This window comes from Anabrus simplex, chromosome 6 (genome assembly GCF_040414725.1).
Source record: "Anabrus simplex isolate iqAnaSimp1 chromosome 6, ASM4041472v1, whole genome shotgun sequence".
Taxonomy (NCBI): domain Eukaryota; kingdom Metazoa; phylum Arthropoda; class Insecta; order Orthoptera; family Tettigoniidae; genus Anabrus; species Anabrus simplex.
This window is the reverse complement of record NC_090270.1, coordinates 310770575-311653074: the sequence shown is the minus strand read 5'-3', so window position 1 is coordinate 311653074 and position 882500 is coordinate 310770575. Positions and strand designations below refer to the sequence as shown.

At 41.3% G+C, this 882500-nt stretch overlaps 2 protein-coding genes and 3 non-coding genes across 9 annotated transcripts in view; 2 read left to right on the top strand and 3 right to left on the bottom strand.

Annotated features, from left to right (window-relative positions):
• The window catches only part of LOC136876521 (solute carrier family 35 member E2A), a 155626-nt gene extending 44327 nt beyond the window's left edge, over positions 1-111299 (bottom strand). For both annotated transcript variants that reach the window (XM_067150538.2, XM_067150539.2), the window contains exons 1-8: positions 111114-111299; positions 110469-110936; positions 73633-73768; positions 73442-73557; positions 73224-73356; positions 61242-61295; positions 53255-53458; positions 46284-46443 (exon numbers count right to left, since the gene is read on the bottom strand). In XM_067150538.2, the coding sequence (XP_067006639.1) occupies positions 46284-46443; positions 53255-53458; positions 61242-61295; positions 73224-73356; positions 73442-73557; positions 73633-73768; positions 110469-110820 (1155 nt within the window). In that variant the 5' untranslated portion in view covers positions 110821-110936; positions 111114-111299. The remainder of the gene's footprint in view (positions 1-46283; positions 46444-53254; positions 53459-61241; positions 61296-73223; positions 73357-73441; positions 73558-73632; positions 73769-110468; positions 110937-111113) is intronic.
• A 104974-nt stretch (positions 111300-216273) lies between these two features.
• On the top strand, positions 216274-755275 carry LOC136876519 (aquaporin AQPAe.a). Of its 4 annotated transcripts, none has more exons than XM_068228461.1 (6): positions 216274-216343; positions 656900-657114; positions 692813-692956; positions 701183-701407; positions 747535-747615; positions 754463-755275. In XM_068228461.1, the coding sequence occupies exons 1-6, from the start codon at positions 216283-216285 to the stop codon at positions 754637-754639; spliced, it is 903 nt and encodes a 300-aa protein (XP_068084562.1). In that variant the 5' UTR covers positions 216274-216282; the 3' UTR covers positions 754640-755275. The 4 variants fall into 4 exon arrangements, with proteins under 4 accessions (XP_068084562.1, XP_067006636.2, XP_067006638.2 ...); XM_067150535.2 differs by lacking the exon at positions 216274-216343 and adding an exon at positions 301381-301599; XM_067150537.2 differs by lacking the exon at positions 216274-216343 and adding an exon at positions 364022-364043.
• A 32671-nt stretch (positions 755276-787946) lies between these two features.
• TRNAW-CCA (transfer RNA tryptophan (anticodon CCA)) lies at positions 787947-788018 on the top strand. Its single transcript has one exon. It is a non-coding gene; the product is annotated as a tRNA-Trp (tRNA).
• Positions 788019-812219: 24201 nt separating this feature from the next.
• TRNAW-CCA (transfer RNA tryptophan (anticodon CCA)) lies at positions 812220-812291 on the bottom strand. The gene has a single exon. It is a non-coding gene; the product is annotated as a tRNA-Trp (tRNA).
• Positions 812292-824810: 12519 nt separating this feature from the next.
• Positions 824811-824882, bottom strand: TRNAW-CCA (transfer RNA tryptophan (anticodon CCA)). Its single transcript has one exon. It is a non-coding gene; the product is annotated as a tRNA-Trp (tRNA).
• Positions 824883-882500: the final 57618 nt, after the last annotated feature.

The window sequence follows — 882500 nt, the reverse complement described above, 5'->3', positions numbered from 1 at the left end:
TTAGCGACATGCTTCATGTTGTGTCAACATTGCATCTGCCACTTGGGCTTGTCTTCTTTTGATTCTCTGTCATTTCATCATCATCATTTAAGTCTACACTTGTAGAGGTTGAAACAAAACTGTCAAGCACTCGAGCTCTCGGCACTGCGTTACATCTTTGGTGCTCACTTGCAAACCGCTGTGGCAATTGCATACCGCCCCCAGACTGTTGCGCTTCATTCTGCCAGGGACTGCTCCAGGATGGTACACATCCTTGGAAAGGGCATTCCTGTTGAAAAAATGAATACCTGTGGTTTGGAAGACACTTCAGATGTTCCCCATGGACATAAGTTTCCTGGTAACACAGCTCAAACACCGGGAAGAAATCTTTCCCCGCTGGTTTCCTTTTATTTCCTTTGTGAAGTCCTTTTACCTTGGTTGTGGTTACAAGAGCAAATGTAACACTCATATAGTATGTGTTGTGGCCCATTGGTGGCAGGAAATAAAATTCAAAATCACTGCAAATGAACACACCGGCAGCAAGTGCGTCATGCCATCAAGAAAAATCACTTTGATGTTAAGCGCGTATTCCTTTTAAACACAACTTATGTAGAAAATTTTGATCTTACCTTGTATACAGCTAATTAATCTTCAAAATGATGTACAAATAACTTCAAATAGACTGCTATTAAAACTATAATATTAAAATCAACTCAGGTATTACAATCGCCATTTGCTTTCAGTGAACATCCAACTGTGAGCAACTAATGCTTCCCCAAAGAGCCGCTGATGGCACTCGGAACGCTCCACAAAAAATTCACAATATTTGAGAGATGCTGCACTTTCTTGGCGCATGCTTCAACTTCACAAAAACGACATAAAATAGTGCCAAATTAAACGTACTGCCAAATTTGCCGAATCTCCCCTAATGATTTTCAAAACATTGGATTGCAATCTCTGTTACCACTCGTGTCATGTTACCATGTTTCCAGCAACTACAACCTGGAGTTAATCACCAACTCAAAAAGATAGGAACATTGAAAAGAGTACATAACAGAATAAACACAATGACGTGTCAGATGGATAAAAAGAAAGAAAAACCGAAAGGACAAGGACAACCTCCACATCTTCATACGCTGCCCTGCCTTTAAACAGATTGACTCTCTCCTCACATTCCAGTTCTACATCTATTTCTTCTCAGACTCCTATTTATCCAGCTTATGTTTTAGACTACACTTCTCACACCAAACTGAAGATCAATCAAGATGGCCCCTCAATGACTGCTGAAGCCCACCTTCCCAATAAAGCTCAGATGCAGAAATGAGTTTTGTCGGATAACACCAAATGTCTCAGAGATGTTTTACATGCTCACATTGCACGACATGGAGTGTCAAATGGACTTTTTTACCTGCCCATCACAAATTCGACTACCTCTGCTGGGTTTTAACTCACGATCTTGAGATCTGAAGGCTGACACTCTACAAGTGATCCACAGAGGAAGCTAAAAAAACCTCTGAAAGCATCACAGTGCCATGTACTCATGTTTTTCCTCCAGTTCAGGGTTAAAATCTTGACATTTGCTAATGTAGTAAGTTCAATAAATAAAATAAAGTCAACATTACACCATTCTGAAAAAGGAATTTTAATGAGTACAAGTGCAAATATCAAGGTCCTTATGGAGATGGAACCAGTACCGGTACCTAGAAATTCCCTAATTCAGAAACAGGCTCTCTTATTACCAATTGCTGGGCTGAGTGGCTTAAACGGTAGAAGCACTTGCCTTTCTGGCCCAAGCTGGCGGATTTGACCCCACCTCAGTCCAGTGGTATTTAAAGATGCTGCTCAAATATACCAGCCTCGTATTGGCAGAATTAATGGTATGTAAAAACTCCTGCAGAACAAAATTCCGATGCTTCGGAGTCTCCAAAAACCACAATAGTAGTTAGTGGGACAAAGCGAATAACATTATCTTATAGACATGATACTGTATAGGCTTTTGGACTTATGACATGTCAAGAAAAGGTAAAATTCTTTATGTTTCGCAGAGAACTGTGCTCTGCATCATCAGAAAAAAATCTTCACTGTCCATAAGAAAGACTTCTTAAACAATGACTTTTTAAATTTAGACGTTATAATAGAAGTGGAAATGGAACGTTCATTCGCCACCAGATGGCTCCCTGGACGTGGCACAGTGGCAAAGCGGATGAACACCCTAAGACCGCAGGTTCAGTCCCACTCATATAATAGAGCTTTAACCAAAGACAAGAGGGAAGCGCTCCTGCACCTAGCAACCGAGATATTTTCACTCTACACTTGGTTTGGAAGGAAATTTTATAACATTTTCCGGCAAGCTTATACAAAAAGAATTGTTGTCAAGAAAGGAAAATATAAAAGTCACTATAAACAACTCAGTGCCAATAAAGAAGCTACAGAAATGTAAGGTCAAATATCTACATTCTCTGTTGAAAGGGAACATCAGAAGCAGAAGAAACAATACACATGTGATGCAGTCAGAAAAGATGATGGATGTTTACTTTCGATGCATTTAACATTTGTTAATTTGATGAAGGTTTAAAGATATGCCAAGTGCCAGAAATTTACCCTAAAACATATTCCTCAAGAGCTTGAAAATGTTAAACAGAAATTTACCCTAAAACATATTCCTCAAGAGCTTGAAAATGTTAAACAATTGTGCTAGGATTTGTTCCCGCAACATACAGAATCTAATAAACTGTGTCATACACGTGACGAATTCCGAAAAAATGCTCATCATGATCTGTAGTAATGTAAGTAGTACTCATGAATAAAAAGCACCCTACACTGGACATGAGAAATTAAGAGTCAGATTCTTTTATCAAAACTTAGGAGAGGGAGAGTGAGAGTTCTGACAAGGTAATTGCTGACAATTTAGAGGATCTTCTATGATAATTATATGCTGATCAAACAGCAGAATGTTTACAAACAAAGAAGAACAACATGGTGTTACTCACTGTTCAGTGGCAAGAGGTGTTGGAATTCACAAAGTGCATCAATTAATGAAGGCAGTCTATGTAGAACATCCTTTGTTATTGGCTTGTGTGCAGAACAGGCACAAGCATTTCCACAAGGGGTGGGAATTTGTGAAGGACAGAGAGTGATCTGGTCAAACTCACGTCATCAAAGATGCTCTGGTGGAACAAGTCGAATGGATAATATGTACAAACAGATGAGTCACCATCAGCAACATCAGCATGGATGTAGGAATGAGTTTCAGTTTTCTTCATACTATCATTACAGACAGACTCCAATACAGGAAAGCGAGTGCACAATGGGTGCCAAAACATCTCACAGACAATCAGAAGAGTCTGGGTACAGGATTGTCTTTGCAGCATCTTCTGAGGTATCTTACCGAGATAGATTCCTGTAAAGGGTTGTGGCAGGTAATAAATCTTGGTGCCACCACGTCCAACCTGACAGCAAATGACAAAGCCAACAATGAAGACATCTGAGCTCCCCACTGCCAAAGAGTCCAGGATGGTGCAGAGTAGTGGCAAAGTGATGCTGACCAGTTTATTCAATCACGATAGACCTCTAATCCTCTGATCAACACTGCTCAGTGCTGCAGCACTCTCCACTGTTTGCCTGCAGCAGTCAAGACCAAACATCTCAGCCTGCTTGTCTTCTAGGGTTTGCTGCATGAAAATGAAAGGCTACATTTGGCAGTTGTTACATACAACATGCTGGTGATGTTTGGAGAGACAGTGTTGAAACACCCACAGTATAACCCTGCTCTATCGTCACTCTTCTTCCATATCTTTGATGTGTTGAAAAAGGCATTGAAGATTCGGTGCTTCTACTCTGACAATGAAGTCATGGACAATGTTCGCAACTGGTTCCAATCTCAACCAAAGGAGGTCTTCAAGCTTGGTGAAACAGAGGGGCAAGTGCTCAGGTATCTCAGAAGATGTAACTTAGGAGATTACTTTTGAAATTCTGTGGCTCCAGCTCCATTTTCATTTGATTTGCTTCATACTATTGAATGCATACCACACTTCAAGTATCATACCTACAATATTCGCTAACACAAGAATGAGATCTAGATGTAGAGACTAAACGCAGCATCAGTATTGCAAGAAGTGTGTTAATAAATTATAATCTATTAACTTCATTTTCCGTATTGATGACTCCAATGATCAAATGTAGAAAGATTGGAACTTTCTACCTAATCAATACTGTTGTTTATTATATGGTACTAAAAAAAAATATTTTTACACTGCAGTGCCAGTTTCGACCCTAAGTGTGGGTCATTTTCAGCTACTGAAGAACCTTAGTCTTATTATATGAGTAAATAACATATAATATTTAAAACACTAATAGTATTAAAATATACTTGGAAGAGAAATTGGACATCAAGATCAGTGACATTATAACGAACTGGTGAACATTTTAGACTTTTAAATTTCTCTTCCAAGTATATTTTAATACTATAATGCATCAATGTAATTTAGAACTAGTCATTCAAAATTAGAATAGGTAGTGTTTTAAATATTATATTATTTTTAATAAGACCAAGGTTCTTCAGCAGTTGAAGATGACCCACACATAGGGTCGAAACCGGCACTGCAATGTAAAAATATTTTTAAAAGTACCTTATAATAAACAACAGAGTTGATTAGGTGGAAAGTTCCAATCTTTATACTTGTGATCATTGTGTGTTTATAAAGTAAACATATAGTGTGCAACCATAACCTCTGATTTGCACTCATTGGCATGTTGTGAAAAGTTAAGTGACATGAGTGATGCTTTATGTAGTTGAAGGATGGACACCAAATACTTCATCAATGAACTGACTGCAAGCCTTTGAAAGGTGGATATATCACAGAATGTTTAAGATTCCATTGGTAGACCACATCTCAATGAGAAGGCACTCAGTTGTGCTGGAAAATCATGTAAAATCTAAACCCAATTAAATTTAGGAAAGCAGCCAATTTTGGTCACATCTTCTGAAATATGACAACTTTAGCCTGATACAACTCATTATAGAAGGTAAAACAGAATGGAAACATGGACATGGGCAGAGAGAAGATTATCCTCAGTGGAGAACCTCTGGTACCAGCTCAACATCAATGCTCTACTTGGGAAAGATTGCCAACCATCATATGAAATATGTTTACAAAATCATCGTAGATGATGATTTTAAAGAAAAAAGATAGTAAAATAAGAAATCCAGTCTACATATAAAATTTTCCTCAAATTATCTATAACAGTCTGATACTGCAGTTAAAACATCGAATATCTTCCATAACGGCCTTTGGTTGTAGTACCATACACAACCATTAATCCGACTCAAGGGAGATAGGGCCACCTTCCCTATTCTCCACTTGAGTAACTCCTGCCTGGCGCATCCACGTTGCGGGGGTGGGCCTCCTCTACTCCAGTAGGCCGGTGTAAAACGATGGCTAAGTTCAGGTGGGGACCCAGTCCCACGGGGTATAACGTGGGACCCTTGCCCAGGGCTACTGGTGAAGACCTTAACGGCGGATCCAGCAGAGAAGGAGACCTTCGGAATGGTGGAAAAGGCGGATGAGGCAACCCATCCTCACTGGGGTTAATTAGTTGAGGATGTAAGACGGGGTAGACGGGACTCCTTAGTCGTGGTGAAGACAGGTGAAGGATGCTCCAAAATCAATGTCCCCAGCCAGTGGATAGGGTTGAGCGTGGGGTTAACGGCCTCACCTTGTAAAAAAAGCATTGTATAGAAGACTTATACGAGAAAACCGGATGGAAATCGAAGACGACAAAAGCTTAGGAAAAGGACACGAATAAGGAAAGCGGATATGAACATGGCGACATGGAATGCAAGAACAATGTTGAAACCGGGAAAAATGCAAGAAACTGTAAATGAAACAAAAAGATTTGGATACGACTTACTAGCGATTCAGGAAATAAGATGGAAAGGGCAAGGATGTATTGAAAAGAAAGATTATAACCTCTATTACAGTGGGCCGGAAGAAAGAACAGGACAGTTCTGTATGGGATTTATAGTACATAGGAAATTGAAGAAGAGTGTAATAGGATTTGAACTGATCTCAGATAGAATATGTAAGCTTCGGATTAAGGGGAAGTTTAGGAACATAACTGTTATATCAGCACATGCACCAATCGAAGATGCAGATGAGGAAAGGAAGGAACAATTTTATGATGAGTTAGTACAAAATTTTAGGAGATTTTAATGCCAAAGTGGGAAAGGAAGAGTGTATGAGACCAATAGCCAGGAAATATACACTACATGATGAATCAAATGAGAATGGTTTTTACTTGGGACAGTTTGCAACTACGAGTGGTCTTATAATTAAAAGCACCTGCTTTGATCATAAGAAAATACATAAAGGAACGTGGAAGATGCCAGGAAACAATGTGGTAAATCAAATAAATCATGTACTAGTGACAACGAGGCATGCAGCATCAATTATTGACGTAAGGACATGCAGAGGGCCAAACTGTGATTCTGATCATTATTTAGTAAAAGCAATAGTGAGGCAAAAATTGGCAATAGGACAGAGGAGACAACCTACGGAAAGAAAGAAATGGAATTTGGAAAAACTACAACAACCAGAAGGAAAACAAGAATTCCAGTCAAAAATGAATAATACTTTACAGACGATTGGACAAGTTTCTGGAATAGAGGAAAGGTGGGCCAAAGTTCAAAAGTGCATACAAAATGCGGCACAAGAAACACTGGGTATAGCCAAAAAGAAAAGAAATATTTGGTTCGATATGGAGTGTGAGGAAGCGATTGGAAAGAAGAATGCAGCAAGAGCAAAAATGTTACAGAGAGATACAAGGTCAAATAGGGAAAATTATGAAAATGCAGACCTGAAGCTAATAACATCTGTAAGAAGAAGAAAAGAGAGATGATTAAGAAGAAACTAGAGAGTATAGAGACACAAAGGTTACAGAAGAGGACAAAGGAATTCTATAATGAAATTAATTATTTCAGGAAAGGGTATAAGCCAAGATTGAATGGCTGTAAGAATAAAGAAGGTAAGCTATTACAGAACGAAGAGGAAATAAGTGAAAGATGGACCGAATATTTCCAAGAGCTCCTTAACAAGGAAAGAGAAGATGTGGATGAAAGTGAACGGCATATGGAGCAGAATGGACCAGAACAATGGATAAATGCCCCCAAATTGAAAGATGTAGAAAATGCTATTGCAAAATTAAATAACCATAAAGCAGCAGGAGAAGACGGAATAACAAGTGAACTGATTAAAAATAGTAGCAAAGAAATGGTAGGAGAGATACATGAACTGATTATTAAGATTTGGGAGGAAGAACGGATACCTGATGAGTGGAATACAGGAATAATTTTCCCAATATATAAGAAGGGAAATAAGTATGAATGCACCAATTATAGGGGAATCACACTACTGAATATCATCTATAAAGTATTTTCAAATATCCTATTACAATATCTGACTCCATATGCTGAAGAAAGATTGGATGAAGTACAGTGTGGCTTCAGGCGAAATAGGAGCACAGTAGATCAAATATTTGTGGTACGTCAAACGATGGAAAAATGTTATGAGCATAATATAGATCTACATATGTTGTTTGTAGATTTTAGACAAGCATTTGACAGTATATACAAGGATAAGCTATATGAATACATGGAGACAATAGGAATACCACAGAAACTGATTAGGATGTTCAGAATCACTTTAGGAGAAGTAAGGGCAAAGGTGATGGTGGATGGAAGAATTTGAAATGAGTTTGCTCTTAATACAGGAGTCAGACAAGGTGATGCACTCTCAGCTACTTTGTTTAATCTGGCAATTAACCAAGTCCTTGAAAAAATAATGGATACAGGAAATATTGTATATAAATCTAAACAAATTTGTGCATATGCAGATGATGTAGTGTTAATGGCCAGGAATGATAGATATTTGAAGGAAATGTTTCTTGAAATGGAGGAAGCAGGAAAACAGATGGGATTGGAGGTGAATGACAGTAAATCTAAGTATATGCATGTGACTGTTATAGAGGGCAGAAGAAGTCAAGATAATCTAACAATAAACGGCCATAATTTTGAGAATGTACGAAGTTTTGAGTATTTGGGAACCATGTTGACAAATAATAATAGAATAAGTGAGGAGATACATCGTAGAATAATAGCTGGAAACAGGGCCTATTATGCTAATCTTATATTATTTAAATCTCGTCCATTGTCTAAACTTACAAAATTCAAAATATATAAGACCCTTATTAGACCTGTAGTGACATATGGCTCAGAAGCCTGGAACCTTTTAGTTGATGACGCAAATAAATTAAAGACATTTGAAAGAAAGATTATTAGACGAATATATGGCCCAATTCAAGACAAGAATGGTTGGAGGATAAGGACGAATGCTGAAATACAAAACATATTAGACCAGGAGGATATAGTTAGATTTATTAAGGCACAGAGACTGCGATGGCTTGGCCATGTGGAAAGAATGGAGGAAGATCGAATGCCAAGAAAAGTAGTTAAATCCCGAGTAGACAAAAGACGGCGACAAGGAAGGCCCCATAATAGATGGAGTGATGAAGTTGAATCTGACTTGAGGGCAATGAACATCCGTCCATGGAGACCAGCCGCTCAGGATCGAAGTAGACGGTGGACTATCGTAGAAGAGGCCAAGGCTCACACAGGGCTGTAGCGCCAGATAAGTAAGTAAGTAAGTAAGTAAGTAAGTAAGTAAGTAAGTAAGTAAGTAAGTAAGTAAGTAAGTAAGTAAGTATCTTCCATAACGCTATGTGAATATTGGCTTCTATCACTTACCATCCTCTCCTTAAGAAGACCTCACACATACTGAGGTAGTCATTAAATCTTGCTGAAGACAATATTAAATACTGAATTAGACTATTTCAAGTCCACTATTCTCCTTTCTACACATGTCCTCGTTCTTCTGAAACATTCAGCGTTTGTGCATCTATTGTAGGTGTCTAATGTGGTTCTAAATTAAAGATGATACTTCCCATGTTCTATATTATAGTACTGTAGTTCCCAATTCTAATTCTGTACTATAAGCATAACTTCTACATACATCATCAATACAAGTGGAAACTAGCAACCCACTTACACAGGCACTACACTAGTTACACAAAACATGCAATAACACTACTTATTCTAACTACTACTACTATAACCAGTGGTGTATTTATGATTTTATTTTTGGGAAGGCTATGCAATTTTGCCCCAAGTACCTTCTAATGCATCTTAAGTGAACCATTTAATTTCAATACCATTATAAAATACTATACGCATGGGTTTCCTTTTCTTTCATTAATACAGATATACAACTATAATAAATAACCATAATTAGGATAGTGGGTAGAGACCCTCTCTGAGAAAAATTATACTTAGGGTGTGGCAACAGTAAAGACTTCAATGGCATCTACAGCAGAAAAGGTGGACTTTGGTATGATTTAAGTGGTGGAGGAGGCAGCCCAGTATTTGGATTAATGGAGTAAAAGGTATACTGAACAATATTAGGGGAAGGGATCAAACCTCTAAACCCACAGTGGATAGCTCAGGTGCAGTTTTCCATCTTACGAACGTGTGTGAACTTAATTCCTAACCTCAGTTGTGTCTCACAATGTCTAGGCATCATCCTCAAATCGACTCAGGATAAGAGAAAGATAAAGCACAGGCACTACCCCGGGTGGTATTCTATCCACCGTTGCAAAGAGTGAGCCTTTGGATTCTGGGGAGCTTGTGTCAACATGCAAGAAAATAAAGAGTAAGAGAGTAGGGCCTAACTCACTTTGCAACCTTCAATGTCAATTCACCTTTTCAAGCAGGAAAACTCAAACATCTCACCAACACCTTGTCCAAACAAACATCCCAACAACAGCATTACAGAAGACTAGCTTCACAGACAAGCCAGCTTTTGAAACAGAAGGGTACAAGATTTTGAAAGGAAAGCAAGGTAAAACATGAAAAACATACCTCACCTGGGAATGGGTTTTATAACAATGGTCTAAATTTAAAATCTTTCCAAGACAGTTAATTATATTTATTTTGAAATGAAATAACTGAATATGTTGATTAAAATATTTCTCTTGAAGTCAACACTGACTAAACTATATTTTGTTCCTAGAGAAGCCATTTTGTTTACTTGAGTGTTATCTGTTGTGCACAGGGAAACCTATCTGCTCTCATATCTCAGTAAAATCCTGTATTTGACGTTCGAAGAACATTCAATTTTCAGAGGCAACTATGAAATGTACATAACAAGCACAAACTTTTATTTATTTTCATGGGTACAAAAGACATGTTCATAACCTACATTTTCTTAAGCTAATTAGTTATTTAGTTTATATTTCAGATCAATTCAACTTGAATATGTCCAGTAAATGTGTTAATAGTGTGGATAACTTTTACTATGTGTGCAGTGAAGTGACTTTTGCATTTCAGAAATGTAAACTGACTCCATTAATAAAGACAGCACATTACCAATTACTTTGACTGTAAGACAGATGAGGAAAAGGCTTGGGCATCACACACTTGCTGTAATGCACGTACAGTAAATCTCCAGGGTTGGTTAAACAAAACGGTACCGCCAATGCCTTTTGCCGTTTTCATGATTTGGCGAGAACCTTCAAGTCATTTCGGTGACTTATTTCTACAGGGTGCCTCCTCGAGCATGGAACATAGAGGAAGAAAAAGCAGACCATCATATATTCAACTACGACATCAAATACACGACCAGTATCAATGTCCGCCTGTTCCTATTCCACCGGAACATTATGTTCTAGAGTCTGAAGAAGACATGGAGGATGAATACAAATAACAGCCTGAGTCTTTACAGCAAGATCCAGATCATACACCAGAATCAACCTTGCCCAGTAAGCGACACAAAAATTTCTTAAGAAGAACTTAAGGATTTAATTTGTGATCTGGAGTTACCAAAAAGCAAGGCTGAACCTTTTGGCTCCAGGCTTCAGCAGTGGAATCTCCCGAATAAAAATGAGAAAGTGTCTGTATACAGATACACAAAAAGACACTTGACTCCATTCTTTGAAATAGTAAACCACCTTGATGCTTGCTGTGATGTAAACTGTCTCATGACAACTTTGAACCATGCTCCATTAGCATGTTTCTCAAATGCAATGTTTTACTATGCAAATGAGTTGTGTCGATCTCAGTTCAAAAACTTATGTATTTCCATCGATGTGCTGCAGAGCGCAGCACTCTGCATGATGTACATTGACAACCTTTTCTTTTGACACATATCTTTGCCTTGCTTACTTGAGATTCTTTAACAATGGAGCCCAGGCGGTCCGGAATTGCCTTTCTCTGTTTTAGGTGGATTTTTACCATTTTTAAATGAGCCTTTACTACATTCATATCGTAAGTTAAGTATGGATATAACAGGTATATGTTTATAGTTGTTACTTTATTACTGCGATGTTTGTAAACATTTTTTCACTATCCTTGATAACTGGTCGATGTGCGTCTTTGTACTTCGGTGCGTGTAATGACCTGTGCCTCTTATTATGATTACTGTTCATTTGGAATTTTGGTCTCCGACTCATGCATTTTTGGTGCACTTCGTTTTGTTGTACTTCGCCATCTACGAAGCCATGACTTTCGTGTCGACTAAAAGTTTCATTTGGGTCGTACAAAACTCGAGCTTGATGGGCTTTAGTACATGATCCTGTCTGTTTTCCCTGATTATATAAAAATGTATATATATTTATATTGTGCTCCAATAGCGCACGCTACTTGTTGCAATATGCGAGACCTGGGACTGTGTTAAGGTGAGTCATGCAATGTGTATTGGCACCTCGTGTGAATGTTTCGAATGAATGCCGGTGTTTGAATGAAGTGAAAGATGGGCTATCGATTAGTTTATTTAAATTTTATTTTTTTTGATCTTGTTTCTGTACCTTAATTTCTTTTCTTGGTACAGCATTGTTTATTTATTTGGCCATGTCTTTTCTTTGGGTTCGGCCTAGCCGCCTGTCGGCCATGTCTATATTCTTATTTTCTAATCATCGCGCATGCCTGTAATCTTCTGTTGTTCAATATCTCTGGACCAGAGATGCTGTACTCAGCGCCTTGTTGATACCTTCCTTTAATTTCTTGCGTTTTTATGTTGATCTCTCTGGACGTGTGGGCTGACATTCTTTTGTGAGAGGGAGAGTTCTATTGTTGTTGCGCGGATAGCGAAAGGAAAGATATGTGGTGTGAATAATGTAAAAGGATACTACTTATATTACTGTGTGCACGGCAATTTGATTGGAATGCTAATTGTAACTAGGTTTTTACTGAATCAGTGAGCTGGTAATAATATATTTTTATGTTTTGATTTATTGGTGAGTCTTGTACAATTGGCTTCTTTGCCATGCTTCTTGATTCAAATACTACTTTATTAGTAAACCCTGTCCTTATGTTTATTCAGCGTTTCATTTATAGTAGTCTTTGGTAATCATGCTTGTTCATTAATAACGTGGGCCACCTTCAGTTCAGGGCTGTCTTTCTGCCTTCCCTAATTGAGGTCCGCACCTCAATTCTCCCGATATGCACATTTATTCTCATTGTGTTAGATCTGTAAGGGAGAGGTTCAACACAACTTTTAGAATAGTTTTTATTTTTATAAGTTTTTTACGTCGCACAGGCACAGATAGGTCTTATGGCGACGTTAGGACAAGTAAGGGCAAGGAGTGGGAAGGAAGCGGCTGTGTGAAAATAAGAAACCATGGAAAACCATCTTCAGGCCTGCTGACAGTGGGGTTCGAACCCACTATCTCCCGGATACTAGATACTGGCCGCGCTTAAGAGACTGCAGCTATCGAGCTCAGTACTTTGAGAATAGAGCATAAAATACAAGACTGGAGATTTTTTCACAGACATTACCAGAGAGTGATCAATCTGGAAGCCTTATATGCATCTGCATATTTGAACATAACAAAAATGGAATTGGTCAAAAAGTTGGAACTGGTGTAGAGAAAGATTCTGAGGAAGATACTGAGACCCCAAAGAACAGAAGATGAATCATAGAGAAAGAAAGGAAATCAACAATTGTACCTCAAGACGGAAACGATCTTGGACACCATCCAGAAGAGGAGAGTTATCATTTTCGGACAAATCTACACAATGGACCCAGGAAAACTGAGCAACCAGGTAGTAAGGTTTTTAAGACAACGAAAACTACAGAGTACTGGCATCAGGAGACAAACCTGAAACCTGAAAGAAATGGGAATACAAGGAGCAGATGTCAGCATCAAGGAAGCTTACAGGTCGAGAATCACAAACACCAAGAGTTTCCAAGAAAAAAGATCCCAGATCCAAGCACCATGGATGAAAGATAGGAGGAGTTTGCAGAGTGACAAACTGAAGGAGCACTTGATGTGGATCAAAGCCTAGAAGCTGCTGAAATCAAATTAATGTGGCCCACAGTCGGCCAAAATTAAAGAAATAAAATTGAAATTTTATCTCTACACTTTGAATTCTTACCTTGCATAATGTTTTTTTAAAAATCTTAGACTAGGTATACTAAAGTCAAAAGTGCAATAGGTTCATTTTAACTTTTGTCTATCTGTGTGACATCGTGGTAAAATGACTAAACATAATTTCTTGAAACTCTGTACTTACTAGATATTTAAGTTCAGGGATCGCTGGGTTGTGCGCTAGGACAATCAATTAGTATAGAGTGCCTTAGCAATATTATGGGGGCCAAAACAGGGAATGTCAAATTTATCCTTTATTATTAGCCGTATTGAAACATTGTACAAAAATAAAAGTTGAACAAAATGTAATTTTCAATCTCTTATATTCCATATATAATTACCATACAGGGAATAATTATCAGAGTTATTCATGATTATTGCATTTTTTGCAATATTACCAAGTACCTCTACCTAAAAAAAAAAAAAAAAAAAAAAAATTATTATAAATCTCATTTTTCATCTTTTATATCTGATAAATCTTACCACGCTATCTATATTAATTGAGACATTCACTTATTTAGGTTTTTATTGCTAAGCCGATCAATGACGAGCAATGCTGAAGTGGAAATATTATTGTCATTGTGGGTAATGAATCAACTGGCAATGGTGGCATTCAGCCCTTATTGAAGTGCTCATTTAATTAATCAGTCACTTATTCAAATGTACAGAGAACATTTCATTTTTATTAAGTACTAGTAACTGGCAAGGAACGTCTACATTCAGCAGCCTGTCGCAATTTCTGCAGGAGCTTGGAGCTCGGGTTTGTTTGCTCGCCAGCTTAGTTTAGAAGGAGGAATTTCGACATGACATACACAATGCAGAACAAGGAAACAATAGAACTCAACGGCCAGACCAACAGACAATATTTCTGATGCCCAGCAAGAGGCTACAGAAGCTGCAAATATATGTTTGAAGCCAAGCGTCGGGTATGCGATGTATTGAGCAAATGAAATTATAGAGCTACAGTCAATTTGGCTAGGCATTGGTCTATGCGAGTGATGGCTCGGATTGAGGATACAATGGCGCATTAGAGGACAAATTGATAAAAACAATGTGAGCGAGGGCTAGCCACCCCTATTATTTGGCGAGATTCTGTGCAGATAACATGGTGAGAAGAACCTTTCATTTACGTGAGTGATCGTGTGGGGACTTGTAAATTTTGTTGGAAGACGCTCAGTCTGCATTTAGTCTCTTCAAGTTTTCTAATACTGGGAGAATGGCATTTAGCTTTCGATTTCCAGAGGGAGAGAACAGTTTCATTTAATCATTTCGAATGCAGAGTAGCCGGCCTGTGTAAATAGTTTCTCAAGGGCATAAACTTTACAATTTCCAGTCCAACTTTTAAATGGGAAATATTTGACCTAGTTACAGGATTAGATAAGAGAAGTTGTTCCACACCTGAATGGGAACTGGTTTCACGGTCAGTGGAAATTACCCCGGCTGTAGTATTCAAGTAACTGGCTTGTTTAATCTCGACCTAGTTTCTACATCGTGAACGAGGGGATGTTTTAGACGACATCCAGAAGCAGAAGCACCGACGGAAAATACATCACTTTTCTACGCCAGGATGGAGACCAAGGGACTGATCCAAGTCTTTTCTGAAGGCATCATTATCGATATGGCTGGCTAAAACACCACGGGGGCCAGCTGTCCTGAAAGGCTGGCAGCGATAAGTCAACAAAATAAATGAGTACAGAATTTTCAATGTAATTGTGTGAGTGTGAATGTGTGTTAATGTTGCAAAAGGGGATAGGTTAGTTTTTAATATTTAATGACAGTAAATTTTGCTTTGTTTCGAAGGACAGCGTTCTATTTAAAATAAATGTTAGGAAGCTTGTTAATGTAAATATAATTGTAACGTAAATGTGGACCGTTTGCATTAAGGTCGCAGATTGCTTTCTTACATTTTATTCTGATTTATTTAGCCGACTGGTTAGCATCGTTTCTTTTTACGAGTCAGTTTCTTATTTTAGCCTCATATATTATTTAGATTTGTTTTGCTTTGATGTTTGAGATGCAGTGTATGTCTCAGGGCTTAAATGTAAATAAGGATCTAAATTAAAGTCAGAAAGGGCTAGATTAAAGTATTATTAATGGGAGCTCAAAGTGTACGGAAACATGTCATCACGTTTTCTAGGATTTATTGCATGATGTGTGAATGAGAGTGGGTGAGACCAAGGAGTTTGGATCCACAAATTTTGATAGTGTCATCTTCATGACTATTTTGTATACCAAGATTGTAAATTAGTAATTGATTCATGAGTTCCGTGAACGCAGTTTCATATTCCGAGTTCTGAAAATTCGAATAAATTTCCTGTAAAATTTATTATTATCAATGCAAGTTTCTCGAGTTGTAGGATTGAGATATTTCAGGAACTTTCCGATGTTCAGACAAGATTGGTTGTCTACAGTATGTGGCAATTTCCTAGTTTCAGTTTATCATATTTATTACAAAATTGGCCACTTTATTATTCATGTTTAACTGTGAGTGTGAGTGCTTTGATTTGTGACCAGCACGGTCTTGTACCTTTTCATGCAAGCGTATGTCAAATTAAGTCATTTTACATACTTTTCCAGATTCGGCAACTCTGGATATGACATATTTAGTGGGATTTTGAGTAAGAGGACGCGTTCCTCATCTAAAAGGCCTGCATTTTTCTTGATTCTGTAACTTGCCTCGGGTAGACTGTTGAGCAGCATGTATGAAGGGTTGGACCCTGTGCTTTTGATGTTTGCTGCATGATTTTGGGAGATGTGAATCTCCGCTTAGAGTCATTCCACCATGTGTTGGTGAGGGTGATATGTTTGTCTACCGAGGAGAGTTTTATTCAAGCGGCCTACACTTCGTGATGACTTTATTGGGTTTTGTCCATGTCACTACGTGTTGCCATAGGATATTTTTTTTATCGCAATGTTTAGTTTGGATTTTCTTTCAGGATATAAGTGCGCTGAGGAATATTTTGTGTCATGTAATCTTTTTCAGGATACAATGCTGAATTATGTGTTGAAAGTTAAAACCTACTCTGTTATGTCTTTTGAATTTGTGTCATATAATTTATTTCAGGAACCTGCATTGAATGGGAAGTGTTCCTTAAAGTGTAATTTGTTTTCTTATATTTTCCATCGAGGCTTTGAGTGAATGAGAGTTGCATGAATGCCGCATGCTTTTCTTGGTGAGCCCTGGAAAATATGATATGTTTTTGTTTCTTTGAATGTGTGTATTTGCCATTTATGTGATTTTGATTTTGTGTGGTTCCGATCCACATTCTTGTGCTCATGAGATTGCTCATGATTCAGGGTGTATATATTTATGCATAGGATGTTTTACTACTCAGCGTGTCATATTTTTGTACAGTTAGATTAGTTTTTATCTTCCCTTTTTGCGCATTAAACCATGTCTTTACTTAAGGTTAAGAACCCCCACTGCAATGTCAAGTGTGCAGGAAAGGGAACGTACTCATCTACAGCTCTCAAAGTGTTAACAAAAAAGTAAAGCCAGGAGCGTGGTGCAAGCACGCAAGCCCAAGGTGCAAAATTAATAAAACTTCAAGATTTAATTTGATACGTTACGTATGTGTGTCGGCATACATCACACATTTGTAATACATTTTTTGATTCTGAAGATGGACTTTATCAAGCTGAAAGAAAAACCAAGTCGTTAAAAATTCGGATTATTTGATACTTTTTCCTCATACTTTGTTTATTTTAATAAAATGATTTCCTTCAAAAACTGACGTCATGCTTCGTGTTGCTTTATTTATAGTTTTTTTGCTGCCCTCACCGTGTCCATAATAAGTTATATGTTCCCCATCAAACACAGGGTTTATGTAAGTTAGGGCCATTTTTTTCACAGTTCGAACTAAGCACCCCTGGGAGCAGCTGACTAGCCTGGGGCACATGACCTTGATGATAGAAATGGGGACAGCGTATGTGGTCATGACTGCTTTTATAATCGCCATGCACGAAGAAAACGAAGTGTGATAGCCAACAATGTTTCTAATTCCCTAAAACTTTTAAATAGTAACATTGCAATGACTAACTATTGTTAGTTGAGGTGTGCTCTGCATCTTCTGCTGTCACTCATTTCCACCAGATAGCATTACTGCTGCAATTACAAAAACTGGCTTGTCAATGATGGTTATACAACAGCTGGTACGAAACAGAAGCAGTACAAGATATTAGATCATTTACCATAACGTACAAGTCAAGACATACTGTAGGTTACTTTGCTTTGAAGAATTATTTACCAGTGTCTCGTGAATTATCCCACAACACCATGTTTGATCATCAAAACTGCCAGTAGACTATCCTATTGAGCATTGTGCATGGCAGAGCCAAGTCTAAACATCATACATTATATACTGTATTTACTCAAAGCTAATGCACACTTTTACAGTCAAGTTTAATTTCCAAAACTGGGGTACACTTTAGAATCGATGGTGTGGTAGATCTGCAAGCAGAGTAAAAAATAAATTATGCTTGAATCTCTGCTTCTGCATGTGCTTCGGCTTTATTTGTGTTGCTTTACTGCTCATTATGCCTCGCTTCTGTTTCACACACTTTTGTGTCTTGTTTTACTACTGACACCATATTTTAATAAGCATTATTGATAATAAAATCTTCAATGTGATTTGTGAGTTTGACTTAAAAGATGGAAGTAAAAAAAGTAGAGGGTTTTACATGAAACTAGCTTCCAAACGGTATGTAAAACCATGGAAATAGTAAGTGTAGCAGAGAGCAACATTCACTTGCATTACAGTAAATTGAAAATGTTAAGGATCCACCTTTTCATTACAATGACAATTTATTGATGTTGTCGTTTTATACAAGATCGGTACTAGTTTCGACGCTCATTGTGTGCCATCATCAGCCAATGAATCAAGTGAGCAAATCACAACTATAAAAAAACAACATAAAACACATGACAGCACCTACAGTGACAAATGTTAAATTGTAACAAGTTAAAATTGGGGTACAAGATGATGAGAGTATGGTGCGACTGACCATAAAGTAAAATTCTATAAAATCTGAGAAGGTAATCCAGTTGTTAAGTCTCGATACACAAGAAAACAGTCCAGCTTGAGGCGCATAGATCATAAGGTGTATCTTTAGTCTTGTTAAAAAGAAACTGCAAAACATGTGTTATCCGTGGGAAGAATAAAGCTTGTTCTCTTAATTTGTGGTATTCAACAGGCTTAACTCAGGTGGTACTGTACTGTCTTTTTATGTAAATAATATTGACACTATGTAAAATAAAGTATTGATTAGGTGGAGAACCCATCCTTCATACTTGTACTTTAACTCAGGTGGTTCCGAAGCAAACAATGTGGTCGTGTGAAGATCTTAATTTGAACCAATGTTATGATTCCCAGTTCGATATAGAATCGTGGAGACCTGATGAAAAGATTGAAAGCCAAATTAGGCGTGATAAAATTTACATAGATGAAAAGTGGCGAACTCACCTTGAGCAGTGTGTCGGCTGATGATGACGTGCAATGAGCATCGAAACGAGTAATTCAATACAAATCATAATTCCATCATTAGATGCAGCAATAAAATTCAAACATCTTTCGACGGAATTATGATTTGTATTGAATTAACAAGATACATTTAATTTTTCCTTTGTAAAGTGAAAACCGTCAATACAGAATGATTCTAATATCTTGTAATAGTCGAAACTAGTACCAATATGTATAAAACGACATGTGATCTAACTCACATCAATAAATGGTCATTGTATTGAAAAGGTGGATCCTTATCACTTTCAATTTACTGTAATTCCAGTTCAATACATAGCATAATTAAGTTTCTAACTTTTAATTCACTTGTATTGCAACACCACATGGCAATTTGAGCTTCTAAAGCAGAGTTGCTCAGCTGGGCGCCCGTTGAGGTTAGCCCAGTGCAGCTGGGCTGGCCTGACCTAAATGCAAGGCAGCTTACGTAGCAAGCATACGTTGCAGTGAAGCGAGAGAGCGAACACACTTTGTAGGGAAGCGAGGGAGCATTGACGTTTGATTGTCATTAGAAATCTCTACCACTACTCAGCGAAGTGCTGATTGGGGTGCAGTATTTAAAATCTATAATCGCACTAACCTTTCAAGCAGTAATGACGGAATAAATCGTCATAGCCACATGACTTCCCAAGTGACCATGACGGAATATTCTGTCATCACATTGTAAATGTCTTTCCGCAATGGGTATGCCAATTTTTTCCGCTGTAGAACCTCAGATCTCTTTCCTTTGTGCGTGTCTGTTAGTTTTGAGCTTTACCTGCAGCGGCACTCTCCTATAACAATGTGACCGGGCAAAACGCTTTCGTTCCGCACCCAGCTGGCAGCCAGCCAGTACCGGCCGTCAGGCTGCTGAGAGTGGTAAATAGTGCATTATGGCAGGTGCAGGTGAAGCTCAGAAATGTATGCGAGAAGAAGAACGGTTTTATTTATTACATTGTGACAATTCGGAAAGTGATGTGTCATCTGATAGTGAAAGTGACTCAAGTGAACGTGACGGTAGCACTAGTAGTGATATTCAGCTCGGTGTATGGACAAAGGTAGGATCTGAATGGCTGAGATTCACATTTACCGTGCAACCTGGACTAAATGTACAAACTGAAGACGTAAATAATCCGCTAGAATATTTTCAATTGTTTATCACTCCTGAATTAGCAGAACTAATAAGTAGGGAAACCAACCGGTATGTTCAACAGTTTTTAGAAAGCACACCAACTTTGAAACTATATTCGAGAGTGAATCAGTGGACTGACATAAATAAAGATGAAATTATGACGTTACTTGCATTCGTTCTCTTGCAAGGCATCCATCAGCTACCTGACAACAAGAGTTACTTTCCTTGTAGACAGATATTACCGACCCCAATATTTTTGGAGCTGTTCTCTGAAAGAAGATTTTATCTCCTTCTCAAATTCTTACACTTTGTAGATAACAAAGCATACAATGAAGCCACATGTGGTCTGAAGAAACTCTACAAATTGAAACCTATTCTGGACCATGTGAATAGCAGATTCCGAAGTGTGTACGCACCCAAAAGCGATCTGTCTGTAGATGAGTCTCTTATTTTGAGGAAGGGACGTTTGTTGTGGAAAGTTTTCATACCATCTAAGCGCTCAAAATCTGGTATTAAATAATTTTAATTGTGTGAATCTAAGTCTGGTTACGTGTGGAATTTTTTGGTGTATACAAGAAAAGACACCTAGTTTGATGACTCACTGAAAAATGAACCATATGGTTCGAAAGTTGTTTTGCAACTCATGGCACCGCTTCTAAACAAAAGGTATTGTGTAACAATGGATAACTGGTTCTCGAGCCCAGATTTGTACAACAAGCTGTGTGATAAGGAGACAGACGCAATGGGAACGTTGGTTCAAAAATCGACAGGGCGTTCCGTTGGAAATCAAAAACAGCACACTCAGGAAGAGAGAGAAAGTGGCAGTTTATAATGGGAAACTAGTGATAATGAGGTGGAAGGATAAAAAGGATGTGTGCCTCATAAGCACTATGCATGATGATGCCATGGTGTCATGTAGAGAGAGGTGGAAAGAAACCACAAAACCAAAGTTAGCTATTGACTACAACTGTCAGATGGGCAGAGTTGACCTGAGTATTGCGTATCTCGTGAGCTATTGAAGCACTCGTAAAAAACTGAAGAAGTACTACCAGAAGCACTTCCGCCATATGCTGCCTAAATGCCTACTTGTACAAGACATCAGGAGGTCAGGATACCCGATTAGAATTCCAGATGGGACTTATTGAGAACATCACAATGAAGAAGAATAAACATGAAAGATCTCAGTCAGGCAGACCTTCAAAGACTCCTCCCCCAACAAGAATCAATACCCCTCACTATCCCTCATACATTGTTGCAACAGCACGCAAGGAGAACCCTATTCGGAGGTGTGTTGTGTGTAACTGAATGGGATAGAGACGAGAACCTCGGTATGAGTGTGAAGACTGCAAAGAAGCCCTGTGCGCCGCACCTTGCTTGCAGCGCTACCACACAGTTGTAGACCTCTGAGGACTACTTTTACAGAAGTGGAAGCAATGCTTCAAGATTGATGAATACGAATAAGGTATTGTAAAGTAGAAAATAAGTGTTGTGATTGTAATACCTACGATAATTTCTTTTATCCTGTAAGTAAATATATATTATGTGAAGAGGAGTTAGTAATGTAATGACCTGACTGAACTTTACTAAGGAGGCTTCCTTGGAACTGTAATCATTTTTGGTAAGTTGATAATGAGTGTGTATTTTTAAAATCTGATAAAATACTTGACTACACAAGACTATTGAGGGTTTGAACTTCATATTGTTGGTCCGTACTGAACTGAGATAACATATAAATAATGCACAGTAGAGTTTTTCACCTATTCAATACTAAGATGTATTTACAGTATTTACATTACATAATTAATACAAGTACATTATTACTCACCTACATCATACGTAATATTTCATTTTCATTTGCAACATTTCAACCACACTTCATATTGTAAAATTATATTCTTCATAAGACTCTTACTACTAGAAAACATGTTTTAGGATTTCGCATTTATTTTGTGTATGTTTTAATATGGCTGATGATGACCCCAAGTAGGGTTGAAACTAGTCCCATGTAATGTAAATACTGTAAATACAACTTAGTATTGAATAGGTGGAAAACTCTACTGTGCATTATTTATATGTTACACAAGAGTATGTTATTGTGGGTTTCCCGTTGCCTTCCTCATCGAGCTCAATTCTCTTCCCTTGCCCTTGGCACTGTAATCATTTTAATAGTTGAAAGTGAGACTTTGTTTTTTAAACTTGATGAAAATACCTGACTAATTAGATGTATCTCACCATAAGCTTCCGTTGCTTTCTTCAACAAGCCAGACGCCTTGCCCTTCATACTATGATCATTTTTGACAGCTTGATATGTATTCTGTACTTTTTTAAATTGATAAAGACAATATACTACACAAGAGTATCTCACTATATGTTACTTCCCAGTACCTCATGGAAAACGTGCCACTGTGTTAGAAAAGAAATGTACCTGTTAAAAAGTTAAAAAACTGACCATTTCAAGAGAACCCTGTTTGACTTATACTGTGCTCGGTATAAACCATCAGTTTTATTTTCTTATATTTATTAATTCAAAAAAACTAACACGCTGTAATTTTTGTGTTATAATCTATAAAGGTACAGGGTTTAAGCAAACACGGTACGATTTACAACTTCATTGGATGGGAATGACAGTATTTCCATTTCATTCATTAAGCAAAAAGTAATATAATTACATAATGCAACAATAATTTTGCAGTATTGTAGTGTTGTGTGACTTTCCCTGTTCACTGAATTTCTGAAAAGAGCATTTAAAATTTAACAGGTGTCTGGTGATAATAGCTAGCCTCCAAATGGCGAGAGGGAGTTTCATCACGAGTGAGGACAGATATTTACTATTCAAGATTAAAGTACAACAACAAAGTAAATGTATCTACCAGATAGATGTACAGTATGCCATCAAATAAATAAACTCATTGATTTTATTACCGATAAGCATGACTGGATTGTTGGTGAGTTTATCAGATAATTCTAACACAAACAACCACAAGCCACAGCTTATCCACCTTAACCGTGATCAGAACTGTTCCTAAAGCACCTCTTAAAATGTAACAGTAACGATTGTAATTCATTACGTACATTATAAAAATATTTGAGTTTGTAGGTGTAACTCTTTATTGTATCCGGTCAAAATACACAAACTGCAATGAACACAAATAACTTAATTCTTACAATGTTGATTTCTACCCTCTCTCTTTCAATATTTTCTGCATCCATTTGAAACTTGGGTATCACAGAATGATCGAGAGTGACTGGGACACTTCGCTCAACCTTAATGGCCTGTGACGTTGCCACAATGTCACTGTGATTGGATAGCATACGCTCATCCCCTGCCTGCGGGATGGAATGCCTGGCGTGAGCACCTCTGTTCTAAATTAATGAGAAAGCAGCTCACTGGTCTACGAAGAAGTCATCTTGAGGTACACAAAGAGGTTTTGAAATTTGTACAGGAAAGGATGAAATAAAATCATAATATAACTGTTTTGTCATATAATGTTAATGTGCCTAAACATGTGTAATAGTGGGAAGTCCACATATGGAACTCATTGATGTTATGCAGTAAAACTAAATTTTGCATCTACTATGCAGCTGCACATTACAATTGCAAGGAAACTTTGTTGAAGTATCTTATATTTTGGGTAGGCTACACATAAGATTCAATGACGTTTGATTCAAGTAAATATGGTGCTTAACACTTTCAACACTACCACATTTTAACATGGACCTTGGCATTGAACTGGATCTTTTTCCTGAATTTTAATACATTATTGCACAACAGTGAAACATAGTAGGTACCTGATTTTTGTATCATATGAAGGTGTCAGCCATCCAAAATGAAGATGTTAATCAGGAAGTACATATCTAAAGTAGTTTAATTATACTAGTCTTATGAACAACATAAAAAACTGTGCGGAAAAACTCTACCATTCAAGTTATACCAATAAGCCTGCTCAAACAATAAAAATGAATCATTTACTGTGGCTACTTAAACCACAAATAAACACAACTACACTTGAAATACAAAATGTACCTATTTAGGAATAGTTTGTTTTGATATAGAAGCCCTGAAAACATTGTGCAATGCACAGTCCAACCTTGTGCGGTATGGGTGAATTATCAGCCTGCGTCTCTTCGTCTAAATGAAAAATAAGCCCAAATTTCTGGAGAGGTGAAGTATTTTTTATTGTTTATATTCAGAGTAAAATAATGCAGCTAAAAGTGACAACAAATAAAGACCTTGCCCGAACTATCACTTGCGCATATGTGATCTGGTTCATAAGCAGAGTCTTCATCACAGTCATCTACAGTATTCCTGACCCCGCTTCTCACAATAAAATATCCAAGATATCACTATCATTGAGTCGGCGTGAGGATATGTTTGCACAGCAACACAGCTGAGAGTGCGACAGGTTTGGTGCGCTCAGTACCAGGCTCATCGAGTGCTTCGGTAGAGGTCACGGCAAGGAGAAACTACCCTTTTTATCGCTTCAGTTTGAACTTGCAAGTAACTGTTGCATTCTGGTGGACACTAGATAAACTACTACCCCCCAAGCAAGGGACAGGAACCGTATGGGATACATGCAGCTGCCTATAAACACGTGCAAAAATTATGCCCGTATGGTATATGGGTGCCGACCACAACCAAGAAAAGCAGTTTGCCCGTATCCCACATGGGCATAATGTTAAAAGTGTTAACTTCTTTCTGCCTCTCCAGCCAAATACAACACAGTCAACAATTCCAACAATCATAACACCTAATGCTTCAAAGGCAGTATTAAATGAATATAGGAGGAATTTTCCAGGCCGCAGTTCAATAGGGATCCTACCACTCAACATTTCAACAGCTTACAAGTACAGAAAATTTCTTCTACAGGGTGCGGCAGAAATACCTGACGAATTTCAGACGTGAATAACTCAGCAATGCAACAAGCCATTAACAATTTTGTTGAGCATTTTAAAAGAGCAGGGTTTGCCATTTATGTCACATACAGTAGATTGGAGCGAACTAAAGGTCGTATTGGCCACAGCTTTCAAACAGGTGTTATTGTCGTGCTGAGCGCGGTCTTGACCTTGGAGAACACGTGCATCGTCTCGTCCAGGCTAGTCAGTCAGTCAGCCAGCCAGCCAGTCGCTAGCATGGCGTGAACACCGTGATTTTGTGATTGAGACTTATTTCAAAAATGCCCACTCTGTTACCACAACACAGCATTTGTTTTGCAGACACTTTGGCTTAGATCGACATGAGAAAGTTCCGAGCAGGAACACCATTCTGTTATGGGTGAAGAGTTTGAGAAAAAGTGGTTCGAGTGTGAAAACTAAACCGCCCGGTAGACCTCCTAGCGTCCGAACACCAGAGACAGCCCGTGCAGTGAGACACGCCGCTACGCAATCTCCTCAACGTTCGGTGCGTAGGCATTCACGTGCTATGGGACTCTCGGATTGTAACGTAAGGAGGATTTTACATGCAGACATGAAGTTCCATCCACATAAGCTCAAGCGATTCATTCGGAATTTCAGGGAGAGGCTTCAGTGGTGCATCAAACAGGACGGTCGGCATTTGGATGACATTATTTTCAAATGGCAAACACTACTCTTTCCAACAGTGCAATAAATATTTGTATGGCTTATTGTGAAGCCAAGTTATTTAAATTTGAAATTCGTCAGGTATTTCTGCCGCACCCTGTATATTAATCTCTTTCATCATACGAAGACTTAACATAGAAATATTTCTGCATAAATTTGAAGAAAGTAATCTATAAATATTCCATTTAAAGCTGACAAGAACCTGTTCAACATCTTCAGATTTGAACTCCAATCCAAGTGGCAAAATCCTGGGCGTGCTCTACTCTTTAATTTCACGCAGTGCTGAATATCAAAGGATCCAACATCATTAGACGCAAGTGGAGCAACCCAGGTGATTGTACTGTTGCTTAATGGTTAACATAATGGACTAGATTCAAATTCTAAGGGTACTGATGTTTTAGAAGGAAAAAAACAAACTATAAACTGTATCCACAAATTGTTTTGGGAGAAGGTATCAAATGTTAGCCAATTACTGTACTGTAATTCCTTCTTTCCTCTCCTTTCCATCATATAAGCATCATCCAGTACCCTTTATCTCAAGAAATATTCAGGTAATATCTTGAAGATACACAAGTTTTCCTACCATACTCCGAAAGAAAAACCATTCAAATTGAAGTATAGCCCACAGATACTTCTGACAATTTTCTTCAAAAATATTAATGTTCATACTTATATTATTAAAAATGTAACTGCACATGAGCAAATACGGTGCTAGTGTTTGTTTGTCGCAGTTCATGACAGTGGATTGAGTCCAGTCATCATACGATCTCATAGTACTGATAGGACAAGATGAAATCTAGAGAAGAATTTGAGAGTGTTTCAACCGATGATATAGATGTTGATCCCTATAGCGAACCTGAAATATTTGTTCCGAATGAGTAAATTTATAATACCAACATAGTTGGTCCGTTATTGGACATAATAAATTTTCCAGCTCACTCATTCTTGGTTGCCAGCGTTTCACCCCAGTGTGCTAAATTGGGCTCGTCAGTTGGTAAATAGCACACTTACCAAGACGCATGGTTAGTGCATGTCATCTGATGACCAGGCAGGCATCAATTTTTGAAAATGAGACAAAGTCTCTCATAGTACATTGGCACTGTCGATGGCTCGAAGTAGCCTACGTAGTGGCCTCCACGGTATGCACTAGCATGCATCTTGGTAGGTGTGCTATTTACCAACTGATGAGCCCAATTTATCACACTGGGGCAAAACACTGGCAACCAGGAATGAGTTAGCTGGAAAATTTATAATGTCCAATAACGGACCAACTACATTGGTATTAGTGTTTCAACTGTAAAAACAACAGGATGAATTCAGAATGGAATATGTTTTGATCATTCAGGGCCTAACAACATTTTGATCAAAACTGAAAAAAGAAAGTTGGAGCAAAAGGAACTGCTACATCACCAAGGACTGACCGACTAATGAAATTAACAGTCATAGATCTAATGCACTACTGTACCTGGTGATAGACCAGGATGGCAGAGCACCAGACATAAATTAAGCATCAGTTCCTGGCAACACGTAATTCACACATCATTTGCCAAACATTTACAGAAGATACCGTTTTCCATTTCTGATCTTTGTTTCCTTCATTAGTGAAAAGCATCCCAGCTTCATCCGAGACAGAAGGGTAGCTCTTATAAACTATATTTGCAAACATATGGTTTTAAAATAAATACGAAGATAACCAGCATTTCTTTTACAAAATGTGTAATGAGCAGGAGAAACAAAAAAAAAAAAAAATCATGTACCAAATACCTTACAGGTTTTACCTATTTTTCAACATACAGTATTTAACATGTCTCTTCCAGTGTGGCACGAAGTTACAGTAAACATGCCTCGTTTACGGAAGGCTGTTTGCAGAGAGTATAGAGCACCTGCGCATAACCAGTTTCACTCCCTCATCTGAACAAAACATTGACTTTCTAAAAGTTTCTTCATGACAATATTAATATCCACAATGGGCTTCCGTTTGTTTAAAAATTGACAAGTATAGCTGGGAGGTACTTATTCATCTACTATAGAGTCCAGATCTTGCACCACCTGACTTCCATAACATTTCAATTTTCCAACTCATGAAATATTTTGTTTAAAAAAATGTTGTATTACTTTTTGATATACCCCCATAGATTGTTCAAATACTGTATATGACAAAAGCATGGAGTTTCATAGCAACAAACACAGTGAGAATATCATAGATTGGCAAATATTAGAAAAATCAAGGCAACTGCAAAAGTGTAAAGCATGGATTATTTACAAGCAACCCCAGACAATTCAGTCACTTAGGACCTTGAATAGGCAAGGGAAAGGAAAAAAAAAAAAAAATTAAATAGTAATCAATATTTTTACTCAGAATGAGTAAAATCATGACATATATTACATTAAACAGAGATTAAATCAAGGAACTTGGAAGATCACCTTTTGTTAGTCATTGTAACAATCCACGACAGCAAACCCATACATGAAAAGAAAATTATTGGTGCTACATTCTGTTTTTTTTTTTAAACTATGTGTTGGGGTATTCATTGGTTGAGACCTTACCATCGAACTTCAAAACATTTCTGCTCCCTAATAACCATTTTATAATAATCATATTTTTCAGTTTAACCTCTAAAATAAATGATCTATATATATAAAATAAGGGTTTTGTCTGTAAATTGCCCAGAATTTGAAAAGAATGGCATTTCTGTATCAGTCATGTCCATAGTAACAAGGAAATGCAATTTTTTACTTTTCCGTAATGTATGTATGTATGTATGTATGTATGTATGTATGTATGTACACGCATCGCGAAAAAAAACGGCTGAAGAGAATTTCATGAAAATCGGTATGTGAATTCAGGGGATGAGCCACTACAATCTAGGCTATAAATAATTTTACTCACACTGAGTGAAATGGTAGTTTAGGGGAAGGCCTAAATTTAATTCTCAAGTATTTATATTATTAGGGGTCCTATCGATAAATACTACATAACAAAAGTTATATAGAATTAAATTTCCAATCATTTACGTCATACATTGTTACCGTATCGGCTTTGATAACACAGATATTCATGAATTTGTATTTTTGTTGCCAAGCCCATATCAACGCCAAGCCACGAAAAAATGGGTTAACAGAATTTAATGAAAGTCGGTATACAGAGTCGGGGAATAAGAAACTACAGTCTAAGTTATAAACAATTTTATTCGCCCTACATGAAATTGTAGTTTAGGGGAAGGTGCCTAAATTTTAATTTTTAAATACCTATGTTATAGGTCCTATCGAAAAGTACTACATAACAAAAGTTATAGAGAATACCATTTCCAACCATTTATGTTTTATTAAGTTTTACCGTACCAACTATGATAAGAGTGGTATTTCAGAGTTGGAAGAAAACTAAATGTGAAGGCCTACAATATCGAAAACGCATAACATTGATCAACAATAACATTATATTGACCATTGTTTGTTGTGATGTTCTTTGTCTCTTATGTAGCCATTCAACTCCGATAGATAGGATTACTCCTGCGTACCGAGTATAACAGTCTGACTGAATATTGGCGGAAAATAGCTGAAGAGTTGGAAAACTTTCTTCTTTAGCATGCTATTCCTCTGGTTCATACATTTTCTGATACTTCCGACACATAACGAACTGGTTCATCATAGTATTCCAGCTATTCCGATCCCTACTCTGACGCGCTGGTTTGAATGAGCAGTGTGCATACTTAAGGCAGAGGGGGGCCTAAGGCTCACTTAGTAGTAGTAGTAGTAGTAGTATGACTTTGTCTAGAATTAAAATTTAGACCTATTCCAAATTATAGCACCACAATTCATTAAATAACTCAAAATTCAACCCTGAAAAGAGCCGTTTCTGAAGAAAATCTTCGTCCATTTCCCTTTTATTAAATTCTACATTCATTTTATTCCAAATTAGCAGTGAAGAGGGGGTTTCTCCTCTGGCTTGGAGGAAAAAATTTAACTCCAAGTCGGATAGATTCTTCCGCCGCCTGTGTAGTGAACTGAGATTTTCCGACTCATCGGGTACTCCTAGGAAACAGATTAGTAAAAGGGCATAGTTTTTGCTCTGGGAGTCTCCATTATTCGACACCCCCACCCAGCCGAAATAAGACGAAGTGTGTTCACGGATCACGGCTGTCTGTGGCTTTGTCATTCCAGCACTGGAACTTTGGACTGTTAGATCGGCACTGTAGTCCTGTTTGTTAAAAGTGAGAAAATGTGTGGTTTCTGATTTGATCGAGTATTTCATATGAAAGCATTGCTTTTAATGACCTACTGACATCATTGTAATGACCTATGTTCTTTTCAGCTGGGAAAAACTACTAAGACAGTCTTTCTGAGGATGTAAAAGGGCAGGTGGATAGTGAGTGTCTGCCATTATAATGAAAACTTCCCAACCTCATTGTGACTGATGGTAGGCAAGCGGGCCTACCATTACAATGAAAATTCCCTAACACAGTCTTCATATGAGAAAAGGCGTTTGGTGACTTTCTCTATTGCGTTTCTAGGGTAACATTAAGTGCTATGCAATTTAATACAGTCTTGCTCATAACGTGTACACTATCTAACCTAGAATTCTGTGTACAATGCAGAATTCCATAGCGAAGCACGGGTACATCAGCTAGTATTCAATAAAATAGTAAAAATCTCCTATACTTCGCATCTCACTGCATGACCTTACACAAAATTGAAAAATGTAGTTTCCAAATGCTTGTTAAATTGAACAGATATTTAAATTTAAATTTGATTATTACTTCACTTCCAAAATTAATAATTGCATCTAATAAAAAGTTACAGGGAACAACTTCCTTTTACCAAAATCCACTCCTTGTTGTCTGAAAGTTGAAAACCAAGCACCACTGGGTTGCTTCAGTTCATGGCAAAAGTACTAGTGTTCCCAGTAAACAAGTCTGAGAATTCTATGTCCAGTAGATGGATTTAAAATACTGAGATTAATTTTTCCTTAGGAATAGTTAATTTATAATTTGTCATAAATGTATAACAAAATAGGTTCATAATGATGACATTGGTATAAAGCCTACTGCATAACAGTAAAAGCTCGTTAATTCAAAGTCGTTGGGATGCAAAAGTCAGACTTCGAATTAACCGCCAACTCGTAGTTCAGAAATGCCAACGCTTGCTGCGTCACAAAATATTCTTAAGACTCATTACTCCTGATAACACAATGGATGAAAGGGGTCATTATACCAATTTTCAAGAAAGAAATGTGAAAATTTAAGAGGAGTGAAACTGATACCTCATACAGCTAAGATCCTTGAAAGAATCTTGGATAAACGAATAAGAGACAGAGTAGAGGGAAAATTGGCAGAACACCAGTATGGATTCAGAAGAGGCAGGTCCACGTTTGACCCAATATTTACATAGCGTCAAATGATGGAAAGGTATCGGGAATTTGGAAAAGACACGGCAGTAACATTTCTAGATATTGAAAAGGCATATGACAGTGTCCCAAGGAATTTGGTAGAAAAACACTGTCAGAGGCACAGATTGGGAGCAAAACAATGCAGATGGTAATAGCATTGTATCAAAATTGCAAAAGCTGTGTTATAACCAAAGTGAGTCAAACTGAATGGTTCAGTGTTGAGACAGGCTTAAGACAGGGAAGCGCATTGTTATTGTCTCCCTTACTCTTTATTATCATCATGGATAGAAATCGACATAATATCAAGGAGAAGAAGATAGGCGAGCAAGTAAATATGCTCTTTGCTGATGACATTGTAGTTTGGGGAGATAATGAAGTAAGTAAGTAAGTAATTCGTCTTTATTCGTGGCGAAGTTAGGGCTCAAGGCCCTCTCTTACACTTAATGAAGAGGAAATAGACACAGTTGATTTATGGAACGAGGAGATAAGAAATTTTGGAATGATGATTAGTACTGCCAAAAGCAAGACTTTGATGATGACGAGGGGTAACAGAAAATCCAGGAGATTGATAAAAATAGGAAATGAACCTCTTGAAGTAGAGAAAATCTTTAAATATTTGGGCAGCATAATGTCACAAGATGGAAATTTGGATGGAGAAATTCATTTAAGAATACAACAGTCCGCAAGTTTCTACAAGTGTATGAGAGACATTGTATGGAACAAAGATGTACCAATGAAGTGCAAGAAGGTTTTATATTCGTCCTATTATAAACCTATACTGATCTATGCTTCAGCAGCCTGGACGTTGACTAAGCGGAACCAAAGTAAGATACAAGCAGCTGAAAATAGGTTCTTCAGGAGCATACAAGGAAAGACAAGACGAGATAGAATACGAAATGAGGAAATAAGGAGAAGCGTGGGAGTGTGTAAACTTCAAGATGAGATTGATATAGCACAGCTAAAATGGTTTGGACACATGATGAGAATGCCAGGAGAGAGAATACCAAAGAGAACATTCATGGATATAGAGACTGCAAAGAGGCCTAGGGGGCAGCCTAGAATGAGACTATATTGCCAATAGAGGAGTTGATAGCAATAACGTACTAGAAGAGGAGTGGTCGAAAGCGAGGTGGAGGGCTTTGGTACACTACCCTACCCGGAGAGAATCCGGAAAAGGGAATGGATAAAGAGGAAAAGAAAGAGACACAGTTTAAACCTTTCAAATGCCACAGAAAAAAAATATTTCCAAAATGCATCCAACAAGGTGTGTTTATAGTATTCAAATAACACACTGACAAACATAACCTCACGCAACGAAAGAAGAAAGAAAAAAAAGCATGATTCAAAGACAAGGAGAAATCTATGCTGGCTCCCCTGTGCAAGACCTTTAATCATTGGATAACTGTACTGTATTCATTTTAGATGTCCTGTACTTGCATGGAAAGTACCTGATGCCCTTAAAACATTGTGGCTTATCGAACTTTCCTATGTCGAGGGGAGAAAGTATCTCGCTTCCCTCTGCATTACAAGTTTACAACACAGTACAGTGCCTATTATACTTGTATGATTTCCCGCTATGGTGCTTCCCTCGTAATTCTTCTCGTGACTGCCGCATCACAAAGTATTCTAAGACTCATTAATGCATGCAGTCACCTTGATTCACAATTTAAACCTTTCAAATGCCATGGAAAAAGCCATTTCCAAAAATCCAACAAGGTGCATTTACATTATTCAAGTAATGCGCTTGGATAAATCACTGGCAAACATAACCTTACGCAATGAAAGAAAAACACATACGATTCAAAGACGAGGAAAAATTATGCTGGCTCCATTGTGCAAATGCTTTATTTTATGGGTTTACTGTACTGTTTGCATTTTTTTTGATGCCTTGAACTTGCACAGGAAGTGCCCAACACCCTTAAAACATCGTAGCTTATTGAAATTTCCTATGACAAGGAAAGAAAGTCTCTTGCTTCCCTGTGCATTGCAACATCGTACAATGACCTCCACCCTTGTACAATTTACCAGCTGACACTTCTCTCCTTTAAAACCATAAGTCCGTTTGGGCTTGGCATTGAAAAAAATCAATGCAGTTTCATTGGCATTGACAATATTGTTCGGTGCATACGCATTGATTATACGCATGCTTTTTCACCAACTGTCGGCATTGGCAGTGTTGGCAAGGATTCTACTTCAACGCAGACTGCCTGCTATGTGATACTGTGGCGTTCCTTAAAACGCTGAATACAAAAGAATTACGATTTTCACAAACTGAGCAAATATGAAGCACACTGTAGACGCACCGAAGTGAGTGAAAGGATGGAAAACTACCCCAACATGTTCCGGAAGACACATTCTATCATGACGTGGATAAATTTTCAACTTAAATTACTCTGAAAAATATTTTTAAATGTAAATGCAGTTTTGATTTAAAAGTCTGAATTTTGGTACTAGGGACAGACATAGTTCTTCAAATTACGAATTATCCATATTTAGAATAAAAGAATTTAAATAACATGCAAAACCGTACCTCATGTTTCTGGGAATAAGAGCTTTTTCGAATTAGGCGGGATTTTGAATTAACCGATCGAGGTTTTAATGTATGTAAACATCAGTATCGGCCACAAAACTTAACACAAACACCCACTGTTGTACTTACTTTCAAGCAATGCCATAATGGTATGTCACCTGTATTATGCTACAATTACGTAAGGGCGTAATGGGAGTGAAATGCGTCGTTGCAGTCCATCTAGCAATAATAATATAAGAACTCTGCAAGTTTAGAGTTCTCTAGCCTCTCTCATTCCAACTCCAAGCACGTAACTTACAAGAGGAGCCCTTGTTAACCCATTAACGCCTAGCATTACCATATGGTAACTCATTATTAAAGCTGTTACTGTACTTTCAACAGTTGTGCTGGAGGATTGGGACCACTGCTTATCGCTCTGTAAGGCAACCACGCTTACGACAATGTAGCACTCATTGATGTGTTTGTTACAGTAATAACATCTAGACAGTTCAGAAATTGCTATCGCTGAATGTGCAGCAAAAATGGACATCCGCTTCGAGTAAGTGTATTTTCATAAGCTTATAATTACTACATGGATTATTTTTTGGTATTACTTATTTGTATAGTGTAATATACATTCTATGACCAATACAAATGATTTTACTAAAAACATGTGAAGTTATGGCTTCCGAATTTCAAGTTTACCATATGGTAACGCTAGGCGTTTATACTCAGTAAGACATATATTTTGCTTTATTGTTTTAGGAGCGGGTTTTCACTTGCTAAGCACTGGACATCATTTACAATGGTGATATTGACGGTGATGTGTTTATCGAACCACCAATACCAAATATAGACACAGATGAGGATTCTGGAAATGAGGATGAAGGTGGATTAGCTGACAACCTGATGTCTCATCAATTACTGGCTAATGCTGAAATAAAAGTTATCCAACAAAGAAAGAATAGGTGTGGACGAAAACGAGTACAGCCCATTGGTACAGCCACCCACACAAGAGGCAGCTTCACCTGAAATGATATTTACCCCAATATCTGAAAATGTTATCGAATGGGTCCCTGAGAGGGAAACATCTGACACACGATGGGGGAAAGGAGCTGATTTCGACACTGATAAACCTACTGCATTCCCCATTCCAGATTATTCAAGATATGAACACTTATCAGTAATTGAAATTTTTTAATTGTTTATAGACGAAGGATTCATAGGACATTTAGTTGAGGAAACCAGACGCTATGCATTATTTTTCAATTATCAGGACCCAAAGATAACAGCAGAAGAAATACGCTGCTTTATTGCCATTCTATATGTCAGTGGCTACAATAACATGCCTTCTAAAAGACACCTCTGGGATTCAAATGATGACTTGAAGAATGTGGCAGTTTCTCGGTCAATAAGAAGAGACTGATTTCTTCAAATCAGTAGGTTTCTGCACTTTGCAGACAACTCTAGAATTGACCCTAATGATAAGGCATGGAAAATAAGCCCTGTAATGGAAAAGTTAAAGAAGAGATGTACTGATAATTTCACACCCGAGGAACACCTACAATTTGATGAATATATGGTGAAATATCTTGGCCACCATGGGTGCAAACAATTCATTCGTGGTAAGCCCATTAGATTTGGGTACAAGATCTGGAGCCTGAACACCAAGGATGGATATTTAGTGAATTTTGAGTTGTACCAGGGTAAAGGACCAAAATATAATGCTGACTATGACAAGTTATATGGTAGGGCTGCAAGTCCCCTACTTGTTCTGCTTGAGGAAGTTCAGATGAAATAAGGGAACTAAGCTACACCTCCCTCATGGACAATTTATTTTCTAGTGCATGACTTTTCTCATTTCTCAAGTATTGTGGCTATTTTGCCATTGGTACAATTTGAGAAAATCAAATTCCTAAAGGATGTCCTCTGGAACACAAGCAAATATTTTCTAAAAAAGATCGTGGGACTTACGAGACAGCATTAGAGAAGAATGATGGACTTCTTTATGTCCGGTGGATGGATAAGTGCGTGGTCACAATGATCTCTTCATGTGGTGCAAAGAAGTGAAGAGATACTCACAGCAGCAGAAGCGAAATGTATGATTCCAAGGCCAAGGCTGGTCGCCAAATACAACACCTTTATGGGAGGCACTGACCAGATGGATCAGAATGTTGCTTGCTATCGCACTGGGATACAAGACAAAAAATGGTACTGGCCTTTGTTCACGTGGATGCTAGATGTGGCTGTTCAAAACAGCTGGATTTTATACAATAAAGGGAGAAGACAAAAAAATCGCTCAGCTGGATTTCAAAAGAGAAATACCTACAATCTATCTCCAGAGATACCAGAATGTACCAAAAGGAGCTGGAAGACCAGCAGCTTCACGGACCTCTCTTAGCGGCCGCATATCAGATTCTATAAGACTTGATAAAACTGACCACCTTGTCCAGCACACAGAAGGAAAGAAAAGGAAAAGGTGCACTAATGAAAACTGTAAATCCAGTGTGAGGACAATGTGCTTTAAGTGTGGAGTGGGATTGTGCAACAACTGTTTTGTTCCTTTTCATACTGGCTAGACCGTGTGGTTTTACAAACACAGAAAGAAATGATGTGTGTAATATATCAAATGTAAAGTTCTAATCGTAAATGCGTTTTAGTAGTATTATGTTTAATAATAATAATAATAATAATAATAATAATAATAATAATAATAATAATAATAATAATAATAATAGTCCGACAAGGTGATGGGCTATCCCCGATACTCTCCAACTGTGTTCTTGAAAAGATCATCAGAACCTGGCGGGTGAGATTACAGGAAACCAACTACAGTCCATTGAGAATAGGAACCAAATCCAAGGGGATCGCAACAGACTGTTTAGCATTTGCCGATGATATTGCTGTTCTCTCAAACGACATAGAAACCGCTAGAGCTCAAGTTGAAATTTTAAAGGAAATTGCCGAACAAACTGGTTCGCAGATATCGTTTGAGAAAACAGAAGTAATGACTAACATCAAAGAGGCTGCACCAAAACTCCATACAAAATACGGGGACATCACCCGAGTAGACAAATGCAAATACCTGGGTGAGATCATCATGAAAAATGGACTGGACAAAGAAGCACTTCAGGAGCGAGTACACAAACTGGAAATAGCCTACCAAACATCCCGCACAATCTACAACAAAAAATGCCTTTCCCAAAACACCAAGATACGTGACTATGATACAGTTCTGAAGCCAGTAGTTCTATATGCAGCCGAAACCCAACAAAGGACTCCTTGAAGAACTGGAGAAAAGAGAACGCAAAATTGTGAGAGGAATCTTGGGATCAAAGTACAGAAATGGAATCCATCAAAAGAGATCCAACAAGGAAGTCTACAGCAAAATAGAGAAAATTACCAACACAATCAGAAAAAGACGGGCACGATTTTACGGTCATCTGAAAAGAATGGACGGAAGAAAGTTAACTAAAGAAATCTTTCACTTTTTTGATTCAAACCCCAAAACCACAATTCCCTGGTTTAGAAATACCAAAGACGACCTGCAAATGCTACATATCTCAGCTGAAGACGCCCTTAACAGAGATCTCTTCCGCAAGAAAATATTGACGAACGGGCTAAACCGAGACGAGCAGCCGAAGAGAAGACACGGTGCCCCTTAGACAGAGGAGCGTGAGCAGGCCCACTCGCAAAGAATGAGGGAAACTTGGGCTCTAAAGAAGGCCAAGTTCAGTGTCAAATGCAACAAGACTTAACGTGGTCCTCGATGGCCCCAGCGAATTATATATATAATAATAATAATAATGTAGAATAGTAGCCTGCTGATGATTCAGAGTGCAAATTTTTAATCAAAGTTATACCCAATATAAGTAGGTAGTAGAAGCGCCTAGCATTGCCATACGGTAACGGCAAATATTTTCAAAACTGAGTGATGAATAACATTTTAAATTTTTTTCAGTATATCTGTGTTACTTAGAGTCATAATAATGTAAAAAACAAATAAAAATTCAGAATAAAATAATTCAGGCGTCACTGGGTTAAACTGAGCAACCCAATGGAAGATCGGCTGATGATGACGTCTAACAACGTACCGAGTAACCGAATTAAACTGTTGTCATTCACACTGAACAACATAATTATTTTGTGTTGAAAAGGCAGACCTTTTGCAATTTACATTGCCTTTTGTTATTCTCAGTTCAATACGGACCTGTGATGAAGTTTTTAACTTTAAATATCCAACCCTAGCGGGAAACTGGGTCAGTTTAATTACAACAATGTTTTACAGTAGAACCTCGATTATACGTTCCCGGAAACTAGGTTTTCCCGTAAAATTCGTTTAAATTACGTGGTCCCATGAGCATTCTAATTAAATCACGTTTTAAAAATTCCACATTATCCATTCCTCGGAGAAACAATTTCCCGGATCAACCGTCCAAAAATTTCAGTCCCATCAACGCTAAATCCTCGATCGATCATGCGTTTTTCAAGAAACTGTATCTCACGAAAGGATGGCTACGGCATACTCACGGATCTTGGTGTTAATGCCCAGTCATTGCGCTACTTTGAGAAAGTACTGTACTGGAAAAGCGATCGGCAGTGAACTTGCATAAGGGACCATCTTAGCATCACATTCGGGTGGTATTGCTTAGAGAATCCTTGGAAATCCCAAAGCAGAGAGTTTCCACAACAATTGGAAGGAGACAGAGCGCATTTCGACAGCTCTACATGAATTATATAAAATCAGCTTCACGGTCCGTATCGCACTTCAATAGATTCACAATTAAGTATTTATTTATTTTCCACCTAGTCGATACAATGATAGCTTAAGGCAATTTTTCAATGGTTAAAAGTGGTACATGTTTCGTATATTATCAACATCTTCAGCCACATAACACTGTTTAGATGAAAAATATATAAATTGACAAAGTAAAGCTTTGTTTTTATTTTTTTTGGTTTTTTTTTTGTTTTTTTTTTCGTTTTTTTTTGCTAGGGGCTTTACGTCGCACCGACACAGATAGGTCTTATGGCGACGATGGGATAGGAAAGGCCTAGGAGTTGGAAGGAAGCGGCCGTGGCCTGAATTAAGGTACAGCCCCAGCATTTGCCTTGTGTGAAAATGGGAAACCACGGAAAACCATTTTCAGGGCTGCCGATAGTGGGATTCGAACCTACTATCTCCCGGATGCAAGCTCACAGCCGAGCGCCTCTACGCGCACGGCCAACTCGCCCGGTTTTGTTAATCTTATGTTAATTTTAAGGACACTTCCTCTAAAGCATTACTTTGTCAATTTATATATTTTTCATCTAAACAGTGTTATGTGGCTGAAGATGTTGATAATATACGAAACATGTACCACTTTTAACCATTAAAAAAAGTTGCCTTAAGCAATCATTGTATCAACTAGGTAGAAAATAAATAAATACTTAATTGTGAAGCTCTACATGAAGACGGAACGAGTTTCATCAAATGCTCCTATTTGCAAAACGTCTACATTATGTCTTTTTTACTTTTTTCGAGTGTATCACCGAACAGATTTTCGCCATTTCCCTCAGGCCAGTGAATAGTCACTGGGCTTTCTGACAGGAATAAAAATTGTTCCTTTGTAAGTACGGTATTACAAATTTAGTAGTTTAGTATTACCATATACGATTATGTTATCGAGACCAGAACAGATGTTGCACCTTACATACATAAAGCCGTGGGAGGTTTTGAGATTGTCTATTACTGTTTTCATCCTAATGAAAGACTGGGAATTTCATGTTTTTGTGTTAAAATGTTATAAAAACTGCAGCCATTTTATTTGCGCAAGTTACATTTAAAAGTTTGTATAATTTCGAACTTGTACCGATTTGTACAGCGAGCGCGTTTTCCAGCTGAGCTCGAGGTCGCGAATAATCGTAATTTCGGAAGTGTTAATGATATTTTTTCTCTTTCCAATTTGATTGTGATTAAAGATGGACAGAATTGAATATAATACATTCGAGAACTCGATTACAGCCTTGCTACACTCGTGACTCAGCAGTCCTATTGAGGATCACCTCTGCTCACCATGAATGGGGAGGGGGCTGTAAAAGGTGCCCTAAACATAGGCAGTCTAACTTCTCAGCTGACTGGATTACCGCGTTCACTGAGTACATCACTTTGCGGTAGAAACAAAAGAAAGATTTGCAACATGAATATAGCTACCTGGAATATTTGTACTCTGATGGACACTGATGTAGGTAACCGACCAGAGTGACGTACAACAATAATAAATCGCGAGTTGAAGAAATATAACATACAGGGTGGCGCACGAATAGTTGACACATTTGAAAAGCAAATATAAAATGCAACTTATATACTATGTTGTTCAAATTTCATGCACACCTTCCCTGTTTCATGGAAATAACTGTGGAGGTGACACTGCTGCTTTGTCTCCGAATGTCTGAATTCCAGTGAGCCTTCTGCCATGGCCAACCACGGCCGACTATCCGTTCAGCAGCGCGCCAAAACAGTAATCTTTTATTGCGAATCGAAAAGTGTTACGGCGTCACAAATAAAATTTCGAGCTGTATTTCAGACTAGGTGGACACCAGCAAGGAACACTATCCTTCACTTATACAGAAACTTTGAAGAACAAGGCAGTGTGAAGGAAGAAAAGCGACCACGTGCACCAGCAGTTCGGTTTCCTGAAAACATCACTGCAACAGGGCGAACTTCAAGAGAAAGTGGAATATCGTGCAGTTCAGTTCAAAGAATGTTACACGGTGACCTTCAATTGTACCCATGCAAAATGACTGTACTACACAAGCTAACAGATCTTCACAGGCAGAAGAGATTGCAGTACGCATTATGGACCCAAGATAAAGATCAAGTACTGTTTAACACTTGGCTCTCTGATGAAGCCTACAGTATTTTCATCTCAACAGGGCAGTTAATAAAAAAAATGTGCGATTTTGGGCTACAGAAAAACCAGACAAGACCTCAAAGTCGCATGGAAATGCGTGCTCGGATTGTGCAGCTCTGCAGTGAAATTCATGAAGACCTGTGCCCCCAAAGTCGTCAGAAACATGCGTACTCGTCTCGAAGAGGTTGTCGGCAGCAGTGGAGGCCACACTGAACATGTGATATAGTGAAATGTATTTCCAGGGTCCAAGCTACCTGTGTCTAAAATTTCGTTAGTGTTCTATGAAATATAAAGTTGTTATTCTAAAAGTAAATGTGTCAACTATTCGTGCGCCACCCTGTAGATATCGCTGCTAATAGTGAAACTAGGCATGCTGGAGAAGGACAACTCAAGGAGCATGGCGGTGGCTATACATTTTTCTGGAAAGGAAAATATGAAGGCGAATTAAGAATTCATGGAGTAGGTTTTGCAATAAAGAATGAGCTTATTCACAATCTTGATGAGTTTCCATCTGGAATTAATGAAAGACTCATGACACTCCGTCTGAAACTCAAGAACAACCAAACACCTACGGTAATCAGTGCGTATCCAATGTTGAAGTCAGAAGATGATCAAAAGGAAGTGTTCTATAACCAACTTGATGAACTCCTGTCGAATGTACCCAAGTCAAATAAATTTATTCTGCTAGGAGACTTTAATGCTCGGGTTGGTAGAGAATTGTCACTGTGGCTTGGAACTATTGGTAAAGAGGGTGTAGGTAAAGTCTACGCAAATGGAATCCCTCCTACTCACGAAGTGTTCTGAATATGACCTTGTCATTACAAATACACTCTTCCGCCAGAAGGATAGATTTAAAACAACATGGCAACATCCCAGATCAAAGCACGTGCACTTAACTGACTACATTACTGTCCACGTCAGAGATCAGCACGATGTTCATATAACCAAAGTTATGACCGGTGCTGATGTTTGTTGGCTTGACCAACGCTTAGTTTGATCTATGATGGCTATACAGGTTCCTCCAAAATGATGGATTCAGGGGAAGGCGATAAAACACAAACTAAATACTGAACAACTTAGGAACAACAGTATCAAATCTGTCTATCAGGTACTATTGGCTGATAAACTTCCAAATGAATACCCAGAAGATATTGAGCAGCACGGGTCATTATTAAAATCAGTTATTATAGCAGCTGGCAAAGAGGCAGTTTGTTTTAATAAGAGGAAACATCAAGAGTGGTTTGACGAGAACGACAAAGAAATATGCGAATTAATTAATGAAAAGCGGAAGGCCTACGATGCTTGGCAAAATGATCCAAAATCATTTCCTAAGAAACACAGATATTGACAATTCAAAACGAAAGTCCAGAAGAGATGCAGGATGATCGAGAATAATTGATGGATAGACAAATAAATGGAAATGGAGAATTTAATAGCCTCCAACAACACTAGTGTCTTCGTCAGTGCTACCAAAGCTATTTATGGTCCCTCCACCAGAGGTCTTAATTGTCTAAAATCCAAAGACAGTATTGAAGTTCTTAAAGACCCTGCCTCGACAGCTTCCCGCTGGAAAGAACATTTTCAAGACCTTCTAAACAGAAACTTGCATGTCAAGGGAGATGTGTTTGCTGATATTTCACAACAGCCAATTCAAGATCACTTAGGTGAAGTCCATTCCATTCAAAAAATCGAGAAGAGCATTCAACAGCTGGAGAATAAAAAGGCACCTGGACAAGATGGAATTCCAGCCAAGCTCTTCAAGGAGGATGGTCCTTTGCTAATTCAGCATACACACATGCTGATTGTAAAAATATGGAACACAGGAACAATTCCTGCTGATCTACGAGATGCTTCCATCATCACTATCTTCAAGAAAGGGGACCAGACTGTGTAACAATTATTGAGGAATATCATTACTCTCTTTTGTGGGAAAAATTTCTTGCCAGAGTATTGTCCAATGTCTACTGCCACCGACTGAAATGTGTCTACCAGAAACACTGTGCGGTTTCAGACCAAACAGAAATACAACCGATATGATTTTCAGTGCAAGACAAATGCAGGAAAAGTTTAGAGAGCAAAACCAACCCTTGTACATGGCTTTCAAGGCGTTTGATTCTGTTAGAGAATTCCAACTCTGATTGGATGTCCAAACAAATACATACAGATACTTCAACTGCTGCACAATGGCATGTTTGCTACTGTTCATTCCAATACAAGACAAAGAGACCTTTTCTGTATTTCTACTGGAGTCAAGAAAGGTTGTGTAACTGCTCCAACATTATTCTCAATATTTGCTGGAACTATACTACACCTTATGGATGATAAACTGCCATCAGGTGTAGAACTTTTGTATAGAACTGATGGAAATCTGCTTAAAATTATCACACTGCGAACTAAGACCAAGGTGTCCTCAGTGTCAGTTACAGAGTTTCAGTACACAGATGACAATGTTATTTTAGCCAACACAGAGAATCAATCCTCAATGCTTTTCTTCAAGCATATGAAAGAATCGGACTGGAAATTAATATTAATAAGACTAAGATCTTTTACCAGCCAGCACCAGATTCCAATAAGAGAACTCCGGCTATCACAATCAATTGCCAATCTCTGCAGAAGATAAATCATTTTCCTTACCTTGGAAGCCACCTCTCAACACGTGCAAACAAAGATGCAGAAATCCAATATCATTTAAGATGTGCTAGTGCGGATTTCAGTCGTCTCCTGAGAAGAGTATCTGACAATCATGATATCAGTGTGAGAACCAAACTCTACGTTTACAATGCTGTTTTAATCCCTACTCTTATCTATGGTTGCAAGACCTGGACAACTTACAGGAGAAACCTCAAATACCTGGAAAAATGTCATCAACGATGCATGCGGAGAATACTGAAAGTTAAATAGCAAGATCATCAAACGAACATTAGTATCCTGGAGGAAGCCAACACTACAAGAATGGAGGCAAAGATAGTCAGGCACACTACAAGAATGGAGGCAAAGATAGTCAGGCATCAGCTATGCTGGGCAGGCCATATCGTCCGTATGCCAGATACACGCCTCCCCAAAAAAAAAAAAAAAAAAAAAAAAAAAAAAAGTCAAGTACTCCCAACTAAAGAATGGCTAGCGTAACCATGGAGGGCATCTCAAAAGGTGTCATAAGGTCAGTTGGGAAACTACAGCCGAGGATAGGCCCAAATGGCATAGCACTGTATACAACGGAGTTGAACATCTAGAACAAGATAGGAGAAGATTAGAAGCAGAGAGGAGAAACTGCAGGAAAGAACGAGCGAATGCAAGGGATGGTGTTCTTGCACAACGATCTGCTGCAACAACTAGTGTGTGCTGTCACTGCAATAAAATCTGTGCATCCAGAATCGGACTGTTCAGCCATCTGAGACGACACAATTAATACGTGCATTGTATTTATTTACTATGTATTCGTTGACGAATGAAATGCCTATTATGATGATGACTACAATTACTTTGATGATAACAATGATTATGGTTTTATGGGGTCAAATATTAAGATCGTAGTCCCTCGATTTCTGCTGATGAAATACTCAAGACAGCACTGAAATAACACAGCTTTTGTGATACCGAAAATTACCATTCAGGCTAGTTGTTTTAAGTGAGTTATGACAATGTGTGCAGGATGACATGTACAATTTCATTCAAAAAATTTCAAAGTTCACAGACTATTTTCTACATGCATTTTCAAAAGAATATATCCAGTAAGCTGCCTCCTTCATGGTGCACTGTACTATTTTTAATGAAACTACATTGAAAGTAGGAAAGATCATAACATGAACATAAAGTTGGAATTCAAGAGAACAAATCAGGATAAATATATATTTTTTTTTTTGCTAGTTGTTTTACGTCGCACCGACTTAATATTATTTCAAACAGATAGGTCTTACGGCGACGATGGGACAGGAAAGGGCTAGGAGTGGGAAGGAAGCAGCCGTGGCCTTAATTAAGGTACAGCCCCAGCATTTGCCTGGTGTGAAAATGGGAAACCACGGAAAACCATTTTCAGGGCTGCCGACGGTGAGGTTCGAACCTACTATCTCCCGAATACTGGATACTAGCCGCACTTAAGCGGCTGCAGCTATCGAGCTCGGTAAAATATTAATTTATAGGATGGGGACTAAGGTACTGGAATAAATTATCAAGAGAAATGTTAGACTAAATTTCCAAGTTCTTTGAAAAGAAAAGGCTAGGTGAACAATTGATGGGGAATCTTACCATCTGGTGACAGCCCGAATGCAGACCACTGATTGATTGATTGACCATGATATATGCTAAAAGTGATTTTGAAAAATTCCTCAATAGTGCTGAGAGTAATTGCTTATTTAAAAAAAAAAAAAATCAGTTTAATGAATCGTCAAAAAAATCAGTGATTTATTAAATATTAATCCTAATTGAATGGCTTACATAAATAATTCCTCTATTAAAATTGTACCGGAGGTACACATTCTCCGTGCATTTGAATTTTTGCAGCCAATTAAAACTGGGGGTGTGTACAGGCATTCTGCCTACCGAGTTCTGGAACTTTCCCCTCTGCTATAAAAGTTGGGAGCTTTTAGCCCATTTTGTCTTCTTCATCGCTCCAGTCTAGAGTGCATACGGTGTTAATGGAGGCATGGGCAGTCTTGCCTGTTGTTGGAAGGCCCACCAGCTCAAGGTAATGGCAGACATCTCTTAAATATGTGATAGCTCAAGAAAGTTAACTTGAGGGGAAGGTTTCAACATTCTTAATGTAAATTTCTAAAGTTCAATATCTTCTTTTAAATGTAAATTTTTAGGTAAAGTATAAATAAGGACTCTTTTCAAATCCCTGCCGGGAAATATGATACTTAGGGAATAAAGAGTTTCACCCTCCTAATTCCCATTCAACTTGGTATGGGAGTGACTATGTTTTTCTAAAACTCTAAATTTTTAACACTATTTTGGAACTTAATATATCTCCACCTAGTCACCCTCTGTAGTATAGGCTTAGCCTCTGTAAATTAGGGCCATAAGCCCATGTAGGATTTTAAGTGATTTTTCAAAAAGGTTTCAAAACGAGTGCAAGTGCTTTGCCTCCTAGCATTTTGTTCATGGCCGATTTTATTAAACATTTTCTTTCTGTACATTTAGGCCATTCAGAATAGGCACTTACTGTCCCTGTTTAAATTCTAGTTATTTATAGACAATTGAGGATCAGACAGTTGAGCAGAAATGACAGTAAACACTGTTTTCAAAGTGATCTAGTGTAATATCTTGATAAGATACTTGTGCCTTTGAGAGGCCCGGCTGTAGTAAATTTTGGAGCTCAGTCCCCTAGATTGTAAACTGAGTGGAGCAAAAGTGATCTTTGATATAGTGTTAACTTTGGAGCTACAAGCTCTTTTTGTAAATTACTGTGTACCTGAAGTTTGACTTAAGTCATTCCTGTTATCTGAGCTGATGAGCTCATCGCTATTCTCTTCAACTGTTATTTGTTGTTGTTCATTCAGATTATTTATCAAACTTAAACTCATAAAAAAAATTAAATTTTAGTGTTTTAAATGCTTTGATCTTTTGTCTGTCCACCCATTCACGCCCACACCTTCTTGCTCTCTGCAATCCACAATATTACCATAACAAAAATACAATAAGTTTAAAACTATAATTATCTTTAAATCTCCTTCTAAAGATCACGTAAGTGTAAGTTTGAAAGTTTGATTTTTAAAATAACTTTTTTGATAATTAGATGAAATGAGAATGTACATTACAATCTATACTCAAACACAACATACAACAGAACAGAAAGAAAAACTAAATGTAGCATTACTTAAGAGACACTTCCTTTACCACTGACCTTATTTTGATTAAGCCTGTCGAATTCCTGTGCCTTGTTGTATAGCAAGACACCAACGATGACTATACAGGTACCAAGACCACTCAATAGGGTAACAGGATTACCAAATAAGAGCACCGATAACCAGATTAGAAATGCTCGTTTTGCTGTGTTGGCAACACTGAAACAAAGAGATTGCAATTTTAATACTAGATAATTCCACCCACACCAAAGTCTAAATTTAACAGAGAACCAGCTACGAAGTAGAACAGAAATGCATCAAGAAAAACATAAGAACAATAGGAGGGAAAGCAAGAAGAAGGATAAATTAAAAATATAACCCCCGACAAGAACAAATTCTACATCTCCAGATCTAATATTTCCGGCCATAGATAAAATCAATCAGAATCTAATAATGTTTACTTCTAGGTCTTTGACATGTGGTCTTATGTTAAACCCAGCAAAAACGCAAGCCATCATCCTTGGATACCCGAAACTACTCGCGAAGGTCGATCGAACAGCGATCCCATCTATAAGGTTATGTAATACTAACATACCATTCACGTCATCAGTGAAAGTCCTAGGCATTACTTTTGATGATGACATGTCATGGAAAATGCGTATTATGAACATCACCCAAAAAACATTCTCTGCACTTCACATGTTGTGCGGGTATAAATATTTATTTCCTCAAAAACTAAAAAAAGAAGCTCTGGTTTTTCCTCATTTTGACTATTGTGACGTGATTTATAGAGATGCTGGGTGCAAGTTATTGAGTAGATTACAACGTGGTCAAAATGCATGTGTGAGATACATCTGTAACCTACGGTACTATGACCATGTAACTTCTTCATACAACCACCTATCTCGGCCCCGACTAGAAATCTGTTGCACTGTGCATACCCTATGCCATCTGCATAAAAATTTTCATTCTTCACAGCCATTTTTTACCTTACTTCATATTTCAAATACCTATCTTCTTATCACAGTCTTAACACCAGATCTACTAATAATTCCATCCTTGCTTTACCTACCCACAGATCTGCCATCTACGATAAATCATTCACGGTAATTGCCCGTCGTGAGTGGAACCTCCTTCCCAAAAGTATCAGAAGGTTAAGCGCTATTCGCACTTTCAAGGAAGTATTGTGGAAACATTTCATGCACCATTAAGGATCATCTGTAAACTTGATGCTGCTACTCACGACCATTCTATTGTCATGGATGTTCTGGTAGAAGATTAGTCTAAAATTCTTACCAGGTCTGTTTTTCAAATTTTATTAAATTTTATGTACTATCTCTTTTTTACATGTAGGATATTAGTTTTAAGAATTTATCCTTTTATTATATCTAATTTACTTAATCCTAATTTAATTTTATCACTCATCATTCTTGTATTACTATTAATTTAATTAGTATTAAATCTATTATTGTAAAGTGATACAATGTAATATATATATATTTCAGTGCTTGGTTAAATGGAACAGGCCTTAATCTTGCCAGGTAAAATAAAACATTACTAACTACTGAATAATCCCGAACACCACCCGCACTTTTCCCCCCAAAATATTGGTTCTAAATCTTGGGTGCGGGTCGCAATCAAGCCGTTCATTCTCGTAAATATTGACTACGTTTACATGAAGTATTGAAATAGATTTGAATACAGTTACCGTACTCATTATACCACATGTAAACAGGCATTCAGGTCTTGCTGTGTTTTAGTTGCGTTCTAGAAAACCAGATTGATTTTTTCTCAATACAGCTACAGTGGCATGTAAACGTGAAATGTAAGGTAATGAAATACAGTAAATCAAAGAATATGGGTACATACGTGGTAAATATGAAAAGCCCTGCTGCGGATGCTTGATTGTCATTTGTTTCACAAGTGTTGCTGGCATGCTGGGTGCTCGAACAGCTGATCTCGCGGAATATCATACTTTGCAAGAATCAAGACTGTTGGTTACAGAAGTCTACCTCGCTCACATTCGAGTTCCATATCTGTCCCTTAAAAGTGCCGTCTCGATAGTAAGCGATGCATTCAAAATGGCATCTGCGGTCATTTACTGTGCGTGAGAAACTTAAAGTTGTAAGTGAAGCTGAAATATATGGAAACTGTTCGCAGAAAGTAGGATATTGATGAATCATGTATTCGTGATTGTCGGAAGAAGGAAAAACTTCTAAAAAGTAACGGCGATCGCAGAGCGTTCCGCAGGAGGAGTGAAGTGTTTCCGGAAATTGAAGAACGACTCCACAAATTTGTGAAAGAAATACGCGAGTTAGGATATGGTGTTTCTAGTGATATGTGTCAATTGAAAGCACTAGAGATCTCAAAAGAACTCAAAATACAGGTTTTTTTTTTTTTTTTTGCTAGGGGCTTTATGTCGCACCAACACAGATAGGTCTTATGGCAACGATGGGATAGGAAAGGCCTAGGAGTTGGAAGGAAGCGGCCGTGGCCTTAATTCAGGTACAGCCCCAGCATTTGCCTGGTGTGAAAATGGGAAACCACGGAAAACCATCTTCAGGGCTGCCGACAGTAGGATTCGAACCTACTATCTACCGGATGCAAGCTCACAGCCGCGCGCCTCTACGCGCTCGGCCAACTCGCCCGGTACACAGGGTTTTACTGCAAGCCGCGGATGGATCTGAACTTTTATCGGAGAAAGGGATATTGCATTCGGAGACATACATCTATTTCACATCATTTCCCTGGGGAGTATGAAGAAAAATTAACAGCCTTTCAACGTCACATTATTCATTTGAGGAAGCAAAATTCTTACTTGCTATTGCAAACTGGGAATGCTGACCAGATACCTGTCTATTCTGAAATGCCGTTGGAATATACAGTGGATACGAAGGGTTCTAAAAGTGTAACCATCAAAACAGGCGGTAACGAAAAGCAATGATGCACAGTAATGTCGTGCGTATTAGTGGATGGAACCAAACTCCCTCCATATGCGGTTCTGAAAAGGAAAATATTTCCGAGAGAAAACTTGCCGTCTGGTGTTATTGTTAGAACACACAAGTAAGGCTGGATGGACAGTGCGTTAGTTGAGGACTGGGTGAAGTGCATTTGGCAACGTCGCCCAGGAGCTTTGTTACAAAAACGAAACATGTTTGTGTTGGGCAGTTACCAAGGACATACAACTGACGCCGTAAAAGATATGAGGAGGAAAGGCAAAACCAATCTTGCAATAATTCCTGGAGGACTCACTTCTACTCTACAGCCATTGGATGTGTGCGTGAACCGGCCTTTCAAAACTGCAATGAAACAGTTGTACACCAAATAAATGACTGATGGTGATCACGCATTAACAACAACCGGACGAGTGAAAAGGCCTGAAGTGGGACTAATATGCAGCTGGATCAAGACCGCATGGGCATGCATTCCCAACGATCTAGTGTCCAAAACCTTTAAGAAATGTGACATTTCAAATTCAGTGGACAGTAGTGAGGACGACTATTTGTGGAAAGATGCCAGCGACGAAAGTTCCTATGGTGAAACTTCAGATGACGACGGTGCATTGTGAATGATCTGAGCATTTGACCTATTTTATTTTATGATTTTTGTGATGATTTTATTAATTGTAAGCTGTTTGAATTTATATTTGTGGTATATTTGAAGAAAATTAAATAGGTATGTAAGTTATTTGATTTTTTTCCGTATTTTGCAGTCTCAAATTCAGGGTGTGGGTCTTATTCGGTGGCAGGTGGTATTCGGGATTATACGGTAACTAACCAACCTTCACACTCTATCATCTTCATAGACAGGCTAGAATTTTATTACTGGATGAGTCCACCCGTTACAATGTCTGAATATAACAGAGAACCAGCAAAGGACAGAAATGCATAAACAAAAACATAAGGACAAGAGGAGGAAAAGCAACAGGAAGGATAAATTAAAAAAATTGACATGTGACAAAAACAAACTCCACATCATCACACACTGACATCTTCGTAGATGGGCTATCTCATCATTAATCCCAGATCTTCTACATCATCTGTTCCTTATCAGCCCTCAATAAGTTATCCTTCGTAATTTCAGCATTTGGAGATCCATACCATCCTGATGGTGAAATGTACGAGGACGGTTTGAAAAGTTCTCGGAATCACCACTAGATGTCAGTGCTAGAGCAACGAGGTTCCCGCGCAATAATCACACATCCTTTGTGAGTGAACACGTGGCGCGTCAGTGCTCTAGCTGCAGGAGTGTGGTAGTGACGACTCTTTGTTGTTGTTCCCGCGTAGTGATTTGTGACAATGGAAAAAACTGAGATTCGAGCAGTGATTAAATACTTTGTAAAGAAAGGTATGAAAGCAAAGGAAATTCATGCCGACTTTCAGAACACACTGGGGGACTCTGCTCCTTCATTTTCAACTGTTGCCAAGTGGACCAGCAAGTTTAAATTTGGTCGGGAGAGCTTGGATGATGATCCGCGTAGTGGACGGACAAAAAGTGTTACAACCCCAGAATTTATCGCAAAAGTGCATAAAATGGTCATGGAGGATCGTCGACTGAAAGTGCGGGAGATTGCTGAAGCTGTAGGGATGTCTTCTGAACGGGTATATTATATTTTAACCGAAGAATTTGGTATGAAAAAATTATCTGCAAGATGGGTGACGCGGCTCTTGACATTAGACAATAAACGCACCAGATTGGAAATGTCCGAACAAAGTCTGGCCCATTTTCAGTGCAACCAACAAGATTTTTTGCGCCGGTTTGTGACTACAGATGAAACTTGGGTCCACTACTATACCCCAGAGACAAAACAGCAGTCAAAGCAGTGGAAACGTGCTGATTCACCACCACCAAAGAAAGCAAAGGCAGTGTGTTCGGCTAGAAAGGTCATGGCCTCAGTTTTCTGGGAAACAAAAGGCATTCTGCTGATAGATTATCTTCCTACTGGCCAAACAATTATGGGGCAATACTATGCAAACCTCCTAGACCAACTACATGAAAAGATACGCGAAACAAGGCCTGGTTTGGCACGGAAAAAGGTCATCTTTCTTCAGGACAACACTCTGCCGCACACAAGTGTTATTGCCATGGCAAAACTTCATGAACTGGGGTACGAATTGTTGCCACATCCACCTTATTCACCTGATTTGGCACCATCAGACTTTCATCTATTCCCCAAGCTGAAAATTTTCCTCAGTGGACGGAGATTTTCTACAAGGGAAGAACTGACAGCTGAATTGGAGAGGTATTTTGCAGGTCTGGAGGAATCTCATTTTCGAGATGGGATCAAGGCATTGGAACATCGCTGGACCAAATGCATTAGTCTACAGGGAGACTATGTTGAAAAATAAAAGCAGTTCCACTGAGGTAAGGTACTTAATTCTAGTACATTCCGAGAACTTTTCAAACCACCTACGTAGTAAGAACAGATAAACATACGAAAAGCAAGAGAGAAAAAGAAAGTTCTTGCAAATGATTATTCCTGTTCCACTGCAAATATAGCAGAATATATTACTATGTTTGGTACTGTACAGAAGTTTTGAATCAGAGGTGGTAGTGGCTTGCTCATATGCACTAATTCAGCACAATATTAGAGCTTCTTGAGTCTAGCCACCATGGAAAAAGAAAATAATATTCATGCAGATTTTACACAACAGTACCTACTTACATGTTTGAAAGACTGGAGAATTCATCATATTTCAAAATTAACAAGCAGCTTTTTACAGATGGCATAATCTGCCTCCTCTGATGTAGCATTTTTTCAACAAATACCCAGTTAATGTTAACACAAACTGCAGAGAGTACAACTGAAGTCACTTCATGATGATGAAGAATCTGGTTAGTAGGGCTCAGAAGTTGACGAATATTTTTTTTTTTTTTTTTTTTTTTGCGAGTCCAACGATGAGGCCCAACACCCAATATAATACATGTTCATTCTGGGTCACCGTAGGCCAGAAAATGGTGAGTTTTATTCATCCTTTTGTGCCTTTCCTTGGTATTTTTTACATTAGTCCTTTTTTATCCTTTTCTAAGTCTTAACGGCTTTCTTTTTTGGAATTTCACCTTCTTTCGACTACATTTTTACTGACCATTCTCAATTTGAATCATCATTAGTTCATCCATTATGTCTTAAACATCTTTTCAGTAGTAAGAGATAAAATGAAATGAAATTTTTAAAAATGAAACTGATGCTTGAAAGTAAACAGGGGTATCAAATTATATGCAAGGTAAGTGAACTGTCGGCAGCCCTGAAGATGGTTTTCCGTGGTTTCCCATTTTCACACCAGGCAAATGCTGGAGCTGTACCATAATTAAGGCCACGGCTGCTTCCTTCCTATTCCTAGGCCTTATCCGCCCCATCGTCACCATAAGACCTATCTGTGTCGGTGCAACGTAAAGCAAAATACCAAAATTTCAGTGTGATTCGTATTGACAGTTATCAGTTACAAAATAAAATGTTAATTAAGGTCAACCTAATCAGTACTTGTATTATTCGTGATGAGTTACAATTGGTCAGTACATATTTTGGCTTGTTTCAAGTTATCATCAATAGGAAACATTTTATCATGGGGTACATTAAACGTTTAGTCATGAGTGAGAGGAACAGTCTTACGAGAGTTTAAGAACCTCTGCTCGGGTGATTAATTTCATTTCCTCATGAAATTTTGTAAAATATTTTATTACATGATCTCTGGAAGGATTTCATTTGAAGCAAAAAATTTAAACAGGGAATGATTATTTCCAAATGTTGCAATTATTACAACATTGAAAATTGATATGCCAAATTAATATTGAAATTACTTCCATGCTGTTTTACTTACAGGAGTTAGATGATTCACGTTACAACAAGATGTAGAAAAGGCAAGGCTGATTAGTGAAAAATATCCAGCATTTGGTTTAAGATACCTTTAATATACATATATTTTAATGCAAATTTATGCTATTTCTTTTTTTAACATTCCATTTTGGTATTTAGGGATACTTTGGAATTCAATATCTAAAATATAGACTGTGGTGATTGTACTATACTTACCTGTGAGTTACTGGGCTTATGTAGTCCATTAACACATAGGCTGTGATGCTTTGGAAATGGAAGAAGATACCATTAAGAATAAATGCACAGAAAAGAGGGAAGTCAGTCGTCTTCTGGATACCAGATAAATCCACAAGGAAGAGTGATGCCGGGATCTGGACAATCACTGAGGCAATACTAGTGTAAAACTGCAATTCTGCTGGCCTGTATAATAAAACAAAAACAATATTAATAATATCTTCAATCATTCCCGTATGGAAAAAATAAACTTAACAAAATTAAAGGAAAAGATGCAATATTCTTGAAAAGTTTTGTAAATAAACAGTCATTATGTAAATATATGTACCACACACACAGGGTGATTTACATAAACCAGGTGGTTTTCAAAATGACCCAACCCCATTTCTGTTTGATAGCAGACAGGAAGGTGAGATTGCTTTCAAACCTGAAGAATCTCTGGGAGAATCACGAACATGTGCCCCAACAATACGCAAGTTATACTTTGTTAAGCCTCAATTTTGCTTCTTGTATGCTTGCTTGCTTGTTTGTTTGTTTTACCATACATTCATTCAAGATGCAGTACACATTGCTTCAGTGCATGTTTCTCATGAAAAATGATTGGATTACAAAGTCCATCGTAGGCATGCAAAGGGCGTTCAGGAGAGAGTATGGTGTGCATCATCCTGCTAAGGCAGACAAGATACTGACTATTGTGAGAAAGTTGGAAACAAAAGGGTCTTTGTTGAACGAGTCTGGCAAGCATAGCACATCTGGTTTGGCAGAGGTGGCAGATGTTTAGGCTTGTGTGCTTCGATCTCCTAAGAAATTGTTAAGTCATCTGACTCAGGAGGTAAGGTATTTGTATTCCAAGTATCAAAGAGTGACCATGGTAAATAAAATGAGGCCATACAACATTACTGCCATTCACGAGTTGCAGGAGCTGGATAAGAAAAAGGAAACCACATTTCCCTTTGTAAAAATCAAATGATCATAAATATATCTTCTGGTCATGTTCATCCATCAACAGCTGTTAATTTCAGATGGCAACCAGCCGTAAGAAATAGCCTGTACGGTTGCTAGGTAACATTGTCTAACCATCCACTTCCGTCACACATTTTGTCGAGTCAAGTTTAAGTTGACCCCCAGCCATAAGACATAATTATTTACATCAAAAAGAGTCCATTACAAAACATGGTTCTTCGATTTTACTGTACATCTACTGGGATTTCTGAACATCAAGTGGTCTACAGATCGGGCCTTGTTCCATCCGACTGGTTACATGAATTCTCAAAATAGCCGTATTTGGGCCACACACAACCCACATGGTATTCATGAAAGAACCCTGTACCCACAAAATGTCAGAGTTTGGTTTGCAGTCTTACAAACAAAATGGTGGTTCCATTCTTCTTGGATACTATGAACAGAGTCAAGTAAAAAAAAAAATTTCCTGCAATTTGTAAAGCAACTAGACAAAGAGCTAACTCAGGATTATTTTCGGCAACACGTCAACCGAGTCTTTCACTCTGATCAGCAGCTTCTTTGAGGACAGAGATCTCTAAGAAGTTGAGGCCACCACAATCATTGGATTTAACGACACCAGATTATTTCCTGTCAGGTTATCTAAAAGATAAAGTGCATCAAACTCGACCAGGAAAACAACTGAACATTTGAAGACCAACATCATGACTGAAATCAATGGAATAGATGAGGAAAATATTGCAGAGAACTCCCAGAAGCACGGGGTGATATACACAGCTGTCTCTACAGGAAGATGTGATGGTAAATGAATCTCTCACAGTTTCTTCACATTTGGATCATCTTCCTATCAGCTACCAGACAGAGATGGGAGTAGTTTTGAAAACCATCCAGTTCATATAAATCACCCTGTATAAAATCCATCATCACACTTTCTGTCCACCTGTGGGTCTATCCAAGGATGTTTTTGGTTTCACAACAAGCTAGGAAGCTCAAACATTGCATGCTTTTTCCCTCCACATGACGGAATTTTGTCCCGCAAGTGTTCTTTTACATGCCAGTAAATCTACACACGAGGCTGATGTATTTAAGCACCTTAAAATACCACCAGACTGAGCCACCAGGATCGAACCTGCCAAGCTGGGGTCAGAAGGCCAGCACCTTTACAGACTGAGCCACTCAACCGGCGAAATTCTTTAAGTAACAAGAGAAAGGTCCGAAAAGATAGCTGTCTCCTTGTTCCACCATCTTATTCGACAGCTAATGCAAGAGGTCTTCCCTGTTAGGCAGTTTCAGTATTCATCCTATCTACATACTTCCATAGTGTAATGGTTAGCACTATTGGTAGCTGATTCCACAGACTATGGTTCAATTCCAGGTACTGCCAGAAATTTAAGTTTGACAACAAGGCTGGTCAGTGATTAAAAAGGTACACACAGCTCATCTCCATTAGGGGCACGTACAAAAAAAGCATAGTCACCTTGTGACAAGGATACAAATTTAATTTTTAGCATCGATTCTCCTTGCCTTCATGACTTGTTATTCTTACTCTTTGCAGTAATGACAGCATACATAACACTGACCTGTGAACTCAAACATACTGATCATTGCATGAATTTTACATAGTGATCTTTTATATTTCAGGCATACTAATTCCGGAACTGAAGTCAGTTTTCCCCTATCACATCAGGTTTTTGTGCAAATTCAAAATGAAAATTTGATAAATATGCAGCAAGCGCACATGCAAGATTTCTATTATCACATGTAAAGAACGCTTCTTTCTTATTATTTTCACCCATCTGAACACACCTATCTTACACTGGTATACCTATGAACATAATATAAAGATATGTAGTGTATTGTGTTAACAGATCTGTAGAAAAACACAGCCACATGGACCAAAATTTACCGCGAATTAAGCCTCAAAATGTACTGAGAATGGTAAGTCTACGATTTCAATTTTATAAGGTCCTACCTTAGTATAAGAAACGTCTTTGCCTTGCTTTTTGTGTGTGAGGAGTAGTTGGACCTTCTCCTTTAGTAACCAGCAGTAATCTGCCAGCATGTTTTTATTCCATTTCCTGTAGATCCTGATGGAATCTTTCTCCTTGCTCTTCGCTCAGCATTCCTAGGTACTCATAGAAATAGTCTTGATGTGAATATAACGTGCACTTTCAAGCTCATTTTGCAGCCTAAATCTTGGAAAGAAACAAGCAATCCATCCAACATTTGTTTGTAGTCTGAATCCTTTGTGTTTCCAAGAAAGCTTTTGTCAAGATTCCGGAATGCTGTCCATGCCGATCGCTCTGCAGTGCACATAACGTCTTCAAAAGAAGCATCAGAAAGAAGTTTTCCAATATCTGGACCTGTGAAAATACCCTCCTTGATTTTGGAATTACTAATGCCTGGGAATCGATGACACAGGTACTGAAAGCATTCAGCTTCATTGTTTAGGGCCTCAACGAATTGCTTCAAAAGCCCTAGTTTGATATGAAGCGGAGGTAACAGTATTTTGCTCTTGTGAACGCGAGTTTCTTGTTTTTCGACCCTACAATCCATTGTCTACGTGGCCATTCTTTTCGAGTCCAGTGATGTAACCTTGCTCAACTGTCCCACGCGCACAGAAAGCAGAGTTGCTTTGTCTAAGCTCCTTGTAAACCTAACAGAATACCTATCACTTTGAAAACACCACACACTTGTGTTCCTGGTACTTCAGTTTACACAACAGCATTTCGAGATTTCCATGTTTCCCACATAATAATGAATGAGCAACGGGAATGGATGCAAGTTTGTTTTCACTGTGAAGAAGGACAAACTTCAAACTACGCTTGGAGGCATCGATGAAAAGTCTCCAGTCAATAGGGTCATACCGTGGTGCTTCTAGTTTTAAGATAACCTCCGGAATGTTGCTGCAGTAAACCAAAGCTTCCTCTTCAGGAGAGAAGGGTATAAATTCTCGTTCACGATGTCTGTACCAATAGTATGTCATCCCTGGTGCCAACATGTTCCTTTCACAAAGTCTAGACCCGAGTAACTCAGCAGATTCCTTTGTAAGGCCAAGATTTTGAACAAAGTCATTTAAAGCACTTTGCTCGAACAGTCTCGGTTCTTTTTCAACACATTCAGGGGAGAAATCACAGCCAGAGTTAGTGCCCGCCATTTCTGCGTCAGATTCAGAAGATGGACAATCCCGTTAATGTTCTGGATGTTGTGGTACCAGTGTATCAGGGCCATGAGGAACGGGTAAAATTGCAGATCGAACATTGCTTGGATATACAATGTTACCTTTGTTGCTGCTGTTGAATCCCTTCACATTCATAGAACAGTAGTACCAGTGAGTACTGTCATCTGGGAGTTCTTGCCACACCATTGGAATACCGAATGGCAATGCAGTTTGCTTACCATTCACCCATTGGCGTAACTGCTCTATACAGGTTCTACAAGCCTAATGTGTTGCCAACGGCTTGTCTTGGTCTCCAAGTTTCAAGCAGTTTCAAAGTAGGCATAGTAGGTCTTTCTCACAAACTCGGTTATATTGCGCCGCTGTCTTATCGGCACGAAACTTCCACATACACAGCAGAATGCATCTGGTTTGTTCTTGCAGCCAAGTCATGGCGTGTTGATAGATGTAAGTTCAATAAAAATATTAACACAGTACGTCACTCACATATAGAATGCTTATGAAGACAAAAATCTCTTTTCACTAGCAAGCGAAACACAACTCCGACTGTCGCAGACGAAGCACAACGAGAGAATGAAGCCACTCAACCAAGACCGCGTGTTGACAGCTATGTGATACATAGTTGCCGGCTCTACACTCTGAGCATGATAATACAGGACTACGAGATGACTGGAGGACGTCGAATCAATAAAATATCAAAATAAATGAATAAATGAATACGGAAATCTAAATTAAAGCAACACTCTTCCTAACAACATACGAAGTGCATTAGTGCATGTGATGAAATAAACATAATAATGTGATGTGATGGGGTAAAATTAACATCAGATCCTGATTCAGGATGCAGAAGTCAAAAAGCAATACACACCGTGCAGTTAGGGGCGCACAGCTGTAAGCTTGCATCCAGGAGATAGTGGGTTTGAACCCCACTGTTGGCAGCCCAGAAAGTGTTTTTTCCCCTTTCCTATCCCATCGTCATCATAAAACCTATCCGTGTCAGTGCGACGTAAAGCAGCTTGCAAAAAAAATCACAGGACAGTGAACTGAATGTTGTTGAAGGTTGGTGCTTTGTGGCATTTATTCTCCAAGTTATATTCTTCTGAGGAAGATATTGACACTTAAATTGAGTTCTTAGCAGTAATTGTTATCTTTCATGGGCCTGATTTTGTACTTCAAAGTACTTTTATACTAGATTTCTAGAGCGAGTTCGCTACACAGCTTGCGTGACGTAGCTGTTAGCTTGTATTTGGGAGATGGTGGGTTCTAACCCCACTGTCGGCAGCCCTAAAGATGGTTTTTGGTGGTTTCCCATGTAGACACCAAGCAAATGCTGGAACTGTTCCTTAGTTGAGGGCATGATGGCTTCCATCTTAGTCCTGTCCTATCCTATCCTATCGTCACCATAAGATCAGTCTGTGTCAGTGCGATGTAAAAGAAAAACGTTCTGGATTAAACTCTGCTATGTCTTGCCTGATAGAAGGACTGTTTCCTCATCTCTTATTCCGGCAGCATCTGAAGTGTATATGACACTCATTCTTCAACATATTTTATAATGTCAGGCCCAAGTGGCCGTTTCAATACAGGTCCTTGGACATCTAAGAATACACAGAAATACATAGCAATCACTGCGATTTTTACACATGAAGGTTTCTAAATATTAGTTTTTGGAGTGTAAACTGACTTAGCAAATGTCATGGGATAGTCACCTAATAGCGTGTGGGGCCTCCTCTGGCCCTGCGAACTGTAGTGAGACGCCGTGGAAGTGAGTCGACAAGTCCTTGGTAGTCCTCTGGACGCAGCTGACACCCAATCGTTTGCAGAGTGGCCGCCAATGCTGGTCTGTTCGTGGGTGTAGGATCCATGGCACGGAGCCTGCGTTCCAGGACATCGCAGATATGCTCGATAGGGTTCATATCGAGGCTTCTGGGTGGCCATGGCAGTCGTTGGACCTCCATTTCATGTTCCTTCAACCATTCCCGGGCGACATGGGAGCGATGTGGCGGAACGTTATCATCTTGAAACACCGCAGAACCGTCTGGGTGCTGGAAGGCCAAAAATGGGTGGAGATGGTCTCTGAGCAGCTCAACATTCTGCGTACCATTCAAAGTCTCTTCCAGAACAACTAGGGGGCCTATTCCATACCAGGAAAATGCACCCCAGACCATAACAGAGACACCAGCGCCCTGGACCACACCTTCAAGGCAGGCGGAATCCATCGCTTCATGTTGTCTGCACCATACACGGTGCCTCCCATCGGCATGGTGCAGTTGAAATTGTGATTCGTCCAACCATATCACGTTACGCCATTGTTCCAGCGTCCACCCCTGGTGACTGCCGACAAATGCGAGTCGTCGTGCCCGATGACGTTGGGTTAACAGTGGCAACCGTGTGCAGCGCCAGCTCCCATACCCCATAGGACCCCATGTTCCTACGGATTGTACACTGGGAGACGTGTCTAGCATGGCCTGTGTTGAAATGAGCTGTGATTTGTTGCATGGTTGCCCGTCTGTCACTATTGACAATCCGTCTCAGATGTAACCGGTCACGGTCATCGAGGGTGGCTGGACGGCCAGTCGTTCGCCTGTTGTGGACGGTGACACCCGCATTCAACCATTCACGATACACCCTACACATGGTTGATCGTGAAGCCGAATTCCCGCACCACTTCCGAAATCGCACTTCCCATACTTCAGGTACCGACCATCATACCCCATTTGAATGGCATCAGCTCACGATGACGTTCCATGTTATACCTGTCACATGCACAGCCACTGCTCACAAGGTCTCCTATACAACTGCCGCTGGTACAGGGGGCATGTTGTGCGCAGACAACACACCTGCGGATCAGTGCTCCGCTATCCCATGACACTTGCTCAGTCAGTGTATATGGGTCACTGCAAACATTTTCTAGGAATAGTCAAGAATGTGAGTAACGAGCTGACGAAAGGCAGAGTGGGAGAGAAGAAAGTGAGATGAAGATATAGCACTGCTATTTATAAGTACTTACTAAGATGCAGTCAGGGGCTGCAAGAGGCAACAGGTACAGTGGATGTTCCTCCCAAAAGTTGACCTGCAACTTGTATTACTTTTATATCCTAATACTCCAACCTAATACTACACTGTAACAAATGCACAGGAACACGATACTGAAAAGTAACCGTTTGTCCCATCCCTACTCTTTACCAACTTGGGCATGATTCATTACTGAAAACTGGAAAAAAGTGAACGAACATTTAGGCATTGATCTAGTGATGAATACAGCTTTCAAAAACTGTGAATTTTTGTTAGATACTCAATAAACAAAGTTACTTCATAACTCTTTAAAAAAATTAGAGATTTCTACCTCTGCAGGTGAAATTATTATACAGGTGCCAATGGGTTAACTCTGATTCCCAGAACAAGAGAACAATGGGAAGAAAAGAACAAAGATGGTATATTTTCAGGAGCTAAATTTCCATTTTCTCTCCAGTGAAAATGTTTTCATATGGTTATGAGGGTCATAGAACATTTCAAGTATGATCATCTTGAAAGTTTGACATCCATATAAAAGAACCTGGCTGCAAACGCTATGACAGTGGAGTTCCAGGAACACTAAACATTCCGATCATTTAGGTGTAATCAAATCCTACAAGGAGTTATCCTAAAAATATACCGTACTTTCATATCCAGTTTGTATTTAACACTTTCCCTGGTAAGTTTGCAGTAAACAATTTTATATGTTGATTACAAGCCAAGGAATCTATGGATCTGCATACAAAACTATACAAAAAGAACTCTTTAAAACTTTTCCCTTTAAATTTAAAGTTATTCAACCGAGACTGTCATACTTACGTATATTTGAATTTATCTCCACTGATGAGCATTTTCGAATAAACATTTTGCAAGCTGCAACAAAAAAAGGAAAAAAAAATAATACATTTCTATTTTCACTTGTTTATGATGGAAACTCCAATAATCACAGCCTGAAATATAACATTCAATCTACATATATATATATATATATATATATATATATATATAATAAGAGTTTTGTCTGTACATTGCTCAATTTGAAAAGAATGGTATTTCTGTATCGGTCATGTCCACAGTAACAAGGAAATGCACTTTTTACTTTTCCAAAATTTATGTCTGTATGTATGTACACACATCACGAGAAAACGGCTGAAGATAATTTAATGAAAATTGGTATGTAAAGTCGGGGGATGAGCCTCTACAATCTAGACTATAAATTATTCATGCTGAGTGTAATGGTAGTTTAGGGGAAGGCCTAAATTTTAATTCTCAAATATTTATATTATTAGTGGTCCTATCAATAAATACTACATAACTAAGTTATATAGAATTAAATTTCCGATCATCTATGTCTTATACATGATTACCGTACCAGCTATGATAAAGGTATTCATGAATTTGTATTTTTTGTTGCTAAGTCCATATCAACGCCGAGCCACAAGAAAATTGATTAACAGATTTTAATGAAAATCGGTATATAAAGTCGGGGAATAAGAAACTACAGTCTAAGGTATAAACAATTTTATTCACCCTGGGTAAATTGTAGTTTAGGGGAAAGCGCCTAAAAATTATGTACCTATGTTACTGGTCCTATCAAAAAGCACTACATAACAAAGTTATAGAGAATACAATTTCCGATCATTTATGATTTATTCAGTTTTACCATACCGAATATGATAAGAGTGGTATTTCAGAGTCCGAAGAAAACTAAATGTGAAGGCCTACAGTATCGAAAGCGCATAACATTGATCAACAATAACGTTACATTGACCATTGTTTGTTGTGATGTTCTTTCTCTCTTATGCTGCCACTCAACTCCAATAGATGGGATTACTGCTGCGTACTGAGTTTAACAGACTGACTGAATATTGGGGGGAAATAGCTGGGGTTAGAAAACTTCCTTCTTTAGCATGCCATTCCTCTAGTTCATACATTTTCTGATACTGCTGGTACGTAACACACTGGTTCATCATAGTATTCCAGCTATTCAATTTCTACTCTGACGGGCTGTTTTGAATGAGCAGTGCGGACACTTCAGGCAGAGGCACATTTAGTATTAGCCAAGTTAGCCGTGAAGAGGGGGTTTCTCCTCTAGCTTGGAGGAAAAATTTGCCTTCAAGTCAGATAGATTTTTCCGCCGCCAGTGTAGTGAATTGAGATCTTCCGACTCATCGGGAATTCCTAAGAAACATTAATAGAATGGAATAGTTTTTGCTCTGGGACTCTTCACTATTCGACACACACACACACACACACACACACACACACACACACACACACACACACACACACACACACACACACACACACACACACAAACGTGTGTGCACACCCGCCAAAAAAAAGGACGAAGAGAGTTTACGGATCACGGCTGTCTGCGGCTTGGTCATTCCAGCTCTGTAACTTCGGTCTATCAGATTGGTAGCGTAGTACTGTTCATTGAAAGTGAGGCTTTTAATTTGATAGAGTATTTCATATGAAAGCATTGCTTTTAATCGTGCCATTCCTATTGACGTCATTGTAATGATCTATGTTCATTCCAGTTGGGAAAACCACTAACAAAGTCTTTCTGAGGATGTAAAAAGACAGGTAGAGTGTGAGTGTCTGCCATTATAGTGAAAACTCCCCAACATGATTGTGACTGATGGTAGGCAAGTGGGCCTACAACTACAATGAAAATTCCCTAAACCAGTCTTCATGTGAGAAGACGTTTGGTGACTTCCCCGTCAGTCTTTCTGAGGATGTAAAAAGACAGGTAGAGTGTGAGTGTCTGCCATTATAGTGAAAACTCCCCAACATGATTGTGACTGATGGTAGGCAAGTGGGCCTACAACTACAATGAAAATTCCCTAACCCAGTCTTCATGTGAGAAGACGTTTGGTGACTTCCCCGTCACGTTTCTAGGGTAACGTTAAGAGTTATGCAATTTAATACAATCCTGCTCATAACGTGTACACTACCTAACCTAGAATTCTGTCTACAATGTAGAATTCTGTAGCGAAGCACGGGTACATCAGCTAGTTTGACATAAAAATTCCTCTTCATTAGGAACATCTGAACTTTATACATAAATGGGTTGCTCCACTGCATCATAAGGCAAAGAATCAACCATTACTGCCAGACATACAGCACAATGACCTGTGGAGTATCTGATAAGCAAGCAAATTGCAGAAAGTATATGGTGGAAAAAGAGTGTAAAGATACTGCTGCAGTGTGAAGTAAACATCAAATCATCTGTTGGCAAGAAAGTAACTTGTTAATGCAAAGGCACCTGGAGAATGGATAGAATTATGTATGCAAAGCCTACAAGTCACAATCTTACAAATCACTTCAAATCACTTTATTTTACTATAATTGCTTTTGGTACTTAGTTGCATAACATCTACACAGTTAACTGTATTCTGAATGTTATCAATTTAAGATTATTAAAATTTTATTAGTCAACCTATTCAATACAAATGATATTTGCAAAGTTAGGACTTACATCCTATTAAACTAAGGTCTAAAGGGACTGTTTTCGCCCTTTAAAAGGGCATCATCAGCCTTTTTACATTCATGCTAAAGGTAAAAATCAGGATCCTGATTGTCGTTTTAAAGGGCGAAACATGTCCCTTTAGACCTTAGTTTAATAGGACGTAAGTCCTAACTTTGCAAATATCATTTGTATTGAATAGGTTGACTAATAAAATTTTAATAATCTTAAATTGATGTACATTTTCAATACGGACCAAATATGAAGTTTGTAACATGTAATTCTGAATGTTAGCCGAACGATGTAGTGAATGCTTGAGCTATAAATTCACTACGCTGGTAAGAGGAATATATAAGGTTCTTTCCAACACAGATCTTGTAACAGCACAGGATCTCTTTGAACATGCAAAACACAAAAAAATTCTTTCCAACACAGTCAAAATTGTATTCATTTATTCGTTCATGTACTACAGTCTGGCATTCCAAATACACTCTTGGCATAGATCACAGATGATAGGAAGTAGACCATGGTCTAAAGTTTGTAGTGAGTCCTCCATTACAGTGACATGTGCGCAAAAACAATCTTTTTGCTATTTGTTTTAAGTCGCACCGACACAGATAGGTCTTATGGTGACGATGGGATAGGAAAGGCCTAGGAATGGGAAGGAAGTGGCGACTGCCTTAATTAAGGTGTGAAAATGGGAAACCACGGAAAAACATCTTCAGAGCTGCTGACAGTGGGGTTCGAACCCACTATCTCCCGATTAGTGGAGACTGGCCGCACTTAAGCGACTGCAGCTATTGAGCTCGGTCAAAAACAACCTGCCTCCTGATCAAATCAAATTCACTTTATTTGCAAATTAGGTTTCTACCTCGGTGGCAAATAGTACACAAAAATACATTATTATCAAGCACTAAATTTTAAATTAACCAAAGAAGAAGACATTTTCCTAAAATACAGTATTATACAATTTACAATAACAATTTTTCTATTAAACAAACGGCTCATCCTTAATCAATTTATTTACAAAATTCTACTCATAATATCTTCTGTACTTACAAACAAAATCCACTCATATACATTATGTGAAATTACTTCAAATAATACTACACAAATGCTATAAGATTAAAATTTATGTTGTATGTTTAATTTTTTTTAATTACCATTTTGGTACCTAACAAACATAATGACCTGTTGCGTCTTAACTAGAGCCTCTTTTGCCACCACTTTTCAGAGTTCCTGAAGGGCCTTCACAGCTACCATAGCAGTCCCAGGGCTCTCAAAGTTGGCTGTCCAATCCCCATAGACCAGGGGATGGAATTAATTTATTCACAATTTACAAAAATTCTTTATTTACAAGAACCTGCACAGGTCAAATGCTCTCTAACATTTCATTTCTTTGTTGCTGTTTATTCTTTTCTTGAATATCTGTACACATTTTGGAAAAGGATCAAACACTCCCCCTGGCAAACTCCTTCATGCACTTCCCAATAAATGAAAATTTACCCCAATCGCTCCTGCTAAAATCCCTTCTAATTTAATATTTTCCAACTGAAGCCTCACACGGATTTTTCCCCATGCTTCCTCTCCTGTATAGGCTCTATATAATCCTATAAGTCTAGTTTTCTCCCTTATCTTACTTAAAGTTTGCCACAAGTTTCTCTAATATTTCTGATATACTACTTTTTCTCCTGAAATCCCCTGTTACAAATCTTGCTGCTTTCCTCTGCACACCATCTATTTCTTTTATTAGGTATTCCTGGTGAAGATTCCAAACACTGTTTGCATATTCCAATAATGGACGAACCATACTTAAGTAACTTTTCTCTTTTACTTCTTTGTTGCATCCTTTAAGTAGCCTCATTAAGGTGTGTAACGATCTGTATGTTTTCCCAACAATGTCATCAACATGACCATTCCAGTGCAAATTATTTTCAAATCTTACTCCTAAGTATTTGCATTTGCCATCTCTTGGGACAATTACCTCATCCAAAGTATACCGTAATTCCGTTTTTAAGCTCCTGTTTGTAAATGTTGTAACAGTCGATTTGCCTCCATTAACCTTCACATTATTCTCTTCAACCCATTGTTGAATACCGTCAAAGTCCCTTAAAATTCTGAACAATCCTCAATGTTATTCATTTCCCTATAAACAACTATGAGTTCTGTGTACAGTCTTATTTTTGATGTTACATTGTTCCCTAAATTGTTTGCGTATATTAAGAAATGTAATGGCCCGATTATACTACCCTGTGCAATTCCCTTACAAACTTTCTCTTCCTGTGACACATGGTTTCCTACTTTGACTTTCTGAACTCTTGAATTTAGAAATGTTCTTATACAACGTATAGCCCTTATGTCCAACCCTATTCCCTCCAGTTTCTTTAATAATATTCCATGTTCCACTCTATCAAATGCTTCGGAAAGGTCTATGGCTATGCAATCCAACTGGCCTTCTGAATCCAACTGATATGGTAAGTCCTGCAGAAATCCCACCAGTTGTGCCTCATAAGAAAATTTCTTTCTAAATCTATACAGGCTCCTCATGAACCAATTCTTATCTCCACATACCCTTCTGATGTACTTTGCTATTAAACTCCCCAGTTTTTTACAAACTATACTGATCAGGCTGACTGGTCTGTAGTCTCAGGTTTCCTTTTATCACCATTTCCTTTATTAATTGGTAACAGTATAGATTCCTTTGGTGTTACACTATTATTTATGATATAGTCAAAGACAAATTTTAAATAAGGCACCATGTACCACTCTATTGCCGTTAATACCTCGCCAGTAATTTGATCACTTCCTGCTGCTTTTCCTTGCTGAAGCAGTTGGATTTCTCAGAAAATATTCTCATTTGTGAATGAGAAGCTTCTCGTTTCCCTATGTGTCTCTCCCTCTCTATCTTATGTTTTGGTTTCCAACTCCTGACAATCTTCTACTGAATCTATGAATTCTCTACTAAATAGATTTGCTTTCTCAATATCTGTTAAAAAGTGTTCACCCCCTTCTCCCACCATCGTGGGAATTTGGATTCCTTTTCCCTTTTGATTCCTAATATATTAATATCTTTTTCCATTTCCGTTTGTGGTCATTACCCTCATGAAATATGCCATTCATGTCATTCTCTTTTGCTTCCTTTTTCACTCTATTAAGTTCCATCATTAGTTGTTTTCTAGTTTCTCTATTCTCCCTACCCTCTTTGAATTTCCTGTTTAGTATTCTACATTTTCCTTTTTTAATTTTCTTATTTCCTTTGTATAATAAACACGGTCTGAGGTCATTTTACCCTTCTTAACAGGTACAAAGCTCTTCTGTGCTTCCCAAATGATTCCTTTAAAGTTTGCCCAAAGTGTATCCACAATACTCCCTTCACTTACACAACAACTGAATTGTGATTTAAGGTAAGTCCTGAATTCATCAACTTTAGTTTTTCAGTACAATTTCTTGTCTTGTGTAATCCTCTTATTAAGCCTTTTTGGTACCAGTCCTACGTCCATTATTACAGCCTTATGGTCAACTATTCCTTCAATTACATCAGTTTTATCAACAATTTCTCATGGTTTAACAAAGAATACATCTAGTAAGTTATTGAGACAAGTTGGTGCTTGTACCACCCCCCCAAATTAACTTCTTTGCCAGTTTCTGTTCATGGGCTTCACTTGCAGCTCTATTCCATTCAACTTCAGGCAAATAATTATTACCATATAATTATTATTGTTTTTATGAGTATAATTATTTTCTCAAATATTTCCACGTCTCTTTCCTCTCTTACAAGACTGTATGTTCCTATAATGCCCTCCTCCATATTATCACAAACTAATTCTATCCCTAATATTTCATCCCTTTCATCGGAAAACCATTCATGTGAGCAATAAATTTCCTTCAACAGAATAAACGCCTCCATCCCATTTTACATCCTCGGTCTCTACAACAGACTGTATACCCTTCTGGAAATACTTCTCTATTACCCACCCATTCTCTCGACCATGATTCCACTCCTATCACCACATCAATCTCATAAGATTCCACCAATGTACCAAATTTTAATTGCTTATTTACTACACTTTGACAGTTTACCAAGAGCAATCTCAGACCCCCTTTCTCCCTAAAACTTGACTGTTGCAACTGGGTAAATTGAAATTCCTTACTTCCCTGGGTTTCATTTTCTAGTTGACTGAGCCAGCTTGAAGTACAGCTGGCTCAAGAACAATATTTACAATCATTTGTTTACCTGAATTGTTTAGATGAAGTCCATGTTTTGTGTAACAGTGTGTCTCAAAACTGCTGCATTCAATTACCCGAGTATTATGAAAATATTCAGAAATTTTAACCATATCTGCATTAACTCTGTCCACTTCAATGGTCACACACGAGTCTCTACTCAAATCATGCCTGTGGGGCACGTTCACCATAAATGTGTTAGTGCGAGTCAGCTTATCTAGTGTACATTTAAGCTGAGAACTGACATTCTTGGTGTCGTTGTGAACTACGTCGTTCGTCCTGCCAATTATCACTATTGCATCACGACTTCCGAGATTTCTTGCTTCCTGCTCTGTGCTTTCCAGTACCTTCTCGACTGGGACCCCAGGACAGATGACGGCCGATGCTGCAATATCTTCATTGTTCATTTCCTTCACAATTCCTCTCACCTGGCTATCACCAAATATAAGAACGTTCGACACTTTCGCCAGTCACTGTGTGGGATTTTAGGCCTAACTTCGCCGCGTCTCATAACGGAGTCAGTGCTATCAATATGGCTGTTTTCCCTACAGATAAGTCCTTGCGTATCACTTACTTCCCTCAGAGCTGAAAATCTATTTTTGGTATCAATTAAAAAGTTTTGTCTAACTGTACACTTTTCCTCCTAGAATCTGAAACAACTTGGCACCATGTGCTTGACTTCACAGAGTAAACGTACCTTCTCCTTTAAGATCCCATTCTCTGCTTTTAACGCTTGTAAATGCTGCTGCAATAAAGATAGAATTACAAGTACATTATCATTACCTCCATCCTCCAAGGAATGAGACGCCAGCGATTCACTTACCGTTGAACGCCTAGGTTTGTTATCGCTATTCGAATTGCACTCGCCACAGCTCAAACAGATCCACGTATCTTCATTTTCAGCATAACCAGCACTACATATACACTGAAAATGGCACCAAATTAAACACTTTTAACACTGGATACCATTCTTCACTCGCTTCTTGTTTACACCACACTGATGATTGCTTGTTTCTTCTGAATGATTACATTTTAGTAGATAAACTTGTTTATTAAGGTTATATGATGGGAAGTGAGTATGACTTTTTATAAACTTCATCCATTGAAGATGAAGAGGAATTTCTATTTTTGGCAAAAAGGAGAAAAGTATTTCGGTAATTAATTAAGGAACTTACTGTTTACTTATTTATTTAGTGTGTTACTCCAGTTCCACAAAGGAATTCCTCCATACCAGTTCATGGGGGCCCCCATTTTCACTAGGTCTTATTGTATACAGGAATTTTTAATTTAATTAGCTGAAGAAGAAAATGTGCATATTCTCAAAACATATACTAGACACAATGTTAAGGTGAAAGGTAAATATTTAAAAAATTAACACATAGTATTGACTAGGCGGATCATCCACCTCTCTATTTATTTAATATTATTATAGGTGAACATGTTCATGAACTGTGTGTTGGAAAGAACCTATAGAAAAGAAATTACTGGTTTCTGATGATAACTATCCTGTATTTACTATGAAATGTCACTGCTCCAGCTATTATTACTTTCTGGCAACATTACATATAAACTAAACAACATTGCTGAAGGAAAGGAAGCAATTCTTATACAGATGCCCCTAAAACAAATTCATTAGTTAGCAGCAGAAAAGGGCTCACTTGCTTTGAATGGATAAATGATTTTTTTTTTGCTATTGGCTTTACATCGCACCGACACAGATATGTCTTATGGCGACGATGGGACAGGAAAGGGCTAGGACTGGAAAGGAAGCGGCCGTGGCCTTAATTAAGGTATAGCCCCAGCATTTGCCTGGTGTGAAAATGGGGAAACCACGGAAAACCATCTTCAGGGCTACCGACAGTGGGGTTCGAACCTACTATCTCCCGAATACTGGATACTGATATACAATAATAAAGTTTTATTATGAATCCACCTGTTCAATACAATATAATGTTGTTACATTTAAAATAACTTCATTAGTTAAAAAGTTATATATGGGACATGTTTCGCTCCCTTATAGAGCATCATCAGCCAAATCTGAATCTCAAATAATTGTTATTTACGTAAATAAAGACTTAAGAACTATTAGAACATTTTTGACAAACTTAAAACTTATTCTATTAGAAAATCATAAAATATAAAATCTTTGTATACATGGCTTAATTACATGTGCTTAATAGGAAGATACATTAAAATTATGGAAGAGAGAGTACTAAAATATAAAATAATATATATATCATGTCCAAAATCCTAGAAAGACGTGAAGATCAATCTTAGGAGCTAAAATTTGAGGATTTTCTTAGCAATGAGATCTGGTAAAAAAGATATTTATCCCTTGTGGATAAGAGTCATAAAAGAGTCATATGACTCTTATCCACAAGGGATAAATATCTTTTTTACCAGATCTCATTGCTAAGAAAATCCTCAAATTTTAGCTCCTAAGATTGATCTTCACGTCTTTCTAGGATTTTGGACATGATATATATATTATTTATTTTATATTTTAGTACTCTCTCTTCCATAATTTTAATGTATCTTCCTATTAAGCACATGTAATTAAGCCATGTATACAAAGATTTTATATTTTATGATTTTCTAATAGAATAAGTTTTAAGTTTGTCAAAAATGTTCTAATAGTTCTTAAGTCTTTATTTACGTAAATAACAATTATTTGAGATTCAGATTTGGCTGATGATGCTCTATAAGGGAGCGAAACATGTCCCATATATAACTTTTTAACTAATGAAGTTATTTTAAATGTAACAACATTATATTGTATTGAACAGGTGGATTCATAATAAAACTTTATTATTGTATATCAACAGATTTCAATACGGATTAAAACATGAGATTAGTCACTAGTACTGGATACTGGCCGCACTTAAGCGACTGCAGCTATCGAACTCGGTGATAAATGATCTAAAGATATCAAGCAACATATCAGTGGTTCAAACATTATTAGGCCAAAGTTTCAGCACAACCGGTATTGCGGCAAGACATGAGGTGGGATCATGCCCCAAACACAAACTGTTGGTAAATTCAAGATACTAACGGTTGGTTAATTAAAGATACTATAGAGTGAGAAGTACGTTGATTCCACCTTTAAAATTGTTAGGATGGGAGACTCCCGGAAAAGTTCACAGTGAGTCCCCCGATGGATCATTTAGAAGGGCTAATATATTTTTACCTAACTGGTGTAAAGGATATACATATTGGAGCCAACAATCTGCATTGAAAAGGACCAAGATCAGGCATCTGAAGTGAACTTCAAGAAGTCCATCTATGAAATAACAATAATTTTTTACAGGTTCTTGGTTTTACATTCCACTATCTACTTTTACGGGTTTAGAGACACTAAGGTGCTAAAATTTTGCCACAGGGCCTTCAAATTAAAACACTACCAGTCACAGAGACAGGCTGTTCTGCAAGTGTCAATCAGCATTCAAACCACTTAGCAGCAGGTGGTTGCTGTGTCCACCAGGAGTTCTCCAGGATCCTTCCCCGATCTGCAATGTCCATCTTTATGATGTCCATCTGGTGGGTTCTTGGCCTTCTCACCATCTGTTGTCCTGTCACATGTCTCTCCACGTTAACATAAGCTCTCTTTGTTGGCTCCATCATCATTACATGCCCAAACCACCTCAATCTGGATATGCTGACCCAATCTAACAATGATGTCTCAATCCCAGCTTCCTTTCTAACCATTTGTCCAGGTTTGTAACCTGTTCCAAAAATATTATGTTTCACCAGAGATCCTAATACAACAGTAACTGTCTCAGCAAAACCAAGGGAAGGGAAGGATGTTTCTGATTGGCTAACGGATATTAGGTTCTATAAGGAAGTACTGCAGTTCTCTTTAAGCATGCACTCCAGCACAGGCATGAGTGATCATTTTGTAATAGCTTAGTGGCTGGCAGTACTAACATTCCTACTCTGTTACTTGTTGGATGGTTATTCTTCAGTTATTTGAAGTGTTTTGTATCAGGCTTACTGGCGGTAATACGTACAGCAGTATAATCCTCGAAACAGTTCCGCAGGGTCTTTCCACATTATATCTTGTGTCTTGCTGTGTTGTGGACAATAAGCAAAAGACAGAAAATGAGTTGTCTGTGGTCATTCTCACGGTCAGAGAACATGCAACTAAATTTGTCCAATATGATTTATGTGAACAAAAAGTTACAGGGAAATGGTTCCTAATTATAAGAAATGTGTTAAAAAAGGCATTCAAAAACAAGAAGAACAACAACAGTAATAACTGTAGATTCAGTAGTTTAAAAAATCTCAGAATTCTACCAGTGCATGTAGTTCTGAGTGAGTCCATGGTACTAAACAATCATATCCTGAAAAGCCATCGCAAGTGCCATCTTGTGTTCCCGTCCTTCATAAATCTCTGTCATCGACTGCAATCTGTGGGGCAGTGAAGCAACAGTTCCTACCATAATTTTTACCAGTACAAAAGAAAATAAGTCATATACAGAAAGAGAAACTGGACAAGCTACTTCCACAGTTATTAACCACAGATTTTCATCTGGAAGATGAAGATGTTGTTTTTTTTTGTTTTTTTTTGCTGGATTTATTACTCTGAGCCATGTTCCAGTTAATTTTACATCCATATTTGTCCTTCCAATTCTTCATTCCTTATCAGCTCTCAAAAATACTGGTGATAAAGGGCATCCTTGCCTTACTCCTTTCTTGATGGGAAGAGGTAGTGAAGGACCTTGTTTGAGTGAGATCACTGCTTTCTGACCATCACACAGATTCTAGATTGATTTTATCAGCTGTTTATGCCATGATAACTGGTCGAATGCCTTCCCATAGCCTACGAAACAGACACTGCGGTAAGTAACTTGTCAACCATGCCGCTAGAAGCATGCAAGAGGGGAAAGGAGGTTGATGCTGTGGAAGATGCAGTTGTTAGACATTTCTTTACTAACCTAAATCACCGTTCTTATATGGGCCACATGTTTTGCCCACAACTGTAAATAGAAGAATGACACAGTCCAACCTCGAGGGAGAACATAATAGTAAAACAGAAAAGATGTTCACTTCATCTCTCTAACAAATGGTAACTAAACAAGATATTTGCAAGATATATTGTCACTTACCACTCAGTGAGGTTGGTGGCCATAGCTGCTATGAAACCCCGAGCATCAAAGCTGAGCTCATTAGCAGAGCAGAGTGCAAGACCACTCATCACTGGAATCAGTGACAAGTTAACATAGAGACCCGTAGACTCTCCTGTAACATGACATGAAAAAAAAAATTACACACATGTGACGTTTTCAAGAGTCACACTGCACAAATCATAAATTGTTATACTCACCAAGAATATACCTGGAGATTAGGACAGTAAATAATGGAGCTGAGCTTTTGATAGTCTCAGTAAAGCTCACTGCTACGTAGTTAAGAGCTACAAGACCTAGGATAACTGTAGTAAATCTGTCAAAAGAAATAATTAATAAAAGAATGTACAAAAACATTTAGTTATTATCTCACAAGACTAAAATAGATTACCTAGTGCATCCTACAAGCATCATGTGCCTATAAAACCCAGGCGGCCGCACTAATCGCTGGGTAGGTTTATACATTCCACAAGGGAAATATAACTGAATAAAACCACATGTTGTAGTCATCAACATTTGACAGGTACCTAGAAGAGAGAGAGAAATCTGGTAAATTTCCATTACAATGTTTTTTTTTTTCAACTGACTTTACGTTGCACCGACACAGATAGGTCTTACAGCGATGATGGGACAGGAAAGGGCTAGGAGTAGGAAGGAAGCAGCCGTGGCCTTAATTAAGGTACAGCCCCAGCATTTGCCTGGTGTGAAAATGGGAAACCACGGAAAACCATACTCAGGGCTGCCGACAGTGGGGCTCGAATCCACTATCTCCCGAATACTGGATACTGGCCGCACTTAAGCGACTGCAGCTATCGAGCTTGGTCTACCTATATTAACATTCTGAAACACACAAGTTAACAAACATCCCAACAAGTTTTAATGATGATATTATTGGTTGGACATCTCACTAAATACTCAGACACACCAAGGTGCTGGAATTTATTCCCACAGGAATTCTTTTTTTACAGTGGGATATCAATCAACACACGAATGGTGTATCTGAGCAGCTTAAGAAAACACCACACAAAGCCAGGATCAAATCTGCCAACTCAGGAACAGAAACCTAGTAGGCTATCGTCTGAGTTATTCCAACTGCCAGCAAGTTTTATGCTAAATAAGCCAAGTCCTGGAAAAAAATCGCCCATAAAGGATTTTTATGTCATGAGATTCATACCACCAAAATATTTTCTATGTTTGCAAAGTTTGCTTCAACTCAAGTAAATCAACTGATAAGATATAATTAAGAAAATTAAATACACCATACTTAAACAATTTGTGGGGCTGATTACCTACATTTGTCAATTAGAAGAACAACAAATAGCATCAATAACTAGTAATTACTCAATAAACATATTAATTCCACATCAGTCACTATAATAGGAAGACTCCAGTCTATTGCCTGCAAGTCTTCTGTGAAAAGTGGAGATAACAGATTAGTAGACTTCTGCAAAATCTTCAATTTAAAACTAATGTCTGGGCCAATGACTTTAGATGTTAGGCCCCTTTAAACAACAAGCATCATCATCAAACTAATGTCAACACACTTCTTGGCCCTACCAAGAAAGAAAATGATCTGGAGATCCCCCAATCAATATCTAGGCAAATTTCAAATTGATCATGTAGCCATCACCAGGCAAAACCAAAAAGAAGTCATGAATGTTAAAGTAAAAAAAAAAAAAAAGGAATTATGGATTCAGAATTTTACTTATCCTTAGTGAAAGTGAAGTTTCATCCTAACAGGTCCAAAATGAGAACATTGAAAACGCCAAGAATTGACCCAGAATTTTTCAAATTAAATTCCGATATTTTCTTTGCAAATTTACCATCAAATGTCCTCTCAGACTGGAATAATCTAAAAAATACAGTATGCAAGGCATACCAGAAAAGTGGCACACCGCCTAGGAAACGGAAACACAGATGGTGGAATGACAAGTGACCAAGCAATAGAATTATGAATTAGAACATGACAAATATGGAACTCTCGTAAATCTGAAATCAAACGGTAAGAATTCCTTAAGGTACAGAAGGAAACATACAAAATTATTAGAGCAGAAAAACAAAAACAAGATCAAAGCAGTCTTGCAGAAAAAGAACTCTAGAAACTACTACAAGAATTTTAAAGAAGAACTCCAAAATTACCAAGCGCCCAGTCTTTACTTCAAACGTCCAGACGGATCATTAGAAACAAATAAGAAAGAAAACCACAAACTTCTTGCATACTACTTTAAAAGTCTATTAAATAGTGGAAGTCCACAAAACCAATCAACCTTTGAGAAACCTACAACACAAATCCAGACTCAGAACCTCCCACTCTAGAAGAAAGCAAGCAAATAATTCAAGAATTGAAAGATAATACAGCACCAGAAAAAGATGGGATAACTGCTAAAATGTTGAAAAAAGGTGGTGAGAAAATAGCTTACACAATTCAAGAAATCATACAGAACATCTGGAATACTGAGAAAATTCCAGAAGACTGGAAATGTGCACTAATTTATCCACTCCACAAGAAAGGGGATAAATCATATACAAACAATTACAGAGGGATTTCCTTAATATCAGTCATCTACAAAATTTTCTCTAAAGCCCTATTGAATAGATTAGAAAAACAAACCGAACACCTCATTAAAGAATATCAGGCAGGGTTTTGAAAAAGAAGATCATGCCCAGAACAAATCTTAAACCTAAAAACTATTTTACAAATTTGTAAAACAAAACAAACAAAAAATACCTTCATGAAGTATATTTTGGGCTTATGCTGTGTAATTAATTATAAACACACTCTATGCGTTTTGAAAGGAACCTTGCCTTTCATCAGGAGACACCAGAGAAATGAAACAACGCATTAAAGGTTGCTAGGAGAAAGCAACAAGGAATTTGAAATGGTTCCCTAAGATGTAAAAGGGATGCTATTTTAGCCCCATGCTAGAGACAACGAATGGCAACAGTAAAGCATTACTCTCTAATGGTTCTGATAATAGGTAGCCATGATTCACTGAGGTTGTAGCCTGTATCGCGGTTGAAATTATCTAGACGTTTAAGTATTTCAACCGCCTCCCTGATAATTCTTGGGTGATATTGCTTTATACGGGCAAGAACATCCACTTCTTGGAACAAGACATCATGACCAGGTGTTAAGGCATGATCAGCAACAGCTGCTTTATCAGGTTGGTTGAGTCTGATACATCTGGTATGTTCTTTGATGCGAGTACATACCGTTCTCGAAATCTGCCCAATATAAACCTTGCCACAAGTACAGGGAACTCTGTAGATACCAGGTTGTTGCAATTTAGGCAAACTATCCTTAGTTGGTTGCAGGAGTTGCGTAATCTTAATTGATGTTCCAAAAACAGTTCATGCAGATTTTAGCAATACGATCCATCGTGTTATGTATGTAAGATAAGTAAGCAGTTCCTTTTACATCTTTTTCCTTAACAGACGTCCGATTATGTGTCGATTTTTAGATGTTCTTGTCGCCAAGAAAGAGGATGGATCTTTAGGACATAGTGTTTATCGTAAGCCTACACACACCAATAGATATCTCCACGCAGATTCTCACTATCACCCTGTCCAGAAACATGGCATCCTTACAACTCTGACTACCAGAGCCAGGAGGATTTGTGAAGTGTCAGCTCTACAAGAGGAAATTAACACCCTGAGAACCACCCTTGACAGCAACGGTTACAGCAGAGCTTTGATCTCAATTGTTCTGAAATCGACACATAATCGGACGCCTGATAAGGAAAAAGATGTAAAAAGAACTGCTTACCTATCTTACATACATAACACGACAGATCGTATTGCTAAAATCTTATGTAGGTACCATGTACGAACTGTTCTTGGAACATCAATTAAGATTAGGCAACTCCTGCGACCAACTAAGGATAGTTTGCCTAAATTGCAACAACCTGGTATCTACAGAGTTCCCTGTACTTGTGGCAAGTTTTATACTGGGCAGACTTCGAGAACGGTATGTACTCACATCAAAGAACATACCAAATGTATCAGACTCAACCAACCTGATAAATCAGCTGTTGCTGATCATGCCTTAACACCTGGTCATGATGTCTTGTTCCAAGAAGTGGATGTTCTTGCCCGTATAATGCAATATTGCCCAAGAATTATCAGGGGGGCGGTTGAAATACCTACACACCCAGATAATTTCAACTGTGATACAGGCTACAACCTCAGTGAATCATGGCTACCTAGAACCATTAGAGAATAATGCTTTACTGTTGCCATTCATTGTCTCTAGCATGGGGCTAAAATGGCATCCCTTTTACATCTTAGGGCACCATTTCAAATTCCTTGTTGCTTTCTCCTAGCAACCTTTAATGCATCATTTCATTTCTCTGTTGTCTCCTGATGAAGAAAGGCAAGGTTCCTTTCAAAAAGCTTAGAGTGTGTTTATAATTAATTACACAGCATAAGCCTAAAATATACTTCATGAATAGCTAAACAGGCTGTGAAAGTCTAAATGATAATAATTACCTTTGTTGACTTCAAAAAAGCTTATGATTCAATAGACTGACAGACTCTAATTAACATACTTGAGGAATTTCAAATCAATAGAAAAACAAGGGAATTGATCAAGCAAACTGTAACAGGCACAACAGCAAAAATTAAATTTTTTGGAGAAATTTCAGAGCCATTCAAAATTACAACAGGGGTCAGACAAAGCGATGGATTATCACCACTACTATTCAATCTAATTCTGGAAAAAGTGGTGTGAGAATGGAAAAATGAAACTAAAGGGATCAATATTGGTAGACTTCTCAAAAACAAAATTCACCTTGATTGCCTCACCTTTGCAGATGACTTGGCAATCCTCTCCAACAACAAACAAGAAGAACTCTAGTCCATAGAAAAACTTCATGAAATAGGGGCAAGAATACGTCCGCAAATTTCATATGAAAAGACGAAGTATATGTAAGGTACAAAATCAGGATTTAACAACCATCCTCTAATCACCAGACATGGGAAAATCTCCCAGTAGATAAATTCAAATTCCTAGGCGAAATTATACAACCAAACTGCATAAAACAGCAAGCAAACAAAGAAAGAATTACAAAAAGCTTACAAAATCGTATGGAGCACATACAACAAAAAAATCTATATCCCAAAACGCAAAATTACAGCACTACAACACAGTTGTCAAATCAGAAGCCCTTTATGCATCAGAAACTCTGATAATTGGTGGCGGATCACAAATAAAAAACATTGAAAAACATGAAAGGAAAATTCTAGGACCTAAATGCGAAAATGGTATTGGAATGAAAAGGAAATCACAGGGAATCTATCAAGTAACAGAAAAAATCACAGATACCATTAGAAAAAGAAGATTAAAATTCTATGGTCACCTGATCAGGATGGATAACAATAGGCTAACAAAGAAAAATACTAAATCTTGCAATATCTCTAAAAAATCACAACTGGCTTACAGAAATAAACAAAGACATTCAGGAAATTGGCATAAATAAAGAAATCTTGCAAGACAGAAAAAATTCCAGAAATCTCATAAACAAACACAAATTTGCTGATCAACCTAAAAGATAAGCTACAGAATGGACGAACACAAAAAGCAGCACAGTGAAAGGATGAAGAGATTTTGGGAAGAAATGAAGAAACGTTGTGCTAAATACGTTCAAATGCGCTCCTTAGTTGGACATAACGAATCAAAAAAATAATAATTTTATGGCATCACCTACTATGTGGAGGCATTTCATTTGACACCTTCTCAGGTACCTGAGTGTCAATTTTGATGTTTGGGCTTACTCTACTAGATGGCACAACATGGCATCTCTGTCTGGTGATCTATGGCTGAGTTTTAATTAATTTTCTTGGGTAAATTTTGAACTTGAAGTCTTGGGATATCCAGAGGCCAGCACTCGACCAGTGGTCCACAGAGGGAGCTTACAAGAATGCTGGCAATGCACGCTGCCATACTCACCAGAAGTATCAATGGTACAGTTGTCACAATCATCCTATCCCCGGCAAGTATCAAAGTGAGCATGAAGAATTTGAAACAAGGTCATATCCACCCTCCAACTACGTAGGCCCATCCTCTAAGTGGGCTTCTCTAAAACAATCATTATTGTTCTTCACAAATGACTTAGTGTATACCAGTATCTAATGCACCAGGCGAGTTGGCCGTGCGGTTAGAGGCATGCAGCTATGATCTTGCATCCGGGAGATAGTGGGTTCGAATTCCACTGTCAGCAGCCCTGCAGATGGTTTTCCGTGGTTTCCCATTTTCACACCAGGCAAATGCTGGGGCTGTACCTTAATTAAGGCCACGATCGCTGTCCTCCAACTCCTAGGCCTTTCCTATCCCATCGTCGCCATAAGACCTGTCTGTGTCGGTGCGACGTAAAGCCACTAGAAAAAAAGTATCTAATGCACGAATGTGCTTTAGTTCTAGTGCTTTTAGTGTTTTTATGTAACTTAATTGTGTCTATTAAGTACAGCTAGCACCAATTTAATAAAAATCACCACATTATGCACTGACTCATTGTTTTCTTCATCCTTTTAAATTATGTATGAAGCTACTAATAAGGATAATGAAAGAAAGGAGCATGTTGCATTTTAACAATATGTGGAGGCCTTGGAAGCACTGATCAAGATCCAATTACTGCAGCATATGAACCTGCAGCCATGAACAATGCTCAACCAAGTATCAGCAGTTCACATTGCCAAAGAAAAGAAGTTTTTTGTTGTTGCTGTTATATCTGAAGCCATCTCTTTCCAGTTTCGACTCATTTAATTTATAACTGTTATGTTCTTCAGTCCGCTGAAACTAATTTTGGTTTATATATTTGTAAGCTATCTGAAAAAAGAAAACATATAGTAACAGAATCATACTCAAAAAAGAAACAACTTAATTAAAATAAAATGGTACGTTTTGTTCTTAAAAGAACAATATCAGATTCTATCAGATAACACTCAACATACATACATAAATACATACATACATACATACATACATACATACATACATACATACATACATACATTATCATTATAGACTGGTATGCCTTTTAGCGTTCAGTCTGCAAGCCTCTGTGCATTTACTAAACGTTGCCACAATCCTCGATTTTCAACTAGTGTTGTGGCCTCATTTAGTTCTATACCTCTTATCTTTAAATCGTTAGAAACCGAGTCTAACCATCGTCGTCCTGGTCTACCTCTACTTCTCTTATCCTCCATAGCAGAGTCCATTATTCTCCTAGGTAACCTATCCTCCTCCATTCGCCTCACATGACCCCACCACCGAAGCCGGTTTATGCGTACAGCTTCATCCATCGAGTTCATTCCTAAATTAGCCTTTATCTCCTCATTCCGAGTACCATCCTGCCATTGTTCCCACCTGTTTGTACCAGCAATCATTCTTGCTACTTTCATGTCTGTTACTTCTAACTTATGAATAAGATATCCTGAGTCCACCCAGCTTTCGCTCCCGTAAAGCAAAGTTGGTCTAAAAACAGACCGATGTAACTATAGTTTCGTCTGGGAGCTGACTTCCTTCTTACAGAATACTGTTGATCGCAACTGTGAGCTCACTGCATTAGCTTTACGACACCTTGATTCAATCTCACTATATTACCATCCTGGGAGAATACACAACCTAAATACTTGAAATTATCGACCTGTTCTAGCTTTGTATCACCAATCTGACATTCAATTCTGTTGAGTTTCTTACCTACTGACATCAATTTAGTCTTCGAGAGACTAATTTTCATACCATACTCATTGCACCTATTTTCAAGTTCCAAGATATTACACTGCAGGCTTTCGGCACAATCTGCCATTAAGACCAAGTCTTCAGCATAGGCCAGACTGCTTATTACATTTCCACCTAACTGAATCCCTCCCTGCCATTTTATACCTTTCAGCAGATGATCCATGTAAACTACAAACAGCAAAGGTGAAAGATTACAGCCTTGTCTAACTCCTGTAAGTACCCTGAACCAAGAACTCATTCTACCATCAATTCTCACTGAAGCCCAATTGTCAACATAAATACCTTTGATTGATTTTAATAATCTACCTTTAATTCCATAGTCCCCCAGTATAGCGAACATCTTTTCCCTCGGTACCCTGTCGTATGCTTTCTCTAGATCTAGGAAACATAAACACAACTGCCTATTCCTCTCGTAGCATTTTTAAATTACCTGGCGCATACTGAAAATCTGATCCTGACAGCCTCTCTGTGGTCTGAAACCACACTGGGTTTCATCCAACTTCCTCTCAACTACTGATCGCACCCTCCCTTCCAAGATGCCAGTGAATACTTTGCCTGGTATACTAATCAATGAGATACCTCGATAGTTGTTGCAATCCTTCCTGTTCCCTTGCTTATAGATAGGTGCAATTACTGCTTTTGTCCAATCTGAAGGTACCTTACCAACACTCCATGCTAATTTTACTACTCTATGAAACCATTTCATCCCTGCCTTCCCACTATACTTCACCATTTCAGGTCTAATTTCATCTATTCCTGCTGCTTTATGACAATGGAGTTTATTGACCATCCTTTCCACTTCCTCTAGCATAATTTCACCAACATCATTTTCCTCCTCCTCATGAGCTTGGCTGTTCGCAACACCACAAGAATGATTTCCTTTTACATTGAGAAGATGTTCAAAATATTCCCTCCACCTCTCCAGTGATTCCCTGGGATCTATTATGAGTTCACCTGACATCAAATATTTATAAATATATATTTATGTTTATTTATGTTTAAATACTTAGGAACTTGAAATCTGGAACTTATTATAATGCATCTAATACCTATAATGTGTCTATTACATGCTGCAGTTGAGACAAAGCAGGACTTCATTAAGATGAAGAAACTAACGGTTATTTAAAAAATAAAAACATCAGCAAAATTAAATCACCAATTTGTATGCAATCTCTACAAATATGTTGAGAACAGTTTTGGAAAAAGAGTAGCTCTGGAGATTGCTAAAATTTTGAAACTTCATAGGAAAACAGTAGATCGACAGGCGGGCTATGTAAAATTACATTAATATTACAAGAAAAAAAGTTCATACAAAAACTAATAATATTTCACAAACAGAATTACCATACTTGGAGGTAATGTAATAATAATATTTCACAAACAGAACTAGAGCACTTGAGATAATAACTAACAGGCTATTAATTTTTATGTCCATATTATTTAGAAAAAATTATGACATTTTTTAAATATGCCTATAAATATGCCTTTCTGTAGAAAACGTGCAGTCAAGGGTCAACAACATATCGTTAGTCAGTTTTTTACAGGTGTTAGCAGACAAAAGAAAGTGTTCTGCTACAACCCCAAAGGCTCCAAAGAAGTAGTACAACGGCATTTTAAAAATTCTGTTTGACAACTACACTGTCAAGCACTGAATAATGAAATACTGTAGTTCTAAAGGACTTAAGAAATATTGTGGTGCCAGTATTTTGAACTGAAAGGGGTCAATCACTTTTAAGTGATCTTCATACTGAGCAATCAGATCCAGCAACCTTCTGCATAAGAGGTGAAACTCACACCAGCTGCAACACATTTACTTTTTCAGTCTGTATTACATCGCACTGACTCAGATAGGTCTTATGGCAACGATGGGATAGAAAAGTGCTACAGATAGGAAGGAAGCAACTGTAGCCTTAATTCAGGTACAGCCCCTGCATTTGCTGGCATTCGTAAATACCACTAATATTAATCTGAAGTATTGTCCAGGTTTACTGCATTAAACCATTGCTAGGCAGCAAAAGTTCATAGTTTTAGCAGTTAAAACAAAACTAAAGTTAATTCTCCTAATAGAAATGGTTAACTCACTTGTCTGGAAAGCAGAGAATTTAGGTTTGAGTCCAAAGGACAGTACACATTTTTAACTCTTTCATCTTTGAAAAATTATCATCACTGTCTTTACTACATCGACTTATATCACATTCTCTACCTCATCCATAATGGAACATACGGAAGTACTGTAAAAAAAGAGGAAAGGAGACATTGTTCTCCACGTGGACGTGAGTGTATGAGAATGAGGACAGTCAAAATTTTTGGTTTACTCTCTGCATGCCATTGCCTGTGATCGAAATAGCTTTCCATTTAGTAACTACAGAAGTAGCCTACTATTACATACTTCAGGTGACCATCATTTTCACTTTATGCTTTCCATGTATTGGTAATCTTGCACTAAACTGTCTCTGCTTTCCAAGGAAATACAAAAACTTTGTACTTACCATATACAGCAACATCAGAGATAAGGATGGTATGCATAATAAGAGGGTTAATACTGCTAAGCTAGGTGAGCATGATTAGTAGTAGTACAATGGCATTTTAAAAACAGTCATTTTGTTTGAACAACTAGACTGTCAAACACTGAATAATGAAATACTGTAGTTCTAATGGTCTTAAGCAATATTGTAGTGCCAATATTTAGAACTAATAAAAGTCTATCACATTTAAGTGATCTTAATGCTGAGCAATTAGATCCAGCAACTTCTGCATAAAAGGTGAAACTCACACCAGCAGCAACACATCTATTTTCTCAGTCTGTATTACGTCGCACCGACACAGATAGGTCTTATGGTAATGATGGGACAGAAAAGTGCTAAGGATGAGAAGGAAGCAACCGTGGCCTTAATTCAGGTACAGCCCATGCATTTGCCTAGTGTGAAAATGGGAAACCATGGAAACCTTCACGGCTACTGACAGTGGGATTTGAACACACCATTTTCCCAAATGCTAGCTGATAGCTACGCGGTCCAAACCGCACAGCCACTTGCTTGGTCTGCAACACATACATATCAGTCTATTTTCTTAAACTTAACATTTGTACATACATACATACATACATACATACATACATACATTACCATTATAGACTGTTATGACTTTCAGCATTCAGTCTGCAAGCCTCTGTGAATTTACTAAACGTCGCCACAATCCTCGATTTGCAACTAGTGTTGTGGCCTCATTTAGTTCTATACCTCTTATCTTTAAATCGTTAGAAACCGAGTCTAACCATCGTCGTCTTGATGTACCTCTACTTCTCTTACCCTCCATAGCAGAGTCCATTATTCTCCTAGGTAACCTATCCTCCTCCATTCGCCTCACATGACCCCACCACCGAAGCCGGTTTATGCGTACAGCTTCATCCATTGAGTTCATTCCTAAATTAGCCTTTATCTCCTCATTCCGAGTACCATCCTGCCATTGTTCCCACCTGTTTGTACCAGCAATCATTCTTGCTACGTTCATGTCTGTTACTTCTAACTTATGAATAAGATATCCTGAGTCCACCCAGCTTTCGCTCCCGTAAAGGAAAGTTGGTCTGAAAACAGACCAATGTAAAGATAGTTTCGTCTGGGAGCTGACTTCCTTCTTACAGAATACTGTTGATTGCAACTGTGAGCTCACTGCATTAGCTTTACGACACCTTGATTCAATCTCACTTACTATATTACCATCCTGGGAGAACACACAACCTAAATACTTGAAATTATTGACCTGTTCTAGCTTTGTATCACCAATCTGACATTCAATTCTGTTGAGTTTCTTACCTACTGACATCAATTTAGTCTTCGAGAGACTAATTTTCATACCATACTCATTGCACCTAATTATCAAGTTCCAAGATATTAGACTGCAGGCTTTCGGCACAATCTGCCATTAAGACCAAGTCGTCAGCACAGGCCAGACTGCTTACTTCATTTCCACCTAACTGAATCCCTCCCTGCCATTTTATACCCTTCAGCAGATGATCCATGTAAACTACGAACAACAAAAGTGAAATATTACAGCCTTGTCTAACCCCTGTAAGTACCCTGAACCAAGAACTCATTCTACCATAAATTCTCACTGAAGCCCAATTGTCAACATAAATGCCTTTGTAGCCAACAATTAATAATGTATGTTTAAGTCTTGGTGTCCTTTACACTCTGTCTTCAACATGTGGGTTAGCACAGTAGACACCCCCAAACCAGTTTGTGGTGGTGGTTACCATTTTAAGGGAAAATGTAATAAAATAATCCCCTCTTAACTGTGAGAAGAAGAAGAAGACGAAGAAGAAGAAGAAGAAGAAGGAGAAGAAGAAGAAGAATGGTATCAAGTAAGATGTCAACACTATAGAGGTATATCCCTTTTGTCAGCAGCTTACAAGATATTTTCAACAATATTATTGAACAGGGTAGAAGCAACTACTTTTGACAGTCATTTGGGAGAATATCAGAGTGGATTTAGAAAGGGCAGATTTTGCTCAGAACAGATATTCAACTTAAGTCCATAATCCGTCACAGACTAATTAACATTTATAGATTTTAAAAAGGCTTTTGACTATGTTGATAGATAATAATCCGAGAGCTCGTAGTTAAAAACAAATTGGTAAACCTAATCTGTGAAACCCTCACAGACACCATATCAAAAGTAAAATTCTTGGGTGAAATATCTAAACCATTCAAAATAAATACAGGTGTAAGGCAAGGTGATGGTTTATCGCCACTCCTATTCAATTGCGCCCTACAGAAAATAGTAAGAATTTGGAATGAAAAACTGAAAGAATACAAGCAATCACCAATAACACTGGGAAGAAAGAACAGAGGTGTTGAAATAAACTGTCTAGTATTTGCAAATGATTTTGTCATACTTTCAAAAAACCAGAAAAATGCAGCAGTACAAGTTAATTTCTTGAAAAATAAAAAAAATTGCCAACAGAACAGGTTTAAGAATCTCTGTAGAAAAAATAAATTTATGACAAATAAAAAAAAATGCTCCACAATTTCTAATAACAGAAAATTGTTGAATAAAGAAGGTAAAGTAATTCAAATATATGGGAGAAAATTCAAGAAAATGGTTTGGAAAAATCTGCTGTAGAAGAAAGGATACACAAGATGGAAAGAGCAAGAATAACTACAACAAAAGCTATTTATCTAAAAACCTAAAAATCTCAAAGCACAATAGTCAAACCGGAATGCCTATATGTGAGTGAACGTTTAGTAGTGAATTATAAGCTGAATAAATTAGAAGTATTGGAAAGAAAACTTATACAAAAAATACTCTGTCTGCTAAGAACTACAGAACTCTGGAAATCAAGAAGTAATGATGAAATATACCGGAACATAGAAAACGTAACAGATACAATGCAGAAGAGGCAATTGACATATTTTGGACTTTTTTTTTTTGGCTAGTTGTTTTACGTCGCACCGGTACAGATAGGTCTTATGGTGACAATGGGACAGGAAAGGCCTAGGAATGGGAAAGAAGCGGCCATGGCCTTAATTAAGGTACAGCCCCAGCATTTGCCTGGTGTGAAAATGGGAAACCACGGAAAACCATTTTCAGGGCTGCCGACAGTGGGGTTCGAACCAACTATTTCCCGGATGCGAGCTCACAGCTTCACGCTCCTGACCGCATGGCCAACTCGTCCGGTTTTTGGACATTTATGCAGAATGGATGGTGTTAATAATACTTTATTAATGGTAATACCATTTTATACACAACGGAGAAAATTAAACAAAAGAAAAAGATGCATAAATATATACACAGGTTATAGCACAAGTAAGCACAGAAAAGTAACAGTCACTTCTGGAGATTGTGTGATTTCTAAATTGTGTCGATGAGCAGTTAAATATATGAATGAAATTAAATGGTGTATGGTTTTTAGTGCCAGGAGTGCCCAAGGACATGTTCTGCTCGCCAGAGGCAGGTCTTTCGATTTGACACCCGTAGGTGACCTGCACGTCGTGATGAGGATGAAGACAACACATACACCCAGCCCCCATGTCAGCAAAATCAACCAATAATGGTTAATATTTCTGACCCTGCCGGAAATCAAACCCGGGACCCCTGTGACCAAAGGTCAGCACGCTAACCATTTAGCCATGGAGCTGGACAATAGATCAATAACCACTTTGTTTAGAAATCTTGACATTCGTTCAATTGGCCCATTAAATGCATAGTAGTTCTATGCCAATTAGTAGACAATATATTCTTAAACCTTGTGGGCAATTCACTAAGGAGTGAAGCAATTTAAAAATGAAAAGTGTATCCAGGAATTTACAGCGCTGTGACAGACTATGCAGATTTAAAGACTGTTGTAGGGCTGTATAATCAATATTTTCATATGGGAATCCTGCTGTAAATTAATATAAACAAAGAAATTTATGTTGTACTGAATCTAATCTATGGATAGAGGTCTGATGAGAAGGGTTCCATACAGGTGTACAGTATTCTAGTATAGGGTGTACCATAGATACATACAGCAATTGATAGGTAGCTAAGTTTGAAAATTCTCTGATAAGAAGAATAAACAGATGAAAAGTGTTTAGCAAAAAGATTGACAATGTTTTCTCCAGCATCTGCTTAACTTTATTAAGATGTACTGTTGAAGGAATGTTATTTACATGACCTTTTAGAACCTGGATATTGCCAGAATTTCTGTGGATTAGAAGTAATACTTTGTTCACAGTTGGAGACATAGTTTGTATAGCAAGATTTAGATTCAGACTTGCATTCATTTCTTAATTTTGAGAAATGCTGATAATCACTATTGAAACCTGATATTTTGTACCACTTGTGTGCTTTCTTCTTTTCAAGAATCAGCGACTTCAATTTATGATTATATCACTTTGGGAATTTGGGATCTTAAAATTCCATACAGGGATGTAAAATTCCATACCATAATGTACTGAATAGAAGGCTTCCACTGCTTTATCAATTGATACATTCTGAAACATCACCTTTCAGCTGAATTGTGATAGGTAATAATTTAGTCCATTATAGTCACCATTTAAATAGTCACAATAAAAAACTATCAGCAGGTAAGGAATTGTCTGGAATTGTATAGCTCATTTCAGGTAAAGAAATCACTAATGCTTGGTGGTTGTCTATCGAGGGGGACAATACTTTCATTACTAAATTTTACTTCAATGGAACTGAGTTACTGAAAACCAAATCAAGAAAGTGATTCAGAAAATTTGGGATATCATTAAACTTATTTAAACAAAGATGAGAAAATGTGTCTATAAACTGTACTGCACCGTGTGGTTACCTACTGACATAAGGCCAGAAAATGTTTCTTCATTTACTATCCAATTAAGATGTGGTAGATTGTAGTAACCAACCAGGTTGTCAAGATTAATAGGTTCACCAAACAGATCATCAAATATCTTTGAAACAAGAAGTCAACAACAACCTGGATTCATGAAGTCAAGAAAGATTTGGAAAGACACAAGATAACGGAAGAAGAAGTAACAGAGATATTTATAAATAAAGTGTTAAAAATGGAAGGATTCCAAGGTCAGAAGGGAAAGAAAACAGGCTCAAAATGGTCCGAGGAGAGGAAAATGAGCCACAGTATGGGAGGAAAAAGAAGGAACAACAAAGGATGAAGCATTGAAATTGTCACGTGGTCTCTAGAAGACCATAACGGAGAAAGAAAGAAGAAGAATATTACTAATAACTTTTTTACAGCTTTTGGAGCAAGCAAGGTATCGGAATTTTGTCCTGCAGGAGTTCTTTTATGTGCCAGTAAATCTACAGACATCAGGCTGACATATCTGAGCACCTTCAAATACCACCAGACTGAGCCAGGGACAAACCTGCCAAATTGGGTTATGAAGGCCAGTGCCTTAACCGTCTGAGCCACTCTTAACTGTAATCAGTAAGAGAATATTCAAAAACTATTGTGTTACAGTGTGTTAACTTTCAGCATCCTGACTAATCAGCTGGTGGCCTTCCCTGCCAGTGAAGTAAGTATAACTTTCACTTGGCACAATGTTACCTGTATGATCAAGGACAAAAGTAGTATGAAGGCTATTTACAAGGTAGTAGTAGTGAAGCATGAAAAACACTGAAGGAATGCTACCTTTTCACATGCAATACTCTAGAAATAAGAACATTGTTTTATATAGAATTAGTTGGAGCCTATATAATTTGATAGTCCATCAACTACTCCTACCACCACAAAACAGGGAGTTAAGGAAGAAAAAGATAGTTAACACCAAGAAACATAAGAAATTATGGATAAAGGTTCCAGTTTTTTGGAAAACAGTATGATCAGCACAACTCAAAGACCCTATTTTATCAGACCTGTCTGTCTCAACCTTGACTGACAACATGAAAGTGACCAAGGTATGAGCAATGTTAGTAACACCATACCTTATGCAGCCAGACCCTGCTATGAACAGTGTAAAAATGTCTCTCATAAGGTCAGTTCGTGCATGCATTTCAAGAGGACTGACAGACTGATACATAATAGCAACTTCCGGTTCAGTAAGGAAAGCAGTGGAGAAACTACCCCAATCCTATTTACTCTTGTAAGCCTTGTCAGTGATGCATAGGCCATCTATAACAGCTGATAAGCTGTTCAGGACCCAACCAGCCTTCAGGTAGAGTATTAAACACCCACAAACAATTAAGGAGTACTGAAACTATGACTAAAAACATTCATAAGACCATTAGCCTTTGCGTTGTTTCCAATGACGACATCCTTGCATTAAAGGTGCTCGAAGGCATCTCCAGTTTTTCACTGAGGAGGCTTCAGCTTAGATCCTAGTCATGCATGTGAAGTTTTCTTACAGAGTGGTGCTTTTGGGATCAGATTCTAGCTATCTGTTTTATGTCACACAGACAGATCTTATGGTTACAGTGGAATAGGAAAAGAACAGGTTTGCAAAGGAAGTGACTGTGACCTTAATTAAGGTAAAGCACCAGTATATGCCTAATGTGAAAATGGGAAACCACAGAAAACCATCCTCTGGGCTGATGACAGTGGGGTTCAAACTCATCCTTTGGATAAGATTCCACATGGTTTATAAAAACAAGATTAACACTCAAATAACACGTGCAAGCATGGTATTATTCACATCTAAAGGAGACAAATAGACATTAAAAGCTTTGTCAATGAACCAAGTGCAGGGCTTTGAAATGTCGATGTACCACAGAATGTGAAGATCCCATGTCACCAACAAAGACATACTATACTCCATCTTGCTGGGAAATCTTGTGAATCCTAAACCTCCCACAACACAGGAAAGGAGCCCATTTTGGTCAAAATGCAAAAAATTACAACTACAGCCTGTTACATCTGACCATCAAAGTCAAGACAGAGGAGAAACGTGGATGTGGGCAGAGAGGATTTTCCTCAACATGGAGCCTCTGACAGCAGTTCAACATCCTCAATATGGTAACCCTGATATAGGAAATGCAAAATGAGAAAAATTAATCCATGATGTTTGCCAACCTTCTGTTATGAGACAGCACAAGAAGAAGAAGAAGAAGAAGAAGGAGGAGAAGAAGAAGAAGAAGAAGAAGAAGAAGAAGAAGAAGAAACCAAGAAAAGCATGGAAACTCACCAAGGAAGAATTGCAGAAATTGTACCAGCAGTGGATTATCATCAGCAAATGTTCTAAGCTAGCTTTCTGTGCGCATATTCACTGAGAACATATACCTAGGCATATCCCCGAGGAGAGAAAACGAAGTACAAGAGTCTATGTAATGCAAATGTAACAAGAGTAGATTTTCAAGAGAAAGTATTCCAGGGCAATTTTCTTTGAACACCTTAATTGTGAACTCTTGAGGATTATAGGTCAATTAGCATAACCTGGGTCCAGCCTTAGAACCAGGCCACAGTTCTATCAATATCCTATAGCAATAGTTACTTTATTTCCAAACAACAATAAAGATAACAGAGCTTATCAGTTAACAGTTGGAAAGCATAGTAAGGTAGCTGATAACACAACAGTGGTTAGATAGCTAAAATTTGAACAGATGGTCTAGTAACAGAGTTCAAACAAGTAATATCTTTAGCTTTGCTTCTACCTTACTCACAACAAAAGCTTTGCACCATCAAAAATGCCTCCTCATCAATTAACTTTGATAATTGACTCCATAATAATCCTTTTAAACATTTTAAAAACTACAGAAGGTCTATGTAACAGCCAGTAGTTACTAAATCACATAACAGTAGGCTATAAATGCATGTTACAATTCTTATCACTGGTTCATCACAAGGGAATACATGCATCATTCTGAGAGTCGCTTCAGCACCTACAAATTCTGAGTTACCATTTATACTAAATCACATAAATATTGAAAATAATATTGTAATCTTAAACAGCGGTCTAGGAAATTTTATATTACAAAGCCTCCTGTATTTCTGTTATCAGATACATGATAAATAAATAATATTAATATTATCTAAAGATCATGAACAACCTGATGTCAAAGTTGAAATCCTAAATGGTTCAAATGAGTATGTTTTGTTTAGTGGGAATAAGAAGGAATTCAGTGAGAATTTAGAGTATAAAGCCGTGCTGAAATAAAGAATATTCAATTGCCATAGTTAAAAAAAGCTCCCAGCCACTCTTGGAAAGTATAATAGAACTTTTGCATTAAGTGACTAAATTCTTGTTAGTAGCTGACAAAGAACGGAGTTAAAGCTGTTAATATCTAAGTTAGTTTTTGAAATAACCATTTGGAGAAAGTTAATCTGACAGGATGGCTGAAGGGAGTGAGGTTTAAAAACACTTACATAGAGAACAGGAAGTAGTTTGGCTAGAGTCAATGACTTGGTCTAAATGGCAAACTGATGAAAATTTACAGTTCCAAGACTAAAGGAATTTTGGATGGGGAGAAACATAAGATTGAATGCCAGATTAGAAATAAAAAACTGAAACAGGAGGATCATTTGTAGTAGTTAGGATGTATATTCTCCCAGGTTGATAATATAGTTGAGTTACACCAAAGCTAATGCAGCGAGTTTGCAGTGATCTGTAGGAAGGAAATGAGTTTGTAGACAATATTTCCAGTGAAAAGGCAGCTGGACATCTGTTATTGAAAATATCAAAGAAGAGTGGTTATAAAAGTGTGCTACTGAAGCAACAGATTGCCCCTGATCCACACTTTACCAGAAAGACTGCCAGATTTGCATGAAGGGTGTAAATTCAATCGATTTGTTTTGAGATTAATTTATTAATGCGAGCTATTTTCTTCTTCTTGTTTTGTATAGCCAGCTAAGGACCACGACATTCAACTATTGCGTTTTGGAATGGGCTTTGATGTTTGCCCAGTAGTTGCGCATCCTCAGGCTGTGTTGCTCCTTCCTCTCCTTTGTCCAAAGGGCGCCAGTCTTCTTTGTTGGTAGTCTGTCCTGAATTTTCTTATGTTTAAGCATCTTCCTGAGTGCTGTCTGATTCTTTAAGATTCCTTCTGTTATTCCCAGTTCCTGTAGATTTTTATCCACTTCGATCAACCATGGTGACTTGGTCTTCCTATTTTGCCAGTAGCTGAGAATCCGGTTGGTCAACCTGGTAGGATGCATCCTGTGTGAGCTATTTTATTGTAATAAATTTCATACCTCATTTTTATTACTTCCGCATCCCTCCAACTACTTTTATAGTTTTCTGATAAGCAAGGTGGCAGAATTTTGTCCCAAAAAATAGTTATTTCATGTACCGGTAAATTTATAAAAATGAGGCTAGTAAATCTGAGCACTTTCAAATACCACCAGAGTGAGCTGGGATTGAACCTGTAATCTTGGGCCCAGAAAGTAAGCACATTTTGGATTTTGGTTGGGGTTAAGGCTAGATGCCATTCTTTTTTATTTTTTATTTGCTTTACGGGGGTGAAGCTGATTCCTGCTCGTGGTGCCCCTGCACAGGTACCTGGATTAAAATTCCAGTACTGAACTGAACGTCAGCATTCCAGAAGTATCTACCAGTCAATATGACCCAATCGCTATATTCAGAACGGTCTTTATCAAGACCAACACTAACCATTATATCTGTAAATAATGAAGGTTTATCTCCATCTAAAGAAGAAATATTACACCAGCTTTGTCAAACTTACAAATGTGATATATTATGCCTTCAGGAAACTCACAGGGATGAGCAACTACGGCGACCAAAAATAGCGGGAATGAGACTTGTGGCCGAGATTCCCCACAGACAGCATGGCAGCGCTGTTTTTGCCAAACCAAATTTACAAATTTTGTCTGTTGCAGCCACCAATGAAAATCAAATCGAGATAATAACTGTGGAACTCAGTAACTGCACCGTTTCGGGCGTCTACAAACCACCAAATGTAGATTTCTCCTTTAAAATTCCAGATAACTACTTCAAGCAAAAGACAAACTTTGTGGTTGGAGACTTCAACAGCCATAACAGTGCATGGGGATATACAGATGATGATAATAATGGAGAAGCTGTGTTAGAATGGGCTGATGATTACCAATTACAACTTATTCATAACCCCAAACTACCTCCATCCTTTAACAGCAGTAGATGGCGATGAGGCTTCAACCCAGACCTGATATTTGTGAGTGAACACGTGGCACAGCAATGTGTGAAATCAATGTGCAATCTTATTCCAAATACCCAGCATCGGCCCATAATGTGTCAACTTTTCTCTGCAATTCAACCAATAAAGGTTCCGTTTCGAAGGAGATATAATTTCAAAAAAGCAGACTGGGAGAAGTTCACCTCAACCCTTGATAAAATAATATCAGATATCCACCCAACACCAGAGTTTTATGATCAGTTTGTTGAAGCTGTGAAGAAAGCTTCCCGCGCTTCCATACCACGAGGATGCAGAGTTAACTATATACAAGGTCTAATTTCAGACACAGCTGCCCAAATGAACACATATATTTCACTGTTTCAGGAAGATCCACTACGTGAAGACACTATCTCAGCTGGAAGGAAACTGCTTTCCTCAATTGCAGAGGCAAAGAAAGATGCTTGGATCAAACTTATGGAGGAAACTGACATGTCACGGGATAGCCGAAAGGCTTGGAAGCTTCTCAAACGACTTAGCAACGATCCAACCAAGGGACCAGTCCATGCAAATGTTACGGCAAACCAAATCGCAAATCAGCTTGCCATCAATGGGAAAACAAATCACCCAATAAGGAAGATGGAACATAATATTCTAAAAAGCGAGGTAATGAAGTCCAGTAACCTATCCCGGCCATTTGAAATAACGGAATTACAGAAAGCGATTCAATGCGCCAAAAATGGAAAAGCGGCAGGATTAGATGATATCACAATAGAAAAAAATAAAACACTTCAGTTCAACCACACAGGCATGGCTTTTAAAATTCTTCAACAACTGCTTTACTTCCCTAAAAATTCTAAAAATATGGAGAAAATCCAAGGTGATCGCATTTCTGAAACCTGGAAAGGAACCTTCGAACCCCAAAAATTTCAGACCAATCTCCTTACTCTGCCACCTATACAAAATAATGGAAAGAATGTTGCTCAATCGCTTAATGGGAGTAGTAGACCAAGTCCTAATCCCTCAGCAATGTGGCTTCCGCCCAGGAAAGAGTTGCACAGCACAGGTTTTACATCTAACCCAGCACATCGAGGACGGGTTTGAAATGAAGAAGATTACTGGTGTGGCTTTTGTGGACCTCTCAGCCGCCTACGATACAGTAAATCACAGGATATTATTACACAAACTTTATAGAATGATTACAGACATCAAGGTAACCAAGATGATAGCTACTCTCCTGGAAAATTGTCGCTTTTTTGTCAAATTCCAAGGACGCCGAAGCAGATGGAGGAATCAAAGGAATGGACTACCTCAAGGCAGTGTACTGGCTCCTATTCTTTTCAACATCTACACTAATGACCAGCCATTACCAGAAAATACTAAAAGCTTTATCCATGCCGATGACCTTGCACTTACTACTCAAACTGATACCTTTGATGAAGCAGAGATCTCTTTAACTGCTGCATTAGAAGAGCTAGGTACCTATTATGAGAAAAACCAACTCAAATTTGTGCGTTCCATCTGTGGCATGAGCAGGCCTCTCAGAAACTCAAAGTACTATGGAAGGGGAACTTACTGAAACATTGCTTTACACCAAAGTACCTGGGAGTTATGCTGGATCACACATTAACATATAAGAAACATTGCCAAAACCTGAAACAAAAGATAGCTGCCAGAAACAACATTCTACGAAAGTTATCAGGAACAAGTTGGGGAACACAACCACAAACGATTAGAACATCAACTCTAGCTCTATGCTATTCTGCAGGAGAATATGCCTCCCCGGTTTGGTATAGGTCAGCTCATACAAAGCAGGTCAACATCGCTTTAAACGAAAGCTGCAGGATCATTACTGGATGTCTGAAACCTACACCCATTGAGAAGGTCCAACTTTTAGCTGGTATTGCTCCCGGTGAGATTCGTAGGGAGGTAGCAGCTAACAAAGAAAGGCTCCAGGCATCTTCTTCAGAAGCACATCCTCTCTATGGATACCACCCAGCCACACAGAGGCTAAAATCTAGGAAAAGTTTTCTCCGCACATCAGTTAACCTTGAGGGGAAAGCAGAGAATGCTACAGTCACAATGTGGAAAGAAAGAATCCACCACCTTTCCAACTGGATAGAGTCGAAGGAAAGTCTTCCATGTGGACACCAGGAGAAGTGGACAGTATGGAAAGCCCTTAACAGACTCCGTACAGAAGTCGGCAGAACCAAAGTAAACTTGCGGAAGTGAGACTTCTCAAATGATTCATCACTTTGTGATTGCGGAGAGCAGCAGACGATCCAACATCTATGTCAGTGTGTTTTATGTCCTTCAATGTGCACTATGAAAGACTTGATTGCAGCCTCCCCCAACGCTATTGACGTCGCCCAATACTGGGCAAGCATCATCTAGCTCTCGAATATTGTTGCTCTATCTGTGATTGTATAATAGACTTGTATGTTTGTATAGTAGGAATGTAGATATCTTGTTAGTTTTTGTTAAACATCTGTAAGTAAAGTTGATACTTCTGACACGAATAAAGAAAGATTTGCTTTACATCGGCACTGACACAGATAGGTCTTATGGAGACAATGGGGTAGGAAAGAGCTAGGAGTTGGATGGAAGTGACCATGGCTGTACATAAGGTACACAATAGGGTTTTAACCCACTATCTCCCGAATGCAAGCTGATAGCTACGTTACCCAAGCTGCGCAGCCACTTGCTTGGTAGATGCCATTCCTGATATATCAATTTATAGACAACGCAACCCTGAAAATATGAGCCTGTTTAATGTGGCTCAATACACTATTCCACATAATAACTTACATGTTTCTTTTCAGGCCTCTGCATATCTCATACATAAATAAATTCTTCAAAATTTACCCAAGAGAACAAAATTAACATTATATAAACAGTATTTCATACCAATTGTAACATACGGACTAGAAACGCTGGTAACTAATAAGAGGAGATAGTAAGATCCAAGCATTAGAAATGAAATTTTTAAGAACATTGATTAAAAAGACAAGAAGAGATAGAATTCAAAATATTAAAATCAGGGAAGAGCTAAATATAGAACCATTAGAACAGAAGATACAGAAAGCAAGACTGAGATGGTTCGGACATGTAAAAAGAATGGGAAAGGAAAGGGTAGCAAGAAGGGAATTGGGAAGAGAAGTTAAGGAAAAGAGACCAGTTGGAAGACCGAGAAGAACGTGGAAGGACATTAGAGAAGCTGGATTGGATGTGGCGGAAGTAATGGAGCAGAAAAAGTGGAAGGACAAAAAGGAGTGGTGAAGATGATAATGATTGTTGTTTAAAGGGCCCTAACATCTAGGTCATTAGCCCTTAATGGTACAAAATGAAATGAAATGACAAATTAAAAGATCAAAATCCTCCACTGACCAGAATTCAAAATGTGAGGGCAAAGAATGAATGGATATGAATTTAAAACAATCAGTGGAACCGACCCACAGTGCCTCACATTCACAGAAGCTGGTGTAGAACAATAGTATTACTGACCATGGGACTGCTTCTAGAGCACAATACCGAATTGCTGATGCTTGTAGTCGAAAGGGGTCCAAAATCCAAGTCATCGGCCCCTCATAATGGTACTTATCACTAGGAAAGTAGAACCATGGTATTTGTCATGTTGCGGTACTAATCAAAAGTAGCGTAGACTCGCAGTATTCCACACTTTATGGTACCACTCACAGGTAACGAAATTTGCACATGTAATACAGACCTATGGTGTTTGGCACATCGCAGCGCCATTTACAGGCAACGCAAACCTATGGTGTTCATCACATAAGTGTACTAACCACAGAGACTCTCGCTATCCCGTGGTGTTATTCATATAGTGGGTACTAATCATAGGCAAGCCAGAACCATGGTGTCACTCATCCCATGGTGTTACTCATATAGTGCTACTAATCACAGGTACTGTAAAAGCCGGCAACGCACTCTGTTGCTACTAATCACAAACCTATTTTGTACCTAACGTAGTGGTACTACGCACAAGTAAAAGAGACCCATGGTATTCCCCCCCGCAGTGGTACTACAGTAATTACAAGTAGTCTCATGGTTGTAAATCGATCATCAATTGGTCGCCCCTTATGACAGGCAGGGGATACAGTGGATGCATTATTCGTCTGCGTCCCCCACACACAGGGGGTTGAAAGGAGTGGAGGAGCCTTCTTAACCACACCTGGGCGAATGGAGTGGGTCATTGATGATGATGATTGTGCTCAAATCCTGTCATGGAATATTTTCAATTAATTTTCAGTAATCCTTGGAAGAAACGTTACATTTTCATTATTTTTCTCATTTAGGGTCATTAATCTGTAAAGTATTTACCCCTTGCTCGCTGGCTTTGCTAAGTATTGGTCCCAACACCTGCACTCTTTAAGCCTACACCCTTGTACAGAATAACACAGTGACTGCTGTTCTGTTACCCCTTCTATTTCACATTCCTTACTTCTGGAAAATTTTGATTGTCAATTTCATGCTGTCCTTGGTGCATTGCAGTGTCTGATGATTAAAATGAGTGTTAAGACATAGTACCTGCTTTGTTTTAATAAATTAGAAATCTCAAGGAAGCATGATGAAAACCAATCTTAATCAGAAACAACTCCCTGATTCATTAGGCATTGCATTGGCATTATTTAATAAGATCTATAATTACACATTGTGATTCAATCACCATAACTGTTTTGTTGAGAGGATGCAGCAAAAGAAAGTAAAATGTGGGAAACCGAAGATTTGGAAAATATTTCAGCTGAATGGCTTTATCCGTTCTAGAACTCAAAAATACTCTGTATAACTTATACTGTTATGTACAATTGGTTGTCTTCTGCTTAATATGCTGCATGAACACATGCCTTCTTGTTGTCACAGGATGTCAGACTGTTGCTCTGGCCCACCCGATCACCGGACTTGTCGCCAATCAAAAATGTGTGGGATATGGTGAAATGACAGGTGCAGCACTGTGACCCAATGCCAACCACCAAAGATGAACTGTGGAACTAGGTGAATGCAGCATGGATGGCTATACCCCAGGACGCCATTCACGCCTTATACGCATCGATGCCATCACACATGGAACATGTTACAGTGCCCACGGAGGACCCAGTGCCTACTAGGCAACAGAGCACATGCTGAACTAAGGTGACTGAAATGCTAATCGTTTCTGCAGAACATACTAATGAACATGTCCTGTGAATATGAACTTCCTATCTCTAGTCTTTCAAGGTGTTCTGTTTTTTACGAACATGAGTGTACATATAAGTTGTGTTCCAATGTTCCCATCATTGACAAGTTAGGCTAGTTTTTGTGCAACTGTAACAGTAATGCCATCTAGCAGAGATGAAAGTGGCAGGAAAAGACACACAGTACATGGGCAATGAACAACAGTCAGTGTAATGTTACTGTCCTAAAATTACATAGGAACTTTCCCTAAATTGTCTGTTATAGTTGAGGCCATTTCTTTTCAGTTTCAACTTAGTTAATGTATAAATGTGAGGTTCTTAAAACTGTCAAAACTAATTCAGCAACAAATGAATTTAGAAAATACCTGAAAAGATATCATTAGGCTAATTAAAAACAGAAGACATGTTTCATTTTTGAAAGAACATAATCAGTCTAAAATATCACACTTTTAATTATTTTTTATTTCAAACTGATTAATATTATTCAGAAGTAGAAGTATAAAAAACCATTTATGCTAAAATTCTGTGTACATCCTTATAATTGATCATCATCTTGAATCATTTCCAGTTACCTGGATGTGGTAAATGAGCCCCTTCGTCTCATCCTGTCCTTGTACCACTCTTCTTCCACTAACTTGTCCCAATCATGACCTCCCTGCAGTACGTCGTTCTTGACTAGATTTATTCACTTCTTCTGTGGCCTTCCCATGGGTCGTCTTTTTTCTTTTTTCCTGTCAAAGTCCTTCTTTGCAGTTCTGTTTGCTTTCATGTGAACAAACCATATCAGTCTTGATACCTGGATCTTATTGAGGAGTGAATAATCTATTCCTACTACTTCTCTAATCTTCCCATTCCTTATAAAAATTGCTGAAATGACATCTAAATAATAATAATTATAATATAATTATATTATAATAAAAAGTCCTTAGGCCTAAACATAAAGGAGGCATTAGAAGTACACATCACAAAAGAAGTCAAACAGAATAACCTCAATGATCACACATATTTAAGATTCCCCACCCTCCACTCTACAAAATTAAATCTTATAACGGTAGCTTAAAGCACAATTCAAACACCATTAAATTATATCATTTATTAATTCAGTAATGCTCATAAAACATCACTTCTGAAACAATTTAAAATATGGTGGTGATAATAATAATATGCAGTTTAAAGAAATTAGGGGCAAATGTTTTGAACATACGCTATGCTCTACAAAACAATACCTCACACCCAGGTATATTACCAACGAAACATTTATTCTTTACCATGGAAGAATACAAAAGAACATTGATGGATTTGCATTCATTTTCAGAACACAAAGGGAAATGTCCAAATAGGGGCAAAACAAAGATGAAAGGTCCGACAAGTCTATTCCGCATCTCCAAACATATGTGCAGTGTTTTAGCCCAGATCCAAGAACTTTAAAAATACCAAACGTTTCATGTGATTGTGTGGTATAATTGGCCATTAAGCTGTGTTTCAAAAGGTTCATATGTTTTCAGATGATTAAGGCAAGACCGATAGATAAATCTATGCCAAATTATACAAACCTACGACAGTATTTCACCAAGAACATTATAGTGCCAAGTGTTTCATATCAATGTATAACTTTCAGTCAATGTGTATATTCTCAACTAAGATAATGCATTTGTTTCCAATAGAATGAAACAAGACCAACAAGTCTATTCCGTGTTCCACAAACACACGGCAATTTTTAAACCAAAAACCAAGAACTTTTTAAGAGCCAAGTACTTTATGTCTTTGTACACTTCATTTCACTGTATATAAATTTCATCTAATTTAATCAGATAGAATTAAGACTATCAAGTCCAAGAACATTTTTAATGCGCCATGTGTTTCATATCATTATAAGTGTTTCATGTCATATTTGTGTATATTTTCAACCAGTGCATATCTTTCCAGTGTTCCGTGTTCCATGAACACACGACAGTTTAAGCCAGAACCAAGAACTTTTTAAGTTCCAAGTATTGCTTAACATGTGTACGTTACACTTCAAGGTAATGTTTTGCAACCCATTGATGTATTTTCAGGCAATCGCCATTATGTATATACATTTTTTTATTATGTTCTTATGTCAACCAGTCGAACTATACGAACGCAACCTAATGATGATTGTTATCAGATTCCCCTTGATTTGATATTCAACAAGAACTGACGATGACTCCAAGGAAGTCGGAACCGGTCTTCGCCCAATAAATTCAATATATTCTAAAATGTGCTGAATGGTGGAACATCCCTCAAACTCTATCTTAACAGGTCTGGTGATGCGCGCTACATGAGCCCTGGCATTGTCGTGCATGGGTACAAATTCAGGGCCAACACCATGCTGTAGCAGTATCTGTTCAATGTACCCTGCAGTGGAAAGATTACCACGGACGACGACAAGATCCGTACGGCCATCAATACTGATGCCACCCCATACATCACAAGAACCTTGTCCGAATCGGTAGCCTTCCTGGACAACATTTGGCATGTACTGCTCATCACGGCATCTCCATACACGTTGACGTCCATCACGCTGTGTCAGGGGAAATCTGGACCCGTCTGTGAACAACACAGGTCTCCATTGGCGAAGATGCCAGTTGACGTAGGTACCGGCAAAGAGAAGGCGATCTGCGTGATGCTGCTGCGTTAAACGGGGCACTCGAACAGGACGTCTGGGTCCCAAGGACACTTCTCTTAACCTGTTCCTTACAGTCTGGTCAGACACCATGACTCCAGTGACCCTCCTGAGGTCTTGTTGCAGTTCTCTGGCAGTTGCGGAACGACGCCGCAATGCACAGATGGTCAGATATCGGTCATCTTGTGCAGTTGTCATGCGTCCACGACCTTGTCCAACCCTCCTTGTGAACTAGCCTGTCATATGTAGCGATTCCACAAGTGTTAAATAACTGACGGAGAGACATTGAGATCCACAGCAACATGGCGAAAAGTCCATCCTTCTTGGATCAAAGTGACGGCCCTCGCGACTTGAACCTCGTTAAGATTTCTCATGGGATGTGCTGGTTTACGTACAACATGCTCAAATGACCGCAGTAGTCTGTGTACCTCACAACGACACACGAACGCACCGCTATTCACTTTGTTTTGAGGGCCCACCTGACAGTTTAATTCATGGCTATGCCTACAGATGGAGTATAACTTCAATTTGACATACCCTGAGTAGCTAAGGTCTCAAGGTATGCTCTACGACCATTGGAACCCCAACTACAAAATTAAGGTTTACATACCAGATGTTACAAAACATGTTCCCCTAATTTTTTTTTAACTGTGTAATAATAAGCTACAAGAACAGATCTGCAAATCCAATGGCTTCACCGGAGCATGACGTAACGGACAGTTACCAGTAAACAAGTCAGCTGGCATGATGTCAATGACGGCACATTGCACGACATTGCAGTCCTAGCTGGACTTGAGGAAAGAGAAAGCACAAGAGGAGTACTTCATTAACTGAAGTTCTAAGGGTGTACACAAATTTTAATAGATATTTTCCAAGATGACATACTGTGACCACGAGGATCTTGAATTTTTTAATTTTTTAATAAATTTGTTTATAGAATCTGCTTTACGTCACACCGATAAATTTAGATAGATCTTATGGTGACGATGGGATAAGAAATGGCTAAGAGTGGGAAGGAAGCGTCAATGGCCTTAATTAAGGGACAGCCCCAGCACGCCTGGTGTGAAAATTTTAGAAATCTAGAAGAAACTATAGGAATATTTCTGTAACTTAATATCTTAGAAAGGCTTTGTCAGATTGCGGAGAAACCATTCTGGACTGTAATAGAGAATTTTAGAAAAATAGGGAAAATGAAATGTATGTTCAATAAATCTGGTGAACTCGCTAGGGAATCTTGTTGAAGTCCCAAACAATGGAGTTCAGAGGCAAGAGAACAACGATGACAGTGAAATTATGCTTGAGAAAGTTGAAAGGATGGTAAATAAACTACATTTTCATTATCAAATTTACAATTTGAAAGGCCTGAAGAGCTTGAATGATTATATTTGCAAACAGTAAAATTAAATTATGACTCCCGTTTGGACACTTCATACTGCTTCAAATCTCCTTGGCCTGAGAGAGGGCGTAACCTGCTAGGAGGCCCACCACACCTCTTCAGGGTACGAAATTAAAAACATTTTTGTAGTAGTAGTAGTAGTAGTAGTAGTAGTAGTAGTAGTAGTAGTAGTAGTAGTAGTGTTTTCAACGAAAAAACAACTTCAGGGCTGCCGACAGTGGGAATCGAATCTACTATCTCCTGAATGCAAGCTGATAACTATGTTACGGAAACCGCACAGCTCCTTGCTCGGTCGATCCTGAATTCTAAATGACAGCCAGGTTATTAGAAAGGTACATAATACTCTATAGAATAAAATCACCCACAACAATATTGTGAACAGCATAAATCAGAATCTGTAAACTGCCATGACCTATGTATAAGAGAAAATCTGATTTAGGAAGCTGACTGAGTCCTTTATGATACGAGAGTAATCCCAAAAAATAAGGTCTCCTATTTTTTTATAAATACAGAACTCCGTTCATGTGGCTGTTGGTCACAATATTGTGAAGAGTGTTTCCCGCGCTCGCATATAAACATGCGCACGCCGTACTGAGGCACTCAGTCTTGGCTTGGCAGCCACTGAGAATGGAGCTCTCATTGGATGTTACTGCCAAGTGCGAAGTGCACGCAGTTATTTGGTTTTTGAACGCAAAAGGTACTGAACCGATTGAAATCCATCACCAATTGACGAGTCGTGCATGGATGTCAAAAATGTTCGTAAGGGGTGTAGAGAGTTTGCAGCCAGTCAGATTGATATTCACGACGAACGAACAAAGGAGCGGGAGACTGTCAATTTCCGTCGAGACAGTTGTGAAGGTAGAGCAAATCGTGCGTGAAAATTGGCGGATCACCCTGGATGATTTCTGCACTTTGGTTCCTGAGGTTTCCCAAATCACGCTCACAACTTTCTGGAAAGCATGGCGGTAAGCTGGTATGAAATGGGCATACAAAAATTGTAACAGCATCTACAAAAATGCATTGACCGAAATGGTGATCATGTAGAAAAATAGCTAAATGTTAAAGCTGTAAAATTAAGTAAACCATTGTGAAAATAAACAGGTCTATGCATTTATGAAATTAGACATTTTTGGGATTACCTTCGTATTTACTATGATGTTCTCTAACATGGGGCGATAAATACCCAACCCCTTCATGAGACTTCACGCGTACACTGCCTCTGCAACCGAATAACAAGTCTATTACAGATCATCTGTCTGGATGTTGTAGTGCTTAACTTACTGAGGTACAAGATGCATAGTTCGTAGATGCTCTTCTTTTCAGAGTCGACCTTATTGGCTCACTTTTATGCTTCATAATAATGTTCATCAAGTGATAAATTTTTAAATAAATTTAAAAATAAAAGTGTAATCCGATAGAATCCAATGGTCTTTGAAGAATGAAAAAGGTCATTCTGTTTTTAATTAATTGTAGCCCATCTTTTTCAGGTATTATAATCCGTTATTGAATATTTTCTTTCTCAGGTATTTTCCATTTTTTTACATCCTGAATTAGTTTCAACACAATAAAGAACTTCACAACTTACTTAGAAATTTTGTAATAATCTGTAGCCAGTTTTCATCAGATATCCACGAAGTTAGTGTCTTGGCGGATTGAAACTGTATGGCAGTGCAGATAATTCTGCTGATAATTTCTAAATAATTATGTTTATTGATTTTCACTCAGGTGTACTCAAGAAATTTCGATAAGTTAGTCTTTCGTACATCTTATGTGGTTATTTTTGCTCATGGTGAGGTGACCCTTGACACTGGTATGGGAAAATGGTGATATGAGCCTCGAGTCCATAAAGCCGTAAATCTGACCTAAGCCTAACTGGCTCCTACCGCAAGGAAGGAACAAGGTTTCCAAAAGAGATCCGCTCAATATGTCGGTAATTGTCGCAAGAGGAAAACTCCTGACAAATGTGTCACTGCTGACGGCTGTTGCCAGGTATCAGGCCTACTGTATTATTTTAACACATCTATCTGTTTCAATATCTTGGGTGTAATATAGTCAAATAGTTGTGATATCCGTGAATAATCATTTGCGGATGAAGGAAGTACGGATGCAGTGAATATTTTGTATATCCGCGCAGGGCTCTACTTATCACTCCCAAAGATTTTGTGTATTTGTGCAATATTTCCATAAAGAGATAAAAATTACTAGTACATCAAAAGTGGAGTTAATCTTTTGTACACCTCAAATGAGATAAAAATGAATTAATACCTAAAATGTGTTTGATTTTTTTCAAGCTGCTTAGGCTGATGAGTGAATGCTGAACTAAAGCACTGTGTTTGAGCACAATCCAGAACTTAAAAATATTTCCGAAGGAGATTCACAAACTAGAGCTCAGGTACAGCCCTTGAAGTTCAGAAAACTACTTTTAATCAAATGATTACTTCATGTAAAGTAGAAAAACATTTCTCTCCAAAGTTGGTTAGGCTAATATTCCATGACAATACAATAAATTTCATTCCCAAAACATGTAAGAAATCCATAATCCATTGTAAACTAAGTTATGGGTTGTTACAAAAAGGAAATATATTTTGTCCTTTTAGTTCCTATTTCTTGAATAATAGCCAGCCCCGCGGTGTAGGGGTAACGTGCCTGCCTCTTACCTGGAGGCCCCAGGTTCGATTCCTGACCAAGTCAGGGATTTTTAACTGCATCTTAGGGCTGGTTTGAGGTCCACTCAGCCTATGTGATTACAATTGAGGAGCTATCTGGCGGTGAGATGGCGGCCCCAGTCTAGAAAGTCAAGAATTAACAGCAGAGAGGATCCGTCGTCCTGACCACACAACACCTCGTAATTTGCAGGCCTTTGGGCTGAGCAGCGGTCGCTTGGTAGGGCATGGCCCTTTGGGGCCGTTGTGCCATGGGTTTTTTGTTTGTTTTTTCCTGAATATTAAACACCCTTGTTAAGTGCTTATTTCTTGAATTTATAGTGCGCTAACCTATTTATAATCCTAATCTTAGCTGTTCGACAATGAAGTTCTAGTAGACTTCCCTCAAGTACCTGGTGTTATCATCAGTTTATACAATTTGAGTTTACAGTTCCAGTTTCCCAGCACACGTCTTCTCATCTGCTGAGTATTTTGCCCCTGTCTGGCTAAACAGCTCTCACATAAAACTCGCAGATACGCAACTTAACACCATGATGTGCCTAATCACCAGCACAATACGTTCTACACTAGCGCAGTGGGTACCTATACTTAGCCATATTTTCCCTCCATATCTCCAATGCATAACCACTCACCTCAGAGAATTCTAGAAAATAATGGATACCGTAATCCACAACTGCAGATACATGGTGGCATTGCTGATGCCAGTTTGAGCTGTCTGCATTCCATAAATCCTTCAACTAGAACTGCAATAGATGTGAGGAAGAAAAATTTACAGATAACTTTGGCATGGGAGGAGAGAGTAAATGACGGGCCGTGCTGAATTATGCCATGCATTAACAAGATGCCACCAACTGTTTTTGAGTTATCTCGCAAAATCTGGTCTACCCTCAATACGGTGCGAACAGGCCATGAGAACTGTACAGATTTCAACTATAAATGTAACAGAATCTCTCCATGCCTGAGTGACTGCACAGCCAGTGGCAGATTCAATGAGATTTTCTGATTTTGGGGAAATGTGCCTTTAAAAAAAAAAAATGAAAATAGAAACCAGGCAGAAAGAACAACTATGAGAATATAACAATGTGATTACACATTTTTGAGACAATAGTAAATGTTCTTCAGGAAATGGATGAGAGCCTTCCCCAAAATACACTTCACACCATTTCTGCTACTAATCCTTCCTCACATTTATTAATGAATTAAAAGGTCCTCTGCAACTTAGCTGAATTATATAGGGCCTAACTGAGATGAGAAAATTATTCTTTCTTTCTTAGTCTGTTTACCCTCTAGGGTTGGTTTTGACTTGGCAAGGGATCCCTCCGCCTCAAGGGCAGTGTCCTGCAGCATGAGACTCTGGGTTGGGGGGGGGACAACTGGTAAGGAGAACTAGTACCTTACTCAGGCAGCCTCACCTGCTGAACACGGGCCGAGTAGAGGGATGGGAAGACTGGAAGGGATAGACAAGGATGTGGCCGGCGGCCTTAAGTTAGGTACCATCCCGGCATTTTCCATGGAGGAGAAGCGGGAAACCACGAAAAACCACTTCGAGGATGGCTGAGGAGGGAATCGAACCCTTCTCTACTCAGTTGACCTCATGAGGCTGAGGGGACCCCGTTCCAACCCTTGTATCACTTTTCAAATTTTCATGGCAGAGTCAAGAATCAAACCCGGGCCTCCAGGGGTGGCAACTAATTACAGTAACCACTACACCACAGAGGCGGACGAGGAAATTATTAGGCTACTCGTATAAATAGTCAGTGCTCTCTCATCAAAACTGTGCATAAGGATTTAGACAATACACTTCTGTTCAAATTTTCTCAAAAATTAACAAAATGGGTGTTCAAAGGAGATGAAAGATTTATTCAAAATTGCATTAGTTCTTCCTGTGACTACTGTCACAGGAGAGCAAAGTGTCTCAACAATGAAAGTTATCAAAGGATACCAAAGAGAACAGTGATGACAATAAAATCCAAGAACAACATCTGAAGAGGAAGACCAAAAGGCACTTGGAAAAGAGTGATTGCTAAATGCAGCAGATTGTGAGATCAGTACGGGATCTTCATGTCCCCGCGAATTCCTTTTTTTAATTATTGAACTGGCTTAATATCACACCGACACAGATAGGTCTTATGGTGACAGTGGGATATGAAATGCCTAGAAGTGGGAAGGAATCGGCCATGGCCTTAATTAAGGTACAGCCCCAGCATTTGTTTGGTGTGAAAATGGAAAACCATCTTCAGGGCTGCCGACAGTGGGCCTCGAATCCACTATCTCCCGGATGCAAGCTCACAGCTGCGCACCCCTAACCGCACGGCCAACTCGCGCGGTCCTATGAATTGAACTACCTTATTTATTATATCAATTTAACTATGAATTCCAGAGTGAGTATAATTTGTCACAGCAATGAAAGTTAAGTGGCTGATAAGAAAGGCACTACTTTCAATAGTGAAGAAAGAAGTTAAAGGGAATACCTACATAATTTTCATTATAAACTCCTATGAATGACTGTACTATACGCAAACTTTTTTCTGAGCCCGGAGCTCCCTAGTGCTGAATCGGTAGACCTCGGTTATCTTCGCCATCCGTACTGGCAACCTTTAAAACGCGAACTATGAACCGATTATGCATCGCCGAGAGACATCTGGTGTACACTTTTCATACTAGTACTGTTGTTGTTTACATAGCAAATTCAAAATATAAGTTGGGAATGAACATGAGTAAGGAAAATCTCATTACATCACAGGAACCACCTAGAACACCTCCACAGAAACGCCCCTCAAAGGTTACAGGCCTACACAGCGAGGGAAGAGAAATAATAGCTAAAGTTGCCGAATGCTGTGCTATAGAGAAAAAAAAATAAACAGCAGCTCTTCCCCCTCAGCAAGTCTCTTAAACGAGTTGCCGCGTACACGGGCATATCTGCGACAACTATTAAGAGGATTAAGTCATTTTCTGTCTCTCACCCCGATGAATCTCACGCCACCCCTGGTAAAAATAGGTAGGCTTGTCTAACCAGTCTAACTAATCTACTCTAACCTATATCATTATGGATAGTAGTAGGGTAGGCCTATCATATTCAAGTTTTATATGATGTTCTCCTCTTTACCATAGGGAGAGAATTCAAGGGAAAATACAACTGGATGAGTTCGACAAAGGAGTGATAAGGGACACCATCGAAAAATTCTATGCCGTCCAAAAAGTCGTACCTACCGTGAACAGCCTGATCCCTGTGCTGAAAGAAGACATTCAGTGGAAGTGGAGCTCAACTGCCCTCCGAAAAGTTTTGAAAAATATGGGCTTTGTGTGGAAGAAGGTCCAAAATAAAACGTGTTTTATTGTTGGAGTGGGCAGATATAGTTGATTGGCGAGCAAGATTCCTCGTCACAATTAAACACTGTAGGGAAGAAGGCAAGGCAGTATTTTACTTGGACATCTTGGATCGATAATAATATTACAACTGGAAAATGTTGGCAGAGACAGAACGATGTTGTGGGTGTTACAGCATGGGGAAGCTCTTCGAAAAGGCTAATCATTGCAAGTGTTGAATCTCAGAAAGGATTCATTGGAGAAGCACAATTAATATTTGAAGCCAGAAGTACCCAAGACGATTAGCATGGACAAATGAATTCCCATAATTTTGAGAAATGGTTCAAAACATCTGTGCTCCCTAATTTGCCTCCTGCATCTGTGATAGTGTTGGATGATGCACCATATCATTCTCGACAGGTGGATAAAATACCATCGAGGTATGATACACGAGTGACGATGGTCGAGTGGCTACACAAGAGAAACATTGTCTGCGACGCAAATCAACGGAAAGGGGCCCTGTATAGATTAGTTGAGGAAAATAGGCCGCCTAATAAAATTTATGCTGTTGACGTCATGGCTGGTGAGACAGATCACGTTGTCCTTCGTCTTCCCCCATACAACTGTGATCTGAACGCCATTGAATTGGCATGGGCAAAAATACAACGGGAATTCAAATGACATAATATTAAGGGCAACATGTCAGCAGTTCACTTACGACGACTCACCATCGAGGCATTCAATTTAGTATCTGCTGCAGACTGGGAGGGGTATTACAGAAAGGTGAAAGAACAGGAAGAGGAATACTGCAGGCACGACGGTGTAATGGAAATAGCAATGGCCGCGATTGTCAATAACAGTACTGCAGATAGCAGTGACAATAGTGAAAATGATTTTGAAAGTGATATGTCTGATAATTCATAGTGCTGCAGATAGCAGTGACAATTGTGCATGTAGTTGTGGAAGTGTAATTTCAGAGAAATCATGCTAAGATAATAAAGGTTTAGAAATGTATATCGATCGATCATACTATTGATTCAATTCAGATTTAATTTCCATCCAGTTGGCAGTATAACCGGAAAAGACATCGCTCCCTCCTTACTCCTCACCCTGTAAAAATCGGGCTCAAGATAAAGTTTGCGTATATTATTTAAATGAACATGTATTAAAGATTAATCAAATGGTCTTTAATAGGAAAGAATTATTATTCACACGTTATATTATCACTGCCTATTTAGCATACCACTGTCTAACTCATTCTCCAAATTATCTGGAGGCATCAAATAAAACCCTAATTTGACAATAAAAATATCTCAAGTTATTAACGATGTACTAGAAAGACTAACAGTAACTTCGAAACACTCAGATAATTACCTTATGAGGATATTTTAAACACTGTCAGTTATGATTCATGACAGAAGAGGTTAGGAATTCATAACCTCCAGAAAGTGGCATAAAGTAATCAACATAGGTCTACTACATTTACATTATGATTCTGAATATATTATTCATTCTTTACCAATTAGGAGTGAACCCATCGTATGACAATTCCAGCAAATTAATTTCTACACTATCCTAAACTCTATGTAAGTAAACAAAATACTACAAATATTACCAGAAACTGTTGAAGAGTCTCATGTCAGACCAAAAAGTAAATGCTCTTCACAAGACTTCTATAATTAAGTTATTAAAACTAGTGCAAGCATGAACTTGCAGAATTTTTTAATGCACAAAAGGCTTATAAGAAGATAAGTTAAGATTTGCATTACCTAGGACTGTAGGATCTCCTTTCATGTAGGAAAGTATGTATTTGTTGAGGAATAACGTACAGCCACTGAAGAAATACCATAATATAAGGAAAAACATCGCTCTGCAGTTGAATAGTCCTTCTTTTGTATCCGTTGGCAAAACATCATCGTCATTTCGTATAAGGTTTGGAATGGTAAGCATATGCTTTATTCTTTCATTTGAAAGACGTGTTCTTTCACTAATGTCATCGTCATCATCAATACCACACAGTTCTTCGGAGTCATTTGATTCTTGACGTTTCAAGGTTGGACCACCTACTGAATCACTGATATTAATCGCATTTACGTGATTTAACAAACTATGATTTTTCATGACTACCTACTGAAATTTAATAGCATAGGTCACTTAAATTGCTGAGTTCGATACTTGGAAAATCATAGGTTTCACTGATGCCTGTTGATACTAATGAAGGTGAAGTACTCTGCATCCTGAAAAGGTAAATGAAGAAAAGGACATTTTATTGAAGACGTCTGGGCACAGATGCAAGAGAATTATTACTTAAATCATAAATACAGCCGGAAATCAAATACAGTTACAGGCGGTCTCCACACATTTTTCATTTGACATTAGTTAGTCTGCTTTAAAACTAACCAATCCATACTTACGGCATAATCTACGTATTTTTTATTCCTTTATGACATATAAAATACATGATTAAGTGCAATATTAGACTATCACTCCGGTGCCAACACAGCACCCCGATAACCTAAACAAAATTCATTAACACAACTGGCCGGAACCGATACAGACACCTTTCCTTTCCTTTTCCTGACCGTCACCAATTGTTTAACGTCAACAATCCGATAGATGGGTCTGCTAGTACTACTTCAAGGCAACTAGTGCTACCTAGGAGTCCCTAATCAAATGACTCGTCACCTGCTTGTTGTTCAGTGTTGCCATCTTCCACTTCTTTCACACTACACGGTTTCGACCGTACGGCAAAAAATAAAAATAAAATAATCGTACGGCTGTTTGCCGTGGCGATGTTACTTGCAATGATTTCTTGCCGTTTGAAGCTCAATGCTAATCGTACAAGTGCGTCTTGGAATAGAACGTGAACACATTATTGCATTATGGTTATTCCATCGTCGCCGAAAGAGACAAAAACGAATCCCCGTTTTTGGGTGCTTCCTGTCAATCAGAGGACCGGGCGAGTTGGCCGCTTGGTTAGGAGCGCGCAGCTGTGAGCTCGCATCCGGAAGATAGTGGGTTCGAATCCCACTGTCAGCAGCCCTCAAGATGGTTTTCCGTGGTTTCCCATTTTCACACCAAGCAAATGCTGGGGCTGTGCCTTAATTAAGGCCACGGCCGCTTCCTTCCCATTCCTAGGCCTTTCTTGTCCCATCGTCGCCATAAGACCTATCTGTGTCGGTGCGACATAAAGCAAAATAGCAAAAAAAAAAAAAGACAATCAGAGGAGTGAGGAAGTCCGGAAGTGGGATTTTTTTTTTTTTACACATTGTTTGAAGATCTCAGGAATAACAAAAATATATTTTCAAACTACTTCCGTATGTCACTTGCCTCCTATGACGAATTACAAGGCAAACTGAAGGATGTTCTTTAACGTCAAAACACGCAATTTAGAAATTGTAAACAACCTATTGAAATGCTGGCTGTAACATTGAGGTAAGTAAAGAAATAAAAACCAATGAAATTGTACCAGCAGTAACCATGGCAACGTCAGCTCAAGGATTCTGGTTCTGCAGTAGAATAAGGCCTGGTGTTCGAAGTAGGCACGTGCGTAATGTTTGTTTTCAGTTCATGCTAATGACAACGAGTTTAATTATATTAGTACCTAAGTTGTGCGTTGAATATTATATATATGTTATTATGTATTCGTCTATTTTTAGTTTGCTATTAATGTGCTGTTATAATCTATATATATATAAAGCAGAATGTCTGTCTGTCTGTCTGTCTGTCTGTCTGTCTGTCTGTCTGTCTGTCTGTCTGTCTGTCTGTCTGTCTGTCTGTCTGTCTGTCTGTCTGTCTGTCTGTCTGTTATACAAATCCATACCGTTCCACCAATCTGAACCAAATTTTGTATACTTACCTTTTAGGACCCTGTGCGTAACCCCATCTACAAGAAATGTTAACATCCTTCTTCATTCTCTAGGTTTAAGCCCTTTAGCACATTAACATAGGCTAATACAAGCGAAATATTCAATTTGTCGTACAAGGACAAGACAAAGCTCATTTTCAGCCTTACGACGCGTAGAACAAAACTCGTTCAGGCCCATGTTTTAAGGGCCTAAATCCAGCCGATTTGGGGATATTGGCATCACACTACCCCGCTCTAGGAACTGGAGAAATGACCAGCAGTAACCATGGCAACGTCAGCTAATGGATTCTGGTTCTGCAGTAGAATAAGGCCTGGTGTTCGAAGTAGGCACGTGCGTAAATGTAGGCTAGGCCAAAGAGAGATTCTGCGACACATATGACTGTCTCTAAAAAAGCACTGTGGGAGTAAAGCCCTATGGGTTGGAGTCGGGAGGGGGTGGCATATACTGTATAAAAATAATCGAAAGTAGTGTCGAAACCATAGGTTTTCGGGGTCGCTCAGATGAACAGTGACACTCCACATCGTTTTAAGTCCAAGCTCAGTTCCCATCGGCATGGGGGTGAGAAGGGCTGAAAAAAGTCCAAAATGGCCCAGTTTATGGATTTATGTGTGTGCATCCCTCTGAGCGGGAGTGGAAAGAGGATGAAGTATAGAAGGGGATGAAGTATAGAAGTAATAGGAAACGACCAATATTAAAGTAGAATCCATAGTTTTCGGCATCGCTGAGATGAATATTGACACTCCAGATGTCGTTTAAGAACAAGTTCATCCGCATCGGCACGGGGGTGAGAAGGGGTAAAAAAGAAAATATTCAAAAATAACCAAGATTATGGATGAATGTATGTTCCAGCATAGCTTTCAAACAAACAAAAATGACTGTGGGGGCAGGACTCTCCTAACTCCGTGACTCTTTGGATGCCGTTTAACTCATACCTCAGGCCCAGTCGGAATGGAGGATGAGAAGGGGCGAAAAAAGAATGTCCAAAATGACCGAGATTATGGATGCATGTGTTATATTCATAGTTCTCAACTAAAACTAGTACACACATGACTTACTATACTATCTGGAAAAAATCTCGTGGGGTAAGACACTCCTAGCACCCCCAGCGGAGGGGATGATACTTAACAAAATCAAAAACGATGACTGTTACTGTCGAATCCATAGTTTTCGGGGTCGCTTAGATGAATACTGACACTCCGGATGCCTTCAAGTTGAAGGTCATATCTGAAACTCCTTGGAAAACTTTCCTGGCATTCTTTATACAATCTCTTTTTTTAATTTTTTTTTCTCTAGGGTGGTAGTAAATCGAGTGGGGTTTGTTACAGTCACTAAGGTACACATATGCTTTGTCAAATGTCACCGCATTTTCCCATCCGTTCCCTGCCAAATAGGCCTCATACAGCTTTGTTGCGTCAGCTTTCTTGCGTTAGTGCGATGTTCCGAAATGTGATGAGGCAACAGCTTGTGAACTCGGCACTTATGCCGCTTTTCTAATAGCCAGGCCCTTGTTGATTGCGGTGTTAACTGTTGAAAGAAACATTCCCAACTTACGTACGATAGTACTTTGAGGGGCAGAGTTACCACCTGAGATAAGGGCTTTCACTTTCCTCACCACCTCAGGTGTACAGCTGGTGGCTGGTCGGAGATTTGCCTGTTTTTTCCCCTCTGGAATCAAGCCCAGTCGGCCTTTGCCTTTTTTTATTCAATACAGCACTGATCCCGTTCTTTGATATCAAGAAATAACGCTTCTTGCACATTCCTTGGATTGCAGAATAGCTATTTAGCATCGGAGAAGGCTGTTATGTAGCCCTCCCAGTAAGGGTCAATCCGCTTCGGCATCGTTGTCGCTAATGTCACGAAAGTTTACACACGCATTCTCAGTACTGACGTGAATCATCACATCCCGTTCTGGCGTGCTCAAGTTCACCAGAGATCCCGACAGGGGCGAAGCGAGACAGGGTAGACAGAGTGTACCTTAAGATTTTGTAAACGAAGTATTGTCTAGTTAATTCAATTACTATTTAGAACATTAATTATTTTCACATGCATGATATGATTGTATTCCCCGCTTCACTTATTTTCATCTCACTTCGGCAATGCTCAGGCTCAGTTACAAGAAGCACGTAGGCGAAAGTAGACGCTGTCCATTCTGTGTAGCCTATGTTCCCTTTGATTTTCAAAGCTTTCAGATAGAGCAACACTAACGCTATCTGTAGGTGGTGTCTGTGGAACTATGACTTTCCTATAGCGAGATTTCTCCGCCCAGTAGATAGACCAGCGTCTCTTCTTGATCTAATTGGCTAGTATTTGTAGTAGTACTTCAGCCGCCAATGAGTTCCTTGTATCCTTGTTTCTCCAACTGAGTAAATTTCCTGATATTTCGCAGGTGTCAGTATTTCAGGACTTTTACGAACCTTGTTCTCAATTTGCGTAAAAACTCTATGAGCAGGCAGAAAGGAATGTCCACGAACTTGGAAAAAGAAACTTCTCTCACATGCAACGGGTATTTTTCAGATGCCAAAATGCGGCTGCATGTATTACAAGCTGGTTCTTATTTGGATCTCAGTTATACAATATTGACTGCAAAGTGAAGTTGTGGCAGCATCGGGAGGAATGAACTCGCCCCACGTACAGAACACACCTTGAGCACAATGCAACATTGCATCAGGGTGTAGCTTCTTGAACGAGTGTTATTCGGCGGCGTCGAGTGCGTATCACTACCTCCTCATTGCTGTTAACAGATTTACACGCTGGCCAGAGGCATGGCCCATGCACAGCATCACTGCCGAAGAAACAGCCGATTCCCGATTTGGTCTCCCGACTTGTATACCTACTGACCAAGGAAGACAATTCGAGTCTACACTGTTTCGCAGACTTATGCCACAATTCGGTACAACGAAAATCCGTACAAGCAGTTACCACCCATCCGCTAATGGTATGGTGGAGCATCTTCAGAGACAGTTAAAAGCTTCGCTGATGTGTCACAGTGCACCATCTTGGAGTAAATTACTACGGAAGTAGCGTTTACTAAAGAAGTCCATACTACAGAAGTAAACTACTACGGTAGTTATTTACTCCAGAAGTAACGTCGGAATGCTGAAGTACAATTTACTCTTGTAGTTACTACATAGAAGTAGCGCTCGTTACTCGCGGAGTAGTGTTGTGTTCGTGTGTCTTCTTTAAAGAAATCTATATGAATAAGGCTATGTGCGATAGGGGGGAAAACGTAAGCGAAAAAAGATAAATGCTTGTTAGTAGAAATAATGAAGATGTATGCGAAGGATATAGAGTGCAAGAAACACGACGTAAAGATGCTGGATTAAAAAAAAAAAATGCATGGAAACACGTGACAGAAGAATTCAATGCTTCGAGTGACGGTAAACGCAGCGAAGAGTAACTTAAAATCCTGTGGAAGGACTTAAAAGCGAAGGCTAAGAAGCAGAAAGCCACGGACATGCGGGAAAAAATTAAAACTGGTGGTGGTCCACAGACAACGCACGTTGATGATGTATCAAAAATAATTATTGAAATAACACGCTGATGATCTGTATAATGATAATGAAGTAGGCCCAAGTCTAGACATTCCAGTGGATCATGACGTTGAAATTTCTGTCACCGATACTGCTGGAAGTCCGAAAGTTTGTAAGTGTAAAATTAACTCTTAATCGATAAGAACATATCGTTGAAATTGTTTATAAACCTCTTAAGTGTAAGTGCTGACATTCTTATGGCTACGCTGTGGTAAAGACAAATATTTTGTTGTAACTTATTACACCTCCCCTGCGAACCATGTGACCTTGCCGCGGTGGGGAGGCTTGCGTGTCCCAATGAAGCAGATAGCCGAGCCGCAGGTGCAACCATATCGGATATGTATCTGTTGAGAGACCAGACTAAATAATGGTTCATCGAAAGGGGGTAGAAGCCTTTCGATAGTTGCAAGGGCGGCAGTCTAGATGATTGACTGATACGGCCTTGTAATAATACTCAACATGGCTTAGCTGTGTTGATACTGCTACACGGCTGAAAGCAACGGGAAACTACAGCCGTAACTACCTCCCGAGGACATGCAGCTCTCTCTGTATGAATGATGTACTGATGATGGCTTCCTCCCGGGTAAAATATTCCGGAGGTAAACTAGTCCCCCATTCGAATCTCCGGGTGGGGACTACACGAGAGGGGGCGATCATCAGGAAGATGGATACTGACATTCTGCGAGTCGGAGTGTGGAATGTTGGAAGTTTGAATCGTTGTGGTAGGTTAGAGAATCCGAAAAGGGAGTGAAGTACGTTGCAGGAAGAACAGGATTTTTGGTCAGGAGACTACCGAAAACGAAGAATTATCTACAATCTGTATAAAAATCAGTCTTCAGTGATAAGAATAGAGGGCTTTGAAAAAGAAGCAGCAATCCAGAAAGGCCTGATGCAAGGCTGCAATTTGTCCCCCCTCCTTTTCAATGTTTACATAGAATCATTTAGGAAAAGGCTAGAAAAGCAACAGATAGGGAATCTGCCACCTGGGCGACTGCCCTAAATGCAGATCAGTATTGATTGATTGATTGATTGATTGATTGATTGATTGATTGATTGATTGATTGATTGATTGATTGATTGATTGATTGATTGGATAGACTAAAGTTAGATGTAGTTGGTATAAGTGAAGTACGTTGCAGGAAGAACAGGATTTTAGGTCAGGCGACTACCGAATTATCAACACAAAATCAAACAGGGGAAATGCAGGTTTAATAATGAATACGAAAATAGGGCAGCGGGTAAGCTACTACGACCAGCATAGTGAAAGAATTATTGTCGTCAAGATAGACACCAAACCAATACCCACCACAAAAGTGCAGGTCTATATGCCTACTAGTTCAGCGGATGAGGAGGAAATCAAAAGAATATATGAAGAGATGGAAGATTTAATACAATATGTAAAAGGTGACGAGAATCTAATTGTGATGGGAGACTGGAATGCGGTGGTAGGCCAAGGAACAGAAGGTAATACAGTAGAAGAATTTGGATTGGGACAAAGGAACGAAAGAGGAAGTTGGCTGGTTGAATTCTGCACTGATCTTAATTTAGTCCTTGCCAATACTTGGTTCAAACACCACAAACGACGGCTGTATACGTGGACGAGACCTGGAGACACTGGAAGGTATCAAATAGATTTCATTATGATTAGGCAGAGATTCAGAAACCAGGTGTTGGATTGCAAAACTTTCCCAGGAGCGGACGTGGACTCTGACCACAACTTGTGAGTCATGAAATGCCATCTGAAGTTGAAGAAATTGAAGAAAGGAAAGAATGCAAAAAGATGGGATCTAGACAAGTTGAAAGAAAAGAGTGTGAGGGATTGTTTCAAGGAACATGTTGCACAAGGGCTAAATGAAAAAGCTGAAGGAAACACTATAGAGGAAGAGTGAATAGTCATTAAAAATGAAGTCAGTAGGGCTGCAGAAGAAATGTTAGGAAGAAAGAAAAGATCAACTAAGAATCAGTGGATAACTCAGGAGATACTAGACCTGATTGATGAACCACGAAAATGCAAGAATGCTAGAAATGAAGAGGACAGAAAAGAATACAGGCGATTAAAGAATGAAGTGGATAGAAAGTGCAAGGTAGCTAAGGAAGAATGGCTGAAGGAGAAGTGCAAGGATGTCGAAGTCTGTATGGTCCTGGGAATGGTAGATGCTGCATACAGGAAAATCAAGGAAACCTTTGGAGAAAGGAAATCTAGGTGTATGAATATTAAAAGCTCAGTTGGAAAGCCACTTCTAGGGAAAGAAGTTAAAGCAGAAAGATGGCAGGAGCATATCCAACAGTTGTATCAAGGTAAAGATGTAGATAATTTGGTTCTGGAACATGAAGAATCTGTTGATGCTGATGAAATGGGAGACCCAATTTTGAGGTCAGAGTTTGACAGAGCTGTGAGTGACCTAGATAGGAACAAGGCACCTGGAATTGATGACATTCCCTCTGAATTACTGACTGCCTTAGAAGAAACTAGCATGGCAAGGTTATTCCATTTAGTGTGTAAGTTGTATGAGACAGGAGAAGTCCCATCCGATTTTCGGCAGAATGTTGTTGTACCTATTCCCAAGAAAGCCGGTGCTGACAGGTGTGAAAACTACCGCACCATTAGTTTAGTATCTCATGCCTGCAAAATTTTAACACGTATTATTTACAGAAGAATGGAAAAAAAAGTTGAAGCTGAGTTGGGAGAAGATCAATTTGGCTTCAGAAGAAATGTAGGAACACGTGAAGCAATCCTGACTTCACGTCTGATCTTAGAGGATCGAATCAAGAAGGACAAGCCCACGTACATGGCGTTCGTAGATCTAGAAAAGGCATTTGATAATGTTGATTGGACCAAGCTATTTATGATTCTGAAGATGATAGGGATCAGATACCGAAAACGAAGAATTATCTACAATCTGTATAAAAATCAGTATAAGAAGCAGCAATCCAGAAAGGCCTGAGGCAAGGCTGCAGTTTGTCCCCCCTCATTTTCAATGTTTACATAGAACAGGCAGTAAAGGAAATCAAAGAGGAATTTGGAAAGGGAATCACAGTCCAAGGAGAGGAAATCAAAACCTTGAGATTTGCCGATGATATTGTTATTTTATCTGAGACTGCAGAAGATCTCGAGAAGTTGTTGAATGGTATGGACGAAGTCTTGTGTAAGGACTACAAGATGAAAATTAATAAGTCCAAAACAAAAGTAATGGGAGTGCAGTCGAACGAAGGCAGGTGATGCAGGAAATATTAGATTAGGAAATTAAGTCTTAAAGGAAGTAGATGAATATTGTTACTTGGATAGTAAAATAACTAACGATGGCAGAAGTAAGGAGGACATAAAATGCAGACTAGCACAAGCAAGGAAGAGCTTTCTTAAGAAAAGAAATTTGCTCACTTCAAACATTGATATAGGAATTAGAAAGATGTTTTAGAAGACTTTCGTGTGGAGCGTGGCATTGTATGGAAGTGAAACATGGACGATAATTAGCTCAGAAAGAAAGAGAATAGAAGCTTTTGAAATGTGTTACAGATGAATGTTGAAGGTGAGATGGATAGATCGAATCACGAATGAAGAGATACTGAATCGAATTGGTGAGAGGAGATCGATTTGGCTAAATTTGACGAGAAGAAGAGATAGAATGATAGGACACATCTTAAGACACCCAGGACTTGTTCAGTTGGTTTTTGAAGGAAGTGTAGGTGGTAGAACGGTAGGGGTGTACCAAGGTATGAATATGACAAGAAGATTAGAGCAGATGTAGGATGCAATAGTTACGGCACGTAGAAATGAAAAGGTTAGCACAGGATAGGGTGGCATGGATGGCTGCATCAAACCAGTCTATGGACTGATGACTCAAAAAACAGCAGCAACAACTTATTACAGATCTTGGAAGTACTGAGAGAATTAGAAGACCCCCTAGCAGACAGGTCAATGAGATATATAAGCGGCATGAAGAGCTACATAACATGCGTCTTGACTTCCTTCGCATAGAATACGAAGAGAAGATGTCGATAATGAAGAGAGAGAGAGAAATGCAGGAGGAAGTACACAAAATGAAAATAAACGTTTTAGAACTATTAAGGAACAAAATATGTTCAATGCCCGCAGAAAACTCGGTCGAGTTCGTAACTTATTTAGATCACGCGGGTGAAGTATGTGAAATTGTATCGGAAACGGCGGATTGAAATTACGAACAATGTGTAAATATTTTCACCTTACCGGTATATCGTTTACCAGTTTTGTCAGTAATTTCATATAAAGTATGTTTATTTACAGTTTGAATATTATCCTTTTATTTAGTTCACATTTTAGTTTATTTTTGAGCAAAATTTTCTCATACTACTGTCTTTATTTACAAAGGAACACGGAAAAATGCACTAACTGGTTTTCACGTCCAAGTAATCATTTATAATAGCTCGTCGAATGGCATTTCCTGCTATATTTTCTTCGTGATTCACAAATTGAATTTTGTTGTTGTTATTGAACAAGTCTCTTTCTTCATACATATCACCTACATCCAGAGCGAAATTGTGGAGGACTGCCGTAGCTACTATTGCGTTGCCGCATGCTGTAGGCGTGAAGTCCATTTCCTTTTCAAGGATTTGGAATCTTTTTTTCCACACTCCAAAAGTGCGTTCCACAACATTGAGGGCTTTTGCATGAACAATGTTGTACCGGAGTTCAGCAGGTGTATTTGGTTGCAGGAGTGGTGACATGAGGAATTTTGTACAGGCATAACCCTTATCTCCCACTAACATTCCATTATATAAACCATGCTCAAAGTTCGCTGCAACAGCACTATTGTCCCATATTCGTGCATCGTGAGTAGAACCAGGCCATCGGCAAACAATATTCATGATCTTCATACTTGCATCAAAAATAACGTGTGTATTTATGGAAAAATACCCCTTCCGATTTCTGAAAAGTACGCCGTGTCACCGGGAGGGCACAAAATGGGAACATGCGTACACTCAATTGCACCCACGATGTGTGGGAAACATGCCAGCGTGAAGAATTTCCTTTTATTTTCAGTACATGCATCATCATTTGCAGGCATATTTATGTACCTTCCTCTTAACCTCACTACTGCTCTAACCGCGCGATGAAAGATACGGCCAGCAGTCGTGCGGTGAACTTTTATTAGATCACCGGCAACTAACTGAAATGTTCCAGTACGAAACACTTGCAGGGCTCACAACAGCTGTAATTTGGGAGAGACAGCTGAATTTCTGTCTGAATTTTGTTGTAAATGATCTACAAGTAGATTTAGAAGGAAAGTAAAGGATTCCTTCCTAAAGCCAGAACGTTCCTTAAACTCTCTCTCCGTGTACATATCATACGGATCTCGCCTTTCACCCACTGTACGCACTATTACATTCCCGTCGTTTTCTTCGTCGAGATCGTCAATATAATCCATGTAATCCATAACCACGTTTGAAACGTCTTCCTCTCGTATACGATACAGTATTCAATTAGTCAACAAGTCTGTTCCTAGCTTACTCCACGCACGACGTGTTAGTAAATTCTAACCTATATTCGTGCGTTATTTACTTCTTTAGTAATATACTACAAGATGGTGTTCTTCAACATTTTACTCTTGTACCGTAGTAATTTAGTCCAGGAAGTAATTTACTCTCGTATGGAAGTCGCCGAATGCTGAGTTCAAAAGTACTTAACTACGGAAGTAGAACTTACTCTTGGTTGGTGCACTCCACCCCTAGTGTTACTTGGCATGCGTGCGGTTCTAAAGGAAGATTTGAAAGCTTCCCCCACCGAACTAGTTTTTGGGGAGCATCTACGCCTCCCTGGAGAAATGGTTACTTCTTCCCCCAGTTCTTCTACCCCAGTCGACCCTTCTGATCTTGCAAATCATCTAAGGAAGGTACTGGCTGAACGCAGACCTGTTCCTGCCTCCCGCCATAGTCAAGAGAAAGTATTCGTCTTCAAAGACTTGGCAACTGCCTCCCATGTTTCCAGGAGAGCTGACCATGTGAAGCCTCCTTTGCAGCCCCCATACTCTGGTCCTTACCTGTAGTTAGCCGTAATGAGAACACTTTGACACTAATGATTGGAAACAAGGAAGTAGCAGTGAGTACACACCGTGTGAAACCTGCATATATAGAAACAAACCTTGCTGTTCCTACCCGCACCAACACACCTGACACATCTGCTACCCCCATTTCATCCAGTCAACCTAGCACTTCTTTTACACCTGATTTACCTGATGCGTCATCACCACCCAGAAAATACACAACACAATCAGGACGAAGAGTTAGTTCGCTTTGCCTGTCCATTCGATTTGTGAACTTTCCTTCTCCGTGGGGGGGGGGGGGGGGGGTGATGTGGCGGCATCGGGAGGACTGAACTCGCCCCACATACAGAACGCACCCTTGTGCACATTGCAACATTGCATCAGGGTGTAGCTTCTAGAACGAGCGTCATTCGGCGTCGAGTGCGAATGAGCATGAGCATCACGTCTCTTTGTGTCTCGGTATAATCAATGTATTTTATATGCAAAAGTGTAAAACTGCTATTTGTTTTACGTCCCACCGACACAGATAGGTCTTATGGCGACGATGGGACAGTAAAGGCCTAGGAATGGGAAGAAGGCGGCCGTGACCTCAATTTAGGTACAACCCCTGATGTGAACATGTGCCTGATGTGCCTGATGTGAAAATAGGAAACCACGGAAAACCATCTTCAGGGCTGTCGACAGTGGGGTTCGAACCCACTATCTCCCGGATGTGAGCTCACAGCTGCGCGCTCCTTACCGCACGGCCAACTCGCCCGGTAAAGTGTAAAACTGTATGTGGTGTTGTGTAAATAAACGTGTTATCCATGAGGGCTGATTTATTTATGGAAACGATGTGGAGCCGCCTACAACCAAGACTCCATAAAGTAAAAAGAATGATTTTAAGGAAACTCAATGTGGCCTGTACTAATGAAATAGATGTGAAATTTAAAACAGAGCTCTTTTATTTTCCTGATGACCCCTCCAAGCATTTTTCAGCATGGCCAAACGTGGGTTAAGAGATGCAAAGGATAGAGCTGTACTACCTTTAACAAATCAAGTTAAAGACAAGAAAAAGAAGATGTAAAAATGTTGTTGATACCAAGATTTGAAGATAATTGAAAATAAATGGAAGCACTTAGATTCTTCATAGAAGCTTTAGCTCTCCCATTGATCGGAGTGAATAACGATGATTTTTGCGAATGTGACTTTTTACTGGTGGAACCTGGACTTAGTAACAGTGTGTAATATTTCTTTGTGAAGAAAGAGTGGAGGCTCTTATTTGCGTGTGTTCAGTAAAGAGAGATTATCAGAAAATAAGGAAATACAATGGTCAAATAGTTTAAAAATCTAACAGCCAAACTAAGGAAGACTTCAATATTTTTATCTAATATGATTATACATCCTTAGGTATAATATTAAATTGATGTATGTATGCCATAGAAAAATTATTTTTCATATAATAAACAAGTTAGACCTAATAAAGTTTATTCAATAGAAAACATTTCTGCATCAAAATGTAGTAACTCCAAAATGTACACATCAAACCATATAATGTCCAATGTGTCAAATCAAATTGTGAAAATGAAAACCTAAAACCTGTTTTCTAGTCAATGACCGGGTCAAGGATGGAGTGAATGAAGTCCCCATCTTGCAGCGAGGATAGAAATTGTGCCGGCTGCCGAGGCCTGTCGCACTCCTCTGGGGCAATGTCAAATCAAATTGTATTAAGTCCAAATTAAAACATTAAATTTGGGCGTTATTTTAAAATAAATGATCTAATGTAATACAGTTCTTCAATCTGCATATTGAAATAAAGTATTGAGTGCACACGTTTTGATTAGAGGTACCATATCAGCATTATTTAGTGCCCAACAAAACAACAAATGAGAGCCTCTACAACAATACAGCTTTCTTTTTTAATGAGTTGCTGAATACTGAATGGTACAGTGAAAGACTGCAAGATTCGTGCTGAATGGTTTCAATCCTGGAAGTAGTGTGGCAAGTATGACAGAAAAACTTGGGTGAGAGACACTGGGGACTAGAAGGAAACGAACACGGTTATATGGCATGTGTAATGCCTGTAGGAATAAGCCAGCTTTGGGAGAGATGAACAGTCGACTAGAAAAGCTGTTTTACATAAGTAGGACCGATCATCGGTATAAAGTAAAAGGTAGATCACAGAAAACTATGGTCAACATTCGTTTGTAAATCAGAGAACTGTTGATTGAAATTCATTACCAGCAGCTGTCTTAGAGACTTTTCCAAAAATGTTAGATGCTTCAAGTGTAGACTCCAGCATTCTGTAAATTGTCTGGAAATTGTGCGTAAATTTATATGATGGTGTCATATGTTAATGTACTGTAAATCGTAGTATGATGATGATTGTTGTTTAAAGGGGCCTAACATCTAGGTCATCGGCCCCTAATGATACGAAATGTTATGACAATTTAAAAATCCATAATCCTCCACTGACCAGATTCGAAAATGTGAGGACGAAGAATGAATGGATAGATATAAAGTTAAAACAATCAGTGGATCCGACCCGCAATGCCCCACATTCCCAGAAACTAGCATAAAATAATAAGTATTACTGACCAACGGACTGCTTCTAAAGCCCAGTACTGAATCGATGATGCTGGTAATCGAAACGGGTCCAAAATCCAGATCATCGGCTCCTCATAATGGTACTTATCGCTAGGAAAATAGAACCATGCTATTTGTCATGTTGCGGTACTAATCAGAAGTAGTGTAGACTCTCGGTATTCCGCACATTATGGTACTATTCATAGGTAGTGAAATTCGCACATGTAAGACAGACCTACGGTGTTTCACACACTGCGGCGCTATTTACAGGCAACGCAAACCTATACAGGCAACGCAAACCCATGGCGTTCCTCACACAAGTTGACTAACCACATGGACCCGCACTATCCCGTGGTGTTCCTCACATAGTGGGTACTAAGCATAGGTAAGGCAGAATCATGGTGTCGCTCATCCCATGGTGTTGCTCATATAGGGGTACGAATCACAGGTACTGTAAAATGCATCCTGAACCACACACTATCGCTACTGATCACAGACCTATTTTGTACCTAACATAGTGGTACTACGCGCAAGTAAAAGCGACCCATGGTGTTCCCGCGTGGTGGTACTAATCACAAGTAGTTTCATGGTTCTAATAAAACCATCCCTTGGTCGCCCCTTTTAGTCGTCTCTTACGACAGGCAGGGGCTACCGTGGTTGTATTCTTCGTCTGCGTCCCCCAACCACAGGGATTGTGTGTTTGGTCCGCGAGAGGTATTTTATTTCCCTCAAGTCCGCCGGCAAGCCGGTTAGGACCCCCTATCAACCACCTGGGACGCGCCACGTGGGAGTATCACCTCTCCCCCTGCTACGTCAGCGTAGTAGGTTCGTCGAGTAATAAGGTATTAATGTATCTGAATTATTTAAGGTATGTGTGAATTTGTATATGGGCGTGTTGTATTTCCAATGGCAAGATAAGAGATTTTTAAAAAAATACTTAAGGTACATGTGAATTTATATACGACGGAGTTGTAATGTTAAGCTAGTTTTAAGTTTACTCAGTATCATACTGCTGTTGGTGATCATTGCCACCGGGATATTTTCCAATTGTGATGTAGCTGTTAATAATAATACAGCACACACCGGCTCCTTCCCAGTGGCGGCTCGTGATGATAAAAATGGGTGGGGCACATTCAACATATTAGGAACACTAGGAATCAATTAAATCAATTCAATTAATCTTACCTTTTTATTTCTTGTATATCAGCTCGATTTTCCTGTCTTTGGCAGTAGCAAATTCTTCGGTTACTCGATTATAGAAGTCCGGTATGGAATGTACCATCTTCTTCTCGATCGATAACATCGCCAGTGCATTCAACCTCTCATTCCCCATGGAATTTCGTAAAAATGTCTTTATTCTTTTCAGAGTGGAGAATGACGTTCAGATTCAACAGTCGTCATTGGTATGGTGACAATTATTTTTAAAACAATCATACACTTGGAAAATTTTGTGTCATTCTATTTTCATACAAAAATTGCAAAAGAGGCAAAGCACCGAATGCACAGCGAAGATCTTCACGACTGTACAACACTTCTAATTCGGTTCGCAATTTTGGACCGTTTATCGCAGGATAGAGCTTCAGGGTCGTCTGGAAGTCATGCTCAGGGAATGAATTGCAGTACTGAGGAAAGTTTAGATCTCGCAGATTGGTTGGCGGGTCGTGACGTCCATAAACAACCTTATTTAATTTATCTCCAGTTATGTTCGATAGGGTTCATGTCCGAAAATACGGTGGCCACTCTAGTCGAGCTATATCGTGATCACGAACGAAGTCATTAATGAGAACAGCACGATGGATGCGCGCATTATCGTTTATTAAGACAAATTTCTCCTCCAAAATGCTGGCGTTATGGCGTCGCTGTGGGCCGGAGGATGTGGTCCCCGTACCATAAAGCCGTGGCATTGCCTGGCATGACTAGAAGTTGTGTACGGTGGCCCGACATTATTCCACCCCAACCACCTTGCTGCATGTACTGGATAGTGTGTCTGAGACGTGAAGCCAGTGGCGGATCGTGCTGAATTATATTGGCGGTTCTGCTCTGTGACGCTCAGTCCACTACAGTAAGTGTAATAGACAACTCTAAATTCGTATTGCTTATGGAAAGTGCCAACTGAGCTCGTGTGCATCCGTCCTCCAACCCCACAGACACGCTTTGCTCTATGTCCTATCAGTTTGAAGTTCCCAAAAATGAACAGAAATAATACAGGTAAACATACATCTCAATTTGTAAGATCCCGATATCGAGGGACATCGACGATGTAAATAACTGACTTGTACAAAACACAACAATTAATGTTTCATAATAAGTAATTCCTTCCGCTCATCGAAAAAATGTTGATTTAGTATTTACAGAGGTACTGAGACTTGCGTACATGTTTGAGAGCCGGCTTTCGTAATGGAGTGGGAAAATCATCTGATGGTACTAACGTTCCTGTTTTCATTTTCATAATTACTTAACTCGGAAATAATTACGGAGAAACATATTCACGATTACTTGTAGGTCTAAGAACTTGCTCATTAGCTTCGTACGGGAGAGAATGTTTTTGGTCGTTGGATAGAATTATGCTTAAGTCCAGGACATTTACACAAAAGACAGACAAATACACGTACTCCCAATCTTAAAGTACGTTGTTTCAAGGCAACATGAACCGAAAATTGATTTTGTGTTACTTAATCACATTTGAACACCGTCCTCTTTTTTCACGCATTTCGCATGTATTTAAGCTATTTGGGTTTTCTTTCTGCCAAGCAGAAGCATCACAACTATACTGTAGTATCTGAGAATGTTGACATGTAAGAATTTTAAACCATATCAATATCCACACAGTTTTAAAAGTTCTCTATTTACACGGATGAGTACAGCGGAGGGAGATTTTTGCCAAACAGCCGAGATTTCAACATGATCTGTTTGCTGCAGTGATTCTTTCGCAAATGGTGGCGCTGGTGCTACCTCTAGTGTATCATTTACTAACTCTGTGGTCTCAAAGACACGGCTCCTCTAGCCGTGCCACAACCGACTGGATCCCTCGCTGCGAGAGCGACGCATCAAGTCGGCCGTGGCCGCGCTACAAGGCGTTCAGTTCATACAGAACCTTATGGGCGAATGTTAGCCACCTATCGGAAAAAGCTGTAGTTAAGTGCGCTCTCTCATTCTTTCAACATGATCTTCTGTCGTTCACATATCCTAACAAGGTTGCCAGATCACCAGTGTCTGAATGGGTGTCGATCTTTGGCTCGATAACAACACTCAGTATGAAGGATGGAATCGATAATTGCTGTATATTATATTTTTCAGTCTGTTGGCTCTGCAGCTCTGCCACGCCTGCATGAAGCCTGACCAGATTAGCTCCAGACACGTTGATGACGATCGTCAGAAAGAAGGTTTATGCGATGCTCATAGGTGAAAAGGACTTTATGCCGATTTTGAAGAGACCATTATATTGTGCCCATCTGTACTATGCCCCACGATGTGCAGGTTTGAGGACTCGGCCTCGCTAGGGGCGTCGAGAGTGAAGTTGAGCCTCGTGGACCTGTTTCTCACAGTTCGAGTTGAAACTCGGTGACCTGTGGATGTCCAAACATTATTATTCAGCATGGTGGTGCTGCGTCAGGGTTCCTCCGAGCTGAAATTTGAAGGTAACGGTCATCGACTGCAGCGCCTTGGACGACCGGTGCGAGGCATGTCATCAACAGTTCCTGTCTCTCCGTACTGCTTCCATGCTCAAGCCACATCACTATGATTACGGCCCACACGTCGAGCAAGTGACCTTGTTGACCATCCTTTTTGACATAATGTGATTATGCATACACGTTCACATGTCGATATTGCTCGTCGTGCCATCCTAGACGCTTACTACATTGCTTACAAGGGAGTTAGCACAACTTGCGATCGCAATTGCAGGTGATTTGTGGTTTGTATGAATATGTTTGAGGTGCTGATTACAACAGTGTATAACTTAAGTGCCATCGCCAATTACACTGTAAGTTACGAAGATTCCTTATTCCGCTCAAAATAGACCATATCGAACATGATGTCGTGGCTTTAGTAACTTTAAATACCGTAAACGTTTTCTCTAGCTATTTTAGTTATTTTACGTGTCGACACACGCCGCGCCGTGTCCAAGGTCACCCGATACAGTTGCCGTTGCGACAATTAGCGGAACTAGACAGACATTCCACACAAGAGCAAGGACGCTAATATAATAGGGACCTCCGTCTGTGTTGTATCTGCTTCGACCGTTTATAAAGTTCCTTCTGTTTGTGGTGTTTCCAATTTCGTAGCGAGTCACTGTCACCGTAATCGTGTGATAATGAATCCTGCCAATATAGTGAGTATAATTGTTAGCCATTACAAACACAAACGAAGATCCAAAGAAATTACGGTAAGTGAGATAAATGCAGCTGCTTTCATAATCAATGTGATAGACGAAACAGTGGCAACCAATGGTAATAATATACATCAAGAACATACAATAGACTATATTGAAGAATATGAATACGCAGAGGAAGACGTATCTGATTGTTAAAATATTATGGACGATCCAGAACCTGACTGTGAGGAAGAGTCGTTAATGAAAAGTGATGGAAGCCAGTCGTCTGCGTATCTACCAAGCCCATCGGAGAGGAAGAGGGGGGTGCTGTATCTTTTGAAAAGGCAAATGAGATAATTTCATTCTTAGATTCTTGGAAAACCAAACGATTAAGCTTGAGTACAGTACAGAAACGATATCGTATGGTGCAAGACATACATCATGTACGATATTTACGTCACGCAGTAGAAAAAAGGAGAGCTAGGCCAACGATCAAAACTTCCCCTCCTTGACAATTATGTAGCTGAAAACTTCAGGGTGGCGAGAACTGTTCTAGACGCTAATGTTCACGACAGGGATATTCGTGGTTGGGGTTTAGAAAAGGCTCGAGAAATAGGAGACTCGATTCACTGGATCTATCCATGGATGGGTTGCACGGTTTAAACAGACACACCATCTTGGTTCACGGGCGATAAAATGTGTAACCATTAAAGCCTGAAATACAGATGGTGACGTGAAGGAACAATGTGACGAGTTTCGCAAAGAGGTAATGTCCTTAATGCATACCATGGAACGTATACAGACTTACAATATCGATCGAAGTGGTATACGAAAAGTACTTCACACATCGCGAACTCTGCATTACAAGGGAGGGAAGTCGGTAAGAAGTTTCGGTGCGGAGTGATCACGCAACAACTCATTCTTATACCATCCAACCCGTTACTTCGGCAAGTGGATACGTGTTTCCCACGTTACGGTTATTTATCAGGAACCCAATGGTTAGTTTGGTGTGCGAGTAGCACAACACATGCTGAAAACACAAAATTTGTTTCAAGTTGCTTCAAAGTCCGGCCTAATCACGAAACAAATCATGACGCAATTCTTTCAAGATGTCTATTTCCCATATGCAGTGCAGGAGTCTCTTCTTCTGGTTGATTTCCTCGAGACATATCGTGTCAGGACGCATATCGATGCTATCCGATCTCAAAATATGGTGTATACAGTCAAGACCATCCCTCCTGGGTGCACACCTTACATTCAGCCGCTTGATGTGGTTCTGAAGCGGATTGAAGATCACATTATCCTTAACGACTATCAGTTCACGCCATCGTCGAGGGATTCCATTTCGTTACTGGTGTGCATTCTACACAATCAGTTCTGTTCTCCAGTCTTCGCTGACTTTGTTCGGTAATCCTGGACTGTAGCTGGATATGATGATTTCAGACCAGAGAGGTTTCAATCACCACCCGAACGTATTTTTTGATGTTCAAAAGCCGTGTGACTCGGAAGACTGCTTATTGCAAGCATTCATGAAGTGTTCCTACTGTGATAAGCACTTTCGGCACTTTATACTCTGTGGGCATGTTCATCCTCGTAATCTTTTGCCAAGAACTACCAACAACCCATATTTTGAACTCGGTGCCTGAAGATGCGCATGATTGTAAAGTGCAGTGTAAATGTCGATGGCACATATTGTGCGCATATTTGTAACGTACATGTAAAACACTTAAATACAAACCAGAAAGGTTTTGCATTTGGGATCGTAAGTTGTGCAAACTCTCTTGTTAGAACACACCTCCGCTTCCTCACTAGTGCTGCAACTTCTTCTTAAATATTTCCTGGCATTTGAGCATGGTATTCTGTCTGTGGTTTTGGGTATGTGCAATTGTGAGTATGTTTAAAAAGCTTTGTCTTTCTGGTCAGAATAGGACAGGCCAAGACAGCAACACAGTTAAATGACACACAGCGGTGATGCAAAACTATTTTGGATGTGTGTAAATTGTGTACACAAATAAATGAATAAGTATTTCTTTTTTACAAATTGCTTTATGTCGCACTGCCACAGATAGTTCTTATGGCGACGATGGGACAGGAACCTTAATTAAGGTACAGCCTGATGTGAAAATTGGAAACCACGGAAAACCATCTCCAGGGCTGCCGACGGTGGGGTTCGAACCCACTATCTCCCGGATGCAAGCTCATAGCTCACAGCTGTACGCCGCGCGGACAACTTGTTCCGCCCTACTGCATTTCAAGTAAAAATTATTGCCTGAATGTAGCATGGCCAACTTGCTAGGTATTTAATATTCTAGTGAAAGGTATGAATGAAACGTAATCTGAAACTATATATATTGAAATTGAAATTTTAGCATGTTTGAGTCAAAATATTTATGTTATGCATACACCGAATATGGAAAAAGTAAGACTTTTATGTTTTGTCCAGCCCCCTTCCTGAGAGCAGTGCTTGAAGAATTTTAAAACTCTAATTGAACAATGACTTCTGATGTTAGTATTGAGATTAACATCAGAATACAAAAGCATTGTGATAAGTTCTGCTATGTATCTAAATGCCATGATAATAAAAACTATTACTATTATTCCTCACAATTAAGGAACGTCAGTTGGACTACTCCATCCTCCGCAGTTTCATTTCATGACGTTTTGGCACATATCAGTGAAAGTAGCCTTTAGGATTAATCATTTTAACAATATTAGTCAATGTAACATACTATTTTATTCCCTAAATTAAGATACATCGGCAATCAGAGTCAATATCAGAACGTCAGCTGGACTGTCATCTCCCCGCAGTTTCATTTCACATCATTTTGGCAAATATCAACGAAAGTAACCTTTAGGATTAATCATTTTAACAATATTAACCTATGTAACATTCTCCATAACTCTAAATTACGATAAATCGGCAATCAAAGTCAATATATTTTCCGTAAAGAAGTATGCATTTCTACCGCAAATAGATCGGCCGCCAGCGCCACGTGTCGAGCTGTGTAACTACTCCGATTACAGTGCGTGGACCCGATTGTCAAGACCCGTAAGGGGCTAGCTAAAGCGGTAGGCAACGGCTAAAGCAACGCATCAAATCAGCCGTGGCCTAACAATGGACGAAATGTGCCAGTGGCTGCGAATCCTGCATCTTTCAAAGTTTTTGCATCGGTATGCTGTTTGAATACGTAAACACAGGCCCACGTTTGCCACATTCAAACTGAAGAATGACGCTGTTCCCCCTCTGTGGTGTAGTGATTAGTGTGATTAGCTGCCACCCCCGGAGGCGCGGGTTCGATTCGCGGCTCTGCCACGAAATTTGTAAAGTGGCACGAGGGCTGGAAGGGGGTCCACTCAGCCTTGGGAGGTCAAATGAGTAAAGGCGGGTTCGATTCCCACCTCAGCCATCCTCGAAGTGGTTTTCTGTGGTTTCCCACTTCTCCTAGGTAAATGCCAGGATGGTACCTAACTTAAGGCCACGGCCGCTTACTTCCCTCTTCCTTGTCTGTACCTTCCAATCTTCCCATCCGCCCCACAGGGCCCCTGTTCAGCATAGCAGGTGTGAACTCCTGGGCTTGGTACTGCTCATTCTCCTCAGTTGTATCCCCCGACCCAATGTCTCACGCTCCAGGACACTGCCCTTGAGGCGGTAGAGGTGGGATCCCTCGCTGAGTCCGACGGAAAAACCAACCCTGGAGAGTAAACAGAAGAAGGAAGAAAGAATGCCACTGTTATTCATCTTGTGCCCTGCGCACACTCCGCTGGTTACGGCCTGAATGTACTGTAATCTCTGCTGTCATTTGGCATGTTTTTCTTTTTACAGAGGAATACGTTGACATGCTCCTCATTTATGGGGAAGCAAGATAAAACGCCTACAAGTCACTAAGTCTGTACCAGGAACGGTATCCCGACAGGCGACAACCGGCTGCCACGACATTCCGCCGTGTTGAAAGAGGCCTAAGGACAACAGGCGTGATTTCCAACCAGCCACCAGTCCTCGATAGGCCCGTTACATCGGGTGAAACAGAAGAGGGAGGTAGCTCGTAATAATCCATACATCAGTACAAGGGACACTGCACGACAGGTGAACACCAGCAAGCCGTCCGTCTGACGAATACTGCATGAACATAAATTTCACCCATACCATCTTGAGCTACACCAAGAGATCCATGGGCTGGATTTCGAAGCTCGAATGGAGTTCTGTCGGTGGCTATTAGGCAGGCTGGACAATGATGCAGCATTCGTATCGCATATCTTGTTCTCAGACGAATCGCACTTCCACAATAATGGGAACGTCAATCGCCACGACATACACTATTGGAGCCCGAACAATCCTCATTGGGTGCGACAGGCGGCCCATCAGGTACGATGCGGAGTGAATATTTCGTGTGGTATCTTAGGGGATCGCCTGATTGGACCTTATTTCCTTGAGGGTCATTGGACGGGCCCATGCTACCTGCACTTTCTGCGTCAGGAAAACTCACCGCTGCAGGAGGATGTGCCTTTAAACGATCGTTTGACGATGTAGTTGCAACAAGATGGAGCTCCACCACATTCGACTTTACCCTTTCGCAACCATCTGAACGAGGAACTGCCAGCGAAATGTATAGGACGGCAGGACCTTGTTTCTTGACCCGCCAGATCACCGGATTTAACGCCATTAGACTTCTTCGTGTGGGGACATTTGAAGAACGTCGATGATTGTCCATAAAAGCACAAGTTTCGTCGTTACAGTGATGGAGGTGTCTTCCCATATAATTACGAGTAAGCCATCGCTACTCGTCTGCGGATCTCAGGTTCTCAGTCCTCGGTGTTAGTGACATCAGATCCAGTACTGAACGCGGCTGACCAGTTCGTAGTTAGTAACACTCGCGATGTAATACTATGTGCTATTTACCACCTGATGAGCCCAACTTAGCACACTGGGGCGAAACGCTTACAACCAGGAATGAGTTAGTTGGAAAATTTATAATGACCAATAACGGCCAGTATCCAGTATTCGGGAGATAGTAGGTTCGAACCCCACTGTCGGCAGCCCTGAAAATGGTTTTCCGTGGTTTCCCCTTTTCACACCAGGCAAATGCTAGGGCTGTACCTTAATTAAGGCCACGGCCGCTTCCTTCCTACTCCTAGACCTTTCCTGTCCCATCGTCGCCATAAGACTTATCTGTGTCGGTGCGACGTAAAGCAACTAGCAAAAAAAAAAAAAAAAAAAAAAAAAACTATGTTGGTATTATAAATTTACTCCTCCCCCCATGGCACTACAGCCCTTGATGGGCCTTGGTCTACCAAGCGACCGCTGCTCAACCCCAAGGGCTGCAGATTACGAGGTGTCGTGTGGTCAGCACGAAGAATGCTCTCGGCCGTTATTCTTGGCATTCTAGACCAGGGCCGCTATCTCACCGTCAGATAGCTCTGCAATTCTAATCACGTAGGCTGAGTGGACCTCAAACCAACCCTCAGGTCCAGGTAAAAATCCCTGATCTGGTCGGGAATCGAACTCGGGGCCTCCGGGTAAGAGGCAGGCACGCTACCCCTACACCACAGGGCCGGCATAAATTTACTCATTCGGGACAAATATTTCAGGTTCCCTATGGGAATCTGCATCTATATCAACCCTCGCGATATCAAGCCGGTTGTTGTCAGGGCGATCTACATTCGCCAGTTTGGTCTCCACTGTTCATTTAAGTATCCTCTGTACTATTCATTTCAGGGGCTGCCTGGCCGATGCAATAATGGCGTGTTCGGTTCACCCGAAAGGACGTAGGTTCGATTCCCCGCCAGGAAGTCGAAAATTTTAAGAAACGAGATTTTCACTTGTCCGCCTCTCTGGTGTAATGGTTAGTGTGATTAGCTCCCACCCCCGGAGGCCCGGGTTGGATTCCCGGCTCTGCCACGAAATTTGAAAAGTGGTACGAGGGCTGGAACGGGGTCCACTCAGCCTCTGCAGGTCAACTCATTAGAGGTGGGTTCGATTCCCACCTCAGCCATCCTCGAAGTGGTTTCCCGTGGTTTCCCACTTCTCCTCCAGGGAAATGCCGGGATGGTACCTAACTTGAGACCACGGCCGCTTCCTTCCCTCTTCCTTGTCTATCCCTTCCAATCTTACCATCCCCCCGCAAGGTCCCTATCAGTATGGCAGATGAGGGCTCCTGGGCGAGGTTCTGGTCATCCTACCCAGTTGTATCACCGAACCAGAGTCTGAAGCTCCAGGACACTGCCCTTGAAGTGGTAGAGGTGGGATCCCTCGCTCAGTCCGAGGGAAAAACCGACCCTGGAGGGTAAACAGATAAGTAAGAAGAAGAAGGAGAAGAAGAAGATTTTCACTTCCGGGGTGCACAAATTGAAATTGACTCAGCCTACACCAATGCTGAGTACCAAGTTAATTCCTGGTGGGGGTAAAGGCGGCTGGGCATAGAGCTAACCACTCTACCCTACCAAGTGCCAAGGTTACGGACGGTGGATGCCTTTACCTACCACACCTCCAAAGATCTTCATGGCCCGATGACTGTTTTACTATTAATTTCAGTTTAATATGTTTTGCCCATAAGTTTACAATCATTTCTTAATATTCGGTGTTTTAAAAATGACCAACATTTATTTATTCGAGTGAATGATCATAATTCCGTATCTCTCAAACTAAATAACGTAAAGTAGAAGTGCTGCAGTTTCTTTTGTAACACGTGTAGTTTTAGGAGAGTGATAACATGTTGTTAATAGTTCTCAGTCACTTACTTCCTCTTGTCTACTATAATTGGCTAATTTCGTCTCGCTTCCTGAAGACATCCAGGAAGAGGCTTTCTTAATGGCATGGTACAGTGCTATGTAATGCGCCGCTGGCGTTTCTCGTTATAACATGCCAGTTAAAGAATTATTAGACAATAACAGGTGTGACTCGTAAAAACTGAGGATAATAATGGCATTAAATATAACACAGACATCACCGAGGAAACTACTGTAGTGACACTGAAAGCAGTCGTTCGAACAATAATACAATATGCGTCAAAAGAAACGACAGGGTCGGCGGATGCAGTGTGGGTCTCGGCCCACAAGTGTCCACGGATGGTCCGTGGTTCGACAGCTCTGTACTCCGACCGGCTAACCGAGCTGAGGAGGGTTGTCCACGGCTCTACTGTGCTTCTACGTCTCTGTATTCGGGGGACGGAGAGGGGCTGTTCCCCACCGCCGGCTGTCCTGGGAATTGTTTTTCGTGGTTTTCCATTTTCTTGCACTAAAGCCAATACCGGGACATTTCCTACTTTAGGCCACGTCCACCAACCCTTTCACCTTCACCGCTCATCTCTTTCTCCTATACAAATCCCCTGGCCTGAGAGACGGCGTCACCGTCGAGGCGGCCCGCCTCCCCCCCCCCCCTTTCAGGGGAGAAATGAAAACATTCCTTTATAATTAAAAAAAGTACAAATCACATGCAGCTTTTAAGTGAAAAAGAGTTGGGGTGTGGGGAGGGGGATTTGTTCGGGGTTAGTTGGAATTTGTTAGGAAGGATAGTAGAGAGTTAATTAGTTCTATTGTAGAGTGTGACTGTGGGGCGTGGTTGGTTGCGATGGGGCTAATTTTGAGACTTAGGAAAGACGAACGAGATTGAATTTGTGATTGCAGTCATCATGAATGTTGTTTTCTGGCTTAATGTGCCTTTATAGTTTTTTGAAGATGAGGGCAGTAAGGATACGAAGCTGCGTGATTATGGAGGCAATTTGCACACTTCTCCTGTTGTCGTGCAGAGTGCTTGTGATGATTTCCACGTCTGTTGCAGGGGGTGTAGTTGGTGCATTCTCCTGCTGAATAGTGTAGTTGAAGGCAGTTGTAGCACATTGTGACCAGGATAGGGTAAACGTGGAGCTTCCTCAGGTTAGTGCGGGATCGAATCTTGGGAGGAGCATTCGTCTGTTTAGAAGAATTTATCTGCGGGGTTATCGAATTAGTTAGCTGTTCTGATTGAGTGACGGGAGACCATTCATCTGAGTAATTTGTGAGATGGTGGGCTGAGTGGTCCGAATATTCGACACGATTTCTTGATAGTTTCCTTTGGTTTTGGTAGTTTTGGTTTATCTGTAGGCTAGGCGGATGACGAGGGGTGAGGTTTGGGTTTCAGTGGTCTTAGTGGGGGTAGATGGGGAGGTTTGTGTACTACAGTCGATGAGCTCAGGAGCACGTTCTTCTTCTTCCTCTTCTGGGCGGCTGGGCAGTGAAATGGGTTCAGGATGACTTGAAGTGGAACTCCAGTATTCTTACTAGGGTGGGCTGTAGTTTCATCTTGTATCCATTGTCGTTGGAGGGTTAAGTTTCTGGCGCTACCAGAATAGTCCAAATCCCGCATGAGTAGAGCAATAATGAGGTCTCTGTAGACTACCTGGTACACTGTTTTAGGATTATGTGCAGCATCCTCGACGAAATAAGGGACCAAAGTTCAAGGAGCAGACACAGCGCACCGAATCGTAACCCACACACTGAGTAATAGTTTCTGTATAATGACATTAGACCGTTACAATCTTAAAAACCGAATTGATTGTAGGGCGATGTACGCACTAAGGCGAATATAGCTTTCATCTGAAAACCATATGTTGCAGAAGAAATCTGTATCATCATACTGAACCCTTGAACTTACCATTCCATCGTTGGTCGGCCACAGCTGCTGCAATAGAGCAATATCGAATTCTTAAATCTTGGGGTCGTAGCGGGTATATTTCGATCACGATCTTGACTAAACGATGGGGTTCAGAAGAGACCCTAACTACTTGAAATGAGGAGCAAATATGTGCTTACTAACTTTTATTGAATTATCAAAATGCAAAAAAAATTATGATATAATTAAAAAAATTGATGAAAACTAAAGTCAGTCAGTACGGCCATTCTATCCGGTCGATTTCCTTCATTTTTTTAACTGAAAGGTAGTCATGTACAGATTTGTCATCAGGCACTATAAATCACTTAACTTTCGCCTTCCTCAAATTATGTGATTTTTTCAATTTTTTCTCTCTTTGAAGCTATCATATCTTTGGCTCTAATTGAGGTACGGAGTTCGTTTTGACCTAAGAACACTCAGTGGATCAAGATCTTTCATTTCAGCTCCTAACTATTCAAATTGGTTCATTCTGAGCAAAGTTATGAGTGCACATTCAATTTGACGTCCCATTTCAACATTTTTTTTCTCATTGAAGCAATTAAATCTTTCGTTCTAATTGAGGTACGCAGTTCGTTTTGGTCTAAAAACACTCAGTGGATCAAGCGCTTTCTTTTGAGGTAATAACTACTAAAATTGCTAGATTCTGAGAAAAGTTATGAGTACATTTGTCTCCATGACGAAGATCTTTCAAGGACTTTTCAACAATTCAGCGCGTAGTGTTGTTCCAAGGAACGTTTAATTCAATTTCTTTGTGTAATGTATTTTCAAGTATTTTCTTGACACAATATTACATTCTATTACCGCAGCAGATCATGTGCTTTATTTCATTAAGTCGGAACTTTGCAAATACATCCGTGAGGATAGTAACGAACAACACCATACATTGCACATTGCGGGCGGAGCCAGCGGGAAACTGCTATTATGTTATAAAATCATTCATCAGAAAAGAAAATTTTAATTATTTAACATTTAAACGCAGTCACATTGCATTGCGTGAGTGTGATCCCTTTTACATTTATCGAAGAACTTTCTTCGGAGGAAAGTACAAAATATCACAAATTAGTGGACAGCGAAAACTAGCAAAACGAAAATAAAACCTGAAAATCGGGCACCTCTTGATCCAAACGGTAACTGAGAATTAATCCACACGATCCTTGGAAAATCTGACCTTCAACAAGTAGAATTCCAGATTTACATTTAATTAAGGTTATCCACCAGTCAAATACCCTGTCGGATATGCGAACACCCGCCGAATGGACCCTTAATCGAACCAAATTGACTATCAGTTGCTTTGGATAGGTTGCGAAATACTACTGGAAAGCATAGTGTTCACTACAAGTTAACAGCAGCAGTCATAATTAAAAATAAAATTTCACCGTATATTGTCATCTCGTGACACCCTTAAGTTATGGAATAGTCCCGATGCTGAAACATGCATCACCCAAACAACTGTTCAGAAGGAACCAACAACAACTCGATCCGAGAGGATCTTACGTTACGTCGTTCTGAAGGAACAAAACTGCGAAATGCAGGAAACACTTATCCATCATGCATTTGGAAGAAATGCTGAACACTGAAGTTAAAGAAACAAGTGATAAATCACTTGAAAAATATTCTTACAAAACCAACTTTCAGGTTATAAACGGTTATGTTAAGTTTAATAAACTTACAAGTCCACATGATAAAATAAAAGACGAAAATACCAAAACAATATACGGAATTCTTTCCATGTTACAAATTATGACTACTCTTACAAGTCCGCCTACTTACGTTTGTCCCAATAAACTAATTCCAGGTTACTGACAGATCAACGTTATTCCCATTGTAAAATGAAAGAACGGAAATTGAAAATAAAATATATTCCCAGCTGACGAATCGAAACCGCATTCGTAACTCAAGTCTCACAGAAATAAGCTGTGTCAACACGGCATTATCAAAGCAATCAGACGTTTGAACGATAAAATAATTAAGTCCGGAAATAAATAAAAAATACTAAAGTTCAATGAATTCAAACGCGCGTGGCAAACAGCAGTAATAATCAATCACCGTTAGCTCAGTATCCAATGCTGGACAATCCTCATGTTATGCCTCTGGTGGTTCCATGCTCTTATGTAAACACCTTCCAGCTGGTAAGGATTATGCCGAAACATGGCCCCAATATTACTTTGCTAACACTCTTCGCATTACGTACACTACTGCAGACACTACCATCGTTCAAGTCACTTCGCAAAACACCTAACATAAGACTTGACTATATAGAGACGACACCCTAATCCTGTCGTCGAGCCTACAGTGTCTACACACCCTAACAATAATATCTATATACACACACAGCCTCCTAAACCTATCGTGGAGCGTGAATGGGGATGTCTACTCGTCAGTATACTTCTATGATACGCGTAACGTCCTAAATCTATTGTCGAGCGGAAACTGGGATGTCTACTCATCCTCTAAAATGTCAGGTGAAATCGTAACTTCAACATAATTACAAATATTTAGCTTGAAACCTTGTCGAAACTATAGCACACAAAGAAACGAATCTTGCCCTATCTCGTCAATAAAACGGAAAAAAAATGAAAATTAATAGCGCGCGGCTACTCAATCCACAACTCAAAACGATCTCGACATACGTAGTGAAGTTTGGAAAAATAATAATGAATTTCAACACACGTCTAACATTACGTGAATATCGCCAAAACAATTATCATCACCATCGCAAAAATCCACACTGTAATTCTAGGGTGGGGACCAAAAATCGCCTACCATCTCATTGTTCCAAAATCTCTATCCACGAAATATCCAGTGAAGCGAAATTCAGTGAATCTACACAGCCAGACTATCACTTTAATAACGTCCAATATCCCATCCCACAATGTTTCCGATTTAATGATAATCTCGTCTCGTAATAATAAAAAATATACTGAATGAAAATTTGTTACAACAGTTAAATAACACCAACCGTATTTATCAGAATGCCCTTCTATTCTTTAGGTTGCGTACAATAACATTCACTATGCTGACTTTACATAAATCGTCATTTGGACTTAACTGGCAAGAGCTACAATCTTCTACAGAAATTGTTTTTCACGGGGAGTTCTTGACTTGAAACCATAATGTGCGTCACAAAGCACTTACTTCGACTCTGACCGTCATTCATCCGGTCAACTGTTCCGGATTGCTAACGGAATCTCAATACAGCCTGCCTCAGAAATATCACATGTAATATACAGCATGTCTCAAAAATTCTTCGCCATAGGCAAATATAGCCTGTCTCAAAAATTCATCATCATCGCCTATCATCACGGCAGCATTACTTATGAAATACACGCTTCCTATGCCTTCAACATCTACACAACTATTCTCTCAACATATCATTCCGACGCAATCCATTTCTTTCTATTTCAAAACCTTTCAAACCTTGATACTCCCAAGACGAACAGTTTTATAAGAATCTTTTCATTTATTTTAATACAACTTTTCTCGGACCTCAAGGACAAAATAACATACCGTGATTTCCCATATCACAAGATACACTGTGTCACAAATATTTACTTTCCACGAATAAATATAACTTTGTCAGACTTCACTGGATTTCGAAATAAACGCAAATCTTACTCAACATTACGGTTAAATACATGTTTAACATCGAAAATTTATCATGCTGTAAATATTATTATTATTATTATTATTATTTTATTATTATTATTTCGAATAAATTTGTTTTCTGAGCTCATAGGATCGAAATTATTGTGTTCGCTGCGACTATGTTATCGTTATCACCTTCCTAACTTTACTCAGTTTGAACATTATCTCAAGAAATTTTAACACATAATTTAAACTTCGCATTTTACAGTTTATCAACGTTAATTTTATTGCCCTGAAGAGTTTCACACGACGACGAGAAATATAACACTTTCGCCTGATCATTATTAAATACTAATTCGACACACGCACTGGAAATTTTATTGGGACAAACAAATTCTATCTACAACATTAAGACAAAATATAGACAGACCTGTAAGTAGTCATCTTGGAGATTCCGGCTACATTTAGCCAGCTGACCTCAGATTCAGCCCCTGATGTTGGCAGAATACATCATCTTCTTATATATAACTTAAAAATACACAGATTTTACACTCGCTATTGATTAACAACATAAATTACGCACTCTTCTCGCTTTACTCGTGCGACGAACTTCCCTCTTTGCTGTCGACTGCGACTGTCTCCCAGGACTCTGCCCTCGTTCACGCTAATAATAACAGGTGTTTCAAGAGATAACAAAATCAGACCTTCTCTGACTAGCCTCCAAACCCCCTTTGACAATATCAAACGCACACAATGTAATAAGATGAATTCCGCCATGTATTTTAAGCAGATATCTATGCCTTCACAGTTTTCGTCGGCGGAAGCTCAGGAGAATCTTTATCACCTTCAGTTAAATACTCTACTTAAACCATTCCCATGAATAGACAACATAAGTTAATTTTAAGGCACAAATCCCGCACTTTCTTGTAGAGGAGCGACGTGGGTTCCATCGTCCAGACCTTCAGATAGAATGTGTGAATGTAGGTGGAGGGGATTTCTTTTATACCCTCTAACAGGACGCTACCCTCACCATGAAGCTTGGTGGTGCAGTCTCCTAATTCTACATCCGTTGGACCAATTTTCTTGAAATTTATTCCACAAATTCAGACAGAATTATAATTCACTATGGTGTTAATTTTATATTTTTCCTATACTTACAACGGGCATAATAAATTTATTTCTGACATGTAACTTCGCGAGCTTTCTTCAGAGATGACCTCGGCACGTGTGGCAAATCCGCGAGTATGGACGCCAACTTTCCTCTAGGCTTAATTGCATTTAAATTCACCCTGTGGATTCTGTCTCTATGTAATGTGTATTAATAATTTCAATACTTTATTCCTGGATTAACCATATCGCCAAAATCTCTCGTTATGAAGGATTTTCCAAAATTGCTAAATTAGTCAGTACTCGATATCAACCGAAGTGTCCCGGCATTTCACGAGAGGGTGGCTCGCTCGACACGGCGAGTTCTGTTCCCACGGAGGGAGTGAGAGTCTTGAAATAAAACATGGCTACTCTCAAAAAGTTATTTGTAGCTGAAATAAATATCTGCAATTATTTTTCATCGTAGAATTATGGGTTCAATACGTCATGGGCAACATTCGGTTGCAATACTGTAATCGGGCTCGTTCATGCCTTTCCCTCAGACGCTGAGCCACTTGAATGCGGTGTCCAAATCTTCGCAGCTCATTAACCACATTAACCATAGAACATCAAACCTCATAATTTTGACGATGCCGATTTGACAACAATGTACTATTTTCAATTTATTACTTTGCGCACCAAATAGTTGTCCATCGCAGTAGCTTCCTAACTCCTCAGAGAAGTTGTCATGATGTGTTTTTTCCGCAATCTCATCCTTTATAATTGAAGAAGTACGCATCGCACCGTAAATTTTACGAGCTTTTGTTTCGAAGTACTACAGTCATAGAATGGTATGTGTTTAATAGAATTGAATGCAACTAATGTTTGTGATGTATGATGATGATTCAGGGAAATTTAGGTTTTAAAATGGACCTTCTGAAGTGGAAATGTGATCCAGTAGCATTTAAGCAACGCCACCTAGATTAATCTAAATGGCGTTGATTAAAGGCACAATTTGACGCATGTGTCCTTTTAAAAAGGGGCGAATGACTACGTCATATTAGAGTCAATTGCTCGCCGGAGAATCGTAAAGAATACCGTGCAAATCCATGTACGAATTGTTCCCGATTATCAACGTTGTTAAATGGAACTTCCTCTAGCAGATAAAAGACCAGTGGCGGCTCGTGATGATAAAAATAGGTGGGGCACGTTCAACATATTAGGAACACTAGGAATCAAATCAATTAAATTAATCTTACCTTTTTATTTCTTGCATATAAAACTGTGATTGTAGGTTCTATTTTTATCTTTGAACACTTGATTTATGCTAAGCTCTGGTCTTGGTCGGCCCATTTCTTTAGCCAATAATCTGTTTTCGTAATTAAGCGAATTTGTTTGTAAGTAGCTCACTTGATTCATTTTAAAACACTTATGCTCACACAGGAATACACTCAAATACATCACACTAATCTTCACACACTTTTCAGACTTACAATGAACATCGACACCGATGGACAAGATTAATCTAACAGACGTACAAGGCAAGCACAGGTTTGCTACAAACACTACTTTTGCGCGCGTTAATAATACATATGCCGACAAGAAAGTAGCTGGGTGCTATCTAGTAGGCTGTAGGAGAAGTAAGTTCAAAATACGAACTAGTGCTGAAGTGTCACGTCGTAGAAATACTGTGACCGGGTCAACGGAATTTGCCATAACCCCCTTCACCCCTCACAGCTCGCAGAATGAGGGGATGATGTTCAGGTATAAGAACGAGTCGGTCCCATCCAGGATTAGACCTTTACTATGTTGCCTAGTTTAGTCCAGGGCTGCTAGAACAAGAACAACCATGGTGAATCATAGCCTCTTGAACTCACTGAAGATGGTCGTGACACTAATCGTGCATAATGTTGTTCTGATTTTTATAATAGTTTTAATCGGTGGAGGGGCACGTGACCATGTGACCTAAAGGCAGAACCGCGCCTGTAAAAGACCTAGTGGCAGCTAAAAGTACAATTTGCCATATGCATCTGAAAGACGTCGTGAACCAAGTACTATTTGAAAGGGAAGAGGAATGCATGTTTATGTAAGTTGAGTGACGGATCCTGATTGAAGAAATGTCTTTTGAGTGTAACATTTTTGTAATGTTGTTTCTATAACAAAATAATAAATGCAGAGTGTGCAAGTTAATATTAGGCTACGAGGTTTTGTGTCTGTGTATTTCTGGATTGTATTTAGTTATTTTTTTTACTAATGGTTTAACGTCGCACTAACACATCGAAGGTTTTGAATTGGAAAGGGCTAGTACTGAGAAGGCAGTGGCCGTGGTCTTAATTAAGGTACAGCCCCAGCATTTGCCTGGTATGAAAATAGGAAACCACGGGAAATCTTCTTCAGGACTGTCGACGGTGGTATTCGTTACTTCTACAGTACTGAAGTAGGTTTTGTCTTGTAGCGCTAACCATCCGCCGAACAGGTCTACCGCTCAAACTGAGCATCAGCTATGTTCGTCATAGACTACGCTCTGGGGACTGTAACACTTGATGTAGAAGTCGCCCATTATTCTTGTTAGTGGTGTCTGTTCTTGGGCGCCCTGTTGTCGTCTTTCGTTGACAAGACTAACGCGGTATGACTAGACATGCTAACGACAGCTAACATTGGTCTGATGTCCGACTCGTTCCCTGAATGGTCAGCGTACTGGCCTTCGGTTCAGAGTGTTCCGGGTTCGATTTCCGTCCGGGTCGGTGATTTTAACCTTCATTGGTTAATTTCCCCGACATCCCTGCAGCTCACAGACTGTCATGTTTACACTATGAGTGTTTGGCTGTTGTTATGGTGATCTTTGGAAAAAAAAACAAGTATGGCGGACGGACTGTAATGTGTGAAATTGTATTTTCGTAATATAGTGTTTATTTTATAGCAGTTGTGAGTGTTTATTATGTGATCAACTGGTTATACCTATACCGGGTAGGCATTGGTCCCTAACAAATTGTGGCGACCCTGCCAGGATACGTATTAATTTACACGACTTGAAGATTGTGTTGAAATGGAGAAGGTAACGAAAGCTCGGAGGCCGGTTAGAGCAACTTTTACGAAAACGTACAATTTGCTCTTGCAAAATTTAAGTCAAGAAATACAAGACGGCATTCATGAAGACACGTTGCAATCCTTGATAAATAAATTGGAAAGGTTAGGAAAGGAACTGGCACCGTTGGACGAAAAAGTGTTAGATTTGTTGCTGGAAAGAGAAGGAGACGACGAGTATGACCGTGAGTACGAATCTATAGACAGTTTTAGAGACAAATTAGATGATGCAAGACAAAAATATGCCCTGTGGTTACAAGCTAATAACGCCAATGTGTTGGAAATAGTGTCAGGTAGATCAACTGTATCAGCTGAGAGTAAAAACAAAAGGCAATTGAAATTACCAAAGATAGAACTCGTGAAATTCAATGGAGAGGTTAGGAATTGGTTGGAATTTTGGGGACAATTTCGGCGCATCCATGAGGACTCTGAAATTGAGGATGAAGATAAATTTCAATACCTAATCCAGTCCACGAAGGTTGATAGCCGAGCTAGAGATTTAGTTAGCAGTTTCCCCCCCACTGCTGAAAATTACTCTAAGGCTGTAGAATCCCTTAAGGGTAGGTTTGGAAGAGAAGATTTATTGACCGAATTCTATGTCAGGGAGCTCATAAGTCTTGTAGTAAAAAAATGTTTCTCAGACAAGGGAGAAGCCTATGCTTGCTAGCTTATACGACAAGTTAGAAGCACAGCTGAGAGCTTTAGAATCAATAGGCGTTACTCGAGATAAGTACGGCTCGATGCTCTTTCCGTTAGTAGAATCTTGCTTGCCTGAGGAAGTATTACGTGTCTGGATGAGGAGTTCATCAACGACTAAAACGGATCAGGATAATGGACATGCTGACAAACTGACCGCGTTACTTGGTTTTCTGAAGGGTGAAGTAGAGAGTGAAGAGAGAATTACATTCGCTCAAGCTGGTTTTGGACTATCTAATAAATCGAGGAGTGCTAAGATTAAAGAACGGGAGCGGGAGGAGCAAGGTTTAGCTACTGCTAGTGTACTTTTCGCTGGAAAAGGAAACAGTTTGGAGTGTGTCTTCTGTAATAAATCGCATGACAGCAAAGGGTGTCATCTAGCTCAAGAATTGAACTTAAGGGATAAACATAAAAGGTTGTCAGAGAATAAAGCTTGTTTTTCATGTCTGAAGGTTGGACATAGGGCTGCTAATTGCATTACGAAACTAAAATGTCTCGTGTGCAGTGATAAACATGAGGCTATTATGTGTCCCAAATTAGATGTAAATAAAGGGGGTTATAAGGGTGATGAGAAGAACCAAGAATGGGGTTCAAAGTTGTCAGGTGGCCCAACTGTAACCCTCAACACCCAAACCAGTAATGTTTCTGAAGTACTGTTACAAACTCTTGTAGTTAGGTTAAATCATCAAGGAAAAGAAAGAACTGTACGGGCATTGCTGGATACAGGCTCGCAGAGATCCTATCTATTGGAGAAAACTGCCGTGGAAATGGGGTATATTCCATCAAAGACTGAAAAAATTGAACACAAGCTTTTTGAGGGTGCTTCAATCGGTGCAAACGATCATAACCTGTATGAGATAGCCATTGTCAACCTACGTCATTCAATTTCTCAAAACATTAAGGTGCTGGGACAAAAGGTAATTTGTGGTACAATCCCACGTTTAAAAGGGGGTCCTTGGATGGATGAGATCAGAGAAAAGAAAATTTGGCTCTCTGATTATGGTCCAGAGCCATCGGAGATTGAGTTACTCATTGGTGCAGACATCGTGGGAAGTTTATTGACCGGGGAAACAGTCAAGTTGAGGTCTGGTTTGGTTGCTGTTAGGACCACATTTGGTTGGACAGTGATGGGACAGCTCTGGAAGACAACTGAGAACTCTAACACAGTGTCTATGGTGAACTCTCTGTTTGTGAGAACGGCTTCTTTGGGTGAACTATGGAACTTGGAAAGCATAGGAATTTGTGATCCGACCGAGACGTTGTCGAAGAAGGAGATTGAAATGGCAACATTGAAACATTTCCAAGAAAATGTTAAGATAGATGAGGAAGGACGATATGAAGTCGCGCTTCCATGGAAAGAAGATCAGCAGCTATTGTCAGACAACAAGGATGTTGCATTAAAAAGACTGGTTTCTACAACACACCGCTTAATCATGGAAGAAAATTTCGAGAAGTACCAGCAGGTGCTCCATGACTGGCAAGATGAAGGGATAATTGAAGAAGTTGGTCAAGAAAGCTCTCAGGATGCTGGGTACTTTATACCACACAGAGGAGTTTTTAAGGAAGGATCGACTACAGCAGTGAGGCCGGTGTTTGATGCTTCATGTAAATCGAAAGGAGGACTTTCACTCAACGACTGTCTGGAGAAGGGACCTAATCTATTAGAAGTAATTCCATCTATTTTGAACCGGTTCCGTTTAAACAGGATTGGCGTGATCTCAGACATAAAGAAGGCCTTTCTTCAAATCGCAGTCGCTGAAAGGGATCGAAACTTTTTGAAATTCCTGTGGTGGGAGAATTTTGCTGAGGGAACTCTTAAAATATACCGCCACAAACGGGTTGTTTTTGGAGTTAACTGCAGTCCGTTTCTACTTGGAGCGGTATTGGATCTTCATTTAAAGAACAATTCGTGCTTCCGTGAAACCGCAGATAAACTGAGAACATCTCTGTATGTGGACAACTGCGTCACTTCTGTGAACACAGAAGAAGAACTTAAACAATTTGTGGATGAGTCGAGGGAGCTACTGTTGCAAGGAAAATTTGACCTAAGAGGGTGGGAGTACACCAGGTTGACTCTGGAGGATGAAGTACCTAAAGTGACACCTGTTTTGGGTTTGTTGTGGGACCCCGTAGCTGATCATTTGTCATGTAAAATGGTGAAGTTGAATGACTCTGATGTTCTCACAAGGAGGACAGTTTTGTCAATGACTCAAAGTATTTTTGACCCAATTGGTTTTACGTGTCCGGTTTCCATTGTACCTAAGATTTTACTACAGGAAAGTTGGAGAGAGAAAGTAAGTTGGGATAGTCCGTTAAGTGAAGACACCCAAATCAAATTCAATAAGTGGTTGAAGGAGTTGTCCTCTGTTGCTGAAATTAAAGTGCCTAGAAGATTTTCTAGTTGTGAGGACAAATCGTCATGGAGTATGCATGTATTTTGTGATGCCAGTCAAGTGGCTTATGCAGCCGTTATTTTTTTAATATCTTTCAATGGAAAAGAGTTTGAAGTGCGACTGGTCGCAGCAAAATCAAGGGTAGCCCCCTTAAAGAAAATAACGATACCGAGACTGGAGTTATTAGCCTGCACTATAGGCTCACGTCTCGCTTTTTCTGTGAAAGAAAGTTTGAATCTGACGGACATCCCGGAGTACTATTGGAGTGACTCTTCTTCTGTGCTATGTTGGATAAGAAGAGAGGAAGCTTGGGGAGTGTTCGTCACTAACAGAGTGAAAGAAATTAGATTATTATCTAATCCTAAGTGTTGGTTTCATCTACCAGGCACAGACAACCCAGCAGACCTACCTTCGAGAGGTTGCTCTGCTTCGCAGCTGATTTCTTCTCGTTGGTGGGAGGGACCCGCTTGGTTAAAGTTGGAAGAGAACAGGTGGCCATCGCGCATTGTAGAAATTAATGAAGAGGAGGTCAATGCAGAAAGAAAAAAAGGCCTTGTTACGACTACTATGCTTGTCTCCCAGGGAAAGCAGTGGTATTTAAGATTCTTTTCTCAGTATTCAAGAATCGTCAGAATGGTGGCCTGGATGCTGCGGTTCATCAACAATGCGAGAAAGGACGTAGAGCAGAATGTTGCTTCTGAATTGGATTGTTTGGAAATTTCAATGGCGGAGAGACGACTGTGGAAAATTGTTCAAGAAGAGAACTTTACTGAAAGGGACAACCAACAAACATTGTGCCTTTTCAAAGACCAGCTGGGCCTCGTCAGGGTTAAGACAAAAATCACCAACAGGAAGGATGAATACGATTTCCGTACACCTGTTTTATTGCCATCAAATCACCCTCTGACTGAGGTGATAATCAGAGAACACCATTTGAGAGCTTCTCATGCTGGTGTTCAGATTCTACTCGCCATACTGCGGGAGCACTACTGGATACCAAAGGGAAGAAGAACAATTCGCAAAGTCATCAGGAAATGTATACAATGTAGAAGATTCGAAATGAAAAGATCAGTTCCTGAAACGCCAGCCCTTCCAGAAGATCGTGTAAGAGATGCAGGTGTATTTGAAGTGGTAGGAGTCGATCTTGCCGGACCACTATTTCTAAAATCCAAAGACAAGGCTTGGATTGTGATATTCACATGTGCAGTTGTTAGAGCAGTCCATTTTGAACTAGTAATGACTTTGTCGACTACAGGGTTTTTACTTGCCCTTAGGCGCTTCATAGCCCGACGAGGCAGGCCTCGTGTGATTTATAGTGACTGTTACCGTGTTTTAGCGGTAGGTAGAGGAGAAAGAAGGTGCGGGTGTGAATGGATCTCAAGCTACGAAATTATAGTGCCTGTAAAGTAAATTTAAAATTTAATACGGTTATATTTTCTTTTCAAAATAAATAAGTAACAAGCATGGCAGGTACAGAATAGCAAGTCAAAATAAGGTAGTTACAATATTTACAGAATTTGGGCTTCGCGCCCCGAGTTCACAATGCTTGGGCAATCAGCTCAGTTTTACCCCAAACACAAGTTTTAACAGAGGGGCAGAAAACCCCATTCATACCTAGGAGCCCTTGCTCCAAATTACACTGAAAAGCCTCCTCGAGGCATACAACATACAATTTTCAAAAGAGCCACTCGCTCTCAAATTTAAGCCTCTCCCAGGCCACACCAAACTCCACCTTCAAGCTGTCCTCAACGGACATAAACACAGGGGTAAAATACCCAATCTACTGAGGTCTATTAAACGAAAAGAATGTTAATTAAATGACCTCTAAAATAACAATTTGAGAGGAGGCGAACTTGCACTCCTAATACACTAGATTAAGACCTACTTGGCGCTAGGCCGTTAATACAAGGGCTAATCCCATACTAAAGAGGTGACTTAAGAAGAGAACAATTTGTTTTACATTAACGAAGAATAGGTTGAGAAAAATAAGTTCACCTCAAAACAATATGAGTGGGAGCTCGAGAGGGTTAGCACTCTCTATCCCAGAATGTAGCTTTCCAAGAGAATAGATGAAAAGAGTAGTTACATTCACATTTTAGGAAAAGGTTACATGGTGGAACGCTTCGCACCCGCGCCGAGAGTTAAACTGCTGAGCTAGCAAAGAAAGAATATATTAATCGGCCATTACCTTATAGTTGACCGCTGCCGGAGAAAGAGGCGCTTCCCGCCTCCTGCTATGTACTTAATACACTGAAAGATGGAACAGAAGTGGCCCGGAGACCCAAAAATCAGCAGTTTAAATCCTCTCGCGGAAGGTTCTAGGTGTTAGGGGAAAGAAAACACCCTCCCACAAACTTTTTATTGGCTAGGGTATAGAAACATATTCAAGTTGGGGGAAGATACCAATGATTGGTCAGAAATTAATAACAGAAATTCGGGATTGGTCAAATGCAAAACAAGGGGAAAGAGAGGGGTATACAGCCAACTTAAACAATAACAGAAAGAAATTTAACAAAGAACAAACTTTTGAAATAAAATTTTCTCCAAAGAACAGTTATTTTTCTTCCCACTAGGGTGCACTATTGTAGTTTTTCAGTGGTGTCCTCTAGAAGAGAAAGTTCACACTTCTTACTTCAAGCAAAACAAAAGTACGTCGAAAATGACACAGTTCACAAACTCAAAAATTTCCAGGTGGTGACATCTTCTGAGAAACTAGAAAATTAATAGGGTAAATAAAGTTCAGACTTCCTCCAGCAGAGGAGTTTCCACAGGCGCACATTTTAAATTAGTGGAGTGGAGGTGTACCGCCCGGTACAGTGACAATGGGACAAATTTTGCTGGGGCTAACAAATTGTTCGGCAACATTGATTGGAAAAAAAATAGGTGCGGAAACATCGGTTACTAGAATCGAGTGGAAGTTTAGTCCTCCTTCAGCCCCTTGGTGGGGTGGATTCTGGGAGCGCATTGTGCAAATGGTCAAGAAACTATTAAGGCGTGTTTTAGGCAAGGCTATCTTGACATATGAGGAACTGTTGACTGTTATTGCTGATTGTGAATCCGTAATTAACTCCAGACCCCTCACCTACATTTCAGAAAGTCGTGATGAATTGGTGCCTCTAACTCCGTCAATGTTTCTTCAGGACATTCCCATGGTTGGTACTCCAGATTTAGACAAACTAGATCAGTTCAGTCTCTCAAGAAGATTTCAGTACCTTCAACAGCTGAGGAATGAACTGAGGAGAAGATTCCGACTGGAATATCTGGGTAGCCTTCTGTGCTGTCCATCGGGCAAGGAGCCTGATCGGCATTGGAAGGTAGGAGATGTGGTCATCATTGGTAGTGATGACAAGAGAAGAATCGACTGGCCCCTGGGGAGAGTGACAGCTATATTTCCAGGTAAAGACAAAGTGATCAGGGTAGTTCGAGTGAAGACATCCTCAGGAGAACTCATCCGTCCTACGAGGCACCTTTATCCATTGGAGGTTGAAGGTGGGAGTGAGGAGATGGCCTTACCCAGTGATACGGTTCCTGAGACATTAAGTCTCGGCAGCCGCAACTTCACCAGGAGTGGAAGAAGAGTTAAAATACCTTCTCGCCTCTGTCTGTAAACATTGTGTTTTGATTGGTATCAAAAGGTGGGAGTATGTCATGTTTACACTATGAGTGTTTGGCTGTTGTTATGGTGATCTTTGGAAAAAAAAAAACAAGTATGGCGGACGGACTGTAATGTGTGAAATTGTATTTTCGTAATATAGTGTTTATTTTATAGCAGTTGTGAGTGTTTATTATGTGATCAACTGGTTATACCTATACCGGGTAGGCATAGGTCCCTAACACAGACCATACATAAGACGCAGTTACCTACGCATGACAGATGCCGCCCACCCTCATCGGATTACTGATTATGGGAGTATGTCCATTAAGTTTCAAACGTCTTTTCCTAAATGTGTCTGAGATTTTCTCTGAGTGTTGGTGCAGATCATGAGATTTCCCGGCTAGATATAGCCACACAAAATTATTCAATTATTATTGTTGTGTTATTTGGTGCCTCCTTTTTAAATCGCTCCTCGTACTGTTCTTTAACGTGAAGCAAACTCGACGCATTCAGAAGCCCTATTCCGTAAGATGGGAAATAATGTTCCACGATAACCACCCAACTCAACACCGAATGCACAATATGTCAAACTATTACATAAAAACCAAACCAAACCCCATATATCAACAGCCCCGAAGGGCCATGGACTGTCAAGTGACCGCTTCTCGGCTCGAAGGCCTGTATATTATGAGGTGTCATGTGGTCAAAACAACGAATCCTCGGCCGTTATTCTTGGCTTTGTAAATAGGGACCGCCATCTCACCGTCTACTCTAATCAGCCCTCAAATCCGGGTGCCACTGTTAACCCAACGTCATCGGCCACAACGACGCGCATTTGTCGCCAGTCACCAGGGATGGATACTGGAACAATGGCGTAACGTGATATGGTCGGACGAATCACGATTTCAACTGTATCATGCCGATGGGAGGCACCGTGTATGGCCCAGACCACATGAAGCGATGGATCCCGCCTGCCTCGAAGGTGTGGTCCAGGGCGGTGGTGTCTCTGTTATGGTCTGGGGTGCATTTTCCTGGTATGGAATGGCCCCCCTAGTTGTTCTGGAAGAGACTTTGAATGGTAGGCGGTATGTTGAGCTGCTCGGAGACCATCTCCACCCATTTTTGGCCTTCCAGCGCCAAGACTGTTCTGTTGTGTTTCAAGATGATAACGCGCCGCCACATCGCTCCCACGTCGCCCGGGAATGCTTCCAGGAACATGCAGTGGAGGTCCAACGACTGCCATGGCCACCCAGGAGCCCCGATATGAACCCTATCGAGCATATCTGGGATGTCCCTGAACGCAGGCTCCGTGCCATGGATCCTGCACCCATGAACAGACCAGCATTGGCGGCCGCTCTGCAAACGATTTGGTGTCAGCTGCTTCCAGAGGACTACCAGGGACTTGTCGACTCACTTCCACGGCGTCTCACTGCAGTTCGCAGGGCCAGAGGAGGCCGCACACGCTATTAGGTGACCATCCCATGACATTTGCTAAGTCAGTGTACACTACAATAAATAAATTATTTTTAGAGAAACGTGGATAGTAGGTGAGTATTAAATTCTGTGTCACGTGTTTTGCCGCATATATCATTATTATTCTTACTTCGTTATGCCCAAATAAGGAGCGCGATTGAACTAGTTTAGGTGATGTTGATTTTTCTTCTCCCAAAATCTCTTCATCTTCTCACTGTGGCTTTCCTTGCGATCTTCAGACCAGGTTTTGTTGGTGGTAGTGCTTGGATGATGTTTAAAGCAGTGACTGTCGACTACTTTTCTGAATTGAGATTTGTCTAACACAATGTCGTCTGTGATGTCCACTTCCTGATGTCCACTTCCTGAAGATCTCTTCCAACTTCGAGCAGCCTTTTTTCTTTTTTCTTTTTTTTTTTTTTTACTTTCATTGATACGGCAAGGTTCAGACTTCTTTTGGTCAATCTCTGATTACTCATTCTGAGAGTATGTTCATAAAATTTCAAACGTCATTTCCTAAATATGTCTTGAGATTTTCTCTGAGTGTTGGTACAGATCATGAGATTTCCTTATCATCCAAATTCCCCCTGTACAGACTGGTCCAAAAATGTTCCTTAAGATTTTTCTTTCTTGCTTTTATACATCTTTAATCAATGATCTTCCCCCTATGATCAGTGCTTCAGGCTTGATTACAGTGTTACAATGTCTTAATTTTGCATTTCGGGATATATATTTTTTATTATATCTGCTCCAAGTGAGTCTGTATGCTCTTTGTATTTTATAGACCCTCTCTTTGTTTCCTTTACATTTGAGTCCTGAAGGTTGGACGACTTCTCCCAGGTATTTGAATTTAGACACTTCGGATATTTTGCCATAATTAGGTTTTCATTGGTTGTCCATCTAGGTACCGAAGGAATCCTTCCATGTAATGAGTTTTCGGATAACCGGGCGAGTTGGCCGTGCGCGTAGAGGCGCGTGGCTGTGAGCTCGGATCCGGGAGATCGTGGGTTCGAGCTCCACTGTCAGCAGCCCTGAAGATGGTTTTCCGTGGTTTCCCATTTTCACACCAGGCTAATGCTGGGGCTGTACCTTAATTAAGGCCACGGCCGCTTCTTTCCAACTCCTAGGCCTTTCCTATCCCATCGTCGCCATAAGACCTATGTGTGTCGGTGCGACGTAAAGCAACTAGCAAAAAAAAAGTTTTCTGATATGAGATGTGGAGTCCTCCTGTTCTGGATGGAGTTCATGGAATTTTTCAATGGATGCAATCGCTTCCTGTGTATTATTGGATAACACTGCTAAGTCATCAGCGAAGTTTGTAAATTAATTTTGTTTTAATGTAATTTGGGAAGGGTAATTCCTTTAAGTTCTTTTTCCAAGTCCTAATCACTTTTTGTGAAAGAAGATTAGAATTCCCCTAAGAATTTAACCTTGGAAGTGGTGCCTGTTAGTATTTGCATGATTAATTCTCTTGTTTTCCTGTCTACTTTGAATTCTTCCAGTACACTGGAAAGTGTCGGTCTATCTATATAGAATCATATGCCTTTCTGAAGTCCACAAAAGTAATCGCCGTTTGCCTGCTGTAACGAATTTGTAAGATGGTCTTGAGGTTAAGAATCTGTTCTGCGCACAACCTGCCTTTCCTAATATTATTGGTCCGTCTTCTCTGCAGTGTAGTAGTTAGGGTGATTAGCTGCCACACGCGGAGGCCTGGGTTCGGTTCCCGGCTCTGCCACGGAATTTGAAAAGTTGTAACCTAAGCGGAGTTGGAACGGAGTCCACTCAGCCTCAGGAGTTCAACTGAGTAGAGGGGGATTCGATTCCCGCCTATCCATCCTCGAAATTGTTTTCCGTGGTTCCTTACTTCTTCTCCAAGCAAATGCTGGGTTGGTACCTAATTTAAGGCCACGGCCGCTTCCTTGCCTCTTCCTCGGCTATCCCTTCCAATCATCCCATCCCCCACAAGGCCCCTGTTCAGTCTAGCAAGTGAGGCAGCCTGGGCAAAATACCGGTTCTCCTTCCCAGTTTTATCCCCCAACCCAAAGTTTCACTCTCCAGGACACTGCCCTTGAGGTGGTAGGGATGGGAGTCCTTGCTGAGTCCGAGGGAAAAGTCAACCCGGGTGGGTAGACGGATTAAGAAAGAAAGAAAGAATGAAAGATTTTTACTATTATTATTATTATTATTATTATTATTATTATTATTATTATTATTATTATTACGGAGATTCCGTGGTGGACAGAGGTGAAAGAAGGTGCGGGCATGAGTGGGTGGATATAACACAATCGAAAGATTGATTTAAAACATAAAGGTGTGCAGTTTTATTTCTTCCCTTAAGCTTCCTTTTTTTCTTTTCAGCTGTAAAATTTTAACAAAGCAATTCATTAAGCGAATATCACAATCTTAACAGCTTGCCAAGTAATTAACAGTTATTTACAAAGTTAGCCCGTAGGCTTGAAACGACACCTTTAGGGAGATCTAAAATAAGAATTTTACAGGCTGAGCTTGAAGCTCCCAATTACAACTTTGCATGAGCACAACTGCTCCTTTCTAACCCACCGTCACGGAGAGGTAAGCGTTATTCTGCCCGAAGGCAGGTCCGAACCTCCACAGTGGTGTTCCTGAGCCGGAGTTCCTTTCCGCTCCTCCATTCCCTTACCCACCACCAACAGCGCATGGTAACCCATCCAACTCCTAACCACGCCCAATGTAGCTTAACTTCGGAGATCTCACGGTATCCGGTGTTTCAACACGGGTACGACCATTGGCATTCACGGAGAAAGATCTACCAAATACTTTTACACCACTAGGAGACAGAGTATCCAAAATATACAATATTCCAAAAGCACCTTCGCTCCACAAAATTGTCTAGGAGGCTACTCTCCAAACATTATACCATTCGAGCCTTCCAATCGCACCATTCTACCTTTACATTTATCGGAGGAGCGTCTTTGCTCTATCAGCTTACAATCAGGAAAAACTATTTTCGAAAATTCTCACTTTCCAGGCTTCTCTAGGCACAACCTATATTTTAACAAAACTGTCTTCAATGCTCAACAGTAAGGTATCGCTAACTCTAAAAAAATAATCAGATTTTAGGCTGGATCTGCCATTACCTTGAGCTGGTGGACCGCCTGAAGATGGACGAGGCGTACCGCCTCCCTTTACGAATACACACACACAGTAGACTGGAGCGATAACAAAGACAACCTGGCCCAAAAATGTGCCAGCTTTTATAGCCAAGGGGAAGGTTCCAGAAAACTCTGGGCTAAGGCCCGACACACCCCCAGTTCTGATTGGATAATTGAATAAATACCAGAAAATGTTGATTGAATGAAATATACCCATTTTACAAGGCCTTTGGTAAAAACAAAAGGTTGAATTACTGGCCCAAAACAAACAAAATGGAAAGGTGGCGAACACTTGCACTGCTAGAAATTTACGTTAAATACATAGTTGGGCTTGATAATTTGGCCCTACGTTACAGAGGCTAAGCCTATACCGAGGTGACCAGATTGAGAAAAGTTAAGTTGAAGAAATTACAAGATAGAAAAGGTTACAAAATCATAGTCACATCAAAATCAAGTTGAGAGGGGATGTGAGAGGGTATCTCACTCTCTATTCCCTGATTTCGGCTAAGTTCTTTCGACTTGTTTGAAATTTACATTTTTAGAAAAAAATACTTTACTAAAAGTTTGAAACCTTCCCTTCGAGCTAACTCTAAAAAAATAATCAGATTTTAGGCTGGATCTGCCATTACCTTGAGCTGGTGGACCTCCTGAAGATGGACGAGGCGTACCGCCTCCCTTTACGAATACACACACACAGTAGACTGGAGCGATCACAAAGACAACCTGGCCCAAAAATGTGCCAGCTTTTATAGCCAAGGGGAAGGTTCCAGAAAACTCTGGGCTAAGGCCCGACACACCCCAAGTTCTGATTGGATAATTGAATAAATACCAGAAAATGTTGATTGAATGAAATATAAATATACAAAATTTTCTATTGGCCAACATCTTAAGTTGGCGGGAAGAGATGGAAATGTTGTAAACTGTAACACATCAAAAACAATGAATAAACAATTCAGTTTAGTAACCCTTAACATGCTAAATTACCCTAAAATTTTAATAGTCAATCTTGTCACCAGAGGGCGAAACATGAAGTTTATAGTACCTAGCGACATCTGTAGAGAAATGTCCAAACTTCTTGTATTAGTTGTTGCAAACTTTCGTATATCAAATGGCGTTCTGCAAGGCGCTTAATTTAAATGTACGGGGCCGGTGTACCTCCGGTACAATTATTATTATTATTATTATTATTATTATTATTATTATTATTATTATTATTATTATTATTATTGCCACTGATGTTTTCACGACCCGTACTTTTTTTTTTGCTAGGGGCTTTACGTCGCACCGACACAGATAGGTCTTATGGCGACGATGGGATAGGAAAGGCCTAGGAGTTGGAAGGAAGCGGCCGTGGCCTTAATTAAGGTGCAGCCCCAGCATTTGCCTGGTGTGAAAATGGGAAACCACGGAAAACCATCTTCAGGGCTGCCGATAGTGGGATTCGAACCTACTATCTCCCGGATACGACCCGTACTTATAGACATGATACTGTATAGGTTTTTTTGGTCTTATGCCGTGTCAAGAAAATAAGGTGTTCTTTACGTTATTATTATTATTATTATTATTATTATTATTAATAATAATAATAATAATAATAATAATAATAATAATAATAATAATAATCGTATGGAATACATATACAGTTTATAGAAAACAAAAAAGAAAACAAACAAAATTAATCACAGTCTAATATCGAATTTCAGAATGTAGTCTACTAATGCAGAAGTCATAAATGTAAATCCTTGATGTCTCCTCCATATATTCTTATGGGACAATCTTGAATGATGTGTTTCACTGTTTGTCTATCGGCTCCACAGTTGCACTTTAGAGAAGGTACCTTGTTCCACTTAAAGAGGGAGTCCGCACGTACTTCAGAATTGGTCCTGATCCGGGTTAGTTTTGACGATATCTCGTTAGGTAGGTAAAATCCAAGAACTTTACAGGTGACTTGTCTTTACATGTCTTAAAACTCCTGAGGAGTTTGGGAGTACTGTCACGCCAAATAAAAACTATCACTGATTAGTAGGGATCAGAAGTTCATACCTTAAAACTGTATAAATATGTATGCATTTATGCATGTCTATATTATGTCTATATAAGTAGGCAAATCCTGATTGAAGAAATCGCTTTTAAGTGTGATAATACTGTAATGTTGTTTCTGTAGCAAAATAAAAAAATCAATGGAATTGAATACGAGGTTTAGTATTCCGTATTACGAGGTTTTGTGTCTGTGTACTACAGTATTTTATTAAGTTATATTTTTGCTAATGGTTTAAGGTCGCACTAACACATCGAATATTTTGGATGGGAAAGGGCTAGTATTGAGAACAGAACGGCCGTGGTCTTGATGGTGTGAAAATAGAAAAACACGTAAAACCATATTCAGGACTACTGCCGCGCCATATCAAAATTATCCCTGATTAGTAGGGATCAGAAGTTAATGCCCTAAAACTGTATAAATATGTATGCATTTATGCCCTAAAAGTACCATGATGCCCAGCGCGTTAAAATAGGTCGTGATGGTAACGGAGTATCAAGTTCTATTGTTCTGAATGTCTGAGTGGTGGTGGTGGTGGTGATTATTGTTTTAAGAGGAAGTACAACTAGGCAACCATCCTCTATATAACACTAATCAGAGGGAAAAATAGAAGGGATCCGACACTTCGAAAAATGAAGATATCGGTCAAAGAAAGACAAGGGCCACGAAGGGCGTGAAAATGAAAGACTCCCTAGCCCTCGCAAACCTAATAGCGTCGGGGTCGGAAAAGAACAAGAGTTGACCAAGGGAGGTCGGATAGGATAGATTAAAGTGAGGAGCCTGGCACAAGTAAGTGGAAGCAATGCCAGGACTCAGCTAAGGGCCCCGTGGTCGCCAACCCACGCTCCAAAATTCAGAGCCCCTGGGGCCCCTTTTAGTCGCCTCTTACGATAGGCAGGGGATACCGTGGGTGTTGTTCTACCGCCCCCACCCACAGGGGGATCTGAATGTCTGAACCCGTGATGGAGCTTTTACAAATATTGTCTTAACAGACGACTATAACTTGTCCAGTAATGGATAGCTTGAACAAATAGTTTCTGCTGTGATGGAATCCGAGTGCGAGACGTGTTGAGTGAATTAAATTAGGGAAATACCTTTTAACGTTGTCCCCAATTTATAATCATGTAACTAAGTATCTGCGACCTTTGCCATGAGGAGTACACTATTGCATCTAATACCATAAGGCCACAACAATTTCATTGAATCATGACAAACTGAGTTACTGTTATGTTGTTAGTGACCTCTGGTTGTCCTACATTAAGAAGATATGGGTTAGTTGGCTGTTCTTTACTAAGGTCTCTAACTACTATATTCGTTACGAAACGACCTCAAACTTCAAACCTGCTCGTCATTCCTCACCATCAAACTGCCGCGTATAACAACTCATTCTTTGTGTTTGCCGCACGAGGATGGATGGAACCGTTCACCGGAAGACGTCAGATGAATACCATCTATTGTATCATTTAAAACAGCATTAAGAGGTACAGGGTATGTACTTATGCATAGAGCCTGAAGACAAATTCTTACCTCAGGAGATTCTCGTAGGAAAGTGACAGAACACAGGCCATTGGTAAACATTGTTTTATTATCGTATAGACAGCAAATACACAAGACTATGTACAAAAGACAGGTCTCTCTACTGGTTACAGATCTTCGAAATAATCAACCAAGGTTTCCACTGTGCGTTGCCAGCGGTGGGCAGGCGCTGAATACCATTCGCTGCATGTGTATCGCTAACGTGTGACACCTCTCTCCGAAATGCTGTTACGATGTTCTCTTTGTTAGCAAACCGTTGTCCACGTATTGGCTTCTTGACTTTGGGGACTTTAGCGTGCATTTCTGCCGCGGAGAACTGCTATTTTAATACACGATCGTTGCTCCAGCTTCTTGACTTCCATTTTGTGACGCTGTCACTCACACACTCAACTTGAGGGCATGCTTGGACCCACACTGTTATTTACATACACCATCTAGTAGTCCGGCTCCATGCCTAAATGGTTAGCGTGCTGGCCTTTGGTCACAGAGGTCCCGGGTTCGATTCCCGGCAGGGTCGGGAATTTTAACCATCATTGGTTAATTTCTCTGGCATGGGGGCTGGGTGTATGTGTCGTCTTCATCATGACCCGCAGGTCGCCTAAGGGAGTCAAATCGAAAGACCTGCACCTGGCGAGCCGAACATGTCCTCGGACACTCCCGGCACTAAAAGCCATACGCCATTTCATTTACCATCTAGTAGCATCATAGCAAGTACATACCGTAACGTTCCAAATTCATATCTTAGATTTTCCGTGTTGTCTCCTGTTCGCGAGAAGAAAAAATTAGTTTCCATGACTTATGACTCGACCTTTTCCTTTCCTTTTTTCACTCCAATTTAAAATTGATAAATATAAAATCTGAATGAATAACAACAATATTAATGAGCCCGTCAACTCTAGCAATAAAAATGATTTAAGTCCGAAAAACAGGTACACAATTTACAATTGTGAATAGCTTGGTTTTTTTGCACGGAAAAGAGCATCATTGCTCTTATAGGAACAGTATTTTACAAAGAACATGTTTTGCTCTGATCCTTTACACTACATGGGAGTCTCAGCTCCAAAAAGTACTACCGTATAGTCCAGCTTCACAGAGGCATTAGTTTCTTGTTGCGTACTAAGTTACGCCTGAGAAAACCATGGGTTGTCCTCAATTAAAATGTTTACACCAGGTAGCCCCGAGGGGGGGCTTGTCTTTTGCTCAGCAGTTTATAACTTTCTGTTCCTCAAGGGAACTTCACACCAGAAACAATTATTCAAATAACAATAAATTTACAGGGGCATAACTGCGCATCCTAAGTGACCTTAATGAAAAAAGGAAAGTAATCGAAACAGACTTTCAACGTATTAGGTCGTGTTACGTACATGTAGTACGTGTTGAAGAGATGTTAAGTACAGAACAAAAATGAATAGCCGGACACCAGTGGGATCCGAACCCACAACCTCCCGATTTCGCATCGGTTGCTCTACCAATTGAGCTATGGTGGCCTAGGTGTGCTAGCAGCAGTGCCATACCTGTAGCTCAGATCCTTTCAAACAGAACAAAGATGGCCTCGGCCACCATAGCTCAATTGGTAGAGCAACCGACGCGAAATCGGGAGGTTGTGGGTTCGGATCCCACTGGTGTCCGGCTGGCCATTTTTGTTCTGTACTTAACATCTCTTCAACACGTACTACATGTACGTAACACGACCTAATACGTTGAAAGTCTGTTTCGATTACAATGCGGTCGTGAAAATTCAATATTCAAAAAAGGAAAGGTTAAATATGACTGGCCATAAACAAAAGGGTAGGAGGCGATACACTTTCTCTCCTTATAGAAATAGATAAAAACCTGAGTGGGCTTATGGCCCAATGATACAGAGGCTAAGCCTATTTTACGAAGAAAGAAATATTAAAGCCAAGCATAATTAAAGGAATTTAGAGGTTTTGAAAACTGTAGTCACCCCATACCAAGTTGAATGGGAACCAAAATCACCACCAAATTTAGAACTTTACATAAATAAAAGTGGATGAAACATTCCCCTCAAGCTATCCGCTGGAGCTATCACATGTTTATGAAAATTCTGCCATTAGCTTGAGTTGCTGGACCTTCCGAACGCCGCCCGCGGCTTCTGCCTCCTGGTTCACGTCAATACACCCTCCTCACGCTGGAGCAATTCAGACATTACGGCCCTAAGGAGCCCAGCTTTTATAGTATTTTTGAGGGGAAGCATCCAGAACTCTTTACTGATAGGCTGGATTCCTGTACACGCCGACAATTTTAATTGGCTAGATAAAATATTTTACGAGTTTCTGATTGGTTGATTACTACTGAAGAAGGAACCAGCTGAAATGCTGACAACTTCGGTAAATAAAAATAAAACAATCCTAAGAACCAGGCTAACAAACCTGAAAATTACACATTTATTTATGAAATAATTATAGTTTACCCCGCTAGATGCAGCAATTAAACCTATGGTAGAGACATCTAACAGTTGAAAATTAAAGTATCATGTCATGCAACAGTTCAAGTTTGTTTACATAGATTTTATTATTATTATTATTATTATTATTATTATTATTATTATTATTATTATTATTATTATTATTATTATTATTATTATTATTATTATTATTATTATTATTATTATTATTATTATTATATCGGGCGGTACACCTCCACGACGCAAGTTCAAATCTTGCGCCAACTGAAACTTCTCTACTGGAGAAACCCGGAACGTTAACAACTGAACTGGTTATCAGAAGATGTCACCGTGTGTTTTTGATTTGCTTTTGTTTTTCATTGATCAAGAAGTGTGGACATTCTCTAACAGATGTCTCTACCAAAAACTATGATAACGAACTCTGGTGTAAAGGAATGAACCTTCTTGGAGAAATGTTGTATTCATAAGTTTTGTCTTTACTAAATTTTGTTCTGTGGTTTGTAGGTTGGCAATATTAATCCTTTCCTTCCGCCTGGTTTGAATTTAGCCAATCAGTAATTTCTGTAATTAATTTTCCTCCAATCATAGCTTTCTTCTTCGAATTTCCATGTGTAACTCTTAGCCAACCAATAAAAATTGAGTGGATGTGTCTACTCATTCCTGAAAGGTCTCGAATTTTCCACGAGGGTATAAAAACTGCTGATTTTCTTGTCTCCGGGCTACTCGTATTACAACTTTCTCAGTGTGTGAATATGTAGCAGGGGGCGGGTAGCGCCTCGTTCTTCAGGCAGCCGTTCTTCAACAAGGTAATGGGCTTTTAACATCTGTATTTCTTGCTAGCTCAGCAGTTTAACTCTCGGGGAAGTTTCGAAACCTTTAATATGTAACCCATCTCTTTAAAATGTAAATCCCTTTTCACTCTATGTAAAAACTACTATTTCTTTAACTGTAATTCGGGGATAGAGAGTGCCTTACCCTCTCGAGCTCCCCTTCATTTTTGGAATTCGAGGTGACTACGTTTTCGTAACCGTTTTTCTTCTCCTTCTTAAAGTGTTAAATTTATTTTGCAGACTAGTTACCTCCATAGCTTGAGATTAGCCCCTGTGTATCGGCCTAGCGCCACTTAGGTTTTAAAATTTGTATTTAGCAGTGCAAGTTCACGCCTCCAGTCCTTTCTGCACTTTGGGCCAGTAGCTTAACCTGATGTTTTTTTTTTTCTTTCCTTCATGCGAAGGCCCTGTAGGTTGGGTACAAATACCCCTGTTTCTTTGTAAGCGTGCCTTGAGGGCAGTTAGAAGTAAAGTTTGTTGTGCTTGTAATATTGAGAGCAGGTCAGCTCTTTCTGGTATTTTGGAAGGTGCCTCTAGGAGGCTTGACATTACTAAGCGGGAGCAAGAGCTCCATGTAATTAAGGGTTTTCTGCCCTTTTGGTATTTGTGGTTGTGAGCTGAGAGCTCAGACTTTGGGGCTCGTAGCCCAAAATATGTAAACTTGCATTGTACCTGATTGTTCTTTGTTATTATTTTCACCTAGTGAGAATTGTTAACCGTTGTTATCTGTTGAAAATATAACCTTTATTTAAATTTTAAATTCATCTTTAAGACTTGTAGTTAGACCCATTCCAGCCCGCACCTTCTTTCACCTCTGCCTTCCACGGATAACTCCGTAACAATTATTATTAACAAATGCATTGCAAATGAGAAATATCCCGGTGGCAATGGTCACTTACAGTAATGTAATCATAAAGTAAAGTTGACATAATTACCCAACAGCAACAACAACAGCAACAAACAAACCAACAAGCAAACAACAATAGTAGGTACAAAAACATGGAAAGATAATATTACAAGGATTACTACTAGTTTAACATTCTAAATCCAGCATCATCTTATACAAATTCACACACAACTTAAGTATTTCCAGTGCTTAACACTACGGCTTACAGTACTATAGGTTGACCTTACTACTAGCTTAACATTATAAGTGATAATAAAGTGAAGTTAAAACCGTAATTACCCTACAACAACAACAACAACAACAACAACAAGAGTAGAAGGTGCGCAGTTTAACTGGCCAAAGAAAGTGTACCCCCGGTACAATTATTATTATTATTATTATTATTATTATTATTATTATTATTATTATTATTATTATTATTATTATTATTATTATTATTATTATTATTATTATTATTATTATTAATGTTGTACGCATGTATCACTAGGGTGGAATTTTAATCCAGTTATAATATATTTTGATTGTGTTTAATTGTGCTTTATCTAGTATTAATTACGGTAGTATTAATTACGACTGTAATGTACGGTATACTAATTGGTTCATAGTAAGAGGAGGCCCAATGGCCTTAACTACGCCAATAAAGACAGTTATCTACCTATCTATCTATCTTTAGAGCTCTTGTTTCGTCAACACTGACCTACACGTATTGAGTTTTTAAAGACTTTTGATTACTGGACATTACTTTCTCGTTACACCGACTGACATAAGTTTTGCGTAACGTGCTTTCTTTTGGAATGTGCTCATTAGTGTATTTGTGAAGGAAATTTCTGAGTATTGGATTGTTGAGCTTAAACAGAGGAATATATGCTGCTAGAAAAGCCTGACAGTGGTCTGAGGAAAACTGTGTTAGCCCACTCCCGAAACACTCCACAAGCTGTTTTAGCATAGTACAATTCCTATTGTTTCCTAGCGGCTGACTCCTTCTATTTGGATGTTATTATATGCTCCAACGATTGATACCGTTTTCCACTACCAACTTTCATCTCGCGTGCCTTACAATATGGTATTTTAGAACCTGCAGAATAAATTCAGAAGAAAACTCTTCTTGGTAGCGTTTAAGCCTACCTGCACTACTTAATTCAGTTTTCGGTATGATACACACCATGTGAATATTAAACAACAATGTATACACACACTTAATATTTAGTCGCACTCCACAACTCACACGTAACGCACTCAGCAGTGTGAAGAAGACTGGGCTAAACAAAATATCCAATCAGCTGCCACCAAAGCTGCGCCACTACTAATGTGAAAGACTGATTTGCCACGTGAAGCCCCCATACTGTGATTCCCAACGGTGTTGTCAACTTCCATAAAGAGGAAGTCGCTGCTCAAGCATGAAAAAGAAAGCTAAATCCCTATACCAAAAATGATAAATCTATTTTTTATACCTAAAGATCTTCAAAATGTAGTTAATTCACTATACAACCCGTACTGAATTTTCAATTTCTTGTAGCTAAACAATAACTCAAAACCGCTTGGTTTAGTGTAAAATATCAAGATTGGCAACACTAGGGTTGCCACAAGGTTCACGATGAAATTCAGGACTCCAACATCGACAATTTCCAAACATAGTCGCCGACTCCACGGGAACACTTTCCCCCATGCATACAGTGGTACGGAGACGCAGTCGTGTTTTTGCTCCCGTAAAAATATTTTATATATTCATCCTTGCCCCCATGTTCAAGACCAAACGTTGGCGTCCATGGTTCCAACGACTGTATTTGGGTAATTCCATGTGAACTATCCCATCCACTACCAAAAGACACACTTGTTATATGTTTTTTCTAGTGGCTTTACGTCGGGCCGACACAGATAGGTCTTATGGCGACGATGGGATAGGATAGGCCTAGGAGTTGGAAGGAAATGGCCGTGGGCATTTGATAGGGTAGATCATGGGAGACTACTGGCAAAAATGAGTGCAATTGCTTTTTTTTTTTTTTGCTAGGGGCTTTACGTCGCACCGACACAGATAGGTCTTATGGCGACGATGGGATAGGAAAGGCCTAGGAGTTGGAAGGAAGCGGCCGTGGCCTTAATTAAGGTACAGCCCCAGCATTTGCCTGGTGTGAAAATGGGAAACCACGGAAAACCATCTTCAGGGCTGCCGATAGTGGGATTCGAACCTACTATCTCCCGGATGCAAGCTCACAGCTGCGCGCCTCTACGCGCACGGGAGTGCAATTGGACTATACAAAAGAGTAACTGAATGGGTGGCTATATTTCTAGAAATTAGAACTCAGAAAATTAGACTAGGCGAAACTTTATCTGACCCTGTAATAATTAAGAAGGGAATTCCCCAAGGCAGTGTTATTGTACCTTTATGTTTTCTTATATATATCAATGATATGTGTAAAGAAGTGGAACCAGAGATAAGGCTTTCTTCAGATGATGTTATTCTGTACAGGGTAATACATAAGTTACAAGATTGTGAGCAACTGCAAAATGACCTTGATAATGTTGTGAAATTGACAGTAGGAAATGATATGATGATAAACAAGGTTAAAAGTATGGTTGTGAGTTTCACATATAGGAAAAGTCCTCTCAGTTTGAATTACTGCGTTCTTTGACAATCAGTTATAAGGCGGATAGATGCATCGTATCAAAGGATATTATAATTTGTATTATGTCCGGCTCCATGGCTAAATGGTTAGGGTGCTGGCCTTTGGTCACAGGGGTCCCGGGTTCGATTCCCGGCAGGGTCGGGAATTTTAACCTTAATTAGTTAATTTCCCTGGCACGGGGGCTGGGTGTATGTGTCGTCTTCATCATCATTTCATCCTCATCACGACGCGCAGGTCACCTACGGGTGTCAAATCGAAAGACCTGCATCTGGCGAACCGAACTTGTCCTCGGACACTCCCGGCACTAAAAGCCATACGCTATTTCATTTGTATTATGCTTATAATTTTTACTAGTGTTTAATATATTCCGCGAGTGCAAGGAATGTGATTGATGGCAATGATGACTCATAGATAAGAATGCTCATTCAGAAGGAATGAGCAATTAGCTGGGCAGTATGAAGGAGTGGGAAATATGCTTTAACAAGGAACACCAGCATATCGAGCAGGGAAGCATGACTCACCAACGATACTTGATACGCGATGAAATCTCGGTGTTTCCCCATACACGCTTGGGAATCAGAGTTGCCTGGGGTTGCCATATGTCCTGAATTGTCCTGCATTTTAGCATGTGTCCCGACGTCCTGACTGCATTTTTAAAAATCCGTAAATGTTCTAAATTTTAAAAATCAGAGCAAATTATTTAAATTTTGCTCAAATGCTTTTGAAATGGAATGTTTCATCTGTTACTTAAAAATCTATGCAAATAACATTGAATATTATATCATTTTGTAGTGGTCTGTAAAGTAGGTATTTTACTTAAAGTATGATTTCTTATTCTTTCTCTATTTGATTTTTAAACATCATATAAACCGGGCGAGTTGGCCATGCGGTTAGAGGCGCGCGGCTGTGAAATTGCATCCGGGAGATAGTGGGTTCGAATCCCACTGTCGGCAGCCCTGAAGATGGTTTTCCCTGGCTTCCCATTTTCACACCAGGCAAATGCTGGGGCTGTACCTTAATTAAGGCCACGGCCGCTTCCTTCCAACTCCTAGGCCTTTCCTATCCCATCGTCGCCATAAGACCTATCTGTGTCGGTGCGACGTAAAGCCCCTAGCAAAAAAAAAAAGCAATTGCACTCATTTTTGCCAGTAGTCTCCCATGATCTACCCTATCAAATGTCTTAGATATGTCAATCGCGATGCTGTCCATATGACCTCCCGATTCCAAGATATCTGCTATATCTTGCTGAGCTTCAGTGGAATAACCTTTCCTAAACCCACACTGCCTTCTATCAAACCAGTTATTAATTTGGCAAGCATGTCTAATATAATCATAAAGAATGCTTTTCCAAATCTTACATGCAATGCATGTCAAACTGGCCTTTAATTTTCAGCTTTATATCTATCACCCTTTCCTTTACACACAGGGGCTACTATAGCAACTCTCCATTCATTTGGTATAGCTCCTTCATGCAAACAATAATCAAATAAGTATTTCAGATATGGTACTATATACCATCCCATTGTCTTTAGTATATCTCCAGGAACCTTAGCAATTGCAGCTGCTTTTCTAGTTTTCAACTTTTGTATCTTACTGTAAATGTCATTGTTGTCATAAGTAAATTTTAATACGTGTTTAGTATTAGTCACCTCCACTATCTGGACATTATTCTTGTAACCAACAATTTTTACATACATACTGCTGACTGAATACTTCTGCCTTTTGAAGATCCTCGCATAATTATTCCTGGAATGTATTCCTGGAATGTCCCCCTTGGAACCTGTTTCTGCCATAAAATACACATACATACTCTTCCATTTTTCACTAAAATTTGTATGGCCGCCGATTATGCTTGCCCTCATGTTATCCTTAGCTGACTTCTTTACTAGATTCAATTTCCTAGTAAGTTCCTTCAATTTCTCCTTACTTCCACAGCCATTTCTAACTGTATATCTTTCTAACCTGCACCTCCTTCACGGTCTCTTCTCTGTTATAGTATAGTGGATCTTTACCACTCCTTACCACTTTTAAAGGTACAAACCTATTTTCACATTCCTCAACAATAATTTTAAACCCATCCCAAGGTCTGTTTAGATTTGTATTTACCGTTTTCCACCGATCATAGTTACTTTTTAAAAACTCCCTCATGCCTTTCTATCAGCCATATGGTACTGCCTAATAGTCCTAATTTTAATACCTTCCTTTCACATTTATTTTTAACTACCAGAAAAACAGCTTCGTGATCACTAATACAACCTATTACTTCGTTTTCTCTATAGAGCTCATCTGGTTTTACCAGCACTACTTCCAGAATATTCTTCCCTCTAGTTGGTTCCATCACTTTCGGAATCAGCTGTCCTTTCCATATTAACTTATTTGCCATTTGTTGGTCATGCTTCCTGTCGTTCGCATTACCTTCCCAATTGACATTTGGTAAATTGAGATCACCCGCTACAATCACATTCGTTTCCTTATCGTTTCCCAAATAGCTGATAATATTATCAAATAATTCTGAATCAGCGTCAGTGCTACCCTTTCCCGGTCTGTACACTCCAATGACATCAAGTTGCCTATTATCTTACACCTAGAATGTCATGTTTTTCATCTTTAACTTTTTCGTTGCTTGCATTTTCTTCTTTCACCAGAATGAATACTTCCTCTCCTACCTTTCCTATCCTATCTCTACGATACACCCTCCAGTTCCGTGAGAAAATTTCTGCATCCATTATATAATTTCTCAGCCATGATTCAACTCCTGTTACAATATCTAGAAACTATCTATTGAATTACTTAATTCTATTCCTTTCTTTACAATACTTCTACAGTTGAGCACTAACATTTTTATGTCATCCCTACTTGATTTCCAGTTCTCTGTTCTCTTATTACCGCTCCCTAGGCCATCCCGTTTCCCTGAATGTACCTTCCTATAACCATTCTAAACAAATTTCCTAACTTATATGTACCACTGCGGTTTAAGTGAAGGCTATCTGAGCGCAGATCCCTATCTCCTACCCACCCATTACGATCTAGAAATCTCACTCCCAGTTTCCCACATACCCACTCCACAGTCTCATTGAAATTCCCAATTACCTTTCAGTCAGTATCCCTCCTACACAGTATTCCACTGATAACAATCTCCGTTTTCTTACACTTTACCCGTGCTGCATTTACCAGATCCCACACATCCCCAGCTATGTTGGTACTTATAGCTGCTTGTCTTACGTTGTTAGCACCAGCGTGAAGCACTACCACCTTCTCTTTTCCCTCCTCCTTCTCTTCTACTTTTCTCAACATCTGCCTTAACCTAATTCCTGGATAACACTCTACCCTGGTTCCCTTTCCTCCACACACTTGTCCCACATGTCTAACAAAGGAACCCCCCTTGACCAGAGTCTCAACCCTACCCACCTCATTTGATCCCCTCCCAACCTGGTCAGTCCTATCTTTCCTGACAGCTGCAGAAGCTACTTTCTCCTCCCTTTCCTCTATTCCATGACCGTGTTCCACCTGTATTTTCCTATCCACTACTCCACATTTCCCTTCTCTACCTTTTCTCTTCCTCCTACTTACACACGTTTCAGCAACAGTTCCCTGTTCCTCATCTTCCCTCGGTTGTTCTACCTGCAGTGACTCGTACCGATTTCTCACAGACACCTGTCCTGAATTGTGATCCTGAATGGAGCCCTTAGTCTGCAATCTCCTTCCCCTTAGAACATTAGACCACCTGTCTTCTACAGTTCCTCCCTTTCCTTCCCATCCCTCTTTTACACCTGCTGTAATCTGTACATTGTTTGAGGGAGGCCTACATTCATTCCTGTCTTCTGTGAGAATTCTAATTATTTCCCTAAAACTCTCCAACTCCTCCCTCATACCCCTCAATGCCTCGTCACACCCACAGTTCCTACACTTGCACTCCTTGCACTCTTTAGCCATTCTTTACGGAAAAAATGAAAAGAAAAGGAAAAGTGAAATGTGAAATATCTTGCTTTGTGCAAAAAAAAAAAAAAAAAAAAAAAAAAAAGAACGAAAAGAAATATTGTCTAGGATAGTACTTGAAGATCACACGACAATTAGGTAATTAATATACTACTAGACTATAATACTACTTCGACGTACAGTATTCTATTTTTATCCGACAACACCCTAACAGATAAAAACTACTGTTAATTACTGAATACCGAAAGGAATACACAAAAATTACACAATTCTATACTGCAGTTAAGCCTCTCCTAATCACAACAGCAGAATTTTAGTAAGAGAATTTGTACAGATACCTCTACTATCCTAAACAAACAAAAGTACAATAATTTTACATTAATTTTACAAAACTTTACAATAATAAAATAAGCACGCTAATGCCTAATAAGATACAGTTCACTACAATAATTTTAATTTTAAACTACGTTCAGACGTATCCTAATTACAATACTGGTGCCGTATGTCACTTATACCGTATGTTACTTATACGTCATATCTGTATTTATCTTATTGTGCCTAGTTATAAGTCCTTCTCTTCATTTTACTTCCAATTAATTTTCGTCGTCATTTTCTTTTGCCTTTATGTTTTATTGTTAATTGTCGTGTCTTTACAGTTATTTTGTTAGGTTTTAGTTTTTTTCCACTACTTTTGTCATTAGGTGAATTTTCTTCTTTGCTCTTTCATTTTTTTAAAAAAATTGCATTGTGCCGCTCCATTGTAAAGATAATTGTGATTGCGGAACTATGTAATACGGCATATTACTGTTTTTGTTTCCCATATAAATAAATAGATGCAATATCTGAAAGATGTAATGTTCAGGAGTCAAGGAATTGAATGAGTGAAATTTAGGTATAAAACTCAATACCTAGGTATGATACTTCTATAACCATGTCCGTGTATTGCCCCTAATTCATCCTTAATTTCGATTTATGACAGTGTTTCCAACTGCTCCCCGTGGTGTAGGGGTAGCGTGCCTGTCTCTTACCTGGAGGCCCCAGATTCGATTTCCGGTCAGGTGGTGGTGGTGGTGATTATTGTTTTAAGAGGAAGTACAACTAGGCAACCATCCTCTATATAACACTAATCAAATAGCAAAAATGGAAGGGGTCCGACACTACGAAAAATGAAGATATCGACCAAAGTACTGTAAGACAAGGGCCACGAAGGGCGTGAAAATGAAATACTCCCTAGCCCTCGCGAACCTAATAGCGTCGGGGTCGGAAAAGAACAAGAGTTGACCAAGGGAGGTCGAATAGGATAGATGAAAGTGAGGAGCCTGGCACAAGTAAGTGGAAGCAATGCCAGGACTCAGCTGAGGGCCTCGTGGTCGCCAACCCGCGCTCCAAATTTCAGAGCCCCTGAGGCCCCTTTTAGTCGCCTCTTACGACAGGTAGGGGATACCGTGGATGTTATTCTACCGCCCCCACCCACAGGGGGATTCCGGTCAGGTCAGGGAGTTTTACCTGGATCTGAGGGTAGGTTCGAGATCCACTCAGCCTACGTGATTACAATTGAGGAGTTATCTGACGGTGAGATGGTGGCCCCGGTCTAGAAAGCCAAGGATAACGGCAGAGAGTACTCGTCGTGCTGATCACACGACACCTCGTAATCTGCAGGCTTTCAGGCTGAGCAGCGGTCGCCTTGTAGGCCATGGCCCTTCGGGACTCTTGCGCCATGAGATTTGATTTGGTTTGGTTTCCAAATGTTTTTTTCTTATAAGAAATATTTCGTAACAAAAAGTAAACAGTCTAATGGCAGTTTATGACTTGTAACGCTCTTCTTCCAAGCCGACGTATTGACAGCTCTGCAAATGGTTTCCCATTCTCACCCCAGTAAGTGCTCGGACTGTGGACTGTACTTTCCGATCCAATCGTCGCCGAAAACCTGAGTTAGTGCGACGTTAAAGCGTTACACATAACAAGGCGAACGCGAACGCGAATGCGAATGCGAACACGAACACGACCCGTCTGCCAACTGCTTCCTGCGCACGAAGGCGGGCATTCATAGCCGCCTGGCCTTTTTCATTGAGTCTACGCTCAGCGTTGACGAGATCATGAGCCTCTTTCGTTTGAAGAAGAATGCTTTCTCCGCACAGTAGCCTTGGACGATAACAAGCAAATAAACAGGTGAGTAAATAATTGAGACGAGTAAGTAATAATAATAATAATAATAATTTTAATTACTTCTATAAGACGTTCAGCAGTTTCTTGTTCTATGATACTAACGCACACTGTAGTTGCCCCTCGAAAGTTGGAGTCTGACATTTGAGCGGGGAAAGCAGTAACTACGACGTACGCTGCGTTGTCATAGTTACACCCATCTGCGGCATATCACTCTTTTATACAGGCTGAGTGTTTAATAAAATATGTAGGCCTAATGCAATTCAATAAACTTTGACCCGTCCATAAGCTCATGCTAATCATCATCATCATCATCATCTGTTTACCCTCCAGGTTCGGTTTTTTCCTCGGACTTAGCGAGGGATCCCATCTCTACCGCCTCAAGGGCAGTGTCCTGGAGCTTCAGACTCTTGATCAGGGGATACAACTGGGCAGTATGACCAGTACCTCGCCCAGGCGGCCTCCCCTGCCATGCTGAACAGGGGCCTTGTGGAGGGATGGGAAGCTTGGAAGGGATAGGCAAGGAAGAGGGAAGGAAGCGGCCGTGGCCTTAAGTTAGGTACCATCCCGGCATTCGCCGAGGCTGAGTGGACCCCGTTCCAGCCCTCGTACCACTTTTCAAATTTCGTGGCAGAGCTGGGAATCGAACCCGGGCCTCCGGGGGTGGCAGCTAATCACGCTAACTACTACACCACAGAGGCGTTCATGCTAATAATTCCAGTGTTTAAGACAGTACACGTCATTGCCTATAAAATAATATGAGATTTCAGTTTCCGACAATAACCTCAATAAATGCACAGGTTAAATACAGAATAGAACTGTGTAACTAGCCACTGATTAACAAAATAAAATAAAAACTAACAACAAAAATGATATTCAGAAAACAAACACGTAAATACTGTACATAAAGCAGCAACAGCCAATACAGTACCACTCCGAATAATATCACAAAAACGGCTGGGAACAGGCCAACCCACGTGGCGATAGCGTTCTTAAACGTGGCATCGCTGCTATTGTTGCCATAACAACAGACCATTTTTGAGCACCGTTAGTCATTCTCTTCTCACTTTTCTTTTGTTATTTGCTTTACGTCGCACTGACACAGATAGGTCTTATGGCGACGGTGGGATAGGAAAGGCTTAGTTAGGAATGGGAAGGAAGCGGCCGTGGTCTTAATTAAGGTACAGCCTTAATTGGTGTGAAAATGGGAAACCACGGAAAACCATATTCGGGGCTGTCGACAGTGGGGTTCGAACCCACTAACTCCCGGATGCAAGCTCACAGCTGCGCGCCCCTAACCACACGGCTAACTTGCCCGGTGCGTGTTCATAACTATGGTACTTAGTGAAATACAAGTATATAAATATACTTTATGTACGGACATACATAATTAAATGTGTTCAACACGGTGTTTGCAGAAAATGCGCAGAACACTCTGCTTTGTAATCACCGTGCACTAGGAAAGTAAGTTTTACTTTAAAGCTTGGCATAAGGAATTCAATATTTAAAAAATGCATTTATTTTTTAACGGCTTAACATGCTCAACTCTCCTATGAACAATTTATGAAGCAAAATAATACCGAATACCACGCCGCTTCTATAGCGAAAGGTGTGCGGTTCCATGGCTAAATGGTTAGCGTGCTGGCCTTTGGCCATAGGGGTCCCGGGTTCGATTCTCGGTAGGGTCGGGAATTTTAACCTTAATTGGTTAATTTCTCTGGCACGGGGGCTGGGTGTATGTGTCGTCTTCATCATCATTTCATCCTCATCATGACGCGCAGGTCGCCTACGGGTGTCAAGTCGAAAGACCTACATCTGGCGAGCCGAACTTGTCCTCGGACACTCCCGGCACTAAAAGCCATACGCCATTTCATTATAGCGAAAGGTAATGTTTTTATAAACTTAAGCAAAGAAAAATAGGCTTCGATAGAAGTAACCGTGTTAATATAAAAGTACACTAATACAAACACGCACTAACAAATTACTATGTCAATTCTTATGCCAAAGTCTACGTAGCTGGATGTTTCAACCATTATTTGTAGACCAAAACAGAAGAGACTTGTGTCCGCGTGTACAAATGTTTCTAATAATAATAATTTCATGTTATTTGTTTTACGTCCCACTAACTACTCTTTTACGGTTTTCGGAGACGCCGAGGTGCCGGAATTTAGTCCCGCAGGAGTTCTTTTACGTGCCAGTAAATCTACCGACACGAGGCTGACGTACTTGAGCACCTTCAAATACCACAGGACTGAGTCAGGTTTGAACTTGCCAAGTTGGGGCCAGAAGGCCAACGCCTAAACCGTCTGAGCCACTCAGCCCGGCACAAATGTTTCTAGCACGGACACTGAGTTTACGACGGGCAAGGTTTGACACCCGTATGTACACCACTACTCGCCTGTGAACTGAGCGAACAACGCGACATGCGCGACCTGTTCGGCTGATCACTTACGCTGACCGCGCAGTTTACATGCACGTGGGAACTGCCTGCCGTCTGGTGTATGCCACAGCTTTTAGATCCATGTGCCAGATGGTTCGCATTCGCCTTGGTGTGCACGGTGCTTGTGTACACTTTCAGTCGCTAAATCATTTTGTTTAAAAAATATTCTATATAAATCTTACTTTGAATACACCTGATGCGCTAAGTGATGAACTATAACGTATCCTCGGATTCGACACCCTCCCTGTGGGTGGGGGCGGTAGAATAACATCCACGGTATCCACTGCCTGTCATAAGAGGTGACTAAAAGAGCCCCAAGGGCTCTTAATTTCGGAGCGCGGATTGGCGACCACGAGGCCCTTAGCAGAGTCATGGCATTGCTGCAACTTACTTATCCGAGGCTCTTACCTTTCATCTAACCTATCCAACTTCCCTTCGTCAAATCTCGTTCTTTTCCGGTCCCGACGGTATTAGAGGCCTAGGGAGTATTTTATTTCCACATTCTTCTTGGCCCTTGTCTTTCTTTAGCCGATACCTTCACTTTTCGAACTGCCGGATCCCTTCAGTGTTATTTCCACCTGAATGATGTTAATACACGATGGTTGCCCAGTTGTACTTCCTCTTAAGGGACTCCAGTACGGTAAAGATGACCGCTGTTTCAATTTTTTCCCCACTAAATATTTACCTTTGAACTGTATTTTTAATTTGGTATATAACACATACAACTTTGTTATCTAGAAATTCCCATATTAAAAGGAAGCGGTGCTTGCGAGGCAATCTTCACACTGTCAAATATCACACCGTAATAGCCAATTACAAGCTTGACAAAGAAAGAGTTACGGCTTCAGAGAAAGTATTAAACGAATGGAAGAAAAGGCAAGAGGAAAGAGAAGAAAATTTAAAGAGGATGTTGGAAGAAACCTACCAATAAGACTGAGATGTCCCAAATTATGGTGCTGGAATGGATTGAAACTTTGATATGAGTTTTCCGTAAATTCATTTTTTAAAGACTTGTGTACCTTTTCTTGAAAACTACTAGCATTAATTTAATGAAACTTTTAGAGCTTTGAAAGTATATGTCTGTGAGTAGTTGAAGAAAGGGATATTGTATTATACCTCATACTCAGTGAATAATGGACTGGAGAGCACTCTTAAAAATTCTGGTAAACAAATTTATATTTTTAGAAATCCCCGTGTTTAAGTATTAAAGAACCATCAGAGGCACACCCTGTATCTTTTAGAATTGTACCTTCATTGGTTCATGAGAAAAGATGCAATGAAATTCGTTAAAATTGCATGGGAAAGATACATTCTACCCGAGCTCATTAAAACATTTATCTCCACCACCACCACTTCGGGCTCGGGTTCGGGTCATTTCGGGCAGAGCGTTCTAAAAATTTCGACCATTGCGGAACTCTACTATACGACTAAGTAACAGCAGCGTAGTAGCTTCCCAGTAATGATTATGCTGTACCTAAAACGGATTCTTATGTGACGTTAAAGAATTACTCACGTGAGTTAAATGAAAAGAAAATGAACTCTGTAATGAGTGTGTAATTCTTGGGAATGACCATCAATTCTGGATTCGTCTTATAATAATACTAAATAACTGCGGTAATAAGCGCGGGCAGGAAGTAATTCTTCATGGTACCAAGTCCACTGACAGGGAAGAATCTTGAACTGGAGAACATGTGCTTAAAAGAAACTAATATTTAAAGATAGACACGAGTGATGGGCAAATTTGGTGGTGTTGCTCGTGTTTACGGACTGGTTTATTTCAACATATTGGTCTTGGTCTGAACGACTGGTCCGGCTCCCTGGCTAAATCGTCAGAATACTGGCCTTTGGTTCCGAGAGACCCGGGTTTGATTCCCACCCGAGTCGAGGATTTTAACTTTGTACGGTTAATTCCTCCAGCTTGGGAACTGGGTGTTTTGTTCTTCTCAGTACACTTCTATTCATATATTTACAGCACACCACACTAATAACCACCACAGCAACACGTAATAGCGAATGCATTCCTCCGTTCGCGTCGGGAAGGGCATTCGACCGTGAAACTGGGCCATATCCTCATCAGTTGCGGACCCCAATAAAGTGGGATTAAGACAGGGAATAATAGACTAATATAATTGCAATTCTAAAAATAAACAATTTACATATTTAATAATAATAATAATGCTAATTGCTTTACGTCCCACTAACTACTTTTACGGTTTTCGGAGACAATTTACATATTTAGGTCCACCTATTCAATACAAACAGATATGCACCACTTAAACTAAATGGTTTTTATAATCGTAACGTCTAAAGGACATGTTTTGATCTTGTGAAGGCCATCTTCAGATTGTAATGTAGGAAAAAAGGCATTCAAACTCATAACATTGCGTACAAGTAGCTAAAATAAGGTGAAGGAAAAGTTCAGATTGACAATAAAGAGATTCAGTGACGTAAAACTAATCGAAAGCGATTGTGTTGAATCTATAATTATCAGGGTCACTGAGATGAATAGACACTCCAGATAACATTTAAGTCAAGGTTCAGCCACCGAGAGTCTCGCGGTACTTGACTAACAATTTTTTTTTTTTTTTTGCAAACATCTCCGTTTGTATCTGTCATACAATGAATACGTGTACCTCAACAGTTCATCATGGGTGGCCAAGGCGTCACTGAAGAGGCCTACTTGGGAAATGAGGAGTGAAGTAGTTTCCCGTTGCTTTACTCACTGAGCCATAAGCTACTATTACATCTCAGCCTTTAAGTCCACGGAAATACCCGCACCAACTGACCCGATGAGCAACATTTTCAGACTATTCATTAGAGGGAGTGACTGCATAAAGAATGGCATTTCTAGTATCGCTCATACCTCGGTCACTTTCATGTTGTCAAAGACAAGGATGAGACTGAGACAGGTCAATGAAAGTAACAAATTTGTTCTAGTCCACACCAGAAGACACAGCGCACTGTAAACACTAGGTCTTACCAGCAAAGGGATTCCTTCAACTTATGCCATATAAAATTACTAGATACACCTAATATTAAAGGCTGTATTTAAGACCCGTTTCAATCTATCGATAAATCCCTGCACCATGCGATGACCTGGAAGCCACATATACCTAGTACCACGACAATGAATGTGCAGATTCCAAATACGAAGTTTGGGTGACATGTTGAGCCATTTTTTAAGTTCTAGGAACACAAATAGATAGATAGACACCAAAGTAGAAAAACCTTCAGATGGTCAGTATTACGTATAAAATGAATAAATATCAAGAACTTTTGCTGAAATGATTCATAAACCGGTCACCAGCAAGACCCATTTATTTCGTCGACTTAGTGACAAGAAGTCGCAAAGTCGCGAATATTGTGGCCTGTCAACCATTATTGGTTTTGAGAGCCTTATCATAAAAGTGCATTCTCCTGCTTTAATACTGTTGAAGAGTTTGGGTTAGAGTGTTATTTCGGTCACTCATTGGACAGTGTGTGGCCTGGCGCATGTCACGCAGTGTATGCTTAACAAGCATTTAGTAATGGCGCAACGTGCCTTTGAGAGTAAGCAGCAGTGCGGACGTTAGCCACCCATCCTGTGAGTGACCACGCCCGATGTTGCTTAACTATCAGTAACTGCTTGTACGTCTGCCCCAACGCTTTAAGAGAAGAAGGCTTAGGTGTTAATGGGAAGTGAGAGTTTACAAGGCACCTTGGCGGGAGTGGTGTTGTAACTGGTTTGCACTATTTTAATATATGGTGGCTGGGGCTGGCCTTTTCTGGGTAGTGAAGAGGTTTAGAAGAAGTAACTGGAGTAAATTGCCGGGGTTTTGACTTAGGATGGGTGGGGGAATTGTTTGGGGTACTAGATTCGAGGGGGGCAGAATGTTGAGGTGTAGGAGGGACGGAGATGGGTGTTTGTGTAGGTAAGGTGGCGCTGTTGTCGGGAAAGCCTCCTGATAGCCTTTTTCAGATATGGGCAGCCAGGAAACGAAGCCGTATGACTGCCTTGGCAGTTTGCGCACTTCGGTTAGTCCGGTGACACCTTACAGACAGAGTGATGGTGAGAGCCACCACATCTGTTGCAGCGGGTGGATTCTGAACAGTTAACTGCAGAGTGATAGCATTTAAGGCATTTGTAGCATTGTGTGACCAGGGTGGGACGGCGTGATGAATGAGTTCCTGTTTCTGTGTTAGTTGTGTGTGTTAGTTGTGATCGTGACTTGCGCCTCCTCCTAGTCTGTGTGTATGTGTCGTGTGTTGTCGGAGTTTGGGCTGATTTCGGAGGTCGTTCAGCCTCGATCCTGACTTCTGTTTGTGTTGGGCTGCTAGGGGGCGGAGGGGAGCTGGGTGGAAGGGGTGTGCTGCCAGGTGGGGGTGGTGGCATATGCCCGTGATCCTTACGATGTTATTTATATGAATGATTTGACTCCATTCACACCTGTAATATGGCATGACCAACTGATGTGGTAAAGCTGACGTAAATCGAGACAGGATGATTCCCGGATGGGGAGTAGGGTAAGTTTCTTGTTCAAACTTGTACGAAATTGCTTCTGTTTCTCCGTTACGAATTGTAGTACCATGGAACTTCGACTAGAAATCCATTTTCGTAAATATCTTCCTTATTATCTGCGATCGATGTGAATGTGATATAAAAGATCAAAAACTGCGATTCGTACAACTTCTGCTTTATAAAACTTTTCGATAGACCTTAATGTTAAAGGAGATATTAAAAGAATAATTGTTTTGATCACCCCATAAACTCTTACTCCGTGCAAGAACCTTGATATTTTTATTATTATTTTTATTGAGTGTGGCCCCCGAAGAGGCCTGGTGCAGGTCTTTCAAGTTGGCGCCATAAAGGCGACCTGCGCATCTGTGAGGATGAGGCCCTACCTAGGATGAATTCTAATGATAAAGACGGCACACACACACACATGCACACCCAGCCCCCGCGCTATCGGTATTAATCAATGGAGATTAAAATCCCTGACCCGGCCGGGAATCGAACCCGGGAACCTCTGGACCAAAGTCCAACACACAAACAATTTAACCATTTAGCCAGACAACCCTGAAATTACATGCACCTATAACACAACCTTGAATGGGTAGATTCCAAGTATGAAGTTTGGATGACTTACGTTCAGCGTTTTCCAGTTTTAGGTTTCCGTTGAACGCTGTGTCCAGTGACGGCCTTGGTCTAAAACAGGGTCTTGTCATATTATCCTTCCCTTCTCTATCCAATATATCGTTAATAAAAAGTATGAACAATGTAGGTGAATAGTTTGCACCCCTGTTTTAGTCCAACAGTTGAATGTATCTCTCCCACCGTTAAGTCTTCCTTCACCTCTGAGTGCAGTACAGTTCACGACTGTAACATTCTATTTGACACTCTTATTATAGCTAGCTTACTACAGAGTCACTCCAAGTTAGGCCGATCAGTCGGCCGGCCGGCGCAGCGGGTAGATGGGCGAGCTGAAAGTCAGACGAGCTCATGGCAACTCGCTGAGCTTGGGGCCGTATGAATCGCATGTAAATAACAAGCACACATAATAAAGCATAATCAAAGTAAAATAATTTCTCACCTTGTCACAGAATACTGCATCTACACATTTCTGACTTCATCTAAGGAAATTTTCAATCATACACATCAGTTCATCTACCGAGACAGCCTCAGTTTCTCTGGTGATATTTTGTTTGAGTTCATCTACAGTGTGAAAATCGGAGTGTTAGCCCCAGTAACTGCAGACCGCATAATAGGGCCTATAGTTTTTGAAACCACAATCAACTGGACAGAGATATAGGAATGGCATTCTCGTACCATTTTAACAATTGACGGACAATGAATGCCAGTCTCGATATTTCCAGCAAGACTCGGCAACCGTGCATACTGCTAACGAGTCATTAAGTTTAATTCAGGAAATTTTTAACAACATCGTAATTAGTAAACCATTGTGGCCCGCAAGATCCCCAGATCTTACGATTTGCGATGTTTATTTATGGGAAAAATTGAAAAATAAGGTTTATGCAACAAACCCTCATACTGTAGATGAACACAAACAAAATATCTCGAGAGAAATTGAGGCTATCTCGGTAGATGAACTAATGCGTATGAATGAAAATTTCCTTAGATGAAACCAGAAATGTGTAGATGAAGGTGGAGAACATGTGACAAGGTGAGAAATTATTTTACTTTGATTATGCTTTATTATGTGTGCTTGTTATTTACATGCCATTCATACGGGCGCTCTCCTGGCCCCAAACTCAGTGAGTTGCCATGTGCTCGTCTGACTTTCAGCTCGCCCATCTACCCGCTGCGCTGCGCCGGCTGACCGACCAGTCCCACTTTGGGTGAAAGACCCTGTATTTACACATGGACCAATAGTCATAATACATAGGCTAACATCATACTGATGATTTTAGGTTACACCAGTAGATAAAGCTAGGGAGCTGTTCCATTCGAAAGAAGATCAAGGGATCAGTATGACAGACAGTTTAGGATATACAGGGTCATCCGTTTGGGATGTCAGGAAAGTAAAACGCTATACACAAGAAACCATGCACATTTATTGCTTGTTAACGGCACATACATGTTAAGGAGAGTCTGGAGTTTGTGCCACAGCACATTAGCACTCAACATGTCCACCATCGCGCTTGCGGCACAAACGATACCTCGAATCCATGTTGCGCCACGTGGCACGCAGCATTTCTGGAGTGATTTGCTGAAAGGCCGCTGTAATCTCTCTCCGTAGGTCAGCCAGATTCTGTGGTCTTCGTACGTACACTGTCGACTTGACGTAGCCCCATTACAAAAAAATCTGGAGGGGTTAGGTCAGGGCTATTAGGAGGCCATGAGATAGGTCCACCACGGCCACCCAAATGATGCAGTTAAGCGTGTTCACTCGGCCACTCACATGGAATGTGGCTTCGTCCGTGAACATCCATCGTTTTAACCATTGATCGTCACCTTTCTGTCGCTCACACATCATCGTAACAAAATTGAGTCGAGCTCCGTAATTCCGCTGTGTCAATGCTTGCATGCGCTTCATACGGTATGGATGCATGTGAAGATAACGCCTAACAACCCTGTGACATGTTGTGGATGGTGTATTCGGCTGAGTGACTTTCGTGGACTCTGCGTCATGGCTTGTCGAATATCTTCCTCCTTGTTGCTATCACGCTGCCTTCCACCTGTGCGAGGCATCTGCAACCCATTTTCCAAAAACATGTTGTACCATTTAACAATGTCCCGATGTGATGGGACATGCCTAACGTTGTACTGACGTCTGAAAGCTCGCTGGGTCTCCACTACACTCGAAAATTTGGCGTACCATACGACACACTGAGCGCGTTGTTGTGGTGTAACGACTATCTTCACTCAACTCTGTGTCATCACTAAGCACTGAGCGCGCGCGCTAACTTGTACCTGATTGCACTATGAACTACACTGCTGCGTTGTCTCGCGGAAGTCATTGTTGCAAAGAGAGTCATTGTTAACTCCCATCATTGTCACGTACATTAAAGAAAATTGCATAGGTATTTATGCATTAACATAATAGCTATAACGTTATACTTTTCTGACATCCCAAATGGATGACCCTGTATATGTAGTTATTCTGTGATGAAGAGACTGGCCCTGGATAGGGAAGGGTGGAACGCATCAAATCAGGCCAACAGAGCAACATTAACGTTCACGTTATCATCTCAGAAGGGCGGTTATGATACTCTGTGGAGTTCATATGTCTCCCCGCCCAGAAAGCTAAGAATAACGTCCGAGGAGATTCGTGGTTTCCCGTTTTCACACCAGAAAAATGTTGGGGCTGTACCTTAATTAAGATCACAGTCGCTTCCTTTCCACTCTAAGCCCTTTCCCATCACATCGTCGCTATAAGACAGTAAATATTTCTGCAAATTTCTCCACTAAAGCTATGTAACTCTATATAAATAAAAGTGTTTTTAATGTTACGGTTACAGTATTTTGCGGTACTCAGGGAACATAACAGCTTCAAGTGCCATTAGTTTTGAACCAACCACGTGTCAGACCATACAAATTTGATGCCTTAGGCTTCTCGTCCATTGGAAGCGAAAACCTGCGAGTTCAGACGAATCTGTACGAAGTCTGTTCGTTCGAAATCGTGCGTACACTATCGCCCTTTGGCTGCCTATTCGGCCGAGTTATTTAGTAGGTGTATGTGTGAGATGATGGCGTCTGCTGAAGATTTGTGTGATCTCTATGCATTAGATACACCTCTGCTAGCGAGAAGAAGTGTAACTGTTTGTGAATACTAATACATTATAATAAAATATAATAAATAAAAATATACAGATAAATTAAATACTTGAAATAAATTAATAAAAATGATTAACCGAAATGTCCGTAGTATGGGTGCCAGAGTTCACCAGAATGGATCCCTCGAATTTAGATAGAGCATAATAATTATTTATCTACCAGGGCGAGTACATAATGCTGCGTACTGGTACATCTGCTACAGGCCTTACCTAACCTTCTGAAAATGACTAAATATGTAGGAACTGCACCTAGGTTTTTCAATAATTCCACTGATTATAAAATACTAACTATATTCTCAATAAAATCCGTGCATGAGCACCTCATCAACACACCAGAATACACTTATTATACACAAACAAAATATTACTGGAAGACTCCATATTTACAACAACGACAACAACAAAGAATGGGAAAACGAAAGAGAGAACTAAGCCACAATTTGTAGTTAGTTCGTTGAACAATGTACATATATGAAGATAAGTACCCTTCACTGTCTCTGTATTAACACGACTTGCCGATTCTCATAATCGGCACTTTTAACATCACACAGATACTGTACTTCGTAATACTGTGTTCACAGACTTTAAAACTTGTTGTAAAGATATATACATTTGAGCAACACACGCTTGTCGATCCTGAACATAAATTATGGAAAGTCTGAGATAGCTTTCACCAACATATAATGCCAGGCTGCCACAAGTGCTACGACACTTAGTTGTATGTCAGTCACTTTTCACAAACATAAAAAGACTACGTTCCACAAACGTTTGAAGTCCAGTCCAGTATAGTGCAGCAGTGTCACTTCAGTGCCGTATATCCAGTTTCACTCCCGTATCGTGTGTTAGCACTACTTCCTTCCCGTACAGTGTGTGTGGTTGACTTTAGCTGTGATGTAGAAGTATAAAAAGACCTCAGCTCTCACATGACGCGCCGAGATTGATCCTGGCCAGCCAATCATGGTAGATCCTGGTCCCAAGAAAATAACAAACTCTAGGGTGTTCCAATACGAGTCATATAACTTTACGAGTACAACAACAAGCTCATCTCATCAGACACTGGGATGTCCGCATGAGTCATACAAATTACCAGAGTTATTAAAGCAATGTTTTCCCAGCCGTTGTACAAAAGAAATTACTCATACTACATATGGAGATCTCCCAGCTTACAGATATTAATGACAAAATATACAAATGAAATAATGATAATAATAATAATAATAATCGAATACTGACAATAATATCTCCTACTTCTACATAGTCCGCCTCCATAGCGTAACGGTTAGTGTTATTAGCTGCCGTCCTTGGGGGCCCAGGTTCGATTCCCGGTACTGCCAGAAATTTAAGAATGGCAGGAGGGCTGGTATGTGGTTGAAATGGTACATGCAGCTCACCTCCAATGGGGGTGTGCCTGAAAAGAGCTGCAACCCCTCGGGATGAGGACACGAGTTTACTTTTACTTCTACATATAGTGCGATGGTGTGATATATGTACTATCACAGAAGAACACAGAAAAGGAGACGGAAGTGGGTAAATGATGTTATCGAAGAGGTAAATGTTTGGTGGATTTTCACATATATTGATTGATCTGGAAAAGGGCGAATTACAGTATTTTGGTTATGTTCGCATGACATGTGAAAAATGTCGATACATCATATTACAAAAAGCACAGTATTACGTAAAGAAATACAGTAAATTTCGAGAAATTGTTTCACCTAAAAATCGTCTAGCTGTAACTTTGAGGTGAGCAATGTTCATTTTGAAATGAGAAGCTGGAGATTTTCTCCCCTTCTACTTAACTACCAACTACCAACATAACTACCAATTTTAACATTCATTTCCTAATTCCCAACCAGGCAAAGGAACCATTCTCTCCTATTCTCTTATCCCAGAGTATGTTTTGTAACAGCCAGAGGTAACAGAAATAGCGGAAATGATTCTCTCTCATCAGTGCGATAAAGCTTGGTTCGAGCGGCCACAGCACTTGGGGATGATGTGTGGAGGTTCGTTGTCAAGTCACAAAATGACAACATTTATCTGAAGAGAAACTTCTTCTTACATTCTATAATTCGAACACTGGAGGCAATGATTTATTACTTACGGCACTTTAAGAACATATTTTACAAAAAAATAATCAGATGTTGGTATGAAGTGATCGGACGGGAAAAAATAAATATTGCAAGAGTTATTACACTTTGAACTTGTGTTGTAAAGAATCTTCATATATAAGAATCAAGTAAAGAGGTATAAAGAGAATAAACTATAAAAAATTCAATTTACTTTGACCATTCACAACGTCACCTATAGTATGTCATGATACCCAGGAGATGAAATGTGCCGTTTCCCGCGTCATTCTACGATAAAAACTGTCCAAGTTAGAAATTTTCCACCCGTTCCGGGATACGATTGGAAGCATCCTGAGTCACGCGACCCAACTCTAGTTGCTGGTAATTAGCAGCGAGGCGGTGCAAGAGCGCTTGTACGTGAAGTTTTCTCACTCCAACCACGAGCAAGACAGAAAGAGACGCGTTATCACGTGACAGAGAATCTGTCACTAGCCGAGCCCAGGGAGTATACCCAACGTGAGAAATAACATTATACCCTATTTCCCCCATTCATTCACCATTGCCAACTCATCGAGTTCAATTATTTTTCCCTTGATAATTTTTATAAATCGCAAGATACCCAACGGATAATCACGTGCAAACATTCATTCGAATCAGGGAATTTTACGCATAATTATGAGACCAAGAAGTGCTCTACTTAATTGAAAGAACGGTAGCTACACCGTAATAAGGGCGCGTCTTAATGGCTAACAGATGTTGAGTCCCAACCGTGGCAGCGAACTGAGGGATTCCCCTAGTGCTCGTCATCATTCACCAACAGAGACAAAAGGACGCTTTTAAGATTGCTTGAGAATCTACGAAGCTATTTCAATAATATTCACTCAATGAAAATGGGAATACAGGAGCTACAATTTGATATCCTGTTCGTCACTCTACGTTGCGTATTACCGGAACACATTTTGAGAAGGGGTTGTGTTTTTCCCCCACTGCTAGTATCAGGGCATCTCGCCTATATAGTAAGGAGCTGAAGAGCAGACACTACCAGTTCATTTCCAGTTCAACGTCAGTTCGTTAGTAGTTCGTCGTGATTTGTGTGTGAGTCGTTTATGAAGAAATCATCCTGTAATTTGAGCAGTGTAATGCAGTGATTTATTAAAGTTTGTGAATATATGTGGAAATAACCACAATCTGAGTAGGCTGTTTGCGCGTACAGTGTGCCGCTAATTAATATAGTAGGAACGGTATGAAACCGTAATGACCGCTGCCCGTGTGACGAAGAGTTCGTGCATCGAGCCTCATATATGCCTAAACTAATACAGCTCAATTAACATAAATAGGCACGTATTTAACTAAGTGCGTGGAGCGTGTGCACTCGATATAAATGAGAAATATAAGGAACGTGAATGAATGGCTCATTGTCGGCATGATTAGGGTAGCGCCACGTTAGATCAATCCCTAACGCAGTAGAGAGCTCGACTTACGTATGACTAAGTGCAATAGAGTACGCCTAAATTATTGTCGTGAAATACGAGAGTGCTAACCCAGTAGTGGCATAACCAGTGACGTTTCTAAGTGAACCAGTGGAATTTCAGGGCCCAGAGTAGCTGTCTGCTGTCTATAAAAGGGATAGGTAGATGAGAAGGTAATAATGTTGGGCTTCAGGGACATTACCGACATTGGGTTGGAATGCTCGTGCCATTGAGCAGATCCATGCATATATTAAATTTGTGATGTGTAACAAACTAACGCATTCACATGAGATAACTTCCTCTCATTTACATAAGGAGTCTACAAGAACGTCGGAGTGAACGAGACGTCTGACTTTCTGCCGGAATTTCGCCTGTGTAGCAGAGAGAACGAGACACCTAGCTTTCTGCCGGAATTTCGCCTGGTGTAGCAGAGAACGTCTGGAACGTCGCACGGGATCAAGCCATCATGCTCGTGACTTGCCAGTTGGTCATCAAGGGACCTCACATCGCTGATGACGTCATGAGAGCAGAGTAAATTCATGTACGTGCCCTCCTGTAAAGCTGTGTTCGTGGTATCCTGAGGCTGAGTACATTTCCAAATATTAAGTTGCTTTGAAAGCCGTATCATATTGTAAATACAGAGTAAATTTGCATGTAGATGTAACGTAGATCGCCAATATGCGATTTCAAAGGAATAATAATAATTTCATTTTTATTTTGGGTCTTTTATGGAATACCTGCATCATGGTTTGGAATAACCATATTTTACTTCCATTTTTTTATATAAAGGTTTCGTAATGCATGACGTAATTTTAAGGACCTTAGATTAATTAAGGGTGAAGTGCTGTCAAGTAAAGTGGACTTAAATATTCTGTAAGAATGACTCCAGTTATCATCTTCTCTATAGCAAATATGAATCATCAAAGATCTCTCAGTAATTGATTTTTTGCACTTCACAAGCTCTTAGGGAGTCCTCCTACCTAGTAAATAAGGCTGCTGTGAAACAACGGACGGAGACATGGGATTGGCGGTATATATCGTCGAATTATTTAGCTCGAGAGTGCGTGAGGTAAATTGGACCCGTGTGGCAGGGGTTCATCATTAAGTGGCATTGTATTCGAGGTACCGAGAGGAAGTACGAGGTAACTAAGCAGGCTGTAGCCCTAATGCATATTGTGCAGTAAAGATGTATAGTTCCCCCTGGAATCTGTTATTAGTATGGGCGAAGTGGATACCGCGCTATGAAGATGATGATTACGGCCGGATATAGAGCCGATATTTAATGTACTGCCGTTGTGGCCAGGAAAGAAAGAATGAGATTATTTGCCGTGAAGCAATTGTATGAGAGGACCGGGGGTCGCTGTTGGAAGTAGGTCGTGGGCGGCCCACAGCTGGGAATTTTACGAGCTCGTCAAAGCGACGAAGGGAAAGTGTTTGCTTCATTGAAAGGGAACAGAATACAAGTAGTTGGTTCATTCCTGTCGGCACAACGATTACGTGCATCAATTTAAATATTACCAACGTCGCATAGATTCCGATGTGTATTAAAAGAAGGACCCCTCCAATTCATTTCCTTAATTATTTACAGCGTGTAGGAAGTTCCAGGTTAGATATACCCCGCCCCAGAAGATCCTGGGTTCATTCCAGGGGACAGTGAAAGCTTACTGTCACCAGCAGCAGATGACTTGGGCCATCTGTGACTCATTGTGTATGTTTGAAGTGCATTTGTCCTTGCCCATCCCTTACAGGTAGTGCTATTATACTCTGTCTATGATATCAGGTATTCCAGTCGCTCTATGCTTGTCCACAGGTAGCAACGTTGTGTAAATAATGTTGTGTTATGTGTTTTGATAAAAATCTTAATGAAACGAGCGTGTGTATTATATTGCATATTCAGTTATGATTAATCTAGGGAAGTGTTGTGATACGACTTTCAAAAATTTGGGAATGTACACATAAGTAATATATCCCTACTTCAGTTCATCCGACCATAGGATATCGTAACTTGACATAATTTGAAGACATTACTTCTCAACAGGTAAAAAGAATTACAACAGGGTATGGCCATACTGATTAAATATGTGTGCAAAGTGATAAGTGTAACTGTAGAGTGAAATAATTCGAGAGGAAACGTCTCTAACATGAAAGCCCGAGTATACTCGGGGTTTTATATATTTATATAAAATAAAATCCCGTGTATATTTCTCAATATTTCCGCCAGATGTTTATGAAATTATTACTTTAGGGTCCTATTTTTGCCAACAGATGTCTCTGACTCAACCGTAGTGGATGTCGGTGACTCAGGCAGTTCGTTTTCGCGGCTATCCAGCAATGTAGCATTGTGTGTTGATCCTTGTTTTAGGGCATTTCACACAGCCACAAACATTTGAACAGTATTGAGTGTCATGTTGTATTACTTGCCATCTGTTTAGTGCTGCGTTATTTATTTTAGAACCCGTAAAAATTATCACGAGTATACTCGGGATTTTAAAGCAAGAACTTTTCGGTGGCTTATATTTCATTGTTAAGTTCGAAAAATATATTTTTATTGTTACCATTGTCATTAGTTTTCAATAAATAGCCCATTTTAACAATAAAATATTAGGTAAAAAAAGATCACAATTTTGTATGTAAGTAATTGGTATGTTAAGAGGTTAAGTCTGAGATAGTGTAAATAGTTCAAGAGGGAATGCCTCTTAAGTTTGAATAATTGAACTATAATGAAGTGTAGAGAAAGACTACCGAACATTTAAACGTCAAGATAACCTTCAATATCATATGTAAAGTGTTTGTATGGCATATCCATGTGAATCATGGCAATCTGTAGAGACTGGAATACAACAGGGGTCAGTGCTAGCGCCACTCCTATTTTCGATCTTCATTTCAGAACTAACACAAGTAATTAAACATTGTCAATATCATGTGTACGCAGACGACATACAGATATATACACATGCACATCCTCGTGACTTACCGACTGCAATACATAATATGAATGACGACCTAGGAAGAATATGTAGGTGGACCGATGAACATGCACTAAAAATCAATGCCCAAAAATCGCAGTGTATTCTTTTAGCTATCCTAAAAAACCCACGCACGACTTACAGACGTCCATACCCACTCAGTAACATTAAGAGGCACTCGGTTACAATTCAAAGACACAGTTAATATCTTAGGAATGATAATGGATAAAAACCTTGGTTGGAACGATCATGTAACAGGTATATGTCAGCGAGTGTTTTATTCCTTACATTCCCTTAAAAAACTCAGAGCTTTACTCCCCCAAAGTGTAAGAAAACTGCTTATCCAAAGTAAGGTAATGTCAATATTCGACTACTGTGACGTAGTATACAGTAACCTGAACGCCTCACTTTCCATCAAGCTCCAAAAGGCACAATAACGCATGCGTTCGATTTATTTCAGATATACCAAGGTTTAGCCATATTTCTCCCGCATTTAGTAGGCTTTCATGGCTTCGCTTAAGAGAGCGACGAAATTTACACACTATTTCCATGTTACATCGTATACTGAACCTTAACACACCTGAATACCTTGCCACACAATTCTATTACCTAGCATCACCTTCTAGTATTCCTACCAGATCATCATCCAACGCAGTACTAGCAAAGAAGGCAGCTAAGGATAACATGATGGCAAGCATAATTGGCAGTCATACAAATTTTAGTGAAAAATGGAAGGGTATGTATAGGTATTTTAAGGCAGAAACAGGTTCTAAGAAGGACATTCCAGGAATAATTAATGAACAGGGGGAGTGTGTATGTGAGGATCTTCAAAAGGCGGAAGTATTCAGTCAGCAGTATGTAAAGATTTTTGGTTACAAGGATAATGTCGAGATAGAGGAGGAGACTAAGGCCAAAGAAGTAATAAAATTTACATATGATAACAATGACATTTACAATAAGATACAAAAGTTAAAAATTAGAAAAGCGGCTGGAATTGATCAGATTTCTGGGGATATACTAAAGAGAATGGGTTGGGATATAGTACCATATCTGAAGTACTGATTTGATTATTCTTTGGTCGGAGGGGCTATACCAGATGAATGGAGAGTTGCTATTGTAGGCCCTGTGTATAAAGGCAAGGGTGATAGACATAAAGCTGAAAATTACAGGCCAGTAAGTTTGACATGCATTGTATGTAAGCTTTGGGAAGGCATTCTTTCTGATTATGTTAGACATGTTTGTGAAATGAATAGCTGGTTCGATAGAAGGCAGTTCGGTTTTAGGAAAGGTTATTCTACTGAAGCTCAAATTGTAGGATTCCAGCAAGATATAGCAGGTACCTTGGATTCTGGAGGTCAAATGGACTGTATCGCGATTGACCTGTCAAAAGGATTTGATAGGGTGGACCATGGGAGACTACTGGCAAAAATGAGTGCAATTGGACTAGACAAAAGAGTGACTGAATGGGTTGCTATATTTCTAGAAAATAGATCTCAGAGAATTAGAGTAGGTGAAGCTTTATCTGATCCTGTAATAATTAAGAGGGGAATTCCTCAAGGCAGTATTATCGGGCCTTTATGTTTTCTTATATATATATAAATGATATATGTAAAGGAGTGGAATCGGAGGTAAGGCTTTTTGCGGATGATGTTATTCTCTATAGAGTGATAAATAAGTTACAAGATTGTGAGCAACCGCAACGTGACCTCGAAAATGTTGTGAGATGGACAGCAGGCAATGGTATGTTGATAAACGGAGTTAAAAGTCAGGTTGTGAGTTTCACAAATAGGAAAAGTCCTCTCAGTTTTAATTACTGCGTTGATGGGGTGAAAGTTCCTTTTGGAGATCATTGTAGGTATCTGGGTGTTAATATACGGAAAGATCTTCATTGGGGTAATCACATAAATGGGATTGTAAATAAAGGGTACAGATCTCTGCACATGGTTATGAGGGTGTTTAGGGGTTGTAGTAAGGATGTGAAGGAGAGGGCAAAGTCTCTGGTAAGACCCCAACTAGAGTATGGTTTCAGTGTATGGGACCCTCACCAGGATTACCTGACTCAAGAACAAAAAAAATCCAAAGAAAAGCAGCTCGATTTGTTCTGGGTGATTTCCGACAAAAGAGTAGCGTTACCAAAATGTTGCAAAGTTTGGGTTGGGAAGAGTTGAGAGAAAGAAGAAGAGCTGCTCGACTCAGTGGTATGTTCCGAGCTGTCAGTGGAGAGATGGCGTGGAATGACATTAGTAGACGAATAAGTTTGAGTGGCGTTTATAAAAGTAGGAAAGATCACAATATGAAGATAAAGTTGGAATTCAAGAGGACAAACTGGGGCAAATATTCATTTATAGGAAGGGGAGTTAGGTATTGGAATAACTTACCAAGGGAGACGTTCAATAAATTTCCAATTTCTTTGAAATAATTTAGGAAAAGGCTAGGAAAGCAACAGATAGGGAATCTGCCACCTGGGCGACTGCCCTAAATGCAGATCAGTATTCATTGATGATTCATTGATTACCATTCACCGCTCAACTGGCTACAGTAGATCATTTATAGTCGCCGCCAGCCGAATTTGGAATTCCCTACCTGCTGAAATTAGGAGTGTGTCAAACTACCTCCGCTTTAAGAAACTCTGTCAAACCTGGTTAACGAATTATAATCATTATAAAATATCAAAGCCATTTTGACAGTGCTGATATAATTATTTTATTATTATTATTGATATATACAGTCGTATCAGCACACACGTTATTAAAACATAACCGGTTTTCAGACACTAAGGTCCATCATCAGTGTTAATATTTAAATTTAATTTCACATAAGTGTGTCGTCAAAATGAGTTAAAAATGAGTTTAAATTTGTAGCCCTGTTGACATCAACTGTAAAATGAGAAAGAAAAAAAAAGGAACCAAGTGTTAAAATTATGAAATCAATACATGTAAACTTACAATGTTGTAAAAATTGTGGACATACCATGTTAAGGCTGGCTTTCCTTCGTGCTCAGGCTGTTGGTCGAGTACTAACAAGCGTTCATTTTACTCACTCTGTTATGAAGTTATATAGAATTAAATTTCAGATAATTTATGTAATACATTGTTACAGTACCGGCTTTGATAACACAGATTTTCATGAATTTGTATTTTTGTTGCCAAGTCCAGATCGATGCCGAGCCACGAGAAAATGGGTGAATAGAATTTAATGAAAATCGGTATATAGAGTCGGGGAATAATAATCTACAGTCTAAACTATAAACAATTTTATTCACGAAACAGATTTTCAACGTTTTAGGTCGTGTTACGTACATATAGTACGTGTTGAAGAGATGTTAAGTACAGAACAAAAATGGCCAGCCGGACACCAGTGGGATCCGAACCCACAACCTCCCGATTTCGCGTCGTTTGTGGGTTCGGATCGCACTGGTGTCCGGCTGGCCATTTTTGTTCTGTACTTAACATCTCTTCAACACGTACTACATGTACGTAACACGACCTAAAACGTTGAAAATCTGTTTCGATTACAATGCGGTCGTGAAAATTCAATATTCAATTTTATTCACCCTGGATGAAATTGTAGTTTAGGGGAATGCGCCTAAAATTTAATTTTTAAACACCTGTGTTTTGGGTCCTATCGAAAAGTACTAGATAACAAAAGTTACAAAGAATACAATTTCCGATCATTTATGTTTTATTTAGTTTTAGCGTACCGACTATGATGAGTGGTATTTCAGAGTCGGACGAAAACAAAATGTGAAGGCCTACAATATCGAAAGCGCATATTGGTTGTTGTGATTTTATTTGTCACTTATGCTGCCTCTCAACTCCGATAAATGAGATTACTGCTGCGTACCGCGGGAAATAGCTGGAGAGTTAGAAAACGTTCTTCTTTAGCATTCCATTCCTCTGGTTCATACATTTTCTGATACTGCTGGTACGTAACTCACTGGTTCATCATAGTATTCCAGCTGTTCGATCCCTACTCTGACGCGCTGTTTTGAATGAGCAGTGTGCATACTTAAGGCAGAGGCTGACATTTTTTTCTTTGCTATTTGCTTTACGTCACACCGACATAGATAGGTCTTATGGCGACGATGGGATAGGAAAGGCTTAGGAATTGGAAGGAAGCGGCCGTGGCCTTAATTACGGTACAGCCCCAGCATTTGCCTGGTGTAAAATCGGGAAACCGCGGAAAACCATCCTCAGGGCTGCCGACAGTGGGCTTCGAACCCACTATCTCCCTGTTACTGGATACTGGCCGCACTTAAGCGATTGCAGCTATTGAGCTCGGTAGCGACTGACTTAGTAGTAATAGTAGTAGTAATATGACCTTGTCTAGAATAACAATTTAGGCCTATTCCAATTTATAGCACCGCAATTCACTAAATAACTCACAATTGAACTCTGAAAAGAGTCGTTTCTTAAGAAAAACTTCATCCTCTTCACTTTTATTAAATTCTACATTCATTTTATTCCAAATCATCAGTGAATTTGCCTCCAAGTCGGATAATTTTTCCACCGCCATTGTAGTGAATTGATATTTTCCGACTCATCGGGTACTCCTAGGAAATAGATTAGTAAAAGGGCATAGTTTTTGCCATGGGAGTCGCCACTATTCGACCCTCTTCCCGCCGAAAAAAAAGACGAAGTGTCTTCACGGATCACGGCTGTCTGCGGCTTGGTCATTCGAGCTCTGGAACTTTGGACTGTTAGATTGGCAGTGTAGTCCTGTTCGTTAAAAGTGATAAAATATGTGGTGTTTAATTTGATCGAGTATTTCATGTGAAAGCATTGCTTTTAATCGCGCCATTCCTACTGACGTCATTGTAATGTATGTTCCTTTCAGTTGGGAAAACTACTAAGACAGTCTTTCTGAGGATGTAAAATGGCAGGTGGAGAGTGAGTGTCTAAAACCATAAGGAAAACTCCCCAACCTGATTGTGACTGATGGTATGCAAGTGGGTCTACCATTACAGTGAAAATTACCTAACTCCGTCTTCATATGAGAAAAGATGTTTGGTGACTTCCCCGTCTTACCGAGTTCGATAACTGCAGTCGCTTGAGTGCGGCCAGTATCCAGTAATCGGGAGATAGAGGGTTCGAACCCCTCTGTCGGCAGCCCTGAAGATGGTTTTCCGTGGTTTCCCATTTTCACACCAGGCAAATGCTGGGGCTGTAACTTAATTAAGGCCACAGCCGCTTCCTTCCTATTCTTAGACCTTTACTATCCCATCATCGCCGTAAGACCTATCTGTGCCAATGCGACGTAAAGCAAATAGCAAAAAAAAAAAATAAAATAAAAAAAAAATAAAAAAAAAATCTTCCCCGTCGCGTTTCTAGGGCAACGTTAAGAGCTAATCAATTTAATACAATCTTGCTCACAACGTGTACACTAGAATTCCGTATGCAATGTAGAATTCCGTAGCGAAGCACGGGTACATCAGCTAGTATATATATATATATACTAGCAAGATACCCGTGCTTCGCTACGGTATTATACTGAAATTTATAATTGAATGCTTATTGTTTTAGATATATAATCCGCCGAAATTCGCGATCTGACTCGTTCTCTGCGAGAATCCACCAAAATTCCCGATCTATTATTTTACGGCACGTTTCCTCCCATTTTTAAATCTTCCTTTCCAGCAATCGATTTCGTACTTCCCGGGTTAGGCTCAGGTATTCCTCCAGGTCAGTTGGGTCCGTAAATCTTTGCCATCTTTTCCTATAATATTTTTAATACGGATATAATCCTTCAGGAGATCCGGCGTGCTGTCATACTGGGTGCCTTGGCGGCACTGAACCCGCGACCGGACTGCATTCTTAGTCATTACCCGTCCAGGAGCCGTTTCCATCGCGGTCCGCAATTTGACGACGGTCCGGACTATTATTATTATTATTATTATTACTATTATGTGTTGCTGGAATGGCTGATGACAGGGAAAACCGGAGTATCCGGAGAAAAACCTGTCCCGCCTCCGTTTTGTCCAGCACGAATGCCACATGGAGTGACCGTGATTTGAACCACGGAATCCAGCTGTGAGAGGCCGGCGTGCTGCCGCCTGAGCAACGGAGGATCCTTATAAGTACATAAATAACAGTAAAATCAATTGGTCTCACCTCCTTCTACACCCCACCGCCGTTAAGTTTATTTACAGCCACACCCCCCCCCCGAAAAAGAATTAAAAGGATGCTTGTTTCTTTATGTTTAAGGGAGATTCCAAACACCAATGTTTACGTCTATTACCTTCAGTTTTGAGATATAAGTATCCACATAAAAATAATTTACTTTTTTTCACTTCATTTCACAATAATCCCTCCTCCCCCTAAATGAATTTTCCCGCAAAAAAATACTTGTTTCTTTAATAGTAAAGGATCTTCTAAATACCAATTATCACGAGTCTAACTTCTTCAGTTTTTGATTTATGTGTCCTCATGAAAGGAATTCAACTCCTTTACACTCCCGCCCTCCAAGATGGTTTCGCCACCAAAACGCCCTTTTCTTTGTTTTTAAAGGAGATCCAAATACGAATTTTCACGTCTGTAACAACTTTAGTATTAGATGTATTCTCATACAATTAAGTCAACTAATGTTTCAATTCTTTCACCCCCCCCCCCCCCCTCATTGGATTTTCCGAGAATACGTGTTTCTTTACTTTTAAAGCAGATTGCAAATATCAAATTTCACGCCTGTAACATCTTCATTTTTGAGATATCAGTAGCCTAATTAAAATAATTCATCACCATTTTCAGTCACTTTTACCCCCCCCCCTCCACCCAAGTGGTATTTCCGAAAACTAAAAATACACTTTTCTTTATGTTTAATAGAGATAAAAAATACCATTTTCACTTCTGTAACATGTTAAGTTTTTTAGATATCCGTAAAAATTCTCATTTTAAAATTTCACCCCTTTTGGGTTCCCCTTAAGTAGAGTTTCCAAAAACAAATAACCTATATTTCTTTACATTTACAGGAGATTTACACCCACTTTTTACGTCTGTAACATTTTACGATTCCAAGATATTCTGTAGATATAGTCTTTCAAAAAATTCACCCCAATTTGTCACTCCTGTTTAACCGCCATTAATTGGCTTTTCCAAAAACTAAAAAATACGTGTTTCTTTATTTTTAAAGGAGATCCCAGATGCGAATTATCAGTTCTGTAATATCTTTCGTTTCTGAGATATGTGTATCCTCATTAAAGGCATTCAACCCATTTTTCACCCTTTTACACCCCTCCTATTAGGACTTACTGGAAACAAAAAAATACGTGTTCCTTTATTTTTAGAGGAGATTCTAACCACCAATTTTTTCATTTGTAAATTTTAAACTTTTAAGATGTAGACACACTCATTTTAAAAAATTCACCCCCGTTTTCACCCCCCAATATTTGGATTTTCCAAAAACGAAAAAATACCTGTTTCTTTACTTTGAAAGTAGATCCAAAATACCAATTTTCAGGTCTGTAATACCTTAAGGTTCTGAAATATAAGTATCCTCATGAAAGGCATTCAACCCATTATTCACCCTTTTACATCCTTCCTATTGGGATTTTCCGAAAACAAAAGAATACGTGTTTCTTTATTTTTAAAGGAGATTCTAAATACCAATTTTTACATCTATAAACTTAAAACGTTTTGAGATATAGATAAAACTCATTTTAAAAAATCACCCCCCTTTCACCCCCCCCCCCCATTAATTGTATTTTCCACAAACAAAAAATACGTGTGTATTTATTTTTAAAGGAGATCCCAAACACCAATTTTCAGGTCTGTAATATCTTCAGGTTCTGAAATATAAGTAGACTCATGAATGGCATTGGACCCCTTTTTCAACCTTTTCCACCCTTCCTATTCGGATTTTCCGAAAACAAAATATACGTGTTTCTTTAATTTTAAAGGAGATTCTAAATACCAATTTTCACATCTATAACCTTTAAAAGTTTTGAGATATAGATTCACTCATTTTAAAAATTCACCCCCTTTTCACCCTCCCATTAATTGGATTTTCCAAAAACAAAAAAATACGTGTTTCTTTATTTTTAAAAGAGATCAAAAGTACCAATTTTCAGGTCTGTAATATCTTCAGTTTCTGAGATATAAGTACCGGTATCCTGATTAAAGGCATTCAACCCATTTTTCCCCATTTTCACCCTTTTTTCACCCCTCCTATTGGGATTTTCTGAAAACAAAAAAATACGTGTTTCCTTATTTTTAAAGAAGATTCTAAATATCAATTTTTACATCTCTAAACTTTTAAAGTTTTGAGATATAGATACACTCATTTTAAAATTTCACCCCCCCTTTTCACCCCCTTAGCGAAGGAATATCCAAAAATCCTCTCTTAGCGAGCACCTGCATCTTAATATGAATATATCTCCAAAATTTTATTTCTTTATGTCCAGTAGTTTTGGCTCGGCGATGATGAATCAGTCAGTCCGTCAGGACAAGTTATTTTATATATATATAGATATATCAAAGAATTGCCAACGGCCGTAGCCGTGTTGAAACACCGGATCCCGTGAGATCTCCGAAGGTAAGCAACATTGAGTGTGGTCGAGATTTGGATGGGGGGTAAGGGAATGGAGGAGCGGAAAGGAACTGGCCACCTTATCGTACGTAAACTCCGGCTCAGGCACACCTCTGCGGAGGCTCGGACCTGCCTTCGGGCAGAATACACCCTTACCTTATCTCAAAGAATTGGATAGATATTTATGAATAACATAAACATATCAACTTCTTCCTTAGGTCCCAGTCTGCACGTTATGTAGGAGTGAAGTGGCCTGTATTATGCTCGACAGTTTGGAATAGCGATAGGAAATCTGCATTCTCTTATCTCTGTGTGCACGGTATCAAGGTGAGTCCACTTTCTGTACCATGCCCTGTTACAGTTCTCTTATCAGGAACCAGAGCAGTATTTATGACTTCATTATGAATTATATACTGTTACAGCGCTAGTACAGTCGGTAATTGAAGCTCTGGGGTCTCACTACAGAGCAGAGTGAGAACTTTTGGTTTCAGAAACTGCCAATATTGGCAGCATTCCAGCGAGAACCAGAAAAATATTGATCCTCCAGAGATATCTCGGTCAACGGTCCCATTTAATTAATGCGTATGAATTCTAATTGATCGTCCATTGGCTCCGAGCGTGTGACAGTGGATTGGTGTCCATGAGGCACTAGATCTCTCCATAACATCTTCCTCTTAACATGCCGTGAACTGTTCCCGTTCGTCTTTCCAGACTGATCTCATTTGATCAATTGTGGAGGTAAACCATAAGGGGAAATATGCCAAAACGAATATTCCGAAGAGGAAGAGAAGAAAGAGTTTGTTGTGAGACATGCATATTACTTGAAATGAGAAACCAATACAAACGTACCTCTAAATAAAATCTTTAAGATATTTAGATCACAAAACAGTTGGTAAAAAACTAAATAAACAACTTATTGTCCGACTCGTTGGCTGAACGGTCAGCGTACTGTTCTTCTGTTCAGAGGATCCCGGGTTCGATTCCTGGCCGGGTCGGGGATTTTAACCTTAATTGATTAATTCCAATGGCACGGGGGCTGGGTGTCTGTGTTGTCTTCATCATCATTTCATCCTCATCACGACGCGCAGGTCGCCTTCGGGAGTCAAATAGAAAGACCTGCACCTGGCGAGCCGAACCCATCCTGGGATATCCCGGCACTAAAAGCCATACGACATTTCATTTTCAACAACTTATTGTGGGGAAGGGATAGCCTGAAGTAGTATTTTCCCTGCAATATGGGTAAGTTCTGTAGGTCGTCGAGAAAAATGAAACACCACCAGCGTATTACCTTCATAAGTGCAGTTCTCTATAGGAATTATAGTATTGTTCTTTCCGTTCCGAGTAAATCACTCTTAATAATTATTAGAAGACCCGTGCTAGACCACTGCATTCGTTATAAATAGACATATAACTCGTCTTGATACGCCTGTCATAGTCGAATTATTTTGCCTGCCCTTTTCAACGGTTTTATGAACATTTAATAATAAGCGCGTTATGGTATTCCGCAGTTCGTAGTCAGAATTCATCTATTTTGACGTCATCGTGCCATCTGTTTGGTAAAAATCTATCCATATATTCACTTTTTTTATCCTGCAGTTCTTGATGTAAAGCTCGGAGTTGTGTAGTAGAAGGCAATGGAAGTTCTTCTATATGGAACGGTTGTTTTGTGAGCTCAATCGTTAGTCTCGAAGGAGAGTTTTTTGCCAGACAGATACATGGTCTTCACTCTTTCTAGTGTAGTTAGGTTATCCTTCGATAAGTGTTCCCAGATCATGATGGGGTCTGTTTGTACGTAGACTTTTTTCTCTTAGAAGCATGTAAGTTGTAAGGAATGCTCTGACATCTGTTGAATCACACATATCAGAATAATTATTAATGAAAGTTTTAGTCGCTTAGCAACCAGCTAAGTACAGAATGTATTGCGGGTTAGGGTAAAGCTTCGCCTGCAATTACTGTAGTGATCATTTAATGATTTGATTTTATGATTATTCAAAGTTGGCTGAACTTAGGGAGCTATTAATGTCTCCTGATTCACCGGCAGCGAATTCCAGAGAGAATAAAATAGAAATGAAGCAAATCAGAATAATAATAATAATAATAATAATAATAATAATAATAATAATAATAATAATAATAATAATAATAATAATAATAAAGCTACCGTGGCTCAGGTGGCAGGGCACCGGCCTCTCACAACAGGGTTCTGTGGTTCAAATCCCGGTCACCCTATGTGAGATTTGTGCTGGACAAAGCGGAGGCAGGACAGGTTTTTCTTCGGGTACTCTGGTTTTCCCTGTCATCCTTCATTCCAGCAACACTCTCCAATACAATTTCATTTCATCTGTCAGTCATTAATAGTAATTGCCCCAGAGAAGTGCGACACGCTTCGGCAGCCAGCACAATTCCTGTCTTCGCCGCTAGATGAGGGCTTCACTCATTCCATTCCTGACCCAGTCGAATAACTGGACATAGGCTGAGGATTTTCAATTACAGAAAAGTCAGAATGAGCTTGTATTTGACTCAATGTGTGAGATATATCCATACCAAAATTCAGCTCGCCTGGTCCAGAATTTTAGGGGTGTTTCAGCGAAAAAATAGCTGCCTCTGTGGACCAGTGGTAGTGTGTCGGCCTTCGGATCCCAAGATAGCGGGTTCAAACCCGGCAGAGGTAGTCGGATTTTTGAAGGGCGGAAAAAAGTCCATTCGACACTCCATGTCGTACGATGTCGGCATGTAAAAGATCTCTGGTGACACATTTGATGTTTACCCGACAAAATTCATTAAATCTCAGCCATAGACGCCCAAGAGAGTTTCGGTTTACTCGGTCTGCCATTTAGTGGGGGGCCTAGAGTAAAACGGAACGTCGAAATTGACGAGCAGACAGCCAGATGGCGTCAAATTGAAATGTTTGCACACGGTAGCTGGGGCCATACGATTATTATTATTACCAGCGAGAAAATAATTACTTTATCCTATAACTTTCCCAATATACTGTAGTTACCTTTGTGGATCAGTGGTAGAGTGTCGGCTTCCGGATCCCAAGATAGCGGGTTCAAACACGGCAGAGGCAGTCGGAATTTTGAAGGGCGGAAAAATGTCATGCGGCACTCCATGCGGTACGATGCCGGCATGAAAAAGATCTCTGGTAACACATTCGGTGTTTACCCGACAAAATTCATTAAATCCGAACCATAGACGACCGAGACAGATTCGGTGTACCGGTACTCTGCTATAGGCCTAGAGTAAAACGGAACGTCGAAATTGACGTGCAAACAGCCAGATGGCGCTAAATTAAAATGTCTGCACTCGGTAGCTGAGGCCATATGATTATTATAATAATAATAGTAAGGTAAGGGTGTATTATAGCCGAAGGCCGGTTCGAACATCCGTAGAGGTGTGCCTGAGCCGGAGTTTACGTACGGTAGGGTAGCCAGTTCCTTTCCGCTCCTCCATTCCCTTACCCCCTCCCCCGAACCAACAGCGCGTGGTAACCCTTCCAAATCTCGACCACGCCCAATGTTGCTTAACTTCGGAGATCTCACGGGATCCGGCGTTTCAACACGGGTACGGCCGTTGGCGCTATTATTATTATTAATAATGTTATTGACTTTACGTCCCACTGACTACTTTTACGCTTTCGGAGACGCCGAGGTGCCGGAATTTAGTCCCGCGGGAGTTCTTTTACGTGCCAGTACATCTACCGACACGAGGCTGATGTATTAAAGCACCTTCAAATACCACCGAACTGAGCCAGGATCGAACCTGCCAAGTTCGGGTGAGAAGGCCAGCGCCTCAATCGTCTGAGCCACTCAGCCCGGCTATTGTTAGGCTTATTATTATTATTATTATTATTATTATTATTATTATTATTATTATTATTATTATCATCCAATATACAATTTTTTATCACTGCTTAAGAGGTCACCGATAAATTGACTGTGCGTCTTGGGTCAAGTAACCGTCACTTGTATTCGGGAGCTAGTGGTTCGAACCTCACAGTCGGCAGCCCTGAAGATGGTTTTCCGGCTTTTCCCATTTTTACACCGGTTAAATGGTGGAAGTATACCTTAATTAAGGCCACGGTCGCTTTCTTCCCACTTCTAGCTCTTTCATAGAGCATTGTCACCATAAAACCTATCTAATAAATAATATTAGCATGGAAAAAATGTTTTACACAAATAGAAAACTCCATAGTTCTAGCCTTTCAGACAAACAACTCAATGTTTGAAAACATCCTAGGGATATGAGTTACGAATACTGGGTAAATAAAATATAATAAAGTAAGGGAATAAATTCTTTATTTACTCCTAAAAATTACAATCCTTTTCTTAATCACTGTTATCCGGTCGATTAGATCAGCAGTTTACCCTTTTTTGCCACGACGAGCGCTAATGTGAGTCAATGCAGAGTTTCACTTAAGCCCTTATAACTACTTCAATGTGTATATTTTAAAAAACGCCCGAGGGTATTGAACCAGGAACACGTTACAGCAAGAATTATGTAAATAAGTTAATTTGGCTAAGATTTGAATAAAAAAACGAGTAAAGAATCAAGCTGGAATTGATAAGGTTTCGGGGGATATACTAAAGACAATGGGTTGGGATATAGTACCATATCTGAAGTAGGCCTACTTGTTTGATTATTGTTTGCATGAAGGAACTTTACCAAATGAATTGCGAGATGCTATAGTAGCCCCTGTATATAAAGGAAAAGGGGATAGACATAAAGCTGAAAATTACAGGCCAGTCAGTTTGACATGATTTGTATGTAAGCTTTGGGAAAGCATTCTTTCTGATTATGTAAGACATGTTTGCAAAATTAATAACTGGTTTGATAGAAGGCAGTTTGGGATTAGGAAAGGTTATTCCACTGAAGCCCAACTTGTAGGATTCCAGCAAGATATAATAGATATCCTGGATTCAGGAGGTCAATTGGACTGTATCGCGATTGATCTGTCTAAGGCATTTGATAGGGTAGATCATGGGAGACTACTGGCAAAAATGAGTGCAATTGGACTTGACAAAAGAGTGACTGAATGGGTGGCTCTGTCCCTGTAAAAATTAAGAGGGGAATTACTCAAGGCAGTATTATTGAACCTTTATGTTTTCTTATATATATATATATATATATATATATATATATATAAATGATATGCGTAAAGAAGTGGAACCAGAGATAAGGCTTTTCGCAGATGATGTTATTCTGTACAGAGTAATAAATTACAAGATTGTGAGCAACTGCAAAATGACCTCGGTAATGTTGTGAGATGGACGGTAGGCAATGGTATGTTGATAAACGGGGACAAATGTCAGGCTGCGAGTTTCACAAATAGGAAAAGTCCTCTCAGTTTTAATTACTGAGTTGATGGGGTGAAAGTTCCCTTTGGGGATCATTGTAAATACCTAGGTATTAATATAAGGAAAGATCTTCATGGGGGTAATCACATAAATGGGATTGTAAATAAAGGGTACAGATCTCCGCACATGGTTATGAGAGTATTTAGGGGTTGTAGTAAGGATGTAAAGGAGAGAGCTTATTTGTCACTGGTGAGACCCCAACTAGAGTATGGTACCAGTGTATGGGACCCTTACCAGGATTTCTTGATTCAGGAACTGGAAAAAATTCAAAGAAAAGCAGTTCGATTTGTTCTGGGCGATTTCCGACAAGAGAGTAGCGTTACAAAAATGTTGCAAAGTTTGGGCTGGGAAGACTTGGGAGAAAGGAGACGAGCTGCTCGACTAAGTGGTATGTTCCGAGCTGTCAGTGGAGAGATGGCGTGGGAGAACATCAGTAGACGAATGTTTGGATGGTGTCTTTAAGAGTAAGAAAGATCACAATATGAAAATAAAGTTGGAATTCAAGAGGAAAAATAGGGGCAAATATTCGTTTACAGGAAGGGGAGTTAGGGATTGGAGTAACTTACCAAGGGAGACGTTCAATAATTTTCCAATTTCTTTGCAATCATTTAAGAAAAGGCTAGGAAAGCAACAGATAGGGAATCTGCCACCTGGGCGACTGCCCTAAATGCAGATCAGTAGTGATTGATTGATTGATTGATTGATTGATTGATTGATTGATTGATTGATTGATTGATTGATTGATTGATTGATTGATTGATTGATTGAAGCGTTTTTAGGCTGTTTTTCCGGAACTACATTTAGGTGGGAAGTGATTTTCGAAACTTGTATTTTAGTTTGATAGACCTGTTACGGGGATACCCGTGGAGCAGAAAGAGGTTAAAGAAGTTGCGGGCTTGAATGGGTCTAACTACGATATCAAGAATTGATTTAAAATTTTATCAACGGTTATATTTCTTTTAGAACTTTAAAGTTAACAATGTTTCATGACAATGAAACATCAGGTACAATGACAATCTTGAAACAAGTCAAGGAAAATACAAGACTAGTGAACTTTACAGATCCTGGGCTTCAAGCCCCTCGCTTTACAACTCCTGAGCTCCCAGCTCAAATTTACAATTAAAAAACGAGAACAAATTTAGTCAAGGGCAGAAATTCCCTAATTCAAAGAGCACTTGCTCCTAAAATTACACTATGTAGCCTTCCAGAGGCACTCTTTACAATTACAAAACTTGGAAAAAGAGCTAACAGGCTCTCGGTTCCTCACTGCCTACTCAAGGCAACATTACATCGATCTCTGGTCTCTCAAACCATCATTTAAAAATGGAACTTATTTTTACAGGGGTATTTAATACCCAACCTACTGGGCCTTCATGGAAATGAACGTGTTAAATAACTGGCCCAAATACAAAATGAATGGAGGCATACACTGCGCTCCAAGACAATGAAAACTTAAAAACCTAAAGGGCTCTAGGCCGATGAAACAGGGGCTATTCCCAAACTACGGAGGTGACTCGTATAGAAATTGCTTTACCACATTACAGAATGAAAAACAGTTATAAAACGTAGTCAGCTCAAACCAAGATGAAGGAGAGCTCGAGAGGGTAATCACTCTCTATCCCCGATTTACAATTAAAGGGTTTACGAAGTTTTTACATTAGCCGAAAGATGATCTACATTTTAGGAAAGTAGGTTGCGTAGTTAAAGATCGGACCTTTCCCTCGGATTAAACTGCGGAGGCAGCAAAAAAGCATAAAGTTATGTGGCCATTACCTTGTAGATGTTCTAGCTGCCGACGAAAGAGGCCGCCCGCCTCCTGCTTAACACACACACTCAGATAGGCGACGATCAATTGGCCAAGAAACGTCAAAAACCGCAGTTTATAAACCCCCAGGAAAGGTTCGAGATCATTCAAGATTAAACTAGCCACACCCTCTCAATTTTATTGGTTGAGTTCAAAAGTAACACTCAAAATCGAACAAGAAGCCTGTGATAGGTTGAAAATTAATTACAGAAATTTTTCATTGGCCAGATTCAAAACTGGCGGAAAGGAAAACGAAATATGCCTACCAAAAAATAAATGAACATCAATCAGTTACAAAAACATAGAAATACAAAACTTCTTTAAATTATAAGTTCTTTCACTTTGCACCAGGGTGCATGATCATAGTTTTTGGTAGTGTCACCTGTGGATAAATGTCCAAACTTCTTGATATATAACAAACAAAACTAGGAGAAATTCAGTCAGTTTAGGAAACTTCTCAATAACAAAATTACTCCATATTTTAGTAGTGACATATTCTGATTAATGTTCCAAGTTGGTGTAGTTTCTGTTTCACTGTTTTACCAATAGAGGAGTTCATTTAGGCGCTAATTTGAATGCGCAGCAACGAGGTGTACCTCTCGGTACAGAGCTATCCAAGATTCACAATTTGAAATCTTCCCGGGACATTTAGGCCTTCAAATTTCGGCAGATTTGAGGAAATTGCTTAATTGTACGTTTTTCTTAGCATGGGGACCCCCTATTGCAGGGCCTCTCAAACGCCCAAAATCTCACGCGTGCAAATCGAGGCGCAAGAGCTCTGTGCACTGTGCATCGGTCCCGCTCGGTTCAGCTCGGATCAACGCTTCGTCTCGAGGCTACTCGGCTAAGCTCGGCTCTACTCGGCTCAAGTCAGCTCGGATTTAGAGCACTACGGAGCAAGTGCGCTAGAGGGAGACAGGGGGAGCGAGCGAGACAGGCGTTGGGAAAGAGAGAGTAAGCGCTATTGCTCCAAATCGAGAAGTGCGGGGTCTCCACTCTGGTCAACCAAGGGAAGTCGTCTTTTGCACCGTGCACAGTGCATGCACCCTGAGAGGCCCTGCCCTACTGTGTCTGCTAAGCAATGCTTTCAAGATTACAAGGAAACTAAGAAGCACCTTACAACACACGATACTATTGACCGTATAAATGATTTCTAAAAATTAATCTTAAATCGGGGATGGCAACTATACTACCTTGTATTAAGCTATTACATGATTTATTTGCAAATATTACATTTTCAGGTGTACATTTTGGATAACACATGTTAATTCATGTGACAGTTCCCTATTAGATTATTTCTGTGTAATGCTATGAAATTCTGCCCAGTAGGTGCGACGTGATGGGCCGGAAGGCAGACAGACAACCGTCATTTCACGTTTATATACGGTTCAGTTCTACAATAACAACATTTTATTACTGTGTTGAAAAATAATTTCACTCGTTGAGCTGGTTCACAGCTTGTGAAGGGCACACAGAACACATTAGATGTGGTTTGGGTCATCAGTCCATAGACGGTTTCATGCCTCCATCCATGCCACCCTATCCTGTGTTAATCTTTCCATTTCGACGTAACATTCTGCAACTTACTTAATCCATGCATTGTTCTGCTGTTCTTACCGTCTACACTTCCTTCAGAAACTAACTGACCAAGTCCCTGGTGTCTCAAGACAAATCCTATCAATCTGTCCATTCTTCTGGCCAAACTGCATCAAATCGTTCTTCTCTCAGCAATTCGATTCATAATCTCTTCATTTTTAATCTGATCCGACGTTCAACATCCTTCTGCAACCCCACATTTCAAAAGCTTCTATTCTCATTCATTCTACACTAGTTATTGTCCATATCGCACTTGCATACTATGACACGGTCTAAGCATATACCATCTTCCCAGTATGTATAGCGATGTTTGATATGAGCAAATTTATTTTCATAAGAAAGTTCGTGCAACTCTGCATTTTATGTTCTCCTTGTTTGTCATCGAACATCAGAAGAAATATTTACCCGGCGACTATTGGGTAATCGAGGTGAAGAGGATGCTATAAAGAATCGGGATGGGAGACAATCAATCAATCAATCAATCAATCAATCAATCAATCAATCAATCAATCAATCAATCAATCAATCAATCAATCAATCAATCAATCAATCAATCAATCAATCAATCAATCAATAATAATAATAATAATAATAATTTCGTGTAGCTATTTCTAGCCGAGTGCAGCCCTTGTAAGGCAGACCCTCCGATGCGGGTGGACGGCATCTGCCGTTTGTAGGTACAGCAACTGCGTGTTATTGTGGTGGAGGATAGTGTTATGTGTCGTGTGTGAGTTGCAGGGATGTTGGGGACAGCACAAACACCCAGCCTCCGGGCCATTAGAATGAACCAATTAAGGTTAAAATCCCCGACCTGGGCGGGAATCGAACCCGGGACCCCCTGAACCGAAGGCCAGAACGCTGACCATTCAGCCAACGAGTCGGGCAATCAATCAATCAATCAATCAATCAATCAATCAATCAATCAATCAATCAATCAATCAATGACCTGCATTTATGGCTGTCGCAGAGGTGGCAGGTTCCCTGTCAACTGTTTACCTGTTAAACATCTTCAAAGAACTTGGACATTTATCGAACATTTCTCTTGATAATTTATTCTAATCCCTTACTCCACGTTCTATAAATTAATATTTGCCTCAATTTGTCCTCTTGAATTCCAGCTTTACCTTATTATGATCTTTCCTACTTTTAAAATCTCCCCTCAAGCTTATTCGTCTACTTATGCCATTCCATGCCATCTCCCCACTGACAGCTCGAAACATACCACATAGACTAAGTCTTCCCAGCTCAAAGTTTTCAACATTTTCCTAACTCTGCTCCTTTTTTTCGGAAATTACCCAGAACAAATCGTGCTGCTTTCCTCCGAGTCTTTTCCAGTTCTCGTATCAAGAAATCCTGATGTGGGTCCCATACTCTAACTGTGGTCATACCAGAGACTTACACGCCCTCTACTTTACATTCTTACTATAACTCCCTCAACAACCTCATACCCATGATTAAGGGATCTGTAACCTTTATTAACAGCCTCATTTCTATGATTATACCAATGAAGATCATTCCTGATATTAACACCTAAGTACTTATAGTACTATCACCCCATCAACACAGTAATTAAAACTGAGAGGACTTTTCCTTTTGATGAAACACACAACTTGTCTTTCCATCCCGTTTACCGTAGTTCCATTGTCCGCTGTCCATATATTCAATATAGACTGTTATGCCTTATAGTGTTTTTTCTGCAAGCCTCCGTGAATTAACTAGGAGCCATCACAATCCTCCATTATCAGCCAGTCTTTTGCCTACCTTATATTCACAGCTCTTAAATAATCAAACATTTTGAAAAGAATCTAGAAATCATCGCCTTACTCTCCCTCTCCACCTCTTTCCCTGCATGGTCGAACCCATTATTCTCAGATCATTCCACTTTAAGAAAACAGTATTGCTCTTATGGACCTATAAAGAGTGAACACACCTCCTCTTAGACATCCATAATTCTTCACTATATACTGCTTTATATTATAATGTAGGCTACTTAATATTATATTGTGACAGAAAAAAAAAAGATGAGGCATTTTTTGCTCTTGAGTTGTTAAAATAACTACTTAACATTCTCTAGATCAGGGGTTTCCAAATGGCGGCCCGCGACAACATTTTGATAAATAATGTGAAGAATAGTTACAAAATAATATTTTATAGGTCGTTCAAAAATGTATTGATTTTTATATTCGTTATAGACCCAAGTCCGAAATAGTTGAACTGAACTGAACATAACAGGCTTTCGCCCAGTTACAATGTTCCAATATGCAATTCAAAATAAAACACTCACAGACTATTTATAGCTAGACTCTAACTACTTACTACTTCTAAATCTACTGTGTAGCATCTTGCACATGGGCGGATCGCCAACTCCACATGCAACACACCACCTAACTAAACTAACTACTTTACTGCATAAATATATACTAAATCTATCCTAAATATGTCTGGCCGCGACATCACCCCTGGTGAGGAACTGCTACCACCCTTCCCTGGGATGCCACGACCAGACATGTCTCATGGGGCTCGGGAACCGATACCTCATAGACCCTTTAAGCTGTCAATAGTCCGAAATAGTTAGGCCTAATTCTTTAATATTATTTCCTCTTTTAAAAAATTCACTTGACGTGAATGGATTGTTTTACATTTAAAAAAATTTAAAATCCAAATTTCAGATAATAATGATTGGTTTTTACGTCCCATTAACTACTTTTAATGTTTTTCGGAGACGCCGAGGTGCCGGATTTTGTCGCGCGGGAGTTCTTTTACGTGCCAGTAAATCAACCGACATGAGGCTGACGTATCTGAGCACCTTTGGAATGATCTAACATCGAATCTACCAACTTCCGAAGGCCAGCGCCTCAGCCATCTGAGCCACTCAGCCCGGCTCCAAATTTCACTCTTTTATGCAATTGCAAAGTAATGTTTACCTAAATAATTAAAATCAAACCTTTATTTCAATTGAATTATGCATATTATTTTTTCATAATGGTACTTCTGTAGACCTACTGCAGTATATGCAGAATTTTACGAAAATTGGCCTATTATTCAAGTGCGGCCCGCGAACATGACTAAGGTTTCCAATATGGCCCTCAAGCCCTTACATATTGGAAACCCCTGCTCTAGATCATAAACACATTCGCAGGGAGGAAGCTCAATGGCGTCAAAGGCCATCATTTTGTTGCCTTCCTTAATTTTCCTTCTGAGTTGCTCTGGTACATCTAACGCCAGGGCCGTAGACAGACCGGTTTTCTCGCCTCTTTTTTCGATAGTTGGCAAAAAAAGTAAATGAATAAAAAAGCGAACAGTAAATGAAACAAGCCACCAAAAATGTCTGGTCGTACTTGCGGAAAGCCTGCAACTTATTAGCGGTTATCTTTATAATTTCCCGTTTGTAAGTAATATAATAGAAAAGGGCAGGTTTTACAATGCCCTAAAGAACCCGCACTATTGTCTACAGGGGAGGAGCGTGCGGTTGTTGAGATTGCCTGTCTAACTCCCTCTCCACCATTTGTCTCGTCGAACTTTCTTTACTGTTGTAACAATGTTAGTTGCTAATATTGTCATTTACAGCAAAGTTCGTTTATATCTTTGGTTTTCGATCTTAATTTTCTAGTTGAGTGATCGCGTTCGTGTAGTATTTATGACTTAGTAAGTTTCCTTGTTAAAGATTTTTTAACTGTTTGGTTTCGTTTTTGATTAGTGGTTATCGCACAACATGAGTCACCATGAGCACCTACTATAAGCCGGAAGTTAAAACGTATTTATCCTCAGGTGAGTAATAATGTATTCCTCTTTCTTTTTAAATATAGTAGGCTACTAGGCCTACTAGTAAACCGTTAATAATTACGTTTTCAAGACAACCTTATTATTTAGCATTTAGGGACCAAGAAACATTAATAACAGGCCACATGAATTTTTTTTTTTTTGCTAGGGGCTTTACGTCGCACCGACACAGATAGGTCTTATGGCGACGATGGGATAGGAAAGGCCTAGGAGTTGGAAGGAAGCGGCCGTGGCCTTAATTACGGTACAGCCCCAGCATTTGCCTGGTGTGAAAATGGGAAACCACGGAAAACCATCTTCAGGGCTGCCGATAGTGGGATTCGAACCTACTATCTCCCGGATGTAAGCTCGCAGCCGCGCGCCTCTACGCGCACGGCCAACTCGCCCGGTCATGAATAATTTAGGTAAGTTAAAGAATATTCTAAAGGCAGTTTAAATATTGTACTACACTTTAGGATTGTATTCTACTGCACTGTATGTTACGGGTTCCCCCTCTGTGGCGTAGTGCTTAGTGTGATTAGCTGCCACCCCCGGAGGCCCGGGTTCGATTCCCTGCTCTGCCACGAAATTTGAAAAGTTGTACGAGGGCTGGAACGGGGTCAACTCAGCCTCGGGAGGTCAACTGAGTAGAGGTGGTTCGATTCCCACCTCAGCCGGCCTGAAAGTGTTTTTCCGTGGTTTCCTACTTCTCCCCAAGACAAATGCCGGGATGGTACCTAACTTAAGGCCACGGCCGCTTCCTTCCCTCTTCCTTGTCTATCCAGTCCAATCTTCCCATCCCCCAACAAGGCTTCTGTTCAGCATAGCAGGTGCGGCCGCCTGGGAGAGGTACTGGTCATCCTCCCCAGTTGTATCCCCCGACCCAGTGTCTGAAGCTCCAGGACACTGCCCTTGAGGCGGTAGAGGTGGGATCCCTCGCTGAGTGCGAGGGAAAAATCGACCTCGCAGGGTAAACCGATTACGAACGAACTGTATGCTACGAACACGTCGTGTTGCTAATATAATTTATCTCAAATGCGTACTGAATATTATTTTCATTTCATTTAGATAACAAGTTATCTCGCCCTTCCACGTGGGTTCCACATTAAAGGAAGGCATCACCTTTCAAGTCCTCGTGAAATAATAAAGAACGTTAAATCATACAAAAACCTATTAGATAGAGCAGAGCAGAACTTAGTCAAATTTAAGTTCATGTATATTACAATATTATATATTATATATTGTATATATACGTTGTATATTATATAGAAATGCACTAGTCCAGTATACCTATATAAGTACTTCGTTAATGTGCTGAATGTTGGAGTAAAACAAAGAATATTTTTAAGACAGTTTGAACCCATGACCTTTGTGCCCTAAGAATATCAAGTATTAAACTGTCAGTTTAATAAGACCAAAAAGGTTCAAATTTAAACACCCATTTTGAATATTTATTAATTCAAAAACAATATATGGTGCGTAATAACTTAAGAACTTATAACTTCTGCTTTTAGAAATTTTAGATTTAGGTTTATGAAGGTTCAACTTTAAGAAATTTACCAAAAAAAAAAAAATCACTTAATGTTTTTGTAAGGGTGGTCAACGGAATTTTTTACGTGCGGCATTTTTTGGTGAGAGGGGGGTGGGGGGTGGGGTGTTTGTGGTCAAATTATTTGCCCGGGGCCTGTCAAAGCTGTCTACGGCCCTGTGTAACACATAATCCGTTACGCTGTGAATCGGCGGCAGATTATCACTGTTCAATAGAAGTCATCTCCTTGTGTGAGTGTGCGTTTTCTCTAGTATTATGGTACTGTATAGCAGTTATTAAGGGCCTGCCGGGCCGAGGCGGTAAAGGCGTGCTCGGTTCGCCCGGAAGGACATCGTAAAATTTAAAAAACGAGATTTCCACTTCCGGAGGTGCACATGGCCCTGAGGTTCACTCAGCCTACACCAAAAATGAGTACCAGGTTAATTCCTGGGGGCAAAGGCGGCCGGGCGTAGAACTAACCACTCAACCCCACCAAGTGCCTCCAAGGGCATTTATGGCCTGTACGGAGATGACTTTGCTTTGCTATAGCATTTATTACTGAATATTTTAATGCTGGTGTGTGCATATTTTCATGCTCATGTGTGCAGTAATACAGAAATTCGCTATGATTTTAATCTATGCTTGGTTTTGTTATTTAGCTGTTATTTCTTAAGCGCATTTTATTTTTGCCAACATTTTCCCGCGCTGCTATGAAAACCAAAATGAGCCCCCACTAAAGCCCGCGTCACCTTGAGTTAATAAAAATGATTTGCTGCTTAGTGTCTTCCTCATTTTATCTTGAATTGAAGTACTGAGTTTCATAAATGTACAGTGGAACCTCGATGTCTCTAACCATCTCGGGAGCTAAATTTTATTCCGAATTATCAACATTTCGAAATATAGAGAACACCGTTTTCGAGCACGTATAGAACATAATTGAATCATATGTATCTACGGTTTTATACTTAATACATTATTTTAGCAGTACTTTAAAATATACAAACAAGCTCTATTTTACATCACTTTAATTATGGCACTTATCATTGTAACATTTTTGAAGACAGGATACAGTACATACAGTAGTGACACAAGAAACATACCTCCGTTAACACCTTTGGAAAAAAATCCGCTAGTCTCTTTTGTTTGTTATGGTTAACCTTTCCTCCCTTCACGTTGAAACTTCTCGTCAATACCACGAAGCCGAGATTCGTAAATGGAGCTTGTCATGCGCGATCACAGGGGTTGCTTTAGTACGTGACGGGTAATTAACTCACACCCGAGAAACAGCGAGGCATCACCGATTTTCCAATCACTAGAAGTTTTCGTTTTTCTGTTCCCGTCATATTAGCTCCCAGCTATTTGTTCCATGAGGATCTTTTGGCCCTACTGGCACCATATTGCATGAACCTGCGTGTAATTGGAATGGCGGTAGTGTGGAACATTAGCACCCATATGACAGTTTGTAAGGGGGGGGGGGGACCTTGGGGTACGTAGTATTTTTAATATTTTGGAAGATAAATGGCGAATTGTATTCTGTGGTAGAATAACCCCCGGTGTTCCCTGCCCGTTGGTGGGGAACGGTACTACCGCTTCTACGTAATACTGACTTTTAAATCATTTTCTTGAAAGGAAAACACCTGACTAGACTAGATTTTTGCCTTTCCCTGAGAGCTAGAGGGGGGGCCGCGGTCCCCCTTGCCCCCGGGTATGGGCGCTCTTGGTGTGGAATGTTGTGTGTGAGGAGAGTACGTCACAAACACCCAGTCCCCAGGCCAGAGATATTAATCATTACAATAAAAACCCCTGACCCGGACGGGAATCGAACCCGGGGCCGCCGGGTGACAGGTGGACGCGTTGCCCCCTACACTGCCGGGCCGGCCACTATAACCCATTCTTTACTTGTTAACTGTTCCTCACAAACCATAAATGCACCATATTACAAAATTAATGTTGCACAAAATTCGAGTTACAGAAAAATGTTTGCTTCTAGAAATCGAGAAATTCGTCTAACCGAATTTCGAGTAACAGAGAAATAAATACGCGTGAAGAATAGGACAAACGGCCGGGAAATTTAATTACTTCGAGATACTGAAAATTTGAGTAATGGAGGTTCGAGTTTCGATTGTATTTTCCGTATTAACAGTGAAAACCAAAATGAGCCTCCTCTAAGCCCCCAATCCCCTTGAGTTAATACAAAATTATTTGTACCTAGTTTCGCCCCCCTTTTATCTTGAAATTAAATACTGAGTTTCACCAATATATGTGCCGCCATTTTCCCGTGATGCTTTTGAACAGAATCATTCGATATGGCAACCTTGTTGTCATAAGAGCGATACTGTTTTCTTAACATGGAATGACCTATAGGGAGCTCATCCTCCTCTATTCGCCACATATGACCCCATCACCATCCATAGAGTTTATTTGCAAGTCAGCCTTTATCTCCTCATTCCGAGTACCCTCCTGCCATTCCTCTCATCTGTTTGTATCAGCAATCATTCCCGCCACGGCTACGTCTGTTACTTTCAACGTTCGAATAAGATATCCTGAATCCACCCAGATTTCACTCCCGTATAAGAAAGTCGGTTTGAAAACAGGCCGAAAGCTGAGTTCTTTCTTACCGCTGATCGTAGCCGCCAGCTTAACTGCACCTTGATTCTATATCACTTAGTATACCACCATCCTGGTAGAATACACACTACGGAGCGAATTGGCCATCCCGTTAGGGTCGCGCAACTGTGAGCTTGCATTTGGGAGATAGTGGGTTCGAACCCCTGAAGATGGTTTTCTGTCGTTTCCCATTTTCACACCAGGCTGAAAAACCCGCAGTTCTAAATTACTGAAATGATCCACTCGTTCCGGTTTCGTATCCCCGACCATCCAGTCCTCTTAGGTTTCTTCCCTGGTGAAATGCTAATTTACATATTATTTCCTATCATTATTGAAAGACATAACATTGTTTTTACAATTTGGTTTATATCGCACCGACACAGATAAGTCTTAACGGCAACGATGGAACAGGAAAGGCTTAGGAGTGAGAAGGAAGCGGACTTAGTCTTGATTAAGATACAGCCCCTGCATTTGCTTGGTGTGAGAGTGGAAAACCATGGAAAAATCTTCTTTAGGGCCGCCGACAGTGGGATTCGAACCCACTATCTACGGAATGCAAGCTGGCAGCTATGTGACCTAAATCGCATACATACTATTGTCACAATTCTGATGTTCTGTTGGAGATACCACTTGTCTCGGTCCACACTGTGTGATGCTGCCACCCTTCGATCTGTACACGTGAGGCGGAACTCGCTGATGACAATAGGTGACGTAACTGACAATTACTTCCGACGTGTTCTGAGCACCAGCCGGAGGCGGGCAGTATGTCCGCGAACGTTGACTCGAGCAGTGGCTATATCACCATGATAGATCATCTGTGGGACAGTGAGTACCTCTAATTATCACTACTCTTAAATCCCGGATGACAAACCGTGGCGCCAACTAGCACGGGGGCGTGATCCTTACGCGCTCTGTCAGCATTGCGAATTCAAAGGGTGCCCCCTACAAATACCTGTTTTGAAGGAAAACCATTTGGAAATTTTTCATTCGAATGTACTCAATAATAAAGTACTTAAAATGTTATGTATTTCGGATAAAACACAGTACAGTATTTATTCAAGGAACGTTAAACTTAATCATATTTTCTTATTGCATACTTCTAAAAATTTTCAGAGACTGAATATCACTAATATCGGCCCCATTGCGTAGGAATACCGTGCCTGGCTCTTACCTGTACACCCCGGGTTCAATTTCCGGAGAGGTCATGGATTTTTACCTGTATCCGAGAGCTGGTTCGAGGTCCGTTCAGTCTACATGATTACAGTTGCGGAGCTATCTGACGATGAGATAGCGTCTCTTAACTAGGAAGACAAGAATAATAGCCGAGAGGATTCGTCGTGCTGACCACACGACACCTCATAATCTTCAAGCCTTTGGGCTGAGCAGTTGTTTCGTAAGCCAACGCCCTTCGGAGCCGCTCCGCCATTGGAAGGGTGCGGGAAATATCACTAAAGGACAGCTAAAACACAGGTTTTCTGCATCCAAAACCAATCATGTCACCGCCAATGTTCTCATTCTTTTATTCTTGTTCTTGTGTTACCTGAGTTTTGACGTCGGCGATGTCGATAAAAAACTTGGCGCCACGGTAAAGGTCAATAACCCACGCACAACTTATGTCCTTTAATTTTACAGGAAGTGTGGCAATTGGACAGTCGAACAATATTTTGCACTTTGTTTTCATTTGCTAGACAGAATTGTTCTGGATTGTAAATTGTGTCCTTTCCTTTTCGAATTTTAATTAGCTTTTTCATTCCAAATTGTACTTGCTGGCACATGTTGGTTTGAACAGCCGAAGGGGAAGGGTGGGTTCGCTCGGAAACGCACACATGCTGATGTAAACAAGGAGAGCTATTGATTTCATTCTTAGTACTCGCAGTCTTATTGCTAAAAATCTTTGCTCGGTTTTCTCCGGTGATTACTAACAAAATGATCACCGCAACACATGCACGTGTTCGGGAAAATCCACTGGAAATTATTTCATTCAAGTGGAGTCAACAAAAGCACTTTAAATTCTATGTACCGAGCGAATTGGCAGTGCGATTAGGGTCGCGTTATTGTGAGCATGCATTCGGGAAATAGTGGATTCGAACCCTACTGTCGGGTGCCCTGAAGATGGTTTTCCGTGGTTTCCCATTTTTAGACCAGGAAAATGCTGGGGCTGTACCCTAATTAAGGCCACGGTTGGTTCCTTCTCAGTGCTAGTCTTTTTCTATCGCATCGTTGCCGTAAAACCTGTCCGTGTCGGTGTGACGTAAAGCAAATAGCAAAATTGTAACATAAGTAAGTTATGCATGTTTTTCAGATAAAAATAAGTGTGGATTCAATACATTACTGTTTTGGATTACAAAAGATGTGAAATAAGAAAATGTTCGTCCCATGCTGAGTTCGTCCTTTGTATTCACATCACCTCATATATTCCAGTACTATCGAACTTCCTCAGGAACTTAAGAACGATAGGTCTCTGTTTCGTATCCATACCATTGCGGGTCATTTAATATTTATTTATCTTTTAAATCTTGACGAAGTCACCATCTCCCGAATGGATACTGGCAGCTACACGCCTCGAACCGCGAAGAGCCAACTCTCCTTGTGGGTTATCTTTAAGATGCCTCATTATTGCAATCACTATTTTTATGCACTTCACTAAATTAATTATACAACAGGTTGAGGGTAAAAATACATATCAACAGCAATATTTATTTCTTAACGTAGACTTACATTCCTTCACAACGGGTTCTGGAGAGAACAATTTTAAGAGCTTTTAGTGTTTGGGTGGGACGCTTATATCACTGAGAGTACTTAAATTAGGATTATGTTTAATGACACAGTTGACAGGTAAAAGAAACGTAGTTTTCATGAAACTCCATGACACTACAGCCCTTGAAGGGTTTTGGCCTACTAAGCGACCGCTGCTCAGCCCGAAAGCCTGCAGATTACGAGGTGTCGTGTGGTCAGCACGACGAATCCTCTCGACCGTTATTCTTGGCTTTCGAGAAGTTTTCATGAAATAGTGCTTCAAAGTAGGGAAAAATTTGTGCTAAATATGTGACGTCACATGCATAGTGTTTTATAGGTAGAGCCCGGATTATATGTAAAATAAAAATGAGAAATATGTACATAAATATGTAATAAACATCTAAGCTTTATTTCATGTATTCGTGTGCACATAAAAGGAAACAAAACAGAAATAAGTTAAAAGTACAGTTGTTATTCAACCTCTAGTTTTCATTTGGAGGTTCAATTAATAACTAAATATTTTCCAAATTTTCTGTGGTCACCGAATGCTTACTGTCTGTTAAGATGCTCTTATATATGGAAAAAGACCTTTCAACTTCGCATGAAGTCACTGGCACCTATTTCAAATTGCTCGGAAAAGAAAGATTTAATTGTAGACTAGCTCAAGCAAGGAAGGTCCTTATCGAGAGAGGAGAAATTTGATCTCATGGAAGACATTTGCTTACTAGAAAAATGTTTCTGAAGACTTTTGTATGGATTTTAGCCCTTCATGGAAATGAAGCATGTTCAATAACCGAAGAAGAAAGAAGGAAATAAATAAAGAAAGAAACAAGGCACTTTTGACACGTGACATTAAACCGAGGACTGGTGAAGGGACCACGAAAGAAGAGTCACTAAATCAGAGAGGAGAACAATGTGACGAAGTTTGTGCAAGGGAAGATTGATAGACAGCTCGAGACACTCAAGAATTGCACCATCAACATAGCTACGGGATGCGACTCTTTGACAGAATACCTCACTTCAAATTATTTTTAGGTATTAGGGACGTACAGTCTTTTTAAACTATTTTAAAGTGTTGAATTTAAAAATTTAAATCGATGTAAAATTTGTGAAAATTTGTGTTATTTTCCTTCAAATGCGAAATATCCCTCAAAATATTTAAAATATGTAATATTTATCAAAATATTTATTATGCATCGAAACATGTAAAAATATGTAACTTAAAGTTCCTGGAATAATGGTTGCTTTAGTGCGATTCGCCAAAATTTTAGCTTTTCTTGCAACTACACATGCAGGAACAGAATATGCAATTACTTATAATCCGGCGCTGTGTTGACTGCGCTCAGTTGGAGTTTAGCTGTCGTTGTGAATACATCGTGGTCGGTTGTATAGAATAACAATTTTTTTCTTTCGGTTTTTCTCTCGGACTCAGTGAGGGATCCCATCTCTACCGCGTCAAAGGCAGTGTCCTGGAATGTGAGACTTTGGGTAGGGGGATACAACTGGGAAGAAGGACCAGTACCCCCGCGCAGGTGGCCTCACCTGATATACTGAACAGGTGCCTTGTGGGGGGATGAGAATATTGGAAGAGATAGACAAGGAAGAGGGAAGGAAGCGGCCGTGGACTTAAATTAGGTACCATCCCGGCATTTGCCTGGAGGAGAAGTGGGAGACCACTGAAAACCACTTTGAGGATGACTGAGGTGGGAATTGAAACCCCCTATACTCTGTTGACCTCTCGAGGCTTAGTGGATCCCGTTCTAGCCTTCGTACCACTTTTCATATTTCGCGGCAGAGACGGGAACCAAACCCGGGCCCCGGGGAGGTGGGGCAGCTAATCACGCTAATCTCTACACCACAGAGGCGGACGAATAACAACTTTAATAAGGTTATTTCTAAAAAGTAAGTCTAGGAAACCCTGGAAACCCTGCGGTGGTTACAGTAGTGACAGCCTAGCGCCAGTATTTACAAGGTGCTTCCCGTCGCACCGACACGGACAGGTCTTACGGCGACGGTGGGATAGCAAAGACCCAGGAGTGGGAAGGAAGTAAATGTGGCCTTAAACCTGCACGTCAGATGAATATCGTATAAACATTTCACTAACTTCATAGGAGGGGAGAAAAAAGCTGCTGAGGCGCATATTTTGCTACCTTTAAGGCAGGTTGAATCGACAGTTCTGACCCAGGCAAACTATCGTAAGAGCCAGTACGATAAGAAGTGTTGCGCACGCTTGAACTGTTGTATGATCACATACCATTGTTTATAGCTGGTTTCTCCTTGCACATACAATAGTATCACATAGCTTATATCCGTTCCCGCTACACATACAATCGTGTACACGTAAGAAGGCATGACCAAAACAAGTCACATCAAAATAGTCTTTTTTTTCGTTTATGATAGTTTACCTATGACGTCCAAAATTAAGGTACAGACCCAACATATGCCTGGTGTGAAAAGCGGAAACGATGGAAAACAATCCTCAGGATTGCCGACAGTGAGTTTTGAACCCACTACCTCCCGAATGCAAGCTCACAAGTAAGTGACTCAAACCACTTCAACTCATTCGGTCAGTAATATTTTAACCATATTAAATATATAATTAAACCTATTCCATTAAAACTGAGTATTATTATTATTATTATTATTATTATTATTATTATTATTATTATTATTAGCCCACCTGGTGTCCATGATCGTTAAGGAGTTGAAGTCTAAACGGTCTGACACCCTGGTTAGTCGCTTGGAGTCCCTGTAGTCGAAAAAATTTTCACCATCAGAATGTTGGCCGGCGGGGTAGAGGAAGTGGTGGTATACAAATTTCTATTCACCAGATTGAGTGCCAAAAGCCTTGATCGAATTCCAATCCTCTTATGACGCTGTTGAGGTGATTCGTCTGTCGGATGGGGACGATAAGCTTTGAGCAGACCCGTTGGTGCTATTCGACAAGAGTAGGCTACGTGCCGGCACTGGATTTCACCCTCTCCCTTCCCAATATCATATATTATGTCATTAATTTCGTCTCATTACTTCTCTGTTAAGGTTGACGTCAGGAAGGGCATCCGGTCATAAAAACCCGCCATGACAGATTCATCGCACCTCATACCCGACCCCGTAGAGAAACGGGATAAGGGTTGCGCAAACAATTCTTCTTCTTCTTCTTATTATTATTATGGCCTGAAGATTTGAGGTAATAAAAAATAACTTAAAGTATTTCAACTGATTTATATATCATTGGGTGTGCTGGTTTTAAATGTGATTACCGTTTTTCTCTATCACCTAGCGATTCTTCACAAAGTCAATGTGAAAATATAATATGGGAAATCACAGTAACATGGGAGCATGTACTTAGAAAAAGCAAACTAAATGGTGATTTATTTCTATATCTTTTTGGTAGAAACCATCCTTAAAACTTAATTACGTAAAAAGTTCTCTTAATGGACTTTTTCACTTTCCCTCAAAGCCCTTATCAATCAATCAAAATCAATCAATATCAAATCAATCAATACTGATCTGCATTTAGGGCAGTCGCCCAGGTGGCAGATTCCCTATCTGTTGCTTTCCTAGCCTTTTCCGAAATGATTTCAAAGAAATTGGAAATTTATTGAACGTCTCCCTTGGTAAGTTATTCCAATCCCTAACTCCCCTTCCTTGAAATGCATATTTGCGCCAGTTTGTCCTCTTGAATTCCAACTTTATCTTCATATTGTGATAATTCCTACTTTTACGCCACTCAAACTTATTCGTCTACTAATGTCATTCCACGCCAGCGCAGCTCTTCTTCTTTCTCTCAGTTCCTCCCAACCCAAACTTTGCAATATTTTTGTAACGCTACTCTTTTGTCGGAAATCACCCAGAACAAACCGAGCTGCTTTTCTTTGAATTTTTTCCAGTTCTTGAATCAGGTAATCCTGGTGAGGGTCCCATATACTGGAACCATACTTTAGTTGGGGTCTTACCAGAGACATATGCCCTCTCCTTTACATCCTTACTACAACCCCTAAACACCCTCATAACCATGTGCAGAGATCTGTACCCTTTATTTACAATCCCATTTATGTGATTTCCCCAATGAAGATCTTTCCTTATATTAACACCTAGGTACTTACAATGATTCCCAAAAGGAACTTTTACCCCATCAACGCAGTAATTAAAACTGAGAGGACTTTTCCTATTTGTGAAACTCACAACCTGACTTTTAACCCCGTTTATCAACATACCATTGCGTACTGTCCATCTCACACATTTTCGAGGTCACGTTGCAGTTGCTCACAATCTTGTAACTTATTTATTACTCTATAGATGATAACATCATCCGCAAAAAGCCTTACCTCCGATTCCACTCCTTTACTCATATCATTTATATATATATAAGAAAATATAAAGGTCCAATAATACTGCCTTGAGGAATTCCTCTCTTAATTATTACAGGGTCAGACAAAGCTTCACCTACTCTAATTCTCTGAGACCTATTTTCTAGAAATATAGCAAGCCATTCAGTCACTCTTTTGTCAAGTCCAATTGCACTCATTTTTGCCAGTAGTCTCCCATGATTCACCCTATCAAATGCTTTAGACAGGTCAATCGCGATACAGTGCATTTGACCTCCAGAATCCAAGATATCTGCTATATCTTGCTGGAATATCGCTACCTCTTCTTCTGTAAGTACCCCGTGGCTAGCATCACACACGAAGCTCTAATAATAACTGAGTTCAAAAGGAGAAAAGCAACAATGCAGGATATCAGATCATCATCATCTGTCGCTGTAGCCACATCAGACGACCTTCTGCTAACCTCTTCATGTTGCTATATGAACCGCATGCCAGTTCATCGACGGAGTTCCTGACGTATGGCATCCTTGGTCATCTCCTGGATCTCTTTCCAAGTACTTTACCTTGGATGATGGTTTTGAGAAGAGAGTCATGTCTCAGTACGTGTCCAGAGAACTTTGTTTTCCTCTTCTTTATAGTTCTTAATAAACATCGATCCATCTTTATGTTTTTTCAAACAACGCCATTTGGTTTTTTATCCTTCCAACTTGTTTTTGTAATTCTTCTCCAAACCACATTTCTGCAGCTTCAAGTTTTGTTTCCCTAATGTCCAGGTTTCACGTCCATACAGTAGCACACTCCAAACAAAGGTCTTGAGAAATGATCACAGTAATTAATTGTTGGGTAATCATGCCTCGTGGCCATGAGTGTTAAGGCATTCGATCTTTACGGTCTGACAAGATGTTTTTAATTTGCTTTACGTCGCACTGACACAGATAGGTCTTATGGCGACGATGGGACAGGAAAGGTCTAGAAATGGGAAGGAAGCGGCCGTGGCCTTAATTAAGATACACCCTCAGCATTTGCCTGGTGTGAAAATGTGAAACCACGGAAAAACATTTTCAGGGCTACTGACAGTGGGGTTCGAACCCACTATCTCCCGAATGCGAGCTCACAGCTGCGCGCTCCTAACCACACGGCCAACTCGCCCGGTCATCAGAATGTTGGCCGGCAGGGTAGGAGAGGTCGCGGTATACAATTTATAATTCCTAGGTTGCGTCCTGAAAGCCCGAATTCAATTCCAATTCTCTCTGCAGTGTTCATATTGTGTTAGGGCTTATGACGCTGAAGATGGTGATTCGTCTGTCGGATGGAGACGTGAAACCTTGAACAGAACCCTTGCTGTTATTCGACAGGAGTAGGCTATGTGCCGACACCGGGTTTCACCCTCTCCCTACATCATTATCATCATCATGATCATCATCAACTCACACCCAGAAGTGAAGATCGTCCATGGACATCAAATGGAAAGACCTGCACCAGGCCTCTCCGGAGACCTCATGCAGTTAATAAATTGTCGCGAAGGAGAAGGATAGATTTAATAACAACGTTTTATTTTATTACGAAGGTGTGTGAAAAATCTTGCAAGAGACACTTGTGAAGAGTCCGCACTCCACAAGCGTGTGGAACTCTTACCCACTAAAAACAACACATCCTTTTCCCACGGCGTCTATCTCCTCCCGGAAATCCTCTCGCATTACTTCTGGGCGGCATCGTACTTTTACCTTCTCAGACTTCTTCTTCTTCTTCTTTTACAATGTTTTTACGCCGCACCGTCACAGATAGGTCTTATGGCGACGATGTGAGAGGAAAGGCCTAGGAGTACTGTAAGAGGGAAGCGGCCGTGGCTTTAAGTAAGGGACAGACCCGGCATTTGCCTGGTGTGAAAATGGGAAACCACCGAAAACTTCTTCAGGGCTGCCGACAGTGGGGTTCGAAACCACTATTCCCGGATGTAAGGTCACAGCTGCGCGCCCCAAACCGCATGGCCAACTCGCCCGGTCTCAGGCTTCTTCCTTCGTTTCTCTCTTACTCGCGTTCGTGAGCATCCAGATCTCTCTTTTTCTGCCGTAGCATTTTTGGTACCATTACATCACACCCACAGTATCTGCTGTCCGTCATAAGAGGTCACTAAAAGGGGCCCCAGTGGCTATCAACTTGGGAGCGTAGGCTGATGACCACGGGGCCATTAGCCGAGTCCTGGCATTGCTTCCACTAACTTGTGCCAGGCTCCTCACTTTCAGTTATCCTGTCCGACCTGCCTTGGTCATCTCTTTTTTTTCTGACCCTGACGCTATTAGAGCATTCGAGAGCTAGGCAGTCTTTCACTTTCGCGTTCTTCGTGGCCCTTGTCCTTTCTTTGCCGATATCTTCATTTTCGAAGTGTCTGTTCCCTTTCATTTTTTCTCTCTGATTAGTGTTTTATAAGTTATAGAGGATGGTTGCCTAGTTGGACTTTTCCTTAAAATAATAATAATAATAATAATAATAATAATAATAATAATAATAATAATAATAATAATAATAATATGTGCTCCTCTGTGGTGTAGTGGTTAGTCTGATTAGCTGCCACCCCCGGAGGCCCAGGTTCGATTCCCGGCTCTGCCACGAAATTTGAAAAGTGGTATGAGGGCTGAAACGGGATCCAGTCAACCTCGGGAGGTCATCTGATTAAAGGTGGGTTCTATTCCCCCCTCAGCCATCCTAGAAGTGTTTTTCCGTGGTTTCCCCACTTCTCCTCCAGGCAAATGCCGGGATGGTATCTAACTTAAGACCACGGCCACTTCCTTCCCTCTTCCTTGTCTATTCCTTCCAATCTTCCCATCTCCCACCAAGGCCCCTGTTCAACATAGCAGGTGAGGCGGCTTGGGGTGAAGTACTGGTCATTCTCCCCAGTTGTATTCCCCGACCCAATTTCACACGCCCCAGGACACTGCCCTTGAGGCGGTAGAGGTGGGATCCCTCGCTGAGTCCGAGGGAAAAACCAATCTTGGAGGGTAAACAGAAATAATAATAATAATAATAATAATAATAATAATAATAATAATAATAATAATAATAATAATAGTAATATATTAATGTCAATCACGTGGACATAGGCTAGAATTTCGAACGAAGAGGTTGTGGCCTCCAGGCACCACCCCTGTATTTGTATTATATTTTTAATATTAATATATTATTATTGTTATTGTTTCATGGTGTCTGTGACTGAATGCTTCATTCTTATATGATATTTTGTATATTTTCTTCGTGTTATTGTGCGTTATTTTTATACTATGTACTGTTTAGGGTTTATGTTCGTATGATATTGCATTTCCTGCCAGATGTTTTGGATTCGTTATAAATATTATGATATTTAGTGCTCTCATTTCTGTTTACATTGGTTGGTAGCGGATCTTTGTGAATTTTTTTTAATGGGTTTACACTTATAACTCTGAAGGTAATTTCATATGACGTCATAGTTTTATTTTTTTCACTCGAATTTTGTAACTTTACAATATTCAACAGTAAGGTTATGTATTGATTATGTACACTGACTGACAGAGCAAATGCAACACCAAGAAGGAGTGGTCAGAACTTTATGCCAATTGCAGGGTAGACTGACGTCACTGAGGTATGCTCATGATGTGAAATGCGCCGCTGTGCTGCGCACGTAGCGAACGATAAATGGAACACGGCGTTGGCGAATGGCCCACTTCGTACCGTGATTTCTCAGCCGACAGTCATTGTAGAACGTGTTGTCGTGTGCCACAGGACACGTGTATAGCTAAGAATGCCAGGCCGCCGTCAACGGAGGCATTTCCAGCAGACAGACGACTTTACGAGGGGTATGGTGATCGGGCTGAGAAGGGCAGGTTGGTCGCTTCGTCAAATCGCAGCCGATACCCATAGGGATGTGTCCACGGTGCAGCGCCTGTGGCGAAGATGGTTGGCGCAGGGACATGTGGCACGTGCGAGGGGTCCAGGCGCAGCCCGAGTGACGTCAGCACGCGAGGATCGGCGCATCCGCCGCCAAGCGGTGGCAGCCCCGCACGCCACGTCAACCGCCATTCTTCAGCATGTGCAAGACACCCTGGCTGTTCCAATATCGACCAGAACAATTTCCTGTCGATTGGTTGAAGGAGGCCTGCACTCCCGGCGTCCGCTCAGAAGACTACCATTGACTCCACAGCATAGACGTGCACGCCTGGCATGGTGCCGGGCTAGAGCGACTTGGATGAGGGAATGGCGGAACGTCGTGTTCTCCGATGAGTCACGCTTCTGTTCTGTCAGTGGTAGTCACCGCAGACGAGTGTGGCGTCGGCGTGGAGAAAGGTCAAATCCGGCAGTAACTGTGGAGCGCCCTACCGCTAGACAACGCGGCATCATGGTTTGGGGCGCTATTGCGTATGATTCCACGTCACCTCTAGTGCGTATTCAAGACACGTTAAATGCCCACCGCTACGTGCAGCATGTGCTGCGGCCGGTGGCACTCCCGTACCTTCAGGGGCTGCCCAATGCTCTGTTTCAGCAGGATAATGCCCGCCCACACACTGCTCGCATCTCCCAACAGGCTCTACGAGGTGTACAGATGCTTCCGTGGCCAGCGTACTCTCCGGATCTCTCACCTATCGAACACGTGTGGGATCTCATTGGACGCCGTTTGCAAACTCTGCCCCAGCCTCGTACGGACAACCAACTGTGGCAAATGGTTGACAGAGAATGGAGAACCATCCCTCAGGACACCATCCGCACTCTTATTGACTCTGTACCTCGACGTGTTTCTGCGTGCATCGCCGCTCGCGGTGGTCCTACATCCTACTGAGTCGATGCCGTGCGCATTGTGTAACCTGCATATCGGTTTGAAATAAACATCAATTATTCATCCGTGCCGTCTCTGTTTTTTCCCCAACTTTCATCCCTTTCGAACCACTCCTCCTTGGTGTTGCATTGTCACTGTCAGTCAGTGTAACTTCGGTACAAAGGTACGCACCTTTGCGATGAAATTATTAACGTAATGTCTTATACCACTAATGACCATCCATTCCGTCAAATTCTGAAATATTCCAAACATGTACGAAAATGGTTTTGTGTTCTAGAAAGTGTATTAACAGCAGACGTATAAAATTATCACATGATTATTATCTATTCTGAATGAGAAGATGCAGTTAATTGTGGCGTCTATAGCTATTTAAGAGCCGGCCCCGCGGTGTAGGGGTAGCGTGCCTGCCTCTTACCCGGAGGCCCTGGGTTCGATTCCCGGCTAGGTCAGGAATATTTACCTGGACCTGAGGGCTGGTTCGAGGTCCACTCAGCCTACGTGATTAGAATTGAGGAGCTATCTGACGGTGAGATAGCGGCCCCGGTCTAGGAAGCCAAGAATAACGGCCGAGAGGAATCGTCGCGCTGACCACACGACACCTCGTAATCTGCAGGCCTTCGGGCTGAGCAGCGGTCGCTTGGTAGGCCAAGGCCCTTCAAGGGCTGTAACGCCATGGGGTTTGTTTGCTTATAGGTATTTAAAGTTAAGCGCATACAGTCCAGTGCCAGACTATTATCCATCCTCACTTGCCATTGATCTGCCTTCAATTCATTAGCATTCTGTCCAAGTATAAGACTTAGTTCTACGTAACACTTCATGGTTTGGTGAGAAAACTCGTAAAAAAATTCTGAAAACATTTAAATGTCATAAATTCCTGTGTGTTCATTTGACGTCATGAGAATTTAAGTTTGATTTTACCTTTAAAGAGAACGGGGGTTCCCAAATGACACCCCGCGAGGTTACTTTAAAAATATTTTAGAAGATGTGAAGAAAATTTACAAAAATATTTCATAGCTCGTTCAAAAATATATTATAGACCCAAGTCAGAACTAATTCATTCTTGGATATATTTGCTGTTTTTAAGTATTCAGTTGGTCTGAATAAACAATTTTTTATTTAAAAATTAAAATTCGAACTTGCGTGGAAAAGCCTTCATGAATGGCAGTGCTGGACCTTAACCATTATAAAAATGGCTATGGGATCAATACCAAATCTTGAACCCCATGCCATCCTCACTGTGAAGATTTTATGCAACTTATCATGAAATGAATACCAAGAAATACTTTAACTGTCATTGGTGTAAGAAGCGGTTTCAATTCTTCGTTCTTCTCTCCGTGGTACACAGTACTACACACTCGAAGAAATTTTCAGAGAAGTACTCCTGGAAGTAGGCTCTCCACCTGTATATCATTCTTCCCTTCACACTACTCCCAACGAATTTTTGTTTTGACTACATTATTTATTTCAGTTTGTCTTTAGAAATTTTTAAAATCTTTTTGTCATTTGTCAAATAATTTAAATGAACTGACATTGTTGGGTGCTCTTCTTCCACCTTCAATTGTCGTGCGTATAATAGTGCTTATGTTTAATTTCACTCTTTTATACAATTGTAAAATAGTGTTTTAAGCAATTTAAACCTTCATTTCAGTTGAACTATGCATATTATTGCATAGGAACCTCTGTTTTATTTGCGAAATTTTACGAAAATTAGGCTATCATTAAAGTGCCACCTGCGTGCATGCATAATGTTTCCAATGTGGCCCTCGAGCTCATACAAATTGGAAACCCCTGGTCTAGAAAATCAATGACTACGAAGGACTGGAAAAAGATTAATACGTTCTTAAGTCCCTTGCTAACAATGAATTCAATACAGTGAATTAAAATGATGTTTGTTTCGTATAAATGTTCCTTCTTCATGTCCGGCTCCATGGATAAATGGTTAGCGTGCCGGGCTTTGGTCACAGGAGTCCCGGGTTCGATTCCCGGCAGGGTTAATTTCACTCGCATGGGGGCTGGGTGTATGTGTTGTCTTCATCATCATTCATCCTCATCACGAGGCAGGTCGCCTACGGGAGTCAAATCGAAAGACCTGCACCTGCACATGTCCTCGGACACTCCCGGCACTAAAAGCCATACGGCATTTCATTACCTCCTTCATCCATAACATCCTGTCCTAAGCCAAGTTCCTGGCAGCCTTCTGAGTGACAATGTTACTGAGCGAGTTGGCTACTCGGCTCGTGCCGTGTAGCTGTTTCCTTGCATTCGGGGGATAGTGGGTTCAAACCCCGTCCCTTGTCAGCATCCCCAAAGATGTTCTTCCGTGGTTTCTCATATTTACACCGGACGAATGCTGAGGATGTATGTTGAGATCATTTTCGATTGATAACCTGCCCTAGACCTGTCCTTTCCCATCAACTCTGCTTGTCTGTGTCGGCATAATGTAAAACAAATAGGAAAAAGACGTAACAATATACTATCGTTCGCACAATTTTTTTTTTTTTTTTTGCTATTGGCTTTACGTCGCACCGACACAGATAGGTCTTATGGCGACGAGGGGACAGGAAAGGGCTAGGAGTGGGAAGGAAGCGGCCGTGACCTTAATTAAGGTACAGTTCCATCCCCCGAATACTGGATACTGGCCGCACTTAAGCGACTGAAGCTATCGAGCTCGGTTCGTTCGCACCTTGCAGCCACACATTCTGTATTTCTTGTCCAATATTTTCGATCCCACCAATATATCAGATCCGATTCCCTTTATGTCTTTGCTCAGATCCATCCCGCTCATAAGTAGGCTACACTAGGCAATTTCTCTGCTCGCGGAACGGAGGATTCAAAGTTCACGAAGGTTAAAGAAGAAATACTACGTCAACTATCCATCTGTATTAAATTTTGCTAAGCATGGCATTTTACCAGGCACGAAACTTGCTGAGGTCTCTGAATTAGGATCACACTCTTCACTGAAGGTCTCCGTAAAATGACTCCTAAGCGAGTTGCGACAGGCCGGCGCAGTTCTTGGTCAAGAAACTGAACTTACTTCCGGCTGCTTATTATTTACAACATAATATTTACAACAGAAATAATTACAACATATACATTTATACAATAAATATGCACAGATGATGACGCTAAACAACTTCTTATCTCCCCGTTTTGGGAATGTGTTCTACAACATTACTGGAACTGCGGCCTGGAACGTCATGCTGTTTGGCGTAAGTCAGAGGAAAAGTCGTTCCTAGAAACTCTCTCACTATGTGGCAGGTGCTCAGGAGGGTGGCTTTCTGTAGTTCAACGTATGTGTGATGATGCAGGTTTAATGCGGCCAGAGAACTGTGCAAGCTTTTTGGAATAACACCGGTACATGATATTACTATTGTCCGTCCTCCCGTCAAAGGGGGCACATAGTTTGTAGGCCGTTAGTAGAGACATCTAAGGATTAAAGGTACAAACTTCTTCAGGGACACAGTTTCAGATTCATAACACAGATGGCCTTCTAGAAGGCGCACAGTTCAAATGGACGGAGAAGGTGTACCTCCGGTACAATTATTATTATGATTATTATTATCATTGTTACGGGAATATCGTGGTCTACAGAGGTGTAAGAAGGTACCAGGGTGAATGGGTGGTCAGAGAAAAGATCAAAGCATAATTTAAAACACTAAATTCTGAAATGCTATTTCTTTCCTTTTTTACATCAAATTTTCATAGATGGCCTGAATCAACAACAACAAATAACAGTTAAAGAGCTCGTCAGCTCGAATAACAAGAGTGAACTATAAGTCCGAAAATCAGGTACAATAGAAAACTTGGAAAATTTACAAGAAATGAGCTTTGTAGCTCTAACACTACTTCAAAGAGCACCTTTGCTGCACTCACTTACATTCCGGAGTTTTACTAGAGCCCAGCCTCTCAGAGGCACAAGTTTCCTGTCAAAGTTTACACTAGATAAACTTCAAGACAGTCTTTACTGTCATTTATATTACACACTCGTCAATTACTAATGACGCTTTAAACAGGGACAATAAGTGCCCATTCTAAATGTTTAAGAGGTTAAGAGGTCGGCCATAAACAAAACGCTAGGAGGCAAAAAACTTGCCCTTGTTTTGGAATACACTTAAAATCCTACATGGGCTTATGGCCCAAAGTTACAGATGCTAATCCTGTACTACAGAGGGGCGACTTGATGCGAAATATGAAGTTCCAAAATGGTTTTGAAGAATTTAGAGTGTTTAGACAATCATAATCACCCCTATACCAAGTTGAATGAGAATTAATAGAGGGAGAACACTCTTTATTCCCTAGTTGTCCGACTCGTTGGCTGAACGGTCAGCGTACTGGCCTTCGGTTCAGAGGGTCCCGGGTTTGATTCCCGGCCGGGTCGGGGATTTTAACCTTAATTGGTTAATTCCAATGGCACGGGGGCTGGGTGTATGTGTTGTCTTCATCATTATTTCATCCTCATCACGACGCACAGGTCGCCTACGGGTGTCAAATAGAAAGACCTGCACCTGGCGAGCCGAACCCGTCCTGGGATATCCCGGCACTAAAAGCCATACGACATTTCATTTTTCATTCCCTAATTTACATATTTCCCAGAAGGATTTGACTAGAGTTGCAAGGTCATATTAAACTTGAGAATTTTACGTTAAAAAAGAAGTTTGAAACCTTCCCCTCAAGTTAACTGTCTGGAGCTATCACATATTTAAAATATGTCTGCCAATACCTTGAGCTGGTGGGCCTTCCTACGATAGGCAAGGCTGCCCCTGCACCCCACTGTGCCGTACATACTCTTAGACTGGAGTAATGAAGATGACAAAACAGTCTTTTTGTTGTTGTTGTTGTTGTTGTTGTTGTTGAGGGCAAGTCCACGAGAGTCCCCGGGCGAAAACTCTGCCCCTCTACTCATCTGTTTCTGGTAATGTCGATGAGTCGGAAGGTCTCTGGTTTGCTATACTAGCGGGGGAAAACGATCTGGCTGAGAGGCGGTATTTGCCTCCCGTCAGAGATGAAACCCCCTCTTCGCTTGAGGAGAAGAAAGTCAAATTAATGGGTCGGAGAGCTATGCTTTGCAAGGAGAAGCCTTCTTAACAAACGGCCCCTTTCAGGGGTTTAATTTTGAGGTATTTAATGAGAGAAGTGAAAGCGCCCAGCTTATATGGCACCTCAGGGGGAAGGTTCCCGAACTCTCTTGACGTATGCAGAAAGCCTGTATACACCCCCAATTTTAATTGACTATAGAAATATATACAAAAATTTTTGATTGGTCCATAACATAAGGAAGCCTTAGAAGTGCTGACAACCTCAGCACATACTAAAAACAATTGACAAACACTTCAGGTTTACAAACATACAGTATAGAATAGAAATTTCCCTTGAAAATTAATTGTCCGTCCTCCCACCAGAGGGGGCACATAGGCCGATAGTAGAGACATCTAAGGATTAAAGGTCCAAACTTCTTCAGAGACACAATTTCAGATTCATAATACAGATGGCCTTCTAGGAGGCGCGCAGTTCAAATGGACGGAGAAGGTGTACCTCCGGTACAATTATTATTATTATTAGAATTCAAGAGGAAATATTGGAGCAAATATTCATTTATAGGACGAGGAATGAGGGACTGGTATACATTATCAAGGGAAATGTGCGATAAATTTACAAGTTCTTTTAAAACGTTTAAGAAAACGCTAGGTAAACTATTGATAGGGAATCTGCCCTAAATGCGGATCATTGATAACTGATGATTCATCGCATCATTTTCAAAATGTCCGAGGTGTAACGGGTCATTATACCTTGAAACTTAGCTGTTTATAGGCTATATGTTAGAAAATTTCAATGGATAAATTGTACTCTTATTTTTGGGGTATTTACAATATATTAATATATTGAGCCTCCGTGGCCCAGGCTGCATTACGCCGGCCTCTCACCGCTGGGTTCCGGGGTTCAAATCCTGGACGCTCCATGTGAGACTTTTGCTAGACAAAGCGGAGTTGGGAGGTTTCTCTGGCATCTTTCATTCAAGCAACACTCTCCGATAACATTTCATTCCATCTCTCATTCATGAATCATTGCCCCAGAGGAGTGCGACAGTCTTCGGCAGCTAGATGAGGGCTTCATTCCTACCATTCCTAACCCGTTCGAATGGCTGGAAACAGGCTGTGGAATTTCATTTTAATTTCTTATGTTAATATATGATTGTATGAAAAAAATAGTTTTGATTCTTAAACAAAAAGTATTTCTGAAAATTACGAATTATGGATGCTATAGGGCCTATGAGTGCACATGTGTGGATGAATTGAGAGCAATCAGATTAAAACTCTTGTGAAGAGACCATACTCTACTGAATTATTTCCAAGTAATTCACGGTGGAAAAGTCCCTACAATAACATTCATTTCTAATTAATTAAAATAACTTATTTATTTATCATATGACTTTTAGTGTCGGAGTCCGAGGACATATCTGGCTCGTCTGGTGAAGGTCTTTATATTAGACGCACACGGGTGACCTGTATGCCTGGGTGTGAGATGATGATGGTGGAATCTGGTGTTGGCACATATCCTAGTCCTTCGATTAACACGAAGTGATCTGTTCAAGGCTTAAAGTCTCCATCTGACGGACGAATCGCCATCAGCAGCGTCATATGCCCTCACTGCAGATGAACACTGCGGAGAGGTTTAGAATCGAAACCCTGGCTTTTGGCATGCAATCTAGTGATTATAACATAAAATCCACCGCCGCTGAAATTAGGTGGGTAGCACCACGGTCGTACCTGGAAACCCTGGGTTCGATTTCCGACCAGGTTAGCGATTTCTACCTGGATCTGTGGGCTGGTTACATGTCCACTCTACCTACGTGAGCACAATTGAGGAGCTCTCTGACGGGGATGTGGCGGCCAGGTCTGGAAAGCCAAAAATAGCGGTCTAGAGGATTCGTCCCACTGGCAATCTCGTAATCTGCAGACATTCAGAATGAGCAGCGATCGCTTGGTAGGCGTCAGTGAGGAGCCTCATCTCATTGTTTCTCATTACCGATATCTAAAAGAGCGCATTCTTCCTATTCATTTTTTCTGGTCTTTCTCCCCTTAGATATCACAATCAATCAATCAATCAATCAATCAATCAATCAATCAATCAATCAATCAATCAATCAATCAATCAATCAATCAATCAATCAATCAATCAATCAATCAATCAATCAATCAATCAATCAATCAATCAATCAATCAATCGATCGATCAATCAATCAATCAATCAATCAATCAATCAATCACCACTTGTCTGCATATAGGGCATTCACCCAGGCGGCAAATTCCATGTCTGTTGCTTACCTAGTCTTTTCTTAAATAATTGAAAATAATTTGGAATTTATCGAACATCTCCCTTGGTAAATTATTGCAATCTCTAACTCCTCTTCCTATAAACGAATATTTGCCCCAATTTGTCCTCTTGAATTCCAACTTTATCTTTCCTACTTTTAAAAACATCACTCAAACTTATTCGTCTACTGGTGTCATTCCACGCCAATTGTCCACTGACACCTCGGAACATACCACCTAGTCGAGCAGCTCGTCTCCTTACTCCCAAGTCTTCCCAGCCCAACCTTTACAACATTTTCGTACCACTACTCCTTTGTCTAAAATCACCCAGAGCAAATCGTGCTGCTTTCCTATGGATCTTTCCCAGTTCTCGGATCAAGTAATCCTTGTGATCCAAACATTGAAACCATACTCTAAAATCGGGGTCTCATCAGGATCATTTAATCAAATAATAATAATAATAATAATAATAATAATAATAATAATAATAATAATAATAATAATAATAATAATAATAATAATAATAATAATTGTTACGGGGGTACCCGTGGAGCAGAAAGAGGTTAAAGAAGGTGCTGGTGGGGGAATGGGTCTATCTACAATATCAAAATTAATTTAAAACTTGAACAGAAGGTTATATCGTTTTTTTTTCAGAAAACAACAAATTAACAATTTTTACTTAGTGAACATAACAATATATCAGGTACAAAAGCAATCTTGAAACAAGGCTAGGAAAGTCCAAGATTAGTGATTTTTACAGATTCTGGGCTTCAAGCCCCTAGTTTTACATCTTTACGAATGTAAGTGGTATAACTTAGTTTAGGGGCAGAAATCCCCTAATTCAAGAGCACTTGACTACTAAATCACAATACCTAGCCTCCCAGAGGCACACTGTACAGGTACAAAACTTTAAAAAAGAGCTAACAGGCTCTCAGTTTTCCAAGCCTACTCGAGACAACATCACCTTACAATCACTGGCCTCTCAAGGCACAACTTACAATTGACATTACTTTTACAGGGGTATTCATAACCCAACCTACTGGGCCTTAGTGAAAAAGAACAGGTTAAGTAAACGGCCAGAAACACAAACTGAATGGAGGCAAAACTGCGCTCCAGATAATGAAAAATTAAAACCTACAGGGCTCTCGGCCGATAAAGCAGGGGCTGTTCCCAAACTACTGAGGTGACACGAATAAAGATTGAATTAATGCATTAAGGAAAGGAAGAAAACAGTTACAAAACGTAGTCACCTCAAACCAAGATAGAGGGGAGCTCGAGAGGGTAACTCACTCTCTATCCCCTATTTGCAGCTCACGATTTTATGAAGTTTTTACATTAGCCGAAAGAAGATTTACATTTTAGAAAAGTTTGTTACATAGCTAAAGATTCGGACCTTCCCCTCGAATTAAAGCTGCGGAGGTAGCAAGAAAGAATGTGGCCATTACCTTGTAGATGTTTAGCTGCCGACGAAAGAGGCCGCCCGCCTCCTGCTTAAACACAGACACTCAGATAGACGACAATCAATTGGCCAGGAAACATGAAAAGCCGCATTTTATATACCCTCAGGGAAGGTTCAAAATCATTCAAGATTAATCAGGATACACCCTCTTAATTTTATTGGTTAAGTTCAAAAGTAACACTCAAAATCGAACAAGAAGCCTGTGAAAGGTTGAAAATTAATTGCAGAAATTCTTTCATTGTCCAGATTCAAAACTGTCGGAAAAAAAGGAAGTATTGCCAACCCAAAAAGTAAATGAACATCAATTAGTTACAAATACCTGGAAATACAAAACTTCTTTAAATTATAAGTTCTTTCACTTTGCACCAGGGTGCATGATCATAGTTTTTTGTAGCATCATCTATGGAAAAAATTCCAAACTTCTTGATGAATGGCAAACAAAACCGGGAGAAATTCACTCAGTTTAGGAAATTTCACAATAACAAAATTACTCAATATTTTAATGGTGACATCTTCTGATTAAAGTTCCAAGTTGGTGTAGTTTCCATTTCACGGTTTTACCAATAGAGGAGTTCATGTAGGCGCTAATTTGAATGCGCGGCGTTGAGGTGTACCTTGCGGTACAATAATAATAATAATAATAATAATAATAATAATAATAATAATAATCATAATAATAATAATAATAATAATAATAATAATAATAATGGCCCGTGTGGGGATTTACCGGTTACCTCCATCAGGCACGTCCCATTGGAATTGGGGAAGCTCGCTGGCTCTGCCGCCAGCAGAGTCAGGGGGTAGTAGGGAAATAAAATACCACCGTGAAAAAAAACTGGTCACTTGCCAGGGTTACGGCGAAGACTGGTAAATGACCAGAAGCCAGAAAACATCTTGAGGCAACCTCTAGGGCTAACAACCCTAGTTGTAAAAGGATGGGTACCCGTCCAAAGCAAAGTCAAGTCAAAAAGCATGATGGCACAACATTTCAAGAAACATACCCCAGGGGGTAAATCTTCGGATAAATCCCGCGTCGTGAATGCCACGGCGCAAGAGTCTCATTCGGATTCTGGGGGAGACTCGACATCATGCAAGAGACGAGTCGGAGCGTCTCGGTGTACCCCGAAGAGTCAAAAACTCAGGCCAAAATCTAAAACCTTTCTAGCAACTTTCAACATAAATTCACTTACACAAACTAGCAAGCTGAAAACCCTCACCAAAGCTCTTCACGAAAATCAGATATCCATAATAGCCCTACAGGAAACAAGGTACCCAGATGAAGAGATTTTTGAATCCGAAGGCTACCGATTTTTCAAGAGCAAAACGCAAAGAGGAATCCTCAATGGAGCTGTGATGCTTGGAACCGCGTTTGTTGTTAGAACCAAGATCCTTAAATCGGTTGCAAATTTCGAACCTGTGAATGACAGATTGTCTATACTCACAATTAAATGCGCGAACAAAACCTACGCCCTAGTTAACGCACATGCTCCTACAAACGATAAGAACAAGTCTGTTCCAGACGAAGTTGATAATTTCTGGGACCTACTGGATGAAAAATTAAACAAAATCCCCAAACACCATGTCAAGCTTCTTTTGGGTGACTTCAATGCCCAACTAGGTCGTGAACAGAAGTACAAGAAAGTTATAGGAAATTACCCTGCTCACAAAAGAACCAATCCCAACGGCAAAAGACTGGTGTCCATTTGCGAAAATCACAACCTGCAGGTCATGTCGATCCACTTTCGCCATCTACCCAGAAAGCGTTCTCCCGTCCAAGCTCTCGGAGAGTTCCAAATTGATTACGTTGCAATCTCCAGGAGAAACAGCCCTGAGATTATGAATGTGAAGGTAAAGAAAGGCATCAATGTGGCCTCAGATCATTATATGTCTCTTATCAAATTCAAACCAATTCCCGCAAACACAAGGAAGACAACCAAACAGATCACACGCTTCGACAACGATAAACTTCGGCAAAGGGTCGAGGAGTTCCAGGAGAAGGCTAGACCAAATGACTGTGACTTTAACAACGCCAAAAGTCTCCTTGTTGAGGCTGCCAAAGACGTTGCAGAAATCAAGAGAAGCAAAAAGCATGCCTGGTGGAATGGTACCTGCGAATTAGTCCTCCAAGAAAGACTCAATGCATGGAAACAGTACAACTCTACGAAATCAGAAAATGATTGGGAAACCTGCAAAACCCAACGTGCCCAAGCAGCTAGGGTGTTCAGAACTGAGAAACGTAAATACGAAAAATCTCTCATTGAAAAGATAGAACAAAACTTTAGGAAGAATGAAAGCAGAGAGTACTACAGAGCCTTCAAACGCAAACTCACTGGCTATAAACCACCATCTCTATGCTTTGAGCGAACGGACGGCACACTGGCGACGTCAAATGAAGAAAATTGCAGCATTCTGGCAGATTACTTCAAGAATTTACTTAATTGCTCTAAACCGCAAAGCGCCTTTGAGACCAAGGAACCCTTACTCAGGTACCCAGATTCCAGACCACCCGACAGAGATGAAATCAAGCGCCACATTGCTCGTCTCAAAAATAACAAAGCGCCGGGTGAAGACTCAGTAGTAGCAGAACTATGGAAATATGCCCCAGAGGAATACCTTGATATCTTGCAAAAGCAAATAGAAGAAATTTGGAACAAGGAGACCCTACCCGAAGATTGGAAAATAGCTTTGATCCATCCACTACACAAAAAAGGCAGCATGAAGAACATCAACAACTACAGTGGAATATCTTTGCTACCCGTGACTTACAAAATTCTATCACTTGCCATCCTGGAGCGTTTGGAAGCAAGGGTCGTCATCAAATAGGTGAATACCAAGGAGGGTTCAGAAAAGGTCGCTCAACACCTGAACAGATCCAAAATCTCAAAACGATCATCAGATATTGTACACTAAGGTCCAAGCAGTATGTGTCTGTCTTTGTGGACTTTAAGAAAGCGTACGACTCCATTGACCGGGAAGTCCTGCTAAACATCTTAAATGAATTTGGAGTCGATTTGAAACTACTGGCATTAATTAGAGCCACCCTGACAGTTACAAAATCCAAGGTGAAGTTCCACGGATGTCTCTCGCATTCCTTTGATATCAGAACAGGAGTCCGACAAGGTAGTGGGCTATCCCCGATACTGTTCAACTGTGTTCTTGAAAAGATCATCAGAACCTGGCGGGTGAGATTACAGGAAACCAACTACAGTCCATTGAGAATAGGAACCAAATCCAAGGGAATCGCAACAGACTGCTTAGCATTTGCCGATGATATTGCTGTTCTCTCAAACGACATAGAAACCGCTAGAGCTCAAGTTGAAATTTTAAAGGAAATTGCCGAACAAACTGGTTTGCAGATATCGTTTGAGAAAACAGAAGTAATGACTAACATGAAAGAGGCCCCACCAAAACTCTATACAAAATACGGGGACATCACCCGAGTAGACAAATTCAAATACCTGGGTGAGATCATCATGAAAAATGGACTGGACAAAGAAGCACTTCATTAGCGAGTACGCAAACTGGAAATAGCCTACCAAACATCCCGCACAATCTACAACAAAAAATGCCTTTCCCAAAACACCAAGATACGTCACTATGAAACAGTTCTGAAGCCAGTAGTTCTATATGCAGCCGAAACCCTGTCTCTAAATGCCAACAAAGGACTCCTTGAAGAACTGGAGAAAAGAGAACGCAAAATTTTGAGAGGAATTTTGGGATCAAAGTACAAAAATGGAATCCATCAAAAGAGATCCAACAAGGAAGTCTACAGCAAAATAGAGAAAATTACCGGCACAATCAGAAGAAGACGGGCACGATTTTACGGCCATCTGAAAAGAATGGACGGAAGAAAGTTAACTAAAGAAATCTTTCACTTTTTTGATCCAAACCCCAAAACCACAATTCCCTGGTTTAGAAATACCAAAGAAGACCTGCAAATGCTACATATCTCAGCTGATGACGCCCTTAACAGAGATCTCTTCCGCAAGAAAATATTCACGAACGGGCTAAACCGAGACGAGCAACCGAAGAGAAGACACGGTGCCCCTTGGACAGAGGAGCGTAAGCAGGCCCACTCACAAAGAATGAGGGAAATTTGGGCTCTAAAGAAGGCCAAGTTCAGTGTAAAATGCAACAAGACTTAACATGGTCCTTGATGGCCCCAGCGAATATATAATAATAATAATGGAGTAAGGACTCCGGAGAGGCTTGGTGCTCGTCTTTTTCTAGAGGATGGCCTGCAGGTCTGTGAGGATGGAGCCCTACCGAAGATGATTTCTAATGATGAAGACGGCACAGTCATCCAGACCTCGAGCCAGACGAATTAACCAATTAAGTTCAAAATCCCCAACCCAACCGGTAATCGACCCCAGGACCCTGTGGACCAAAGCCCAGAATGCTATGTATTTAGCTTTGGAGTCGAACATCATAACTATGAAAATTTCGAAACCATAGATGTGATTTAAAGGTCTCCGAGAGTTTGTTTAAATGGCCGACATGAAAAGGAAAGGTAGTGGTTGGTGATTTGTGTCTTAAGAGGAAGTACATCTGGGCAAGCATCCTCTCCTAACAATAGTTCAATCAGAAAGGAAATGGAAGAGGTCGGACTCTTGAAAGGATGAAGGTATCGGCAAAAGAAAGAGAATGGCCGCCTAAGAAGGATGTGAAATTGAAAGACTGCCTAGGCCTCGCAAACCTAATATCGTGAGAGGTCAGCGGATGCGGAGTGGGTCTCGGCCCGCAAGTAGTCACGGCTGGTCCGTGGTCCAACAGCTCTGCACTCCGACCGGCCAACCGAGTAGAGGAGGGGGGGCACGGCTGTCAGTGGTCCAACAGCTCTGCACTCCGACCGGCCAACCGAGTAGGGAGGGGTGGCCACGGCTGGTCAGTGGTCCAACAGATTTGCACTCCGACCGGCCAACCGAGTAGAGGAGGAGTGGCCACGGCTGGTCAGTGGTCCAACAGCTCTGCACTCCGACCGGCCAATCGAGCAGAGGAGGGGTGGCCATGGCTGGTCCGTGGTCCGACAGCCCTGCACTCCGACCGGCCAACCGAGTAGAGGATGGGTCGCTACGGCTGGTCAGTGGTCCAACAGCTCTGCGCTCTGACCGGCCAACCGAGCAGAGGAGGGGCGGCCATAGCTGGTCCGTGGTCCGACAGCCCTGCACTCCGACGACCAGCCAACCGAGTAGAGGGGGTGTCGCAACGGTTGGTCAGTGGTCCAACAGGTCTGCACTGCGACCGGTCAACCGAGCAGAGGAGGGGTGGCCACGGCTGGTCAGTGGTCCAACTGCTCTGTACTCCGACCGGCCAACCGACCAAAGGAAGGGTGGCCACGGCTGGTCAGTGGTCCAACAGCTCTGCACTCTGACCGGCCAACCGAGCAGAGGAGGGATGACCACGGCTGGTCTGTGGTCTGACAGCTCTGCACACCGACCGACCAACCGAGTAGAGGACGGTTGGCCACGGCTATACCGTGGCTCTACTCCTCTGCATTTGGAAGACTGAGAGGGGCTGGTCCCCTCTGTCGGCTGTCCTGAAAGTGGTGTTCCGTGATTTTCCATTCTCCTGCACTAAGGCGAATGCTGGGACAGTTCCCAGTAAAGGCCACCTTCTCCAATACAAATCTCCTGGCCTGAGAGACAGTGTCACCGTGTGGGAGGCCCGTCTTCCCCTTCAGGGCAGGAATGAAAACATTTAATATTAGTAGTAGTATTACCATCGTCACAGTGAAGAAAACAAGTACCGAGCCGTGCCGTTAGGAGCACGCAGCTGTGATCTTGCATTCTGGAGATAGTGGGTTCGAACCCCGCTGTCGGCACCTCTGATGATGGTTTTCAGTGCTTTCCCATTTTCGCACCAGGCACCAGGCTGTACCTTAATTAATGCTACGGTCGCTTCCTTCCCACTCCTAGACTTTTTCCTCGCCGTAAGACCTATCTGTGTCGATGCGACGTAACGTCAAATGTAAAAAAAAAAAAAAGGAAACAAACCAGAGTTGACCATGGGAGGTCGTATAGGAAGGATGAAAGTGAGGAGCCTGACACAGGTAAGTGGAAGCAAAGTCAGACTCAGGTAGGGGAACCGTGGTCGCCAATACACGCTCCCATGTTAAAAGTCCCTGATCCCCTCCTTTTCGCCTCTTACGACGTGCAAGGGATACCGAGGATATACTCTACCACCCCCCAATCACAGTGGAAATGGGCATGCGCCTCAAGTTTTGGAATATGTCGTAGCACCAAAATCACATATTCGTTGTTTGGGCCATGTGTCAGTAAAGAACATCATTAAATTCTCTTCTTCTCTATTGAGGAAGGTACAAACAAAGATACAGATATGTATTCCATCTTACGTCCTGTTTTAACAAAAATATTCGAAGAACATTGCTGCTTATTCTCACTAATAATTTTCGTACCTTATTTGCCCTGTCTACGTATGTTCACGTCAAATATGAATTAGTTGACACATGTTCAAGGACATGATGGACCAATGCATCATTCTCTGACTGAATACAGGAGGGCGGGACCCTTGATGACGGCTCAAGGTAACACCTTAATTGTACATCCATATGAATGAACAGCTTGATTCTTTTTGCTGCCTCCGTACAGTAGTAAAAGCTTTGTCGAACTCTATTTCCTCGCCAGCTGGCTGAACAGCGCAGTACCCTGGGCTGTGACTTCCAATCACGACACAGACGTTTGTGTTCCAAGAGGGCAATCCGATGACTCTTGGCGCTGACATCATGTTATTATTATTATTATTATTTCATATGGCAAAACAAGGATACATTATAAGTACATATAAATACATATTTCTTAAATAAGTGGGTGATTTACAAGTCAGCATTCAAAACTTAATGCCCAGACTTTTCAGCCAGTCCACTGCTTCTGTAGAGGCACTATGTAATTCTTTAATGGATCCATTGAGACATAAACAACATATTATTATCATCATCATCATCATCATCTGTTTACCCTCCAGGTTCGGTTTTTCCTTCGGACTCAGCAAGGGATCCCACCTCTACCGCCTCAAGGGCAGTGTCCTGGAGCTTCAGACTCTTGGTCGTGGGATACAACTGGGGAGAATGACCAGTACCTCGCCCAGGCGGCCTCACCTGCTATGCTGAACAGGGGCCTTGTGGAGGGATGGGAAGATCGGATGGGATAGGCAAGGAAGAGGGAAGGAAGCGGCCGTGGCCTTAAGTTAGGTACCATCCCGGCATTCGCCTGGAGGAGAAGTGGGAAACCACGGAAAACCACTTCCATGATGGCTGAGGTGGGAATCGAACCCACCTCTACTCAGTTGACCTCCCGAGGCTGAGTGGACCCCGTTCCAGCCCTCGTACCACTTTTCAAATTTCGTGGCAGAGCCGGGAATCGAACCCGGACCTCCGGGGGTGGCAGCTAATCACGCTAACCACTACACGACAGAGGCGGATATTATTATTTTTATTATTATTATTATTATTATTATTATTATTATTATTATTAGTATTATTATTATTATTATTATTATTATTATTATTATTATTATTATTTGCGTATGGACCCGATGGATCACACAAAGCTCTAACGATTCTGTTTTCTGAATTACCAAACAGCTCTCATCCTTTCTCCGTGGATTCTTTTTCGTTCTTCTGTTCACTTTGCTCCAGTCTTCTCTTTTACTTCGTTCTCTGGTTGCACTTTCCATCCATTCATTTTTTTCTTATAGAGGTTTCTGTCCAGGGTGTCAGTTGAGTTCATCTGGGCGTTTTCCAGATCTTTCTTCACTTCCAGTACCCATGGAATATTTTTTAGATGTTCGATGTAGGTGAGAATCGTGTGTGTCAGTCTACTAGCCGGCAGTCTGTGGACGTGCCCATAAAACTTCAGACGTCTTTTGCGGATGTTTGCTGCAATGTTGGAAAGCTCTTTTGTCACTTTGCGTGACCTCAGTCTATAACCTTCTTCTGTTTTTCGAGGGCCGAGAATTTTCCTCAGGATTCTTTCTTCTTTTAAAATGTTTTCTAGGTCACCTTCCCGTTTATTGTAAGGGTCTCGCTGGCATATAATATTTCGGGCTTGATTACTGTATAATAATTTCGTGTGGCTATTTCTAGCCGGGTGCAGCCCTTGTAAGGCAGACCCTCCGATGAGGGTGGGCGGCATCTGCCATGTGTAGGTAACTGCGTGTTATTGTGGTGGAGGATAGTGTTATGTGTGAGTTGCAGGGATGTTGGGGACAGCACAGATACCCAGCCCCCGGGCCACTGGAATTAACCAATGGAGGTTAAAATCCCCGACCCGGCCGGGAATCGAACCCAGGACCCTCTGAACAGAAGGCCAGTAAGCTGACCATTCAGCCAACGAGTCATTACTGTATTATAGTATCTGATCTTTGCATGGCGGGACAAGCACTCTTTATTTTATATGTTGCGAACCCTACCGTAGGCTTTCCGCAATTTTTGTAGGCAAATTTTCTAAGCAGCCTTCTTGCCTCCCGTTGGTTCAAGTATTTCTCCAAAGTACTTGAAGTGTGGTACTCAGTTGATTTGCCCATATGTCGTGTTCAAATTTTGGATGTCAAGTTTTGAACAGAATAACTTGGTCTTTTCAAAGGAAATTCTTCTTCTTCTTCTTCTTCTTCTTCTTATTCATTAGTTACAAAGACTCATTTAATTCCTTGGAACTACGGTGCAATTTTCAACGTCTGTCTTACTTTTCATATCACTAACGAATTTAATAATATTTCTCCCTATTAAATAAATAATTAATACTTTTGCTTTATTTACTCATTCATTAATTTATCTATTTATTCATTATGTGTGTGTAAATGGCGAAGTTCGGGCTCGTGGCCCTCTCTTACACACTCTTCGTCTCCCATCGTATCATAAGAGCAGTCCGCGTCGGTGCGACGTAAGAGAAATAGTACATTGAGGAGACTGGTAAGTGGAAACGATGCCAGACTCCACTAGGGGCTCCGTAGTAGTCAACCGACGCTCCCAAACTAAGAGCCCCTGGCGGTTCCCGGTTTGATCGCCTCCTATGACAGGCAGGGGATATTATGGATGTATTACACCGCCCCCACCGTGAGGGGGGATATTTGCTGAATATATTAGTGCCTCTTAAACTTCCATGGCTCAGGCGGCAGCGCCCCGGCCTCTCACCGCTATGTTCCGTGGTTCATATCCCGGTCACTCCATGTGAGAAATGTGCCGGACAAAGTGGAGGTGGGACAGGTTTTTCTCCGGGTACTCAGATTTTCCCTGTCGTCTTTCATTGCAGCGACACTCTGCAATTTCATTTCATCTGTCAGTCATTAATCATTGCCCCAGAGGAGTGCGAAAGGCTTCGGCAGCGGGCACAATTCCTATCCTCGCCGCTAGATGGGAGCTTTATTCATTCCATTCCTGACCCGGTCGAGTGCCTGGAAACAGGCTATGGATTTTCTTTAATTTCATCATAAAAATTATTATTATTATTATTATTATTATTATTATTATTATTATTATTATTATTTTGCTACTTGTTTAACGACGAACTAACACATCGAAGGTTTTCGGTGATGGAAGGAGGGGAAGGTACCGGCTGTGGTCTTAATTAACGTACAGCCCCAGCATTTGCCTGGTGTAAAATTGGGAAACCACGGAAAACCATCTTCAGGGCTACCGACGGTGGGAATCGAACCCACTACCTCCCGAATGCAAGCTCACAGCTGCACGACCCTAAGCGTATGGCCAAATCGCTCGGTTAACTAATTGTATCCTGAGAAGATTTGCCGAGGTGGGTATCTAACGTTTTATTGCATTTCCCATTAGTTTCCCTTTTTGCTTGGTCATTGCGGGGCGGAAAGAAAGAAAGATCTTACACACCATACTTGGTCCAAACTACAAAAATGGCATCTACATTAGAAAATCCAGGCAAGAAATATACTCTAAGATAGAGAAGATCACGGACACAATGCGTAAAGGCAGAGTTCGCTTCTACGGTCATATACGACGGATGATCGACTCTAGATGGACGAAACGTATCTTCAGTATATTTGACGCAAAACCAAAAACGGCAATGCCATGGTACGTTAATGTCAAGAAAGATCTTAAAGAACTGGGCCTACAAGCAGAAGATGCACAAGACCGAAATCTTTTCAGAGCAGCCATCAAGACTTTTGGGACTTTCCGGGAAGAAAAACGGGCAACTGGTGCTAAATGGACAGAAGAACGTCGTTCTAAACACAGTGAGCTAATGAAGACGATGTGGATCAAGCGAAAGACGAACAAATGCCAGAATGTAAAGTGAGGCTTATCGTGGTCCCTAGTTGGCCGATTAGCGAAGTTGAATGAATGAATAATAATAATAATAATAATAATAATAATAATAATAATAATAATAATAATAATAATAATAATAATAACAACAATAATAATAATAATAATAATAATAATAATAATAATAATAATAATAATGTTGCATTTACGTCCCACTATTTTTGACTGTTTTAGAAGACGCCGCGATGACGGAATGTTGTTCCACATGAGTTCTTTTACGTGCCAATTTACCAACACGACGCTGACGTATTAAGTACCTTCAAATACCACCAGACTGACCCAGAATCGAACATGCCAAGTAGGGGTCATAAGGGCAGCGCCTCAAATGGCATGGAGGATGAATATAGGGCTTGTCTGCGCATTCCAGTTATGGTTGAAAGGGGTTTAGAAGCATTCTATACAAAATGCAGGCGCTGATCTGTTTTCCTTCATGTGCCGATGATATCGCGCATATTCAGCGACCGACAGCAGTCATATCTTTGCCAGACTGTTTCTGTCAAGTCATCAACCCAGAGGCTGGTTAGATCATCAAATAACACCACCGAAGGTTATGCGGTTGTTAAAAATCACAAGAGCAATGTTAGTGGCATCATAATGATACGTTAACAGGATATGTTCCCCTAAGAGCAGAAGGGCTTCGTGGACACAGAACTATTTAGGCAGAGCACTATATTATTTTTATGATTCTTTGTACCTCGTTATTTCAAATGTAATCGTCGCAACGTTACTACAATGTATTGTTTAAGATATATAACGGTGTAAATGTCAGTTTGAGTTGTAAACTCCGTTCTTTATAACCCAGTACCTCTCACCTATATGTGCGTCAACAACTTGCCAGGTGGAAGATACAGTGGAAAAGGTTTTGTCAGTACTAAAAATTAAACTGTGAAACTTATCTTGCATGTCATTGAAATTCATTCCATTAAAATTTAACAGTACCAGAAAAACATAAGAGAATTCTAGAAAGTTACAATAATGTCTATTATATTGCACTTTTCACATAATTTCGAAAAGTGCACTTTGCGTTCCGTCTTTACCTTATGGTACATCAACAGATTATGGGGCTTTTGCACCAAGGAAAATATAAGTTGTTTAGCGGCTTTATGGGAAAGAGCTATTCGCAGTGCATTTGACTTGACTTACCGTTCTATTTACCTTCGAACGGTACTGCATAGGCTCAAGACGTCCATGTCAAATCATTCATTTCCGGTAAATATGGTGTTAACACGCTATTATCTCTGGTATTGATGTACATTATTATTATTATTATTATTATATTATTATTATTATTATTCATCTGTTTACCCTCCAGGGTCGGCTTTTCCCTCGGACACAGCGAGGGATCCCACCTCTACCGCCTCAAGGGCAGTGTCCTGGAGCTTCAGACGCTTGGTCGGGGATACAACTGGGGAGAATGACCAGTACTTCGCCCAGGCGGCCTCACCTGCTATGCTGAACAGGGGCCATGTGGAGGGATGGGAAGATTGGAAGGGATAGGCAAGGAAGAGGGAAGGAAGCGGCCGTGGCCTTATGTTAGGTACCATCCCGGCATTCGCCTGGAGGAGAAGTGGGAAACCACGGAAAAGCACTTCCAGGATGGCTGAGGTGGGAATCGAACCCACCTCTACTCAGTTGACCTCCCGAGGCTGAGTGGACCCCGTTCCAGCCCTCATACCACTTTTCAAATTTCGTGGCAGAGCCGGGAATCGAAACCGGGCCTCCAGGGGTGGCAGCTAATCACGCTAACCACTACACCACAGAGGCGGACATTATTATTATTATTATTATTATTATTATTATTATTATTATTATTATTATTATTATTGTACCGGGTGGTACACCTCCACGCCGCTAATTTAAATGCGCGCCAGTTAAAACTCCTCTGCTGGAGGAAGTCTGAACTTTATTGACGGTATAAATTTTCTACCTTCTCAGAAGATGTCACTACCTGTAAATTTTGGAGTTTTAGAACTGTGTCACTTTTGATGTGTTTTTGTTTCGCTTGAAGTAAGAAGTGTGAACTTTCTCTTCTAGAGAACACTACTGAAGATCTACAATAGTGCAACCTAGTGCGGAGTCAAAGAACTATTTTTTTGGAGAAAATTTAATTTCAAGAGTTTGTTCTTTGTTAAATTTCTTTCTGTCATTGTTTAAGTTGGCAATATTTACCCCTTTCTTCCCCTTGTTATGAATGTATCCAATCCCGAATTTCTTCTATTAATTTCTGACCAATCTGGTGTATCTTCCCCCAACTTGAATCTGTTGCGGGGTCCTACCCAATAAAGAGTTTGTGGGAGGGTGTTTTCTTTCCCCTAACGCCTAGAACCTTCCGCGAGAGGATATAAACTGCTGATTTTCGGGTCTCCGGGCCACTTCTGTTCCATCTTTCAGTGTGTTAAGTACATAGCAGGGGGCGGGAAGCGCCTCTTTCTTCTCCAGCCGTTCAACACAAGGTAATGGCCGATTAATATCTTCTTTCTTTGCTAGCTCAGCAGTTTAACTTTCGGGGCGGGTTCTAAGCGTTCAACCATGTAACCTTTTCCTAAAATGTAACTACTCTTTTCATATATTCTCTTTTAAAACGACATATCGGGATAGAGAGTGCTTAACCCTCTCGAGCTCCCACTCACATCGTCCTGAGGTGAACTTATTTTTCTCAACCAATTCTTCCGTAATGTAATGTAAATTGCTATTAAGTCACCTCTGTAGTATGGGATTAGCCCTTGCATTAACGGCCTAGTGCCAAGTAGGTCTTAAGCAAAGTGTATTAGGAGTGCAAGTTCGCCTCCTCTCAAATTGTATTTTAGAGGTCATGTATTAATCTTCTTGCTATTTAACAGACCTCAGTAGGTTGGGTATTTTGCCCCTGTGTATATGTCCTTTGAGGACGGCTTAAAGGTGGAGTTCGGAGTGGCCTATGATAGGCTTGTATTTTAGGGGGAAGTTGCCCTTTTTGAAAATTGTGTTTCTGCCTCAAGGAGGCTTTTGGATGTAATTGGAAGCAGATGTTTCTGGCATGTTTGGGGGTTTTCGGCCCCTTTGTTGTATGGTGTTCACTGTAAGATTGGGCTCATTGCTCAAGAATTATGTTTCTGACTTTTGAAACCCCAAATGGGGTACCTATGTAAATGTATTTGTCAATCGTGTTTCGGCTACTAAGTACCTGTTCTATTTGTTGTTACCTAATTTTGAAAAGAAAATATAACCTTGTTAAATTTTAAAATTAATTTCACTTTAGTAGCTTGAGACCCGTTCACCACCCCGCACCTTCTTTCATGCATAACTACCACCAAAACACGGTAACAAGTGGTAGCAGAGCGTGGTTGAATGGGTCTCAATTTAGCCCCTTTTGACGGCTGCACATTGTTTTGATCCGAACTCTAACCATTTTCTCAGTTGCTGGAATTTTTTGACCTTTTCAAAATTGGTCTGTCATCATGCCCGGCCCTCGCGATGTTCTCCTTCTTAACTATTTGCGCAAGGAGGAGTTGATCTATGAATTAACTATCAGAAATGTGCAATCTGGAGGCACGGTTGCAATAGACACTAACAAGCTTAGAGAGTCCCTTGATTTGCCCATTTCCATCCCCAATTTGGGAGAGAAAGAAATTGACGACTCTCTTTCCACGATCACGGAGAATATTTCTGGGCTAGCTTCTGTAGTTAGTTTTTTTGATGAAAATGATCCGTCTCCTAATCAAATTAAGCGTGTGCAAGGCAGGCTATATCATTTTTCGAATAGGGTTAACGATCTGTTGTCTCTAAAACTGAATGACGTTCAGAGGAAGGAAGCTAGTACGCTCCTGGAAAATATTTCCGAATTATCTAGTAAGGTCACTCAATTGTTAACTGGGGAAGTTCCTCCCAAATCTGATCAACCCACCATAGTGAATGTAGGTAGCGAGGAAGAACCTGCTAAGGGAGAAGTAAATAGGAAAACCATCGCTGCTCAAACTATCTCTGCCCCATTGGACAACGAGTCTGAACGCCGTGCATCGCTGAGTAACATCCGTTCTGAATTAACTTCCTTGCCATTGAAACCTTTACCTGCTATGTCACCCGGGTTTAGTAGCTTGCCTCATCCATTGGCAATGTTGCTCAGAGGTATATCTAAGTTTTCCGTTAATACCACCAGTGACGTAATTTCATTTTTAAGATTTCTAGTGGAATTTCAGGATCATGCCCTTGTTTTTTCTCTTTCTCCATGTCAAATCTTGCAAATTATCTATCCGTATGCTATTGGTATTCTCTCTGACAAAATAGTTAGAGCCATTGCCGAGCAATCTTCTATTGAGGATTTCCATGCCCATTTGCTAGCTAACTTCATCCCGGCTAGGGCCAGGTCCTCCCTTATTCAGAAGTACTATTATCGTGTACAGCGCATGGATGAAAACTTGGCTGATTTCATACAGGACATTAAGTTTTATACTAGGGTGTTTGCCCTTCATTTTCCTGAAGATCAGATTGTACAGGCTATTGTAGAGGGAATTTCACCTCCCTATAGGTCATATTTGTGTTTCGCGGCGTGCCCGCAAACTTTCTCGGAACTTGAAGCATTGGCCGTCTCAGCGGAAGGAGTTAGATACGCCGATTCTTTGCGTGTCGCGAAAGAACCCCCGCCTTCCATTAGCAATACTCGGCCTCCGCCTCGCCGATCAGTCACCCCCCGTAAATGTTATGCTTGCGGGTCGCCTGACCATCTGCGCAATAAGTGTCCTCTGATCAAGTCTAGTAGGGCAAATAATGGAGCGGGTTTATCACAAGGCTGTTTTAAATGTGGGGCTTTCTCACATATCGCAAAGAATTGTCCCAATTCGAATAGCACCCCCTCCTGCTCAACTTCTGGTGTAACTTCCAACAACAATCAAAAGTGACTAGTGGCGGCGGCTGAGTCAACTAATTCTGCTTCCCAAGGCTCAGCCCCTGGCAAAAAGGTCGAGAATTCAGGGAACGATAAGTCTTCGAATATATCTCTTGAATGCCCCAAAGAGTGTCTTAGGATTGCGGCGGATACCCCCGCACCTGTTCCTTTTCTTAAGATTGAGTTAAATAACGAGCCTATAACAGCTCTCTTAGATTCAGGCAGTGTTTGTTCGATTATTTCGGCTGAATGGTATTCTAAATTGAAATCGGTTTGTAAACTTCCTGACTATGTCTCTTCTCCTGTTCAATACGTTTCGGCTAATTCATCTCCATTAGAAATTCTAGGTTCCTTACTGGTCAAGATTCGTATTTTTAAGTTTACATGGAAAATTAAATTGTTTGTGGCTAAGCACCTGTCTTGCCCCATCATACTGGGAGCGGACTTTATTTCTCACACTGGTCTTGTGCTCGATCTCCAGTCTAGGTCGTGCACATTCAAATTTGCTTCTAGTTGTAAAATACCACTATTAAAGTGTAATTCTGTGTCATGTTCTTCTATTTCGCCTACCCAGGATGAGATGTTGTTAGACCTTAGACATCTACCTGAGGAGCAGGCTGATAGTATTCGCAAACGGTGTCAGTCGTTTCCCGAGGTGTTCTCTGATACTCTTGGTGTTACTGACCTTATTGAATACAAAATTGAGGTCACGGATTCGATTCCTGTCCGTTTTCCACCTTATAGGCTATCTCCACCTAAAATGAAGGCTCTGAAAGAAATTATCGATCAGATGTTGAAGGATGGTATTATTAGGCCCTCTAAGTCGGCGTATTCATCGCCTATTTTTCTAGTCCCGAAACCCCAAGGAGGCTTCAGGCTTGTCATTGATTACAGGGCTCTCAATCGGAAGGTGGTGTTGCAATCTGTGCCCCTTCCTGACCTTCATTCTTGTTTTTCATGGTTTCGTAAGGCCAAGTTCTTCACCATCTTGGACTTAAATCAGGCCTATAATCAAATTCCCCTTGCCGAAGAGTCTAAACACCTTACAGCGTTTGCCACGGACTGGAATTTATATGAATACAACCGCGTGCCTTTCGGGCTCGCCACCGGGGCAGCTGTGCTCACTAGGCTACTAGATAGGGTCTTCTCCGACATCAAATTCGAGTACTTATATCACTACTTAGATGATGTCGTCGTATTTTCAGAGACTTTTGAAGAACATCTAGATCATCTGCGCGAAGTTCTCGATCGCCTTCGTAAGGCTGGGTTAACTGTTAAGTTGTCCAATGTTGCCTTTGCTAAGCCCTCTATGTCATTCCTAGGGCATATTGTGTCACCCGATGGTGTAGCAGTCGATCATTCTAGAACACAGGCCATCCGTGATTTTAAACCTCCCAAGGACATTAAAGGTATCGCCAGGTTCATTGGTATGGTGAATTTCTTCAGAAAGTTCATTCCTAACTTTGCTAATAGAGCGGCGCCCTTAAACCTTCTTCGTAGGAAAGGCATCAAATTCGAGTGGGGCCCTTCTCAACAAGCCGCTTTTGAAGACCTTAAATTAGCACTTTGTAATGCCCCTGTACTTGCTATGCCTGATTTCTCGAAGAAATTCATCGTCCAAACAGACGCGTCGTCGTCAGCGGTAGCTGCAGTCCTTCTTCAAGAGACTGAACTAGGGAGGCGCCCCATCGCCTATGCGTCTAGGACATTGTCGGCTCAAGAAGCCAAGTATTCCATCTATGAGCTCGAAGGGTTGGCAGTCTTATTTGCCTTAGAAAAGTTCCGTCTCTATCTGGAACATGTCAAATTCGACCTGGAAACAGATAATCAAGCCCTAAGCTGGGTCTTAGGTAGGCCGCGTCGTACTGGTCGTATAGCCCGCTGGGCTATTCGTATTTCCGCCTTCCAGTTTGATGTTAGACATATCAGAGGTACCGAAAATGTTGTTGCTGATGGACTCAGCCGTATGTTTCATAACGACGTCGAGACCCACGAATCGGTCGATAGTTCATCACCTTCCGAGTCCATACTATCTGGTGTTAATGCCATCTTAACAGATGCTCCCATGCTTTTTAGGGATATTGAGAAATACCAACGTGAAGATCCGACGCTGGCTCCGATAATGGAAACCCTTTCTTCTGGGGAACATGCTGTCCCTTATGTTCTGAGGAATGGTGTTCTATGTTGCCCTTCGAGGCATGATAAGTTGATGAAAGTTGTTGTTCCAGCGGTTCTTGAACCTATGATCTTCAAGTATTATCATGAGACCCCATTAGGAGGGCATCTGGGTATCTTTAAAACTCGTGAAAAGATTCGTGAAATGTTCATCTGGAAAGGTATGGACGGTGAAATCCGTGAACTTGTAAAAGCTTGTAAATCTTGTTTGCTCAGTAAACCCACCATGTCCACCAAGGTTGGCCTTTTGTCTTCGCATCAAGCGTCGCGCCCCATGGAACGTCTGTATATCGATTATGTAGGACCTTTCCCCCAGTCAAAGGGTAATGCTAACAAGTTCATCTTTGTGTGCGTAGATGGTTTTACCAGATTTTCTTGGTTATTTCCGACTAAGCTGGCTACCGCTCAGTCTACCATTACCTGCTTAAATTCTATTTTTGCTTCTTTTGGTCCGTGTCAATATATTGTATCTGATAATGCTAAGGCTTTTACATCTAATTTATTTCGTAAATTCTGTTTTGACTTATCAATCTCTCATGTAACTACTTCTGCTTATTACCCTCAACCATCTCTGGCTGAACGGGTTAACCGTAATCTCAGGTCCGCACTTATTGCCTATCATCATGAAGATCATTCCAGGTGGGACACGTCCCTGCATTGGATAGCTTTTGCTTTGAATTCGGCGGTTCATGAATCTCACAAGTTTACTCCAGCTTCTTTGATGTTCAAGTTTGTTCCCAACTCGCCGCTCTCTAACCTCTGGTCTCTGAATGACATTCTACCCGTAGACAATAGATCCGGATAACATTAAAGATCTTTGGAAGAAGGCTAAAGCAAATCTTAAAGTGTCTCATGAAAAGGTTAGGGAAAAGTATGATCGTGGACGGAGACCCACCACTTTGAAGGTAGGTGACCAGGTGATGGTCAAAAATTTTGTTCCCGCGGGCAAGCTTGCCCCCAGATTTCATGGGCCATGCATCATTCTCGATTTTCTCACACCGGTTACATTGTTAGTAAGCAATCCAGCCACCGAGAGGATATTTAGGGTTCACCTGTCCCAGGTGAAACCGGTGTAAATTTTGTGTCAACTTGCTTCATATAATTTGATAGGAATATGAAGGTTATATTTTTTTTGAGTTCCACTCTTAAGGCATTCTGCTCCTTCTATTTTATTTTATATGTAAGCATTTCTTGTAAACCTCCCCGATTGTTAAACTGCCATCCTGTCCTTACCTCGGCCATTACCACGCTCCCGTCTCCTGCTTCAACACACACAGTGGCTTAACTTATGCCATGGATATTTGCACGCCGCTGGCCCCTCAACCTCTCCACAAGCCTGTACCCTCAAAGAAGATGATAGTCCAACACAATTCTGCCGCCAAGCTTTAATGTTTCAGTGCCCCCGCAGCCGCGCGACGCCGTGCAGCTACTGGAGCAGAGGTCGGGCCCCCTCGGCCCCAGCGAGGACGACGTGTGCACGGCGAGCCGGAGCTCTCCTCCCGGCCAAGGCTGATGTGCGGCGCACGACCTGCTACTTGCCCGCGGCCTGTATATGTTCACCGCGGGCACGGCGTGCTTCAACACCTCTGCTCCCCTCATAGTGCGGGCGAGCGGTATCTCAGGGTACTTGAGGGGTCCGAGCGGCCTCCTTTGGACGCAAGCTGCAACGGCCGGTCTGGCCATCCAACTTAGCCTACATCAACTACATGGACAGTCACTATAAGAGATGACTACACTTGGGAATTCAACAACAAATTTGGTGGACATTGCAAAATTTTTCATCACCTTTTAAAAGATTATCTTCAGAAATTCGCCTTCTACAAACATAAAAACCTTACGTTACCAATTACAACAAAAATTTTGGAACTGAATTAAGAAATTTCTCAAAAACTTCTGCAATTTATTTTAATATCAACATCAAAACTTGGACCTTATTTTCAAACAAAAGTTTATGTTCTTCTGTGTTACCCCTTGGAGGAACTTTTGGGGGGGGGGGGAGGTCTGTACCGGGTGGTACACCTCCACGCCGCTAATTTAAATGCGCGCCAGTTAAAACTCCTCTGCTGGAGGAAGTCTGAACTTTATTGACGGTATAAATTTTCTACCTTCTCAGAAGATGTCACTACCTGTAAATTTTGGAGTTTTAGAACTGTGTCACTTTTGATGTGTTTTTGTTTCGCTTGAAGTAAGAAGTGTGAACTTTCTCTTCTAGAGGACACTACTGAAGATCTACAATAGTGCAACCTAGTGCGGAGTCAAAGAACTATTTTTTTGGAGAAAATTTAATTTCAAGAGTTTGTTCTTTGTTAAATTTCTTTCTGTCATTGTTTAAGTTGGCAATATTTACCCCTTTCTTCCCCTTGTTATGAATGTATCCAATCCCGAATTTCTTCTATTAATTTCTGACCAATCTGGTGTATCTTCCCCCAACTTGAATCTGTTGCGGGGTCCTACCCAATAAAGAGTTTGTGGGAGGGTGTTTTCTTTCCCCTAACGCCTAGAACCTTCCGCGAGAGGATATAAACTGCTGATTTTCGGGTCTCCGGGCCACTTCTGTTCCATCTTTCAGTGTGTTAAGTACATAGCAGGGGGCGGGAAGCGCCTCTTTCTTCTCCAGCCGTTCAACACAAGGTAATGGCCGATTAATATCTTCTTTCTTTGCTAGCTCAGCAGTTTAACTTTCGGGGCGGGTTCTAAGCGTTCAACCATGTAACCTTTTCCTAAAATGTAACTACTCTTTTCATATATTCTCTTTTAAAACGACATATCGGGATAGAGAGTGCTTAACCCTCTCGAGCTCCCACTCACATCGTCCTGAGGTGAACTTATTTTTCTCAACCAATTCTTCCGTAATCTAATGTAAATTGCTATTAAGTCACCTCTGTAGTATGGGATTAGCCCTTGCATTAACGGCCTAGTGCCAAGTAGGTCTTAAGCAAAGTGTATTAGGAGTGCAAGTTCGCCTCCTCTCAAATTGTATTTTAGAGGTCATGTATTAATCTTCTTGCTATTTAACAGACCTCAGTAGGTTGGGTATTTTGCCCCTGTGTATATGTCCTTTGAGGACGGCTTAAAGGTGGAGTTCGGAGTGGCCTATGATAGGCTTGTATTTTAGGGGGAAGTTGCCCTTTTTGAAAATTGTGTTTCTGCCTCAAGGAGGCTTTTGGATGTAATTGGAAGCAGATGTTTCTGGCATGTTTGGGGGTTTTCGGCCCCTTTGTTGTATGGTGTTCATTGTAAGGTTGGGCTCATTGCTCAAGAATTATGTTTCTGACTTTTGAAACCCCAAATGGGGTACCTATGTAAATGTATTTGTCAATCGTGTTTCGGCTACTAAGTACCTGTTCTATTTGTTGTTACCTAATTTTGAAAAGAAAATATAACCTTGTTAAATTTTAAAATTAATTTCACTTTAGTAGCTTGAGACCCGTTCACCACCCCGCACCTTCTTTCATGCATAACTACCACCAAAACACGGTAACAATTATTATTATTATTATTATTATTATTATTATTATTATTATTATTATTATTATTATTATTATTATTATTATTATACAACAGAGGGGCTGTCAGGATCCGATATTCAGTATGCGCCAGGTAACTGAAAAATGCTACGGGAGGAATGGACAGTTATGTTCATGTTTCGTAGATCTAGAGAAAGCATAATGACAGAGTACCGAGGAAAAATATGATTCCCTTACTGGGGACTATGGAATTAAGGATATACAGTATTCAACCCCCCAGGGCACTACACCCCTTGAAGGGCCTTGGCCTACCAAGCGACCGCTGCTCAGCCCGAAGGCCTGCAGATTACGAGGTGTCGTGTGGTCAGCACGACGAATCCTCTCGGCCGTTATTCTTGGCTTTCTAGCCCGGGGCTGCTATCTCACCGTCAGATAGCTCCTCAGTTCTAATCACGTAGGCTCAGTGAACCTCGAACCAACCCTCAGGTCCAGGTAAAAATCCCTGATCTGGCCGGGAATCGAACCCGGGGCCTCCGAGTAAGAGGCAGGCACGCTACCCCTACACCACGGGGCCGGCATATACAATATATTATTAAAATAAATCAAGGACTTTTTTGTTGACAATTGGGTTGCAAGAGAATTGTTGGTGGAATAAGTTCTTGGTTTAAGATCCTTGTAGGGGTTAGACAAGGCTGTAATCTTTTGCCCCTGTCGTTCGTAGTTCACATGGATCATCTGCTGGAAGGTATACAGTGGCAGGGAGGGATTCAGTTAGGAAGATATATAGTAATCAGTCTGGTCTGTGCTGACGACTTGGACTTAATGGCAGATTGTGCCGAAAACTTTCAATCGAATATCTTGGAAATTGAAAATAGGTGCAATGAGTATGGTATGAAAATTTGCCTTTCCAAGACCAAACTGATGTCAGGAGATAAAAAAATGTCCAAGATAATAATAATAATAATTATTATTATTTAATCTGTTTACCTTCCATGGTTGGTTATTCCCCCGGACCCACCAATGCATGAAATGCTTGCAGCAACCGATCCTATGAGCAGCATTATCACACTGAGAGAATTAGAGTACGTGAAGCTTTATCTGTCGCTGTAAAAATTAAGAGGGGAATTCCTCAAGGCAGTATTATTGGACCTTTATGTTTTCTTATATATATCAATGATATGTGTAAAGAAGTGGAATCAGAGATAAGGCTTTTAGCAGATGATGTTATTCTGTACAGAGTAATAAATAAGTTACAAGATTGTGAGAAACTGAAATATGACCTCGATAATGTTGTGAGATGGACAGTAGGCAATGATATGATGATAAACGGGGATAAAAGTCAGGTTGTGAGTTTCACAAATAGGAAAAGTCCTCTCAGTTTTAATTATTGCGTTGATGGGGTGAAAGTTCTCTTTGGGGATAATTGTAAGTACCTAGGTATTAATATAAGGAAAGATCTTCATTGGGGTAATCACATAAATATGATTGTAAATAAAGGGTACAGATCTCTGCACATGGTTATGAGAGTATTTAGGGGTTGTAGTAAGGATGTAAAGGAGAGAGCATATTTGTCTCTGGTGGGACCCCAACTAGAGTATGGTTCCAGTGTAAGGGACCCTTACCAGGATTACTTGATTCAGGAACTGGAAAAAATCCAAAGAAAAGCAGCTCGATTTGTTCTGGGCGATTTCCGACAAAAGAGTAGTGTTACAAAAATGTTGCAAAGCTTGGACTGGGAAGACTTGGGAGAAAGGAGACGAGCTGCTCTACTAAGTAGTATGTTCCGAGCTGTCAGTGGAGAGATGGCGTGGGAGGACATCAGTAGACGAATAAGTTTGGATGGTGTCTTTAAAAGTAGGAAAGATCACAATATGAAGATAAAGTTGGAATTCAAGAGGACAAATTGGAGCAAATATTCGTTTATAGGAAGGGGAGATGTTCAATAAATTTCCAATTTCTTTGCAATCATTTAAGAAAAGGCTAGGAAAACAACAGGTAGGGAATCTGCCACCTGGGCGACTGCCCTAAATGCAGATCAGTAGTGATTGATTGAAGAATAAGACTGAGACGGATCAATCCCACCCCTACCACCTCAAAGGCAGTGTCCTGGAGCGTGAGACATTTGATGGGGGTAAATTGGGGAGGAGGACCAGTACCTCACCAAGGCGGCCTCACCTGCTATGATAAACCGAGGCCTTGTGGGGAATGGGTAGATTTGAAAGGATAGACAAGGAAGAGGGAAGGAAGCGGCGTTGGGCTTCACTTAGGTACTACCCCGGCATTTGACTATAAAAGAAATGGGAAACCACGCAAAACTACTTCGAGGATGGCTGAGGTGTGAATCGAACCCCCTCTACTCAGATGACCTCCCTAGGCTGCAAGGACCCCGTTCGTGTCCTCGTACAACTTTTCAAATTTTGTAGCAGAGCAGGGAATCGAACCCGGTCTTCCGACGATGGCAGGTAACACACTAATCACTACACCACAGAAGCGGACTGTTCATGTACAGTATATAACGATCTATATATTGATATGAAGTGAGTAAATGATATATACCTATTGGAATTTCGTAAAATTATTTTTTAGTTGCTCAGGAAGGAGGCGGGGGTGGGGAGGGCGAGGTAAGCTCTCTTGCTTAGCTGCTGGCTTTCCACCCAGAAGGCTGAGTTTCGAATGCCGGTCAATCGTGGGTTGAGATATTCGTTTCCAAAATTACTTGGCGTCAAGAAGGGCATCTGGCCTAAAACACCCGGCCAAAACCAAAATGGGTCGGGGTTGCTCCAGCGATCCCAGAAATAACTGGAATAATCTGGAGAAAGTTTGTTGTTGTTGTTGTTGTCGGTTGTAATATTCAGTCCTCAGCCCGAAAACTGGTTGGATCCGCAAATGCTCCACCATTAGCTGTCATAAATGGCCTAGGCATCACTGAAGAGGAGTACTAGGGAAATGAGGAGTGAGGTAATTTCCCGTTGCTTTCCTCACTGAGCCAGAAGTTGCTATTACATGTCAGTCTGCCAAGCCCACTGAAATACATGCACCAACTGACCCTATGAGCAGCATTGTCACACCGTTCATAGCAGAGACTGGTTGCGTAGGTAATACCACTACTAACATCGCTCATACCTCAGTCACTTTCTTATTGCCAAACCAAGAATAAGACTGACAAGGGGGCATTCCCTACTCGTCACCACCGATTTCGCTCAAATGCAGGGCTTGGCTAGAAATGAAAGTGCCCGAAGAGGGAAGTCCAGATGGCCAAGCGTACAGAAAAGAAATAAAAAAAGATGATGTTGACGCGGCTCTTGCACCGTATAAGCCACTTACGTTACTGCGCACGCCGAGGCAGTTGGCGAAGCGGTAAGAGCTCGGACTGGCAATTCGATGGTCGTGGGTTCGACTTCCCGTGTGAAGACTGTTCTTTTTCTGTCAACTTTTATATTATTCATTTTTCAATTAAGCAAAGAGGTGAATAATTCATTTTATTTCTTTATTTATACGCAGAAGGCATTGAAAAGGTAAAAAACTGAGTTTTCATTGTCAGACTTTTTTTCTACCTGCTCCAAGAATCTATTATTTGTGTACAGCCGCCAGGAACAACCTTCGCTTGTCAGGTGGAAACGAATCCTACAGCGAAACGGCTATTCACGTTTATGGCACATTCCCCAAGGAGGGGAGATAGCCAATAAAGGAGAAAAAAAAAGAAGAATTTCTGTTTGAATACGTCAGGAAAGTTCGCAACTCCAAATTTTCTACAATTGTGCGCTCATTAAAAAATGACGTCCTATATGCCTTTTGCATATAAATAAATAAAATAAATTAAAGTAAATGAATAGTATAAAAATTGAGAAAAATACTCTCCACACGCGGAGCCCAACCCACGACCATCGAATTACTACTCGAAGCTCTTACCGCTTGGCCAACACCTGCTCGGCGTACGCACTAACATAAGTGGCTTATACGGTGCGAGAGCAGCGTCAACATTTTTATTTTTAGTTTCTATACGCTTGGCCATCTGGAGTTCCCACTTTGGGTACTTTCATTTCTAGCCAAGCCGTGCATGTTCTATAAAGTTGAGCGAAATCGGTGGTGACGAGTAGGGAATGCCCCCTTGTGAGACAGATCAATGATTGAATAGAACCAGCTTTTGGGTGGTTAGGCCGTGTGCATTTTGCAGAGTTTCGCCCAGACGTGCCATTTGGGCTCATCAGCTGGATTGGCACGCCCCTCCAGGACTTTGCTTAGCAGTGGCAGACCAAGCGCATGGTCCCGCCGTGTTAGCAAATTGAGATTGCTAACCTGCTAAAGGAGAAGTGAACCGTTTCCAAAAAATATTACTCCCCATGGAGTTGGAATTTTTGATAGATCAATGATTGTTTTAAGAGGAATTGCAAATGGCAACCTTCCTCTCTTAACACTATATAACCTCAAAAGCAAAAAAGCAAAGTCTTCTCCTGACAGGCCATGAAGGCCCTTGGAGGGGTGGAAGGTAAAGGCTTCCACTATCCGTAACCTCGGCACTTGTTGGGGTAGAGTGGTTAGCTCTACGCCCGGCCGCCTTTGCCCCCAGGAATTAACCTGGTACTCATTTTTGGTGTAGGCTGAGTGAACCTCAGGGCCATGTGCACCTCCGGAAGTGGAAATCTCGTTTCTTAAATTTTACGACTTCCTGACGGGGATTCGAACCCACGTCCTTCCGGGCGACTATATAACCTCATCATCATCATCTGTTTACCCTCCAGGTTCGGTTTTTCCCTCGGACTCAGCGAGGGATCCCACCTCTACCGCCTCAAGGGCAGTGTCCTGGAGCTTCAGACTCTTGGTCGGGGGATACAACTGGGGAGTATGACTAGTACCTCGCCCAGGCGGCCTCACCTGCTATGCTGAACAGGGGTCTTGTGGAGGGATGGGAAGATTGGAAGGGATAGGCAAGGGAAGGAAGCGGCCGTGGCCTTAAGTTAGGTATCATCCCGGCATTCGCCTGGAGAAGTGGGAAACCACGGAAAACCACTTCCAGGATGGCTGAGGTGGGAATCGAACCCACCTCTACTCAGTTGACCTCCCGAGGCTGAGTGGACCCCGTTCCAGCCCTCGTACCACTTTTCAAATTTCGTGGCAGAGCCGGGAATCGAACCCGGGCCTCCGGGGGTGGCAGCTAATCACGCTAACCACTACACCACAGAGGCGGTCTATATAACCTCACCGGACAAAAATGTAGTCACCCATAGATTCTTTTTTTTTTTTTTTGCAAGTTGTTTTACGTCGCACCGACACAGATAGATCTTAAGGCGACGGTGGGACAGGAGAGGGCTAGGAGTGGGAAGGAAGCGGCCGTGACCTTAATTAAGGTACAGCCCCAGCATTTGCCTGGTGTGAAAATGGGAAACCACGAAAAACCATCTTCAGGGCTGCCGACAGTGGGGTTCGAACCTACTATCTCCCGAATACTGGGTCACCCATAGAGAAATCATTACAAACATCAAATATTCATTGCATGCAGTTCCCGTCCCAGTGCTTACATGGAGTGAGGGTATATGACGCTATTAACAGTGGTTCGTCCGTCGGACGGGGACGTAAAGCTTTGCGCAGATCGATTGGTGATATTCGACAGGAGTAGGCTTCACCCTCTCTTTACCTCATTATCATCATTCCACATCCAAACGCTCAGGTCCGTTGCCAGGTGTCAAGAAAGTTTTTCCATCACCGCTTAATTATGTACCTTATGACACTCTGTGTGCTACGTAATATATCTATTAATACCGTATGTAAATGTGTGTAGTGACTGCCTCTACCTCCAGCCTCTAGCGTATTAGACCCTTTCTAGAAATAAATAATGAACGAGAAAAGTCCCAGTTAACTTTGTGAGTGCAGCATCAAAATCCAACAAAGACTAACCCCACGTTAAAAACAGAGAACTACCATAAAAATGTTCATACATAAAAATGCCGCTACGGTAACGAAATCAAGAAACATAAAATGAATGGATAGACAGTCCACTTGTTAAGTTTAAAGGCAGTATCGGGAGTTATATGGAAACTTGCCGAGTGTCAATCCTGAAGAAGATAGTTAACTCTGGGACCCTGATACTAATATAAATGTGTAAGATATTCACAGTCCGCCTCTGTGGTGTAGTGGTTAGCGTGATTAGCTGCCACCCCCGGAGGCCCGGGTTCGATTCCCGGCTCTGCCACGAAATTTGAAAAGTGGTACAAGGGCTGGAACGGGGTCCACTCAGCCTCGGGAGGTCAACTGAGTAGAGGTGGGTTCGATTCCCACCTCAGCCATCCTCGAAGTGGTTTTCCGTGGTTTCCCACTTCTCCTCCAGGCGAATGCCGGGATGGTTCCTAACTTAAGGCCACGGCCGCTTCCTTCCCTCTTCCTTGCCTATCCCTTCCAATCTTACCATCCCTCCACCAGGCCCCTGTTCAGCATAGCAGGTGAGGCCGCCTGGGCGAGGTACTGGTCATCCTCCCCAGTTGTATCCCCCGACCAAGAGTCTGAAGCTCCAGGACACTGCCCTTGAGGCGGTAGAGGTGGGATCCCTCGCTAAGTCCGAGGGAAAAACCGAACCTGGAGGGTAAACAGATGATGATGATGATGATGATGATGAAGATATTCACAAAGACATTCTATTAAACCACCTCGGTAAGAGTCTACAGTGGATGTCATAGTTCTAATTAAATACCAGACCCTCCGGGAAATGTTTCGATAGACAGGAGAAGGAAACAAGCACATCGAAAGATAATGAACTTTATTTCTTTGGACTCTTCTTACACAAGCACAACCGATGTTTAAGCGCTTGTCGTAGCGTGGCACCAAATTCTGAACGACTGTGTCATTTCAATGAGTCGCAAGGGACTCGAACCACAATGTAACCATCGTCTGAAGCGCAGCGTCGCTATTAATAAATCTCTACTGATGTTTATTTAGGGCAGTCACCCAGGTGGCGGAATCTCTGTCTGTTGTTTACCTAGTCCTTTCTTGAATAATTGCAAAGAATCTGGAAATTTATTGAAACTTCTCCATCGGTAAACATTGCAACTTCTCCTCCGATAAAGGAATATTTGCCCCAGTTTGTCCTCTTGAATTCCAACTTTATATTTTTATTGTGATATTTTCTACTTTTAAAACACCACTCACGCTTATTCATCTACTAAATTATTTCACGCCATCTCTGCACCGACGACTCAGAACGTACCACTTAGTCGAGCAGCACAACTCCTTTCTCCCAAGTCTTCCCAGCCCAAACTTTGCAAGTTTTTTGTAACACTACTCTTTTGTCGGAAATCACCCAGGACGAATCGAGAGTTTTTCTTTAGATTTCTTCCATTTCTCGAATCAAATAATCCTGGCGAGGATCCCATACACTGGAACTATACTCTACCTTATTTGGGGTCTTACCAGATACTTATTTGTCCTCTCCTTTACAACCTTATAAAACCGCTAAATACCTTCATGAACATGTGCATAGATCTGTCTCCTTTGTTTACAATCCCATTTATGTGATTACCCCAATGAAGATCTTTCCATAAATTAGCATCTAGATACCGCTGTTACTCGTTCTGCCGAGATTATGAATGAGTTATTTCGAGTGCTTAATTTTCTGTTGTACAGGAGTGAAAATTCGGTGAATTCAGGATATTTTAGTTTTATTTTTTTCCACCGTTTGCTTCATGTTGCACCGACACAGGTAGGTCGTATGGCGACAATGGGATAGGAAAGGGTTAGGAATGGGAATGAAGCGGACGTGGTCTTAATTAAGAAACAGCCCCAACATTTGTCTGATGTGAACATGGTAAACCACAGAAAACCATCTTCAGGGCTGCCGACAGTGGGGCTCGAGCCCACTATCTCCGGGTGCAAGCTCACAGCTGCGCGCCCCTAACCGCACGGCCAACTCGTCCGGTGATATTTTAGTCAGAAGTTGGAAGTAACAGATTTGAAAGTAGCGAGAATGATGACTAGTACAAACAGGTGAGGACAACGACAGGAAGGGACTTAACTTAACCTAACCCCATATGGCGCAGTAGCCGCGTAGGGCCTTGGCCTACCAAGTGATCGCTGCTCAGCCCGAAGGTCTGCAGGTTATGAGGTGTTGTGCGGTCAGCACGACGAATCCTGTCGGCCGTTATTCTTGGCTTCCTAGACCGGGGCCGTCATTTCACCGTCCGATAGCTCCTCAATTGTAATCACCTAGACTGAGTGGACCTCGAACCAGCCGGGAATCGAACCCTGGGCTTACGCGTAAGAGGCAGGCACGCTACCCCAATACCGTGGGGCCGGCAAGAGATGACTTGGAATGAGGAAATAAAGGCTGAGTTACAGTATATATGTGTATGACCGAGCTTTGGTAGCAGAGTCATGACTAGCGAACGGAGGTTGATAGAATGCCTAGGAGAATAATGGACTCAGCTATGGAAGGCAAGGGAAGTAGAGGGAGAGCAAGCCAACGATATTAGACTCAGCTTTTAATGATTTACGAGCTATGGAACTGCACGCGCAAAGGTTACAAATAAGTCTTAGAGGTGCTTATTGAATTCACAGAGCCTTGAAGATTCTTCTTCTTTTTTTTTTTTTTTTTTTTTTTTTTTTGCTATTTGCTTTGCGTCGCACCGACATAGACATGTCTTATGGCGACGATGGGATAGGAAAGGGCTAGGAGTTGGAAGGAAGCGGCCGTGGACTTAATTATGGTACAGCCCCGGCATTTGCCTGGTGTGAAAATGGGAAACCACGGAAAACCATCTTCAAGGCTGCCGACAGTGGGGCTCGAACCCACTATCTCCCGATTACTGGATACTGGCCGCACTTCAGCGACTGCAGCTATCGAGCTCGGTGAGCCCTGAAGACAGAATGCGAAAAGGCGTAACAATCTATAATGAAGATGTATGTAATAAGTGCATTCAATAAAAAGATGCAGTTTCAAGTTCGAGAACCGCAGTGTTTTTTAAACTGCGCAACTATATTACGTGGAAGCTGAGGTGTGAACATTGTGCGGTAGTATTTCAGCTGTCCAGGCAAAACGTTGCGTTTTAGACGAGCGAAAAGTGTGAAACTAATTTCCTGTTGCGCTGTCAATGGTCAACTTCCGAGCTGGCTACAAATGAGCTTCGTTCTGGTACTGACTATAGTCAACAGGGCATTTCCCACAATTTAACGACAGCTCTTTGAAAATCCGTACTGTACTGAAGGCTTAGCAGTGAAGCACTTTGAATGAATGGCCTTTCTTCTCTGTAGATTTCTATACTGATGTACTGTATGGAGACGCGAAATCGGGAGGTTGTGGGTTCGGATCTCACTGGTGTCTGGTTGGCCATTTTTGTTCTGTACCTAACATCTCTTCCACACGTACTAAATGTACGTAGCACGACCTAATAGGTTGAAAGTCGGTTTCGATTACAATGCGGTCGTGAAAATTCAATATTCATTGACTTGGCCCTCAACGGGCAACTTAAACGCACTCTACAGTGTGATGGTAGTAGTACCAGACCTGTAGCTTAGATCCTTTCCAACAGAACAAAGATCACCTAGGTCACCATAGCTCAATTGGTAGAGCAACCGTCGCGAAATCGGGAGGTTGTGGGTTCGGATCCCACTGGTGTCTGGTGGGCCATTTTTGTTCTGTACTTAACATCTCTTCAATACGTACTAAATATACGTAGCACGACCTAATAGGTTGAAAGTCGGTTTCGATTACAATTCATGGTATGTGGAGAGGCAGAGTACTACGCAGTACAGATCGTACAGTTATAAATTTTATCTGCCTCTATGAATCGGCAGTGTGGGCTACATGCCCGAGGTGGTAAGGACATGTTTGGTTTAACCGGAAGGACGTGGGTTCGATTCCTCATCAGAAGTCGAAAATTTCAGATCCGAGACTTCCTCTTTCAAAAGTGCGCACAGCTCTGAGGTTCACCCAGCCTACAATAAAAACGAGTATCAAGTCAATAAGGTAAGGCTGTATTCTGCCTGAAGACAGGTTCGAACCTCCGCAGAAGTGTGCCTGAGCCGGAGTTTACGTACGGTAGGGTGGCCAGTTCCTTTCCGCTCTTCCATTCCCTTAACCCCCACCAACAGCGCGTGGCAACCCATCCAAATCTTGACCCCGACCAATGTTGCTTAACTGCGGAGATCTCTCAGGATCCGATGTTTCAACATGGCTACAGCCCTTGGCACGAATTAAGTAAGAAAAGAATGGACGGAAAAAAGTTACCTAAAGAAATCTTTCACTTTTTTATTCAAACCCCAAAACCACAATTCCCTGGTTTAGAAATACCAAAGAAGACCTGCAAATGCTACATATCTCAGCTGAAGACGCCCTTAACAGAGATCTCTTCCGCAAGAAAATATTGACGAACGGGCTAAACCGAGACGAGCAACCGAAGAGAAGACACGGTGCCCCTTAGACAGAGGAGCGTAAGCAGGCCCACTCACAAAGAATGAGGGAAATTTGGGCTCTAAAGAAGGCCAAGTTCAGTGTCAAATGCAACAAGACTTAACGTGGTCCTTGATGGCCCCAGCGAATTATATAATAATAATAATAATAATAATAATAATAATAATAATAATAATAATAATAATAATAATAATAATAATAGTAATAATAATAATAATAATAATAATAATAATAATAATAATAATAATACTGGCGTGTGGTCTTCGAAGAGGCCTGCTGCAGGCGTTTGAGTTAACGCCATATAGGTGATCCGCGTGTCTATGAAGATGAGGTTTTGCCTATGAAATCAAATGATGAAGGCGGCACACACACTCAGCCCCTGAACCATGGCAGTGAACCAATTAGGGTTAAAATCTCCGACCCAGCCGGGAACTGAACCCGGGATCCACTGGACCAAAGGCTAGAACGATAGCCATTTAGCCATGGAGCCGGACAATAAATACGCGTCCTCGTCCCGAGTTAGCCACATACCAGCCCTCCTGCCAGACTTACATTTCTGGCAGTACCGGGAATCGAACACGCGCTCCTGAGGACGGCAGCTAATAGTGCTAACCACGGTTACTAGAGTAGACGGTAGGGGTCATCAGTTGGGTGCTCAGTAGCAAGCCACGCCTCCTGACGTCCCGCGGTCTCCAAGTTCGCTAAACCAAGTAGAGCGCCATTAGTCTAGTGATGGTGTTTATCTTCGCAACAGTGTAAGAGTTTAATTTTTCTGTTTTGTGCTATGGTGTGTTGTGCTGTCGCCGGTTGCTCTAACCACGATATACACTGACTGACAGAGCAAATGCAACACCAAGGAGGAGTGGTTCGAAAGGGATGAAAGTTGGGGAAAAAAGAGAGTCGGCACGGAAGAATAATTGATGTTTATTTCAAACCGATATGCAGGTTACACAATGCGCACGGCATCGACTCAGTAGGATGTAGGACCACCGCGAGCGGCGATGAACGCAGAAACACGTCGAGGTACAGAGTCAATAAGAGTGCGGTTGGTGTCCTGAGGGATGGTTCTCCATTCTCTGTCAACCATTTGCCACAGTTGGTCGTCCGTATGAGGCTGGGGCAGAGTTTGCAAACGGCGTCCAATGAGATCCCACACGTGTTCGATTGGTGAAAGATCCGGAGAGTACGCTGGCCACGGAAGCATCTGTACACCTCGTAGAGCCTGTTGGGAGATGCGAGCAGTGTGTGGGCGGGCATTATCCTGCTGAAACAGAGCATTGGGCAGCCCCTGAAGGTACGGGAGTGCCACCGGCCGCAGCACATGCTGCACGTAGCGATGGGCATTTAACGTGCCTTGAATACGCACTAGAGGTGACGTGGAATCATACGCAATAGCGCCCCAAACCATGATGCCGCGTTGTCTAGCGGTAGGGCGCTCCACAGTTACTGCCGGATTTGACCTTTCTCCACGCCGACGCCACACTCATCTGGGGTGACTATCACTGACAGAACAGAAGCGTGACTCATCGGAGAACACGACGTTCCGCCATTCCCTCATCCAAGTCGCTCTAGCCCGGCACCATGCCAGGCGTGCACGTCTATGCTGTGGAGTCAATGGTAGTCTTCTGAGCGGACGCCGGGAGTGCAGGCCTCCTTCAACCAATCGACGGGAAATGGGAAATTGTTCTGGTCGATATTGGAACAGCCAGGGTGTCTTGCACATGCTGAAGAATGGCGGTTGACGTGGCGTGCGGGGCTGCCACAGCTTGGCGGCGGATGCGCCGATCCTCGCGTGCTGACGTCACTCGGGCTGCGCCTGGACCCCTCGCACGTGCCACATGTCCCTGCGCCAACCATCTTCGCCACAGGCGCTGCACCGTGGACACATCCCTATGGGTATCGGCTGCGATTTGACGAAGCGACCAACCTGCCCTTCTCAGCCCGATCACCATACCCCTCGTAAAGTCGTCTGTCTGCTGGAAATGCCTCCGTTGACGGCGGCCTGGCATTCTTAGCTATACACGTGTCCTGTGGCACACGACAACACGTTCTACAATGACTGTCGGCTGAGAAATCACGGTACGAAGTGGGCCATTCGCCAACGCCGTGTCCCATTTATCGTTCGCTACGTGCGCAGCACAGCGGCGCATTTCACATCATGAGCATACCTCAGTGACGTCAGTCTACCCTGCAATTGGCATAAAGTTCTGACCACTCCTTCTTGGTGTTGCATTTGCTCTGTCAGTCAGTGTACATCGGAAGGACTTCGGCATTAAATTTCATCGTTTTCCAAAGAACAGTGGCATTAAATTAAAGTGGATTTATGCCTGTAAACGACTGATTCGTTTACTGTTGAGAAGGCTCGTGTGTGCTCTGTACACTTCGATGACTCGGACTACATAAGGGACTTGAAGAGTCAGTTATTACACCTTCCAATTAGACCTGATTTAATGCCTGACGAAGTACCACATTTAAGTTTGCCACTGAGTAGTAATTATTTATCGAGTCAGTCTTGTAAAGATCGTGAAATAAGGGCACAAAAGAGAAATCATCGTAAGGAGAAAGGGCAAATTTTATAATCGCAGGCACCAATTGATGCAAAATAAGTTAATAATGCAATCTTGAGGTAGGAATTAGGTAATAAAAGTAAACATCAATGTTTCTTTAATGAGAAAATTGCTGAAGTGACTGCAGAACTGGAGTTAATCCGACTAGAGAATTGTGACTTAAAACACCAAAATAAGGATCTTCAGGACCGTCTTAGTGCAGCTAATACCGAGATAATAAAATTGAAAATTAATGTTCAAGTTCTTGAAGGTACTTCTGAGAGTCAACAGCAAGCTTTAGTAAAAGGCAGATGCTCAAGTTGGTCATCTGACGACATTGCTAAGGCGGTCACCTTACGGTCTATATCATATAAAGCATTGTGTTTTGTTAGAGACGTGATTAATTACGCTCTTCCTAGCGAAGTTACAATCAAACGACGGCTAAGACAGTTTTCTATTTCTCCTGCATTTATTGAGTAGAGCATTAATATCTTAAAAACACAATCAAGTCTTTTTATAAATTTTGAAAGAGATGTTGTTCTCAGCTTTGATGAAATGAAGGTTAACAACGACTTGTGCTTTGATCAAAATGAATAAATGATTAGAGGGTCCCATGATAATGTCCAAGTCATTATAAAATGAAGTTTAGCTCAAAAGTGGATGCAACCTATCTACCACAACTTTGATACAGCGATGTCAAGATATCTGTTAGTAGAAGAAATTCACGTCGTAGAAAGCACCGGATTTAAAGTTAGAGCAGTTGTATGTGACATGGGACCTTCAAATAGGAAATTTTTGACTCATCTGATTATTTCATGGGAGAACGCGTCTCTGTAAAACCCATCAAGTTAAGAACGTAACATATGATTTTTTTGTGATGTGCCTCATGCACTTAAATTACTTCGGAATCACTTTCTTGATGAAGGACATCAACTGGAAAGTGGGCGGCAATGTGTTACAAAGGAAGCGTTTACAAAATTAACTGAAATGCAAAGTGAGGGCGAAGACCTACAATATGCCCATAAGTTTTCAAAGCACATTCTTGTGACTGGACCGGAGAGGCAAAATATACGGAGAGCCGCGGAACTGTTATCACTGACTGTGGGTAAAGCAATAGGTATGCCATAACATCCCAGAGCTAAGACTGTAAACACGATTAACAATGGATTTGACGTCCTAAACTCCCGTGTGCACGTGTGTGGTACAAACAGCTTAGAAAGTGCCTAAGGGAATTGCAAAGAGCAACAAAATCATGCTCTTGACAAATTATTCGAATTAATTTTCACCATGAGAATAATTGGCAAAAATAAACTCCAAGGTTTTCTAATGTCTATAAACAGCCTTCGTGGTCTATTTAAGGACTTAAAATCAGAAGGCTATACTTACGTAATGGCGGCCAAGTGTAACCAGGACGTAATTGAGGGCTACTTTTTCCCAGATCCGAGGACTTGGTGGTTTTTATGATCATCATCTCCTTCCCATTGTATCGCAGCGAACTAATTAATTTTAAGCCGAAATTCAGGTGGAGTGATAAACAGCAAAAACTGTCCAGATGAAAAAGTGTCCAACCTCTGAGGGCAGACGTTTTGTCTGCGCAAGATGAGGTACCTCAGAACTTCGTACTTGATAATGACGAACATTGCCAAGCAGTGTCCAACCAAAATGGAGAAGCCTGTGACAAAAATTTTAATGTTGTTGTTGATGATGATGATGATGATTTCATTTCAGCTGTCAATGGACTTCTGGAACATTTTCAAGATTGAATATAATGCGAGTCCGCCTCTGTGGTGTAGTGGTTAGCGTGATTAGCTGCCACCCCCGGAGGCCCGGGTTCGATTCCCGGCTCTACCACGAAATTTGAAAAGTGGTATGAGGGCTAGAACGGGGTCCACTCAGCCTCGGGAGGTCAACTGAGTAGAGGTGGGTTCGATTCCCACCTCAGCCATCCTGGAAGTGGTTTTCCGTGGTTTCCCACTTCTCCTCCAGGCGAATGCCGGGATGGTACCTAACTTAAGGCCACGGCCGCTTCCTTCCCTCTTCCTTGTCTATCCCATCCAATCTTCCCATCCCTCCAGTAGGCCCCTGTTCAGCATAGCAGGTGAGGCCGCCTGGGCGAGGTACTGGTCATACTCCCCAGTTGTATCCCCCGACCAAGAGTCTGAAGCTCCAGGACACTGCCCTTGAGGCGGTATAGGTGGGATCCCTCGCTAAGTCCGAGGGAAAAACCGAACTTGGAGGGTAAACAGATGATGATGATGATGATGATGAATATAATGCGAAATTTTCTGTCGAAGTAGTTAGAGCGAAAAGCGAGCAACTAGAAACGATTGCTGGCTATACAGCTTATAGGATGAAGAAAATGTACCCCCAGAAAGCCAATATGTATGGAATCCAAACCGTGAACATTCCTCCTTCACCTAGGAATTGGCTAGAAACCTTTTCAAGAGATTACTTAATGAAAACCACGGATGAGTGCATTAATTCTATTATTAAAGTGGAAAATGAATTTAGTGCCTCCCATGGAAACTACATTAAGAAATGTCCAGGAGTTTTTAGGTTGTTAAAGGAAAAAAATTAAAAAATATATCCTTATCTTGAAGAATTTGTTGCTTTATGTTTTGTTAGAACCAGAACGTTCATAGGAATGAAAAACATAAACAAACTTAGGTGCATGAATTCTTACAAGAGGTGTAAACGAACTCCTAATGAAAAAAGGAAAAGTGTGGAAAATTAAGGAAGTTGTTGGTTAGACTAATTTTAAAGTAATGTAAAACAACCAAGTAAAATTCTAGATGTAAATATTTTGTGTGGTATATAATGTAAATATGTAAACAGTTTTACTACCATAATAATAATAATTAGAAGTATTTGTTAGGTGTTTTTAAATATTGAACTTTTGATCGCATTTTCTGACTGTGAGGGTTTTGCCCGTACCACAAGTCTATGTGGCCTAAGCTTGTGGAAGCCTCTTTTTTTTATATTTTATTTATTGGTGATAAAAGGTCCCATGAGCCTCTGGCTCGTGATAGGGACAATACAGTACATACTTTTTTAAGGCAACACAATAATTACATTTCATATACAATGGCTTTTCTGTAAAGTGACAAGTACTTTTTTTTTCTTTCTTTTTACATGTTAGGATCATAATTTTTCAGAAGTATATTCAGATATTGCATGGCTGTAATATACTAAATATGGACAATATATATATTATTGTATTAATTAAAGCAAGTTATATAGAGATTTATTATATCTGTAAAAGAGTAATATTCCTTCAGTTTTTTCTTAAAACATATAATCGATTTAGAGTTCTTTATAACAGGAGGCAACACATTATATTCCCTAAACATTGATGATTCTATGCCTTTCACTCCGTACTTTACTGAATTAGAATGAGAGGGATATATCCTTAATGATCCTCTAGTTTCATATCCATGAATTTCACTAAAGTGGGAGAAGTTAACAGTAGAATGGGTTAACTTCCTGTCTAGCTTATACATAAAGACTGCTGATGAAAATGCAATTTGTTTATGGAATGGCAGAATATTTGACACTGAAAAAACTTCATGTGATGGTTTGAGGAAGGGGAATCCATACATGATTTTGATGGCTCTTTTTTGTAGGATTTCCAAATTATTAATGTAATCTTTCCTACATCTTCCCCAAATAAAGCTTGCGTATGTTAGATGTGGGTGGATTATTGCATAATATATACACTTCAATTGTTGATGAGAAAAATTACTGTATCTTAATCTGTGCATTATTCCTATCAAAGGGGTACTCCCAAGAAAAGGATAACCCCTGAAATGGTGGAAGAAGCTGATGTTTCTTCAGGGGCTTTCTACCAACATTCCACCGGCCAATACACATTTATAAATAATTACCGTACTTATACATAAACATAATGTTAGTTGTTTACAATACTACTTAACACCAACAATCCGCCAAAAGAACGGTAAAACATCCCGCGCGATTGGTCATATTTCCTTTATTTTAGAAATAAAACTACGTATATAATCATTCGAAAATCACTGGATAGAAAGAAAATACTAAAACCGAACCGTAAATACTTAATTGCGGGGCGAAAGATAACTTAGTACTGAGAAAGCTACTGGAATAGTTCGTGTTAAGCACGGTGTTATTATATTACTTGTAATGTTCTGAAAAAGGATCCTCCGTGGCTCAGACGGCAGCGCGTCGGCCTCTCACCGCTGGATACCATGGTTCAAATCCCGGTCATTCCATGTCAGATTTGTGCTGGACAAAGCGGAGGAGGGACAGGTTTTACTCCGGGTACTCCGGTTTTCCCTGTCATCTTTCATTCCAGCAACACTCTCCATTCTCATTTCGTAGCATCTATCATTCATTTATATATCACTTTGGGAGTGGCGACCCCATCGTAATAATAGCCTATATATGATTCATTCATTACATCCCTGACCCGGTCAATGACTGGAAAACAGGTTGTAGGTTTTCATTCATTCATTCAATGTTCTGAAAAATCATCATCATCATCATCATCATCATCATCATCATCTGTTTACCCTCCAGGGTCGGCTTTTCCCTCGGACACAGCGAGGGATCCCACCTCTACCGCCTCAAGGGCAGTGTCCTGGAGCTTCAGACTCTTGGTCGGGGATACAACTGGGGAGAATGACCAGTACCTCGCCCAGGCGGCCTCACCTGCTATGCTGAACAGGGGCCTTGTGGAGGGATGGGAAGATTGGAAGGGATAGGCAAGGAAGAGGGAAGGAAGCGGCCGTGGCCTTATGTTTAGGTACCATCCCGGCATTCGCCTGGAGGAGAAGTGGGAAACCACGGAAAACCACTTCCAGGATGGCTGAGGTGGGAATCGAACCCACCTCTACTCAGTTGACCTCCCGAGGCTGAGTGGACCCCGTTCCAGCCCTCATACCACTTTTCAAATTTCGTGGCAGAGCCGGGAATCGAACCCGGGCCTCCGGGGGTGGCAGCTAATCACGCTAACCACTACACCACAGAGGCGGACGTTCTGAAAAATACTGAAATAAATTACAGCATAATTATCTACACATAACTGGCAATTATATTTTTTTTAAATTGAAAAATATTTAGCAAGTAGTTAAATAAAAACAAGCAAATCATTAACAGAAACGCACAATTACAGTACAATGGGTCGTGTTCACTGCAAGTCGGGCAGTGGGGGCAAATATAGTAGAGACAATACGCGACACTTCCGGATTTAGCCTTTTTTAAATGGGAGACAATTCGCAAGTAATGATCCTACTGGCGTGACCTGGAAATTCGAGCTAGATTCAAATATCAATGGAAAAGCATGTATGGAAATGGATAAATAAAATACGTCCAGAAAGAAATTGTTATTAAGATATTAACTTCAAAGCTGGTAAACTAATTCTGGATAAACAAATGAAGAATTATTTAACAGGTCATTATTTAAAGACTGAAATTAGACATATAATCAAGATGTGAAATAGACTGCTGTGAAAGGGCTTGGTATTTCATTTATGCATTACTTTTTTTAGCTTTAGCATTCCTGCCTGAACTTTTACGGCTAGATTTGTCTTTTTTCTCATTAAAAAAACATTGTATCATCACACTAAGACACTCATCAATAAAAATATCGGCACATTCCTTACACACATGATGCAATGAATTAACATTTAAGAACTGGACAGTTTTCCTCTTAATATGAAGCCGAATATCAGCCTCCAGATCCCATGATCGCGGGTTCAAAGCCGGCAGACGTAGTCGGATTTTTGAAGAGCCGAGAAAAATCCATTCGACATTCCATGGCGCACGAAGTTCGCATGTAAACAATCTCTGGTCACATATTTGGTGTTTATCTGGCGAAATTCATTAAATACACCTAGCAGAGACCCGTTCATCTGTCATCTGGTAGAGTAAGATGCAACATCGAAATTGATATGCAAGCAGCCTAAATGGCATCAGATAAATATGCCTGTTATTATTATTATTATTATTATTATTATTATTATTATTATTATTATTATTATTATCCACCTCTGTGGTGTAGTGTTTAGCGTGATTAACTGCCAACCGAGTTCGATTCCCGGCTCTGCCACGAAATTTGAAAAGTGGTACGAGGGCTGGAACGGGATCCACTCAGCCTCTGGTGGTCAACTGAGCAGAGGTGGGTTCGATTCCCACCTCAGTCATCCTAGAAGTGACTTTTCGAGGTTTCCTACTTCTCCTCCAGGCAAATGCTGGGAATGTACCTTACTTAACGCCACGGCCGCTTCCTTGTCTATCCCTTCGAATCTTCCCACCCCCCGACAACGCCCCTGTTCAGCATAGCAATAGGCTGCCTGGCCGAAGTGCTGGCCCTTCTCCCTAGTTGTATGTCCCGACCGAAAATATCACGCTCAGGACACTGCGTTTGAGGCGGTAGAGGTGGGATCCCTCGTTGAGTACAAGGGAAAAACCAACCTTGGAGGGTAAAGATATTAAGAAAGAAAAGAAAGGGAGAAATAATAATAATAATAATAATAATAATAATAATAATAATAATAATGATAATGATATATTTATAATTATTTATAATAATTTATTACTATTATTATTATTATTATTATTATTATTATTATTATTGTTATTATTATTGATTCGTTGTGCCCAACTAAGGAGCGCGCTTGAACTTATTAGCACTTTTTTGGTTTTTATTCTTCTCTTTCCAATATCTTCTCATCCTCCCGCAGTGTTACTTGTGTTTGTGAATTAAGGTTCTGAATTTTATTGTGTTTGTACCGTCGTCAACATTGGAAATCACCTTGAGCAAGGCCCTCTCTTCAAAGAAGCGCAGGTCGCCTACACGTGAAACATCTGCAGATGAGGAAAGACAAGTTTTCAAGTACAGTATATTTTCGTACGGGACTGAACTACACTGACCAGCAAAATTAAAGGATCACCTACATTAAATTGAATTATCTTTAGTAAACTTGAGTTGAGACTTCCAACATCAATGTGTATTGATAATTTTCATGTTACACAACAACTCCTGAAAGTATTGTGATAGGATACAAATGGAAGGTGCTTAACATGTTTGTTTATTTAATGTCTCTCAGCCCCTTCCACATCCGATGCAATTTACTCAGTTATACGATCCATCCCTCATTAGAAGCTTTTAAGGTCTATAACCCTCCATTGGAAGTTTATGACACCCAATTTCTGTCGATCTTTAAAGTGATTTTGTTTGAGAAAGATGCCTCTGAGCCGCGGAGAAATCGTAAGAGCTGTTGTTCTTGTACAGGATGGTCGGAGTATCCAGTATGTCCTCCAGCTGCTGTACGATTTCAGGAAACTGGATCATATGACAGAAGACGTGGGCAAGAACGTAGGCGGAATACATCTGCGAGAAACGAGAGGTTCGTAAAAGTACAAGTATTAAGAGACCACATTATACCGCGGTTCAGGCAAGAAACCACCTAGAAAATGCAAGAGGTGGAGGAGGTTCCATAATGGTATGGGCCAGTAGCGTAGCCAGGATTTGAGTTTAGGGGGAGGGCAGTATCGTAGGTCTTATTCAAGAAGATTATTTTGGTGGATGTCCGAACTTGCAGACTGTTTAGGTGGTATGGAATACCTAATAAGGAAATGAATGTCCATGGCTCTTAGTAAAAATGGTGGATTCGTACGGATACTGGAAGCTAATAGTATAATACATTACACATAAAATGTTTAATACAAGTACTTTTGTTAAAACTCTTGGGGTATCAGGACTAATTTTATACTACTCTCCCTCCTCACTCCCACCTCTGGATATGCCCTTGTCTTCATCTGTTACTCCCTTTCCAAATACTAGTCCTTGACAGACGCCGGAGAGTCGAAATTGTACCCAGCAGGAACTTTTTTAACGTGCCAGAAGCCAACGACACGGAGCTCTTGCGATTACAACACCCCTTTAAAGGGCCCGACCCAAGCTGGAGACTACGGGCAAAAATGAGTGCAATTGGACTAGACAAAAGAGTGAATGAATGGGTAGCTATAATTCTAGAAAACAGAACTCAGAGAATTAAAGTAGGCGAAGTTTTATCTGACCCTGTAATAATTAAGAGGGAGGACAAGGCAGCTTTATTGGACCTTTATGTTTTCTTATATACATCAATGATATGAGTAAATAAGTGGAATCAGAGATAAGGCTTTTTGCGGATGATGTTACTCTGTATAGAGTAATAAATAATTTACAAGATTGCGAGCAGATACAAAATTACCCAAAAATGTTGTGAGATGGACAAAAGGCAATGGTATGACGATAAACGGGTTTAAATGTCAGGTTGTGAGTTTCTCAAATAGGAAAAGTCCTCTCAATTTTAATTACTGCGTTGAAAGGGTGAAAGTTCTTTTTGGGAGTCATTGTAAGTATATATGTGTTAATATAAGGAGAGATCTTCATTGGGATAATCACATAAATATGGCTGTAAATAAAGGGTACAGATCTCTGCACATGGTTATGAAGCTATTTAGGGGTTGTAGTAAGAATGTAAAGCAGAGGGCATATAAGCCTCTGGTAAGACCCCAACTACAGTATGGTTCCGGTGTATGGGACCTTCGCCACGATTACTTGATTCAAGAACTGGAAAAAATTCAAAGGAAAGGAGGTCGATTTGTTCTGGGTGATTTCCTAAAAAAGAGTAGCGTTACAAAAATGTTGAAAAGTTTGGGCTGGGAAGACTTGAGAGAAAGGAAAGACGAGCTGCTCGACTAAGTGGTATATTCCGAGCTGTCAGTGGAGAGATGGAGTGAAATAGCATCAGCAGACAGGTAAGTTTGAGTGGTATCTTTAAAAGTAGAAAAGATCACAGTATGAAGATAAAGCTGGAATTCAAGAGGACAAATTGAGGCAAATATTCGTTTATAGGAAGGGGAGTTAGGGGTTGGAATAACTTACCAAGGGAGATGTTCAATAAATTTCCAATTTCTTTGCAATCATTTAAGAAAAGGCTAGGAAAACGAGAGATAGGGAATCTGCCACCTGGGTGACTGCCCTAAATGCAGGTCAGTAGTGATTGGTTGACTGACTGATTGATTGATTGATTGATTGATTGATTGATTGATTGATTGATTGATTGATTGATTGATTGATTGATTTGAACCAGCGAACTCGGACTCAGGACAGCGACTCAACCAACTGAGCCACATAAAAAGGAGGTGTTTGTACTTATTGTTATAAATTGATACCGTTATTATTTTTACAAAGGGTTTATGAGGAACATTTATTAACTCGTAAATTTATCAACTGTCCTAAATGCACGAGACCGAACTGAAGAACTAGCTGGAAGCTAAGGAGCCTTGCTGGGATGTCGCTTCCTTCTGTTTACTTTTAAGTATCTTTATTTTAGAATTTGACTTACGACATCCTGCATTCGATTCCCAGCACTGACAGAGTTAAGAAAGGCATGGGGTGGGGAAGATACAGCGTTGTTTGTGGGTGCAATAGAGTTGGCCTTGTGTCTCCCATTATCGAAATGTCTATGACCTGGAAGGTAGTCATCTTCACGGGCGTAGTACCAAATTGGTTCCTTTTTTAAGAAGACAAAATAAATTAAGATTCTACTTCCCCACAAAAAAGAATGGTATTATTAATTTTACGATGAGTTTCAATAATGCATCCGGCTTATGTTAACGGTACAGGAGATGATTTCGTTTGTTGGATATAATTGCAACGTAACAATCAAAACCATCAATACTATTGAAAATCCGTCCCCGCACTCGGTAGGAGCGGCATTCTTTTCTTATCCCCCTCCCAATGAAAATCCGTATCCACGCTACTGGCCTGGAGTTAATCCCCATCCACTGAAATTATTTTCTGGGTACGTCACTGCATCCACTCAATATTTAAGGTAAAAGGTAAGCCCGAAGAATGTTTAGATACTGAAAATACACCACCATAAATGATACAGTTATGGTTCAATGTACTAAAGAAAAGTAAGTAAGCTTATGTTTCGTGGGATTTTAAATATTATAAGCATTAGCGACGGAATCTACGGTTTTGAGTATAATCCGATTCAATAAAACGTGACTTCCCATTTCAAAACATTAGCACGCATCGACTGCAATTCAAGCCTCGGGCGTCTTGATGAGAAGATAGAACCATTGGAACTGAGCTATCACGCCCGCCAATTACAAAATGGTTACCCGCACTTTTGATGGTGCTATTTGATGTTCCACTCAGTCCCCGGGCATTTGACAAACAGACTGGCCTACCTATAGAACTTACACACGCATTCAAGAGCATGTCTTGCTACTTCTTGCTAGTTCTGCTGTTAGAATAAAATATATTCTCATAACTTACCGAGGCTGTATATAGTTTTGGCTTCTTTATGACAGAAAGACCCATCTTCCAAAATGTCACTAATATGGCACAAAATGAGGAACTCATAATCCTGTCACAGTCTTCTCAACACAGCAACTTAAATAAAGCATGTTTCTCAACAACGGTACAACCGGACAATCACGACCACGCTGTAACAGGGTCCCTTGGACATTGTCCTTTCCAGGAACCGAGGTACAAAGGCTGACACGATGTTGTAAGCTTGTAACTGCTTCTGGTCGTGGCCCCCGTTATATCGGTGGTCAGGTTCCGGCCCCTAACAGAGTAATCCGTTGCTAATTGCCCTTCTCCTCATCTCTTGACATTTGTCAACACTCGGTTATATTCCCAATACTGAGGCCCCTACAGGGGAAGATCCCCGCGCATCACAATCCCAAGTGCTTTCCTTTCATTCAAGCTCCTTTAAGTAGCACAGACACGGAGAATTATGTATGGTCCTGCTGAGCCTTGCCAGTAGATTCTTTGTCGCTACGTTAATTTTTAATATTTCAGCATAAGTTCTTAATTTGTTCATACCGTACGTAAAATCGTATAGATCTTGTAGTCATCAATGGTGGTGCTCAATGCTGACAGGTACATTCATGAGGTTCTGGTCGTTCACGTGATTGCATTTCACGCAATTATTGGCGAAAACTTCCGCCTCATGAACGATAATGCTCGGCCATGCACTGCTATGCGTGTTCGAGAGTAACTCACTGAAATGGGCATACAAACTCTGGAGTGGCCAGCACGTAGCCAACTGAACATGTCTCCGATACACTCAGGCAGAGGGTTCAGGGATTTTTGAGGTTGAGAGTCTAGAAGAACTTCGGTGAGGCTTGGTCAAGGAAGGGATGAAGATCAACAGGAGAACTTTCAGCGACTTGTCAGTAGCATGTCAGAGCGTCTGCAAGCTGTCATCGAAATACAAAGTGGTAACACACGTTTCTATTGTTAGTGACACACGTCTGAAGTGCCTTAGGTAGACAGAGATGAGTTGTTGAAAATAAAAGTCGCCTTGAATCTCAAAGGAACATAAAAGTGAAAAACTCTTAGTTTTCTGTCGTTTTACAAGTTTGTAAATTCAAGGGAAAAACAAAAAATTAGGGTAGCAACAAGGGACAGATAACATTACATATTTTTTTCATAAAAATAATCAATTTAAATCTTCCTTTCTTAATCCATTTACCTTACAGGGTTGGTTTTTCCTTTGGACTCAGCGAGGGATGCACCTCTACAGCCTTAAGGGAAGTGTCCTGAGAGTTTGGTTCGTAAGTGTACAACTGGGGAGAAGGACCAGTGCCTCGCCCAGGTGGCCTCACTTGCTTTGCTGAACAGGGGCCTTGTGGAGGGATGGGAAGATTGGAAAGGATAGACAAGGAAGACGGAAGGAAGCGGCCGTGGCCTTAAGCTACGGCATTTGTCTGGGGGAGAAGTAGGAAACCACGGCGGAAAATCACTTCGAGGATGGCTGAGGTGGGAATCGAAACCTCTCTACTCTATTGTTCTCCAGAGGTTGAGTGGACCCCGTTCCAGCCCTCGTAACACTTTTCAAATTTCGTGGCAGGCCCGGGAATCGAACCCGGGCTTCCGGGGGTGGGAGCTAATCACACTAAGCACTACACCACAGAGGCGGACACCAATGTAAATAATAAAACAAATGTTTCACAATTTAACATGATTTTTCCTTGGAAAATTCAAGTAATCCATTAATTTTGCCGGTCAGCGTTTTAATGACGTGTTACTTGTAGCCTACATATTCACGGTCGGCTGAAATTCAGGAATAAAATGCAATCATAGGAATTTTGATCTGAGGTGGATGAAGTGAGTTTTGAAATGATGTGTCTCAAATGAACTTCTTTCTTTCTTTCTTTCTTTCTTTCTTTCTTTCTTTCTTTCTTTCTTTCTTTCTTTGGAATGATGTAAGGACGGATATTTACAGTGTACCCTACGGCGGTAGCACTCCAGGAGACGAGTGTGCAGTTTTTCCGCTATTTCCTTCCTTGAGCCCTGTGAGCAGTATTCTCAGTTTCTTCTCTTTTGCGACCATTGATCAAAATGAATTCCACTTCTTCCTAGCACTATCATACGAAGTGTTACGTAGTTGTTGGGGTATTTTGAGCTAGCTACTAAATTGCCTGTCACTCAACCAGTCGCAATAATAGTGCGCTTTATCGTACTGTGATAAAGAACGGATTTCCCATAGAAGTAGGCCTTGAATATCCACTGAAACTTTCCTACATATTTTTTTGATGTGTTAACTACAGAATTCACTTTAAACGATTATTAAAACAGACATATCCGACAGTACTCTCAATTTGCTTGTGCTTAATTCATATCCATGTTCTTTTGTGTACCATGGGCTGGCTCTCCACACAGACGCCCGAGGTTCCGAGGTTCAGCTCCCACGAAAAACCACTACTGTCAGAAAGACCATCTGGCGGCAAATACCCTGCAAAATCTCAAATGACTCAACGAATTGGCTACGCCGTATGGGTCGTGTAGCTGTAGCTTCCATGCGGTAGATATTGAGTTCAAACCCTACCATCAGCAGTCCTGGACATGGTTTTCAGTGGTTTCAATTATTAAGTCCACAGCAGTCGTCTTCCGATTCCTATCGAGAACCAGACAAACTTCAGCGACCCCAGAAATAAGTAAGATAATTTGATCAAAGTGTCTTCTATTACCGTCTTCTGAAATTATTTTCTGATGATGTACGAGGGGAAATATACAGTAGTTGTGCAATGTAAGAAACTTCAGAAGGAACTATTATTATTATTATTATTATTATTATTGTTATTTCTTCCTTAATCTGTTTACCCTCCAGGGTTGGTTCTTCCCTCGGGCTCAGCGAGGGAACCCGCCTCTACCGCCTCAAGGGCAGTCTCCTGGAGCGTGAGACTTTTTGTCGGGAGATACAACAGGGGAGGAGGATTAGTACCTCGCCCAGGCGGCCTCGCTTGCTATGCTGAACAGGGGCGTTGTCGTGGGATGGGAAGATTGGAAGGGGTAGGCAAGGATGAGGGAAGGAAACACCCGTGGCCTTAAGTTAGGTACCATCCCGGCATTTGCTTGGAAGAGAAGTGGCAAACCACGGAAAACAACTTCGAGAATGGCTGAGGTGGGAATCGAACACCCCTCCACTCAGTTGACCTCCCGAGGCTGAGTGGACCCCATCCAGTCCTCGTACCACTATTCAAATTTAGTGGCAGAGCCGGGAATCGAACCCAGGCCTCCGGGGGTGCCATCTAATCACACTAACCACTACACCACAGAGACGGACATAATAATAATAATAATAATAATAATAATAATAATAATAATAATAATAATAATAATAATAATATGTTTTCCGACTCCTTGGCTGAATGGTCAGCGTTGAGACCTCAACGGAGATTTTAATCCAGTTTCATTATTCCTTTGGCCCTGGGACTGGGTATTTGCGGTTGTCCAACACTCCTCTTCATATTCAGACAACACACTACACTACCAACCACCTCAAAAACACTCAATGGTGATTACAGCCCTCCACAAAGAGTTGGCGTCAGGAAGAGCATCCTGCCGTAAACCGGGGCTAAATCCACACGTGCTACACATTTCGCGACCCATAGATGTGAGAAAAGCGGTGTATGGATTATTTATTTATTTATTTATTTATTTATTTATTTATTTATTTATTTATTTATTTATTTATTTATTTATTTATTTATTTATTTATTTATTTATTTATTTATTTATTAAGCGTATGATCGTTTTATACCATACTAAAGATAACACCAGTCACAGAATCACTGGGGTCTCCAGTTTCGTCTACAAACACAAACAAAAAGGAAGCAATCCATCTCCGTGCAGACCATAGAGGCCCTTGAAGAAGCGGAACGTAAAGGCTTCCACTATTCTTAACCTCGGGATAGGGTGCCGGGCTGGGTAGCTCAGGTGGTAAAACGCTGGTGTTCTGAGCTCAACTTGGCGGGTTTGATCTCGCCTCATTCCGGTGATATTTGAGGGTGCTCATTCTCGTGTCAATAGATTTACTGACAAGTTCAAGAACTCCTATGGGACACAATTCCTGTACATCTGCGTCTCCGAAAACCGTAAATATAGTTAGCCGGTCGTAAAACCAATAACATTATTATTATCTTTGCCCGGCCACCTTTGCTTCCACGAATTAACCAGGTACTCATTTTTTGTGTAGGCTGAGCGAACCTCATGTGCCGCTCCAGAAGTGAATATGTCGTTTAATACATTTTTCGACTTCCTAACAGGGAATAGAACCCTTTCAGGTGAACCAAGCAGCTCTGTACAAATACAAGAACGTACATTAAAAATACAAAACTGTATATGGACATCTACTTAAGTAATCTACCGTGTTGGCTGTCGCAGTCAGAAAATTATTTAATTTCTGCACGGTGTGCCTGGGTTTTGCATTCACTCACTGTGTTGAACTGTTCCCTTCATGGTAGAATTACACCCACGGTATACCTGTCTGCCGTAAAAGGGTCCCAGGGGCTCTTAACATGGGAGCGTGGGTTGGCGGCCAGTGGGCCCTTAGCTGAGCCCTGGCATTGTTTCCACATACTTGTGTATGGCTCCTTCCTTTTTCCTATCCGCCCTCCCTTGGTCATCTTATGTTTTTTCGACCCCGACGGTATCAGGTTTACGAGGCCGTCTTTCATTTTCACGCTATTCTTGGCCCTTGTCATTCTTTGGCATACACCTTTATTTTTTCGAGGTGTCGGGCTCCTTCAAAGTTTTTATCTCGGATTAATGCTTAATAGAAGATGGTTACCTAGTTCTACTTCCTCTATAAATAATAATCACCACCACCACTCTTAACACCTCAGTCACATACTGATGAGGGGTATTCTTCCTAATTTACGCAGAGCGTCAGCGCATTTTCAATGGCCGGATTCGGTTGAGGGTCGTCCATATCGCTAGCGGCTGATTAAAACAGGCGGTTTCTCCAGGATGTAGCGCATTGATACTGTGAAGGAAAACGTTGAAGCCATTCTTCATTCCATGAGCTGAGAATGTTGAATTCGTCTTCTAAGAGAGCTTTTGTGGTGGAAATAGCTTCATCTCAATATTTCCCTCCACCGAGCGAGTTAGCCGTGCGGTTAGGGGCGAGAAGCTGTGAGCTTGTATTCGGGAAATAGTGGGTTCGAACCCCACTGTCGGTAGCCGTGAATATGTTTTTCCGTGTTTCCCCAACTTCATACCAGGCAAATGTAGGAGTTGTACCTTAATTAGTGCCACGGCTACTTCCTTTCCCGTTCCTATCCCTTTTCTCTACCACCGTCGCCGTAAGACCTATATGTGTCGGTGTGACGCAATGCCAATTTTTAAAAAGAAATCCTTCCACAAACGGTATGTCATCGGAAGATGATGGTTTTGCATAATCGGAGAAGGGCGCCCTCACGCCTTGCATCGGGGGATGGTATATGGCTGAGAATAGGCTGACAGTCTGTGGGAGTAGATCATATTGCCCTGCTAATGAGGTACATGGTCTTATTCAGCTGCGTGTCTGCTTGTCGTGTGTGGGGGCTATTAATCCACACTGGTGCACATTGTTCTGCTGCTGAATAAACTAAACCGAGTGCTGACACTCGCAGCGTATCCACTGACATTCCCCAGCCAGGGCCACACAATTTATGCAAGAGGTCTTTACAGTATTCCTATTGTACTTCAGTCATTTTATGTATTTAGTCCGTTTGCCGTTCAGGGTTGGTTTTCCTCTGGACTCAACGAGGGATCCCACCTCTACCGCGTCAAGGGCAGTGTTCTGGAGCGTGAGGCATTTCGTTGAGGATTCCACGGGAAAGGAGGAGCAGTACTCCGCCCAGGCAGCCTCACATGCTATGCTGAACAGCGACTTTGTGAAAGGGGTTGGGGAGAATGGAAGCAATAAGGAAGAAAGAGGGAAGGAAAAGGCAATGGCCTTAAATTAGGTACCATCCCGACATTTGCCTGGAGGAGAAGTGAGAAACGGAAAACCACTTCGAGGGTGGCTGAGGAGGGAATCGAAGCCTCTCTACTCAGTTGACCTCCCAAGGCTGTGTGAACCCCGTTCCAGCCCTGTACCACTTTTAAATTTCGTGGCAGAGCCGAGAATCTAATCCGGGACTCCGGGGGTGGCAGCTAATCACACTAGCCACTACACAAGGACGAGTTCAGTTCTTATCAGAGAAAATTGGATTCGTTTGTACTTTGTATCAATCAGTCACTACTGATCTGCATTTAGAGCAGTCACCCAGATGGCAGATTCCCTATTTGAGGTTTTTCTACCCTTTTTTTAAAATACTTGCAAAGAAATTGGAAATGTATTGAACATCTCCCTTGGCAAGCTATTTCAATCCCTAACTCCCCTTTCTACAAATGAATATTTGCCCCAGTTTTTCCTATTGAATTCCAACTTCATCTTCACATTGCGATCTTTCCTACTTCTAAAGACACCACTCAAACTTATTCGTCGACTAATGTCATTCCACGCCATCTCTCCACTGACAGCTCGGAACATACCACTTAGTCGAGCAACTCATCTTCTTTCTCCCATGTCTTCCCAGCCCAAACTTGGCAACATTTTTGTAATGCTACTCTTTTGTCGGAAATCATCCAGAACAAATCGAGCTGCTTTTCATTGTAAGTAATATGTGTTGGGTTTAGAAATGTTAATCTATTCTTTCAGCAAGAGTTAGGGAGTAGCGTACCTGCCTCTTAGCCATAGGTTTCGGGTTCGATTCACGGCCAGTAAAACTGTTTAGATTCTGGATTAAGGACAGAAGCAGGTTTCACTCAGCCTCGTGGGTTCAACCGAGGAGATGTCTGAGAAGAGAGACAAAGTATCCGGTCACCAAACTTAGCAATAGTTCTGAGAATATCGTCACGGTGATCACATTGCACTTCAACATCTATTGGAGATGTTAGTCAACCACCACGTCCTGTACACCTTTAGATTTATATGGCGTAAACACGGTACAGAGCGAGCTAGGCATTAGAGAAAGGCTGTGACAGTTGTACATAACTGATATAATATTATAAAGAATGAAGTAGTGGGGGAAACCTCAGCGTATTAGCCCACAGATTGTCCTCTGAATTCAGATAATTACTATACTTCACAGTGTGGCATATACCCATGGATTCAGGAGAGTTGGGGATAGTGGGGGACAATTATCCTTTCTTAATATTACACACATACATCTCCATTATAGACTGGTATGCATCTGAGTGTTCACTCTGCAAGTCTCAGTGAATTTAGTAAAGGCCTCCATAATCCTATATTTATAACTAGTTCTGTGATCTCGTTTATTTCCATATCTCTTATCTTTAAATCATTGGAAACTGAGTCTAACCATCGTCGTCTTGGTATTCTTTTACTTCTCATACCCTCCGTGACCAAGTCCGTTATTCTTCGAAGTAACCTGTGCACCTCTATTCGCTTCACATTACCCCTCCATCGAAACTGGTTTATGCCTCGAACGTTTATTCAAGAAGGTCAGAACTTATACTGTCAGAGACGAGTTGTAATAATCCACAGTTCTAGCTCTTCAGTCAAGCAACTAGGCATATGAGCTACGAATTTTAGGTAAATGAAATATAATAAAGTACGCGAATATATTCCCGATTTATTCCTAAAAATTACAATCCTTTTCTTAATCATCGTTATCCGGTCGATTAGATTAGCAGTTTGCCTTTTTCTACCACTACGAGCGATAATGTGAGTCAATGCAGAGTTTCACTTAAGCCCTTATAACTACATTCGGCGTGGATATTTTTCAAAAATTAAAAATATAACGCCTTAGGGTGTTGAACCAAGGAACAAGTTACTGAAAGAATTATGTAAATAAGTTAATTTGGCTAGGATTTGAATAAAAAAGAAGACGAGAAATGAAACAAGAGATTTTAGGCTGTTCTTCTGGAACTGCTTTTAGGCCGGAAGTGATTTTCGATTTTTTAAAAAAAAGTTTAAACCTTTCCGGGTCCTTTAGCCCTTCAACTTTCGGCACAATTGAGGATATTGCTTACATTTTTCGTAGGATGGGTACCCCTAATTTGTCTGCTAAGAAATACTTTCAAACATTTAATAAAATATTTAAATACCGGCAGATGGTAAGGAGCATAATTGTCGATAGCATGTCACTGCTGTGACATTCCTTCGGCGACTTCTTCACGTACCGTACCTAAGAGAAGTCTAGGTTGTGATGGAGATATGCGAAGGCTATCATCATCTTGTCTAACAAGCAAATTGTTTGTGGGTAAGGTATACGACACTGCCTGACGTCGTACAGACAAGAGATCATAGTAATGATCTATTGTGTGGGAAAAGAAGACTTCATTTTGTAAGAAGTAATGAGGGGGTGGGCAATCATCTGGAGAGAGTTAATGTTTTCTCATACAGACGACATAGTAGAATATGCAACACAGTGACAGTATTTTGTTTGACTGCATGGCGGAGTTGGACAGTACCTGATCTGCATCAGAGGTTGTTGACGGAGCAAGTAGCTGCGCGGTTTGGGTGCGTAGCTATCAGCTTGCATTCGGGAGGTAATGAGTTCGAACTCCACTGTCGGCGCCCTGAAGATGGTTTTCCATGAATCCCCATATTCACACTAGGCAAATGCTGGGGCTGTACCTTAATTAAGACCACGGCCACTTGGCAGGTTCGATCCTGGCTCAGTCCGGTGGTACTTGAAGGTGCTCAAATACGACAACCTCGTGTCGGTAGATTTACTGACACGTAAAAGAACTCCTGCGGGACTAAATTCCGGCACCTGGGCGTCTCCGAAAACCGTAAAAGTAGTTAGTGGGCCGTAAAGCAAATGACATTATTATCAGTTCCTTCGTATACCTAGCCATTTCCTATCCCATCGTCGCCATAAGACCTATCTGTGTCGGTGCGACGTAAAGCAAATTTTAAAATAAATAAATAAATAAATAAATAAATAAATAAATAAATAAATAAATAAATAAATAAATATTTCTTTCTTTGCTATTTGCTTTACGTCGCACCGACACAGATAGGTCTTATGGCGATGATGGGACAGGAAAGGTCTAGGAATCGGAAGGAAGCGGCCGTGGCCTTAATTAGGGCACAGCCCCAGCATTTGCCCGGTGTGAAAATGGGAAACCACGAAAAACCATCTTCATGGCTGCCGGCAGTGGGGTTCGAACCCATTATCTCCCGGATGCGAGCTCACAGCTGCGCGCTCGTAACCGCACGGCCAACCTGCCCGGTAATAAATAAATAAATAAATAAATAAATAAATAAATAAATAAATAAATAAATAAATAAATCTGTTGGATCATGTTCAGATGCAGTTGGCATTAAAGGGTGTGGTAGTAAGGGAAATAGAGGTGGGTGTCCGTCAATAATCAGAGGGAACAGTGAAATGTATCAGCAAAGGGAAGGGGAAGCGACACGAAGGGCCTGAATATATGACTCCATGGGCCTCCCAAACTTAATACTTACGGTATCAGAAGAGAACAGCCCTGCTGTAGATGGGGGCAGTAGAATACACACACGGCATCCCCTGTCAGTCTTAGAAGTTGACTAAAAGGGGTCCCAAGGTCTCTTAATTTAGGAGTGTGGGTTAGTAAACACGGGGCCCTCAGCTGAGTCCTAGCATTACTTCCACTTACTTGTGCTAGGCGCTTCACTCCCATCTATCCTATCCCACCACCCTTCGTCAAATCCTGTTATTTATCTGACCCCGACGGTCTTAGGTATCGAGGCCTAGGGAGTCTTTCATTTTTATGCCCTTCGTGGCCCTTGTCTTTCATTGGCTGATACTTTCATTTTTCAAATTGTCGGATCCCTTCCATTTTTTCTCTTTAAAAATGAAAATCCATAGCCTGTTTCCAGTCACTCGACTAGATCAAGAATGAAATGAAGATAAGAATTGTGCCGGTTGCCGAAGCCTGTCGCACTCCTCTGGGGTGACGATTAATGACCGGCAGATGAAATCAAATGATACTGGAGAGTGTTGCAAGAATGAAAGACAACAGGGAAACTGCCGTACCCGGAAGAAAACCTGTTCCGCCACCGCTTTGTTCAGCACAAATTTCACATGGAATGACCGAGATTTGAACCACGGAAATCAGCGGTGAGAGGTCGGCGCGCTGCCACCTGAGCCACAGAGGCTATTATTTTCCTCACATCAGTCTTAATAGGGAATGGTTCCAGCTGTACTTCCTCTTAAAACAATAATCACCACCACCACTACCACCTCAGAAGAGAATAAGGGTTGATCAAGGATGGTCGTACATGAAAGGTGAAGGTGAGGCGTCAGGCACAAGTTAGTGGAAGGAACACTAGACTCGGTTAGGGCCACGTGGCTTCCTCCCACGTTCCTAAGTTTGGAGCCTCTGGGTCTTCCCTTTTAGTAGCCTACTGCAATGAGTAGGGGATAGCATGTACTCTACCGCACCCATCCACAGAGGGAAAAGCAGTACAAAGTTATTACTGCGTTATTCACTTAATTCGAACATAATTTGTGACTTTGTGGGTCCTTTAAGGGCCTCGCGCCTGCGAAAGAGGCTACTGCCCATCCAGAAATTGGGGTTGACAGGTGGTCAGCGTGAGGATTCTTGTAGCCTTATTACTCGGCATTATCATTTCTACTACTTGGCTAAGACGACTGAGGGTTACCACCATCAGCCCTAGAATTAGAACATAAATCCGTTTAAATACTGCTAAGGCGCAATTTGCATACTACTCTATTTTAACTGAATTCCTGACAATAGGAGCGTGGTGGGTGGGTGGGTGAGGGGCTAGAATAATACCCACGGTATCCCCTGCCTGTCTAAGAGGGAATTCAAATGGGAATCAATGGTTCTCAACTTGGGAGCGGTGTCGGTGCGACGTACAGCAAATTGTAAAAAAAAAATCTTACTTTTATTAGTTTCGCCAACGACATTGGTTACAGGAAACCTAATTATTTCAATTTGTCATCATAGTCAGCAGGCCGTGAACTGCTGAGCTAGGCATATTCCGGGAGTTCAATACTCGCGCGTCACTCCAGACCGCAAAACCACAAGTAGGCCTATGTGTAACTAGCTACGTCATTCTCCTCAAGTATATTTACCTTCCCCTCAAGAGTTTTTCACATCAACCTTTTTCTTCCTTGCCTTATCCCAATTTATTGGGATCGGAAAAAAATCCTTCACTGTATTCGAATTATTTCTGGGGTCAATGGAGCTATCCAGATTCATTTTTGTTCTTATAGCTTGCTTTACGAGGCATCGACGATGACGACGATTGAAAGAGAAAGGGCTGGGAAGGAAGCAGCTGTGGTCTTAATTAAGGAAAAGTCCCACGATTTGTCTGATGTAAAAAAAAAAAAAAAAAAAAAAAACGGGAAACGATGTTAAGGGTTGTCGAAAGTGGGGTTTGAACCCACTATCTCCCGAATGCAAGCTCGTAGCTGCGTGCCTCTAAGTGCACAGCCAACTCGCTCGGACCACTTTCGTTTTGGCCGGGAATTTAAGGCTGAGTGCTTTTCCCTGACACCACGTTATACTTGAAATGTAAAGTTCGACCCTCGATCGACCTGGATTCGACCCGCAGCCTACAGGGTGGGAAGCTAGCAGCTAAGCCACTCAGCTAATCACTTTCCCGATTCACTCACACCAATATATGCATAAATTTGCCCTTTTGATTTTGAAATTTAATCTAAGAACATCTGAGTTTAGGGAAACTAAAGTAGTAAATAGAAAAATCAAAAGACCTGCATCTGGCGATGTCCTCGGACACTCCCGGCGCTAAAGGTCATACGCCGTTTCATTTCACTGCATTTCACTGCATTTCACTACTAAAATGTGTTCATTCCTCCCCTGGATGGGGAGGCGGGCCTCTTCCCCTCCATCCTTGCTAATATCTAAAACAAGCGTAGCTCGCAAACGATCAACCGTAGGGCATATGTTGACAGGGACTTGTGTCGTTTCGGCGTGTACTTCTCATATGTTTGGGAACACCCAGTAATGTTTCTTCAAAATCAAATGACAGCTCATACCTGTTGTGTATCCGTCGTTGACAGGTTAGTTTTTGTAAGTGCAACAGCAATGCCATCTTGAGGAGAAGAGTAGCAGCAGAAGAGACAGAGTTTATTTTCAATTAACAAGAATAGTCCATCTGTGTAATGGTATTGTTGATGAATGTTTAGGACAAGGGCGGATACAATTCGACTCAGTGAGCAGTGCTCCAGATCAGGAAGGTAAAGGAGCAGAAGGTACAGCCTAGCAGCTGATTGCACGGCTCTTAGTTACAAGTAGTGAAGTTGGGGTGTGCCTAAACAGATTTACACTTTTAACAGTTTTATTTTGCCTAATGTCTCGTTCTAATCAGTGCATTAGATTATGGTGAGGAAATAAGTTATTTTGTATAGAAAGGCCTTGTGCTAATCAAATACTTTTAATTATACTCATTTCATTAGGTTATGCGTAGGAAACAAAATGATTTATTTTGACATATGACAACTAAATACTCCTTTGACTATACCAGTACTGATAGAAATACTGTAGGCCAATATAAAAACTTGCTTAGGAATGTGCATGAATAGCGAACGACTAACGAACTGTACGACTGTGTTGCGTAAACATGATAATATACTCAGCCAAGTACATTGGTGTGGATTTGCTTGCGCCTTGACTCCGCATATCACCATCTAGTATTTAATAATGTTATTTGCTTTACGTCCCACTAACTACTTTTTAAGGTCTTCGGAGACGCCCATCTGGTATTTACGGCACAAACTATTAGGAGTCGTCCCCCTCTGTGGTGTAGTGGTTAGCGCGATTAGCTGCCACCCCCGGAGGCCCGGGTTCGATTCCCGGCTCTGCCACGAAATTTGAAAAGTGGTACGAGGGCTGGAACGGGGTCCACTCAGCCTCGGGAGGTCAACCGAGTAGAGGTGGGTTCGATTCCCACCTCAGCCATCCTGGAAGTGGTTTTCCGTGGTTTCCCACTTCTCCTCCAGGCGAATGCCGGGATGGTACCTAACTTAAGGCCACGGCCGCTTCCTTTCCTCTTCCTTGCCTATCCCTTCCAATCTTCCCATCCCTCCACAAGGGCCCCTGTTCAGCCTAGCAGGTGAGGCCGCCTGGGCGAGGTACTGGTCATACTTCCCAGTTGTATCCCCGACCAAGAGTCTGAAGCTCCAGGACACTGCCCTTGAGGCGGTAGAGGTGGGATCCCTCGCTATGTCCGAGGGAAAAACCGAACCTGGAGGGTAAACAGATGATGATGATGACTATTAGGAGTCAGCTGCTCTTCCTGCGTTCATGTCGTTAGCTAATGGATCGGAGTTCTCTCATTGTCAATGAAAACGTAAACATCTTCGCAAATAAGTTGCCAAAATGTTGAGGTTGTCAGATTAAGTCGTCCACTTCAACTAGTAGAACACAAACATTCAAAGTACCATATCGATGGTGCGCGAGCAATGCCTCGTATGCGACAATGCTCTTCCTGTACATTATTTTTCTTAAGACAGGTCACGCCTCCCAGGCACATATGGATGTGCAGTCCATCAGAACAATGATCGTTGCGTCCATTTTCCTATGCCAATATATAAAGGAAAATGAACCTCATTGTACTGCTAGAATATAATATTAGTACATATTAGCACAGGAAAATGAACACAACTAATGTTGTTCTAATGGTCTGCATATCCATGTGTGGCTGGAAAGCGTGATCAGTCGTAAGGATGATAATGCAGTAGACCGGAAAAACATTGCGGGTTACGAGGTATTGTTCGCGAACCGTCGATATATAATCAAAATTATATAATATATTGTTATACACATGAGTGACAGCATTTCAAGCAATTGAACTGCTTCCAGCACCTTTTGACCGGCATCTACCATAGCATATGCCGCATCTAAACAGTTTAGAACATGAACAACATTTCACTAAAGACTGTATTAGAACATTTTAAACCGAGCTCGATAGCTGCAGTCGCTTAAGTGCGGCCAGTATCCAGTAATCGGGAGATAGGGGATTCGAATCCCACTATCGGCAGCCCTGAAGATGGTTTTCCGTGGTTTCCCATTTTCACACCAGGCAAGTGCTGGGGCTGAACCTTAATTAAGGCCACGGCCGTTTCCTTCCCATTCCTAGGCCTTTCCTATCCCATCGTCCCCATAAGACCTATCTGTGTCAGTGTGACGTAAAGCAAATAGCAAAAAAAAAAAAAAAAAGAGAGAGGACATTTTAAGCCAATAAATATTTCACGCAACGTCATAAAAGTGGCACATTTATTGTGTACTTGTGTGATATTTTAATGTCGTCACTTCACCGGTAAAACGTTGCAATCCACAAAGCTCTTCCTATCCATTATTCTCCTTCACGCCTCCCAGCCACATATGGATATGCAGCCCATCAGAACAATGTCCATTGTGTTCGTTTTCCTATGCCGACGAGTAATCGAAAATGAACCTAATATGCACTATGCAATAGGAGTGCGTAAATACGTAACGCAAGCATACGTTCGTATAGTACGGTACAGTAAGGTTAATTTTCCTTCACACATGGGCATAGGAAAATGAACACAACAAAATTTGTTCTGATGGGCTGCATATCCATATGTGGCTGGGAGGCGTGACCAGTCTTAAGGAGAATAATCGATAGGAAGAGTTTTGTGGATTGCAACGTTTTACCGGTGAAGCGACGATGTGTATTTTCAAGGTGTAATTTTTATCCGTAACGTATCGCTTTTTAAGTGATCAAATAATTCCGATATTAGTTGAAGATGGCCACTGAAAGGCCGAAACATGTGCTAGATGTCTAAGATAATTATTAGTATAACCATTATGATTATTGAATAGGTAGAACTTCACAATACATTTATTTTAAGAAGTGACTTCATTAATAATTTATAGTAGACAGTTTATTTGCGAAGACAGAGGTACAAATGTGTAAGTGGGGCTCGTCGTTTCTTTATCCTTCATGCTTACATTTTACCGTAGTTTACATTAATTTTATTATCAGTACAAATGCAATGAAGTGAAAAGGAAATAACAGTCTAAGTTACAAAGAGATTAAAAGCTAGAAGAGAACGTAAGTGTAGGAACTTAATGCTGAAAGAATACATTAGGATCTAAAAGGAACACTGATCTAGAGAACACATACCATACATTAAGATCTGAAAAGGATCAATACTCTACAGAAAAGCCATAATAATAGGTATATTGTGAGCTAGAGAAAACCTGAATATTGTGAGTTACCATGCAATAGACTATACATGAATAGCCTAAATTAATCATTATTATAGAGATTTAAGATAAAACATATATTAAGAGATAAATTGGAATATTGTTATAAGAAATTAACATAATGCCCCATGGCACTACAGCCATGTGGGGCTTTGCCTACCAGGTGACAAGAATAAATAAATTAATGAACTAGAAAGATACCTTAGTCGTGGGAGTTACGGTAAAAAAAAATAGACACGAGATAAAAAGCATCATTAATCCAGGAAAACAGCACAAGAATAAGTGCATACCTAGCTGGAATATAATACTAGCCTAGAAAGTTAATGTCAAATAGACACCAAGAGCTTAAATTGATCATTATTCAAGGAAATGAATACAATAATAGATATACAATAAAGGAACCGGCAGCTAGGGAGTAAAAATATACATGAAGAGCTGAAACGGATCAATATTCTAGAGAATTAACAGAATAGGAACATTACTAGCTGGAATAAAATTTAATATAAATAGTTAACTTAAAATATTCATGAAGAGATGAAATGTATTCTTATTCTAGGGAATAGGTAGTATAAAGTTAAGTAACTCCGTGATACTAAGCTTTCTTTATTAGGGATTCAGAAACGTTAGACTACGGTCGTTTTCATTTGTTTCATGTGAAAGAGGAATGTCTTACGAAGCATTTCTTACATATATATTACAAATATCGACATGTTATTTCTAGGAAGTAACTTACAAATATTAGTAGTAGAAGTAGGTAACTCCGTGATATTGAAGTTTCTCCGTGATAGTGTTCAAGTTACTCCGTGATAGTGTTCAAGTTACTCCGCGATAATTTTCAAGTTACTCCGCGATAGTGTTCAAGTTACTCCGCGATAGTATGCTGCTTACCATTAGGAACACTTTTTAATCATGGAAACTAGTTTTTAATTTAATGGAAGTGTTCAATTAATATGAATAAGTTTCAGTTATCTTTTACTGGCCATATTGAAACTTTCTATCATACAAAATATAAATAAAAAAAGTCAAATATATTCCATAAAAAATATGCACAACGAAAATTCTGCCCTTGTTTTCAGTCTGCATGGCTGTTCCTAGTCACTAACTGATTTCGGACACCCATCACACATAAAATAGACATTATATAACACTTTCTGGCACTTCACATGGTACCGGACATTACAGAACTGGCACTCGATCCACTCGGCTCCGTTCTTCTTCTTGACGTCATCCACATAGGAGCCACCACCCGCACCACAACCATCATAATCATTTTTCTGTGGTCTGGTTTTAGGCGTAGACTGATTTATTGTCTTTATGGATTTGCCAACTCCTGACGTTGTTGGCTTGTTTTGGTTTCGCATAAGTGTCACTTCTTTCTTTACGCTCTGTTTGGCACGCTCGGAGTCTCCAAATGTTTTCTAGAGTAGCCGTCAACTTTTCAGATAATTCCTGCCTCTGTCCCTGCGTTACAAAGGAAGGAGCCAGTGCATCATCGGAAACAGCATCTTTGTTGCAGGGGAATATCCCAGTCTTTGCGAAGCTGTTGCAGATAGTGGTGGCCTGAAAGGCGTCTTGGTAAGCTGTAGCCAGAAGTCTGTTGAAATCATAGCGAACTGGCTCCCCTCCAGCATGATCAACCAAAAATCTAGCCAACTCTTTCCTCCAGGAACCCTATACCCAACGCGTTTGACTTGGTTAACTGTAAGCCCGAAGCCTAACGACTGCATCGTTGTTATGTAGTTCACTATCTTCACATCAAGTTCAGGTGGCATAACAAATGCCTTTCCAATTTTTGAAAGATTTGAGCTTCCTGGATCGTCAAATATTTTTGGCCATAATCCTTAAGTGTACTCCACGGGATACCAAAACTTTTACTGGCCTTGTATACTGTCCATCCTTCTTCCTTCACCAACTGCAACGCTTCTTTAAGCGTTTCTGCTGTGTAAGAGCGTGCCACTTTATCCCGCTTTGGCGCCATCTCACCGTCCAAACCTAAGAAAAACGAACCCATTGCTAGGCTCACACACCTTCAACGCGTGATACTATATGCAAGCAAATTTTATATGTGAATGATCTGTATCTTATCTGTGACTGGTATTAAAATGAAACTTATACACTAGAATAGCTGTTTGTAAGAAACTAATGTGTTCACTACTGATTTCACTGCCTGTGCACATAATAATTCACATAATTTACAACATTATCACGCTCCACCCTTGAGAAAAGCTTTCCGGATTGCAGTGGAAGGGTGGTTAAAAATGTCGAGTGACCTTCCAGCTGATTTATGGTCCTAAGGGCTTGCATGAACCAAGAATGTTCATATGCAACCGTCCTACATTTGGGCAGAAGGAATGTGCATTTCTGCCTTGTTCGCCTGCTTAGAGCATGAAGTGGAATCAACCCCAATATAGCCGGACATTTTCGGCGCCTTGCCATCGTATTCCGAGAATTTTTACAAATTTTTCATGCCTGTTTGAAGAGAGTGACATTCCTACGAATCCAAAACTAATCCACTTCATGGACCTTATCTGTACTCTCTCGAGATAGTATATGTGGCCTTTCTAATACGGGAAAACTATAATGTACAGCATTTACTCGTCGCCCTATAGATATGCTGTACAGGATTTCAACTGCCATTGAGACAGTCACCAATCAGCCTAGCGAACCCGAACTCTGTGGAGTCAACACTAATCTCGATCATTCTGGACATTTTCTTTTTCACTCCTTTGCAACTCCCGCCCAACATGCCGATGGAGGCGGCTGAACGTGAACTTAAACGACATCCAGAGTGTCATAATTCTTCACAGCGACCACGGAAAGAATGGATTCGATACTAATATTGGTTTTTTTCGATGATTTTTGCATACCAATCCCTCCCAACCCCCAACCGTAGGGATGATAAGGGTGTCTTACCCCCACCAGATAGTGAGCCACATATGTGGGAAGTTTGGTTGAGAGCTTTGCTGGAACACACATATATCCATAATTTAGGTCCTTTTGGAGTTTGTTTCACCCCTTTTCACCCCCACAATGCTGATTAATACTTAAAAGGCATCCGGAGCTTTATTCGTCATCTCAGGGACCCTAAAAAGTATGCAATCGACACTAATATGGGTCATTTTCTGTAATGTTTACGTGTCACTCCCTCCCAACCCCCCAACCGTTGGGGTGCTAGGGGTGTCTTACCCACACAGTACTTTTCTCCAGGTAGTATAGTCATATGTGTACGAAGTTTTGTTAAAATAGCAGGTTTGCCTATAGTCGCTGTCATTTCTAATCGTTTAGCTTCGCCGATGAAAATGAAAATCCACAGCCTGTTTCTAGCCATTCGACCGGGTCAGGAATGGAATGAATAAAGCCCCATCTAGCGGCGAGGATAGAAATTGTGCTGACTGCCGAAGCCTGTATCACTCCTCTGGGGCAATGATTAATGACTGACAGATGAAGTGCAGTGATAGTGGAGAGTGTTGCTGGAATGAAAGATGACAGGGAAATCCGGAGTATCTGGAGAAGAAAACAGTCTCACCTCCGCTTTGTCTAGCACAAATCTCACATGGAGTGACCGGGATTTGAACCACGGAACCCAGTGGTGACAGGTCAGCGCGCTGCCGCTTGAGTCACGGAGGCTCTTAGCTTCACCGATATCTTTACGTAAATATATTGCTCCTTAACTGTATGCACCCCGCGAAGTACAGAATGTATTGCGGTCTAGGGTAAGCCTTCGCCTGCTATTACTCATTTAGTTATTTGATCTCAGGATTACTAAAAGATGATTGAGCTTAGAGACCTCTCATTGCCTGATGATTCACCAGTAGGAGATTCCGGAGAGAATAACACAAAAATGAAGCAAACGGCAGGACGGACTGGAAAAATCTGTTTCTAGTAAACGTTTTTAATACATAGTAATATCAAGGGGAGGGGCAGCCTGGCCGAGGTGGTAAAGGCGTGCTCGGTTCGGCTGGAAGGACGTGGGTTCGAAGTCGTAAAATTTAAGAAACGAGATTTCCACTTCCGGAGGTGCATATGCCCTGAGGTTCACTCAGCCTACACAAAAAATGAATACCAGGTTAATTCCTGGGGGGCAAAGGCGGCCGGGCGTAGAGCTCACCACTCTACCCCATCACGTGCCGAGGTTTACAATGGTGGAAGTCTTTACCTTCCACTCCTCCAAGGGCCTTCATGGCCTGTACGGAGGTGACTTTGCTTTTCCTTGCTTTGCTTAATATCAAGGGGACCAAACTGAAAATGTCAAATGTCTCCATTAATGTTGGCTGTATCAAAAAAACTGTACCTAATAAAATATATGGTGGGCTGAGCGGATCAGACGATTGAGGCGCTGGCCTTCTGACTCTACTTGGCAGGTTCTACCCTGGCTCTGTCCGGTGGTATTTGAGGGTGCTCCAATACGTCGGCCTCATGCTGATAGATTTACTGGCACGTAAAAGAACTTCTGCGGGACTAAATTCCGGTACCTCGTCGTCTCAGAAATCCGTAAAAGTAGTTAGTGGGACGTAAAGCCAATAATATTTTCTTCTTCTTCTTCTTCTTCTTATCATTGACCGCCTTTGTGGTGTAATGGTTAACGTGATTAGCTGCCACCCCCGGAGGCCCGGGTTCGATACCAGGCTCTGCCACGAAATTTGAAAAGTGGTACGAAGGCTCGGGATGTCAACTGAGTAGAGGTGGGTTCGATTCCCACCTCATCCATCCTGGAAGTGGTTTTTCCGTAGTTTCCCACTTCTCTTCCAGGCAAATGCCGGGATGGTACCTAACTGAAGGCCACGGCTGCTTCCTTCCCTCTTCCTTGTCTATCCCTTCCAATCTTCCCATTCCCTCACAAGGCCCCTGTTCAACATAGCAGGTGAGGCCACCTGGGCGAGGTACTGGTCATTCTTCGCAGTTGTATTCCTCGACCCTAAGTCTGAAGTTCCTGGACACTGCCCTTGAGGTGGTAGAGGTGGGATCCCTCGCTGAGTCCGAGGGAAAAACCGACCCTGGAGAGTAAGCAGATTATGAAAGAATTATTATTATTATTATTATTATTATTATTATTATTATTATTATTATTATTTCTACCGGGTGAGTTGGCCGTGCGGTTAGGGGCAAGCAGCTGTGAGCTTGCAACCGGGAGATAGTGGGTTCGAGCCCAGTCTCAGCAGCCTGAAGATGGTTTTCCGTGGTTTCCCATTTTCACACCATGCAAATGCAGGGACTGTACCTTAATTAAGGCCATGGCCGCTTCCTTCCCAATCCTAGGCCTTTCCTATCCCATCGTCGGCATAAGACCTATCTGAGTACATGCAGCTCGCCTCCATTCGGGGTGTGCCTGAAAAAACCTGCACCATCTCGGTATGAGGACACGAATTTACATTTTATTATTATTATTAATATTATTATTATTACCTTTCCATTTCTAGCTTTTCTCTGTCCCATCGTCGCAGTAAGACCTGTATGTGCCGGTGCGACGAAAAGCAGATTGCAAAAGAAAAAAAGAGAAAAGCCTTTTTTATACGTAATTCAGTATTATGACACGAAGAAATGCCAAAGAATATATCTGTTGTAGTGTCTCATGTCGGTGTCTTAAGAATCCTTGCTTGTACTGCACTTAATTTATCAGCCACTCACTAAAGAGGAAATAGTAAAATTGCTGGCGGTTATAGTAACGCCTGCGCAGTAACGTTTAACGCAGCCGCCAAGAAGACACCAAAATAGACGGAGGCTGATGTTCGTGGCGATCAATGGCAACCTCCCAAAGGAGGCGCTGGTTGCCAATTATAGCCGCTAGATAGAGCGCGCGCTGTTGTTTTGAAGGATGAAAATTAAGAGCAATCCTGATCAGCTGGCCACAGAACGAGAGGCAATCGATAGTGTGTACGTCGATCTTATCTTTCGCCTGTGAGTTCAAAAGCGGTTTAGCTTAGTGTGTCCATCATAGAATTCAAAATATTCCAATTGTTGCAAAGTGTTGTGCTATGTTGCGGGAGTGTGATAGATCGGAAGGTTCTGTCTGTTACTGCACCCCGAAACGAAATGCATTAGTGAATGGAACTCTTGAAAGTGGAGGCAGTGTGATACATCCTAGGAAGGATTCGCCAACAATAGTGAATGCATTTGAGCCGCACACAGTGAACAACAGCAGGCGTTATGAGGAGGACACGTTTTGCGCAAGTAAGTCAATTGCTTTTTAAAAAATAATTTCTTCTTTCATGTTTAAAATATATGAATTCCATTATTATTATTATTATTATTATTATTATTATAATTATTATTATTATAACTTCGTCCGAATCCTAATAAAATGGCTTCAACTCCAGGAAACGCAGTTGAAATTGTGAAGGACGGAAATAATTGTATTCAACACTCCATATTGTTCGATGTCCTCTCAGTTGTAATTATTGTGTTTATGGCGTGATAGTACCTCCTGGGAACAATGTAAGTACCTAGGTGTTAATATAAGGAATGGTCTTCACTGGTGTAATCATATTAACAAAGTAGTTAAGAAAGGTTATAGATCTCTTCACATGGTTATGAGAGTATTTAGGATGTACAAGAGAGGGGCGTATAAGTCTCTGGCAAGACCACAGTTAGAGTATGGCTCCAGTGTATGGGACCCTCACCAGGACTACTTGATACGAGAACTGGGAAAAATTCAAATGAAAGCAGCACGATTTGTTATGGGAGTTTTCCGACAAAGGAGTAGTGTTACTAAAATGTTGTAAACTTTGGGCTGGGAAGACTTGGGAGTAAGGAGACGAGATACTCGTCTATGCGCTATGTTTCGAGCTGTCAGTGGTGAGTTGGCGTGGAATGCCATACGTAGAAGAATAAGCTTGAGTGGAGCTTTTAAAAGTAGGAAAGATCATAATATGAAGATAAAGTTGGAATTCAAGAGGACAGATTGGGGCAAATATTTATTTATAGGACGAGGAGTAAGCTATTGGAATAAATTATTAAGGGAAATTTTTGATAAATTACCAAGTTCGTTGAAAGTATTGAAGAGAAAGTTAGGTAAACAATTATAAATAAATGTAACTATGAAGTAAACAATTTTTTTTACAAGTTGCTTTACGTCGCACCTGCATCGATAGGTCTTATGGCGATGATGGGACAAGAAAGGCCAGGAGTGGGAAGGAAGCGGCCGTGGTCTTAATTAAGGTACAGCCCCAGCATTTGCCTGGTGTGAAAATGGGAAACCACGGAAAACCATTTTCAGGGTTGCCGACAGTGGGGTTCGAACTTACTATCTCCCGAATACTGGATACTGGCCGCACTTAAGCGACTGCAGCTATCGAGCTCGGTAGGTAAACAATTAAAAGGGAATCTGCCACGCCCTAAATGCAGATCATTGACGATTGCATGATTGATTGATTGATTGATTGATTGATTATAATTCCGTCCGAATCCCAATAACATGGGTTCAAATCCAGGAAAGGCAGTTGAAATATCGGAGATAATTCTACTCAGCATTCCATACCGTACGATGTAAGCGACATTTCTTTTTTTTACAAGTAGCCTTACGTGACACCGACACAGTTAGGTCTTATGGCGACGATGGGATAGGAAAGGCCTAGGAGTTGGAAGGAAGCGGCCGTGGCCTTAATTAAGGTACAGCCCCAGCATTTGCCTGGTGTGAAAATGGGAAGCCACGGAAAACCATCTTCAGGGCTGCCGATAGTGAGAAGGAAATGGCCGTGGTTCTAATTAAGGTACAGTCCCCGTGGGATTTGAACCCACTGTCTCCCGAATGCATGCTGATAGCTACGTGACCCAAACCACGTGGCCACTCGCTCGGTGTAAGCACGTGAAAGATCACTGGTGACACATTGGATGTCTTCACGACAAAATTAATTAAAATTTGTTATAGATCGCCCAACAGCGATCTGGTTTCTCTGCCATCTGGTAGCTTAAAACTGGAAATCAAAATTGACATTCAGCCAAAATGGTGTTAAATAAAAACATCGTTGCGTAGTAGCCGAGGTCGTACGATTGTTTATTATTATTATTATTATTATACACCCTCTAAAGAATTGTTTGTAACTGTGTACCAGTGATAATACAAAATAATATGCGGATTGGAAACATTTTTTGGAAAATAATATTATTATAGGCCTAATGAACGAGCCGTAAAATGTACCAACATCTATGCATTACACTTTGTGGAGTATTTGAATATGGCCTCAGTATCGGGGGGCCTATAGCTGCGAAAATTAAATTCATGTGGGAGCTGTAGTATATAAGGTACAGCCCTATGTTTCGCGGCTAATGATCTCTATTTTATCTGTTCGGTAGTATACCGTACTGTTATTTCTCAATCAGTTAGGTCATATAATTGAAGGCATGAACACACAAATATATTAAACTTTTTTAAATAATGTCACCATTTATACGCAGTGGAGTAAATAACATTTTAGCCATTCCTTTTTAAAGGCCATATTTCATTAATCTTCACTAGCGACTTTTATGTTTTCAAGCGTTCAGTCTGTAAATCTCTGTGAATTAACTAGACGCCGTCAAATTCGTGTATTTGTAACTAGCTCTGTGGCCTCGTTTATACCTCTTCTCTTTCAGTCATTACAAACTGTCCGGCTCCATGGCTAAAAGGTTAGCGTGCTGGCCTTTAGTCGCAGGGATCCCGGATTCGATTCCCGGCAGGGTCGGGAATTTTAACCATAATTGGTTTATTCCCCTGGCAGGGGGACTGGGTGTATGTGTCGTCTTCATCATCATTTCATCCTCATCACGACGCGCAGGTTGCCTACGGGAGTCAAATCAAAAGACCTGCACCTGGCGAAGCGAAGTCCTCGGACATATCCCGGCACCAAAAGCCATACGCCATTTCATTTCATTTCATTACAAACTGAGTCTAAACATAGTTTTCCCTCCACTTCTTTTACCCTCGATGACCTAGTCCATTATTCCCCTAGACAACCTATCCCCCGCCATTCGCCTCACATGACTCCACCACCGAAGCCGGTTTACGCGTACAGCTTCATTTATCGAATTATTCCTAATATAGCCTTTACTTCCTCACTTCCGGTATCTTCTTGCCATTGTTCTCACCTGATTGTACCAGCCATCATTCTCGTTACTTTCATGTCTGTTACTTCTAACTTAGGAATAAGATGCCTGAGTCCACCCAGCTTTCATTCCCGTAAAGCAAAGCTGGTCTGAAAACAGGCCGATGTAAACATACTTTCGTCCGGGAGCTGACGTCCTTCCTTCTTTCTTACACGTAATACTGTTGATCGCAACTGCGAGCTCACTGCATTAGCTTTAAGGCAACTTGATTCAATCTCACGTACTATATTACCATCGTGGGAGAATACATATCCTAAATAATTAAAATTATCTACCTCTTCCAGTTTTGTTTTCCCACCTTGACGTTCGATTCTCTTAGGTTTCTTACCTCCTGACATTGGTTTAGCTTTTTGAAAGGCTAATTTTCATATCATACTCGTTGCACCTATTTTCAAGTTCTATGATATTAGACTGCAGGCATTCAGCACGTCCGCCGTTAAAACTGTGTCGTCGGCATAGGCCAGACTGCTTACTACATTTCCACCTAACTGAATCCCTCCCTGCGAGTTTATACCTTTCAACAGATGATCCATGTAAACTATGAACAACAAAGGTGAAAGAGTACAGCCTTGTCTAACCCCTGTAAGTACCTTTAACCAAGAACTCATTCTTCCATCAATTGATAGCCTTAATCCCATAATCCCCCAGTACGGCGGACATCTTGCGCTGGTTACTCTGTCAAATGTCTTCTCTACATCTACGGACACAAATGTCTATTCCCCTCGTAGTATTTTCAATTATCTGGCGCATACAGAAAGTCTGATCCTGACAGCCCCTATGCGGTCTGAAACCACACTGGTTTTTATCCACTTCCTTTTTTTTTTTGCTAGTTGCTTTACGTCGCACCGACACAGATAGGTCTTATGGCGACGATGGGACAGGAAAGGGCTTGGAGTGGGAAGGAAGCGGTCGCGGCCTTAATTAAGGCACAGCCCAGCATTTGCCTGGTGTGAAAATGGGAAACCACGGAAAACCATTTTCAGGGCTGCCGACAGTAGGATTCGAACCTACTATCTCCCGAATACTGGATACTGGACGCACTTAAGCTCGGTATCCACTTCCTCTCAGCCACTGATGGCACTCTCCCTTCCAAAATACCAGTGAATACGTTGAGTTTATTTACCATCCTTTCAACTTCCTCAAGCGTAATTTCACCAACATCATTGTCCTTCTTCTCATGAGCTTGGTAGTTTGCGAAGTCACCAGGAAGATTTCCTTTTATTTTGAAAAGATTTCCTTCCACCTGTCCAGTGATTCTCTGTGATCCATTATAATTCACTTGATTTATCCAAAACACTGTTCATTTCCTTTCCCTCCTCCTTTTCTAAGTTTTTTTATTACTGTCCAGAAAGGTTTTCCTGCCAGTTGACCTAGCCTTTCCAGGTTATTACCAAAATTTTCCCACGTCTTCTTCTTGGATACAACAATTATTTGTTTTGCTTTGCTTCTTTCATCTACATACAATTCGCTGTCTACATCAGTCCTTGTTTGGAGCCATATCTGACAAGCACTCCTTTTATGTTTACAAGCTGCTCTCACTTCATCATTCCACCAAGATGTTCACCTTTTCCCATCTTTGCACACATTCCCTTGGTTTTTCTCTACAGCATCATTATTTGCCACTCATTCTCTTTCTATACCCTTAGCATACATACTATCTCTTGTTTGGGAATTTTCACTAATCATATACACGTACTTATTTCTAATTTTCTCGTCCTGGAGATTTTCTACCCTTATTCATCTGCAGACTGATTTCACTTTTCCTATCCTTGCATTCTCCCCCCCTCCTATTCAATGTATACAGTGAGTACATTATGTGGGAGATTCTCGAATATTGGAGTGACGGCATCACAGTTGGTGGCAGGAAAATTAACAATCTCAGATATGCGGATAACACTGTGATAATTGCAACAGACCATCAAGAACTACAAACCATCATGCCGAGGTTATACGAGCGAAGCAGAGAATATGGTCTTGAAATCACCAATAAAAAGACCAAAGTGATGATTGTAGATCGTTTTAATAACAACAGACCTACCATAACAAGAATTTCTGATTATGAAGTTGTCAGTCGCTTCGAGTATCTGTGATCTATTGTTACAAATACCGGAGACTGTGAATCTGAGATCCGTAAGCGGATTGCGACTGCGATAAATTCAACAGCAAAACTTACTCGCATCTGGAAGACACCTCCATCACTTCCAAGACAAACCTTACCCTCATTCGAAGTCTGATCTTCCCTATCGCGACCTATGCAGCAGAAACTTGGACGATGAAGATGGCGGATCGCCGCAGGATTGATGCTCTAGAAATGTGGTGCTTTAGGAGATTACTGAGAATACCATGGACAATGCACCGTACTAATGAATCGATCCTGCAACAGCTCGGCATCAGAACAAGACTGTCGACCCTTATCAACGAAAAACAGCTCAGATATTTTGGTCATATTGCCAGAAGACAGGAGGCTATGGAAATACTTATCATAGAGGGAAGAGTCGACGGCCCAAGACCTAGAGGACATGCACCGTTACGATGGATGTGGATCAGATCAAGAGATTGACCAGGATGAGCTTACAGCAAGCAAGTCACCATACCCAAAACAGAGACTCTTGGAGGCAGATAACCAAAAGGCTTGTCGCGTGATGCCACTACACCCTTACGAAGGGTTGGACTCTGAGAGAAAGTCCTAGGTCACTACAGATCATGTAGTAGTCTGTATCATCAAAGTATCTCCGAAATTCCCGCACATTCCTAACAGATTTATTGAATTACAAGTCGGTTTTGATATACAGTAGTCTATTATGGATATGGTATCCCTATTCTCCCTTGTGTAACGGTGAATAGCCTTGTGTTTGAAGAATGTACTTGTAACTGCTAATCCCATACTAGCACAGAAATCCTGTAAACGCTTCTCATTCTTTATAGCTTCCATACCTTCCCCATATTTACCTATCATCTTTTCGTATCCTTCAGATCTATTTCCAACTCTCGCAGGGTGGGTAGACTGAGACAATTCTCAACCTAATTCGTTCAGCTGCTAACCTCCCATTTATAATAACTTATAACCTCCTATCTCTTAATCGTTATCTCCCCTTATCCCAATATTATTAATTCCGAACATATCCAGACGCTTACTCTTTGCTGACTCAGTGTGTATAATTTATTTCTTCCATAAGCCCTATTAATATTGATTGCTCCCCATTGAATTCAATTACGCTCGCCAAGTTATTTCCAGGGAGTCTCTCGCCTGTCAAATGAAAGTGGAACTCCGTTACTTCCCTAGGCCCGAAGCTTGCTTCAAATGTTCTGAGTCTGTCGGCAGAAATTCCGTGAATCAGAATGCTACCCTACTTACACATAGTCCCTGAAGGGATCTCTCCTCTAACGTGTTAGGGACCTCCGGTGGAGTGTATAGTCCTAGCCGCCTGAGCACAAGGGGGGCCGTTACTCAGAATAAGTCCGAGGTGCCCATTCCTATTCCTTTGCAATAGGTATCCCGACTCTCAGGCCCATTTACTTGGCCACTCGGCCTTTGTCCTTGGTTCACGAACTATATAGGACGTGACTACAGTAACCTACACCACAACTAATTAAAATTAGTGTTATTATTTTGAAAATAGGGGCGTTAAATTATGAAAATAATCAAAACTGCCACTGCGGTAGAGTATTGTAAACTATTTTCATTTAACCTAATCTACAGGGAAAGTTATATAACTGGCTTCCAGTAAATTTTCATTCATATTTTTAGTTACAGATATTCGGTATATTCTGAATGTATAACATCAGTTTGATGAATCATTAGAAATCAGTAGAATATGGAAATATGATGGAATATTAAAATTGAAAATTTGTGCCTTATGTCCTAATGAAACTAGTCTCTTGAATTGGTTTGTGTAACTAGGTTACTGGGTGTTGGCTGTCACCACACTGTCGCTCCATCCATACGGAGTCGGCGCCAGTATCTAGAAGAGGAGCGGGGAAAAGGGAGGGGTGGGTGGATACAGTGGAACCTCGATATCTCAAATAATCTCGGGTGCTACATTTTATTTCGAGTTATCGAAATTCGAGATATGGAGAATACCGTTTTTTATAATGTATAGCACATAAATGAAACATATGGATCTACGGGCTTATACTAAACACATAATTTTTAACAGTATGTAAACATATACGAACAAACTATTGTACGGCATTAATTTAATTATAACCCTTATTATAATAACTTTATAGAAGACAGGATACAGTACATTCAGCAGTGAAACGAGAAACACACCTCCATTAACACCTTTGGAAAAAATCCGTTAGTCTCTTCTGTTTGTTACGGTTAACCTTTCCTCCATTCACGTTGAAACTTCTCGTCAGTTCCACGCAGTCGATATTCGTAAATGGAGCTTGTCATCCGCGACTTCGGGGGTTCGCTTTCGTACGTACCGGTAATTAATTCACACCCGAGAAACAGCGGGCTTCACCGATATTCCGATCACTAGAAGTTTTAGTTTTTCAGTTTCCCTCATATCAGCTCCCGGTATCACTGTAAACCATTCTTTACTTGTTAACTGTTCCTCACACAACTCAAATGCCGTACTGCACAGTTAATGTTGCACAAAATTCGAGTTACTGAGTGTTTTATGCTTCAAGGGAGGAAACGTTTGCGTCAAGAAATCGAGAAATTCGTGTAACCGAATTTCGAGTAATAGAGAAATAAATACACGCAGAGAATAGGAGAAACGGTCGGGAAATTTAAGTTACTTCGACCAAGACCAACTACAATTACATCAGACCGTAATCCAGAATAAACATGGCGGACATAGGTGTGCGATATGAGAGGTTGAGGGAAAGGTTATGCATGTTTATTTCGAGTCACCTAAAGAAAATATCACAAGTCGAACGTCATGAAATGCAACTCACTAACTCAAAATATGAATAATTAAACACCAAAAGTAGCCTTATAGCGTATTGTAATTCTAAATGAAATTTCAGAGGGGAAAATAACGAAGGGAGAATTATTGTATCAACGTCAGGTTGAAACAGACAGAGTGTATAAAAATATATCACATATGAATCTCCGGTCAGCAAATACGATATATAGATGTCACACCACCATTAACCACAGCCCATTATGTAAAACACGCAAACGAATTTCTCCAACAAAATTTCAACCCTCCAAAATCCACCTGTATTGTTGAGTAAGTACAAGCGATATTTGTATGATACACTTGACCATCTAAAGCACTCGTTAGCTTAAAACTCACCAGAATTGATGGCATAATTGTATTTTATATAAAAGAACACAATCCTCATGTTCACTCCACGGGAAATGGGGTTAGGTTTAGTTTACGCATGTTCATTGTAAAACGTTGAAAATTAATTACATCATTCTTGCGCCACCGTTTAAGATTAATTTAGTCTCTAAATCATAAATTTTAGTCATGATTTCTGGGACTGACTTAATGTTCTTTGTAGTAAGGTACGTTGGCTGATAAGGCAAATGCTAGGATAGGCATCATTAGTTTAAACTTCGGAAGTTTGCGCGGCACTCGAATTAGATCACCATCTTCTATGGGTATATAATGTCTTCCCTAACAATATATTTGATTTCAAAAATGATAAAATGATTAATCCACACAACATTGTTAGTGCTATGATTCGGTTCGAAGTTTTCCTTACGAATGCTCTTAACCCAATTTTGTTTTAATACTAGGTCTTTTGGAAACGGGAACACTTAAGCTCTTACTTACATCCAGGCACACAGCACATTAAACTATAAACATATTGCATAGGTAACTAAAAATGAAGAAAAAACTTTCAGAGAAGAACACGAGAATCAACATTAACCTTATCACCACCAATATTGTTGGAATAAATAAGCTCTTTGAGAACAAATAGCTTCTTACGGCACTGAAAGAGGATCTGTAACCTTCTTAAGAATATAAATAAATATAATATACGATTAATAATATTCAAATTTCCGTAAATATTTGGTAACAACACGGCTTACACAAATCAAAACAAACGCATGCTAGCACTCCAGCTGCCGCCATTATGGACAGTTTCGATAGGTCGGTTAAGGTCTGATATATTATAGTTGGTCTTGCTTCGACATACTGAAAATTCGAGTAATAGAAGTTCAAGATATCGAGGTTCGATTGTAATTCTAATGAGTGGGCAAAATAAAATTGCCCCGGAGTATATGTATTAGACTGACGCGGAACTGACCCCTGTTAATGAGCAGGAGAACTGTTCGTGCTAGAAACCGTGTTGTCTATGCATCAATCGGTTGCTGTCACATGCCCGCGCGTGTTCATCTCTCGCATGCTCTGTTCCGAGTACGTCACTGTGTCATAACGTGTGAATGAGTGAGAGGAGCAGACGTGTTTAGTGACCAGTTGAATGCAACACAAAATGGTGCTCACGACAAAACGGCGCGTTTCCATTGTCGAGTGTTATGCGAAGCAAGATTCGTGAAAAACCTGTGCGGAACTGTTTGCACAAACATTTTAAGACTGGAAGCGTTTTGGCAAAACCCCCAGCAAAGTCTGCTATTCAAAACTTAGTGGCAAAATTGCGCGAAGCGGACTCTGTAACAAATGAAAACAATAACTATTCGAAAAGAGTTCGAACACCAGAAAACACTGCTCTAGTGAAGGAAAGTCTGGAACGAAGTCCAACGAAATTTCAACGCTGTTTATCTGTGCAAGTGAGAAATGAAATGGTGCGTGGCTTTTAGTGCCGGGAGTGTCCGAGGACAAGTTCGGCTCGCCAGATGCAGGTCTTTTAACTTGACTCCCGCAGGCGACCTGCACGTCGTGATGAGGATGAAATGATGATGAAGACGACACGTACACGTACACACATCCCCCGTGCCAGCGGAATTAACTAGTTATGGTTAAAATTCCCGACCCTGCCAGGAATCGAACCTGGTACCCCTGTGACCAAAGGCCAGCACGCTAACCATTTAGCCATGGAGCCGGAGTGCAAGTGAGAATTAACAAATCATGGTGTCGAAACATTATCAAAAAGGACCTGCATCTGTATCCTTACAAGTCAATTACTTGGCCATCTCGATCGCCTGATCTCTCTCTCTCTCTCTCTCTCTCTCTCTGATTCTTGCCCGTGGGGAAAATTGAAGGATCAGGTGTACTCCATAATCCTCACACACTGGAAGAGCTAGAACAGAACATTGAAAACGCTATAGCTGCTATCCCTCAGGCGGACTTGTTACGCGTGTCTCACAGCTTGATAAATCGAGCACAGCCTTGCCTCGACGTCAACGGTGGCCCTTTTCAGCATCTTCCGTGATGTTTATGAACAAACGTCTATTCCACGTCAGTCCTATTGTATTTTCTGCACCAGTTTTAATTTGTTCATCCTGTATTTTCTCATTTTTATCCTCTGCTACAGGTAATGCTACAGAAAAAATGCATACATAGTATGCAAATGTTTGTTGTTCGTGTTACTCTTTATTATCTTCAACTTTCCCGTCTAAAATGTGAACAGTATAGAAACCTCCACATGGCAGTATCGATCTAATTTTAAATAGCTTATATTAAGTTTTCAGTTTTAGTTTCTTTTTCAGTTTGTTTCGAAATCATTGTAGACGCTGAATTAAGAGGTTCATCAACCTCATTGCAAACTGTAATAAATACGAAATTCGTAAGTTCAGTTCAATCTACTAAAGAGAGACAGCTAATGAAACTTCATATCCGAATGTTCTATTTCCACAAGATGTTTGTAATGAATGACTTCTGCTCACTTACCAAGCCATCGTTTAAAATGGATATTGACGGAGTTCTTCCTTGTTTTCGGTTTATCCTTGAAGCATCAATCGATTTATCCGGTCATATAACTTTATACTGCGCCTATAAAGACCTTGACACGAAAGATGTTAAGGAGGTAATGTTAATGCCGCTTCGTGTTTCATGTATATTAAAAAGTTGTAACGCTACGAGGACTCTCCACTTTAATTCCACCGACTATTGACCAATGTAACACAGCATTCTAGCTATTTATAAGACAGTTTCGTTATTTACCCCTTGTAAAATCTGAGATTCGATATATTTATTTAGTCGTCGCGAAGCAGATAGTGAATGGAAGCTCTATGAAAAGGGTAGTTCGCCGTTGAAGATTCAGAGGGCCGTATAATTCTTGTTGTGCTTTTCTGTTCCAGAGTGCTATTTGTCATCATTGTTGTCTTTGGTTTGTCGAGGGCATAGCTGAGTACAGTTAAAATTGTATCATCCTCTCAAATTAACAACCAGAAAGTTCATCAACCCCTTCTAACTCCTAGTTTTCCTCGTACAAGCAGATGTCTTTTCTCGTTTCTCATAATGTAGCCAAGATATTCGTGCTTCCTCTTTTTATTAAGTGTTGTCAATAATTGAGATAGACAGTTCACTCTAAAAAGAAACTCCACGTCTGTGATGTGGTCGGTACACGAGATCCTCAAGACCCACCCATTTATTTCCTCTTTTCTTCCAGTTATAGCTTGCTAGGAACCACATGATAATTTCGGTTTGATCCAGGTTATTGTAGTAGATTTTTCTCCCCAAGTTATTTTAGTACAATTTTATTTTTTATTTTATAAAATATACTTCCTCTCATGCAGAGGCTGGCTTGCGACAAAATACACTTTTACATTCATTTTTAGAAAAGAAATAGACACAGTTGAGAAAAATATATGGTAACCGAATTGTAACAATGATTTCTTAGAATTATTAATGAACCCCTTAAGGCAATGATGACAGTTTCCCTTAAATTTGTCACCAGCATTGATATCTGTTTTCATCCATCCTAAAGATGTGCCCAAAAAATAACAGTCTCCTTTTCTTTTTGTTTAGGTTATGTTTTCTATGTTCCCATAGATTTCCTTATTACTTCTTAATTTCCACAATTCTGTACTTTTCATTGGACCCAGTATTTTCCTAACGATTCTTTTTTCCAATCTTTCAAGCTTATCTAATCTATAATTTGTTACTATTTTTTTTATTATTTTACAAAGCTTTCATTCCCCTCCCTGATGGGGTGGGGCGGGCCACCTAAAGCGAAACACCCTCTCTCTGGCCAAGAGCTTCGGGTGGTTTCAGGATGTGTGACGGAGAAAAGAAATGGGTAAAAGCATGTGAAAGATGAGAGAGATGGAGGAGGGATTGGGCCCCTTGGCTAGTTCTATTTTTATTTACATTTTAAAATATTTATTTATTTATTTATTTATTTATTTATTTATTTTTTTATTTATTTATATATTTATTTATATATTTATTTATTTATTTATTTATTTTTCAGAACATAGTGGGAGACTTGCATTTGGATTTTGAGTACACTAGAAACAGAGAAATGAATAGGAAAGATGACAAATACAACAAAATATATGAGCTTAACTAACATAAATGCAGATGTGCACAACTGTAGCCTACTAACTACTGTTGAAAGGTTTAAAGCACATATACTGTACTTGCAATGATAGATGGTGTGATTATGAATTACATTAAGGCAGTGAATACTTTAGAAGAATATTACACGGCAATTTAATACTAGGCATTCGCTCGCGTATGGACATGGAGGGCTAGGAGTGGGAAGGAAGCGGCCGTGGCCTTAATTAAGCACATTTGCTTGGCGAGATAATAGGAAACCACGGAAAACTATCATCAGGGCTGACGACACTGGGGTTCGAACCCACTGTGTCCTGATGCAAGCTCACAACTGCAGGTACTCGCGTGGTAACAGTTTTTCATGTCCGTTATAAATTTGGTTTTCTCTACAGAGACTCTCAAGCCTGTTTTGTTGGATATATCTTCCTAAAGATTGATTTGTATTGCTGCATCTGTTAGGTAATTCCGTAAGTATAGCGAAATCGTCTGCAAATGCTAGACAATTTATTTCAACACCATAACATTTCTCTCCAAATTTATTGACAAAATGCCGTGTTCCTTTAACATTTCTTTCCACATTCTTACAATTTTCTCTAGGATACAGTTGAATAATAATGTCGTGTGGCCTTGAGAGAGGCACAAGGTCTGGTGGTCCATTCAGCCTACAACAAAAATGAGTACCAGGTTAATTCCTGGAGACAAAGGTGGCCGGGTGTAGAGATAATCGCTCTATCCCCTTCAGTGCCGAGGTTGTGGATAGTGGATGATATTTATCATCCTGTCGTCCATGATTTGTGGGGCTGCCTGGGCGAGGCGGTAATGGCGTACTCGGTTCACCCGCAAGGACGCCGGTTCGATTCCACGTTGGAATCTCAAAAACCGGGCGAGTTGGCCGTGTGCGTAGAGGCGCGCGGCTGTGAGCTTGCATCCGGGAGATAGTAGGTTCGAATCCCACTGTCGGCAGCCCTGAAAATGGTTTTCCGTGGTTTCCCATTTTCACACCAGGCAAATGCTGGGGCTGTACCTTAATTAAGGCCACGGCCGCTTCCTTCCAACTCCTAGGTCTTTCTCATCCCATCGTCGCCATAAGACCTATCTGTGTCGGTACGACGTAAAGCCCCTAGAAAAAAAAAAGAATCTCGAAAAATTTAAGAAACGAGATTTCCAATTCCGGAGGTGCTCATGGCCCTGAGGTTCACACAGCCTACGCCAAAAATGAATACCAAGTTAATTTCTGGCGGCAAAGGCGGCCGGGCGTAGAGCTAATCACTCTACCCCACCAAGTGCCGAGGTTAGGGATAGTGGAAGCCTTTACCTTCCACCTGTCCAAGGGCCTTCATAGCCTGAACGACCGGGCGAGTTGGCCGTGACGTTAAGGTTGCGCGGCTGAGAGCTTGCATCCGGGAGTCAGTGGGTTCGAATCCCACTGTCGGCAGCCCTGAAGATGGCTCTCCGTGGTTTCGCATTTTCACACCAGGCAAATGCTAGGTCTGTACCTTAATTGATGCCACGGCCCCTTCCTTCCAACTGCTAGACCTTTCCTATCCCATTGTCACCATAAGACCTATCTGTGTCGGTGTGATATAAAGCCACAAGCAAAAAAAAAAAAAAAAAAAAAAAGCCTGTACGGAGACGACTTCGTCCATGATTTGTGTACAGGCAGATCTTTGCATTTTATATGATTATCTATCTATATTTTGCAATTTTGGTTCGCGTTTCACCGAGACAAACAGGCTTTATGGTTACTCTGGGATAGGAAAGGGCTAGGACTGGGAAGGAAGCCACCGTTGCCTTGATTAAAAAACAGGTCCAGCATTGGCCTGGTGTGAAAATGGGGAACCACGAAAAAACCATCTTCAAAGATGTCGACAGTGATGTTCGAAGCCACAATCTCCCGAATGCAAGCTGACAGATGACCCAACGGTGTATCCAACTCACTCGATATTTGAATTTATCACTTTGTCCCTGAATGTCTTCCCTTACCTCTTGTCATTGTTTTCAGAAAGGAGATTTACAACTAGCTTTGCGTCTCACCGACACAGATGGATTTTGGATTGGAAAGGACTAGGAGTAGGAAGGAGGCGGCCTTGGCCTTCTTTAAGGTACAGCCACTATCTCCCGGATGCAAGCTCACAGCTGCGCGCCCCTAACCGCACGGCCAGCTCGCCGGTAGAATGGAGATTCTAACTCTAAAAATCAGAAGGAATTGTACCTTATGGTACCGAGCGAGTTGCCTGCATGGTTCGGGTCACATAGCTTTGACCTTGCATTCAGGACATAGCGGGTTCGAACTTCACCGTCGGCTGACCTGAAGATGGTTTTCCGTGGTTTCTGATTTTCACACTAGACAAATACAGGGGTTGTAACTTAATTAACGCCATGGCCACTTATTTCCAAAGCTTAGCCCTTTCCCATCCATAGTGCAAATGTTAAACCACTAAAAATAACTCGTTGCTTACTTACCGGCAATTCTTACGTCATATACTCTGTGAATGTGTGAATAGTTGATCTTACACCAAAGAAGTAATAAAATTTACGTATGATAACAATGACATTTACAATAAGATACAAAAGTTGAAAACTAGAAAAGCGGCTGGAATTGATCAGATTTCTGGGGATATACTAAAGACAATGGGTTGGGATATAGTACCATATCTGAAGTACTTATTTGATTATTGTTTGGCCGAAGGAACTATACCAAATGAATGGAGAGTTGCTATAGTAGCCCCTGTGTAAAAATGAGAGGGTGATAGACATAAAGCTGAAAATTACAGGCCAGTAAGTTTGACATGCATTGTATGTAAGTTTTGGGAAGGCATTCTTTCTGATTATATTAGACATATTTGTGAAATTAATAACTGGTTCGATAGAAGGCAATTCGGTTTTAGGAAAGGTTATTCCACTGAAGCTCAACTTGTAGGATTCCAGCAAGATATAGCAGATATCTTGGATTTTGGAGGTCAAATGGACTGTATCGCGAATGACATGTCTAAAGCATTTGATAGGGTGGATCATGGGAGACTACTGGCAAAAATGAGTGCAATTGGACTAGACAAAAGAGTGACTGAATGGGTTGCTATATTTCTAGAAAATAGATCTCAGAGAGTTAGAGTAGGTGAAGCTTTGTCTGACCCTGTAATAGTTGAGAGGGGAGTTCCTCAGGGCAGTGTTATCGGACCTTTATGTTTTCTTATATATATAAATGAGATGAGTAAAGGAGTGGAATCGGAGGTAAGGCTTTTTGCGGATGATGTTATTCTCTATAGAGTGATAAATAAGTTACAAGATTGTGAGCAACTGCAACGTGACCTCGAAAATATTGTGAGATGGACAGCAGGCAATGGTATGTTGATAAACGTGGCTAAAAGTCAGGTTGTGAGTTTTACAAATAGGAAAAGTCCTCTCAGTTTTAATTACTGCGTTGATGGGGTGAAAGTTCCTTTTGGGGATCATTGTAAGTATCTAGGTGTTTATAAGGAAAGATCTCCACTGGGGTAATCACATAAATGGGATTGTAAATAAAGGGTACCGATCTCTGCACATGGTTATGAGGGTGTTAAGGGGTTGTAGTAAGGATGTAAGGGAGAGTGCATATAAGTCTCTGGTAAGACCCCAACTAGAGTATGGTTCCAGTGTATGGGACCCTCACCAGGATTACCTGATTCAAGAACTGGAAAAAATCCAAAGAAAAGCAGCTCGATTTGTTCTGGGTGATTTGCGACAAAAGAGTAGCGTTACAAAAATGTTGCAATGTTTGGGTTGGGAAGAATTGAGAGAAAGAAGAAGAGCTGCTCGACTAAGTGGTATGTTCCGAGCTGTCAGCGGAGAGATGGCGTGGAATGACATTAGTAGACGAATAGGTTTTAATGGCGTCTATAAAAGTAGGAAAGATCACAATATGAAGTTAAAGTTGGAATTCAAGAGGACAAACTGGGGCAAATATTCATTTATAGGAAGGGGAGTTTCCAATTTCTTTGAAATCATTTCGGAAAAGGCTAGGAAAGCAACAGATAGGGAATCTGCCACCTGGGCGACTGCCCTAAATGCAGATCAGTATTGACTGATTGATTTTGATACCATTCAATGTAGTCTGAACTGAGCAATGAAAGCAACTTTGCATAACTTCGTTTACCGACTTGATGCGAAATAAGATCCGGAATAGCTAACCACGACAGAAATGATTTGTATGGGAAACATGCAGCTGGTAGTAGAGATTGAAAGCGCTCGTCGATACTCAACGGCAAAGACCTCCGCTTCGCAGCACACAGATTCAAGTGAAGGAAGTAGTAGGTAACAGTTGTATTACAAGAAGTGCGGAGTTACACTGAGCAGTTAGTGTCTTGTGCTTCAGACAATCTTTGGTTTGTTTCTACATTACAAAGGAATTACAACTTCATGCATTGGACTAGAGGTGAGTTTTAGAAAACCTTATTTATAATACATTGAAAATTGAAATTAAAGAAGACAATAGCAATGCTTCACCGACCTCGATAGCTGCAGTCGCTTAAGTGCGGCCAGTATCCAGTATTCGGGAGATAGTGGGTTCGAACCTTACTGTCGGCTGCCCTGAAGATGGTTTTCCGTGGTTTCCCATTTTTATACCAAGCAAATGTTGGGGCTGTACCTTAATTAAGGCCACGGCCGCTTCCTTCCCACTCCAAGCCCTTTCCTGTGCCATCGTCGCCATAAGACCCATCTGTGTCGATGCGACGTAAAGCAACATGCAAAAATCAATAATAATAAATAAATAAATAGCAATGCTTCATAAAACAAGACTCAATTCTTCTGAGTCGCACGTGTGGGTTTGGTCCTGTTTTATGTCCGGATGCCCTTCCTGACCTATGCAGGGATGTTATCACTATTGCGTGTTTCTGTGATGGCTGGTAATGTAGCGTGTTGTCTGAATATGAAGAGGAAAATGTTGGAACAAACACAAACACCCAGTCCCCGAACCAGAAGAATTAATCAGACGCGATTCAAATCTCCGACCCGACCGGGAATCGAACGCGGGACCCTCTGACCCGAAGGCCCTAACACTGGCCATTCAGTGAAGGAGTCGGGTAAAGAACTCACCCAATATTACAGTTAGTTAACAGAGTTCGTATTTCATAAATAAACAATTTATCATCTATTTCTTTCTTTCTATCTTTCTTAGTCCGTTTACACTCTAGGCTTGGTTTTACCCTCGGACTCAAGCAGGGTTCCCGTCTCTACCGCTTCAAGGGCAGTGTCCTGGAGCGTGAGTCTTTGGGTCGGAGGATTCACTGGGGAGGAGGGCCGGTATCTCGCCCAGGTGGCCTCACCTGCTATGCTGAACCGGGGCCTGACGGGGGGGGGGGAATGGGAAGATTTGAAGGAATAGGCAAGGAAGGTGGAAGGAAGCGGTGGTGGCCTTAAGTTAGATACCATCCCGGCATTTGCTTGGAGAAGTGGGAATTCACGGAAAACCACTTGGAGGATGGCTGAGGTGGGAATCGAATCCTCCTCTACTCAGTTGACCTCACAAGGCTGAGTAGAGCGCGTTCCAGCCCTCGTACCACTTTCGAAATTTCGAGGCAGAATCGAACCCGGGCCTCCGGGGGTGGCAGCTATTCACACTAACCACTACACCACAGAGGCGGACATCATTACATATTTATACTTTAAAATTAGAACGCTTTCTTTATCTTCAGAAACTTGTTATCGTTCCTTCCTGCGATTCTTCCACTTCCCATTAATACAAAAATCACCACCACCAGCAACACACTCTATGTTACAACTGGCAGGAACAGGATGTACAGAACATCTGCCGCATAAACAGAGATATTTTCCTTATTTGACTTGGGGTTGAAATTGAAAGGACTGATTCCTTTCCTTATTTTGGATGTCTCGATACCCTCTGCTAGTAGCGGTACCGGTACGCTCCGCTGTAGGAACAAATTACAATGAGTTTTAAGGAGAAAATAATACATGCCTGCTCTATCGTACCTATTAGTTCTATGCATTTTGTGCACGTGAGATATTTTTTATTTATTTATTTATTTATTTATTTATTTATTTATTTATTTATTTATTTATTTATTTCACCCCGTACTGGACTTACTTTTGTAATTATATTGACGATATGCTTGGACCAGTTTAAGTTGTAGTCAATAATTAACCCCAAGTAGGCCCTGGGTACTGGTAATTATCACCTCTTTCAATGACCGTACCTCCAATTCGGGTTGTATTCTGCGGAGAAATAAATGATTGCTTTTTTTGGAACTCCATATACTTAGTTCCTGGAATATGTAAGCCTACTTTTATTCAGCCATTGGTATGACTCGAAGCCGGGGCCCTCTTGAAATGAAAGCTCATATAACGAAGTACCCGAAGAGTTTCAATATTAGTTTGAATGAAGTTCATTAATTCCAGATCAGTTGACGTTTCGAAAAGTACACCGATATCTTGTTAGTTCGCTTTTCTTACGTCACATTTTTTAAGTAGAAAACTCTTAACTTTAGTATGGGGTGATGGAAGGATAAGTTTTTCTTTCTATTTGTTTTACATCGTTCCGACTCAGGCTGGTCTTTTGGCTACGATGGGACTGGAAATGATGCACGCGTGGCCTTGATTAAGATACAGCCCGTGCTTTTGCCTATTGTGAAAAATGGGAATCATTGAAAACCATCTTCAGGGCTGCCAACAGTCGGGTTGCGTGGAATAGACTGTTATGCCTTTCAGAGTTCAGTCTGAAATCCTCTCTGAATTTACAAAACACCTTTTCCTAACTAGCTCCGTGGCCTCCTTTAGTTCCATACCTCTTCTTTCAACAATTAGAAACTGAGTCTAAATATAGCCATCGTCAAAGCAGGTTTATGAGTACCGATTCATCTATCTGCTGCCATTGTCTCCACTTATTTGTACCAGTGATCATTCTCGCTACTAAAATGCTTTGAAATGTTATTCTATTATCAAGAAAAGTGCGCTCTAGTAGACATTAATGTACAGAATTAAAGAATATCAGTTTAATCTTTGCTTTAGTCTGTAAGATATTTTGTTCTCTTTGCACATATTATATATTTCCCACAGCTCTGTCCACATAACACGCACTGGCATTCTTCATTCGGTTCTTGGAATCTCTTGTTTTCGCATATTTTGTAGTGGAACTCAGGGCTTGCTGTTCTTGCTGTAACGTGTCTCTGGCTCTTGCACTTTATTTTTTTGCATCTCTTACCCGTCGTGGCTGAAGTGGTGTAGAATTCTAGTCCTATCTCATTTTTCTTCCTTTCTCTGATATTGAATAGTTCCTGGCAGGGTTCTGTGGATGGTAACTAGTGCTTTACGAAGTAAGTCTCCTTCATGAGCTCGTGTACCAGTCATGAAGGCGCTGTTTTCCCGACTTGATAATACTCGTTTTATGAATATCGTCTTGACCTTTTCTATTCTTTTCAAGTCACTTATCTAGAGCTTTTCCCAGACTATTTCTATGCCATATGTCACGACTGCTCCCACTACCGTTTTGAATAGCTGCATCGCTGTGTTTGTCGATAGATTGGTTATGTTAGAGACTTTGTATGAGGTTCTGATGACTGTTACTGCTCTCTCCTGGAAGTGCATACCAAAAGATTTTGTAGTTTCTGTAGCATAACTCAAAGATATTTATAGTGTCCTATTACCTGGGTAGCGTTCACAAAATACTACTCTCCAACTCCGAGTAAACTCAGAGTTCACTCTATACGTTCACAAAAGTAAAGAGTTAACTCTACAAGGTGTTTCAGAAAATGCATTCAAGTTAACTCAGAGTATACTCTTTCTACTCCGCGTAAATAGGTGGGTAGATTTAACTCGACATGCGCAGTAATGCATTCATTGGTGGCAGTGAAAAATATTAAAATGCGAATATTGACATGGCAATGAATTCAAATTATTTTCTAGTTGTTGACAAAGAAGGGCGTTATGTATTGAATAAAGAAGGAGATATTTTCGTTTTAAACAGGAAAAATAGGTACCAATTTTAATAATCGGCGGAAATACCATGATTGAATTTTTATAAGAATACCCATGTTATGAATGATCAGTTGATTCATTCACCTCAATTTTCTAACATTTCTTTGGTAAATGTATAATACGTAACTTTTTTTAATTTTAGATGACCTTCTGAATGAGACCATTTAATTATATGATCAGAAATAGCACCCAGTGCATTTATAACTCTCACGAAACTGATCTGTACGAATCGGGTGCTAAGAGCCAATTACAACCAGAAGTTGCTTTCGTGAGTCTTGCAGTGGTCTTCCTCGTTCCCCGATTTTGGATTTAGAAAGTTTAGGTCCAATGACGCTGAGTATATGTTCGAATGCTGATCCAGGCTATCGGAAATGTTGTTTAAATTCAGTTTCGTCGTAGTTGTTAACAACATAATCTACATAGCTAAGTTGTCCTAAATGGCTTATTGTGCACCAGTGCGGAGCCGATGTATTGGTATTCATCATCAATGTAATCAGATTTTTCCTACGAGATAAAGAATAACAGATACTGTTTTAAGGCACAACTTGGTGAGGAAAGTAGTAACAACTCATATAGCACGCTGCTGGAAAGGAACTCACTTGGAAATTAGACATTAAATTCCTCGCAAATGAGGTTATGGTAAAACAAATAACCTTCCTTAATTGATTAGCCATATTCTGTTACTCTTTATTCACTCCAATCGTTCACCAAATAGCGTTACTCAGAGTTAACGTTACTAGTTACTCCGCGATACTCTACTCTACTCCACACCACTCTACTCGGAGTCGTATTTTGTGAACGCAGCCCTGTAAAGTCTCATCGTTGAGTCCTGTTGCCTTTCCACCGTTCCTAAATGTAATTTGAACTGTATTCTCTTTGTTTATATCCATGTAATTTACTCTTTCCCAAGTCTCTAATTTGTGTAGTGCATATTGAAATTTTATTTAAAAATATGTTACGAATTTAATGGACCTTGTTACACAAATTAAAGGCCAAAATATATTCAGTAAGGCAGATATAGATTTTGTACAGGGTTATTTATCATTTATATTACTGTGCCAATAGTGCTAAAGTAAGCTGTTTCAACGTACCTGATATCCTTCTTTCGCTTCTTCTCCAAACTACTTGAGGATAAAGTCCAGTTTTACGGCTAGATGCTCTTCCTGACGCCAACCTTCTGCGGAGGATGTATTCACTATCGCTTGTTTCAGTGGTGATTTGTAGTGTAATGTCTTGCTGTATGTAGATGAAGCTATGTATTAGGACGAACAGCCAGTCCTCAAGCTAGGAGATTTAACAATACTGCGTTGAAATCCCCGGCAATTGAACCCGAGACCCTCTGAACCGAAGACATTACGCTGGCCATTCAGCGAAGGAATTCTAATGTACCTAATACTCTTGTAAAACAACAGCATTTCTCACTGGGTGGAAAAAATACTTATGCTTGCATAGGTAGGCTGTTTCGCTTCTGAGTCACAATTTCCAAGCCCACCGCGGATCCATTTCGTGGATATTTTGGATGTTCAAATTCGCTTAAGGGTATCCGGTTCTCAGGGAATGAATATTACGTTTCTAGGCTGCCTGGAAGTGCCTCATAAATTCATACCCATTTTCGTTTTTATACCTACCTTTGACCATCGCTTCACTCGACTTCTGTTCATTAGTATAGATTATCTCCTTGCTATTCGTCGACAGTTAAACAATTATTTGCTCTTTCAGTAAACTCTTAAACTCTCAAAAACAACAGGTCATTGCTTGTAAAAAATGTTCCACACTGGGTGAAAAATTGCTTACTCTTGCGTACTTACGCTGCTTTGTTTCTGAACCGCAATTCAAAACCCCTCATCTCGACCCTCTCGTTAATATCGGAGAATTTTTCATTTTTACTGGGGCTCTCTATATTAGTCTCCAGCTGGCCCAGAAGTGTCTAACAAGTTCATGTCTATTTCAATTTTTGTACTTGCCTTCAGACTTCGAAATACTTCCTGGTACAGTCATTATTTGTAGTTATTTGGTACGTCAATCCATGGACTAGTTTTAGGCAGCTCTTCATGTCACCCTATCCTGTACTAAGCTTTTCATTCATACGTAACTACTACGTCCTATATCTGCTCTAATCTGCTTGTTACATTCATACCTTGGTCTACCTCTGTCGTTCTTACCACCCACACTCCGCTCAAAAACTAACTGAACAAGTGCTGGGTGTCTTAAGACATGCTATCGCTTTTTCTGGTCAAATTTAGCCGAACCACTTCTCACCAATTCGATTCAGTATCTCTTTACTCGCGATTCAATCTACCCACCTCACCTTCAGCATTCTTTTATAACACCAGTTTTCTAAAGCTTCTATTCTCTTTCTTTCTGAGCTAGTGTTCGTCACTATTTCACTTTCATTAATATAGATTTACAAAGGAATATCTTTTCTTTATTTTTCTTTTTTTGCTTTGATTGGGTTTGTTGCAAATGAATGACCAAATACATAATGTACGGGACAGCCTGAAGTGCGAGTAGGACCCGTTTAAGGTCACCACAATAGGCAGCCTTTACGCCTACGAAGTGTAGCTGCAGGTGTTGCTATGTGTAACATGTTGGGACAGCGTGATTTATGGATAATTTGGTACCGAGCTCGATAGCTGCAGTCGCTTAAGTGCGGACAGTATCCAGTATTCGGGAGATAGTAGGTTCGAATCCCACCGTCGGCAGCCCTGAAGATGGTTTTCCGTGGTTTCCCATTTTCACACCAGGCAAATGCTGGGGATGTAACTTAATTAAGGCCACGAAGTGTTGTAACTTGGACACATTACAGTAGAAACATCGTAATGTTGTAATAGCATGGCCAGTCCGCCACTGGTGAGAAAAATTCCATGCTACCCGACTGTTGGCCGCCCTGAAGATGGTTTTGCACGATTCCCAGTTTTCACAATAGGCAAAAGCAGGGGCTGTATCTTAATCAAGAGGTAAGAGGCAGGCACGCTGCCCGTACACCACGGGGCCGGCCCATATTTTACTGCTGGTCAATTATACTACAAAATATACATTTTTATAGATTTCTTGATAACAGTGCTAAATATTGTGAAATGTAAGTGAAATATTTTTGAAATGTCACTTCAAGATCATTAATGTTTGAATAGTCTACGTTCTCACGTGCATATCCCGTTAAACAGCTGTGCAAAACGTAATTATGCGATTCACTAATAAGTGAGACAAACTACTGAAATAGTCTGCCATAGCTTGAAAATATCGCGAGGAAAGAATTAGTAGCGTTGTTTTAAGACGGAGGACAAGGAAAATATGAATGCAATCTGTAAATGAAATGTGGTTCTATGACATTCCCTTACAATATTTCGGTGCCAGTGTCGTAAAACGAGTAAATTTGGATATTGCTGCCAAATTCTTGGCATTTAACATAGAAAGCGTGGACGCGTTCTAAGTGAGCTCATTGAAATCGCTGCCAAGTACATCACGTGTCTCCCCACTCCATTCAGTCCCCTGGACTGTACGAGGCGGAACGCACGTTGTCAAGTGAATCGCAGTCGTGTATTTACAGGACACGGAGCCAACAACTCTCGCCGAGAGTTCCCGCGTGATTCACCGTGTGACCCTGTCTGAAAGAACGCGGACGGGAATAAAATAAGCTGCTTAAATACATCACTTCTTTTTCTTCTTTTTCTACCGCTTTTCCCACACCTGTGGGGTCGCGGGTGCGAACTGTATAGCACATGTGGATTTGGCCCTGTTTTACGGCCGGATGCCCTTCCTGGCGCAAACCCTACATGGAGGGATGTAATCGCTATTGCGTGTTTCTGTGGTGGTTGGTAGTGTAGTGTGTTATATGAATATGAAGAGGAAAGTGTTGGGGCAATCCAATCACATAGTCTACGGGCCAGGAGAAATAATCCCGACCCGGCCGTGAATCGAACCCGGGATCCTCTGAACCGAAGGCCTCAACGTTGACCATTCAACCAATGAGTCGGACGCTTAAATACATCACTACAATACAATAATAAGCCTTTAACAGCCTTCCCCCGATCGGTGCGACTGGTTTGCCCAGTGAAGTGAAACAACCACAGTTATAGCCATTCAGGCAAACAAATCAATGTTGATAATATCCTAGAGATATGAGCTACGAATTATTGGTAAATAAAGTATAACAAAGTATGAAAATATATTTATTCCTAAAAAATAACAATATTTCCTTAAGCATCGTTATCCGATCGATTAGATTAGCAGTTTGCCTTTTGTCTACCTCTTCAAGAATTAATATGAGTAAATTAAGAGTTTCACTTATAGACCTAACTACATTCGAAAAAAACGCGTGAGAGTATTGAAGCAAGGAACACATTACAGAAAGAATTATATAAATAAATTAATTTGGCTAGGATTTGAATCAAAAAGAAAACGAGTAAAGAAATTAGCGATTTCGGGCTGTTTTCCGGAACTGCATTTAGCCCGGAAGTTGTTTAAGAAATTTGTTTTGGTTTGATACAGCTATCCAAGCCTCACAATTTGAAACCTTTCCGACCCTTTAGTTCTTCAACGTTCGGCACCACAGAGGAAATTGCTTAACTTTACGTTGTTCGTGGTATGGGGGCCCATGCTTTGTCTGCTGAGAAATGTTTTCAACTTTAAAACCTCTGTATGAAGTTTTGACATATTAAAATCTTCTTATAAATAAAGTTGTTCGTGTCTGTTTGTCTTTTTGTTTGTTCCACCATTACGTCAAAACGGCTGGATAGATCTCAACCAAACTTCATATTTAGAGTATACTCACCCCGGGGAAGGTTTCGATATGCATACCATTTTAAAATCTTTGAAAAAACGGGGGTTTTATAGGAAAACCGTTTTTCTCTTATACTATTATAGGCAAAATATCGAATTTGTCGTATAAGGACGAGACAAAGCAGGATTCTTTTTTTTTTGTTTTTTTTGTTATTTGCTTTACGTCGCACCGACACAGATAGGTCTTACGGCGACGATGGGGCAGGAAGGGGCTAGGAGTGGGAAGGAAGCGGCCGTGGCCTTAATTAAGGTACAGCCCCAGCATTTGCCTGGTGTGAAAATGGGAAACCACGGAAAACCATCTTCAGGGCTGCCGACAGTGGGGTTCGAACCCACGATCTCCCGAATACTGGATACTGGCCGCACTTAAGCGACTGCAGCTATCGGGCTCGGTATCAGGATTCTAGAGCAGTGAGATTATGTATGTACGTTTGGGCATAGCTGCCAACCAAAATTGGTACAAATAAGACTTAATATCTGGAAAAAATATACTGTTGTGTAAGGCACTCATAGGACTCCTTTGGGCGGGGATGGAAAGGGAGTGAAGTACGAGTATACAAATCTTACTATATATAGAAATGGAAGTGTGTGTGTAAATGACACATCTCCTCCTAAACCACTGGAGCAATTTCAACCAAACTTGGTACACGTATTACTTACTATCGGGAGACGAGTACTGTGGGGGTAAGCCATCCCTAGCGCCCTTAAGGGAGAGGGTCAGGGGGGGGGATAGTTACAATAATAATCGAGAATAGTGTCGAATTCATAGTTTTCGGGGTCGCTGAGTTGAAAAGTAATACTCTAGAATTTTTTAAAGTCCAACCCCCTTTTAGGTGGGGAGCAAAGGGGGGGGGGGTGAGATATAGAAATAATTAAAAACAGTTTCCAATCCATAGATTTCAGGGTCTCTGAGATGAATAGTATTACTCCGGATTTTTTGCAAGTCCAAGTGGGGAGCGAAGGGGGTGAGATATAAAATTAATCGAAAAACTACATATAAAAATATTATCTTCTTCTTCTTACTATATATAAAAATTGATGTATGTGTGTGCGTGGGTGTGTGGGTGTGTAAATGACAAATCTCCTAAACCACTGGAGCAATTTCACCAAACTTGGTACACTTATCAGTTAGTATAAGGAGACAAACCGCGTGAGGGTAAGACACCCCTAGCACCCTTATGGGCAGGGGGCAAGGGGGGTGGTATAAAATAATCTAGAATATTATCGAATCCATAGTTTTCGTGGTAGCTGAAATAATTAGTGACACTCCGATTTTTTTTAAAATTCATGTCAGCCCCCTTTGGTGTGTGGGTGAGGGGGGTGAGATATAAAAATAATCGAAAACAGGGTCGAATCTACAGTTTTCTGGGTCACTGAGATTAATGGTGACAATCCAGATTTTACATCTCTTAGTGGTGGAGGGCGGGAGGGGGACAGTCTCATTGACAGTTGAAATCCTGTACATCGTATCTATAGTGCGACGGCTAAATACATATAGTTATCACTTATTAATTTTTGACAGGATCAAATACTTCCCAGTCGATTCGAGCTTCCATAAGGACGAAGTTTTACTCGAAAATTAAATCATCTAAAACTTGAAATCAAACATATATAAATAATTTTAAAACTACATAATAGATCATAACATATCAATCTGCAAAAGGAATTCTATAAAAATTCACATCACACATAACTAACTGGTAATAAAAATATTAAAGGTAAATATTCAGAAACTATCCGGGCAACGCCGGGTACTACAGCTAGTATCAAATATATAAGCCAGAATCATTCCTACTTTAACTTGCAGGCCTACATGTTACACGCACGGTTGTCTAGGTTGTTATGAATTACCAATAATGTGTAATAACTTATTATGTAGTCCGCCTCTGTGGTGTAGTAATTAGTGTGATTAGCTGCCACCCCAGGAGGCCCGGGTTCGATTCCCGGCTATGCCACGAAATTTAAAAAGTTGTACGAGGGTTGGAACGGAGTCCACTCAGCCTCGGTAGGTTAACTGAGTAGAGGTGGGCTCGATTCCCACCTCACCCATCATCGAAGTGGTTTTTCGCACTTCTCCTCCAGGCAAATGGCGGGATGGTACCTAACTTAAGGCCACGGCCGCTTCCTTCCCCCTTCCTTGTCTATCCCTTTCAATCTACCCATCCCCCCGCAAGGCTCTTGTTCAGCATAGCAGATGAGGCCGCCTGGGAGAGGTACTGGTCATCCTCCCTAGTTGTATCCCCCGACACAATGTCTCACACTCCAGGACACTGCCTTTGAGGAGGTAGAGGTGGGATCCCTCGCCGATTCCGAGGGAAAAACCAACCCTGCAGGGTAAACAGATTAAGAAAGAATTAACTTAAGTTATTATGTAACTAAATACGGAGGCAATCATGTTATTACTATGCCTAAATTACCGGTAATTTTTAATATTATAATGTGCATATCTGAGTTATAGTAATTAACAGGGCCGGGATTTTGATGACCTAAAATGATTAAGACAATCTTACTATCTTACTATATATAAAAATGGATGTATGTATGTGTGTAAATGACACATCTCCTCCTAAACCACTGGAGCAATTTCATTCAAATTTTGAACACTTATTATTTGCTATCCGCAGACGAGCACTGTGGGGGTAAGCCACCTCTCGCCCCCTTAGGAGTGGGGGTTAGGGGGGTCAGGTAAAAAATAATGGAAAATAGTGTCAAATCCGTAGTTTCTGGGGTCGCTGAGGTGAATAGTGACACTCCCGATTTTTTAAAAGCCATAATTCTGCTCCTGTTTGGGTGGGGAGCGAGGGGGCTGATGGTGGATGTATGTGTGTAAATGACACATCTCCTCCTAAACCACTAGAACAATTTCAATCAAATTTTGAACACATATTATTTGCTATCTGAAGACGAGCACTGTGGGGGTAAGCCACCACTAGCCCCCTTAGGGGTGGAGGGTTAGGGGGTTCAGGTAAAGACATAATCGAAAATAGTGTCGAATCCATAGTTTTGGGGGTCGCTGAGGTGAATAGTGGCACTCTCGATTTTTAAAAAGTCAAATTTCTGCTCCCATTTGGGTGGGGGGCGAGGGGGACTGATGGATGTATGTGTGTAAATGACACACCTACTCCTAAACCACTGGAGCAATTTCAATCAAATTTTGAAACTTATTCTTTGCTATCTGGAGACGAGCACGGTGGGGGTAAGCCATCTCTAGCCCCCTAAGGGGTGGGGGATTAGGGGGGTCAGGTAAAAAAAATCGGAAATTGTGACGAATCCATAGTTTTTGGGGTCGCTGAGGTGAATAGTGACACTCCCGATTTTTAAGAGTCAAATTTCTGCTCCCATTTGGGTGGGAGGCGAGGGGTGACTGATATATAAAATTAAAGAAAAATAGTGTCGAATACATAGTTTTCGGGGTCGTCGAGGTGAATTGTACACTCCGGATTTTCAGTATCAGAAGACAAGCCACGTGAGGGTAGGACAGCCCAGGAAACCTTAGGGGCTGGGGGGGGGGGGGCAAGGGGGTCAGATATACAAATTAAGGAAAATATTGTCGAATCCATACTTTTCGGGGTCGCTGAGATGAATAGTGACACTCCGGGTTTTTTAAAGTCCAAGCTCAGCTTCCTTTGGGGGTGAGGGGGGAGTGATATATAAAAATAAACGAAAATGGATGTAGATATGTATGTATGTAAATGACACATCTCCTCCTAAACCACTGGAGCAATTTCAATCAAATTTTGAACACTTATAATTTGCTATCCCGAGACAAACACTGTGCGGGTAAGCCACCTCTAGCCCCCTTAGGAGTGGGTGGTTAGGGGGGTCAGGTAAAAAATAATCGTGAAAAGTGTCGAATCCGTAGTTTTTGGGGTCCCTGAGGTGAATAGTGACACTCCCGATTTTTTAAAAGTCAAATTTCTGCTCCCATTTGGGAGGGGGCGAGGGGGGACTGATAAATAAAACTAAACGAAAATAGTGTTGAATACATAGTTTTCGGGGTCACCGAGGGGAATTGTACAGTTCGAATTTTTAGTATCAGGAGATAAACCACGTGAGGTAAGACACCACAGGAAACCTTAGGGGCGGGGGGTGAGTGGGTCAGGTGTACAAATTAACGAAAATAGTGTCGAACCATACTTTTCGGGGTCGCTGGGGTGAATAGTGACACTCCGGATTTTTAGTATCAGGAGACAAACCACGTGGCGGTAATACACCCCAAGAAACCTTAGGGGAAGGGGGGCAAGGGGGCTCAGATAAAAAATCATCAGAAGTAGTGTTGAATCCATACTTTTCGTGGTCGCTGAGATATATAGTCACACTCCGGATTTTTTTTAAAGTATAAATTCAACCCATTTCGTGGTAGGGGGCGATGGGAGTGTGATATATGAAACTAATCGAAAAGAGTGTCGAATCCAGTTGTCGGGGTCGCTGAGATGAATAATGCCACTCCGGAATTTGTTAAAGTTCAGCGCCCTTCGTGGTGGGTGGCAATTGGAGAGTGATATATAAAAATAAACGAAAATAATGTTGAATCCATAGTTGTCGGGGTCGCTGAGATGAATGGTGAGACCCCGGATATCTTACAAGACCAAGTTCATCCCCCTTTCTGGTTGGGGGTGAGGGGGATTCAGATTTAAAAATAATCGAAAAGAGTGTCGAATCCATAGTTGTCGGGGGTCGCTGAGATGAATAGTGAGACTCCGGATATTTTATTAGTTCATCCCCCTTTGGGGTGGGGGCGAGGGGGGAGTAATATATAAAATTAATCGAAAATAGTGTCAAATACATAGTTTTCGATTTCACCGAGGTGAATTGTACACTTCGAAATTTGAGTATCAGGAGACAAAAAAACGTGGGGGTAGGACACCCCAGGAACCCTTAGAGGCGGGGGGCGAGGGGGCTTAGATATAAAAATAATCGAAAGTAGTGTCGAATCCATACTTTTCGGGGTCGCAGAGATGAATAGTGACACTCCGGATTTTTTAAAGTCCTTGTTCAGCCCCCTTTTGGGTGGGGGCGAGGGGGAAGTGATATATAAAATTAAACGAAAATAGTGGTGAATACCTAGTTTTCGGGGTCGCCGAGGTGAATTGTACATTTCGGATTTTTTGTATCAGGAGATAAAGCACGGGGGGGGGGGGAGGGAGGCAGCACAGGAACCCTTAGGGGCGGGTGTTGATGGGGTCAGATATACAAATTAACGAAAATAGTGTCGAATCCATGTTTTTCGGGGTCGCTGAAACGAATAGTGACACTCCGGAATTCTTAAGTGTCCAAGTTCAGCCCCTTTCCGGGTGGGGGGCTATGGGGGGAGTAATATATAAAAATAATAGAAAATAGTGTCGAATCCACAGTTTTCGGGGTCGCTGAGATGAATGGTGACGCTCCGGATTTTTAGTATCAAGAGAAAAACCACGTGGGGTAATACACCCCAAGAAACCTTAGGGGCAAGGGGGCAAGGGGGCTGAGCTACATAAATCATCAAAAGTAGTGTTGAATCCATACTTTTCGTGGTCGCTGAGATGAATAGTCATACTTCAGAATTTTTTAAGTCCACGTTCAGCCACCTTCGTGGTAGGGGGCGATGGGGGAGTGATATATAAAAATAATAGAAAATAGTGTCGAATCCATAGTTGTCGGGGTCGCTGAGACGAATAGTGTGACTCCGGATATTTTATAAGTCTCAGTTCATCCTCCTTTGGGGTTGGGGGCGAGGGGGTGTCATATATAAAATTAATCGAAAATAGTGTCGAATACATAGTTTTCGAGGTCGCCGAGGTGAATTGTACACTTAGGATTTTTAGTATCAGGAGACGTGGGGGTAGGACACATCGTCGAAGGTAGTGTCGAATCAATACTTTTCGAGCTCGCTGAAATGAATAGCAACACTCCGGAAATTTTTAATTTTTCAAGTTCAGCCCCCTTCATTGGGGGGGTGTATGGGGGAGTGATATATAGAAGTAAAAGAAAATACTGTCGAATATGTAGTCTTCGGGGTCGCTGAGATGAATAGTGAGACTCCGGTTATTTTATAAGTCCAAGTCCATCCCCCTTTGGGATCGGAGGGAGGGGGGAGTGATATATAAAATTAATCGAAAATAGTGTCGAATACATAGTTTTCGGGGTCGCCGAGGTGAATTGTACACTTCGAAATTTTAGTATAAGGAGAAAAACCACGTGGGGATAGGTCACCCCAAGAACCCTTAGGGGTGGGGGCGAGGGGGCTGAGATATAAAAATAATCGAAAGTATTGTCGAATCCATACTTTTCGGGGTCGCTGAGATGAATAATGGTACTCCGGAAATTTTTTTAAGTTCAGCCCTCTTCGTGGTGGCAATTGGAGAGTGATATATAAAAATAAACGAAAATAGTGTCGAAGCCATAGTTTTTGGTGTCGCTGAGATGAATAGTAACACTCCCGATTTTTTAAAACTAAAAGTTTAACCCCCTTTAGGGGGAGGGGGATTCAGATATAATAATAATAATCGAACATACTGCCTAATCCATCGTTTTCCGGGTCGCTGAGATGAATATTAACATTCCGGATTTTTAAAGTCCAACTTCAGTCCCCTTTGGCATAGAGGGTGAGGAAGGATGAAAAAATAAATTGTCAAAAATGCCCAAGGTGATAGACGTGTGCATGTTCCAGTATGAGTTTCAAGTATGACTTACTACCTGGAAAACATACTGTGGGAGTAAGACGCCCCTAGAACCACTAAGGTAGCGGGTGAAATATAATCCATATTAATGAATAGAAGTCAGTTTTGCGCGATCTATATATATATAAATTAAGGCATAAAAATGAAAACAGGCGTGAACTAATGAGACCATTCTAGGCATCCTAGAAACTTAAAAACTTGGTATCAGGCAACCTGATGACTTCAGGATCCCTAGAATAATCTAAAATTCTGTCTGAGAGGGACTCGCTGGGAGTTTCAAATCTGCATTTATCCAGAACGATAACCTATAGGTTTCATGGGCTTAAAAGTCTTAACCCCCTCCCCCATATCAAGATGGCAGCACTGTCTCCCAGACGAGTTAGAGAATTGAAATTTGGCAAAATTATAACTTTTAGCCTGTAACTGACGGAAAATTTACGAGATGTTTAAACATTTTATTTTTTACTCCCGGAAAATATCGAAATATGGAGGCAATTTTAATGACGGTGCAGACTTCCTTTCGAGGTATTCGGTGTCTAAACGGTTAGTCGTATCACAAAATGAATGACACAATCTCGGATCAATTTGGAGCGATCTATAACTTTGGTCCTATGACTTTTTGTCGTATCTCTATCCTTATGTTAAATTTGGCTCTATTTCTGGATTTACTTAGATCTTGCACTTTGTACTCGTATAATTGATGGTCTGATTCACTTATAGGAAAGATGGAATCATCAAATTCTACACGAATATTGGCCCACCCAGCCAAATTCTATGTTTGAAGCTGTCCCATAAGTATCTGGAAAGTAATTCACTGTGTGAAAACCTTACACAAATTTCACCCTATTCAACGTTTCTAAAATAATCTTGCCTTTAAATAGATGAGATTCGAGGAAATATCATAGGGCCAGCCATTTGGATCGCTAAATGAGGCCAGAGGCGTCTTTTCGTACCATCCGTTTTTCAATATGAATGCACCGTTTAGCAGCAGTTATTCTGTAAATGAAGGTGAACATGCATATACTTCCGTATGTCGACCTACATTTATTAATATAAGTCGATTTGTAGCGATCTAGAAGGGGGGGGGGGTCTTGCATTGTAATTAATACTTTACAAATCAATAGCGACTGTCAGAGGAGGGCGTTTGCTGTTGTAATCAGTACTCCCCACATCGACTTTAACTACCAATAGGAATGGAGTCCTCCAACGTCTGTGTACCATAGTAATGTATCCCTTCTTGATTTGACTAGCAGAAGGCAAGGGAGCGTGCATTTTTTTTAAAAACTCTTTTACCTGATATTCTTTATCATTAGGTATAGGTGCCCCTGATTATAAAAAAAATTACCCATGAAAATGTGACTGACGTTACGCATAGTGAATTGCGGCAGACAAGTGGACCTGTCGTTATCATCACAACTCTGCAACTCGCACTTCACATTGGAAACAACATCTGCGGACCTCCCTATGCTTTTTCTCGGATAACGCCAAGAGACTTGCAATAAAAAAATTCGTATTAGTAGTAGTATAATTGGATGGTTCGGCCGCCTCCTCCTCCTCCCGCGGCGCGGGAAATTTGAATTTTGGCGGGAAATTTGAATTCTGGCGGGAAATTTGAATTTTGGCGCGAGATTTGAATTTGTAAACAAAGCCACGTGCTTTTTGACAGCTGTCATCGACAACAACGCATCGCTAACCTCACTGCTGCCATCTTGACGGGCCTAAACCTCAGTAGTGCCAACTTAACCTAACTAGCGTGAGGTAAACAAAGCCACGTGTTTTTTGACAGCCACGTGCTTTTTGACAGACAACAACGCATCGCTAATCTCAGTACTGCTATCTTGACGGGCCTAAACCTCAGTAGTGCAAACTTAACCTAACTAGCGCGAGGTAAACAAAGCCACGTGCTTTTTGACAGCCACGTGCTTTTTTGACAGCTGTCACTTAACCTAACTAGTGCGAGGTAAACAAAGCCACGTGTTTTTCGACAGCCACGTGCTTTTTGACAGACAACAACGCATCGCTAACCTCAGTACTGCCATCTTGACGGGCCTAAACCTTAGTGGTACCAACTTAACCTAACTAGCGCGTGGTAAACAAAGCCACGTGCTTTTTGACAGCCACGTGCTTTTTTGACAGCTGTCATTCGCCATCTTTCAACTACAGAGCACTGTGCTGCCCTCTTTAGATGTAAAATTCGTCACCTGTCATCGGCAGTGCTGCCATCTTGGCGGGCCTAAACCTTAGTGCTACCAACTTAACCTCACTAGCTCGAGATAAACAAATCCACGTGCTTTTTGACAGCCACGTGCTTTTTTGACAGCTGTCATCCGCCATCTTTAATCCATAGAGCACAGTGCTGCCCTCTTTAGCTACTTACCTTTGAAATGTGGTGGCGGATAATTTAAAAAATGCTTTTTGACAGCAGCCATTTTTGAGCACCGTGCTGCCCTCTATGTGGTGGCGGTAAATTCCACGTGCTTTACAAACCTATATGCTTTTCTGACAGCTGTCATCCGCCATCTTTAATCACAGTGCTGCCCGGTGGCGGCAAATTCCACGTGCTCTTGTTTGGAAACAAATCAACATGCTTTTTTGACAGCTGTCAATCGCCATCTTTATTCACCGTGCTGCCCTCTTTAGCTACTTACCTTTGACAGTTGTCATCCGCCATCTTTAATCTAGAGAGAACAGTGCTGCCCTCTATGTGGTGGCGGCAAATTCCACGTGCTCTTGTTTGGAAACAAATCAACATGCTTTTTTTGACAGCTGTCAACCGCCATCTTTAATCACCGTGCTGCCCTCTATGTGGTAGCGGTAAATTCTACGTGCTTTACAAACCTATATGCTTTTCTGACAGCTGTCATCTGCCATCTTTAAGCTGTAAATCCCCGATTCTCGTGTTAGAAGTTGTAAAACAGATTCTTAATCCGAGTTCTTTGACGTCAGGAAGGGCAACCGGTCGAAAACAATAGTGTATGATGTAAGAGGCTAGATACTGCCAGTTTTGCGTCAGGAACGGTAACTCAACAAATTCTTGCGATTTAAAATCTTAGTTTTGCGTCAGGAAGGGCATCCGGCTGTAAAACAATAGTTCGTGATACAGCGATTTAAAATCTAAGAAGTGCATCTAGCTGTAAAACCCCGATTCTCGTATTAGAAGTTGTAAAACAGATTCTTAATCCGAGTTCTTTGACGTCAGGAAGGGCAACCGGTCGAAAACAATAGTGTATGATGTAAGAGGCTAGATACTGCCAATTTTGCGTCAGGAAGGGCAACTCAACAAATTCTTCTGATTTAAAATCATAGTTTTGCGTCAGGAAGGGCATCCGGCTGTAAAACAATAGTTCGTGATACAGCGATTTAAAATCTAAGAAGAGCATCTAGCTGTAAATCCCCGATTCTCGTGTTAGAAGTTGTAAAACAGATTCTTAATCCCAGTTCTTTGACGTCAGGAAGGGCAACCGGTCGAAAACAATAGTGTATGATGTAAGAGCTTAGATACTACTAGTTTTGCGTCAAGAAGGGCAACTAGTCTTAAAACAAAACAGATTATTAATCCGAGTTCTTTGACGTCAGGAAGGGCAACCGGTTGAAAACTATAGTGTATGATGTAAGAGGCTAGATACTGCCAGTTTTGCGTCAGGAAGGGCAACTCAACAAATTCTTGCGATTTAAATTCTGTAAAACATATTTTTAACCCCAAGAGAATCGAACCCGAGACAACCGGGTGAGAGGCATGCACACTAAACTAAACTGTAGGCTATAGGTTACATTTTTTTTGGTTCTACAGTCTTTGAAGTTGTATCGACGCAGTCATTCTGAGCGAGCCGCGGAATGCATGTGTTAGCTGAAATTGTACACGTATCTTCCGGCTGTAGTAGTAACCTTGAACGAAGACACGGTGTGCTGATAAGCGACTTGTAACTCACGAACGTCTTCTTAGCTGAGTAGCATTCAGCCCATGTAAGCTCTTAACATATTATGATTGTATGGAGAAGTTAAAACACAGTACCAATTAAGGTTGTAAAATATTCTGTTCTGTAAAACTGAAATAGTCCTCCTCTGTGGTGTAGTAGTTAGTGTGATTAGCTGCTACCCCCGGAGGTCCGAGTTCGATTCTAGCCTACTCCTACCGAAGAAGCCTGCACAAGGCTTATTACCTCCATCCGACAGATGAATCACCATCAACGTCTTGTACTCAAAATCATTTTCGAAGGAGCCTGCACAAGGTTTAATGCCCCCATCAACAGCCCTTACTTATTGCTGGCTTTTTTTGCACACCCCGCCTCTTAGATCATACACCATAGTTTTACGACCAGTTGCCCTTACTGACTAGGATTTTAAATCGCAGTATACGCGATAAATTTGTTATAGCGGGTTTTATAACTAGATATCCCGGTACCGGCACATAGCCTACTCCTACCGAAGAAGCCTGCATAAGGCTTATTGCCTCCATCCAACAGATGAATCACCATCAACGTCTTGTACTCAAAATCATTTTCGAAGGAGCCTGCACAAGGTTTAACGCCCCCCATCAACAGCCCTTACTTATTGCTGGCTTTTTTTTGCACATCCCGCCTCTTAGATCATACACCATAGTTTTACGACCGGTTGCCCTTACTGACTAGGATTTTAAATCGCAGTATACGCGATAAATTTGTTATAGCGGGTTTTATAACTAGATATCCCGGTACCGGCACATAGCCTACTCCTACCGAAGAAGCCTGCACAAGGCTTATTGCCTACATCCGACGGATGAATCACCATCAACGTCTTGTACTCAAAATCATTTTCGAAGGAGCCTGCACAAGGTTTAACGCCCCCCATCAACAGCCCTTACTTATTGCTGGCTTTTTTGCACACCCCGCCTCTTAGATCATACACCATAGTTTTACGACCGGTTGCCCTTCCTGACTAGGATTTTAAATCGCAGTATACGCGATAAATTTGTTATAGCGGGTTTTATAACTAGATATCCCGGTACCGGCACATAGCCTACTCCTACCGAAGAAGCCTGCACAAGGCTTATTGCCTCCATCCGACAGATGAATCACCTTCAACGTCTTGTACTCAAAATCATTTTCGAAGGAGTCTGCACAAGGTTTAACGTCCCCATCAACAGCCCTTACTTAATGCTGGCTTTTTTGCACACCCCGCCTCTTAGATCATACACCATAGTTTTACGACCGGTTACCCTTCCTGACTAGGATTTTAAATCGATAACTAGATGTCCCGGTACCGGCACCTAGCCTACTCCTACCGAAGAAGCCTGCACATAGCTTAACGCCTCCATGCGACAAATGAATCACACTCAACACTCTTCAATCATTCTCGCTACTTCGGAAGACAGCGGGTTCGAACTAGAAGCCGTAAAAAATAGCAAATGCTAGGCGAGGAGCCTGCAAAAATCGTCATAACGTGATCTAGCTAAATTTAGTTTTAGCTCAATACCTTTAAGTGCCTACAAGTAAGGAATACCGCGGATGTAGCTTAGCACCCTCCCGTTTAAGTCGAGAAGTCGAGGTTCGCGCGCTAACTTTCCAAGGCTCGATCCGCTGCAGAACTCTTAAATTCTGACACCTCGGCATCAACAGGAGGTTCGATTCCGGCTTAAATACATCAGCCTGCGGGACTTCAGGAGAGCTCTTGTTGCATAAACCCTTCGTTCCGACTGTACTGCAGTTGTCAGCGATTTTCACATCCGCTTGGTAACAAGCAGCATATTTACTCGCTGCAGTCTGCGTGAAGTGCTCACAGTTCTCTGTATGCGTTTATTACGTACACACATCTCCCGTCTAAGTACTGTCTGCTGTGAATATTATTCTTCAGCCTTTATCTTAAGGTAAGGTAGAACTGTTAGTTACTGTTCGCAAAGCAACTTCTACGCTAGACATCTACATTCATATATGTTCTTTTCTTTTTTTAGGTACCATTCGAGTTACAGGCTTGAACGTACGCATTTTATTCATCCGAGTAACAGTCTGCAGCACATGCATTTTTAAGGTATGTTTTCGAACTTTGAGTTGTAAAGATAGCTAGGTTAGATGATATACCCTACACTACATTCATATATGTTTCTTCTTTTTAGGTACGACCAGAATATTATCATTCGAGTTTCAGGCTTGAACGCACGCATTTTATTCATCCGAGTAACAGTTTGCAGCGCGAAGATTTTAAGGTATGTCTGACCTCTATTCGTTGAAACTTGGTTTCTTCTAAAACATCGTAACTTTAGTCTATTGATAAATAGTCATTTTCTTTAATCCTCATGCTATAGACGAGGTTAAATTTATAATTTCAAACACGCACATAGCTATGTCTGACCTCAGCAGGCTGAAACTTGGTTTCTTGTAAAACATCGTAACTTTAGTCGTTCTCTTCAATCCTCATGCTATAGAGAGGTTAATTTTATAATTTCAAACACACACACACACACATAGCTATGTCTGACCTCAGCAGGCTGAAACTTGGTTTCTTCTAAAACATCGTAACTTTAGTCTATTGACAAATAGTTATTTTCTTTAATCTGCATGTCATAGAAGAGGCTAATCTTATAATTTCAAACTCACAGCAATGTCCGACCTCAGTAGGTTGAAACTTGGTTTCTTCCGAACATTGCAACTTTAGTCTATTGATAAATAGTTGTTCTCTTCAATTCTCATGCTATAGAAGAGGTTAAATTTATAATTTCAAACACGCACATAGCTATGTCTGACCTCAGCAGGCTGAAACTTGGTTTCTTCTAAAACATCGTAACTTTAGTCTATTGATAAATAGTTGTTCTCTTCAATCCTCATGCTATAGAAGAGGTTAAATTTATAACTTCAAACACGCACATAGCTATGTCTGACCTCAGCAGGCTGAAACCTGGTTTCTTCTAAAACATCGTAACTTTAGTCTATTGATAAATAGTCGTTCTCTTCAATCCTCATGCTATAGACGAGGTTAATTTTATAATTTCAAACACACACATAGCTATGTCTGACCTCAGCAGGCTGAAACTTGGTTTCTTCTAAAACATCGTAACTTTAGCCTATTGATATATAGTCGTTCTCTTCAATCCTCATGCTATAGACGAGGTTAATTTTATAATTTCAAACACACACATAGCTATGTCTGTCCTCAACAGGCCGAAACTTGGTTTCTTCCGAACATCGTAACTTTAAGCTAATCATAAATAGTTGTTCTCTTCAATCCTCATACTATAGACGAGGTTAATTTTATAATTTCAAACTTACAGCAATGTCTGACCTCAACAGGCTGAAACTTGGTTTCTTCTAAAACATCGTAACTTTAGAGTATTGATAAATAGTCGTTCTCTTCAATCCTCATGCTATAGACGAGGTTAATCTTATAATTTCAAACACGCACACATAGCTATGTCTGTCCTCAACAGGCTGAAACTTGGTTTCTTCTAAAACATCGTAACTTTAAGCTAATCATAAATAGTTGTTCTCTTCAATCCTCATGCTATAGACGAGGTTAATCTTATAATTTCAAACACACACACATAGCTATGTCTGTCCTCAACAGGCTGAAACTTGGTTTCTTCTAAAACATCGTAACTTTAAGCTAATCATAAATAGTTGTTCTCTTCAATCCTCATGCTATAGACGAGGTTAATTTTATAATTTCAAACACGCACACATAGCTATGTCTGCCCTCAACAGGCTGAAACTTGGTTTCTTCCGAATATCGTAACTTTAAGCTAATCATAAATAGCTGTTCTCTTCAATCCTCATGCTATAGACGAGGTTAATTTTATAATTTCAAACACACACATACCTATGTCTGACCTCAACAGGTTGAAACTTGGTTTCTTCTAAAACATCATAACTTTAGTCTATTGATAAATAGTTATTTTCTTTAATCTGCATGTCATAGAAGGGGTTAATCCTATAATTTCAAACTCACAGCAATGTCCGACCTCTATACGTTGAAACTTGGTTTCTTCCGAACATCTTAACTTTAAGCTAATCATAATTAGTTGTTCTCTTCAATCCTCATGCTATAGACGAGGTTAATCTTATAATTTCAAACTCACAGCAATGTCCGACTTCTATACATTGAAACTTGGTTTCCTCCGAACATCGTAACTTTAGTCTATTGATAAATAGTCGTTCTCTTCAATCCACATGCTATAGGCCTAGTTAATTTTATAATTTCAAACACACATAGCTATGACTGACCTCAGCAGGCTGAAACTTGGTTTCTTCAAAAACATCGTAACTTTAGTCGTTCTCTTCAATCCTCATGCTATAGAGAGGTTAATTTTATAATTTCAAACTCACAGCCATGTCCGACCTCTATACGTTGAAACTTGGTTTCTTCCGTAACTTTCGCCTAATCTCTATCGGTCGTTCTCTTTTCAGATGTTCCCCTGCTGCGAGGAATGTAATGTAACGTTTACAAGGCGTGATAACTTCATGCGCCATATGAAATCAAAACACCCTAGCATAACATCTGCTTTATGTAAAGTTTGTAGTGTGTATTTCGCTAACGTAGAGCGATACGAGGCTCACTTAGCAGAGGTACATCAAATATCTCAGGTAGTAGTAGGAAAAAAGCGTGCAGCTACTGATATAGCTGTAGAAAGTACTAGTAGTAAAAAACCTAGGAAAAATGAACTTCAAACTATTCACTGCGATCACTGTAACACTGATGTACCATCTTCGCATTTTCAGGGACACTTACGGAGTAATGCGCATAAAAATAATGCATGTAGAAGTGGTAGTAACGCAAACATCGAGGAAATTAATACAGAATTTAAAAGTAGGATTGCTAGTTACCGAATTCGCACCAGTCAAAAGTTTCAGAGCACTTCAAACTTTTTAAATTGTGTTCAACCGGATGTACAACAGCTTCTTGCTAAATCTTTGTCCAATCATAGTTTATTTAAAGTTAATTTTGAACTTTTCGCCTTGTACATTAAAAGCACGGATGAATCCGAAATAACGGACATTAAATCATTTAATACGAAGAATTTTGTCATACGTGAGTCGACTAATTTTGGTGATGTACTTAGGGATGTCTCTAACATTATTTCAACTAAGAGCGAGGAATTTCAGGAAAAGGAATCAGTGTGGGCTTTAGTTGAAATAATGTATCTAGAAGTTAACATCAATAAGTACAATCCCATGCGAGGTTCATCGTACATCGAGCTGCCGATATGGATTCAGCGAAAAGAAGCTGTTGTAAACATCCAAAACAATGACGAAGCATGTTTTGCATGAGCGCTGATGTCAGCTTTAAATCCTGCTAAATCGAATGTAGCGAATAGAACATCATCATATCCACACTATTCAACGCAGCTAAATTTCGATAGTATAGAATTTCCTGTACAGTTAAAAGATATTAAGCGCTTTGAGGAACTAAATAACATTAGTATTAATGTGTATGGTGTAGAGAAAAAGTCTGTAGTAGGTCCTCTGTATTATACATGTCTTAAGAAGAGTACTCATGTTAATTTACTCTATATTGAAAACAGTGAAAATAGCCACTTTTGCTGGATTAAAAATCTGAGTAGACTTGTTGGCAGTCAGTTGTCAAACAGGTGTAACAAAAAGTGGCTATGTGATGGATGCTTGCAGTATTTTAGAACTGAAGATCAGTTAACGAAGCATTCCAAGAATGACTGCAATCATGTACGTACAGAGATACCTACTACAGGCAATAATGTTTTAAAATTTACAAATTTTCACAAGCAGATGTGGGTACCGTTCGTGATTTATGCAGACTTTGAAGCCATCCTCACGCCATGCAACACATGCTCACCTAATCCTGACAACTCTTTCACTAATACTACGCACATGCATGTCCCGTATAGCTTCGCGTATTACATCAAGTGTAGTTTCGATAGTACGCTTAACAAGTTAGAGCTGTATCGAGGACATGATGCTGCTAAAGTATTTTTTAGAAAGACTTGAAAGTGATGCAGTTCGTCTTGGTCGTATTCTAAATAGTAATATTCCTATGAAGCCACTCACCGAAATTCAGTTAAATGATCATGAACGTGCTACAAAGTGTAGCATTTGTGATGGGGAATTTTCCGAAAATGACCCTAAAGTTTTTGATCATGATCATTTAACTGGTTTCTACAGATGTGCCGCTCATTATAGCTGTAATCTTAAGTATAGAGTACCTAAATTTTTCCCTGTAATTTTTCATAACTTATCTGGTTACGACTCTCATTTCATCATTTCACAATTTGGAGCTTCAGATGAAAAAGTAGATATAATCCCTCAGAATAAAGAGCGGTACATTGCGTTTGCAAAGTCTGTAAAAGTAGATGCTGAGCATTCTATAAAACTGAGATTCCTTGACTCGTTTCGCTTTATGGCGAGTAGCCTCGATAAACTTTCTAGTCATTTACAACCTGAACAATTTACGGAAATTCGACGCGTTTTTCCCGAAGAAGCGCAGTTTAATTTACTTCGGCGTAAGGGTGTTTTTTGTTATGAATATCTCGACTGCTTAGAACGCCTCGAAGAACGTGCCTTACCATCGAAACAATCCTTTAACAGCTCGCTGAATTCAGCAGATATTAGTGATGATGACTATTTACATGCACAACATATCTGGGAGCAGTTCCACATTCAAACGCTAGGTGAATACTCCGATTTATATTTAAAGACAGATGTACTTTTGTTAGCTGATGTTTTTGAAAATTTTCGCTGTGTTTGCAGGAAAACCTACAGCCTTGACCCATGTCAGTATTTTACTGCGCCTGGGTTAAGTTGGGACGCGAAGTTAAAATACACGCAGGTGAATTTGGAACTGCTAACTGATATTGATATGGTGCACTTTATAAAATCATCTATTCGAGGCGGTCTAAGTCAGTGCAGCGCGCGGTATTCCAAGGCAAATAATAAGTACATGCCGAGTTTCGATTCTAGTCAGGAATCTCAGTATGTCGTTTATCTCGATGCTAATAATCAGTATAGGTGGGCGATGAGTCAGCATCTACCGGTGAGTGGTTTCCGCTGGCTAACGCAGTGCGAAATTGATGCTTTACAGCTGCACGCCCTAGGCGATGAAGCTGATAAAGGCTATTTCCTCGAAGTTGACTTACAGTATCCTAAAGAGTTACACACTTCTCATAATGACTTACCGTTCTGCCCTGAAAATATGAAGCCCCCGTACATCGCATCAACGACGAAAATGCTCATTGCTAATTTATGCGATAAATCTAAGTATATCATTCATTACCGAAATTTAAAACAGTGTTTGCAGCATGGTTTGAAGTTATCCAAAATTCACCGCGTACTAGAATTTAATCAGTCACCATGGCTAAAGCCATATATCGATCTGAACAATAATTTAAGAACGAATGCGGTTAACGAGTTTGAAAAAGATTTCTACAAGCTCATGAATAACAGTGTGTTTGGTAAGACTATGGAAAATGTTGACAAACGCGTTGATGTAAAATTGATTACAAACTGGGAGAATATTAAGAAAAGGTATGGTGCTAACTATTTAATAAGTAAACCAAATTTCCACAGCTGCACCATCATACATGAGAATTTAGTTATTATACAGATAAATCGTGTTAAGGTTAAGTATGACAAACCTACCTACGTCGGCTTTGCAGGTACTTGAATTGGCTAAAACACTCATGTATGAATTCCATTACGATTATATGATGAAGAAGTACGCGCATAATGCGCAATTGCTCTACACAGATACCGATTCGTTTATTTATCAAATCAAAACTGATGACTATTACAATGATATAAAGCCAGACTTGGGTAGGTTTGATACAAGTAACTATCCTGCAAATAATCAATATCATCTTCCACTAGTGAACAAAAAGTTTCTAGGTAAAATGAAAGATGAATGTGCTGGGAATATTATCGATTCATTTGTAGGTACTAAATCCAAGTCATATTGCATAAAACTCTTAAATGAATTACAAATAAAGAGATTGAAGGGGGTTAAAAAGAATGTCGTTCAGAATCAGCTAAGTTTTGAAAACTATAACAATTGCATTAAAAGTAATCCACCTGTTTTGCATAAGCAAATGTCTGTCATTAGAAGCAAGAAGCACCAGTTGTACATTCATTTAATTAGTAAGGTAGCCCTTAATTGTGATGATTGCAAACGGTTTGTCATCCCAAATTCTACCAACACGCTAGCCTGGGGGCATAGTAGTATTGATAGGTACTACTTTACATAAAGCAGATGTAAACATTATGCTAGAGGTGTGTACTTACGTTACGCTGTCTTACATCACAATCCACTGTACATATTGTAGGGAGAGGTACGCTGAGAGAGTAGTACGGCAAGTTTAAACTTATACATTCAAGAATTGCATCGAGAAGTACGCAAACATCACTAGGGTAAAATGATTCAAGATAAAACTTGTACATACAAGATGTAAATAAATAATGCAGAATTGGGATATTCTTTTATTTTAGGTTAGGTATTACCTTCCACCCGCTCCTTATTTGCAAGATAGAGTTTTTGTTTATTACTCAAAGAAGAAAAGCAAGAAAGAAGGTGTTGAGCAGATTCGTAAGTATGTTATTGTCTAGCTCATGTTGAGAAGAGATTTTTTTTTCTAAAGAGTGTTTGATTGCAATGCAGTGTCAAACAAGAGCACGTGGAATTTGCCGCCACCACATAGAGGGCAGCAATGTTCTCTCTAGATTAAAGATGGCGGATGACGTAAGTAGCTAAAGAGGGCAGCACGGTGATTAAAGATGGCGGTTGACAGCTGTCAAAAAAAGCATGTTGATTTGTTTCCAAACAAGAGCACGTGGAATTTGCCGCCACCGGGCAGCACAGTTCTCTCTAGATTAAAGATGGCGGATGACTACTGTCAAAGGTAAGTAGCTAAAGAGGGCAGCACGGTGATTAAAGATGGCGGTTGACAGCTGTCAAAAAAAAGCATGTTGATTTGTTTCCAAACAAGAGCACGTGGAACTTGCCGCCACCACATAGAGGGCAGCACTGTTCTCTCTAGATTAAAGATGGCGGATGGCAACTGTCAAAGGTAAGTAGCTAAAGAGGGCAGCACGGTGAATAAAGATGGCGGTTGACAGCTGTCAAAAAAGCATGTTGATTTGTTTCCAAACAAGAGCACGTGGAATTTGCCGCCACCGGGCAGCACTGTGATTAAAGATGGCGGATGACAGCTGTCAGAAAAGCATATAGGTTTGTAAAGCACGTGGAATTTACCGCCACCACATAGAGGGCAGCACGGTGCTCAAAGATGGCTGCTGTAGAAAGCATTTTTCAAATTATCCGCCACCACATTTCAAAGGTAAGTAGCTAAAGAGGGCAGCACTGTGCTCTATGGATTAAAGATGGCGGATGACAGCTGTCAAAAAAGCACGTGGCTGTCAAAAAGCACGTGGATTTGTTTATCTCGAGCTAGTGAGGTTAAGTTGGTAGCACTAAGGTTTAGGCCCGCCAAGATGGCAGCACTGCCGATGACAGGTGACGAATTTTACATCTAAAGAGGGCAGCACAGTGCTCTGTAGTTTAAAGATGGCGAATGACAGCTGTCAAAAAAGCACGTGGCTGTCAAAAAGCACGTGGCTTTGTTTACCACGCGCTAGTTAGGTTAAGTTGGTACCACTAAGGTTTAGGCCCGTCAAGATGGCAGTACTGAGGTTAGCGATGCGTTGTTGTCTGTCAAAAAGCACGTGGCTGTCGAAAAACACGTGGCTTTGTTTACCTCGCACTAGTTAGGTTAAGTGACAGCTGTCAAAAAAGCACGTGGCTGTCAAAAAGCACGTGGCTTTGTTTACCTCGCCTGGTTAGGTTAAGTTGGCACTACTGAGGTTTAGGCCCGTCAAAATAGCAGTACTGAGGTTAGCGATGCGTTGTTGTCTGTCAAAAAGCACGTGGCTGTCAAAAAACACGTGGCTTTGTTTACCTCACGCTAGTTAGGTTAAGTTGGCACTACTGAGGTTTAGGCCCGTCAAGATGGCAGCAGTGAGATTAGCGATGCGTTGTTGTCGATGACAGCTGTCAAAAACCACGTGGCTTTGTTTACAAATTCAAATCTCGCGCCAAAATTCAAATTTCCCGCCAGAATTCAAATTTCCCGCCAAAATTCAAAGGAGGAGGAGGCGGCCGAACCATCCAATTATACTACTCGTATTCACTCCATGTACAGCAATTTAATTCGATATCCGTACACATTGTAGAATACCGTAGTGAAGCACGGGTACATTTGCTAGTGATCTATAAAATATGGAAAAATCCAGTAAAACGATCCGAAAACCTTAAAATAATTTATAAATTTCAATGAAATTTTAGAGTAAATTTACTAATCGAGTTGGTATAGCCTATATTTATGTTACAGATATTATAATAATCTTTTTGGACTCATATCGTGTCAAGAAAACGAGGTGAAACTCTTTACGTTTAGCAGAGAAGTTCACTTCGCGAAGAAGACTTCTCCAATTATTGGAGGTGTCTCTCTTGGAATTTGGACATTTCCTAGAAAGTTTCTTTAGTCCCCAGTTTGACAAAGCGTTGTGAAGATTACCAACTCTCCGCATTCATCCTCACTTAAAGTTGCGATTATCCAATACTACACCCGTAACTACTTCAAAATCCTCAAACATGTAATAAAATGACTCAAAAAATATAAAACAATCTACTAAATTCCATAAAATGACAAAATAAAGATGTATTCTAGAAAATGACCTGAAAATACAAAATGGCAAAACATGATCCTAATAAATTAATATTTCTACAATGTCTGACTAGTTCGGCCCCGCGGTGTAGGGGGCAACGCGTCCGCCTGTCGCCCGACGGCTCCGGGTTCGATTCCCAGCCGAGTCAGAGGTTTTTAATTGTAATGATTAATATCCCTGGCCTGGGGACTGGGTGTTTGTGACATCCTTCATCTTCCTTTCCTCACACACAACATTCCACACAACCGCCATTCTCTGGTAAGACCCCAACTAGAGTATGGTTCCAGTGTATGGGACCCTCACCAGCATTACTTGATTCAAGAACAGAAAAAAATCCAATGAAAAGCACCTCGATTTGTTCTGGGTGATTTCCGACAAAAGAGTAGCGTTAGAAAAATGTTGCCAAGTTTGGGCTGGGAAGAATTGAGAGAAAGAAGACGAGCTGCTCGACTAAGTGGTATGTTCCGAGATGTCAGCGGAAAGTTGGCGTGGAATGGCATTAGTAGACGAATAAGTTTGACTGGCGTCTTTAAAAGTAGGAAAGATCACAATATGAAGATAAAGTTGGAATTCTTTCTTTCTTTCTTTCTTTCTTTCTTTCTTTCTTTCTTAATCTGTTTACGCTCCAGGGTTGGCTTTTCCCTCGGATTCGGTGAGGGATCCCACCTCTACCGCCCCAAGGGTAGTGTCCTGCAGCTTCAGACTTTGGGCCGGAGGATACAACTGGAGAGGATGACCAGTACTTCGCCCAGGTGGCTTCACCTGCCATGCCGAACAGGGGCCTTGCGGGGGGGATGGGAAGATTGGAAGGGCTAGACAAGGAAGAGGGAAGGAAGTGGCCGTGGCCTTTAGTTAGGTACTATCCCGGCATTTGCCTGGAGGGGAAGAGGGAAACCACGGAAAACCACTTCCAGGATGGCTGACGTCGGAATAGAACCCACCTCTGCTCAGTTGACCTCCCGAGGTGAGTGGACCCCGTTCCTGCCCTCGGACCACTTTCCAAATTTCGTGGCAGAGTCGGGAATCGAACCCGGGCCTTGGGGGTGGCAGCTAATCACACTAACCACTACACCACAGAGGCAGACTAAGTTGAAATTTAAGAGGAAAAATTAGGGCAAATATTCATTTATAGGAAGGGGAGTTAGGGATTGGAATAACTTACCAGGGGAGATGTACAATCAATTTCCAATTTCTTTTAAATCATTTAAGAAAAGGCTAGGAAAACAACAGATGGAGAATCTGCCACCTGGGCGACTGCCCTAAATGCAGATCAGTATTAATTGATTATTGATTACACGCAGGTTCATACAATATGGCGCCAGTAGGGGCAAAAGATCCACATGAGTCGACGCCCCGAACAAATAGCATTTAAAAAATGTCTGAACTATGATCAGGATTTCTGTACAAGTTAGCAATGGTTGTTGTGAGCCAATTAAAAGATGCCATGTCATCAAAATTCTAGATCCGGTAACAGACAGACCACGCGTCTCAATGGATGTGTGGGCGGTGCCCAGATCCTTTGAGCGAATTTAGCCCATCGGCCTTGTGGGCCTTGAGTGCTTCGTTTGACAAGTAGGAGTTTGGACAGAATGGTTATGGAGGGGTGGTGGTACCTTGGAAGAATCGAACTGGTCAGATTGTGACCTGCACCCCGAAGGGTGTGTGAAAATGAAGGCATCCTTGGGTCTCTTGACGCTGAGCTCCATGATGTCATATTTGCCTCTCAGAGGGTTAGGTATTTCGTGTATTTCATTCTTCTTTTCTTAATCTGTTTACCCTCCATGGTTGGTTTTCCGTCGAATTCATTGAGGGATCCCATCTTTACCACCTCAAGGGCAGTGTCCTGAAGAGTAAAACATTGGGTCGCGGGATACAAATGGTGAGGAGGACTTGTACCTCGCCCAAACGGCCTCACGTGCAATGCTGAACAGGGGCCTTGTGGGGATGGGGAGATTGGAAGGGATAAACAAGGTAGTGTGAAGAAAGCGGCCGTGGTCTTAAGTTAGGGAACATCCCGGCATTTTACTGGAGGAGAAGAGGGAAATCAGGGAAAACCCCTTAGAGGATGACTGAGGTGGGAATCGAAACCCCCTCTACTCATTTGACTCCGCGAGGCTGAACGGACCCCTTTCCTGTCCTCGTACCACTTTTTCAAATTTCGTGGCAGAGCCTAGAATCGAACCCGGGCCTATGGGGGTGGCAGCTAATCACACTAACCACTAGACCACAGAGGTGGACATTTCGTGTATTTATTTGTTAAAATTATATATTGTGCCCTACAGGACTCTATGGTTCCGGCCAGGCGAAAGCCGGTCTCGAACCCAGAGTACAGTAGTGAAAGAACTCTCACAAACGTGAGCTTGTGCACATAGTCTTACCTGAACACACATCCTTGCTCGGCCGGACGATAGCGCACTTCTCAGGGATAACATGGGTGAACAATGGGCAACATTAAGATAAAACACTAGGATATGTGACTAATCAGGTGAGAATTAGCTAAATTAAAAAAATATCTAACAGAAAACATCGCTGCATTCAAAGTTTTACAATCAGGGATTTATTACATAAACAAAAACTATTTACAAATGTAAGAGCTTTCAAATGCTTGGGTAAAGATAATGTTGAGCCGATGACAACCAGTTCACTGCCTTCACGATACAGCTGTGCTGTAACAAGCATGTTACAATTGTGTAAGTAAGGAAATCTAGAAAAACGTATATCTGCTGAAATACACATCTAACAGTAATTCCCATAAAATTTACTATGCCTCGTACCATCGAACCCCGGTGCAAACAAATACAAACACATAATGTACCGTGTCCTGACTCGGTCACGAACCCTGGTCCCATGAAGAGTAAGGCGTAGAATACTCATATACAAACAATATAAAAAGAACACAACCAACATGTCCAAGGGGTCAATATCAAACGGGCCAGTGTTATAATTAACGTAGAACAAACAAAACAAAAATCTCTCCCTGCGTTCAAAACATCAAGGTCGTCCTCTCCCCCTACACACTCGACAAGCTGCAGACAGCAATATAACCGAGTTTCAAGACTGTGACGTCAGACACAGCAACCCTCATCATTCGAACACTTGACGAGCGGCAGTCCACATGATTTACGAGCTCAGCTGGCTACGGGCTAAGAAATCTCGCCTTTCAAAACACCTCACGCAATCTGGCTGCTAAAAACACGCTTTTAAATACACCTGGGCTATCCGCCCTCATCTCAATATCACCAGCAATATAACAAATCTTATTTCCGCCTCCCATGGGCTCAACCTTGATAATACAAAGACACAAATCATTAAGCTATAGTCACATGGCCATAATAAGGCATCTCACATACATCCAATACACACTCAAACTGTGCTGGGCTTTCTCATATCAATTCATACAGTCAGCTACATGCGTAATGCTCACATCTCTCAAACATTCGGACTCGCTCGCCCTGTCAGTAAAGCTAGGTGAATTACGGGTTGAATCCTGGTCTCAACTATACAGCCTACGTCGGCAGTGACAAATGCCTAAACGCGACACAATAAATAGTGCCTGCCTGTTAGACTAACCTACCATGACCAAGGGAGTTCGACCTGATCCATGAAGATAACACGTACGCTAATATAATACTATCGAAATTAAATATAAACACACCAACAAGGAATCTACAAACTATCATCTACCCTAATGTACGGGGTTCGAGCTTGAGGCCTAGCTCTTTATTACCAAGAAATTTCCTACCATAACTAACCTGTTGGCTGACGGCCCCCCTATTCCTATCTAAATTTAAATGACATGCTTGAAACAGAATTGGAAAGCTCTGACCTTATATGATTGATGACATGACGGAGCGGCCCTCCCTGTGGACCACTGAATTTACCACATCATGACAAACTGCGACGCTTGCAGCAGATACTGGTGAACACTTGGACACATTCTTTCTTGTGTGACTCCTTCGTACAGCTCCTTAGGTGGTTGGAAGATGTGCCCTTCGACGTCGCGCTGATCAGGTACACCCAACGTTCCTGGATCGATTCCCGTTGTCATGTCGGCTTCAGCTCCGGTTGTGGCTTCCTCGCACTGATGATGTAAAAGCTCGTTCTGGCTTGATGCAGGGGTAACTGAAAACAAATTCATTGATTATAGACTGTCCAGACTCGATGCCTGTTTCCATTACTATCGTGCCTCACACGTTACATTGACCAAGACTTGTTCTGAATTTTAAACCTGGTACACTATAGTTTCTTCACCACTCTTAGTAACACTGTTATTCCATCCTTTCACTCGGACAACATGTAGTTCTGAAGAACTACCCTGAGCCTATATTTATTCTAGCATTACGAAAGTTACAACTTGACCTCACAGAAATATGAAGCTACTAGTTCATCAGTCTATTATAGGCAGTACCTCATCTCACCATAGCATATTAAGAATTTAGCTGAATATGCAAGTTGATTACTTACTTCCTCGCAGATACCGTAGTACTAGTTGTATGTGCAGCTCGAAGATAAAATGTTGTTCTCAGTACCGACACGCAGCATGACGACTTCGTTCAAGCAGCCTTACGGTCAAAGAATGAGGCTGATGTGCCAGGCGGCCTTACTTTTATAATCAAGGTAGCGTAACCACGCCGCTTGATCGCGTGCAGGATATGCGCGCCCGCGACTCGAAGTTTTCTCGCACAAAGCACGTCAAGTACCCTATTTAACGAATGCATTTATGATTGCAGCCCTAATGCATATCAAAATTAAGCAGAAATTAAGCAGGTTGCAATTCTTGTATCAAATCCAATGCAACTCTTCCGTAACCAAAGATATTAATTTAATTCTTTCTTCCCTCCGAAGGTAAGTTTTGCCGGGATCCGGGAAGCGTCCCCAATCTTCATTAAGAGGCTTGGCTTGGGACATAACTCCCTTTAATGAGGTTCTGGAGATTTTCATAATGACGCTCTAGCTCTCTTCACACAAGAACGCTTCTTCTGGCTCTTTTATGAAATATACTATAAGACAATGACTTCGTGGGTGGTCTTATGTAATCCCAATATCAATACTAAAATCTATACTATTGGTCCATGAACAGAACGGTTCAATATATTAGTAGTAAGAATCAGACAACCTTTTCTGGGGCATTTCAACTTAGCCTACGTGTGTTATCTTGGGTAAAATCATGAACATGAATATCCAGGTAAGCACAGTCACGTGCATATGATGCATATAGAACGGGAAACTTGGCAGGCTGGTTTTATCCAAGCACCTGACTGTGAAGACGTGGAGTGATGGAATGGAAAACGACCGTTTTGAGTGAAGCAGACAAGGTGTATAACGAGGACAGGAGAGGATTGCTTATTTGTATTCAGAGGACGAGTGACGTTATTCATTTTTCTCGGTGAATACTTATTGTATGGTGACTCTCAGTTGGTACTCAGTGCTTGTGCATAGTAACTGTCGTCATTGTATTGGACTATGTGGGAGTAGCTTGATAAAATTTACCAAGTGCATCAACTTGGATGACACTTTATGTCTGCGAGACGAGGAGTTTTGAGACGGAACTTCGAAGGTTGCTCAAAAATGTATATTGGGCGACCAAAAAGTTTCCGTTAGACGACCGTACATCCCTGAATCGGGATGCCAATCAGGAAAAATCGTCGTAAGCACTGAGGCACTCATTCCACCGGTGCAGCAGGTTGAAGGTACCCGTGTGGTAAAACACTGTGTCCTGCTGCGTGAAGAAGTCCGTAGCCGCCTGCTGCACATCCTCGTCCGGCAGGAAGCGTCGACCCTTCAAGGCATTTTCGAGGGGACCGAAGGTGTGATAATCACACGAGAAGAGATCAGGACTATAGGCCTCATCCATCACCCGCTTGTTGTTGTCCGTAATGGATGAGGCTGGCCTCCGAGATCGATCGGAGTCTCGTGTCGAAACGCGACCAGCATGGAACTTGGTGCACCATTTTATAACGGTGGTTTTCGACAGACATGCTACCCCATACACAGTCTTCATTCTCCTATGGATGTCCACCGGTGTTTGTCCCTCGGAAGCGAAGAACAGAATAACAGCACCCTGTTTGGACGCATTTGGTAATAACGACGCCATAGTTCACGTGGCCGCATTTAACGTACCTCGGCACGACACGGTTGCCACACTAATCCCTTTGCTTTTTTTCGGGGAATGGGAAGTGATACAAGGAGTATCTGCCTGTTTCCATGTCAAACATGCTACCAAGGCTAGAGTTTGTGTTAGGTATGTGGTGCTGAGGCGCGGTATTAAAGGTTAGGGAAAAACACATAGGCGGAAAAAAGAAAGAGCCTACATATAAAACCTGACAAATTTTGATACCACATGCAAGGATGTGGGTTCTGGATAGGTCCAGGCTTTTGTGTTAGTAGAGGAAAGTTATCATGCACCAGCCATGATCCATATTCTCGCCAGTCCAGTTATCAAGGAATCAGTCCGTCTCAGCACTGCCGTGACTAGCGCGGGCCTTGCCGGTTGCGGAGCCATGCATCGATAGCCACTAGGGCTAGCCGCAAAGCGCCCCCCCCTTGGGGTTCCTCGTATCCAGTCTCCGATCCCGGAGAATGAAGCCAAGCCCGCAAAGGCGGGTGCTTTCTGAATGGGGGTGGGACATGACGCCGGGCCTCCTTCCTCTCTGCCTGCGCCATGGCCCGGTAAACAGGGCAACTGCGATGGGAAGCCGGGTGGCCCCCACGCGCAGTTGGCGCACACCGGCGCCTCAGTAAGTGCCGCGCGGGCCATATAGTGGTGATCACTCTCACAACGGTTGCACCTCACTAAGAGCCCACACCTATCCTAACGGTCGTCCCACCTCAGGCAGCGGAAACACTGCAGGAGTTGCCGAGGGGGACGTTTCGGTTTCAACTGACTGCCGCTACCCGCTGAGGTCCTCTGCTGATTGGGTCCTCGGTCGACTACTGTCCTGGGAGCAGTCCTGGGTTGCGGTTGGGTGGCACTCTCCTGGTAGACCGGCGACATCTTCTTCTTCCTGGTGCGGGGGTGGTGCCTTCTTCCTGGTTGGGGCGGTCTCTTCTCAGCTGGGGAAGAGGCCTCGTCCTGGTGGCCCTCCTCCTGGCCTGGCGACCGTGGGGTTGCGGGTGGCCCCGCTGCAGCGCCGGTTTCCCCCTCCTCGTGGCTGGCGGCGGTGGCGTCGGTCGTTGCCGACACGTGATTGCGTTCTCTGTCCTGTGGGGCGCACATCGATGTCTGCAACATGACATACTCGCTGACAGGCCGGGCCTGTGTAGCAGCCTCCGAACGCCTGGGGGCGTCTTCCTCTACTGCCGTCCGCCGTCTAGAGCGCCTTCCTGGATTGCTCCCTGATGGTAGGCCCTTCCTGATAGGCCTTGGTCTGCGTCCACTTCGCAGAGGTGGTCTTTGGAGGAGTGGTCTGCGTCCACTTCGCAGTGCCGAGCCGCTCGGCCTGGGTCGCACAGTCGCATCGCCAGGGTTTGGCGTGCTCCACCTTCGTTGTGGCGTCGCTGGTCTCCGGCGTGGATGGAAGGACTAAGTCGGTGTTAACCGCCTTATTCCTCGTCCATCTGTCCTTTCTGACCGCCTGGGTGGCAGCTCAGCTGGTCTCCGTCCTGAGGGCGCCGGCGTTCACCCTTGGTGCTCCGTCCCTCCCTTGTAGTCGGACGACCTCGGACCGGACGGAAAGCACTTTCGCCAAGCTTTCCAGATGCTCCTCGCTGTGGTGCCGGACGATCAGGCCTCCCGGGAGAAAGCTCTCGATGTACCGCGAAGGGGGTCCCTTTACCTACATGTCCGTGCTTTTATAGCCGCATTGGAGTCTCGCTAGACGTTGCATGTCCACTACAGCTACGCCCTCAAACAGAAACGTTCTGATCACGCCATATATTTCATCCAAGGTTTTTGCTACAAGCGTTTCATACATGCATTGGGCTTGCTACATAGAACCTTCTTAAACAGAAACCTGTAATATTTTTCAGTTTTGGTACTTAGACCCCTTTTAACTTACAGTATACACTTGATATGAGTTAATTCAGCATTCAGGAATCTCGATCGCTTGGCGTGGGAACTGGAGGGATAGACGACTGGAGCATGAGAAGGGAAGGCTCTGATAAGCTGAGCGTTGTTAAAAATAGATCAGTCGCTCTCTTCCGGTTTACATGTCTGCAACAGCAACACGTTGATCATGCAGAGGTGGTACTAGAAAATCCCTTTTGCGAGGCTATAAAGAAATAAAAATTCACATTCTGAAATTTCAGAGGACAGAAACGATTACTGCTCTACGTTTGCATAACAAAAGTCAAAGATGGAAACTGTGCTCTGCATAGTACTATGTGATGGTATACTGTGATAAGTAAACAAAACTAGTGAAATTGTACAGAACCCTAGATTGAACGCAATTCCTAATTTCCACTTTTCTTCACTAGATCTCTCTGATCAGATAACTTTGTAAAGACTTTAGTTGATAATACTGGAAAGAAAAAAAGATACTGGAACCGAAAAGCTTAAGACCCTTAAATAATATTTAGCTGACAAAAACTACTTATGTTGTTGTAAATAAGGTGTAAACTAATTTCAAAAATTATCTCCTCGTAGTGCCCCTTCCAAAAATCTCTTATTATGATTTTCCATAGTCAGTCCACTTACCTGAAATTCTTTGGCTGCATTGAGCAGCATTCGTAACTTTTTTATTTCATTTGTCCACGCGGATAATTTTGACGATAATTTCTAAATATTGAATTTTTTGATTTTCACTTAGGTATACTCTTACTTTTGCTTGTGGTTAGGCGTTCCTTGACAGTGGTATAGGAGAATGTTGATAATAAAGAGCCTTGAGACCATAAAGCCGTAAATCTGACCTAAGCGTAACTGGTTGCTATATGTCTTTTCTTCTTCTTCTTCTTCTTCTTAATGGATTTCCTGACCAAAGGAGAACAATTTCTTGGAGGTTGCAATTACAGAATTCTGCTGCTGTCCTGAGACGATTTCTATTTCCTCGAAGTCTTGTTAATAAGTTTAGGGCAACGTAGTCCAGACACTCGTCCGGCCCAGTGGTGTATTTGCTATTTGTTCGGGACGTCGACCTATACAGATCTTTTGCCCCTACTTGCACCATATGATATGAACCAGCGTGTAATTGGAATTGCGGAAGTGTAGAATGTTGAATGTGAGGAAAGGAACGTTAAGGACGACACAAACACCCAGTCCCCAGGCCAGGGATATTAATCATTTACAATTAAAAACTCCTGACCCGGCCGGGAATCGAACCACGGACGCGTTGCCCTCTACACCGCGTGGCCGGACATCCGCAAAGTTAGTGTCTTGACCGATACAAACTGCATGGCAGTGCGGATAATTTTGACGATAATTTCTAAATATTGAATTTTTTGATTTTCACTTAGGTATACTCTTACTTTTGCTTGTGGTTAGGCGTTCCTTGACAGTGGTATAGGAGAATGTTGATAATAAAGAGCCGTGAGACCATAAAGCCGTAAATCTGACCTAAGCGTAACTGGTTGCTATATGTCTTTTTTTCTTCTTCTTCTTAATCTGGTTACCGTCCAGGTTCGGTTTTTCCCTCGGACTCAGCGAGGGATCCCACCTTTACCGCCTCAAGGGCAGTGTCCTGGAGCTTCAGACTTTGGGTCGAGGATACAACTGGGGAGAATGACCAGTACCTCGCCCAGGCGGCCTCACCTGCTATGCTGAACAGGGGCCTTCTGAAGGGATGGGAAGATTGGATGGGACAGGCAAGGAAGGGGGAAGGAAGCGGCCGTGGCCTTAAGTTAGGTACCGGTACCATCCCGGAATTTGCCTGGAGGAGAAGTGGGAAACCACGGAAAACCACTTCCAGGATGGCTGAGGTGGGAATCGAACCCACCTCTACTCAGTTGACCTCCCGAGGCTGAGTGGATCCCGTTCCAACCCTCGTACCACTTTTCAAATTTCGTGGCAGAGCCAGGAATCGAACCCGGACCTCCGGGGGTGGCAGCTAATCACGCTAACCACTACACCACAGAGGCAGTATATGTCTTTTCACGAGAGTTTTATCCTGATATAAACATGGTATGTCCACGCCTCTGCCAGAGAAAGAGTTGTGATTCGCTGAGCGTGTAGTACCGACCTCCACCCGTCAACGTCTCGTGTTCGGACGTACAGGGCTGCGCATTGCATACGATAACAGTGCGAAGATCTGAACTTCTGAATAAACGGCTAAACCTGGATTCTGTTCACTTAGTTCACAATGCTCTGCCTATGGCCACTTCTGAGTGGTTTTCCTCTTTTGTGCTTCACTACACGCGATGGTCCTATCTCTTGCTCCATTCCTCTCACTATGAATACTGACACTGACTGTAACACCTTATCTCCACGCTGTAGTCCGACTCGTTGGCTGAACGGTCAGCGTACTGGCCTTCGGTTCAGAGGGTCCCGGGTTCGATTCCCGGCCGGGTCGGGAATTTTAACCTTAATTGGTTAATTCCTACGGCCCGGGGGCTGGGTGTATGTGTTGTCTTCATCATCATTTCATCCTCATCACGACGCGCAGGTCGCCTACGGGAGTCAAATAGAAAGATCTGCATCTGGCGAGCCGAACCAGTCCTGGGATATCCCGGCACTAAAAGCCATACGACATTTCATTTGCACGCTGTACAGCTTGGGACTTTCCCTCACTACGAGAAGACTTGCTGTATTACACCACACCTTGTGCCTTTATTTCTCGTTATCACTATTTTATTTATACACCGATATATATGACAACCATATTTAAATTTGACTAACTTACTCTCTAAATATAATAAACTAAACTAAAATAAAATAAATGCCACATACTACTTTCCTTTTAGCTCGCATACAGTCGAGTGAGTGCGACGGTTGCTTCTCCAACCAACTACGCCTATGTCCACGTGTAAAGGCCCTAAGGGTGCCCCGCCTATTTGTTTACGTCAGGATTAAACTCTCTTGAAAAGACATATACCCATAATTAATGTAAGGAAGGAACAAAGGTCAATTCGTCAGTAGTTGTCGCGAGGAGAGACCCCTCATAAACCAGTGATTGTAAAGCTGCGTTTACACCAGCGAAACTCCCTCGCGAAAGTCACTCGGGCGAAACTTACTCGCTTCGAGTGAAATTTCGGCGCTACCCAAAAACAGAGCGCAATTCAGAGTGAAAAATAGCGCGAGTGGAGCGAGCCGCCTTCGACAAGCCTGAAAGCTTCAGTTCTGGTTTTGCAGCGAACATAGAAAATTATTTTGTCCCTCGAGCTGCTGCAGCTGTGCATTACCTTTATGAGTTAATTTGTTTAAAATCGCCATTGTCACTGTTGTTTCATTGTTTTTTCATTGTTAGACACCTACATGGGACCGTACTACAATATTTCATCATCACATAGTAGATTAGTGTAATAAAAGTGTCGTAAAGTTATAATAAATTGAAGTGTTGCGTTTGTTGTGCCGGTCAATGTAAGTTCCTCACAATGACCCAAGAATGCTTCAAAATAGGTACCGGTAGGCTCAAAAAAGTAATGAAATGACAGTAATTGCTTACTTGATCCGGTGATCCTGCTCTTATTTTCTTTCGATCTTTCGCTTCGATATGATCCCAGAAGCGCTTTCATCTTCCCTTTCAGTGTAGAAATAGGATAGTTTAGTTGAGAACTAATTTCCTTCCACACTATCGGCAGCTCTGAAGATGGTTTTCCGTGGTTTCCCATTTTCACACCAGGTAAATGCTGGGGCTGTACCTTAATTAAGGCCACGGCCGCTTCCTTCCAACTCCTAGGCCTTTCCTATCCCATCGTCGCCATAAGACCTATCTGTGTCGGTGCGACGTAAAGCCGCTAGCAAAAAAAAAAAAAATTCCTTCCACGCATCTTCTCTTTTATTGCGATTGAAATAGTTTTTGTTTTTTGGATTCCACATAAAATCTATTTTTGTAGAGCTCGATGAGCTGCAAGCACTGTTCTTGATTCATCCCTCGCGCAACTACGGGGACCACGTTTACACTGAGAGAAATTCGATGAGCGAAACCCTTTGATGCGCGGACAAAAACCGACTGACCTCCGGCTCGCAGCGAGGGCCCTCACCCCGCAATTACTCAATTACTGTAGCTGAATACGTACAATACGCCGGATAAACTTCGCGGATTCGGATAACCATTCGCGGATGCGGGTGCGGATGATGGAAGTGCGGATGCAGAGCAGATGCGGATAATATTTTGTATATCCACGAAGGGCTCTAGTTATAGTTACAAAACACATTGAAGCTGCTTGTGCGTGTGTGGTGCACGAATGCAAGACTTGTCCTCATAAGGAATTGATACAAGTAATTATGCCGATATTCGGACTGCAGTAAACTACAAAATCTTATATTAATGCTACGGAGTTATCCGTGGAAGTCAGAGGTGAAAGAAGGTGCGGGCTGGAATGGGTGTAACTACAAGTTCGAAAGATGAAATAAAATCTCAATAAAGGTTATATTTTCAAAACTTAACAACGGTAACATATAATTTTTGAGCGTACAACAGATAACAACAACAAGAAAAGCACCAGTTAAGTGGTCTTTACAAATTCTGGGCTACGAGGCCAAATTCATCAATTCTTGAGCTCTCAGCTCACAATCACAAAATACCAAAGGGCAGAAAACCCTTAATTACCTGGAGCTCTTGCTCCCGCTTAATAATACCAGAAAGAGCGGACCTGCTCTCAATTTTACAAGCCTATCAAAGGCCACAATAAACTTCACTACTATCTGCCCTCAAGGCACACAAAGAAACAGGGGTATTTAATACCCAACCTACAGGGCCTTTGCATGAAGAAAACAAGACATCAGGTTAAGTTACTGGCCCAAAGTACAGAAAGGACTGGAGGCGTGAACTTGCACTCCTAAATACACATTTTAAAACCTAAGTGGCTCTAGGCCGATACACAGGGGCTAATCCCAGGCTAGGGAGGTGACTCGTATGAGAAAACTTTAATACATTAAGGAAGAGAAGAAACGGTTATGAAAACGTAGTCACCTCAATTTCAAAAATGAAGGGGAGCTCGAGAGGGAAAAGCACTCTCTATCCTCGCTTTACAGTAAAAGAGATTGGTAGTTTTTACATAGACTGAAAAGGAATTTACATTTTAAAGAGATGGGTTACATATTAAAGGTTTCGAACCCTCCCCGAGAGTTAGACTGCTGAGCTAGCAAGAAATAAAGATATTAAAAGGCCATTGCCTTGTTGAAGAACTGCTGTCTGAAGAACGAGGCGCTTCCCGCCCCCTGCTACATATTCCCACACTGAGTTAGATGTTATACGAGTGGCCCGGAGACAAGAAAATCAGCAGTTTTTATACCCTCGTGGAAAATTCGAGACCTTTCAAGAATGAGTAGACACACCCCCTCAATTTTTATTGGTAGACTATGAATTACACGTGGAAATTTGAAGAAGAAAGCTATGATTGGAGTAAAATTAATTACAGAAATTACTGATTGGTTAAATTCAAAACAGGCGGAAAGAAAGGGTTAATATTGCCAACCCACAAACCACGGAACAAAATTTAGTAAAGGCAAAACTTATGAATACAAAATTTCTTCAAGAGAGTTCATTCCATTGCACCAGAGTGTATTACCATAGTTTTTGGTAGAGACATCTGTTAGAGAAAGTCCACACTTCTTGATCAATGAGAAACAAAAGCAAATCAAAAACACACAGTGACATCTTCTGATAACCAGTAGAGTTAGTTCGGTGGTAAAGTTCCGGGTTTCTCCAGTAGAGAAGTTTCAATTGGCGCAAGATTTGAACTTGCGTCGTAGAGGTGTACCGCCCGGTACAATTAAAATAGTGAACAAGAACAATACAATCAAGGTCAACAATTTTACAGTGATTGGTATGTTCAGTTTACAATCTAAAATCCAACTTTTGAGGTTTCTTAGAAAATAGATTAAACAGATCTGTTGATTATATAATTATGTCTCTGAATATTTATTTTCTGTCTGTTTCTGTTTTTTATTTTTGTAAAATGTCCATGGGGGTTCTAAACCCCAGTAATCCTCCTTCCCTCCTGACTACGCCCCTGGTTTGTTGAAATCGTGATGAGTCGTCGGAGCATGGGAAAGTGATGCCTCAAATTTCGGTTGGAGATTTTCAAGTAGCCGTGATCAAGCGCCAAGTGTTTTTCATTTTTTTACGGCCTTGAAAGAACATCTTGCGTGGAGGACACATTTTTCAAAGTGACCATGATGTCAGAACGGCGATAATAACAAAGGCGTATGACCTGTGGAGAGGCCTGGTGCAGGTCTTTCGAGTTGACACCCTATAGGCGACTTGCACGTCTGTAAGGATGGAGCCATAACTGAGATGAATTCAAATGCTGAAAAGACACAAACACCTATCTCGCTAGCCGGAGGAATTAGTCAACGAAGGCTGAGAATCAAACCCGTGACCCCTTGGACCATGGATCCTGACAGAACAGCGGTAAGACAGTCAGCACACAACCTTTTACAAGAGTGGCATCGAAAAACTAGTCTCACGATAATCAAGTGCATCAGTCGCCACGGAGACTAAGTGAGAAACACACTGCATAGCGTCTCAGGTACAAACTAGAGTTGGTTAACGTGTGTGTGCTTCGAAGCACTCAGCTGACTCGAACGCTTGTTTCAAAGCAGTGAGATTGCTTCGTGGGCAGGAACTTCAGTCGTTCCGTACATGTCGGCTACATCAATGCTTCGAAACAGCAAAGCTTTGAAACAGTGACGATTTTTTGTTTATCCTCTTGCCTCGATAGAAACACTCCGCGTGACAGCGCCCGGCACTCGTTAATAGACGCTTCATATTCGGAAACACGAATGAATTTAGTAAAAGAACAATACACTCAGCAAAGTAAGGTCTTTGTTTTACACAGCATAAAGGACATTACTTTTTTAAAAACAGAGTCATATTATAACAGAAAGACGCTTTCGTTTGTCAAGTGTAAAATTATCGAAAATTATGTTTTTAAACTTCAATATGGAATAGGTTAGTAAAATGGATTAGGTCAAGCCTGTTACTGTACATATAATTCGTTCTTGGACTCTTCTTAGATTTAATTAGTAATTCTATATTTATTCAAGTTTACTTAGACTACTATTTCACCATGCCTTTGTAACTGGATTGGAGTAAGATTCTTGTTGTACATAGAATACCTGTTTAGAACTCATCTTAAATTTCATTACCGGTAATAATTTTATTATTCAAGTTAGATACTGTTTTAGTGTGTTTTTAACTGTAAAACTGAACCCTTTCCGTATCATCGTACCGCTTAGCGAAGAAGCAAATGCTTAATATTAATAATGTTATTTGCTTTACGTCTCACTAACTACTTTCACGGTTTTCGGAGACATAGAAGTGCCGGAATTTAGTCCCGCAGAAGTTCCTTTCACGTGCCAGTAAATCTACCGACATGCCTGACGCTGGCGTATTCGAGCACCTTCAATTACCATCAGACTGAGCCAGGATCGAAACTGCTAAGTTGAGGTCAGAAGGCCAGAGCCTCAACCGTCTGAGCCAGACAGCCCGGCGAAGTAAGCGCAGTTTATTATTAAGTACTGGTACTATTATACTGTGCATCATCTATTTATCATGTTGTATTGTGTACATTTGCTCTGAACCGCACATTTTATCGTTATGAGAAGGTCGAACAGTTTATTCAATGAACACTGTCAAGGCACTCCTTCTCTTGCATTCCGAGACGGAGTTGCGCTCGCCGTGTGTCGACACACTGCTTCGAAGCAATTCGTTCTGACGTATCGAATGTTTTGAAACAGCCACTAGTGCCTTTTCGCACATCTTTAATACAAACTATTATAAAATATTGAGACACGATGTAAACATTATTTCGGGACGCCCCTCGTACATCAATAACCTCCTTCCTAGTTTCAAAGATAAGATTTATTGACCGTATTAATTGCGTTCAAAGCACTCTTCATAATGAAATCCAAAAGTGACTCAACTCTTGGGTTGATGTCAGAGCTGTGCACAAGCCAGATGTTGGGAGTTGGCATCACATCCAGTGATGAGATGGTAGCCGACATTCTTGCAGCTGGCCAGTAGTCGTTCCACTTCTTTTGCTGGTCGTGGTTTCTGGTCATCATATGGAAGGTAAGCGGATCCAGGCACTATAAGTTATCCCTCGGCCCTTCCAAACTTCATTATTATATTTTTACGAGGATTAGCTGCTACTTTAGGGTTGTTTCGTGAATGAAACCTTTTTTCAAGAATGGTAACAGAATACGCAGCTAACCACACTCAACGCTGGGTGTTGTAGTTGAGATGCATATATGCCTTATCCAGAGCCATATATTTTGATCGTGGCTTTACGTCGCACCAGGGTGGCAAATGCATGAAGTGACAAAATTGAAAAGATCTACCCCCTATGTTTCTTATTGATTATTAATGGGTGGTTCAATATTTAATACATTTTATAACGTTTATACTTTTTATAGGTTGAATTTTATCTGGTGATTTTGGTAATTTAAGTTATTGCTTTGGGGGTGTAATTGCGGGATGATAATCTAATTCTAATTATGCATTACTGGGAGGATTACGAGCTGTTGCTCAAACAATTTCCTATGAAGTGAGATTAGCACTAATTTTGTTAATATTTATTTTTTAGTAGATAATTACTGTTTAATAAGATTTATAAGTCTTCAAGGGTATGTGTGATTCATGTTTTTAACCTTTCCTCTTAGTAGAACCCCTATTTAATGTTTTTACAGGGGCCTGATTTTATAACCTTGAATGGGGGTTTACCTTAAATCGATGTATCAGTAGAAAGCACACCTTTTCCAGAGATCTTTTCTTCACTTAACATAAATTGCACCATCATACATTATTTACACAGTGACAGCAATGAAATAAGGAAATATTTACCCTGCACACTGTACTGTAGTTATGGTTTATGCTTCATTTTGACAAATTTTTGTCGGTGAATGAAAAACCGCTTTGGTTTAAGGTTGTTCTTATAACGTTATACATGATTTTCCATAAAAGTCGGGAAGGATACCAAAATCGCACAAAAAACATATTAAAATCGGTATGAAACAACATTCGGTTTGTTTAAACATTTTCGCCGATGTTTTCCAAGCAGCGGCTTATTCATTATCACGTATTTTCTAATTCCAATAGTCTGGACACGCATATTCAGTTTCATTCTTAAAAACTGTAATAGCATCACTCCAGAGGCTTGTGGCAAACATTTTCTTACTTCAAACGGCGTTATCTAACCTAGGTTTAGCGCGTACGTATTATGAAAACATATTTCAAGCTCCTTGTAGAATAATGATAACATTTTAACTATAAATTTACATGGGAAAGGACATAACATAACCTCTGAGATTAGTATCTTGAGAAGAAGTATTAGATTCTTATTTTATTTTAGTAGTATTAAAATTAAGGAATCAGCCTTTATTTCTAAGGAGTTAACAACTGCTGTCATTGTTCTTATTGCGAAAATATGTTCTCCCGATGTTTGTTTACACCAGTCGGAGTTCTCTTTGGAGTTTTGAGGAGACCTCAGGCTCACTCAAGATCGACTCGCTCGCCGTAGCGAAGAATCGGTACGGAAGATGATCGATCGCGTTCAATATAAACGCTGGAGTAGTGTGTATGAATATTGATAACGGATAAAAACTAACATGCCCGAATTTTCCCGTAATAACATAGGAATCAGTAAAAAGGTTCTCATTGTAACCGAAGGATATTACACAGATTAATATAGAAATTTTCGAAGGTTATAAAAACAGTTTGTCATTAAAACGGGGGTTTTCTTCTATTGTACTACAGCGACCGCGGTCGGATGTGCTCCGAGTCCGAAATCTCACTTTAGCCCTAAATGCCCGCGATATAAATTCTTCTTCTGCCGTGAATCATCCTTAGCAAGCTTATGACGTCTTTTTCACAGGTTTTTAATGCCCCATAACCAAAACTAATATAAATAAATATTTGAGAATTTTAACAATTCCTTAACGCTAAATGCGGGTTTTGCCCTATTGTGGTTGATTGATTGACTGAATTATGTTAAATCGAACATGAAATTGAATTTCTCTTATGGAATATTTTTCGGGACTAGGAAATTTCTTCCGTTAAATGCGGGTTTAGGCTAAATCGAGGTCACGCAAAATCGGGGTTATACTGTAGTTTAATAATAATGTTATTTGCTTTACGTCCCACTAACCACTTTTTAAGGTCTTCGGAGACGCCGAGGTGCCGGAATTTAGTCCCGCAGGAGTTCTTATACGTGCCAGTAAATGTACCGACACGGGGCTGTCGTATTTGAGAACTTTGAAATACCACCGGACTGAGCCGGGATCGAACCTGCCAAGTTGGGGTTAGAAGGCCAGCGCCTTAACCGTCTGAGCCACTCATCCCGGCATACTGTAGTTTGAAAAGGAGATTTTAATGCGCGCACTTTCGTAGTATTCAAAAGCGAAAGCTCCTGACATGAATAACAGAATTTTCTTTCCGCTTATGAGAAACCTGTCAGTAATATTATTTAAAATACCACCACAATGTAGAAACATGGCCTCCTAGGTTCTGCTTACTGATATCAAGATCACTTCGGGCTGCAACTTAGTCAAGTGGGCGGTGAATCAACGCCACCTAGAGACATCCGCGTGGTGTTGAGTGAATCGAGAAGGCCGCTAATTGCCCATAATACCAAGAGTTGTGGAGAGTCCGTGAAAGTGGCAGCCATTTTTATTCATTTTGTGAGAGTTTTATTAAGTGTTTTTCGTGTCGCGTACACGACATGGACGATCGGAAACGATTTCCGTAAATGGCGCGAATTTTCGCATATTAGCAAAGAGAAGAAAAAATTAATTGTTCTCCAAGATACCAAAATTAGACTTGTTTTTTTCCAAACTATAACACAAGCAACTTCATCTCGTGCCATGACGAAAATAAAAATGATGGTACCTGCACATAAAATGCTGATGCGAGTACGCCCAGTTTTAGTTGCGTTTCCGTTGGTCTGCTGTTGGAACTAAGTGAAAATCATGAAGACGATTATAAACCAAACGATAACTCTTATTTTTGGCTTAAGTTATGAATAATGTTATTAGAAACTACTATGGTAAAAATGGAATGGATTTATTAGTGGTTTATTCCCGCAGCCAACGATCTGTTTTTCATGCTCCTTATAAATATTTTGGAGGAACATCCCAGTCTGCAACAACGGGCTTCAATGATTGGAAACACCGAAATCTACCTACTAGCGGCTTTACGTCGCACCGACACAGATAGGTCTTATGGCGACGATGGGATAGGGAAGGCCTAGGAGTTGGAAGGAAGCGGCCGTGGCCTTAATTAAGGTACAGCCCCAGCATTTGCCTGGTGTGAAAATGGGAAACCACGGAAAACCATCTTCAGGGCTGCCGATAGTGGGATTCGAACCTACTATCTCCCGGATGCAAGCTCACAGCCGCGCACCTCTACGCGCACGGCCAACTCGCCCGGTAACACCGAAATCAGCGGTTAACACAACATCTCCACTCTCATCGTTATTGTTATTGTCTAAAAGACAGAGTAGTAAACTGTGCAACGTTGCCAGCGGTCTCTGTTGCTCTCTCTGTTGGAATTATTATTATTTAATGATAGGCCTATTAATGTTTGACATTTTACCTTGATGACGGCAGCGCGGAAGAACTTTAAGGAAACGGAGATTTTACATTATCCATTATATAAAAATAATACTAAGTGAAAGATCGTTTTATCAAATTTAAGGAAGGAGGGCGTAAAATAATTTGTGCCCAAATGCGTTACAGTTGTTAAATTCGGCCCTGCTTATAACTGAGCCGGACTTTACTCGGACATGTCCATTATCTATCCAAATAACATCATGGTTTTGTCTGTGCACTACAGATGTTTGCCTCAAACTTCGTTTATACCTCACATGTACAAAACTCGGAAATATGTCAATTTTGATTTTTTTTTTTTTTTTTTTTTTGTGGTGATTAGACGGGAAAATGGCTTGATGGATTTTCTTGAAACACAGTGTTTAATTTCAGGCATGGTCGGGTTTTACACTAGGCTCTTCACAGGGCGTTCAGAACCTAGCGCCACGCATGCTTCACTGGGCCCGGACAACGCCAGGCTGGGCTGGGCCTATCGTCTAGCGGTTGACGTCGGTAGTTGCAGAGTGGGTCTTGGCCCACACGTGGCCACGGCTTTACCGAGGCTCTACGCTTCTGCATTCGGGAGACGGGACAGTGCTGGATCTCATCGTTTTGTTTGTTTGTTTTTTGTGGTGATTAGACGGGAAAATGGCTTGATGGATTTTCTTGAAACACAGTGTTTAATTTCAGGCATGGTCGCGTTTTACACTAGGCTCTTCACAGGGCGTTCAGAAGCCAAGTATTTAGGGGTTGTAGTAAGGATGTAAAGGAGAGGGTATATAAGTCTCTGGTAAGACCCCGACTAGAGTATGGTTCCACTGTATGGGACCGTCACCTGGATTACTTGATTCGAGAACTGGACAAAATTCAAAGAAAAACAGCCATATGTTAGTTGCAGTTTTTTTGTTTGTTTTGCTAGTTGCTTTACGTCGCACCGCCACAGATATGTCTTATGGTGACGATGGAACATGAAAGGCCTAGGAATGGGAAGTAAGCGGCCGTGGCTCAATTAAGGTACAGCCCCAGCATTTGCCTGGCGTGAACATGGGAAACCACGGAAAACCATCTTCAGGGCTGCCGACAGTGGGGTTCGAACCCACTATCTCCCGAATGCGAGCTCACAGCTGCGCGCTCCTAACCGCACGAGCAACTCGCCCGTTAATAAGTCGCAGTTAAGTAAGGTTATATGAACGTTGTATTGTAAATGAAGGGCACAGCTTTCTTCACATGGCTATGTGGGTATTTAGGGGTTGTAGTAAGGATGTAAATGAGAGGGTATATAAGTCTCAGGTAAGACCCCGACTAGAGTATGGTTTACTGGGGACCCTCATCTGGATTACTTGATTCGAGAACTGGACAAAATTCAAAGAAAAAGCTCGATTTGTTCTGGGTGATTTCCGACAAAAGAGTAGCGTTACATAAATGTTGCAAAGTTTGGGCTGATTTTTGATATGCTCTATTGGTGGAAAAATATCTAATTCCCTCCATGGCAACTTAGAATTTCCATTCGGAATTGCTAGGCTGGCATTAATTCCATTGTGGAGTTTTATCTCCCGTATGCAGTTATCAGACTGTGCCTCTTATAATGGGCTTGTGATAAGTTTACCTGCATACACCCCAGCGTCAGTGGGTGGGGTCAGACACATCCCACTCTAATGAGTCTAGTGTTAGCCCGAAGACGAAACGCTGGTTAATAGAGCAAACGCCTGAAAAGCCATACATCTAATTTTTGATCTGAATGGAATAACTTACCAAGGGAGATGTTCAATAAATTTCCAGTTTCTTCGAAATCATTGAAGAAAAAGCAAGGGGAACAAGAGGTAGGGAATCTGCCACCTGGGCGACTGCCCTTAATGCATATCAGTATTGATTGATTGATTGATTGATTGATTGATTGACTGATTGATTGATTGATTGATTGAACAATAGAGCTTGTTTCTCAAATACATCTTTGAACGAGTCTAATGTACAGTGTTTACAATAATATTTGCAAGTAAACAGAAAAATATAACTTGATTCATAAATAAATATTCTAAAGGAATGCCTTATGTACGAAGCTATACAAATAATCACTAGTAAAATAAGACGGTAGGACTCGCTTCATAACTACATTTTATAAAGACATAACCTACAAGTGTACATTGTTCATTTCATGATAAAAGCTGTACCTCCAGATGCACCGCCTGAACAGTCTCCATTGGGAAATGTAGTTCTCTGAAGGAATGCCCGCTTTCTAATCTAATTTCCTGATATAAAATCATCTTAGCGAGAGCTCACATAACTCTCTTAGTTACAACCCCATCAGCGCAGCTCAACCCCTCGCATAACAGACCTGAGAGAACCAACCTTGGGACTTCCTCTTTAAATCTTGTTACACTGTACTTCTCGACTCTGAGATACGAAGACTGCCAAACTGCACGTTTTAAGGGGACTTAACATTTATAAGAAGAATTTTGAGGGGGCAACATGGCACTCTGCCACCCTAATATCATTTTTGGGAGGGCAGAAAAGGCCTTGTCCCCCCATAGTCGGCGCCACTGTTCCTAGCCACCTGAGTACAAAGAGGACCCTGGATCAGAACATGTCCGAGATGCCCACTCCAATTCCATGGTAACTGGTATCCCGACTTTCAGGACAACTTACTCAACCGTTGCTCATGGTTAGAGGCATGATTTTTTCGCATTAACGATAAACGGGACAAAAATATTTTGAAGTGATTTTGCGATATCTTTACGAATCATATGTTTCTGGTTAAGAAAATGTGGATATTATGTTAAAGCGAATTAAAGTGATAAGGCCATTTTATAGCGAAATTCAATTACACTGACTGACAGAGCAAATGCAACACCAAGAAGGAGTGGTTCGAAAGGGATGAAAGTTGGGGGAAAAACAGAGACGGCACGGACGAATAATTGATGTTTATTTCAAACCGATATGCAGGTTACACAATGCGCACGGCATCGACTCAGTAGGATGTAGGACCACCGCGAGCGGCGATGCACGCAGAAACACGTCGAGGTACAGAGTCAATAAGAGTGCGGATGGTGTCCTGAGAGATGGTTCTCCATTCTCTGTCAACCATTTGCCACAGTTGGTCGTCCGTACGAGGCTGGGGCAGAGCTTGCAAACGGCGTCCAATGAGATCCCACACGTGTTCGATTGGTGAGAGATCCGGAGAGTACGCTGGCCACGGAAGCATCTGTACACCTCGTAGAGCCTGTTGAGAGATGCGAGCAGTGTGTGGGCGGGCATTATCCTGCTGAAACAGAGCATTGGGCAGCCCCTGAAGGTACGGGAGTGCCACCGGCCGCAGCACATGCTGCACGTAGCGGTGGGCATTTAACGTGCCTTGAATACGCACTAGAGGTGACGTGGAATCATACGCAATAGCGCCCCAAACCATGATGCCGCGTTGTCTAGCGGTAGGGCGCTCCACAGTTACTGCCGGATTTGACCTTTCCCCACGCCGACGCCACACTCGTCTGCGGTGACTATCACTGACAGAACAGAAGCGTGACTCATCGGAGAACACGACGTTCCGCCATTCCCTCATCCAAGTCGCTCTAGCCCGGCACCATGCCAGGCGTGCACGTCTATGCTGTGGAGTCAATGGTAGTCTTCTGAGCGGACGCCGGGAGTGCAGGCCTCCTTCAACCAATCGACGGGAAATTGTTCTGGTCGATATTGGAACAGCCAGGGTGTCTTGCACATGCTGAAGGATGGCGGTTGACGTGGCGTGCGGGGCTGCCACCGCTTGGCGGCGGATGCGCCGATCCTCGCGTGCTGACGTCACTCGGGCTGCGCCTGCACCCCTCGCACGTGCCACATGTCCCTGCGCCAACCATCTTCGCCACAGGCGCTGCACCGTGGACACATCCCTATGGGTATCGGCTGCGATTTGACGAAGCGACCAACCTGCCCTTCTCAGCCCGATCACCATACCCCTCGTAAAGTCGTCTGTCTGCTGGAAATGCCTCCGTTGACGGCGGCCTGGCATTCTTAGCTACACACGTGTCCTGTGGCACACGACAACACGTTCTACAATGACTGTCGGCTGAGAAATCACGGTACGAAGTGGGCCATTCGCCAACGCCGTGTCCCATTTATCGTTCGCTACGTGCGCAGCACAGCGGCGCATTTCACATCATGAGCATACCTCAGTGACGTCAGTCTACCCTGCAATTGGCATAATGTTCTGACCACTCCTTCTTGGTGTTGCATTTGCTCTGTCAGTCAGTGTATTTCGCGATAAGCGCGATATTACAGCGAAATCTGTAGTGAATAACGAACTTGAAATTTTGTTCCAAGATTATGTATGGAATGAAAAGGAAGAGCGAACAAAGATTCATCAACAGGAAATAAATATTTTATCATGAATGTTCTAGTAAATCTCTTCAAGACATGGCATCAAAGAAAAGGGGTTGGCTCCAGGCTTCTTGCCATACGAAATATTTGGAATGTTGTTCTTGTGGTGGCTGGTAATCTCACCCCAAGTCCGGCTCCATGACTAAATGGTTAGCGTGCTGGTCTTTGGCCACAGGGGTCCAGGGTTCGATTCCCAGCAGAGTCGGGAATTTTAACCATAATTGGTTAATTTCACTGGCATGGGGACTGGGTGTATGTGTCATCTTCATCAATATTTCATCCTCATCACGACGCGCAGGTCGGCTACGGGAGTCAAATCAAAAGATCTGCATCTGGCGAGCCGAACTTGTCCTCGGACACTCCCGGCGCTAAAAGCCATACGCCATTTCATTTTCCATCCGTCCCCAGCCTGTCTCCTCACGGCATTGTGCAATTCTGGAATCCCTAATGACGTCTACAAGCAGCACAATTGACTGGTGTATTTCGGCTTCGTGGTCAGATAAAATTAAGAAAGTGATCACAGACAGCGAGTGAAGGTTTATACATTTCGGAAAGCAATATTTTAATGTGTAAATTTTGTAATGTTCGTATCGAGTGGGAGAGAAAAGATACTGTCTCAAAACATTGTTTTAAAAATAAGGAATATTCAGAACGAAAATTTAGCACTCCAACAGTGAAACGGCAGGCAACAAAAGGAGTATCATTAGATATGCAAAAGAAAGCTAAAAAAATAGAATTTATTCACGAAACAACAGCGATGCTACTCAAAGCCAAAATCCCGCTGGAGAAGGTAGACGACCCTGCAGTCCGGAAATGGTTTCAGAAGTATGTACCAGGTATGTAGAGTCCATCAATTAAACCTCCACAATCAACGATCAGTGATAATAATGAAACCTTTAATGATTAATTTCAGAATTTCATTAAAGCGAAATTAAAGTGATACGGTAATAACTATTTCGCGAAATAACGCGAAAATTAGTATCCTCGCGAAATCGTTCAAAAACTAATGCGAAAAATCATGCCTCTTCTCATGGTTAATGACTTAGGGCGTGACTGCAGTAACCCACATCATGAACCACACAGAAAAAAATCATTTATAGGCTAGGCTAATGATTTTCAGCCAACGAAGCATGAGACTACTAGCAACTAGTCATATTGACTAATATATTGGTGGAATGCAGACTACCCCCAATCCTGTTCAGTTTCTTAGCCTTGGTTTTCCATCTCATGTGGATGTGCTTACCATCCTCTCCGTAATCTTGTTAATAGGAAACTCCTGAATTATTGTGGTATAATAACGTATAGACTTGTTAGCTCGTAAATACAATTTGGATTTTTTTTTTTTTACATTGGAAGTCGTATTGCGAATCTCTGTTCTATAATTATTAAAGCCATTAGCTACCGAATTCATGCCCACTGTCGTCGACTCTGGTTGAACTGGTTGATATTTTGGTATCTCCTTGAAATGTATATGTTCTTGCAACTTTCTTTTAATTAGTATATCTAGTAGGCCTACTTATTATTCGTATGTTTTTATGTACGTACAATGTGTTTTATGCAGATGATATGAATTGTTTTTATATATGAATCTCTCTTAATAAGGTTTTATTATCTTATTGATTCTGTTATTATGTTTAATATCTTTCAATCTTATTATCATCAGTAGTTACAACCTGGCAACGGGTGTATGGTGAGGAAATATCTCACTCCTTGATTTCGTCATATCCCACTGCGCAATTATTTTGCGCACGCGTCTCTCCTTCTAGGTATTCCAAGTTCATTGTTTTGCGCGTAAGTCTGCAACTGTTGCTTTTTGGTGAAGGTTCGTTGTTTTTGTTTGCGGTGCATTGTTTTAATCCTTGCAGTTCAGTGAGATTTTCCCTCACCTTGCGCTTTGTTACGTTTGTATTTCTAGCATTGTTAAACAAGATATTATAATATCCTACATTTGTAACTAAAATATTGTAAAATACAGTAATTCTTATGAAAATAAATACAGAAAAATATCACCAATTAAATCTAAATATGTACTATAAAGATGATTTTCTTCATTCATTGCATAAGTGAGAGAAACGCGCCCGTTCGCGGGTTAACAGTGTTCTAGGTTGAGACTGGTTAATTTCAAGGAAGGGAGTACATCCCTACTACTACAAAATGTTTTCATTCCTTCCCTGAAGGGGGAGGCGGGCCTCCTAGACGGTGACGCCGTCTCTCAGGCCAGAAGATTTGTATCGGAGAAGGAGATGTGCGGTGAAGGTGGGAGGGTTGGCGGCCGTGGCCTATACTAGGAACTGTCCCGGCATTCGCCTTAGTGCAGGAGAATGGAAAACAACGGGAAACCATTCTCAGGACAGTCGACGGTGTGGACGAGCCGTGGCCACTTGTGGGCCGAGACCCACTTTGTATCCACCGACCGAGTATTTGTTTATTTATTTATTTATTCACGAAGCACAAGATACAGCTACACTGAGCAAATTTCACTTGCACTGTCAACAGACTAATTAACAAATGTAAACTTTCATAATAAAATATAACAAACATAACAAAATATAACACGATCAGGTACACAGCCCAACTTTGCCAGAATAAATAACATATTGTTAATAAGTCATGTGTAATTATGATTCGAATTGTTTTGTTTATTTCTGTTATACTTTTAGTTTAGTTCGTTATATATAATCATTCCACAAAACTAACCCCATGGCACTACAGCCCTGAAGGGCCTTGGCCTACCAAGCAACCGCTGCTCAGCCCGAAGGCCTGCAGATTAAAAGGTGTCGTGTGGTCAGCACAACGAATCCTCTCGGCCGTGATTCTTGGTTTTCTAGACCGGGGCCACTAACTCACCGTCAGATAGCTCCTCAATTCTAATCACGTAGGCTGAGTGGACCTCGCACCAGCCCTCAGATCCAGGGAAAAGTCCCTGACCTGGCCGGGAATCGAACCCAGGACCTCCGCCTACGGGCAGGTACGCTACCCCTATACCACGGGGCCGGTTATAAATAATTTAGTTATTAATATTTTGACACTGTACGTAAAATTTTAATCGGGCGAAAATCCACAGCCTATTACGAGTCATTCGACCGGGTCAGGAATGGAATTAATAAAGCTCCATCTAGCGGGGAGGATAGGAATTGTGCCGGCTGGCGAAGCCTGTCACACTTCCCTGGAGTAATGATTAATGGCTGACAGATGAAATGGAATGATAATTTAGAGTGTTGCTGGAATGAAAGATGACAGGGAAAACTGGAGTACCCCGAAATAAACCTGTTGCATCTTCGCTTCCTCCAGCTTGAACCTCAGATGGTACGACCGGGATTTGAACCACGGAACTCAGTGGTGAGAGGCCAGCGCGCTGCCGCCTGAGCCACAGAGACTTACACTTTTAAACAGTGACCACGTGTGTTGCTCGCAATGAACGTTTAGGATTGCAAGATGATTTACGAACTTTAAGGTCACTGTTGACCTCGGGTAGTTTTTCTGTCTTTTCAGACCTGTACGCATAAACCGGCTTCGGTGGTGGGGTCATGTGAGGCGAATAGAAGAGGATAGGTTACCTAGCAGAATAATGGACTCTGTTATGGAGCGTAAGAGAAGTAGAGGTAGACCAAGACGATGGTTAGACTCGGTTTCTAACGATTTAAAGATAAGAGGTATAGAACTAAATGAGGCCACATCACTAGTTGCAAATCGAGGATTGTGGCGACGTTTTGTAAATTCACAGAGGCTTGTAGACTGAACGCTGAAAGGCATAACAGTCTATAATAATAATGTATGTTCAGACATGAAACTGGCCTTTCTGTTGTAGAAGTTGATGTAAGGATTGTTCGTAAGAGTCAAACGAATTTCGTCAGGTCTGGAAGCAGAGTATTTATTTAAGATCCGCCTCTGTGGTGTAGTGGTTAGCGTGATTAGCGGGTTCGATTCTCGGCTCTGCCACGAAATTTGAAAAGTGGTACGAGGGCTGGAACGGGGTCCACTCAGCCTCGGTAGGTCAACTGAGTAGGAGTGGTTTCGATGCCCACCTCAGCCATCCACGAAGTGGTTTAACGTGGTTTCCCACTTCTCCTCCTGGCAAATGCCGGGATGGTACCTAACTTAAGGCCAAGGCCGCTTCCTTCCCTCTTCCCTGCCTATCCCTGTCTATCCCTTCCAATCTTCCCATCCCCCCTCCACAAGGCTCCTGTTCAGCACAGCAGGTGAGGCCGTCTCGGCGAGGAACTGGTCCTCCTTCCCAGCTGTATCCCCGACCTCAAGTTTCACTTTCCAGGACACTACTCTTGAGGCGGTAGAGGTGGAATCCCTCGCTGAGTCCGAGGGAAAAACCAGTCTTGGAGCTAAACGGATTAAAAAAGAAAGAAAGAAGGAAAGAAAGAAAGAAAGAAAGAAAGAAAGGAGAAAGTATTTAATTAACTAACTAGTTTTGAGGGAGGCCTGCCAAATGTTGTTTGGTGGTTCTGAAGGGGCGTGGGTCTAAAAAGTTGGTGTTTCTGACTAGCAACCGTGTTTTGTGGGAATTTCTTTCTGCGTTTTCTTTTTCGCATTTGAACTGTTCGATATTGTGCTAGAATGTATAGACAGAGGATGATCAATAAAGCAGCCAATCAAGATAATTACTCTGTATGGAAAGACTTTGTTCAGCACCGGAGTAAACACAAGATGACGGACAGCTAGTGTGTCAATATCCACTAGAGCCTCGGAGATCAGTAAATGGAAAGGCAACTTCCAATACTATTTCGATTACTACAGTTCTGACCTTTAGTATTTACATGAATTTCTATACAAAGTGAGAACCCTTTCAGAGCCCCAGTGTGGGAGTTCTTAGTTAATTGAATTAGCGTATCTCCTTTCATTCTTAGTAATTAAAGTGAGTTATTTTTTTATATGCTCCTAACGTAACCCCGCTGACTCTTTGTTGAATTAATGTGTGATCATTCGCGTAGTCTTGTTTATGTTTTTGCTATAGTTTAAATTTAGCTGGTTATAAATCAGCGATAGGAAGAGTACAGGAAAAAAGCCATTGGATTTAATTACAGTTACCTGAGAATTATTTTAATCAATTACAATTACTAATTTATTTTGAACAAGTGATCAGTACACTTACAACTACTTTACAGAACGTTTTTTTAGCATAATAAAAAATTTGCAAGGAAAATATATTTCTTCGCGTTTTTGTATATGTGTGTATTTTTTCAACTTAGTGACAAATGGCTGTCATCACTATCTGAGACTAAACATGATACCTTGGAACTTTCGATAGATCTTTCCCTTCAGTTTTATTTCAGTTAATTACTTTTAGCGTTTGAAATAATTTACCATTTACTTTTCAAATAAATTAATAGGTTCTTAAAATTGTCATCGCTAAGTCTCGGCGTCTTTAGGGGAAAGTACGTTTTTGCATTAACTTAAAAGACGCCCTACAGGGGCTCGTAAAGGAATAGGCTACCTGTGTCTATAATTAACGACATCGTTTGTTTAAGAATGATATCTTTGGAAGTGTTACGGAGATATCCGTAGTAGTTAGAGGTGAAAGAAGGTGCGGGCTGGAATAGGTCTCAACTACAAAATTAAAGTTAATTTAAAACTTTAACAAAGGTTATATTTTCTTTTCAAAATCAACAATTAACAGAGTATAACAGGTACCAAGTAGCAGATCAACAAATTAACAAATTACAGTTCGTTACAAGATTTGGGCTTCGAGCCCCAAGTTTAATTCCTGAGCTCTCAGCTCACAACCACAATTGCTAAAGGGCAGAAAACCCCTAAGTACGAGGAGCACTTGCTCCTAATTACAATGTTAAGAAAAAGAGCAGACCCGCTCTCAATTTTACAAGCCTATCAAAGGCTACAACAAACTTCATTTCTATCTGCCCTTAAAGCACACAAGGAAACAGGGGTAATTAATACCCAACCTACGGGGCCTTCGCATGAAGAAAACAAAACATCAGGTTAAGTTACTGGCCCAAAGTACAGAAGAGATTGGAGGCGTGAACTTGCACTCCTAAATACACTTTTAAAACCTAAGTGGCTCTAGGCCGAAACACAGGGGCTAATCCCAAACTAAGGAGGTGACCCGTATGAGAAACTTTAATATTTTAAGGAAGAGAAGAAACGGTTATGAAAACGTAGTCACCTCGATTTCCAAAAGAAGGGGAGTTCGAGAGGGTAAAGCACTCTCTATCCCCGCTTTACAGTAATTTATAGATTTATAATTTATAGATTTACATAGACAGAAAATAATTTACATTTTAAAAAGGTAGGTTACATACTAAAGGTTCGAACCCTCCCCGAGAGTTAAACTGCTGAGCTAGCAAGAAATGAAGATGTTAACAGGCCATTACCTTGTAGAAGAACTGCTGCTTGAAGAAAGAGGCGCTTCCCGCCTCCTGCTACATTTCCACACACACTAAGTTAGATGTTACTGAAGTGGCACCGAGACAAGACAATCAGCAGTTTATATACCCTCGTGGAACATTCGAGACCTTTCAGGAATGAGTAGACACACCCTTTCGCTTTTATTGGATAACAGCAAAAACTAATACACAAGACGAGGAAGAAACACCTTATTGGTGGAAAATTAATTACATAAATTCCTGATTGGTTACATTCAAAACGGGCGGAAAGAAAGGATTTATATTGCCACAAACCACAGAACAAAATTTAGTAAAAATAAAACTTAGGAATACAATATTTCTTCAAGAAAGTTCATTCCATTGCACCAGAGTGTGTTACCATAGTTTTGGGTAGAGACATCTGTTAGAGATTGTCCACACCTCTTAATCGTTGAAAAACAAAAGGCAAATAAAAAACACTCAGTGACATCTTATGAATAACCGTGGAATTAGTTCAGTAGTTAAAGTTCCAAGTTTCTAACAGTAGAGAAGTTTCAATTGGCGCAATATTTGAATTAGCGGCGTGGAGGTGTACCGCCCGGTACAGGAAGTACTGAAGAGGTAACCAAGTACCTCATCCAGAACTAGTGAAGTTACTACTTCTGGTTTAAGACCAGGTGTATGCATAAGATTTTTCCTTGGCTGAATGGTCAGCGTGGAGGCCTTCGTTTCAGAGGGTTGCGGGTTCGATTTCTGGCCGGGTCGGGGATTTTAATCGCGTCTGATTAATTCTTTCACCGAGCTCGACACCTGCAGTCACTCAAGTGCGGCGAGTATCCAGTATTCGGGAGATAGTGGGTTCGAACCCCACTGTCGGCAGCCCTGAAGATGGTTTTCCGTGGTTTCCCATTTTCACACCAGGCAAATGCTTGGGCTGTACCTTAATTAAGGCCACGGCCGCTTCCTTCCCACTCCTATCCCTTTCCTGTCCCATCGTCGCCATAAGACATATTTGTGTCGGTGCGACGTAAAGCAACTTGAAAAAAATTAATTCTTTCGGTTCGGGGAATGGGTGTTTGTGTTTATTCCAACACTCTCCTCTTCGAATTCAGACAAAACACCTCACTACCAACCACCGCAGAAACACGCAATAGTAGTTACATCCCTCCACATAGGGTTGGCGTCAGGAAGGGACGTAAAACAAGGCCAATTCCACATGTACATCACAGTTCTCACCCGTGACCCCATATGTGTGAGAAAAGAGGTAGAAGAAGAAGAATTATGCATAAGTCTTTTCCGGTTTCCCTAAGAGATGGCGCCAAAGAACAGTACGCAGCGTATGAACTTGACACATACGTCAGTTTGTTCGTCTGACATTAACCTACCAACACACACAAGTTGAGTCCGCCAAATGCTAGCGTCTGTGTTGTATCGTTCATTGATCGTGCCGACGTTTGTACCTGAAAAAGAACATTTGCGGCACGCATTACGTTTCTTATTTAATCATAAGAAAAAAGGCTTGGAAAGTCATCGTTTGATAGTAGAAACATACATGTTGAACATGCTCCATCGATTAGAACATGTGAGACATGTTCTAATCGGCAAGAAGATCATGCTTTGTGTCTGGTCGGACCAGAGCGGTATTTTGTATTATGAACTCTTGAAGCCCGGCGAAACCATTAATGCACAACGCTATCGCCAACAAATGATTAATTTAAACCAGGCATTGATGGAAAGACGACCGGAATGGGCCAGAAGACATGGCAAAGTGATTTTGTTACATGACAATGCGCCATCTCACACAGCAAAACCAGTGAAAGACACCTTGAAATCGCTTGAATGGGACATCCTTCCGCACCCGCCGTACTGCCTCGACCTGGCGTCATCTTACTGTCACCTTTGTGCATCAATAGGGCACGCGCTCGCAGCGCAGCACTTCAGCAATTTGGAGGAAGTTGGAAAATGGCTTGACAAATGGTTTGCTGCAATAGACAAGCAGCTTTTCTCGCATGGTGTTCATAGCTTCCCGGAAAGATGGGCGAAGTATGTAGAAGCTGATGGCCAATATTTTGAATAAACAAAAGAATGCATTTCCTTTAAAAATTTCGTGCCTTCTTTACCACATAGACCGAAAAAAATTATGCGTACACCTGGTAGAACTGGAAAAATCTTCATGATAACGTTTCTCCCCGTTTCTGCTTCTGTGCGATGTAGGCCTATATCAATTACTAGAATGTAACGATTACAATTTCATTTCAAAAAGTAAATTACAGGTAAAAATTAATTTTGTAAATGTCACGATTACAAGTAAAAATTACTAAGAATGTAATCGTTACAAATATTTCGATTACTTTTAAATATGTGACCACATTTAGCAGCTAATGCACAATATTCAGGTCTAGTTGTTTATATTTAAATTTCACTGATATTTCAGTTAACACACTCATGTTCATAAAAAATAGAACACCTTGAAAGACTACAGGTAGGAATATTGAATTTTCACGGCCGCATTGTAATCGAAACAGACTTTCAACGTATTAGGTCGTGTTACGTACATATAGTACGTGTTGAAGAGATGTTAAGTCATCATCATCATCATCATCATCATCATCTGTTTACCCTCCAGGTTCGGCTTTTCCCTCGGACTCAGCTAGGGATCCCACCTCTACCGCCTCAAGGGCAGTGTCTTGGAGCTTCAGACTCTTGGTCGGGGGATACAACTGGGGAGTATGACCAGTACCTCGCCCAGGCGGCCTCACCTGCTATGGTGAACAGGGGCCTTGTAGCGGGATGGGAAGATTGGAAGGGATAGGCAAGGATGAGGGAAGGAAGCGGCCGTGGCCTTAAGTTAGGTACCATCCCGGCATTCGCCTGGAGGTGAAGTGGGAAACCACGGAAAACCACTTCGAGGAAGGCTGAGGTGGGAATCGAACCCACCTCTACTCAGTTGACCTCCCGAGGCTGAGTGGACCCCGTTCCAGCCCTCGTACCACTTTTCAAATTTCGTGGCAGAGCCGGGAATCGAACCCGGACCTCCGGGGGTGGCAGCTAATCACACTAACCACTACACCACAGAGGCGGCGAGATGTTAAGTACAGAACAAAAATGGCCAGCCGGACACCAGTGGGATCCGAACCCACAACCTCCCGATTTCGCGTCGGTTGCTCTACCAATTGAGCTATGGTGGCCTAGGCCATCTTTGTTCTGTTTGAAAGGATCTGGGCTACAGGTGTTAAGTACAGAACAAAAATGGCCAGCCGGACACCAGTGGGTAGAGCAACCGACGCGAAATCGGGAGGTTGTGGGTTCGGATCCCACTGGTGTCCGACTGGCCATTTTTGTTCTGTACTTAACATCTCTTCAACACGTACTATATGTACGTAACACGACCTAATACGTTGAAAGTCTCTTTCGATTACAATGCGGTCGTGAAAATTCAATATTCATTGACATGCCCCAAAACGGGCGACTTAAACGCACTCTACAGTGTGCTAGCAGCAGTGCCAGACCTGTAGCTCAGATCCTTTCAAACAGAACAAAGATGGCCTAGGCCACCATAGCTCAATTGGTAGAGCAACCGACGCGAAATCGGGAGGTTGTGGGTTCGGATCCCACTAGTGTCCGGCTGGCCATTTTTGTTCTGTACTTAACATCTCTTCAACACGTACTGTATGTACGTAACACGACCTAATACGTTGAAAGTCTGTTTCGATTACAGGTAGGAAGTTCATATTTATAGGACATGTCCATTAGTATGTTCTGCAGAGACGATTAGCATTTCAGTTACCTAGCTTCAGCATGTGTCCTGTTGCCTAGTAGGTACTGGGTCCCCCATGGGCACTGATTACTTGTTCCATGCGCGATGGCATCGATGCGTATAAGGTGCGAATGGCGTCCTGGGGTATAGCCATTAATGCTGCATTCACCTGGGCCCACAGTTCATCTTTAGTGGTTGGCATTGGGTCACAGCGCCGCACCCGTCGTTTCATCATATCCCACACATTTTCGACTGGCGACAAGTCCGATGATCGGGTGGGCCAGGCCAACAGTCTGCCAACTGTGACAACAAGAAGGCACGTGTTCGTGCAGCAACATGTGTCGCGCACTGTCCTGCTGTAATATGGCGTCTGGGGTGCCGTGCAGAAAGGGTGGGCTACGGGTCGCAGGATGTCCTTCACGTAGGTCAAACTGTTCACAGTACCCTGGACACGCACCAACTGTGATTTGTGGTGGTTGTACCCAATTGCACCCCATACCATTAGGCTTTGAGTTGGCGCTGTATGTCTTGTGCGAATGCACTCAATGTGATGCACCTCCCCCTGTCTTCGGCGAACCAAAATGCGGCCATTATTTTCAAGCAGACAGAACGTGGATTCGTCCTAAAACACTGTCTGCTGCCATTCCTTTTCCCAGTGACGTCGTTCCATAGACCATTGCAGTCTAGCATGTTTATGCACATTAGTCAAAGAAAGGCGGAGAAGTCGACGACGCGCCGGTAACCTAGACCGTAATAAACGGCGACGGACTGTCACTGCTGATAGTGTACGACGTGTTACATTGTTCCACTGTTTCGCCAGAGCCGAGGAGGTCGCAGATCTCTCCGGCAATACCATTCGGATGAGGTGTCTATCTTCTCGGGGAGTGGTCTGGGTGGTGCGACCAGACCCATCTCGTCGTGTTCTACGGCCTTCTGTGAACCATTCTGTACACACCCGTTGCACTGTCCACACACTTCGTCCCATACGAGCAGCAATTTCCCGGATGGATGTATCACGTTCTCCCGTGCCAATAATGTGCCCTCTTTCAAATTCACTCATTTGACAGTACGGTTCTTGCATACGTTTGCGAGGCATCCTGCACGTCTGCTTAGGTCACACTGATCCATTACCTTCGGTTTATAGCGACAACGAGAGCAGCAGACACATTTTACCATTCGGTTGTAGTGCGCCGATATACTGATGTGGACCTTGAACCTGAGGGCCGACATGGTTCAAATGCCAATCATTTCTTCAGAACATACTAATGCACACGTCTTGTGATAGTCTTTCAAGGTGTTCTGGTTTTTATGAACATGAGTGTGTATATGTCATCCTCCCTGAGGAACCAATACCATGAATGTGACAAAGCTCTTCCTATCCATTATTTCCCTTAAGACTGGTTACGCCTGTCAGCCACATATGCTCGGTCATGCAGTCCATCAGGACAATTTTCTTTGTGTTCATTTTCCTATGGTAAAGTGTGAAGGAAATTGAACCTTAAATACATTACAGTATACTCAAGAAGTGCGTAAATATGTCATGTAAACGTCGTAATATTGAAGCACGGAATAAAATATCCATTTGAAAACGAAAGGTCACTAATTCTTATTTATGACCTTAGTCATCTTTTGTATCATTCGATTTTCTTATTGCTGTTGTGCATTACCTTCCTCGAAAAGAATTACTAAACTGCTCCAATCTTCTGAAAGACAAATTCATAAGAGAAATAAAATGTGACACTTGTAATGATAGGCTTCCACATCCACAAAACCTTTTAGAAATATGTCTAAAGCCACTTTTGAACAATATTGTCACAAGTCATTTACAGATGTGCGAGCGATTTCTAAAACTCAATAAGAAAACTCTCAACAGGAAGGTTTTAAAACTTCAGTGAAACCTTAACGGCAAAGCCAAGAAAGCGGCGCAATTCCTGTCTATGGAACACCTGTAGCCTTAATGTGGCAACTATTTATTTAGTTACCTACTTTCGAAAACCTTGGCATACTGAAATTGCATGTTCAATTTCATAAAGTAGGCCTAGTGTAGAAAACAATAATAATAATAATAATAATAATAATAATAATAATAATAATAATAATAATAATAATAATAATAATACCCGTGTGGGGATTTACTGGTTACCTCCATCGGGCGCGTCCCATTGGAATTGGGGAAGCTCGCTGGCTCTGCCGCCAGCAGAGTCAGAGGGTAGTAGGGAAATAAAATACCACCGTGAAAAAAAATCTGGTCCCTTGCCAGGGTTACGGCGAAGACTGGTAAATGACCAGAAGCCAGAAAACATCTTGAGGCAACCTCTAGGGCTAACAACCCTAGTTGTAAAAGGATGGGTACCCGTCCAAAGCAAAGTCAAGTCAAAAAGCATGATGGCACAACATTTCAAGAAACATACCCCAGGGGGTAAATCTTCGGATAAATCCCTCGTCGTGAACGTCACGGCATACGAGCCTCGTTCGGATTCTGGGGGAGACTCGACATCATGCAAGAGACGAGTCGGAGCGTCTCGGTGTACCCCGAAGAGTCAAAAACTCAGGCCAAAATCTAAAACCTTTCTAGCAACTTTCAACATAAATTCACTTACCCAAACTGGCAAGCTGAAAACCCTCACCAAAGCTCTTCACGAAAATCAGATATCCATAATGGCCCTACAGGAAACAAGGTACCCAGATGAAGAAATTTTTGAATCCGAAGCTACCGAATTTTCAAGAGCAAAGCGCAAAGAGGAATCCTCAATGGAGCTGTGATGCTTGGAACCGCGTTTGCTGTTAGAACCAAGATCCTTAAATGGGTTGCAAATTTCGAACCTGTGAATGACAGATTGTCTATACTCACAATTAAATGCGCGAACAAAACCTACGCCCTAGTTAACGCACATGCTCCTACAAACGATAAGAACAAGTCTGATCCAGACGAAGTTGATAATTTCTGGGACCTACTGGATGAAATATTGAACAAAATCCCCAAACACCATGTCAAGATTCTTTTGGGTGACTTCAACGCCCAACTAGGTGGTGAACAGAAGTACAAGAATGTTATAGGAAATTACCCTGCTCACAAAAGAACCAATCCTAACGGCAAATGACTGGTGACCATTTGCGAAAATCACAACCTGCAGGTCTTGTCGACCCACTTTCGCCATCTACCCAGAGAGCAAATGACTTGGCGTTCTCCCGTCCAAGCTCTCGGAGAGTTCCAAATTGATCATGTTGCGATCTCCAGGAGAAACAGCCCTGAGATTATGAATGTCAAGGTAAAGAAAGGCATCGATGTGGCCTCAGATCATTATATGTCTCTTATCAAATTCAAACCAATTCCCGCAAACACAAGGAAGACAACCAAACAGATCACGCGCTTCGACAATGATAAACTTCGGCAAATGGTCGAGGAGTTCCAGGAGAAGGCTAGACCAAATGACTGTGACTTTAACAACGCCAAAAGTCTCCTTGTTGAGGCCGCCAAAGACGTTGCAGAAATCAAGAGAAGCAAAAAGCATGCCTGGTGGAATAGTACCTGCGAATCAGTCCTCCAAGAAAGACACAATGCGTGGAAACAGTACAACCCTACGAAATCAGAAAAATGATTGGAAAACCTACAAAAACCAACGTGCCCAAGCAGCTAGGGTGTTCAGAACTGAGAAACGTAAATACGAAAAATCTCTCATTGAAAAGATAGAACAAAACTTTAGGAAGAATGAAAGCAGAGAGTACTACAGAGCCTTCAAACGCAAACTCACTGGCTATAAACCACCATCTCTATGCTTTGAGCGAACGGACGGCACACTGGCGACGTCAAATGAAGAAAACTGCAGCATTCTGGCAGATTACTTCCAGAATTTACTTAATTGCTCTAAACCGCAAAGCGCCATTGAGACCAAGGAACCCTTACTCAGGTACCCAGATTCCAGACCACCCTACAGAGATGAAATCAAGCGCCACATTGCCCGTCTCAAAAATAACAAAGCGCCGGGGGAAGACTCAGTAGTAGCAGAACTATGGAAATATGCCCCAGAAGAATCACTTGATATCTTGCAAAAGCAAATAGAAGAAATTTGGAACAAGGAAACCCTACCCGAAGATTGGAAAATAGCTTTTATCCATCCATTACACAAAAAAGGCAGCCTGAAGAACATCAACAACTACAGAGGAATATCTTTGCTACCCGTGACTTACAAAATTCTATCACTTGCCATCCTGGAGCTTTTGGAAGCACAAGTCGAACATCAAATAGGTGAATACCAAGGAGGGTTCAGAAAAGGTCGCTCAACAGCTGAACAGATCCAAAATCTCAAAACGATCATCAGATATTGTACACTAAGGTCCAAGCAGTATGTGTCTGTCTTTGTGGACTTTAAGAAAGCGTACGACTCCATTGACCGGGAAGTCCTGCTAAACATCTTAAATGAATTTGGAGTCGATTTGAAACTGCTGGCATTAATTAGAGCCACCCTGACCTATACAAAATCCAAGGTGAAGTTCCACGGATGTCTCTCGCATTCCTTTGACATCAAAACAGGAGTCCGACAAGGTGATGGGCTATCCCCGATACTCTTCAACTGTGTTCTTGAAAAGATCACCAGAACCTGGCGGGTGAGATTACAGGAAACCAACTACAGTCCATTGTGAATAGGAACCAAATCCAAGGGGATCGCAACAGACTGCTTAGCATTTGCCGATGATATTGCTGTTCTCTCAACCGACATAGAAACCGCTAGAGCTCAAGTTGAAATTTTAAAGGAAATTGCCGAACAAACTGGTTTGCAGATATCGTTTGTGAAAACAGAAGTAATGATTAACATCAAAGAGGCTCCACCAAAACTCCATACAAAATACGGGGACATCACCCGAGTAGACAAATTCAAATACCTGGGTGAGATCGTCATGAAAAATGGACTGGACAAAGATGCACTTCAGGAGCGAGTACACAAACTGGAAATAGCCTACCAAACATCCCGCACAATCTACAACCAAAAATGCCTTTCCCAAAACACCAAGATACATCACTATGAAACAGTTCTGAAGCCAGTAGTTCTATATGCAGCCGAAACCCTGTCTCTAAATGCCAACAAAGGACTCCTTGAAGAACTGGAGAAAAGAGAACGCAAAATTGTGAGAGGAATCTTGGGATCAAAGTACAGAAAGGGAATCCATCAAAAGAGATCCAACAAGGAAGTCTACAGCAAAATAGAGAAAATTACCGACACAATCAGAAAAAGACGGGCACGATTTTACGGTCATCTGAAAAGAATGGACAGAAGAAAGTTAACTAAAGAAATCTTTCACTTTTTTTATTCAAACCCCAAAACCACAATTCCCTGGTTTGATGATGATGATGATGATGATGCTTGTTGTTTTAAGGGGCCTAACATCGAAGGTCATCGGCCCCTGATTCCCTGGTTTAGAAATACTAAAGAAGACCTGCAAATGTTACATATCTCAGCTGAAGACGCCTTTAACAGAGATCTCTTCCGCAAGAAAATATTGACGAACGGGCTAAACCGAGACGAGCAACCGAAGAGAAGACACGGTGCCCCTTGGACAGAGGAGCGTAAGCAGGCCCACTCACAAAGAATGAGGGAAATTTGGGCTCTAAAGAAGGCCAAGTTCAGTGTCAAATGCAACAAGACTTAACGTCGTCCTTGATGGTCCCAGCGAATTATATATATGTTGTTGTTTGAGTCATCAGTCCATAGACTGGTTTGATGCAGCACTCCAAGCCACCCTATCCTGTGCTAACCTTTTCATTACTACGTAACTATTGCATCCTACATCTGATTGTATAATAATAATAATAATAATAATAATAATAATAATAATAATAATAATAATAATCGTATTGTCTCAGCTACCGTGTGCAGACTTTTCAATTTGACGTCATCTGGCTGTCTGCTCGTCAATTTCGACGTTCCGTTTTACTCTAGGCCCACTAGATGGCAGACCGAATAAACCGAAACTCTCTTGGGCGTCTAAGGCTGAGATTGAATGAATTTTGTCGGGTGAACACCAAATTTGTCACCAGAGATCTTTTCCATGCCGACATCGTACGTCATGGAGTGTCGAATGGACTTTCATATGCCCTTCAAAAATCCGACTACCTCTGCCGGGTTTGAACCCGCTACAGTATCTTGGGATCCGGATGCTACAGTAGTAGGCAGCTGGTGGTGTAGAAATTACAGTAATATGTGTAATAAAATCAGTGTACCGAGCTCGATAGCTGCAGTCGCTTAAGTGCGGCCAGTATCCAGTATTCGGGAGATAGTGGGTTCGAACCGCTCTGTCGGCAGCCCTGAAAATGGTTTTTCGTAGTTTCCCATTTTCATACCAGGCAAATGCTGGGGTTGTACCTTAATTAAGGCCACGGCCGCTTCCTTCCCACTCCTAGCCCGTTCCTGTCCCATCATCGCCATAAGACCTATCGATGCCGGTGCGACGTAAAGCAAATTGCAAACAAAAAAAAAATCAGTATGAGGTATGAGGGGATTTAAGGTATAAATATATAATTTGTACGAACTGTGCGCATTTGAAAGTTGAGGAGGTTGGGAGCTTATCTACGAACCTGGTGACTGATTGTCGAACTATTAGCTTGCCGCCCACCTTCAGCTGCTTATCTGCCGGCCTTATAGTATTTCGTACGTGACGATGCAAAGATACATTCCTACGGTGCGGCACGGTAAGGTTCATTTTCCTTTACACATTCGCATAGGAAAATGAACACAACGCGGAATGTTGTGATGGACTGCACTTCCGTACGTGGCTGAAAGGTGTTATAGTCCTTATACTTAGTAAACGTCCTCCTGAGTGATCGGCGGGGCGTGTCATGTAGGTAGTGTGGAAGATCTGATTAGCGCGGGTCGGTAGATGCAGAGTGGGTTGTTGTCCCATATGCTCTGTACTCTGACCGGCCAACCGAGCAAAGGAAAGTTGGCCACGTCTCTACCGTGGCTCTACGCCTCTGCATTCGGGAGACGGGCCTGGGGCACAGTGCCGGACTTCACGCCTGGTCCCACCCGTCGGCTGTCCTGAGAATGGTTTTCCGTGGTTTTCCATTCTCGTGCACTAAGGCGAATGCCGGGACAGTTCGTAGTATAGGCCACGGCCGCCTACCCCCTCACCTTCTCCACACATCTCCTTCACCGTAACAAATCTCCCGGCCTGAGAGACGGCGTCACCGTCTAAGAGGCCCGCCTCCCACTTCAGGGGAGGAATGAAAACGTTTAGTAGTAGTTAGTGATTAGCGCGCTCTCTCTTCCCGGTTCGCTGTCTGTTAACTCGCTTGTTGACACGTTGTGTTCAGCCACTGCGTACATTTCTTAGCAAGATGTGCAGACGAAGACTGGGCAGCGAGAGGAGTGGCAGACGAGGCAGCCCCCTTCGATTGCCCCTCCCCACATGCGCGGCTGATTCCCGTGTAGGATGTTTACAAAGTATTTGGACTATACCAGTCTTACGGAAAATAAAGCATTGCCACTTTCGTGGTATTGCTTCCTCACTGAAGATATGCTCAGATAGTTAGGTATATATGAATTTATATTTAATTGTAATCGACTCGCTAAAAGTACTCAGTTAGCTTGAGTAGATATGAGAGAAGGGCGCTTGGTCTTACTGTTGCCAGGATGAATAAATCATTAATCAGTCAATGAAAACCTGATGATAAGTAACGTTCCAAGATACATATTATTTGTGACAATTCATTATTAACTGTAATAACGACGTTGTTGGTTATAAGTCCCACTAACTACCTTTACGGATTTAGGAGATGCTGAGGTGCCGGAATTTTGTCCCGCGGGAGTTCTTTAATGTACTAGTAAATATACCGTTACGAAGCTGACATATTTGAGCGCCTTCCGATATGACCGGACTGAGACGAGCCCGCAAAATTGAGTTCTGAAGGCTAGCACTCTACCGCCTGAGCTACCCAGCCCTGCGTTATTAATTGTAATTATGGTATGATTGTTTACTCCCTGTATGTATGTATGTATGTATGTATGTATGTATGTATGTATGTATGTATTGCGCCCGTATTAGTCACGCCGGAGAACAAGAGACACCCCCAGGGGTGCTCATTTCGACATGATATTACTGACTGAATAAATACAAATGGCAGGATTAAACATTAGGTTCGGAAATAAGAATATTCGATATTCAATATAATATTGTAACATGAGTTATTCAAGCCAACGGCCGTAGCCGAGTTGAAACACCGTATCTCGTGAGATCTCCGAAGTTAAGCAACATTGGGCGTGGTCAGAAGTTGGATTGGTTGCCACGCGCTGTTGGTGGGGGTAAGGGAATGGAGGAGCGGAAAGGAACTGGCCACCCTACCTCACGTAAACTCCGGCTCAGGAACACCTCTGCGGAGGTTCGGACCTGCCTTTTGGCAGAATAACCCTTACCTACCTAGTTATTCAAAATAAAAGAAATACTTTTGCCATCCTGATTATCTTTGATTATGGGAAATGATCGCTACGTTAAGTTAAATTACTGATGATTCTTGACGTGACACAAAAATAATTCAAACAAATGGGGTGGTACACCTGACTTATTTGCCCTGCAATTCTAACAGAGTAGATTTCTGTAATAACATGTTTCATTTGTTGATCGTATAATTTAATAATATTAAATTTTTGAATCTTGAAAAATGAGGATGATGTATCAAATTCGTCAAACAATCTGAAAAACACATTAAATTTTAATGGAGTGTATGAAATATAAAATATTAAAAATTTGCAAAGTATACTTCTTCTCATATCGAATTGTTAGTGAAGTTACGTTCTTTAAATATTCATTAGCATTAAATGTATCTTGAAAATGCTTCTGAAATGAAGTAAAAATCAACTCGAGACGTCGAGTAAATCTGCTCACAGTTATTCTCACTTATCTCCTCGTGAGAACTAAGATCTAACGTTATCGTTCAGTGGTCATCTATATGGAATCGAAATTATTCATCCTCAAAAATCATTAAATAAAAATAATTTATCGACGTTGGAATGCTGCCAAAATTGTAGATTAAATGTAACTAAAATGTCACAGATGATTCCCTCTGTTAACACAACACATGCATCAGAAATATACAAGACATAACTTATAACCAGAAAATCTGACTAATTCTACCAACAATCTACAGGACAAATTTTAAAGAAATATATACAATATTTACATCACGTCCACGTACAAATTAACATTATCACTCTCCATTGTATTCATTCTGAGGTATCATTGAAAGTGTGAAGTCTCCACGTGGGTACAAATTCAAGCGATAAAAGTGAGCTCGCCTGGTATCGAACTACAATCTGATCTGGATATTTATTTGAGAATCTACATCCAAACTGAATCCCTTTTCCAGTAAGATTCATACAATATTCGAGGCTTTGAATTAATGATTTCCTTAAGTTACAACAGGATAAGTTTATTCCTAAATATTAAGACAGAATAGGGAACATGCATGATCCGGGGTTTTAATTTAAAATATGCTAATCTGATTCAAAATTTCACGCAGAATTCAAAAATGTGATCAGAATGTACAAATAATAACTCCAAACATGATAAAAATCTAAATTAAAGTACGAAAATGTCACGTCACACAAGTACGCGATCTCATTGGTCTGACGTCATCGTACAGGTTGACTGAATTAGCAGACGAAATAACACAGTGTGCTGTGAGAAGAAGGATACACTTAGCGTATTTCTACTTTATGTTAGTATCTGGTTTGGTTAAATTCGAAGTCTATACATTGGATAATAATCTGAGTGGTATATTTTAGACTTAAAATGAATCCTGCGCAGACAGTGAGGCAGAAAACTTATAAATGGTGTATAGTTCCGATGAGCAATAGCGCATCGCATACCATCCCAAACACATTGTTTATAAATGCTCCAAAGACGCTAAAACTAGGGAGAAATGGATTTTGGCGAGCCGGAGAAATGCTGGTGACATATCGGAAAAGTCTACAGTATATTTTTTTAAAGATCATTTTAACGTAAGTTGAATTTGTTTGAATTTTCAATCACTTTTCCATGTCAGCTGTTCTAGTGCTAACACTTTAAATTTTAATGTATGATGCTTTAGTTAAATGCTTCATTTACATTTTGGAATATGAAAGTAATAAACAGTGCATTAATTAATGCTGATTATTAAAGTATACTCCAAACCTAACCTATGTTTTGGGTGATCCATGTCTAGGTAATAAACCAAAGGGGTTATGAACCATATTGACAACTCTAATTATACCAATTTATCTTGGCATGCGACAGTTATTTATGTCTTTGTTGAAGAGCTTACATTTGTCCAACTTTGCCTAAGTTTTAGGGTATACAAGCCAAGTCAGTAAACCGAAGGATAAAAATACCAGGCGAGTTGGCCGTGCGGTTAGGAGCACACAGCTGTGAGCTCGAATCCGGGAGATAGTGGGTTCGAACTCCACTGTCGGCAGCCCTGAAGATGGTTTTCCGTAGTTTCCCATTAAGGCCACGGCCGCTTCCTTCCCATTCCTAGGCCTTTCCTGTCCCATCGTCACCATAAGACCTATCTGTGACTGTGCGATGTAAAAAGACATTTCTGTATTGAACGACTAAAATGTCACCAAGACACTTTTCTTGCGTGATATGCTCAGCTTGTTAAAAGCCAAATGTAATTAATGTTATTGGCATTACGCCCGCTAACTACTTCTACGGTTTTCGGAGACGCCGATGTGCAGGAATTTAGTCCTGCAGGAGTTCTTTTATGTGCCAGTAAATCTACCGACACGAGGCTGACGTATTTGAGCACCTTCAACTACCACCGGACTGAACCAGGATAGAACCTGCCAAGTTGGGGTCAGAAGGCCAGCACCTCAACCGTCTGAACCGCTCAGCCCGACTTGTGAAAACTAGATGAAGTCATATTTATCTTTATCATGTCTAACTGTTTCCCTCCACCAAGATATTTAACGTTTCTCTTTCATGGGCCCCGGAAGTTGGTAGGCCAGTTGCCCCAACCATAAATATATTTTTTCGGGAATGATAGATTATAGACCTATGGTACTATGATCTTTCTTTCTTTCTTTCTTTCTTTCTTTCTTTCTTTCTTTCTTTCATCAGTTTATCCTTCAAGTTTGGTTTTTCCCTCGCACTCAGCGAGGGATTTCACCTCTACCGCTTCAAGGGCAGTGTCCAGGAGCGTGAGACTTTGGGTATGGTGATACAACTGGTGAGGAGGGTCATTACCTCGCCCAAGCGCCCTCACCTGCTATGCTCAACAGGGGCCTTGTTGGAGGATGGGAAGATCGGAAGGGATAGACAAGGACGAGGGAAGGAAACGGCCGTGGCCTTAGGTGCCTGGAGGAGAAGTGGGAAAATACGAGAAACCACTTCGAGGATGGCTGAGGTGGGATTCGAACCCCCTCTACTCAGTTGACCTCCCGAAGCTGAGTAGACACCGATCCAGCCTTCGTACTATTTGTTTTTAATTTACATGGCAGAGCCGGGAATCGAAACCGGGCCTACGGGAGTGGCAGCTAATCACATTAACCACTACACCACAGAGGCGGACTAGTACTATAATGCTACCTATATGTTTATGTTAGTGCTGAAATCCGATTTCTTACTTTACTAATGCTGAAAGCCCGAAAATGTAATGTTATTCTTTAATATGGGAATCAGTCTAGAAGGAAATGTTGAAAGTGATGTGATTTCTATCCAGGTTCGTTGTTATCCTAATAATATGAGTTACAATACATTGCAGGTATACAAAAGATGCCACTTACGAATTTGCTTTTTATCCGCGAATTTCTGCGGCGACAAAAGTCACTATTTTTCAAGAATGATGACATCTACACATCATAGATTGCCTGACTGTGCTGTTTTGAACCTTTCTTCTGTCATTTTGAAGTTATTCGCGATCACGAATAATAAACAATCGGCTTTTAGTAACGGCTGATGCATAATGGCTGGTAGAGCTGCATGCGGTACTGGATCGTGACGTCACAGCGCGCCGCTTACGTCAGAGGCCGTTTCACTCGCCTTGCGGAAAAGCACTTTTGAACATTTTTTTAATGGTTGAAAACAAGGCAACTTACCTCACTGTAATACGTTTACGTACTATTTCATTGGTGTACTTTTCAAAAAATTATTTTTGAAAATTATGCATGTTCCCAATTCTGGAGTACACTTATCGATATATATTTATTATTTTCATAATCAGAAGACTTTATCAATACATACATACATACATACATTATCATTATAGACTGTTATGCCTTTCAGCGTTCAGTCTGCAAGCCTCTGAGAATTTACTAAACGTCGCCACAATCCTCGATTTGCAACTAGTGTTGTGGCCTCATTTAGTTCCATACCTCTTATCTTTAAGTCGTTAGAAACCGGGTCTAACCATCGTCGTCTTGGTCTCCCTCTACTTCTCTTACCCTCCATAACCGAGTCCATTATTCTCCTAGGTAACCTATCCTCCTCCATTCGCCTCACATGACCCCACCACCGAAGCCGGTTTATGCGTACAGCTTCATCCATCGAGTTCATTCCTAAATGAGCCTTTATCTCCTCATTCCGAGTACTCTCCTGCCATTGTTCCCACCTGTTTGTACCAGCAATCATTATTGTTACTTTCATGTCTGTTACTTCTAACTTATGAATAAGATATCCTGAGTCCACCCAGCTTTCGCTCCCGTAAAGCAAAGTTGGTCTGAAAACAGACCGATGTAAAGATAGTTTCGTCTAGGAGCTGACTTCCTTCTTACAGAATACTGTTGATCGCAACTGCGAGCTCACTGCATTAGCTTTACTACACCTTGATTCAATCTCACTTACTATATTACCATCCTGGGAGAACACACAACCTAAATACTTGAAATTATCGACCTGTTCTAGCTTTGTATCACCAATCTGACATTCAATTCTGTTGAATTTCTTACCTACTGACATCAATTTATTCTTCGAGAGGCTAATTTTCATACCATACTCATTGCACCTATTTTCAAGTTCAGTGACTACAATTTATATATTCTCGAAGAACCATTATCTATTTCTTTCCACGTTCAATATCATGTATTAAAAATATCGTCGCACAAACACGTCACAATTCACTATTAGAAGACTCATATCACATGTATTAATTCGCCATAAATCCATAGTACAATTACAACCTTATAACGACGACTAATATTCTCCACACTGTATCTCACAAAATCTATAGTCAGAAAATTACGTAAGAACATGTTGTCGTCCAAGAAACAATTCTTACTTCCATTAACTTCGTCTCGATGATTAAATATACCATTCAGAATTAAATATCTCTACTCACGTACTCCTAATAAATCCATAATCTCATTCCGGAATTAACATCCTGATGACATACTACAATTACCACGAGGTACGAATGTAAGTCCAAATATCACGGAAATATCGAAAAATATAGGGAAAATATTATCTCAGTAACTTCCTAAGACACAGATTAACTCACTAATGCAATACAATTATTTAAATAAGAAAGGATGGTTACGATAACAAATGGATAACTTCCGCTGATCTATCATTTCAAAACTCAGTAACACGTGGTTAGGAATATGAACCAAGTACACGAACTAAACTTCCTATCCTAACTCGAACATTAGGGAACAATTAATGAAATAACATGAGAAATAAATCAACTACAGACTACAAGACCACACAGAAAGAATAGGAAAAGAAATAAATTGCTTAAATTGCTACAAAGAACAGATATAAATAAAGACGTTGTCGACTTAACTTATAGGCTTCATGTTGAGCTCCTGACGTCCTCAATCGAACATTCTAGGGTTGAAATCCTTGCATTTCTCCACCGTTGGCGACGGTCCGTAGATTTAGTAGTTCATGATGAAATAGGTGTAGAATCTAGTACGAACTCCCATCTTCTTGCGATGTATGCTGTTGAGGTCCTCTTCAACTCTACACTTCCCGATGATTTTGCTGAAACTTGTACAGAATAAATTAGAGGAAGTCCTAGGCATAATCCTGCAAATTATTATTGAAAAACACATACTTTAATTATTTATCTGCCTACATTCCACGTCTGTTGCTTGAACACAATAATTGTAGTCGCATAGATTGGCACAATTTAAGTAAAGGCTTAACGCTGGATATGCGTCCTCTTTCCCTGGTGATGACTGGATCTCAACTGGCGTTCTCGTAGACCAATGTACCGAGCGTAGCAATGAAGTGAGAAAGAATGTGCGTGCGTATGACTCCCTTTAAGTACTGCCATGCTCCACTAATCGTAGCAAGTTGAGTCTGTTCAAGTACTGAATTCTTGTCAGCTCCTTTAATTAAATTCATATTATTTCTACCAGTACACCATTCAAAATTATATATAAATTCAATTACTAATTATTGTAGTTTACAGCCGGGCTGAGTGGCTCAGACGGTTAAGGCGCTGGCCTTCTAACCCTAACTTGGCAGGTTCGATCCTGGCTCAGTCCGGTGGTATTTGAAGGTGCTCAAATACGACAGACTCGTGTCGGCAGATTTACTGGCACGTAAAAGAACTCCTGCGGGACTAAATTCCGGCACCTCGGCGTCTCCGAATACCGTAAGGGACGTAAAACAAATAACATTATTATTATTATTATTATTATTATTATTGCAGTTTATACGTGATATCCTTATCACTGTTCAGTCTAATTTCACTTTTATACACATTCGTAAGTACACATATCACGCCGTCGATGTTATCTTATAAATAAAGTTGTAGGGGGTCCGCTGTCTGTAATTTCGTTTGTTTTGCCAATTATTCAGATATTTATCCGTTTTAGGTCAACTCAAGACCGAATCGGTGGTTTTTACGTTTCGTGTCTGTCTGTTTGTTTGTTTGTTCCACCGTCACGGCAAAACGGCTGGATATATTTCTACCAAACTTCATATTTGGAGTATTCTCACCCCGAGGAAGGTTTCTATATGCATTTCATTTTAAAATCTTTGATTAGACGGGAGTTTATAGGAAAACTAGAACGGTTTTCCTCCATTTTCTCTTATACTATTGATTTTCTGTAAACTCCGTGGACCGTATGTGAAACGCCTCTTCATTATAAACAACTCTCGTTATGTTCATAATTTACCTTACTATTCAAATGACGGAGAAATTTACTATTTTCTGCGGGTATCATGGTCTGCGTGTGTGATCGACAGACCGACAACGAATCTACAGGTTACCATGGCAACGTATCTGACTGCTTGCCAGCAGGGAAGTAACGTATTGTCATTTTCCTCATCATACCTTTAAATTCATGGTTGTTCCTTGGGTAGAAGGCAAGAGAGGGCTTCAATGGGCCATTCTGCGGGATATTGGCGGAATATTGTTGGAGTTTATAACCGTCCTCCAATAGCTTAAGTAATAACACCATTAGTCATCTTATCTGTTGACCTACGAATGCCTGCGCCTAAATTTCTCCTCTGTTACCTCTTTCTTATATCCATAACACACACCAGCATAATTTATTGAGGGGCATTTGATTTTCCAATACATTCACTTGGTATTTACATATTTGTTGTCTTCCGGCTGTCCTCAGTTTTAATCCATTTTCTGTTAATTTCAAGTTTCTTTACAGAATTATTTTCTTCCTTAATTACACCGTATGTATGCGAGTGGTAATCCCGAAAGCTTGACACTCTTTCCTTTGAGGAAATATTCTAAGCTATGCAAATGTATAACTTTCGGCCCCGGGAAAAATGGAAATATGGATACAATTTTAACAACGGTGCACACCTTCGTTTCGGGATAATTGGTGGATAATCTGTAAGTCTTATCACAAATCAGAAAGCACAATCGCCTTTCATTTTGGAGAGATCTACAACTTTGGTCCTATGACTTTTTATCGTATTTCTATTCCTTATACGTTAAATAGAGCTGTATGTCTCGATTTCAAGTTAATTTTGTACTTTCACACGTATATGTTAACATTAATTTGGCACACTTATAGGAAAGATAGAATCGTGACATTCGGCACGCACATTGGCATGACCAGTGGCAATGTGATAGCCAAATTTTATGATTCTATCTGTCACATGAGTATCACAAATATAAATTAGTATGCGAAAACTGTACAAAATTTCACACCCAATGATTCTAACTCAATTTAACCCATAAATATAGGAGATACGAGAAGATGTCATGGGACCAACCATGTAGAACACTGAAAGAGGCGTCTGATGGTGAGGTCCGTTTGGAGATATGTCGCAGAGTTTCAAAGCAGTAACTCTCGAAATAAAGGTCTGCACTTCTAGAGTGTGTCTGTATATTGACAATTTGGCGACATTTCTGTACATTTATCCGTTTCAGGTGTAATAATGACCATCTGCATATTTTTAGCTTTGGTGTCTGTTTTTCTGTTTGTCTATAACTTGGAAACTACTGGATATATTTCCACCAAAATTCATTTTTAGAATCCACCTGTCCTTGGGTAGGTTTCAGGGCAAATATTGTTTCTAAATTCATGAAATGACTGGGGGGGTTTATACGAAACCGAAACCGTGTTTTTACACTCCCACAAAATATACACAACCAAACTTAATAGAAATCTACCTGCCTTAATGGAAATTAATTTTTAAACCTTTTTTCTCATGTGCATCATTTCGGTAAGAGGAATTATAAGGGAGATATCATTAACCGGACTTAAGTTAAGAACGGGCGCGTGTTGAGCGTATTCCTTACAACTTGAAAACTATTGAAGATATTTGAACCAAACTTTATATTTAGCATCCACCTTTCCAAAGGTAGATTTTAAAGGTCAATAACATTTCCTGTTCCTGGAATGGACTGGCGGTTTATAGGGAACCGAAATGGTGAATTTACTCTTCCACAATATATACAGTACATGACCAACCTGACTGGAAATCGATCAAATTTGTTGGAAATCCATTTCTAAAACTTTTTTTTCATGTGTATTTTTTCGACAGATTAATAAGGGAGATATCATGGATGGTCGGTTTTGCCTAAGTCCAGCAGACATAGACCAAAAGGTGTTGTATGTGGAGCAGATTCCTTATCTATCCATATAAGTAAAATCCTAACGACTGTGTGCCTGTACATTGACTATTTTGGCGAAATGTTCGCACAGCTACGCGTTTAAGGGGTAATAATAACAACCATCTGCATGATTTTTTTGGTTTAGTTTCCTGAAAGTCCTAATTTTAACCCTCCTCGTCCCAAATCCACTTTGCGGCATAATCTGCCAGACGAACAAGAAAACAGAAATTTGGCAAAATTATACGTTTTAGCCTGTAACGGACAGAACATTTCCAAGAGCTTTATATTTTTCACTTTTTCCCCGAAGAATATAGAAATATGGAGGCAATTTTAATGATGGTGCAGATCTTCGCAAAGTCCTATCACATAAGGGAAGGCACAATCTCCGTTCAATTTGGAGTGATCTACAACCTTGGTCTTATGACTTTTTGTTGTATCTGTATCCTTTTTACGTTTGATTTTTGTCTATTTCTCGATGTTAAGTACATTTGGACTTTTCACATGCATAATTCATACTTTCAATCACTTATAAGAAAGATAGAATCATCAAACCCTACACGAAAATTGGCTCACCCAGTAGCCATATGTGAGCCAAATGGAATGTATGTAGCTGTCATATAATTATCTGAAAAGTAATGCAATGTGAGATAATCTTACAAACTTTTTACCCTATTCAACGTTTCTAACTCAATCTGACCCATGAATAGATCATATATCATACGACCAGCCATTTAGGCCGCTAAATCTGACGTCTTATGGTACAATCCTTTGTCAATATGACGTACAGTTTTGCAGCAGTCAATCTGTAAATGAAGATCTGCAATATTTTAAGCATGCATATACTTTCGTATGTCGATCTATATATATTCACTGATGTCGTCTTGTAGCGATCGAGAAAGGGTGTGTCTGCTATTGTAATCAGTACTCCCCACACCGACTTTGACTGGCAGTAGGAATGGGGTCCTTCTCCAACACCTGTGTAACTGGCATTAGTAAGGAAGGCCTACCATTGTAGTGAATAATTCACCTCTCGATTTGACTTGCAGAAGGCAAGGGAGCATGCATTGTTGTTTAAAAGTCCCCTACCCGATTGTGTTTGGCTGCAGGGAAGTTGCCAAACATTCTAATGAAAACTGTAATCTGTCTGGAAGTAGGAAAGGGGGCCTGCCATCGTAACGAAAACTCCCAAATCGATTGTGACCGCGCAGTAGGCGATGGGGCCTGCAATTTTAATGAAAACTTCCCAACTCATTGTGAATGGCAGTAGGCAAGTGAGCCTGCCGTTATCGTCACAAATCCGTTTGTTTGTTGCTAGGGGCTTTTCGTCGCGCCGACACAGATAGGTCTTATGGCGACGATGGGATAGGAAAGGCCTAGGAGTTGGAAGGAAGCGGCCGTGGCCTTAATTAAGGTACAGCCCCAGCATTTTCCTGGTGTGAAAATGGGAAACCACGGAAAACCATTTTCAGGGCTGTCGATAGTGGGATTCGAACCTACTATCTCCCGGATGCAAACTCACAGCCGCGCGCTCACAAATCCGTAGCAAGCACTTTACATTGGAAACACCGTATTGGGAACCTCCCTATGCTGTTTCTCGGATAACGCTAAGAGACATGCCATTTTAAAACAATCTTATTTACAGTATGTACAGTATTTACTTCGATATTCGAATACAATGTAGAATACCGTAGCGAAGCACGGGTACATTTGCTAGTTAATAATATTTTCTTTGCTTTTAATCAAGTACAACTGTACGCGAACGTATTCCAGCTATTTTCTCTTCTCTTCCTCATTAATTTCTATTTTTATTTTCTGATCCAGCTAGTGCTCTCCCCTTCATGTTTGAAACCGTTTGCCGCCTTGGTCAGGGACAAGCACATGCGATGCCGACAAAGAACCAAACTCTTTTCATACTACCCTACATTCGACCACTTGACAAGAAGCATACGGTCACATCATGTATGTTTAGTTCTCCGCCCGAAGGCTGGTTGGGTCCTCAACAGCTCCGCCATCAGCTGTCATAGTTGGCCTAGGCATCACTGAAGAGGCGTACTAGGGAAATTGAAGAGTGAGGTAGTTTCCCGTTACTTTCCTCACCGAGCCAGAAATTGCTATTACATATCAGTCTTCCAAGCCCACTGAAATGCATGCACCAACCGACCCCATGAACAACATTTTCACACCATTCTTAGCAGGGACTGGCTGCATAAGGAACTGCATTACTAGCATCGCTCATACCTCAGTCACTTTCATTTTGTCAAAGCCAAGGATAAAGCTGAGACAGATCAATGAAAGTAACAAAATTGCTCTATCCAATACCAGAGGACATAGTGCACTGTTAACACTAGGTCCTGCCAGCAAAGGAATGTTTACTCCCTATTTTATTCATACTTTAATTAATTATAAATATTTACTAAGATCATCATCATCATCTGAGTAGTTTCCAACCACAGGCTGGGTCTGCTTGGAACATAAGCCTCTCCATCGTTTTCTGTCCATCCACCACCTCTCTTCTCTCACTGTCGTCCAGTTCCCTCCTCTCGCTTCGATGCTCTTCTCTTCACCTTTAAAAGGGGAGTCCCAGATTAACAAAGGGAAAAAAAGAAGGTTAATATTCATTCGATTATTAAATATGCTACAATTGTTGTTGACAATTGCTGCGCATACCCCAGTATTGGCTTGCTTCCTGGCAACCCGAAGCAACTTCAATAATGTCAAAATTCTAATAATTATAATATTTTAAAATAATATGTTCAAACTTTCCCGCCTTTTTAACAGGATATAACTGTTTCCCTTATAAATTCAAAGTTTATAAGAATCTTCGTACTTTTCCCTTTTTAAAGTGTGTATCAAACCTCCACCCACAAAATGAACCTCAATCACAAACATAGACTGTGATTTAGATATTTTTGTCGAGTTTTTATTCCGAGCACCTGAAAATATTAATATTTCTGTAAATAAATATGTCATATAAAATCTAATATAAGTCCTATTGATCTGAATGAGGTACAGATTGTGGTACAACACTTTGGGAGGAACCCCAGAAAAAAAATCATAATTATCCGTGAAATAGTAAGATAGTTATGAAGGAAACCGTTAAAAAGGCGGGAAATTTTGAATATTTTATTTCAAATTGTTATAATTGGAATTTTGACATTATTGAAGTTGCTTCTGATTGCTAGGAAGCATGCCAATACTGGGATATGTGCAGCATTTGTCAACAACGTTTGTAGGATATACACTGACTGACAGAGCAAATGCAACACCAAGAAGGAGTGATCAGAACTTTATGCCAATTGCAGGGTAGACTGACGTCACTGAGGTATGCTCATGATGTGAAATGCGCCGCTGTGCTGCGCACGTAGCGAACGATAAATGGGACACGGCGTTGGCGAATGGCCCACTTCGTACCGTGATTTCTCAGCCGACAGTCATTGTAGAACGTGTTGTCGTGTGCCACAGGACACGTGTATAGCTAAGAATGCCAGGCCGCCGTCAACGGAGGCATTTCCAGCAGACAGACGACTTTACGAGGGGTATGGTGATCGGGCTGAGAAGGGCAGGTTGGTCGCTTCGTCAAATCGCAGCCGATACCCATAGGGATGTGTCCACGGTGCAGCGCCTGTGGCGAAGATGGTTGGCGCAGGGACATGTGGCACGTGCGAGGGGTCCAGGCGCAGCCCGAGTGACGTCAGCACGCGAGGATCGGCGCATCCGCCGCCAAGCGGTGGCAGCCCCGCACGCCACGTCAACACGTCAACCGCCATTCTTCAGCATGTGCAAGACACCCTGGCTGTTCCAATATCGACCAGAACAATTTCCCGTCGATTGGTTGAAGGAGGCCTGCACTCCCGGCGTCCGCTCAGAAGACTACCATTGACTCCACAGCATAGACGTGCACGCCTGGCATGGTGCCAGGCTATAGCGACTTGGATGAGGGAATGGCGGAACGTCGTGTTCTCCGATGAGTCACGCTTCTGTTCTGTCAGTGATAGTCACCGCAGACGAGTGTGGCGTCGGCGTGGAGAAAGGTCAAATCCGGCAGTAACTGTGGAGCGCCCTACCGCTAGACAACGCGGCATCATGGTTTGGGGCGCTATTGCGTATGATTCTACGTCACCTCTAGTGCGTATTCAAGGCACGTAAAATGCCCACAGCTACGTGCAGCATGTGCTGCGGCCGGTGGCACTCCCGTACCTTCAGGGGCTGCCCAATGCTCTGTTTCAGCAGGATAATGCCCGCCCACACACTGCTCGCATCTCCCAACAGGCTCTACGAGGTGTACAGATGCTTCCGTGGCCAGCGTACTCTCCGGATCTCTCACCAATCGAACACGTGTGGGATCTCATTGGACGCCGTTTGCAAACTCTGCCCCAGCCTCGTACGGACGACCAACTGTGGCAAATGGTTGACAGAGAATGGAGAACCATCCCTCAGGACACCATCCGCACTCTTATTGACTCTGTACCTCGACGTGTTTCTGCGTGCATCGCCGCTCGCGGTGGTCCTACATCCTACTGAGTCGATGCCGTGCGCATTGTGTAACCTGCATATCGGTTTGAAATAAACATCAATTATTCGTCCGTGCCGTCTCTGTTTTTTCCCCAACTTTCATCCCTTTCGAACCACTCCTTCTTGGTGTTGCATTTGCTCTGTCAGTCAGTGTATAACAATCGAATGAATATTGGCCTATTTTCCCCGTGTTAAGCTGGGTTTCCCCTCTTAAGCCATCTTCCCTTGGTCTTCCTCTAGGTCTCCTTCCCTTCAACTCCATTTCTAACATCTTTCTTGGTATCCTCTCTTCTCCCATTCTCTTAACTTGTCTAAACCGCAGCCTTGTTTTTTCCATACTTTCGGGTAGGGGTACCTTAATTACCATATGCCGAACCCTCTCAATTCTTACTCTGCCCATTCTTGTTAGACACTTTTGAAACTTCATTTCCAGTGTTTGTACTCCACTTTAATCCTGTCTTTCACCGCCCACCTTTCTGTTCCATATGTCAAACTGGCACAAAATAAGTCTTGTTGATAATTCGTTTAACATCTCTGTGATTTATCCCTGTTCCATATCAATCCTCCCACACTCTTAAAGAATCAGTTCTCCTCTCATTGATTTCCATTCTGCTTCCTCCATTTTCTTCAATTATACTTCCCAGGTATTTAATGCTTTCAGCTCGTTTCAACTGTTCCCCTCCTACGCTCAGTTCTTGTTTCATGTCATTACCAGTACTTCTCTCGTTTGGGCTGAGAACTTCCTTCCATTCCATTCACATTTTCACTCTAGACAAATGCCAGGGCTGTACCGTAATTAAGGCCACGGTTGCTTCCTCCCCACTCCTAATCCTTTTCTAGCCCTTCGTCGCTATATAACCTATATGTATCGGTGTGACGTAACAAATTGGAAATAAAGGGCCGATTGCAGAAACGGTGTTTAGACGATGTCTGCGGTTAAAAAACCAAACCAAACCAAACCAAATCCCATGGCACTACAGCCCTTGAAAGGCCTTGACCTACCAAGCGACCGCTGCTCAGCCCGAAGGCCTGCAGATTGCGAGGTGTCGTGTGGTCAGCACGACGAATCCTATCGGCCGTTATTCTTGGTTTTCTAGACCGGGGCTGCTATCTCACCGTCAGATAGCTCCTCAATTCTAATAACGCAGGCTGAGTGGACCTCGAACCAGCCCTCAGGTTCAGGTAAAAATCCCTGACCTGGCCGGGAATCGAACCCGGGGTCTCCGGGTAAGCGGCAGGCACGCTACCCCTACACCACGGAGCCGGCAGTCTGCGGTTAAACAATGCCTAAATATGGGTACCGCGTTGCTGAGACGTTATTTACCACTTAGACATTGTACAAAACCGATGTTCAACCGGCCATGTTTAAACACTGCCGAGAACAGTGAATCACAATCAGAGGTTATGTACCACGGAACATGTAATTTGTATTATCACGTTGAGGCGATTCCGGGAAGAAAGGTTAGTCCGATGGCCTCTCTGTTGGTCGCCCGCTGCGAAATCCACGGGGAGGTAGAGCTTAAAATAGGATTTCGTTTCTCAAGAGACTTGTTTCTTGAGACTGACGAAGGGACAGTCCAATAACTGTCAACTTGAATACAATTCTTGGCAACGGATATATTTTATTATGCCCGGGGTAATTTTCATGGAATTATAGGTCACTTCGACTACATACAGTATATGTCACAAAATTACTTGTACCAGTCGTCAGAGGGCTGTCACATACATCAACCGGGAAGGATGCGATGATGCGTTTCGAACCTACGATCTCTAGAATGCAAGCTACATCTATATGGCCCGTACATCACATTCGGTTATCCATTACTATTGTTTCATCTTCCCTTCGTCGAAGCTACAGTATTTATGAGTAGATTACACTCACTGTAACAACGCTATAATGAATGCTACACTTCCCCGTACGGTGGCGCGTCGCTTCAGTGTCGATAATATGAGATTTCATTTCTACGGAAAGCAATATTCTTATCTGTGGGCAAGTCATGCTCATGCTTAGCCATATTTGAGTGATGTGAAGGAAGACAAACAGCTGACTGGCTTTCAGCGCATGCACCGACGAATTTCATTGGTTGTGACAAGCAGAAAGTTGCATGAAAGTTACTTCTTTCTCCATTTTCAAACCAATATTGAAACTTTAAACGATGTCTAGTTAAACACCGCCTGAACATTGTTTATGCAATGGAAGATCATGCTCTATTTAGACGTTGTTTAGGTAGACGTTGTCTAAGGCTTAAAACTAGTCATCGTTTCTGCAATCGGCCCCAAAACTCTTCCTTTCACTGCTATACCTCTTCAATGACCCCTAAACTATCTATGATGTCAGCTTACTGTGGAGTTGTTAGGGATTTTAGTTGAGAAATCTTCATTTATTATTATTGTTATTATTATTATTATTATTATTATTATTATTATTATTGTTATTATTATTATTATTTCTGTTCTTTCGTTTTGGCCAGCTACGGACCGCGCTATTTCAACCGTTTTCTTTCTTGAGCTTTAACACTCGCCCAGTACTCCCGCATCCTTCTTCGGCGAGCTTACTTCCGTTCTTCGGTCCACGTCTTGTCTTTTTTCACTTAACGTTTTGCTCGAAAAGTCTGTGGACCTTCAAGTTTCTTAAAGAGTTACGTTGCAAGACATCATCACATGTGTACGTTAGGTGTTCAGCACGAAGGCTGGTTTGATCCTCCACAGCTCCGCCTACAGCTGTCATAGATAGCATAGGATTCAATGAAGAGACGTTCTAGGGAATAAGGAGTTTCCAGTTGCTTTCCTCACCACGCCGGAAGTTGATATTCATATCAGTCTGCCAAGCCCACTGAAATGCATGCACCAACCGACCCTATGAGAGATATTTTCATACATTCATAACAGGGACTGGCTGCATAAGGAATGGTATTACTAGCATCACTCATACCTCGGTCACTTCCACGTTGTCAAAGCCAAGGATGAGACTGAGGCAGATCAATGAAAGTAACAAATTTATTCTACCCCATAGAGGAAGACATAGTGCACTGTAAACACTACATCTCGCCAGCAAAGGCATATCATTACGTAAGATCCCGAATTCTTGTAAATCCAATTCCACCTCGATGAACCAGACCCCTTTAGTTTTCTTACTCAGACAGTAGGCGAAGATTCGACTAGACAGTCTTTCTGGTCTCATTCTTGTTAAGTAACCATAGAAAGAAATCCTTTTTTTCCCTAATAGTGTCTGCTGTATATATAGTTCTTGATTGTGCCTTTGCTATATTCTCCATTTTCCTTTACTGGGTCCAATATCTTCCTTAGAATCCCCCTGTGGGTGGGGACGGTAGAATACACCCACGGTATCCCCTGCCTGTCGTAAGAGGCGACTAAAAAGGGCCCAGGGGCTCTGAATCTTGGAGCGTGGGTTGGCGACCGCGGGGCCCTTAGCCGAGTCCTGACATTGCTTCCACTTACTTGTGCCAGGCTCCTCACTTTCATCTATCCTATCCGACCACTCTTGGTCAACTCTTATTTTTTTCCGACCCCGACGCTATTAGGTTTGCGAGGGCTAGGGAGTCTTTCATTTTCACGCCCTTCGTGGCCCTTGTCTTTCTTTGACCGATATCTTCATTTTTCGAAGTGTCCGACCCCTTCCATTTTTTCTCTCTGATTAGTGTTATATAGAGGATGGTTGCCTAGTTGTACTTCCTCTTAAAACAATCACCACCACCACCACCACTACCACTTTCCTTAGAATCCTCCTTTCTTTTGCTTCTAGCTGTTCTGCCAAACTTTCATTATTACTTGAGAGGGATTCTACTGCATATAGAGTTTTAGGTCGAATTACATTACAGTAATGTCTAAGCATGTATTTGAAAGCTATTGACCGTTTGTTACAGATGCCTTTGGTGAGGTGGTAGGCCATTTCTAGCATGTTGATTCTTGATTTGAATGCCTCTTTCTCAGAAATATTAGGATTTATCCGCTCGCCTAGGTATTTGATTTTCTCTGTCCGTTTTTCTTTGCTCTGATTGACCTATAGATTTCTGGGAGCTGTCTTTTTGTTGTGAATGTTGCTTTCTCAAATGAAGTCTGGAGGCCCGCCTTAGTCGCTTGCATCTGAAGTTGGTTTATTTGGTTCTTGGCTGTGTCATTGAATGAGAAAAATCTCCAGATCATCTGCGAAGGCCAAGCAATCAATTGTTAGGTTCTCACTCTTACCTTACAACCCAGATTGAACACATTCTCTACACCTTCATTGCTCAGATTTTTGCGCCATTGTCGAATAACTTTCTCTAGAACACAGTTGAAGAGCAGAGGAGAGAATAAGGAGTGAAGTAGTTTCCAGTTGCTTTCCTCACCAAGCCGGATGTTGATATTCATATCAGTCTGCCAAACCTACTGAAATGCATGCACCAACCGACCCTATGAGAGATGTTTTCATACATTCATACATTCATAACAGGGACTGGCTGCATAAGGAATGGTATTTTTGTGTATTCCTTCCGGTATTCAGTAATTAACAGCAGTTTTAAATTACACAATTCTATACTGCAGTTTAGCCTATCCTAATTACAACAACAGAATTTTAGTAGGAAAATTTCTACAGATACCTCTACTATACTACATAAATATTGTACAATAATAAAATAATCACGCTAATTTCTAATAAGATATTACTCGTATACTACTGTACAGTAAAAAGCAAAGTCACCCCCGTACAGACCATGAAGGCCCTCGGAGGACTGGAAGGTTACAGGCTTCCACCATTGTTAACCTTGGCACGTGATGGGGTAGAGTGGTTAGTGGTTAGCTCTACGCCCGGCCGCCTTTGCCCCCAGGAATTAACCTGGTACTCATTTTTGGTGTAGACTGAGTGAACCTCCGGAAGTGGAAATCCCGTTTTTAAATTTTACGACTTCCTGACGGTGATACGAACCCACGTCCTTCCGGGCGAACCGAGCACGCCTTTACCGACTCGGCCAGGCAGCCCCTCTATTACTGTACAGTACACTACAATAATTTATACAATATTCCTTTTCGTTCTTTTTTTCTTTTGCAGGAAACAAGTTATTTTAATTTTATTTTCATTTTTTCCATAGAGAATGGATAAGGAGTGCAAGTGTAGGAACTGTGTGTGTGGCGAGGCATTGAGGGGTATGAGGGAGGAGTTGAAGAGTTTCAGGGAGATAATAAGGATTCTCACAGAAGAGAGGAAGGAAGGTAGGCATCCCTCAAACAATGTACAGGTTACAGCAGGTGTAAAAGAGGGATGGGAAGGAAAGGGGGGAATTGCAGAAGACAGGTGGTCTAATGTTCTAAGGAGGAGATTGCAGGCCAGGGCTCTATTTAGAATCAGAATCCATGACAAGTGTCTGTGAGAAATCGGTACGAGCCACGCCAGGTAGAGCAACAGAGGGAAGATGAGGATCAGGAAACTGTTCCTGAGATGTGTGGAAGTAGGAGGAAGGGAAAAGGTAGGAAAGGGAAATGTAGAATAGTGGATAGGAAAAGGCAGGTGGAACAGGGTCATGGGAGGGAGAAAAGGGAGGAGGAAGTAGCTTCTGCAGCTATCAGGAAAGATAGGACTGACCAGGAGAGGAGGGGATCAAATAAGGTGGGTAGGGTTGAGGCTCTCGTCATGGGGGATTCCATCGTTAGACATGTGGGGAAAGTGTGTGGAGGAAAAGGAACCAGGGTAGAGTGTTATCCAGGAATTAAGTTGAAGCAGATGCTGAAAAAAGTAGAAGAGAAGGAGGAGGGGAAGGAGAAGGTGGTAGTGTGTCACGTTGGTACCAACAACGTAAGGCAAGCTGGTATAAGTACCAAAATAGTTGGGGATGTGTGGGATTTGGTAAATGCAGCACGGGTTAAATTTAAGGAAGCGGAGATTGTTATCAGTTGAATACTGTGTAGGAGGGATATTGACTGGAAGGTGATTGGGGATTTAAGTGAGGCTATGGAGTGGGTATGTGGGAAACTGGGAGTGAAATTTCTAGATCCTAATGAGTGGGTAGGAGATAGGGCTCTGCGCTCAGAAGGCCTTCACTAAAAGCGCAGTGGTATGTATAACTTAGGAAATTTATTTGGAAGGGTAATAGGGAGGTACATTCATGGAAACGGGGTTGTCTAGGGAGCGGTGATAAGGGTACAGAGATCTGGAAGTCAAGTGGGAATGACATTAAAATGTTAATGTTGAACTGTAGAAGTATTGTAAAGAAAGGAATAGAATTAAGTAAATTAATAGATACAGTATATATATTTACCAGATATTGTAATAGGAGTTGAATCATGGCTGAGAAATGATATAATGGGTGCAGAATTTTCCTTTTTTTTTTTTTTTTTTTTTGCTTTACGTCGCACCGACACAGATAGGTCTTATGGCGACGATGGGATACGAATGGCCTAGGAATTGGAAGGAAGCGGCCGTGGCCTTAATTAAGGTACAGCCCCAGCATTTGCCTTGTGTGAAAATGGGAAACCACGGAAAACCATCTTCAGGGCTGCCGACAGTGGGGCTCGAACCCACTATCTCCCGATTACTGGATACTGGCCGCACTTAAGCGACTGCAGCTACAGAATTTTTCTCACGGAACTGTAGTGTGTATCGTAGAGATAGGATAGGAATGGTCAGAGGGGTAGTATTCATTCTGGGGAAAAAAAAGAATTTGCATGCTACGAAAAAGTTAATGATGAGAAACATGAAATTCTAAGTGTAAGGTTCATTTCTAAAGATAATAGGCAACTTGATGTCTTTGGAGTGTACAGACCGGGAAAGGGTAGCGCTGACACGGATTCAGAATTATTTGATAAGGTAATCAGCTGTGTGGGAAACGACATGGAAAAGAATATGACTGTAGCGGGAGATCTGAATTTACCAAATGTCAATTGGGAAGGAAATGAAAATGACAGGAAGCATGACCAACAAATGTCAAATAAACCAATATGGGAAGGACAGCTGACTCAGAAAGTGTCGGAACCAAGTAGAGGAAAAAATCCTGGGTGCGGTGCTGATAAGACCAGATGAGGTCTATAGGAAAACCGAAGTAATACAGTATATGATATTAGTGATCACGAAGCTGTTTTTGTCGTGGTTAAAAATAAATGTGATAGAAAGGAAGTTTTTAAAAGTAGGACTATTATGCAGTACCATATGGCTGATAAAACAGTTTAAAAAAGTAATTTTGATCGGTGGAAAGCGGTAAATAAAAATGTAAACAGACTCTGGGGTGAGTTCAAAGAAATTGTTGAGGAATGTGAAAACAGGTTTGTACCTAAAAAGGTTGTGAGAAATCGTAAAGACCCACCTTGTTATAATAGAGAAATAAATAGACTAAGAAGGAGGTGCAGACTGGAAAGAAATACAGTTAGAAATGGCTGTTGAAGTAAGGAGAAATTGAAGAAACTTACTAGGAAATTGAATCTAGCAAAGAAGGCAGCTAAGGATAACATGATGGCAAGCATAATTGGCAGTCATACAAATATTAGGGAAAAATGGAAGGGTATGTATAGGTACCTTAAGGCAGAAACAGGTTCCAGGAAGGACATTCCAGGATTAATTATTGAACAAGGAGAGTGTGTATGTGAGGATCTTCAAAAGGCAGAAGTATTCAGTCGGCAGTATGTAAAGATTGTTGGTTACAAGGATAATGTCCAAATAGAGGAAGTGACTAATGCTAAAGAAGTATTAAAATTTACATATGATAACAATGATATTTAGAATAAGATACAAAAGTTGAAAACTAGAAAAGCGGCTGGAATTAATACGATTTCTGGGGATATACTAAAGACAATGGGTTGGGATATAGTACCATATCTGAAGTACTTGTTTGATTATTGTTTTTGAAGGAGCTATACTGTAACCTTTCGTGGTATCAGTACATCAATAGACCATAATATTCCCGCAACATGACGTTAAAAATGGAACACCTTGGATGAGGCCTTCGACCGGGCGCGGCGCCGAAGACCCCTTCTCCCCTACTAGCGTTACAAGGCACTAGCTGAGCCGGTAGAGACATACGGGTCGCAGTCTGTCCTTACTGGGCAGTAATCTAATAATTTACAGTAGGGGAATCATAATAATGAGAGGAATACTATTTACCTATGAAATGAGAAGAATGAATTACGTTTCTTTTTTTAAAAAAAAATTTAATGCCTGAGAAAACACGTAGATAATTTATACATGGATATGCCACCATATTAAACATATAAATTAGACACCGTAAATTTTCTTGAGTGTGTAACTGTCCTCTCTAGTCCTTTCCCTAGAATTGCAATTCACTCTGAAGATATTCAAACATATTATGCACTAGTACCGTTGTACACAGAAATAATTGGATGATGGCGTATCTTGTATTACTCGCCTTATTTACATTATTACACTATATATTCAAATACCAAGTCGTCGTCCTATTGGCGAGAATTAACATTAGCTATCGAATGAACCAGGTGAGGCGTATTTGATATACGAGCTTGTCTAAAATACCTGAAAGTCGTCTCACTTATTAGAAAGAAAAACACCTATCTCGCTATCTCATGAGATAAACAAATAATACACATCGTATGTTCCAATGGGATGTCACTTAAATATATACACGAATTCGACACTTGTACAACGATGATCCTTAAATGAATTATATTTAGCGAAACAGAAAACAATACAGTGTTCAAATACATATCACACCTGTGGATAAAAGACAATAAATACACTCGACATTTACAATATAAATCACGGACCGGGGCATCCGCCCGTAGCTGGTGGCAGCAGCATAACTGCCTCTGGTGCTGATGAGACATGAACTCATGTCCCATGACAATTGTGAAGTGTGACTTCCACCCTGAAAATCCCTAGTCGTTTTAATTAACATAAAGAAATGGGGGAATTCTCTCATTTATTGGAATTGTAGGTCTAACCAACGGTGTTTATTTCTGACTGGTTGCATGTAATATCGATGCCGGAGAGAAAGAGAACGAGCCCTCTAACACTAAGTTCCTCTCACAGCGGTGATAGTATTTCACATCCCTCCTTACCTGGCCGGACTTTAAATCTCTCCGGCCAGCTGTTTACACTGTCCTCACCCTGCACTTTCACTTTCAACACAAGGGAACTCGGTCCCGTTATCTAGCCACCTCGGCATTTCGCTTCAAAATATCATTATTCATTGGATGCCACACGCATCAATTAAACACATCGGCTTGCATCTAGCCTACTTTATACCATTAGCACGGGATAAACAACCTTGCGCATACTTTGCTTATATTTCATCAACACCGCATTCGATCTATTCCTTATCGGCTATAGTAGCTCGATCTCATTTCTCGGCATAACCAATACACGCATATTTTGGAAGAAAGAAAGGCCCTAGCATTCGGGACAAAGTATGCTAACACTCGCGTTCTAAATAAATTCACACATTATCACACTTCACTTGTCATATCGAGGTTTCTTCTTCGCCATACTTAATTTATACAGGGGATGACCTAACACATTACGTGAAGCATCTACTACAGAAAACCTTGAAATTTCCAGATGACTCATATTACTCGTATCTTTTTATCGATGGTACAGGGAATGATTTTCAAGAATATTAAATAATCCCTTTTAATTCCCATAGTGCTCCACGGTAAATCAAATCTAGGGTCTTAAATTACCATGCATGAATTCCCATATTAAATAAAGAAATACGGTCCCCGACCGTGAAGAAACATAAACACTAGCCCTATCAATAACTACTGCCATCCCTTTGAGAACAACGAAATCCTACCCTACATTTCTAAAGAATCTGCATGCATTAAATATTTACATTTTTACAGGAAATAGACTTTCAAATATTTTCACAATACTCATCTGCCTGGATCACCCCACAGCTCACCCAAGAAGGCACATCTAGTCGTTTAGTCGTCCATTACGACAGTATCAGCAACCTGGAGTCCGGTGTTCGGCTGCCGCTGGGTGGATGGCATGATGTCTTGATTCGCCGTACACAGTAGGAAGTCCTTGAGGTTCCACGGCGTCTTGATTAAGTGCGGGCCTCCCGTTGATTCTCTTCTTTCTCGGAGACTGATGTCACTGGCACACCACAATGAGGGAATCTGACTTAATTATAATTGTGATAATTGGCAACACATTATAATTTTCTATGATCAGAGAGACTCATAGGCTCGAGTCCTCTAACCAAGCACCGGTAATGTTTGTAGCCCGTTGCTTTCCCTATTGGCTGTCTATCCCACTGTCGGCAGTTTAGGCCCTAATTATCACGTTCGCACTTTCACTGTTATTAGAAGTCCCAAAGCTACCCTTACGAACGTGGTTTGACCTTGCCTAATTCAGCACTAGTTTATATGGGAGTACAGATTAGCTACTACGTCTGGGATTTTTTTCTTTACCGATATCGCCCTGAGTTTACGCGTCACCACTGAGCCGCACTTTCTCCTACACCTGATCATTCATCATTATATGGTTACTGGATCTCCCATGTTATTTCTTCGGCAGTTAATACACTCGTGAATTTACTTACACGATTTCACAGCCTACTAGCGTTTGATTTACGTTTTCTTTACTCATATATTCATACACATAAGCGCTCTGCATATCATATGACCGTCATGGTTAGGGTTAAATACCGCACTCTGTTAGTATCACTAAATCTTCACTCCACTGTTACATAATCATATCACTGATAGAATTTCAGCTACATAAACACTATTCAAATGATTATTGACTGGTCACACTTTGTAGCACTGAAGCAAAGAATACCGAAGAGTCACTCACATTAGGTACCACTTCACTATGCCACTGGCAGAATAGAACAAGATGCTTGCCTCAGTTCGCACCCCCTTTTATCATGAAACGTGTCAGACTCGAAAGAGAGGGTAAGACTCCTCCTACCTGCAGAAATCGGTCCGGTGGCACGTGGTTTCCAGGATCGATCAATGCATCAAATTAAAGCTCAATTGCGCGAGTTTTTACTGATCACTTGTCATTTTGATTGCTTCACGCATTTTGCTTTAATCTCGAAAGCGTCCTTTGATATCCCAGTGAGGGAGGGGCTTGCAATTTGGCGGTTCCGTGGCTTCGGTCACCCTAACAGCTTTCTCCAGATGGTGAACACCTGTGGGATGTCCGTAGACTGCGTAGATTATTCCATTAGAATCATGTAAAGGACTTCTTGGTGTCAAAATTTTCTATAAAATTCGCCGCTTTTAATGAACCTTGAGTCATGAAAATCTGCCTTGTAGTATGCGAGTTATGTTAATTTCTCTCCTGAAAACAATTGAAGACAGGTTTCTGGCAGCGGTGTTTCCGCGGGAAAAGGAGCGGAAAAGTGATATTTGCCAACGCTGGGCACGACCTCCGTGACCTACTTGCTGTGGGAGTGTTTCTTTCTCTGTCGCGCCTGAGTGAGAGCGCTTCTGGCCGGAGGCGAAAATATGTCTCGGTACAGTACTTACGCGCAAAGAGAGTTTGGTGCGTGGGGCTGACAGCTCGCCACTCGCACCCCGTGGAGGGTGGGCGTGCGCTGACTTGGGCGCTAATTAACGTATGAAAGCGCGGAAAACGGCATATTTGAGCGGCGGAATGCCACAATATATTGTTGATGATGTGATGAACGGTCACATCCTCTCCCCACTTTGACAAAGAAAAATCACGAGTAGGGATTTTTCTTTCCAGTTCATGGTTTCTGCCATGTCACACTTGACAGTTACGTAGACTGTTATTTTCGCGCCTCAACTCATATCTGGACAGGAGTATACGCAGGTATTCCTCAGTCATCATGTTTCTTCCCTCCGTGCATTCACGGTAATCATCTTGGTTTGATTCCTTGTCGCCATCATCCGCGTCGCGGCGGTCTCCGCCAACTATCAGGAAGTTCACCTCGTCTTCTTCTTCCCCTTCTTCTTCTTCTTCCTCTTCTCGTTCAGGCTCTCCTGCGGCGTTGGATCCGTCGTCGTCTTCCTCTTCATCATCGGGCATTTCTTCATCACCTCGTTCCTCAGGCAGTTCTCTGTCCTCGTGATTGTTTGGATCCTCGGCGGGCAACTGTCCTGGCATATGATATAACTTCAAATTAGCGGCGTTATAAATGGCTTCGACGGTACCATCCATAGACTGAACTTTGTATGAGTTGTTATCTAAATTCTGGATAATCCTGTACGGTCCAATGTAAAGCTCAGCGAACTTGTGATAGAACTTCCTGGGAGGGTCGGAAGTTGCGGGGCGCTTGATTAATACGTATTCGCCTACACGCAGTGGTCGGTGAAACCGCTTACGCCTGAGTCGTCGTAATCGTTTGTCAGCTTGTCTCTTTAGAGACTCCAGAGTGTCTCTCACTCTTAATTCCACAGATGGTCTGGGATCTTCAGGGCATGGCACGATATCTTTCCACGGCCTTTCGGGATGTTCATTAAAGTGTACCACGCTGGGTATCTGCTGGGTCGATTCGTGTACTGTTGAATTGATGCACTCCATAATGATTGGGATTACATCAACCCATCGCCAGTGCTGCCTCGGGCAAATAGATCCTACAAAATTTGCCAATTTCGCGCATGATTCTCTCGGAAGGGTTCGATTCCGGATGCCGTATCGAACTCATCACATGCTGTATTTCCATTTGCTCCATATCTCTTCGAAAAGCGGCAGAGGTGAATTGTGACCCGTGGTCAGTGAGTAGTTTATCTGATTTACCCATTTTAGGTATAATCTTATTTTTGATCTGGTTAATAACGGTACGTGTGTTAGCCTTCTGTACTGGGCACAACATGACGTATTTCGTGAATACGTCCATGCATACCAAGATGAACTGTAGCCCCCTGGTCGCCTTAGGGAGGGGACCGTAAAAATCCATAGAGTATAACTCGCGTGGTTTTTCTGGGATCAGTGGCTTCGGCGGTTGCTTTAATAGATATGCGTTCGGCTTTATGCGTTGGCAAGTATCGCAGGTCATTAGTACCGTGCGTGTCATCCTTCTCATGCGCGGCCAGGTGAAAGTTTCTTTAAGAGTAGCCATGACCTTATCTACTCCTGCGTGCCCTATGGAATGGTGTGTCAGCCAAATGAGATCAACTTGTAAAGCAGGTGGAATAACAACTCGAAGTCGAGTGTGCGCCTCGTCCACGTATTTGTACAGGATTAAAATTAATATGGTTATAATTTTGAGCGCGCCTCTCAACATCTACATAATCAGGTGTTCCAGGTTGTAGTTGCTTTCTTAGATATTGAATTATACGGCGTGACTCTGGCCAGTTCTCTTGTTCTTCGGGAATCTGCCTCAACCTATCGAGAATCTCTCGGTCTTCTTCAGTCAGCTGTACGTAGTGTAGAACTTCACTTTCGGGATCCGGATTCCTACTGAGCGCGTCGGCGATAATATTCTCCTTTCCGGCGCAATGTTCCACCTCTAGGTCGAACTGCTGTACAAACAATGTCCAACGATTTACTCTCTCAGATGACATGGTGGATTTTAATATGAATGTGAGAGCTCGGTGATCTGTTCTTAGCAATATGGGGAATCCATAAATATATTTACGCCAGTGATTTAGGGCGGTGACAATGGCAAGCATTTCCAGCTCCGTGACAGTATAGTTCCGTTCATGTTCGCGCAACTTACGACTCATGAAGGCTAGGTAATTTATGCGAGGTTCGGCATCCTTTCTCTCTTGGTACAGTACTGCGCCAACACCAATCATTGAAGCGTCTGTCTGAATTATAAAACGTTGAGTATAATCTGGATAACCCAACTTGACGCTATTACTCATTAATTCTTTAGTCCTATTAAACGCATCTTCGCAGGCGGCGTCCCACTTCCACCGGTTGTTTTTCTTCAGAAGTTCTTGTAATGGAGCAACCGTGGTAGTGTAAGACGGACAATGGTCCGAAAAGAAGCCACATAAACCAAGGAATTGCCTGACATGCTTCACTCTGGTGGGCTTCGGAAAATTTTGAATGGCTTTAATTTTGACTGGGTTAGGTGAAATGCCATCTGCGTCAATAATATGGCCCAAAAACAGAATGCTACGTTGGCAGAAATGCGACTTTTCAAGATTAATTTTGAAATTATTCCGGCCCAAGTCCTCTAACACAAGTCGCAGGTGTTCAAAATGCTCTTCCATTGTTTCCGTCGCTATCAATATGTCATCCACATATTGGACAGTGATCTCTTTCACCTTGTCGCTCAGGTTTCGGTCCAGCGCTCTAATCAAAGCCGATCCGGCATTCTTGACCCCGAACGGAAGACGGTTGTAAACATACGTCTGTTGGTCAAATAAAAATCCCGTTAAGACCTTAGATTCGCTAGACAGTTCCACATGATGGTATGATGCACGTAGGTCAACGCTAGAGAAGAATTGCATGTGCTGAAACCTCTTTAAGAGATCTTTGATATTCGGGGCTCTATCGTACTCGGGGACTAGTCTCTCATTTATGGACCTCGCATCGAGGCACACCCTCAGGGAGCCATTTGGTTTTGCCACAATAACCAGAGGGTTTAGGAAAGGCGTGGGAGCCTTTGAGATAATGCCATGGTCTTCCATTTCCTTAATGATCGTGCGCACCTTCGCGTGATATTTCTCCGGTATTGGATATGGGTTTTTCTTAAACGGTTCCCAGCTGGTAACCACCATATTGTATTTGAAGTTTAATATTTTCCCTGGGTGAGACCCGAAAACATTCTGGTGTGCTTCTATAATTTGCTTTAATTTCAATTTTTCCTCATCATTAATTTTAGCCTCATTTAGTTTAACTTGTACTACGTCCTCGAACGTAGGCTCTCCTTCTTCCTCATCTTTCTCCAAACTAGCAATCATCGCTTCGAACCTTTCTCTTATTTCTTCCATTTTCTCCTGGTCCCAATTCGGGAACTTATCCTGGTCATCTTCTTCGTTCCGAAATGACTGAGCGGTCCAGATTCTCTCTTCTTCCATGACTTCTGGCATATCGTTCAACCGTATATTTTCCTGATTCATATTTACGAAGAATTTTACATGGTTCTGGTCCATATCGATAACTGCTCTGTACTCTCGCAGAAGATCGGCTCCTAGGATGATATTGTACTCCATTTTATCCATAACCAGGAATGGATGCGCGAGTATGGCATTACCTATCTCTAGGTCTAGAAATACTTGTGTGTCGCATATTGTGGTGCGGTCGGGAATAATTCCCCGCACCTTTACCCTCGATACAGGGAGAGTTGGAACATTAAATTTTGACTGGAGTTCCCTCAAGAAAACCTTCGAAACTACACTTACGCTGGCTCCAGTGTCAACTAAGCAGCGTACGCGTATCCCGTGAACTCGGATATAAATTACTGGTAATTCTCGTATCACCCTTTTACAGCTCGGTTTAGGATCTTCTAACAAGTCTTCCGGCTGGACTACCCAAGTATCTATTGTGATTATGGTCCATTCTAGTTCGTTTCGATGATCGCTACTCCGGGAAAAAACTATCTCCTCGTTTCTTAATTCTGGTTTTTTTTATCGCTCCACCCCCTGCAGAATATACGGCTGCGTGAGGGTTGAGATTATTTTCGCGGTTTTGCTCTCGATGGGCCTGGAGTTCGAGACTTTCCGCCCCTCTCATTTCTTCTGAAGAGGCCATCTCTCGGATGGGCCCCTGCCACTTGTCATTTCCAATTGGTTGGTTGCGCAGTTGTTCTACGTATCTCCTGGACTCAGCTTGTCGGTCTGGAATCTGGCTTTCATTTCCTCGGGGTCTTACCCACGACCGTCCGCCATCACCTTTCCACCTATTATAGGGCCTTCGGAAACGCTCAGTATAACCATACCGAGGGCCATTTTTTCTCTCTGGTCGTCTCCTGTACTCGTAATTTCTAGAATCCCAAGCCTCATGATATCGTTCTCGCGGCCTGTTCCATCTGGAGAGGTTCCGGTCCTCCGTCCTCGGTGATGAGTACGTCTCTCTAGATTCTTCTGTGCTTGTGCCCTGGGTACTTCGCTTCGGGGATCCTCCTTCTGGCTTCGCATTTATAGTATGGACCGTTTCATGGTGCCTCTGTCTAACGTGTCCCCCGTTAGTTGTTTGATCGAGTTGCCGTAGGATGTGTTCCGCTTCTATGGCCGTTCGGACGTTTGCGGAGATCAATATCTTCTGAACTTCAGGCGGCAGTTGTTTTCCTATGGCCGAGATGAGTTCTAACTCGGATGGCGGACTATCGAGCTCCTTCATTCGTAATAACTGATTTACGAAATACTCACAGAAACGCGTCTGGCCTGTCGCGGAATACCGCCTTGAATATAATTCTAAGCGCAATCCCTGCTGCGCATCGATCCCCCAATATTTTTCAAGGAACCGGCGCCTGAACTCATCATAACTATCAAAGCAATATTTAAAAGCCTTGAACCATATGAGCGGTTGGTCCGCGAGATATCGCTCGACCACACGCAAGCGCTTGTCCACTGGGATGTGGTGATCTGTAAAGTACTGGTCCATCTCACTTAGAAAGCCCTTGGGGGTCATGTGCACGTTTGACCCAAACTTCTTCGGTTCATCGTGATTTAATCGCAAGAAGTTATATAATGGGATCGAACCAAGGTCCTGTGGCATGGGGATCTGACCTAGCGGAAGGCGAGTTGGATGCGTCTCGTTAATATGGGGTGACTCTCCCATCATGTCCGACTCTACATGGTTTCCTAACATTTCCTGGCTACCATTTTCCGGCTTTTTCAAGACTGACTTGAGACCGTCGTCTCTTCGAGCCTCTTGTGCCTTTAAGTTTTCGACTTCGTCCTGTAGCTCCATAATTAACTTTTCGTGCACATCAATTTTAATGGCTGCCTTTTGAGCTTTCAGCTCAAAATTCTCTACCTTCTCTCTCAGATCTTTTATTTTGCCTTGAGTTTCCCGTTGTTTTCCCTCGGCGGAAGTGTTAAGTTCGACCCTTGCCTGACCCATTTGTTGGTCGATGTATTCCTTGCATTTAGTTTCCGTTTGTTCCGCCACCTGTGTCAAATTTTCTTCGATCTCTTGGGACCTCAGAGATAAGTCTTCGAACTTAGTTCGTAGATGAATCATTTCCTCCGCTTCAGTATTTAATTTGACCTCTAACTCTTCCACCTTAGTCTGCTGAGCGATTAATTTATTATTAGCTTCGCTTATTCTTTCGTCTAAACGGACGTTTGTCTGATCCAATTTTAATGTAAGAGAGTCTATACGATGTGTAACATCGCTAATACTAGAGGTAAAAAGGTCCTTAAGTTCCGCGGCCTGGGCTCTGCCTGATGCTTCATACCCCTCTAATCGTGCATTAATCTGTCCCATATTACTAGTGTGCTGATCTAAAATTGCATTTATTTTGCTGAATTGTTCCTGGTTTTCCGCGTTCATCTTACTGAAACGTTCCTGGTTTTCCGCGTTTATCTCTTCCAGTTTATCAAAACGTTCATTAAGCCGTGTATTTGCCTGCTCCAATTTCTCGTTCTGTTCGGCCAATAATTGGGCGAACATTGCCTTCACTGCCTCCAAATCCATGTTAAACTGTATTCTTGAGAATTAGTGCCCCCTTGAGATTGAGCTGCTTCGTGAAACCTTGGTTCATTCGATTTATTCCCTAACGAAAGAAGGTGTGTTTTTTTTTTGAAAAAATACAGGATAATTTATGCCGAAACTAGCTTCACAACAGCTGCGTAACACCTCCTAATAATTACTGTGCTTTCTCAGTATACTATACGTAATTCATGGATATCATCCCGATATATAATAAATACAATCTATGTTAGCCCTTCATGAAATAATAATAATAATAAGATTCGCGACTACAGGGGCTCGAGAATTTACCTGTACCTGAAACATGGTACGATCGATAAACATTGAATGCTCTCAGCTTCAAGACAGGCAAGATGCGTTTGCAGACAATTCCCCGTCTTAAACTGACAACATCGCACTGTTCATTTAGAAAACAAGAGTCGTGGGATGAGGCATCCCCTCTCATACGCGATATATAATCACTTTACGTGGGATATATCCCCTAAACTACCAAGGCCTGCTGCACATGCAGTACCTTTAGCCTAGACCCATGACCAGTGGAATTTGAAGAATTCCGTCTAATCATTTTATCCTCACTGTTGTAAAAATCATTTCACTGTTTCCATGAAGTTTCACAACTCCATAATATTATTGGGTCTGCTATAATCTGAGTGATTCCCGCGCATATTTCCACTTAACCTGGACGCGCGATATTTCATTCTTCTCCCTACAGTTATTATTTAAATTTAATTTACCTTATCACTCATTTAAATAGCATGTATTCCTCTGTTCTAACAAAAATCGAATATACGGAATAAATTCAGTGTTCCATTCGTTCAGTTCTGACCGTGCCAGTTTGGCAATACTACTTTACTAGGTTCTCCTTCAATAGTAGCGGTGTTCGAACTTGTGCCTAATATTTGGCTATGTCATATTTTCTATCGCCATAAGGGCATTACAGGATTTGCCAAGGAAAAAAAATAAAATACAACACGTGCGAGGTGTCAAACTCGATATCGCAACCTAGGTGTAAATCTGCCCATAAATAACACTGCACCACGTGTCGGGCGCCACACTTGATGTAACCTTTCGTGGTATCAGTACATCAATAGACCATAATATTCCCGCAACATGACGTTAAAAATGGAACACCTTGGATGAGGCCTTCGACCGGGCGCGGCGCCGAAGACCCCTTCTCCCCTACTAGCGTTACAAGGCACTAGCTGAGCCGGTAGAGACATACGGGTCGCAGTCTGTCCTTACTGGGCAGTAATCTAATAATTTACAGTAGGGGAATCATAATAATGAGAGGAATACTATTTACCTATGAAATGAGAAGAATGAATTACGTTTCTTTTTAAAAAAAAATTTAATGCCTGAGAAAACACGTAGATAATTTATACATGGATATGCCACCATATTAAACATATAAATTAGACACCGTAAATTTTCTTGAGTGTGTAACTGTCCTCTCTAGTCCTTTCCCTAGAATTGCAATTCACTCTGAAGATATTCAAACATATTATGCACTAGTACCGTTGTACACAGAAATAATTGGATGATGGCGTATCTTGTATTACTCGCCTTATTTACATTATTACACTATATATTCAAATACCAAGTCGTCGTCCTATTGGCGAGAATTAACATTAGCTATCGAATGAACCAGGTGAGGCGTATTTGATATACGAGCTTGTCTAAAATACCTGAAAGTCGTCTCACTTATTAGAAAGAAAAACACCTATCTCGCTATCTCATGAGATAAACAAATAATACACATCGTATGTTCCAATGGGATGTCACTTAAATATATACACGAATTCGACACTTGTACAACGATGATCCTTAAATGAATTATATTTAGCGAAACAGAAAACAATACAGTGTTCAAATACATATCACACCTGTGGATAAAAGACAATAAATACACTCGACATTTACAATATAAATCACGGACCGGGGCATCCGCCCGTAGCTGGTGGCAGCAGCATAACTGCCTCTGGTGCTGATGAGACATGAACTCATGTCCCATGACAATTGTGAAGTGTGACTTCCACCCTGAAAATCCCTAGTCGTTTTAATTAACATAAAGAAATGGGGGAATTCTCTCATTTATTGGAATTGTAGGTCTAACCAACGGTGTTTATTTCTGACTGGTTGCATGTAATATCGATGCCGGAGAGAAAGAGAACGAGCCCTCTAACACTAAGTTCCTCTCACAGCGGTGATAGTATTTCACATCCCTCCTTACCTGGCCGGACTTTAAATCTCTCCGGCCAGCTGTTTACACTGTCCTCACCCTGCACTTTCACTTTCAACACAAGGGAACTCGGTCCCGTTATCTAGCCACCTCGGCATTTCGCTTCAAAATATCATTATTCATTGGATGCCACACGCATCAATTAAACACATCGGCTTGCATCTAGCCTACTTTATACCATTAGCACGGGATAAACAACCTTGCGCATACTTTGCTTATATTTCATCAACACCGCATTCGATCTATTCCTTATCGGCTATAGTAGCTCGATCTCATTTCTCGGCATAACCAATACACGCATATTTTGGAAGAAAGAAAGGCCCTAGCATTCGGGACAAAGTATGCTAACACTCGCGTTCTAAATAAATTCACACATTATCACACTTCACTTGTCATATCGAGGTTTCTTCTTCGCCATACTTAATTTATACAGGGGATGACCTAACACATTACGTGAAGCATCTACTACAGAAAACCTTGAAATTTCCAGATGACTCATATTACTCGTATCTTTTTATCGATGGTACAGGGAATGATTTTCAAGAATATTAAATAATCCCTTTTAATTCCCATAGTGCTCCACGGTAAATCAAATCTAGGGTCTTAAATTACCATGCATGAATTCCCATATTAAATAAAGAAATACGGTCCCCGACCGTGAAGAAACATAAACACTAGCCCTATCAATAACTACTGCCATCCCTTTGAGAACAACGAAATCCTACCCTACATTTCTAAAGAATCTGCATGCATTAAATATTTACATTTTTACAGGAAATAGACTTTCAAATATTTTCACAATACTCATCTGCCTGGATCACCCCACAGCTCACCCAAGAAGGCACATCTAGTCGTTTAGTCGTCCATTACGACAGTATCAGCAACCTGGAGTCCGGTGTTCGGCTGCCGCTGGGTGGATGGCATGATGTCTTGATTCGCCGTACACAGTAGGAAGTCCTTGAGGTTCCACGGCGTCTTGATTAAGTGCGGGCCTCCCGTTGATTCTCTTCTTTCTCGGAGACTGATGTCACTGGCACACCACAATGAGGGAATCTGACTTAATTATAATTGTGATAATTGGCAACACATTATAATTTTCTATGATCAGAGAGACTCATAGGCTCGAGTCCTCTAACCAAGCACCGGTAATGTTTGTAGCCCGTTGCTTTCCCTATTGGCTGTCTATCCCACTGTCGGCAGTTTAGGCCCTAATTATCACGTTCGCACTTTCACTGTTATTAGAAGTCCCAAAGCTACCCTTACGAACGTGGTTTGACCTTGCCTAATTCAGCACTAGTTTATATGGGAGTACAGATTAGCTACTACGTCTGGGATTTTTTTCTTTACCGATATCGCCCTGAGTTTACGCGTCACCACTGAGCCGCACTTTCTCCTACACCTGATCATTCATCATTATATGGTTACTGGATCTCCCATGTTATTTCTTCGGCAGTTAATACACTCGTGAATTTACTTACACGATTTCACAGCCTACTAGCGTTTGATTTACGTTTTCTTTACTCATATATTCATACACATAAGCGCTCTGCATATCATATGACCGTCATGGTTAGGGTTAAATACCGCACTCTGTTAGTATCACTAAATCTTCACTCCACTGTTACATAATCATATCACTGATAGAATTTCAGCTACATAAACACTATTCAAATGATTATTGACTGGTCACACTTTGTAGCACTGAAGCAAAGAATACCGAAGAGTCACTCACATTAGGTACCACTTCACTATGCCACTGGCAGAATAGAACAAGATGCTTGCCTCAGTTCGCACCCCCTTTTATCATGAAACGTGTCAGACTCGAAAGAGAGGGTAAGACTCCTCCTACCTGCAGAAATCGGTCCGGTGGCACGTGGTTTCCAGGATCGATCAATGCATCAAATTAAAGCTCAATTGCGCGAGTTTTTACTGATCACTTGTCATTTTGATTGCTTCACGCATTTTGCTTTAATCTCGAAAGCGTCCTTTGATATCCCAGTGAGGGAGGGGCTTGCAATTTGGCGGTTCCGTGGCTTCGGTCACCCTAACAGCTTTCTCCAGATGGTGAACACCTGTGGGATGTCCGTAGACTGCGTAGATTATTCCATTAGAATCATGTAAAGGACTTCTTGGTGTCAAAATTTTCTATAAAATTCGCCGCTTTTAATGAACCTTGAGTCATGAAAATCTGCCTTGTAGTATGCGAGTTATGTTAATTTCTCTCCTGAAAACAATTGAAGACAGGTTTCTGGCAGCGGTGTTTCCGCGGGAAAAGGAGCGGAAAAGTGATATTTGCCAACGCTGGGCACGACCTCCGTGACCTACTTGCTGTGGGAGTGTTTCTTTCTCTGTCGCGCCTGAGTGAGAGCGCTTCTGGCCGGAGGCGAAAATATGTCTCGGTACAGTACTTACGCGCAAAGAGAGTTTGGTGCGTGGGGCTGACAGCTCGCCACTCGCACCCCGTGGAGGGTGGGCGTGCGCTGACTTGGGCGCTAATTAACGTATGAAAGCGCGGAAAACGGCATATTTGAGCGGCGGAATGCCACAATATATTGTTGATGATGTGATGAACGGTCACAATACCAAATGAATGGAGAGTTACTATAGTAGACCCTGTGTATAAAGGAAATGGTGATAGACATAAAGTAGAAAATTACAGGCCAATAAGTGTGACATGCGTTGTATGTAAGCTTTGGGAAGGTATTCTTTCTGATTATATTAGACATGTTTGCAAAATTAATGACTGGTTAGAAAGAAGGCAGTTAGGTTTTAGGAAAGGTTATTCCACTGAAGCTCAACTTGTAGGATTTCAGCAAGATATAGCAGATATCTTGGATTCTGGAGGTCAAATGGTCTGTATCGCGATTGACCTGTCTAGAGCATTTGATAGGGTGGATCATGGGAAACTACTGGCAAAATGCGTGCAATTGGACTAGACAAAATAGTGACTGAATGGGTCTCAGAGAATTAGAGTAGGCGAAGCTTTATCTGGCCCTGTAATAATTAAGAGGGAAATTCCTCAAGGCAGTATTATTGGATTTTACGTTTTCTTATATATATAAATGACATGAGTAAAGGAATGGAATCAGAGGTAAGGCTTTTCGCGGATGATATTATTCTCTACAGAGTAATAAATAAGTTACAAGAATGTGAGCAACTGCAAAATGACCTCGATAATGTTGTGAGCTGGACAGTAGGCAATGGTATGATGATAAACTATGTTAAAAGTCAGGTTGTGAGTTCCACAAATAGGAAAAGTCCTCTCGCATTTATTTACTGTGTTGATGGGGTGAAAGTTCCTTTTGGGGATCATTGTAAGTATCTGGGTGTTAATATGAGGAAAGATCTTCATTGGGGTAATTCCATAAATGGGATTGTAAGTAAAGGATACAGATCTCTGCACTTGGTTATAAGGGTGTTTAGAGGTTGTAGCAAGGATGTAAAGGAGAGGACATATAGGTCTCTCGTAATACCCCAACTAGAGTATGGTTCCAGTGTATGGGACCCTCACCAAGATTACTTGATTCAAGAACTGGAAAAAATACAAAGAAAAGCAGCTCGATTTGTTCTGTGTGATTTCCGACAAAAGAGTAGCGTTACGAATATATTGCATAGTTTGGGCTAGTGGTATGTTCCGAGCTGTCAGCGGGGAAATGGCGTGGAATGGCATTAGTAGACGAAAAAATTTGAGTGGTGTCTTTAAAAGTAAGAAAGGTCACAATATGAATATAAACTTGGAATTCAAGAGGAAAAATTGGGGCTAATATTCATTTATATGAATGGGAGTTAGGCATTGGAATAACTTACAAAGGGAAATGTTCAATAAATTTCCACTGTCATTGAAATCATTTAAGGAAAAGCTAGGAAAACAAACAGATAGGGAATCTGCCACCTGGGCGACTTCCCTAATTTCAGATCAGTACTTATTTATTGATTGACTGGTTCAGTCGAACCTGCCCGTTAACCCATCTGTTGTCCAAGATATTCCATAGTAGCCTGTGTTCTCTTTTAAGTAGTTGATTGACTTGTCCTTTTTGCTTCATGCACAGGGTCTCCGAAGCATATAAGCCTTCTGGTCTAATAACAGTGCTGTAATGTCGTAATTTTTCTCCAGAACTCAGCATCTTCTTATTATGGATGTTTTTATTCTATTGGAACGCTCGCTCTAGTTTCCGGATACGGATATTGGTTGCTTCTTCTTCTAGCTCCACTGTTGGATTATTTCACCCAGGTACTTAAACTTCTTGATTCTTCCAATCTTTCCACGGTCTGTTAACATCCATTCTGGACCATCACTGATGTTCGTTATGTATTTCGTCTTCTCATAGGAGATTTGTAGTCGTACATTCCCTGCTGTTTATTTGAGAAGGTTTATCTTCCTGATTGCTGAACTGATGTTGTTGGCAATATAATAATAATTATTATTATTACATTATCTCCTCAGTAAAAGTAATAAGCTTGACATGAAACAATCGTACGATAATTAAGCTTTACCCCTACAGATAACTTTGTCGTTTACTTATTAATTTAATTTATTTAAGGTTTTGTAAATATGCATATAAAATGGTCTCTAGATTTAGTTTGAATTCGGTTTCTATTTTAGGAAATTAGTGTTATTTACTTAAGGTGTATTTGCTGTATATTATCTTTTATTAAATCATCTTTAATTGGGGAAATAACCTGTTGATGATAAATAAATCTATTCTATTCTATTCTATTCTAAACGTCGCGAGGCGTGTCGTAAACGTTTCTTCACCATTCTTCTTGCAATTCGACGGCACTGTCAATACTACAAGCTAACTCCAGTCATGCTATATAGGCCTACTTTCAGCGGTGTTGATGTTTTAAATTCAAATAGTATTTCCGTGTTGAAGATTATTGACTTATAGCTAATTAATTCTAATTGTTACGGGGTTACCCATGGAACGCAGAGGTGAAAGAAAGTGCCGGGGTGAACGGGTCTAACTACAATGTCAAGGAGAGAATTTTAAAAACTTAACTGAAGGTTATATTTTAAAAAACAACAAAATTAACAACTTTAGTGATATAACAATGACATAGCAATTTAGAAACAAGACTTAGAAAAATCCAAGATTTCAAAACTTTAACACACTTGGGCTACAAGCCCCTACTTATACAGTTTTCTTGAGCTTCCAGCTCAAACTTTACAGAGGAGCATAAATTGACAAAGAGGGCAGAAATTCTCTAATACCTGGAGCACTTGCTCCCAAAATGGAAGTGTTAAGCCTCCCAGAGGCACTTTTACAACACATGAAAAAGAGCTGCGTACTCTCAGCTTTCCAAGATTATTCAAGGCAATATTAGAAAATTACCATCACTCGCCACCAAGGCACAACTTACAAAATTTAAAACAGGGTTACCTAGTACCCAACCTATTGGGTCGTTGCGGAAAAGAACAGGTTAAGAAAACGGCCCGAAACACAAATTGAATGGAGGCGAGTACTTGCACTCCTAACTATGCATTCTTAAAACCTAAGGGGCAGTAGGCCGATGAAACAGGAGCTATTCCCAAACTCTGGAGGTGACTCGTATAAGAATAAATTAAGACTTTACGGGAAGGAGGAAAACCAGTTACAAAACGTAGTCACCTCAAATCAATATGAAGGGGAGCTCGAGAGCGTACATCACTCTCTATCCCCGACTCACAGTTAAAGATTTTATGAAGTTATTACATAAGATCAGTCACTACTGATCTGCATTTAGGGCAGTCGCCCAGGTGGCAGATTCCCTACCTGTTGTTTTCCTAGCCTTCAGGCGGCTTCACTTACTAATATGCTGCTAATCAGGGGTCTTTTGTGGGTTGGGGCGATGGGAAGATTGAAATGGATAGACAAGGAACAGGGAAGGAAGCGGCCGTGGCGTTAACTTAGTTGCCATTCCAGCATTTGCCTGGAGGAGAAGTGGGTATCTACGGAAAACCACTTTGAGGATGGCTGACGTGGGAATCGAACGCCCCCTCTACTCAGTTGACCTACCGAGGCTGAGTGGACCCCGTTCCAGTGCTCATACTGAACCCGAGTGACTTAGGCCCATAATCAATCATGATTTGATCGGTAAAATAATATGATACATTTATTGAAATACACAGGAGTGTATTTGAAAATATTTCGTTTAGGTAATGTCGAAATCAGAGCGAAGGAAGGACGACAGACTGGAGCCTGACGGATTAGCTCAACACGACAACTTTTAGCTACTTCACAGCAGGGAATATCATTAGTTGGCGTACAAGGAAATACAGAGTCCACAAATAAGTCTTGGTCAGAAAGAGGAAGGGGGGAGAGTCATACAAAGAAAACCCACCACATGAGTAAGACCTTGGGATATTTTTGGTAGGACGGAAATTCCATGACCTCATGGAAAATTACAGCGGCTGAGTGTACGTTCGCTAGCCTAAGTTCGAGCAGGTGGAGATTTAAATCACGTGACCGCTTGCCGGCCAATAGTAAAAATTTGATGGGAGACTCAGTGATACCATCTTAAGGAATGATGGATGAGATATTTTCGTAACTACAAATGTAATCAGTAATAAATTAATCTGAGTACGCGGATCGATGTAATGAATTTATTAGATGTCACGCATGGAAAAATAATCAATACTTATTGGCAAATTAATTAAATTGAAGGCTGGATTTCTTGGAAACCGGACAGCTTGAATCTCATTGGCTGAAAGAAGACCACGTTGTCAGAGACGCTTACGAAGGCGCGAAATGTGAGGAGCGAAATCCATCCATATCTCCTAAATCTGTGATCACCTGGAGTTCATATTTTATCCAGCAGATATGCTAGCGGAGTGGATTAATTTGATGTAAATTTTAACTTCCAATTCGGAGTGCAAGTACCGATATTAAAAATCCACCCCCTCCCTAAGGGGCATGACGTCAACGAATCCGCGGGAAAAAGGCTTCATCCATATATACGGAGCTGAATTGACGGTCGCCAGCCACTTGTCTTGAATCGTTGGAGCTGAATTGACGGTCGGGAGTTGAACTGTTGGTCGCCGGTAACTTAGAATTCTACGGACGTACAGTCATTTAATGGCGCGAGCATCCGCCAGTGTTTGTAAAGTGTGATCGCGCTCAAGCAACATGTTAAATCTGGAAATAGTTAACGTAGGATAGTGTTTTTTTTATTTATGAATAATCAGTGACGTAAAGTAATTACCCTGCAAGAGAGTAGTATAAAATATATCACCGTGAGTACGTACATAATAGACTGTGTGACGAACAGTACTTTAAGGAAGTAGTAGCCTGTACTTAGCTATACCGAACCGATGTAATGAACACGTCAAGAATGCCGTATAAATCGGGCGTATCGCGGCGGGCGTAATGGTTGACACCACGTCGTACGTGTCCAGGTCCATTGTGCGGTAGGTGGACGAAGATTAAATATTGTAAATATATTAAATTCTTGGGTCTAGGATAGAAATTTGTTGTATCCAAATTAAAGCATACAGTGTTAACGTAGTAAATGGTGAAGGTTTGTGGTAATCAAGATATGAGTATAAAATAATAATGTGCCAGGAAATCTTTTGTGAAACTACGCCATCAAGGATGGAGGAGTAAAACGCAGAGAGGGGCTGGATGAAACCTCTCGTCTGCAAAGCTGCAATGGAATACCGATAACTAAGATGAGTACTAAACTGTAAAATATATTTGGGAAATGTTATCGTGATGGGAAAAATGGGAATAATTTGATTATACTTGGTTACCTTCTGTAACAAGATGGGTCGCTTAACGACCCCATCCTAAATTTGTAGCACGGACAGTAGTAAATCATAATAATGTAAATAATCGGGTCTTTTATGTATTCAGTTTGTTGGAGATGTAAATTTGTATATATAGTGTAGTACGTTAAGTCATGCATGCATTCATTATTTTCTTTGTAGTCGATAATTTTCTTTACATTTGATTTTGATTATGCTAGTTAAATAAGACCCGATATGTGCTTTTATGTTTTGTCATTTTAACGAGCCATTTAATGACATGGAAGGAAAATCCAGCTTCGCCATACCAAGTGTGTTTTGTTGAAATTAATATGGTCATATTTTCAAAGTGAAGTGTTAAATTTGTGAGATGCGATTAATATAATATTTCCAAGTAAATCATATCTGGAGTGATTAGTGCCAGAATAAATTGAATTTGTAAAAGGGGTTATGCGTTAAACATAATAAGAGTGGACTACCGTATTACAGGCGAAATTATTATTTTTTTTAAATATTAATAATAATAATAAATAAATAATATAACTTTTTTTGAGAAGATATTTCTTTTTTAAATATGATTTGGAGATAATAATAATTTATGTGATCAAGTGTTGAGTTTATTGGGAATCATTTTAATGACGGGAGGTCGTTTTAATTTGGAATTAAAGTGCGTGATAATTTAATTTGATCGATTAATAATATTGAAATGTAGATCGGTGTTAATAATCCGTACATGTTAATGAACGTGTGGTTTAAATTACGGTCCAATTTTTTTTTACGTATAAATGTCGCGTTTTGAAGTTGCGATTCATTAGCCGGAACATGTAGTGCTAATATTACGAGACCATGATTGTCAAATTTTGGTAAATATAATTTCAAGATGTTACGATTATTTGTGGAGAATGAACTAAGGCATAGATCCAAATGAGATAGAAAATGTGAAAGAATTTGCAGTCAGATAATAAAAGGTCGTACGATGTCCGAAATGAATAAATAAGTCAGTTGATAATTCTGTGAGGAATAAATAAATGAATCGAGGAATATTGAGATAGAGAGGAAAATAAATTCCGTACGAGAGACACTTAGGATATTGATATGAGTGTAAAATGTACGGGCAGTGTCACAGAGAAATACTGAGTTACGCAGCGGGTAGAATTCGAACCCGTGACAGCATGTACGAAATAAATAGACTGCACAGTTATTCGTTGAGATACAACGGATCTAAGGATAATGAGAGTTCAGATTCCACAGAAATGGTCGTATATTGTATTCATTGTACTAACGAGTGAGGACAATCATGATGTCGTGATAATAATAATAATAAATATTGCAGATTGAGCGTTGATAAGGAGGTTAAACGGGAATCTAATTGAGAATATGCAACCGATAATAATAACAATGTAAGGACGATGTTAAATCACCGCGGTCGGATTAATAATAATTGTCATAATAATAACTGTAATGATGTCGTTGGTTGATCAGTGAATTAATTTGTAATTGCACCGATATCTTAATATATATGTTTTGGCGGAAGTGACCGGTCCATTAATAATAATAACCTCTTAAGTGACGTGAATAACAATAATAATATCTTGAGTCACCTATTCATTAATAATAATAATAATCACGAGAGGGATATAATAATAATAACAGTAATAACCATTTGTGTTTGCATCCCGCATAATAATGATGATATTAATCAAACGTGACAGTGCCAGGAACCGTTGAATAATAATAATAATAATAATAATAATAATTTCGAGGATGATAATTTTGTGGATTAAATTATTTGGTGACGATATCCCTCTATTCGTATGTTGAATAATGAGAGTGATAATATTAGAATCATTTTTTTTTTACCGCGTTATTGTACGGTTTCCGTATGGGACGATGTTACATACTTGCGTGTTTGTTTACTTCGCTCGCGATGCGAGGGGGGCCATGGCCACGGTATTTCCCACCGCTTCTCGTTATCTCATCTGTGTCAGTAGTCTACTGAGGCTAACTGGTGACAATTCAGATCACATGTAAATAATATGTATATGCTAATTCATTGGTATGGCATCAGCTGGATATCGTAAGATAGGAACTGTCCGTGGAATCCAGTTTTCGCACTTCACGAGAAACATTACCCAGTCCGAGTACCGGTCTCGGAAAAATGTACATAGCCGGAGTACATCATCTTAGTTAAATCGGGAAGCCGACCGTAACATGGGTTATGCTCGGGCTCCCGATAGAAGGAAGCTATATCTTTGAGTGACGGTTCGATTCAAATGGAATCGATCCGTAAATTATACCTCCAAAATGTCATTTTATTTCAGAAGCAACGCAGCAAGATATTGATACCACTTGCGGTATGGCAAGTGATTTATATATGTAACATGTGTGTAAATTCAAATATTGTTGCCACGTGTATCAAAGTTTTATACGTCAAATGGCGTAATAAACCGCTCCTTCTGGCAAATTATTTCAAAGGAAACCACTCTCATAATCTTTTTATTGTAGTTAGATGATGCCCTTTTTAATGTAACAGTCACTTCCTAGTCCTATCATGGAGTCCTTAAATTCAAGTTACAATCGAGCCTTCCCCATTTTAATTTTAAGTTGCTCCGTTCATCCCCGTGTTCTATTATGCCGTTATATTTATATTTGATGATTTAAATAATGAACCGACACCCCTGAGATAAATGCTAGTCTGGGACTCGGGAGGTGGACGGGTGCAAAATGGCTGGGCCAAAGTGGGGCTTTAAGAACGGCAACGTGTTGCTTTAAGAACGGCAGAGAGGCCAATATCATTGCTAATCAATTGTAAAATTTTTATATATTTTTTTCCAAATTTTATATTTTTTTAATTTTTGATTTTTATTAATTGATGACCGCATCACGGTCAAGTGTGTGTTCACTTGTAACGTAATATCATGCTAGAGTAAGGTTAGTTTCGAACGGAGCTAGATTTGACTAGTGTATTATTATAATCCATTGCTAATCTCTTCAAGTTTGGCAATGATTCAAAATTCAATAAGCTCGAAGATTTGATGTTTCTCTTTTCCCATATGAAATTTAATATTATTTTGGTAATTCAGGACTCCATTTAAATGTCATTGGACATGAGATGAATATTATAAACAGTTGTTTAGGAAGGCTTGAAATGGTAAAAATATTACTGAGCACCAGTTCAAGTTGTTATTTAAAAAGAGGTTGAGATGGTATGAATTAAAATTAACGTATTTCAGGGCAGGAGATTTCCAACTTCATCGTTGTTTTTAATGTTGTTGTTGTTGTTATATTGGAGCGGTTTATTGTGAAATCTTAGGCGCAAGCCAGCATTCAAGTTGAATGACCTGCAAATGTAAACAAGTTTTATAGTCAAAATTTTTTTTGTTAAATGAAAGTTAGTGTAGGGGTATAATGTCATAGGATAGGGCCTAGACCCAATAGCGTATTCCTTCGTGTGCAGCAAGGCGAGAGGCCGATCGGCCCTTTTGCTTTCTCAAGAAAAGTTATAATGTCTGACGACGGTGGGGAGCGATCCCAGGACATAGTGGTAGAAGGACAGGGAGAGATGAAAGCTCTCACGTTAGATGACTTAATGCAAGCGTTGGCTGTAAATAGTGTTTCAATGAAACATGAACTTGCAGAACAATTGCGAGCTGATAGGATTTCAGATAAACAGGAAATTATTCAACAAATGAAGGTTAATAGTGTTTCATTAGAAAACAAAATAGATCAAGTACAGGCTAATAGTGTTTCATTAGAAAACAAAATAGATCAAGTACAGGCTAATAGTGTTTCATTAGAAAACAAAATCGACCAAGTACAGGCTGCGAGTGTTTCACTAGAGAATAAGATCGACCGAGTACAGGCTGCGTGTGAAATTAATAAAACAGAACTCAAGGCACAAATAGATGCAGTTCAGGCCGCGAGCGTAGCAATGGGACAGGAACTCAGGGACAAATTAACTCAAGTCCAGGAAGCATGTCACTTCGCGAAAGACGAATTAAAAGTGCACATGGATGCGTACATTACCATCGTTAATGAAAAGGTTGACCGCGTTAGAGATGAGGCTCAAATGGAACGCGCAGAAATTAAGGAAAAATTGAACGCTAGTGTCAAGGAACTCGCCGCTCTGCGATTAACCGATAAAAAAGACATAGAATCACACATAGAGGAAATTCGGGATGAGTGTAGGAAGGAGAATGACATCGTCCGGGGACAAGTAGAAGAAAAATGCGCGCAGATAGCTGGCACCTTGGACAAGCATGACAAGGGCATGAACGAGTTACGTGGGGAAGCCGCACGTACACTTGTCATCGTAGCAGGACTGAAAAACAAAGTCGAAGAACTAACTATAAATTTAGAAGACCGTAGCCAGAGAATAACTAAGTGCGAAGACGCAAACTTAGCGTTATTCCAGCGGACGGAAGATCTAATCGAACAGGGCCAATCATTTGCCGACACGGAAGTTCGCCTATTAGAACAATGCAAGGCGTATAATGGGCAAAATTCCGGCACAAAAGAAATAGCCAGTTGTAATCCCGACGGAATGGATGACATCCGAAAAGACTTGGAGATGTTGAAGGCTAGGTTGGAACCATCAGCGTCTAGCCAAGATTTTAACCTCCAATATCGCGAATACGAACCCCATGATAACCAGGGGATTCATAAGAAAGGAGGCCTATCCCATGCTGATACACACGGTTTCAAGTTTGAAAACAGAGAAGGGTCGTCTACGTCATCAAGTGCTATCCCGACATCGGTGGTACACGTCATTAAGATGTCTGATGACAAGCCACCAAAGTTCGATGCCCGTGGGCATATCACCCCGAAAGGTTTCATCCGGGAAATCGCCGGTTATATAAATGAGAATAAAATACCAGTAGAGCGACAACTGCGAACAGTCGAGAAATTCCTAGACGGAGCACCAGCTGTATGGTTCAGGGCTTTCTTGTATACTTTTGAAGATTTTGAAGGATTTCGGCGGGCTTTTCTCCAAAAGTTCTGGAGTATTCAGGAACAGCAGGAGTTAAGGCTGGAAGTATACTCCAGACGATATTCAACATCTTCACCCACGAAATTCTCAGATTACTTTGTGGCACAATTTCACAAGCTACGGGAGCTTGATAATCCAATGAGCGAAACAGAATTGATTAGCGCCATTGGAAAACAATTGCCATTCGAGGTCCAACGAATGATGATAGCGTCAAATGTCCAGACAGCTGTCGATGCGGAGGCTTTATTACGTCAATTAGACCTCACAACGCATCATTCGAACCCAAGACAAATTAGGAGCAGGGACCAACAGGTGAATAATATCGAACGGACAATCGAACCGAAGACCACTAGTACGAAGAACCAGGGAACTAGTACTGATCCAGAACCTCGTCGAGCATATAATACGGAGTGGAAGCCGCGACAATGGACGAGACCAAGGAATTTTGCGGAAGGCAACCGGCAAACAAACCAAGGAAATTTTCGAGCCGACAGGGGATACCGTGGATGCCAGAGAAGTAATTACAGGCCGTATCCAGCTAGGAATCAAGGGAACCCGAGATATTACCAGGGAGGATCTCGTCAAGAGAAGGATGACAGATACCAAGAGTCTAGGCGGTACATAGAAGAGCTGAACAAGAGAAAATGGAAGGAGGCGATCCATGATCGAGGCCGTGATGAGGAAGCGACAGGAGCGGAGAGCTTGCAGTTCCAAAGAGCAAGGAAAGGGGGCAGCGACCTAAACCCGAATGCACCGACGTTCGAATCTGAAGAACGGCTCGGGGCGAAAAAAAAAAACGCCGAATTTTAACTGAAGAATGGATCATCGCAGAGGTCGATACATGGGTTGTGACCTCTGACGAATTAATTGACGATCCCGAAATCCAAATTTCAAAGGAAATTAAGAGACTACCAGTGATATACACTAGGATCAACCACGTGAGGTTTCGATCACTCATTGATACAGGCGCCAGCGTATCAGTAGTATCCCAAGTTCTGGTAAATGAACTACAATCCAAAGTAAACATCCCGATTATCCCAGTTTCAAATTTGAAGATTCGTGGAATTATCCCGGATAAATCCGTCATATGTAAGAACCAGGCATTATTGGACATCGAAATTGGAAATTCAAAATTTACTCATACATTTATTATCATGAATAAAATCAACTATAACTTGATCCTAGGGGCCGATTTTATGACTGAATACCAGGCTGTGATTGATATGGGAGATAACTCTGTCAGATTTAAGCACAGGGAAGGTATTGAGGATACAACCATGAACCCTCAGTCGGAGATAGGAGAGCATGAAGAAATTTGGAACACCGAAGTCGTGAATCCGCTTAGGACGGACGAAAGTGTCATGAGTGAGACGGATGATCATATGACCTCTGATGATTATAAACTATTTGCGGCAGAATTGCAGGAAGGTGAAATCAACTGTGGGAAGGTTATAGCGGATAAAGTTAATGCAGCTGTAATAGGTCCTGAGGGGAAGGAAGATTTATTCAAAATTTTAACAAAGCATAGCGACACGTTTGGCTCAAAACCTGGAAAAATTGAAAATTTTGAATACGAATTAAACGTGAATGATTGGTCCCCGTATAAGAAGAAATTATATCCAATTGCCGAGAAATTCTATCCCCAAGTCCGCGAAGCTATTAGAGAAATGGAAGCAAGTGGATTGATATCGAAGTCACCGACGCCATTTTTAAATCCTTTAGTGATAGTAAGGAAACCGGACGGATCAGTGCGCATTTGCCTTGATGCACGTGCTATCAACGAGAGATTAGTCCCAGAGTATGAGCAGGCCCCGCCTATTAAAGAGATCTTGAAGAGATTTAAAGATATGGAATATTTTACCACTTTTGACCTGACGTCATCGTTTCATCATATACTGTTGGAAGCTAAATCTAAGTTGTTGACGGGATTCTTATTCGATCAACAGACTTATGTTTTTAATCGTCTCCCGTTCGGTATTAAGAATGCGGGTTCGGTTCTCATTCGAGCTCTTGACCGCAATCTCAGTCCAAAGGTCAAAGAGGCGACTATCATGTATGTGGATGATATCTTGGTAGCTACAAGAACACTTTCGGAACACTTGGAAAATATTAATGAAGTCCTCACCGATTTAGGAAGGCATAACTTCAAGGTCAACCTATCGAAATCACATTTTTGTCAGAAGGAGGTGTTATTTTTGGGTCACCTTGTAGATGGAGATGGTGTGCGACCAAACCCAGTCAAAATTGAGGCCATTAGGATGTTTCCTAAGCCTACTAAAGTAAAACATGTTCGGCAGTTCCTTGGAATGTGTCAATTCTTCGCTGATCATTGCCCTGATTACACAACCGTAGTAGCACCATTGCAGGACCTGCTTAAGAAAAATAATCGATGGAAGTGGGACCATAATTGTGATGAGGCGTTCGCTCAGACCAAGCAACGGTTACTGCATAATGTTAAGCTCGGATACCCTGATTTCAGCCTCAAATTCATAATTCAAACAGACGCCTCAACCATAGGTATAGGAGCCGTATTACTGCAGGAAAACCCCGATGATCCAAGCATAAAAACCTATATTGCCTTCATGAGCCGGAAATTGCGGAAGCATGAGATAAAGTATACTATCACGGAATTGGAAATGCTGTCTATCGTGAGCGCTTTGCAGTATTGGAAGAAGATCGTGTATGGTTTTCAGATTGTTATCCGTACCGATCACAAAGCGCTGACGTTCATTATGAAAACCAATATGGCAAGCGAGAGGGTTAGCCGTTGGGCATTATTTATCCAGCAATTTGATCTAACAGTCGAACATTGCCCCGGGAAACTGAATATTTTGGCAGACACATTGAGTCGACATCCAAACCCGGAGGAAGTCGTAATCCACCAAATTGAGTTAATAGAAGAGGATCAGGAGGTCTTAAGGAATTTGAAGGACATAGGAGCAATACAGAAGAGAGATGGGTTCACTAACTTGATGATAGAGTTCTTTAACAAAACATTGCAGCCAGACAATCCACAGTATGACAGAGCTAGGAAATTATCAGCGAGCTACCATTATTTGAATGGGGTTCTTCATAAGTTTTTGGATGAGGAACACACGAAACTTCGCATAGTCATACCATCTGAAATGCAAGTACCGGTAGTCAACCATGTACACCGGGTCATTGGACACGGAGGTATAGGGAAGGTCTTGGCAACTATCCAAGAGACATTCGTGTGGGCCAAGATGAACCAAACAGTCCGAAATGTACTACGATCATGTGACGTCTGCCAAAGGATTAAACCTAATCCGTACTTACTTAAGCAATCTCCGCGCCCACTGTTACCTACTGAACCCCGCGAGATATTCGCAATGGACCTGTACGGACCACTCCCCAAGGCCCGTAGGGGAAATCAATTCATCCTTGTTAGTTTAGATGTATTCTCTAAATTGGTAGCCTTGTATCCGCTGCAAAAGGCAAATTCGAAAACTGTACTACGAGGAATTACTTCACATATCATTCCACAGATGGGGAAGCCTAAGAAGATCCTTACTGATCATGGTAGTCAGTTCACATCTGCTGCGTTTGCAAATCAATTACGACAACTAGACATTCAGCATGTACTTAGTTCGATTCGCCATCCCGAATCGAATCCATCAGAGAGGATCATGCGAGAAATTGCAAAATTCTGCAGGATCTATTGTTCCGAGGCACATTGGCGGTGGATTGACGTGGTGCCCATTATAACTAAATGTATTAACACCACGATCCACGAAGCAACAGGACAGATACCGGAAGTGGTCCACTTTAACAGATATCCGGCCAGGCCATGGCACGATGCGGTAGCATGTCCTGTAGATCCACGCGTATCCAGCGAAATTTGTATCAGAAAGACACGGGAACATTTGGAGGCACAAGCAGAACGACGATTGAGAAGGCTGAGGAATAAGCGATTCCACCGTCCGTTGAGGGTTGGCGAGCTCGTTCTAGTGAAGAAGCCTAGTGTGTCTAACCCAGAGCAGAAGGTGTACCACAAGTTTTGTAAATTGTTCGTGGGCCCTTTCAAGATTATACAAACTTATGACAACAATGCTTACAAAGTTCAGAGCTTGGATGGAAGTTCAGAGAACATCTATAACGCTGCAAATTTAAAGCTTTACCACACGCCAGCAGACCACAGGGAAGCAGAGGATGAACGAGAGGAAGCAGATGACGAGCCGGAAGAAGATGATGTCGAAGAAGAGGATGAAGAAGATGACGGAAGGGAAGAAGAAGTCCAAGTAATCCATACACCAATTGAAGCAAGGCCATGTCCAGAGTGTGGAGAGATAGACAGAGACGTGCAGGAATTTGTCAATACGATCCATCAAATCGAAAGACAGAACGAGGAGTTAAGGGTCAGGAACCAGATGTTGAGAGACGAAATCAACAGCCGTCGCAGAACAGAGGATCCGATGTCAAATCATGATAGTGATGATATGGACACATCATAAAAAAAAATCTCATGATGCCCACTAGATTTTTTTTTACCTGGGCAAGAGGAAGATGAACCCGAGTGACTTAGGCCCATAATCAATCATGATTTGATCGGTAAAATAATATGATACATTTATTGAAATACACAGGAGTGTATTTGAAAATATTTCGTTTAGGTAATGTCGAAATCAGAGCGAAGGAAGGACGACAGACTGGAGCCTGACGGATTAGCTCAACACGACAACTTTTAGCTACTTCACAGCAGGGAATATCATTAGTTGGCGTACAAGGAAATACAGAGTCCACAAATAAGTCTTGGTCAGAAAGAGGAAGGGGGGAGAGTCATACAAAGAAAACCCACCACATGAGTAAGACCTTGGGATATTTTTGGTAGGACGGAAATTCCATGACCTCATGGAAAATTGCAGCGGCTGAGTGTACGTTCGCTAGCCTAAGTTCGAGCAGGTGGAGATTTAAATCACGTGACCGCTTGCCGGCCAATAGTAAAAATTTGATGGGAGACTCAGTGATACCATCTTAAGGAATGATGGATGAGATATTTTCGTAACTACAAAAGTAATCAGTAATAAATTAATCTGAGTACGCGGATCGATGTAATGAATTTATTAGATTTCACGCATGGAAAAATAATCAATACTTATTGGCAAATTAATTAAATTGAAGGCTGGATTTCTTGGAAACCGGACAGCTTGAATCTCATTGGCTGAAAGAAGACCACGTTGTCAGAGACGCTTACGAAGGCGCGAAATGTGAGGAGCGAAATCCATCCATATCTCCTAAATCTGTGATCACCTGGAGTTCATATTTTATCCAGCAGATATGCTAGCGGAGTGGATTAATTTGATGTAAATTTTAACTTCCAATTCGGAGTGCAAGTACCGATATTAAAAATCCACCCCCTCCCTAAGGGGCATGACGTCAACGAATCCGCGGGAAAAAGGCTTCATCCATATATACGGAGCTGAATTGACGGTCGCCAGCCACTTGTCTTGAATCGTTGGAGCTGAATTGACGGTCGGGAGTTGAACTGTTGGTCGCCGGTAACTTAGAATTCTACGGACGTACAGTCATTTAATGGCGCGAGCATCCGCCAGTGTTTGTAAAGTGTGATCGCGCTCAAGCAACATGTTAAATCTGGAAATAGTTAACGTAGGATAGTGTTTTTTTTATTTATGAATAATCAGTGACGTAAAGTAATTACCCTGCAAGAGAGTAGTATAAAATATATCACCGTGAGTACGTACATAATAGACTGTGTGACGAACAGTACTTTAAGGAAGTAGTAGCCTGTACTTAGCTATACCGAACCGATGTAATGAACACGTCAAGAATGCCGTATAAATCGGGCGTATCGCGGCGGGCGTAATGGTTGACACCACGTCGTACGTGTCCAGGTCCATTGTGCGGTAGGTGGACGAAGATTAAATAGTGTAAATATATTAAATTCTTGGGTCTAGGATAGAAATTTGTTGTATCCAAATTAAAGCATACAGTGTTAACGTAGTAAATGGTGAAGGTTTGTGGTAATCAAGATATGAGTATAAAATAATAATGTGCCAGGAAATCTTTTGTGAAACTACGCCATCAAGGATGGAGGAGTAAAACGCAGAGAGGGGCTGGATGAAGCCTCTCGTCTGCAAAGCTGCAATGGAATACCGATAACTAAGATGAGTACTAAACTGTAAAATATATTTGGGAAATGTTATCGTGATGGGAAAAATGGGAATAATTTGATTATACTTGGTTACCTTCTGTAACAAGATGGGTCGCTTAACGACCCCATCCTAAATTTGTAGCAAGGACAGTAGTAAATCATAATAATGTAAATAATCGGGTCTTTTATGTATTCAGTTTGTTGGAGATGTAAATTTGTATATATAGTGTAGTACGTTAAGTCATGCATGCATTCATTATTTTCTTTGTAGTCGATAATTTTCTTTACATTTGATTTTGATTATGCTAGTTAAATAAGACCCGATATGTGCTTTTATGTTTTGTCATTTTAACGAGCCATTTAATGACATGGAAGGAAAATCCAGCTTCGCCATACCAAGTGTGTTTTGTTGAAATTAATATGGTCATATTTTCAAAGTGAAGTGTTAAATTTGTGAGATGCGATTAATATAATATTTCCAAGTAAATCATATCTGGAGTGATTAGTGCCAGAATAAATTGAATTTGTAAAAGGGGTTATGCGTTAAACATAATAAGAGTGGACTACCGTATTACAGGCGAAATTATTATTTTTTTTAAATATTAATAATAATAATAAATAAATAATATAACTTTTTTTTTGAGAAGATATTTCTTTTTTAAATATGATTTGGAGATAATAATAATTTATGTGATCAAGTGTTGAGTTTATTGGGAATCATTTTAATGACGGGAGGTCGTTTTAATTTGGAATTAAAGTGCGTGATAATTTAATTTGATCGATTAATAATATTGAAATGTAGATCGGTGTTAATAATCCGTACATGTTAATGAACGTGTGGTTTAAATTACGGTCCAATTTTTTTTTACGTATAAATGTCGCGTTTTGAAGTTGCGATTCATTAGCCGGAACATGTAGTGCTAATATTACGAGACCATGATTGTCAAATTTTGGTAAATATAATTTCAAGATGTTACGATTATTTGTGGAGAATGAACTAAGGCATAGATCCAAATGAGATAGAAAATGTGAAAGAATTTGCAGTCAGATAATAAAAGGTCGTACGATGTCCGAAATGAATAAATAAGTCAGTTGATAATTCTGTGAGGAATAAATAAATGAATCGAGGAATATTGAGATAGAGAGGAAAATAAATTCCGTACGAGAGACACTTAGGATATTGATATGAGTGTAAAATGTACGGGCAGTGTCACAGAGAAATACTGAGTTACGCAGCGGGTAGAATTCGAACCCGTGACAGCATGTACGAAATAAATAGACTGCACAGTTATTCGTTGAGATACAACGGATCTAAGGATAATGAGAGTTCAGATTCCACAGAAATGGTCGTATATTGTATTCATTGTACTAACGAGTGAGGACAATCATGATGTCGTGATAATAATAATAATAAATATTGCAGATTGAGCGTTGATAAGGAGGTTAAACGGGAATCTAATTGAGAATATGCAACCGATAATAATAACAATGTAAGGACGATGTTAAATCACCGCGGTCGGATTAATAATAATTGTCATAATAATAACTGTAATGATGTCGTTGGTTGATCAGTGAATTAATTTGTAATTGCACCGATATCTTAATATATATGTTTTGGCGGAAGTGACCGGTCCATTAATAATAATAACCTCTTAAGTGACGTGAATAACAATAATAATATCTTGAGTCACCTATTCATTAATAATAATAATAATCACGAGAGGGATATAATAATAATAACAGTAATAACCATTTGTGTTTGCATCCCGCATAATAATGATGATATTAATCAAACGTGACAGTGCCAGGAACCGTTGAATAATAATAATAATAATAATAATAATAATAATTTCGAGGATGATAATTTTGTGGATTAAATTATTTGGTGACGATATCCCTCTATTCGTATGTTGAATAATGAGAGTGATAATATTAGAATCATTTTTTTTTTACCGCGTTATTGTACGGTTTCCGTATGGGACGATGTTACATACTTGCGTGTTTGTTTACTTCGCTCGCGATGCGAGGGGGGCCATGGCCACGGTATTTCCCACCGCTTCTCGTTATCTCATCTGTGTCAGTAGTCTACTGAGGCTAACTGGTGACAATTCAGATCACATGTAAATAATATGTATATGCTAATTCATTGGTATGGCATCAGCTGGATATCGTAAGATAGGAACTGTCCGTGGAATCCAGTTTTCGCACTTCACGAGAAACATTACCCAGTCCGAGTACCGGTCTCGGAAAAATGTACATAGCCGGAGTACATCATCTTAGTTAAATCGGGAAGCCGACCGTAACATGGGTTATGCTCGGGCTCCCGATAGAAGGAAGCTATATCTTTGAGTGACGGTTCGATTCAAATGGAATCGATCCGTAAATTATACCTCCAAAATGTCATTTTATTTCAGAAGCAACGCAGCAAGATATTGATACCACTTGCGGTATGGCAAGTGATTTATATATGTAACATGTGTGTAAATTCAAATATTGTTGCCACGTGTATCAAAGTTTTATACGTCAAATGGCGTAATAAACCGCTCCTTCTGGCAAATTATTTCAAAGGAAACCACTCTCATAATCTTTTTATTGTAGTTAGATGATGCCCTTTTTAATGTAACAGTCACTTCCTAGTCCTATCATGGAGTCCTTAAATTCAAGTTACAATCGAGCCTTCCCCATTTTAATTTTAAGTTGCTCCGTTCATCCCCGTGTTCTATTATGCCGTTATATTTATATTTGATGATTTAAATAATGAACCGACACCCCTGAGATAAATGCTAGTCTGGGACTCGGGAGGTGGACGGGTGCAATACCACTTTTCAAATTTCGTGCCAGGGCTGAAAATCGAACCTGGGTCTTCGGGGTTGGCAGCTTATATCACACTAACCACTACACCACAGAGGCGGACTTCCTTAATAATTAAAGAAATAATAAGGCAACAGGGTTATAATTTTAAAAAAATTCCTAGGTTCATGCGGAAAAAATAGAAATAAAATGTAATGTTTTCTCCACAAATCGTGGGGGGGCGGGGTGGGCGGCGTCTGCACCCTGTCCTCTACCCCACTATTCACCGCCCGTGCCAGGCTAGCAATAGCCACACGATTGTATATTTACTGAAAACAATTATTTAACATAAATTAAAAACCAATTTGATCGGATTTTGTTCATCCGCTTACTTCTGTGTGTGTATCTTCAACTTCTTATCACGTGTCAGTCGTAAAACTGCTTCGTTTGCTACACATGACACGTGTGCGCGAGACACGTTCAGTTACTAGTTCAGCTTGTGGACGCAAGAGTGCGGCGCATACGTAGCACCTAGCGCTTTCTAGCGGAAAATTATGGAAGTACGTTGAGAAGCATGATCTGTCGCTTCGACAGGTGGTAATCTGTGTTACAGTCGTGTGATAATGATAATAATTAAAACTAGGCGTGATGTGATAATCTACTCTGTGATTAATCCGTCTGCTTTTTAATGTGAGGAAATTAAGCACGTTATATTATATCACAAAGAATATGATTATATGATCTGTGATAATCTAACTATGAAATGTGATGTTTTCGAATCCTCTTTTATGACGAAATGATTATTGTTTTACGGTGAAATCAAAAGAGATAATAATTATTCCCTGTTAAACCTAATCATATATGTCCAACACTTCCATGAATAAAGATATCGGCAAGAAAAAGAGAAGGATCATAGAAGGGTGGAATACTATTTCTTTAAACTAGAATACATTTTTCACCGAGCGAGCCGGCCGTTCGATTAGAGGCGCGCAGCTGTGAGCGTGTATTCGGGAGATAGTGGGTTCGAACCCCACTGTCAACAGCCCCGAAGATGGTTTTCCGTTGTTTCCCATCCTCACACCAGGCAAATGCTCGGGTTGTACATTCATTAAGGCTTCCTTCCTTCCTTCCTTCCTTCCCACTCCTAGCTATTTCCTGTCCCATCGCCGCCATAAGACCTATCTGTGTCAGTGCGACGTAAAGCAACTTGTAAAAATTAAATTAAAAAATCATGTTTTGGAGGACCTAATTAATCAAAAGGGTCACATGGACAGTGGTCAGTTGCAGCTGGTGACAATTTTAACCTTTGTACTACAACAATAATGACAAACAAATGAAGAAAGAAGAAGTCCATTCTCCTTTCCTTCCTGCTGGCGAACTTCTCTATCATCTCTTGGAATGCTTTCCATAGAAAAATTTCTAGTGCTAGAAAAGTGCGATTGCGTCACACGATATAAAATACTAACTTAGAAAATGTTTCGACAATTAATGAAAATTAATAAATAATAATTTCGTGTGGGTATTTCTAGCCGGGTGCAGCCCTTGTAAGGCAGACGTTCCGATGAGTGTGGGCAGCATCCGCCTTGTGTAGGTTACTGCGTGCTATTGTGGTGGAGTTTCTCTCGACTCCCGGCTCTGCCACGAAATTTGAAAAGAGGTACGAGGGCTGGAACGGTGTCCACTCAGTCTCTGGAGGTCAACTGAGTAGAGGTGGGTTCGATCAAGCTTAACTCCAATACTCAGACCTCAAGGCAGGTTTCGATTTGTGGCAAGATTGCGGTGAGCGCGGGCCATGAATGAATTCAGTGTGATCGTGAATGTCAGTTTAAAGTAATCGTTGTGACTGAAGAAGTATTTCGGACCTGCTATTGTGGCTGCTTTTAATAGCTTTCAGTAGTAACAACGAAGTATAGGAGTCGTTCCTTTCCTCTTTTTTAAAGTTTAATATACTTCCGGTCTAGAAAGCCAAGAATAACGGCCGAAAGGATCCGTCGTGCTGACCACACGACACCTCGTAATCTGTAGGCCTTCGGGCTGAGCAGCGGTCGCTTGGTAGGCCATGGCCCTTAAGTATATGCGATCTCCTGTTTACATGTTGTCACGTATAGGTTATCGTAGGTTATGATCTTCATTTCCGTGTTGACGTTTTAATAAGAGTTTGAGGGACGTTCCACCATTCAACACATTCAACATTTACCATTCAACACGAAAACTAAAACCAGCAAGTTCTAAATGTTTTCATTGTCAAACGTATTTTCACTTCAACTATGTCATATATTCAAAGTGTTTGAAACAGGGTCTGACAATTATATTCCTTGTTCCACAAACACATGGTAATAATTCTAAATTAGATCCAAGACCTTTCTTAAAATACTAAGCATTTCAAGCCAATGTGTAATCTCAGCTGATTACCGAACGTTTCATGTGATTGTGTGGTATAATAGTCAAGAAGTTTTGTTTTAAAAAGGTTCACATATTCCAGTTGATTGTGCCAAGACTGTTTGATAAATCTATGCCGAGTTATACAAACATACGACAGCATTTTTACTCATATCCCCGAACATTAAAGTGCCATGAGTTTCATATCAGTGTATAAATTTTAGTCAATGTGTATATTCTCAACTACGACAGTGCATTTGTTTCCAATAGATTGAAACAAGACCAACATTTCTATTCTGTGTTCCACGAATACATGACAATTTTTAAAACCAAAACCAAGAGCTTTTTAAAAGCCAAGTAGTTTATGTCTTTGTAAAGTTAAAATCATATATATTTCATCCAATTTAATCGGATAGAAACAAGACTATCAAGCCCAAGGACATTCTTGATTTGCCAATTGTTTCATATCATTATAAATGTCTCATATCGTACGTGTATATTTTCAACCAGTGCGTACGTTTCCGGTGTTCCGTGTTCCATAAACACACGACAGTTTAAGCCAGAACTAAGTCTTTAAACACTTTATTTCAATGTCATATATTTCATCCAGTTTATTCAGATAGAAACAAGATCATCAAGTCCAAGAACACTCTTAAAGCGTCATGTGTTTCATATCATTATAAGTGTTCATGTCGTATTTGTGTATATTTTCAACCAGTGCATACGTTTCCAGTGTTCCGTATTCCATGAACACAAGACAGTTTAAGCCAGAACTAAGAACTTTTTAACTTCCAAGTACTGCTTACCATGTGTACGTTACATTTCAAGGTAATGTTTTGCAACCCAGGCAATCGCCTTTAGGTATGTAATTTTTTATTATGTTGATTGTTATCGGATTCCCCTTGATTTGATTTTCAACAAGAACTGATGATGACTCCAAGGGAGTCGAAACCGGTGTTCTTATAAATTAATATATTTTACTATGTGTTGAATGGTGGAACATCCCTCAAACTCTATCTTATTACGTATAGGTTATGTGTTTGTTTATCTTTGTGTTCGTGTGTTATTGTTAATATTATTAGTGTCGTTTTAGAATGTAATGTACATATTTTAGATTAGCATGGGTAGATCGTGCTGTGTAGCCTACCTCTCTGTAAGTCTAATTGTGGAAATTCTGCCTTCGCATTTCCGAAGGACTAAGTCTTAGGAGAGAAATGAATTCGTTGCATTCATCGTGAAAATTTCGCTGTAAATAATAAGACTGTTGTCTGCATCAAGCATCCAACCATATTACACAATCGGCCTTCTTATAATACCATAAGTTTGCCTCGAGAAAGAAAGGACCCTGAAAAGCGTAAACAGCAATTGCTACAGAGAGAAGAAGAAGCGTTTAAACGTTGGTGTGAAGAGGACAAGATAGATAATTTTCAGGTTTTCACGACAGAAGTGAAGAAGAGAAATGTGAGCCCATTCAATGTGAATGTAAAAGATGATAGTGTTCTATTCTTAAAACTTCAAGACCAAGATATTCCATCTATAGCGGTGAGTTTTAAAGTGATTAGTGACCTAGAAATTAAAGTACATTTTAAAAACATTCCTTTACCTGCAGAAAAAATTCTGGTTTATATTAGGATGTGAAGGACAGGATGGCCGGAAGTGTGACAGATGGAGCAAATTCCAAACTCTGGTAAATCATTTTGGTAATTACGGAGAAAGTAGTATTGAATTGACTGATAAGAGTACTTATTTTGGTGAATTTTCTGTAAAAGCCCTTGTTTTTTATTATGAAAAAGAAAAACTGAAATACAATAAAAAAATTTGGCTAATGGCTTTACGTCGCACCGACACAGATAGGTCTTATGGCGACGATGGGATAGGAAAGGCCTAGGAGTTGGAAGGAAGTGGCCGTGGCCGTAACTAAGGTACAGCCCCAGCATTTTCCTGGTGTGAAAATGGGATACCACGGAAAAGCATCTTCAGGGCTGCCGACAGAGGGATTCGAACCCACTATCTCCCGGATGCACAATACAATTACGTTTGCACTAGAACAGTCGGAACTTAGTTTAGTTTACTGAAGCAAGTGAGATATACTTCTGAGTTGCTAATATGGGCAGAAACGTTTTACTGTTCTTTTCCTGGGGCTTATCGCATGTTAAGGAATACACATGTGACGACTTTTAAACATCCTGTCTATTTAGGACAATATTTGACAAAAAAAAAAAAAAAGGTCCAAATAGCACTGGTACTGGGCCTTCACAAAAAAGCATTTTTAAAGGAGAAGGCTAAACTTTTCCAACACAATGATAAAATTGTGGCATTGATGTTGGATGAAGTCTTTGACAGTTCTAAACTGACACGTAAAGCTGGAAAGATTTTAGGATTGGCAGAAAATAGTTCTGAGCTGGATCCAGCTACTACTATTAGGTTTCTATGTCGTCTTCAATACTTTCTGACCACACACATGTTATTGGACTCTTCCCGATAACAAAACTAAATATAGAAACACTTTTGAAACACAAAGGAGGTTCTAAAACTTATGAATGAATGGTGTAGGAACTTTCTTTAAAATTGTTTGTTGGATATGCACATTGCTAGTTTTGTTCGACTGCAAAATTTTGGTGAAGGGTGAATAACGAACTAATAGGTATGTTGTGCTAGTGTTAAGAGAAGGAAAACTGATTTTTTTGTGGGTGTTATATTACTTAGTCTGTAATTTTCTTGAATATGTGTTTACATTTAAATGAAGTCGTACTTATAACTTGCTGTTTGTTGTAAAGCTTTCAAAGTCCGCTCTATGTGACGTACTCTCATAGATAAAGCGTAATTAAAATTACCACTGTTATTTTATGTTTCAAATATTGCGTGTTTGATAACCATGGATAAACATTTTCGTACTACGAATTTCTTACGACTATTATTAGGTTATTTGTCGCCATGTCAGCTTTGGTCCGGTATGGCAGCCATGTTTTTTCTGCATTGTGATCTGAGTATTGGAGTTGGTCCTGGTTCGATTCCCACCTCAGCCAGCCTGACAGTGGTTTTCCGTGGTTTCTCACTTCTCCTCCACCCAAATGTCGGGATGGTACCTAACTTGAGTCCACGGCCGCTTCCTTCCTTCTTCCTTGTCTACCTCCTCCAAACTTCCCAACCCCGCACAAGGTCCCTGTTTTGTATAGCAGGTGAGGTCGCCTGGGGAAGGTACTGGTCCTTCTCCCCTGATGTATCCCCTGACTCAAAGTGGCGAGGGAGAAAACAGACTCAAAATGGCCTGAAGAGAGGAAAAGGAGGCATAGTGAACAGACGAAGGAGTAGTGGAAGAGGATGAAGGAACTACAAAGAATGAAGCATTGACATTGTCTCGTGGTCCCTAGAAGACCCTAACGCAGAAATAAATAAATAAATAAATAAATAAATAAATAAATAAATAAATAAATAAATAAATAAATAAATAAATAACCGACAGTTTTTCTGTGGGTCTAGGTTCCGGTCACGGTTGGACAGTTGGTGTATCATCTTTACGAAAGCGGTTCTTTGTCTCTCCATTCGACATCTACTTTCCAGCCCGTGAACCCGATGTTCATTTAATTTCGAAAGATCACCGGTTCTCTGTCTCTGTTGATCGAGTCGAGTGGCAATGACACTGGCTTCTCAGGAGGAAGACCGCGATTTGAATCACAGTAAATCTTCGTGGTATTTTTGAAACTGAATGCTACCTGTTTAACGACGCATCAGCACATCAAAAATTTTCCATGAAAGAAGGATAGAAAAGGGTTAGGTCTGGAAAGGAAGCGGCGTGGCCTTAATTAAGGTACAGCCTTAACATTTGCCTAGTGTGGAAAATGGGAAACCACCGAAAATTATCTTCAAGGGTGACGCTGGTGGAATTCGCACCCACCATCTCCCGAACGCAAGCTCACAGCTGTGGGACCCTAACCGGATGGCTAACTCGCTTGGTAAAATGAAATGCCACGTAACTATGATCACGATATCAACAGTCATTGGCTGGTTACTTAATCCAAGTATAGCTAGAGACGCTGGCATTTTCCTGATGTGCTTGTTCTTCTTGTCACTGAGGTCAAACAATTTCGCGTCAGCGTCACCCCTCCCAGTTCTGTACGGCCTAAAGCATCAAGTTGTCTGCATGAGCCTTAGACCTAAGGTGTCATGTTTCTCATCCTTAACATTTTCCTAGCGAGTGGTTGCGGCCAGTATCCAGTATTCGGGATGTAGTGGGTTCGAAGATGGGTTTCCGTTGTTTCCCACTTTCACACCGGGCAAAATGCTGGGGCTGGACCTTAATTATGGCCACTGCCACTTTCTTTCCCCGCCCCAAGCCCTTTCCTGTCACCGTAAGACATATCTGTGTCGCTGAGAAGGAAAGTAAATTGAAAAAGAAATAATAAAAAATCAGTTCTAGCCATTCATGCAAGCAACTCAATGTTGAAAACATCCTAGGGATGTGAACTACGAATCTTAAGGGGCCCATAGACGTGCAATATTATTGCGCAATATCGGGGTTTGTGCAATAAAATTGATAGTGTGTGTTTAATATTGAAGGGTTGTGCAATATATTGTACGAAATCAAGAAAGTTTGAAATATATTGCGCAAATCGCAAAATACTGTGCTGTGTGTTGGCAATATTGTGCAATATCCCGTCCTACCGCCAGTTGGTATCAACAAGCGTTGGAGAAGGTGGGCAAAAAGGAGGAGAAAAAGTTTATTTTGGAGTTTATCGAAGTGTACCCTGGCCTTCCGGCTCTGTGGGACGTTAAGAGCAAAGCGAGGAGCCCATCATACAATTCACCATTCATGCGCAGAAAGTTTCGAAAATCATTTGGTTCCCATTTTCTCAGTTCATTGAGTAAATTTTCATGAGTGTACTTTTCTCTGTCTAGAAACCACTGTTTGGCCCTTGTGCTTCTTTTCCGTTTCTGCTTCTTTTTGGCACTTACACCCACGGCGATCAAAACGCAGCAAAGATCAGTGTCACTCAATATAATCACCAAATAAAATACCGGCATGGACTGACTATATATTGCAACGCATATTGTACGTCTATGACCGCTTTGCACAATATATTGCACAACTATCAATATTATCTCCACACGATTCTATTTATTGCACAAACTCTATTTTTGTGCAATAATATTGTACGTCTATAGGCAGCTAACAATATATTGTACAATCCAGTTTGCGCAATAATATTGCACGTCTATGGGCCCCTTATAGGCAAATAAAATATGAGAATATATTCCTTATTTATTCCTAAAAAATACAACCCTTTTCTTAATCATCGTTATCCGGTCGATTAGATTAGCTGTTCACTTTTTTTTCTACCACTACGAGCGCTAACGCGAGTCAATGCATTGTTTCAATACCAGGGTATTGAAATAAGGAACACATTACAGAAAGAATTATGTAAATAAGTTACTTTGGCTACGATTTGAAAAGAAAGAAAACGAGTGAAGAGACAAGCGATTTTAGGCTGTTTTTCCGGAACTGCATTTAGACTGGATTTTTTAAAGTTTGATAGAGCTTTACAAGGCTCATACTTTGAAACATTTCTGAGCTCTTTAGTCCTTCAGCTTTCGGCACAATTGAAGAAATTGCTTAATTTTACGTTTTTTGTAGTATGGCGACCACTACTTTGTCTGATAAGACATGTTTTCAACATTCAAAATGGTAAACTACGGAAAGCCATGTTCAGGACAACCACCGGTGTGGTTCGAACCCTCAGTCCTCCGAATGTAAGCTTAGGATTATACCACTTGTTCAGAGTCAGTCATTCCGTTCTCTATTACGGAAGGAACAAATTAGAAACAGAGGAGAATGGTGTTCAGAATAATGGAAGGGCCGGGCTGAGTGGCTCAGACGTTTAAGGCGCTGGCCTTCTGACCCCAACTTGGCAGTTCGATTCTCGCTCAGTCGGTGGTATTTGAAGGTGCTCAAATACGCCAGCCTCGTGTCGGTAGATTTACTGGCACGTAAAAGAACTCCTGCGTGACTAAATTCCGGCACCTCGGCGTCTCCGAAAACAGTAAAAGAGTAGTTAGTGGGACGTAAAACAAATAACATTAAATTATTAATTAGAATAATGGAAGAAACGAAACATTGTCATTGACTTAATTAAGCGTGGCTGGACCCATAAAATGTTCATGAATATGGCACCGGATATTCTTCTGTCTACAACACTCTGTAGGAAATGTTCTGCCGAGGAGTTAATTCTGCATAGGCTAAGTTACCGATCGTTAATAGCCCATATATAATATTCCACACAATATATTATCAAAGTGATGAGGAAATGGTGGCTCTAATATTCGAAGAATCTCGATACCTGCAACTCCCTGGTCCCGAAAGTATTAAGAAAGACTATTTTTATTAACTTCCGTCAAACAGTAACTCGCTGTATTGGCTGCACTGTAAGAAACGAGTTAATGTTCTAGTTTGACTGATGGTCGCCAGAGAGCTATGACGGAGCATGCGCTAGCGGCATCTTTTGGTAACTCTTGTAACTATGTGTATCAGTGTAAATCACACAGTAGCGTGACGCGGGAATTCATTCCAAGCAAGTACCATGCGATACGGTCGGCTATAAAGCAACACGGGGATTAGCATATCATTTTATACTCACCGCGAAGTGATCATGATTCTCCCTGGCTTTAATTATACCCGTACATGGAGCACCCAGAACAAGATATGAACTGACAGCACAGGCGTGGCTTTCAAGAGAAGAGCGCTGGATTAATTACTGCTGGATGTTGGAAACATGAGTGATATCATCAAGAGCTTCCCACTTCGGCGACTACGGCTTGGATCCCGAACAAAACATGTGGGATTTTCGAAAAATATCAGTCATGTCACTGTGCATTAGATCACGAATAATTGAAGTGTTTGCGGCTATGAAAAACAGTGGTTTCTTGCTTCATTGATTGATTGATTGATTTTTACTTAGGATGATAGTAACCTAGAATGGTTGAAAATACTATAACACACTTCTTTATGGCCTCAGTTTATTGAGTCGGCACTTTGTTCTGATTTGGCACAGTTCTTTGGCCGAATGCCCTTCCTAACACCAAGCTTATGTAGAAGGATGCGCTCACTATCGCGTGTTTCTTTGGTGGTCGGTAGTGTAGTGTGTTTTGTGACAATAATAATAATAATAATAATAATAATAATAATAATAATAATAATAATAATAATAATAATGGCGTATACCGGAGAGGCCTGGTGCAGGTCATTTTCTAGTAGACGGCCTATAGGAGACCTGCATGTCTGTGAGGATGGGGCCCTACCTAAGATGATTTCTAATATTGAAGGCGGCACACACAGCGAGGCCTGAGCCAGACAAATTAACCAATTAAGGTTAAAATCCCCGACCCGGCCTAGAATCGAACGCGGAATCCGCTGGACTAAAGACCACAATGTTAACCATTTTTCCCCGGAACCGAAATTTGTGTAAATTGGGATGTGCGTATGAAGACGATAGCAAACACAAACACCAGGTCCTGATCCGAATGAATTAACCACGCGCAAATAAAATCACCAACCCGGTCGTGAATCGGACCTCGTGCTCTCTGAGACCAAGGCCAGTACGCTCACCAATCAGTCAAGGAGCCGACGAAATGGAAGCAAAAACACTGACCAGAAGTGTGTAAATCTACGGCTAATAGATAAAACGTGTCTGGTGAACCGTCCATCCTAAATTGTCCATCCTAAGGTAAGGTTAGTTGAATACATCCAAAGTGCTGTATAATCTAGAAGATGCAGTTTACCACGGAGTGTTCGAATAATCTTATCAAGTGTTTTATATAGACGACAACCTCTAGATTAGCCGGATAAATAACAAATTAGGAAGATTTAATAATAATAATACACCAAGAAAGTTGGCTGCATGATTCGGATTCCATAGTTACGAACGTGCATTCCAGATATAGTGGGTTTTCCCAGTTTCACATTTCACATTTCCCCATCGTTCTTCAACCCACCGCCGCTTTCTTCCAAGAATGTAATGATGAGTTTTAGTATAGTTATTACTACGAATTACTAATTTTAAGGTACTGAGTTTCAACTTTATTGAAAGTCACCTTGAGCATATCAATTCATATAAATAACATGCTAAGATTGTTTTACATAATTAGAGATTATAGAGACTAGTCTTACGAACGAAGGCACACTTAATTTTTCGACTCGTTGGCTGAATGGTCAGCGTACTGGCCTTTGGTTCAGAGATATCCGGGTTCTATTACCGGCCGGGTCGGGGATTTTAACCTTAATTGGTTAATTCCAATGGCTCGGGGGCTGGGTGTATGTGGTGTGTTTAACATTAGAAATTATCCTAGGCAGGGCCCTCATCTTCACAGACATGCAGGTCGCCTAATAGGCCGTTTACGAGAAAAAGACCCGCACCAGGCCTCTCCGGAGGCCATACGCCATTTCCTTTCACACTTAAATATTAAACTCGAATTAAGAAAATTATAATAATAATTCAGACAGAAAATCATTTTACATAAGTTCACATCCAAGAACTCAACAGCCAGGAATTTGAAACTCAAAAATGCTTGGACATATGAGAGAAGACAAGCCCATAGTGAAAGGATGAGAAGGTTTTGGGAAGATAAGGAGAACAAGAAGTCCAGTGCTAAATAATTTTTGCTACGTGCTCCTTAGGGGGCAAAACGCATCATATAAAATAATAGTAATAATAACTAGCTGAAATCCATCAAGACATGACGATGAATATGGTAAATATTTATGGAAGGATTCCCCTGCATATGACATTCCTTGTACTTTATTCTTTTACGATTTGCTTTAGGTCACACCGACAGAGATAGGTCTTATGGCGATAATGGTATAGGAACGTGCTAGGAGTGGGGAGGAAGCAGCTGCGGCCTTAATTAAAGTACAGCCCCAGCATTTGCCTGGTGTGAAAATGGGAAATCACGGAAAGCCATCTTCAGGGCTACCGATAGTAGGGCTCGAGGCCATTATCTCCCGAATGCAAGCTCAGAGCTGCACGCCCCTAACTGCACGGCCAACTCACTCAGTAATATCGCTCTCTTGACACTGCAACATTTAACTGACCATAACTGAAAACTGGCTTGAGTAAAGACAGACCTTCCCGTCACTTGGGGTTTATTGGTCGATATACAAAATGCCAAGCCAATTGGAAACTGTCGCCTCTTGAAAAAAAAAAATGGAAGAGTTTTATCGGATGTTGTTAAGTCAACTCGAGGGATTAGAGCTCTCTGTCAAGCTTTATCTCCACTTATTTTTTCCATTATTTTTCGTACAAAATAAATCTGGAATTGACCAGTGTTTAAAACTAAGGCTGATAAATTCAATGGGTTCCAGGAACAAGATACAAAGGCCAAGACAATCCCGTCAGAAGAAATGAGGAGGATCCACGATGGACGGATGAAAATAATGTAGGAGGAGAAGAAGAGGCGAACCAGTAAATCAGTTATTTCCGGCGGTCCGAAATAGGCCAAAATCTAAATAATAATAATAATAATAATAATAATAATAATAATAATAATAATAATAATAATAATAATAATAATAATAATAATAATAATCTAATCAATACGGTGAAACGTGTCATCGCACTGACTATACCAGTATCATCAGGCCATCTGAGTGGAACGCAAACGCCTTGGTAAACTTCAGTCGCTATAGATTTTAGGAGAGATCGGAATGATCTGAAATGGTGTTCTTTAACAAATCGGTGTATCTACTGACATGGTATGCGTGTGTTCAGTCACTCGTAAATACCGAACGACCGCGCAGGAGTAAGATCCCAAAACCTTAAGTATATATTATGCTGAACCTATTTCTTTCTTCTTTTCGAAAGGAAGTTTATATTGCACTAACATGGTTTCGACGAAGTTGATTTGAAAAAGGACTCGTTTACTTTTATAACGAACCAACATTCGCCTGTAGTCAGAATAGACCGTCCCGCTGCACAGGTGCAGCAGAGAGGTTGCCGACATCCCAGGAATTTGGATTGGAAATCTACTCCACAGAACCTGATACTTGGCCATCAAGCTTACAGAGTTGTATATATCTAAAGCGGTATAATTGTCTTCGTTATGAGATAAAGTAGTGATGCTTCATAATCACATGACCAAGTACACTAGCCCTTAGACCCCAAGTACTAAACTGGTACTCGTTTACGCTGTACGCTGAGTGAACCCTAGGACCACTGCTCTCTAGATGTTGAAGACACGTTTATAAATATCCCGATTTACTGGAGCGGAATCGAACCAATTTCGTACCGGGAGAACATACCATCTTTTATATTCTCGTCTAGACTTCGTTGCTAGTCACTCGAAGTGTAACTGGCCTCTAGGAGCACAATCGCCAGTTGCACACACAAAAAAGGAGAAATAAATCTGATTCTTCGAAAAATAACGGTAATGAAATGAAATGGCGTACGGCTTTCAGTGCCTAGAGTGCCCAAGGACATGATCGGCTCGCCAGGTGCAGGTCTTTCAATTTAACTCCCGTAGGAAACGTGCTCGTCATAATAAGGATGAATAATGATGATGAAGACGACATATACACACCTAGCCCCCGTGCCAGAGAAATTAACCAATGACGGTTCAAATTCCAGACCCTTCCGGGAATCGAACCTGGGACCCCTATGACCAAAGGCCAAGACACTAACAGTTTAGCCATGGAGCCGGACAAAATAACGGTATCGTAATTATAAAGAAAGGGAAAGGGAGGGAAAATGAAGAGAAATGAATGAGTTCAAAGGTCTCACAAGCCTAATGCCGTTGGGGCCGATTAAGAATAAGAGTATATTTTTTTCACTTTTGTGTACCGCTCTTGAACAGGTTTCTATAATCGTACCCCTTGTTTAAATAGTAACTGCTTTTTAAATACTGATAATTTCGTTCCTTGTCTACCTTAATGTAAATGAGTAGAAATGAGTTGGGAAACGAAAATTATAACACAAAAAATAAAACCATAGAATTTTAAAGACAGAAAGTGGTTAGTGTGATTAGCTGTCACACCCAGAGGCCCTAGTTCTATTCCCGGCTTTGCCGCGAAATTTGAAAAGTGGTATAAGGAATTGAACGGGGTCAGCTCAGCCACGGGAGGTCAAATGAGAATAATAATAATAATAATAATAATAATAATAATAATAATAATAATAATAATAATAATCATAACAATAATAATTTCAAGTACCTACAGTATTATAGACTAATGGAGCCCTTTCAATGCTGGCTCTGTAATGAGTGGTGGGGGTAGGAGGCGTCTGCTGTATATGGGAAACTGTGTGTCTGAGCTGTCGAAGGTGGAGTTGTGTGATTTGTAGGAATGTTGCGAGCATCACAAACACGCATTTCTCGATCCCAGGAACACTTTTTTACAATCGGCTTTACTTCGCACCAACACAGATAGGTCTTACGGAGGCGATAGGACTGGAAAGGGATAGGAGTTGGAAGGAAACGGCCGTGGTCTTAAGTAAGGTACAGCCCCAGCATTTTCCTGGTGTGAAAATGGGAAACTACGGAATACCATCTTAAGGGATGCTGACAGTGGGGTTCGAACCCACTAACTCCCGAATGCAAACTCACAGCTCCGCGCCCCTAACCGCACGGCCAATTCGCTCGGTCCCAGGGAATTAAACATAAACAATTAAAATCCTGCGATTCGATCTGGAACTGAACCCAGGATCCCAAGCCCTGAAGGCCAAGACGCTGACTATTCAGCCGTTAATCCGGTCAATAATAGACTTACTTTCCGTGTTCGGGAGACACATTAAATTTTTCCTCTCCAGAACTCTGCAGCTCTTATCCCTCGGTCTGTAGCAAGAATAAGATCTTCCTGGGTACAGGAGTCATTCATCTCTTGACATATGAGTAGTTGTTGTGGAGTATGGATATATCCGCAGTCGCACCTTGGATCATCCGTATAACCCCATTTCACAAGATTATTGCAACACTTGAACACACCTGTTCTCATCCGGTTTAATTACCTCCAAGTGATACAGGGTAAATGGCTTCCACTACTCACTTCTTCTTTATGAGTATATCCCTCTGGCAGTACTTGTTTCCAGAATGTTATACGTAGAACTTCTGGTTTGGTATAGAGGGGTTACTGTTCTCTTCATAAATCACTTCCTGAATCTTAGGCGAGATGTGGTTACCTTGTGGTTCTTCTTCTTAAGCCGTCGTCTCCAAACGGAGGTAGACGATCCACACGGCCAGCTCCGATCTTGACGTTGCAGCCATGAAATGTGGTTTTATTGGAATATCTTGCAGGATCTTTAATGCAGTGTTTTCCCGTTGCCTTCGGCATCCTAATGCCGTTGACCAAACTGGTTTCTCCGCCTTTGGGAACAATTTTCTTGTCCCCAGAACAAAAGAGTGCCCTTACCCATACCCGCTCATCCACTCTCAAAGAGACTGTTGGCGCTTGGTATAGGGGATCTCCTTATACCGAGAGATAATCGGTCCCTTCATTCGTTAGCCGCCTGCATATAAAATATTATTTTTATATGCAGTCGTTGCCCCCTCTCTACCGCGGGGAGGTGAATGTCAGGATTTGACCGTCATTGAAACAAGGACCAAATGGCATTTCCTTGTTTCTCTGGTACTTTAGAGAGGACCTTGTTGTTATGCATTGTATTTCTGGGATCTGACTCAATCTCGTGTCTCTCTTTCTCAGCTGCCACCTCGCGTCGAATAGCTGGAGGCGTAATACCAGTGAGAGGGTAGATCTTCTGCACTGGAGTAGGTCCTAAACTCTCAGTGACAATATGGTGGACTCGTTGAGAGCTGTGTCCACTAGCTTGGTATGGGTAGATGCTCGCCAAACAGATGATCCGTACTCTCCTGCAGCAAAGCACAGTCCCGAAGCAGCTGAACACAGTACATGAGGGTTTGCTCCCCATGTTTAACCAGTCAACTTCCACATTATACTATTCCTTGAGTTGATCTTACATTTCAGCTCTATACAATGTTTCTTGAAGCTCCGGGAGCGATCAAGCTTGATTCTCAGTATGACAATTCGCAAGCGTCACTCCTTTCCAGACAACATTCAGCTTTCGTCGGGTCTCTCTTTTGCGAAGATGAATTGTGCAGTAATGGTGATAACACATTGCCTTGAGGTAACCCGTTTTTCTTTTTTCCTTGAAGTGTGACATAGAACCTTCTCTTCTGGAGCATTACACGTATTACATTTGTTAGTTTCATATCCTTGCTGGTGTTGTATAGCTTCGCAATGAGCATCCTATAGTTCACTGTATCGTACGCTGCATTGAGATCTATGGAGGCAACACCAGTGATCAGTTTATTCTCATATACATTCTCAATATGCTGCCTTAGGTTCAGAAATTTTCTGCAACAAAATTTCCCTGGTATAAATCCCGCTTGGTCTTGAATTAGTTGGTCATCTATATACGATGCACATCTCTCAAGGATCAACCTTTCAAAAGCTTTGTATAGGTGGCGCAGGAGAGAAACAGGCCGGAAATTCATTGCATCTGTTTGTGCATTGCCTGGCTTTAGCACCGAGACCACGTGAGCTTTCCTCCACAGCTTTAATAATTGGAGATTTTCGACGCATCTATTCATCATATTTACCATATATTTGTCCCTGGACCAAAGTTCTTATTTGTTCTGTCCTGATGTCATCCGGACCTACAGCTTTGTTGACCTTAAGAAGTTTGATGGTATGTTCTAATTCTGTTGATGTGAATGGATGACCGTGGAAATTATTTTCGTCTGCAGTAGATTTTAGTTTCACACGCTGAGTTTTCTTGGTGGTTTTCCCATTACAGAGCAACTGGTGAGCTATTTGGTTTGGTGTAACTTTGGCGAGTTCCTCTGGTGGACTCTTAGGGTCGTTGCTCAAGTTCCTTATCAGTTTCCTTGCTCTTCTGTTGTTCTGGGCCATTTCAAGGTCTGCAGGTAAGTTCATCCTTCTTTCCTTAGTTCCGTCGGCGATGCTTTTCGAGAGTTCTTCACCTGTCTGAATGGTGTCGTCCACTAAATGATCTTTCTCGTACTTCTCCTGGTAGTCTTTTAACAGATCCTTGGAATCAGCATTGAGACCAGCATTGAACTGTGTATGATAACCTCGGGGAATATGTTTACGGGAGATCTTCTTGACAAGTTCCACGAAGTCTTCATAATGACTTGGCTCTGGTTGTAAATTGGTCAATGCCTCATCCAGCTCAGTGAAGAAGGTCTCCCAGTTTTCTTTTAAGAACTGAAAAGACGTTTGAAAGGAACTTCCTCATTGCTGACCACTCCTACGACTGAACAAGGATTGGGCTATGTTGAGTCCTAGTGATGGACTCCTCTACCATTTTATAGGTGGGCCGGCACAAGGTTGCACTTGACAGTTGTAAGTCATGTTGGCACCACTACAAAAATGAAACGAAGAACGTCACCCGTCAATCAGAATCACCAATCCACTACTTTTTATGTCAGATACAGTTACGCATTTTATTCATGTTAATTCGTATTTAATTCCGTATAGTGTTCATAATCTTTTATTTGCCTACACAAATATGAGCATTTAAAAGATATTATAAAGTTTAAGCGAGCTACAAAATAAATACGAACTATTTTCAGTTGATTGTTGTTGGCAATATAGGTAGTATAGTGGCGCCATCTATAAGTAGCTTGACTACTGTACTGAAGTGTTGCCGTTTTGTCTGTCGCCGCTAGCACGTGGTCAGGTGTGATTCGCGCGTTTATGCAAGTTTTGTTTTCATTGTGAGATAATTGTGAAATTTTATTTTAACGAATGCAGTGCGATGTCTCGGAAATGACAACATGAAGCGCGAAGTGATAATCCTTTGAGCCGCGGAGTGTCCCTTAATAGTCAGGCATTAGAATTAGTGCGGAGAACTCGTGAGTTTTACGAGAGGGAGACGAAATTCGTACGCTTGTATAGCTCTGTCCGTTCCTGTAGATCATGTTGTGGATCGCATATCTCAAACATTAGGGCTTTCAAAGCGTACTGTCATTCAAACAGGTGTTCGCCTCCAAGAACAGAAGGAAAACGTTACTGGGGTACATAGCAGTAGCAAAAACGGGGCTGATAGTAGGGACTTGTTTCACAGCACTCCGGGAAAGAAACGAATTAAGCTATCTCCTGTAACAGGAATTAATTCTTTCCAGGCTGATGCAATACGAAGACACGAGTACGATTTTTACAGCTCAAAGTCCCTTCTGTCATTGTTATGGACAATGCACGTCACCACTCCGTAATAATGGACAAGACCCCTTCTTCAAGCGCCCGTGTAAGTGGAATGGCTGCAGTAAAGAAATATCCCAGCGCATATGTGTATGACTAAATTAGTCAACACCGGGCGAGTTGGCCGTGCGGTTAGGGGCGCGCAGCTGTGAGCTCGCATCCGGGAGATAGTGGGTTCGAATTCCACTGTCGGCAGCCCTGAAGATGTTTTTCCGTGGTTTCCCATTTTCACTCCAGGCAAATGCTGGGGGTGTACCTTAATTAAGGCAACGGTCGCTTCCTTCCCATTCCTAGGCCTTTCCTGTCCCATCGTCGCTATAAAACCTATCTGTGTCGGTGCGATGTAAAGCAAATAGCAAAAAAAAAAAAAAAAAAATAGTCGACGAGGTAGCGAAGGAACAAGGGCACGAGGTTATTAGGTTGCCGCCGTACCACTGTCACTCCAACCTCATTGAGTTGGTACGGTATGGGGTGAAGTAAAACATTACGTACGCACTTATAACAAGTCCTTCACAGTTACTGAAGTGGAAGGACTGTTCCGGGAGAGTATTGCTCGAATGGGTGCGGCTTTGTGCAGGAAGAAATTTAGCCATGTCGCAGCATTCATTAATTCGGCAATGGCAATACATGGCATCATCAGTGACTCTCAGGAGTTGATGATCTGCCTAGACGATGATGACAGTGACAACGAAGGCGACGGTAGTGATGGCAGTGAACTGGAGGGTATCGAGCCTCTGCCTTTGTGAATCAGGTATGAAAATAAGGTTTCTGAATTTTCGTAAATTTTATAGAATTTACTTGAAACATTTTGTGTTAGCACCGGTGTATATTATTCCAACATTTATTGGTGTAGGTGTATATGAAGTGAGATCCTTGTCGGCCGATTTCTTCCGTGTTTTCTAACATCGCGATAGTAAGAGCTTCGTAGTATATTTATCTCGTATAATTTTGTGTGATGAATAATCGGTGAGTTGAAAGTTCAATTTTTGTCGGCAGATTTCATTTGTATTGTGTATCATCGCGATGACATTAAAAACATTTCTCCCATGTTTTTAAAAACCCATGTGTCGTGCAATCAGCTGTTGTTGCAGCGGCAACATCGCTTCGTGCGCCATTGCAGTGTGACCAATATTGTGCGCAGCTGTCACGTGCAACCTTACGCCGGCCCACCTATAGTAACATGTTTAGTTAGTTGTTCGCTTATAAATATGTTGTCGGGGTTGTAACCTCTGCACCATCTGCCGCTGCTGAAAGACGGCCTTAGTTTGGTATTGTGAATCCCCATCTTGTCTGTCCTATTACATCCCCACTGATGCTCTTACAATTGATATTCTGCTTGTCAAAGTTACTTGAATTTTCAAAGACGAGTTTTCACTGTGTGGTTTATAAATAGATGTTACAGAACAGGATTCCACTTCTATAGTCAAGTTTTCTATATCGTTTCTGAACGTTATTTGAGATGGCTTGACACTAATCTCTGGTTTGACAAATACAGCACTATCAAACTGTTCATGGACGAGATTTCTATATCCAAAGGTGCACATGGCCCGGAGGTTCACTCAGCCTACTTAACAATGAGCACCAGGTTAATTCCCGGGGGTAAAGGTGGCAGAACGTAGAGCTAACCACTCCACCCCTTCAAGCATCAAGTGCCGAGGTTACGGATAGTGGAAGCCTTTATCTTCCACCCCTCCAAGGGCCTTCATGGCCTGTATGGAGATGGCTTTGCTACTTTGCTTTATACTGTTCATGGGGACGTTCAAGTATCAGTCGCATCCTTTCTATTTTAGGTTTGTCGTTGTTGACCCCTCTGGAATGTCAATCTTCTTACGTTTGCACATGTCAGAGAATAAAATCGCTTTATCTCTGGATAAATATTCAATGTTTATTGAAGTTACGGTTAGTCTTGAAAAAGACTGGATATATTTATTTTTATATCTATATCTCCCGGTGATTGAAGGATCAGCCGCTTGTCTATGCCCACCGTTGCCCAGGGTACGCCCGATTGCAATATTCATAACTTTGTGCTTATCTAGTAAATATTCGCAATCTTCGGGGAGGCTCCTTCAGTGTACCTCATAATAATAATAATAATAATAATAATAATAATAATAATAATAATAATAATAATAATAATAATAATAATAATAATAATAATAATAATAATTTATTTTATTTATTTATTATCGTTCCGGCCATCTATGGACCACATTTTACAGTCTTTACGTTATTTTTCACCAGTCCTGACTTCACATTCTGCCAGTACTTCTTCATCCTTGCACTGACTTCTTTCTTCTGTTCTTCTGTGTAGGTTCTCTTCTTCTTCTTCTTCACAAGTTCTTCCCCAGTCTCCTGGAAGCCCTTGAACTCCTTCACTTTTTGTCTAAATTTGTTTCTGTCCAGTACGTCCTCTTTTTCTACTCCTATCCTGGCCAGGTCAGTCCTTACTTCCCGAAACCATTTTGGTTCCGTCTTCCTTAGGCTGAAGAAGCTGAAAATCCTTTTTGTCAGTCAGTTGGTGTCCATTCTCTGTAGATGTCCATAAAATTGAAACCTTCGCTTTTTCATCAATACGACGACTTCCCCTGTCTTCTGGTATAGTTCTTTGTTGGGTCTAAGTCTCCTCTCCCCACCTTTCATTTCCGGGCCCAAGATCTTCCGGAGCATTTTCCTCTCTTTCTTTCTGATGTTCTCTAGATCTCCCTTTCCAATCATGTCCAATGTTTCTGCTGCGTATAAGCATTCAAGTCTGATGACTGTGTCCAGATGTCTTAATTTGGCTCCATATGACAAAGCTTTCTTGTTGTAGGTGTCTCTAGTGAGCTGATACGCTGTTTCCATTTTTCTCGCTCGTTCTATCAGAGCTAGCTTCTCTGATCCATTCCCTTGAACTATTTCTCCAAGATACTTGAAGCTCTTTACTCTTTTAACTTTCCCCTCTTTCAACTTTAACATTTGGGGAGCCTCTTTGATGTTGGTCATAAATTCAGTCTTACTGTATGATATTTGCAGTCCAGTCGTTTCTGCTATGCTATGGAGTTGTTCCACTCTATTCTTTGCTATTTCTATGTCACTGGCAAAGACTGCGATATCATCAGCATATCCCAGGCAGTCTATCCGCATAGCACCTGCCCCTCTTCCAATACGGAATGCTTCTTTGTTTGGGATTCCTTCTTTCCACTTCCTTATCACCTTTTCCAAGATACAGTTAAAGAGAATTGGTGAGAGTCCATCCCCTTGTCTCACACCAGTCTTGACTTCAAAGGACTCCGATATTTCACCCATGAACTTGACCTTTGACTTGGTGTTGGTAAGTGTCTGTTTGATGATATTCCTTGTTTTACTGTCCACACCAAATTCTTCCAGTATTCCGAATAGCGTCTCTCTATCTACCGAATCGTAGGCCTTTTTAAAGTCCACGAAGACTACAACATATTTGCTTCGTCCCAGCATCTTGTACTTTATGATGTTCTTGAGATTAAAAATCTGCTCAGCGCATGATCTGCCTTTCCGGAATCCAGCTTGGTACTCGCTCAGTTCTTCATCGAGTCTTTCTTCAACCCTGGTTTGAAGGGCTTTAGACAGCATTTTATATGGGACCGAAAGCAGCGAAATTCCTCTATAATTATTGACATCCTTCTTGTTCCCTTTTTTGTGTAATGGATGTATTAAAGCAGTTAGCCAGTCTTCTGGAATTCTTTCCGTTTCCCAAATAATTTTAAATAAATGGGTCAATGATGAGATTAATTCTGCATTTCCCATTTTGATCAGTTCTGCCACAATACCGTCTTCACCTGCTGCCTTGTAATTTTTTAGCTCCTGGATGATATTGGATACCTCACGTTTGTCAGATGGCTTTGAATCTGGCATTGTTACCTGCGGTCGTTTAATTGCCAGTCTTTCTTGTGGACCGTCGCAATTCAGTAAGCTTTTGAAATATCTGGCGAGAATTTCACAGTTTTCCTTATTGTTCATTCCTAGTTTACCCTCTTCATCCTCAAAACATAGACCAGGTGATTGATATCCTTTTAACCGTGACTAAAAGGTTAATAATAATAATAAAAAGCAAAAACACTTGTTATCAATTTTTTTTATCACGTGGATGAAAGGTGGTGTAATATTTCTCATTTTGTATAATAATAGGTAGTCTGGCCTTAAAGAGTCCTGTTAGGTAACGTAGTAGCAAAACTAGAAAAATATTTCAACTTCGGGTCTGAAATCGTACACAAATTTCAAAAGGTAACGTGTAACGTAATATTGGACTGATAAAAATGAGTCTTAATATTTTAATATATGAAGTACTGTATCTCCTTTCCATCATATTTTGATTGTAGAGAATGTTGAGGAGTACGGCAAGTTTAACGTTACACAACATTTGGTAACGCTAGGGTGGGAGAAGTCGGGGACTGTGTAGGTAGCTACCTTAATTAATGTACGCTGCTATTCAAGTTCGAAAATAAGAAACTACGGAAAATTATCTTCAAAGCTGTCGATGATGGGGTGAAAATATTCAGTAACCGTCGACTTCTAAATGATCGAACACATAAAAAACGGAGGGACTTGGGCATTTTCCTTCATACATTGTTCTATCAAGAGGAGAAACTATCAGTTTGCTCCGGTTCAAAGATCTTTGCTCTTTTTAACAGTGTGGTGTTAATGGACTGTAATATTTCATATGTGGCCCCCTGGACTGACCTCACTGATTCATTCATTCTTTGATTCAATCAGTGATCATTAGGAGTAGGGACGGACTCTCATTGAGCCCTCATATAATTTAATCATGGAAAATGATCTATCGCTTTAAACTTACAAGATGCATTCCATCCTGCAGCGACATTCTCACTTAGTGCACGTAGACCTGATAGCATTCTTTGAATGTTTAGGTGGTCCATAAAGACGAACGTGGTGGACTGGATGATGTCTAGGGCAAGACATTTAACGATGTGGTCGTAATTCATTAAACACGATTTAATAAAGGGCTCTTAAACACTAAGTAATTGCATGAGTGAATGTAACGTGGAATGTAAGGTGGTCGTGATGGTGGTGGTGGTGGTGATTATTGTTCTAAGAAGAAGTACAACTAGGCAACTATGCTCTATTAACACTAATCAGAGGAAAAATGAAAGACTCCGTACGCCTCGATACCTAATACTGTGGGGTAGGAAAAGAACAAGAGTTGACCAAGGGGAGTCGGATACAACAGATCAAACTGAGGAGACTGGCAAAAGAAATAGGAAGCCAATGCCAAGACTCAGTTAAGTGCTCCATGGTCGCCAATCCACGCTCCCAAGTTAAGAGTCCCTAAGTCCCATTTTAGTCGAATCTACAGGCACGGGATACAGTGGGTGTTATTCTACCGCCCCCGTCCACAAGGGTTTGGGATGTAAGGGAACAACAACAATAGTCCTATTCTTGGACAGACCTTCCACGGAGAATGAACGGAGTCTTCTCTGTCAGTAATTGCATAATGGTGCACCGTGTTGTGTGTGTAAGCTGCAGAGTACGGAGACGGCATACACACCTAGCCACTAAATATATGAATTAACCATCCACTGTCAAAAACCCAAAATCAAGTCAAGAATCAAACTCAAGATCCTTCGGAGCGAGTTCAGGAAGATGTTACAGAGGTTATTATTATTATTATTATTATTATTATTATTATTATTATTATTATTACTATTATTATTATTATTATTATTATTATTATTATTATTATTATTATTATTATTATTATTATTATTATTATTATTATTACTCAGGGTGTCCACCTCCGTAGCGCAACGGTTAGTGTTATTAGCTGCAGTCCTCGGGGGCCCGGGTTCGATTCCCGGTACTGCCAGGAATTTAAGAATGGCAGGAAGTTGAAGTGGTACATGCAGCTCACCTCGGGACACGAGTTTCACTTTATTGTACAGGGTAGGATTAGGATACTGGCATCGTTATTGCCTTTCGAATAAGACGGTAGAAGATTGAGACCTTACAGATCTCAAGTTGGAGTTTACACCTGAAAAATAAATGGCATCTGGAAGTGTTTCTAGCCTTAAAACCCCCAACCAAAATCCAAAACGAGACTGGTACTCTTGCGACCCCAGTAACAGCTGAGCTATGCTAAAGATATTATTATTATTATTATTATTATTATTATTATTATTATTATTATTATTATTATTATTATTATTATTATTATTCATAGTACCGTATCAGGTCCCCCTGACGTTGGCGATCACTGTGACGAATGCAGAACGATCTCTAGCTAGGTGGAAAAGTCTTTCAACACTGTGAATTCCAGTCCATTCTTTGATGTTTCCAAGCCATGATGTTCGCCTCCTCCCGACACCTCTTCGACCCTGTATTTTGCCTTGTACAATCCGCTGTAAGATGAGGTAACGGCCATTTCTAAGGATGTGGCCAACGTAAGAGATCTTCCGGAGTTTTATTGTTTGAACTAGTTCCCGACTTGCTCTTGCCCTTCTGAGTACTTCTTGGTTCGTTAGTCGTGCAACCCACGAAATCCTGAGCATCCTACGGTGGATCCACATTTCAAAGGCTTCCAAGCGTTTCACTGATATGTTCTTGAGAGTCCATGTTTCCACACCATATAGCAAGGCTGACCATATATAGCACTTGACCATCCTCTGTCTAAGTTTTAAATTTAAGTAGTCATTGCAAAAGAAAGATTTCATTTTTGTAAATATTTTTCGTGCTATTGCTATCCTCTGTTTCACTTCTTTCTCGGGATCAAGTTGTTCAGTGACAATGGCACCCAGATATTTAAAAGTGGTTACTCTCTCAATCTGTCGGTTGTTTAGTTGTAAGATTGCCTCAGCATTGGCACGTCTGCTGAAGATATTATTATTATTATTATTATTATTATTATTATTATTATTATTATTATTATTCCTAGGCCCGTGGTGTAGGGGTAGCATGTCTGCCTCTCACCCGGAAGCCCCTGATTTGATTTCCAGCCTGGTCTGGACCTGAACATGTGGGCTGGTTCGAAGTCCACTCAGCCTACAGGGGCTACCTGGTCGTGTGACGGCGACGCCGGTGTTGAAAACCACAAATAACGGCCGAAAGGATTCGTGCGCTGACCATACGTCATCTCATAATATGCAGCCTTTCGGGCTGAGCGACTATCGCTTAGTAGTCCAAAGTTCCTTCCGGTCTGGCAGCGGATCAGTGGTAGAGTATCGGTTTCCGGATCCCAAGACAGTGGGTTCAAATCCGGCAGTGTTGGTCGGATTTTTGGAGGGCGGAAAAAAAAATCCATTCGACACTCTATCCCGACGCCGGGGCGTGAAAGGTCTCTGGTAACTCATCTGATGTTTACCCGACAAAATTAATTAAAATCTCAGCCATAGACGCTCAAGAGAGTTTCGGTTTGCTATGTCTGCCATCCAGTGGGCCTAGAGTAAAACGGAACATCGAAATTGACGAGCAGACTGCCAGGTGGCGTTAAATTGAAATGTCTGCACACGGTAGCTGAGGCCATACGATTGTTATTATTATTATTATTATTATTATTATTATTATTATTATTATTATTATTATGTCCGACTCGTTCGCTGAATGGTCAGCGTACTGGCTTTCGGTTCAGAAGGTCCCGGGTTCGATTCCCGGCCGGGTCAGGGATTTTAACCTTCATTGGTTAATTCCAATGTTTGTGTTGTCCCCAACATCCATGCAACTCACACACAACACATAACACTATTCTCCACCACAATAACACGCAGTTACCTACACATGGTAGATGCTGCCCACCCTCATCGGAGAGTCTGCCTTACAAGGGCTGCACTCGGCTAAAAATAACCACACTTAATTATTATTATGTTTCCACCCGTCGTCTGAGCCACGTCTTCTCTTGTGCACAGTGCCTTAGCGATCGTGGCCACCATGTACTTAGTGATGGAAGTAAATTATTTTCATACCCGCGAATGAAAACGTTATTCATTAATTTCACGGAAAGATAGTATTTTTTACTAAATAGTTTAACTATGATGGTCATCATTGGATTGCACTTGTAACCCATATCTGGTACCAGTTTAACTCTCTCGAACGTTCCCGTTTTCTCCATATCTATGGAAGGTAAGAGAAGTCACGATGAACGTCGTTTGACCTCATGGCGATAGATTGAGCTGTGTACCTACCTCAACATGGCGAATAACGTCACTGAAAGAAACGTTTTTTTCCTTAAAAAAGTAATAAGTCCTAGTCGTGAGAGGTTCATTGTACACAGTTCAAAAAAATAGAGAAACATGTTTTGAACGTATGCATGCTCCATAAAACAATACCTCGCACCCAGGTATATTACCAACTAAACCTTTATTCTTTACCGTTGAAGTATAAAAAAGAACATCGATGGATTCGAGTTCATTTTCAGAACACAAACGGAAAAGTCGAAATAGGGACGAAAACAAAGTGATAACAGTCCTCCAGGGTGGATTTTTATCACAGTTGGAGAGATTCAGTATCGTGTATGTCCTCCACGAGCATTTATCACAGTTTGGTACCTACGTGGCATGCTCCGAACAAGTCAACGGAGGTCTCGTTGCTGTATCAGGTCCTATTCTTCAATGAGAGCTTGTTCGAGGTCCTGGAGAGTCTGCGGTGGAACAGGACGCCCATGAACAGTTATGTCAAGCCTATCCCACACATGCTCGATGGGATTAAGGTTGGGACTCACCGCTGGCCTTTCCATTCCTTGAATGTCCAGTTCTCGCACGACAGCTCTGGTGATGCACGCTACATGAGCCCTGGCTTTGTCGTGCATGAGTACAAATTCAGGGCCAACACCGTACGCAGAAACCAGCACATGCTGTAGCAGTGTCTGCTCCAGGTACCCCGCAGCAGTAAGATTACCACGGACGACGACAAGATCCGTACGGCCATCAATACTGATGCCACCTCACATCATCACAGAACCTTGTCCGAATCGGTAGCCTTCCTGGACAACATTTGGCATGTACTGCTCACTACGGCATCTCCATACATGTTGACGCCCATCACGCTGTGTCAGGGGAAATCAGGACTCGTCTGTGTACAACACAGGTCTCCACTGGCGAAGTTGCCAGTTGACGTGGGTACGGGCAAACAGAAGGCGAGCTGCGCGATGTTGTTGTGTTAAACGGGGCACCCGAACAGGACGTCTGGGTCGTAAGGGCACTTCTCTTAACCTGTTCCTTACCATCTGGTCAGACATCGTGACTCCAGTGACCCTCCTGAGGTCTTGTTGCAGTTCTCTGGCAGTTGCTGAACGAAGCCGCAACGCACAGAACGTCTTCCTGTGGGGTTGTCATGCGTCCACAAACGTGTCCAACCCTCCTTGTGAACCGGCCTGTCTCATTGTAGCGATTCCACAAGCGGTGAATAACTGACGGAGAGTCCGGCTCCATGGCTAAATGGTTATCGTGCTGGCCTTTGGTCAAAGAAGTCCCGGATTCGATTCCCGGCAGGGTCGGGAATTTTAACCATAATTGGTTAATTCCGCTGGCACGGGGCTGGGTGTATGTGTCGTCTTCATCATCATTTCATTCTCATCATGACGCGCAGGTCGCCTACGGGAGTCAAACCAAAAGACCTGCATCTGGCGAGCCGAACATGTCCTCGGACACTCCCGGCACTAAAAGCCATATGCCATTACCATTTCCATACTGACAGAGAGACATGGAGGTCACCGGGCGAGTTGGCCGTGCGGTTAGGGTCGCGTAGCTGTGAGATTGCATCCGGGAGATAGTGGGTTCGAACCCCACTGTCGGCAGCCCTGAAGATGGTTCTCCGTGGTTTTCACACCTTAATTGAGGCCACGGCCGCTTCCTTCCAACTCCTAGGCCTTTCCTATCCCATCGTCGCCATAAGACCTATCTGTGTCGGTGCGACGTAAAGCAAGTAGCAACAAAAAAAAAAAAAACATTGAGACCCACAGCAACACGATGAAAAGTCCATCCTTCCTGGATCAAAGTGACGGCCCTTGCGACTTGAACCTTGTTAAGATGTTGCATGGGATGTGCTGTCCGACTCGTTGGCTGAACGGTCAGCGTACTGGCCTTCGGTTCAGAGGGTCCCGGGTTCGATTCCCGGCCGGGCCGGGGATTTTAACCTTAATTGGTTAATTCCAATGGCACGGGGGCTGGGTGTATGTGTTGTCTTCATCATCAGTTCATCCTCATCACGACGCGCAGGTCGCCTACGGGAGTCAAATAGAAAGACCTGCACCTGGCGAGCCGAACCCGTCCTGGGATATCCCGGCACTAAAAGCCATGCGACATTTCATTTCATGGGATGTGCTGGTTTGCATACAACGTGCTCAAATGACCGCAGTAGTCTGTGTACCTCACAACGACACACGGGGCACACCGCTATTCACTTTGTTTTGAGGGGTCACCTGAAAATGTTAATGCATGGCTACGCCTACGGATGGAGTATAACTTCGTATAACTGAGTATAGTCCGCCTCTGTGGTGTAGTGGTTAGTGTGATTAGCTGCCACCCCCGGAGGTCCGGGTTCGATTCCCGGCTCTGCCACGAAATTTGAAAAGTGGTACGAGGGCTGGAACGGGGTCCACTCAGCCTCGGGAGGTCAACTGAGTAGAGGTGGGTTCGATTCCCACCTCAGCCATCCTGGAAGTGGTTTTCCGTGGTTTCCCACTTCTCCTCCAGGCGAATGCCGGGATGGTACCTAACTTAAGGCCACGGCCGCTTCCTTCCCTCTTCCTTGCCTATTCCTTCCAATCTTCCCATCCCTCCACAAGGCCCCTGTTCAGCATAGCAAGTGAGGCCGCCTGGGCGAGGTACTGGTCATTCTCCCCAGTTGTATCCCCGACCAAGAGTCTGAAGCTCCAGGACACTGCCCTTGAGGCGGTAGAGGTGGGATCCCTCGCTGAGTCCGAGGGAAAAGCCGACCCTGGAGGGTAAACAGATGATGATGATGATGATAACTGAGTATAACTGAGTATAACTGAGTATAACTTCGTATAACTGAGTATAACTGAGTAGCTAAGATCTCAAGGTGTGCTGTACGACCATTGGAACCACATCTACCAAATTAACGTTCACATGCCAGATGTTATAAAACCTGTTCCCTTAACTTTTTGAACTGTGTACTATCTTGTAAATTATACGTTAACTGGCATTTATTTTAGGTGTTGAAACCTTCGCCGGCCCCGTGGTGTAGGGGTAGCGTGCCTGCCTCTTACTCGGAGGCCCCGGGTTCGATTTCCGGCCAGGTCAGGGATTTTTACCTGGACCTGAGGGCTGGTTCGAGGTCCACTCAGCCTACGCGATTAGAATTGAGAAGCTATCTGACGGTGAGGTAGCGGCCCCGCTCTAGGAAGCCAAGAATAACGGCCGAGAGGATTCGTCGTGCTGACCACACGACACCTCGTAATCTGCAGGCCTTCGGGCTGAGCAGCGGTCGCTTGGTAGGCCAAGGCCCTTCAAGGGCTGTAGTGCCATGGGGTTTGGTTTGGTTTGGTTGAAACCTTCTCGCCGATCTTACCAATGTCAAATTTGTTTGATTCATGTTCCTTTTTCTCAGGATCTAATAAAGTCATGAAAATGAAATTTATGTCACATTTTATTCAAACCTTACTTGACATACTGACGGAGCGTTTTTGTAATTGGACTTAAGGGGACTCAGATACATATTTTTTTAAACAGTCAATAAATAGAATAATTTTTTTCATAAAAACAGCCAATATCTCAAACAGTTTTATATAAATCAGGAAATCCCTCCGTTAAAATGTTAACCAATATGAGACAAATTAATGATGAAAATTACACAACTCTGTGATAAATAGTCACCTAGAAAAAGGAACATTAATTTGAAAAAATTGGAAACTGAGAAAACTGCAGTTAAAACTTTCCACACATATGATTTTCTCATTGTTAGCGCAAGTTTAAATTAAAATTGTGGCAACTTTTAATTGTTAAACTATAATGTGTTATACATCATTTTAAAGAGCAGACTTCAGAGAATCACAAAATAAAATAAAATATATATTTTTGGCCATTTTAACCGTTCCGTATCCCCTTAATATCCCTGTGAATGACAGAGAGAATTAGGGATTTTGTATATATCCTTCTTCTTCTCCTCCTTCTTCGTATCATCATCGTCTGCCGCATTAACTACTCCTCCCTATTCGCCACCCCAAGATAACAAACAGCGTAGCCGGTTGTAGAGACAAGATAGGTTTGTGTTTGTGTTGAATGGTGGGTTCGCTGGATTGATGGGGTGTCGCTCCTGTTGACCTGTAGACCGAGCGAGGCTTCTCTTCAGGCCGAGATGGATAACGAGGTTACCGCTCATGTGGGTGACACGCTAAGATAGATTACACTTCATTGCAGGCCTCAGACAGCTGGCCTTGATGTAACTATTAGTCTTCTAACATCTTATCCAGACTCAGTTTCTCACTTATGTATCCAAAAGAAATGGCAGATATCAACACTGAAATGCGAGTCTAGAACTCTCGAGAGTGACCATTTTTCATTGGAAATTTTCACAGCATTATTTTAATGGAATGCCCGCTATGAAGTAATCCTACTGCAAATCACGTTGCCGGGGCAGCGGTTAAGAGATCCCGCTCAAGGTTGTTGGTTCGATCGCTACTAACCAAAACACGCCACGTTGGATTAAAATCCTACTACCTACCCGTGTTAGGATCGACCAATCTTCAATCACCACCGGTATGTATTTAGGGTCGTCGCTCAGGTGGCAGAATCCCTATCTGTTGTTTACCTAACTTTTTTTTAAATAATTGCAAAGAATTAGGAAATTTGTTGAACATCTCCCTTGGAAATTATTCCAATCCCTAACTCCTCTTCCTATAAACGAACATTTGCCCCAATTTGTCCTCTTGAATTCCAACTTTATCTTCATAATCTGATCTTTTACACTTTCAAAAACGCCACTCAGACTTATTCGTCTACTAATGTCACTCCACGCCATATCTCCACAGACAGCTCGGAACATACCACTTAGTTGAGCAGCTCGTTTCCTTTCTCCCAAGTCTTCCCAGCACAAACTTTGCAACATTTTCGTAACGCTACTCTTTTGTCGGAAATCACCCAGGGCGAGTTGGCCGGGCGGGTAGGGCCGCGCAGCTGTGAGTTTGCATCCGGGAGAGAGTGGATTCGAACCCCACTGTCGGCAGCCCTGAAGATGGTTTTCCATGGTTTCTCATTTTCACACCAGACAAATGCTGGGGCTGTACACTAATTAAGGCCACGGCCACTTCCTTCACACTCCTACCCCTTTCCTGTCCCTTCGTCGCTATAAGACCTATCTGTGCCGGGCGAGTTGGCCGTGCGGTTATGGGTGCGCAGGTGTGAGCTCGCATCCGGGAGATAGTGGGTTCGAACACCACTGTCGGCGGCCCTGAAAATGGTTTTCTGTGGTTTCCCATTTTCATACCAGGCAAATGCTGGGGCTGTACCTTAATTAAGGCCACGGCCGCTTCCTTCCAATTCCTAGGCATTTCCTGTCCCATCGTCGGCATAAGGCCTATCTATGTCGGTTGGACGTAAAGCAAGATAGCAAAAAAGACCTATCTGTGTCGGTGCGACGTAAAACAAATTGTTAAAAATAGAAATGAAATCACCCAGAAGAAACCGAGGTGCTTCTTTTGGATTATTTCCAGTTCCAGAATCAATTAATCCTGGTGGGACCTTACTCTAGTTGGATATTACCAGAGACTTATATGCCATCTCCTTTACATCCTTGTTGCAACTCCTAAATAGCCTCATAACCACGTGAAATACTTCCCGTATTTCTAAGATTTTCCCATTTTTGAGATTTCTTAATTCAAATATCCCATCTCTCTTACTTAAAATGAAATCTCTCACATACTTTTCTATGTTTTCAAAATTATACTTAGAAAATCTGAACTATAACATAGGCATCAAACTCAATAGTTTGTCGACAATTGACAGAAAATCCTTACTCCCAATATATTCCGATTCCATTTAGAAGTTCGATTGTTGTGTGTATGCTCTTCCGATATCGATCAGACGTTTGTGAATAGCTTTCTTCACTCTTGTATGTGGCTGTAACACAGGTAGGTAATCCAAATACATCATGAATGGAGAAACAACCGAAAGTGATGAGTAGAAGTTTCAACAGAAGAAAGATCAATGTATGTGTGTCAAGATGACCGTACTTTAGAAGTGTAAATGTATCGAGTTTGCGTATTTTGATGCGAATATTCCAAGATCTAACGCTCATACTGACACTGTGTTATCATTAATGAATCTCAAATGGACAAATACAAGACGTAATGAGCCCTTGAGATACGGAGACCCTGACGGATCGATGCAGCAATCGAGATAGATACTGAGGGGAAGAGATGGCTGAAAAGTAACGTAGAAGTTACTTTGTCACAGTTACATGCCTGTCACTGTTACAAATGTAACGAGGACAAAAATAACAGGTTACTGAGTAACGACAACAGAATAACGTACTGTGAAAACAGTAACTTGAAGTGGGAGCTATAACTAGTAGCAGCTTCCAGACTAGAAATGGCTGAAAAATAACGCAGCAGTTACTTTGTCACAGTTACATGCCTGACGCTGTTACAAATGTAACGAGGACAAAAATAACAGGTTACCGAGCAACGACAACAGAATAAAGTACTAGTGAGAACTGTAACTGGAAAGTGAGAAGTGTCACTAGTAGCAGCTTACAGACACAGAATGTGACCTTAAGAGTTCTAATAGTACGCATATCTTCCAAGTGAGAACTCTTTCGTAGGATATTGCTTTAACTCAAATACACTATAGTGTATAATATACTCTATAGTGTATTTGTGTAAGTTGCTGCTGCCATCTGGTAACGAAATTGTAAACTGTTATGACATATTCAACTGCTCAGGGGTAATCGCTGACTCATATATCGGGCAGGGCTACCTACATTATAATATTATTATAAGTTTCATCCGTATAATTTTTCTTGTACCATAAATAAATTAGTATGCTAACTTTCCATATTGATATTAGAGATATCATATTATAGATAACATAACATTACTTCATTTTACTTAATCAATCCTCTTGTACCGGTTTGTGTCGAGGTTTGGCAGACAGATAATCACGTTTTCCTGTCTTCTATCCTTGACCGGGGCATTGTGAAACTCACCCCTCTAGATTTCAGAAAATACGCTATGTTGTCTTCTCATTTCATCCGTTGTCTGCCTCTCGTTAACTTTATAGCAAATAGGAATGCGTGTTTTGCTGCACCGTCTTTGAACAGTGTAGTGATGTGTGTGCGCATTTGCGAGTGAATGAATGGGACTTCGCAACACAGCTGTAAGGAGACAAGCTTGAAGCCGTGACCAGGCTGTGACCAATAAAAGGTGAGTAACGTTGGACGTTATTTTTAACTGTTACTTTTCATAGTTACTTTATTGTAGCAGTGACAAATATAGCAGTTACACAAAAATTACCGTTGATCACACGTCTACTGAGGGGCCAAGATCAGTCTTATTTGTAATGTTGAGCTGAGCTGTGATTGGTAGATTTAAATTAGAAAGTTCAGTAGCGGCAACTGAAGAAAAGAAAAAAATAACACAGAGGGTGCCAACCCCTAACTGTTACAGTTCTCCACTAAAGAGAGTCCATTTTTATTCCTTAGGTGGCACGCCAAACCAAAGTAGTGGTATCTGTTAACGTCATCCAAAATTATGCAGTGTTCTGAAATTTCGGTTTGTCTCCTGAATATTTCACCTTACTCAGATGTTTAAGGTGTTGCTAACAGTAGGGAGAGGCCGTACAGTTGTCAAAATTATTATTATTTCACTGATGACATAACATACGTAGGCTGTCTTGCCGGAAAATTGTCCTAATCAAGCCTGACTTCTTATTTCTAGCAAGTGGTTGCGCGGTTAGCGTCACGTAGGTATCAGCTTGCATTCAGGAGATAGTGGGGTCAAACCCCACCGTAGGAAGCGCTGAAGATGGTTTTCTGTGGTTTCCCATGTTCACATCAGGCAAATGCTGGACTGTATCTTACTTAAGACCACGGTCGCTTCCTTCCCACTCCTGGTTCTTTCCTATCCTATCGTCGCCATTAGGCCTATCCGTGCCGGTGCGACGTATAGCAAATGAAAAAAAATTCTGGCCTTTTTTCGATTACCTAGGGTTGGAACTATGCGTGGATTAGGCCAATTTCAAAGCTGGATGCTCTCCCCGACGGAAATATTCCTTCATTGTTGCGTGCATGTAAATAAAGGTGGGTGTTAAGACGAACGCAAACGCCTTGCTCTTCGAGCTAAAGAATTAACCAGACGCACCTTACATTTCCGATCCGGGCGGGAGTCGAACCCAAGGTCCTCTAACCGAGGGCCATTAAGCTGACCATTCAGCCGAGGAGCTGTACTGATCGAGCCAAGTTTATCTTAAGTAATATGTGGTAAAGCTACCACTGTCTGCCTCTGTGGTGTAGTTGTTAGCGTGATTAGCTGCCAGCCCTGCAGGTCCGGGTTCGATTCTCGGCTCTGCCACGAAATTTGAAAAGTGGTACGAGGACTGGAACGTAGTTCAATCAGTCTTGGGAGTTCGACTGAGAAAAGTGAGTGTGTGTGTGGGGGGGGGGGGAGTCCATTACATCTCAGCCATCCTTGAAGTGGTTTTCCGTTGTTTCCCACTTCTCCTCCAGGCAAATGCGTGGATGGTACCTAACTTAAGGCCGCGGCTGCTTCCTTTGCTCTTCCTTGTCTATCACTTCCCATCCTCCCATCCCCCCCACAAGACCCCTGTTCAGCATAGCAGGTGAGGCTGGGCGAGGTATAGTTCTCCTCTCCAGTTCTATCCCCCAACTGAAAGTCAAAAGCTCCAGACACTGCCCTTGAGGCGGTAGGGGTAAGATCCCTCGCTGAATCCGAAGGGAAAACCAGCACTGGGTAAACGGATTAAGAAAAAAAAAAGACGATGTAATGAGATAATATTCTTCTTCTGTTGTGTACTGAGTTCTTTAGTTTGTTATTCCATAATAACTTATGTAGGTAGGGTCACGGCGTTCCAAGGGAAACCAGTAGCCTACATGGTGAATGTCGAGGTTATCTCCTATTCCTTGCCAAGGAAGGTGTGTTTACCGTCAGCGTGTTGTTCTTCTTTTACTCCCGGACAACTGTTCTGTGTATTTTGACTTAAGTTTCTGGCAGTCGATACTTGAAAATAGAAATCATAACTGGGTTCTTTGTTTTACGTGTACAGTATTAAACTCTGTTCTTGCACTTAAAAATACGGAGTAGTTACACCATACATTATGCTAGATGGATATCTAGAGTCTGACTAACCGAGATGGTGAAGGCATACTCAGTTCACTTGTAATGACGTGATTTCGATTTCCCATCGGAAAGTCAAAATTTTAGAAATTAGTTTTAAACTTATTAAGAGACTCATGTCCCTAAGGGAGATTGAGTTTGCCCCAGAAATGAGTGTCAGCTTAATTCTTTGGGAAAAAAGCGGCCTGGAATAGAGCTAAGCACGCTATCGCACTTAATGCTGAGGTTGCGGATAGTGGAAAGGACAATCAATCAATCAATCAATCAATCAATCAATCAATCAATCAATCAATCAATCAATCAATCAATCAATCAATCAATCAATCAATCAATCAATCAATCAATCAATCAATCAATCAATCAATCAATCAATCAATCAATCAATCAATCAATCAATCGCCACTGATCTGCATTTCGGGCGGTCGCGCAGGTGGCAGATTCCCTATTTGTTCTTACCTAGTCTTTTTTAAATAATTGCAAAGAATTTGGAAATTTATTGAACATTTTCCTTTGGTAAATTATTCCAATCCGTAACTCCTTTTCCTCTAACCGAATATTTGCCCCAATTTGTTCTCTTGAATTCCAACTTTATCTTCATATTGTGATCTTTCCCACTTTCAAAAACACCACTCAAACTTATTCGTCTACTAATGTCGTTCCACACCATCTCTCCACTGACAGCTCGGAACATACCACGTAGTCGAACAGCTCCCAAGTCTTCCTAACCCAAAGTTTGTAACATTTTCCTAACGCTAGTCTTTTGTCGGAAATAACCCAGAAGAAATTCAGATGCTTTTCTTCGGATTTTTCCAATTCTAGAATCAGGTAATCGTGGTGAAGATGCCATACACTGGGACCGTACTGTAATTGGGGACTTAACCTTTACATCCATACAACAACCCCTAAATAACATCATAACATTATGCAGAGATTTGTACCCTTAATGTAACAGTGCTAAATAATTAAAATTTTTAAAGCCCTACGGATGACTAATAAGATATAATTTCTATATATTCTTTCCACGCCTGTGTGGCGTAGTGGTTATCGTGATTACCTGCCACCCCCAGATTCCCGGGTTCGATTCCCGGCTTTGCTACGAAATTTGAAAAGTAGTACGAGGCTGGAACGGGGTCCCCTCAGCCTCGGGAGGTCAACTGAGTAGAGGGGCGTTCGATTCCCCCCCTCAGCCATCCTCGAAATTGTTTTCCGTGGTTTTCACTTCTCCCTTCCAATCTTTCCATCCCCCTACAAGGTGAGTCCGAGGGAAAAGCCAACCCCAAGTGTCCTAGAGCGTTGGGGGCGAGCAACATCCGGGAGATAGTGAGTTCAAACCCCACTGTCGGCAGCCTTGAAGATGGCTTTCTGTGGTTCCTCACTTTCACTCCATCAAATACTGGGGCTGTACCTTAATTAAGGCCACGGTCACGTCCTTCTCACTCCCAGGTGTGTCCTATCCCATCGTCGCCAAAAGACCTATCTGTGTCAGTGCGACGTAAAGCAAATACTAAGAAAAAAAAAAAAAGAAAATCTGAGCGAACTTCTGAAAGTTATCCAAATCTATAAAGAATCCACAATTGTAATATTAGCGTGTTCTTAATATGCATGTTTTTGATGTGTATCTTTGTAAATGACATTTCACTTTTTTTTGCTAATTGCTTTACGTCGCACCGACACAGATAGGTCTTATGGCGACGATGGGACAGGAAATGGCTAGGAGTGGGAAGGAAGCGGCCGTGGCCTTAATTAAGGTACAGCCCCAGCATTTGCCTGGTGTGAAAATGGGAAACCACGGAAAACCATTTTCAGGGCTGCCGATAGTGGGGTTCGAACCTACTATCTCCCGAATACTGGATACTGGCGGCAATTAAGCGACTGTAGCTATCGAGCTCGGTGATTTCACTTTTAAAGTGATTATATCGATTTTGATTATTAATGACGACGGCCAAAATTAAAGGACGAAACATGTCCTAGTATTCTAAGGGGAATTTTAATAAAATTAGCACGATAAGTATTGAATAGGTGAATGTGTTTAATAATTTGGTATATCTTTTCTTGATCAGGAAATCTTACCGAACGTTGAAATCAGAATATATGAAACTTGCAATGATAAACGGGAGATGAAGTAACGAGTGTGGAATACAGCGCATGCAAAGAATTCCAACTGATGATCCAAAGAGTACAAACACATTCAAACCATGCCATAGATGTCACACAGTCCATAACGAGCAGAAAAATAAAAGATTTGTAAGTTCTTTGTTCTTTCATGTACGCCGTGATGGACTTGTTAAATGTTCCTTCTCTGCAGATCTTAGCGCTGATGACTTCACAATGTCAGAAACAGTAGTTGTAGATTGGCTTTTTTACTTGTTTTGTTTGCTCTTCTTCTTCTTTATCTGTTTACCCTCCAGGGTCGGTTTCTCCCTCGGACTCAGCGAGGGATCCCACCTCTACCGCCTCAAGGACAGTGGTGGTAAAGACGTGCTCGGTTCACCTGGAAGGACATGAGTTCGAATCCCCGTCAGGAAGTCTTAGAATTTAAGAAACGAGATTTCCAATTTCGGAGGTGCACATGGCCCTGAGGTTTACTCAGCCTTAACCAAAAATGAGTACCAGGTTAATTCCTGGGGGCAAAGGTGGCCGGGCGTAGAGCTAACCACTCTACCCTATCAAGTGCCGAGGTTACGGATAGCGGAAGCCTTTATCTTCCACCTATCCAAGGGCCTTCATGGTCGGTACGGAGATGCCTTTGCTTTTTTACCTACATCAGATTACCACAAAATGTAAAGACAGCTACAGCGCCGTGTTTTAAACGGGTTTGCGCTCTCTTTGACTGATGTTTCGTCTAGCTTAGAGCAAAGCCTTTTACACATGCAACTTCACCGAAGGAGGCAGAGTTTTTCTCATAATACGAATCTTGCGAATATTATGGCATATAATTGTATCATGACGAATAGAAATATGATGACCCAGTCTGAATCACATGTTAACTGACACGGTTGTGAACTTGCATCCGGGAGATAGTGGGTTCGAATCCCACTGTCGGCACCCCTAAGATGGTTTTCCGTGGTTTCCCATTTTCACACCAGGCAAATGCTGGGGCTGTACCTTAATTAATGTCACGGCCTCTTCCTTCCAACTCCTAGGCCTTTCCTATCCTATCGTCGCCATAATACCCATCTGTGTCGGTGCGACGTAAAACCACTAGCAAAAAAAAAAAAAAAAACAGACACGGTGCACATGCTCTCCACCGCCTGCGGCGCTGCTGTCGATATAAAGACCCAAGGTCTGTCTAGGGAGGTCAAGTCACGAATGCTACTTATGGAGCCGCCATATTGGGTCTTTAAGCGAGCGTAATCAAAGGCAAGTGTATTCGATTTCAGAGGATTTCGGTACCGTACATTGAAATAAGAACAAAATACCAACTATTTTTCATAAAGAATGTAATTGGGCATCTACTTGTCATGCATATATAACTGTATAACCCTTAAAATATATGAATACATTCACAGCTATTTGAATAGGAAGATAATTAACAGAGCCTGAACATTTTTTCTTTTCTTGAGAAAGAAGAATCAACAGAAAAGCTCATGTTCTTCTCTTTTACTTCCTTACAACTTGATCTTAATGCGTTTCTTATTAATATCATCTGTCAAGTACTTAATTTTATTGACAGAAACATAGAAATCTGTACAGTACCTGTGTCATATTATGATTACCGGTACAAGAAATACTGAACTTGAAGTACTGTATTTAAAGTATTAAACGACGGTTGTAATAAATTACCTTTGTCGTTTTCTTTATTAAGAAAGTAATTTCCGATACTGCGTTTCTAAATGTTACCCCAGTATGTTGACAAACACTGAATGCCTCTTGGGTTGAGTGCATTAAATTATGTATGGTAACTGTTGTTATCCATTCATGTGGTATTTCTTTGGGTTCTAAGGCAAAAAACTCTGCACATATGCAACAAGAGTGATGTTTTTAGCTACTCTTAACTAGTTTATTGATAACCCATGCAGCTATATAGTACAAAGTGATAGTGGTGATTATTGTTTTAAGAGGAAGTACAAATGGACAACCATCCTCTATAAACACCAATCAGAAGAAAACAAATGGAAGGGGACCAACACTTCGAAAAGTGAAGGTATCGGCAAAAGAAAGATGAAGGCCACAAAGTGCGTGGAAATGAAAAATTTCATAGGCCTCGAATACGTTAATACCGTCACGGTCGAAAAGAACAATATTGACCAGGGGAGGTCGGATGGGCTAGAATAGTGAAAGCAATGTGAAGACTCAGCTAAGGGCCCCGTAGTCACAACCCAAAATAGATTTCCTCCGTAGGTGGGGGCAATAGAACAACACCCACGGTATCCCCTGCCTGTCATATGGGGTGACTGAAAGGGGCGTCAAGTGCTCCTAAGTAGGGGGACGTTGGTTGGCGACCACGGGGCTCTTAGCTGAGTCCTAATATTCATTCATATAATAATAATAATAATAATAATAATAATAATAATAATAATAATAATAATAATAATAATAATAATAATAATCATGATGTTTTACTTCCCACTAACTACTTTTACGGTTTTCGGAGATGCCGATGTGCCGGAATTTGGTCCCGAAGGAATTCTTTTACGTGTCATTAAATCTACCGTCTAGGCTGACGTATCCGAGCACCTTCAAATACCACCGGACTGAGCCAGGGTCGAACCTGCCAAGTTTGGGTCAGGAGGCCAACACCTCAACCATCTGAGCCACTCAGCCTGACTTTCACATTAGATTATATAAACTGAAGGTTGCACACGTCCGAAGATATGGGGACGGCTTATTCACTCATATACTACATGAGATTCATGTTCATCTTTTTCTTCTTCTATTTGCCGTTGCGACTCTCCTGGACGTTGGTGATAAATATGGAAATAGAGTATGTTACAAAATTGCTGTACCTGGTTGGTATCATCTCTAGCTAGGAGAACTGTGAAAGTGTTGTGTGTTTATTAATGAACAAAACAGGCGTTCAGCCCTGAGTACATGTTCACAATAATAATAAATAAATAAATACTATTCATGAGTTGTATTTTTGGGCTTATGCCGTGTAAATAATTATAAACACACTCAACGTTCCAAAAGGAACCTTGCCTTTCTTCATCAGGAGACAAAAGAGAACAGAAACGACGTATTGATGGTTGCTAGGAGAAAGCAACAAGAAAGCTTCAAATGGTGCCCAAAGATGTAAAGGGGACGCCATTTTGGCCCAATGCTAGAGACAATGAATAGTAACAGCAAAGCATTACTCTCTAATGGTTCTGATTATAGGTAGCCATGATTCACTGAGGTTGTAACCTGTATCGCGGTTGAAATTATCTGGATATTTACGTATTTCAACCGCCTCTCTGATAATTCTTGAGCGATATTGCTTTATACGGGCAAGAACATCCACTTCTTGGAACAAGACATCATGACCAGGTGTTAGGGCATGGTCAGCAACAGCTGATTTATCAGGTTGGTTGAGTCTGATACATCTGGTATGTTCTTTGATGCGAGTACACACCGTTCTCGAAGTCTGCCCAATATAAACCTTGCCACAAGTACAGGGAACTCTGTAGATACCAGGTTGTTGTAATTTAGGCAAACTATCCTTAGTTGGTCCCAGGAGTTGCCTAATCTTAACTGATGTTCCAAAAACAGTTCGTACATGGTACCTACGTAAGATTTTAGCAATACGATCCGTCGTGTTATGTATGTAAGGTAGGTAAGCAGTTCCTTTTACATCTTTTTTCTTAACAGACGTCCGATTATGTGCCGATTTCAGAACCCTTGAGATCAAAGCTCTGCTGTAACCGTTGCTCTCAAAGGTGGTTCTCAAGGTGTTAATTTCCTCTTGTAGATCTGACGCTTCACAAATCCTCCTGGCCCTGGTAGTCAGAGTTGTAAGGATACCATGTTTCTGGGCAGGGTGATGGTGAGAATCTGCATGGAGATATCTATTGGTGTGTGTAGGCTTACGATACACGCTGTGCTCTACAGAGTTCCCTGTACTGTACTTGTGGCAAGGTTTATATTGGGCAGACTTCGAGAACGGTGTGTACTCGCATCAAAGAACATACCAGATGTATCAGACTCAACCAACCTGATAAATCAGCTGTTGCTGACCATGCCCTAACACCTGGTCATGATGTCTTGTTCCAAGAAGTGGATGTTCTTGCCCGTATAAAGCAATATCGCTCAAGAATTATCAGGGAGGCGGTTGAAATACGTAAACATCCAGATAATTTCAACCGCGATACAGGTTACAACCTCAGTGAATCATGGCTACCTATAATCAGAACCATTAGAGAGTAATGCTTTGCTGTTACTATTCATTGTCTCTAGCATTGGGCCAAAATGGCGTCCCCTTTACATCTTTGGGCACCATTTGAAGATTTCTTGTTGCTTTCTCCTAGCAACCATCAATACGTCGTTTCTCTTCTCTTTTGTCTCCTGATGAAGAAAGGCAAGGTTCCTTTTGAAACGTTGAGTGTGTTTATAATTATTTACACGGCATAAGCCCAAAAATACAACTCATGAATAGTTACACGGGCCGTGAAAGTCTAAATGATAATAAGTAAATACTAAATACTGCTACTGTGCACCTTGGCCGTGCCATGAAGCCTGTCAGATACTCCGGAAAGGTGACCTCAAAAGTTAGGTCACCACGGTAGTCATCCTGAACTGTGAAAGTGAAATCAGGGTTGCCAGAGCTAAGAACACAAGTACGCTATTATCCTACTTATTGTAGGACAGCTTTATCACTGTACAACAAGGATGTCAGTTCTGTAGTGTTCTCAGTATCTATCTAAGGAGCAGAAACATTGACTCTTCATGTTGCAGACGTTTAGGGAATCGACTCATTTGAAATGTGGTGTTGGATAAAAATGCTCCGAATACTTTAAACATCTTCTACTACCGTCTGTCCCACACCTGTAGTGTTGTGGGTACGAACTCTGTTGCATATGAGGGTGTGGCCCTGTTTTACGACAGCTGCCCTTCCTAACGCCAACCTTATATGGAGGGATGTGTTCACTATTCCATGCTTCTGTGGTGGTTGATATAGTGATGTGTTGTCTGAATAAGAAGAGAGCTTTGGGACAAACACAAACAGCCAGTCCCCTAGCCAGAATAATTATTCACACTCGATTAAAATCCCCGACCAGGCCGGGAATCGAACACGGGACCCTTTTAACTGAAGGCCTGAACTCTGACCATTCAGCAGAGGAGTTGCACGAATACCTTAAAACATCATTCCGCATAAACAGTTCTATTCTGGAGAAGCTTAACATCAAAACTAGTCAGTCGATAACATGCAAAACGAAGGATTCTTCAGTTCATTGTTGTATAGTCTGACGTGGATAGGAGAGACTAGAAGGAAAGGAAAATGTCCCTGGCAGGAGAAGGCGTGAACGTGCTTACAGGTTGATCGAACATCATAAAAACAAGTAACTTGCAAACGTCCGCCTCTGCGGTGTGTTTAGCTGCCATCCCCGGAAGTCTAGGTTCGATTCCCGTCTGGGCTAGGAAAGGGTCCACTCAGCCTCGGACGAACAATTCAATTCAATTCCTACCTCAGCTATCCTCGAATTGGTTTTCCGTGGTTTCCCACTTCTTCTGCAAGTAAATACCAGGATGGTGCCTAACTTAGTGCCAGGGTTACTTCCTTCTCTCTTCCTTGCCTATTCCTTCCCATTTTCACCCCCCCCCCACAAGGTGCCTGTTAATCATAGCAGGTGAGGCTGCCTGAGTGAGGTACTGGTCCACCGCTCCAGTTGTATCCCCGACCCAAAGTCTCATGCTCCAGGACACTGTCCTTGAGAGAGAAACCAACCCTGGACGGTAAACGAACTAAGAAAGAAAGAAAGAAAGAAAGAAAGAAAGAAAGAAAAAAAGAAGGAACTCGCAAATGGTTTTCTCAATGGATATCCTCAGTATTGAGGAAATGATTAGCGAGAAGAATGCCAAAAGGAAATAGAAAATTTTTCATTTAAAATCCCTCTGCGAATAACGAGCAATTCCGTGAGTGTAAAATATCTAATGAAGTAACTTCTCCTAGCAAACCTTGACTTGTTACATCTGTTTCCGGTTCCCATTCCTTCTCAGAGTCGCTCGCGGGCTAGGGCAGTGTGGGAGCACTGGGAGAGCCCCGAGTTGATCATTACACGGATAAAACATCGTTACAAGAATAACTGAAGGTTACAAGCTTTTTCTCAAATGCAAATTGGTCCCTAAGCTATTAAGCGCAAACTAGCAGCATGGCATCTTTACTCTCATCTGGAAAGTATTACATTTCAGTTATAGCTTCCTAGCCTACAACGCAACGTCTATTCAAATGACTATACACCGAAGACGAAAGTTAGGTTACTTGAGTTTCTTGACAGCGAAAAATGCTGTGTTATTAATCTCTTTAATAATGTAGATAATAATAATAATAATAATAATAATAATAATAATAATAATAATAATAATAAGCCCAAATAAGAAAGCAAATATGACCTCAAGAGTGACGAAATATGACGTAAAATGACAAAATATGAATTGAAAATAGTTGGCGACAGTGTTTTGAAAAATCAGTTCTACACTCCATGTGATTGTTGTACTGGATTTCAATACTTGCATGAATTTCTAAGCTAGCAGTTTCTAAACGGGTAATTGCCCTCGATATAATTCCAGAAGTTCGAATATATACCGTATATATGCCGGACTATCTGACAAACTGTTGGAAAACAATTCCTACCCAATCTTGACAGAAGAGGCAGAATATTCTGCTTGTATTAACTGCAGATGTGATACCGAGAAGCAGTTTTATGAACACTAGTTCGCATTCGGTACGTTGAAGATGGTTTTGCACAGTTATAGCGGTCGTCAAGCCGCCAAAATATGACCGAAATATCACGCATCTACGGAGAAAGCTCACAATATGACCTTATGACAAAAAATAGCCAAAATATGCATTTATAAGACAAATAAAAATCACTTAATTGTTACGATAATCACCTGATTTGCACTAAAATCCAATCAGGCAAGAAAATAGAGGCAAAGTTAAAAATATGACTTTTCCTAAACACCCGAGCCCTTATTATTATTATTATTATTATTATTATTATTATTATTATTATTATTATTATTATTATTATTATTATTATTATTATTATTATTGTACCGGGAGGTACACCTCGACGCCGCACATTTAAATCTTGCGCTTAAAAGAACTCCTCTCCTGGAGAAATAGTGAACTTGAAACTACACCTACTTCAACCATTACTCAGAAGATGTCACTACAGTAATTGGACGTAATTTTCTTATTTTGAACTTTCATGTACTGTATGAAATTCTACATGTTTTGTTTACCAGTCATCAAGAAGTTTGGACTTTCTTCAACAGATGTCTCTGCTAAAAAACTATGATCATGCACTCTGGTGCGAAGTGAAAGAACTTTTTTGAAGAAGTTTTGTATTCTTAAGTTTTTTCTTTACTAAATTTCGTTCATTCATTTTTGGGTTGGCAATATTTATCCTTTCTTTCCGCCAGTTTTGAATTTAGCCAATCACGAATTTCTGTAATTAATTTTTCGCCCATCAGAGGCTTCTTCTTCGATTTTGTGTGTAATTTTAAGGTAACCAATAAAGTGAGAGCGTGTGGCTTGATTATTCATGAAAGGTCTCGAACTTCCCCCGAGGGTTTATAAACTGCGGATTTTCACGTCTCTTGGCCAATTGATCGTCATCTAACTTAGTGTTTGTGTCAAGCAGGAGGCGGGATGTGCCTCTTTCATCAGGCAGCAGTACTCCGACAAGGTATTATACCGTACCCAAGGGGAAAAACCCTCTAGGACGATGCCTCCATTCCTGTATGAACATCCGACTAACTCAGGGTTGGGCAGAGAGTGGGTTGGTTGTCGGTTGGGTCAGGGTAAAAAGTCGAAGTTCTACACTAAAATATCAGTCAATGACAGGAAATGGAGGTATAACACGAATGAGAAACAATCATAGGGGGTAAAATGGATTTATTGATAAATATCCCCGATCATATTACGAGAAAACAATTAAAATCAAGGAATAATAATATGTCAAAATGAACTCAAAAATATATAAAATAAATGGAAGTTAAAACGTTACTTGAATGATAAGACAAAATTTGAAATCAAAAATCAAGTTCAACAAAGAACACTTATCTACATCAAAACTGAGCTTCTTCTTATAGTCCATTGTTTATACTGTATGGCAACAAGTGTACGCAAACACTGACATGTGGTATTTCCGTATGGAGTTACACACTATCGCATCACAACGATACGGTTTCCAAAGTTACGTTAAAACGGGAGTCGCCGAAATGCTACCGTTAAATAAAAGTTACATTATAAAGAAAAGTTACGACAAAAAAAATTAAGACGCAATGGGACGCTATGTAAGTTATGCAAAATACTAGGGGCATATCCTATACTATATTTACAACAATTTAAATAATCAAACTAAACACCACTATATACATCGGATATCGAGTAAAGTCTTAAATGCTACACAGATTCTAATGTGAATCACGGTTCACTACAAAGATCTAGACAGAACTAGATAAACCACCAATACTTCAACACTCGGGCTTTTCCCTTTTAAAACAACGAGACAAGGTATGCAACCACAAATAACAATGTAAAACGTCATCCTGTAAGGGAAAAACATATAAATAACCCTTGATATCATGAAGAAAGCAATGGGCAACATTGCCTCCTTCTGCTGCGTTTGAGCGTTCAACAGCGCGGTCATCCGTCATGTACTTCCGGGTAGATTACGAGCTGAAAAGAAATGTTGAACTCAACACTATGCTAAAGTTTGGATTCTGTCCCCCGAGGCTGTCACAAGGAAATATCGTCTCATTCGCGCCTACCAATAAACACAAGGCCAGTAATCAGCTTGCCATGAGATAACGTCTTTCGCCGGCTACACGGAAACTCACGTATATTCATTCCTTCTTAGCATGCTTTTACCATTGAATAACATCAGACTCAATAGTCTAGAATTAATACTGTCCATTCTGATCACAATATACACTCAGAAGACACTTGGCAGGCACACACATCTGCACAATATTCTTTCTCATGTCAGGCATACCATCAGCCTGCACCAATACATTATAATTCAGCATGCAATCTTTATCTCATATTTCTCATAAATCCCATTGGCCTTCCACATTATGAGACTCAATTCGTGTCCTTTGCAGACCATCAGGCAAAACAGAGTCCAACTTAACTTCAAAGATCTTATCCTAACAACGACGTTTTGCAGCTCCTTCAGTCAGCTTCCGTAATATCATGCGTCATGCAGATTAGCTATACCTGTCTCTCTGAATAACCGAAATAAAATGAAATAATACGTATTTAACGTTGAATTAAGATGAACCTGTCAATCTAGCCCTTCTAGCATATATATAAGGAAAACTCGGAATATCCTACACTAAGTAACATGCATAAATGAACAACAACTAATCCTATCAATCTCTCATTTTCCCAATCATCTAATCATAAAGCAAAATGAAAATAAAATAAACATGCATTATTCTCGTATCCGAATCTATCATAGTAACAAAATTAAACAAACACATGCCGTCAGGCGTACTTTACATGAAATTAAAAATCCTATCTACACTGCCCTAGTACCTTAACATAATTTACATATCATGCCATAATTAACACATGCGTCTTAACTGAATTTCACATGACGACACTCGGGATACCAGGATAGCAGCTTACATCCCCGCTGATTTAGAGATTTACGCCATGTTAATCACAGCATTAACATGTGGTAATGCACTTCCTTCTTCTGCATGCATATCCATCATCTTGCTGGAAATGATTCACTGGAACACAGAAGACTTTGGTTGACAATATCTTCGCTGCTCAATGCTACGAGCCGAAATACCTTTACTCTTTACAAGATCAGCTAAACACACTGATACATTTATAATACACTTCACTTAAGGGGTGAAAATACAGTTTTAAGAGCAGCACACGGTTCGCCACGAAAGTTCCTCGCGAAACGCGCCCGTCGCGAAGTAGTGAAACAATAACACGTCTCCTCTACACTTGCTACACAGCGGTCACTAAACACCGTCTTTATATATTGAAAGTAAGCTCTTCCAGAATATACTTTTTCATTAACTCAAGAACAGTAATATCTTCCAAGTGCACAATTTAAAATATTATTTAGAACCAGTTACTGTTACTGGAATAACACTACGTTAATCATGATCACCAATCAGAGTTTGTGCTTCCGCACTATCCAAGCATTTAACACAGAGTGCCGCTCTCCAGAGCTTGGGTTACTGAGGAGGCTTCGGTGACGCCATTTCAACACTGGGGTTCCCGTGTGTCTGAACCAACCACCAATCAGAAAATTCGTCGTATATGATGACACAATATCAATTGTGATATATTTACAAAACACAGCTCAAACACTAGCAAATCTCTTCCTCTAATTCTTATATTACATTTCCAATACATCTGACTTCTGAAACTGTGAAAAACCGATGAACGACAGAAACTGACTTTAACAACTGAGCACGTTGGTCATTCTGGAATTAAGACTTGGCGTGGTTTAGCCTCCATGTTTGCCTAATCCTGAATTTCCCATTGGCTGAAATATCTTGCTTGGTCAGCATCTAATACACGTGTCGATCCTTGCCAACGCTTGGTTACGCCACCCTTTCTCACGGTCACACGGAAATATAAAGCAATGTCCAGCGACTTACTGTCTTGCTCAACATGCGGTATCAACTATCTTAGGATACGATCCTTTAACATATAAGACTGTAACTTGTATGAATAAATTATACATATTGGGTCAAATAATAATCTAATTATTATTATGGGCCGGCAGGATACGACTCAGTATGGCCACTTAACATCTTTATTTCTTGCTATCTCTGCAGTTTAACCCGAGGGAGAGGTCCGAAACCTTAACTATGTACCATAACTTTCTGAAAATGTAACTTCTGCCGGCTTATGTAACAACTTCATAAAATCTTTGACTGTAAATTGGGGATAGAGAGTGAGCTACCCTCTCGAGCTCCCCTTCATATTGGTTTGAGGTGACTACGTTTTGTAACTGGTTTTCTTCCTTTCCGTAATGTCTTAAATTCTTTCTTATACGAGTCACCTCCATAGTTTGGGAACAGCCCCTGTTTCATTGGCCTAGTGCCCTTTAGGTTTTAGAAGTCACATCTAGGAGAGCAAGTATTCGCCTCCTTTCATTTTTTGTTCGGGCCATTTATTTAACTGTTATTTCTTTTATACGAAGGCCCTATAAGTTGGGTACGAATACCCCTGTTTCAGTTTGTAAGCTGGGCCATGGAAGGCCAAAAACATGTAAGATATTTTTGGTGTTTCCTTGAATTGGCTTGAAAACTGAGAACCTGTTAGCTCTTTTTCAAAGTAAGGTAACTGAATGCCTTTTGAAGGCTTGATATTGTGAGTTGGGAGCCAGCGCTCCATGTATTAGGGGATTTCTACACTTGTGTAAAATTGTAGTCTTTTGTAAAGTTGAGCTGAGAGCTCAGGAAATTTAAAGCGAGGGGCTGAAAGCCCTGATTATCAAACAGTCACTAAAGTTTGGGTTTTCTTGCTTTGTCTAAACTTTGTCATGGTACCTGATATATCATTGTTATCTCACTAAGTGAGAATTTTGTTAACTTGTTGCTTTTTGAAAATATAACCTTGCATTTCAATTTAAATTCTTTCTTGACATAGTAGTTAGACCCATTCACCCCGGCACCTTCTTTCACCTCTGCTGATCCACGCGTATCCCCGTAACAATTATTATTATTATTATTATTATTATTATTATTATTATTATTATTATTATTATTATTATTATTATTATTATTATTATTATTATTATTATTATTATTATTATTTAATCCGTTTACCGTTCAGGGTTGGTCTTTCCCTCGGAATAAGCGAGGGATCCAACCTTTACCGCCTCAAGTGCAGTGTCCTGGAGCGTGGGACGTTTGGTCGGGTATACAATTGGGGAAGAGGAACGGTACCTCGTCCAGGCGACATCACCTGCTATGCTGAACGGGGGACTTGTGGGGGGTGGGGAAGATTGGAAGGAAGAGGGAAGGAAGCGGGAAGGAATCAGCCGTGGCCTTACGTTAGGTGCCATCCCAGCATTTGCCTGGGGAAAAGTGTTAATCCACAGGAAACCACTTTGAGGAAGGCTGAGGCGGGAATCGAAGCCCCTCTACTCAGTTGACCTCCCGAGTGAGCAGGAGCCCAGGCAGGTTAGCGGGGATACCCCGAGATGAAGCTAATGAGGCCCACCCGCTTCTGCATTGACCGCGAATTTCCTGTGACTTCTGGGGAATTACTGTGAGTGGCTACAATTATATCTCAGTGACCGCAAATGTCCGTGATCACATGTGTCCGGACACGCAATGAAGAAGGTAACTTACTACAGTTTAAAACGGTTATAAGGACTCCAAAGGGACGGCAATTAACGGTCGTTACAGGCGATAGTCGCGTAAACATTTTTTTGTAGCAAAAAATGCCATACCTGTAAATTTTAGGCCGCGCACTTGCATGGTTATTTAAAATATTAAAGTTAAAACTTTAAGAAACATAAGTGAAATAAGTACTTTATTTGCAATACAGTATTTGTGGAATGGGACTGAGAGAATTTGTCTTCAAATGTTTACGTAATTGCAATAATATGTCAGCCAAATATAATAAGCTAGGTGGTAGTGGTGATTACTGTTTTGAGAGGAAGTACAACCAGTCATCCGTGCTCTATATAACACTAATTAGAAAGAAAAATGGAAGGATACGGCATTTCGAAAAAATGAAGATATCGGACAATGAAAGACAAGGGCCACGAAGGGCGTGGAAATGAAAGACTCCCTAGCCCTCGGAAAACTAATAGCGTCGGGGTCGGAAATGTACAAGAGTTGACCAAGAGAGCCGACCCCGTGGTGTAGAGGTAGCGTGCCTGCCTCTTACCCGGAAGCGCCGGGTTCGATTCCCCGCCAGGTTAGGGATTTTTACCTGGACCTGAGGGCTGGTTCGATGCCCAATCAGCCTACGTGATTAGAATTGAGGGGTTATCTGACGGGGTGGTAGCGACCCCGGTCAAGAAAGCAAAGAATAACGGCTGAGAGGATTCGTCGTGCTGACCACACGACACCTCGTAATCTGCAGGCCTTCGTGCTGAGCAGCAGCCGCTTGGTAGGCCAAAGCCCTTCAAGAGCTGTAGTGTCATGGGGTTTGGTTTGGTTTAGAGGTCGGATAGGATGAAAGTCAGGAGCCTAGCACAAGTAAATGGAAGCAATGCCAGGGCTCAGCTAAGGGCTCCGTGGTCACCAACCCACCTCTCCAGAGTTAAGAGCGTCTAGGGCCCTATTTATTCGCCTCATACGACAGGCAGGGGATACCGTGGGTGTTATTCTACCGCTCTCCCACAGAGGAAGATAATAAGTGAGGAAAGATGTAGCAACAACGTAAACTGATCAGTAATCTTGCACGAGTTCTTGGCTAATAAATGAGTTGTTCTTTCTGTCCTTCCGAAACTTTAGAAATCGTTTAGTGATACATTCTAATCCTTCGCGGTATTGACGCTTGAATCCTCATTTTGTAATCGCCATATTATTTATAACTTTTCTTCAATATTAAGCACTTTGCATTTCTTATGTGACGTCTTCACAGCGATGCTTGTCTTGACTATTTAACAGACAGACTGATTTGAAATATACTGAGAACAAGAGTTTGAAAATAAGCTTTACTTTGCTGTCAGCAATCCACAAACGCGTAAGAAACAAAAAATCAACATTGGATGTAATAGTTGATACGTTTCTCCGAAAATGTGACAATTATACGCATTTTCATACGATATGTCATAATAAGCGATGTCGTACTAAATGGTTTCGTCTGTATAGTCGATATCTTGAACCTCCATTACTTGAATTTTCAGTACCTCGAAGTAATTTAAATTTCCCGACTGTTTGCGCTATTTTTCACGTGTATTTCTTTCTCTATTACTCGAAATTCTGTTTCACAAATTTCTCGAAACAAACATTTCCCCCGTTGAAGAAAAAAAAAAAAAAAAAAACAACTCTGTAACTAGAATTTTGTGCAACATTAACTGTGCAATACGGCATTTGTGGTTTATGTGGAACAGTTAACAAGTAAAGAAAGGCTTACAGTGATGCTGGGAGCTAATATGACGGGAACCGAAAAACTAAAAATTCTAGTGATCGGAAAATCAGCGAAGCCTCGCTGTTTCTCGAGTGTGAATTAATTATCGGTCACGTACGAAAGCAACCCCCGAAGTCGCGGATGACAAGCTCCATTTACGAATCTCGGCTGCGTGGTATTGACGAGAAGGTTCACCGTGAAGGGAGGAAAGGTTAACAGTAATAAACAGAAGAGACTAACGGATTCTTTTCCAAAGGTGTTAATGGAGGTATGTTTCTTGTTTCATTATTGTATCCTGTCTTCTGAAAAGTTACTATAATAAGAGACATAATTAAAGTGATGCCGTAAAATAGAGATTGTATATTTTTATATAATGTTAAAGATAATGTATTAGTATAAGCCCATAGATACATATGATTCAATTATGTGTTATACATGCTTATAAACGGTATTCTCTTTTGTCAAGTCCAATTGCACTCATTTTTGCCAGTAGATCATGGGAGACTACTGGCAAAAATGAGTGCAATTGGACTTGACAAAAGAGTGACTGAATGGGTGGCTCTGTTTCTAGAAAACAGAACTCAGAGAATCAGAGTAGGTGAAGCTTTATCTGTCCCTGTAAAAATTAAGAGTGGAAATCCTTAAGGCTATATTATTGGACCTTTATGTTTTCTTATATATATCAATGATATGTGTAAAGAAGTGGAATCAGAGATAAGGCTGTTTGCAGATGATGTTATTCTGTACAGAGTAATAAATAAGTTACAAGATTGTGAGCAACTGCAAAATGACCTCGATAATGTTGTGAGATAGACAGCAGGCAATGGTATGATGATGAACGGGGATAAATGTCAGACTGTGAGTTTCACAAATAGGAAAAGTCATCTCAGTTTTAATTACTGCGTTGATGGGGTGAAAGTTCCCTTTGGGGATCATTGTAAATACCTAGGTATTAATATAAGGAAAGATCTTCATTGGAGTAATCACATAAATATGATTATAAATAAAGGGTACAGGTCTCTGCACATGGTTATGAGAGTATTTAGGGGTTGTAGTAAGGATGTAAAGGAGAGAGCTTATTTGTCTGTGGTGAGACCCCAACTACAGTATGGTTTCAGTGTATGGGACCCTTACCAAGATTACTTGATTCAGGAACTGGAAAAAATCCAAAGAAAAGCAGCTCGATTTGTTCTGGACGATTTCCGACAAAAGAGTAGCGTTACAAAAATGTTGCAAAGTTTGGGCTGGGAAGACTTGGGAGAAAGGAGACGAGCTGCTCGATTAAGTGGTATGTTCCGAGCTGTCAATGGAGAGATGGCGTGGGAGGACATCAGTATACGAATAAGTTTGGATGGTGTCTTTAAAAGTAGGAAAGATCACAATATGAAGATAAAGTTGGAATTCAAGAGGACAAATTGGGGCAAATATTCGTTTATAGGAAGGGGAGTTACGGATTGGAATAACTTACCAAGGGAGATGTTCAATAAATTTCCAATTTCTTTGAAATTATTTAAGAAAATGCTAGGAAAACAACAGTAGGAAATCTGCCACTTGGGCGACTGCCCTAAATGCAGATCAGTAGTGATTGATTGATTGATTGATTGATTGATTGATTGATTGATTGATTGATTGATTGATTGATTGATTGATTGATTGATTGATTGATTGATTGATTGATCTCGAAATAAAATTTAGTTCCCGAGGTGATTCGAGATATCGAGGTTACACTGTACATCGATTTGTTTTCCTAACCCCCCCCCCACACGGTCTCTACATCAGCCTACAGTGCTGTGCAATCTCTTATCAGCTTGAGATGCTATTAGTGACATGATGCAGGGGATAACATCAGCCGTACAGATGACGGCCCACCTGTCAAGACATACACCAGATAAGCCGATGCAGTCCTGCCTCTGTGTGCATTGCTTATCTCTCCGGGTCATCGAACTAACATGACTGTGCCCTGGAACAGGGTCCTGCGGGCTCTGTTCCTAATCTCATCGACAGTGCAATGTACGTCTGTCAAATTCACGAGATACAAGCAACAGTGTAAGTTTTGTTTGGTATTGGCCGTAGTGATTATTGTTTTAAGAGAATGTGCAACTGGGCAGCTATCCCCTGTTGTCTGGCTGAAAAGGGAATAAGACTTGACCAAATGCAATGAAACTTGGTTAGATGATAAATTAAAATATCGTAATCGTATTGGTGACAGTGACCGTTCGTGCATGAAGGGCTTTTGGGAGCCGCCCCACCGCCTTTTCAGAAACACTAAAGATAATTTCACTCTGTAATTGATTACTTAAAGAGATGGACAATTGTAGGGAATTCGAACTTATGGTGGTGTGCTATTCACTTATACAATGTTAATTAATTATTTAATTCATTAATTATCTTAATTATTTTGGCTATACACATATCGCTTTATTATTTTCAAGGATATCGCAGAGTTTGTCGGAGCGTAACAGCAAGCACTATGTTTTCTCTTTAGTCTTCAGGCGTCTGGCAGGAGAAGCCTTAGTAGGTTCCTAGGGTTTAACAAGTGTGCGGGGTGCGGAAGGAGCTTGGAAAGACGATATGGGCTTGTCAGGGGAAGGAAGAGTGCAGGCGGGTGTATGGTCTGTCCGGCAGAGCCCGCAGCAACATTACCAACCACTTTACGATGTACCTAGGCTTTTCCCCCACGTCTTACGTAAATTGTTGTTAGAGATTAATACCAAAATATTTAAAACAGCATTAAATTCCATTATACTGACTATTTAAACAATTACTTTCTATAAATAAGCTAAAATTAAGCTTCAAAATGTAACCATAAGGTGACGGAACTATTTGTAGGTTGGTCAAATTGTCAAATACGTTTTTATGCTTTGAGATTTGGGCAAGACGAGAGAAATTCGGGCGTTCGCTGTTTATTTATTTTCGTGAATGTCGTTATTGTCGCTTGTGATTGTGATCTGTGAAATAGTGCTGTGCCATCGTAGTCGAGATTGCAGTAACTGTTAGCTTGTTATTGTCTGTGTATAAATGCCATTGTAGTGTAGTTAATGAATTATTTATTGTTGTAGTGCCACAGCAGATACCTATTCAGCCAGTGCCATCGGATTATTATTATTATTATTATTATTATTATTATTATTATTATTATTATTATTATTATTATTATTATAACAGGGGTACACCTTCCCCTGCTAGTTAAACTGCGCGCCTTCTATAAGGCCATCCCTGACGACAGACTTGAACTACCGAGCTCGATAGCTGCAGTCGCTTAAGTGCGGTCAGTATCCAGTATTCGGGAGATAGTAGGTTCGAACCCCACTGTCGGCAGCCCTGAAAATGGTTTTCCGTGGTTTCCCCATTTTCACACCAGGCAAATGCTGGGGCTGTACCTTAATTAAGGCCACGGCCGCTTCCTTCCCACTCCCAGCCCTTCCCTGTCCCATTGTCGCCAGAAGACCTATCTGTGTCGGCGCGACGTAAAGCAACCAACAAAAACAAAAACAAAAAAAACACAAAAAAACTTGAACTTGTGAACTCCCAGAGACTTTCATCTTCTACACTTAAATGTCTCTACCATCGATTTAGTGACTCCTTCTTCTGTACTAAAGATTAACTACTGGATAGAGTAATATTTATTTTTGAAGTTTGTAAACCTAGTTCTGAGGATTGTTTTGGTAACGTGCCGAAGTTGTCAACACTTCAGCTGGTTCCTCATCGATAGTAATCAACCTATCAGATTCTTGGAAATATCTTCTCTAGCCAATTAACACCAAGGGTGTGTAGAGGAATCCAGCCTATCAGTAAAGAGTTCTGGAAACTTTCCCTTTATGACACTATAAAGGCAGGGCACTTTCGGGCCGTTTTGTTTGAATTGCTTCAGTGCTGAGGAGGGCGACTTAACGTGAGGCAGGAGGCAGGGGCGAGGCCTGCGTGAGGAAGGTCCAGCGACACAAGGTAATGGCAGAATTTATGTAGACATGTGATAGCTCCAGCAGATAGTTTGAGGGGAAGATTTCAACCTCTTTTCTCTTAGTGTAATTTTGTAAAATTGTGGTCCCTAATGGGGAATACGTAGGGAACAAAGAGGGACGACCCTCTGTCGTTTCCCATTCAACCTTGCATTGGGTGACTAAAGCATTCAACCTCTAAATTTCTTGGATCTTGTCTTGGCATTAGCGTTCTCCTTTTGACATCCTCATGTAGTATAGGATTAGTTTCTTTATCTTCGGGCCGTAAGCCCACTTAGGGTTTTAATAATTTGTAGAAGGAGTGCAGGTGTTTTGCCTCTTTGAATTTTGTTTATGGCCGGTTATGTACAGCCTTTCCTTTTTACCATTAAGACCACGTAGTATGGGCAATTGTGCCCCTGTTTACTTATTTCAGAGTGTAACAGTGACTGATGTAACTGTTGAGCAAGAGATAAGCCCACATCGGGACAACCGTGTATTAATTCTTTAACGTGAGGCCAACCGATAAGTTGTCTTGTGGTATTTTAGTGCGCCATAAGAAACTGGTGCCTATGCAAGACTGGACTATGGTGATTCAGGAGCTCCGACTCCTGAGTAGTGTAACTTATTGGAGCAAATCCTGCTCTTATAAAATGTTTGTACCTGTCAAGAGTAATAATGCTCTTTTCTATGTAAATCATCAAATTGATAATTATCTCAAGTTTTATACCTGATTTTCTGACTTCTAAGTCCCTGTTATTGTTAGAGTTAACGAGCTCATTAATAATCTGTTATATTTGTTTGCTATTCATTAAGATGTCTATCTATCAATTTTTTAAACTAGAAAAAGAAAAGGATTATTTCCAAATTTGTTGTGTTTATGCTCTAGTTAATTCCTTGTCCAGTCATTCAACCAAGAAGCATCTTATCCCTCTGTGAACCACGGAACTTCGGTATCAATTATTATTACTGATATTATTTCACCTAAAATTCTCGTGGTACTGGTCAGTGAAAAGTGGACCGACTGGGAGGGGGAAGAGATGGCGACACAGCACTGCCAGAGTGAAATATCACGACTCGCCACTGATTGGTGATAATCATTTTGCCGTAAAGTCAACTGCATCCTTATAATCAATTGCTGAAACATAGCTAAATTTTCACGTATCAGTCGTCTGATTTTGTTATCTAGGGTTTCACCAATACATGGAATGTCCGGGTACATTTTCTATTTTAAAGTTGCAAGAAATAAGTCACAGACACTTAAATTTGGGAAACTAGCGGCCAAAGTCCACGACTCATTCGTTCATCGAACATCTGTTCACATGTTTGCATCCGATTTATTCTTTACGAGAAATGCCACAACCATAAAAGTTGCCAGTTCCGGGTCAGATATAATGCATTCGAGAAGGATGTCTGAGTCGTCTGTTTGACGGTGTTTCGCTAGCGTTTAGGTGCTTCTCCACGTTCTGGCTTGTCACGATATTTCTTGTGGTGATGCGTTGCGATGTGTTCGTCCAGGCATTTCTCTCCATGTCGGGCAACTTGGCCAAATAAGTGGAGATTCAGTTGTTTGCAGATTGTGATAGAATGGCCTAAATTTTGAGCTCTTCCAGAGTAGACTTGTTGGACAGCAATGTTGTCCAAGATGTGAAGAGCATTTTTCGTTATCACCACATTTCAAAGGACTGAATTTTCTTCGAATCTTCAACATGGTTAGTCCTAGGGTGACCAGATACAAACAGATACAAAGAGGACAAAACAATTTAAAAAAGGAGGGCAAATATCCTCAATTGAGAGTGCGAATTTAGACTTATATATTCTAATTTTCACATACCGTACATAAACAAAATGTGTCCATTTCCATTTTATACAAGTATATTCTTCTTCTTCCTCATCTGTTTACCCTCCAGGGTCGGTTTTTCCCTCGGACTCAGCGAGGGCTCCCATCTCTACCGCCGCAAGGGCAGTGTCCTGGAGCTTCAGACTCTGTGTTGGGGGATACAACTGGGTAGGATGACCAGTACCTCGCCCAGGCGACCTCACTTGCTATGCTGAACAGGGGCCTTGGTAGGGGATGGGAAGATTGGAAGGGATAGACAAGGAAGAGGGAATGAAGCGGCCGTGGCCTTAAGTTAGGTACCATCCCAGCATTTACCTGGAGGAGAAGTGGTAAACCACAAGAAACCACTCCCAGGATGGCTGAGGTGGAAATCGATCCCATCTCTATTTATTTGACCTCCCGAGGCTGAGTGGACCCCGTTCCAGACCTCGTACCACTTTTCAAATTTCGTGGCAGAGCCGGGAATCGAACCCGGTCCTCCGGGGGGTGGCAGATAATCACACTAACCACTACACCACACAAGTATATTCTTACAAAATTTAAACAATGAAATTAATTTACATGCCTTGCTGGTACTCTTCTGAAGATTCAGTTGCCTTCAGTTCTTTTGGCGTGTCTAACATATAGGCCCTATATACGTGCAAGGGTCGAGTCATAAGTCATGGCAACCATATTTTTCTCGCGAACATGAGACAATACGGAAAATCTAAGATATGCATTTGGAAATATAGGGCATGTACTTATGCATAGTGCCGGAAAACAAATTCTGACTTCAGGAGATTCTCGTCGGAAAGTGACAGAACACAGGCCATTGGTAAACATTATTTTATTATGGTATAGACAGCAAATATCAAGACTACGTAAAAAGGACAGGTCTCCACTGGTTAAAGACCTTCGAAATAATCATTCAAGGTCTGCAGTGTGCGTTGCCAGCGGTGGGGCAGGTAATGAATACCATTTGCTGTTACGATGTCCTCTTTGTTAGCAAAACGTTGTCCAGCTACTTGACTGGGGATTAGATCATAATCACACATCTAATGCTTCCCGCAGCTCTGCATGGCATTGGCGTGCATTTCTGCTGCGAAGAACTGCTATTTTAATATACGATCGTTGCTCCTGATTGTTGACGTCCATTTTGTGACGCTCTCACTCACACACTGAACTTGGGGGCATGTTTAGACCAACACTGTTGTTTACATACACCATCTGGTGGCATCATACGCAAGTACATACCGTACGTTTCTAAATGCATATCTTAGATTTTCCGTGAGGTCTCCTGTTCGCTAGAAATAAATAGTTGCCGTGACTTATGACTCGACCTCCGTATAAAATAGATACACATATAAATTAATTTAGATTACATTGAACCATTAAGAGGATTTTCGCAGATTCTACTTTGAAACGGTTCCTATTATCAGTCCATTGTGCTGAGATTGATGAAAAATAGTCTTTCTACCTTTTAATTGTGCACTGGTGGTTAAAAATGTATCCTGCAAATTTAAAATCTCTGAACTACAATCAACTGACGTACGTGAATTGACATACTTTGCTCATACAAGGTAACTTGTTAGATTCAGGGTCATTACTGCTATAGTTCAGGAACTGTTTGAAACTGCAGAGCTAATCAAAAGATCTCACGTCATTTTGGAAGGATTTAGACTTAGCTTGCAAATGCAGAATACATTTTTCAACATCACAATAATCAATATCACTTTTCAGTGTCATTAATATAAAACAGGCCTCCTTCAAATCCCGGTTAACTCCTGTCACTTGTCACGTTGTCAGCTGTCACACATTATCATAGCAGTGTTCTACCGAGAGAGAAGCATGTAGCAAGTATACAAAGTGGTAAAGAGCGTCTATTATCACAATACAAGGCATGCACAGAATGATCACATGTACTGTATATACATAGTCACATTTCTGTACATCGATACGATATCGATGATGTCATCGCGTAGTGAAGAATACTTGTAAAAACAAGGTAGCAAAACAGATTTCCCCAAAATAAGCAGATTCACTAAAAGGAAGGGGGACACTAAGGGATTTTTAAATAATCCACCCGGACCCTGGACAATGGTCTAAAATGAGGACGTCCGGATAAAAGAGGATGCCTGGTCACCCCGTTAGTCCACATTTCTGTGCCACAAATGAACATCGAAAATACTGTAGAGCTAGGCGCTTGAAATTTTGTAAGTCTAGTTTTTAAAATCACAAAATATTAAAGGTCTCAAAACACTAGCAGGAGTGGGATAGATCCGTGGTTTGTTACCAAAAAGAATATGGTCGACTAATTAAGGAGGTAATACATTCTAGCAGTGATACTCTGAGTTGAAACCTTGGGATACTTCTCAACTGTATAATAAGATATAAAGAGATGTATAGTGGATCATATGAACAGACACGTGTATGTGTGTGTGTGTGTGTGTGTGTGTGTGCCAAAACAGGTGACAGAGTAATGAACAAATGAATAGTCTGGTGACCTACATTCAGTACTCTATCAATACAGTCTCCAAGGACCGAGCTTAAGACAAAGAAACTGGCAACAATCTAATCCTTATTAGAAGTAGCTTATGACGTCAGCTTGCTTGCGAGATCAACTTACTTGTCTGGAACTCTGGTTATCCTCTTTGATGACATATTCGTCATCGCTTTGGTGTTAATCGTATACTGCCTTTATTTGCAGGCGTACGGCTCCATGGCTAAATGGTTAGCGCGCTGGTCTTTGGTTACAGGGGTCCCGGGTTCGGGAATTTTTACCATCATTGGCTAATTGCGCTGGAACGGGGGCTGGGTGTATGTGTCGTCTTCATCAACATTTCATCCTCATCACGACGCGCCTACAGGTGTCAAATCTACTTGTCCTCGGACACTCCCGGCACTAAAAGCCATACGCCATTTCATTTCATTTTTATTTGCAGGCGACGAGCGATTTCACAGACCATTTGTGCAGCTCAGTGGCAAGGTACTTGCGATATAACTCAGTATGGTTGCCGCTTTTGGATTTGGCCTGATGACTGAGATATTTTAAAGACGAAATATATTGTATTCATATGAAAAATCTAAATATCCTAATCTAGGGTATATATAGAGTAACACCTCCTCAATTTACAGTTGCCTAAAAGATAAAGTATACATAATACCAGCTAATATAGTATAATGGAGAAAATAAATTAAAGTCTATTGAATGAAGATGGTTTCTTAAAATACTGATTGGCCACTTCAAGGCAGAAATTGCAATGTGAGTAATCAAAGATTTTGCAAAACGAATTTTCGAGGTATTGTGCGCCCCTACTCCCGTTTAGCAAGCCTGTGAGTTCCATCCACTTTAGGTTGTATGCTTCCTTGTAGAATGGAACTGTGGGTTCGTCCCTTCTTCTCACGATCAAAATCGTCAGCTTGACTCGCGGAGGATTCGAAGCGGACGTTTGGATCGATTAGTCTACTTACACTACATTGTTGTCTTGTAGGCAGTTATATTCGTTCCTTCGAGTGCTTCCAGTCTCTGCCAAACCATGTATATCTTCATGTTGTACCAGCCACTGACGGGATAATCATATATTATGTGCATGATAATATTTTCGCCGACCATTTATTGACCATTCTAGACAGCACTCGGACGTTTAAATACATTGGTTTAAAGACTCATGTTTAGAGGGTTCGTTTACATTGGTAGTTGTATTGCATACCCGTCTCCGAACCTGAAATCGGTATATGGATACGAACACCGTAAAACATATTTTCGCTTTGTGAAGACACAAAATTTGAAAAACATAAGGCACTTACATCTCTTCATATCAATCTGAAGTTACACTCCCATTATTCCAAGTCTGATTGCGATAATGATTCGAAACTCACAGAGAAAATCCAATCAGAAATTATGAAAATTCACTCTTTTGGTTTAATCGGTATCTAATGGAACTTCCCTGGTTCCCTGTGTGTTCAGGCCTTCCTCTGTGCCCCACAGGGACTGCAACATTTCGGCATAGAAGCCAGTTAATATTCAAGAAGTACGGACAGATGTACATAGTCTTTACAACGTTACTACCGAGTGAGTTGGCCGTGCTGTTAGAGGCTCGCATCTATCTTACGTTCGGGAGATAGTGGGTTTGAACTCCACTGTCGGCAGCTCCGAATATACTTTTCTATGCTTTACCATTTTCACTCCAGCAAATGCTGGGGACTGTATCTTAATTAACGCCACGGCCACTGTCTTCCCACTACTAGTCCTTTCCTATGCCATCGTCGCCATAAAACCTATCCGTGTCGGAGCGACGTATGTAAAAAACAAAAAACAAAAAACAAAAAACAAAAAAAAAACAACCATGTGAGAGATCCATCGAGTGTTATGTTATAGGTTACTTACGAAGCCTCATTTCTGCGGAAATATTTTGAAAACCATGTAGCTCGTCCTCACCGTTAACTTACATGCCAAGGTGGATGAAAATCTGCCGATCCATTCTCCTGTGATGATATTTGGTTGGGAATACAACTAGGGAGAGGGACCAGTACCTCACCCAGGCGGCCTCGCCTGCTATGCTGAACAGGGGCCTTGTAGGGGATGGGAAGATTAGAAGAGACAGACAAGGATGAGGGAAGGAAGCGGCCATGACTTTAAGTTAGGTGCGATCCCGGCATTTGCCTTGAGGAGGAGTGGAAACTCGCGAAAACCACTTCAAGGATGGCTGAGGCGGGAATCGAACCCCTTATACTCATTTCACCTTCCGAGACTTATTAGGCCCCGTTGCAGTCCTCGTACCACCTTTTCCAAATTTCGTGGCAGAGCCGGGAATCGAACACGGACTCCGGGAGTGGCAGCTAATCACAGTAACCACTACACCACAGAGGCGGATCCGTGATGCTGTAACAGACAAAAGTTAAACTGAGCCTTCCATAAGCCATTATTTATCCTGTCAGTTGTAAAAGCCAAGTATCAGGTTATTATTCGCAGGGTACAGGTAAATGGCCTGTGCAGCATTCTTTACGCCATAATCCTGCTTGCTCGGTTATGAGTAGAGGGCCAATTGCATGCATTGTTCTATTCAGAATCATACGCTCAAACAGATTATAGATGTGTCTAAGAAGACTAATGGACCTGTAGTTCTTGAGATAGTTCGTTTCCTTGCCATGTTTCAGGAGAGCTATCACTCTGCTTTTTCACTATATCTTCGGTACTTGGCACTTGCTCATCCAGGTATTGAAAAGCTGCCCCAGATCCATTCTTTTGTTGATGGATCAAAAGTCTTAACTTGCTCCATTCGGATGTTATCTAAACCGCTGCTTTTCCAGTTTTAATCTCCTAGATACCCTTGTTTACTTCTGTTAACATGAACCGGACAGTAATTTCACACTTCTGCTGGAACTAAACGGAAAACGACAAGAGTGCTCTTAGAACGAAGTATAAAAACAATAACATTCCATTTTCGAACACTGAAACATTTTACACAATCGAATCATTTTGAACTGTTACCTTGTTTATCCAAACATTTTACACACTATTTCTTAAATAGTCCGCCTCTGTGGTGTAGTGGTTAGCGTGATTAGCTGCCACCCCCGGAGGCCCGGGTTCGATTCCCGGCTCTGCCACGAAATTTGAAAAGTGGTATGAGGGCTGGAACGGGGTCCACTCAGCCTCGGGAGGTCGAGTAGAGGTGGGTTCGATTCCCACCTCAGCCATCCTGGAAGTGGTTTTCCGTGGTTTCCCACTTCTCCTCCAGGCGAATGCCGGGATGGTACCTAACATAAGGCCACGGCCGCTTCCTTCCCTCTTCCTTGCCTATCCCTTCCAATCTTCCCATCCCTCCACAAGGCCCCTGTTCAGCATAGCAGGTGAGGCCGCCTGGGCGAGGTACTGGTCATACTCCCCAGTTGTATCCCCCGACCAAGAGTCTGAAGCTCCAGGACACTGCCCTTGAGGCGGTAGAGGTGGGATCACTCGCTAAGTCCGAGGGAAAAACCGAACCTGGAGGGTAAACAGATGATGATGATGATGATCTCTTAAATAGTAACCATAAGTATAGATTAAAACTAAACGGCAATAATGCACTAGTATTAGAATAAAGCGTTATATAAACAACTAAACAGTAAAAGGAATAGACGAAGGGATTACAGTTACTCAGCTGGTATCATACATCTGTGAGACCGCTCCGTCAGCTTTTGCGCCCCATACATCACGAAAGCAACGTGATCCTGCCCGCTCAGAGCTAGCACTGCAACTGGAAGGTATACTACTACTACTACTACTACTACTACTACTACTACTACTACTACTACTACTACTACTACTACTACTACTACTACTACTACTACTACTACTACTACTACTACTACTACTACTATCATTAAGTTCGTTGTCCGCCTCCGTAGTGTAACGGTTAGTGTTATTAGCTACCGTCCTCGAGGGCCCGGGTTCGATTCCGGGTACTGCCAGAAATTTAAAACTGGCAGGAGGGCTGGTATGTGGTTGGAATGGTACATGCAGCTCACCTCCAATGGGGGTGTGCCTGATAAGAGCTGTACCACCTCGGGATGAGGACACGAATTTACTTTTACTTTATTAAGTTCGTTGACTCGCACCTACAGTGTAGACAACACAATGTACACCTATGTACGTACTACAGTCAGTATGTTAGTGGACAGGCGCTGACAGTTCAAGGATCACATAGTTTTTGACCTGCCGTTACGCTTCTTTTTCCCTCCGTGGTGATCCGAGCGATTTCGACTTGATCATCTCATACGTTTCGCTAGCGGATTTACCACATTTTTGGCAGAACTTGAAATTTGTCCGTTTGTCCGTTGTCAAACTACGACATTCTCAAGTTCCGTCGCTGATATTCAACTACCCTTCACAACACAGACCGTAGTTCTGCTTATACCAGGGCCTCTCAAACGCCCAAACTCTCACGCGTGCAGAGCGAGGTGCATAGGCTCTGTGCACTGTGCATCGGTACGCTTCGCCTCAACTCGGCTTGACTCGGATGGTGTAGTGTGCTGAGAGCGACGAAGCGTTTGGTGGTAGACGACGTGTTTATCAGTGAAACAGACAAGCGCACGACAACAACGTAATAATGGAGCAACCTGTTTCGAAGAAAGCAAAGACTTCCGAAAGTCCATTTCAATCGAACTGGGAACTTCCGTATTTTTGTTTGTTTGTTTGTCGTGACGATAACGCCAAATGCTTAATCTGTGGGACGATAATTACGTGCGTAGGAAAATCATCTATTGAAAGACACTACAACAGACTACATTCGGAAAATTATTGTGAAATCATAGGAGACGTCAGAGAGAAAGAATTAAGGAAGTTGAAACAGCTTGAAGAAGAGCATTCTATATCCACAAATGAGTTTTGTTCCAGTACTGTAGCATTTTCATTTTGGTTACGGGTTCTGCATTTTTTTAAAATTATGTTTACATTCCTCTCAAACATGTATGTGTATTTCTAATTCACTTTTTTAATTTTTTTAATAACACTGGTAACCTTGTCCCATACAACTGTGCGTCTCCGCTCACCACACGTAAACATTTCGCAGTGGGGGAGAAACAGCAGTGAAGGTGAGGAACGCGGAGACAGGCCGAATGGGGAGACAGGTGTAGGGAGAGAGGAGTGGGGGGTCTGCACTCTGGTCAACCAAGCGAAGTCGTCTTTTGCACCGTGCACAGTGCATGCACCACGCGCATGCACCCTGAGAGGCCCTGGCTTATACTGTATGCACACAACTGCCTCTTGTTGGAACTAGCAAAGAACTGCCACGACAACATCCTGTGGTGCAAACTCTCCACCACAGTGCACCACAGCGACACTAGACGTTCAGTCCACGAACTTATGACTCTACTACGTATACCAGCAGGCTGACGTCAGGCGAGTGATGTAGAAGTGAGAGAGGGTCTCACAGTCTCCATGTTACCAATCAAGGGTTAACAAACTCATCGCATCTCTCGCATAGCTAATTTTAGTTTAGAGAGCTTACAAGATACGATAGAACCTGTAAGAAGTTTTCAGAGCTGCAGGGACATAAATCCGGCAATTTTAGAATTGGCTATATATGGCTTTCAACTTCCCCCTGACACTCATTAGTTGGGTGTCCTTATAAGAACAGGGTTGACTTGTTAGGCTCAAAGGAGGAAGTTTAAATTATTTAGCATGGTATTAATATTGATAAGCTGACAGCAATGGATGCCGCCATTGATGGCCATGTTGACAGCCACTCCTCATTCTGGTTGTGACGTAGAAGATAAGATATAGCAGACATTCTCAGAATGTTTGTCAAGAGGACGTAACAGATGACCTTTTAATGTGATACACTATTGCTAAAATAGCACTGCAGCACCGTTCTTGAATGATTAAATACGTTGACCACTACCAATTCTCGTCTACATATTGTGTTCTATTCCAGTATTTTTTGCTGGACATTTCTCCTTGATAGAACTTTCTTAAATTCTACCAATTTTGACTTACAGATTATTGGAATGCTTGTGAAGGTCTTATCTTATCTGTAGAAAGAAATGAAGGAATTTTTGTGCAATTTGGGAAAACCTTTGCTAACTGATATTTCTAAACCACGAAGCCATGTTTCACCAGAACCGTTATACCAGCAAGTTTTTAACTTTCACAGATGTATCTCAGCCTTATCTTTGATTTTGACAGCCTGAACGTGACCGAGGTATGAGTATATACACTTTAACGTGCCACAATTGAAGACCTCCCGGAATCGGGATGTAACCAACAAATTTTTGAAAGGATGATGATGATGATGGTTGTTGTTTAAAGGGGCCTAATATCTAGGTCATCGGCCCCTAATGGTACGAAATGAGACGAAATGTAATGACAATTCAAAAGTTCAAAGTCATCCACTGGCCAGAATATAAAACGCAATGGGGAAGAATGAATGGATGTATATGAATGTAAAACAACCAGTGGATCCGACCTATAAACAATAGTATTCCTGACCAAGGGACTGCTTCTATAGCACAGACATGTAACAAAGATGCTTGTTGTCTAAGGGGGTCCAAAATCCAGGTCAACGGCCCCTCAAAATGGTACTTATCGCTAGTAAAGTAGAACTATGGTATTTGTCATATTGAGGTACTAATCAAAAGTAGCGTAGACTCGCGGTGTTACACACATTATGGCACTACTCACAAGTATTGTACTTCGCACAGGTAACTCAGACCTATGGTGTTTCTCACATAATGGCGCCACTCATAGGCAAACCCACGGTGTTCCTCACCTAGGTGTACTGTACTAATCACGCACGCCGGTATTCCCTTGGTGTTCCTCATATAGTGGGTACTAATCACGGGTACCGTAAAACCCACACAGGCTCCCCTTCTGTTGCTACTAATCACAAACCTATAGTGTAGCTAACATAGCGGTACTAAACGCAAATAAAGACGACCCATAGTTTTCCCCGCGTGATGGTATTAATCATCAGTAGTTTCATGGTTTTAATATAATCATCCCTTGGTCGCCCCTTTTAGTTGCCTCTTACGACAGGCAGGGGATACCATGGGTTTTTCGTCTGTATCCCCCACACACAGTGGGTAGTTTTAAAAAGTGAGATGTCTTTGGAAATAGGGTGTATCATCTCGCCTCTATGCTGTGGTGTCATCTTATGTCTTACATTGAAACTTCAAGCTAGTTTACAGACAGCAGAACTTTGTCCTCCGTGATGTAAGGATGGAACATCGGTGCTTGTGTTGGTTCATCACTAGGTGTAATAGATCATTTAAATAAAGGCCATAGACGAAATCACAGTTATATTTTGATACATTTTCTGTTATTGTTATTGTTGGTATTATTATTTACTGTAATTTGTGTTCCAAGGGCATGTACAGGATTTCTCTTCTGTTATACACAAATGTAAACATACTTGCTGATTATTTCCCATGGTAGGGTATCACTTTCAATTTATGTCCGGTTCCATGGCTGAATGGTTAGCGTGCTCGCCGTTGTTCACAGGGAACCCGGGTTAGATTTCCGTCAGGGCGGGAATTTTAACCATAATTGGTTAATTTTTCTGGCACGGGGACCGGGTGTATGTGCTGTCTTCATTGCCATTTCATCCTCATGATGACGCGCAGATCGCTTACGGGCGTCAAATCAAACGACCTGTTCTTGGTGAGCCGAAGTCCTCGGACACATCCCGGCACTAAAAGTCATACGCCATTTCATTTTTAACTTCCAATAAATTTTAAAACCTTATGACTGGAATGTTGCGAGTCTTTACTAAAAATTGGAATTTTCAATTTCAACCATAAAACACCCCAATTCTTCCCCTTTCATGTCCGCTATCTGTTTGCCCTAACACCATTTTAAAGCTGTAAAAATTAAATGTCGTATGGCTTTTAGTGCCAGGATATCCCAGGAAGGGTTGGGCTCGCCAGGTGCAGGTCTTTCTATTTAACACCCGTAGGTGACTTGCGTGTCGTGATGAGGATGAAATGATGATGAAGACAACACATACACCCAGCCCCCGTGTCATTGGAATTAACCAATTAAGGTTAAAATCCCCGACCCGGCCGGGGATCGAACCCGGGACCCTCTGAACCGAAGGCCAGTACGCTGACCGTTCAGCCAACGAGTCGGACTTTAAAGCTGTAAATGTCGGATTTAAAGGATAGTGGCACGTCTCTCCTTCTCTCACGTTGTCAGACAATATTGGCTTCGTTGCTTTTCGGACTACCATTTCGATTATCGCACTGCAATTGGCCCGTATTCACCTTGTAGTAGGCCTACGTTGTGCAAATGAAGAGAAAGAAATCCGCGGGAGTAAATTACAATCAAGAGCATCTTTAAGGCAAAACAGGAATTAAAACTAGATCCGAATTTTATTATTACAGTCGAACCTCCATTATTCGAATTTTCAGTATCTCAGAGTAACTTCAATTTCTCGGCCGTTTGCCCTATTCTTCACAAGTATTTATTTTTGTATTACTCGAAACTCGGTTAGTCGAATTTCTTGATTTCTCGAAGCAAATGTTTCCTCCCTTGAACCAAAAAATACTCTCTAACTAGAATTTTGTACATCATTGACTGTGCAATACAGCATTTATAATTTGTGAGGAACAGTTAACGAGTAAAGAAAGGTTTACAGTGATGCTGGGAGCTAATATGACGGGAGCCGAAAAATAAACTTCTAGTAATCGGAAAATTGGGGAAACTTCGCTGTTTTTAGGGTGTGAATTTATTACCGGTCACCTACGAAAGCAACCCCGAAGTCGTGGATGATGAGCTCCATTTACGAACTTTCGCTGCGTGGTTTCGAACCTACATACAGAGTCAGTCGAATATAAAATACAGTGTTTCTCACAGCAATAAATGTTGTTGAAACGTATGTGGAAGGAAGTAAGGTTGACAGTAAAAAAAGAGAAGAGACTAACGAATTTTTTCCAACGCTCTTAACGGAGGTATGTCCCTTGTTTCACTACTGTATCCTGTCTTCTAAAATGTTACTTTAATAAGGGTCGTAATTAAAGCGAGGCCGTAAAGTACGCGTATGTTAGTACATTTTTAAACAGAGTAAGAAGTACTGTGCCGGCCCCGTGGTGTAGGGGTAGCGTACCTCTCTATTACCCGGAGGCCCCGAGTTCGATTTCCGGCCAGGTCAGGGATTTTTACCTGGACCTGAGGGCTGGTTCGAGGTCCACTCAGCCTACGTGATTAGAACTGAGGAGATATATGACGGTGAGATAGCGGCCCCGGTCTAGAAAGCCAAGAATAACGTCCGAGAGGATTCGTCGTGCTGACCACACGGCAGCTCGTAATCTGCAGGCCTTCGGGCTGAGCAGCGGTCGCTTGGTAGGCCATGGCCCTTCAAGGGCTGTAGTGCCATGCCGTTTGGTTTGGTTTGGTTTGGTTTGAAGAAGTACTGTATTCAGTATAAGCCCGTAGATATGATTCAATTATGCGCTATATATGCTCAAAAACGGTATTGTCTACATCTCGAAATTTCGATAACTCGAAATAAAATTTATCTCTCGAGATGATTCGAGATATCGAGGTTCCACTGTATTAACACCAAACTAGAGTTTTGCCTATTGTATGAACAATGACAAATTGAAAAAACGTTTCTCCAATAGTTTATACCTGACTGCAGAACACAGAGTTATTAGTAATAATACGAGTATTTTTGATAAGTTTGACAAACTATAGTCGAAAAATAACGAAAACTGTGCCGAAAGGTCCATTTTTCATGCAACATATCAAAAGTAAATATTATTTGTTAATAACTTTGCAACAAATTAACGAATATACACGAAATTTTGTGTGGTGATACATGATATTAATATATCCTCGTGTTTTAAACTTGGTTGAGATATGCAAGTGATAAATAGTAGAAGTTCCGAAATTCAGTCATATTTTCCCTTAAGTTATAACAACAAAACATTGTTTTCAATACATGAACTAATTTGTACACTTGCATATGCAATTGGCTCAAGCAGTGTTACCATGAAATAAACCCCAAAACTTATTTGTTGGTTACATCCTTATCCTTGGGTGGGCTTCAATTATTACTCTTACTACAAAATATTATTTGCCCCGATTTGTCCACTTGAATTCCTACTTTTTCTTCGTAATGTGATCTTTCCTACTTTCAAAGACACCACTCAAACTTATTTGTCTAGTAATGTCGTTCAACGCCATCTCTCCACTGACAGCTCGGATCATATGCCACTTAGTCGAACAGCTCGTCTCCTTTCTCCCAAGTCTTCCCAGCCCAAACATTGCTACATTTTTTAACGCTACTCTTTTGTCGGATATCAGCCAGAAGAAATCGAGCTGTATCAAGTAATCTTTTTTGGATCCCGTACACTCTAACCATACTCCAGTTGGGGTCTTACCAGAGACTCACATTCCCTCTCCTTTACGTCCTTACCAGGGAATTCCTAGATGAAAATAAGGGAGAAGTTATCGCCACCAGATGTCGTTGGCCAACTTCGTCTTCTACATTAAAGGTATTGACGATTTTAATAATACTGCACTGTACACCGATTCGAAAGAGCTGTTTGTGATTTGTGAATTTATTTAGAATTGTATTGGTACCTTTTTCTAGTAAAGTGACGTTTACACACATTCAAGTCAGGAGTGGCTGATAACCACAAATTATAATCTATCTCGCAAATGGCTCGTTTGCGGACCCGTGTTACTAAGACATTTTACCTTCTAGTATCGTGTACTTAGAGCTATTTCAATTTGCGCTATTAATTATGATACACCCTGTATACTCAATTTGCTGCTCGCTACGAAATGTTAGGCTAAGTTTACTTCAATGTTCCAACTAAAACATCTCCATGTTATTATACTAATAGCGAATATGCCAAATTTATTATTACTCTTGCGGCGAAAACACAAAATGAAAACACAAAAGGTGGAAAACTTATACTTGTACAGATTTTCGATGCAGCTAAGTATTAAAGGAGAAATTTGTCATTCAATGTTTGGTTTCTTAATATTGCAATGCCACTGTACAGTAGAAATCCACCGAGAGTAAAAGTCCTCTCCTTTTTAATTTTTTTTTTTTTTTGCTAATGGCTTTACGTCGTACCGACGCGGATAGGTCTTATGTCGACGATGGGATAGGAATGGCCTAAAAATGGGAAGGAAGCGATTGTGGCCTTAATTAAGGTACAGCCCCAGAATTTGCCTGGTGTGAAAATGGGAAACCACGGAAAACCATCTTCAGGACTGCCAACAGTGGGATTCGAACCCACTATCTCCCGGATGCAAGCTCACAGCCGCGCGCCCCTAACCGCACGGCCAACTCGCCTGGTAATTAATTTTTTGATGGGGTGAAAGTTCCATATGGGGATCACTGTAAGTACCTAGGTGTTAACATAAGGAAAGATCTTCATGGAGTTAAACATTTAAAGGGGATTGTAAATAAAGGGTACAGATCACTGCACATGGTTATGAGGTATTTAGCGGTTCTAGTAAGGATGTAAATGAGACGGTATATAATTGTAAGATCCCAGCTAGTGTATGGTTCCAGAGTAAGGGAACCTCACCAGGATTACTTTATTCGAAAACTGAAAATAATGCATGAAAAGCAGCAGCAGCAGCTCGATATGTTCTGGGTGATTTCCGACAAAAGAGTATCGTTACAAAAATATTGCAGACTTTCGGCTCGGAAGACTTGGGAGAAAAGGGGTCTAACTGCTCGACCGAGTGGTATGTTCCAAGTTCTCAGTGGAGAGATGGCATGGAATAAGTTTGAATGGTGGTTTTAAAAGTAGGAAATCGGAATTCAGGACGAAAATTTGTGGCAAATATTCGTGCAAAGGAAGAGGAGTTAGGGAATGCAATATTTTAAGTGAGGTGTTCGATAAATTTCGAAATTGTTTGAAATTATTTAAGAAAAGACTAGGTAATGCACAGATAGGAAATATGTCACCTGGGTGACTGCTCTAAATACAGATCAGTAGTAATTGATTGATTGATTGATTGATTGATTGATTGATTGATTGATTGATTGATTGATTGATTGATTGATTGATTGATTGGGCATGCGCATGTGAATAAAGGCGTATCTCGAGAAACGCCACATATATTTGAACAAACTTAGTTGAAGGATGTCCTACTCGTTGGCTGAATGGTCAGCGTACTGGCCTTGGGTTCAGAGGGTCCCGGGTTCGATTCCCGGCCGGGTCGTGGATTTTAATCTTCATTGGTTAATTCCATTGGCCCGGGGGCTGGGTGTCTGTGATGTCCCCAACATCCCTGCAACTCACACACCACACATAACACTATCCTCCACCAACGCAGTTACCTACACATGGCAGATGCCGCCCACCTTCATCGGAGGGTCTGCCTTACAAGGGCTGCACTCGGCTAGAGATAGCTACACAAAATTATATATATAGTTGAAGGAGGTTATTCTGCTGAGGCTAGTCGAATATAGTGTGTGTGAAGGTTCGTGTCACAGTGCAATTGAGCAGAATGGACGTGGCTCATCATCAAGAGTTTCCAGTCCATACAGAAAGCGTTTGAACCAGTCGTAAACACTTTTTCTGTTTACTGTTCTGTTCCGTACACTTGCAGAAACAGCTTATGCATCACCGTCGCCATTTTTGCCAATTTTGAACAAAGCTTTATATTTCTGCGTTGGCAGGGCAACTTGCTTCAACTCCGTGTGCTGAACGATACGTGGTGCTTTATCGAGATGTCTCTCTACTCTCATCCGCATGCACGCAGTGTTACCACACGTTGTCATTGCAATGTGGGTCCATTCACCGTACTTTTCAGACAGATCTTCTAGAATAAACACATATACTTCATGGTGTACATATCGTGTATCATTGACAGAACAACTCTGGTCTAGAGTGAGTCAGTGTGACAGCTCGTGTTGCTTCACGGCCTATATGGAAAACTCTCATTAGAATTACAACTTGTAACATGCCAAGGACAAAAGCAAAGTTCTGTGACTGGGGTAGAATGTAAGATCATGATAATCTGTATGCAGGTATGTGAGCCTTGTACTCGTTGAGCATTGTGACTTCATTCATACCAAGGCTACTTGATACTGATATCGGTCGGAATGATAGGATGTGAAGGGGAACATCGGAGGACGTAAATTGGAGATAGAGGCGGAGTTAGATAGCAACTAAATAAAAGTAATCGAGTTGTTTGTGACGAATACATTTTTAGTAATTTTTACTCGTAATTACCTCTTACTGGTTAGCGTTACTAGCTGCAACCCCCGGAGGCCCGGGTTCGATTGCCGGCCCAGCCACGAAATTTGAAAATTGGTACAAGGACTGGAACGGGGTGCACTCAACCTCGGGAGGTCAACTGAGTAGAGGTGGGTTCGATTCCCACGTCAGCCATCCTGGAAATGGTTTTCCGTGGTTTCCCCACTTCCCCTAAATTAAGGCCACGGCCGCTTCCTTCCCTCTTCCTTGCCTGTCCCTTCCAATCTTCCCAGCCCTCCACAAGGCCCTTGTTTCAGCATAGCAGGCGAGGCCGTCTGGGTGAGGTACTGGTCCCCTACCCTTGAGGCGTTACAGATGGGATCCCTCGCTGAGTCCGAGGGAAAAGCGACCCTGGAGGGTAAACAGAGAAAGAAAGAAAGAAAGAAAGAAAGAAAGAAAGAAAGAAAGAGGGTTACCTCTTATACAGTGTAACTTTTACTCATTATTGTTTTCTTGAAATAAAATTATAACTTTATTACATGTGATAAATATCATTTTTGATCCGTAATGATGATATTTGATTGGAATAATAACAATAAGTTAATTTATTAATTTGACCACCTAATCAGTACAATAAGTCTTGTCTTTGTTGATTTACATTGACATGTTAACTAAAATGGTACATGTTTCGCCTTGTGTATAGGCATCATCAGCCATTGCCTTAACCTTGAGGTTTTATTTTATTTATATGTAAATCAGGTGCCAGATTTTATTGCAAGGTTAAGGCAATGGCTGATGATGCCTATATACAAGGCGAAACATATACCATTTTAGTTAACATGTCAAAGTAAATCAACAAAGACAAGACTTATTTTACTAATTAGGTGGTCAAATTAATAAATTAACTTATTGTTATTATTATTCCAATAAAATTATAATCCAAACGAAAACGTTTATTGCGACATCGCTTTTAACGACGTATGGGATATAACGGCGAAGTCTAACGGTTCCATCTAAAACCCTTTACAGAATAGAATAGAATAGAATGCAACAGAATAGAATACTCCCATCCCCCGGTTTCAGATTACCTAAAACTGGTGAGGGAGTATTCTTCTTCTTCATTCGAATGGGCGTACTTTGGATCACGCTTGTTCAACTGTTGGGCTTTGATCATTGCCCAGTTTTGGCGCACTTTCTGCTGGTGTACCTCTTTTCTTTCATCAATCCAGGGGTTATCTTTCATCCGAAGTCCTTCATGGTACGTCACACAGACCGTCTATCTTGAAGATCTGATGTTCCCAGTTCTTTAACGTCTTTCTCAGTTTTTGTCAGCCAAGTGGTACGGATCTTCTCGTTCTGCCAGAAAATGAACAGGCGACTGGTCAGTTGTCTGGAAGGCAGTCTTACTATTTGGCCATAGAAGGCTCCTCTCCTTTTCCTTGCACAATCATACAGCGTATCTATGTGTTCGTAGAGCTTGAAATTGTGCCGTCCACGGAATTCTTCATTCTCCTTTACCGTACCTAAGATTTTGCTGAGAATTCCCCTGTCTCTCTCACTTCCAGTTTGTCCATCAGAGCTCTTAGGTTCAATGAAAGACACTCCATGGCACACAGAGCTTTTGGTCGTATGAATGACGTGTAATGCTTCAGTTTCAGATTGCGTGATAGACATTTTTTGTTACAAGTGTTCTTTGTCAGTCGATAGGCCGGTTCCAACTTGTTGACTCTCATTTATTGTAATGAAAAATGTGCTTTGATTCATGTATTATTTTCCTTTCTTCTACATTTCTAATTAAACTTATTAATTATTTCAGTCCAGTTTCTAAATTGTAGTGTTTTTAACGTTTATTTATTTATTTATTTATTTTGTTCTAGACGTTAACAGAGTTATATAGTCTAGGACACACACGTATTTTTCCCTGCCTAAATTGTATTAGAGCTTACTTTTGTCTCATTAATCTTTATAGAGTTATCCTACACTTACAACATACATTTTGAATGAATTTATTGACTGAAAGAACGAATAAGTGCCTATACAGTATGTACTGGCGAGTGAATGATTTCATGACTGAATTGAGTTCGTGCATGATTGAATGAAACTCTCTCCTCACCCAATAACGGATAGCTACCGACTGTGGAGAGAACATTCATGATTGAGTGTATAAATGAAGGAATTGTACAAAAAATTAAAAAGTCCTCTTTCCCAGTCATGGATAACCACCAACTTGGGAGAGAGTAACATGAATGAATTGAATTAAGTGAATGTAAATTCTATATAAGCACTGCATTTAAAAAAAGAACTTATTACGACACATCGTATAAAACGGCATATTTCTGCAGAAATGTATCGACTATAACCTCCAGTAATTTGTTCTGGTATGTTTAGCGTTTGTGAATTGCTGACGTCGTAAAGATTACTTTCAAACTCTTGTTTTCAGTAGATTGTATATTTAAAATCAGTCTGCCTGTGTCCGACTGGTTGGCTGAGCCTTCGGTTCAGTGGGTCTCGGCTTCGATTTCTGGCCGGGTCGGGGATTTTAGCCTTAATTGGTTAATTCAAATGGCTCGCTAACTGGGTGTTTGTGTTTTTCCCAACACTTTCCTCTTCATATTCAGGCAACACATCCCTCCATATAGAGTTGACGTCAGGAAGGGCATCCGGCCGTAAAACAGTGTGATGTTTGGCACATCACAGCATGTATTAAATTAACGAACTGTTTAATTAATTGAAAAGATGTGTGTGTTTAATCACTGGTAGGTATATATATCGGGTTTTAATCATCCATTTCACATCATCATTTCATTTCTTTGTGTCGCGGCTATAACGTATTCTGAACGAACGACTTATTGTGTGAAGTATTTCAATATCATTCGTATTAATAGCTTGCAGTAAATTTTCCGATAGCCGAAGTCAGGTGACCGGAGTCAGCAGGCTAATTTCAGCCCATTACCAGGAAATGTACGTCATCAAGGTTACGAGAGACCGTACCCCTTTCATACTCTGAGGAGACAGTTAAAACCTTGTTAACGCCTACTTTTCGAAGTTCGCTACCTGACGCCTTGTTTCCTCCGGAAAGTTCAACCTATGTGAATGGGCGTAATGAAGTAACATGATGGATTCACAGCAATGGATAAGAGATCTTACTGGACCATGTGATATGGTTGATGGAGGGAGACTTTGGAACCTATATACTTCGAAGACAAGAGCTGGAGAACACTCTTGGGCACTCTTACTTGGAAGGACACTCTTACTTACAACTACTTTGAAGGATGATTCTAATCTATCATCGGAGGAGAGCTGTACGGCTTGACATCGGAGAAGATCTTAACTTAGTTCACTTCGCATCTAAGTAGTGTACTACTCAAAATTTATTCTCAATGAGAACTATTATCTCAATGACGAGAGTTAAAGTCAACGGGAGACCGGTTTTGACTGGTATAGACCAGGAGAGATTTTGTTATGAATTTAGTTACGCTACTGTTCCGTAATACGGAAGAATACAAGTGTATTCTCTCCATGAACTTAACCAATGGTGGTTTTGCTATTAAAATTAGGACTAATTACGACTTTATGTGAGGAGTACAGTAGGGAGTGTTAAAGGCAGGAAAATCGTAGTACAGCTAGTGTACTATGCACAAAGCAGAAGTAGGACTGGAATTCACAACAAGAGATGACGCCGTCTGTACGAGAGATCCATCAAACATCAGCTGCTATATAGATTGTATCTAGATAACAGAGTCTACAAATGGTGAGCTAATGGCATAAATTACTGCTAGTCTCCACGTAACAGTTCATTTTCATAGTGTTTATTTCATTCAAGGTTTCTTTTTCTTCTGTACAGTAAGTTCAGATTTCGTTAATACGCCGTTACGTCACGTTTTTCATCCTAATAAATAGCTGTTTTAATTTGTATTTTCTGAAATTATTATTAATGATCCTTAACTTCCAAGTTAGTGTACTTAATGGTTAGTGTTACGTCACCCCAACCCTGGGAGTTTTTAGAGTCTCAGTACGTATTATCTATACTTCTATACTAATATTATAAAGAGGAAAAATTTGTTTGTTTGTAACGAATAGGCCCAAAAACTACTGAACCAATTTTAAAAATTACTTCACCTATAGAAAGCTACATTGCCAGTGAGTAACATGGGCTATATTTTATTTTCAAAACAATTCGAGGTGGGGGCACGGGGGGGATTATAAAAATAATGAGCTAATATAGACAAAATATCGAATTTGTCGTATAAGGACGAGACAAAGCTCAATTTAATCCTCTTGCGCAAAGAACAAAACTCGGTAAGGCCTTGGGGCCCGAAAACCATGTTTTAAGGCTCTAAAACCAACCGTTACGGATATATTGGCACCACACTACCCCTGCTCTAGGAATCGCATAAAGTAATGAACAGCCGTAACCATGGCAACGTCAGTTCCAGGGTTCTACAGCAGCGAAATTATCTACAATAAATCACCAAAACCTAACATGTTACAGACCTGAAAATTGATATTTGGAATCCTCTTTAACAATAAAAGAATATAAATATTCGTTTTCAGAAAATCCACTTAAGCGGGGGTGTGTGAAAAAAGTGAGGAAGGAGTTGAGTTATTTATATGAGGATACATATTGCACCCGCCCCTACCTAACTGGCACCGGCATGAGATCTACAGGGTCGCTAACAGGTCAAGAAGTAAGAAATAAATAGGCGCTGAACTAAAGTAAGCTTAGAGGCGTACAAGGGAGGAGAAGCGGGGCATATAACTAAAAATGAGAACACCTTCGAATTAAAATATTTGACTCACAAACCGGTTTATTGAACCTTAATGATAATGGGAAATGATGCATTAAATTACCCTAATGAATTACATTAACATTTACAAATGCTTGTTGTAGGTTGTTTGTGGACCTCAGTCCGTTATACGTGATAGAAACGAGTACGTTATCGCGAAGCGATGTATCGTGACATATAGCGAATGGAAATTTTATCATAACACTGAAGCTATATTATCACTAACACATAAAACTAACATGCGTCCGACCACACGTCTGAGCAATCCCTATTATAATAAAGACCTAAATTTCCCAATGAAATGACAAAAAAAAAATGAAAATACACACATATGATACAACACCTGGGATCGAACCGACCCTCGCTATTCTAGGCATCGTCGAGCTGATGGACAGAACCACCACTGACCTTATGTACAACCACACATGACACAAAAAAAACACATACATGGTACATGATATGCAAGAAAAACACGTAAAAGGCACTTGATCTTCCTTCTGACACTGTAGGCCTCCAATGCCTACGTTGAGCATCGAACTGACAACCTCTTGCGATGAAGGCAGGGTCCTGTAATCCCTATCTAATTATACTGGTACAATTAACAACGATTCATTGGCAAACATTACCATCATCGGCCGGGTCGTGTGTTAATTATTTCACAGCTCTGCCGTGTTAGGTAGATCACATTATTTCGCCGTTCAAAGAAAACAACTTCCCTTTTAACAGCCCCGTCCTATCCTCCTCCGCTTACGGGACATTCAGACAAAAAATACACGCTGGGCCAAGGCCAGGCGGTGATTCACCCTCCCCTAGGGGTCAACAACCACATTAACAGGCGTAACATTCCCTTTCAAAAGGAAACTGTAACACATCACTCGGACGTACTTCCACAATAAACTGCGGTCTTAAAATGACTCGCGCAAATCACCTTAAAATAAACACACATCTACCCAGCAGTATCATATCATTCTTGCAACGCGACTCCCGCCCCATAATGGTAATCTTTGCCCGATTGTTATTATTATTATTATTATTATTATTATTATTATTATTATTATTATTATTATTATTATTATCGTCGTTCTACATAGCTTACCCGCTACCTTACTTATACGTGGCCATTGCGCGGAATCTATACAGCAATTACAACACAATTAAGCACTCGCGCGGCAATTAACATCTGATTACTGACTGCTAATTAATCGATGGCCGGCACACGGCTACACTATCGTCACACGGCAATACATGCATTAATTAATTACTTTTCACACGAATCGATGTTTAATACACTTATTATGATCACTTCCTGGCATATTTAATCACAGAATCAATTTAAACCTATCACTCCTTATCTAAGTATTTCAAAGGGTGGAAATTTTGAGGTTGTCACGTTGGCCGCTGGGTCTCGTAGTGACGTGCCTTTGCATACCGCAGTACTTACCGTTTTATATACCATGCACTTATCAAATTAATGAATGCTCTAATAACTACTCTCATTGCACTCCCATAAACTAATTATTACTGGTCTTCTGACGCAAATAAACAACAGAATCTCCCAAGAAAGAAAATAATTGAATGAATCACTATCCTAAGCAAAGCTAAAGTATTATTTTCCCTTAATTATTTACACTCGATTACTCAGACCTGTAGTCGGTTTCCTAAGCTAAGAATTAATTACTACGCGCCCATTCCGGCGCTCTATTTCCACAGGACTACATCTTTAAATCCCTTATAGCGTCAGTTTACAATAAATATTCCCATCCCTTCTATGCATGCCAGATATTAGAACTTTGTACTCATCTCTATCACATGGTGGTGATGCCTCCGTCAACTCGGGAAGTCCATCCTGAGTTTACTCCTCCTCCATGGGCACCACGGTGATGATTTCCATTAATATTCCATCTTGAAGTTGCTGAGCCATTGTTTGATGATGTTGGAGCCGCTAACACTTAATCCTGCACAGACACAACGACACTGTTTAAATCACACTCCGGTTAACAGCGTTCAATGTGAACGTCCGGTCACGATCTCCTATGCGACTCCGTAAGATTCTTATGTTATAGTAATCATAATAATATGACTTTTCACGTCACGGTTTTCCAAAAAGTTAACACTGGCGTCACAGAGATCAAACTAAGCACTGTTTATGCAAATTGGATTATTTCACCTTAAATAGGAATTAATTTCTATTGAACAAAGACCTAACGAAGGCTTAAAAGAGCGTAGCTGCGCCGTCAATGAACCGCAAACCCGGACTGACGCTTGTCCCGTTCTGCAGTAGTTTTTACTAGGGAGCGGTACCCCTTCCCCTAATTTGCGTAGCGCCTATTCCCGGCGTACTCGAGGTAAAATAGTGCGGGCGACCGGTGACCAATATCTAGTTGGTGCGATTTAGACATAACCACTCAATTATCCTTCGGTGAATCTCTTTAAATTAATTAAAATCTGTTCTGCTTCCCCCGCCACACGGGGTGAAGTCCCGATCTCGAGGAGCTGTCGTGAGACTAAACAGATGGCCCCAGTACTTTTCCACGCAGAAACAACACAGTATTCTTTCTTCGGCTGAAAGTTATCACGGAAGAGGACATTAAACACTCTAAATAAATGTCCCAATGACATTTATCCCTTTTAAATCGGGAGATGAGCCCCTAATTAGAGTTTTGTTAATTTTCTATCTCGTAGGTAATTAAGTTGGCCAGTCCGATTCCAAGATGGCTCCTATATTCCGTTTCGAAAAAGTTAGTTTCCCCTCATTCTGTGAGTCTTGAGGAGGGATGTCTTCTCTCGAGTGATGTCACAGGGAATCCCCATTCATAACCCCTCCCGGGTCTAAGTTGGCTTGGCTTCATCTACGGGGCCCCCGCTACACAAAGGATAATACTGCGCAATAAGTCGCAGACAAAGAAATCTCGTAGAATAATTTTAAAATACACAATTTATCTATCTCAATGGTATGAATATTAATTAGTTTCGGTATGACCTCTATTAATGATATGTATATTAATCATTCTCAGCGTTCTTTCATTTTAATAGCATTGCGTGTGTAATTATGGAGATCGATATCAACCAAAGGTCCTTTGATCATGCCCCTATCGGGTTCATATTCCCCTCTCCCCGAGAAGAAATGGGTACAGGCACTGGACACATTTCGTCGCTAAATATTCAATTGTCAATATCGATTCACAACTGTTTCCAAACCTTTGCTTTCTGGCGAAGTTCCTGGTTCTCTCTTTCTAAATAATATGCTATCTGACGCAATGCTTCTCTGTAGTTCTCCAGGTACTGACATTCTGGACATTCTTCATCCCCAAGATCTCTCTGTAAAAACAAATTCTCCAAATAATTGACTTCTTCGGCTTCCTCATTTGGTCCCGACTCTTCATCTGACACGTCATGTCGATCTTCTTCTCCGTCTTCCTCATCGTCTTCTTCTTCCGTTGCTCCAAGTTCTTCTGCGTTGTTCACTTCTTCTAAGTTGCCTCCGGCCGTATGGTACACCTTCAGATTTGCTGTCACGTTCGGGTAATTAATGTAATTCATCAGTTGTGCCTGGGTGATAATATTTACAAATATTTACATACATAAGATGACCGTCGATAAGTTAGGTCTACCTTCGTTAAGCCACAGAACATCCTCCTGGATCCTCTGTAATCTCGCCGATTACCTTCAGGTTCTTCCGGCTTGAGTCCCCACGTGCTACGAACTCAAGACTTCCACTTCTTCTTGTTACTTGCAATATTGCCAAGGGCTGGCCCTTCTTGCTCCCTCGCTTACGTTTCAATTGCTCTACGTAGCGTTTGGGTTTCATAACTCGTTCATCTCTCACCCCGTCTCTCCAGTTCACATGCTGTAGCTTCGAACCTCTGGTATCCCGACGTCTTCTTCTTAAACATGTCCCTCTTTGACTGGAAAGCCATCCATACTTAATTCGGCGCTGCTTGTTGCGTTGTCGTCTCTTGTATCGACCTGATGATCTCTTCCTTTCTGCTCCGTCCTCAGCTTTCATCTCGTCTTCCATATTCTCCATTTTGAAATGTGGTTCATCCTGAAAGTCTAATTTCTTCATTCCCTCTATTTCTTCGCGAAGTGCGTTAATTTGTTCTTCGTGGATCTCCAATTTCACCATCGTTTTCGAGCCTTTCTCTTCGCTCCTGATTTCATCGTTTACGTGGATATTGTCTCGCGTGATACTGGTCTCAACCTGATCATGCCGCTCAACTATTCCCTCAACTTTCCTTTCATTCACTGCCTCTGTCTCTATTCGTTTTTCTTCTGCCTTATCCTCAAGGTTTGTAAACTTATCCTCAGAGTCATTTGTACTGTTCATCACTTCACTACTCTCTGGACTATTCTGATCTATTTGCACTTTCGATTTAACTCCGAACCCTTTTAATCTGTCCTGTCTCAGTTCCTCTGTGAGCCTTCTTATCCCACTACTTGCTTCCCTCATATCTGCAAACTGTCGCTCCATTACCCCCGTCAGACTGTTCCTAAGCTGCACCCGGTTCTCTTCCATTATCTCCTTCATCTCGGCACGGAACTTCTTAAAATCGTCCTTCACGCTATTCTTCATCTCCCTAATCTCCTCCATCAAAGCCCGCATGGCTTCACTATCCATGTCGCTATCCTTTGAGATGATAGGACCCCCCTCGCTAACGTCGGCATCAACAATCCACAACAATATAATTATTATTTATTTTAAAAGAAAAGATTCCTCTATCCAAACTTTACGTTCTTCCAGCTTCAAATAATTTTTACTTTAATCGTCATTGCAAATTAAGCCTCAAAAACGGCTATCATTGAAGCTGCCTAACTGCCTAACATCATTAAGGTTCATGAAATTTATATGGAAAGCAACGGGAAATATCCGAAAATGATTGTAATATTAGCCCTCAAATTCAGTTAATACAGTTGCCGGTTGACCTGTAATTCTAAAACTGGGCTCGATTTTAAATACCAACACCTGTGGTATAGTGCCAGTAAATCAACCCATGCCTTCAGCATTGAGGTCCTTCAAACACACAAAGTCATCAGAATCTCAAACTGAACCCATGAAATCAACCTACTGCCACCTGAAAAAGAAAAGTAGGCGTGAGGTTACCTCTTCTCATCCACGGTTATACTAACGTAAAATATATTTCCTAATAGCAGGTTGCTTGGTGACGGAACACGCACCACTGGCTAATATCCGTGAATAAATATGCACTAAGAAAGAGCCACTATTCACTTCGAACCTCACTTCTGGGAAATTCATTTTATTGTTTCCCGGGATTCAAACTGATCCCCTTGAATTTTGGATACGCCCCTGCTGACGCGAATGTCATGGCTCTGCCCATATCATTGGACCATGACTGTGTTCTCATTCATAAAACGATTTAAGATTGACATCAAGGTGTCACTTATTCAACTATAATGAACTGGGCCTCGCGTGGAAATGTCAGAAGCAGACACGGGTTACCAAAATAATCGTGCCCACTCCTGGAAGCCGCACAAGTATGCCTTGCCTATTAATCACCACAACACGCCCCTATCTTCGCATTAATGGTATGCGATATGTGGGATAATTATGCGCCTATTAAACATGAAAATTCGTCCATTAAACCGTAAAACATGTCCCACCTGGAGCGTCATTTTATATAGCCACACATTAGATGTCATTTTATATGGCGCTACATTTCCTAAATCTGGGTAGCCCTTATTTACGGACATATCGAGCCCCCACGGTTCACTTACGCCCTTTTATCTCGCATCACGTTGGACGTGCCATTTTGTATATGTGCGCGTCACGTGGAAATGTCAGATAATATAAATATACGCGCCTATTTAACAGTAAAACACGTCCCACATTGGGCCGACATTTTGTATATGGCGCAACGTGTACAATTATCCTCCTCGCTATCGTGACTTACGCCCCACTTTGGACGCGCCATTTTGTATATGCACCCGCCCCTACCTAACTGGCACCGGCATGAGATCTACAGGGTCGCTAACAGGTCAAGAAGTAAGAAATAAATAGGCGCTGAACTAAAGTAAGCTTAGAGGCGTACAAGGGAGGAGAAGCGGGGCATATAACTAAAAATGAGAACACCTTCGAATTAAAATATTTGACTCACAAACCGGTTTATTGAACCTTAATGATAATGGGAAATGATGCATTAAATTACCCTAATGAATTACATTAACATTTACAAATGCTTGTTGTAGGTTGTTTGTGGACCTCAGTCCGTTATACGTGATAGAAACGAGTACGTTATCGCGAAGCGATGTATCGTGACATATAGCGAATGGAAATTTTATCATAACACTGAAGCTATATTATCACTAACACATAAAACTAACATGCGTCCGACCACACGTCTGAGCAATCCCTATTATAATAAAGACCTAAATTTCCCAATGAAATGACAAAAAAAAAAAATGAAAATACACACATATGATACAACACCTGGGATCGAACCGACCCTCGCTATTCTAGGCATCGTCGAGCTGATGGACAGAACCACCACTGACCTTATGTACAACCACACATGACACAAAAAAAACACATACATGGTACATGATATGCAAGAAAAACACGTAAAAGGCACTTGATCTTCCTTCTGACACTGTAGGCCTCCAATGCCTACGTTGAGCATCGAACTGACAACCTCTTGCGATGAAGGCAGGGTCCTGTAATCCCTATCTAATTATACTGGTACAATTAACAACGATTCATTGGCAAACATTACCATCATCGGCCGGGTCGTGTGTTAATTATTTCACAGCTCTGCCGTGTTAGGTAGATCACATTATTTCGCCGTTCAAAGAAAACAACTTCCCTTTTAACAGCCCCGTCCTATCCTCCTCCGCTTACGGGACATTCAGACAAAAAATACACGCTGGGCCAAGGCCAGGCGGTGATTCACCCTCCCCTAGGGGTCAACAACCACATTAACAGGCGTAACATTCCCTTTCAAAAGGAAACTGTAACACATCACTCGGACGTACTTCCACAATAAACTGCGGTCTTAAAATGACTCGCGCAAATCACCTTAAAATAAACACACATCTACCCAGCAGTATCATATCATTCTTGCAACGCGACTCCCGCCCCATAATGGTAATCTTTGCCCGATTGTTATTATCATTATTATTATTATTATTATTATTATTATTATTATTATTATTATTATTATTATTATTATTATTATCGTCGTTCTACATAGCTTACCCGCTACCTTACTTATACGTGGCCATTGCGCGGAATCTATACAGCAATTACAACACAATTAAGCACTCGCGCGGCAATTAACATCTGATTACTGACTGCTAATTAATCGATGGCCGGCACACGGCTACACTATCGTCACACGGCAATACATGCATTAATTAATTACTTTTCACACGAATCGATGTTTAATACACTTATTATGATCACTTCCTGGCATATTTAATCACAGAATCAATTTAAACCTATCACTCCTTATCTAAGTATTTCAAAGGGTGGAAATTTTGAGGTTGTCACGTTGGCCGCTGGGTCTCGTAGTGACGTGCCTTTGCATACCGCAGTACTTACCGTTTTATATACCATGCACTTATCAAATTAATGAATGCTCTAATAACTACTCTCATTGCACTCCCATAAACTAATTATTACTGGTCTTCTGACGCAAATAAACAACAGAATCTCCCAAGAAAGAAAATAATTGAATGAATCACTATCCTAAGCAAAGCTAAAGTATTATTTTCCCTTAATTATTTACACTCGATTACTCAGACCTGTAGTCGGTTTCCTAAGCTAAGAATTAATTACTACGCGCCCATTCCGGCGCTCTATTTCCACAGGACTACATCTTTAAATCCCTTATAGCGTCAGTTTACAATAAATATTCCCATCCCTTCTATGCATGCCAGATATTAGAACTTTGTACTCATCTCTATCACATGGTGGTGATGCCTCCGTCAACTCGGGAAGTCCATCCTGAGTTTACTCCTCCTCCATGGGCACCACGGTGATGATTTCCATTAATATTCCATCTTGAAGTTGCTGAGCCATTGTTTGATGATGTTGGAGCCGCTAACACTTAATCCTGCACAGACACAACGACACTGTTTAAATCACACTCCGGTTAACAGCGTTCAATGTGAACGTCCGGTCACGATCTCCTATGCGACTCCGTAAGATTCTTATGTTATAGTAATCATAATAATATGACTTTTCACGTCACGGTTTTCCAAAAAGTTAACACTGGCGTCACAGAGATCAAACTAAGCACTGTTTATGCAAATTGGATTATTTCACCTTAAATAGGAATTAATTTCTATTGAACAAAGACCTAACGAAGGCTTAAAAGAGCGTAGCTGCGCCGTCAATGAACCGCAAACCCGGACTGACGCTTGTCCCGTTCTGCAGTAGTTTTTACTAGGGAGCGGTACCCCTTCCCCTAATTTGCGTAGCGCCTATTCCCGGCGTACTCGAGGTAAAATAGTGCGGGCGACCGGTGACCAATATCTAGTTGGTGCGATTTAGACATAACCACTCAATTATCCTTCGGTGAATCTCTTTAAATTAATTAAAATCTGTTCTGCTTCCCCCGCCACACGGGGTGAAGTCCCGATCTCGAGGAGCTGTCGTGAGACTAAACAGATGGCCCCAGTACTTTTCCACGCAGAAACAACACAGTATTCTTTCTTCGGCTGAAAGTTATCACGGAAGAGGACATTAAACACTCTAAATAAATGTCCCAATGACATTTATCCCTTTTAAATCGGGAGATGAGCCCCTAATTAGAGTTTTGTTAATTTTCTATCTCGTAGGTAATTAAGTTGGCCAGTCCGATTCCAAGATGGCTCCTATATTCCGTTTCGAAAAAGTTAGTTTCCCCTCATTCTGTGAGTCTTGAGGAGGGATGTCTTCTCTCGAGTGATGTCACAGGGAATCCCCATTCATAACCCCTCCCGGGTCTAAGTTGGCTTGGCTTCATCTACGGGGCCCCCGCTACACAAAGGATAATACTGCGCAATAAGTCGCAGACAAAGAAATCTCGTAGAATAATTTTAAAATACACAATTTATCTATCTCAATGGTATGAATATTAATTAGTTTCGGTATGACCTCTATTAATGATATGTATATTAATCATTCTCAGCGTTCTTTCATTTTAATAGCATTGCGTGTGTAATTATGGAGATCGATATCAACCAAAGGTCCTTGGATCATGCCCCTATCGGGTTCAATATATCTCAAAAAATGAAGATGTTACAGACTTTAAAATTTGTACTTGGAATCTCCTTTAAAAATGAACACACTCTTTTTGGAAAATCCACTTAAGGGGGCGAAAAGAATAAAAAAAGCGGGTGAATTTTTAAAATGAGTATCTTCTTCTTCTATCGCTTTACCCACACCTGTGGGGTTGCGGGTGCGAACTGTGTCGCACATGTGGATTTGACCCTGTTTTACGGTTGGATGCCCTTCCTGACGGCAACTGTATGCGTAGGGATGTAATCTATACTTCTATACTAATATTATAAAGAGGAAACATTTGTATATTTGTTTGTAGTGGATAGACTCAAAAACTACTGAACCGATTCTAAAAATTACTTCACCTATAGAAAGCTGCAATGCCAGTGACATGGGCTGTATTTTATTTTCAAAACAATTCGCGGGGGGCGGGGGCACGGGGGGAGATATAAAATATTAAAATAATAGGCTAATATAGGCGAAATCGAATTTGTTGTACAATGACGAGACAAAGCTCATTTTTAGCCCCTTGACGCAAAGAACAAAACTCGGTAAACCCTCGGGCCCGAAAATAATGCTTTAAGGCCCTAAAACCAACCGTTATGGAGATATTGGAACCACACTACCCCTGCTCTAGGAATCGGATAAAGAAACGAACGGCCGTAACCATGGCAACGTCAGCTCCAGGATTCTACAGCAGCTAGATTATGCATGTACGTTTGGGCATAGCTGCCAACCAGAATTGATACACGTATGACTTACTATCTGGAAAAAATAAACTGTTGTGTAAGACGCTCATAGCAGTCCTTTGGGCGGGGATGGAAAGGTAGTGATGTATAAAAATAATAGCCCCGGAGATCTCCGTAGTACAGCGACCAGCGGTTGCCGAAGGGCCTCCGGTTTTACGTACTGGCTTAGGTTTCAGCATTTTGCGGAGTCTGTTACCTATAGTTTAAACTATTTTCTATCAAATCATGGAGTAGTAGGATCACTGATGTTATTAGTTCCGATATTTTGGTCCAAATTTCAGATTCATTATATGATGTGCGACATGAGTGACAAGCCCTGCAAATTATAATTCTCGATAATTATAGTAGTTTCTTTTATGCATCGCGTATTTCCTTGATAATTTGTAATAGTTACTGAATGTCGGATCAAACAAATACATTCAGTAGCCTAATATTTATATTTTTGGTACCATCTAGCGGAAGTATTCTTAGGCCTACACTAAACCTGCAGCTTTGTGAAGGGAGCAGGTATATCTAGGTGGGAATGAAGGAAAAACATGGTAGCATAAGATCTTAGAGGTCGGCACTAATTAGGAACTAATATTTAGAGGCCCCATGAAGAAAAGAAGAAGAAGATACACTATAATTCCAAACATGACAAATAATGTCTACGTACTTAAGTAAATACACCAGTGATATAAATATCTAAAGAAGTCAGTCACACCGATAGTATGATTAACTAAAGCCAGTTTCTGTCAACCCGTACGAAGAACGGGTACTTCTGTTGGTTGTATTATAATTATTAATTACCAACTATCGTTTTCAAGCCATAAGCTTGAAGACTGGCGCCCATGGGATATTGTTTATGGAGAAACAATGATATATTAGTTATTTATATTAACATTAAGGTGGCCCGCCACGTCACAATTTTGTCACACATCTGTGGGCAAGAGTGGGTACGTCACAACAGGGCCAAATCCACGTGTGTGACGCAGTTCGCACCGGCGACTCCAGAGATGTAGGACACGTAGAAGAAGAAGAAGGTGTACTGGTTAGAGTGGTTAGCTGCCGGGATTCAACATTTGAAAAGTAGTACGAGGACTGGAACGGGGCCCACTCAGCTTCAGGACGTCAACTGAGTACAAGGGTTCGATTCACACCTCAGCCATCATCGAAGTGGTTTTCCGTGGTTTCCCATTTCTTCTCCAGGCAGATGCTGGGATGGTACCTAATTTAAAACCACGGCCAATTCCTTTTTTCTTCCTTACCTATCCCTTCCAAGCTTCCCCATCCCTCCGTAAGACCCCTGTTCTGCATAGCAGGCCAGACCGCCTGGGCGAGGTACTAGTCCTCCTTCCCACTTATCGAAATGTCTCGCGCTCCAAGACACTGCCTTGAGGCAAGTCTCGTATTATCTCGCAGGCAACCGTTATACACAGTAACCTACAAACGGTGTTGTACTGTCCTTGTTGAAACAAACAAGTACATCACTTTATAAAGCTACACGAACTGCAGTCATGCAAGTTAATGCGGCACGTATGACTTTGAGAAATTAAAATTTATCAAGTTTCATCTGGGAATAATTCCAAATCGCTGATTCCCCGTCAGCTTTTATGGAGTGTGTATGTGTTTGCAGTTGTCTAGTGTCCGGCTTTCTTTGTTTAGCTCGCAATTGAAGGCCACCCGGCCGATCCCATTTGCATGACGTAAAACACTGTAATTTGAGTCAATTATCTCTGAATTATCGGTCTCCATGGGTCATCACTGCATCCACTGTTCAAGTGTTAATGACTGCATGTGGGCATCATTGCGCCCGAACAGGTTGTATGCAGAATTTCCAAATCTCCCACTACCTCTCATCCCACTTATATGCTTCGATTTCAGAATAATAATAATAATAATAATAATAATAATAATAATAATAATAATAATAATAATAATATACCTGTAATTTAACAATATAAAATTTCGCATATAACTTCGCAGAGAACAAACAAAAGTGTTGAAATTTATTGCCTGTCATTTGCAGACGATTTTTCTACACTTTTAGAGAGTCCGACAGATGCAACAATACAAATCAATCTCTTGGAAGAAATAGCCAACAATATATGTTTGAAAATCTCTATAGAAGAAACCAAATTTAACATCAAGAACGCTCCAAAGTTTTTGAAAGCACATATTGGTCGAATAGAAAAAGTAAAAATACCGTACCTGGAAAAATAATTCAAGAAAATAAAAAACAAACCCCATGGCACTACAGCCCTTGAAGGGCCTTGTCCTACCAGGTGACTGCTGCTCAGCCCGAAGGCCTGCAGATTACGAGGTGCACTGTGGTCAGCACGACGAATTTTCTCGACCGTTATTCTTGGCTTTCGAGACCGGGGCCGTTATCTCACCGTCAGATAGCTCCTCAATTCTAATCACGTAGACTGAGTGGACCTCGAACCAGCCCTCAGGTCCAGGTAAAAATCCCCGACCTGGCCGGGAATCGAACCTCGGGCTTTCATATAGTACTAATCACTGATGTCAACTTCATAATCTGAAGAATATCAAATTCGTGTTTCTTCTCTGTAAAACTGCGTGATCTTCACGAAGAAGATAACAATTAAGTTCCGCTAGCTATTTTAATGTTGTGTGGATTTCTTTCACGAACGGGTAAATTTACAGACAAGAGGCTGGCGTATTTGAGCATCTTTAAGTCCACTGGAGTGAGCCGTGATTGAATCCGGCAGCTAGGGCTGAGAAAACCACTATTTAATTCATTGATATATAAATGTATTTACACAACAGTTGAATGAATAATTCCGAACAGGACACTAAACAGTATGTTATACGTGTCTCTGAAGATACTAATATGATATTTTCAAGTATCTGTACTAAAAGAATTAGGGTCTATATTATAGCTGAAACTTTCTATGAGATATAGAATATACCAAGCGGTCAGCCAGCTCCGTATTTTCTACTTGTAAGTGACCCGCACGCACTAATGATGAATGGGATGTCTTACAACTGATTTTCACAGGGGTACTACTGCCTGCAGGTAGGTGACGTCAGAATATGAAGAGATAACCGGACAGCCGCTCGCTGCATGTTGTTCAGCGCGACCCGTCTAATGCGCCCATTTGGTACAGCAACACTACAGTTGCTGTCAACATATCGACAATGGCTGGTGTTTTCAGCAATGACGAATACACAGGCATAATTTTAATCTACGGAGCATCTGGTCGAAATGCAGCCGAAGGTCGCAGACGATATGCGTAAGAGTTTTCAAATGACTGTCTGCGGTCTGTAGACGTATTTTACTGAACAGAGTTGCAATTACGACCTAATGGATTGTTCAAGCCACATACCACATGCAAGCGACCTTTTTGGAGGAGTTGAATTTCTGCACGTTTATAAATTAACGACTTATTATACTTTAATTTCTGCATATTTGGCGATTTCCAAATGTATCCTGTTATGCAATATGTGTAGTAAAATGACTGCTTTCTGTTTCACATCCGAAATATAGCACGTAATAGCGCTCCTTTGTAAACCAGCGATTAGGCATCCTATTCAGCACCACTGCATGCAGGACACTTACAAGTAGAATGTACGGGGCTGGAGAACCATCACTTATATGGACAGGGCTCCTCGAGCACCGATCATGAAGATACTCCGCTCAATGCCTGGAAACCATATTTGTCCCAGTAGTACAGCATTGCAATATCATAAACGAATGATTTTTGTACATTAAATTCCTGTAGTTGATTATCTGTTTTGTGGAACTACAATATTTCTAGTGCTTACTACTGTGTGAGGCTAAATAGCGATTGTATCCACCTGCATGCAACTGCCTTTACTGAACAGACCTTGTACTTTTCTTGCAGCATGAACAACTTTGTATTTAAAGAGTTTCGTTGAATAGTGAAGTGATGATACGATCATGACAATTACACAGGAATCCACTTGGTAAACAAGATCGCAGGTCATGCACAAGTGTTTCTCTCTGTGCCTGTGTCAATAGAGACTATTGTTCTAAGAACTTCCTTGTATGGATCGTACGGCAGACACATTTGTAGGCATCGTTCATATCTTCACGCCATTGACTATATGGCAGACCATTATTTATTTTAATGTATTGCATCTTATAGTACGTTTATCGCATTTACAACACCATTCATGTTAATAGTCATAAAATTTACAAGTAATCATAATATTGCCTAGTCTAATGTAGTAAATCTGATTTAATGTAATTTAACAGACCGAATTATTTGCGATTTTGAAGGAGACTGGGTTCAGATACAGAGAAAAAAGAATTATCTACTATGTGTATAAACATTAATATGCAGTGATAAGAAGAGAGCCTTTGGAGAAGAAACAGAAATCCAGAAAGGAATGAGGCAAGCCTGCATTCCAGCCTCCCCCCTCCCCCACCTTTTCAGTGTTTATATAGAACGGCGGTAAAGGAAACCAAAGAGGAATTTGGAAAGGAAATCACAGTCGAAGGAGAGGAAGTCAAAACCCTGAGGTTTGCCCATGATATTGTTGTTTTATCTGAATCTGCAGCAGATCTGGAGAAATTGCTAAATAGTATGGACAGAGTCTTGGGGGAAGGAGTACAGGGGATAAATCAGTTCAAAACAAAATTAATAGACTGCAGTCCAACAAAGTCAGGTGATGCAGGAAATGAAATCTTAATTGAGGTAGATAAATAATTTTACTTGGATAATAAAATAATTAATGATGGCAAAAATAAGGGGGACATAAAATGCAGACTGGCACAAGAAAGGAAGGCCTTTCTTAAGAAAATAAATTTGCTCACTTCGAACATTGATATAGGAATAAGAAATATGTTTCTGAAGATTTTCGTTTGGAAATGAAACATGGGCGATAGCTAGCTCGGAAAGTAGAAGATTTTGAAATGGGGTTTTTACAAAAGAATGCTGGAGGTGAGATGGAAATATCAAATCGCAAATGAAGAGATACTGAATAGAATTGGTGAGAGGATACAGATTTGGCCGAATTCGACGCAAGGAAGAGGTAGGACTTGTTCAGTTGGGTTTTGAGGGAAGTGCAGGCGCTAAGAACCGAAGGGGTAGACTTAGCATAAATATGAGAAGCAGCTTAGAGCAGATGTAGGATGAAGTAGTTATGTAGAAATGAAAAGTTTAGTACATGATAGGGTGGCATGAGAGTTGCATCAAACCAGTCTATAGGCTGATGACTCAAACAGAAACAACAATAACAATCTAATCTAATCTAATCTAAATGTGGATTTGTGCGTACAATAAATTAAAAATGTGATAGCGCAGAGGCTTCTCAATCTTAAATATCAAGTGTTTCACCCCAGGGTGGTAGCGGACCATAGTTGGGTTGCCATATCTTTCCACCGTTTTACAAAGGAGGCTTGCAGTTGTGTCCCAACAGTGTATTAGGCAGTGCCTTGGAAGAATGTGGCAATCCAACTGACGAGATCGCTGCCACAGCGGGGAAAAATGCTGGATTTTTGAAGATCGGGAAGCCTGTACACTATCATTTTTTTGTCAGTTGATATTCTCATCTGATAAAATGGATTATAGTTTCCCACTGGAAACTTTATTGTTGTTTAAATTCATTGCCAAAAATATTGTATACACTCCTCTGTAGCATCGTAACCATCATAGGCATTCACTCACTCTCGAGTATAGCGACTGTCTTCAGAGTGCACCAATGTTGTGTGTTATGGGTTCTTAGAACGCTGAGGAGAGCAATTCCAGAAACACAAGCTCTTCATTAATGATACCCATCGATATATTTCATCTGTCAAAGGAAGTCATAACTTCCTTTAAAATATTTTCTAGTTTATGCCGAAGCCATGAGCATAGTTTTTGTGAGGCTCACTGTTATCGATACTGCATAGTCCGTAAATTGTCGGGATTTGTTGAGCAGAATTTTTATCTTTCTTATTAGAAAATGGCATATTAGGTCTGCAACTCTCGATTATGAATCTAGGGATTTAATACTTTGTAAGTAAACTTCTCCAAATCTTTCTGACTTATTGGTTCTCACACATTTTCAAGTTAGATTTCGTTGTATAAAGTGTGTTACTTCTTTTCCTTCATGAGACTTACAGCTCCCGTTTTTAAGTTCCGTGCTGTCAAGGTACTTATGTCGCTTCCTTCGAATTCTGTCACAATTACACTAATAATCCTACATTGTTGACATGATGTAGGCTTTTGGGCTTATGCCGTGTCAAGGAAATAAGGCGAAATTCTCTCGACTGTCTTCGAGAAAGGCTTCTAAAACAATGAGCTTTGAATTTAGACGTTATCCAATAGAAGTGGAAATGGTACGTTCATTCGTCACCAGATGGCTCCTCGGACGCGGTACAGCGCTAGCGTTCGAAGCGGAAGCTGACGGAACCATCAGAATCGGCCTCAGAGGCTTACATAACATAACAGGCGTACGCTCATGACAATGACACAAGTCTGGAATAAAACATCCGGCGATGAGGAACGTTCGAATTTGGAAAACACCGAAACGAAATAACAATAGTGAAGGGACAGGGAAGGGAACTACCTACGTAGATCGTTAATGGGTGGCAACCAGGTATTACTTAATTGATAGCCGGTGTCCCTGTTTTTATTGTTAGGATTTCTACGTATTTCCACAGCTTCCCGTATAACCCTGGACCTGTAGTGTCTAGTGTGAGTAAGAGCTCGAGCATCTGGAACATGACATTATGACTCGAGGATAGAGCATGCTCAGCTATGGCTTATTTGTCTGGCTTGATGAAACGAATATTCTGTTCATGTTCCTTGATACCAGTACAAATGTATCAGCATGTTTGGCCAATATATACCTTACCACAAGTACAGGGAATTTCGTATACCCCAGGATGTAAAAGTGGGAACAATTTTCCCTTGGTTTTACCCAGACTGTGAGCAAGTTTAGTGACGGTGCCAAACACTGTTTTTATATTGTGTTTGCGGAGGACACCACAGAACAAATTGTCGAAGTCCTCCACCTATATCACGTCTATAAGTACGGGCCGTGAATGCATCAATGGCAACATCCTAGATTGTTAGTAATTTTTCAAAGAAGATTGTAGTTGTTTTTATAATAGCGATATAATCATGCTAAATACATTTTTTTGTATCGATAATTGGGAGATATAGGAGGAGCTGTACAATAAAGCCTAATTTGTTTCAGTGCTTCTGAGTCCAACAGTATCGATTTGGAATCACTAACTAGTCAGCAGTAATTCCTAATCCATAAAATTTATATCTCATTAGATCGTATTGTAGAGAATATCGGCATGGGGACCTTATGTTTTTTCATCTCAACATGACGCTGGTATCTGTAAGGAAATTAATATTTCGTAGAAACTTATATTAATTTCGGATGCATAAAAGTGTTGGGAATTGTGGACTTTCAGTCCAGCTGTACAAAACTGGGGAGATATAGGAGGAGCTGTACAATAAAGCCTAATTTGTTTCAGTGCTTCTGAGTCCAACAGTATCGATTTGGAATCACTAACTTCGAGATAAGGGAAAAATTAATTTTTCTTCAAGCATTTATTTACCGGGTGTATGGAGATGGAGTAGCGCGTTTCCCTCTTATTAGGAGGCCCCTAGTTCGATTAACGTCCAGGTCAGGGATTTTTACCTGGTTTTGAAGGCTTATTCGAGGACCACTCAGCCTACGTAATTACAACTGAGGAGCTATCTGACGGTCATATAGCGGCCCCGGTCTAGGAAGCCCTAACTTCCGAGAGGATTCGTCGTGCTGATCGCACTACACCTCGTAATCTTCAGGCCTTCGGGCTTAGGAACGGTCGCTTGGTAGGCCAAGATTATTCAGGGCTTGGTTTCAAGAGTTTATTTGCTGTCGAAGAAAGGTACGAGATTTTGACGTAGAATGCATTTTTCGTTTCGTTTCTGTTATTTACTCCACGCAGTATTTGGAGCGTCACACGGGTATGTATAGTAAGTCCGAGTTCATGACTTCGAAACTTTAAAGGATGTAGGAATGGTTAATGTAGGGATTAAAAGGTAAAGGATGAAATATTCCTTCAAATTAGTTTCAATAATCGATAATAATAATAGCGAGTTTTTTTTGGGAGGAGGGTGTGGGGGCAGGGCTGTCCACCTTTTATTTGAAATCGAGTTTAACGCGATGTAGTAAAATAAGTACAGCTCTCGACTCTTACAAGTCGTATCATTACTTTTGTGTCATAGAAATCCAACTTACTAGCTCCAGTTGGTCACCGCAACGGCCGTAATTCCGTGACCAGATCAGTTGAAAAATTGAAAATTGTGCTGAATTTGAGAAATGTCTAACTTAGGTTAAAATGGATTTCAAACTAGCGTAAATACTTGCAGAAGATACAGAGAAATCTGAGGAATCAATCAAGCCAATGAAGTCTGCAGCAGAACATGCCAAAGCGGGCCAATAGGGCAAGAAATTACAGGCGTCCACGTACAGCTCAGCATTTCTACTGCGCCTGTTGTTTCATCTAATTGTATCTTCTTCATTTCTGTCACAAAGATGTAGTCTACGCACGATTCCTCGCAGCCGTGCGACGGACAGGTTATATCCACCTACTTTTCATTGCATAATTGGAGGGTTCATAGTTAAAGTGAAAAGTGTCAACATATTGAACCCTAAAAATAAATAGCCCTTCTTGCCAAAGTATCTCATTATTTCGATTGTACGTCTGTTGTTTGTAGGTTCTGGTGTCTGTGATTCCTTTTGTTAACTAATAATAATAATTTCGTGTGGCTATTTCTAGCCGAGTGTAGACCTTGTAAGGCAGACCCTCCGATGAGGATGGGCGGCGTCTGCCATATGTAGGTAACTGAGTGTTATTGTGGCTGAGGATAGTATTATGTGTGGTGTGTGAGTTTCAGGGATGTTGGAGATAGCACTAACACCCAGCCCCCGGGCCATTGGAATTAATCAATGAAGATTAAAAACCGGGCCGTGAATCGAACCCGGGACACTCTGAACCGAAGGCCAGTACGCTGACCATTTAACCAGCGAGTCGGACTTTGTTAAGTTACAAAGTGTTTATAGACATTAATTTCTAATAACATTTTTTCCAACATAGCTGACATGCTTGAGCAATGAACTAAATCGTAGGAGCTCTCAAAGTTGATTAGCTGTAGTTAATTAACAATTGACTTCTTACTGTTCTTGCTGCTTCAGTAAAGTTAAGATTATTATTTCATTTGACATATTCGTATAATATACATCAATTATTGTCTGACTCCTTGCTGAATGGTTAGCATTGAGTCCTTTGGTACAGAAGGTCCCGGGCTCGATCGCCGGCCGGGTCGGGGATTTTAAAAGCGTTTGATTAATTCTTCTGTCTCGGGAACTGGGTGTTTGTGTTTGTCCCAACACTTTCCTCTTTACACTCAGACAACATACCACACGATCAACCACCACAGGGACACGTAATAGTGATTACATCCCTCCACATAGGGTTGGCGTCAGGGAGAGCATCTGGCCATAAAACAGGGCCAAATCCACACATGCAAGTAAGTTCGCAACCGCGACTTCACAGAAGTGGGAAAAGCGGTAGAAAAAGAAGATACCGGTAGGCCAATATCAGTTATTGTATCATTGTAGAAATTCGAGTCTCTGCTGGACTTGGATATCTTTAACTCTTAATCTTTCTACATTGTGAAATTGTTCAACTTAAACAAACATATGTCGTAATCATGATATAATAAAACTGATATTTTATCTTACTAAATGTCAACTCCGACAAAACAAATATTACATTTTAATAAAATATAATTCAATAAGGGAGCATCCGTGGCTCAAGCGGCAGGCGCCGGCCTCACACCGCTGGATTTCTTGGCTCAAATCCCGGCCACTCCATGTGAGATTTGTGCTGCACGAAGCGGGTGTTCCAGTTTTCTCTGTCATCATTTATTCCAGCAACACTCTTCAATACCTTTTCGTCTGTCAGTCACTAATTATAACCCCATAGGAATGCGACCTCCTTCAGCAGCCAGCACAGTTCCTATCCTCGCCACTAGATGGAGGTTTCATTCATTCCCTGCCTGACCGGGTTGAAATTGGATTTTCATCATGGAATACTTTCTTCACCCTCGCCGTACAGGGAAGCACCAGTTGCTCGAACGTTCAGAAATACTAGGAGGTGAAATGAACTAGAGAAGAGATATCATACCATTTTTCCTTCATACAGCTCTCTGGAACTAGTTTTTAGAGATAATATTGTTACACATTTTGCAAAGACTGTGGACTTATTCCTACTAATTTATTTTTCAAATTTATTTATCGAAAGCAAGTGTCAACATCGCATAGTGTTTCCTTGAAACTGGTACTAAAGGATAAACTTTGTCGAAATACGAAACAGCGTATTTTCAACCCGTTCACTGGAAGTCCCTCTGCGACAATTTCCTCTTGGATGCTGAAATTTGAAATTTGAATGGCTTGCTGCTCAGGTATCAAAACTACTTTGAAATGAGGCTTCTTCCTCACACCAGAGGAAAAATGGAGGTGAATCACTCTCTGAAAAATACTCAAATGATTCCAATTTCAACAAGAACTGTCATCTTATCGATAAAATTTGAACTATGTACTTGGTTCACTATTGCACAGAAAAATACGATATTTATGCTGCACCGTCGCGGTGTTAGTGCAAAATTGAAGAAACATGGACTTGATTCATTTTAACTCTGAACCCTCCAATTAAGTTATACAGTAATAAAGGGAATTTTAGCATAAATTGGGATTCACCGGTAGCGAGTTAGTTACTGGACTGCCACTATGAAAATGAGACAGACCATATTGTTCGGCTCCATGGACAAATGGATAGCGTGCTGGATTTTTGGTCACAGGGGCCCCGGGTTAGATTACAGACAGGGTCGGGAATTTTAAACATCATTGGTTAATTTCGCTGGCACGGTGGCTGGATGCATGTGCCATCATCATCATTTCATCCTCATCACGACGCGCAGGTCACCTATGGGTGTCAAATCAAAAGACCTGCACCTGGCGAGCCGAAAATGTCCTCGGACACTCCCGGCACAAAAAGTCATACGTCCTTTCATTTCGCAGACTGTATTAACCATGTCAGTGAAACGGCACTATATTCGCCTTGAAGATAAAAGACAACGACAAAGACACCTCCGTACAAGCCATGAAGTCCCTTGGAGGAGTGGAAGGTAAAGGCTTCCACCATTGTTATCCGCGGCACGTGATGAGGTAGAGTGGTTAACTCTACGCCCGGCCGCTTTTGCCCCCAGGAATTAACCTGGTACTCATTTTTGGTGTAGGCTGAGTGAACCTCAGAGCCATATGCACCTCCGGAAGTGGAAATCTCGTTTCTTAAATTTTACGACTTCATGACGGGGATTCGAACCCACGTCCTTCTGGGCGAACAGAGCATGCCTTTACCGCCTCGGCCAGGCAGCCCCTCGCCTTGAAGATAGGGAGGCAATACTTCGTAGGATTTGTGGTCAGTCGTTGATGACAACAATTGCTAAGTTCGTGATGGCAATTATTAAATCTTTCATGTTGTTTACTCGCTTATTGGCCGTCGATGTTTTACTGACTTGTTCTTGATTGAAGACGAGTTCAAAATCCAGCTTCTTCTTCTTCTTCTTAATCTGTTTACCCGCCAGGATCGGTTTTTCCCTCGGTCTCAGCGAGGGATCCTACCTCTACCGCCTCAAGGGCAGTGTCCTGGAGTTTCAGACTTTGGGTCGGGAAATACAACTGGGGAGAATGACCAGTACCTCACCCAGGCGGCCTCACCTGCTATACTGTACAGGGGCCTTGTGGAGGGATGGGAAGATTGGATGGAACAGGCAAGGAAGAGGGAAGGAAGCGGCCGTGGCCTTAATTTAGGTACCATCCCGGCATTTGCCTGGGGGAGAAGTGGGGAGTGGTGGTGGTGGTGATTATTGTTTTAAGAGGAAGTACAACTGGGCAACCATCCTCTAGGAGAAGTGGGAAAACCACGGAAAACCACTTCCAGGATGGCTGAGGTGGGAATCGAACCCAGCTCTACTCAGTTGACCTCCCGAGGCTGAGTGGACCCCGTTCCAGCCTTCGTACCACTTTTCAAATTTCGTGGCGGAGCCGGGAATCGAACCCGGACCTCCGGGAGTGGTAGCTAAACACGCTAACCACTACACCACAGAGGCGGTCCAGTTTCTTGACGAACTAATTATCCAGCTAGCACACTTGGCAAGTAGAAACTGGGATGTTTCGTGTTCTAGCGCCAAATAGGTCAAGCTCTTTATTAGTTTTTAACGGAAAATAATTTGCTCGAAGAAAGTTCTAGGCTTTTAATGTCGGATATTATGTTATCATAACGCATACGGTTCATTAACATTTATCTCATTATCTTATCCAAACTTTTCGTTTCCTTTCTTCTATATTTTCATAGCTACGAGTATAATACTAGTCTATTTTAAACATGTTTTCATACTTGAATAAATATTCGACCATTGTATTGTTCAGAACACTGCGACTATCTTCTCAGTTCATCGCTGTTAGGATGTGTCACGACTTCAACTACAGTGGTATGTATAAGTTTAGCTAAAATTTGCCGTAATTTTGCCCAGAAGGGAAGTAAATAAAACATCATCAATATAACTGCAATATAGTACAATAACTTAATAGTTTACGAACCTCACAGCAATATCTGATATAAAACATTGTAATAGGTCTAATAATAATTGTTATTTGTTTTACGTCCACTAACTACTTTTACGGTTATCGGAGACGCCGAGGTGCCGGAATTTAGTCCCACAGGAGTTCTTTTACGTGCTAGTAAATCTACCGACTCTGAGGACCTTTAAATACTACCGGACTGAGCCAGGATCGAACCTGCCACGCTGGGGTCCAAAGGCTAGCGCCTCAACCGTCTGGGCCACTCATCCCGGCATTAAATATTGTTCCGATCTAATTTTCTGGATGGAAGAATCAGTCTGGTAACGATCAAGGTGATTGTCGTTGTAAAGAGTTAGGATTGGGAATTGAGCCGCGATGGACTTAATTAATTGCCTATTGTGAAACTGGGAAAACTCGAAAAGCCACCGTCAGGGCTGTCGACGGTGGGTTTCGAATCCACTATCTCCCGAATGCAAGCTCACAGCTAAGCGACTCTAACAGCAGACCAACTCACTCGGCTTTATTATTATTACCAATATTTTCTTTACATTTAACCCTTACGCCCTTATGAAGGTGCAACCGTGCATTAGTCTACAAATTTGATCTATAAATGTAACCCTTCCTACTAAAGTATCTCATCATTTCGATTGTATGACTGCTGCTTGTTATTCTCTCTTTTACTAACATAGTACTTATAGAGATGGATTTCAATTAACAATTTTTCCAGCATAGCAGACATGCAGACTGTGCCGAAAGCCTGCAGTGTAATATCTTGGAACTTGAAAATAGGTGCAATGAGTATGGTATGAAAATTAGCCTCTCGAAGACTAAATTGATGTCAGTAGGTAAGAAATTCAACAGAATCGAATGTCAGATTGGTGATACAAAGCTAGAACAGGACGATAATTTCTAGTATTTAGGTTGTGTGTTCTCCCAGGATGGTAATATAGTAAGTGAGATTGAATCAAGGTGTAGTAAAGCTAATGCAGTGAGCTCGCAGTTGCGATCAGCAGTATTCTGTAAGGAGGAAGTCAGCTCCCAGACGAAACTATCTTTACATCGGTCTGTTTTCAGACCAACTTTGCTTTACGGGAGCGAAAGCTGGGTGGACTCAGGATATCTTATTCATAAGTTAGAAGTAACAGACATGAAAGTAGCGAGAATGATTGCTGGTACAAACAGGTGGGAACAATGGCAGGAGGGTACTCGGAATGAGGAGATAAAGGCTAATTTACGAATGAACTCGATGGATGAAGCTGTACGCATAAACCGGCTTCGGTGGTGGGTTCATATGAGGCGAATGGAGGAGGATAGGTTACCTAGGACAATAATGGACTCTGTTGTGGAGGTAAGAGAAGTAGAGGTAGACCAAGACGACGATGGTTAGACTCTGTTTCTAACGATTTAAAGATAAGAGGTATAGAACTAAATGAGGCCACAACACTAGTTGCAAATCGAGGATTGTGGCGACGTTTAGTAAATTCACATATGCTTGCAGACTGAACGCTGAAAGGCATAACAGTCTATAATGATAATGTATGTATGTATGTATGTATGTATGTATGTATGTATGTATGTATGTATGTATGTATGTATGTATGTATGTAGCAGACATGCTAGTTCAATGAACGAAATCCTAGCAGCTCTCACAGCTACTGTCTACATGTAGATGTCATCGCTCCTATTGTTGTTTTCTCTAAGTGCTTTGGACATCATTGTCAACAACTTGGAGTTCTCAGTGTGTGTATATGAGTGTGCGATGTGTGGCTACTGATTAGCGCCAGGAATTTCATGCTCGAGGTTAGAATGCTACAAATGAGTATCTATACCCTCTTCCTTGCTCTACGGCTGCGCAGGGAGTGTTGCCTACACAGAAGGGGTTGTAAAATATTGCACTCGAAATCTGTGCATAGGGAAATCATGGTGTGGGTAAGAGAATTCGTTATACTCGTTCACATTCTAACTTATTACTGCTCAAGATTCCTGGCCCTATCGACGATCTATATGGCTAGTAGTCGATTTATAACTAGAATGGGCCAGGGTTGAGGATTTCTCATGTATTAAGTACCACTCCTCAGTTTTTCTGGCAGTTGACGGGAGAAAGTAAAGAAATCGTCTGCTAGGATGTCCAATAATGCGTTTGTACCCCTCTTTTCCTCCCAGTTATGCTATCGGAGAACAATGCGATACGCAGCTTTTAATTATGATGTTCGAAAAATTAGAGGCCTTGGATATATTTCCCTCGCACGATTGGATTCACAACATAACGCATTTCACACCAAAATTGAGTACCTGTTTAATTCTCGGGGTAAAAATCAGCTGGGGATTGAATTAACCACTCTAACACATTTAGCGTAGAGGTTGCGGATAGAGGAAGAGTTTTTTAAGCTCTGCTCCTTCAAGGGCCTTCATGGCCTGTTTGAAAATGACTTTGCCTGCTAGAATGGTTTCAATAGTAAATCGATACACAGAAGGAATATAAATGTCATCATACTGCCCTGTGTAGTAGTAAATTAGTCACGTTTTTCAGGATCCACGATGAGAGGCTTCAATTTGGAACTCGGAGATTTCAATAATATTTCAGGTTTCTAACAGGGACTTCACAAATCCACATCGAGCATAAATCCTTACTTCCTTCAAAACTTAAGGACTATACGACCCACTTCAAGAAGATCAAAAACGTAGCCAGTTCGTATTTCCCTTATCAAGCAGATTCACCTTTCACCGAGTGAGTTGGCCGTGTGATTAGGGGCGCGCAGCTGTGAGCTTGAATTCGAGAGACAGTGGGGTCAAATCCGCTAGAAATGTTTTTCCGTGGTTTCCCATTTTCACACAAGGCAAATATTTGGCCTGTGCCTCAATTAAGGTCACGGTCGCTTCCTTCCCAATCCTAGCCATTTCCTATACCATCTTCATCATTAAACCTATCTGTGTGGGTGCGACGTAAAGCCAGTTGTAAAAATAAAGAAAAAACATTCACCTTCCAACGAAAAAACCAAGGACAGAGAGGACCTGGACGAATATAGACAGAAAAAAAGAAATGAAGTAAAAAGGAAAGAAAGAAATAAAGAAAGAAAGAAAGAAAGAAAGAAAGAAAGAAAGAAAGAAAGAAAGAAAGAAAGAAGAAGATTAGCGGTCTATGAGCATCAAATCTCACTAATAACAGCCGGCATTCATGAGGATACGCTGATTGTAGCAGTTTTAGGTCACGTATGGCTTTTAGTGCCGGGATATCCCAGGACGGGTTCGGCTCGCCAAGTGCAGATCTTTCTATTTGACTCCCGTAGGCGACCTGCGTGTCGTGATGAGGATGAAATGATGATGAAGACAACACATACACCCAGCCCCCGTGCCGTACGAATTAACCAATTAAGGTTAAAATCCTCGACCCGACCGGGAATCGAACCGGGGACCCTCTGAACCGAAGGCTAGTACGCTCACCGTTCAGCCAACGAGTCGGACAGTGATTAGTATGATGAGCTGCCACTCCCCGAGGCCCGGGTTCGATTCCCGGCTCTGCCACGAAATTTGAAAAATAGTACGAGGGCTGGAACGGTGTCCGCTCAGTCTCGAGAGGTCAACTGACAAGACGGGGATCGATTCCCACCTCACCCATCCTCGAAGAGGTTTTCCGTGCTTTCCCACTTCTCCTCCAGGCAAATGCCAGGATGGTACCTAAATTAAGACCACGGCCCCTCCTCCCTTGTCTATCCCTTCCAATCTTCCCATCCCCCTCATAAGGCCCCTGGTCGGCATAGCAGAAGACGCCGCCCGGGAGAGGTACTGGTCCTTCTCCCAGGTTGTATACCGCAACCCAATGTCTCACGCTCCAGGACACTGCCCTTGAGGTGGTAGAGCTGGTATCCCTCACTGAGTCTGAGGGAAAAATCTACCCTGAATGATGAATAGATTAAGAAAGAAAGAAGTTGGTTAACTGTGTACCACCGAGCTCGATAGCTGCAGTCGCAGAAGTGCGGCTAGTATCCAGTATTCGGGAGATAGTAGGTTCGAACCCCACTGTCGGCAGCCCTGAAAATGGTTTTCCGTGGTTTTCCATTTTCACACCAGGCAAATGCTGGGGCTGTACCTTAATTAAGGCCACGGCCGCTTCCTTCCCACTCCTAGCCCTTTCCTGTCCCATCGTCGCTGTAAGACCTATCTGTGTCGGTGCGACGTAAAACAACTAGCAAAAAAAAAACTGTGTAGCTGTACTTCTCTGTGGAAATTCGCTCAGGGAGCATAAAATATTACAATTTTTTAGTTAGTTGTATACATCCGACCAGCCCCAACACCGCCCGCTATATTCCACAAACTCGGGTACGTTTTTTTTGTCTGTGAATTTTTGCCGCCACCCCGTCCTGCGTCCAATTCCTAGTCGCAGCTACTGCTCCTTACTCAGGCATAAAGAAGAAGAAAATAATAATTCCATCACATTTAAATCCATCAAATTCCGGATCGAGCCCGGTAACACGAACTCAGATAGCCAGCGTTCGATTGTTAGAGCCACTCTGCTGTTATCTTCGTCATCCCCTCTTCAGATTTATTCGCAGTAATCAAACAGTACGGACTATTAATACTGGAAAGTATCTGTAAACGATTGACGGCTCATTAATAATCTGCCGGAGTCAGGTCTCCCCTCCAATGTGGAGAAACCTTGTGATAGCAGGCGATAGAGTACTCCGTTCCCCTCCCCCCCGCTCCAAGCGGCTGGACTTTCCACTGAAGCCCACGAACTTCCATCATCGCGTGAACGCGATCAAGTCACTTCGTACACATGCGTCGTGCTTCTCGGCTCCTCTAGGACTTATACAACACCATGGCGCGAGACGGAGGTAAGTTCTTATCTACTATTATATGTCGAGAACAGTGATGGATCAGTATTACATTTTCCGCCAGGTTGGAAACACATGGACTCGGGTGCTTGTCAGAGGACTTTTATTTTTAAAGTCCGATACACGTGTGCTTCACTAAACGTATACATCGTAATGAGTTGTAACAAAATCGACGAATGATAAATTGATATTACCGACTGAATCGATTATGTTAAATAATACAATAATATCAATAAACTGGTGAACCAGGTCCATTCCGACCTTCAAATTTAAGGGAGAAAATACATTCAGTGATATACGTATACAAATAATCTTTTTATATAGGTTTCTTTAACATTTGGCCGGCCCCGTGGTGTAGGGGTAGCGTGCCTGCCTCTCACCCGGAGGCCCCGGGTTCGATTCCCGGCCAGGTCAGGGATTTTTACCTGGACCTGAGGGCTGGTTCGAGGTCCACTCTGCCTACGTGATTAGAATTGAGGAGCTATCTGACGGTGAGATAGCGGCCCCGGTCTAGAAAACCAAGAATAACGGCCGAGAGGATTCGTCGTGCTGACCCCACGACACCTCGTAATCTGCAGGCCTTCGGGCTGAGCAGCGGTCGCTTGGTAGGCCATGGCCCTTCAAGGGCTGTAGTGCCATGGGGTTTGGTTTGGTTTGGTTCTTTAACATTTGAATCGGTAATGAAATGGTGTGCCGGGAGTGTCCGAGGACATGTTCGGCTCGCCAGATGCAAGTCTTTTGATTTGACTCCCGTAGGCGACCTGCGCGTCGTGATGAGAGTGAAATGATGATGAATACAACACACATACCCAGTCCCCGTGCCAGAGAAATTAACCAATTAAGGTTAAAATTCCCTACCCTGCCGGGAATCAAACCCGGGACCTCTGTGACCGAAGGCCAGTACGCTAACCATTTAGTCATACTGCCGGACATTTGAATCGGTTATTAAATAATACATGTCCACTACTACTAGTTTTTTTGAGAAGTGGGCAAAAAACTGCTTGCAGCTTTTAATGTTCTGAATTTGTGTCTGATATTTACACCAGTTATTTATCATATCTTTTGTAATAATTGATCATTTCTGAAAAAAGAAAGTTTTCAAAAATAAAGATATGGGGACTAAAAATAACTGAACATGTGTAATATCTGAAATAAATCGTAAAGAACGTAAAGAAATGTGGCTATTTTGATGCTTACCAACATTTAAGCGCATTACATATCATACTCTTATTATGTAATTATGTTTCATCTTTAAATTGCCCGCCTCCGTAGCGTAACGGTTAGTGTTATTAGCTGCCGTCCTCGGGGGCTCGGGTTCGATTCCCGGTACTGCCAGAAATTTAAGAACGGCAGGAGGGCTGATATGTGGTTGAAATGGTACATGCAGCTCACCTCCAATGGGGGTGTGCCTAAAAAGAGCTGCACCACCTCAGGATGAGGACTCGAGTTTGTACGACGCGTTGGCTGAACGGTCAGCGTACTGGCCTTCGGTTCAGAGGGTCACGGGTTCGATTCCCGGCCGGGTCGGGGATTTTAATCTTCATTGGTTAATTCCAGTGGCCCGGGGGCTGGGTGTCCCCAACATCCCTGCAACTCACACACCACACATAACACTATCCTCCACCACAATAACACGCAGTTACCTACACATGGCAGATGCCGCCCACCCTCATCGGAGGGTCTGCCTTACAAGGAAAAATTCAGAATATTTTCTACATTGTCCGCCTTAACAATATCACTTATTACAGCATGGGTGTAACGAATGTGATAGGGCCCATCCGCCGAAATAAAAATTCGGGCCTCCTCAAATAAAATGTAAAACCTATGAATAACTTAATATCAATTTAATTACAGCAGGTAGATAATATGCAATATACTTTCAAGTTATATAAACAAAGTTATTACTCGTTATTGTTTCCGACTCGTTGGCTGAATGGTCAGCGTACTGGCCTTCGGATCAGAGGGTCCCGGGTTCCATTCCCGACCGGGGCGGGGAATTGAACCTTCACTGCTTAATTCCAATGGCTCGGGGCTGGGTGTTTGTGCTGTCCCCAACATCCCTGCAACTCACACAACACTATCCTCCACCACAATAACATGCAGTTACTTACACATGGCAGAAGACGCCCACTCTAAACGGACGGGCTGCCTTACAAGGCCTGCACCCGGCTAGAAATAGCCACGCGAAATTATTATTACTCGTTATTGTAAGAATATTATGTTTAATAGGTTATATTTCACTGCCTCCGTGGTTTAATGGCTAAGCTGATGAACTGTTAAGGTGGCACTGCAGAGATAAAAATCGATATTTTGGTGAAACTTTTTTTTAATGAGAAATTGAAAGGACTGAGTTCCTTTTTTCACGTCGCGAAGTTATTCCGCTGAATTCAGACAATTTATCACTGCAATAATGCTTCGTTTTGCCAATTGAAATTTTACATTTAAATCCCATATTTCTCCCTTAATGGTGAGCCTTCGTGGCTCAGACGGCAGCGCGTCGGCCTCTCACCGCTGGATACCGTGGTTCAAATCCCGGTCATTCCATGTGAGATTTGTGCTGGACAAAGCGGAGGCGGGACAGGTTTTTCTCCGGGTACTCCGGTTTTCCCTGTCATCTTTCATTCCAGCAACACTCTCCATTCTCATTTCGTAGCATCTATCATTCATTAATATATCACTTTGGGAGTGGCGACCCCATCGTAATAATAGCCTATATATGATTCATTCATTACATCCCTGACGCGGTCAATGACTGGAAAACAGGTTGTAGGTTTTCATTTTTCATTTCTCCCTTAATATTCTGCCAAATGTAACAAACATTGTATGGTATATGTATCACAACTATATTAAGAAACTTGCCAATGGAATTTTGAAGTGCAGAATTTTTTCAAGTAGTAGGGATTTTTAAGTCCAAAATTTTAGAATGTAAAAATTACATAAACTTTAGTGCGATATATATCCTTACTAAAATTATGTACAGAAAAATCGATAAGCATTGGTTTTAAAAGAATTATTATCTACCTAATTACGAATTTACATTAACATGTTAATTAAGTTTCATGAGTAAAATGGAATTAAATATTAGAAATAAATATTTTGGAAAAAATATTAATTGTATGTGAAAGAAATGTTCGTGATAACTCTACTTTTATGTAGGTGACATTCCCACAAAGTTTCATGAAAATCCATGCCTTAGCCATGAACCACTGTTCGTGCTTAACTTGAATCGGTTCCATTTTTCAGTAACTACAGAACTATACTCTTAACAGATACCGAAGTCGCAGTTATAGTAATTTACTCGTTTACAATCGTTTACAACACAGAAAAATATCATCATCATCATCATCTGTTTACCCTCCAGGTTCGGATTTTCCCTCGGACTCAGCGAGGGATCCCACCTCTACCGCCTCAAGGGCAGTGTCCTGGAGCTTCAGACTCTCGGTCGGGGATACAACTGGGGAGTATGACCAGTACCTCGCCCAGGCGGCCTCACCTGCTATGGTGAACAGGGGCCTTGTAGGGGGATGGGAAGATTGGAAGGAATTGGCAAGGATGAGGGAAGGAAGCGGCCGTGGCCTTAAGTTAGGTACCATCCCGGCATTCGCCTGGAGGTGAAGTGGGAAACCACGGAAAACCACTTCGAGGATGGCTGAGGTGGGAATTGAACCCACCTCTACTCAGTTGACCTCCCGAGGCTGAGTGGACCCCGTTCCAGCCCTCGTACCACTTTTCAAATTTCGTGGCAGAGCCGGGAATCGAACCCTGACCTCCGGGGGTGGCAGCTAATAACGCTAACCACTACACCACAGAGGCCAGAAAAATATACAGAGAGAAAAATGAAAGCCGTCACTTTGAAGAATGAAGGTATCGGCCAAAGAAAGGCAAGGGCCGTGAAGGACGTGAAAATGGAAGACTCCCTAGGCCTCGCGAAGTGAATGCCGTCGGGGTTGACCCAGGGAGGTCGGATAGGATAGATGAAAGTGAGTAGTCTGGCACAAGACATTGGAAGCAATTCCAGGACTCAGCAAAGGACCCCATGGTCTCCAATCCACGCTCCCAAGTTTAGAGCCCCTGGGTCTCTTTTGGTCGCCTTTTACGATAGGTAGGGGATATCGTGGGTATTATTCTACAGCCCCCACCCACACGAGGTAACCCAGGTCACGAGAGCGCTTGAAAGAAATGTGAAGATTTCCTCTGTCGCCAACCTCGGCACTGGTTAACTCTATTCTAGGAATTAACTGTTGTTCATTTGTTGTTAAAGCTGACTAAACATAAGGGTCAATTTCGAATATTTTGGGTTTCCAGACTGAAATCGAACCCATATCCTCCCAGGTGAACCGAACATGCTTTTACTGCCTCAGCTGTACTTACTCTATTTGGTTTCTTAATTCCACGACTTTTCAAATATCTGGGGCCATCACCAATGTGGTTTTAAGTCCAGTTTTACCGCAGGATGCCCTTCCTAACGTCAATCCTGTGTGGGGGGATGCATTTGGGATTGTGTGTCTGTGAATGTGGTAATGTGGTGTGTGGCACCTACATGGATATGGAGGAATTAAAAAAAAACCGCTGTTTAAATTCCCGTTCTTGGCGGGAATTGAATTCGGAATCCTATGATCCGGAGACCACTACTTATAACGCACAGCCATGGAGCTGTGCAGCTTACATAAGTTCTTACAGACAGCGTTTCAGTGTTCTTCGATTTAAAAGAGCCAAATGGCTAAATTATATGAGTGATGCTAGTAATGCCATTCGCCGGGCTGAGTGGCTCAGGCGGTTAAGGCGCTGGACTTCTAACCCCAACTTGGCAAGTTCGATCCTGGCTCAGTCCGGTGGTATTTGAAGGTGCTCAAATACGACAGCCCCGTGTCAGTAGATTTACTGGCACGTAAAAGAACTCCTGCGGGACTAAATTCCGGCACCTCGGCGTCTCCGAAGACCTTAAAAGTAGTTAGTGGGACGTAAAACAAATAGCATTATTATTATTTTAGTAATGCCATTCCGTATGGAGCCAGTCCCTGCTATGAATGGTGTGAAAATGTTGCTCATAGGGTCGGTTGATGCATGCATTTCAGTGGGCTTGGCAGACTGATATGTAATAGCAACTTCTGGCTCAGTGGGGAAAGCAACGGGAAACTACCTCACTCCTCATTTCCCTGGTACGCCTCTGCAGTGATGCATCTATGACAGCTGATGGCGGAGCTGTTGAGGATCCAACCAGCCTTAGGGCTGACGACTATACACACACACACAGATTTAAAAGTTGGCTTTTTATAAGATATTATGTGGAGATTTTTTCTTACAAGTTGCTTTAGGGCGCACCATCCCAGATAGGTCTTATGGCGACGTTGATATAGGGGAGGGCTAGGAGTGGGAAGAGAGCAGCCGTGGTCTTAATTAAGGTACAGCTCCAGCATTTTCCTGGTGTGAAAATGGGAAACCACAGAAGATGACCTTCAGTGGCGATCAATCTTACTACCTCACAGGTTTGCGCACCTAGCCACACGGCCAACTCCCTCGGTCAGTGGAGAAGGTGCAGATATGACAGTGTCATATAGGATAGAAAGTGGTAATCTGCAGGCGCTCTCTGAGTGGCGACCATGGGTCCATAGCTGAGATTAGCAATGTTTCCACTAATATCAAGTTTCCCAATTTCAGCTCTCCTATCCGACCTTTCTTAGTCAAATCGCATTTTTTCCGACCTTGTACGATGCTTTGGGGATCTTCCATTTTCGCACTCTATGTGGCACTTATTCACTGCTGGGCTGAGTGGCTCAGACGGTTGAGGCGCTGGCCTTCTGATGCCAACTTGGTAGGTTCGATCCTAGCTCAGACCGGTGTTCAAATACGTCAGCCTCATGTCGGTACGTAAAATAACTCCTGCCGGACTAAATTTCGGTACCCCGAAGTCTCCAAAAACCGCAGTTAGTAGGACGTAAAGCCAATGACATTACTTAATAACTAGAGATAGGAATTTTTGGTGCAAAACTTTGATGACTAAGCATATTCAGCTAAGAAAGTAAGGGGCTCGTCAATTTATGACAGTTGTCCGCTTGCCAAGTTAGTTGCAACAAACGCACTCTCTACCTTGTCAATTTCGAATTAATCAAGATGACAAAAAATCTCGTTCTGAAACGATGGCTGGCACTTAACAGTGTACAGCGGTAGGACGGCTTAAGTCCGTCCCTGTGGTGTAGTGGTTATTCTGATTAGCTGCCACTCCTCGAGGCCTGGTTTCGATGCCCGACTCTGCCACGAAATTTAAAAAGTGGTACGAGGACTGGAAAGGGATCCACTCAGCTTCGGGAGGTCAACTGAGTAGACGGTGGTTCGATTCCCACCTCAGCATCCTCGAAGTTGTTTGCCACTTCTTCAAGCAAATGCCGGGATAGTACCTAACTTAAGGGCACGGTCGCTTTCTTCCATCTTCCTTCTCTATCCCTTAGAATCTTCCCATCCTCCACAAGGCCCCTGTTCAGTATAGCAGGTGAGGCTGCTTGAGCGAGGTATTGGTCCTTCTCCCCAGTTGTATCCCCGACCAAATATCTTACGTTCAAGGTCACTGTCTTTGTGGGGATGGAGGTGAGATCCCTATCACAGACCGAGGGAAAAACCAACCCTGGGCGGTAAACCAACTACGAAAGAAAGAAAGAAAGAAAGAAAGAAAGAAAGAAAGAAAGAAAGATGGGTTAAAATGGAGGAAATTAACCTCTTAAGAGGAGATAAAAATTAACTATGTAATGTATTATTTTCTATTACAGTAATTATTCAGGGGCTACCTGGCCGAGGCGGTAGAGGCGTGCTGGGTCCGCCCGGAAGGACGTGGGTTCGAATCCCCGTCAGGAAGTCGTAAGATTTAAGAAACGAGATTTCCACTTCCGGAGGTGCATATGGCCCTGAGGTTCACTCAGCCTACACCAAAAATGAGAACCAGGTTAATTCGTGGGGGCAAAGGCGGCTGGGCGTAGAGCTAACCACTCTACCTCATCACGTGCCGAGGTTAACAATGGTGGAAGCCCTTACCTTCCACTCCTCCAAGGGCCTTCATGGCCTGTACGGAGGTGACTTTGCTTTGTTTACATTAATCATTCGAGCCTTTAAAGCCTTCAAAGCATGAACATCATTATAAATAATTCCAGAGTTTGCAGTGTAATACATTTACTGCCAAAAAATATGGTAGGCCTATGTAATGATGGCACGAATTTCTGAGCAATGATGCCTGATTATACTTTCCTATAACGTATCCAAATATTTCAGTCTGCGTGAAACCATATTTGCACTGGGTACCGTCCTGGTACCTGGCCGGTATAACTCTGACAAAAATATTTCTGTTTGTTACATCGATACAAGAAAGTAAAAGATGCTGAGAGTTTGCGGAAAGTTCCCTTTTTTTTTACTTTACGTCGCACCGACACAGATATGTCTTATGTCAACGATGAGAGAGGAAAGGGCTAGGATTGAGACGGCAGTGGAGAATACTGGAATACTGGATACTGGTTGCACTTAATCGACTGCAGGGAAAGTATTAGCAGGATGTTCACTTGATATACTTCACACTTTATCTCAACAGCCGGAAAGAGGACAAAGACGCTGATATAATGTTCTCATTCCATTGCCCTCTGCCAGTCTGGAATCAACCTTCGAACAGTTCATGAGATCGAGTGGAAATTCCCTTCAATGAGGAAACTAAAATACAGTTATTCATTTTTCGATGAATTAAAGAGGACAAAGTGTTTTCTTAGGGCTTTTCTAAAATTATAATCTTGTTGCTTTAGCTTAATCTTAAGGAACTTTCGGCATCCTATGTACAGCCGCAGAGTAATCTGAGTAGTTGTGGTGTTGGATTAGTGCCTGTATCTGCAACTTATTTCAAGTACAGTCGAACCTCGATATCTCGAATTATTTGGAGTTATCGAAATTTCGAGATATAGAGTATTCCCGCCTTTAATGATTTAACGTAATCGAATCACGTGGAACTACGGCTTGATGGCTTCACGGTATAAAAACAAACTTGAAGTGTTTTGACATTTTAATTACAACGCATAAAAGAGAGGAACAAGAAACATACCTAAGTTAACTGGGAAGAATCAGTTGGTTTCTTCTCTTGTATACCCTCAAGGGGAGTTGGAAAGTCCTATATCGACAATGTTAAATTTTGTTAATTCACTTCCTATTATTTCAGAAACCACTGCAGATACGGATATGAAATTTTTACTGGACATTTTGGAATATTGAATTTTCATGACCGCATTGTAATCGAAACAGACTTTCAACGTATTAGGTCGTGTTACGTACCTGTAGCTCAGATCCTTTCAAACAGAACGAAGATGGCCTGGGCCACCATAGCTCAATTGGTAGAGCAACCGACGCGAAATCGTGAGGTTGTGGGTTCGGATCCCACTGGTGTCCGGCTGGCCATTTTTGTTCTGTACTTAACATCCCTTCAACACGTACTACATGTACGTAACACGACCTAATACTTTGAAAGTCTGTTTCGATTTTGGAATATGTTCGTATTTTATTGAAGTAAATTTATTGGACTGCAGTCACTGGTTTAGGAAATACTGATTTTTAACATTAGGGATAATTTTTAAATTATTCGTTTCTGCTTTCTCCTAAATAAATTTGTTTATACATAATATTATGTATTAATTTTAGTTGAGTAGACTCATTATAGGCATGTTACTCATGATATATGAGGAAGAACGTGACTAAAAATGTAAATGTTCAGAAATGACTACAAATTAGTGAATATGTGGTTGGTTTGTCTTCTATCTCAATCTATAGTTCAGAAAGAAATTTTTAAAAATTGGCCAACACAAAGAAAAGGGGATGCTGGAACCACTCATGCGATCCCATGACATTACATAAGAATAAACTTAATGGGACACGGGGCCCAGAGAAACAGAGGATAACGCCATACTATCTTGTGACTGTAAGGAAATAAAATTAACAGCCGAAACGTGAAATTTACGGTTAAATTTTAGAAATCTTAGTCACAAGAAACGTTCTTCTTGGAGGCATATTTTAACATTTTTGAACGAATGCAGCTGACTACTCTTGACTTTTACTCAAAATAAAGGTAGTAGTTTAAAAAAACCACATGTTTATATTTTACTTCGGTTTCTACATTGCTACCAATAGGCAATACGTAAACTCTCCTTTCTAATACAACATACCACAACCTTCCACATGAAAAATGACCGAATTTATTTCACCTTCAAGTAACGCATGTAAAATGTTTAATATTTTCGACCTGTGCAGAAAGTATTTAAAAAAATACAAATAACACATTTTTCATGCACGTTTCAGAAAATAGCGAATTTTAATATGGGATACAAATAAAAAGGAGCACAAATGTACCGAAAATGTATTTCTAACTCCCCTCAAGCTTATGTTCTTACACTTAGGTCTCAGCGACAGTTATTGCTGTAAAAATAATTTGCATTCGACTGACTCTGTATTTGGGATCGATGAATAGGCGATGCAGTTAAGCCCTGGTCTAGTGATGATCCAAGAGAGCTCCAATTGCCTATGGTCAACGCACCAGGTGTGGGCAGATAAGCTGATATGTAAACATACCGTAGTCTGTAGTACTGCAGTACGCAAAAGAACAATAAGACACAAACATTAAATGCTGTAGTATAGAGTTAATGTACAAAATTCGAATTCTTCTTCTTCTTAATCTGTTAATCCTCCAGGGTTAATTTTTCCCTCGGACTCAGCGAGGGATCCCACCTCTACCGCCTCAAGGACAGTGTCCTGGAGCGTGAAACATTGGGTAGGGGGATACAACTGTGGAGAATGACCAGAACCTCGCCAAGACGGCCTCACCTGCTATGCTGAACAGGGGCCTTGTGGGGGGATGGAAATAGTGAAAGGGATAGACAAGGAAGAGAGAAGGAAGCGGCCGTCGCCTTAAGTTAGGTACCATCCCGGCATTTGCCTGGAGGAGAAGTGGGAAACCACGGGAAACCACGGGAAACCACTTCGAGGATGGCTGAGGTGGGAAACGAGCCCACCTCTACACATTTGACCTCACGAGGCTAAGTGGACCCCGTTCCAGGCCTCGTACCACTTTTCAAATTTCGTGGCAGAGCCGGGAATCGAACTCGGGCCTCCGGGGGTGGCAGCTAATCACACTAACCACTACACCACAGAGGCGGACCAAAATTCGAATTACATAATATTTTTAGTTTCTATGGAGGAAACGTTAGTTTCGAGAAATGGAGAAATTCGTGTTATCGAATTTCGAGTAATAGAGAAATAAATACACGTGAAGAACAGGAGGCAGGGAAACTGAAATTATTTCGAGGTACTGGAAATTCGAGTATTGGAGGTTCGAGATATCGATGTTCGACTGTAAGTTATTTGGGGAAGTTTGGTGGGGGAGGAGGAATGGCGTGGTTAATGTAGAGGCTTTAGCGCCTTGCTCACACTCCGAACGGCTGATGTTTGATTCACAGTCAAACGCCGGTTGGAATTTTCACCCGAAGTGTCAGTCAAACGTCCTTTAACCCCTGGAATGGTATCCAGCGGCCAAATAAATATCTGAGATAAACTTAAAAATGTATTACGCGATGAGGTATTATCCCAGCATTCGGTTAGATTTGAAGCAGAAAAGCTCAGAGGACCAATTTCTTCTAATCTATTCAATTATGTTTCTTAAAGTTAGTACACAATATGAATGTTACCTGTTTATGGTACCTTAGATATATTTTTTTTCATTTACTAGTTGGCTTACGCCCCACAGACACAGATAGGTCTTATGGCGACGATAGGATATGGAAAGGCTAGGAGAGGGAAGGAAGCGGCCGTGGCCTTGATTAAGATACACCCCCAGAATTCGCCTGGTGTGAAAATGGGAAATCACGGAAAACCATCTTCAGGGCTGCCGGCAGTGGGCTTCGAACCCACTTTTACCCGAATACGAGCTCACACCTGCACGCTTCTCCCGCATGGCCAACTTTGGTATAACTAGCTTAGAATATCGGAGATTAGTAACTCTTATGAAATGTTTGTATAAAATTATTATTTGCGATTTCGACGATACTTGTTTCTTTTATCGGGTTTGTCCAACCCTTGTCCCGTTTCCTTACGGGGTCGGGTATGAAGTGAGATGAATCTGTCGTGGCGGTTTTTTGACCGGCTGCCCTTCCTGACGTCAACCTCATCAGAGGAGTTAATGATATATGAAATGAATGACGTGATATATGATAGTAGGGAGAGGGTGAAACCCAGTGCCGGCACATAGCCTACTTCTGTCGAATAGCACCAAGGGGTCTACTCAAGGCTTAACGTCCCCATCCGACGGACGAATCACCATCAACAGTGTCATTTGCCCTCACTCCATATGAGCAGTGCGGACAGGTTTGGAATTTAATCCAGGCTTTTGGCACGCAATCTAGTGATTAGAAATTGTATACCACCACCACCCCTACCCTGCCGGCCAACATTCTGATGGTGAAAATTTTTTCGACCAACGGGACTCGAACCGGCTAACCTCGGTGTTAGACCGTTTTAGACTTCAGCGCCTTAACGATCATGGCCACCAGGCGGGCACTTGTTTCTTTTATCGTATCGTATCGTAATCTATTTATGCTCCAGGGTCGATTTTTCCCTCGGACTCAGCGAGGGATCCCACCTCTACCGTCTCAAGGGCAGTTCTGGGCCGGGGGATACAATTGGGGAGGACGACCAGTACCTCGCCCAGGCGGCCTCACCTGCTGTGCTGAACAGCGGCCTTGTGGGGGGGATGAGAAGATTGGAAGGGATAGACAAGGAAGTGGGAAGGAATCGGCCGTGGCCTTAAGTTAGGTACCATCCCGGCATTTGCCTGTAGGAAAAGTGGGAAACCACGGAAAACCACTTCCAGGATGGCTGAGGTGGGAATCGAACCCACCTCTACTCAGTTGACCTCCCGAGGCTGAGTGGACCCCGTTCCAACCCTCGTACCACTTTTCAAATTTCGTGGCAGAGCCGGGAATCGAACCCGGGTCTCCGGGGGTGGCAGCTAATCACACTAACCACTACACCACAGACGCGGACTGTTTCTTTTATACCAGAGCAAATTTTAAACCGTCACGCAACAGTCTATTACAGGTAGTCTACTACGACTACTGTCTCAGCCAGAAGACCTATATGTATTGATGTGCTACCTGGTGATTTTAACGTCATCTTCAGGTGATTGTGTGACTTTCTTGACGAGATCCGTTGCCTCTCATATGGCACAGCTCCTCAGCTGGTCTCATGAGGCTGAATGAACTACGCTCTAATCCCCAGTCCCTCTGGACTGGTCGGAAATCGAATTTGTTGCCACAGGATAAAACATAGGCGCGCTACGCTACGTCTATACTACAAAGCTGTCTCTCCTTGCGTCCCAGATTAATTAATGAAAACTGCCGATCATCTGTTACATTCACGATCTCAATAGCTGCCTGTGTGGAGCAGTGGTAGAGTGTTGGCTTTCGGACTGTAAGATAGCGGGTTCAACACCCAGCAGATGTAGTCGGTTTTTGAAGCGTGGAATAAAGTTCTTTCATCACTCCATGTTACGACGTCGCATTGTAAAATATCTCTGGTGACACATTTGTTGTTTACCCGACAAAATTAATTAAAAGGCTCAGCCATAGACGCCCAAGAGAGATTCTGTTCACTCTGCCCTCTAGTAGGCCTAGAGTAAAAGGGAATATCGATATTTTCAAGAAGATAGCCAGACGGTGTCAATTTAAAAATGTCTGCACACAGTAGCTGACGCCATACGATTGTTATTATTGTTATGATTATTATTATTATTATTATTATTATTATTATTATTATTATTATTATTATTATTAGAACAATACATAAATTGATCTTTTAGCAGTGGCAACTGTTTATTTTCTAGATCATCATCATCATCATCTGTTTACCCTCCAGGTTCGGTTTTTCCCTCGGACTTAGCGAGGGATCCCACCTCTACCGCCTCAAGGGCAGTGTCCTGGAGCTTCAGACTCTTGGTCGGGGGATACAACTGGGGAGAATGACCAGTACCTCGCCCAGGCGGCCTCACCTGCTATGCTGAACAGGGGCCTTGTGGAGGGATGGGAAGTTTGGAAGGGATAGGAAAGGAAGAGGGAAGGAAGCGGCCGTGGCCTTAAGTTAGGTACCATCCCGGCATTCGCCTGGAGGAGAAGTGGGAAACCACGGAAAACCACTTCCAGGATGGCTGAGGTGGGAATCGAACCCACCTCTACTCACTTGACCTCCCGAGGCTGAGTGGACCCCGTTCCAGCCCTCGTACCACTTTTCAAATTTCGTGGCAAAGCCGGGAATCGAACCCGGGCCTCCGGGGGTGGCAGCTAATCACGCTAACCACTACACCACAGAGGCGGACTATTTTCTAGATACATAGCATAAATATAATGTTGTTGGATTTACAGGTCTTTGATGTAGCCACTAGCTATGCGCATAACGTACTCCCAATGACCCGAAAGCCTTTGTAAATTTTCGGCATTGTCTAATCTTTGGATGCTGCGAAAATAATGTCCGATTCCTTGTAGAACGTCTTCAACTGTTCGGAAACGAATCCCACGCAGTAGTTACTTCATCTAGGTCGAAGTGGCAGGGAGACTTCATGCATAATCCATCCACCACTCTGCACGACAATACGAGTTCGTTCAATAGCTAAGGCTGGGAAATGTTCTAATAACCCCCACATTCTTCTGATTTCAGTCCTTGCGACTTCGACATAACTCATCCTTTCTCCCAAATCAAGAGTGAAGAGTTTATTTTCTCGTCGAAGATAATAAGAAGAGTGTTACGTTACTCAGATAACGCTAAGCATGGCAAATGTTATCTCTAGATATTACGAGATTATTGTGTAAATATTTCAATCACAGTAGCTGTGTTTTCACCATGATCTAAATCGAAAGCTCTCTGCAAACACTTCGTCTAATGTGTCACTGTCGTCAGATAACTGAATGACGTATCTGTCATAGTCGAGGAGTACGCATCAAGAAACTGAAAAGTCAGTTTTGAAATGGAATTTGTCTAGGTTTCGGAACAATTCCTGGGTCGATGATCGTCACGGGAAACGTTGAAGTTTTGGGATCGAAATTTCTAGAAAACATGTGCGACGAGAGGTCAATGTCTCATTTTAAAGAGTAAGGGTCAATGTATCTAGGAACAAGCGTCTGAATTTGGCACGACGTCATCAGTGACGCAATGGTGTCAATATCTTGAGGTACTAAAATCACCGTGCCACACGGCAAACAATTAACGTAACTGTGGACTTCGGCGTTGTAGCACGTCATTTGAGGTGTAGTTTGATACTGAACCCATAATTCTACGGTGAGAAAAATATTTTTTTTCTCCAATATTTATTTGGTATTAAGAAAGTACTTTTATGTTTGAAGGTAGCTATGTTGCGCTCCTAAGAGCCTCGATGTCGCGTGGGAAGGTTCTAACTCACGGCAAGCTCGTGAATTGCCGGGACACATCGGTGGAACTCGAGTGCCCGACAATTCTTTAAATTCATGGAATTCTATACAACGAGGGATTTTGGCAATATAGTAAATGAAGAAATAAATAAGCAAAATTATTCGTACACCCTCCGTGAAGACAGACACACCAGGGAAAAACATAAATGTAGTTAAGCCTAAGTGCAGGTTAGAGTGAGATCAGCGAACCAGCTACACGTGCCAAGGTCAGGGGAGGAAGAAAACGCGCGAAACGCACGGGCAGAAATAATTTATTTCCCCGGTTATGAGCGTAGAAAATTTATAAAATTAACGTCTAACATAAGTGCAAGTCTGTCCGGAGTTCTGGGACAAGTCTCATCAAAATCCGTCTATTAGACGCAAAATTGGCAGATTACACAATCAAGCCTCATAGAGGGGATAGCGTCCCTTCTGAGATTATAAAAGAAACCCCCCACCGTAGATTTTTGAGTGTCGATCTGGAACTTGAAGCCGCGGGAGCTTGTGCCCGTCGTCATTAGAATTTCGCGCCAGATTGACCGACAAATAATTAAATACATGTCCGTGGCTAAGGTCCATATACTTGGTTAAGAAGAGAAAGTGATTGGAAAAGTTCTGAACGTTTGCCGACAAACTAGGAAAGTGTAGGCTGGTTGAAATATACACAGCAAGTTTTATTTATATAATCTCATGTACGCTTGAAAGTGAAGAGGTTTTTTTGGGGGAAGCTATTCAGAGTAGTTCTGCTCCCTTATCTGCTGAACACCTGTTTTTATTGAAGCAACGGAGAGAAACCACGCTGGGAACGCATCAGACAGTTGTAGTCGACTGCAGAGCGAGGGAAGTTCGTGGTGCAAATTACAGGGAAAGTGCCTGATTTATATGGTAATTTTAATATCGTGTGTGTGAAGGGTAGTGTTTGTATGAGTGAGATTTTGGAAATGAAAATGTTATCTGTGAAAATGAGCGGCTAAGCCCGAGGTCAGCTGGTGATGATGTAACCAGAATGCTGGGAATGTCACCATTGTGCAGGTCTGTCTATTTTATATTATGTTGTAGTTAGTTATTGTTCTGTCCCAACAAACTTTTCCAGATGATTGTCGGGTTGATATTCGTAACTATCAGGCGAAAGGTGTTGTAATTTTTGGGCAGCGTGTGAAAATTTCAGTGTGTAAAGTTCATGTCAAGAACGGTAAAATGCGACGCTTAAAATTTTGGTGTTAAATGTTCGATGAGATATCATCCCAAGCGTGGATTTTTGGAAAGTTATAAGTGTAAATTTGTCGTGGCGAATATCTTAATCTCAGATGTCAGTTGAATTCAGAAATGTTGGTCGATAATAATAATAATAATAATAATAATAATAATAATAATAATAATAATAATGATAATAATAATGTCTACCGCGGGATAAGGAAATTTTTCTATGTTAAAGTGCATGTAACCACTATATTTTTACAAGGATCGCAGGCATATTTAGATGATTTCGGTGAAATTTGTTAGAGTCACAGTCATTAATGGGAAGGAAATTTTGAGACATCGTGTATATCAATGATACGAAAAGTCGCTGGGTGCTCTTGGACTCTCGAGGTTCGAAAGTCGTAATAATAGTAAAGTAAGAGATGTGTTTAATAATGGTTGTCGTTTTCACCAGGGGATCGAAGTATGAAAAAGGGTCTTGAAGGAAAAGGGATTGAGAGCGACGGATTTATATGTATGTGGAGATGAGAGAGATGGATGAAGTGATACCGCTGGAATAAAGCGAGGAGAAGGAGTTTGAGACAAGCTATATTTTTAAAGAGGAAGTATTTAGGAAACAGGCTGTGTTGAGGCAGGCTGTATTGTTTTCCGCAATCAATCCGAATTTGAGACGACTATGGTGTGGAGCATCGTAAATTTATAGAAAGATTCCAAGTGAAAACGACTTTAGTAAATGTTAAAGTCTTGGTAGTAAACATCCAGTAATTCTTGTTACGTAAAGCCCGTATGGATAATAAGATAATGAGCGACCTCAAGGATCAAAGAGCACTTTGGACCCATGGTTGGGTTGTACTGAATTTGTTCACTGGAGAGGTCATTGATAAAATAGTTGGAATTGATGATAGGCGATTTGAGAATTTCGAATGCGGTAGTGATGATTATTATTTTGAAGGCATCCACTAAATTGTAAACGTGTGTTGGAATTTTCATTTGCTTCCCTAACACTTCAGTGCACAGGCTGAGATTGTGTTCGAGGTGGAGAATCGTTCGTCACGTATATTTATTTTTGAGCTCACGTATTGTAATGGTAGAGACTTACTGTATTTTTTTTTCGACTTGCATTCATTTGATAGTAAAAGACGTGGTTCCGATCGTGTGGTATTTGTCTGACCAGATTTTGTATTAAATGTCGGAGGTGTTTGAAATTGCTAGTTCGCCTGATATGTTAAGGGAGGCGTAGTACGACCCACTTTGACGCCCGACGATAGATTTAGGACGTCACATGTTATTCTTGGAGTCACTGTTGATGAGACGTCCTAGGTCACGCCCGACGATAGAATTTGGAAGGCATCATGTACATAATGATTAGTGTTAGGGTGTACAGATTTCAAGTGAGCCCGACGATAGGTCTGGGATGGTAGCTGTACACACTCAAGTCTCAGTTTAGATGTTTCTTTTGTTTTTTTTTGTTGAAGCGGCCTGGATGAAGGTAGCAGTTACAGTACGATATGATTTTATGAAGAGGGTCAATGCGTAGCTCTCCATTGAGATAACGGGGCAGCTGTTGACGCGTGAGGGTTGTCCAAGTGTTGGATATCGACCTGATGGAGATTTAATATTTTTACTGTGATTCTCCGTGCGTGTTAAGCTTTATGACTTCGAGATGTTGATTTATTTTTACGGACTTCATTGTTTTCTCGTTTTAACGTCCGTTCTCGTTTGATAGTGTGCATATTGACACTCAGTGTATTAGTGTGAGACTTGAGTTGCGAATGCGGTTTCGATTCGTCAGCCAGTATTTTATTTTATTTTCAACCTTGTCGTACTTTCATTTTATTCATAGTTAAAGTAAGTAAGTAATCACTTTACAAGTAGTGTGTTGGGACAGACAGTAAATAGAGAGATCTGTACTGGTAGCATTGTTTTTCAAGGGAAAGAATTCCTTAAAGTTGTAGTAAATTTTAGCGTGGACTGGTTATTTTATTAAGCATAACAAACCCATTTCTAACCTGAAAATCGGTTCGATAATAATATTTTTTAAGTGACTTTCCACTTTTTAATTATCTTCAGTGTTTGGCATTTCTTCTAAATGCATGAGTAGTAAATTGTTTCCTGCATTTCGCAGTTTTGTTCCTTTAGAACGACATAACGTAAGATCCTCACGGATCATATTGTTGTTGGTTCCTTCCGAACAGCTGTTTGGGGTGATGCACATTTAGCATCGGGATTACCTTATCACTTAAGGGTGTCATGAATGACAAATACATGGTGGGATGTTATTTCAATTGTGAATGATGCTGTTAACTTGTAGTGAACACCATGCTTTCCCATAATATTTCGCAACCTATCCAAAGCAACTGATAGTCAGTTTGGTTCGATTAAGGGTCCATTCGGCGGGTGTTCCGTATCCGTTAAGGGTATTCGACTGGTGGATAACCTTAATTGAGAGAAAATCAGGCGTTCTACTTGTTGAAAGTCAGATTTTCCACGGATCGTGTGGATTAACTCTCAGTTCTCGTTTGGAATAATAGGTGCCCGGTTTTCAGGTCTTCCCTTTTTCAGTTTTTCAGTTTCGCTGTCCACTAACATATTAGCTTCTCCGAAGCAACTCTTCGACATTGTAAGAAACAAAGTGACGGTATGTAATGTGACTGTGTTTGGAACATTCAAAAATCAATAATTTATAATTTTTTTAATTTGCAAGAATGCATATTAAATTAATGATGTTATCGTGCTCCTTCAATTTAATAAAAGTTAGTAAGCACGTTTTGCTCCTCATTTCAAGTAGTTAGGCTCTCTTCTGAACCCCATCGTTTGGTTAAGATCGTGACCGAATTTATTCCCGCAACGACCCAGGATTTAAGAGTTCTAAATTGTTCTACTGTAGCAGCCGTGGCCGACCAACGATGGAAGGGTAAGTTCAAGGGTTCAATACGTCTTAGTAGACTTTACACGTATACAGCAAAAAATAATTCAAATAATCAATATTTACTTAAATTCTGGTGCGAAGAAATATGAAATATATTTCTGTTTTTAAAATAAGTGACTTACGGAATATAAATGGTTTTAAATTTGTCGATAACGTATTCGATAACGTATTCGAGAGAATAGAGCGATTTTCAGGAATTCCACAAAGCCCAAATTCACCAATGTCCAACGTAACTTAAATAAATAAATAAATATAAATATAAATATTTATTATTATTATTATTATTATGATTATTATTGTTATTATTATTATTATATGGCCCGAGTAAAAGGGTTGCAGTAAACACCAGGCGGTCTGCCCAGCAATTTCGTCGTAGCGATTGTGCTGCTCTCTGGTAAAGAAAGGAGGATTCGCGTGAATGGCTCCAATGTCCAAGTTAAGTTCATTTCTTCGGGTGACAATGCGTGTTCCACCAGAGATATACCAGTAACAATGACATGAAGTAGGAAGTTTTTGACCGTCCTATAGTAGACCTACTTCAGCCAGGATCAAAACCGTGAAATTTATATTACTCTCTCTCTGATCCACCGAGAAAGACACTTAAGAGAGTTGAATGTAACGAACAGCATTGTTGTGAGGAAAGAAGAACAGTTAGACACCTATGGTAGGCAACCACCTGCGTTGGATCTTATCGTTTAGTGACAAGCCGTTAACAATAGCACAATCTACAGCTTCATTTAAAGACAATTTTATAGCTTAAACGAAACTAACATTCTAAAGCACCTCAACACCTACTCGAATTTGCAGCGAATGTCTTAGCCAACACTTTAAAACTGACATTTCACTTGGCTTGGCCATTTTCACTGAGCTTATGCTCAGTGTTGGCGAGGTCACGAACGTCCTTCCGTTTGAAGAATGATGCTTCCTCCTCGCAGTAGCGTTGGACGATAAAAAGGAAATGAATAGGACTGGAGCATGGCGTTGTTTGGAAGTGAAACGTGGACAATAACTAGCACAGAAAGGAAGAGAGTAGAAGCTTTTGAAATGTGGTGTTGCAGAAGAATGCTTAAAGTAAGATGGATAGATGGAATCCCGGCTGTAGAGATACTGCATCGAATTGGTGAGGGGAGATTGATTTGGCTGAATTTGACGAGAAGAAGAGATAGGATGATGGGTCACAACTCACCCAGGACTTGTTCAGTCGATTTTTGAGGGAAGTGAAGGTTGTAAGGATGGTAGGGGTAGACAAAGCAGATTAGAGCACATGTACGGTGCAGTAGTTACGTAGAAATGAAAAGGTAAGGTTAGCACAGGATAGGGTGGCATGGAGGGCTGCACCAAACTAGTCTATGGACTGATGACTCAAACAACAACATGGCTCGCGGTCATCCAAACATTTATGTAACACGACGCGACAAAATGTGTGATGGAAGTGTAACAATAGCAACCGTGCAGGCAGTGATGTAAGATATGGATGGATGAATGGTCAGATAATGTTACCTAGCAACCGTGCAGGCTATGTCTTACGGCTGGTTGCCTCTGAAATTAGCAGCCGTTGATGAATGGCCATGACTAGGAGACATATTTATGTGATAATTTAATTTTCGCAAAGGGAAAAGTGGTTTCCTTTTTCAGATAAAATTTTATCGTTTATTGTTCTTCTGGACATTTTACCTTTTGAAAATAATGATGTCCGCCTCTGTGATGTAGTGGTTAGTGTGATTAGCTGCCAACCCCGGAGGTCCGGGTTCGATTCCCGAACAACTCAAGATACGAACTATTAGGGCCCTTTAACACGATCCACTGTTTTCCACTCCACGCCACTCCACTCCACTCCACTCCACCAGAGGTGTAGAGAAAGCGCGGTAGCATTCACACGAGACACTTCGTGTGGCGCAACCTCCGTCCACTCTCGTCAACAGCAGGCTGCTGTCAAACGGCCTGAAGTGTCTTCCACTCTGGGCGACCGGAAGCTCCCTGAATCAAATTAGCTCGTTCAGACGGTCAACATAATATGAGCTACAAATTCGAAGATTTTGTTTCAAAATGTCGGTTCCATTCATAGATACTGAAAAGTTAATAATAGAAATACAAAATCGGCCTTGTCATTGGGATTAACGAACGACAGACTATTCAAATAAAATAAAAGGCTTCAAATGTGGAATGAAGTTTACCAAGAAGTGATTCCACTTTTTGTCGCACTGGACAACTCCAAAGAGAGAGAAATTGATAACTACAGTAATAGGCTATATGTGTTATATACTAACTATTTATTCGATACTACAAAAACATGGGTCATTGAAAAAAAATTAATCAAGGTTTTTTTAGCAGTCTTTATTTCAAAGGAATTGCTTCCAATTAAATTACATGATAACATTTTCTTATATGGACCGAACACGATAGCTGCAGTCGCTTATGTGTGGCCATTATCCAGTATTCGGGAGATAGTGGGTTCGAACCCAACTGTCGGCCGCCCTGAAGACAGTTTTCCGTGGATTCCCATTTTCACACCAGGCAAATGCTGGGACTGTACCTTAATTAAGGCCACGGCCGCTTCCTTCCCACTTCTAGACCTTTCCTGTCCGATCGTCGCCATAAGACCTATCTGTGTCGGTGCGACGTACAGCAACTTGTAAAAGAAAACAATCTTATTCGTGAGAACTACCAGTGTTTTATTTACAGAAGGTAGGTGTAGTTAGCAAGGCCATACTGGTAGCTCACAAAGTTAGTCGTTCAAACGGTCAACATTGTGTGCGTCCCAAGTTTGAAGCTTTTGTTTCAAAATATCGGCGGAATACATTTTCTCATATTGGTGTCCTGACGCTGTAAACTTGCTTCAAGGATTGACAACAATTCAAACTAATTCCCACTCATACGAAAGTACTTAAGGAACATTTTTAGATCACTGGTACGTTCATCTAGAAGAACGATGAGCTCCTCGTTCTAGGTGATATGAATTCAATGGATGGACCCAATGAATCTTAGTACTCTTCTTTCACCTCAACCTTCTTTTCGTAAGAATAAAAATCCCAAGGATAACGTGCGCGTCCATGGACCAAATTCAAACTGAGACGCAAAATATATGGTGGGGACTAGAAGTTGCCGGCAAGTTGACGGAAGTGGACAGCAAGTGTCTGAGAAGTACTTGCATTCCACGCCACGCCACGCCACGCCACTTTTCAGACACTGGCTGTCCACTTCCGTCCACTTGCCGGCAACTTCTGGTCCCCACCACATATTTTGCGTCTCGGTTTGAATCTGGTCCATGGACGCGAACGTTATCCTTGGGATGTATATTCTTACGAAAGAAGGTTGAGGTGAAAAAAGAGTACTAAGGTTCATTGGGTCCATCCATTGAATTCATATCACCTAGAACGAGGAGCTCATCGTTCTCTAGCCGGGCTGAGTGGCTCAGACGGTTAAGGCGCTGGCCTTCTAACCCCAACTTGGCAGGTTCGATCCTGGCTCAGTCCGGTGGTATTTGAAGGTGCTCAAATACGACAGCCCCGTGTCGGTAGATTTACTGGCACGTAAAAGAACTCCTGCGGGACTAAATTCCGGCACCTCGGCGTCTCCGAAGACCTTAAACTTGTAGTTAGTGGGACGTAAAGCAAATAGCATTATTATTATTATCGTTCTCTAGATGAACGTACCAGTGATCAAGGATTGACAACAATTCAAACTAATTCCCACTCATACGAAAGTAATTAAGGAACATTTTTAGATCACTGGTACGTTCATCTAGAAGAACGACGAGCTCGTTCTAGGTGATATGAATTCAATGGATGGACCCAATGAACCTTAGTATTGACCTTTCACCTCAACCTTCTTTTCGTAAGAATAAAAATCCCAAGGATAACGTGCGCGTCCATGGACCAGATTCAAACCGAGACGCAAATATGTGGTGGGGACGAAAAGTTGCCGGCAAGTTGACGGAAGTGGACAGCAAGTGTCTGAGAAGTGGAGTGGAGTGGTGTGGCGTGGCGTGGAAAGCAAGTGGACCGTGTGAAAGGGCCCTTAGGACGGTTGACAGCAGCCTGCTGTTGACGAGAATGGAGGGAAGTTGCGCCACACGAAGTGTCTCGTGTGAATGCTACCGGGCTTTTTCTACACCTCTGGTAGAGTGGAGTGGAGTGGAGTGGCGTGGAAAGCAGTGGATCGTGTGAAAGGGCCCTACTGCTTATGCTTGATTGTTATCTATTACGCGTTGACGCGACTGATCAACAGTAAGTTACATGTTATCTCTAGAGGTCTGCTACCATGTTATACAACACGGATTTGCTAGACTCCGTAAAGGAAATATTATCAATGAAATCACTGTGATTTTTATTCTATTATATAACAGGTAATATGCGATGACTAATAATCCTCATCCCAGGTTAGTAGTTGCTGATATTGTCTCCTACCTGCATGGCTCCTGGTTCGAATTTTTGGCGCTGCCTAAGTTTTAGTCTTCAATATGATGGTCAGAAACGGGTCCTTATGGACTACTCAATATCCTCTGTGGTCAAGTAATTGACATTGTAGTTTACTGCGCGGTTGGTTAGAGTTCGATTTCTGGCTCTGTAGTAGATTTGAGATAGGTCTGAATGCTTTGAAAGGGGCTGCAAAACAGACACAGTGAAATCAAGCTGATTTCACGTGGATGCACTGAGCGTTGTAGATATAGTTTTCTACTTCAAAAGATGGTGAGAAAGTGTCGTTCTCGACGTCTTTTGTGCTTTCTACCCATTAATTTTGCTACTAATTCATCGCATTGATATAATAATAATAATAATAATAATAATAATAATAATAATAATAATAATAATAATAATAACAATAATGTCCGCCTCTGTGGTGTAGTGGTGGCGTGATTAGCTGCCACTTCCGGAGGACCGTTTTCGATTCCCGGCTCTGCCACGAAATTTAGAAACTGATACCAGGGCTGGAACGGGGTCCCCTTAGCCTCGGGAAGTCAACTGAGTAGAGGTGGGTTCGATTCCACCTCAGTCATCTTCGAAGTGGTTTTCCTCCAGGGAAATGTCGTGATGGTACCTAACTTCAGGCCACGGCCTCTTCCTTCCCTCTTCCTTGTCTATCCCTTCCAATCTTCCCATCCCCCACAAGGCCCCTGTTCAGCATAACAGGTGAGGCCACCTGGGTGAGTTACTGGTCTTTCTCCCCAGTCGTATCACTCCGACCAAAAATCTCACGCTCCAGGGCACTGCCCTCGAGGCGGTACAGGTCAGATCCCTCGCTGAGTCCGTGGGAAACATCAATCCTGGAGGGTAAACAGATTAAGAAAGAATCAAATAAAGAATATTAATAAGGAGGATTCTGAGGAAGATATTGGGCCCAGTAAAGTAAAATAGAAAATATAGGAGAAAAACTAAAGGGGCCTGGTTCACAGAGATGGAAAGGTACTTACAAGAATTAGAGATCTTCCGTGATGGCATCTTGCAACGTGGCTCTTAAAAGAAGAAAATTGAAGTGAGGAGTTATCGAAAGTTGAGTTTGAGTTTTGAGATTTCGAACAAAAACTAAAATGAAGGCAGGCAAGACGTGGACTGAAGAACGGAGGGAAGCCCAGCGACGAAGAATGCGGGAGTACTGGGCGAGTGTTAAAGCTAGAGACAGAAAAGGGTTGCAATAGCGCGGTCCATAGCTGGCCGGAACGAAGGAGGAAAAGAAAATAATAATAATTATTATTATTGTTACCTTGTTTTCGTGGAGTGGAGAGGTGAAAGAAGGTGCGGGCATGATTGGGTCGATGTAAGACAATTAGAAGATTAATTTAAAACTTTAAAATTAGAGCTATATTTGTTTCTCTGCTATTTTTGGTTTATTTTCAGATGTTAAATTTTAACAAACAATTCGCTTAGCGAAAACAAAATGTCAAGTACAGAACTAGCTCGTTAGATTAGGTACAATGTAGGAAAAATCAGAATAATCAACAAATTGCCAATTAACAATCTGAGCTTAAAGCTTCCAATTTACAAATGTGACTTGAGCACTACTGCTCTATTCACTCCATAATCAAGGAGACGGATCTGCCAATTTCTTTTACACCATAGTAAGAACATCTTTGTTCTACAAGTGTACCTAGGAGACTATTCCCCGGACCTCATGACATTACAGCCTTCCAAAGGCACCATTCAACCATTACATTAACAGTAAGAGCGCCATTGATCTATAAACAATTTTACACTAAGGAATCTGTTTCCAGAAATTTCCAAGCCTATTTAAGGCACAGCCTACATTTTACAAATTCAAGCAATATGCTCAACAGTCTAACATCTTTACATAAAAGGAATGAAATAGGATTTCACTGGGGTATTGAATACCCATTCTACTGGGCAAATCTGAAAAACAATAGCTTAAAGTTACTGGCCCAAAAATCAAAATTGTGTGGCGGCGGACACTTGCACTCCTTGAAATTTGAAATGAAAAGCTGAAAACCCTATTTGGGCTTATGGCCCTAAGTTACAGAGGCTAAGCCTATACTACTGAGGAGTCTAGATGGAGAAAATATTTAATTTACAAAGATTACAAATTGAAAAATGTTACCAAATAATAGTCACCTCAAAATCAAGTTGATAGGGAACACGAGAGGTCGCTCACTCTCTATTCCCAGATTACGATTAAGTTTCTTTGGCTTGTCTGAAATTTACATTAGAAGTTTGAAATTTACATTTAAAGTTGAAGCGTAGATTTTAGGAAATTAGAGTTACATTATTAAAGATTCGAAACCTTCCTCTCGAGCTAGCTAAACCAGAACTGCCATTACCTTGAGCTGATGGACTTCTCAACGATGGACGAGGCACCCTCGCCTCCCTTTACAAATAAACAGACTAGGCTGGAGCGATGAATAAGACAACCTGGTCCGTAAATGTGTCAGCTTTTATAATTAAGGGGAAAGTTCCAGAAAGCCCTGGGCTGATGCCCGACAAACTCCCAGTTCTTATTGGATGAACAAATAAATACCAGAGAAGTTTGATTGGTAGGAAAATAAATATACGAAATTTTCTATTGGCCAACATCTTAAGTTGGTGGGAAGAGATATAAAGTGTTGTAAATTTTAACACACCAAAAACAAAGAATAATCAACTGAGTTTAGAAAACCTAGGAATACTAAATTACTTTATTATTTTAGTAGTCAATCCTCACACCAGACGCTTAACATAAATTTATAGTACAGACATCTGTAGGGAAATGTCCAAACTTCTTTTATTAGTTGTTGCGCATTTTAGTTTGTAGATGGCATTCTCCAAGACGGTTTAGTTGAATGAACGGGGCGGGTGTACATTCCGGTACAATAATAATAATAATAATAATAATAATAATAATGCATATTCAGGAAATGTTTTACGGACACTTATTTATGTGCCACTATCGACGTTAGAGCTTTCTCAGGCTTTTAGTAGCCCTAGATAACTAGCTGCATTATCGAACACTCTGACAGGTTTTTCTTACACGCGAGCATGAATTGTTAGAGATTGAATTGGGCTGATATCAAACCCTTGGTCTCAACGATTCGACACGTACTGCTGTATTCCCTCTGTGACTGGCAGAGACTTACGAATGATGTATTTGAAGTTCGTAACTTCAGCAACAGGTTGTGTATCGAAAGTGGACAGTAACCATCACCTTATATGTATTACTGAACGCTTCTTCAATTGTTTTGTCAAAGAAGAAGAGTTATTTAGCGTCGTTAGCCAACACTAGATGGGTGACAATGACCTCAGTGACCTTAGTTTTAAAATATAGCAGTCATTCCTCACCCATTGTTTTAAATAAACTACTTACCATGCGGTTCCCACAACGCCTAGTGACGTGCGGGTGCATTTCCTGGCCCCTGCTCACCCAGAATTTATATTTATACAGCATATCTTTAAAGGCCGTTTGGTGTCCTTCCATGGGCACGCAAGTATACAGGGTGAACCCGAAATCCACCGCCGGGCTAAATGGCTCAGACGTACGGCTCCATGGCTAAATGGTTAGCGTGCCACAGGGGTCCCGAGTTCGATTCCCGGCAGGGTCAGGAATTTTAACCTTAATTGGTTAATTTCGGTGGCACGGGGGTGGGTATATGTGTCGTCTTCAGCATCATTTCATCCTCATCACGACGCGCAGGTCGCCTACGGGAGTCGAATCAAAAGACCTGCATCTGGCGAGCCGAACTTGTCCTCGGACACTCCCGGCACTAAAAGCCATACGCAATTTCATTTCAATGGCTCAGACGATTGAGGCGCTGGCCTTCTGACTCCAACTTGTCTGGTTCGATCCTGGCTCAGTCCGGTGGTATTTGAAGGAGCTCAAATACGTCAGCCTCCTGTCGGAAGATTTACTGGCACGTAAAAGATCTCCTCCGGGACTAAATTCCGACACCTCGGCGTCTCCGAAAACCGTAAGAGTAGTTATGGAACGTGAAGCAACTAACATTATTATTATTATTATTATTATTATTATTATTATTATTATTATTATTATTATTATTATTATTATTATTATTATTTATACTTTCTTTATCCGAAATCCACCGACAAATTCTCGGAGTTTCTTTTAACAATTTGTTTTACGTCGCACCGACACAGGTAGTCCTTACGGCGACGACGGGATAGGAAAGGGCTAGGAGTGGGAAGGAAGTGGCCGTGGCCTTAATAAAGGAAGACCTCAGCATTATCCTGCTATAAAAATGACGAAACCACGGAAATCCATTTTAAGGTTGCCGACAGTAGCGATCTCCCGGATGCAGCTCACAGTTGCGTGCCCCTAACCGCACGGCCAACTCGCTCGGTAGGAGGTTGTTCAAGTGGTATTCGACTCCGCCATCTCCCGAATGCTATCGCTGCGTGACATAAGATACCGAAAAACCTTTCGTATGGAAGAACCAGTCAATTTCTAGATACCTTGTTCCGTGGTATAAGCGCTCTCTTATAATTGCGATCTTAAGGGGCCCATTCACAGTCGAGCCGGTTGGCGAGCCCGTCCATGTATAAAATCCACACCCCGAACCCGACTGGCTCGACGGTGACCATACACTGGCGAACCCGTTGGCGGACCAGTCCCCGCCAGTCTGTATTGCAAATAGTACGTGCATTGCCTAGTTTTTGTTATAGAGAAAGTGGGTTCGAATCACACTGTTGGCAGCCCTGAAGATGGTTTTCCCTTGGTTTTCCATTTTCACACGAGACAAATTCTGGGACTGTACCTTAATTAAGGCCACGGCCGCTTCCTTCCAACTCCTAGGCCTTTCATATCCCATCGTCGCCATAAGACCTATCTGTGTCGGTGCGACGTAAAACCACTAGCAAAAAAAGTTTTTGTTATGGCCCAACGAAAACATTCCAAAGTGGCTGTAGCTGTTGCAGAATTTGTGCAATGATGAAGTAAAGAAGAAGAAACGTGTGTGAATGAAGGAATGGTTGAGAGATAAACTAGGATTTTCACACGTTAGCCTATTAAGAATTCTGTGCGTACACGAACCTGCAGATTATAAGAACTTTCTGCGTGTGGATAGCGACAGTTTTTTGCGAAAAATTGTTGGATTCGGCCAAACATAGAGAAACAGGAGACACACATGAGAGATACCATCTGTGCTGAAGAGAGGTTAATTGTAACATTGCGATTTTTTTTTTTTTTGCTTTACGTCGCACCGACACAGATAGGTCTTATGGCGACGGTGGGACAGGGAAGGGCTGGGAGTGGGAAGGAAGCGGCCGTGGCCTTAAATAACGTACAGCCCCAGCATTTGCCTGGTGTGAAAATGGGAAACCACGGAAAACCATCTTCAGGGCTGCCGACAGTGGGGTTCGAACCTACTATCTCCCGAATACTGGATACTGGCCGCACTTAAGCGACTGCAGCTATCGAGCTCGGTCATTGCGATTTCTAGCGACAGGGAAAAGTTATGAAGACCTGAAATTTAGCAGTGTAATATCTCCTCAGCTACTTGGAAAAATCATTCCTGAGACGTGTTGGGCAATCTTCGAATATTTGCACGTAAGTGGGCCTACACAATTTTGATTGTGATGTATTATAAGATAGTTTTTATAAAACAAACATAATATTCTTTTGAAAGCGATTAGTTTGGGAAATGTTATTTCAGTACTACTTATGACATACAGAAAATTCCACTACTGTAGTAATGTATGATACATAGCCTATTTACAGTATTAACAAGTTAAGTGCAGAGGCGCGAGAGTCATATATGTCATAGCACAATGGTCTATAGGCTAATAATATTTGTACGAGAGTATCGGGAGACCATGGATTCTTCTTCTTCTTCTTCTATTACTATTATTATTGTTGTTGTTATTGTTATTATTATTAGCGTTCGAATGCCGCACTAACACATGGAAGGCATTGCGTGACACGAGGATGGGAAAGCTCCAGGACTCGCCCGGTACATTTCAATAAATTCTTCCCGGAACTGCTTATTCTTCTCAAAAGTCATTGTTAGTTGAGGTAGGCCTAATTAACTCACACAGAAACCAAATTAAGCTACAGACGAAACCACAGTGAGCCGGTCAGGTAGTGGCCACACACACACTGACGGGTTGGCGAACCGGTCGGGTTCGCTGGTTTAGCAGTCGAACCGCCAACACGGACCCAACCTCGAGCCCAACCCTCAACAACCCCCCATACACCTTCGAGCCGGTCAGTGCGACCAAGGTCACGAACGGGCTCGCCAACCCGCTCGACTGTGAATGGGCCCCTTTAGGTAGCCTTCTTGCTAAGATGAAATGAAATCCACAGCCTGTTTCCAGTTATTCGACCGGATTAGGAATGGGATGAATGATGCCTTCATGTAGCGGCGAGGATAGAAATTGTTTCAGCTGACGAATCCTGTCGAATTCCTCTGGCGTAATTATTAATGACTGATAGATGAAATGATATCAGAGAGTGTAGCTGGAATGAAAAACGACAGAGAAAACCTGAGTATCCGAACAAAAACCTGTCCCGCCTCCACTTTGTCCAGCACAAATCTCATATGGAGTGCCCGGGATTTGAAGCATGGAACCCAGCGATGAGAGGCCGGAGCGCTGCCGCCTGAGCCACGGAGACTCTCTTGCTAAGATATTCATTAGTATTTTAATATCTTGTACTGAAATCATGAAAGAGTGGCACGTATCCTATCAACTACGAAGTAACTGCTTCGTTCCCAATCCTTGCAATTTCCTACCCTTGCGTTGCCGGAAAACTTCAACGTGTCAGTGTGACGTTAAACCGCTAGCATTAAATAAATAAATAAATAAATAAATAAATAAATAAATAAATAAATAAATAAATGTCCGCCTCTGTGGTGTAGTGGTGGTGGTTAGTGTGATTAGCTGCCACCCCCGGAGGCCCGGGTTCGATTCCCGGCTCTGCCACGAAATTTGAAAAATGGTACGAGGGCTGGAACGGGGTCCACTCAGCCTCGGGAGGTCAAATGAGTAGAGGTGGGTTCGATTCCCACCTCAGCCATCCTGGAAGTGGTTTTCCATGGTTTCCCATTTCTCCTCCACGCAAATGCCGGGATGGTACCTAACATAAGGCCACGGCCGCTTCCTTCCCCCTTCCTTGTCTATCCCTTCCGAACTTCCCATCCCCCCGCAAGGCCCCTGTTCACCATAGCAGGTGAGGCCGCCTGGGCGAGGTACTGGTCATTCTCCCCAGTTGTATCCAGCGACCCAATGTCTCTCGCTCCAGGACACTGCCCTTGAGGCGGTAGAGGTGGGATCCCTCGCTGAGTCCGAGGGAAAAGCCAACCCTGGAGGCTAAACAGATTAAGGAGAAGAAGATGAAGAAGTAAATAAATATTTTATTTAATATCAGGAAGTGCACAGTATCATAAATAAAAGCAGCCACTGTTTGTTTATTTATCATATATATTATTTCAGTAGTATAGATCCCTTTTACGGCGCTCACAAGTAGGCCTAACCGATCGTGACAAATTGCGCTCTCATTTCATAAATATCAATAATTTGTTTAAAATTTGTTTTAAAAATTGTACGAAGTGTGCGATTTGGAAATAGTTGCTGGTTGCTGTAGAAAATACGTGCTATCATTGCTGTCCACTTCACGATTTGGCCACTGGGACGCCTGTCTTGTGTCATAATAATACGTTTAAATTACCCCTTAATGAATGAAAGTAAAATAAAAAATTACTTCCGGAACATGCGTCAGCATAATAATGCACTTCAATTTGCTTCCGTTCAAGTGGATACCACAAATGTTAAAAGATCGAAGATTACATTAAGTAGTAGGTAGCTAAGGCTGTCTAATATTGCACTGATTTGTGTATTCCTTAGTTCACCAGTAGTTCACCAGGGGGCTACTCCAGCACATATTTTATGAACATGCGAGATTTCTCCCACGGGTTCTCTAGTTTTTATTTATTGTTCTTGTTTTGCTCCGCGTAGTCAAGGTTATAAAGTACAGAATGTATTGTGGTCTAGGGTAAGCCTTCGCCTGCTATTATTCGTCTTTTAGTGATTTGATCTCCGCCTCTGTGGTGTAGTGGTTAGCGTGATTAGCTGCCACCCTCGGAGGTACCATCCAGGCATTTACCTGGAGGAGAATTGGGGAAACCACGAAGAACCACTTCGAGAATGGCTGAGGTGGGAATCGAACCCACCTCTACTCAGTTGACCTCCCGAGGCTAAGTGGACCCCGTTCTAGACCTCGTACCACTTTTCAAATTTCGTGGCAGAGCCGGGAATCGAACCCGGGCCTCCGGGAGTGGCAGCTAATCACACTAACCACTACCACTACACCACAGAGGCGGACATTTATTTATTTATTTATTTATTTATTTATTTATTTATTTATTTATTTATTTATTTATTCTTACACTAAGGATTAACATCTACGATCGTACATCAAACTGATACAATTAAAGTAACTAAAATTCTAAGAACTGACGCATTTAGAACATGAGATGGCACCTCATTTGAAATTACTGAAGGCTGGCATCGTAGTAATTTAACTTCCTACCAGGTAAGTAGGCTGCATTGTTTGGGTCGCGTGGCTGTGAGCTTGCTTTCGGGAGATGGTGGGTTGAATCCCAACGTTGGAACCCCTGAAGATGGTTTTCTGTGGTTACCCATTTTCACACCAAGCAAATGCGGGGGCTGTACCTTACTTAAGGCCACGGCCGCTACCTTGCCAATCCTGTTGTGAAGTTGAGAAATCAAGAAAAATCTCTTCAGAGATACTGGCAGCGGAGTTCAAACCCATCATCTCCCGAGTGTTAACTGCCGTGACTATGTGTCCACCAACCGTGTACCCGACTTGCTCAACACGCTAAAACTTATATGGAGCCGATGAACTTGATATTAGGCGACTTAAAATTCAGTTAGTCCGCCTCTGTGTTGTTGTTAGTTTGATTAGCTGCCGCCCCCCCCCCTTCCCCCCAGGATTCCCCGGATTGATTCCCGGCTCTGCCACGAAATTTGAAAAGTGGTACGAGGTCTGGAACGGGTTCCACTTAGCCTCGGGAGGTCAACTGAGTAGAGGTGGGTTCGATTCCCACCTCAGCCATTCTCGAAGTGGTTCTTCGTGGTTTCCCCAATTCTCCTCCAGGTAAATGCCTGGATGGTACCTAACTTAAGGCCACGACAGCTTCCTTCCCCCTTCCTTGTCTATCCCTTCCGAACTTCCCATCCGACCTCAAGGCCCCTGTTCAGCATAGCAGGTGAGGCCGCTTTGGCGAGGTACTGGTCCTCCTCCGCAGTTTTCCGTACGACCCAAAGTCTCACGCTCCAGGAACTGCACTTGAGGGAGTAGAGGTGGGATCCTTCGCTGAGTCCGAGAGAAAAACCAACCCTGGAGGGTAAACGGATTAAGAAAGAAAGAAAGAAAGAAAGAAAGAAAGAAAGAAAGAAAGAAAGGCCATTCTGTTATGATGGTCGTCATGAAACTGAATCCAAAAAGAAAAATCCTGTAATTTTAAATAGGCCCTGTATTCATCACTGTCCCCTTCAGATTGTCGAGGATTTTTACAACGTAATGTTTGAAGCACGCTGCACTGTCTACAAGCATGGTAGCTCTTCATTACTTTCTGTAGAAGTCAAGCACGTAAATGAGAACACAAGAGAGTTCTCCAAATGTCGGCTGTGAACACGATACAGCAAGGCGAGTCTATAGCAACGTGGTATTCAAATGCGGTGTGTGCGTAACCTTGACACAGCAGGTGTCTTGCACAAGTGACGTCTGCTTAAACACTTGTTCTCTTTGAACGTTCACGTGCGTTGTAGGCTATCATTAGGGTAACTTATCGGTCAGCTGGTTTATCCGAGTTTTAGTCACTGCAATCGAGACAAAACGACAAAACCACTGGCTTCCCCTTTGTAAGCAATTCTTAACAACGTCCTGCCCAACGCAGTGACACTATGATATTATTCAAATTGCATTGAAATTACTGAAGTCTGGCATCGTAGTAATTAGTATTATTAGTAGTATTATTGGAGCTTAATGTTTTCTTATATATATAAATGATATGTGTAAGGTAGTGGAATTACAGATAAGGCTTTTTATTCTCTATATAGTCATAAATAAGTTAAGAGATTGTGAGCAACTGCAAAATGACCTCGATGATGTTGTGAGATGGACAGCAGGCAGTGCTCTGATGATAAACGGGGTTAAAAGTCAGGTTGTGAGTTTCACAATAGAAAATGTCCTCTCAGTTTTAATTACTGCGTTGATGACGTGAAAGTTCCTTATGGGGATCACTGTAAGTACCTAGGTGTTAATATAAGGAAAGATCTTCATTGGAGTAATCACATAAATGGGAATGTAAATAAAGGGTAGGCCTACAGATATCTGCATATGGTTATGAGGGTGTTTACGGGTTGTAGTAAGGGTGTAAAGGAGAGGGCATATAAGTCTCTGGTAAGACCGCATATAGAGTATGGTTCCAGTGTATGGGACCCTCACCAGGATTATTTGATTCAAGAATTCGAAAAAAAAAAAAAAAAAAACCACAGAAAAGCAGATCGATTTGTACTGGGCGATTTCCGACAGGAGAGTAAACCAAACCCCATCGCACTACAGTCCTTGAAGGGCCTTGGCCTACCAAGCGACCGCTGCTCAGCCCGAAGGCCTGCAGATTACGAGGTGTCGTGTGGTCAGCACGACGAATCCTTTCGGCCATTATTCTTGGCTTTCTAGACCGGGGCCGCCATCTCACCGTCAGATAGCTCCTCAATTCTAATCACGTAGGCTGAGTGGACCTCGAACCAGCCCTCAGGTCTAGGTAAAAATCCCTGACCTGGCCGGGAATATAACCCGGGGCCTCCGGGTAAGAGGCGGGCACGCTACCCCTACACCACGGGGCCGGCTGACAAGAGAGTAGCGTTACAAAAATGTTACAAAGTTTGGGCTGGGAAGACTTGTGATAAAGGAGAGGAGCTGCTCTATTAAGTGGCATGTTCCGAGCTGTCAGTGGAGAGACGGCGTGAAATGACATTAGTAGGCGTATAAGTTTGAGTGGTGTCTTTAAAATGAATCTGAAGATAAAGTTGCCATTCAAAAGTACAAATTGGGGCAAATATTAGTTTATAGGAAGGGGAGTTAGGGACCGGAATAACTGACCATGGGAGATGTTCAGTAAATTTCCAATTTCTTTGAAATCATTTAAGAAATGGCTAAGTAAACAACAGATAGGGAATCTGCCACCTGGGCGACTGCCCTAAATGCAGGTCAGTAATGGATGATTGATTGTTTTGATTGATTAACTGATTGATTGATTGATTGATTGATTGATTGATTGATTGATTGATTGATTGATATTTTTTCTTCCTACCGAGTAATTTGGCTGCAAGTTTATGGTTACGTAGCTGTGAACTTGCATTTAGGAAATAGTGGGTTCGAATCCCACCGTCGGTAGCCCTGAGGATGGTGCTCCTTTTTTGCCCATTTTCACACCAGGTAAATGCTGGAGCTGTATCTTAAGTGGAGAGATGTGAAATTTCATATGGACGGTGAGCGAGCAATGCCTCGAATCACACAATGCACTTCCTATCCATGTTCGTTGTGTTCATTAAACCTTTCCTTACCGTAGTGCAGGAATGTATGTTTTCATGAAATATTTACACACTTTATGCATTTAAGGCTCATTTTTCTGTACACATTAGCGCAGGAAAATGAAGACAACCAACGTTGTTCTAATGGACAGGATATCCAAGTGTGGGTGGGAGGCGTGATCCGTCTCTTTTTTTTTCAGAAGTTGCTTTACGTCGCTCTGACATAGCTAGGTCTTATGACGACGACGGGACAGGAAAGGGCCTGTTGTGAAAACGGGAAACCACGGAAAACCATCATCAGGACTGCCGACAGTGGGGTTCGAACCCACTATCTCGCGAATACTGGATACTGGCCGCAATCAAGCTACTGCAGCTATCGAGCTCGGTATGTGATCAGTCTTAAGGAGGATAAAAGATCGGAAGAGCATTGTGGGATACGAGATATTGCTCGCGCACCGTCCATATGCAGTTTAATTTCTACGAAAAAAGTCGCTGACTATCATTGTACAGTCTGCCTTACAAGGGTTATAAAATTCACACCTCCCCTTCTATCAATCTACAGAAGATGACAAACTAACGAATATGCAATTAAGGTCTACATCTCACTATTTATACAAGATCCACCCTCTTGTAAAATCTCGCTTCTGCAACACGTTCTCTGTGGTTAACATATACAATCAACCATGAAAATAAAACATTGATTTTACATGAGAAATCATAACTTGTTTCCGCTCTCCTGGTCAACTGACAGTTTGTACTTTCGTTAGTTTGCCAGAAGGGACGACGACATAGATTTATCAGGCTATAATAAGCCCACACTTGTAACTGAAAGTCTTTCACACTTTCCGGAAATGAAATGAAGTGTGGTATGGCTATTAGTGCCGGGATATCCCAGGGCGGGTTCGGCTCGCCAGGTGCAGGTCTTTCTATTTGACTCCTGTATGCGACCTGCGTGTCGTGATGAGGATGAAACACTGATCAGTGGGATGAAATGATGATGAAGGCAACACAAACACCCAATCCTCGTGCCATTGGAATAAACAAATTAAGGTTAAAATACCCGACCCGGGCGGGAATCGAACCCGGGACCTCTGAACCGAAGGCCAGTGCGCTGACCGTTCAGCCAACGAGTCGGACACACTTTTCGGAAATATACTCGTATATCAATAAACGGAGGAAAAAGCCGTGAAACGCGTGAAACAAGAAATATTCTTTAAGCTTCGTTAACCTAACATCATAGCGGTCAGAAGAGAAGAAGATTTGAATATCAGATTGGTTAGTTACAAGGAAGGAACTTGTAAGTAAATGAAAACAATGATAAACGCAGCTGCAACCCTGTGGCCAACATTCCACTCTCAGACGCTGTGAGCGCCAATGGAAGTTAATGTTCAACAGATGTAGAAACGTCCGCCTCTGTGGTGCAGTGGTTAGCGTGATTAGTTGCCACCCCCGGAGGTCCGGGTTCGATTCCCGGCTCTGCCACGAAATTTGAAAAGTGGTACGAGGGCTGGAACGGGGTCCACTTAGCCTCGGGAGGTCAACTGAGTAGAGGTGGGTTCGATTCCCACCTCAGCCATCCTGGAAGTGGTTTTCCGTGGTTTCCCACTTCTCCTCCAGGCAAATGCCGGAATGGTACCTAACTTAAGGCCACGGCCGCTTCCTTCCCCCTTCCTTGCCTGTCCCATCCCTCCACAAGGCCCCTGTTCAGCATAGCAGGTGAGGCCACCTGGGCGAGGTACTGGTCATTCTCCCCAGTTGTATCCCCGACCCAAAGTCTGAAGCTCCAGGACACTGCCCTCGCCGAGTCCGAGGGAAAAACCGAACCTGGAGGGTAACCAGATTAAGAAGAAGAAGATGTAGAAACGAATCGTGTTACCAATTGTAGGGGCATGTTCGTACGCGTAGGGATGTTTCGTGCACTTCGTTATAGAGAATGGACGTATAGACGGATTTCTGAATTTACTTCAAAACTCAAGGATTTTTCAGCCGAATACTGACAAGTAAAGAACAACTTTTAACTGTGGAAGACGAACTCTACTGTTTTATTTAGGTAAGTTGGTAGGCATAATATCATGTGAAGTATGCTAAATGAATCCCCTGTTCTTTCCGGCCCGCAGTATTTTACGATATGTAATCCAGAAGTGAATTAAGCTGTATTATAGTTTTCAGTAAATATTTTCATTTTAAAATATAATTACTGGTGGTGTGGTGGTAATCACTTTCATTTGATGGTTTCAGCGCCGTAAAGGAAAAGAGAATCACGTGAAGAACTTGAAAGAACTGCGAATCATAGGCGAAAATAAACATTTAGGCAAAGCTGACAAGAGGAAGGAAAACCAGGTGTTAATTTAAGTTTCTTTAACACATTCTTTCCATATTGGTACATAAGTAATTAAGTACTCTTAAGTAAGGAGTCTGGTCCGTCTCTGTGGTTAGTGTGATTAGCTGCCACCCCCAGAGACGCGGGTTCGATTCCCGGCTCTGCCACGAAATTTGAAAAGTGTATCGAGGGCTGAAACGGGGTCCACTCAGCCTCGGGAGGTCAAATGAGTAGAGGTGGGTTCGATTCCCACCTCAGCCAACCTGGAAGTGGTTTTCAGTGGTTTCCCACTTCTCCTCCAGGCAAATGCGGGATGGTATCTAACTTAAGTCACGGCTGCTTCTTTCCCTCTTCCTTGTCTATCACTTCCAGTCTTCTGATCCACCACAATGCCCCTGTTCAGCATAGCAGGTGAGGCCGACTGGGCGAGGTACTGGTCATCCTCCCCAGTTGTATCCCATGATCCAATGTCTCACGCACCAGGGAACTGCCCTTGAGGCGGTGGAGGTGGGATCTCTCGCTGAGTCTACAAGAAAATCCAACCCCGGAGGGTAAAGAGGTTAAGAAAGAAAGTAAGGAGTCTGAAATTAAATGCCTTTCTTAAGTGGTAAGTTGAAGTAATTAGTAAGAACAGTTGTAGTGAAAACGAACAAGCTGTTAATGATTATGAATCTGATTGTTTTGAAGACCCATGTACTGAGTTAGAGGTTACTTGGGCAGAAATACAGTCAAGCAAGAACTAAAATGAATGTTAAACTTGATAAATAGGATAAGAGTAACCTATTTCTTTCAAATTTTAATTTATCACTTTTAAAACAGAAGTTTAACTTTAATGTCATCCTTCAACGTTTTTTTTTTAATTTTTGTGATATTGTTTCAAAGATGGACAATTACATGGATATTTGTATCAAAAATTGACAAAAGCCAATCTTGGTTTCAAAAATGGACATCATCATATTTGACTGTGTTTTACATTGCTTTAATACCATTCTTATGTGTCTTCTATGGTTTTATTTTTCACAAGTCTGACAATATGACGCGCACAAATTTTCACACTCGTAATGGGAGGTTACTATAGAGAAACAAAAATTTCGCTCTACTGAGGAATAGCAAAATGGCTTTTGTCCATGTTTGATGAAAAGAATGTTCCCAAAAATATTGTAAGTAATCCACTGAAGTAAATACTTTGAGAGTGGATGTAAGAACACTTTTAGTAGTCAGTAGCGCCGCAGTATAAAAGGCTTATCAATACTGCTGCCAGTTCTACATTGTACACGTGACCATGCTGTAAATAAAATGTAGAAACCAAACGAAAGACCAACCATTACAGTGAAAAACTACAAGCTACTGTACGTATCAAGGATTTCTACGTCATGTCGCAGTCCGAGGAACAGCGCGGAGAGATTGACAGCCATAAAATTAACCATTACTCTCGACCTTGGTTGTAATCTTATAAATACCTCACAATGTAGAACAAGGTGTTGGAACAATAAAACAGGAAGATACGGAAGTGGAGTCTCTTCAGTCACAAGAGTTTGACACTAATCTACACTGTCTAAAATTCTTGTAATATGAATCGGAATGCGAAGAAAACCTACAACCTGGCTGTAATGTCCGGCCAGTTGGCTGAATGGACTGCAGAGTTGTCTTCGTTTCAGATGATACCGATCTCCCATCCATGACAGATGCCTCTCACCCTCGTCGGAGGGTCTGCCTTACCGGGACTGCACGAGGCTAGAAATAGCCACACGAAATTAATTATTACCTCGCTTAAATAAATGGCGTGTGGTTTTCGAAGGAGACTGGTGCATTTCTTTCGAATTGACGCCGTATAGCTGAACTGCATGTCTATGAGGAAAGGGCCCTACCTATGATGAATTATAGTGATGAAGACAGCACACACACACACACACACACACACCGGGCCCTCGAGTCTTCCGTATTCACAAATGAAAGTTAAAATCCCCTACCCACCCGCGAATCGAAACTGGGAACCTCTGGACCAAAAAACAGAACGTTAACCATTTAGCCACAGAGCCGGACAATAAACTTGTGCTCTCATCCCGAAGTGATGCAGCTCTTTGCAGGCACGCCCCAAATGGAGGTGAGCTTTATGTACCGTTTTGAGCACAAACCAGCCTACCAACTATTCTTACATTTTTGGCCGTACCTGGAATCAAACCCGGACCTCCGAAGACGGTGCTAATAGGCCCCTGTTCAGCATGGCATGTGAGGCCACCAGGGTAAGGTACTGGTCCTCCTCTCCAGTAGTATCCCCCGACTGAAAAGTCTCACGCTCCAGGACACTACCCCTGAGGCCGTAGAGTTGGGATCTCTCACTGAATCCGAGGGAGAAACCGAACCTGGAGGGTAAACGATTAAAAAAAAAAAAAAACGAGAAAAAAAGAAAGGCCTTCCTTGCTTGTGGTAGTCTGCATTTTATGTCCTCCTTACTTCTGCCATCTTTAGTTCTTCTTCTTCTTCTTTATAGGTTTACTCTCCGGGGTCGGTTATTCCCTCGGACTCAGCGAGGGATGCCACCTCTACCGCCTCAAGGGCAGTGTCCTGGAGCTTCGGAATTTGGGTTGGGGGATACAACTGGGGAGGATGACCAGTACCTCGCCCAGGCGGCCTATGCTGAACAGGGGCCTTGCGGTTGGATGGGAAGATTGGAAGGGACAGACAAGGAAGAGGGAAGGAAGCGGCCGTGGCGTTAAGTTAGGTACCATCCCGGCATTGCCCTGAAGGAGAAGTGGGAAACAACTGAAAACCACTTTGAGGATGGCTGAGGTGGGAATCGAACCTTCCTCTACTTAGTTGACCTCCCGAGGCTGAGTGCACCCCGTTCCAGCCCTCGTACCACTTTTAAAATTTCGTGGCAGAGTCGGGAATCGAACCCGATCCTCCGGGGGTGGCAGCTCATCACAATTACCACCACACCACAGAGGCGGACCTGCTAACCAAGTAACAATATTCATCTAATTCCTTGAAGACTTCTTCTCGTAATCAAATATTTCATTTTCTTTCTTTCTTTCTTTCTTTTTTTTCTTTCCAGGGTAGGTTTTTTCCTCGGACTCAGCGAGGGATATCACCTCTACCGTCTCAAGGGCAGTGTTCTGGAGCGTGAGACTTTGGGTCGGGAGATACAACGGGGTAAGAGGTCCAGTACCTCGCCCAGGCGGCTTCGCCTGCTATGCTGAACAGCGGTTATGTGTGAGGTGGGCGGGGGGGGGGGGGCGGGGAATTGGAAGATTAGAAGGGACAGGAAAAGGGAAGGATGCAGCCGTGGCTTTAAGTTAGGTACCATCCCGGCATTTGCCTTGAGAAGAAGTCGGAAAGCACGGAAAACCTCTTCGAGGATGGCTGAGAGGGGAATCGAACCTCCCTCTACTCAGTTAACTCGTTCGAGTCCTCGTACAACTTTTCAAACTTCGTTGCAGAGCTGGGAATTGAACCCGGGCCTCCAGGGGTGGCGGCTAATGACACTAATCACTACACCACAAATGTGGACTTAATATTTCCTTTCGAAAGATTTAAAATCTTTAAACGTACGTCTTTGACATGAGGTAGTCCACACATTACCAGTGCTACATTTGTTTTTCTCTCAAACGCTGGGTAGATGCAACAATGATACGCTGCTTCGTTTCTAGATGTAATTATGCAAGATTTGATGTCATTTATATCCGATGTAGCAATGAGATATTGTAGAAGACTGAGGGATTTGTCATAAAAACAGCCAACACAATAGTGTGCGCTTTAGTAAATTCCTTGAAGATGAGACAATACAGAAAGAATAAGCTGTACGTTGAAACGAAGGTTTACTTCTCTTTTTACTCGTCAGTAACAATGGCTGAGGCGGTAGACCATTGATCCCCTGAGCCCAACTTTGCAGGTTCGATCCTGGTTGAGGCGAGTTGGCCGTGCGGTTAGGTGCGCGCAGCTGTGATCTCGCATCCGGGAGATAGTGGGTTCGAATCCCACTGTCGGCAGGCCTAAATATGGTTTTCCGTGGTTTCCCATTTTCACACCAGGCAAATGCTGGTGCTGTACCTTAATTAAGGCCACGGCCGCTTCCTTCCCATTCCTAGGCCTTTCCCGTCCCATCGTCGCCATAAGACCTATCTGTGTTGGTGCGACGTAAAGCAAAATAACAAATAAATAGGTTCAGGGCGGTGGTATTTGAAGGTGTTCCAATACGCGTTATAAAACCTGTGACAATAAATTTCGGTGAATGAAGTCAGAACGGTCATTCGGGCAACACTGACGACACACAACGCTGCACCTGCGTAGCAGCAGGTTTTGACCACCTGCTCCCAAGGTTGTTGAGTTGAGCATCGTTTGTGTGCCGTGTAAGACCTGTTTGACGCAGTGAGTGTTTAATGCGTTAGTTCTGAACTGCGAACAGGAACATGAACGACCAAAACATCAATGTACAGTTTTGTTTTAAGCTTGGCAAGACACCGAAAGAAACGTATGCGATGCTGGTACGTGTTTATGAAGATCAAGCACTGTCCTTGAAGTGTGTGTATGAGTGGTTCGCCCGTTTTCGAGGAGGCCGGGAAAGTGATTCTGACAACCCCCGTAGCGGAAGACCGGCGACCGCCGTCAGTGACAAAAACATTGAGGACATTAATCATGAACGATCGGCGATTAACTGTGCGCATGATAGCGGATGAACTTCTGATTAACTGTGAATTCGTGCGACAAATCGTTACCCAGAAGTTAGGGAAGAGGGAAAAGTGTTCTCGTTTTGTGCCGCATCACTTGACTGACGATCAGAATCAGGCACGTTTAGAGGCTTCACAGGCAAATGCTGGTGCTGTACCTTAATTAAGGCCACGGACGCTTCCTTCCCATTCCTAGGCCTTTCCCGTCCCATCGTCGCCATAAGACCTATCTGTGTTGGTGCGACGTAAAGCAAAATAACAAATAAATAGGTTCAGGGCGGTGGTATTTGAAGGTGTTCCAATACGCGTTATAAAACCTGTGACACAAATTTCTTGAACTGTATTGTCATTGAGGTTGAAACCTGGTGTGTCACGTACGACCCTGAAACTAAACGGTAAAGCATGGAATGGCGTTCTCCGGGATCCCCTCGTCGGGAAAAGGTCAGAGCCGAAAACTCACTTTGAAAGGGAAGATATTTGACGATATTCCTGGCATTCAACGAAACGTGACGAGGCTTTTCAACACCATCCCAAAGGAAGCCTTCTTGCAAAGTTTCCAGGACATGTATCGCCGATCTCAACAGTGTATAGTTATGGGAGGGGACTATTTCGAAGGACAGTAAAGTTATTGTCGTCCATTGTTCATATATGTTGATAGTACAGGACTGTTCACCGAACTTTATTCTTACAGGTTGTATAATTAAGAAATATGGAGAGTTTGTTTGCTCGTGTGTTAGGTTTATCGAGGCTAACTAACAGTTTCTTTATGGAGTCTACCTGCGCACAGCCTTCAACTTTGTTACGTAAGCAGTCAGAACACGTTTGAAGAAGGTGGTTGGCGACGTTTAAAAATCAAGTAAATAAAGTTTTTTATCGGTTTACCTTCCAATAAGACTTCTTGAGCTGATTTTTTCTGTTCATTCTGAGACACAGAAGATCAGCAAAGCATCTCTACAAGGTCCTGTTGATAACTGTCTTCTTTACTGCGCTCCATGCCATTCTTCCTTCTAATGCTTCAGTGTGGATAAATCATTGCCATTATTGTCTGGTTCTCACTCTCTACCGCTAATACAGTCTGCCTCTGTGGTGTAGTGGTTGGTGTGATTATCTGCCAACCCTCCCAGTCCCGGGTTCGATTCCCGGCTCTGCCACGAAATTTGAAAAGTGATACGAAGGCTGGAACAGGGTTCATTCAGCCTCGGGAGGTCAACTGCGTGGAGGTAGGTTCAATTCCCACCTCAGTCATCCTCGAAGTGGTTTTCGGTCGTTTCCCTCTTCTCCTCCAGGCAAATGCCGGTATGGTACCTAACTTAAGGCCACGGCCGCTTCCTTCCCTCTTCCTTGTCTATCCCTTCCAATATACCCATACCCCCACAAGGCTCCTGTTCAAGATAGCAGATGAGGCCGCCTGGGCGAGGTACTGGTCCTCCTCTAAAGTTGAATGCCCTCAACCAAGGTCTGTCGCTCCAGAAGGCGGTAAAGGTGGGATCCCTCGCTGAGTCCTAGGGCAATTCAACCCTGGATGGTAAACTGATTAGGAAAGAAACAAAGAAGTAGGAAATGATTTTATTAGTATTATTATTATTGTTATTATTATTATTATTATTATTATTATTATTATTATTATTATTATTATTATTATTATTATTATTATGGCTTATGACATACGGATAGGCCTGGTCTTTCGAGCTGACGCCTTGTAGGCGACCTGTGCGTCTGTGAGGACGGGACCCCGTCTACAATGAATTCTAGTACTGAAGGCGTCGCACAAACTCAGCCGCCGAGCTGTCGGTATTAATCAATGAAATATAAAATCCCTGACCTGGAATGGAAGCCGGAAGCCATTGGACCATAAGCTAGCGCTCTAACCATTTAGCCACGGAGTCGGACACTAGGATATTGATCAGCCATGACAACACGATAACGTGAAAAAAGACAGTGAAGAAATCTATCAGATTTTAGTGGCAGATTCCTATTCATAATTATTATTGTCTTTAAATGTGGCCATTGGAAGTAATGAAAACCAAGTGATGATTTGGTAGAAAATAACAGCGATAAAGATCGTAGAGTTATACCAGAGTGGCGGGATATTACTAATGATGAAGGATTAAAAATGAAATTTTTATAGTCCGCCACTGTGGTGTAGTGGTTAGCGTGATGAGCTGCCACCCCCGGAGGCCCGGGCTCGATTCCCGGCTCTGCTACGAAATTTGAAATGTGGTACGAGGGCTGGAATGGGATCCACTCAGCCTCGGTAGGTCAACTGAGTAGAGGTGGGTTCGAATCCCACCTCACCCATCCTCGAAGTGGTTTTCCGTGGTTTCCCACTTCTCCAGGTAAATGCCTGGATAATACCTAACTTAAGGCCACGCCCGCTTCTTTCCCTCTTCCTTGCCTACCCCTTCCAATCTTCCCATCCCTCCACAAGGCCCCTGTTCAGCATAGCAGGTGAGGCCGCCTGGGCGAGGTACTGATCGTCCTCCCCAGTTGTATCCCCGACCCAAGGTGGTATCCCTCGCTGAGTCCGAGGGAAAAATCGGTCCTAGAGGGTAAAGAGATTAAAAAGGAAAGACATTTTTTATAACGAAGTTAATTTTACTTCAGAAGTGAAAAGTGATGGTTCAAAACTTTCATCATCCAAACAAGGAATTTCTTCAACTCATGGCAGTATCAGTGGTAAGAGTTTCGTTTATCTAGGAAATGTAAAAAATAAGTCCATATTTCAATAGCTCGATCAAACAAGTTTTAATGAACCAAGGACCACAGGTTGGACCACAAAGTCAATAAATACATGGATTTCGTAAATGTTTTGCTGTATGTCGTAACTTAAAATGAAAACGGCTTGTTTTTAATTTCTTGTTATAATTACACCGTTTAGAGTTATTGCATGTAAGAAACAAAGACATTTACAGGTGATAACAATGTTACATGAGTTTGCACCCACAAACCACTCTTACGCACGTAAAATGGTAATAGTTGTGTTTTGCGGTTTTACGTCCCAGCAAGAACTCTTACGATTATGAGATACGCTGAGATGCCAGAAAGTTTGACCCACAAGAGTTCCTTCACATCCCAGTAAATCTACCAGGTTTTTTTTTCTTTCTTTATTTTTTTTTTTTTGCTTTACGTTGCACCGCACAGATAGGTCTCATGGCGACGATGGGACAGCAAAGGTTTGGTAATGGGAAGGAAGCGGCCGTGGGTACAGCCCCAGAATTTGCCTGGTGTGAAAATGGAAAACCACGGAAAACCATATTCAGGGCTGCCGACAGTGGGGTACGAACCCACTATCTCTCGGATGCGTGCTCACAGCTGCGCGCTCCTAACCTCACGGCCAACTCGTCAGGTAATCTATCAGTATTAGGCTTGTATACCTTGAACCTTAAATTATCATCATACTGAGCCAGGATCGAACTCGAGAATCTAAGAAATTGAAATCTAACACTTTCCAAACAAAAATTCTGACTATTTCTTCAAATAAATCACTTTCTTTGTGATTATACAGATCAAGAGAACAGAACAGATTACTCTCTCCCCCTAGATTAGTTCTTAGTACAGTTTATTTGCCTATAACGAGTGAGTTAGCCGTGCAGTTAGGGGCACGAACCTGTGAGCTTGCATTCAGAAGATAGTGCGTTCGAACCCCACGGTCGGCAGCCCTGAATATGGTTTTCAGTGGTTTCCTATTTTCACACCAGGCAAATGCTGGGGCTGTACCTTAATTATTATTTTTTTATTTATGCTAGGGGCTTTACGTCGCACCGACACAGTTAGGTCTTATGGCGACGATGGGATAGAAAATGCCTAGGAGTTGGAAGGAAGCGGCCGTGGCCTTAATTAGGGTACAGTCCCAGCATTTGCATGGAGTGAAAATGGGAACCACGGAAAACCATTTTCAGGGCTGCCGATAGTGGGGTTCGAACCTACTATCTCCCGGATGCAAGCTCACAGCCGAGCGCCTCTACGCGCACGGCCAACTCGCCCGGTGTACCTTAAGACCACGGCCGCTTCCTTCCCATTCCTAAACCTTTCCTGTCACATCGTCCCATCGTCGATGCGACGTAAAGCCAATTGTAAAAAAATATAGTTATTACAAAAATCAAGAGTAAATATTAAAATTCGGATTAATAATGAGTTTATTTTACAATCCGATACTCGTAAGAAAGAAAGTGACAATTTGCCGGGAGTGAATATAATGTTGGTTCATTTTAGCTGTATGGTGACAAGTTTGCAGCGCGTGTTGCCAGTATCCAATCACCACTTTGTAGTTACAAAGTTGCTATATGTTCGCATAACTTTGGTAATTAATATGTAAATTACTCTCTGCGTAGCACGAAATTTCATCAATTCTTCATTGTGAGAAAGTTTTCAGAATTTCATACATCTCGTTTTGAGTCCATTGGCGGTTCCGACATTTTTTATTTCCCTTGATAAGAGTTACACATTAGAGCTCTCGTTGTTCAACACATTACACAGTCCTTCGTTGCACATATTAATGATGTGTAAGAGTTAAAAACGGTCCTTCTCTGTGGTGCAGTGGTTAGTGTGATTAGCTGCCAACCACCTGCAGGTCCGGGTTCCATCACGGTTATGGTACGAAATTTGAAAAGTGGTACGAGGACTTGAACGGCGTCCACTCAGCCTCGGGAGGTCAACTGAGTAGAGGGGAGTACGATTCCCACCTCAGCCATCCTCAAAGTGGTTTTCAGTTCTTTCCCACTTCTCCTTCAGGGAAATGCTGGGATGGTGCCTAATTTAAGGATGGCGTGGAATGACATTAGTAGACGAATACGTTTCAGTTGTGTCTTTAAAGGTAGGAAAGATCACAATATGAATACAAAGTTGGAATTCAAGAGGACAGATTGGGGCAAATAATCGTTTATAAGAAGTCGAGTTAAGAATTGGAATAACTTACCAAGGGAGATGTTCAATAAATTTCCAATTTCTTTGCTATCATTGAAGAAAAGGCTAGAAAAACAACAGACAGGGAATCCGCTCCCTGGGCGACTGCCCTAAATGCAGATCAGTAGTGATTGATTGATTGATTGATTGATGGGGCGGATGTTTTCGAAGTGTCATATTTTTTCCTTTTGCATTAGGGTGTTGCTCAGTACTGTAGAGAATGATCTTGCGACATAACAAACAATAATTTTTAATTTTCATTCTTTTGTTGGATTTTTTGCTGATTTTGGATGATGGCATTATTTCAACTTTCAGAAATGATTTAGCTCAATATATAGCATTTTGAATAATTTACCGAACTCGATAGCTGCAGTCGCTTAAGTGCGGCCAGTAGCCAGTAATCGGGAGATAGTGGGTTCGAGCCCCACTGTCGGCAGCTCTGAAGATGGTTTTCCGTGGTTTCCCATTTTCACACCAGGCAAATGCCGGGGCTGTACCTTAATTAAGGCCACGGCCGCTTCCTTCCAGTTCATAGGCCTTTCCTATCCCATAGTCGCCATAAGACCTATCTGTGTTTGTGCGACGTAAAGCAAACAGCAAAAAATAAAATTAAAAAATTGAATAATTTTAGATCATTTAAAAATACATCATGTATTCTTTATAATCAGACTGACAACATAAACATTATATTGTTTTTTTACACATGGCTAAATTTGCTAAATATATTTCATGACTGATGTTTGTATTTATATAATAGGAATCAATCGAGGGATGTTCCACCATTCAACACTATAACATTTATTAAATGAAGACCGGTTTCGATTCACTTGGAACCATCATCAGTTCAAAGCAAATGAATAAATCAAAAGGATATTAACATACATTCAACATGAAATCTGCCTTAAACACACTTAAAATGGTTGAAAACACGTTAAAATTTGAATAACTTCTTTAGGGTCCAGGTAACAAATAATGGAAGTGCGTTTGCACAATGTTGAGTTGTGTTTCAAAATAATACGAAACGCAACAACAGGGCGCGGTCAGTACCTGGATGGGTGACCACCCAGGACTATCGCATACCGGCACATGATTCCGAGAAAGAAATGCTCTGCGAACTTACGCCGACAGATACCACAATGTATGCTTATCCTTCGCTTATGGTTATGTTTTAAGAAAGCAGAATGTGAAATGCACCTCAGGGCTGTGACACTTAATGAATGCATACAGTTTTAATTTACCTATTGTAGCTCTGTCAGTTCGCATGATTAAATGTGTCTACTGTATTAAACACGTTTAGTGTTATTACTACTCTGTGCGACTCATTGGTTGAATGGTCAGAATTGAGGCCTTCGGTTCAGAGGGTCCCGGGTTCTATTCACGACCGGGTCGGGGATTTTAATCGTGTTTGATTAATTGATTCGTTGAATCTCTAGTCTTCTCAGTCTTCTTGTATGGCGCAGAGACGTGGACCATCCTCAAACGTGATCGTGAACGGATAGAAAGCTTTGAAATGTGGTGTTGGAGGAAAATGTTAAGGATTCCTTGGACAGCTCATCGCACGAACACATCAATCCTGAACCAACTTCAGATACAAGTTCGTCTATCGTGTAAGGTCTCTCAGCGGATTGTACGCTACTTTGGACATATAATGCGCCGAGATGGTAGTCTTCAAAAGCTGATTGTTGAGGGCAAAGTCCAGGGAACCAGACAACGAGGACTAGTACCAACGCGATGGATTGACATGGTGAACGGCCCCCTACAGAGTTCTCTCAGAACAACCACATTGAAAGCTTTAGATAGGGAAGAATGGCGGAGTATGGTTCATCGGCTAGAGGGCTGAATATTATGATAGTCACGACGCCTCAGTCATGAGGCAAAACGAAGAAGAAGAAGAAGAAGATATTAATTCTTCTGGCTCGGGGGGTGGGTGTTTGTGTTTGTTCCAAAATTTACTCTTCATATTGAGAAAACACACAACACAACACAACACAACACAAACACGCAATAGTGATTACATCCTTCCATACAAGGTTGGCGTCAGGCAGCTTTCGCGTCGCGCATGAATAAAATTGAAATGGCTTATCAACTGAGCAACGACGTTTACAACAAAAAGTCCATATCCTTGAACGAAAAATTCAGACATTATTGCACTGACATAAGGCTAGATGCTTTGTATGCAGCGGAATGCTTTGCTATGACACGATAGGCTTCATAGAAAAAATTAAAATTAAGGAAAGTACTATTTTAAGAAAAATTCTTGGCCCAATTAAAGACAAAGATGAATATAGACGTCGGAATAAATCATGATCTGTATAGTCTTGTCCAGAAGATCTCTGATATCATGCGGAGAAGGAGAATTGCATTTTATGGCCACTTGCTAAGATTGAAACGATTTTCGAACCAGATTTTTACCTATTTTAAAGATAAGGAGACACAGCCAGCCAATTTGGTTTATGGAGGTTGAATGGGACCTACAGGAGATGGTGATTACTAATGAAGATAGACAAGAAAGCAACCCACTCAGGGGGAAACTGAAAGACCACCAGGCTTCTCCAGAAAGGCCAAAGTTGAAGACGGGAAAGGCGTGCATGGAGGAAAGAAAAGAACAACACTAGCAACGAATGAAGGGGCAGTTGGCAAAGATCAGACCCCAGAGAAAACAGATGAAATTACGTGGTCCTTAGTTGGCCGATACGAGCAAATAATAATAATAATAATAATAATAATAATAATAATAATAATAATAATAATAATAATAATAATAATAATAATATTTTACGTCCGCCAGTGCCGGTCCCAAACCCGGGGCTTCATCTCACAAGTGATGAGGAAGGAGGAGGGAGAGGAGTAACACCTCGTAAAAATACCGGGGTTCATCTGGCTCCGAGGGGCTCCCTGGCCGAGGCGGTAAAGGCGTGCTCGGCTCACCCGGAAGGACGTGGTTTCGATTCCCCGTCAGGAAGTCGTACAATTTAAGAAATGAGATTTCCACTTCCGGAGGTGCACATGGCCCTGAGGTTCACTCAGCCTACACCAAAAATGAGTACCAGGTTAATTCCTGGGGGCAAAGGTGGCCGGGCGTAGAGCTAACCACTCTACCCCAACAAGTGCCGAGGTTACGGATGGTGGAAGCCTTTACCTTCCACCCCTCCAGGGGCCTTCATGGCCTGTACGGAGATGACTTTGCTTTGCTTTTGATCTGGCTCCGAATGATAGCAACCTGTAAAGGCCCCTCTCTGGGTTACAGACGATGAAGGCGACCAGCAGCTTTCACAGAAATAGAATACATAACCTCAATGGTGTTGAAGGTGGAGAATAATCTATCCCTGACAGCTGAGCTACAATCCAGACACATCTAGTGGAAAGGAGCAACCCTAAGGCTTACAACTAGTGGTATCTTGAGCTGACCCCGGTCGGCTCACCCAACAACTCCTATTACCTCGCATGATGGAAACATTTCTTACGAAAACTACTCCAGGTGGCAGCCTCTGCTACAAGCAGTGCACTTGGGCCATCGGATTCTGGAGAGCCCAAACCACCATGCATAGATGAGTCGGAGCATCTAGGAAACCCATTGCCATCACACGCGTCCAAACTGAATACACTAAAATTAGGACCTAAACGGAAACACTTTTTTGGCACGCTGAACATAAATTCACTTCTAAAAACAGGAAAACTTTAAACAACTTACAGACGTAATGGACCAGCAAAATATTCTGATCATGGCACTTCAAGAAACAAGATTCACGGATGGCATTGCGATGGAATTAAGCAACTATAGAATCCTGAAAGGCAAGGTTGGCATAAGGATCATGAAGAACATGCCACACTCAGGAACAGCATTTGTAATCAATAACAAATTTCTAAATTCGGTTATAGAGTTCCAGGCTCCAAATGGAAGGCTCTCACTACTAACCATTAAGTGTGCGAAGAAAATATACACCCTCATTAATGCTCATGCGCCAATTAATGACGACAATCGAACTAACCCACAAAATGTTGATGACTTTTGGGAAGAATTAGAATTGGTGACATCAGAAATTCCTGATAATCATGTGAAAATACTACTTGGAGATTTCAACGCACAGGTAGGACGAGAAAAATCTACAAGAGAATAGTGGGGAACTTCCCAGCTCATAGAAGAACCAACAGAAATGGGCAAAAAGTTATAGAGTTCTGTAGGAACTTTAATTTGAAACTGATGTCCACTCATTTTAAGAAGCTTCCTAGGAAACAAACGACGTGGGAATCACCAAACAAACTATTAGGAGAATATCAAATTGATCACGTTGCAATCTCTCATAGAAGTCAAAAAGAAATAATGAATGTGAAATTTAAGAAAGGAACCAACATAGAAACAGATCACCATTTAACAATAATCAAGATAAAGTTTATTCCCAGCAGCAAGAAGAAACGCACAAACAACAGAGTACTAAGATTCGACACTCAAAAGATGCTATTTTTTTTCTAGTTGTTTTACGTCGCACCGACACAGATAGATCTTACGGCGACGATGGGACAGGAAAGAGCCAGGAGTGGGAAGGAAGCGGCCGTGGCTTTAATTAAGGTACTGCCCCAGCATTTGCCTGGTATGAAAATGGGAAACCACGGAAAACCATTTTCAGGGCTGCCGACAGTGGGGTTCGAACCTACTATCTCCCGAATACTGGATACTGACCGCACTTAAGCGACTGCAGCTATCGAGCTCGGTACTCAAAAGATGAAACAGAACAGCAACAAGTACCAAGAACTGACGAACATTGAAACAACTGAATGGAAGCAAATGCAGCAGACCATGATAGAAGCAGCCAAAGAAACAGCATTACTCAAGAAATCGCAAAAACACCCATGGTGGAATGAAAGATGTGAACAGGCAATATCACTCAGACTACAAAGATGGAAGAAATGGTTCTCATCAAAGAAAGAGGAAGATTACAACAGCTCCAAAGAACAAAGAAAATCAACCGCAAAAATCGTAAGAGGAGAAAAAAAGAAAATTCGAGAAAGAACAACTGGCTGCAACAGAACAAAACTTCCAAAGGAATAACACGAGGGACTTTTATAAGACATTTAAGAGGAGCCTTTCTAAATACCAACCACCGAGCTTGTGTTTCAAGAATAGGACGACACCATCGTAACAAACAATGAAGAAAATTGCCAACTGTTAGCAGAATACTTAAAACAGCTACTTAACTGCCCAGTTCCAGAGGAGAAGCTCGCCGAAAAACATACGAAACATAACCCAGACTCAACACCGCCAGATGAAACAGAAATCACAAATCTAATCAAGAAGCTTAAGAACAACAAAGCAGCTGGTGAAGACTCAATAACGAGTGAACTATGGAAACATGTGAGCCCCCAAATGATCAAGAACCAATGCCAGTTAATGCAAGAAATCTGGAACACTTTTAAGATTTCCGATGATTGGAAATTAGCCTTAATACACCCACTACACAAGAAAGTGGACAGAACAGATGTCAGCAATTACAGAGCCATCTCACTCCTTCAAGAGACATACAAGATACTATCTATGGCATTGCTATCAAGATTAGAACAACAAGTTGAACACAAAATCGGCGAATACCAGGGAGGTTTTCGGAAGGGACGATCGTGTGTGGAACAAATTTGGAACCTCAAGATAATACTGAAGGACAGAGTTACCAGGGGCAAGAAGTATGTAGCAGTTTTTGTTGACTTTCGAAAAGCATTTGATTCAGTTTATAGGAGCACATTGTTTAACATCCTTAGAGAAATGGGTACAGATAACAAGACGTTACGGCTGATAAAGGAGACCTTAACAAACACGTACTCAAAGGTTAAGTTTATGGGAGAGATATCTGAACCCTTTGAAATCAAGACAGGCGTAAGGCAAGGAGATTGCCTATCCCCAAAATAAGGATAGGATACAAGAAAGAGAACACCACTATCAACCGCTTAGCATTTGCTGACGATCTTGTACTGTTATCAGAAAATATTGAATCAGCGATAATACAAGTTAACACTTTAAAAGAGGTAGCAATGAAAACTGGCCTGCAGATATCATTTGAAAATACACATTTCATGACCGACATTAAAGAAGCCCCAAGATCCATAGTAAAAACAAACAATGATAAGATAAATGAAGTTGTTAAATTCAAATACCTTGGTGAGATTATACAACCTAATGGGCTTGATAAAGAAGCAAACCGCGAGACAGCCAGAAAAATGGAGCTTGCATTCCACCTTACAAAAAACACATACAACAAGAAAGCGATCTCTATTAGGACAAAACTACGCCACTATCAGGCAGTAATCAACCAGAGTGTTTGTATGCTTCAGAATGCCTGGGATTAACAACCAGGAAAGACACTGAAGAAATTGAGAAGAAGGGAAGAAAGATTTTAAGAAAAATCCTCGGTCCGAAGGAATGTACTGGCACATATCGATTACGCAGCAACAAAGAAATATATAAAACATGCAGTAGGATTTCAGATGCCATTCGAAAGCGAAGAGTTAAATTTTTTGGACATATTTCAAGTATTATTTATTTATTTATCGTATGGCATATAAATATATACAGAAACAAGAAAGCAAGTACATTATATTTTAATGTCCAAAGATGTTATCCATTCTAGAGCCTCTGTATTGGCCTCTAGAAAATCAAACCGATCTCCAGGGTAGGCTCTTCTGCTACACTCCTTTACAATGTGTTCGATGGTTTGAAAAGGAGCACCACAGTCACACTTGGGGGATTGTATCTTTCCCCGTTTATACAGGGACGCAGCACAGACACCATGATCACATCGAATCCTATTAAGGATGGTCCAAGTTCTTCTTGGGAGATCAGACCTCGAATTAGGTGGGAAGAAAGGCCAGAGATGTTCACCTGTTTTTGAGATCCAATCTTCCTTCCATTGGGCATAGGGGTTGAAATTGTCTTCTGTGAGCTTCTGAGCGAACTTAACTGGCGGATGTCTAGATTTCAACCGGTTCCTCTGGAGGTCAGGAATATTGGAGTGGATGGGCAAGTCACGGTTCTCATTTATCTTGGAGTATTCTCTCAACAGTGCTTGTGCTCTACGGAATGAAGGAGGCATGATGTTGCTCAAGACAAGAAGCCAGTGGGTAGGAGTTGAACTTATTACACCTGAAATAATCCTCATTGTGTTGTTGAGTTGAGTGTCCACAAGTTTCACATGGCAGCTGTTGATCCACACAGGAGCACAAGAATGCCTGATGAGAGACTTGCTAAGAAAATCTTTAACCACTTCAGTAAGCCCAATAGGAAAGGCAGCTCTTATGAAAAATGGTTTGTTAACACGAGGAAGGATTTGCAAGAAATGAACATCACACATCAAGACATCCATAATAGAACCACCTTCAGAAAAATGCTACACACATTTAAGGGTTTCCTGGAGCCAGAAACAGCGATCAAGAAGAAACAACAATGGACGGCTGAAAGGAAAGAAGCAGCAAGCAGGAGGATGAAGGAGTACTAGCGCCAAAGAAAATTTAAATCATGAGGAGTTATTTACGTGGTCCACAGCTGGCCAAAATAGATAAAAGAAGAATGTTTTACGTCCCACTAGCTACTTTATTGTCTTCAGAGATGCCGAAGTGCCGGAATTTGGAATTATTTTACGTGCCAATAAATCTACCGTCTAGACTGACTTATCCGAGCACCTTAATATACCACCAGACAGGGCCAAATCCACATGTGCGACACAGTTCGCACCAGAAATCCCGCAGGTGTGGGAAAAGCGGTAGAATAATAATAAGTAGAATGTTATTAATACTCTGATATTTGGTACCCATCTCTAAAATGTTTACATATTTCACCTTTTTAGGTCATATTTAGCTAGTTTTCGGGCATATTTGCTTGATTATTTTGGACTTCTTTAGATTTAAACTTCCAAAACCTATTCGTGACCAAGCAAACTGATCAGCAGTTGCTGGTGACTTAAGAAAGGGTAAGGAAAATATTTATACCTATGAGTCTTGTGTAACCAAGGTATGTGCCGGAACACAATACATAACTCTGATAATTTGGAGAAAGTATTTCATATCTTGTCTCAACCACAAGCGATTCAGCAGCCTTCGTACCGGCCCCTACAGCCAGACATTCATCCCCGCGTATCTCATGGCCAAGAAGAAATAGGAACGTGGAGGGTGTGCGAAGAACAGGTTCTTCGGCGACGCAGTGCTAGCACTAAACCCAGCAAATCATTCTGTCCATATTTATACATACTTCCAAGTCAATCAGGATATAATTATTTCTGTAAAACCAAGAATTATTATTATTGAATATCCAAAGCAGTTTGGAGCCCTATTTTACATAGTATACTAGGGTTGTAGTTAAAATACATATTCACTTTTACAATGAAAATGAATTCATGTATCTAATCGACTTAAAATGAAGTGGATGAAGTTAAAAAAATAATTGTAACAGCACGGCTTCTTAAACAAATGATACAGCGGTTTTGATAATACATGTTATAATAATTCAAATGAGAGTTCAAGTCATTCCTTCTTCTTTCAAATGCAGCACATTCAAATAGTAGGTAGTCCACTGTTTGTGAGGATCCGCAAACACACACGTAGCCATCAGGACGATTAATTCTGAATCGATGAAAATAGTAACTGTACCGGGCGGTACACCTCCGCGCCGCTAATTCAAACATTGCGCCAGTTGAAACTCCTCTACTGGAGGAAGCCTGAACTTCAACAACCATGTTAATTCTAAAGTTTCTCAGAAGATGTCGCTATTGTAAATTTTGAAGAGTTCTGAACTGTGTCTTTTTCGATTTATATTTGTTTTCTCTGTAGTGAGAAGTGTGAACATTCTCTTCTAGATGGCACTACTGAAGAACTACAATTGTGCACCCTAGTGTGAAGTGAAGGAACTGTTTTTTGAGAAATTTTGTGTTCATAAGTTTGTTCTTTGTTAAATTTCTTTTTTAGTCATTTTTTGGGTTGGCAGTATAACCCTTCTCTTTCCGCTTGTTTTGAATTTAGCCAATCCCGAATTTCTCTAAATAATTTTTGACCAATAACGTACGTCTTCTCCGATATGGATATGTTGCTTGATCCTAGCCAATAAAATTGAGGGGGGTGTGGGTTCTCATTCTTGAAAGGTCTCGAATGTTCCACGAGGGTATTTAAACTGCTGATTTTCCGGTCTCCGAGCCACTTCAGTAACATCTTTCCTAGTGTGATTATGTAGCAGGGGGCGGGAAGCGCCTCTTTCTTCGGGCAGCAGTTCGTCCATAAGGTAATGGCCTTTTAATAACTTCTTTACTCGCTAGCTCAGCAGTTTAACCCTCGGGGCAGGTTCGAAACTTTTATCGTGTAACTTTCCTTTAAAACGTAAAAGACACTTGGTATAAAATTCTATCTTTTTAACTACAAATTGGGATAGAGAGTGCCTAACCCTCTCGATCTCCCACTCATAGTGTTTTGAGGTGACTACGTTTTCATAACAGTTTCCCTTCTTTTTGTAAGGTAGTAAAGTTTTCCTATCGTGTCACCTCCGTAGTATGGGATTAGCCCTTGCATAAGTGGCCTAAGAGCCAAATAGGTTTAAAAAAAGGTGTATTAGGAGTGCAAGTTACGCCTCCACTCAAGTTGGTATTTTGGGGCCATGTAATTGTCCTGTTTCTTTACTGAATAGGCCTCAGTAGGTTGGGTATTTTACCCCTGTTCTTATGTGCCTGGAGGGCAGCTTGAAAGTGGAGTTTGGTGTGGCCTTTTGATGGGCTTGAACTTTGAGAGCGGGTTGCTCTTTCTTAAATTGTATTTTCTGTGTGCCTCGAGCAGGCTTAACTGGGTAATTGGGAGCTAGTGCTCCTTGGCATGGTTGGGGTCTTCTGCCCCTTTGTTGAACGTTGTTCATATGTAAAATTGGGCTCATTGCTCAAGGATTGCGTGTCTGGAGGCTCGAAGCCCAAATCCATTAACAAATTGCAATTGTACATTATTAATTTGTTGATATGCTACTGAGTACCTGTTGTTCTTGTTATTTCTTGATCTTGAAAAGAAAATATAACCTTTGTTAAAGTTTTAAATTAACTTTAATTTCGTAAGTTGAGACCTATTCATCCCAGCACCTTCTTTCACCTCTAACTACCACGGATAACTCCGTAACAATAACCAAATTTGACATGACCAGTCAAAAATTGAGTAATTTCAAAGCTTGGCACCAACACGTTGCTTTGCAGGTGGTTGAAAACCTCAGGGAAGAATATTTCTCTCGTGACTTGGCCTCTAGTGGAAGAAGTCCAAATGTTGTTCCATTGATGGATTATGTGCTTCTTTATGATTTTTTTTAGCGTAGCTAGGTGACGTTTTGTCATGAGTAATTTCCAAATTAGATGTAGCCGCTGCTTTTGCCAGAAGATCAGCTTTCTCGTTTCCAGATATTCCACAATGGCCGTGAATCCAGTCAAAACAGATGTGCGGACTTTGCTGAGCTGTGGTTCTAATAGCTACAGCTATTGGATTCAGATTATATTTATTATTTATCGCATTCAGCGCAGTTTGCGAATCACTTAATAACCGAGATTTCTTATTGTTAGATTTGCACCATTCGATCGCAGACTTAATCGCCCACAGTTCAGCCTGGAAAATAGAGCGTGTGGAAGAAAGTTTGTACCGGGATGAGAACACCTCAGAATCGTAACCAAGAGTTATGCAGTAAATAGAACAGGTATATACAGGCTGGTCGGAAAATGAAGTGAACCAGGTATATGAGCAATATAGGGTTGGTTACCCTCACCGTTGTTACCTGTATGCGCCACCTATCTCCTGGTGTGTAAAGTACCGATAGTCGCGCTTCTCTGTCGGTTTGTAATGAGTGTATAATTTTTGTATTTTTGCCGGTATAGGAAAGTTTTATCAGGATAATTATAACTTTTGTTTGTTTTATCTGCATGTGTGTGTTTGTTAAGTGTTAATGTTTGTGTGCAGTAATGTGTGTGTGACCTGGAGATTAGTCCATTTGAGCGTTGGCTGACAAAGTAATTATCTGTGTGCCGGTATGCGGTAGTCCTGGGTGGTCGCCCATCCAGGTACTGACCACGCCCTTGTGTTGCTTTTGGTACTGCAACGGGGACTGCACCGAAGGTGTTGTGCAGTGACTGTCAAATATTAGTAATGTGAGTGTGCGGATGTTAAATTTTGAATAGAAACAGCATATTTAATGGGCACCGTTTTAAGTTTTTGTGCATCCGCCTCGGTTTCCGATTTCAGGTGTTTCAAGGTTTGAGGATGAATCTAGCGTTAGGTTTAAACTACTACTACTAAATGTTTTAATTCCTCCCCTGATGGAGGAGGCGGGCCTGTTAGATGGTGACGCCGTCTCTCAGGCCGGGAGATTTGTTACGGTGATGGAGATGTGCGGAGAAGGTGAAGGGGTAGGCGGCCGTGGCCTATACTAAAAACTGTCCGGGCATTCGCCTTAGTGCAGGAGAATGGAAAACCACGGAAAACCATTCTCAGGACAGCCGACGGGTGGGACCAGGCGTGAAGTCCGGCACTGTGCCCCAGGCCCGTCTCCCGAATGCAGAGGCGTAGAGCCACGGTAGAGCCGTGGCCAACTCTCCTCTGCTCGGCTGGCCGGTCAGAGTACGGGGCATATGGGACAAGAACCCACTCTGCATCTACCGACCGTTAGGTTTAGAAGGTGGCGTTGGGAGTGAGAAGGGACGGAGGGGGTGACGTAACTTGGTGTCTTGGTGAGTGAGTTTGCTGGCTACAAGGTCTCGGCTACTTGATCCACCGAGGTGGCCCTGTGGTGGGGAGAAGGTGGAGATTTATCTGCTTATGGCGGTTCGTACAAAAAGTGGCGGGGGAGGGAGGGATGTTAGGGATCGGTGTTTGAGAACATGGTATTCCGGAGCCGTGCGTGTCATCTAGTGTCACTGTAGCGTACTTGTGTTGACGCGATCCCGCCAGCCCGGAGGTGTGTATTCAAACCACTCCCCGGGCAAAGTTCTTTTCTTTAACTGGTGTTCTCAAGTCGGTCTTAAGCGCGTGCAAAATTAGCAGTACCGCCTCGCAAAGCCCATTTGAGTTCACCCGCGAAGCGATCTGATTGGCTGACTTCAGCAGCTGACAAAATGACAACAGTGCGAGACATCGAATTATTTCTTTCAAATTATTTATCAGTATGACCAACCCTCTAACGCTGACATACATGCTTCACTTTGTTTCCGAACACCCCGTATTACTCGTAAAACCATCGTTACACCGTCAGCACTTTGGTCAAATAAATTCAAGTCTGCTGTTACTTTATTTATTTGGAACTGATCCTCTGTGGACTGCGTGACATTTTCATTGTCTGTGTCTTGTCCGTCTGCCGGGTTTCACATCCTGCCAGTATCTCTTGAGCCTATCAATCAGAGCATTCTTCCACTCCTCTGGTAAAGGGCCTCTCCTCTGTCTCCACCATAAAACCCTGATAGCTCTTTAAATTATTTCATAGCATTCTTCCATACGTTTGAGAACATTTTATAGATCATTTTCACTGATTTTTAGGTCATCAACTTCCGCCACCATTCATGACGTTCGACCGTCTTAAACATTGAAGACGTTCTCAATAAGCGTTTTGACGCTCGTCATGGGGATTGTATGTAATTCTGACTAGCTGCTCTATTTCTCTCGAATGTGTGTTCGATGATTTTGAAGTCAGTATATGGCAACATTTTACGAAAGAAATCTCTGATAATTCTTCGCACCACAGTATTCTCAAATGTTGACAATTTTAATTCTTTTTGCTGTATCCGTGTAGAATCCACTAAGAGAAATCAAAGGACACCTTACATGACCTGCTACCATGCCCTAGTCCAGAACTACACTAATTGTTAGCTACTCAACACGACGAGTTTAGTACCTCAAGGTGGCAGCCTTGTTGCATTACCTGGCGGCGTTATACCGAGGTTAGTCTTCTGCTAGTAGATACAACAATATTTTTGTTTTAAAATGAGATATTGAATACTGCTGTCATATGTATTTTAAAGAAATTATTTCAGTTTGAAAACTTACCTGTTTTTTTTTTTTTTTTGAAAACTCATCGCCTTTCGTGAGGTACTGAAACTAAAGTGTAGTCGTGGACAACGTGAACAGGGTATACGAACATTAGAGGGTTGATCGCATTGATAAATAATTTGAAAAATAAAATGCCATATCTCGCGCTGTTGTAATTTTATCAGCTGCTGTAATTAGCCAAACAGATTGCTTCGCTGGTGAATTCATATGGGCTTTGCCAGGTTGCAAAATCTGCATGTACCGGGCGAGTTGGCCGTGCGCTTAGAGGCGGGAGGCTGTGAGCTTGCATCCGGGAGATAGTGGGTTCGAATCCCACTGTCGGCAGCCCTGAAGATGGTTTTCCGTGGTTTCCTATTTTCACACCAGGCAAATTAATAGCGTAAAAGGTAAATCTGCATGTCGCTTAATACTGGACTGAGAGCCGTGCCGATAAATCAGCATCAAATACAGAAACACCATGGATTTCAGCTGGCGTTCTTGAAAATGTGCGATCCTCTCAGGTCGGAGCTCGGTGCTTAAATCCCTCCCATGGCAAAGTTTTGTTTCTTCGATTGGTGCAACACCGCATCGTAAAATCCTATTTGAATTCGCCCGTGAAGCGATCTCATTTGCTAATTTCAGCAGTTAATAAAAATCACAATGGTGACAGCTATCGAATTATTATTTTTCAATTTAGCAGTGTGACCAACCCTCTAACCCTCACATTCCTTGTTCACGTTGTTCCCGACTACCCTGTATAAGTCTGCAAATAAATTCCATTTCGTTTCCAGTTAATAACATTAGGAGTAAGATCAAAACGCGTCCGCCCCCACGGTGTAGGAGGCAACGCTCCGCCTGTCATCCGACGGCCCCGGGTTCGATTCCAGGCCGGGTCAGGGGTTTTTAATTGTAAATGATTAATATCCCTGCCCTGGGGACTGGGTGTTCTTTTCCTTACATTCAACCCTTTACACTTCCGCAATTTCCAAATGCACGCAGGTTCATAACATATGGTGCAAGTAGGGGCAAAATACCTTTCTAGGTCGACGCCCCGAACAAATAGCATTAAAAAAAGATTTCCCTTTTGGATAATCAAATGGCCATAAAGGTTGTATTCTTCCAAACCTTGTCCCGTTTCCTTACGGGGTCGAATATGAGGTGAGATGAATCTGTCGTGGCGGGTTTTTATGACTGGATGCCCTTCCTGACGTCAACCTCATCAGAGGAGTTAATATATAATTTCGTGGGGATATTTCTAGCCGGGTGCAGCCTTTGTAAGGCAGACTCTCCGATCAGGGTGGACAGCATCTGCCATGTATAGGTAACTGCGTGTTACTGTGGTGGAGGATGGTGTTATGTGTGAGTTACAGGGATGTTGGGGACAGCACAAGCACGCAGTCCCCCAGCCAAGGGAATAAACCATTTAAGGATAAACTCTCCGACTCGGCTGGGAGTCCAACCCGGGACCCCTGTGTCCAAGGCCAGCACGCTAACCATTCAGCTATAGAGCCGGACAGAGGAGTTAATAATATGAAAAGAATCACGTGATATATATGGCAGTAGGAAGGGTGCCGGCACATAGCCTACTCCTGTCGAAAAACACCAAGAGGTCCGCTAAAGGCTTAACGTCCCCATCTGATGGACGAATCACCATCAGCAGCGTCATATGCCCTCTCTCCATATGAGAACTGTGGAGAGGTTTGGAATTTAATCCAGACTTTTGACACGCAATTTAGTGATTAGAATGTGTGCCAGCCAACATTATGATGGTGAAATTCTTTTATACCAACAGGATTCGAACCGGCTAACCATGGTGTCAGACCGTTTAGACTTCAACGTCTTGACGATCGATCAAGGCCACCAGGCGGGCTAAACGATCATAAAGGTATCTTTTTTTTTTGCTACTTGCTTTACGTCGCACCGACACAGATAGGTCTATGGCGACGATGGGACAGGAAAGGCCTAGGAATGGGAAGGAAGCGGCCGTGGCCTTAATTAAGGTACAGCCCCAGCATTTGCCTGGTGTGAAAATAGGAAACCATGGAAAACCATTTTCAGGGCTGCCGACAGTGGGGTTCGAACCTACTATCTCCCGAATACTGGATACTAGCCGCACTTAATGGATGGCCATGACATACAGATCCATGACATGTGCAGCTCTCAAGGTACTGTTGCTAGGTAGCATCGCTCCACACATTTTTTTAAATTACATGAAATACAAATTTTCGGATGACCCCTAACTGTAAGACATACCATGTTTGTGTCAAAAATTTCACAAGGGCTTCCAAGATAGAAATTTTGATGCCAGCGTTTGATAATATATTCAGTAATCTGCTCTTCTTCACCATAGTCGCGAGCTGCAGAATCCCTTCAACTCCATTTATGACCAAGGTAGTTCGTTCGACCGTCTTTGGTTCTCATTCTGTTGAGACGGCACCCTTGCTTTGTTGGGAGGTTACTACCCTTCAGCTTCCTCATTGGATCTAAGGCATGTAGTAGTGTTGCGGAAGTCTTATTTGACCACTCGTCCTTCCAGTATTCGTTAATGTCAAAGTGGTCTGCCAGCTGTAATACTGACTGGTCTCCGGAATCTAAGCAGCTAATATGGTGGGTGAAGAGAGTGGGAGTCAAGGTTTTATGCAGATCTTTGCTTCTTTCATCAGTGCTTGCTTTAGCCGTGGTGGAGTAAAGTGGCTAAGCACAGGTAACCAGTGGTATGAGTTCGAGTTCACGATGGCGGTGATACAGAGCATTGCATCCTGTAACTTAGATTTTACCTCTTACACGATATATGGACTCTCCAACCAGCTTCCTCTTTGAAGCAGCGCCAGAGTATTGGCTACCACGTCACAAGGTTCCGGGTTTAAACCCAGCAGGGGTAATAGGACTTTTGGAGGGCGGCAGAACGTCTGTTCGTTGTCGGGATATAAAATATCTCTTGTATCACATTTGGTGTTTGTCCGACAAAATTAATTAAAACTCAGCATTTGATCCTCCAGAAGAAATGCGTTTTACTCTGCCATCTGTTAAAGAAAAATGAAACGTCAAAAAATACACGCAGGCAGCCTAAATGGCGTGAAACAATATTATAATATTTTTATTGCTAGTGGCTTTACGTCGCACCGACACAGATAGGTCTTATGGCGACGATGGGATAGGAAAGGCCTGGGAGTTGGAAGGAAGCGGCCGTGGCCTTAATTAAGGTACAGCCCCAGCATTTGCCTGGTGTGAACATGGGAAACCACGGATAACCATCTTCAGGGCTGCCGACAGTGGGATTCGAACCCACTATCTCCCGGAAATAAATTATTAATTCCCTTCGTTTTGTAATAATTTTATTATTATTATTAATGTTATGATTATTATTATTATTATTATATGCGAACAAGCCCCGTTAAGACTACGCAAAGTACCTGGAGGCGTGCATTTGCCCTCCTTTGAGCCCATATTTCTTTAATTCTTTTACTGTGGTCTTCCTTACTCTCATCAGACCAGGTTGGTTCCAGACTTCTTCTTTGGTCTTCCCCTCGGTCAACTTGCCATTTGTGAATTTTGGATGTGAAGATTACCCTGTTTTGGACATCAGCTGGTGTAATTCCTACCTGTTTCAAATCGTCTTTTGATTTAGCCAATCCATTTCATTGTCTCTGTTCTGGATTTTCTCCTGTCATCGTAGAATTCAACTCTTTGTTTTGTAAGTTTCTCTGGATGCATTCTTCTAATATGTCCATAGAATCTTAACCTGCGTTTTCTAATGTCACTGTGAATATTTCTGTATTGTTTGATTTCCTGTCTGCCTATGAGTCAGTATTTTCCGTCGGCGCGTTTTGGACCTAGAATTTTGGTTCTGCTTTTGCGTCCCTTTTTCTCAATGTTTTCAATGTCTGATTTCCGGTTCAAAATTAGCATTTCTGACCCATAACGACATTCTGGTAAAGTGACTGTATTGCAATGTCTTGAATTATTATTATTGCCCTAAAACTACGCAAAAGCAAAACAGTCTGCAACAGAATAAATAAATAAATAAATAAATAAATAAATAAATAAATAAATAAATAAATAAATAAATAAATAAATAAATAAATAAATAAATAAATAAATAAATAAATAAATAAATAGTTCAAGCAAGAAAACAAATTGGTATCATGAAATAGAGGAAGACTTAAGGCAGTTGGGGATCAACAGGCAAATGATAGAAGACAGAAAAGAATTCAGAAACAAAATTAAGAATACAAAATTTACAGTAAATGAGAAGAAGACAGGAACATTGTGGACAGAACAAAGGAAACAGGAGCACTGACAAAGGCTGAAGAGATTTTGAGAAGAGGAAGAAGCGAAAGAAGTGAAAATTGTGTCATCACGAGATATTCGAGTTCAAACACTGTTCATAAGGGCAAAAATGATATGAATGAATGAAATAAATACATAGGCCTATATATAAATAAGTAAATAAATAGCATAAAAAACAAAACCCCATGACGCAACAGCTCCGAAGGGCCTTGGCCTACCAAGCGACCGCTGCTAAACCGGAGGGCTTGCAGATTACGAGGTGTCAAGTGGTCAGCACGACGGATCCTCTAGGTCATTATTCTTGGCTTTCTAGACCGGGGCCGCTATCTCACCGTCAGTAGCTCCTCAATTGCAATTACGTAGGCTGAGTGGACCTCGAACCAGCCCTCAGATGCAGGTAAAAATCCCTGACCTGGCCGGGAATCGAACCCGGCGCCTCCGGGTAACAGGCAAGCACGCTACCCCTACACCGCGGGGCCAGCAAATAAATAGCATAGATGTACAAAATATGACAACAATGCTCAAATGTAATGTCATTGTTAATAATACAAGTAGTCACCTTAATTCACTCCTGTTTTTAGTAATTCTCTTCGATTAAAGCAATTCACAAAGTAAAAACTCAATGCTGCAATAATAATGCAGTAAAGATGTTTACTGCTAGTCATCATGACCTGTATTCCCGTTTTATCATTCCACCCACGTTCTGCCGGAGAAGAATAATGAGGCTGCACAAAACACGACCAAGGACGAATTTTTCACTTGGCACATTTGCCACTACATTTTCTTTTGCAGAGACGGGTGCTGAGCAGCAGCCTATGATACAAGAGGATGGCTTGCCAAAGCGGCCTCCAGATAGTCCTTCGTTGTTAGGATCTATAGCACTCCTGCTGGGTTGCTATTACTGCTGTGGATGTACCTGCCTTTGTTCCTCTCTGTGCTGTTTCTGTTGGTGTAAGTAAGAACGATTTATAAGAGGGCGGTCAATTGTGTGTCGTCCATGTCGTTCTTAAGTCTTTGTGTCGTTTCTGCTTTAAATTGTGTCCATGTCTGCAAAATGTCTGATTCTTCGACAATCGATCATATACACTCGATGTTCTCGTCATTGTCTGTTTCTCTTTGCCCAGAATATCTTCCTTACTTCCTTCCTTAATCACATGGTTGGAGCTGTCTTTTATACAGACTGACGATTCTTAAATGGCCCTACATTATTTTGACGAAAACGTTCCTTGTGTTTTGACATAAAAATTGGCGGCAGGCTGTCACTATTGTGACGGTCGCAGGGTTTTGAGCGTTTCCTAGACTTACTTATTTAATTGTCTTCGCTGTTTCAGCTAACCTCCAGTTGAGCGCGCGAGTCAACACAGCGCCATCTTATAACAGAGTATGCGTGTGACGTCACAAATTTAGCACAAATTTTGCCTTATTTTGAAGCGCTATTTCATGAGAACTAACTTTCAGATTTTCATTTTTCTTTTTACAACAGGTTGCCTCTTCTTTTATTTGTCAATTGAGACATGAAACATAACCGTAAGTTAAATACTTTCGGCCCAAACATTAGAAGCGTCTTAAAATTGTTCTTTCTATGTACTCGTTGTCAAGGAACGTAAGTCTACGCTAATATATCATATGGCTGGGCGTCATCCGAATTTTCGTGTAAGGTAACGTGACAAATGTGTGACGGAAGTGTAACCATACAGGCAGAGATGTAAGGTATGGATGGATGGCCAGACATTGTTACCTAGCAACCGTGCAGGCAATGATGTAAGCTATGGGTGGATGGCCAGACATTGTTACCTAGCAACCATACAGGCAGTGATGTAAGGTATGGATGGATGGCCAGACATTGTTACCTAGCAACCATACAGGCAGAGATGTAAGCTATGGGTGGATGGCCAGACATTGTTACCTAGCAGCCGTGCAGGCAGTGATGTAAGGTATGGATGGATGGCCAGATATTGTTACCTAGCAGCCGTGCAGGCAGTGATGTAAGGTATGGATGGATGGCCAGACATTGTTACCTAGCAACCGTGCAGGCAGTGATGTAAGGTATGGATGGATGGCCAGATATTGTTACCTAGCAACCGTGCAGGCAGTGATATAAGGGATGGATGGATGGTCAGACAATGTTACCTAGCAACCGTGCAGGCTATGTCTTATGGCTGATTGCCATCTGAAATTAGCAGCGGTTGATGGATGGCCGTGACCGGGAGACATTTATGGTCATTTGATTTTCACAAAAGAAAAAGTGGTTTCTTTCTTTATATTTGACAACTGTCTTCTGAGATGGGTGCGCAGAAGTGTAGGAAAGTATGAAGGGAGATTATACGGTATTTTAGAATTTTCATGGAAGGATGATGAGCCTGACTATTTTTTTTTTTTTTTTTTTTTGCTAGTTGCTTTACGTCGCACCGACAGAGATAGGTCTTATGGCGATCACGGGACAGGGAAGGGCTAGGAGTGGGAAGGAAGTGGCCGTGGCCTTAATTAAGGTACAGCCCCAGCATTTGCCTGGTGTGAAAATGGGAAAGCACGGAAAACCATTTCCAGGGCTACCGACAGTGGGGTTCGAACGTACTATCTCCCGAATACTGGATACTGACCGCACTTAAGCGACTGCAGCTATCGAGCTCCGTGAGCCTGACTTTTATGAGTATACTGAAGATAAGTTGCAGTGAAACAAGTTGTAGACATTTATTACCACATCATTGTCAAGTTCTGGTAAAAGAAGCAAAAGCAAAAAAGCAAAGTCATCTCCGTACAGGCCATGAAGGCCCTTGGAGGAGTGGAAGGTAAAGGCTTCCACTATCCGTAACCTCGGCACGTGATGGGGTAGAGGGTATGGCTCTACGCCCGGCCGCCTTTGCCCCCAGGAATTAACCTGGTACTCATTTTTGGTGTAGGCTGAGTGAACCTCAGGGCCATGTGCACCTCCGGAAGTGGAAATCTCGTTTCCTAAGTTTTACGACTTTCTAACGGGGATTCGAACCCACGTCCTTCCGAGTGAACCGAGCACGCCTTTACCGCCTCGGCCAGGCAGTCCCTTCTGGTAAAAGAGCCTAGTGGAAACTATTGCTAATGTTGTCGTTCTACGAGTGTTCAGTAACTGCGTAAATATAAGTTATTTTTAGCCTACTTCAACCGTCCTAAAAATGTTGTATGGGACATGCATAAAGCTGAAAAGTACTTGGGATTGAAATGATTAATCCTTAGTAAATATGGATTCTCTTTTCTGGTTTTCGAAACTTTCACGAATTGAACAAAAAATATCAACCGTCTCTGTTACAGCTTTTAATGTAGGTACACGATTTTCAGATTCATCTTTAATAATTAACTTCTTTTGTGATTTTCATTATCTGGGCGTTTATATTTGAATTACTACACGCATTTTTATATATACGCAACACACTACCACAGAGCCATGCGACACTGAATTAGGAAGAAAAAGTTAGAAATAATATAGTAACAACGAGTGTTCTTATGAATTAGCATTCATTGTAAACACTGGCATACCCTTCCTTGGAGGAAGTGAAGTAAGGTAACGCGTATGATATCCATTAAGACAGTCGTTCCCACACTGAGTTCCCCCTACCCCCCACCCCAATCTGTGGGCGCCGTGAGAGGTTTACAAGAAGGACCCATAAAACCATTATGAATTTTGAAATCCAGAATATTGTTGTCTTAGATTTAAGCTTTTGTGTTCTACATTAATCTCATACAGAAGTGTTTCTTAGAATATTGGTGGTAGGGGGGCGAGCATGGAACTTGTAAAGCTTATAAAGGAATGCGTCAGTAGGTAAAGTTCTTGCTAGTTGCTTTACGTCACACCGACACAGATAGGTCTTATGACGACGATGGGACAGGGAAGGGCTAGGAGTGGGAAGGAAGCGGCCGTGGTCTTAATTAAGGTACAGCCCCGGCATTTGCCTGGTGTGAAAATGGGAAACCACTGAAAACCATCTTCAGGGCTGCCGACAGTGGGGTTCGAACCTACTATCTCCCGAATACTGGATACTGGCCGCACTTAAGCGACTGCAGCTATCGAGCTCGGTAGTAGGTAAAGTTCAGGAACCACTGCAGTAATAGGAAGATTAAACTTTTCCATCTTATGGATATGTTTTATTATCTTTTTTTCGTAATTTTAAACCTGTTAGAAAAGATGTAATGTGGAAGAAATAATTAGTGTGTGATCAAAACTATTTTTCCCGACGTATTTCATTATCCACAGCAATGCAGTAGAGCACCTTAATTGTGACACTCGAGGGTAATGGAAATTCCCTCTATTTACTTCTCTGAGTTTTAAGTAATCCACTTAAAATAGAAGCAGGTTTCATTACTGTAATTAATAACTCTGTCTCATTTAGAGTCACTCAATGAACACTGTTTCAGTCCTAAATGTTAAAGTAACTTCCTCACTTTTTTAATAAATGCGAAAAATTGCTTTCGCTGTTTTATTTTACTCGAGTGAAACAAGGATGAATATTCATGGAGGTCTAGATTTTTGTGTTTGTTTATATAAGCTTTATCAATGTTTTTATAAGCCTCTGGTGACGCAACCCAAATTAACTCGTATAAAAGCTTTCAAATCTCCCAACTAAGCAGAACGTACTTTGCATTAAACGAGGATTGCTGGCAGTGGACTTCACTACTGCCCAGAATAAAAATATCACTGTAGTTTATTCGACTAACAAACTTCCTTTATTCTTTTCTGTACGATGAAATAGTATTACTTTAGCAACGATTTTTGGCTACTGTGGTAAGCAGAACAACAGTTACAGGAAATAAAATTTGTTCCTTACCCAAGTTGTGACAACAAAATGAGAAGTACAAAATACTCTTGTTTTAAATTCATGTACAGCACAAGACTTCTCTACTAATTTAACACAGTTTGCTACAAGTACAAATCGCTCTCCATTACCTACGCAATTAAAATAATAATAATAATAATAATAATAATAATAATAATAATAATAATAATAATAATAATAATAATAATGACAGAATGGGAACAAGCTCTAAAAGCTGAATAAAATTGGCAACAATTAATTATGACAAGATGTAAAAATATCCTGTCTCGCTTTCGCAGATGATCTCGCTATCCTCGCAACAAACGAACAAGCAATCAGCCAAATCAAAACCCTCAAGAAATGCTCAGAAAAATTCGGCCTACAAATCTCCTTCTAAAAAACCAAGGTCTTGTGCAAACACTTTCAGAATTTGAACACGAAATTTGGCACAATCGAATTGTAACTGAGTTCCGATATCTCGGAGAAATTGTAGTGCCAAGAGGAAAGTAACAGAAGGCCCTTGAGGTCCGCATTCAGAAAATGAAGAGAGCCCTCGGTCGAACGCAGAACATTTACAACAAAAAATGCCTTTCACTCTTCACCAAAATTCGACATTACCTCGTACAACACTGTGATCAAACCTGAAATACTATACGCGATTGAAACATTGGATCTCCACAGAAAAAACAGTACTCGAAGACATCCTGAAGGAGGATCGTAATATCATCAGAAAAATTCTCGGCCAAAACTGACTGACGTAGGATACCGACTGCAATCTCGTACAAAAACCGAGGAGCTCTCAAACCTTGCGGCCGACATCAGAAAAAGACGCCTGAAATTTTACGGACACATCAAACGCCTTCCAAAAATCACCAGACTAACAAGAATCTTACTGAGGCAATAGAAAACATGAAAACAAATAGGTTTAATTTCGTGTGGCTATTTCTAGCCGAGTGCAGCCCTTGTAAGGCAGACCCTCCGATGAGGGTGGGCGGCATCTGCCACGTGAATGTAACTGCGTATTGTTGTGGTGGAGGATAGTGTTATGTGTGGTGTGTGAGTTGCAGGGATGTTGGGGACAGCACAAACACCCAGCCCCCGGACCATTGGAATTAACCAATTAAGGTTAAAATCCCCGACCCAGCCGGGAATCGAACCCGGTACCCTCTGAACCGAAGGCCAATACGCTGACCATTCAGCCAACGAGTCGGACAACAAATAGGTGGACAACGGAAATCCGCCAAGACCTGGAAAAATCAGGAATCAAATTGGCCGACATCGCAGACCGAACCTGCTACAGAACGAAAATCAGCAAGTGGGAAGTAGAGTCAGAGAGAAACCACAAGAAGAAGACAGGAGCTAAGTGGACAGAAGAACGAAGAACCAAGATGAGAGAAAAATTGAAGGCTGCCTGGCAAAAAAGGAAATGAACAACGTCTAAGTAAGCTTTGCGTGATCAGTATTCTGGTCTTTTTCGCATCTAATAATAATAATAATAATAATAATAATAATAATAATAATAATAATAATAAATAATAACAATAATAATAGTATCCTGAAACCCGCCAAAACATGACGGTTAATGGTGTAAATATTTATTGAAGGATTTCCTTATATACGGCATTCCTTGTGCTTTATATGTTTACATTTTAGAAGTATTTCAGCCTGTGGTCAGTAGATTTACCGTTTTAAAAAATAATTCCGGCTGGACTTCGTTATTATTATTATTTAACAATTCTATTTATATTGCACCAACACAGACAGGTCTTGCGGAGAAGATGGGATAGGAAATGGCTAGGAGTGAGAGGGAACTGAACGTGATCTTAATTAAGGTATAGCCCCAGCATTTGTATGGTGTGAAAATGGGAAACGACGGAAAACCATCTTCCGAGCTGCCGACAGTGGGGGTCGAACCCACTATCGCCTGAATGCAAGCTGATAGCTGCATGACCCAAACCACGCAGCCACTTACTCTGTGCATTCCTTGTACCTTTCGGCACTATTGCAACTTAAAAACACCGCTCCCTTGACTTTGCAACATTTAACTGACCATGGCTAAGGTTAAGAGAGGCCTGTACGTCCCTTGAGGTTTAGTGATCGTGATGCAAAATGCTAAGCGAATTGAAAATATTGATGCCTATTGTAAGAAAATGGAAGTGTTTTAATCGGATATTGCTAAGTCAATTCGAGTGGTAAGAGCTGTCTGTCCACACTTATTATTTCCAAATCTAAACCATATTCGTACACACTTCTTAGGACCAAATCAGGTTCCATTTATGAGCCTTTGGGAAACGTTCCGATTTCTGAGGAGCATAACTGTGGCTCCAGTTTATAGAAAAGGAACATGTGGAGGCAAACCATTAATTCCATCATTCAAGAATTCTTCTTCTCATCTGTTTACCCTCCAGGGTCGGTTTTTTCCTCGGACTCAGCGAAGGATTCCACCTCTACCACCTCAAGGGCAGTGTCCCGGAGCTTCAGACTCTGGGTCGGGGGATACAACTGGGGAGGATGACCAGTACCTCGCCCAGGCGGCCTCACCTGCTATGCTGAACAGGGACCTTGCAGGGGGATTGACAAGTATCAAACTGTTGTCACACCGAGCTCGATAGCTGCAGTCGCTTAAGTGCGGCCAGTATCCAGTATTCGGGAGTTAGTGGGTTCGAACCCCACTGTCGGCAACCCTGAATATGGTTTTCCGTGGTTTCCCCATTTTCACACCAGGCAAATGCTGGGGCTGTACCTTAATTAAGACCACGGGCGCTTCCTTCCCACTCCTAGCCCTTTCCTGTCCCATCGTTGCAATAAGACCTATCTGGGTCGCTGCAACGTAAAGAAACTTGCAAAAACAAAAACAAAAACAAAAAAAACCTGTTGTCACTAGTGTATGGTTTTGAACTACCGGGTATAAGGAAGAGGGAAAGAAGCGGCCGTGGCCTTAAGTTAGGTACCATCCCGGCATTTGCCTGGAGGAGAGTTGGGAAACCACGGAAAACCACTTTCAAGATGGCTGAGGTGGGAATGGAACCCACCTCTACTCAGTTGACTTCCCGAGCCTGAGTGGACCCCGTTCCAGCCTTCGTAACACTTTTCAAATTTCGTGGCAGAGCCGGGAATCGAATGCGGGCCTGCGGGGGTGGCAGCTAATCACACTAACCACTACACCACAGAGGTGGACGAATTCAAGAATTATGTACGAAATTGATGTAGCTAGTTTTCGTCTTCAGTATCAAACTGTTGTCACTAGTGGATGGTTTTGAACTACCGGATAAGGCCAATGACTTTCAAATTAATTAAGAATGGCATCTTTCGAGAAAAATGATGACATCTTTTTGGCAGAAGTGAACGTTTTGCTGTAAATTTCGATCACGATATCATCATGTGCTAAAATTCTGACTGGTAGTTCAATAACATTTTATCCGTCACCATCATAAAGCTGACAGTAATACGTTTGACCGTGTCTACTCCCCTTCTACCTCCTTTATCGTTCCTGATCTCGGTTCAGGCGATCTTGGAAGTACTAGCGAGCACATTATACAATCAGAATGCTACATTTTTCTGTAATAATTTAAAACTATAGGACAAGAAATGTTTGTGCGTTTCAAGACACTCTCCAAATCTACGGGCCAAGAGCTTTCGTCAGAATGCTTTACAATGTCAGTTGTTCAGCAGTTCTCTCAAACTCCATGTAACAAAAATGAGCCTAATGTTTTAAATATATAGATAACTAGCAAATGTGCCCGAGCTTCGCTGCGGGTTTTTACATCGTATACGGATTTCTACATAAAATACTTTACACTCCGTAATTGATATTTCATTAAATTGGTTAATGTGCACACCTCCACTTCGAGGTTCGCTACTCCTAAACAGTACATCATATTATCAAACGGTTTTCGCCATTAGACGCCGTCTTTATCGTTATACTTTAATACTAAAACATTTTCTCTTATCTACCATATTTATGGGTTAAATTGAATTCGAAACTTTGAATAGGGTGACATTTGAGTACATTTTTAACGCTTTACATTATTTTTTGCACACATATGTATAAGCTAGGATCATGGAATTTTGTCCACATGTGGCCTCCGATAGTACCAATGTGTGCACTAAAGTTGATGACTATATCTCTCCTATAAATGTGTCAAAAATGATATATACTGTAAAAACAACCAAATTTACGAACAATCCAGAAATACAACCAAATCCATTGTATAATGGAGAGATATACGACAAAAGGTCATAGGACCAAAGTTGTAGATCACTCCAAATTGAACGGAGGTTGTACCATCCGTTTTAGGATACGACTTACCGTTTAGCCAACACATAGCTCAAAATGAATGTCTGCACAGTCATTAAAATTGCCTCCACAATTCGGTACTTTTGGGGGTAAAAAGTGAAAAATATGAATATCTTGGAATTTTTCCGTCGGTTACAGGCTAAAAGCTACAATTTCGCCAAATTTTAATTTTCTAAGTTGTCTGGTAGATTGTGCCGTCATCTTGATTTGGGTGGTAGGGGGATGAAGTTAGGAAATTCACGAAATTTTTTAAGCCCACGAAACGTATACGTTGTCGCTTTGGATAAATTATACGACTGCGTTCTTATGCTGAGCCCAAAATTTGAATCCCCCAGCGTGCCCCCTCCGGGGAATTTTGAGAATTTTAGATTTTTCTAGAGATGCTGGGGTACCAAATTTCAAATTTAAAATTTCTGAGGTTTCGGGAAGTGCCTCATTAATTGACGTATATTTTCATTTTTATACTTTTATATATAGACCGCTCCAGACAGAATATATATACACTGACTGACAGAGCAAATGCATCACCAAGAAGGAGTGGTCAGAACTTTATGCCAATTGCAGGGTAGACTGACGTCACTGAGGTATGCTCATGATGTGAAATGCGCCGCTGTGCTGCGCACGTAGCGAACGATAAATGGGACACGGCGTTGGCGAATGGCCCACTTCGTACCGTGATTTCTCAGCCGACAGTCATTGTAGAACGTGTTGTCGTGTGCCACAGGACACGTGTATAGCTAAAAATGCCAGGCCGCCGTCAACGGAGGCATTTCCAGCAGACAGACGACTTTACGAGGGGTATGGTGATCGGGCTGAGAAGGGCAGGTTGGTCGCTTCGTCAAATCGCAGCCGATACCCATAGGGATGTGTCCACGGTGCAGCGCCTGTGGCGAAGATGGTTGGCGCAGGGACATGTGGCACATGCGAGGGGTCCAGGCGCAGCCCGAGTGACGTCAGCACGCGAGGATCGGCGCATCCGCCGCCAAGCGGTGGCAGCCCCGCACGCCACGTCAACCGTCATTCTTCAGCATGTGCAAGACCCCCTGGCTGTTCCAATATCGACCAGAACAATTTCCCGTCGATTGGTTGAAGGAGGCCTGCACTCCCGGCGTCCGCTCAGAAGACTACTATTGACTCCACAGCATAGACGTGTACGCCTGGCATGGTGCCGGGCTAGAGCGACTTGGATGAGGGAATGGCGGAACGTCGTGTTCTCCGATGAGTCACGCTTCTGTTCTGTCAGTGATAGTCACCGCAGACGAGTGTGGCGTCGGCGTGGAGAAAGGTCAAATCCGGCAGTAACTGTGGAGCGCCCTACCGCTAGACAACGCGGCATCATGGTTTGGGGCGCTATTGCGTATGATTCCACGTCACCTCTAGTGCGTATTCAAGGCACGTTAAATGCCCACCGCTACGTGCAGCATGTGCTGCGGCCGGTGGCACTCCCGTACCTTCAGGGGCTGCCCAATGCTCTGTTTCAGCAGGATAATGCCCGCCCACACACTGCTCGCATCTCCCAACAGGCTCTACGAGGTGTGCAGATGCTTCCGTGGCCAGCGTACTCTCCGGATCTCTCACCAATCGAACACGTGTGGGATCTCATTGGACGCCGTTTGCAAACTCTGCCCCAGCCTCGTACGAACGACCAACTGTGGCAAATGGTTGACAGAGAATGGAGAACCATCCCTCAGGACACCATCCGCACTCTTATTGACTCTGTACCTCGACGTGTTTCTGCGTGCATCGCCGCTCGCGGTGGTCCTACATCCTACTGAGTCGATGCCGTGCGCATTGTGAACCCTGCATATCGGTTTGAAATAAACATCAATTATTCTTCCGTGCCGACTCTGTTTTTTCCCCAACTTTCATCCCTTTCGAACCACTCCTCCTTGGTGTTGCATTTGCTCTGTCAGTCAGTGTAGATAATAATAATGTTTAAGGACATTGGTAATATTATAACCTGGAACTCCAATGAGAGAGCATCAATAGAAGCTAGAGCATTTAAATTACAACAAGCACAACGACTTACCTTGCCGACAAACGAGAAGAAATCTCTTTCGATGAATGTCAAATTTCAACATTACTATTCCGTTATTAACCTTGGAGCGACTTACGCTGGTGAAACGCTATTTAAATTGAACACCAGATCAACAACGGATAGTCTGTAGAAGGTTGACAGAAAGATTATCAGAACAATAATTAATAAAAAGTACCAGGTAGATGGGCACTGGAGATTGTTGCCTAATGCACTGGTATATCGGGAAAGGGAGTCAGTAATAGACACAATGTCAAATATCGAGATCAGATGAAACCAGGGTATGGAAACAAATAGTTAATTACTTTTTGGAAAGAAAAACAAAAAATAATTGGTCCAAAGAAGTCCAAGATAATTTAGAAGAGTTGAATACTACAACGCAACAAGTTGCAACCCGAGAAGAGAAAAGGATTCTGAAGAAGAAACATTTATGATTTAGACTAATAATAATAAATGATCCTGTGAAGTATTTTGCAACGAAAACAATGCCACATCTGATGAATAAAGGGCAGCCAGGTCGAGAAGAATGAAGAGGTTTTGAAAGAGGAGATAGATGGTGAAAGCTGAATTCCTAGTTAATTCTCTGAAGATTTAGATGTATATGGTTTGATTTAGGTGCTCCAATGTGGGTGTAAAATACGTAAATAATAATAATAATAATAATAATAATAATAATAATAATAATAATAATAATAATAATAATAATAGTAATAATGATAATAATAATAATAATATCCCAAATCAAATGGTCTTGAAATTCTACGTATTAAGAATGATTTTATAGTCTCGAAACTTGTACTTGTATTTCAGTATGTGTTAGACAATAAACTATGTATTGTATTGATCACGTGGATCATTAATACATAACATTGATTACAGTCAATATGGGCCATTTGTGGCCATTTTGGTCAAAATTTAGACTCTAATAAATTTAGGACACGTAAAATATCTATAGTTCTGGTTTACAGTGATGGTTACCTCTAAAGTTTCGGCTATGGTGTGAATATTAGTCCTAAATGGTGTCATTTATACAATTGCAGAATACGTAGGTAGCTAACAATCACTTCAGTGAGCTCCAATCATATTCATGTCTTTCTTTTTCAATTGAACAATGCTAAACTCCGTATAATAACACCCGGACCAGTTAATGTTTGAGGAATAGCTCTGAGGTTCTATAAGGAAAGGGTGGTGACAATTATAATGAAAAATAGGACTACAATATCGGTGGACTACGAATATTGACAGTAATGCCATCTGTCGGTGATAAGTAACAGAAGGAAAGACATTCCAATTGTTGATTAGAAGGCATTATACCATTGTTGGCCACTAATCCAGTGTAGTAGATTGTTGCAAAATATACTTGATATTAGAATTATTATTTACTGTGTTTTGGGAAGATGACACGAGACTTGAGGATGTGGTAGTAGAGATGGGGGTGTTTCGATGGACGTCGGGTGTCACCGGAAATGATCAGCTTCGAAATATTCACGTACGGATGGCAGTAACTACCAACATCGGGGGAAAGATTCAGGAAGCAAGGTGAAAGTAGTTGGACCATCTGATGGGGAAGGGCGAAGGCTATGTCGGCGGGAAGGTTGCGCGAATGCATGTTGCAAGGAAGAAGACGCGTGGGTAGCTCTGGCAGGGGAAGATCTCATAGCAAAGAACATAAACATTGAATTGCCTCAGGATTAGGGGCGTAACATTAGGGCATGACGAGTATAAGACAAAGTGTGAGGACTCAGCCATTATAGCATGGTAGTTTGTGGTTCCGCCACTGCAAGCACTGCAAGCGATTATATCCAACACGTGTTCTAGTAGTTCCTGCAAGTCGGGAATAGAAAAGTGCGAGGGACTTTACTGCGCGAGATATTTCAGTGAATAAGTTGAATTTTCTTTGCTTTCAGTTCCTCAACTCAGTTCATTGTGCGTTGTGTACTTGAAGCCTGTATTTTATGTGACTTGATTAATTTAATAGTTCAGCATGCCGTACTGTTTTGTGCCTGGCTGTAAGTCAGGCTATGCTAGAGTAGTTGATGATATGCTACTTTTTTCACCACCGAAGGATAGAAATCAATTTGAAAAATGGGCCAGGCTATTCCACGGAAGTATACTGAATTGGCCCGTAATAGCAAAATTTGTCATGTTCATTTCTCTGAAGATTTGATAGTAAAATCTAATAATTTTGTACTGAATGATGAAAATGTGGATATATCTCCTGTGAGATGGAAATTACGTCCAGGGGCAGTACTTCATATTTTCCCTAAATTTCCGAAATACCTTTTAAGTGAGATTAAGTCCCGTGATTTTCCCAACAGGAAAAGAACGTAGAAACCATCAGGAAAAGAAGACGACGGGAGCGCAGAAGCGAATGAGGAATTAAAACATCAGTCTAATGTCGATAAACATTTGAGTCATTTTAGTGTACTTTCTGATGCCGAAAAAACAATATTATCGCTCTAAAGGAGTCTAAAAATGATTATTATTATCTAAAGTGCAGATTTTTCTTCAGAACGAAGGAAATCCGGCGAGATTTACAATTTCGAACATCCGCCAAATCTTCACGCAAGCTTTCGAAAGTCCCGTAAGCGATAAATTGAGTTACTAAGTAGAGTGAAAAATGAAAATCCACAGCCTGTTTCCAGTCATTCGACCGGGTCAGGGATGGAATGAATGAAGCCCCTATCTAGCGGCGAGGGTAGGGATTGTGCCGGCTGCGGAAGCCTGTCGCACTCCTCTGGGGGCGATGATTAATGAATGACAGATGAAATGAAATGGTATTGTAGAGTGTTGCTGGAATGAAATATGACAGGGAAAACGGGAGTACCCGGAGAAAAACCTGTCCCGCCTCCGCTTTGTCCAGCACAAATCTCACATGGAGTGACCGGGATTTGAACCACGGAACCCAGCGGTGAGAGGCCAGTACGCTGCCGCCTGAGCCACGGAGGCTCTTTAGTAAGTAGACTATTACCTTAAAATAGTTCATACCGGGCGAGTTGGCCGTGCGCGTAGAGGCGTGCGGCTGTGAGCTTGTATCCGGGAGATAGTAGGTTCGAATCCCACTATCGGCAGCCCTGAAGATGGTTTTCCGTGGTTTCCCATTTTCACACCAGGCAAATGCTGGGGCTGTACCTTAATTAAGGCCACGGCCGATTCCTTCCAACTCCTAGGCCTTTCCTATCCCATTGTCGCCATAAGACATATCTGTGTCGGTGCGACGTAAAGCCCCTAGCAAAACAAAAAGTTCATGAGTGTTTGTTTTAATATGCTGGGAGTTATGTGCTATTTATCTGTATATCTACACTCCAGAACCTGGATATTCCGCAACACGTGATAAAGGCCGTAGCTTTTATTTCCATGTATGATTTTTTCCGTTGTACTCTGCCGTGGTATTTTAATTGTAGCCTCTCATTGTTTTTTTAAAAGACGGTGTATATACTTATCAGTTACGGAGTAATACGTTTGCTCTGGCATCAGTCGTAAGACCAGCTGATCGGTACTGTGGAGCTTGCCCACTCTAGTGCTGCCTGCCGGGGCGCGCTTGAACTCGAGGAGTTCTCACACTTGTTCTTTTATTCGTCATGATAAGGGCCAGCACTTAGCTACCGTGGTCCAGCAGGACCTGCAGGGCAGGCGGGTCCGAGCCTTTAAAGGGCCCCGCAGATTCCACGTAAAAGGTAAAAATAATATATATCCAACCTAAAGTCAGTCTGCACGGAAATGGTCAGGGCGATTTTTTAGAATCAGTCGAAATTGTTTGTTTTACAATTTTTGCGTAGAGGAATTACCACAGCACAACTGTAAACAATTCTTGCTCTCGCCGTCTCTCACATCACGCTCATCACGGAAGATCTGTACCAAATTATTTCAAAATAATGGCAACAATGAAAATTGATATCAAAATATATTTTAGTTAGAATATGACGTATAACTTCATTAAGAAGTATGTTTAGTAAGAATCAGTCAGGTCAGTTTCGAACGAACTATGTTTTGCGCGAAGGTAGACTAATAATAAGCTTTTCAGTTGTGCGATATCACATTATTCAAACGTTTTTGAACAGTTTTTGATTTCATGTTGTTCGTAGGGCTATAATTTTCTGTGTTGTAACTAGCAAAAGCAAAGTCATCTCCGTACAGGCCATGAAGGCCCTTGGAGGGGTGGAAGGTAAAGGCTTCCACCATTCGTAACCTCGGCACGTGATGGGGGTGGAGTGGTTAGCTCTACGCCCGGCTGCCTTTGCCCCCAGGGATTAACCTTGTACTCATTATTGGTGTAGGCTGAGTGAACCTCAGGGCCATATGCGCCCCCGGATGTGGAAATCTCGTTTTTTAAATTTCACGATTTCCTGACGGAGATTCGAACCCACGTCTTTCCGGGCGAACCGAGCACGCCTTTACCGCCACGGCTAGGCAGCCCCTCGTGTTTTAACTGAATAACTTATTATAACTGAGACTTCGATATCGGTTGAAGGGAAGGCCTATAGTTCTGTAGTTACTATAAAATTAAACCAATTTTAAGTACGAACAACTAAGTGGTGTATGGTTGGCAGTTCACCGGCTTTGCTCTGAAACCACGGAGACAGTCAAAAAATGTTTTAAAATAATCTTACAACGAAAAAGGAAATCAATTTCTTTATATAATTTGGCAATACATTACGTCCACCTCTGTGGTGTAGTGGTTAGTGTGATTAGCTGCCACCCTCATAGGTCCGGGTTCGATTCCCGGCTTTGCCACGAAATTTGAAAAGTGGTACGAGGGCTGGAACGGGGTCCACTCAGCCTCGGGAGGTCAACTGAGTAGAGGTGGGTTCGATTCCCACCTCAGCCATCCTAGAAGTGGTTTTCTGTGGTTTCCCACTTCTCGTCCAGGCAAATGCCGGGATGGTACCTAACTTAAGGCCACGGCCGCTTCCTTCCCTCTTCCTTGCCCGTCCCATCCAATCTTCCCATCCCCCCACAAGGCCCCTGTTCAGCATAGCAGGCGAGTCCGCCTGGGCGAGGTACTGGTCATTCTCCCCAGTTGTATTACCCGACCCAAAGTCTGAAGCTCCAGGACACTGCCCTTGAGGCGGTGGAGGTGGGATCCCTCAATGAGTCCGAGGGAAAAACCGACCCTGGAGGGTAAGCAGATTAAGAAGATGAATATATTGCATGATTTCTACCATATTTAATTAAATTATAATTCATAATATTTATTCCATTTTATTTGAAGAGGCCCAAATTTTTAATTTGGCAGGCGGGCCAGTTTCAAATTCTGTACGCACCTGCTCAGGGTAGCGAGGGATGGAAGAGACTCATTAGCAACAACGGGTTTAACTACTGAAGTAGAAGAAGGAGAAGAAATCATGGATTCGTTTGGTCGTGGGCCTCATTAAAATCATCAGGAGCCATCTAGACAACTTCACAAAATGAATGAGGAGAGCACAGTAGCCAGTTATGTTTAGACCTTGAGTTGTGGAGATAAACCAGCATTGGTCAAAGATCAGTATTTCATAAGCACACTCTGTTTCACATGTAATGATAAGAAATGGTGTTACATTTAATGTGTTATACACGCTGCGTACATGTGTTCTTGGTCTGGGTCAAAGACATCGGTCAAGGCAAACATTTTTCTGACTGCACATTTGATATTATTTACTCTTCAGGCGGCACATGGAAGAATGATGCGATCAGTTTCTGTAAGTTGCATCTTGAATTCTTCTGAATGTGTACAAATCGTCTCCTTCTTAACCTTCGGCATGATTTTGTGCTATGAAAAATACGTTCCAGTCCGGAGTGCTAAAACAAACAAACAGATAGTACACAGCCAATACGTGGAACTGTTAAATGCATGCCAGTACTAACTGAACTTAGTTTAAACTGTTAAATGCATGCCAATACTAACTGAACTTAGTTTAAACTGTTGCAGCATCGTTGTTTAAATTTTAATTTGTTTTCACAGCCGCAGGTTGGCCATTCTTGCTAAGCTTGGCCACTCTTACTGCGAAACCCCATAGGCCCAAAGGGCCATCGCCTACCAAGCGACCACTGCTCAGCCCAAAGGCCTGCACATTACGAGGTGACGTGTGGTCAGCACGACGAATCCTCTTGGCCATTATTCTTGGCTTTCTAGACCGGGGCCGCCATCTCACCGTCAGGTAGCTCCTCAATTGTAATCATGTAGGCTGAGTTGACCTCGAACCAGTCCTCAGATCTTGGTAAAAATCCCTGGCCTGGCTGGGAATCGAATATGGGCCTCCGGTAAGAGGCAGACGCGCTACCCCTACACCACGCGGCCCGCTATGAATTACTGGTGGTTTCCATAAATTATATCTTAATATTATCGTCGACTTCTGATTACACAAAACTTTCAAAATCTGTTCAAGGAGAGGAAAAAATCGCGCAGCTGTGGGTTTGCATTCGGGAGATAGTGGGTTTGAGTCTCACTGTCGGCAGCCCTGAATATGGTTGTCCATGGTTTCCCATTTTCACACCAGGCAAATGCACAGGCTGTACATTAATGAAGGATACGATCGCTTTCTTTCCAATCCTAGCCCTTTCCTATCCCATCCTCGTCATAAGACCTATCTGTGTCGGTGCGACGTAAATTCGACATTTTCGTGAAATTTAATTAACATATAAATTCGTAATTAGGTAGATAATACTTCTTTTGAAAGCACTACTTATTGATTTCTCTGTACAAAATTTATATAAAAAGATATATCGTACTAAAGTGTGTGTAATTTTACGTTCTAAAATTTTGAACTTAGAAAACCCTACTACTTGAAAATATTCTGCAATCAAAAATTCCATACGCAGGTTTCATAATATAGCTCCGATACATATTGTACCCTGATGGGGCTTTGAGCGGGTGTATCATGCCATACAGATTTTGTTACTTTTGGCAGAATGTTACGGGAGAAAAATGTGGTGTAGTGGTTAGTGTGATTAGCTGTCACCCCCGCAGGCCCGGATTCAATTCCCGGCTCTGACACGAAATTTGAAAAGTGGTACGAGGGCTAGAACGGCATCCACTCAGCCTCAGGAGGTCAACTGAGTAGAGGTCGGTTCGATTCCCACCTCAGCCATCCTGGAAGTGGTTTTCCGTGGTTTCCCACTTCTCCTCCAGGCAAATGCCGGGATTGTACCTAACTTAACGCCACGGCTGCTTCCTTCCCTCTTCGTTATCTATCACTTCGAATCTTCCCATCCCCCCGCAAGATCCCTGTTCAGCATAGCAGGTGAGGCCGCCTTGGCGAGATACTGGTCATCCTCCCTAGTTGTATCCCTCGACTCAGAGTCTGAAGCTCCAGGACACTGTCCTTGAGGCGGTAGAGGTGGGATCCCTCGCTGAGTCCGAGGGAAAAATCGATCCTGGATGGTAAACAGATAAAGAAGAAGAAATGTATAATTACAATCAGCAAGCAACGCATTATTGCAGTGATAAATTGTTTGAGTTCAGCGGAATATCTTCGTGACAAGAAGAAAGAAACTGAATCCTTTCATTTTCGGTCATTAAAAATTTTCACGAAAGTGACCAAAATATCGATTTTATCTCCGGAGTGTCGCCTTAAGTGGAACTCTGCATCGACTCACCTTTGCGCTCGTAGTGATACTTAAGTGAAACAATGCATTGACTCACATTAGCGCTCGTAGTGGTAGAAAAAGGGAAATTGCTAACGTAATCGACCGGATAACGATCATTAAGAAAGGGATTCTAATTTTTAGGAATAAGTAAAGAATACATTCTCATACTTTATTATATTTGACTTACCTAAAATTCGTAGCTTATAAACCTAGGATGTTTTCAGCATTGAGTTGGTTGCCTGAAGGGCTAGAACTGAGGAGAGGTATTTGAAGGTATTTCTCAGGTAGGAAGTGCAAAGTAGACGAGACAGCTTTGGCTATTACGTAAATAAGGCTGAACTGTAAAATAACGCGTACAGATAAAAGTTACTCGTGAACGATACTTGTGTTCGTGATGGATGTGGACAACTTGGAAGCTCTTGTTAGGAAGTGAGGGTTTGTCCATTCACAATGCACAATGAATTCAATTTCAAGAGGCATGGGAACTGTATTTACACAGAATGACGTCAGGTATTGAATCTAGATTCCTCAAGGTAAACCCACTGACAAAGCTCAAACATACGCATCCTTGAGCTGAGGAACTATGTTTGAGTCCCGAGTACGGCCTAGAATATCTTGAACGTGGCTCTTCCCTCAGCAGTCGAGAACGGAAGAGAAGAAGAAGTAGAGTTGACTACGTTAAGTTAGAAGTAATGAGCGTGACACATATAAGTGAAAACAGTTCCAGAATAAGCCAGGGAACCTAGAGTCACCAATCCACGTTCCCAAGTTGAGAGCGTTTATTGGATACAACTTTTAATCACCTCTTTCGATAGATATAATAAAGTAAGGAGATAAGGAGAAATAAAATTGTAAATATGAAGAAAAACGTTGTTCCGGCGAAGGAGAGAAGAAATTATTAAAAAAACATGTAGGAAATTACATCCCGTATTTGTGGTTAAAACGTACTGTCTGTAATATATCTATGTCGTAATCATATGTAATTCATGGCTGACCGTTAATTGCTAATTTTGTACGTGATTTGCTCTCTAGATAATTGGAGCATTTTCCAACGTCAGATTATCAGTGTGAAATAAGAAAGGTGCTAGTTTAAAAGCTGCAGGCGATTACGGTGCAATCAATTTAATGATTCATGGGGAATTGCGTACTGTAATTTATCTGTTTACAGAAATCCATTCAATTACTTCCATAAAACTGATTGATACAGTTCGATTAGATTGATATCTAGCTCGTGACACAAGCAGAGCACTCAGTCATTTAGTTGATTGGTGTGCGTGCTCCCCGGCCCGAGGTTCGAACCGTCAAATATATACATTTTCCCAACTACGCCCTCCGGCTTGATGGCTGTATTTTCCTACCCTTTCAGGCTACGTCTGTGGATGCAGAGTGGCCACGGCTGGTTCGCGGTCCAGCAGCTCTGCACTCCGACCAGTCATCCGAGCAGAACAGGGGTGGTCACGGTTCTACCGTGGCTCTACGCCACTGCATTCGGGAGACGGGACAGGGCTAGACATCACGGCTGGCCCCAACCGTCGACTGGTTTTCTGTTGTTTTCCATTCTCCTGCACTAAGGCGAATGCCGGAACAGTTCCTAGTATATGCCACGGGCACACCCCCTCAACTTCTACGAACATCTCCTTCACCGTAACAAATATCCCGGCTGAGAGACGGTGTCACCGTCTAAGAGGCCCACCTCCCCCTTCAGGGGAGAAATGAAAACGTGATAGTAGTAGTAGTTTCGACTTATTAGGTCGTATTCCGTATAAATAGCACATGTTGAAGAGATGCCAAGTACAGAACAAAAACGGCCAACCGGACACCAGTACTAACATCTCTTCAACGTGTACTATATATACGGAACACGACCTAATAGGCTGAAAATTAATTTAGATAAAAATGCGGTCGTGACATTCATAAACCTAGAGTCATTAATTCCTGGGTAAATTATTTAATACTACAGTGAACTTGCTCCTTCTGTGGTTCTCTATGTTGGTACTCGAGATCCAATTCACATAGCAACGGAATTAAGTCAAATTTCCCTTATACTTCATTCGATGCTATCTAAAATTCTCCAGGTAATACTCTTTATCTATTAATGTTGAACTCAGATACTTAATTCTCAAACAGGAACCCTTCGTGTTCTTCGAACTATGGGTTCGAATCCCTATTAGGAAACATTTAGAAGCCTGCTTTCTACTTTTGAATAGACATATCGTATATGATTCGGGTGTTCACTCAGCCTACTCTAGAAATTAGAACCGGCCAATTTCTACTTACTACCGAAGTCTCGGATGATGGAAACATTTAGCCTTCACTTCTCATAGGGATGCAGATGGGTTCTCTTGAAACACTCAAGTGAGAAAGTTACAGATCTTCCCCTGACTCCGCCTTCCTTTATAGGCAACTTCCCTGCCATGCCTGCATGGAGTACAGCCATTGCAGGAAATGGTACGTTTCAGATTCATTCATCAAGGTCGAAATGTCTGGAAGGAGATGTACAGGATGTTGCCATGCTGTGGAACATAGAACCGTTTCATTCGAGGGTAAATAATTGGGCTTTCCGTCACAGGAACTTGCTATAACATAGCTTGCCTTCCTCATCCACCATATTCGGCAGATATTGCTCCTGCAGGTTACTACTGGTTTGTCAAGGGGGTTAAAATTTACGTCACCAAAAGAGTTGATGACAAATGCGATGATCTCTCTGTACAAAGTGACCAAAGATGGCTTGCAGCACTGTTTAGAAAATATATAAGTTAGGGATGATAGCAGAAATGTGTCATTGCTCAAGGGGCTTACTTTGATGGTGTAATAGACTCCATGTTCCACTGTAATAAAACTTTCTACACGTGTTGAGGTACTTTTTGAGTCTTCTATTGTAGTTTCCATAACTCCACGCTGCTATATCCCGGTCCCTGCAATACAGTTTCATTTTATGCGTTATTATGTTGTTCGCTTTGACTACCGCAACAATTATTAGGACATGAAAACTCATTTTAATTACGTGTTTACGTCGCACCGACACAGATAGGTCTAATGGCGAAGATGGGATAGGAAAGGGCTAGGAGTGGGAAGGAAGTGGCCTGGCATGAAAATGGGAAACCAGGGAAAGAACCCCAGGGCTGCCGACAGTGGGGTTCAAACTTACTACCTCCTGAATACAAGCTCACAAATACGCGACACTAACCACACGGCCGAATTGCTCGGTAATTTTTAATCTAATTCGCGTGCCCAGACTATGAAGTCTAATATCGTTTAACAACTACCGTTTACTTAGGCATCCACACTGAATGGGCTTTCATGAAATATTGCAATTTTCTTTTGTAATTTCATTTGCCTCCGCGTCTGTGGTGTAGTGGTTAGTGTGATTATCTGCCACCTCCGGAGGCCCGGGTGCGATTACCGGCTCTGCCACGAAATTTGAAAAGTGGTACGAGGGCTGGAACGGAGTCCACTCAGTCTCGGGAGGTCAACTGAGTAGAGGGGGTTCGATTCCCTCCTCAGCCATCCTCGAAGTGGTTTTCCGTGGTTTCCCACTACTCCTCCAGGCAAATGCCGCGATATTACCTAACTTAAGGCCACGGCCGCTTCCTTCCCTCTTCCTTGTCTATCTCTTCCAAACTTCCTATCCCCCCACAAGGCCCCTGTTCAGCATAGCAGGTTAGGCCGCCTGGGGGAGGCAATGGTCATCCTCCCTAGTTGTAGCCCCGACCCAGAGTCTGAAGCTCCAGGACACTGCCCTTGAGGCGGTAGAGGTGGGATCCCTCGCTGAGTCCGAGGGAATACCTACCCTGGAGGGTAGGCAGACGAAGAAGAAAAATTTCACCTGCATATTCCGGAGTGAGTGGATCAGATGCTACAGCACTGGCTTTCTGAGTCTAAATTGGCAGGTTCCGATCTGGCTTATTCCGATGGTATTTGAAGGAGCTCAAATACGGCAGCATAGTTTTGGTTAATGATACGTAGGAGAACTACATAGGTTTATTTAATGGGGCAAAAAGCCTGGGTTCGTTTTCCGGCTCTGCTACTAAATTTGAAATGTAGTACTAGGATTGCAACGGGATACACTCAGCCTCGGGAGGTCAACTAAGTATAGAAGTGTTCGATTCCGATTCCCACTTCATCCATCTTCGAAGTGGTTTTCCATGGTTTTCTACGTCTTAAGGTCGCGGCTGCTTCCTTTACACTTCCTTGTCTATCCCTTGCAATTTTTCTGTCCCTCAGCAAGCCCCCTGTTTAGCATAGCAGGAGAGGCAGCCTGGGCGAGGTACTGGTCTTTCTTCTCAGTTGTATCGCCGACTAAATGTCTCACGCTCAAGGACACTACCCCTGAGGCGGTAGAGGTTGGATCTCTCGCTAATTCCTAGGGAAAATACAACCATGGAGGGTAAGGGGATTAATTAGAATTTTATTTTATAACTTCCGTAATTATAGGGTTGTCACTAGGACAAAGTATTCTTCTATTTTCGAATATAGAACTTCCCATCACTGCTTGTCTTTCACAAACAATACAAAAAATGAGCTAAGAAGCATAATGTATGCAGTATAAATCCAAACCAAAACCAAACCCCATGGCGCAGCAACCCCGAAGGACTGGAAAAACACTAACACGGCCAACAAGAGAGTACACAGCCAATAGGTAGAACTGTTAAATTAATGCCAGTACTAACTGAACTTAGAATAAACCGTTGCAGTATCATGTTTAAACTTCAATTTTATTTCACAACTGCAGGTTGGCCATTCTTGCTAAGGTTCGCCATTCTTAATGGGATATGAATTACTGGTACAACAAAACCAAACGAAACCCCATAGCGCAAGAGCTCCGAAGGGCGATGGTTTACCAAGCGACTGCTGCTCAACCCGAAGGCCTGCAGATTACGAGGTGACGTGTGGTCAGCACGACGAGTTCTCTCGGCCGTTATTCTTAGCTTTCTTCGCCGTCAGATAGCTCCTCAGTTGTAATGACGTAGGCTGAATGGACCTCGAACGAGCCCTCAGATTCAGGTTAGGGTCTTAGAGGCAGGCACGCTACCCCTATATCGTAGGGCCGCCAAAGAACAAATGGTTTCTTAAAATTAATATTGAACCGCGGATGGTAGCTACCGCTATGTTCGTCAACAGATGTTTTTCTCTACCTGGTGAAGTCCAAAACTGTGATAAGAATTTGGGGAATTGTTCCCTGGGCTCCCGCCATTAATCTTGTAACTGATATATTTTGCAAGCCATATTTTTCTTTATAATACGAGACTGTAGTTCATAAATACTCTTCTCCGAACTAAGATTATTATTATTACTATTATTATTATTATGCTAGTTGCTTAGGTCGTACCGATACATATAGGTCTTATGGCGACGATAGGGCAGGAAAGTTCTAGGAATGGGAAGGAAGCGGCCGTGGTCTTAATTAAAGTACAGCCCCAGCATTTGCCCGGTATGAAAATGGGAAACCACAGGAAACCATCTTCAGGGCTGCCGACAGTGGGGTTCGGACCCACTATCTCCAGCATGTGAGTTCACAGCTGTACGCTCCTAACCGCACGGCCAACTCTCCCGGTATTATATTATTATTATTATTATTATTATTATTATTATTATTATTATTATTATTATTATTATTATTATTATTATTATTATTATTATTATTATTATTATAGGAGCCGTGCTGGTCAGATAACTCATCTTGATATGCCGCAGTTAGTAGTCAGAATTCATCCATTCTGACGCCATCATGCCGTCTGTTTGGTAAAAATCTACCCATATATTCGCTTTTTTTATCCTGCAGTTCGTAGTGTAGAGCTTGGTCTTGTGTCATAGAAGGAACTGTAATTTTTAATCGCAGTTCTTCTGCAAAGAACGGTTATCTTGTGAGCTCATAGGTTAGTCGCGAAGAACAGTTTCTTGTTTTTTGCCAGGCAGAGAACATTTTTTTAATATACATGGCCTTTACTCTTTCTAGTGTAGCTAGGTTATCCCTCGATAGGTATTCCCAGATAATGCTTAAGGCGTATGTCGTGATGGGGGCTGTTTGTACGTAGACTAATTCTCTTCGTAGTATGTAAGTTATTAGGAACGTTCTGCCATGTGTTGAATATACTTGGAAGCTGGGAATGGTTAGAGAATCAAAGAGTATCTACCAGGGAATAATATTCTTCCGTAATCAGAGGAAGTGTATACCCTCTGGCTTGATAGGTAGTAACCGAACAAGGCTGCCTGCAAGACCATTACTAAGGATGGAAATCACATATAATCGGAATATTTACTCGCTTAGAACCTGCTAAATACAGAATGTATTGCAGGTTAGGGTAAGCCTTCGCTTGCAATTATTGGAGTTCTCATTAAATGATTTGATTTTATGATTACTCAATGTTGGCTGAAAGTAGAAACCTATTTTGGAGGGAATAAAACAAAAAAGGTAGCAAATCGGTCCGGTAGAAAGGACTCAAGGATTTGCCAAAGCTGATTTTAGTGAAAATCCACGGCCTGTTTCCAGTCATTCGACCGGGTCGGGAATGGAATGAATGAAGTCTCCATCTAGCGACGGGGATAGGAATTGTGCCGGCTACCGAAGCCTGTCTCATTCCTCTGGGGCAATGATTAATGAATGACAGATGAAATGAAATGATATTGGAGAGTGTTGCTGGAATGAATTATGACAGGGAAAACGGGAGTACCTGGAGAAAAACCTGTCCCGCCTCCGCTTTGTCCAGCACAAATCTCACATAGAGTGACCGGGATTTGAACAACGGAACCCAGTGGTGAGATCGGCGCGCTGCCGCCTGAGCCATGGAGGCTCCAATGCTGATTTTAGTAAACTCTTTTAATATATAGATTATTATTATTATTATGATTATTAGAGTAAAAATTAGGAACCTCAGTGTCCTAAAAGTCGGCACTTCTGCTGTTGGTATCCTCGGTAATGAATTATTGTGAAATATTCTTCCCAAAGGCTGGTGGTCACTAACATGCGTTCAAACGTTACATGTGGTATTCAGAGCTCACGTAAACATCAAGAGATTCCAGTCCATTGAATGTGCCACAAAGTGCTCAAAGGGTGCTCGTTAGCCGTAGGGCTAGAGACCACACAACCGAAAACCACAAGCGGATGTTATCAGCCTCAGTTTTTACCGAAAACATTACGAATTTGCGGTGTCACTATTTAATACAAAGAAAAACTACAGGAAGGCACTCTCTTTAAACACCAATTTTTTCACTTTCCACAGGTTCACTGCTATCTCAATATTAATTGTACATTTCTCTAGCAGAGAGCATTAATATTCTCATTCCAATTGGACTGTCGTATAAAGGAAGACCCGCTTACTCTATAATTGTTAATTGAGATGTTCAAGTTGATGCCTCCGAAAGCCGCAGAAGTAGTTATTATTTTGTTTATAATATTTGCTTTACGTCAGAGATAGGTCGTATGGCAACGATGGCCCTAATTAAGGTACAGCTCCAGCACGTGCCTGGTGTGAAAATGGCAAACCACGGAAAACAACCTTCCAATACTACCCTTCAAGTTGACATTCGTGGCATTCGTGGGGCATGACCAGGTTACTGAATCCATGTGCACCTATTCAGACTGACTGTAACTCCTATCGCATTCATGTACATTTCTTAATTTGTCCTTTGTCTCCAAATTCAATTTGTTTTCCAATGGTGCTATTACCTTCTAGATTAATTTTCTTTCTATGGTATCCAGTTATTTTAAAATCAATTCTTCTTGGCTGTTCATCTTGTAGTGCCATAGATAACAATGGATCTATTGTTTGTGGTGAAAAGATAATCTTTAAGGTATTTCTTTGCAATCATTTAACAAAAGGCTAGGAAAACAACAGATAGGGTATCAGTCATCTGGGCGACTGCCCTAAATGCAGATCAGTAGTGACTCATTTGATTTATTGTATTCTTCTTCTTTTTTATCTGTTTATCCTTCAGGGTCGATTTCTCCCTCGGGCTCAGCGAGGGATCCCACCTCTACCGCCTCAAGGGCAGTGTCCTGGAGCGTGAGACATTGGGTCGGGGGATACAACTGGGGAGGATGACCAGTGCCTCGCTCAGGTGGCCTCACCTGCTATGCTGAATAGGGGCCTTGTGGGGGGATGGGAAGTATAAAAGGGATAGACAAGGAAGAGGGAAGGAAGCGGCCGTGGCCTTAAGTTAGGTACCATCCCGGTATTTCCCTGGAGGAAAAGTGGGAAACCACAGAAAACCACTTCCAGGATGACTGAGGTGGGAATCGAACCCAACTCTACTCAGTTGAGCTCCCGCGGCTGAGTGGACCCCGTTCCAGCCCTGGTACCACTTTTCAAATTTCGTGGCAGAGCCGGGAATCGAACCCGGGCCTCCGTGGGTGGCAGCTAATCACACTAACCACTACACCATAGAGGCGGACCAAAGAACTCCTGCGGGACAAAATTCCGTTACTTCGGCGACTCCGAAAACCGTAAAAGTAGTTTTAAAAATATTTTAAATGCTATTTGTTCGGGGCGTCGAACTAGAAAGATCTTTTTCCCCTACTTGCACCATATGTGAGGAACCTGTGTGTATTTTGTAAATGGCGGAAGTGTAAAGTGTTGAATGTGAGTAAAGGAACGTTAAGGACGACACAAACACCCAGTCCCCAGGCCAGGGATATTAATCATTTAGAAATAAAAACCCTTTAGCTAATCATTTTAACACTAGCAATCACCTTGCACCAATTGTTACCCGGGGCCGCCGGGTGACATGCGGACGCGTTTCCCCCTACACCGCGGCGCCGGACAAAAGGGAATTGAGCCAACGGCATGTGGTGTTCCTAAGCGGTCACCCACCCAAGTACTGACCACGCCCAATGTTGCTTAACTGTAAAAGTGGTTAGTGGGACGTAAGGTCAATGGCATATCTTTGTTGGTACCTGCCCGGTAAGGACCACGTTATTTCACCTGTCTTGTCTGGGCTTTGATCTTTGCCCAATAATCCTTCATTTGTTGCTGATGTTGCTCTTTCCTTTCCTCCTTCCTCGTCTTCCCCGTTTTCAACATTGGCCTTTCCTGAAAACCCTGGAGGCCTTTTAGTTTCCTCCTGAGTGGGTTGTGTTCTTGTATATTATCTTCATAAGTGATCCCGTCCGACTTGTTGGCTGAATGGTCAGCTACTGGCCTTCGGTTCAGAGAGACCCGGGTTCGATTCCCGACCGGGTCGGGGATTATAACCTTCTTTTGGTTAATTCCAATGGCACGGGGGCTGGGTGTTTGTGCTGTCCCCACCATCCCTGCATCTCACAAACCACACATAACACTATCCTCCACCACAATAACACGCAGTTACTACACATGGCAGATGCACCCGGCTAGAAATATCCACACGAAATTAAATTATGTGTCCTCTTTCACCTCCTTGAACCAATTTGGCTGGATCTTCTAATCTTTAAAATACGTAAAGATCCGGTTTGATAATCGGGTGTGTTTCATTCTTAGCAAGTCGCCATAAAATGCAATATTCTCCTTTTTCGCATGACATCAGTAATCTTCTGGACATGAGTATGCAGCTCAAGGTTATTCCGACGTGCATAGTCTATTCACCTTTGTCTTTAATTGGACAAAGAATTTTCCTCAAGATATTTCTTTCTTTCCTTCTTTCTTTAATTTACTATTTTTCTATCAGGCCTTTCTTGTTCTCATCAAAGCGTTCCGCTTCATAGAAAGCCTCTGCTCTTGTGACAGTGCAATACTCTCTGAGTTTTGCGTTCAAGGATATGGACATCTTGTTGTAAAATTTTTGGCTTGTTGATATGCTAATTCCATTTTATTTGTGCCCGACGTGAAAGCTTCTCTTTCAGAGACATTTTTGCTCTATCCACTCACCAAGATATTTAAACTTGTTTGTCCGTTTGATTTTCCACTGGTTTACTTTTAGCTCTCTTGGTGCTGGCTTCATGTTAATTATGAATTGCGTTTTCTCTAAAGAGATATGCTGGCCTGTTCTTTAAGCCTGTATCATTGGTTAACTTGCTTTGTAGTCAATATTTTTATTATAATAATTATTATTATGAACAGTGAACGAGCGGTGGTGATTCACTTCGGAATTTTAATTTCCACTAGCTCACTCTCTCTTGTCAGTATTTCACATCACTGTACACTAATCAACAGGACATTGTGGCATGGTGTGAAAATAATTTTTTTCCATTTTTTCTTCTCATAATCATCGTGACATCCCGACTAATAACCTTGAACTTCTGGAAGTCACTTTTCCTACTCCTACCTTGAAGTTCTTCATTGCTGCATTCCTGATGAAGAGAGTGACCAAGTTATAAACCTGGCGCAAGATATCCTTAATATGTACGTTTTCAGGTTCCTAAAAAGCGTAACATTTTACCTTAGACTGACACATTGCCTTTGTTTTTCCGCCATAACTGTGTAAAGGAGAAGTATCGTAAGATTAGAAACCTGATACGTCGGGAATTCGAAGATAGCAAGGTAAACTTCGGTAGATTCTTAGAAAGGACGTGGCACTTTTTCATATTTTCTGAAATAGTCTACAGATGTAGGAAATAATTTGTTAAGTAAAATAACGTAAACATTTACGCACAATAATTTACGAGAATTGAAGCTCTGAATTTTGCACAAAGCTGAATATTCATATACCGCTGAACCGGCCGAAGGAGTTAAGAGAAAGTGCTACTGGGCAAACAGTCTCCCTTAACACAAATCAGGGGAAATACTCATAGAAGTCAAACTCTACTAGGAATGCCAATATCGGTAAAATAAATGAAATCCTTAAGCCTCCCAAATGTAATAACGTAGGGGTCAGAAGAAAACAACAATTAACAAAGGACGAAATCGAGGAGTTTGACACAAGTAAGAGGAACCAATGTTAGACTCAACTAGGGACCTCGTGGTTGCCACAAGGAGTCAGTTGGACGATACTGTAGTTCAGTGTGGAAAATAGATTATTAATACAAGAATTTCCTTCATGATGTGAACAGAGAGCTTTTGAAATGATTCCTCAGAGTTAGGGTGTGAAGATTTGCAGAATGATTCACAAATTAAGGCAACAATGGCAAGGTTGTACCCCTAGTTCTGATAGAGTGGTTCTCATTATCACAGACATTAGCTCGCTGATGAGGATGATGGTGTCTTCCGAGTTGATCAAGGTCACCAGTGATGGACACGTAGATGGCTGAAGACACTAATATTCTAGGACCAGAAGCTCTAACGCAAAGTGGTAGCAGAACAACAAAATGGGCTTTAGATAGAATAAATAGAAAATAAGAACTTGCTGTGTGTAAGCGGGCCGGCACGGCGGTGTAGGGGTAGCGTACCTGCCTTCTAGCCGGAGGCCGCGGGCTCGATTTCCGGCCTGGTCAGGGATTTTTATCTTGACCTGAGGGCTGATACGAGGTCTACTTAGCCTACGTGATTGCAATTGAGGAGCTACCTGACGGTGAGATAGCGGCCCCGATTTGGAAAGCCAAGAAAAACGGTCGTGAGGATTCATCGTGCTGACCACACGGCACCTCGTAATCTGCAGGCCTTCGGGCTAAGCAGTGGTCGCTTGGTAGGCTATGGCCCTTCGGGGCTGTTGTGCCATGGGGTTATTTTTGGCTTGATTTGTGTGTAAACGGAGGTAATGTAATATTTAAATTGGTGTCTCATTCTGTAATGAAAATCAATAATATTCAACACGAACGGGAAACTACCTCACTCCTCATTTCCCTAGTTCGACTCTTCGGTGATGCCTAGGCCATCTATGATAGCTGATGGCGGAGCTGTTGTGAGTCCAACCAGCCTTAGGGCTGACGACTGAACATACACTCAACACGAATAAAGACATCCTCTTCTTAATTCGCAATCAGAGTTTAGTTGGCAGCAATTCTTCTTCTTCGCGCCTCTCTGTAATCTCTTAATCTCTTCTTTTCCTCAAGCCCGGCTGAGTGGCTCAGCCGGTTGAGGCGCTGGCCTTCTGTCCCCAACGTGGCAGGTTCGATCCTGGCTCAGTCCGGTGGCATTTGAAGGTACTCAAATACGTCAGCCTCGTGTCGGTAGATTTACTGGCACGTAAAAGAACTCCTGCGGGACTAAATTCCGGCACCTCGGCGTCTCCGAAAACCCTAAAAGTAGTTAGTGAGACTTAAAGCAAATGACATTATTTTTATTTTTTCCTCAAACGAGCCTACTCTTACATCTTCTCTGATCTGTCTACAGTAGTCCATTGCAGTCTAGGTTTTCCTTTTGTTCTCTTACCGCGAATCATTCCTTCCATGACATTAACTAGACAACTATTGCGCCTGTAGAGATGACCAATTAATCGATCCATCTTTCTTATTGCTCTGCTAAGAATTTCTTCATTTGTGAGTTTTTCTGTCCATGAGATCCTATCCATCCTCCTCTAGCACCACATCTCAAACGCCTCCATACATTTCTTATCGCACGCACCAATAGACCACGTTTTTGAGCTATACAAGGCAACAATCCAGACATAACATGTAAGTTACGAATAAGGAAATCGTGACGTTATATACAAATCATCATTGGTCTTTGGTAATTGTTGATAATATTGTGATACCATGGAAGCAGTCTAACTTTTGAGTAATTCCATGGAAATTGCTGTATACTGCATGTCTTAAATGGCACAGCTAACTGTGGTGTTGATGAAATCATGGAACGATGTAATGGAAAGTTACGTGAAATGTCTCGCCACAAGTAACTTCGGAATAGATTCTCTCTTGATGTACAGTATGATCCGATGTGAGTCATTCACTGGGAAATCATCAAATACTGCCGGAAACTTATGAAGGCATAATTTTCACGATATATTTTCAAAACTTCAGTTGGTGAAATATTGTGGATTATAAGTGTTTCAGGAGGAAATGTCAATGAGATAGGAAACCACATGCCTCCAAGTTGGAACTGTATTTCTATGCTTTCCATAGGATCTATCGGAAAGGTCACTAGGTCCTTTAAATATTTTGTTTTTCAGAGTGGGCTTCAGGAATTATTTTACGTTTTATAGCCTCACTTCCTTCTGAAATATTTTAGTCCACTTGCACACACACTGACGTAGTTAAGTACATATTATATTTTCATTACAGATCGTATGCATTTCAGGCTCACTCTGGAAGCAAATCTGAATGAATTGAAACCTTCTATACTTCTACAGTTACAGTGTGCATCCTGGTCTTATTGTGTTGACATAGTAGTAATTGTCTCTGTATCTAATCATCGTCACTTAGGCCATCCATCCATCCATCCATCCATCCATCCATCCATCCATCCATCCATCCATCCATCCATCCATCCATCCATCCATCCATCCATCCATCCATCCATCCATCCATCCATCCATCCATCCATCCATCCATCCATCCATCCATCCATCCATCCATCCATCCATCCATCCATCCATCCATCCATCCATCCATCCATCCATCCATCCATCCATCCATCCATCCATCCATCCATCCATCCATCCATCCATCCATCCATCCATCCATCCATCCATCCATCCATCCATCCATCCATCCATCCATCCATCCATCCATCCATCCATCCATCCATCCATCCATCCATCCATCCATCCATCCATCCATCCATCCATCCATCCATCCATCCATCCATCCATCCATCCATCCATCCATCCATCCATCCATCCATCCATCCATCCATCCATCCATCCATCCATCCATCCATCCATCCATCCATCCATCCATCCATCCATCCATCCATCCATCCATCCATCCATCCATCCATCCATCCATCCATCCATCCATCCATCCATCCATCCATCCATCCATCCATCCATCCATCCATCCATCCATCCATCCATCCATCCATCCATCCATCCATCCATCCATCCATCCATCCATCCATCCATCCATCCATCCATCCATCCATCCATCCATCCATCCATCCATCCATCCATCCATCCATCCATCCATCCATCCATCCATCCATCCATCCATCCATCCATCCATCCATCCATCCATCCATCCATCCATCCATCCATCCATCCATCCATCCATCCATCCATCCATCCATCCATCCATCCATCCATCCATCCATCCATCCATCCATCCATCCATCCATCCATCCATCCATCCATCCATCCATCCATCCATCCATCCATCCATCCATCCATCCATCCATCCATCCATCCATCCATCCATCCATCCATCCATCCATCCATCCATCCATCCATCCATCCATCCATCCATCCATCCATCCATCCATCCATCCATCCATCCATCCATCCATCCATCCATCCATCCATCCATCCATCCATCCATCCATCCATCCATCCATCCATCCATCCATCCATCCATCCATCCATCCATCCATCCATCCATCCATCCATCCATCCATCCATCCATCCATCCATCCATCCATCCATCCATCCATCCATCCATCCATCCATCCATCCATCCATCCATCCATCCATCCATCCATCCATCCATCCATCCATCCATCCATCCATCCATCCATCCATCCATCCATCCATCCATCCATCCATCCATCCATCCATCCATCCATCCATCCATCCATCCATCCATCCATCCATCCATCCATCCATCCATCCATCCATCCATCCATCCATCCATCCATCCATCCATCCATCCATCCATCCATCCATCCATCCATCCATCCATCCATCCATCCATCCATCCATCCATCCATCCATCCATCCATCCATCCATCCATCCATCCATCCATCCATCCATCCATCCATCCATCCATCCATCCATCCATCCATCCATCCATCCATCCATCCATCCATCCATCCATCCATCCATCCATCCATCCATCCATCCATCCATCCATCCATCCATCCATCCATCCATCCATCCATCCATCCATCCATCCATCCATCCATCCATCCATCCATCCATCCATCCATCCATCCATCCATCCATCCATCCATCCATCCATCCATCCATCCATCCATCCATCCATCCATCCATCCATCCATCCATCCATCCATCCATCCATCCATCCATCCATCCATCCATCCATCCATCCATCCATCCATCCATCCATCCATCCATCCATCCATCCATCCATCCATCCATCCATCCATCCATCCATCCATCCATCCATCCATCCATCCATCCATCCATCCATCCATCCATCCATCCATCCATCCATCCATCCATCCATCCATCCATCCATCCATCCATCCATCCATCCATCCATCCATCCATCCATCCATCCATCCATCCATCCATCCATCCATCCATCCATCCATCCATCCATCCATCCATCCATCCATCCATCCATCCATCCATCCATCCATCCATCCATCCATCCATCCATCCATCCATCCATCCATCCATCCATCCATCCATCCATCCATCCATCCATCCATCCATCCATCCATCCATCCATCCATCCATCCATCCATCCATCCATCCATCCATCCATCCATCCATCCATCCATCCATCCATCCATCCATCCATCCATCCATCCATCCATCCATCCATCCATCCATCCATCCATCCATCCATCCATCCATCCATCCATCCATCCATCCATCCATCCATCCATCCATCCATCCATCCATCCATCCATCCATCCATCCATCCATCCATCCATCCATCCATCCATCCATCCATCCATCCATCCATCCATCCATCCATCCATCCATCCATCCATCCATCCATCCATCCATCCATCCATCCATCCATCCATCCATCCATCCATCCATCCATCCATCCATCCATCCATCCATCCATCCATCCATCCATCCATCCATCCATCCATCCATCCATCCATCCATCCATCCATCCATCCATCCATCCATCCATCCATCCATCCATCCATCCATCCATCCATCCATCCATCCATCCATCCATCCATCCATCCATCCATCCATCCATCCATCCATCCATCCATCCATCCATCCATCCATCCATCCATCCATCCATCCATCCATCCATCCATCCATCCATCCATCCATCCATCCATCCATCCATCCATCCATCCATCCATCCATCCATCCATCCATCCATCCATCCATCCATCCATCCATCCATCCATCCATCCATCCATCCATCCATCCATCCATCCATCCATCCATCCATCCATCCATCCATCCATCCATCCATCCATCCATCCATCCATCCATCCATCCATCCATCCATCCATCCATCCATCCATCCATCCATCCATCCATCCATCCATCCATCCATCCATCCATCCATCCATCCATCCATCCATCCATCCATCCATCCATCCATCCATCCATCCATCCATCCATCCATCCATCCATCCATCCATCCATCCATCCATCCATCCATCCATCCATCCATCCATCCATCCATCCATCCATCCATCCATCCATCCATCCATCCATCCATCCATCCATCCATCCATCCATCCATCCATCCATCCATCCATCCATCCATCCATCCATCCATCCATCCATCCATCCATCCATCCATCCATCCATCCATCCATCCATCCATCCATCCATCCATCCATCCATCCATCCATCCATCCATCCATCCATCCATCCATCCATCCATCCATCCATCCATCCATCCATCCATCCATCCATCCATCCATCCATCCATCCATCCATCCATCCATCCATCCATCCATCCATCCATCCATCCATCCATCCATCCATCCATCCATCCATCCATCCATCCATCCATCCATCCATCCATCCATCCATCCATCCATCCATCCATCCATCCATCCATCCATCCATCCATCCATCCATCCATCCATCCATCCATCCATCCATCCATCCATCCATCCATCCATCCATCCATCCATCCATCCATCCATCCATCCATCCATCCATCCATCCATCCATCCATCCTCTTTTCGTAACCTTTGCCGGAAATCACCAGAACAAATCGTGTTGTTTTTCTTTGACGTTATTCCAGATCTCATATCATGTAGTCCTAGTGAGGGTCCCATACACAGGAACCATACTCTAATTGAGGTTTTACCAGAGACTTGTACGCCCTCTCCTTTGCACTCTTACTACGACCCCTTAAAATATGAGTTTCATTGTGATATGTTAAACTCCCCTCTTCCTTTCTCGCTGTCTTGTTACTGAGGGAGCTCTGGGAATTTACGATCAAAAATTAACGCACATTCGATGTACAATCTGTTTCCATAAAGTATGGGAAGTAATAGGGATGTCGCTATTAACATGGAACGAGTTAGCGACATTCCAAAGTTATGCCAGAACTATGAGTTAGAGCCTACGTGGCACACTGTTGAAAAACGGCTCAAATTGTCTCATAAGTTTGAGGGCTTCTCTCCTATTAAATGGCATATTTTTTTAGAGTATTTTTTTTGGGAATCGCGCATGACGTTATCAATGAAGGAATCTTACATTGGCCATGAAGGAGGTACAGACATCACCTTTAATTCCAGTTGATAATATAAACAGCCATACCTCATGAGCTTTTAGTTGTACATGCCTGCCATTATCGTATTCATAGTTTTTTTTACGTGCAGTACCGGGCAAGTTGGCCGTGCGCGTAGAGGCGTGCGGCTGTGAGCTTGCATCCGGGAGATAGTAGGTTCGAATCCCACTATCGGCAGCCCTGAAGATGGTTTTCCGTGCTTTCCCATTTTCAGACCAGGCAAATGCTGGGGCTGTACCTTAATTAAGGCCACGGCCGCTTCCTTCCAACTCCTAGGTCTTTCCTATCCCATCGTCGCCATAAGACCTATCTGTGTCGGTGCGACGTAAAGCCCCTAGCAAAAAAAAAAATACTTGCAGTTAAAATTGAAAGCCCCACATTAGGAGTGCGGCCGTCTTTGTGAGATATCTGTGACTATGCCACTCGGTTGTCACTCCTCTAAAGTATGATGTCGAAGAAATTCTTTTCACATTTACTTGCGGAAATCCAAGGTTCCTGATAACCAAAAGACAATGAAAGCACGTTACAACGTATTCTTATTATTATTATTATTATTATTATTATTATTATTATTATTATTATTATTATTATTATTATTATTATTATTGATAGCTCCACGGTCTAGGGGTATCGAGGCAGCTTCTCACCCGGAGGCCCCTGGTTCGATTCCCGGTCTGCTCAGTGATTTTTAACGAGTTCTAATGACTAGTTCGAGATCCACTCAGCCCACGGAAAACCACTGAGGAGCCATCTGAAAGTGAGATATTGGCCCTAGCCTAGGAAGTCAATAATAAAGACCTATATGATTTGTTGAACTTTCCACGCTTTATATCGTAACCTGCAGGCCTTCGGGCTTAACAGCTGTGGCTTTGTGGGCCGAAGTCCATTATTGCTGCAGCGCAATGCTTTTCTTGTTAAATCAGATTGTGCTCGTGAGTATCATCTGGACGATATTATTTCTTATAATGATCCAGTAGTCCCACATTCGAACTGCGGCCGTCTTTGTGAGATATTATTTCTATGTAGAATTGTTCACAAACTGTTGTCAATTTCCGCACGAATATATTTTAAAAAGAGGCAATGAATGAGAGAACTTATTCAATAACTCGATATTTATGCACGACAATATAGTCATAGTCACCTTGTCAGACAATTTATCATTTTGCCTAATGCTAACATGAGTTATTATGTCAAGCCTTGCCCCTGAACATTCGTATGTCTCTCGCTACGCCTATCGTAGGTTGAGAATGCATGAACTAACGGAATGAGGGAAATAATTTGTAGAGAGAGATTTCATTGAAACACAATGTCGTAGAAGTAGAGAGGGATCAGATTCGAGAGTGATTAAGATCGCTTTCGTGTAGAATAACATGGTTGAGATATTCAGCAAGTCCAGGTTGCTCGTTCGACCGCGCATTCAAATCACGTTCCGCCCAGGATATAACTATCGTACGCGCCCAGTTGCTAACCAGACGCGTGCTGTGCTACCTTGTTTGTAAACACTACTGTCTCTAGGTCACCAGCATTCCAAGTATGACGTTCTGCAACACGTGGTGTGCTTCAGTATGACTGTGAATGGTCTGAGTTATTTACTGAGGAAATTGCATAACGCTATTCTGATCACTTTTTTCCCGGTTCGTTTAGGCCTACTAGGGAGGCTGGTCTTAACTCTTAGCTAGGGACTTCTGCTTTTTCTTGGCCCAGTACACTTTCATTTTCTGTCGATATGCCTGCTTCCTCCCATCTGTCCATTTAAGCCTGGTTGTTCCTGTACTCTTTTTGCTTGTGAGGGACAGTGGGAAGACTCCCTGAAGGATGCCCGGTTAAAAAAGGCTGGGCGTGTTTCTATTGAAACATTCTTAGAACTAATCCATAAACATCAGTGTATGTTGACAGTATTGTCACAATATTAAGAAATCTGAGATAGTGGATTAGTTGTAAAATACATCCACGTAATATCCATTTCAATGTAAAACCACTTTTGACTTCTGTTAATGGGAGGGAAATAATTAATCCAAGGTATCCTCCGTTTGTCACAAGAGGCGATTAAACGGAAGAGTAGGTTGGTTACCGTGGAATCCTTAGCTGAATCTGGCATTTCACTTGCTTGTCCCTGGCTCCTCACTTTCATCTTTCCTAACTGACCTCCATAGGTCTGCTCTCGTTATCTCTTGTCCCCGACGATATTAGATTTACGGGGCCCAGGGAGTCTCTCATTTTCACACCTTTCCTTTAACAATACATTCATTCTTCGAAGAGGCTTGAAACTCTTCTACTTTCCTCTGTAGTTTAAAGAAAGCATGTTTCCCCGGTTGTACCTTAAAATATAAATCACTACCTGCACCACATGAACAAAATACCATTCTGGGTGCTTTCTCATGCCACACTAATTTATAAACAAAATTATACAAACGATCATGTAGGACAAAAGAATGCATTCTGACTTTAATTCGACCAATGAACACATGCTGTATCTTTATGTGTGGTGAATGGAGTATGTAGGCCTACAATTGTTTCCGAATATAACTTAGCCTACGTTAGTTTTAAATTCACTAAATATGAATTGACTATGATTTACTCCTACTGCTACTGGCCTTCTGAACCCAACTTGGTAGATTCCACGCCATTTCAGACCAGTGGTAATTAGAGCTAGACGCTGGAATACGTCAGCCTCCTGTCGCTACGTATATTGGCACGTAAAAGAACACCTGCGGGGTAAAATTTGACCACCTTGGCATCTCCGCAAACCATAAAATAATGTGTAGTTAGTAGTATGTGAAACCAATTATTATTTGTTATACCATCGGTAAAGGTATACATTAGATTTGAAGGAGAGAACACTATTGATGTGACTGAACATTTGATAAGTACTTATGAAATTATAAATGGAACAAAATTCCTCAAATTGAGATGAGCTAGAACTTTGTCCATTTCTGGACGTTGGGGACAGAGTCAGTGGTCTCAGCTAGGTTAGGGGGCCGCTTATTAGGTACTTCAGGCTAGAATTTCTTTATAGTATAATACGACGTATTTCCGCCTTCTCCTTTAAACAATAGCATGTTGACTAGCTTACCAAGTAATGATTGTGCTCAGTGTTGCTTAACGTCAGAGATCTTGTGGCTGGGGGCATAGAATATGTCCATGCTAGGTCCGCTTGTAGTAAGATCAGACTGAAAGAGGTATCCTCAGGGTCTCTCAACTTGAGAGCATGGGTTGGCAACCACAGGACCTCTAGCTCAGTCTGACATTTCTTTCTTTTTCTTGTGCTATGCTCCTTACTTTCATTTCTCGTTCGTCAATTTGTATGGTCATCTCTCGTTCTATTACTCTCCCGATAACGAGTCTTTCATTTTGCGTAGATCAGAGTGTCGGGAATCTTCCTTCTTCTCTTCTAATTAGTATTAACACTTTATTGCATGAATTATTTGTCGTTTGCGTTTGCTGACGAAAATGCCAAGCTTTAAACTTCAACTTGCGTTTAGTGTCTTAGATTTACCAACAACACTTAACTAGAGCTAACACCTTAACACTCGTATGTGATGTGGTTTGCCATAATGAAATATACAAGGTGAAGCGTAATTCGCGCACTCGGGCGTCGTAGCGCGACTCCTCACATGCCAGCAATAAAAAAATGTCTCTTACAAAATTTCGTCTTGCGAGTATATCCGGCAGAAAAACGACGTTGAAGAGAAGCAATCTGGCAACACTGTAATCACATGTAGGGTAACTACCTCTGTCAGCAGCAGTTAGTCGTACTGTATAGCTGGTGCAGTGGATAGATTTTTAGGTTAGCATGCAGGAGGTCGAGTGGTCGATCCTGGGTTGAAGCGTATGTTTTTTATTTCGTAAATGTAGTCCAGGTGGTATGGTATCTGGCATCTTAATCGTCAACAGCGATTGCAGCGGGTCGTCTAGAAACCATTTGCACTTACGTACTCGTTCGTTCGTAATCTGTTTACCCTCCAGGGTCGGTTTTTCCCTCGGACTCAGCGAGGGATCCCACCTCTACCGCCTCAAGGGCAGTGTCCTGGAGATTCAGACTTTGGGTCGGGTATACAACTGGGGAGAATGACCAGTACCTCGCCCAGGCGGCCTCACCTGCTATGCTGAACAGGGGCCTTGTGGAGGGATGGGAAGATTGGATGGGACAGGCAAGGAAGATGGAAGGAAGCGGTCGTGGCCTTAAGTTAGGTACCATCCCGGCATTTGCCTGGAAGAGAAGTGGGAAACCACGGAAAACAACTTCCAGGATGGCTGAGGTGGGAATCGAACCCACCTCTACTCAGTTGACCTCCCGAGGCTGAGTGGACCCCGCTCCAGCCCTCGTACCACTTTTCAAATTTCGTGGCAGAGCCGGGAATCGAACCCGGACCTCCGGGGGTGGCAGCTAATCACGCTAACCACTACACCACAGAGGCGGACACTTACATACTACGATCCTAGAAATGGACGAACAATCGTTTTCATTGGTCAGCTTTGAAAGGCGCCCTTTCCACGTCGTGGGCATGAATGTATTCGCACCACTTCATCTACTAGATATGAAACCTGTTTTCTTCGTACCCTCCTCCAATGGTTCCATAGATTAGTACCAACTATTATTCTTGCCTCGTTCAGGTCCATTACATTTCGTTAGGGCCTTACGTTACCAGTAGGCCTAGCAACGTGCTCTGCGAATAATGTCCAAACTCGGTTACAATGTGTGTGTGTTATCACCATGGTCCCAATAATTCTGCCTTTCAACATTGCGCCTGGTAACCGCATGCTGTTTAGTACGTATCTCAATGCATTATTATTATTATTATTATTATTATTATGTTGTTGTTGTTGTTGTTGTTGTTGTAAATGTGGGATACATGTGACCTCAGAAACGGTGTCTTACTGTATTAAAGTAGGTAATGTCAGATGGAAATTAGCAAATAAAAAATGCGCCTCAACCCAGGATCGAACCATCGACCTCCTCCATGCCAACCAAAAAGTCTACTCACTGCACCAACTGTACAGCACCACGAGAGCGTGCTGACAGCAGTAGTTACCGTACATATGGTCACAGTGTTGCCAGATTGCTACTCCTCAACGTCCGTTTTCTACCGGATATACTCGCAAGACGAAAATTTGTAAGAGACATTTTTTTATTGCTGGCATGTGAGGAGTCGCGCTCCGACGCCCGAGTGCGCGAATTACGCTTCACCCTGTATAGGCCTACATATATACCACGCTGTATTGTGGATGTTGTGAAACAAATAGCAGTCATTTTACTGCACGTGTTCCATAACAGGGTGCATTTGTAAATACGCCAAAGGTTCAGAAAGGAAAGTTTAATAACTTATTAATTTATACGTCCGCCTCTGTGGTGTAGTGGTTAGCGTGATTAGCTGCCACCCCCGGAGGCCGGGGTTCGATTCCCGGCTCTGCCACGAAATTTGGAAAGTGGTATGAGGGCTGGAACGGGGTCCACTCAGCCTCGGGAGGCCAACTGAGTAGAGGTGGGTTCGATTCCCACCTCAGCCATCCTGGAAGTGGTTTTCCGTGGTTTCCCACTTCTCCTCCAGGCGAATGCCGGGATGGTACCTAACATAAGGCCACGGCCGCTTCCTTCCCTCTTCCTTGTCTATCCCTTCCAATCTTCCCATCCCTCCACAAGGCCCCTGTTCATCATAGCAGGTGAGGCCGCCTGGGCGAGGTACTGGTCATTCTCCCCAGTTGTATCCCCGACCAAGAGTCTGAAGCTCCAGGACACTGCCCTTGAGGCGGTAGAGGTGGGATCCTTCGCTGTGTCCGAGGGAAAAGCCGACCCTGGAGGGTAAGCAGATGATGATGATGATGATTAATTTATACACGTGTGGACGTTCCACTCTATAAAAGAGTTCATTGTATGAAACATAAACTAATACTGTTTAGCGAAATATGTGTGTAGAAGGCAGACGTCTGTTTGGAACTTCGGCTGCATTCTCCACAGATTAAAATGATGTCAGTGTATTCGTCATTGCTGAACACACTGGCCATTGTCGATATGCAGACAGCACATATAGTGCTGCTGTACACTAGGACATACACCAGCCTAGTACTATGCGGTCGTAAACGAGGTTTACCAATCGAAGGGATTGCAGTAGACGGGTAGCGCTGAGGAACATGCTGCGAGTGACGGTCCGTTTGTTATCTCTTCATATCCTGACGTAAACTGCCTGTTGGCGGTAGTGCCCCTGTGAAAATCAGTTAGTAGACATCCCATTCATCATTCGTGCATGCGGGACAATTATAAGTACAAAGTACGGCGCTTGCGAGCCGCTTGGTATATATATATATACATACGACTTTTTTGCGCGCACTATACTGAATTATCTGTACGCATGCATGTTGTAAGAAGCTACTAAGGGAGAAACAACTAAAGAACCTGTACTCATCCTCTCTCTAAGCCCGAAGACTTATCCACGATTCTTCGTTTTTCCATGTAGCAAAGAAATGTCCATATATATTTTCTCTTCTGATTATTGTTAGTAGAGGATGGTTGCCCAGTTGTCCTTAGTCTTAAAATAATAATCACCACCATCACCACCACCAAGCTTAACCTTTATATACGGAGGTCGAGTCATAAGTCATGGCAACTATTTTTTTTCTCGCTAACAGGAGACATTACGGAAAATCTAAGATGTGCATTTGGAAACATACTGTATTTACTTGCGTATTATGCCACTAGATGGTGTATGTAAACAACGGTGTGGTTCAAAGCATGCCCCCAAGTTCAGTGTGTGAGTGAGAGCGTCACAAAATGGAAGTCAACAAGCAGGAGCAACAATCGTATATTAAAATAGCAGTTCTGCGCAGCAGAAATGCACGCCAATGCCATGCAGAGCTGCGGGAAGCATTATATGGACAACGGTTTGCTGACAAAGAGGACATCGTAACAACATTTCGGAGAGAGGTGTCACACGTTAGCGATACACAACATGCAGCGAATGGTATTCAGCACCTGCCCTACCACTGGCAACTCACAGTGGAAACCTTGGGTGATTATTTCGAATGTCTGTAACCAGTGGAGACCTCTCCTTTGTACGTGGTTTTGTGTATTTGCTGTCTATACCTTAATAAAGCAATGTTTACCAATGGCCTGTGTTCTGTCACTTTCCTACGAGAATCTCCTGACGTCAGAATTTGTATTCAATTCTATGCATAAGTACATGCCCTATATTTTCAAATGCATATCTTAGATTTTCCGTGTTGTCTCCTGTTCGCGAGTAAAAAAAATAGTTGCCATGACTTATAACTCGATCCTCGTATTACTTTTATGTAGTTCATTTTTATAGCGCTTAAGTGTATGTAATTCAGTTTTCAAACTTCAGGTTTTTAGTTTCATTTTCTCCCTGTCTCTCTCTCTTTTTCTCTGCAAAAATAATTTTGTGTGCCGTTTTCTATGTCCATGATACAAAAAGGGACTCATTAGCCTCATTGGAAAATTCTAACCAATAAATTCAAATTCAGTACCATGTCCTGTGTTACACCAGACTGCCAATGTTATAACACGAGTGTTTGTCTGTTCTGCAGGTCTGAAGCGCGCATTCCGTCGCAGTGAAGATGGCTCCTTTTTCGGACAGTTCTCGACGTGTCAAGCCCTGACGATTGGTGCGGCGGAATTGCTGGGTACAGCTTTTCTGGTCCTATTGGGCTGCATGAGTCTTGTAAAGGGAATAGGACCTGACGAACCTCCACTCTTCGTAGTCGCTTTTGGTTTTGGATTTGCAGTAGCCGCCATCATTCAGGTAAGGACAGATTGGTACTCTCCGTGATCAATATTTCACTTGAATATATAATTTAGTACACATATCGATCGATAAGTCAATTAACTACTTAAAAGAGAACGCAGGTTACTAAGGAAGATCTTGGGCAACAGACGGGTTGACGGGCAGGTTCGACTGAAATCCAACAAAGAAGTATACAGGAGAATGGAACCGACAACAACAATTAGAAAGAGAAGACTCCTGATTTTGGGCACATCTCCTATACGAATAATGACCGGATCACAAAGAAAATCTGGAATTTTCTAAAACCAAAGGTATCTAATTTGAGATGGTTCCAAGAGTGTAAAAATGATCTGAAAGAGGTGGGCATTATGGGGGATAAAATACATTTAGGGTTAGTTTCAGAAGGGTGGTGAAAAGCTATTAGGGTCTTATGGTGGAGACAGAACCCAGAATACGGAGAGGTTGTCACTGATGCTTTCACGGCCCGTACTTACAGACATGATATTGTATAGGCTTTTGCGGTTTAAGAAGCCTTCTCGTGGACAGTCGAAATTTTCTTCTGATGACGCAGAGCACAGTTCTCTGCGAAGCGTGAAGAATTTCACCTCATTTTCTTGACACGGAATAAGCCCAAAAGCCTATGAGTATTACGAAGAGGTTCATTACCTGAGAAGCGGAAAATGGCGCTGATCGATGGTGTGAAGGGATACTGGCAGGATGTCAAAGCCGGCAGACGAACAAGACACAGACACTGAAAATGAGATTGGTTATTAACACGCAGGCCATAGAGGCTCAATTCAAAAAAAAAAAAAGAAAAACAGAAAAGGAGAAATAGTACATGACGAAGATAAGTTAAGTAATGAACAAAAATGGTCAACCGGACAGCGATAGGAACACTTTCTGCTTCTTCTACTTTTTTCTTCTCTCGTTGACACAAAATGTGTTGTTTGATATAATTCCTTGTTATGCAGAGTGAACAATACATCTCGGATTCATAGGTGCCAACATTATTTTAGGTGCCTAAAACTGGTTTTCAATTACCAAAAAGTAGGTTCTAAAATATATTTTAGAAAGCTTCAATTTTTCGTATTTTAATAAGCATTTATCAATCAGTCCGCCTCTGTGGTGTAGTGGTTAGTGCGATTAGCTGCCACGCCCGGAGGCTGGGGTTCCATTCCCAGCACTGCCACGAAATTTAAAAAGTGGTACGAGGGCTTGAACGGCGTCTACACAGAATTGGGACCTCAACTGAGTAGAGGGGTTTCGAAGTGGTTTTCTGTGGTTTCCCACTTCTTCTCCAGGCAAATGCCGGGATGGTACCCTGACTTCCCTCTGTTTTTGTCTATCCCTTCCAATCTTCCCATCCCTCTCCGGCTCCGTGGCTAAACGGTTAGCGTGGTAGCCTTTGATCACAGGAGTCCGGGTTCGAATCGCGGCGGGGTCGGGAATTTTAGCCATAATTATTTAATTTCGCTGACACGGGGACTAGGAGTTTGTGTCGACTTCATCATCATTTCATCCCCATCACGACGCACAGGTCGCCTAGGGGAGTCAAATCAAAAGACCTGCATCTGGCGAGCCGAACTTGTCCTCGGACACTCCCAGCACTGAAAGCCATAAGCTATTTTTTCCCATCCCTGACAATGCCCCTGATCGGCATAGCAGGTGAGGACGCCTGGGCGAGGTACTTGTCCCTCCAAATGTCTGTCATTCCAGGACACTGCCCTTGAGGCGGTAGAGGTGGGATCCATCGCCGAGTCCGTGGGAAGTTAAGGGGAAGTGTGCTCGACCAAAAGAAGAGGTGGATGGACATGGTGCGAGAGGTCCTGTTTTAAAATAACCTAGAGAATGAAGTAGTCTAGGACAGAGCGATAGAAGAGACTCACTAAACACAGTGACCCTGCATAGTGCGGGATAAGCTGTGGAATAATAATAATAATAATAATAATAATAATAATAATAATAATAATAATAATAATAATAATAATAATAATAATAATAAAACCAAACAAGCATTTTTCAAAGAAACCGAAGAAGATTTGGCACTGATAAACATTAAAAAGGAACAAGTTGCAAATTGTAAATTGAGGAAAGTAATGTTTGATGGTAAATTTCCTGAGAAAGCGAAGAAGAAATCAGACAATAAGTAGACGGAAGAAAGAAAGCAACAACACTAAGAAAGGATAGAAGAGTTTTGGGAAGACAAGAAGAAGGAGAAGAAGAAGAAGAAACTGTTTCAAGTGATCCTAACATGGCCTAATCGAATAACTGAATAATAATAATAATAATAATAATAATAATAATAATAATAATAATAGTGCTAATAACAATAAAATAATAACACCCGGGTGAGCTGGTCGTGCAAGTCCTACCGTTGGCAGCCATGAAGATGATTTTCTGAGATTTTCCATTTTTACACCAGGCAAATGATGAGGCTGTACCTTAATTAAGGCATCGGCCGCTACCTACCCATACTTGAGTCGCCAAAATCCTTCAATGTGGCAGTGAGAGATTAAACGACTAGAAAAAGAAAAGACACTGTGTAATCCGTTCTCTCAGACTCGACTAACGTATGCTACTACTCGACTATGAAATTAGAATCTCGAAGTGAAGCAACTACTCTTGGAAATGAGCTTATCTGTATTGGTAAAACCGTAATTGCAGTGTATTCAGCTTTCCCTGAATTAAAGTAGAGATTTTTGTTTTCATACTTAACAAGGATTTGTTATTGAATCAATGTTTCTTTACCTTGATAGATAGGAGTCTTTGACGAACACTGATAAAATGTTGTGTCATACGAGTAATTCATTGTCTCATGATAAGGCTCTTCCCTTCCTCGTCACCTCTAGACAACGAAGTATACAAGTCCTATGCCGGGTTGTTTCCATCTACCTTTCTGGGGCTCACAACATTTACTTTGGGTTCAATTCTTCTTTCCTTATCTACCGCTTTTCCAACACTTTTCCGGTAGCGAGTGCGAACTGTGGCGCACATATGGATTTGCCCCTGTTTTACGACTGGATGCCCTTCGTAACGCCGACGCTATGTAGAGGGATGTACTCATTATTGCGTGTGTCTGTGGTAGTTGGTCGTGTGATGTGTTCTCGGAATATTCCCGACTGGGAATCGAACTCGGGCCTCTCTGAAGCGAACGTCTCAACACTGACCATTAATCCAAAAAAACCAGACTTCGGGTTTTATTCTATAATAACTCACTCATTTATTCAATTAGTTTTCAAGTCCATGTTACATCCAATGATTCTACACATTTATATACACACTTTCTGCACACCATTTACGGTACCAGGACCGCCTTCATCTGCTCCATCATTCTTTGCAAGTCCTCCATCCACAACTCGTTATCCAAGTTGCTGCGCCTGAAGTCGATTAGAGCACACTCTCACACGTTCTTCTTAGTACGATGGTCTGTAGGTAGGCCTGTAGCTGTTTGTTCACTTCCATCTTGTCCATGTGCTTCTTGAACAAGTTGGTGACTAGCCCGTCCCACGTTATTACCACAGAGACCATCGTCACCTTGACTCCATTGTACATTGTCATGTATCATCAGATCCGGTTTGTTGTGTTCAATGCGTAGCTCAGTCTGTATGGTGACGTCTGACTTTATTCTAATCCGTTGATTGGATATAACATTTTCCACTTTATAGGGCTTTATCTTATTCTTCTTATTCAGCCCATACTTTTTGGTGAACATGAAATTCAAGCATCTGACAACGTCATTGTTGATTTTCTTGTAGTAAAAGTTAAGCATTCGTCCATATTGCGTTGCCAGATAATCTACGGTCTGGCTGCAGTGTGCGGACCTCTGGAATATACTCCCTTGACTAAAGAAGATGTTTCTGTCTTGTATCTTACATAACATTCCTTCTTCTTGCAGAGATATATTTCCCCTCATTAGCCATAACGATGACTGTTTTACATCTACAAATTTCTTCTGTTGTTCACGGAACAATAGGGAATGCATTGACTTGGCCATGACTCGATCCATTCGCATCTGTTTTTGCTTCTGCTTAACTACTGTTACCGTTACGTCGTTTCCTTCCTCATTTAGGTACTTCCGTTTCAAATGTTCTTCAATCAGTCCAAGATGGGTTGCATTTCTCCTTCAACTTTCTGCGATAAAAATAATAAAAATAATTTTTAGATCAATTGTAACACTATATTGTCACTAAGGGATAGGTCTAGAAAGAAAATTGTAGTCCTCTTTATTTGGTACAAATATATTCGACAGTTTTGAAAAGTACATGCTTAATGACGAAAATTTGCTGATGTTTTGTGAACAGTTATTACAAACATTACTAATATGTAACACGTTGCGCGGGGAGGGACCCAAAGTCGAAAATTGGAAATTTACAGCAGAGTACCCCCTGTGGGTGGGGGCGGTAGAATAACACCCACGGTATCCCCTGCCTGTCGTAAGAGGCGACTAAAAGGGGTCCCAGGGGCTCTGATCTTTGGAGCGTGGGTTGGCGACCACGGGGCCCTCAGCTGAGTCCTGGCATTGCTTCCACTTACTTGTGCCAGGCTCCTCACTTTCATCTATCCTATCCGACCTCTCTTGGTCAACTCTTGTTCTCTTCCGACCCCGACGCTATTAGGTTTGCGAGGGCTAGGGAGTCTTTCATTTTCACGCCCTTCGTGGCCCTTGTCTTCCTTCGGCCGATATCTTCATTTTTCGAAGTGTCGGACCCCTTCCATATTTTCCCTCTGATTAGTGTTATATAGAGGATGGTTGCCTAGTTGTACTTCCTCTTAAAACAATAATCACCACCACCACCACCTTACAGCAGAGTCGAACGAAAGTGCCGCCTGGGGTGTAAAAATTGTATTTCTATGTAATTCGTTGCACTTCCTATGGGCTTAACAAACTACACTGGCGGAAAAAATATCCAAGCAACAAGAAGGGATTGTGCTAGATTAACGAATGCTGGTAGGCGTATTTATACGTCTGAAAGATGACGTTGATTCAAATTTCTCGTAAATTGCATTAGTGTGGCGCTAGTAGCGGCCCTATGACGTTGCACATCAGGTTTGCTTTAAATACGGGCTGTACTGTGCCTGCGAAATTTGACGGAGCGACTGTGAGTAGGTAAAGAATGCCTTTACGACGGCGAAGAGGCCAGTATCAACAGCTCATTGGGGTAGAACGAGGACGTATAATAGGGCTACGGAAGGTGGATTTTTCTTCCGCGCTATTGCAGAACGACTTGGCAGAAATGTCTTCAGTGTTCATGCTCGCTGGCAGCAGTGGTCATGAGAAGGTACGGTCGCATGAAGACCGGGCTCCGGTCGTCACCATCTGCGACTTCAGTGGTGTCAAGCGAGAGCTTATTGGATGATGGCGTGGATGCCCGTTGTGTTTTCCGATCAAAGCTGGTTCTGTCTTTGATGGCCGTGTGTTGGTTATAAGGAGGCCAGGTGAGCGCCTGCATTCCACCTGTCTGCGGGGTCGACACACTGGACCTACACGGGGAGTTCTGGTCTAGAGAGCAACTTTCTATGACAGCAGGAGCTCTCTCGTCGTTATCCCACGCACCCTGACTTCAGATGTGTGCGTCCGTCTGGTGATTCGACCTGTTGTGCTGCCATTCATGAACAGCATTCCCGGGGGGGGGGGTGTTTTCGAACAGGATAATGCACACCCCCATGCCATTGTTGTAACCCAGCGTACTCTACAGAGTATTGAAATGTGTCCTTGGCCTGCTCGATTCTCCGATCTGTCCCCAATTGAGCACGTATGGGACATCACTAGACGACAACTGCAGCGTGATCCACAACGGGCATTAACCGTCCCTGTTTTGACCGATCAAGTGCAACAGGTATGGAACTCCATCCCATAAGCTTACATCCGGCACCTGGATGACACCATGCATGCGCGCTTGCATGCCTGCATTCAACAGTCAGGCTATTACACCGGTTATTAATGGATCAGTATGGCACATTTGCGATGGCTTTTCTCGCTCGGATATTAACCTGTAGTTGAGTTTTCACATGTCCGACTCGTTGGCTGAATGGTCAGCGTACTGGCCTTCGGTTCATAGGGTCCCGGGTTCGATTCCCGGCCGGTTCGGGGATTTTAATCGCTTCTTATTAATTCTTCTGGCTCGGGGACTAGGTGTATATGTCCGTCCCAACACTCTCCTCATCATATTCAGACAAGATATTACACTACCAACCACCACAGAAACACGCAATAGTGCTTACATCCCTCCATAGAGGATTGGCGTCAGGAAGGGCATCTGGCCGTAAAACAGGGCCAAATCCACATGTGCGACGCAGTTCGCACCCGCTACCCCACATGTGTGGGAAAAGCGGCAGGAAAAGAAGAAGTTGAGTTTTCACGTCAAGCTCTTATTCCGACGGTGGCACTGGCAGGGCTTGGAGCACCCTCCGCATTTACCAGACATGAGTCCTTGTGACTTCGACCTGTTTCCGAAGTTGAAGAAACCCCTCCGAGGCCGGTGATTTTCTGACGTGCCGTCTGTCCGCTTCCGTAGCGTAACGGTTCATGTAGTTAGCTGCCGTCCTCGGGGGCCCGCGTACTGCCAGAAATTTAAGAATGGCAAGAGGGCTGGTATGTGATTGAAATGGTACATGCAGCTCACCTCCAAAGGGCGTGTGGCTGATACGAGCTGCACCACCTCGGAAAGAGGACACGAGTTTACTTGTTCAACTCCATGGCTAAGAGGTTAGCGTGCTGGCTTTTGGTTCAAGGGGCCTCGGGTGCCATTCCAGGCCGGGTTGGGGATTTTAACCTTAATTGCTTATTTCCACTGGCACAGGGGCTGGGTGTTTGTGTCGTCCTTAAACTGAAAATACAAGAAAAACAAGGAGAGAATTGGAAACATTAGAAAAATATGCAAGTACAAAAGTCTATGAGAAAATCTATACTCCGCTCAGTAGGATGCTCCGGCGCTGTCATTAACAGAGGACGCCTTGCTGATGGTCCCCAACAGCTCCCCGATATTAGGCAAAAGGCAGTAGACTCCGCGGGTGACTGCACTGAAGGAATGCAGTGCAACTGTACTTGTTATTTCGTTAAATATTGCGTTCTATCAATATTACAATTGTTGCCATTGATGCTTTCACGGGCCGTACTTATAGACATGATACTGTATAGGCTTTTGGGCTTATGCCGTGTCAAGAAAATAAGGTGAAATTCCTTACGTTTCGCAGAGAACTGTGCTCTGCGTCATCAGAAGAAAATCTCGACTGTCCACGAGAAAGGCTTCTTAAACAATGACATTTTCAAATTTAAACATTATAATAGAAGTGGAAATGGTACGTTCATTCGTCACCAGATGGCTCCGCGGACGTGGCACAGCGCTAGTGTTCGAAGCGGAAGCTCATCGAACCATCAGCCATGAATAATTTACGTAGGTAGTTCCCTTCCCTGTCCCTTCACTATTGTTATTTCGTCTCGGTGTTTTCCAAATTCGTACGTTCCTCATCGCCAGATGTTTCATTCCAGGCTTGTGTCAATGCCACACACCTGTCAATGTCATATGTTATGTACACATGTTATGTGACCCTCTTAGACTGATTCTGATGGTTCGGTCAGCTTCCGCTTCGAACACTAGCGCTGTGCCTCGTCCGGGAGCCATCTGGTGGCGAATGAACGTACCATTTCCACTTCTATTATAACGTCTAAACGTAAATAATTTCACCTTATTTTCGTGACACGGCAATATTACCCTTACTTTATTTACAGTCGTCGTACAATTTACTATTATACATCTACCTCCTTTCCCTGAGTGTACCTCCTCTTGCGGCACACGGTGACCTCACTTCCTCCTCAAGTGCAGCTATTTTAAAATTATAAAATTCCTGGTGATACGTTCAGATCACACCTTCGGTTTTGAAGTTTATCATAATTTTACTTCTAATAAGCATAGATTGTAAAACGCATTCCAGGTTGGACAATGTATAAAAGCAGAAAGGGAAAATGAGTGGTCGTGCTTGTTTAGTAGTTGAGATAGGATGCGCTAAGGCGCCTAACTTCAGTAATCAGATCTTATAATTAATAAAAGCCTTCTTTCATTGTAAATTTTCTAAACTTCAGGTCTTTGCACAACAGTCTCATTATGACTGCCCTCAAATTTTGCACTCATGTACTGTATAGTCATGGAAATTCTATAAGCTTTAGTATCCTTGTGAATAATATTTGGTGTCTGTTTTGAAGTATTTTTGTTCAAGGTTTAAACACTTATAATGTTTGTTCTGGAACTATATATTGCATACTGTTATAATAATTAGCTCGTGATTATTTTAATTGGGATGAAAGAGAGGATAATTTTCATTATATCACAACAAACATTGCTGATTGCTCTATTTCATCGCACAGGAAGGAAGATTGCCTTGACCAGGAATTGTGAAAAAAAACAGCCATCTTTTCACAAATGTTCAGCCTCGAAATTTGTTCGGAAATCTATGAAAGGCTCTTGAAGAACCGCTGATTTCTATACGGCAGGGTATCATTCCCCAAGTCAGAAACCATGATTATAGCACTCTCAGACATTCAGATACACCGGTTAATATTCCGTATTATGACTTCTTGTATATTTTTACTTTAAAGTTTTGCTCTTTTAGTCATAGCTAAGTGTTCTTACACTTTTAAGCCACCTGCAAATCGGATGCACTTGTAACGTGAAGTTCATGGTCTTAGTGGTGTATTTAGTGTTATTTTAATAAAGATTTTATGAGAGTGCTAAGGAATTCCTGATGTCATTGCAGCTAGCAGTAGAGCATCCAACTCACAATCCCAGTTCACGCGTTCATTACTCTGAATTTTGGTAATGCATGTCATTGTTATGCCTTTGCTGGCAGGACTTAGTGGTTACAGTGCACTATGTCTTCTGGTATAGGCTAGAGCATTTTTGTTACTTTCATAGATCTGTCTCTGTCTTATCCTTGGCTTTGACAATATGAAAGTGACTGAGGTATGAGCGATGCTAGTAATGCCAATCCTTATGCAGCCAGTCCCTGCTATGAATGGTGTGAAAATCTTGCTCATAAGGTCGGTTGGTGCATGCATTTCAGTAGGCTTGGCAGACTGATATGTAATAGCAATTCTGGCTCGGTGAGGAAAGCAACGGGAAACTACCTCACTCCTCATTTCCCTAGTACGCCTCTTCAGTGATGTCTAGGCCATCTATGACAGCTGATGGCAGAGCTGTTGAGGATCCAACCAGTGGAATCGCTGACGGACTGAACATACATACATATGTCATTGTTGTCTCGTTAAAGATCTCTGGTGGTACAGTCACCGTGATCCGGGGATCATTCGCGTGTATTACTATCGCGCTATCACGCTCGTGTTAGATTTTATCTCCTTCGCACTGGTAATTATTTATTACGAAATAGTTGATGTCCGAACACTTTTATTTGGTGACTGAAATAATTATGAATGTAAATAAAATACAAAATTAATTTGTATTTTCATAAAAATAGCGCAAGTCGGAGGAAAGCATATACCTAATCATCCTGTAATAGCGCGAATGATCGCGAGTTAAATTAACGCAGCCATAGGAATCATTCTGTAGAATCCCATATTCGTTGTTAGATGGCAATGTCGAAATTCGGTGCAAGTCCGCTAGCAACATCAGAAGGTCTACAGGGTAGTACCTGAGGCCATACTCTTCTTCTTCGTCTTGTGCAAATGTATTACCTAAATTCATATAAGACAACGAACAAGACTCTGCAACCACGACAAGATTCTTGTTTAAATTGAAGTAGCGATACAGCTACCAGTGACGTAGACATGGTCGGCTACTTCACCACAAACGGGGTCAGGAGTCGAAGTGATGTGATTTTATCGTTATCGCACTAAGGCCTTGACCTGTCGAGAATTACGAGACATCCTTCACACTTTGAGAAAGATTGGGCAGTGAACTGTGCCATGTTGGTCACTCTGTCCGCAATGAGAAATGTGGGCTGTGCTACGTTCCTCATCAGTTATCTCCAACTCGAATAATGGCGACTGCTGAATGTCGTTCGTATGGTCTTAGCTGGAAAGCGAGCTGCACCGAACATGTATTGATATAAATATGTCTTGTGGCTAGGGCTCAAACGAAAATTTGTGTAAAGTGCCTCGACACAATGTGTGACGGAAGTGTAACCATAGCAACAGTCTTATGGCGGGTTACCGTCTCAAATTAACAGCCACTGATGGACGGCTATGGCCGGGAGACATATCATTTGATTGATATCATTTGATTTTTGCAAAGGGAAAAGTGATGTATTTTATTCAAGTAATTAAGGCCGTAGGAGGATGTAGATTTCATGTGTAGCAAATTGTTACAATGTGTCTCCAAATTTTGGCATTTTTCTTCATATCGTGATAATAGTCCGCCTCTGTGGTGTAGTGGTTAGTGTGATTAGCTTCCACCCCCGGAGGCCTGGGTTCGATTCCCGGCTCTGCCACGAAATTTGAAAAGTGGTAAGAGGGCTGGAACGGGGTCCACTCACCACAACTGAGTAGAGGTGTGTTCGATTCCCACCTCAGCCATTCTGGAAGTAGTTTTCAGTCGTTTCCCACTTCTTCTCCAAGCAAATGCCGGGATGGTACCTAACTTAAGGCCATGGCCGCTTCCTTTCCTCTTCCTTGTCTATCCCTTCCTATGTCCCCACCCTCCCCCTCCACCAAGGGCCCTGTTCATCATAGCAGGTGAGGCCACTTGGGCGAGGTACTGGTCATGCTTCCCACTTGTATCCCCCGACCCAGTGTCTCACGCTCCAGGACACTGCACTTGAGGCGGTAGAGGTGGGATCCCTCGTTGAGTCCGAGGGAAAAACCAACCCTGGAGGGTAAACACATTAAGAAAGGAAGAAAGAAAGAAATATCGTGATCATAATCAATTTAATTGTAATAATAGTAATAATGATACTACTACTACTAATAATAATAGGCCTAATAATAATTGCATTTATTGTATAGCTTTCAGTGCAGGGTGTGTCCGAGGATATGTTCGTTTTCCCTGATGGAGGTCATTATATTCGACACCTATGGGTGACCTGCGCGTCTTGATGGGAAATGATGATGATGATGATGACGATGATAACGGGGTAGGGTGAAGGGGGCTTTACGTCCCCATCCGACGGACGAATCACCATCAACAACGTCATATACTGTACCCGCACTTCATACGAACACTGCGGGAGAGGTTTGGAGTTAAACCCAGGCTTTTGGAATACAATCTAGTGATTAGAAAGTATGTACTACCACCCCTTCTACCCAGTCGGCCTACAATTTTACACCATCGGGAATCGAAGCGGCTAACCACGGTGTCAGACCATACAGTATAGGCATAACACCTTAAGGATTAGGGCCACCCGTCGGGCTAATATGTGTATGTTGAGTTCTCAGCCCGAAGGTTAGATTGGTGCTCAACAGTTCCACCATAGGTGGCCCAGATGTCACTGAAGAGACGTACTGGGGAAATGACGAGTGATGTAGTTTCCCGTTGCTTTCCTCACCGAGCCAAAAGTTGCTATTACATACCTGTCTGCCAAGCCCACTGAAATGCCCGCACCAACCGATTCTATGAGCAACATTTTCACTCCATTCATAGCAGGGACTGGCTGCATAAGAAATGGCATTACTGACATCACTCATAGACCGGTCATTTTCTTATTGTCAAAGCCAAGAACGAGACTGAGACAGGTCAATGAAAGTAACTTACTTGTTCTAGCCCGCACCAGAAGGCATAGTGCAGTGTAGACACTAGGTCTTGTCAGCAAAGGCAACTGGGCTAATACTAATAATAATATAATGAAAATAATAATAAAACCCAGCATATTACTAAGCAGCACAATGTCCCAATCAATCAATCAATCAATCAATCAATCAATCAATCAATCAATCAATCAATCAATCAATCAATCAATCAATCAATCAATCAATCAATCAATCAATCAATCAATCAATCAATCAATCAATCAATCAATCAATCAATCAATCAATCAATCAATCAATCAATCAATCAATCAATCAATCAATCAATCAATCAATCAATCAATCAATCAATCAATCAATCAATCAATCAATCAATCAATCAATCAATCAATCAATCAATCAATCAATCAATCAATCAATCAATCAATCAATCAATCAATCTTTATTTAGGACTGTCGCTGGAAAAGTGCTCACCAAAAAATATATTGTGCAGAGAAACATTTGTCGTTGTTGTGCAGCGATCTGTCCATTCCTCCTAAGTGTCAAAGTTGGTAGCAACACTGGTGGCGCCATCACGTAAGATGTGGGCTACACTGAATCGAGTGAGGACAAAGTATTGAAGATACAAGGACTCCCCTTACAGGTTAAATTTTACTTCAGCGCCATAATGTGCCTCACGGCAAACAATTCTCCATATTGTGAGAGAGACCAAGTTGCTCGACAGTGGATCAAGGAACTGGACATTCAAATTTGATACGGTAACCTAAGATTCGTGTTTCTTGTTTAAATGAAATGGCGAATGGCTTTTAGTGCCGGGAGGTGTCCGAGGACTTCGGTTCGCCAGGTGCAGGTCTTCTAATTTGACGGTCGTAGGCGGCCTTCGCGTCGTGATGAAGATGAAATGATGATGAAAACGACACATATACCCAGTCCCCGTGTCAGGGGAATTAACCAATTATGGTTAAAATTCTCGACCCAGGCGGGGGGGAATCGAACACGGGACCTCGCGCCAGCACGCTAGCCATTTAGCCATGGAGCCGGACATGTTTCTTTTTTATGCACATACATATCAATCAATGTTGACGCGATAATTACTGATCCACGGCACATGCATAGCTTAGAACGAAAATTTGGTGGTATAGTTCATGCAGTACTGAATCTTAGATGCAGAACCTTTCCAGTTAGAGTTCTAAGCAGAAAAATAATATCACACAGCGGTTTTCGAGGGCAAAGAGCATATACAGTGTGGTCGGAAACAGAGTAAACTGCGTATATGAGCATTAGAGGGTTGGTCATACTGATAAGTAATTTGAAAAAAACATCGATATCTTGCCTCGTTGTCATTTTATCAGCTACTGAATTTAGCCTATCAGGTGGCTTCGCGGGTGACTTCAGATATGCTTTGCGAGGCGGTGTTGCTAAAGCTGCAGGTGGCTTAGATGGGTTTGAGAGCCAAGCCTAAAAATCAGCATCTGACGCAAAATCACCCTGTCGCAGTAGCGTACTCCTTAAGGGGCGTAGGTCAGTGTTCAAATCCCTCCCATGGCGAAGGGTTCTTCTTCGATTGGTGCTCTCAAAGCCTCTGAAAGGGTTAAACACTTATAAAAATGAAGATATCGGCCAAAGAAATACAAGGACTACAAGGGTTGTGACAATGAAAGACTCCCTAGGCTTCTAATATCGTCGGGATTGGAAAAGAAGAAGAGTTGTGTGACGAAGGAAGGTCCGATAGGATAGATGAAGCAAGGGCCCCGTTGTCGACAACTGGCACTCCCATGTTATGAAATCTTAGCACCTCTTTAATCGCCTCTTGCGACAGCAGGGTATACCGTGAGTTTTATTAAACTACCCCCACCCATAGATGGTCACCGAGTGAGTGACTGAGCTCAATGGGCTGGCTTCGAGTCTGGCTCAGTCCTGTAGTTTCTGAAGATGCTCATAAATGCCAGCCTCGTGTCCGTAGGTTTGCTGGCACCTCGGCGTTCCTGATAACAGTAAGAAGTAGTAAGTTGAAGGTGAAATAAATGAAGTTATTAGTCTGACTTTCAGGGCACACGGTTTTCTTCTACTGTACAGTATAACAGTCTCAAAACACATTTTAAGAATGAAGTGCATTGGCCTACCAAGCGACCGGTGCTCAGCCCGAAGGCCTGCAGATTATGATGTGTCGTGTGTTCAGCACTACGAATCATCTCGGCTTTCTAAACCGGAGTCGCTATCTCACCGTCAGACAGCTCCTCAATTGTAATCACGTAGGCTGAGTGGACCTCGAACCAGCCCTTAGGTCCAGGTAAAATTCGCTGACCTAGCCGGGAATCGAACCCGGGGCCTCCGGGTAAGACGTAGGCACGCTACCCCTACACCACGGGGCCGGTTTAGATAATGTCCACCTACTGATTGTAATGCTTAGTGCCAATAGCTGCCATTCTTGAGGATGAAAGTTCAATTTCCATACCTGTGGCGCATGTAAGGTTGCTTCATGGAACGGTACGTGCAGGTAATGTGCATGCAATTCGAATGTCATCGGAGGTGTGTCTGGAAAAGAGATTTACCGACCTCGATAGCTGCAGTCGCTGAAGTATCCACTATTCGGGAGATAGTGAGTTCGAACTCCACTGTCGGAGGCCATGAAGATGGTTTTCTGTGGTTTCCCATTTTCACACCTTAATTAAGGCCACGGCCGCTTCCTTCCCACTAGTAGCCCTTTCCTGTAGTATCGTCGCCATAAGACGTATCTGTGTAGGCGTGACGTAAAACAATATGATGTACTTCAGAAATACGAGAAAACGAATTTACTATAAAGCAAAAAATTAAATAAATAGCTGACATTTAATAGATGAAATTAATAAAGAAAGTATAATTATCAAAATCTAAAAATTAAAAATAATAAATATGTTACCCCGCGTTATTATCCGTTAAACAAGAAATAGTGTTGGATAGAAGAAAAAGGATTGCATTGTTTCTGTTATCTTGCCTTTCGGCATTGAAGACATTCCAGCCACAAAGTTAATCAAGCACACAGTGAATGAAATTTGGTATTTACAATATTTAATTAATACTCAATGTTTATATTTACAGGGGCTATTTTTCATTTGTTTAAGATGTCTCTCACCCACACTTTCCCTTCCATTGTTTTGTTTAATACGTCCTCTTGACGAATTATTCCTTCTTCTCTCCTGCTTGCATGCATACAATCGTAATTAATTATTTGTTTAGTAATTATTACAACTTCCCCCATGAGGAGGCTGCTACAAGGGCAAAATACATCAACTACAAGCTCTTTAAGTCTTTAGGCATTTTCAATCGTGAAATTACCAGCGTTTCGTCCCAGTGTAGCAGTGGGATCATCAGTTGGAATGCTACACCTTACATGTAATTAATCTCATAATAGAACCGTATTGAGGATAATATATTAAAATTATAAAATTCTTTTATTAACAACCACCTACTCAATACAATATAATACACTCATTGAATTATAAAATAATCATGAGGTGTCTTAAAGAATGGCTTAAATAACGAAACATGTTTCGTTCGGCATTGCGAACATCATCAGCCGTTAATGTACAAAGACTAGGTCAGGGCCCTGAACTTAAGTGATCAAAATTGTTAAAAGAATAACAATGTCGTAATAAAAAGTAATATGATAACATTAGACTTAATTAGTAACAGTATGTACAGATCAACAGCGAGAATTTATGGTGAAATACATTGAACAATGGCAGTCTGTGAAGTTAAAAACAATCATGGGGTTGTTAAAGTAAAAAAAATAAAATAGATATTGTAGACATTTCACCACAAATTCTCGCTGTTGATCTGTACATACTGTTACTAATTAAGTCTAATGTTATCATATTACTTTTTATTGCGACATTGTTATTCTTTTAACAATTTTGATCACTTAAGTTCAGGGCCCTGACCTAGTCTTTGTACATTAACAGCTGATGATGTTCGCAATGCCGAACGAAACATGTTCCGTTATTTAAGCCATTCTTTAAGACACCTCATGATTATTTTATAATTCAATGAGTGTATTATATTGTATTGAGTAGGTGGTTGTTAATAAAAGAATTTTATAATTTTAATATGCTACACCTTTCCAAGACGCTGGCGCTAGTACGCCGTTGAGACACCATTGCAAGCCTCCTATGAAGGACAACATAACTATATCTTCCAAATCATTGGTGAATTTGCTAGAATGTGCCAGCTAGAAATAAAAACAATCACAAGGCTCAAAAATAAATCGGAACATAGCATGATGTACATGCGGAGTAGGTTTATTGAAACTCGTATTGTGGCGATAGTGATGTCGTGAAGTCGCGTCCTGTTGAGACCGTGAGAATCCTACATCTGTTCTAGACATTTAGGGATTTTTGCTCGAGCATCGATCATGAGTCCATGGACAGATATGTTGTCTAGGGGATATACACCTGTCCCATTATCTCTTTAGTTCCTCCGCAGATTCTGCACTTCTTTTTATCTTCTCGGCAAGAGTAAAAATCGTTAAAGGGGAGTGTTACAGTCTAGATCTTCTTGTTCCTCTCTTGCCCTCAATCATTCCTTCCATGGCATTAACTATAAAACTACTGTGCCTGTAGGCTGTGTAAATAATGAAGGCTAATAAAGCACCAGGATGCGGTGAAGTGCCTGGAGAAATTATACAGAGGTTGGATGAAGAAACATACGGTTACACATCGAAAGTGATCACTGAAGTATTTGAAACCGGAGGAATTCCAGAAGATTTTAAAAAGTTTCTCATTATCCCTATACCTTACCAAAGAAACCTGGAACTCTAAAATGTGAAGATCATCGCACCCTCAGTATTGTCGCACATGTCAAAAATATTGACAAGAATAATATATAATCGATTAAGAAATACACCTGAACCGAATTCATCTGAAGACCAGTTTGGATTTAGACGGAACAGAGGTACAAGTGGTGCTATCTTAATTTTACAACGGGTTAGAGGCAAAATGATGAACGTAAGAAAACCATTGTTTATTGCATTTGTGGATTTAGAAAATAGTCTTCGATAATTTAAACTGGAATATAATAATGAATATTATGGCTAGCATTGATCTAGATTTTAGAGACTGACGAATAGTATATGAACTCCACAAAAACTGAAGATGCATCATAAACATAAATGGTGAAGTACAGGAGGCCTACATAAAGAAAGGTGTATGACAGGGATGTAATTTGTCACCTTGCTGTTAAACCTATTATTGAAAAAGGCATCGACGAATGTAAAGAAGATCTGTCTGTCTGTTAGGTCATCAGCCCAGAGGCTGGTTGGATCCTCAGATAGCACCACCAAAGGTTATGCGGTTATAAGGAAACCCCAAAAACCAATGGCAGCAGCAAAATGAGGCGTACTAGGCAAGATGAGGAGTGAGGTAGTTTGCCTTTGCTTTCCTCACTGGGTCAGAAAGTACTATTGCAGCACGACTAACCCTATGCGCAGCACCTTTCACAACACTCAGATGCACTAGTCATGCTCTGAATGCCATTACTCAGTACTACCCATACCCTAGGAATTTCCATATTGACACAGCCATGGATGTTGACTGGGACTTCGGTGGAAGCTACACTTTACTCTGGCCTGTGCCAAGAGATGGATGCAAAAGTACTCCATCCATCAAGAAATGACAGCAGGCAGGTAGAGAAGATATAGAACGGATAAAGATTAACTGAGTGGAAAAGGAAAGCAAAATGTAAAAGAAAAAAAAAAGATTTGCTAATGGCATAGCTGTCACTGAGAGGAACGAACAGATATTACAAAAAATCATTTGCAACAATGAACAAGATATTGAGAGAGAAATATGACGTTGAAATTAATACAAAGGAGTGAAATTATGGCATCATATTGCAGTCGACATTGCAATTAATGATTCACCACTCAGACAAGTAAATGCTTGTAACTATTTAGGAAGTAAAATTACTTCAGATGGAAAAAGTTCAGCCAGTAAAAAGAGTAGAAATGTAAAGGCGAAGGTCACCTATTACAAGAACAGGGCGCTGCTTACATCACGGAATCTAAATATGAAGACCAAAAAGAGTGCTATATCTGGAAAATGGCCTTGTATTGCCCAGAAACGTGAACTATTAGTGCATAACGTAAGGGACGTCTGGAGGCGTTTGAGATGTGGTGGTGGAGGAGAATGGAAAAGATCTCATTGAGAGCAAAACTCACAAAAGAATTCTTAGAAAAATGTGTGAAAAAAGATCTGTATTATCGACAATAAGAAAGAGAAGAAAGCAATATAATGTGTAACCATAATTCCATTCTCGTTTACCTCCAGCTTAAACATACTGGGATCTCAATATAACGTTAGGTATTTATAAGTCTTGGATAATCCAAACCTGAAGTAATATTCATACACACAAACAGGCATAAATCCTGTAGCGGAAGCCATAAATGTAGCCAGCATAGGTCAGACCACAAGTCGTTGGCCTTGTAAACACCTTACACTTGGCAGAAAGTTGGAGTACGACCTCGGGCATGCGTATGCGTGTGTGAGGTAAGTGCGCGCTTCGTTTTCTTCGTAAGTAGTATTATTTATTTAACACAATTCTGGATAAAAAGTATGGTAGGTCTTGTGGGAAATGGTAAACGCGATGTACACATCAAGTGTTATCTGAAAACAGACAGATGTAAAGATAGTTTCGTAGGGGAGCCTAGTTGTTCCGTAGAGAATACAGATGACCGCAACTGCGAACTCACTGCATTTTCTTTGTTGCAACCCCATTCAGTATTACTTACTGTAGTCCTGCCAGAATACAGATCTAAGTACAGTCGAACCTCGATATATCGAATCTCGATATCTCGAACCTCCATTACTCGAATTTTCAGTATCTCGAACTCGAAGTAACTATAATTTCCCGGTCGTTTGTGCTATACTTCACGTGCATTTATTTCTCTATTACTCGAAATTTGGTTACAAGAATTTCTCGAAGCAAACATACTCTCTAACTCGAATTTTGTGCAACATTAACTGTGCTATACGGCATTTGTGGTTTGTGACGAGCAGTTCACAAGTAAAGAAAGCGTGATGCTGTAATGTATGCAGTATAAGCCCGTAGATACATATGATTCAATTATGTGCTATAGGCCTACTTGCTCAAGAAAGTCGGTGCTGACAGGTGTGAAAACTACCGCACCATTAGTTTAGTATCTCATGCCTGCAAAATTTTAACACGTATTATTTACAGAAGAATAGAAAAACAAGTTGAAGCTGAGTTGGGAGAAGATCAATTCGGCTTCAGAAGAAATGTAGGAACACGTGAAGCAATGCTGACTTTACGTCTGATATTAGAGGATCGAATCAAGAAGGACAAGCCCACGTACATGGCATTCGTAGATCTAGAAAAGGCATTCGATAATGTTAATTGGACCAAGCTATTTATGATTCTGAAGATGATAGGGATCAGATACCGAGAACGAAGAATCATCTACAATCTGTATAAAAATCAGTCTGCAGTGAAAAGAATTGAGGGCTTTGAAAAAGAAGCAGCAATCCAGAAAGGAGTGAGGCAAGGCTGCAGTTTGTCCCCTCTCCTTTTCAATGTTTACATAGAACAGGCAGTAAAGGAAATCAAAAAGAAATATGGAAAGGGAATCACAGTCCAAAAAGAGGAAATCAAAACCTTGAGATTTGCCGATGATATTGTTATCTTATCTGAGACTGAAGAGGATCTCGAGAAGTTGCTGAATGGTATGGATGAAGTCTTGGGTAAGGAGTACAAGATGAAAATAAATAAGTCCAAAACAAAAGTAATGGAGTGCAGCCGAACGAGGGCAGGTGATGTAGGAAATATTAGATTAGGAAATGAAGTCTTAAAGGAAGTAGATGAATATTGTTACTTGGGTAGTAAAATAACTAACGATGGCAGAAGTAAGGACATAAAATGCAGACCAGCACAAGCAAGGAAGAGCTTTCTTAAGAAAAGAAATTTGCTCACTTCAAATATTGATATCGGAATTAGAAAGATGTTTTTGTAGACTTTCGTGTGGAGCGTGGCATTGTATGGAAGTGAAACATAGACGATAACTAGCTCAGAGAGAAAGAGAATAGAAGCTTTAGAAATGTGGTGTTACAGAAGAATGCTGATGGTGAGATGGATAGATCGAATCACGAATGAAGAGATATTGAATCGAATTGGTGAGAGGAGATCGATTTGGCTAAATAAGACGAGAAGAAGAGATAGAATGATAGGACACATCTTGAGACACCCAGGACTTGTTCAGTTGGTTTTTGAAGGAAGTGTAGGTGGTAAGAACGGTAGGGGTAGACCAAGGTATGAATATGAAAAGCAGATTAGAGCAGATGTAGGATGCAATAGTTACGTAGAAATGAAAAGGTTAGCACAGTGTAGGGTGGCATGGACAGCTGCATCAAACCAGTCTGTGGACTGATGAATCAAACAACAACAGCTATACTTGCTCAAGAACGGTATTCCCTATATCTCGAAATTTCGATATTTCGAAATAAAATTTAGCTCCCGAGGTGATTCAAGATATCGAGGTTCCAGTGTATTTGAAATCATCCACCTGTTCTAGTTTTGTTTTCCCGAACCGGTTGAGATAACAAAGAGGATGTGTCTACAGGCATGACACGAAGACACGAGTTGACTTGCTGAAACTCTGATGCTTAGAGCCACTCTCTGGTCTGAAGCTACACTGGTTTTTATCCATCTTAATTTCCACCATTGATAACACCCTCGTTTCCAAAATGCCAGTAAAAACGTTATACCTCGATAGTTGTTTCAATCCGTTTTTGTTGCCTTGCTTGAAGAAAAATATAGAAAAGGGCAAGGGCATAGCTGTCGTGGGACTGTTCATTAGGAGCATCATCTGGGGCTGTACCTTAATTAAGGCCACGGCCGCTTCCTTCCCACTCCTAGCCCTTCCCTGTCCCATCGTCGTCATAAGACCTATCTGTGTCGGTGCGACGTAAAGCAATTAGCTTCTTTCCAACTCCCAGGGCCTTCATGTGCCATCGTTGCCATAAGACCTATCTGTGTCGGTGCGACGTAAAGCCACTAGCAAAAAAAAAAAAAAAAAAAAAAAGAAAGAAAGAACAGACCCAAAAAAATTGGCAAAGCAAATAGTCGAATTCTATGAAAAGAGGACTAAAGCTAAAATAGACACAATGAAATGGGTTCATGGAATCCAAAACGATCTGAAAATGGCAGGAATTACACCAGAAGATGTCGATAACCGGGTAATCTTCAGATCCAAAATTCGCAAATGGCAAGTTGACCAAGTGGAAAGACAAGATGAGAAGACTGGAACAACTTGATCTGAAGACAGAAAGAGAGCGCACAGTAAAAGAATTAAATAAATATGGTCACAAAGGAAGGCAATAGCAATTTGAGTAGTCCTAGTGTGGTTATTCCCTAATAATAATAATAATAATAATAATAATAATAATAATAATAATAATAATAATAATAATAAAGACTGCCGAAATCTTTCAGTGATTATTTTGACAACACAAATATGTTGGTTCTATGAAGTGAAAAAGGGATTTAGCATAAATGACAAAGTCACCTCCGTGCAGGGCATGAAGGCTCTTGGAGGAGTGGAAGGTAAAGGCTTCCACCAATTGTTAACCGCGGCACGTGATGGGGTGGAGTGGTTAGCTCTACGCCCGGCCGCCTTTGCCCCCAGGAATTATCCTGGTACTCATTTTTGGTGTAGGCTGAGCGAACCACAGGGCCATATGCACCTCCGGAAGTGGAAATCTCGTCTTTTAAATTTCACGACTTCCTGACGGGGATTCGAACCCACGTCCTTCCGGGCGAACCGAACACGCCTTTACCGCTTTGGGCAGGCAGCCCCTGATTTAGCATAAATGAAGACTATAAAAACAGAAATTCTAGACAGACCTACATTTTTCAATATAATTAGGAAGTTGGGAGGTTTTCAGATAGAAGACAGAAAGCGTGTGACTGTCTGGGTGGAAGAAAGAAGAGGAGAACCCAGTGAACGGACGAAGAAATACAGGAGAGACCGGAAATCAAGAAAGGAGACAAACATGGGAAAGGTATTTTTCGTGGTCCATAGAAGACCAAAATCGAAGAAAGAAGAAAATTAGGAAGAAGAATAGTAATAATATAACAGTCATATTGTCTTGGATACCGTTCACTGGCGTTTTAATTTGACGCCATCTATGTTGCCTGAGAGTCAATTTGGACGTTCCGTTTTGTTCCACCAGATGGCAGAGAAACAGATAGTTCTCTGTCGGGCGATGTATAGCTGAGTTTTTAATAATTTTTTCCGGTAAATACCAAATGGTCCGCCCCTGTGGTGTAGCAGTTAGTGTGATTAGCTGCAACCTCTGGAGGTTCGGGTTCGATTCCTGGCTCTGGCTCGAAATTTGAAAAATGCTGCGTGTGCTGGAATGGGGTCCACTTAGTGTATGGGTGATAACTGTAGTAAAGCGAGGTTTGATTCCCACCTCAGTCATCCTTGAAGTTGTTTTCCGTGGTTTTTCACTTCTCGTCCAGGCAAATGCCGGGATGGTACCTAACGCAATGCCATGGCTGCTTCCTTCCCTATTACTTGCCTATTACTTCCAATCTTCCCACACCCCCACAAGGCCACTGTTCAGCATAGCAGGTTACGACGTACTGGTCCTTCTCACCAATTTTATCCCCCGACCCGAAGTCTTACGCTCCAGGACGCTGCCCTTGGGGCGGTAGAGGTGTGATCCCCCGCTGAGTGCGGGAAACATCAACCCAGGACGGTAAAGTGATTAGGGAAGAAAGAAAGAAAGAAAGAAAGAAAGAAAGAAAGAAAGAAAGAAAGAAAGAAAGAAAGAAAGACGGAATGTGTTACCATCAGAGATCTTTCACGTGCCGACATAGCTTATGTCATGCAGTACAGAATGGTCTAGAATGAATTATTTTACGCCGTTCAATAATACGACTACCTTTGTTGGGCTTGAACCCGCAGTCTTCAGATTAGGAGACCGGCACTCTACAACTGATCCACGGAAAGAGCTGTTGCTTCCAAAGACACGAGAATATGGGCTTTCATTCGCAGGATAGTGGGTTTGAATCCTGACCATGGTTTTCCGTGGTTTCCAATTAACACACCAAGCAAATGCTAGTGATGTACCTTAATTAAAGCCATGGCCGCTATCCTCCCATCCTTCCGTCTCCGAAAACCTTCGATGTGATAGTGCGGCGATAAACAAGTAGCAGATGAAATTAGAGGTAGAAACATAAGACATAAAGCGAGCCTCAAAACAACACTAATGGTCATCTCCTTCCCCTACGTTATTTTGTTTAACTGCCGAAGATATTTCCCGTATGTCTCGTTGATACTTCATTGAAAGTAGAGTGCGGCCTAGAAGGTAACTATTAACGTTTGCAGGAATAAATAAATTTGCTTGTTTGGGAGTTAAACATCAGATATTAATTTATGCAGCAACTTGGTTTATGTATGCGCACACCACACCAAAGGTGCTCTTAGTTCTCGCTACTGCTCAGAGATAGCGCCAGTGCACAGTCTCGACACAAGGCGGCAGGCAGCGCCAGTTGGGGCAGACAGCCTTTGACACCGCGAGCCACCCACCTTTTGTAAGCGAGCGCTGAGTTTTCAAATCGAAATCAATTTCTGTCGCTAAATTGATATGAAACGTCACTAATTTTTCGCTAAATAAAATAAAATTCCTCTAAATTAAACTATTTTTTTTGCTATTGGCTTCACGTCGCCCCGACACAGATAGGTATTACGGCGAGGATGGGATGGGAAAGGCCTAGGAATTGGAAGGAAGCGGCTATGGCTTTAATTAAGGTTGGTGTGAAAATTGGGAAACCACGGAAAACCATCTTCAGGGCTGCCGACAGTGGGATTCGAACCCTCAAGCTCAGCAGCGCGCCTCTAACCGCACGGTAATTAAACTATTATCTGAAAGTCTATCCAGAGATCTGGACAAAGGACGAGAGTGCAGGCACGTAGCATCTAATCATTAAGGGTGCCGTGTAACTGAAGACTGAACATTTCGCGGCGTTTCCAAGGAGGCAGTTCCTAGTAGAGGTCACGCCGCGAACTCTGTCACTTCACCGTTTCACAATTCCCTAGCCTGAGGGGCGGCTTTACCGTCTAGGAGGAAAACGTATTAGTAGTTTGGTAGTAGTAAGAAGGAGGAGATTTCCGAAGAAAAATTGAGTTTGAAACGGGCAGACTTTCCATTACGTAAAAAGTTCACACATTGTATTAATTCCCTGCTAGGAAAGCCTATATGGGCAGTTAAGGCCAAGAATTCATGCACATCTGCACTGATTGAGGCGCTGTTAGCTGGGTGTATATAGAGAGACAGATGAATTTTAGGATATTAAAAACGAGTTATGAAAATCTGCATACCTTCCCTTCAGTTTATTAAGTAGGAATGAGGAATGAATACAGTACATATTCTGAAGCTGAAAATTTGTTGGTGTCAAAATTACTTTTTGAATACGTTCACGGTCCATTACTAATACTATTATTACTAGTACTACCCTGAAGATAGTTTTCCGTGGTTTCCCATTTTCACACCAGGCAAATGCTGGGGCTGTACCTAATCAAGGCCATGGCCGCTTCCTTTCCACTCCTAGACCTTCCCTGTCCCATCGTCGCCTTAAGACCTATGTGTGTCGGTGCGACGTAAAGCAACTAGCAAAAAAAAGTACTGCTACGAGGGTTTATCAACAAAGACTCAAGACTTTTTTTCACAGATTTTTAGTACTCCATTTCAATGTTCACATGATCTTTTTCAAAGTAGTCCGTCCTACTTCAATGCAATTTTTATAGCGTCTCTGCCAGTCTTTGAACACACACTGTAGACCAGTGGTTTCCAATTTGTAAGGGCTCGAGGGCCATTTTGGAAACTTTAGTCATGTTCGCGGGCCACACTTGAATAATAGGCCAATTTTCGTAAAATTCTGCAAATAGTACAGGAGCACCATTGTGAAATAATATGCATAGTTCAGTTGAAATGAGGGTTTGATCATTTTAATTGCTTAAGACATTATTTTAAAATTGCATAAAAGAGTGAAATTTGGAGCCGGGCTGAGTGGCTGAGACGGTTGAGGCGCTGGTCTTCTGACCCCAGCTTGGCAGATTCGATCCTGGCTCAGTCCGGTGGACAAAATTTCGACACCGCGGCGTCTCCGAGAACCATCAAAATTAGCCAGTGGGACGCAAAAATAATAACATTATTACTTGACATTTGTATTTTACATGTTTTAAAAAATAATTTGAGAACTAGTGAATACTTGGAAGGAGGAACTGGTATTAAAGAATAATTAGTTCTGACTTGGGTCTATAAGGTGTATAAAAATTAATACGTTTCTGAACGAGCTAATAAGTATTTTTGTGGCTTTTCTTCACATTGTTTCTTACAGCGCTCTCGCGGGCCGCAAAAATGGCTTCACGGACCACATGCGGCCCGCGCGCCACCATTTGGAAACTCCTGCTGTAGACCATTCTTTGTCAGGTCCTTGAGAATCACTTCACTTTTTTGAGCACTGCTTTAGAGTTCTCAAATCGAATGTACCTAAGCTTTGCCTTTAGAGATGGGAATAAAAAAAATCACAGGGTTCATGACCAGGGCTAGAAGATGAATGCGATACACAGGTAATGTTGAATAGAGCCAGAAACTGCGTGACTTGATTTGCGACGTGAGGCCGTGCATTGTCGTGATGAAGTCGCCACTCAGTCCGAGAAAGCTCTTGTCGTTTCTTTGCAATGTGTTTCCTCTGTGTAGCCAATACTGACGTGTAGTAACAGTAGTGCGCTTTACTGCTCCTCTCGCGTCACTTCCATTGTCTGGTATGCGAAATGCACGTAGCGTCTACAAAATAGAACATTACCAAAAAGCTGCCACCTATGGACATTATTCATAAGAACCCGCTCTTTTCAAAGATTTATGTTACAAATAGGAAACTATCACAGAAGCTACAGGAAAAAAATCAGTTTCAGTCTTTGTTGAACAGCCTACGTACTACTACTACTACTACTACTACTACTACTACTACTACTACTACTAATGAATATTGAATTTTCACGACCGCATTGTAATCGAAACCGACTTTCAACCTATTAGGTCGTGTTACGTACATTTAGTACGTGTTGAAGAGATGTTAAGTACAGGACAAAAATGGCCAACCAGACACCAGTGGGATCCGAACCCACAACCATAGCTCAATTGGTAGAGAAACCGACGCGAAATCGGTAGGTTGTGGGTTCGGATCCCACTGGTGTCTGGTTGGCCATTTTTGTCCTGTACTTAACATCTCTTCAACACGTACTAAATGTACGTAATACGACCTAATAGGTTGAAAGTCGGTTTCGAATAATAATAATAATAATAATAATAATAATAATAAGAAGAAGAAGAAGAAGAAGAAGAAGCGAGGTCATCCAGGCTGTGCCCAGATAAAAATATCTTAATATCTAGATATAGAAAGAAGTTGCACGCAAGTAGCACCTAATCATTAAGGGTCCCGGGAGACTGAAAGTTCTTTTCTTTTTTTTTTTTTGCTAGTTGTTTTACGTCGCACCGACACAGATAGGTCTTATGGCGACGATGGGACAGGGAAGGGCTGGGAGTGGGAAGGAAGCGGCCGTGGCCTTAATTAAGGTACAGCACCAGCATTTGCCTGGTGTGAAAATGGGAAACCACGGAAAACCATCTTCAGGGCTGCCGACAGTGGGGTTCGAACCTACTATTTCCCGAATACTGGTTACTGGTCGCACTTAAGTGACTGCAGCTATCGAGCTCGGTACTGAAAGTTCTACGGGGATAACAAGAGAAAGAGTTATCTGAAGATAAATTCACTTTGAAACAGGAATACTTTTGCATTACGTAAGGAGTTCGTACTATGTATTAATTTCCTGGTAGGAAAGCATATCTGGGCAGTTAAAGCCAAGAATTCACGGAGGGAGGGGCTGAAGTATGAGAGTGGGTGTAGAATGAGGGATGGGAACAACAAACTCTCATAGACTAGAAGGCTACAAAGATGGAAATTTGCATGCAGGTAGTCGCTTACCAGTAAGGGACATTGGATATTTGGTGATCAACAATTCCTAAGAATATCTCAACACGAAAGCGTTTAGAACGGTTCATGTCAAAAAGATGATGGTGATGACTTCTGTTTAAAGGGGCCTAACATGTAGGTCATCGGCCCCAAATGGTACGAAATGAGACGAAATATAATGACAATTTAAAGTAAAAATTATCCACTGACCAGAATTCTAAACGTGATGACGAACGCTGAGTGGATGGATATAAATTGTAAACGATCAGTGTACGCGACCCGCAATGCCCCATATTCCCAGAAACTAGAGTTAAACAATAGTATTACTGACCAAGGGACTGCTTCTAATGCACAAACTGAATCGATGATGCTTGTTTGTCTAAAGGGGTCCTAAATCCAGGTCATCGGCCCCTCATAATGGAACTTATCGCTAGAAAAGTAGAATCATGGTATTTGTCATGTTGCGGTACTAATCAAAAGTAGCGTAGACTCGCGGTATTCCACACATAATGGTACTACTCACAGGTAATGTAATGCGCACATGTAACACAGACCTATGCTGTTTCTCACATAATGGTGCCACTCGAAGGCAACGCAAACCTATGGTGTTCATCACATAAGTGTACTAACCACAGGGACTCGTACTATCCCGTGGTGTTCCTCACGTAGTGGGTACTAATCATAGGTAAGGCAGACCCATGGTGTCGTTCATAGACTGGTACTAATCACAGATACTGTAAAACCCACCCAGATTCACACACAATAACCTTTTTTGTACTTAACATAATCACAAGTAGTTTCATGGTTCTAATACAATCATCCCTTGGTCGCCCCTTATAGTCGCCTCTTACGACAGGCAGTGGATACCATGGGTGTATTCTTCGTCTGCGTCCCGTACCCACAGTGAGTTGCGTGTTTGGCCCGCGAGAGCTATTTTATTTCGCTCAAGTCCGCCGGGACACCGGTTAGGACCCCCCTATCTGCCACCTGGGACGCGCCACCTGGAAGTTCATGTAGCATGCTGGTACAGCCTGTTCCTCTGTGTTCCCCATGATGATGTAGAGTTGTAGAAAATGAGTTCTTACATGGGAATAAAGCGTCTGCAATCCCATGTCAATATAACATCTTTTCTTCTACGTGTGAGTAATGTGTTTTGAAAGTTTAGTCTACCTTATTCTTACTCCTGTAGATACAGCTGTTTTCTTTACCGTTTGCTTTACATCGCACCGACACAGATCTTATGGCGACAATGGGATAGGCAAGGTGTAGGAGCGGCAACAAAAGCAACCGTGACCTTAATTAAAGTACCACGTAAACTATCTTCAGGGCTGCCAATGGTGGGTTCGGAACCCACTATCTCCCGAATGCAAGCTCATAGCTGCGTGTCCCTAACCGCACAGCCAACGCACTCCCTGTACATATAAGAACCTAAATGTCCAATATAAGATTGCGTTGTAGGACTCCCTACTTAGTCCGTACAGAATCAGATAAAGCTTCACATACTCAATTCTGTGAGTTCTGTTTTATAAAAATTTAGCCACACATTCCAATCACTGTTTTATCCTGTGAACTTGCATTCTGGAGGTAGTTGGTTCTAATCCCACTGCCTGCAGCGCTGAAGATGGTTTTTCGTTGTTTCCCACATTCTAACCAGGCAAATGCTGCGGAAATTAAGGCCGCGCTCACTATGTTTCCAATCCTAGCCCTCCCCATCTTTGCGTCGCCAAAACCCTTCGATAATAATAATAATAATAATAATAATAATAATAATAATAATAATAATAATAATAATAATAATAATAATAATAATAATAATAATAATGATAATAATAATAATAATTTCGTGTGGCTATTACTAGCCGAGTGCAGCTCTTATAAAACAGACCCTACGATGAGGGTGGGCGGCATCTGCCATGGGTAGGTAACTGCGTGTTATTGTGGTGGAGGATAGTGTTGTGTGTGGTGTGTGAGTTGCAGAGATGTTGGGGACAGCATAGACACCCAGCCCCCGGGCCACTGGAATTAACCAATGGAGGTTAAAATCCTCGACCCGGCCGAGAATCGAACCCGGGACCCTCTGAACTGAAGGCCAGTACGCTGACCATTCAGCCAAGGAGTCGGACAAACCCTTCGATGTCTTAGTGCGACGTTAAACCTCCAGTAAAAATAAAAATAAAAAATTAAACATCCACAGTTGTAGCCTTCCACGCAAGTAACTCAGTGCTGACAACATTGTAGCGACATGAGCTCCGAATTTTAGGTTTATAAAATATACAAATGTATGAGAATATGTTCTTTATTTATTACTAAAAAATTACCTTCATTTTCTTAACCATAGTTATCCGGTATTAGATTAGCAGTTAGCTTTTTTCCTACCACTACGGACACTAACGTGAGTCAATGCAGAGTTTCACGTAAGCCCTTATAACTACATTCAGCGTGGACATTTTTCAAAAAATAAAAAACTCCTGAGGGTATTGAACCAAGGAATACATTACAGAAAGAATTATGTAAATAACTTAATTTGGTTAGGATTTTAATAAAAAGGAAGACGAGTAAAGAAACAAATGATTTTAGGACGTTTTTCCGGACCTTTTTTTTATTGCTAGTTGCTTTACGTCGCACCGACACGGACAGGAAATAGCTAGGACTGGGAACGAAGCGGCCGTGGCCTTAATTAAGGTACGTCCCCAGCACTTGCGTGGTGTGAAAATGGGAAACAACGGAAAACCAATTTCAGGGCTGCCGATAGTGGGGTTGGAACCTACTATCTTCCGAATACTGGATACTGGCCGCACTTAAGCGACTGCAGCTATCGAACTCGGTTTCTTCCGGAACTGCATTTGGGCCGGAAGTGATTTTCGAAATTTGATTTTTTAATTCCACAGAGCTCTCCGAGATTCACAGTTTGAAACCTTTACGGCCCTTTAGCCCTTCAACTTTCGTCACAATTGAGGAAATTGCTTAATAGTGTAGTATGGGGACTTCTACCTTGTCGGCTAAGACATATTTTCTACATTAAATACAACCCTGGGCGGTGAATGGTTTAAGAATATATCTGGGACAAGTCCACTTGTGCTATAGAGATCGCACCCACGACCCCGGCAGGTCGGGAGAAATTGTGGTAGAAGGGAAGAATCTGTAGCCTTTTGAAAAGTGGCTCTTAGCGTGCATTTAGAAATGTGATAAAGCATGGTGCGAATCTGACCTTTACTGTACAGATTTATAGTTACTGTGCTGCATGGAGATGAATAATACAGATAAAATTCTTGAGCTCTCGGTTGTAAACCAAGGAACCCAGCGGATACGAAATACCGACTCTGGATTTTTTTTTTTTACTATTGTTGTACACATTTAATATTTCATCTTGTTTCCCCTGAGAAATCATTTGAAGTGACCGACACATATATATATATATATATTTTTTACTGTCGGTAGTGTTTATAATTCATATGGCTCCGTGTTTTCTTCAGCCTCGCTAAGATGCTCTCTCCCTCTCTCTACCTGTATCTTTATAGGCTCACCTCTTTGGGTTGCGAGATTCATCACTACCATATTTCTTTTCCTTCACTCGTCTAAACGTTCCATCAACCGAGTGGATGTTCCCCTATTTAAATAAAATATTTCGTGAGTTAAGCGTATAGACACATTAATAAAGTCCTGAGAATGTTTCCCTCTGAAGTCGGAGAATTTGGTTAATATAAATTCAATTCTAGCTCACTTTAATCGATAACATTTCACTGTTCAGTAGATCAGTGGTAGAGTTGTCGACTCGTGAACATGAATTCACGGTTTTCGATTCGGGGCGAAGTAGTCAATTCTTGGAGGACAGTCGAAAACCGTTACACTCAGTGTCATCCGCCAAAAATTGGTTATCTCCGCCCTAGGAACTGTCCAGTACAATTCTGCTTTCGTTGCTGGTGAGGTGCATAATTAGAATGTCGAAACTGCTCGGCAGGGTGCCACAGAAGGTTTAAAACTTGGTGGTGAAAACAATATAATAATAGGCCTAATAATAGTTATATTTATTTATTTATTTATTTATTTATTTATTTATTTATTTATTTATTTATTTATTTATTTATTATTCGCCAATCTGTCAACTTGGGACCACGATAAGTTTCATTATACCTTCCGACGTTTTCAGTTTTCGATTGATCTAGTAGGTTTTCATTAGCTTACTGGGTCGAGCATAGCGTTCAACCGACCACTTTGCACCAGCTGTCCACCTCCCGGAAATTCGCAAAAGTCGCAATGCTTGTTATGAAAAGGTTTCGTTTGTGTGCGTCTTCTTGTCGTAGGTCCATTTCTTCGAGGTCTTTCTTGACGTTAACGTTTTTGGTTTTGAAACAAAATTGTTAAAAAATGTGTTTTCTATATCGAGAGTTGGCCATTCTTCGTAGGTGACCGTATAAGCCAGCTCTGCCTTTGCGCATCAAATACGACCTACAACGGATACGAGTACGACATAATTCCCCGCGAAAAATACAGCAGGAAATAGATCAATTATTATTATTATGATTATTATTATTATTGAGAGGTGAGATACTGTAACAGCCAGATTATAATTTTGAGCAGTTGGTGACTGTATACCTTCAGTCAGAGAATATACACAGGATCTTGAAAGAGCCATCTCGGACTGAAACAATGATTTATTTTATTCATTGTGGTATACTATACTCATCCATCAAATTGGTTATGTCTACAACGACTTGGCATGTACTATCTGCGCACTTCTTAGCGATAGATTTGTGTACTGGTTTGAGGAGTAAGGAGGGAGCTTTTCCGGTTCCCTTAGTACTGCCAACTGAATGGAAATGAAATCTGAATTGAATCGATAATATGATCGATCGATATGAATTTTCTAAATCTTTGTTATTTTAAGCCAACAACTGTGTCACACACACATTATATAACATTTCTGGATGCGAATCTTATTCCTAGAGTGAATTCTATAGTTTGGCTTTGCTGTGTAAAGAACAACAGTACTAGTACGTAAAGTGTACGCCAGACGTCGCACAGCGATGCATAAGCGATTCATAGTTCGTGTTTCAAAGATTGCCAGTACGAATCTCGAAGACTGCCGAGGTCGACCGCATCAGCACTAGGGTGTAAATCTATCGCTAAAAAGTGCGCAGATAGTTCGTGTATATATATATGTATGTATGTATGTATGTATGCACAGTCAGCGAAACTTTCAGTGATGCTTCGTTTAACGGGGGCAAGGAGTAAGGAGGGAGCTACCCCGGTTCCGGTATTACTGCCAACTGAATGGAAATGAAATCTGAATTGAATCGATAGCATGATCGATCGATATGAATTTTCTAAACCTTTATTATCTTAAGCCAACAACTTTGTCACACACACATTTTATAACATTATACACAATTTCTCATTGCGAATATTGTTCCTAGCATGGATTCTCAGAAATATCACTTCCAGAATCACAACAACAGTACTAGTACGTAAAGTGTACGCGAGATGTCTTACGGCGATGCATAATCGATTCATAGTTTTTGTGTCAAAGGTTTCCAATACGAATCTCAAAGATAACCGAGGTCTACCGATTCAGCACTAGGGAGCCCAGGTATCGCTAAGTACCTTATGTCGCCTCAGACCAGCTACCCTCTCCCGATCTTTCACCGTCCCCACACCCTTCACCCTCTAGCACCAACATTGACCGAAGTACCGCTAGTATTCTTAAGAATTTCGTCTCGCAACATCCCAGAGCCTTTACATATAAACAGGGAAAGCTTATTAGTAGCCAAACGAATGGGCGAGGTTGCGGAAATATTCACCCCAGCTGTTTTCCATGTCCTACTACAGTCTGAGTCATGGTTAACAGATAATAGCCCGTCTTATTTGTGTCACCTTTTCAGATATGACCGCACTCATAAACGAGGTGGAGGGGTATGTGGCTATTTCCTAATCAGCCTCAAACCCAGATTGTTACGTCATTCACCAGGCAGGTATGAGATGAAACCAGAATACATATTTCTAGAAATAACTACGAACGGGATTAAGGCCCTTGTAGGAGTAGTTTGCAAACTTCCGAATACAGATCACTTAGAAGATTTTTTTTTGCTAGGGGCTTTACGTCGCACCGACACAGATAGGTCTTATGGCGACGATGGGATAGGCAAGGCCTAGGAGTTGGAAGGAAGCGGCCGTGGCCTTAATTAAGGTACAGCCCCAGCATTTGCCTGGTGTGAAAATGGGAAACCACGGAAAACCATCTTCAGGGCTGCCGATAGTGGGATTCGAACCTACTATCTCCCGGATGCAAGCTCACAGCCGCGCGCCTCTACGCGCACGGCCAACTCGCCCGGTTAGAAGATTTTGAAGCTGACTTAACCCTCTACTGCATACTGTTGCCATTAGGCAACAAATAACTTTTCACCTGTGTAAATGGATAAATATTATAGACAGAGGTAGTTTTACGGCACACCTTCAACTGAACATTCAATTAAACACATATCCCAGTGATGCCTTGTTTTTTTACATAAGACAAAACAGCCCTACAAACAAAGGTACTCCATCCACCCCGTGAACATCCACGCGAACCAACCACCGTTTATTTTACGTGGGCCCTCCCCATCATATTACCACAGGCTTCAGGAGTACCTCTGGCTCAACTTCAAAGACATTACGTACCCATGGCCAGTAGGCAGTAATGTTCGGTGGAAAATCGTATATATATTCCAATATGGCAATCCACATCGCATACGAGTGTTAAGCTATTAGGCCCAGTTAAGAATTGCTGGTATATCTAAACCACTGAGCGTATGTTGAACCTTAAAGCTTGAAATTTTCTTCACCAAACGGAAACGAAAAATAATTCATGCAGTAGAGGGTTAACTACTGCCAGACTACCCTCACACAATATTTATGGGAGACTTTAATACGGACTCGAAGCTCTTGTAATGCCGCATTTCGGCTATTGTGATGTTGTTTCCAATGATGTAAGGTCGCAATTTTTCCTAAGGCTACAGCGCGCTCAAAATGAATGTGTGAGATATATATGCAACGCAAGAAAACATGACCACGTGTCACCATCTTTCCTTAAACTAGAGTGGTCGCGACCCCATGTTCGTCGTAACCATCATAATTTGTCTCTCCATCGAGTTTTTACTACATCTTCCCCGTCTTACCTTTCTTTGCGTTTACATTACTTTTCAAATGTTCATGACAGACATACAAGGGCTTAAACATCAAACATGCTCGTCATTCCTCACCATTGGACTGCCGCATATTCATTCTCTGTTTTTGTCGCACGAGAATGGAATCGTTTACCGGATGACGTCAGAGGAATACCAACTACAGTGTCATTTAAACCAGCGTTAAGAGTTACAGCAGGATGCGAGTGAACTGTGAATTTCTGGTCTTTCATTGATCGTGCTACTACAATATCAGTACTCCAACGTGGACTCTATTTGAGACAGAGAAACCCTGATACGACCTGACGCACTCTCAAGAACAATGGAAGGTTGACAGCTCGATAAGCTAACAGGGTTACGTAACGAGGAACGAAGTAATCTAATATTATCGTCTAATGTGCCGGCAGGAGAAATGCCCCTAATACTCAGCTCATATCCCAGCTCCTCGGTTTGTAGCAATTCGAGACCCAAACGTTCGCGTATCTTATTTTCATTAACAGGACCAACTGACCCTTGTGCATCTTTACTAGGATCAGTCATATTTGCTCCCTTAAATACGAAAGAATAAGAAACCACGCAATAACGCTACCACCTGATAAGGTCCTAGCATTAGGGCCTAGGGAAACAGGAAGATACCCAGTGAGGAAGCGAGGTGAACCGAGATTAGGGATTTTTCCATCCGTAAATTCATCCGTCATTTATTCAATGGTAACAAAATATTTACAATACCATAACTGAAGAACCCTTTCAAAGGTAAACCAATAAACTTCTGGTACAACTAGGCGACATGCACAAAAAAAGGCTCCTTATTTCAAAGTATATTCTTTGTTTAGGAAGTGAAGAGAAAAATGGAATATCAGGATTTGTAGAAATCTACTGGTTTGAATAATATAAAAGTTACACATGACTTACCCTCGTACATACAACCGAGAACTTAATATCTATTACCCACAGGTAATATAACAGAAATACAAGTAGTACTAGAATGTAACATTAAAAAATACATATTACAAAAGAAACAGTCTTCAACTGGCCATAGGCCCTGGACTACGAACCCAGCACATCCACACAGCATAGCATACGCAGAAGCACAAGTCTAACTCAATTACACACCCATTCGCGGCCACAAGCATTAACCTTTCACTGAATATACACATGCAACATTCACTCACGACTTACGCTCCGATGTTCCCAGCCCAGAAGCCTCGGGTTCGAAAGGAACCCCAAAGTAGATGCTCAGGAGAGCGACAAATAAATAATGGAATCAAACGCTCGACACAACCAGCCACGAAGACTACGTTTAAGAAGGGAAGGAGAAGGGACAGGAGAGGGAACAATCAATGTTGAAACAGAAAATACACTCAACTCATAGCGCAGGCGCACTTCAAGTGTTTGTAAGCGTCTTTTGAGTCTGAGAGCTTAATTAGAAGTTTCTCGTAATACAATTTCTTAAATACATGAAAAACATCTGTGATTGTACAAGCTATTATTATTATTATTATTATTATTATTATTATTATTATTATTATTATTATTATTATTATTATTATTATTATTATTATTATTATTATTATTATTACTGTTGTACAATATATATGTCTCACTGGGGTGGAATTTTATTTCAGTTATAATATATTTTGATTGTGTTTAATTGTTTTATATAGTATTAATTATGACTCTAATGTATACTAATTGGTTTAGTGTAGGAGAAGGACCAATGGCCGTAACCACGCCAATAAAGACATTTATCTGTCTATCTATCTATCTATCTATCTATCTATCTATCTATCTATCTACATTATTTATGCAACTTAATTCTCTCTTGTTGTCTGTCCAGATCATCGGCCACGTCAGCAAGTGCCACATCAACCCCGCTGTCACTGTGTGCGCTTTGCTACGCGGAGACATCAACGTTGCAACATCTGCCGTGTACGTCGTGGCTCAGTGTACTGGTGCCATAATTGGCTATGGCTTGCTCAGGGTAAGTCATGTGTAACTTTTATATTATTCAAACAAGTAGATTTCTACAAATCCTGATATTCCATTTTTCTCTTCACTTCCTAAACTTTGAAATAAGGAGCCTTTTTTTTGTGCATGTCGCCTAGTTGATACTATAAACGCATTCCTTTTTGATCTAAAAGATGGGTACCTTTCCTGCTAAGAAATCGACTAATTTAGTAACGACACCTCTACGTTTGGAGAGGTACCTGGTTCCGGGTTTCACTCAACCTCCAGCAGGAATCCCTAGAAAGAAATGTAGCCGGAAACTGATAAAACTATTTTAAGGGGATGGGTACAGTAAACAACCTTCAAAATTTGGACATTTTAAATAATTTTTATATCAGCTTCTTCTATATGTATAACAACGAAACTTTCTAAATAAAGCATTTTACATGTTTACTATGCAAGCACATATATCAGAATTGATTTTGGCATTATCAAGTTCGCCAATTAATTATTCAAAATGGTAGCTCCTTGTGTGTCTGTACTCACCGTTTCCTTCATAGCTGGGCCATTTATCAATATATTAGTGTTCTGCTTTTTTAAGTGTACTGATTGAAGTTACAGCTACAAAACTGACCACTTATGGAACTTTATTTGCAAAATTAGTATTTTTAATTTTGTGTTATTTAAATATTGCATATTTTGGTCAATTTTTTTTTGCATGTAAATAATTTTCTTTCCAAACAATTATCAACCCTAGGCATATGAGTTTGGTCAGTTTTGTAGACACTGACACTAAGATCATGTGAGAAAAGTGGCATTGCAATACACCATATAATTTAGGAGTTACAAGGGAAATGCTTTTGAAAAATATAGTTTTGAGAAAATGAGCTGCAAAGTTAAATGATCCCTGTAAAAACACAGCAGCCTTCCAGTGTGTGCAAAAATGCTGCTGGGGCATAGGATGTTCGCTCTAAAACAGTTTTCTCAGCTTCATTTTTCAGTATTAATGTTCTTCTGCTTTGTCTGGCCCCTTTTGTGGCTTCTCATACCCTTTTTTCAGCATACTTTATACTCATCACGTACTCTTGTAGCATTGCACGTTCACAAAAGACATCAGGATTCATGCCCATTTTTTGCAGCACAGCCAACCTACTCTTCACTCCATCACTAAATGTCATAACTGCATCATATGTGGCAATCTTCACAGTTGTATTTACACAGAATCCAGTTTTCGGGTACATTTTCCAAATCCTAGCATTGCGAGACTGATTAGCATTCTGTGTATAACCTCCTAAACAACTTTTCAACAATTTAGTAGCAACTAAATCCTTGAAAACAGGCTTGATCACATCCATAACAGCTGAATGTAATGTGTTTTTGTGTTTGTATTCTTGAACTCTGCCTGCAGTGACAGCTCGCTGGTACGGGCACCAGGAATTATCTCCTTTCGGGCAGAAGTAATGAAGTGGATTTTCATCAGATGAATTTTATGGTACCAAATAGCCCAGATAGCAGTTCTCATATCATTTACTGATGTTGAGTTACTTCTTATGGCATTTCCACTGTAGGTCGTCAGAGTATTTATTGCAGAATCTGTCAGTCTCGTTTCTCCAAACAGTAATTTGCCATTTGAAAGATTTTCCCCTTGAATTCTTTCTTCAGATTTCTCAGTCGTGTGCCCATACATTTCTGAACATGTTCAACACATACAGCCTTAGTGATGGATACACTAGAACCATACGGTTTCATATCTTGCGCAGCTTTGAATGACTTTGTGTCACCTTCACCAATGTATGTTATGTACCGTACGCCATACCTTATCTAAGAACGTTCAGAGTTCTCTAAATAGCCTATGCAATGTCTAGAATTTTAAATCATAACTCCTAAACTAGTGCAGATATTTAAATAATTCTTTTACCAAATTGAACTAGAAGAGTGTAGTTAAACATTAAAAAATACTTTTAAAAATCAAATTTTTTGAAGGTTGTTTACTGTACCGATCCCTTTAATATTTGTATTGACGAGATCTTCATCTTCTGTACATAATACATGGATCTTGTAAGGGATACAAAGAAAAAAATGGATTATAAGGAAATCTTGAGCCTCTGCGGTTCAAACGATTGTGCGCCGGCCTCTCATCGCTGGATCCCGTGGTTCAAATCCCGGTCACTGTATGTGAGATTTGTACTGGACCATGCGGAGGGGGAACAGGCTTTTCTCCGGCAACTCATGTTTTCCCTGTCATCATTCATTCCAAGAACACTCCCCAATATAATTTCATTTCATCTGACCACGCGGTTAGGGGCGCGCAGCTGTGAGCTTGCATCCGGGGGATAGTGGGTTCGAACCCCACTGTCGGCAGCCCTGAAGATGGTTTTCCGTGGTTTCCCATTTTCACGCCAGGCAAATGCTGGGGCTGTACCTTAATTAAGGCCACGACTTATTCATTCCTAGGCCTTTCCTGTCCAATTGTCGCTATAAGACCTATCCGTGTCCGTGCTACGAAACAAAAATAGCAAAAATTCATTTCATCCGTCAGTTATTAATAATTGTCCCAGAGGAGTGGTGTGACAGGTTACGGCAGCCAGCCCAGTTCCTATCTTCAACGCTAGGTGGGGGTTACATTCCATTCCTGACCCAGTTCAAATTGGAAATAGGCTGCGGATTTTCATTAGGAAATCTTCAGGTGGCACTGCAGGTGAAATCGGTTCAGGTGAGGGTTTTCATCCAAAATATTGTTATGAATAAAATACAGTCTGGCAATATAATTACATTCAGAATGACTCAATTATTACAAACAACCGGGTGTTGCGATCCCTTGCGATCTGTTTCTATGCAACCCGTCGCATTTCCCCAATTCTGAAATACGTCGGCCCCTCTCTCTAAACGGACGTCAGTATAATGAATTAGTATTGGCGCTCACTATTTCTGCTGTCCTCTAGCCCGTAACCACCCATCCCGTTATATTACCTCGGTTTAGGGTGATATACCGATGTATTTCAGATTTGTAGTAAACTCGGCGTGTTACATAAAACAAGGTAGCAAGGGGTAGGCGGAACTCCCGGTATACAGGCTGTTTCAAAAATAGGTGGCATAGTTTCAGGTATGTATTTGTTACATGTAGACAATCAAAACAGTGCATTACAACATGTGTCCGGAAATGCTTTATTTCCGAGTTATGGCGTTCACAATACTGGACTTCACCGGAACGTTTTCAGGCACCGGAGACGAATACACTGATGATTTTAAATGGCCCCACAAGTAGAAAACGAAAGCGTTCAGGTCAGGTGAACGTAGAGACCAAGCAATCGGGCCACCTCTACCTATCCATCGATCAGGAAACATTCGATCCAAGTCAATGAGACATCGATGTGAGGTCTGTATTCAAGAAGTAGGTGGACATTTTGAACATCTCCTGTAATGACAATGACTTGCGGAAGAAAAACTTTCCGGTGAAGTTCAGTGTTGTGAAGGCCATAACTCGGAAATTAAGCATTTCCGGACACATGTTGTAATGAACTATTTTGATTGTCTACATATAACAAATACATACGTGAAATTATGCCCCCCCCCCATTTTTTGAAACACCCTGTATACCCACACACAATTATATCCGAGAATGGATGAGAACAGTCCCCTAATTTGTGGCTACAGTCGAACCTCGATATCTCGAACCCCCATCACTCGAATTTTCAGTATCTCGAAGTAACTGAAACTTTCCGGCCGTTTGTCCTCTCTCAGGTGTATTTATTTCTCTGTTACTCGAAATTCGGTTACACGAATTTCTCAAAGCAAATGTTTCCTCCCTTGAAGCAAAAAATACTCTGTAACTCAAATTTTGTGCAACATTAACTGTGCAATACGGCATTTGTGGTTGTGAGGAGCATTTAACAAGTAAAGAAAGGATTACAGTGATGCTGGGAGCGAGGTGACGGGAACCGAAAATCTGCGAAGCGGCGCTGTTTTCCGGGTGCGAAACCATAACCGGTCACGTACGAAAGCAACCCTCGAAGTCGCGGATGACAAGCTCCATTTACGAATCTCGGCTGCGTGGTATTGACGAGAAGTTTCAACGTGAAGGGAGGAAAGGTTAACCGTAACAAACAAAAGAGATGAACGGACTTTTTATTTCCAAAGGTGTTAACGGAGGCATGTTTCTTGTTTCACTACTGTATCCGGGAGATAGTAGGTTCGAATCCCACTATCGGCAGCCCTGAAAATGGTTTTCCGTGGTTTCCCATTTTCACACCAGGCAAATGCTGGGGCTGTACCTTAATTAAGGCCACGGCCGCTTCCTTCTAACTCCTAGGCCTTTCCTATCCCATCGTCGCCATAAGACCTATCTGTGTCGGTGCGACGTAAAGCCCCTAACAAAAAAAAAGTTTCTATAATAAGTGTTATAATTAAAGTATGGTAAGGATGTATTCTGCCCGAAGGCAGGCCCGAACCTGCGCAGTGGTGTGCCTCAGCCGGAGTTTACGTACGGTAGGGTGGCCAGTTCCTTTCCGCTCCTCCATTCCCTTACCCACCCCCCACCCCGGCCAACAGCGCGTGGCAACCCATCCAAATCTTGACCACGCCCAATGTTGCTTAATTTCGGAGATCTCACGGGATCCGTGTTTCAACACGGCTACGGCCGTTGGCTTATAATTAAAGTGATGCTGTCAAATATAATTTATTCGGATATTTTTGAGTACTATTAAAAGTAATGTGTGTAGTATAAGCCCGTAGATACATATGAATCAATTATGTACTATACGTGCTCAAAAAACGGTATTCTCTATATTTCAAAATTTCGATCATTCGAAATAAAATTTAGCTCCCGAGGTGATTCGAGATTTTGAGGTTCCACTGTAGAAGTAAATGGGAAAGGGTTGGCTTCTCTTCTATAACGACCCAGGATGATGGGAACTTTCTACCGTTTGTAATCGACAGATAACAGCGAACAAGTTCAAAAGCGACACACCTTGATAAATTCGTTAAACCATTCACATGTCTTTACAAAGGTGAAAACCGTCAATACGGAATGATTCTAATATCTTGTAATTCACATGTCTCTCAAACAGAAATCAGAAAGCATACAGTATAGTATCAAATATACAATCCATGATTTCTGACAGACCTTATAGGATGGATAGATGATTGACAACAGGTACTGGACAATATACTGTATATTGTATACTGTATACTGCATACTAGACAGTAAATTATAGATACACTGGACTCGGTTGAATATACCCTTATTTAGGCATCTAATTATTGAGACTCGCTTCTTTAAGCTTAGGAGACACATCCAATCTTTCGGCGTTGTTGTTAATGTCACGTGTTGGCAGGGCAGATAAATGAAGGCAAAACCTAGTAGCGTTTTACTTCTAAAATTTATTAACCAGTTACTAAGACTGATGATTCTGAAATGCTTTCTCGAAGATTGAAAGACCTGGAGGAAGGACTGGACAGATTAAAAAGGGGGCGGAAAAAATGGGACTGATAGTGAATAACGCGAAAATTCAGTATTTGTTCTCATCTGGGAAGACTATAGTTACTGAAGATAAACTCATATAATGAAATGGGATAAACTACGAAAGGTGTGAAATGTTTAAGTACCGGTATTTAGGAGTGCTGGCGATGAAAAATAATAACATGAACGAGGAAATGAAAGCAAGGATTGCTGCAGATAATAGGACTGACTTAAAGAAAGTGTTCAGATCACGTAGCCTTAGTAGAAGACTGAAGCTGACTGTCTGAAAATCCACAGCCTGTTTCCAGTGATATGACCGGGTTATGATATTGGAGAGTGTTGCTGGAATTAATGATGAGAGGGAAAACCGGAGTACCCGGAGAAAAACCTGTCCCGCCTGCGCTTTGTGTAGCACAAATCTCACATGGATTGACCGGAATTTGAACCACGAAACTCAGCGGTGAGAAGCTGACAGTTTATCGAACGGTAATACGACCAGTGGTAACTTATGGTTCTGAAACTTGAACAATGGCCAGGGCAGATGAAAATTGTTGAACAGATGGGAGAGAAAAATATTGTGTAAGATTTTTGGTCCAGTGAATGGAGGGGAACAGTGGAGAATAAGGAAACACAGAGAACTGGAAGAGCTCTATGGACATCCAACTATTGTATCCGAAATTAAAAGTAACAGATTAGGATGGTTGGGACATGTAGAGAGAATACCAGATGATAGGTCTATCAAAAAATCTGCAAAGGAAATCCAGCTGGCAGAAGATGGAAAGGAAGACCTCGAAAAAGATGGCTGGAGGGAGATTTAAGGAAGGTAGGAATAAGAAGATGGAGGAAGCGTGCTGAAGATCGTGAAGACTGGGCTACATTGTAAGAGAGGCCAAGGCCCCGCAAGGGCTATAGCACCGAGGAGTAAGTAAGTTACTAAAACTACACATTAACACACAGGATTACCGAACTCACAACTTACACTCATGACACACAATTACACAGAACGCGCGCTCTCTCTCTCTGATTATTTACCAGTAATACACACAGATCATGGTCACCAGTACTACAGTCACACTGGCTGGCGTAGGCATGGTCCACAGTTCATAGCCTCATGTCGGCACCCAGTGTCTTTTTCCACGCTGCTCTGGAACACGGCATTCGCTCACAGCAGGTGGCTCCAAGAGACACACGCACGACGACAGACAACAGAACAATAGTCTTCATATCCAACAGGCGAACACTCCAACGGACTGCCCCACTCGGTTCCGGCTGCAATTCACACCGACTGTCTGCACCCTTCGCTCTAGTTAGCTAACACTGGTTGATCTCCAACTGAGCTACACGCCAACTCACAGAGTCCACTCACTCACTCACACACTCACTCACTGAACTCCACAGGTGCTCCTGCCTTATATACAGCTTGACCAATGTTCCGTCTTTCGAAGCTCGTGGAAGCCTCCAGATATGGAAGACTGTCGGCCTGCGAGACTCGTAGTTTCTATACCTCGAGGCCCCTAATGCTGTAAGGGCCAATGACGGCCACTGTATCAGTGTCTGACCAATGGGCACTGGCCTTCTCCACGAGGCTCCGACCGGGTGAAGAAACACACCTTACGTACGCTGGACCCGTCCAATGTCGGAAATTGAAAATGGCGGACGAAGAGGCCATGCGCGTAGCATTATAGACGATTCGTCGAACTTCCCAATGGAATATATTTCACCAGTTGATTCCTATGTCATTGTCAAACTTTTCTAAACGACCAAGACTGGGAGCCCAGAGAACCAGTTTCCATACGCGGCTGCGCTTTCCGCTTCAGGTAAATCTGATGATGTAGAAGAAGAGAAAGGGGATTGGTTTTGTTCCATTTGTGAAAAGTACTCTGCAGAAGACACGGCCAGATGTTTGCAATGTCGCACCTTGTATAATGAAATGTGTGCTGGGGAAAAGTTTGACCTAAAAATGATTATGTGTGTTGAATGTATGTGAATACTGAAATTCAGTCACTTGAAACAACTTGATTATTAGATTGGGGCACGGGTGGTACGATTTACGATACTAGTTTCCCATATGTTGTACCGATTTCATAGGTAGAAAATGTATTTTTTATAAATATTTATCGCTTAATATTGCAATTATTTTAGCTAAAAATGTCAATAAATCTGTTCAGTAGCGCAGCTAGGATCGGCCGATGGGGGTGGGAGAATTATAGTTACAAAATACAGATAGAACATAATGAAGGTGCTTGTAAGTGTGTGGTGTGCAAATGCATGACTTGTCATTATAAGAACCCTTATAGAAGTGATGTTGATATTCAGTTTGCAGTATTGGACAACATTTTACATTTAAACCAGAGCAAAAACAATAAGATTAAGATCAACAGTCTTACAGGGAATGGTCTGTTCAGTTTACAATCTAAAATCCAACTTTTGAGGCTTCTTAGATAATAGATTCAATAGATATGTTGGTTCTACAATCATGACTCTGAATGTTTATTTAGTTTGTTGTCAGTTTGTGTTTATTTTCTATGTGTAAAAAATCCATGGAGAGAGGGGGTGTCCTATGCACCAGTAACCCTTCCTGGCTACACACATAAATCTGTGTACTTTTCTGAAAAATTAACTTCCATGTATTAAATATTAATTTACAGCAGTGAAAAATATGATTGTGTTAAGTGGCACGATTTAGGATACCTTACACTGAACCTCTCGAGGTTGACATATTTGTACTGTCGCATCTATGCATGTATGACATGTTGATTTTTACAAAACTGGGATATTATTAACTATTTATTCTATGTGCAGTCAATCACTCCAGACGACGTATGGGCGGAGTCCAACTGCTGCAAACTCTGTGTCACCACTCCAGCGCCTTCTGTGTCGTCACTGCAGGGAGTCCTAGCGGAGGGCCTCATCACGTCGGTCCTTATCTTCGTGGTGTGCGGTGTTTGGGATAAGAGGAGCGCCAATAACCAGGACTCAGCATCGCTCAAGTTTGGCTTCGCTATCGCTGGACTTGCCATGGTTGAGGTAGGCACATTCCTTACACTTCATTTTGTATTATATGAGGGCCATTCAAAAAGAAATGAGTCGGAGGCCTTGAAAAGAAAATCTGTACCGTTATTTCAAAAGTATTGCCCAGCACTGTTGAGGAACATGCCCCAATGTGATACAAGGTGGTGAATGGCTGTCTCGTAAAATTTCTGGGGCTGCGTTGAGCACCAATTCCGAACTTACTGCTAGACGTCATCATTCGAGGTGAATCCTCTGATTCTCAGAGGCTTCTTTAGCTCACCAAAATGACACAATCACAGGGAGACAGGTCCGGACTCTATGGAGGGTGTCTGCAAGAGATCCTTCACTGCTATTGCTGTATGGGGCCTTGCATTGTCGTGGAGCAGAATGATCCCTCGGGCGAGCTTTCCTTTTCATTTAGATTTGATTGTTTTGTGAAGGGTTGTCAAGGTTTTAGAGTCTAGCTGCGTATTCACCGTTGTCCCATGTTGCAAGAAGTCCATGAGAATAAGGTCCTTTTTGTCAATATTTTATAGCCTCCGCATCGTTTCTTTTTGAACCAAACTCATAGGAAGTAATTTCATTATCTTTCCCGGCACGATCCACTCTGTTTAATAATTATTTTGATTAATGAAATTAAGAAATTAAAATATTACAATATATTTCAAGAAATTGTGTCAAAAGAAGAAGATACGCTGACGACGGAAGAAGAGCAAAAAATTAAAAATGCCTTTCCTGCACTTGTGTGAATGGGCTTGATATTTAGGGTGGCTGCTACCGTGCATACTTTCACTGGAGACTTTGTTGTTTTTACTCGGATTCGAAGTGATGACAACATGTCTCGTTTCCAGCGACCACTCGTGAGACGAACTCATTCCCTTCCCTGGCATAGCACAGCAGGTGTTCAAGAGAGAGTTGCATACCACATCCTTCCAATCCTGGTTGAAGACTTTGGGAGCACTTTTGCCAAATTTCTATCTGTCCTTAATGATGTCGTGAACACTTCCGACGTTAACTCCGAACTCTGCGGCAGTGGCTGCTACCGTAACTCGCCGGTCTTGCATAATGCTGGACAATGGCATCGGCAATGTGGTTTGGCGTTCCAGACCGTGCACTATCGGCCAACGATATTCTTCCCTCCCTGAACCGCTTGTGCCATGCCTTGACCCTTGCTACGGACATGCATACTTGTGTCATTCTTCGATGAATTTCCGTTCCACTCACTCCTTCCGCTGTTAGGAAATGCACTACACGGGTGCAGTGGACAGTCGACGTGTGCCCGTACTCGCTCTGTCGTCACGTGGGTGTGCGAGTCCCTCTAGCGGCGAGTTTGGAACCTCAGCTCTCATATACGGACCGCACCGTCTCCCACATGCAGTGATATTACGATCCTTTCAGCGGTTTTCATTTTATAGCCTCCAGATCGTTTCTTTTTGAACCAACCTCATAGGAAGTAATTTTATTGTCTCTTCCGACGCGATCCACTCTTTGTAAAATAATTCTTTTGACTAATGAAATTAATAAAGTAAAATCTTACAGTATATTACGCGAAATTGTATCAGAAGAAGAAGATACACTGATGACGGAAGAAGAGTAAAAAATGGAAAATTCAAAAGAAGAGGGAAAAAATGCATAAACATTTAAAATTACTTACGAATAGCGTAACATTATAATTTCGGTCAATCACATACGGATTCGCACATCATTTATAAAGTACTAGCTAGCAATTGATATATCACGTTGTTCATGTTGCAATATTTCAAGGTAATGGAATAATACGCATGGTATGTTTATGGTAATAGAATATTATATCAAAAAACACTTGAAAATATTAAAAAAATGAAAATTAAATTCCGTTTGTTTTTGTGCGTTTTGATAAATTTATTAACTTATTGCGAATTATTGATAACGATTCGTAATTTTAAACATTTTTCTAACTCTGAAATCATTAACCAATGTCATAGGATAAATAACATAGTGTGTCGTATTATTGGGAGTGTAAATATATACATTCTCGGAGTTCCAACCCTGGAGCAGGCTTCATATAATTAACGATAAGAGAAACACGAAGTTTCCTGATTTAGCCCTGCTATGATTTCCCTTAATGATGGAGTTAAGGTGAAAGATTCAGAGCAGGCTTTCGAACTGTTGCAAAGTACGGCTGTACAACGTACAATATATTATCTAGAAGAGATACTTGCATGACTGCTTTGTAAGTTACTTTCATATGTTAGGAATTCAATTTCGTAGGTAATCTGGTTGCAATCGGTTGATTTATTAATTTACAAATGACATAAATTACGAAAATATGATGTGAATAAGCAATCGTTTGATATTTATGGAACTGAGGTTAATTTTTCAGAGAATAAGTCGCTAGATTTTATCATAGATATTCGTTGCTATTTTATGTTCAATGCCATTCAATTTTGGGAGCTGCCTGGCCGATGCGGCAAAGGCGTGCTCGGTTCACCCGGAAGGGGGTGGTTTCGATTCCCCGCCAAGAAGAGAAAAAATTAAGTAACGAGATTTCCACTTCCAGAAAAACACATGGCCCTGAAATTCACTCTGTCTACATAAAAAACGAGTACCGGGTTAAATCCTGGGCTCAAAGGCTGCCGGGCGTAGAGCTAACCCCTCTACCACACCAAGCGCCGACGTTACACATAGTGGAAGCCTATACCTTCCGCCCCTCCAAGGGTCTTTATGGCCTGTATGGAGATAACTTGACTTTGCTTTGCATTACCATTCGTTTGTCCAGTCTGTCCGTTAAGAGTTTTGGCATCATAAATGGCGTCAACACATGAAACTTTCTACCCGTATATCACATACACTGCCCAATTTTATTTCTTGAATCATTGACGATAAAATAATCTCTACGACCCGTTCGAGTGCCTCCTGAGCCTTGGTTCAAATTTCGGTACTGATCAGTAGAGGCGAGTAGATTTGCTTAACGAACAAACAAACTGTTAGACGTCATAAAAATATTTTGGCTTTTGCCGTGTCAAAAAAGCAAGGTGACATTCTTTACATCTCTACTTTCTTCTACGCCCTTTCTTTCCGTTTTTCGGCTCGTTTCTATTCTTCTATCACGTGAGACTTTCATGTAATTTATTTCCCTACTATATCTGTCGCTGATTTTTCTGATGACCTTGCTGTTACTTCGCAACTGACATGCGATATAACAAGAAAAAACTTAATTGAAGCTTAGATGGTATCGTCACCTTCCTCTTGGAAGGCTGGCGCAGAGTGAGCCATCTACTAACGAACGAGTGTACCACTTACTACAGACCAACAGTAAAGCATTCTTAAATTCAAACCCTCATTATTGTAGAAGTCTTCCCCGTGAACAGTCGAGATGAAAACGCGGAGCAAAGTTCTCTGTGAAACGTAAAGCATTTCACCTTGCTTTCTTGACACGGAAAAATTACAAAAGATTATTATCATGTCTTACAATTACGGGCCGTGAAAGCATCAATCTAAACTTATTTTTGATATTATAGATATAGATGTAAAATTTGGAATGTTTCAGAAGTGTTTATTACCACAAATTAATCCAATTTAGGGACTTTAGTTTCGATTTTATTTATCGCGGCCCTCGCTGGGGAGTAAATAACGTCAACACTAGGTACTTTCACTCTGCACAGGACTGAGAATGACTTTCAGTAAAGTCGAAACTTAAGTCCCTGAATTAAATCAATCAATCAATCAATCAATCAATCAATCAATCAATCAATCAATCAATCAATCAATCAATCAATCAATCAATCAATCAATCAATCAAGATGTGCATTTAGGGCAGTCGCCCAGGTGGCAGATATCCCATATGTTTTTCCTAGCCTTTTCTTAAATGTTCTGCAAAGAAATTGCAAATTTATTGAACATCTCCCTTGGTAAGTCATTCCAATCCCTAACTCCCCTTCCTGTAAACGAGTATTTGCCCCAATTTGTCCTCTTGAATTTCAACTTTTTCTTCATATTGTGATCTTTCACACTTTTAAAGACACCACTCAAATATATTCGTCTACTAATATCATTCCACGCCATCTCTCCGCTGACAGCTTGGAGCATACCACGTAGTCGAACATCTCGTCTTCTTCCTCTAAGTCTTCACAGCCCAAACTTTGCAACATTTTCGTAACACTACTCTTTTTTCGGAAATCACCGACAACAAATCGAGCTGCTTTTCTTTGGATTTTTTCCAGTTCTTGAATCAAGTAATCCTGGTGAGGGTCCCATACACTGGAACCATACTCTTGTTGGGGTCTACGGTAAATCCTACTGTAAATCTAAAAGTTGCTATAATGGGTAAATACTGCAACATTTCTGTTACAATCAAAAAATCAATGCTAATAGATAACAAAAGACTGTGATTTTGTTTGACTGTAAGGGGATCTCAGAAATTACTGGACCGATTTTGAAATTTCCTTCACCATTTGAAAGATAATATCATTCCGTTGAGCATAGGCTGTGTATCATCGCATAATATCAAAGGATTCTAATGAGAAGCATGATTGAAGAAAATGGTGAAAATGAAAACCTACAACCTGTTTTCCAGTCATTGACCGGGTAGGGGATGGAATGAATAAAGCCCTTATCTTGCGCTGAGGAGAGGAATTGTGAAGGCTGTCGAAGCCTGTCGCACTCCTCTAGGGCAATGATTAATGACTGTCAGATGAAATGAAATACTGGAGAGTGTTGCTGGAATGAATGATGACAGGAAAAACCGGAGCACCCAGAGAAAAGCCTGTCCCGCCCCCGCTTTGTCCAGCACAAATCTCACATGGAGTGACTGGGATTTGAACCACGGAACCCAGGGGTGAAGGGCCGACGCGCTGCCGCCTGAGCCACGGAAGCTTCCACTGAAGAAAAATGGTAGCAATAATAAATATAAAGATGTGTACAGGTACGTTTGCCAGTCTCTAATTTTTCACGTGAAAGCTATTTCACTTAAGGGGTTCAAATTTAGCAAGATCATAGCTGGTACCTTCGGCTAACATGCAGTCTACTTACTATCATGCTGGCTCCTAAGTGAAGCATAAAGTGATAGAAAATGTGAAGAAAGTCAGAGGAAAATGTACGTCTGGGACCCTTAAAATTGAAAATGCTGCCTAAACGGTCAGTCCTACTGAACTGTGGTGCGCACCAAGTGTACTTAAAATTCGAATTTTCGATATCTCAGAAAAAAATGTTTACATGAATTTTCATCTTAGCTCTAATAATAGTTTTCGAGGAAATTGGAGCACTTTTATCGTTGGTTTCTTTATCTCGGTTCCTTTCATGTAAACACTACTTGACGAACCACGCTCAATTTCGGCTAGCGTGTAGCTGCAACCTTCGGTTATCATATAGGCTAATTACTATCACATCGTATCTTTAGGGTGCCATGCAGGGAGATGAAATATGAAGTAAATCGTAGGGAAATATACACTTGAGATCGTTAAAAGTGAATTCCCTGCCTAAACGGTAAGTGAGGGAGTGAACTTTTGTAACTGGCAATAGGCAAGGGCGGCTGCCTTTGTCGTGAAATCTCCCCAACTCGATTGTGACCGACAGTAGGCACGGGGCCTGCTGTTACAATGAAAATTTCCCAAACTGGATTTCACATGCGAAATGACGTATGATGACCTCTCCGTCGTGTTTTTCTGTTAAGGCTAGGGACAATACAATATAATAAAACCTTACAACGTGAATACTATTTCCCATATAATTCTGTATACAAGGTGGAATTCCGTAGCGAAGCACGGGTACATCAGCTAGTAAAATACTTAAAATATTCGGTTATAAGTAGCGTAACATGTTCATTGCGGCGCTGACATATTTACATAGTAGAGTCATAAAATTCGTGGACTGGTTGTCTATAGTAGTGACTGTAGTACATGAGTGTACGCCGAGTTGCCTGTACTATAGGCGCAATTCCAGGAACTTATTGACTGTAATAGCAAGGCCTCTCAAACGCCCAAAATCTCACGCGTGCAAACTGAGGCGCAGAGTTCCTGTGCATAGAGCATCGGTCCCACTCGGCTCAGCTCGGACCAACGCTTCGTCTCTGGGCTACTCGGCTAAGCTCGGCTCAACTCGGCTAGGATTTGGAGCGCTATGGAGCAAGTGAGGAAGAGGGAGACAGGCGGAGCGAGCGAGACAGGCGTGGGAAAAGAGAGAGAGACAGCGCTATTGCCACAAATCGAGAAGTTGGGGTCTGCACTCTGGTCAACCAAGCGAAGTTGTCTTTTGCACTGTGGTGCATGCACCCTTAGAGGCCCTGGTAATAGTATAGGAACCTAAGAATTTTCAAAAGTTTTACAAATTATGGCTTAAATTTTTCCACCAAAAAAGTGTAGCGTTATGATTACAACACAATCGCAGTAATGTTCACAGATAATTTAAATACTTCCGATACATTAACACTATCATTGACAGAAGATTGTACAGTACAATGCCTTAAAACTGGCTTTATATTGTGTTTACACCAATAGGTAGTCATATACTGCTGGCGTCTCTGCATTGTATGGCATTTTACTGCACCTGTCTCATTATGCTCTCGAGGTTGGGAGGTTTCCCGATGCTTTTGTTCAAGAAGGTTTGTAGTGCTTACAGACAGCAGCGCACATGTATCAGCTAGAGTAAAGTTCAGACATTTGTTGTAACTGAAGTTGAAAGCCTGAGTACAGTACGTATATCTGCATACTATTCGTTCCTCTATATTACATTTATGAGTAATGAGGGGAAGTTTGCGTACGAGTATGTGAAGGGAGTGATTTCAATAACAGAGTAGAATTACAATATTCGTAGCTCGTAAATAGAACGTAGTGAATTATTGCTGGTTTAACAAATTTATTTCTGATCGGGTACGGAACTCAAATACTCGATATCCCAAACAAACTTAATACTATTGTGGTCAAGAGAGGAGAAGAATTGTTGAGTGAGTTGGTTGCTAGTATTGGATCTCGTAGCTGTGAACTTCCATTCGGGACGTACTGGTTCGAAAAACATCATCGGCGTCGCTCGAGATGGCTTTCCGTGGTTTCCATTTTTTAATTTTAGCCAATGCTGGGACTGCACTTTCAAAAATGCCACCGCCATTACATTCACAATCCTAATTCTTTGCAATCCTTCCGTCACCATAAACCTTCGATATTTTAGTGCAACTTGAAACCACAAGCAAGAAGAAGAAGAAGATTAAGAAGAAGAAGAAGAAGTGTTAACCAAAGGAGGTTGGATAGGAAAGATAAAAGCAAGGAGACCGACACAGGTTACGTATAAGAGCTAGGATCAGCGTAGTCACCAACCTACGATCCTAAATTTAGCTCCCTGTGTGTAGGGGCGTAGAATAACATCCATGGTATCCCCTGCCTGTCGCAAGAGGCCTAGAGAGTATTTCATTTTCACACCATTTGTGATGATGATGCTTGGCTTTCAAAGAGGTCTAATATCTATGGCACGGCCGCCGTACCTTTCTTTTTCCGATGAATTTTACATTCTTTAACGGAACCACATTTCCGGAGCTTCCAGCATTTTTCCTCTCTGATAAGCGTTAATAGAAGATGGTTGCTCAGTTGTACTTCCTCTCAAAACAATAATCACCACCACCAACTCCTAACTTGTGATATCCTGGAGGTTATCTCTTGTTCAGGCGTTTTCATTCCAGTATCCTTTAGACTAGGGTCTCTCAAACGCCCAAAATCGTACGCGCGCAAACAGCGGTGTAGAGTTCCTGTGCACAGTGCATCGGTCTCGCTCGGCTCGGCTCGGACCAACGCTTCGTCTCTGGACTACTCGGCTCAACTCGGCTCAACTCAGCTCGGATTTGGAGCGCTACGGAGCAAGTGAGGAAGAGGGAGACAGGGGGAGCGAGCGAGACAGGCGTGGGGAAAGAGAGAGAGACAGCGCTATTGCTCCAAATCGAGGAGTGGGGGTCTGGACTCTGGTCAACCAAGCGAAGTCGTATTTTGCACCGTGCACAGTGCATGCACCAGGCACACGCACCCTGAGAGGCCCTGCTTTAGACAGTGGGGTAGCGTTTATCGTCGAAGTGTAGGTTCTCTTCTTCTTCTTCTTCTTCTTCTTCTTCTTTCTCTTCTTCTGCTATATGCCTTGCCCTGTCTCCCGGATTTCGGCGATGAATATGGATACTGTACTTCTATATTCAGCAACATGGCATATTTGTTCCATGGTTCTTATTCCAGTCCAGTATGGAATGTTTTTGAGACATGACGTTCGTTTTCTGCCTATCCATCGCTGTTCATCAATTTTGCAATACTGCATATCTTTCACACATGACTCAGGTACGCAATAGTTCAGCATTTTATGGTGGTCAGCAGCTCCCTTTTAGAGTTTGCTCTCTGCAATATCTGTTCATTATAGATATACTCTATCCGGGAGACTTTTTAGCACTTTACTTTGAAACCACATTTCCGGAGCTTCCAGATATTTTCCCTCTGATTATTGCTAATAGAAGATGGTTGCCTAGTTGTACTTCCTTTTACAACTGCTATCACCACCACCACCATCACTACCTCCTAACTAGAGAGCTCCTGGAGGATACCTCTAGTCCAGTGGAGTGTCCTTTAGGCAGTGGGGCAGGTTTTACCGTGGATGTATTCAACCCAGTAGAGTAACGTTAAGGCCTACAAGGCCTGGAATGGATACGGTCCTGGGGCTCAAATGGCCGGCAGACCTGCGCAGAAAAGTAAGTACAGTTCAACCTCGATATCTCGAATTGCATCGGGAGGCAAATTTTATTTCGAGTTATTGAAATTTCGAATATAGACAATAGCGTTTTTTGAGCACATGTATGTATGAATGTTTAGTCATCAGCCCGAAGGCTGGTTGGATCCTCAACAGCTCCACCATCAGCTGTCATAGATGGCCTAGGCATCACTGAAGAGGCGTACTAGGGAAATGAGGAGTGAGGTAGTTTCCCGTTGCTTTCCTCACTGAGCCAGAAGTTGCTATTACATATCAATCCGCCAAGCCCCCTGAAATGCATGCACCAACCGACGCTATGAGCAATAGTTTCACACCATTCATAGCAGGGACTGGCTGCATAAGGATTGGCATTACTAGCATCGCTCACACCTCAGTCACTTTCATATTGTCAAAGCCAAGGATAAGACAGAGACAGGTCAATGAAAGTAACAAAATTGATCTAGCCTATACCAGAAGACATAGTGCACTGTAAACACTAGGTCCCACTAGCAAAGGCACTTTTGAGCACATATAGCACATAATTGAATCGTGTGTATCATATGTGTGTAACGAATACATTATTTTAACAGTACTTAAAAATATACAAAAAAAAACTCTATTTTACGACACCACTTTAATTATGACACTTATTACAGTAACTCTTAGAAGACATGGTATAGTACATACAGTAGTGAAACAAGAAACATGCCTCTGTTAAGACTTTTGGAAAAAAAAATGTCCGTTAGTCTGTTCTGTTTGTTACAGTTAATCTTTGCTCCCTTCACGTTGAAACTTCTCGTCAATACCACGCTGCCGAGACTCGTAAATAGAGCTTGTCATCCGCGACTTCGCGGGTTGCTTTCGTACGTTACCGGTAATTAAGTCTCATCCGAAAAATAGCGACGCTTCACCGATTGTCCGATCACTACAGTAGATGTTTTAGTTTTTCTTCTCCCGTTATATTAGTGCCCAGCATCACTGTAACCCTTTCTTTACTTGTTCCTCACAAACCACAAATGCCGTATTACACAGTTAATGTTGCACAAAATTCGAGTTACGGAGGAAATGTTTGCTTCGAGAAATCGAGAAATCCGTGTAACCGAATTACGAGTAATAGAGAAGGAATGTGATAAACGGCCGAGGAATTTAAGTTACTTCGAGGTACTGAAAATTCGAGTAATGGACGTTCGAGATATCGAGGTTCGACTGTAAATGAATAAATAACTTTACCCGAATGTTACTCTGCACGAGAAAGGTGACATCGTCATGTGTTTGTAGAATGAACCGAAAAATTTGTTTTTGAAGTGCGTATGAAGAGTAATTTCAATCAATCAATCAATCAATCAATCAATCAATCAATCAATCAATCAATCAATCAATCAATCAATCAATCAATCAATCAATCAATCAATCAATCAATCAATCAATCAATCAATCAATCAATCAATCAATCAATCAATCAATCAATCAATCAATCAATCAATCAATCAATCAATCAATCAATCAATCAATCAATCAATCAATCAATCAATCAATCAATCAATCAATCAATCAATCAATCAATCAATCAATCAATCAATCAATCAATCAATACTGATCTGCATTTAGGGCAGTCGCCCAGGTGGCAGATTTCCTATCTGTTGCTTTCTTAGCCTTTTCCTAAATGATTTCAAAGAAACTGGAAATTTATTGAACGTCTCCCTTGGTAAGTTATTCCAATCCCTAACTCCCCTTCCTATAAATGAATATTTGCCCCAGTTTGTCCTCTTGATTTCCAACTTTATCTTCATATTGTGATCTTTCCTACTTTTATAAACGCCCATCAAACTTATTCGTCTACTAATGTCATTCCACGCCATCTATCCGCTGACAGCTCGGAACATACCACGTATTAGTCGAGCAACTCTTCTTCTTTCTCTCAATTCTTAATATATTAATATACGGATGATTTCATCTGCCTGAAAATTATTGTTATTGTGTTGAGTCTAAGGCAGCTGTCTCCCGCTATATCTGTGCCAAGTTATTGTTAAAGAAACAGTGAAAATTTGCACCAAAATGTCAAATTTTAGACCTAATTGTTTTTATTGATTTTTATTCCACTAAAGGATATTGTTCGAATGTGAAACATATTATGATTATGATTATTACTATTATTATTATTAATAAATGCATCGCAATTGGGATTATCCTGGTGGCAATGATCACTGAAAGTGGTGTGATAATAAAGTAAAAACATAAATATCCAACAAGAACAAGAACAAGAACAAGAACAAGACCACGACAACCAATTCTATGGAATGAAAATATTACAAGAAATATTACTAGTTTAACATCCTAAATCCAGCAGCATCATATACAAGTTCACACACAACTGAATTATTTCCAGTGCCTAACACTACAACTTACAATACTATAGGTTGAGCTTTCTACTAAAGTAGAACGCAGCCGGGAAGGCGGTTTGAAGTGGGTTGCGCAGTAACATTCGCGCGCTTGGTAGTATGACGTGTTTTCTGCTGAGCCAATAGAATCATTTCAGTAAGAGGTGCCTGTTTGTGCGGGTCACGAGTGAATGTTTCGACTTTCATTTGTAAATATCATAATCAACGTATTTAGGGAACTATTTGCGTGTGTACGATAGATCCAGGCAGAACAAAAATACAAGTATTCCATCGACAGGCGAGGGAAATAGTATTTAGAGTGTATTTGTATTTGGTAAACATGCAGCAGCAGGCGTTCAGAGGCGGGGAAGGTGAGGAACGCCATGTTGCCACGCTTCAAAAGAAGACAGCACTCGCGTGCGGTATCGGCCTGGGAACAGTACAGAGGGTAAAACAAGCTACGGAAATAAGAATAATGCATTGTTCAGGTCGCCAGAGAAGAACCCTTAGAGGAAGAAGCCAGTGATGGTCCTCGATGATTTCAATAACAATGTTCTGCGTATAACAATATTTGATATGTATAAAAACGGCGAATATCCTATGGCATTGAAACTGGCCCGTCCATTTATCTTCCTTAATATCTCGAAAATTTTACTCAACACTTTCTCGGGGTTTGATGTTAAAAATTAATTTAGACTTTCAGGAAACATTTAAGCCCACGAAAAATATAGGTCATCGCTTTGAAATTCAAGATATAACTGGATGAAAAAATATTTACACTTTCGTGCTGTTATGATTAGCCAAATTGGCATCACCGCACCTCATAGTTCTGTCTCTCTCTGCGCAACGAAACCGCCTTCCGGGCTGCGTTCTACTCTAGCTGAATATTACAATACCGTCATATACAAATTCACACGTACCTTAAATAATTCAGACGCCTTAATACTACAATTGCAGTGGGTTGAGCGCTCCATTAAAATACGACACCATCACATAGAAATTTACATACAATTTACAGAGTGCTGGAGTCTTATCTTGAAACATCTGTTTCCTTACTACGTATGAAACGTTACGACTCAAGACAGACTCTGACAATTCATCTTTCTCAGCATCGAATATGTCATCCATAGATAATGAAATCACAAATGTCTTTGCAGTCCAGAAGTACGCTCCATGGTCCAGCTTGTTAAGAATAAAATGTTATTACAATACATTTTTAAAAAATACAAAGACAAAAGATGGAACCATTTATATATTTACCTTTCATCTCAATCCCTACAAAATACTTAAAAAATAATACCTATTAATAATATAATTAGTTCTGTAATCTGAAAATAAGTCCTTTGTATATATTTAATGGGTGTAGCTTTCATTAAAGTATCTGTGTAGTTACATTTACACGAATTATTGATAGATTTTATACGATACTTAAGAGATATAAACAGTCCCTTCTGAAAACAATGACCCTCACCTTACATAAAAGAATTATGCAATCTTATGTTTGGTCTCTAACACTGTATTTTGCTGAGAACTAGACGTCAAACAAGAGTGTTATTAAGTGGCTGGAAGCCTTTGATATGTGGTCGGATTTAACGTGTAAGTTGGGTAGAGAAGAAGATGAACACTGAGGTTTTGAACTTTGTCGAAGAAAATGGACAGCTTTTGAGTCAGATTGGGAAGAGAAATCTTTCTTGAATTGGACATAGGGAGACCAAAAAAGACATTCATGATTACATTTGTTGTGAACTTAGGATGCAGGAGCCAAACAGACGCAAAATTTATTGCACAGAATCGACCCAGTTCCAAAAGACTCATCGCAGGAGCAAACCAGACATTAGACTGAATTACTCAAAGAACAAGATACAATTCTTTGAGAGGGTCCAGTTCTGTTTCCTGGTGACAGACTCTATCATATTGCTTACGCTGTGTGATTCTACCAACTCCATCCACAGGGTGTATGCATTTGTGCGCATTTGTATTTTTTTTTTTTTTTGATAGTTGCTTTACGTCGCACCGACACAGCCAGGTCTTATGGCGACGATGGGACAGGGAAGGGCGAGGAGTGGGAAGGAAGCGGCCCTGGCCTTAATTAAGGTACAGCCCCAGCATTTGCCTGATGTGAAAATGGGAAACCATGGAAAACCATTTTCAGGGCTGCCGACAGTGGGGTTCTAACCTACTATCTCCCGAATACTGGATACTGGCGACACTTAAGCGACTGCAGCTATCATGATCGGTGCATTTGTAATGAATCCCATGAATAATACGTTACGTAATTCGTGAAACAAGTTAACCGTTATCACATCTACACATAACGACAAAGTCAGGGCACGATACACGAAGGTCTAAAATAAATCAACTACAGCACAACAGACTAAGCGACTTACCTTTCCTAAACTTGATTTCCAGTCTGTGGTGTACAGAGACGCAGAGCTGCAGTCTTTTGTTAGAACCAGGGCAGTGAGGGAAGAAAGTATTGGAATTCCTTATCGACAACTACTCCGCAGTACCTGACAAGGAAATCGAATTTTCTTCGTTGGTCCGCCCGCATCTCCTCTTCTCTGTCTGATTCCATCACCAACTATTGAATTTATGAGTGCACGAGCAGACTTTGATAAGCATCCAAGAGAAAGTCGGTCTTAATTACAATTTGCGAGGGAAGTTTTGGGCAGAATGAAAGAGAGTGCTGTCACCATCAACAAATTAATATCACGACCATGATCAGCACCCCAGTACCTAGTATCCAGGTTTACCAAGATTTCGGAGATTCACCAGTTAAACATCCGCTCTCACATCAGAAATATTCTGTCCCCACACACACACACACACACACACATACACCACCACCACCACCACCAAATGGGGTAGCGTGGGTGTCGAACTCCATATCAGACGAGTTACGGAGCCTGACGTCGGATCCTCGTTCAAAAACCATTATAAGAAATATTGATGGTTTGGCTGGGATTGCTTTTGCTGTTCAAATTATTATTATTATTATTATTATTATTATTATTATTATTATTATTATTATTATTATTATTATTATTATTATTATTATTATTATTATTATTATTATTATAGCCGTGCTCAGTGGCTCAGACGGTTGAGGCACTGGCCTTCTGACCCTAACTTGGCAGGTTCGATCCTGGCTCAGTCCGGTGGTATTTGAAGGTGCTCAAATACGTCAGCCTCGTGTCGGTAGATTTACTGGCACGTAAAAGAACTCCCGCGGAAGTAATTCCGGCACCTCGGCGTCTCCGAAAACAGTAAAAGTAATTAGTCGAACCTAAAGCCAGTAACATTATTATTATTATTATTATTATTATTATTATTATTATTTTTTGATTCGTTGTGCCCAACTGTGGAGCGCGTTTGAACTTATTTTGCACAATGTTTCTTCTTCTTTTCTTCCCAATATCTCTTCATTTTTCTTCTTCTTCTTCTTCTTCTTCTTATTATTATTATTATTTTCACAACGTTGTGCCCAACTAAGGACCACGACTGAACTTACTTAGCAGATGAATTTGCTTTCTTCTTTTTCCATAATTTCTTCATCCTCTCGCTGTGTTTTTCCTTCCTTTTGCAGTGTTGGTACTAATCTTGGATTTTCCAGCAAAATGATGTTTGTTCAACAACGTTCTTTTTTTTAAATTCTAGAATTTGCTTTACGTCGCTCTGACAAAGATAGGTCCTATGGCGACGATGGCATAAGAAAGGGCTAGGAGTGGGAAAGAAGCGGCCCTTGCCTTCCTTAAGGCACAGTCTCAGAATTTGTCTGGTATGAAAATGGGAAACCATGCAAAACCATCTTCAGGACTGCCGACATTGCGGTTAGAACCGATTATCTCCCGGATGCATGCTCACAGCTACATCCACTAACCGCACGGCCAACTCGCCCGGTACCAAAGTTCCGAAGCTAGGCCTGTCCGATAAAATTTCACCTGTTATACCGATTTCTTGAAGGTATTTTTCAATTTCGTTTATGCAATTATTCTTGAAGTTTAGTGAGGAGGCATAATTAAATATTATTTTAGTAAGTCTTTCATTGTCCATCGTCTGAATATGGCCATAATATTTCAATCGTCTGTTTCAAATAATTCGGGAGACCTCCTTTTTATACACACTAGTGATGGGCTAATCGGATACTTTTAATAATCGAATAAATAATCGAATGAAATAATCGAATGGAAAAATATTCACTGTTCGATTGCCTCGTTCATTGAAATGAATAATCGAAAAATGATCGGATGGAAAAATATTCACTATTCGATAATCCAAAAAAAATCATCGGGTGGAAAAATATTCACTGTTCGATTCCCTCATTCATTCAAATGAATAATCGAAAAATAATCGGATGGAAAAATATTCACTATTCGATAATCCAAAAAATTAATCGGGTGGAAAAAATATTCACTGTTAGATTGCCTCATTCATTCAAATGAATAATCGAAAAATAATCGAATGGAAAATCGAATCGAATTATCGAATAATTCGAATGGAGTTTCGAATGAATAATCGAAAATATAATCGGGTGGAAAAATATTCACTGTTCGATTGCCTCGTTCATTCGAATGAACGATCTAAAGATAATCGGGTAGAAAAAGTGTTCACTATTCGATTGCCTCGTTCATTCTAATGAATAATCAAAAAATAATCGGGTGGAAAAATATTCACTGTTCGATTGCCTCATTCATCCAAATGAATAATCGAAAAATAATCGGATGGAAAAAATATTAACTGTTCGATTGCCTCGTTCATTCAAATGAATAATCGAAAAATCATCGGATGGAATAATATTCACTATTCGATAATCGAAAAAAATAATCGGATGGAAAAAATTTTCAATGTCCGATTGCCTCATTCATTCAAATGAATAATCTAAAAATGATCGAATGGAAAATCGAATCGAATAATCGAACAAAATGAAATAATTCAATAATCGATTATTTTGTATTCGATTATCTCATCGCTAATCCACACTCCTTCTATGCATAGCGGTACAAAGGTTTTCATAAGGATTTTCCTTCCTTTATTTTTAAATTAGCGATCTGCCTCCAGTGATCAAGATTTGTGATGCGTATATTGCTTCAGGCTTAATTACGATGTATTAATGTTTGAATTCAACGTTCTGAGATATGTATAATTATTATTAAATTCCTAATTCGATTGTAATTATTTTGTAAGCTAGTATTCTAATGATTTCCTATTTATTGTAAATTGTATTAGTTTCCTCTATGTGTTAACCTTGATTTAGTCTAAGAGTAAGCTTCGTAGCCTTAAATACGCCAAGCAAAACAGCGCAAATAAATAAACAAATTAAATAACATAACTATATACTGAACAAAGAGAACTACGTTGTGTTTACCTGTGGAGCTAAGACAATGCAAGACGCGGTAAGCCTGCAATATACAACGACGGTCTATATCATATCCATACCCAAACAACTTCCAATTTTAAATGTAAATGAACCTCTGGGAAGTGTTATTTCATTTTTAATACCCAGCGCAGATTAGCTTGGATAGGAACAGGAATCACCTTGGTGAGATTACACCCTCCTGAATCGAGCCCTCTTTAGTGGTAAACAAAGCAAGTAGAATTTTCCGAAAGAATTTCTGAAGAAATAAAAGTAAAGTTGAACTTATATTAATCAAAGGCACGCACAAAGAATATGTGTAGAATCTCCTTCTTTGATAAGAACAAAGAGATGATAATGCTCACGCTATTTCTCATCAACGACAGTCGTTACACCTCCATAGTTGTTTTAACTTTATTAAAAGCCGTACTCTACAGATAGCGCTTTATCCAATATGTTAGCAGTGCTCCGACGAGCCGATAGGGGCGTGCTACTGACATCTTCAATGTCAGATCCTCAGACTAGCAACTGGCAGCAATGTCTCATTCAAGATGAGTGAACGAAATTCATTCCCTCTCCTCATTACAACTTCATTAAAACTTTGAACTTAATCACATTTAGTAGCTCCGTAGTTCGTGAGGTGTGTCTCTGCAGCTTCTCGTAAACCACAGCCTTGCTCCTGACACGTTGATATAATGTACGTAAAGAGAACTCTCCCAATCTAAATTTTAGGAAAAACTTCAAGTGTGAACTATACCAGCGTGAATAAAAGTGACTGGATCAATATGCAGTAATAATCAGAGTTGGGAAGTAATTAAATAAAAGTAATCTAATTATTGTAACGATAATATTCTTAGTAGTTTTTACATTGTAATTGTTACCTTATACAAAATGGCATTTTATTTGTAATTTACTTCTTGAAACAAAATTGTAATCGTTACATTTGAAATACATCTAAAAACAACAAAATATGAATAAAATAGTCACCTCACTCTTATGCGTCATTTGTAGTATACAAATAAGACATCTGAACAAGTAAAATAATTGAAATAACTTAATAATTTCTTTCCTTGCAATTTGCTTTACGTCGTACCGACACAGATAGACCTTATGGCGATGATGGTATACGAAAGGCCTAGGAATGGGAAGGAAATGGCCATGCCCTTCACTAAGGTACAGCTCCGGCATTGGCCTGGTGTGAAAATGTGAAACCACGGAAAACCATCTTCAGGGCTGCCGACAGTGGGGTTCGAACCCACTATCTCCCGGATGCAAGATCACAGCTGCGTGCCCCTAATCGCACGGTCAGCTCACCCGATAATAAAATAATTAATCGAAATATCCGTAATGTGGGCGCCAGAGTTCACCAGAATGGATCTCTCAAAATTAATAGAGCACGATAATTCTCTCTCCCAGGGCGCGTACATAAATCAGCGTACGGTACATCTGCTTCAAGCCCTACCTAACCTTCTAAAAACGACTCAATAGGTAGGAACTTCACCTAGGTTCATCAATAACTGAATTGACTCTAAAAATAATTAACTATATTCTGAATAATATTCGTGCTTGAGTTCCTCATCAACACATTAAAATATACATAGAAACACTCACAAAATACTGCTGGAAGTCTCCATATTTACACAATTATCCAACAACAACAACAAAACAATGGAAAACCAAAAGCGAGGACCAAGCTAACATTTGTAGTTAACCCGATGAACACCACTTACAAAACAGATATATATAGACAGATAGATAAATATCATTCACTGTCTCTGTGTATCAACACAACTTGAAGATTCTCACTATTGACACTTGCTATATCATACTGGTACTGTACCTTTATAATTCTGTGTTCACCGATTCTAACACTTGGTTTAAAGATACTTTCATCTGAGCAATACACGCTTGTTGTTCCAGACTATAGATTATGGAAAGTCTGAAATACAGTACCCCATAGCTTTCACCAACATATAAGACACCAAGGTGCCACAAGTTTGCAGGTCAGTACCACACTTCATATTCCATAAATATTTGAAGTCAACCACGTTCCACAAAAGTTTTCAGTCAAGCCTATCTCCCGCTGTTTTCTCACATGCCTATACAGACCTCAGCTTCCCCTTACTCTCTCATGGTACGCCTAGATTGGTCTTGATTGTCATCCAGTCAAGAGTGGAAGATCCTCTCGCCATTCTAAGACCACGCGTTGAACCTCTTCCGGGTCCCAAGACAATAACAAAGCCATTTCATCGGACTCTGGACTGTTCCACATGACTCACGGAAACTTTCCGAGTTGTAAATAGCACTGTTTTCGCATCCACTTGTACAAAAAAAATTACTAATATTACATATAGAGACTTTCCAGCTTAAAATATGAAAAATATACAAATGAAATAATAATATTAATAATATTCATACGAATAATAACAGTAATTATATATCCTACTTGTGAATACATTGTGGGGGTGTGATATATGTACTATCACACATTGTAGTAACTAACATACATCGCACAAAAGCAGAAATGTGAAAACATAAATGAGGCGTCCAGAAGCAAACTGCAATAAATCCACTTTTTCTCCAAAATGAGTTGTTACCAACATTATGTTCTCTATGCTATGATTAGGTCTCAAACACAAGCAAAAATGCTTCCGTCTGTTCTGAAACGCACCTGGAAAACAGACTACAGATGCAATAGTGTGTGTTTCCACTTCTAAATGCAAAGCAAAACTGAGTGAATCTATTTTTGTCACAGAGAAGCAGAACATGTGTATCCTTACCAAGCCCCATTACCTAAGGTGGTTTGCAGATGCAAAAATAGCTTAATACACATTTTTTCCAGGGGCTGCCTGGCCGAGGCGGTAAAGGCGTGCTCGGTTCGCCAGGAAGGACGTGGGTTCGAATCCCCGTCAGGAAGTCGTAAAATTTAAGGAACGAGATTTCCACTTCCGGAGGTGCATATGGCCCTGAGGTTCACTCAGCCTACACCAAAAATGAGTACCTGGGGGGCAAAGGCGGCCGGGCGTAGAGCTAACCACTCTACCCCATCATGTGCCGAGGTTAACAATGGTGGAAGCCTTTACCTTCCACTCCTCCAAGGGCCTTCATGGCCTCTGCGGAGGTGACTGCTTTTTTGCTTTGCTTACATTTTTTCTCTGTATGAATAATGCCTTTCTTTTCTGCGTGTACTGTGACAAGTTGGCCCTATTGCACACAACCCTGAAACAAAAAGAAACAGTAGTAGGAAAGGCAACTCGTCCATGAAACGAAATATTATCCGAATTGGAAGAGCCAGAGAAAGTTAGTGATATTGATTTTGTGCTCAGAAAGAATTTCTGGGAGACTTGGAACGAATACTAAAATCTTACTTTCTATAAGAAACTGATCGATCCTCAAAAAGCCGGGGAAAATGCAGGGGAGGACTCAGAGTTTGTAATTCATCCAGAAGACAATGAGTTGTCTGTGTCATTTAGATGGGACAGGACGAGACTTGGAAGGTTGTAGCCTTTCTACTTCTTGCAGGCATACATTTGAGATGTCATACACCTTGTAATCATATTTACCTTGTAGATATTAAATAATTTCTACTCGCCTTTCAACCACCATTAAGGTATCTACTTCCAGTTGTGATATGATAATATCTCTGCAGCAGCAAACCTCTGTAGATCCATGTGAACAGGAGTAAAACTTGGTGAATCCAAACCATTTTAGGTAATAACTAAAAAATAAAACCAGAATATTTTAAAGATTGCCAGAAACAAACTCCCTAACAGAACATCAAGTTACAATGACGAATATCTGTCAGGCAAAGGAAGTAATAACCTTACACAGAGTTGGGTAGCTGCAGTCGTTTAAGTGCGGGCAGTATCCAGTATTCGGGAGATACTGGGTTCGAACCCTACTGTCGGCAGTCCTGAAGAAGGTTTTCCGTGGTTTACTATTTTTACATCAGGCAAAGACTGGGACTTCCCACTCCTGACCTTTTCCTGCCCCATCGTCGACGTAAGACCTATCTGTGTCAGTGAGACTTAAAACAACTTGTAAAAAAAAATCGCTTTTCCTGAAAACAATTTTCTGGTGCACTTACAGAATTTGGCTTCTGGACGCCTCAAATTATGATGTAAATAACTTTCTCAGTTGTACTGCAGCAGGACCAGTAGCTCTCCGATTCTGGATTGGATACTTTCTTACCTCGCCAGTACTTCCACAGACATTCCAACGATGTTCTTAAAATTAAACACAGTTATTCGTTCAAGTGGCTCTCTAGGGCATCTTTCCAGTAAAGGCAAACACATCGAGGATTAGAGATGGGAATTTTAAGAATCAATTAATTTACTGGTATTTACAAATTAAATGGAAAATATCTGGGCTGAGTGGCTCGGACGGTAGAGCACCGGCCTCCTGACCCCAACTTGGTAGGTTCGATCCTGGCGGTGGAATTTGATTATCAAAAATATCAGCCTCGTGTCGGTGCTAGCACGTTAAACAACTCTTGCGGGAAACAATTCCGGCACCTCGGCGTTTCCGAAAACCGTAAAAGTATAGTTATTAGACTTAAAATCAACATTATTAAATGAAGAATCATTTCAAACGCTAAACATCATTAACTAAGATAAAAATGATGGGATAAGATCATTTCGAAACAATATATCGGGGGAAACAGTGTGATCATCATCATCTCCTTTTCATTTTCAAAAAAGAAGGTTATACACAGATTTTTACTCCCTATGGATGGGGACGATAGAACAACATCCACGGTATTCCCTGTCTGTCTTAAAAGGCGATTAGAATGGGCCCCAGGGACTCTTAAACAGGAACGTCGGTTGACGTCCACGGGACCCTCAGCTGAGACCTGGCATTGCTTCCTCCTGCTTGGTGGTGGTGCTTATTATTTTAAGGGGAAGTAAAATTAGGTAACCATCCTCTACATAACACTAACCAGGGAGAAAAAAATGGAAGAGATCCGACCCTTCGAAATATGAATATATCGGCTAAAGAAAGACAAGGGCCACGAAGGGCGTGGAAATGAAAGATTCCCTAGGCTTCGAGTACTCTAATACCGTCTGGGTCGGTAAAGAACAAGAGTTGACCAGGGGAGGTCGGATAGGGTAGATGAAAGTAGACCTAAAGCGTCTAGAAGTGACATTCTGGAGGGGTACAAAGACTTTTTCAAAGTAATACTTACGTGGCCAACTGTCTGTGTGATTGTCGATGACTTCGATTGACTGTAATTATTCAAATGATTATTATTGTGGAACAACGGCACAATGTTTCTAACTTATCTGAGTAAACAATGTATTTTTGCTGCGAAACTGATTTTTATTCAGTGCCAGCCCTTCTTTATCTCGAATGTCCAAACGATTATTTGAGAAACCACACATGTTCATTTTCGGACAAAATAGGTTTAATGCAGACATGTTAAAATTTTCTGTATTTCCATCTTTCACAGAGAAAGCATACATGTCGACCTCATTAAAAGGGTTTTACTGGGATATTGAAAATTTTCTCCTGGCCTACTGTTAATAGGTAGGACATATCTGAGTAACTTGAATAAAAGGAATGACAAGAAAGTCACTTGGCGTTACTGTTAACACGGAGTATGTCCCTCAGTAACTGTAATAAGTGATATTACTAAGACGGGCAATAATTGGAAAATGTTGCTATATTGAACCCATGACCTTACCACCAAGGGTTCAATATGAAGGGAAATTTAAAGATGAATCGTATTACATAATTAAATTTTAATATGTAGTAACTAATGATTAGATGTTTGTAAGCATTAAGTAAGCTAATTTTGATATTTTTTGTGTTAGCAAGAGTTTATTTATTTGAGATATCACACATGTCTAGTAAATTTCAGTCCCAATATCACTTTTTTTTGAAAACGTACTTTTTTTCAAAATTAATGAGAATTATTACAAAAGATCTAACAAATAACTGGAATAAAAACCAGACCCAAATTCCAAACATTAAAAGCTGTAGGCTGGTTTTTACATTTTTCTCAAAGCTACTTGTTGTGGATTTCTCAAATAACAGGTTCAATAAGTGTTAATTTAGAATGATTTCCTGGTTTTATTTCTTTTAAAACAATAATTACCATCGAAATGTAACATGAAGTGCTTACGTAGGTGAGCACATGGCAGAGTGACATGAAGAGCTGCATCCAATCGGTGTATAGAATGATGACCTGCACAACAACGCCAGAATGTTCTTAAACTGTACAGAGATATGCAAGGATATCTACGATAATTTGTCTAGCTCCTTCTTCAAACTTGAAGGGTAGTCAACCTATAAAACTGGCACAGCTGCTGGTTTGGTCTGCCTATCTCGAAATGACTTGCAGACATTGAGTGTGGGAGCTGCTTGACAGTGCGGTAAATCGGGAAAATACAGCGACATTTCCACTGACCATACCACAAGTTCTGGGCAATGAAAGAAATGGGATTCTTTATGTATTGAATGAATAATTCATTTTTATGGCGAAAGATTTCTCTGGCGCAGCTTTACTCGAAATGTTCGGTATCAGCAAGTGAAATAAAGGAGATATTTTATGAGTGAAAGAAAAGAAGTCGGTCGTTACGATTAGGTCTTTATAGATTCTGTCAGCGCAGGCTGTGGTTCTCCTGCAGCCATATGAAGACAACGTCCTCATTCATCTCGATGTACAGCTTTACCTCTCATTGTCAGAACCACAGCTATAGTCCAATCGTTGACACGCACGACTTGTGTTCGATTCCCAGTTCTATCACAAATTTCGAAGTCTCCGTACAATTGGATCAGTGATAGAGTGTCGACCTCTGGATCCCCAGATAGCGGGTTCAAACCCGGCAGAGGTAGTCGGATTTTTGAAGGGCGGAAAAAGTCCATTCGACACTCCATGTCGTACGATGTCAGCATGTAAATGATCTCTGGTGACACATTTGGTGTTTACCCGACACAATTAATTAAATCTCAGCCATAGACGCCCAAGAGAGTTTCAGTTTACTCGGTCTGCCATCTAGTTGGCCTAGAGTAAAACGTAACGTCGAAATTGACGAGCAGACAGCCAGATGGCGTCAAATTGAAATGTCTGCACACGGTAGCTGAGGCCAAACGATTATTATTATTATTATTATTATTATTAGTCATTTAAGAAACGAGACCCTCCGAGACTCAGAAGGCAGCGTGTCGGCCTCTCACTGCTGGGTACCCTGTTTCAAATCCCGGTCACTCCATTTGAGATTTGTGCTGGACAAAGCGGAGGCGGGACAGGCTTTCCTCCGGGTACTCTGGTTTTTCCAGTCATCTTTCATTCCAGCAACACTCTCCACTCTATCATTTCATTTCATCTGTCAGTCATTAATCGTTACTTCTGAGGTGTGCGACAGGCTTCGGCAGCCGGCACAATTCCTGTCCTCGCCGCAAGATGGGGCCTTCATTCATACGTACCATCCTCGATCCGGCATTGATTGGAAAACAGGTTGTAGGTTTTCATTTTCATTTTGCTTTGTGTGTAGTTTGGAATTAATTTAAGAAAGGGCACATGCCACCATTCACCATCACTTCCCTGTGGAAGGCCACTCATTCAATACCTGTGATAGAGATTTTGCTATCATTAAAATATCTGTAAAGAAAAGATCGAATTTGTGACGTGAAGCATTATTGTAAAATCATCTTACCTGCAGTTACACTTCATGACAAGTTCACCATCATTCTGATAGAGGTTAGTGATATTTAGCATTTTACTACATGGTGGCTGAAATTCTTTAAGAGTGGGGGATTTTCGGGTGAATCTCGAGGAAGGGGAGTGCCTGCCAACTTGAAAATTCGTTTTCAGCCAGCATAAAGTGTGGAACTTAACACTACAGCAGTTAATACAGTCACTGCGGACTTCTGTTCTGATATAAAGACAATTATAAAGATAATATTACATATGGCAATATAATAGATCTCTATGTAATATTGTAATATGTTAATGTTTGAACATTATGGTTTGTGATTACTTGTAAAATATATATAATTATATATAAATAGTAAGTTAGTTTTAGGAAATAGATTATAGGTGTAGTACGTCGTCTGTGAATGGTGGTGGTGGTGATTATTGTTTTAAGAGGAAGTACAACTAGGCAACCATCCTCTATATAACACTAATCAGAGAGAAAAAATGGAAGGGGTCCGACACTTCGAAAAATGAAGGTATCGGCCAAAGGAAGACAAGGGCCGCGAAGGGCATGAAAATGAAAGACTCCCTAGGCCTCCATACGTAATACCGTCGGGGTCTGAAAAGAACAAGAGTTGACCAAGGGAGGTCGGATATGAAAGTTGAAAGTGAGGAGCCTAGCACAAGTAAGTGGAAGCAATGCCAGGACTCAGCTAAGGGCCCCGTGGTTGCCAACCCACGCTCCAAAGTTCAGAGCCTCTGGGGCCCCTTTTAGTCGCCTCTTACGACAGGCAGGGGATACCGTGGGTGTTATTCTACCGCCCCCACCCACAGGGGGACGCCGTCTGTGAATGGGAATAGCCTGTTGGTGGTTAATACATCTATCAGTCATGCACTTCCTTTACTCTGCTAAAGATCCAAGAACCGTACGGACAAAAGAGTTCATCAACGGCCTTATTGTACCTTCCGTTTGAAACTAGATAGCAACGTCCAGCTTCCCAACGAACTAGCCTACGAAGAACCAATTGTTATCGACGGGAACAAGATGAATGACCTAAAGCGTCTAGAAGTGACATTCGGAGGAGTACAAAGACTTTTTCAAAGAAATACTTGCGTGGCCAACTGTTCGTGTGACTGACGATGATTTTGATAGACTGTAATTATTCAAATGATTATTGTTGTGGAACAACGGCTCAATGTGTCTAACTTATCCGAGTAAACAATGTGTTTTTGCGGCGAAACTTATTTTCATTCAGCCGTAATTATAGAAAGGGCACATATCCATTAGTTTGTCTGGCAATTTCCATAAAGTCCTTCATCTTTACTCCATATGTTATCAAATAACCCAGCCATAACCATCATCAATAACGGTTGAAATACATCCATTTAACGTAAATAGTAACACTGGCTTTTTAAATAAATTTTTTGCTCCTCCTGAAAATTTACATTTTTGGACATGTGCCCCTTTTTTAAATGACTGATCCAATTTATGATATGATGTTTAACAGTAGTACAGTCGTTAAATTGGTGGACTGGCCGCCTAGTGTCCCTGCGGTGCATTACAGCTTGAGGTAGTTGCGTACATACAGTGTAAGTAGAACTGCGGTGTCCGTTAAGAAGGGTGGTTCAGTGTGAGCGGCGGAACTTGAGAATCTTCTAGTTTGAGCAAAAGGCAAATTTCAAGTTTTGCCAAAAATTAACCACATCCGCTAGTAAACCCTTGGGATGATGAAGAGGAAGTAGGTCGTATCAACAGGACGGGTCGTGAAAAGTCACGTCAAAAGACTGGGTGGAGCTTGAACTGCAGGAAATAGTCCAAGAACTGATCGGCAGTAGTACGCAATTGTACGCTGTGTTGCCTGCACTGTAGGCGCTAGTCCCCGAACGTATTGACTGCAGTACGTAAGTGTACACGGTGTTACCTGCATTGTACGCGCTAGTTCACGAACATATGGACTGTAGGATTATATTCTACTCTGTGTAAACGTCGACACTGAGAACAGTTGCCTACACTTGTATAGACACAGTTACGTCTGAGTCTGTCATTGATTTTACTTCTGTCTTTTTCCTCCTATTAACGAGCTCGGTCCCGCTTTTAGAAAAGATCTAACACACATAGTCCTTTCGTCGCAATATTGTCTACGCCTAGATCATCAGGTGGATCTATTTGGAACGTCCCCCGCTCCCTTAGCGACACCATGTCATTATTTTTAGGTGTATAGGGGTTGCACATGACCGCTTAGAACATTCTCAAGTGGACATTACCCACACGTTGTTTGGGGTCTAGCAGCGGGACTGCTCCCGCTAGCTCTGCCGCAATGCTAGCACATCAAATCCAGGAAAGATCGCTGTTGCGGCAAATCCCTGTGGTCAGTTCTTCTCCGATTTGTTCGTTCTTTCCTACGGTGTCAACTTTTTTCTGCTTACAGTGTAGTGAGGTATGGGCAAGGGATGGTGTAGCCAGAGATATCAATACAATATTTTCAGACTGCTGAACATGCCGGGGTCTGAAAACCACTGAAATGTGGACTGCAGACGGACCAGTGTCGGATATGTTTTTCTTTATTTGCTGCTGTCGTGTCCGAGAGAATATTCCACTTTCGTCTGCGGATATTACGATATGGCTAAAATAATTCACCACTATCACATCTTTTTTACGAAAAATTTTCTACAGTACCCAGGGGAATTTTTTTCATTAATAGTCTCACAACATAAAATACAAAGGTAGAGCGTATAGCACGACCAGGGATTGAACCAAGAAAACAAGAATAACATGAACCAGATAACTTACTGTGCAATCCCAATAGTAAGGTCGTCGCAATGTGTAGAAGCAACCGGGGCCAAGAGGCCAGGCGAATCAATAAAAAAATAAAATTAGCTAAAGGCTGGAATAATAACCACTGAATAAAATTTGAAGAAAAGAAAACTTTAATTAATATTAACCTCTAAAGAAAAAAATAACCGACCTCTCAAACTACAATTGTTTTAAAATTTGAAAGTTGCAACTGGATCAATTAAAAGGCAAAATTAATTGAAAATTAAACCATCAAGGTCGATGCATTAATTTAAAGAATCAAATCACAATTAAAATCTATAAATTCACAGTTACAGTCTTGAAGGTGAAAACTTCTCCAATGACAATCTCGGTCATACCCTACCAACCCATATTACTTCGGTAATCTTCAAGAAATAACCCAAATGAAGGTACATGATCCACAAGAAGGATAACTAAGAGAACATTACATCAGAGACCGAAACTTAAATCACTTGAATATCATCAAACAGCAACCAGTTCACCACAAGGTGACCAAATCAAGACCATTACATCACACGTTTCTACCCGTCAATAATCAACACAAATCCTCGCCTGTCACAGGCAACAGGACAACGCCCACCCACGTGTGCATTCTATTACATCGTACAGAAACAAAACAGAATCACCGTAATTCAAAATGGCTACGCCAGTACCGAGTAGCTCAAAAGAAAAGTTTTCATCTTAACAATATTCCAATATTACCAAACACCCTCGAATAGGTTTGAAAAATTTAGTAATCAAATAATTATTATTATTATTAAAAGGGAAATAAGAAAAATGAATTAGGTTACACCGATACTACATACATATTTACCAATGAGGAGCTCCCCAAATATAAAAATCTTGTTTCATGCGCATGAAACCTTAAGTGACAGAACCAAAAGTTAAAATTAATATCATAGTTACCATTGAACCTTGAAACCCCAAACCTAGATTGAATTTTACAAGCTCATAACAAGACCAGTAGGAAAAGTCCTTCACTTTAAATACGCAAAAGAAATGTCCGAAACATCAAATATTCCATTTCTCAGATTTCATAGCCATAAATTTTCTTCATGTCTTCAAACGTCATTATTAGTAGTTTCTTCGGCGATATCAACCCAATTCAGAAGTACATATGAATCTACTTACGAGGTCGGCTAGTTAGAAGAGAATATTTTTTTAAATGACAAACCAAACAACGAGCCTAAGGCTCAGGTGGAAGTCCTTTAACCCGGATCAAAATTCACCAACATCTTCTTTCTTGAATAAATAACTTGTCGTTAAACCACAACCAAGAGCTTAGCTTCAGAGCGTCTCTTCAATTCAGTCCCAAGAATTAAAAACAAAAACGCTCAGACATCATTGTCGAGGACGGTGCTTCGCCAGGTAACTTCACATTTCGCAGACAGATCGCAGCACCACTAGCCACCTCGTGTTTCTATAACCAAGTCCACCGCAAGATGGCTCCCCATGCGCAAATCCAAGAAGGGACCATGGTATCTCGAACTCTTAATTCGTGGACACGCACACCATAATATTAAACTATATAAATGGAATCCAATATATGTAGTTCTAAGGTAATGGAGTAATACAACTCCATTACAGCCTCCCCCTCGAAAAGATCTACAAGGGGTGGGGCATGACGAGCAGGTCCGATGAAAATTACAATTATATATATGAAAATTTGGTTTCCTCCAACAACCAACACTGACATGTCACGAAGCGAGTAGAGGCACATGAACACACATGCCAAACCAAGTGCTACAGCTCATCCACAGTTCGTTAAAATTTCTTTAAGTTCTTTTTTTTTTTACATTACAATCTTCCTCGAAATGTTCACTTAATTCCGAAGCGATTGACCTAATACGAGTAGTACATGAGTGCACAAGTTCGTTGTAACACAATTAAACCTCAGGAACACACTACGCTGAGAAGACTGGTCTTACAATAATTTTAAGAGTAGCATAAAAAATTCTCTGGAACTTGTTTTGGGGGTTTCTCTTACGTAGGAAAAAGGCATGACTTTCTGAATGGTAAGGTATTACCACATTAAGTAATAAGATTAAATACAAGGAGAAGAAAAGAAAAGAAAAAAATAAGATAACCAGGAAACACAAACATCTTCAAGACATAAGTCAGTGCACCGAATTCTACATAATCCTTAAGTGACGTTTCCACACTAATCTCCTTATCATCAGTTTCCTTTACCATAGAGGCACGTACTCCAGATCAAGGAATATTACATAAATAACTAGACCACACAATCAATAATCATGCCAACAGCAAGAATTAGGAGGAAATAACATTACAATACAGTTAAATTTAACACACATATACATCTCCGTGAAATCAAGGGCCAGCAAACAAGTAGAATTACATAGTCCCCCACCAAAATTTCTTTTAAAATCATATCTAGTTCAGAAATCAACAATTACTCAACACTAACTCAGGATCAACTTCCATACCCCAGTACACATAATCTCATTCCAAAGAGAAGCTGAATGACTAGAACAAGAATTAATAGAAGGACACGGAACAAACATGCTTAGTATAGAAAAATTAAACTAGAGTAGAAGATATCAATGTTCAGAGCCATGGTAAAAGGTTAATTACAGTTGGAGACATATGTATAATTCAGATGTAGGGTACGCGTAAGGTGGGTCATCAACAACCGAACTAGCAGCGATTACCAGACAATTAACATACAATATGAACACCTACACCGGGACAGAAAATGACCAGGAGAAACACGGGAGACAACACAATTCTGAAATCACATATTCCTTCTACAAGCCCCCATATGCAGGTAGAGGATCGATGACTGCAATACGGTCAGAATGAGCAGAATAATCCCATACTTATTCTTCTTCATGACAGAACGATAATTTACTATACCAACGACATCATTCAGATGTAACTCCCATTATAAAAGGCCTTAGATAGGCAGGTTACTTAAAATGAACGTTTAAATCCACAAGCATAAGCAAGATGACCACAGGTGAACAAGACATGGCAGAGAATATAAGAAGTTGAAACACAAGTCAGGTGACAGACCCGAAATAAACACCTACTTAAGAATTTTTCCCAAAATGAGTTGTAGATACATAAAATGAGTTTTCACCAAATCCACCTTTGACACCCAGAGAAAAATAAAAAGGCAATGTACAACCTCCTCAAGGTGTCCATACTACAACAACCCACATAATAAGTAACTCAAATAACAACAATACATCACCACTCAAATGACCACCAGTGCCGATGTGTCAGCCACGAAGGTAAAGGACATACAAATCCTCGACAGCATCTCACAAATCACAGAGTGCCCACCCAATATCATCACAACAACCGCAATAACCATCATGACTTCAGAGGAACACAGTCACCTCTCAACGAAACCATAATGCCTCCCAAATATAATTCCCAAAATCAAACCCATAATACCAAAAACTCACATCCATAATAAGGATCAGAAACCGTACCCTACAGGTCAAAGGAGGTACACTCCTTAGGTCATGAATCCTTTAACTACCTCAACATCACTTCACCATAACGGACGGAAGAAGTAAAACTCTAAGTACATTACATGAATCTACAACTCTAATTAAACAATATACATATAAACAAGTCGCAATTTCCTTCGAAACACCTTAGAAAATGATGATAACAGCGATGAATAGGCAGGGTACCAGATCACCTTACAACGAGAAGTCCACACGGATATTCAATACTTCCACAGGATGAAATCACTTAACACAACTACCCTTATACTTCCCCTTTTCAAGATGGCAAGAAAACTTAACAGTAGACTATACCATAACTTCAAAACACTAGAACATAATTGACACACCCGAACATTAAATAATCTTTCAACTAACATAGGTTCAACTTTCCTCCACAACTACATCACCTAGTTGAATAAGAATAAGGACAAGAAATCAATCCACAATTAATAATTATGTTTCATGTATCCTAGAACAGGATATCAAACAAGTAAAATCCAAGATAGAAATGGTAAACAATTCATAGCGAGGCAAATAGGCACGATCAGATGGAGACCACTAGTACTAATAGATGAAGAGAGCTCAATAAGTTTGTCATCACAACAGATCAACAATTAACCCCAAGCTATCAAACATCAGAAGAAACAGGATAGAAATAGGGATAGCAGAAACTCAGGAGGGAACACAATCTGGAATCAGGTAACTAGCCTACTTCACCGAATTACAGATACAATTCATCCCACCATGGAACATCCAACCAATTTTTAAAAAGGCAAATAAAATCCTTCGATTAGAAGAACCAACAGAGAAATAACGAGCAAGGACCCAAACTACATATACCACAGTTGTCCTTTGCAGAACCTCGGCATTACCCGGTCTATAAATAGGTGATGTCAAGATCACACTGTCGCTCCACAGCAAAACAGGTACCTCCCCCAATATTCCCCAGGGGATGAGGTAAATAAAATATAAGTAGCGGAACAGAAGTCGAGTCGATGGAAAAGCTCAAGAGTCCTTGAAGAGGACAGTTACACCTCAAATGGCCCCCATAAACCATCATTAGTAGGATTCCAGTACCGGCTAGAGGATTTGCTATTTAGTCCCATACCTAAGTATCAAATCCAATAACACGGCAAGATGACAACAACCATGTCAAGAGACATAATAAGAACCACTGAGAGAAAATGCCACTGAGTGGCAGGTAAACATAAAATGGGCTTTACAGAAAAAGGTTAAACACAAGAGGACGTCGGATCAACAGGCAATGAATGGAGAGAGGAAGGAAGAAACCAGATCACATGAATCAGATACATAATTACCACGAGGGTGCACAATAACAACAATGCAAGGGACAGTCAGGCATGAGAAACATCAAACACCAAATAAAGTTTACCCCAGGATGAAAACAAACAGAAATTAAGAAAGGCCAGGCAGATTAATCAATATTCAACCAAGGAGATCACGATTAGAGAAACTTAAAGTGCCCCAGACACCTGATGAATACCTCACAACCAAAGTAAGAGGGCTTCGACACATCAGAATAGCAGAACACATGCAAGCAATAATTAAGACAGGGAAAACCAGTAAAAACTCCAAGGTTTAGGTACAAGACCAACAAGTCATCCCAATCAGATACTGATCCACATGGCTCAACCAAGATGGTAACTGCCCAATAAACAGTTGACACAAGGAATAAAACAAAACATTAACCAGGTCAGTAACGATAGAGTCATACAAGGTAAATGGTATTCATATCCAATTCCACACGAGGGCGAAAACATATCACTAATTAATTGTGACATAACCCAGACCTGATGACACAAGAGTGGATGCGTATAACGGCACACATCAAGCTCACTACACATTAGAAGTAGGTAAATAAACCAAATTTAAGAAATAACACAATAAATCAGATAAGATTAATTAATTTCAAAATAAGAACACACCAAAGCATACAGCCTTCACTGATTAAATAAATTTTCAAGAAATCATGATGTGCACACCCGATCATCCAATATCAACAATCAAGGTACAGTTACCAACATGAAAATAACAGTGGTTAGTAAAATGTAATAAGGCCAAATAAATATATACTATCATCAATGTCAAGGTAACAGACCTCAGCTAATAATAATGAAAGAGCCCAACACATCACAGCACACCATTCCACACCTAACGTTTTACACAAGTAAACAGAGATAGAAGGCCATGCTCAGAGGTTAGGTTGAATTTTTCCTCAGTAGATCCCTAGATGCATAAGCATACCCCTTATTGGATGAAGAAGAGATGACACGAAGAGTAGTAAAATTATTAGCCCTACAGAAAAAACCTTTACATCCTTAAAGAGATCTTTAATAGAGTTTGGGGCCGAACATGACCTAACCAACAAATTCTCTAGCACAGGACTTAGCCCACAGCAATGAGATGAGCACGGATTAGTTACGTTTTGGGGAGAAATATTCTCATTAGATTGACCAAAGCAATTACTTTCATTATTCTCAATTTCATCATTCAACGACAATTGACCAACCTTTTTGGTACTAATCATTAAATCAAGTTCCACAGAAATGTTGATGACAGAAGTCAACAAGGAAGTACACTGGGAAATCAACTCTCCTTCAGGCCCAAGGGAAATTAAATCCTGAACCCTGTTGATAAGGTGATTAGTTCGAGCCTTTAGCCTTCTCAACTGATAGTCAGATGGATTGCATTCTTTAAGCTGATTTAAAAAGACTAACAATTCACTAACTGAAACTGAAAGGTAATTCACTGACTCACCCACTTGGATGTTCATGTCACCTGGTTTTACAGCAGAATCCAGGGAAGCCTGAAGCAAGGCAACGTCACCCTCCATGGAACCGGTTGATACCAAGCCGCGGACTTGCAGTTCGTACTGCAGCTCCCCTTTTCGTAACATTCGCGGCAACAACACAGCACGTGCAGGCATAATGATATGAAACAGAAAACACAGAAGTTACCACCCAACGTAAGTCTGCCTTTCCCTTCACAACCTTGAATTTTTGTCTCAATCTCCTTATTATTCCAGCCAATAGACCATTGTGACTTGGCTAAATTAGCCAATAATTCACAAGAAATATGAAAAGAAAAGGTGATACACCAGGTATCAATTAGTAGTTCAATAAATTACACGTGCTCAGAAACTAAGCACAAATAACGAGGATAACAGAACGTAGTTGCTATGGCAACCACGCAATCTGCTACCAAATACATTCTCACAACATAAAATACAAAGGTAGAGCGTATAGCACGACCAGGGATTGAACCAAGAAAACAAGAATAACATGAACCAGATAACTTACCGTGCAATCCCAATAGTAAGGTCGTCGCAATGTGTAGAAGCAACCGGGGCCAAGAGGCCAGGCGAATCAATAAAAAAATAAAATTAGCTAAAGGCTGGAATAATAACCACTGAATAAAATTTGAAGAAAAGAAAACTTTAATTAATATTAACCTCTAAAAAAAAAAATAACCGACCTCTCAAACTACAATTGTTTTAAAATTTGAAAGTTGCAACTGGATCAATTAAAAGGCAAAATTAATTGAAAATTAAACCATCAAGGTCGATGCATTAATTTAAAGAATCAAATCACAATTAAAATCTATAAATTCACAGTTACAGTCTTGAAGGTGAAAACTTCTCCAATGACAATCTCGGTCATACCCTACCAACCCATATTACTTCGGTAATCTTCAAGAAATAACCCAAATGAAGGTACATGATCCACAAGAAGGATAACTAAGAGAACATTACATCAGAGACCGAAACTTAAATCACTTGAATATCATCAAACAGCAACCAGTTCACCACAAGGTGACCAAATCAAGACCATTACATCACACGTTTCTACCCGTCAATAATCAACACAAATCCTCGCCTGTCACAGGCAACAGGACAACGCCCACCCACGTGTGCATTCTATTACATCGTACAGAAACAAAACAGAATCACCGTAATTCAAAATGGCTACGCCAGTACCGAGTAGCTCAAAAGAAAAGTTTTCATCTTAACAATATTCCAATATTACCAAACACCCTCGAATAGGTTTGAAAAATTTAGTAATCAAATAATTATTATTATTATTAAAAGGGAAATAAGAAAAATGAATTAGGTTACACCGATACTACATACATATTTACCAATGAGGAGCTCCCCAAATATAAAAATCTTGTTTCATGCGCATGAAACCTTAAGTGACAGAACCAAAAGTTAAAATTAATATCATAGTTACCATTGAACCTTGAAACCCCAAACCTAGATTGAATTTTACAAGCTCATAACAAGACCAGTAGGAAAAGTCCTTCACTTTAAATACGCAAAAGAAATGTCCGAAACATCAAATATTCCATTTCTCAGATTTCATAGCCATAAATTTTCTTCATGTCTTCAAACGTCATTATTAGTAGTTTCTTCGGCGATATCAACCCAATTCAGAAGTACATATGAATCTACTTACGAGGTCGGCTAGTTAGAAGAGAATATTTTTTTAAATGACAAACCAAACAACGAGCCTAAGGCTCAGGTGGAAGTCCTTTAACCCGGATCAAAATTCACCAACATCTTCTTTCTTGAATAAATAACTTGTCGTTAAACCACAACCAAGAGCTTAGCTTCAGAGCGTCTCTTCAATTCAGTCCCAAGAATTAAAAACAAAAACGCTCAGACATCATTGTCGAGGACGGTGCTTCGCCAGGTAACTTCACATTTCGCAGACAGATCGCAGCACCACTAGCCACCTCGTGTTTCTATAACCAAGTCCACCGCAAGATGGCTCCCCATGCGCAAATCCAAGAAGGGACCATGGTATCTCGAACTCTTAATTCGTGGACACGCACACCATAATATTAAACTATATAAATGGAATCCAATATATGTAGTTCTAAGGTAATGGAGTAATACAACTCCATTACAAATAGGATGCTTTAAATTTATGAATAAAATTAAAGATTAGTCTATAAAATTTTTAGTACTTTCTCTAAAATGTATATGTTTTTATTTATAATACATCCATATTGTAGGAAGCAAACGTTATAAAAATCAGAGAATTGCCGTGATGCATTTTTTAAATTTTGAACACAGAATTAGTCAGAAGGAACCGTGATAGATAAAGTATGCGCGACCAGTTGCGTGACGCCAGACAAAGTGTCCACTCACTGGTTAAATTCCATTAAGTATGGCTGGAGGCACTGAATGCATGGGCGACTCCCAAGCGGCTCTCAACTAACGAGCGTAGGCAGCGACCACGAGACTCTTAGTGGAGTCAGACATTGATTCCACTTACTTGAGCATAGCTCCTTATATTTTGCTATCTGATCCTCTTTTGTTCAGTTTACGACGTACAGTGAGTATTTCATGGCATTTCTCTTTATTCTGCAGATGTTCTCATTTTTGGAGGGGACACATTAATTTTTTTTTTACAGTTGCCTTTAGATTACACAAGCGTGGGATAAGAAAAGGCTAGGAGTGGGAAGGAAACAGCCGTGGCCTTTATTAATGTACAGCCCCGGCATTTGCCAGGTGTGAAAGTGGGAAACCACGGTAAACCACCTACAAGGCTGCCCACAGTGCGGTTCGAACCCACTATCTCCAGAATGCAAGCTCACAGCTCGCGGCCCTAACCGCATGGCCAACTCGCTTGGTGGGTCAGATCTCTTTCTCCGATCCGGGCTGAGTGGCTCAGACGGTTGAGACCTTGGCTTTCTGAGACGAAGTTGACAGTTTGGTTTAGACCGGTGGTGTTTGAAGGTGCTCAGATACGTAAGGTCTATGGCGGCACGTAAAAGAACCTTCGCGGGACAGGCATACATGACGTTACAAAATAGTCTCGGCGGAGGTTTTGTTGCATTTGTTACTCTCTGTATATGAGAGCAGTGTACTATTTCCGTGGCATCTCCTGTTTGTCATCAGGAGCGACTAGAAGGGGAGACCCCGGATCTCTAGACATGGGATAAATGAGTTGGCCACCACGATGCCCCGAGGTGATTCTGCTTCCACTCACTTGTGCCAGCCTCACTTTTATCGTTATTACCGAGCTCGATAGCTGCAGTCGCTTAAGTGCGGCCAGTATCCAGTATTCGGGAGATAGTAGGTTCGAACCCCACTGCCGGCAGCCCTGAAAATGGTTTTCCGTGGTTTCCCATTTTCACACCAGGCAAATGCTAGGGCTGTACCTTAATTAAGGCCATGGTCGCTTCCTTCCCACTCCTAGCCCTTTCCTGTCCTATCGTCGCCATAAGACCTATCTGTGTCGGTGCGACGTAAAGCAACTAGCAAAAAAAATCGTTATTGTCCGATCTCCCTAATTTAACTCCTATTCTCGGTACCATGTTTGCAAGACCAGAGTTTGTTTTGCATACCTTCATTCTTCAACGGGTCGGATCTCTTCCGTTTTTATCTCCTTCTCAGTGATAATAAGGTATTGTTTCATTGGTGTACTTCCCCTTCAAACAATAACTCACTAAAGCACGGAATTTTAGGCAGTATTAGGTTAGAATGCAAACGTACTGAAGTGAGTAACAAGTATAGTGTACCCTGTATGATATTTATGCTATGAGTTTAGCATAAATATTAGGAGTTCGGCCAGTCAGAACCCCCAGAATTTATGTTACCTCCACTACATTACGGAAGAGCTGCCTAGTCGGTGCTTTGTAATAGCATTCATGGCAGCGCCTCCTACGCCAGCTTCTGATCGCTGTATCAATAACTATGGACGAAACACAAACGTAATGCCATTCATATCTTGCTTGGAACGTTTTATTACAACTCACTATATCTTTATGACCCACCCTTGTACTGTTTGCTGCCTGCGGCTCTCTGACCACTACGTTGTAATCCCCTTGAAGCAGGACAGTTTCAGCAAACGTCTCGTTAAGGACAATATTGCAGCCTGCGCTACCCATCGAGTTCCTACATGTACTTTAACGTCCCTCGGTCTTGAGATGCCTGTGATGAAGATGTATTCGAGATGGAATTCCCTAAATATTATATGAATTCCCTAAAGATACGAAATTAAATTCCATGAGCTGTCCATCTTACTTTACACACATTATATCTTTCAAGTATGCAAAACGGAATGCAACCACAGCTTCTACATTTTCTGTCCATTGCTTCTAACTGGCAGAGGGTGAAGGGATGGCCAGCAAGATTTTAGGGGAATTTAATGGTAAGCAAAATGAAATTGGGAAGAAATATAGTCCAATTTAAGTGCCTCACTCCAGTTTCCTCGTATATAATATTATTCTCAAAATTAGGAGGCATTGAATACTTATGGTCCACGTTAACAAATTCTACCTGCAACAGAATGACCATTTTAATGAAAAGGTACATGAACGAATCGTATCCATGAAATTTCATCATAATTCTTGTCGTAAATGAAAGGTTAGAATTGCTTCAATGCAAATTAACATTAAAATTGGCGGTAAAATAATAAACACAAATATTACTAGAGAAATATATACATACATATTTTGTTACATTACGCCTATGAATTCTACCACTACACCACTACGCTTCAGTATGTCTTTTGTTCATTTAACACTTTTGTGTGTTCAGTCTTTGCTCACTTAACTTCTTTGAACTCCTTTGCTTTGCTACATGTTACTTGGTGGGGCGAGTTGATGACTTGTGCCCATAACTCATTAATTAATATAATTATTAGTTCAGGGATCATGCTATTTTTATTTCAACAATAATATTTTTGTGATATTTATGGCATACTTTTCACCTCCATTTTTCTGTTTGAACTGCCCACGCTAGTCTTAATGGCCAATGAAATTCAGAATAAACACACATAGCACTTTCATTCGCCTGGACCTCGAGAGGGAAACAAAAGACAGCACGATGAAGCGGAATGAGTCAGAAGAGTCTCGTGTCTACAACGAAATAGTCGCCGTAGTTACATGTCTATATTTCTCGAGTAATGATTGTATTTATTAATTAACCGCAGATTTTACTGTTGATTTGTGTAAAAGCAATTATTATCCTCCATTCAGGACAAAAATTACAGTGAAACTTCGTGGATACGAGTCGTTCACATAACCTTAATGAAATTTTTCTTACTTTGTTTTGTACGAGAATTTTTATACAGTCTCCACAATAAAATTAGATAGATAGATAGATAGATATGATTTATTTTAACTGGCAAAGTTAGGGACACGTGTCCCTGTCTTACACTTAATCAGTGAAATACATAATTAACATAAAAATATATAACATACTGAATAAATGAAAAAAGAGACTGAAACAAATTACTACGGTACTATGCTATCCTGCTGTATATAAAATTAACTATTATAATACACAATATAAATTAAGATTTTGCTTCCTACGAAGAAATTAACATACAACAAATTGTAAAAGTTTTAAAATTGCACGATAGAACGCTTTATATATTAAACCCCATATTTTGTGCCGAGAAGAGACATTCAATATCAAAGTATGGATTATTAATTTTAATTGTAACCAATAATTTTAATACGGCATTAGATCGCTAGAGTGGCTGCGCTCTCGGCAGGTCCGAAGATGGTTTTCAATAGTTTCCCATTTTCCCGCCAGGCTTTATCTTAATTAATACCACGGTCACTTCTTTCTCACTAATAGCCCTTTCCTATCTCATCATCGCCGTAAGATCTATCTGTGTCGGTGTGATGTAAAGCAAAGGGTGAAGGGATGGCCAGCAAGATTTTAGGGGAATTTAATGGTAAGCAAAATGAAAGTGGTCTACTCACTGCCTTCTCACCAAGGATTTCATGATTTGAATCCTAATCAATACTTGGTGGTATTTTGGGATTTTAAGATCAATATCCCTGTGATTCTGATTCCACATTAAACATTTTCCGTTCGGTAATTGATTTCCCCTGTGTTCCCCCCTACAAGAGTGAATTTTTTTCCCTTTCTGGTATGGAATGAAATGGCGTATGGCTTTTAGTGCCGGGAGTGTCCGAGGACAAGTTCGGCTCGCCAGATGCAGGTCTTTTGATTAGGCTCACGTAGGCGTCCTGCACTTCGTGATGAGGATGAAATGATGATGAAGACGACACATACACCCAGCCCCCGTGCTAGCGAATCTAACCAATTGTGGTTAAAATTTCCGACACTGCCGGGAATCGAACTCGGGACCCCTGTGACCAAAGACCAGCACCCTAACCATTTAGCCGCCATGGAGTCGGACTCCCTTTCTGGTAAGTGACTTAAAACACCGAATGCCACTCTCGGCAATTCTGTTCGAATTAACTGTGATGGGGTCACCTCGGGATGTTACTTGGCTCTTCTCTTTTAATGATTATATGTACGTATGTTGAGCCTCCGTGGCTCAGAAGGCAGCGCGTCGGCCTCTCACCGCTGGGTACCGTGGTTCAAATCCCGGTCACTCCATGTGAGATTTATGCTGGAAAAGGCGGAGGCGGGACAGGTTTTTCTCCGGGTACTCCGGTTTTCCCTGTCATCTTTCATTCCAGCAACACTCTCCATTCTCATTTCATAGCATCTATATTTCATTAATAAATCACTTTGGGAGTGGCGACCCCATCGTACTAACAGCCTATATCTGCTTCATTCATTACATCTCTGACCCGGTCAATGACTGGAAAACAGCTTGTAGGTTATCATTTTTCATGTACGTATGTTCGGCCTGAATTTCCTCCTGATTGGGAGCAAGGGCATGAATTCCTTCTTTCACTACATTTATTTTATTTCCAGAGCCTTTGCTTATGGACGTTCTACATTCTGGCTTCTTATTACACGTCCAATGTTCCTTCCCACCTCTGGAATTTCTCGTGATTTGCCATCCCGTTAATCTTTTTCCCACAACTCGTATTTCCATTGAAATAAATGTGATTTTCGTTAAGTAAAATAATCTATTACAATTTTCGAGGGAAAAATATAGAATGGCGATAGGGAAGAATGGTCTATGGAGAAGAAATTTCTGGGAAGAAAACTTTTGGGATAGAAATGCGCTAGGGAAAAAGTGGTTAACGGAGAAAATTATTTAAGGGGAAAAATGTTATGGAAAAATGTCCCGAAACAGCCGCTTTCTTTTGGATCTTCCAATTTTCGGCATCAAGTACTCGTCGTGAGAGTCCCATACACTGGAACCGTACTCTGATTGGGGTCCTACTGGTCACTTATATGCCTTCTCCTTTTCATCCTTACTATGACCCCTAAATACTTTCATGAATGCATGAAAATATTTAACCCTTATTTACAACCTGGCTAATGTCATTACCCAGGGGCTGCCTGGTCGATGCGGTAAAGGCGTGCTCGATTCTCCTGGAAGGAATTGGGTTCAATTCCCCGTCAGGAAGTCGAAACATTTAAGAAACGAGATTTTCGCTTCCGGAGGTGCATATGGTCCTGAGGTTCATTCAGCCTACACCAAAAATGAGTATCAGGTTAATTGCTGGAGCAAAGGTGGCTGGGCGTAGAGCTAATCACTCTACCCCATCAACTGTCGAGGTTAAGGATAGTGGAAGCCTTTAGCTTCCACCCCTCCAAGGGCCTCCATAGCCTGTACGGAGATTACATTTCTTTTTTAATGTGATTACCCCAATGAAAATCTTTTCTTATATTAACAAGAAGGTACATACTGCAGTCCCCATAAAGTACGTTATGAATTAAGCTCCGAGTTGATGTTAATGATCGGTACAGGCTGACCAATCTTTTTGTACCCACAAGATGGTGAACGATCCTTTTGTATCTCCATGGGTGTGTCTGTGACTAGCCTCAACTATATCTCTTTGTAAATAATGTGGGGGAAAGGGTTCAAGATATCCGCTGAATGGAGATGAAATATTACGATCATGCAGAGTACATACGTGCATTTTAAAGACTGTTAACATTTTAGGAGGGAATACTTCACGGATTATTGGACGTAGAGAGGTAATAATTGACACACATGATTGACATGACATGGTGCTTTATTGACACCAAATAAGGTAAATAAAGCTTCACTAACTGTGCCTTTTCTTTTAACGTCAACATGCCGCGATTGCAGGCACGTGTTACGTCCTCTCTCATGATAGTTCCCTTTATACCGAACAGGAGTCTTATGTGGCATCACTGACGTGTTGCTGTCCGGCGCCATCTGTTGGCCCGATTGTGCACTCGTTGTTGGTGTGGCCACTTTTACCTGACGTGTTGCTGTCCAGCGCCATCTGTTGGTCATTTTATGTACTTTATTTTGGTGTCAATAAAACTCCATGTCATGCAAATTATTATGTGTGTAAATTATTGCCACTCTATCTCCAATATTCCGTCAAGTATCGCATCGTCAGATGTTAACAGACTTTTGGGCCACCCTTTACGTATGTCCAACACTTGTGGCGTTTCTCTACGCGGTCGGGAATGAAGTAAGATTAATCTTCGTAGCGAGTTTGTACGATCATATGTCTTTCCTGACGTCAAACTCATCAGAGGACTTAAAGAGATGAAATGAATGACGTGATATATGAAAGTAGAAAAGCGGAGGGTGAAGACTTGTGCCTGCACATTGTGTAACTCCTGTCAAGTAAGCACCAAGATTAACGTCTCCATCCGACGGACGAATCACCATCAACAGTGTCATATGAACACTGCGGGGAAGGTTTGAAATTGAATCCAGACTTTCTGCATGCATTCTAGATATCAGAAATTGTATACCATCACCTCTCCTATCCTGCCGGCCAACATTCTAATGGGAAGTAAAGGTAAGGGTGTATTCTGCCCGAAGGCAGGTCCGAACCTTCGCAGAGGTGTGCCTGAGCCAGAGTTTACGTACGGTAGGGGGGCCAATTCTTTACGTTCCTCCATTCCCTTACCCCCCACCAACAGCGCGTGGCAACCCATCCAAATCTTCACCACGCCCAATGTTCCTTAACTTCGGAGACCTCACGGGATCCGGTGTTTCAGCACGCCTACGGCCGTTGGCATTCTTATGGTGGAAACTGGCTAATCACGGTGTCAGGCCATACAGGCTTGACGCCTTAACAATCGTGGTTAGCAGGCGGGCTGTGAAATATTACGAGCGCCGTGTTAATTACCGGTGAAGATGACAGCAGTATATTGGAAAATAACTCCTTTGTCAGCAAACAGCACTGGATTTCCGAAAGTGAATACCCATAGTTCTAGTGACATTCGACCGAGACGCAGGCGAATTGCGTACATCAGTCTAGGACGTACTTCAAATGGAAATTACAGTCTAGTGAGAAAGTAATTTCGAGAAACTTTTAAAATATCTCTGGATAGGAACCTATTCCCAGTTTTAATCGTAAACCAAGCTATCAATTGGCTTTACGTTGCACCGACACATATAGGTCTGATGGTAACAATAGGACAACAAAAGGCTAGGAGTGGGAAGGAAACGGCCGTGGACTTAATTGAGGTACAGGTAAGGTCCCTTGTGAAAATGTGAAATCATGGAAAACAATCTTCAGGGCTGCTGACAGTGGGGTTCGAATCCACTGTCTCCCGAATGCAAGCTAACCGCCTCTAACCGCACGGCCAACTCGCTCGCCAGTAAACAAATCACATACCTCAATATGGCCACTTTTTAATAGCCCCCCGACCCTCCTCGTCCTCCCGGTCCTCGTATTTAACTGGCATCCACCGAGTGCCCTATTTTCCCATTTCCCACATTTTCAATCAAACGGTACCCCAATCATTCAGATTAAGACTTTAGTTCCAGAGTTTGAGCCCGATCGTGAACACATGCTTTACTTACTCTACGGTATGAATATATGTAGCCTCGTTTTATAGGCGCTGTCACGTCAAAATCAGTTTTCGGCCAATGGACATTACTATGTTAGATTTTTTATTTCAGTCCATATTTTCATAGAACAATCTTGTAATTGGATCACTACCATAGATTTTTCTTTAACAATTGGCTTTACGTTACATCGACATAGATAGACCTTATGGCGACGACGGGTTACGAAAGGTCTAAGAGTTGGAAGGCAGTCTCCGCGGCCTTAATTAAGGTACATACCGAGCATTTGACTGGTGTGAAAGTGGTAAGCCACGGAAACCCATGATCATCGCTGCCGAACGCGGGGTTGTAACTCACTATCTCCCGAATGCAAGATCAGTGATGCGTGACCCTAACTGCACGGCCAATTCACTCGGTTTACAAACGAGGTTCAGTTAGCCAGGTATGTCTCCAATCAAAACACAAGACGACTGCAATAAGAAAAACACCCCGTTACATCATTATCTTGTGCGTAGAGCCAGAAACATTAATCGCGGTGGAGAAATGAGCTTCCTATAAAATAAGTGTGAGACTACAGTGAGAGTGTAAATACACATTTCTCCAACCAGCTCAAATATACTTCACCATTACTTCACCACGGTTACTTCCTCGTGGAACATATTTCATTTTCCACTTGTTTAACCTTAATTCAAGAATTTAGTTTCCTCAGGGCTTACAACTTTTGAAACCTTCGAGATGAATAGAATCTGTCGTACCTTTGTGCCCTTTATATCTGGTATTACATGACAGCATATATTTCTTCTTATTGCTACGAGCTTTGAAATTCCTTTCGTCCTGAAATAATAATAATAATAATAATAATAATAATAATAATAATAATAATAATAATAATAATAATAATAATAATAATAATATTGGCCGTGTGGTTAGGGTCATATAGCTTTTAGCTTGCATTCGGAAGATGGTGGGTTCTAATCATGCTGCTGGCAGCCCTAAATAGGGTTTTCCATGGTTTCTTCATTTTCACACCATACAAATGATGGGGCTCTACCTAAATTAAGGCTACGGCCACTACTTCGCCAATCCTAGGCATTTCTCATAATTTCGTTGCCGAAAATCTTCGATGTGCCAGGATTAAATCTGCGAAGTTGGGGTCAGAAGATCGCCTCAAATCCGTCTGTGCCACTCAGCCCGGCATTAATATTATTAATATTAGGTCCCGGATATTTATGCAGTAATAGGTTAGAATGCAAACTTACTGAAGCGAGTAATAAGTAGAGTCTACCCGCACGACGGTAATGCTATGAGGTTTGCATAAACAGTAGGGGTTAGGCCCATTAGAACCCCTAGAATTTATGTTACTCCCACTAGATTACGTTAGAGCGGGCTAATCGACATTTCCTACTAAGTAATTTTGTTAGTAGAAAATGTCGAAGAGCCCGCTCTAACGTAATGTAGTAGGAGTAACAAAGCTTCTAGGAGTTTTAATGGTCGAATCTCTAATGTTTATGCAATCCTCATAGCATTACCGTCGTGCGGCTAGACTCTACTTATTACTCGCTTCTTTAAGTTTGCATTCTAACCTATTACTGCATAAACATCCGGGCCCTAATTATTATTATTATTATTATTATTATTATTATTATTATTATTATTATTATTATTATTATTATTATTATTATTATTATTATTATTATTATTATTATTATTATTATTAACATAAGTATGTCTTATGGCTGGGGGTCATGTGAATATTTGCGTCACGAACTTAGCGATACAAAACGTGTGACGCAATGTTACCTAGCAACCGTGCAGGCTGTGATGTGAAGTATTCATGGATGACTGTGACTGAGAGACATAAAGAGACGTCATCTCATTATACTCTACAGGACAGGTTATTTCGTTGGTGGCAGTTTCATAGGCTATAAGTCAGTTTCCCCCCTTTAGAATACTACACTTGGCAGTTCCACACTCCATATAGAAGTCTCGTTAGGTGCAAATAGATTAATCGTGATCCATTTTAGTTTCAATGAAAACTTGTTTATGGCCATTTTTGCTTGCACAGGGGGAATTCGACATCATTTTTCTTTTTGTTACCAGCGGGCGAGGTGGCCCTGCGGTTAGGGGCGCGCATCTGTGGGCTTGCATTCGGGAGATAGTGTGTTCGAACCCCACTGTCGGCAGCCCTAAATATGGTTTTCTGTAGTTTCCCATTTTCACACAAGGCAAATGCTGGGGCTGTACCTTGATTACGGCCATGGCTGCTTCTTTCCCATTCCTAGGTCTTTCCTATCCCATCGTCGCCATAAGACCTAGAGTATTTGTGTCGGCGCGACGTAAATCAAATTGTAAAAAAATGTTACCGTAACTTCCTCCATTATAAATTTTTGATCATGCTGAAGAATGTCTTCTTTTGTAGTCTTTGATTATTTCACTGATGCAAGATGATGAGATAACCTTACTATTGGTGATTAAGGGAAAAATTATTTTCTGATTTACATTATTACTACTAAATGTGTTCATTTTTCCCCTGAAGGGGGAGGCGGGCCTCTTAGACGGTGACGCCGTCTCTCAGGCCAGGAGATTTGTGGTGGTGAAGGTGAGAGTGTTGGTGGCCGTGGCTTATACTAGCAAATGTTGCGGCATTTGCTTTAGCGCAGAAGAATAGAAAACCACGGAAAACAATTCTCAGGACATCTGACGGTGGGCACCAGCCTTTCTCCGTCGCCCGAATACAGAGGCGTAGAGCCACGGTAGAGCCGTGGCCACCCTTCCTCTGCTCGCTTGGCCGGTCGGAGTGTAGAGCTGTCGTACCACGGACCAGCCGTGGGCACTTGTGGGCCGAGACACACTCTGCATCCGCCGACCAAGTACATTGAATATAACTGCTGTTACGGCCACCACTACTGTAGTTTGTTAGGTGATTAACACGCTCCTCAAATATCGTATTAGCGGCAATCTGAACTTCAGCCTCTAAAAATTCTCAGATTTCGTATTTTTATTAATTTTTACATCTAGATTCATGATTTCCATGTCCTTGTTTTCTTTCACAAACTTTACACTAATTATTTTAACTTTTGTCTTTTTTCCAGGGTCACTATACTGGTGCTAGTATGAACCCAGCGCGTAGTTTTGGACCTGCCCTCTGGAACAACCAGTGGACACAGCACTGGGTAAGCTATTAAGAACTTACGAATTTCAGTCGATCGAAGTTTATTCTTCTGTACCTTCAAGATGTTATCCATAAGGGTTCTTCAATTGAAATATAGATGGTATCCAGGAACTTGCACTACCATATATGTACTGGACATCCTACACTTTATCAAACGGCGGGACAGTGATGTTAATGTGAAAGAGTCATCGTTCAGACATCTGCCCCAGCGCTGAACAAGTATCTCTATATCAAAAATAAGGTTCCTAGAAGGAAACCACAATTTAATTTCATCGATTGCATTTGTTAAAAAACATTGTCCCAGTGTAGCAGTGGGCTCATCAGTTGGAAAGGTGTATCAATCCAACTGATGATCTCATTGTTACACTGGGGCGAAACGCTGGTAATTTCACAGTTGAAAAAGCCTAAAGTTTCTCTAATTTGTGATATTTGAAGCCATTTCTTTTCAGTTTCAACACAGACAATTGATAACTGTTAGGTTCTTCAGTCCCTTGAAATTAATTTATGAATAAATAAATTTAGAAACTACCTTAACACATATAACAGATTTATACCTGAAGATGAAACAACAATTAAAAATATAATTCTATTTTTATTTAAACTGTTTCTTTTTTCAGTAACTTAAAAAAGTTCCTTTTGCCAAAGTGTCACTTGGATTAAATCTCCCCCCCCCCCACTTCGGCTGACCTACTAGAGGTCAATCAACCTGGACAATTATATATCTTCAATGAAACGACCGTCAAACTTTCAATTTAGGTGATCTATCGGACCTGAAATTGACTATGTATTATTGGCCTCACAATATGCTAATTAGTTCTTTTCCGTCCGGCTCCTTGGCTTATAGATCAGCGTAGTGTCTTCGGTTCAGAGGGCCACGGGTTCGATTCCCGGCCGGGTCGGAGATTTTAATCCTAAATGGTTAATTCACTTGGCTCGAAGACTGGGTGACTGTGTTGTCCCCAACATCCCTGTAATTCACACACTACACACAACACGTAGTTTCCTATACATAGCAGATGCCGCCCACCCTCGTTGGAGGGTCTGTCTTACAAGAGCTGCACCAGGCTAGAAATAGCTACAAGGAATTAGTAGTCTTTCTCCAAATGTTCAATTATCCATATTCTTCATTGAAAAATTCCTGAATGAAGTCGACGTATGGGGAAACATAATTGCTGACTCCCACCTCAGATATAGATGGAATTGGAGTAACTTCTCCGTCCAAGGAAATTGTGCAATCACATTTTTCTCACGTCGCAAACAGTAAACGAAAGTGATCACACAAATTATCGATCGCTAGTCTACCATGATGGAACAGGGTTTAAATTTTTTTTGTCAATGGACGCGCTATCTCTGTAGTGCGTAGTCTTAAGGGATTCCGGTTAATGGGTTCAGTATGTATGTATGCTGATTTCAAATATTTTTCTTCCATTGTCATCAAAACAAATGGTAACTATGGTTTTTGACGCTTGGTTTCTTATATGGATGGATCTTCATTAAACGGATGCACATATTTGGATTCCACTGAAGGACACCTTGCAAACGAAATTATTTGTTTCTGTGGAGATACTAGGAAATATTTCAACTTAGAGGACCTATATATTAATAATGGTGATTTAATTATATTATCTTTGATATGTACCGGTATTTGATGATATATTCTACTAACGAAACTTATATTAAATTAGAAATATGATTCTATTTTTAATTAAGTTGTTTCGTTTTCAGATATAATGCTGTTATCATACGATTTCTCTTAGGTAGTTTCTAAATTTATTCTTAAATTAGTCTCCAGGGACTGAAGAACCGAACAGTTATAAATACTGTTTTTCTATATCGTTCACATTGGAGGACGCTGGTTACTGATTGAACCACTCTTCACAGCATCAGGAACCGCTTAATCGGTGGTGAAACGTTTACACTTCAGTGTTTTATTCAACAGACCAAAAGACTTGACTGCCCCAAGGGAAGATATTTTTGCTGCAAGGTGGATGATTCACTAGACCCCAGTCCATTAATGCGTTGGCAGGGTGTTGACGTGTGTTACCATGGAGCACAAGGACACCTCATGACTGTTTTCCCACTTCAAACCCCTTATTTGCACAAGAATTAAATCATGCCAAGTTGTGTTCATTTGAACGTAACTACCCACATATTAAATATTAATATTGTTTCAAATGTTTCCTCTAATTAGCAACGGTTGTCTGAAGTTGACTACGTTGTGAGCTGACTAAACCAAGTATTGCTGGCTGCTACTAGCTGTTACTTGCAGTGTCTGCGTTTCAATTGAACAATCCTCATATGATGTGTTTGGTATCTATGCACCTTCTTCGTACTATTATGTCTTTATTATTATCCAGTTTCATTACACATTCTAGCGCTTGTTCACTTTTAGACTGGTCCTGTAGGTTTTGATGAGCTCACTGTGTCGAGCACGGAGTTCACCCACCCACTCTGCACGAGTTATCCATTACTCATCTAGGAAAGTCCCAAACGCCACGACGCTTGCTCCGAAAAGCCCTCGTCTGTTCCTATCGTCTGGTTGTAGACCAATTTCTTCGACGACTTTCTTGATGTTAACGGACCAGGGAATATATATATTTTGGTTTTGAGTCGAAATTGTTAAAAATGCGTTTTGTCCATCGTGAGTCGTCAATCCAGCGTAGGTGACCATACACGCTTTTGCTCATTGTGTCCGCGGTCTTCTCTATGTTAGAGTACCGGGCGAGTTGGCCGTGCGGTTAGGGGCTCGCAGCCGTGAGCTTGCATCCGGTCGAGCCCCCCACTGTCGGCAGCCCTGAAGATAGTATTCCGTGGTTTCCCATTTTCACACCGGGCAAATCTTGGGGCTGTACCTTAATTAAGGCCACGGCCGCTTCCTTCCAACTCCTAGGCCTTTCCTCTCGTATCGTTGCCATAAGACCTATCTGTGTCGGTGGGACGTTAAGCCAATTGTAAAAAAAATAGAGTAGATTTGTTGTCTGGATTTTCTTATGTACATACCGTTTCAGTAGTTTGGGCCAGGAATATTGTGGAGAATCCTCCTCTCTTTTTGCTCTAACTTAACGAGCATTTATTTCTGAGAGAGGATAAGGCATTCTGACGCACAGAGAGATGCCAGCTGGACGACAGAGTTATAATGATGAATTTTGATATTTGTAGTAAAGCACCTTTTGTTATATATGTTCCAGGTGTTTTGGAATGCTATCTACATTTCTTTCATTTTCTGGCCGCTAAAGCCTCTGTGTCCAGTTCATTTGATTGGATTGTTTGGATGCGACTATTAATATAACCATCAAATCAGCGTCGTTACCGTTAAGAAATGTATCCAATAGACCAATAGTAGTACTCAGCTGTGTTTCCCTGTTTAGAAATCCTTAATTTGATCCCTATTTCGTAATAATTTCACCCACAGTCGAAATACGATAGCTAAACATTCCTCTAGGTGACAAATTTCTGGTATTAAACTTTAAATTGAAAATAATAACATGATTATCTATATTATTATTATTATTATTATTATTATTATTATTATTATTATTATTATTATTATTATTATTATTATTATTATATGGGGATAAGCCCATTAGAGCTACGTACATTTTGCCTCCTTTGTGCCAATATTTCTTTCATTATTTTACTGTCGGCTGTATTGCTGTCTTCAGACCACGTTGTTCCTGTCTTTTTTTGTCTAATCTCTTGGTCAATTTGCCATTTTGGAATTTTGGATCTGAAGATTACCCTGTTTTGGACATGTGCTGGTGTAATACCTCCATGTTTTAAATCGGTTTTAATTTCGCCAATCCATTTCATTGTGTTTGTTTTAGCTCCACTCCTGTTTTCATAGAATTCGACTATTTGGAAGCATTCATTTAATATGTTCACAGAATCTTAGCCTGCATTCTATAATTTCACTGAATATTTGTGTATTGTGATTTCCTGGCTGACTCTAAGTTGATATTTTCCGTCGGTGAGTTTTGGACCTAGAATGTTTCCCATGATTTTCCATTCCTTTTTCTCAATGTTTTCAGTGTCTGCTTTTCTGTTCAAAATTAGCATCTCTTATCTATATATAAATTCTTGTTTAATGACTGTATTGTAATGTATTAGTTTTGCAGGCTTGGAGATTCAGGTTTTGTTTTAGATATTTTGGGTTAGTCGATATCCAGTTTCCATCTTTTGGCATAACATTTAATTGTCTTTTTCCTTCGAGTCCATTTTCTGATTTGTTTCAACAAGGTACTTAAATTGTGGTACTCGTTTAATTTTTCCTCCATGAATTTTGGTGCTTCCTTGTTGGAGGTCATGTATTCTATCTTGTCAAGAGATATATGAAGGCTGACATTTTCCGTATTTTCAATCCGATTTTGGCCTGTTGAAATGTTTCGGGTTAATGTTGCTAGGTCGTACGCAAATGCTAGAGAGTCTATCGCTAGTTCTCGTCTGCCTAAAGTGATTGGTTGGTGAATTTTGAGGACCAACTTCTGTGTGAGCCCTGCTTGTATCACATTCTCAAGGACGTAGTTGAAGGTTATTATTATATTATTATTACTATTATTATTAATAAGGTCATTATTTTTCGTCATTAGGGCCATTAAGGACTGCGAGATATGAACTGTTTGTCTTCTTGCGGGCCAACGAGGTTTTCATCCTTTCGGAGTGTGTTTTCTTCCATGCATCAGAATAGACAGGCTTCAGTCGAGTTGGGACTTCTTGGTGTACCTGTCTAAATTTGTGCTTGGGAGTTGAATGTCTGTTTCTGAGATTCCATACTTTAAATGATCCTTATCGATCTCCACCACCCAAGGAGGAATCGCGTTGAGACTTCTGAAGTAGGATAACAAGATTACTGTTTTAAGAGGGAGTACAATTAGGCAACAATCCTCTATATAACAAATCGGGGAGAAAAAATGGAAGGGATCCAAGACTTCCAAAAATGAAGGTATCTGCCATAGAAAGAGAAGTGCCATGAAGGGCTTGAAAATGAAAGACTCCTTAGCGCTCCGAAACCTAATAGCGTCGAGGTCGGAAAAGAACAAGAGTTGGCCAAGGAACCTGGTACAGGTTAGTGGAATCAATGCCAGGACTCAGCTAAGGGCCTCGTGGTCGCCAACGCACGCTCCAAAGTTCAGAGCACTTGGGACTCCTTTAAGTTGCCTCTTACGACAGGCAGGGGTTACCTTGGGTGTTATTATACCGCCCCCACCCGCAGGAGGAGCAATCTGAAGAGGTGAGCGTAAAAAAAAATTCCTTTTGCGGATTACGCTTTATAACTTTTCGGTGTGGTTGTATATTTCTAAGTTGTTTCGAAATGTGTAAACACTGTCTTTGAGGTTGGGACCAAGAATGTTTGGATTATCCTCCTTTTCTTAATTGTCAGATTTTCAAGCAGGCTGTGTGTTCGAAGTGTTAAACATTCTGCTGCATATAATGCTTATTATTATTATTATTATTATTATTATTATTATTATTATTATTATTATTATTATTATTATTATTATTATTATTATTATTGCGTTAGGGCCTACTAGGGACCACGTTTCAATTTCAATTCTTCATACTCTGTTGTTGTTCCTTCCTTTTCTTCCAATATTCCTTCATTGTTTCACTATGTTTCTTTCTCCAGACCACTTTGTGCCGGTTTTCTTTGCCTCCGTCGCTTGGAATCCCTCCATATTTAAAACTTTCTGACTGAAAATTTATCTTTCCATTACTTCTTCTTCTCTGATGTTTTTTCTTTCCAAATCTTTTTGGATTTCTTGAATCCAGGTGGTTGTTGACCTTTTCTTCCGAAGATACGTGAAGATCTTTTTGGTTAGTCGACTGTCGTCCATTCTGTAAATATGTCCAGAAAATAGCAGTCTCCTCTTCCGTACTGTTGTACATACTGTATATATTTTCTATGTTCTGATAAATTTTGTTGTTACTTCTTAATTTCCAAGGGCCTAATATTTTTCTTACTTCTTTCTAGTACTTCCAGTCTTTCAAGTTTATAATTGAATACTAAGCATTCACTGGCATATAAGTATTCTGGTTTCAAACCTGTGTTGTAGTGCTCTATTTTAAGATTTTTAGATAAACATTTTTGTTGTATATATTTTTTGTTATACCATATGCTTTTTTCCATTTTGTGTCTCCTTGCCTCTATAGCAGATTTCCCCAAATATTTGAATTACTTTACCCTTTCGATTGAACCAAAATCAGTTCCTAGAAATTTTGGAGCATTTTTTATATTCGCCATGAATTTTGCTTTCTCTGCCGAAATTCTTAAGCCTACCATGTTGGCTGTCTCTTCCAGAAGATTTACTTGTATCACTGCATTAGTCAGGCTTTCGGAGAATATGGAAAAATCATCTGCAAATGCTAGGCAATTTATTCAAAGCCTTTGTTCTTTCTCCCCAGCATAAGTGGTAATATTATTATTATTATTATTATTATTATTATTATTATTTAATTTATTCGTAGGTATTATATTGTTCAACTTAGGAAGACAATTTTTAATCTATTTTGTGTTGTGCAGTATAATAGATATTTTATATACAGTGAGATAGCAATGTGGCATCGGTTTGTATTTTTTATATTTTTAAATTTGTATATTTTTATTTCATGTTAAGTGTAAGACAGGGACACGTGCCCCTAACTTTTTCAATTGATGTAAACCTTGTGTCTGTCTATAGGACAAGGGGATCAAATGGGTTAGTCCGGTTATCTATACAAGAACATTGGCATAGTTTAGCCCTGGAGGTCTGCAATAAGTGTTTTCTTTTTTCTTTGAGGGAGGACATGGTATCCTAATTTAGTGTTCATTTATTGATTTATTTAATTTTGAACTCACTTATTGTTTGTTTCAGGTGTACTGGGTGGGACCCATAGGGGCATCGATCATAAGTACGTTATTTTACAAATACGTATTTGAGCGAGAATCCAGCACTGCTCCTGAGGAAGAACACGACGTACCACTGACCTCGGTGAACAGCGCCAACAAGAAAGGAGGAACCAACAGCTCGAAAGAAGACCTAGCGCTCTGAATAATAACAAAGACAAATTTACCTGAAGAACAATGACATTTTATAAGCTGTGCATATCTTGGACAATATGCGACGCTGTCAGAAACAAGTGTTGCTGCTTTGTTGTGTTATGACCAGTGATTCATTTCTTACTAAGAATGCGGGATTTTCCTCGATACTGGTGTATAATACTCGTAAATATAAAACGAAAATTAAGTAAACACAGGCCGTGCATTCTTTTAATTCTAATGTGACTTCTACTCACACATTAGAAAACAAGGAGAATTTCCCTATCATTAAGCTATAGCTTCCAGTAAAATATCTGGAAAGCGTATTATTTAATAATATCGTAGGCAAATACTGCATTGTTATGTAAGAAATGAAAAGGATAAGCCGAATTTCGAGTTGTAATTCTCTAGGGAACTAATTAGAAAGAGATCAGCTCAAGAATGAAGCAAAATAGTAGATCCGAAGACTGACACCAAGGAGATATTGTAATCATATTGGGTTCCTTTTCGTTTCTAAGACATTTGTTGAAACTTTTATAGATATTAAATGAACATCTATTATGGCACGTCATGTTAAAGGCGTATAACTTCTACAATTGTTCTGAACATTTTTGGACCTAAACGGAGATAAATAAAAGATTAGACTAGACATTGCTATTTTCGAAATCTTATTTCCATTTTGTATCACCTTACCTTACTGTCATCGAGCTCAAACATGGAACAAAGAAGAATAAGGAACTGTCTAGGCCATTCTATATTCAGGAATCAAAATGCTGAAAACCGGTATGGCTGCTGGCCCAGATAATATCTACAACGAATTCCTTAGAAATATGGGTACACATAGCATAAATTGGATCAAGTCTCTTTTTTACTTTCATCCTTCAGACTAACAACCTGCCAAAACAGTTCAAACGGTCAAAGGTTATCGCCCTTCTTAAGCCTGGAAATTCGGAGCAGAGACCTGAAAACTACCGCCCAATAGCACTTCTCAGTTGCACTTACAAACTCTTGGAACGAGTCGTCCTCACTAGGATAGCACCACTCAATGAAGCTGTAATCCCTCCAGAATATGCTGGTTTCAGAAGAAATCGTAGCTGTAATAATCAAGTTTTGTCTCTTACCAATCACTTTTAGGCAGTCTTCCAAAACAGTTAAAATCAACAGCTGTCTTTATTGCCCTGACAAGTGCATATGATACAGTCTGGCGCCATGGACTAATTCTTAAAATGCTGGAAGTAATTCCCTGGTTGGGAATAGAAAACCTAATTTCCAACATGCTCTGTGAGAGACAGTTTGTAGTATTCCTAGGAGATTCTAAAAGTCACAAAAAAAATAAAAAATAAAATAAAGGTCTGTCACAGGCATCAGTAATGGCACCAGTTCTCTTCAATCTCTACATCCATGACTAACCATCAACCACAGCTACTAAGTTCATCTATGCATAGGAAATTGCACTGGTAGCTCAAAGCAGAAATTTTGAGGATGAAGGCATTCTTTCAGCAGACTTGGTCAAAATGGCAACATTCCTCAAGTCTTGGCGTTTGATCCCAAGTGCTTCTAAGACCGAAATTTCATGTTTCCATCTCAGCGACCGACTTGCAAACTACGAGCCATCTGTTTCCTTCTCTGGTGAAAAACTAAAGTACAACCCGTTCCAGAAGTATCTAGGAGTCACACTGGACAGAACTCTGAGCTGCAAAGAACATCTCACTAAGCTCTCTCACGAAAACACTACAAGGAGTAACATCCTGCACAAGCTATGTGGCAGTTCCTGGAGAGCCTCGCCTGACTGCTTACCATGAGCTGCATAAGTGGTACTGTACCTCTCCACTGGTTAACCGTACTTGGTCATATCCCACCCGAGGAGAAAGGAAGCTCTGCTGAGAGAAGCAAAAAAAAAAAAAAAAAAAAAAAGATCAGGTCATCTCCCTCATTACCAGTTCACCAGGAATTCTGTTACCCATTGCCACGACGACTTCGACCTAGGAGACCAGCAAGTGTACTGGCCGGCCGACTCTTGAGGGATGATTTTAATCCAAACCAGAGCTGGCGGAATGAGTGGTAAAGTTCATCATCTCATGAGCTAAATCCAACTCAGAAAATGAATGGATTCGTCCTCCTAAGGAAACTATGGTGTCGCCTCAACAGACTGAGAACTGGGCACAGACGCTGCAATTTCTTAAGCCATAAGTGGGGTGAGATGGATTCTCCACTCTGTGAATGCAGTGAGGAGGAGCAGACTATGGACCATGTCATCCTGTGCTGCCCTCTTCATGCTTACTCCTGAAGCCTCAGCGACCTGTTTCATCTTTCAGAAAGTGCTGTAGAGTGGCTGAAACACTTGGACCTGGACTTCCATTTTCATTGTTACACGATATGGTTAAAGACACATGACTTTTGTCACAAATTTAACATTTAACGAATTTATATACAGACGAAACCTGTTATAATGACTCCACAGGGACCGTTAATTAACGGCCATTACGGGCGATAGTCGCATAAACCGCTCTTCTGTTCTTTTTCTCGTCCTTCCAAGTTGCAGAAATCGTTGAATGTAATACATGCAATTCCTTCGCGATGCCGACTTTGTTTCCCCATTTTGTAATCGCCATATTATGTGTGACTTTTCTTCGATATAAAGCACTTTCCCTTTATTTTGTGATATCTTCACAGCGATGCTTGCAGTGACTATTTAACAGGCAGAGTTGAAATCTACAATCTACTGAAAACATGAATTTGAAAATAAGCTTTACATTGCTGTCAGGAATCCTAAAAAGCGTAACAAACAAATATCAACACTGGACGTTGAATAAATAGCTTTTAGTGCCGGGAGTGTCCGAGGACAAGTTCGGCTCGCCAGGTGCAGGTCTTTTGAATCGACACCCGTAGGCGACCCGCGCGTCGTGATGAGGAAGAAATTGTGATGAACACGACAAAGATTTTTCATGTACTATTCAGACGATTTAAGAGCTTCAGTTTTGTGAAACATGTACGTTAGCGTTTTATATATATATAGACTAATAGTTACCCGCGGATACCCACAACGTGTCATCTTGTTTTTTAATACCCTACAGAAGTACTTGCAAAGTTTCGAGGTAATGATATAATACACATCAACTTTGGTGGTAATACATTGAGTTTCTCTCATCCGTTGACCGGCAGGGGCAGCCAGCTTATCTGCCTCCCGTTGACTCATCACTCCCCGCTCCGCGGCATAGCAAGAAGTACAGCACTTCGCTCACTTTATCCGTGCATGACATGAGAAAACAATAAAAATATAATAAGAATTTATTAACAAGAATTTATTGCAGCCAGATGGCCATATAATGGGATACAACAATAGGTTTCAAGGTTACAAAGTAAGCATGAAATACTGTCACACTAGATACTGCGATTTACAGATGCTCGAGGCGGTTTAGTCTTTGCTATAGTCAACTATGCTCTTTTCTCTTTTACTACACAATGTTATATGGTATTTGTCGCATGGCTTCTCACACAGAGAACATATACATTCTTGATATTTTATGTTTTTGCAAATTTTGTGATGGAAGCCGTATACGGCGAGTCTAGTGATTACGTTTCTTAGTTCCTGATTTTTCTGTGTCCATCGTCTATCGGTCATTGCTTCCGTTGCGTAGAAATCCAGTGGTATGTCTTATTGTTTCAGATGCTTCAGCTCAATTACCTTCTCCATTTGCAGAGTAGATGGCAGGTGTAGTTTGAATCGGAGGTCTTCTATATAGAAAGGCTTCTTTGCTAATTCATAGATTAGTCTGGACGGTGACGATCTTGCCACACCCGGTGCACACTCAAGGAATCGTGCTTTCACTTTTTCTATCGTGGTGAGGTCTGTTGTGGTTAGCCTTTCCCATATTATCTCTAGGCCGTATGAGATAGTGGAAGTTATTTTGGCGTGGAAGAGTGTCATTGCTGTTCGTAGTGAGAGTTTGGTTATGTTCTTCAGATCGTATATTCCTCTGATAGCAGCTGTTGCTCGTTCCTTTATGTGGTGTCTGAAAGAGTGGCACGTTGTTTGCAGGGTGACGCCGACGTATTTGTAGGTATTGACCGACGTGAGTTCTTCCCCGAGAGTCATTTTGTTTTCCGCTGCTTTTCGGAAAGCCATGTACACTAGTAGTTTCCCGCCGGCTCCGCCCGCAATGTACAAAGTATGGTGTTGTTCGTTACTATCCTCACGGACGTATTTGCAAAGTTTCGAGTTAACGAAATAAAGCACATGATCTGCTGTGGTAATAGAATGTAATATTATGTCAATAAAACACTTGAAAACATATCACACAAAGAAATTGATTTAAACGTTCCTTGGAACAACACTACACACCGAGCTGTTAAAAAGTCCTTCAAAGATCTTCGTCATGGAGACAAATGTACTCATAACTTTTCTTAGAATTGACCAATTTAAGTAGTTATTGCCTCAAAAGAAACCACTTGATCCATTGAGTGTTTTTAGACTGAAACGAACTGTGTACCTCAAATAGAACGAAAGATATGATTGCTTCAATGAGAAAAAATATTGAAGAAATGAGACGTCATATTGAATGTGCACTCATAACTTTCCTCACAATCAACGAATTTGAATAGTTAAGAGCTAAAATGAAAGACCTTGATCCACTGAGTGTTCTTAGGCTAAAACGAACTCCGTACCTCTCAATTAGAACCAAAGATATGATTGCTTCAAGGAGACAAAAAATTGAAAAAATCAAATAATTTGAGGGAGGCGGTTTAAGTGATTTATAGTACCTGATGACAAATCTGTGCATGAATACCTTTCAGTTAAAGAAAGAATGAAGGAAATCGACGGAATAGAATGGCCGGACTGACTGACGTAAGTTTTCATGAATTTTTTAAATATATAGATAAGAATTTAAAAAACAAGAATCAAGAAAATTAGTAATTAAGAATTAAGGAAATAGGCTAAGCTTGTATGTTATCAAAGGAGACGCTGGAAATGTTCTACTCCTGCATCCACACATTTGTCTTAGGTAACTGTGATTCACATGCACAAGTTCGTCTTCAGTAATTGAGGCTATTTTTCTCCGGATATGTTCTTTCAGTTCGTGCAACGTGTGTGGGTTTCTTCCATGCACTTTACTTTTTCAGCTCCTCTATTAATAAAAGTCACAAATAGTTAAATCTGGGGACCGTGACGGCCATAAGTCCAAACTAATAACACGGTGTTCAAACATTTTGCTCAATCAAGTTTAATGTGTCATTAGCTGTATGCGCGATGGCAGAGTCTTGCTGAAAATGTCCATTTCGACAGTCAGTGTCAGTCAGTGAGTCAAAAAAATGGTTTGAGAATATTATCCCTATATATTTGTGCATTAATTGTGCCCTGAAGGAAAGATAGGTCCTATAATTCTGTATCCATTCACTGCGCACCAAACTCCCATGCGTTCTTCATGTAGAGGAATTTCGTATATGCGATGAGGTTTTTCTGTGCTCCAATATCTGTTATTCTGCGTCGAAACATACCCGTGTATTGCACCCGTCCACCTCCCGAGTCCCAGACTAGCATTTATCTCAGGGGTGTCGGTTTATTATTTAAGTCATCAAATATATATATAACGGCATAATAGAACACGGGGATGAACGGAGCAATTAAAATTAAAATAGGGAAGGCTCGATTGTAAACTTGAATTTAAGGACTCCATGATAGGACTAGGAAGTGACTGTTACTTTAAAAAGGGCATCATCTAACTACAATAAAAAGATTATGAGAGTGGTTTTATTTGAAATAATTTGCCAGAAGGGGCGGTTTATTACGCCATCTGACGTATGAAACTTTGATACATTTGGCAACGACATTTAAATTTCCACACATGTTACATACACAAATCACTTGCCATACCGCAAGTGGTATCAATATCTTGCTGGGTTGCTTCTGAAATAAAATGACATTTTGGAGGTATAATTTACGGATCGATTCCATTTGAATCGAACCGTTGTTCAAAGATATAGCTTCCTTCTATCGGGAGCCCGAGCATAACCCATGTTACGGTCGGCTTCCCGATTTAACTAAGATGACGTACTCCGGCTATATACATTTTTCCGAGACCGGTGCTCGGACTGGGTAATGTTTCTCGTGAAATGCGAAAACTGGATTCCACGGACAGTTCCTATCTTACGATATCCAGCTGATGCCATACCACTGAATCAGCATTTATATTTTATTTACATGTGAATTGAAATGTTGCAAAGTAGCGTCAACAGACTACTGACACAGATGAGATAACGAGAAGCGGTTGGGAAATACCGTGGCAATGGCCCCCCTCGCATCGCGAGCAAAGTAAACAAACACGCCAAGTATTACTGTAAATTCGTCCCATGCGGAAACCGTACAAAACGAGGTAAACAAAATGATTCTAATATTATCATTCTCATTATTCAACATACGAATAGAGGGATGTTGTCACCAAATAATTAACTCCACCATCGTCATAATATTCATGAAATTATCATCCTTGAAATTATTATTATTATTATTATTATTATTATTATTATTATTATTATTATTATTATTATTATTATTTAACGGTTCCTGGCACTGTCACGTTTGATTAGTATCGTCATTATTATGCGGGATGCAAACACAAATGGTTATTACTGTTATTATTATTATATCCCTCTTGTGATTATTATTATTATTAATGAATAGGTGACTCAAGATATTATTATTATTATTCACGTCACTTAAGAGGTTATTATTATTAATGGACCGGTCACCTCCGCCAAAATATATACAGATATCGGTCGCAATTACAAATATTTCACTGATCAACCAACGACATCATTACTGTTATTATTATGACAATTATTATTAATCTGACCGCGATGATTTAACATCGTCCTTACATTATTATTATTATTATTATTATCGGTTGCATATTATCATTTAGATTCCCGTTTAACATCTTTATCAACGCTCATTTAATTAAGGCGGTCCAATCCTTTATCTGCAATATTTATTATTATTATTATTATCACGACATCATGATTGTCATCGCTCGTCATAACAATGAATACAATATACGACCATTTATGTGGAATCTGAACTCTCATTATCCTTAGATCCGTTGTATCTCAACGAATAGCTGTGCAGTCTATTTATTTCGTACATGCTGTCACGGGTTCGAATGCTACCCGCTGCGTAACTCAGTATTTCTCTGTGACACTGCCCGTACATTTTACACTCATATCAATATCCTCAGTGTCTCTCGTACGGAATTTATTTTCCTTCCTATCTCAATATTCTTTGATTCGTTTATTTCTCACAGAATTATCAACTGACTTATTTATTCATTTCTGACATCGTACGACCTTTTATTATCTGACTGCAGATTCTCTCACTTTTTCTATCTCATTTTAATCTACGCCTTAGTTCATTCTCCACAAATAATCGTAACACCTTGAAATTATATTTACCAAAATTTGACAATCATGGTTTCGTAATATTAGTCCTACGTGTGCCGGCTAATGAATCGCAACTTTAAGACACGACATTTATACGTAAAAAAATATTGGACCGTAATTTAAACCACACGTTCATAACATGTACGGATTATTAGCACCGATCTACATTTCAATATTATTAATTGATCAAATTAAATTACCACGCACTTTAATTCCGAATTAAAAACGACCTCCCATAATTAAATGATTCCCAATAAACTCAACACCTGATCACATAAATTTATTATTACGCACTGCTCACTAAATATTCCAATATCACATGAATTATTATTATATCCAAATTATATAAAAAAATATCTTCTTCAAAAAAGTAGTTATATTATTTATTTATTATTATTATTAATTAAAAATAATAATTTCGTCTGTTACACGTTAGTTCACTCTTAATATGTTTAACGCATAACCCCTTTCACAAACTCGATTTATTCTGGCACTAATCACTCCAGATATGATTTACTTTGAATATTATATTAATCGCATCTCACAAATTTAACAACTTCACTATGAAATATGACCATATTAATTACAACAAAACACAACTGGTATGGCGAAGCTGGATTTTCCTTCCATGTCATTACATAGCTCGTTAAAATGATAAAACAGAAAACACATATCGGGTCTTATTTAACTACCATAACCAAAATCAAACGTAAAGAAAATTATTGACTACAAAGAAATATGAATGCATGCATGACTTAACGTACTACACTATATATACAAATTTACATCTCCAACAAACTGAATACATAAAAGACCCGATTATTTACATTATTATTATTTACTACTGTCCGTGCTACAAATTTAGGATGGGGTCGTTAAGCGACCCATCTTGTTACAGAAGGTAACCGAGTATAATCAAATTATTCCCATTTTTCCCATCACTATAACATTTCCCAAATATTATTTACAATTTAGTACTCATCTTAGTTATCGGTATTCCATTACAGCTTTGCAGATGAGAGGCTCCTCCGGCCCCTCTCTGCGTTTTACTCCTCCATTCTTGATGGCGTAGTTCCACAAAAGATTTCCTGGCACATTACCATTTTACACTGATATCTTGATTACCACAAACCTTCACCATTTACAACGTTAACACTGAATACTTTAACTTGGATACAACAAATTACTATCCTAGACCCAAGAATTTAATATTTACACTATTTAATCTTCGTCCAACTACCGCACAATGGACCTGGACACGTACGACGAGGTGTCAACTTTTACGCCCGTCGCGATACGCTTGTTTCGTACGGCACTCTTGACATGTTCATGACATCGGTTCGATATAGCAAAGTACAGGCTACTACTTCCTTAAAGTACTGTTCGTCACACAGTCTATTATGTACGTACTTATTTGATATAATTTATACTACTCCCTTGCAGTGCAATTACTTTACATCACTGATATTTTATAAATGACAAACACTGTCCTACGTTAACTATTTCTAGTTCATGTTGCTTGAGCGCGATCACATTTTACGAACACTGGCGGATGCTCGCGCCACTAAATGACTGTACGTCCGTAGAACTCTAAGTTAGCGGCGACCAACACTTCAGCTCCCGAGATTCACTTCAAGTGTACCGCGACCGTCAATTCAGCTCCCGAGATTCACTTCAAGTGTGTTGGCGAGGATCCCTTGCCCCGTATTGAACCCGAGTGACTTAGGCCCATAGTCAGTCATGATTTGATCGGTAAAATAATATATGGTACATTTATTGAAATACAGAAGTGTAGTTGAAAATATTTCGTTTATGTAATGTCGAAATCAGAGCGAAGGAAGGACGACAGACTGGAGCCTGACGGATTAGCTCGACACGACAACTTTTAGCTACTTCACAGCAGGGAATATCATTAGTTGGCGAACAAGGAAATACAGAGTCCACAAATAAGTCTTGGTCAGAAAGAGGAAGGGGGAGAGTCATACAAAGGAAACTCACCACGTGAGTAATACCTTGAGATATTTTTGGCAGGACGGAAATTCCGGGAGCTCGTGGAAAATTACAGCGGCTGCGTGTACGTTCGCTGGCCTAAGTTCGAGCAGGTGGAGAGTTAAATCACGTGACCGCTTGCCGGCCAATCGTAAAAAGTTAATGGAAGGCTCAGGGATACCATCTTAAGGAATGATGGATGAGATATTTTCGTAACTACAAAAGTATTCAGTAATAAATTATTGTGAGTACACGGATGGATGTAATGAATTTATTAGATGTCACGCATGGAAAAATAATCAATAATTATTGGCAAATTAAATAAATTGAAGGCTGGATTTCTTGGAAACCAGACAGCTTGAATGTCATTGGCTGAAAGAAGACCACGTTGTAAGGGACGCTACCGAAGGCGCGAAATGTGAGGAGCTAAATCCACCCGTATCTCCTAAATCTGTGATCACCAGGAGTTCATATTTAATCCAGCAGATATGCTAGCGGAGTGGATTAATTTGATGTAAATTTTAACTTCCAATTCGGAGTGCAAGTACCGATATTAAAAATCCACCCCCTCCCTAAGGGGTATGACGTCAACGAATCCGCGGGAAAAAGGCTTCATCCATATATACGGGGCAAGGGATCCTCGCCAGGACACTTGAAGTGAATCTCGGGAGCTGAATTGACGGTCGCGATACACTTGAATTGAATATCGGGAGCTGAACTGTTGGTCGCCGCTAACTTAGAATTCTACGGACGTACAGTCATTTTAGTGGCGCGAGCATCCGCCAGTGTTCGTAAAATGTGATCGCGCTCAAGTAACATGAACTAGAAATAGTTAACGTAGGACAGTGTTTGTCATTTATAAATATCAGTGATGTAAAGTAATTGCACTGCAAGAGAGTAGTATAAAGTATATCACCATAAGTACGTACATAACAGACCGTGTGACGAACAGTACTTTCAGGGAATAGTAGCCTGTACTTTGCTATATCGAACCGTTATCATGAACACGTCAAGAATGCCGTATGAATCGGGCGTATCGCGACGGGCGTAAAAGTTGACACCTCGTCGTACGTGTCCAGGTCCATTGTGCGGTAGTTGGACGAAGATTAAATAGTGTAAATATTAAATTCTTGGGTCTAGGATAGTAATTTGTTGTATCCAAGTTAAAGTATTCAGTGTTAACGTTGTAAATGGTGAAGGTTTGTGGAAATTAAGATACGAGTGTAAAATGGTAATGTGCCAGGAAATCTTTTGTGGAACTACGCCATCAAGAATAGAGGAGTAAAACGCAGAGAGGGGCCGGATGGAGCCTCTCATCTGCAAAGCTGTAATGGAATACCGATAACTAAGATGAGTACTAAACTGTAAATAATATTTGGGAAATGTTATCGTGATGGGAAAAATGGGGATAATTTGATTATACTTGGTTACCTTCTGTAACAAGATGGGTCGCTTAACGACCCCATCCTAAATTTGTAGCACGGACAGTATTAATTAATAACAATGTAAATAATCGGGTCTTTTATGTATTCAGTTTGTTGGAGATGTAAATTTGTATATATAGTGTAGTACGTTAAGTCATGCATGCATTCATATTTCTTTGTAGTCAATAATTTTCTTTACGTTTGATTTTGGTTATGGTAGTTAAATAAGACCCGATATGTGTTTTCTGTTTTATCATTTTAACGAGCTATGTAATGACATGGAAGGAAAATCCAGCTTCGCCATACCAGTTGTGTTTTGTTGTAATTAATATGGTCATATTTCATAGTGAAGTTGTTAAATTTGTGAGATGCGATTAATATAATATTCGAAGTAAATCATATCTGGAGTGTTTAGTGCCAGAATAAATCGAGTTTGTGAAAGGGGTTATGCGTTAAACATATTAAGAGTGAACTAACGTGTAACAGACGAAATTATTATTTTTTAATTAATAATAATAATAAATAAATAATATAACTACTTTTTTGAAGAAGATATTTTTTTATATAATTTGGATATAATAATAATTCATGTGATATTGGAATATTTAGTGAGCAGTGCGTAATAATAAATTTATGTGATCAGGTGTTGAGTTTATTGGGAATCATTTAATTATGGGAGGTCGTTTTTAATTCGGAATTAAAGTGCGTGGTAATTTAATTTGATCAATTAATAATATTGAAATGTAGATCGGTGCTAATAATCCGTACATGTTATGAACGTGTGGTTTAAATTACGGTCCAATATTTTTTTACGTATAAATGTCGTGTCTTAAAGTTGCGATTCATTAGCCGGAACACGTAGGACTAATATTACGAAACCATGATTGTCAAATTTTGGTAAATATAATTTCAAGATGTTACGATTATTTGTGGAGAATGAACTAAGGCGTAGATTAAAATGAGATAGAAAAAGTGAGAGAATCTGCAGTCAGATAATAAAAGGTCGTACGATGTCAGAAATGAATAAATAAGTCAGTTGATAATTCTGTGAGAAATAAACGAATCAAAGAATATTGAGATAGGAAGGAAAATAAATTCCGTACGAGAGACACTGAGGATATTGATATGAGTGTAAAATGTACGGGCAGTGTCACAGAGAAATACTGAGTTACGCAGCGGGTAGCATTCGAACCCGTGACAGCATGTACGAAATAAATAGACTGCACAGCTATTCGTTGAGATACAACGGATCTAAGGATAATGAGAGTTCAGATTCCACATAAATGGTCGTATATTGTATTCATTGTTATGACGAGCGATGACAATCATGATGTCGTGATAATAATAATAATAATAAATATTGCAGATAAAGGATTGGACCGCCTTAATTAAATGAGCGTTGATAAAGATGTTAAACGGGAATCTAAATGATAATATGCAACCGATAATAATAATAATAATAATGTAAGGACGATGTTAAATCATCGCGGTCAGATTAATAATAATTGTCATAATAATAACAGTAATGATGTCGTTGGTTGATCAGTGAAATATTTGTAATTGCGACCGATATCTGTATATATTTTGGCGGAGGTGACCGGTCCATTAATAATAATAACCTCTTAAGTGACGTGAATAATAATAATATCGTGAGTCACCTATTCATTAATAATAATAACCACAAGAGGGATATAATAATAATAACAGTAATAACCATTTGTGTTTGCATCCCGCATAATAATGATGATATTAATCAAGCGTGACAGTGCCAGGAACCGATGATAATAATAATAATAGTAATAATAATTTCATGAATATTCTGACGATCGGGGATTAATTTGTTTGTGACAACATCCCTCTATTCGTATGTTGAATAATGAGAATGATAATATTAGAGTCTTTTGGTACCTCGTTATCGTACGGTTTCCGCATGGGACGATGTGACAGTAATACTTGGCGTGTTTGTTTACTTCGCTCGCGATGCGAGGGGGGCCATTGCCACGGTTTTTCCCAACCGCTTCTCGTTATCTCATCTGTGGCAGTAGTCTGCTGAGGCTACTTTGTAACATTTCAAATCATATGTAAATAAAATATAAATGCTAATTCAGTGGTATGGCATCAGCTGGATATCGTAAGATAGGAACTGTCCGTGGAATCCAGTTTTCGCATTTCACGAGAAACATTACCCAGTCCGAGCACCGGTCTCGGAATAATGTATATAGCCGGAGTACGTCATCTTAGTTAAATCGGGAAGCCGATCGTAACATGGGTTATGCTCGGGCTCCCGATAGAAGGAAGCTATATCTTTGAACAACGGTTCGATTCAAATGGAATCGATCCGTAAATTATACCTCCAAAATGTCATTTTATTTCAGAAGCAACCCAGCAAGATATTGATACCACTTGCGGTATGGCAAGTGATTTGTGTATGTAACATGTGTGGAAATTTAAATGTCGTTGCCAAATGTATCAAAGTTTCATACGTCAGATGGCGTAATAAACCGCCCCTTCTGGCAAATTATTTCAAAGGAAACCACTCTCATAATCTTTTTATTGTAGTTAGATGATGCCCTTTTTAAAGTAACAGTCACTTCCTAGTCCTATCATGGAGTCCTTAAATTCAAGTTTACAATCGAGCCTTCCCTATTTTAATTTTAATTGCTCCGTTCATCCCCGTGTTCTATTATGCCGTTATATTTATATTTGATGACTTAAATCATGAACCGACACCCCTGAGATAAATCCTAGTCTGGGACTCGGGAGGTGGACGGGTGCAGTACATATGGATGAAGCCTTTTTCCCGCGGATTCGTTGACGTCATACCCCTTAGGGAGGGGGTGGATTTTTAATATCGGTACTTGCACTCCGAATTGGAAGTTAAAATTTACATCAAATCAATCCACTCCGCTAGCATATCTGCTGGATTAAATATGAACTCCTGGTGATCACAGATTTAGGAGATACGGGTGGATTTAGCTCCTCACATTTCGCGCCTTCGGTAGCGTCCCTTACAACGTGGTCTTCTTTCAGCCAATGACATTCAAGCTGTCTGGTTTCCAAGAAATCCAGCCTTCAATTTATTTAATTTGCCAATAATTATTGATTATTTTTCCATGCGTGACATCTAATAAATTCATTACATCCATCCGTGTACTCACAATAATTTATTACTGAATACTTTTGTAGTTACGAAAATATCTCATCCATCATTCCTTAGGATGGTATCCCTGAGCCTTCCATTAAATTTTTACGATTGGCCGGCAAGCGGTCACGTGATTTAACTCTCCACCTGCTCGAACTTAGGCCAGCGAACGTACACGCAGCCGCTGTAATTTTCCACGAGCTCCCGGAATTTCCGTCCTGCCAAAAATATCCCAAGGTATTACTCATGTGGTGAGTTTCCTTTGTATGACTCTCCCCCTTCCTCTTTCTGACCAAGACTTATTTGTGGACTCTGTATTTCCTTGTTCGCCAACTAATGAGATTCCCTGCTGTGAAGTAGCTAAAAGTTGTCGTGTTGAGCTAATCCGTCAGGCTCCAGTCTGTCGTCCTTCCTTCGCTCTGATTTCGACATTACATAAACGAAATATTTTCAACTACACTTCTGTATTTCAATAAATGTACCATATATTATTTTACCGATCAAATCATGACTAACTATGGGCCTAAGTCACTCGGGTTCAGTATGTGGAACCATGCTTCGTCAGAGAAATATATCAAGGGTGGATCAATTATTTCATCATGAACGTTTCGGAACATCCAGTTACAAATACGTACCCACTTGTCATAATCACATGGATGCAGTTCGTGTACTGCAGTTACCTTGTATAGTTTCAATTTTAACATTTTCGTATTCCGCCATGCTGAGCTCTTCGAGACACCGGCCTCTTGTCCAAGTAATCTTAGGGATTTTGTAGGCGTATGTTCTAATCTTCCTGCGATTTCATTTACAGTTACGTGAACGATGTTGATCCACGAAATATCACTGTAATATTTGTCACAAACGAAAGGTAATCATTGATTTACTCAAATAAATTCTCAAATCCGAGGTTGATTAAGAAATACCGTCGTTACTAGAAAGAAATATGTATACGTATTTATTGGCTGTAAATAGGAGTCCATGGTGTTGCATTCCGCTGCTCGCGCCGTCTTTTGTTTCTTTCTTGAGGTCCAGGGCTGGCACCGATGAATGGGAGTGCTATGTCTGCGATTTTTGTTATCTTTGGCCATATGTCTTGCATTCCGCTGCTCGGGCCGTCATTTTTTTTCTTGAAGTCCAGGGCTGGCACCAACGAGCTCTCTTTCTAGCGAATGGGAGTGCGGGTATTTTGTTGAGAAATAGCATGATCCCTGGACCAATACATATATATTAAAAAGAAAATAGCATGATCCCTGAACCAATAAATCGTGTAATGAATCAGTTAATGCAGATGAAGTGACAGCCCATCAAATTACATCGAATGAGAAAAATCAATAAAATGACACCAAAGAACTTCAGTGAGTAAAGACATCACAGACGACAGTGTTGGACAAACAAAACACTTACGGAAGCGCAGCGACGTAGCAGAAATAGTTGTTGTAAGGCAGTAAAGTATGTATTCTCTAAAATAAAATATTTCGTATTATTTCTTAATCAACCTGGGATTTGAGACTTTATTAGAGTAAAAGCAATTACTATCTTCCATTTGTGACAAATATTACAGTGATATTTCGTGGATCAACATCATTCACATAACCTCATTTACTTTTTCCTCGTTACGTACACGTTTTCTTAACTCTTCGTTCCTTATCGAGTAAAGAACCACTTCTCTCTATTTATTTACGAGTTTCCGCACGATCTCTCAATGTGGAGTGCGCACACCTGGAACTTGTGTTACAAATCGTCTAACGACTTCCCTACAAGAATATGTTTTCGCGTAATTATCGTACACAAATACCCTTTCCTCTACCGTGTACACATGTGGAGACATTATGGGAATTATGCTCGGAAGTAACACTTCACAACTCAAGAACAGTTCGAGCGACAGATCAACACTTAATACACGTGCTAAGCACGGACATGAACTGCGAAGTGCTGACATTCCCGTGCTGCCGCTGCGATGTGTAACGGGGCGTGATGAGTCAACGGGAGGCAGATGAGCTGCGCGCGCCTGCCGGCAACCTATGAGAGAAACTCACTGTATAATATAATATATCATATTGAGGAATGGAAAACTATGGTACATACAATTGAAGCAAGTAGAGTGATCCAATCTACGACTAATACGAAGTCTGTTTAGGTTGGAATAAACAGACTTAAGGAAAGCAATCACTCAATACTCATTCAAGGCGATACATTGCTATGTTGTATAATAAAGCAAAATACGCCACCATAAAGCAATCATTTGATACTCAAGTATAGACGTGAGGTTAAGAAACGCAGAGGAATCCAAAACATACCATTCAAACGAATTTTGGTACATGAAATCCAGTCTATGACTAATATAAAGTTATTATAGGTTGGAAAAAACAGAGTCAAGAAAGCACATCTAAGAGCAATATTCACTCGGGACAATAAATTGCAATGTTGAATCACAGAGAAAAATTGGCCATCTATAAGTAATCTTCTTCTCCTTTTTCGTTTTCAGCTTGGACTTTGCATAGCACTTTCTCCAATTACCCTATATATAATCATTTGATACTCATTTATGGAATTGAGGTTAATTTTCCAGAGAATAAATCACTAGATTTTATAATAGATATGCTTTGATATTTTAAGTTTCATGCTATTCCTTTGTTCAGTCTATCCGCTAAGACTTTTCGTATGAGAAATGGCGTCAACACATAAAACATTCTACCCGTATATTACATACTATGACAACATTTAAGAAATCTTTGATGATATAAATACCTCTACAGCCCGTTCTACCAAGACCATCTACAATAGTATCAGACCTTAATACAAATTCAACATGGCCGATGGATCGGTTGAATGTAAACCAGCATGTGATACATTTAAAAAAATGCTATTTGTTCGGGGCGGCGACCCATGTAGATCTTCAACTTAAGGCTTGGTTATCTGTTTCCAAGTCGAACTTGACGTGTTCCAGATAGAGGCGGAACTTTTCTAGTGCAAATAAGACTGCCAAACTTTCAAGTTCATAGATGGAATACTTGGCTTCTTGAGCCGATAGAATCCTAGATGCATAGGCGATGGGTCGCCTCCCTAGTTCAGTCTCTTGAAGAAGGACTGTAGCCACCGCCGACTACGACGCGTCGGTTTGGACGATGAATTTCTTCGAGAAATCAGGCATCGCAAGGACAGGGGCGTTACAAAGAGCTAATTTGAGGTCTCCGAAAGCAGCTTGTTGAGAAGGCCCCCCCTCGAATTTGACGCCTTTCCTACGAAGTAAGTTCAAGGGCGCCGCTCTCTCAGCGAAGCTCGGAATAAATTTCCTGAAGAAATTCACCATGCCAAATGAATCTGGCAATACCTTTGATGTCCTTGGGAGGTTAAAATCACGGATGGCCTGTGTTCTGGAAAGATCGATCGTAACGCCATCGGGCGACACAATATGCCCTAGAAATGACATGGATGGCTTAGCGAAAGCAACCTTAGATAACTTCACAGTTAACCCTGCCTTATGAAGGCAATTAAGGACCTCTTTCAGATGATCTAGATGTTCTTCGAAGGTCTCAGAAAACACGACGACATCATCAAGATAATGGTATCAGTACTCGAATTTGATGTCGGAGAAGATCCTATCTAGCAGTCTCGTAAGCACAGCTGCTCCCGTGGGGAGCACAAAAGGCACGCGGTTGTACTCATACAAGTTCCAATCCGTGGCAAAAGCAGTAAGGTGTTTTGATTCCTCTGCTAGAGGGATCTGGTTATACGCCTGATTAAAGTCTAAGATGGTGAAGAACTTAGCTTTCCGAAACCATGAGAAACAAGAGTGAAGGTCGGGAAGGGGCACAGATTGTAACACCTCCTTCCGATTTAATGCCCTATAATCAATCACAGGCCTGAAGCCAGCTTGGGGCTTCGGAACCAAGAAGAAAGGCGATGAATACGCCGACTTAGAGGGTCGAATTATACCATCTTTTAGCATTTGATCTATGATCTCCTTAAGAGCCTTCATTTTAGGAGGAGAAAGCCTGTAAGGAGGAAACCTAACTGTGATCGAATCGGTAACCTCAATCTTGTATTCAATAAGGTCAGTAACACCAAGAGTATCGGAGAAAACCTCTGGAAACGACTGACACAACTTACGAATACTCTCACCCTGCTCCTCAGGTAGATGTCTAAGGTCTAACAACATCTCATTCTGGGTAGGCGAAACAGATGAACACGACACAGAATTATATTTTAGTAAGGGGATTTTGAAATTACTAGCAAATTTGAAAGTGAACGACTTGCTCTGAATGTCGAGCACAAGACCGGCGTGAGACAAGAGTCCGCTCCCAATATAATGGGGCAAGACAAATGCTTAGCCACAAAAAGTTTAACTTTCCAAGTAAATTTAGCAATCTTAATTTTGGAAAATGTGAAACCTGAAATTTCTAATGGAGAAGTGTTAGCCGAAACGCATTGAACCGAAGACGGACAATAATCAGAAAACTTACAGGCAGACTTTAATTTAGAGTACCATTCAGCCGAAAAAATGGAACACACACTCCCAGAATCTAATAGAGCTGTAACAGGTTCATTATTAAATTCAATTTTAGGAAGTGGTACAAGTGCGGGGGTCTCCGCCGCAATCCTAAGACATTCTTTGGGACCTTCGAATGATGAATTAGAAGAGCCCTGATTTTTCCCTAAGCTTTCGTCGGGTTTAACAGGGGCCAAGCCTGAGGACGGTGAGCGCGCCGACTCAGCCGATGCCACTAGTCACTTTTGATTATTGTCGTTGGTGGAAGTTGCGCCAGAAGTTGAGCAGGAGGGGTTGCTATTAATATTAGGGCAATTCTTGGCTATATGGGAAAACGAGCCGCATTTAAAACAGCCTTGGGATGACCCTGCTCCATTCCTTGTCCCGCTAGATTTAACCAAAGGACACTTGTTCCGGATATGATCTGCCGACCTACAAGCATAACATTTGCGGGTTGTGAAAGTTCGGTGAGGTGGAGGCCGAGAATTACTCGAGGATGGAGGCGGCTCCTTCGCGACACGTAAGGTGTCGTCATATCTAACTCCTTCGGCTGAGACAGCCATAGCCTCTAACTCGGCAAAAGTCTGCGGACGCGACGCAAAACACAAGTATGACCTGTATGGTGGGGAAATGCCTTCCACAATGGCCTGCATAATTTGATCTTCAGGGAAATGAAGAGCATATACCCTCGTGTAGAATTTAATGTCTTGGATGAAGTCGGCAAGATTTTCATCCAGTCGCTTTACTCTATAATAATACTTTTGTATTAATGAAGACCTTGCCCTAGCCGGAATGAAATTCGCTAGCAAATGGGCATGGGAATCTTCTATAGATGACTGTTCAGCAATTGCTCTAACGAACTTGTCCGAGAGGACACCTATGGAGGAGGGGTAAGTAATTTGAAGAATTTGACATGGAGAAAGAGAAAAGACAAGAGCGTGATCCTGTAACTAGACTAAAAATCTTAAAAATGAAGTGAAATCACTAGTAGAGTTAACGGATAACTTAGAAATACCCCTAAGCAACATCGCTAAAGGATGAGCCAATCTACTGAACGCGGGTGACATAGTAGGTAAAGGCCTAAGTGGAGGAAAAGCTGTTTCGGAGACCACATTATTCAACACAAATGGTGGGATTGAGGTACGACGCTCAGATTCATTTTCTAATGGGGCAGAAGTTTGTTGAGTTGCCACAGATTTTCTACCTTCTTCACCCTTGGAAGAATTCTCCTCGCTAGCTATGTTTACCACAGTGGGCTGGTCAGTTTTGGGAGTAGCAGATCCAGATAAAAATTGACTAACCTTACTGGACATTTTAGAAAGGTGTTCAACAAGAGCACTAGCCTCCTTACCCTGAACGTCGTTTAACTTAAGATTAAATAGATCAATAACTCTATGGTAAAAATGGAACAGTCTACCTTGTACTCTTTTAAGTTGATTAGGGGATGGATCACCTACTTCAAAAAACAAACTACGGATGTAAGCTCAGTAGTGTTGTCCGTGATCGTGGAGAGAGCCTCATTAATATCTGTCTCTCCGAAGTTTGGGATACTAATTGGCAATCCAAGGGATTCTTTAAGCTTGGTGGTATCGGCCGCAACCGTGCCTCCAGATTGAACATTTCTAATAGCTAATTCATAAATTAATTTCTCCTTGCGCAAATAGCCGGGATGGAGGACTTCGTGAGGGCCGGACATGATGACAGGAACATTACAAAATTTACAATTTTAAAAGATCGGAACAGATAATTCCAGCGACTGAGAAATTTGTTAGAGTTCAAATCAAAAGCAATGTTTAGCCGTCAAAAGGGGCTTAATTGAGACCCATTCAAACCACGCTCTGCTACCACTTGTTCCGAGGTATCTGGGGAACAGCAGAGGTGAAAGAAGGTGCAGGGGTGAATGGGTCTAACTACAAATGCCAAGAAAATAAAAAAATAAAAGTTAAACTGAAGGTTATATTTCCTTTTTTTTAAATTCAACTTTAGCTCATTTTATTACAGTGAAGCGTTAGTTAAAATGACAAGGTTTTAACCAAAACAAGAAAATCCAAAATTTAGAGACAATTTAACAATATGGGCTTCAAGCCCCACGTTTTACAATTTCTGAGCACTCAGCTCACAAACTGAAAACTCTAGAGTTCGATAGAGGAGATCATTTAGGCGCCAAATTTGAATGCGCGGCGTTGAGGTGTACCTCCCGGTACAGTTTTTATTTACAATGGCTTTTCAGGGTGTTTTGTCCACACCGTATTTTTCACGCATAGTAATATTTGCACGAAATTTAGTTGTCAGCTATGCTGGAATATACACACATACATCCATAAACTCCGTCATTTTTGTCATTTTATTTTTTACACTTTCTCATCCCCTATGCAAAGAGGGGCTGAACTGGAACGTTTAAAATTTCCTGGGTAGCATTATTCACCTCAGCGACCCCGAAAACTGTGGATTCGACACTAGTTCCGAATTTTATACCTCACGCCATCTCCTAAGAGTGTCTTATCCCCACGCGGTTAGTTTTTATATCTCACCTCCCCCACTTGAGCTCCACCCCTAAGGGATGAAAAATCCAGAGTGTCACTGTTCATCTCAGCGATCCCGAAAACTATAGATCTGACAATATTTTCCATTACTTTTGTCTTACACCCCCTCGCCCCCCACACCAAAGGGTGCTGAATATGGGCTATAAAATACCCGGAGGGTCACTATACATCTCAGCGACCCGGAGACGTATGGATTCCACCACTATGTCTGATTATTTTTACATCTCATTCCACCCTCGCCCTCCACCCAAAAGGGTGATGAACTTGGACTTAAAAAATCTGGAGTGTCACTATTCATCTCAATGACAGCGAAAACTATGGATTTAACACTATTTTCGATTATTTTTATATTTCCAACTTCGACCCCCACCCGTAAGGGATAAAAAGTCCGGAGTGTCACTATTCAACCCAGCGCCCCCGGGAACTGTGGATTTGACACTATTTTCGATTATGTTATCATCCTCCCCCCTCACTTTCACCTGAAACGAGACTGAAATTGGACTTTAAACAATCTGAAGTGTCACTCTTCAGCTCAGCGACCCCGAAAACTATGGATTAGACCTAAGGGATAAAAAATCCGGAGCGTCACTATTCACATCAGCGAACCCGAAATGTATGGATTCGACAGTATTTTCGATTATTTTTATATTTCACTCCCCCTCCCTCGCACTACGCCTTTAAGCATGCTTGTGGTGTCTTTTCCCTACGAGGTTTGTCTCATGTCACATGTGTATCAAGTTTGGTTGAAATCGCTCCAGTGGTTTAGGAAATGTAATACATACATACCCACATACAATGACATTTATATATAGACCTATAGATAGATTAGTAGACACGACTTTGTTCGTTAGGAACCCCCATTTGCTTTCGCTAGGAGTGGGTGATAACTCGTGTCATTCCACTATTAATATTCTATATTTTTCAAAGTTTCTTAAATCTTTTACACATTATTTTACATTCTTCAAACTGGGCAGACCTATCAGAGCTGGTCCTATTACATGAAAGTACATCTCGACCATGGCATGTTGGATTGCTATTTTCAAATAACGGACATAAGAATGAACCTTCTCTCAAGAAAGGTCATTTATAAAACATGGCGGCGTGTTCCCATCCTCGTATATACAGCATTTATTACCTCTATATTATTTTTCAAAGTTTCTTAAATATTTTGCACATTATTTTACATTCTTCAAACTGGGCAGACCTATCAGAGCTGGTCTTATGACATGAAAGTACATCTCGACCATGGCATGTTGGATTGCTATTTTCAAATAACAGACATAAGAATGAACCTGCTCCCAAGAAAGGTAATTTATAAAACATGGCGGCGTGTTCCCATCCTCGTATATACAGCATTTATTACCGGACTATCATGATATAGCGTAAGCTGCTGTCGTATAGCGACTTGTCCATCAAGTCGATCCAATCTGGGTGCGGCTTTGCAATTTAATTAAATTGCATAAAATTACTCATAATAATAATTCTACATATCCGATTTCGTTCAAACCACTTCATGACCCCCTAGTAATAGAAAAAATTGTGAAGTTTTCAGCGAAATTGGTCAAGCAGTTTTCGAGTTCTCAAATATACGAACATACTATTTTATATAGAGAAGATGTCGTATTAATCAATCAATCAATCAATCAATCAATCAATCAATCAATCAATCAATCAATCAATCAATCAATCAATCAATCAATACTAATATGCATTTAGGGCAGTCGCCCAGGTGGCAGATTCCCTATCTGCTGTTCTCCTAGCCTTTTCCTAAATGATTGCAAAGAAATTGAAAATTTATTGAACATCTCCCTTGCTAAGTTATTCCAGTCCCTAACTCCTCTTCCTATAAACGAATATTTGCCCCAATTTGTCGTATTGAATTCCAAATTTATCTTCATATTGTGATCTTTCCTACTTTTAAATACACCACTCAAACTTATTCGTCTACTAATGTCATTCCACGCCTTCTCTACACTGACAGATAGGAACATACCGCTTAGTCGAGCAACTCCTCTCCTTTCTCCCAATTCTTCCCAGCCCAAACTTTGCAACATTTTTGAAACGCTACTCTTTTGTCGGAAATCACCCAGAACAAATCCAGCTGCTTTTCGTTGAATTTTTCCAGTTCCTGAATCAGGTAATCCTGGTGAGGGTCCCATACACTAGAACCAAACTCTAGTTGTGGTCTTAGCAGAGACTTATATGCCCTCTCATTTACATCCTTACTACAACACCTAAACACCCTCATAACCATGTGCAGAGATCTGTACCCTTTATTTACAATCCCATTTATGTGATTATCCCAATGAAGATCTTTCCTTATATTAACAACTAGATACTTACAATGATCCCCAAAAGGAACTTCCGCCCCATCAACGCAGTAGTTAAAACTGAGAAGACTTTTCCTATTTGTGAAACTCACAACCTGACTTTTAACCCCGTTTATCAACATACCATTGCCTGCTGTCCATCTCACAACATTTTCGAGGTCACTTTGCACTTGCTCACAGTCTTGTAACTTATTTATTACTCTATAGAGAATAACATCATCCGCAAAAAGCCTTACCTCTGATTCCACTCCTTTAATCATATCCTTTATATATATAAGAAAACATAAAGGTCCGACAATACTGCCTTGAGGATTTCCCCTCTTAATTATTACGAGGTCAGATAAAGCTTCACCTACTCTAATTCTCTGAGATCTATTTTATAGAAATATAGCAACCCATTCAGTTACTATTTTGTCTAGTCCAATTGCACTCATTTTTGCCAGCAGTCTCCCATGATCCACCCTATCAAATGCTTTAGACAGGTCAATCGTGATACAGTCCATTTGACCTCCTGAACCCAAGATATCTGCTGTATCATGCTGGAATCCTACAAGTTGAGCTTCAGTTGATTAACCTTTCCTAAAACCGAACTGCCTTCCATCGAACCAGTTATTAATTTCACAAACATGTCTAATATAATCTGAAAGAATGCCTTCCCAAAGCTTACATACAATGCATGTCAAACTTACTGGCCTGTAATTTTCAACTTTATGTCTATCACCCTTTCCTTTATACACAGGGGCTACTATAGCAACTCTCCATTCATCTGGTATAGCTCCTCTGACCAAACAATAATCAAAAAAGTACTTGAGATATGATACTATATCCCAACCCATTGTCTTTAGTATATCCCCAGAAATCTTATTAATTCCAGCCGTTTTTCTAGTTTTCATATTTTTTATATTATTGTAAATGTCATTGTTATCATATGTAAATTTTAATACTTCTTTAGCCTTAGTCTCCTCCTCTATCTCGACATGATCCTTGTACCCAACAATCTTTACATACTGCTGACTGAATACTTCTGCCTTTTGAAGATCCTCACATACACACTCTCCTTGTTCATTAAATTATTCCTGGAATGTCCTTCTTGAAACCTGTTTCTGCCTTAAAATACCTATACGTACCCTTCCATTTTTCACTAAAATTTGTATGACTTCCAATTGTGCTTGCCATGATGTTATCCTTAGCTGCCTTCTTTGCTAGATTCAATTTTCTAGTAAGTTCCTTCAATTTCTCCTTACTTCCACAGCCATTTTTAACTCTATTCCTTTCCAGTCTGCACCTCCTTCTTACTCTCTTTATTTCTCTATTATAATAAGGTGGGTCTTTACCATTCCTTACCACCCTTAAAGGTACAGACCTGTTTTCGCATTCCTCTACAATTTCTTTAAACCCATCCCAGAGTCTGTTCACATTTTTATTTACCGTTTTCACCGATCATAGTTACATTTTAGAAACTGCCTCATGCCTGCTTTATCAGCCATATGGTACTACCTAATAGTCCTACTTTTTAAGACCTTCCTTTCTGTCACATTTATTTTTAACTACGACAAAAACAGCTTCATGATCGACTACATCTACACACAAGGTGAGAAACAGTAGAGTAAGTAAAAGTGAGAGGGAATATGGCGCAACATCAGTGTTGGTGCCACGGCTACTATCGGGGCCAAAATTTTGAAATAATTTCCATATTTCTAAGGAACAGTAGGCCTAGTTTACAGTATATCATCTGCAATTTTATAAAATTTAATATTTTAAATCAACTATCAGTACACTTCATAAATGGCCTATCACTAAGAAAGTATATTACTTACACCTTAATGTTTCCAAAGTACATTACATTAGTACCGTTGCTCTTCTATAAAGAAGAGACAGAAAAATTTATACCAATAAGATATTCGGAATATGGCTAACAAATATGAATTCTGCTAAAATTTGCTTCTTGTAATCTTACCTTCCATTCCGACGAATCATACTCGGCGATGTCCGACTCGTTGGCTGAATGGTCAGCGTACTGGCTTTCGGTTCAGAGGGTCCCGGGTTCGATTCCCGGCCGTGTCGGTGATTTTAACCTTAATTGGTTAATTTCAATGGCTCGGGGGCTGGGTGTTCCCAACATCCCTGCAACACATCCACCACACATAACACTATCCTCTACCACAATAACACGCAGTTACCTACACATGACAGATGCCGCCCTCCCTCATCGGAGGGTCTGCCTTACAAGGCTAGAAATTAAAATTAAATACTCGGCGATCTTATAGGTCTCGTGGAATCAGCAACAAACTTCATTGCTTGTTTCATACTAGTCCACCGGACCAAATTCCGACGTTTTGAAGGTCTATCCTCCTGACTACCATCACTTGACCCTGTTCTACAGGACGACAACTCAGGAATGCATTCATCAATCTCATCCTGACTTGGATGATACTCCACAATATCTGCATTGTAAATACGTACTACTTTTCGTCGATGTCGTACTGAGCGATTTTTTAAATACAGGGTTTATATAGGATTTAAGCGTGACCGTTAGATTTCACCGTTATATACAGTACGTCGTCAAATGCGACGTTAAAATAAACGGTTTTTTTCTGCATAACTGGAATAGCTGCAATGTTTGTATTTCATGTAATTGAATGAAAATTAAAACCTGCAGCATATTTTCCAGTCATTGACCGGGTCAGGGATGTAATGAATGAAACATATATAGGCTGTTATTACAATGGGGTCGCCACTCCCAAGGTGATTTATTAATGAGTGATAAATGCTATGAAATGAGAATGGAGAGTGTTGCTGGAATGAAAGATGACAAGGAAAACCGGAGTACCCGGAGAGAAACCTGTCCCGCCTCCGCTTTGTCCAGCACAAATCTCACGGGATTTGAACCACGGTATCCAGCGGTGAGAGGCCGACGCGCTGCCGTCTGAGCCACGGAAGCTCAGTTCATGTAATTATCCCTGTAAATATGAATATAATTGTTTTATTCACATGATTTAATTTTTTATGGGGGACAAGTATAACAAGTGCGAAAGTACGTTGACAGCCGCATTACCGAGGACTTTGATTCGGATTTAGTGATCCCTGTACGAATAGAAATGGCTCGTGCTAGCTTTCTGAAAATGAGGGATATACTGTGTGACAGAATCCTCAGCTTGGAGACACGTCACAACTTCGTCAGATGCTATGTATATTGAGTGCTTCTGTACGGCGCCGAAACATGGACTCTGAACTTTAACACCATTAAGAGAATAAATGCCTTCGAGATGTGGGTATTCCGAAGGATGTTGCGGATCTCGTGGACCGACCACGTCTCCAACGCTACTGCGGTCAGACGTATGAGGAGGGAACTCATAGTGATGTGTAAGATCAAAGGAAAACAGCCTATGGGCATATTATGAGGAATGGAAAGTTCAACCTATTTGAATTGATCATGCAGGGTAAAATTGATGGGCGGAGGGGTCGTGGTCGAATGAAGCACTCTTTGGCTGAGGAACTTATACGATTGGACAGGACTGGATTCTAGTAGACTGATGAGGGCAGCCTAACATCGCGCAGACTTCCTTGTGATTGTGGCCAACTTTCAGTAATGGAGAAGGTGCTACAAGAAGAAGAAGGTTTAAGATTTACTAGTGTTTAACCCTGCAATGAGCTGTAAGAATACAAAGAAGTCAAAAGATATTTGATAGGCACGAGTTAAAGCTACAACTAGAATCATCACCAAAGTCCCAGAAAGCCGGTAGTTGTAAGTCTGTTAGACAACTGGATGGCACTTGGATAAAACAGCCACGATGGGAGAGTATTCGTTCGTCCTAGAGTGTTTGACATAGACACACGTGTAGCCTCCATTATGTTGACACTTGTTAGAGAATTCATTCCAGCGAACGAATGACGTGTTTGAAATGTTTCTGTCAGCTCCAGTTTGCAAACTGCTATGAATTAGTGGGAGACACATTTTCAAAACAATATTTGCTCATATTTTAACTACATGTGACATTTGTGTACTGCGTGGTTGAACACTCGCCGCTCGACGAAGCGTCATTGCCTATCCCATATCCCATTAGGAGCAGGTTCCTGAGATACTTCCTCATGCAAAAAGGCAGTCCGATAAATACGGCACACATCACAATTGATCGGTGTACGATTATATGTTTACTTTTTCGAGTATAATAGTAATAATACATGGAAGGAACTCGTGGATACTTAGAGAAAGAACCTGTGGTAACTAAGTTTGGCAAAATCCCTCAGGTAAATAATTGCAAGTACTTAGGGGAAATCATCGAAGCAAACAGAGAGATGATTTCAAAATTACAAAAAGCCTATAGAATCACACGGAACAGGTAGCCCTACAACAAAAAAGGAAATATCTCGGAATGCTAAATTAAAACACTATAACACAGTAACTAAGCATGAAACATCATACGCATAGGAAAGCTCGCTTATTGGAGGCATAACACTAACTAAAAATTTAGAGGAAAACAAGAAAGGAAAATTCGGACAGCAGTTCAGAGGCAGAAAGCACCATTGAGGTATTTGGAGCAAATAAAATACTTCACTGGAATATCTCTTTATTTATTTATAATAATTTGTTTAATGCGCACAATGTGCAAAGAATTAATATACAAAATATTAATCTTCGTTACAAAATTTCACCAGTGATTCCGATCGCTGTTTACAACTTAAAACATGGTACCTAGTACAGTGTGCACCACATCTTGAACATACACAGTTCAAACCTGGTTCATGATAATGCTTTATATTGCATAGTTTATAATGGAACCCATGAACGAGAACCTTGCCAGCAAGTATCGCAGTTCATATCCATCTTGAACCCACTCGCGTACCGGGCGAGTTGGCCGTGCGCGTAGAGGCGCGCGGCTGTGACCTTGCATTCGGGAGATAGTAGGTTCGAATCCCACTATCGGCAGCCCTGAAGATGGTTTTCCGTGGTTTCCCATTTTCACACCAGGCAAATGCTGGGGCTGTACCTTAATTAAGGCCACGGCCGCTTCCTTCCAACTCCTAGGCCTTTCCTATCCCATCGTCGCCATAAGACCTATCTGTGTGGGTGCGACGTAAACCCCGTAGCAAAAACAAAAAGAACCCACTCGCGATTTAGCATGGCATCGGTAGAGTAGAAATCTTCCCAGATGGCAGCCTTCTTCGATCGTAGGTCTCGAAGCAGATATATATAGGGTGTTGTTGCTGGAAGTAACAACTGTATCCTTAGCTCTTCCACATAAAATCCCTCTCTGCGCAGCTCATACACGAGTCGGGAAGGAGAATATTTATTTATTTATTTATTTATTTATTTATTTATTTATTTATTTATTTATTTATTTATTTATTTATTATGGCTTCTTTCATGTGGCGAAGTTAGGCCACCCGGACCTCTCTTACACTCAACCACAATACAACAAATAATATTGAGGCTGCCTATTACTAATTATACTACTTTTCCTAATTGAGCTTAAGTTACACACCCACACAATCTGCAGCTTATTAGCTTATTAGCTCGTTAATTCAGTCCTCTTTTCTCTCTCACACAGACACTTGCACACACACATTTACAATTTACGCACTTATCAACTACCCTTAGGTTTACATTATATAAAATTAACAGAACCATTTTTAATTTTTCAATTACCAATCACACGCACATACAACTCTCAACAGGAAGTACAAGACCGGTCTAAGTGGAGAACCGTACTTCACATTTTATGGGATCACGGCTCCGTAGTAATGAGGAAAGTCGAGTTAGAATAAGAATATTCAAGCCTTGCTGGACTCAGGAGACGTATGGCTGAAACCGCACCATCTTAAAGAGAGCATCGTGTATTTTGGAGACAGATTCCGGAGGAAGTTTACGGAAGCATCTAAATTATAGGAAACAGCTGTAGGCATGCGAGAAGAGGGGAATTCAGTGTTCCGGCATGATTGTGGCGTTGGTTGCAGGATGAATGTATGTCGAGAATCGCAGTTAGGGGGTTCTGAAGCAGCTTGTCGCTCAGAATATTGCTGAGAGAATATAGAGGGGGTGACCAGGGAGAACTGTTGTCACAAGAGAGGGTGAAGTTTTGAATAATGTATTTAGGGAGACGATGAGGGGAATCTGTAGAGAAAAGGGAAACAAGAATTATTATAATGGCAGTCATCCCCTTTTCTTCTCGGTTACAACTTCCGATTGCGTGGATCTTGGCGAATATACACACTTAAGAATATGGAGGGAGGACAAGCTTATTTATGATATGGCCTTATTCACACATAAAGGCAGATGGGTCTATAGCAAGTGCAAATTTCCTCCCTAGCAGTTAACAAAAAATAAACCTGAGCATCTAACTCCTTCAGATGGCAGCTCCTCTACGGAAACAGACTGACGTCAAGAAGCATATATAAGTGCTATAGGCCATTCCACGTTAAGAAAACAATACTCCTCTTATTGACCTACAAGGAGTTTTTTTGCTAGTTGCTTTACGTCGCACCGACACAGATGGGTCTTATGGCGACGATGGGACAGGAAAGGGCTAGGAGTGGGAAGGAAGCGGCCGTGGCCTTAATTAAGGTACAGCCCCAGCATTTGCCTGGTGTGAAAATGGGAAACCACGGAAAACCATTTTCAGGGCTGCCGACAGTGGGGTACGAACCCCTACAAGGAGTGAACACCTCTCCACCCTCTCTCAGACACCCATAATTCGTCATGATTAAGGGATATTATACTCTACTTTGTAATGTATTATGAAAGACAGATAAAAAGATAAGGCATTTTTTTCCCCGTGAGATAATGAAATAACTACATAACATTTTCTTTTTCATAAATATGTTCGTGGGGAGGAAGTGCAATGGCGGTAACAGCCATCGCTCGGTTGCCTTCCTTCATTTTGCTTCTTCTGTGTTGCTCTGGTACAAGCCTCGTGTAGTCTCTTACTCTGTGAACCGCCGGCATCTCAATTCTCTAGTGAAGGTATCTACAGTATTTATTTGTTGCATGTGTGCTTTTAGGCAATGATTTAACCATGTAAAAGCTGACTGTCTGGAAATTTAAAGTAGGCTTATCCAATTTAACGAGTAAATATGTTTAATGTCCGCCTCTGTGGTGTAGTGGTTAGCGTGATTAGCTGCCACCCCCGGAGGTCCGGGTTCGATTCCCGGCTCTGCCACGAAATTTGAAAAGTGGTACGAGGGCTGGAACGGGGTCCACTCAGCCTCGGGAGGTCAACTGAGTAGAGGTGGGTTCGATTCCCACCTCAACCATCCTGGAAGTGGTTTTCCGTGGTTTCCCACTTCTCCTCCAGGCGAATGCCGGGATGGTACCTAACTTAAGGCCACGGCCGCTTCCTTCCCTCTTCCTTGCCTATCCCTTCCAATCTTCCCATCCCTCCATAAGGCCCCTGTTCAGCATAGCAGGTGAGGCCGCCTGGGCGAGGTACTGGTCATACTCCCCAGTTGTATCCCCCGACCAAGAGACTGAAGCTCCAGGACACTGCCCTTGAGGCGGTAGAGGTGGGATCCCTCGCTAAGTCCGAGGGAAAAACCGAACCTGGAGGGTAAACAGATGATGATGATGATGATGATGATGAAATATGTTTAATTTAAAGTAAATAATCTCAAGTCAACATAAGGTTATTAGACGAGAATGTGTGCAGTTAAGAATAAGGTTTTGAAGTGTAGAAGTGAATAATCCGCGAATAGGGATTTTGTCCTAAAAATTATCAGTGATCTTAAAGTCAAATCTTGACGTAATTAATCTTCAATTAGGCAATTGGTTAGTTAGCAATGGTAAATAATTTATTAATTATTGGATTCCCGACATGTATGTTAATTGATGATTGAAGTTAACAATTATCTAGATTGGAGCCGTAATGGAAAGAAATAATAATTAATAACAAGTTATTCACCACATAGTTGACTGAAAGTCTGAGTTAATGTGTACATATGAGGAAGTAGATGGATTTCATTTTTTCTTCTCTTTCTTCTTAATCTGCTTACCCTCCAGGGTTGATTTTTCCCTCGGACTCAGCGAGGGATCCCACCTCTACCGCCTCAAGGGCAGTGTCCTGGAGCGTGAGACATTGGGTCTGGGGATACAACTGGGGAGAATGACCAGTACCTCACCCAGGCGGCCTCACCTGCTATGCTGAACATGGGCCTTGCTGAGGGATGGGAAGATTGTAAGGGATAGACAAGGAAGAGGGAAGGAAGCGGCCGTGGCCTTAAGTTAGGTACCATCCCGGCATTTGCCTGGAGGAGAAGTGGGAAACCACGGAAAACCACTTCCAGGATGGCTGAGTGGGAATCGAACCCATCTCTACTCAGTTGACCTCCCGAGGCTGAGTGGACCCCGTTCCAGCCCTCGTACCACTTTTCAAACTTCGTGGCAGAGCCGGGAATCGAACTTGGACCTCCGGTGGGTGGCAGCTAATCACACTAACCACAGAGGCGGACCTTTGATTTTTTTGTTAGGAAATGATTATGCCAGGACAACGTTTCCTCAATTATTTGATTTTTGGAGCCAGTGGAGTCCTATTTTTGATTTTGTTATTCTTCCAGCGGATAATCTTTTGCCTACGGAAATGAAGAACAATTCCAGATCAATTGTACAGTCAAATCCAATATTGTCTACGTGAAATGTAAAATTTTGGAGTCAGCACGAATGTTTGGTAATCATATTTTAAAGATGACGTATATAATAAATGTAAAGCCTGTAGTTTTGATTTGTGTTTTCCTTGGTCGTCAATCCTACACCTTTCAAATGCCTCTAAAGAAGGACAGCCCGTGAACGAACAGTCCATCTTTGGGATCTCTCGTGCGCAGGCTGAGCTGGAGCGGAAAAATGGGGCAGTACAGATCTGGCAGCATGGTCTTACAGACCGAATGTCAATATGTTAACAAAAAATAAATAAATAATTCCCATTCTATGTTCGAGACTGGATAAAACTTGAAAGTGACGGTGACGAGACCATTGGTCTGCTTTGGTTTAGTCCGACGAATGACAAGACCATTGATCTATATTTGTTAGATCATTGGTCTGGACAGTCCATATTTGCACAGCAAGTAAACGGTGTCCGCCTCTGTGGTGTAGTGGTTAGTGTGATTAGCTGCCACCCCGGAGGCCCGGGTTCAATTCCCGGCTCTGCCACGAAATTTGAAAAGTGGTACGAGGGCTGGAACGGGGTCCACTCAGCCTCGGGAGGACGACTGAGTAGAGGTGGGTTCGATTCCCACCTCAGCCTTTCTGGAAGTGGTTTTCCGTGGTTTCCCACTTCTCCTCCAGGCAAATTCCGGGATGGTACCTAACTTAAGGCCACGGCCGCTTCCTTCCCTCTTCCTTGCATATCCCTTCCAATCTTCCCATCCCCCCGCAAGGCCCCTGTTCAGCATAGCAGGTGAGGTACTGGTCATCCTCCCCAGTTGTATCCCCGACCCGCTGTCTGAAGCTCCAGGACACTGCCCTTGAGGCGGTAGAGGTGGGATCCCTCGCTGAGTCTGGGGGAAAAGCCGACCCTGGAGGGTAAGCAGATTAAGAAGAAGAAGTAAACGGTTCTGGGTCGTCTGGGTCCGTCAGCTTCCAGGTTAGGCCGCTAAACGGCATACAGAACCCTAGTATTCCCTGGGAGCAGAACCGCTATCACCATTCGTTTACGAGTTTTCATAGTGAATTTCATAGTGTCTGTAGTGAATTATGGGAATGACGCCATAATGAAGGATGGGTTCCTTCGTCTCCCTTTTCAAAACGTCGCAGTTTTATTACCCGACTGGGTGGAGAGTCTCCAGGAGTGGCAATAAACACGTTTACCTTCCCTACATGTCCTATGAGGTAATATTTATAAGATTCCTCATCCAAAGTTACAGAATAAATTGATGGAACGGTGCTCAAGTTCTATCGTTATTCTTCTTTATAATTATTATTTCCTGGCCGCTGGACTTACATGTGTCGTTAATAATTATTCTACAAACCCGCAAGTTCCCAGTGGCTCCGTGGCGCAATGGTAGCGCGTCTGACTCCAGATCAGAAGGTTGCGTGTTCGAATCACGTCGGAGTCAGTACTTTTTATTCTGCAGTCAATAAATCTTCATGGTAAAAAAGTAAACGAGATAATAATAATACTGTTATTTGTTTTACGTCCCACTAACTACTCTTTTACGGTTTTCGGAGACGCCGAGGTGCCGGAATTTAGTCCCGCCGGAGTTCTTTTACGTGCCAGTAAATCTACTGACACGAGGCTGACGTATTTGAGAACCTTCAAATACCACCGGACTGAGCCAGGATCGAACCTGCCAAGTTGGGGTCAGAGGCCCAGCGCCACAAACTTCTGAGCCACTCAGCCCGATAGTAAACGAGAAAGGCAGCCCATGAAGTATTACGGGACTTGACTGTAAGTTGTCCGCCTCTGTGTTGTAGTGGTTAGTGTGATTAGCTGACACCCCCTGACCCCCCGGTTCGATTCCCGGCTCTGCCAAGAAATTTGAAAGGTTGTACGAGGGATAGAACAGGGTTCACTCAGCCTCGGGAGGTCAACTGAGAGGAGGTGAGATCGATTCCCACCTTAGCCATCCTGGATGTGCTTTTCCGTGGTTTCCCACTTCTCCTCCAGTCAAATTCCGGGATGGTACCTAACTTAATGCCACGCCTGCTTCCTTTTCTCTTCCTTGTCTGTCCCTTCCAATCTTCCCATCCCGCCCGCAAGGCCCCTGCTCAGCATAGCAGGTGAGGCCGCCTGGGTGAGGTACTGGTCATCCTCCCCATTGGTATCTCGGACCCATAGTCTGAAGCTACAGGACACTGCCCTTGAGGCGATAGAGTTGGGAGCCCTCGCTGAGTCCGAGGGAAAATCCGACCCTGGAGGGTAAGCAGATTAAAAAGGAGAAGAAAAAGAACGAGTATGCCTACTGGAATCATGAGTCAATTTCAATTCCTCTGCCATCGATATTTCCACTTCCTTTCTTCCGGTATATCTCTGTTTTTAAGCGGTGTTTTCTAATCTCCTCAGATCACTTTATTAGTTTTTTTCTGTTTCGCCTTACAATCCTTCCATATTTAACACATTATTTCTAAACACACTCCTTTCTTTGATTTCTACTTCGTTCCAAATCTTTCTTGACTTCTTTAATCCAGGTTGTTGTTGACTTTTACTCACAAATGTACTTGAATATCTTTGTTAAAGGCATGGCCAAAATTATGGTCTCTTTTTTAATGTATCCGTTATGCTTTTTATGTTCTAAACAGGTTTCCGTACTTCTTTCTTATCCTTTTACAGTCCGGCGTTGGTTTCTTCCTCGGACTCAGTGAAGGATCCCACCTCTATCTCCTCAAGGGCAGTGACATGGAACGCGAGACTTTGGATCGGGGATACAGATGGACAGGAGGACCAGTGCCTCGCCCAGACGACCTTATCTGCTATGCTGAACAGGGACCTTTTGGGGGAGAGAAGAGAGCAGCCATGGCCTTAATTTAGGTACCATCCCGGCGTTAGTCTGGAGAAGAAATGAGAAACCACGGAAAGTCACTTCGAGGTTGGCTGAGGTGGGAATCGAATCCCAGCCTATGGGGAGTGGCAGCTAATCACACTAACCACTACACCACAGAGGCGGACTCATTACTTCTTAATTTTCACAATTTTGTAGTTTTTATTCGATCCAGGGCTTTCCTGATGATTCTTCTTTCTAATACTTCTATCTTATTTAATCTATAATTCAATACTCATGTATTAAGGTTTTACTAGTGTATTACAGTGTCTTATTTAAAGACATAAGTACATTTCATTGTAAAAATGCTTAGTAAAACCATACACTCCTTCCACCTTGCATATCCTTTCTTCTATTGCAGACTTTTCTAAGCCATTTTCTTCAATCAGCTCCCTCCAAATATTTAAGTTTCATCACTTTCTTGATTCGACCAGTATCTGTCATGAACAATTTTGGAGCGTTCGTAATTAAATTTGGATCACTGTACAAAGATTATCAAACCTGTTTTGTTTGATATTTCTTGTAAAAGATTGATTTGTATTGCCGCACTTGTTGGACTTTCCGAAAGTATAGTGAGAACATCTGCAAACGCCAGGCATTTTATTTCAACACCTTTACTTTTTCTCCCCAAACTTATTGGGATCATTAAATTTTTCTTTCCAAATTCTGATTATTTTCTCCAGGGTATAGTTCGAAAGCTATTTACTGAGCAAGTTGGCCGTACGGTTAGGGGCGAGCAGCTGTGAGCTTCAAATTGGGAAATAGTGGGTTCGAACCCCACTGTCGGCAGCCCTGAAAATGGTTTTGTTTGTTGTCTTATTTTCATACCAAGAAAATGCTGAGGATGCACCTTAATCAAAGCCACAGTCGCTTCCTTCCACCAGTCATTGTCGCGAGTCAGTGCTGCTTAATAAAATTATCAACGAAGAAATGTTTTGAAAAGCCAAGACGGAATTAAGCATAAAATCAAAGCGATTGTTTCGTTCATTATTTGTCAGACGATGTTGTAAATAGAAACGGCAGAAAAAGTGGTGAATACTTCCAGTAATTGGTGATCGATCCGTCGCTGGTATAGTAGGTTACTTAAAGTGCGTGTAGCCACACTACCGGATGATTATGTGACGTGACTTTTTTTTTTTTTTTTTTTTTTTTGCTAGTTGCTTTACGTCGCACCGACACAGATAGGTGTTATGGCGACGATGGGGCAGGAAAGGGCTAGGAGTGGGAAGGATGCGGCCGTGGCCTTAATTAAGGTACAGCCCCAACATTCGCCTGGTGTGAAAATGGGAAACCACGGAAAACCATCTTCAGGGCTGCCGACAGTGGGGTTCGAACCAACTATCTCCCGAATACTGGATACTGGCCGTACTTAAGCGACTGCAGCTATCGAGTTCGGTACGTGACATATTCGTCTGCATTGTGGCCTTAAGGAGGTCTTTGTACTTCGACATTGCGCGATAACTTCCGTAGGGTCTAGCGATGTCATATTTTGTACAACTTAGGGTTTGAGGTCTAGGGGGCTCTGATGCAGTGCCGTGCTAATCCACTATTCTCTCTCGCTGTACTTGCGGTCATGTAAGAATGCACGCGCTGTGCTGTTGCCCTTGCCTTTTTAAAGTGATATTACAAATTATCTGAGAGATATAATTGTTTCTTTGCAAAGGGAAAAAGAATTGATTGATGCTATGCGGAACAAAATTCGTGGTTTTAAGTTGGAACTTCCACTGTTCGTATAACAATTACAGGAGAAGGATTTTGCAAAATACTCATCTTTAACCCACTGAGGCAGGCGTAGCTGAAACACTGAAAGCTCCTCGAGGCATGGATTGATACTTGATATATTTTGTATTTAGCATACCTTCAATGTCTTAAACGTGCTACATGATCATAGTTGCATACGACTGTTTATGCTCGACGATAATTATAACTCAATTTTTTTAAATGTTCATGAATTTCTGTTGAGATGTCGCTTGACAGTTGCGTTTACTGAACAGAGCGCAGAGCACATGCGCTGGGTTATTGATTATTTTTTCTATTTGCTTTACGTCGCACCGACACAGATATGTCTTATGGCGACGATGGGATGGGAAAGGCCTAGGAAGTTGAAGGAAGTGACCGTGGCCTTAATTAAGGTACAGCCCCGGCATTTGCCTGTGTGAAAATGGGAAACCACGGAAAACCATCTTCAGGGCTGCCGACAGTGGGGCTCGAACCAACGATCTCCCGATTACTGGATACTGGCCGCACTTAAGCGACTGTATTGATTTTCCGTCAGTGGATCAGAGACCTTGACAATGTCATATGTTTTCAAAGCTTTGATAGAAGGTTATCATAACCTAGCTTTATTTCAAATATACCGGGCGAGTTGGCCGTGCGCGTAGAGGCGCGCGGCTGTGAGCTTGCATCCGGGAGATAGTAGGTTTGAATCCCACTATCGGCAGCCCTGAAGATGGTTTTCCGTGGTTTCCCATTTTCACACCAGGCAAATGCTGGGGCTGTACCTTAAATAAGCTCACGGCCGCTTCCTTCCAACTCCTAGGCCTTTCCTATCCCATCGTCGCCATAAGACCTATCTGTGTCGGTGCGACGTAAAGCCCCTAGCAAAAATAAAAAAATATTTCAAATACAAATTATTTAGTGTACAGTTGGTGAAGTGAATTTGCGGGTATATGCCGTGTGGTTGTGGTATATTGGAAGTAGAAGGTGTATTGATGTTAATATGTGTGTCCGACATGTTTGATTTTTGCTATCCTTACCTAATTGGTCAAACAGTTGTATCGTAATGAAAATATGAACTCTGATTGGTGGACAACCTGTATCATAACGAAAATCTGAACTCTGATTGGTGGAGAGCCTGTATCATAATGAAACTTGAACTATAATGAGCCTCATTCAGTTTTCTGGCATATAATATTTATATTTCGGCATCGTTGAGCATAAAATACATAACATTACGTGGAAACGTGTGTTTCTCAGCCCTCTGAATAGTTCAAGAAGGTGCGATAAGCTTCAAAATAATTCCCCAGATGCAGTGGAACTTTGCAAATATTTCCGCCCTCTTCGAGTGTTTTGTGAACATTTTGCAAGCTCTTGAGGGTAACTGCTAAGAGGCAGCTAGTGGCGGAAATTGGTTGTGGCAGCTTACAGTGGAGTATTATTTTAATAGAGCTTTCATGCGTAGCGACTGCAGTTGCCGGACCTGGAAACAGTCGTCGAGTGTCGCTCACTCGTGGAACTAGTAGCCGCAACTTGGAGTCGCCACCACTCCAGTCAAAGCATTACAGTATTTGTAATGAGAGCTTTCACACGGTGCTACCAGATGCAGCTATTTCTCAGTGTCCACTTCACTTTGATCCGGTCCGTGTAATCAAATTGCGTAACAGGATTAAGCCCTTTGATGTAATTGAGGACGTCGTGAGGCTACTGCGTTCATTGTCATATATGAGTGCAAACGTGGAGGGAAGTTGCCCTATTGAGGTTAGTAGATTTTAAACTGAACACGAAAGATCTGCTATGTGAGGTGGAAATGCATCCTGCGATTTGCAATGCTTTAGTCCAGACGTCTAGGGAGCCGATGTTACTTGCTCCGCTCGGGATGGGCGTTTGTCACGTGACAAGAGAGCAGCAGGCTGGCGGGTTGCATACCGTGGTCGTACTGTACTTGGGCCACTGGCCTTCAGTACATACTACGTCATGCACTTCCCCTACTTGCTCGCTAAGCTGCTCTCGTTCCTCGAGAGCGGGAAGCAAACTGGCTCCGAAGGCATTTCGCTCTCGATTGAAGATGCCTGCTGGAAACAAAACTGAACGAAGAAACGCGTGGCATAGCATACATCGAGATTCTTCTCTGAGTTTGATGACAACACACCAGCAGAGAGGAACGAGATAGGTAAGCGTTTTCCTTATATTTTAAGTAAATTGTATTAATTTATTGGAAGAAAACAGAACATTTTCAGCAAAGATGATGTCATTGTGTTAAAAATTACGAAACACATGTAGTGTTACAATTCTATATTTGATGTCGATCTAAGAGAAATGTTTAATTTCTGCACAGAGCTGTAGACGTAATACCTATGTCTCTAAATACGATCCATTTGCCATGAAACTACATGTTCCTCACTGCTAAGGTAATTGGCAAACTTGTCTCGTAAATATCTGATAGCCTTGTTGTAGGCCCTGAAGCAGTGTTCAGTTCAAACAATCCACCTACCGTCGAAGTATCTTAGATTTGAACACCATCCCTCTCTCGTCAAAAATTGTGCAAAACGATACACTTTCACTAAGTCCTCTGCTAGCGTGATGTTCACATGTGATCTATGGAAATTACGCCATTTTTGCAACTATGTGCGTGCCCGTGAAAGTCTGTAATTAAAAGCCTCCCCGGAATAACGATGTCACCAACAAATCAGTCATTTTTCAGGAGAGAGAAAAATTAATTTTTAGTTTTATATCATGATATACACTAGGCCTACTTGAACTATTTGCGTATGTAAGTATACAAATGAGTTCATCTATTAAAATCAGTATTTAATTGTTTAGTTAATAATAATGTTATTTGCTTTACGTCCCGCTAACTACTTTTACGGTTTTTGGAGACGCCGAGGTGCCGGAATTTAGTTTCGCAGGAGTTCTTTTGCGTGCCAGTAGATCTACCGACACGAGGCTGTCGTATTTGAGCACCTTCAAATACCACCGGACTAAGCCAGGATCGAATTTGCCAAGTTAGGGTCAGAAGGCCAGCGTCTCAACCGTCTGAGCCACTCAGTCACTTAAGTGATGGAAAATAATATGCAAGTAGCCTATGCCTTAATTTTGTATATAACAGAAGAGAAATCCTGTGCATGCAATTACAACAAAAGTGATAGCAAATAATATCAGTAAAATAGTAACAATCCGCCTCAGTGCTGTAGTGGTTAGTGTGATTAGCTGCCACTCCCGACGTCCCGGGTTAGATTCCCGGCTCTGCCACGAAATTTGAAAAGTGGTACATGGGCGGGAACGGGGTCCACTCAGCCTCGGGAGGTCAACTGAGTAGAGTCCCTCCTCAGCCATCCTCGAAGTCTTTTTCAGTGGTTTCCCACTTCTCTTCCAGGCAAATGACGGGAAGGTCCCTAACTTAAGGCCACGGCCACTTCCTTGTCTGTTCCTTCCAATCTTCTCATTACCCCCACAATGCCCCTGTTCAGCTTAGCAGGTGAGGCCACGTGGGCGAGATACTGGTACGCCTCCGCAGTTGTATCCCAGATACAAAGTCTCACGATCCAGGACACTGACCTTAAGGAGGCAGAGGTGGGATCCCTCGCTGAATCCGAGGGAAAAACCAACCCAGGAGGGTAAACAGATTAAAAAAGAAAGAAAGAAAGAAAGAAAGAAAGAAAGAAAAAGAAAGAAAGAAAGTAAAAAATTCCAACTCGTTGCATGAATGGTCAACGTACTGGCCTTCGTTTCAGAAGGTCCCAGGTTCGATTCCCGGCCGGGTCGGGGATTTTAATCGCTTCTGATTAATTCTTCTGGCTCGAGGACTGAGTGTATGTGTCCGTCCCAACACTCTCTTCATCATATTCAGATAACACACTACACTACCAACCACCACAGAAACACGCAATTGTGCTTACATCCCTCCATATCGGGCTGGCGTCAGAAAGGGTATCCGGCCGTAAAACAGGGCCAAATCCACATGTGCGACCCCACAGGTGTGGGAGCAAGTGGTAGGAAAAGAAGAAGGAAGAAAGAAAGAAATGATCGCAGCACATGAAGGGGTAGACCAAATCCCTTATTAGCTACAAATTTAAAGGGCATTGACTCATCAAATTCTATGTACGACCTGTGTGGTGGGAGATTGTTCAGGTTTCCATTTTGAAGTCCGTACAGAGCACTGTATCTTTAAGCACGGTTGATTCTAGTGACTTTCCATATGCACCTTTATCGATGAACACAAACTTATATGCCGCATTACACAAAGCAATTAGCAGTACATAAAATAAGTTCTTGTAATTATAGTACAAGAAACCACGGTGCAGAGGCTTGACGATTTTTATGTTTGCCATCTATTGCTCCCAGGGAAATGTGCGAAAATCCTCCTTTGGTAAAACTGAGCTGCAGTTTCTGTCAGTTCAGGAAAACCGATTGGCTTCACTCGCTTCCACATAGCTTTGCAGACCTGTACAATGGTTGAAATGGTATATATTCTCTGTCTGTATTGGTAGTGAAGATCAGTCATGGTCGAATTCGAACCCAGATATCTCCAGAGACACAAACATATTTTGCAGTATAATCGAATGCCATTCAAATGAACTGATACAATAAAGACATGGTTTTATATCGAGATAGTTTTAACCATCGTCATTTTTAAATAAACTTTGTTCTTCATATACTCTAAGCCATATATGCGCTTCTATGTTTGTTTACTTATTTCAAAGTCAAATTCTGTCCATTAGGAATTTTTGAAGTACATAAAGTTATTATCAATATGTACATGCATAGAACATCAAAAGACGTGCTAAATATCTACCTGGAATATCTCTAGAGTCACAACTAGCTCCATCTCTTGAGAGAGTATGAAATTCAGTCGTAATGTGAGAATCAATCAATCACTACTGATATGCATTTAGGGCAGTTGCCCAGCTCTGTTGTTTTCCTAGCCTTTCTTAAATGATTGCAAAGAAATTGGAAATTTATTGAACATCTCCCTTGGTAAGTTATTTCAATCCGTAACTCCCCTTCCTATAAATGAATATTTGCCCCAATTTGTCCTTTTGACACGGAACTGCTTCGTGAGTTGCACCAATACGTTAAAACAAAGTGACTTGTCCGGTTGTAACTGTGAAGACCTTAAATTATCCGACAATAGTTTACAAATATGGAAGACATGTCACCTGAATTAAACACTTTTATGTACCGACTGAGTTGGCCGTGCGGTTCGGGTCGCGCACTTGTGAGCTTGAATTCGGAACATAGTGGGATCGAATATCACCGTCGGCAGTCATGAAGATAGTTTTCGTGGTTTCCCATTTTTACGACAGGCAAATGCTGGGGGATGTACGTTAATTAAAGCCGCGACTGTTACCTTCCCAATCCTTACCCTCTCCCATTCTCCCTTCGCCGAAAACCTCCGATGTATTAGTGCGACGCTAAACAAGAACGTTTTTTTGTTGTTGCCATTTTCTATAAATTTTGAGCAGGTTCTATCTAAATATCTAAGAGAACTCAGCGATACTAAAACTAGATCATATTTGTCTGATGCTGCGTTTGAAGCAGGGTTACGCATTCATTCTGCTCATCGAATATTTTCTTTGAAATCACTAATTAGTTGAAATAAAAAGAAGTCAGGTGTCGTCCTAAAAAGCAGAAAATGGGCAGATTAATTTTCTGCTGTTATTTTCTTAAAGGCTGATGCTTTATTTGATCCGTTTACCCTTCAGGGTTGGATTTTCGTCGCACTTAGCAAAGGAACCCAGCTCTCTTCAAGGGCAGTGTCCTGGAGCGTAGAGGACCAGCACTTCACCCGGGCGGCCTCACCTGCTAGACCTATTCTGAGCACGAGCCTTGTGGGGGAATGGGAAGTTTGGAAGGGATAGACAAGGAAGTGGGAAGGAAGTGGTCGTGGCCTTAAGTTAGGTACCATTCCGGAAACCACGCAAAACCACTTCGAGAATTGCTGAGTTGGGAATGAAAACCCCTCTACTGAGGTGATTTCCCGAGGCTGAGTGGACCCCGTTCCAGTCATCGTACCATTTTCCAAACTTCGTTGAAAAGCCAGAAATCAAACTCGAGCCTCCGGGGATGGCAGATAATCAAACTAACCACTGCACCACAGAGGTGGACGGGAATGGAGGCTGTTAAATTTAAAGGCCCGTTTCCTCGTTAAATGAGGGCCAATGGTACAAACCGACGGATGCGTATTTGTTTACTTTTGACGTAGATCAAGCTTAAAACTTATAACGAAATTGCTCATTTGCATGACTTATTTACGCACTCCTATAATATAATGTACTTTGGGTTCATTTTTCTTTAAACATTAGGATACGAAAATGAACACAACGAAAATCGTTCTAATGGACAGCACATCCTTATGTGGCTGGGAGGCGTGACCAGTCTTAATGAAAAAATAGATGGGAAGAACATTGTGAGATATGACGTTTTGCCCGAACAGCGACGATTTGTAGGGGAGATGTGTCTGCTTTGAGAACTGGGATCATTCAACTTGCGAACCGAAACCTTTCAACGAACTTTCCTGAAAATGGAATTCAAGATATTTTTCTGCAAGCTACATCACATGTTTTTCTTAGAATTTGTTTTACGTCGCACCGTTAAAGATAGGTCTTATGGCGAAGATGGGATAGGAAAGGCCTAGGAATGGGAAGGAAGTTGTCATAACCTTAATTAAGTCCCAGCATTTGCCTGGCGTGAAAATGGGAAACCACGTAAAACCATCTTCAGGAATGGCAACAGTGTCGTTCGAACCCACTATCTCACGGATACCAGCTCACAGCTGCGCGCTTCTAACCGTTCGGCCAACTAGCCCGGTACATCACATGTTTGAAAGTGTTTTAAGGAGCAAAAGCAAGCAAGTTTGTATATTTACAGGACTGTTCAAATCGTGATCACAGTCAGGGAACGTCTAGCTTTAGGTAACGGCTGGACGGGTGTTCTTAAACGTAACATTTATCCGTTGAATAATACTAGAAGTATACTCCCCTCGGCGAGGTACTGCTCTTCCTACCCAGTTGTATGCACGACCAAATGTCTCATGCTCCAAGACACTGCCCTTGAGGTGATAGAGGTGGGATCCCCCGCTGAGACCCGGGCATAAATTAACCCTGGAAGGTTGGTCACGGACGTTTGCCATCGGCAGACATTTGCAGTCACTGACATCAACTTGCAGGGGCTGCCTGGCCGAGGCGGTAAAGGCGTGCTCGGTTCGCGCGGAAGGACGTGGGTTCGAATCCCCGTCAGGTAATCGTAAAATTGAAGAAACGAGATTTCCACTTCCGGAGGTGCATATGGCCCTGAGGTTCACTCAGCCTACACCAAAACTGAGTACCAGATTAATTCCTGGGGGCAAAGGTGGCGGGCGTAGAGCTAACCACTCTACCCCATCACGTGCCAAGGTTTACAATGGTGGAAGCCTTTACCTTCCACTCCTCCAAGGGCCTTCATGGCCTGTACGGAGGTGACTTTGCTTTTTGACATCACATTGTGCCCACTCACAGAAATTCCCCAGTTGTCACAGGACATTTGCTGTCACTGCAGCAGGGAGAGGGCCTCATTAGCTTAATCTCGGGGTATCCCCGCTAACCTGCCTGAGCACCTGCTCGCTCCTTGCAGATCAGACTTTGTCTCTCGCGGGCATTTTTTCGAGGTTGATACCTTCAGCCAATGGGAGTAAAATGCATGCTGATTTATAAGTGAAATTATTATACCGAAACTTCCTGGTGTGAGTATTGTATTTACTATTGTGTGCTCTAATGGAGTTGACAGTTACTAATCAGGGAAATCGTTGTGCACTTTTCATCATCATCATCTGTTTACCCTCCAGGTTCGGTTTTTCCCTCGGACGTAGCGAGGGATCCCACCTCTACCGCCTCAAGGGCAGTGACCTGGAGCTTCAGACTCTTGGTCGGGGATACAACTGGGGAGTATGACCAGTACCTCGCCCAAGCGGCCTCACCTGCTATGCTAAACAGGGGCCTTGTGGAGGGATGGGAAGATTGGAAGGCATAGGCAAGGAAGAGGGAAGGAAGCGGCCGTGGCCTTAAGTTAGGTACCATCCCGGCATTCGCCTGGAGGAGAAGTGGGAAACCACGGAAAACCACTTCCAGGATGGCTGAGGTGGGAATCGAACCCACCTCTACTCAGTTGACCTCCCGAGGCTGAGTGGACCCCGTTCCAGCCCTCGTACCACTTTTCAAATTTCGTGGCAGAGCCGGGAATCGAACCTGGGCCTCCGGGGGTGGCAGCTAATCACGCTAACCACTACACCACAGAGGCGGACAATCATCTTCAGGGCTTCCGACAGTGGGGTTCGAACCCGCTATCTCCAGAATAGTGGATAGAGGCCGCACTTAAGCGACTGCAGCTATCGAGCTCTTGTGCACTTTTACAAAGGTTATATGTACAGAAAGTATAGGAGGAGCCAACCTGTTATCGTCACCTTGGTGTGTCTGAAGGAGAAGAGCAAATGTAAAGGACGGCTGAGGACAAGCGGCGAAGAAATACGTCACGCCGTCGCTCATCAATGTGGACCACCTGAAGAAGCGGCCTTCACAGTGAAAAAGCAGGTTCGAGAGGCAAAGAAGAGAGCAAGAGATAAAGCGACTCCGCTATCACAGATTTACGTGCAGGAGCTGTGTGATCTGCATAACTGGGGCTACGACTTTGTCACTGATATGCCAGCTCAAGAAACTTTGAGAAGAACAATGCGTCGACAACGAAATCATGCACGCGGACTTCAAGTAGAGCCAAAAGCAAGTGCTCAGATAATTCTTAATGAAGAGGAGTTAAGGATGAATAATGGCAGCCTGTTTCTTTTAGCTGACGATTCTGTTATGTGTGAAGTTGTCAACAATCCTACGGCTTCCTTCTTCCTCAGTCATTAACCAATCCGAAATTTTTGAAATATCTGCTCTAGCCAATTAAAATTGAGGGTGTGTACAGGCATCCAGCCTAGCTGTAAAGAGTTCTGGAAACTTCCCCTCTGACAAGGGGGCATTCCCTACTCGTCACCACTGATTTCGCTCAAATTTATAGAGCATGCAGGGCTTGGCTAGAAATGAAAGTCACCGAAGTGGGAACTCCAGATGGCCAAGCGTATAGAAAATAAAAATAAAAATGTTGACGCGGCCCTCGCACCGTATAAGACACTTAACTTCAGTGTGCACGCCGAGCAGTAATTGGCGTAGCGGTAAGCGCGTGGACTGGTAATTCGATGGTCGTGGGTTTGACTCCCCGCGTGGAGACTGTTTTTTTTCTGTTAATTTTTATATTATTCATTTTCCAATTCCGCAAAGAGGTAAACAATTCATTTTGTTTAATAATTTATACGCAAAAGACATAGAAAAGGTAAATAATTGGGATTTCATTGTCATTGTCTACCTGCGCCAAGAATCCATTGTTTGTGTACAGCCGCCAGGAGCACCTTCACTTGTCAGATGAAAACGAATCTTACAGCGAAACGACTATTCACGATTATGGCACATTACCCAAGGCCAATAAAGAAGAAAAAGAAGAATTTCTATTTGAACTCGTCGGGACCTCTGTGGTGTAGTGGTTAGCGTGATTAGCTGCCACCCCAGGAGGCCCGGGTTCGATTCCCGGCTCTGCCACGAAATTTGAAAAGTGGTACGAGGGCTGGAACGGGGTCCACTCAACCTCGGGAGGTCAAGTGAGTAGAGGTGGGTTCGATTCCCCCGTCAGCCATCCTGGAAGTGGTTTTCCGTGGTTTCCCACTTCTCCTCCAGGCAAATGCCAGGATGGTACCTAACTTAAGGCCACGGCCGCTTCCTTCCCTCTTCCTTGTCTATCCCTTCCAATCTTCCCCAGGCCCCTACAAGGCCCCTGTTCAGCACAGCAGGTGAGGCCGCCTGGGCGAGGTACTGGTCATTCTCCCCAGTTGTATCCCCAACCAAGCGTCTGAAGCCCCAGGACACTACCCTTGGGGCGGTAGAGGTGGGATCCCTCGCTGAGTCCGAGGGAAAAGCCGGCCCTGGAGGATAAACAGATGATGATGATGATGGCACGTCGGGAAAGTTCGCGACTTCAAATTTTCTACAATTGTGCGCACATTTAAAAAATGACTTCCTATATGTCTTTTGCATATAAATAAAATAAATTAAAATAAATGAATAATATAAAAATTGAGAAAAATATCTCCACACGGTGAGTTGAACCCACGACCATTACCAGTCCGAGCTCTTCCCGCTACGCCAACAACCGCTCGTCGAGCGCTCTAAGGTAAGTGGCTTATACGGTGCAAGAGCAGCGTCAACATTTTTATTTTTATTTTTATTTTCTACACGCTTGGCCATCTGGAGTTCCCACTTCGGGTACTTTCATTTCTAGCCAAGCCCTGCCCATTCTATAAATCTGAGCGAAATCTGTGGTGACGAGTAGGAAATGTCCCCTTGTGAGATGTTATAAAAGCTGGGCGCTTAGGGCCGTATTGTAATCTTCATCGCTGGTAATTCGATGGTCGTGGGTTATTTGGAGGCAGGGGCTACCTCTCGTCCTTCGGAAGGCCCAACTACTCAAGGTAATGACAGAAAGTTCTTAACATGTGATAGCTCCAGGCAGATAACTTGAGGGGAATATTTCAAACTTCTTTTCTTTATACTGCACTGCTCGCGCGCGGACTCATAGTCCTCAAGCTGCAATTTTTCTCTTCCCTCCTCTTTTACTTGACCTTAGGAGACATGTGATTTCAATACCGTCCTGTCAATACTTCCCATGCGTCATTCTCTCATTTCGCTTCATTCTGTGCGGTAGTTTTGAAACAAATAGCTGATGCGGACTGACAGTCCTGCACGACTATTGCCATAAAAAAGATTGCTAATTGTTGCTGCATATTTAAGTGTTGTAAGTGGGCAATTGTCCGCCTCTGTGGTGTAGTGGTTAGCGTAATTAGCTACCACCCCCGTAGGTCCGGGTTCGATTCCCGGCTCTGCCACGAAATTTGAAAAGTGGTACGAGGGCTGGAAGCCTCGGGAGGTCAACTCAGTAGAGGTGGGTTCGATTCCCACGTCAGCCATCCTGGAAGTGGTTTTCCGTGGTTTCCCACTTCTCCTCCAGGCAAATGTCGAGTTGGTACCTAACTTAAGGCCACGGCCGCTTCCTTCCCTCTTCCTTGTCTATCCCTTCCAATCTTCCCCATCCCCCGCAAGGCCTGGGCGAGGTACTGGTCATTCTCCCCAGTTGTATCCCCGACCAAGAGTCTGAAGCTCCAGGACCCTGCCCTTGAGGCGGTAGAGGTGGGATCCCTCGCTAAGTCCGAGGGAAAAACCGAACCTGGAGGGTAAACAGATGATGATGATGATGAAGTGGGCAATTTTTGTAGGTAGTAGGACTTCAATTTGAAGGTTATATGTCACTATTTGTGGTTCTTGGCCACATGGATGGTGCTTTGTTGCAAGTTAAAGATAATAATCCTGACAACCCCATGCCGCGCGCCTTCGTCGCTTGTTCTAAGAACTTGTTGCGGAACATGTGCGAAACTGAGCTGCCTTAAATTATCTGCCTAGTAATATTCCATCAAGGATCTGTGAAATTTTCAAAATTGAACCTCAAGGACCTCCTCTGCACAATTCCAGTCACCACAGGGGGTCGCTGTGCTTACTTCTTCTTCTTCTTTTCCTACCGCTTTTTCCCACAGACCTACTAGATACAGTTGCAAGAAGTGCGATAAATACTTCTGTCTCGAACATTCAATTATTTTTTTGCTCCGAACGCTTTAAGAATGTAGAAAGTGACTAAAATGTGCTCAGAGAAGTTAATTCTTTTTTTTTTTTTTGCTAGTTGCTTTACATCGCACCGACTCAGATAGGTCTTGTGGCGACGATGGGACAGGAAAAGGCTAGGAGTGGGAAGGAAACGGCCGTGGCCTTAATTAAGGGACAGCCCCAGCATTTGCCAGGTGTGAAAATGGGAAACCACGGAAAACCATTTTCAGAGCTGCCGATAGTGGGGTTCGAACCTACTATCTCACGAATACTGGACACTGGCCGCAATTAAGCGACTGCAGCTATCGAGCTCGGTAGTTAATTCTTTATTATATGTAGTGTATTATGTGTTTTTCTATGATTGAAAATCTTTCTTTGTGGCTGTCCCCTGGATCGTTGAAGTGATTATTCCTCTAACATTGTTCTATAACATTTCGACAGTTTTGATTCTTGTAGATACATTTGAGAATGATTTCTATATATATAAAAGCAAGTCGGGCTAGAGCGATGTATATATAAATATTTTAAAATGAAAAAAGACGTGAATTAATGAGGCACTTCCAGAAATCTCAGAAATTTGAAACTTGGTACGGGAGAAACTGATGACCCCAGGATCCCTAGAAAAATCGGAAATTCTCAAAATTCCCTGAAGGGGGCACGCCAGGGGGGGCTCAAATTTTGGGCTCAGCATAAGAACACAGTCGTATAGTATATCCAAAACGATAACCTATAGGTTTCGTGGTCTTAAACATTTTCGGGAATTTCCTCATTTTTATCCCCCATCCCCCCAAATCAAGATGGTGGCACAACCTGCCAGACGAGGTAGACAATTGAAATTTGGTGAAATGATAGCTTTTGGTCCCTAACCGACGGGAAAATTCCAAGATGTTCACATTTTTCACTTTTTACCCCCAAAGATATCGAAATATGGAGGCAATTTTAATGACTGTGCAGACATTCCTTTTGAGCTATTTTGTGGCAAAACGGTAAGTCGTATCACAAAACGGATGGCACAACGTCGCTTCAATTCGGAGTGATCTATAACTTTGGTCCTGTGTCATTTTGTCGTATCTCTCTCCCTTATACGTTAAATTTGGCCGTATTTCTGGATTGTTCGTAAATTTGTTGTTTTTTACACGTATATTTCATTGTTTGACACACTTATAAGAATGATAGGATCATCACGTTGGGTGCGCACATTAGCACGATTAAGAGACATATGTGTACCAAATTTCATGATTCTAGCTTATAAATAAGTAGGCAAAAAGTAATGTAAAATGTTAAAAATGCACCCAAATTTCACCCTATTCAAAATTTGCACTCAATTTACCCCCTTACTATGGGGGATACGAGGATATGGTTTAGAAACAAACATGTAGAGCAATAAATGAGGCGTCTGATGGCGAAAGCCGTTTCTTAATATCATAAACCGTTTAGGAGATATGAATCTCGAGGTGGAAGTCTGCACTTTTCAACGTGCTCATGCTTATCCGTCATCTATAAAAGCAAGTCGGGCTAGAGCGATGTATATATAAATATTTAAAAATGAAAAAAGACGTGAATTAATGAGGCACTTCCAGAAATCTCAGAAATTTGAAACTTGGTACGGGAGAAACTGATGACACCAGGATCCCTAGAAAAATCGGAATTTCTCAAAATTCCCTGAAGGGGGCACGCCAGGGGGGCTCAAATTTTGGGCTCAGCATATGAACACAGTCGTATAGTATATCCAAAACGATAACCTATAGGTTTCGTGGGCTTAAAAATTTTCGGGAATTTCCTCTTTTTTATCCCCCATCCCCCCAAATCAAGATTACAGCACAACCTGCCAGACGAGGTAGACAATTGAAATTTGGTGAAATTATAGCTTTTGGTCCCTAACCGACGGGAAAATTCCAAGATGTTCACATTTTTCACTTTTTACCCCCAAAAATATCGAAATAATATAAAAGCAAGTCGGGCTAGAGCGATGTATATATAAATATTTAAAAATGAAAAAAGACGTGAATTAATGAGGCACTTCCAGAAATCTCAGAAATTTGAAACTTTGTACGGGAGAAACTGATGACCCCAGGATCCCTAGAAAAATCGGAAATTCTCAAAATTCCCTGAAGGGGGCACGCTAGGGGGGCTCAAATTTTGGGCTCAGCATAAGAACACAGTCGTATAGTATATCCAAAACGATAACCTATAGGTTTCGTGGGCTTAAAAACTTTCGGGAATTTCCTCATTTTTATCCCCCAACCCCCCGAATCAAGATGGCGGCACAACCTGCCACACGAGGTAGACAATTGAAATTTGGTGAAATGATAGCTTTTGGTCCCTAACCGACGGGAAAATTCCAAGATGTTCACATTTTTCACTTTTTACCCCTAAAGATATCGAAATATGGAGGCAATTTTAATGACTGTGCAGACATTCCCTTGGAGCTATTTTGTGGCTAAACGGTAAGTCGTATCACAAAACGGATGGCACAACGTCGCTTCAATTCGGAGTGATCTACAACTTTGGTCCTGTGACATTTTGTCGTATCTCTCTCCCTTATACGTTAAATTTGGCCGTATTTCTGGATTGTTCGTAAATTTGGTGATTTTTACAAGTATATTTCATTGTTTGACACACTTATAAGAATGATAGGATCATCACGTTGGGTGCGCACATTGGCATGATTAAGGGACATATGTGTACCAAATTTCATGATTCTAGCTTATACATAAGTAGGCAAAAAGTAATGTAAAATGTTAAAAATGCACCCAAATTTCACCCTATTCAAAATTTGAACTCAATTTATCCCCTTAATATGGGAGATACGAGGATATGGTTTAGAAACAAACATGTAGAGCGATAAATGAGGCGTCTGATGGCACAAACCGCTTCTTAATATCATAAACCGTTTAGGAGATATAAATCTCGAAGTGGAAGTCTGCACTTTACAACGTGCTCATGCTTATCCGTCATCTATATATATAAAAGCAAGTCGGGCTGGAGCGATGTATATATAAATATTTAAAAATGAAAAAAAGATGTGAATTAATGAGGCACTTCCAGAAATCTCGGAAATGTGAAACTTGGTACGGGTAAGCTGATGTCCCCAAGATATGGCCAGAAAGTTCGTCTTATCGTACAATCTGTTTTTCGATTTGATGTACCGTTTAGCAGCAGTTATTCTGTAAATGATGGTTAACATCCTTATACTTCCGTATGACGACTATATTCTTTCATTGACGTCGATTTGTAGCAATCGAGAAAGGGTTTGTGTGCCATTGGTATTAAATACATTGCAAATCGATAGTGACTCTCAGAAGGAGGACTTCTGCTATTGTTTTCAGTCCTCCCCACATCGACTTTGACAGGCAATAAGAATGGGGTCGTCCTCCATCTCTTGTGCACTATTTTAATGCATAAATCCCTTCTCGATTCGACTAGCAGAACTCTAGGGAGCGTGTCTTCCATTTTAAATAAATTGACCCGTCTAAAATGTGACTGACGATAGGCATAGTGGCCTGCTAATTATAATGGAATCTCACCCACTCGGTGTGACTGGCAGGAAGCTGACTGGCATTAGAAAATGCGTCTGCCATTATAAAGATAAGAACGCAACTCACTTTTGACTGGCAGTAAGGAAGGTCCTTGCAAATAAAATAAAAGTTCCTCAACTGTAATCTATCTGAAAGTAGGAATTGGGGTCTGCCATTGTAATGAAACCTCCCCAAATCGATTTTGGCCGCGCACTAGGCAATGGGGTCTGCCGTTAAATGAAAATTACTTTCTTCGTTGTGAATTGCAGTAAACAAGTGGACTTGCCGTTATCATCGCAATTCCGCAAATCACACTTTCATTGGAAACAACGTCTGTGGTTTTCACAATACTGATTCTCGGATAAAGCCAAGACAAACCCAATTTAAAAATCTTATTCACTTAATGTGCACTAATTTACTTCGATATCCGTATACAATGTAGAGTACCGTAGCGAAGCACGGGTACATTTGCTAGTAACATATTATAAATAAGTTATTGTACCTCAAAAATGCATTTTATGTGTTTATTTTATGTTAAAAATGCCCATATATATATGCGGACCCACAGTCCGCCGCGACTACTCACGCCATAAAAGGTAGCGCGACTACCGCAGGGTTAATGCATAGTTCTAAAGTCATTGTTTAAATGTAAATTTTCGGCAAGTCTGAGGACTCTGTTCGAATCTCTGATGAGAAACATGTAAATTAAGTAAACAACGAGTGTTCACCCTCTGTTGAATCCCATTCAAGTTGGTATGGGGTGACACAAATTTTCTAAAACCTCTAAATACTTCACATTTCTTCGGCATTTAATATTTCTCGTTTTGTCATCTGTCTGTAGTATAGGATTTGCCTCTGCAACTTCGGGCCATATGCCCTTTTAGGGTTTTAAGAAATTTTTCCTAAAAGGAGTACAAGTGTTTGGCCTTCTAGTCTTTTGTCCGTGGCCGATCGTGTCAAACATTTTAATTATTACTTTAATGCCAATTAGAATGGGCACTCGTTGCCCCCGTTTATTTGGTAATTGTTTGTAGACATGTATGCAGCAGACTCCTGAGCAGGAGTGACTGTAAAAATAGTACTTGAAGTTTGTAAGGCATAATTCTGTAAGAAGCCTGTCCCTTTTAAAGTAACCTTTTGGAGCTCGTTCTCCTAGAACGCGAATGAGTGGAGCAAACATGCTCTTGTAAAAGTGTACCTGTTTAGAGCTATAATGCTTATCCCTTGAAAATAATCACGCTGATAATTCTCTCTAATGTTATACCTGGTTTTTGACATTAAGTCGTTGTTTCTGTGCGAGCTCACGATTTCATTATAATGTTATTTTTCATTCAGATTATCTATCTGTCACATTTTAAAATCAAAATAGATTTGGCACCTTCTTTCACCTCTATGTTCTACGATATTCCCGTGACACTATCAATTCACTTTTGTTTCTGTTCTTTGTTTCCATGGACTATAACGATATTTCAAGATACCTCTTACTTTTTACGGTAGGTACAGATAGTAGGTTCAAGGCTATTCATTGTAGGAGGTTGTTAGATCTTCAGTTCCACTTCAGAAGGCTGATAGACAACGTCCTGCTGCAAACCGGTCGTAACCAAGATTCAAAGCTACAATTACCAACATATCGAAGAACATACTCCTGGAGAGATGTTGGCGTTCATAGATCTTCGAAACAGCTCGACTGACGGCGATTTTTCAGCCAGGAGATCCGATGGCGTCCAAGACCTCATTCGGCGAATATATTGCCTGCGTGGTGTGTTGGGGTATTCGATATTTCTCCGCACCACACATTACGTGTCCGAAATATCCTAATTTCCGTCTCCTCACTATATTCATCAGCACTTTATCGTGGCCATTCCACTTCAGGACTACTATGTTGGTCTCATGGTTCATCCAAGTTATTCTGAGCAGTCTTCAATGCTACAATTACCAACATATCGAAGAACATATTCCTGGAGAGATACTTCTTCTTCTCGTGCCTTAACCAATCTGGATTTTGCGTTCATAGATCTTGTTGCTTGTGTTAGTGTCCTCGCCTCTACTCCGGTACAAAAGAACAGGTCAGGCATAACACTTGAAAATTCGCAAGCTCTTCGATAGGCTTGGAGCCACAGCAATGTCTCATTTTAATGAAGGTTGATCTGGAGATTGCCTCTGTGGTGTAGTGGTTAGTGTGATTAGCTGCCACACCCGGAGGTCCGAGTTCGATTCCCGGCTCTGCCACGACATTTGAAAAGTGGTACGAGGGATTGAACGGGGTTTACTCAGCCTCGGGAGGTCAACTGAGTAAAGGTGGGTTCGATTCCCACCTCAACCATCCCGGAAGTGGTTTTCCGTGGGTTCCCACTTCTCCTCCATGTAAATGCCGCGATGGTACCTAACTTAAGGCCACGGCCACTCCCTTTCCTCTTCCATGTCTAACCCTTCCACTCTTCCCATCCCCCCGCAAGGCCCCTGTTCAGTATAGCAGGTGAGACCGCCTGGGCGAGGTACTGGTCATCCTCCTCAGTTGTATCCCCGATCCAAAGTCTGAAGTTCCAGATCACTGCCCTTGAGGCTGAGTCCAAGGGTAAAACCAACCGTGGAGGGTAAACAGACTAAGAGGAAGAAGAAGAAGATCACGAGATTTATATTCGGGATTTGATCACGGCGTCGCGGTTCCACTGTGCGTAGACAAATTTGTCAACTCTCTCAATTCATTCGATTCTTGCCATCGGTGCGCCTGCTCTTTCTGTGCGTCTTACCTCCATGAACATTGATTTCTTAGTGCTTAGTTCTAACCCGCCACCAACCTACTACGCTGGCGTAGTGGGGGAAAAGGTGATACTCCCACGTGGCGCGTTCCTGGTGGCGGATAGAGTCCTAACCGGCTTGCTGGCAGCCTTGAGCGAAATAAAATATAGCTCTCGCGGGCCAAGCACACATCACCCTGTGGGGGGAGGATGCAGACAAAGAATACACTGCAGGTATCCCCTGGCTGTCGTAAGAGGCGACTAAAGGGGTGACCAAGTGACTGTTGAATTAGAACCATGAGACTAATTGTAATTTGTACCATCACACGAGGAACACCATGGATCGCCGCTTTTACTTGCGAGTATTGCCACTGTGTTATGTATATAATCGGTTTGTGACTGGTAGTAAAGGGGATGGGTCCGCCTCTGTGGTGTAGTGGTTAGCGTGATTAGCTGCCACCCCCGGAGGCCCGGGTTCGATTCCCGGCTCTGCCACGAAATTTGAAAAGTGGTATGAGGGCTGGAACGGGGTCCACTCAGCCTCGGGAGGTCAACTGAGTAGAGGTGGGTTCGATTCCCACCTCAGCCATCCTGGAAGTGGTTTTCCGTGGTTTCCCACTTCTCCTCCAGGCGAATGCCGGGATGGTACCTAACATAAGGCCACGGCCGCTTCCTTCCCTCTTCCTTGCCTATCCCACAAGGCCCCTGTTCAGCATAGCAGGTGAGGCCGCCTGGGCGAGGTACTGGTCATTCTCCCCAGTTGTATCCCCGACCAAGAGTCTGAAGCTCCAGGACACTGCCCTTGAGGCGGTAGAGGTGGGATCCCTCGCTGTATCCGAGGGAAAAGCCGACCCTGGAGGGTAAACAGATGATGATGATGCTGAGTAAAGGGGATGAATTAGGGTGGGATTTACAGTACCCGTGATTAGTACCATTGTAAAAAACACCACTGTGCTGTGCGTTGCCTGTGATTAGTACCCACTATATGAGGAACACCACGGGATATTGCGAGTCCCTGTGATTAATACACCTATGTAAGGAGCACCATGTGTTTGCGTTGCCTATGAGTGGCGCCGTAATGTGAGAAACACCATAGGCCTGCGGCACCTGCGTGTATTACATTACTGTACCTGTGAGTAGTACCACATGTAAGTCTACGTTACCAATGATTAGTATCGCTATATGAGAAATACCATGGTCCTTACTTTCCTAGCGATATGTTCCATTATGAGAGGCCGCTGACCTGTATTATTGACCCATTTAGACAACAAGCATCATCTATTCAGGACTGTGCTTTGGAAGCAGCCTCTTGATCAGTATACATTGTGAAGCGAAATTCGCGCACTTGGGCGTCACAGCGCGACTTCTCACATGCCAGCAATAAAAAAAAAAGTCTCTCATAAAAGTTCGTCCTGCAAGTATATCCGGGAGAAAAAGGTCGTTGAAGAATGGCAGTCTGGCAAAGGTGTAACCACATGTAGGGTAACTACCTCTGTCAGCACATCCTAGTCGTGCAGTGCAGTTGGAGCAATGGATAGAGTTTTGGGTTAGCATTGTGGGTTGAAGCGCATGTTTTTTATTTCGTATATGTAGTCCACATAACGATCCTAATAATGGACGAACTATTCGTTTTCATTGGTCAGCTTTGATATAATCATTTTCATCATCATCATCATCTGTTTACCCTCCAGGTTCAGTTTTTCCGTCGGACTTAGCGAGGGATCCCACCTCTACCGCCTCAAGGGCAGTGTCCTGGAGCTTCAGACTCTTGGTCGGGGAATACAACTGGGGAGTATGACCAGTACCTCGCCCAGGCGGCCTCACCTGCTATGCTGAACAGGGGCCTTGTGGAGGGATGGGAAGATTGGAAGGGATAGGCAAGGAAGAGGGAAGGAAGCGGCCGTGGCCTTAAGTTAGGTACCATCCCGGCATTCACCTGGAGGAGAAGTGGGAAACCACGGAAAACCACTTTCAGGATGGCTGAGGTGGGAATCGAACCCACCTCTACTCAGTTGACCTCCCGAGGCTGAGTGGACCCCGTTCCAGCCCTCGTACCACTTTTCAAATTTCGTGGCAGAGCCGGGAATCGAATCCGGGCCTCCGGGGGTGGCAGCTAATGACGCTAACCACTACACCACAGAGGCGGACGCCTCTTTTTTTAATTAATTTTGGAATTATTTTTAACTTTCAATGTTGTGAGTTGGTTCCGCTGATTATTTAAAAAACATATTCATCCATACGTACTTCATCATCTTTCTTTCTTTCTTTCTTTCTTTCTTTCTTTCTTTCTTTCTTAACCCGTCTAGAGTTGGGATTTTCCTCGGACTCAGCGTGGGATCCCACCTCTACCGCCTAAAGGGCAGTGCCTCGGAGCGCTATACTTCGGGTCGGGGGATACAACCGGGGAGGACGACCAGTACCCCACCTGCTATGCTGAACAGGGGCCTTGTGGTGGATGGTAAGATTGGAGGGGATAGACAAGGAAGAGGGAAAGAGACGGCCGTGTCCTTAATTTAGGTACCTTCCCCGTATTTGCCTGGAGGAGAAGTGGGAAACCACGGAAAACCATTTCGAGGATGGCTGAGTTGGTAATCGAGACCCGCCCTCCCCTCTACTCAGTTGACCTTCCGAGGCGGAGTGGACCCTGTTCTAATCATCGTACCACTTTCCAAAGTTCGTCGCATAGCCGGGAATTGAACCTGGGCCTCCGGGGTTGGCAGCTAATCAAGCTAACAACTACACCACAGAGGCGGACATTCTTCATCATCACCACGCTTTGAATTCTGGTCAGCGGGTGAGTTTTGGCCTTTTAAATTGTCATTATATTTCGTCTCATTTCGTACCGTTAGCGGCCAATTACCTACATGTTAGGCCCTTTAAGCAACAAACATCATCATCATCATCATCATCATCATCATCATCGTCATCTTCAGTTCTAACTCGGAAGTTTCACTTGGAGTTCTACATCAGTCCACCAAAAATTGCATCCCCGAAAATGTATTTTAACAGTTAAACAGTTAAATAATGAACACTGCAACAGAAACCTTACATTTTCTCTTTTCAATCTGCTTGCCATTCACATAAAACATTTGACCCCGACGTGATTCGAACACGCAACCTTCTGATCTGGAGTCAGACGCTCTACCGTTGCGCCACGGAGTCATACGGCAGCGATCGACCTGAATACACGATATAGATGTTGCAATAATGTGAGTTGGAGAGCTGAATGCATGCAAATGCAGTAGAGACAATACACGACACTGAGCGAGATATCGAGGGACAGCTATTGGAGCTCACTCTAGCGGATAGACCTGAACGGTACTGATTCTATCATAAGAGCATGTGTATTTTTGTGTGAAGTTTTTGGTGTTATTTATGCGTTTTCAGTGAGTTGACATAATTAAATAGTAGCGTGTGTCATTCCTTGATATCTCCTCTCAACATGAGGGGAAAGGTATGTGCTGTGTTTGGCTGCAGTAATTACGAAGTAGAGAAAAATGCGCGCTCGTTCTTCAGGTTCCCTCGTGACAAGAACATGTAAGTAATATTGTTTTTGCATATATATTCTTCCAGTGACAGAGATTTTTATAGTACTTCATAATCTTCTGACCTGCTCGACCCATGTTTTAACGGGCTTAAAATATAATACGCATGTTTTATTGTATAGTGCAGCAGTTAACCTTCAATACCGATGTGTTGTTGTAGGTGTGATCTGTGGGTTTTGAAATGTCACAGAAGCGATTTGGATAAAGTGTACAAGAAAGAAGGGACGTTACGCTTGTATAAGAATTATAAGATCTGTTCAGATCATTTCCAGGCCAGCGACTTTAAAAATCCTCGACTATACAGCCAAGGGTATGTTACATTTTTACTCTAATTGTACGTAAATATTCCTCAAAGCATCACAATCGACAACATTTTCAAACTTTTCTTTCTTTTATCCCTCTTCTCAGATTAAAGCCGAGATTTTATAGATTTTCTTTCTGTTAGTAGGCTTCATGTTAAGAGGAAAATTGTCCAGCTATTAAATGTTAATTCATTGCATCATATGTGTAAGGAATGTGCCGATATTTTTATTGACAAGTGTCTTAATGTGATGATACATTGTTTTTAAATGAGGAAAAAAGACAAATCCAACCGTAAGATTTCAGGCAGGTATGCTAAAGCTAAAAAAGTAATGCATAAATGAAAGATCAAGCCATTTCACAGCAGTCCATTTCACACCTTGTTTATATGTCTAATTTCAGTCTTTGAATAATAACCTTTTAAATAATTCTTCATTCATTTATCCAGAATTGCTTTAGCAACTTCGAAGTTAATATCTCAATACCACTGTCTTTCTAGACGCAATTTATTTATCCATTTCCGTATATACTTTTCCATTGATATTTGAATTTAGCGCGATTTGTTCACGTCAAGTCATTAGGAGCGCCACCGTCGAATTGTCTCCCATTTTAGCAAGGCGAAATCCGTAAGTGTCGTGTATTGTCTCTACTGTATTTGATGCATGATATATATATCAGGGTCAGCCAACTGCGTGTCCGGGTCCGGATTGGGGATTTTAACCTTCATTGGCAAATTCTAATGGCCCGGGGGCTGGGTGTTTGTGCTGTCCCCAACATCCCTGCAACTCACACACCACACACAACACTATCCTCCACCACAATAACTCGCAGTTACCTACACATGGCAGATGCCGCCCACCCTCTTCGGAGGATCTGCCTTACAAGGGCTGCACTCGGCTAGAAATAGCCACATGAAATAAGATAAGAAGCCAACTGCGTGTACGTGTGATGTCAGGTAACACGTCACACACTCTGCTCGGGCAGCGAAACGAAGTACTTAGTACTGTAACTGAGAAGTGAAGGCTAGAGGGGACAGGGGAAACACAACGTCATTCATAGGGGAAGGCCCATGGGCTGCAGGTACAATGCGGTGTGTGTAGTACATATTTCTCTCTACATATTTTATTGTAACGTAACTTTGTTATGAAGTAGCATAAGAGTTATAAAGCAACTTTATTTCTACATATACAAACTAAATATTTAGCTGTAGCATTCCTATCATTTTCAACAAATACATATAGGTCTTCCCATAAAGATAAAAAGATCGGAGGGGTAGGTAGTTTGTCGCACCGTGATGTACCCGGTTCATCCATATGTACTGTACCACTACCACCACCACTACGTATGGCACTGCCCGTGTTTACTACAAAGCGAGGCTGTCTCTTCGTATCACTCTACTACAGCGTCTCCCCACCTTTTGCGCTTATACATCACATGTGCCCTCCGACGTCACATGGGCTCTCTTACACCACACGCCAGCCAGTTGGCTGACCCTGATACATATGATGCAATAATAATTTTAAAAAAATATATCAGCATTGAATGATAATGTAAGGGGTCTACTGGAGGGAAATTTTGAAGAAGGTGATATATACAATATGTCCGCCTCTGTGGTGTAGTGGTTAGCGTGATTAGCTTCCACCCCCGGAGGTCCGGGTTCGATTCCCGGCTATGCCACGAAACTTGAAAAGTGGTACGAGGGCTAGAACGGGGTCCACTCAGCCTCGGGAGGTTAACTGAGTAGAGGTGGGTTCGATTCCCACCTCAGCCATCCTGGAAGTGGTTCTCCGTGGTTTCCCACTTCTTCTCCAGGCGAATGCCGGGATGGTACCTAACTTAAGGCCACGGCCCCTTTCCTTGCCTATCCCTTCCAATCTTCCCATCCCTCCACAAGGCCACTGTTCGGCATAGCAGGTGAGGCCGCCTATACTCCCCAGTTGTATCCTCCGACCAAGAGTCTGAAACTCCAGGACACTGCCCTTGAGGCGGTAGAGGTGGGATCCCTCGCTAAGTCCGAGGGAAAAACCGAACCTGGAGGGTAAACAGATGATGATGATGATGATGATATACAATATAACGAAATAATAGACTATATTACACCCGTCCATTGCCCGGGGATATAGAAGGTTCGTCGGTTCTTGTGATAAGCCTCAGCTAAAGTCAGTCGTGACGCATAATTCTCCACCCAGGGCATGGACATCCAACTACTGTTTATGCAGTTGGACTAGCATTTGACGCAAGACGTTCATGATTATGGTAATAATAGTATTCAATAACTTCGTATGGCTAAATATATCTCATTTAAATAAGGAAAACGAATGTTAGTTTCTTGGAAGGACCTTTTTCCAATTTAATGATATCAAAACCTAACTTAATACAATAATAATACATTGTATGATGATTGGATAATAGCTAGATAGACGAACGAAAATCTCTGTTGGCTAAATACTTAAAAAACATCATTATTTAAACCTTGATTGAAAATACTAACTTGATGGAAACGAATATGGAACTTGCTGAAGGCAAATCATCATTATTTATCATTAATTGTCCGCCCGCAATAAATAATAGGATCGAATAAAATTTCATTCAAATTTTTTTTTTTAAACTACACTTGCTTTTATCTTCACTTATCCAAGATTTCATTCCAAAGTACCCTACATTTTATCCATTATCTCAGAAATTACTTAATTGCTAACCAACTTGAGTTCTCTAATGGTGACCAGTTTCAATATAAATATCCATAAAGTGCACACAGTGTAGGAAAACCCACATAATAATTGGATCTCATATCGACATAACTCAATCAACAACAGCATGTCCCAGGAATCAGTATCAGCCACCTAAATAGAACACAATATCTAGCCGCTACAAAATCATTAATGATCCAAAAGAATGATTAACAGTAACTGCTTCCACCGGCACTGCCCTCCTGAAAGAAAATCTTGAAGGCACACTATCTACGGGAAACATACTATAAGCAACTACGCAAGAATACAATCTACTACCAGGTGACAATAATTCAATAAATACGACCTTCTACTTCACACATATTACGCTTATTAAATGTTGAAGACGTCTAATTAGTGACCATTTCCTCAAATTAAATGGTATCTGCATCGTATCCCGTCGCGAAACAGTGTTTCGATGATCATATAACAATCCCTACGCTCGACCTTCGGACATCTTACACCACCAAAAATAACAACGACACAATTGCTTGCCTATTCTGGGTTCTTAATTGTATGACTAGCGCTTAAATCCATCTCTAAATCTCAAATAATTGTTTATCACACTCCCATTATCTATTTTTCAACGAGACACTTACCATAACAATATTAATTCATCATAAAACACTTTATGGACGACCCTGTCCTTATTATTCACCATATTCAAGCACATCATACATATTCACACATTACTTACCCAAGAGAATTCACAAGCATTCCCGAAGATTCTCTTTTATCATCACCAAAGTATCGCAATCATCGCCACAATAATTTCACGAATCAATCGCCACTACGCAATAAACACGTATTGTATTATCATGCAGAAGACCTTCTACAAATAACTATTAAAATAAAGTCACCTCACGAAGTATTCGTGCAACACAAGTATGGTTCACTAATGAAGACACCGCATTCCTCCATTCACCGTAAACGTGAAGAAAATTCCGAGTAACTCGCGGTAAGACACGTATTTACAAGCTAAATCTTGCGTATAATAGATGATCTTAATATTACAACCTCGGACATAACCGTAATCACAAGTAACCGGGCACTAAATGATAGTCGCATTAGGTCACTCAAGTTGTTTAAATTTACGTCACTTCATTATGAAAGAAAAAATACATTCTACTCTACAGCTATGCAACTACAAGAAAATAGGGTAAAGAAAATGAAATCTTGGTACTTACCAGTGAAGATTATGTGATACCGCTCTCAGTCCTTTGCTCCATTGGTCATAGTTTTGGCCCTCACTTCGGCATTATCTTCCGGGCCTGTTAGGATATCGGAATGTTTAAGCACTCATATTCATTTCCATCATTACATCATTGGAAATATCTTCATACATTTTTGAGTCCATGGACCTGAAACTTAGAAAAACAAAATTAACACAGTGACACAGGCGTTTTACAATATCTCACAGTTATTTCCGAAACTTCCCTTGTTCAGTGTTAAAACCTCAGATCACTATTCGACACAGTAATATTATTTTATATATCACGTTCTCTAATATATCTCTTAGGTTCTGCGAACGTAGACGTTCCCTTTAAAGACGTGCTAATTACTGTCCGTTCAACCTTCAATCTCCGTTTTTATATGCCATACCATTATTCATAAAACAAAAGTTCATTACCATTGTTATGCTAATAATATCGGTCTGCATTCCATACGTTAGGCTCAACTCACTGACTTGTAACCTCTCTTCCATCTGTCTATGACAGTTCGAATGCGAATTCCAAGATAACGTGATCCCATCTGACTGGAAAGATGTACAAAGGAACACTTCACCATTGTCTTTATGACGTATGTAATCGACCTAACCTCTTCAGCGCTGCCTTGATCCTGTAACATATGGCATCAATTCATGGCCTCCTTCATGACACCGCTGGACCTGAATATCATATAGTCGACTTACTTCTTAATACTGTTGAGAATGTAAAATTATTTTGCTAATCTCTGCTCACATATAAGATAATATTTCGTGACTGTAAGCGTGCGGTGACCACGGGGTTTTGAGCTTAGGAATTTCATTCCTCATCTTATATCCATCCAATTTCCTGTCTGAATGGGCGAGTTATTCTAGATATTTGACCCAGCTGGATGTATTCCGAGTAATTCCTGTTAACCATTCCTTTAGCATGACCTTCAATGGCTCAACAGCTGACTCACTTGCCATTGGACGGTCACAATATGTACATTGTGTCCGCCTCTGTGGTGTGATTAGCTGCCCGGGTTCGATTCCCATCTCTGCCACGAAATTTGAAAAGTGCTACGAGGGCTGGGACTGGGTCCACTCAGGCTCGGGAGGTCAACGGAGTAGAGGTGGGTTCCATTCCCAAATCAACCATCCTGGAAGTGGTTTTCCGTGGTTTCCCACTTCTCCTCCAGGCAAATGCCGAGATGGCACCTAACTTAAGGCGACGGCCGTTTCCTTTCCTCTTCCTTGCCTATCCTTTCCAATCTTCCCATCCCCCACCAAGGCCCCTGTTCAGCATAGCAGGTGAGGCCGCCTGGACGAGGTACTGGTCATTCTCCCCAGTTGTATCCCCCGACCCAAAGTCTCACGCTCCAGGACACTGCCCTTGAGGCGGTAGAGGTGGGATCCCTCTCTTAGTCCGAGGGAAAATCCAACCCTAACCATAAACGATGCCAGCTAGCGATCCGCCGAAGTTCCTCCGATGACTCGGCGGGCAGCTCCCGGGAAACCAAAGCTTTTGGGTTCCGGGGGAAGTATGGTTGCAAAGCTGAAACTTAAAGGAATTGACGGAAGGGCACCACCAGGAGTGGAGCCTGCGGCTTAATTTGACTCAACACGGGAAACCTCACCAGGCCCGGACACCGGAAGGATTGACAGATTGAGAGCTCTTTCTTGATTCGGTGGGTGGTGGTGCATGGCCGTTCTTAGTTGGTGGAGCGATTTGTCTGGTTAATTCCGATAACGAACGAGACTCTAGCCTGCTAAATAGTCGCATCCGGTATCCGTTCGTGCTACCGGCGACAACACATCTTCTTAGAGGGACAGGCGGCTTTTAGCCGCACGAGATTGAGCAATAACAGGTCTGTGATGCCCTTAGATGTTCTGGGCTGCACGCGCGCTACACTGAAGGAATCAGATTAAGAAAGGAAGAAAGAAAGAAAGAAAGAAAGAAAGAAAGAAAGAAAGAAGGAAAGAAAGAAAGAAAGATGAATGTATATTGTACATCTGTCCCTCCAATCCTTGATCCGTTTCGCCATGGGAGCGGGTATGAAGTGAAATGAACCTTCCTAGCGAGTTTTTACGACCAGATGCCATTCCTGACGTCAACCTCATCAGAAGTGTTAATGAGATGAAATGAATGACGTGTTATAAGATAGTAGGAGCGGAGAAGTTTAAATCCGTTGTTGGCATATACCCTGATCACATGGAATAGCACTAAGGGGTCTGTTTTTTGAAGGCGTAAAGAAGACATGTCAAACAGCTCGCAGTAAGACATCGCACGACCTAGAAATGACCTCGCACGCGTGCGTGGAGAACTTCTCCTCTCTTGTGGGCAGAGGAGGGAGAGGGTGCGTACGGGAGTTGAACTGACAGTACGTTCGTTCACAGCAGGGATGAGTAAACCAGATGTCTTCGTGCGACGTGAAGCAAAAGACGGCTGGGAAAATGGAACGTTACAGTAGATTTGACCCGGAATGGTCGCACTGTTCACTATGTCAGGAATTTAAAGGGGAAGCTCAGGGCTTGTCCGCCTCTGTGGTGCAGTGGTTAGCGGCCACCCGGAGGTCGAGGTTCAATTCCCGGCTCTGACACGAAATTTGAAAAGTGGTACTAGGACTGGAACGGGGTCCACTCAGCCTCGGGAGGTCAACTGAGTAGAGGTGGGTTCGATTCCCACCTCAGCCATCCTGGAAGTGGTTTTCCGTGGTTTACCACTTCTCCTCCAGGCGAATGCCGGGGTGGTACCTAACTTAAGGTCACGGCCGCTTCCTTCCCTCTTCCTTGCCTATCCCTTCCAATCTTCCCATCCCTCCACAAGGCCCATGTTCAGCATAGCAGGTGAGGCCGCCTGGGCGAGGTACTGGCCATACTCCCCAGTTGTATCCCCCGACCAAGAGTCTGAAACTCCAGGACACTGCCCTTGAGGCGGTAGAGGTGGGATCCCTCGCTAAGTCCGAGGGAAAAACCGAACCTGGGGGGTAAACAGTTGATGATGAAGATGATATACTGGCATATACTACAAAATGGCGTTAAATATAGGTTGCAGTGTCGTGCCTCTTGAATCATAACTCAGAAACTATTGCAGGTATCAACATTTTTTAAATATTCCTGTATTATTTGAGCATACAACAATAAATTAAAAATGACGTTTGAGGCTCTTAAACTGTACCTCCCAACTTAAATCGTTAAAGTGGACGACTCGTAGCAATGAAAAAACGGTCTTCTACAGCTCGGAACTCTCTAAGGCTACAAGAACTGGTTTCTGTGTTTGGGCCGTGTAACAGTTTCATTCTAGAGATCATGGGTTAGAAACCCGCTGTCAGCAGACCGAATTTCGTTTTCCGTGGTTTCCCATTTACACAACAGGGAAGTGCTGGAGCTGTACCTTCATTTAGGCTACGGCCGCCTCCTTCCGACTCCTAGCCCTTTACTCTTCCGTCATCGACATAAGACCTATCTATATCGGTGCGAAGTAATGCAGTTTGTTAAAAAAAATATCTTCCCAGGGCACATTGCGGTTTCTGAAACCAATGTAAGAGTAAAATATGCAGTTAAACATCGCAACAGAAACATTACATTTTATCCTTTCAGTCTATGTGACATTCGCTGAAAACATGTGACTCCGACGTGTTTCGAACACGCAACCTTCTGATCTGTAGTCAGACACGCTACCGTTGCACCTCATAGTCAGACAATAGGAGCAGCAAGGGAACAATGGAAATGAACTAGTGAAAGGAGCAAGGTCGGGTTAGACATTACTGCTCTCAAACCTTGAAATGATATATCTGCCATCATTCTTTCGAGTTAGGTATCCTCTTCTTCACCTTTCCATCGGCTTTTACCCTTTCTAGTCGCGAAGTCCTTTTACTGATATAATATTAATAAGTGTCTGTGTATGTTAAAACGAAATACTTCTTCTTCTTCTTTATCTGTTTACCCTCCAGGGTCGATTTTTCCCTCGGACTCAGCGAGGAACCCAACCTCTACCACCTCAAGGACAGTGTCCTGGAGCTTCAGACTCTGGGTTGGGGATACAACTGGGGAGGATGACCAGCACCTCGCCCAGGCGGCCTCACCTGCTATGCTGAACAGGGGCCTTGCAGGGGGTGGGAAGATTGGAAGCGATAGACAAGGAAGAGAGAAGGAAGTGGCCGTGGCCTTATGTTGGGTGCCATCCCCGCATTTGCCTGGAGGAGAAATAAGAAACCACGGAAAACCACTCCCAGGATGGCTGAGGTGGGAATCGAACCCACCTCTACTCAGTTGACCTCCCGAGGGTGAGTGGAACCCGTTCCAGCCCTCGTATCACTCTTTAAATTTCGTGGCACAGCCGGGATTCGAACTAGGGCCTCCGGAGGTGGCAGCTAATCACACTAGCCACTACACCACAAAGGCAGACAAAAACGAAATACTAATATTCATATGTTTATTGTCCAAGATGTAGTTGGATATATGGAAATAAATCTGCTCTTTAGAGAAGTTATGTTTGACTAGAAGGCAAAATATGATCAGATGGGTACATGTACTTCTTCCTGGCTTTTTCCCCCAGTATATTGGGGAAAGCTTTTCTTCCTTTCTTCAGCTTATCCAGCTTACTTCTGGGGACGCTGGAGTCTTCTGGGCTAATTTTGGCTTTGGCCGGAGTATTAAAGCTCCATGTCCGCCTCAGTGGTGTAGTTGTTACCCCCGGAGGCCCGGATTGGATTCTCGGCTCTGCGGCGAAATTTGAAAAGAGGTACAAGGGCTGGAATGGGGCCCACTCAGACTCGGGAGGTCAACTGACTAGAGAGGGAGGCGGGTTCGATTCCCTCCTCAGTCATCCTTGAAGTGGTTTTGCGTGGTTTCCCATTTCTCCTCCAGGCAAATGCCGGGATAGTACCCAACATACGGCCACGGACACTTCCTTCTCTTTTCCTCGGCAATCTGTGCCAGTCTTGCCATCCTCCCACGAGGATCTTATTCAGAAAAGCGGGTGAGACCGCCTTGCGATGTACTGGTCCTCGACTCAAATACTCACGCTCAAAGACACTGCCCTTGAGACGGTAGAGGTGAGATCCCTTGCCGAGTCCGAAGGGGAGAAAAGCAAGCCCTGAGGGTGAACGGATTGAAAGAAGGAGAATATAACAAAAACCATGGTGGCTCCGTGTGAAAGAAAGCCTTGTTGTCCAAGAATAATTGGATATATGGAAGGAAATCTGCTCCTTAGAAAACATATATTTGACCGAAAGGCAAAATATTGTTATATTATGTGAACGTGTACTTCCTCCTGCCCTCCCCCCCTCCTCCCGTATATATTGGGGAAGGGTTTTCTTTCTTACTTTCTTCACCTTTTCACATTACTCCTTCGGATATGGAGCCACCCAGGTCCATTTTCACTTTGTCGGATGTTTCTCCTAAGGCCACGATAATATTAATTCACTTTTGTTTCCTCCTCGTTTCTATGGACTATCGACATATTTCCCGATACCTCTTACATTTAATTTTAGGTATAGACAATGAATTCCAGCAAAAGTGGTTAATTTAGAAGGCTATGCGTGGTATGTGGTTGTTAGACTTTCAGATCCAGTGCAGAAGACTGCTACACCACGCCCTGTTGTAACCGGTCAGAACCAAAGTCGAAAGATTCTGCTATATATCTTTTCACGAGAGTTGTATCCTGATGTAAACATGGTATGTCCTCGCCTCCGCCAAAGAAATACTAGTTTTTCGCTGAGCGTGTAGTACCGACCTCCACCCCGCCAACGTCTCGTGTTCGGACGTACAGAGATGCGCATCGCATACGACAACAGTGCGAAGATCTGAACTTCTGAATAAACGACTAAACCTGGATTCTTTTCACTTAGTTTATTGAACACATTCACAATGCACTGCCTATGGTCACTTCTGAGCGGAGTTCCTCTTTTGTGCTGCACTACACGGGATGGTCCTACCTCTTGCTCCATTTCTCTCACTATGAATACTGACACTGACTGTTGCTGCAAGACGCAACACCTTATCTCCACGCTGTACAGCTTGGGATTTTCCCTCACTACGAGAAGGCTTCCTGTATTACACCACGCCTTGTGCCCTCATTTCTCATTATTTAATCACTATTTTATCAAAACTGTATATATATATATATACCGGTACCGGTATATATGACAACCATATTTTAATTTGATTACGTACTCTTGCAAACTCTCTAAATGTAATGAACTGAAATAAAATAAAATGAATGCGACGTACTACTTTTCTTCGAGCTCGCATACAGTCGAGTGAGCGCGACGGTTGCTTCTCCAAACAATTACGTCTATTTCGACGTGCAAAGGCAATGGGCTCCGCCTGGGTACGTCAGGATTAAACTCTCGTGAAAAGCGGTATAACCGCCTCTGTGGTGTAGTGGTTAGCGTGATTAGCTGCCACCCCCGGAGGTCCGGGTTCGATTCCCGGCTCTGCCACGAAATTTGAAAAGTGGTACGAGGGCTGGAACGGGGTCCACTCAGCCTCGGGAGGTCAACTGAGTAGAGGCGGGTTCGATTCCCACCACAACCATCCTCGAAGTGGTTTTCCATGGTTTCCCACTTCACCTCCAGGCAAATGCCGGGATGGTACCTATCTTAAGGCCACGGCCGCTTCCTTCCCTCATCCTTGCCTATCCCTTCCAATCTTCCCATCCCCCTACTAGGCCCCTGTTCACTATAGCAGGTGAGGCCGCCTGGGCGAGGAACTGGTCATACTCCCCAGTTGTATCCCCCGACCAAGAGTCTGAAGCTCCAGGACACTGCCCTTGAGGCGGTAGAGGTGGGATCCCTCGCTCAGTCCGAGGGAAAAAGCCGAACCTGGAGGGTAAACAGATGATGATGATGATGATGAAAAGCGGTATACTGACAATTATCAACATGTCAAAGAATATATTCCTGGACAGATACTTCTTCCTCTTCTAGTGCTTTGTACAGTTCAGATTTTTGTTCATAGATCTTCGGAACATCTCCGCAGATGACAGCTCAACCCACTGACGGAGGTTTCTGGGTGATATCCGACAAAAGAGTGGCGTTACGAAAATGTTGCAAAGTTTGGGCTGGGAAGATTTGAGAGAAAGAAGAAGAGCTGCTCGACTAAGTGGTATGTTCCGAGCTGTCAGCGGAGAGATGGTGTGGAATGACATTAGTAGACGAATAAGTTTGAGTGGCATTTATAAAAGTAGGAAAGATCACAATATGAAGATAAACTTGGAATTCAAAAGGACAAACTGGGGCAAATATTCATTTATAGGAAGGGGAGTTAGGGATTGGAATACCTTACCAAGGGAGATGTTCAATAAATTTCCAGTTTCTTTGAAATCATGTAGGAAAAGGCTAGGAAGACAACAGATAGGAAATCTGCCACGTGGGCGACTGTCCTAAATGCAGATCAGTATTGATTGATTGATTGATTGATTGATTGATTGATTGATTGATTGATTTCACAGCCAGGCGATCCGAAGACTTCCAGGACTTGGTTAATTAGTTACAATTGGCTTTACGTCGCACCGACAAAGGCAGGTCTTACGATGACGATGGGATAGAGAAGGGCCAGGAGAGTGAAGAAAGTGGCCGTGGCCTTAAATAAGGTACAGCTCATGCATTTGCCAGGTGTGAAATTAGGAAACCACCGAAAACCATCTTCAGGGTTGCAGACAGCGGGGTTCGAACCCACGATCCCCCGAATGCAAGCTCACAGCCGCGCGTCCCTAACCGCACAGCCAACTCGCTCGGTCTTCCAGGACTTCTTTCTGCGAATATCTTGCCTGGCATGACGAGCTGGATTATTCAAAATTTCTCCGCAATTTGTCTTGATTAAGAAAGACCACAGAAGAAATATGTAATTAATAATCATAACAACAGGAAGCTTACTTTTTATCTTTCCAATCTACTGGCCATTCGCTTAAAATATTTGACCCCGACGTGATTCGAACACGCAACCTTCTGATCTGGAGTCAGACGCGCTACCATTGCGCCACGGAGTCACATGGCAGCAATCGAGCTGAATGCACTTTATAGATGTTGCAATAATAATTCGAAAGCAATAACAACAAAGAAAAAAGAATCTAACGCAACTAATTCTTTCTTTCTTTCTTTCTTTCTTTCTTAATCTGTTTAACTCCAGGGTTGTTTTTTCCCTCGGACTCGGTGAGGGATCCCACATCTACGGCCTCGAGGGTAGTGTCCTAGAGCGTGAGACTTTGGGTCAGGGGATACAAATGGGGAGGATGACGAATACCTCACCCAGGTGGCCTCACCTGCTACGCTGAACAGAGTCCTTGTGGGGGGGAGGGGGGGATGGGAAGTTTGGAAGGAATTGACAAGGAAGAGGGAAGGAAGCGGCCGTGGCTTTAAGTTAGGTACCATCCCAGGATTTGCCTAGAGGAGAAGTGGGAAACTAAATGTGATTCAGCTGGTTCAGTTCAAGCAGTGGAGTCGAGCTCAGTGTCAGCACAGTCAGTCAGTCAGAAATTGAGTGTGAGTTACAGCCAGAATTGAGAGGGGTAGTCTGTTGGAGTGTCCGCCTGAAGAAGTGAGGATTCTGTGGTCTGTCGCCGTGAGTTGTGTCTCTGGGGCCAACTGCTGTGTTAGCGATTGTCGTGTCTCCGTTGCAGCGTGGGAGTTAACACTGAATATCGGCAGAGGATAGGGAATGGAGTGAACGGGCATCATAAACCATCCTGAACTGCGAGACTGATGTGGTAGTTGCGAACTGAGGAGTGTGACAGCGTCAACGTGAGAAACTGTGTGTCTGGGTGAGACTTTGAGTGCTAGTGGACGAAGACCTAGCGTGAATTCGTGTGAATAAACAGAGAATTAGGGAGCGCAAACAGTGTAATTGTGTGATCTGTACTATGATGTGTAAGTCGTGCCCCTCGTATGCCTGTGCTGTGTGTTAACATGTCGATTACATCATTTATATATATATATATATATATATATATATATATATATATATATATATATATATATAAATGAACTTTAGTTGTATGTATGTTTCGAATGGACTCAAAAACTGCTGGACCGATTTCGCTGAAAATTTCACAATTTGTTCTTATTACCCCTGGGAGGGTTTAGGAAGTGGTTTGAACAAAATCTGATGGGTAGTTCGGAACAGGGGGTGAGAAGATTAAAAAAAAACATGTGAAGGTCAGTAAACCGCATGACAAGTCTGATCAGCGGGTTGCCTAACCATCAGTATGTAAAGATTATGATGTGTTTCTTAGAATTTATCTTATTCTTATTCTTCTACTTCTTCTTCGTTTCTTCTTCTTAGTCTTCTTCTTATTCTTCTTCTTCTATAAACGGTGCATAAAAATGAAAAGTTCAAGTTCAGTCCCCATGGGATAGGGGGAAAAGAACGACTGAAGAAAGGAAATATCGAAAATGACAGAAATTAGGGCTGAACGTGTATGTTTCAGCATAGCTCTCAACCAAACCAGATATAAATTAACTTAATATCTGGAAAAAATACTGTAGGGGAAAAGAACCCCTAGCACCCCTAAATGAAGGGGTAAAATGTAAAAATGCGAAAAATGACTGATATTTTTGGCGAGTTAATGGTCTCTGGGGTAGCTAAGATGAACCGTGACAGTCTAGATGCCGTTTTGAGCCAAAGTTCATTCCCATTCGGGATGGCGGTTAGAAGAGCGGAAATGAATGTTCAAAATGACCGAGATCATGGATGTACGTGTGCAATGTTCCAGCATAGCTCTCAACCAAACATGATACTCATCTGTAGGGTAAGACACGACCACGGGCGGGGGCTGAAAGGGGGTGTATTAAAATAATAGTAAACGACCAATATTAAAGGTATAGCTTTTCCTGCATTTAATTATACGGTTTAGAGAAATCTAACGCGGTTGAATTAATAATCGCGGGCGAAGCCGCGGGAACCTTCTAGTTAGTTAATAAATCTTAGAAGATGTTATCAGTTTTTGTATTATTTTAACTACCTCGCCAATGCGAAACAGTACAATCATGTTAAGCAATGAGAAAATAGAAAAGGAATTTTAGTAGGGTAATATGTTACTGAAGTCCGCCTCTGTGGTGTAGTGGTTAGCGTGATTAGCTGCCACCCCCGGAGGCCCGGGTTCGATTCCCGGCTCTGCCACGAAATTTGAAAAGCGATATGAGGGCTGGAACGGGGTCCACTCAGCCTCGGGAGGTCAACTGAGTAGAGGTGGGTTCGATTCCCACCTGAGCCATCCTGGAAGTGGTTTTCCGAGGTTTCCCACTTCTCCTCCAGGCGAATGCCGGGATGGTACCTAGCATAAGGCCACGGCCGCTTCCTTCCCTCTTCCTTGCCTATCCCTTCCAATCTTCCCATCCCACCACAAGGCCCCTGTTCAGCATAGCAGGTGAGGCCGCCTGGGCGAGGTACTGGTCATTCTCTCCAGTTGTATCCCCGACCAAGAGTCTGAAGCTCCAGGACACTGCCCTTGAGGCGGTAGAGGTGGGATCCCTCGCTGTGTCCGAGGGAAAAGCCAACCCTGGAGGGTCAACAGATGATGATGATGATGATGATGATGATGAATATGTTACTGAAACTTAGATATCAATATTTGATAAATAAAATACGCAAATTACTAATCGCAGTACTGCTTTGCACTAGAGAAATATGACTATTTATAATTACTTCCTTAAGTTACCTCGTGAATCTCGCAACACGAGATGCTCATGTAATAACTACAGCTGGAAGTGGAATCATAAACTTCCAGTGGCTCTAACAACAAAGTAGGTAGCGTCAATCTGAGTTATGAAACACGCTATATTGGTTATATGAAGCAGGTGCTGTTCCTCTTACACTCTACAGCAAAACGAAACTGTGTCACTCAGATTCTCGTTTCAAAGTGCCGCAGCAAGACTGGATTCCTTATGAGAGATTACCAGCGCTGTAGTCTCAGAATTCTCACAGGGTATACTTCAAGACAGGACATGACATATTCCGAATGCAAGACCACCCTGACGTTTAAAATTAGTGGTTTACAGCTACTTACAACACACTTACCTCAATTTGGTATAAATAAGGCATATAAAGACCCCTGACCCCCATGATATTTAATATGATCACACATGACATAGTACAAAAGTAGTAACTGGAGATGTGAATATGTAATTATATGCAGATGATATGGTCACACTGAGCAACAGCAAGATCTCATTACAGCAAGCTCTTTATAGACTATGGAATGGTCTCAAAAGAATGATATGCATAAAAATCAGAGTAAGAAGAAGGTAATAAACTTCCGAAAAGGAGGGAAACTCTTATCAACGGATATATTTGCCTGCGGAAACCAAACAATAGAAACGGTCAAATCTTTCAAATATTTAGGGGTGACTCTACAAGTCACTGGATTCTCTTTCACAAGGCACAGCGAAGATAGGACACTGGCTGCGATAAAGGCTGCAATGGAGATTCGCAATCTCTAATCTCTTTCAATAATTACAGCAATGTCATTATTCAAGCTGAAAGTTGCACTGGTAGTATCGTATTCAATTGAGATAACATGGCCGTAACATTCGTACAGAAATCTAAAAACTTTGGACAGAAGTAAAGCCAGATACATAAAAACAGCACCCTGCATCTCAAGGTTTCCACCAAATTGACTTGTTTACCAGCTAGCAGAAACATCTTTCTTCATAGAAAGACTTGATGACAACTTATAATCTGACTCCAACCCCAAATACCAAAAGGTTCCTGGAAGAACTACTCCAAAAAAATGCAGAAATAGACTCAGAATTCCAAGTAGCCTACGCAGTGTCCTCCGCGGTATTAACTAGCCATGCGTCTTGGTGGGTGTGAATGTACCAACTGATGAGCCCAACTTAGCACACGGGGGCGAAACGCTGGCAACCAGGAATGAGTTAGCTGGAAAGTTTATAATGTCCAATAACGGACCATTTATATTGGTATCATAAATTTACTCTTTCGGGACAAATATTTCAAGTTCCCTATGGGAATCAACATCTATATCGTCTGATGGCCAAGCAGGCATCAATTCTTGGTAATGAGACAAAGTCTTTCAAGTGCATTGGCACTGCCGGCGGCTCCAAGTAGCCTACGCAATGGCCACCACGGTATGCACTAGCCATGCGTCTTGGTGGGTGTGCTATGTAGCAACTGATAAGCCCAACTTAGCACACGAGGGCGAAACGCTGGCAACTAGGAATGAGTTAGCTGGAAAACTTATTATGTCCAATAACGGACCATTTATATTGGTATTATAAATTTACTCATTCGGGACAAATATCTCAGGTTTCCTATGGGAATCAACATCCATATCATACACAGACATGCCAGAAGTCTTGGAATAGGGGCTACTCTAGCTCGACGAAGTGCAGAAACTCGTTTGGCATCGATTTCACAAGTGGAAGAAATACCCGCGGAGAGATTCTGACCAATAACGTTCGCTTTTTCGTGCTATTTGTAGGTGAATGGTCTTGGGTGTGAATGGACCTGGCAACCACAACAGGATTCATATCGGGTGAACGATGAGGCTACAGCAGTAGTTGAAACTTTGAAACTTGAAGCCAGTTCTGGACAACTTGTACGCGATAACACGGTGCATTATTCTGCTTATATATCTTACCATTGTAGGGGTACATTAAGACTATGAAGGACTGCAAGTGGTCATCAGGCAGTTCATCGTAGCAGTCACTTTTCAACGACCTGTTCAAGTGGATCAGCGGATCCAGTCCATGACACATGAACACACTCCATACCACTATGCAGCTACTACAGCTTGTATGGTACCTTGTTGAGAAGTGCGTCCATGGCTTCCCGAGGCCTGGGCCATATCCGAACCCTAACCTCATCGTGAAACAACTCGAAGAGTGACTCATCGGACTCAGGTGAGACGTTATGCCCGGGAAGTTGTGACACTTGCACGAAGATGGAATGCGTTGACATTTGCATGGACCACGAAATATTACAGAAGATTACAGAAAATGACCAAGCATCGGTATGTCAAACAGTGACACTTGCACGGAGGACCTAGGAGGATTGCAGTTCAGAAGTTGGGGAGTGGAGGACCCAACCGGTTGGTGGATATGCATATAGATATATAGATAGGTAGATGTATAGATAGAAGCCTTTAGAGTTTATTGCTACAGTTGATACCTGGAGACAACTGCAACTGGTGTTCCATGTTGAACTGATTGTTTTACAGTTATGGAATTCACCAAGAGCACCAAAGGGAAGCCTTTGTTGATTTACGATGGAGATCAGTACATTATTGACTATACCAATAAAGATCAACTGAATTATTACCGCTTGGATTTATAGAAAAACAAATGTAAAGGAATATTTAGTGCTAACTACTTTTACAGTTTTCGGGGACATTGATTTGCCGAAATTTTGTCCTGCTGGAATTCTTTTAACTGCCGGTAAATCTACCTACACATGGCTGACGTATTTGAGCACCTTCAAATACCACCAGACTGAGCCAGGTTCGGACCTGGCAACTATGGCTGAGGAAGCCAACGTCTGAGCCACTCAGCCCGACTGTAAAGGAAGAATAAAAAGTAATCTAGTTTCAGGCGAGGGTGTGAAGGAAACAGAGAGCATAATTTCAACAATTTACACGGAAAAGGTAGGCCAGCTCTTCAACGGAGGGGATGAGGAGTCCTGTACGTGTCAGAGGTATGTGAAAATCGAGGTTCCGAACAAGTGACACTCCATGCAGAATACGACCATCCTACTTCTGACTCGCTAAGTAGTGTTAGATAGAATGAAGGGCTCCATGCAAGTGTTCCAATCCCATGCCCGGTGTCGTGGTGTTAACAAGAGCTCTCTGGGAGGTCTTCTGCTCCCATATTTACCTGACGTTAAAGAACGCTGCACTGACCTGCTAGATACTAGTCCCGTACCTCCTGCATTGAATGTGGATGCGATTTTAGCCGGTGTGGCTTGCCTGTCACCACGGATAATGCTAACCAGACACAAATAATCGCGATCATTTAGCTTCCGTGGTCGGCCACTGTGCTGTTCCCTGTGGTGGTAATACCTTCCATGAAATATTCCCGACACACACTTGACACCGTCGATACACGAATGTTAAATGTCCTCGACAATGGCATGTTCCACCCATCTGTCCCCGACTATCATATCCCGTTCGAAAGACGATAGTTCACGTCGCCTTACAATGACAGTACAGAGGGTGTTTATACTCACTCTCTAGATGGCAGATCACACCTGACGTGTTCATGGAACACAGTGAAATCTTTCTATTAAATATAAATATAAATAATAATAACTAATGGAATTTGGGAGCCATAAATATACAAATAAATAATTCTTAAACTTTGCCGGCTGTTGAAACTCATCTTCAGGGTCGTTGCCTTGTGACAAGGAGATCTGAATCACTTGATACCTAAAAAATTAATATTGGAAAAGGAGTCCATCTGGTAATTTCCCCCACCCATAGAAATTAAACAGAATATATATTAATCTCATACAATTTACTTAGTCAATTAAACCTGTATTTACCTAGAAATCCGAGCAGAGCTCGTCGTGATACACCCTTGAACATATATAACAAAATAAAGAGAATATTGATATAAATAATAAATGTCTTAATTTATGAAATAACTCTCTCTCAATAACTGGTACTCAGTTTATTCCCGCAACGCAAAATATTCACACGCAGTCATGACTCATTTTTCAAGAATGGACTCCACTTTGCTGATGGCGTTGGTATAGTTTGAAAAGGCCCAACACGTTACCTTACGTAGACTCTCCGTAGAATTATATATGGCTAACATTCATAACCATAGAATGTTGTTACACTCCAGCATCTTTCTCCCTGGTTCCTTCAACAGCAGATCTCGAACTCCAACATGGCATGGGACATCTTCCCACAACTCGTACAAAACACCTCTCAGATTACCACCAGTATCACCTCTGCACACTGAAAGCTGCAACTTCCAACTACAGACGCGTGCTTGCACCACACTAGCCCAAGCCCACAACAGCATCTTAAAATAGCCCAGTTCCTGGAATTTTCCACCTCAGCTCCGTCAACACGTAAACCCCTGCTCGGAGACTCGTCACGTACACAACCGGGAGATAAACTGAGTGATCGAAACACACTAGTCCCAAATAAAATATAGAGAGTATCCATAATAACGAGAGTTCCAAAAAGAGTTACTAAGCCGCGACGGCTAAATACACACATAATTGAAATATGCACATGAATAAATAATAATAATAATAATAATAATAATAATAATAATAATAATAATAATAATAATAATAATAATAATAATAATAATAATAATAATAATAATAATAATATCTGACCGGGGTTTGTCAGGTTACAACAGGTAGGGCGTATGTGCCCTATAGGATCCATAAAAACATGCGATGGCAGGTAGGTACTATCTGCGTCTCCCGAGAAGTCGCGGCAGCTTGTAAGTACTGCACGAGTAACATAGACTTCACTAAGCTACAAACATTGGTCGTGATAAACAGCAGATACTACACTAAGCTACAAACATTAGTCGTGATAAACAGCAGATACTACACTAAGCTACAAACATTAGTCGTGATAAACAGCAGATACTACACTAAGCTACAAACATTAGTCGTGATAAACAGCAGGTACTACACTAAGCTACAAACATTAGTCGTGATAAACAGCAGATACTACACTAAGCTACAAACACTGGTCGTGATAAACAGCAGATACTACACTAAGCTACAAAATTAGTCGTGATAAACAGCAGATACTACACTAAGCTACAAACATTGGTCGTGATAAACAGCAGATACTACACTAAGCTACAAAATTAGTCGTGATAAACAGCAGATACTACACTAAGCTACAAACATTGGTCGTGATAAACAGCAGATACTACACTAAGCTACAAACATTAGTCGTGATAAACAGCAGATACTACACTAAGCTACAAACATTAGTCGTGATAAACAGTGCGAGCTCTCTGAAAGAGATGTGTGTTCAGTATTAAGCTATCCATTATGCAGTACTTACAGTAACTGTGTAACTAAAGCGCAATGGCACTACCAATTTGAAATTTCAGAGCAGCACCTTAGTTCACAAGAATCACCGCGGACGGAATGGATGTTTGTTATCAGGCCATGAGGCTTGAGATTGGCGCATGAGTAGCAGCAGTGCTTACCTTCCACACCCCTTACCCCGCTTGCACGTGACTTCTCGTTAGAAAAACCATAGAATGGAGTTCCGTGACTCCTCCTTTTCGAAGCAAGTCACAACACAACAAAACACAACTGCTTCGTGAGGTATTCCAGCGACGAGTATGTGGATATGTTACACGTCTAGGAGAAGCTATAGTTCATTCCATGTTAACAAAACAGTATTGCTTTTATGACAACAGTGTTGCTATATCGAACGGCTCTCTTCATCACCATCACGGAAAACGGTCGCTCAAAAATTTGTGAAATTCAGTATTTAAGTTCAAAATAAAAAGTGGAAGAAAGTAAACTGCACATTATTTTTATGAACTAAAGGGGGTGGGTGATATACAACGGCTATTTTTGGTTTGTACAGAATCAGAGGTAAATTACGGCATATAAAACACCCCAGCATTAAAGTGTGAGGAAAATTGGGTGGGGGTGTGTGGAGGGAGAAAACAAATTCCCCAGGCAACGCGGGGTACTACTGTGCTGTCGAATCGCTCACAAAAACAATGGTAAAAATTAAATGCGTTCGTAAAGAAGGTAAAATTAAAATGCGATGAAGAAAGAAGAGCTAAATAACAAAACCAAGCAAAACTAATAGACACGGCAATTGTCTTATCAGTACAAGTTATGCCATGACGTATCGCTGCACACCACAACACCAAAATATTCAGTAACAACTTCTGTACAGTACGAAGATAATAGAACACAAACAAACACTATGCAATATACAACCAACTCTCACTCAATGGAAGACAAGTACGCACTGATTTAAAGCCTAAGAACACACACGTAACTAATGAATGCTGTAGATGACTTCACTAAAGAAGTGAGCTGCCGGCGATACACAGAGTGAGGGATTACACGATGCTTGTGCCAGAAGAAGGAAAACGAAGGAAGGCAACGAAGCGTGGGCTGTTCCTGCCATTGTGCTTCCTCCCTACGAATATATATTTAAGAAAAAGAAAATGTTATGTAGTTATTTTAATAACTAACGGGTAAAACATGCCTCATCCTTTTTTATCTGTCTTTCATAATACATTACAAAGTACAGTACAGTAAAATATCCCTTAATCACGAGGAATTATGGGTGTCTCAGAGGGGGTGTGTTCACTCCTTGTAGTTCCATAAGAGCAATACTCTTTTCTTAACGTGGAATGAGCTGTAGACAGAATGCATACCAGGCACAACGCCTGTATGAAGAACGCTGTCCGGATATACGACAATAGAGAGGCATGATATTTCGGAGTGTGGAAAGATGTCTGCACGCTACTGCGTTTATGGAAAGGACGCGGCCTGTTCAAGATAAATCCCCAGTGACGTCAGTTCATATCTCAGTGCATATTAATGTTTTTTCCGTCGAATTATCAGTTGAAATGAAATGGCGTATAACTTTTAGTACCGGGAGTGTCCAGGAACATGTTCGGCTCGCCTGGTACAGGTCTTTTGATTTGACTCCCGTAGGCGACCTGCGCGTCGTGATGAGGATGAAGTGATGATGAAGACGACACATACAACCAGCCCCAGTACCATTGGAGTTAACCAATGATGGTTAAAATTCGCGACACTGCCGGGAATCAGACCCGTGACCTCTGTGACCAGAGGCCATCACGCTAACAATTTAGCCATGGAACCGGAAGAATAATCAGTTGTTTGCTGTGTTAAATAAACTTTAACCCGCACTGTAGTTTCATCCCATAGTTACAAACTGTTATTACAATATTAAAAGTACCAATCATTTCTAATTCTCCCCTCACGATTTCAAACGATCATACACCACTTTATTGCATGTTTAGTGCGATCTGGTTTTAGTTCTGTCTTATTTTGATATTTAAATTGATCTACTTTAAATTACCTCTGTAACTTCAGCAAGAGTATTGGTCTGGAGTAATTTTAAGCACGGTATCCAATCGAAAAGGGCTGAAGTTGCAATGAACACGCCGCAATTAAGTGAAGTACTGTGAAGTTATCGTGAATAAATGAATGCATATAAAAGGCAATATGACGACATTTCTTGTATCACACAGTTTTATATGTCAGAAATATGTAAAACACTTGTACATAGTCTAAATGGATTACTCGTGTGCTTAACTGAATGAACATACTTCAGTGAGCTTTAAGAACACATAATAATGATAAATACAAATAAAGAATGGAATGGACCGTACGACATAGAAACACTCTGCAGGGCAATGAAAATAGTGCAAAAAGAACGAAGCATCGGAAGGTACTGAAAGTTAATTGAGGTTGTGGAACAGAGGAGTAATACACAAGATTAGAAAAATGAAATGGCGGATGGCTTTCAGTGCCGGGAGTGTCCGAGTATATGTTCGGCTCGCCAGGTGCAGGTATTTTAATTTGACTCCCGTATTCGACCTGCGTGTCGTGATGAGGATGAGATGATCATGAAGACGGCACACACACACACAGCCCCCCGTGCCAGAGAAATTAACCAATGATGGTTAAAATTCCCGACCCTGTCGGGAATCGAACCCGGCGTCCCTGCGACCAAAGGCCAGCACGCTAACCATTTAGCCATAGAGCCGAACACAAGATCACAAAATAAAAAACGGAGCATCAGGAAAGTTGAGGTATTCTGAAGAACAAGGGCCTACTTTGCCTGCTGTCATTTCTTGATAGATGCAGTACTTTTGCATCCATCTCTTGGCACAGGCCAGAGCAAAGTGTAGCTTCCACCGAAGTCCCAGTCTCATCCATGGCTGTGACAATATGGAAGCTGCTGGCGCTGAGTAATGGCATTCAGAGCACAACCAGTGCGTCTGAGTGTTGTGAAATGTGTTGGTCATAGGGATAGTCGAGCTACAATTGCACTGTCTGGCCCAGTGAGGGAAGCAATGGCAAACTACCTCACTCCTCGTCTTGCCTAGTACGCCTCATTTTGGTACTACCATGGGTTTTTGTGGTTTTCCTATAACTGCATAGTCTTTGGTGCTATTTGAAGATCCAACCAGCATCTGAGCTGATAGCCTAACAGACACAGACAAGGGCCTGTCTTTGAAGAGCCTCTGTGGTTCAGGCGGCAGCGGGTCGGTCTCCCACCACGGAGTTCCATGGTTCAAATCCCGGTTACTCCATGCGAGATTTGTGCTGGAAAAAGCGGACGAGATTGGTCCCTTTTCGGGTACTCCGGTTTTCCCTGACATATTTCATTCCAGTAACATTCTCCAATATCATTTTATTTCATCTGTCAATAATTAATCATTACCCCAGAGGAGTGCGACAAGCTTAGACAACCGGTACAATTCCTATCCTCGCCGCAAGATTGGGACTTCATTCAATCCATTCTTGACCCGGTCGAATGACTGAAAATAAGCTGCAAGGTCCTGTTTTCCACATTATGTGTTATTTTAAACGCCATGCCTCCTCACATAATATGTTTACCAAATTTTAGGTCAATAGGTTACCTCTAGAGTGCAATATATTTACTTTCCTTGATCAGTTGTTTGTTGTTATTGAGAAAAGAGAAAATGTGGCTGGCTACCTTTATGCGGTCAGCGGATGCAGAGTGGTCACGGCTGGTCCGTGCTCCGACAGCTCTGCACTCCGACCGGCCAACGGAGCAGAGTAGGGGTGGCCACGGCTCTACCGTCGCTCTACGCCTCTGTATACGAAAGACGGAGAGGGGCTAGTCCGTGCTCCGACAGCTCTGCACTTCGACCGGCCAACGGAGCAGAGTAGGGGTGGTCACGGCTCTACCGTCGCTCTACGCCTCTGTATTCGAAAGACGGAGACGGGCTGGTCCGACACCGTTGGCCGTCCTGAGAATAGATTTCCTTGGTTTTCCATTTTCCTGGTGGGCCGATGACTTTCGATGTTAGGCCCCTTAAAACAACAAGCAACAAGCAACCATTTTCCTGCACTAAGGCGTATCCCGGAACAGTCCCAGGCCACGACCGCCAACCCTCTCATCTTCTCCACACATCTCTTTCTCCGACACAAGTCTCCTGGCCTGAGAGACGGCGTCACCGTCTAGGAGACCCGCCTTCCCCCTTGAGGGGAGGAATGAAAACGTTTAGTAGTACCTTTATTCTTTACAAATTCTTTATTGTAGAGTAATAATCTGACATTGAGAAGAAACACATCAAAGCTATTTTCCACAGGCATCTGAAGGAATGATATATTAAAACTTGTCATAATGAAGTAAAAGCCCAATGGGCAGTAACTTAGCTCCTCTTTATACTATTCCTAGAACAGCTCACTTTCGCGAGTGGACCGGAAATTTTCCAGAGCAAGATTCTGCGGATATAATGAGAAACATTGATGCCCTTTAAATTCGGTGATGCATTAAAAACCAGGGATGTAAAACAGTGACAAAAGAGGTAAGGTCATCGACTAGAAAAGAGTGATTACTAATACTGTCCTCAGAACTGCTTAGTGGAACTTTCAATGTAATCCCTGCAAAAGATTTTTCTGTAAAAGTAACAGCAATGAGAATGATGTTCTCAATAGGGGAGAAGTCCATTATACGGTTAACTTAGAATGCTACAGGACTGTCTGCGGAAGGTGCAAGAAAATCAATGACGTGCTACCTCCTACTCGGATACTAACAGGTGTTAAGGTGTCTCCGTGATGTTTCAGCATTACTCGGAAAACATTTTGGTCCTGATTGGTTGTCGTTGAAGTCTTTGTAGTACTGCAAGACCATAGTCCGAATAACTGATATAGAAAATGAAGATACTACTCAGAAAGATTCTGTGTGTACAAATGCATGTGAAGTTACTGATTTGGTTGTGTAGGCTACTGAATGGCCAAGAAATGTGAACAAACAAGACATAGCATTTCCATGCTTAAAACGTTCATCTCGACTGTTCTGCAAAATACATTTTACATTATTAGCTAAATGTTCGTGTTTTGTTCACGTTTTGACAGTGGTAATTATTAATAAGTATTTATATTGTTTCAAAACGGGGTACATCCGTGCAGCTGGCTTCTAAACCAGATACAACCAATATAAATTCCCAATTATTTACGAAATTATACATTATTGATCGTTTATATCGAGGGAATGTGTGCATTTATCTCGTTTAAAACTCTGGCCAGAGTTTCAAGATTTAATTCTTTCATCCAGGAGAGTTAGAGTGCTTTTTGTGTCTCCTGAAAATTTTTGTAAGTGGTGTAGCTGCTTTTGCAAATAAACGACTCAGATGTTCCTCATAACAGACGATTTGCATTTGGTCACTTTATAATAAAAGAAGGTACCGACAAGTGTGGATTAAATAATACTGTATCAAAAGCTGCCGTGAATGAGTTTGTTCTTGCTCTCATCGATCTTATATTCTCAGCACTTTCCACCATTCCTCCGTAAGGAATAAAATTTCTTTACGTCATCTTTATTTGACTGGGCTTCAGATTCGTAAGATATTTCTCACCATTTATAAGGCAGCCCTTAGTAACTACCTCGACAATTAAAATCTCTTTATAGAGAGAGATGATCACCTTGTAGCATTTTAAACCACCTATAGCTATCGGTTTCCTCGCTGGGAACGCTCACTCTAGCATAGCATATGCCAGTGTGATCTAGCATGGAGGATGAAACGTCGATATAGATGGACAGGTCACCCAAGGCACACCCAATCATATTAACTGCAATTGGCTATTGAGGCCATATTAATAGGACATGATTTATTATAGCACATCATCAAGTTCATCTTGTGGACCAATACGCAGTGTGGCAAACTTAGCGGATTTTCCGCTAAATTTGGCGGAATTAGAAGACTGTCGGCGGAGAAATATAACATTTAGCGGAGAGCGGATTTTTTGGTGGAATTCTAGATTTATCATAGCAGAATTTAGCGTTTTATCTATATTACGGTACTTAAAAAAATTGTACTTCAGTCTGTCTCTGAGCTATTTCGTATTTCTTGCCAGGAGCTAGCAGTCACATGAGGAAAAACATGCTATCTGGATTTGCTGTTATGAGATCGTGGTATCATAAATTTGTAATGCTTGGGGAAAGGGTTCTTATCTCTTAGCAGACGAATGTCGACAGATAATGAAACTGTGAGGGAGTAGCATTTATATTTATGCTATGAAGGAAGACCGCTTAATGAACTGGCTTGTTCTCTGTGTGGCCCTTGAGGTAGGAGATTCACCTAGTTTGCACCCGGCAATAAAATGCCTACAAGTTTTAGGTCGCCGGCTCGCAGGCAGGGGGTTAATACTAGTGAAACTCACAGATCAGGTGAGTGCAGGCATTTTTTATTATTATTATTATTATTATTAGTATTATTATGTGCATATGGACCCAATGGATCACGCAAAGCCCTAACGATTCTGTTTCCTGAGTTGCCAAACAGCTCTCATCCTTTCTCCATGGATCCTTTTCCGTTCTTCTGTGCACTTTGCTACAGTCTTCTTTTTCACTTCGCTCTCTGGTTGCTTTTTCTATCCATTAATTTTTTTCCTATAGAGGTTTCTGTCCGTTCTGTCATTTGAGTTCATCTGGTTTTTTTACAGATCCTTCTTCACTTCCAGTACCCATGGAATATTTTTTAGATATTCTATGTAGGTGAGAATCTTGTGTGTTAGTCTACTTGCCGGCAGTCTGCGGACGTGCCCATAAAATTTCAGACGTCTTTAGTGGATGTCTGCTGCAATGTCGGAAAGCTCTTCTGTCAATTTGCGTGACCTCAGTCTATATCCATCTTCTGTTTTTCGGGGGCCGAGAATTTTCATCAGATTATTATTATTATTATTATTATTATTATTATTATTATTATTATTATTATTGCCCATTATTTGAGATCGGATTTCTTGGCGGAATTTTAGCGGATTTTTAGTAGTATTTAGCGGATCTTGAAAATATAAGTTGGCAACACTGCCAATACGTACCCTTAATCTACGCATCATGATTAACGGAAATAATTTACCACTCATTTAATAACCGCAGATTTTACGAGTGCGAATATATCTTAAGGCGGGTTTACACGCAATGATAAATTGGAGCAATTCATCGTTGTAACGGAATCGGCACGATTTATCGTTGCGTGTAATCAGGACATTGTAGCGATTTATTGGAACTGGAATTGGACTGGATGGGTGGTGCCGGCCGACATCATTTTCTACGAATAGTAATGACAGGTTGGAACAGTTGCAGCCACATGTCGCTACAATTTGACTCAGTTTGCGTTGGCTGTTCACAGGATAGATTGTTATGAAGTAATGATTTTCTTCCTTGTGATCATGGCAGTTTCCAAGCAAAGCCCTTGTGAGTTCTTGAGTGAATTCATTGAACAATATCAGAGTTTTCTTTGTTTGTGGCTCATTAAGAACAGATAAAACTCCGACAGAAGGAGCCTCCGTGGCTCAGACGGCAGTGCATCGGCCTCTCGCCACTGGATACCGTGGTTCAAATCCCGGTCACTCCAAGTGAGATTTGTGCTGGACAAAGCGTAGGCGGGACAGGTTTTTCTCCGGGTACTCCGGTTTTCCCTGTCATCTTTCATTCCAGCAACACTCTCCATTCTCATATCATAGCATCTATCAGTCATTAATAAAAAATCACTTTGGGAGTGGCGACCCCATCGTACTAATAGCCTATAACTGCTTCATTCATTACATCCCTGACCCGGTCATTGACTGGAAAACAGGTTGTAGGTTTTCATTTTGATTTTCAATACTCCGACAGAAATAAAAAATACCTGCCGTATGCACAGCTTATTAAGAAATACAAGGAGTTTGATCTGTCGGCAGACAGAAGCACTGTAGTGAAAGAGATCAATGCATTGCGTACAGTATATAAAAAAGGAACTATCCAAAGTCAACAATTCGCTGAAATTCGGGGCAGGTGCGGATGATATATATAAACCTAGTTTGCGGTACTTCGACCTTCTGCATTTATTGAACAATCAGTCCTCTGCAAGATATGGTAGGAGTACAATGGATGATGGGGACGAAGAAAGACCACAAAATGTAAGTAAATCTAATTTTCATTTGTAGTAAAAGTAGGTTTATTATTTTAGCAAATTATTATACACATCACACGTCAGAAATCAGTAAGCCTACATTAATTGTAACACGTATTAGTGAATTAATCGTATACATGGATAAAATTAATTTTCTGTCTATATAATTAAATGTTTGCAAGGTAATAATGTGAAAAAACATTACTATAAATAAAACAAAATTATCATGAACAATTATTATTATATGCCTTTTCAGGAAACGTAACGTTCAAACGTTCAATGCACTTTGTTCTTGTCAAGGAATTGTCCCCTCCCCGTTAAAATACGTACATAACTTTTCTCGAACAAGTTTTGCTTTTTCTAAAACTTGGCCTCCTGAACGTCGTACTTCAGTACTTCCTCCATCGCAACAGCAGCTGACGCCGTTGTACTGTAGTCGACAATAAATATTGAACAAGTCATCGCTGCGTGTAAACAGTACTCACTCTATATAATAAAATTCTTCCGGGCTGTTATGCCGTGGTCCACTCCTCTCGCTTCTCCCAGACGTTTCGACTACTGCTGCGGTAGTCATCTTCTGTGGCGTCGTGTAGATACGCTCTCCTGTATCCCGCTGGCGACTGCAAAAGTTGTTTGGGAAGCAGCTGTATTTATATGTAAGTGTGTGGCCTCCAATTGGTTCGCGCTGTGCAAACCGACATCTGAATGACTATCTGAAAGCACGACCTCCGATTGGGTCGCGCTGAGCAGCTTGACGTTTGGTTGGCTATCTGAACACATGACCTCTGATTGGTTCGCGCCGAAGTTTACTAAGATCAGGGACATTACAGTCAACCAACCAAAGGATCCATTGCTCGGCACGACCCAATCGGAGGTCGTGCACTCCGAGATCCAATCAGACGACAGACTTCTCGGAGCGACCCAGTCAGAATCCATGCCCGGCGCGAACCAATCAGAGGTCATGTGTTCAGATAGCCAACCAAACGTCAAGCTGCTCGGCGCGACCCAATCGGAGGTCGTGCTTTCAGATAGTCAATCAGATGTCGGTTTGCACAGCGCGAACCAATTGGAGGCCACACACTTACATATAAGTACAGCTGCTTCCCAAACAACTTTTGCAGTCGCCAGCGGGATACAGGAGAGCGTATCTACACGACGCCACAGAAGATGACTACCGCAGCAGTAGTCGAAACGTCTGGGAGAAGCGAGAGGAGTGGACCACGGCATAACAGCCCGGAAGAATTTTATTATATTGACACCGGCCGTGAAAGCCTTCATACTTTAATGATCCACCTCTACGGGAAGGATATTTATCGTTTAAGTCGTCAGTTTGAAACACTTCGCAAGAAGAAATCCCATCTACTGTGCTCTCTTACATTTTTACTCCGCTGCCGCGACACATGTGTTATTCCACAATTTCTTCGACAGAAGAGACTTTTTTCAACTCCTTCGGCACACAGAATTTATAACAGGACTGAACAAGCCCTTCTTAGGGAACGTATTCATTTTACTCGTAAAGAACTGGCCCTCAATGATGAACGGCTTTTATCACTACATTTGACGACAGGCAATTCGATGCACTGGAGTGACTGGGACCGAATTGACAGGATTACTTACAACACCATGGAACATCAGGAGAGGAAGGATACGCTACGGCAAAAGAAAAAGTACGAACGCGTAAGTGGCAATATGAGGACGAGGGATCCGATCGACAGAGTGGACACTGCCCGGACAGTCGTTAATTTATCTAACCGTTGTTTAACAGAAGATGAAACTACTGTTCTTGCAAAAGGAGGCAATTTTGCTGTTACACCGGCGACCATCCCAATAGAAGATATTATTTCCAACATAGAATCAGGAATACGTCAGTTGCCGCCAGAGGTTTCCGAGGAAATACGTCACGACTGTTCCAAGATACTCTGCAAGGCCAAGTTACCAAAACGTAATCTTAGCAAGAAGGAGGGGCTTGCTCTAAAGGATTTAAAAGCCGACGAAAGTATTATCATATTAGCAGCTGACAAAGGTAATGCTACTGTTATCTTGAACACCATGGATTATGAACATAAGATCAAAGAACTTCTTGATCCATCGATCTACAAAAAACTTCCCCGTGACGCGACTATGAGTATCCTACGCAAGACCAATACTCTGATTAAGAAATCTTCTATTTCACCAGAAGAACAGAAGAAGCTGAAGAAATCAGAAGCTTTGTGTCCAAGACTATATGGTCTTCCTAAGGTCCATAAGCCAGACGTCCCTCTTCGTCCCATCGTTAGTACCATTGGCTCTCCAACTTATGAAGTCGCAAAATATTTAAGCAATTTACTGAAACCTTACGTAGGGACTAAGGACTCACACATCAAAGACTCGGCCCATTTCATAAACAGATTGCGACACTTGCGAGTACAACCGGGGGATATACTTGTTAGTTTTGACGTCGTCTCGCTGTTCACTATGGTACCAATCAAGGATACTCTTGAACATATTCAACATCTCTTTGCAGAGGAGACAATAGTTTTATTTGAACATGTACTTACGACGACATTTTTCCAATGGAAACATGAATTTTATGAACAGACAGACGGTGTTGCCATGGGAAGCCCACTTAGCCCTGTTATTGCTAATTTTTATATGGAGTTCTTTGAAGAGGAAGCCCTGCAGACTGCTGTAAATAAACCCAGCTGTTGGTTCCGCTTTGTTGATGACACTTTTGTAATATGGGGACATGGAGAGGAGGCACTTGACGGTTTTCTTACACATCTGAACAGTATTCATCCTCGTATACAATTCACTGTGGAGAAGGAAAAGGATGGAGAATTAGCTTTCCTGGACGTGCTGGTGAATAGGAAGAATGATGGATCCCTAGGGCATCAAGTATACCGAAAACCAACACACACAGACCGATATTTAAACAAAAATTCGAATCACCATCCTGGGCAGAAGCGCGCCATGATGAAGACTTTGGTGGATCGCGCCCTTCGTGTCTGTGAACCAGAGTACATCGAGAAGGAACTACGGCATCTTGATCTAGCCTTACAAACCAATGGCTACACGGTACAAGAGGTCAGGAGAGCACTCCACCCCAGAAGACAGCCAGCGAATAGTAAGCGAGAAGAACCCAGGAAGAAAGGTATCGCGTATTTGCCGTATATACGGGACGTCACGGATCGTATTGGAAGGCTCCTTGAACGTCACGAAGTTAAAACCATTTTTCAGCCGACCCAACAGCTACGAAACATGTTACGTTCTGCCAAAGATCCACGTGACCCTTTAACATCTACTGGGGTCTATAGGATACCTTGCAGCTGTGGAGCTGTTTATATTGGCACGACTGGCAGAAGTGTCAATACTCGCCTGACGGAGCACAAGAGGAATTGTCGCTTGGGACAATACGACAAATCAGCAGTAGCGGAGCATGCACTACTTGACGGAAATCATGAGATCCGTTACGAGGATACTGACATACTGGCCACAACATCCCACTTTCACGCCCGTCTCTACAGGGAAGCAATCGAAATACATAAACATCCAGATAACTTTAATAGAAAGGAGGAAGGACTGAAACTCAGCAAGGCCTGGTACACCCCTTTATATAACGTACGGCCGAAGTTTACTAAGATCAGGGACATTACAGTCAACCAACCAAAGGATCCATTGCTCGGCACGACCCAATCGGAGGTCGTGCACTCCGAGATCCAATCAGACGACAGACTTCTTGGAGCGACCCAGTCAGAATCCATGCCCGGCGCGAACCAATCAGAGGTCATGTGTTCAGATAGCCAACCAACGTCAAGTTGCTCGGCGCGACCCAATCGGAGGTCGTGCTTTCAGATAGTCAATCAGATGTCGGTTTGCACAGCGCGAACCAATTGGAGGCCACACACTTACATATAAATACAGCTGCTTCCCAAACAACTTTTGCAGTCGCCAGCGGGATACAGGAGAGCGTATCTACACGACGCCACAGAAGATGACTACCGCAGCAGTAGTCGAAACGTCTGGGAGAAGCGAGAGGAGTGGACCACGGCATAACAGCCCGGAAGAATTTTATTATATTGACACCGGCCGTGAAAGCCTTCATACTTTAGTACTCACTCTTTCGATTTATTTATAGCAATGAATTGTTACAATCATATCGTCACGATTTATCGTAGCGTGTAAACCCGCCTTTATTCTGATCTTCCCGCGAGTTGTAGCAGAGTGATTACGGTTTAGTTCTACCAGACAAGATGGACGTCTATATCGAAAATCAACGGGCTGTAGATAAAAGTACAAGCACCGGTCGGTTTACACAAGAACCAGCTTTGACCTGTTTTGTGACGTCTGTCTTGGGGTAACTGATACACTTTCGCCCAATCCATTCATGCTCCTGTTTCTCTTCTTCAAATTTTTCACCTCAAAAGCGTTGTATATTGTATGTATGTAACTTATTCAATATAAAATGAGAGATATTAATAACTTACAACTGGAAAGTGGTTTTGTGGTGGGTCATTAATGAGTAGAGTCCGGATTATTAGGTGCTGATAGGTTAGAATGCAAACTTACTTAAGCCAGTAACAAGTATACCCTACACTGCACAACGGTTATGCTATGAGATTTGCATGGATATTAGGGGTACAGCCTATGGAACTCCTTGAATTCATGCTACTCTTCCAACATTATGGCACAACGGGATGCTTGACACTTACTACAAACCACATTACTTCGCATTCTAACCTATTACCACCTACAAATCCGAGGTATATTAATGAGTCAGTGAACACTTGACGACAGAAAGTAAAATTCATTATTTATTAAATCACATCGCACACAATTTTGCAAATAATTGCTATATACAGGGTGTATCATAAGTATACCGACAAAACAATCGGATATTCTTCATGTTATGTTACGAACGATTGTGCAATGGGATTGGCGGATTTAAATATTCCTTCCGAGAAAATGAGGTTGCTTTGCTACTCCCGGGCGTGCGATTCAAACTGGCGAACTCGCCGTAGTTGCTACACCAGAACAGAAGCCGCTGCTGTGCTTCAGGGAAGTGAAGGGGAGGGAGGGGAATCGGGGTGTATGATGGAGACAGAGTTAATGCTCCGCGCGTATGCACAAGTTTCCTCATTCGACTAGCATAGCATTGTCCTTGTATCTTGAGGGCAATATCCACAATTCCTTTATTAGACACCCGTAACTGCACAACAGTACACGAACACGCTGCAAATAAGGCACACTTATCAGTCAAGGAATACATCACATCCTTTCTTCTCTCGTTTGTTGGTCGCAGTAACATTTTTCCCTTTGCATTTAGGTAATCTGCGGACCACGGTGCTTGTGTTCTAGCTGTGTTTTTGTGGTCTTTTTCCCCTTTTGGCGCACTGGATTGTATTCTTAGCGGCCTTTTGAGCCTTCCTGTTGGCCCAGTATTCTTTCATTTTCTCGCCGAATTCTTTCCTGCGCTCCTCTGACCAATTCCCGGCTCCTTTGTGGCTAGCTGATTTAAGGGATGTTAGGAAATGTTTAGTTTTGACCATTAAATGGTATGCATTCCTGTCAGTTATGGCGGATTAATTACCATTAAGCTGTGCAAGATCTTTGTCCACTTGCTAGGTCCAGGGGAATCCACTAGCTTTGTCTTCATTAGCAACCTTGAAGATCTTATGGGATAATCTATTAGGATCTATTCTGTGTAGGTGTCCATAGAAAGTCAGACGTTTTTCCTGATGGCATCTAGGAGGTTTCCTTGATGCTGGTAGAGCTCATTGTTGGGTTTGTACCATCGCCTTCCATGTGGTAGTATACTTGGCCCTATTATTCTTCTCAGGAATTTCCGTTCTTGCACTTCCAGGGCTCTCAGTGGGGTCCTTTTAGTTAGGTATAGGCATTCTGCTGCCTAGAGGACTGATGGTCTGATTACTGCGTTATAGTGTCTCACTTTTACATTCTTTGATAAATGCTTTGAGGCATACAGTTTTCTGCAGGCATGGTAGATTTTGTCTAATTTGATTTTCCTTTGTTCAAGGGCCATCGTTGCACTTAGGTCCTCCGATATCCACTCTCCGAGGCACTTCACATTTTTAGCTCTCTTGATATGCTTTGTATCACTGACTTCCAATGTTGAACAAGAGACCTGCTTTAGCTGCTGTAGAGTGCAGTGTTTCAAGCTGCATAGTGGCCTCGTGCATGTCCTTTGCTAATAAAGTAAGGTCATCAGCAAAGGCCAGGCATAGAATCCTCAAGTTGTCTGCTTTAAACCCCATCCTTAATCCGGTGTTCTCAGGTAATGACCTGGTCCATTCTCTTATGATCTTTTCCAGGACACAGCTAAATAATATGCTTGAGATACCATCTCCTTGCTTTACCCCTGTTTTCATTGTGAAGCTCTCTGCTAATTGACCTTTGAACTTAACTTTGGAAGTGGTGTTGTGCAGGGTGGCTTGCACCAATCTATTAATTTTTTAGTTTAGTTCCAGTTCTCTTAAGGTGTTGAAGAGTGGGATTCTATCCACGGAGTCATATGCCTTCTGAATGTCGACAAAGATAGCTACCCACTGTCAGCATTTTTTCTTGCTATATTGAAGGATGTTTTTTTATTATTTGCCGTGCTCGAAGATGAAACGCTGCGGCCCCACGATTGTCCTCCACTCACAACATTAATTAGGATTTATTAAACATAATGTGTACATTAGAAAGCTTTACAGGAAGTTGTTGTAAAGTCTTCATTATTTAATCCTTGCTATGCACTTCCGTAAATTGTACTGGTCACATCGTTGTCCACATAGTGTACACATGCATTGGCCTGTTGCTTGATGAAACCCTCGTTGGATGCAGATTGTGTAGTGGAAGCCATGTACAGCCATTCTCGTATAAACGTGTCGCAGTGAGAAATGCGGTTCCCATCATTCATCTGTATTCATGGCTGGTGTAAGATAAAATTCGTTTCCACTTCCATTAACCTTTCTCTTATATGGGCTTCATATGCAGGTGTTTGAAGTAGGTTGTTCTTATTTCTCCGATAAAAAAAAAAAAACTGTGGCGGCTAGGAGGTAGACAAGTCTTGATGTTGGTTGCCATCATGTTATCCTTAGCTGACTTCTTTGCTGGATTCAATTTCCTAGTAAGTTCCTTCATTTTCTCCTTACTTACACAGCCATTTCTAATTCTATTTCTTTCCAATCTGGATCTTTACCATTCTTTACCACCTTAAATGGTTCAAATCTATTTTAACAATCCTCAAGAATTGCTTTGTACCCATCCCAGAGTCTGTTTACATATTTTTTTACTGTTTTCCACCGATCATAGTTCCTTTTTAAAAACTCCCTCATGCTTGTTTTATCAGCCATGTAGTACTGCCTAATAGTCCTAATTTTAATACCTTCCTTTCTTTCACATTTATTATTAGCTACGACAAAAGCAGCTTCATGCTCACTAATAACATCTGTTGCCTCGGTTTCTCTATAGAGCTCACCTGGTTTTACCAGCACCACCTCCAGAATATTCTTCCCTCTAGTTGGTTCCATCACTTTCTGAATCAGCTGCCTTTCCCATGTATACTTATTACCTTATTACCTTCCCAATTGATATTTATTGGTTACGTACTCAAAATATTCTTGCAAATCATTCACACTAGAATATACAAAAAATGTGAATCCCACATGGATCAGAATCAGTTCGGTTTCCGAAATGGCGTTGGTACACGTGAGGCACTCTTCTCGTTAAATGTGTTGTTACAGAGGTGCAGAGATATGAATGTTGATGTCTATGCCTGTTTTATAGACTATAAAAAAGCTTTTGATTGTGTCAGGCACAATAAGTTGATAGAGATTCTGAGATCAACAGGTATTGACTCCGGTAACTTACGTATAATCAGTAACCTGTACTGGAATCAGTTTACAAATGTCAAGGAACTTCAGAAACTGCTTCGATCAGGAAGGGCGTCCGCCAGGATTGTGTACTGTCACCTCTGTTGTTTAACATTTACTCAGAGGCAATCTTTAAAGAAACATTGGAAGACTATGGTGGGATCAAAATTAACGGGAAAATCATCAACAACATCACATATGCAGATGATACTGTTGTCATAGCTGATGACATGCCTGCCCTTTAGTGCATGATAAACTCCTTAGTTCAGCACAGTGAAGAGTTTGGATTATATGTTAACCCCTCAAAGACGAAACTGATGGTGTTCTCTAAGAAGACAATTCGAACAAATCTCACAATAAAAGATAAAATAGTTGAGCAAGTGTCTTCTCTCAAATACCTGGGTACCATCTTGGATGACCAATGTAACTCCAAACGGGAGATAATATCTAGAATTGAGCAGGCCAGGAAACAATTCATTACCATGAAGAAATTCTTTGTGAGGTCAGATCTCAGTCTCCAACTACGAATTCGTATGACCCGCTGCTATATATTTTCTGTTCTCCTATATGGATGTGAAAGCTGGACTCTGGATCCAATCATAGAAAAACGTATTGATGCCTTCGAAATGTTCCTGTATCGCACTCTCTTGCGGATATCCTGGGTAATGAAAATCCCAAATGCCGAGGTCCTTCGTAGGATGAAAAAGCAAAAAGAAATACTGCTCACCATAAAACAGAGGAAAACGCAATATCTAGGACATATCATGAGAGGTGAGAGGTATCAGTTATTACAGCTTATTATTGAAGGGAAGATACAGTGGAAGAGATCTGTTGGGAGAAGAAGAAATTCATGGCTGAAAGACCTTCGAAGATGGCACTGCTGTACTTCAGAAATGGCATTCCATTCTGCGCTGTCAAGATCAGAGCTAGTTACGTGGATCGCCAACCTCCGCTCGGAGACGGCGTCTCAAAGAAGAAGAAGAAGAAGAAGGTTACGGTTATGATACACGATTGGGTTGTGTTGAAACTGATTCTTTTTCATGTTATGAACTGGCAAGGATGCATACCTTCTTTCTCCATGGAATTGGAGTAACACAGTCAAATAAAAGCTGAAATATTAACGGAGGGAGGAAGTATAATGAAAGGTTTCCTTGATATTAGCTCCCAGTTATAACACAAAATTTTATTTAAATATTAACTAACGCAATATTTCTATAATAATATTATACAATTATTATAGTTTTAAAATTTACAGGTAGACCCTATTAACGTGCAATTTAGGTGTTGAGACCTATAAACATGTATAGTGATTTAACCTATACTTTATTTTTGTACTTAAACACCATCATCTTCATATACTAAAGGCTAAGCCTTGCCGCTGCAGCCACAGTTGTCTATCTTGAGCCAGTCTTTTCAACTCAGCGTAGGTCTTGCTCTTCATCCTCAGAAGCAGGTTCTTGAAGTACGACACTCTGTGTCGCCCTCTTCCTCTTTTTCCAGCAAATAAAGTTGTAGGGGGTCCGCTGTCTGTAATTTAGTTTGTTTTGCCAGTTTTTCAGATATTTATCCGTTTTAGGTCAACTCAAGATCGAATCGGTAGTTTTTATTTTTCATGTCTGTTTGTCTGTTTGTTTCTTAGTCTGTTTGTTCCACCATTACGGCGAAACGCCTGGATAGATCTCAACCAAACGTCATATTTAGTGTATACTCATCCCGGCAACGGTTTTGTTACGCATATCGATTGAAGATCGGTTTTCCTCCATTTTCTCTTATACTATTGATTTTCTGTAAACTCCGTGAACTTTATGTGAAACGCCCCTTCATTTCAACAACTTTTTTATGTTCATAACTAACCCTTACTCTTCAAATGATGGAGAAGTTTGCTATTTTCTGCGGGTACCATGCTCTGCATTGAGTGACCGACAGACCGACAACGCACGTACAGGTTACCATGGCAACGTCTCTGACTGCTTGCCAGCAGGGAAGTAACGTATTGCCATTTTAGTCAAAATTCCTGTAAATTCGTAGGTGTTCCTTGAGTAGAAAGCAAGAGAGGTGTCAATTGAATATTCTGCGGGATATTGGCGGAATATCGTTGGAGGTTATAACCGTCCTCGAATAGCTTAAGTAATAACACTAGTAGTCATCTTCTTTTCTGTTTACCTAAGAATCCCTGCGCCTATATTTCTCCTCTGTTACCGCTTTCTTATATCCATAACTCTTACCAGCATAATTTATTGAAAGACATTTGATTTTCCAATACATTCACTTGGAAGTTACATATTTTATTCATCCCGCTGTCCTCAGTTATAATCCTATTTTCTATTAATTTCAACTTTCTCAACCGTATTACTTTCTTCCTTAATTACTCCGTATGTATGCGAGTGCTAATCCCGAAACCTGGACACTCTTTACTTTGGGGAAATATTCTAGGCTATGCAAATGTATATCTTTTGGCCCCGGAAAATATCGGAATATGGATGCAATTTTAACGACGATGCAGACCTTGCTTTCGGAATAATTGGTGGCTAAACGGTAAGTCGTATCACAAAAGGTCGCGTTTCAATTTGGAGAGATCTACAACTTTGGGGCTATGACATTTTTTCGTATCTCTATCCATTATTCGTTAAATAGCACTGCATTTCACGCGTTTATACTTTCTACACGTGTATGTTATCGTTTGGACACTTATAGAAAAGATCCATCATGACGTAGGACACGCACATTGACATGACCAGTGGCCATATGTTCACAAAATTTTTTGATTTCAGGGTCGTATGAGTATCAAAAAATAAGGTAGTATGTGAAAACTGTACCAAATTTCACCCCATTAAACGACTAACTGAATCTAACCCATAAAAATATAGGGGATACGTGACAATGTCATAGGACCAGCCATGTAGAACACTGAACGAGTCGTCTGATGGTGAAGTCCGTTTGTAGGTGCAATTTAATATAATCTTACTCACTGCATGTACAGTAATTTACAGAAAAATCCGTATACAATGTAGAATACCGTAGTGAAGCACGGGTACATCTGCTAGTATGAAATAATAATAAGACAATGGTTTAACTTCTATATGTTTGAGAATTGTCCAATTCCATCAGATTCCATGTTATATTTAAGCTACCCCTATGTTGTTGCTTATTTCAAATCGATTTTCAATACCTTGGGCAAATTTGCGGCTAATGCGGAAATGCTCGAAAAAGTCCTTTTCATCATAGTGAGGGTCAGTTTCTTCTGAAAAATGCAACGTATTTCAATTATCTTGTGCTTATTCAGCTGGTAGATTTTGGACCGTTATATAGGCGTAACGTAACACAATACATAGATAACTAAATAAAGATAAGCTTTTAAATACCGGAACCTAAATAATTTTATTTCGTTTTTCTTTTAGCGAAAAGTAGCAGCTCTGCTTCTTATTCACTGGATGAAGGTTGTAAAAGGTCGTTGTCATTTTCCACAATAACCTCAATAACCTAACATCTGATTAAGGTTTTGGCAAGGAAAAAAGAAGCGCACATCAGGAGGCAGAAATATCACAGAAATGTGCGGATCAGTGCATGCTTCAGGCCGCGGACTACTTCCAACCGTTAGGGATCGATGCGTAGAATTAGTCGGAAAGCCTTGACGGCAGTACACGGGTGAATTCATGAAAGCAGTTTTGACTGTGTTGGAAAATATTTTTCGTATTGCGCATGAGCAAAGTGGCCATGTACAGGTACAGGGACTGTGTTGGAAGGAACCTATAAACCAAAGAGGATATGCCATGTAAACATTAAGAAAGTGAGAAAACAATTGAAGATCGTTAAAGCAGACACATGCTAGCCAATGTGACGAACAGGATAATATCCAATATAAGCCTCAATCTACGTGATTACAATTGTGGAACTATCTGACTGTGAGATAGCGGGCCCGGTCTAGAAAGCCAAGAACAACGGTCAAGAGGACTCATCGTGGTGACCACACGTCACCTAGTCATCTGCAAGCCTTCAGGCTGAGCAGCGGTCGCTTGGTAGGCCATGGCCTTTCGGGGCTTTTGCGCCCTGGGGTTTCGTTTTTCTTGTTCTATTATACTTTTCAATCCATTAGAAGGAAATCAATGATTACATGTATTTCCAATGTAAACCCTTGGTTTTTGGAATTGAAACTTCTACCCTGATATGTGATGTGTCATATGCCAATACAATCCTCTCCGCTCTGCTCCCCATGGCCCTGGTTTCAATCAGCTTCATTATTCACCAAACAGCTCCCATTTGTTTCCCTTCCACCGATATGCACAGTCTTTGATGAGATCATTTCCAGAGGGGTGAGCTTGCGGACACCTGAGGGTACAAACTTCCCTGCACTTCACTTCATCATTATTGACTGCATGTGTCAGGGGAGAAGTGCTCTCATGATTGTTTGGAGAATTGACCTCAGTTTACGCACCAACTATTTAGGTAGCAATATATTAGCTACAGTTAGCTCTGTGAACGTAATCAAATACTCAAACCACGCATACACAGAATTCTATAAATGCTGACATTTGACAACAAACAGAACTCATTCTACAAATGATGAGCTCCATTTGTGGTTTGGTAGTATAGTCCATGACTTGTAAGCTTATACACTAAAGGTTGATCGTTGCTATTTCTCCCCTGTTAATACTATAGATAGTAATTTTTAACTGTTAAGTTCGATTCACTGACGGTAACCACACACTTTAGCAACCATTCTTGACGATATGGCACCTTACAGTTACTGTAAATCTTGCAGGTTGGCACTATGGAGTCATGATTTTTTCGTGACTTGCCAGATTATACGTACTGATACGTATTACTAGTGTCATATTGTTAAAATCACTAGTGTTACATTTGTGGGATTAAGCAAATCATATTCTCATTTTCTTTAGATTATAAATATGTTTGGTAATACTGTGGCAAGTTCGAATAATGTATTTAATAACGTAGTTCGTGTGAAATGACGAACACAGCATTTCATGAATACGGTTCTATTTTGTCCATTTCGTATGTAGAATTCAACTAGGATGTATAAAAAGCAAGAAAAATCTGCAAGAACTCCTCGAAAAAAGATCTGTAAAGATCAGTTCAAATGGAAGGAAATTTGTTTTGCAGATTTAGCCTTTGTACATTCTTATTGACTTAAGGCAGATGTACAAGTAATGTATTTGTTTGTGTGTGTTATTACAGGGAGGGTAGTTTTACTTCAGTCCGATAAATTTTAAGAAGGGAGCTGAATTATTTCCACCAAGCAAATACCAAAGACTAGGGTTATAGTAATGCATATATCAAAAATATATGAAACTTTCAAAGCAAAGCAAAGCAAAGCAAAGCAAAGTCACCTCCGTACAGGCCATGAAGGCCCTTGGAGGAGTGGAAGGTAAAAGCTTCCACCATTGTTAACCTCGGCACGTGATGGGGTAGAGTGATTAGCTCTACGCCCGCCCGCCTTTGCCACCAGGAATTAACCTGGTACTCATTTTTGGTGTAGACTGAGTGAACCTCAGGGCCATATGCACCTCCGGAAGTGGAAATCTCGTTTCTTAAATTTTACGACTTCCTGACGGGGATTCGAACCCATGTCCTTCCGGGCGAATCGAGCACGCCTTTACTGCCTCGGCCAGGCAGCCCCTGATAAAACTTAAAAGCTGAATTATTTCCACCAAGCAAATACCGAAGAATAGGGTTATAGTAATCAATCAATCAATCAATCAATCAATCAATCAATCAATCAATCAATCAATCAATCAATCAATCAATCAATCAATCAATCAATCAATCAATCAATCAATCAATCAATCAATCAATCAATCAATCAATCAATCAATCAATCAATCAATCGTTGACAATTGATTTGCATTTATTGCTGTCACCCAGGTGGCAGATTACCTACCAATTATATCCTACAATTTTATTGATTGATTTCAAAATACTTGGAAATTTATCGCATATCTTCTTCTTCTTCTTCTCCTTATTCTTGTTTCCTAGCCAACATTCCGACCCATAGAGTGCAACTGGTCGGACCATGGATTTGCACAATTTTTTTCCTTTCAGGCGGGTGAGAATTTTCTTGCCACATCGCACACCAGTGACCTAACATAACTTCAGCCACGTAGCACTTCATCGTTCTCGGGTGTCTAATAGTGGTCTTCCGTTTGAGGTGATGAGTGATCCAAGGTATTTAATTTGGTTGGCTTTAATTACGTCTTGCCCGTCGATGCGAATAGTATCAGCAGTCTGCAAGCCACATTGCACATACTCGGTTTTAACGATGTAAGGCGCAAGCCATATTCCGCTAAACGTTCTTTCCAAACTTCCAGGTCATTTTCCAGATTTCTTCGGGACACATCCGCAAGGAACACATCATCAGCATATAATATGGTCCACGGGTATGGCGTCTGAATGACAGCTTTGACTGTATCCATACATATGATAAATAAAAGGGGTGACAGTGCTGAACCCTGGTTAACCCAACATTGATAGGAAATTAGGTTGAGATACCTACCTGACAGCGAACCACACTGGTGACTTTGTCATAGAAAAGTAGGGTCCGTCGGACATAGGCCTCTGGGACATTGTGGGATCGGAGGACTTTCCAAATAATCTTTTGTGATATCCGGTTGAAAGACAAAAGGGCTAGGTGCAGAGGTTTGTTTTTCTTTCTATGTTTCTCCACCAGGAGAGTAGCGTCAGATGTACAGCCCATCTACATCTCCCTTGATAAATTATTTCAGTCACTAATTTATACTCAAATAACCAATTATTTACCCAAAATAAACCCAATATAAACAAATCTAGTAGTTATGTAAAAATACACACTGTACATGGAAATGGACGTTTAGAAATTAGTACGCACTATCTGAATGAAATAATTCCAAAATAGACAACCCTTGTTTTGTTTCTCTGAGTTTGAATGTTGTGCTGCAGTACGATATATTGTAAATGTAAAATCAGGGAGCTTCCTTGAAATACCGGAGTAGGCTAATGATTTTCGTTTGTGACATCTTCTGAACTGCTAATCAATAACCAGCTTGGAATCATTTTAATATTGTACCACTTTTCATACAATATTGAGAACGCGTTTGCGTAGGATCAAATTTGTTTGTTTCCCAAACCTAACATTAACTTTCAAATTCAGATATAGAAATAATATATTCTCTATCATTTCTTATTGCAATGGCCCCATTCTTAAACTTCTTCAAGGGGTACACCTTCATTACATTAACTAAGTTATCAAACTTGTTCGTTTTCATATTTAAATTAAACGGTTTTACTTTATCCGGGAATGCATCTGGTTCTGCAACTGAATGACACAATTCTATTAAGTGCGTATTCGATAAAACTCATCAATCGGTCGTAATTTGTTCTAATTTTGGATTTATCGAAATTATCATACGATGGATTATTACAGTTATGAATTAGGTATTTGCACAATTTCAGATAACGCTCGTGTTGGTTAATGAAGTTAATTGAACAAACTGGCGAACTATTCAACCGATTATATGAAATGTTTTGCAGTGAAATAGAGATACAATTTGAATAGAGTTGTATTTAATTATTTTGTGTTGCATTTAATTGCAGACTGTGTTTGATTACTTGCAGTGAGGGATTGAATGTAAGTAAAAAGTAGAAATCTAGTGGTGGGAAGTATATCCACAAGGAATAAATATAAGCCAGGCTGAGTGTCGTACATTCTGGAATGGATAGTTCAAAGAATGGTAGTTTGGGTTTGAATGCAGATCGATCTAATGATGTAGGGTCCAAACACGTGTCGATACATTTACTAGCAACTCAATGAACTCCAGTGGGATAAACCTCCGGCATCTTGGGGTCTCCAAAATTTGTGAACATAGTAAGTGGAGTGTAAATCCAATATGATTATTAATAAACTAGCATATGTACTCGTTCTTCGCACGGGAATTGCTAATCGATTTCACGATTCCATCATGAAATCATGTGAAGTTACATGTCTGTATTCAAATGTTTAATACGGCATGTTAAACTGATATTCTTCTACGAAAGCTCGTGGCTGTTACGTGAAGTACTATAAAGCGGAACGAAGTGCAGAGAGAATCGGGCAGATCACAGAGATTTTTGAACGGTGCAGTTCCTGCTCCGAAGTTTTTCGCAATTCTCCCCACTTCTCGGTTACATATTGTTGTTCATCTGAAATCAGGAGTAGCCCTGTGGCTAAAGACTCATGAAACCAATCGTTGACGATAACCTCTCTTATCTGTTCTATCGTAAAGTTAAAGCCTACCCAAACTGAAATGAAATGACAGCCTGTAAAATAGTCCATTAAATATATCTCCCTTGTTGTCCTCCTATCGAAAAGGTGCACATGAGAAAAATGTTTTAGAAATTCATTCCCATTAAGGCAGGTAGGTTTATGTTAAGTTTGATTATTTATATTTTGTTGTCGTTAATGATGATGATGAAGCTTGTTGTTTGAAGGGGCTTAACATCTAGGTCATCGGCCCCTAGAGAGAGAGATTTATTAAAGAAATAAATCATCCGTCCTCCAATGAGTGTGACCATTTGGATCCGGAATACAGTTTCAATTTCAATGGTTTAAAAATATCAAAAGATGAACATTTAATCGTTAATGCTGTTATCTTCTTTTTTCCAGGGTTAGTTGGGGAGGAATGTAACTCACGTTCTCAGGTATAGGTGGAAATGAATGATTTGCAGCGAGTCCCTCAGTATCTGTATTACTATTTTTTCTAGCTCGCAAAATCGCGGTTTGGTTTCAAATAAACCCCATTCAGTTCAGGGATTTAGAAATAATATTGGCGCTAAAACCTACCCAAGGACATGTGGATTCTAACTATGAAATTTGCTAGAAATATATCCAGTAGCTTTCAAGTTATAAGAACTCAGACAAACAAATAGACACCAAAGCTAAAAAATATGCAAATGGTCATTATTACGCTTGAAACGGGTAACTGGATGAAAATTCCACCAAAATAGTCAATGTACAGACGCACGGTCGTTACGATTTCATTTATATAGATACGACAGTACGTCAGCATGGAAAGGTCAACGAACAGTGAAGAAAGAGGAGGAGAAATGAAAGAAAAATGGAGAAATACAAACTCTGCATCTTCAAATACATCTGATTTCTTCTAGTCAATCGTATTTCCTTCGTATTCATTCCTTCAATATTTTCTGCTTTGCAGCGTCCTCAAGAGTGGCTTATGTAGACGATGAGACCGGATCGCCTAGCTTGACACATATGGATTCGGAGGAGTTTTAGATTCCTAAATACTTCTCTCTATCCATATCCTGTTGTATCCCTATTCTCCCACGTTTCCAAATCCGCGTGTTATCCTAGATCTTCTTCGCCATTATGGCTGAAACAAGCCTCACTCACACTGGACGCTCACTAATTCTGTTCCCCAGGAACTGAACTTCGTTAATATCAGATTTCCTGCTGCTGATCTTCAGCAGATCTAGTACTTTAGCTACAAGATCTTCTTTGCCATCCTCCGGTAACCCGTTTATAAATATGCTTTATCTAAGGGTTTCCGGATGGTGATTTCTCTCTTGCCACCCCACTTCCTTTATCTCTTTTCCCATTTTCTTTCAAGCTTTCTATTTTAAATATAGTTCTGGACCACTAACTCTGTAACTTTCTTTAGTTCATCCTTCATGCAATCCTTTCATTCCCTTGATTCCTTAGCTTGACTCAAGAGTGTCGTGTACATAATGTTCATTGAAGGATAATTCTTGATAAATCTTCAGACTTCGGGTTGTAAATCATGCGTGTGCTAGCTCTTAAATGCAAATGCAAATTCAGAGAGTATACTACATACGTATATTCATTAGAGCATTAACACACGTACTGAGTACGACCACAAGGATTCTCAAATTTGCAGAAACGCTAGTAGCCATAATTGAAAAAATATAAATAAATAATTCGTATGCACAAATAAAGAACTGCTTAGAATCATACTTCACGGAAGAAAAATACGAAGGGCGTACTATATTGTTCTACACTTTATTTTTTCTACCCAAATGAAATATATTACTCATCATTTAATTTATTTTCCGGGTTGAACCGTGTTGTACTTGTACGCATATCACGTACAGTTTGCCGACGTTTCGAATACATTGCAGTATTCATTGTCAAGGCGACTGAAATACCCCTACTCGATCCGAGGTAATCAGTCTCCCAGGCAGAGTTACACTACTAGAGTGGCCTTGATCTTGGCCTTTTATATCCTAGCCTATCTGGCTGGCGTAAGCCCTGGCTGTCTCGCGAGGCTTCTGGAAAGTTTATGTCACAGCCAGGTAGCGGGGGCTTGCCCGCGCTGTTATGTAATGGGGTTGCGGCCCGTGTGTTTATGTTGTGGTCTGTATGTCTTAAACTATGAATGATGGGCATCCAAGAATTACTGATTTTGTATCCTTCTTCTAAATTAATGTTATTCGGATGTTTCTTGATTTCGATAGCCTCGCGGATTTTTCTTTCCAGATTCCAAGGGATAGCTGCTAGGATCTTGGTCTTGTCAAATGATATTCCGTGCCTAGTTTCGTAGGAATGCTTGGCTACTGCTGAAATATCTGTGTTATGGTTCTTGGTGTGACGGATATGTTCTTTTAGGCGGGTGGAGATCAGACGTTTTGTCTCACCTACATAACAAGCTCCGCAGCTACATTCAATGTGATACACTCCAGGGGCCTGTAATTCTATTGTGTCTTTTACTGGTGGTAGATAGCGGGCTAGCTTACGGTGAGGTTTATAGATAGTTTTTATGTTGTATTTGTCCAGTATCTTGCCGATCCTGTCTGTAGTGTTTTTAATGTATGGCAGTATCGCTGTTTTCTGGCGGGTCAGTTCTTCTTTCCCGTTGTTTTCTCCTGCGGCGGTCTTTTCTTTCTTCTCTTCTGATTTTTTAAGGACTCGCCGGATGTTATTGAGCGAGTAGCCATTTTTCCTAAGGGTTTTCGTGAGGTGTTCTTTTTCTTCCTCGAGGTGCTCTGCGTCAGATATCGCTATGGCCCTGTTTACTAGTGATGTTAGGACAGCCTGCTTTTGTGATGGGTGATGATGAGACGAGGCGTGTAGGTACCTGTCTGTGTGAGTGGGTTTCCTGTATACTGCGCGACTCAGCGTCCCATTGGGGTTACGTATTACTAGCACATCCAGGAACGGTAGTTTTCCGTCTACTTCTATTTCCATGGTGAACTGAATATTTACGTGTATGGAGTTGAGATGGTCGAGAAATAGCTGTAGGTTATTGCTCCCGTGAGGCCAGATTACAAAAGTGTCGTCAACAAAACGGAGAAAACATTTCGGTTTCAGGGCAGATGTAGCTAAGGCTTTCTGTTCGAAGTGTTCCATATACATGTTTGCTATTATTGGAGAGAGTGGCGACCCCATCGCGGCCCCTTCAGTCTGTTCGTAGAACTCCCCGTTGAAATAGAAGTAAGTGGCGCTAAGGCATTCTTTAGCTAGTGTTGACAGGTCTTCTGGAAGTTTCTGATCTAATAGCGGAAATACTTCTGTTAGCGGCACCTTGGTGAAAAGTGACGTGACGTCAAAGCTTACTAATAGGTCCGTACTTTCAATTGATTGGTCCTTAAGGAGCTGGATGAAATGTCGGGAGTCCTTCACGTAGGTTTCAGTGTTTCCTGTATGTGGCTGAAGTAGTCCAGCTAGGTAGCGGGCGATCTCGTGCGTGGGAGAGCCTATAGCGCTCACGATAGGTCGCAGAGGTATGCCTTCTTTGTGGATTTTAGGCAGGCCATACAATTTTGGAGGTATCGGGTCCGAGGACATCAGTTTTTTCTGTATTTCGGCTGGGATACTGGAATTTTTTACTAGTGTGTGGAGTTTGTTCTTAATGCGGTTGGTAGGGTTCCTAATTTTTCTGTATGTAGAATCGGTGAGTAATTGTTCTATTTTCCGAGTGTAGTCTGTGCGTGTCATTATCACCGTAGCGTTGCCTTTATCTGCGGGTAGGATAATTGTTTCCGTATCTTGACGTAGTGTTTTTAGGGCATGAATTTCTTCTTTAGTCAAATTGGATGGCGGCGGCTTTGCGGATCTCAGTAGACATGATACATCCTGTCTGATCTCCTCTGCAGATTCGGTAGGAAGGTGCCGGATTGCAATTTCTACTTTGCTAATTATTTCTTCTACCGGTATACTATTCGGAGCTACTGCGTAGTTGAGTCCTTTTCTCAAGACGGAGGTAGTGGGTTCACTGAGTGGCTTATCTGCGAGGTTTACTATTACATTCTTCTTCAGTGGAGCAGGTGGTTTCGGTTTCTGTTTTTGTAAGAGGCGGTTGAATTTCTTGTTTTGCTTGGCAGTGGCTAGTTCCAGTGTACGCTGGGATTGTGTGTTGCTAATGCTGTCTAACGTGGTCCAATCATTGAGCGACAGAGTGCTGGCAAGTTGCAGGTGGAGATGAAATAATTTATTGTTGAGGTAGTCCAGAGTCTGTCGCTCAATGATTGGACCACGTTAGACAGCATTAGCAACACACAATCCCAGCGTACACTGGAACTAGCCACTGCCAAGCAAAACAAGAAATTCAACCGCCTCTTACAAAAACAGAAACCGAAACCACCTGCTCCACTGAAGAAGAATGTAATAGTAAACCTCACAGATAAGCCACTCAGTGAACCCACTACCTCCGTCTTGAGAAAAGGACTCAACTACGCAGTAGCTCCGAATAGTATACCGGTAGAAGAAATAATTAGCAAAGTAGAAATTGCAATCCGGCACCTTCCTACCGAATCTGCAGAGGAGATCAGACAGGATGTATCATGTCTACTGAGATCCGCAAAGCCGCCGCCATCCAATTTGACTAAAGAAGAAATTCATGCCCTAAAAACACTACGTCAAGATACGGAAACAATTATCCTACCCGCAGATAAAGGCAACGCTACGGTGATAATGACACGCACAGACTACACTCGGAAAATAGAACAATTACTCACCGATTCTACATACAGAAAAATTAGGAACCCTACCAACCGCATTAAGAACAAACTCCACACACTAGTAAAAAATTCCAGTATCCCAGCCGAAATACAGAAAAAACTGATGTCCTCGGACCCGATACCTCCAAAATTGTATGGCCTGCCTAAAATCCACAAAGAAGGCATACCTCTGCGACCTATCGTGAGCGCTATAGGCTCTCCCACGCACGAGATCGCCCGCTACCTAGCTGGACTACTTCAGCCACATACAGGAAACACTGAAACCTACGTGAAGGACTCCCGACATTTCATCCAGCTCCTTAAGGACCAATCAATTGAAAGTACGGACCTATTAGTAAGCTTTGACGTCACGTCACTTTTCACCAAGGTGCCGCTAACAGAAGTATTTCCGCTATTAGATCAGAAACTTCCAGAAGACCTGTCAACACTAGCTAAAGAATGCCTTAGCGCCACTTACTTCTATTTCAACGGGGAGTTCTACGAACAGACTGAAGGGGCCGCGATGGGGTCGCCACTCTCTCCAATAATAGCAAACATGTATATGGAACACTTCGAACAGAAAGCCTTAGCTACATCTGCCCTGAAACCGAAATGTTTTCTCCGTTTTGTTGACGACACTTTTGTAATCTGGCCTCACGGGAGCAATAACCTACAGCTATTTCTCGACCATCTCAACTCCATACACGTAAATATTCAGTTCACCATGGAAATAGAAGTAGACGGAAAACTACCGTTCCTGGATGTGCTAGTAATACGTAACCCCAATGGGACGCTGAGTCGCGCAGTATACAGGAAACCCACTCACACAGACAGGTACCTACACGCCTCGTCTCATCATCACCCATCACAAAAGCAGGCTGTCCTAACATCACTAGTAAACAGGGCCATAGCGATATCTGACGCAGAGCACCTCGAGGAAGAAAAAGAACACCTCACGAAAACCCTTAGGAAAAATGGCTACTCGCTCAATAACATCCGGCGAGTCCTTAAAAAATCAGAAGAGAAGAAAGAAAAGACCGCCGCAGGAGAAAACAACGGGAAAGAAGAACTGACCCGCCAGAAAACAGCGATACTGCCATACATTAAAAACACTACAGACAGGATCGGCAAGATACTGGACAAATACAACATAAAAACTATCTATAAACCTCACCGTAAGCTAGCCCGCTATCTACCACCAGTAAAAGACACAATAGAATTACAGGCCCCTGGAGTGTATCACATTGAATGTAGCTGCGGAGCTTGTTATGTAGGTGAGACAAAACGTCTGATCTCCACCCGCCTAAAAGAACATATCCGTCACACCAAGAACCATAACACAGATATTTCAGCAGTAGCCAAGCATTCCTACGAAACTAGGCACGGAATATCATTTGACAAGACCAAGATCCTAGCAGCTATCCCTTGGAATCTGGAAAGAAAAATCCGCGAGGCTATCGAAATCAAGAAACATCCGAATAACATTAATTTAGAAGAAGGATACAAAATCAGTAATTCTTGGATGCCCATCATTCATAGTTTAAGACATACAGACCACAACATAAACACACGGGCCGCAACCCCATTACATAACAGCGCGGGCAAGCCCCCGCTACCTGGCTGTGACATAAACTTTCCAGAAGCCTCGCGAGACAGCCAGGGCTTACGCCAGCCAGATAGGCTAGGATATAAAAGGCCAAGATCAAGGCCACTCTAGTAGTGTAACTCTGCCTGGGAGACTGATTACCTCGGATCGAGTAGGGGTATTTCAGTCGCCTTGACAATGAATACTGCAATGTATTCGAAACGTCGGCAAACTGTACGTGATATGCGTACAAGTACAACACGGTTCAACCCGGAAAATAAATTAAATAATTCTTCACACCGTGGAAGCTTCACTTCTAAGATATTACTCATCATTTGTTACGTTCTCTTTCTCAACATAATCTCCTTGTAACTGTATACACTTTTTTCTATCAAATTGTCAGTCTCTCCAGACCTTCCTGAAACCATTCTTTCGGAGTGCGATGTACCCATGCCTTGATAGCTGTGTCGAGTTCTGCGAAGTCCGCAAAACAGCGACAACGCAGAGGTTTCTTCATGTTCCCGAACAGGTGATAATCACTATTTCTTTGGCGGTGGACTGCCCCTATGCTTTCATGGGATCGATTGTTGTTTCGTTGGTGGCTCATGGTAACAGAGCCATGTCTCATCACCAGTCACAAGCCTAGCCATGAAGTCGGCTGGATCTTGATTAGGGTGTTGTAGAAGTAGTCTTTACACGCCCACACGCCTCTGTTTTTCGTCTGCAGACAAGAGTCTAGGCACCCACGTGAATGACACCTTCTCCAACTGTAAGTGGCCGTGCACGATCCGCAACAGGGTGTTTCGGGCAGTTCCCGTGGCTGCTTCCATTTACGTAAATGTGATGCATTTGTTTCCTTGGATGGCCAGTTTGACCCGGGCAATGTTGGCTGGTGTTGACAATGTCACATTCCTTCCAGAACTGGTTCCATTGTCCACCGGTTTGCGCCCTGTTTTCCAACCTTCCACCCAGTTGTAAACTGTTTTCAGTGACGGCGCATGTTCTCCACAGCATGCCACCAAGCGCCGATGAATTTCTGCAGTGGTCACGCCTTCTTTCCAGAGGAACCAAGTCGTATAGCGCTGTCCCTGACGGTTGCTTTCCATGTTGTCTGCTCCTGCGCTGACAGTGTTGTTATGAAATGGCTATGACGAGTGCATTCTTTGGCCCCTCTGCGTGTGCAGCTACCAAACAATGGAACAAGACACCAGTTACGCGTCACCACCTTAAATGTGAACCGTACCCCGACGTACAAAAAATAAAAATTTAAAACAACATAGTACGCCCCTCGCACAACAGTTTCATAGGATGATTATCGCAAAAAGTGGACTAAGTTGACTATTCTGAAATATGAAGGTGGTGGTGCAGAATGCTTAACGAGGTTTTGATCATGCATATTATGATATTCTTGTGTGTATTTCGGGAATACCTAAACCTTTCAAAATACTCCAGGTGTACATTGTAGTACATTCCCTGCTATATAAGTTTAGAAAATGTGTTAAAAGAAAACATTTATTAACACATTATACCTGAAAAAGATACCATTAGTCTGCCTCTGCGGTCTAGTGGTTAGTGTCACCTCGAAGGGTCCGGTTTCGATTCCCGGCTCTGCTACGGAATTTGAAAAGTGGCATGAGGACTGAAACAGGATCTACCTCAATCTCGGGAGATCAACTGAGTAGAGGGGGTTCGATTCCCATCTCGGTCATTCTCGAAGTGGTTTTCCGTCTTTTCCACTTTTCCCGGAAAAACGCCAGGATAGTACTTAACTTAAGGCCACATCTGAATCCTTCACTCTTCCTTGCCTTTACCTTCAATCTTCCCATCCCCCAGAAAGTCCCTGTTGAGCATAGAAGGTGAGGCCGCCTGGGAGAGGTACTGGTCCTCCTCTCCATCCCCGACCAAATGTCTCACACTCTAGGACACTGCCCTTGAGGCGGTAGATGTGGGATCCCTCTCTGATTCTGGGGATAGCTAACTCTGGAGGGTAAAGTATTAAATAAATAAATAAATAAATAAATAAATAAATAAATAAATAAATAAATAAAGCAGAAGGTCTGAACGATTTTGCCATGACGATATTAAGAACTTATAAAACCGAAAGGTAAAAAGGCAGAGGACTACTGCCTTTCTTACCAAGGAATCCAAGGGATTCCGAGGTGACATCATGACCGGTCATCACCAGAGCTGTCAAGATAGTACCCCGTGCTTCCATTCTCAAGTGGGCAGCTAGCTTCCAGACTCGAGGACAAAAACCACAAAATCTGATTGGTGGAGAGTCAATTATCACGTCCCACTCGTCTAGCAATTAGCATCATATCATGGTTATTTCCAAATGACTGGAAAAAAGACTTTCGATGTACTTTTGAGATATTCTATTGTCTTGGCTGTTGAAAATCAGCAGGTGAACGACGTAGCCTGCCGAGCAAAAATCTCGGAGCACATGACACACGTTGCCACACAAGCAGAATACAAGTGGCAAAATAATTGTGATTTATTGGGAAGAAAGCAGGAGTTGACAGAGGAAAGTCGAAAGTGACGAGGCAGACACAAGTAATTGGAAACGATGCCTGAATCAGCTAGTGATTCCCTGGTCACCTAGCCATTTTTCTTAGTTTAGACCTCCCTTTCACCATCTCCCACTACAGGCAGCGGATATCGCGGCTGCATTGAATTTCTCCTCAAGCAGTAAATAGGCCTAATCGTGAGGAGATTTCATTTTATTGGTTTACTTAACCCCTGGTGAGAAATATACAGTTCGTGATATATAGATGTGGATTACCAATCCAGGAGGATGGGGAAACGTATGTGTTTGCCTTTCCATAAGGAATGATGCTTGTGGGGGAATTTTAACTGCGTTTTGATAATAGAGATGAAATCAAATGATACTCTTTTTCCTCCTTTTTTTGGTGAAACATGAGAGCAACTGGCAGGTAAACACGTCATTCACAGTGAATGAGCTCTCTTCACATGTTGGAAATAATGTTGGACTTGTTTTATAGATACGCTGCCTCTAAAACTGTTAATTATTTTATTAGTACTCTACTAGAACATCAAACAGCTTAACAAGCATTTAGCATACATTAACGAATCCCAATATTAAAAATAAGTTGGGTCGTTCATCAGCAAAATGTAAAACTAACACTAGGAGATGAGATTTATATCCAGTATGTTCCAACATTAAGTAAATATTTGTTGCCGATACAACATCGCATTTCGCATTCACGTGGGAGATTTCAAATGGCAAGTTAATGGCAGCGATCGGAGAACAGGTTCAAACTTACATACATTTATTCTGTACATGCATACTGTACATACATTCAAACACAAATATAATACCAGCATTTATACCCGTTCTTCACACGGGAATTCGCAATGGGTTATACTGTATATCCTCAGTGAATTGTTGCGAAATTAGTCATCTTTCAATTTCCGCCTATGTGGTTTTGTCCTGACCCTTACTACCCGATTACACCGTCTAAATGAAATTACCTTTCTACCAGTTTTATTGGATCCAACCAACGATGCTTCACTGAAACGGTACTATCTAATCCTATGAGATGAGAACTTTGGCTCCCGATCAGCAGCACATACTGAATATCGAGCAGCGGAAAGAGCCTCGTGCTCTGAAACTGTGTGTCTATGGTACACGGGTTGGATAGTAGAGCGTTGGCAGGCTGTCCCATGCTAATGGGATTGATTCTGCGTCAGTTCCATGGTGTGTGAACAGATGTTCCTCGTGGAAAGCTGCAACTCTCGTGTCGGTATATCTGCCTGTACATACCCGGTTCCTCGGTGTCTTGGGACGTAAAACAAAAATATTGAAAGCGTCCTCAGACGCCCTAGATGTACAGCTGAAACTGGCCTGCATCGCTTTCCAAATGTCATCCTAAATATGTCCGCATTCAAACCGGCCTTACGCTCAACAGCATTCTCAGACGCCCTAGACGTGAACTGGTGATTTGAAGTTTTCCAAGGGCAGTTTGTTTTTATGTGCCCATGGTAACAGGCATCAACTCTCAAAAGTGACCCAAACTATACACTGACTCTAAATACGTTTCAGTTAACGGTGCGATGTGCTACTTAGTCAGCGAAAGCATAGACTGCTAAGGGAAAAAGTATACGAAACAAATAGGGCACAATATTACAAGGTCCCAAATTAGCACTCACATACGTGCGGATAAATTAACGCAGATATTAAGACAGTAAAGAAAGTTTACAATAAACATCGGATAATGTCTGAAAACTGCCGGGTAGGGCAAGTTACGTATTCAGATATGATGACTTAAGACTAAAGAGGCTAGGCAGAGGCAAGAAATTGAAACAGAAGAAAGGAAGTACAAATGAAATACAGTAACAATTATAGCGAATGGCAGAAAAGACCTTACAGTGAGAAATCATGGACTACACCCTGCGGTACAATTCAAATATTAACAGCTACACTTAGCACTCCAACAGCATTCCGCAAATATGCCGAAGAATGTAAGTTGGACGCCTCTCTTGCCTTATATCAAAAGAAACACCAATAGTTTACAGGAATGATGACGAAAGTGACCCTACAAGACTTCCCTGCGGGCAAGCAGACTGAGGCGTTGCAATGGCAACCGTTAGATATGCTGCCGGTCTGCGAGGGTATCCATCACTCGCTGCAGAGCGCGAAACCCGTAGAAAATAGAAATTTTCCCATTATTTGAAGAGTAAGAAATATTGTGTATATAAAAATCTTCAAGGGGCGTTTTACACGTGGTCTACATATTTTACAAAAAGAACAGCGTATGACAAAATATCAAATAACTCGTTTAGTCTTCCTATTGACCTCTAGTCTGTAGAGTGATTTTTGAATTACAAGCCTATAAAACCTGCTGCTGGATGAGGTTGGGGTGAAAGATTCCATCCAGCTGTCAAAGAAATGCATATACACGTGTAGTTGGAACGTCAGTATGATTGCAGACTATTGTTGGTTGATATACAGAGAAGTATAACAAGCACTTTACAAAAGGGGGACTGGCAGACGGACCACTGCAGAGAAACGAAAAGGGCACCACAAGGATGTATAAGATGGAAATATCCCTTAGAGTGGTTTTTCTTTATATAAAATTTTGCATATGATGCTATTTTTAATTTTCATTAGCAAGCGTGGGTGTTGACGAATTGGTCCGATGGTTATAGGAAATTTCAGATCAACCAGTTATTGGATGCGAACTGGTCCGACGGTTAGCAGAGGGGGTGGTGTGGAACTGTTCAGACGCTAAAATATCAAAACCAAGGATCGGAGAAACCTTATCGTACGCTCATATACTATACTAACTCTCCCAATAAATTGACACAGGACAGTATGGTAAATATATGTAGCGGCCTTTCGGCGTTGTCAAATAATGTATATATGTGGTGGCCTTTATGTTAGAGTTGGTTAGATTAGGAGAGGATGGGATCGGATAGTCACTTTTGAACCGAATATGTCTTGTCTCCTTCTGAATATTTAAATCTCTCAAAAACGACGAAGTTACTGAACATGAAAAACATTGTGTACTTGTGCTAGTACTACACTGCACTGAGGCTGTCTAAGAACTGACACTGAGTCTAGAGAAATGCGGAAGTTGTCGACGGGTGGGGAGTTAAGATAGTAACCCACTCGGCAATTCCTGCCTCTACCTGCCAACTAGCCGTCGGATCAGCTCATCCGCGACCTTTCGCTATGGAAAAAAGGTATCCTTGGAATGTTCTGATCATCGCTTTAGTACTACCCATCTTTGTATCATAATATTAATTTTTCATTATTTCTTATGTATTCAAATGAGCTGTGTGAAAATTTCTGACGTGATGCACTGGAATGGTTGTTGTATTTGGAATCACCGTACCAAATTACGTAAACTTCATATTGTGCCCGTTCGCATCTCGTAGACCAACAACAAAATGGCGGCGTAGGAAGGTATGGCCCATGCGATCTACTAAGGCAATGAACTTCGTATCAATGCAACGTATAGGAGGCTATGTACGTCATGGAAAGGATAGGTTTCGAAGACACTGGAGAACAGTAGAGGCTCATTTGAATTGTTTTAAAAAAATATAGCAGCGGGTGAATTGTTTAACGAGACTCTAAAAAATTAGTTTCATGCAGACAAGACGCAGATGCGAACAGATCTACATATTCCAAGAATAGATTTGCCTACTGAAGAAGAATATTAGTTATATATATATTCGCGACAGCATATAATTAAAGTATTCATCGCTGTATGCCAGTAGATGAGCCGAGAAAGAAATATAAATATATAAATTTTGGTGATATACGACGGATTTGGAAGATCAAGTAGCAACGTAACGATCGAAAGAATCGGAATTCACCATTGTGAAATATTTAATAACTACACACGAGAAGAATATAACTACCGTAGCAGTAAAAAAATAATAATTATTTACGGAGAAAACTTTTTACAGAAAGAAAAACTTTAACGATTATTTTAAATAACAGAAAATGCAGATTATCATGACTAATTACTGCGCACAGGGAATTCTTTTCATTGTCAACAGATACGTGATGATGACTGTCTACTAATTCATCAAGATGGACCGAACTGGGGAAATGTACCGTCAAATCAGATGACCAGGCGGAGATTATTGGACAGACCAACCAGTGGAGATGATGACGTTGGATGAGCATCGGCCAGCCGAAAGACCGGATGATACGAAGTGGTCTGACGAGCTATGTAACCAGCAGATGACCGCGAATGTCCAGTTCAGACAGAGATCCAGTTCCAATCTGAGGGTCTAGCAGCAAGTGAAGGACGGAGCAACCACCAGACCAGATGTAGCAACTGACGAGCTAAGTCCATACTTTTCTATAGTAGAGTAGTTTCTTGCAATCTGCACCCTCAATCTATTTTGGCAGGTGCTGAGAGTTTGGTGATTTATGAAGTAATTAAGAACGCGTGTGTAATATAAGTAATCTGTGAAATACTTAAGATTTTAAAATTAGATGGAAGTGATGAATTAGAATGACAATATGACATATACTAGATATTGCACTAGCACATCGACAGTGGAAATAATATCCGATAAGAGAAAGGTATGTTACTTGAGTAGAGCTAGAATCAATGAGTCTAAGTTACTAGTAAAGGTTCGATTAATCTCGTTTTACCTGAGTATAGTTTACGTCACGAATTACCTGCGCAATACGATGATCATTGACAAATTAGGTATTCTTTTCGTCAGAGAAAGAGGGCATATGAATTCATATTACTGTTATTAAAAATAGAGGTTATTGACTGCGTATTTTGCTAAGCAATTCTTGAATATTTAGCATATGGTTTCGGAGTTATGGCTATATGCATGCGGCTAAATGGAAGCCGATAGGATGTTAAAGTATCGACGGTAGTGTATTGAAATGTGATTATATATTGATGAATGGTTTAAGTGAAGAGATTTAGTTATGTTATACGGGAAGTGTAAGAATTGCTATTTGACGTGTTAATGATTTATTAGTAATATAAGGTGAGTTTCTATGCCATGTTTGAAAATATACGTCAAGAAGAGAATTCCGCGCAGATGACCATTTCAAGGTAAGGTAAACATGAATTATGTAGAATTGTGTATCGTGACAGTGATATTGTGTTTGACTTGGATGAATAACAGGTACTGCGTAAGAGAGAGTGTTCTTATATATGATGCAATAGACTCATGATTGGTTATATATCTAGTATTTCGTGGAGCGGTGATCTTACAGGTTGATATGAAATACCTGCATTCTATACTATCCATACACGTTCAGTAGCACGTATATAAATGAAATATTGAGACAGTGCAGATCATAAGAGTACATTGAGCCACTAATAGATGAGTGTGTAGATTAGAAACTATTCGAAGAGTTAGTTAGATTCTTTTTTATTTTCTTCTCAGATAAATATGATTTTAACTCAGTATATAAAAATGAAGAATATTACAATGGTTAGTTAGGAGCCAGATATCGTAGGCACGAGGGTGGTATTGCTTTAGCTCGTAAGTCGTTACTTGTTCACACTAGAAAGATATTACCTAACACTCGGAGTTCAAACCTATGAAAGACTTTAACTTATGAATGGAAGGTCGGTGAACACTGCCAATTTAATACACGCGAACGTGTATACTTAGGAAACACGTCTCATATGTTGTGAGAATAACTTTAATAATTAACAGAGCAATATTTACAATATGAAAATTTTATTTGATTCCTTGAATGCTCAGTGATCGCAAATATTATTTTAAAAAATGTAATACTTTCGGAACATGGCTACGAAGGTTCACATGTGTATTTATTGGAATTTGAACTTATAAATGAGAGAATGTTAGCATTTTTTTTTTAGTTTCACTATTTTATCTTAAATGAGCCAGCGCTGACTCTAACTTATTTTCATATGATGAGATAACACGGAATTAATAATACCTAGATTTCACTATATCTCGAACATTAATTTTTTGTCAATAAATAATTTTTAATATTTTCTTTAGTATGTGACTGAGTTATGATTTCTGTTCTGGTAACGTTTAGAGTTAAGTTAGTTATTAAGTTTTCTAGATGTAAGCAATCGACAAGTTCTTACAAACGAAATGCGAGATGATTTCTAGATATCGGTCGTCATTCTCGTGGATATTGATACTCCCATCACGAGTACCCCAGCGGCCAATTTCTCTTCAGAAACCACGTTAAATAATTACATATAAAATCTCAGATTTTATGGGCGGAAAAAGGATACCCTGAGAAGAATTAATGAGCTACCGGGATAATCTTGCACTGACCGTTGCAAGAGCGGGTGCAAGTATTTAAAATGGCTGCCCAACTGTGGGGCAATTGAAGAGAAACACACCGTGGGAAAGTTATTAAAATGACGCCGCAATGTGTGACGATTTGAAGAGAAAGACACCGCGGGATCATTGAATATTGATTGCCAGAGGTAATTTTAGACATCATAACGTGATTTAAAATGGAGAAAGATGCCGTGGGAACTGTTGGTTGCCAAAGAATAAAATGCCGCAACAGTGGAGCGAGTGAAGAGAAATACACCGTGGGAACGCCAAATAAAGTGAAAAGTATTGGAAACGGTCTTCACTTTGAAGTAAATTAAATGTCGCATTAATGGTTGGCGCCTGAAGAGAAACACATCGCGGGAGTGTATGAAAATAGTCTGATAATTTATATTACTTAATAGGCAATCATGTGACGAAGCTCGAAATGTAGGTATCGGGTATAGAAAACATGTCACTAATGTATTGAGTAATTTATTAATTATTACCACATGGCTGAACCTGTGAAGATATATTAATAAGGAATTATTGTATTTATTAGATGAATGCTTCTTTTTAATAATAATAATCTAGGGTAAGGTGATTTTAAGTCAATATGAAATGAAACTTAGTTAATTTTAATTATGGTATAGGCTGATGGCCATACATGTAAATATGGAATGCAGCATAACGGAATTTTAATTTATTTATTTCGTAACATGTTCCGAAATGTGAACGAAATCATAGATTTGAACTCTTGGTCTGGTTGTTGTTGGTCTATCTAGTGAGATGGTGCCGATCTCCAGGAAGGTCCATCAATATTATTATTTACTGAAGAGAAAACTTCAAACTAGTGCATATAGTGCAAACCTTGAACTATTTTTAAACCTTGTAGACTAAGTTATTGTGGTGTGTGATATAATATTTAATATTTTGTGAACTTAGAGGACTGTTAGGCAAATAAGTGATTTTTAACAAAATAGAGAGCTTAATATAAACTTTGAGATATTATAACGAATATATAGAAAACGACATAAAATGGCAACACAGGGTAGAGTTCAGACAAGAAGAGAACAAGAAGAGGAGATGAGAAGAGCTCAAGAGAAACAAGAGGGAGCGCCATTATGGTTTCTCGAATATTTGAAGCAACAACAAGAAAAAGATAGGAAACTGGAAGAAGAAAAACAGAAGGAGAAACAGGAGCGTGAAGAAAAAGAGAGGAAACTGGAAGAAGAAAAACAGAAGGAGAAACAGGAGCGTGAAGAGAAAGAGAGGAAGCTGGAAGAAGAGAAAGAAAGAAGACGGATAGAAAAGGAACGAAAACAACAAGAATTGTTTAGAGAATTTCAAAAGGAACAAGAAAAGAAACAAGAAGAATGGCAACAAGAACAACGCGAAGAAAGAAAGAAAGAACATTATGAGTTGATGCAAGAATTGCACAAGAAACAAGAAGAATGGCAACAGAAACAGAAAGAATCTTTAGAAGAATTCGTTAGGAAAATAGAAGATGAACATAAAGGGATGATCGATGAGCTACGCAAGAAACAAGAAGAAGCGACTGAAGAAACAGCGAAAACACGGTCGGAAGTATATGAAGTTAGGAACGAAATCCAAAACATGCAGACGAGGTTGACTGAAACCATGGAGAATAGAAACAGGGAAATGCACGAGGAAATAAATAAAATAAATGAGATGGTAACAGAGAGCCAGGAAACAATCCGAAAATTGGAAGAAGAGAAAATAAATGATATAACAGCTGGTATGCAAGGATTAAATCTAAGGCAACAAGACTTAGATGAGAAATATGACCAAGCGGCGAGCAAAGTAGCGCAGAAAATTGATGAATTGAAGCAGAAAATAGAAGATAACAAGGTGGAATCGGAACGAAAAATCGAAAAGACGGAAGAAGTGGTGAATCAGATTAGAAGAGAAATACAGGAGATGAAGGTGGAATCACACACGGCAAAATCAATGGGCTCAAGCTCTAGTGATAGGCAGAGAGCAGTAGAGGTACAGATTAATGAGAGAGAGAACACACCTTCAGGGATAAGCGACCCAAGTAGAAGAGATATAGAAATATTAAACGGTAGTAATCAGAGTGAAGGAAGCACGATAATTAATATTATTAAAAATTACGACGACCGCCCGAAACATTTCGACGGTTCGGCTAAGACCTCACCGAAACAATTCCTTAGGGACATAGAGGAATATTTTAGGGAAGGAAAAATTCAGGAGGAAAATAAATTGAGAATTATCGAAAAACATCTGGACGGGAACCCAAATATTTGGTTCCAGGCTTTCAAGTACACATTCCATAACTATGACGAGTTTAAGGTAGCTTTCCTGAAGAAGTTCTGGGATCCTGAGATCCAGCAACAGCTAAGATTAGAGCTGTACTCAAGGAAATTTTGGACTGCAGGCCAAACTCGTTTTAGTGATTTCTTCTCCCTACAATTTCATCGTTTTCAGGACTTAGATTCTCCACCTAGCGAACTGGAGGCAATTAAAACTATTCAGAGGCAATTACCACTCGAAATACAAAGATTATTAGCAGCCTCTGATATACAAACTGCTATTGACATGGAGAGACGATTAAGACAGATCGACCTAACGCCATCCTGCTTAATAGAGAGGAACCCCAGAAATATAAGACAAATAGAAGCAGTCAATACGCTCAGCTCCGAAATCACTAACCAAGGACTAGATAAGGGTCATGAAATTAGGACAGAAGATGGTGTTAGAGCCCAAAACAAAGAACCAAGAAAATGTTATTGTCAGTATAGTGGACAACAGCACGGAAGATGTGGGCAAATTGGAAATAGAAATAGTTTCCAGTATAGGAGTAACATTCGATATGGGAACAATAGAAGTCGACCATATCAGAGGAACAGAAGGCGATACGATGATAGGAGAAGACCTGCACAATATAATCAAAATGAAGAAAATAGGCGATATCTTCAAGAGCTAAGAGAAGAGAGACAAAATAGGAGCCGATGGGAGGAAGCCATCAAAAATAAGGATATAAACGGCGACCTCGAAGGCGCAGAAAGTCTCGAACTTCAGAATTATAAACGAAGAAGACAGGAAGAAGGTTGGAAGGAGCATGAAAAACATGGGAACACAGAAATTTCCCAAACATCTGAGCGAAAAAAAAAACGCCGATGATGAACTAGTTAAACACGAAATTGTAAATATTAAACCGTTAGTGAATATTGTCAAAATTCGCAGTTGGGTAGTAGCACAAATAGATCATTGGGACATTCAACCTGAAGATTTAATTAAAGAAGATACTTGTCACGAAACTCAACCTAAATTCAAGTTACCAGTAATAGTTGTGAGGGTGTTCAACACCCGATTGTACTGTTTAGTGGACTCTGGAGCTAGCATAAGTGTAATGTCATATACCTTATTCCAAGAGCTAAATCAGAAAATACAGATACCAATCATACCTGTATCTGGTGTAAAAATCCGAGGCATAATTCCAGACAAGTCTGTTGAATGCAAGATACAAGCCTACTTAAGTATAAAGATCGGAAAATATGAATTTGAGCATCCATTCATGGTTATGAAGAAAATAAAATACAATGTCATTTTTGGAATAGACTTCATGATAAGCTCTAGGATGACAATTGATATGGATAAGGGTGAAATTCGATTTCCAGTGGTAGAAAATGATGGAAATAGAACTGTAGAAAGAGTTCAAATTAGTAGCGCACTTGAAGAGAACGAATTGTTGAAGATCGAGGGAAAAGAAGTGGATCTATTGGACGGAGAGAGCCAAGAACTAGAAGAAAAAGATCTTAGCACAGAAATAGAGCCGGAATTAATCATGAGAATTGAGAAATCGTTGCAATCGAAGAGGAGAGCTATGAAAAATCTGAAATTTGGGAAGCTATTACTCAAGCTGCGGTATCTGCAGAAGAAAAACGAATATTGTACAATATCATAAACAAATATATTGAAGTTTTTAGTGATAAACCAGGGCAGATTCCTAACTACAAGTACAAACTGATAGTTACTGACTGGACGCCATACAAGGGAAAAATATATGATGTGCCAGAGAAGTATTTCACTGAAGTTAAACAAATCATCGAGGAAATGTTAGTTGATGGATTGATCGTGAAGACTACCACTCCATTTCTGAACCCTATAGTAATTGTAAAGAAAAACAACGGAAAACTGCGTTTGTGCCTCGATGCGTGAGTCCTAAATTCCAGACTGATCCCAGAGTATAGTCAGGCCCCTAAAATTAAGGACATTGTGAAGAGATTTCGAGGTCAGAAATATTTTACGAGTATGGACTGCACAGCTTCATTTCACCATATTGTACTTGAAGAAAAGTCACGGTTATTAACAGGTTTTATGTTTAATAACCAAACATATGCCTATTGTCGGTTGCCTTTCGGATTAAAGGTCAGTTCGGCAGTATTGATAAGGGCACTAGACAGAAGCCTAACGAGAGAAGTAAAGGACTTTGTAAATTGTTATGTTGATGATCTAGTCTTTGCGAGCACTACCTTCGAAGAACACTGTGTCAAATTGGAAAAGCTATTAAGTAATTTACAGAGAACTGGCTTCAAAATAAATTTTTCAAAATCTAAATTTTGCCAAAGCCAAGTACTTTTTGTAGGTCACGTGATCGATGGAGAAGGGATAAGACCAAATCCCGTAAAAATAAAGGCAATATGCGATTTCCCAAGGCCGACTAAAGTAAAGCATATAAGGCAATTTCTTGGGTTGACTGGATTCTTCTCAGACCATTGTGAAGGTTACACAGATACGGCTGCACCGTTACAGAACTTGCTAAAGGTCAACAATAAATGGAAGTGGAATGATGAGGCAGAAGAAGCATTCATCAACATGAAAGAGCTGATGAAGAAAAGTATCAAACTGGGATATCCTGATTATCAACAGAGATTCATAATTCAAGCTGATGCATCACACGTTGGTGTAGGAGCATGCCTATATCAAGAAGATAATGAAACCAAAAGACGAACTTATTTGGCATTTACAAGTAGGAAACTTAGAAAACATGAGCAACATTATACTACTACTGAGCTTGAACTACTCGCAATAGTGCACGCATTACAACATTGGAGACGTATAATTTATGGCTACCCAGTAACAATACGGACAGACCACAAGGCGTTGACTTTTGGGTTAAAAGCCGTCATGATCAGCGAAAGGATAACGCGATGGATGTTATTCACGCAACAGTTTGACCTAAAGATTGAACATTGCAGTGGAAAGGAAAACATCTTAGCTGATGCGTTAAGTAGAAACCCACATGAAGGTGAAGAACATGTGCTAGCAATCGAACTGGATACTCAAGACGAACAACTACTAAGAAAGTTAGAGAATCTGAGAGAATTTCAAGAATCTGACCAGAAATTAAAGATCATCATCGATAATTTGGTTAACAGGGAATCAACGCCAGAACTCACAAAGAAATATGAAATCGTAGACGGGATACTATTGAAAGTAGTGGACAAGATCAGTAACAGCAAAAGAATTGTAATACCGGAAGAGCTACAAAGAGAATTAATCTGGCATACTCATAAGATGACAGGACATGCTGGTATAGACAAGGTTATAGGGACGATAATGGAGAAATTCACGTGGAATGGATTACGAAGATAAGTAAGAAACATAGCAAAAACATGCGATGTGTGCCAGAGAGTAAAGCATAACAATTACACATGCGGACATAAACCGATCCCAATTATACCATCTAGAGCTCAGGAAATTTATGCAATAGATATTTTTGGAAAGTTGCCCACTGCTAGGAAGGGAAAGAAATATATACTAGTGGTTATCGACATATTCTCTAAATATATTTCATTGCAAGCCATACAGAGAGCCAATACTAAACAAGTTTTACACGGCCTCATTAATAAGACATTTCCTGAAATGGGAAAACCTGAGAGGATCCTTACTGATAGAGGAACACAATTTACTTCAGTTATGTTCCGCGAACGAATAAGAAATGAGGGCATCAAGCATACGTTATGCTCAGTTCGTCATCCAGCAGCTAATCCCGTAGAGAGATATATGAAGGAGATCGCTAAATTCGGGAGAATATATTGTAGTCAACAACATTGGAAATGGATAGATATGCTAGATATCATAGCTGAAAGTTTAAACAACACGGTTAATCAATCAATAGCCGAAATTCCTAGCGTAGCCCATAAAAATGTTCACCCACAGAGAACATGGGACAGCATTTTCACTATGCAGCTAGAGAAAAAGCCAGATCCTCAAGAAATAAATCTAAGGATCCAACAGAGACTCAAGGATCAGTCTCAAAAACGGTTAAGAAGGCTACGGAATAAGAAGTTCCATCCACATTTCAAACAAGGAGATCTAGTTCTGGTTAAGACTGCACCAATATCAAATGCACCAGCAAAAATATGTGCTAAATTTCTGCCGTTATACAATGGTCCCTACAGAATCGAACGCGTACTTGGGAATAATGCGTACGAAATAGCAAGTTTAAATGGCAAATATCGTAACGTACATAATGCATGCAATATCAAGTTGTACTTCCAAGAGAATCAGCAAATGTAATAAGAACTTAAGAGATAAGAAAGTCTAAAGCCATTAAATGACCTACCATTGTGAAATGCGCAAAGAGGAAGGAATAAATATCTTTATTACGACCACTAGAATGAAGAAAAAGCAGTTGCCAAATACATGGTTACGGGACATGTAAACAAATTAATGCAACTAGGACGTAATCGATATCAATCTGCTGATATTCGATAATCGAATAGATAATATCGCAATGGCAGAGAATATACGAGATGCAAAGTCACATTTGAGATTCAAGTTAACAATGAGAAAATATATCGTGACCAATATATTTTCTTCATGCCAGGGGGATTAAATGTGCCGTTCGCATCTCGTAGACCAACAACAAAATGGCGGCGTAGGAAGGTATGGCCCATGCGATCTACTAAGGCAATGAACTTCGTATCAATGCAACGTATAGGAGGCTATGTACGTCACGGAAAGGATAGGTTTCGAAGACACTGGAGAACAGTAGAGGCTCATTTGAATTGTTTTAAAAAAATATAGCAGCGGGTGAATTGTTTAACGAGACTCTAAAAAATTAGTTTCATGCAGACAAGACGCAGATGCGAACAGATCTACATATTCCAAGAATAGATTTGCCTACTGAAGAAGAATATTAGTTATATATATATTCGCGACAGCATATAATTAAAGTATTCATCGCTGTATGCCAGTAGATGAGCCGAGAAAGAAATATAAATATATAAATTTTGGTGATATACGACGGATTTGGAAGATCAAGTAGCAACGTAACGATCGAAAGAATCGGAATTCACCATTGTGAAATATTTAATAACTACACACGAGAAGAATATAACTACCGTAGCAGTAAAAAAATAATAATTATTTACGGAGAAAACTTTTTACAGAAAGAAAAACTTTAACGATTATTTTAAATAACAGAAAATGCAGATTATCATGACTAATTACTGCGCACAGGGAATTCTTTTCATTGTCAACAGATACGTGATGATGACTGTCTGCTAATTCATCAAGATGGACCGAACTGGGGAAATGTACCGTCAAATCAGATGACCAGGCGGAGATTATTGGACAGACCAACCAGTGGAGATGATGACGTTGGATGAGCATCGGCCAGCCGAAAGACCGGATGATACGAAGTGGTCTGACGAGCTATGTAACCAGCAGATGACCGCGAATGTCCAGTTCAGACAGAGATCCAGTTCCAATCTGAGGGTCTAGCAGCAAGTGAAGGGCGGAGCAACCACCAGACCAGATGTAGCAACTGACGAGCTAAGTCCATACTTTTCTATAGTAGAGTAGTTTCTTGCAATCTGCACCCTCAATCTATTTTGGCATGTGCTGAGAGTTTGGTGATTTATGAAGTAATTAAGAACGCGTGTGTAATATAAGTAATCTGTGAAATACTTAAGATTTTAAAATTAGATGGAAGTGATGAATTAGAATGACAATATGACATATACTAGATACTGCACTAGCACATCGACGGTGGAAATAATATCCGATAAGAGAAAGGTATGTTACTTGAGTAGAGCTAGAATCAATGAGTCTAAGTTACTAGTAAAGGTTCGATTAATCTCGTTTTACCTGAGTATAGTTTACGTCACGAATTACCTGCGCAATACGATGATCATTAACAAATTAGGTAATCTTTTCGTCAGAGAAAGAGGGCATATGAATTCATATTACTGTTATTAAAAATAGAGGTTATTGACTGCGTATTTTGCTAAGCAATTCTTGAATATTTAGCATATGGTTTCGGAGTTATGGCTATATGCATGCGGCTAAATGGAAGCCGATAGGATGTTAAAGTATCGACGGTAGTGTATTGAAATGTGATTATATATTGATGAATGGTTTAAGTGAAGAGATTTAGTTATGTTATACGGGAAGTGTAAGAATTGCTATTTGACGTGTTAATGATTTATTAGTAATATAAGGTGAGTTTCTATGCCATGTTTGAAAATATACGTCAAGAAGAGAATTCCGCGCAGATGACCATTTCAAGGTAAGGTAAACATGAATTATGTAGAATTGTGTATCGTGACAGTGATATTGTGTTTGACTTGGATGAATAACAGGTACTGCGTAAGAGAGAGTGTTCTTATATATGATGCAATAGACTCATGATTGGTTATATATCTAGTATTTCGTGGAGCGGTGATCTTACAGGTTGATATGAAATACCTGCATTCTATACTATCCATACACGTTCAGTAGCACGTATATAAATGAAATATTGAGACAGTGCAGATCATAAGAGTACATTGAGCCACTAATAGATGAGTGTGTAGATTAGAAACTATTCGAAGAGTTAGTTAGATTCTTTTTTATTTTCTTCTCAGATAAATATGATTTTAACTCAGTATATAAAAATGAAGAATATTACAATGGTTAGTTAGGAGCCAGATATCGTAGGCACGAGGGTGGTATTGCTTTAGCTCGTAAGTCGTTACTTGTTCACACTAGAAAGATATTACCTAACACTCGGAGTTCAAACCTATGAAAGACTTTAACTTATGAATGGAAGGTCGGTGAACACTGCCAATTTAATACACGCGAAAGTGTATACTTAGGAAACACGTCTCATATGTTGTGAGGATAACTTTAATAATTAACAGAGCAATATTTACAATATGAAAATTTTATTTGATTCCTTGAATGCTCAATGATCGCAAATATTATTTTTAAAAAATGTAATACTTTCGGAACATGGCTACGAAGGTTCACATGTGTATTTATTGGAATTTGAACTTATAAATGAGAGAATGTTAGCATTTTTTTTAGTTTCACTATTTTATCTTAAATGAGCCAGCGCTGACTCTAACTTATTTTCATATGATGAGATAACACGGAATTAATAATACCTAGATTTCACTATATCTCGAACATTAATTTTTTGTCAATAAATAATTTTTAATATTTTCTTTAGTATGTGACTGAGTTATGATTTCTGTTCTGGTAACGTTTAGAGTTAAGTTAGTTATTAAGTTTTCTAGATGTAAGCAATCGACAAGTTCTTACAAACGAAATGCGAGATGATTTCTAGATATCGGTCGTCATTCTCGTGGATATTGATACTCCCATCACGAGTACCCCAGCGGCCAATTTCTCTTCAGAAACCACGTTAAATAATTACATATAAAATCTCAGATTTTATGGGCGGAAAAAGGATACCCTGAGAAGAATTAATGAGCTACCGGGATAATCTTGCACTGACCGTTGCAAGAGCGGGTGCAATATGAAATTTCAAAAAAATTTCCATCACCTCCTTTTTGTACACCTGTGTTATTAGTTCGTTCAGGCTTAAGATATGTGGACGTAGTCTGATAAACAAGGAACGGTTTTAACTCTCCGTATTTAAAGTAAAGAGCCAATGTTTCCGTTGTGAATGAACTGAGCATCTTACCATGTCAGTGAGTGATACCTCCAGTTCCTTGTCCACATTTCCAGAAGAGAAGGAGGGAACTTAGAAAAGACTGGTTTGCAAGGCAAAGTTGAAGGCAGTATACCACGGGGAAGAACAGCAAGTAGATGGTTAGATCCGGTGAAGAATATCACCGGCCTACCGCTTCAGACCACGCTAAGACAATCTGAAAACAACTCTGGATGGAGGAATCTCGTAAAGGCTGCAGCACAGAAATGATAGAGTAATGAGATCTCGAAGCTTAGCAATGAGAAAAACGACTAATGGTGGTTTAAAGAAAATTTTGTGCTTCTAATTCAGCCGTGATAATAGCTGTTCGTTCGTTAGCAGTCATGTGAATATTCAGGTCGCCGGAGTTCTCCAGTCAAACAACTCACCTTCAGAGAATATTGCGAATGATAAA

Bases quoted from the DNA above. Each gene is read 5' to 3' on its own strand.
- LOC136876519 (XM_067150535.2), top strand. From the start codon at position 301,404: ATGTTGCGGGAGTGTGATAGATCGGAAGGTTCTGTCTGTTACTGCACC. The intron at 301,600-656,899 runs GTAAGTCAATTG...TCTGTTCTGCAG, and splicing joins GGAGGACACGTTTTGCGCAA to GTCTGAAGCGCGCATTCCGT. The intron at 701,408-747,534 runs GTAGGCACATTC...TCTTTTTTCCAG, and splicing joins CTGGACTTGCCATGGTTGAG to GGTCACTATACTGGTGCTAG.